This window comes from Ranitomeya imitator, chromosome 3, assembly GCF_032444005.1.
Source record: "Ranitomeya imitator isolate aRanImi1 chromosome 3, aRanImi1.pri, whole genome shotgun sequence".
Taxonomy (NCBI): domain Eukaryota; kingdom Metazoa; phylum Chordata; class Amphibia; order Anura; family Dendrobatidae; genus Ranitomeya; species Ranitomeya imitator.
In genome coordinates, this window is record NC_091284.1 from 156538614 (window position 1) to 157692046 (window position 1153433).

The following is a 1153433-nucleotide window of genomic DNA, read 5'->3' on the forward strand; positions in this document are numbered from 1 at the left end:
TGATTGCATATGTATATATAATTTGCTATTGGCAGTGCTTTGTACTTCCCCTGACGAAGCCTCATTTGGGAGGTGATACGCGTGGGGCCAAGTGCTTGTTTTATCCTCGGACATCCCTCAGCCTGCTCGCTTCAAAACGCTGGTTTGTATCTGCTTATGGCATTTTGTTTAGTCTTGTATGGTTCTGACTTTCAGTGTCTACATGTATTTGGACTCCCCATGAGCCATTAGGCAGGGCACTTCTAAATCATATATGGTATACAGATTATTAAGTTTGTATCTGTGCCCCAGGCTGTAATATGGATGTTTTGTAGCTATTTTGTACCATGTAGGATTGCAAGCACTATAGTGCTTTTAATTGTGTTTTAAATTTTGTGCCAATAAAATTTGTATTTTGTTATATTGTGTTGGGTGGTGTGCATTTTATAGTGGAGTCTTTTTTCTTTGTTAATGTCATAAGGGCAGGGACAGATTATGTTTGAGTCTGTCCTTTGGCAAACCAGGGAAAGCAGTGAAGTCATCTTAGCCTTTAGGCAAGAGGATGATGGCCCAATAAACCCCGTGCTTTCCCTGCAACGTAGACCAATGTAGATTTGTGGTCTAAAGAAGAATAGATTTCTGCAAGGACATTTCATTTTCCAGTATCTTTGGTCCATTGTTTTGTTTTTGATTTTTATGTCCATTGTTTTTGTACCAACGTGGTTTTCTATTGGTAGCAAACAAATAAATATATAGGGAACAATAATGTATAATGGTTTATCAAGAGGGGACAAGAGACTGGTGACATCATTCCCCACATGTGGGGGCTGGACACACCTCTGGTAGCTGGAGTGATAACAGAGCACATGTGCTTGTGCCCTTTATCTTGCTTCCTGGACAATGAGTGATGGACTTCTATCTTGAGAGTGTAATGTATGACTATTGATTATGTGCAAATTTTCTGTGATTTTTTTATATTTATTATCTTTTACTAAGGAAATTAATTTTTGTCTTATTCAATTTTCGTGTGAGCATTTAGTTATTCATCACAATTCTTTGAACCGAAACAAAACACATACATTAGGTCTCCAAGTTCAATTTGTATGCATAAGAGAGAGCAAATAATAAAAGATGGAGTTGGTTTTTCATTAAAATTGCACTGCCTGTTATTACACAGCAGTTGCAGGCTCATGCTGCCCATCATAAGATGATAAAACAGGAGGTAGAACAGAGGATGTCTAAAATGGAGTATCAAGGAGTATCATACTTTTGAGTTGGTTCCCAATAGAAGTCATCTTGGTGCAAAAGATGTACTAGTGACAGTGAGTAGGAAACCCAAAATCAGCGTTATTGAACTTATCTCAAAAACACTACATTTCATGGCTCAGGTCCCCATTAATCAAGTGACATACCAGAAATCGGTCAAACAGCCTTTTTGCCACCTGTAACACAATCAAACGTTTTACAGAGATGAATTATAAAGTCAATGTATACCCTTTTATATAACATTCATAGATTGTATGGCAAGTGTATACAAGGAGCAGTATTTTCAAAATAAAGAACTACCCATCATATATCTTCAGACCATACAGTGAATCCATAATTTGATCAGATAAATAAAAATATAGAATAAAAAGACACAATGGATGCTCTGTCACTTGTGAGTACATCACTGACTCTCTGTCTCTTCTGCAGTTTCTGTGAAAGAAGACTGTCAGGGGGAGGAAATGGGAGCAGTGATTAATACCAATGCCACCCTAAGCTTCTAGCACTACCCTCAAATGAGCCATCATCAGAAGGCAGTGATAGAAACAATGAGCAAAACCACATCTCCCCCTGATGGCAACTTCAGAGTAGTGCTAGCAGCTGTGGTGCAGCGCTGGTGTCACTGACTGTTTCTATTTCCAGCCCTGGTGACGTCTTCTTTCACATATGCTATGACGGTGGTGGAGACAGAAGCAGAATGACAATGCTGCACTCGCATCTACCACATCATCCTTCATCTAGGATCCAGAACCTCTTCAAGGGTGGAGTGAATGCAACAAACTAGTTAATAACTGCAGCGCTGCCCCCTTTGAAATTCTATTTTAGGAGGGGCAACGGAAGCTGTGGTGAGTGGGTGCAGACTCAGGACTCAGCCTCATGAGATGTCACATTGTCTCAAATTAAACTTCACAGGAAGTGAATTTCTATATAAACCCATTAAGAGATTGGGTTGATAGATAGAAGTGTAGGCTGTTGTGTACTAAAGCTCATTACAAAAGTGGTTAGCTGTAAAGAGAGTTAGAAAATACATTTTAGTTCCATCCCTTTAAGGTCAGTTGCTACATTTTCTAAATTAACTTATTATCTTTCCTTTTTCTTCTCTGTCAAGGCAAGACTGTATGACAACATCTCTTGGTCACAATTACCAGACAAATAGTGGTAAAAAATGAAATCTATGCAAAACTACAAGCCTTAGCATACTATGACAAAAAATGGAGTATATTGTGAAATGGTTCCACACACTACCAGCCAGACAAGAAGAAAATACAGTCTAAGATCATGATAAGCATAAAACCCAAAACTAGTACCCATGACCAATCCCAAACTCAGCCCTTATAAATAAAGGGGCCATGCAGTATCATATAAAGTTTTTTAGATCTGAATTGCTCAGTTCAATTACTGCTTTCTCTTTCATAGCTGAAGGGAAGGAAGCTTTGTGTAATACAAAAATGTGAAAGTGGACCTGCAAAGACAGAAAAATCATAGCTTCATATAATGTAAGAGTTGAAAGGGACCTCCAAGGTCATTGTTTCCAACCCCCTGCTCAATGCAGGATTTATTAAACCACAGATGTCTGTCCACCCTCTTTTGAAGACTTACAATGGAATAGAACTGACCACCTCTCGTGGCAACCTATTCCAATCATTGATTACTGTCAAAACATACAATCTATAGGCTACAAGAAGGGATCTGAAATCGATTCAATGTCATTGATTTGATCATTAAAATCTATAATTTAATACATTTTCTTAAAAAATAGCATCTAAATAAATCATATATGTCCGGATGATTCATTTAACAATGCAGGGATTATTGGAGATGAAGCACAACAAATTCTACATCAACATCCAGTAGCACTGCTTACTTCCCCAGGATAATCGTTTTCCTCACCCCCCTCTGTTTTCCTTACATATACACTCCAGTGCTCAACACCTTCATCATCTGATATTTGCTCATCTCATGATTTGCTCAAGGGCTTCTCATAATTCTATCTTTCCTTTTATGCTCTTCATTTAAGTTCTTCTACCACACCAATCCATCCTACTTCTCTGTAGCTGAACTGTTTATCATGTGAGGTCATACACCTGTCACGACACAGCTGTCGGGTGACCCCCCTGTTACTTCAGATGACGCAGACGCACCAACCTCAATGATAAAAGGCTGAGAGACGTCAGGCTGTATAAGAATCAAGGCAAAAGAAAAACACCTTTTCACTGTATCAAATGCCTCCCTGCAAGAACTAGACAACTTGGAGAAGTCCATCCTATTCCTGGTCACATACGTAACAGGTGTGGCTACTACGGAAGCATTTTTTATTAACTGATGGTAGTAGTTGGCGAAACCTAATAATCTTTGTAAGGCTACGTTCACATTTGCGTTGTTGGGCACAGCATCGGCGACGGATACCGACGCATGCGTTATGCTCCCCTATCTTTAACATGGGGGGCGCATGGACATGAGCCGGTATGCGTTGTCATGCGTTATATGACGCATGTGTTTTTTTTGCGCACCAGACAGGGTGCAGACGACGCTACAGGTTGCAGTTTTGATGCGTCACATTTCCAAAGAAAAATGCATGCAACGCACCTGCGTCGTAAATGCGCCAAAAAACACATTAGTGTCTATGAAAAACGTATAGGGCGCAGGTGCCTGCATTGAGCCGCATTTTTTGACGCATGTGCCTTTTGACTTAATGTATTTTTTGGGGCGTTTTTGATCTTCAATTGTATAGGACAACACATGCGTCAAAAAACGCTGTGTTGTGTATGCGTTTGACGTCGACCACGCTGCGCCCAACAACGCAAATGTGAACGTAGCCTAACACCTTAAAATCCTCTGGATGATCCCAATCCAATACTGCCCGGAAAGTCGCCATATCCATGCGAAAACCGGTGGAAGACAGCAAATATCCTAGGAAAGGGATCTCCTCAAGCAAGAACGTACACTTCTCGGGTTTGACTTATAATTTATTGTCTCAGAGTATATGAAAGACCTGCCTGACATGTACCTTGTGTAATTAATTAAACACAGAATGACACTTAAGTATTATATAAAATCTCCGTTATTTGTAGGAAAGGATTCAAATTGTACTGGAATACCGAGAGGTCACCATATGTGCACAAAGTTGTTGTGAATTCCGCTCATGGGCTCCCTCCGGTGGTTGTAAGTGGCACTTTTGTGAGTTCTGCTCTTGGGCTCCCTCTTGTGGTTTCTAGTGGTATGGCTGCTCCTTGGAGTTAGCTGTCATCAGCTGACTCCACATATTGTCCGCTATTTAAGTCTGGCTCTTTCTTCAGCCTGTGCCACTTGTCAATGTTCCTGGCTGGATTCACATCTCTGCTTGGATTCTCCTGGTTTCCTGACCAGTTCTGCAAAGATAAGTTCTGGCTTTGCTCATTTCAGTCCACATGTTGTGGACTTATTGTTCTGTGCATTCTATATTTGTCCAGCTTGTCAGTATGGATTTTTTCTGGTAGCTGGAAGCTCTGGGAAGCAGATTTACCCTCCACACCTTTAGTCAGGTGTAGAGATTTTGTAAACTCTGTGTGGATTGTTTTATAGTTTTTATACTGACCACACAGTATCCTTTCCTGTCCTATCTATCAAGCTAGACTGGCCTCCTATGCTAAAATCTGATTTCATTTCTGCGTATGTTATTTTCCCCTCCTCTCACCGTCAATATTTGTGGGGGGCTATCTTTCCTTTGGGGATTTTCTCTGAGGCAAGATAGGTTTCCTGTTTCCATCTTTAGGGGAAGTTAGATCTTAGGCTGTGCCGAGGGGTCTAGGGAGCGTCAGGTACCCCCCCACGGCTATTTTTAGTTGCGCTGCTAGGTTCAGGGTTTGCGGACAGTACAGATACCACCTCCTTCAGAGCTTGTCTCATGTTGTTCCTAAACCACCAGATCATAACAGTACAAGTGGCCAAAAATGAATTAAATGTATCTCAAAAGAAGGAAAAGAAAGTTCTGAACCATTTTTTTTCTGTGCTTTGGTTTGTCTTTTTTTTTTCATCTTGATATCTGGGTGGTTCAGGATATATGTTTTGGCATGGATGTTCAGGGTTTGTTTTCTCGTGTGGATCAACTTGCTGCAAGAGTACAGAATATCCAGGACTATGTTGTCCAGACTCCGGCTTTAGAGCCCAGAATTCCTACTCCTGATTTGTTTTTTGGGGACAGATCCAAGTTTTTGAACTTTAAAAATAACTGCAAATTGTTTTTTGCTTTGAAACCCCGTTCTTCTGGTGATCCCATTCAGCAGGTGAAAATCATCATATCCTTGCTGCGTGGTGATCCTCAAGACTGAGCTTTTTCTCTTGAAACAGGGGATCCGGCATTATTGAATGTAGATGCATTTTTTCAAGCTCTCGGATTATTGTATGACGAACCTAATTCTGTGGATCATGCAGAAAAGACCCTGTTGGCCTTGTGTCAAGGTCAGGAAGCGGCAGAGTTATACTGCCAGAAATTTAGAAAATGGTCAGTGCTCACTAAATGGAATGAAGAGGCTCTGGCTGCTATTTTCAGAAAAGGTCTTTCTGAAACCCTTAAAGATGTTATGGTGGGCTTTCCTACGCCTGCCGGTTTGAGCGAATCTATGTCTCTAGCCATTCAGATTGATCGGCGTCTGCACGAGCGCAAAGCTGTGCACCATATGGCAGTATCCTCTGAGCAAAGTCCTGAACCTATGCAATGTGATAGGATTTTGACTAGAATAGAACGGCAGGAATTCAGACATCAGAATAGGCTGTGTTTTTACTGTGGTGATTCGGCTCATGTTATCTCTGATTGCCCTAAGCGTACTAAGAGAGTCGCTAGGTCTGTTACCATTAGTACTATACAGCCTAAATTTCCCTTATCTGTGACCCTGATTTGCTCATTGTCGTCCTTTTCTGTCATGGCATTTGTGGATTCAGGCGCTGCCCTGAACTTAATGGACTTAGAATTCGCCAGGCGCTGTGGTTTTTCCTTGCAGTTTTTGCAGAGCCCTATTCCTTTGAGGGGCATTGATGCTACTCCCTTGGCTAAGGATAAACCTCAGTACTGGACACAGATGACTATGTACATGGCTCCTGCACATCAGGAAGGTTGCCGTTTTCTGGTGTTGCACAACCTGCATGATGTTGTTGTGCTGGGATTTCCATGGTTACAGGAACATAATACGGTGCTGGATTGGAAAACTATGTCAGTGACTAGCTGGGGTTGTCGAGGAGTACATAGTGACATTCCTTTGATGTCAATTTTCTCTTCCCCCTCTTCTGAGGTCCCTGAGTTTTTGTCGGATTTCCAGGATGTATGTGATGAGCCCAAGTCCAGTTCCCTTCCTCCACATAGGTTCAGGGTTTGCCGTCAGTACAGATACCACCTCCTTCAGAGCTTGTCTCATGTTGTTCCTAAACCACCAGATCATAACACAAAGTATAGTGGAACCACGAAAAGAGAATAAAAGAACCACGCTCCAGCCATAGCCAGGACCAGAACTACCACAACAGGGAATGTTTAAAATATATGTATTTATTTAGTAACAATAAAAAAACCATTAAAATGTACAACAATTAAATTTCATAAAAATATGTATATACATAATGTGCATGAATCAATTGTATACTATATAGTCAGATATTTATGTGGCAGGTCACTCTATATTATATAATGTAGTATACCCCAAAGGACTCAATAAGTATCAAAACAAAATCATATATTGCACATATCATAAAGTGCTTATACCAGAAGATTTATATAATAAAAGGTGCATATAATGTGCATATCACCATATTAGGTCAGATGTACTGAGGAATCAATAAAAGTGCCTAGAGTGCATAAAAATAATAAAGTGCTATATTAAGGTGCCATATGTAGATAATATGAGTAGTCACTTACTTATAAAAATGGGGGAGTTTTTTCTGAGACCGCCAAGAGCTTGATGCCGTGCACCCCGACGCGTGTTTCGGAAGCACTGTTCCTTCATCAGGGGTTTTGTATAGTGTGTGACCGATGGATTTATGTATAAGAGTATAAATAAGTGTTGGCGCTGATGTCAGTAACCCCAGTGTGTACGGCGCATGCGCCGTCCGGACAACCTGGAAATCCAAGCCGCCGCGCCACGAAACCGGATGCACAGGATGTGTTTCCGGCCTTACCAAGGTCGCGAGGATGCTGCGGCCCATATCGTAGAGCACCGGCTGCGAATGCGCACTGCTGGGGGTATGACATGAGCGATATCAGATTATGTGAGCTGTGCACACTGCTGAGATCGCACAGTAAATGGTGATTTGTGCGTGATGAGTGCAATAAGTGAGTGTGTAATATGTGACACAATCTAATATGTGTAAACAAAAAATTGGAATAACAAAATAATAATAATAGGCAATAACAGGCATAATAATAAAAATAAAAATAAAGAATATATATATAAATAGATAGATTTATGTGTATAGGGATAAAACAATTACTATGTTTAATGTAAATGGGGGACAATTTATAATATAATAATATATTTAGCTATACCACATAAATATCAATAATACAAGATACTGTTAGTAAAAAGTGCAATGCAAATGATAATAAAACATATCAGTATAATACAAAGCAAAATGTATTATAATAAGCTTAATTAGCATAATTTCAGCAAATTAATTAACATTATTTCATCTGTCCAATGAGTCCAAACCGGATCAATCTCAACTGAAGTCTACACAGTCCGGTCTGGAATAAGGAATATAATCTCCCCGAACAAAAACACCCGGATCAGGCGAACGAAGTCCAGCATCAGAGAAACACTCAGAAAGGTAAATAATGTAGAATCATCTACAGGGGTATAAGGATAAAAAATTAATATACAATAATTGCAATATAGAATAAAATAAAATAAACATCTTCCGGTCAACATTAAAATAATACAAAATATATAACATATAAAAATATATAAAATATACATATCTAATAATAAAAGAGTAAAACATATAAAATATTATGTGATGGAGTGGCTATTAGTAAAAGAACAGTCACAAAAATGAAGCAAAGTTCAGATTTTCGTTGAGAGAAACTGTATCCAGTGACAAAATCCATTTAGTCTCTAGTTCAACCAGGGGTGTACTAACCTTTCCACCCCTTTCATTGAGTTCAATCTTATCTATCCCAAACACATTTAAGAGAGAGGCATCACAGTTATGATGTATCTTAAAATGTTTTGGTATAGTTTTTAATACTGTGATGTCATCAATATCCCTAGATGTTTGTATCCCCAGGACATGTTCCTGTGTATGAATTTTTCATTGTCGGGTCGTCATCCCTATATATATCAAGGAACAGGGACATGCCACGTAATAAATCACTGCTTTGGATGTGCATGTATTTGAGTGCTTAATTTTATACAGTACAGACCAAAAGTTTGGGCACACCTTCTCATTTAAAGATTTTTCTGTATTTTTATGACTATGAAAATTGTAAATTCACAATGAAGGCATCAAAACTATCAATTAACACATGTGGAATTATATACTTAACAAAAAAGTGTGAAACAACTGAAAATATGTCTTATAATCTAGGTTCTTCAAAGTAGCCACCTTTTGCTTTGATGACGGCTTTGCACACTCTTGGCCTTCTCTTGATGAGCTTCAAGAGGTAGTCACCGGGAATGGTTTTCCAACAATTTTGAAGGAGTTCCCAGAGATGCTTAGCACTTGTTGGCCCTTTTGCCTTCACTCTGCGGTCCAGCTCACCCCAAACCATCAGGTCATCTGGCTTAGCACCCCATCACTCTCCTTCTTGGTCAAATAGCCCTTACACAGCTTGGAGGTGTGTTTGGGGTCATTGTCCTTTTGAAAAATAAATGATGGTCCAACTAAACGCAAACCGGATGGAATAGCATGCCTCTGCAAGATGCTGTGGTAGCCATGCTGGTTCAGTATGCCTTCAATTTTGAATAAATCCCCAACACTCTCACCAGCAAAGCACCCCCACACCATCACACCTCCTCCTCCATGCTTCACGGTGGGAACCAGGCATGTAGAATCCATCCGTTCACCTTTTCTGCATCGCACAAAGACACTGTAGTTGGAGCCAAAGATCTCAAATTTAGACTAATCAGACCAAAGCACAGATTTCCACTGGTCTATTGTCCATTCCTTGTGTTCATTAGCCCAAACAAGTCTCTTCTGCTTGTTGCCTTTCCTTAGCAGTGGTTTCCTAGCAGCTATTATACCATGAAGGCCTGCTGCACAAGTCTCCTCTGAACAGTTGTTGTAGAGATGTGTCTGCTGCTAGAACTCTGTGTGGCACTGACCTGGTCTCTAATCTGAGCTGCTGTTAACCTGCGATTTCTGAGGCTGGTGACTCGGATAAACTTATCCTCAGAAGCAGAGGTGACACTTGATCTTCCTTTCCTCATGTGAGCCAGGTTCTTTGTAGCGCTTGATGGTTTTTGCAACTGCACTTGGGGACACTTTCAAAGTTTTCCCAATTTTTTGGACTGACTGACCTTCATTTCCTAAAGTAATGATGGCCACTCGTTTTTCTTTACTTAGCTGCTTTTTTCTTGCCATAATGTAAATTCTAACAGTCTTTCAGTAGGACTATCAGCTGTGTATCCACCAGACTTCTGCTCAACACAACTGATAGTCCCAACCCCATTTATAAGGCAAGAAATCCCAATAATTAAACCTGACAGGGCACACCTGTGAAGTGAAAACAATTTCCGGTGACTACGTCTTGAAGCTCATCAAGAGAATGCCAAGAGTGTGCAAAGCAGTCATCAAAGCAAAAGGTGGCTACTTTGAAGAACCTAGAAAATAAGACATATTTTCAGTTGTTTCACACTTTTTTGTTAAGTATATAATTCCACATGTATTAATTGATAGTTTTGATGCCTTCAGTGTGAAGTTACAATTTTTATAGTCATGAAAATACGGAAACATCTTTAAATGAGAAGGTGTGTCCAAACTTTTGGTCTTTACTGTATGTCACAGTACCTTTAGTATTTTTAAAGGTTTGGATTCTTATAATATTAGGGCAGGCCACACAATTTCCGCATGGTCTGCAACCTAATTGAGGTCTGGCATTAGTTAAAAAAGAAGATGTAGGGTCCCTAGCGTAGTGACTTTTTACAAGAGAATCACCAAGATTGCATGATTGCCTGAATGTAATATTGGGATGTTTGCCAATATATTGTGTCAGTACTGGGTCACTTTGAAGGATCAACCAAGATTTTGGCAGATAATGGCGCATTAGTTCAGTCTAGCCATGAAATTGGGTAATATATCTAATTGGCTGTATCGTAGTTGTTGGTGATTTTATGGTATTCAGGGCCTGATGTTGCATTGTATGTTTTGCCCGATTATATGTCTTTTTAATTGATCGGCGACTATATCCCTACTCAAGAAATCTCCCTTTTAGATCATCTGACTGCTTTTCAAAGTCCTCTTCACTCGAACAGACCGTCCGAAGGCGTAAAAACTGACCATAGGTATTGAACGTATCATGGCTTTGGGATGTGAAGATGTTTTGTGCAGAAAAGAGTTCACTGATGTCGGTTCATGATAGAGATCAGTTTGAAGGAAATTATCCTCACCCCTCGTTATGCTAACATCTAAAAATTCAATTTGATTAGGATCACATTTATATGTTAGATGTATGTTATACTGATTTTGATTGAGTTGCAGCATACAGGATTCAAGGGATGTCATAGACCCCTGCCCGATAAGAAAAATATAATCTATAAAACGTACCCATTAAAGGATACCATCAACCACTGGCATAAGGTCAGACATAAGGAGGTCCTTCTCCCACAGCCCCAGGAAAAGATCTGCATACGCCGGCACAAACGAAGCACCCATGACGGTGCCCTGGAGCTGTAGGTAGAAGGACCCCTTAATTAGAATAAAGTTGTGCAACAAAGAGAGCTGTAGGAGTTTCAGAGTCAATTCACTCATGTTCACAGTTATAAAAGAAGAGCCCAGAAAATATTGTACCACCAGTAGCCCATCATTATGGCGTATATTAGTATGGAGTGACTCCACATCACAGGACACTGGTTGGGACACATTGAACTGATGAAATAATGTAAAATTAAATTGCTGAAATTATGCTAATAAAGCTTATTATAATACATTTTGCTTTATATTATGCTGATATGTTTTATTATTATTTGTATTGCACTTTTTACTAAAAGTATCTTGTATTATTGACATTTATGTGCTATAGGTATATAAATTATTATATTGTAAATTGTCCACCATTTACATTACACATAGTAATTATTTTATCCCTATATTCATATATCTATCTATTTATATATATATATTCTTTCTTTTTATTTTTGTTATGCCTCTTTTAGGGTACCGTCACACAGTGGCATTTTGATCGCTACGACGGCATGATCCGTGACGTTCCAGCAATATATCCGTGACGTTCCAGCGATCTCGCTGTGTCTGACACGCTCCTGCGATCAGGGACCCCGCTGAGAATCGTACGTCGTAGCAGATCGTTTGAAACTTTCTTTCGTCGTCTAGTGTCCCGCTGTGGCGGCATGATCGCATGGTGTAACAAAGGTGTGCACGATATTGTATGCGATGTGCGCATAGTAACCAACGGCTTCTACATCGCACATACGTCATGAAATTATCGCTCCAGCGTCGTACATTGCAAAGTGTGACAGCAGTCTCCGACGCTGGAGCGATATTGTTACAATGCTGGAGCGTCACGAATTGAGCCGTCGTAGCGATAAAAATGCCACTGTGTGACCGTACCCTTTATTGCCTATTATTATTATTTTGTTATTCCAATTTTTTGCTTACATATATTAGGTTGTGTCACACATTACACATTCACTTATTGCACTCATCACCCACAAATCACCGTTTACTCTGTGATCTCAGCAGTGCGCACAGGTCACATAATCTGATATCGCTCATGTTATACCCCCAGAAGTGTGCATGAGTAGCCGGCACTCTACGATCTGGGCCGCAGTGTCCTCGCGACCTTGGCAAAGCCGGGAACATATCCTGTGGGTCCGGTCTCGTGGCGCGGCAGCTTGGATTTCCAGGTTGTCCGAGCGGCGCCGTACACACTGGGGTTACTGACATCAGCGCCAACACTTATTTATACTCTTATATATAAATCCATCGGTCACACACTATACATACCCTGACGAAGGAACAGTGCTTCCGAAACACGCGTCAGGGTGCATGGCATCAAGCTCTTGGCGATCTCAGAAAATACTCCCCCATTTTTATAAGTAAGTGACTCCTGATATTATCTACATATGGCACCTTAATATAGCACCTTATTATTTTTATGCACTCTAGGCACTTTTATTGATTCTTCAGTACATCTGACCTAATATGGTGATATGCACATTATATGCACCTTTTATTATATAAATCTTCTGGTATAAGCACTTTACGATATGTGCAATAAATGATTTTGTTTTGATACTTATTGAGTCCTTTGGGGTATACTACATTATATGATATATGATATGATATAATATATATATTATATGACCTGCCACATAAATATCTGACTATATAGTATATAATTGATTCATGCACATTATGTATATACATATCTATATGAAATTTATATGAAATTTAATTGTTGTACTTTTTAATGGTTTTTTATTGTTACTAAATAAATACATATATTTTAAACATTCCCTGTTGTGGCAGTTCTGGTCCTGGCTATGGTTGGGGCACAGTTCTTTTATGTACCTAGTGTGACTCAAGGTCAGGTGAATAAATTAGCATGTCATCCAGATATATAACAATGAATCTGCCTACCAGGTGACTAAAGATGTCATTTATAAAGTGTTGAAAGATGTTGGAAGCGTTCATCAACCCAAAAGGCATCACCAGATGTTCATAGTGTCTATCAGGTGTATTGAAAGGTGCTTTCCACTCATCCCTCTCTTTAATGCAGATGAGATGTACACCCCCCTGAGATTCATCTTAGAAAACCATTTTGTCCCTACAGTCTGGTTAAAGAGGTCTGGAATGATAGGGAGTGGATACAGATCACGGATATTGATCATACTAAGTTCTTGGAAATCCAATCAAGGGAATAACCCCCATCTTTTTTCTTTAAAAAAAGAACCCCGTTGCAAAGGGGAATATAGATGGTCTGATATGACCCTTAGCTAGGCTTTCCATGATGTAGTCCTTAATAGCCTGTCTCTGTGGACAAGAGATATTATAGTGTCTGCTCTAGGGCAGTTTGGCACCAGAATTGAGATTAATGGCGCAATCATAAGTCTTTCCAGCAGCTGTTTACTATGAGGTTGGGACACAAAATGGCCATTTTTACCGCAAAAGAAACACACTGTTAGGTGTCAAGTTCCCTCTGCTGCACAGGGGGAATCTCAAACCATGTCCGCTGTGGTCTCCCATTCTCCCCCAGCCGCAGTGGAACCTGCTCAGCAGAGATGTTGGTCCCAGTGTCTGACTCAAGCTGATACTGTGCGAATGGTTACTGCTGTCTTTCCAGGCTCTGCCTTTGTAGCCAGCACTGATCTGCAGCAAGCAGGCCTTTCTGGTACTAAGTTCTGCTTTTCCCATACTGAGCATGCCCACGGGACGACCTCCCATTGGAGGTCGGGGGTCACATGCTTAGGTCCTGTTGCGGCTCCTATTGGACCATCAGGAAGGTCCTGGAGTGCTACTGCTATAAAAGGTTTGCATGGCTGCTCGGCCATGCGATAGTGTAAACTTATTTACTTGTGTGTGTGTGTAGATGAATGCCTGTTGATGGATGAAAGCTTTGAATCATTCCCATCCCTAGTGTTGTTGCCTGCTCGTGAATGGTGGAAGCTACCTAGTGCCAGACAGTGCTACTCTGCACATCCAGCACACAATTCTGCGTCTCTCAGCAGCGACCGCCAGTGCGGCGCCGTGTGCTTAGTGCGCTTTCCGGGACCTGGTTAGGGTGATTAGTGGCATCCGCCAGAGCGGCGTTGTGCGCACTCTTGTGTCATAAAATATTATTATTAGTTCAGTTCTACCCCTGACACCACAGTAACGGTGTCAAGTATAAGAGGTCTTGGGAAAGAGTTCTGTGACCTTTAACTTGCACTCTATGTGCAGTATCGCGGCCCTGTGATGCAACAGGGTTCACTTCCTTCATACCAGGTGAAGCTAACCCGTGTGTGTACTCACATTATACTGCCATTATCGAGCAGCAGGTGTCCTTTCTGCACTGTGGACCCCGGACTGCGAATGCACCTCATATCCTCTCTAAATATTATTTGGTGTGTTCTGCCAGTCCAAACACACATTCCCTATAATGTCAGACAACAGACAATCCACCAGAATGGGATGCCACACCCACCAGCATGGGTTCCACAGTAAGCTCAGTACTGACCTCCCTTGATCCTGAACCTCCCACACCCACACCTGTGTCTCTGGTGAAGACGGCGATCAACTCGGATCGCCAAAGACATGGCTGCCTTAAGGTAGGAGTCTTATACAGAGCTAAGGCTAGCTTGCCCTATTCCCCATGATATTTCAGTTAGCGAAGATGTCAGGGCCTCCGCCCTTGCCTTATCTACTAAGTTAGCCCTCTGTCTGTTTTCCTCCCCCACACAGGGAAGAGGGGGTGCTACTGTGCACTGTAGTACACCAACCCGACAAACAAGGCAAAACGAACAAGGTTTAACAGAAAACTCCAGGCATACAAAAAATTCACTCAAATGTACCAGAGGAATGCAGCAGGGTGTGTAGGTAAGGAAATAAACAAAAACAGAGAATGATAAGGAATTACCATGCATGCAAACCAAGCAAAAGTCAGTAATAGCTCCTTCAACTCTCCTTCTCATATGCGCTCTTCTCCCATTGTTAGCCAAGCAGCAAATGCTAGCTTTGATGAGGATTAGTAACAGAGCCCAGATTATAAAGAGAAAACATGGCCGATTAACCCCTGTTCTGCCAGCAGAAATAAACCCATTTAAAATGAAGGAGAAGTGCTTCTTCTCAGTGCCAGAGTAGGAGCAATCACAAACTTTGTTCTTCTGGCTTCACACTGTCCCAGTATCCCCGTGACGACACCTCTTCCAGTAATGATTTGCACAAAATTAGCCAATATATAAACAAAACCTCTTCAGAAACAATGCTGTAAATCATGGCAAAACTGATTTGTAAAAATATGTAAGGGGAATGTAAGAGGCATCATCTTCTAATAAATAGTGTCACTTGCAGTAATAAATACCACCTAGGTCAAGATGCTCACCATATGTCATGGGTGCTGTGCCTTGATAACCAAGCAGCTGGACCTGGAAAGAATTTTAGCACAAAATTGCAATTTACTGTGCTAGTTTAACCCCTTTACCCCCAAGGGTGGTTTCCACGTCAATGACCAGGCCAATTTTTACAATTCTGATCACTGTCCCTTTATGAGGTTATAACTCTGGAACGCTTCAACGGATCCTGGTGATTCAGACTTTGTTTTCTCGAGACATACTGTAATTTATGATAGTGGTAACATTTGTTTGATATTACCTGCATTTATTTGTGAAAAAAATGGAAACCTGGCAAAAATTTTGAAAATTTTGCAATTTTCCAACTTTTAATTTTTATGCAATTAAATCACAGAGATATGTCACACGAAATACTTAATAAGTAACATTTCCCACATGTCTACTTTACATCAGCACAATTTTGGAACCAAATTTTTTTTTGTTAGGGAGTTATATGGGTTAAAATTTGACCAGCAATTTCTCATTTTTACAACACCATTTTTTTTTTAGGGACCACATCTCATTTGAAGTCATTTTGAGGGGTCTATATGATAGAAAATACCCAAGTGTGACACCATTCTAAAAACTGCTCAAAACTACATTCAAGAAGTTTACTAACCCTTCAGGTGTTTCACAGGAATTTTTGGAATGTTTAAATAAAAATGACCATTTAACTTTTTTTCACAAAAAATTTACTTCAGCTCCAATTTGTTTTAGTTTACCAAGGGTAACAGGAGAAAATGGACCACAAAAGTTGTTGTACAATTTGTCCTGAGTACATCGTTACCCCATATGTGGTGGTAAACCACTGTTTGGGTGCATGACAGAGCTCGAAAGCGAAGGAGGGCAATTTGACTTTTCAATGCAAAATTGACGGGAATTGAGGTGGGATGCCATGTTGCATTTGGAGAGCACTGATGTGCCTAAACATTGAACCCCCCCACAAGTGACACCATTTTGGAAAGTAGACCCCCTAAGGAACTTATCTAGAGGTGTGGTGAGCACTTTGACCCACCAAGTGCTTCACAGAAGTTTATAATGCAGAACCGTAAAAATAAAAAATCATATTTTTTCACAAAAATTATTTTTTGCCCCCATTTTTTTATTTTCCCAAGGGTAAGAGAAGAAATTGGACCCCAAAAGTTGTTGTACAATTTGTCCTGAGTACGCTGATACCCAATATGTGGGGGTAAACCACTGTTTGGGTGCATGGGAGAGCTCGGAAGGGAAGGAGCGCCGTTTGACTTATCAATGCAAAATTAACAGGAATTGAGATGGGACGCCATGTTGCATTTGGAGAGCCACTGATGTGCCTAAACATTGAAACCCCCCACAAGTGACACCATTTTGGAAAGTAGACCCCCTAAGGAACTTATCTGAATGTGTGGTGAGCACTTTTACCCACCAAGGGCTTCACAGAAATTTATTATGCAGAGCCATAAAAATAAAACAATTTTTTTTTCCCACAAAAATTATTTTTTAGCCCGCAGTTTTGTATTTTCCCGAGGGTAACAGGAGAAATTAGACCCTAAATGTTGTTGTCCAATTTGTCCTGAGTACGCTGATACCCGATATGTGGGGGGGAACCACCGTTTGAGTGCATGGTAGAGCTCGGAAGAGAAGGAGCATCATTTGGAATGCAGACTTAGATGGATTGGTCTGCAGGCGTCACATTGCATTTGCAGAGCCCCTAATGTACCTAAAAAGTAGAACCCCCCCACATGTGACCCTGTATTGGAAACTAGACCCCTCAAGGAACTTATCTAGATGTGTTGAGAGAACTTTGAACCCCCAAGTGTTTCACTACAGTTTATAACGCAGAGCCGTGAAAATAAAAAAAAATAAATTCCCCAAAAATTACATTTTAGCCCGCAGTTTTGTATTTTTCCAAGGGTAACAGGAGAAATTGGACCCTAAAAGTTGTTGTCCAATTTGTCCTGAGTACGCTGATACCCGATATGTGGGGGGGAACCACCGTTTGAGCACATGGCAGAGCTCAGAAGAGAAGGAGCAGCATTTGGAATGCAGACTTAGATGGATTGGTCTGCAGCCGTCACATTGCATTTGCAGAGCCCCTTATGTACCTAAACAGTAGAAACCTGCACAAGTGACCCCATATTGGAAACTAGACCCCTCAAGGAACTTATCTAGATGTGTTGTGAGAACTTTGAACCCCCAAGTGTTTCACTACAGTTTATAACGCAGAGCCGTGAAAATAAAAAATCTTTTTTTTCCCACAAAAATTATTTTTTAGCCCCAAGTTTTGTATTTTCCCAAGGGTAACAGGAGAAATTGGACCACAAGTGATGTTGTCCAATTTGTCCTGAGTACGCTGATACCCCATATGTTGGGGTAAACCCCTGTTTGGGCACACGGAAGAGCTCGGAAGGAAAGGAGCACTGTTTTAAATTTTCAACGCAAAATTGGCTGGAATTTTGATCGGATGCCATGTCGCGTTTGGAAAGCCCCTGATGTGCCTAAACAGAGGAAACCCCCCAATTATAACTGAAACCCTAATGCGAACACACCCCTAACCCTAATCCCAACGGTAACCCTAACCACACCTCTAACCCAGACACACCCCTAACCCTAATCCCAACCCTATTCCCAACCATAAATGTAATCCAAACCCTAACCCTAACTTTAGCCCCAACCCTAATCCTAACTTTAGTCCCAACCCTAACTGTAGCCGTAACCCTAGCCCTAACCCTAGCCCTAAGCCTAGCCCTAACCCTAACCCTAGCCCTAACCCTAACCCTAGCCCTAACCCTAACCCTGACCCTAGCCCTAACCCTAACCCTAATGGGAAAATGGAAATAAATAAATTTTTTAATTTTTTTATTTTTTCCTAACTAAGGGGGTGATGAAGGGGGGCTTGATTTACTTTTATAGCGAGTTATTTAGCGGATTTTTATGATTGGCAGCTGTCACACACTGAAAGACACTTTTTATTGCAAAAAATATTTTTTGCGTTACCACATTTTGAGAGCTATAATTTTTCCATATTTGAGTCCACAGAGTCATTTGAGGTCTTGTTTTTTGCAGGACAAGTTAACGTTTTTATTGGTAACATTTTCGGGCACGTAACATTTCTTTGATCGCTTTTTATTCCGATTTTTGTGAGGCAGAATGGCCGAAAAACTATTCATGAACTTCTTTTGGGGGAGGCGTTTATACCGTTCTGCGTTTGGTAAAATTGATAAAGCAGTTTTATTCTTTGGGTCAGAATGATTACAGCGATACCTCATTTATATATTTTTTTATGTTTTGGCGCTTTTATACGATAAAAACTATTTTATAGAAAAAATTATTATTTTTGCATCGCTTTATTCTGAGGACTATAACTTTTTTATTTTTTCGCTGATGATGCTGTATGGTGGCTCGTTTTTTGCAGGACAAGATGACATTTTCAGCGGTACCATGGTTATTTATATCTGTCTTTTTGATCGCGTGTTATTCCACTATTTGTTCGACAGTATGATAATAAATCGTTTTTTTTCCCTCGTTTTTTCTTTTCTTACGGTGTTTACTGAAGGAGTTAACTAGTAGGACAGTTTTATGGGTGCGGTCGTTACGGATGCGATGATAATAAATATGTGTACTTTTATTGTTTGTTTTTTTATTTAGATAAAGAAATGTAATTATGGGAATAATATATATATATATTTTCATTATTTAGGAATTTTCTTTTTTTTTTTTTTACACATGTAGAATTTTTTTTTTAACATTTTTACTTTATCTCAGGGGGGACATCACAGATCACTGATCTAACAGTTTGCACAGCACTCTGTCAGATCATTGATCTGACTTAGAGCACTGCAGGCTTACCAAGCGCCTGCTCTTGGGGTTAATGTGCCGGGGCCGTCCGGGACCACTCCTGGCACATAGTGCCGGATGTCAGCTGCGATAGGCAGCTGACACCCGGCCACGATCGGCCGCGCTCCCCCCATGAGCGCAGCTGATCGCTATGACGTACTATCCTGTCGAGGGTTAGATAGGCCCAGGGCACCTGGATAGTATGTCTAAGGTCAGAGAGGGGTTAAAAAGCAGAAGTTTAAAAGTTTTTGGCTAAGAGTGGATGAAAAACTGAAAAGATATTAAGAAATGACCTATAAAATAAAGTTCTTACTAGATTCAGTTCATGCTGGCATTAATATTCTGATAAGTATAAGTTTGCAATATTTTTTAAGCTAAAATATAAATAATTTGTACAAAGGAAATAATTTTGCCTACTCTATACTAGAATCTCATACATAATTATGTAATCCAGCAAGAAATATATCTGAAGCACAAGGTTCACATAGTCAATGTCCTGACTTTTATCCTATTGAGATGCTGTGGAAAACCCATAATTGGCAGTTCAAGCTTTAAAGCCCTACATTGGCATAAAGATTTTCTGGGCTTGTGACTCATCAAATGCCTACCCTTTACAAGGTCAGCTCTACACTGGGAAACCAACTGATGGTCCTCGACAAGTAAACATTGGAGAACGAACAGTATTGGACCTAGTGAGCTCGTATAAAGGCTCTGGAAGAAATGTCACCACCGATAACTTCTTTACAACCATGGAACTAGCTAAGGTATTGAACTCCTGGAACATGACACTAGTTGGTACAGTGAGAAAAAACAAAAGGTTCCTACCTAACAACATGCAGCCTGCCAAAGAAAGGCCTGTATACTCGACAAATTTTGCCTACAATCATGATGCAACAGTCTGTTCATATGTACCAAAGAAGAACAAATCAGTCGTGCTTCTATCATCTATGCACATGACGGGAGAAGTTGAAGAGACACTAGCAGCCAAGCCAGAGATAATAAAATACTACAACATAACAAAAGGTGGCGTTGATGTTATGGATAAAATGTTGGGAGAGTACACTGTGAAACGACGAACATCACGTTGGACTTTGGCATTTTTCTACAATATGATTGATGTCAGTGGGTTAGCATCCTACATCATCTACAGAGAACACAATCCAAGCTTCAGGGCAAAGGATCAACGAAGAAAGTTCCTGAAAGATCTCGCAAATCAGCTGTGTATGATTGCAATTGAAGATCGTAGTACAAACAAAATGATAATGAGAAACCATTTTCTTCGAGGTGCAGTAGAAATGGTGCTTGGACGATGCATTGTGGTAGCATCGCAGCCAGCAGCTGGCCCCAAAATACCTCATGGTAGTCGTGGACCCTCCCCTGTTGTTGGTAGTTGCTATGTCTGCAGAGACCTGAGGCGAAAACAACGCAAGACTAGAAAGTCTTGTGTGGTTTGTGTGAAACCCATTTGCGATGAACACTCTGTAGCAAAGCCAACATGCATTACTTGCAAAGAAAATCAATAAAAAAAAGTTTCTTACATTTTCTTTTATAATGTAAATGAACAGTTTTTTACTTGTTTATAATAGTTAAATAGCATTATCATTAAAAAAAAATTTATGCTTTTTCCCTTGCATTATCTTCATTCAAAATATATGAGGTACATTTGTACCTATGCAGCTTGTTATGGATGCAAAAAGATCTCGACCCCTTATCTCGGAAGCGGGTGGAGATATTTTATTGAAATTTGGCCAATATATTCTGGACCAAAAATGTAGAGATGTCACGAAATTTCAGCCCTCTACGTCTTTTCAAAAAAAAGTTATTGCAATTTTAAAACGGAATAGTTACAATTGTACCTATTCAGCCGGATAAGGGTTAAAGCAATTCTGCAATGAACAGTTGACCTAAATATCTTTATATTAATGCAGAAGACTAGTCCCCAATTAACTGAAGTATTTGTTTACAATTATTGATTCCTAAAATGACACAAGCTACAACTTAATTTATAGGAATATATTTTTTTTCTTTTTTTGCAATTAAAATTGTTTGGTATGCAAGAAAAACATTTATTTTTAAATATTGCATAAAAAAATTATGTTTACATAAAATGTTTTGAAGAATTGAAACAACAAATTGTGACAGTTGTATTAAAACAGAAGACATTTAGACAGGCTCAAAACTGTTTCGAAGGCTTCTATTAGATAAGCAAGTAGACTGCTAAGTTTTCGGCTTAGTTTTTGGAAACTGTTTTTTAGTTTGAGGCTCTGACATGTTTTTAACATATTTAAACACAAATAGTTCATCTTTAAAGAGATAATCCTATAATAATAGGTGCCCACTCCCAAGTTCAAATACTAAATTTTGCAAGACATCCTAGGTACGTATATCACCAAAGGATTAAGGGTGTGAATCAAAGTAGATGTGCAAGCTCAACCCTTATGCTATACTTTTCTGTAAAGTTAACAGGGTATTGTACCATCTTTTCATTTAAATACCATTCTTAAATAACTTTGCAGATTCGCACATAGAGATTGTGATTGGAAAGTTATTGTAATGTCACCATTTCCCCTATCCTCTTCCCTAATCCCCATAACGTTGTGTTAATTATTAAGAATTTAATGTCAGTGATAGGGAAATCAGCGACCACCTTAATGTGTTCTCATAATTCATACATATGTCTCTGAATATGTCCAGACATGTTTCACCTTGCTGAGACTAATTCTGCTGACTATTGATTAAAGTTGTTGACAGGGTGAGGCTAATCACGATGAGACTTAGGACCTCCAACACTACATGTCCATCCATAGTCCACTTCTTATGTAAGGATCACCTGATGAATTGAGAATGATCTCATATGTAATAAACAGCTGATTTGCACACAAACATGATGTATACGCCTACTCAAAAGTGTATATAACTGAATGACCTTTCATTAAATGGTATGGATTGATACAGATTCACGTCTGTCTCTGTCCGTCATTTCTCTGGAGAACTCACACATTTGGCAGCCATCCAATATCCCTGAGGGTCTGACTTGCAGACCGCCCTAACATCAGTAAGATGTAATGCTCGACAAAATTAGTAAATAAATAAAAATTTATGTTTAAACCCCCCCCCCCCCAAAAAAAAATAGGGTATTGTAGCTAGCGCCATATGAGTTCTTTCTCTTGGCTTAGCATCTGCTTCATTCATGTGTGCGGTTAGCACATTTTAGTTGCAGAGCAAGCTCTCTCCATGTGCTTTCATCCCCGTGACATTTAACAGGGTATAATACTTAGCAAACTCGGAGCTCTACCTCTCTGTGAAGGTAACAGAGCTAGGTATTCTGCTTCCTGTTCATACTGTGTGTAAGTTAACATACTGTGTTTAAGGTAAGGCTTGCTGTTTTGTTCCGTCATTGTTCACACTAGCAGCAGTTATACATCTCTGCACGGTGGACCCAGGGTTGCGATTGCACATTAATATATTTTTTTTTAGTTCAATCCACCAACCCTAACACATAGTGTTAAAGAAAGATCACAACATTTTTACCTGGATCCTGGCAGTATAACAAAGTTATGAATGAGTCCCGTCCTTCTGCCCCGACGTGCATGTTTCACCCTGCTTCTTCTCGCTGCATTTCTCCTTTAACAGTTCATTAGGAGGCTAGGATTTGTGATCATAAGATGTACAAATTCTGGAATATAGTTATAAGCCCATTGTCGTATACCTTGGCCAAGCATACTGTTCTTTTAAATATGGATTAACAAATAGGGATCCGCCCACTCTGAAGCTTGATAGGTTCTCTAATAAGGTCTCCATTTCTCCACGTTCATAGGCCATGATTATATGGAGGGTAGACTTGGAGTGTAATCTCAGCATACGATAGGGTGCCATTCCTTTCCAATCCTCTAATTATTCCTTCCTGCCAATCAGTGCATAATCTGGCTCTCTTCCATTTTGTGCTCCACATGCGCATGATACCAGAACCAGATACCGGAAGCACATGCATCCCATGCTTGGACGCATCTATGTCAGACGCACTAATTTCACTTTTTGTGAGGTAGAAATAGCGAAAACCATCAATTCAGGAATTTTTCTATGCTGTTCTTAGTGTGGTAAAATTGATAAGGCAGGTTTTTTTAATCATTTCAATTACAGCGATACCACATTCATATTTTTTATGTTTTTGGTTTTTACACAATAAAAACTAATTTACAGAGAAAATAATTATTTTTGCATCTCTTTATACTGATGGCTATAACTTTTTTATTTTTCCACTCATAGAGCTGTATGGCGAATTGCTTTTTGTGGAACACAATTTTCAGCCTTACTAGTTTCATGTATTGCACTTTATTGCGCTTTTTGCTCACGGTATGATAAAAAAGCAGAGTAATTTTTTTTTATGGTGCTAACTGAAGTGATTAACCTGTGGGAGGGTTTTATAGGTTGGGTCGTTCCAGATGCAGCAATACCAAATATGTTTACTTCTTGTTAGGGGTCGAGTTCCCGCTTCTGCACAGGGGGAATCTCGAGCCGCCTCCGCTGCGGTCTCCCATTCTTGTCCAGCCGCAGTGGAGTCTGCTCAGCAAAGACGTCGGTCCCAGCGTCTTGCTCATTCTCACTCTGTTCTGAGAGTTACTGCTGCTTCTCCAGTCTCTGCCATTGAAGTCAGTGCTGGTCAGCAGCGAGCGGACGTCTCTGGGACTAAGTCCTTGTCTGCACGTACTGAGCATGCCCAGCATAAGGTCTCCCGTTGGAGATCGAGGGTCATGTGCTCAGGCTCTGCAGCACATTCCATTGGTCCTCTTGGCAGGTCCTAGAAGGGCAAAAGTGCTGTGGCCACTTCCTGTGCTGCTGCTATATAAACTGCGCATGACCGCACGGCCATGCGCTAGTATTGTTTTACAATTGCTTATGTGTGTATGTTGTGAGTGCAAGTCGTCCTTGGATACCCCTTCCCTATTGAATGTCTGTTCGCGGAAGGTGTATGGCTGCTATCTAGCGCCCGACTTAGCCTACAGCACTAGTCACACATCACAGCGTCCTGTAGCTGTGCCTGCCAGTACGGCGCCGTGCGCCTGCCTTGCGCTTTCCATACCCGAGTCTGGGTGGTTAGAGGCGTCCGTCAGCGCGGCATCGCTCGCACTCTTGTGCACATATATTTCCTAAGGTTCTCTACACACCCAGTTGCGGTGTTGCGCCAGCAGGGGTCTAATCGGGCTCCAATCCCTTCTGGGGTTAAGTCCGCTGACCACTTGCTCGCGCACTTGTGCGGTACTGCGGTCCTGTGAATTAACAGGATCGCTTTCTTCACGCTGGGTGAGGTTAAACCCACGCGTGTATACTTTAGTGTACCGCCATACAGTCTGCAAATTGCTAGCAGCAGGTTCTCACCTGCACGGTGGACCCCGGACTGCGAACGCACCTCTATCATCTGTCTTGGTGCGTTCCGCCAGTCCTAACAGAATACTAGCGCCAGGGTCTGGCTAGTAAAATGGCGGACGACCAGCGTTTACAGCGGTACATCCAGCAGCTGGAGGGAAGGTTGGCGGCTCTTGAGCGTACAACCTCAGCTGTGGATGTCACTGCTGTAGCTGTGCAGGCTGCAAGTGTAGCCGCGGCCAGTTTGTCCACTGCCACCCCTGCTCCGACTTTATCCCGTCTCCCACTACCTGACAAGTTTGCTGGCGACAGTAAACTTTGTCGCGGATTCGTGAGTCAGTGCTCTATACATCTTGAGCTCCTGGCGTCACGTTTTCCTACGGAGCGGGCGAGAGTGGGATTTATCCTATCTCTCTTGTCGGGCAGGGCGTTGGAGTGGGCAACGCCACTCTGGGAGCGAGATGATCGTGTGGTACAGAGTGCTCCTCTCTTCTTGGACACTCTGAAGCAGGTCTTTTTAGGGCCTCGGGTTACCCACGACACCGCACTCCAATTGTTGTCCATTACACAGGGTACCTCCGTGGTCAGCCAGTTTGCCATTCAGTTCCGGACTCTAGCTTCAGAGTTAGAGTGGCCAGACAAAGTTCTTATTCCGGTGTTCTGGAGGGGACTGGCAGACCACGTGAAAGACGCCTTGGCCACTAGGGAGATACCGGCCACACTGGAGGAACTTATTTCCGTGTCTACCCGCATCGACCTCCGTTTTCACGAGCGGAGGTTGGAGCGGACCCAGTGTAGGCAGAGGTTTCGGCTGGCTCCAACTTTCGCCAGACCTCTGGAATCTCCTGTCTTGGCGTCAGATTCTCATGAGGCCATGGAGGTTTCTCGAGCGGGACCTAAATCTCTAGCCGCTCGAGTACCCTAGTTTGTAATAACTGTCGACAACATGGACATTACGCCAATAAATGTCCGCGGCGGTCGGGAAACGATCGCGTCTAGTGGCCATTGGGGGAGGTTCACTAGACACAGCAGCATTCTCCTCCAAACTGTCCTTTAAAGGGACAATCCTGTTAGGCTCCTCCACTCTTACAGTCGAGCTTTGTGTGGATTCAGGAGCAGAGGGAAGTTTCATGTCCTCTGCTTTTGCTACACGTCATGCTATACCACTGGTCATGCTCGCCAAACCAATAACGGTTAGAGTTGTGAATGGGGCGACACTCCCACTGCAAATCACGCACCAGACAGTCCCGTTATCGCTGTCCATGTCTCCTTCCCACCAGGAGATTATTTCCCTTCTTGTCCTTCCTGAGGGAATGGATGAGATTTTGCTGGGAATACCCTGGCTCCGTTTCCACTCGCCACATATTGAGTGGTCCTCAGGGAAAATATTGGGCTGGAGTAAGTCATGTTTGGGCAGATGTGTGAGTGAGTGTGTACAGGTCTCTTCTACCCAGGTACCCGCAGATCTCTCGTCACTTCCCAGGTATTATTGGTGTTATGCAGACGTGTTCTCTAAAAAGGCTGCTGAGACTCTACCGCCCCATCGCCCTTACGACTGTCCTATCGACCTCTTGCCGGGAGCTGAACCTCCTAGGGGAAGGGTATATCCCCTCTCTCTTCCTGAGACGGAGGCTATGTCTCAATACATTCAGGAGAATTTAGCAAGAGGATTTATAAGGAAGTCAGTGTCTCCGGCAGGGGCGGGATTCTTCTTCGTGCAGAAGAAGAACGGGGAGTTACGTCCTTGCATCGATTACAGGGGTCTCAATGCAATCACTATTAAGAACAAATACCCGTTGCCCCTGATATCGGAGCTCTTTGACAGATTAAGGGGAGCTAAAATTTTCACCAAATTAGATCTGCGGGGTGCCTACAATCTGATTCGCATCCGTGAGGGGGACGAATGGAAAACGGCTTTCAATACCAGGGATGGGCACTATGAGTACCTGGTGATGCCTTTCGGGCTCTGTAATGCCCCAGCCGTTTTTCAGGACTTTGTCAACGATATCTTCCGGGATATGCTTTCCACCTCGGTCGTAGTCTATCTGGATGATATCCTCATCTTTTCTCCAGATATTGACTCCCACCGGAGAGATGTTGGCAGAGTCTTCGAACTCCTACGGGCGAATTCCTTATATGCAAAGTTGGAGAAGTGTGTGTTCGAGCAGGAGTCCTTGCCTTTCCTGGGCTATATCGTCTCGGCCCAGGGATTGGCTATGGATCCTGCCAAACTACAAGCAGTGATGGACTGGCAGGAACCCCATTCTCTTAAAGCGGTGCAGCGCTTTATGGGGTTCATAAATTACTATCGCCAGTTCATTCCCCACTTTTCAACTTTGGTAGCTCCCTTGGTATCCCTCACCAAGAAGGGAGCGAATCCCAAATTGTGGTCCGAAGGGGTCTCCAAGGCCTTCTCTTCTATAAAGTCCCATTTTGCCAGCGCTCCTATCTTACATCGTCCCGATGTGGGTAAGCCATTCCTTCTGGAAGTGGATGCCTCATCCGTTGGCGCTGGAGCAGTCCTCTATCAAAAGGATGCTCAGGGTCGGAAGCATCCATGCTTCTTTTTCTCAAAGACCTTCACACCAGCGGAGAGAAATTACTCCATCGGGGATAGAGAGTTGTTGGCAATGAAGTTGGCCTTTTCGGAGTGGAGACATCTCTTGGAGGGTGCCCGGTTCCCATTCCAGGTTTTCACGGATCACAAGAATTTGGTCTATTTACAAACAGCCCAGCGGCTGAATTCTCGTCAGGCCAGATGGTCCTTGTTTTTCTCCCGGTTCCACTTTACCCTACATTATCTCGCCGGGGAGAAGAATATTCGTGCCGACGCTCTCTCTCGCTCCTTCGTGTCAGCTGAGGAGGAGGAGGACGAGCCTCGGCTCATTGTCCCTTCGGAGAGTCTGAGAACTGTAGCTCCGGTTTCGCTGGAGTCTGTGCCCCCAGGCAAGACTTTTGTTCCCATCAATTTGCATCCGGAGGTTCTCTCTTGGGCTCATTCGTCCAGAGTGGGTGGACACTTTGGGGCTAAAAGGACCTCTGAGCTACTGGCGAGGACGTACTGGTGGCCACATATGGTTCGTGACGTCGGAGACTACGTTCGGGCATGTGTCTCTTGTGCCAAGAATAAGTCTTCCCGACAACGGCCAGCTGGTTTGTTATACCCTCTGCCGGTGGCAGACAGGCCCTGGGAGATGGTCGGGATGGATTTTGTTGTGGGTTTGCCCAAGTCTCGTGGCTGTACCATTATTTGGGTAATCACCGACCATTTTTCTAAAATGGTGCATTTGGTGCCACTTCCCCGGTTACCTTCTGCACGGGCCTTGGCAGCGTTGTTTGTCAAACACATCTTTCGTCTTCACGGTATGCCAGAGAAAATTGTCAGTGACCGAGGTCCCCAGTTTGCGTCTCGGTTCTGGAGAGAGCTTTGTCGTCTTCTCAGTATCGAGTTGAATCTCTCTTCGGCTTATCATCCCGAGACGAATGGGTTGGTAGAGAGAGCCAACCAGACCTTGGTCACATATCTGCGACATTTTGTTTCTGCTAAGCAGGATGACTGGGCATCTTTGCTACCGTGGGCGGAGTTTGCTCTTAACAATGCTGTCGCTGATTCCACTGGACAGACTCCATTCCTCCTTAACTATGGTCAGCATCCGAGGGTACCTGTGCCCATGCCCGTGTCTTCCGCCGATTCCAGGGTGGCAGACTGGGCTGTGGAGGCACGGGACATTTGGGATCGCACTCAGGATGCTATTCAGGCTTCCAAGGAGAGAATGAGGTCCTCCGCCGACGCACATCGGCGCCCCGCTCCAACCTTTGCTCCTGGCGACTTAGTGTGGCTCTCCGCCCGTAACATCAGGCTGCGAGTTGAGTCCACCAAGTTTGCACCTCGCTACTTAGGCCCTTTTAAGGTCCTCGAACAGGTTAATCCTGTGGTTTACCGTCTGGCCCTTCCTCCACGCCTGGGTATCACCGACACCTTTCATGTGTCCCTCCTTAAGCCCGTCTACATGTCCCGGTTTTCTGAGTCATCTACTGGGACGTCGGGTTCGTCTACGGACGATTACGAGGTGAACGCGATCTTGGGGTACAAGGTGGTTCGTGGCAAAAAATTTTATTTGGTGGACTGGAGGGGTTACGGTCCTGAGGATAGATCCTGGGAGCCTGCTGAGTATATTCGGGCTCCGCAGCTCATTGCTGCCTTCGAACGTAGCGAGGCCCAAGGAGGGGGGGGCCCTAGGGGGGGGGTAATGTTAGGGGTCGAGTTCCCGCTTCTGCACAGGGGGAATCTCGAGCCGCCTCCGCTGCGGTCTCCCATTCTTGTCCAGCCGCAGTGGAGTCTGCTCAGCAAAGACGTCGGTCCCAGCGTCTTGCTCATTCTCACTCTGTTCTGAGAGTTACTGCTGCTTCTCCAGTCTCTGCCATTGAAGTCAGTGCTGGTCAGCAGCGAGCGGACGTCTCTGGGACTAAGTCCTTGTCTGCACGTACTGAGCATGCCCAGCATAAGGTCTCCCGTTGGAGATCGAGGGTCATGTGCTCAGGCTCTGCAGCACATTCCATTGGTCCTCTTGGCAGGTCCTAGAAGGGCAAAAGTGCTGTGGCCACTTCCTGTGCTGCTGCTATATAAACTGCGCATGACTGCACGGCCATGCGCTAGTATTGTTTTACAATTGCTTATGTGTGTATGTTGTGAGTGCAAGTCGTCCTTGGATACCCCTTCCCTATTGAATGTCTGTTCGCGGAAGGTGTATGGCTGCTATCTAGCGCCCGACTTAGCCTACAGCACTAGTCACACATCACAGCGTCCTGTAGCTGTGCCTGCCAGTACGGCGCCGTGCGCCTGCCTTGCGCTTTCCATACCCGAGTCTGGGTGGTTAGAGGCGTCCGTCAGCGCGGCATCGCTCGCACTCTTGTGCACATATATTTCCTAAGGTTCTCTACACACCCAGTTGCGGTGTTGCGCCAGCAGGGGTCTAATCGGGCTCCAATCCCTTCTGGGGTTAAGTCCGCTGACCACTTGCTCGCGCACTTGTGCGGTACTGCGGTCCTGTGAATTAACAGGATCGCTTTCTTCACGCTGGGTGAGGTTAAACCCACGCGTGTATACTTTAGTGTACCGCCATACAGTCTGCAAATTGCTAGCAGCAGGTTCTCACCTGCACGGTGGACCCCGGACTGCGAACGCACCTTTATCATCTGTCTTGGTGCGTTCCGCCAGTCCTAACACTTCTTTTGTGTAATTTTTTTTTATAACATAAACTTTATTGGTTCCAGAGTAAGAAGATACATTGACAACATCCATTCAAATAATTGCAATTAATAACTAGAAGTACAAGATTTGGTCAATATTCCAAATTACTTCCTTACAAGGAACCAAAGAATTTTTAACAATAACCCAGACTTACACAAATAACTCAAGTAACCCAAATAATTGCTCTTTTTGGTAATGTCAGTTATGAAGTGCACACCTTAATTTATAATGTTACATAATAAATATCAGGTATTCTATGCTGCCTAAATGTAAACAAAGGATTGTAATGGATATTTATGTTAGTTTTAATTTCTATCAATCACAAGAGTACTTTGAGTAAATAAACCATTTTTCCCAGATAACTTTAACCCCTTCATGACCGGGGGATTTTTCGTTTTTCCGTGTTCGTTTTTCGCTCCCCTCCTTCCCAGAGCCATAACTTTTTTATTTTTCCGTCAATTTGGCCATGTGAGGGCTTATTTTTTGCGGGACGAGTTGTACTTTTGAACGACATCATTGGTTTTAGCATGTCGTGTACTAGAAAACGGGAAAAAGATTCCAAGTGCGGTGAAATTGCAAAAAAAGTGCAATCCCACATTGGTTTTTTGTTTGGCTTTTTTGCTAGGTTCACTAAATGCTAAAACTGACCTGCCATTATGATTCTCCAGGTCATTACGAGTTCATAGACACCAAACATGACTAGGTTATTTTTTATCTAAGTGGTGAAAAAAATTCCAAACTTTGCTAAAAAAAAAAAAAATTGCGCCATTTTCCGATACTCGTAGTGTCTCCATTTTTCATGATCTGGGGTCGGTTGAGGGCTTATTTTTTGTGTGCCGAGATGATGTTTTTAATGATAGCATTTCGGTGCAGATACGTTCTTTTGATCGCCCGTTATTGCATTTTAATGCAATGTCGCGGCGACCAAAAAAACGTAATTCTGGCGTTTCGAGTTTTTTTCCCGCTACGCTGTTTAGCGATCAGGTTAATACTTTTTTTTATTTGATAGATCGGGCGATTCTGAGCGCGGCGATACCAAATATGCGTAGATTTGATATTTTTTTTATTGATTTATTTTGATTGGGGCGAAAGGGGGGTGATTTAAACTTTTATGTTTTTTTTATTTTTTTCACATTTTTTTAAACTTTTTTTTTTAACTTTTGCCATGCTTCAATAGCCTCCATGAGAGGCTAGAAGCAGGCACAACCCGATCGGCTCTGCTACATAGCAGCGATCTGCTGATCGCTGCTATGTAGCAGAATTGCACGTGTGCTGTGAGCGACGACCACAGGGTGGCGCTCACAGCGACGGGCAATCAGTAACCATAGAGGTCTCAAGGACCTCTATGGTTACAATATACAAGCATCACCGACCCCCGATCATGTGACGGGGGTCGGCGATGACGTCATTTCCGGCCGCCCGGCCGGAAGTGGTAGTTAAATGCCGCTGTCTGCGTTTGACAGCGGCATTTAACTAGTTAATAGGTGCGGGCAGATCGCGATTCTGCCCGTGCCTATTACGGGCACATGTCAGCTGTTCAAAACAGCTGACATGTCCCGGCTTTGGTGCGGGCTCACCGCGGAGCCCTGCATCAAAGCAGGGGAGCCGGCATCGGACGGTATAGTACGTCCGATGCCGGTAAGGGGTTAAATTGTTTAACCCTGCCCAGTTGACTGGGTATCATGTGTTCCATAATACAATTATAATTATTTTTTTTCATTGTCTTCTGCAGTGATGGAATTGTAACACTTTTCCAATTCTTTGCTATATTGACTCTCGTAGCTGTAAGGATGTGGCTTGCAATTACTGCATCTTCGTATTGGAGTCGCTCAACTTCAGAGATAATTTAGCTGTTGCAGGATTCAACACAATGTCATATCCCAGTACCTCTGAAATCATATTATAAATCTGTAACCAGTAAGTGAGGATTAGGGGATATGACCACCAAATATGCAACAAATCATCAACCTCTGATTGACACCTCCTGCATAAAGCTGATATTTGTGGGAATATCTTATTGAGACAATATGGGGTGAAATACCACCTGTACAAGATCTTCCTAGAGATTTCCAAATGGTTTAGGCAATGCAAAGACCTTTAGCAAGAAAGGATGTAATTATATCCATGTTTAGTTGTGGGGTCATTGGGTCAGTTTTCAATTTATATAGCTTGTAATAGTAATTTGCAAATTTGTTAGCAATGTCTTGAGGATTAATTACCTTAATATTATCAAAGTTTCTTATAAAGGGTATATGTGATTTAGAATTCTGAGATTTTTTTTGTTTGGCTAGTGGAGCACTCGGTTTATTCCCATGCCAGTAGTAGGACATTTTTTATTTCTTTAGTGCTTGTTCATGTTTATAAAGATTTAGTTCATGCAGCTGTTGATGGAGAGGAGTAGGGTTGAGCGAAACGGGTCGAACATTTTCAAAAGTCGCCGACTTTTGGCTAAGTCGGGGTTTCATGAAACCCGATCCGACCCCTGTGCGGGGTCGGCCATGCGGTACGCGACTTTCGCGCCAAAGTCGCGTTTCAATGACGCGAAAAGCGCCATTTCTCAGCCAATGAAGGTAAACGCAGAGTGTGGGCAGCGTGATGACATAGGTCCTGGTCCCCACCATCTTAGAGAAGGGCATTGCAGTGATTGGCTTGCTGTCTGCGACGTCACAGGGGCTATAAAGAGGCGTTCCCGCCGACCGCCATCTTACTGCTGCTGATCTGAGCTTAGGGAGAGGTTGCTGCCGCTTTGTCAGAAGCAGGGATAGCGTTAGGCAGGGTCCATTAACCACAAAACCGCTTGTGCTGCAGCGATTTGCACTGTCCAACACCACCCTCGGTGTGCAGGGACAGTGGAATTTTTTTTTTTTTTTTTTTCCCCTCAGCGCTGTAGCTCATTGGGCTGCCCTAGAAGGCTCCCTGATAGCTGCATTGCTGTGTGTACGCCGCTGTGCAAACCAACTGCTTTTTTCAAAGCACAAATCCTCTTGTTCCTTCCTTTCTGCACAGCTATCTTTTTTGTTTGTCCACACTTTTTATTTCATTTGTGCATCAGTCCACTCCTTATTGCTGCCTGCCATACCTGGCTGAGATTACTGCAGGCAGGGAGATAGTAGCTGCCTGCCATACCTGGCTGAGATTACTGCAGGCAGGGAGATAGTAATTGTAGGACATTCCCTGTTTTTTTTTTTTTTTTTTTTTTGGTGGGAGATTAAGATTGGCAATTTGGCATTTCTGCTAGAGTGCCATCCCTGTGTGTGCCATCTCTCTCACATAGTGGGCCATAGAAAGCCTTTTCATTTTTCTGTATTTTTTTTTGTGGGGTGTATAAATTCTCCCTGATAAAAATACAGTGGGAGATTAATATTGGCCTTTGGGCTTGTGTGCCAGTCCTGAGTGTGCCATCTCTCTCACAAATAGTGGGCCATAGAAAGCCTATTTATTTTTTTTTTTGGTTTTATAAATTCTCCCTGAAAAAAAGGGAGATTAATATTGGCCTCTGGGCTTGTGTGCCAGTCCTGAGCGTGCCATCTGTGCCAGCCCTGAGCGTGCCATCTCTCTCACAAATAGTGGGCCATAGAAAGCCTATTTAATTTTTTTTTTTGTTTTATAAATTTTCCCTGAAAAAAGGGAGATTAATATTGGCCTCTGGGCTTGTGTGCCAGTTGTGAGCGTGCCATCTGTGCCAGTCCTGAGCGTGCCATCTCTCTCACAAATAGTGGGCCATAGAAAGCCTATTTAAATATTTTTTTGGTTTTATAAATTCTCCCAGAAAAAAAGGGAGATTAATATTGGCCTCTGGGCTTGTGTGCCAGTCCTGAGCGTGCCATCTGTGCCAGCCAGCCCTGAGCGTGCCATCTCTCTCACAAATAGTGGGCCATAGAAAGCCTATTTAATTTTTTTTTTTGTTTTATAAATTTTCCCTGAAAAAAGGGAGATTAATATTGGCCTCTGGGCTTGTGTGCCAGTTGTGAGCGTGCCATCTGTGCCAGTCCTGAGCGTGCCATCTCTCTCACAAATAGTGGGCCATAGAAAGCCTATTTAAATATTTTTTTGGTTTTATAAATTCTCCCAGAAAAAAAGGGAGATTAATATTGGCCTCTGGGCTTCTGTGCCAGTCCTGAGCGTGCCATCTGTGCCAGTCCTGAGCGTCCCATCTCTCTCACAAATAGTGGGCCATAGAAAGCCTATTTTATTTTTTTTTTGGGTTTTAGAAATTCTCCCTGAAAAAAGGGAGATTAATATTGGCCTCTGGGCTTGTGTGCCAGTTGTGAGCGTGCCATCTGTGCCAGTCCTGAGCGTGCCATCTCTCTCACAAATAGTGGGCCATAGAAAGCCTATTTAAATATTTTTTTGGTTTTATAAATTCTCCCAGAAAAAAAGGGAGATTAATATTGGCCTCTGGGCTTCTGTGCCAGTCCTGAGCGTGCCATCTGTGCCAGTCCTGAGCGTCCCATCTCTCTCACAAATAGTGGGCCATAGAAAGCCTATTTTATTTTTTTTTTGGGTTTCAGAAATTCTCCCTGGAAAAAAAAAGGGAGATTAATATTGCCCTTTGGGCTTGTGTGCCAGTACTAAGCGTTCCATCTCTCTCTCTCTCTCAGTCAGTGGGCCATAGAACGCATATTTTTGGTTTTATTTGTTTTCTAAATTCTCCCTGAAAAAATCATTTTATTTTATTTGGTTTCTAAATTCTTCCTGATAAAATCATATTTTTTTTATTATTTTTTTTTCTAAAGTCTCCCTGAAAAAAAAAAAAAAAAAACAACCAAAAAAACAGTGGGAGATTAATATTGGCCTTTCTGCTTGTGTGCCAGTCTTGACTCCTGGGTGTGCCATCTCTCTCTCTCTCTCTCTCTCTCTCTCTCTCTCTCTCTCTCCAATTGTGGTCCATAGAAAGCCTATATTTTTTTTTCCTTGATTTGGGTTCTAAAATCTACCAGAGAAAATAACTACATCAATCATTGGTAGAAAAATATTGGCCTCTGGGTTTGTGTGCCACTCCTGACTCCTGTGTGCGTCATCTCTCAGTCAGTGGGCCATAGAACGCCTATTTTTGGTTTTATTTGTTTTCTAAATTCTCCCTGAAAAAATTATTTTATTTTATTTGGTTTCTAAATTCTTCCTGATAAAATCATATTTTTTTTATTATTTTTTTTTCTAAAGTCTCCCTGAAAAAAAAAAAAAAAAACAGTGGGAGATTAATATTGGCCTTTCTGCTTGTGTGCCAGTCTTGACTCCTGGGTGCGTCATCTCTCAGTCAGTGGGCCATAGAACGCCTATTTTTGGTTTTATTTGTTTTATAAATTCTCCCTGAAAAAATCATTTTATTTTATTTGGTTTCTAAATTCTTCCTGATAAAATCATATTTTTTTTATTATTTTTTTTTCTAAAGTCTCCCTGAAAAAAAAAAAAAAAAAACAACCAAAAAAAACAGTGGGAGATTAATATTGGCCTTTCTGCTTGTGTGCCAGTCTTGACTCCTGGGTGCGTCATCTCTCAGTCAGTGGGCCATAGAACGCCTATTTTTGGTTTTATTTGTTTTATAAATTCTCCCTGAAAAAATCATTTTATTTTATTTGGTTTCTAAATTCTTCCTGATAAAATCATATTTTTTTTATTATTTTTTTTTCTAAAGTCTCCCTGAAAAAAAAAAAAAAAAAAACAACCAAAAAAAACAGTGGGAGATTAATATTGGCCTTTCTGCTTGTGTGCCAGTCTTGACTCCTGGGTGTGCCATCTCTCTCTCTCTCTCTCTCCAATTGTGGTCCATAGAAAGCCTACATTTTTTTTCCTTGATTTGGGTTCCAAAATCTACCAGAGAAAATAACTCCATCAATCATTGGTAGAAAAATATTGGCCTCTGGGCTTGTGTGCCACTCCTGATTCCTGTGTGCGTCATCTCTCACTCAGTGGCCCATAGAAAGCATATAGTTTGTTACATTTGTTTTCTAAATTCTCCCTGCAAAAATCTATTTTTTTTTTTTTGGGGGGTTTCTAAAGTGTTCCTGAAAAAAATAAAAATAAAAAAAAAATAATAGTGTGACATTAATATTAACATTTGTGCTTCAGTGACAGTCCTGCGTGTGGGGCATCTCTCTAATTTGCAGCCACCAAAAAAAGAGTGTGTAACATTGGGCCTGATTTTCGCTGTGGTCTCACCAACCTGTAAAGGGGTAGCTAAATCATACTGAAGTTATAGCTCACCGTGTAAGTTGTGTGACTGCAACAAATAACGTTAGTTTGGTTACGTTTTTAAAACAATGAGGAAGTCTAGTGGAAGAGGTCGTGGCCGGGGGCGTTCATTGTCAGCTGGTAATGAGGGTAGTGGTAGTGGTGGAGCATCAGGTGGTCGTGGGGGAAAAAATATTGCACCTAAGTCTGGAGCTGTGGAGCCAGGTTCGTCGTCCGGCTACACAAGGCCTCGAACGCTCCCTTTTCTGGGATTAGGAAAACCGCTTTTAAAGCCGGAGCAGCAAGAGCAAGTTTTGGCTTATCTTGCTGACTCAGCCTCTAGCTCTTTTGCCTCATCTCGTGAAACTGGTAAAAGTAAAAGCAGCGCGTCGTTAGTGGATGTTCACGGTCAGGGACAAGTCACTTCCTTGTCCTCTTCAGCAAAAACAACAACAGAGAAGAATGCAGCAGGCGACACAACGGGTTACTCCATGGAGCTCTTTACACATACCGTCCCTGGCTTAGAAAGTGAAGCAGTTAACAGTCCATGCCCATTACAAATTGAATCTGACATGGAGTGCACTGACGCACAGCCACAGCCAGACTACTATGCTGGTCCTTTGACTCAGACCACAACATTGCCCTCGCAGGGTGCTGATCAAGAATCAGACCCTGATGAGACTATGTTGCCCCATCACGAACGCTATACCACCGAACGACACGGTGACACAGACGAAGTTGCGCAGGAGGTACAAGAAGAGTTATTAGATGACCCAGTTCTTGACCCCGATTGGCAGCCATTGGGGGAACAGGGTGCAGGCGGCAGCAGTTCTGAAGCAGAGGAGGAGGAGGGGCCGCAGCAGGCATCAACATCGCCACAGGTTCCATCTGCCGGGCCCGTATCTTGCCCAAAACGCGTGGCAAAGCCAAAACCTGGTGGAGGACAGCGTGGCCATCCGGTTAAAGCTCAGTCTGCAATGCCTGAAAAGGTATCCGATGCTAGAAAGAGTGCAGTCTGGCATTTTTTTAAACAACATCCAATTGATCAGCGCAAAGTCATCTGTCAAAAATGTTCTACTTCCTTAAGCAGAGGTCAGAATCTGAAAAGTCTCAATACTAGTTGCATGCATAGACATTTAACCACCATGCATTTGAAAGCTTGGACTAACTACCAAACGTCCCTTAAGGTTGTTGCACCCTCGGCCAATGAAGCTAGTCATCAACGCAACATCCCTTCCGGCAGTGTAGGACCACCATTTAGCGCACCACCTGCTGTATCTGTGCAGGTATCTTTGCCAGGCCAAAGCAGTCAGGGTCAGGGAATCACCAGTTTCGTAGTAGGAAACACTGCATCTAGGGCACCGGCGGCAACAATACCATCTCCCACCGTCTCTCAGTCTGCCATGTCCACCGGCACCCCCGCTAGTTCCACGATCTCCAGCTCTCCAGTCCAGCTCACCCTACATGAGACTATGGTTAGAAAAAGGAAATACTTAGCCTCGCATCCGCGTACACAGGGTTTGAACGCCCACATAGCTAGACTAATCTCGTTAGAGATGATGCCCTACCGGTTAGTTGAAAGCGAAGCTTTCAAAGACCTGATGGACTACGCTGTACCACGCTACGAGCTACCCAGTCGACACTTTTTTTCCAGAAAAGCCATCCCAGCCCTCCACCAGCATGTTAAAGAGCGCATCGTCCATGCACTCAGGCAATCTGTGAGCACAAAGGTGCACCTGACAACAGATGCATGGACCAGTAGGCATGGCCAGGGACGTTACGTGTCCATCACGGCACACTGGGTAAATGTGGTGGATTCAGGGTCCACAGGGGACAGCAAGTTTGGGACAGTTCTGCCTAGCCCACGGTCTAGTAAACAGTTGTCTGTAGCCGTTCGCACCCCCTCCTCCTCCTCCTCCTCGTCCTCCTGCAGAAGCAAGAGCTCGTCCACAGACCGCAGTCGCACAAACACTCCATCCGCACCTGCCACTGTTGCACACCAGGTCTCCCATTATGGGGCAGCTACTGGCATACGTCAGCAGGCTGTATTGGCTATGAAGTGTTTGGGCGACAATAGACACACCGCGGAAGTTCTGTCCGAGTTCTTGCAGCAAGAAACGCAGTCGTGGCTGGGCACTGTAGATCTTGAGGCAGGCAAGGTAGTGAGTGATAACGGAAGGAATTTCATGGCTGCCATCTCCCTTTCCCAACTGAAACACATTCCTTGCCTGGCTCACACCTTAAACCTGGTGGTGCAGTGCTTCCTGAAAAGTTATCCGGGGTTATCCGACCTGCTCCTCAAAGTGCGTGGACTTTGCGCACATATCCGCCGTTCGCCTGTACACTCCAGCCGTATGCAGACCTATCAGCGTTCTTTGAACCTTCCCCAGCATCGCCTAATCATAGACGTTGCAACAAGGTGGAACTCAACACTGCACATGCTTCAGAGACTGTGCGAACAGAGGCGGGCTGTTATGTTTTTGTGGGAGGATACACATACACGGGCAGGCAGTAGGATGGCAGACATGGAGTTGTCAGGTGTGCAGTGGTCGAAGATTCAAGACATGTGTCAAGTCCTTCAGTGTTTTGAGGAATGCACACGGCTGGTTAGTGCAGACAACGCCATAATAAGCATGAGCATCCCCCTAATGCGTCTGCTGATGCAAAGTTTGACGCACATAAAGGATCAGGCGTCTGCACCAGAGGAAGAGGAAAGCCTTGATGACAGTCAGCGATTGTCTGGTCAGGGCAGTGTACATGACGAGGTACCGGGCGAAGAGGAGGTGGAGGATGAGGAGGATGATGGGGATGAGTATATTTTTAATGAGGAAGCTTTCCCGGGGGCACGGGAAATTGGTGGCGTGGCAAGGCCGGGTTCTGGTTTTTTGAGGGACACAAGTGACGTAGATTTGCCTGCAACTGCCCCTCAACCAAGCACAACCGCAGATTTGACAACGGGAACTTTGGCCCACATGGCGGATTATGCCTTGCGTATCCTCAAAAGGGACACACGCATTACAAAAATGATGAACGATGACGATTACTGGTTGGCCTGCCTCCTTGATCCTCGCTATAAAGGCAAATTGCAAAATATTATGCCACATGAGAACTTGGAACTAATATTAGCAACAAAACAATCAACTCTTGTTGACCGTTTGCTTCTGGCATTCCCTGCACACAGCGCCCGTGATCGTTCTCACACGAGCTCCAGGGGCCAGCAGACCAGAGGTGTTAGAGGGGCAGAAATCAGAAGTGGCGTTGGACAGAGGGGTTTTCTGACCAGGTTGTGGAGTGATTTTTCTATGACCGCAGACAGGACAGGTACTGCAGCATCAATTCAAAGTGACAGGAGACAACATTTGTCCAGTATGGTTACAAACTATTTTTCATCCCTTATCGACGTTCTCCCTCAACCGTCATTCCCATTTGATTACTGGGCATCCAAATTAGACACCTGGCCAGAATTGGCAGAATATGCATTGCAGGAGCTTGCTTGCCCGGCAGCTAGTGTCCTATCAGAAAGAGTATTCAGTGCTGCAGGTTCAATACTAACAGAAAAAAGGACTCGTCTGGCTACCCAAAATGTAGATGATCTAACCTTCATTAAAATGAACCACAACTGGATTTCAAAATCTTTTGCCCCACCCTGCCCGGCTGACACCTAGCTTTCCTATGAAAAGGTCTTGCCTGTGGACTATTCTGAATGACTTTTCCAATCTCGTAATTTTCTTCACCTGATTGTCCAGCATACGACATGTTTCCACCTCACGAAATGGCCAAACTCCCCACACGGGGCCGTGCTATCGCCACTTTGCGCTTGGACCCTTGAGAGTGCTGTTTGTCTGAAGAGGTGGGTGTGGCCGCTTTTGGTCGACGGCACTGCCACTGGGTCCCTCATAGTACAATAAAGTGTCTCTGGCGGTGGTGGTGCGCACCCAACGTCAGACACACCGTTGTAATATGAGGGGCCCTGTGCCTGTACCGCCGGCCACAAGACAGTTCCCCCCCCCCAGCTCAAACAGTGCTCTACCACTAGCAAAATTATCTCTCACAGCTTCACCAATGTGTAGTCTAGCCGCTGACATCCTTCAATGCCTGGCACTGACAATACCATTGTTTTGACATTTTTGTTATGTTAGGCCTTCGAAGCCTGTCTGCGGTCCCTTCTTTCTACAACTACTACACTGACCAGGCCACTGCTGGCCGTGTTACCCTGGAACCAATTTAAAAGTGCCTACAGTCAGCCCAATTTTGTTATGTTAGGCCTTCGAAGACTGTCTGCCGTCACTCCTTCCACTAGACTTCCACTGACCATACACTGCTGCCCATGTACCCCTGGAACCAATTTAAAGTGCCTACAGCCAGCCCAATTTTGTTATGTTAGGCCTTCGAAGCCTGTCTGCGGTCACTCCTTCCACTAGACTTCCACTGACCAGACCACTGCTGCCCGTGTACCCCTGGAACCAATTTAAAAGTGCCTACAGCCAGCCCAAGTTTGTTATGTTAGGCCTTGGAAGCCTGTCTGCGGTCACTCCTTCCACTAGACTTCCACTGACCAGACCACTGCTGCCCGTGTACCCCTGGAACCAATTTAAAAGTGCCTACAGCCAGCCCAAGTTTGTTATGTTAGGCCTTGGAAGCCTGTCTGCGGTCACTCCTTCCACTAGACTTCCACTGACCAGACCACTGCTGCCCATGTACCCCTGGAACCAATTTAAAAGTGCCTACAGCCAGCCCAAGTTTGTTATGTTAGGCCTTGGAAGCCTGTCTGCGGTCACTCCTTCCACTAGACTTCCACTGACCAGACCACTGCTGCCCGTGTACCCCTGGAACCAATTTAAAAGTGCCTACAGCCAGCCCAAGTTTGTTATGTTAGGCCTTGGAAGCCTGTCTGCGGTCACTCCTTCCACTAGACTTCCACTGACCAGACCACTGCTGCCCGTGTACCCCTGGAACCAATTTAAAAGTGCCTACAGCCAGCCCAAGTTTGTTATGTTAGGCCTTGGAAGCCTGTCTGCGGTCACTCCTTCCACTAGACTTCCACTGACCAGACCACTGCTGCCCGTGTACCCCTGGAACCAATTTAAAAGTGCCTACAGCCAGCCCAAGTTTGTTATGTTAGGCCTTCTAAGCCTGTCTGCGGTCCATTCTTTCAACTACTACTACACTGACCAGGTCACTGCTGCCCGTGTACCCCTGGAACCAATTTAAAATTGCCTACAGCCAGCCCAATTTTTTTATTTTAGGCCTTCGATGCCTGTCTGCGGTCCATTCTTTCAACTACTACTACACTGACCAGGTCACTGCTGCCCGTGTACCCCTGGAACCAATTTAAAATTGCCTACAGCCAGCCCAATTTTTTTATTTTAGGCCTTCGATGCCTGTCTGCGGTCCATTCTTTCAACTACTACTACACTGACCAGGTCACTGCTGTCCGTGTACCCCTGGAACCAATTTAAAATTGCCTACAGCCATGTGTTATTATTTTAGGCCTTCGATGCCTGTCTGCGGTCACTCCTTCCACTAGGCCTCCACTGACCACACCACTGCTGCCCGTGTACCCCTGGAACCAATTTAAAATTGCCTACAGCCAGCCCAATTTTTTTATTTTAGGCCTTCGATGCCTGTCTGCGGTCCATTCTTTCAACTACTACTACACTGACCAGGTCACTGCTGTCCGTGTACCCCTGTAACCAATTTAAAATTGCCTACAGCCATGTGTTATTATTTTAGGCATTCGATGCCTGTCTGCGGTCCATTTTTTCAACTACTACTACACTGACCAGGTCACTGCTGCCCGTGTACCCCTGGAACCAATTTAAAATTGCCTACAGCCATGTGTTATTATTTTAGGCCTTCGATGCCTGTCTGCGGTCACTCCTTCCACTAGGCCTCCACTGACCACACCACTGCTGCCCGTGTACCCCTGGAACCAATTTAAAATTGCCTACAGCCAGCCCAATTTTTTTATTTTAGGCCTTCGATGCCTGTCTGCGGTCCATTCTTTCAACTACTACTACACTGACCAGGTCACTGCTGTCCGTGTACCCCTGTAACCAATTTAAAATTGCCTACAGCCATGTGTTATTATTTTAGGCCTTCGATGCCTGTCTGCGGTCCATTCTTTCAACTACTACTACACTGACCAGGTCACTGCTGTCCGTGTACCCCTGGAACCAATTTAAAATTGCCTACAGCCATGTGTTATTATTTTAGGCCTTCGATGCCTGTCTGCGGTCACTCCTTCCACTAGGCCTCCACTGACCACACCACCGCTGCCCGTGTACCCCTGGAACCAATTTAAAATTGCCTACAGCCAGCCCAATTTTTTTATTTTAGGCCTTCGATGCCTGTCTGCGGTCCATTCTTTCAACTACTACTACACTGACCAGGTCACTGCTGTCCGTGTACCCCTGTAACCAATTTAAAATTGCCTACAGCCATGTGTTATTATTTTAGGCATTCGATGCCTGTCTGCGGTCCATTTTTTCAACTACTACTACACTGACCAGGTCACTGCTGCCCGTGTACCCCTGGAACCAATTTAAAATTGCCTACAGCCATGTGTTATTATTTTAGGCCTTCGATGCCTGTCTGCGGTCACTCCTTCCACTAGGCCTCCACTGACCACACCACTGCTGCCCGTGTACCCCTGGAACCAATTTAAAATTGCCTACAGCCAGCCCAATTTTTTTATTTTAGGCCTTCGATGCCTGTCTGCGGTCCATTCTTTCAACTACTACTACACTGACCAGGTCACTGCTGTCCGTGTACCCCTGTAACCAATTTAAAATTGCCTACAGCCATGTGTTATTATTTTAGGCCTTCGATGCCTGTCTGCGGTCCATTCTTTCAACTACTACTACACTGACCAGGTCACTGCTGTCCGTGTACCCCTGTAACCAATTTAAAATTGCCTACAGCCATGTGTTATTATTTTAGGCATTCGATGCCTGTCTGCGGTCCATTTTTTCAACTACTACTACACTGACCAGGTCACTGCTGCCCGTGTACCCCTGGAACCAATTTAAAATTGCCTACAGCCATGTGTTATTATTTTAGGCCTTCGATGCCTGTCTGCGGTCACTCCTTCCACTAGGCCTCCACTGACCACACCACTGCTGCCCGTGTACCCCTGGAACCAATTTAAAATTGCCTACAGCCAGCCCAATTTTTTTATTTTAGGCCTTCGATGCCTGTCTGCGGTCCATTCTTTCAACTACTACTACACTGACCAGGTCACTGCTGTCCGTGTACCCCTGTAACCAATTTAAAATTGCCTACAGCCATGTGTTATTATTTTAGGCCTTCGATGCCTGTCTGCGGTCCATTCTTTCAACTACTACTACACTGACCAGGTCACTGCTGTCCGTGTACCCCTGGAACCAATTTAAAATTGCCTACAGCCATGTGTTATTATTTTAGGCCTTCGATGCCTGTCTGCGGTCACTCCTTCCACTAGGCCTCCACTGACCACACCACTGCTGCCCGTGTACCCCTGGAACCAATTTAAAATTGCCTACAGCCAGCCCAATTTTTTTATTTTAGGCCTTCGATGCCTGTCTGCGGTCCATTCTTTCAACTACTACTACACTGACCAGGTCACTGCTGTCCGTGTACCCCTGGAACCAATTTAAAATTGCCTACAGCCATGTGTTATTATTTTAGGCCTTCGATGCCTGTCTGCGGTCACTCCTTCCACTAGGCCTCCACTGACCACACCACTGCTGCCCGTGTACCCCTGGAACCAATTTAAAATTGCCTACAGCCAGCCCAATTTTTTTATTTTAGGCCTTCGATGCCTGTCTGCGGTCCATTCTTTCAACTACTACTACACTGACCAGGTCACTGCTGTCCGTGTACCCCTGTAACCAATTTAAAATTGCCTACAGCCATGTGTTATTATTTTAGGCATTCGATGCCTGTCTGCGGTCCATTTTTTCAACTACTACTACACTGACCAGGTCACTGCTGCCCGTGTACCCCTGGAACCAATTTAAAATTGCCTACAGCCATGTGTTATTATTTTAGGCCTTCGATGCCTGTCTGCGGTCACTCCTTCCACTAGGCCTCCACTGACCACACCACTGCTGCCCGTGTACCCCTGGAACCAATTTAAAATTGCCTACAGCCAGCCCAATTTTTTTATTTTAGGCCTTCGATGCCTGTCTGCGGTCCATTCTTTCAACTACTACTACACTGACCAGGTCACTGCTGCCCGTGTACCCCTGGAACCAATTTAAAATTGCCTACAGCCATGTGTTATTATTTTAGGCCTTCGATGCCTGTCTGCGGTCACTCCTTCCACTAGGCCTCCACTGACCACACCACTGCTGTCCGTGTACCCCTGGAACCAATTTAAAATTGCCTACAGCCATGTGTTATTATTTTAGGCCTTCGATGCCTGTCTGCGGTCCATTCTTTCAACTACTACTACACTGACCAGGGCACTGCTGGCCGTGTACCCCTGGAACCAACATCAGAAAATATAAAAATAAGTATTTTGCTTATAAAAAAGAAAATACTGGTGAGATATCAAATGCAGACATTTTAACATTAAAAACAAACACACAACTCTAATCTGGTACAGTACTAAAAATGGCCACCAGCTACAATTACTTTCTCCTGCAAGTAGTTAACTGAAAGTTTTTTTAAATTGAAAACACACATATGGCATCCACCGAGTGTTGTCCTGTCGCGTCTTCTTTATATTATTGCCGAGAAGATGCAAAATAATGAAAATAATAAAATCATTAATTACCAAAATAATAGAGAAAGTCAACACCACATTGCAAATAAACATTCATTCCAAATAAAGAAGCAGGGCGCGTCCGAGGGTGAGTATATACCTAATAAGAATATAATCACCCTCGGACGCGCAATGCTTATTTCCAACAGCCTTCCTTCCTAAGAATCAGCCCTTCCGTCGTGTAGAGAGACGTTGTGTTACACTCCAAGGTGTTCCCCAGGTTGCCTTTCCTGAGCTTCGATCTTCCGGCTCTCGTTTAGTAGTTCTTGGAAACTACTCTGCATTAGGCCTTCAAATTGGGTATGGGGTGTAGAGAGATGGTGTGTTCCACTCCAAGGTGTTCCCCAGGTTGCCTTTCCTGAGCTTCGATCTTCCGGCTCTCGTTTAGTAGTTGTTGGAAACTACGCTGCATTAGGCCTTCAAATTGGGTATGGGGTGTAGCGAGAGGGTGTGTTACACTCCAAGGTGTTCCCCAGGTTGCCTTTCCTGAGCTTCGATCTTCCGGCTCTCGTTTAGTAGTTCTTGGAAACTACACTGCATTAGGCCTTCAAATTGGGTATGGGGTGTAGAGAGAGGGTGTGTTACACTCCAAGGTGTTCCCCAGGTTGCCTTTCCTGAGCTTCGATATTCCGGCTCTCGTTTAGTAGTTGTCGGAAACTACGCTGCATTAGGCCTACAAATTGGGTATGGGGTGTAGAGAGAGGGTGTGTTACACTCCAAGGTGTTCCCCAGGTTGCCTTTCCTGAGCTTCGATCTTCATGCTCTCGTTTAGTAGTTGTCGGAAACTACGCTGCATTAGGCCTACAAATTGGGTATGGGGTGTAGAGAGAGGGTTTGTTACACTCCAAGGTGTTCCCCAGGTTGCCTTTCCTGAGCTTCGATCTTCCGGCTCTCGTTTAGTAGTTGTTGGAAACTACGCTGCATTAGGCCTTCAAATTGGGTATGGGGTGTAGCGAGAGGGTGTGTTACACTCCAAGGTGTTCCCCAGGTTGCCTTTCCTGAGCTTCGATCTTCCGGCTCTCGTTTAGTAGTTGTTGGAAACTACGCTGCATTAGGCCTTCAAATTGGGTATGGGGTGTAGCGAGAGGGTGTGTTACACTCCAAGGTGTTCCCCAGGTTGCCTTTCCTGAGCTTCGATCTTCCGGCTCTCGTTTAGTAGTTCTTGGAAACTACACTGCATTAGGCCTTCAAATTGGGTATGGGGTGTAGAGAGAGGGTGTGTTACACTCTAAGGTGTTCCCCAGGTTTCCTTGCCATTGCTTCGGTCTTCCGACTCTCGTTTAGTAGTTGTAGAAAAGTACACTGCATTAGGCCATACAAAATGGGTATGGGGTGGAGAGAGATGGTGTGTTACACTCCAAGGTGTTCCCCAGGTTGCCTTTCCTGAGCTTCTATCTTCAGGCTCTCATTAAATTGTGGTTAAATGGAACAACTGCATTTGGCGTACTAGTTGGTTTGGGGCCTACTATCGGTGTCTGCCACTCCTTGCTGTTCTCCTCCACTGAACAAAGCTGTGCCGCCTGTTTACTACGGTTGCCAATTTTGAACTGCATTTCGACTACTTACTGATTTGGCCCTACTCTCTGTGTCAGCCTCTCATTCCAGTTGTCCTCCACTGCAATGCCCCCTGGTTATTCCTGTGTTACCAATTTTGAACTGCATTTAGCCCACTTTCTTCTTTGGGCCTATATCTGTGTTTCCACTTCATCGTGCCCATTGCCCAGCCAGTGATAGATGAGTCTGCTGGTACATTGACCCATAACGCAACATTCCCCGTGCACGCTACACAACAACATTGTGACCCTGCTGAAAGTCAGGTTGCTCTTCCCGCATACCATACCACCTTACACGGGGACAAAGAGGAAGGTGCAGATGAAAGTGCAGGTTCCTTCATCAGGTGGGGGGAGGAATACTAGTTGGCGACGTCACTGGCACAGGGCCTCTCATAGTACGCAAAAGTGTTGCTGCCGGTGGGAGGCGCCCCCGCCGTGCAAACACACCGCTGTACTTTGAGGGGCCCTGTGCCAGTGCCAATGCCAACGAGTGGGCCCCCCCTGCTTGCTCAGGTTCACAGCACTTGCAAAGTTGAAATACTTACCTCTCCCTGCTCCACTGCCGTGACGTGGTCCAGATTTCCTGGGCCCACTAATTACTTGAACCAGCCCTACCCCCCACAACTTTAGCCAAATGACCCCCAATTTCAAATGCCTTCCAATTATTATAAGGTAAATTACGCTTGACAAGCTTCATTAAGAAGAATGGATGGTTTTGACATTAAAATGGCCACTCTAGGTGTTTTCCTGGCCCCCACTCACTGCCGACTATGCTGCCCCATTGACTTGCATTGGGTTTCGTGTTTCGGTCGATCCCGACTTTACGTCATAATCGGCCGATTTCACTCGACCCGACTTTGGACATAGTCGGGTTTCGCAAAACCCGGCTCGACTCTAAAAAGGTCAAGGTCGCTCAACTCTAGAGAGGAGTAATAATCTCTTGTGCGCTATCTTTGGAGAAGACCAACTTATTAAGCCTATGTCGGGAGGTTAATTTGCTTGAAATATTTGTATAGAGCATTTGTCTACTTTTTTTGTTGTGAGCGGCTTGCTTAATAAAGTGGCCCCATAGGTTAGCTTTATGAGCACACCAGAGAGTCGTATCTGAGACTTACTGGTTATCATTAAGATCAAAATAGTCCTTAATAGCAAGGAGAATATGAAAGTTGTAGGAAGTGTGGTTTAAGATATAGTTGTTTAGACACCAGATTGGGTTAGGAAAAGCGTTATAATTTTCATGTAAGATAATGTAACCGTATGTACTAGAGGACTAGGCTTCAGATTCCTACACTTAGAAGTAGTATCCATTGAGGGCCATAATGTGTGGTTAAAGTCGCCTACTATGATAAGTGAGCCATATCTATTCATCTTAGGCTAGGGTCACATTGCGTTAGTGCAACCCGTTTAGCGCTAGCGCTAGCGGGTTGCGATAACGCAATGTTTTTACTGTGGCCGCGTCCCGGGGTCGCGGTAACGTCCACGCTCTCGCAGATCCCCGATCTGCGAGAGCGGGGAACGGACCGCGGGAGCTAGTGCTGCGCGTTCCCATTGCCGTGAATGGGCGCGCTAACGGACGCGTTGCACGGCGTTAATTTCGCCGTGCAACGCTGTCCGTTAAGCGCGTTCCCATAACGCAATAGGAACCCAGCCTTAGCTAATGTTATCATTTTCTTGACAAATTTGAATTGATTGGCTTTAGTTGAGTATATAGATATCAGGGTATAAGGAAGATTATTAATTAAACAATGCAAGATGACGTATCTACCATTCTTATCTATAATTTGCTTGGTGCTTTTTCCTGCACGCTGGAGACGAGAATATAAAAGGAAACTTTTTGTTGTTAAGCCTAATGGGATCTTTTCATTCAGGTGAGTTTCTTGAACACAAATAATGTCTGAGGTGGACCGTGTCGCCTCTTTCCATAACATCGATCTCTTAAAGGGGGAGTTTAAACCATTAGCACTAATTGACTTTATTTTAACTACCATGCTGACATTTAAGTGGAATGCTATAAAAGACAGCTAACATAGAAAAATTCAAAAAAACACAACATGAAGAGCAAACTCACTAAAACTTGTCAGATGACAAATGCACTCGCAGGGTGCAGCAGGCCCCTGATAATAAATGCTAAAGCAGCACAGGTGCAAGCTACTGATAAGAGCAACCACCCACTTACCCAAACAATAAAGGGGTTGGCTGCCAAGTAGAAAAAATGCACACACAGGTAAGGCTTGCATAAGACACTATTCACACAGATAAATGTGACGCACAGTGTCTGGACAACCTATTGATCATGCCCATAGTATTAGCAGGAGGGCTGCAACACACAAGGAACAACATAAAGGGGCCCTGCTGCACCCTGCAAAAAGATGATAAAAAGTGCAAAAAAGATGAAAAATTAAATAATGTATATAATACATTAGATGAGGTATTAGTTACAATTTTGGCCAAAGTGGATAAGCCCGCAACCCAAAGTCAAGGGTCCTCATAAACGTGTGAGTCCTACTCTAATATCAAAAACAGCTAACATTGTGTTTTTTTGAATTTTTCTATGTTAGCTATTTTTGATATTAGAGTAGGATTCACAAGTTTATGAGGACCCTTGACGTTGGGTTGCGGGCTTATCCATTTTGGCCAAAATTGTAACTAATACCTCATCTAATGTATTATATACATTATTTAATTTTTCATCTTTTTTGCCCTTTTTATCATCTTTTTGCAGGATGCAGCAGGGCCCCTTTATGTTGGATCAATAGGTTGGTGATGCTCGCCAAACCGTTGACTGTTAGAGTAGTGAATGGGTCGACACTTCCTTCACAAATCACACACCAGACTGTCCCTTTTACATTATCCATGTCCCCTTCCCACCAGGAGATTATTTCCATTCTTGTCCTTCCCGAGGGAATGGATGAGATTCTTCTGGAAATACCCTGGCTCCGTTTCCACTCCCCACATATTGAGTTGGACTCTGGGAGGATATTGGGTTGGAATGAATCATATCAGGGCAGATGCGTGAGGGAGTGCGTTCAGGTTTCCACTACTGAGATACCCGCAGATCTTTCTTCCGTTCTCAAGTGCTATTGGTCCTATGCGGACGTCTTCTCCAAAAAGGCTGCTGAGACCATTCCGCTTCACCGCCCCTATGACTGTCCTATTGATCTCATGCCTGGAGGAGAATCTTCTTGGGGACGGGTCTATCCCCTCTCTCTCCCAGAAATGGAGGCTATATCCCAATACATCCAGGAGAATCTGGCAAGAGGGTTCATTAGAAAGTTATTGTCTCCTGCAGGGGCGGGGTTGTTTTTCGTGCAGAAGAAGAATGGAGAATTACGTCTATGCATAGATTACAGGGGTCTTAACGCCATCACCGTTAAGAATAAGTACCCGTTGCCCCTGATTTCTGAGCTCTTTGATAGACTACGGGGAGCAAGGGCATTTACCAAATTAGATCTGTGGGGTGCTTATAACCTGATCCACATCCATGAGGGGGACGAATGGAAGATGGCTTTTATTTCCAGGGATGGGCACTATGAGTATCTGGTGATGCCCTTGGGGCTCTGTAATGCCCCAGCCATTTTCCAAGACTTTGTTAATGATATCTTATGGGATATGCTCTCCACCTCGGTCGTAGTCTATCTGGATGATATTCTCATCTTCTCTCCTCTTACAGGCAAATTCCCTCTATGCAAAGTTGGAGAAGTGTATGTTTGAGCAGGAGTCTTTACCTTTCCTGGGCTATATCTTCTTCGCCCAGCGATTGGCTATGGATCCTGCCAAACTACAGGCTGTGATGGACTGGCAAGAACCCCATTCTCTTAAAGCGGTGCATCGCTATACGGGGATCATTAATTACTATCGCCTGTTCATTCCCTACTTCTCATCTTTGGTAGCTCCCTTGGTAGCCCTCACCAAGAAGGGAGCAAATCCCAAATTGTGGTCTGAAGAGGTCTCCAAGGCTTTCTCTTCTATTAAGTCTCATTTTGCTAGCGCTTCCATCCTACATCGTCCTAATGTTGATAAGCCATTTATAATGGAGGTGGATGCCTCATCCGTTGGTGCTGGAGCAGTCCTCTTCCAAAAGGATGCTCAAGGTCGGAAGCATCCTTGCTTCTTTTTCTCCAAGACCTTCACACCAGCGGAGAGGAATTATTCCATCGATGAGAGGGAGTTGCTAGCAATAAAATTGGCCTTCTCAGAGTGGAGACATCTTTTGGAGGGGGCTTGCTTTCCCTTCCAAGTCTTCACGGACCACAAAAATTTGGTATATTTACAAACAGCCCAGCGGCTAAATTCTCGTCAGCCAGATGGTCCTTGTTCCTCTCCCATTGTTCCATTTCACCCTCCATTATCTCGCTGGGGAGAAAAATATTCCTGCTGATGCCCTCTCTCGCTCTGTTGTGTCTTCTGAGGAGGAGGAAAGGGAGCCTGGGCTTATTGTCCCTTCTGAGAGCCTGAGATTGTAGCTCCAGTTTTGCTAGAGACAGTGCCTCCGAGCAAGACTTTTGTACCTATTAATTTGCGACCAGAGCTTCTCTCATTCGTCCAGGGTGGGTGGACATTTTAGGACAAAGAGGACATCTGAGCTGCTAGCGAGGACGTACTGGTGGCCGCATATGGTCCGTGACATCGGAGATTATATGCAGGCATGTGTCTCCTGTGCTAAAAATAAGTCTCCTCAACAACGGCCAGCTGGGTTACTTTATCCCTTGCCTGTGGCAGATGGTCGAGATGGACTTTGTGGTGGGCTTGCCTAAGTCTCGTGGCTGTACCATCATTTGGGTTATCACCAATCATTTTTCTAAAATGATACACTTGGTGCCGCTTCTACGGCTACCTTCTGCACGGGCCTTGGCAGCGTTGTTTATAAAACACATCTTCCGCCTACATGGTATGCCAGACAAAATTGTCAGTTACCGGGGTCCCCAGTTTGCATCTCAGTTCTGGATAAAGCGTTGACGTCTTCTCAGCATTGAGTTAAATCTCTCTCCTGCATATCATACTGAGATGAATTTAATGGTAGAGAGGGCCAACCAGACCCTGGTCACATATCTGTGACATTTTGTCTCAGCCAGGCAGGGTGACTGGGCATCCTTGCTACCGTGGGCAGAGATTGCACTGAACAACGCCGTAGCCAACTCCACTGGACAGAACCCATTCTTCCTTAACTATGGTCAGCATCTGAGGGTACCTGTGCCTATGCCCGTGTCTTCCACCGACTCCAGGGTGGCAGACTGGGCTGTGGAGGCATGGGACATTTGGGACCACACTCAGGATGCCATTCGGGCCTCCAAGGAGAGAATGAGGTCCTTCGCCGATGCACATCGGCGCCCTGCTCCGACTTTTGCTCCTGGCGACTTAATGTGTCTCTCCGTCCATAACATCAGGCTGCGAGTTGAGTCCACTCGCTACTTGGGCCCTTTCAAGGTCCTCGAACAGGTTAACCAGTGGTCTACCGTCTGGCCCTTCCGCCACGCCTGGGTATCAACGACACCTTTCTTGTGTCCCTCTTGAAGCCTGTATACATGTCCCGGTTTTCCGAGTCATTTGCCGTGACATTGGGTTCATCTGCGGGCGATTATGAGGTGAATGCTATTTTGGGGTGCAAGGTGGTACGTGGCAAAAAAATTTATTTGGTGAACTGGAAGGGTTATGGTCCTGAGGACAGGTCCTGGGAGCCTGCTGTGAATATTCGGACTCCGCAGCTCATTGCTGCCTTCTGGCATAGCATAGTCCAAGGGGGGGCCCTAGGAGGGGGTTGATATTGAGGGTTGAGTTCCCGCTTCTGCACAAGGGGAATCTCGGGCCATCTCCACTCTCCCATTCCTCTCCTGCCGCAGTGGAGTCTGCTCAACAGAGATGTCGTTCCCAGTGTCTTGCTAAGTCTGACTCTGTGCAAAGGGTTACTGCTGCCTTTCCAGCTTCTGCCAGTGTAGCCAGTACTGGGCAGCGGTGAGCAGACGTTTTTGGGACTAAGTCCTACTTTTCCCCTTCTGAGCATGCCCAGGGTAAGATCTCTTGTTCGAGATCAAGGGTCACATGCTCAGATACTGCAGCAAATCCCATTTGTCCTCTAGGAAGGTCCTGAATTCTCAATTCTTTGGCAGCCTCCCATTGGTCCTTCTTGGAAGGTCCTGTACTTTCTGCAGCTATAAAGGGTTCGCATGGCCGCATGGCCATGCGCTAGTGTACATTTGAAAACATGTGTGTGTTGATTAGTGCAAGTTTTTCTTTAAACATCCCCTCCCTTGTGTATGACTGCTCGCATAAGGTGGATGTCTGCTGTCTAGCGCCCGACTAAGCTATCAACATTAAGCATATGATACAGTGTCTATTGCTGTGACCGCCATTGCGGCGCCGTGCGCTTTTATAGCGCTTCTCTAACCCAAGACTTGGTGGTTGGTGGCGTCCGCCAGTGCGGCACTGCTTGCACTTTTGTGCTTAATTTTACTATTAATAATTATAGTCTGACACCCTGTAGCAGTGTTGAGCGCAAGTGGTCTAGACGAACTCTATTCCCGAGTCTTGGGATTGAGTTCTCTGATACCTTGCTTGCGCTCTTGGTGCGGTACCGCAACCCTGTGACGTAACAGAGTTCGCTTCCACCGCCATATAGTGCCGCCTTTTGCCAGCAGCAGGATCTCTCCTGCACGGTGGACCCCGGGCTGCAAACGCACCAAATATCATCTCACTATTTACTCAGTGCGTTCCGCCAGTCCTAACATAGTGCAGACGTACATCAGCTGAATCCAGGTGATTGGGTGGTCATACACAGACACGTGAGAAGGAGCCTAGATCGGCGGTTTGACGGCCCGGTCCAGCTGACCACATTCACCTCAGTGCATGCTACAAAGACACTGGCTAAACTTTTAAATGTTGACAGGGACAACAAACTTATTCAACATCTTGCTTTTCTTTTAAAAGACGTTGAAAGACAAAAACTGTTGTACTGTTGGATCTGTATACACAGCCCAGTATCTGCAAGGACTATGCTGTTCTTAGCCTTAAACCTGGAGCTAAGGAAGGTATTACCACGACACTGCATACACAATGAGACTTGGACTCAGGTTTTCTAGGTTCCTTAAGGCTCTTAGGCTACGTTCACACTAGCGTTGTGCGCCGCTGCGTCGGCGACGCGACGCACAACGCACCGAAAAACGCTGCGTTTTTCGACGCGTGCGTCGTTTTTTGACGAAAATCGGACGCAAGAAAAATGCAACTTGTTGCATTTTCTTGGTCCGACGCACGTGTCGGAAAACGCAACAAGCAAAAACGCATGCGTCCCCCATGTTAAACATAGGGGCGCATGACGCGTGCGTCGCCGCTGCGTCGCCCGATGCTAGCGCGACGCACACTAGCCGAACGCTAGTGTGAATGTAGCCTTATCGAGACTAATACAATATAGAGACTCATTTTTAAATCCAGCCAATTGGCTTAGCAGCATAGCGGGATGGATTATTTTTGGTATTTTACTGACTTGCATGCAATGTATATTGTTTTATTTTGTTTATTGCTTTATGTAGCTGAAAAAGGGCTAAAGTATGCATTACATAAGTTATTGAAGAGTGTATGTTTAAGGAAGGAATCTAAGGCTGTGTCATCCATAGTGTATTATAGACCCCCGATAACCACTGCTGACTAGGGAAGTGAGTGTCCACACTGAGTGTGGATGGGCGAAGCAAGTAGAAGCCCCTTTATGGGTACTAGACCCATGAGACAGTAGCTCCTTTGTGGACATCAGCTGACCCTGTGACAGAGGCTATACCATTTACAAAAGTGGGAAATTGATATAGAAGGATTAATGTTTTGCCTTTAATAGTCTTTTGCCTTTAATTGCTAGAATGTGCTTAGTCATGATGATGCAATAGTCTGGAAGGCTCCTCTTCAAGGATTTCATACTTCTTATCATATATGTTCTCAATAGTCAGCCACAGCATGCTCTGGTACGTGAGAAATAAAGGTCAGCATGACCTGGGATAATAAGGGAGGGCTACATGAGTTACATTTGTAAATGGTATAAAAGCCTCTTGCTGCATTACATCAGATAAAAGTGACTTTGCTCACAATCCGTGTGCGATTTCCTTTTTTTTCCAAGCACTTGTAAATGAAGGGCGTAACCTCCTGATCTGGCCTCACTGGTGATCTGGCATGTCTGACATTGGGTCAAAGAGCTACAACAAGCATATAAATGCAGGAGTATTCATATGTTTAATAACTGTCATCATTGCACTGACAAAAACTATTTAAACAATGCAGTGCGCATGATCTAACTAGCTTGCTAGCCCTGGCGATGCTGATTTCATCAGGATGATGTTGGGTCACCATGGAGACGATCAGCCCCTTGTGATGATGTCCAATGAGCTCCAATCAGACGGTGAGGGAGCCCCCTTTCCTCTCAATGCCTTTTAAATACCACGCAATATCAATCACAGCACTTAGGTGGTTAAAGTGTCTGGTATGGTGGAGGCAATTCTCCTGACGGTGAGAGCTGCATGTCAGCTGTCAAAATTGTTGAACACCCAGGGATGATTGCGCTCCCACAAATTCTGTGCTTACAAAATCACCAGGAAGTATCCATAAGTCCAAGTTCTGGAAGCATTTCCTGGCCTAGATGTATGGATATGTCTGAGGTCATGCAAATGTTAAAGAGTAACAGTCATTTTAATTTTTATTGCATAAAGGAATAGCTCACTTAAAGATAAGAAACACTGATATATCTTATCGGAGACCTCTGCTTCTCTCTATGTTAAAACTGATCATTCATATTCAAGATTTCAATTTCTGGATAAAATTACAATTATATTCAGTGAAGACAGATTTTAAAATTACTGAGATAGATTCTTATTAGAAGCAACTATACTTTATACAATGAGGAGGGGGAGGGGGAGGAAGGATATTGAAGCATAGCTCCGCTTTCCTTCTCCTCCCATCTTACCAGCAACTGCCATCTCTGATCTCAACAATGCAAAAATCTGTTATTACAAAAGTTTATTATTTTCATATGTACTATTTGTTTGTCAAATAAAATTAAAGCAGCAGTTACTCTTTAATCCAGGAGCAGATCTCCCCCTCAAATGGTCAGCACATGGATCAGAGCACCCTCTACCCTATGCAGTAGAGGAAAAAAGTATTTGATAAACTACTGATTTTGCAAGTTTTCCCACCTTTAAAGAATAGAGAGGTCTGCAATTTTTATCTTATGAGCACTTCAACTGTGAGAGACAGAATCTAGAAAAAAAAAAAAAAAACACATTATAGTATTTTGTAATAATTTAATTGCGTCATAAAATGAGTATTTTGTCACCTACCAACCAGCAAAAATTCTGTCTCTCACAGACCTGTTAGTGTTTCTTTAAGAAGCCCTCCTACAGTCATTTCCTGAATTAATTGCACCTGTTTTAACTCGTTACCTGTATAAAAGATACACCTGTCCACGCACTTGATTTATCACACCCTAAACTCTCCACCATGGCCAAGACCAAACAGCTGTCTAAGGACACCAGAAACAAAAGTATAGACCTGCACAAGGCTGGGATGGACTACCATACAATAGGCAGACAGCTTGGTTGAGACGGCAACAACTGTTGGCACAATTATTAGAAAATGGAAGAAACACAAATTGACTGTCAATTTTCCTTGGTCTGCAAGATCTCGACTCGTGGGGTAAAAATGTTTCTGAGAAAGGTCAGCAATTAGCCCAGAACTAGACGGGAGGACCTGGTAAATGACCTGAATAGATCTGGCATCACAGTTTCCAACATTACTGTTAGCACACACTAGCCATCATAGATTAAAATCCAGCAGGGCACGCAAGGTCCCCCTGCTAATTTCAGCACATATCCAGTCCTGTTTGAAGTTCCCAATGACCATTTGGTTGATCCAGAGAAAGCATAGGAGAAGTTCATGTGGTCTGATGAGACAAAATTGAAATTTCTGGTATTAACTCCATTCGCCATGTTTCAAGGAGGAAGACAGATAAGTATAACCCCAAGAACACCATCCCAACTATGAAGCATGGTGGGGAAATCATCATACTTTGATGGTGTTTTTCTGCAGAGGGGACAGGATAACTTCCCCATGAAAGAGAGGATGGATGGGGTCATGTATCGTTAAATTTTGACCAACAAACTCCTTCTCTCACTAAGTGTATTACAGATGGGTCATGGCTGAGTCTTCCAGCATGACATTGATGTGAAACACACCGCCAGGGCAGCTAAGGTGTTGCTCCATAAGAATAATTTCAAGGTCCTGGAGAGGCTTAGCCAGTCTCCATACCTGAAACCAATAGAAAATCTTTGAAGGGAGATTATAATGCTGGCCAGCAACAGCCCTGAAAGCTGTAAGATGTGGAGAAGAAATGTATGGAGGAGTGGGTCAAAATCCATGAGGCAGTGTGTGCAAACTTGGTCAAGGACTTCAGGAAACGTCTGACCCTCTGTAATTGCAAACAAACGTTTCTGTACCAAATACTATGTTCTATTTTTCTTTTGTATTGAACACTTATTTTATGCAAATTAATTACGTTAAAATCAAACAATGTGATTTTCTGGATTTTTTGAAGATTCTGTCTCTCACAGTTGTATTGTACTTACAATACAAATTACAGACCACTCCATTCCTTGCAGGTGGGAAAACTTTCAAAATTAGCAGAGAATCAAATACATATTTTCCCCACTGTATAACCTACATTGGCCTCTCACTTTAGAAGCAGAGGAATAAAGGAGGCTCCGCAGAGCAACCCTTAACTGCTGCAGCACATACTGCTCCCTGTTAAAGGGAACCTTTCATTAGAAGTAATGCTATTAACCCCTTCATGACTTTGGGATTTTCCATTTTTTCGTATTCGTTTTTCGCTCCCCTCCTTCCCAGAGCCATAACTTTTTTCTTTTTCCAAACATTTGGCCATGTGCAGGCTTATTTTTTGCAGGACGAGTTGTACTTTTGAACGACATCATTGGTTTTAGCATGTCTTGTACTAGAAAACAGGAAAAAAATTCCAAGTGCGGTGAAATTGCAAAAAAAAGTGCAATCCCACACTTGTTTTTTGTTTGGCTTTTTTGTTGGTTCACTATATGCTAAAACTGACCTGCTATTATGATTCTCCAGGTCATTACGAGTTTGTAGACACCACAAATGACTAGGTTACATTTTATCTAAGTGGTGAAAAAAAATTCCAAACTTTGCTAAAAAAAATAAAAATTGCGCTTTTTTCCGTTACCGGTAGCGTCTCCATTTTTTGCGATCTGGGGTTGGTTGAGGGCTTATTTTTTGCATTCCAAGTTTTTATTGATATAACGTTTGTGCCGATATGTTCTTTTGATCGCAATGCAATATTGCAGCGACCAAAAAAATGTAATTCTGGTGTTTTGAACTTTTTTCTTGCTACGCCGTTTAGCAATCAGGTTAATGCTTTTTTTATTGATAGATTGGGCGATTCTGAACGCGGTGATACCAAATATGGGTGGGTTTGATTTTTTTTATTGTTTTATTTGGAATGGGGCAAAAGGGGGGTGATTTAAACTTTTATATTTTTTTATTTTTATCACTTTTCTTTACTTTTTTTTAAACTTTTGCCATGCTTTAATAGCCTCCATGGGAGGCTAGAAGCTGGCACAACTGGATCGGATCATCAGATCGCTGCTATGCAGCAGAAATGCAGGTGTGCTATGAGTGATGACCACAGGGTGACACTCACTGCTAGCGGGTATCAGTAACCATAGAGGTCTCAAGGACATCTATGGTTACAATGCAGAAGCATCGCTGACCCCGATCATGTGACGGGGTCGGCAATGCACGGATTTCCGGCCGCGCAGCCGGAAGCGGTAGTTAAATGCCACTGTCTGCGTTTGACAGCGGCATTTAACTACTTAAAGGGACACTGTCACCTGAATTTGGAGGGAACAATCTTCAGCCATAGGGGCGGGGTTTTTGGGTGTTTCATTCACCCTTTCCTTACCCGCTGGCTGCATGCTGGCTACATTATTGGATTAAGGTTTATTCTCTGTCCTCCGCAGTACATGCCTGCACAAGGCAATCTTGCCTTGCGCAGGCGTGTACTATGGAGTACAGAGAATGAACTTCAATCCAATATTGCAGCCAGCATGCAGCCAACGGGTAAGGAAAGGGTGAATCAAAAACCCCAAAACCCCGCCTCCATGGCTGAAGATTGTTCCCTCCAAATTCAGGTGACAGTGTCCCTTTAATAGCGGCGGGTGAATCACGATTTCACCTGCCGCTATTGCGGGCACATGTCAGCTGCTCAAAACAGCTGACATGTCCCGGCTTTGATGCAGGCTCACCGCCGGAGCCCGCATCAAAGCGGGACTTCTGACCTCGGACATACTATCCCGACTGAAGTCAGAAAGGGGTTAACCTGCAGATATTGGGTCAGTTTGCAGGTTAATAGAATTGTTAACCTGCCAGGCACCTGCACTTAGCCAAAATATGCGGCGTGAAAATGAATTTTATTTCCCCCAGCAGCATTTGGGTTTCAGTCATGGGTTTTGTGTCGCTCTGAGTAAAGTTCATTTTCTCCCCAAAGCGATAGGCTAAGTGCGGGCCCCAAGAAGATTAATATCACTATTAAGCTATGTGCACACGTTGCGAAATTGGCTGCAGATCCGCAGTGGATTGGCCGCTGTGGATTCGCAGCAGTTTTCCATTAGTTGTACAGTACCATGTAAACCTAAGAAAAACTAAATCCACTGTGTCCATGGTGCGGAAAATTCTACGCGGAAACGCTGCATTGTATTTTCCGCATCATGTCAATACTTTGTGCGGATTCCACAGTGTTTTACACCTGCTCCTCAATAGAAATCCACAGGTGTAAATCTGCAGAAAAACCGCAGGAAATCTGAGGTAAATTTGCGGTATATCCACAGGTAAAACGCAGTATGTTTTACCTCCGGATTTTGCAAAAACGGTGTGGAAAAATCCAAACATGAACCACAATGTGGGCACATAGCCTCAATCTGCAGATTAACCAAATATCTGTAAGTTATTAGTGTTTTATCCCGTGAGAGGTTCTCTTTAATGATAGTTGCTCTGCTTCCTTTGCGCTCCTGTGTATTGTTAAAACCCTTTACCCGTTTCCCATCTACCTTGCAGTTACAACAGTTACAACAGAGCTTTTGGTCTGTTGTATCTCCATACTGCACATCAGTTTAGCATTCGTGCCACAAAATAAAAGGAAAAGACAAGGCAGCGCTGCAGAACAGAAAGATTAAGGAAGTAGAAAGCTCATTCATTTCTGCTAATTACTCCTGATTATCACGGCACTGCTGTCCCAGGTCCCTTATATTATTTATAGTCTGCTGTATCTGGTAATAAGGTAATATACATGTCGTCCCTAAAAAAAATGTTTTGTAAATTTTGATGAAAAAAAGTGAACTTGCTGGTCAACTTTTAAACTTTATAACTTCCTAACAATAAAAATATTTTCAAAAATGTTGCTGCTGTAAAGTTGAAATGTGGGAAATGTTATTTATTGACAATATTGTGTGACATAAGTTTCTGATTTAAAGGGACACTGTCACCTGGATTTGGAGTGAACAATCTTCAGCCATGGAGGCGGGGTTTTGGGTTTTTTGACTCACCCTTTCCTTACCCGCTGGCTGCATGCTGGCTGCAATATTGGATTGAAGTTCATTCTCTGTCCTCCGTAGTACATGCCTGCACAAGGCAATCTTGCACAGCGCAGGCGTGTACTATGGAGGACAGAGAATGAACTTCAATCCAATATTGCAGCCAGCATGCAGCCAGCGGGTAAGGAAAGGGTGAATCAAACACCCGAAAACCCCGCCTCCATGGCTGAAGATTGTTCCCTCCAAATCCAGGTGACAGTGTCCCTTTAAGGGCATAAAAATTAAAAGTTTGAACATTTTAAAATTTTAAAATTTTTTGGTAAATTTCCATTTTTCTCACAAATAAACTCAGGTCAAATACAATAAATTTTACCGCAATACGTCTTGAAAAAACAATCTCAGAGTCAGTGGGATCCATTGAAGCATTCCAGAGAAATTACCACATAATGCGACACTGGTCAGAATTGTAAAATTTGGCCTGATTATGTAGGTGCAAACTGGGGGCTAAAGGAGTTAGCGTGTTTGGAAAGGTGAGATCCTTTTGCTACGGGGGACCTTATTTGGAGGAACAGATACTATATTCCTTCTCCCGTGTCAGCTTGTGTTGCTGTTTATGGAGAATGTGCCTATGTGCTCTTATTTGTGGGAGCGTGTTTGTCTCTGTCTTTAGGACCTGTTCATATTAGGATTATTTGTATCATCATTGAGTGCAATGAAGGATCTATCTATGTATATGTATTCTGCTATATAGTGGCTGTTTAGTGTTATGCTGTTTTTGATGGTATTATACCTGGTATTTACGTGGACCCATCACCCCAAGTTTTGATATGGGTTTTAAGTGTTTTTAATGTTTCGTGTTTTTGTTCCCAAATAAAGTTGATTTTTATATCCATATATCCATTGTGGTGATCCCAATTTTTCTGCATACACCTTTCTCCGTTGTGTCACGTGTTTGGAAAGCTGCTATTTCAATTTTCATTTTTCATTCCTGTAGAAAGTTTGCTTTTATGAGCTTGGACCCACCTGTCCAATATAGTACTGCCTACATATTTATTTCTACGTCCCTGCGCCTCAGGCTAGGTTAATATTTGCCTCTGAGCCTGCATTGGGAGTACACAGTGCAAGATACACAAATTACAGGGATAATTTCAATAGCCTACAAAATTCATTAGTGCAGTATGATATTAAATTGGCAGTTAGCTACCACCAATTATCATCCGCTTTCCACTGGCCAGATAGGTTGAGGCAACTTGGACATTAATAATACTATCTTTTGTCTCTCTCCAGCTACAACCCCCATCTAATATTGCCTTCCTTCCTTATGTAATATAAAATGCCAAGTGTTTGGAATTGGAGTAGTGAAGGCCGGGACGTCTTTCATGACGTTTGTTTTATAATGTTTAGACAATTAATATATTTCTGCATTTTTACTACATGTTATTACAAAGGTGGCTTCACACACAATCTGTAAGCTTGCCTTTGTTATAAAAAAAAATCAACATTTACACCTAGTAACCATTCACATAACACATTCATATCCACTAAAATCATTTAACTTCGAGAAGAACAAGTTATACTGCCGAGAGAGCGACCATAATTATTAAATAGTGTTACTAAATAATTAGTTGTCATATTGTATCACCTAGTTCTAGCTATCAGAAATATAGAAAGTAATATACAAAGAAAAATGTTTCAGTTTCTTGTTCTTTGTTCTCCATCATTAATACTTCAGATACACATCCAGATACTTTATTATAAAATAAGTGGATTCCCTGTAATCTGATGCCCTTGTTCTCCTATAGAGCTATCGCAATAACTCTTATAGTAGAGATGACGAGCAGAGAGTTCATACAAAACACCTGTTTTTCATCAAACAGAAAATAGGAGTATTTCATTCTGCTGAATGATCTGCAGATGGATTTTATGCAATATACCTGTAATATTCAGTCTAAGACAATAACTGAGCTGTTTAGAAGCAGAAGCCAGGGATATTCAAATAGATCTTATCTGACAAAATTACATCAAATACACAAACATAATGGAGGATCATTTCCTTTGCTCATTTAAGAATAGGTTTCCCGGAAAGAAAAGATATTTATGATCATTTTAACCCCTTCATGACCGGAGGTATTTTCTTTTTTGCATTTTAGTTTTTTTGCTCCCAGAGCCATAACTTTTTAATTTCCCAGGTAATATGGCCACGTTATAGCTTATTTTTTGCAGGACGAGTTGTAATTTTGATCAACACCATTGGTTTTAGCATATCATGTGCTGCAAATGGGAATAAAAATCCAAGTGCGGTGAAATTCCAAAAAAGTGCAATCCCACAGTTATTTTTTGCTTTGCTTTTTTCCTATGTTCACTAAATGCTAACATCGACCTTCCATTATGATTCTCAATGTCAATATGAGTTCATAGACACCAAATATCCATAGGTTCTTTTTTATCTAAGTGGGGAAAAAAAATCAAAACTTTGTTAAATTAACCTGCTGTGGAACCATGAAAAAAATCACTGCTTTGGTACTATGGGGTCTATATGACCCCAGGCTCAAAATCCTCATATTTCATTAAAATGAACATACTGGCTTTTCAGAATAATCAAGTTTTATTCTGTCATAATTTCAGAACACAGTTATGAAATCAAACATAACTTGATTTATTTGTCATTATCAAACACAAACTGAAATTTATACCAAAATGCTTTACTAATAATTAAAAGTATTCAAATTCAATAAAAAAATGCACAATAACTGCAGCTGTGTGGATTTTAGTAAAAACATAATGACAACGAATGATCTCTCAATAAATTTAGCCCTTGCATTCACTGCATGTCATAGTGCCATGTTCTTCACAAATGATTTTCTTGCAGTCATTGCAAACAAATCTCGTCTTTTTGTCCTTTGATCGAGGACAAACATAGCACCGTTTGTGCTGTCCTGTAACACTGCTGGTGTCACTTGAAACTAGCCAATGTTTAATTACAATTATATTACAAAACCTGTGAATATACAGAAAATATTTAAAAAAAAATGTCAGACAATAACGGTACTATGGGGTCAGAAGAGTACCGAACAAAGAAAATTGAAAATGACTTAGAAATAAAATTGAAAAACAAATTGAAAATATCAACATAAGCAGAAATATGTTACCTGAAAATACATAGAAGGTCAATGTCTGAGATTGACCAGTTTTAGAAATATTTCAATTTATTCAGCGCTGGGAGTCTATATGACCCCATGGTTCCACAGCAGGGTTAAATAAAAGCGCCATTTTTTGATACCAGTAGCGTCTCCATTTTTCATGACCTCGGGTTGGTGCAGGCTTATTTTTTGCTTGCCGAGCTGATGTTTTTAATGATATTAATTTGGTTCAGATCCAATCTTTTGATTGCCCGTTATTGCATTTTAATACAATGTCGTGGTGACCAAAAAAGAGTAATTCTGGCATTTTGACTCTTTTCTCTCCATATTTCTTAGCGATAAGGTTAATCTTTTTTTTATATTGATAGATCAGGCGATTCTGAACGCGATGATACCAAATATGTGTAGGCTTGTTTATTCATTGTTTTATTTTAAAAGGGGCAAAAGGGGAGTGATTTGAACTTTTATATTTTTTTTATTTTTTTATATTTTTAAAAACTTTTTTTTTACTTTTGGCATGCTTTGATAGTATCGATGGGAGACTAGAAGCTGTCATAACCCAATCAGCTCTGCTGCATACAAGCGATGATCAGATCACCTGTACTTAGCAGAATAACTCACTTGCTATGAGCGCCGACCACTGGGCAGTGCTCATAGCAATCTGGCAGTGACAGCCATAGAGGTCTGCAGGAGACCTCTGGTTGTCATGCCAACCCATCGTTGACCCGCAATCATGTGGATTTCAGGCACGTTTGACAGCAGCATTTAACAGGTTAAAAGTGGTGGGAGGATCACAATTCCTCCCAGGGCTGTTAGCGGCACATGTCAGCACCATAGCCCACATCAAATGGAGGGTGTCCAACATTGGCGTATTATTACACGCGATGTCAGAAAGGGGTTAAACTTTATCTGCCATGTGTTTGCCCATGCAGGCATCTTATCTAGACAATTCTGTAATTTTATACAGTCTAGCTCATTTTTATTTTCCTGTATAGTTTATTGTCATCAGCAAAGACTGACATTTTACTCTCAATTACAGATGAGCAAATATTTCAAAATTCGGCTCAGATTGTGTTTGCCGTATTAGCAATATTCACCAATTTATTCTTCGAATATTCACCAAACATAACCGAACAGCGAACACCATTCAAGGCAATAGGAGGCTAAAGCAAACGCATGCACAACACCTTTTAATAGCCCCCAAAGCTGCCAAAACACATGAAATGTTGGGAATACACCAAGAAAGTGGCCTCAATTCACACACAGTACAAATTATAGCATATCACTGCAGCAATCAGCCATGCATGAGGTATCGGGGTCTGGGCCAGCATTTACAGCTTTTAATTGAATGTCACAGTAAGTCAAGGTGGATGAGAGATCGGTTCAGGCCTTCTGTGCTGGGAGCCCTGATACCACATGCAAGAGCTTATGCTGTAACTGAAACCTGGCTCACCCTCTCTGACACAACCTCTCCCACCAACAATTATCTCAGTGGGATTCCCAGAGTAATGCATGTTGATTGGGCATGTGAAGGTTCATACATGTAGTAGTCAAATGATTGCACTTTTTACCTGTGCTCAGTTTTTTTGGCAAAGTTGTCAGATTACGTGAGTTGGCTCATCCTTTGCAGTGTCACAAAAGGCCCAGGCTAGTCCACCTTTGCCACCCCTGTGAGCTGTAGACCCGCAGATGCTGCTGGTCACAGCCACAGTTGTGGCTGAGGATGCATTGCTCATCATGGCTGCATCACTATGTGTCTGTGACATACAACACAACATAACCTCCTTGTCTTCTTCCTTAAATGACCTACTCTGCTGTGTGCTTCTATGTTCACTCCAACTTGGATCTAACACCTCATCATTATCATCCTCTGTGTTATCACATTCCTCGCCCTTGGAGTCACCCTCTTCCTGCCCTGACAGCACAGTACAGTCTGCATGAGCTCAGATGTCTGAGTCTCATCAGGATCACCTCCCCCTGCGTGTTAATGTCTGATGACCAGGGTCAGGATGCTGCTTGGACCTTACTTCATCCTGCCCCGGATCCAAGCTTAGAAAAATTTTGTTCATTGGTGCAGATTTCCTCCTCTTGACTCTGAAGCTTTTGAGTATACTTCTTATTAACATGGTATAGAATGTCTGAACAGCTCTTCAGACTCACCCATCTGTTATTCTGTACAGTCAGTTGCACGGTTGAAGAGTTGGGATGTGGAGCGAAGCAACGGTAATTTGGGTGCCATCTCTGTGGACTGTACTGGATGTGATGTTCAGATGGAGGAATTGGAGGAAAGGCCACTTGAAGCTGCACTTGCCATCCACTTAAGCACATGCTCTCTCTGGGCCTCATCAACAAGGCATAACGCTGTGTGCCTGCCAAAGAAAGATAGTGGAGTAGCCCATCCAGTAACAGAAGTTGTCAGTTTTCTTTGCATAAGACGTAAAATTGTTGGTTCACTAGTGCTTTCACAAACATTACCACCCACCCCACGTACAACTTAGCCACCAAGCCTAATTCCCCTTCCACCATGGCCTCGCTTTTTCCCAGTCATTTTGTTCAGTGTGGTGGAAGCACAGTATTAGAAACAAAAAAATTACAATTTTCACTCTGCAACAGCTCTGCAAACAGCTGAATTTCAGTGGCAGTAAATTACTGAAATATGGTGTTCTGAATCATGTTAGTCACAGAATAAAGCATTGTTTGAGTGTGGGTGAGGCCTGTATGACAAGGAAGATATGCTACAATCAATTTGAAAATTAGATGTCCCTTACTGTATAATGTTAGTAACAGTAGAATTTTTTTGTGGCCTATGGATCATGTCTCTATAAAACAGTAAATGCTACTAACAATTTGAAAGTAAGATGTCCCCTACTGTATGATGTTAGTAACAGAAGAATTTTTCTGTGGCCTATGGATCAGGTTTCTATAACACACTGAATGCTACAAACAATTTGAAAGTGAGATGTCTCCTATTGTATGATGTTAGTAACAGAATCATTTTTGGTGGTCTCTGGATAAGACCTCTATAACACACTAGATGCTACAAACAATTTAAAATTCAAATGTCCCCTACTGTATTATGTTAGTAACAGAATAATTTTTGGGTGGCCTCTGAATCAGGCTTCTATAACACACTAGATACTACAAACAATTTTAAAGTGAGATGTCCCCTACTGTATGACGTTTAGCAACAGAATCATTTTTTTTATTGTGTGTGTGAGATCTGTAGACAGATTAATTTCAACCCAAAAAATGACAAAGTGGGTGTTAGGAGTCGAGTTTCCTCTGCTGCACAGGGGGAATCTCGATCCGTGTCTGCTGCGGTCTCCCATTCTGCTTCGGCCGCAGTGGGCTCTGCTCAGCGGAGGCATCGCTCCCAGCGTCTTGCTGGGACTGATTCTGTGCAGGAGGTTACTGCTGCCTTTTCTGGCTCTCCTGTTGTACCCTGCACTGATCTGCGGCGAGCTGGCTTCTCTGGGACTAAGTCCTTATTTGCACACACTGAGCATGCCCAGGGCAAGATCTCCCGTTGGAGATCGAGGGTCACATGCTCAGGCACTGCAGCACATCCCATTGGTCCTCTTGGCAGGTCCTGAAAGGGCAAAACTTCTGTAGCTGCTTCCTGAGCAGCAACTATATAAACTGTTGTTGACTGCTCGCGGATGATGGTAGCTATCTAGCGCCCGACTAGCCATCTGCACGTAACACACATCACAGCGTCCTGTTGCTGTGTCCGCCAGTACGGCGCCGTGCGCTTCCTCTGCGCTTTCCTTACCCAAGCCTGGGTGGTTAGTGGCGTCCGTCAGTGCGGCACCGCACGCACTCTCGTGCCTATAGATTCTATTTAATAAGTTTCCTTACACACCCAGTTGCGGTGTTGTGCCAGCAAGTGTCTAATCGGACTTCAATCCTGTGTAGGGGTTGAGTTCGCTGACTTCTTGCTCGCGCTCTATGTGCGGTACTGCGCTCCTGTAACGCAACAGGATCGCTTCCTTCATGCAGGGTGAAGTTAACCCATGTGTGTATTCTTAGTACCGCCATATAGTCCGTCTTACTAGCAGCAGGGTCTTTTACCTGCATGGTGGACCTCGGACTGCGAACGCACCTAGTTTCATATCATCTGTACTTGGTGCGTTCTGCCGGTCCTTAACAGTGGGTTATGGCAGGCTGTATAATACTTTGGGACAGAAAAATTATATATTTCATATCACCACACCACTAAATGACAAGGTGGGATACAGCAGGCTGTTTCACATTTAGCTAGTGAAAAAAAAGAGTTAGAACTTTATACATCTGCATGAAGCACAATAGAAGCAGTGCACAACACATTTGTATGACATATTCCCTCCTGGCTTTGTATATGGACCTCCGTGATGTCAAAGAAAATGCTAAAATCTTGCTGCTAACCATGCCAGCATCAGGAGTAGCTTCTCTATGCTGTTACAGTTTCAAAATAGAGCTAAAGCAACATGGCCGCTCTTTATATGGAGAGAGACGTGCTTTCAGCAGCCAATTACACAAGCCTTTGTGTCAGGACATTGTGGATGTTTCCTGTGCCCTGATTGGCTAGCCGCAATGTGCACCCACAAAGTTAGGGGAAAAAAATACTGTTTACAAGAACGCCGCATCTCTGAGCTCTGCAAACTCCCTCCCCTCTTCAAACATGTGCCAAACGCTCATGATACATCATCATTATCATTGCTAAAGTCCTGAAAACACTTTTGTGGCAGCAAAAATATTTTTCCTCACTTTTTACAGAACTTTACTGATTTTTTCCAATTTTATAAAACTTTGCTCGTATTTCCGATCACGAATCCAAATGTGCCATATTCGTGACGATTTTTTGTTTGGTGAATGATGTCCAAACAAATTCGCTCATCACTATTCTCAATCCCATATACAAGATAATTTAAGAAATCGTCACAATCCATGAAAAATCACCTGCATTTTACTGCCGTTTAAATGGAATTATGCAAGTTCACCCTCGATTAATATAACTAGCCACTAGTGATGAGCGAGTATACGCGTTGCTTGGGAAAATGTTTTTCACTACTGTGATGCATGACTGAAAGGGGGCTCATTGGTTACTGGTGGTGATACTGTGAGCAGGTTGCGAGATGCAGTGATGGACAGGAGTCATAGCAAGTGTTAACAAGTTTACTTAACAGGGGAAAACTCCACACAGGGAGGCAAACAGTTAAAGGGAGAAGAAAAACAGTTCAGATGTAAAAAGATGTGCAGAGTCAAAGAAAACAAGGGAAAAGATATTGGCAGTTCATGTTAGATCAACTTAGCCTGTCAGTCGTCTTACAGGCCGTGGCAATTACGGAGCAGGCAATGACACCAACAACGGTTGGTGCGGTGCTGTTCCAGTGGGGTCCTGAAAACAACGGTCCATCTTCTGGTGGCAGTGGTCGGTGTCCAGTACCTTCCACTGAGCCCCTAGTCCATGAACATATGCGGCTGGAGCAAACAAGGCTGCAGCACAATCAGGGTCTCCCGTGGGTGGGAAAGTATATGCTGGTAAGGTGGGTTACAAAAGTCTATCCAGTAATCGGTTCTCTCTTTGCAGCAAATGCGGTGTACTCATGCTCACAAAGCACACTGAAGAACTGACAACCACTAGCACGCTGCTTCTCCGGCGAGGTACTGCACCCGATCTCTCTCTGGCAGCACGCACACAGTACTCACTAGCCTGAAATGTTCAACACCTCGCTCTGTGGTGACCAATGGGCACCCTGCACATCTCTCCTCACAGTCTCACAGTCAGCGGTGTCGGTGGGGGTGCTTGAGCACGGGGCTGCATGGTACAAATGCTCTGAGATCGCAGAACTCATTGGACCCTTTTGCGCACTAACTGTTCCTGCCAAGCCTCTCTCTGAGCTGCTGCTGAGCGCACAGCTTTCCTCAGTGCAGCGGTCCTCCTGCAGACAACGAGAAACCCTCTCAATGCGGATTGTTGTGGCGCCGGTACTCTGTGGAGAGGATGGGGCACGACGGTCACCTGACTGCGCGCTGCCTGTTATATCCCCCCACAATCATGAGGTTGGTATGGCTCACTATTGTTTCTCCCAGGGAACAGTGGAGGCAGCCCCATCAGTTCCGGACCCGAGTGCAGGTACCCGCAGTCTGGCTCTAAAGTAATTAGGCAAAGTTTTTGATCATGCCCCAATTTTAAAAAATATTATACTATATACCCACTTAACTGCAGCCTTATACAGGTATATTCTTAGTGAGCATGAAAGATTTGCCAGTGCAGTGTGTTATCAAAGGGAACGTGTCACCCCCAAAATCGACGATGAGCTAAGCCCACCAGCATCATGGACTTATCTACAGCATTCTAGAATGCTATAGATAAACCCCCATGTATCCTGAAAGATGAGAAAAAGAGGTTATATTATACTCACCCCAGGGCGTTCCCGCTGCGGTCCAGTCCGGGGCCTCCCATCTTCTTATGATGACCTCCTCTTCTTATCTTCATGCTGTGGTTCCGGCGCATTTCCCAGCACCTGCACACTGCAGTACTTTGCTCTGCCCTCAACAAGGCAGACAAGGTACGCCTGCGCCGGAGCCGCAGCGTGAAGTCAAGAAGAGGACATCATTGTAAGAAGGTGGGAGGCCCCGGACCGGACTGCAACATAACTGCATAACTGTAATATAACCTCTTTTTCTTATCTTTCAGGATACATCGGGGGCTTAACTACAGCATTCCAGAATGCTGTAGATAAGCCCCTGATGCTTGTGGGCTTAGCTCATCATCGATTTTGGGGGTGACAGGTTCCCTTTAAACAAGCTGTTGGTTACTATCAGCTCCAATCCACTTATATGGTGAGGTTATTTTGACATTACTAAGGCTATGTTTGTTACTAAGGCACCACAGCTCATTCTAATTCATGATGAGCTGTGACATTCCATAACCCTAAAATCTCCATTCACTGACTGAAGTAAGATTTCTGGTGTAGCACATGGAGACTCACACCTATCATTATCTTCTTCAGATTGATGATTGCAGCGTCTGACTTCACTATGCCCCCTCATCTAAACTGGCCAAAAAAATCTCCAGTCTTGATGAATTGAGACCTTTGTGTTTTGTTTATTGTAAAAAATAAGCTACTGTATTAACACTATTGTTTTTAATCATTTTAATTTTGCAGAAACTTTTGCACAGTACTGTGTATATATATTTGTATTACTCCATGATCTATAGCCAAATTTTGGAATTGTTCCAAAATAAATTTGGTTATTGTTTTCAATACCATTTACACCATTAAAATGACATTTTCAATTTCTCGACGCAAGGATTTATTTTAAAGTCACTTTTAGTAATCAAGCTTCTGATTCCTCACAATGGGATTTATTGAGATTTCCTGCATTATAAGTCAGTTAATAGCCTTAATTATTTATTTCCAATAATTTTCTATCTTTGGTCAAATGTAGGTTGGGTGGATAAAATCTGTCTTTATCTGTACAATTTCAGGACAAACTTTGTTTTTTTTATTTTTCTAATAATTTCTGGAATTTTAAATTAATAAAATAATTTATGCTTTCAAATAAATTAGATAAATTGATGTGAATAACTTAGTAGAATCCAAGCTCAGTATATGTACGTATCAGTCCATGAAGTGACATCACAGAGCTATGGAGCAGCGTAAGGGGCAAAAAGGCTACCAACGCGTTTCGAAGGGATGCCCAGCCGAACGCAGCACTCGCACCATCTGGACACTGACACAGCCTTGGTGGGGTAAGTGCCCTATCATTCATATGCACACGGCTACACCATTCTTATGGTTATTAGCCGTGTAAGGACGTTTATACTACACGGCTTTCTTACCACTGATTAGCGTGCTGCTGCATTTATTTGGTCAGTGGGAACACGTGTTGGTTGTGCCTGTGTGTTTAGTGGCATCCTTGTGTATATCCCCTAAGCGTGGTATCTGTTATTTAATTTATATTTCACATTTATTGCTAGCTAATTTAAGTTTTAGATCAGAGTTTTTTTTGCCTTTTACTTTGAATAATGCCTTAGGCATTTAACATACATTTCAATCTATGGTCTGAAGATTCCAAAAATAAAAGTATATTTCCTTTCCTTGTATCCCATCACAGGACATTTAAAGTTGTTGCCTCAAGGCAGCAAGAGAGATGAAAGCACAACAATGTTTTAAATCTATGGCCCTTGGAATGGGAATTTTTTAAAAGAATTAATACATTCTAAAGTAAATCAAGTTATCAAAAAAGCTTGGATGCAAGTAAATTGAAACGGGCTAGGAATTAAGAATTTGTGAAAGTACTGTTTTATCTATAGCAGTGTATTGTATATTTTTCTTGCCATTGTTTTCCTTGTCAAACTCAATGGTGGTAAAGGATGTAAATTAAAATATCTCTTTTATACACATGGTCAAAATTGTTGGTACCCCTCGTTTAATGACAGAAAAACTCACAATGGTCACAGAAATAACTTGAATCTGACAAAAGTAATAATAAATAAAAGATCTATGAAAATGAACAAATGAAAGTCCAACATTGCTTTTCAACCATGATTTAACAGAATAAAAAAAAGAACTAAACTCATGAAATAGGCCTTGGCAGCAAAGATGGTACCCCTGAAAATAATGTGACAAAAGGGACATGTTAAATCAAAGTGTGTTCACTAACTAGCATCACAGGTGTCTACAATCTTGGAATCAGTGAGTGGGCCTTTATATAGGGCTACAGATACTCACTGTGCTGTTTGGTGACATAGTGTGCATCACACTCAACATGGACCAGAGGAAGTGAAGGAAAGAGTTGTCTCAGGAGATTAGAAAAAATTATAGACAAACATGTTAAAGGTAAAAGTTCTAAGACCATCTCCATGCAGCTTGATATTCCTGTGACTACAGTTGCTCATATTATTCAGAAATGTAAGATCCATGGGACTGTGGCCAACCTCCCTGGACATGGCCACAGGAGGAAAATTGATGACTAATCAAAGAGATGGATAATTCCAATGGTATCAAAATAGCCCAGAAAAACTTCTAAACAGATTGAAGGTGAACTTCAAACTCAAGGAATATTATTGTCAGAGAGCACCATCCATCGTTGCATGAGCCAAAGTGGACTTCATGGGAGACAACCAAGGAGGACACCATTGTTGGAAAAAATCATGAAAAAGCCAGACTGGAATTTTCCAAACTACATGTTGACAAGCCACAAAGCTTCTGGGAGAATGTCCTATGGATGGAGGAGACAAAAATGGAGACAAAAACATTTTGGGCAAGGCACATCAGCTCTATGTTCCCAGATGGAAAAATAAAGCATATCAAGAAAACAACAATGTCCCTACTGTGAAACATGGAGGAGGCTCTGTTAAGTTCTAGGGCTGCTTTGCTGCATCTGGCACAGGGTGTCTAGAATCTGTGCAGGGTACAATGCAATTTCAAGATGGTCAAATGAATCTAGAGAGAAATATGCTGCCTAGTGTCAGAAAGCTTTGTCTCAGTTGCAGGTCATGGGTCTTGCAACAGGATAACAACCCAAAACACACAGCTAAAAACACCCAAAAATGGCTAAGCAGAAACCATTGGACTATTCTGAAGTGGCCTTCTATGAGCCCTGACCTAAATCCTATTGAGCATCTTTGGAAAGAGCTGAAACATGTAATCTGGAAAAGGTAACTTTCACAAAGGAGACAACTGGAGCAGTTTGCTCTTGAGGAGTGGGCCAAAATACCTGTTGAGAGGTGCAAAAGTCTCATTGACAGTTACAGGAATCGTTTGATTGCAGTGATTGCCTCAAAAGGTTCTGCAATAAAATATTAAGTTAAGGGTACCATCATTTCTGTCCAGGCCTATTTCATGAGTTTTATTTTTATTTTTTAATTCTGTGGAATCATGGTTGAAAAGCAATGTCTGACTTTCATTTGTTCATTTTCATAGAATTTTTATTTATTATTACTTTTGTCAGATTCAAGTTATTTCTATGACCATTGTGGGTTTCTCTGTTATTAAACGAGAGGTACCAACAATTTTAACCACATGTGTACATTTACTACTTGCTCATTGTTTTTACACATAAGGCTCTATACTTAGTGTAGCAGTGTTCTATTGCCAACATCTCCTTCCTGAACTCTGCCTAAATCTGTCTCCTCCTTCAACTACACACTCCTTGAGTATCGATACTGACCAGCAGTTTTCAGCTCAGGTGGTTGTCTTATACGAAAGGAAATAGATCAGACCCATATCACTGTGCAATAGATTTTTTTCTAGGGAACTGCAGAAGCTATTTTAAAAACTATTGGATAAGAATTTTACACATTCAATAAATAAACCTTGGAAATATATTATATTTGGAAAATTTTGGGTAGAGGGTCGTTGATCTAACAATTGGTCAATCACATTCAATGTCGGTAGACAGGCCCTGAGTTTTCTGAGCAATTGATCTAGAGAAAGAAATTAATTTGTATCTTCTACCCACTATGATGTAGCATGTCACTGTTGAATTTAGTCATATTCTGTTGGACTTTAGTTGTATACTGTTTCTGAACACTGGAATATTTCATATACTTATGATACTATTTAACCACTGCCCCAAACAAGCAATGTTTTGCATTTTGCCTACACCAAAGATCTATAGTTTTGATGTTCCTTTAACAGAAATAGAGTATATCGGAGAGTTTGAAACTTAATCTGGCCCCTTGATCTGGTCAATGTTCAGTGACCTGTCACATCCTCCTTTCACTAGGTGAGAGTAATTTTACCCCTTTGAGCTAAAATTATCCTTATTGTTGGATCGTTGTCTCAATTCTTTAAATTCTATAATGTGAGAGCAAGCAGGCCATATTCACAATGGTTTATGGATTCATTGCATTTGGGTGATGAGAATATCATAGTGTGTTGAGCAGGAAAAAAATATATATGAAAGTCAATATTAGTCAAAGGTGTAAGGACTTATAGGGCTCATAGCTCCAGAGATAATGGAAAAATGTGCTAAATTGTATCATTTAATAAATATATGAGATTGCAATATTCAATTGTTTGGGTTTTTTTTGCTACATTTTTCTGAAAATAACAAAAAAGGAAATCTTTGAATTTGCAGATATTAAACCCTGACTTCCATGTAGCATTGTTCAATGAACATTACTTACCAGATTAAGAACAAGCTACCATATATATGTAAATACAGATGTGTTTGGTTCTTAAATGCAATAGAATTGTTTACTTCATGCAATTACCAGACGGGAAACTTTCTTTTAAGGAAATGAATGAAGGATATTAAAAACAGGACATTTTTAAGTTGTGAACTCAGAACATTTCTCAAAAATTATGGAACAAGAGGTCATTTGAGACAAGAAAAGCCTTTAAGACATGCTGAGTGGAAAGTATTGACAAGATCTAGACAGACATACTGTAGTCTGAGAATTAAATTAATCAGCTCCGTTTCTATAATAAAATATGCAATGTCAATAATAAATAATTAGAGAACACAATTACAAATATAAACAATTAGACCTTAATAGAACACTAATAATAAATTAATAATTTGAATGTTAGCTTTTATAGCTGAAAAGACAAAAATAAATGAGTTTATAATGATTCAACACGTCCAATAAGTCCATTCCATTCTAAATTAAATGATATTTGAAGATTTTGCAATACAAATGGCCGTACTATTATCATTTATGTTGTAGTTAGAGAAAGTAGTTTGTTAATGGTATAATGGTAAATAATAAAACAATATTATGAATACATCATCATACATAACTTTACATTTTATATGGAGTTGAACTAATCTTCCAGAATTTGACTTGGGGAAATTTGCTCAATTTTGGTGGTAGATTTAATTTGCATCTAACAAATTTGATGGAAATAGAATTGCCCCCATGCTACTTCAAATGGTTTTCCTTCATCATGTGCATCGTCTTCTTACTGCTTCACTCTGTGTTAGAGCTTTTGGCAGCAAGTAGATCTCTGATGTCACTATACATCATGATGTTTGTCCCCCAATCATCATGATGCACAATGTGAGCTGCAATTGCATGGCATGCAGTAGTGTTAGAGGCCTATTCAAAGTAAAGCAGGACAAAAATGGATGCACATGATGTTGAAAAATTAGAAGTGCGGAAGACCGAACGGCAGGCTTTGTGGGTGGCAAGACAAGTAAGTGGGGAGGTATTATTTTTTGTATCCAATGTTTATTTATAAATAATAAAGTACATTTAATTTGCATTGAATAATTTTATCGCAAATCCAATTTCATTGTCACATTTGAGTGATTTGTCAAATTTTAATTTTGGCAGATTCACTGATCTCTATTCACCTCTCATTGGCACTCCCCAAACTTTTTCTGACACACGAATCCTTCAATCGACTCTTCTATCTTCTGTTTTTATCTTTCTGTCCCGTTGCACATTCACTTGGTCCCAATGTGTCACTTGGGGCATGATGCATGTCATTTACGGGAGTTGTGCCTCCTATGATGTTATGCAACCTAGTAAAGTGAAGATCTGTCTGAAAAGAAGACAGAAGAAAGAAGACACACAATAAAAAAATGGAGATCAGAATACCAGAGGTCGCAAGACAGATATAAGAGGACCATGACGAGGTTAAAATATAGTATTCTCTTCTCTCCCCATACCTTACCAGTTCCGTTGATTGTCTTTTTTTACTTTTATCTTCTTGTATATTATATGCAGCCTAGTCTTCCATTCAATAAGCCACCTGATGTCACATGGGGTGTGATACACATCAATGTTACTTGTCACACTTCACATGCATGTATTTTTTCATGTGGAGTGTGACTTGCAATTCCACAATTGTTTTTTGCTTTGCTTTTTTACTATGTTCACTAGATGATAAAACTGACCTTCCAATAGGATGCTCAAGGTCATTACAGGTTTATAGACACCAAACATGTCTAGCTTCTTTTTTATCTAAGCAGTGAAAAAAAATTCCAAAGTTTGCAAAAAAAAATTTGCGCCATTTTCAGATACCTGTAGCATCTCCAATTTTTGTGATCTTGGGTTGGGTGAGGGCTTATTTTTTGAGTGCCAAGCTGACATTTTTAAAGATACCATTTGGTGTAGATACGATCTTTTGATCGCCCATTATTGCACTTTAATGCAATGTTGCAGCAACCAAAAAAACCTTAATTCTGACATTTTTACTTTTTTTCTCATTTTGCTGTTTAGCAATCGGGTTAATTCTTTTTTTATATTGATAGATTGGGTGATTCTGAACACGGCGATACCAAATATGTGTATGTTTGATGTTTTATTGTTTTATTTTGAATGGGGCAAAAGGGGGGTGATTTGAACTTTTAAACATTTTATTTTTTAAGTATTTTTAAAAACTTTTTTTGTTAATTTTGGCATGCTTAAATACTCTCCATGGGAGACAAGAAACTGCTAAAACCTGATCGCTACATACAGGCAATGATCGGATGACCTCTATGTAGCAGAATTGCTGACTTGCTATGAACACCGATCACCAGGCGGTGCTCATAGCAATCCAGAAATGACAACCATAGAGGTCTGCTGGAGACCTCTGGTTGTCATGCCAACCCATCAGCAACCTGTGATCATGTGACACAGGCATCGATGGCTGGGATTTCCAGCCCGCTTGCTGGAAGTGCGTGTTAAATGTCACTGTCAGAGTTTGACAGTGGCATTAACAGGTTAACAGCCAAGACTGGATCGCAATCACTCCTGCAGCTGTTAGTGGCACATGTCAGCTGTTCAAAACAGCTGACATGTGCCAGAAAAGATCTGGGCTCACCGCCAGAGCCCACATCAAAGGACGCGTGTCCGACATCGGCGTATTATTACGCCCAATGTCGAAAGAGGTTAATACATATTTTTGTACAATTATGCACATGCGGCAAAGATAAAAAAAACTGGTATCCTTCAAACACAGAAACAAATTAAAAGAGGACGTAAGAGTTTGCAATGGTGATATGCTCAAAGAGAGTATTGCATGCTACTCACCACAGTTCAACAGAAAGTTATTTCAATGTGAATTGATCAGTGTTATCTCATCCAATGTCCTTCACATTTATCACATAGATGCAGTACCATCAGTTTATTCAAACCAGTTGGGCTGCCTCTGTCATATCCCTGCAAATAATGTCACCTGCTTGACAATATAACATATATTTCAGATTGGTTTATTAGTATGCTCAAACATAATGCAAATAGAGCTTAAATTAAATACAATTCAAGCATCCATAGACAACAATCTTGTGGTAATGCTAATCGATTCTGACTACCCAGTGTTTTTTTTATAATACAGGCTTTTTCCAAGGTGTAATCAGCATTCAAACATTTTATGGTTTAAGTAAACACAAGTATACCACTCTTTCATTAGTTACTTAAATTATCACAAACCTGATGTCTAAAAAGTCAAATTGTAACTTCTATATTGCAAATTAGCACATAGCACTTGCAGTTACAAATAACATGTTGACCATTTGTTATAGAGATAATTGTAAAATCTATAAGCCATGTCATAGTTGATAATTAATAATGAAGTAAGGCTATGATATTCAGGAAATGAGAACAAGTAATTAAAGAGGATTAACTTATGGATGCATACATGGTTGACAGAGGAAAGGCATGGTTGACAGAGGAAATCTGGGATACCACATGTTTATTGCCTGGAGAAACAACTTATCACGTTTATCCTCAGCTATAGAAGAATGAGAGAGGTGACAGATTTATCGCTTTAACCTCAGAATTTATTTGTCCTCACTTGCAAGTTATGAATATTGGGTTTTATGAACAGCATAGGTATAACAGATATGAGAGTCATATTTTTGGAAGTTGTAACGAAGTGGAAACGTAACACATTGTCTTACATCACTGGATAGATAAAATCATGATAGGAAACATGTTTTTAATATGTCCCGCCTTGGACCTCCAAATGAGTAGTTTGATTTAAGCTATGAATCAGAGCGTTTTCAAAGCTTGAAACGTGTCAGTTTTTATATCTCCTTGCATGTGTGTCGTTTTCATTTTTAAATTAATCACTAACTAAATAACTTTTTTATATTATCCACAGATAATATGGTAACAAAATTCTCATTGGGGTCTGTTACAAACCCCCAAATATAACAGAAACCATGGAAAGTCTACTTCTAAAGCAGATAGATGAAGCTGCAACCCATAATGAGGTCCTGGTTATGGGGGACTTTAACCACCCGGATATTAACTGGGAAACAGAAACCTGTGAAACCCATAAAGGCAACAGGTTTCTGCTAATAACCAAGAAAAATTATCTTTCCCAATTGGTGCAGAATCCAACCAGAGGAGCAGCACTTTTAGACCTAATACTATCTAATAGACCTGACAGAATAACAAATCTGCAGGTGGTCGGGCATTTAGGAAATAGCGACCACAATATTGTACAGTTTCACCTGTCTTTCACTAGGGGGACTTGTCAGGGAGTCACAAAAACACTGAACTTTAGGAAGGCAAAGTTTGACCAGCTTAGAGATGCCCTTAATCTGGTAGACTGGGGCAATATCCTCAGAAATAAGAATACAGATAATAAATGGGAAATGTTTAAGAACATCCTAAATAGGCACTGTAAGCGGTTTATACCTTGTGGGAATAAAAGGACTAGAAATAGGAAAAACTCAATGTGGCTAAACAAAGAAGTAAGACAGGCAATTAACAGTAAAAAGAAAGCATTTGCACTACTAAAGCAGGATGGCACCATTGAAGCTCTAAAAAACTATAGGGAGAAAAATACTTTATCTAAAAAACTAATTAAAGCTGCCAAAAAGGAAACAGAGAAGCACATTGCTAAGGAGAGTAAAACTAATCCCAAACTGTTCTTCAACTATATCAATAGTAAAAGAATAAAAACTGAAAATGTAGGCCCCTTAAAAAATAGTGAGGAAAGAATGGTTGTAGATGACGAGGAAAAAGCTAACATATTAAACACCTTCTTCTCCACGGTATTCACGGTGGAAAATGAAATGCTAGGTGAAATCCCAAGAAACAATGAAAACCCTATATTAAGGGTAACCAATCTAACCCAAGAAGAGGTGCGAAACCGGCTAAATAAGATTAAAATAGATAAATCTCCGAGTCCGGATGGCATACACCCACGAGTACTAAGAGAACTAAGTAATGTAATAGATAAACCATTATTTCTTATTTTTAGGGACTCTATAGCGACAGGGTCTGTTCCGCAGGATTGGCGCATAGCAAATGTGGTGCCAATATTCAAAAAGGGCTCTAAAAGTGAACCTGGAAATTATAGGCCAGTAAGTCTAACCTCTATTGTTGGTAAAATATTTGAAGGGTTTCTGAGGGATGTTATTCTGGATTATCTCAATGAGAATAACTGTTTAACTCCATATCAGCATGGGTTTATGAGAAATCGCTCCTGTCAAACCAATCTAATCAGTTTTTATGAAGAGGTAAGCTATAGGCTGGACCACGGTGAGTCATTGGACGTGGTATATCTCGATTTTTCCAAAGCGTTTGATACCGTGCCGCACAAGAGGTTGGTGCACAAAATGAGAATGCTTGGTCTGGGGGAAAATGTGTGTAAATGGGTTAGTAACTGGCTTAGTGATAGAAAGCAGAGGGTGGTTATAAATGGTATAGTCTCTAACTGGGTCGCAGTGACCAGTGGGGTACCGAAGGGGTCGGTATTGGGACCTGTTCTCTTCAACATATTCATTAATGATCTGGTAGAAGGTTTACACAGTAAAATATCGATATTTGCAGATGATACAAAACTATGTAAAGCAGTTAATACAAGAGAAGATAGTATTCTGCTACAGATGGATCTGGATAAGTTGGAAACTTGGGCTGAAAGGTGGCAGATGAGGTTTTACAATGATAAATGCAAGGTTATACACATGGGAAGAAGGAATCAATATCACCATTACACACTGAATGGGAAACCACTGGGTAAATCTGACAGGGAGAAGGACTTGGGGATCCTAGTTAATGATAAACTTACCTGGAGCAGCTAGTGCCAGGCAGCAGCTGCCAAGGCAAACAGGATCATGGGGTGCATTAAAAGAGGTCTGGATACACATGATGAGAGCATTATACTGCCTCTGTACAAATCCCTAGTTAGACCGCACATGGAGTACTGTGTCCAGTTTTGGGCACCGGTGCTCAGGAAGGATATAATGGAACTAGAGAGAGTACAAAGGAGGGCAACAAAATTAATAAAGGGGATGGGAGAACTACAATACCCAGATAGATTAGCGAAATTAGGATTATTTAGTCTAGAAATAAGACGACTGAGGGGCGATCTAATAACCATGTATAAGTATATAAGGGGACAATACAAATATCTCGCTGAGGATCTGTTTATACCAAGGAAGGTGACGGGCACAAGGGGGCATTCTTTGCGTCTGGAGGAGAGAAGGTTTTTCCACCAAGATAGAAGAGGATTCTTTACTGTTAGGGCAGTGAGAATCTGGAATTGTTTGCCTGAGGAGGTGGTGATGGCGAACTCAGTCGAGGGGTTCAAGAGAGGCCTGGATGTCTTCCTGGAGCAGAACAATATTGTATCATACAATTAGGTTCTGTAGAAGGACGTAGATCTGGGGATTTATTATGATGGAATATAGGCTGAACTGGATGGACAAATGTCTTTTTTCGGCCTTACTAACTATGTTACTATGTTACTATGTAGATGTTGTGTGGAATTTACTCTTCAATTGCCTGTTTCCACGTAAATTAAATTAGAGTCAGATTTTACAAAACTCGAACAATTAGCAATTTGATATGCTATCTTGTTATACATTGCAAAAGACTATATCAGTCACGGAAGGTTGACTTGACCTCAAGCATGACAACACAGGCTCACCTATTATGTATTGCAACTATCACATCACATGGTTTAGAGCTTCCTGTGTAATACACCTGTATATAAATAGACTTGACAGCAGAGTTGAGCGACTTTTACTTTTTTAGGATCGAGTCGGGTTTCGCGAAACCCGACTTTGTCGGGTGAAATCGGCCGATTATTTTGAAATGTCGAGGGCCGACCGAAACATCCAATCCAAAAAAATCCAATGCAAGTCAATGGGGAATCAAAGTCGGCAGTGAGTGGAGGACAGGAAAACACATACAGTGCCCATTTTAATTCCAAAAACCTCAATTCTTATTTCTTAAGCTTGTCAATCTTAATTTACTTCATGATAATAGTTAGCCATTGAAAACAGGGGGTCATTCGGCTAAAGTTGGGCCCAGGAAATGCGGAATACGTCACGGCGGTGGAGCAGAGAGAGGTAAGTATTTAAACTTTGCAAGTGCTGTGATCCTGAGCAAGCAGGGGGGCCCACTCGTAAGCACTCGGCACTGGCACAGGGCCCCTCAAAGTAGGGCGTTGTGTTTGACGGCAGGTGGCGCCTCCCACTGCCAGACACACTTTTGCATACTATGAGGGGCCCTGTGCCAATGACGTCGCCGAGTATGCTCCCCCACCTGATGAAGGAACCTGCACTTAAATCTGCACCTTCCTCTTTGTCCCCGTGTAAGGTGGTATATTATGCAGGTAGGGGAACCTGACTTTCAGCAGGGTCAGATTCAGGCTGTGTAGAGTGCAAGGGGAATGTAGTGGTCTGGGTCAATGTACCAGCAGACTCATCTAGCAGTGGCTGGGCAATGGGCAGGATGAGGAGGAAACACAGATATAGGCCCAAATAATAAAATAGGCTAAATGCAGTTCAAAATTGGTAACAGGACGAAACAGGCAGCCTAGCTTTGTTCAGTGGAGGACAACTGTAATGAGTGGCGCAGACACAGTTAGTAAGCCCAAAATAAATAAGTAGACTAAATGCAGTTCAAAATTGGTAACAGGACTAAACAGGCAGCCTAGCTTTGTTCAGTGGAGGACAACTGTAATGAGTGGCGCAGAGATGGTTAGTAGGCCCAAATACAAAAGTAGGCTAAAAGCAGTTCAAAATTAGTAACAGAACTAAACAGGCAGCACAGCTAGGTACTGGGGTGGGCTCCTCTGCTAAGTAGCAGACAATGGTAGTAGGCGCAAAGTATTAACTGGTCTAAATGGAGGCCAGGGCCCCTGGATATTTTAACTATCATCTATCATTTCAACAAATTTGTATTGGCAGTGCCATTGAAGGATTTAACAGCACAAACTACACAGTGGTGGAGCAGGTAGAGGTAAGTATTGCAAGTGGTAGAGCACTGTTTGAGCTGGGGGGAACACTCTCTCATGGGCGGTGGTACTGGCACAGGGCCCCTCATATTACGACAGTGTCTGACGTTGGTTGTGCACCACCACCGTCAGAGACACTTCATTGTATTATGAGGGACCCTGTGCCAGTGCCATCGCCCAAGAGTGGGCGCACTCACCTGTCCAGGCTAACGACACTCACACGAGTGCTTGCGCCAGGTGGTGACCACGACCCTGTGGGGGGAGTCAGCCCATTTAGGGAGGTATAAAATGGCCTATGGTGGACATTCAGCTGCTGCAAATGGCGGAATTAGAGAAGTCAGTAAGAGGAGGCCAAAAGCAAGACATTTTTCAGGCAAGCTACGTGTCAGCAGGAGAAGGTGGGGCAAAATAATTTGAAATCCATGATTAGTTCATTTTAATGAAGGTTAGATCATCAACATTCTGGGTAGCCAGATGTGTCCTTTTTTCGGTCAGTATTGAACCAGCAGCACTGAAGACTCTTTCTGATAGCACACTTGAAGCAGGGCGAGCGAGCTCCTGTAATGCATATTCTGCCAATACAGGCCAGGTGTCTATTTTAGATGCCCAGTAATCAAAGAGGAATGACCTGTGAGGGAGAACATTGATAAGGGAGGAAAAGTAGTTCGTAACCATACTGGACAAATGCTGTCTCTTGTCACTTTGAATCGATGCAGTGGCAAAAAGTGGCTGGAAGTTATATGAAAAAATACAAGGACTGTAGTACAATTTCAATCTCCCTACAATGATCTCAGGAAAAGTATGGCAGCAATAAAAAGGACTGCTGCACACAAAAGTGTGGACAAATAAACAAGATAATTGTGCAGAAAGGAGCAACAGGATTTTTTCTTTTAAAAAAGCAGTTGGTTTGCACAGCGGCGTGCAAACAGCAATGCAGCTATCAGGGAGCCTTATAAGGCAGCCTAATAAGCTGCAGAGCTGATGCACAAAATTATAGCCTCCACTGTCCCTGGAAACAAATGGTGGTGTTGGACAGTGGAAATCGCTACAACACAAGCAGTTTCGGGGCTTAATCTTCCCTCCCTAACTATATCCCTTCTTCTGATGAAGCTGCGGCAACCTCTCCCTATGCTATGATCAGCAGAAGTAAGATGGCGGTCGGCGTGCACGCCCCTTTATGGCCCCTGTGACACAGCAGAAAGCAAGCCAATCACTGTCATGCCCTTCTCTAAGATGGTGGGGACCGAGACCTATGTCATCACGCTGCCCACACTCTACGTCCTCCTTCATTCGCTGAAAAATGGCGCTGAAAGCATCATACGAAACGCGACTTTGGCACAAAGATCGCCGACCTCATGGCCGATTCCACACTAAGATCAGGTCAGGTTTCATGAAACCCAACTTTGCTGAAAGTCAGCGATTTTTGAATTTGTCCAATCTGTTTCGCTCAACCCTAGTCCTTACTCTTCCGTTGTCTTGCCAGGATAATGGTAGATGTTATATCACAGCTCCCATGGTCGCTATTCCACCTGTGATATACATACAGAGAAGAGATTTTGACAAGCGTATGAAGATGACAGAACATTCTATAGAGTCCGCACAAGGTCAAAAGCCAGTTGACATGATGTCAGAGCTCCCAGGGTCGCTATTCCACCTGTGATACACACACAGAGAAGAGGTAACGACAAGCATAGGGAGATGACCAAGGACTGTCCATAGAGTCCATACAAGGTCTAAAGCCAGTTGACACAAGAGTCACCACGTGGCTTATCTGACCATCTCAATGGAACTAGGTGACCAGCGGGTACCAAACCTGGCTTTCTCCAAACATATACATGATTCAGAGATGGTCACTGGATCAGATCTGTGTCCTTCCACAGGGAGCAGAAAACCCCTAGGTTGTTTCCATTAGAATCATAGATCAGTGTCGCTCGTGATGGTGACATGATGAATTGGCTGCAGTCCTTTCTCTTGTCTGTTGAGTTGTTTGCAGAATGGCTGGCTGGCAGCTCTGTGTTACTTCAGTCTCCCATGATGTGATCTCTGAGTCATTTTATACCCAAGGCATGTAAGCTATTTTTAGAATTACCCAGGGTCCTTCAGTCCAACATCAAGATTAGGTAAACAATGGTGATGGGATCAAGTAGTACTATTAGCATATCAGCACACATCAATGAACAAAGCTTAACACACCCTATGTATAGTCACTATTACAGACTTACACAGTATGTTACATAGTATATCAGTTGGCAAGTCTGTCTTCTTGACCCACCAGACATAAACACTTAAATTCACAAGCCAATAGACAGACAAAAATCCAGCTCTTTTGGTTTGCAAAAACAAGGCTGTCTTGGAAATTAAGATACAATCTGTTTTCTTCACACATGGGTCGATTAATCAGTGACACCATCAGGAGATTGCTTTTTGATGTTTGAATCACTTTTAATGAAAGCACATTTTACATTACGTGATAAGATAACTTTATTCTGCAGCTCCCTATGTTAGGGGTCGAGTTCCCGCCTCTGCACAGGGGGAGTCTCGAACCATCTCCACTGCGGTCTCCCATTCTTCTCCAGCCACAGTGGATCCTGCTCAGTGGAGACGTCGGTCTCAGCCTGATACTGTGCGGATGGATACTGCTACCTTTCCAGGCTCAGCCATTGTAGCCAGTACTGGTCAGCGGCGAGCAGACGTCTCTGGGACTAAGTCCTGCTTTTCTTCTTCTGAGCATGCCCAAGATAAGACCTCTCATCGGAGGTCAGGGTCACATGCTCAGGTACTGCAGCAGCTCCCATTGATCCTCTAGGAAGGTCCTGAAGTTGCTCAGGTACTGTGGCAGCTCCCATTTGTTCTCTAGGAAGGTCCTGAAGATGCTGCAGCTATAAAAGGTTTGCATGACCGCACAGCCATGCGCTATGATCAGCTTATGTCATGAGCTTTTGCAATTCAGTGTTCTTGTCTGCTTGTGGTCAGGGTCGAGATGAAATAAGCCAAAAGAATACCGGCACCTCCAGTGAGGAGTTCTGTATGGTGAATTCAGGGCTGGCTTAAAGCAATTAGAATTCTGGCTCCACCGGAAAGAAGGTGTGTGTGTGCTTGCTACTCCCTGACTGCTGATTGCTTTTGCTCTGTTAGGCAGCTGTGTTCCCCTGTGAGGCTAACAGGGCACAGCGTTTGTGCCCTATACTGGTAAACTTTCTTAGTTATTACGCCCGATCCTGGTTCCCTTTCTGGAATAATGTGTCACACCCTAGTACCTTTCCTGGGATAATGTGCCCCATTTTGGTCTCCTTTCTGGGATAATAGGCCCCATCTTGATCCCCTTCCTGAGATAATGTACCCCTTCTGTTCCCTTTCTGAGATATTGTACCCCATCCTGGTCACCTGCCTGGGATAATGTTTCCTCTTTTACTTCAGCACATAAAAAATTCTACTTGCCTTACTCGGCTCCCACTCTGCACAGCTTCCTGTTTTATAGCCAGTACAGGTGTCAGCAGCTCAGCTAACTTTGACATAGAAATGATGTGCAGCTCCTGCCATCCTGCCATCCTGCCATGTTGCAGCACATGGAGCCAGTGAGTACCCTGCTTTGCACTAAATTTTAGCTAAATGTGCATGCTCTTGCACACATCCAGCTGAAATTGCTATTGTTGTCAGCAAGCCTACTCCACCTCTGGGTCCCACTGCTGCTGCACCAACTGCACAGGCAGTATGTTCACCCCTGGTAGCTATTGCATCATAGAGTCAGTTATAATAGACAGCTTCTGAGCTGTCACTATCACTGTGCCATACTTAAAATGCAAGTTCATGAAATTGTGAATTCATAGTTCTTGTAGTGATATTACTTACAAGAACAGTTTAAGAATCTGTATTGGGTTTTTCCAGAAGGAAAAAGCTGATGTTTTTTGGCCATATACCTCAAAACTTAATCCACCTTTTTGTTTCTTTGTTGCTAAGCTGTTGAGCTGTTACTGACAAGTGCTTATATTTTCCAGTAATAGCACTTCCACAGTAGAGCAGCTCAGAGCTAGCCAATCTAAAATTCAATTAAGAGAGTCAAAGGAAACTTTGTTAACTATGATGATGTTACAATTAAAACCCCTTCATGCCGCCGCCCTTTTTCGTTTTTGTGTCTTCGTTTTTCGCTCCCCTCCTTCTCAGAGCCATAACTTTTTTATTTTTCTATCAATATGGTCATGTGAGTGCTTATTTTTTGCAGGACGAGTTGTACTTTTGAACACCATTGGTTTTACCATGTCTTGTACTAAAGAATGGGAAACAAATTTCAAGTGTGGTGAAATTGCAAAAAAAACTGTAATCTCACACTTGTTTTTTGTTTGGCTTTTTTGCTAGGTTCACTAAATGCTAAAACTGACCTGATATTATGATTCTCCAGGTCATTACGAGTTTATAGACACCTAACATGTATAGGTTATTTTTTATCTAAGTGGTGAAAAAAAAATTCAAAACTTTGCTAAAAAAAGCGCCATATTCCAATAACCGTAGCGTCTCCATTTTTCATGATCTGGGGTCGCGTGAGGGCTTATTTTTTGTGTGCCGAGCTAACGTTTTTAATGATACCACTTTTGTGCAGATACATTCTTTTGATCGACCGTTATTGCATTTTAATATAATGACCAAAAAACGTAATTCAGGCGTTTCAAATTTTTTTCTCGCTATGCTGTTTAGCGATCAGGTTCATGCTTTTTTTATTGATAGATCAGGTGATTCTGAATGTGGTGATACCAAATATGTGTAGGTTTGAAGTTTAAATTGTTTTATTTTGGATGGGGCGAAAAGGGGGTGATTTAAACTTTTATATTTTTTTATATTTTTCATTTTTTTAAAAACATTTTTTTTTACTTTTGCCATGCTTCAATAGCCTCTATGGGAGGCTAGAAGCTGGCACCACTCGATCGGCTCAGCTACAGAGCAGCGATCGTCAGACCACTGCTCTGTAGCTGAATTGCAGGCTTGCTATGAGCGCCGTCCACAGGGTGGTGCTCATAGCAGGCCGGAATCAGTAACCATAGAGGTCCTAAGGACCTCTATGGTTACCATCCTGATGCATTGCCGACCCCTGATCATGTGACCAGGGTCGGCGATGCGCTCATTTCTGGCCACGCTTCGTTATTTAAATGCCCCTGTCAGCGTTTGACAGCAACATTTAACAGGATAATAGCGGCGGGTGAATTGCGATTTAACCCACCGCTATTGTGTGCCGATGTCAGCTGTACAAAACAGCTGATATGTCGCGACTTTGATGTGGGCTCACTGCCGGAGCCCACATCAAAGGGGGAGACACGACATGCGCTGTACTAGTGCGGCGCATGTCGTGAAGGGGTTAAATTAATGCTATTGTTTTCCATGATTGTGGTCTAAACCCATGAGCTTAATAATTAGTAGGGAATAGTGATGAACGAGTATAATCGTTGCTTGGGTTTTCCCCGAGCACGTTTGGGTGGTCTCCTAGTATTTGAGACTGCTCAAAGATTTAGTTTTCTTTGTCACAGCTGCATGATTTATGGCTACTAGAGCACGCACAAAATACTCAGAGACCACCAGAGCGTGCTTGGGAAAATCGAGCAATGAGTATACTCGCTCATCACTAGTAAGGAAGTCTAAATACATTTGGTCATATAGATTGTGCTCCATTAAGGGAAGTGATGGTACAAAATGATACTGAATACATTGATTCAGTGTCTGATATTTTTTGAATAGCTCCTCACTGACTTGAGTGACATACATGCTATCTTATTTTGGGGTTATAAAATACTTCTACAAAAGATCATGCTTTTCAAACAGTTATAAAGTTTGCTTACCAAAGCTAGATTTGCTATTTTCTAAAATGTTATACTTTTTTCCCAATATTTTCATGTAATCCTATATTTTATAACAAAGACAACAAAAAGCTGCCAAAAAAAACAAAGTAAAAGCAATATGTATTTTAATATAAAAATAATTTAAAGATAAGAAGATTTGAAGAGCACCTATAGAAAATCCATAAAAAGGCACAGAACCAGAGAATCAAACTTTATATCATATTAGTCAGATGGAAAATATTTGCAATTTATTCATTTATTTTAACACACCTGAAAATCACATTCCAGTAACACCGATTATAAGAACTAAAACACTGACCTAACACTAATGAAAATGGGTTAGAACAAATTCATGATTTTTTTTTTAACCAGATAATGACTGAAGGCTAAATTGTACAAACATAAGTGTAATCCACAATTGGGCCTTACTGTAATTTTGGGTTGTGCAATAAATATAAAAATGGCAAAACTGGCCCTTCACAATGTATGCTAGCAATGATATACAACTTTGACTGCAGAAAACGCAAGCAAAAGCTTTGATGAACAACTCTCATAATTGACAGGGTATTTTAAATGTTATATTACAATTTCAACATCAAGAAAGTGACGTTCAGTTCAATATATCTAAATTGCCACAATATAATGCAGGTGTTTTTTTTTTAATTGTATAGCAGAACTGTTCCTGTCGGTTGCTGAACTAATAAAACATGCATGATCCTAACAAAAGTGCAATAAAGCAACTAAACATTTGTCAGCCTCAGCTGATTGAGACTCAAAGGCCGATGTCACACTTGTGAGTGCAATGCAAGAAACTTGCGCGAGTCTCTTGTATCAATACCCGGTACTGCCGCCGGCACTCGGGACCGGAGCATACGGCAGTATGTATTTCTATGCAGCCGCACTCTTCGGTCCCAAGTACCAGCGGCAGTGCCAGGTATTGATGCGTGAGTTTCTCGCATTGCACTTGCCAAACATACATTATTTGTGGGTTATTTGTGGGTTACGTTTCACACAGTGTAATTTTATGAAATAATAATAATAGTAATAATGAAAATATTAATACATTATTAATATTACATCACAATTTGGCATCTAGCAAATATGACATATTTTTATTACTTTAAAAAAATCTTTATTTTTGGATTGTATTTTATCACAAATAATAATTTTTATTACAAACCTTAGGTGACTCTTATTTTTTTTTTCTCCCTAACTTTTTTAGAAGACTTTCAAAGTGAAATCATATTAAACTTTGCAGTTCAGGTATATACTCTGTTGTCTTCCTCGATTTCTTTTCTGTTCCATTTTTCAATTACCAGTATAGTACAGAGCATTACACAATGAGGGAGAAGAATGAAGAAAATGAAGATATGGAATTTGAAAGCTATTCAGAAAATGTTAAAAGCTGCAAAAGGACAAATTCGATAAAGGCATAAAAGAGACACACAAACTGTTTTCATCATATGATATGTTTCCTGGTATATAGCCAATGCTTTAAGTGATGGTAACGAGCATGTTACTTTTCTCTATTGTAAAAAAATAAGTAAAAAAAAAAGAACATACATATATTGAATAGTCCATCCATGTTAATCTAATATTTAATGTCTTTAATACTTATGAGCAAGCACTAAAATGCTGGGGTACTTGTTACTAGAGTCGAGCAAATTGTAATGTTTAGGTGCTAAAACCGAGTAATGAGCATAATGGAAGTCAATTGGAAACTCGAGCATTTTTCAGTCACCCCTGCCCCCTGGAGGTTTGGAGGGGGTCTAAAAACTCCTGAAAACAATGGAAACAGTGTTGAAATGGCTTGAGAACACCATAAAAGCATCTTCTGAATCTGAGGTTGCTGCTGGGAACAATATTATCAGAGTATTAAAACATACAAAGCCGCAGTTAAAATGGATTTGACTAGAAAAAATGTTAAGAAACACTCTCTCCAGTTTAACGACTATATCAAAGGCAAAATAAATAAGATGAAAAAATGCTCCTCCACACCTTTGACATATGTTCACATGTAGAGTTTGCATTGCTTTCAAACGTGAAAAAAAACATTGTACAGGAAATTTAATTTTATCATTTTAATACCTTATCTGGCCATGCAATGATCAGACACATCCTGTTTATTTCAAGAAGGAGGGTCTTTAAAAGTCACATTTTTTTCAGGGCTCTTAGGCGGCCATCACTATTTGTAGAGGGCAATCAGGAAATGCTTACTATTCTTAGAGGGCCAGCAGGTGGCCCTCATTATCCTCAGAGAGCATTCAGGTGGCACTCACTCTAATATTAGAGGGCCAGAATCCAGCCCTTGCTAAACATCTTTGGCGGGCCAGCAGATGGCTATGTTTTGCATAGCCATATGTTGCCTACAAGTAAAAGAACACAGTAGTTACAATGAATTATGGTGGAGGATCAAAGATATTTTGGGTTTTTTTGGCCTCTGGCCCTGGGTGCCTTGACTGTGTTCAAGGCATCATGAAAAGTGAAGACTCCCAAAAGATTTTGGGTTGTAATATAGGGCACCGAGACTGAAATCTGGGTTTGCATGCCAGGTCAGGGGTCTTACAGCAGGACATTGACCCCAAACATACTTCAAGAATCTCTGAGAAATGGAAACAAAGCAATGCAGAGTTCAGAAGTGGTAATTCCAGCTGTAGAAGGGTAAAGTCTCTCACCACTACACCTTACATACACATGCTATAGATAAACTGCGAATGGAAATGTTAAACCAGTTAATTTTGACTGCTTTCTTAAATTTCCTGACAATATGGCTGTCATGTGCTAAACCTACTGCCACACCTCAGTGTAGATGAATTGTAGATAAGAGCTGTAGTATTCTAGAATATTGAAAGGATTCAAACAGGCCCTGAAAACCTAATTTCTTGTACAGTGCCTTACAAAAGTATTCGCCCCCCTGGAACTTTCCAACCTTTTCCCATACAGTATATCATGCTTCAAACATAAAGATATCAAACGTAAATTTTTGGTGAAGAATCAACAACAAGTGAAACACAATTGTCAAGTTGAACAACATTTTTAGGTCATTTTAAATTTTTGTGGAAATTCAAAAACTGAAAAGAGTGGCGTGCAATATTACTTGGCCACTTCACTTTCAGTGCAGCAAACTCATTCCAGAAGTTCATTTTGGATCTCTGAATAATCCAATATTGTCCTAAATGCCTAATGATGATAAATATAATCCACCTGTGTGTAATCAAGTCTCCGTAAAAATGCACCTGCTCTGTGATAGTCTCAGGGTTCTGTTTGAAGCATAGAGAGCATCATGAAGACCAAGGAACACAACAGGCAGGTCCTTGATACTGTTGTGTAGAAGTTTAAAGCTGGATTTGGATACAAAATGATTTCTAAAACTTTAAACATCCCAAGGAGCATTGTGCAAGCGATCATATTGAAATGGAAGGAGTATCATACCACTGCAAATCAACCAAGACCCAGTCATCCCTCTAAACTTTCATCTCAAACAAGGAGAAGACTGATCAGTGATGCAGCCTATGATCACTCTGGATGAACTGCAGAGATCTACAGTTGAGGTGGGACAGTCTATCCAAAGGACAACAATCAGTGGTACACTGCACAAATCTGGCCTTTATGGAACAGTGGAAAGAAGAAAGCCATTTCTCAAAGATATCCATAAAAAGTGTTGTTTAAAGTTTGCAACAAACCACCTGGGAGAAACACCAAAAATGTGGAAGAAGGTGCTCAGGTCACATGAAACAAAATCCAACTTTTTGGCAAAAATGCCAAACGATAAGTTTGGCATAAAGGCAACACAGCTCATCACCCTGAACACACCACCCCCCACTGTCAAACACGGTGATGGCAGCATCATGGTTTTGGCCTGCTTTTCTTCAGCAGGGACTGGGAAGATGGTTAAAATTGATGGGATGATGGATGAAGCCAAATACAGGACCATTCTTGAAGAAAACCTGTTGGATTCAGCAAATGACCTGAGACAGGGATGGAGATTTGTCTTCCAACAAGACAATGATCCCAAACATAAAGCAGAATCTACAATGGAATGGTTCACAAATAAACATATCCAGGTGTTAGAATGGCCAAGTCAAAGTCCAGACCTCAATCCAATCAAGAATCTGTGGAAAGAGCTGAATACTGCTGTTCGCAAATGATCTCCATCAAACCTCACTGAGCTTGAGCTGTTTGCCAAGGAAGAATGGACAAGAATTTAAGTCTCTTGATGTACAAAACTGATAGAGACATATCCAAAGCGACTTGCAGCTATAATCGCAACAAAGTATTAAGTTAAAAGGGCCGAATAATATTGCACGCCCCACTTTTCAGTTTTTGAATTTCCATAAAAATTTAAAATAACCAATACATTATGTTCAACTTCACAATTGTGTTCCATTTGTTGATTCTTCATCAAAAATTTACATTTGGGAGCTTTATGTTTGAAGCATGATATTCGGGAACATCAGAGAGATCGGGGAACAAACCCACCACAGAAGAAGTGGCTTCGTTTCCTCGTCTCTCTTTTTTATATTTTATTTATTTTATTTATAGCCACTTCGAAACACGTTGAGTAAAATAAACTATCATCTCTATTTCAAAATTGTATGATCAAATTTTCAACAGTAGCCCAGATATCAACCATTAATTTTCTCCAGTTTAACATTATGACTTGGTCTCCGGTTTGAATAGTGGAGCTGCAGCAGCTGTCAACTCTGACGAGTTTCCTTGCTCCAGTGTAAAGATATATCAGGTGAGTGCAATCTGATCTTATATTACTTCCTATCCATCAGATAAGACCCTATTTGCGCTTCTTTTTCCTATAGTATTCCTTATTACATAGAATTGTTTTCAAAGCAACTGACATCTCCTATCTCAGTAATGGGAAAGTCTATCTTCATTGAATACAGATTTTACCTAAGAATTGAGATTTTGATAATAACTGATTCTGATAGAAAAAGAAGCACTTTTTTTCTAATAAGATATAAGATACAGTAAACTACAAAGTTCATTATTTTCATGTGTGCTTTTGATTTATGCAATAAAATTAAAATCATGGTTACTTTTTTAACATTAATTTATGTATTTTGTGCAGGAAAGAATTTTGCAGAACAAATAATTTTGGGGGATAAAATTTGAAACATTACATCAAAATGATTCCACATCTAAGCCCATAACAAATTATATTTTTATTCCAAATGCTAATACTATCAATATTTTATAATGATTTTTATTTCTTTTTTGTGCCATGTTCTGTTGCTCTTTCTTCTGACATTCTTCAAACAAGTTTTAATATCTCAAGAGCTTTCCTTCACTGATACAGCTAGTGTCACCAAAGATCAAACAACAGCTACTCATTACTAATGCATCAAATGCACTTTCTTAGGAAACTACAGTGTCCAGACAGCACTGTTTTCACAGCAACTTTCATATTCTAGCCAGTATTCAACAAATTTTAGAAGACAAGTATTCTCATGGGGGTTTTGGAATTAATTTTTTTTTACATCATAATACAGTGTATTTCCTTCCATCATCGTGTGTTATATGAAATACATATATATATATATATATATATATATATATATCTCAAAATAGCAACGAAAAAGGAAATAAACATATTTTTTCCACACCTTACTTTACTAGTGATGAGCGAATATACTCGTTACTTGAGATTTCTCGAGCACGCTCGATGCAGCCAGTGTGACGGACTCAGTGCTACAGGACCCTTGAAGACTTCGCCTACTCCAGACTGCTTCTGCACCTTTTCTACCCTCCATTAGAAATGTGGTTTTGACAAAGACCAGCCTTGGTCGAAACGTTAACCGTAACTTAAAGTATCCGTCATTTTCTCTGAACACTAATAAGCATTTGGTGATGCCTGTACTAATAATAAAAAATACAACTTTCACGTAAAAACCTGCAAGTCTTGAGTGTGCGGCTGTTTTTTCTATAGACACTGTGACTTTGTGTTCAGCCTGCACCTTTTTTCCATGCGGAGTGCACCACATCTCTTGTACTGCCTGAACTTTGATAAGTGACGCGGTTCACTTATCAAAGCTCTCGTGCCTGACATTTTCTTTTTTTTTCACATCATTGTGCGCTCACCCAGCCGCCACATCTAACCCGTGCCTTCCTTTTTTTTCCCATCCCCGTGCACTCACCCAGCCGCCGCGTCTAACCTGTGCCTTCCTTTTTTTTCTCTCCATCCCCGTGCGCTCACCCAGCCGCCGCGTCTAACCCATGCCTTCCTTTTCTTTTTTTTTTACTCATCCCCGTGCACTCACCCAGCCGACGCATCTAACCTGTGCCTTCCTTTTCTTTTTCTTTTTTTCCACATCTCGGTTCGCACACCCAGCAGCCGCTGAACTTTGATAAGTGATGGGTTCACTTATCAGAGCTAGGGCCTGCTGTTTTAGAGTTTTCTTTCACAGGTATTTTTTTTCTATTTGCTTTTTTTTAGCTTTTTCTTTTCAGAGTAGTTTGCACCAAGCACTATCCCCACCACACTTACACATAGTTACAATAAAGTACACCCAAGCACCATACTTACAAAGAAAAGTCCAGCTCCTCCTGTTCGTCCTAATAGCGCTATTCAGCGGAGGAGGCATATTCTTTCCTTGCCTCCAACATTGATAGTGAGGGAGAGGATCCCACTTTTCTTTATTTTTCCGATTCTTTCTCATCCTTTTCCCATTCCTCATCTTCCTCCTCCGGCCCTGCGAAACCGCCACGCAAATGCCGCAGGACAGAAGATGAGGCAGCGCCCATCATTGATGAAGATGATGAAGCGCCACCATTGCCGATGATGAACCAAAACACCCCACTTAGGACCCCATATGGACATCGCCACCCGAAAATTACGAGCCACTGTTTCCTGATTTTGTTGCAGAATCAGGAATCAAGTTTGACACCACCGGCCTCAAAGAACTAGACGTTTTCAAAGTCTTTTTCTCTGAGGCTTTCCTTAACCTCATGGTGGAGCAAACTAACTTGTATGCTCGGCAATTTTTGGACAAAAACTCGGGTTCATCATATTCTAACTGGTCTCCTGTAGACGCAGTTGAAATGATGCAGTTTTGGTGCCTGGTCCTCCACATGGGGATTCTGAAGAAGCCTGAACTTTAGCAATATTGGAGTCTTGATAATTTATATAACACTCCAGTGTTCCGAATGGTCATGACCCGGACGCGTTTTGAGGCCATCCATAAGTTCCTGCATTACAACGAAAATGCAAGGTGTCCCGCATGAGATTACCCCAACTTTGACCGTCTGTTCAAAGTTTGGCCAGTCATCAAACACTTCAAGAAAAAGATTGCTGAAGTGTACGTGCCTCAAAGGGACATCAACGTGGATGAGTCCTTAATTCATTTTAAGGGGTGGCTCAGATTCTGTCAATACCTCCCAAAAAAGGGGCCAGGTATGGAATCAAACTCTACAAGCTGTGTGAGAGTACTTCATGGTACACCCACAGTTTTAGGGTCTATAAAAGGAAGGACACCAGGATTCAACCGCCTGACTGTCCTTCTATCCTCGGAGTGAGTGGGAAAATTGTGTGGGATTTGGTGCTCCCACTGCTGGATAAAGGTTATCACCTCTATACCGATAACTGTTACACCAGCATCCCACTCTACAAATCTCTCTCTGCGCGAGGTACCGCAGCCTGCCGTACTGTCCGCAAAAATCAGAGAGGCCTCCGGAAGATGCTACTTGGGCAGACTATCAGAAAAGATGAGAGCAAAGCCCAATGTAGCGACCATCTGCTGGTGGTCAAGTACAAGGACAAAAGGGATGTCCTTCTATTGACCACCATACACGGTGAAGGCAGCGCCCTCAGCACTGTAAGGGGTACCTCTACAGAGGTTAGCAAACCGACCTGTGTTCTCGGGTACAACAAAAACATTGGGACTTTGATCTCTCTGATCAACTCCTCCAACCATACAGTGCTTTGAGAAAGGCCAGGGTGTGGTAAAAAATGCTGTCCATGCACATTGTACAAATGGCAATGCTCAACGCTTTCCTGCTGTCACGATGTGTACACAACACCGATACGTTGTACCTTCATTTCCAGGAGGTAGTGGTTAAGGCCCTGATGTTTGGCATGAGGGAAGGAGCGGGCCCCAGTACTTCTGGAACTGAAGGTGCACGTATCGTACCAGGTCAGCATTTTCCGGGGTGGTCCTGCCAACTGGAAGATAAGGTAAGCGGAAAAAAAGGTGCCGAGTGTGCTACAAAAGAGGTATACGCAAGGACACCATCTATCAATGCGACACCTGCCCCGATAAACCTGGCCTGTGTATGAAGGATTGCTTTAAATTGTAACACAACTCCATGCACCACTAATTTACAGGAAACAGATTTATTCCAAAGGTGGCACATCTATGTAAGTTCTTTGGGGGTCTACTTTCCAAATTGTGGTCACTTGTGGGGGTTTCCACTGTTTAGGCACATCAGGGGCTCGTCAAATGGAACATTACAGGCCGCAGAACATTCCATCAATGTCTGCATTCCAAAACGTCACTACTTCCCTTTCGAGCCCCAACGTGTGCCCAAACAGTTTTTTCCCACATATGGGGTACCAGCGTACTCAGGATAATTTGGACAACAACCTTTGTGGTCCAATTTCTCCTGTTACCCTTGGGAAATTAAAAAATTGGGGACTAAATGATCATTTTTCTGGGCAGAAAATAGGATTTTTTATTTTCACACCCGGCCATTATAAACTTCTGTGAAGCACTTGGGGGATAAAAGTGCTCATCACACATCTAGATAAGTTCCTTAGGGGGTCTAGTTTCCAAAATGTGGTCACTTGTGGGTGGTTTTCACTGTTTAGGCACATCAGTGGCTCACCAAACGTGACATGGCGTCCGATCTCAATTCCAGCTAATTTTAGCTTGAAAAAGTCAAATGGCGCTCCTTCCCTTCTGAGCCCTGCCATGCGCACAAACAGTGGTTCCCCCCACATATGGGGTATCGGCGTACTCAGGACAAATCGGACTACAACTTTTGTGGTCCAATTTCTTCTGATACCCTAGTTAAAATAAAAAATTGGGGACTAAATGATCATGTTTGTGGAATAAATATGATTTTTTATTTTCACGCCCGGGCATTATAGACTTCTGTGAAGCATTTGGGGGATAAAAGTGCTCACCAAGCATCTAGACAAGTTCTTTAGGGGGTCTAGTTTCCTAAATGGGGTCACTTGGGGGGTTCCTCTGTTTAGGCACATCAGGGGCTCACCAAATATGACATGGCGTCCAATCTCAATTCCAGCTAATTTTAGCTTGAAAAAGTCAAACGGCGCTCCTTCCCTTCTGAGCCCTGCCATGCACCCAAACAGTGGCTCCCCCCACATATGGGGTATCGGCGTACTCAGGTCAAATTGCACTACAACTTTTGTGGTCCAATTTCTTCTGTTACCCTTGTGAAAATAAAAAAATTGGGGACTAAACGATCATGTTTGTGGAAAAAATATGATTTTTTATTTTCACGCCCGGGCGTTATAAACTTCAATGAAGCACTTGGGATATAAAAGTGCTCACCACCCACATATAGATAAGTTCCATATGGAGTCTAGTTTCCAAAATGGGGTCATTTGTTGGGGGTTTCCACTGTTTAGGCACATCAGGGGCTCACCAAACGTGACATGGCATCCGATCTCAATTCCAGCTAATTTTAGCTTGAAAAAGTCAAATGGCGCTCCTTCCTTTCTGAGCCCTGCCATGCACACAAACAGTGGTTTTCCCACATATGGGGTATCGGCGTACTCAGTACAAATTGTACTACAACTTTTGTGGTCCAATTTCTTCTGTTACTCTTGTGAAAATTAAAAATTGGGGACTAAACGATCATGTTTGTGGAAAAAATATGATTTTTTATTTTCATGCCCGGGCGTTATAAACTTCTGTGAAGTGCTCACCACACATCTAGATAAGTTCCTTTGGGGGTCTAGTTTCCAAAATGGGGTCACTTGTGGGGGGTTTCTTCTTTTTAGGCACATCAGGGGCTCACCAAATGTGACATGGCGTCCGATCTCAATTCCAGCTAATTTTAGTTTGAATAAGTCAAATGGTGCTCCTTCCCTATCTGAGCCCTGCCATGCACCCAAAGAGTGGTTCCCCCCAGATACGGGGTATCGGCGTACTCAGAACAAATTGGACTACAACTTTTGTGGTCCAATTTCTTCTGATACCCTTGTGAAAATGAAAAATTGGGGACTAAACGATCATGTTTGTGGAAAAATATGATTTTTTTATTTTCACGCCCGGGCGTTATAAACTTCTGTGAAACACTTGGGGGATAAAAGTGCTCATTACACATCTAGACAAGTTTCTTAGGGCATCTAGTTTTCAAAATGGGGTCACTTGTGGGGGGGTTTCCTCTATTTAGGCACATCAGGGGCTCACCAAAAGCGACATGGCGTCCAATCTCAATTCCAGCTAATTTTAGCTTGAAAAAGTCAAATGGCTCTCCTTCCCTTCTGAGCCCTGCCATGTGCCCAAACAGTGGTTTCCCCCGCATATGGGGTATCGGCGTACTCAGGACAAATTGGACTACAAATTTTGTGGTCCAATTTCTTCTGTTACCCTTGTGAAAATTAAAAAATTGGGGATGAAACAATCATGTTTGTGGAAAAAATATGATTTTTTATTTTCACGCCCGGGCGTTATAAACTTCTGTGAAGCACTTGGGATATAAAAGTGCTCACCACACATATAGATAAGTTCCTTAGGGGGTCTAGTTTCCAAAATGGGGTCACTTATGGGGGGTTTCCTCTGATTAGGCACATCAGGGGCTCACCAAACGCAACTTGGCGTCCGATCGCAATTGCAGCCAATTTTAGGTTGAAAAAATCAAATGGTGCTCCTTCCCTTCTGAGCCCTGCCATGCGCCCAAACAGTGGTTCCCCCCACATATGGGATATCGGCATACTCAGGACAAATTGTACTACAACTTTTGTGGTCCAATTTCTTCTGTTACCTTTGTAAAAAAAAATTGGGGACTAAACGATCATGTTTGTGGAAAAAATATGATTTTTTTTCACACCCGGGCATTATAAACTTCTGTGAAGCACTTGGGGGATAAAAGTGCTCACTACACATCTAGATAACTTCCTTAGGGGGGTCTAGTTTCAAAATGGGGTCACTTGTGGGTGGTTTCCACTGTTTAGTCACATCAGAGGCTCACCAAAAGCGACATGGCGTCTGATCTCAATTCCAGCTAATTTTAGCTTGAAAAAGTCAAATGGCGCTCCTTCCCTTCTGAGCCCTGCCAAGCACCCAGACAGTGGTTCCCCCCACATATGGGGTGTCGGCGTACTCAGCACAAATTTGCAACAGCTTTTGCAGTCCAATTTCTCCTGTTACCTTTGGGAAAATAAAAAATTGGGGACTAAACAATCATGTTTGTGGAAAAAATATGATTTTTTATTTTCACGCCCGGGCGTTATAAACTTCTGTGAAGCCCCTGGGGGTTCAAAGTGCTCATCACAAATCTAGATATGTTCCTTAGGGCGTCTAGTTTCCAAAATGGGGTCAATTGTGGGGGGTTTCCACTGTTTAGGCACATCAGGGGCTCATCAAACGCAACATGCCTCCGATCTCAATTCCAGCTAATTTTAGCTTGAAAAAGTCAAATGGCGCTCCTTCTCTTCAGAGCCCTGCCATGTGCCCAAACAGTGGTTCCCCCCACATATGGGGTATCAGCGTACTCAGGACAAATTGGACAATAACTTTTACAGTCCATTTCATGACTAAAAAGTTAAATTTTCATTTTTTCATTCAACATTGCTTTAGCTCTCATGAAGCACCTGAAGGGTTAATAAACTTCTTGAATGTGATTTTGATCAGCTTGAGGGGTTCAGTTTTTAGAATGTTGTCACTTTTGGGTATTTTTTGCTATATAGACCCCTAAATGTGACTTCAAATGTGAGGTGGTCCCTAAAAAAAATGGTTTTGTCAATTTTGTTTTAAAAATGAGAAATTGCTGGTCAACTTTTAACCCTTATAACTCCCTAACAAAACAAAAATTTGGTTCCAAAATTGTTCTGATGTAAAACACGTATTCCAAATGATTTTGGAGCAAATTAAAAACTTAATATGATATGCAATGTGTCCACAAAAGAACTGAATGTAATATCTGAGCGATAGTCTGAAACTAAAGTGGAAATGTTATAGCTAAAATATGATAAATGATTTATTGTTTTTGAGCAAGTGTCCTTAATGCTACTATGCACATCAAATGAGATCTTGGTCAAATTGTTTCTGAAGGCAATAGATTTGAGTGTAATGAGCCTTTATCTTCCGACATTTTTATAACAGTACCACTGGATGATATAGTGTATACATCATAAATAGCACTGAAGCAAGTGATATTTAAACAACTGAATTTCAAGGAAATAAAACCAGACTTTGATTGAAAAATATTCTGTAACTTCAGTCTTTTAATACCTTCGCAGCTACAAAGGTGTTCACACAGCTAAATATTTCAAATACTTATTTTCAGGTTTAGCAGCTGATCCATGGTTCTTGCTGTAAAGCTCGAACCCATGAGAAAATCAGGCATGCATTTTTACTGCAAATTGCTATGGTTTTGTGATCTAAAAAAGCTTCACTTGTGCTAGCTGCATAAAAGCTGCTATTTATGGTAAAACTTTGGTTTAATATCTGTGCAGCAATGACGACAACCTAACCATTACATATTAATAAACAATGATATGTGATTAGAAATTCTATTCCTGTATTCAGGGCATGAATTGTATTGTGTAGTGGGGTGTTTCTAGTCCTTCTGTAATCAGAGTATGAATCATATAGTGGAGTGGGATGTTCCTAGTCCTCCTGTAATCAGAGTATGAATGATATGGTGTAGTGGGGTGCTCCTAGTCCTCCTGTAATCAGAGTATGAATCATATGGTGGAGTGGGAAGTTCCTAGTCCTCCTGCAATCAGAGTATGTTTATATGTCACAGTACACACGAAATTGGAAAATGAGAAGAAATAACCGGTCTAAAACAATTCTGAATATATAAAAATATAAAGAACCACCCGGGTGTACTGTGCAAAATTACAGTGAAACCCACTGTGAGGAACAGACTAAAAACCAACACAATACCACATGGATCAAAATACAAAAGAATTATACGCAAGCATAGGGTAAGTAATATATGGCTTTATTAGTGGGGTGCCAAAAATCAAAAACAGAAAAAAAAAAAAAAATTTTCTTTTAAAAACATAAATAGGACATGCGCAATAACAGGATATAATAAGTTGTATATACAGTGGGGCAAAAAAGTATTTAGTCAGTCAGCAATAGTGCAAGTTCCACCACTTAAAAAGATGAGAGGCGTCTGTAATTTACATCATAGGTAGACCTCAACTATGGGAGACAAACTGAGAACAAAAAATCCAGAAAATCACATTGTCTGTTTTTTTATCATTTTATTTGCATATTATGGTGGAAAATAAGTATTTGGTCAGAAACAAACAATCAAGATTTCTGGCTCTCACAGACCTGTAACTTCTTATTTAAGAGTCTCCTCTTTCCTCCACTCATTACCTGTAGTAATGGCACCTGTTTAAACTTGTTATCAGTATAAAAAGACACCTGTGCACACCCTCAAACAGTCTGACTCCAAACTCCACTATGGTGAAGACCAAAGAGCTGTCAAAGGACACCAGAAACAAAATTGTAGCCCTGCACCAGGCTGGGAAGACTGAATCTGCAATAGCCAACCAGCTTGGAGTGAAGAAATCAACAGTGGGAGCTATAATTAGAAAATGGAAGACATACAAGACCACTGATAATCTCCCTCGATCTGGGGCTCCACGCAAAATCCCACCCCGTGGGGTCAGAATGATCACAAGAACGGTGAGCAGAAATCCCAGAACCACACGGGGGGACCTAGTGAATGAACTGCAGAGAGCTGGGACCAATGTAACAAGGCCTACCATAAGTAACACACTACGCCACCATGGACTCAGATCCTGCAGTGCCAGACGTGTCCCACTGCTTAAGCCAGTACATGTCCGGGCCCGTCTGAAGTTTGCTAGAGAGCATTTGGATGATCCAGAGGAGTTTTGGGAGAATGTCCTATGGTCTGATGAAACCAAACTGGAACTGTTTGGTAGAAACACAACTTGTCGTGTTTGGAGGAAAAAGAATACTGAGTTGCATCCAACAAACACCATACCTACTGTAAAGCATGGTGGTGGAAACATCATGCTTTGGGGCTGTTTCTCTGCAAAGGGGCCAGGACGACTGATCCGGGTATAAGAAAGAATGAATGGGGCCATGTATCGTGAGATTTTGAGTGCAAACCTCCTTCCAACAGCAAGGGCATTGAAGATGAAACGTGGCTGGGTCTTTCAACATGACAATGATCCAAAGCACACCGCCAGGGCAACGAAGGAGTGGCTTCGTAAGAAGCATTTCAAGGTCCTGGAGTGGCCTAGCCAGTCTCCAGATCTCAACCCTATAGAAAACCTTTGGAGGGAGTTGAAAGTCCGTGTTGCCAAGCGAAAAGCCAAAAACATCACTGTTCTAGAGGAGATCTGCATGGAGGAATGGGCCAACATACCAACAACAGTGTGTGGCAACCTTGTGAAGACTTACAGAAAACGTTTGACCTCTGTCATTGCCAACAAAGGATATATTACAAAGTATTGAGATGAAATTTTGTTTCTGACCAAATACTTATTTTCCACCATAATATGCAAATAAAATGTTAAAAAAACAGACAATGTGATTTTCTGGATTTTTTTTTCTCAGTTTGTCTCCCATAGTTGAGGTCTACCTATGATGTAAATTACAGACGCCTCTCATCTTTTTAAGTGGTGGAACTTGCACTATTGCTGACTGACTAAATACTTTTTTGCCCCACTGTATATAATACAAAAATAACACCACCACAATATCAGGATTTTTCAAATCCACAGGCTATACCGAGGTATGTAAAAAAGGAAGGGGGTGTAGTGGGGTGTTTCTAGTCCTCCTGTAATCAGAATATGAATGATATGGTGTAGTGGGGTGTTTCTAGTCCTCCTGCAATCAGAGTATGAATGATATGGTGTAGTGGGGTGTTTCTAGTCCTCCTGCAATCAGAGTATGAATGATATGGTGTAGTGGGGTGTTTCTAGTCCTCCTGTAATCAGAGTATGAATGATATGGTGTAGTGGGGTGTTTCTAGTCCTCCTGCAATCAGAGTATGAATCGTATGGTGTAGTGGGGTGTTTCTAGTCCTCCTGTAATCAGAGTATGAATGATATGGTGTAGTGGGGTGTTTCTAGTCCTCCTGTAAGCAGAGTATGAATCGTATGGAAGAGTGGGATGCTCCCAGGCCTCCTGTAAATAGGAATATGAATTGCATGGCACAGTGGGATGTTTCTAGTCCTCCTGTAATCAGAGAATGAATCGTATGGTGGAGTGGGGTGCTCCTAGTCCTCCTGTAATCAGAATAATAATCGTATGGTGTAGTGGGGTGTTTCTAGTCCTCCTGTAATCAGAGTATGAATCATATGGTGAAGTGGGGTGCTCCCAGGACTCCTGTAATAAGATTATGAATCATATAGTGGAGTGGGGTGCTCCTATCCCTCGTGTAATCGGAGTATGAATCATATGGTGGACTGGGGTGCTCCCAGGACTCCTGTAATCAGAGGATGAATCATATGGTGTAGTGGGGTGCTCCTAGTCCTCCTGTAATCAGAATAATAATCATATGGTGAAGTGGGGTGCTCCCAGGACTCCTGTAATAAGATTATGAATCATATAGTGGAGTGGGGTGCTCCTATCCCTCGTGTAATCGGAGTATGAATCATATGGTGGACTGGGGTGCTCCCAGGACTCCTGTAATCAGAGGATGAATCATATGGTGTAGTGGGGTGCTCCTAGTCCTCCTGTAATCAGAATAATAATCATATGGTGTAGTGGGGTGTTTCTAGTCCTCCTGTAATCAGAGTATGAATCGTATGGTGAAGTGGGGTGCCCCCAGGACTCCTGTAATAAGATTATGAATCATATAGTGGAGTGGGGTGCTCCTAGCCCTCGTGTATTCGGAGTATGAATCATATGGTGGACTGGGGTGCTCCCAGGACTCCTATAATCAGAGTATGAATCATATGGTGGAGTAGGGTGCTCCTAGTACTCCTGTAATAACAGTATGAATCAAATGGTGGAGTGGGGCGCTCCCAGGGCTCTTGTGATCAGAATATGAATCATATGGTTTAGGGGGTGGTCCTAGTCCTCATGTAGTCAGAGTATGAAACGTATAGTGGAGTGGGGTGCTCCCGGGCCTCCCAAAATCAGAATATGAATTGTATGGTGGAGTGGAGTGCTCCCAGGACTCCTGTAATCAGAGTTTGAATGGTATGGTGGAGTGGGGTGCTCCCAGGACACCCGTAATCACAGTATGAAACGTTTGATGGAGTGGGGTGCTCCCAGGACTCCTGTAATCAGAATATGAATTGTATGGTGGAGTGATGTGCTCCTAGTCCTCCTGTAATCAGAATATGAATTGTATGGTGTAGTGGGGAGTTTCTAGTCCTCCTGTAATCAGAGTATGAATCGTATGGTAGAGTGGGGTGCTACCAGGAGTCCTGTAATCAGAGTATGAATCGTATGTTGGAACAGGATGCGACCTGGCCTCCTCTATTCAGACTATGAATCATCTGATGAAGTAGGATACTACGAGGCCAGCACATATGAACCTAGAAGACTTAGAATCAGTGCCGCCTCTGCCTGCTCTGTATTTGCATGCCATGGTTCACTCTTTTGCCTATCTGTGAAGCATTTTCCTAGGGGTTGCTCCCACCACAAGGTGACTATATAGTAAACATTCCTCAGCAATGAAATTACATCACATAGAGGGTACAGTAATGGGATTACAAAAATCACTGGATCGATAAACATATTAGTGATATTCCAACGAACAAAAAAAATTGAAACAATATTTAAAAAACATCTCAATTTATTCAGTAAGAATTATGAGCACCAGAAATATACCCACTTGCATGGAATAGGTGAGGGTATTAATGGTGTTTTACTACACTTATTACACTGGAGTAATTGCATCCTATGAATCTAAATTTTGAATGTGAAGTTTTGAATTTTCTGTAATCTGATTGAAATACTTTATTTTCTAATTTTCTATTTTTGAGATCAGATATGAACTTTTGTTCATACTTCACCATAGCGATAACAATTGAGTCCCTGTATTTGAACTGCACGGACTATTTGTAAGATATTCATAATATTTGTTAATGGGAAAAGGTTCTTAATACAGTGAATTAAGCATGATTACTATTGATTTGATTGTTATTGGTCATTTATACTCATGAACATGAAATAAGATGATATCATGTAGTGGACAGAGGGATTTTTAAGGATCTCATCTGTTTCCTGTCTGATATACATTTGAAGAAGGCTTTTGAGATTTTGAGGTTTTTCTCTGCTGTTGATTTGTTTGTGATTCCATTTCCTGGACACGTGCATCACTGATCTCCAGAGTGCCTACTGAACTTTAATATTTATTGGTAGGATCCCAAAAGATGGGTCTTCTAAAATTAAGCATGCATATATCATGTGTTTTGAAAAGGGGGATACATACCTTTTCTGTGAAAATCCTGTAAACAAAAACAGATTTGTAACTGTCACTAGTCAGCGATATACATGTATAAAAGGCTTAAGCTTTTAAAACATACAAAAAGGTTTAAGAAAAATTTAAATAACTTCGGAAAGAGAAATTAAAATTCATAGTGTACGTGCATTATGGTATATGACAGGAAACACAAAAATTGGAACACAAAAATTGTTGGAATGGTATGGTTTATGGGGTACAAAGATAGTGGGCCATTATTCGTCAATGAAAACCTCAATACAACTGGATATCTGAAATTGTTACAGGATGATGTGTTGCCCTCTTTATGCATTGAAGATGGCACGTTCCCTGAGTTGTTCCAGCAAGATGGTGCACCACCACATATGAGTGTCAGGTCCAAGCATTCCTACATGAACAGTTTCCTGGAAACTGAATTGGTCATTGTGGGCCAGTTAAATGGCCAACAAATTCTCCCTATCTGACTCCATTAGACTTTTATCTTTGGGGTCATCTGAAGGCAATTGTCTATACTGTGAAATATGAGATGTGCAGCATCTGAAAAAACAGATACTGGGAGCCTGTGCTAGCATTTATTCTGCAGTGTTGCTATCAGTGTGTCAAGAGTGGGAGAAGAGGGTTGCATTGACAATCCAACACAATGGGCAGCACTTTGAACACATTTTATAAATGGTCATAAACTTGCAAATAACTCACGAAAGAATAACGTTACGTTAAAACCAAGCACGCCATTGCTTTTCTTGTGAAATTCTCAATAAGTTTGATGTGTCACATGACACTCTTCCCATTGAAAAAAATAAAGTTGGATAAAAAATGGCCGACTTCAAAATGGCCACCATGGTCACCACCCATCTTGAAAAGTTTCCCCCCTAACATATACTAATGTGCCACAAATAGGAAGTTAATATCACCAACCATTCCCATTTAATTTAGGTGCATCCATATAAATGGACCACCCTGTATATACACTGCTCAAAAAAATAAAGGGAACACTAAAATCCCACATCATAGATATCACTGAATGAAATATTACAGTTGTAACTCTTTATTCGTTACATAGTGGAATGTGTTAAGAACAATAAAACCTAAAAATTATCAATGTAAATCACAACTAATATCCCAAGGAGGTTTGGAGACGGAATGATGCTCAAAATCAAAGTGGAAAATGAAGATACAGGCTAATCCAACTTCAGTGGAAATGCCTCAAGACAGGGAAATGATGCTCAGTAGTGTGTGGCCTCCACCTGCCTGTATGACCTCCCTACAATGCCTAGGCATGCTCCTGATGAGGTGGTGGATGTTGTCCTGAGGGATCTCCTCCCAGACCTGGACTAAAGCATCGACCTACACCTGGACAGTCTGTGGTGCAATGTGACGTTGGTGGATGGTGCAAGACATGATGTCCCAGATGAGTTCAATCAGATTCAGGTCTGGGAAACGGACGGGCCAGTCCATAGCTTTAATGCCTTCAGCTTGCAGGAACTGCTGACACAGTCCAGCCACATGATGTCTGGCATTGTCCTGCATTTGGAGGAACCCAGGGCCAACCTCACCAGCATATGGTCTCACAAGGGGTCTGAGGATCTCATCTCATCTCGGTACCTAATGACAGTCAGTAGAGTTGAGTGACTTTCACTTTTTTAGGATTGAGTCGGGTTTTGCAAAACCCGACTTTGTCAAAAGTCGGGTCGGGTGAAATCGGTAGATTATTTCGAAAAGTTGGGGGCCGACCGAAACACGAAACCCAATGCAAGTCAATGGGGAATCAAAGATGGCAGTGAGTGGAGGACAGGAAAACACCTACAGTGCCCATTTTAATGCCAAAAACATTACTTCTTATTTTTTAAGCTTTTCAATCTTAATTTACTTTATAATAATAATTAGGCATTGAAAACAGGTGGTCATTTGGCTAAAGTTGTGGGGGGGTAGGGCTGGCTCAAGATTTTCGTGGGCCCAGGAAATGCGGAATACGTCACGGCGGTGGAGCAGGGAGAGGTAAGTATTTCAACTTTGCAAGTGCTGTGATCGTGAGCAAGCAGGGGGGCCCACTCGGCACTTGGCACTGGCACAGGGCCCCTCATAGTACGGCGGTGTGTTTGATGGTGGGTGGCGCCTCCCACTGCCAGAGACACTTTTGCGTACTATGAGGGGCCCTATGCCAGTGACGTCGCCAACGAGTATGCCCCCCACCTGATAAAGGAACCTGCACTTTCATCTGCCCCTTCCTATTTGTGGTGTAAGGTGGTATAGTATGCGGGAAGGGGAACCTGACTTTCAGCAGGGTCAGATTCAGGCTGTGTAGAGTGCAAGGGGAATGTAGTCGTCTGGGTCAATGTACCAGCAGACTCATCTAGCAGTGGCTGGGCAATGGGCAGGATGAGGAGGAAACACAGATATAAGCCCAAATAATAAAGTAGGCTAAATGCAGTTCAAAATTGGTAACATGACTAAACAGGCGGCATAGCTTTGTTCAGTGGAGGACAATTGTAATGAGTGGCACAGACACAGTAAGTAGGCCCACAATAAAAAAGTAGGCTAAAAGCAGTTCAAAATTCGTAACTGTACTAAACAGGCTGCATAGCTTTGTTCAGTGGAGGACAACTGTAATGAGTGGCACAGACACAGTAAGTAGGCCCACAATAAAAAAGTTGGCTAAATGCAGTTCAAAATTGGTAACAGGACTAAACAGGTGGCATTGCTTTGTTCAGTGGAGGACAACTGTAATGAGTGGCGCCGACACAGTTTGTAGGCCCACAATAAAAAGGTAGGCTAAATGCAGTTCAAAATGGGTAACAGGACTAAATAGGCGGCATAGCTTTGTTCAGTGGAGGACAACTGTAATGAGTGGTGCAGACACAGCTAATAGGCTAAAATAAAAAAGTAGGCAAAATGCAGTTCAAAATTGGTAACAGGACTAAACAGGCGGCATAGCTTTGTTCAGTGGAGGACAACTGTAATGAGTGTTGCAGACACGGTTAGTAGGCCCAAGTACAAAAGTAGGCTAAAAGCAGTTGAAAATTGGTAACAGGACTAAACAGGCGGCATAGCTTTTTTCAGTGGAGGACAACTGTAATGAGTGGCGCAGACACGGTTAGTAGGCCCGAAATAAAAAAGTTGGATAAATGCAGTTCAAAATTGGTAACAGGACTAAACAGTCGGCCTAGCTTTGTCCAGTGGAGGACAACTGTAATGAATGGCACAGACACGGTTAGTAGGCCCGAAATAAAAAAGTAGGCTAAAAGCAGTTCAAAATTGGTAACAGGACTAAACAGGCGGCATAGCTAGGTACTGGGATGGGCTCCTCTGCTGAGTAGCAGACAGTGGTAGTAGGCGCAAATTATTAACTGGTCTAAATGGAGGTCAGGGCCCCTGTAACTATCATCTATCATTTCAACAAATTTGTATTGGCAGTGCCATTGAAGGATTTAATAGCACAGACTACACAGTGGTGGAGCAAGGAGAGGTAAGTATTGCAAGTAGTAGAGCACTTTAGAGCTTGGGGGGACACTCTCTTGTGGGCGGCGGTACTGGCACAGGGCCCCTCATATTGCGATGGTGTGTCTGACATTGGTTGTGCACCACCACGTCAGAGACACTTCATTGTACTATGAGGGAACCTGTGCCAGTGCCGTCGCCCAAGAGTGGGAGCACCCACCTGTCCAGGCAAACGGCACTGGATGCTTGCGCCAGCTGGTGACCACGGCCCTGTGGGGGGAGTCAGCGCATTTAGGGAGGAATAAAATTGCCTATGGTGGACATTCAGCAGCTGCAAATGGTGGAATTGGAGAAGTCAGTAAGAGGAGGCAAAAATCAAGACATTTTTCAGGCAAGCTATGTGTCAGCAGGAGAATGTGGGGCGAAATAATTTGAAATCCATGATTAAATCATCTTTACTTTTATATAGCGCTAACATATTCCGCAGCGCTTTACATGTTGCACACATTATCATCGCTGTTCCTGTTGAGGCTCACAATCTAAATTCCCTATCAGTATGTCTTTGGAATGTGGGAGGAAACCCAACGCAAACACGGAGAGAACATGCAAACTCTTTGCAGATGTTGTCATTGGTGGGATTTGAACCCAGGAATCCAGCGCTGCAAGGCTGCGGTTCATTTTAATGAAGGTGAGATCATCAACATTCTGGGTAGCCAGATGTGTCCTTTTTCCGGTCAGTATTGAACCAGCAGCACTGAAGACTCTTTCTGAGAGCACACTAGAAGCAGGGCAAGCGAGCTCCTGTAATGCATATTCTGCCAATTCAGGCCAGGTGTCTATTTTGGATGCCCAGTAATCAAATGGGAATGACGGTTGAGGGAGAACATCGATAAGGGAAGAAAAATAGTTAGTAACCATACTGGATAAATGTTGTCTCCTGTCACTTTGAATTGATGCTGCAGTACCTGTCATGTTTGCGGTCATTGCGAAATCACTCCACAACTTGGTCATAAAACCCCTCTGTCCAAAGCCACTTCGGATTTGTGCACCTCTAACACCTCTGCCATGTTGCCCCCTTTGGCTCATGTGAGAAGCATCACTGGATCCAGGAGGCAGGCCAACCAGTAATCGTCATCGGTCATCATTTTGATAATGCGGGGGTCTCTTTTTAGGATACGCAAGGCATAATCAGCCATGTGGGCCAATGTTCCAGGTGTCAATTCACTGCTTGTGCTGGGTTGAGGAGCACTTTCTTGCAAATCAACATCACTTGTGTCCCGCAAAAACTCTGTACCTGACCTGTTACACCAGTTTCTATTGCCCCCTGTGAAGCATCCTCCTCCCATAAATATTCATCCCCATCATCCTCCTCCTCTTCATCCGCCACCTCATCCAGGAGTGTTCCCTGAGCAGACAATGGCTGACTGTCATCAAGGCTTCCCTCCTCCTCGGCTGCAGATGCCAGCTCCTTAATGTGCGTCAAACTTTGCATCAGCAGACGCATTAGTGGGATGCTCATGCTTATGATGGCGTCATCTGCACTTACCAGCCATGTGCATTCCTCAAAACACTGAAGGACTTGACAGAGGTCTTGGAGCTTCGACCACTGCACACCAGACAACTCCATGTCTGCCATCCAACTGCCTGCCCGTGTATGTGTATCCTCCCACAAATTAATTACAGCATTCCTCTGTTCGCACAGCCTCCGAACCATGTGCAGTGTAGAGTTCCATGTTGTTGCAACATTGATTATTAGGCAGTGCTGAGGAAGATTCAGCGATCGCTGATGGTTCAGCATGCGGCTGGAGTGTACGGGCGACCGGCGGATGTGCGAGCAAAGTCTTTGTACCTTCAGGAGCAGGGCTGGAAACTCCAGATAATTTTTGAGGAAGCACTGCACCACCAGGTTCAAGGTGTGAGCCAGGCAAGGTATTTCTAACACAGCCTGCTTACACTTACCACTAGCTGTTCGATAATGGGACACCTCGTGTGCAACACTGGCAGCTGCAGATGAAGTGGTCATGTGACTGCACTCTTTGGATGAGTTTTTGCTTCTGGAGGAGGAAGAGGAGGAGGAGAGGTGGTGAATGCCTACAGCCAACTGTTTCCTAGACCGTGGGCTAGGCAGAACTGTCCCACTATGGCTGTCCCCTGTGGACCCTGGATCCACCACATTAACCCAATGTGCCGTGATGGACACGTAACATCCCTGGCCATGCCTACTGATCCATGCATCTGTTGTGAGGTGCACCTTTCTATTGACTGATTGCCTCAGTGCATGGAAAATGCGGTCTTTGACATGCTGGTGGAGGGCTGGAATGGCTTTTCTCGCAAATAAGTGTCAACTGGGTAGGTCATAGCGTGGTACTGCGTAGGCCATCAGGGCTTTGAAAGCTTTGCTTTCAACCAACCGGTAGGGAATCATCTCTAACAAGATTAGTCAAGCGATGTGGGCGTTCAAACCCTGTGTACGTGGATGAGAGGATGAGTACTTTCTTTTCCTAACGAGAGTCTCTTGTACTGTGAGCTGGACTGGAGAGGTGAATATGGTGGAACTAGCGGTGGTGGTGGTGGTGAACATGGCAGATTGAGAGAGGGTTGGTGATGGTATTCTCGATGTTGGCCTGCATACAGTGTTTCCTACCAATAACCTTGTGATTCCCTGACTGATTTGGCCTTGCAACGATACCTCCACATTTGCTGCTGGTGGTGTCCTAACCGGTGGGCTTACAGTGAGGGAAGCAATGTAGCGTTGCTGACTACCTTCATTCTGAGCAGGTGCACCAACGGTACGGGACGCTTGGTAGTTAGTCCAGGCTTGCAAGTGCATGCTGGTTAAATGTCTAAGCATGCACGTTGTATTTAAATTTTGAAAATTCTTCCCTCTGCTAAAGGTTTTTGAGCATTTCTTACAGATAACTTTTGACTGATCATTCGGATCTTGGTTAAAAAATTGCCACACTGCACTCTTCCTACTATGGAATACCTTTTCAGGCATTGCACGCTGTGCTACTGTCACTGGATGGCCACGCTGTCCTAAAACTGTTTTTGTTTTTGACAAACGTTTTTGGTTTGATACGGGCCTGCCAAATGACAGCTGTTGCGATGTAAATGGCTGCTGCGGATCATCCTCCTCCGCTTCTGAGCTACTGGCAGCATCACCATCTTCTCCCAATGGCTGCCAATCTGGGTCAACAACTGGGTCATCTATAACCTCCTCTTCAATGTCATGTGCACCTTCCTCTGTGTCACCGTGTAAGGTGCTATAGCGTTTGGGACGGGGCACCATAGTCTCATCAGGGTCAGATTCTGGCTCAGTACACTGCAAGGGCAATGAAGTGATCTGAGTCAATGGAACATCATTATCATCTAGCTGTGGCTGTGCATCAGTGCACTCCATGTCCGATTCATCTTGTAATGGGCTGTTACCAATTTCCCATTCTAACCCATGCACGGTATGTGTAAAGAGCTCCATGGAGTAACCTGTAGTGTCGGCTGACGCATCTTTCACTTTTGGATTGGGTGAAGGACACAAGGAAACATCTTGTTCCTGACCGGGATCATCCACTGACGACTCGCTGCTTTTACGTTTGAAACTTTCTGGACAGGAGGCAAAAGAGCTAGAGGCTGAGTCAGCAAGGAAAGCAAAAACTTTTTCCTGCTGCTCCGGCTTTAAAAGCCGTTTTCCTACTCCCAGATAAAGGAGCCTTCGAGGCCTTGTGTAGCCAGACGATGACACTGGCTCAACACCTCCAGTCATAGTGCTATTGTGCGTTTGCCACTACCACCAGATGCACCACCACCACCATCAGTACCAGCTCGCCACCACCGCCCACGGCCTCTTCCACCTGACTTCCTCATTTTTTGGAAAATCAAACCAAAATAGCAGCTGTTATATGGTACTAGATGATAAGAATAAAATAGACGTGGCACTCACCCAGAATCTGCTGCAATTCAATGTCCTTTATTGATCTTTACAACGAAATGGACATAACAAGGAGAGGCGGCTGGTGAGAGAAGCGGTGCGGGGAGTGAGAGGAGGACGACGGCCGTTTCGCGCTTGTGCGCTTCCTCGGGTCCAGGTCCTGTGACTAAGCAGCAGAGTAACAGAGCACAGACAGAGTTCATGCATATTAAGGCATAATGAGGAAGGTTTCTGCCAGACAAATTCATTGGATTTAGAGAGCAGCTGTTAAAATACCATTACAAAGCAGCAAGCAGTTATTTGAAGCTGCTGGTGCCTCTGGAGTCCCTCGAACCTCAAGGTGTAGGATCCTTCAAAGGCTTGCTGTGGTGCATAAACCTACTATTCGGCCATCCCTAAACAGAGTTCACAAGCAGAAATAGTTGCAGTGGGCCCAGACATACATGAAGACTAATTTTCAAACAGTCTTGTTTACTGATGAGTGTCGAAAATCCTTGGATGGTCCAAATGGATGGAGTAGTGGATGGTTGGTGGATTGCCACCATGTCCCAACAAGGCTGCGATGTCAGCAAGGATGTGAATGAGTCATGTTTTGGGCCGTAATCAAGGAAAAACAGCTGGTAGGTCCCTTTAAGGTTCCTGAAGGTGTGAAAATGACCTCTGCAAAGTATATAGAGTTTCTGACTAACACATTTCTTCCATGGTATAAAAGCAGAAACATGCCTTTAGGAGCGAAATTATCTTCATGCATGCCAATGCACCATCTCTTGCTGCAAAGAATACCTCTCAGTCATTGGCTGCTATGGGCATAAAAGGAGATAAACTCATGGTGTGGCCACCATCTTCCTCTAAGCTTAACCATATAGAGAACCTTTGGAGTATCATCAAGCAAAAGATCTATGAGGGTGGGAGGCAAATCACGTCAAAACAGCAGCTCTGGAGGCTATCCTGACTTCATGCAAAGAAATACAATCAGAAACTCTCCAAAAACTCACAAGTTCAATGGATGGAAGAATTGTGAAGGTGATGTCAAAGAAGGGGTCCTATGTTAACATGTTACTTGGCCTGTTAGGATGTTTTGGAGTTAAATAGCTTTTTTGTTCAGTGAATGTGACTTACTAATGCTGCAAATTTCACAAATGAGCATTTTCAGTTCTTTAAAACATATCAAATGTTTAGAAATTCTACTGTGCCAAATAATTTGGAACTGTGCATTTTTAGTTTTTATTCATTTTGAAGATTCTACTGTTATCATTGGGAGGTTTCTTCAATAAAATTTGATGTATACTGTAACGGGTGATGACTTTTATTAGACTGACTGTCATTTTCACCGACCATTTAGGAAAATCTGAGAAAAATGTCATTTGAATAATAATTTGGAACTTGGTGTATATATAATTTTTTTTACAAGAGTACAATAAAAATTGTGACTTTAATTTGTTCCTTTTAGGGCAAATGTTTATTAATTCTGTTTCGAGTAGCTTTCCCTTTGAAAACCTTTCTTGTAGTAACTCCTTCTTATCCCTCACAAAAACTCTTTTCCAGTATTTGTCAGCATAAATTGCTAAAATTGCATTTTTTTCTCAAAAATGTTGCTGTATACTAGTTTCTCCATGTCTCTTTTTTATGTCTATTTTTTCCTTTATATAGTCAAATAGCCGATTTCTACTCATTCAGTATCAATTTAATTAATCTAACCATTTGACCTACTGTACATAAGGCATATAACAGCGGTACTTTAATTGATAAAATACATTTTTGTGCTATATGTACAATATCTCCTTTATAGTATTTTATTCCAATTTAGCTGATGATATATAAATTTTCCAATGAAAATGGCAAATTCCCTAATTAGTTGGTATAAATCTATGCTTACTATATAATTTTCTTAATATATGCACAGTGGTTCAATCTATAACAATCTGGGATCTTTGTTAGATCTAACAAAGATAATGGATTGGTAAAGCATGATGGGTATATTAGGGCCTCCGTAAAGAGAGATATATTGAAGTGTATAGCTATTGTCCGCTTTGGCTAAGATTTCATAAAAAAAATTGGGGCAACTTCCTCTATTGAATTCTGTCATACTGGAGTTTATTTCAAATTTTGTTTTATTAGCACAATCCTTGACCGTGCTATTTTGAACCCCATGACATATTTTCCCAGAGATAGAACATCCTCTCTTTGAATTATGAGGAGCCAAAAAAAATATCAAAATTATTAATTTTTTCAATAAAAGCATATTTTTGCTTCCAGGGTAAATTAATTTTCCATGTTGCTTTAAAAACTTTTTGGTAATAAATTGATGTGACACAATATGTTATAACCTATGTTTTGAAAGTTCTAAAAAAAGATTGAAAAGAACACCTGCATATATAATCTAGCTACATTATTAGTTCTTCATTACAGTGGCGGCTAGCTAAAAGCTTCAGTGACACTCATTGCATGAACGTACAAACAGCTGTTAAACAAAAGCTAAGCTCCATTTCAATTATATCACTTGTATATTGTTCATTTATAATCAAAATGACAAAAAATAAAAAGCATTTATTCAGATAGAATTCTAATTTTTAAAAACAGTTCTTGAAATGGAAACAATTGTGATGTGGGTAGTTATAGATTTTGGTTCATGTTTGCTTTTTTTTTTCAAAAGCTAAGTTCAATTTTTTCTTTTTTTCTTTAGAATGAAAATTATAATTTATTATTTTATTAACTATCACTCACAACAAGAAGTTTAACCCTTACCACCCAAATATTGTTTTCACCTTCCTTAGAAAGGACACATTTTTCAATTCTGACACAGGTCAATTTATGTGGTAATAACTTTGTAATGCTTCAACATATCTCAGTGATTCTCAGATTGTTTTTTTTTTGTGAAACATTCTACTTCATAGTAGCAGTAAATTTGGATTGAGATAACTTGTGTCTATTAATGAAAATATTGAGTATTTGAATAAAAAAAAAGTTGGGCCCTTAAGCAAGATAGTCACACCACACAAAATAGTTCATAAATAACATATATCTAATGTCTGCTTTACATAAGCATCATTATTGAAATTATTTTTTCTTTTGTTAGGATGTTAGGAGTTTTAAAATGTAGTTTAAATTTTTCATTTTCTCAAGGATAAAAGGAGAAATTGTAGACAAAAATTTCCAATTTGATTTTTCGAGCGTGAATTTGGCTGGTAGAGATTGCAGATGATGTGCAAAAATAGCTCATATCCCTAACAACTTATCCCATTATGGAAACTACAGCACTCAAGAAATGTATAAATGTATGTGATGACCATGATGAATCTACAGATGCTGCACAAAGTTTTATATTTTATTGGTTTGTAAATATTATGGTGTTTTTTAAAAAAATGTTTCTTTAACCCGTTAGTGACACAGCCAATTTGGTACTAAATGACCGGGCCAATTTTTACAACTCTGACCAATGTCCCTTTATGAGGTAATAACTCTGGAACGCTTTAACGGATCCCGCTGATTCTGAGATTGTTCTTTCATGACATATTGTAATTCATGTTAGAGGTAACATTTCTTCGATGTTACTTGCGATTATTTATTAAAAAAATTTATATATGGCAAAAATTTTTAAAATTATGCAATTTTCAAATTTTGAATTTGTATGCCCTTAAATCAGAGAGATAAGTCATACAAAATAGTTAATAAATAATATTTCCCACATGTTTACTTTACATCAGCACAATTTTGGAAACAATATTTTATTGTTAGAAAGTTATAAGGGTTAAAAGTTGACCAGCGATTTCTCATTTTTACAACAAAATTTACAAAACCATTTTTAGGGACCATCTCGCATTTAAAGTCACTTTGAGGGGTGTACATGACAGAAAATACCCAAACTTGACACCATTCTAAAAACTGCACCCCTCAAGCTGCTCAAAACCGCATTCAATACGTTTATTAACCCTTTACGTGCTTCACAGGAACTGAAAAAACGTGGAAATAAAAAATGAACATTTAACTTTTTTTGCAAACATTTGACTTCAGAACCAATTTTTTTTATTTTCAGAAGTAGAAAAAGAGAAAATGAACCACAAAATTTGTTGTGCAATTTCTCCTGAATATGCCGATACCCCACATGTGCGGGTAAACCACTGTTTAGGCGCACGGCAGAGCTTGGAAGAGAGAGGAGCGCCATTTGACTTTTTCAATGCAGAATTGGTTGGAATTGAGATCGGACGCCATGTCGCGTTTGGAGAGCCCCTGGTGTGCCTAAACAGTGAAAAAAACCCACTGACACCATTTTGGAAACTAGACCCCTTAAGGAACTGATCTAGATGTGGGTTGAGCACTTTGAACGCCCAGGTGCTTCACAGAAGTTTATAACATGGAGCCATGAAAATAAAAAAATTGCATTTTTTCTACAAAAATGATCTTTTAGCCCCCAAATTTTTATTTTCACAGGGGTAACAGGAGAAATTTGACCACAAACGTTGTTATAAACAAAAGTTTACAATACTATGTACCCCATGACCATACTCCCACGGTTGCTGCACTTGGCCCAAGGCCTCCCAGCTCATGGGACCTTTAGCAATGGTGTAGTCTGCCGTTTTTGGTGGTACGCCCCTGAGCAATTAATAGCAGTAAACCAAGACATTTAACTTTTCAGTAGTCCAAAGGGGATGTTCTCCAGCACTAAAATAAAGTAATTAAAGCTTAGCATTTAATTATACAGGATAACAACTCCACAATGTGAACATATTAAGAAAAAACAAAAACATAATTCTCATGTGTTTTCGATAGAAAAACCCTTAATTAAAGCTTTGAAGAGGGGTTTTTCTACCTAAAGTGTATAAGCATTATGTTTTTTTTCTCTATGTGTACAATCTGACATTTTTTTTATCCTACATGATTAAAGGCTAAGATTTAACTACTTTACTTTGGTGCTGGAGAACATCCACTTTTGGACCATTGAGAGCTATTTGATCTGGAAGTTAGACCAGTTAATACTCTGCAAACCATGCCCAGACATCAGGATGTCTACCCTGGAAGTTTCCTGGGATTCTAACACAGGAGTGGTGAGCGGAATTTACACCTTTTTATATTCATTGTATTTAACTGTGCAAGCTTGTTTTGCCACACTTGTTTAAATTGTGAAATTGGAGATACATATATGCAAACAATTATTACTCTCAGCAAGCCTTGGCAGTAAAGACACTGTCTGTGATAATAGCGCTTTAAGCCAGGTCAAATGTCAAGGTTGAAATGAGGCAGGAGGAGGGGATGGACAAATGGCGCTGGTCATTTCACACACAACGGCACTGCCATCTTAATCAGTGATAAGTATGACCATGATGATGATTATGCTGTGGTGGACAAAGCCTGTGAATCAGACCAGTTCACCATCTAAGCATAAAGGGACATCACCTGCTTGGTAAAGTCATGCTAACCAACAATCAACGCACACCTCAAGTTGCTCTCTTCAGTTACCCGCCAAGCTCATCTTTCTGTCGGATAAGCCACATCATAAGACACCTATACTGAAACCCTATACTCATACCATGAAGCATAAATCCATAAAAAACATCAAAGAATAAGCTTCATGAAAGGGCAAATAAAAATGAGAAAAATCAAGTTTATTGAGGTAAACAACAATAAAATCAAACCACAGGGGCATTAGGGAAGTAAAAAAGAAGAAAAGGTCAGAAGACACAAATGAGGTAGAAAAGTGGCACAACCTGTACAGATACAACCAAGTAATGAATATATAAAAATAGGTACTGGCATATAGGAAGGGTTAGTTATAAAAACATATCAATAATAGAGTAATATCCCCTATACAATAGCAATACAATAATTATTATTATTAAGGCATGGTTGTCAGGGCAGGTCATGCAAAAATTGGTAGACATTAATTGTGGACACCAAAAAATATATAATTTTTGAACTGTGCATACAATATAATTTACTTGAAAATTCTGAAACTGCTGTGTTTTTAAATAGGTTGTTTACCACCCATTTATACTTAGATTTCAAGGTGAATTCAGTGTTATAAACATATTTTTCAGGTAATTAAAGGCTGTTTAGTTATGCAATTTGAACCAAATTTACCATAAAACCAACGCCCTTAGGGAAATTTGGCAAAGCCAGCAAATTTTGAGTCTTCAAAGGATTTGGTCATACCTAATTGCTGGAAAAGGTAATTCATGGTTTAAGCTGCAAGAGCCAAAATGTTGATCCTGGATCCAATATATAAAGACAAAGTTTTTATTTTACAATGTGTTTCCATGCCAGACTGGCATCTTTTGAAACCCCTTTCTGCCATCGGACGTACTATTCCGTTCAATGTCAAATCCCCTGATTTGATGTGGGCTCCGGTGGTGAGCCCGCATCAAAGCACAGACATGTCAGCTGTTTTGACATGTGCACACAATAGGCGCAGGAGCAATCGTGATCCACCTGCGCCTATTAACTAGTTAAATGCTGCTGTCAATCTCTGACAGTGGCATTTAACAAGCACTTCCAGCCATCCGGCCAGAAATGCGTGCATCGCTTACATCAGTCACGTGATCGGGGTCATCGATGCATTGGCATAACAACCAGAGGCCTCATGAAGACCTCTATGGTTACTGATGCCATATTTCTGTGAGTATACAAAAAAACCCTGTTTGGGAGAGAAGAACAGACAAATCGCGGCGCCCTAAGTGCGTAAACACAATATTATAGTCTTTAAAGGGTGCACAATTTTATGCACTCACCTGATAAAAGACTAAAATGGCTTTAGATCGTGTATCCTTCAAATTCCCTCTGAGATACTTTTCAATATACAGGGCTTGCAGCTTGCCTCGGGTGGATCCAAGTGAGAGAGCCAGAGTAAGGCTCACACAGGATGAGTAGTTCAAGAAAAGCACATCCAGCCCATGAATGGCAGCGCTTCCCAGTGGTCGGCGCTCATAGCAATGTAGTAATTTTGCTACATAGGAGCGATCTGAGCATGTAGCAGAGCCGATCAGGCCATGCCACCTTCTAGCCTCCCATGGATTGAAGCATGGCAAAAGTAAAAAAAAATGTTTTAAAAAATATGGAAAAAAAATATAAAAAGTTTAATCACCCCCTTTCCCCTCATAAAAAAATAAAACAATAAAATAAAATAAACCTAAACATATTTGGTACTGTCGCGTTCAGAATCACCCGATCTATCAATAAAAAATAAGTAATCTGATCGCTAAGCGGCGTAGCGAGAAAAATTCAAAACCCCAGAATTAGTTTTTTTGGTTGCCGTGACATTGCATTAAAATGCAGTAATGAGCGATCAAAAGAACCTACTTGTATCTGCACCAAAATGCTATCATTAAAATCATCAGTATGGCATGCAAAAAGTAAGCCCTCACCCTACCCGAGATCCCAAAAAATGGAGATGCTACGGGTCTTGGAAATTGTGCAATTTTTTTTTTTTTGCAGCAAAGTTTGGATTTTTTTTTCACCCCTTAGATAAAAAATAACCTAGACATGTTTATTGTCTATGACCTCGTAATAACCTGGAGAATTATACTGGTAGGTCAATGTTAGCATTTAGCGAACCTAGCAAAAAACCAGTGTGGGATTGCACTTTTTTTTTGCAATTTCACAGCACTTGGAATTTATTTCCCATCTTCTAGTACATGACATCGCAAAACCAAGTGTCGTTCAAAAGTACAACTCATCTCACAAAAAATAAGCCTTCACATAAATAAAAAAGTTATGGCTCTGGGAAGGGAGCAAAAAACGAAAATGCAAAACTGAAAAAGCTCTAGCGGTTAAGGGGTTAAGTGTAAAAAACAACTGTACAGTTTAATCATCCTGGTGGAGTTCATCACCCAGCTATAGGTCAGCAGCAACTTTTCTTGAGCTTTCACATTAGTTGCACCTACACAACTCGCTCAGGTGTGCATAATACCAGGCTTTAATATATCTATTTTTATAAAGGTTTCACCCTTTGGTGCTCTATAATTTCCCTACAGTGTTTATCCATGTATAAATACTGTCATCTTGAATAATTAGCTGTAATTTGTGTGAAAATCTTGCAGAATATGCTCCATTTTACTTATATTAGAATAGGTAGTGTAACAAGGTGGCCCGGGGCGGTAGTCCCAGCCACGTGCACTGAGCCACAGTCAGTATACACCCCGAGACCTTGTACATGAAATAGACAGGATGGACACAGCTCCCCTCATGAGTTACGTATTTTTCTCTGTCACTGCATGCCAGGCAATCAGGATCCAGAAGTAGTTATGAATCAACAGGGAAATTATTTATTTGTGAACAAACAACATAGAAAAGGGTAGGAAAAATAGTTGCAGTAAATCCAATAAAAGTTCCTGCTTTGTCCCTATTGCTGGTCACTGCTGTGTCAGCAGCAGCCACACAGCGGTAGTAGTGGAGATGCTTCAGTGGCCGGTATCTGGATGCTTATAGTCCCTTAGGCGGAGCACTCAATCAGTCTTAGTACCTGGCAGTCATGGCAGCCAATATTCTTCCCAGCCGGGGGTACGTTCTGTCCCGGATGGGGACACACTCATGCCGGAATCTGGATTCTTAAAGTCCCTTTGGCGGGGCACCTATGTAGTTCTGTGATCACTTCACTGCCTGTGGGTCAGGGGCGGCACATCCTCTCCCCTCCAGGGACGTCCTTGGCTCCAGACACTGGAGCACAACTTGCCATGACCAAGCTTGGCCGGGCTCTGCTGCAGAAGCAGGAACTTCCTGCTCTCTTGAGGCTGCAAGTCCAGCCCCTTAAAGTGACCCATTCTGTCCCTGCCTCTAACATGTGCAAACAGATATGGCAATGTAAAGCAAAGAGAACAATACAGCACAATAGTAATACAATGCAAATTGAGACAGTACAGCGTAAAAAGGGGCATCGCACATTGCAAACACAAATATGAAACATTGCAAACACAGCACCTTAATATGTTAATATACAGATACATCATTTGGGTGCTGCATAAAGTGCACAGGCCCAGCACACGGGAGAGAAGGGGCAGACAAGGGTTCCTGCCACCTCCTTACAGTAGAACAAAAAGAAATGCTAGTTACACATCTATATGCGAAATAAAGCATTACATGGTTTTGAACTGACTCAGCTGGCTGTCTGAATAAAACTGAGACATGTAGAATCCTGTAGAATGGAGATTATTCTTTATAAGTGTTTACTGCTTTAGCTAATACATATGCATCTTCAATGGTTAACTCACATTTAGCAACTTAAATTACTTAATAATGCATTTAATTAGATTTAAGTATGTTTTGCTAGGCTCACTTGGTGAGGTGGGACCTCCGAGTCCAAAGTCCGGATGAGCACATAAGCTTTAGGCTGCCGTCACACTATCAGTATTTGGTCAGTATTTTACATCAGTATTTGTAAGCCAAAATCAGGAGTGGAACAAATAGAGGAAAAGTGTAATAGAAACATATGCACCACTTCTGTATTTATCACCCACTCCTGGTTTTGGCTTACAAATACTGAGGTAAAATCCTGACCAAATACTGCTAGTGTGACGGCAGCCTTAGTGCAACAAATGGGTGAGGCATGCAAGACAGAGATGGGAGTACTGTAATTCGCAGATAGGCAGCTGAGGTACTGGAAGCTGCAAGCAGACATGTAGCTGAGGTAGTGGAAGCTGCAGAATGACAGCTAACTTTAGTACTGGAAGACACAGACACAGGTAGCTGAGTTACTGAAAGTCATAGGAAGACAGGTAGATGAGGTACTGAAAGTTGCAGGCATACAGGTATCACAGGTGCACAGATAAACTAAAAGTCTTAATGCCGAGAAAGAGGTGTGTGTCTTGGTGAGCCTTAGATAGGCCAAGAAGATAACAAGAGATCTCACAAGGCCATCTGAAAAGCCCAACATGGTGCACAACAGAATTTGGTTGATCATGTAAACTTTATAAGGTGGAATACTTTTTAATATTCCCTCTTCACTCTGTATCCATTTTATAGCAATCAATTTAGCAACTGATATGATTTCAATTTAAAAATATTTGCATGTTTTAAGATATTAATTAACACAGTCTTGTGGAAAATAAGGCAAAAACGTCCATTCCAGAATTTTGTATACACATCCTCAAAAACCAATACAAGGAAAGACGATAAATCGCAAATATAAAGATTAAAAATAAGTCTTTATGAAATTTTAAACAATAAGATGAAATGCATGAACCAAGCAATAGGAATTGAAAGAGGATGAAGACATGGAACCGCCAAAATGTAAAGCACAGAGCATGCTAATATAATACTCAAATAGTGAAATAGCAACCTTCAATCAAGGATGGTATATATGTATCCAAACACCATAATAATATCAATCAGTAAGTGAAAGAGCCATAAAGTGCATAGTGCAAAACATAAATATTCAGACTACATTGAAAAAGTCTAAAGTGGATACCACAGATAAAATGCAAGGAACAGAACACATGACCACAAAGGGCCCATATATATCTTGTAATAAAGGTTTTGCCACGATCATGTTGACATGTATATCTTGTAACCTTCATTACAAGATATATATGGGCCCATTGTAGTCATGTGTTCTGTTCCTTGTATTTGTTCTATGGTATGCACTTTAGACTTTTTCAATGTAATGTGAATATTTATGTTTTGCACTATGCACTTTATGGCTCATTCACTTACTGATATTTATTTTGATACTTTATATTTGCGAATTATCATCTTTCCTCATATTGTTTTTTTGAGGATGTGTATAGAAAAATGTTTTAAGAGATGTAAGAAACCACAATAAAATGAAAATATAGTATAAAAGTTAGTGAGAGTACATGGAAATACACTTTGATATAGTTTACATCTGTAACATAAAATAAATGAATTATATGGCACTGCTATGAATATTTATGCATTCGCAATAACATTTATTCCCATGACTTTATTCAAATAAGCTGCAAAGGTAGAAGAATCACTGCTGAAAAAATGCATTATATCAAAAATTATCTTTTCTTGAATGCAAATGATCATTTAAATGAGGCAATTTAGCAAAATTGTCAAAAGAAATACTTTTCAAACATCCTGAAAAATCATGTAATGTTAAATATAAATATGACCAGTCTTTCACCTTAGCAATGTTGAAAAATGCCAACATAACAACCATCATTTTGTTTTCTTTTTGTTGTGATATCGATCGGACAATGCCATTTAGAGAACAGTTAAAGAGTTCAAACTTTTTTATATACAGGTGCTTCTCCCAAAATTAAAATATCATCTGTTAGGCATCGAGATCCCACTGCTGTACAGGGGGGAATCTTGAGCCATGTCCTCTGCGGTCTCTCATTATTCTTCAGCCGCAGAGGATCCTGCTCAGTAGAGACATCAGTCCCAGTGTCTGGCTCAGGATAATGCTGTACATTTGGTTGCTGCTGCCATACCAGGTTCAGCTATAGCAACAAGCATTAATCAGCGGCAAGCAAACGCTCATAGGACTAAGTCCTGCTTTTCTCCATCTGAGCATGCCCGTGAGACAGTTATAGGATGTCTCACCCCCAGCAGTCTGCCCCAGGTAAATCCAGTTCGTGATGCCAAGTTGAGTCACCCGCCAGGGCAGTGGGGTACTCGGTACCTGAGACGGTACTTGAAAGGGACGTCACGGTGGCTGCGTCCCGGTCCATGACCCTCGGCACTCAAATAAAAGGGAAAAGTCTTTTAAATGTTGGGTGAATTTTAGTTTGCGTTCGTGATGCCACCTGTGGTATTCAGTCAGTAGGGACCGACGCTGCTTAAAGGGGTCCTCTGGGGTGATAGAATGGCAGCTGGATGGTATAACTTCCCACAGGTGAAGTAAATTTACCTGGGGGCGAACTGCTGAGGGCGAATTTGTGGGGGCGAACTGCTGGGGGCGAAACATCCAAATCCCCCGTGAGACGACCGCTCATTGGTGGTCGGAGGTCACATGCTCAGGTCCTCAAGCAGCTTGGATTGGGCCATCAGCAAGGTCCCGGAAGGCTGCGGCTATAAAAGGGTGTGATAGTATATCCTATAATCATGGTGTGTGTGTGTATGCAGCGTGTATGTCTCAGGTGAAAGCTCCTAATGATCTTCTTCCCTCTCATTGTGTATGTGAATTGGGTGATTGGAGTCAGATACAGCATCTAGTAGTGGCATTGCCTGTACGCCACTGTGAAATCAGTCTGCACTCCACAGTAGTTAGCGTCAGTTTGGCGTTCGCCAGTGCGACGCTGTGCACACTCTGTGCTAAGTATAATTAGCAGTTCTGTGAAGTAACAGAGATTGCTGCAATACACTCTGGGTGATGGTTAACCTGTGCGTGTTTGGCATTGTACTGCTATACAATAGGGATATACATAAAAACAAGTACAACAATCTTGAACAAAACGAGTCACTGACTGGTACAGGAGCCGAGAGTACCCTGCCGGCGACGGCTTACAGTCTACAATGTGTGAAAGGCTTTTGGGGGGATTTGCACAAATTAAATTGAAAATTTTCTGATTTCTCCTTGACCTGCTATCTACATAAACTCTGTTAGGGCTGGTGGAATGCACCAAATAATATTAAGGAGAGAATAAGGTGCATTCACTGTGCAGAGATGAAACCTGCTGTTTAGTAATAGCAGACAGTATATGGCGGTATTATGTGAACACACACGGGTTAACTTCACCCATTATGTAAGGAGGCAAACCCTGCTGCATCACAGGGCCGCAATACCGCAGAGTAAACACTAGTGTTTGGTCACAGGACTCTGACCCAAGGACATAGGGTTAGAATTCCTCTAGACCCACTAGCGCTCGACACCGCAACTGAGGTGCCAGGGAGAAACTATACGCTAAAGATTTAGTGCACTGAGTGCGTGCAGCTCCACTCTGGCAGGTGCCACAAACTTCTCTAACTAGGGACTGGAAAGTGCACTAGCTGTGCACGGTGCCGCACTGTCAGATGCTGCTGTATTGATGATGTAGTATCATACCTCATGCTGGATGGCACTAACTGGTGCTAGTCAGCTCCAAACACCCAACCACATACAACAACTCTAGGGAAGGGATTGATTAAGAGCTTTCACCAGATAACATCCACACACACACAATTTTAGTTTATACTAGCGCATGGCTGACCTGCCATGCAAACCTTTTATAGCTGCATCCTTCCGGGACCTTCCCAGTGGTCCAATCAGGGCCGCTTCAGGACCAGAACACGTGACCCCTGAACTCCAATGAGAGGTCATCCCAAGGGAATGCTCAGTTGACAAAAGCAGGACTTAGTCCCTGGAGTGTCTGCTTGCTGCTGATTAATGCTGCTTCAGAAGCTGAACCTGGGATGGCAGCAGTAACAGATGCTCAGCAGTAGCTTGAGCAAGATGCTGGGACCGATGTCTCTGCTAAGCAGGCTCCTATGCAGCTGAGGAAGAATGGGTGACTGCAGAGGACATGGTTAGAAATCCCCCCTGTGCAGTAGCGGTAATTCGACACCTAACAAAGTCCATCTCGAATTTGCATTGAATTGATTTAACCATATCTAGAATATTCAGTTACTCCATTTCTCTGACTTTGGATGCTATACACAAGTAAAGAGCTTACACACTATAAATATCCTTTTCTTCTCTCATTCATAGTTGATTAATACTCAAGACATAGTAAAAGTATAAATGCATTTGGTAAATCACATGTTATAATCTATTTTCTGCACAAAGGCAGTAAAATTAACATACTTAACAAATTACATTATATTTCTTTTTAAAATTGAAAAAAGTTGAAAGCTGCTCTTCAAGAATGTAAAAAAATCTGAAGATATATGTTACATAAATCATATACAACTGACACAAATGTGTCACGCCAACGTGGGAGATCTGGGGGTAGAACATAACTGTGTATTGTGAATCGCAGATCTTCCATCTAGCCTGTGTATTTGGATCCATATTAAATGAATTTGGTTTCCTTTGGTGCTGAAGTGTTTAATAACTCATTCTATTCTGGTCAGAAACACGTAGCTCCATTTCAGCTGCTTCTGATCTGGTTGTTAACTCTTTTAACAAAACTTGGCCAACATCTCTCTGTCCTGCCAGTGAAAGCTCTGCTTCCTTGCTCTTAGGAGATGCTATGCTGAATAGGAGTTCATTGTTGCTATTGGAGATCTATCTTCCTGTGCTGTGATTTAAAGCTAAGCAGTTGATGTTTGGATTTGGAATTGTGGTGTTTTGTAGTTTGCTTTTGTATGTGGGTGTTCTCCTGGTCCCTTTTCACATAGCTTATTCATCCTAGTCCCTATTGTTCTATCCTTTTCCTCCCTATTGTTGGTTAGTGCTTTTGCATGATGAAGGTTTTCGGTAATCCTTGTTGTGTCTATGTGTTTGGTTTACCTTTCATTTGTGTCCCATGCCTCTTAGGGTGGGGGGACAGATTATGGTTTTTACAGGAGCATAGTAAGGTCAGAGACTCGGGTCTCTCTTCCTCTAAGGGTTTGTTTTCACTTGCGAGGAACACGTCCGTGTCTCGCATGTGGAAACGAAGCTCTGGTGCCGGCACTCCGGAGCGGCGCGTGCGGCTCCATGTGTTGCTATGCGGCCGCACGCTCCGCTCCACAGTGCCGGCGCCAGAGCTTCGTTTCAACATGCGAGACACGGACGTGTTCCTCGCAAGTGAAAACAAGCCCTAAGAGTACTCCTGGAACTGGGATATTTAGGGTGCCATCTCTAGAAAGAGGTTGAAGCCCCTCTTTCTTACTGAAGGCCATCACAGCGAGAAAATATACCGCATACATATTCCCATCTTTATATATATATATATATATACATATATATATATACATATATATTATAACTATATCTACATGTATTATAGATTTATCAAAAAAGACCTATAGATTATAAAAATCAGGTCCCAGAATGCTAAGGTTCACAAAAGTAGAAATTTATTAACAACATACAGAATAAAATATTACTTTCATCATTTATAAAGACGTGCCTCCAATCCAATAACCGACTTTACATGACGTGCGGATATATCACAGTCAGAGGTATAATATTTATACAGAGTAGCACTTTTTATAGTTACTTTCCCTCAGTCTTGCTACTGATGGTACCGTGTATATACCATAAAGGGCCACTAGTGTATACAGGGGATCAATTTGTGCCACAATGAATCACATGTACATAAATCAGCTGAGTAATGGCTATTAACCTATAGTATTAATCCAGGTAGAATTCCCCCATGTAACACCAAAGTGACGTATTATCCCAATGATCCACAGGCAGGCAACAAGGGCTAACCCCCTAGGACATATCAGATGGTAATACAGCCTAAAACAAACATAGGCATGTCTCTCACTGCGTGACTACATGCCCCAATCTATGTGGCGTCCGGAGGGTTAAATACCATAAGTCTGCACAGCCATGGGCAAAAAATCATCAGTAACCTTGCTCACGAATCATAATTACCTCCGCACATGTGTCACAGAAAGCCGGTGTGTAACCCCTACGCGCGTTTCGATGTAGATCTTCGTCTGGGGGCGTGTATAAAAAGAGGAAATGAGGGTCTATTTAAATGAGACCTCAACCAATCACCGTAGTATCCATGAGCATGCGTGTTAAAGTACTGGCATTGCTTTATGCGCCGATGCCCAGTGACGCAGACATCACATGTCCACGTTGTCAAGCAACCAATGTGACTCACACAGCTGCCGCACACAATGCCGGCTGTCACCGCTATCCCATGCATCCACGTGCTACGATGCGAACAGCAAGTGCCTATATTATTAAACAGCAAATACCGCCGCCTGAACCACCATGTAATAAAGTTCTACATAAGGCACTGCAACTACATTATGCGCAAAAGTGATTGGTGACGTAGAAGATACACGCCTGTGTTGCTAAGCAACCAAATAGCCGCCACTCAACCAACCAAAATCACCACAGTCTGCGCAAGCGCAGAAATAGACTACGCTCATGGTAACTCAATGTGGATGGATATATACATGGGACGCCAGATGACGCGGATGATACGCGCCTATGTTACTAAGCCAGATGACGCGGATGATACGCGCCTATGTTACTAAGCAACCAAATGGTCTCCAGCAAACTAACAAGGTCTCAGTGGTCAACGCAGGCGCAGAAGTAAACTGCGCTCATGGTAATTCAATATAGATGGACACATGCTCACGTGCACCCAGTGGCACCACGTGACCAACAGCCAACATATGTCCATCACAAATCCAGATTGATACAAAAATGGACTCCACCAAGGGTAAACGCGATTGTGCTTAGAATATAATAATAGCCTAACTGCCCGTATGAAATATTACTACGGTGGTATATGACCCCCCCAAAAAAAATAAAATAAATAAATTAAAGGACATCTGGATTCGACTAAAGTCGTCATAATTGTCTATAATGTATTTACATATTGTACCAATATCAAATACACTGGGTGCACATATTGATCATGTTAAAGTGAATGTAAATCAGGGAACCCGGTCTTGTTGGCGCATGTCAATACGGGAGCCCATGTAAAAAGGGGGGTCCACGCGCCCCCGGAGCGACCACCCCAGCTTACCAGCCATAAGGGGTGGGGAGCCGGAGTGATACCAAGCCCAGGGGCGAGATAACCCAACATGTGGCACACGCTGACATGCGCACACCGGTTTACCTGAGAAAGGTAATGAGTGAAGTATACTAGTGGTAAATCACATAGTGTACGTAAAACTAGTAATTGTAACCATAAAGTGCTAGTGCTAATGTATATATAAGTGTCACCAATCTGGACTATAAAGCCATAAAGTCCAGATGGATGTTATTAAAAAACATACTGCCATAAAATCCAGGTAAGTATAAAAACCATGCCACCATCTTCATAATCAGGGAACTATCATGCAAAAAAGTGCTGTGTGCAAAAAAAAAAAAAAAAAAAAAAAAAAAACACTTTAGACATCATAGATGGCCTTTGTCGGATTATGTGTCCCATAATGATCTTACGAAGGAGAGAGTTTTTCATTATCCAATGCAATCGTCAAAAAGTCCTTTTTCTAAGAGTTCAAAGTACAAGGTCCTCCTTGACAAGCAGGTCAGGTATAAATCAAATGTCCATTCATTTCAAAACGGGATGCTCTAAGGTTCAAAGCAAGGTCCTCCTTGACAGGCAGGGTAGATACAGATCAAATGTTCATTCTTTTCGATACAATGCCAGTTTAAATTCATGGACCAGATACGAGGTAAATGTCCATCTTTGCTCATGATTCTACCAGCTTGATGGTATGAGGTTGAGGCTCAGTTGATGTTAAAACTATAAACTAATAATGTGAAAGACAATAAGGTTAAAATTAACATAAAACAAAAACCCACATAAACCCATAAAACTGTATCAGACAAAAAGAGGGACAAGAAGGAAGAGACAATTACAGAAAAGCTCCAAATCCTAAGGTTTCATTGAGACCTTGAGGAGCCATAGTGCCCAATCGGTATATCCACCGACTTTCAACTTGGGCTAGAGTTTTCCCAATATCCCCACCTCTTATCCCCAGGTTGACAGCGTCTATGCCTCTCACCACCAAGCCTGCAGCACTGCATGCATGATATTTCCTAAAATGCCTAGGCAGAGTTTTTAGGCTTGTTTCATCACTTACTGCCTTAGCCCTTTCAATGTCCCTGCAGTGTTCTCTTATGCGAATTTTCAACTCACGGGTGGTGAGACCAACATAGATTCTGCCACATGGGTAAGTGGCGTGATAAATGACTCCTCTGGTCGAGCACGTGATATACTTCCTTATTTCATAATTTTTAGTCCCGTCAAAATTAGTAAAGCTCTTAGTTTTGACAGTATTTAAACAAGCCTTACAAAGGCCACATGGATAGAAACCCGCATTGGTCACTTTTTTAGATTTGTTTAGTCTTACTGGATCATAAAAACTGTGGACCAGAGTGTCTGAGAGATTTTTTGATCTTCTAGCTGTTATCTGTGGCTTTTTAGGTAACATTTTTCTTAAAATTGGATCGGTGAACAACACATCCCAATGTTTGTTTATAATTTCCCGAAACTGATACCACTTATTATGGAATGTGGTAATTAATCTGACTTGGTCAGAATCAACTTTTTTGGTAGTGTGTCCACTGTTTCCGTACAGCAAATCTACTCTGGAGCTCTTGCTAGCCCTTACAAAGCCCCTTCTAATTGTTCTCCTACTATATCCTCTTTCCTGAAAGCGATCAGCAAGATCTCGTGACTGTTTAATAAAATCATCAGAGTTGGTGCAAATTCTTTTGGCTCTCAGGAATTGCCCCACTGGAATTCCTCGAATTGTGGCCTGAGGATGGGACGATGTTGCATGTAGGAATGCATTGGTTGCTGTGGGCTTTCTATAGAGATTTGTATAAAGATTACCATTTGTATCAGTGCTAACACAAAGATCCAGGAATTCCACCTTGCGGCCAAACTTAAAGGTAAGTTTCACATTTACTTTGTTATCATTTAGAAGATTCATAAATGCAGTTAAATCCCCCACCGTACCTTCCCATATGAACCATATGTCATCGATATACCTCATCCAGCCAGAAACCTGGCTGGAATGAGGTACAGGTTCACTGACAAAAACCTCTCGTTCCCAGGCACCGAGAAATAAATTCGCGTATGAGGGCGCGCAACTGGCCCCCATTGCCGTACCTTGTAGTTGTAAATACGTGCTGTTTTTGAAAATAAAGATGTTATGTGTTAGCGCGTATTCTAGTAATTGCATAAGCAATTGGACGATATCTTTGTCCATATTGCTAGAATCCAAGAACCAACGTACAGCCTTGAGGCCATCCTTATGACGTATGGAGGTATACAAAGCCTCTACATCCGCGGTTACCATAATCGCGTCGTCATGTAACTGGATGCCCTCAATTCTACGTAGTGCCGAGTTGGTGTCCTGTATGTATGACGGTAGTTCGCTCACCAAAGGTATTAAATAATGGTCGATAATTTTAGTGACCACCTCACATAAGCCCCCATTACCAGATATTATTGGTCTCCCAGGTGGATCCATGGGATCTTTGTGGATTTTGGGGATTAAATATAAGGTCGGGAGCCGTGGATGCATATCTTTAATAATTTCCAAGAATTTCTGCGGGATAATACCAACAACAAAAGCATCCTCCAATATTTGAATTAGTTCTTGCTGAAAGGACTGCATGGGACTACCAGTCAGTTTGCGGTAGCATTCCTTATCATTCAGTAATCTTAAAGCCTGCCTCTCATACATAGCATTTGGCCAAATTACTATGTTACCGCCCTTGTCCGAGGGTTTAAACACCACATCGGCAAGATTAGCTAATGAATCAATTGCCTCTCTCTCAGCCCTGCTGCAGTTAGAGTTTCCATAACCATGTTGGCACAAGTTCTCAATCTCAGTGGTTACCAATCTGGTGAAAACATCTACCGCCGGACAGAGAGCGAGAGAGGGAAACCTCTTGGATTTACCTAAGAGAGATATAGGAAATTTATTGCTTACCGATGTGGTGCTATTTTCCTCGGCAAGGGCTTCCAAATCGGCCAATGCTTCTTTTTCCTGAGTACTTGGAAACATATCGTCTATCTCTGATTTGTAATGCATCCTTTTTAAGACTATTTTCCGGGAGAAGAGATGGAGGTCTTTAACCGCTACGAACGGATCTAAATTTTTAGAAGGGGAAAATGTTAGACCTTTGGCAAGAACCTGAAGCTGAATATCGGTAAGAGAATGATTAGACAAATTGATTACCTTAAAATTGTCTTCTCTATTTTTAGATGTACGTGTAAATATGTCTGCCTGTCTTTTTTGATCATTTCTCCGGGATGCAAACCTGGTGGTCATATTTGGCTCCCGGTTTAGGCTAGACGTACTCGTTTCCGATGTAGATGAAAATGAACTAAACGAAGGTTGCCTTTGTCTATTTGTTTCTGTATAATTCTTTTTCCATTGCCATCTAAAGACTCTATTTTCCTCATAGTCTTTTACATCTCTGTGATACTTTTTCACTTTTCTTTGACAAATCTCATTTTCCCACTTCTCCATATCATTATTGAAATCACCAGACCATGCCTCCAATGATTCCTTTTTGATCTCTTTTTTCATAGAGTCCTCCAATTTGTCCAATTCATTCTCAATTTCAGAAATAGCCTGTATATTGCTATCGATAATAATCCTAAGAAATTCAAGCGAGCATGCTGAAGCAGCATTGCTCCATCGTTTAATCAATTTTTCATCCTTTAGCTCAAAAGTCGGAAATAACTGCACTCTCAGACCCCTAGGTACAATTTCATGTTCCACATAATTTTCCAACGCTGTTTTTGTCCACCACAATCTAGTTTTTTTATACATTACATTGGACTAAAATGTTTAAATGTTTAAATTCTGTTTTCAAACAGAGAGTCCCTACTATTATAATGGATTACAGAGCCAGGGAATCCGCTTGGCGTAAGAAAGCAACTAATATGTTCAACGGGAGTGCCTCCGGATCCAATACTGTTACATCTGTATCAGATAAAGAAATGTTTAGACAGTATAAGAATGTAATGTATAAAAAAACTAGATTGTGGTGGACAAAAACAGCGTTGGAAAATTATGTGGAACATGAAATTGTACCCAGGGGTCTGAGAGTGCAGTTATTTCCGACTTTTGAGCTAAAGGATGAAAAATTGATTAAACGATGGAGCAATGCTGCTTCAGCATGCTCGCTTGAATTTCTTAGGATTATTATCGATAGCAATATACAGGCTATTTCTGAAATTGAGAATGAATTGGACAAATTGGAGGACTCTATGAAAAAAGAGATCAAAAAGGAATCATTGGAGGCATGGTCTGGTGATTTCAATAATGATATGGAGAAGTGGGAAAATGAGATTTGTCAAAGAAAAGTGAAAAAGTATCACAGAGATGTAAAAGACTTTGAGGAAAATAGAGTCTTTAGATGGCAATGGAAAAAGAATTATACAGAAACAAATAGACAAAGGCAACCTTCGTTTAGTTCATTTTCATCTACATCGGAAACGAGTACGTCTAGCCTAAACCGGGAGCCAAATATGACCACCAGGTTTGCATCCCGGAGAAATGATCAAAAAAGACAGGCAGACATATTTACACGTACATCTAAAAATAGAGAAGACAATTTTAAGGTAATCAATTTGTATAATCATTCTCTTACCGATATTCAGCTTCAGGTTCTTGCCAAAGGTCTAACATTTTCCCCTTCTAAAAATTTAGATCCGTTCGTAGCGGTTAAAGACCTCCATCTCTTCTCCCGGAAAATAGTCTTAAAAAGGATGCATTACAAATCAGAGATAGACGATATGTTTCCAAGTACTCAGGAAAAAGAAGCATTGGCCGATTTGGAAGCCCTTGCCGAGGAAAATAGCACCACATCGGTAAGCAATAAATTTCCTATATCTCTCTTAGGTAAATCCAAGAGGTTTCCCTCTCTCGCTCTCTGTCCGGCGGTAGATGTTTTCACCAGATTGGTAACCACTGAGATTGAGAACTTGTGCCAACATGGTTATGGAAACTCTAACTGCAGCAGGGCTGAGAGAGAGGCAATTGATTCATTAGCTAATCTTGCCGATGTGGTGTTTAAACCCTCGGACAAGGGCGGTAACATAGTAATTTGGCCAAATGCTATGTATGAGAGGCAGGCTTTAAGATTACTGAATGATAAGGAATGCTACCGTAAACTGACTGGTAGTCCCATGCAGTCCTTTCAGCAAGAACTAATTCAAATATTGGAGGATGCTTTTGCTGTTGGTATTGTCCCGCAGAAATTCTTGGAAATTATTAAAGATATGCATCCACAGCTCCCGACCTTATATTTAATCCCCAAAATCCACAAAGATCCCATGGATCCACCTGGGAGACCAATAATATCTGGTAATGGGGGCTTATGTGAGGTGGTCACTAAAATTATCGACCATTATTTAAAACCTTTGGTGAGCGAACTACCGTCATACATACAGGACACCAACTCGGCACTACGTAGAATTGAGGGCATCCAGTTACATGACGACGCGATTATGGTAACCGCGGATGTAGAGGCTTTGTATACCTCCATACGTCATAAGGATGGCCTCAAGGCTGTACGTTGGTTCTTGGATTCTAGCAATATGGACAAAGATATCGTCCAATTGCTTATGCAATTACTAGAATACGCGCTAACACATAACATCTTTATTTTCAAAAACAGCACGTATTTACAACTACAAGGTACGGCAATGGGGGCCAGTTGCGCGCCCTCATACGCGAATTTATTTCTCGGTGCCTGGGAACGAGAGGTTTTTGTCAGTGAACCTGTACCTCATTCCAGCCAGGTTTCTGGCTGGATGAGGTATATCGATGACATATGGTTCATATGGGAAGGTACGGTGGGGGATTTAACTGCATTTATGAATCTTCTAAATGATAACAAAGTAAATGTGAAACTTACCTTTAAGTTTGGCCGCAAGGTGGAATTCCTGGATCTTTGTGTTAGCACTGATACAAATGGTAATCTTTATACAAATCTCTATAGAAAGCCCACAGCAACCAATGCATTCCTACATGCAACATCGTCCCATCCTCAGGCCACAATTCGAGGAATTCCAGTGGGGCAATTCCTGAGAGCCAAAAGAATTTGCACCAACTCTGATGATTTTATTAAACAGTCACGAGATCTTGCTGATCGCTTTCAGGAAAGAGGATATAGTAGGAGAACAATTAGAAGGGGCTTTGTAAGGGCTAGCAAGAGCTCCAGAGTAGATTTGCTGTACGGAAACAGTGGACACACTACCAAAAAAGTTGATTCTGACCAAGTCAGATTAATTACCACATTCCATAATAAGTGGTATCAGTTTCGGGAAATTATAAACAAACATTGGGATGTGTTGTTCACCAATCCAATTTTAAGAAAAATGTTACCTAAAAAGCCACAGATAACAGCTAGAAGATCAAAAAATCTCTCAGACACTCTGGTCCACAGTTTTTATGATCCAGTAAGACTAAACAAATCTAAAAAAGTGACCAATGCGGGTTTCTATCCATGTGGCCTTTGTAAGGCTTGTTTAAATACTGTCAAAACTAAGAGCTTTACCAATTTTGACGGGACTAAAAATTATGAAATAAGGAAGTATATCACGTGCTCGACCAGAGGAGTCATTTATCACGCCACTTGCCCATGTGGCAGAATCTATGTTGGTCTCACCACCCGTGAGTTGAAAATTCGCATAAGAGAACACTGCAGGGACATTGAAAGGGCTAAGGCAGTAAGTGATGAAACAAGCCTAAAAACTCTGCCTAGGCATTTTAGGAAATATCATGCATGCAGTGCTGCAGGCTTGGTGGTGAGAGGCATAGACGCTGTCAACCTGGGGATAAGAGGTGGGGATATTGGGATAACTCTAGCCCAAGTTGAAAGTCGGTGGATATACCGATTGGGCACTATGGCTCCTCAAGGTCTCAATGAAACCTTAGGATTTGGAGCTTTTCTGTAATTGTCTCTTCCTTCTTGTCCCTCTTTTTGTCTGATACAGTTTTATGGGTTTATGTGGGTTTTTGTTTTATGTTAATTTTAACCTTATTGTCTTTCACATTATTAGTTTATAGTTTTAACATCAACTGAGCCTCAACCTCATACCATCAAGCTGGTAGAATCATGAGCAAAGATGGACATTTACCTCGTATCTGGTCCATGAATTTAAACTGGCATTGTATCGAAAAGAATGAACATTTGATCTGTATCTACCCTGCCTGTCAAGGAGGACCTTGCTTTGAACCTTAGAGCATCCCGTTTTGAAATGAATGGACATTTGATTTATACCTGACCTGCTTGTCAAGGAGGACCTTGTACTTTGAACTCTTAGAAAAAGGACTTTTTGACGATTGCATTGGATAATGAAAAACTCTCTCCTTCGTAAGATCATTATGGGACACATAATCCGACAAAGGCCATCTATGATGTCTAAAGTGTTTTTTTTTTTTTTGCACACAGCACTTTTTTGCATGATAGTTCCCTGATTATGAAGATGGTGGTATGGTTTTTATACTTACCTGGATTTTATGGCAGTATGTTTTTTAATAACATCCATCTGGACTTTATGGCTTTATAGTCCAGATTGGTGACACTTATATATACATTAGCACTAGCACTTTATGGTTACAATTACTAGTTTTACGTACACTATGTGATTTACCACTAGTAAACTTCACTCATTACCTTTCTCAGGTAAACCGGTGTGCGCATGTCAGCGTGTGCCACATGTTGGGTTATCTCGCCCCTGGGCTTGGTATCACTCCGGCTCCCCACCCCTTATGGCTGGTAAGCTGGGGTGGTCGCTCCGGGGGCGCGTGGACCCCCCTTTTTACATGGGCTCCCGTATTGACATGCGCCAACAAGACCGGGTTCCCTGATTTACATTCACTTTAACATGATCAATATGTGCACCCAGTGTATTTGATATTGGTACAATATGTAAATACATTATAGACAATTATGACGACTTTAGTCGAATCCAGATGTCCTTTAATTTATTTATTTTATTTTTTTTGGGGGGGTCATATACCACCGTAGTAATATTTCATACGGGCAGTTAGGCTATTATTATATTCTAAGCACAATCGCGTTTACCCTTGGTGGAGTCCATTTTTGTATCAATCTGGATTTGTGATGGACATATGTTGGCTGTTGGTCACGTGGTGCCACTGGGTGCACGTGAGCATGTGTCCATCTATATTGAATTACCATGAGCGCAGTTTACTTCTGCGCCTGCGTTGACCACTGAGACCTTGTTAGTTTGCTGGAGACCATTTGGTTGCTTAGTAACATAGGCGCGTATCATCCGCGTCATCTGGCTTAGTAACATAGGCGCGTATCATCCGCGTCATCTGGCGTCCCATGTATATATCCATCCACATTGAGTTACCATGAGCGTAGTCTATTTCTGCGCTTGCGCAGACTGTGGTGATTTTGGTTGGTTGACTGGCGGCTATTTGGTTGCTTAGCAACACAGGCGTGTATCTTCTACGTCACCAATCACTTTTGCGCATAATGTAGTTGCAGTGCCTTATGTAGAACTTTATTACATGGTGGTTCAGGCGGCGGTATTTGCTGTTTAATAATATAGGCACTTGCTGTTCGCATCGTAGCACGTGGATGCATGGGATAGCGGTGACAGCCGGCATTGTGTGCGGCAGCTGTGTGAGTCACATTGGTTGCTTGACAACGTGGACATGTGATGTCTGCGTCACTGGGCATCGGCGCATAAAGCAATGCCAGTACTTTAACACGCATGCTCATGGATACTACGGTGATTGGTTGAGGTCTCATTTAAATAGACCCTCATTTCCTCTTTTTATACACGCCCCCAGACGAAGATCTACATCGAAACGCGCGTAGGGGTTACACACCGGCTTTCTGTGACACATGTGCGGAGGTAATTATGATTCGTGAGCAAGGTTACTGATGATTTTTTGCCCATGGCTGTGCAGACTTATGGTATTTAACCCTCCGGACGCCACATAGATTGGGGCATGTAGTCACGCAGTGAGAGACATGCCTATGTTTGTTTTAGGCTGTATTACCATCTGATATGTCCTAGGGGGTTAGCCCTAGTTGCCTGCCTGTGGATCATTGGGATAATACGTCACTTTGGTGTTACATGGGGGAATTCTACCTGGATTAATACTATAGGTTAATAGCCATTACTCAGCTGATTTATGTACATGTGATTCATTGTGGCACAAATTGATCCCCTGTATACACTAGTGGCCCTTTATGGTATATACACGGTACCATCAGTAGCAAGACTGAGGGAAAGTAACTATAAAAAGTGCTACTCTGTATAAATATTATACCTCTGACTGTGATATATCCGCACGTCATGTAAAGTCGGTTATTGGATTGGAGGCACGTCTTTATAAATGATGAAAGTAATATTTTATTCTGTATGTTGTTAATAAATTTCTACTTTTGTGAACCTTAGCATTCTGGGACCTGATTTTTATAATCTATAGGTCTTTTTTGATATATCTGTATATAGGAATGTGTTCTTGATGTGTTGGACTAAAATGTTTAAATGTATTATAGATTGCATGTTGTACAGGAATAATTTCCCTTCCCCAAAAATAAAAGGTCGTCTCCCTGCAATTGATGCGGGTTCCGGCACTGACCCGCATCTTTCCTTACAGCACATGACAAGCTATAGCACTCCCATGTGTAGCACAAGCGATCAGATGATTGCAGCTTCTAGTCTTCTAAGAAGACTATTGAAACCAGTTAAAAGTTTAAAAAAGCTTTAAAAGAATCAAAAAATCATTGACATTCAAATCACCACCCCTTTTGCCTCATTCAAAGTAGAACAATTAAAAAAATACATTCTGAAATGTGAGATCTGTCAAAATATAATGTAAATTATTCCAATTAGTAAAGCGCCCGCAGCTTACCTGCAGAGACGAACATGCGGCGCGTCTCTACACACCGCAGTGCATCTAATAATCTTGCAGAGATGCGAGTCTAATCAAGATAAATTTCACCCGTCAAAATGTGGCTCAATGTGATTCAATGAACACATGCAGAATCATCTGCGTTCAAAAGTCGGCAGCGCTTTGAACGCAGCGGACATGTGCTGCTTCCAAAGCGCTGCCTAATACTGAACGTCTGCACATACCCTTACAAATTTGGAATTTTTTTCATAATTTACATAAACAGAACCTATAGATGTTGGTAGATGTTAATTATCTGTGTATTTTGCTGGCCAGGAGAATCCTATTGGCAGGTCAGTTTTAACATTTAGTGATCATGTTAAATAAAAGATCCAAAAAACAATTGTGGATTTGCACTTTTTTTGCAATTTCACTGCACTAAGAATTATGGTACCATTTTTCAATACACTATGTGGTTGATTTAATTTAGTCATTTAAAAGTATAACTTGTCCCCCAAAAACAAGCCCTCATATGGCTATATAAATGAAAAAATAAAAGGTTATGTCTACGGGAAGAAGGGGAGCAGAATACAAAAAAGTAAAAATGGAAAATTGAGGCTAAAACATCTTCGGAAGGTTTCATGTGTTTATACTCTAAGAATATAAAAAAATTAGAAAAACCAAATAGATATTAATTATTTCACCTCCATATCTTTGTGTAGTAAATGTGAATGTATAGCATCTGCCAGAAATTTAACTACAATATTGGAGGTTTTTTACAAAATTGATATTGATATATTACTGAAGAATTTGCCATGTATATGATAAAAACATGCATAAAAGTTTCAGTGAATTTCAGAAAACACATAGATTAAAGAAATCAATGCGTTAACATTATATCTGAGAACTAATGTAAAAGTTCTAAACTTATATAACTAAAGAACAATAATAATTTTTTGCAATAGTTTTTAAAATAAAAAATGCATTACCTACAAGGAGATCTGTGACAATTTACTATTTTCTTCGAAACTTCAGATCTTTAAATTGTCCTTTTGAATCATGAATTTTAAAACATAGGCATCCTATTGTAATAATTTAAAATGTGCAAGCCACTTACAAGAAATAATAGAGTAGTGATTTTTGTAGCCCTGTTTGCATAAAAAGGCACAAGTGACTCTAAAGCTGGCAGCATATCATTATTCATTTCTGCATCAAGAAACTCTATTACATTTTTTTTTATCATGAAAACTGCTTTCTCTATGCCATACTGATTTTCAAAACCTTGACACTTGCAAAGTTTGTCTACTCGTGAACATTGATTGGCATTTAGAATTTTTATGCATAGCTTAAGCACATCCATGCACCTCTGAATATTAGTGTGAAAGGGTTGTAGTGGAGAGAATACCTAAGTTACAGTTGATGCAATCACTCAACACAATCAATCGTTTGTCACAAATAAAGACTAATGCAGCCTCTTTGTGCAGTCCTTTTGTACCTGCAGTACAAGACATGAGCACTTTTATATGTAATGATATGACTTCCTGGTCAACCGTATAGCTCATTTTTTCATAAAAAAAGAAAGCAATGGTGCATAAGATAGACAAGAGTGTTGTTCTTTATGGAAAAGGACATCCTGTTTTATCAATTCAGGCAAGACAAGAGGCTTGACTGCGTGACAAATGTGGACTGTTACACAACAATCAAAAAGGGCAAAAATGACAAAATATGTGGACAGGTGTTTTTTGTTAAAGCTAACTTAAATCACTGAGAATGGGGTGAGCAATTACAGTGTGAAGTTGTTATGGGTAAATAAGTAAAGAGATGGCAATAATGGTTAGTTACTAATTGGAGTTTGCTACAAGCCTCATAACATAGCTAAATAGGTAGAGGATAAAATGATGCAAAAAATGAAAAAGTATAAAGGGATTCTCTGAATAGATGCACATCAACAATAATGGTGACTAAAACTCAAACAATACGTGTGATTTACTCAACACATTGGCACTGAAAAACACTCCATAGAATGATGTTTATTATACGCAAAAATTTCATTATTAAAAATACCATATGCATAAATGAACAACAAGTATGTAAAAGCAAGATGCTACTAAGAAACACAGGGACATCAATGAAAAGTAGGAAAACCAACTATTAAATCTCAGCTACACTGTGTATACTCAGTGAAAATAGCCTAGAACCGGGATGAGAGGAAATCCTACCCTATAGGCAAACCAGGCTGTCTGACCCTACTATATAGATCAAAAGTAAATAGTGTGCAAACTGAAAGGGCACATGCAATTTAATAGTAAAAGGGGATAAGGGCCATCCCTGTAAAAATATTGTCTGTCTGTCTATTAGAGAAAACAAACCTTCATGTAAGGCATTTACAACTACAGACAGTTGTCAAAGTGAAGCATCCCCGACACCCCAACACACGTTTCATATAACTTCCTCAAGAGAGGTATTTTGTGTCTTAGTTTCTTTTCTCTTCTAGTCAGACAGCCAATTTTATGGGGATTTCCTTATACTGTTAGATTGCATGTGTCCACTTAGTTTGTACACTATTTCGTTTTGATCTATATATGGGGTCAGATAGCCATTATATAATGATAGTTCACTACCTAATATAACTAGCAATGCAAGAAGTATTTCCGTGATTGAGCAAATTAAATATTTACAAAGGCAAGCCCAGATGTGCTATCAATATTCAAGAAGAATATAAAATTGGATCCAGACAACTACTATCCATAAGGCTAACAACAGTGATGTGCAAAATTTTGTAAGGCTTTTTAAGAGATGAATTGTGTCATTTTATCTTATATTATCTTTTATCTTATCATATCTTATGCAAATCTGGATGTTTGTAATGCTGTTGTTGTGCTATATTTGAACTATGCAAAAGCCTTTGATACTGTACCACACAGCATCCTTGTGCTGAAGGTTTAGAAGCAGGGACTATAGCACACTATTTACAAATGTGTAGAAATTGGTTCAAAGATAGGAAACAAACAATCAGCAAATTATTATTATTTCTGGTCGGTCTCAAGCCATGACGACGTGATAGCTGAACATTTTGAAGGAAGATCAACCTTGTGCTAGCCTAGATAGGTCCACCAGAGTCTCAGAGTCTTCTCCACCACTATGTTGATAGTATCAAGTCATCATGGTACTAGTCTTCCTCTCTACATTGTTCCTGCTATTTTTTAGATCATGATGTCCTCGTCCATTGATGGCTCTCTTTGTATGATGTGTCCAAAGTGGGCAAGTCGGAGCTTGATGATTCTTGCTTTGAGTAACAAGTCTGGCTTGATTTGTTCCAGAGTTGATTTATTTGTTCTTATTGCCACCCATTATATTTTCCAGCACCTCATTTAAAAGGCGTTCATTATTCTTTTGCCTTTTACTGCAAATGGTACATTCTCTAAACTAGCTGAGGTCAGCATTGGGTTATTATGAGGATAATTTTTAGGCCCAGATCTTTTTAATCAATGACCTTGTGGATAGAATTAAATGTAAAGTGTCACTATTTTCTGATGACACAAATCTTTGTAGGTATAAAATAATTAAGAAGAAGAAAATGTCCAGCTTCACCGAATCCGTGAAAAAAAGTTTTCTTTATTCACAAACTTAAACATGGAGGATACAAACTTCAGCACAAACCATATGGGTAAGAATCTCAATGCGTTTCTGGAGACTAAGCTCACTTAATCTTGACCAATCATGATTGATGATTAATCATAATTAATCAATGATTTGCTCATGATTGAGGGAGCTTAGTCTCCAGAAATGTGTTGAGATTCTTACCCATATGGTTTGTGCTGAAGTTTGTATCCTCCATGTTTATGTTTGTGAATAAAGAAAACTTTTTTCACAGATTCGGTGAAGCTGGACATTTTCTTCTTTTGGATTCTACACGCCTGGACACAGCGGGTCTGTGCTTCCGAAATTTGGCTTAAGCTTCACGTGTGAGCTGGTTTATATTCCTTATTATTAAATAATTAAGCTAGACTGTTTAATATTACAATATGATCTAGATAAGATTTCAGTATGGCCAAAAACAAGTTACAGTAAATTAAATTTTTGGTTAATAAATGAAAAGTGATTCACCTATGCCACAATAATTATATTGCTGCATATACACGAAATGGAAATGTGCAACATATAAGGTGGCTTACAGACCAGAAGGACTTGGGTATTCTGGTTACAGGTAAGCTATGCAGCTACAATAAATATGATTTGATAGTGTATAAAAAGATAAATATGATCCATTTATCCCAGTTTTGTATTACCCTTTGATGAGTTGCTTGTAAGTAGGGTTGAGCGAAACAGATAGGACAAATTCTCAAAAATCGCTGACTTTTGGCAAAAGTGTGGGATCGGCCATGAGGTCGGCGATCTTCGCGCCAAAGTTGCGTTTCGTATGTCGCTTTCAGCGCCATTTTTCAGCCAATGAAGGAGGACACAGAGTGTGGGCAGCGTGATGACTTAGGTCTCATCCCCACCATCTTAGAGAAGGGCATGACAGTGATTGGCTTGCTTTCTGCGGCATCACAGGGGCTATAAAGGGGCGTGCACGCTGACCACCATCTTACTTCTGCCGATCGTAGCATAGGGAGAGGTTGCCGCATGTTCATCAGAAGAAGGGATATAGTTAGGGAGGGAAGATTAAGCCCCGAAACTGCTTGTGCTGTAGCGATTTCCACTGTCCAACACCACCATTTGTTTGCAGGGACAGTGGAGGCTATATTTTTGTGCATCAGCTCTGTAGCTTATTAGGCTGCCTTATAAGGCTCCCTGATAGCTGCATTGCTGTTTGCATGCTGCTGTGCAAACCAGCTGCTTTTTTAAAGGCAAAAATCCTGTTGCTCCTTTCTGCACAGTTATCTTGTTTATTTTTCCACACTTTTGTGTGCAGCAGTCCTTTTTATTGCTGCCATACTTTTCCTGAGATCATTGTAGGGAGACTGAAATTGTACTACAGTCCTTGTATTTTTTCATATATCTTCCAGCCACTTTCTGCCACTTAGATTGCGTTGTTTTATACACTGGGCCTGAGTTTTGGGTCAGTCACCCCCCAAAAAAGGGGAGTTTCAAATTCTCACAAAGTGGATCTACTGCAGTCCTGTTAGTTTGGTGTATGTCAGCCAGCCACTTTCTGCCACTTACATTGCGTTGTTGTATACACTGGGCCGGAGTTTTAGGTCAGTCTCCCAAAAAAGAAGGGAGATTCAAATTCTCAACAAGTTTATATACATCTTCTACCTTGTTTTACACTACCATATAACGGTTGATATTTTGGTTAGATTTTCCAAAAAATGAAAAAGTCTCGTGGAAGAGGTCGTGGGCAGTGGTTGCCAGCTGGTACTGATGGTGGTGGTGGTGCATCTGGTGGTAGTGGCAAAAGCACAATAGCACCTAAGGCTGTAGGTGTTGAGCCAGCGTTATTGTCTGGCTACACAAGGCCTCAAAGGCTCCCTTTTCTGGGAGTAGGAAAACGGCTTTTAAAGCCGGAGCAACCGGAAAAAGTTTTGGCTTTCATTGCTGACTCAGCCTCTAGCTCTTTTGCCTCCTCTTCAGAAACTTCCAAATATAAAAGCAGCGAATCGTCAGTGGATGCTCCCGGTCAGAAACAAGACGTTTCCTTGTGTCCTTCACCCAAACCAAAAGTGAAGGATGCATCAGGCAACACTACAGGTTACTCCATGGAGCTCTTTACACATACCCTGCTTGGGTTAGAATGGGAAATTGTTAACTGCCTATTGCAAGATGAATCGGACATGGAGTGCACTGATGCACAGCCACAGCTAGATTATTATGCTGTTCCATTGACTCAGATCACTACATTGCCCTCGCAGTGTACTGAGCCAGAATCTGACCCTGATGAGACTATGGTGCGCCGTCCCAAACGCTATAGCACCTTACACGGTGACACAGAGGAAGGTGCACATGACATTGAAGAGGAGGTGATAGATGACCCAGTTGTTGACCCAGATTGGCAGCCATTGGGGGAAGAGGGTGATGCTGCCAGTAGCTCAGAAGCGGAGGAGGATGATCCACAGCAGACATTTACATTGCAACAGCTGTCATCTGGCAGGCCCGTATCAGGCCAAAAACATTTGTCAAAAATAAAAAAGGTTTTAGGACAGCGTGGCCATCCGGTGAAAGTAGCACAGTGTGCAATGCCTGAAAAGGTATTCCATAGTAGGAAAAGTGCAGTGTGGCAATTTTTTAACCTAGATCCGAATGATCAGTCAAAAGTTATCTGTAAGAAATGATCAAAGACCTTTAGCAGAGGGAAGAATCTTCAAAATTTAAATACAACGTGCATACTCAGACATTTAAACAGCATGCACTTGCAAGCCTGGACTAACTACCAAACGTCCCATACCATTGGTGCACCTGCTCAGAATGAAGGTAGTCAGCAACGCTACATTGCTTTCCTCACTGTAAGCCTACCGGTTAGGACACCAACAGCAGCAAATGTGGAGGTATCATTGCAAGGCCAAAGCAGTCAGGGAATCACAAGGTTATTGGTAGGAAACAATGTATGTAGGCCAACATCGAGAATACCATTACCAATCCTCTCTTAATCCGCCATGTCCACCACCACCACCACCACCACCACTAGTTCTACTATATGCACCTCTCCAGTCCAGCTCATCCTACAAGAGACTCTCGTTAGAAAAAGAAAGTACTCATCCTCTCATCTGTGTACACAGGGCTTGAACGCCCACATTGCTACACTAATCTCGTTAGAGATGATGCCCTACCGGTTGGTTGAAAGTGAAGCTTTCAAAGCCCTGATGGCCTACGCAGTAACACGCTATGTCCTACCCAATCGACACTTCTTTGCAGGAAAAGCCATCACATCCCTCCACCAGCATGTCAAAGACCACATTGTCCATGCACTAAGGCAATCAGTCAGTAGAAAGGTGCACCTCACAACAGATGCATGGAACAGTGGGCATGGCCAGGGACATTACGTGTCCATCATGGCTGTTGTGAGTTCTGTTTTTGGGCTCCCTCTGGTGGTTACTGATGGTACTGGGTGATTTGTGTTCTGTTGTCTCTGGTGTCCACCTGTTCTATCAGGATATGGGAGTTTCCTATTTAACCGGGCTTTCTTGTCATTTCCTGGCCGGCTATACTGTCATGATCCCAATGGCAAGGAATCACCAAAGGACAAGCACAAACGAGCTCTAGGGTGATGGAACCTGAGCTGACCGCGACCCTAAACCTAAACACACAAATAATAATAGCCGGGTAACGTGCCTACGTTGATCCTAGACGTCTCGCACCAGCCGAAGATCTAACTTCCCCTATTAGAAGAAACAGACCTCTCTTGCCTCCAGAGAAATACCCCACAGAAATAGCAGCCCCCCACATATAATGACGGTGAAATGAGAGGAAGGCACATACGCAGTATGAAAACAGATTCAGCAAAATGAGGCCCGCTAAAACTAGATAGTAGAGGATACAAAAGTAAACTACCCGGTCAGCAAAAAACCCTTCAAAAAACCATCCTGAAATTACTTGAACTCATGTTCCAACTCATGGAACATGAGGAGCAATTACAGCCCACTAGAGCAACCAGCAGCAAGAAACACGTATCTGCAAGCTGGACAAGACAAAAATAAAGCAAAACGAGAAGCAAGAAAATCAAAACTTAGCTTGTCCTAAAGATTACTGAAGCCAGAAGCAGAGGTAACAAAACACTCTGATAACCTTGATAGCCGGCCAGGAAATGACAAGAAAGCCCGGTTAAATAGGAAACTCCCATATCCTGATAGAACAGGTGGACACCAGAGACAGCAGAACACAAATCACCCAGTACCATCAGTAACCACCAGAGGGAGCCCAAAAACAGAACTCACAACAGTACCCCCCCTTGAGGAGGGGTCACCGAACCCTCACGAGAACCACCAGGGCGACCAAGATGAGCCCTATGAAAAGCGCGGACCAAATCATCAGCATGAACATCAGAGGCAACCACCCAAGAATTATCCTCCTGACCATAACCCTTCCACTTGACCAAATATTGGAGTTTCCGTCTGGAAACACGAGAATCCAAGATCTTCTCCACAACATACTCCAATTCTCCCTCCACCAGCACCGGAGCAGGAGGCTCAAGCAAAGGAACAACAGGTACCTCATACCTCCGCAACAACGACCGATGGAACACATTATGAATAGCAAACGATGCCGGGAGATCCAAACGAAATGACACAGGGTTAAGAATTTCCAAGATCCTATAAGGACCGATGAACCGAGGCTTGAACTTAGGAGAAGAAACCTTCATAGGAACAAAACGAGAAGACAACCACACCAAGTCCCCAACACGAAGTCGAGGACCCACGCGGCGACGGCGATTAGCAAACTGCTGAGCCTTCTCCTGGGACAACTTCAAATTGTCCACCACATGACTCCAAATCTGATGCAACCTATCCACCACCATGTCCACTCCAGGACAATCAGAAAGCTCCACCTGACCAGAGAAAAAACGAGAATGAAACCCCGAATTACAAAAGAAAGGAGAAACCAAGGTAGCAGAACTAGCCCGATTATTAAGGGCAAACTCGGCAAGCGGCAAAAAGGTAACCCAGTCATCCTGATCAGCAGAAACAAAACACCTCAAATAAGTTTCCAAGGTCTGATTAGTTCGCTCCGTCTGGCCATTCGTCTGAGGGTGGAATGCAGACGAAAAGGACTAATCAATGCCCATCTTAGCACAGAAAGTCCGCCAAAATCTAGACACAAACTGGGATCCCCTGTCAGAAACGATGTTCTCCGGAATCCCATGCAAACGAACCACGTTCTGGAAAAACAGAGGGACCAACTCAGAGGAGGAAGGTAACTTAGGCAAGGGTACCAGATGAACCATTTTAGAAAAGCGGTCACACACAACCCAGATGACGGACATTTTTTGAGAGACAGGGAGATCCGAAATAAAGTCCATGGAAATGTGCGTCCAAGGCCTCTTCGGGATAGGCAAAGGTGACAACAATCCACTGGCTCGAGAACAGCAAGGCTTAGCCCGAGCACAAAACTCACAAGACTGCACAAAAGAACGCACATCCCTCGACAAGGAAGGCCACCAAAAAGACCTGGCCACCAAGTCTCTAGTACCAAATATTCCAGGATGACCTGCCAACGCAGAAGAATGGACCTCGGAGATGACTCTACTGGTCCAACTATCCAGAACAAACAGTCTCTCAGGCGGACAACGATCAGGTTTACCCGCCTGAAACTCCTGCAAAGCACGTCGCAAGTCTGGTAAGACAGCCGACAAAATCACCCCATCCCTAAGGATACCAGTGGGCTCAGAATTTCCAGGGGAGTCAGGCACAAAACTCCTAGAAAGAGCATCCGCCTTCACATTCTTTGAACCTGGCAGGTATGAAACCACAAAATTGAAACGAGAGAAAAACAGTGACCAAGGAGCCTGTCTAGGATTCAGACGCCTCGCAGACTCAAGGTAAATCAGATTTTTGTGATCAGTCAAGACCACCACACGATGTCTAGTACCCTCCAGCCAATGACGCCACTCCTCAAATGCCCACTTCATGGCCAAAAGTTCCCGATTACCAACATCATAATTCCGCTCAGCGGGCAAAAATTTTCTAGAAAAGAACGCACATGGCTTCATCACCGAGCAATCGGAGCTTCTCTGTGACAAAACCGCCCCCGCTCCAATCTCGGAAGCATCAACCTCAATCTGAAAAGGAAGCGAAACATCTGGCTGACGCAACACAGGAGCAGAAGAAAACCGGCGTTTAAGTTCCTGAAAGGCCTCCACAGCCGCAGGAGACCAATCAGCAACATCAGCACCCTTCTTAGTCAAATCCGTCAAAGGCTTAACAACACTAGAAAAATTAGTTATGAAACGACGATAGAAATTAGCAAAGCCCAAGAACTTCTGTAGACTCTTAAGAGATGTAGGCTGCGTCCAGTCACAAATAGCCTGAACCTTGACGGGATCTATCTCAATAGTAGAAGGGGAAAAAATATACCCCAAGAAAGAAATCTTCTGGACTCCAAAGAGACACTTTGAGCCCTTTACAAACAAGGAATTGGCCCGCAGGACCTGAAACACCTTCCTGACCTGCTGAACATGAGACTCCCGGTCATCAGAAAAAACCAAAATATCATCCAAATACACAATCATAAATTTATCCAGATATTCACGGAAAATATCGTGCATAAAGGACTGGAAGACTGAAGGAGCATTAGAAAGTCCGAAAGGCATTACCAAATACTCAAAATGGCCCTCAGGCGTATTAAATGCGGTTTTCCACTCATCACCTTGCTTTATTCGTATAAGATTATACGCACCCCGAAGATCAATCTTAGTGAACCATTTAGCCCCCTTAATGCGAGCAAACAAATCAGTCAACAAAGGCAAAGGATACTGATATTTTACGGTAATTTTATTCAAAAGACGATAATCTATACAAGGCCTCAAGGAACCATCTTTTTTGGCCACAAAAAAAAAACCTGCTCCCAAAGGGGACGAAGATGGACGGATATGTCCCTTTTCCAAGGACTCCCTAACATAATCCCGCATAGCAGTATGCTCTGGCACTGACAGATTGAACAAACGACCTTTAGGAAATTTACTACCAGGAATTAAATCTATAGCACAATCGCAATCCCTGTGAGGAGGAAGCGAACTGAGCTTAGACTCCTCAAAAACATCCCGATAATCAGACAAAAATACAGGAATCTCAGAAGGAGTAGATGAAGCGATAGAAATCGGAGGTGCATCATCATGAACCCCCTGACATCCCCAGCTTAACACAGACATTGTTTTCCAGTCAAGGACTGGATTATGAGTTTGTAACCATGGCAGACCAAGTACTAGAACATCATGTAAATTATACAATACCAGGAAGCGAATCACCTCCTGATGAACGGGAGTCATACGCATGGTCACTTGTGTCCAGTACTGAGGTTTATTCATAGCTAAAGGTGTAGAGTCAATTCCCTTCAAAGGAATAAGGACTTCCAGAGGCTCAAGACTAAACCCACAGCGCTTGGCAAATGACCAATCCATAAGACTCAGGGCAGCGCCTGAATCTACATAGGCATCGACGGAAATGGATGATAATGAACAAATCAGAGTCACAGACAGAATGAACTTAGACTGTAACGTACTAATGGCAACAGACTTATCACCCTTTTTTGTGCGTTTAGAGCATGCTGATATAACATGAGCTGAATCACCACAATAAAAGCACAACCCATTTTTCCGCCTATAGTTTTGCCGTTCACTTCTGGACTGAACTCTATCACATTGCATTGTCTCAAGTGCCTGTTCAGAAGACACCGCTAAATGGTGCACAGGTTTGCGCTCCCGTAAACGCCGATCAATCTGAATAGCCATAGTCATAGACTCATTCAGACCTGTAGGCGCAGGGAACCCCACCATAACATCTTTAATGGCCTCAGAAAGGCCATCTCTGAACTTTGCAGCCAGGGCGCACTCATTCCACTGAGTAAGCACTGACCATTTCCGAAATTTTTGACAATATATTTCTGCTTCATCTTGCCCCTGAGAGAGAGCTAATAAAGCTTTTTCAGCCTGAATCTCTTGGTTAGGTTCCTCATAGAGCAAACCCAATGCCAGAAAAAACGCATCCACATTAAGCAATGCAGGATCCCCTGGTGCCAATGCAAATGCCCAATTTTGAGGGTCACCTCGCCGGAAAGATATAATAATCTTAACCTGCTGAGCAGGGTCTCCAGAAGAGCGAGATTTCAAAGAAAGGAACAACTTGCAATTGTTCCTAAAATTCAGAAAACTAGATCTATCTCCAGCAAAGAACTCTGGGATAGGAATTCTAGGTTCAGACATAGGAGCATGTACAACAAAATCTTGTATATTTTGAACCTTAGCAGCAAGATTATTCAGGCTGGAAGCTAAACTCTGGACGTCCATGATAAACAGCTAAGGTCAGAGCCATTCAAGGATTAAGAGGAGGAAAAAAAAAAGCCAGGCTGCAATTAAGGCTAGGCAGCAACCTCAGAGGAGTGGGGAAAAAAAAAAAAAAAACTTCCTCAGACTACTTTTCCTCCTACTTCAGCCAAAACTTTTTGGCCGGCTACACTGTCAAGATCCCAATGGCAGGGAATCACCAAAGGACAAGCACAAACGAGCTCTAGGGTGATGGAACCTGAGCTGACCGCGACCCTAAACCTAAACACACAAATAATAATAGCCGGGGAACGTGCCTACGTTGATCCTAGACGTCTCGCACCAGCCGAAGATCTAACTTCCCCTATTAGAAGAAACACAGACCTCTCTTGCCTCCAGAGAAATACCCCACAGAAATAGCAGCCCCCCACATATAATGACGGTGAAATGAGAGGAAGGCACATACGCAGTATGAAAACAGATTCAGCAAAATGAGGCCCGCTAAAACTAGATAGTAGAGGATACAAAAGTAAACTACGCGGTCAGCAAAAAACCCTTCAAAAAACCATCCTGAAATTACTTGAACTCATGTTCCAACTCATGGAACATGAGGAGCAATTACAGCCCACTAGAGCAACCAGCAGCAAGAAACACGTATCTGCAAGCTGGACAAGACAAAAATAAAGCAAAACGAGAAGCAAGAAAATCAAAACTTAGCTTGTCCTGAAGATTACTGAAGCCAGAAGCAGAGGTAACAAAACACTCTGATAACCTTGATAGCCGGCCAGGAAATGACAAGAAAGCCCGGTTAAATAGGAAACTCCCATATCCTGATAGAACAGGTGGACACCAGAGACAGCAGAATACAAATCACCCAGTACCATCAGTAACCACCAGAGGGAGCCCAAAAACAGAACTCACAACACATGGCACACTGGGTTAATGTGGTGGATGCAGGGTCCACAGGGGACAGCCATAGTGGGTCAGTTCTGCCTAGCCCACGGTCTAGGAAACAGTTGGCTGTAGGCATTCGCAACCCCTCCTCCTCCTCCAGAAGCAAAAGCTCATCCACAGAGCGCAGTCGCATGACCACTCCATCCGCAGCTGCCAGTTTTGCACACGAAGTGTCCCATTATCGAACAGCTAGTGGTAAGCGTCAGCAGGCTGTGTTAGAAATGAAGTGTTTGGGCGACAACAGACACACCGCGGAAGTACTGGCCGAGTACTTGCAGCAACAAACTCAGTCATGGCTGGGCAGTGCACATCTTGAGGCAGGCAATGTAGTCAGTGATAACAGAAGGAATTTTATGGCTGCCATAGCCCTTTCAGAACTTAAACACATACTTTGCCTGGCTCACACCTTGAACCTGGTGGTGCAGTGCTTCCTCAAAAAATATCCGGAGTTACCAGCCCTGTTCCTGAAGGTGCGAAGACCTTGCTCGCACATCCGCCGGTCGCCCGTACACTCGAGCCATATGCTGAACCATCAGCGATCGCTGAACCTTCCCCAGCATGCCGAATAATCAACGTTGCAACAAGGTGGAACTCCACACTGCACATGGTTCAGAGACTGTGCGAAAAGAGGCGTGCTGTCATTAATTTGTGGGAGGATACACATACACGGGCAGGCAGTTGGATGACAGACATGGAGTTTTCTGGTGTGCAGTGGTCGATGCTCCAAGACCTCTGTCAAGTCCTTCAGTGTTTTGAGGAATGCACACGGCTGGTAAGTGCAGATGACGCCCTCATAAGCATGAGCATTCCACTAATACGTCTGCTGATGCAAAGTTTGACGCACATTAAGGAGCTGGCGTCTGCAGCCAAGGAGGAGGGAATCCTTGATGACAGTCAGCCATTGTCTGCTCAGGGAACTCTTCTGGACGAGGTGGCGGATGAAGAGTAGGAGGATGATGGGGATGAATATTTATGGGAGGAGGATGCTTCTCAGGGTGCAATACAAACATGTGGCGTTGCAGGATCAAGCACAGGGTTTTTGCGGGACTCAACTGATGTTGACTTGCAAGAAAGTGCTCCTTCACCCAACACAAGCAGTGAATTGACAGCTGGAACATTGGCCCACATGGCTGAGTATGCCTTGCGTATCCTAAAAAGGGACCCCCGGATTATCAAAATGATGACAGATGACGATTACTGGTTGGCCTGCCTCCTGGATCCACGATATAAAGGAAAATTACAAAATATCATGCCACATGAGAACCTTGATCAAATATTGGCTACCAAACAAGCAACTCTTGTAGACTGTTTGGTTCAAGCATTCCCAGCACACAGCGGCGGTGATGGTTCTCACACGAGCCATAGGGGCAACATGGCAGAGGTGTTAGAGGTGCACAAATCCGAAGTGGCGTTGGACAGAGGGGTTTTATGACCAGGTTGTGTAGTAATTTCGCAATGAACGCTGACACGACAGGTAGTGCTGCATCGATTCAAAGTGACAGGAGACAGCATTTGTCCAGTATGGTTACAAACTACTTTTCCTCCCTTATCGATGTTCTCCCTGACAGGTCATTCCCCTTTGTTTACTGGGCAGCTAAAATACTAAAATATACACCTGGCCTGAATTGGCAGAATATGCATTACAGGACCTCGCTTTCCCTGCTTCTAGTGTGCTATCAGAAAGAGTCTTCAGTGCTGCTGGTTCAATACTGACCGAAAAAAGGACACGTCTGGCTACCCAGAATGTTGATGATCTAACCTTCATTAAAATGAACCAATCATGGATTTCAAATTATTTAGCCCCACCTTCTCCTGCTGACATGTAGCTTGCCTGAAAAATTTCTTGCTTTTGGACTCCTCTTACTGACTTCTCCACTTCCTCCATTTGCAGCTGCTGAATGTCCACCATAGGCCATTTTTATACCTCCCTAAAAGGGCTGACTACCCCCACAGGGCCGTGGTCACCACCTGGCACAAGCACCCGTGCGAGTGCCGTTTGCCTGGACAGGGGGGTGCGCCCACTCTTGGGGGACGGCACTGGCACAGGGTCCCTCATAGTATAATGAGGTGACTCTGATGGTGCACAACCAATGTCAGACACACCGTCGTAATATGAGGGGCCCTGTGCCAGTACCGCAGCCCACGAGAGTGTTCCCCCCAGCTCGAACAGTGCTCTACCACTTGCAATGCTTACCTCTCCCTGCTCCACCACTGTGTAGTCTGTGCTATTAAATCCTTCAATGGCACTGCCAATACAAATTTGTTGAAATGATAGATGATAGTTAAAATATGCAGGGGCCCTGGCCTCCATTTAGACCAGTTAATACTTTGCGCCTACTACCACTGTCTGCTACTCAGCAGATGAGCCCACCCCAGTACCTAGCTATGCCGCCTGTTTAGTCCTGTTACCAATTTTGAACTGCTTTTAGCCTACTTTTGTATTTTGGGCCTACTACCTGTGTCTGCGCCACTTATTACAATTGTCCTCCAAAGAACAAAGCTATGCTGCCTGTTTAGTCCTGTTACCAATTTTGAACTGCTTTTAGCCTACTTTTTATTTTGGGCCTAATAACTGTGTCTGCGCCACTCGTTACAATTGTCCTCCACTGAACAAAGCAATGCCTCCTGTTTAGTCCTGTTACCAATTTTGATTTAGCCTACTTTTTTATTTTGGACCTACTAACTGTGTCTGCATCAGTCATTACAGTTGTCCTCCACTGAACAAAGCAATGCCACCTGTTTAGTCCTGTTACCAATTTTGAACTGCTTTTCGCCTACTTTTGTATTTTGGGCCTACTACCTGTATCTGCGCCACTCATTACAATTGTCCTCCACTTAACAATGCTATGCAGTCTGTTTAGTCCTGTTACCAATTGTGAACTGCATTTAGCCTACTTTTGTATTTTGGGCCTACAACCTGTATCTGCGCCACTCATTACAATTGTCCTCCACTTAACAAAGCTATGCCGTTTGTTTAGTCATGTTACCAATTGTGAACTGCATTTAGCCTACTTTTTTATTTTGGGCCTACTAACTGTTTCTGTGCCACTCATTACAGTTGACCTCCACTGAACAAAGCAATGCCGCCTGTTTAGTCCTGTTACCAATTTTGAACTGCTTTTAGCCTACTTTTGTATTTAGGCCTACTACCTGTATCTGCGCCACTGATTGCAATTGTCCTCCACCTAACAAAGCTATGCCGCCTGTTTAGTCCTGTTACCAATTGTGAACTGCATTTAGCCTACTTTTTTATTTTGGGCCTACTAACTGTGTCTGCGCCACTTGTTACAATTGTCCTCCACTGAACAAAGCAATGCCGCCTGTTTAGTCCTGTTACCAATTTTGAACTGCATTTAGCCTAGTTTTTTACTTTGGGCCTACTAACTGTGTCTGCGCCACTCATTACAATTGTCCTCTACTGAACAAAGCTATGCCGCCTGTTTAGTCCTGTTGCCAATTTTGAACTGCATTTATCCTACTTTTTTATTTTTGGGCCTACTATGTCTGTGCCACTCGTTACAAGTGTCCTCCACTGAACAAAGCAATGCTGCCTGTTTAGTCCTGTTACTAATTTTGAACTGCTTTTCGCCTATTTTTTTATTTTGGGCCTATATCTGTGTTTCCTCCTCATCCTGCCCATTGCCCAGCCACTGCTATATGAGTCTGCTGGTACATTGACCCAGACCACTACATTCCCCTTGCACTCTACACAGCCAGAATCTGACCCTGATGAAAGTCAGGTTCCCCTTCCTGCATACTATACCACCTTACACGGGGACAAAGAGGAAGGTGCAGATGAAAGTGCAGGTTCCTTCATCAGGTGGGGGGGGGTGCATACTCGTAGGACCACCCGCCATCAAACACACCGCCGTACAATGAGGGACCCTGTGCCAGTGCCAACTAGTGGGCCCCCCTGCTTGCTCAGGATTACAGCACTTGCAAAGTTGAAATACTTACCTCTCCCTGCTCCACCTCTGTGATGTGACGTATTCCGCGTTTCCTGGGCCCACGAAAATCTTGAGGCAGCCCTACCCCCGCTACAACTTTAGCCAAATGACCCCCTGTTTTCAATGCCTAACTATTATTATAAAATAAATTAATATTGACAAGCTTAAGAAATAAAAATTGATGTTTTGGGCATTAAAATGGGCACTGTAGGTGTTTTCCTGTCCTCCATCCATTGCCGACTTTGATTCCCCATTGACTTGCATTGGGTTTCGTGTTTCGGTCGGCCACCAACTTTTCGAAATAATCGGCCGATTTCACCCGACCCCACTTTTGACAAAGTCAGGTTTCGCGAAACCCGACTCGATCATAAAAAAGTAAAAGTCGCTCAACTCTACTTGTAAACCTACATTTTGAACGTGGGATCCAGTTTTGAGTTCCACATTTTAAAAAAGATATTGGAAAGTTAGAGTCAAGTTAACAGGAGAGCAAGTAGAATATCACAACGTTTTTCCTATTTTGAGTGATTAGAAAAGTTGGCCTTATTTAGGTTAGAAAAAAGATGCAATGATCTCACTTACATGTATAATTATATATACAAGTGAAGTTAACCAAGAACTGGGTCCTGATTTATTCATTCTAAGGACCTTTCAAAGGGTACATATCTTACATGTGGAGGAAAGGTGATTTATTTTAGCATCTAAATAGGAAACATTTCTTTACAGTTAGAGTGGTCACACTGTAGAATGCCCTATCACATGTTCCGTAGTAATGGCAGACAATAAATTAGAGTTTAATTGATAAAATGGTGTTGTGGCTTATAAATAATCTAGCAATATATTAAGAAAGGTTATTTATCTACCACCCTACCCACACCCTCCGTTCTACTAATGACCTGAGGATAACATCCTCAATAATCAGAACCTCCCACTCCCGTCTCCAAGAATTTTCACGTGCTACGCCAATTTTTTGGAATGCATTACCCAGGTTAATTTGATTAATCCCCAATACCCACAGTTTTAAGAGTGCACTAAAAACGCATTTCTTCAGACTGGGCTACTGCCTCAACACAATAATCTAATGTCGTAGCTGTTTTCGTTCTGACCCAATGTCAGCTGACAGATCACCAGTGAGTAGTGTTGAGCATTCCGATACCGCAAGTATCGGGTATCGGCCGATACTTGCGGTATCGGAATTCCGATACCGAGATCCGATATTTTTGTGGTATCGGGTATCGGTATCGGAGATGTAAAATAAAGAATTAAAATAAAAAATATTGTTATATTCACCTCTCCGGCGGCCCCTGGAACATCACCGCGAGTCACCGGCGTCCGGCAGGCTTCTTTGTTCAAAATGAGCGCCTTTAGGACCTGCGGAATGACGTCGTGGCTTCTGATTGGTCGCGTGCCGCCCATGTGACGGCCACGCGACCAATCAGAAGCCGCGACGTCATTCCTCAGATAAATTCCTAGAATGAGCGCCTTTAGGACTTGTGGAAAGACGTCGCGGCTTCTGATTGGTCGCTTGGTGGTCACATGGGCGGCACGAGACCAATCAGAAGCCGCAACGTCATTCCGCAGGTCCTAGAGGCGCTCATTTTGAACAAAGAAGCCTGCCGGATGCCGGTTCCTCGCGGTGATGTTCCAGGGGCTGCCGGAGAGGTGAATATAACAATATTTTTTATTTTAATTCTTTATTTTACACCTCACTATGGATCCTAGGGCCTGAAGGAGAGTTTCCTCTCCTTCAGACCCTGGGATCCATCAGGATACCTTCCGATACTTGGTGTCCCATTGACTTGTATTGGTATCGGATATCGGTATCGGCGATATCCGATACTTTTCGGGTATCGGCCGATACTATCCGATACCGATACTTTCAAGTATCGGACGGTATCGCTCAACACTACCAGTGAGGCCAAATCGTGGAATTATGCCCTTAATTGACAAGCGCTTGGAGACAAAAGAATCACACACGTTGTTCTGTGTGAAATTCACTTTTATCTGATATAATGCAGCAAAAGGCAGTATTTTATACCATTTACAACAAATGTAACTCTCAATGCAATTCATGTAGCCCTCACCATAACCCAGGGTCATACTGACCTTTATTCTCCCACGTACTCAGAGCATGTTGTGGCTGACTATTGAGAACATACATGATAAGAAGTGGAAAGGAGACTAGCAGACTACTACAACAACAGATTCTGGAAATTCTAACAATTAAAGGCAAAAGGCACTTAAAGGCAAACTATTAACCCTTCTATATCACTAACTATCCCTGTGTTGCCCATGCAAAATTTTTACCATAACCAGGTTCCTCATATCATGTTCTCATACGCTTTATGCATTTAATAGCCCTCTGTGTCTGTACATTTGCATATTCTGTCTGATAACCGGTTAATGCAGCATGCAGCCAACCAGGCAACCCCTACATGTACTTATGCTGGCTAACAGATGTAAATCATTCAGCTGCGGCAAGAAAAACAAAATCTCCGAGCACTGAAAAATACTCGGAGGACCCCCGAGCATGCTTGTGAAATCTCGAGTAACGAGTATATTCGCTCATCACTAATTATGATATCTATATATATATATATACCCATTGTGTTGGTTTTGTAAACATACAGATTAGGGCTTTGCAGTCTGTTGCTAAATACATAGCTGCAATAGTCGACCACATTTTTATTTTTTGGGCGAAAAAAATTAATATATTGTTATCTGTGGAGTATTGGTACTTTGTTGAAAATTTTTGTATCATATAACATGTAACACTCCAAAAAAGCCTTGAAGTATTTTTCTGTATTCAATTACTCATCCATATACTATTACATGGTCTGTATTACATTTCAGTGATATATAATGGTCTACAGAAGAGTTGAGTTTAAACATTTTGCTGTATTTAGTTACTCATGCATATACTATTTTGTGGTCTGTGGCAAACATTTTTCTGAAATAAATTACTCATCCATATACTATTACGTGGTTTGTGGTACATTTTGGTGCTTTATAACAGTACAGAAAAGCATTGAAACATATTTATGTATTCAATTACTCATCATTATACTATTATGTGGTCTGTGGTACAATTCGGTGTTACATAACTGAAAGTAAAGACTATTACGATAAAAAAATGAACTCCAATTCTTTATGATAAATTCCAGGAAATCTGAATTTAAAAAGCTCAATAGTTAAAGAAAAGGTAATGCCTGTTAATCCCTTAGTGACGGAGCCTATTTGCAGCTTAAGGACCAGGCCACTTTTTACAATTCTGACCGCTGTCACTTTATGAGGTTATACCTCTAAAATGCTTTAACGAATCCCACTGATTCTGAGAATGTTTTTTCGTGACATATTGTACTTCATGATAATGGTAAAATTTCTGTGATATTACTTGTCTTTATTTATGAAAAAAAAGAAATATGACCTAACGTTTTAAAATTTAGCAATTTTCAAATTTGGAATTTTATGCCTTTAAATCAGAGAGATATTTCACACAAAATAGTTAATAAATAACATTTCCCACATGTCTACTTTACATCAGCACAATCTTGGAAACACATTTTTTTTAGTTAGGAAGTTATAAGGGTTAAACCTTGACCAGCGATTTCTAATTTTTATAAAAAAAAATTACAAAACCAATTTTTTAGGACCATCTCACATTTAAAGTCACTTTGAGGGGTTTACATGACAGAAAATACACAAGTGACACCATTCTAAAACATGCACTCCTTAAGGTGCTTAAAACCACATTCAAGAAGTTTATTAACCCTTTATGTGCTTCACAGGAACTAAGGCAATGTGGAAGGAAAAAAATAACATTTAACTTTTTTTTAGAAACATTTTACTTCAGAACCATTTTTTTATTTTCACAAGTGTAAAAAGAGAAAATGAACCACAAAATTTGTTGTGTAATTTCTCCTGAATATGCTTGATACGCCATATGTGGGGGTACTGTTTGGGCACACAACAGAACTTGGAAGAGAAGGAGCGCCGTTTGATTTTTTCAATGCAGAATTGGCTGGAATTGATATCAGATGCCATGTCGCGTTTGGAGATCCCCTGATGTGCCTAAACAGTTGAAACCCCCACAAGTGACACAATTTTGGAAACTAGACCCCTTAATGAACTTATCTAGATGTGTGGAGAGCATTTTGAACCCCCAAATGCTTCACAGAAGTTTAAAACGGAGAGACTTGAAAATAAAAAATTGTATGGCATAGACATTTTCCATAGTCAGAGGCACAAGGTAAGACTCTCTCTCGTGTAGAATGTAAGCTATGATTAATGGGATCTTCAAAGTCTTTCTTCTGCTTAAGCATTTATACTCAACAGGGCACTTTCTCTCTCTTGTAGAGTGTAAGCTCTTAAGGCCTGTGGGGTCATTTCTCTCTCTCGCTTTCTCTTGCCCGTAAACTGTAAGCTCTTTTTGTTAGCAGGTTTTCTCTCTCTTCTATCCCATGTGCATATTCTGAGCAATTATAAGCTTTCCATTGTTGAGAATCATGCAAACATTTTTTGCCGCTAATCAGATTTCGAATCTGCAAATTCAAATTTCAAATGATTTTCTCATCTCTGCTCTACACATCAATATAAAATATTTTTTATCTTGCTTTAGGAATTATAAATACATAATTAACATACCATATAAATTCCAACATATCAATAGATGCTTTCATGTAATTATAATTTGCAAATGTTAGCTAACTTTGATTTTTCACACAGCTCAATGTTAACATTCAAATTTGATAGCCCAGCATGTTATTTTAAAATAACCTTTTTATCATAACTTATTTTCCTGTTTATACTTTGCTATTTATTTTGACATAAAAATTCCCCTGAATTTGAGCTCTGAGGTTGATATGTTTTAGAGACTTAAAAGAAGTAAGGTTTTTGCTGTTGGCAAATGAAAAAGCCAAACCTAATATTTACTCTTTGTAAGTAGGCCAAAAGGATATTGATTTCCCCATACTCTGAATGTTTAGGAATTCCTAGGCTTTTAAGTTTAGATGCCTTAATTAGCCAAAGATAATGAGGAGTATTTACGCTCAAGGGAAACTATTCTTAACATGTACCCTGTTGGAGTTAGACATTCTCAAATCGATCTAATTTTTTTACATCTCTCCCCCACATTGAAATGTATTGCAACTTTTCTTATTTACAGTTTTGGCACTCCTTAAAGGAGACCTGTCACTTGCTTAGAAATTGAGTTAAATACCTTGACTAGTGTTGAGCATTCCGATACCACAAGTAACGGGTATCGGCCGATACTTGCTGTATCGGAATTCCTATACCGAGATCCGATATTTTTGTAATATCGAGTATCGGTATCGGATCAACAGGGATGTGTAAAATAAAGAATTAAAATAAAAAATATTGATATGCTCACCTCTCCGGCGGCCCCTGGACATCATGCGGCTAACCGGGTTGCTTCTCTGTTTGAAATGCGCGCCTTTAGGACCTGGGAATGACGTCCCGGGTTCTGATTGGTCGCGTGCCGCCCATGTGACCGGCACGCGACCAATCAGAAGCCGTGACGTCATTTGCAGGTCCTCAAATCCTAGAATTAGGAGTTTTTGTGAATGAGAATGACGTCATTCTCATTCACAAAAACTCCTAATTCTAGGATTTGAGGACCTGCGAATGACGTCTCGGCTTCTGATTGGTCGCGTGCCGGTCACATGGGCGGCACGCGACCAATCAGAACCCGGGACGTCATTCCCAGGTCCTAAAGGCGCGCATTTCAAACAGAGAAGCCACCCGGTTAGCCGCATGATGTCCAGGGGCCGCCGGAGAGGTGAGCATATCAATATTTTTTATTTTAATTCTTTATTTTACACATCCCTATGGATCCCAGGGCCTGAAGGAGAGTTTCCTCTCCTTCAGACCCTGGGAACCATGAGAATACCTTCCGATACTTGATGTCCCATTGACTTGTATTGGTATCGGATATCGGTATCGGCGATACCCGATATTTTTCGGGTATCGGCCAATACTATCCGATACCGATACTTTCAAGTATCGGACGGTATCGCTCAACACTAACCTTGACATAAAATTCCTGTGCTCTGCTGATTTTACTCTTCTATTTTTTTTATCAGTTTTAAACTGTCACTCCACTACAGAGATATTTTCATTTGTTGCCTTTGGAGTGAAATATGAGAATTCTCTGCATGCAACTCAACTGGTCATTTCTTTAGCTTTTTTTTGTGATAGATATTTATGGTAATTTCCTGAGGAAGGTGTCTTTTGACTTGGAAACACGTAGAATAAAACCGCCATCTTTTATATTAATATGTCTGGACCTACATCTTATTCAGTAGCGCAGATCATGTCCACAATTTTCCATTTCAATGAAGAAAAAATGTAACGAAATGTGTGCAAAATGTCGCAATTTCTAGGCTTTTCCAGTGTCCACCAAATATAAAGCTAAGATTACACATGTTTTAGAAACTTTGTGAAGGAGTATTTGTAGGCACTTAGGCACTCAGTTATTCTTTACCAAATCCATAAGTACAAAATATGAAAAGCAATGAGAAAGTTGAAGCATTGCTTTTCTTTTAGAGAGCATGCTTTCTAATTTATCTTCCCCGAAAATCTATAACATAACGCTGGGAGCGTCACTCTGTCCGAAGCCTTTATAGACTGCACCAGCGCAAGCGCTGGCGCAGTCTGGCCCCCACAGAGTGACGCTCCCAGGAGATCGCGGTATGCGTAAACACTGAACGCACACCGCGATCTCCAACAGAGAAGCAGGGACCACCAGGAGGGTAAGTATCAGCTATATTCACCTGTCCCTGTTCCAGCGCTGCGTGCGTCTCCGTGTCCCGGTCCTCGGCCTCTGACGTTCAGTTCAGAGGGCGCTATAACGCGCTAAATGCGAGCTGGCACCACCCTCTGACTGACCAGTCACAGCCAGAGGACCCGGAAGATGGCGGCGCGCAGTGGTGGATCAGGGCCAGGTGAATATAGCAAGTGCTGGGGGGCCTGAACTGGCGTCGATACCGGCACCTGACCCCCACAACGCGCCGGTGTCCCCGCCTGCTCAGGCCCCTCAGCACTCGGCGCCCAGCAACGATAGGTGAGTATGGTATTTTTTTATATATTGCAGCAGCATATGGGGCATATAGTATGGAGCATCTTATGGGGCCATCAACCATAATGGAGCAGTGTACGGGGGCATATATTATGGAGCATCTTATGGGGGCCATAAACCATAATGGAGGAGTGTATGGGGGCATATAGTATGGAGCATCTTATGGGGGCCATAAACCATAATGGAGCAGTGTACGGGGGCCATAAACCTTAATGGAGCAGTGTATCGGGGCATATACTATGGAGCATCTTATGGGGCCATAAACCATAATGGAGCAGTGTATGGAGGCATATACAATGGAGCATCTTATGAGGGCCATAAACCATAATGGAGCAGTGTACCGGGGCATATACTATGGAGCATCTTATGAGGCCATCAACCATAATGGAGCAGTGTACGGGGCATATACCATGGAGCATCTTATGGGGCCCATAAACCTTTATGGAGCAGTGTACGGGGGGCATATACCATGGAGCATCTTATGGGGCCATAAACCATAATGGAGCAGTGTATGGGGGCATATACCATGGAGCATCTTATGGGGGCCATAAACCTTTATGGACCAGCGTATGGGGCATATGGATGGGAGCAGCAAATTAAAGAATGGTGGTGCAGGATGGGAGCAGCACATGACAGAACGGGGGCGCAGGATGGGAGCAGCACATGACAGGATGGGGGCGCAGGATGGGAGCAGCACATGACAGAACGGGGCGCAGGATGGGAGCAGCACATGACAGAACGGGGGTGCAGGATGGGAGCAGCACATGACAGAACGGGGGCGCAGGATGGCAGCAGCACATGACAGAACGGGGGCGCAGGATGGCAGCAGCACATGACAGAATGGGGGCGCAGGATGGCAGCAGCACATGACAGAACGGGGGCGCAGGATGGAAGCAGCACATGACAGAACGGGGGCGCAGGATGGGAGCAGCACATGACAGAATGGGGGCGCAGGATGAGAGCAGCAAATGACAGAATTGACGCGCAGGATGGGTGCAGCACATGTCAGAATGGAGGTGCAGGATGGGTGCAGCACATGTCAGAATGTAGGCGCAGGATGGGTGCAGCACATGTCAGAATGGGGGCGCAGGATGGGAGCAGCACATGACAGGATGGGGATGCAGGATGGGTGCAGCACATGACTGGATGGGGACGCAGGATGGAGCAGCACATGACAGGATGGAGATGCAGGATGGAGCAGAACATATCAGGATGGAGACCATATACCAATATAAATGCTCGCCACCCGAGGTTCAGGAGACATTTGCAAATACAGTGGCTTTAAAAAGTATTCATGCACCAGAACTTTTCTACATTTTTTCATGCTAACTTAAAGAGAACCTATTAGTAAGAGTTTGCCAAGTAAAGAACAGACATGGCCTTATTGATGCTGTTATAATGATTACAATGCTATCTGCAGTGAAGCTATCCATTTTTTCAATTTTGTCTAATCTGCATTTTAAGTTTCCTTGAAATCATTTCTTTTGTGCATTTGGGCAGGTCTGTGAGTTGGGTCTTCAGATATTTTGCAGCCCCTTCACTACCTCTAATGTATTTGTCTTCTTTCTTTTTTACAGTTCAGGCTGTTCTTCAGGAAGTCCCTTGCCAAGAAAGAGGTTAAGGGATTAACTCCCCTCTTTTCCTAAGGTGAAAGCCGGGCGGGACTTTCAGGACAATTATAAACTTGAGGAAGTTGAACATATATCTGAAAGTACAGTCCTTCAAAATGGAAACAATAAAGTCATCAGTAAAAATGCTGTTCCCTTCCTTTTCATGACAGCTCTAGATCTAAAGGACACATACTATCACGTCCCTATCCACAAGGACTATCACAAATTCCTCCTGGCAGCAGTCACCATGCAGTGAGTGATAAGAGATTACCAATTCAAGGCCCTTCCATTTAGTCTGGCCATTGCTCCAAGGGTTTTCACCAAGGTAGTGGCAGAAGAAATGGCACACTTGAGGGAGCAAGACATCCTAGTAGTCCGTTACCTAGACAACTTCTTGATCAAGGTAATTCCCCCTGACACTGCAAAGACAAGTTAGAAAGAGTTATGAATTCTTTAACCAACTTAGGCTGGCTCCTAAATCTGTAGAAATCCATACTCGTGTCAAGCCAGGTACAAGAATACCTAGTCCACTTTCCAAAGAATAGCGGGTATTATCGCCACTGAATGCTGTAAGATTCCCCCGTCTATAGCAATTAGATCTTCTATGGATCGGACACTCTGGGCTCACTGCTGAAAAGGGTGGTGCTCCACATAGGAAATCCACAATCCATATAGCATACAAAATAGAGAAAAGAAATGTGGCACTCACCCGATTTCTTCAGCTAGAAACGTGTCCTTTATTTAACACTTAAGTGAAAAATAACATTCTTCGGCTTTGACAGGAGTAGGTGAGGGAGCGGGGAGTGAAGAGACTGGACGACAGCCGTTTCACGCACTAGCGCTTCCACGGGCCCATTTGCATGTCGAAGAATGTTAATTTTCACTTAAGTGTTAAATAAAGGACACGTTTCTAGCTGAAGAAATCGGGTGAGTGCCACATTTCTTTTCTCCGTTTTGTATGCTACAAGACTATCTAGGCATTATATTGGACTCAAACAAACAGGAGTGTTGCTTTCCGAAAGGAAAAGTTCACAAGATGATAGAAATGGCATCACATACAAGAAATCTCCCCACCACAACATTTCGAAAGGCAATGTCACTTCTAGAGTCTATGTCATCTTGTATCCAGCTGTCCAATGGGCTCAGGCCCATACCAGAGATTTACAGTCGGAAGTATTGTCAGCAGAAAATTCTCTAGAAGGGACTTTAGAAGGGCGGTTAACTTTGTCATCAAGAGCGACTCTCTCTCTAGAATGGTGGATGGACATGGACAATTTAATGTGAGGTGTTCCTTGGGTGTTACCAATCTTCCAGGTATAGACTAGGAACACACACACAAAATTTCAGCTCACCCTTCTTGAATGATCTCCATGAGTTTTAATCAATCCGAGCACGGAAAGGGCTTCTGCCAAAGCTCTCTGGAAACGGTGAAAGTAGGAAAAGAATCCAGCTCAGGAAAATGTATAAAATCGAAAATTCTTTATTCCAAATAATTTTTAAAATGAGAAGAAACACTGCATGTCCAAGACTTGCTGTGGACTAAGAACACTTAGTGCTCAAAACGCTTCAGCTGTACCATGGTTGTCCTTCCATTTTTTGGATATTGTTGATTTTTGACATGCAGTGTTTCTTCTCGTTTTAAAAATTATTTGGAATAAAGAAATTTTGATTGTATACATTTTCCTGAGCTGGATTCTTTTCCTACTTTCATAGACTAGGAACGCAAGCCCCAGAGGGTGGGGGGGCTCATCAGGATGATCAGATAACTCAAGGGGTCTGGACAGGGGAGCTAAAATCAGTATCCTCAAATATGAAAGAGTTATTAGCAGTGAATTTTGCCCTCTTAGAATTCTTAAGCACCCTCCGGTCACATCACCTGAGATTATTCTCGGACAACTGAGTGGTGGTAGTGTATTTGAGTCATCAGGGGGTACCAGTTCTCGCCCGCTTATGAACATAACAATGTCCCTTTTTCAGATAGCTGAGAACAATGTGGGATCTCTGTCGGCACTCCATATAAGGGGGGGTAGAGAATCGCAGGGCAGATTTTCTGAGCCGAACCCAGCTAAGGTAGGTAGAGAGGGAGCTGAATTAAGCAGTGTTAGCTCAGATCGCAGAAAATTGGATCTACCTGGCCATAGATCTGTTCACCAACAGTCAGAATCGGAATCTGTTCAATAGATCCCGCTGGGAACTCAGTGGCTTTAGATGTCTTCATGATTTCATGGAGTTACCATCTAACATCTACCATCTTACATACACCTTTCTGCCAATTTCCCTGATCCTGGCAGTTATGAGGAAAGCAAGGGAGGACAAGGCAAGGATGATTCTAATAGCACGCTTCTGGCCAAGGAGGACATGGTTTTCTTGACTGAGGAGGATGTTCATCTCTGACCCTTGGGGACTTTCTTCTCTCCCAAGGGCTAGTTCCTCATCCACAGGTAAAAAACCTGCACATGACAGCCTGGAACTTGAGAGGTCACTACTAAGCAATAAGGGGTTCTCTCCAAACTTAGTTGCAGTTTTGCTACAGAGCAGATAGAAAGTGATGACCAAAATATATGGGAAAAAAAATTTCAGTTTCAGGCTCTAAGTTCCGCTAACTGCCATTTCAGAGTTTCTACACAAAGGTTTGTAAAATGGGTTGGCCATGAGCACTTTGAAAGTCCAAGTTGCAGCTGTAGTGGCCCTGTAGAATTGCAACCTGACTGGGAATCGTTGGCTATTTAGATTCATTGAAGCTTCAGGCAGGTCTAGACCCATTCCCTCTCTCTGTACTCCTCCTTGGGACCTGAACTTAGTCCTTACAGCCCTAACGAAGGCCACTTTTGAACCCCTGACAGAAGCATCACTGAAAGTCTTGTCACTAAAAACTTCACTCCTCATTCCTCTTACTTCAGCATGTAGGGTCAGTGCCATCCAGGCCCTATCGGCTATTCCGCCTTTCCCACAGATTCTAGAAGATAGAGTTGTTCTTAAAACTCACCTGGCCTATCTCCCAAAAGTAGCATCACGCTTTCATAGGTCGCAGGAGATATCCCTTCCTTCCTGTTGCCTCAATCAGAAAAATAGCAGTGAAGAAGCCTTACATACCCTAGACATCAGAAGGTGCCTAGTCCAGTATCTAACAGCCACACGGGAGTGTAGGAAGAATACATCTCTCTTTGTGTGCTTCCAGGGGCCTGGGAGGGGGCAGACAGCATCCAAGGGAAAGTTGGCAAGATGGATAAAAGAAGCTATCACCCTGTCATACTCCTCGTTGGGGCAGCCATCTCAGAGAAAATAAAGGCCCACTCATCAAGAGCGATGGCGACTTCCAGGCTAAAAGAGCCGGCGTCTCGATGGAACAGATATGTAGAGCTGCTACTTGGCCGTCCCCTCTACATTGTTTAACCATTATTGGAGGGACCTAGCCTCCTGTTCAGATCTTACCTTGGGGAAAAGGGTTCTGGAAGTGGTGGTCCTCCCCTAATGTACAAATCTCTGCAATTCTCTCCATGGTGCCATCATGGACTAAGGCCTTAGACTTAGGAGAAAAATGTAGTTACTTACTGATAACAGTATTTCTTTGAGCCCATAGTGGCACCTGTACATTCCTTCCCTTCACGTGTGGGTGTGCACACTTAGTTTAGTTGGTATTAAGTTTGAGGTTGCTATGCAGTGTCTCCATTAAGCTTCATAGTAATTTTAAATATTTTTGCTGTTAGTTATGTTATTAATCTGATGTTCCTCTTGTGTTCTGTAAACAAGCGATGGGGAAGAGAGGTACAGCCTTTTTATCCACGGGTTTCCTGTCCCTAATGGGTGGATCCCCTCTCTCCATGCTGCCATCACGAGAAATACCATTATCGGTAAGTAACTATATTTTTTCAAAAATATTTAGAATTGAGAGTCCTCAGTGGTTGATACCTTTTAATGGCTAACTGAAAAGATGGTAACAAATTGCAAGCTTTCGAGACTATTCAGGTCTCTTCATCAGGCAAAGATTAAAAGAAATTCTGAAGAATCACATATTTATGCACAACATAGCACAGAAAAAAAAGGAAAAACCATGGATTAGACAGGTGATAAAAAAGCAGGTTTACCATGAGTGATAAACAGTTATGTCCATAAATATTGGGCCAGTTCTTAATAAGGTTTGTTTTATTGTCCTCTGATTGGGGTCTGGTTCTGTTGTGATGACTTCTCATAGTCAGAGGGGCAAGTTCCTTAGTTGATGTAAAAAGACATAAATCCGTGCGACACATTCATTCCTGCAGTGAGACTGTCAAAGGTCGTCATCAGTTTATATTCCCATACTCTTCTGTCTCTTAGATTTGAGGCTACCTTTTAACACAAGTAATTTCATGTCCATAATGTTATGATTTGGGAGACAAAAATGTATTGCCACAGGTAGATCCATTCTTTCTTCTCTTATTGTATGGCGGTGAGAATTCATTATTGTTCTAAGCTTTTTCCCTGTCTCCCCCACATACAGACCCCCAGTTGGACATTTAGTACAAATAATTAGGTACACCACATTAGAAGTGTCGCAGCTGAAAGTACCTGGTATCTTGTAGTCCTGATGTGAATTGGGAATCTTCATCTTGTCTGTGGTCATTATAAATGGACAGGTTTTACATTTTTTCTGATTGCAAGGAAAGGTTCCTGTAGCTGTTGGAGAGGACAGGGAGCTCTTGACAATGATGCTTCTTAGATTTGGGGGCTGCCTAAAACACAGTAGTGGAGGGTCTGGAAAAATGGATTGTAAGCAGGCATCTTTTTGTAGTAAAGGTTGTAATTCAGTGCAGCTCCCCTTAGCACCTCCAGATTTGGATTGTAGGTAATTACTAGAGGTACCCGGTTATTTTCTTCTTTAGCTTTGTAATGCAGCAGGTGATTCCTTGATATTCTGGTGGCTCTTATAATCTGGTTTTCAATTGTTCTTGGATGGTAGCCCTGATTTAAAATTCTTTCTGAGGCGACCAAGGTGTTCATCCCTATCCATTGTGTTGGAACATATACGACTGTATCTGATGGCTTGGCTGTAGACAATGGAGTTCTTTATGTGTTTTGGATGGAAACTGTCCCATTTAAGGTATGTTGGACGGTCGATTGGCTTCTGATACAGGGATGTCTCAATACATTTTTTCAAGTGATCATTGCAATCTGTGTAAAATTTGTTGGAACATTTGCATTCAGGTGCACATGTTGCAATTTAGTATACATAGATTGCATTTTTAGAAGACTCAAAAGCTGAAATGAAGAGGGTATTGCTGAAATATATACAAAAAATATGATATTGTGTAATGCTATTTCTATGCAAATATTTTCATTAATTAATTACTTGACGTCAATGTTTGAGGAATGGCTTACATTTTTAATCAGCATACTGGCACATGTATTGTATGTTACTAGTAAAACTTTGCTGTCGAAACCCCCTTAACTAACATGTATTTTCACTCTGCTTACTGAATTTTAATGGAAATCAAATACAAGTGATATATATTTTATTGTATACTGGATTTGTCCAACCAATATTTTCTCATGGATATTTTGAATGGATAAGCCAATTGGCTGATAAACACTCCAGTAAAATAAAGTTGTGTAAAACTGAATTTGTGCCCTGACTTTTTTCTTAACTTGCTGTTATAAAAATAATTAACCTACTTGGTAAACGGTAGGTAACTAGAAAGGGCGAGGAAACTCAAAAATTGAATTTAATTGGTTGCTGCAAGTACACAAAAAAGCAATTAGATGGAATGAAAACATTGTATCTGCAACAAAATTGTATAAAAAAACAGAAGCTTGCCAGGCGAAAAACAAACCCATTAAAATAACACTTCTCTAGGAAAATGGGAGCACAAGCAATTTTGTTTTTACAAATTTTTGTAAGAAAATTTTCTTCATCTTTTGTTTTATAGCCTAATACCAGGCTATAATCATACTTACCTGGAGACTCATTGTTAGGGTTGGCCGAACGCACCGAATATATTTATTAGATGGGATTGGTGCGTTCGCAACCCAGTATCCACCGTGCAGGAAGGAACCTGCTGCTAAGTAAATGGCGGCACTATATGGCAGTATGAACCAGCTCTGTTAGCTTCACAGAGCAGCCGAGAAAGCAAAGCTCTGTGCCCTGTTAGACTTTCACAGAGGCACGAGCTAACTACCCAAATGAGAGCAGTCAGTGGTCATGCATGCACACAAAACTCCTTGCCGGAGGTGCCAGCATTCTAGGGGCTTATTTCAGCCGGGTCCCTGAATACAAACAATCACAATCTCCTCGCCGGAGGTGCTAGCATTCTAGGGGCTTATTTCAGCCAGGTCCCTGAACACATACAAAAGCATGACCACACTAGCGCAAAGCACATAACTTAGGAAAATACTAGCGGCACGGCCATGTGAGCCTCAAATAGTTGCAGCACGTACAGGGCCTTCAAAGAAGGACCAATGGAGTAGCTGCAGTACCTGAGCATGTGACCCTAAATCTCCACTGAGAGATCTTGCCCTGGGCATGCTCAGAGTGCAAAGCAGGACATAGTCCTAGCACCTACAAGGACCTTCCAAGAAGGACCAGTGGAAGTTGCTGCAGTACCTGAGCATGTGACCCTAGATCTCCACTGAGAGATCTTGCCCTGGGCATGCTCAGTGTGTGCAAAGCAGGACTTAGTCCCAGAAAAGCCTGCTCGCCGCAGATCAGTGCAGGGTACAATAGCAGAGCCTGGAGAGGCAGTAGTAACCCTTTGCACAGTATCAGTCTCAGTGAGACGCTGGGAGCGACGTCTCCGCTGAGCAGGCTGCACTGCGGCCATGCAGAATGGGAGACCGCAGCAGACACGAATCGAGATTCCCCCTGTGCAGCAGAGGAAATTTGACTCCTAACATTACCCCCCCCTCCTAGGGCCCCCCTCTCCTTGAGCCTCGCTTCGCTCAAAAGCTGCAATGAGCAGCAGAGGCCGAATGTGCTCCACAGGCTCCCAGGTTCTATCCTCTTGACCGTGGCTCTTCCAGTCCACCAGATAAAATTTCTTGCCACGTACCACCTTGCACCCCACGATAGCATTCACCTCAAACTCATCCGTGGATGAACCCGATGTCCCGGCAGATGACTCAGAAAACCGGGACAAGTGAACGGGCTTTAAGAGGGAAACGTGAAAAGTATCGGTGATACCAAGGCGTGGAGGAATAGCCAAACGATAGACCACAGGGTTGACCTGTTCCAGAACCTTGAATGGGCCAATGTAGTGAGGCGCAAACTGTTATGAGGGCAGTCCAGTGACACAGTGTACCAGCAATCAGAGCACATACAGTGATCTGACAATAACCCAAAAACAATAGAACGAGCTCTGAGACGTGGAATCTCTGTAGACCGCAATACCTGAACCTATCCTAAACACAACTAAAGGCAGCTGTGGATTGCGCCTGACACTACCTATGCAACTCGGCACAGCCTGAGAAACTGACTAGCCTGAAGATAGAAAAACAAGCCTGGCTTGCCTCAGAGAAATACCCCAAAGGAAAAGGCAGCCCCCCACATATAATGACTGTGAGTAAGATGAAAAGACAAAACGTAGGGATGAAATAGATTCAGCAAAGTGAGGCCCGATATTCTAGATAGAGCGAGGATAGCAAAGAGAACTTTGCAGTCTACAAAAAACCCTAAAGCAAAAAAACACGCAAAGGGGCAAAAAGACCCACCGTGCCGAACTAACGGCACGGCGGTACACCCTTTGCGTCTCAGAGCTTCCAGCAAAACGAATAGACAAGTTGGACAGAAAAAATAGCAACAAAAGCAAAGAAGCACTTATCTAAGCAGAGCAGCAGGCCACAGGAAAGATACAGAAGCTCAGATGCTGTTAAGGACTGGCGGAACGCACCAAGTATAGATGGTAAGAAACTAGGTGCGTTCGCAGTCCGAGGTCCACCGTGCAGGTAAAAGACCCTGCAGCTAGCAAGACGGACAATATGGCGGTACACTAAAGGATACACGCGTGGGTTAAACCTCACCCAGCGTGAAGAAAGCGATCCTGTTAATTCACAGGACCGCAGTACCGCACTAGTGCGCGAGCAAGTGGTCAGCGGACTTAACCCCAGAAGGGATTGGAGCCCGATTAGACCCTTGCTGGCGTAACACCGCAACTGGGTGTGTAGAGTACCTTAAGAAATATAAGTGCACAAGAGTGCGAGCAATGCCGCACTAACGGACGCCACTAACCACCCAGACTCGGGTATGGAAAGCGCAAGGCAGGCGCACGGCGCCGTACTGGCAGGCACAGCTACAGGACACTGAGATGTGTGTTTAGTGCTGTAGGCTAAGTCGGGCGCTAGGTAGCAGCCATACACCTTTCGCGAACAGACATTCAATAGGGTAGGGGTTTCCAAGGACGACTTGCACTCACAACATACACACATTAGCAATTGTTTGACAATACTAGCGCATGGCCGTGCGGTCATGCGCAGTTTAAATAGCAGCAGCACAGGAAGTGGCCACAGCACTTTTGCCCTTCTAGGACCTGCCAAGAGGACCAATGGAATGTGCTGCAGAGCCTGAGCACATGACCCTCGATCTCCAACGGGAGACCTTACGCTGGGCATGCTCAGTACATGCAGACAAGGACTTAGTCCCAGAGAAGTCCGCTCGCTGCTGACCAGCACTGACTTTAATGGCAGAGGCTGGAAAAGCAGCACTAACTCTCAGAACAGAGTGAGAATGAGCAAGACGCTGGGACCGACGTCCTTGCTGAGCAGGCTCCACTGCGGCTGGACAAGAATGGGAGACCGCAGCGGAAGTGGCTCGAGATTCCCCCTGTGCAGAAGCGGGAACTCGACCCCTAACATGGCCCCCCCCTCCTTGGGCCTCGCTACGTTCGAAGGCAGCAATGAGCTGCGGAGCCCGAATGTGCTCCACAGGCTCCCAGGTTCTATCCTCTGGACCATGACCCTTCCAATCCACCAAATAAAATTTTTTGCCACGTACCACCTTGCTTCCCACAATAGCATTCACCTCAAACTCATCCGTGGATGAACCCGATGTCCCAGCAGATAACTCAGAAAACCGAGACAAACGAACGGGCTTTAAGAGGGAAACGTGAAAGGTATCGGTGATACCAAGGCGTGGAGGAATGGCCAAACGGTAAACCACAGGGTTGACCTGTTCCAGAACTTTAAACGGGCCAATGTAGCGAGGAGCAAACTTAGTGGACTCAACTCGCAGCCTGATGTTACGGGCGGAGAGCCACACTAAGTCGCCGGGAGCAAAGACCGGAGCGGGACGCCGGTGTGTATCAGCCGAAACCCTCATTCTCTCCTTGGAGGCCCGAATGGCATCCTGTGTGCGGTCCCAGATGTCCCGTGCCTCCACCGCCCAGTCTGCCACCCTAGAATCGGTGGATGACACGGGCATGGGCACAGGAACACGCGGATGCTGGCCGTAATTAAGGAGAAAAGGAGTTTGGCCAGTGGAATTGGCTACGGCGTTGTTCAAGGCAAATTCCGCCCAAGGTAGCAAAGATGCCCACTCATCCTGCCTAGCGGAGACGAAATGTCGCAAATATGTCACCAGAGTCTGGTTGGTTCTCTCCACCAACCCATTCGTCTCGGGATGATATGCAGAGGAGAGGTTTAACTCTATGCTGAGCAAACGGCAGAGCTCTCTCCAAAACCGAGACGCGAACTGGGGACCCCGATCGCTGACAATCTTATCAGGCATACCATGCAATCGGAAAACATGCTTCATGAACAACACCGCCAAGGCCCGTGCTGAGGGTAACCGAGGAAGCGGTACCAAATGTACCATCTTAGAGAAATGGTCGGTGACAACCCAAATAATGGAGCAGCCACGCGACTTGGGTAAGCCCACCACAAAGTCCATTCCGACCATCTCCCAGGGCCTGTCTGCCACCGGTAGAGGGTAAAGCAACCCGGCAGGCCGTTGCCGAGGAGACCGATTCTGGGCGCAAGAAACGCACGCCTGAATATAGTCCTTGACATCTCGGACCATATGCGGCCACCAATATGTTCTCGCCAAAAGCTCAGATGTCCTCTTGGTCCCAAAATGCCCACCCACTCTGGAGGAGTGAGCCCAAGAGAGAACCTCCGATCGCAAGTTAGCTGGCACGAAAGTCTTGCCCGGGGGCACAGACTCCAGCGAAACCGGAGCTACAGTTCTCAGGCTCTCAGGCGGGACAATAAGCCGAGGCTCCTCCTCCTCCTCCTCAGATGACACTACGGAGCGGGAGAGAGCGTCGGCACGAACGTTCTTCTCCCCGGAGAGAAAATGGAGGGTAAAATGGAACCGGGAGAAAAACAGGGACCATCTAGCCTGGCGAGAATTTAGCCGCTGGGCCGTCTGTATATACACCAAGTTCTTGTGGTCAGTGAAGACTTGGAAGGGAAAGCGAGCTCCCTCCAAGAGGTGTCTCCACTCTGAAAAAGCCAACTTCATGGCTAGCAACTCCCTGTCCCCGATGGAATAATTCCTCTCCGCTGGTGTGAAAGTTTTGGAGAAGAAGAAGCAAGGATGCTTCCGACCTTGAGCATCCTTTTGGAAAGGACTGCTCCAGCACCAACGGATGAGGCATCCACCTCCAAGATGAATGGTTTATCTACATCGGGGCGATGTAGGATGGGAGCGCTAGCAAAGTGTGACTTAATCGAGAGAAAGGCCTTGGAGACCTCCTCTGACCACAACTTGGGATTTGCTTTCTTCTTGGTGAGGGCGACCACGGGAGCTACCAAAGTTGAGAAGTGTGGAATGAACTGGCGATAGTAATTAATGAACCCCATAAAGCGCTGCACCGCTTTAAGAGAATGGGGTTCCTGCCAGTCCATTACCGCCTGTAGCTTGGCAGGATCCATAGCCAAACCCTGGGCAGAAATGATATAACCAAGGAAAGGCAAGGACTCCTGCTCAAACACACACTTCTCCAACTTAGCGTAGAGGGAGTTTGCCCGTAAGAGATCGAAGACTTTGCGAACATCTCTCCGATGGGAGTCTATATCTGGAGAGTAGATGAGAATGTCATCCAGATAGACTACGACCGAGGTGGTGAGCATATCCCGAAAGATGTCGTTCACAAAGTCCTGGAAAACGGCTGGGGCATTACAGAGCCCAAAGGGCATCACTAGATATTCATAGTGCCCATCCCTGGTGTTAAAAGCCGTCTTCCATTCATCCCCCTCACGGATGCGAATCAGGTTGTAAGCACCCCGCAGATCTAACTTTGTAAATACCTTTGCTCCCCGTAGCCTATCAAAGAGCTCAGATATCAGGGGTAATGGGTACTTGTTCTTAACGGTAATGGCATTAAGACCCCTGTAGTCTATGCATGGACGTAAGTCTCCAGTCTTCTTCTGTACGAAGAAGAACCCAGCCCCTGCCGGTGACACTGACTGGAATGAATCCTCTTGCCAGATTCTCCTGAATATACTGGGACATTGCCTCCGTCTCCGGGAGAGATAACGGGTAGACTCGACCCCGGGGAGGCTCAGCACCAGGCAAGAGGTCAATAGGACAGTCATAGGGGCGGTGAGGCGGAAGTGTCTCCGCAGCTCTTTTGGAGAACACGTCTGCATGGGACCAATAGTGCTTGGGGAGAGAGGAAAGATCTGCGGGTACCTGTGTAGTAGCAACCTGAACGCACTCCCTCTGACATCTACCCTCACAGGATTTACTCCATCCCAAAATTCTCCCAGAGGACCACTCAATATGAGGAGAATGGTAGCGAAGCCATGGCATCCCCAACAGGACCTCATCAATTCCCTCAGGAATGACTAATAGGGAGATTATCTCCTGATGTGATGGAGACACAGATAGCGTGAAAGGAATGGTTTGGTGGGTAATCTGTGAAGGTAGTGTTGACCCATTTACCACTCGAACGGTCACTGGCTGGGCGAGCATCACCAAGGGTATTGCGTGACGCTGGGCAAAGGCGGAGGACATAAAGTTACCCTCTGCCCCAGAATCCAAGCATAGCTCGACCGTAAGAGTGGATGGGCCTATGGTAATTGTCCCCTTGAAGGACAACTTTGAGGCAAACGTCGCCGTGTCTAGTGTACCTCCTCCAACTGCCACTAGACGCTGACGTTTCCCCGACCGCTGAGGACTCTTGGAGGCAAGACGTCCTGACTGCTGGCAAACATGACGGACCTTATGTGCACGAGCGGACTGAGACTTAGATCCCGCTCGTGTCACCTCCAAGGTCTCATGTGACTCAGATGCCTGGCCTGGGGATTCCAAAGGTTTGGCGAAGGTAGGAGCCAGCCGAAACCTCTGCCTACACTGGGCTCGTTCCAACCTCCGCTCGTTAAAACGGAGGTCTATACGAGTAGAAATAGATATTAACTCCTCCAGTGTGGCAGGAATCTCCCTAGTGGCCAGAGCGTCCTTAACATGGTCAGCCAGGCCCCTCCAGAATATGGGGATAAGGGCTTTATCCGACCACTCCAGCTCGGAAGCTAAAGTACGGAATCGGACGGAAAAATGGCTGACCAAGGACTCACCCTGAGTTAATGCCAGTAGTTGGAGCGCTGTATCATGGGTGAGTTGAGGTCCTAGAAAGACCTTTTTCAGCGTGCCCAGAAACAACGGAGCACTCTGCACCACATGATCATCACGCTCCCACAGCGGCGTAGCCCACTCCAACGCCCTGTCCGACAACAGCGAGACAATAAATCCCACCTTAGCCCGCTCTGTAGGAAAACGTGCAGCCAGGAGCTCGAGGTGGATAGAGCACTGACTCACGAATCCCCTACAAGTTTTGCAATCTCCAGAAAATTTTTCTGGCAACGGGAGGCGGGATAGTGTCGGAACAGGGGTGGCAGTGGACAAGGTTGCTGCCGCCACGCCAGCAGCCTTTACAGCAACTGCGGTAACATCCACAGCTGAGGTTGAGTTCTCGAGAACCTTCAACCTACCCTCCAACTGCTGGATATACCGCAAAGATTGCTGAATGTCCGCCATACTAGCCAGACCTAGGCGCTAGTATTATGTTAAGGACTGGCGGAACGCACCAAGTATAGATGGTAAGAAACTAGGTGCGTTCGCAGTCCGAGGTCCACCGTGCAGGTAAAAGACCCTGCAGCTAGCAAGACGGACAATATGGCGGTACACTAAAGGATACACGCGTGGGTTAAACCTCACCCAGCGTGAAGAAAGCGATCCTGTTAATTCACAGGACCGCAGTACCGCACTAGTGCGCGAGCAAGTGGTCAGCGGACTTAACCCCAGAAGGGATTGGAGCCCGATTAGACCCTTGCTGGCGTAACACCGCAACTGGGTGTGTAGAGTACCTTAAGAAATATAAGTGCACAAGAGTGCGAGCAATGCCGCACTAACGGACGCCACTAACCACCCAGACTCGGGTATGGAAAGCGCAAGGCAGGCGCACGGCGCCGTACTGGCAGGCACAGCTACAGGACGCTGAGATGTGTGTTTAGTGCTGTAGGCTAAGTCGGGCGCTAGGTAGCAGCCATACACCTTCCGCAATCAGACATTCAATAGGGTAGGGGTTTCCAAGGACGACTTGCACTCACAACATACACACATTAGCAATTGTTTGACAATACTAGCGCATGGCCGTGCGGTCATGCGCAGTTTAAATAGCAGCAGCACAGGAAGTGGCCACAGCACTTTTGCCCTTCTAGGACCTGCCAAGAGGACCAATGGAATGTGCTGCAGAGCCTGAGCACATGACCCTCGATCTCCAACGGGAGACCTTACGCTGGGCATGCTCAGTACATGCAGACAAGGACTTAGTCCCAGAGAAGTCCGCTCGCTGCTGACCAGCACTGACTTTAATGGCAGAGGCTGGAGAAGCAGCACTAACTCTCAGAACAGAGTGAGAATGAGCAAGACGCTGGGACCGACGTCCTTGCTGAGCAGGCTCCACTGCGGCTGGACAAGAATGGGAGACCGCAGCGGAAGTGGCTCGAGATTCCCCCTGTGCAGAAGCGGGAACTCGACCCCTAACAGATCCAACACTGGAACATTGACAAGGAGCAAGGAAGACAGAATCAGGTGGAGTTAAATAACAAAGCAGCCAACGAGCTCACCAGAACACCTGAGGGAGGAAGCTCAGAAGCTGCAGTACCACTTGTGACCACAGGAGTGAATTCAGCCACAGAATTCACAACAGTACCCCCCCCCCTTGAGGAGGGGTCACCGAACCCTCACCAGAGCCCCCAGGCCGACCAGGATGAGCCACATGAAAGCCACGAACAAGATCTGGAGCATGGACATCAGAGGCAAAAACCCAGGAATTATCTTCCTGAGCATAACCCTTCCATTTAACCAGATACTGGAGTTTCCGTCTAGAAACACGAGAATCCAAAATTTTCTCCACAATATACTCCAATTCCCCCTCCACCAAAACCGGGGCAGGAGGCTCAACAGATGGAACCATAGGTGCCACGTATCTCCGCAACAACGACCTATGGAATACATTATGTATGGAAAAGGAGTCTGGGAGGGTCAGACGAAAAGACACAGGATTGAGAATCTCAGAAATCCTATATGGACCAATAAAACGAGGTTTAAATTTAGGAGAGGAAACCTTCATAGGAATATGACGAGAAGATAACCAAACCAGATCCCCAACACGAAGTCGGGGACCCACACGGCGTCTGCGATTAGCGAAAAGTTGAGCCTTCTCCTGGGACAAGGTCAAATTGTCCACTACCTGAGTCCAGATCTGCTGCAACCTGTCCACCACAGAATCCACACCAGGACAGTCCGAAGACTCAACCTGTCCTGAAGAGAAACGAGGATGGAACCCAGAATTGCAGAAAAATGGAGAGACCAAGGTAGCCGAGCTGGCCCGATTATTAAGGGCGAACTCAGCCAACGGCAAAAAGGACACCCAATCATCCTGGTCTGCAGAAACAAAACATCTCAGATATGTTTCCAAGGTCTGATTGGTTCGTTCGGTCTGGCCATTAGTCTGAGGATGGAAAGCCGAGGAAAAAGATAGGTCAATGTCCATCCTACCACAAAAGGCTCGCCAAAACCTTGAAACAAACTGGGAACCTCTGTCAGAAACAATATTCTCAGGAATGCCATGCAAACGAACCACATGCTGGAAGAACAAAGGCACCAAATCAGAGGAGGAAGGCAATTTAACCAAGGGCACCAGATGGACCATTTTAGAAAAGCGATCACAGACCACCCAAATGACTGACATCTTTTGAGAAACGGGAAGGTCAGAAATGAAATCCATCGAAATATGTGTCCATGGCCTCTTAGGGACCGGCAAGGGCAAAAGCAACCCACTGGCACGTGAACAGCAGGGCTTAGCCCTAGCACAAATCCCACAGGACTGCACAAAAGTACGTACATCCCGTGACAGAGATGGCCACCAGAAGGATCTAGCCACTAACTCTCTGGTACCAAAGATTCCAGGATGACCAGCCAACACCGAACAATGAAGTTCAGAGATAACTTTACTAGTCCACCTATCAGGGACGAACAGTTTCTCCGCCGGACAACGATCAGGTTTATTCGCCTGAAATTTTTGCAACACTCACCGCAAATCAGGGGAGATGGCAGACACAATGACTCCTTCCTTGAGGATACTCGCCGGCTCAGATAAACCCGGAGAGTCGGGCACAAAACTCCTAGACAGAGCATCTGCCTTCACATTTTTAGAGCCCGGAAGGTACGAAATCACAAAATCGAAGCGGGCAAAAAATAACGACCAACGGGCCTGTCTAGGATTCAAGCGCTTGGCAGACTCGAGATAAGTAAGGTTCTTATGATCAGTCAATACCACCACGCGATGCTTAGCTCCTTCAAGCCAATGACGACACTCCTCGAATGCCCACTTCATGGCCAGCAACTCTCGGTTGCCCACATCATAATTACGCTCAGCAGGCGAAAACTTCCTGGAAAAGAAAGCACATGGTTTCAACACTGAGCAACCAGAACCTCTCTGTGACAAAACCGCCCCTGCTCCAATCTCAGAAGCATCAACCTCGACCTGGAACGGAAGAGAAACATCTGGTTGACACAACACAGGGGCAAAACAAAAACGACGCTTCAACTCCTGAAAAGCTTCCACAGCAGCAGAAGACCAATTAACCAAATCAGCACCCTTCTTGGTCAAATCGGTCAATGGTTTGGCAATGCTAGAAAAATTACAGATGAAGCGACGATAAAAATTAGCAAAGCCCAGGAACTTTTGCAGACTTTTCAGATATGTCGGCTGAGTCCAATCCTGGATGGCTTGGACCTTAACCGGAGCCATCTCGATAGTAGAAGGGGAAAAGATGAACCCCAAAAATGAAATTTTCTGCACACCGAAGAGACACTTTGATCCCATCACAAACAAAGAATTAGCACGCAGGACCTGGAAAACCATTCTGACCTGCTTCACATGAGACTCCCAATCATCTGAGAAGATCAAAATGTCATCCAAGTAAACAATCAGGAATTTATCCAGATACTCACGGAAGATGTCATGCATAAAAGACTGAAACACAGATGGAGCATTGGCAAGTCCGAACGGCATCACTAGATACTCAAAATGACCCTCGGGCGTATTAAATGCAGTTTTCCATTCATCTCCTTGCCTGATTCTCACCAGATTATACGCACCACGAAGATCTATCTTAGTGAACCAACTAGCCCCCTTAATCCGAGCAAACAAGTCAGATAACAATGGCAAGGGATACTGAAATTTAACAGTGATCTTATTAAGAAGGCGGTAATCAATACACGGTCTCAGCGAACCATCCTTCTTGGCTACAAAAAAGAACCCTGCTCCCAGTGGTGATGATGATGGGTGAATATGTCCCTTCTCCAGGGATTCCTTCACATTACTGCGCATAGCGGCGTGTTCAGGCACGGATAAATTAAATAATCGACCTTTAGGGAATTTACTACCAGGAATCAAATTGATAGCACAATCACAATCCCTATGCGGAGGTAGGGCATCGGACTTGGGCTCTTCAAATACATCCTGATAATCAGACAAGAACTCTGGGACCTCAGAAGGAGTGGATGACGAAATTGACAAAAATGGAACATCACCATGTACCCCCTGACAACCCCAGCTGGACACCGACATAGAGTTCCAATCCAACACTGGATTATGGGTTTGCAGCCATGGCAACCCCAACACGACCACATCATGCAGATTATGTAGCACCAGAAAGCGAATAACTTCCTGATGTGCAGGAGCCATGCACATGGTCAGCTGGGCCCAGTACTGAGGTTTATTCTTGGCCAAAGGTGTAGCATCAATTCCTCTCAACGGAATAGGACACCGCAAAGGCTCCAAGAAAAACCCACAACGTTTAGCATAATCCAAATCCATCAGATTCAGGGCAGCGCCTGAATCCACAAACGCCATGACAGAATACGATGACAAAGAGCATATCAAGGTAATGGACAGAAGGAATTTGGACTGTACAGTACCAATGACGGCAGACCTATCGAACCGCTTAGTGCGCTTAGGACAATCAGAAATAGCATGAGTGGAATCATCACAGTAGAAACACAGCCCATTCAGACGTCTGTGTTCTTGCCGTTCAACTCTGGTCATAGTCCTATCGCACTGCATAGGCTCAGGTTTAATCTCAGACAATACCGCCAAATGGTGCACAGATTTACGCTCGCGCAAGCGTCAACCGATCTGAATGGCCAAAGACATAGACTCATTCAAACCAGCAGGCATAGGAAAACCCACCATGACATTCTTAAGAGCCTCAGAGAGACCCTTTCTGAACAAAGCTGCCAGCGCAGATTCATTCCACAGAGTGAGTACTGACCACTTCCTAAATTTCTGACAATATACTTCTATATCATCCTGACCCTGGCACAAAGCCAGCAAATTTTTCTCAGCCTGATCCACTGAATTAGGCTCATCGTACAGTAATCCGAGCGCCAGGAAAAACGCATCGACACTACTCAATGCAGGGTCTCCTGGCGCAAGAGAAAATGCCCAGTCCTGAGGGTCGCCGCGCAAAAAAGAAATAATAATCAAAACCTGTTGAACTGAATTACCAGAAGAATGAGGTTTCAAGGCCAGAAATAGCTTACAATTATTTTTGAAGTTCAGAAACTTAGTTCTATCACCAAAAAACAAATCAGGAATAGGAATTCTTGGTTCTAGCATAGATTTCTGATCAATAGTATCTTGAATCTTTTGTACATTTATAACGAGATTATCCATTGAAGAGCACAGATCATGAATATCCATGTCCACAGCTGTGTCCTGAAGCACCCAAATGTCTAGGGGAAAAAAAAGACTGAACACAGAGCTGAGAAAAAAAAATGATGTCAGAACTTATTTTTTCCCTCTATTGAGAATCATTAGTGAGGCTCCTTGTACTGTTATGAGTGCAATCCAGTGACACAGTGTACCAGCGATCAGAGCACATACAGTGATCTGACAATAACCCAAAAACAATAGAACGAGCTCTGAGACGTGGAATCTCTGTAGACCGCAATACCTGAACCTATCCTAAACACAACTAAAGGCAGCTGTGGATTGCGCCTGACACTACCTATGCAACTCGGCACAGCCTGAGAAACTGACTAGCCTGAAGATAGAAAAACAAGCCTGGCTTGCCTCAGAGAAATACCCCAAAGGAAAAGGCAGCCCCCCACATATAATGACTGTGAGTAAGATGAAAAGACAAAACGTAGGGATGAAATAGATTCAGCAAAGTGAGGCCCGATATTCTAGATAGAGCGAGGATAGCAAAGAGAACTTTGCAGTCTACTAAAAACCCTAAAGCAAAAAACCACGCAAAGGGGCAAAAAGACCCACCGTGCCGAACTAACGGCACGGCGGTACACCCTTTGCGTTTCAGAGCTTCCAGCAAAACAAATAGACAAGCTGGACAGAAAAAATAGCAACAAAAGCAAAGAAGCACTTATCTAAGCAGAGCAGCAGGCCACAGGAAAGATCCAGAAGCTCAGATCCAACACTGGAACATTGACAAGGAGCAAGGAAGACAGAATCAGGTGGAGTTAAATAACAAAGCAGCCAACGAGCTCACCAGAACACCTGAGGGAGGAAGCTCAGAAGCTGCAGTACCACTTGTGACCACAGGAGTGAATTCAGCCACAGAATTCACAACAGCAAACTTAGTGGACTCAACTCGCAGCCTGATGTTACGGGTGGAGAGCCCCACTAAGTCACCAGGAGCAAAGGTCGGAGCGGGGCGCCGGTGTGTATCAGCCGAAACCCTCATTCTCTCCTTGGAGGCCCGGATGGCATCCTGTGTGCGGTCCCAGATGTCACGTGCCTCCACCGCCCAGTCTGCCACCCTAGAATCGGTGGATGACATGGGCATGGGCACAGGGACACGCGGATGCTGGCCGTAATTAAGGAGAAAAGGAGTCTGACCAGTGGAATCGGCTACAGCATTGTTCAATGCAAATTCCGCCCAAGGTAGCAAAGATGCCCAGTCATCCAGCCTAGCAGAGACAAAATGTCGCAAGTATGTCACAAGAGTCTGGTTTGTTTTTTCTACCAACCCATTCATCTCGGGATGATATGCAGAGGAGAGATTCAGCTCTATGCTGAGTAAACGGCAGAGCTCTCTCCAAAACCGAGACGCAAACTGAGGACCCCGGTTGCTGACAATTTTATCAGGCATTCCATGTAAGCGGAAAATATGTTTTATGAACAACGCCGCCAAGGCCCGTGCAGAAGGTAACCGTGGAAGTGGCACCAAATGCACCATCTTGGAAAAATGATCGGTGACTACCCAGATAATGGTGCAGCTACGAGACTCGGGTAAGCCCACCACGAAGTCCATCCCGACCATCTCCCAGGGCCTGTCTGCCACCGGCATAGGGTAAAGTAACCCAGCAGGCCCTTGTCGCGGAGACCGATTCTGGGCACAGGAGACACACGCCCGAATATAGTCCCTGACATCACGGGCCATATGCGGCCACCATTACGTCCTTTTCAAAAGCTCAGATGTCCTCTTGGTCCCAAAAATGTCCACCCACTCTGGACGAGTGAGCCCAAGAGAGAACCTCCGGTCGCAAATTCGCTGGTACAAAAGTCTTGCCCGGGGGCACGGACTCTAGTGAAACCGGAGCCACAATTCTCAGGCTCTCAGAAGGGACAATAAGCCGAGTCTCCTCCTCCTCCTCCTCCGATGACACTACGGAGCAGCAGAGAGTATCGGCTCAAATGTTCTTCTCCCCAGAGAGAAAATGTTGAGTAAAATGGAACCGGGAGAAGAACAGGGACCATCTAGCCTGACGAGAATTCAGCCGCTGGGCCGTCTGTATATATGCAAAGTTCATATGGTCAGGGAACACTTGGAAGGGAAAGCGAGCTCCCTCCAAGAGGTGTCTCCACTCTGAAAAAGCCAACTTCATGGCTAACAACTCCCTGTCCCTGATGGAATAATTCCTCTCTGCTGGTGTGAATGTCTTGGAGAAAAAGAAGCAAGGATGCTTCCGACCTTGAGCATCCTTTTGGAAAAGGACTGCTCCAGCACCAACGGATGAGGCATCTACCTCCATGACAAATGGCTTATCTACATCGGGGTGATGTAGGATGGGAGCTCTAGCAAAGTGTGACTTAATCGAAAGGCCTTGGAGACCTCCTCTGACCACAACTTGGGATTTGCTCCCTTCTTGGTGAGGGCAACCAAGGTAGCTACCAAAGTTGAGAAATGTGGGATGAACTGACGATAGTAGTTAATGAACCCCATAAAACGCTGCACCGCTTTAAGTGAATGGGGTTCCTGCCAGTCCATCACAGCCTGTAGCTTGGCAGGATCCATAGCCAAACCCTGGGCAGGAAAGGCTAAGACATACACTTCTCCAACTTGGCGTAGAGGAAGTTTGCCCGTAAGAGGTCGAAGACTTTGCGATCATCTCTCCGATGGGAGTCAATATCTGGAGAGTAGATGAGAATATCATCCAGATAGACTACGACCGAGGTGGTGAGCCTATCTCGGAAAATGTCGTTCACAAAGTCTTGGAAAATGGCTGGAGCATTACAGAGCCCGAAGGGCATCACCAGATATTCATAGTGCCCATCCCTGGTGTTAAAAGCCGTCTTCCATTCGCCCCCCTCACGTATGCGAATCAGGTTGTACGCACCCCGCAGATCTAATTTTGTAAATACCCTTGCTCCCCGTAGCCTATCAAAAAGCTCAGATATCAGGGGTAATGGGTACTTGTTCTTAATGGTGATGGTGTTAAGACCCCTGTAGTCTATGCATGGTTGTAAGTCTCCAGTCTTCTTCTGTACAAAGAATAACCCAGCCCCTGCAGGTGACACTGACTTCCTAATGAATCGTCTTGAGAGATTCTCTTGCATGTACTGAGACATTGCCTCCATCTCCAGGAGAGATAATGGATAGACTCGACCCCGCGGAGGCTCAGCACCAGGCAAGAGGTCAATAGGACAGTCATAGGGGTGGTGAGGTGGAAGGGTCTCCGCAGCCTTTTTGGAGAACACGTCTGCATAGGCCAATAGTGCTAGGGGAGAGAGGAAAGATCTGCGGGTACCTGTGTTGTAGCAACCTGAACACACTTCCTCTGACATCTACCCTCGCAGGATTTACTCCATCCCAAAATTCTCCCTGAGGACCACTCTATATGAGGAGAATGATAGCGGAGGCATGGTATCCCCAACATGACCTCATCAATTCCCTCAGGAATGACTAATAGTGCGATAATCTCCTGATGTGATGGAGACACAGAAAGCGTGATAGGAATGGTTTGGTGGGTAATCTGTGAGGGTAGTGTCGACCTATTTACCACTCGAACAGTTACTAGCTTGGCGAGCATCACCAGGGGTATTGCGTGATGCTGGTCAAAAGCGGATGACAAAAAAATTACCCTCTGCCCCAGAGTCCACGCATAGTTCTACCATAAGAGTGGATGGGCCGATGGTAATTGTCCCCTTGAAGGACTGTTATGACCTGGTGGTCAGGACAATAATGGACCTGGTGGTTAAGAGCACACGGAATGACCTGATAGTTACTGGTAATAAGGACGAGCTCTGGGACGTGGGAACTCTGCTGACCGCAATCCCTAAACCTATCAAACACACTAGAAATCTAGAAATAGCCGTGGATTGCGCCTAACGCTCCCTATGCAATTCGGCACAGCCTAAGAAACTAGCTAGCCCTGAAGATAGAAAACTAAAGCCTACCTTGCCTCAGAGAAATTTCCCAAAGGAAAAGGCAGCCCCCCACATATAATGACGGTGAGTAAAGATGAAAATACATACACAGAGATGAAATAGATTTAGCAAAGTGAGGCCCGACTTACTGAACAGACCGAGGATAGGAAAGGTTACTTTGCGGTCAGCACAAAAACCTACAAAAAGACCACGCAGAGGGCGCAAAAAGACCCTCCGCACCGACTCACGGTGCGGAGGCGCTCCCTCTGCGTCCCAGAGCTTCCAGCAAGCAAGACAACACATTATACAGCAAGCTGCACAGAAAAATAGCAAACCCAAGAAATACAGGCTGGAACTTAGCTTCTGATGGGAAGACAGGTCACAAGAACGATCCAGGAGAGAACTAGACTAATACTGGAACATTGACAGGTGGCATGGAGCAAAGATCTAAGTGGAGTCAAACAGCGCAGCAGCCAACGAATCAACCTCGTCACCTGTGAAACTCAGAAACACCCACCAGAGGAAGTCCATGGACAGAACCAGCTGAAGTACCATTCATGACCACAGGAGGGAGCCCGACAACAGAATTCACAACAGTACCCCCCCCTTGAGGAGGGGTCACCGAACCCTCACCAGAGCCCCCAGGCTGACCAGGATGAGCCAAATGAAAGGCACGAACCAGATTGGCAGAATGAACATCAGAGGCAAAAACCCAGGAATTATCTTCCTGACCATAACCCTTCCACTTGACCAGGTACTGGAGTTTCCGTCTCGAAACACGAGAATCCAAAATCTTCTCCACCACATACTCCAACTCCCCCTCAACTAACACCGGGGCAGGAGGATCAACGGATGGAACCACAGGCGCCACATATCTCCGCAATAACGACCTATGGAACACATTATGGATGGCAAAAGAAGCAGGAAGGGCCAAACGAAATGCCACAGAAATCATATATGGACCAATGAAACGAGGCTTAAACTTAGGAGTGGAAACCTTCATAGGAACAAAATGAGACGACAACCAAACCAAATCCCCAACACGAAGTCGGGGACCCACACAGCGCCGGCGGTTAGCGAAACATTGAGCCTTCTCCTGGGACAATGTCAAATTGTCCACCACATGAGTCCAAATCTGCTGCAACCTATCCAACACAGTATCTACACTAGGACAGTCCGAAGACTCAACCTGCCCTGAAGAGAAACGAGGATGGAAACCAGAATTGCAGAAAAACGGCGAAACCAAAGTAGCTGAGCTGGCCCGATTATTAAGGGCGAACTCAGCCAACGTCAAAAAGGACACCCAATCATCCTGATCAGCAGAAACAAAGCATCTCAGATATGTTTCCAAAGTTTGATTAGTTCGTTCGGTTTGGCCATTTGTCTGAGGATGGAAAGCCGAGGAAAAAGATAGGTCAATGTCCATTCTACCACAAAAAGACAAATCAATACCCATCCTAGCACAAAAGGATTGCCAAAACCTTGAAACAAACTGGGAACCTCTGTCAGAAACGATGTTCTCCGGGATACCATGTAAACGAACCACATGCTGGAAAAATAATGGCACCAAATCAGAGGAGGAAGGCAATTTAGACAAGGGTACCAAATGGACCATCTTAGAAAAACGATCACAAACCACCCAAATGACCGACATCTTTTGAGAGACGGGGAGATCCGAAATAAAATCCACAGAAATATGCGTCCAGGGCCTCTTTGGGACCGGCAAGGGCAAAAGCAACCCACTGGCACGAGAACAGCAGGGCTTAGCCCGAGCACAAGTCCCACAGGACTGCACAAAAGAACGCACATCCCGCGACAAAGACGGCCACCAGAAGGATCTAGCCACCAAATCTCTGGTACCAAAGATTCCAGAATGCCCAGCCAACACTGGACAATGAATCTCAGAGATAACTCTACTAGTCCATCTATCAGGGACAAACAGTTTCTCCGCTGGGCAACGGTCAGGTCTATCAGCCTGAAATTTTTGCAGCACCCGCCGCAAATCAGGGGAGATGGCAGACAAAATTACCCCCTCTTTGAGAATACCCGCCGGCTCAGGAACACCCGGAGAGTCAGGCACAAAACTCCTTGACAGGGCATCGGCCTTCACATTCTTAGAGCCCGGAAGGTACGAAACCACAAAATCAAAACGGGAGAAAAATAACGACCATCGAGCCTGTCTCGGATTCAACCGTTTGGCAGACTCAAGATAAGTCAAATTCTTGTGATCTGTCAAGACCACCACGCGATGCTTGGCTCCTTCCAGCCAATGACGCCACTCCTCGAATGCCCACTTCATGGCCAACAATTCACGATTACCAACATCATAGTTACGCTCAGCATGCGAAAACTTTCTAGAAAAGAAAGCACATGGCTTCATCACCGAGCCATCAGAACTTCTCTGCGACAAAACAGCCCCTGCTCCAATCTCAGAAGCATCAACCTCAACCTGAAACGGAAGCGAAACATCTGGCTGGCACAACATAGGGGCAGAAGAAAAACGATGCTTCAACTCCTGAAAAGCCTCTACAGCCGCAGAAGACCAATTGACCACATCAGCACCCTTCTTGGTCAAATCAGTCAACAGTTTAGCAACAGTAGAAAAATTAGCGATGAAGCGCCGATAAAAATTAGCAAAGCTCAGGAACTTTTGCAGGTTCTTCACAGATGTCGGCTGAATCCAATCGTAAATGGCCTAGACTTTAACAGGGTCCATCTCGATAGTAGAAGGGGAAAAAATGAACCCCAAAAATGAAACCTTCTGAACTCCAAAGAGACACTTTGACCCCTTCACAAACAAGGAATTCGCACGAAGGACCTGGAACACCATTCTGACCTGCTTCACATGAGACTCCCAATCATCCGAAAAGACCAAAATATCATCCAAATACACAATCAGGAATTTATCCAGGTACTCTCGGAAGATGTGATGCATAAAGGACTGAAATACTGATGGAGCATTGCAAAGCCCGAATGGCATAACCAGGTACTCAAAATGGTCCTCGGGCATATTAAATGCTGTTTTCCATTCATCGCCTTGTTTAATACGCACAAGATTATACGTCCCTCGAAGATCTATCTTGGTGAACCAACTAGCCCCTTTAATACGAGCAAACAAATCAGACAGCAGCAGCAAAGGATACTGAAATTTGACTGTAATTTTATTAAGAAGGCGGTAATCAATACAAGGTCTCAAAGAACCATCCTTCTTGGCCACAAAAAAAGAACCCTGCTCCTAACGGTGATGACGACGGGCGAATATGGCCTTTCTCCAAGGATTCCTTTATATAACTCCGCATAGCGGCGTGTTCTGGCACAGATAAATTGAACAATCGGCCCATAGGAAACTTACTACCAGGAATCAAATTAATTGCACAATCGCAATCCCTATGAGGAGGTAGGGCACTGGCTTTGGGCTCATCAAATACATCCCGATAATCCGACAAAAACTCTGGAACTTCAGAAGGAGTGGAAGACGAAATAGACAAAAATGGAACATCACCATGTACCCCCTGGCAACCCCAGCTGGACACAGACATAGATTTCCAGTCCAATACTGGATTATGAACCTGTAGCCATGGGAACCCCAAAACGACCACATCATGCAGATTATGCAACACCAGAAAGCGGATATCCTCCTGATGTGCAGGAGCCATGCACATGGTCAATTGGGTCCAATACTGAGGCTTATTCTTGGCCAAAGGCGTAGCATCAATTCCTCTCAATGGAATAGGATACTGCAAGGGCTCCAAGAAAAAACCACAGCGCCTAGCATACTCCAAGTCCATAAAATTCAGGGCAGCGCCTGAATCCACAAATGCCATAACAGAATAGGATGACAAAGAGCAAATCAGAGTAACAGACAATAGAAATTTAGACTGTACCGTACCAATGGTGGCAGACCTAGCGAACCGCTTAGTGCGCTTAGGACAATCAGAGATAGCATGAGTGGAATCACCACAGTAAAAACATAGCCCATTCCGACGTCTGTGTTCTTGCCGTTCAGCTCTGGTCAAAGTCCTATCACATTGCATAGGCTCAGGCCCATGCTCAGATAGTACCGCCAAATGGTGCACAGCTTTACGCTCAGGCAAGCATCGATCGATCTGAATGGCCAAGGACATAGACTCATTCAGACCAGCAGGCATGGGAAACCCCACCATGACATCCTTAAGGGCTTCAGAGAGACCCTTTCTGAAGATTGCTGCCAGGGCACATTCATTCCACTGAGTGAGCACAGACCACTTTCTAAACTTCTGACAATATATCTCCGCTTCATCCTGACCCTGACACAGAGCCAGCAAGATTTTCTCTGCCTGATCCACTGAATTAGGTGCGTCATAAAGCAATCGAAGCTCCAGGAAAAACACATCAACATCACGCAATGCCGGATCTCCTGGCGCAAGGGAAAATGCCCAGTCTTGAGGGTCACCACATAACAAAGAAATAATGATCTTTACTTGTTGAACAGGGTCACCTGAGGAGCGAGGTTTCAAGGCAAGAAACAATTTACAATTATTTTTGAAATTCAAGAACTTAGATCTATCACCAAAAAACAAATCAGGAATTGGAATCCTAGGCTCTGACATCGGATTCTGAACCACAAAATCTTGAATGTTTTGTATCCTTGTAGTGAGATTATCCATCCAAGAGGACAGACCTTGAATGTCCATGTTTACACCAGTGTCCTGAACCACCCAGAGGTAAAGGGGAAAATAGAGACAAAACACACTGCAAAGAAAAAAAATGGTCTCAGAACTTCTCTTATCCCTCTATTGAGATGCAATAGTACTTTGGGCCACCTGTACTGTTATGACCTGGTGGTCAGGACAATAATGGACCTGGTGGTTAAGAGCACACGGAATGACCTGATAGTTACTGATAATAAGGACGAGCTCTGGGACGTGGGAACTCTGCTGACCGCAATCCCTAAACCTATCAAACACACTAGAAATAGCCGTGGATTGCGCCTAACGCTCCCTATGCAACTCGGCACAGCCTAAGAAACTAGCTAGCCCTGAAGATAGAAAAATAAAGCCTACCTTGCCTCAGAGAAATTCCCCAAAGGAAAAGGCAGCCCCCCACATATAATGACGGTGAGTAAAGATGAAAATACAAACACAGAGATGAAATAGATTTAGCAAAGTGAGGCCCGACTTACTGAACAGACCGAGGATAGGAAAGGTTACTTTGCGGTCAGCACAAAAACCTACAAAAAGACCACGCAGAGGGCGCAAAAAGACCCTCCGCACCGACTCACGGTGCGGAGGCACTCCCTCTGCGTCCCAGAGCTTCCAGCAAGCAAGACAACAAATTAAACAGCAAGCTGGACAGAAAAATAGCAAACCCAAAAAATACAAGCTGGAACTTAGCTTCTGATGGGAAGACAGGTCACAAGAACGATCCAGGAGAGAACTAGACCAATACTGGAATATTGACAGGTGGCATGGAGCAAAGATCTAAGTGGAGTCAAACAGCGCAGCAGCCAACGAATCAACCTCGTCACCTGTGAAACTCAGAAACACCCACCAGAGGAAGTCCATGGACAGAACCAGCTGAAGTACCATTCATGACCACAGGAGGGAGCCCAACAACAGAATTCACAACAAAGGACAACTTTGAGGCAAACGTCGCCGTATCTTGTGTACCTCCTCCAACTGCCACTAGACGCTGACGTTTCCCTGACCGCTGAGGACACTTGGAGGCAAGATGTCCTGACTGCCGGCAAACATGACAGACCTTATGTGCACGAGCGAACTGGGACTTGGATCCCTCTCGTGTCACCCCTGTGGCCTCATGTGACTCGGACGCCTGGACTGGAGATTCCAAAGGTCTGCTGAAGGTGGGAGCCAACCGAAACCTCTGCCTACACTGGGCTCGCTCCAACCTTCGCTCGTGAAAACAAAGGTCTATGCGGGTTGATACAGCTATGAGCTCCTCCAGTGTTGCAGGAATCTCCCTAGTAGCCACATGGTCAGCCAGCCCCCTCCAAAATACGGGAATGAGGGTTTTATCTGGCCATTCCAACTCAGACGCTAAAGTCCAGAAGTGAACAGCAAAATGGCTGACCATGATTGAACCCTGAGTCAAAGCCAGCAGTTGGAGCGTTGTATCATGGGTGACTTGAGGACCTAAAAAGACCTGTTTCAGAGTGTCCAGAAACCGAGGAACACTCTGCACCACATGATCGTTGCGCTCCCAAAGCGGCGTAGCCCACTCCAACGCTCTGTCCGACAAGAGAGAGATTATGAATCCCACCTTTGCCCGCTCAGTGGGAAAACGTGCAGCAAGGAGCTCGAGGTGTATACCACACTGGCTAATGAAACCCTTACAGGACTTACTGTCCCCTGAGTATTTCTCAGGCAAAGGGAGGTGAGATAGGGTCGGAACAGAGGTGGCAGTGGGTAAAGCTGCTGCAACCACGCTAGCAGCCTGAACAGCTATTGCGGTAACATCCACCGCCGAGGTTGCACGCTCAAGAGATGCCAACCGGCCCTCCAGCAGCTGGATGTACCCCTGCAATCGATGTTCAGCCGCCATTACTTAGCCAGATCCTGGTGCTAGTATACTGTTTGGGTTGGAGGAACGCACCGAATATATTTATTAGATGGGATTGGTGCGTTTGCAACCCGGGATCCAGCGTGCAGGAAGGAACCTGCTGCTAAGTAAATGGTGGCAGTATATGGTGGTATGAACCAGCTCTGTTAGCTTCACAGAGCAGCTGAGAAAGCAAAGCTCTGTGCTCTGTTAGACTTTCACAGAGGCACGAGCTAACTACCCAAATGAGAGCAGTCAGTGGTCATGCATGCACACAAAACTCCTTGCCGGAGCTGCCAGCATTCTAGGGGCTTATTTCAGCCGGGTCCCTGAATACACAGAAACACAATCTCCTCGCCGGAGGTGCCAGCATTCTAGGGGCTTATTTCAGCCGGGTCCCTGAACACATACAAAAGCATGATCACACTGGCGCAAAGCACATAACTTTGGAAGATACTAGCGCATGGCCGTGCGGCCATGCGAGCCTTAAATAGTTGCAGCACGTGCAGGGCCTTCAAAGAAGGACAAATGGAGTTGCTGCAGTACCTGAGCATGTGACCCTAAATCTCCACTGAGAGATCTTGCCCTGGGCATGCTCAGAGTGCAAAGCAGGACTTAGTCCTAGCACCTACAAGGACCTTCCAAGAAGGACCAATGGAAGTTTCTGCAGTACCTGAGCATGTGACCCTAGATCTCCACTGAGAGATCTTGCCCTGGGCATGCTCAGTGTGTGCAAAGCAGGACTTTGTCCCAGAAAAGCCTGCTCGCCGCAGATCAGTGCAGGGTACAATAGCAGAGCCTGGAGAGGCAGTAGTAACCCTTTGCACAGTATCAGTCTCAGTGAGACACTGGGAACGACATCTCCGCTGAGCAGGCTGCACTGCGGCCGATGCAAAATGGGAGACCGCAGCAGACACGGATCGAGATTCCCCCTGTGCAGCAGAGGAAACTCGACTCCTAACACTCATGTTGTCAAGTCATTATTTTAATACCATGATTACCATAAAAACAAACCTCCCCAAAAACTATTGAGAAATTCTATTTTTTCTCAATTTTAAAATACTTGGAATACTTTTCCGGTTTTCCAGTACACTGAATGGTGAATTGAATTGTGTCCTTCAAAACTACAACTTGTCCAGCAAAAAAATGAGTTTTTGTAACATTATGTGGTTGGGAAAATAAAAAAGTTGTGGCTCTTGGGAAAAAAAGCTTTAAAAAAATTATAAATGGAAAATTACCTTTAGGAAAGGGTTACAGTGTGCCTCTTGAAAAAAATTAATAAAATTTTAATTTTGCAGAGTAGAAACGATGAACTTTGTCACTTATTGGGCAAGTGTAAGCCCGTAATATTAAAGTAGAAAATAACACATCTTCATTTGTGGCTTGGTTAAATGTTCTGATCTTTAAAGTGGTGTTTAGGGGAAGCTGAGTGGAAGCCCACTTCAGAACTCATTGATAAAAATGATCTTCTGTGAATATTTTGTACTAGCTACCACATGATACCTTTTAAGGAGAGGTCTGTTTGTGTGTGTAGTAGTGGTGGGTTGGATGACCTACACAGCATTAGGTTTGTTATTTTAATTTGATAAGCGTATGCTGTGAACTGTGCCAAGATGTGTATGGATCAATGTAAAAATCTATCTAACAAGCCACACTATCTCTAATTTGATTTATTTGACCAATCAATTACTTCTATTTCAAAAATATAATAAAATCATTTTATATGGACATTTTAGGGTCAAAATGTCAACTGCTTATTTATTAAGGCAAATTAATTTTACTGACCAAATTATTACTCTGAAAAGTATAAAAGTCTCCAAGAGATTTTCTCACCTTATTAAAACAATATTTTTGTTGTTTCACTGAATTGAAGTGCTAACTTTTAATGATAAGCTCCTAACAGGATGAAGCCACCTTCCTGCAAAATTAGTTTTATTCTTAGGATTTGACTTTGTCATGCTCTGAAAAGCCAGTAGGTTAAGCATTGAGTTAAAGCTTTGCCATAAAATTGGAGTCCTAACCTGTTAAAGATTGTTATTTTAGGAAGTAAGAAGCTATTCTCCTGTAGTCATTACATTACCACAATATCAAGAGCTTGGTGCAGTTAAAGCATCCAGCTTTTTTGTATGAGTTTATCAGTGTGCATGTTTTCAGACTCTATTTTGACCTTAATGACCTGGATGGTTTTTGCAATTCTGACCAGTGTCCTTTTATGAGGTAATAACTCAAGAATGCTTCAACAGATCCTAGCGATTCTGAGACTGTTTTTTCGTGACATATTGGGCTTCATGTTAGTAGTAAATTGAGGTCGATAATTTTTGTGTTTATTTGTGAAAAAAATGGAAATTTGGCAAAAATGTTGAAAATTATGCAATTTTCAAATTTTGAATTTTTATTCTGTTAAACCAAAGAGTTATGTGACACAAAATAGGTAATAAATAACATTTCCCACATACCTACATTACATCAGCACAATTTTGGAAACAAAATTTTTATTTTCTAGGAAGTTATTAGGGTTAAAATTTGACCAGTGATTTCTCAATTTTACTACAAAATTTACAAAACCACTTTTTTTTAGGACCACCTCACATTTGGAGTCAGTTTGAGGGGTCTATATGGCTGAAAATGCCCAAAAGTGACAACATTCTAAAAACTGCACCCCTCACAGTGCTCAAAACCACATTCAAGAAGTGTTTTAACCCTTCAGGTGTTTCACAGCAGCAAAAAATGAACATTCAACTTTTTAGTGACAATAAAGATCTTTTAGCAACTTTTTTTTATGATTGTTTTTAGGAAAGTGGACATTGAAAGTTGTCCAATTTGTCTTGAGTACGCTGATACCCCATATGTGGGGGGAACCACTGTTTGGGTGCACAATAGGGCTTGGAAGGGAAGGAGCTCCCTTGCATGCTAAAACCAATGATGTTGTTGAAAAGTGCAACTTGTCCCACAAAAAACAAGCCCTCACATGGCCATATTGACGGAAGAATAAAAAAGTTATGGTTCTGGAGGGGAGCGAAAAACCAGAACGCAAAAACGGAAAAGGGCAAGGTCGTGAAGGGGTTACATTTTTCACTCTTTGCTTCAGTGCAATTTGGTAAATTCAAAAAAGTTATTTTTTTTCTCATTAATGTACATTCTGCACCCCATCTCGACGGGAAAAAAATCAGAAATGTAGTAATTTTTGCAAATTTATTAAACAAGAAAATCTGAAATATCACATGGTCATAAGTTTTCCGACCGTTTGCTCAGTATTGAGTAGAATCACCCTTTTGAGCTAGAGCAGCCAAGAGTCTTCTTGGGAATGATGCAACAACCTGGATTTGGGGATCCTCTGCCATTTTTCCTTGCAGATCCTCTCCAGTTCTGTCAGGTTGGATGGTAAACGATGGTTTACAGATTTTTCAGGTCTCTCCAGAGATGCTAAATTGGGTATAGGTCAGGGCTTTGGCTGGGCCAGTGAAGAATGATGATAGAGTTGTTCTGAAGCCACTCCTTTGCTATTTTAGCTGTGTGGTTAGGGTCATTGTCTTGTTGGAAGGTCAACCTTCGGTCAAGTCTGAGGTCCAGAGCACTCTGGAAGACGTTTTAATCCAGGATATCTCTGTACTTAGCCGCTTTCATGTTTCCTTCAATGACAAATAGTTGTCTTGTCCCTGCAGCTGAAAAACATCCCCACAGCATGGTGCTGCCACCACCATGTTACACCGTTGGGATTGTATTGGGCAGGTGATGAGCAGTGCCTGACTTTCTCTACACATACCACTTAGAACTATCACAAACAGGTCTCTTTTCATCTCATCTGACCAAAGAATCTTATTTCTCATAATCTGGTAGCCCTTCATGTGTTTTTAGCACACTCTACGTGGGCTTTCATATGTCATGCAATGAGGAGAGGCTTCTGTCGGGCCACTCTGCCATAAAGCCCCGACTGGTGGAGGGCTGCAGTGATAGTTGACTGTGTGGAACTTTCTCCCATCTCCCTACTGCATCTCTGGAGTTCAGTGATAGTGATGTTGGGGTTCTTCTTTACCTCTCTCACCAAGGCTCTTGTCCCATGATTGCACAGTATGGATGGCTGTACGGCCATGTCTAGGAAGAATTCTGGTGGTCCCAATCTTCTTCCAATTAAGGATTATGGAGGCCACTGTGCTCTTAGGAACCCTGAGTACTGCAGAAATTCTGTTGTAACCTTAGCCAGATCTGTGCCTTGCCACAATTCTGTCTCTTAGCTCCTTGGCCAGTTCCTTTGACCTCAGAATTCTCAATTGGTCTGACATACACTGTGAGCTATGAGGTCTTATTTAGACAGGTGTGCACCTTTCCAAATCAAGTCTTATCAGTTTAATTAAACACAGCTGGACTCCAATGAAGGAGTAGAAACCTCTCAAGGAGGATCACAAGGAAATGGACAGCATGTGCCTTAAATATGAGTGTCTGAGCAAAGGGCCTGAATACTTATTACCATGTGATATTTTAGTTTTCTTTTTTAATAAATTTGAAAAAATGTCTAAATTTCTATGTTTTTCAGTCAAGATGGGGTGCAGAGTGTAAATTAATGTGAAAAAAATGAACTGTTTTGAATTTACCAAATGGCTGCAATGTAACAAAGACTGAAAATTTTAAAGGGGTCTGAATACTTTCCGTACCCACCGTATAATAAAGATGAGCAAATCTTTAATGTTCAGTTTAGATTCACTTATTGGACCTCTGTTCATCAAACAGCTTGCTGAATGGTTCATCCAACATAGCCAAAATCCAATAGATTCAATGGGAGGCAAAAACAAATGCATGGACAACACCTTAAGGGGTGACAAAAAGCTTCCCAAACAGCTAAAATTAGGGGCAGACGTCAGGAAAGGTGACATCAATTGACACAGTGGAAATTTGCAAATTACATTGCAGCTATCATCCATGGGCCATGCATGAGGTATCAAGGCCAGGCTCAGCATTACACCAGGTGGTTAAGGGAGTGCTGTTACCCTTCTTAGCTGGGAAACCTGCAAAACCTCCATTTTTTTTATTCCAGCCACACTCAGATGACATAAACATCAGTTTCATAGATTACTATTGATGTAAAAGCGCAAGAATAGTGACACAGGTAGTTGACTGATCCATTGAGCCACAGTAGAACCTTTTATAATGGCACAGAAGCAGTCAGCCATGGGCCATGCATGAAGTATCAGTCTTTGTCCCAGCATTTACCACTTGGAATTGAAGGACCTGGTGGTTAAAGGAGCGGTAAAAGCCTTTTTGGCTGAAAGACCTCATAACTCATGCAACACCTCCAATGAATGTATTTTTTTTTTATTTTAGCCACACTAAGGTGGAACAAACATCAATTTTTATACAGTAATATTGGTAGTGAAAAATGTAATGAAAGTAACACAGGTAGCTGACTTAAAGTAGTGTAGGCCTGGCTGTCTGGGAGACCTTACACGGGCAACATACAAGATGGAGACGGAACTTGGAGTCTCCACTTTAAAAAAAATAATTGCCACACACCATTAAAGTGGCATCAATTACCATAGAGTAGAAATATCATAATAGGCCTCTGACACAGCTTCCACCACAGGTAACCTACCAGATGACAACCCAACTTGGAGGCTCCACTAGAGATAAGTGAACGTTCACCAATCTCAAATTTGGCCCAAATGTAGAACATTCGGATTGATGTTCACTTTCACAAGCAATTTTACTCAAAGTCGGCAAAAGGCTGTCACAGTTCGGTAAATTGCATTTCCAGTAGTGCTTTTGTTATTACTTTGGGGGGATAAGTTTGATGAGGGGAGGGGGGGTGTCTAGGTTAGAAGAGCATGTGGAGAGGTTACATTTTTTTCTTTCCCTTAACTTTATGTGGTTGATTCAGGCAACCTGAAGTGCAGAAACCATTCACAATGTCACGAAACAAGATCTGTGATTGGTTGGCAAAGTCACATGTCCCTGGCCATATAAAAAGTGGACATCTTGTTTTGCTGGTGCCATTTGCTTAGTGTCACAGCGCAGAGATGTTGCTCCTGTGATAGTGATGCTACTGAAAGTGAGCTTATCCCATGTGAATTAATCTTCCAGTATTGAAGTAGATTGTGCAAAAACTGTGTGGTAGTCTCCGTAAGCTCCATTAGTTAATCCAAATCGTTTGTGCTAACACTGTGTTTCAGACCCATGTTTAATTAATATGCCTCTAATAACACATTTAAATGCTTCCCACTGTAATGGTACAGGTGTTGTGTCTGCAGAGTGGTTTGATAAAAACATGTCTATTGAACTTTTAAGGTCAGAGGAGCAGATGGGGTCTTTAAATAAGTTATTATTTAGTTTCCATGTCCATGTACGTACTGGGCAATCAGGGGGGCAATAGTTAATAAAATAGGCGTGTGGTCAGACCAGATGAAATTGACAATGGTGGACTGAGTTCCCAAGACAAGGTATGATTGCTAATTAACCGTTGAATGCGTGACGTCAAAAATCTAAACTTTTACATAACGGGGTTCTGCGATCGTATATAAAATAGAATATATTTTAAACTTAAGAATGATGTATCTTCCCTCAATATCAATGTGTGTGTCAACAACTGAGTGTATTAGGGATTTATGTACAGCTATAGAGACCCCCTTTGAGCGCGACTCCAATTTGGTACTATGGTGCTATGTGGTAAACTATCGATCTCTTATAGTAGAAACATGCTCCATTTTAATGTGAGTCTCCTGCAAGATTAATATTTGTACTTTTTGTTTTATTTTCATGCATCCCATACAATATCTAGGACCATTTCTGGGGGGTGTTAAATCCTTTCAATAGTTGATAAAATAGGCGTGTGGTCTGACCAGATGAAATTGACAATGGTGGACTGAGGTCCCCAAGACAAGGCATGATTGATAATTAACCCTAGATTGCGTGATGTCAAACATCTACACTTTTACATAACTGGGGCCTGTGATCGTCTATAAAATGGAATATATTTTAAGCTTAAGAATGATGTATATTCCCTCAATATCTATTAGTGTGTCAACAACTGAGTGTATCAGGGATTTATGTACAGCTTTGGAGACCCCCTTTGAGCTCGATTCCAAGTTGGTACTATGGTGTCATATGGTAAAGTATCGATCTCTTATAGTAGGAACATGCTCCGTTTTAATGTGAGTATCCTGCAAGATTAATATTTGTACTTTTTGATTATTTTCATGCATCCCATACAATATCTGGGACCGTTTCTGGGGGGTGTTAAATCCTTTTGTGTTTAAGGAACCAAGCTTTATTGATGGCATTATTATCAGTGCACAAGCTCAAAGAAGGAGAAGAAGAAAGAAAGACAGAGGAAGAGAGAGAAAAAAAAGTAGGGCAAGAACAAAGAGAAGCGAAAAAAGGGAGGAAGAAAGAAGGAAGTAAACTTAACTCCATGTGATTATGGATTAGAGGTGTCATCCTCTGTTTTTCTATAGGGAGATCCAAATAGATCTCTGTTGTTCTCCGTCACGTGGATTTGAAAACTGATGGTCTTCCCTTCTGATCCTCATACTGGCTCTGTCATAACATCCTCTGGGGTCTCTTTGTCTTTGTGGTGGAGGCAGGGGTGGTTCTTCCTGATGAAGTGTTGCAGGCAGAAAAGGCCACTCTTAGATTGTGACTGATGGAATATGGAGAGCTGCTGTGAAGGCTGGGATACTGCTTGGATGACTCAGAATATGTGCTCTGCCTGCCATTTGGACCCACAGGCGAAAAGGAAACCCCCATGTATAAGGAACGTTGCGTGCACGGAGTATTTCCAGTAGAGGCTTCAAAGCCTTTCTCTCCTGCAAGGTCCATCTGGATAAGTCTGAGGTCAGAGAGTATTTGGACAGTTTTGCCTCGGTGTTGTATAGTTCCCATTTTGCGAGCTTTGGCCATTATGGCGTCATTTTGCTGGTATCTGTGGACACGACATATCAAATCCCTGCGGTGTTCTGTATCTGCCGATTTAGAGGCCAGCACTCTATGGGCACGATCAAGTTCTACAGTATAGGAGAATTCAGAAGGGCATTGACAAAAGAGGACTTAGTTCTTTGTCTAGTTCATTTGATTCAATCGTTTCAGGTAGACCCCCAATTCTTATGGTGTTTCGCCTACCTCTGTGCTCAGCATCATCTAATAAGTCTGCAAGGTATTGTTTTTTGGATGACTGAGATGCCAATTCGGTATTCTGAACTTCTATTTTGTCTGACATGGAAGAGGTTGAGGTCTCGAATGCTATGACTTCCTCTCCCCATTGTTGTACCTCATGTCTCAGTTATGATAATTCAGATCTGTAAGAGTTCTCCAGCCGAGTGATATATTGTTCCATGTCCACTGTTGTGAATTCTGCTCTTGGGCTCCTTCCGGTGGTTATGAGTGGTAGTGCTGCGGTAGTTGGATCACAGCATTTATCAGGTGTATCCATTTTTTGTAATTTGGGCTGGGCTATTTAAGTCCTGCTTTATCATTTGTCAGTGCCAGTTGTCCATTGCTTTTGGAGGATGCACTTCCATTCTTGGTCTCTCCTGGTCTGCTGTTTATTTCTTCAAAGATATTTCTGGCCTTGTTTTTGCTGTCCACCTGTTGTGGACCTTATAGTCTGTGCATTTTCTTGTTTTGTTTTGTCCAGCTTTGTCTGTGAAGGATTTTTTGCAGCCTAGCTGTGTCTCTGGAGATGCAGATATACCCTCCATGTCTTTAGTCAGATGTGGTGTTTTGTATTTTCTGTGGTGGATATTTTCTAGTGTTTTTATACTGACCGCATAGTACTCTGTCCTATTCTTCCTTTTTAGCTAGTATGGCCTCCTATGCTAAATCCTGATTTCATGTCTGCGTATGTTATTTCCCTCTCCTTTCACAGTCAATATTTGTGGGCGGCTGTCTATCCTTTGAGGATTTTCTCTGAGGCAAGATAGTTTTCCTGTTTCTGTCTCTAGGGGTAGTTAGTTCTTAGGAGGTGTCGAGGGGTCTAGGGAGTGTTAGGTACCCCCCACGGCTACTTCTAGTTGCGCTGGTAGTTCAAGGTTTGCGGTCAGTAAAGGTACCACATTCTCCAGAGTACGTCTCATGCTGCTCCTAGGCCACCAGATCATAACAGTACAACTGGCCAACAATGAGTTAAATGCATCTCAGAAGAAGGGAAGGAAGCTTTTGAGCCATTTTTTTTTTCTCCAGTCTATTCTGTGTTCTCTTCCCTCTTAATCTCTGGGTGGCTACGGAACCTAGTATTAACATGAATGTTCAGGAGTTTGTTTCTCGGGTGGATCAGCTTGCTGCTAGGGTATTTCAGATTTTATTATTCAGACTCCTGCCTTAGAACCTAAGATTCCCAATCCTGATTTATTTTTGGTGACAGATCCAAATTTTTGAATTTCAAAAATAATTGTAAACTTTTTTTGCATTGAGACCCCGTTCTTCTGGTGATCCCATTCAGCAGGTTAAAATCATCATATCCTTGCTGCATGGTGACCCACAGGATTGGGCATTTTCCCTGGAATCTGGCAATCCTGCTTTGCTTAATGTTGATTCTTTCTTTCAAGCATTGGGGTTATTGTCTGATGAGCCTAATTCTGTGGATCAAGCTGAGAAGATCTTGTTGGCCCTGCGTCAGGGTCAAGAAGCAGCAGAATCGTATTGCCAGAAATTTAGAAAATGGTCTGTACTGACTAAATGGAATGAGGATGCCTTGGCGGCAATTTTCAGAAAGGGTCTTTCTGAATCCATTACAGATGTTATGGTGGGGTTCCCCACGCCTGCTGGTCTGAGTGATTCTATGTCTCTGGCGATTCAGATTGATCGGCGCTTGCGCGAGCGCAGAGTTGTGCACACTGTGGCGTTGTCATCCGAGAGGAGCCCTGAGCCTATGCAGTGTGATAGGATTTTGTCTAGAGCTGAACGACAAGGATTAAGGCGTCAGAATAGGTTGTGTTTTCACTGCGGCAATTCTGAACATGTTATTGCTGATTGCCATAAGCGTACAAAGAGAATCGCTAGTTCTGTTACCATCAGTACTGTACAACCAAAATTTCTGTTAACTGTGACCTTGATCTGCTCATTATCGTCATTTTCTGTCATGGCATTTGTGGATTCAGGCGCTGCTCTGAATTATTGCACTTGGAATTTGCCAGACGTTGTGGTTTTCTCTTGCAGCCGTTGCAGAACCCTATTCCTTTAAGTGGGATTGATGCTACACCGTTGGCTAAAAATAAACCTCAGTTTTGGACACAGCTGACCATGCGCATGGCGCCAGCCCATCAGGAAGTTTGTCGTTTTCTGGTGTTGCATAATTTGCATGATGATATTGTGCTGGGTTTTCCATGGTTACAGCTACATAATCCGGTGTTAGATTGGAAATCCATGTCTGTGACTAGTTGGGGTTGTCAGGGGGTTCATGACCATGTTCCTTTGATGTCAATTTCCTCTTCCCCCTCTTCTGAAATTCCTGAGTTTTTGTCAGATTTCCAGGATGTATTCGATGAGCCTAAATCTATTTCCCTTCCACCACATAGGGACTATGATTGTGCTATTGACTTAATTCCAGGTTGTAAGTTCCCTAAGGGTTGACTTTTCAACCTGTCTGTGCCAGAACATGCCGCCATGCGTAGCTATATTAAGGAGTCTTTGGAGAAGGGGCATATTCGGTCATCTTCTTCACCATTAGTAACATAGTTAGTAGTAAGGCTGAAAAAAGACATTTGTCCATCCAGTTCAGCCTATATTCCATCATAATAAATCCCCAGATCTACGTCCTTCTACAGAACCTAATAATTGTATGATACAATATTGTTCTGCTCCAGGAAGACATCCAGGCCTCTCTTGAACCCCTCGACTGAGTTCGCCATCACCACCTCCTCAGGCAAGCAATTCCAGATTCTCACTGCCCTAACAGTAAAGAATCCTCTTCTATGTTGGTGGAAAAACCTTCTCTCCTCCAGACGCAAAGAATGCCCCCTTGTGCCCGTCACCTTCCTTGGTATAAACAGATCCTCAGCGAGATATTTGTATTGTCCCCTTATATACTTATACATGGTTATTAGATCGCCCCTCAGTCGTCTTTTTTCTAGACTAAATAATCCTAATTTCGCTAATCTATCTTGGTATTGTAGTTCTCCCATCCCCGTTATTAATTTTGTTGCCCTCCTTTGTACTCTCTCTAGTTCCATTATATCCTTCCTGAGCACCGGTGCCCAAAACTGGACACAGTACTCCATGTGCGGTCTAACTAGGGATTTGTACAAAGGCAGTATAATGCTCTCATCATGTGTATCCAGACCTCTTTTAATGCACCCCATGATCCTGTTTGCCTTGGCAGCTGCTGCCTGGCACTGGCTGCTCCAGGTAAGTTTATCATTAACTAGGATCCCCAAGTCCTTCTCCCTGTCAGATTTACCCAGTGGTTTCCCATTCAGTGTGTAATGGTGATATTGATTCCTTCTTCCCATGTGTATAACCTTACATTTATCATTGTTAAACCTCATCTGCCACCTTTCAGCCCAAGTTTCCAACTTATCCAGATCCATCTGTAGCAGAATACTATCTTCTCTTGTATTAACTGCTTTACATAGTTTTGTATCATCTGCAAATATCGATATTTTACTGTGTAAACCTTCTACCAGATCATTAATGAATATGTTGAAGAGAACAGGTCCCAATACTGACCCCTGCGGTACCCCACTGGTCACAGCGACCCAGTTAGAGACTATACCATTTATAACCACCCTCTGCTTTCTATCACTAAGCCAGTTACTAACCCATTTACACACATTTTCCCCCAGACCAAGCATTCTCATTTTGTGTACCAACCTCTTGTGTGGCACGGTATCAAACGCTTTGGAAAAATCGAGATATACCACGTCCAATGACTCACCGTGGTCCAGCCTATAGCTTACCTCTTCATAAAAACTGATTAGATTGGTTTGACAGGAGCGATTTCTCATAAACCCATGCTGATATGGAGTTAAACAGTTATTCTCATTGAGATAATCCAGAATAACATCCCTCAGAAACCCTTCAAATATTTTACCAACAATAGAGGTTAGACTTACTGGCCTATAATTCCCAGGTTCACTTTTAGAGCCCTTTTTGAATATTGGCACCACATTTGCTATGCGCCAGTCCTGCGGAACAGACCCCGTCGCTATAGAGTCCCTAAAAATAAGAAATAATGGTTTATCTATTACATTACTTAGTTCTCTTTGTACTCGTGGGTGTATGCCATCCGGACCCGGAGATTTATCAATTTTAATCTTATTTAGCCGGTTTCGCACCTCTTCTTGGGTTAGATTGGTGACCCTTAATATAGGGTTTTCATTGTTTCTTGGGATTTCACCTAGCATTTCATTTTCCACCGTGAATACCGTGGAGAAGAAGGTGTTTAATATGTTAGCTTTTTCCTCGTCATCTACAACCATTCTTTCCTCACTATTTTTTAAGGGGCCTACATTTTCAGTTTTTATTCTTTTACTATTGATATAGTTGAAGAACAGTTTGGGATTAGTTTTACTCTCCTTAGCAATGTGCTTCTCTGTTTCCTTTTTGGCAGCTTTAATTAGTTTTTTAGATAAAGTATTTTTCTCCCTATAGTTTTTTAGAGCTTCAATGGTGTCATCCTGCTTTAGTAGTGCAAATGCTTTCTTTTTACTGTTAATTGCCTGTCTTACTTCTTTGTTTAGCCACATTGGGTTTTTCCTATTTCTAGTCCTTTTATTCCCACAAGGTATAAACCGCTTACACTGCCTATTTAGGATGTTCTTAAACATTTCCCATTTATTATCTGTATTCTTATTTCTGAGGATATTGTCCCAGTCTACCAGATTAAGGGCATCTCTAAGCTGTTCAAACTTTGCCTTCCTAAAGTTCAGTGTTTTTGTGACTCCCTGACAAGTCCCCTTAGTGAAAGACAGGTGAAACTGTACAATATTGTGGTCGCTATTTCCTAGATGCCCAACCACCTGCAGATTTGTTATTCTGTCAGGTCTATTAGATAGTATTAGGTCTAAATGTGCTGCTCCTCTGGTTGGATTCTGCACCAATTGTGAAAGATAATTTTTCTTGGTTATTAGCAGAAACCTGTTGCCTTTATGGGTTTCACAGGTTTCTGTTTCCCAGTTAATATCCGGGTAGTTAAAGTCCCCCATAACCAGGACCTCACTGGGAGCAGGTTTTTTTTTTGTTGCCAAGAAGGATGGCTCATTGAGACCGTGTATTGATTATCGCCTCTTGAATAAGATCACGGTCAAATTTCAATACCCTTTGCCCTTGCTTACTAATTTGTTTGCTAGGATTAAGGGGGCTAGATGGTTTACTAAGATTGACCTTCGAGGGGCATATAATCTTATTCGTATTAAACAGGGTGATGAATGGAAAACTGCACTTAATACGCCCGAAGGCCATTTTGAATACCTGGTGATGCCATTCGGACTCTCTAATGCCCCATCTGTGTTCCAGTCTTTCATGCATGATATCTTTCGGAGTTATCTTGATAAATTCATGGTTGTATATTTGGATGATATTTAGATTTTTTCCGATGATTGGGAGTGTTAGCACTGGCGGAACGCACCAGGAAAGATGATATAGATGCGTTCGCAGTCCGGGGTCTTCCGTGCAGGCGAAACCCGCTGCTAGTAAATGACAGACTATATGGCGGTACTTAAAAGTATAACACGTGGGTTAAAGCTCACCCAACGTGAAGAAAGCGATCCTGTTAAGTCACAGGACCGCGGTACCGCACATAGAGCGCGAGCAAGTAGTCACCAAACTTAACCCCAAAAGGGATTGAAGTCCGATTAGACCCTTGCTGGCACAACACCGCAACTGGGTGTGAAAAGAACCTTATTAGTAATATATGAGCACAAGAGTGCGTGCGATGCCGCACTGACGGACGCCACTAACCACCCAGGCTTGGGTATGGAAAGCGCAAGGCAAGCGCACGGCGCCGTACTGGCAGGCACAGCTAAAGGACGCTGTGATGTGTATAACATACAGATGGATAGTCGGGCGCTAGAGAGCTACCATCATCCGCGAGCAATCAACAACTCTAGGGAGGGATATTTAGGAGCTTTCATCCATCGACATACATCCATCTACACACACACATAATAATTGTACACTAGCGCATGGCCGTGCGGTCATGCGCAGTTTATATAGTTGCAGGACAGGAAGTGGCCACAGAAACTTTGCCCTTCCAAGACCTGCCAAGAGGACCAATGGAATGCGCTGCAGAGCCTGAGCACATGACCCTCGATCTCCAACGGGAGATCTTGCCCTGGGCATGCTCAGTGTGCGCAAATAAGGACTTAGTCCAAGAGAAGTCCGCTCGCTGCTGACCAGCACTGACTTTAATTGCAGGAGCTGAAGAAGCAGCAGTAACTCTCTGTACAGAGCGAGACCGAGCAAGACGCTGGGACCAACGTCCCTGCTGAGCAGACTCCACTGCGGCTGGATAGGAATGGGAGACCGCAGCGGAGATGGCCCGAGATTCCCCCTGTGCAGAAGTGGGAACTCGAGACCTAACAGGGAGTCTCATGTGAAACAGGTCAGGATGGTATTTCAGATCCTCCGTAATAATGCTTTATTTGCGAAGGGGTCGAAGTGCTTCTTTGGAGTGCAGAAGGTTTCTTTTTTGGGCTTCATTTTTTCTCCCTCGTCTATAGAAATGGATCCGGTTAAGGTTCAGGCCATTCATGATTGGATTCAGCCCACATCTGTGAAGAGCCTTCAGAAATTCTTGCGCTTTGCTAATTTTTATCGTCGTTTCATTGCCAACTTCTCCAGTGTGGTTAAACCTCTGATCGATTTGATGAAGAAAGGCACTGGTGTGACGAATTGGTCCTCTGCGGCTGTTTCTGCCTTTCAGGAGCTTAAACGCCGATTTACTTCTGCCCCTGTGTTGCGTCAGCCGGATGTTTCTCTTCCATTTCAGGTTGAGGTTGACGCGGCTGAGATTGGGGTAGGGGCCATTTTGTCTCAGAGGAATTCTGATGGTTCCTTGATGAAACCGTGTGCCTACTTTTCTCGGAAGTTTTCGCCTGCGGAACGCAATTATGATGTCGGCAATCGGGAGTTGTTGGCTATGAAGTGGGCATTTGAGGAGTGGCGTCATTGGCTTGAGGGGGCCAAGCACCGTATTGTGGTCTTGACCGATCATAAGAATCTGATTTACCTCGAGTCTGCCAAATGACTGAATCCTAGACAGGCTCGATGGTCCCTGTTTTTCTCCCGTTTTGATTTTGTAGACTCGTACCTTCCTGGTACTAAGAATGTTAAGGCGGATGCCCTCTCTAGGAGTTTTTTGCCTGATTCACCTGGGGTTGTTGAGCCGGTCGGCATTCTGAAGGAAGGGGATATTCTTTCTGCCATCTCCCCTGATTTAGAACGGGTTCTTCAGGAATTTCAGGCTGATAAGCTGACCGCTGTCCAGTGGGGAAACTGTTTGTTCCTGATAGATGGACTAGTAAAGTGATTTCTGAGGTTCATTGTTCTGTGTTGGCTGGCCATCCTAGGATTTTTGGTACCAGAGATTTGGTTGGTAGGTCCTTTTGGTGGCCTTCTTTGTCGCGGGATGTGCATTCTTTTGTGCAGTCCTGTGGGATTTGTGCGCAGGCCAAACCTTGCCGTTCCCGCGCTAGTGGGTTGCTTCTGCCTTTGCCGGTCCCTGAGAGGCCTTCGATGCATATTTCTATGGATTTAATTTCAGATCTTCCGGTTTCCCAGAGGATGTCGGTTATCTGGGTGGTTTGTGACCGATTTTCTAAGATGGTTCAGTTGGTACCTTTGCCTAAATTACCTTCCTCTTCTGATTTGGTTCCGTTGTTTTTTCAGCATGTGGTTCGTTTGCATGGCATCCCGGAGAATATTGTGTCCGATAGAGGTTCCCAGTTTGTTTCTAGGTTTTGGCGGGCCTTTTGTGCTAGGCTGGGCATTGATTTGTCTTTTTCTTCCGCATTTCATCCTCAGACAAATGGCCAGACCGAGCGAACTAATCAGACTTTGGAGACCTATTTGAGATGCTTTGTGTCTGCTGATCAGGATGATTGGGTGGCGTTCTTGCCATTGGCCGAGTTTGCCCTTAATAATCGGGCTAGTTCTGCTACCTTGGTTTCGCCTTTTTTTTGTAATTTTGGTTTTCATCCTCGTTTTCCTTCAGGACAGGTTGAGCCTTCTGATTGTCCTGGTGTGGATTCTGTGGTTGACAGGCTGCAGCGGATTTGGGCTTATGTGGTGGACAATTTGGTGTTGTTTCAGGAGGAGGCTCAGCGTTTTGCTAACCGTCATCGGTGTGTTGGTTCCCGGCTGCGGGTTGGGAATTTGGTTTGGTTGTCTTCCCGTCATGTTCCTATGAAGGTTTCTTCCCCTAAGTTCAAGCCTCGGTTTATTGGTCCTTATAGGATTTCTGAGATTATTAATCCGGTGTCTTTTCATTTGGCCCTTTCAGCCTCTTTTTCCATCCATAATGTATTCCATAGATCTTTGTTGCGGAATTATGTGGTGCCCGTTTTTCCCTCTGCTGATCCTCCGGCCCCGGTATTGATTGATGGGGAGTTGGAATATGTGGTTGAGAAGATTTTGGATTCTCGTTTTTCGAGGCGGAAGCTTCAGTATCTGGTCAAATGGAAGAATTATGGCCAGGAGGATAATTCTTGGCTGACGATTTGGTTCGTGCCTTTCATTTGGCTCGTCCTGATCGGCCTGGGGGCTCTGGTGAGGGTTCGGTGACCCCTCCTCAAGGGGTGGGGTACTGTTGTGAATTCTGCTCTTGGGCTCCCTCCGGTGGTTATGAGTGGTAGTGCTGTGGTAGTTGGATCACAGCATTTATCAGGTGTATCCATTTTTTGTAATTTGGGCTGGGCTATTTAAGTCCTGCTTTATCCTTTGTCAGTGCCAGTTGTCCATTGTTTTTGGAGGTTTCACATCCATTCTTGGTCTCTCCTGGTCTGCTGTTTATTTCTTCAAAGATAGTTCTGGCCTTGTTTTTGCTGTCCACCTGTTGTGGACCTTATAGTCTGTGCATTTTCTTGTTTTGTTTTGTCCAGCTTTGTCTGTGAAGGATTTTTTGCAGCCTAGCTGTGTCTCTGGAGATGCAGATACACCCTCCATGTCTTTAGTCAGATGTGGTGTTTTGCATTTTCTGTGGTGGATATTTTCTAGTGTTTTTATACTGACCGCATAGTACTCTGTCCTATTCTTTCTTTTTAGCTAGTATGGCCTCCTATGCTAAATCCTGATTTCATGTCTGCGTATGTTATTTCCCTCTTCTTTCACAGTCAATATTTGTGGGCGGCTGTCTATCCTTTGGGGATTTTCTCTGAGGCAAGATAGTTTTCCTGTTTCTGTCATTAGGGGTAGTTAGTTCTTAGGCGGTGTCAAGGGGTCTAGGGAGTGTTAGGTACCCCCAAGGCTACTTCTAGTTGCGGTCAGTAAAGGTACCACCTTCTCCAGAGTACGTCTCATGCTGCTCCTAGGCCACCAGATCATAACAGTCCACCCTTGTAGGCATAGCTTGAATTCAAGCACTTAATTCTCTCAGGTCGATCATTATTGGATTAATGCCTGAAGTCTGTCCTTGCTGTTCCTCTCTTATAGTGTTATCAGTGGGAGGAGGAGCGGAGCAGCTTCTGTCTTGTTGAAGATGTTGGGAGGGGGATGTGTGAAAGATATATGGTGAGTAGTGTTGAGCGATACCTTCCGATATCGGAAAGTATCGGTATCGGTTTGGATCGGCCGATATTCAAAAAATATCGGATATCGCCGATACCGATACCCGATCCCAATGCAAGTCAATGGGACCAAAATATCGGAATTAAAATAAACCCTTTCTTTCCTTGTAGGTTCATTCTACATGAAGGAAAACAACTAAGAATAATGTAGGATGTATGGGGGAGGTGGCGGAGACATTAAAGGCAATGAGGATTAGTCCAATCAAATAGAATAGCATGATTTTTTTTTTTTTTAAAGACGTTCGGATTGAAAAAGATATTGACTATGTAAATTTTTTTTTATTTTGTCATATATTGATGTTTCACTATTCCACGACCTTCCCCTTCTTTTTTTTCCTTTTCCCACACTTTCATCTTCATCATCATCAGCATCTTTGACATCAACTTCTTCACCTTATTCATCTTCTTCTTCATCTTCTACCTATTTTTTTTTTTTATTACATTCTTCATATTCATTTTCTTCAACTATTATTATTCTTCCTATTCTACATATTCTTTTTATTCCACTGTTATTATTCTTCCTATTCTACTTCTTCATCATATTCTCATTTGTGACAGGCATTCCCGTAGTTGTTATCTATAAAAGTTGGAAGATTACACCTTCCGTTCTGCCAGTCACAAAAGTTACATTTGTCCGCGTTCAGTTTGGCCTGCAGCATCAGGCTTTATCCAGGGGCACCACGAGGAGGAACGGACTCACCCCCATACACTGCTTAGTCTTCTTCTGCATATAATTTAGATAATATCTTTTGCTCTGATATTAAGTGTTATGCTTAATGTTCTTCTGCTCTTTGTTCTGCAGCCTCTTGTTCTTCTGCTTCTCGGTCTTCCATGTCGTCGTCTCCAGGGTCGTCGTCTTCAGTGTCGTCATCTCCGCCGTCGTCGTCTCCGCCGTCGTCGTCTCCGTCGTCGTCTCCGCCGTCGTCGTCGTCGTCATCGGGGTGGTCTTCCGGGTCGTCGTCATCGTCGTCATCGGGGTGGTCTTCCGGGTCGTCGACTTTAGGGTCTTCAACTTGGAAATGTAGCAGAAGGTACAAGAAGGCTGAGAAAATGCCAAGAACCAGCTGATGGAACTGGAACTCGGATGGCTACCCGAAGGTTCAAGAGCCTATGGAACTACCGAGGACCAGCTGATGTTACTGGAACCCGGTTACTAAGCAGGAGGTACCCGTGCTAAAAAGCACTACCAAGGACCGCCTGACGTTGGCGGAACTCGGATACCCAGAAGGAGGCACCTAAGCCAAAGGCTCTGCCCGGAACCAGCTGACGTTACTGGAACCAGGATGGGGAGCAGAAGGTACAAGAGCAAAAGACACTGCCGACAACCAGCTGACGGTACTGGAACCCGGATGGGTAGCCGAAGGTCCAAGAGCCAATGGAACTACCGAGGACCAGCTGACGTTACTGGAACCCGGTTACTAAGCAGGAGGTACCCGTGCCTGAAAGCACTACCAAGGACCACCTGACGTTGGTGGAACTTGGATACCCAGAAGGAGGCACCTAAGCCAAAGGCTCTGCCCGGAACCAGCTGACGTTACTGGAATCAGGATGGGGAGCAGAAGGTACAAGAGCAAAAGACACTGCCTAGAACCAGCTGACGGTGCTGGAACCAGGTGGTGGACCCGAAGGCCCACAGGAGAGGAGAGAACAGCTAGGCCGCGAGGCAGCCGCAGTTACCGAACCCCAACAGTCCTACAGGGGGAGCTGGGCCTACTGGCACTACAGAACCAGCCTTGACTACCAGTTCACGCAGCCCACATAGGAAGCTCCTAAACTGGAGGCACCCTGGAGTTGGCTAACTCGACCGCACCACGACGGGGCAAGCATAGGCGTCTCAGTGAAGTTGACACAACCCGGAAACAGCTGACGGTGCTGAAACCAGGCTTGGCACGAGGGAGTACCTGTGACAAGAACACTGCCGAGAACCAGCTGGCGGTGCTGGAACCCGGATGCGTTGCCCCAGTGTGCAAGAGCCAATGGCACGACCGAGGACCAGCTGACGGTGCTGGAACCCGGTTACTAAGCTGTAGGTGCCCGCGCTTAAAAGCACTACCAAGGACCGCCTGGCGTTGGCGGAACTCGGATACCCAGGAGGAGGCACCTAAGCCAAAGGCTCGGCCCGGAACCAGCTGACGGTGCTGGAACCAGGTGGTGGACCCGAAGGTCCACAGGAGAGGAGAGAACAGCTAGGCCGCGAGGCAGCCGCAGTTACCGAACCCCAACAGTCCTACAGGGGGAGCTGGGCCTACTGGCACTACAGAACCAGCCTTGACTACCAGTTCACGCAGCCCACATAGGAAGCTCCTAAACTGGAGGCACCCTGGAGTTGGCTAACTCGACCGCACCACGACGGGGCAAGCATAGGCGTCTCAGTGAAGTTGACACAACCCGGAAACAGCTGACGGTGCTGAAACCAGGCTTGGCACGAGGGAGTACCTGTGACAAGAACACTGCCGAGAACCAGCTGGCGGTGCTGGAACCCGGATGCGTTGCCCCAGTGTGCAAGAGCCAATGGCACGACCGAGGACCAGCTGACGGTGCTGGAACCCGGTTACTAAGCTGTAGGTGCCCGCGCTTAAAAGCACTACCAAGGACCGCCTGGCGTTGGCGGAACTCGGATACCCAGGAGGAGGCACCTAAGCCAAAGGCTCGGCCCGGAACCAGCTGACGGTGCTGGAACCAGGTGGTGGACCCGAAGGTCCACAGGAGAGGAGAGAACAGCTAGGCCGCGAGGCAGCCGCAGTTACCGAACCCCAACAGTCCTACAGGGGGAGCTGGGCCTACTGGCACTACAGAACCAGCCTTGACTACCAGTTCACGCAGCCCACATAGGAAGCTCCTAAACTGGAGGCACCCTGGAGTTGGCTAACTCGACCGCACCACGACGGGGCAAGCATAGGCGTCTCAGTGAAGTTGACACAACCCGGAAACAGCTGACGGTGCTGAAACCAGGCTTGGCACGAGGGAGTACCTGTGACAAGAACACTGCCGAGAACCAGCTGGCGGTGCTGGAACCCGGATGCGTTGCCCCAGTGTGCAAGAGCCAATGGCACGACCGAGGACCAGCTGACGGTGCTGGAACCCGGTTACTAAGCTGTAGGTGCCCGCGATTAAAAGCACTACCAAGGACCGCCTGGCGTTGGCGGAACTCGGATACCCAGGAGGAGGCACCTAAGCCAAAGGCTCGGCCCGGAACCAGCTGACGGTGCTGGAACCAGGTGGTGGACCCGAAGGTCCACAGGAGAGGAGAGAACAGCTAGGCCGCGAGGCAGCCGCAGTTACCGAACCCCAACAGTCCTACAGGGGGAGCTGGGCCTACTGGCACTACAGAACCAGCCTTGACTACCAGTTCACGCAGCCCACATAGGAAGCTCCTAAACTGGAGGCACCCTGGAGTTGGCTAACTCGACCGCACCACGACGGGGCAAGCATAGGCGTCTCAGTGAAGTTGACACAACCCCGAAACAGCTGACGGTGCTGAAACCAGGCTTGGCACGAGGGAGTACCTGTGACAAGAACACTGCCGAGAACCAGCTGGCGGTGCTGGAACCTGGATGCGTTGCCCCAGTGTGCAAGAGCCAATGGCACGACCGAGGACCAGCTGACGGTGCTGGAACCCGGTTACTAAGCTGTAGGTGCCCGCGCTTAAAAGCACTACCAAGGACCGCCTGGCGTTGGCGGAACTCGGATACCCAGGAGGAGGCACCTAAGCCAAAGGCTCGGCCCGGAACCAGCTGACGGTGCTGGAACCAGGTGGTGGACCCGAAGGTCCACAGGAGAGGAGAGAACAGCTAGGCCGCGAGGCAGCCGCAGTTACCGAACCCCAACAGTCCTACAGGGGGAGCTGGGCCTACTGGCACTACAGAACCAGCCTTGACTACCAGTTCACGCAGCCCACATAGGAAGCTCCTAAACTGGAGGCACCCTGGAGTTGGCTAACTCGACCGCACCACGACGGGGCAAGCATAGGCGTCTCAGTGAAGTTGACACAACCCCGAAACAGCTGACGGTGCTGAAACCAGGCTTGGCACGAGGGAGTACCTGTGACAAGAACACTGCCGAGAACCAGCTGGCGGTGCTGGAACCCGGATGCGTTGCCCCAGTGTGCAAGAGCCAATGGCACGACCGATGACCAGCTGACGGTGCTGGAACCCGGTTACTAAGCTGTAGGTGCCCGCGCTTAAAAGCACTACCAAGGACCGCCTGGCGTTGGCGGAACTCGGATACCCAGGAGGAGGCACCTAAGCCAAAGGCTCGGCCCGGAACCAGCTGACGGTGCTGGAACCAGGTGGTGGACCCGAAGGTCCACAGGAGAGGAGAGAACAGCTAGGCCGCGAGGCAGCCGCAGTTACCGAAACCCAACAGTCCTACAGGGGGAGCTGGGCCTACTGGCACTACAGAACCAGCCTTGACTACCAGTTCACGCAGCCCACATAGGAAGCTCCTAAACTGGAGGCACCCTGGAGTTGGCTAACTCGACCGCACCACGACGGGGCAAGCATAGGCGTCTCAGTGAAGTTGACACAACCCCGAAACAGCTGACGGTGCTGAAACCAGGCTTGGCACGAGGGAGTACCTGTGACAAGAACACTGCCGAGAACCAGCTGGCGGTGCTGGAACCCGGATGCGTTGCCTTGCCTATTAAAGATTGTCTTCCTAGAGCCCCAACTAGCGGTGTTGGAGCAAAGGGTAAGCAGGGGGAGATGAGTGTAGGCCGAAGCCTGCACTGGAGGCAGCTTTGTGTCTGCGTTGCGTTTGCAGGACACTTTGCCGGCTACACACTGGGGGAACAGCTGGCGTTGCTGAACCCCACTAACACAATGGCGTGTGTTTTTCTCTGTGCAGCTAGCACTTGCGGGCAAAAACTAGCGATGTTAGAGCCCGTGTTGAAGCAGGAGGAGGAGGAGAGGAGCAGAGTGTAGGCCGAAGCCTAGTTGAACCAATTTCAAAGGAAACCTTTAACCCCCCCCTCAGGTGTTACAAAGTACAAGAGACACACCTTGTGCAGTATTAATGCTGCACAAGTGAAAGGTTGCTCTATTAATTTGTCTACTTGCACACGCTGAATGAAAGACATACACAATTTACCCCATTCTACAGTCAAACTGTAGTGGATGCGTGACTTGGTTTTTTGATGAGACGCAGCACAGGTGTCCAAAATAACGCCTTGGTGCTTGGCGCAGCTTCCTGAGCGTTGTTATTTGCTGTACAGGAGTCTGCGCTCTTGTGTTATCCCTTGGCAATGCCCTGTTAGCGCTGCCCATCTTATGACATCATTTCATGTTGGCCGGTGCAGTTAACGATGGCCATAAATCCCAGACCCACAGTGTCTTTTCATAAAGCCACACTGCGGTGCTGGGATTCGTGGCCTTGAGCAGTAAATATTTTGGCCGCTCACACACGTCCTTACACCTGCTTCAGACTGGGCGGCCTCTGCTGATCCCTTCTCGCATGCCGCGGCCATGAGGCTGCACAGTCTGAAGAAGGCGGAAGGAGATGAGTTAAGACAGGCGAAGATATGCACTGCTCGTGCCCATCAATCACACCCTCGCAGTCAAAATAATTAAGACAACGAGGAGCATTTTATTCAGGCAGGGCGGACGAACAGGCGCAAGTAGCCAACCAATGATGTCAGAAGACGGGAAGCGCTACCAAGGGGGGTGCTGCGTATCATTAGAAAGGAAAGTCACACCTCAGGGACAGTGGAATGGTCTCAAAGAGACACATTTTGTACGTGTTGAGTTCCACGTGGGCAAGGAGAAAACATCAGCCACCTTGTACAAATGCAGCAGTACTGCTGTACAAGGTGGCTGTTATACATAGAAACACCTGGGGGTGGGGGCCAGGCTCCCTTCAATTTCAGTTCATGTGCCTGCGTGGCGTTTGCAGGTCACGTTGCAAGCTGCACAGCAGGGGAACAGCTGGCGTTGCTGAACCCCACTAACACATTGGCTGGTGTTTTTCTCTGTGCAGATCGCATGTCCGGGCAAAAACTGGCGGTGTTTGAGCCCAGGGTCAGCAGGAGGAGGAGAGGAGCAAAGTGTAGGCCGAAGCCTGCACTGGTGGCAGCTTTTGGTCGGTTGTGCCAGCGTGGCTTGTGCTGGACACGATGCCGGCTACACAGCGGGGGAACAGCTGGCGGTGCTGAACCCCACTAACACATTGGCTGGTGTTTTTCTCTGTGCAGCTAGCATTTCCGGGCAAAAACTAGCGGTGTTTGAGCCCAGGGGCAGCAGGAGGAGGAGGAGAGGAGCAAAGTGTAGGCCGAAGCCTGCACTGGTGGCAGCTTTTGGTCGGTTGTGCCAGCGTGGCTTGTGCTGGACACGATGCCGGCTACACAGCGGGGGAACAGCTGGCGGTGCTGAACCCCACTAACACATTGGCTGGTGTTTTTCTCTGTGCAGCTAGCATTTCCGGGCAAAAACTAGCATTGTTAGAGCCCAGGGTCAGCAGGAGGAGGAGAGGAGCAGAGTGTAGGCCGAAGCCTAGTTGAACCAATTTCAAAGGTTACCTTTAACCCCCCCTCAGGTGTTACAAAGTACAAGAGCCACTCCTTCTGCAGCATTAATGCTGCACAAGTAAAAGGTTGCTCTATTAATTTGTCTACTTGCACAAGCTGAATGCAACACGTACACTATTTAGCCCATTATACTGTTAAACAGTAGTGGAGGCGTGACTTGTCTTTTTAAAGAAAAGCAGCACAGGTGTCGAAAACAACACCTTTTTGCATGGGCGCAGCTTCCTGAGCATTGTTAGTTGCTGTACAGGAGTCTGCGCTCTTGTGATCCTTTGGCCATGCGCTGTGAGCGCTTCCTGTCTTATGACCTCATTTCATGTTGGCCGTTGCGGTTAGCGGTGGACATGAATCCCAGACCCACAGTGTGTTTTCAAAAAATCACACTGCGTGGCTGGGATTCGTGGCCTTGTGCAGTAAATATTTTTGACGCTCACACATGTCCTTACACCTGCTTCAGACTGGGCGGCCTCATCTGATCCCTTATCGCCTGCCGCGGCCATGAGGACACCCAGTCTGAAGAAGGCGGAAGGAGATGAGTGAACACAGGCAAACATATGCACTGCACATGCCCATCAATCACACCCTCGCTGTCCAAAAAAATAAGACACCGAGGGGCGTTGTTTCGAGCAGGGGAGATGCACAGGCGCAGCCAGCTAACCAATGATGTCAAAAGACGGGCAGCGCTAACAAGGTGGTGCTGCGTGTCATTACAAAGGAAAGTCACACCTCAGGGACATTGTAATGGTCTCTAATGAGACACATTTTTTACGTGTTGAGTTCCACGTGGGCAAGGAGAAAAAGTCAGCCACCTTGTACAAATGCAGCAGTACTGCTGTACAAGGTGGCTGTTATACATAGAAACACCTGTGGGTGGGGGGCAGGCTCCCTTCAATTTCAGTTCATGTGCCTGCGTGGCGTTTGCAGGTCACGTTGCAAGCTACACAGCAGGGGAACAGCTGGCGTTGCTGAACCCCACTGACACATTGACTGGTGTTTTTCTCTGTGCAGATTGCATGTCCGGGCAAAAACTAGCGGTGTTAGAGCCCAGGGTCAGCAGGAGGAGGAGGAGAGGAGCAAAGTGTAGGCCGAAGCCTGCACTGGTGGCAGCTTTTGGTCGGTTGTGCCAGCGTGGCTTGTGCTGGACACGATGCCGGCTACACAGCGGGGGAACAGCTGGCGGTGCTGAACCCCACTAACACATTGGCTGGTGTTTTTCTCTGTGCAGCTAGCATTTCCAGGCAAAAACTAGCGTTGTTAGAGCCCAGGGTCAGCAGGAGGAGGAAAGGAGCAGAGTGTAGGCCGAAGCCTAGTTGAACCAATTTCAAAGGTTACCTTTAACCCCCCCTCAGGTGTTACAAAGTACAAGAGCCACTCCTTCTGCAGCATTAATGCTGCACAAGTAAAAGGTTGCTCTATTAATTTGTCTACTTGCACAAGCTGAATGCAACACCTACACTATTTAGCCCATTATACTGTTAAACAGTAGTGGAGGCGTGACTTGTCTTTTTAAAGAAAAGCAGCACAGGTGTCGAAAACAACACCTTTTTGCATGGGCGCAGCTTCCTGAGCGTTGTTAGTTGCTGTACAGGAGTCTGCGCTCTTGTGAACCTTTGGCCATGCGCTGTGAGCGCTTCCTGTCTTATGACCTCATTTCATGTTGGCCGTTGCGGTTAGCGATGGACATGAATCCCAGACCCACAGTGTGTTTTTAACAAATCACACTGCGGTGCTGGGATTCGTGCCCTGGTGCACTAAATATGTTTGCCGCTCACACATGTCCTTACACCTGCTTCAGACTGGGCGGCCTCATCTGATCCCTTATCGCATGCCGCAGCCATGAGGACACCCAGTCTGAAGAAGGCGGAAGGAGGTGACTTAAAACAGGCGAACATATGCACTGCACATGCCCATCAATAACACCCTCGCATCCAAAATATGAGACAACGAGGGGCGTTGTGTCGGGCAGGGCGGACGCACAGGCACAGGCAGCCAACCAATGATGTCAGAAGACGGGCAGCGCTAACAATGGGGGTGCTGCGTGTCATTAAAAAGGAAAGTCACACCTCAGGGACATTAGCATTGGTCTCTAATGAGACACATTTTGTACGTGTTGAGTTCCACGTGGGCAAGGAGAAAACATCAGCCACCTTGTACAAATGCAGCAGTACTGCTGTACAAGGTGGCTGTTATACATAGAAACACCTGTGGGTGGGGGGCAGGCTCCCTTCAATTTCAGTTCATGTGCCTGCGTGGCGTTTGCAGGTCACGTTGCAAGCTACACAGCAGGGGAACAGCTGGCGTTGCTGAACCCCACTGACACATTGACTGGTGTTTTTCTCTGTGCAGATTGCATGTCCGGGCAAAAACTAGCGGTGTTAGAGCCCAGGGTCAGCAGGAGGAGGAGGAGAGGAGCAAAGTGTAGGCCGAAGCCTGCACTGGTGGCAGCTTTTGGTCGGTTGTGCCAGCGTGGCTTGTGCTGGACACGATGCCGGCTACACAGCGGGGGAACAGCTGGCGGTGCTGAACCCCACTAACACATTGGCTGGTGTTTTTCTCTGTGCAGCTAGCATTTCCGGGCAAAAACTAGCGGTGTTTGAGCCCAGGGTCAGCAGGAGGAGTAGAGGAGCAGAGTGTAGGCCGAAGCCTAGTTGAACCAATTTCAAAGGTTACCTTTAACCCCCCCCTCAGGTGTTGCAAGGTACAAGAGCCACACCTTGAACAGCATTAATGATGCACAAGTCAAAGGTTGCTCTATTTAATTTTGCTCCTTGCACACGCTGAATTAAACACGTACACTATTTAGCCCATTATACTGTCAAACAGTAGTGGAGGCGTGACTACTAGTCTTTTTAAGGTGACGCAGCACAGGTGTACAAATTTACACCTAGGTGCTGTGCGCAGATTCCTTACCGTTGTTATTTGCAGTACAGGAAACTGCTCTCTTGTGTTATCCCTTAGCAATACCCTGTTAGTGCAGGCCGTCTCATGACCTCATTTCATGTTGGCCGATGCGGTTAACGATGGCCATAAATCCCAGACCCACAGTGGCTTTTCCTAAAGTCACACTGCGGTGCTGGGATTCGTGGCCTTGTGCAGTAAATATGTTCGCCGCTCACACATGTCCTTACACCTGCTTCAGACTGGGCGGCCTCAGCTGATCCCTTATCGCATGCCGCGGCCATGAGGCCGCACAGTCAGAAGAAGGCGGAAGGAGGGGAGTGAAGACAGGGGAACATATGCACTGCTCGTGCCCATCAATCACACCCTCGCAGTCAAAATATATGAGACAACGGGGGGCGTTGTGTCGGGCAGGGGGGACGCACAGGCACAGCCAGCCAACCAACGATGTCAGGAGACGGGCAGCGCTAAAAATGGGGGTGCTGCGTGTCATTAAAAAGGAAAGTCACACCTCAGGGACATTGTAATGGTCTGTAATGAGACACATTTTGTACTTGTTGAGTTCCACGTGTGCAAGGAGAAAAAGTCAGCCACCTTGTACAAATGCAGCAGTACTGCTGTACAAGGTGGCTGTTATACATAGAAACACCTGGGGGGGTGGGGGGCAGGCTCCCTTCAATTTCAGTTCATGTGCCTGCGTGGCGTTTGCAGGACACGTTGCCAGCTACACAGCAGGGGAACAGCTGGCGGTGCTGAACCCCACTAACACATTGGCTGGTGTTTTTCTCTGTGTAGCTAGCATGTCCGGGCAGAAACTGGCGTTGTTTGAGCCCAGGGTCAGCAGGAGGAGGAGAGGAGCAAAGTGTAGGCCGAAGCCTGCACTGGTGGCAGCTTTTGGTCAGTTGTGCCAGCGTGGCTTGTGCTGGACACGATGCCGACTACACAGCAGAGGAACAGCTGGCGGTGCTGAACCCCACTAACACATTGGCTGGTGTTTTTCTCTGTGCAGCTAGCATGTCCGGGCAGAAACTGGCGTTGTTTGAGCCCAGGTTCAGCAGGAGGAGGAGAGGAGCAAAGTGTAGGCCGAAGCCTGCACTGGTGGCAGCTTTTGTTCTGTTGTGCCAGCGTGGCTTGTGCTGGACACGTTGCCGACTACACAGCAGGGGAACAGCTGGCGTTGCTGAACCCCACTAACACATTGGCTGGTGTTTTTCTCTGTGCAGCTAGCAGTTCCGGGCAAAAACTAGCGGTGTTTGAGCCCAGGGTCAGCAGGAGGAGTAGAGGAGCAGAGTGTAGGCCGAAGCCTAGTTGAACCAATTTCAAAGGTTACCTTTAACCCCCCCCTCAGGTGTTCAAAGGTACAAGAGCCACACCTTGAACAGCATTAATGATGCACAAGTCAAAGGTTGCTCTATTTAATTTTGCTCCTTGCACACGCTGAATTAAACACGTACACTATTTAGCCCATTATACTGTCAAACAGTAGTGGAGGCGTGACTACTAGTCTTTTTAAGGAGACGCAGCACAGGTGTACAAATTTACACCTAGGTGCTGTGCGCAGATTCCTTACCGTTGTTATTTGCAGTACAGGAAACTGCGCTCTTGTGTTATCCCTTGGCAATACCCTGTTAGTGCAGGCCGTCTCATGACCTCATTTCATGTTGGCCGGTGCGGTTAACGATGGCCATAAATCCCAGACCCACAGTGGCTTTTCCTAAAGTCACACTGCGGTGCTGGGATTCGTGGCCTTGTGCAGTAAATATGTTCGCCGCTCACACATGCCCTTACACCTGCTTCAGACTGGGCGGCCTCAGCTGATCCCTTATCTCATGCCGCGGCCATGAGGCCGCACAGTCAGAAGAAGGCGGAAGGAGGGGAGTGAAGACAGGGGAACATATGCACTGCTCGTGCCCATCAATCACACCCTCGCAGTCAAAATATATGAGACAACGGGGGGCGTTGTGTCGGGCAGGGGGGATGCACAGGCACAGCCAGCCAACCAATGATGTCAGGAGACGGGCAGCGCTAACAATGGGGGTGCTGCGTGTCATTAAAAAGGAAAGTCACACCTCAGGGACATTGTAATGGTCTGTAATGAGACACATTTTGTACTTGTTGAGTTCCACGTGAGCAAGGAGAAAAAGTCAGCCACCTTGTACAAATACAGCAGTACTGCTGTACAAGGTGGCTGTTATACATAGAAACACCTGGGGGTGTGGGGGGCAGGCTCCCTTCAATTTCAGTTCATGTGCCTGCGTGGCGTTTGCAGGACACGTTGCCAGCTACACAGCAGGGGAACAGCTGGCGGTGCTGAACCCCACTAACACATTGGCTGGTGTTTTTCTCTGTGCAGCTAGCATGTCCGGGCAGAAACTGGCGTTGTTTGAGCCCAGGGTCAGCAGGAGGAGGAGAGGAGCAAAGTGTAGGCCGAAGCCTGCACTGGTGGCAGCTTTTGGTCAGTTGTGCCAGCGTGGCTTGTGCTGGACATGATGCCGACTACACAGCAGGGGAACAGCTGGTGGTGCTGAACCCCACTAACACATTGGCTGGTGTTTCTCTCTGTGCAGCTAGCATGTCCGGGCAGAAACTGGCGGTGTTTGAGCCCAGGGTCAGCAGGAGGAGGAGAGGAGCAAAGTGTAGGCCGAAGCCTGCACTGGTGGCAGCTTTTGGTCAGTTGTGCCAGCGTGGCTTGTGCTGGACATGATGCCGACTACACAGCAGGGGAACAGCTGGTGGTGCTGAACCCCACTAACACATTGGCTGGTGTTTCTCTCTGTGCAGCTAGCATGTCCGGGCAGAAACTGGCGGTGTTTGAGCCCAGGGTCAGCAGGAGAGGAGCAGAGTGTAGGCCGAAGCCTAGTTGAACCAATTTCAAAGGTTACCTTTAACCCCCCTCAGGTGTTGCAAGGTACAAGAGCCACACCTTGTGCAGCATTAATGCTGCACAAGTAAAAGGTTGCTCTATTTGTTTTGCTCCTTGCACACGCTGACTAAAACACGTACACTATTTAGCCCATTATACTGTCAAACAGTTGTGGAGGCGTGACTTGTCTTTTTAAGGAGACGCAGCACAGGTGTCAAAATTTGCACCTAGGTACTGGGCGCAGATTCCTGAGCGTTGTTATTTGCTGTACAGGAGTCTGCGCTATTGTGATCCCTTGGCCATGCGCTGTGAGCGCTTCCTGTCTTCTGACCTTATTTCATGTCGGCCGTTGCGGTTAGCGATGGACATGAATCCCAGACCCACAGTGTGTTTTCAAAAAATCACACTGCGTGGCTGGGATTCGTGGCCTTGTGCAGTAAATAGGTTTGCCGCTTACACATGTCCTTACACCTGCTCCAGACTGGGCGGCCTCAGCTGATCCCTTATCGCCTACCACGGCCAGGAGGCCGCACAGTCTGAAGAAGGCGGAAGGAGATGAGTTAAGACAGGCGAACATATGCACTGCTCGTGCCCATAAACCACACCCTCGCTGACAAAATAAATATGACAACGAGGGGCGTTGTTTCTAGCAGGGCGGATGCACAGGCGCAGCCAGCTAACCATGATGACAAAAGACGGGAAACGCTACCAAGGGGGGTGCTGCGTATCATTACAAAGGAAAGTCACACCTCAGGGACAGTGGAATGGTCTCAATGAGACACATTTTGTACGTGTTGAGTTCCACGTGGGCAAGGAGAAAAAGTCAGCTACCTTGTACAAATGCAGCAGTACTGCTGTACTAGGTGGCTGTTATACATAGAAACACCTGGGGGGGTGGGGCCAGGTTCCCTTTATTTCAGTTCCTGTGCCTGCATGGCGTTTGCAGGTCACGTTGCCGGCTACACAGCAGGGGAACAGCTGGCGTTGCTGAACCCCACTAACACATTGGCTGGTGTTTTTCTCTGTGCAGCTAGCACTTCCGGGCAAAAACTAGCGGTGTTTAAGCCCAGGGTCAGCAGGAGGAGGAGAGGAGCAGAGTGTAGGCCGAAGCCTGCACTGGTGGCAGCTTTTGTTCTGTTGTGCCAGCGTGGCTTGTGCTGGACACGTTGCCGACTACACAGCAGGGGAACAGCTGGCGGTGCTGAACCCCACTGACACATCACCTAGTGTTTTTTCTGTGTAGACAACACTTCCAGGTGGCAACTGACAGTGTTGAAACCCAGGGAATCAAAGAGGAGCAGAGTGTAGGCCGAAGCCTGCAGTGGAGCAAGTTGAAAGGGAACCTTTAACCCCCCCCCCCAGGCATTTGTTGCTGAAAGAGCCATCTTGTACAGCAGTAATACTGCACATGGAAAATGGTGGCTCCGAAAATTATGCTCCTTGCAAACGCTGAAGTACACACTCATATAATGTGTCCCCTCACACCGTCAAACCATCCCGGAAGTGGGACTTTCCTTTGTAATGTGACACAGCACAGCCGTCATTCCAACCCCCTTGGTGCCGGGCGCCACCTCCTCAACGTTGTTTGGTTCTGTCACGGAGCCCGCGCTGTAATGTTATCCCTTGGCCATGCACAGTTAGCGGTGCCCGTCTTCTGACATCATGTAGGTGTCAGGCTGGCAGTGCCTGTGCGTCCAAGCTGCCCGAGATCCAACCTTGCAGTGTCATCTAATGTAGTCCCACTGCGGGCCAGGGATCCATGGGCATGCGCAGTGCATATCATCGCCTCTCACTCACCTCCTTCCTGCTTCTTCAGACTGTGCGGCGTCACGGCCGTGGCATGCTATTAGGGATCAGCTGACGCCGCCTAGTCTGAAGAAGCGTGAAGAAGGGGAGTGAGAGGCTAGTATATGCACTGCGCATGGCCATGGATACCAGGCCCACTGTGGGATCACATTAGACGACACTGCGAGGTGTGATTTCGGGCAGCGTGGACGCACAGGCGCAGCCAGGACGACAACAAATGATGTCAGAGGACGGGCAGCGCAAACTGTGCATGGCCAAGGGATAACATAACAGCGCAGGGTCCATGACGGAATCAAACAACGCTAAGGAGGCAGCGCACGGTGCCAAGGGGGTAGCAATGACGGCTGTGCTGCGTCACATTACAAAGCAAAGTCCCACCTCCGGGACGGTTGGACGGTGTGAGGGGACACATTACATGAGTGTGTAGTTCAGCGTTTGCAAGGAGCATAATTTCAAGAGCGACCTTTCCCTTGTGCAGTATTAGTGCTGCACATGGTGGCTCTTTCAGTAACAAACGCCTAGGGGGGGGGGGACAGGTCCCCTTACATTTTAGTTGTGCCAGCATGGCGGTCGCATGACACATTGCCGGATACACAGCTGGGGATCAGCTGACGTTACTGAACCCCAATAACAGAGGAGCGACTGTTGACTGTGCACACAGCACTTCCAGGCACCAACTGGCGGTGTTAGAGCCCAGGGACAGCAGGAGGAGCAGATTGGAGGTATTGCCACACACACAGCTGGGGATCAGCTGACGTTACTGAACCCCAATAACAGAGGAGCGACTGTTGACTGTGCACACAGCACTTCCAGGCACCAACTGGCGGTGTTAGAGCCCAGGGACAGCAGGAGGAGCAGATTGGAGGTATTGCCGCACACACAGCTGGGGATCAGCTGACGTTACTGAACCCCAATAACAGAGGAGCGACTGTTGACTGTGCACACAGCACTTCCAGGCACCAACTGGCGGTGTTAGAGCCCAGGGACAGCAGGAGGAGCAGATTGGAGGTATTGCCGCACACACAGCTGGGGATCAGCTGACGTTACTGAACCCCAATAACAGAGGAGCGACTGTTGACTGTGCACACAGCACTTCCAGGCACCAACTGGCGGTGTTAGAGCCCAGGGACAGCAGGAGGAGCAGATTGGCGGTATTGCCGCACACACAGCTGGGGATCAGCTGACGTTACTGAACCCCAATAACAGAGGAGCGACTGTTGACTGTGCACACAGCACTTCCAGACACCAACTGGCGGTGTTAGAGCCCAGGGACAGCAGGAGGAGCAGAGGAACAGAGTGTAGGCCGAAGCCTGATTGGAGCAAGTTGAAAGGAAACCTTTAACCCCCCCCCCAAGACGTTTGTAGCTGAAAGAGCCATCTTGTGCAGCACTAAGGATGCAAAAGGAAAAGGTTGCTCTTTTAATTATGCTCCTTGCAAACACCGAAGTAAACACTAAAAATGTGTCCCTTTATACCGTTAAACCGTTCCGGAGGTGCGAATTTCCTTCGTAATGGGACACAGCACAGCTGTCATTCCTATCCCCTTGATGCCGTGCGCTGCCTCCTCAGCGTTGTTTTAAGCTGTCACGGAGCCTGCGCTGTTCTGTTAGCCCTTGGCCATGCCCAATTAGCGCTGCCTGTCTTCTGACATAATTTGGTGTCAGGCTGTCAGTGCCTGTGCGTCCACGCGACTCCAGATCTCACCTCGCAGTGTCGTCTATTGTAATCCCACTGCGGGCCTTGGATCCATGGACATGCACAGTGCATATCCTCGACTCTCACTCCCCTCCTTCCCTCTTCTTCAGACTGTGCGGTGTCACGGCCGTGGCATGCTAGGGATCAGCTGACGGCGCACAGTCTAAAGAAGGCGGAGGGAAATGAGCGAGAGCCCGAGGGGAAGATATGCACTGCGCATGCCCATGGATCCCAGGCCCGCAGTGTGACTCAATCAGAAGACACTGCGAGGCGGGATCTCGGGCACCGCGGCCGCACAGGCGCAGCCAGCCTGACACCAAATTATGTCAGAAGACAGGCAGCGCAAATAGGGCATGCCCAAGGGATAACAGAACAGCGCAGGCTCCGTGACAGCTTAAAACAATGCTGAGGAGGCAGCGCATGGCACCAAGGGGGTAGGAATGACGGCTGTGCTGCGTCACATTACGAAGGAAAGTCCCAGCTCCGGGACGGTATAACGGTATCAGTGAACACATTTTATAAGTGTTAAGTTCTGCGTGTGCAAAGAGCTAAAAAAAAAGAGCTACCTTTTCCTTGTGCAGCATTACTGCTGCACAAGATGGCTCTTTCAGTAACAAACGACGGGGGGGGGGGACAGGTTCCCTTACATTTAGGTTGTTGTGCCAGCGTGGCGGTCGCAGGACACATTGCCGGCTACACAGCTGGGGATCAGCTGACGTTACTGAAACCCAATAACACTGGGTCGTATGTTTTTACTGTGCAGCCTGCACTTCTGAGCCGCAACTGGCGATGTTGGAGCCCAGGAATAGCAGTTCAGGTGGTAGAAAGATGAACACAGCAGGAGACCTGGATGACACCCAATTACTTAATCAGGCAGAGGAGTGGCAAATTCCTGCGAGATCCAGGCCTGGTTCATTTTCAGGAAAGTAAGCCGGTCAACGTTATCGGAGGATAGTCGCATGCGACGGTCTGTTAGTACACCACCTGCGGCACTAAAGACACGTTCCGATAAGACACTAGCCGCAGGGCAAGCCAGCACCTCCAATGCATACTGGCTTAGCTCTGGCCATGTATCCAGCTTAGAGACCCAAAACTTGAACGGGGAAGAGCCGTCTGGGAGTACAGTAAGAGGGCAAGCCATGTAGTCTGTCACCATCTGACGGAACCGTTGCCTCCTGCTGACTGGAGCCGCCGGTGATGGTGTAGACATTTGGGGCGGGCACACAAAAGTGTGCCAGAGTTGTGCCATACTGGGCTTGCCTTGGGCAGAGGCACTGCTTCTGCTCCCTCTTTGGGCAGAGCCTCCCCCACTGCCTCGACGCACTGAGCTGCTTTGTAAAGCACTAGCAGCACTCCTCTCAGTTGGACAGGAGAAGATGATGGAATTCACCAGTGTGTCGTGGTACTCCCGCAATTTACGCTCCCGGGTCAACGCAGGGATGAGGTTTTGGACGTTGTCCCGGTAGCGAGGATCGAGGAGGGTGAACACCCAATAATCAGGCATGTTGAGAATGTGGTCGATGCGGCGGTCGTTTCTCAGGCACTGCAGCATGAAATCCACCATGTGCTGCAGAGTGCCAACTGGCCCAGAAACGCTGTCCCCTGCTTGAGACATGATCTCTGCCCGCTCGTCATCACCCCACCCTCGCTGTACACACTGACCACTGGACAATTGTGTCGCTCCCTCCTCTGGACGGAGCTCTTCCTCCTCCATTGACTCCTCCTCATCCTCCTCACAAATTGGCCCCTGCGTACCCCTTTGTGAGGAACCACGTGGCGCTGACTCTCCAGAAGCTGATGGAAAAGGTGACTCCTCATCCTCCACCTCTTCCACCACATCATCCCTTAACCCTTGCAAAGTTTGCTGAAGCAGGCAGATAAGGGGGACAGTCATGCTGACTAGTGCATCATCTGCACTTGCCATCCGCGTTGAATAATCAAAAGGACGCAAAACCTGGCAGATGTCCTTCATAGTGGCCCACTCTGTGGTTGTGAAGTCTGATCGGCGCTGACTGCGACTTCTTTGCGCCTGATGCAGCTGGTACTCCATAACTGCTTGCTGCTGCTCACACAACCGCTCCAACATATGTAACGTGGAATTCCACCGGGTAGGTAGGTCACATATGATACGGTGTTCCGGAAGGCGGAATCGGCGCTGCAGAGCAGCAATGCGGGATCTGGCCAAGCTGGAACGCCGCAAGTGAGCACACTCTAGGCGGACCTTGTGCAGCAGGGCATCAAAATCCGGATAGTCCCTCAGAAAACTCTGCACAACCAAATTGAGCACATGTGCCAGACATGGGATGTGAGTGAGGTTGCCAAGGGCCAAAGCTGCCACCAGATTTCGGCCATTGTCACACACTACCATGCCTGGCTGGAGATTCGCTGGCAGTAACCACACATCGCTCTCCTGCTTTATGGCATTCCAGAGCTCCTGCGCTGTGTGGCTTCGATGCCCCAATGAAACTAGTTTCAAGACGGCCTGCTGACGTTTGGCCACGGCTGTGCTCATGTCGGTCATAGGTAAACGTTCACGGGTCCATGTGGGGGTGGACTGTGACGGATCCTGCAGAGAGGAATCAGAGGAACTGGTGTAAGAGGAGGAGTCGATGCGTACAGACTGGATTCCTGCAATCCTTGGAGTGGGCAGGACACGTCCTGCGCCACTCGCACGATCTGTACCTGGCTCAACAACATTAACCCAATGGGCAGTGAGGGAAACATATCGCCCCTGTCCATGCTGACTGGTCCATGCATCGGTGGTGAGGTGGACCTTGCTACTGACAGCGTTCAGTAGCGCATGTTTTATGTTTGCCTCAACATGCCTGTGCAGGGCAGGGACAGCCTGCCTGCTGAAGTAAAAGCGGCTGGGCACCTTGTACTGTGGGACTGCCAATGCCATCAAGTCACGGAAGCTGTCAGTCTCCACCAGCCTGAACGAGAGCATTTCCAGGGACAACAGTTTGGCAATGCCTGCATTCAGAGCCTGTGCTCGGGGGTGGTTGGCCGAGAATGCCCGCCTTTTCTCCCATGCCTGTACTACCGATGGCTGTAGAGTAGACTGGGAGTGTGAGGATGACTGGGAAGGTGGTGCTGTGGGTGGAATTACACAAGGTCTCTGGGAGGAAGCCAAACCAGCTGTGCGTGAGCTGGAGGAAGAGGCAACACGAGCTGAAGAGGTGGTAGCTGCCGCTGTTGGTTGGCCTACATCTTCAGTGTGTTTCTGTAACTCCACCGCGTGCCTGGTCCGCACATGTTTCCACATATTTGTGGTATTGAGGTTGCTGACATTTTTCCCTCTTTTTACTTTATGATGACACAGCTTGCATTTGACAAAACAAATGTCATCTGCAACTGTGTCAAAAAAGGACCAGGCACTGCAAGTCTTGGGAGCGCCCTTTTTGGCTTTGGAAAGAGACAGGCTCCTAACGGGTGCCAAAGTGGAGGCTACAGGCTCCGCAGTCTTCCCCCTCCCTCTCCCTCTTTGGCCCGTAAGAGGAAGCTCTTCCTCTGAGCTGCTCCCACCACCTTCCTGTTCCTCACGCCACGATGGGTCAAGGACCTCATCATCTCCACTACCCTCTGCCACCAACTGCTCCTCCTGGGTAGTCTCAGCAGCACAGTACGCACGAGAAAGCGGCACCTGAGTTTCATCATCAGATGCGTACTGCGCTGTGGTCACCGGAGGCACTGGCCCACCTGCCTCTTCAGAGTCAGAGAGAAAAAGGTGTTGGGCATCACTGCACACTGCCTCTTCTTCCATTTCTCCAATGCTGCTTGGCTGGCCCCCTGTTTCCAAGCCAAGAGATTCAGAGAACAGAAGTAGAGACGGCTCCTGTCCTGGGCTCTCTGACTGCCTGGCCAATTTGGCAGGTGGTGAAGAGACAGATGGCTGCTCTCCAGTGCTCTGTGCCTGAGAGGATGTGGCACTAACTGAAGTCGATGCCGAGGCGTTAGCTGCCATCCACCCGACAACGGCTTCAATTTGGTCTTCACGCAGCAGCGGTGCACGGCGCTCTCCGACAAAGCTGCGCATGAAGGACTGTTCCCTGCTGAAACTGAGTGACGACGAGTCACCGGCGCCCGCAGCAGGCACAGAATCACCACGTCCTCTCCCTGCTCCTCTCCCTGCTCCGCGCCCACGCCCACGTGCCTTACTCCCTGCCCTCTTCATCTTGGTTGACAGATAAAGATAAGCAGAAAAGTACTAAGGCCTTAGTGTGCTTATTCCTGTAATGCTCCTCCTAACAGGTGTAAGAAACACTAATGTTGTAAATTGTGGACTAAACTTTATTATTTTTCAAATGTGGCCTACACAAGTGTTAAGTTGTGTTTGGTGAACTTAACTTTTTTTTTGTGCAGATCGGGCTACAGAGCTAGTTTAAATCACACGGAGACCGTGCAGACAGCCGTAAACGGCGCTGCAAGGCCAAAAAACCCTCCTCTAGGTTATCCTATATAGTGTTTTTCCACTATTTAGCTGGATACAAGTGGAAAGACACTAATAGGAATTTTTTTTTTCAAATTTTAAACTGGCTGCACTATTTGAAAAAAAGGAAATTGTTTTTCAAGGTATGAGGCAGTAACGCACCCTGAGCTGAATCCAACCGGCTATGGCTGCACACAGACTACAGGGCGAGCTGCGCTCACACAGAGACCGTGCAGACAGCCGTAAACGGCGCTGCAAGGCCCCAAAAAAACCCTCTAGGTTATCCTATGTAGTGTTTTTCCACAATTGAGCTGGAGACTGGTGGAAAGACACTAATAGGAATTTTTTTTTTTTCAAATTTTAAACAGGCTGCACTATTTCAAAAAAAGGAAAATTTTTCTCAAGGTATGAGCCAGTAACGAACCCTGAGCTGAATCCAACCGGCTATGGCTGCACACAGACTACAGGGCGAGCTGGGCTCACATGGAGACCGTGCAGACAGCCGTAAACGGCGCTGCAAGGCCAAAAAACCCTCCTCTAGGTTATCCTATATAGTGTTTTTCCACTATTTAGCTGGATACGAGTGGAAAGACACTTATAGGATTTTTTTTTTTCAAATTTTAAACAGGCTGCACTATTTGAAAAAAAAGGAAAATTTTTCGCAAGGTATGAGCCAGTAACGAACCCTGAGCTGAATCCAACCGGCTATGGCTGCACACAGACTACAGGGCGAGCTGGGCTCACACGGAGACCGTGCAGACAGCCGTAAACGGCGCTGCAAGGCCCAAAAACCCCCCTCTAGGTTATCCTATGTAGTGTTTTTCCACAATAGAGCTGGAGACTGGTGGAAAAACACTAATAGGAAATTTGAGAAAAAATGTGCAGCAGGCTGCACTAAGAGCAAAAAAGAACAACTGTGTGAGGCAGTGTGAACCCCCCCTGAGCTGAATACAACCGGGTATATGGCTGCACACAGACTACAGAGTGAGCTGCACACACACACACACACAGAGACCTTGCAGAACGCTGTTAAAACAGCGCTGCAAGGCAAGAGCAAGGTGAACAGTGAAGAACACACAGCGTTTTGCTAAATTAGCCTTTGGAAAGGAAAATAAAGCAATTAGCAAGCTCAACTGGCCCTCAGTTAGAACACAGCGTCCTGTCCCTAACTGAAATCACAGCAGAGTGAGCGCAAAATGGCGGCAGCGCTTTTTTATAGTGCAGAGTGACATCATTTCAGCAGCCAATCCCAGCCTTGCCAGTACTTACATGCCCACCATGCTAAACAGGATGTGCCCACACTTTCATTCATTCCTCATTGGCTGCTGCGTTCAATTTGAATTCTGGGAACTTCCGATTCCGGTATCCGATACGCGGGAAGTATCGGAATTCGGTATCGGAATTCCGATACCGCAAATATCGGCCGATACCCGATACTTGCGGTATCGGAATGCTCAACACTAATGGTGAGGTCTAAGGGCCCTTGACTGATGTTACTTTATCATATGTTGTCTATTGCATGTAATTAGCCTTAGTGTAACAGTGAGGGGTATAAGGATGTTTGATTACCTTCTCTCTTAACAGTGACTGACCCTCTGGAATATTCCTGTCTGTTTTCTGTGTATTCAGCTGAGTGCATACACCGCTATCTCCCCTCTGTTCCCAGGCTTCCTCCTCAGTGCCATCTTGCCTCTGCAGGAGAGATGGTGACTCACTCCTCAGTGCAGCTACCAGATCCACAGCATCCCCCAGGGGCTTCTCCTTCACTTCTCTTCTGGCCTCCATACATAGTACCTCGGGTTCTGTGTCTCCGGACATCAGCAGACTGTCCAGGGGAGGGGGTATGTTCTTTGCTAAGTCTGATTAGGGCTGTATACATCTGGAGGTGGAGGATCCTGATAAGAAACACTTTATACCTTGCAGAGGTTGTGCTGGGATGAAAGGATCAGTATCCTGCTGTCTTCTCTTCTTCTTAACACCCATTTGAGGGTCTTGTGACTTGAGATAAGGTGTTTTGCTGTGGGTTTCTTCAGCTCAGGTCAGGAGTTATGTGAACATGCTTCTCTACTCCTCCATGGCCAGCTACGACCCCCTAAAATACATTTTTGTGCGAATTTTTTTATTTTCATGGCTCAATGTTATAAACCTCTGTGAAGCACCTGGGGGTTGAAGGTGCTCACCACACAGCTAGCAAAGTTCCGGGGTGTGGTCTAGTTTCCAAAATGATGTCACTTGTTGGGTGGTTTCCACTGTTTAGGCACATCAGGGGCACTCCAAACGCAACATGACGCTCGCTAATTTTGCCAGCAAATTTTGCATTCAAAAACTGAAATGGCGCTCCTTCCTTTCCAAGCGCTGCTGTGCACTCAAACTGTTATTTTCCCACACATATTTGGAATCAGCATGCTCAGCAGCAATTGAATAACAAATTTCTTCATCCAATTTCTCCTGTTACTCTTGAGAAAGTAAACAAAATTGGGTCTAAATTATATTTTTTGTGAAAAAAGTTAAATGTTTATTTTTCCTTACATATTCCTTTAATTCATGGGAAGTACTTGAAGGGATAATAAACGTGCGATCTTCAGCATCTTTAGGGGTGCAGGTTTTAGAATGTTGTCAATTTTGGGTATTTTCTGTCATATATGCTCCTCAAAGTCACTTCAAATGTGATGTGGTCCCTAAAAAATGGTTTTGTAAATTTTGTTGTAACAATGAGAAATTGCTGGACAACTTTTAACCCTTATCACTTCCTAATTAAAAAATGCTTCAAAAGTTCTGCTACTGTAAAGTCGACATGTGGTGAATGTTATTTATTAACCTTTTTGTGTGACATAACTCTTTGAGTTAAGGGCATAAAATGTAAATGTTTGAAAATTGCAACATTTTTTACATTTTTCTCCAAATTTCAGATTTTTTTCACAAATAAACGTAAGCCATAACAAAGAAATTTTACCACTCTTATGAAGTAAAATATGTCTTAAATAAACATTCTCAGAATCAGTGGGATCCATTGAAATGTTCCAGAGTTATGGCCTCATAAAATGACAGTGGTCAGAATTTAAAAAATTGACCTGGTCAGGATGGTGAAAACAAGCTTTGAGGTGAACGGGTTAAATTGTCTTATCATCTCATCTTACTAATCTATCTATTACATTTTTATCCTTCCAAAATCTTCCTTATAATCTGGTCCCTCTTATCATCTGTTTACACACTCTTAATGCACTCTATATCTGTTCTTGTACAGACACTGGTTGGTGACTGATTCGTGTAGCATTATTGAAATACACTATTTATTATATTGATATCTGGATCATATAATACAAAGCTCTTTGTGAAGAATATTGGAGATGTAAATTCATGCCAATCATTTGTATTTTATCTGGCAAGGGTTTATAAAATCTCCTTCAGTGTGCAGCTGTATGAGAATACCTAGCTCATCAGGGGGTCAAGCCTTAAAGGCTGTGACAGATCTCACACCTTGACCAGCTCAGAGCGGACAAATGCCTGCTTGCCATATAGAGTCCTGCTGAAGCTACATACACCTTCTAGAACATTCCAGAAACATAAGTCCATAAGAAATTATGGAGATATGCTATGTCCTAGCTGTACATTGTGTATATTTCCGAGATCTCAAGAACATGGGAAATGCCTGAATCTCGACCCGTTCTAGCACCCAATGGCATGGATATGCATAGAACATCCAGTAGAAACCAGATAGCAAAGCTGTGTTTGGTTTTAATGCGTAACAGGGGCCTGACCTTATCTGATGATGCCAAAACTGGCTTTCTAGGATGGTCTATTAAAGAACTATGAGCCATCTTAGGTTTTGTGTTTTTATCGGCAGAGGTGTAACAAGGGCAACCAGGGTCGTAGTCCTGGTCGAGTTCACCCACAAAATACAGTCCACAGACACCCCGGCCCCTTTTACATGAAACACGGGATGGACACAGTTTTCCCATGGATTACCTTGTCTCTTGCCAGCCATGGCAGTCGAGATAATTAAGTCCAGGCTGATGACTGTAGTCTAACAGGGAAAACAAACTTTAATAAGAACAGAGATGAGTAGACAAATATATAACACCGGCTTCCTGCTTTTTCCTTGACACTCTTCACGTCTGTACCCAAAACGGCCATGGAAGCCACATGCTGAAATCTGGATGCTTAAAGTCCCTTCAGCAAAGGGCCCTTCCAGAGTCATGTGGCCCATTTTACAGTTCATAAATCTGTAGTCCTTAGTCCTTAATCTTTGGTCTATGGCAGCATATCCTCTACCTACTGGGAGTCTTTCAATGCCCCGGATATAGTTTCATCTGCTCACAGCCAACGTGGCCAGGCTACTGACCAGGAACAGCAGCTTCCTGCAGCATTTTCTGTAGCTGGCCCAGCCCCTATCATTAACTATTGACTGTCCCTAACATAACTACAGCAAAACAGAGCTGCTTAAAGGGGAACTTCCCACAATACACCACACAAACACAGTGCAAAGGAACACACAGTAATACATCAGATAACAAAGTGAACACATTTACATAAAGTACATACAACAGCAGACACATATTAGCATACATAACAACAATAAACAGCATAATACAGTTAATTCAGCAAAGTGCTCGAGGTAAGCACAAAGAAGGCAGAGAGAGAGAGGTTCCTGCTACCTCCTTATAGAGGCAAGGAGAGGGGATTTAGTTTCAGCACTTGGGGAAGGAGGGGAGTGACCCAAAGGGGATAAAGGCTAGAGTAAGGCTAAAAAAAGTTATTTTTAAAACATTAATGTACACTTTGCACCCCATCTTGACTGAAAAGAAACAGAAATGTAAACATTTTTGCAAATTTAATAAAAAAGAAATTCTGAAAAATCACAAGGTCATAAGTATTCAGACCCTTTGCTCAGACACTCATATTTAAGTCACATTCTGTCCATTTCCTTGTGATCCTCCTTGAGATGGTTCTACTCCTTCATTGGAGTCCAGCTGTGTTTAATAAAACTGATAGGACTTGATTTGGAAAGGCACATACCTGTCTATAGAAGACCTAACAGTAAATGTGAGACGAAATGAGAATCATGAGGTCAAAGGAACTGGCCAAGGAGCTCAGAGACAGAATTGTGGCAAGGCAAAGATCTGGCAAAGGTTACAAGAGAATTTCTGCAGTATCCAAAGTTTCTAAGAGCACAGTGGCCTCTATAATCCTTAAAGGGAAGAAGTTTGGGACCACCAGAATATTTCCTAGACCTGGCCGTTCAGCCAAACTGATCAATTGTGGCACAAGAGCCTTGGTGAGAGAGGTAAAGAAGAACCCCAAGATCACTGTGGCTGAGCTTCAGAGTTGCAGTAGGAAGATGCTAGAAAGTTTCACAAAGTCAACTATCACTGCAGTCCTCCACCAGTTAGTGGCTTTATGGCAGAGTGGCCTGACAGAATCCTGTCCTCAGTGCAAGACATATGAAAGCCCACTAAAGGGCTTTCATATGTCTTGCATATATAATAAGATCCTTTGGTAAGATAAGATGAACATAGACCGCTTTGGTGATAATTCTTTTTTGTAAATTCTTTATTTATAACAGGCACTGAAAACATTACACGCAAATAATAGTAGAAAAGTTAAGTCTTGGCAGTTTCAGTGTAAACATTAAGCAAACCTCAAGAGGTAACTGTTGTGAATTCTGTGGCAGAGTTCACTCCTGTGGTCACAAGTGGTACTTCGGCTGATTCTCTCTGGGAGCTTCCGTTTGTGGAGGAAAGTGGTACTGCAGCTTCTGAGTTTCCTCCCTCAGGTGATCTGGTGAGCTCGTTAGCTGCTTCTCTACTTAACTCCACCTGATGCTTTGATCCATGCTTCCTGTCAATGTTTCAGTGTTGGACTTGGTTTCTCTGGATCATTCCTGTGGCCTGCTGCTCAGCATAGCTAAGTGCTTCTTTGCTATTTGTTGCTATTTTTTCTGTCCAGCTTGTCTATTTGTTTTGCTGGAAGCTCTGGGACGCAAAGGGTGTACCTCCGTGCCGTTAGTTCGGTACAGAGGGTCTTTTTGCCCCCTTTGCGTGGTTTTCTTTAGGGTTTTGTGTAGACCGCAAAGTTATCTTTCTATCCTCGTTCTGTCTAAAATATCGGGCCTCACTTTGCTGAATCTATTTCATCCCTACGTTTGTCTTTTCATCTTACTCACAGTCATTATATGTGGGGGGCTGCCTTTTCCTTTGGGGTATTTCTCTGAGGCAAGGTAGGCTTATTTTTCTATCTTCAGGCTAGTCAGTTTCTCAGGCTGTGCCGAGTTGCATAGGTAGCGTTAGGCGCAATCCACGGCTGCCTCTAGTTGTGTTTGGAGAGGATCAGGAATTGCGGTCTACAGAGTTACCACGTCTCAGAGCTCGTTCTATTATTTTGGGTTATTGTCAGATCACTGTATGTGCTCTGATCGCTATGTACATTGTGTTACTGAATTGCCTATCATAACAGTACAGGAAGCCTAAAGTACTAGATTCTCAATAGAGGGAAAAAAGAAGTTCTGAGACCATTTTTTTTCCTTTGCACTGTGATTTGTCTTTTTTTTCCCCTAGACATTTGGGTGGTTCTGGACACAGGTGTTACAATGGACATTAAAGGTCTGTCTTCATGTGTAGATCAGCTCACGGCAAGAGTTCAAGATATTCAGGATTTTGTGGTTCAGAATTCTTTGTTAGAACCGAGAATTCCTATTCCAGATTTGTTTTTTGGAGATAGAACTAAGTTTCTGAGTTTTAAGAATAATTGTAAACTGTTTCTGGCTTTGAAACCTTGCTCTTCTGGTGACTCAGCGCAACAGGTTAGGATCGTCATTTCTTTTTTGCATGGCGACCCTCAGGACTGAGCATTTTCTCTTGCGTCAGGAGATCCTGCATTGGGTGATATCGATGCGTTTTTCCTGGTGCTTGGATTGCTGTACGATGAGCCTAGTTCAGTGGATCAGGCAGAAAAAAATTTGCTGGCTCTTTGTCAGGCTCAGGATGAGATAGAGCTGTATTGCCAGAAATTTAGAAAATGGTCCGTGCTCACTCAATGGAATGAATCTGCGCTTGCAGCCATTTTCAGAAAGGGTCTCTCTGAAGCCATTAAGGATGTCATGGTGGGATTTCCTATGCCCGCTGGTTTGAATGAGTCTATGTCTTTGGCCATTCAGATCGGTCGACGCTTGCGTGAGCGTAAATCTGTGCACCATTTGGCGGTATTACCTGAGATTAAACCTGAGCCTATGCAGTGCGATAGGACTATGACCAGAGTTGAACGGCAAGAACACAGACGTCTGAATGGGCTGTGTTTCTACTGTGGTGATTCCACTCATGCTATCTCTGATTGTCCTAAGCGCACTAAGCGGTTCGCTAGGTCTGCCGCCATTGGTACTGTACAGTCAAAATTTCTTCTGTCCGTTACCTTGATATGCTCCTTGTCATCGTATTCTGTCATGGCGTTTGTGGATTCAGGCGCTGCCCTGAATTTGATGGACTTGGATTATGCTAAACGTTGTGGGTTTTTCTTGGAGCCCTTGCAGTGTCCTATTCCATTGAGAGGAATTGATGCTACACCTTTGGCCAAGAATAAGCCTCAATACTGGACCCAGCTGACCATGTGCATGGCTCCTGCACATCAGGAGGTTATTCGCTTTCTGGTGTTGCATAATCTGCATGATGTGGTAGTGTTGGGGTTGCCATGGCTACAAGCCCATAATCCAGTATTGGATTGGAATTCCATGTTGGTGTCCAGCTGGGGCTGTCAGGGGGTACATGGTGATGTTCCATTTCTGTCAATTTCGTCATCCACCCCTTCTGAGGTTCCAGAGTTCTTGTCTGATTACCGGGATGTATTTGATGAGCCCAAGTCCGATGCCCTACCTCCGCATAGGGATTGTGATTGTGCTATCAATTTGATTCCTGGTAGTAAATTCCCAAAAGGTCGACTGTTTAATTTATCCGTGCCTGAGCACACCGCTATGCACAGTTATGTGAAGGAATCCCTGGAGAAGGGGCATATTCGCCCATCATCGTCGCCATTGGGAGCAGGGTTCTTTTTTGTAGCCAAGAAGGATGGTTCGCTGAGACCATGTATAGATTACCGCCTTCTTAATAAGATCACTGTTAAATTTCAGTACCCCTTGCCTTTGTTATCTGATTTGTTTGCTCGGATTAAGGGGGCTAGTTGGTTCACTAAGATAGATCTTCGTGGTGCGTATAATCTGGTGAGAATCAGGCAAGGCGATGAATGGAAAACTGCTTTTAATACGCCCGAGGGTCATTTTGAGTATCTAGTGATGCCGTTCGGGCTTGCCAATGCTCCATCGGTGTTTCAATCCTTTATGAATGACATTTTCCGTGAGTACCTGGATAAATTCCTGATTGTGTACTTGGATGACATTTTGATCTTCTCGGATGATTGGGAGTCTCATGTGAAGCAGGTCAGCACGGTTTTTCAGGTCCTGCGTGTTAATTCTTTGTTTGTGAAGGGATCAAAGTGTCTCTTTGGTGTGCAGAAGGTTTCATTTTTGGGGTTCATCTTTTCCCCTTCTACTATCGAGATGGATCCGGTTAAGGTCCAAGCCATCCATGATTGGACTCAGCCGACATCTCTGAAATGTCTGCAAAAGTTCCTGGGCTTTGCTAATTTTTATCGTCGCTTCATCTGCAATTTTTCTAGTGTTGCCAAACCATTGACCGATTTGACCAAGAAGGGTGCTGATTTGGTCAATTGGTCTTCTGCTGCTGTGGAAGCTTTTCAAGAGTTGAAGCGTCGTTTTTCTTCTGCCCCTGTGTTGTGTCAACCAGATGTTTCTCTTCCGTTCCAGGTCGAGGTTGATGCTTCTGAGATTGGAGCAGGGGCTGTTTTGTCACAGAGAGGTTCTGGTTGCTCAGTGATGAAACTATGCGCTTTCTTTTCCAGGAAGTTTTCGCCTGCTGAGCGAAATTATGATGTGGGCAACCGAGAGTTGCTGGCCATGAAGTGGGCATTCGAGGAGTGGCGTCATTGGCTTGAAGGAGCTAAGCATCGCGTGGTGGTATTGACTGATCATAAGAACTTGACTTATCTCGAGTCTGCCAAGCGCTTGAATCCTAGACAAGCTCGTTGGTCGTTGTTTTTTGCCCGTTTTGACTTTGTGATTTCGTACTTTCCGGGCTCTAAAAATGTGAAGGCGGATGCTCTGTCTAGGAGTTTTGTGCCCGACTCTCCGGGTTTATCTGAGCCGGCGGGTATCCTCAAGGAAGGAGTAATTGTGTCTGCCATCTCCCCTGATTTGCGGCGGGTGCTGCAAAAATTTCAGGCTAATAAACCTGATCGTTGCCCAGCGGAGAAACTGTTTGTACCTGATAGGTGGACGAATAGAGTTATCTCTGAACTTCATTGTTCGGTGTTGGCTGGTCATCCTGGAATCTTTGGTACCAGAGAGTTAGTGGCTAGATCCTGTTGGTGGCCGTCTCTGTCGCGGGATGTGCGTACTTTTGTGCAGTCCTGTGGGATTTGTGCTCGGGCTAAGCCCTGCTGTTCTCGTGCCAATGGGTTGCTTTTGCCCTTGCCGGTCCCGAAGAGGCCTTGGACACATATCTCTATGGATTTTATTTCTGACCTTCCCGTTTCTCAAAAGATGTCAGTCATTTGGGTGGTCTGTGATCGCTTTTCTAAGATGGTCCATCTGGTACCCTTGTCTAAATTGCCTTCCTCCTCTGATTTGGTGCCTTTGTTCTTCCAGCATGTGGTTCGTTTGCATGGCATTCCAGAGAATATTGTTTCTGACAGAGGTTCCCAGTTTGTTTCGAGGTTTTGGCGAGCCTTTTGTGGTAGGATGGGCATTGACTTGTCTTTTTCCTCGGCTTTCCATCCTCAGACTAATGGCCAGACCGAACGAACCAATCAGACCTTGGAAACATATCTGAGATGCTTTGTTTCTGCTGATCAGGATGACTGGGTGTCCTTTTTGCCTTTGGCTGAGTTCGCCCTTAATAATCGGGCCAGCTCGGCTACCTTGGTTTCGCCGTTTTTCTGCAATTCTGGGTTCCATCCTCGTTTCTCTTCAGGACAGGTTGAGTCTTCGGACTGTCCTGGTGTGGATACTGTGGTGGACAGGTTGCAGCAGATTTGGACTCAGGTAGTGGTCAATTTGACCTTGTCCCAGGAGAAGGCTTAACTCTTCGCTAATTGCAGACGCCGTGTGGGTCCCCGACTTCGTGTTGGGGATCTGGTTTGGTTATCTTCTCGTCATATTCCTATGAAGGTTTCCTCTCCTAAGTTTAAACCTCGTTTTATTGGTCCATATAGGATTTCTGAGTTTCTTAATCCTGTGTCTTTTCGTCTGACCCTCCCAGATTCTTTTTCCATACATAACGTATTCCATAGGTCATTGTTGCGGAGATACGTGGCACCTATGGTTCCATCTGTTGAGCCTCCTGCCCCGGTTTTGGTGGAGGGGTGGAGGGGGAATTGGAGTATATTGTGGAGAAGATTTTGGATTCTCGTGTTTCAAGACGGAAACTCCAGTATCTGGTTAAATGGAAGGGTTATGCTCAGGAAGATAATTCCTGGGTTTTTGCCTCTGATGTCCATGCTCTCGATCTTGTTCGTGCCTTTCATGTGGCTCATCCTGGTCGTCCTGGGGGCTCTGGTGAGGGTTCGGTGACCCCTCCTCAAGGGGGGGGTACTGTTGTGAATTCTGTGGCAGAGATCACTCCTGTGGTCACAAGTGGTACTTCGTCTGATTCTCTCTGGGAGCTTCCGTTTGTTGAGGAAAGTGGTACTGCAGCTTCTGAGTTTCCTCCCTCAGGTGATCTGGTGAGCTCGTTAGCTGCTTCTCTACTTAACTCCACCTGATGCTTTGATCCATGCTTCCTGTCAATGTTTCAGTGTTGGACTTGGTTTCTCTGGATCATTCCTGTGGCCTGCTGCTCAGCATAGCTAAGTGCTTCTTTGCTATTTGTTGCTATTTTTTCTGTCCAGCTTGTCTATTTGTTTTGCTGGAAGCTCTGGGACGCAAAGGGTGTACCTCCGTGCCGTTAGTTCGGTATGGAGGGTCTTTTTGCCCCCTTTGCGTGGTTTTCTTTAGGGTTTTGTGTAGACCGCAAAGTTATCTTTCTATCCTCGTTCTGTCTAGAATATCGGGCCTCACTTTGCTGAATCTATTTCATCCCTACGTTTGTCTTTTCATCTTACTCACAGTCATTATATGTGGGGGGCTGCCTTTTCCTTTGGGGGTATTTCTCTGAGGCAAGGTAGGCTTATTTTTCTATCTTCAAGCTAGTCAGTTTCTCAGGCTGTGCCGATTTGCATAGGTAGCGTTAGGCGCAATCCACGGCTGCCTCTAGTTGTGTTTGGAGAGGATCAGGAATTGCGGTCTACAGAGTTCCCACGTCTCAGAGCTCGTTCTATTATTTTGGGTTATTGTCAGATCACTGTATGTGCTCTGATCGCTATGTACATTGTGTTACTGAATTGCCTATCATAACAGGTAACATTAGGAAGAAAGGGGGGGGGGAGTAGGGGGGAAGTAAATAGGGATAGGAGGAAGGTACAACCGGAAAGGAAGTCAGAAGGGAAAATATGGGAGAAAAAGGGGGGGGGGGAAATGAGGGGAGTAATGATAGTATAAAAAAACAATCAAGTACACACATGAGCATCTCTGCAGGCTAGACACAACGGTAGCAAATATATCCTTAAGGGAGGAAAAAACCTAAAGGGGGGCTATGTTATGGCATACCAGCTCTATTTGTTTTCCAGGGGAGCCAGGTAGCCAAGAATCGGTCATGGACATGCATCTCCCAGCTTGAGAGTTCCTCCAACCTATGAATGTGTTCTACTTTAGCAAACCACTGTCTCATCGTTGGGGGGATCTCGCTCTTCCAATGAATAGTTATTAAGTGTTTAGCGGCATTAAGCAATAAAGGGAGAAGACCGTGTTTAGCCGGTCTGAAGTTGCTCATCGGGCATGAAAGGATTGCCTCGAAGGGCAACAAACTAGTTTCGATGAGATTTAACTATTTTAGGAAACGGTCTATCTCTTCCCAAAAGTTCCTAATCCGTGGGCAATCCCAGAATATGTGTGCATGGTTACCTTGGTGAGCATGGCATCTCCAACAGAGGTCAGAGTCCAGTAAGCCTAAATGATGGAGTTTGACCAGAGTCAAATGCCATCTGGTTAATATTTTGTATGAGTTCTCTTGTAATAGGATACAACGTGAGAAACCTCGGGCATGCTTCAGTATTTTATATATTTGATCATCTGAAAATTTACTACTAAATTCTGATTCCCACGAATAAATAAAAGAGGATTTGAACTCCTGAAGGGGGGAAATGAGCCGGGAGTAAATGCATGATATAATTCTAGATCTAACTAGACCTGTTTTAAACATGAGGTCTAACCATGACGGTTCCTGATGGTGCTACCGCTGTGGAGTACAATCTTCTGTGGTACAGTCCACTTGCGTTGCCAAAGAAGGATAAAATCAAGTGAATGCCACGTGTTGCCTTAAGATGTACCTGGTAAGGCTACCGTTGTGACATGCGATCTACCGTAATTAAGTCCACTTGCGTTGCCAAATTAGGGTAAGATCAAGTGAATGCTGCGTGCTGCCTTTAGGATTGCGGGCTGCAGGCACTGCCCCTTTTTTACCATATTTATTGATTTTGTTACGGACGGGTGGTACTGTAACACCATCTGCTGCAGGACTCAGAGCGGTGCAAGCGCTACTGGCATTTTTTATATTGGGATATGCTAATAGATTAAAAGGTAGTCTAGCCGTCTTGTTTTTGCAAATAAATTTGGATATTAGGGATTTTAGATTTTTAAAGTAAGTAAGGGGAAGCCTAATGGGGACCATGTTCATGCAATATAAAAGTAAGGGCATCAGATACGCTTTAAATACATTGATACGGCCCATCCCCGATAGGGTGGGTAAATTGTAGGTTTTCATCAGAGCTTCTATTTTCTTTAGTAGGGGTGAAAAATTAGAACTAAAAAGATCTGAGGGGTCCTTAATGATCAATACTCCTAAATATTTAATGGAGGATGTAGACCAAGAGAAGGGGGTCAGACTACGCAATTTAGATAGTTGGAAGTTTGATAGAGTAATGTTAAGAGCTACTGATTTAGAGTTATTGATTTTGAAATTTGAAAGTATTCCAAAATAGTTAAGTATATTGAGAATATTGGGGAATGCTTCAATAGGATTAGAGATAAGGAAAAGCAAATAATCTGTGAAGGCCAACGTTTTAATACCCATTTTACCTATCTGCAACCCTCTAATCAAGTCTTCTTGTCTGATTCTTTGGATCAGCGTTTCAATAAGCAGTATAAATAGGGATGGGGACAGCGGACACCCTTGTCTGGTGCCATTGTTAATATCAAAAGCATCTGATAAGATGCCATTAACCCAGACCATAGCGGTGGGGGAAGAGTACAAAGAGAAAATTGCAGTTATAAACTGAGGGGGGAAGCCAAATCTAGCCAAGACCCTCTCCATATACCTCCAGCTCACTCTATCAAAGGCTTTCTCAGCATCCGTAGACAAGAGAACTAGAGGTATATTCCGTGCTCTGGCATACATTATAGATTGGAGGGCTTTAGTTGAATTGTCCTTACCTTCCCTCCCCCGTACAAACCCAACCTGGTCTGAGTGAATTATTTTAGGGAGGATGGTTCCTAATCTGTTCACTAAAAGTTTTGCCCACAGTTTCGTGTCCGTGTTGAGAAGGGATATTGGCCTATAGCTAGCGCAAAGAGAAGGGTCTTTACCCTCTTTTAACAAAACCGTAATAAAGACTTCTAAAGCTTGTTTCGGGGGAGATTGCCCCGAAATATACGAATTAAAAAGGGTCACCAAGTGGGGAAACAAAGGTTTGATTAATTTTTTTTAGTAAATAATTGGGAGGCCGTCAGGGCCTGGAGCTTTCACATTAGGGATAGTAGATAGAGTTTCTGATACCTCTTCAGGGGTAATTGGAGCTGTTAGAGAAGCAACATCATCCGAAGATAGTGAGGGGAGTTTCAAAGAAGAGAGAAAGGTATCAATTGTCTCCGAAGCCCTTCCAGTCTTGCTCATGTCGTCTGGGGTATCTAAATTATAAAGTCTTTCATAGAAACAGGCTATGTCCACGCTCTCAGTGATATTTGAGCTATTAGTGGTTTTAAGATGAGGGATAAAAGTTCGCCCCTTACATTTTTTCAAAACAGAAGACATAAGTCTGCTGCCTCTATAACCGTGGAGGTAAAATTTCTGTTGGCTCCTCATATAAATCTTGGAAGATTGTATATTCAGAAGATCTTTCGATGATCTCCTCAGTATTACAAGTTCTGCCAAGGCTTTATCAGTTCGAGAGCGCTTATGTAGTTTTTCCAAAGTATTAATCAAGAACAGACATTACCTCCTTCGACCTCTCTTTTTTCAAATAGGAGCCCAGTGCTATAAATTGTCCTCTCAGGACCGCTTTATGAGTCTCCCAAACCGTAGGCATGTGAGTGTCAAGGGAATAATTTTCTTTAACCCCTTCCCGACCTTTGACGCCACGTAGGCGTCATGAAAGTCGGTGCCAATCCGACCCATGACGCCTATGTGGCGTCATGGAAAGATCGCGTCCCTGCAGATCGGGTGAAAGGGTTAACTCCCATTTCACCCGATCTGCAGGGACAGGGGGAGTGGTAGTTTAGCCCAGGGGGGGTGGCTTCACCCCCCCGTGGCTACAATCGCTTTGATTGGCTGTTGAAAGTGAAACTGCCAATCAGAGCGATTTGTAATATTTCACCTATTATAACTGGTGAAATATTACAATCCAGCCATGGCCGATGCTGCAATATCATCGGCCATGGCTGGAAACACTAATATGCCCCCACCCCACCCCACCGATCGCCCCCCCAGCCCTCCGATCTGTCAGGTACACTGCTCCGGCTCCCCTCCGTCCTGTGCTGCGCTCCCCCCGTGCTCTTGTCCGCTCCCCCCGTGCTCCAATCACCCCCCCTGCACTCCGATCCACCCCCCGTACTCTGTTTCACCCCCCGTGCTCCGTTCCACCACCCCCGTGCTCCGTTCCATCCCCCCGTGCTCCGTTCCACCCCCCCGCGCTCCGATCCCTCCCCCCATGCTCCGATCCTCCCCCCGTGCTCCCTCCCACCCCATCATACTTACCGATCCTGCCAGGGTCCGTCCGTCTTCTCCCTGGGCGCCGCCATCTTCCAAAATGGCGGGCGCATGAGCAGTCCGCCCGCCAAATCTGCCGGCCGGCAGATTCGTTCCAAAGTGCATTTTGATCACTGAGCTGTAATCTATCACAGTGATCAAAATAAAAAAATAATAAATGACCCCCACCCCTTTGTCACCCCCATAGGTAGGGACAATAAAAAAATAAAGAATTTTTTTTCCACTAATGTTAGAATAGGGTTAGGCTTAGGGCTAGGGTTAGGGTTAGGGCTAGGGTTAGGGTTAGGGCTAGGGTTAGGGTTAGGGTTAGGGCTAGGGGTAGGGTTAGGGTTAGGGGTAGGGTTAGGGCTAGGGTTAGGGCTAGGGCTAGGGTTAGGGTTAGGGTTTCGGTATGTGCACACGTATTCTGGTCCTCTGCAGATTTTTCCGCAGCGGATTTGATAAATCCTCAGTGCTAAACCGCTGCGGATTTATGGCGGATTTACCGCGGTTTTTCTGCGCATTTCACTGCGGTTTTACAACTGCGATTTTCTATTTGAGCAGTTGTAAAACCGCTGCGGAATCCGCACAAAGAAGTGACATGCTGCGGAATGTAAACCGCTGCGTTTCCGTGCAGTTTTTCCGCAGCATGTGTACAGCGATTTTTGTTTCCCATAGGTTTACATTGAACTGTAAACTCATGGGAAACTGCTGCGGATCCGCAGCGTTTTCCGCAGCGTGTGCACATACCTTTAGAATTAGGATATGTGCACACGGTGCGGATTTGGCTGCGGATCCGCAGCGGATTGGCCGCTGTGGATTCGCTGCAGTGTTCCATCAGGTTTACAGTACCAAGTAAACCTATAGAAACCAAATCCGCTGTGCCCATGGTGCGGAAAATAACGCGCGGAAACGCTGCGTTGTATTTTCCGCAGCATGTCAATTCTTTGTGCGGATTCCGCAGCGTTTTACACCTGTTCCTCAATAGGAATCCGCAGGTGAAATCCGCACAAAAAACACTGGAAATCCACAGAAAATCCACAGGTAAAACGCAGTGCCTTTTACCCGCGGATTTTTCAAAAATGATGCTGAAAAATCTCACACGAATCCGCAACGTGGGCACATAGCCTTAGGGTTAGGGTTGGAATTAGGGTTGTGGTTAGGGTTGTGATTAGGGTTACGGCTTCAGTTGGGATTAGAGTTAGGGGTGTGTTGGGGTTAGGGTTGGAGGTAGAATTGAGGGGTTTCCACTGTTTAGTCACATCAGGGGTCTCCAAACGCAACTTGGCGCCACCATTGATTCCAGCCAATCTCGTATTCAAAAAGTCAAATGGTGCTTCCTCAATTCCGAGCCCCGACGTGTGCCCAAACAGTGGTTTACCCCCACATATGGGGTACCAGCATACTCAGGATAAACTGCGCAACAATTACTGGGGTCCAATTTCTCCTGTTACCCTTGTGAAAATAAAAAAAATGCTTGCTAAAACATGATTTTTGAGGAAAGAAAAATTATTTTTTATTTTCATGGCTCTGCGTTGTAAACGTCTGTGAAGCACTTGGGGGTTCAAAGTGCTCACCACATATCTAGATAAGTTCCTTGGGGGGTCTAGTTTCTAAAATGTGGTCACTTGTGGGGGGGTTCTACTGTTTAGGCACACCAGGGGCTCTGCAAACGCAACGTGACGCCCGCAGACCATTCCATCAAAGTCTGCATTTCAAAAGTCACTACTTCCCTTCTGAGCCCCGACGTCTGCCCAAACAGTGGTTTACCTCCACACATGGGGTATCAGGGTACTCAGGAGAAACTGGACAACAACTTTTGGGGTCCAATTTCTCCTGTAACCCTTGGAAAAATAAAAAATTCTGGGCTAAATAATTATTTTTGAGGCAAGAAAACGTATTTATTATTTTCACGGCTCTGCATTATAAACTTCTATGAAGCACTTGGGGGTTCAAAGTGCTCACCACACATCTAGATAAGTTCCTTTCGGGGTCTAGTCTCCAAAATGGGGTCACTTGTGGGGGGTTTCTACTGTTTAGCCACATCAGGGGCTCTGCAAACGCAACGTGACGCCCGCAGAGCAGTCCATCAAAGTCTGCATTTCAAAACGTCACTACTTCAATTCCGAGCCCCGGCATGTGCCCAAACAGTAGTTTACCCCCACATATGGGGTATCACCGTACTCAGGAGAAACTGGACAACAAATATTGGTGTCAAATTTCTCCTGTTACCCTTGGGAAAATTAAAAAATTATTACCTCATAAAAGGACACTGGTCAGAAATGCAAAAAAACGGCAAGGTCTTAAAGGTCAAAATAGGCTGGGTCATGAAGGGGTTAAAGAAATGGTTAATGGAGGTTGAGAACTTAGTCACGTGAGAGCTGGAGTCTAGAAGTGTCTCGTTAAGTGTCCAAGTAAAGGAGGGACGGGGCAGAGATCTAATATTTATCTCTAAGAAAATTGGGGCGTGATCTGAGAGAAAGAGAACATCTATTTTCGCAGATTTAACTAATTGAAGGTGATTGGTTTGAGTTAAGAGGTAGTCGATTCTATGGTAACGATTATGTGGGGAAGAGAAAAAAGAGTAGTCTTTTGTCGAGGGGTATAACAATCGCCATGGATCAATTAGATTTAAGGATTGTAGGCCAAGGTGTAGTTTCCTCAATGCCTTCTGGGAGACGGAGGATTTACCAGAGGAGAAATCTATTTGTGGATTAAGAGAGATATTAAAGTCTCCTCTGAAAATTATGATCCCTTCTTTAAATAAGCTAAGCATTTGCAGGACCTGACATAACCAGCTGATTTGGTTACGGTTTGGGGCATAGACATTGCAAAGAGTAACTTTGTATTGGCTAGCAGGCCTTTTACCATTATGTATCTCCCCTCTGAATCTAATAAAGTGTCCTTCAAAGTGAAGGGAACTTTTTTTAAATGCTATACTAACTCCTCTGGAAGCCGAGGAGCCTGTACTATGGCACCAGACAGGGAATTGTGATCTTGACATATCGGGAGTCCTATTTTTTTTAAAAATGGGTCTCTTGGAGAAATAGGATGCTAGATTTTTTAGAATGCAGAAATCCAATTAACTGACCCCGCTTTCTTGGTGAGCGCATACCCCTGACATTATATGAAGCCACCACCAGGGTGGATGACTCAAAATCGCTACCGACCATGACCTAAAGAGAAAGTAAATGAGGTGCCCATCCGTGCGTACCAGAATAACAAAATAAACTTAACAGTAATAAAAACATTGGGGATAAAAGGACATAACATATTAACATCAATAATCCCATCTGTGAAGGAGGCAAGGGCATAAAACATTCTCCCAAAACAGACAGAACAGTCCATAATAGGCGCACAAGTGGCAATCCATAGTAGGAAAGTGGAGGGAAAAAAAAAGGGGGGGACACAAATCCTCGTAAGTAGACGTATGCAAATTCAAGAATTTTGTACAAAAACAATATAGAAAACCATTTCTTTTTTTCGCGTCGAACCCAGATCTATTTTCGATCTATCTTCGACAGTAGGGTTAGGTCCAAAAACCCAACAGAGGGTCAGGAATGAGGCGCCCCTGGGTATATCAAGGAGGTAGTTTCTTCTTAGCACCAGCCTTGCCCTGTTTTGGGGAAGCCAGTCCTTGACTGGAGACCACTCCCCCTAGCCAACCAATGGGCGGAGACTGGAAGGAGCATTTGACAGCATATCCAAGGGAAGCCAGGAAGGGACCTCCACCGCTCCTATGCTGAACGTGTCCCAGACTTTAGGCAGGTCGTCTGGGTGGTGAACAGTAGCTTGTTTTCCTCCGCCGTGTATGGTCAGGCCAAAAGGGAACATAAGCTATGCTTTTATTGTCTCTGGCAGCATTTAGGATAGCCGAAGTGTCCAAGTAATTCACATATGACATCTCTCTGAGGGTCTCTAGGTCTAGGCCTAAGTCTGAGCGAGCGGTGAATCCTCTCAATAATAATTTGGTTGCATCTTTCCTGAGGTAGTAGAAAGGAGAATATTTCTCTAGCTGAATTTTTAAGGATTTCATTAGAGACACTCTCATGTATGCCCTTAAATCTAAAGTTCTTCCTTCTGCTCCGAATTTCTTGGTCTTCTATAGATAGAGACACCATGTCAAGGTGGGATTTATGAAAACTCAGGTGATCTTTAATTGTATTTGAGTGATCTATGATAGACGATTGTATGGCTTCTAGAGACTCCACCCTGTTGCCAATTTGTTGGATGTCTGACCTCAGGCCCGATACCTCATTGATCAATGGCTTCATCACCTGAGCCACAGCCTTTCTAAGGAAGGATTTGGAAATTCTTCCAGAATCCATATGGGTGGCATCGCTTCCTGTGGCATCATCGCTCGAGTCAGAGTCATCTACTGTAGCGTTTAGATCTTCATATTTGTGTTTGTAGATGTAAAAGGCATCAGAGCTTTCTATAGACTTAACTCGAGAGGGCTCAAGTCTGAGGAGTAAATGATTATAAGGCACTCAGGAGATGCTCTGCCTGCAGGGAAGTGCGAGGGTGGGGGATTCAGAAGTGAGCTCTCCTTAGGGGGGAAATGGTTAATTGTTGCTGCAGGTCTCAGTATAAGGAGGGGGTCCACCCCCTCCTTATACTGAGACCTGCAGCAACAATGTGAAGAACCCGGCAGGGAGAGCTTCGGTGAAGCGGCAGGATCACACACGCCGGTCTTCCAGAGGGTGATGTGAGGCCGATGCTGCTGCGTACCTCTTCTCCCAGCGTGACAGGGTGAGTGCGCGGGCTGGAAGATGGCGTCCGGGACCGCGGGAACAGAGGCCGCACAGCTGCAGGCCGGTTATCAGGGTGCAATCGACTCTTAAGACTTGCTGGGGTGATACGGTGCCCTTCCCCAGTGGTCCGGTGTGTCTTCGGTCTCCTGGGCACGAAAAGTAGCCGTCCAAAACAGGGATTATAAGGCCTGAATGCAGGAGCCGTCCCGAAGCACGTCCGTCCTGTCTGAAGTTCAGGCCACGCCCCCTTTGGTGATAGTTCTTAGTGGTATGTGTGGAGAAAACCAGGCACTGCTCATCACCTGCCCATTACAATCCCAACAGTGAAACAGGGTGGTGACGGCATCATGAAATGGAGGTGTTTTTCAGCTGCAGGGACAGGATGACTGGTTGTCATTGAAGGAAACATGAATGTGGCCAAGTACAGAGATATCCTGGATGAAAACCTCTTCCATAGTGCTCTGGAACTCAGACTTGGCTGAAGGTTCACCTTCCAACAAGACAATGAGCCCAAGCACAGAGCTAAAATAACAAAGGAGTGGCTTCAGAACAACTCTGTGACCATTGTTAACTGGCCCAGCCAAAGTCCTGACCTAAATCCAATTGAGCATCTCTGGAGAGACCTGAAAATGGCTATCCACCAACATTCACCATCCAACCTGGGGGAACTGGAGAGGATCTGCAAGGAAGAATGGCAGAGGATCCTCAAATCCAGGTGTGAAAAACTTGTTGCATCATTCCCATGAAGACTCTTGGCTGTACTAGCTCAAAAGGGTGCTTCTACTCAATACTGAGCAAAGGGTCTAAATACTTATGACCATGTGATATTTCAGTTTTTCATTTTTTTAATAAATTAGCAAAAATTACTACATTTCTGTTTTTTCAGTAAAGATGGGGTGCAGAGTGTACATTAATGAGAAAAAAAATGAACTTTTTTAATTTACCAAATGGCTGCAATGAAGCAGAGTGAACATTTTAAAGGGGTATGAATACTTTCCGTACCCATTGTATAATTTAAGTTTGAGCTGCTCTTTTATCTTGATCCACAAATCCACAAGTCCATTTCTCGGTTTAGCTTTCCATGCTGTGTGGGCTAGTTTCTGACCCGATATAATCCCATAAAAGGACCGGGCTTATATCTAACGACGAACTGTTGGCAGACCTACTGTTTCTTTAGTGCTAGAGAAAGGAGCCCTCAGCCTCTCAGAGTTGTGAGCGAGTGTGGTGTTACATCAGTGACTTTGTAGGTCACATCCTCTCACTCCCCGTGCCTTCATGGGCCTGTGTGGGCCTCCCAGGCATCTGTGTAAAACTGTATCAAGCTGACCATATGTGTCTCCAGGAGGTGCAAAACGTCATGTTGGTGAAAGTAGGGATTCCGCATTATGTGATTCATCTGACGTAATGGTGACATCAGATGGAGTGACAAGGTGTGGGTTCATCACATGAGGTGGCAATGGTGGGATTCTGTGTGGTCTCTCCGGTGTCATCTTTCACACTCTTGTTACCATTTAACTTTTCTGTCTCCCCTATTTGCTCATAGATAGTACAGAGGCACGTAAAAGTTTTGGGGTGATAGTGGTGAAAATTACTGTTATTGTGAAGAGTGAAGCAAACTGAAGATGAAATTATCATTATCAAGGGTACATGTCCATGATCAGGAAGAAGCAGCGATTTGGGAGCAGCGTATTTTCACTAGGTCCAAATCACGCAGGTAAATCCACTTTGTTTTCTAAACAATGTGAATTTACCGCATCCAAATACATTCTATTGTTAAAATTTCTGTTGCAAAGACTAGAATCCATATGCAACTTTATTAGGATGCCTCAGGAAATTTATATTATTATGCCAGTTCCCAGTGTTGCAGGTTACTCTTCGTATGATCCAAGTTTTGCTGCAATTTTAAAGACTGAAGCTGACGTAGACCATTGTGTAGTTGAAATTTCAACTAAAGAGATATTGCTTCCAATTTGAAAATTCTAGAGGGTAGGCCATCGACCTTAATGACCACTTTCTGTGCTATAGAAGTTTCCATCGCTTAAAGCATAGTCCATATGCTGTAATCTGATGGGAGTTTATACTACATGATTAAAGTTTGCATGAAAGACCTTCTCCCAGCTTTCTCATTGAGCTGCTATGGGAGAGTCAAATTAATTCTTCCTAGCCCTTTATTTCAGCAGGCTGTCCAATACTTCTATTGCATCCTATGAGTTTTCCTCTGACCTGGCCAATAGGAGGGTTATGTCATTCGGAATTCTGCCTGGAGAGTTTCTCTTCCTAAAGCTGAAACCCTTTTGTTTGACCCCAGAGAATCTACTATTTCCTTTGGCATAGCTATAGTGTTGGAGTCAACGAGTTCTGCATCTGGAGAGGTGAGAAGGAGAGATTGATGGCTGGGATGAAGTGTTAGTGCTGCGCTCACTAGGAAGCAATGAGTGTGCAACTGCAGTCTTTCCCTTGCTATCTGCCATTGGAAAATAATTACTGAGCCTTATACATTTTTTCTTCCTGTTTTTGGACTTTTGACATGTTTATGTCTCAAGTAATGTTCCAGAATAGTTAGGTAAGATAAAATTAAAGCTTATAGGTTTTTTGTCACTATTCCAGAGGTGGATTTTGGAGCTCAACCAAACACAGCTATATCTGTCCGCTCAGCGGTTTAGCCATATATACTCATAATTTTTAAGAGTTACTTTAAGAACAATATGCTTAACTCTTTAAAGTAATCTATATTTTTGTTTGGTGTCTGAATTTATTATTCAAGTAAACATGAATGTATTTTAAAGTTTTTTAGATTGTACAAGGCATGCAAGTTAAATTCTTTCCTCTTGCTATTTCTATATTTTTATAGGTATTATAACTAAACGGTATATTTTCCTTTAATTATTTCATAATTGTGAAGGCGGTGTGTTAATCTTTGCCTCAACATATAACATTATAATTCATTCTGGGATATTTATATTATGTCTCTAGCTTTCCAAATGTAGCCTTTCCTGGTCTCATTCTCATCTTGATGTTTTTTACATTAAATATTAATTTCCTTTCTGTTACCAAGGTTTTTAATTTTCTTATTTATCTGTCTTCCTGCATCCCATTAACATTTCCAATTTTCTAATTGCTTTATCAGGTTTTTAGTAATTTTGTCTTATTAGCACTTCAAAAATCAAGCTGAAAGTTCTTAATATATTTCCAAATTGCTTGAGTACTTAATTTGTTAATAAAATCTTTTTCACAGTTAGAAATCTCTGGCCTTTGAAATCTTTAATGAAGATTATATTGGAAAACCATTTAAATTGGATTATCAAGCTATAGATGTTGTCCTAAAATTACAAGAACTGAACATGTATAATGTTTTTCTTTCATCTTCCTGTAACATTCTATCTGATAAATATAGTGGTATTCCCCTTTCAAGCTTTTTTTAAATCAAACATCTCCACAAATCAAAAAGAAGCAATCTATCAATATTTAAAACTGACAGAGGGACATTTCTTATATACAGTATGACTCAGAATCTATTGATATGTGCTACAATCTATTACCTTAACAGTACACGGCTCCATCCATTCTCCCATAGATGAGGTGAAGTCATCCTGTACCCTTAGCAGAGAAACACCCCAAAACATAATGTTTCCACCTCCATGCTTGACAGCAGGGACGGTGTTCTTTGGGTCATAGGCAGCATGTCTCTTCCTCCAAACACGGCGAGTTAAGTTAATGCCAAAGACCTGAATTTTTGTCTCATCTGACCACAGCACCTTCTCCCAATCACTCACAAAATCACTCAGGTGTTCATTGGAAAGCTTTAGACAGGTCTGCCCAAGTGCCTTCTTGAGCAGTGGGACCTTACGGGCACTGCAGGATTTTAAACCTTTATGGCATAATGCGCTACCAATGGTTTTCTTGGTGACTATGGTCCGAGCTGCCTTGACATCATTAACAAGTTCTCCTTGTGTAGGTTTAGGCTGATCTCTCACCTTCCTCATGATCAATGATACCCCACGAGGTGAGATTTTGCATGGTGCCCAAGATCAATGTCGATGACAGTTCTTTTGTATTTCTTCCATCTTCTTACTAGTGTACCAACAGTTGTCTCCTTCTCACCCAGCATCTTTCATACAGTTTTGTAGCCCATTCCTGCTTTGTTCAGGTCTATGATCTTGTCCCTGTCATCCTTATAAAGCTCTTTGGTCTTGACCATGTTGTAGAGGTTGGAGTCTGACTGTTTAATTGTGTCTGCGGACAGGAGTCTAAAATAAATTTATATAATTTATACAATGTGATTTTCTGGATTTTATTTTTTATATTCTTTCTCTCAATGTTAAAATTAGTCTACCCTTAAAATTATAGACAACTCATGTCTTTGATAATGGGCAAACTAACAAAAAAAGCAAGAGATCAAATACTTATTTTCCCTACTGTAAGTGGTGGTGACAGTGGTCGTAGGAAAGTACCTGAGAGAAACAGTAGCAATATCATGGTATTGGAGATTAATTAACTGTTGTTTTGTGTAGAAGGACTCACTATTATGTTGCACTGAGACATGGAATATGATGTTTTTGTTAGTGATGAGCGAATATACTCGTCACTCGAGAATTCTCGAGCATGCTCGGGGGTCCTCCGAATATTTTATAATGCTCAGAGGTTTAATTTTTCTTGCCGCAGCTGAAGGATTTACATCTGGTAGATAGCATAAGTACATGTGGGGATTCCCTAGCAACCAGGCAACCCCCACATGTACTTATTGTTAGGGCTAGCCGAACTCACCATGTAATAGGTTGATAGATATGAGGTGCGTTCACCGGGTCCACCGTGCAGAGATACCTGCTGCAAGTAATGGCAGATGGACACTCAGCTCACACGTGGGTTAAACTTCACCCTGTCTGAAATGAAAGCGAGCTTTGTTGCCTCACAGAGTCGCTCTGTATGCAGGGACTAAAAGCCTAACTGAAAGTTGTGCTTGCTCTGGAACTCTTCTGTGCTAACCGCACACATGAAGGAACCAGATGTTAAACCAAGGCTAATTGCCCCTGCTGACGCTAGCTGTCAGCCTGAGTGTACAGCACCAAGGCTAAACAGACTGACACCACTTATATACAGTGTGGCAGAGTATCCACTGGCAACTGCCAAACACAAATGATACTAGCGCATGGCCGTGCAGTCATGCAAACCTTTTATAGCTGTAGCAGTTCAGGACCTTCCTAGTGGACCAATACGAGCTGCTACAGGACCTGAGCATGTGACCCCCCAACATCCAATGAGAGGTCTTCCCTTGGACATGCTCAGGAGGAGAAAAGCAGGACTTAGTCCCAGGAGCGCCCGAACAGTACTGGTTATAATGGCTGGACCTGGCAGCAGTAACCAAACGTGCAGTATCTCTCCGAGCCGAGGAACTCGACGCCTAACACTTATGCTGGCTAACAGATGTAAATCATTCAGCTGCAGCAAGAAAAACTAAATCTCAGAGCACTAAAAAATACTTGGAGGACCCCTGAGCATGCTCGAGAAATCTCGAGTAGCGAGTATAAGAGCTCATCACTAGTTATTGTATAGAATGTGTTAGACATATACAGTTAGGTCCAGAAATATTTGGACAGTGACCAAATATTTGCGATTTTGGCTTCGTATGCTAGTATTATAGATTTAAAATAAAAGAATTGAGATGCAATTGGAGTGTAGACTTTGAGGTTTATTTGGGAGGTTGTAGGTACTTCCCGTTTTTGCATGGGTTTGCTCTGAGTACTCTAGTTTCCTCCTACATACCAAAAACATATTTATAGGGAATCTATATTGTCTCATTGGGGACATTGCCAATAGTACCTGTAAAGCACTGTGGAATTAATGGCACTATATAAATTAATAAAATTAATAAAATAACTGAATTCATTAGAAGGGTTGAATAAAAATATCCTGTGAAACATTTAGAAATTGCAACCATCTTTCCACAAAGCCTCCTCATTTCAGCGGCTCAATACTAATTGGACAATTAACTTTATTATAAATAGAATGTTAATTTTTAATACATTGTAGAGAATACATTGCAGATAATAATTGCCTGAAGTTTGTAAACCATGTATGTCAACAAACACTGCATTTGCTCCTTTGTTCAGCTATACTTGGTCTTCACTGCAGCTGACTTTAGTTATTGCTTGGTTGTGGGTCTTTCTGATGTAACTTTTGTCTTAAGCATGTGAAATGCTGGCTCAATAAAGGTGAAATTTGGTGATTAACTCACCCATTGTAGAATATTTTACTTATTTGCCTCAAGAAAACCATGGGTTGCTTTAACAGTATGTTTTGTGGCATTAGCATTATCCATCTGTGCTGTGAAGTGCTGTCCAATCAACCTTGCTGCATTGGTTGAATCAGAGCAGAAAGTGTAGGCTTGTACTGTTTATAATTCATCAGGCTGCTTCTCTTTCAGTCATATCATCAATAAACACTAGTGACCCAGTGACCACCATGTTTAACCCCTTTACCCCCAAGGGTGGTTTGCATGTTAATGACCGGGCCAATTTTTACAATTCCGACCACTGTCCCTTTATGAGGTTATAACTCTGGAACACTTAAACGGATCCCGGTGATTCTGACATTGTACTTCATGATAGTGGTAACATTTGTTTAATATTACATGCATTTATTTGTGAAAAAAATGAAATTTTGCCAATATTTTGAAAATTTCGCAATTTTCCAGCTTTGAATTTTTATGCAATTAAATCACAGAGATATGTGATACAAAATACTTAATAAGTAACATTTCCCACATGTCTACTTTACATCAGCACAATTTTGGAACCAAAATTGTTTTTGTTAGGGAGTTATAAGGGTTAAAAGTTGACCAGCAATTTCTCATTTTTACTACACCATTTTTTAAGGGACCACATATCATTTGAAGTCATTTTGAGGGGTCTATTGGCAAGTGTGCCAGCATTCTAAAAACTGCACCCCTCAAGGTGCTCAAAACCACACTCAAGAAGTTTATTAACCCTTCAGGTGTTTCACAGAAATTTTTGGAATGTTTAAATAAAAATGAACATTTAACTTTTTTTTTACAAAAAATTTAATCCAACTCCAATTTGTTTTATTTTACCAAGGGTAATAGGAGAAAATTAGACCCCAAAAGTTGTTGAACAATTTGTCCTGAGTACGCTGGTACCCCATATGTAGGGGTAAACCACTGTTTGAGTGCTTGGCAGAGCTCAGAGGGGAAGGAGTGCCATTTGACTTTTCAATGCAAAATTGACTGGAATTGAGATGGGACGCCATGTTGCGTTTGGAGAGCCACTGATGTGCCTAAACATTGAAACCCCCCACAAGTGACACCATTTTGGAAAGTAGACCCCCTAAGAAACTCATCTAGATGTGTTGTGAGAGCTTTGAACCCCCAAGTGTTTCACTACAGTTTATAACGCAGAGCGGTGAAAATAAAAATTCTTTTTTTTTTCCCACAAAAATTATATTTTAGCCCCCAGTTTTGTATCAGGAGAGATTGGACCTCAACTTTTGTTGTCCAATTTGTCCAGAGTACGTTGATACCCAATATGTGGGGGCCAACCACCGTTTGGGCACATGGCAGAGCTCGGAAGTTAAGGAGTGCCATTTGAAATGCAGACTTAGATGGATTGGTCTGCTGGCATCACGTTGCATTTGCAAAGCCCCTGATGTACCTAAACTGTAGAAACCCCCCACAAGTGACCCCATATTGGAAACTAGACACCATAAGGAACTTATCTAGATGTGTTGTGAGAACTTTGAACCCCCAAGTGTTTCACTACAGTTTTTTGTATTTTTCCAAGCGTAACAAAAGTTGTTGTCCAATTTGTCCTGAGTACGCTGATAACCCATATGTTGGGGTAAACCCCTGTTTGGGCGCACGGGAGAGCTCGGAAGGGAAGGAGCACTGTTTTGCTTTTTCAATGCAGAATTGGCTGAAATTGAGATCGGACGCCATGTCGCGTTTGGAGAGCCCCTGATGTGCCTAAACAGTGGAAACTCCCCAATTATAACTGAAACCCAACTCCAAGCACACCCTTAACCCTAATCTCAACGGTAAAAATTTTACCTTTTCCATAAAAATGCTGATTTAGCCCCAAATTTTGCTTTTCACATGGGTAAAAGGAGAAAATGGACAGTTTCATTTGTTGTGCAATTTCTCCTGTGTACGCTGATAATCTATATGTGGTGTTAAACTACTGTTTGGGAGTACGTCAGGACTTGGAAGGGAAGGAGCATCATTTGCGTCTAGAACGCAAAATTGACTGGAATAGATAGCAGACGCCATGTCGTGTTTCAAGAGCCCTCTGATAAGCCTAAAAAGTGACACCCCCACAAATTACCCCATTTTTAACATTATATCCATCATGGAACTTATCTAGATGTGTAGTGAGCACCTTGAACTCACAGGTGCTTCACATAATTTTATAATGTTAAGCCATGAAAATAAATAACTACATTTGTCTTGCAAAAATGTTTGTTTTGTCCCAAATTTTTTATTTTCACAACTGTGACAGGAGAAAATGGACTATGCAATTTGCTGGGAAATTTCCCCCGAGTACACAGATAACTCATATTTGATGGAAAACTACTGGTTGGGGAAGCAGCGAGGCTCGGAGGGGAAGTAGCATCAACTGAATTCTAGAGCTCAGTTTTGGCTGAAATAGATTGCACATGCCATGTCACATTTGATGAGACCCTGATAAGAAATGGGTGAACCCGAACAGTAAATTTCAGCATGCGTACCAAACAACTACTGTTCGGGTTCGGATATCGAACACAGACTTTACCAGGAGTCCGTGTTACTGTTTGGCTTCAGCTGCTCAGACACCGGGTTTTAGTTATGCTGTCATGTGCATGACAGTACAGCGAACACCACTTCTGATCAGCGGTGAAATTATCACCGTCCGTGAGAAAGCCTCGGTTCCCACACTGTCAAAAGACATCATGAGCACGCATCTGTGATCAGAGATATAAAGTTCACCTTGGGTCACTGGTGTCAGCTGGTGGAAATACTGCTCCCATCAGCTGAGGCCTGCTGCCGCTAATGGTAGTGAGATACAATAAATTGGCCTGCACTCTGTCGAAATGTGAGGTGCTGGTGGAATGGGCCCTTGAGATCTTGAGTCCAAATGAAGAATTTACAGCACATTCTATCTGTAAGCTGATGCAAAAAAGAATATTTTTTCTGGTCATATACGTTTTTCTCTTCTCTGCTCTTCAAATATTGTGTGTGACCACATAAATAAATTTCCTCTTTTGCATCACCTTACAGATAGCGTGTGCGGTGAATGCTAATAAAAGCGAGAGCAGTAGCAGCTGATGGGAGTACTGGTTATCAAGAACAGAAGGGTCCCCATGGCGTATATTTTAATCATTTAAATAAATAATTGAAATGATTTCACTGCCGATCAAAAGCAGTGTTTGCTGCGCTGTCATGCACTTGAACATGAATGGGGTTCAGTTTTGGGTACTGTTCTGGTACCTGAACCTGAACTTTTTTATCTGTTTGGATGAACCCGCAGGACCCAAACTTCCAGGGGTCCACCTATCTCTACCTCTGATGTGCCAAAACAGCAGAAATCCACATTTTGGAAACTTCACCCCTAAAGGAGTTCATCTATGTGTGTAGTGAGCATTTTTAACCTTGAGCCAATTCACAGGCTCCCTGTCTACCAAAACCATAACTTATATAACTGTTTTGACAATATGGCCTTGTGACGGCTTGTTTTCTGCAAGACAAGTTGTACTTTTGAACTCCACCATTGGTTTTACCATATTGTGTACTGGAAAATGGAAAAAATAAAAGTGTGGCTAAATTGCAAAAAAAGTTAAATTCTAAAATAGTTTTTTTCTTTTTACCCTGCTCACTAAATGCTAAAACTGAACAGCCATTATGATTTTCCAGATCATTACAAGTTAACTGATATCAAACATGTATAGGTTCTTTTATATTTAAATGGTGAAAAAACATCCAAAGTTTGCAAAAAATTAAATGGCAGATTTTTCGAGACCGGTAACATCTCCATTTTTTTGGTTCTGGGGCTGTGCAAGGGCTTATATTTTTTACGCCAATCTGTCTTTTTTATTAATACCTTTAATAAGCCAAAAACAAATTCTGTTGTTTTGATTTTTTTTCTCCTTACTATGTGTACAGATTGGATTAATTCTTTTTATAACTTGATATTATATCAGGCGTTTCTGAATGCAATGATAATACCTAATATGTGTTTATTTTTATCGTTTTGTTTGGAATGGGGCAAATAGGAGGTGACTTGAACATTATATTTTTTAAAATATTTTGCAAAACTTGTTTTACTTTTCACTAGCTTCAGCTCTGCTACATGTTGCTAAAATGCTCATCTACTATAAGTGACGACAACAGGGAGGTCATGTGAAATGTGCGCCGATGGGCGGGGTTTGTGATGCGATTCCGGTGCGAGCATGTTAAATGCTGCTGCCAAAGATTGACAGCGGAATTTAACATGTTAGCAGCTGTGGGTGTATCAAGATTACAACCAAGTCTGATAGGGGAACAGAAAACATGCAGGCTCAGCATGGAGCCCACATGGAATGTGGGGATACGACCTATGATTTGCCTATACATCACAGGTTGTGGAAGGGTTATGCTCAGTAAATGGAACGTTACAATATTTTTCTACTAAAATATTACTTTAGTCCTAAATTTTCCATTTTCAAAAGTGATAACAGGAGAAAAAATGGTACAATTTGTTCCACAATTTCTCTTGCACTGTCATTGCAAACAAATGATATATTACAAAATATTGAGATGAACTTTTGTTAATGACCAAATACTTATTTTCCATCATAATTTGCAAAATAAATCTTAAGAAATCAGACAAGGTGATTTTCTTGATTTGTTTTGTAATTTTGATTTGTTTTGAAGTTATGATTTATGAGAAAAAGGAGAGAAAAAAACGAATTAAAAAAAAGGAAAATTCCTAGGGTGAAGTAGTTAATGGCAGTTTGGATATGTTTTAAACATTCTTTATGATCAGCAAGTCACTCAGTCAAGTTGTTTTTTTTGCGCTACATCTGATCAAAAGTGACCTTAAAATATTTTCTATGTTTACTTTTGCATCACAATTTTTTGCAACTGAAACTTTTTATTGCAACCACTGGAAGAGAATAAAGCTTTTGAAAGTGGAATAAGTCAACTTTACTGAAATAAAATATTGATATGTGGCATATCAACTTGCTATATTTTTCCCGTGCTAGATTCTTACAAATTTAAGGGGTAATTAGGATCCAGCAAAATTTTTGATAATATCAATGAAGACAAGCAAATTTTAATAATTATTATCCTTACAGTTGAGCGAATTTACTCAGATTTGAATTTGGCAAATCACGTGGATTTTACATGAAATTCAATAAGCATAAAAGTTATTCTCTATGACTGGAATGATCCTTGCTTTTGCTTTGTATTCTTTCCAGATCACATAGCATAGTAAGTGAATGATTTAAAAAAGAAAATGATCCCCCTAATTGCTCACTCCACAGCATGCTATCAGATTTGACTCACTGTGTGGATCCTCTTCAATGCAGGCTAGAACTTCTGGCACTACTAACATCACTGCACACAATGATGTCACTCGTGCAACATGTGACATAACTATGTGTAAAGCGATGGCATGTGTCAGGGGCCCATAAGTGGAGGAAGTCCTGGCCTCATGTGGAAAGGCCTATAGGGAATGTGCTCAAAAAAAGGAAGGGGAAAATACAAGGAATAGAGGACCAGACAGCAGGCTGCAGAACAGGTTAGTTGTAAAACTAATATTGCTGAATTCTTACGGAGAAAATTGAAAAAAAATCTCAATTTTTTTATAAAATTCAGAAGAATTCACATCCGCACAACTGAATTTGCTTATCTCTAATTATCATCCTTATTTATTCTTGGGGAACAACACTTGATTAATCAAGCAGGAATAAAGTTAAAACCAATCTCCATTTATTTCTTCATTTAAAAATATTAATGTTTATGGTACACCACTCAAAGGTATGAAACATATTATTATTTCACAGCATATCACACAAAATTACAAACTATAGCAGCGTTATTCCGACGCGTTTCTACCGAAGTCTTAATCATGGCATGATATTTATTCTTGTGTATATAGTGCCAACATGCTTCATAGCACTTAGCAGGCATAGTCATCACTCTACTTTCACTTGAGCTTAGAATCTAAATTCTCTGTCAGCATATTCAAACATACAGTAGAACCTCATTGCTGCAGAGTAACAGTGATAACCTCATAGCCTCCATGCTGCCCAAATATTAAGGGAATCATATTTCTAGTAGCAGTAAGGTAGAATCCCTACTTCCAAACTTTGACTATCCTTCTCTACTTACCCAAGCAGTTTACGTAAAATTCAATTAGGGAGATGAGATCTGAGTAGTTGTATAGTGGTGTCAGCAATTACACTATTGGAAAGCAAATTGAATATTTTTTTATAAAGTGACGTTTTATTATTGACTGAGGATTCCTAGTAAAGATAATCTAATGGAAGAGTAAATCTTAATCCATTACCAGCATATTCAGAGTGAGACATGATAAGATTAAGCAAAGTACAGGAGAGAAAAACTGATGTTCGATTTGGTCACTGAAAATTAGGAAATCTTACTTCCACCTCATAGCTATTGACAAAACATCAATATCCAAATCCAGAAGGAAATACACATGCAAGAAAAAGTGGTGTGATGTTACATGGCAATGACCACACAGGATTTCAGTAAATCAATTGAAATATGATTGAAGAGGAAGAACTAGATTTTCAAATGCCAGAGATCTATCCTTATGTATATTGACATCCTGTGGCCAAGCTAAAGCTGTGCATACAAAGCAAACTAAAAATATTGCTAAACTGAAACATAAATACACCTATAAAGAGAGGCACCACACGCAGATAAAATAAAAATAATGTTTATTAATGACAAAAACAAGATCAAACATGGTCATAAAAAGCCAAAACAGGCAAAGGTGAGAAACAACAGACACAGAAAAAAGATGGACAAACCTGGAAGTTAATAATATAATAAAAATACCAGTGTATAAATATAACTCTCATTAAGCTAAAAAAATAGTGGTAGGATTTAAGAAAAAAGACACAAGATGGCACTTATTAATGTATTCCTAGCCAGTGCTATAGCCTCTATGCTAATAAAAGAATAAATGTATAAATAACTACATACAGAAAGGACATGCATGTGTTGAATATTGACAAATAAGGCTAAATGTGCCATATATACCGACATGCACAATGTCCAAGTACAACCATTTTAAATATGTGTCTAATACAGTACATAAAAGAGCATACATTTACCAAAAACAATTGAGAGAGACCAGGAGTCCAGCACACCCAACGCACGTTTCGCAATGAAATCCAAACTAAAAATATTGCTAAACTGAAACATATCTACAGGAAAAGAGTCCAAATTCCTCATCAAACTTGTAACTATCATATCTTCAGTTACTAGACACATTTGATGAAGGTGTTAGGCTCCCTGGAACTTTTCAACCTTCTCCCACATATCATGCTTGAAACATAAAGATACCAAATGTAAATTTATGGTGAAGAATCAACAACAAGTGGAACACAATTGTATAGTTAAATGAAATTTATTGGTTATTTTAAATTTTTGTGGAAATTCAAAAACTGAAAAGTGGGGCGTGCAATATTATTCAGCCCCTTTACTTTTTAGTGCAGCAAACTCACTCCAGAAGTTCATTGTGGATCTTTGAATGAACCAATATTGTCCTAAATGCCTAATGATGATATATATATAATCCACCTGTGTGCAATCAAGTCTCCATATAAATGCACCTGCTCTGTGATAGTCTCAGGGTTCTGTTTGAAGCACAGAGAGCATCATGAAGGCCAAGGAACACAACAGGCAGGTCCGTGATACTGTTGTGGAGAAGTTTAAAGCCAGATTTGGATACAAAATGATTTCCAAAACTTTAAACATCCAAAGGAGCACTGTGCAAGCGATCATATTGAAATGGAAGGAGTATCATACCACTCCAAATCTACCAAGACCTGGCCGTCCCTCTAAACTTTCATCTCAAACAAGGAGAAGACTGATCAGAGATGCAGCTAAGAGGCCCATTATCACTCTGGATAAACTGCAGCGATCTACAGCTGAGGTGGGACAGTCTATCCATAGGACAACAATCAGTCGTACACTGCACAAATCTTGCCTTTATGGAAGAGTGGCAAGAAGAAAGCAATGAAAGCAAAGTGTTGTTCAAAGTTTGCAACAAGCCACCTGGGAGACACACCAAACATGTGGAAGAAGGTGCTCTGGTCAGATGAAACCAAAATCGAATATTTTGCTTTGTCAACAATGCCAAACGATATGTTTTGGCGCAAAGGCAACACAGCTCATCACCCTGAACACACCATCCCCACTGTCAAACATGGTGGTGGCAGCATCATGGTTTGGGCCTGCTTATCTTCAGCAGGGACATGGAAGATGGTTAAAATTGAGGGGAAGATGGATGGAGCCAAATACAGGACCATTCTTGAAGAAAGCCTGTTGGAGTCTGCAAAAGACCTGAGACTGGGATGGAGAATTGTCTTCCAACAAGACAATGATCCCAAACATAAAGTAAAATCTACAATGGAATGATTCACAAATAAAAGTATTCACATGTTAGAATGGCCAAGTCAAAGTCCAGACTTGGCTGAAAACAGCTGAAAACTGCTGTTGACAAATGATCTCCATCAAACCTCACTGAGCTCGAGATGTTTGCCAAGGAAGAATGGGCAAGAATTTCAGTCTCTCGATGTGCAAAACTGATAGAGACATACCCCAAGTGACTTGCAGCTGTATTGCAGCAAAAGGTGGCTCAACAAAGTATTACGTTAAAGGGGCTGAACAATATTGTATGCCCCATTTTTCAGTTTTTGATTTTCCACAAAAATTTAAAATAGCCAATAAATTTCGTTCAACTTCACAATTGTGTTCCACTAGTTGAATCTTCACCAAAAATTTACATTTGTTATCTTTAGGTTTTGAAGCATGATATGTAGGAAAAGGTTGAACAATTTCAGGGAGGCGAATACTTTCGCAAGGCAGTGTAATTGGTGCTAAAGTGGGATTTACAGGTTATTAAATTAAATGGTTCACTTACTTCTTCTCCGACCACAATAGATGTTAAATAACATCTAGACAAACCTGTGAAATACTGAGAGAATACAGTTTGGTCAGATGAGACCAAAATGTCATTCTTTGGATGTCATAACACACACCATGTTTGCCAGAATTTACTGAATATCAACTCAAAAATACTGTATCTACAGTGAAGGTTGAAGCATCATGGTGTTGTTAGGGGTCGAGTTCCCGCTTCTGCACAGGGGGAATCTCGAGCCACCTCCGCTGCGGTCTCCCATTCTTATCCAGCCGCAGTGGAGTCTGCTCAGCAAAGACGTCGGTCCCAGCGTCTTGCTCATTCTCACTCTGTTCTGAGAGTTACTGCTGCTTCTCCAGTCTCGGCCATTAAAGTCAGTGCTGGTCAGCAGCGAGCGGACTTCTCTGGGACTAAGTCCTTGTCTGCACGTACTGAGCATGCCCAGGGTAAGATCTCCCGTTGGAGATCGAGGGTCATGTGCTCAGGCTCTGCAGCACATTCCATTGGTCCTCTTGGCAGGTCTTGGAAGGGCAAAAGTGCTGTTACCACTTCCTGTGCTGCAACTATATAAACTGTGCATGACCGCACGGCCATGCGCTAGTATTGTCTAACAATTGCTAATGTGTGTATGTTGTCAGTGCAAGTCGTCCTTGGATACCCCTACCCTATTGAATGTCTGTTCGCGGAAGGTGTATGGTTGCTATCTAGCGCCCGACTTAGCCTACAGCACTAATCACACATTACAGCGTCCAGTTGCTGTGACCGCCAGTACGGCGCCGTGCACTTCCTCTGTGCTTTCCTTACCCAAGCCTGGGTGGTTAGTGGCGTTCGTCAGTGCGGCACTGCATGCACTCTTGTGCTTTAATATTGTTTTTTCAGTTTCCTTTCACACCCAGTTGCGGTGTTGTGCCAGCAAGGGTCTAATCGGACTTCAATCCTAGTTGGGGTTGAGTTCGCTGACTACTTGCTCGCGCTTTAGGTGCGGTACCGCGGTCCTGTGACTTAACAGGATTGCTTCTTTCACGCTGGGTGAGGTTTAACCCACGCGTGTATACTTTAGTGTACCGCCATATAGTCTGCAAATTGCTAGCAGCAGGTTTTCACCTGCACGGTGGACCCCGGACTGCGAACGCATCTATATCATCTGTCTTGGTGCGTTCCGCCAGTCCTAACAGGTGTGAGGATGTTTTTCAGCATACGGCATTACCAACTTCATATTAACAAAGGAAGGGTGTATGGATAAATGTACTGAGACATTCTTGAGAAAATTCTGCTGCCATCTACCAGGAAGATGAAATAAGGGTGGATATTTTAGCAAGACAATGATTTCAAACACATAACTGAGGAATCTATTTCTTTCAGAGAATGAAAATAAATCTGCTAGAATGGCCCTGTCCTTTAACTTGCTAAAAGAGGGCAGCCAAGAAACAAAAAAAATAGTGGGGGCATTGTAAAAACGGGGATCAAGAATGTGACATCGCTAAGCAGTAGAGGACACTAGGTGACAGGGATGTTTGGAGGAGCACCGTGGGTGAAGGTGCAGTGGGGAACACAGGTATACAGTATACAGTATGTGGCTGGAACTCTTGGGTTGGAGTCAGTGAAAAACAAGGGATGACATAGGCTCATCTTGGATATTAGAGGGTACAGTGGGTGGCAGATACCCTTGTTGGAGATTATAAGGAGATGTTTGGTGGAAGGTACTCTTGTTATTGTAGAAAAGAAGGCAGTAGATGGCAAAAACTCACAAGCTATGGGTTCAGAGAGTGACATTCAGTTATGATAAGAACTCTTTGGTGAATGGAGTAAGAAGTTAGTTGGCAGAGTCTTTTGTTGGGGTTTAGAGAGACACAGTGGGGGACACGGGGCTCTTAGTTAGGACTGGAGTGAGGCTGTCGATGGCAAAGGTTGGTGGCCAATAGTAACAATAAATGTAAGACTTTAGCCAATTATTTAACTTGTGTTACAGTTGTCGACAGTTAGGCATTAATATGGAACATTATATCCTATGCTTTGAAACTTATGATTTGACTTTGCCCTTTAATGAACCTTAACCATATTGTTCTTATTATGCTGGATTGATTTCTATTGATACTATTTTTTAACACATTGCTCTACAAATTCATAGCAGTTGCACTGTGTACCTATATGTTAAATATTTAAAGCATTTTGATATTATGGGGACAATGTAGAACTCTTTTGTCTGGACATTTTATTTATTCCCTCTCGTGTGTTGTTTATACTCATACGTTTCTGCCACAGTTACCTTTGCGGTATATCAGAATTGATGACTTTACTTTTTGTTTTTTACCTATAAAGGGATACAGTGGCAGGCAGCAGCTTTTAGTGTGGATTAAAGCAAAACAGTTGGTGAAAGATGAATGGAAGAGGAAAAGGGAAGGTGTTTCATCCAGCATTGGGTAATTAAAAACATTTTATTGTAGAGCTTATTCCATTAAAAAGTGGTAAGAAAGCAGAGCATATGAACCTTACTCGTTTAAGACTGAAAGTGAGTCCTAAATAACCTGTGAATAAGGACTAGCTTTCAGTTTAAAAAGCATAAGGCTCATATACTTTGATTTTTTACTAGTTTAGAGGAGTAAGCTCTACAATAAATATGTTTTTATTTAAGTGAAGATTTTTCTTGCCCAGTGCTGTATGAAACCCCTTTCCTCTTACCCTCCATTCATCATGCTACATGTCCAGGAACAATATCCTGCAGAATCCCATGCACTGAACTTGTGGACTGTTTAAACATTTGGCATTGCTGACAATGTATCAGTGAGCGGATTAACCCCCTCCCTTTTTTTCTAGCAGTTGATAAAAGGGCCTTTTGATTGGGGAGTTATATGGAGACAGTGGGTGACAGGGACTATTGGCGGAATTAATTGAATACAGTCATTGACAGGGGATTTTGGTGGTGATTAGAGGGTGAAAGTGTATGGTGGGGGCTTTTGATGGGGATTACAGGGAAACAGTGGGTGTCAGGGACTTTTGGTGCAGATTACAGGGAAACAGTGGGTGGCAGGGACTTTTGGTGGGGATTAGATGGAGACAGTAAGTGGCAATTGCTCTTTTCCTGTTGATTAGAGGGAGACAGTCAGTACCATGTTGATTTTGAGTGGGGCAGGAGCCACTGAGAAACTGTTTTAACTAAAGTTGTTACCTGTACAAAACACAGCATGTTCATGATCTCTATGACCTGCCTTTAAAGATAGTAAGCAAGCAATGCAACTGACCTCTCGTTAGCTCAGTCCTGAAGAAAGGTCTATTTATATTTCTCCGCTGGGTTTTAAGGAAAGATTGACAACTGCTTCATCATTCCCTTGCTTCTCTCTCCTCCCTCTCCATACAAGACTAATAATTTAAATGCCCTAATTTCTGTGTTACAACACTAGCAGGAGGCAACATAATCCAATGCCACATACTTGATGCAATACTTATCTTTCCTCAAAAATAGAGGAGGCATCAAAATTGCAGCTTCCAAAATCAGCTTGTGCATAGCCTTCTTCTCTCAGTGCTGCTTTATAACTGAAATTCTGCTGATAAGAGACAGTGGACTGCAGAGACAGCTGAAAATGTCTATTTTGTGACTAGCTCAGGGCCACAGTGTCTCCCTGCTTCTCAGCCTATCCCAACCCTTCACACAATTTTATCATGTGTGGGGAGCTGGCCACGGACTAAAAACTATTGGACCAAGGATGCATAACGGAGTCCACCGCTCTAAAGGATGCAGACTTTTCCAGCTTGGAGCACCAGTTATGTCAATCTTATTTTTGTGTTTTATTATAGATTTGCTTTCTCCTTGGTTTGAAATGCACAAATCTCTCCTGGAAAGTGTTCATCCTCAAGAATTGATGTTTCCATTCAGCGAAAGTAAGCAAAGGAAGAAGTGCAGGCTGGATCTTATGTATTCATAAAGCCAGACACAAGATTGGTAATCATGTATAGCAATCATTCCATTACTCTCTTTAGTTTCTCAGGGACCTTGATTAAACCATTGTTGCTCCAGCCTCTAGTCCCTTTATGTGGATGGAGATAGTAGAGCAAGTGGAGCCGTCACCACGGGGGTCTCACATGCAATCTCAAGTGATGGGCTCGGCCTTAGGAAAATACCTCTACTTCTACTAGTTCACAGTTAGCTTTGGGGGTGTGTCTCCTGAGGGCTGGGCTCAATTCCAGGGGAGCGGCTTGAGGTATTTAGTACACTGAAGAGGGAATAGGAGTTGTTGTTGGCTGGAGCTGAATACACGTGCTCTGGTCGTGGTATCCATCGCATTGGTGGAGCATAGGCTGTGACTGCAGACTATACTGGTGGGAAATACAAAAGCTGTGGGCCAACCAAAAGTTGGGAGACAGAGGGTATCATCTGGTATGGGGCAGTGAAAATACCAACCCTGGAAAGGGATCTTGTGGAATGGGAGCATTGCACTGTGACAATCTATCAGGAGTTGCTGTAAGAGCGTGGTCGCAATGAATAAAAATAGTCACACTGTCAACTTATGTAGGTAATTACTACAACCCACAACCTCAGATCTTCACACTGTGGCTCAGTTTTAAGATTGATATCTCAGAGGACCAGCATTTTGCCATTTCCTGAGCAAAGCCTTATCTGTCCTCATGGTATAAGTAGCTCTGGGTGCACAGGTAGTAGCATTTGATTTTATATGATTTTACTTAATGCAGGAAAGCATTTATAGAGTTTGCAGTAAGAATCAATAGAAAAAAAACTTGTATCGCCTTTGTCAAAATAGGTGATAAAAAATATGATTCTCTTGTATTTTTAAAGAAGTAAAACTTATGTATTTTTATATTGATTATATAGTTTTGTTGTGACATGGATTTTAAGTTTTTTTTAATAGTTTATATTTTATCTCTCAGAGGACCTTTATTTTTTTTCATAGTATTCAGTATGTATTGTCATTAAATTCCAGCAAAAAAGGCACCGCACCAAAAAATAATTGTCAGAGATAGTGGACTCTTTATTCACTTCATCTTAAATTTCAGCCTACATAAGGATCGACTGTCTTTGACATTGAACATTTTTTAGTGCGTTCTTTATTTGTAATTATATTATATGTTAATATTAGATGGTATTCTTACAAGGATTTACACTCATTTTCAATTCTGTTGCTGTGCTTCGATCTAATTATACACTTTGATATAATTATATCAAAGGACATTTCTGAAAGTAAAATGGACAGGAATCTGAAGTAAAGTTATTACTACACAGCTCGAGAGGTCTTTACAAGGACTATGACTGCATAAATCTCACTGTCAGCCTTTACATGTTGCAAGAATGATAAGCACAGGTTGAAGGAAGTCTTTTTGCACTACATTTTTTACACTGCATTCGCCTAAACCTTCATCCATTTCCTCAGTAAACAGACTGTATAAGTTCTTAAGTCTATATTCATTGAGATGGTGAACGATGAACAACAATATTAATGCATTCATGTTTCAAGGGTTAAACATTCAGGATCAAATTGTCCACATCATCATGGGATACATTTGTGCTGGTAAAGTGGGGCATTTGTATAGGTTTTAAGGAACCTTAAAGCAAATCTTTCACCAAAAGTTTCTTATTGAACTGGACACTCAATGTGTCTACAGAGCAAAATATTTTTTTTATTAATTTTTGCCGCTTCATTTTTTTCCTTTACAGTGAATCAAATGGTAGAGAGTAAGAGTGCTTGGCATGACATAAAATAGTCTGCTTCTGATTACTCTTCTGCTTTTTGCTTAGAACACAAATTAATAAAAAAAAATCTCATAAGTGAAAATGTCACTGTTAATTTGTAATTTGTATTCACTTCAAACTTATCTCAATTTATAGTTATTATACTAACGGAGGATATTTAATCACATTTTTATGTTAAACTGAACACATGAGGTGATAGTGGCACCATTTCAGAATAAAATTAGCTTTTTTGAATTATTTTTTTATTTTTGCATCTCAATTGCAGAAATATTAGTAATTAAAGTATTTGTCAACTAATAAGATACCTTTTGTTGCATCCAAGCATTTGTTATCATATAGTTTTTTCGTTGGGAGCTTGAGATTCTTCTCCCTGCAAGATGCTGACCTGTCATAAGCAGGTAGCAATACACTGGAGAAGGAACACAGCACCAAAATAGCATACCGCAAGTTTCTCAGTGTGTGACATATAAGGATACAGATCTGATTTCCTGCTCTAAGCTTTGGCATGATTATAAAGAGCTGGAAGAAGACCACAGATGACTAACACCATAAGGTTATTATTTGAGCAGAGTAGGCTGTCATTATAGGTCTCACACAGTTGTAAACTTCCTCTGAGCACAACTGATTTAGGTCTGATTTCTGATACATATCTGATTTAAATAACAGGATTGGAAGCGTTTCAGTGTTCTCTGGAAAACAACACAAATAGTGGTGAAATAAAATTGTAGGCTTATTGTCAAACTCCTTCTTCAGGACAACCATAAATACGGTTCTGCACATTATTGTGCAGCGAGTTAATTCACAATGTAGTACCAGTTGTCTCCATTACAGGTCATTAGATACACATTTATCCTGTTCCTGTACTCAGGAGCATATCTCTTTAAGCCTGTGTTCTGACTAGAACCGTCCCCCTGGTTTCCCGGGCAAGGGTAGCCATTTTCCCCCAGACCTTGAGTCTTAAGGTACCGTCACACTTAGCGACGCTGCAGCGATACCGACAACGATCCGGATCGCTGCAGCGTCGCTGTTTGGTCGCTGGAGAGCTGTCACACAGACAGCTCTCCCGCGACCAACGATGCCGGTAACCAGGGTAAACATCGGGTTACTAAGCGCAGGGCCGCGCTTAGTAACCCGATGTTTACCCTGGTTACCATCCTAAAAGTAAAAAAAACAAACACTACATACTTACCTACTGCTGTCTGTCCTCCAGCGCTGTGCTCTGCACTCCTCCTGTACTGTCTGTGTGAGCACAGCGGCCGGAAAGCAGAGCGGTGACGTCACCGCTCTGCTTTCTGGCTGACCGACGCTCACAGCCAGTACAGGAGGAGTGCAGAGCACAGAGCCGGGGACAGACGGCTGTAGGTAAGTATGTAGTGTTTGTTTTTTTTACTTTTAGGATGGTAATCAGGGTAAACATTGGGTTACTAAGCGTGGCCCTGCGCTTAGTTACCCGATGTTTACCCTGGTTACCAGCGAAGACATCGCTGAATCGGTGTCACACACACCGATTCAGCGATGTCTGCGGGGAGTCCAGAGACCAAATAAAGTTCTGGACTTTCTTCCCCGACCAGCGACAGCACAGCAGGGGCCTGATCGCTGCTGCCTGTCACACTGGACGATATCGCTAGCGAGGACGCTGCAACGTCACGGATCGCTAGCAATATCGTCTAGTGTGACGGTACCTTTACACACATGTTCCTGGCTCTCTCTTCCTGCAGATCATTGCTCTTGATAAGCGGATTCTGGTGAGGCACAAATGTACTTACATGTGTGTGTTATGTTAGAACAGTTATGCAGCCACTGTGTAGCAGAGTCTGTAGTTAGGCATGTTGTGCTTTGTTTCATATTGCTGTTTCTTTGTATGCTGACCGCCTGAACTTGCCCTAGGATAGCCATGTTAACTGTGTATCTGCCTTATGCTGTGTTAGCTCTGTAATCTCTGTTATTCATGTTATTGCATCCTGTAACATGCTGTAATGTGCCAAGTACCGATGCACTGTTATTTCCTTTGTAGTTTTTACCTGATCATCCATTATATCACGTACTGTATCTCGCAATATCATCCACTATTATTGTTCATCGTTCACCTTCTCAATAAATATAGCCTTAAGAACCTATCCAGTCTGTTCACTAAGGAAATGGATGAAGGTTTAGCCATATGCTAGAATCCACACAGCATCATACATGGAGGAAGGCAGATCACATACATAACGAAGTATTGCAGACAAAACTACATGTGGACATATATACAGTGGTGTAAAAAAGTGTTTGCTTTCTTCCTGATTTTTTATTCTTTTGCATGCTTGTCACACTTAAAAGTTGTATTGTGTTGTTTAGTCCATACACTAAGCATGTATGTAAATGGACCCTAGAGAATGCAGTATTAAACAATAAAGACTATACTGTGAGAAAACTTACGAAATAATTAATAACATAGAGCATGATGACGCACTTCCCTAAAAGGAAGGTGCCGAAATGCATGTTAAGATTTCCTTGCATTGCCCACTACTATGAAAAACTGTTACTTCAGTCAAATTGAATAAGAGTCCTAAACAGTTGAACTTTACTAATTTTTAGGTTCTGAAAATGAATACAATGCTTAAATTTGCTGCTTGGCTCTAATTTTCAAGATCAAAATGAATTTATAATTACTTATGACACTGCATCTTTATTATTTCATTATTACATTGTAGCTAGTCTATTATATCTATTTAGTCTATTGAACCTTCAGTATTCAATCATCTTTTGGGTGCCCAATCAAAAAACGCCAACTCAGCCCCAATAATGTAATTCTAATTACAGTTTCATCACCTACTTTTATAAATGCTCTCTGTGTAAGGTATACAGTTTCAAGATTTCTTAGCTCAGTTTCTAAGCATTTTGAAATCTTTTTTTCAGATAAGCCTTGTTCTTACATCAGCAAAGCGGATAGTTTTTGCTACATGTGCAGAGAAGTCACTTTTGCATCTCAAAGGCAACATATTACTACCATGATAAGGATAACCTGAAACTTGCATTTTGACTACAGAATAAGAGATCAGGACAAGAGTTAGGTTCCACACACATGCTGCAATAAATGTGCATCCCACCTTACTCAAAATGTTGCATGAGAAGAGGTAAACTATGCCTTTTGCTGTCATAATGATCTGGAGAGAGCAAACTGATGACACTATCAATTCATATTTCTGCATGATGCCCCCCATTGGGAAATTATTTTCATGGGCGAAGAAGTGAACTTAACAGTATCCAAACATTCCATCTGCAATATGCCTAGTATCACAAAATCTAAGAACTTTTGGATCCAAAAGCTCCAGAAACATTTTCAGTTGAGTCAAATGAGGAAGTAGTGTGTAATGAAGCATCTTCCTCTCATGACTCAGACTTTCTCTCTGCAACTTCAACTGAACTACACTTTATAACACAAACTGAACTGAACGATCTTGTTAGAGATTTGTATCTGCCCAAGAATAAGGCTCAGCTTTTAGGTTCCAGGCTACAGCAGTGGAATTTACTAGTGGACGATGTTCAGATTTCTTTGTTCTGCAAGATTTTGTCCAATACTTTTTGATGAAGGGTGATTTCATGGCATGCAGCAACTTACTGTAAATAGTTTAATGGAAGCTCTGAAAATGATTCATAATCCAGAGGAATGAAGGCTTTTCACGGTTTCATCTTAAACAAGCCTAAAAGCCACCTTGCTGTATAATGGCAAGGTGCTACATTCCATTCCAGTTGATTATGTAGTCCACATTAAAGAAACCTATGAAAACATGAAGCAGCTGTTGAGTTTCCTGAACTATAACCAAAATATTTGGCTTCTCTGTGGGGACTTAACCCCTTCATTACCCAGCCTATTTGGACCTTAATGACCTGGCCGTTTTTTGCAATTCTGACCAGTGTCCCTCTATGAGGTAATAACTCAGGAACACTTCAATGGATCCTAGCGGTTCTGAGACTGTTTTTTCGTGACATATTGGGCTTCATGTTAGTGGTAAATTTAGGTCAATAAATTCTGTGTTTATTTGTGATAAAAATGGAAATTTGGCGAAAATTTTGAAAATTTCGCAATTTTCACATTTTGAATTTTTATTCTGTTAAACCAGAGAGTTAGCCCGCAATATTTTATTTTCCCAAGGGTAAACCGCACCTTGAGAAAGATCAGCGAAACGCGCGTCGGTGGCGGCGTGACACGGGCCCGGCTCTGCACAATAATATGGGTAAGCTCCCTGAATGAATACTTGTATTCCAACTGCATACTGGTATGCCGCAACATTGTGAAAACCGCTAAATGCTTTAATTGATATGTGTTGGGGGTGAGCTTCCCAATAAAATTATGGGCACTATGCACTTTATTGTTAACCATTACCAGCCGGGTTACCTGTGACTACCCTTACCCTGCTTTTGTGTTAAAATTATGTATTATTATGCTATTACTGTATTGATGAATTATTAATAAAGTATTGTATACGGTTTTGTTAAAAAGGTTTGGACTGAGTACTCCATTTTTCTCTTTTGGTTATATAGTGTTATCAGGAGTGTCCATTTGACGTTAGAAGGCCTATGATATGAGGATTATTTAGACGCAATTCATGGGCAGAATATTTAAAGTGTTCTATTTGGTTTCGTGTTATATAAACCAGAGAGTTAGCCCGCAATATTTTATTTTCCCAAGGGTAACAGGAGAAATTTGACCCCAAAAGTTGTTGTCCAGTTTCCCCTGAGTACGCTGATACCCCATATGTGGGGGTAAACCACTGTTTGGGCACATGCCGGGGCAAGGAAGTGAAGTAGTGACGTTTTGAAATGCAGACTTTGATGGAATGCTCTGCGGGCGTCACGTTGCGTTTGCAGAGCCCCTGATGTGGCTAAACAGTAGAAACCCCCCACAAGTGACCCCATTTGGGAAACTAGACCCCGAAAGGAACTTATCTAGATGTGAGGTGAGCACTTTGAACCCCCAAGTGCTTCACAGAAGTTTATAACGCAGTGTTGTGAAAATAATAAATACGTTTTCTTTCCTCAAAAATAATTTTTTGGCCCAGAATTTTTTAATTTTCCCAAGGGTAGCAGGAGAAATTTGACCCCAATATTTGTTGTCCAGTTTCTCCGGAGTACGGTGATACCCCATATGTGGGGGTAAACCACTGTTTGGGCACATGCCGGGGCTCGGAAGTGAAGCAGTGACGTTTTGAAATGCAGACTTTGATGGAATGCTCTATGGGCGTCACGTTGCGTTTGCAGAGCCTCTGATGTAGCTAAACAGTAGAAACCCCCCACAACTGACCCCATTTTGGAAACTAGACCCCAAAAGGAACTTATCTAGATATGTGGTGAGCACTTTGAACCCCCAAGTGCTTCACAGAAGTTTATAACGCAGAGCCGTGAAAATAATAAATACGTTTTCTTTCCTCAAAAATAATTTTTTAGCCCAGAATTTTTTATTTTCCCAAGGGTTACAGGAGAAATTGGACCTCAATATTTGTTGTCCAGTTTCTCCTGAGTACGCTGATACCCCATGTGGCGTTGGTAAACCACTGTTTGGGCACACGTCGGGGCTCAGAAGGGAAGTAGTGATGTTTTGAAATGCAGACTTTGATGGAATGGTCTGCGGACGTCACGTTGCGTTTGCAGAGCCCCTGGTGTACCTAAATAGTAGAAACCTCCCCACAAGTGACCCCATTTTGTAAACTAGACCCCCCAAGGAACTTATCTAGATATGTGGTGAGCACTTTGAACCCACAAGTGCTTCACAGACGTTAACAACGCAGAGCCGTGAAAATGAAAAATCATTTTTCTTTCCTCAAAAATGATGTTTTAGCAAGCAATTTTTTATTTTCTCAAGGGTAACAGGAGAAATTGGACCCCAGTAATTGTTGAGCAGTTTGTCCTTAGTATGATGGTACCCCATATGTGGGGGTAAACCACTGTTTGGGCACACGTCGGGGCTTGGAAGTGAGGGAGCACCATTTGAGTTTTGGAATACAAGATTGGCTGGAATCAATGGTGGCGCCATGTTGCGTTTGGAGACCCCCTGATGTGCCGTAACAGTGGAAACCCCTCAATTCTAACTCCAACACTAACCCCAACACACCCCTAACCCTTATCCCAACTGTAGCCATAACCCTAATCACAACCCTAACCCCAACACACCCCTAACCCTAACCACAACCCTAATTCCAACCCAACCCTAACCCTAAGGCTATGTGCCCACGTTGCGGATCTGTGTGAGATTTTTCAGCACCATTTTTTATAAAATCCGCAGGTAAAAGGCACTGCGTTTTACCTGCGGATTTACAGCGGATTTCCAGTGTTTTTTGTGCGGATTTCCCATGCGGATTCCTATTGAGGAACAGGTGTAAAATGCTGCGGAATCCGCACAAAGAATTAACATGCTGCGGAAAATACAACGCAGCGTTTCTGCGCGGTATTTTCCGCACCATAGGCACAGCGGATTTGGTTTTCCATAGCTTTACATGGTACTGTAAACCTGATGGAACACTGCTGCGAATCCGCAGCGGCCAATCCGCTGCGGATCCGCAGCCAAATCCGCACCGTGTGCACATAGCCTAATTCTAAAGGTATGTGCACACGCTGCGGAAAATGCTGCGGATCCGCAGCAGTTTCCCATGAGTTTACAGTTCAATGTAAACCTATGGGAAACAAAAATCGCTGTACACATGCTGCAGAAAAACTGCATGGAAACGCATCGGTTTACATTCCGCAGCATGTCACTTCTTTCTGCAGATTCTGCAGCGGTTTTACAACTGCTCCAATAGAAAATTGCAGTTGTAAATCCGCAGTGAAATGCACAGAAAAACCGCGGTAAATCCGCGATAAATCCACAGCGGTTTAGCACTTCAGATTTATCAAATCCACTGCGGAAAAATCCGCAGAGGACCAGAATACGTGTGCACATACCGTACCCTAACCCTAACCCTAACTCCAACCTTAGTGGAAAAAAAAAATTCTTTATTTTATTATTGTCCCTATCTATGGGGGTGACAAAGTGGGGGGGGGGTCATTTTTTTTTTTTTATTTTGATCACTGTCATATAACCTATCACAGTGATCAAAATTCACATTGGAACATTTTGGAAGATGGCTGTGCCCATGGAGAAGACGGACGGACCCCGCGAGGCTCGGTAAGAATGATGGCATGGGGGGGGAGCACGGGGGGGTGGATCGGAGCATGGGGGGTGGATCAGAACACGAGGGGGTGGATCGTAGCACGGGTGGGTGGATTGGAGCTTGGGGGGTGGATCGCAGTGCGGGGGGGTGGATCGCAGTGCGGGGGGTGGATTGGAGCACGGGGGGTGGGATTGGAGCACGGGGGGAGCGAACAGGAGGACGGGGGAGCGGAGCACAGGACGGAGGGGAGCGGACCACAGATTGGAGGGCTGGGGGGGGAGATCGGTGGGGTGGGGGGGGCACATCAGTGTTTCCAGCCATGGTCGATGATATTGCAGCATCGGCCATGGCTGGATTGTAATATTTCACCAGTTTTTTAGGTGAAATATTACAAATCACTCTGATTGGCAGTTTCACTTTCAACAGCCAATCAGAGCGATCGTAGCCACGGGGGGATGAAGCCACCCCCCCTGGGCTAAAGTACAACTCCTCCTGTCGCTGCAGGCCGGGTGAAATTACAGTTAACCCTTTCACTTGGCCTGCAGGAGCCCATTCCTGCCATGACACATATGCTGCGTCACAGGTCGGAATGGCACAGGTTTTCATGACGCATACGGTGCGTCAAAGGTCGGGAAGGGGTTAAAGATGGTTGCTCTCTTATTTGGTCTCCGGGGTGGAAACATGAAGTACTGCTGTTTTCTGTGTGAGTGGGATAGTTGTGCAAGAAAATATCACTACAATAAAAGATTTTCATATCTTTCATATCCATTTCAGCCAGGCAGTAAAAAAGTTCTGCATCCAGATCGGATATCGCCAATACAGATACCCGATACCAAAGCAAGTCAATGGGACACAAATATCAGAATGTAAATAAGCCCTTTCTGTCCTTCTACATCCTGTTCCGGAGGGGGAAGAGTGTGGGAGGTGCGTGGGCGGACACTGTGAGTGTCTGTGTGTGCGGGCAGGGTCTGTGCAGGCCTGTCAGGGATCTGTACGGGCCTCTTGGGGTCTGTGCGGGCTGCTGGGGGTCTCTGCGGGCCTGCCGGGTCTCTGTGCGGGCTGGCGGGGGTCTGTATGGGTCTACTGGGGCTCTTTGAGGGCTGCCGGGGCTCTGTGCGGGCCTGCTGAGGCTCTATGCGGGCTGCTGGGGGTCTGTACGGGCCTGCCAGGGCTCTGTGCGGGCTTCCAGGGGTCTATGTGTGTGTGCAGGCATCGTCTGATGGGACTACAAGTCCCATCCGATGATGCCTGCTACAGTGACAGTGATTGACACATTAGCCAGTGATGGGACAGTAGTAGACCCATCTGTTAGGGTTGGCGGAGCGCATCAAGTATATATATGTATAAATAGGTGCTTTCGCAACCCGGGGTCCACCGTGCATGAGAGGAACTTGCTGCTGGCAAATGGCAACACTATATGGCGGTATAAGCGAATTCTGTTAACTCGACAGAGTCGCTAGAAATAAAATGCTGTGCCCTGTTAGCGTCACAAGGGAACACAGCTAACTGCTGAGCAGGAGGCAGTCAGTGGTCATGCACCAAGAAAAGCACACAAACACTCCTCACCTGAGGTGCTGTTATTCTAGGGGCTTATTTCAGCCGGGTCCCTGAATACATTCATGCAAATTCCTCACTGGAGGTGCTGGTATTCTAGGGGCTAATTTCAGCCGTGTCCCTGAACACACACATGCAGGCGTGAACACAATAAACAAGCTCATGACATGAGGTGACACTACCGCATGGCCGTGCGGCCATGCAAACCTTTTATAGCTGGAGCAGCTTCAGGACCTTCCTAGGGAACCAATGGAAGTTGCTACAGTACCTGAGCAACTTCAGGACCTTCCTAGAGGACCAATGATAGCTGCTGCAGTACCTGAGCATGTGGCCCCCTGACCTCCTACGAGAGGTCCTTCCTTTGACATGCTCACTGTGTGCAAAGCAGGACTTAGTCCCAGAAAAGCCTGCTCATCGCTGACCAGTGCAGGCTACAACAGCAGAGCCTGGAAAGGCAGCAATAACCCTTTGCATGGTTTCAGACTGAGTGAGATGCTGGGACTGCCATCTCTGCTGAGCAGGCTCCACTGTGGCTGATATAGAATGGGAGACCGCAGCAGACACGGCTCGAGATTCCCCCTGTACAGCGGCTTGACTCCTAACACCATCATCCGGCAAATGTGTTGAATTATAAAAAAAAAACATACATACTTACTACATATATATAGACATACAGTACATTAAACATAGAGTACATACTCACCATTACTTGTACTTTTGATCGCCGAAGCCAGTGTCACCTGTAAAAAATATTAAAATAGTAAACAACCAATATACTCCCAGAAATCCACGAGTGTCCCATGACGATCTCCCATGGTTAACGGCAGCATCAGCTGATGTGACCGCTCTCCAGGGGCTGCAGGAACACAGTGACGGGAGGAAGATATCCTTCCGCACTGTGTTCCTCTGCCGCTGTAAAAAAATAGTCCCTAGTCTCACTTTTGGCATTGCTGTGTGAGAAGTTTTCCCATGCAGCAATTGCCATAAAGTGAGACTTTGAACTATAGTAACCTCAGTGATGCACTGCAGGAGCCATTGTCTTCTGTCAGTGTGCCACTGAGGGTCCTATAGAGAGGTGACAGATGTCACTGTTCTATAGGGGAGATCGTCGTGGGACACTCATTATTAATTGGACTATGGTGGACAGGTAGTATATGGTTTATTATTTTATGTTTTTTGCAGGCGCTGAAGAATGGTAAGTATGGTTAAATGAAGAATATTAAAATACATTTTTCCTAATGTGTGCGTGTTTTATTAATCCTTTATTACTAGTGTTGAGCATTCCGATACCGCAAGTATCGGGTATCGGCCGATACTTGCGGTATCGGAATTCCGATACCGAGATCCGATACTTTTGTGGTATCGGGTATCGGTATCGGATCCATAGGGATGTGTAAAATAAAGAATTAAAATAAAAAATATTGATATAGTCACCTCTCCGGCGGCCCCTGGACATCACGCTGGTAACCGGCAGGCTTCTTTGTTTAAAATGAGCGCCTTTAGGACCTGCGAATGACGTCGCGGCTTCTGATTGGTCGTGTGCCGCTCATGTGACCGCCACGCGACCAATCAGAAGCCGCGACGTCATTCTCATTCACTGAACTCCTAATTCTAGGAATTAAGGACCTGCGAATGACGTCGCGGCTTCTGATTGGTCGCGTGGCGGTCACATGAGCGGCACGCGACCAATCAGAAGCCGCGACGTCATTCGCAGGTCCTAAAGGCGCTCATTATAAACAAAGAAGCCTGCCGGTTACCAGCGTGATGTCCAGGGGCCGCCGGAGAGGTGAATATATCAATATTATTTTTTATTTTAATTCTTTATTTTACACCTTAATATGGATCCCAGGGCCTGAAGGAGAGTTTCCTCTCCTTCAGACCCTGGGAACTATCAGAATACCGTCCGATACTTTGTGTCCCATTGACTTGTATTGGTATCGGATATCGGTATCGGCGATATCCGATATTTTTCGGGTATCGGCCGATACTATCCGATACCGATACTTTCAAGTATCGGACGGTATCGCTCAACACTATTTATTACTATTGGATTAATAATGGATAGGCATCTTATTGATGCCTCTCCGTTATTAACCCGGCTTAATGTCACCTTGCAATAGCAAGGTGACATTAACCCCTTATTACCCCATATCCCACTGCTACACAGGAGTGGGAAGAGAGGGGCTAAGTGCCGGAATTGGCGCATCTTACAAATGCGCCATTTCTGGGGTGGCTGCGGACTGGTATTTCTATCCATGGCCCCTAAGTAAGCTATGAATATCAGCCCGCAGCTGTCTGCGCAGCCTTTCTGGCTATAAAATATAGGGGGACCCCACGTCATTCTCTTGGGGGGTCCCCCTATTTTAATAGCCAGTAAAGGCTACACAGACAGCTGCGGGCTGATATACTGACGCATGTTGTGAAATTTGTGCACGACGTGAGCAGCGGATGCAGTTTTTCAACGCATCCGCTGCCCATTCTGAAGTTCAGGGAGGAGGTGGCGGAGTTTCGGCCGCACATGTGTGGTTGAAAATGGCGGATGCGACAGACAAAAAAACATTCACTTGAATGTTTTTTTGTGCCAACGGTCCACCAAAACACGACGGAATCATAATGCAAGTCTATGGGTAAAAAACGCATCCTGCGAGCACATTTGCAGGATCCTTTTTTCCCAAAATGACAAAGGAAGTGGGAAAGTAGCCTTAGAAACATCGGCCTTTCTATTATATATCTATGGATATATCTATCTATAGATATATTTATAGATAGATATATCTATAGATACATAGATGAATCTATCCATATATCTGGCTGCTTTTACACATCAGATTTTTGCCGTCAGGATGAGTTTTGAAAAAAATGGATCTGGTGGAAAAAAGGGATCCGGTGGAAAAAACGTATCCAGTGGGAAAAACAGATCCGGCGGAAAAAACAGATTTAGCGGAAAAAAACAGTTCCTGCGCAAAAAAAGGATCCTGCGGAAAAAACAGATCCGGTGGAAAAAACGGATCTGGTGGAAAAATGGATCCTGCAGAAAAAAAACGGATCCGGTGGAAAAAGACGCATCCGGTGGAAAAAAATAGATACGGTGAAAAATAGCAGATCCGGTGGAAAAAGCGGAATCTGGTGGAAAAACCAGATCTGGCGTAAAAAAACAGAGTCGGCGGAAAAAAACGGATCAGGTGGAAAAAAACAGATCCTGCGGAAAAAAAACATCTGGCAGAAAAAACGGATCCTGCGGGAAAAAACGGATCCGGCGGAAAAAATGGATACGTTTTTTTCAAAACTCGCCGGATTGTGACTGACGGCAAAAACTTGATGTTTGAAAGCAGCCAGATATATGGATAGATATATCTATGTATCTATAGATATATCTATTTATAAATATATCTATAGATAGATATATCCATAGATAAATAATAGAAATGCCGATGTTTCTAAGGCTACTTTCACACTTGCGTTTTTAGCAATCTGTCATTTTGGGAAAAAAATGGATCCTGCAAATGTGCTCGCAGGATGCGTGTTTTACCCATAGATTTGTATAAGCGATGGATCGCGACGGATGGCCACATGTCACGTCCGTCGTGCAACTGATCCGTCGTGTTTTGGCAGACCATCGCACGAAAAAACATTCAAGTGAACGTTTTTTTGTCCGTCGCGTCTGTCACTTTCTACCGCGCATGCGCGGCCGAAACTCCGCCCCCTCCTCCCCGGACTTCAGAATGGGCAGAAGATGCATTGAAAAGCTGCATCAGTTGCCCACGTCGTGGAAAAATTTCACAACGTGCGTCGGTACATCGGCCAGACGCATAGCGACGGACCCGTACCGACGCAAGTGTGAATGAGGCCCTAATGAGCGTTTAATTTAAAAAAAAAGAAAAAAACGGCACAATTTTCTGCGCTAGAGGGGGAAAGCCAACGTCCGGGGGCCAATATTTGTAGCCTGCTATGAATATCAGCTCGCAGCTGTCTGCATAGTCTTTACTGGCTATTAAAATAGGGCGACCCCCCAAAAAATGACGTGGGGTCCCCCTATATTTTATAGCCAGAAAGGCTATGCAGACAGCTGCGGGCTGATATTCATAGCCTAGAGAGGGGCCATGGATATTGACCCCTCCCTGGCTACAAATACCAGTCCGCAGCCACCTCAAAAATGGCGCATCTGTACGATGCGCCAATTCTGGCACTTAGCCCCTCTCTTCCCACTCCTGTGTAGCGGTGAAATATGGGGTAATAAGGAGTTAATGTCACCTTGCTATTGTAAGGTGACATTAATCCGGGTTAATACCGGAGAGGCGCCTATCCATTATTAATCCAATAGTAATAAAGGGTTAATAAAACATGCACACATTAGGAAAAATGTATTTTAATATTCTTCATTTAACCATAATTACCATACTTCAGCGCCTGCATAAAACGTAAAAAAATAAACCGTATAACCGTATACTACCTGTCCGCCATAGTCCAATTAGTAATGTGTTTCCCATGACGATCTCCCCTATAGAACAGTGACATCAGATGATGTCACTGCTCTATAGGACACTCAGTGACATACTGACAGGAGACAATGGCTCCTGCAGTGCATCACTGAGGTTACTATAGTTCAAAGTCTCACTTTATGGCAATTGCTGCACAGGAAAATTTCTCACACAGCAATGCCAAAAGAGAGACTAGGGACTATTTTTTTACAGTGGCGGAGGAATACAGTACGGAAGGATATCTTCCTCCCGTCATTGGATTCCTGGAGCCCTTGGAGAGCGGTCGCATCAGCTGATGCTGCTGTTCTCAATGGGAGATCGTCTTGGGACACTCGTGGATTTCTGCTAACAGGGAGTATATTGATTGTTTGCTATTTTAATATTTTTTTTTACAGATGACACTGGCTTCGGGGAACAAAGTGACAAGTGATGGTGAGTATGTACTCTATGTTTTATGTACTCTATGTCTGTATGTAATGTATGAATGTATTGTATGTAGTATGTATGTAGCATGTATGTAGTATGTATGTATGTATGTATGTAGTATGTATGTAGAATGTATGTAGTATGCAGTATGTATGTAGTATGTATGTATTATGTAGCATGTATGTAGTATGTATGTATTATGGTGTATGTATGTATGTAGTATGTATGTAGTATGTTGTATGTATGTGTGTAGTATGTATGCAGTATGTATGTAGTATGTTGTATGTATGTATGTATGTAGTATGTAGTATGTTTGTAGTATGTAGTATGTATGTAGTATGTAGTATGTATGTAATATGTAGTATGTATGTATTATGTTGTATGTATGTAGTATGTATGTAGTATATATGTAGTATGTATGTAGTATGTTGTATGCATGTGTGTAGTATGTATTTAGTATGTATGTAGTATATGGTATGTATGTATGTAGTATGTATGCAGTATGTGTGTAGTATGTATGTAGTATGTTGTATGTATGTGTGTAGTATGTATGTAGTATGTATGTAGTATGCATGTATTATGTTGTATGTATGTATGTAGTATGTTGTATGTATGTGTGTAGTATGTATGTAGTATGTATGTAGTATTTTTTTATTTTTTTATTTTTTTTTTACATTCAACATATTAGCTGGATGATGGGACTACTACTGTCCCATCATTGGCTAATGTGTCAATCACTGTCACTGTAGCAGGAATCGTCCGATGGGACTTGTAGTCCCATTGGACAGTGCCTGCACACACGGACAGAACCCCCGGCAGCCCGCACAGAGCCCCGTCTGCTCGCACAGAGCCCTGGCAGCCTGCACAGAGCCCCGGCAGGCCTGTACAGCCCCCTGGCAGCCCGCACAGAGCCCCGGAAGCCCGCACAGAGCCGCGGCAGGCCCGTACAGACCCCTGGCAGCCCTCACAGAGCCCCTACAGCCTGCACAGAGCCCCGGCAAGCCCGCACAGACCCCCAGCAGGCACTCACAGACCCCCCGGCAGGCCCACACTGACCCCGCCCACACACACACACAATCTCCACCCACGCACCACCCACACTCCATTATAGTGCATCATTGCACTATGGGAACTTCTGATTCCGGTATCCGATATCGCAAAAGTATCGGAACTCAGTATCGGAATTTCGATACTGCGAATATCGGCCGATACCCGATATTTGCAGTATTGAAATGCTCAACACTAGTAATCACCATTGCATATCAAGTTGGATCTAAAGTAAAACTTTCTAAAGGTAATGGATAAAAATGCAACAGCATTCAAGTATCGCATTGATAAATTTCCAAGGTTGAGTGAAGCAAAGATAATGGAAGGAGTATTTATTATTCCTCAGATTAGTAAGATTATTCTAGGTAAGGCGTTTATCCATTCATTGAAGAGCAATGAAAACACTGCCTAGATACCATTCACATTAGAGGTAACTATTTTTTGGGGAAACACAAGAGCAGATAACTATGAAGAGTTGGTGGCATATCTCCTCAAAACATATTAGGATCTTGGCTGTAACATGTCCTTAAAGATTAATTTCTTACTATTTTCATCAAGACTTTTTTCTATCAAACTGTGTAGTAGTGAACGACAAGCACACTGAGAGATTTCATCAAGATATTGTGGCTATAGAAAGAAGATATCAAGGAAAATGAAAATTATTAATGCTTGCAGAATCCTGTGGGAAAATTGTAAGAGATGATCCGATGCAGGAGCACAAGAGACAGGCAAAAAAGAGTTGCCACTGAATGAGAGCCAAATGTTTTGTAGTGCAATTTGTTTAACTATTTATAATTCGCAATAGTACTTTGACATATTTTAGTTATTTGAATTCTTAATACTCTAGTTTACTCTTCATAAATATCAGAAAATTGGCATAACAAAATATTCTACATCTTCATATTTGCAAAAATAATGATGTTTCAAAATACTGAACTTGTATGCATTAATTATACTTAGTAGCAAAAAGGAAAACTCATTTGATATCATAGAAACAAGAGCTAACTAAAAAATTTCATTGATTTGAATTCAGGAACTCAAAATCTTTAAGAAATGGCTCGTTTAATAACTAAGCATGACAATTTTTGAAAATATGTAGAACAGTGTAATCAGACATTAGTTTTTGTTCATTTAATGGTATTGTGTGCTTTTCTGTCCATTATAAGCTTTGATATTGCACTGAGTAATCATGCTCTGTGCTATTCATTTTTCCATGTTTTATCATAGCATTGTCTTTATTGCTTAATGCTACATTCCCTATGGTGCATTTACATACATACATAGTATGCCGCGGTGTAATGCAGTCAGCTAACACTGCTATTAACCCTGTGTGACCAACGTTTTACTATTGATGCTGCCTATGCAGCATCAATAGCAAAAAGATCTAATGTTAAAAATAATTTAACAAAAATCATTATATACTCACCTTGCCTTTCTCGCTCCTCGCGATGCTCCAGGCCATGCATTGCGGTCTCGTGAGATGAAGATGTAGCGGTCTCGCGAGACCGCTACGTCATCATCTCGCAAGACCGCAATGCATTCTTGGGACTGGAGCGTCGTGAGGAGCATCGCTAAATGCCTTGCCTGGATCCGGGAGCCGACGGAAGGTGAGTATATAACTATTTTTTATTTTAATTCTTTTTTAAACAGGGATATTGTGCCAACATTGCTATATATTACGTGGGCTGTGTTATATACTGCATAGGTAGTGTTATATACTGCATGGGCTGTGCAATATACTATGTCTCTGTGCTATATACTACGTGGGCTGTGCTCTATACTACATCACTGTGCTATATACTACGTGAACTGTGTTGTATACTGCATGAGCGGTGTTATCTACTGCGTGTCTGTGCTATATACTACGTAGGCTGTGCAATATATTACGTGGCTGGGGAATATACTACGTGACTATGCTATATACTGCGTGAGCTGAGCTATATGCTACATGAGCTGTGCTATATACTATGTAGCTGTGCAATATATTACGTGGCTGGGCAATATACTACGTGGCTGTGTTATATACTGCATGAGCTGTGTTATCTACTGCGTCTCTGTGCTATATACTACGTAGGCTGTGCAATATAATACGTGGCTGGGGAATATACTATGTGGCTGTGTTATATACTGCATGAGCTGAGCTATATGCTACGTGAGCTGTGCTATATACTACGTGGCTGTGCAATATATTACATGGCTGGGCAATATAATATGCAGCTGTGCAATATATTATGTGGGCTGTGTTATATACTGCGTGAGCTGTGCTATATACTACGTAAGCTGTGCTATATACTATGTGAGCTGTGCTATATACTATGTGGCTGTGATATATACTATGTGGGCTGTGCTATACACTACGTAGCTGTGCAATATTCATGGCTGGGCAATACGTATACTACATGGCGGTGCTATATACTACGTGGCTGTGTTATATACTATGTGGCCTGGGTTATATACTACGTGGGCTGTGTTATATACTACGTGGGCTTTGCTATATACTGCATCTGTTGTACACTGTGTGGGCTGTGTTATATGCTATGTTGGCTGTGCTATATACTATGTGGGCTGTGTTATACACTGTGTGGGCTGTGCTATATACTGCGTGGGCTGTGCTATATACTATGTGGGCTGTGCTATATACTATATGGGCTGTGCTATACATTAGGTAGCATTGCTACATAATATGTGGCTGTGCTATATGCTACGTGGCTATATTATATGCTACGTGGCTGTGCTATATGCTAGGTGGACTGTGCTATATGCTATGTGGGCTGTGCTATATACTACGTGGCCTGTGCTATATATTGTGACCTGTGCTATGTGCTACATGGCTGTGTTATATACTACGTGGCTGTGCTAAATGCTTTGTGGGCTGTGCTTTATGCTATGTCGGCTTTGTTATATACTACGTGGCCTGTGCTATATACTATGTGGCTGTGCTGTATACTACGTGGCTGTCCTATATGCTATGTGGCTGTGTTATGTGCTACGTGGGCTGTGTTATATACTATGTGGCCTGTGCTGTATACTATGTGGCCTGTGCTATTTGATACATGGCTGTGCTATATGCTACGTGGGCAGTGTTATCATCTCGCGAGACCGCAATGCATTCTTGGGAGCGGAGCATCGTGAGAAGCATCACCAAACGCCTCGCTTGGATCCAGGAGCCGACGGAAGGTGAGTGTTGTGAATTCTGCTTTTGGGCTCCCTCCGGTGGTTGTAGGTGGTAATGCAGTTGTCCCTGGCCTGCAGTCCTGGACAGGTGTATCTGCTAATTGCAATTCTGACTGGGGTATTTAGGTTTGCAGGGCTCATTAGTCCTTTCCAGTTGTCAATGTTTCTTGGGAAGTGTTGGATCCCTGTCTGGCTTCTCCTGCTTAGCTGCCAATTCAGCAAAAATAAGTGTCTGTTTCTTTTTATATTTGTGTGCTTGTTTTTTGATTGTATTCCTGCTCTGTGTGTAGGAGTCTCTGGAGTTGCAGATATACGTTCCACGTCTTTAGTTAGATGGAGGAATTTTTTGTATAATCTGCTGTGGATATTTTTGGAAGGGTTTTCATACTGACCGCACAGGACTCTGTTCTATCCTTTCCTATTTTAGCTAGAGTGGCCTCTTTTGCTATATCCTGTTTTCTGCCTGTGTTTGTCTTTCCTCTCCTACTCACAGCCAATATTTGTGGGGGGCTGCCTATCCTTTGGGGTTCTGCTCTGAGGCAAGATAGTATTCCTATTTCCATCTATAGGGGTATCTAGTCCTCCGGCTGTGACGAGGTGTCTAGGGTTTGTTAGGTACACCCCACAGCTACTTCTAGTCGCGGTGTTAAGATCAGAATTTGCGGTCAGCATAGTTACCACCTACTCCAGTGAAAGTTTTCATGCTGCTCCAAGGACACTGGATCATAACAGTACAACTGACTCATAATGAGTTAAATGCATCTCAGAAGAAGGGAAGAAAGGTGTTGAGCCATTTTTTTTTCTTCAGTCTGCTTTATCTTCTCTTTCCTCTTTATCTCTGGGTGGCTGAGGAGCCTAGTGCTAGCATGAATGTTCAGGAATTAGCTTCTCGTGTAGACCAGCTTGCTGCTAGGGTACAGGGTATTTCTGATTATATTGTTCAGATTCCTGTTTTAGAACCGAAGATTCCTACTCCTGATTTGTTTTTTGGTCAAAGGTCCAAATTTTTGAGTTTTAAAAACAACTGTAAACTGTTTTTTGCTTTGAGACCTCGATCCTCCAGTGATTCCATTCAGCGGGTTAAAATCGTCATCTCCCTGCTGCGTAGCAACCCGCAGGATTGGGCGTTTTCCCTGGAATCTGGGAATCCGGCTTTGCTTAATGTAGACTCCTTTTTTCAGGCTTTAGGATTATTATTTGATGAACCTAATTCTGTGGATCAAGCTGAGAAGACCTTGTTGGCCTTGTCTCAGGGTCAAGAGGCGGCAGAATTGTATTGTCAGAAATTCAGAAAATTGTCTGTGTTGACTAAATGGAATAATGATGCTTTGGCAGCAATTTTCAGAAAGGGTCTTTCTGAATCCGTTAAAGATGTTATGGTGGGGTTTCCCACGCCTTCCAGTCTGAGTGATTCTATGTCTCTGGCCATTCAGATTGACCGGCGCTTGTGGGAGTGCAGAACTGTGCACGCTGTGGCGTTGTCCTCAGAGCAGATTCCTGAGCCAATGCAGTGTGATAGGATTCTGTCTAGAACGGAACGACAATGATTCAGACATCAGAATGGGTTGTGTTATTTTTGTGGCGACGCTTCTCATGTCATTTCAGTCTGCCCTAAGCGGACAAAGAGGATCGCTAGTTCATTTACCATCAGTACTGTACAACCTAAATTTCTGTTATCCGTGTCCTTGATCTGCTCATTGTCATCATTTTCTGTCATGGCATTTGTGGATTCAGGCGCCGCCTTGAACTTAATGGACTTTGAGTTTGCAAGGCGTTGTGGTTTTCCCTTGCAGCCTTTGCAGAACCCTATTCCTTTAAGGGGCATTGATGCTACACCCTTGGCTAAAAATAAGCCCCAGTTTTGGACACAGGTGACCATGCGCATGGCGCCAGCCCATCAGGAAGATTGTCAAATTCTGGTGTTGCATAATTTGCATGATGCTATCGTGCTGGGTTTTCTGTGGTTGCAGGTACATAATCCTGTGTTGGATTGGAAGTCCATGTCTGTGACTAGTTGGGGTTGTCAAGGGGTTCATAATGATGTTCCTTTGATGTCAATCTCCTCTTCTTCCTCTTCTGAAATTCCAGAGTTTTTGTCTGATTTTCAGGATGTATTCGATGAGCCCAAGTCCAGTTTCCTTCCACCACACAGGGAGTGCGATTGTGCTATTGACTTGATTCCAGGCTGTAAGTTTCCTAAGGGTCGACTTTTCAACCTGTCTGTGCCTGAACATACCGCCATGCGGAGCTATATTAAGGAGTCTTTGGAGAAGGGGCATATTCGGCCATCTTCTTCACCGTTGGGAGCGGGGTTCTTTTTTGTTGCTAAAAAAGATGGTTCCTTGAGACCCTGTAATGATTAGCGCCTCTTGAATAAAATCACGGTCAAGTTTCAATACCCTTTACCTTTGCTTACCGATTTGTTTGCTAGGATTAAGGGAGCTAGTTGGTTTTTGAAGATTGACCTTCGGGGAGCATATAATCTTGTTCGTATTAAGCAGGGTGATGAATGGAAAACTGCGTTTAACACGCCCGAAGGCCATTTTGAATACATTGTGATGCCATTCGGGCTCACTAATGCTCCATCTGTTTTTCAGTCCTTCATGCATGATATTTTCTGGACTTATATTGATAAGTTCTTGATTGTATATTTGGACGATATTTTGATTTTTTCCGATGATTGGGAGTCTCATGTGGAACAGGTCAGGAAGGTATTTCAGATCCTTCGTGACAATGCCCTGTTTGTGAAAGGGTCTAAGTGTCTCTTTGGGGTGCAGAAGGTTTCCTTTTTGGGCTTTATTTTTTCTCCCTCGTCTATAGAGATGCATCCGGTTAAGGTTCAGGCCATTCATGATTGGTTTCAGCCCACATCTGTGAAGAGCCTTCAGAAATTTTTGGGTTTTGCAAATTTCATTGCTAATTTTTCCAGCGTGGTTAAACCCTTGACCGATTTGACGAAAAAGGCGCTGATGTGGCAAATTGGTCCTCTGTGGCTGTCTCTGCCTTTCAGGAGCTTAAACGTCGATTTACTTCTGCTCCGGTGTTGCGCCAACCGGATGCTTCTCTTCCGTTTCAGGTTGAGGTTGACGCTTCTGAGATTGGGGCAGGGGCCGTTTTGTCTCATAGGGATCCTGTTGGTTCCTTAATGAAACTGTGTGCCTTCTTTTCCCGTAAGTTTTCGCCTGCTGAACGCAATTATGATGTCGGCAACCGGGAGTTGTTGGCTATGAAGTGGGCGTTTGAGGAGTGGCGACATTGGCTTGAGGGAGCTAAGCACCATATTGTGGTCTTGACCGATCATAAGAATTTGATTTACCTCGAGTCTGCCAAACGGCTGAATTGTAGACAGGCTCGATGGGCCTTGTTTTTTCCCGTTTTGATTTCATGGTCTCGTACCTTCCGGGTTCAAAGAACATTAAGGCTGATGCCCTCTCTAGGAGTTTTTTGCCTGATTCTCCTGAGGTCTTAGAACCGGTCGGTATTCTGAAAGAAGGGGTGGTCCTTTCTGCCATTTCCCCTGATTTACGATGGGTTCTTCAGGAATTTCAGGATGGCAAACCTGACCGCTGTCCTGTGGGGAAACTGATTGTTCCTGAGAGATGGACTAGTAGAGTGATTTCTGAGGTTCACTGTTCCATGTTGGCTGGTCATCCTGGCATTTTTGGTACCAGAGACTTGGTTGGTAGGTCCTTTTTGTGGCCTTCTTTGTCGCGTGATGTGCGTTCTTTTGTGCAGTCCTGTGGGACTTGTGCGCGGGCCAAGCCTTGTTGTTCCCGTGCTAGTGGGTTGCTTTTGCCATTGCCGGTCCCTGAGAGGCCCTGGACGCATATTTCTATGGATTTTATTTCCGATCTTCCGGTTTCCCAGAGGATGTCGGTTATCTGGATTGTTTGTGACCGGTTCTCTAAGATGGTTCATTTGGTGCCTTTGCCTAAATTGCCTTCCTCTTCGGATTTGGTTCCGTTGTTTTTTCAGCATGTGGTCCATTTGCATGGTATTCCGGAGAATATTGTGTCCGACAGAGGTTCCCAGTTTGTTTCTAGGTTTTGGCGGGCCTTTTGTGCTAGGCTGGGCATTGATTTGTCTTTTTCTTCTGCGTTTCATCCTCAGACAAATGGTCAGACCGAGCGAACTAATCAGACTTTGGAGACTTATTTGAGATGCTTTGTGTCTGCTGATCAGGATGATTGGGTGGCTTTCTTGCCATTGGCCGAGTTTGCCCTTAATAATCGGGCTAGTTCGGCTTTTTTGGTTTCGCCTTTCTTTTGTAATTTTGGTATTCATCCTCGTTTTTCTTCTGGGCAGGTTGAGCCTTCTGACTGTCCTGTTGTGGATTCTGTGGTTGACAGGTTGCAGCAGATTTGGGCTCATGTGGTGGACAATTTGGTGTTGCCTCAGGAGGAGGCTCAACCTTTTGCTAACCGTCGTCGGTGTGTTGGTTCCCGGCTTCGGGTTGGGGATCTGGTCTGGTTGTCTTCCCGTCATGTTCCTATGAAGGTTTCTTCCCCTAAGTTTAAGCCTCGGTTTATTAGTCCTTATAGGATTTCTGAGATTATTAATCCGGTGTCTTTTTGACTGGCGCTTCCGGCCTCTTTTGCAATCCATAATGTCTTCCATAGATCTTTATTGCGGAAATATGTGGAGCCCGTTGTTCCCTCTGTTGATCCTCCGGCCCCTGTGTTGGTTGATGGGGAGTTGGAATATGTTGTTGAGAAGATTTTGGATTCCCGTTTTTCGAGGCGGAAGCTTCAGTACCTTGTCAAATAGAAGGGTTATGGCCAGGAGGATAATTCTTGGGTTTTTGCCTCTGATGTCCATGCCGCTGATTTGGTTTGTGCCTTTCATCTGGCTCATCCTGATCGGCCTGGGGGCTCTGGTGAGGGTTCGGTGACCCCTCCTCAAGGGAGGGTACTGTTGTGAATTCTGCTTTTGGGCTTCCTCCTGTGGTTGTAGGTGGTAATGCAGTTGTCCCTGGCCTGCAGTCCTGGACAGGTGTATCTGCTAATAGCAATTCTGACTGGGGTATTTAGGTTTGCAGGGCTCATTAGTCCTTGCCAGTTTTCAATGTTTCTTGGGAAGTGTTGGATCCTGTCTGGCTTCTCCTGCTTAGCTGCCAATTCAGCAAAGATAAGTGTCTGTTTCTTTTTCTATGGCACACAAGTTGTGTGCTTGTTTTTTGATTGTATTCCTGCTCTGTGTGTAGGAGTCTCTTGAGTTGCAGATATACGTTCCATGTCTTTAGTTAGATGGAGGAATTTTTTGTATAATCTGCTGTGGATATTTTTGGAAGGGTTTTCATACTGACCGCACAGGACTCTGTTCTATCCTTTCCTATTTTAGCTAGAGTGGCCTCTTTTGCTATATCCTGTTTTCTGCCTGTGTTTGTCTTTCCTCTCCTACTCACAGCCAATATTTGTGGGGGACTGCCTATCCTTTGGGGTTCTGCTCTGAGGCAAGATCTAGTCCTCCGGCTGTGACGAGGTGTCTAGGGTTTGTTAGGTACACCCCACGGCTACTTCTAGCTGCGGTGTTAAGATCAGGATTTGCTGTCAGTATTGTTACCACCTACTCCAGTGAAAGTTTTCATGCTGCTCCAAGGTCACCGGATCATAACAGGTGAGTATATAACTATTTTTTATTTTAATTCTTTTTTTAAACAGGGATATGCTGCCCACACCGCTATATAATATGTGGGCTGTGTTATATACTGCGTGGGCAGTATTATATACTGCGTGGGCTGTGTAATATACTATGTCTCTGTGCTATACACTACGTGGGTTGTGCTCTATACTACATCACTGTGATATATACTACGTGGGCTGTGTTATATACTGCATGAGCTGTGTTATCTACTGCATCTCTGTGCTATATACTACGTAGGCTGTGCAATATATCACGTGGCTGGGGAATATACTACGTGGCTGTGTTATATACTGCATGAGCTGAGGTATATGCTACGTGAGCTGTGCTATATACTACGTAGCTGTGCAATATAATACATGGCTGGGTAATATACAACGTAGCTGTGCAATATATTATGTGGCTGTGTTATATACTACGTGGCTGTGTTATATACTACGTGGGCTGTGCTATATACTACGTAGCTGTGCAATATTCATGGCTGGGCAATAAACTACTTGGCTGTGCTATATACTACTTGGCTGTGTTATATACTACGTGGGCTGTTTTATATACTATGTGGCCTGTGTTATATACTACATGGGCTGTGTTATATGCTACGTGGGCTGTTTTATATACTGCATGGGCTGTGTTATTCACTTCGTGGGCTGTGCTATATGCTGCATGGGATGTTGTCCACTGTGTGGGCTGTGTTATATATTGCGTGGGCTGTGCTATATACTGCATGGGCTGTGCTATATATTGCGTTGGCTGTGCTATATACTATGTGGGTTGTGCTTTATACTATGTGGGCTGTGCTATATACTACATAGGCTGTACTATGTACTAGGTGGCATTGCTATATACTACGTGGCTGTGTTATATGCTGCATGGCTGTGCTATATGCTAGGTGGACTGTGCTATATGCTACGTGGGCTGTGCTATTTACTACGCGGCCTGTGCTATATATTATGTGACCTGTGCTATGTGCTACATGGCTGTGTTATATGTTACGTGGCTGTGCTTTATGCTACGTGGGCTGTGCTATATACTATGTGGCCTGTGCTATATACTACGTGGCTGTGCTATATACTATGTGGCTGTGCTATATGCTACGTGGCTGTGTTATATGCTACATGGGCTGTGTTATATACTACATGGCCTGTGCTGTATACTATGTGGCCTGTGCTATATGCTACGTGGCTGTGCTATATGCTACATGGGCTGTGTTATATGCTACTTGGCTGTGGTATATTTCTCTGCTGTATCAGTGCATCATGAATCGTGGTATGTGTTAAAGAGGGGGGTCCACTGAGACTCTTTCACCCGGGTCCCTCAAAAACCTGGAGCAGGCCCTGGCTTCACTGATTGGTCACGCCTGGCTGTTCGCGAACAATCAGCGACAGGCGCAGTCTGGCCGCGAATTGGCACAGAATTTGAACCACACTTCGCTAATTGGTCGCGCCAGGCCGGCCGAATCCTGTGTATAAATTGTATTATTCTGAAAACTTCATAAATAAACTGCATACATATTCTAGAATACCCGATGCATTAGAATTGGGCCACCATCTAGTATATATATATATATATATATATATATATATATATATATATATATACAGTTGCTCTCAAAAGTTTACATACCCTGGCAGAACAGAATTTAGAATTTTTGCATTCTTGGTATTTTTCAGAGAATATGAATGATAACACCAAAACTTTTTCTCCACTTAATGTTAATCGCTGAGTGAAGCCAAATATTGTCAAACTACTGTGTTTTCTCTTTTTAAATCAAATTGACAGCCCAAAACATCCAAATGACCCTGAACAAATTGCCCACTCTAACTTCAGTGACAGCTTGAAGTCTTTTGGGGAAGTTGTGGATGAGTTTATTTTCTCAGATGGTAAAGCTGCCCACTCTTCTTGGCAAAAAGCCCCCAGTTCCTGTAAATTCCTGGGCTGTCTAGCATGAACTGCGAGCTTGAGATCTCCCCAGAGTGGATCAATTATATTGCAGTCACGAGACTGAGATAGCCACTCCAGAACCTTCACTTTGTTCTGTTCTAGCCAATGACAGGTTTACTTTGCCTTGTGTTTTGGATCGTTGTCATGTTGAAACGTCCAAATACATCCCTTGCGCAGCTTCCGGGCTGAAGAGTGCAAATTTGCCTCCAGCATTTCCTTCAACTTTTATCAAGTTTCCTGTGCCTTTGTAGCTCCCACATCTCCAAAATATCAGTGATCCACCTCCATGCTTTACAGTAGGAATGGTGTTCCTTTCATCATAGGCCTTGTTGACCTTTCTCCAAATGTAACGTTTATTGTTGTGGCCAAAAAGGTCAATTTTGGTCTCATGACTCCAAATTACCTTGTTCCCGAAGGTTTTAGGCTTGTCTCTGTGCTGTTTTGCATATTGTAGGTGAGATACTTTGTGGTATTTGCACAGTAATGGCTTTCTTCTGGTGACCCGACTATACAGCCCATTTTTCTTTGAGTGCCTGCTTATTGTACATCTTGACACAGCCACACCACTAGTTTTCAGAGAGCCCTGTATTTCAGCTGATGTTGTTTGTGGGGTTTTATTTGCATCCTAAACAATTTTCCTGGCAGTTGTGGATGAAATTTTTGTTGGTCTAACTGACGATGGTTTTCTTTTTAGAGAGCCCTGAATTTTCCATTTGTTAATCACAGTTTGAATGCTGTTGACAGGCATTATCAATTTTTTGGATATCTTTTTGTATCCCTTTCCTGTTTTATATAGTTCAACTACTTTTTCCCATAGATCTGTTGACAATTTGTCTGCTTTCCTCATGACTCACAATCCAGAAACGTCATGGCTGGATGAAAGATGCAAGAGTCTGTCTGGATCCTAGAAACTCAGCTTTTATGCACACACACTAATTACAAGCAAACAGGTAACAGGTGAGAATGTTACCTTTAGTAGACATTCAAACCCATTTTGTCAACTTCTGTGATGTTATCAGACCAAAACCACCAGGGTATGTGAACTTTTGATCAGGGTCATTTGGATGTTTTGGGTTGTCATTTTGATTTAGTTAGAGAAAACACATTAGTTTGACAATAAATGACTTCACCCAACAAAGAGTCATGAGTGGAGAAAAATGTTTCGTGTTATTCATATTGTCTGAAAAAGCCAAGAAAGCAAAAATTCTGATGGGTTATGTAAACTTTTGAGCATAACTGTATATATATATATAATATATATTATATGTTTATATAATACTGATTGCTCAAACTTTATATAGTGAAGGAATTAATTATTTGACCCCTTGCTGATTTTGTAAGTTTGCCCACTGGCAAATATATGAACAGCCTATAATTTTAAGGGTAGGTTAATTTTAACATTGAGAGATTGAATATCAAAAATAAAATCCAGAAAATCATTGTATAAACTATAAACATTTATTGCATTTTGCAGGGAGAAATAAGTATTTGATCCTTCTGGCAAACAAAACTTAATACTTGGTGGCAAAACTCTTGTTTGCAAGCACAGCAGTCAGACAACTTTTGTAGTTAATGATGAGGTTTGCACTCATGTCAGGAGGAATTTTGGTCCACTCCTCTTTGCATATCATCTCTAAATCATTAAGATTTTGAGTATGTCTTTTGGCAACTCAGAGCTTCAACTCTCTTCATAAGTTTTCTATGAGATTAATTGATTAATGTGCTTCTTTTTGAGCTAGTCCATTGTTGCATTGGCTGTATGTTTTGGGTCATTGTCTTGCTGGAAGACCCAGCCACAACCCTTTTTTACTATCCTGACGGAGGGAAGGAGGATTTCAGTCAGGATTTTATGGCACATGGCTCCATCCATTCTCCCATTGATGCAGTGAAGTAGTCCTGTGCCCTTAGCAGAGAAACATCCCCAAAATATAATGTTTCCACCTTCATGCTTGACAGTGGGGACGGTGTTTTTTTGTCATAGGCAGCATTTCTCTTCCTCGAAACACGACGAGTTGAGTTAATGCCAAGACCTGAATTTTTGTCTCATCTGACCACAGCACCTTCTCCCAATCACACACAGAATCATCCAGGTGTTCATGGCAAACTTCAGACAGGCCTGCACATATGCCTACTTGAGCATGAAAGCCTTTGTTAGGACTGGCGGAACGCACCAAGACAGATGGTATAGATGCGTTCGCCGTGCAGGTGAAAACCTGCTGCTAGCAATTAGCAGACTATATGGCGGTACACTAGAGTATACACGCGTGGGTTAACCTCACCCAGCGTGAAAGAAGCAATCCTGTTAAGGCACAGGACCGCGGTACCGCACCTAAAGCGCGAGCAAGTAGTCGGCGAACTCAACCCCAACTGGGATTGAAGTCCGATTAGACCCTTGCTGGCGCAACACCGCAACTGGGTGAGAAATGAAACAGAAGAGCATGCAGTGCCGCACTGACGAACGCCACTAACCACCCAGGCTTGGGTAAGGAAAGCACAGAGAAAGTGCACGGCGCCGTACTGGCGGTCACAGCAACTGGACACTATAATGTGTGACTAGTGCTGTAGGATAAGTCGGGCGCTAGGTAGCAGCCATACACCTTCCGCGAACAGTCATACTATAGGGTAGTGGTATCCAAGGACGACTTGCACTCACAACATACACACATTAGCAATTGTTTGACAATACTAGCGCATGGCCGTGCGGTCATGCGCAGTTTATATAGCAGCAGCACAGGAAGTGGCCACAGCACTTTTGCCCTTCTAGGACCTGCCAAGAGGACCAATGGAATGTGCTGCAGAGCCTGAGCACATGACCCTCGATCTCCAACGGGAGACCTTACGCTGGGCATGCTCAGTACGTGCAGACAAGGACTTAGTCCCAGAGAAGTCCGCTCGCTGCTGACCAGCACAGACTTTAATAGCAGAGACTGGAGAAGCAGCAGTAACTCTCAGAACAGAGTGAGAATGAGCAAGACGCTGGGACCGACGTCCTTGCTGAGCAGACTCCACTGCGGCTGGACAAGAATGGGAGACCGCAGCGGAGGTGGCCCGAGATTCCCTCTGTGCAGAAGCGGGAACTCGACCCCTAACAGCCTTGAGGACACTGCAGGATTTTAAACCTTTACGGCATAATGTGTTACCAAAGGTTTTCTTGGTGACTGTGGTCCCAGTTGCCTTGAGATCATTAACAAGTTCCCCCATGTAGTTTTAGGCTGATCTCTCACCTTCCTCATGATCAAGGATACCCAACGATGTGAGATTTTGCATGGTACCACAGATTGATGTCGATTTACAGTCATTTTGCATTTCTTCCATTTCCTTACAATTGCACCAACAGTTGTTTCCTTCTCATCCAGCATCTTATTTATGTTTTGTAGCACATTACTGCTTTGTGCAGGTCTATCATCTTATTCCTGACATCCTTATAAAGCTCTTTGGTTTTGACAATGTTGTATAGGTTAGAGTCTGGTCTGACTGATTAATTGAGTCTATGGAGGGGAGTCTTTTATAAAGGTGACAATGTAAGACAGATGTATTTAATGCAGGTAGTGATTTGATTAGGAGCGTCTAACTGATCTGTAGGAGCCATAACTGTTTATGGTTGGCAGAAGATCAAATACTTATTTCTCTTTGCAAAATGCAAATAAATTCACATAATTTATGCAATGTGATTTTCTGTATTTCCTTCTCCATGGTATCAAAATAGCTACTAAGATGGTTAGCGCTGGTGATGTCATCATCAACATTACTATTTTGGTCATCTACATGCTGAAGCACACTTTGGATAGTCTGGATGAGGAGGTGGTGGTCCCAGACGAAGAGATAGAAGCGATTGAGGGGAGCTCATGGTACAAGATAAACTGTTAGTGAAGGTGCAGGACCAGAGGAATAATGGTGGAGGATTAGGAGGAAGAGTTTATGAGCATGCAACATTCAGGAGATGAAGGGGATAATGATGTCCTCTTTATTGTCCGTAGTTTGTGGGAGGGGACAGAAAAAGCAACCTTAAGTGTTGCCCATCACTCACACACCCCATGACTTGAACTTTATGAAAGCACCCGACACATTAGCACCTTCTTGCTGCAACTTCAACATGATGCCCATATTGTTAGGATTAGAAATAGTGCTGACTACTGGGTTGCCAATCTGTTAGATCCACTATATAAGCGTAAATTTTGCTTTCCCCCTGGAAAGGAATGCGTGACTGCTGCAGTATTGAAACATGCTTGTAGTCAATCTTAAGAATGGATTTCCCTAAGACAGCAGTGAGGCACACAGTGTGCATCGTAGTTCTAGAATTGCAAACCCCGGGAACTTCAAGGCATCATCGTAAAAACATTAACAGCAGTGTAGATGGCATAAGCAATTTCTGTGAGTCATTTTGCACATTATTTAGGCCAGCCTGTGCACCAGAACAGAGTAAAAGTCTGACATGTTGTGAATGACTGGAGTGGAAGGTACAGGAGTACTTCAAGCTTAATATTTATGCAATCATGGGAAATTTTGACCCTTTTTCATTTTGGTCTTCAAAATGGAACAATGGCCTGAGCTCGCCTGTCACGTCTTACAGGTTTTCTCATCCCTGACAACCAGCATTCTTTCACATGTGTTCAGCGCTGCTTGTGGTGTCCAGGTGGATAATCGCATCTGGCTGTCACTTGAAAGTGTAGACCACCTAATATTCATCAAAATTAACAAGTCATGGATCTTCAATGACTTTTGCACCCCAGTTGCAGACTGGGCAGACAAGGCGATGGTGTCGATTTTAGTGACGTGCATTGAACTCACATTATTGTAGTCTGTGACACCTTTCTTGTCCCTTCTGTGACTGCTGTTGCTATTGCTGCTGATGTTACAATTTTTTGAAAGGGGGAGACTCCAAGTTGGTTTTCCATCTGTTGGGTTGCCTGCAGGGGAAATTGTGTCAGAGGCCTATTATTACTGTTCCTATTCTGTTGAAATTGATGACACTTTAGTGGTTTGTGACAATAATTTTTTGAAATGTGGAGACTCTAAGTTGGTTCTCCTTTATGTGTTACCTGTAGTAATAGAGCTCCCAGACTGGCAGGCCTGCACTTACATTCACTCAAGTACCTGTGTTACTATTCTTACATTTTTCACTACCAATAGTACTCTATTAAACTGATGTTTCTGTCAACTGAGTGTGGCTGGGAAAATAAAATTGAGCTGTTTCATGAAGTATCAGGGCTCCCAGCAAAGATGACTTAAACCACTCCTTTACCCACCACGCCTTATTTGAAACTTCAATTCAAAGCGGTAAATGCTTGCCCAGATCCTGATGCCTCATGCATGAACCATGGCAGACTGCTCCTGTGCTATTAGCAAATTTCTACTGCGGGTAACTTTACATTTTCTTTTTAATGGTGTCGGCCCCTAATTTGAGCTGCTTATGAAGCTTTTTATCACCCATTAAGGTGTTGCGTATGCGTTTGGCTTTGCTGCTTATTTAATTTAATGGGGTTTGTTAATGTTCGTCGAACATGTTCAGCAATTATTTTTGGCAAACAAGAGGAGATTCGCTGAACTGAACCCAGCCTTGGAAGGCTCACTCATCTCTAGTCACCTGATTATAATAAAATATGACTATGTTTAACAAATGTTGATGTATTGCGACCTTATTGTCTGATCTCTTCTTCCTCTTCTTTCCTCGTATTTCACTGATTGTCGAATTACTTAGATGAATAAGGTCCGTTTTTTTACACGTGAATTAAGCATTTAAAAAGGTCCTTTAGTATGTGTCAGTAGTCTCCACAATCATGAGGAAGACTGCTAACTTGACAGGTGTCCAGATGGCAGTCATTGACACACTCCACAAGGAGGGTAAGCCACAAAAGGTCACTGCTAAAGAAGCTGGCTGTTCATAGAGTGCTGTATCCAAGAATATTAATGGAAAGTTGAGTGGAAGGAAAAAGTGTGGAAGAAAAAAGGTGCACAAGCAACCTGGATAGCCACAAGCTTGAAAGGATTGTTAAGAAAAGGCCATTCAAAAATTTTGGGGAATTTCACAAGTAGTCAACTGCTGCTTGAGTCATTGCTTCCACCACCACAAACAGACCTATCCAGGACAAGTGTCACATTCCTTATGTCAAGACGCTCATGACCAATACACACCAGAAATGTCTTACCTGGGCCAAAGAGAAAAAGAATTGGATTGCTGCTCAGTGGTCCAAGGTGCTGTTTTCAGATCAAAGTAAATTTTGCATTTCATCTGGAAATGAAGGTCCCAGAGTCTGGAGGAAGAATTGAGAGGCACACATTCCAAGCTGTTTGAGGTCTAGTGTGAAGTTTCCACAATCAGTGATGGTTTGGGGAGCCATGTCATCTGCTTGTGTAGGTCCATTGTGCTTTATCAAGATTAAAGTCAGCACAGCTGTCTACCAGGAAATTTTAGAGCACTTTAGAGTTTTTTGGAGATGGAAATTTCATTCTCCAGCAGGACATTGCACCTGTCCACACTGCTAAAATATCTGGTTTAAAAGCAACAGTATCACTATCAAGGTCCTTCCTTGTTGGCACCAATGACACGGCAAGGAAGGACCTACCGACAATCTGCAAGGACTTTGAAGAGTTGGGGAAGAAAGTAAAGGAACTGGATGCACAGGTAGTTTTTTCTTCTATCCTTCCAGTAGATGGGCATGGCACCAGGAGATGGAACAGGATCCTTGATGCAAACAACTGGCTAAGACGATGGTGCAGACAACAAGGATTCGGATTCCTGGACCACGGTGTGAATTACTTGTACGATGGACTCCTCGCCAGAGACGGACTACACCTCAACAAACCTGGGAAACACACATTCGCCAGAAGACTCGCTACACTCATCAGGAGGGCGTTAAACTAGAAGAAGAGGGGACGGGAAGAAAAACATTAGACTTGAACAAAGACGACCCAGGAAAACATACTCAGAAGGGAGGTAAGAACATTTCTAAAACAATCCACAGTGAGGAGATTGGAACAAAACAAAATCCTCTAAACTGCATGCTCGCAAACGCCAGAAGCCTGACAAACAAGATGGAAGAACTAGAAGCAGAAATATCTACAGGTAACTTTGACATAGTGGGAATAACCGAGACATGGTTAGATGAAAGCTATGACTGGGCAGTTAACTTACAGGGTTACAGTCTGTTTAGAAAGGATCGTAAAAATCGGAGAGGAGGAGGGGTTTGTCTCTATGTAAAGTCTTGTCTAAAGTCCACTTTAAGGGAGGATATTAGCGAAGGGAATGAGGATGTCGAGTCCATATGGGTTGAAATTCATGGAGGGAAAAATGGTAACAAAATTCTCATTGGGGTCTGTTACAAACCCCCAAATATAACAGAAACCATGGAAAGTCTACTTCTAAAGCAGATAGATGAAGCTGCAACCCATAATGAGGTCCTGGTTATGGGGGACTTTAACTACCCGGATATTAACTGGGAAACAGAAACCTGTGAAACCCATAAAGGCAACAGGTTTCTGCTAATAACCAAGAAAAATTATCTTTCACAATTGGTGCAGAATCCAACCAGAGGAGCAGCACTTTTAGACCTAATACTATCTAATAGACCTGACAGAATAACAAATCTGCAGGTGGTTGGGCATTTAGGAAATAGCGACCACAATATTGTGCAGTTTCACCTGTCTTTCACTAGGGGGACTTGTCAGGGAGTCACAAAAACATTGAACTTTAGGAAGGCAAAGTTTGAACAGCTTAGAGATGCCCTTAATCTGGTAGACTGGGACAATATCCTCAGAAATGAGAATACAGATAATAAATGGGAAATGTTTAAGAACATCCTAAATAGGCTGTGTAAGCGGTTTATACCTTGTGGGAATAAAAGGACTAGAAATAGGAAAAACCCAATGTGGCTAAACAAAGAAGTAAGGCAGGCAATTAACAGTAAAAAGAAAGCATTTGCACTACTAAATCAGGATGGCACCACTGAAGCTCTAAAAAACTATAGGGAGAAAAATACTTTATCTAAAAAACTAATTAAAGCTGCCAAAAAGGAAACAGAGAAGCACATTGCTAAGGAGAGTAAAACTAATCCCAAACTGTTCTTCAACTATATCAATAGTAAAAGAATAAAAACTGAAAATGTAGGCCCCTTAAAAAATAGTGAGGAAAGAATGGTTGTAGATGACGAGGAAAAAGCTAACATATTAAACACCTTCTTCTCCACGGTATTCACGGTGGAAAATGAAATGCTAGGTGAAATCCCAAGAAACAATGAAAACCCTATATTAAGAGTCACCAATCTAACCCAAGAAGAGGTGCGAAACCGGCTAAATAAGATTAAAATAGATAAATCTCCAGGTCCGGATGGCATACACCCACGAGTACTAAGAGAACTAAGTAATGTAATAGATAAACCATTATTTCTTATTTTTAGTGACTCTATAGCGACAGGGTCTGTTCCGCAGGACTGGCGCATAGCAAATGTGGTGCCAATATTCAAAAAGGGCTCTAAAAGTGAACCTGGAAATTATAGGCCAGTAAGTCTAACCTCTATTGTTGGTAAAATATTTGAAGGGTTTCTGAGGGATGTTATTCTGGATTATCTCAATGAGAATAACTGTTTAACTCCATATCAGCATGGGTTTATGAGAAATCGCTCCTGTCAAACCAATCTAATCAGTTTTTATGAAGAGGTAAGCTATAGACTGGACCACGGTGAGTCATTGGACGTGGTATATCTCGATTTTTCCAAAGCGTTTGATACCGTGCCGCACAAGAGGTTGGTACACAAAATGAGAATGCTTGGTCTGGGGGAAAATGTGTGTAAATGGGTTAGTAACTGGCTTAGTGATAGAAAGCAGAGGGTGGTTATAAATGGTATAGTCTCTAACTGGGTCGCTGTGACCAGTGGGGTACCGCAGGGGTCAGTATTGGGACCTGTTCTCTTCAACATATTCATTAATGATCTGGTAGAAGGTTTACACAGTAAAATATCGATATTTGCAGATGATACAAAACTATGTAAAGCAGTTAATACAAGAGAAGATAGTATTCTGCTACAGATGGATCTGGATAAGTTGGAAACTTGGGCTGAAAGGTGGCAGATGAGGTTTAACAATGATAAATGTAAGGTTATACACATGGGAAGAGGGAATCAATATCACCATTACACACTGAACGGGAAACCACTGGGTAAATCTGACAGGGAGAAGGACTTGGGGATCCTAGTTAATGATAAACTTACCTGGAGCAGCCAGTGCCAGGCAGCAGCTGCCAAGGCAAACAGGATCATGGGGTGCATTAAAAGAGGTCTGGATACACATGATGAGAGCATTATACTGCCTCTGTACAAATCCCTAGTTAGACCGCACATGGAGTACTGTGTCCAGTTTTGGGCACCGGTGCTCAGGAAGGATATAATGGAACTAGAGAGAGTACAAAGGAGGGCAACAAAATTAATAAAGGGGATGGGAGAACTACAATACCCAGATAGATTAGCGAAATTAGGATTATTTAGTCTAGAAAAAAGACGACTGAGGGGCGATCTAATAACCATGTATAAGTATATAAGGGGACAATACAAATATCTCGCTGAGGATCTGTTTATACCAAGGAAGGTGACGGGCACAAGGGGGCATTCTTTGCGTCTGGAGGAGAGAAGGTTTTTCCACCAACATAGAAGAGGATTCTTTACTGTTAGGGCAGTGAGAATCTGGAATTGCTTGCCTGAGGAGGTGGTGATGGCGAACTCAGTCGAGGGGTTCAAGAGAGGCCTGGATGTCTTCCTGGAGCAGAACAATATTGTATCATACAATTATTAGGTTCTGTAGAAGGACGTAGATCTGGGGATTTATTATGATGGAATATAGGCTGAACTGGATGGACAAATGTCTTTTTTCGGCCTTACTAACTATGTTACTATGTTACTATGTTACTATGCTTGATTGGCCAGTAAACTTGCCTGACATTAACCCCATAGAGAATCTATGGGGTATTGTCAAGAGGAAGATGAGAGATGCCAGATCAAACAATGCTGACAAGCTGAAGACTGCTATCAAAGCAACCTGGGCTTCCATAACACCTCAGCAGTGCCATTGGCATCCATGCCACACCACATTGATACAGTAATTGATGCAAAATGAGCCCCAACCAAGTATTGAGTGCATTTACTGAACACATACATTTTAGTAGGCCAACATTTTGAATTTTATACTCATTTTTCAAGCTGGTAGTATAAAGTATTCTAATTTACTGAAATATTGACTTTTGGGTTCTCTTTGGCTGTAAGCCATAATCATCACAATTAACAGAAATAAACACTTTAAATAGAATTTTTGTATTGAATAACTGAAATAAATTAACTAATTTTGTGAGAGCCACCTGTATTTCTACTTAGGTCAGAAATTGCATGTTTTGGATGGCAACATTTGCCTCCTAATATGAAGATTTTATATATATATATATATATATATATATATATATATATATACTAGATTGTGGCCCAATTCTAATGCATCGGGTATTCTAGAATATGCATGTCCCCGTAGTATATGGACAATGATGATTCCAGAATTCGCGGCAGACTGTGCCCGTCGCTGATTGGTCGAGGCAACCTTTATGACATCATCGTCGCCATGGCAACCATTATGACATCATCGTCGCTGTGCCCGTTGCTGATTGGTTGAGGCCTGGGGGCCTCGACCAATCAGACGCGGGATTTCTACGTCCTTTATGACATCATCGTCGCTGTGCCCGTTGCTGATTGGTCGAGGCCTGGTGGCCTCGACCAATCAGAGACGCGGGATTTCTACGTCGATGCTGTGCCGGTCTCTGAATCAGAAACGTGAGATGTCTACGTCCTTTATGACATCATCGTCGCTGTGCCTGGCGGCCTCGACCAATCAGACGCGGGATTTCTACATCCTTTATGACATCATCGTCGCTGTGCCCGACCAATTGGCCTCGACCAATCAGAGAGCCGGGATTTCCAGGACAGACAGACAGACAGACAGACGGAAAAACCCTTAGACAATTATATATATAGATATATATAGTGGTGCAAACATTGTTGCAATTAGTGTGCCATATTAATTGAAGATTAAAAAAAAAACATGGTGGAAGAAGCATGAGTGAATATTATGAAGCAAATGCTTTGATTGCTAATATCAACAAAAAGGTAAGCTAATAAAAGAAATGTTTTATTCCACTCTGCAGCCACTATTTAAGTGTGTGTACTGTTCAACATGAAGAATTTGGGGAAACGTCCTTTTTTAATTATGAAGGTTACTATTACATTTTGCAATGCCACACCTTACCTTTTGGACAGTGTTTGTTTGGAGCCAAACTCAATACATCACCCCATATTATGCATGATATATTTAGAAGACAAGCATTCGTATAGTACTTTTCTATAATGTACTGGCTCACATATTCACCAGATCTCAATCCTTTTGACAGCATAGTATTAATCACACTTGTGAAATAAGCTGAAGGAACCATGTGGTGACATTTCTGGAGATTACCTAAACAAACTAACAGCTAAGATGCCAAGACTTTGAAAAGCTAGAATTGCTTCAATGGCGGCCTCTTTAATGAAATATATATTGGAAGGACATATTGTGCTTCTAGCAGAAATCATTATTTCTTGCCTTGTCATTGTCAAGGTATATTATTAATTGCTCAAGATCATCTGTGTATAGTCAAGTTGATCCATGTGCTTTTAGTCTTAATATATAACGTATCTGTAAGCTTAAATTTTTGTTTCATTCTTAAGCAGGATATAGTTTATTGCAATGATGGAAGAGAAAAGAGTGAAGGTTAAGATATGTAATACATTTTTCTTTTGTTCAGATACTAAAATGAGTCATAGTCAATATATTTTTGTTGGCAACATTTATCCCAAGTGGGCAAAGGCTGTCCACTGTTTTGTCTTCAGCTTAGCTGCATGTAGTTTTTGTGTAGGCTTTAATTTTTTCTGAAGTATAAATTATTTTATTTCATATCACTCCGTTTCAATCATTTACATTGGAATTTTTTCCATTATAGAATTGTCTTCATTCTTTTGATCTAAAGATTTTTATAGACACCTTAAACACCTTTGGATAATTCCAATTTCTGCACTTACTACTTTTTGCTACTTCTGACTTTACAACTTTCCAAAATTCTGCTCTCTCTATGAGTTACTGCTCAAAAACCTCTTTTTAGGGCAGACGGAAGGCACCGATTAAATATAGATGTTATTATTGGTGCGTTCGCAGCCCAGGGTCCACTGTACAGGAGGAGATCCTGCTGCTAGCAAAATGGCACTATACAGCGGTATAAGCGACCTCTGTTAATTCACAGAGTCGCTGAGATAGAAAAGCACTGTGTCCTGTTAAGCTCACAGGAGATCTCAGCTAACTGCTGAGCTGATAGCAGCCAGTGGTCATGCAGTCAGAGGGGCACACAAACAATTCTTCACGGAGGTGCCGGTATTCTAGTGGCTTATTTCAGCTGGGCCCTGAATACATGCAATCAAACTCCTGACCGGAGGTGCCGGTATTCTAGTGGCTTATTTCAGCCGACCCTGACCACAAGCATTCATAACCACACTGGTGCAAAGCACATGACAAAGATTGATACTAGAGCATGGCCGTGCGGCCATGCAAACCTTTTTATAGCTGCAGCAACTTCAGGACCTTCCTAGAGGACCAATGGGAGTTGTGTCAGGACCTGAGCGTGTGACCCCTGACCTCCAATGAGAGGTATTTCTTTGGGCATGCTCAGAAGGGATAAAGCAGGACTTAGTCCCAGAAGCGAGTCCTCACCACAGATCAGTACTGGTTATCATGGCAGAGCCTGGAAGAACAGCAGCAGCCAGGAGCAGAGTATTTGCCTGAGCCAAAAGCTGGGACCGATGTCTCCACTGAGCAGGCTCCACTGCAGCTGGAGAAGAATGGAAGACCGCAGCAGAGATGGTTCGAGAGTCCCCCTGTGCAGAGGCTGGAACTCGACACCTAACATTACCCCCCTCCTTGGGCCCCCCTCCTTGGACCTCGCTACGCTCGAAGGCTGCAATGAGCTGCTTGGCTCGAAAATGCTCAGCAGGCTCCAAGGACCTGTCCTCTGGGCCATAACCCTTCCAGTTCACCAAATAAATTTTTTTGCCATGAACCACCTTGCACCCCAAAATAGCATTCACCTCGTAATCGTCCGAAGACAAACCCGATGTCCCGGCAGATGACTCAGAAAAATGGGACATGTGTACAGGCTTTAGGAGGGACACATGAAAGATGTCGGTGATACCCTGGCATGGAGGAAGGGCCAGACGATAGACCACAGTGTTAACCTGTTCAAACACCTTGAAGGGACCCAAATAGCGAGGTGCAAACTTGACTCAACTCGCAACCTGATGTTACGGGCGGAGAGCTACACTAAGTCACCAGGAGCAAAGGTTGGAGCGGGGCGCCGATGTGCTTTGGCAGAGGACCTCATTCTCTCCTTGGAGGCCTGGAGACATCCTGAGTGCAGTCCCAAAATTACACGTGCCTCCACAGCCCAGTCTGCCACCCTGGAGTCGGCGGAAGACAGAGGCATAGGCACAGGAACCCGCGGATGCTGACCATAATTAAGCAGGAAAGGATTCTGACCAGTGGAGTCAGGTAAGGCTTTGTTAAGTGCAAACTCTGCCCATGGTGTTAAGGATGCCCAGTCATCCTACCTGGCAGAAACAAAATGTCGCAAATATGTGACCAGGGTCTGGTTGGCCCACTCTACCAACCCATTCGTCTCGGGATGATATGCTGAAGAGAGATTCAACTCATTACTGAGTAGACGACAAAGCTCCCTCCAGAACCAAGATGCAAACTGAGGACCCCGGTCACTGACAATTTTGTCTGGCATACCGTGTAGACGGAAAATGTGTCTTATATACAATGCTGCCAAGGCCCGTGCAGCAGGTAGCTGTGGAAGCGGCAAGAAATGCAACATTTTATAAAAATGGTCGGTGATTACCAAAATGATGGTGCAGCCACAGGACTTGGGTAAGCCCACCACAAAGTCCATCCGACCATCTCCCAGAGCCTGTCTGCCACTGGCAGAGGATAAAGTAACCTAGATGGCCATTGTCAAGGAGACTTATTTTTGGTGCAGGAGACACACGCCCGAATATAGTTTCCGACATCATGGGCCATATGCGGCCAACAGTACATGCTTGCCAGCAGATCAGATGTCCACTTGATCCCAAAATGTCCACCCACCCTGGATGAATGAGCTTAAGAAAGAACCTACGGTCACAAATTAGTAGGTACAAAAGTCTTGCCCGGAAGCACCGACTCTAGCGAAACCGGGGCCACGGTTCTCTGGCTCTCAGATGGAACAATAAGCCGAGGCACCCCTTCCTTCTCCTCAGAAGATACAACGAAGCATCAGCACGAATGTTCTTCTCCCCAGAGAGGAAATGGAGGGTGAAATGGAACCGGGAGAACAACAAAGACCATCTGGCCTGGTGAGAATTTAGCCACTGGGCTGTTCGTAAATACACCAAATTTTTGTCTGTGTGACTTGGAAGGAAAGCGAGTCCCCTCCAGAAGGTGTCTCCACTCAGAGAAAGCCAACTTCATTGCTAGCAACTCCCTGTCCCTGATGGAATAATTCTTCTCTGCTGGTGTGAAGGTCTTGGAAAACAAGAAGCAGGGATGCTTCCGACCTTGAGCATTTTTTGGAAAGAGGACTGCACCAGCACCAAGAGATGAGGCATCCACCTCCATTATGAACAGCTTATCTACATCGGGGCAATGTAGAATGGGAGCGATAGCAAAATGAGATTTTAAAGAGAGTATGGCCCTGGAGACCTCCTCCGACCACAATTTGGGATTTGCTCCCTTCTTGGTGAGGGCTACCAAGGGAGCTAACAAAGTTGAGAAATGTGGAATGAACTGGCGATAATAATTAATGAACCCCATAAAATGCTGAACCGCTTTGAGAGGATGGGGTTTCTGCCAGTCCACCACAGCCTGTAGTTTGGCAGGATCTATAGCCAATCCCTGGGCGGAGATGATCTAACCAAGGAAAGGCAAGGACTCCTGCTCAAACACACATTTCTCCAACTTATTATATTCAACACTGATATGTGGTGAACCATAACAGCAGGAAGTGACCAGAGACAAAAGAAAGTGAGTAAAATGTATATCTTTTATTAAATTACAATATAAAAAACATGTAAGAATATAATATAAAAAGGCAGGAGAATTAAGGGTAACCTCCAAGAAAAAAAACGAGGAAGGAGACAACACATAGAAAAGGAACCTGCACCAAGATCAAAAAAGTTTTGGAGAAAAAGTAATAAAATGTACGGCAGGCAAATGGCTATGAAATAACAAATGTCCCAAAAAGGATATGAAGAAGGAATAATAAACCTTGTTCATCCAAGATAATACCTCCTTATTGGTAAAATATGTAAGACCCAAAATTATGTAAGATCAAAAAATATCAACAACCAGAGGAGGTATGGGGCCTAATAACATTCCATATATAGCCTAATTGACAGTCTCCTAGATCAGAGCGTAAATCTATTTCCATGCAGCAACCGTGTATACACAAAGCCCTCAGTCACTATAGAATGCTATGGTATCAAAATGTTACTCAGGGTGTGTAGTTGCTGCCAAGTGGTGTGGTCAGAGAGAGGTGATGTGTCCTGCCCCGTGCCCTGGGCACACCACTTGGCAGCATCTGCACATCCTGAGCAGGTAACATTTTGATACCATAGCATTCTATAGTGACTGGTGGCTTTGTGTATACATGGTTGCTGCATAGAGATAGATATACGCACTCCCTCACACATCTGCCCTCATAAGATTCACTCCAATCCAATATCCTCCCTGAGGTCCACTCAATATGTGGGGAGTGGAAACAGAGCCAGTGTATTCCCAGCAGAATCTCGTCTATTCTCTCGGGAATGACAAGGAGGGAGATAATCTCCTGATGGGAAGGGGATGTTGACAACGTGAAAGGAATGGTCTGATGAGTGATTTGTGAGGGCAGTGTTGACCCAATCATTATTCGAACAGTCACTGGTTTAGCGAGCATCACCAGGGGTATTGCATGGTGCTAAGAGAAGGCAGAGGACATGAAATTTCCCTCCGCTCCAGAGTCCACACAAAGCTCGACCGTTAGAGTGGATGAGCCTAAATTGATTGTCCCATTAAAGGACTGCTTAGAGGAAAATGCTGCTGTGTCTAGTGAACCTCCTCCAATGGTTACTAGACGCGATCGTTTCCCGACCGCTGAGGACATTTGTTGGCATAATGTCCTAACTGTTGACAGATATTACAAACCACGGGTAGATATTGTTATGAGCTCTTCCAGTGTGGCAAGAATCTCCCTGGTGGCCAAGGCATCCTTTACATGGTCTGCCAATCCCCTCCAGAACACTGGAATGAGGACTTTATTCGGCCACTCCTGCTCAGATGCCAGAATACGGAATTGGACGGTGAATTGGCTGACCATGGACGAACCCTGTGTTATTGCCAACAGTTGGAACACCGTATCCTGGGTGCCACGAGGTCCTAAAAAGACCTGTTTCAGAGAGTCCAGGAACCGAGGAGCACTCTGCACCACATGATCATCATGCTCCCACAGTGCCATTGCCCACTCCAATGCCCTGCCCAACAAAAGGGATATGATAAATCCCACCTTAGCCCGTTATGTAGGAAAACGTGCAGCCAGGAGCTCTATATGTATAGCACACTGGCTCACGAATCCCGGACACAGCTTACTGTCACCAGCAAACTTGTCTGGTAGCGGGAGACAGGATAAAGTCGGAGCAGGGGTGGAAGAGGACAAACTGGCTGCAGTTACACTAGCAGCCTGAACAGCGACTGAGGTAACATCCACAGCTGAGGTTGTGCGTTCAAGAGCCACCAACCTAAGTTCCAGCTGCTGGATGTTCCGCTGTAGACGCTGATCATCTGTCATTTACTAGCCAGACCCTGGTGCTAGTATTCTGTTAGGGCAGGTGGAACGCACTGAATAAATATAGATAATATTATTGGTGTGCTAGCAGCCCGGGGTCCACCGTGCAGGAGGAGAACCTGCTGCTAGCAAAATGGCACTATATGGTGGTAAAAAGCGACCTCTGTTAATTCACAAAGTCGCCGAGATAGAAAAGCACTGTGTCCGTGCGGCCATGCGAACCTTTTATAGCTGCAGCAACTTCAGGACCTTCCTAGAGGACCAAAGGAAGTTGCCTCAGGACCTGAGCATGTGACCACTGACCTCCAATGAGAGGTCTTCCTTTGGGCATGCTCAGAAAGGAGAAAGCAGGACTTAGTCCCAGAAGCGAGTCCTCGCCGTAGCTCAGTACTGGCTATAATGGCAGAACCTGGAAGAACAGCAGTAGCCAGGCGTAGAGTATCTGCCTGAGCCAGACGCTGGGACCGAAGTCTCCGCTGAGTAGGCTCCACTGCAGCTAGAGAAGAATGGGAGACCACAGCGGAGATGGTTTGAGATTCCCCCTGTGCAGAGGTGGGAACTCGACACCTAACACCACTTCTGAAAAAACAAAGACAGAAATATAATGATAAAATACTCTACAGTAAAAGTGTAAATAGCATAGTGCATGGAAATAATATACAGTGAGTTAACATGTTTTTTGATTTAAAAAAATGCAAAAGCCATCCCACCACTTCACAGTGACCATAATTGAGACGGTCCTTACTCTGATATTAAAAACCTTACGTTTGTCAAGTGATGTGCATGTAGATAAGGGCTGAGATGGATTGCGACCAACTTATAAATGCATGGTCAAGGGAGACCACATGAATTATGCCCAGCTTAATACAAAGGCAGGCCACACCTTTTATATGCACATGTTGCAATCAGACAGAAAAAAAAAATAAAAAGTATGAACTGGGATATAAACTGGTGTGCATGCAGCATGTAAACACATGTTCTCACCAGCTACTAAACAGAAAAATTAAAAGACAGAAAAATAATGATAAAATACCCTGCAGTAAAAGAGTATATAGCATAGTGCATGAAAATAATGTATGGTATTTAGTTAACTTTTTTTATTTAAAAAATTGCAAAAACATTGTTAACTAAATACCGTACATTATTTTCATGCACTATGCAAGTTACTATTTTACTATAGGGTATTTTATTATTATGTTTCTGTCTTTGCTTTTTTTCAGTTTAGTGGCTTGTGTGAACATGTGCTTACATGCTGCATTCACACCAGTTTATATTCCCGTACATACCTTTTGCTTTTTTTTTTTTTCAAAAACCTCTTCTGTGGCTCACAGTAAAGCAGAACTGTCTTCACAAATCAATTATTAACTGAACGGATCTATTTATCCATTTATTAATTTTAGTGCTCTACTGCTTCTCTTTTCTATAAGTCTCTTCATTGGTAAAAAGTCAGTAAAAGTGATGGAAGTCAAACTATACACTCATCTCTCAGAATAGCTTGCAGTCTATGCTAACATTCTTTCCACTAATACCATTTTGATATTTTACCAACCCCATGCCTTTTTACATGTTCCTAGAAAGGCGTAACATCACGTGGACAGGACTGTCTCTTTTTATATCTCTGTTTTCATCCCCTCTTAGTCACATGTGATACAAACTGTGGAACACGTTAAAAACATATGTATGTAAATGACGTATGTAATCATGTTTAAAAATGTAAAAGTTGTTTTCCTGCTTTTGCAGAAATAAATGTTTATTGAACATATTTAATGAGCAAATAATTGAATTTTTTTTTTACACAGATGTTTTACATTTGCCCAATTTGTTCCATACATTCATTGAAAAATTGGCAATAACCTTAGAGATTTTATACACAATGTGCTAATATAGTTCTTCAACGTCGGCATGAAGAAATTTACTAATACATATTAAGACCTTGGTAATTAAAGTACTGTATATCCATAAACAAATGTAATACACATTTAAACATTTCCGGTCTTAAAATAATAAATATTACATATTGGATGACAGTATAAATATCACCATTAATCCTAGTGTATTGTAAGGCTTTTTCAGATTTCAATATTAGTTTTTGGTATTTTATGATGGTAAGAATAGCACAGTGTGCAAAGTTTTTTCTTAGCTTCAAAAATACTGCAATCTTGATGGAAACCTAATCGATTTTAGTATAATTTAATATGGTAAGAACAGTTTGAAAATGGATCTGACATAGCTATCACGGCATTGTTAGGAACAGAAGTAATGGTGCTAATGGGAAGCAAGTCTTAACCTAACTTTCAATTCTAAATTTTAGTAATATACTTCATTGCTAAAAATAATATATTTTTTTTAATTTGATCTTTCAACACAGAAACAAAATAATTTGAATGGAGCAATAAAAATAGGGGGTATAATGGTGTATGTGAAGGTATCACTTTTCCAATTCTGAATTTAGTATAATTTTTTTCAAAATAGACAATGCTGAAATAGACTAAAGCCCGATGAACTGTCCCTGTTACTATTTTTGTGTTACAAATCCATTACGGTCAGTTTGTACAGCATAGTTGTACAAAGAAAATTTATTTTAAAATACTTCTAATTTAAATTCCTTTTTAATATGGCATCTTATAAAATATGTATTTTTTTCTTCAGATTCCTCCTAGCTAAAATTGGAAAGACACAAAAGAACTATTTAACCCCATAGGCTGCTGTGGGTGCGTAACGGCTCCACGCAACTTGTACGGATTCTTAATACTGTATATCCAAGTACATGAGCCCTTAAAGCAATTTATTACTTGGCTTGTTGAAATAATATAAGGAAAATGTTGGATTGAAAAAAGAGAAAACATAACAGAACATTCCAATAAAATGTTTAGAATTTATTTGAAAATCATTTGGTGGTCTGTCTTTTTAACCTTCAATAATGTGCATTACTTATGTGACAAGTACATAATCAGTAATAAAAAAAAAAATAAACAAAAACTAGAAATAAATGTTGACCCACATTTTATATGACAAACATTAGGCATAGTGGCAAAGGCATTGCCTCAGTTAAGACAAATCTGAAACCATGTTGCAGTAATCATTTTCTTAATATTACAAATAATAAACGCAGAGGCAAAGAATACGCTCCATCTGGATTTCTTTTTTTTGTTTTTAGTAGTTTCGCTAATAATATACTCTGAGATATTTGGATCTTAATGGAAACAACAATTTCAAACATTCTCATATGCATGTATAATTCAATTCATTATCATTGAGCATTTACCAATTTTTCAGAAATTCATAAAACAAGAGCAAAATGTAAAATATTGCTTCAAATAAAAACAAAATAAAATTGTACAGTAAAATTGCACATGCATATCTGTTACCTCAAAGGGGAATTTTGTAACATATCCAAAATGTCATCTTCAAGTGAGCTTGCATTATTTCCTACAAATGAATTATATTATAAAATCACATACCTCTTGTTTGAGGACAAGTTATTAAGAAGAAAACCCTTTTTTTTTTCTTGTTCTGGAGGCAATAAAGATGGTTTTTGACTAATGTATATACACGTAGGTCACAACTAAAAGCACAATCTTTCTAAAAGTTCTTATTTTAAACTTAAAACAACAATAAAAGATATTTTTTTGTAACTCACAGCTATTTACATTTATACAAATATGCTTTTTTTTTACTTTAAATACAGTTCATGATGGCATTTACTTTCTTTGCCAGAGCTATACATTTTTGCTCTGCATAGTCAGTCCTCTGCTTTAAATAGGTTTCCCATTGTGAATAACAGCTTCATAAAAAGCTCAATATACTAACATGTCTGAACAAGAGCCCCTTGTTTCTTTATGGCACATAGAGAACTTGGAAAACAAAAACAAAGCAGTAACAATGTTTGTCTGTTCCACAGCAGCTTCTTTCATCATATATGATAGAGAGGAATAAATCCATTTTCTTCTAGGAGATTGCTCAGAATATTAAGTTTCTCTAAATTCTTCTAGCAGGGATAAATTCATAAGCTTTATCATAACAGCATTGTACACAATTCACACTTCGACTGATCTGCGTGAATATTGGACAATTCCTCAAGAAAGGAATAAGTAAGAAAATAATTCCTTCTTTTCTAATTCTTCACAAGTTTTCTGTTTGTTTTTGTTTTCTCCGGGAGGATGAAAAACATTGCAAAGCTATACTCGAGTGGTGGAATGCCCATGGGGTAAATTAGTACTATTTTGGCCTCCACTAAAGGTATTAAAGGTATGCAATGGCTGCATCCCTGTTAATGTGTTTGGAATCATTGTTATGGTATTTGGAGTCATGAGAGGGATATCATCAGGTGATCTTCTTAGTGTGAGGGTGTAATCTGGTGGACAGGTTAGCCGTAGAGTATCATGTGCTTGAAGAGCTTCGCACTCATGATCATGCTCCAGTTGTTTCATCTGCAAGGACATAATTTCTTCATTTTGAATGTGAGCTATATCATTTGTGGTATTTCTTTGAGGGCTTGGCCGTCTGTGGGTTTCATGACGTCTTTTATCTTTTTTATAATACAAAGCTGCAAAAGCTAAGATATTTAGAAACAAAAGGGATGCTCCAACAGCAATTGTGACACTGAGTTCTGTTGAGTAATCTCGTTTATCTTCAGCAATAATAGTAGTCTCACCCAGGACAGTCTTTTGTGTTTCTTTAGGGTTATTCGCTGGTGTCAATGCAGGACGTTTTGTAGTAGCTCTTGACTTTACAGGAGATCGTCTGGTAACATATGGAAATGATGTCATGTCTGGCGGGGGTACTTTTGTCGTGGTAGAAACATATTGAAATATTTCATTCAGGTTGTGTAAATGTGGCACTAGCTCTAACCAAAAAGCCACTTTTGTCGCCCTGTAGTGGTCTTTTACTTTTGGCTTGAGACCAATATGGAGATACTGTTGGTCTTTTGGGTCATATTTCGTCCAAGCAACTTCTTCAAATCGATTTGGCTTGGTATGAATGAACTTTGTATCTTGTGGGACTGGCTTGTTTGGATCACTAAAAATAAAAGAATATAAATTAGAATTTTATAGTAAATTTATTACAACATTAGAGTAAATGTGTTGTTACTCTCAGCATATCCTTATTAAATTACTTGATATATGTAATTCTATCCCTAAAAAATGATATAATATAGCATAGGTATTAAAATATACACAATGTACTGTGCTATATAAAACTAAAAATATATCTAAAATTTGTACAATATGAAGCAAATTACAACTAGATGAATTGAAAAGGTCCTAGCTGAAAACTAAGTAAAATAAAATCCCAAACACCAACATTTTCGGATATTATTAATGCAATTCAATTCCACAGCACCATTGAAAAAAGGTTCGCTTTGAACAACAATTTCCTCCATAAATACCATATAAAATGGGATTTGTGAAACGCCAAATATCTTGCATTGTAGAAAGAATTTGACCTCTGGACTCAGTCATTTTAGACTTGTAATACATTTTCAGCTTTATTTATTTATTTTGTAACATTACACTTGTTATAATTACTAATGTTCATATATGGTTATTCTTAGGCTAAATATCTATGTAAATAGTCTGAATTCTCAATTTTTTCTTTTAAGATACCCTGCCCTTGTCTTTCCTCTCCTTTCCCCATACTTGCCATCATTCTATATGACTATTTGAAAAGTTAATAAAAATGTTTGAAAAGAAAACTAAATAAAATAAGCTCCATGTAGATGTAAAAAAAACATTATTCACCACATAAGTTATGTTCCAATTTAACTTTTAATGTTCTGGTCATTTCAAGAAATCTGTTCTGTGATTTCAAAACTTGTCTTTTGACACATTCTGGAAATTTATATGTGCTATAATTTATCTGAATTCAAGGCACAACACATTTGCTATATAGTAAGTGTTGCTTTATTCCCATAACCATGGCTTTGTTTTTATCTTTTATTCACTTTGTTTTCAGATTGCAAACCTAAAAGATCATTAATTCTGCAGAATTTAAAAGCTTTTCAATAATTTTTCCCTAGTGGCATAAAAAATACCGCACTAGTTATTAAATAGGAATGAATAGAAAATGCAATTATTTATATGTTAACAAACTGAAAATATTGAATTTTTACTTGATTTAGGATTCAGTTATTATTAGGTTATACAGAATAGGCACATAAAGAAATAGATTCAGATAAAGATGTTGCAAAAGTCCAAGTGTTCCAATATTGCAAAAAAAATAATTAATTTTTTCTATAGCTTTTGGGGTTTTGTTTTCACATCATTCATTGTGCAGTAAAGATGATTAGGCAACATGATTCTACAGGTCAGCACGATTATGACGACTCCAAATTTGTTGATATTTTTTGTTAGGTTAGTGAATCAAAATGATTTCTTAAATATGTCAAAATAAATTTGCTTCTGTTATCATGTAACTTTTTATTTTTCTGTCCATTGAGCTGTTTGAGGGGTTTGGTTTTGGGCACACTGAGTTTGTATTTTTATTGATAGCTAGTGTTGAGCGATACTGTCCGATACTTGAAAGTATCGGTATCGGATAGTATCGGCCGATACCCAAAAATTATCAGATATCGCCGATACCGATATCCGATACCAATACAAGTCAATGGGACACCAAGTATCGGAAGGTATCCTGATGGTTCCCAGGGTCTGAAGGAGAGGAAACTCTCCTTCAGGCCCTGGGATCCATATTAATGTGTAAAATAATGAATTAAAATAAAAAATATTGATATATTCACCTCTCCGGCGGCCCCTGGACATCACACTGGTAACCGGCAGGCTTCTTTGTTTAAAATGAGCGCGTTTAGGACCTGAGGAATGACGTCACGGCTTCTGATTGGTCGCGTGCCGCCCATGTGACCGCCACGCGACCAATCAGAAGCCGCGACGTCATTCCTCAGGTCCTAAATTCCTAGAATGAGGAGTTTAGTGCCTGAGAATGACGTCGCGGCTTCTGATTGGTCGCGTGACGGTCACATGGGCGGCACGTGACCAATCAGAAACCGCAACGTCATTCCTCAGGTCCTAAACGCGCTCATTCTAGGAATTTAGGACCTGAGGAATGACGTCGCGGCTTCTGATTGGTCGCGTGGCGGTCACATGGGCGGCACGCGACCAATCAGAAGCCGCGACGTCATTCCTCAGGTCCTAAACGCGCTCATTTTAAACAAAGAAGGCTGCCGGTTACTAGCGTGATGTCCAGGGGCCGCCGGAGAGGTGAATATATCAATATTTTTTATTTTAATTCTTTATTTTACACCTTACTATGGATCCGATACCGATACCCGATACCACAAAAGTATCGAATCTCGGTATCGGAATTCCGATACCGCAAGTATCGGCCGATACCCGATACTTGCGGTATCGGAATGCTCAACACTATTGATAGCCTTTTGGGGTATGAATGACAATTTGTTAGCCTCTAATTGCAAATATCTAGAAGAAAGGCAAACGAAAAAATGCAATTCTTTCTGTTCTTTTTTTCTTTATGCCTTTTAACCCTTTCTGTTCTTTTTTTCTTCATGTCATTTAACCCTTTCATGATTCCAGCTTTTTTCGGTTTTGCTGTTTCGTTTTTTGCTCCCCTTCTTCCCAGAGCCTTAACTTTTGTATTTTTCAGTCAATATGGATATGTTATGGCTTATTTTTTGCAAAACGAGCTGTACTTTTGAACAACGTCATTGGTTTTAGCATGTCCTGTACTCGAAAATAGGAAAAAATTCCAATAACAGTGAAATTGCAAACAAAGTGCAATCTCACACTTTTGCTAGGTTCATTAAATGCTAAAACTAACCTGTAATTACGGGTTCATAGACACCAGAAATGTCTAGCTTCTTTTTTTTATCAAAGTGGTGAAAGAAAATTCCAAAGTTTGCTAAAAAAAAATGCGCCATTTTCCGATACCTGTAGCGTACCCATTTTTTGTGTTCTGGGGTTGGATGAGGGCTTACTTTTTGCATGCTGAGCTGATGTTTTTAACTATACCATTTTGGTGCAGCTATGTTCTTTTGATTGCCCATTATTGCATTTTAATGCAATGTCGCCATGACCAAAAAATGTAATCCTGGAGTTTTGACTTTTTTTATCGCTGCGCCATTTAGCAATCAAGTTGATCTTTTTTATTGATATACCGGGTAATTCTGAATATGGCGATACCAAATATGTGTAGGTTTGTTTTTTTTGTCTTATTTTGAATAGGGTCAAAAGGGGTGATTTAAACTTTTATATTTTTTTTGTATTTTTTTCAAATTTTTAAAAGCATTTTTTTAAATTTTGGCATGCTTCAATAGCCTCCATGGGAGGCTATAAGCTGCCACAACTTGATCAGCTCGCCTACATAGAGGTGATGCTCAGATCGCCCTTATGTAGCAGAATTATTGCATTGCTATGAGTGCCGAATACAGGGTGACACTCATAGCAATCCGGGATCAACAACCATAGAGGTCTCAAGGAGACCTCTGGTTGTTTTGCCAATGCACCGATGACCTCTGATCATGTGACGGGGTCACCGGTTCACGCATTTCCAGCCATATGGCCGGAAGCGCTTGTTAAATGCCACTGTCAGAGTTTGACAGCAGCATTTAACTAGTTAATAGGCATGGGCAGATCGCGATTCCACCGGCGCCTTTTGCGGGCACATGTCAGCTGTTCAAAACACATCAAAGGAGGTGTTCTGCCCTCGGATGTACTATTCCGTCCTAGGGCAAAAAGGGGTTAAAATATGGTTTCAATACTTTTATAAACATATATTTTTGGAAAATGGTAGGAAAGAGAATGCTTTTAACCTGCAGATATATGGTTAATCACAGATGCACTCACTGTAATGAGAATGGCAACTGCAGCCATACCATAACAACCTCATAAATAAAAACAGGCAACACCCTGGAGGAATTAAGTTATTTTCTCCTGGGTGCTCCACTTTCAATATAGCTGTGGTGAATTTTCATAATGCTAGTAACCTGCAGATTGACTCTGTATTTGGAGGTTATTAATATTATTCAAACTGACAGATTCATTTTATTGTGGAAAATACTGTATGTGATTCAAATTTTTAGATTATACTCTTTTTTATATTTATTAAAACTATTTTATAGATGTAAAAACACTTATTTGTTTTTTTTCTGAGATAATTTGATTGCGTATACTACATACTTAAATATGATCGGGTGGACAGATTACTGGGAGGGGCTGGTGAGGACCCAGCGGTCATGGTGCACATTGGCAGAAATGACAAAGTTAGAGGTAGCTAGAAGGTCCTTAAAGATGATTTCAGGGAATTAGGCTGCAAGCTGAAAGCAAGGACCTCCAACGTGGTATTTTCCGAAATACTGCCTGTACCACGTGCCACGCCAGAGAGGCAACGGGAGATTAGGGAGGTTAATAAGTGGCTCAAGAATTGGTGTAGGAAGGAGGGGTTTGGGTTCCTTCAGAACTGGGCCGACTTCTCAGTTGGCTACAGGCTCTACACTAGGGACGGGCTGCATCTCAATGGGGAAGGTGTAGCTGTGCTGGGGTAGAAAATAGCTAGAAGGTTGGAGGAGTGTTTAAACTAGGAATTGGGGGGAGGGTATTCATTTTATAGGAGGGGAAGATAGTGCAGATAGAGACCTGGGCACAAATAAGGAAGTTGGGGGTGGCGGTGGCATGGGGGTGGGGTTAGAACAGTTAATAATTTAAGAAAGAATAGAGGTACAGAGAGGAACATCAAGTGCATGTATACTAATGCTAGAAGCCTCGCCAACAAAATGGATGGATTAGAATTAAAGTTGTTGGAGCATAATTATGACATGGTGGGGATATCTGAAACATGGCTGGATGAGAGCCATGACTGGGCTGTTAACTTGCAGGGCTATAGCCTGTTCAGAAATGACCATACAGATAAGCGAGGGGATGGGGTGTGTCTGTATGTAAAATCGTCCTTAAAACCCATCCGGCGTGATAATATAGGTGAATTTATTGAAAATGTAGAGTCCCTGTGGGTGGAGATAAGGGGAGGGGGAAAAATAATAAATTACTGATAGGGGTTTGTTATAAATCTCCAAAAATAATGGAAGCAATGGAGAATATCCTCGTAAAGGAAATAGATGAAGCTGCGACTCAAGGAGAAGTCATTATTATGGGGGACTTCAACTTCTCTGAAATAGATTGGGGAACAGAAACCTGCAGTTCCAGCAAAGGTAATTGGCTTTTGACAACTATGAGAGACAATTACCTTTTACAACTGGTTCAGAACCCAACAAGAAGGGGGGCGCTGCTAGACCTAATATTAACCAATAGGCCAGACCGCATTTCAAATATAAGGGTTGGGAGTCACTTGGGGAATAGTGATCACAAAATAATAAGTTTTCATGTATCCTTTAATAAGATGTGTAGTAGAGGGGTTACACGGACACTAAACTTCAGGAGGTCAAATTTCCAACGGATGAGAGATGATCTTGGTGCAATTAACTGGGACGATATCCTGAGACATAAAAATACACAAAGAAAATGGGAGTTGTTTATTAGCATTCTGGATAGGAACTGTGCACAGTGTATACAGTATGGGAATAAACATACCAGAAATAGGAGGAAACCAATATGGCTAAATAGAGCTGTAAGGGGCGCCATGAGTGACAAAAAGAAAGCATTTAGAGAATTAAAGGAAGTAGGTAGTGATGAGGCATTAAATAAATACAGAAAAGTAAATAAAGTCTGTAAAAAGCAAATCAAGGCAGCAAAGATTGAGACAGAGAGACTCATTGCCAGAGAGAGTAAAAATAATCCCAAAATATTCTTTAACTACGTAAATAGTAAGAAACTAAAAAATGATAGTGTTGGCCCCCTTAAAAATAGTCTGGGTGAAATGGTGGATGAGGATGAGGAAAAAGCCAATATGCTAAATGACTTTTTTTCATCAGTATTTACAAAAGAAAATCCCATGGCAGACAATATGATCAGTGATAACAAAAACTCCACATTAAATGTCACCTGCTTAACCCAGCTTACTCTTTGCCACATAGGTTTTTTTTGCCTTCCTCTGGATCAACATGTTAGGGCATGTTAGGTTAGGCTACGGGTTGAACTAGATGGACTTAAATTCTTCCTTCAACCTTAATAATAACTATTGCATTTCATGGCAATGTAGCGGCAACCAAAAAACTTAATTCTGATATTTTGAATTTTTTTCTCTTTACGCTGTTTAGCAACAGGGTTAATTCTTTTTTTAGTTTGACAAATCAGGTAATAATGAACGTGACAATACCAAATATGTGTATATTTCATTTTATTATTGTTTTATTTTGAATGGGGCGAAAGAGGAGTGATTTGAAGTTTTTTTGTTGTTGTTTTTTTTAAAGATTTTTAAAAACTTTTTTACTTTTTGCATGCTTCAATAGTGTTTATGGGAGACTAGAAGCTGCAGTTCTCTGATCATTTCTGCTACACACAGGCAATGATCAGTTCACCTGTATGTAGCAGAACGCTAGGCGGTGCTCATAGCAATCTGGCAATGATAACCAGAGACATTTGCTGCACTCCTCTATTTGTCATGCCGACCGCAATCATGTGACAGGGTCATCTATGGGTGGGACTAGTGATTTCCTTCCTGTAAACGCGAGTTAAATGAAGCTGTCATAGATTGACAGCGGCACTTAACTAGATAACAGCTGTGGATGGATCGCGATTCCACCTGCAGTTGTTGTAAGCACATGCCAACTGTATAGATGAGCTTTCATGTGGCCAGGAAGGTGCGGGTTCAGCACCGGAGCCTGCACCAAACATGGGGATTCCGATATGTGCATACTACTACGGCACATGTCGGAAACGTGTTACACATACCCCTGTTATTTAGAGATATACCCCTGTTATTTAGAGTTTGTTACTTCATGAGGCTTTATACTTAACATTAGTGGCAAATTAAGGTTGATACGTTTTATGTTTTATTTATGAAATTATTACAAACTGGACAAAAAGAAAATATAGCAATTTTCAAATTTTGAATGTTTCTACAATTAATCTAGATAGTCCTATCACACAAAAAAGTTAATAAATATAATTTTGTAGTTTGATGATTTAAAAATGAAGCAGCAGTTTTTCATTTTTCCAGGAAATTTACACGCTTTTTTTTTTGTTTTAAACCTATTCAAATTTTAGGTGACTTTAGGCGACTCCCTATGCTAGAAATTCCCCAAAAGTGATATTTAAAACAGCACTGATCAACGTATTCAAAACTATTGTCAGGTACATTGCTGAGCCTTCAGGTGCTTTTCAGCAATCAACACAAGGTGGCATAAGAATGAAAAATGGTGCTAACATCTGAACAGACCTATATAGCTGGCAGACTCTAAGGCCATTATTTGGTCTTGGATTGGAGGCAATCATCAGGATCACGCGATCATGATCTCAAGGTAAAGATGGGATTAACCCCTTAGCGACCGCCGATTCGCCTTTTAACGGCGGCCGCTAAGGGTACTTAAACCACAGCGCCGTTAATTAACGGCGCTGTGGAAAAAGTCCATAGCGCCCCCCAGAGGCCGATTTTCTCCGGGGTCTCGGCTGCCGAGGGTAGCCGAGACCCCAGAGAACATGATTCGGGGGGTTTTTAACCCACCCCGCATTTGCGATCGCCGGTAATTAACCGTTTACCGGCGATCGCAAAAAAAAAAAAAAAAAAGCGATCTCTTTTTAATTTCTCTGTCCTCCGATGTGATCGCACATCGGAGGACAGAGAAAAGGGGTCCCAGGTGGCCCCCCAAAACTCACCTAGCTCCCCCGATGCTCCTCGTGTCTCCCGGTGGGCGCCGCCATCTTCAAAATGGCGGGCGCATGCGCAGTGCGCCCGCCGGCCGGCACCGGGAGAATCTTTGGGGTCTCGGCTGCCGGGGGTAGCCGAGACCCCAAAGAGCACGATCGGGGTCGGTATTACCGACCCCTGTTTTGCGATCGCCGGTAATTAACTGTTTACCGGCGACCGCAAAAAAAAAAAAAAAAAAAGTAAAGTGTAATTCTCTGTCCTCTGATGTGATCGCACATCAGAGGACAGAGAAATAGGGGGATTCGGGGACCCTAGCATACTCACCTAGGTCCCTGGATCCTCTTGCTGCTCCTCCTGGCCGCCGGCAGCAGAACATGGCGGACGCATGCCCAGTGCGCCCGCCATCTGTCTCCATCTGCCGGCCGGCAGGAGAACAGCAGTTGGGGCTAAAATTAGGGTTAGGGTTAGGGGTAGGGTTAGGGGTAGGGTTAGGGGTAGGGTTAGGGTTAGGGTTAGGTTAGGGGTAGGGTTAGGGGTAGGGTTAGGTTAGGGGTAGGGTTAGGGTTAGGTTAGGGGTAGGGTTAGGGGTAGGGTTAGGGTTAGGGGTAGGGTTAGGGGTAGAAGTAGGGTTAGGGGTAGGGTTAGGGTTAGGGGTAGGGTTAGGTTAGGGTTAGGGTTAGGTTAGGGTTAGGTTAGGGGTAGGGTTAGGGGTAGTGTTATGTTTGCTAATGACAGGTGTTATGAAGGCAATCCAGAAACACAGTGTGCTTAGCGATCAGAGCGCACACAGTGATCTGACAAATACCCAAAAATACAAGAACGAGCTCTGAGACGTGGAAACTCTGTAGACTGCACACCTGATCCTATCCTAAACACAACTAAAAGCGGCTGTGGATTGCGCCTAACAACTACCTAGGCAACTCGGCACAGCCTAAGAAACTAGCTAGCCTGAAGATAGAAAAATAGGCCTGACTTGCCCCAGAGAAATTCCCCAAAGGAAAAGGCAGCCCCCCACATATAATGACTGTGAGCAAGATGAAAAGACAAAACGTAGGGATGAAATAGATTCAGCAAAGTGGGGCCCGATATTCTAGGACAGAGCGAGGACAGTAAAGCGAACTTTGCAGTCTACAAAAAACCCTAAAGCAAAACCACGCAAAGGGGGCAAAAAAAACCCACCGTGCCGAACTAACGGCACGGCGGTACACCCTTTGCGTCTCAGAGCTTCCAGCAAAACAAAAGACAAGCTGGACAGAAAAAAAGCAACAAAAAAGCAAAAAGCACTTAGCTATACAGAGCAGCAGGTCACAGGAACAATCAGGAGAAGCTCAGATCCAACACTGAAACATTGACAAGGAGCAAGGATAGCAGCATCAGGCGGAGTTAAGTAATGAAGCAGTTAACGAGCTCACCAGAACAACTGAGGGAGGAAGCTCAGAAGCTGCAGTACCACTTGTGACCACAGGAGTGAATTCAGCCACAGAATTCACAACAGTACCCCCCCCCTTGAGGAGGGGTCACCGAACCCTCACCAGAGCCCCCAGGCCGACCAGGATGAGCCGCATGAAAGGCACGAACAAGATCGGAAGCATGAACATCAGAGGCAAAAACCCAGGAATTATCTTCCTGAGCATAACCCTTCCATTTAACCAGATACTGGAGTTTCCGTCTAGAAACACGAGAATCCAAAATCTTCTCCACAATATACTCCAATTCCCCCTCCACCAAAACCGGGGCAGGAGGCTCAACAGATGGAACCATAGGTGCCACGTATCTCCGCAACAACGACCTATGGAATACATTATGTATGGAAAAGGAGTCTGGGAGGGTCAAACGAAAAGACACAGGATTGAGAACCTCAGAAATCCTATATGGACCAATAAAACGCGGTTTAAATTTAGGAGAGGAAACCTTCATAGGAATATGACGAGAAGATAACCAAACCAGATCCCCAACACGAAGTCGGGGACCCACACGGCGTCTGCGATTAGCAAAAAGTTGAGCTTTCTCCTGGGACAAGATCAAATTGTCCACTACCTGAGTCCAGATCTGCTGCAACCTATCCACCACAGAATCCACACCAGGACAGTCCGAAGACTCAACCTGTCCTGAAGAGAAACGAGGATGGAACCCAGAATTGCAAAAAAATGGAGAAACCAAGGTAGCCGAGCTGGCCCGATTATTAAGGGCGAACTCAGCCAACGGCAAAAAGGACACCCAATCATCCTGGTCTGCAGAAACAAAACATCTCAGATATGTTTCCAAGGTCTGATTGGTTCGTTCGGTCTGGCCATTAGTCTGAGGATGGAAAGCCGAGGAAAAGGATAGGTCAATGCCCATCCTACCACAAAAGGCTCGCCAAAACCTTGAAACAAACTGGGAACCTCTGTCAGAAACAATATTCTCAGGAATGCCATGCAACCGAACCACATGCTGAAAGAACAAAGGTACCAAATCAGAGGAGGAAGGCAATTTAGCCAAGGGCACCAGATGGACCATTTTAGAAAAGCGATCACAGACCACCCAAATGACTGACATCTTTTGAGAAACGGGAAGGTCAGAAATGAAATCCATCAAAATATGTGTCCAAGGCCTCTTTGGGACCGGCAAGGGCAAAAGCAACCCACTGGCACGAGAACAGCAGGGCTTAGCCCTAGCACAAATCCCACAGGACTGCACAAAAGTACGTACATCCCGTGACAGAGATGGCCACCAGAAGGATCTAGCCACTAACTCTCTGGTACCAAAGATTCCAGGATGACCAGCCAACACCGAACAATGAAGTTCAGAAATAAGTTTATTAGTCCACCTATCAGGGACGAACAGTTTCTCTGCTGGACAACGATCAGGTTTATTCGCCTGAAATTTTTGCAGCACCCGCCGCAAATCAGGGGAGATGGCAGACACAATGACTCCTTCCTTGAGGATACCCGCTGGCTCAGATAAACCCGGAGAGTCGGGCACAAAACTCCTAGACAGAGCATCCGCCTTCACATTTTTAGAGCCCGGAAGGTACGAAATCACAAAGTCGAAGCGGGCAAAAAATAACGACCAACGGGCCTGTCTAGGATTCAAGCGCTTGGCAGACTCGAGATAAGTCAAGTTCTTATGATCAGTCAATACCACCACACGATGCTTAGCTCCTTCAAGCCAATGACGCCACTCCTCGAATGCCCACTTCATGGCCAGCAACTCTCGATTGCCCACATCATAATTACGCTCAGCGGGCGAAAACTTCCTGGAAAAGAAAGCACATGGTTTCATCACTGAGCAATCAGAACCTCTCTGTGACAAAACCGCCCCTGCTCCAATCTCAGAAGCATCAACCTCGACCTGGAACGGAAGAGAAACATCTGGCTGACACAACACAGGGGCAGAACAAAAACGACGCTTCAACTCCTGAAAAGCTTCCACAGCAGCAGAAGACCAATTAACCAAATCATCACCCTTCTTGGTCAAATCGGTCAATGGTTTGGCAATGCTAGAAAAATTACAGATGAAGCGACGATAAAAATTAGCAAAGCCCAGGAACTTTTGCAGACTTTTCAGAGATGTCGGCTGAATCCAATCCTGGATGGCTTGGACCTTAACTGGATCCATCTCGATAGTAGAAGGGGTAAAGATGAACCCCAAAAATGAAACTTTCTGCACACCGAAGAGACACTTTGATCCCTTCACAAACAAAGAGTTAGCACGCAGGACCTGAAAAACCATTCTGACCTGCTTCACATGAGACTCCCAATCATCTGAGAAGATCAAAATGTCATCCAAGTAAACAATCAGGAATTTATCCAGATACTCACGGAAGATGTCATGCATAAAAGACTGAAACACAGATGGAGCATTGGCAAGTCCGAACGGCATCACTAGATACTCAAAATGACCCTCGGGCGTATTGAATGCAGTTTTCCATTCATCTCCTTGCCTGATTCTCACCAGATTATACGCACCACGAAGATCTATCTTAGTGAACCAACTAGCCCCCTTAATCCGAGCAAACAAGTCAGATAACAATGGCAAGGGATACTGAAATTTAACAGTGATCTTATTAAGAAGGCGGTAATCAATACACGGTCTCAGCGAACCATCCTTCTTGGCTACAAAGAAGAACCCTGCTCCCAGTGGTGATGACGATGGGCGAATATGTCCCTTCTCCAGGGATTCCTTCACATAACTGCGCATAGCGGCGTGTTCGGGCACGGATAAATTAAATAATCGACCTTTAGGGAATTTACTTCCAGGAATCAAATTGATAGCACAATCACAATCCCTATGCGGAGGTAGAGCATCGGACTTGGGCTCTTCAAATACATCCTGATAATCAGACAAGAACTCTGGGACCTCAGAAGGGGTGGATGACGAAATCGACAAAAATGGAACATCACCATGTACCCCCTGACAACCCCAGCTGGATACCGACATGGAATTCCAATCCAATACTGGATTATGGGTTTGTAGCCATGGCAACCCCAACACAACCACATCATGCAGATTATGCAACACCAGAAAGCGAATAACTTCCTGATGTGCAGGAGCCATGCACATGGTCAGCTGGGCCCAGTATTGAGGTTTATTCTTGGCCAAAGGTGTAGCATCAATTCCTCTCAATGGAATAGGACACCGCAAAGGCTCCAAGAAAAACCCACAACGTTTAGCATAATCCAAATCCATCAGATTCAGGGCAGCGCCCGAATCCACAAACGCCATGACAGAAAACGACGACAAAGAGCATATCAAGGTAATGGACAGAAGGAATTTGGACTGTACAGTACCAATGACGGCAGACCTAGCGGACCGCTTAGTGCGCTTAGGACAATCAGAAATAGCATGAGTGGAATCACCACAGTAGAAACACAGACCATTCAGACGTCTGTATTCCTGCCGTTCAACTCTAGTCATAGTCCTATTGCACTGCATAGGCTCAGGTTTAACCTCAGGCAGTACCGCCAAATGGTGCACAGATTTACGCTCGCGCAAGCGTCGACCGATCTGAATGGCCAAAGACAAAGACTCATTCAAACCAGCAGGCATAGGAAATCCCACCACGACATCCTTAAGAGCCTCAGAGAGACCCTTTCTGAACAAAGCTGCCAGCGCAGATTCATTCCACTGAGTGAGTACTGACCATTTCCTAAATTTCTGACAATATACTTCTATATCATCCTGACCCTGGCACAAAGCCAGCAAATTTTTCTCAGCCTGATCCACTGAATTGGGCTCATCGTACAGCAATCCGAGCGCCAGGAAAAACGCATCGACACTACTCAATGCAGGGTCTCCTGGCGCAAGAGAAAATGCCCAGTCTTGAGGGTCGCCGCGCAAAAAAGAAATAATAATCAAAACCTGTTGAATAGGATTACCAGAAGAATGAGGTTTCAAGGCCAGAAATAGCTTACAATTATTTTTGAAACTTAGAAACTTAGTTCTATCTCCAAAAAACAAATCAGGAATAGGAATTCTTGGTTCTAACATAGATTTCTGATCAATAGTATCTTGAATTTTTTGTACATTTATAACGAGATTATCCATTGAAGAGCACAGACCCTGAATATCCATGTCCACACCTGTGTCCAGAATCACCCAAATGTCTAGGGGAGAAAAAAAAAAAAAAAAAAGTGAACACAGAGCAGAAAAAAAAAAAAAAATGATGTCAGAACTTTTTCTTTCCCTCTATTGAGAATCATTAGTTGGGCTCCTTGTACTGTTATGTTTGCTAATGACAGGTGTTATGAAGGCAATCCAGAAACACAGTGTGCTTAGCGATCAGAGCGCACACAGTGATCTGACAAATACCCAAAAATACAAGAACGAGCTCTGAGACGTGGAAACTCTGTAGACTGCACACCTGATCCTATCCTAAACACAACTAAAAGCGGCTGTGGATTGCGCCTAACAACTACCTAGGCAACTCGGCACAGCCTAAGAAACTAGCTAGCCTGAAGATAGAAAAATAGGCCTGACTTGCCCCAGAGAAATTCCCCAAAGGAAAAGGCAGTCCCCCACATATAATGACTGTGAGCAAGATGAAAAGACAAAACGTAGGGATGAAATAGATTCAGCAAAGTGGGGCCCGATATTCTAGGACAGAGCGAGGACAGTAAACCGAACTTTGCAGTCTACAAAAAACCCTAAAGCAAAACCACGCAAAGGGGGCAAAAAAAAACCACCGTGCCGAACTAACGGCACGGCGGTACACCCTTTGCGTCTCAGAGCTTCCAGCAAAACAAAAGACAAGCTGGACAGAAAAAAAGCAGCAAAAAAGCAAAAAGCACTTAGCTATACAGAGCAGCAGGTCACAGGAACAATCAGGAGAAGCTCAGATCCAACACTGAAACATTGACAAGGAGCAAGGATAGCAGCATCAGGCGGAGTTAAGTAATGAAGCAGTTAACGAGCTCACCAGAACACCTGAGGGAGGAAGCTCAGAAGCTGCAGTACCACTTGTGACCACAGGAGTGAATTCAGCCACAGAATTCACAACAGGGTAGGGTTAGGTTAGGGTTAGGGGTAGGGTTAGGGGTAGGGTTAGGTTAGGGGTAGGGCTAGGGTTAGGGCTAGGGTTGGGGCTAAATTTAGGGTTAGGGTTGGGGCTAAATTTAGGGTTAGGGTTGGGGCTAAATTTAGGGTTAGGGTTGGGGCTAAACTTAGGGTTAGGCTTCTTTCACACTTACGTCGGTACGGGGCCGTCGCAATGCGTCGGCCCGACATACCGACGCACGTTGTGAAAATTGTGCACAACGTGGGCAGCAGCTGTAGTTTTTCAACACATCCGCTGCCCAATCTATGTCCTGGGGAGGAGGGGGCGGAGTTACGGCCACGCATGCGAGGTCAGAAATGGCGGATGCGACGTACAAAAAAACGTTTCATTGAACCAGTGCACGACGGACGCGACGTGTGGCCATCCGTCACGATCCGTCGGCAATACAAGTCTATGGGCAAAAAACGCATCCTGCGGGCACATTTGCAGGATCCGTTTCTTGTCCAAAACGACGGATTGCGACGGAATGCCAAACGACGCAAGTGTGAAAGTAGCCCTAGGGTTAGGGTTGGGGCTAAAGTTAGGGCTAGGGTTGGGGCTAAAGTTAGGGCTAGAGCTGGGATTAGGGTTAGGGTTTGGATTAGGGTTCGTATTAGGGTTAGGGTTGGCATTAGGGTTACGCTTGGGATTAGGGTTAGGTTTGGGATTAGGGTTAAGGTTAGGGTTGTGATTAGGGGTGTATTGGGATTAGGGTTAGGTTTGAGGTTAGGGTTGAGATTAGGATTAGGTGTGTGTTGGATTTAGGGTTTTGATTAGGGTTATGGTTATGGTTGACATTAGGGTTGTTTTGGGGTAAGGGTTGTGATTATGGTTAGGGTTAGTGATTAGGATTATGGATGAGGTTGGGATTAGGGTTAGGGGTGTGTTGGGGTTAGGGTTGGAGCTAGAATTGGGGGGTTTCCACTGTTTAGGTACATCAGGGGGTCTCCAAATACGACAGCCAATTTTGCGCTCAAAAAGTCAAATGGTGCTCCCTCCCTTCTGAGCTCTGCCGTGCGCCCAAACAGTGGGTTACCCCCACATATGGGGCATCAGCGTACTCGGGATAAATTGGACAACAACTTTTGGGTCCAATTTCTCTTGTTACCCTTGTGAAAATAAAAATTTGGTGGCTAAAAAATCTTTTTTGTGGAAAAAAAAAATATTTTTTATTTTCACGGCTCTGCATTATAAACTTCTGTGAAGCACTTGGGCATTCAAGGTTCTCACCACACATCTAGATAAGTTCCATCGGGGGTCTAGTTTCCAAAATGGGGTCACTTGTGGGGGATTTCTACTGTTTAGGCACATCAGGGGCTCTCCAAACGCGACATGGCGTCCGATCTCAATTCCAGCCAATTCTACATTGAAAAAGTAAAACGGCACTCTTTCTCTTCCAAGCTCTGCGGTGCGCCCAAACATATTGGGTATCGACGTACTCAGGAGAAATTGCACAACAACTTTAGTGGTCTAATTTCTCCTGTTACCCTTGTGAAAATAAAAATTTGTGGGCAAAAAGATCATTTTTGTAGAAAAAATGCAATTTTTTTTTTTCACGGCTCTACGTTATAAACTTCTGTGAAGCACATGGGGGTTCAAAGTGCTCGCCACACATCTAGATAAGTTCCTTAAGGGGTCTAGTTTCCAAAATGGTGTCACTTGTGGGGGGTTTCCACTGTTTAGGCACATCAGGGGCTCTCCAAACGCGACATGGCGTCCAATCTCAATTCCAGCCAATTCTACATTGAAAAAGTAAAACGGCACTCCTTCTCTTCCAAGCTTTGCGGTGCGCCCAAACAGTGGTTTACCCCCACATATGGGGTATTGGCGTATTCAGGAGAAATCGCATAACAAAATTTATGGTTACATTTCTGTTTTAACACTTGTGAAAATAAAAAAAATGGTTCTGAATTAAGATGTTTGCAAAAAAAGTTAAATGTTCATTTTTTCCTTCCACATTGTTTCAGTTCCTGTGAAGCACGTAAAGGGTTAATAAACTTCTTGAATGTGGTTTTGAGAACCTTGAGGGGTGTAGTTTTTAGAATGGTGTCACACTTCGTTATTTTCTTTCATATAGACCCTTCAAAATGACTTCAAATGTGATGTGGTCCCTAAAAAAAAATGGTGTTGTAAAAATGAGAAATTGCTGGTCAACTTTTAACCCTTATAACTCCCTAACAAAAAAAAATTTTGTTTCCAAAATTGTGCTGATGTAAAGTAGACATGTGGGAAATGTTATTTATTAACTATTTTTCATGACATATCTCTCTGATTTAAGGGCATAAAAATACAAAGTTTGAAAATTGCAAAATTTTAAAAATTTTCGCCATATTTCCGTTTTTTTCATAAATAATCGCAAGTAATATCGAAAAAATGTTACCACTAACATGAAGTACAATATGTCACGAAAAAACAATCTCAGAATCAGCGGGATCCGTTGAAGCGTTCCAGAGTTATAACCTCATAAAGTGACAGTGGTCAGAATTGCAAAAATTGGCCTGGTCATTAAGTACCAAATTGGCTCTGTCACTAAGGGGTTAAAGAGGGAGCCCTTAAGATCTATTAACCATCCACATGCTGCTGTCAATATTAACAGCAGGATCTAAGGGGTTAAATTGCCACGGTAAGCGCCAACATCGATTGTGGTTGATGCAGCAATGTGTCAGCCATGGTGTACAGTGGAGATTTGCTGCATTCTCACTTGTCAGGAAATGCTATTTTTTTCTATCTCAGGTCAGCAAAAAGATGTACTGCTAGGTACTAAACATATAGTACCTAACAATGCAAATCTACAGCTCTGACTCAACCAACTATGTTACAATGCCAGTACTATAATACCTTTGTAACAAACATAAAATAAATAGCACCAATAACTTTAACCTTTTCCACCTACTTATTAATGGTATACAGTTTTTCTTTTGTTGAAGCATATGACATTTCTAACAGAAAATCAGTAGAGTCCAGATGTTTCAGTGTTTTCCTGGACTTCCAAAGGTCGATGACATTTCACAATGTCGGTGTGCCAAAGTAGACACAAGAGACCAGCATGTAAGAAAATATTTATAGGTTTTTTAGTTTGCTTTGCAGCATAACATTTTCTCAAGGAGACTACAGTTAAATGTAAATATAATAAAGATAAGGTAAAACATTGATAATGTAGGACTAACAGCTTTATAAAAACAGGGAACAGTTGAAGTCTCAAACATGATTCCGATAAATGTACATAATTTAATAATTCATACATTTGCAAAAATTTAGATCAATTGTTATAGCACAATTGATATTACAAAGTTTAGATTGTTTCATGTTTTCCACTGTTTTCCACATTGTTGTCACAGTGGCTAGGCTGGGTACACCGTCTCTCTGATCTTCACCTTTAAAGAGTACCTTCACTTATAGGTGAAAAGTTGTGTGTGTACATAACAAATAAAACTATTTTTTGACCATTATGTGACTTGCATTCTGCATTTTCTCAGTTTAATCCTCTTCAGCCATTGGCTCTAATTTTCAATCATTTCTTTACTAGTGGATGTAAAGAGTAGCTGCCCTGATGGCGCCAATACACGGCACACATGGAGAAGAATTCCTGCTTTTCTTTTTCTAGGGCATATTCAGAAGCAGCAGCAGCAGCAGCATGGATGATAATATGCAGCTGCAAGTTTGATATTATCCAAATAAAATATATAATAAAAGCTGCATGATCTTACCTGTGCCTGTGTCACTCTTCTCCTTACCCCTCCCCCACCTTTCCCTTTTCACATACTTCAGCAGGCTTTGTTGCCTCAACTAATAATTTGTCTTGTTTTAAGAAAGAAACGTTTGAGATGAATGATACATTCAAAAAATATGGAGGATGTGACGAAACTGTTCAGGAATGATGAAAGAAATATAATATATTTTACAAAGCTTTCTATGCTTTCTAATACTGTGCATTTATGAAAAAAAAAGTTTGTTTTAAGGATATTAACCATTTAGCCTTTTAAGGACTGGGCATTTTTCTTTTTGTCTGCTTTCTTTTTTTTTTTCGTTTAATCCAAGAGCCATAACTTTTATATTTTTCCATGGACATATAAGAGTGGGGGCTTGCTTTTTTTGCCAGAGGAGTTGTACTTTTGAAATACATAATACATTTTTTCATATAATTTACTGAAAAGTAGGAAAAAAATTCTAAATGATCAGAATTCCGCATTTTTTCCTTTTATACTGATCATCAGTAAAAATGACCTGACAATATAATTCTCCAAGTCAGTACAATTACTATGTTTGACCTGCTTTTTTTTTTTTTTTTTTTACATTTTTTTGTGTTGTTGAGGTTGCAGACCCCTGGCAAATATGACAACCCATTGGTGCCCCCCATTCCCAAGCACTGTCAATGCGACTTTCAAAGATTGACAGCAGCATTTGACAGGTTAATAACTGAGGCTACGTGAGCTGTTGTGAAATGATAAGGGGAGTTCTTGTATTAAGAACACTGATTGTCCTGAAAAGAGATGGTCCTGAAGACTCAGCATTGTGGTTCTTTTGATCAAACGCAGCTCAAAATAACAGCCCAGCTGATTATCCTGATTGTCATTATCTTCAAAGGTTTTTCTTTATGACCAAATCGATCAATACTGACTTACTCTAAGAATGGAATCCTATAATTGAAGGCAGGATCAGATGAGAAGCCCATAACCCATGGCTAGGACTTGTGATTGGAGCTGGGTGAGGTAGTAACGTTTAGCCAAGGATTCCCAGAAATCATGTGATCATTGAGGGTTGATAAGCTGAAGGAGATTCTGGGTCTTAGAAGACGAAGATCAGCTTTGCACTGCAGTTTGAAGGCTGCATTTGCTGGCTACAGTGCAAGGTTTTGGTCAGTTTTTGGAATGCTTTTTACAAGATTATGAAAGATGTGAGTGGAAAATTTAGCTTCTGTTAAGGTAGCAGCACTGCTTTAGAGAATTATATGCATGAATAAAGGACTGTAGCCCTATCATGTCAAAAAGGAACTAATGGGCTTATATGAAATAAAATAAACATATAGCCTCATTTGTCAAACTTTACAGCTCGTACAATGCAGCCTGTCAGTTAGAATTATGCAACCTCTAAAGAACATGTCTCCATTGCTTTGGAATACTTTGGTGGCAAGATTCACGCCTACTACACCTGAAATTGTGCCTAGTTATATAAGCCTTACACTTAGCTGCCAGGCTATGGGCACCTAAAAGCTTTACCTCCCCAAAAAAGCTGTTCCATCAATCTCAGCACTGCATCAATCCCTTGTCACCTGATGTAAAGATAGAGCATGACCACTGCATCCAATTTGTGGCCAATTATTCTGTCAGATTAGAAGAAATAGTGCTGAAATTGGAGAAGCCACATTATTTTGTTAGATAACAGCATAGTTTTTGAAGTCTGAACTCTTGACAGCCTTTAACACCTATGGTGCTTTAGATCTCTACAGGTAGTGAGTTGACAGATCATTGTCAATTTTTATGCACGATGAGCTGCTTTGCAGCTTTTCTTGGTCTTCTACTTCATGGTCTAAAGGTACCTTCACACTCAGCGACGCTGCAGCGATACCGACAACGATGTCGATCGCTGCAGCGTTGCTGTTTGGTCTGTTGTGAATTCTGTGGCTGAGTTCACTTCTGTGGTCACAAGTGGTATTGCAGTCTCTGGGCTTCCTCCCTCAGGTGTTTTGGTGAGCTCGTTGGCTGCCTTGCTATTTAGCTCCACCTGAGTCTGTCTTCCTTGCTCCTTGTCAATGTTCCAGTGTTGGATCTGAGCTACTGCATCTTTCCTTGGGCCTGCTGCTCTGCTAGATAAGTGCTTCTAGTTTGTTTTCTGTTTTTTCTGTCCAGCTTGCTATTATCTTTTGCTGGAAGCTCTGAGAAGCAAAGGGGTGCACCGCCGTGCTGTTAGTTCGGCACGGTGGGTCTTTTTTCCCCTTTGCGTGGTTTTCGTTTTAGGGTTTTTTGTAGACTGCATAGTTCTCTTTGCTATCCTCGCTCTGTCTAGAATATCGGGCCTCACTTTGCTGAATCTATTTCATTCCTACGTTTGTCTTTTCATCTTGCTAACAGTCATTATATGTGGGGGGCTGCCTATTCCTTTGGGGTATTTCTCTGAGGTAAGTCAGGCTTGTATTTCTATCTTCAGGCTAGTCAGCTCCTCAGGCAGTGCCGAGTTGCATAGGTAGTGATAGGCGCAATCCACTGCTGCTTATAGTTGTGTGAGGATAGATCAGGTACTGCAGTCTACAGAGATTCCACGTCTCAGAGCTCGTCCTATTGTTTTTGGTTATTGCCAGATCTCTGTATGTGCGCTGATTACTGCACGCTGTGTTGCCTGATTGCCAGCCATAACAGTACAAGGAGCCACACCAATGATTCCCAATAGAGGGAAAAAAGAAATCCTGACATCATTTTTTTTTCTTAGCTCTGTCTTCATTTTTTTTTTTTTTTCCCCTAGACATTAGAGTGCTTCAGGACACAGCTGTGGACATGGATATTCAGGCTCTGTGCTCCTCAATGGATAATCTCGTTGTTAATGTACAAAAGATTCAAGATACTATTGATCAGAAATCGATGCTAGAACCAAGAATTCCGATTCCTGATTTGTTTTTTGGTGACAGAACTAAGTTCCTGAGCTTCAGAAATAATTGTAAGCTATTTTTGGCCTTGAAACCTCATTCTTCTGGTAATCCTATTCAACAGGTTTTGATTATTATTTCTTTTTTGCGCGGCGACCCACAGGACTGGGCGTTTTCTCTTGCACCAGGAGATTCTGCATTGAGTAATGTTGATGCATTTTTCCAGGCGCTGGGATTGCTTTACGATGAGCCTAATTCAGTGGATCAGGCTGAGAAAAATCTGCTGGCTTTATGCCAGGGTCAGGATGATGTAGAAGTATATTGTCAGAAATTTAGGAAGTGGTCAGTACTCACTCTGTGGAATGAATCTGCACTAGCGGCTTTGTTCAGAAAGGGTCTCTCTGAAGCTCTTAAGGATGTAATGGTGGGATTTCCTATGCCTGCTGGTTTGAATGAGTCTATGTCCTTGGCCATTCAGATCGGTCGTCGCTTGCGCGAGCGTAAATCTGTGCACCATCTGGCGGTATTGTCTGAGAGTAAACCTGAGCCTATGCAGTGCGACAGGACTATGACTAAAGTAGAACGGCAAGAACACAGACGTCTGAACAGACTGTGTTTCTATTGTGGTGATTCTACTCATGCTATTTCTAATTGTCCTAAACGCACTAGGCGGTTCGATAGCTCTGCCGTTATTGGTACTGTACAGTCCAAATTCCTTTTGTCCATTACCTTAATGTGCTCTTTGTCATCGTATTCTGTCATGGCGTTTGTGGATTCAGGCGCTGCCCTGAATCTGATGGATTTGGATTATGCTAAACGTTGTGGATTTTTCTTGGAGCCTTTGCGGTGTCCTATTCCGTTGAGAGGAATTGATGCTACGCCTTTGGCCAAGAATAAGCCTCAGTACTGGGCCCAGCTGACCATGTGCATGGCTCCTGCACATCAGGAAGTTATTCGCTTTCTGGTACTGCATAATTTGCATGATGTGGTCGTGTTGGGGTTGCCATGGCTACAAACCCATAATCCAGTATTGGATTGGAACTCTATGTCGGTAACCAGCTGGGGTTGTCAGGGAGTACATGGTGATGTTCCATTTTTGTCTATTTCGTCATCCATTCCTTCTGACATCCCAGAGTTCTTGTCGGACTTTCAGGATGTATTTGAAGAGTCCAAGTCTGATGCCCTACCTCCGCATAGGAATTGTGATTGTGCTATCGATTTGATTCCTGGTAGTAAATTCCCTAAGGGTCGTTTATTTAATTTGTCCGTACCTGAACACACCGCTATGCGCAGTTATGTGAAGGAGTCCCTGGAGAAGGGACATATTCGCCCATCGTCGTCACCATTGGGAGCAGGGTTCTTTTTTGTAGCCAAGAAGGATGGTTCGCTAAGACCGTGTATTGATTACCGCCTTCTTAATAAGATCACTGTTAAGTTTCAGTATCCCTTGCCATTGATTTCTGACTTGTTTGCTCGGATTAAGGGGGCTAGTTGGTTTACTAAGATTGATCTTCGTGGTGCGTATAATCTGGTGAGAATCAGGCAGGGAGATGAATGGAAAACGGCATTTAATACGCCCGAGGGTCATTTTGAGTATCTGGTGATGCCGTTCGGACTTGCCAATGCTCCATCTGTTTTTCAGTCTTTTATGCATGACATTTTCCGTGAGTATCTGGATAAATTCTTGATAGTTTACTTGGATGACATTTTGATCTTCTCAGATGATTGGGAGTCTCATGTGAAGCAAGTCAGAATGGTTTTCCAGGTACTGCGTGCTAATTCCTTGTTTGTGAAGGGATCAAAGTGTCTCTTCGGTGTGCAGAAAGTTTCATTTTTGGGGTTCATCTTTTCCCCTTCTACTATCGAGATGGATCCGGTTAAGGTTCAGGCCATCCAGGATTGGACTCAGCCGACATCTCTAAAAAGTCTGCAGAAATTCCTGGGCTTTGCTAATTTTTATCGTCGCTTCATCTGTAATTTTTCTAGCATTGCCAGACCATTGACCGATTTGACCAAGAAGGGTGCTGATTTGGTTAATTGGTCTTCTGCTGCCGTGGAAGCTTTTCAGGAGTTGAAGCGTCGTTTTTGCTGTGCCCCTGTGTTGTGTCAACCTGATGTTTGTCTTCCGTTCCAGGTCGAGGTTGATGCTTCTGAGATTGGTGCAGGGGCGGTTTTGTCACAGAGAGGTTCTGGTTGCTCAGTGTTCAAACCATGTGCTTTCTTTTCCAGGAAATTTTCTGCTGCTGAGCGTAATTATGATGTGGGCAACCGAGAGTTGCTGGCCATGAAGTGGGCATTCGAGGAGTGGCGTCATTGGCTTGAGGGTGCTAAGCATCGCGTGGTGGTTTTGACTGATCATAAGAACCTTACTTATCTTGAGTCTGCCAAGCGCTTGAATCCTAGACAGGCCCGTTGGTCGTTATTTTTTGCTCGTTTTGATTTTGTGATTTCATACCTTCCGGGCTCTAAAAATGTGAAGGCGGATGCTCTGTCTAGGAGTTTTGTGCCCGACTCTCCGGGGTTATCTGAGCCGGCGAGTATCCTCAAGGAAGGGGTCACTGTGTCTGCCATCTCCCCTGATTTGCGGAGAGTGTTGCAGAAATTTCAGGCTAATAAACCTGATCGTTGTCCGGCCGAGAAACTGTTCGTCCCTGATAGGTGGACTAGTAAAGTTATCTCTGAACTTCATTGTTCGGTGCTGGCCGGTCATCCAGGAATCTTTGGTACCAGGGAGTTGGTTGCTAGATCCTTCTGGTGGCCATCTCTGTCCCGGGATGTGCGTGCTTTTGTGCAGTCCTGTGGAATTTGTGCTAGGGCTAAGCCCTGCTGTTCACGTGCCAGTGGGTTGCTTTTGCCCTTGCCGGTCCCGAAGAGGCCTTGGACACATATTTCGATGGATTTCATTTCTGACCTTCCCGTTTCTCAAAAAATGTCGGTCATTTGGGTGGTCTGTGATCGCTTTTCTAAAATGGTCCCTCTGGTGCCCTTGGTTAAATTGCCTTCCTCCTCTGATTTGGTGCCTTTGTTCTTCCAGCATGTGGTTCGTTTACATGGCATTCCTGAGAATATTGTTTCTGACAGAGGTTCCCAGTTTGTCTCGAGGTTCTGGCGAGCCTTTTGTGGTAGGATGGGCATTGACCTATCTTTCTCCTCGGCCTTCCATCCTCAGACTAATGGCCAGACCGAACGAACCAATCAGACCTTGGAAACATATCTGAGATGTTTTGTTTCCGCTGACCAGGATGATTGGGTGTCATTTTTGCCGTTGGCTGAGTTCGCCCTTAATAATCGGGCCAGCTCGGCTACCTTGGTCTCTCCATTTTTCTGCAATTCTGGGTTCCATCCTCGTTTCTCTTCAGGACAGGTTGAGTCTTCGGACTGTCCTGGTGTGGATTCTGTGGTGGACAGGTTGCAGCAGATCTGGACTCAGGTAGTGGACAATTTGACCTTGTCCCAGGAGAAGGCTCAGCTTTTCGCTAATCGCAGACGCCGTGTGGGACCCCGACTTCGTGTTGGGGATCTGGTTTGGTTATCTTCTCGTCATATTCCTATGAAGGTTTCCTCTCCTAAGTTTAAACCTCGTTTTATTGGTCCGTATAGGATTTCTGAGATTCTCAATCCGGTGTCTTTTCGTCTGATCCTCCCAGACTCCTTTTCCATACATAATGTATTCCATAGGTCGTTGTTGAGGAGATACGTGGCACCTATGGTTCCATCTGTGGAGCCTCCTGCCCCTGTTTTGGTGGAGGGGGAATTGGAGTATATTGTGGAGAAGATTTTGGATTCTCGTGTCTCTAGACGGAAACTCCAGTATCTGGTCAAATGGAAGGGTTATGCTCAGGAAGATAATTCCTGGGTTTTTGCCTCTGATGTCCATGCCCCAGATCTTGTTCGTGCCTTTCATGTGGCTCATCCTGGTCGGCCTGGGGGTTCTGGTGAGGGTTCGGTGACCCCTCCTCAAGGGGGGGGTACTGTTGTGAATTCTGTGGCTGAGTTCACTTCTGTGGTCACAAGTGGTATTGCAGTCTCTGGGCTTCCTCCCTCAGGTGTTTTGGTGAGCTCGTTGGCTGCCTTGCTATTTAGCTCCACCTGAGTCTGTCTTCCTTGCTCCTTGTCAATGTTCCAGTGTTGGATCTGAGCTACTGCATCTTTCCTTGGGCCTGCTGCTCTGCTAGATAAGTGCTTCTAGTTTGTTTTCTGTTTTTTCTGTCCAGCTTGCTATTATCTTTTGCTGGAAGCTCTGAGAAGCAAAGGGGTGCACCGCCGTGCTGTTAGTTCGGCACGGTGGGTCTTTTTGCCCCTTTGCGTGGTTTTCGTTTTAGGGTTTTTTGTAGACTGCATAGTTCTCTTTGCTATCCTCGCTCTGTCTAGAATATCGGGCCTCACTTTGCTGAATCTATTTCATTCCTACGTTTGTCTTTTCATCTTGCTAACAGTCATTATATGTGGGGGGCTGCCTATTCCTTTGGGGTATTTCTCTGAGGTAAGTCAGGCTTGTATTTCTATCTTCAGGCTAGTCAGCTCCGCAGGCGAGTTGCATAGGTAGTGATAGGCGCAATCCACTGCTGCTTATAGTTGTGTGAGGATAGATCAGGTACTGCAGTCTACAGAGATTCCACGTCTCAGAGCTCGTCCTATTGTTTTTGGTTATTGCCAGATCTCTGTATGTGCGCTGATTACTGCACGCTGTGTTGCCTGATTGCCAGCCATAACATTGGTCGCTGGAGAGCTGTCACACAGACAGCTCTCCAGCGACCAATGATGCCGGTAACCAGGGTAAACATCGGGTTACTAAGCGCAGGGCCATGCTTAGTAACCCGATGTTTACCCTGGTTACCATTGTAAAAGTAAAAAAAAGGTGACGTCACCGCTGTGCTTTCCGGCTGGCCGGCGCTCACAGCCAGTGCATAGAAGCACAGCGCCGGGGACAGACAGCGGAAGGTAAGTATGTAGTGTTTGGTTTTTTTAACTTTTACGCTGGTAACCAGGGTACACATCGGGTTACTAAGCGCGGCCCTGCGCTTAGTAACCCAATGTTTACCCTGGTTACCAGTGAAGACATCGCTGAATCGGCGTCACACACGCCGATTCAGCAATGTCTGCAGGGAGTCCAGCGACGAAATAAAGTGCTGGACTTTCTGCAGCGACCAACGACATCACAGCAGGATCCTGATCGCTGCTGCGTGTCAAACTGAACGATATCGCTAGCCAGGACGCTGCAACGTCACGGACCGCTAGCAATATCGTTCAGTGTGACAGTACCTTTAGTTGCTATGGATTTTAAAAGATTCTTATTTTACCACTCACAAATGGTCAGGATATATTTAAAGGGAATCTGTCATCTGCCATGGCTCGTCCCCCTCTTCGGATGAGACTACAGAACGTGACAGGGCATCAGCACGTTAATTATTCTCCCGAGACAGAAAATGGATAGTAAAATTAAATCTGGAGAAGAATAAAGACCACCTGGCCTGGAAAGAATTCAGTGACTCAGCCGTTTGCAAGTAAAGCAGATTCTTGTGATCCATGAAAATCTTGAAGGGGTGCCGAGCTCCCTCAAGAAGTTGTCTCCACTCCGAGAAGGCCAATTTCATGGCCAATAACTCCCTGCCTCTGATAGAATAATTCCTCTCCACCGGTGAGAAGGTCTTTGAAAAAAATAAACCAGGATGTTTCTCACTGTGAGCATCCTTCTGATACAGGACTGCTCCTGCACCAACAGAAGAGGCGTCCACTTCCAGGATAAAGGGCTTATCTACATCATGGCAACATAACACTGATGCCCTAGCAAAATGGGACTTTAGGGAAGTAAAGGCCTTAGAAATCTCCTTGGACCGCTGCTTAGGGTTAGCTTCCTTTTTGATGAGGGCTACCAATGGAGCTGCTAGGGTAGAAAAGTGGAGAATAAACTGGAGGTAATAGTTGATAAACTCCATGAAGTGCTGCACCGCTTTAAGGGAACGTGGTTCCTGCCAGTACATCACCAATTCCATTGCCAAGCTCTGGGCAGAAATAATATAACTTAGAAACGGTAGAGTCTCCTGCTCAAACACACACTTTTCCAATTTGGGAAAAAAGGGAAATGACACGTAAGAGCTTGAAGACCCTACAAACATATTTAGAATTGAGAGTCCTCAGTGTTTGATACCTTTTAATGGCTAACTGAAAAGATGGTAACAAATTGCAAGCTTTCGAGACTAGACAGGTCTCTTCATTAGGCAAAGACTAAAAAAAATTCTGAAGAATCACATATTTATGCACATCATAGCACAGATGAAAAAAAAGGAAAAGCCATGGATAAGACAGGTGACATGAAGCAGAATTACCATGAGTGATAAATAGTTATGTCCATAAATATTTGACCAGTTCTTAGATAAGGATTGTTTTACTGTCCTCTGAATGGGGTCTGGTTCTGTTGTGATGACCCCTCATAGTCTGAGGGGCAAGTTCCTTAGTTGATGTAAAAAGACATAAATCCATGTGACACATTCATTCCTGCAGTGAGACTGTCAAAGAACTTATTATAACTTGCCCCTCAGACTATGAGGGGTCATCACAACAGAACCAGACCCCAATCAGAGGACAATAAAACAATCCTTATCTAAGAACTGGCCCAATATTTATGGACATAGTGTAACTGTTTATCACTCATGGTAATTCTGCTTCATATCGCCTGTCTTATCCATGGTTTTTCTTTTTTCTTTTTTTCTGTGCTATGTTGTGCATAAATATGTGATTCTTCAGAATTTCTTTTAGTCTTTGCCTGATGAAGAGACCTGTGTAGTCTCGAAAGCTTGCAATCTACTGACTAAGTACCAAGTACCAAGATATATATCTTTCCTGTATGAAGACCCTACAGACATCTTTTCGGTGAGTGTTATGGTCTGGAGAATAGATAAGGATGCCATCCAGATACACCACTACAGATGTGGATAACAGCTCAAGGCTTGGGATATACCTCGTGCAGCGGAAGAATCCCGGCACCTAACATTTGTACTGATAATTTTGCCCATATTGTGAAAAAGTATTTTTTCTGTTGAAATGACTAACAAAGTCATTTATGTCTTATGGTATGCACAATAAGCGTAATGATTTAAAAAAAATACATAAATATAAATCTGAAAAAAAAAATCTAAACAAAAAAATAATATACTATATACTCAAGTATAAGCCGACCCGAGTATAAGCCGACCCCCCTAATTTTGCCACAAAAAACTGGGAAAACTTAATGACTCGAGTATAAGCCTAGGGTGGAAAATGCAGCAGCTACCGGTAAATTTCAAATGTAAAAATAGATACCAAGAAAAGTACTGAGACATCAGTAGGTTAAGTGTTTTTGAATATCCATATTGAATCAGGAGCCCCATATAATTCTCCATACAGTTTATGATGGGCTCCATAAGATGCTCCATATTAAAATATGCCCCATATAATGCTGCACAAATGTAGATTATGACCCCATAAGTTGCTCCATACAGACATTTGCCCCGTATAATGCTCCACAAATGTGGATTATGGCCCCATAAGATGCTCCATACAGATAATTGCCCCATACAATGCTGCACATGGCCCCATAAGATGCTCCATACAGATAACTGCCCCATATAATGCTGCACATGGCCACATAAGATGCTCCATACAGACATCTGCCCCATATAATGCTGGACATGGCCACATAAGATGCCCCATACAGATATTTGCTCCATATCATGCTGCACATGGCCCCATACAGATGCCCCATACAGATATTTGCCCCCATATCATGCTGCACATGGCCACATAAGATGCTCCATACAGATATTTGCCCAATATAATGCTGCACATGGCCCCATAAGATGCTCCATACAGATAACTGCCCCATATAATGCTGCACATGGCCCCATAAGATGCTCCATACAGACATTTTCCCCATATAATGCTGCACATGGCCCCATACAGATGTCCCATACAGATATTTGCCCCCATATAATGCTGCACATGGCCACATAAGATGCTCCATACAGATATTTGCCCCAAATGATGCTGGACATGGCCACATAAGATGCCCCATACAGATATTTGCCCCCATATCATGCTGCACATGGCCTCATACAGATGTCCCATACCTATATTTGCCCCCATATCATGCTGTACATGGCCACATAAGATGCTCCATACAGATATTTGCCCCATATCATGTTGCACATGGCCACATAAGATGCCCCATACAGATATTTGCCCCCATATAATGCTGCACATGGCCACATAAGATGCTCCATACAGATATTTGCCCCATATGCTGTTGCTGCGATTAAAAAAATAAAAAAAATCACATACTCACCTCTCAGGCCCCCGGCACTTGCTATACTCACCTTTCCCGTTCCACCGCTGACCGCCGCTGTGTCTTCCCATCCTCTGCGCCGACACTCAGGAAGAGGGCGGCACGCACTAATCGCGTCACCACACCCTCTGACCTGAGCATCAGTGCGGAAGACACAGCGGCACCGCCGGTGGCACGAGGAGCAGGTGAGTATCGCGCACTGCCCCCCATCATACTTACCTGTTCCTGGCGCCATCGCTGCAGGTCTGTTCCCCGGCGCCGCATTTTCTTCCTGTAGTGAGCGATCACCGTTACCGCTCATTACAGTAATGAATATGCGGCTCCACCTCTATGGGAGGTGGAGCCGCATATTCATTACTCTAATGAGCAATACCATGTGACCGCTCACCACAGGAAGAAGCTGCAGCGCTGGAAGAAGCAGGGACATGCAGGGACCGCGCCAGGAGTAGGTGAGTATAATTAGACAGCCCCTGCTCCCCCTTCCCTGCCGACCCCTGGGTATGACTCGAGTATAAGCCGAGAGGGGGACTTTCAGCCCAAAAAAGTGGGCTGAAAATCTCAGCTTATACTCGAGTATATACGGTAATAACCACAGTTTTTAGCCATTACTCTAAGGCAAACAAATTCTAAAAATATTTTGGTAACACTTTGTGCTACTAAAAAAAATAAATAAGAAAAACAAACATGAGTTTCCCTTTTCTTTTTACATTTTGCCAATGCTGCTAAAAATAAATTATAAAGTATAAAAATTGCATAACAATGAGATTCTACAAATTAGTTGACCCAAGCAAGAAAAAAAATCACCTGTTAAGCCGTACTCACACATTCATTATATGGTCAGTATTTTACCTTAGAATTTGTAGCCAAAACCAGGATTGGAACAATCAGAGGAAAAATATGATAGAAACACGTCACCATTTCTGTATTTATCACCCACTCCTGGTTTTGGCTTTCAAATACTGAGGTAAAATACTGACTAATTACTGAACATATGAACTTGGCCTTAGGGATAAAAGCTAGTATCTACCTTTTGCTAATTTTATAATGCTGCAGTCTATGCTGCATTAACAAAACTGCATTTATAACCTTTAAAGAAGACTCTAAGACATAACTGAGAACAAGTTGGATCAACATTAGGTTTATCCTTATTGTTACTATGATTATTTTTTTAAGGTTATAAATGGTTAAAGCACTATGTGCTAATATAATTGCAACTGATAACATGATGCAAAGCAAAGATTACTGTGCAGGCTCAGCATCTATTCATCCTACTGAAATTCAGCCAAAAAATATCAGCATATTAATCTTGTATACTTTAACAATAATTATACTTGCATAGTCTGGGGCAGTTATTTTGCTTATATTAACACCATAATTCAGCAATAAATGCAAAGAATGAATAGGAATAAGGGAAATCTTAGTACATATTAGACCATTTATTGCTTGTGCTGAAATCGGCAGATTCTTTGACATTAATCTAATAATATTGACCACTTTAAAGGGGTTGTCTTGGTATAATTATTGACGTCCTCTTTTATAGATAGAGCATTGATAAGACTGGTGAGGGTCTGACATCCGTAACCCACACCTATCCGCTGTTACTAACTCTGGCATTGATTAAGAGGTGCAGAATATGTTATGAAAGGTAATTCAGTACCACAATGGACATAGAGGTCAGCGCACATACAGTGACCTGGCAATAACCCAAAAAACAAGAACAAGCTCTGAGACGTGGGAACTCTGCTGACCGCAATCCCTAATCCTCTCCAACACACTAAAGGCAGCCGTGGATTGCGCCTAACGCTCCCTATGCAACTCGGCACGGCCTGAGAAACTAGCTAGCCTGAAGATAGAAAATAAGCCTACCTTGCCTCAGAGAAATACCCCAAAGGAAAAGGCAGCCCCCACATATAATGACTGTGAGTTAAGATGAAAAGACAAACGTAGAGATGAAATAGATTTAGCAAAGTAAGGCCCAACTTTCTGAACAGAGCGAGGATAGGAAAGGTAACTTTGCGGTCAACACAAAACCCTACAAAAACCACGCAAAGGGGGCAAAAAGACCCTCCGTACCGAACTAACGGCACGGAGGTACACCCTCTGCGTCCCAGAGCTTCCAGCAAGCAGTAAAAAACAAATAGACAAGCTGGACAGAAAAAAACAACAAACAAATAGCAAAGAGTAACTTAGCTATGCAGAGCAGCAGGCCACAGGAACGATCCAGGAGGAAACAGGTCCAATACTAGAACATTGACTGGAGGCCAGGATCAAAGCACTAGGTGGAGTTAAATAGAGCAGCACCTAACGACTTCACCACATCACCTGAGGAAGGAAACTCAGAAGCCGCAGTACCACTTTCCTCCACCAACGGAAGCTCACAGAGAGAACCAGCCGAAGTACCACTTGTGACCACAGGAGGGAGCTCTGCCACAGAATTCACAACAAGAATAGCACGCTCCATTTAATTTGTTGAACCTACTGCTGAAAAATTTAGATCAGCTCCTACAATCAGAAATAAAAGTTGTTCAGTGGGTACCTGGCAGCGACTGCTACACAATAAATGAAGCTGTATTATTGAGCTCTATTCAATGCTTACACTTGACAAATGCTGGAGCGAATAATGGCTGAACAGTGGGTGTGCACCGTCCAGCATTGTTCTTTGGGATATTTTATGTATAATTTAGTTTATGGCTAAAGTGACTTTCAAACTATATTCTATCAGTCAGTATAATTATACAAGTGCATCTCACAAAATTAGAATATCATAAAAAAAAAGTTAATTTATTTCATCTCTTCAATACAAAAAAGTGAAACTCCTATATTAGAGTCATTACAGAGTGATCTATTTGAAGTGTTTATTTCTGTTAATGATGATGATTATGGCTTACAGCCAATGAAAAACCAAAAGTCACTGTCTCAGTAAATTAGAATATTTTATAACACCAGCTTGAAAAAATGATTTTAAAATGCGAAATATTGGCCTACTGAAAAGTATGTTCAGTAAATGCACTCAATATTTGGTCGGGGCTTCTTTGGCATCACTTACTGCATCAATGCGGCGTGGCACGGAGGCGATGAGCCTGTGGCACTGCTGAGGTGTTGTGGAAGCCCAGGTTGCTTTGAGAGCAGCCTTCAGCTTGTCTGTATTGTTGCGTCCGGTGTCTCTCATATTCCTCTTTACAATACCCCATAGATTCCCTATGGGGTTAAGGTCAGGTGAGTTTGCTGGCCAATCAAGCACAGTGATACTGTTGTTTTTAAACCAGGTATTGGTTCTTTTGGCAGTGAGGACAGGTGACAAGTCCTGCTGAAGAATGAAATTTCCATCTCCAAAAAGATTGTCGAGAGAGGGAAGCATGAAGAGCTCTAAAATTTCCTGGTAGACGCCCGCACTGTCTTTTGTCTTGATAAAACACAGTGGACCTACACCAGCAGATGACATGGCTCCCCAAACCATTAATGATTGTGGAAACTTCACACTAGACCTCAAGCAGCTTGGATTGTGGCCTCTCCACTCTTCCTCCAGACTCTGGGACCTTGATTTCCAAGGTCTAAGGTAAAATATCCACAATCAACAATGCAGACAAGCTGAAGAATGCTATCAAAGCAACCTGGGCTTCCATAACACCTCAGCAGTGCCACAGGCTGATCGCCTCCATGCCACTCCATTTTTTTTCAAAAGACGCTGTAAAAAGCTTTCTCAGTTCCTATATTAGAGTCTGCTGTAACATATAACTTTTATTCAGTTAATAATAAAAAACCTATTTTTTCTTTTAGTAAGCAGTTATTCTATACCCTATAATGTATTGATTTGTTGTAAGACCTCCTATATTAGAGTCCTCTAATATTTTAAATATGCATGTCCACCATAAATGTTCAGCATATGTCGCTAAGGGGTTAAAAATGTAAAATTATTATACCATCAGAAATCATATAGTCTCTAAAAAATATATGTAAACCACAAAAACTATAATATCCTACTGTATAATAGTCTACAAAAATAAAGATCAAGCACTTTTGCTGTTATTAGAAAAGAAAATACATTAAACAAACTTTAAATTTTTAATTTTTAGGCTCAGAAAAAGCACAGATGAATATATGCAACTCTTAACTGTAAGGAAATACAATGTGCTATACTGCCACCTAGTGTCTCATTGTTCTATTATTCTACTGCAATAGAATTATTGTTATTATTGTTATTATTATTATTATTATTGTTTATCCTTAGAGCTTTTCTATTTTGCTGATTCCACAAAATACAAATCCATTTGCCTTTCAAATTCTAAACAAGAAGATAATGTTAAATAGATAACAGAATCTTAAAAAATCTTAATTATTATAAAGATGGTGTAGATTGAAGGTACAGATTATTTAGCTTTATTAGGATTAACAAATGGATTGGTGTTTTGCTCTTTTGTTCTCCTTTTTCTACATATGCTTAAATTTATTCTTACAATTATGATGTCTGTATATGTTTGGTTTCCTTTTTGGCTCCCAGAGTGGATTTTTGTTACTTATTTTTGTTCAAACAACTTTAAAGGGAGCCCCCAGAATTGAAATAAATCAATTTATACATTCTTATGGATGACATAATCCCAACAAAAACAACATACCTAACACGTAGAAAAAAATGAAGCAGCACAAGCAGCAGTGCAAGAATAGGTGCCTGCCAGAGATGAGCGGATCAGGCAAAATTCAAATTAGCTTATTCGCAAATTTCCCAGGAAATTTGATTTGAGACTTGTTATTTATTGTCCATTGTTATGCTGTAGGGTTTCTCCAGACCCCAGAGCTCTACTCGCCGGCCCTTCTGCTCCTCACTGCAATGTTCCTGGGCCTTAGTCACTAGGCTGAGACATTTGGGTTTTTAGGCCCGGAGCGTTCCTCTTTGCATACATGGCCCACGCCTATATGTAATGACATCACCTCGCGATCAAGGCACAAGGATTTTAGCGCTGGCGTTGCACATCTGAAGATGTGATGAGGACCGTACATGCGGCAGTGAGGAGCGGAGGGGCTTGACGGGTGAATATAAGAATTTTTTTTAACATATTGATGGCATTTTATGCCATTTTGCCAATTCTGTATGGAAAGGAATTGCTAAAAAATATGCATTTTGGAAAATTCTGATATTTGCAAAATTCAATACAGTTCAATTCCACTAAAATGTACTCACTCATCTCTAGTGTCAGCCCTCAGGTTGCAACCAACCACCCTATGGTATGTAAAATTGCAAAGAAATAGAACGCCTCTCAATAACTGATTCCATTAAAAAAGCTGGTGTATTAATTGGCGTATGTTGTTATATGGCCTATGGTAATTCTGATCCCCACATAACTGGCTTTATTAATTGCATTATCTTCTATGGTTCTCCATAGTTCCAGTAAAGCAGCTTTTTCCCTTTTACCATCATGTATTCAATAATCAGTCATAATCATTTTATTTTTGCGGGTATCGTTGAATTTATTTTGCACGTATTTGTCTCAATGTATTAAGGCCTCCATAAACTTTTTAGCGTTAATATTAGGACTGAGTAGTCTCTACTGCCCTTTTTTTCTATTTGACACCAGCAGACTGACATCTCTTATGTAGTCTGTGTTTTTGTTTCTTTTTCTCTTTGATACTGTTAACCCATTACTTGCCAAATTAAAATTTTTACAAGTATGGATTTTTCAGAAAAGGGCATCCCAATATTCAAATAAAAATAACAATGGCATGATTTCCTATTTTGAAAACATTCATTTTACAAACAAAACACAAAAAATTGGACCTAATTATAAAAATTATAAAATCTTAGTTGCTAGAAGCTAAAGATTAGGCATCCCCAAAAAAAGGACATTGGTAGATAATGGGTTAAATGACCACCCAACTCTCATGCACAGCTCACTGGTTTTCTTTAAACTTTTTGTTGACCTTTGTCCGTCGCCCCTTTTGATATTTTACATCAGTAATTAAAAGCCAAAGCCAGGAGTGGGTGAAAAATACAGTGTTGATGTGTTCCTATTATACTTTTCCTCTAATTGTTCCTCTACTGATTTGAGCTTTCAAATATTGATATAAAATATTGACTAGTTTTACTGAACACTAGATGGTGGCCCGATTCTAACGCATCGGGTATACTAGAATATGCATGTCCACGTAGTATATTGCAAAGCCCACATAGTATATTGCCCAGCCATGTAGTATATTGCCCAGCCACGTCGTATATTGCCCAGTCTTGTAGTATATTTCCCAGTCACATAGTATATTGCCCAGTCATGTGGTATAATGCCCAGTCACGTAGTATATTGCCCAGCCACGTAGTATATTGTCCAGTCACATAGTATATTGCCCAGCCACGTAGTATATTGCCCAGTCACGTAGTATATTGCCCAGTCACGTAGTATATTGTCCAGTCATGTGGTATAATGCCCAGTCACGTAGTATATTGCCCAGCCACGTAGTATATTGTCCAGTCACATAGTATATTGCCCAGCCACGTAGTATATTGCCAGTCACGTAGTATATTGCCCAGCTACGTAGTATATTGCCCAGCCACATAGTATATTGCCCAGTGACGTAATATACAGCACAGTGCCACGAGGTATATTGCACAGTGACATAGTATACTGCCCAGCCACGTAGTATACTGCCCAGCCATGTAGTATATTGCCCAGCCACATAGTATATTGCCCAGCCACATAGTATATTGCCCAGACACGTAGTATATTGCCCAGCTACGTAGTATATTGCCCAGTCACATAGTATATTGCCCAGCTACGTAGTATATTGAACCGTCACGTAGAATACAGCACAGAGCCACATAGTATATTGCACAGCAACGTAGTATACAGCACAGAGCCACGTAGTATATTGCCCAGCTATGTAGTATATTGCCCATCCATGTATGTCACAGGTTACAAAAAATAAAAAATAAACATATACTCACCTTCCGAGGGCCACTTGTAGTTCGATCACATGACCGTGACATCATGGCAGGTCGTTCTCGTACAGGGCCTGTGATGACGATGCGGTCACATGACCGTGATGTCATGGCAGGTCCTTCTCGCGCAGGCACGCAGGGCCTGTGATGACGTCATGGTCACATGACCATGACATCATGGCAGGTCGTTCTTGCACAGGGCCTGTGATGATGTCACGGTCACATGACCGTGACGTCATGGCAGGTCCTTCTCATGCAGGCGCGCAGGGCAGGTCCTTCTCCCATACTACTGGAACCTGCCACTTGCATGGAGCGGTCACCGGAGCGTAGCCAGGAGTGGGAAAGGCGGCAGAAGGTGAGTATATAATGATTTTTTATTTTTTTAATTATTTTTAACGTTAGATGTTTTTACTATTGATGCTGCATAGGCAGCATCAATACTAAAAACTTGGTCACACAGGGTTAATAGCGGTGGTAACAAAGTGAGTTACCTGCGGCATTACACGGTCCGTTACCGCTGGCATTAACCCTGTGTGAGCGGTGACTGTGGGGAGTATGGAACGGCCACCGACTGCAGGGGAGTAGGGAGGGACTAATCGGACTGTGGCCGTCACTGATTGGTCACGGCAGCAATGACAGGCAGCTGGCGAGACCAATCACCGACTTGGATTCCATGACAGACAGAGGCCGTGACCAATGAATATCCATGACAGACAGAAGGACAGACAGAAGGACAGACAGAAGGAAGTGACCCTTAGATAATTATATAGTAGATGTGAACATGGCCTGAATCTTTCTCTATTGCACTTTGTATTTGCATGACAAAGGTTCACTTGCTCTTGAGCTGAAAAGTTACCAACTGTTCACATGGGCCAAAATATACTCAGTTTTTTTTAAATGGAATTTGCTATGGACGTCTTTCCATTTTCTTTACTCTTTTATGTAAGTTGTGACAAAGTCACTAGCAAAGTACTGGAGGAGTTAATCAGACATTTTAAGGGTTAGGCTTTTAAGTGAACAGCTGAAAAGCAGGTGGGAGGCTCAGTTGACCATATCTCCTCCCCATGGTCGGGTTTAGAAGGTAAATAGTCAGCCTTCTGATTCATTTAGTGTTCAATGTTTCTGGACCCAACAGCTCCAGATAAGCATTTTGCGTTAAACCGTACTCAACCCGGTTGTTGTATCCAAAGTGGGCAGATCTCCGCAAGCATATAGACTGTGCTAAACTTTATTATTATTATTATTATTATTATTATTATTATTATTTATATAGCACCATTAATTCCATGATGCTGTACATGAGAAAGGAGTTACATACAGGGTTATAGTTTATCTTTTCTTTTCCTGTTATGCCAGAGAGGCCATGTTTATTTTGTTGAGCCTGTCTGGCTTATGCCATATCGTAAATAAACTAGCAAAAGAAACATGCCTGTGTCTATCTCTGTGAGCAGCCGAGTGAGCAGATCTACCATAACATGTACTGAAGATTTTTATTTTTTCAATGCAGATTAATAAAGTAAAGAAGCTTTGTCATATATGTAAATGATTGGACCTTGGTGCACTCTTGGCAAGGCCAAAAGCTCAGTGCACTCTTCAACCCCTTCAAGTACAATACTTAGTACCTCCCTTTATGTTAATTGACAGCACTGGCTTTGGATCACTGCTTGAATTGACTCCATAGCACTGTACATACTGATAATTTGTCAGTGTGTGCAGATGCATTAACTTCTCACTCACCTGTCTGCTGCTTGCTGCACACAGGATCACATAAGGAAGGATATAATGGAACTAGAGAGAGTACAAAGGAGGGCAACAAAATTAATAAAGGGGATGGGAGAACTACAATACCCAGATAGATTAGCGAAATTAGGATTATTTAGTCTAGAAAAAAGACGACTGAGGGGCGATCTAATAACCATGTATAAGTATATAAGGGGACAATACAAATATCTCGCTGAGGATCTGTTTATACCAAGGAAGGTGACGGGCACAAGGGGGCATTCTTTGCGTCTGGAGGAGAGAAGGTTTTTCCACCAACATAGAAGAGGATTCTTTACTGTTAGGGCAGTGAGAATCTGGAATTGCTTGCCTGAGGAGGTGGTGATGGCGAACTCAGTCGAGGGGTTCAAGAGAGGCCTGGATGTCTTCCTGGAGCAGAACAATATTGTATCATACAATTATTAGGTTCTGTAGAAGGACGTAGATCTGGGTATTTATTATGATGGAATATAGGCTGAACTGGATGGACAAATGTCTTTTTTCGGCCTTACTAACTATGTTACTATGTTACTATGTTACATAGTATCGGGAACTCATGATGACAGGTAGGAGAGCTGAGAACATGCACAGGCACTGTGTGTGCATATGCTTGGCTCATGCAGTGCCAATTTGTGCACTTTCTACTGTGTGATTTTTTGCTGCAACAGAAGAAGGGGAAAAGAATGAACCTGTACACACTGATACTGTGTATGCTACTAGCTCCTGCAGGGTCAGTGTGTGCAGGGATATGGATTTAATTCTGTCAGTTTTCCAAAGCAAACACTGTCAGTAAAGGGGAGCTGTGTAGCATAATTGAGGGGATGAAACAGTGCCAGGAGTCCTTGGCCAAGGGCACTTTGAGGTTTTCTTATGTGCATAGCCTAACACAATTTCTATATAAAATGATATACAGTTACGTCCATATATATTTGGACAAAGACAACATTTTTCTAATTTTGGTTATAGACATTACCACAATGAATTTTAAACAAAACAATTCAGATGCAGTTGAAGTTCAGACTTTCAGCTTTCATTTGAGGGTATCCACATTAAAAGTGGATGAAGGGTTTAGGAGTTTCAGCTCCTTAACATTTTTTCGCACTTATTTTGTAAAAAAAAGTATAAGACATAAAAGTTAAAGATGTTGCCCAGTTTTTTTTATAATTGTTTGCAATTAATCTATGTGGCTGCAGTCTTCTCATAAAAGTCTGCAGTCTCTCTATGTGATTGAAGACTTCTGAATCCTAACAGCATCCACACCACACATTATGAAGATTCTCCAAAAGCTATTGGTTTTGTGAACTCAAGTATTCAATTTGCATACTCCCGGTCAAATTCTTGCTAAACATGTTAATCACCATAAAACATCGGGAAAACCTGACTGTGTGCAGTGTGGATGCTGTATGGATTCAGATGTCTTCAATCACATAGAGAGACTGCAGACTTTTATGAGAAGTCTGTACAACACCTTTAAGACAATTATCCTCACTAGGGTTGAGCGACTTTTACTTTTATAGGATCGGGTCGGGTTTCACGAAACCCGACTTTCTCAAAAGTCGGGTCGAGTGAAATCGGCCGATCCTATAGAAAAGTCGGGGTCGGCCGAAACACGAAACCCAATGCGGTGCAATGGGATACTATGGTTCCCAGGGTCTGAAGGAGAGGAAACTATCCTTCAGGCCCTGGGATCCATATTTAAGTGTAAAATAAAGAATTAAAATAAAAAATATTGCTATACTCACCCTCTGACGCGTCCTGGTACTAACCGGCAGCCTTCCTTCCTTAGAATCAGCGCGTGAAGGACCTTAGATGATGTTGCGGCTTGTGATTGGTCGCGCGACCGCCCATGTGACCGCTCATGCGACCAATCACAAGCCGTGACGTCATCTAAGGTCCTTCACGCGCTGATTCTTAGGAAGGAAGGCTGCCGGAAAGAAGCAGGGCGCGTCCGAGGGTGAGTATATTCCTATTAGGTATTAGGTATCATTATGGCCCCAGAGCGGCGCCCAGAATGAGGAGTGGGGAATATCGCACAGTGCTCCCCCTCCCCATTATTCTCACCTGCTCCTGGCGCGGTCCCTGCATCTCCGGTCTCCGGGCACTGACAGCTTCTTCCAGCGTTGAGTGGTCACCGTTACCGCTCATTACAATAATGAATATGCGGCTCCACCCCTATGGAAGTGGAGTTGGGTCCATATTCATTACTGTAATGAGCAGTACTATGTGACCGCTCAATGTTGGAAGAAGCTGTCAGTGCCCGGAGACTGGTGATGCAGGGACCTCAACAGGAGCAGGTAAGTATGTCATATCCACCACTCTCCCTCCCCTGCTGACCCCCTGGGACAATGGCTCGAGTATAAACCAAGAGGGGCATTTTCAGCCTAAAAAAATGTGCTGAAAATTTTGGCTTACACTTGAGTATATACAGTAATTTGTTATTCATTTTAGTAGGCACATGGTAGAAATGGGGAGCTACATTAGGCTCCTGGGTGCCTTGATTATACTGTTGGTATCATGATTGTGAAGCAAGAAGTGAGGATGATGGGTCACAAAGAAAGCACATTCTGTATCTAACTGCCTAAATTTCGTTATCAATGTTCGCAGTTGTATCGCATTTGTTAAAATCCTATGCATCCCATGATTTCATCAAGGGGTTAAACCATTTAAAAGGTAAAATGAACAATTACATTTTATAAATGCTGACATTCCCTCTGCTTCTTTTTACTAATGTATGAGTAAAATACAATAATAGAAATATGGTACTTATATATGATGTATATAGCTTTACTTGTGTTGAGAATGTACATAGACTGTACTGTTAAGTATGATTGCAATGCATTTAGTACTTTAAAACCCTCTTCAGGTACTCACTGCTTATAGTTTCATCATAAAGTTCTATAGGAACTGAATAAATCCCCAACTCATAAACCTCTTCTAGTGATAGTTGCTTTAAAATAAAAGTTTATTTTGCAGCTATGGCTCTGCAAAAATTACCAACAATGAAAATCTTTTCAAGCTTGTACTTATAAGAGTGACAGTAGTCATATGAACAATGAACTTCAGTCACCATTCAAAATTAGCAGGTAATAGGCAGGTAACCAGCCATGATTATGAACTTTGCTTAAATTGTTTGACCATCAGAATAGTTGAAAAAATGTGTAGTCTCCTCCATGCACTTAGACAGATTGACATAACCCTTAAAATCCTCTGGTTACATATTTTAATAAACACTTGATTTTACTGCAAAAATTCTCTAAAATCAGCAATGTCTGTCTAAATTTATTACTGAACTGATATATATTTGATTATTGTTTTAACCTTTCATTTATTTTTTTTACATTATTTTGCAAATGTGTTAAAACTTTATTTTTGCCTATTTTTCAAATGACAAAAAAACAAGTAATAAATGCTAAATGATATTTAAACATACCCAGTTTTGGCGAAGTTTGTCCAGTATGTCATAACCACTGCGCTTAGCATAACATCATTCTTTGAGAAATTGCAGTTGAAAAGTTCTGTAGGACCAATCATGGGAATGCCAAATACATATGGAACTTCATCACCATGAGCAGAATCAGCCCATGATGGTTTCATTTCACTTTGGCAATGGTGGTAGAATGCATAGAAATATGTTGGAGAACCATATCGAGCATGTAGATCAGCAGTTGCAACAGCGGGCGCCACCCATTGATGATCTGTAAAAAGTGCAATCAACGTTTTTCTTCGTGTTTCTGGATTTTCTTTATCAGCCCAATCTGTATACATGAATTTTATAGTTTCCCGAAGTGTATCTTTTCCTTCTGGATACCCATATAAATTGTCAACAAAGTTGGAGACTGAAAAGTCAAAGTCGCTTAAAGAGACACCATCTTCATTATCAACTATGCCATCCACAAATTTTAATCCTTCTCCTTGATTAACTCCAAGCATGATATCATAATTAAGAAATTCTCCTTGTTCCATGAGTATCTGAGGGTCATCTGGAATGACATCACCATCAATGACTGGTCCAAAGGCAATGTGGTATGTAGCTGGTGTGATGGACTGCTGAATGAGTTCTTTGTACTCCTTTTCCCGAAGACAATCAACCAAGTCAATAGTATCCAGCATGTCACAGCCCACTTTATCTGCCAATAACCTAGTATACTTGGCAGGCTGGTAGTTCACTGCCCAGCTGGAGAGAGCTGTTCCACTTTGTATGATTGCTTTCTGGAACAAACCTGCAGGTGCAAAATTTGGAAATGCAAATGAAAAATGTAAAAATTGTAAAACAAAGCAGCTTTTATGAAGCAAATAATATGTTCACTATATCTGTACTTTCTTAGTCTGACAATAATACTTAAGATAAGATACAATATTTCTTATCTAACATGATTTACCAAGCTTTAAATAGTTTTAGAAGAATGGATCGCTTCAGCAGATATCTGTATAATTTCCAGATAAGCATTTTAGAAAAGTAAATACAAGTTACAGTGTATTCAATCTGACACAAAAATAAACATCTAAAGAGGTTGTCCACTACTTTATAATTGATGACCTATCCTTCAAATATATATGATCATTTGGAGTCCGACACTCGGCATCACTGCCAATCAGCTGGAAAGGAGGCAGATGTACAGTAAACTTTCACAGCCATTATCAGATGATGAAGCAGCTATGCAATTGATAAGTTCTGGCCTTCTGCCATCGGCACTGACACCGAGAACAGCTGATCATTAGGGAGTCGAAAACAGACCGGTCAGGCATTAATGACCTATCCTGAGGATAGGTCATTAATGATAATGTAGTGGACAACCTCTTTAAAATAATATACTTGAATATATTCAACTAATATGAAAACATGACTTCAATAAAGATCAATAATATAATTGGTATCAATACCTATTGATATTAGCTTTCAATCAAATGCTTTAGCTAATGCCATGGTTCTCAATAGTGAATATTGTCAGTAATTGTTGAGTTATACTATTTTTAACATTTTATACATGTTTTAAATTGTGGACAACTTTTTTGCATGCCTACGTATTAAGAAGACCATATTAAAGAGTTAAGTGAAACTGCCTGAATAGAGAAAAGCACAAGACACAAAAGTAAGAAGCCAAAAACTTGGAAGGAAAAGAAAGGATGCAACATTTAAAACAATGCCAGGACATGATTAATAACACTATTTGTTCAGGGTTAAAAAACAAACAACAAAATAGGATTATCCTGTTAATCGCTAGAAAATACTCACCTGTACCCACAATGTCAGTGCTCACTTAACTTTAATTAGGCTTTGAATGTTGACTTTGATGATTAAAATTGCTAGTTTTTTCAATTTTCATTACTCACAAAGACAGACCAGAAATGCTATTATCACCAAGCACAAGAAGTCTAAAAACTTTCTCCAAACCCATGACATCACATCTATAAAAGTTCAAAAAGTTATTGAGAAGTTTTTTACTCATGTAATTGTCAAGAATCTTTCAAGAAAAAGTAAATTGAAAAAAGAAATCTGACAAATTACTTTAAAATTCATAAAGAATCACACAAAAAATCCAAGGAGTAAAGGCTTTTACTGATACCTGAAGCCACACACTAAACAAAACAGGGCTTTATAGGAGAATGTCAAAGAGGTCTCTACTTGCTAAAGTAAGGAATAATAAAGGGAGATAAACTTACTCAAAAATCTATGTAAGCAAGCCTCAATCCTTTTATTAAAATGTTCTATAAGAAAAAGAAACCAAACTGGCAATGCATACCAGCATTTCTTTTATTGACAAAATTTAATTTACAGACAGATAGTGCATCCTACCATCAGTGAAACATGGTGGAGGATCTGTAATGTTGTGGGTTAGCTTTGTTATCTATGTGGTTAGAGACCCTGAGCTTGTTGCAGGAATAATGGAATTAAATGTTATCAGAGCAATTGCAAGCAAAATACACTCCCAAGAAAATAACAAAATGGGTCTTACAGCAGAAAAATGACAGAGATCACACACCCAAAAGAACAGTAGGATAGGTAAAAGGGAAAAATTAGATTTTTTTTAACTGGACAGCAATGAATCCTGTTTGCAATAGAAATGAAAATTGTTTTAAATAGATTAAAGCTGTTTTGGGGAAAATATTCCAGAGCTTGAAAGAAATGAAAATGAAAGATACTACCAACAAAGATGGCTACAAGAAAATGTTTAGTGGCTGTCATTACTCCCAAAGAAAGTGCAACTAAGTATTAGGGAGAGAATCTTTAAACTTGTCTTTGTCATTCATATACAATGTTGTAGTATATTTTTTTCTTTAATTCTTTTTTAAAATTACTGCATTTAATTTGATAACTTTTGGATGAATGCTATTTGCCTTGCTGCGAAAATATTCTAATGATGAAGAATAATTTGTTATGATGTCCACTTATTTCTAAAGATTTAATTTCAATTGTGCCTCTTTTCTGCCTCATTTTATGATGTTTTTGCCTTATTTTTCTTTTAATTGCATCTTTGTAAAGTCTATTTTATGTGTTTTCCTTTTTTTATGTTTATCTTTGCCGATGGGTTTGAAGTTTTAAGATGTTTTTCAACTAATTTATAGAAATGCGGATTTCAAAAGTCGCTAATTTTTTTTTCGTAGATGTCTTCTAAACCACCCCTGAAGTGATCTTGTACATTGCTGAACTTTTGGCTTAAATTTGTGTCCCATTTAAACTTTGGACTTTTTAATTTAAAGTATCTCAGAAGATGTCAACAACAAACAAACATTTTTTTTTTATTTTGCAAAACATTTATAAATGATTTTTACCATTTTAAAGAAGTTGGTGAAAAAAACTTCAATAGATACCATAAAGCAAAAAAAAAAGAATGTGTAGTCAAGAAAAGTTCATATTACAAATGAGCCCCTTTGGCCTTTTATAATAAAAAAATCAAGGATGCTAGTAAAGTTGACTACAACTGTAGTTAGTGGTAATTGAAAAGATGGTAGAAAATGCAAATATAGTTTACAGTATTTCAATTAGATCAAGCTCCATTCTAGTAAATGGGTCCAGGCTACAATACTAGATTTAGCCTATGGACAACAGTGATGCTGTTTTTTTCCCCCATCTTGTCCAAACCTTAAGAGGATCATATCCACGTAGCCTGTGCCTAGGAGTAAAAGGTAAAAAGGCATAGTGCATAAAAAGGCTATGGTTATTTACTAAAGGTGTGAAAAATAATACAGTATCTGTGGTGGTTTTGGATCCCTTAATATACCTATGCCTCTTGTCCATGAGACCCCAAGTCTATATTTGCAGCAGTAACAAAGTACTTATGAGTTTACAGGATAAAAAAAATGAACAATAATTTTAAATGTTATTAAAAATTATTACTGGAGAAATAATTTTAAAATACATTTAAATTTATTATAAAAGACTGAACCTTTTTTTACAATAATATTTTGATTTTTACTTCAGTCAGTCTTACTTCAGGCGGTTTTGTCACACCAATATATTACAAGTTTACATCCTTCTAATATTTGTCATTTTTATTCAGTAAAATGTCTTGAAATCAGTAACCTTGAAGCCTCAAAAGTTTCTTTGCAACCATAGGGACAATTAGTCAGAGGCTCATAGCGTTTTTGCCTCTTGAAACCTTTTGTAATCAGTGATAAAAAATAAATAAATATATATATATACATGTATATATATATATATATATATATATATGTATGTGTATATATATATATATATATATATATATATATATATTGCATTATGCGGTAACAAGTGTCATAGAAAATAGAGATTGTCCTTAAATATGTAAATGCACCAACACTCCTACTGGTCCAAATTGTACAGCATCTATGTGTAGTAATAATAATAGTAATAATAACAATAATAATACACTATTATACAGTGATTTTGGTGCAAACGATGTCTGAACGGTTTTATAGAACGTTTATGGTGCTGATTAAGAATATGACTGGTTTTGCCAGATTGGCTCTAGTTTCTGAGATATTTAATAGCTAATTTGTTACAGTAGAATTTCGGCTTCAAAACTATATTTGTAGCATTGTAAGCCTACATTGGGGGAATACATTATTTTCATTGATTAATTATCTCAATAAATAGAACCAATTCAGCAAATCTAATGGGATTTTTTTAATTTAGCACCCTCAAAATACTCTAAATCCATTAAAGTAACTTAGTACAGGAAAAAGTTTTTTGTAGACCTGTGTTATTATTGTTATTATTATTATTACTATTATAACACCAACATATTTTTCCGGACTTTACATTTTAGTGGGTACATGAATAGACATGTACAAACAAAATCAGACATTAAAGAGCAACAAACTAATTAATAGATCAATCAACCGTAATGGGAGCTGTTATGATCCGGTGACCTTGGAGCCGCATGGAACTTTCTCTGGAGTTGGTGTAAACTGTACTGACCGCAAATCCTGAACTTAACACTGCAACTAGAAGTAGCCATGGGGTGTGCCTAACAAATCCTAGACACCTCGACACAGCCGGAGGACTAAATACCCCTATAGATGGAAATAGGAATTCTACCTTGCCTCAGAGCAGAACCCCAAAGGATAGGCAGCCCCCCACAAATATTGACTGTGAGTAGTAGAGGAAAAGACACACGCAGGTAGGAAACAGGATTTAGCAAAAGAGGCCACTCTAGCTAAAATAGGAAAGGATAGGACAGAATACTAAGCGGTCAGTATTTAAATCCTTCCAAAAATATCCACAGCAGAAAATGCAAAAAATTCCACCATCTAACTAAAGATGTGGAGCGTATATCTGCAACTCCAGAGAATCCAACAAGACTGAGAAAACACTGACACAGTCTAAGCTGGAAAAGAGAAAACAAATGAATAGCACAGAATTATTAAGCACACAGCATGTGTGCCACAGAAACAAAAACCAGACACTTATCTTTGCTGAATTGGCAGCAAGGCAGGAGGAACCAGACAAAGATCCAAAACCTCCCAGAACCATGGACAACTAGCAAGGACTAATGAATCCTGCACACCTAAATACCCCAGTCAGAACTGCAATCAGCAGAAACACCTGACCAGGACTGCAACTCAGGGACACCTGCATTACCACCTACAACCACTGGAGGGAACCCAAAAGCAGAATTCACAACAGTACCCCCCTTGAGGAGGGGTCACCGAACCCTCACCAGGGCCCCAAGGATGATCAGGACGAGTCAGATGAAAGGCACGGACCAAATCAGCAGAGGCAAAAACCCAAGAATTATCCTCCTGGAAATAACCCTTCCATTTGACAAGGTACTGAAGCCTCCGCCTCGAAAAACGAGAATCCAAAATCTTCTCAACCACATACTCCAACTCCCCATCAACCAACACAGGGGTCAGAGGATCAACAGAGGGAACAACAGGCACCACATATTTCCGCAATAAAGATCTATGGAAGACATTATGGATAGCAAAAGAAGCCGGAAGCGCCAATCGAAAAGACACCAGATTACTAATCTCAGAAATCCTATAAGGACCAATAAACCGAGGCTTAAACTTAGGGGAAGAAACCTTCATAGGAACATGACGGGAAGACAACCAGACCAGATCCCCAACCCAAAGCCAGGAACCAACACACCGAATACATCCTGAAAATCAGACAAAAACTTAGGAATTTCAGAAGAGGAAGAAGAAGAGATTGACATCAAAGGAACATCATTATGAATCCCCTGACAACCCCAACTAGTCACAGACATAGACTTCCAGTCCAACACAGGATTATGTACCTGCAACCACGGAATACCCAGCACGATAGCATCATGCAAATTATGCAGCACCAGAAATCGACAATCTTCCTGATGGGCTGGCGCCATGCGCATGGTCACCTGTGTCCAAAACTGGGGCTTATTTTTTGCCAAGGGTGTAGCATCAATGCCCCTTAAAGGAATTGGGTTCTGCAAAGGCTGCAAGGGAAAACAACAATGCCTGGCAAACTCAAAGTCCATTAAGTTCAAGGCAGCGCCTGAATCCACAAACGCCATGACAGAAAATGATGACAATGAGCAGATCAAGGACACAGATAACAGAAATTTAGGTTGTACAGTACTGATGGTAAATGAACTGGCGATCCTCTTTGTCTGCTCAGGGCAGACAGAAATGACATGAGAAGCGTTGCCAAAATAATAACACAACCTATTCTGACGTCTGAAACCTTGTTGTTCCGTTCTAGACAGAATCCTATCACACTGCATTGGCTCAGGAATTTGCTCTGAGGACAACGCCACAGCATGCACAGTTCTGCGCTCCCGCAAGCGCCGATCAATCTGAATGGCCAGAGACATAGAATCACTCAGACCGAAAGGCGTGGGAAACCCCACCATAACATCTTTAACGGATTCAGAAAGACCCTTTCTGAAAATTGCCGCCAAAGCATCATCATTCCATTTAGTCAACACAGACCATTTTCTAAATTTCTGACAATACAATTCTGCCGCCTCTTGACCCTGAGACAGGGCCAACAAGGTCTTCTGCGCTTGATCCACAGAATTAGGTTTATCATATAACCTAAGGCCTGAAAAAAGGAGTCTACATTAAGCAAAGCCGGATTCCCAGATTCCAGTGAAAATGCCCAATCCTGTGGATCGCCACGCAGCAGGGAGATGACGATTTTAACCTACTGAATGGAATCACCGGAGGATCGAGGTCTCAGAGCAAAAAACAGTTTACAGTTGTTTTTAAAACTCAAAAATTTGGACCTGTCACCAAAAAAACAAATCAGGAGTAGGAATCTTCGGCTCTAAAACAGGAGTCTGAACAATATAATCAGAAATACCCTGTACCCTAGCAGCAAGCTGGTCCACACGGAAGGTAATTCCTGAATATCCATGCTAGCACAAGACTCCTCAGCCACCCAGAGAAAAAGAGGGAAGAGAAGACAAAACAGAGAGCAGAAAAAAAATGGCTCAACACCTTTCTTCCCTTCTTCTGAGATGCATTTAACTCATTATTGGCCAGTTGTACTGTTTTGATCCGGTGACCTTGGAGCCGCATGGAACTTTCTCTGGAGTTGGTGTAAACTGTACTGACCGCAAATCCTGAACTTAACACCGCAACTAGAAGTAGCCGTGGGGTGTGCCTAACAAATCCTAGACACCTCGACACAGCCGGAGGACTAAATACCCCTATAGATGGAAATAGGAAATAGGAATTCTACCTTGCCTCAGAGCAGAACCCCAAAGGATAGGCAACCCCCCACAAATATTGACTGTGAGTAGTAGAGGAAAATACACACACACGTAGGAAACAGGATTTAGCAAAAGAGGCCACTCTAGCTAAAATAGGAAAGGATAGGACAGAATACTAAGTGGTCAGTATTAAAATCCTTCCAAAAATATCCACAGCAGAAAATACAAAAAATTCCACCATCTAACTAAAGATGTGGAGCGTATATCTGCAACTCCAGAGAATCCAACAAGACTGAGAAAACACTGACACAGTCTAAGCTGGACAAGAGAAAACAAATGAATAGCACAGAATTATTAAGCACACAGCATGTGTGCCACAGAATAAAAAACCAGACACTTATCTTTGCTGAATTGGCAGCAAGGCAGGAGGAACCAGACAAAGATCCAAAACCTCCCAGAACCATGGACAACTGGCAAGGACTAATGAATCCTGCACACCTAAATACCCCAGTCAGAACTGCAATCAGCAGAAACACCTGACCAGGACTGCAACTCAGGGACAACTGCATTACCACCTACAACCACTGGAGGGAACCCAAAAGCAGAATTCACAACAGGGAGCCTTGCTAGCAAGAGTTTATAATCTATGCTGTACAAGATCCATGCATATTTGCTCAGGATCTCAAGGGAATGGAAATGATAAAACCTTTTGAAAATTATATTTTATAGTTTAATATCTGGCCATAAGACATTGATGAGCTATCGGTATCGAATAGGTGCTGAGCTGCAGTTGTCAGCAATGTTGATGAACAATGAAAGTAGCGGGCCAGTACTGGAGCTGAAAACAACTAATCAGGGGAAAAGGAGTGTTAGGTGCTGGGAACCAACTGATATTGACGACCTATCAGGAGGACAGGTCATCAATATGATAAAGCCCTTTAACAATTACAAATAAATTCTACCTTTCCTAAACGGTCAGCCGGGAAAGGGCAAATATTTTTCCTACCCTTGAAAATAATAAGTAGATAAACTCCAAAATATATACCCTGTGTGAACTTAGATTCAGATGTAAGAGATACAGTATAATTCTACTGACAATGTGATTTTCTAATACATTTTCTTCATGCTACAATTTCCAGGGACCATCAGAAATCAGTACATTACTGAATAGAGATGACAAGGTGCTGGCAAAGGGATAAGCACTGCAAAATATAAAAATTTACATTTTTGTGTAATGATTTTGTTTGTAAATTGCCCGAACAACGGTGTATGCCTGTAGATGTGTTGTAAGGCTGGCATTTTGTCACAGTCCTACTCCAGAAAATCTTTTGTATAATCCTGAGCTGCCATGCATGCACACTGAGAATCAAGCAGATTGAAAATCAATCACACAGCACCTGCTCCCTCTGTGCTGTGTGAGTTATTCTTATCAGACACAGGCAGCTGACTCCACAAGTAAGACTGCATGATAAACTTGAGGACTGGATTTCTAATTTTCACAACTGACAGTACAGTAAAAAATGGTAAGTTCTATTGTAAAACTGAGCAGAAGAAAATTATAAAAGACAATTACTTACAATTAAGGAACCGGTCATGAATGCTTAATTTATTTAATAGGCTTAACCCTCCGTCACATACAATATTCGGACTAACGAGTTCACATACAATGTGCCTGTCAGGCGCCTGCTGGAAAAATACCTATAATATCTAATGTTTGCAATTTCAGTGCTCTAAAAGTGATCAGTGACCTTCATAGGGATGTAATAAAAGAGACTACACATAATCAGTTGCAAAAAAAAACATTTACTTAACATAAAACTAATAACTATGAAATACAAACTTTTCAAAACTCCCGCCAAATAGTCCCCAGTTCGACTCTCTCAAAAAAATGTACAAAGAAAATTTTTGAACACAAACTTAATTTTAAGGTACCTTAAGTACTATTAAAAACATATTCAATCAGAAGTAGATGCTGAGGTTTCCCCAGAAAAGTCACACTTGCAGAGCAAATAGCAAGAATTACACACCATTTTTGCATGTGTCAGGCAAATTGCTTTATGACATTTGAGACATTCATAATTTGAAAGCCTTCTGGTTCCGCTTTCCGTTTGGCAGGTGGTGCATCTCCTTCTTTTGTGAGGTGGTGCAGATGGTGACTTTTCACCATCATCTTCTGGGCGGAACCTTTTGAGCTGAACTTGAAGGCGAGAGGGGATACCGATTGTTTTCACGCTTCTCCTGCATAGCTCTCCAAGTACTAGTTCATGGGCCAATTTTTTCAGATACAATCGTCTACGGAGTGGTTCAAGCTTGTTTTCAAGATAAATTACTTGTGAATTTATACCACCCAAATTCAACATAGCAAAAAATATGACCATTGGCCAGCGTTTGATGTTTCTGCTGACGTTGAAAGTGGAGCACATCTGATCTGCTGTATCCACACCCCCTTTGGTGGCATTGTAAAATGTAATTATCTCCGTTTTTTTTTCTGCCCCAGTCCCAGGATCGATGGCAGCATCATCATGAAGTGTTGATAGAAGAAGTACGATTTTTTTGGCATGTGGTACATAGGAAACTAAAGCCTTTCCATTATGGAATGCAAACATACTGCTGTACTGTTGTCTCTCTTTCACACTTACAAACTGTGGCGGCAATTCCCTTTTGTTTTTTCTTACAGTTCCCACATATGACAGCTTCTGAATTTTCAGATAATCAATCAGATCACAACTTGTAAACCAATTGTCAGCTGTAATATTGCGACCCGATCCAAATAAGGGTTCAGCCAGTCTTTTTACAACATCAATGGGTTTGTTGCTCACACAGTAAGGACCTTCTGGTTGTTTTCCTGCATAAACTTCCAGGTTGTAAGTGTAGGTCTTACTGGCATCAACAAGGGCATAAATTTTTATTCCATATTTGTTTGGCTTTGATGGAATATATTGACGAAAGGCACATCTACCACGAAAACCAGGGAGCATTTCATCAATAGTGAGATTCTCTCCAGGGTAATAACTTTGTTTACAGTTTACAACAAATCTTTGAAATATATCACGAATTGGAGCAAGTCGGTCATGTGTTTTGCGTTCGGTTCGGGTAGTTCGGTCGTCAAACCGAAGGCAACGAATTAGAATCTTGAATCTGTTTATGGACATAACAAGGCTAAATTTTTCAACTCCATCCCCATCTTTACCCCAAAGTTCCTCCAAACTTTGTCTATTTGCCCTATAAGCTCCTGCAAGGTACAGTAATCCAAAAAAAGCACGCAGTTCTATTTCATCTGTGGGCTTGATGGTTCTGTTGCAGATGTACTTGTCCTTTATAATGTCTATATATTGGTTGGTATATGTGACAATAGAGTCCAGAATGTCATCTGTAAATATACTGTTCCAGCATTCAACTGCAGTTTTTGCATTACGTGCAGTTCCTATTACTGCAGGTAGGTGAGTAATAATGTTTAAAGGTTCCCTACGTTTTTTCTGGAATGGCTTCTTGTTCCATTTAGTATTTTTATCTTTTCCAATATAATATGATCCAACTTCTTCATCCTCACCACTGTCACCATCTTGCTCTGTTTCAGAATCCAGGACACATTCTTCCACCTCATCATGAGAATCAATCTCACTTTCCTCTCCTAAATCCTCATTCAGTGTGAGGTCTCTATCATCTAACAGCATGTTTGTTACTTCCTCAACATCAAGTTGTTTGGATAAATTGTACATTTTCCTCTCCATTTCAGCAGATAATCTGAAGCAAGAGAAGGAATATGTTAGGGAACTACTGAATATGCCTGAGCAGCACACTTTCTTTTATAAAATCTCCCTTATTTCTATTAAATATCCTCACATTTTGTGCTATACATTCAAAAATCAAGCTAAATAAACTATTGTGATGAATAAAAACATAAAATACCAACCTTACTGAATGTGACGTATTCACATACAATGAGCCTGAGAGATCTGTGCAGCTATATCCTCTCCCCTGAAGCTCTGAAATCCAACTGTGATATCAGGTTTCACAGACCTTCAAGAGACAGGAGACTACCTGGAGGGAGGGGGTTTCCTCACAATCTGGTGAGGAAGGAGAAATGAAAGTAAAAGAGAAGCGCCTGTCAGATCAGTTGTATGTGATGGAGGGTTAAGCAGCAGAACTTCGTAGAGTTTAACTAATAGAGATGAGCATATTGATCTGCTGTAAATTGACTTTGCTTCAAATTTCCTGAAATTCTCAAGTCCCGATAAATTCAGACAATTTGCAGTTCAATTTGTGGAAATTAAAAAAAAAATGCAGATTGCAACAAAATAAGAAAAATAAATGGCATTTTTTGCCGGAAATTGCATCAATTAGAGAGAGCAGGCTCATGACATCAGGTTCACCCACATGGGCTTCTCCATAATTCCTTGCAGATATCACATCACATGGTCAAGTGCAGCCAGGCAGGTGGGATTATCACTAGGACTGCATAAGTTGAGGCTAGGAAAAGCAGCCACCATTTTAAGATTTTACAGCCTCGGGACAGCAGATCAGAGAATATAACTCATTATTGCAGAACATTAAAAATGAGAGTAGTATTTGCTATCTGTGAATAATAAGAATACAAAAGGTCAACTAATAGCAAAAATGCAGGTCCTACACAGTCAATATAACTCTGCATTGATTTTCCCATGATGTATGCAGTACAGTACCTAAAGAACATTTATTATTATTATTAATGTACTGCAAGCAAGGAGGACATTTGTCATACAGTGGCATGAAAAAGTTTGGGCACCCCTGGTCTAAATTACTGTTACTGTGAACAGATAATCAAGATGAAGATGAAATGATCCCGAAAAGTTAAACTTTGTATTTTGGGCACAACAAAAAATGTATATTGTCATTTTTTGCATGTTAAAAATTACTAAAAGGAAAATGGTCTTTTTGCAACTTTGGCAAAAGTTTCTGTATCCTGTCTAGATAGTACCTAATGTCACCACCTTTTGCAAGTATCACAGATTGCAAATGCTTTTTGTAGTCAGCCAAGTGTCTTTCAGTTCTTGTTTGAGGGATTTTCATCCATTCTTCATTGGAACATTTTTTCCAGTTCTCTGAGATTCCTGGGTCATCTTGCATGCACTGTATTTTGAGGTCTAGCTACAGATTTTCAATGATGTTCTTATCATGGGACTGTGAGGGCCATTGTAAAATCTTCAGCTTGTGCCTTTTGATGTAGTCCTTTTTATGTTTTGATGTGTTTTAAGATCATTATTCATTTGTACAAGCCATCCTCTTTTCAACTTCAGCATTTTTACAGATTGTGTTATGTTTCCATCAACAATTTGTTGAATTTTTGTTGAATCCATTTTTCCCTCTTCCCATGAAATGTTCATTGTGCTATTGGCTGCAATACAACCTCCAAGTATCATTGATCCACCTAAATGCTTAATATTTGGCGACATCTTTATCTTCCACTTTTCATGGAATTCTGTGCGATTTTTTCTCCACGCATACTGCTGATCACTGTGGCCAAAGAGTTCTATTTTAACATCATCCACAGAACTTGTTTCCAAAATTCATTATTCTTGTTTAGATGTTCTTTTGCATTCTTTTGATGCTGCATTTTATGGTGAGGATGCAGGAGACATTTTCTTCTGATGACTCTTCCATGAAGGCCATATTTCTGCAGGTGTCTCTGAGCAGTGGAACCACAACTCCAGAGTTTGCTACATCTTTCTGAAGGTCTTGTGCAGTAAACCGGGGTTCTGATTTGCCTCTCTAGCAATCCTGCTAGCAGCTTTCATTGAAATTTAGATTGGTCTTTCAGATCATATAGCCTTGTCCTATTTTGCGGACCTCCACAATTTCAATTTTCAGAGCACCAGGCAACAGTTTAGAAGCACCCATGGCTGCAGCTTTGTGGCACAAGGTCAGAGAAGTCTGGGCTTTTATAAAGCTGGGAAATTTGCATCAATGGGCCTTTTCTAATGATGATAATGAGCAAGCGATAACCCTAACAGGCTAATTAAGATTTGAAACCTTGGTCAAAGTTGTCTGAGCAGACAAATCTCCATGGGGCCCAAATGTGTACATTGGCCCATTTACCTTTTTATAATTTTCAAAACGCACAAAATGACAACATAATTTTTTTTGGCCTAAAATGCAAAGTAAATGTGGCATCTTTAACTTCAGCCCTTTCAGAGATCATTTAATCTTCAACTTGCTTAGCTGTTCACAATAAGAGTCATTTTTAACTAGAGGAGCCCAAACTTTTACATGCCACAAGGGTTGGGTTAGTACGATTACATCAATATCATTTATTTCATTTTTTATGTTTTGGTGCTTTTATACAATAAAAACTATTTTATATAAAAATAATTATTTTTGCATCACTTTATTCTGAGGGCTATAACTTTTTTATTTTTTTGCTGATTATTCTGTATGGCAGCTTGTTTTTTGCGAGACAAGATGATGTTTTCAGCAGTACCATGTTTATTTATATCTGTCCTTTTGATTGCGTGTTATTCCACTTTTTGTTCAGAGGTATGATGATAAAGCATTATTTTTGCCACATCACTTATTTAATTTTTTACGGTGCTCACTGAAGGGGTTAAGTTGTGGGACAGTTTTATAGGTCGGGTCGTTACGGATGCGGCAATACTAAATACTGTATGTGTTCTTTCATTGTTTTTTATTTACATAAAGAAATGTATTTTTTTGGAAAAATATACATATTTTTTCTTTATTTAGGAATTTAAAAAAAAATATTTTTACACATTATTTGCCTTTTTTTTTACTTTTTTACATTGTCCCAGGGTGGGACAACACTGTATAAAGTCAGATTGTTGATCTGACACTTTGCAGAGCACTGTGTCAGATCACAATCTGACAGGCAGTGTAGGAGGTTTCTCAGTGCCTGTTCTCAGCATGCACTGACAAGCCACCTCCTTGCAGGACCCAGAAGGACCCCGTGGCCAACTTGGATCTGGGGACCTGCATGGAGGAGACCCTCGGAAGAAAGCGATCACATTGTGTTGTTCTGAGGGTCTCAGGGAAGCACGCAGGGAGCTCCCTCCTTGTGCGATGCTTCACTATGCCACCAGAACTCTGTGATCTTGCTTGATCACAGTGTTTTGGGGGTTAAAGTGCTGGGAGCATGACTGCTCCTGGCACATAGTGCCGGGTGTCAGCTGTGATAATCAGCTGATACCCGGCCGCGATTGGCCACACTTCCCCTGCGAGCTCGACTGATCTCGTATGATGTACTATTCCATCCATAGAAATTAAGTCCCAGGTCACATGAACAGGATAGTACATCCGATGGCAGAAAGTGGTTAAAGTTCCTGAGTGTTTCCTCTACTAGAAACATACAAACTTTTATATGTACAGTATAAATAAAATATAAAAGAATATAAGAAAAGGTTTAGTTTTCCCAAAACTGTTTTACTAGTGCAATTTAACAACTTTACCAAATCTTGCCACAGCCATACTGCTGTATGTCACCACAATTTAGTTACCATGTACAGTACAGACCAAAAGTTTGGACACACCTCATTTAAAGATTTTTCTATATTTTCATGACTATGAAAATTGTATATTCACAAAAAAGTGTGAAACAACTGAAATTATGTCTTATATTCTAGGTTCTTCAAAGTAGCCACCTTTTGCTTTGATGACCGCTTTGCACACTCTTGGCATTCTCTTGATGTGCTTCAAGAGGTAGTCACCGGGAATGGCCTTCCAACAATTTTGAAGGAGTTACCAGAGAATCTTTTCACTTGCTGGCCCTTTTGCCCTCACTCTGCGGTCTGCTCACCCCAAACCATCTCGATTGGGTTCAGGTCTGGTGACTGTGGAGGCCAGGTCATCTGGCATGGCACCCCATCACTCTCCTTCTTGCTCAAATAGCCCTTACACAGCCTGGAGGTGTGTTTGGGGTCATTGTCTTGTTGAAAAATAAATGATGGTCCAACTAAACGCAAACCGGATGGAATAGCATGCCGCTGCAAGATGCTGTGGTAGCCATGCTGGTTCAGTATGCCTTCAATTTTGAATAAATCCCCAACAGTGTTACCCCCAAATCACCCCCGCACCATCACACCTCCTCCTCCATGCTTCATGGTGGGAACCAGGCAGAGTCCATCCGTTCACCTTTTCTGCGTCGCACAAAGACGCGGAGGTTGGAAACAAAGATCTCAAATTTGGACTCATCAGACCAAAGCACAGATTTCCACTGATCTAATGTCAATTCCTTGTGTTCTTTAGCCCAAACAAGTCTCTTCTGCTTGTTGCCTGTCCTTAGCAGTGTTTTCTTAGCAGCTATTTTACCATGAAGGCCTGCTGCACAAAGTCTCCTCTTAACAGTTGTTGTAGAGATGTGTCTGCTGCTCTAACTCTGTGTGGCATTGACCTGGTCTCTAATCTGAGCTGCTGTTTACCTGCGATTTCTGAGGCTGGTGACTCGGATAAACTTATCCTCAGAAGCAGAGGTGACTCTTGGTCTTCCTTTTCTGGGGCGGTCCTCATGTGAGCCAGTTTCTTTGTAGCGCTTGATGGTTTTTGCCACTGCACTTGTGGACACTTTCAAAGTTTGCCCAATTTTTTGGACTGACTGACCTTCATTTCTTAAAGTAATGATGGCCACTTGTTTTTCTTTACTTAGCTGCTTTCTACTTGCCATAATACAAATTCTAGCAGTCTTTTCAGTAGGACTATCAGCTGTGTATCCACCAGTCTTAAGTACAACACAACTGATGGACCCAACCAACCCCATTTATAAGGCAAGAAATCCCACTTATTAAACCTGACAGGGCACACCTGTGAATTGAAAACTATTACCGGTGACTACCTCTTGAAGCTCATCAAGAGAATGCCAAGAGTATGCAAAGCAGTCATCAAAGCAAAAGGTGGCTACTTTGAAGAATCTAGAATATATAGTATATATAGTATATATAGTTATTAAGGTTGAAGGAAGACTTTAAGTCCATCTAGTTCAACCCATAGCCTAACCTAACTTGCCCTACCATGTTGATCCAGAGGAAGGCAAAAAAAACCCATGTGGCAAAGAGTAAGCTCCACCTTGGGGAAAAAAATTCCTTCCCGACTCCACATACGGCAATCAGACTAGTTCCCTGGATCAACGCCCTATCAAGGAATCTAGTGTATATACCCTGTAACATTATACTTTTCTAGAAATGTATCCAGTCCCCTCTTAAATTTAAGTAATGAATCACTCATTACAACATCATACGGCAGAGAGTTCCATAGTCTCACTGCTCTTACAGTAAAGAATCCGCGTCTGTTATTATGCTTAAACCTTTTTTCCTCCAAACGTAGAGAATGCCCCCTTGTCCCTGTTTCAGGTCTATGATTAAAAAGATCATCAGAAAGGTCTTTGTACTGTCCCCTCATATATTTATACATTAACATAAGATCACCCCTTAGTCTTCGTTTTTCCAAACTAAATAGCCCCAAGTGTAATAACCTATCTTGGTATTGCAGACCCCCCAGTCCTCTAATAACCTTGGTCGCTCTTCTCTGCACCCGCTCCAGTTCAGCTATGTCTTTCTTATACACCGGAGACCAGAACTGTGCACAGTATTCTAAGTGTGGTCGAACAAGTGACTTGTATAGAGGTAAAATTATGTTCTCCTCATGAGCATCTATGCCTCTTTTAATGCATCCCATTATTTTATTTGCCTTTGTAGCAGCTGCCTGACACTGGCCACTGAAAATGAGTTTGTCATCCACCCACACACCCAGGTCTTTTTCATTGACGGTTTTGCCCAGAGATTTAGAATTAAGCACATAATTATACATCTTATTACTTCTACCCAAGTGCATGACCTTACATTTATCCCCATTAAAGCTCATTTGCCATTTATCAGCCCAAGCTTCTAGTTTATATAAATCATCCTGTAATATAAAATTGTCCTCCTCTGTATTGATTACCCTGCAGAGTTTAGTGTCATCTGCAAATATTGAAATTCTACTCTGAATGCCCCCTACAAGGTCATTAATAAATATGTTAAAAAGAAGAGGGCCCAATACTGACCCCTGTGGTACCCCACTGCTAACCTCTACCCAGTCCGAGTGTGTTCCATTAATAACCACCCTTTGTTTCCTATCCCTGAGCCAGCTCTCAACCCACTTACACATATTTTCCCCTATCCCCATTATTCTCATTTTATGTATCAATCTTTTGTGTGGCACTGTATCAAAAGCTTTTGAAAAGTCCATATACACTACATCTACTGGGTTCCTTTGATCCAGTCCGGAACTTACCTCTTCATAGAAACTGATCAAATTAGTCTGACATGAACGGTCCCTAGTAAACCTGTGCTGATACTGGGTCATGAGGTTATTTCTCTTCAGATACTCCAGTATAGCATCCCTTAGAATGCCCTCCAGGATTTTACCCACAGTAGAGGTTAAGCTTACTGGCCTATAATTTCCCAGTTCAGTTTTTGTCCCCTTTTTGAATATTGGCACCACATTTGCTATACGCCAGTCCTGTGGTACAGACCCTGTTATTATGGAGTCTTTAAAGATTAAAAATAATGGTCTATCAATGACTGTACTTAATTCCTGCAGTACTCGGGGGTGTATCCCATCCGGGCCCGGAGATTTGTCAATTTTAGTGATTTTTAGACGTCGCCGCACTTCCTGCTGGGTTAAGCAGGTGACATTTAATTGGGAATTTTTATCACTAGTCATTTTGTCTGCCATGGGATTTTCTTGTGTAAATACTGATGAAAAAAAGTCATTTAGCATACTGGCTTTTTCCTCATCTTCATCCACCATTTCACCCAGACTATTTTTAAGGGGGCCAACACTATCATTTTTTAGTTTCTTACTATTTATGTAGTTAAAGAATATTTTGGGATTATTTTTACTCTCTCTGGCAATGAGTCTCTCTGTCTCAATCTTTGTTGCCTTGATTTGCTTTTTACAGAATTTATTTAATTTTTTGTATTTATTTAATGCCTCCTCACTACCTACTTCCTTTAATTCTCTAAATGCTTTCTTTTTGTCACTTATTGCGCCCCTTACAGCTCTATTTAGCCATATTGGTTTCTTCCTATTCCTAGTATGTTTATTCCCATACGGTATATACTGTGCACAGGTCCTATCCAGGATGTTAATAAACGTCTCCCATTTTCTTTGTGTATTTTTGTGTCTCAGGATATCGTCCCAGTTAATTGCACCAAGATCCTCTCTCATCCGTTGGAAATTTGCCCTCCTGAAGTTTAGTGTCCTTGTAACCCCTTTATTACACATCTTTTTAAAGGATACATGAAAACTTATTATTTTGTGATCGCTATTTCCCAAGTAACCCCCAACCCTTATATTTGCTATGCGGTCTGGCCTGTTGGTTAATATTAGGTCTAGCAGTGCCCCCCTTCTTGTTGGGTCCTGAACCAGTTGTGAAAGGTAATTGTCTCTCATAGTTGTCAAAAACCGCTTACCTTTGCTGGAACTGCAGGTTTCTGTTCCCCAATCTATTTCAGGGTAGTTGAAGTCCCCCATAATAATGACTTCTCCCTGAGTCGCAGCTTCATCTATTTGCTTTACGAGGATATTCTCCATTGCTTCCATTATTTTTGGAGATTTATAACAAACCCCTATCAGTAATTTATTATTTTTCCCCCCTCCCCTTATCTCCACCCACAGGGATTCTACATTTTTAATAAATTCACCTATATTATCACGCCGGATGGGTTTTAAGGACGATTTTACATATAGACACACCCCACCCCCTCGCTTATCTGTACGGTCATTTCTGAACAGACTATAGCCCTGCAAGTTAAGTGCCCAGTCATGGCTCGCATCCAGCCATGTTTCAGATATCCCCACCATGTCATAATTATGCTCCAACAACATTAGTTCTAATTCGTCCATTTTGTTGGCGAGGCTTCTGGCATTAGTATACATACATTTTATGTATCTCACTGCACCTCTATTCTTTCTTAAATTATTAACTGTTCTAACCCCACCCCCTATGCCACCGCCACCCCCAACTTCCTTATTTGTGCCCAGGTCTCTGTCTGCACTATCTTCCCCTCCTATAAATTGAATACCCTCCCCCCCAATCCCTAGTTTAAACACTCCTCCAACCTTCTAGCCATTTTCTCCCCCAGCACAGCTGCACCTTCCCCATTGAGGTGCAGCCCGTCCCTAGCGTAGAGCCTGTAGCCAACTGAGAAGTCGGCCCAGTTCTGCAGGAACCCAAACCCCTCCTTCCTACACCAATTCTTGAGCCACTTATTAACCTCCCTAATCTCCCGTTGCCTCTCTGGCGTGGCACGTGGTACAGGCAGTATTTCGGAGAATACCACGTTGGAGGTCCTTGCTTTCAGCTTGCAGCCTAATTCCCTGAAATCATCTTTAAGGACCTTCCACCTACCTCTAACTTTGTCATTTGTGCCTATGTGCACCATGACCGCTGGGTCCTCACCAGCCCCTCCCAATAATCTGTCCACCCGATCAGCGATGTGTCGGACTCGAGCGCCAGGTAGGCAGCACACCGTTCGACGATCCCTGTCTTTGTGACAGATTGCCCTATCTGTTCCCCTAATAATTGAGTCTCCCACTACCAGTACCTGTCTGGCCTGCCCTGCTCTCCTATTTCCCTCCTTACTGGAGCAGTCACTCCTCCGGCTTTCAGAGGACATGCCTGGCTGCAGCAGTGCTACCCCTGTACTGGCACCCCCCTCATCTGCCAACTTAGCAAACTTATTGGGGTGTTCCAGATCAGGACTAGCCTCCCTGGCACTCTTCCCTCTACCCCGCTTCCTAACTGTCACCCAGCTTGCTACTTCATCGTCCTGCAGCTCCATCCCACCATCCCCCCCTCATCTGTCCCATTGAGCGTCTGCTCCGTGAGTAGAAGACTCCTCTCCATATTGTCTATGGATCTCAGTGTTGCCAGCTGCACATTTAGAGTCAGAATCTGGGTTTCCAAATGCACAACGTGCTCACATCTCGCACAGCAGTATGCACCCTCGATCGGCTGCTCAAGGACTGCATACATGTGGCAAGATGTGCACTGGATGGCATTAACAATCGTGGAGCACATTTCCTAATGGGGATTGCACCAGACAGAAAAGTTAAATAAAAAAAATAAAAAATAAATACAAAATATTAATAAGAAACAGACAGCAATTCAGTACTTCCTCCCTTGGAAACTCCCTGACTCCAAAGTCACTGAATCACAAGTCACACTTACCGCCGTCCACACTTACGCTCTGGTCACACTCAGCTCGCTCACACTCGCTCTGCTGAAGATTTATAGATTTTTTTTTTTTTAAGACATAATTTCAGTTGTTTCACACTTTTTTGTTAAGTATATAATTCCACATGTGTTAATTCATAATTTTGATGCCTTCAGTTTGAATGTACAATTTTCATAGTCATGAAAATACAGAAAAATCTTTAAATGAGAAGGTGTGTCCAAACTTTTGGTTTGTACTGTACATGCTATGGTTGTTAATTAAAAGATGTGCTTTTTACTTATTTATATGGGAATCCTCCCTCACCTTAATATAATTGTAGTGTAATATTAGGTAATTTTAGTATTTATCCATTGTTTTGTTTTGTTTAATATGGATTATTACACTAATATTGTTATGGATATATCTATCTATCTGTTAGCAATCTATATACTTCTCCAGTGGTCATTTAGTAACTACCTAGGTTACTTTTTTCCATCATCTACTGTTCATACTGTCAGGAACATGAAGTGATATATCTTTGCAATTGATTTGTATATCATATGTTGTCATCATATTAACTTCCCACTCACTTCAATTTTAACCCCTTAGTGACCACCAATACATCTTTTTACTGACCTGCGATATAAGAGACTAGCATCCACGTACCGGTGACAATCCAGCAGCTGTCGGCTGTACACTATAGCTGACAACTTGCTTTGTCAGCCACTATCTGTTTTGGTACCAACTATAATTGCTCAACTCCTTAAATGCTGCTGTCAATAATGACTACAGCATCTAGATGGTTAACAGAGTGTGGGAGCTATATCTTTAAACCCATTGGCACCCTGAGATCATGATGGTGTGGTCCTGATGTTTGTAATGGCAATTCATGGCCAAATAACAGCCATAAAATATCAACATAAATTTACCATTATCATAAAGTACAATGGGTCACGAAAAAACAATCTCAAAATCAATGTGATCTGTTGAAGGATTCTATAGTTATTACTTCATAAAGTAACACTGGTCAGAGTTAGAAAATATGGCCCCGTCCCAAAGGGGTTAATATTTTTTTGCCCTCTATTATTCAATAAAGATAATTATTATTAATACATTGGATTTTTTTCTGTTGGAGTGTGATTCCCTATTACTCATAGGGCCTTTTTGGCTCTCTATTTGGAAAGACTCTGACTTACGAACATCCAACTTACGTATAACCCCTAATTATGAACGTTTGATGTTGAAAAAAAAATAATAGTTACCAACATACTGACCCATACACCTGCTGTCAAGTCCTCTTTTTTTGCCTTTGCTCATTGCCTCTTCGCCTCTTCACTATAGACAAGAACTACTTGCCACATCCAGGTCGGAGTTCACTGAATTAACATCTCATATCATCATCACAACCTGACACACAATAATATGAAGCCTGGACATGTCTGGAAATCCTGGCCTTTAGTGAAAAGTCTGATGATGTAAAAAAAAGAATGGGACGACGAGACCTTAAAAAAAAATACCGATATTCACCTTTGCCCCACTGCTTGTCATCCCATCCTCTTCTTTTCACCATTGTTCACCACATCTGCAGTACTTCCTTTCTTGTCTAGACTCTGATCACTGAGAGTCATAAAATTGCAATGTTAATATCACAGCCTTAGGACACCCAGTAACCTCTGAGGCTTGGATGCGACTAGTAAAGAGGTGGCATGCAATGATAGAAAAAAAGGACTGGATGGAGCAGAGTGTGCAGTAGAGCAGTCAGTGGTGAGTATTTTTTAATTTGTTTTTTTTTTTTCGGCCCTATTTCAGCTTATGTACATATATGAGGTGGGATCTAAACTACAGAATGTGTATCGTTCAAAGCCTGGTATTTTTCACATTTTTATTAACACATTTCTAGAACTCATTAAAAAAGATATTTTTATGAAATCAGAAAATAAATGACAATAAATTTGATAGATTTTAATATAAATATATGAAAAGCTGCTTAACATTTTTCTTTCTAAAATTTATTTTAAAGTATTGCACCTATTGAATACATTTAAAAAATGAGTACATTAGTTGTTAATATCATTTTGTGCTTAAATTTTTATCAAAGGGCATTAAGTAATATGGAAGGAGTTTTAATATAGCAATGCTATTAATATCCATAATAGTAATAAGCAAGAATACACAGTAGTGATAAGCATCCATAATGATTACCATGATAACATCTTTATAGTACCACCTTATTCAGTGGCATCACTTTATCCAGCACAATAGCTTAAAGAAACTAAACAAATAAAAGAAAATTTGGTGGGAAATCGGTTTTGGAGATGTTTGGCAGTTAAATAACACAAATAAGATAATACATTCATGCTTTAATAATACACATAATACAATGTCTAGGATTGACTTAGGGCTTGTTTGTGTTTCCTTTCAACATTTCCATTTCAACATTTCATGACTAATATAAAGTAGAAGCAAATGGAGTCACTGATCACTATCTTATAGTTGTACGTATTGATAAATCCCAAAATAGTATTGGCTTTAAGATACCTTGGCGACTGAATCCACACTTGTTTTCGGTACTTGGTAATCATGATGTGATAGGAAGGGAGACTACATAATTCTGGTCTTTCACATACTAATTTACAGTGTGGGATGCATTTAAGGCTATCTTTAGAGGCACCATCTTGAAAGAGATTTAAGTGACCAGTAAAAAATTTAGCGTGCAAGAAAAATCTTCCGGGAGAATGTTCTTGTCCAGGGGAAGTATTTTCAGAGCATAACTCAAAGGTAAATCAAAAATATGTCAAAGGTACAGAATTAATTTAAAAATGTTTTATTAGGTAAGGCTCAACACAAAGTTTTTTTCTCCAGGCAAATATATTATTACGAATCTGAGCATACTAGGAAAGTGTTGCAAAATATAATTGAATCACAAACAATACGTAATGTAATTAAAGCAATTAGATCAAAAGATGGCATAATAGTACAAGAGGGGGGATTATTTAAGAATTAATTTATTGTTTTTTATTCTAAATTATAAACCTTAGAAATTGGGAAGTTAATTATAGATATTGACATCTTTTTGGAAGATATTTCCTTTCCCGACTTTGATTCCTATTGGGTTCTCTTGGAAGAGCCTATCACGGTTCAAGATTTAAGAGCTGCAGTAAAATGTATTTCAGGGAGTTCTTCCCCAGCATTGGATGGCATCCCATTTGAGAAATGCAGGATATTTGATCATTAGCTAGTTGGGTCTTAGATGAAAGCTTATAATATGTCCTTTGCAGTGGGCTAGCATCCACAATATATGGCTTAGGTTATTGATTGACTGGATCTGAAGAAAGGAAGTGATCCATATAGATGCCACTAAAGTGTTTGATAGGGTGAAATGGAAACTCCTGTTGAAGGTATTGAAACAGTTTAGGTGTGGCCCTCAGTTTATTAGATGGATCCAAGTGCTGTATAATGCTTCCCCCCCCAACCAGAGTGGGCATTAATGGAGAAGTTACAGAACCTTTTATTATTTAGAGGCAAAAGACAAAGCTCCCCTTGCTCCCCATTACTATTTGCCATTTTTATAAAACCCATTGCAATTAAAATCAGGCAAAACAGGAAGATAAATTAGTTTGGATGTGGGAGAGAGGACAAGATTTTGCTATACGCTGATGATATTCTTTTGTGTTTGAAGGATACCACTCCTCACTTCCTGGATGAAGCGACAGTGAAACCTACACCTGGCACCACAAGGTAATATATATTTGAACCATAGTACTGGTCTGTGACAAAAAGTTTGTAATAAGTGGGGTCTGTTATATTTAGGGCTTATGATCACCATATATTATATGTATCTTAACAAATATCCTAACTGCTTAGCACTGTGCTAATCGAAATTTTGGATACAACTGGTCATTTTTTCCAAGGTCACATGGGTCATATGTATATATTATTGGTATTATTCATCAGTACCTTTGGAAATTGATACATTAAATGTAATATTAATATCACTCTGCATTGCCCTTGGATATATGTTATGATCCGGTGACCTTGGAGCAGCATGAAAACTTTCACTGGAGTAGGTGGTAACTATACTGACCGCAAATCCTGATCTTAACACCGAAACTAGAAGTAGCCGTGGGGTGTACCTAACAAGCCCTAGACACCTCGTCACAGCCGGAGGACTAAATACCCCTAAAGATGGAAATAGGAATACTACCTTGCCTCAGAGCAGAACCCCAAAGGATAGGCAGCCCCCCAGAAATATTGGCTGTGAGTAGGAGAGGAAAGACACACACAGTCAGAAAACAGGATTTAGCACAAGAGGCCACTCTAACTAAAATAGGAAAGGATAGGATAGAGTTCTGTGCGGTCAGTATTAAAACCCTTCCAAAAATATCCACAGCAGATTATACAAAAAATTCCTCCATCTAACTAAAGACGTGGAACGTATATCTGCAACTCCAGAGGCTACTAAACTCAGAGCAGGAATACAACAAAAAAACAAGCACACAGCTTGTGTGCCATAGAAAAAGAAACAGACACTTATATTTGCTGAATTGGCAGCTAAGCAGGAGAAGCCAGACAGAGATCCAACACTTCCCAAGAAACATTGACAACTGGCAAGGACTAATGAGTCCTGCAAACCTAAATACCCCAGTCAGAATTGCCAATCAGCGGATATACCTGTCCAGGACTGCAGCCCAGAGACAACTGCATTACCACCTACAACCACCGAAGGGAGCCCAAAAGCAGAATTAACAACAGTACCCCCTTGAGGAGGGTCACCGAACCCTCACCAGAGCCCCCAGGCCGATCAGGATGAGCCAGATGAAAGGCACGAACCAAATCAGCGGCATGGACACCAGAGGCAAAAACCCAAGAATTATCCTCCTGGCCATAACCCTTCCATTTGACAAGGTACTGAAGCTTCCGCCTCGAAAAATGGGAATCCAAAATCTTCTCAACAACATATTCCAACTCCCCATCAACCAACACAGGGGCCGAAGGATCAACAGAGGGAACAACGGGCTCCACATATTTCCGCAATAAAGATCTATGGAAGACATTATGGATAGCAAAAGAGGCCGGAAGCGACAGTCGAAAAGACACCGGATTAATAATCTCAGAAATAATATAAGGACCAATAAACCGAGGCTTAAACTTAGGAGAAGAAACCTTCATAGGAACATGACGGGAAGACAACCAGACCAGATCCCCAACCCGAAGCCGGGAACCAACACACCGACGATGGTTAGCAAAACGTTGAGCCTCCTCCTGAGACAACACCAAATTGTCCACCACATGAGCCCAAATCTACTGCAACCTGTCAACCACCGAATCCACACCAGGACAGTCAGAAGGCTCAACCTGCCCAGAAGAAAAACGAGGATGAAAACCACAATTACAAAAGAAAGGCGAAAACAAAGTAGCCGAACTAGCCTCATTATTAAGGGAAAACTCGGCCAATGGCAAGAAAGCCACCCAATCATCCTGATCAGCAGACACAAAGCATCTCAAATAAGTCTCCAAAGTCTGATTAGGTCGCTCGGTCTGACCATTTGTCTGAGGATGAAACGTAGAAGAAAAAGACAAATCAATGCCCAGCCTAGCACAAAAGGCCTGCCAAAATCTAGAAACAAACTGGGAACCTCTGTCGGACACAATATTCTCCGGAATACCATGCAAACGAAACACATGCTGAAAAAACAACTGAACCAAATCCAAAGAGGAAGGCAATTTAGGCAAAGGCACCAAATGAACCATCTTAGAGAACCGGTCACAAACAACCCAGATAACCGACATCCTCTGGGAAACCGGAAAATCGGAAATAAAATCCATAGAAATATGCATCCAGGGCCTCTCAGGGACCGGCAATGGCAAAAGCAACACACTAGCACGGGAACAACAAGGCTTGGCCCGCGCACAAGTCCCACAGGACTGCACAAAAGAATGCACATCATGCGACAAAGAAAGCCACCAAAAGGACCTACCAACCAAGTCTCTGGTACCAAAAATGCCAGGATGACCAGCCAACACGGAACAGTGAACCTCAGAAATCACTCTACTAGTCCATCTGTCAGGAACAAATAGTTTCCCCACAGGACAGCGGTCAGGTTTGTCAGCCTGAAATTCCTGAAGAACCCGTCGTAAATCAGGGAAAATGGCAGAAAGGACCACCCCTTTTCAGAATACCGACCGGTTCTAAGACCTCAGGAGAATCAGGCGAAAAACTCCTAGAGAGGGCATCAGCCTTAATGTTCTTAGAACCCGGAAGGTACGAAACCACAAAATCAAAACGGGAAAAAAACAAGGCCCATCGAGCCTGTCTACGATTCAGCCATTTGGCAGACTCGAAGTAAATCAAATTCTTATGATCGGTCAAGACCACAATACGGTGCTTAGCTCCCTCAAGCCAATGTCGCCACTCCTCAAACGCCCACTTCATAGCCAACAACTCCTGATTGCCGACATCATAATTGCGTTCAGCAGGCAAAAACTTATGGGAAAAGAAGGCACACGGTTTCATTAAGGAACCAACAGGATCCCTCTGAGACAAAACGGCCCCTGCCCCAATCTCAGAAGCGTCAACCTCAAACTGAAACGGAAGAGAAACATATGGTTGGCGCAACACCGGAGCAGAAGTAAATCGACGTTTAAGCTCCTGAAAGGCAGAGACAGCCGCAGAGGACCAATTCGCCACATCAGTGCCTTTCTTCGTCAAATCGGTCAAGGGTTTAACTACGCTGGAAAAATTAGCAATGAAACGGCGATAAAAATTTGCAAAACCCAAAAATTTCTGAAGGCTCTTCATGGATGTGGGCTGAATCCAATCATGAATGGCCTGAACCTTAACCGGATCCATCTCTATAGATGAGGGAGAAAAAAATAAAGCCCAAAAAAGAAACCTTCTGCACCCCAAAGAGACACTTAGACCCTTTCACAAACAGGGCATTGTCACGAACAATCTGAAATACCATCCTGACCTGTTCCACATGAGACTCCCAATCATCGGAAAAAATCAAAATATCATCCAAATGTACAATCAAGAATTTATCAATATAAGTCCAGAAAATATCATGCATGAAGGACTGAAAAACAGATGGAGCATTAGTGAGCCCGAATGGCATCACAAGGTATTCAAAATGGCCTTCGGGCGTGTTAAACGCAGTTTTCCATTTATCACCCTGCTTAATACGAACAAGATTATATGCCCCCCGAAGGTCTATCTTAGTAAACCAACTAGCTCCCTTAATCCTAGCAAACAAATCGGTAAGCAAAGGTAAAGGGTATTGAAACTTGACCGTGATTTTATTCAAGAGGCGATAATCAATACAGGGTCTCAAGGAACCATCTTTTTTAGAAACAAAAAAGAACCCTGCTCCCAACGGTGAAGAAGATGGACGAATATGCCCTTTCTCCAAAGACTCCTTAATATAGCTCCGCATGGCGGTATGTTCAGGCACAGACAGGTTGAAAAGTCAACCCTTAGGAAACTTACAGCCTGGAATCAAGTCAATAGCACAATCGCAGTCCCTGTGCGGTGGAAGGAAACTGGACTTGGCTCATCGAATACATCCTGAAAATCAGACAAAAACTCTGGAATTTCAGAAGAGGATGAAGAGGAGATTGACATCAAAAGAACATCATTATGAACCCCCTGACAACCCCAACTAGTTACAGACATGGACTTCCAATCCAACACAGGATTATGTACCTGCAACCACGAAAAACCCAGCACGATAGCATCATGCAAATTATGCAACACCAGAAATCGACAATCTTCCTGATGGGCTGGCACCATGCGCATGGTCACCTGTGTCCAAAACTGGGGCTTATTTTTAGCCAGGGGTGTAGCATCAATGCCCCTTAAAGGAATAAGGTTCTGCAAAGGCTGCAAGGGAAAACCACAATGCCTGGCAAACTCAAAGTCCATTAAGTTCAAGGCGGCGCCTGAATCCACAAACGCCATGACAGAAAATGATGACAATGAGCAGATAAAGGACACAGATAACAGAAATTCAGGTTGCACAGTACTGATGGTAAATGAACTAGTGATCCTCTTTGTCCGCTTAGAGCAGACTGAAATGATATGAGAAGCGTCGCCACAATAATAACACAACCTATTCTGACGTCTGAATCCTTGTCAATCCGTTTTAGACAGAATCCTATCACACTGCATTGGCTCAGGAGTCTGCTCTGAGAACAACGCCACAGCGTGCACAGTTCTGCGCTCCTGTAAGCGCCGGTCAATCTGAATGGCCAGAGACATAGAATCACTCAGACCGGATGGCGTGGGAAACCCCACCATAACATATTTAACGGATTCAGAAAGACCCTTTCTGAAAATTGCTGCCAAAGCATCATTATTCCATTTAGTCAACACAGACCATTTTCTGAATTTCTGACAATAGAATTCTGCCGCCTCTTGACTCTGAGACAGGGCCAAAAAGGCCTTCTCAGCTTGATCCACAGAATTAGGTTCATCATATAATAATCCTAAAGCCTGAAAAAAGGAGTCTACATTAAGCAAAGCCGGATTCCCAGATTCCAGGGAAAATGCCCAATCCTGCGGGTCGCCACGCAGCAGAGAGATGACAATTTTAACCTGCTGAATGGAATCACCAGAGGATCGAGGTCTCAGAGCAAAAAATAGTTTACAGTTGTCTTTAAAACTCAAAAATTTGGACCTGTCTCCAAAAAACAAATCAGGAGTAGGAATCTTCGGCTCTAAAACAGGAATTTGAACAATATAATCAGAAATACGCTGTACCCTAGCAGCAAGCTGGTCTACACGAGAAACTAATTCCTGAACATCCATGCTTGCACAAGGCTCCTCAGCCACCCAGAGATAAAGAGGGAAGAGAAGATAAAGCAGACTGAAGAAAAAAAAATGGCTCAACACCTTTCTTCCCTTCTTCTGAGATGCATTTAACTCATTATTGGCCAGTTGTACTGTTATGATCCGGTGACCTTGGAGCAGCATGAAAACTTTCACTGGAGTAGGTGGTAACTATACTGACCGCAAATCCTGATCTTAACACCGAAACTAGAAGTAGCCGTGGGGTGTACCTAACAAGCCCTAGACACCTCGTCACAGCCGGAGGACTAGATAACCCTAAAGATGGAAATAGGAATACTACCTTGCCTCAGAGCAGAACCCCAAAGGATAGGCAGCCCCCCAGAAATATTGGCTGTGAGTAGGAGAGGAAAGACACACACAGTCAGAAAACAGGATTTAGCACAAGATGCCACTCTAACTAAAATAGGAAAGGATAGGACAGAGTTCTGTGCGGTCAGTATTAAAAACCTTCCAAAAATATCCACAGCAGATTATACAAAAAATTCCTCCATCTAACTAAAGACGTGGAACGTATATCTGCAACTCCAGAGACTTCTAAACTCAGAGCAGGAATACAATAAAAAAACAAGCACACAGCTTGTGTGCCATAGAAAAAGAAACAGACACTTATCTTTGCTGAATTGGCAGCTAAGCAGGAGAAGCCAGACAGAGATCCAACACTTCCCAAGAAACATTGACAACTGGCAAGGACTAATGAGTCCTGCAAACCAAAATACCCCAGTCAGAATTGCAATCAGCGGATACACCTGTCCAGGACTGCAGCCCAGAGACAACTGTATTACCACCTACAACCACCGGAGGGAGCCCAAAAGCAGAATTCACAACAGATATAGTGTTATATTATACTTCCTCTGTTTGCAATGTTATCACTCACTTTTTTATGGTATATGTAAATTTTATGTATTGATTACATAAAAATCAAAAAACATTATTTTAGCATATATGTGGTCATACTTGTAGGTTGTGTGAAAAACAGATACATAAGTTTAGCTTGGGGGAGAGGGAGACTAGATTTTGCTGCATGCTGATGATATTATTTTGTGTTTGAAGGATACCACTCCTCACTTCCAAAAGTGATTCAGGTTATTGATTAATTTGGTGTCCATTCTGGCTTGGAAATCAATTGAGGTAAGTCTGCATTGTTCCTATTGGAGGAGGGTATTAAATAATCTGAGAGGGAGTTAAGGATTTTGGAGGGCTTCCAATGTGTCGATTAGATAGGAATTCAAGTGGCTATGGATGTTGGGAGGCTTCCTGAATTGAATATCTCTCCTTTGATCTTCAAATTGATATATAAGATCTGTAGTTATTTCACACTCTACCCTAACTTGTCCCTCACAAAGGCAGACAGGATAAGGCTTAAATTAACCCCTATATGACCTTGGACGGGATAGTACGTCCAAGGTCAGATCCCCTGCTTTGATGCAGGGCACCGCGGTGAGCCCGCACCAAAGACGGGACATGTTAGCTGTTTTGAACAGCTGACATGTGCCCGTAATAGGCGCGGGCAGAATCGCGATCTGCCCGCACCTATTAACTAGTTAAATGCCGCTGTCAAATGCAGACAGCGGCATTTAACTACCGCTTCCGTCCGGGCGGCCGGAAATGACGGCATCGCCGACCCCGTCACATGATCGGGGGTCGGCGATGTGTCTCCATTGTAACCATAGAGGTCCTTGAGACCTCTATGGTTACTGATCACCGGTGGCTGTGAGCGCCACCCTGTGGTCGGCGCTCACAGCACACCTGCATTTCTGCTACATAGCAGCGATCAGCAGATCGCTGCTATGTAGCAGAGGCGATCGCGTTGTGCCTGCTTCTAGCCTCCCATGGAGGCTATTGAAGCATGGCAAAAGTAAAAAAAAAAGTTGAAAAAAATGTTAAAAAAATAAAAAATATATAAAAGTTTAAATCACCCCCCTTTCGCCCCAATCAAAATAAATCAATAAAAAAAAATCAAATCTACACATATTTGGTATCGCCGCGCTCAGAATCGCCCGATCTATCAATTAAAAAAAAGCATTAACCTGATCGCTAAACAGCGTAGCGGGAAAAAAATTCGAAACACCAGAATTACGTTTTTTTGGTCACCACGACATTGCATTAAAATGCAATAACGGGCGATCAAAAGAATTTATCTGCACCGAAATGCTATTATTAAATACGTCATCTCGGCACGCAAAAAATAAGCCCTCAACCGACCCCAGATCACGAAAAATAGAGACGATATAAGTATCGGAAAATGGCTCAATTTTTTTTTTTTTTTTTAGCAAAGTTTGGAATTTTTTTTCACCACTTAGATAAAAAATAACCTAGTCATGTTAGGTGTCTACGAACTCGTACTGACCTGGAGAATCATAATGTCAAGTCAGTTTTAGCATTTAGTGAACCTAGCAAAAAAGCCAAACAAAAAACAAGTGTGGGACTGCACTTTTTTTGCAATTTCACCGCACTTGGATTTTTTTTCCCGTTTTCTAGTACACTACATGCTAAAACCAATGATGTCGTTCAAAAGTACAACTCGTCCCGCAAAAAATAAGCCCTCACATGGCCAAATTGACGGAAAAATAAAAATGTTATGGCTCTGGGAAGGAGGGGAGTGAAAAACGAACACGGAAAAACGAAAAATCCCATGGTCATGAAGGGGTTAAATGATGAGAGCAAATGCCTAACATGTTTGTTTACAAGAAGATTTTGTCCACATTTTAGGTAAATGTCCTTGTCTTAGTTACTACTTGGATAAGACAATTAGGATTTCAGAGAATAATCTTAAAGAAAACCTGTCACATAAAAAAATGCTATTAACCTGCAGATATATGGTTAATCTAACGTTAGTAGCATTCTGAAATTACCCATCACCAGCACTTAGATCTTCGTTGCTAGGATTAAATTAACTTTATTCCCTCCAACAACGTTTGGCGTTCTGTCACAGAGGTGACCCTGACACAGGTTCAGTCACCACTTAGTGTATAGATAGTGTCATCTGTTACCGATCCCCCTACACTGACTGACGGCTGGCCGTAATGTTGAGCATGCTGTCAGTCAGTGCCAGAGCAAGGATACAGCTGCTGCTTTCTATACACAAACTGACTGAAACCATGCAGGCAACACCCATGTGACTGAAAACCAAATGCTGCTGAGAGGAAAAAAATAATTTTCCTACTAGCAGCAGGTCTCTAAATGCGAGAGTCTGAAAAGTTTGGAACGCTACTAACCTGCAGATTAACCCCATACTTGCAAGTTAATAGTGTTTTTTTTTACATGACAGATTCCCTTTAATCATGATACCTAGAGATGTTCCATCAATAATCCTAAATTTCTCCCTAAGCTGGAAATATATAGAGAGTAAAATGATTAAAAAAATACTCAGTACTAAATTACTGTTTATAGCACAGTTATTAATCACTAGACATTAGTGACAGAAGGAGCCTCCTACAGTTAAAGAATGGTTAGTTGTGTAAGGAGTTAGGGGGGGGGGAAATCTCTTTTAAAAGTAAAGGATTTAAAAGTAAAGGACAGCTGGAGAGAAGTAAGGATTTTATAGAGTTGATGATGTTTAGAGAATAAGGAAATATTTTTGGGGGGTGGAGGGAAAGGTGGATAATATTAGGGAATTAGTACATAAGAATTTTTCTAAGTATGTTAATAAAAAAAGAGCAGTTAGTATTATATCAAAATCCGCCTGTCTGTGAAAGGTTAATCAGTTAAATCTTCCACAAGTAAACACGATGTACAATAGAAAAGTAAAAAAAGAGTAAACGGCATCTAAAATATTTAAAGATGCAAACCTATAAATAAATTTTATGAAATTTGATGTTAGGACTGGCGGAACGCACCGAGAATAAGATGTAATATTAATAGATGCGTTCGCAGTCCGGGGTCCACCGTGCAGGTGAAAACCTGCTGCTAGTAAATGGCAGCGTAATATGGCGGTGGAAGCGAACCCAGCTAAGCCACTGGTCCGCAATACCGCACCTAGGAGTGCAAGCAAGGAGTCAGCGAACTCAACCCCAAGACCCAGGATTGAAGTCCGATCAGACTACTAGCACTCAACACCGCAACTGGGTGTGTTAGGTAACAGTAATAATTAGAGCACCGAAGTGCGAACTGTGCCGAGCTGGCAGACACCACTAAGAACCCAGACGTGGGTCAGGTGGCGCACTACTGGCACGTGGCGCCGCACTGGCGGTCACAGGAATAGACGCTGATACGTGTGTGACATGTTGAGTGCTTAGTCGGGCACTAGATAGCAGCCATACACCATACGCGAACAGTCATACAATAGGGTAGGGGTATTTAATGAACGACTTGCACTCACAACAAACACACGTATACAATTGTACACTAGCGCATGGCCGTGCGGTCATGCGAAGCTTATATAGCTGCAGTACTTTCAGGACCTGCCAGGAGGACCAATGGGAACCACTGCAGCATCTGAGCATGTGACCCTCGATCTCCAACGGGAGATCTCACCCTAGGCATGCTCAGAAGGGAAAAAGCAGGACTTAGTCTCAAAAGCGTCCAGTCGCTGCTGCCCAGCACTGGCTTTAATGGCAAAAGCTGGAGAAGCAACAGCAAGCCTAAGCACAGAGTGAGACTGAGCCAGACGCAAGGACCGTCATCTCTGCTGAGCAGGTTTACCTGCGGCAGGAGAGGAATGGGAGACCGCAGCAGAAGCGGCCCGAGATTCCCCCTGTGCAGAAGCGGGAACTCGACCCCTAACATTTGACTTTCCTACAGCCAGAGAATGAAATTTAGAATTTTGATTTATAAAAAATTTGAGCTATGCTTTATGCTTTAGAATTAATCAATCTGTTTAAAAGTTGAAAACTAACAACATTGTTAACAAGTTGACACTTGTTTTCTAATCTCTCATTATTTTTTCAGAGATTTAAGCTCTAGAGCAGTGTTCCCTAACTCTGGTCCTCAAGAGCCACCAACAGGTCATGTTTTGAGGATTTCCTTAGTATTGCACAGGTCATTGAATGCTTGCCTGTGCAGGTGATGCAATTATCACCTGTGCAATACTAAAGGTACCATCACACATAACGATATCATTAACGATATCGTTGCTTTTTGTGACGTAGCAACGATATCGTTAAAGAAATCGTTATGTGTGACAGCGACCAACGATCAGGCCCCTGCTGGGAGATCGTTGGTCGCTGGGGAAATTCCAGAACTTTATTTTGTTACTGGATCTCCCGCTGACATCGCTGAATCGGCGTGTGTGACGCCGATCCAGCGATGTCTTCACTGGTAACCAGGGTAAATATCGGGTTTCTAAGCGCAGGGCTGATGTTTACCCTGGTTACCGTTGTAAATGTAGAAAAAACAAAAACAAACCCTACATACTTACATTCCCGGTGTCTGGTCATGTTCCCCGCCATCAGCTTCCCGCACTGACTGGTGAGTGCCCTGGTTACCCGGGGACTTTGCGATCATTGGTCGCTGGAGAGCTGTCTGTGTGACAGCTCTCCAGCGACCAAACAGCGATGCTGCAGCGATCGACATCGTTGTCGGTATCGCTGCAGCATCGCTTAGCGTGACGGTACCTTAAGGAAATCCTGAAAACATGATCTGTTAGTGGCTCTTGAGGACTGGACTTGGGGAACACTGCTCTAGAGTAAAAAACTTTTTAGGCTGGTCACTGCAGCTAGCCCTCGAAACATTTAGCAGCCTTTTAGATTATTTAATGTCTTGTAAAATTGATACAAGCAAACTGAAAATCTAGCTAGAAGGTTCTGCTACTGAATCATTTTTTGCACTGTTGTGACATCATAGCCCTTCTGTTCTAATTTTTCCCTCCAGTTACAATGCTAAGTGGATGACTAATTTCCATTTGATGCTATTTTCCTCTTCCTTTTATTTTCACCCCTCCCCACATTTTCTTTCTTTTTGCAGTCATAACCATGTTATTGTGCTTCTATTGTTACACTGGTCTTTACTGTATCTAAGTGCTGTATGAAATAGTACGAAATGTTGAACTCACTGTTAGAGTAGCAAGGTCAAATGGTGTTAAAAAGCAATAGAGGGAAGAAACATAGCTACTTATTACTGATCTTTTATTAAGGTTTATGAATGTAAAAGCAAGTCCAACTTTTCATGAGCATTAAGAGAAGGGTTTAGTCATACGATGTTCCTCCAAAGCCATTGTTGTTAGTCAGAGGGAAAATTAGGGATCTGGCAGAACTAAAAACCTAAAACAACAAAGAATATTGCTTTTCAGCATCAAATAACTAGCCATGATTGTGAATTAGATTATGGCATAATATGTCTGAAAGCAGAAAAAAGATTAATTTTTGCTACACTCTGATGATATGAAGAAATGAAGAGGTAAAATAAGTATTCCTGGTGGTTTAAAGCAGAAAAGGGTGATATTATGGGTAGAGATGAGCAGACTTTTCAAAGTTCGGTTCGGATTTGGCGAACATCCCTATGTTTGCCTAACAGTTCGTCGAACAGTTTGACAAAGATATCAGAACAGAACCCCATTGAATTCAATGGGAGGAAAAGCCAAACAAAAAAAACAACACCTTCAGGGGGGACAAAAAGCTGCCGAAACAACTTAAATTAGGGGAAGACACAAGGAAAAGTAGCATCAATTGACCCACAGTAATAATTTGATAAGAGCGCAGCAGCAGTCAGCCATGAGCAATGTATGAGGTATCAGATTCTGGGCTAGCATTTACAGTTTTTAAATAAAGTTTAACTTAAGATGAGGTGGGGGAGGGACCAGTGTAAGGCTGGGTTCACACTGCATTGTGTGAACCGGTTTAACGGACTACGTTACACCGCGGCATAACGCGGTGCAACGTAGTCTGTTAATGCCGCCATTACTTTCAATGGCGGATGCATCGCTAGTGCACGCCCACAATGGGCGTGCGCTAGCGATGTGCCATCATTGAGTGATGGACCCGAGACGCGGGCTGCAGCGTTTCCGGGTCCGTCACTGCTAGTGCACTGCTAGCGCAGATGGAGCTAGCAGATGCTCCATCTGCGCTAGCACAGTGCCAAAGTCGGCACTTGCATTAGTGCAGTCCGTTTAACGGATTTGTTGAACAGACTGCACAACGCAAGTGTGAACCTAGGCTAAGGCTGCTGTGCTGGAAACACTGATACCTCATGCAACAGATCAAACTGCTTTTTTTGCTCAGCCACACTAAGATGGCACAAATATCAACTTGGTAGACCACCAATGTTAGAAAAATTTAAGGACAGTAACACAGGTAGTTGACTGATCAATTGACCCACAGTAGAAATTTTAGAATGGCACAGCAGCAGTCAGCCATGAGTCATGCATGTGTTATCAGGGTCTAGGAGAGCAATTAATCCTTTGAACTGATGTTTAAATTACGATGTGATGGGTAAGGGAGTGCAGTAAGCCTTCTTTGCTAGGAGCCATGACACCCCCTGCAACAGCGCAATTATTTTTTCCCAGACACAGTCAGGAGGCCCAAACATCAGATTCATAGACTACTATTGGTAGAAAAATGTAAGTATAGTAACATGAGTAGTTGACTGCTCAATTGACTCACAGTAGAACATTTTATAAAGGCAGAGAAGTAGCTAGTAGGGTTGAGCGACCTTGACTTTTTTAGGGTCGAGCCGGGTTTCGCGAAACCCGACTATCTCAAAAGTCGAGTCGAGTGAAATCGGCCGATTATGGCGAAAAGTCGAGGATCGACCGAAACACGAAACCTAATGCAAAGCCAATGGGGATTTTTTTTTCTTTCTTTCTTTCTTTCTTTCTTTCTTTCTTTCTTTCTTTCTTTCTTTCTTTCTTTCTCTCTCTCTCTCTCTCTCTCTCTCTCTCTCCTCCGTCCGTCCCTGAACTGAAAAGCTGGTGTTACACAGTGCAAATCGCTACAGCGCACAAGCGACAACATGGCGATAGGCGTCCACGCCCCTAAGACCTATGTCATCACTCTGCCCACGCCCCTTCATTGGCTGAAAAAAATGGCGCCAAGCGCGTCATACGAAACGCGACTTTGGCGCGAAAGTCGCGTACCGCATGGCCGACCCCACACAGGGATCGGGTCGGGTTTCATGAAACCCGACTTTGCCAAAAGTCGGCGACTTTTGAAAATGAACGATCCGTTTCGCTCAACCCTAGTAGCTAGTAATGGGTCATTCATTCATGAGGAATCAGAGTCTGGTTCAGCATTTACAACTTTGAAATGTCATAGAAATTAATATGTGGTTGAGGGACTGGAAGCCCTGCCAAATTCAGGCATCACACGTTAAGTAAACCCAACTTGGTGTACAAACATTTCTAAAAATTATTGCCACACACCACTTAAGTGTCATCAATTTCCCCAGAGTAGAAATAGTATAATTGTGCATTTAAAAAAAAAACAAAAACTTATGTTACTATACTGTATACACTCCCTTTCTTTGGCAGCTACACAGCGGGATTATTATTATTATTATTATTATTTATTGTTATAGCGCCATTTATTCCATGGGGCTTTCCATGAGAAAAGGAGTATACATAATAAAGACAAAGGACAATAATCTTAAACAATATCGGTCACTATCTGGTACTGGAGGAGAGAGGAACCTGCCTATGAGGGCTCACAGTCTACAAGGGATGGGTGAGGAGATAGTACATAAGGATATAGCCGCTTGTGCAGTGGTATGGTGGAGCGATGGTTAGTGTAGGTTATAGGCTTGTCAGAAGAGGTGTTCTTTCAGATTCCTTTTGAGTGTGGTATCTTGTGGTATACAGCTGAAGAGAAGAGGGGATCTATGGGAGAAATCTAGTATGTGATTGTGGGAATAGGAAATAAAAGGGGAGTAGAGAAGGAGATCTTGTGTGGATTGAAGATTGCATGCAGGTAAGTACCTGGAGCCTAGGTCACAGATTTATGAAGGAGACAGGTTGTGGATGCTTTGTAAGCCAAAGTTAGGGTTTTGAACAGGAATCTCTGGGCAATAGGGAGTCAGTTCAGGGATTGACAGAGGGAAGAATCTGGGGAATATCATTGAAAGTACTACTGTTTATAGCTGTTTATGGTTGGAGACAAGGATGATATGAGAGATCAGAAGTAGGTTTGTTTTGCTGTAGTGAGTTATTGCGCAGCATTTTGACAATTTCTGTTACTTAACGGGCTACTCGGCTCCCTTTCTTTGGCAGTCACACAGCGGTACATCGCATAGGTGAAGGCCAGAAAGAGCATGTGCTCCAGTGGATCGCAATTTCTGCATCAAGTGGCCTCTCCTCCTCTTCCTCCACCTTAACATCACACACTGTACAGTCCTAAGAAGTGGCATTCCAATTAGACTACTTTCCGTCAGCATCACAACTCTCCAACTACCCAACTGAGTGTGGGGAACCACAGCTGGGCATGTCTACAGAGCTGTTTGCACATTCTATTCCATAGTTTAGAGCAGGGGTGGGGAATCTTTTCTCTGCCAAGGGTGATTTGGATGTTTATACCATCCTTCGGGGGCCATACAAACTCTGCCCACAAAGTACATCCTGATTCTGGCACTGTTTTTAGGAGTTAATCTTTCATTGCATGCCCTTCAATGTTCAGTAGTGAACACTGTGTATGTGCTAACAGAGCAAGAAGAAATTAACCCCTTTACCCCCAAGGGTGGTTTGCACGTTATTGACCGGGCCAATTTTTACAATTCTGACCACTGTGTCTTTATGAGGTTATAACTCTGGAATGCTTCAATGGATCCCGGTGATTCTGACACTGTTTTCTCATGACATATTGTACTTCATGACAGTGGTAAAATTTCTTTGATATTACCTGCGTTTATTTGTGAAAAAAACAGAAATATGGCGAAAATTTTGAAAATTTTGCAATTTTCCAACTTTGAATTTTTATGCAATTAAATCACAGCGATGTGTCACACAAAATACTTAATAATTAACATTTCCCACATGTCTACTTTACATCAGCACAATTTTGGAACCAAAATTTTTTTTTGTTAGGGAGTTATAAGGGTTAAAAGTTGACCAGCAATTTCTCATTTTTCCAACACCATTTTATTTTAGGGACCACATCTCATTTGAAGTCATTTTGAGGGGTCTATATGATAGAAAATACCCAAGTGTGACACCATTCTAACAACTTCACCCCTCAAGGTTCTCAAAACCACATTCAAGAAGTTTATTAAACCTTCAGGTGTTTCACAGGAATTTTTGGAATGTTTAAATAAAAATTAACATTTAACTTTTTTTCACAAAAAATTTAATTCAGCTCCAATTTGTTTTATTTTATCAAGGGTTACAGGAGAAAATGGACCCCAAACCTTGTTGTACAATTTGTCCTGAGTACGCCGATACCCCATAAGTGGAGGTAAACCACTGTTTGGCCGCATGACAGAGCTAGGAAGCGAAGGAGCGCCATTTGACTTTTTAATGCAAAATTAACTGGAATTGAGATGGGACGCCATGTTGCGTTTGGAGAGCCACTGATGTGCCTAAACATTGAAAACCCCCACAAGTGACACCATTTGGAAAGTAGACCCCCTAAGGAACTTATCTAGAGGTGTGGTGAGCACTTTGACCCACCAAGTGCTTCACAGAAGTTTATAATGCAGAACCGTAAAAATAAAAAATCATTTTTTTTTCACAAAAATTATCTTTTCGCCCCCAATTTTTATTTTCCCAATGGTAAGAGAAAAAATTGGAACCAAAAAGTTGTTGCACAATTTATCCTGAGTACTCTGATACCCCATATGTGGGGGTAAACCACTGTTTGGGCGCATGGGAGAGTTCGGAAGGGAAGGAGCGCCGTTTGACTTTTCAATGCAAAATTCACAGGAATTGAGATGAGATGCCATGTTGCGTTTGGAGAGCCACTGATGTGCCTAAACATTGAAACCCCCCACAAGTGACACCATTTTGGAAAGTAGACCCCCTAAGGAACTTATCTAGATGTGTGGTGAGCACTTTGACCCACCAAGAGCTTCACAGAAGTTTATAATGCAGAGCCGTAAAAATAAAACAAAATATTTTTCCCACAAAAATTCTTTGTTAGTCCCCAGTTTTGTATTTTTCCGAGAGTAACAGGAGAAATTGGACCCCAAAAGTTGTTGTGCAATTTGTCCTGAGTGTGCTCATACCCGATATGTGGGGGGGAACCACCGTTTGGGCGCATGGGAGGGCTCGGAAGGGAAGGAGCGCCATTTGGAATACAGACTTAGATGGAATGGTCTGCAGGCGTCACATTGCGTTTGCAGAGCCCCTAATGTACCTAAACAGTAGAAACCCCCCACAAGTGACCAAATATTGGAAACTAGACCCCCCCAAGGAACTTATCTAGATGTGTTGTGAGAACTTTGAGCCCCCAAGTGTTTCACTACAGTTTATAACGCAGAGCCGTGAAAATAAAAAAAAAATTCCCCCCAAAATTATTTTTTAACCCCCAGTTTTGTATTTTCTCGAGGGTAACAGGAAAAATTGGACCCCAAAAGTTGTTGTCCAATTTGTCCTGAGTGCGCTGATGCCCCATATGTGGGGGGAACCACCGTTTGGGCGCATGGGAGGGCTCGGAAGGGAAGGAGCGCCATATGGAATGCAGACTTAGATGGAATGGTCTGCAGGCATCACATTGCATTTGCAGAGCCCCTAATGTACCTAAACAGTAGAAACCCCCCACATGTGACCCATATTGGAAACTAGACCCCCCCACAAACTTATCTAGATGTGTTGTGAGAACTTTGAGCCCCCAAGTATTTCACTACAGTTTATAACGCAGAGCCGTAAAAAAAAAAATCTATTTTTTTTCCCACAAAAATTAATTTTTAGCCCCCAGTTTTGTATTTTCTCAAGGTTAACAGGAGAAATTGGACCCCAAAAGTTGTTGCCCAATTTGTCCTGAGTACGCTGATACCCCATATGTTGGGGTAAACTCCTGTTTGGACACACGGGAGAGCTCGGAATGGAAGGAGCACTGTTTTACTTTTTCAACGCAGAATTGGCTGGAATTGAGATTGGAAGCCATGTCGCGTTTGGAGAGCCCCTGATGTGTCTAAACAGTGGAAACCCCCCAATTATAACTGAAACCCTAATTCAAACACACCCCTAACCCTAATTCCAAAGGTAACCCTAACCACACTTCTAACCCAGACACACCCCTAACCCTAATCCCAACCCTATTCCCAACCGTAAATGTAATCCAAACCCTAACCCTAACTTTAGCCCAACCCTAACTGTAGCCTTAACCCTAACTGTAGCCTTAACCCTTACCATAACCCTAGCCCTAGCCCTAACCCTAGCCCTAATCCTAACCCTAGCCCTAGCCCTAACCCTAGCCCTAACCCTAACCCTAGCCCTAACCCTAACCCTAACCCTAGCCCTAACCCTAACCCTAGCCCTAACCCTAGCCCTAACCCTAGCCCTAGCCCTAACCCTAACCCTAACCCTAACCCTAGCCCTAACCCTAATGGGAAAATGAAAATAAATACATTTTTTTAATTTTTTAATTTTTCCCTAACTAAGGGGGTGATGAAGGGGGGTTTGATTTACCGTATTTTTCCGACCATAAGACGCACTTTTTTCCTCCAAATTTGGGAGGAAAGTGTGGGTGCGTCTTATGGTACGGATGTAGCATGTGGGGAGGGGGGCAGCAGTGAGTGGGATCGCACTGTTATCCCACTTCAGGATGTCCCCGCTGCCCAGAATCAGTGCTGGAGAAACCATGTGCTCCCGATGATTAAGTGCAGTGAATATTCATTAGCGGCTCCCCGCCCACCTATCAGCTGAGCGGTGAGCCAGGAGCAGCAAATGCTTAAGCAGGGACACACATGGCTTCTCCAGCGCTGATTCCTGCAGCAGCTGGGCAGGTCTGTGTGTCTGGGGGAGAGGAGGCAGCAGCAGGGGCAAAGGGAGAGAGGAGATGGCTGCATACCTGCCTGCCATGCCTAGGCTGGACGCTGAGTGCTGTGCAGGAGGACCTGTGATGATGTCAGGAGTGGGTGGGCTGGAGCATCACATGGCAGCTTAGAGCCCTCCCTCTTCTTGACATCATCACAGGTCCTTCAGGCTCTCCAGTCTCCACTAGAATCTGCAGCTTCCTCATAACCTGTGCTGTGGAAAGGAAAGAGGGACTGCTCTGTGTGCAGTCATGGGACGCTGCAGCTTTAACCTCACCACAGTGTGGCTGGCTGCCACATTTAAGAGGTTAGTCTTTATAAAACACAATAAAGCACTCTGCCACTCCTTTGGTGAACTATAACTCCCAGCATGTCATAGGATCTGCAGGACATGCTGGGAGTTATAGTTCTCCCATGGGATTTTAAAGCAGCACTCCAGTGTTATTTTGCAGTGCTGGAGTGGTGCTTTAAATATAAGCCCTGTGCCCCCATTCTTATACTCACCCTCCAGCATCTTCATATAGTGCTTTACAGACACCACACTGGTCCCGCAGCTTCCAACATAATAACATACTATTATATATAATAACACCACATATAATGGTATGTCATTTATGGTATTAAATATTTTACCACATTTTTTAGCTTCAAATATTTTTTTCCCTACTTTCCACCTCTAAAACCTGGGTGCGCCTTATAGTCCGGTGCGTCTTATAGTCTGAAAAATACGGTACTTTTATAGCGGGTTTTTTAGCGGATTTTTATGATTGGCAGCCGTCACACACTGAAAGACGCTTTTTACCACATTTTGAGAGCTATAATTTTTCCATATTTGAGTCCACAGAATCATGTGAGGTCTTGTTTTTTTGCGGGACGAGTTGACGTTTTTATTGGTAACATTTTCGGGCACGTGACATTTTTTGATCGCTTTTTATTCCGATTTTTGTGAGGCAGAATTACCAAAAACCAGCTATTCATGAATTTCTTTTGGGGGAGGCGTTTATACCGTTCCGCGTTTGGTAAAATTGATAAAGCAGTTTTATTCTTTGGGTCAGTACGATTACAGCGACACCTCATTTATATCATTTTTTTTATATTTTGGCGCTTTTATACGATAAAAACTATTTTGTAGAAAAAATAATTATTTTTGCATCGCTTTATTCTGAGGACTATAACTTTTTTTTTTTTTGCTGATGTTGCTGTATGTGGCTAGTTTTTTGCAGGACAAGATGACCCTTTCAGCGGTACCATGGTTATTTATATCCGTCTTTTTGATCGCATGTTATTCCACTTTTTGTTCGGCGGTATGATAAAGCGTTGTTTTTTGTCTCGTTTTTTTTCTTACGGTGTTTACTGAAGGGGTTAACTAGTGGGACAGTTTTATAGGTCGGGTCGTTACGGACGCGGCAATACTAAATATGTGTACTTTTATTGTTTTTTTTTTATTTAGATAAAGAAATGCATTTATGGGAATAATTTTTTTTTTTTTTCATTATTTAGGATTTTTTTTTAAATTTTTTTTACACACTTGTAAAAAATTTTTTTAAACTTTTTTACTTTGTCCCAGGGGGGGACAATACAGATCGGTGGTCTGCCAGTTTGCTCTCTGAGCAGGCACTTGGGAAGGCACCTCCCTCCCTGCAGGACCCGGATCTGCGGCCATCTTGGATCCGGGACTTGCTGCAGGGAGGAAGGTAGGAGACCCCCGGAGCAACGCGATCACATCGAGTTGCTGCGGGGGTCTCAGGGAAGCCCGCAGGGAGCCCCCTCCCTGCGCGATGCTTCCCTGCACCGCCGGCACATCGCGATCATGTTTGATCGCGGTGTGCCGGGGGTTAATGTGCCGGGAGCGGTCCGTGACCGCTCCTGGCACATAGTGCCGGATGTCAGCTGCGATAGGCAGCTGACAACCGGCCGCGATCGGCCGCGCTCCCCCCGTGAGCGCGGCCGATCGCCTATGAGGTACTATTCCATCCTTGGGAAGTAGAGCCCACCCCACATGGACAGAATAGTACGTCTAATGGCAGAAAGGGGTTAATGAGCTGGGGCAATCAAAATACTGCTCCTTGCCCAAGAATGCGGCCCCTGAGAATCTGCTCGGGGCCTGAAAAAAGAAATTGAGGGCCTTAAATGGCCCTGGGGCCTGAGGTTCCCCACCCCTGGTTTAGAGGTATGCTCTAAAGATTCACAGATTTAAGAGGAGGAAGGCATCTGTACCCATGGTCAAAATTGTTTTAAGTTCAATCTGGGGCCGGATGAAATAGGGTCCGAGAAGAATCCAGATCCTCATAAACCAGATGTTAACTGCTGGGAGTGGAGGCGATCCTGATGAGACTCAGATACCTGAGATGCATGCAGACTGTACAGCACTGTCATGGCAGGAGGAGGATGGTGATTCTCAGGGTGAAGAGTGGGAGAAAAGAGAAGATGACAATAAGGTTGTAAATCCCACTTTTGTGAACATAGAGGCACACAGCTGAGTAGTTTTTCAGAGGGAGTGGAGGAGGAGGAAGATAAGTAACATACCTTGCAACTTCCCGCTAAGACAATGAGTGATGCAAACACAGCAAACACTGCATCCTCAGCCACAACTCTGTCTGTGGCAAGCAGTGGTTGCAGGTCTACAGTTCGCAGAGGCGGCAAGGGTTATCTAGCCTGGCCCTTTTTGGAGACTGCAAAGGATTACCCAACTCAGGATAGCTGCCAACTTTGTAAAAACAACTGAGTAGAGGCAAAAAATCAATAAATTAACTATCACATGCTTGAACCGGCACTTGCGCGATCAATATTATTGATAGTCTGGGATTCTCATTGCCATAAAATGCAAACTAGTGGGTCTTACCAACCATCGGCCGCCCAATCAACTACATCTGCTGCTTATTTCTCCTTCTCAATGTGCCAATTGTTCTCACCCAGGTCTCCGTCCGCACAACTTCCACATGGTTACCCACTACATTGTCATGAATGACAGCTGTCAACTGTTACGCAAGTGAGTATGCCTGCTGTTTTTCACCGATCTCAGATACCGAGCACATCACATCTTTCTCAATCCAGCATAACAGCCCTGACTGCACCTCACTCACATTACAGCAGTTTGTCATGTCCACCCTACTCCACCCTCCCTCAGCACAGCAGCCAGCCCTCGCTTGTGCAGTTGTGGTCATGTAAAAGATTGTTTCCTAATACACATGGCAAAGCTAAGAGCTTTAAGTTCACCATCTCCAATCTAGTAATAATGATAATGATAAAACAGTGATAAGCTGCAAAGTAACACAAAAAAATAAAGTGTACAAATGAGATATGGGTGACTCAAAGTACAGATACTTATTTACAGTAGGGTTGAGCGACCTTGACCTTTTTAGAGTCGAGCCGTGTTTCGCGAAACCCGACTATCTTAGAAGTCGAGTCGAGTGGAATCGGCCGATTATCGCGAAAAGTCGGGTATCGCCCGAAACACGAAATGCAAGTCAATGGGGGAGCATAGTCGGCAGTGAGTGGAGGCCAGGAAAACACCTACACTGCCCATTTTAATGGCAAAAACATCCATTCTTGTTACAGAAGCTTGTCAATCGTAATTTACCTTATAATAATTGGAAGGCATTTGAAATTGGGGGTCATTTGGCTAAAGTTGTGGGGGGTAGGGCTGGTTCAAGTAATTAGTGGGCCCAGGAAATCTGGAACACGTCACGGCAGTGGAGCAGGGAGAGGTAAGTATTTCAACTTTGCAAGTGCTGAGATCCTGAGCAAGCAGGGGGGGCCCACTCGTTGGCATTGGCACTGGCACAGGGCCCCTCAAAGTACAGCGGTGTGTTTGCACGGCGGGGGCGCCTCCCACCGGCAGCAACACTTTTGCGTACTATGAGAGGCCCTGTGCCAGTGACGTCGCCAACTAGTATTCCTCCCCTCACCTGATGAAGGAACCTGCACTTTCATCTACACCTTCCTCTTTGTCCCCGTGTAAGGTGGTATGGTATGCGGGAAGAGGAACCTGACTTTCAGCAGGGTCACAATCTTGCTGTGTAGCGTGCACGGGGAATTTTGCGTTATGGGTCAATGTACCAGCAGACTCATCTATCACTGGCTGGGCAATGGGCAGGATGAGGAGGAAACACAGATATAGGCCCAAAGAATAAAGTGGGCTAAATGCAGTTCAAAATTGGTAACACAGGACTAACCAGGGGGCATTGCAGTGGAGGACAACTGGAATGAGAGGCTGACACAGAGAGTAGGCCCAAATCAGTAAGTAGTCGAAATGCAGTTCAAAATTGGGAACCGTAGTAAACAGGCGGCACAGCTTTGTTCAGTGGAGGAGAACAGCAAGGAGTGGCAGACACCGATAGTAGACCCCAACCCAACTAGTAGGCCAAATGCAGTCTAACATTAACAACTACTTAACGAGAGCCTGAAAATGGAATTTCAGGACAGGAAACCAGGAGAACAGCAAGGAGCGGCAGACACTGTTAGTAGGCCCCAAACCAACAAGTACGCCAAATGCAGTTGTTCCATTTAACCACTATTTAACAAGAGCCTGAAGATAAAAGCTCAGGAAAGGCAACCTGGAGAACACCTTGGAGTGGAACACACCGTCTCTACACCCCATACACAATTTGTAGGCCTAATGCAGTGTAGTTTCCAACAACTACTAAACGAGAGCCAGAAGATCAAAGCAATGGAGAGGAAACCTGGGGAACACCTTGGAGTGTAACACACCATCTCTCTACACCCCATACCCAATTTGTAGGCATAATGCAGCGTAGTTTCCAACAACTACTAAACGAGAGCCTGAAGATCGAAGCAATGGAGAGGAAACCTGGGGAACACCTTGGAGTGGAACACACCATCTCTCTACACCCCATACCCAATTTGTAGGCCTAATGCAGCGTAGTTTCCAACAACTACTAAACGAGAGCCTGAAGATCGAAGCAATGGAGAGGAAACCTGGGGAACACCTTGGAGTGCAACACACCATCTCTCTACACCCCATACCCAATTTGTAGGCCTAATGCAGTGTAGTTTTCTACAACTACTAAACGAGAGCCTGAAGATAGAAGCTCAGGAAAGGCAACCTGGAGAACACCTTGGAGTGGAACACACCATCTCTCTACACCCCATACCCAATTTGTAGGCCTAATGCAGCGTAGTTTCCAACAACTACTAAACGAGAGCCTGAAGATCGAAGCAATGGAGAGGAAACCTGGGGAACACCTTGGAGTGTAACACACTGTTAGGGCTAGCGGAACGCACCAAATAATAAGACTGATAGTGTACGGTGCGTTCGTAGCCCGGGGTCCACCGTGCAGATATGGAACCTGCTGCTGAGTAATGACGGACTATATGGCGGTACTCATAAGTATACTCGCGTGGGTTAAACTTCACCCAACGTGAAGGAAGCGATCCTGTTGCGTCACAGGATCGCGGTACCGCACATAGAAGGCGAGCAAGCAGTCAGCGAACTTAACCCCAACCAGGATTGAAGTCCGATAAGACCACTTGCTGGCACAACACCGCAACAGGGTGTGTTAGGCAACTCTTATAATTAGAGCACCGAAGTGCGAACTGTGCCGTGCTGGCAGGCACCACTAAGCATCCAGACGTGGGTCAGGAAGCACACTACTGGCGCGTGGCGCCGCACTGGCGGTCACAGCAATAGACGCTGATACGTGTGTGACACGTTGAGTGATTTGTCGGGCGCTAGATAGCAGCCATACTCCATACGCGAACAGTCATAAAATAGGGTAGGGGTATTTAATGAACGACTTGCACTCACAACAAACACACGTATTCAATTGTACACTAGCGCATGGCCGTGCGGTCATGCGCAGTTTATATAATTGCAGGACAGGAAGTGGCCACAGAAACTTTGCCCTTCCAGGGCCTGCCAAGAGGACCAATGGAATGTGCTGCAGAGCCAGAGCACATGACCCTCGATCTCCAACGGGAGATCTTGCTCTGGGCATGCTCAGTGTGCGCAAACAAGGACTTAGTCCCAGGGAAGTCCGCTCGCCGCTGACTAGCACTGACTTTAATGGCAGGTTCTGAAGAAGCAGCAGTAACTCTCTGTACAGAGTGAGAGCGAGCAAGACACTGGGAGCGATGTCCCTGCTGAGCAGACTCCACTGCGGCCGGAGGAGAATGGGAAACTGCAGCGGAGACAGATCGAGATTCCCCCTGTGCAGCAGAGGAAACTCGACTCCTAACATTACCCACCCTCCTAGGGCCCCCCCCTCCTTGGGCCTCGCTACGCTCGAAGGCAGCAATGAGCTGTGGGGCCCGAATGTTTTCAGCAGGCTCCCAAGACCTGTCCTCTGGACCATAACCCTTCCAATCCACCAAATAAAACTTTTTGCCGCGTACCACCTTGCACCCCAAAATAGCGTTCACCTCGTAATCGTCCGTAGACGAACCCGATGTCCCAGCAGATGACTCGGAAAACCGGGATATGTATACGGGTTTCAGGAGGGACACATGAAAGGTGTCGGTGATACCCAAGCGTGGAGGAAGAGCCAGGCGGTAGACCACAGGATTAACCTGTTCGAGAACCTTGAAGGGACCCAAGTAGCGAGGAGCAAACTTAGTGGACTCAACTCGCAGCCTGATGTTACGGGCGGAGAGCCACACCAAGTCGCCAGGGGCAAAAGTCGGAGCGGGGCGCTGATGAATATCGGCGGAGGACCTCATTCTCTCCTTGGAGGCCCGAATGGCATCCTGCGTGTGATCCCAAATGTCCCGTGCCTCCACAGCCCAGTCTGCCACCCCGGTATCAGCGGAAGACACAGGCATGGGCACAGGAACACGCGGATGCTGGCCGTAATTTAAGAGGAATGGAGTCTGACCGGTGGAGTCGGCTACGGCATTGTTAAGTGCAAACTCTGCCCACGGTATCAAGGATGCCCAGTCATCCTGTCTGGCAGAAACAAAATGTCGCAGATATGTGACCAAGGTCTGGTTGGCCCTTTTTACCAACCCATTCGTCTCGGGATGATATGCCGAAGAGAGATTTAACTCAATACTGAGTAGACGACATAGCTCCCTCCAGAATCGAGACGCAAACTGGGGACCCCGGTCACTAACAATTTTGTCTGGCATACCGTGTAAGCGAAAGATATGCTTGATAAACAAGACAGCCAACGCCCGTGCAGATGGTAGCCGTGGAAGAGGCACCAAATGCACCATTTTGGAAAAATGATCGGTGATCACCCAGATAATGGTGCAATTACGAGACTTGGGTAAGCCAACCACAAAGTCCATCCCGACCATCTCCCAGGGCCTGTCAGCCACGGGCAAAGGATATAGCAAACCAGCTGGCCGTTGCCGAGGAGTCTTGTTCCTGGCGCAAGAGACACACGCCCGAACGTAATCCGCGACATCACGAGCCATATGCGGCCACCAGTATGTCCTCGCCAGTAACTCTGATGTCCTTTTAGTACCAAAATGTCCACCCACCCTGGACGAGTGCGCCCAAGAGAGAACCTCCGGTCGCAAACTAGATGGAAAAAAAGTCTTGCCCGGGGGCACAGACTCCAGCGAAACCGGGGCCACGGTTCTCAAACTCTCGGTGGGGACAATAAGCCGAGGCTCCTCCTCCTCCTCCGCAGATGACACAACGGAGCGAGAGAGAGCATCGGCCCGAATGTTCTTCTCCCCAGAAAGGAAATGGAGGGTGAAATGAAACCGGGAGAAGAACAAGGACCATCTGGCCTGGCGAGAATTCAACCGCTGAGCTGTCTGCAGATACACCAAATTTTTGTGATCTGTGAAGACTTGGAAGGGAAAACGTGCTCCCTCCAAGAGATGTCTCCACTCCGAGAAAGCCAACTTCATGGCTAGCAACTCCCTGTCCCCGATGGAATAATTCCTCTCTGCTGGTGCGAAGGTCTTGGAGAAAAATAAGCAAGGATGCTTCCGACATTGAGCATCCTTTTGGAAGAGGACTGCTCCAGCACCAACAGAAGAGGCATCCACCTCCATGATAAATGGCTTATCAACATCGGGGCGATGAAGAATGGGAGCGCTAGCGAAGTGTGACTTTATAGAGATAAAAGCCTTGGAGACCTCCTCAGACCACAATTTGGGATTCGCCCCCTTCTTGGTGAGGGCAACCAAGGGAGCTACCAAAGTTGAGAAATGCGGGATGAACTGGCGATAATAATTGATGAACCCCATAAAGCGCTGCACCGCTTTAAGAGAATGGGGCTCCTGCCAGTCCATCACAGCCTGTAGTTTGGCAGGATCCATAGCCAATCCCTGGGCTGAGATGATGTAGCCTAGGAAAGGTAAGGACTCCTGCTCAAACATACACTTCTCCAACTTGGCATAGAGGGAGTTTGCCCGTAGGAGGTCGAAGACTTTGCAAACATCTCTCCGGTGGGAGTCAATATCTGGAGAGTAGATGAGAATATCATCCAGATAGACTACGACCGAGGTGGAAAGCATATCCCGGAAGATATCGTTCACAAAGTCTTGGAAAACGGCTGGGGCATTACAGAGCCCAAAGGGCATCACCAGATATTCATAGTGCCCATCCCTGGTGTTAAAAGCCGTCTTCCATTCGTCCCCCTCACGGATGCGAATCAGGTTGTAAGCACCCCGCAGATCTAATTTAGTAAATACCCTTGCTCCCCGAAGCCTATCAAACAGTTCAGATATCAAAGGCAAAGGGTATTTATTCTTAACGGTGATGGCGTTAAGACCCCTGTAGTCTATGCATGGACGCAATTCCCCACTCTTCTTCTGCACGAAGAAGAACCCTGCCCCAGCAGGTGACACTGACTTCCTGATGAACCCTCTTGCCAGATTTTCCTGGATGTACTGTGACATTGCCTCCGTCTCCGGGAGAGATAGCGGATAGACTCGACCCCGGGGAGGCTCAGCACCAGGCAAGAGGTCAATAGGACAGTCATAGGGGCGATGGGGCGGAAGGGTCTCCGCCGCCTTTTTGGAGAATACGTCTGCATACGACCAATACTGCTTGGGGAGAGAGGAAAGATCTGCGGGTACCTCAGTTGTAGCTACCTGAACGCACTCCCTCTGACACCTACCCTCACAAGATTCACCCCATCCCAGAATTCTGCCTGAGGACCACTCGATATGAGGAGAGTGGTACCGTAGCCAAGGTATTCCCATCAGGACTTCATCAATTCCATCTGGAATGACGAGCAGAGAAATAATCTCCTGATGAGATGGCGACATGGACAGAGTAAAAGGGATGGTCTGGTGAGTTATCTGTGAGGGCAGAGTCGACCCATTCACCACTCGTACCGTTACAGGTTGAGCTAGCATAACCAGAGGTATTGCGTGGCGTTGGGCGAAGGCAGAAGACATAAAATTGCCCTCCGCCCCAGAATCCACGCAGAGCTCTACCGAGTGGGAGAATGAGCCTAAAGTAATTGTCCCCTTAAAGGACAATTTAAAGGCAAATGTCGCCGTGTCTAGTGTACCTCCACCTACGACCACTAGACGCTGACGTTTCCTCGACCGCTGAGGACATCTGGTGGCTAGATGTCCAGACTGCTGGCAAACATGACAGACCCTGAGTGCACAAGCGGTCCGGGACTTAGGTCCCACTTGTGACACTTCCCTGGCCTCATGTGACTCAGGAACCAGGATCGGAGATTCCAGAGGTTTGGCGAAAGTAGAAGCCAGCCGAAACCTCTGCCTACACTGGGCTCGCTCTAACCTACGCTCGTTAAAACTGAGGTCAATTCGAGTGGAGACTGTTATTAACTCCTCCAGTGTGGCAGGAATCTCCCTAGTGGCCAGAGCGTCCTTTACATGGTCAGCCAAGCCCCTCCAAAATATGGGGATAAGAGCTTTATCCGACCATTCCAGCTAAGATGCTAAAGTGCGGAATTGGACGGCAAAATGACTGACCAAGGACTCACCCTGAGTTAATGCCAGCAGTTGGAGCGCAGTGTCATGGGTGACTTGAGGTCCTAAAAAAACCTGTATTAAAGTACTCAAAAACAGAGGAGCACTCTGCACCACATGATCGCCACGCTCCCACAGCGGCGTAGCCCATTCCAACGCCCTGTCCGACAATAGAGACACAATAAATCCCACCTTAGCCCGCTCTGTGGGGAAACGTGCAGCCAGAAGCTCGAGATGAATAGAGCACTGACTCACGAATCCCCTACAAAATTTGCTATTACCAGAAAATTTTTCTGGCAGCGGGAGGCGAGAAAATGTCGGAACAGGGGTGGCAATGGACAAAGTTGCTGCAGCCACGCTGGCAGCCTGTACAGCAACTGCGGTAACATCCACAGCTGGGGTTGCGCTCTCGAGGGCCGCCAACCTACCCTCCAGCTGCTGTATATACCGCAGGGATTGCTGTTTGTCCGTCATCACTAGCCAGACCCGGGCGCTAGTGTAATGTTAGGGCTAGCGGAACGCACCAAATAATAAGACTCATAGTGTACGGTGCGTTCGTAGCCCGGGGTCCACCGTGCAGAGATGGAACCTGCTGCTGAGTAATGACGGACTATATGGCGGTACTCATAAGTATACTCGCGAGGGTTAAACTTCACCCAACGTGAAGGAAGCGATCCTGTTGCGTCACAGGATCGCGGTACCGCACATAGAAGGCGAGCAAGCAGTCAGCGAACTTAACCCCAACTAGGATAGAAGTCCGATTAGACCACTTGCTGACACAACACCGCAACAGGGTGTATTAGGCAACTCTTAATTAGAGCACCGAAGTGCGAACTGTGCCGTGCTGGCAGGCACCACTAAGCACCCAGACGTGGGTCAGGAAGCGCACTACTGGCGCGTGGCGCCGCACTGGCGGTCACAGCAATAGACGCTGATACGTGTGTGACACATTGAGTGATTTGTCGGGCGCTAGATAGCAGCCATACTCCATACGCGAACAGTCATACAATAGGGTAGGGGTATTTAATGAACGACTTGCACTCACAACAAACACACGTATTCAATTGTACACTAGCGCATGGCCGTGCGGTCATGCGCAGTTTATATAATTGCAGGACAGGAAGTGGCCACAGAAACTTTGCCCTTCCAGGGCCTGCCAAGAGGACCAATGGAATGCGCTGCAGAGCCAGAGCACATGACCCTCGATCTCCAACGGGAGATCTTGCTCTGGGCATGCTCAGTGTGCGCAAACAAGGACTTAGTCCCAGGGAAGTCCGCTCGCCGCTGACCAGCACTGACTTTAATGGCAGGAGCTGAAGAAGCAGCAGTAACTCTCTGTACAGAGTGAGAGCGAGCAAGACACTGGGAGCGACGTCCCTGCTGAGCAGACTCCACTGCGGCCGGAGGAGAATGGGAGACCGCAGCGGAGACGGATCGAGATTCCCCCTGTGCAGCAGAGGAAACTCGACTCCTAACACACACCATCTCTCTACACCCCATACCCAATTTGTAGGCCTAATGCAGCGTAGTTTCCAACAACTACTAAACGAGAGCATGAAGATCGAAGCAATGGAGAGGAAACCTGGGGAACACCTTGGAGTGGAACACACCATCTCTCTACACCCCATACCCAATTTGTAGGCCTAATGCAGTGTAGTTTCCAACAACTACTAAACGAGAGCATTAAGATTGAAGCAATGGAGAGGAAACCTGGGGAACACCTTGGAGTGGAACACACCATCTCTCTACACCCCATACCCAATTTGTAGGCCTAATGCAGTGTAGTTTTCTACAACTACTAAACGAGAGTCGGAAGACCGAAGCAATGTGGACGAAACCTGGGGCACACCTTGGGGCGGCAGACACCGTTAGTAGGCCCTACCAAAGTTGTACCCCCAATGCAGTTTTAAAATTCCTAGAGGCTGAAAACAAGACTATTGACGCTCAGCTTTTTTCAAAGGAACACAGCTGAATTGAGTGGCGCAGACAGACACAGGTAGTAGGCCTTAAACCAAAAATGTGGCTCACTGCAGCTTAAAAAAGTTACAGGGGTACACAGTCAGCATTGCTCTGGGCAGTGGAGGACAATTTCAATAGTGGACCGCAGACAGACTTTGTACGCCTACTATTAAAAAAATGATGCTCTATGCAATTAAAAATTGGTTCCAGGGGTCCACGGGCAGCAGTGGTGTGGTCAGTGGACGAGTATTGGAAGGAGGGACCGCAGACAGGCGTAGTAGGCCTAACATAACATAATTAGGCTGTAGGCACTTTAAAAATGGTTCCAGGGGTACACGGGCAGCAGTGGTGTGGTCAGCGGAGGAAAATTTGAATTAGGGACTGCAGACAGACTTTGTGGGCTGTCCCCTGTGGACCATGCATCCAACACATTAACCCAGTGCGCCGTAATGGACACGTAATTTTTTGTGGACATGCCTACTGGTCCATGCGTCTCCTGTCAGTTGCACCTTTCTACTGTTTGATTGCCTGAGTGCTATGACAATGCAGACTTTTTCATGCCGGTGGAGGGCTGGGATGGCATTTCTCGCAAAAGAAATGTCGACTGGGTAGCTTGAACCGTGGTACAGCGTAGTTCATCTGGGCTTTCTAAATATAAAACAAAGAAAAAAAGGAGGCTCCATGCACTTTCAGCTGGGTTCCAGGGGTACACGGCCAGCATTGGTCTGGTCAGTGGAGAACTATTGGAAGAAAGGACAGCAGACAGGCTTCGAAGGCCTAACATAAAAAAATTGGGCTGTAGGCACTTTATAATTGGTTCCAGGGGTACACGGGCAGCAGTGGTCTGGTCAGTGGAGGCCTAGAGGAAGGAGTGACCGCAGACAGTCATCGAAGGCCTAACATAATAACAGATGGCTGTAGGCAATTTTAAATTGGTTCCAGGGGAACACGGGCAGCAGTGGCCTGGTCAGTGTAGTAGTAGTAGAAAGAACGGACCGCAGACAGGCTTCGAAGGCCTAACATAAAAAAATTGGGCTGGCTGTAGGCAATTTAAAATTGGTTCCAGGGGAACACGGGCAGCAGTGGTCTGGTCAGTGGAGGCCTAGTGGAAGGAGTGACCGCAGACAGTCATCGAAGGCCTAACATAATAACAGATGGCTGTAGGCAATTTTAAATTGGTTCCAGGGAAACACGGGCAGCAGTGGCCTGGTCAGTGTAGTAGTAGTAGAAAGAACGGACCGCAGACAGGCTTCGAAGGCCTAACATAAAAAAATTGGGCTGGCTGTAGGCAATTTAAAATTGGTTCCAGGGGAACACGGGCAGCAGTGGCCTGGTCAGTGTAGTAGTAGTAGAAAGAACGGACCGCAGACAGGCTTCGAAGGCCTAACATAAAAAAATTGGGCTGTAGGCACTTTATAATTGGTTCCAGGGGTACACGGGCAGCAGTGGTCTGATCAGTGGAGGCCTAGTGGAAGGAGTGACCGCAGACAGGAATCGAAGGCCTAACATAATAACAGATGGCTGTAGGCAATTTAAAATTGGTTCCAGGGGAACACGGGCAGCAGTGGTCTGGTCAGTGGAGGCCTAGTGGAAGGAGTGACCGCAGACAGGCATCGAAGGCCTAACATAATAACAGATGGCTGTAGGCAATTTTAAATTGGTTCCAGGGGAACACGGGCAGCAGTGGCCTGGTCAGTGTAGTAGTAGTAGAAAGAACGGACCGCAGACAGGCTTCGAAGGCCTAACATAAAAAAATTGGGCTGGCTGTAGGCAATTTAAAATTGGTTCCAGGGGAACACGGGCAGCAGTGGTCTGGTCAGTGGAGGCCTAGTGGAAGGAGTGACCGCAGACAGGCATCGAAGGCCTAACATAATAACAGATGGCTGTAGGCAATTTTAAATTGGTTCCAGGGGAACACGGGCAGCAGTGGCCTGGTCAGTGTAGTAGTAGTAGAAAGAACGGACCGCAGACAGGCTTCGAAGGCCTAACATAAAAAAATTGGGCTGTAGGCACTTTATAATTGGTTCCAGGGGTACACGGGCAGCAGTGGTCTGGTCAGTGGAGGCCTAGTGGAAGGAGTGACCGCAGACAGGCATCGAAGGCCTAACATAATAACAGATGGCTGTAGGCAATTTTAAATTGGTTCCAGGGGAACACAGGCAGCAGTGGTCTGGTCAGTGGAGGCCTAGTGGAAGGAGTGACCGCAGACAGGCATCGAAGGCCTAACATAATAACAGATGGCTGTAGGCAATTTTAAATTGGTTCCAGGGGAACACGGGCAGCAGTGGCCTAGTCAGTGTAGTAGTAGTAGAAAGAACGGACCGCAGACAGGCTTCGAAGGCCTAACATAAAAAAATTGGGCTGGCTGTAGGCAATTTAAAATTGGTTCCAGTGGAACACGGGCAGCAGTGGCCTGGTCAGTGTAGTAGTAGTAGAAAGAACGGACCGCAGACAGGCTTCGAAGGCCTAACATAAAAAAATTGTGCTGGCTGTAGGCAATTTAAAATTGGTTCCAGGGGAACACGGGCAGCAGTGGTCTGGTCAGTGGAGGCCTAGTGGAAGGAGTGACCGCAGACAGGCATCGAAGGCCTAACATAATAACAGATGGCTGTAGGCAATTTTAAATTGGTTCCAGGGGAACACGGGCAGCAGTGGCCTGGTCAGTGTAGTAGTAGTAGAAAGAACGGACCGCAGACAGGCTTCGAAGGCCTAACATAAAAAAATTGGGCTGTAGGCACTTTATAATTGGTTCCAGGGGTACACGGGCAGCAGTGGTCTGGTCAGTGGAGGCCTAGTGGAAGGAGTGACCGCAGACAGGCATCGAAGGCCTAACATAATAACAGATGGCTGTAGGCAATTTTAAATTGGTTCCAGGGGAACACAGGCAGCAGTGGTCTGGTCAGTGGAGGCCTAGTGGAAGGAGTGACCGCAAACAGGCATCGAAGGCCTAACATAATAACAGATGGCTGTAGGCAATTTTAAATTGGTTCCAGGGGAACACGGGCAGCAGTGGCCTGGTCAGTGTAGTAGTAGTAGAAAGAACGGACCGCAGACAGGCTTCGAAGGCCTAACATAAAAAAATTGGGCTGGCTGTAGGCAATTTAAAATTGGTTCCAGGGGAACACAGGCAGCAGTGGTCTGGTCAGTGGAGGCCTAGTGGAAGGAGTGACCGCAGACAGGCATCGAAGGCTTAACATAATAACAGATGGCTGTAGGCAATTTTAAATTGGTTCCAGGGGAACACGGGCAGCAGTGGCCTGGTCAGTGTAGTAGTAGTAGAAAGAACGGACCGCAGACAGGCTTCGAAGGCCTATCATAAAAAAATTGGGCTGTAGGCACTTTATAATTGGTTCCAGGGGTACACGGGCAGCAGTGGTCTGGTCAGTGGAGGCCTAGTGGAAGGAGTGACCGCAGACAGGCATCGAAGGCCTAATATAATAACAGATGGCTGTAGGCAATTTTAAATTGGTTCCAGGGGAACACAGGCAGCAGTGGTCTGGTCAGTGGAGGCCTAGTGGAAGGAGTGACCGCAGACAGGCATCGAAGGCCTAACATAATAACAGATGGCTGTAGGCAATTTTAAATTGGTTCCAGGGGAACACGGGCAGCAGTGGCCTGGTCAGTGTAGTAGTAGTAGAAAGAACGGACCACAGACAGGCTTTGAAGGCCTAACATAAAAAAATTGGGCTGGCTGTAGGCAATTTAAAATTGGTTCCAGTGGAACACGGGCAGCAGTGGCCTGGTCAGTGTAGTAGTAGTAGAAAGAACGGACCGCAGACAGGCTTCGAAGGCCTAACATAAAAAAATTGGGCTGGCTGTAGGCAATTTAAAATTGGTTCCAGGGGAACACGGGCAGCAGTGGTCTGGTCAGTGGAGGCCTAGTGGAAGGAGTGACCGCAGACAGGCATCGAAGGCCTAACATAATAACAGATGGCTGTAGGCAATTTTAAATTGGTTCCAGGGGAACACGGGCAGCAGTGGCCTGGTCAGTGTAGTAGTAGTAGAAAGAACGGACCGCAGACAGGCTTCGAAGGCCTAACATAAAAAAATTGGGCTGTAGGCACTTTATAATTGGTTCCAGGGGTACACGGGCAGCAGTGGTCTGGTCAGTGGAGGCCTAGTAGAAGGAGTGACCGCAGACAGGCTTCGAAGGCCTAACATAATAACAGATGGCTGTAGGCAATTTAAAATTGGTTCCAGGGGAACACGGGCAGCAGTGGTCTGGTCAGTGGAGGCCTAGTGGAAGGAGTGACCGCAGACAGGCATCGAAGGCCTAACATAATAACAGATGGCTGTAGGCAATTTTAAATTGGTTCCAGGGGAACACGGGCAGCAGTGGCCTGGTCAGTGTAGTAGTAGTAGAAAGAACGGACCGCAGACAGGCTTCGAAGGCCTAACATAAAAAAATTGGGCTGGCTGCAGGCAATTTAAAATTGATTCCAGGGGAACACGGGCAGCAGTGGTCTGGTCAGTGGAGGCCTGGTGGAAGGAGTGACCGCAGACAGGCATCGAAGGCCTAACATAATAACAGATGGCTGTAGGCAATTTTAAATTGGTTCCAGGGGAACACGGGCAGCAGTGGCCTGGTCAGTGTAGTAGTATTAGAAAGAACGGACCGCAGACAGGCTTCGAATGCCTAACATAAAAAAATTGGGCTGGCTGTAGGCAATTTAAAATTGGTTCCAGGGGAACACGGGCAGCAGTGGTCTAGTCAGTGGAGGCCTAGTGGAAGGAGTGACCGCAGACAGGCATCGAAGGCCTAACATAATAACAGATGGCTGTAGGCAATTTTAAATTGGTTCCAGGGGAACACGGGCAGCAGTGGCCTGGTCAGTGTAGTAGTAGTAGAAAGAACGGACCGCAGACAGGCTTCGAAGGCCTAACATAAAAAAATTGGGCTGGCTGTAGGCAATTTAAAATTGGTTCCAGGGGAACACGGGCAGCAGTGGTCTGGTCAGTGGAGGCCTAGTGGAAGGAGTGACCGCAGACAGGCATCGAAGGCCTAACATAATAACAGATGGCTGTAGGCAATTTTAAATTGGTTCCAGGGGAACACGGGCAGCAGTGGCCTGGTCAGTGTAGTAGTAGTAGAAAGAACGGACCGCAGACAGGCTTCGAAGGCCTAACATAAAAAAATTGGGCTGTAGGCACTTTATAATTGGTTCCAGGGGTACACGGGCAGCAGTGGTCTGGTCAGTGGAGGCCTAGTGGATGGAGTGACCGCAGACAGGCATCGAAGGCCTAACATAATAACAGATGGCTGTAGGCAATTTTAAATTGGTTCCAGGGGAACACGGGCAGCAGTGGTCTGGTCAGTGGAGGCCTAGTGGATGGAGTGACCGCAGACAGGCATCGAAGGCCTAACATAATAACAGATGGCTGTAGGCAATTTTAAATTGGTTCCAGGGGAACACGGCCAGCAGTGGCCTGGTCAGCGGAGGATGATTGTAATGAGTGTCTGCCAGTTAGTAGTACAAAACAGTACATAAATGTGAATGTCTCACATTAAAATCCAGCGAAAACACTAAAGGGTGCAATCTTTAGGTACAGGGGTGAGATCCTCTGCGTTGTTTCTGACCTACTAATTTGGCGCAAAGTTTTTACTTGGGTAAATAGAGGACACTGCCCCTGACTATGTTAAGTACCATTATACATGTCAACACAATGGTATTGTCAGTGGCAGGAATGGAAGGATGTCAGCGCATAGTCTAAACATTGGTGGAAGTGTGAGAGATAATTGTGGAAGTAGCAGAGCAATGTTTGACCTGGGGGTGGGTGAACTCTCTTGTGGACGGCGGTACAGGCCCAGGGCCCCTCATGTTACAACAGTGTGTCTGACGATGGGTGCGCACCACCACCGCCAGAGACAGTTTATTGTACTATGAGGGACCCAGTGGCAGTGCCGTCGACCAAAAGCGGGCACACCCACCTCTTCAGACAAACAGCACTCTCACGGGTGCTTGCGCCAAGTCGCGATACCACGGCCCCGTGTGGGGAGTTTGGCCATTTAGGGAGGTGTAAACATGTCGTATGCTGGACAATCAGCTGCAGCAAATTAGACATTCGAAAAGTAATTCACAGTAGTCCACAGGCAAGAGCTTTTCGTAGGAAATCTAGGTGTCTGCCGGGCAAGGTGGGGCAAAAGAATTCGAAATCCAGTTGTGGTTCATTTTAATGAATTTTAGATCATCAACATTTTGGGTAGCCAGACGAGTCCTTTTTTCGGTTAATATTGAACCTGCAGCACTGAATACTCTTTCTGATAGGACACTAGCTGCCGGGCAAGCAAGCTCCTGCAATGCATATTCTGCCAATTCTGGCCAGGTGTCTAATTTTGATGCCCAGTAATCAAATGGGAATGACGGTTGAGGGAGAACATCGATAAGGGATGAAAAATAGTTAGTAACCATACTGGACAAATGTTGTCTCCTGTCACTTTCAATTGATGCAGCAGTACCTGTCCTGTCTGCGGTCATAGCAAAATCACTCCACAACCTGGTCAGAAAACCCCTCTGTCCAACGCCATTTCTGATGTGTGCACCCCTAACACTCCTGGTCTGCTGGCCCCTGGAGCTCGTGTGAGAACGATCACGGGCGCTGTGTGCTGGGAATGCCTGAAGCAAACGGTCAACAAGAGTTGATTGTTTGGTTGCTAATATTAGTTCCAAGTTCTCATGTGGCATAATATTTTGCAATTTGCCTTTATAGCGAGGATCAAGGAGGCAGGCCAACCAGTAATCATCATCGTTCATCATTTTAGTAATGCGTGTGTCCCTTTTGAGGATACGTAAGGCATAATCCGCCAAGTGGGCCAAAGTTCCAGTTGTCAAATCTGCGGTTGTGATTGGTTGAGGGGCAGTTTCAGGCAAATCTACGTCACTTGTGTCCCTCAAAAAACCAGAACCCGGCCTTGCCACGCAACCAATTTCCAGTGCCCCCGGGAAAGCTTCCTCATTAAAAATATACTCATCCCCATCATCCTCCTCGTCCTCCACCTCCTCTTCGCCCGCTACCTCGTCCTGTACACTGCCCTGACCAGACAATGGCTGACTGTCATCAAGGCTTTCCTCTTCCTCTGGTGCAGACGCCTGATCCTTTATGTGCGTCAAACTTTGCATCAGCAGACACATTAGGGGGATGCTCATGCTTATTAAGGCGTTGTCTGCACTAACCAGCCGTGTGCATTCCTCAAAACACTGAAGGACTTGACACATGTCTTGTATCTTCGACCACTGCACACCTGACAACTCCATGTCTGCCATCTTACTGCCTGCCCGTGTATGTGTATCCTCCCACAAAAACATAACAGCCCGCCTCTGTTGGCACAGTCTCTGAAGCATGTGCAATGTTGAGTTCCACCTTGTTGCAACGTCTATGATTAGGCGATGCTGGGGAAGGTTCAAAGACCGCTGATAGGTCTGCATACGGCTGGAGTGTACAGGCGAACGTCGGATATGTGAGCAAAGTCCACGCACTTTGAGGAGCAGGTCGGAGAACCCAGGATAAGTTTTCAATAAGCACTGCACCACCAGGTTTAAGGTGTGAGCCAGGCAAGGAATGTGTTTCAGTTGGGAAAGGGAGATGGCAGCCATGAAATTCCTTCCGTTATCACTCACTACCTTGCCTGCCTCAAGATCTACTGTGCCCAGCCACGACTGCGTTTCTTGTTGCAAGAACTCGGACAGAACTTCCGCGGTGTGTCTGTTGTCTCCCAAATACTTCATAGCCAATACAGCCTGCTGACACTTGCCAGTAGCTGGCCCATAATGGGACAACTGGTGTGCAACAGTGTCAGCTGCCGATGGAGTGTTTGGCTGACTGCGGTCTGTGGAAGAGCTGTCGCTTCTGCAGGAGGACGAGGAGGAGAAGGAGGGGGTGCGAACGCCTACAGCCAACTGTTTCCTAGACCGTGGGCTAGGCACAACTGTCCCGAAATTGATGTCCCCTGTGGACCCTGCATCCACCACATTCACCCAGTGTGCCGTGATGGACACGTAACGTCCCTGGCCATGCCTACTGGTCCATGCATCTGTAGTCAGGTGCACCTTTGTACTCACAGATTGCCTGAGTGCATGGACGATGCGCTGTTTAACATGCTGGTGCAGGGCTGGGATGGCATTTCTGGAAAAAAAGTGTCGACTGGGTAGCTCGTAGCGTGGTTCAGCGTACTCCATCAGGGCTTTGAAAGCTTCACTTTCAACTAACCGGTAGGGCATCATCTCTAACGAGATTAGTCTAGCTATGTGGGCGTTAAAACCCTGTGTACGCAGATGCGAGGATAAGTACTTCCTTTTTCTAACCAGAGTCTCATGTAGGGTGAGCTGGACTGGAGAGCTGGAGATCGTGGAACTTGCGGGTGTGCCGGTGGACATGGCAGACTGAGAGACGGTTGGAGACGGTATTGTTTCCGCCGGTGCCCTAGATGCAACATTTCCTCCTACAAAACTGGTGATTCCCTGACCCTGACTGCTTTTGGCTGGCAAAGAAACCTGCACAGATACTGCCGGTGGTGCGGAAAATGGTGGCCTTACAGTGACGGAAGGGATGTTGCGTTGCTGACTAGCTTCATTGGCCGAGGGTGCTACAACCTTAAGGGACGTTTGGTAGTTAGTCCAGGCTTGAAAATGCATGGTGGTTAAATGTCTATGCATGCAACTTGTATTGAGACTTTTCAGATTCTGACCTCTGCTTAAGCTAGTTGAACATTTTTGACAGATGACTTTGCGCTGATCAATTGGATGTTGTTTAAAAAAATGCCAGACTGCACTCTTCCTAGCATCGGATCCCTTTTCAGGGATTGCAGACTGAGCTTTAACCGGATGGCCACGCTGTCCTCCAACAGGTTTTGGCTTTGACACGCGTTTTGGGCCAGATACGGGCCCGGCAGATGGAACCTGTTGTGATGTTGATGCCTGCTGCGGCCCCTCCTCCACCTCCGCTTCTGAACTACTGCTGCCTGCACCCTGTTCCCCCAATGGCTGCCAATCGGGGTCAACAACTGGGTCATCTATTACCTCCTCTTCTAGCTCGTGTGCAACTTCGTCTGTGTCACCGTGTCGGTCGGTGGTATAGCGTTCATGACGGGGCAACATAGTCTCATCAGGGTCTGATTGTGGATCAGTACCCTGAGAGGGCAATGTTGTGGTCTGAGTCAAAGGACCAGCATAGTAGTCAGGCTGTGGCTGTGCATCAGTGCACTCCATGTCAGAATCTACTTGTAATGGGCATGGCCTGTTAAGTGTTTCACTTTCTAAGCCAGGGACGGTATGTGTAAAGAGCTCCATGGAGTAACCCGTTGTGTCGCCTGCTGCATCCTTCTCTCTTGTTGTTGTTTTTGCTGAAGAGGACAAGGAAGCGACTTGTCCCTGACCGTGAACATCCACAAGCGACGCGCTGCTTTTACATTTACCAGTTTCAGAAGAGGAGGCAAAAGAGCTAGAGGCTGAGTCTGCAAGGTAAGCCAAAACTTGCTGTTGCTGCTCCGGCTTTAAAAGCGGTTTTCCTACTCCCAGAAAAGAGAGCGTTCAAGGCCTTGTGTAGCCAGACGACGAACCTGGCTCCACAGCTCCAGACTTAGGTGGAATATTTTTTTTCCCACCTGATGCTCCACTACCACTACTATCATTACCAGCTGACAATGAACGCCCACGGCCACGACCTCTTGCACCAGACTTCCTCATTGTTTTAAAAACTTAACCAAAGTAACTTTATTTGTTGCTGTCAAACAACTTACACGGTGACCTATAACTTCAGTATGATTTCAATATCCCTTTACAGGTTGGTGAGACCACAAGGAAAATCAGGCACAATGTTACACACTCTGTTTTCTGTGGCACCAAATCACAGAGATGCCACACACGCAGGACTGTCACTCAAGCACAAATGTCAATGTTAATCTCCCACTGTTTTTTTTTTTTTTTTTTTTCAGGGAGACTTTAGAAACAAAATTAAAAAAAATGATTTTTTTCAGGAAGAATTTAGAAACCAAATAAAATAAAATGATATTTTCAGGGACAATTTAGAAACCAAATAAAAAAACAAAAAAAGGCTTTCTATGGCCCACTGAGTGAGAGATGGCACACACAGGAGTCAGGAGTGGCACACAAGCCCAGAGGCCAATATTTTTCTCCCACTGATTGATGTAGTGATTTTTTCAGGTAGATTTTGGAACCCAAATCAAGCAAAAAAAAAAAAATAGGCTTTCTATGGCCCACAATTTGAGAGACAGAGAGAGAGAGAGATGGCACACCCAGGAGTCAAGACTGGCACACAAGCAGAAAGGGCAATATTAATCTCCCACCTATTTTTTTATTTTTTTTTTCAGGGAGACTTTAGAAACAAATTAAAATAAAATGATTTTTTCAGGAATAATTTAGAAACCAAATAAAATAAAATGATATTTTCAGGGACAATTTAGAAACCAAATAAAAAAAAAATAAAGGCTTTCTATGCCCCACTGAGTGAGAGATGGCACACACAGGAGTCAGGAGTGGCACACAAGCCCAGAGGCCAATATTTTTCTCCCACTGATTGATGTAGTGATTTTTTCAGGTAGATTTTGGAACCCAAATCAAGCAAAAAAATAAATAGGCTTTCTATGGCCCACAATTTGAGAGAGAGAGAGAGAGAGATGCCACACCCAGGAGTCAAGACTGGCACAGAAGCAGAAAGGGCAATATTAATCTCCCACTGTTTTATGTTTTTTTTTTTTTTTCAGAGAGACTTTAGAGACAAAATAAAATAAAATGATTTTTTCAGGAAGAATTTAGAAACCAAATAAAATAAAATGATTTTTTTAAGGACAATTTAGAAACCAAATAAAAAAAAAAAGGCTTTCTATGCCCCACTGAGTGAGAGATGGCACACACGGGAGTCAGGAGTGGCACACAAGCCCAGAGGCCAATATTTTTCTCCCACCGATTGATGTAGTGATGTTTTCAGGTAGATTTTAGAACCCAAATCAAGCAAAAAAATCAATAGGCTTTCTATGGCCCACTGAGTGAGAGATGGCACACACAGGAGTCAGGAGTGGCACACAAGCCCTGAGGCCAATATTTTTCTCCCACTGATTGATGTAGTGATTTTTTCAGGTAGATTTTAGAACCCAAATCAAGCAAAAAAATAAATAGGCTTTCTATGGCCCACTGAGTGAGAGATGGCACACACAGGAGTCAGGAGTGGCACACAAGCCCAGAGGCCAATATTTTTCTCCCACTGATTGATGTAGTGATTTTTTCAGGTAGATTTTGGAACCCAAATCAAGCAAAAAAAATAAATAGGCTTTCTATGGCCCACAATTTGAGAGAGAGAGAGAGATGCCACACCCAGGAGTCAAGACTGGCACACAAGCAGAAAGGGCAATATTAATCTCCCACTGTTTTATGTGTTTTTTTTTTTCAGGGAGACTTTAGAAACAAAATAAAATAAAATGATTTTTTCAGGAAGAATTTAGAAACCAAATAAAATAAAATGATTTTTTCAAGGACAATTTAGAAACCAAATTAAAAAAAAAAGGCTTTCTATGCCCCACTGAGTGAGAGATGGCACACACGGGAGTCAGGAGTGGCACACAAGCCCAGAGGCCAATATTTTTCTCCCACTGATTGATGTAGTGATGTTTTCAGGTAGATTTTAGAACCCAAATCAAGCAAAAAAATCAATAGGCTTTCTATGGCCCACTGAGTGAGAGATGGCACACACAGGAGTCAGGAGTGGCACACAAGCCCTGAGGCCAATATTTTTCTCCCACTGATTGATGTAGTGATTTTTCAGGTAGATTTTAGAACCCAAATCAAGCAAAAAAATAAATAGGCTTTCTATGGCCCACTGAGTGAGAGATGGCACACACAGGAGTCAGGAGTGGCACACAAGCCCAGAGGCCAATATTTTTCTCCCACTGATTGATGTAGTGATTTTTTCAGGTAGATTTTGGAACCCAAATCAAGCAAAAAAATAAATAGGCTTTCTATGGCCCACAATTTGAGAGAGAGAGAGAGATGCCACACCCAGGAGTCAAGACTGGCACACAAGCAGAAAGGGCAATATTAATCTCCCACTGTTTTATGTTTTTTTTTTTTCAGGGAGACTTTAGAAACAAAATAAAATAAAATGATTTTTTTCAGGAAGAATTTAGAAACCAAATAAAATAAAATGATTTTTTCAAGGACAATTTAGAAACCAAAAAAAAAAAAAAGGCTTTCTATGCTCCACTGAGTGAGAGATGGCACACACAGGAGTCAGGAGTGGCACACAAGCCCAGAGGCCAATATTTTTCTCCCACTGATTGATGTAGTGATTTTTTCAGGTAGATTTTGGAACCCAAATCAAGCAAAAAAATAAATAGGCTTTCTATGGCCCACTATTTGAGAGAGAGAGATGGCACACCCAGGAGTCAGGAGTGGCACACAAGCAGAAAGGGCAATATTAATCTCCCACTGTTTATTTTTTTTTTTCAGGGAGACTTTAGAAACAAAATAAAATAAAATGTTTTTTTCAGGTAGAATTTAGAAACCAAATAAAATAAAATGATTTTTTCAAGGACAATTTAGAAACCAAATAAAAAAAAAAAAAAAAAAAGGCTTTCTATGGCCCACTGAGTGAGAGATGGCACACACAGGAGTAAGGAGTGGCACACAAGCCCTGAGGCCAATATTTTTCTCCCACTGATTGATGTAGTGATTTTTCAGGTAGATTTTAGAACCCAAATCAAGCAAAAAAAATCAATAGGCTTTCTATGGCCCACTGAGTGAGAGATGGCACACACAGGAGTCAGGAGTGGCACACAAGCCCTGAGGCCAATATTTTTCTCCCACTGATTGATGTAGTGATTTTTCCAGGTAGATTTTAGAACCCAAATCAAGCAAAAAAATAAATAGGCTTTCTATGGCCCACTGAGTGAGAGATGGCACACACAGGAGTCAGGAGTGGCACACAAGCCCAGAGGCCAATATTTTTCTCCCACTGATTGATGTAGTGATTTTTTCAGGTAGATTTTGGAACCCAAATCAAGCAAAAAAAATAAATAGGCTTTCTATGGCCCACAATTTGAGAGAGAGAGAGAGAGATGCCACACCCAGGAGTCAAGACTGGCACACAAGCAGAAAGGGCAATATTAATCTCCCACTGTTTTATGTGTTTTTTTTTTCAGGGAGACTTTAGAAACAAAATAAAATAAAATGATTTTTTCAGGAAGAATTTAGAAACCAAATAAAATAAAATGATTTTTTCAAGGACAATTTAGAAACCAAATAAAAAAAAAAGGCTTTCTATGCCCCACTGAGTGAGAGATGGCACACACGGGAGTCAGGAGTGGCACACAAGCCCAGAGGCCAATATTTTTCTCCCACTGATTGATGTAGTGATGTTTTCAGGTAGATTTTAGAACCCAAATCAAGCAAAAAAATCAATAGGCTTTCTATGGCCCACTGAGTGAGAGATGGCACACACAGGAGTCAGGAGTGGCACACAAGCCCTGAGGCCAATATTTTTCTCCCACTGATTGATGTAGTGATTTTTTCAGGTAGATTTTAGAACCCAAATCAAGCAAAAATAATAAATAGGCTTTCTATGGCCCACTGAGTGAGAGATGGCACACACAGGAGTCAGGAGTGGCACACAAGCCCAGAGGCCAATATTTTTCTCCCACTGATTGATGTAGTGATTTTTTTCAGGTAGATTTTGGAACCCAAATCAAGCAAAAAAATAAATAGGCTTTCTATGGCCCACAATTTGAGAGAGAGAGAGAGAGAGATGCCACACCCAGGAGTCAAGACTGGCACACAAGCAGAAAGGGCAATATTAATCTCCCACTGTTTTATGTTTGTTTTTTTCAGGGAGACTTTAGAAACAAAATAAAATAAAATGATTTTTTCAGGAAGAATTTAGAAACCAAATAAAATAAAATGATTTTTTCAAGGACAATTTAGAAACCAAAAAAAAAAAAAAGGCTTTCTATGCTCCACTGAGTGAGAGATGGCACACACAGGAGTCAGGAGTGGCACACAAGCCCAGAGGCCAATATTTTTCTCCCACTGATTGATGTAGTGATTTTTTCAGGTAGATTTTGGAACCCAAATCAAGCAAAAAAATAAATAGGCTTTCTATGGCCCACTATTTGAGAGAGAGAGATGGCACACCCAGGAGTCAGGAGTGGCACACAAGCAGAAAGGGCAATATTAATCTCCCACTGTTTTATTTTTTTTTTTTCAGGGAGACTTTAGAAACAAAATAAAATAAAATGATTTTTTCAGGAAGAATTTAGAAACCAAATAAAATAAAATGATTTTTTCAAGGACAATTTAGAAACCAAAAAAAAAAAAAAAAAAAAAAAGGCTTTCTATGGCCCACTGAGTGAGAGATGGCACACACAGGAGTCAGGAGTGGCACACAAGCCCTGAGGCCAATATTTTTCTCCCACTGATTGATGTAGTGATTTTTCAGGTAGATTTTAGAACCCAAATCAAGCAAAAAAATAAATAGGCTTTCTATGGCCCACTGAGTGAGAGATGGCACACACAGGAGTCAGGAGTGGCACATAAGCCCTGAGGCCAATATTTTTCTCCCACTGATTGATGTAGTGATTTTTTCAGGTAGATTTTAGAACCTAAATCAAGCAAAAAAATAAATAGGCTTTCTATGGCCCACTGAGTGAGAGATGGCACACACAGGAGTCAGGAGTGGCACACAAGCCCTGAGGCCAATATTTTTCTCCCACTGATTGATGTAGTGATTTTTTCAGGTAGATTTTAGAACCCAAATCAAGCAAAAATAATAAATAGGCTTTCTATGGCCCACTGAGTGAGAGATGGCACACACAGGGATGGCACTCTAGCAGAAATGCCAATCTTAATCTCCCACAAAAAAACACAATCTATCTCCCTGCAGTAATCTCAGCCAGGTATGGCAGGCAGCAATAAGGAGTGGACTGATGCACAAATTAAATAAAAAGTGTGGACAAACAAACAAGATAGCTGTGTAGAACAACAGGATTTGTGCTTTGAAAAAAGCAGTTGGTTTGCACAGCGGCGTACACACAGCAATGCAGCTATCACGGAGCCTTCTAGGGCAGCCCAATGAGCTACAGCGCTGAGAAAAAAAAAAATGTAGCTTCCACTGTCCCTGCACACCGAAGGTGGTGTTGGACAATGGAAATCGCTACAGCACAAGCGGTTTGGTGGTTAATGGACCCTGCCTCACACTATCCCTGCTTCTGACGAAGCGGCAGCAACCTCTCCCTAAGCTCAGATCAGCAGCAGTAAGATGGCGGTCGGCGGGAACGCCCCTTTATAGCCCCTGTGATGCCGCAGACAGCAAGCCAATCACTGCAATGCCCTTCTCTAAGATGGTGGGGACCAGGACCTATGTCATCACGCTGCCCACACTCTGCGTTCACCTTCATTGGCTGAGAAATGGCGCTTTTCGCGTCATTGAAACGCGACTTTGGCGCGAAAGTCGCGTACCGCATGGCCGACCACGCACAGGGGTCGGATCGCGTTTCATGAAACCCGACTTTGCTAAAAGTCGGCGACTTTTGAAAATGAACGACCCGTTTCGCTCAACCCTAATTTACAGCGATCGTCCAGCCATCTTTAGGAAATGGGTGCAGATAAAAACTGGCTGAGATAGTCACAAGCCAATATTTGTAGTGCTTTGGGTGCTGTGGAGTTTGTTGGCAAATTATGTTCAGAGTAAAAAATAGGCTATATATAAAAAAAGACTTTGATTAGGGAATGTGATAGGCTAACCTAAACAGATGTGTTTTTAGCACTAGAATGCGGATCGGGGGCCTTTTTGGCCCTGGCGCTAACTTTTTTTGCTATTATCTGCAAAATTACTTTAGTCAGAATTTTGAAACTCCAGGTATTCCTCAAGTATATCATTGGTAATATCAGTTGTTCATATAATTTTTTTATAGGCATTTTGATATAACAATGCTTTTTTTTAGATAACAACATCTGTACGGAACAGGGGCCTTTTAGGCCCCTGCTATTTTTATCATGTACTCAACAGTGTTTTTGTCTTAAATTACTTTATTTGTAGTCAAGGCTCCTGGTGAAGGGGCCAGGGGGTATATCATGCCATGTGAGGATGTCACATGATTTTGGCAGGGAGTGATAAGGCCATGACATCATCTCAGGTTCTTCTGAACACAGTAATGAGTTGTGTAGAGAGTAATGAGGACAGTATACACTGTGAGCTAATTGCTGAAGGACCTGTAATGATTTGATGTTGTAAGGAAGTCTGACTCATTTTCAGTCTCTTTGTTTCTATAAAAAGCTTGCAAAGGGTAGAGATTGTGAGCCACAAAAATCCAGAGAATTGTATACCACCTAAAAGATAGTAGAAAAGATAAGAGCTGCTCCTTCAGCCAGGAGAAAGAAAACGAAAGCGTTGTTTCATTTGTCCAAGAAATTTAGAAAGGAAAACTGAGCGATATTGTACCACTTGTGTGGAAAATGTCTACATTTACTCTAAATTTAAATACCTTTGTGTGTTTTTGATATCTTTGCTTGAAATTTGGAAAAAAATGTTTTTTGGTGTTTTCTGCAAAAAACTATCATTAAAATGTTGTGCACTATCCATATCTTAATTTGCAGTTTTGAAAAAAACTTGTAAAAGTTACTTACTGTATGTGAGTTTCTCCATATGATTTGCACGGGGCCTAAAAGGCCCTTGTTACGTAAAAGTGTAGATTTTTTATGTCAAGCATTCTAGTGTTAGGGAGTGCCTAAAACTATGTAAGTTGTGGTTAGTCCTAATTTTCTTGGAGCAGAGGTGGGAATAGGTGAGTTATTTAGGTTAGATATTGAACAGAGCTGGACAAAGACCAGATAAAGGGATGCAGTTGGGGAGGTGGGGCTTTTTATGGGGATGTTGATGTCTCCAAGGGTAAGGGTTAGCATTTCCAAAGACATGAAGTGCAGGAGCCAGAGACAAAAATGGTCAAGGAAATGGATGAATGAGCTTGGGGGACGGTATATGACCGCTACTCTAAGTGAGAGGGGAAGGAGGAGCTCAATGGTGTTGACCTCAAAAGAATAATGTTGTCCAATCAGTCTGTATTTATTTAAAAAAAAGAATTGTTGGTGGCAGCAATTAGTGTGAGGTTATCATGGATTTACCAGTGATCGTATGGCAGTATATACACATATTCCATGTGTTGTAATTCAGAGGTGTATTAATCATATCATCCGTGTTCATTTTCTGATAATTATTGGTATCAGCCTGTGGACTCCTCATTTGTTCATCACTCAATCATGTAATTGCCCTGAAAATTGGGGCCAGTTGAGAGCTGTGTACTCCAAATATCACAGCAGGTGGTGCTGCATGACTCCCATCTTGTGATCTTTGTCAACATGGGATGAAATCCTTGACAAATTTGTTGGCCGGTCCAATTTGTTGGTAATGGAAATGGAGCCTTTCCCACCTGGTGGATACAAATGGTTTCTAAAAGCTGATGGCAGTCACAGTCACCCCAGTACCAGTAGCCCAGTTGCCATTACTTCTCTAAGAAAGATGTGCATTCACTACCCCAGCATGTTGCAGACAACATCACCCATTCCTAAAAAAAATTATTACTGCCAGGGTGCATTTCACCACTGACACCTGGATGAGCAAACATGGGCAGGAGCATTACATCTTGCTGACTGGGCACTGGGTGACTCTGTTGGCTGTGGTGGCAGATGGGGAAGAGGCTGTGCCATAAGTATTGAAATGCCTAAGGATTACAGGGTGCTGGTGGAGAACAAAATGACTACACACTATTAGATGGAGAACTAAATTACTAGACAACTGGGTTTGGAGAACTAAACTACTAAACATCTACTTTTATAGCACTAAATCACTACACATCAGGGGATGGAGAATTAGATCACTACACAACAGAGGATGGAGAACTAAACCACTACACACCAAGTGGAATCCCCAAGGCTTGCGGGACAAACTTCTGTATCTAAACCTTCATCCACTGCTTCTGTGCCTCCACCTCCTCTAGGGCATCCACCTGTGCCCTCAACCTCTCTGTTAATGAAACACGCTTTCCAACAGTACTTAGAGAATCCATTCCACTTGCATACTGTGCAGCCACAGAAGAAACATAATCAGTTGGTGTTTCAATGACATGAGCAGTACATGTACTGCTCATATCGTGTCTCCCCCTTTGATGTGGGCTCCGACGGTGAGCCCACATCAAAGTCGCGACATGTCAGCTGTTTTGTACAGCTGACATGTGCGCGCAATAGCGGCGGGTGAAATCGCTATTCACCCGCCGCTATTAACCTGTTAAATGCCGCTGTCAAACACAGACAGCGGCATTTAACTATCGCATCCGGCCGGGCGGCCGGATATGACGTCATCGCAATGCATCAGGAAGGTAACCATAGAGGTCCTTGATACCTCTATGGTTACTGATGCAGGTCTGCTGTGAGCGCCCCCCTGTGGTCGGCGCTCACAGCACATCTGCATTTCTGCTACATAGCAGCGATCTGATGATCGCTGCTATGTAGCAGAGCCAATCAGGCTATGCCAGCTTCTAGCCTCCCATGGAGGCTATTGAAGCATGGCACAAGTAAAAAAAAAATGTTTTTAAAAATATGAAAAAAATATAAAAAATATAAAAGTTTAAATCACCCCCCTTCGCCCCATCCTAAATAAAACAATAAAAAAAAAACAAACCTACACGTATTTGGTATCGCCGTGTTCAGAATCGCCCGATCTATCAATTAAAAAAAAGCATTAACCTGATCGCTAAACGGCGTAGCGAGAAAAAAATCCGAAACGCCAGAATTAGGTTTTTTGGTCGCCGCGACATTGCATTAAAATGCAATAACGGGCGAGCAAAAGAACGTATCTGTGCAAAAATGGTATCATTAAAAACATCAGCTCGGCACGCAAAAAATAAGCCCTCACCTGACCCCAGATCACGAAAAATGGAGACGCTACGGGTATCGGAAAATGGCACTTTTTTTTTTTTTTTTTAGCGAAGTTTGGAACGGGTATCGGAAAATGGCACTTTTTTTTTTTTTTTTTAGCGAAGTTTGGAATTTTTTTTCACCACTTAGATAAAAAATAACCTAGTCATGTTAGGTGTCTATGAACTCGTAATGACCTAGAGAATCATAATGGCAGGTTAGTTTTAGCATTTAGTGAACCTAGCAAAAAAAGCCAAACAAAAAACAAGTGTGGGATTGCACTTTTTTTGCAATTTCACCGCACTTGGAATTTTTTTCCCGTTTTCTAGTAAAAGACATGGTAAAAGCAATGGTGTCGTTCAAAAGTACAACTTGTCCTGCAAAAAATAAGCCCTCACATGACCATATTGACGGAAAAATAAAAAAGTTATGGCTCAGGGAAGGAGGGGAGCGAAAAACGAAAACGCAAAAATGAAATAGGGCCGCGACTTGAAGGGGTTAATATGCCTTGTAGATTGCTGTCACACAGCTCAAGCATGGGGGTAGCTAACCAGATAAAATTTCAACAATATATGTATCCTCTGAACATGCAATCAGGGAAGGTTGTATGCGATAACGGTGATTACCTGGTGGTGGACCTACGCCAGGGCAACCTCACACATGTGCCTTGCATGACTGATGTCCTCAACCTGGCTGTACAGCAATTTCTATGCCGCTATTCCAGCCTGGATGTGCTGCTGCAGAAAGCGCAGTCGCTGTGTGCTCATTTCTGGAGTCCACATCCCATGTGCCATTAAATTTCATCACTACTGGGGTCTTTTGGGCTATCATGTAACCGATTGATATATGCTGTGCCGACGAGGTGAAATTCCACTCTGCATATGGTGGGAACAGATGTAGGACCTCTGCACCCTTCTCCACAGTTTCAAAATGGCTACCAAGTTTGTTAGCGCTGATGATACCATCATCAGCATCACTATTCTGGTCATATACATGCTGGAGAAAACTTTGAATAGTTTGCAGGAGGAGGTGGTGGTCCCAGAGGAAGAGGAGGAAGCAGAGGAGGATCTGGAAGGGATAACAATATCTCTAATCTCCAGACTGTTGTCGCACAGATGGGTGCCATGGGAAGGTGGATTATAGAGACCAAGTTGGGATCATGGTACCAGACAAACTATCAGGGAAGCTGTAGGAGCCAAGGAACAAATGGAGGAGGATGAGGAGGAAGAGGTGATGGACCCGCAACAGACAGGAGAAGAAGAGGATAATGATCTCCTGTTGTCCTTGGTTGGTGGGAGGGGACCAAGGAAGCAACCTTAAGTTTTACCTTGCCAAGAACACACCATGGACTTTGACTTCTTGCTACACTATCTTCAGAATGATGCCTGTATTTTTAGGGTTAGAAATAGTGCCGAATACTGGGTTGCCACTCTGTTAGATCCACAGTACAAGAGTAAATTTAGCCAAAGGGATGTGCGCACGCTGGAATATCAAAACACGCTTTTAGACAATCTTTAGAGTGGTTTTCCCTAAGACAGCAGTGAGACACACAGTGTGCAATGCAAAAACATTAGCAGCAGTGAAAGTGGCAGAGACAGCATGGTGACTTAGTGGTTATCACTGTAGTGTTTCAGCACTGGAGTCATGGCTTTAAACCCTACAAATGACAAAATCTTCAAGGAGTTTATGTTTTCAATGTGTTTTTCTGGGTTTCCTCTGGATGCTCAATTTTCCTCTCACATGACAAAGACATACCGATAGGATAATTAGATTGTAAGCCACAATGTGTACAATGCCGAAAATGTATGTGAAACGCTCTGCAATTAATGGTTCTTTGTAAGTGAATAAAATAAATAATAAAGAAAAATATTGTGAGGCATTTCTCATATATTTTAGATCAGCCCAAGCAACAACAGAACAGCGTGCAAGTCTGAGACACAGTAAATGACTGGAGAAGATGGAGCAGGAGTATCTCGAGTTCAATGTCAATGCCATTAGGGGTTTGGACCCCTTTGCATTTTGGTTTTCCAGAATGGAAGAGTGGCCTGAGCTCACATGTTACGCTTTGGAGGTTTTGTCATGCCTGGTGTTACGTGTCGAGTTCCCGCTTCTGCACAGGGGGAATCTCGAGCCATCTCCGCTGCGGTCTCCCATTCTTCTCCAGCCGCAGTGGAGTCTGCTCAGCGGAGACGTCGGTCCCAGCGTCTTGCTCAGTCCCACTCTGTACAAAGAGTTACTGCTGCTTTTCCTGCTTCTGCCTTTGAAGTCAGTGTTGGGCAGTGGCGAGCGGATGCTTTTGGGACTAAGTCCTGCTTTTCTCTTTCTGAGCATGCACAGGGCAAGATCTCCCATTGGAGATTGAGGGTCACATGCTCAGGTACTGCAGCACATCCCATTGGTCCTCCAGGAAGGTCATGAAAGTGCAAAACTTCGGTAGCAGCTTCCCATTGGTCCTTTATTGGAAGGTCCTGAACGTGCTGCAACTATATAAGCTGCGCATGACCGCACGGCCATGCGCTAGTATAGACTTGATAATGTGTGTGTGTTGATGGATGTATGTCGATGGATGAAAGCTCCTAAATCATTCCCATTCCTAGTGTTGTTGACTGGTCACGAATGAAGGATTGATATCTAGCGCCCGACTTAGCCATCAGCACGTAAACACACAGTACAGCGTCTTATTGCTGTGACCGCCAGTGCGGCGCCGTGCGCTTTCTCAGCGCTTTCCTGACCCAAGCCTGGGTGGTTAGTGGCGTTCGCCAATGCGGCACTGCATGCACTCTCGTGCTTCTATTTCTGTCACTCTGACACCCCAGTAGCGGTGTCGAGCGCATGAGGTCTAGGTACTCAAATCCTGTGTCTTGGGATTGAGTTCTGAGACTCCTTGCTTGCGCCCTTGGTGCGGTACCACGGCCCTGTGACGCAACAGGGTTCGCTTCCTTCACACAGGGTGAGGTTAACCCGTGTGTGTATTCATATTGTACCGCCATATAGTCCGTCATTACATGGCAGCAGGTTCCATCTCTGCACGGTGGACCCCGGGCTGCGAACGCACCTTACTCTATCTGTCTTATTATTTGGTGCGTTCCGCTAGCCCTAACACCCGGTTGTCAATGTTCTCTCAGAATGTGTCTTTACCGCTGCTGGTGGTGTCCTGACAGATAAATCAATTTGTTAGTGCCCTAAAAGTGTAGCTCGCCTAACTTTCATCAAAATGAACAAGTCATGGATCTACAATGACTTTTATACTCCAGTCACAGACTGGGCAAACTAGGCAGTTTTTAGTGTGGTGCATTGATCTTGAGTTATTGAAGTCTGTGACAGCTTTTTTGTGGCTTCGTTGCCTGCTGTTGCTACTGCTGCTAATGTTACTAACAATTTTATGAAATGAGGAGTCTGCAAGTTGGGTCTCCATCTGTTTGACTGCCTGTAGTGTAAGGTGTGCCACAGTCGCAAAATACTATTTCTACTCTGGGGAAATTTATAATGTTTGAATTTACAGTGTTTCTGATAGCTCCTTCCCCTGGAAATTAGCTTTCTGCTGTCCACTGTGATTTATATTGGAATGTTGTGGCATATAAAGAGACCTAGGTATTCTCTCTACTATCATTTAGTGGTAACTGCCTGTTTGTGTGGTCACATATTTTGTGTCTTCACCATTCTCCTGATATTGGTAACTGTCTTTTTCGAGTTATCTTTATGTGATTACTGCAATTTTTAAATATGTTCAATAAAATGTATACTTTTTATAAGAAGTAAGTTGTATACTTTTTTGTTGGTACATAGGCTCCAGTCTGTCCTCTGACATTGTCTACATTGTGTTGGGAGATTCCCCTATTATTATTATTATTATTTATTGTTATAGCGCCATTTATTCCATGGCGCTTTACATGTGAGGAGGGTTATACATAATAAAAACAAGTACAATAATCTTAAACAATACAAGTCATAACTGGTACAGGAGGAGTGAGGACCCTGCCCGTGAAGGCTCACAATCTATGGTCCTTACTCATTGTTTTGGCATATTTGGTACAAATGTGGACTCCTACCTACCTCTAAATATTACCACATTAAAATATTTTTCAGCCCAAATGTGACCGTGTTTCAGGACCATGATATTTTCACAAGCAATTTTGATTCTCAAATGTGGACTCATGGATGGAGCAAAAATATGATCAAAAAATTATTAGATACTTAAATGTCCCCAGCTTTCTGGAGCACGGTATTAAAGTTAACAATTTAGATTCTCAATTGTGGACTCATGAATGGAGCAAAAAATATGAACAAAAAGTTATTAGATACTGAAATGACTCCTGCTTTCTGGAGCCCGCTAATAAAGTAAACAATTTAGACTCTCACATGTGGACTCCTGGCTCCAGCACAATATTAGCAGCACAAAAATGTTATACAGGTCCTTCTCAAAAAATTAGCATATAGTGTTAAATTTCATTATTTACCATAATGTAATGATTACAATTAAACTTTCATATATGATAGATTCATTATCCACCAACTGAAATTTGTCAGGTATTTTATTGTTTTAATACTGATGATTTTGGCATACAACTCCTGATAACCCAAAAAACCTGTCTCAATAAATTAGCATATCAAGAAAAGGTTCTCTAAACGACCTATTACCCTAATCTTCTGAATCAACTAATTAACTCTAAACACATGCAAAAGATACCTGAGGCTTTTATAAACTCCCTGCCTGGTTCATTACTCAAAACCCCCATCATGGGAAAGACTAGCGACCTGACAGATGTCAAGAAGGCCATCATTGACACCCTCAAGCAAGAGGGTAACACCCAGAAAGAAATTTCTCAACAAATAGGCTGTTCCCAGAGTGCTGTATCAAGGCACCTCAATGGTAAGTCTGTTGGAAGGAAACAATGTGGCAGAAAACGCTGTACAACGAGAAGAGGAGACCGGACCCTGAGGAAGATTGTGGAGAAGGACCGATTCCAGACCTTGGGGAACCTGAGGAAGCAGTGGACTGAGTCTGGTGTGGAAACATCCAGAGCCACCGTGCACAGGCGTGTGCAGGAAATGGGCTACAGGTGCCGCATTCCCCAGGTAAAGCCACTTTTGAACCATAAACAGCGGCAGAGGCGCCTGACCTGGGCTACAGAGAAGCAGCACTGGACTGTTGCTAAGTGGTCCCAAGTACTTTTTTCTGATGAAAGCAAATTTTGCATGTCATTCGGAAATCAAGGTGCCAGAGTCTGGAGGAAGACTGGGGAGAAGGAAATGCCAAAATGCCTGAAGTCCAGTGTCAAGTACCCACAGTCAGTGATGGTGTGGGGTGCCATGTCAGCTGCTGGTGTTGGTCCACTGTGTTTCATCAAGGGCAGGGTCAATGCAGCTAGCTATCAGGAGATTTTGGAGCACTTCATGCTTCCATCGGCTGAAATGCTTTATGGAGATGAAGATTTCATTTTTCAGCACGACCTGGCACCTGCTCACAGTGCCAAAACCACTGGTAAATGGTTTACTGACCATGGTATTACTGTGCTCAATTGGCCTGCCAACTCTCCTGACCTGAACCCCATAGAGAATCTGTGGGATATTGTGAAGAGAAAGTTGAGAGACGCAAGACCCAACACTCTGGATGAGCTTAAGGCCGCTATTGAAGCATCCTGGGCCTCCATAACATCTCAGCAGTGTCACAGGCTGATTGCCTCCATGCCACGCCGCATTGAAGCAGTCATTTCTGCCAAAGGATTCCCGACCAAATATTGAGTGCATAACTGAACATTATTATTTGTTGTTTTTTTTGTTTGTTATTAAAAAACACTTTTATTTGATTGGATGGGTGAAATATGCTAATTTATTGAGACAGGTTTTTTGGGTTATCAGGAGTTGTATGCCAAAATCATCAGTATTAAAACAATAAAAGACCTGACAAATTTCAGTTGGTGGATAATGAATCTATAATATATGAAAGTTTAATTGTAATCATTACATTATGGTAAATAATGAAATTTAACACTATATGCTAATTTTTTGAGAAGGACCTGTATGTTGCAATGTGCCCTGGTGCCACACTGATCAAAAACAATTCATCTGCTAAAAGGTCGATTTCACAGCTACACAGGATCCTAGGTATCTGAACCTAAACTAGCTGTCGGACAATCAACCACCCAAAAAATTTTTTGACTATCCAGTAGCAGCACCAGGAGCAGTCTTCTCTGGACTACTACACTACACCAAAACAACATGTCCAGTCTGGAGAGAGACATGTTGTTAGGGGTCGAGCTCCTGCCTCTGCACAGGGGGAATCTCGGGCCATCTCCGCTGCGGTCTCCCATTCTTCTCCTGCCACAGTGGAGCCTGCTCAGCGGAGACGTCGATCCCAGAGTCTCGCTCAGTCTGACTCTGTGCTGAGAGTTACTGCTGCATTTTCTGCCTCTGCCATTGAAGTCAGTGCTGGGCAGCGGTGAGCAGACGCTTCTGGGTCTAAGTCCTGCTTTTCATGTTCTGAGCATGCCCAGAGTAAGATCTCTCAGTGGAGATTGAGGGTCACATGATCAGATACTGCAGCTAAGGTCCTTGTAGGTGCTAGGACTAAATCCTGCTTTGCACTCTGAGCATGCCCGGGGCAAGATCTCTCAGTGGAGATCTGGGGTCACATGCTCAGGTACTGCGGCAACTCCATTGGTCCTCCTTTGGAAGGTCCTGAACATGCTTCAGCTGTCTAAGGCTTGCATGGCCGCACGGCCATGCGCTAGTATCAATTCTAATATGTGCTTATGTATGTTTGTATTCAGGGACCTGGCTGAAATAAGCCCCTAGAATGCTGGCACCTCCGGCAAGGAGATTGTGTGAATGTGATTCAGGGACCCAGCTGAAATAAGCCCCTAGAATGCTGGCACCTCCAGCGAGGAGATTGCGTGTGTGCATAACCACTGACTGCTATCAGTTCGGCAGTAAGCTTGTGCTCCTGTGAGGCTAACAGGGCGCAGTGCTTTCCTCTCGCGGTTGCTCTGTGAAGTAACAGAGCTAGTCTATACCGCCAAACAGTGCCGCCATTCACTAGCAGCAGGTTCCTTCTGCACGGTGGATCCCGGGCTGTGAACGCACCATTCATAATAAACATCTATTTTACTCGGTGCTTTCCGCTAGCCCTAACACATGTAACTTCAGTAGTTCATGACACAAGCCCTAGAGTCTGGACATTGTGGATGGTTTCTGCACCCTGATTGGCTGCTGGAATCAACACACATAAAGTTAAAGGAGGAAAAAATGAGCGTGACACTCCTCTAACTTCTCTACACCTCTTTCCCTCATCTCCCCGTCACCTCTGCTCATCATACAGCACCACTATCCTAGCCAAACTTATTCACAAAAGCATTTGTGGAATGAAATCATTTACCAAACTGAGACCATATTTGCTGACTTTGAGTAAAAATGCTTGTGAAACCGAGCAAAAATCTTGATGTGCTACGTTCATGACATATTTGAGATTGGTGAAAGATTGACAAACAAGTTATCTCTAATTAAGAGTATTATTTGTTTGTCTTAAATGGAAAAAGGGGTTTTTGTATAAGTCTCTTCTGACTTTTTTGTTTTATTGAACAACTAAATTACTCATATTATAACAGTACTACAGCATCTTTTCTTATATTGGTGCTTTTTTCTGTCATTTCTAGTATAAATTTATAAATGAATTAATGACTGACTAGACTTTACTAGTTCCTGGTTTGTCTCTACATACACTTTTACACACTGTCTTACCATCATCAATGGTGGTATTATGAGTAGGTGTATGGACAAATCCATGTGACAAGGGTACTAGTAGAATCCAATTCTGAATATAACTAATCATTAGAAGCATCCAGGACACCATAAAATAGAAGGGAATTTTTAATGCCACAGATTACCTGCCACAGAACACTAATTAAGCCGATGGACCAGGGTCCTCAAAATTGCTTTGCAGAACTTGAATGGTGACATAGATTTATGATATTTTTATTTTGTTGGACAAGTTGCCCATTTCTTTGGAGCAATAGCGATGTATACAACTTAAAGCAGCAATCTGGTTTTAGAAGAAAAGTCTGCAATCACTGTATCGAGACAGTTTGTGATGTGCACACTGTCACGATTCCCCTGTATTCCCTATGCAACTGGGTTACAACATGTATGCCTTTTACTTAATTGCTGACGCTCATCAATTAATCTCACCCAGCTTTTCTTAATGCAAGAGAATTTAAAGGACTGCAGAAGTCTAGTTGGCAAATATGTAAATCGCATGCATTGAGTTATGTGACTGCCCACTCACTCGCAAAACACTAAAATATCATGACAGTGTGCTCATCAAATATAATAAATCCCACTTCTATCCCAAATGGGAAGATGTCAAACAGTGTTATCAGTTTGTAGCTAGCAGCAAACAGGGGGACTAAGCTACATTCATATGTTGATAAAAGTGTGTCAAAATGTGGTTTTCATGGAAAGATTGCATCCATGAATCCAAACCTCTGACATTGAAATAAGGTCAAAAAACTTTACTATGCAAGAAAATATAGGAACATGGGTGCAGAAAAATGGCAGTAGGTCATCTGGACTGATAAGTCAACATTTTAAATATTTGGTTGTAATAGCAGGCAGTTTGCTGAATGGTTGGAGAGCGGAACATTAATGAGTGTCTGCCGGCAACAGTGAATCATGGTGGTCTTTCTGTCCACGTTTGAAGCTGCATTTCCACAAAGCACTTTGGGGATTTAATAAATATTAAATTTGTTATCAATGCTAAGAAAAAGAGAGAAATATTTCTCATTCATTTGATACCATCAGTGAGGCAAGTCATTGTTTTCAAACTTATTCTACAGCAAGACAATGACCCTTGACATACAGCCAGGGGCATAATGAGTGCGGTCACAGAAGTCATGACTGTGAATGGGCCCATGCAGGTGGGGACCTGCCAACACCAGCAGAAACTTCAAATTTGTGCGACAATATGCTGCCAGCCAATCAGAGGCCAGCAGCTGATGTTAGCATGTATGCGACTGGGGGCACAATCGCTCCTGTTGCTTGGACACCAAAGGCAGTTCAAGGCTTCAAAAGAGGATGCCTCGCAGCGAGGGAGCGGAAGGAAGGTGAGTATAATAGTTTATTTTTTTCTATGCATTAAAGAACAGTGGTAGAACAGGGGAAAAATACCAGTATGGAGCCGCCACCCAAGATAAGGGACATATACAAGATAAGGAACATATTACCAGGATGGGCCCCAGAATAAGGGACATATACCAGTATAATAGACATATTACCAGAATAGATATCAGAGGTAAATGGGACAAAGAAATTCAGCTCACCACATTCAGATGGACTCTGGTTAGGCAGGGATCATCGCACAGAGCCATTCAAGGCCATTTATTATGGCAACAGTGGCTTTTTAATTATCATATCATTATTTTTCTTTTGTTGGCAAATTTTTCTTGCAGACCAGGGAAGTCAGTATGGGGAAGAAATTTTCCTTTTTACTTGCCAATATAATTGTAGCAGTTTGGGAAGAAAGATTCATCTTTTCCAGCAACAACACATTCAGTGACAAACTAGAATTTTATGGTTGTTATATTGATGACTTAATTATCATTTAGAAAGGTTCAGAAATGGAGGAACATGAATTCATTTCTCATATGAACAACAATGAGTTCAATCTGACTTTTGCAATCAATATCTCCTCCATAAGTATGATTTATTTGAACATTACATTAACTGGGAGTGTTGCTGAAGAGACTATTGATATTTCCCCTTATAGAAAACCCACGGAGAGCAACTCTTTCCTTGATGATAATTTTTGTCACCCCTCCCATGCCATTAATAATGTCCCTATTGGAGAACTTATCAGAACCAATAAAAATTATTTCTCTCATGAGAACTTTAACATTAAATCGAGTAAAATTGTGAATAGACTTAAATATACAGGGTATACCAACAGCATCACTATCAAAGCAGAGGATATAATAAAAAGAAATTATCAAAACATTCTTTTTTTTATAATGTAGTAAAAGTATTAATTAATTAATATCTATTACATTTTCCACACAATATAGTCCACAATATGACGACATTACTAATATTATTAAGAAATATTTACCTATTTTGAATGAGGACAGCAGGTTTGTGGAGGTTCTGAAAACATGAGACATAAAATTTTGTGGCCAAAAGAGCATCAACATTGGTAATACACTGTCACCCAACTATTGCTCAGGGAGTAAAACAATTGCACAAACTACTTGGCTCTCGTTGAAGGGGTTCATGGTTGTGGACATGTTCCCTGTTATTAAAATCACCAAGTATAAATCGGAGTGTGCCAACTCTTAGTTTCCAATATGCAGCTTCATTAATTACAATAACCCAGGTGTAATTTACCTGGTGGAATGTGTTGAATGTAGTATTCAAAGTGAAGGCTGCACAACATGCCCAATTAAAAAATGGATTAAAAGACATCTTTCTGATGCGATTAGTCTATAAGCAATTAACATCTCTGCTGTTTCCAAACATTTCTCCCCAAAACATTAAGGTAATATTAGCTTACTTAAATTTTCTGGTATTGAGAAGATTTTTAAACTGTTCAGAAAGGAAGATCATAGAATAAAAAAATTGCATAGGGAATCGTGCTGGATTTTAAACTGCAAACTAGAGTTCCACTTGGTATGAATATCTGACAAGATTTGATTTTACAATATAATTGATTATACTATTTACATAACAAAATACATATTTTTTGTGTTTTATTTTATTTTATTTGCTCTTTCCTCATTATTAATTGTTTCATTATGTATTTGTTTATTACTTTATTGCTGACTTATAGGTTTCATATACTAAGCTGTTTCTGAACCACACAGGGTTAAAACTTCATGTGAATTTGGTTAATGTCTTTCAGACATCTGGGTTATTTCAGAGTTGTATGTGTATAGTAACCTCTTTTTTCCAATGTTACATATCATGATTAAGGCTTCTAGATGAAACGTGTCGGTTATGTATTGTGGACTTTCATGGTGACCAGTGTGTTTTTTTTTTTTTACTACTTTAATAATTTTTTTTTTCACTTTTTTTGGATTTGTTTGCTAGGCGTGGGGATTTTTCCGCTACACAGGATAGATCCCAAGCCTTATCTTCCTCTGCGGTCTGCCGTTCTGTTCCAACCGCAGTGGATGCTGCTTAGCAAAGATGTCAGTCTCGGCATCTTGCTCAGACTCACACTGTGAGCATGGCTACTGCCTCTCCGGGTTCAGCTATGGTAACTAATAAGTTACTGCAGTGAGCATTCTCTTCTGAGACTAAGTCCAGATTTCACTCTACTGGGCATGCTTGTGAGGCAACTTCTGTTTGGTCGTCGGCTGTCACATGTTCAGGTCCTAGTCCAGCTCCAGATTGGCCCGTGAGCAAGGTCCTGTCTGATTGACAAAATCTATAAAAGGATCTTTGGCTCTAAGATCATTTATGTTCTGTGTGTGTGAGGAATCTATCGGTACTGTGGACTCAGTTGTACGTGATCAGGGCAGGCTTAGTGCCTTTAGAATTCCGGCTCCTCCAGAGAGGAGATTGTGTGTATGAATTCAGGGCTGGCATCAGGCCTTTAGAATTCTGGCTTCTCCTATGAGGGGTTCTATGAGTGCTTGGAGTCCACTTCCAGTTCCCCTTCCCCAGTGGGGCTTGCATACGCCTGTGAAGCTAACAGGGTTCACATTTGTGTCACTGTGTTCCATTGGCACAGCCACGTGCTTCTCCGCTGAGTGACGTTTAACTCATTGCGAGTCAGTTATGCTCACTGCTTGTTTCGTCATTGTCCTCTTAGCTGTAGTATTCCATCCCTACACAGTAGACCCCGGGTGGTGAATGCACTTTATTATCATATATTATTTAGTGCAACCCTAACATTGTCTTGGCTGGAGAACCACCCTCTTTCCTTTGTATGCATATTAACAGGATGAGACCCAGGGTAAGGGACATATAATAAGATAAGGGACATATTACCAGGATGGTACCCATGATGAAGGACATATACCAGGATAAGGGACATATTACCTGGATTAGGAATATATCAAGTTGGAGCCCAAGATAAGGGACATACAGCTCAGGCAAAAATTAAGCGACGACCACATCAAAGCCCTGTCAAGAGGATGATGGAATCACAAGCCATCAAACAAAGAACTGCTTAAATGTTTGCACCAGAAGCAGTGTGAAAGACTGGTGGAAAGCATGCCGAAATGCATGAAAGGTGTGATTAAAAGTCATGGTTATTCCACAAAATATTGATTTCTGAACTCTTCCTGAGTTAAACATTAGCATTGTTGTTTCTAAATGATTATGAACTTGTTTTCTTTGCATTATTTGAGAACTGAAAGCACTGTTGTTTTTTTAATTTTGACCATTTCTCCTTTTCAGAAAAAAAAATGTATTGCTTGGAAATTTAGAGACATGTTGTCAGAAGTTTATAGAATAAAAGAATAATTTACATTTTACTCAAAAATATATACCTATGAAGAGAAAAATCAGACAAACTGAACATTTTGCAGTGGTCTCTTAATTTTTGCCAGAGCTGTATATAGGATGTCTGGTATATGAAGATGAAATGATTTCCAAAAGGCCTAAATTTAAAGAAGACAAATTTCCTTTGTATTTTAGGCTAATAAATACACATATAGATTCATCTTTTACATCTTAAAAATTACATAAAGGAAAATGGGCTGATCCAAAAGTTTGGGCACACTGCATGTCTAGTACATAGTAGCAGCCCCTTTTGAAAGTATCACAGCTTGTAAATCAAAAATATACCTATGAAGAGAAAAATCTTCATAGATGGTCTGCGAGATGGTTTGGGGTGAGCTGGACCGCAGAGTGAAGGCAAAAGGGCCAACAAGTGCTAAGCATCTCTGGGAGCTCCTTCAAAATTGTTGGAAGACCATTCCTGGTGACTACTTCTTGAAGCTCATCAAGAGAATGCCAAGAGTGTGCAAAGCAGTCATCAAAGCAAAAGGGGGCTACTTTGAAGAACTTAGAATATAAGACATATTTTCAGTTGTTTCACACTTTTTTGTTAAGTATATAATTCCACATGTGTTAATTCATAGTTTTGATGCCTTCAGTGTGAATGTACAATTTTCATAGTCATGAAAATACAGAAAAATCTTGAAATGAGGTGTGTCCAAACTTTTGGTCTGTACTGTATATTTTTTTGACTATAATACAAAAGAAACTTGTCATCTTTAACTCTAGGCCTTTTAGAGATCATTTCATCTCATACCTGCTTAACTGTTCACAATAACAGTAATTATGACCAGGGGTGCCCAAACTTTTACATGACACCGTATATACCAGGATGGAGGAAATATATATTTATACACATATTTTTATGTACTGGGATGGGGGGCTGTCCAAATCTTGTACTGGGGCCCATTGGAGTCTAGTTATGCCACTGCGTACAGCCAATGCAATTAAAGCTATCATCACCATAGCAAAGAAGAAAGAGTCCTAGAAGATCTGTCCATCACAGAGCCCTGATTTTAACATCATCAAGTCTGTCTAGAATTAAATGAGAAGAGAATTCTTTACACAATGCTAAATTAACTGAAAATCTATTGTAAATTGTCCAAGAAGTTTGGAGCAACATCCCTGTTGATTTTCTTCAAAAGCTATGAGCAAGTGAACCTAGAAGTACTTACGCTTTAATGCTGTTTTGAAAGCAAAAACTGCTCACTCCAAATATTGATTTGATTTAGATCTCTCTTTATTTCATTCACTCACTTTGCTTTTGTTAAATAAAAAGAATGAATTAACACTTCTATTTTTTAAAGAATTCTTTACCTTGTAGCATCATTTCTAAACCTGTCTAAAACGTTTGCACAACACTGTATACCAAATACATTTTGCCAGAGGAATTTACTGATGCTGCCAATAAATGTTTACAGTACTTTTATTCTTATTTTATTCAATGCAAAACATTGTGTAATAGAAAAAAATGTTTAGTTTTAAAATTTTCGAATCATCTTGTCTTTCAATGTTTTTTTTATATCAATAGAGGGAATTTTAATCCTCCAGAGTTTCAAAGGCCATTCATTACAAACTTTTAATAATATTAAGTGGACACCATTGAGCGTACAAATGTAGTCTTTGGTCAGTAATGAATAACCCACTGAGAGGGTTAAATTATAGAGAGCACAGTGTGTAATCCGCATATCGTAAAAGTACAGTATAGCCACAAGCATGACCTACCTGCTCCTAATTATGGTGTGGTAGAAAAGGGGGTCAATTATTTATATTTTTTCCAAAAGTGCAGTTTGCCTTTTTTTAACTTACAATATAATTTGAAGATCATTGACTTAAAGTTAGGTGTCGAGTTCCTGCCGCTGCACAGGGGAAATCTTGAACCATTTCCACTGCGGTCTCCCATTCTCCTCCAGCTGCAGTATAACCTGCTCAGCAGAGACATAGATCCCAGCGTTTCGCTCAAGCTGATACTGTGCGCGTGGTTACTGCTGCCTTTCCAGGCTCTGCCTTTGTAGCCAGCACTGATCTGCAGTGAGCAGGCATTTCTTTGACTAAGTCCAGCTTTTCCCATACTGAGCATGCCCACGGGATGACCTCCCATTGGAGGTCAGGGGTCACATGCTCAGGTCTTGTTGCGGCTCCTATTGGACCATCTGGAAGGTCCTGGAGCGCTGCTTCTATAAAAGGTTTGCATGGCCACTCGGCTATGCACTTGTATAAATTTGTTAACGTGTGTGTAGATGAATGTATGTCGTTGGGTGAAAGCTCCTTAATCATTCCCATTCCTTGTGTTGATGACTGTCTGCGAATGGTGGAAGCAACCTAGTGCCCGACAGTGCAAATTGCACACTTTGCACATGTTTCAGCGTCTAATTGCAGTGCCCGCTTGTACGGCATCGTGCACAATCAGTGCGCTTTCCTGACAGCCGGTCAGTGTAGGGTGGGAACTAATGCTTGGACTCAGCATCTGACTCAGGGCAACCTCAGGCGCGGGCTCAAAAGCCACCGAAGGTCAGAGCGAGTCCAATCACCAGTTTAGTGGGGATTCATAGGGATCACACTAGTGTCTTTCAGCTGCACCCTGTGACTGCTAACAGGGCGCAGCATATTCATGGTGACTCTGTGAAGCAACAGAGTTCGCTTCTATTCACACTGGGTAAGGTCTAACCTACGTGTGAGCAAGCATCCATTCAACATTACTCAGCAGCAGGTGTCATCTCTGCACGGTGGACCCCGGACTGCGAACGCAACTCATATTCTTTAATATTATTTGGTGCATTCTGCCAGTCCTAACACTTAATTTGATATCTTGTTATATTTAGCAGGATCATTATAATTCAGGGGCTCATATAAAGAAAAAAATATTGTTTTCTCTCCTTGTTTATTTAATATTGTGACTGCTGTCCCAATTCAAAAATGATAATTTACAAAATGTTGACCAATTAGATTTTAAGATAATAGCAAGTAGGAAAATTAGAATTGTGTTTTCAACAGTATTACCTTCAGAATAATGGGATAAGGTTAATAGGCTTACACAGGATGCTCCAGCCCCAGAACCAAAAATTGTAACTCTCTTTGGGTCACCTCCAAAAGCTCCAATGTTTTCTTCAATCCATCTTAAAGCTTGTATTTGATCGAGTAAGCCATAGTTTCCTTTTGCTGCTTGGTCTCCTGTACTCAGAAATCCTGTGATAAGAAAAAAATATAGTACATAGTAATAAAATAATAATGATCATAAAAGTACACCATAATCGTAGAAAAAATGAAATTGATCACAAATACTATACACATTTCATAAATTAATTTAATGCAGCTAAGCAAATTTTATATAAAAACAAATAAGATGATCTTTCTATCTTTTTTTACATCATCTGAATAAGCATATTTGCTAATTCGAAGACCACATTTAAGTAGGGTATTACACTTCTTCAACATATCCTGTGGAAATGACCGAACAGAACTTACTGCTAGCCTAAGCTCTTTTGACTGAACCAAGCTATCCTACAAGAACAGGTCGATAGAAACATCATTTTTAAAGATTACAGAAGAGAACCATGTCATGTAATTTCAGACAGTGATATATAAAACTCCTTATGCAGTCTCTTGCTATTTAAAATAAGTCTGAAATTGGAAGAATGCTGGTGCTAAGGAAAAAGAAAGCAAACTAGAAAAAGAATTAACGATGAGAAGAAAATATGAATATACACAACTTTTGTAGAAAAGGAAACATGGACTACGCATCCAAATCTTGAGTTGAAGCAAACTCATCAAATGTTTTATCCTCTTAATATATTGCAGTCATGATATTATATAGCACTGTGTACTTACAATTGATCATTTTGCCCTTCTACCCAGCTAATTATTCTCTTTTGTATTATGACTATTACATCATGTAATTAAAAACTGACTTGCTGAGTTCTTCTAAGTTCTATGCAAAAACAGAACATCAATATTCCCTGCATAAGTTATCACTGCAAAAGTCCCTGACAGGGGGAGGAGGGAGCAGCTGGCTCAGCTGTTAAAGTGGGGAAGGGTAAATACAATGAAAAGAAATGTCCTGTTTCTACATAGAGTGGCAAAAAGATAAGAATTTACTGGGTGGTAAGGAAAAATTAGCAATTGTAAGTACACAGTGTTATATAATATGATAACTGAAATATATTAGGACAAAAACTTTGATATGAATGCTTATTTAACCCAAATTTCTAAAATGGCTTAAAAGTCAAACAATTATGTATTTGATTTCAAATTCTTGTGATTTCCTATGATTCTTTTGATTTATTATTTGGACTTTTGCTATAGAACACTGACTTCTACAATTCTCAGAGATTATTATCAAGCCCATTAAAGTATTGTTGCTTCTTATTTGTAACAATGTGGTTAGGTAAGAAGTTTGAAAAATGTATAAGAATTGTTCTCTTGGTTCTTTTTTTAACTGCATTCTATTGATTCAAACATTTATATAAATGGTTTACTGTTAAAATTTCTCCAAATCAGCAAAAAGGCAAATTGTAATGAATGAACTTGAAACAAAATATATTGCTATGAAATTAAGCAAGGGTAAGCAAAACTTTTTAAGAAAATAGCTATTGTTTGTGCTTTTACATTTAAGAGCAAAAAAGTTAAGCCGGAATATGTGAATCTTCATTTTTAGTCATAATTAGTATTTTCATTTCTTCTTTTATTTAACGCATATCGATGTAGGTGTCCTTTACTGAACTTTTCACTGACTAAATTAAGAAAGCAATGCAATGAGTAATGACGTGGAACTTGATTGTCCAACACTTTTTTGTACTGTAGTTGATATAGCTTTATATTCCCATGGTATATTTTTCTAAAGTAAAACAAATTTGTTAAAATATCAAAATTATTTTACTTAGCAAATCATAGGTAAAATCTGAATATCAGCAAGACTTTTAAAAGGACAATTGATTAGTAGGGAATAATAATAATCAAACACTGATTGTAATAATTTTTATTTTAATTGAGAATTCTTTAGTCACCAATAATTATTGTTTTCAAGAGGTTACATTTTGTCCATTTTTCATTTTTCTGCCAGTTTTTTGTTAAAATCACAAATTGATCGCAAGAATAGTCAAAATGTAAAACAAGTTCACCCCTCTCCCCACTGTTCTCTTGAGGCTGCAGATATTGGTGGCCCTGAGAAACAAGTACTTTCAGTAGACTGGAGAAGGACATTAATAGGACAAAAATGTAGACATCCAAGTTATATTTACGAATTTCATGTATAGAATGTGTATAAGGTGTTATCTATCAGCATGTTCACATATCTGATTTAATTTTTTTACTGAGCAGTCTGCAAAAAAATGAGTGTTTTCCAATTTGCATCCCAGTCTAGGATCAAACTAGCAAATGCAACTAAATAAAAAAAAATGGACAACACAAGGACACCATTCTAGTTGCATCCTAATACAGTATCATTTTCCTTTTTGTTTGGTAGGAGAAGCCTAAGAAACTTTCTCGAATGCAAAACATAAAACAATGGTAAAATTGACCCACTGATAAAAATCTGCTCTAAACATGTCCTTACTGACATAAAGTGCTTTTTACATTTACAATTGGTAAACATTTCATTTTCTTTAGAATGACAATGAATACAATTAAGTTTTTCCTTCTTTCTTTAGTTGCATGGTTTCTTTTAAACATGATGTTTGAATAAAAATAATGTGTAACCCAAGTGCATAGTGAAAGAGAAGAATAAAGCAAGCAGATAAATATAGAAAACACAGCAAAAACATATCTATTTACCAATAAAATGTTTACAGATTTAACTAGACAAGTGTAATGAGCCTCAAGAATCCAATTAAAATGTAATCATTAAGTACTTGTCATGCAGTCTGCATTGCAGTACATTTATTTAGGTGTTTATTTGTAATTAGTTATTGATTTATACTCAAGCTATCTTATTATAACTTGTAGGCGAATAATTGAATGGAAAACATAGCATTTAAATAGGTCATTGATAACAGTTTTAATTACATTTTACATATATTTCATATATATATATATATATATATATATATTTTATATTGATATTATTTTGATTATATATATATTATATTGATATTGTGTGCAAAACTGTAAAGCGCTGCGGAATATGTTAGCGCTATATAAAAATAAAGATTATTATTATTATTATTACATATATTTCAAAAATATTATTTTATATGTCCATATATAATTAACACATTTTTAAAATTACTATGCATTAATCTTTTACACTTTAGCAACCGGGCGATTTTTCATTTTTACTTTTGTTTTTCTTTCCATTCTCCTAATAGTTATGATTTTTATATTTATCTATCGACATAGCCACAGAAAGGCTCGATTTTTGCAGGACAAGCTGTGGTTTCAAATGACATTATTCATATTATTATTCAATATATTGAAAAATTGCAAAATAAATGTATTTTTGCATTTGTTTATATGGATTTCTTTTAACTATGTTTATTGAGCAGTAAAAGTGACATTACAGAATGACTCTCAAGATCAGAATTATTGTGGTGATACCAAACTGTTAGGGCTAGCGGAACGCACCAAGTAATAGGGTGATAGATACGAGGTGGGTTCGCAGCCCGGGGACCACCATGCAGAGATACCTGCTGCAAGTAATGGCAGATGGAAACTGAGCTCACATGTGGGTTAAACTTCACCCTGTGTGAAATGAAAGCGAGCTCTGTTGCCTCACAGAGTTGCGCTGTACACAGGGACTAAAACCCTAACCAAAGGTTGTGCTTGCTCTGGAACTCTTCTGTGCTAAGTGCACACATGAAGGAACCAGATGCTAAGCCAAGGCAAATTGCCCCCACTGACACTAGCTGTCTGCCTGAGTGTACAGCCCCAAGGCTAAACAGACTCACATTATTTATATACAGTGTGGCAGAGTATCCAATGGCAACTGCCAAACACAAATGATACTAGCGCATGGCCGTGTGGCCATGCAAACCTTTTATAGCTGTAGCAGTTCAGGACCTTCCTAGTGGACCAATAGGAGCTGCTACAGGACCTGAACGTGTGACCTCCGACCTTCAATGAGAGGTCTTCCCCTGTGCATGCTCAGGAGGGGAAAAGTCCCAGGAGCGCCTGCTCACTGCCGAACAGCACTAGTTATAATGGTTGAACCTGGAAGGGCAGCAGTAACCAAACATGCAGTATCTGTCCTGGCCAAGAAGAATGGGAGACTGCAACAGACATGGCTTTAGATTACCGCTGTGCAGCAGAACTCAATGCCTAACACCAAACATGCATAGAATTTTTTATTTAAGTAAACAAAAAAAAATTCTGAAATTTGCAAAAAAAAATTGTTTCTATTGCCATTTTCCGAGAAAGGTAACATTTTTTAAAATTTTCATATTTTTAAGATGCAATCTTTTGATCACTAGTACCATATACTGCAATACTGTGGTAGTGTAAATCATGGCTTCCTTTGAAGCTTAGTCATGGATCCCTGGCACCTATGGTATTTATTGATTCCTCAAAATCGCGTCACAGAGAGTTGATGAAAGCTGATTCACATGAGAACTTCAAATTCACTATTTATATGATTAAAATTGCATCTAAATGGTTAATAGCAGGGGCAAATTTAAGATCTAGCTGCAACTTTTAAACACAGATGACTGCTATTTAATTTAGTCAGCATTCCCTGCATGTGAGTAGGTATAGATCATGAGCCTGCTACATACTTTACTTGGTACCCATTCAATGATGGAAATTTCTGTCATGGAGCAGTAAGTGGTTAAAATATATTTACTTTTCAATTACAAGGTACAATATATCAGAATCTGTGATTTAGCTTAAAACATTGTGACAAAACAAGAATTATCTCTAATTTAGAAATATTTGGCACCTTAAAAAGTTATGGTACCCTAAATTTATGGTACATATGTGCATACAAATTTTTGTTAATTATTTTAGGATAATGAAATACAACTTCTTTCATGTTAGAGCATCTTAAACCTGCAACAAAATAAAAATCTATTATAAAAGAGATGAAATTTCTGATAAATTAATAAAATGTATCTTAAAAATGTGCAATTTTCTAGAAAAAAAAATACTTTTTGGTTGACAGTTGACATTTGATATTGACAAACCTTATTAGAAAGTGCTAAGGTAAATTTACTATTTTTATTTTATGGCTTGTCTATTTTTCTTCCCCCAGACCTTTTCTATTTGGCCTACAAGTCATATTATAGGGTCTCAGTTTTTTATGTGAAAATCATAGGTTCAGCAAACAAAAGTGCTGAAAAAGCACCCAATAGATACCAAAACTTACTAATGGCATATACATTTTCCTGAAAATAAAAGTGTTATGAAAAACTAGAAAACTCACAAATTTATAAAGATGTTTTTTTTTGGCTTCAACTAAATTTCATTCTTACAGGTATGTGCACATGTTGTCTCTAAGATGCTGGCATACCCATTGAGTTTTTCTAGGCAAAAATGTTTTCATGTAATGACGGGGGTATTTTTCCCGAAACATCTGTTCTGCTGTTTTTACTGTCACTTTTGCCATTCTCATATTTTTTATATACACTGCTCAAAAAAATAAAAGGAACACTAAAATCCCACAATCTAGATATCACTGAATGAAATATTCCAGTTGTAAATCTTTATTCATTACATAGTGGAATGTGTTGAAAACAATAAAACCTAAAAATTATCAACTTAAATCACAACTAATATCCCATGGAGGTCTGGAGTTGGAATGATGCTCAAAATCAAATTGGACAATGAAGTTACAGGCTGATCCAACTTCAGTGGAAATGCCTTAAGACAAGGAAATGATGCTCAGTAGTGTGTGTGGCCTCCACGTGCCTGTATAACCTCCCTACAATGCCTGGGCATGCTCCTGATGAGGCAGCGGATGGTCTCCTGAGGGATCTCCTCCCAGGCCTGGAATAAAACATCTGCCAACTCCTGAACAGTCTGTGGTGCAACGTGACATTGGTGGGTGGTGCGAGACATGATGTCCCAGATTTGTTCAATCAGATTCAGGTCTGGGGCACAGGCGGGCCATTCCATAGCTTCAATGTCTTCATCTTGCAGGAACTGCTGACAGACTCAAGCCACATGAGGTCTGACATTGTTCTGCATTAGGAGGAACCCAGGGCCAACCGCACCAGCACATGGTCTCACAAGGGGTCTGAGGATCTCATCTCAGTAACTAATGGCAGTCAGGCTACCTCTGGCGAGCACATGGAGCGCTGTGCGGCCATTCAAAAATATGCCACCCCACACCATTACTGACCCACTGCCAAACCAGTCATGCTGAAGGATGTTGCATGCAGCAGATCCCTCCAGGGCACCAGTAGCGAATTTGACAATCCTGGTGTTCTGTGGCAAATGCCAGGCATCAAGCACGGTGTTGGGCTGTGAGCACAATCCCCATCTGTGGATGTCGGGCACTCAGACCATCCGCATGGAGTTGGTTTTTAACCGATTGTGCAGACACATGCACATTTGTGGCCTGCTAGAGGTCATTTTGCAGGGCTCTGGCAGTGCTCCTCCTGTTCCTCCTTGCACAAAGGCTGAGGTAGCAGTCCTGCTGCTGGGTTGTTGCCCTCCTATGGCCCACTCCAGATCTCCTGGTGTACTGGCCTGTCTCTTGGTAGCACCTCCAGCCTCTGGACACCACGCTGACAGACACCGCAAACCTTCTTGCCACAGCTCGCATTGATGTGCCATCCTGGATTAGCTGCACTACCTGATCTATTTGTGTGGGTTGTAGAGTCCGTCTCATGCTACCAAGAGTGTGAAAACATAACCAACATTCAAAAGTGACCAAAACATCAACCAGAATTCATTGGTACTGAGATGTGGTCTGTGGTTCCCACCTGCAGAACCACTCCTTTATTGAGTGTGTCTTGATAATTGCTAATAATTTCCTTCTGTTGTCTATTCCATTTGCACATCAGCATGTGAAATTGATTGTCAAACAGTGTTGCATCTTAAGTGGACAGTTTGATTTCACAGAAGTTTGATTTACTTAGAGTTATATTCTGTTAAGTATTCCCTTTATTTTTTTGAGCAGTGTAATTTAAACTTTAAATAGAAAGTCACCCAAAGAATGAGATTCACAACTTTCAAAATCTTAATTGGTTACAAAAAAGCTCCAAAAGGTACAACATATGTACAAAAAGCCATGATCTACATTATGTTAATTATTTGTACATTTTTTATATCACATAATACACACATTTTCTCCTAAAATCAGATCAGGTGATTGGCTGGGCGATCCTAGCAGCTTTATTTTCTTTCTCTAAAACCATTTGAGAGTTTCCTACGCTGTGTGTTTTGCTGAAAAGTTGATACGTTTCATTGTTTCATATTTATCATTCTGGTAGATGGCAGCAGATTTTTCTCGGGAATGTCTCGGTTCATGTGTCCATTTATTCTTCAACAATATGAAGTTTGCCAGTGCCCTATGCACACCATGATGTTTCGACCTCCAAACCTCACTGTTGATACATTGTTTTTTGGGTATATGCAGTGCCTTTTAGCCTCCAAATATGGTCTATATTATGGAATCTAAATAGTTTAATTTTGGTCTCATCTGAGCAGACTATATTCCCCCAGGATTATACAGGCTTGTACAAATGTTGTTGAACAAACTTTAAACAGGCTTGAACATGCTTTTTGTTTTGTAATGGAGTCTTGCAAACAGGCCGTGTAATGTTGAGTGCATTACTTATTGTTTTCTTTGAAACAATTGTACCTGCTGATTCCAAGTATTTCTTTAGCTCTCCACAAATTGTCATTGGCTTTTGGACAACTCTTTTGATAATTATTTAAACGCTTTTGTCTTCAGTACACATCACTCTTTTGTCTGAAATCTTGCAGGAAGCACTTGGCTGTGGCCAGTTTATGATGAAATTATGTTCCTTCCACTTTCACATTATGACCCTAACAGTGCTCACTAGAACCTTCAGTAGTTTAAAAATTATTTGGCAATCACTCCATCAGAATCTTTTGCAACAATCAGGTTGTGAAGGTTTTGAGGCATCTCACTGCTTTTACTTGTCATAAGATGTTTTTTTTGTGGCACTTTAGTAATGAGACACCTTTTTATAGGCCATCAGTTGAATCAGCTGATATTTTACACTTAGTGGCAGGATTGATTTCTAATTACTGATACAGTTCAGCTACTGTCAAGACATTCCATGGGTTTTTCCACCTCGCTTTATTCATATGTACAATATTTTTTTACCTATTGTTATGACTGGTGGAATGCACCGAGTAAATATATGAGTTGTTATAGGTGCGTTCGCAGCCCAGGGTCCACCATGCAGGAAAGAAGCCTGCTGCTAGAGAAATGGTGGCCGAATATGGTGGTACAATGTCAGATTAGGCGTGAGTTTCGTCACTCGTCAGTATCAGCATGAACCCTGTTACTTCACAGAGTCGTGAAATAATTAGTGGGACTTAAACCCTATCTAGGGTTGTGCTTGCTCTGGAACTCTTCTGTGCTAACCACACACATGAAGGAACCAGATGCTAAGCCAAGCGACTAATTACACCCACTGATGCTAGCTGCCTGCCTATGTAATTTCCCATGGCTATTGTACACTCTCCACGTGTAGCATGAGTGGCAGAGTATTACTGGCGACAAGCACAAAACACAAATGATACTAGAGCATGGCCGTGCGGCCATGCAAACCTTTTATAGCTGCAGCAACTTCAGGACCTTCCTAGAGGACCAATGGGAGCTGCTACAGGACCTGAGCGTGTGACCCTCGACCTACAATGAGAGGTCCTGCCTTGGGCATGCTCAGAAGGGGAAAAGCAGGACTTAGTCCCAGAGACGTCGGTTCGTGGCTGACCAGTACTGGCTACAATGGCTGAGCCTGGAAGAGCAGCAGTGACCAAGCGCAGAGTATCTGTCCTAGCCAGATGTTGGGACTGACGTCTCCGCTGAACAGACTCCACTGCGGCTGGAGAAGAATGGTGGACCGCAGTGGAGGTGGTTCGAGATTCCTCCTGTGCAGCGGCGGGAACTCGACTCTTAACACCTATATAATTTCTCATTATTACATAAAACTTAATTTATGGACAGCTATGGTTTGTTGTCTTTGTGTGGATTGAATGGGTGGCTACTGACATCTGCTAATATTTTTATGTCAATATCACCTTTAGAAATATATTTACATATCAAATTGGTGTTGTGTTCAATACTTATTTCATCCGTTGTTTGTCCACACATATGCATGCATTGTATGAGCCCAATAGTTAGTTGAATTTATAAATTGCTTGCATAGTGCATAAATGTATATATGTATGCTACATATGTTACATACAAAGTCTAACACAAGTCGAAGCTTAAAAACAGATATTTTCTTATTAATTTTCAAGTTTTTAGTTTGTATGTGTAATTATATCATCAGTATTCTAAGTTTCTCATATTCATTTATTTTATTCCAGATGAATATTTTTAAGTTTGAATTTGTAGACTTCACCAGATTTTCAAATCATGATATTATTTATGACAAATTGAATTGCCAGAAATAAAATAATCAACTGAAAAACCTCCAATTGGCCTGGAAAGATTTATATTATTCTCTGAGTTAACTTTATACAACTTCTCTTTAAGCACTCAGCCTTTAAACAAACTCAGCCTTAAAGATGTCAAAGTGACCTCAAAATACATGACTACAGGTAAATAAATTGTAACCAGTAGCACATTGATTTTGCTATCTCTCAATTAAATCTAATCAATTCAATCTAATCAATTAAATCTCTATTATCGCCTTTTCCTCCCACACTAATTTACTTCATTGGTGTTCTGTCACATACCACATACCATATGTACAATTTAGTCAGTGTTTTATGGCTGTCTCTCCCCATTTCCATGGATAAGATATATTGTATTCTCATTATATTCACCATAAAATTCTTGCTGGGTTTCCTGGTTTTGCCTTTATACATAATATAGTGATCCTTCCTGATTGCCTTGTTATTTCATGTGATGTGATAATTAATAATAATTATGGGGAATTCTGCCATCTGCGCCTGAGGTCATGTTAACCTTCTTTGATGCAGAATGCTGTAAAATGGTGGAAGGCTGTTATATTTGTCAAAGGCCACAAGTTCAAAAAAGGCTACATCAGACAGACAGCACAAGCCACTGCATCTGGCTGATTCCAAAGTTGCCCTGATTTTTACCATTTAACCCCTGTACAAGGATTTAGTCTTAAAATGGGGTCCAGTATTGCTCCAACACTAGTTCTGCCATCGGCAAGTGCAAACTAGAGGCCGGAAGAGTCATCAAGCAGGGTCAAAGCAGTGAAGTCATATCAAGTGCAAAATCAAAAGAAAACTGGATGGTCAAAATTCAAGCTGCAGTCAGAACACGGAAAATACAAAAAAGAACACAGGAGCCAAGAAACATAAAGCATAGGCCTAGCTGAACACTAACAACTGTTATTTACAGACTGTCTGTTGGAGTTTATATAGAAGTGAGCGCAATGGCTCCCAAACAGGATAATTACCTACCATCTCGCTGCAGCAAAACACTCAAAGGGGATAACTGGTCTCATGAATCTAAAAGCTAAACACCACACACTGCATGTGTCCAGCAGTAACAATAGTGTTAGTGCAGTGCGGCTTAACTACCAGGCAGGGGTTCCAGCAGTACATTCAGACATGGTTGTGACTCAGGCCATTTTACTGAAGTAAACAGCAGATAATCCAAATTTGGTAAGTTCATTCCTCAAAATTTGACATCAATTCAATTTGCATTGAATCATTTGCCTCATCTCATATTTTTATTACTTCAAGCACTTGAAAATAAAAAATACAGTTGTTAAAACAGTAACATAGTTGTTGGAGTTAGATTATGTTTTTTTCAGTTTATACAGCAATTTGCAACATTTTTTAATCAATCTACTATGACTGATTTACAGCAAAAATATAGTTAACATTTTGAAAATGCTTTTCAAGAAAGGATAAACAAAGTGGTGGACATGTTAGGTGCTGAATTCTCCCACTGCACGGGGTAGATCTTGTCTGCCTCTGCGGTCTCCCAGTCTGCTTCGGCTGCAGTGGGAGCTGCTCAGCAAAGACATCGATCTCAGCGTCTTGCCCAGACTCGTGCTGTTCGCTTGGTTACTGTGGGCTCTCCAGCCAAAGCTATGGTAACTAGCAATTTGCAGCAGCGGACAGGCCTTCCAGAGGCTAAGTCCAGAAATATCCCTACTGAGCATGCTCATGACGTGGCGACCTCTCATGTTTTTTTTCCTCTTCTAAAAACAGATAACTTCAATCCACCAAATGTATCTTTGCTTTCCACTATTATAATTGTCCAAACAGATATTTACATTATTTTCATTTCTAACACATTTTAATTGGCTTAGCACATTTATATACTTTTGTCTGAATCATCAAATTTCTTCGGAATATTTCTCTGTCTGTGAAATGGCTTGTTAATTTTGAATTATTGATGTACATTCTGTTCTATTCCACTGTAATGAATGGTATTCATCCTTTTATCTTCTTTGCAGAAAACATTGTACATTGACATTAACCAGTCTCATAAATTTGACAAAGTGACTAGAATTTGTAATACAATGTCAATCTATCTATCTATTTATCTATATGTCTATACCATTTCTATCTATCTATCTAAATGTACTAAAGTTATGGCTGTAAAAAGTTTATTAAATGTTTAACAGACTATTTATGTATAATAACTATAATGTGAATAGGTTTGAAGTGAAGTATTAAAAATATAAATTTCCAGTTTAATTTTTATTCATATGATTTTTGATAAATCATGTTCTAAATGCAAAGCAGACGAGTAGTCTAAAGCAGTATGTTTTCTGTCATGCAAAGTATCATTCTCTTTATCATTGGCTAAACTGTAAATAATGATTAGTTATATAAAATGTCATGGCTTGGAAGAAGTCCTGCAATAATTACCAATGTTTTCCCAAAGAACATGATCCAAAGTTATATTCCTGTGAATTTTCATACATATTCTTATCTAACAACCATATGAAACCTGATCAAAAAAGTGCCTCTGTGTAATCGTACTTTGAAATGTTCACACCTGTTAAACAGCCAAAGATTTTTACACTAATAACTTGTATATTCCTTTGGTTAGGTTAGCAACTATAAATGAGCTGATTGATCTGATGATGATTGAGCTTGAGTTAATCCCTTAGTGACGGAGCCAATTTTTTAAAAATCTGACCAGTGTTACTTTATGTGGTAATAACTCTGGAATGCTTCATCATATCCCATTGATTTGGATTGATTATCTTTAATTCAGATAGTCGTACCATAGAAAAACATTAATAAATAACATTTCCCTTATGTATGCTTTACATCAGCACCATTTCATTTGTAAAATGTTATTTTACTTTGGTAGCTTTTAATGAGATTTAAAAATGCAGAGCAATTTTTCCTTTTTCCGAGAAAATTTACAAAATAATTCTTTTAGCGACCTCTCCAGGTTTGAAGTGACTTTTGGGGTCCTTTATATTGGAAACCCTCTAAAAGTGTTACCATTTTAACAATGTCACCCCTCGACATATTGAAAACTGAAGTCAGGTAGATTATTAACCCTTGAGGTGATTTTAAAGAATTAATGCAATTTGACATGAAAGGACTGAAAAAGTGTTTTTAACACCCAAATGTTGCTAACTTCTAAACAGCCTACTACAGGCAACAAACTCTAAGGCCGCTATTTGGTTGTGAATTGCCATGGGAAACATCAGGACCAAGTGATCATGATCTCACGGAAAATGAGGAAGACCCCACACTCTTTTAACCATTTATATGATGTGGTCACTATTGAAAGCAGCATTTAAGGGGTTAAACAGATAATGACGGTGCCAACACTGATCTTGCCTAATGCAGCAGGTTGTCATATATAGTGTACAGCCGACAGCTATTGGATTGTCACCAGTCACTGGATGCTAGTCTCATATATCAGGTCAGTAAAAAGATGGATTGTCTGTCAATAGGCAGGTAAATTTTCTGAAATTTGTGAATTCACACAAATTCACACACTTTGAGATTTTATTTGTGACTCACAAAAAAACATGTATGGTGTTAGGGGTCGAGTTCCCGCCTCTGCACAGGGGGAATCTCAGGCCACCTCCGCTGCGGTCTCCCCTTTTTCTCCTGCCGCAGTGGAGCCTGCTCAGCGGAGACATCGGTCCCAGCGTCTTGCTCAGTCCCACTCTGTACAAAGAGTTACTGCTGCTTCTCTGGCTTCTGCCATTGAAGTCAGTGCTGGGCAGCAGCGAGCAGACGCTTCTGAGACTAAGTCCTGCTTTTCTTGTTCTGAGCATGCCCTGAGTAAGACCTCTCAGTGGAGATCGAGGGTCACATGGTCAGATACTGCAGCTAAGTCCATTGGTCCTTTTCTGGAAGGTCCTTCAAGTGCTAGGACTAAGTCCTGCTTTGCACACTGAGCATGCCCAGGGCAAGATCTCTCAGTGGAGATTTAGGATCACATGCTCAGGTATGGCAGTCTCTCATTGGTCCTTCTAGGAAGGTCTTTTACTTGCTGCAACTATATAAGGCTCGCATGGCCGCACGGCCATGCGCTAGTGTCAATTCATATATGTACTTTGCGCCAGTGTGGTTATGCATGAGTGTGTTCAGGGACCCGGCTGAAATAAGCCCCTAGAATACTGGCACCTCCGGTGAGGAGATTGTATGAGTGTGTTCAGGGACCCGGCTGAAATAAGCCCCTAGAATACCGGCTTCTCCGGTGAGGAGATGGGAATAAAAGGACTAGAAATAGGAAAAACCCAATGTGGCTAAACAAAGAAGTAAGACAGGCAATTAACAGTAAAAAGAAAGCATTTGCACTACTAAAGCAGGATGGCACCATTGAAGCTCTAAAAAACTATAGGGAGAAAAATACTTTATCTAAAAAACTAATTAAAGCTGCCAAAAAGGAAACAGAGAAGCACATTGCTAAGGAGAGTAAAACTAATCCCAAACTGTTCTTCAACTATATCAATAGTAAAAGAATAAAAACTGAAAATGTAGGCCCCTTAAAAAATAGTGAGGAAAGAATGGTTGTAGATGACGAGGAAAAAGCTAACATATTAAACACCTTCTTCTCCACGGTATTCACGGTGGAAAATGAAATGCTAGGTGAAATCCCAAGAAACAATGAAAACCCTATATTAAGGGTCACCAATCTAACCCAAGAAGAGGTGCGAAACCGGCTAAATAAGATTAAAATAGATAAATCTCCGGGTCCGGATGGCATACACCCACGAGTACTAAGAGAACTAAGTAATGTAATAGATAAACCATTATTTCTTATTTTTAGTGACTCTATAGCGACAGGGTCTGTTCCGCAGGACTGGCGCATAGCAAATGTGGTGCCAATATTCAAAAAGGGCTCTAAAAGTGAACCTGGAAATTATAGGCCAGTAAGTCTAACCTCTATTGTTGGTAAAATATTTGAAGGGTTTCTGAGGGATGTTATTCTGGATTATCTCAATGAGAATAACTGTTTAACTCCATATCAGCATGGGTTTATGAGAAATCGCTCCTGTCAAACCAATCTAATCAGTTTTTATGAAGAGGTAAGCTATAGACTGGACCACGGTGAGTCATTGGACGTGGTATATCTCGATTTTTCCAAAGCGTTTGATACCGTGCCGCACAAGAGGTTGGTACACAAAATGAGAATGCTTGGTCTGGGGGAAAATGTGTGTAAATGGGTTAGTAACTGGCTTAGTGATAGAAAGCAGAGGGTGGTTATAAATGGTATAGTCTCTAACTGGGTCGCTGTGACCAGTGGGGTACCGCAGGGGTCAGTATTGGGACCTATTCTCTTCAACATATTCATTAATGATCTGGTAGAAGGTTTACACAGTAAAATATCGATATTTGCAGATGATACAAAACTATGTAAAGCAGTTAATACAAGAGAAGATAGTATTCTGCTACAGATGGATCTGGATAAGTTGGAAACTTGGGCTGAAAGGTGGCAGATGAGGTTTAACAATGATAAATGTAAGGTTATACACATGGGAAGAGGGAATCAATATCACCATTACACACTGAACGGGAAACCACTGGGTAAATCTGACAGGGAGAAGGACTTGGGGATCCTAGTTAATGATAAACTTACCTGGAGCAGCCAGTGCCAGGCAGCAGCTGCCAAGGCAAACAGGATCATGGGGTGCATTAAAAGAGGTCTGGATACACATGATGAGAGCATTATACTGCCTCTGTACAAATCCCTAGTTAGACCGCACATGGAGTACTGTGTCCAGTTTTGGGCACCGGTGCTCAGGAAGGATATAATGGAACTAGAGAGAGTACAAAGGAGGGCAACAAAATTAATAAAGGGGATGGGAGAACTACACTACCCAGATAGATTAGCGAAATTAGGATTATTTAGTCTAGAAAAAAGACGACTGAGGGGCGATCTAATAACCATGTATAAGTATATAAGGGGACAATACAAATATCTCGCTGAGGATCTGTTTATACCAAGGAAGGTGACGGGCACAAGGGGGCATTCTTTGCGTCTGGAGGAGAGAAGGTTTTTCCACCAACATAGAAGAGGATTCTTTACTGTTAGGGCAGTGAGAATCTGGAATTGCTTGCCTGAGGAGGTGGTGATGGCGAACTCAGTCGAGGGGTTCAAGAGAGGCCTGGATGTCTTCCTGGAGCAGAACAATATTGTATCATACAATTATTAGGTTCTGTAGAAGGACGTAGATCTGGGTATTTATTATGATGGAATATAGGCTGAACTGGATGGACAAATGTCTTTTTTCGGCCTTACTAACTATGTTACTATGTTACTATGTTACTATGAGATTGCATGTTGCATAACCACTGACTGCTATCAACTTGGCAGTAAGCTTGTGCTCCTGTGAGGCTAACAGGGCACAGTGCTTCCCTTTCATGGCTACTCTGTGGAGTAACAGAGCTAGTCTATACCGCCAAACAGTGCCGCCATTTGCTAGCAGCAGGTTCCTCCTGCACGGTGGACCCTGGGCTGCGAACGCACCATTAATAATAAACTTTCTCGGTGCGTTCCGCTAGCCCTAACATATGGCACCATTAACTATTTGCTGAAACATCAGTGTGCAGATGTCATATTAAGCAGGTTATCATATCTTGTTCATTGGTGGTCAAATATCATCATTCCCAGTGGAGCACAATTGGGAACAAGATTGCCAGTTTGTATGGCAGAGTTGATTTCCATCTTAAGATACACTGGCTAAGTGGAATAAGCATGTATTGAAAATTCTTTCTCTCACAGATTTTTAGGGAAAAATATGCTGAAGCCGGAGCATTTCAAACTATCCACCCATCCTTATTAGGGACATGTCACATACTGAAATCATTTCTTCATATATTCCTATAAGAAAAAGGTGTGAAAGATAGGTGTGGAATAACCTTATTAAATAGGGATAATTTGTGCTCAGACCTTCATCTTTTTAATCCCTTACCCCCAGAGCTTTTTTCGGTTTCGCATTTTCATTTTTTGCTCTTCTGCTTCAAAGAGCCAAAACTTTTTTATTTATTTTATCAATGTGGCCATATGAGGGCTTATTTTTTGCGGGACAAGTTGTACTTTGAGTGTCACCATTGGTTTTACCATGATGTGGGCTAAAAAAGGGAAAAAAAATTCCAAATGCAGTGAAATTGCAAAAAAAAGTGCAATCCCACAATAACTTTTTCCTTGTTTTTTTTTTGCTAGGTTCAGTAAATGCTAAAACTGACCTGCCCTTATGATTCTCCAGGTCCTTACGAAGTCATAGACATCAAACATGTCTAGGTTCTTTTTTATCTAAGTGGTGAAAAAAATTAATTGCGCAATTTTCCGATACCCGTAGCATCTCCATATTTCGTGATCTGGGGTTCAGTGAGGGCTTATTTTTGGTGTGCCGAGCTGACATTTTTAACGATACCACATCTGTGCAGATACGATCTTTTCATCACCCGTTATAGAATTTAATGCAATGTCGTCGCAACCAAAAAAACATAATTCTAGCATTTAGATTTTTCTTCACTACGCCGTTTAGTGATCAGGTTAATACTTTTTTATTGATAGATCAGGAGATTCTGAACTTGGTGATACCAAATATGTGTAGGTTTTATTTTTTTATTGATTTATTTTGAATGGGGTGAAAGAGGGGTGATTTAAACTTTTAAATTTTTTTCTTTTCTATATACTTTTAAAACTATTTTTCTTTAAGTTTTAGTATGCTTCAATAGCCTCCATAGCAATCCGGCATCAACAACCATAGAGGTCTCCAGGAGATCTCTGATTGTTATGCCGGTGAACCAATGACCCCTTATCACGTGACGGGGGTCAGTGGGGCACGTATTTCTGGCCCGATGGCTTGAAACACGCTTTAAATGCTTATGTCAGAGTTTGACAGCGGCATTAAACTAGTTAAAAGGTGGGGGAGTATTGAGATTTCGCCCTCGCCTATTGTGGGCACATATCAGCTGTTCAAAACAGCGGACATGTCCTGGCTTTGATGAGTGCTCACAGCTGGAGCCCTCATCAAAGCGGGAGTACTGCCATTGGATGTACTATCCCGTCCAATGGCAATAAGGTGTTAAACTACAAATATGCGCCAGAACCTCAAGGGTCATAGTCATATATTTTCCCCATATTCTGTGGCACATAAATATTACATTTTTCTTATGTTTTAAATCTCTAAGTGAACATATAATAAGCCTTGTTAACTAGTAAACATGAAAGCAGAAACCTAAAAACTATTAGCTACAAACCAGGCAATTCAAAAAGGCAACAAACAAATATTACTGACTTTCACCAAATAATTATCCGTAATTGGATTTGGTAGGGAATGGGTTTAATTCAGTTAAGGTGTAGAAAAAATGAAAAAAATACTCAAAAAAATAAAAGCTCAATCACCAGGATTGTACCATCTTTTACAAAAGGATTGCATGCATTCAGCCCAAATACTAGATGCATTACTGCCATTGTTTATTGAATAAAATAATGGACAAGGAACGTACATATACCTTATATACTTATGTAAAAGCCGAGTTTTTCAGCACATTTTTTGTGCTGTAAATGCCCCCCTCGGCTTATACACGACTACTTGTCCCAGAAAGCCAGAGGGGGATCGGCGAAGTAGCAGGTCACAGAGGCAGCAGCCGGCAGCTGCAGCTAAATCCTGTGCCCACTTCTAAAGAGAAATATACACATGGCAGTGAATATTCATTTCTCTTATAGCATGCAGTTACAGCAGTAGCCGCCGGCTTTCTGCACACATTTCAATTACGATGCCTTCCCAGTGCATCCTTGCTGCATATTGTTCTAGCCGGCACCAGAAGCTCTTCCGGCCGTACAATCACTTGTCTTCCACTCATTTAGGTAATGAATATTCACGGATCTCTACTCCCATAGCAGTGGAGTTAATTTTCATTACTTTAATGAGCGGGGACATGTGATTGATCGGCAGGAAGAGCTGCTGCCGCCGGAACAAATTGCAGTGAGGACGCACAGGGAACGTAAGAAGGATGTGTTTTTTTTATAGGAACCATGCATACAGGGATAGGGGATAAGGAGCCATGTATACAGGGATGGGGAGCCATGCATACAAGGACAGGGATGAGGAGCCATGCATACCAGGATAGGAATGAGGGGACAATGCATACCCGGCTTATACTCGAGTCAATAAATTTTCAATTTTTGGGGGGTAAATTTATGTGCCTTGGCTTATAATCGAGTATATATGGTATTTTATGTCCACTGGACTCAATGTTTTCTACATTAGTGATGCAAGTCCAAAGAAGGCAAGTTGTTTACTGGTGATACTTTGACACCAAGCAATGTGTATGCATTTCTTCCACGTTCTTTTCAATAGAAATCTCTCCATCTCCACCAGAAATGGGGAAGAATGTTAAATAATGTTGTTTTATATGTCACACAGTATGACTCCAAGTCAACTATAACTGGGCAACCTGTTAGGCGATAATGTTAGAAAGCTCTTGGCTTCTATTCCATGCTTACCGCACAACAGACACCCTTAGTTTCATCTGCCAAATACTTATATCAAGATATACCTGCTGGAACAAGGTTATGATCATTATCAGAAGAGTGCGTCAGCACAACAATGATGCCAGTATTCACAGAACAGTTTTCACTGAGCCACTGGCTGACAATTGAAATTGCAACATGATGGAATTCACAAAAACAAAAAAGTTGTAAAGAAAATTATTGGTCTTATATGACTCCCAATTTCTTTTAGATCTATTCTTTACCATCATTTATTGTTTATTTCAATTTTAGGGTGATTAATTCCTCAGGTAAGACTTGGCGCATGGATGAGCAGAAAGTGCCCACGTTTTTATAACAAAAATGATTGGAATTCCATTAATGCAATTTGCTTTAATAAATTTATTTATCCTAGTATCAATATTTTTTCTTTACTTTTTGTGGTGGTCAAGTAAAGTTCCTGTGCAGAACCGTGTGCAGAAATGGGCACCTGTCCCGAAAAAAAGCATAGAAAGCTCTGAAGTGTTTCTACTTTACTTATGCTCTCTAGTCTATATGTAATATGAAACATATCAGGTAGCTTAGGAGTAGTGTTGAGCATTCCGATACCGCAAGTATCGGGTATCGGCCGATATTTGCGGTATCGGAATTCCGATACCGAATTCCGATACTTCCCGCGTATCGGATACCGGAATCGGAAGTTCCCAGAATTCAAACTGAACGCAGCAGCCAATGAGGAATGATTGGAAGTGTGGGCACATCCTGTTTAGCATGATGGGCATGTAAGTACTGGCAAGGCTGTGATTGGCTGCTGAAATGATGTCACTCTGCACTATAAAAAACGCTGCCGCCATTTTGCGCTCACTCTGCTGTGATTTCAGTTAGGGACAGGACGCTGTGTTCTAACTGAGGGCCAGTTGAGATAGCTAATTGCTTTATTTTCCTTTCCAAAGGCTAATTTAGCAAAACGCTGTGTGTTCTTCACTGTTCACCTTGCTCTTGCCTTGCAGCGCTGTTTTAACAGCGTTCTGCAAGGTCTCTCTGTGTGTGTGTGTGTGCAGCTCACTCTGTAGTCTGTGTGCAGCCATATACCCGGTTGTATTCAGCTCAGGGGGGGTTCACACTGCCTCACACAGTTGTCCTTTTTTGCTCATAGTGCAGCCTGCTGCACATTTTTTCTCAAATTTTCTATTAGTGTTTTTCCACCCGTCTCCAGCTAAATTGTGGAAAAACACTACATAGGATAACCTAGAGGGGGGTTTTTGGGCCTTGCAGCGCCGTTTACGGCTGTCTGCACGGTCTCCATGTGAGCCCAGCTCGCCCTGTAGTCTGTGTGCAGCCATAGCCGGTTGGATTCAGCTCAGGGTTCGTTACTGCCTCATACCTTGAGAAAAATTTTCCTTTTTTTCAAATAGTGCAGCTTGTTTAAAATTTTTTAAAAAAATTTCCCATTAGTGTTTTTCCACCCGTCTCCAGCTAAATTGTGGAAAAACACTACATAGGATAACCTAGAGGGTGTTTATTGGGCCTTGCAGCGCCGTTTACGGCTGTCTGCACGGTCTCTGTGTGAGCGCAGCTCGCCCTGTATTCTGTGTGCAGCCATAGCCGGTTGGATTCAGCTCAGGGTGCGTTACTGCCTCATTCCTTGAAAAAAAATTTCCTTTTTTTCAAATAGTGCAGCCTGTTTAAAATTTTTAAAAAAAATTCCCTATTAGTGTCTTTCCACCCGTCTCCAGCTAAATAGTGGAAAAACACTAAATAGGATAACCTAGAGGAGGTTTTTTGGGCCTTGCAGCGCCGTTTACGGCTGTCTGCACGGTCTCCGTGTGATTTAAACTAGCTCTGTAGCCCGATCTGCAAAAAAAAAAAAGTAAAGTTCACCAAACACAACTTAACACTTGTGTAGGCCACATTTGAAAAATAATAAAGTTTAGTCCACACTTTACAACATTAGTGTTTCTTACACCTGTTAGGAGGAGCATTTCAGGAATATGCACACTAAGGCCTTAGTACTTTTCTGCTTATCTTTATCTGTCAACCAAGATGAAGAGGGCAGGGAGTAAGGCACGTGGGCGTGGGCGCGGAGCAGGGAGAGGAGCAGGGAGAGGACGTGGTGATTCTGTGCCTGCTGCGGGCGCCGGTGACTCGTCGTCACTCAGTTTCAGCAGGGAACAGTCCTTCATGCGCAGCTTTGTCGGAGAGCGCCGTGCACCGCTGCTGCGTGAAGACCAAATTGAAGCCGTTGTCGGGTGGATGGCAGCTAACGCCTCGGCATCGACTTCAGTTAGTGCCACATCCTCTCAGGCACAGACCACTGGAGAGCAGCCATCTGTCTCTTCACCACCTGCCAAATTGGCCAGGCAGTCAGGGAGCCCAGGACAGGAGCCATCTCTACTTCTGTTCTCTGAATCTCTTGGCTTGGAAACAGGGGGCCAGCCAAGCAGCATTGGAGAAATGGAAGAAGAGGCAGTGTGCAATGATGCCCAACAGCTTTGTCTCTCTGACTCTGAAGAGGCGGGTGGGCCAGTGCCTCCGGTGACCACAGCGCAGTACGCATCTGATGATGAAAGTCAGGTGACGCTTTCTGGTGCGTACTGTGCTGCCGAGATTACCCAGGAGGAGCAGTTGGTGGCAGAGGGTAGTGGAGATGATGAGGTCGTTGACCCATCGTGGCGTGAGGAACAGGAAGGTGGTGGGAGCAGCTCTGAGGAAGAGATTCCCCTTACGGGCCAAAGAGGGAGAGGGAGGGGGAAGACTGCGGAGCCTGTAGCCTCCACTTTGGCACCCGTTAGGAGCCTGTCTCTTTCCAAAGCCAAAAAGGGCGCTCCCAAGACTTGCAGTGCCTGGTCCTTTTTTGACACAGTTGCAGATGACATTTGTTTTGTCAAATGCAAGCTGTGTCATCAGAAAGTAAAAAGAGGGAAAAATGTCAGCAACCTCAATACCACAAATATGTGGAAACATGTGCGGACCAGGCACGCGGTGGAGTTACAGAAACAGACTGAAGATGTAGGCCAACCAACAGCGGCAGCTACCACCTCTTCAGCTCGTGTTGCCTCTTCCTCCAGCTCACGCACAGCTGGTTTGGCTTCCTCCCAGGATCGCCATGGAAGAACCTCTGGCACTGTTGTCCAGAGACCTTGTGTAATTCCACCCACAGCACCACCTTCCCAGTCATCCTCACACTCCCAGTCTACTCTACAGCCATCGGTAGTACAGGCATGGGAGAAAAGGCGGGCATTCTCGGCCAACCACCCCCGAGCACAGGCTCTGAATGCAGGCATTGCCAAACTGTTGTCCCTGGAAATGCTCTCGTTCAGGCTGGTGGAGACTGACAGCTTCCGTGACTTGATGGCATTGGCAGTCCCACAGTACAAGGTGCCCAGCCGCTTTTACTTCAGCAGGCAAGCTGTCCCTGCCCTGCACAGGCATGTTGAGGGAAACATAAAACATGCGCTACTGAACGCCGTCAGTAGCAAGGTCCACCTCACCACCGATGCGTGGACCAGTCAGCATGGACAGGGGCGATACGTTTCCCTCACTGCCCATTGGGTTAATGTTGTTGAGCCAGGTACAGATCGTGCGAGTGGCGCAGGACGTGTCCTGCCCACTCCAAGGATTGCAGGAATCCAGTCTGTACGCATTGACTCCTCCTCTTACACAAGTTCCTCAGAATCAACTCTGCAGGAGCCGTCACAGTCCACCTCCACATGGACCCGTGAACGTTTACCTATGACCGAAATGAGCACAGCCGTGGCCAAACGTCAGCAGGCCGTCTTGAAACTTGTTTCATTGGGGAATCGGAGCCACACAGCGCAGGAGCTCTGGAATGCCATCAAGCAGGAGAGCGATGTGTGGTTACTGCCAGCGAATCTCCAGCCAGGCATGTTAGTGTGTGACAATGGGCGAAATCTGGTGGCAGCTTTGGCCCTTGGCAACCTCACTCACATCCCATGTCTGGCACATGTGCTCAATTTGGTTGTGCAGAGTTTTCTGAGGGACTATCCGGATCTTGATGCCCTGCTGCACAAGGTCCGCCTAGAGTGTGCTCACTTGCGGCGTTCCAGCTTGGCCAGATCCCGCATTGCTGCTCTGCAGCGCCGATTCCGCCTTCCGGAACACCGCATCATATGTGACCTACCTACCCGGTGGAATTCCACGTTACATATGTTGGAGCGGTTGTGTGAGCAGCAGCAAGCAGTTATGGAGTACCAGCTGCATCAGGCGCAAAGAAGTCGCAGTCAGCGCCGATCAGACTTCACAACCACAGAGTGGGCCACTATGAAGGACGTCTGCCAGGTTTTGTGTCCTTTTGATTATTCCATGCGGATGGCAAGTGCAGATGATGCACTAGTCAGCATAACTGTCCCCCTTATCTGCCTGCTTCAGCAAACTTTGCAAGGGTTAAGGGATGATGTTGTGGAAGAGGTGGAGGATGAGGAGTCACCTTTTCCATCAGCTTCTGGAGAGTCAGCGCCACGTGGTTCCTCACAAAGGGGTACGCAGGGGCCAATTTGTGAGGAGGATGAGGAGGAGTCAATGGAGGAGGAAGAGCTCCGTCCAGAGGAGGGAGCAACACAATTGTCCAGTGGTCAGTGTGTACAGTGAGGGTGGGGTGATGACGAGCGGGCAGAGATCATGTCTCAAGCAGGGGACAGCGTTTCTGGGCCAGTTGGCACTCTGCAGCACATGGTGGATTTCATGCTGCAGTGCCTGAGAAACGACCGCCGCATCGACCACATTCTCAACATGCCTGATTATTGGGTGTTCACCCTCCTCGATTCTCGCTACCGGGACAACGTCCAAAACCTCATCCCAGCGTTGACCCGGGAGCGTAAATTGCGGGAGTACCACGACACACTGGTGAATTCCATCATCTTCTCCTGTCCAACTGAGAGGAGTGCTGCTAGTGCTTTACAAAGCAGCTCAGTGCGTCGAGGCAGTGGGGGAGGCTCTGCCCAAAGAGGGAGCAGAAGCAGTGCCTCTGCCCAAGGCAAGCCCAGTATGGCACAACTCTGGCACACTTTTGTGTGCCCGCCCCAAATGTCTACACCATCACCGGCGGCTCCAGTCAGCAGGAGGCAACGGTTCCGTCAGATGGTGACAGACTACATGGCTTGCCCTCTTACTGTACTCCCAGACGGCTCTTCCCCGTTCAAGTTTTGGGTCTCTAAGCTGGATACATGGCCAGAGCTAAGCCAGTATGCATTGGAGGTGCTGGCTTGCCCTGCGGCTAGTGTCTTATCGGAACGTGTCTTTAGTGCCGCAGGTGGTGTACTAACAGACCGTCGCATGCGACTGTCCTCCGATAACGTTGACCGGCTTACTTTCCTGAAAATGAACCAGGCCTGGATCTCGCAGGAATTTGCCACTCCTCTGCCTGATTAAGTAATTGGGTGTCATCCAGGTCTCCTGCTGTGTTCATCTTTCTACCTCCTGAACTGCTATTCCTGGGCTCCAACACCGCCAGTTGCGGCTCAGAAGTGCAGGCTGCACAGTAAAAACATACGACCCAGTGTTATTGGGTTTCAGTAACGTCAGCTGATCCCCAGCTGTGTAGCCGGCAATGTGTCCCGCGACCGCCACGCTGGCACAACAACCTAAATGTAAGGGAACCTGTCCCCCCCCCGTCGTTTGTTACTGAAAGAGCCATCTTGTGCAGCAGTAATGCTGCACAAGGAAAAGGTAGCTCTTTTGGTTTAGCTCCTTGCACACGCAGAACTTAACACTTATAAAATGTGTTCACTGATACCGTTATACCGTTCCGGAGCTGGGACTTTCCTTCGTAATGTGACGCAGCACAGCCGTCATTCCTACCCCCTTGGTGCCATGCGCTGCCTCCTCAGCATTGTTTTAAGCTGTCACGGAGCCTGCGCTGTTCTGTTATCCCTTGGGCATGCCCTATTTGCGCTGCCTGTCTTCTGACATAATTTGGTGTCAGGCTGGCTGCGCCTGTGCGGCCGCGCTGCCCGAGATCCCGCCACAAGATGGCTCTTTCAGCTACAAACGTCTTGGGGGGGGTTAAAGGTTCCCTTTCAACTTGCTCCAATCAGGCTTCGGCCTACACTCTGTTCCTCTGCTCCTCCTGCTGACCCTGGGCTCTAACACCGCCAGTTGGTGCCTGGAAGTGCTGTGTGCACAGTTAACAGTCGCTCCTCTGTTATTGGGGTTCAGTAACGTCAGCTGATCCCCAGCTGTGTGTGCGGCAATACCTCCAATCTGCTCCTCCTGCTGTCCCTGGGCTCTAACACCGCCAGTTGGTGCCTGGAAGTGCTGTGTGCACAGTTAACAGTTGCTCCTCTGTTATTGGGGTTCAGTAACGTCAGCTGATCCCCAGCTGTGTGTGCGGCAATACCTCCAATCTGCTCCTCCTGCTGTCCCTGGGCTCTAACACCGCCAGTTGGTGCCTGGAAGTGCTGTCTGCACAGTTAACAGTCGCTCCTCTGTTATTGGGGTTCAGTAACGTCAGCTGATCCCCAGCTGTGTGTGCGGCAATACCTCCAATCTGCTCCTCCTGCTGTCCCTGGGCTCTAACACCGCCAGTTGGTGCCTGGAAGTGCTGTCTGCACAGTCAACAGTCGCTCCTCTGTTATTGGGGTTCAGTAACATCAGCTGATCCCCAGCTGTGTATCCGGCAACGTGTCATGCGACCGCCACGCTGGCGCAACTAAAATGTAAGGGGACCTGTCCCCCCCCCCCCCTAGGCGTTTGTTACTGAAAGAGCCACCATGTGCAGCACTAATACTGCACAAGAGAAGTGTCGCTCTGGAAATTATGCTCCTTGCAAACGCTGAACTACACACTCATGTAATGTGTCCCCTCACGCCGTCCAACCGTCCCGGAGGTGGGACTTACCTTTGTAATGTGACGCAGCACAGCCGTCATTGCTACCCCCTTGCCACCGTGCGCTGGCTCCTCAGCGTTGTTTGATTCCGTCATGGACCCTGCGCTGTTATGTTATCCCTTGGCCATGCACAGTTTGCGCTGCCCGTCCTCTGACATCATTTGTTGTCGCCCTGGCTGCGCCTGTGCGTCCACGCTGCCCGAAATCCCACCTCGCAGTGTCGTCTAATGTGATCCCACAGTGGGCCTGGTATCCATGGCCATCACACTTCTTCAGACTCGGCGGCGTCAGCTGATCCCTAATAGCATGCCACGGCCGTGACGCCGCACAGTCTGAAGAAGCAGGAAGGAGGTGAGTGAGAGGCGATGATATGCACTGCGCATGCCCATGGATCCCTGGCCCGCAGTGGGACTACATTAGATGACACTGCAAGGTTGGATCTCGGGCAGCTTGGACGCACAGGCCCTGCCAGCCTGACACCTACATGATGTCAGAAGACGGGCACCGCTAACTGTGCATGGCCAAGGGATAACATTACAGCGCGGGCTCCGTGACAGAACCAAACAACGTTGAGGAGGTGGCGCACAGCACCTAGGGGGTTGGAATGACGGCTTTGCTATGTCACATTACAAAGGAAAGTCCCACTTCCGGGACGGTTTGACAGTGTGAGGGGACACATTATATGAGTGTGTACTTCAGCGTTTGCAAGGAGCATGATTTTCGGAGCCACCATTTTCCATGTGCAGTATTACTGCTGTACAAGATGGCTCTTTCAGCAACAAATGCATGGGGGGGGGGGTTAAAGGTTCCCTTTCAACTTGCTCCACTGCAGGCTTCGGCCTACACTCTGCTCCTCTTTGATTCCCTGGGTTTCAACACTGTCAGTTGCCACCTGGAAGTGTTTTCTACACAGAAAAAACACTAGGTGATGTGTCAGTGGGGTTCAGCACCGCCAGCTGTTCCCCTGCTGTGTAGTCGGCAACGTGTCCAGCACAAGCCACGCTGGCACAACAGAACAAAAGCTGCCACCAGTGCAGGCTTCGGCCTACACTCTGCTCCTCTCCTCCTCCTGCTGACCCTGGGCTTAAACACCGCTAGTTTTTGCCCGGAAGTGCTAGGTGCACAGAGAAAAACACCAGCCAATGTGTTAGTGGGGTTCAGCAACGCCAGCTGTTCCCCTGCTGTGTAGCCGGCAACGTGACCTGCAAACGCCACGCAGGCACATGAACTGAAATTAAAGGGAACCTGGCCCCACCCCCCCAGGTGTTTCTATGTATAACAGCCACCTAGTACTGCAGTACTGCTGCATTTGTACAAGGTGGCTGATTTTTTATCCTTGCCCACGTAGAATTAAACACGTAAAATATGTGTCTCATTACAGACCATTACAATGTCCCTGAGGTGTGACTTTCCTTTTTAATGACACGCACCACCCCCCTTGGTAGCGCTGCCCGTCTTCTGACATCATTGGTTGGCTGACTGTGCCTGTGCGTCCGCCCTGCCCGACACAACCCCCCTCGTTTCATACATTTTGGCTGCGAGGGTGTGATTGATGGGCATGTGCAGTGCATATGTTCGCCTGTCTTAACTCATCTCCTTCTGCCTTCTTCAGACTGTGCGGCCTCCTGGCCGTGGTAGGCGATAAGGGATCAGCTGAGGCCGCCCAGTCTGAAGCAGGTGTAAGGACATGTGTGAGCGGCAAACATATTTACTGCACAAGGCCACGAATCCCAGCCACGCAGTGTGATTTTTTGAAAACACACTGCGGGCCTGGGATTCATATCCATTGCTAACCGCAACGGCCAACATGAAATGAGGTGAGAAGACAGGCAGCGCTCACAGCGCATGGCCAAGGGATCACAATAGCGCAGACTCCTGTACAGCTAATAACAACGCTCAGGAATCTGCGCCCAGCACCTAGGTTTAAATTTTGACACCTGTGCTGCATCTCCTTAAAAAGACAAGTCACGCCTCCACTACTGTTAGACAGCATAATGGGCTAAATAGTGTACATGTTTTAGTCAGCGTGTGCAAGGAGCAAACTAAATAGAGCAACCTTTTACTTGTGCAGCATTAATGCTGCACAAGGTGTGGCTCTTGTACCTTGCAACACATGAGGGGGGGTTAAAGGTTACCTTTGAAATTGGTTCAGCTAGGCTTCGGCCTACACTCTGCTCCTCTCCTCCTCCTGCTGACCCTGGGCTCTAACACCGCTAGTTTTTACCCGGAAATGCGAGCTTCACAGAGAAAAACAACAGCCAATATGTTAGTGGGGTTCAGCACCGCCAGCTGTCCCCCTGCTGTGTAGCCGGCATAGTGTCCAGCACAAGCCACGCTGGCACAACCGACCAAAAGCTGCCACCAGTGCAGGCTTCGGCCTACACTTTGCTCCTCTCCTTCTCCTGCTGACCCTGGGCTCTAACACCGCCAGTTTTTGCCCGGAAATGCGAGCTTCACAGAGAAAAACAACAGCCAATGTGTTAGTGGGGTTCAGCACCGCCAGCTGTTCCCCTGCTGTGTAGCCGGCATCGTGTCCAGCACAAGCCACGCTGGCACAACCGACCAAAAGCTGACACCAGTGCAGGCTTCGGCCTACACTTTGCTCCTCTCCTTCTCCTGCTGACCCTGGGCTCTAACAACGCCAGTTTTTGCCCGGACATGCGAGCTGCACAGAGAAAAACACCAGTCAATGTGTCAGTGGGGTTCAGCAACGCCAGCTGTTCCCCTGCTGTGTAGCTGGCAACGTGTCCTGCAAACGCCACGCAGGCACATGAACTGAAATTGAAGGAAGCCTGCTCCCCACCCCCAGGTGTTTCTATGTATAACAGCCACCTTGTACAGCAGTACTGCTGCATTTGTACAAGGTGGCTGACTTTTTCTCCTTGCCCACGTTTAATTAAACACGTACTAAATGTGTCTCATTGAGACCATTCCACTGTCCCTGAGGTGTGACTTTCCTTTCTAATGATACGCAGCACCACCCTTGGTAGCGCTGCCCGTCTTCTGACATCATTGGTTAGCTGGCTGCGCCTGTGTGTCTGCCCTGCTCGAAACAACGCCCCTCGGTGTCTTATTTTTTTGGATAGCGATGGTGTGATTGATGGGCATGTGCAGTGCATATGTTTGCCTGTGTTCACTCATCTCCTTCCGCCTTCTTCAGACTGGGTGGCCTCATGGCCGCGGCATGCGATAAGGGATCAGATGAGGCCGCCCAGTCTGAAGCAGGTGTAAGGACATGTGTGAGCGGCAAACATATTTACTGCACAAGGCCACGAATCCCAGCCACGCAGTGTGATTTTTTGAAAACACACTGTGGGTCTGGGATTCATGTCCATCGCTAACCGCAACGGCCGACATGAAATGAGGTCAGAAGACAGGAAGCGCTCACAGCGCATGGCCAAGGAATAACAAGAGCGCAGACTCCTGTACAGCAAATAACAACGCTCAGGAAGCTGCGCCCATGCACCAAGGTGTTATTTTCGAACCTGTGCTGCTTTTCTTTAAAAAGAAAAGTCACGCCTCCACTACTGTTTTACAGTAGAATGGGCTAAATAGTGTACGTGTTTTATTCAGCGTGTGCAAGGAGAAAAATTAATAGAGCAACCTTTTACTTGTGCAGCATTAATGCTGCACAAGGTGTGGCTCTTGTACCTTGCAACACCTGAGGGGGGGTTAAAGGTTACCTTTGAAATTGGTTCAACTAGGCTTCGGCCTACACTCTGCTCCTCTCCTCCTCCTGCTGACCCTGGGCTATAACACCGCCAGTTGTAGCCTGGAAGTGCTAGGTGCACAGATAAAAACACCCGCCAATGTGTTAGTGGGGTTCAGCACTGCCAGCTGTTCCCCTGCTGTGTAGCCGGCATCGTGTCCAGCACAAGCCACGCTGGCACAACTGACCAAAAGCTGCCACAAGTGCAGGCTTCGGCCTACACTCTGCTCCTCTCCTCCTCCTGCTGCCCCTGGGCTCAAACACCGCTAGTTTGTGCCCGGAAATGCGAGCTGCACAGAGAAAAAAAACAGCCAATGTGTTTGTGGGGTTCAGCACTGCCAGCTGTTCCCCTGCTGTGTAGCCTGCATCGTGTCCAGCACAAGCCACGCTGGCACAACTGACCAAAAGCTGCCACCAGTGCAGGCTTCGGCCTACACTCTGCTCCTCTCCTCCTCCTGCTGACCCTGGGCTCTAACACCGCTAGTTTTTGCCCGGAATTGCTAGCTGCACAGAGAGAAACACCAGCCAATGTGTTTGTGGGGTTCAGCACCGCCAGCTGTTCCCCTGCTGTGTAGCCTGCATCGTGTCCAGCACAAGCCACGCTGGCACAACTGACCAAAAGCTGCCACCAGTGCAGGCTTCAGCCTACACTCTGCTCCTCTCCTCCTCCTGCTGACCCTGGGCTCTAACACCGCTAGTTTTTGCCCGGAATTGCTAGCTGCACAGAGAAAAACACCAGCCAATGTGTTAGTGGGGTTCAGCACCGCCAGCTGTTCCCCTGCTGTGTAGCCGGCAACGTGACCTGCAAACGCCACGCAGGCACATGAACTGAAATTGAAGTGAGCCTGCCCCCCACCCCCAGGTGTTTCTATGTATAACAGCCACCTTGTACAGCAGTACTGCTGCATTTGTACAAGGTGGCTGACTTTTTCTCCTTGCCCACGTGGAACTCAACACGTACAAAATGTGTCTCATTAGAGACCATTACAATGTCCCTGAGGTGTGACTTTCCTTTTTAATGACACGCAGCACCCCCATTGTTAGCGCTGCCCATCTTCAGACATCATTGGTTGGCTGGCTGTGCCTGTGCGTCCGCCCTGCCCGACACAACGCCCCTCGTTGTCTCATATATTTTGACTGCGAGGGTGTGATTGATGGGCACGAGCAGTGCATATGTTCGCCTGTCTTCACTCCCCTCCTTCCGCCTTCTTCAGACTGTGCGGCCTCATGGCCGTGGCAGGCAATAAGGGATCAGCTGAGGCCGCCCAGTCTGAAGCAGGTGTAAGGACATGTGTGAGCGGCGAACATATTTACTGCACAAGGACACGAATCCCAGCACCGCAGTGTGACTTTATGGAAAGGCACTGTGGGTCTGGGATTTATGGCGATCGTTAACCGCACCGGCCAACATGAAATGAGGTCATAAGACGGCCTGCACTAACAGGGTATTGCCAAGGGATAACACAAGAGCGCACACTCCTGTACTGCAAATAACAACGGTAAGGAGTCTGCGCCCAGCACCTAGGTGTAAATTTTGACACCTGTGCTGCGTCTTCTTCAAAAGAAAAGTCATGCCTCCACTACTGTTTGACAGTATAATGGGCTAAATAGTGTACGTGTTTTATTCAGCGTGTGCAAGGAGCAAAATGAAGAGAGCAACCTTCTACTTGTGCAGCATTAATGCAGCACAAGGTGTGGCTCTTGTACCTTGCAACACCTGAGGGGGGGTTAAAGGTTACCTTTGAAATTGGTTCAACTAGGCTTCGGCCTACACTCTGCTCCTCTCCTCCTCCTGCTGACCCTGGGCTATAACACCGCCAGTTGTAGCCTGGAAGTGCTAGGTGCACAGAGAAAAACACCCGCCAATGTGTTAGTGGGGTTCAGCACCGCCAGCTGTTCCCCTGCTGTGTAGCCGGCATCGTGTCCAGCACAAGCCACGCTGGCACAACTGACCAAAAGCTGCCACCAGTGCAGGCTTCGGCCTACACTCTGCTCCTCTCCTCCTCCTGCTGCCCCTGGGCTCAAACACCGCTAGTTTTTGCCCGGAAATGCGAGCTGCACAGAGAGAAACACCAGCCAATGTGTTAGTGGGGTTCAGCACCGCCAGCTGTTCCCCTGCTGTGTAGCTTGCAATGTGACCTGCAAACGCCACGCAGGCACATGAACTGAAATTGAAGGGAGCTTGCCCCCCACCCCCAGGTGTTTCTATGTGTAATAGCCACCTTGTACAGCAGTACTGCTGCATTTCTACAAGGTGGCTGACTTTTTCTCCTTGCCCACGTGGAACTCAACACGTACAAAATGTGTCTCATTGAGACCATTCAACTGTCCCTGAGGTGTTACTTTCCTTTCTAATGATACGCAGCACCACCCTTGGTAGCGCTGCCCGTCTTCTGACATCATTGATTGGCTGCCTGTGCCTGTGCGTCCGCCCTGCCCAACACAACGCCCCTCGTTGGCTCATATATTTTGGCTGCGAGGGTGTTATTGATGGGCATGTGCAGTGCATATATTCGCCTGTCTTAACTCATCTCCTTCCGCCTTCTTCAGACTGTGCGGCCTCATGGCCGCTGCATGCGATAAGGGATCAGATGAGGCCGCCCAGTCTGAAGCAGGTGTAAGGACATGTGTGAGCGGCAAACATATTTACTGCACAAGGCCACGAATCCCAGCCACGCAGTGTGATTTTTTGAAAACACACTGTGGGTCTGGGATTCATGTCCATCGCTAACCGCAACGGCCGACATGAAATGAGGTCAGAAGACAGGAAGCGCTCACAGCGCATGGCCAAGGGATAACAAGAGCGCAGACTCCTGTACAGCAAATAACAACGCTCAGGAAGCTGCGCCCATGCACCAAGGTGTTATTTTCGACACCTGGGCTGCTTTTCTTTAAAAAGACAAGTCACGCCTCCACTACTGTTTTACAGTAGAATGGGCTAAATAGTGTACGTGTTTTATTCAGCGTGTGCAAGGAGAAAAATTAAGAGAGCATCCTTTTACTTGTGCAGCATTAATGCTGCACGAGGTGTGGCTCTTGTACCTTGCAACACCTGAGGGGGGTTAAAGGTTACCTTTGAAATTGGTTCAACTAGGCTTCGGCCTACACTCTGCTCCTCTCCTCCTCCTGCTGACCCTGGGCTCTAACACCGCCAGTTTTTGCCCGGACGTGCTAGCTGCACAGAGAAAAACACCAGCCAATGTGTTAGTGGGGTTCAGCACCGCCAGCTGTTCCCCAGCTGTGTAGCCGGCAACGTGACCTGCAAACGCCACACAGGCACAACAGAACAAAAGCTGCCACCAGTGCAGGCTTCGGCCTACACTCTGCTCCTCTCCTCCTCCTGCTGACCCTGGGCTCATAACACCGCCAGTTTTAGCCTGGAAGTGATAGCTGCACAGAGAAAAACACCAGCCAATGTGTCAGTGGGGTTCAGCACCGCCAGCTGTTCCCCAGCTGTGTAGCCGGCAACGTGACCTGCAAACGCCATGCAGGCACATGAACTGAAATTGAAGGGAGCCTGCCCCCCACCCCCATGTGTTTCTATGTATAAGAGCCACCTTGTTCAGCAGTACTGCTGCATTTGTACAAGGTGGCTGACTTTTTCTCCTTGCCCACGTGGAACTCAACACGTACAAAATGTGTCTCATTGAGACCATTCCACTGTCCCTGAGGTGTGACTTTCCTTTCTAATGACACGCAGCACCCCCTTTGGTAGCGCTTCCCGTCTTTTGACATCATGGTTAGCTGGCTGCGCCTGTGCATCCGCCCTGCGTGAAACAATGCCCCTCGTTGTCTTATTTATTTTGTCAGCGAGGGTGTGGTTTATGGGCACGAGCAGTGCATATGTTCGCCTGTCGTCACTCATCTCCTTCCGCCTTCTTCAGACTGTGCGGCCTCATGGCCGCGGCATGCGAAAAGGGATCAGCAGAGTCCGCCCAGTCTGAAGCAGGTGTAAGGACGTGTGTGAGCGTCGAAAATATTTACTGCTCAAGGTCACGAATCCCAGCACCGCAGTGTGACTTTATGAAAAGGCACTGTGGGTCTGGGATTTATGGCCATCGTTAACCGCAGCGGCCAACATGAAATAAGGTCATAAGACGGGCAGCGCTAACAGGGCATTGCCAAGGGATAACACAAGAGCGCAGACTCCTGTACAGCAAAAAACAACGCTCAGGAAGCTGCGCCAAGCACAAAGGCGTTATTTGGGACACCTATGCTGCGTCTCCTTAAAAATACAAGTCACGCCTCAACTACAGTTTGACTGTAGAATGGGCTAAATTGTGTACGTGCTACATTCAGTGTGTGCAAGTAGAAAAATTAATAGAGCAACCTTTTACTTGTGCAGCATTAATGCTGCACAAGGTGTGGCTCTTGTACTTTGTAACACCTGAGGGGGGGTTAAAGGTTACCTTTGAAATTGGTTCAACTAGGCTTCGGCCTACACTCTGCTCCTCTGCTCCTCCTGCTGCCCCTGGGCTATAACACCGCTAGTTTTTGCCCGGAAGTGCTAGCTGCACAGAGAAAAACACCAGCCAATGTGTTAGTGGGGTTCAGCACCGCCAGCTGTTCCCCCCCTGTGTAGCCGGCAAAGTGTTCTGCAAACGCAACCCAGACACAAAGCTGACTCCAGTGCAGGCTTCGGCCTACACTCTGCTCCCCCTGCTTACCCTTTGCTCCAATACCGCTAGTTGGGGCTGTAGGAAGACAATCTTTGATAGGCAACGCATCCGGGTTCCAGCACCGTCAGCTGGTTCTCGGCAGTGTTTTTGTCACAGGTACTCCCTCGTGCCAAACTTGGTTTCAGCACCGTCAGCTGTTTCCGGGTTGTGTCAAGCTCACTGAGACGCCTAAGCTTGCCCCGTCGTGGTGTGGTCGGGTTAGCCAACTCCAGGGTGCCTCCAGTTTAGGAGCTTCCTATGTGGGCTGCGTGAACTGGTAGTCAAGGCTGGTTCTGTAGTGCCAGTAGGCCCAGCTCCCCCTGTAGGACTTTTGGGGTTCGGTAACTGCGGCTGCCTCGCGGCCTAGCTGTTCTCTCCTCTCCTGTGGGCCTTGGGGTCCACCACCTGGTTCCAGCACCGTCAGCTGGTTCCGGGCCGAGCCTTTGGCTTAGGTGCCTCCTCCTGGGTATCCGAGTTCCGCCAACGTCAGGCGGTCCTTGGTAGTGCTTTTAAGCGCGGGCACCTACAGCTTAGTAACCGGGTTCCAGCACCGTCAGCTGGTCCTCGGTCGTGCCATTGGCTCTTGCACACTGGGGCAACGCATCTGGGTTCCAGCACCGCTAGCTGGTTCTCGGCAGTGGTTTTGTCACAGGTACTCCCCCGTGCCAAACCTGGTTTCAGCACCGTCAGCTGTTTCCGGGTCGTGTCAAGCTCACTGAGACGCCTATGCTTGCCCCGTCGTGGTGCGGTCGGGTTAGCCAACTCCAGGGTGCCTCCAGTTTAGGAGCTTCCTATGTGGGCTGCGTGAACTGGTAGTCAAGGCTGGTTCTGTAGTGCCAGTAGGCCCAGCTCCCCCTGTAGGACTGTTGGGGTTCGGTAACTGCGGCTGCCTCGCGGCCTAGCTGTTCTCTCCTCTCCTGTGGGCCTTGGGGTCCACCACCTGGTTCCAGCACCGTCAGCTGGTTCCGGGCCGAGCCTTTGGCTTAGGTGCCTCCTCCTGGGTATCCGAGTTCCGCCAACGTCAGGCGGTCCTTGGTAGTGCTTTTAAGTGCGGGCACCTACAGCTTAGTAACCGGGTTCCAGCACCGTCAGCTGGTCCTCGGTCGTGCCATTGGCTCTTGCACACTGGGGCAACGCATCTGGGTTCCAGCACCGCCAGCTGGTTCTCGGCAGTGGTTTTGTCACAGGTACTCCCTCGTGCCAAACCTGGTTTCAGCACCGTCAGCTGTTTCCGGGTCGTGTCAAGCTCACTGAGACGCCTATGCTTGCCCCGTCGTGGTGCGGTCGGGTTAGCCAACTCCAGGGTGCCTCCAGTTTAGGAGCTTCCTATGTGGGCTGCGTGAACTGGTAGTCAAGGCTGGTTCTGTAGTGCCAGTAGGCCCAGCTCCCCCTGTAGGACTGTTGGGGTTCGGTAACTGCGGCTGCCTCGTGGCCTAGCTGTTCTCTCCTCTCCTGTGGGCCTTGGGGTCCACCACCTGGTTCCAGCACCGTCAGCTGGTTCCGGGCCGAGCCTTTGGCTTAGGTGCCTCCTCCTGGGTATCCGAGTTCCGCCAACGTCAGGCGGTCCTTGGTAGTGCTTTTAAGCGTGGGCACCTACAGCTTAGTAACCGGGTTCCAGCACCGTCAGCTGGTCCTCGGTCGTGCCATTGGCTCTTGCACACTGGGGCAAAGCATCTGGGTTCCAGCACCGCCAGCTGGTTCTCGGCAGTGGTTTTGTCACAGGTACTCCCTCATGCCAAACCTGGTTTCAGCACCGTCAGCTGTTTCCGGGTCGTGTCAAGCTCACTGAGACGCCTATGCTTGCCCCGTCGTGGTGCGGTCGGGTTAGCCAACTCCAGGGTGCCTCCAGTTTAGGAGCTTCCTATGTGGGCTGCGTGAACTGGTAGTCAAGGCTGGTTCTGTAGTGCCAGTAGGCCCAGCTCCCCCTGTAGGACTGTTGGGGTTCGGTAACTGCGGCTGCCTCGCTGTTCTCTCCTCTCCTGTGGGCCTTGGGGTCCACCACCTGGTTCCAGCACCGTCAGCTGGTTCCGGGCCGAGCCTTTGGCTTAGGTGCCTCCTCCTGGGTATCCGAGTTCCGCCAACGTCAGGCGGTCCTTGGTAGTGCTTTTAAGCGCGGGCACCTACAGCTTAGTAACCGGGTTCCAGCACCGTCAGCTGGTCCTCGGTCGTGCCATTGGCTCTTGCACACTGGGGCAACGCATCTGCGTTCCAGCACCGCCAGCTGGTTCTCGGCAGTGGTTTTGTCACAGGTACTCCCCCGTGCCAAACCTGGTTTCAGCACCGTCAGCTGTTTCCGGGTCGTTTCAAGCTCACTGAGACGCCTATGCTTGCCCCGTCGTGGTGCGGTCGGGTTAGCCAACTCCAGGGTGCCTCCAGTTTAGGAGCTTCCTATGTGGGCTGCGTGAACTGGTAGTCAAGGCTGGTTCTGTAGTGCCAGTAGGCCCAGCTCCCCCTGTAGGACTGTTGGGGTTTGGTAACTGGGGCTGCCTCGCGGCCTAGCTGTTCTCTCCTCTCCTGTGGGCCTTGGGGTCCACCACCTGGTTCCAGCACCGTCAGCTGGTTCCGGGCCGAGCCTTTGGCTTAGGTGCCTCCTCCTGGGTATCCGAGTTCCGCCAACGTCAGGCGGTCCTTGGTAGTGCTTTTAAGCGCGGGCACCTACAGCTTAGTAACCGGGTTCCAGCACCGTCAGCTGGTCCTCGGTCGTGCCATTGGCTCTTGCACACTGGGGCAACGCATCTGGGTTCCAGCACCGCCAGCTGGTTCTCGGCAGTGGTTTTGTCACAGGTACTCCCTCGTGCCAAACCTGGTTTCAGCACCGTCAGCTGTTTCCGGGTTGTGTCAAGCTCACTGGGACGCCTATGCTTGCCCCGTCGTGGTGCGGTCGGGTTAGCCAACTCCAGGGTGCCTCCAGTTTAGGAGCTTCCTATGTGGGCTGCGTGAACTGGTAGTCAAGGCTGGTTCTGTAGTGCCAGTAGGCCCAGCTCCCCCTGTAGGACTGTTGGGGTTCGGTAACTGCGGCTGCCTCGCGGCCTAGCTGTTCTCTCCTCTCCTGTGGGCCTTGGGGTCCACCACCTGGTTCCAGCACCGTCAGCTGGTTCCGGGCCGAGCCTTTGGCTTAGGTGCCTCCTCCTGGTTATCCGAGTTCCGCCAACGTCAGGCGGTCCTTGGTAGTGCTTTTAAGCGTGGGCACCTACAGCTTAGTAACCGGGTTCCAGCACCGTCAGCTGGTCCACGGTCATGCCATTGGCTCTTGCACACTGGGGCAACGCATCTGGGTTCCAGCACCGCCAGCTGGTTCTCGGCAGTGGTTTTGTCACAGGTACTCCCTCGTGCCAAACCTGGTTTCAGCACCGTCAGCTGTTTCCGGGTCGTGTCAAGCTCACTGAGACGCCTATGCTTGCCCTGTCGTGGTGCGGTCGGGTTAGCCAACTCCAGGGTGCCTCCAGTTTAGGAGCTTCCTATGTGGGCTGCGTGAACTGGTAGTCAAGGCTGGTTCTGTAGTGCCAGTAGGCCCAGCTCCCCCTGTAGGACTGTTGGGGTTCGGTAACTGCGGCTGCCTCGCGGCCTAGCTGTTCTCTCCTCTCCTGTGGGCCTTGGGGTCCACCACCTGGTTCCAGCACCGTCAGCTGGTTCCGGGCCGAGCCTTTGGCTTAGGTGCCTCCTCCTGGGTATCCGAGTTCCGCCAACGTCAGGCGGTCCTTGGTAGTGCTTTTAAGCGCGGGCACCTACAGCTTAGTAACCGGGTTCCAGCACCGTCAGCTGGTCCTCGGTCGTGCCATTGGCTCTTGCACACTGGGGCAACGCATCTGGGTTCCAGCACCGCCAGCTGGTTCTCGGCAGTGGTTTTGTCACAGGTACTCCCTCGTGCCAAACCTGGTTTCAGCACCGTCAGCTGTTTCCGGGTTGTGTCAAGCTCACTGAGACGCCTATGCTTGCCCCGTCGTGGTGCGGTCGGGTTAGCCAACTCCAGGGTGCCTCCAGTTTAGGAGCTTCCTATGTGGGCTGCGTGAACTGGTAGTCAAGGCTGGTTCTGTAGTGCCAGTAGGCCCAGCTCCCCCTGTAGGACTGTTGGGGTTCGGTAACTGCGGCTGCCTCGCGGCCTAGCTGTTCTCTCCTCTCCTGTGGGCCTTGGGGTCCACCACCTGGTTCCAGCACCGTCAGCTGGTTCTCGGCAGTTTCTTTTGCTCTTGTACCTTCTGCTCCCCATCCTGGTTCCAGTACCGTCAGCTGGTTCCGGGCAGAGCCTTTGGCTTAGGTGCCTCCTTCTGGGTATCCAAGTTCCACCAACGTCAGGTGGTCCTTGGTAGTGCTTTCAGGCACGGGTACCTCCTGCTTAGTAACCGGGTTCCAGTAACGTCAGCTGGTCCTCGGTAGTTCCATTGGCTCTTGGACTTTCGGCTACCCATCCGGGTTCCAGTACCGTCAGCTGGTTCTCGGCAGTGTCTTTTGCTCTTGTACCTTCTGCTCCCCATCCTGGTTCCAGTACCGTCAGCTGGCTCCGGGCAGAGCCTTTAGCTTAGGTGCCTCCTTCTGGGTATCCGAGTTCCGCCAACGTCAGGCGGTCCTTGGTAGTGCTTTTTAGCACGGGTACCTCCTGCTTAGTAACCGGGTTCCAGTAACGTCAGCTGGTCCTCGGTAGTTCCATAGGCTCTTGAACCTTCGGGTAGCCATCCGAGTTCCAGTTCCATCATCAGGTTCTTGGCATTTTCTCAGCCTTCTTGTACCTTCTGCTACATTACCAAGTTGAAGACCCTAAAGTCGACGACCCGGAAGACCACCCCGATGACGACGACGACGACAACCCGGAAGACCACCCCGATGACGACGACGATGACGGCGGAGACTACGACGGCGGAGACGACGACGGCGGAGACGACGACGGCGGAGACGACGACACTGGAGACGACGACACTGGAGACGACGACATGGAAGACCGAGAAGCAGAAGAACAAGAGGCTGCAGAACAAAGAGCAGAAGAACATTAAGCATAACACTTAATATCAGAGCAAAAGATATTATCTCAATTATATGCAGAAGAAGACTAAGCAGTGTATGGGGGTGAGTCCGTTCCTCCTCGTGGTGCCCCTGGATAAAGCCTGATGCTGCAGGCCAAACTGAACGCGGACAAATGTAACTTTTGTGACTGGCAGAACAGAAGGTGTAATCTTCCAACTTTTATAGATAACAACTACGGGAATGCCTGTCACAAATGAGAATATGATGAAGAAGTAGAATAGGAAGAATAATACAGTTGAATAAAATGAATATGTAGAATAGAAAGAATAATGTTGAATAAAATGAATATGAAGAATGTAATAAAAAACAAAAAACAAAAGGTAAAGGATGAAGAAGAAGATGAATAAGGTGAAGAAGTTGATGTCAAAGATGCTGATGATGATGAAGATGAAAGTGTGGGAAAAGTAAAAAAAAAAGAAGGGGAAGGTCGTGGAATAGTGAAACATCAATATCTGACAAAATAAAAAAAATATTTACATAGTCAATATCTTTGTCACTCCGAACGTCTTTAAAAAAAAAAAAAAAACATGCTATTCTATTTGATTGGGCTAAACCTCTATGACTTTAATGTCTCCGCCACCTCCCCAAATACATCCTGCATTATTCTTAGTTGTTTTCCTTCATGTAGAATGAACCTACAAGGAAAGAAAGGGTTTATTTTAATTCCGATATTTTGGTCCCATTGACTTGCATTGGGATCGGGTATCGGTATCGGCGATAGCCGATATTTTTTGAATATCGGCCGATCCTATCCGATACCGATACTTTCCGATATCGGAAGGTATCGCTCAACACTACTTAGGAGACAAATAGATCCTGCTCAATGTTGTTGGATACTACTTCAAATTAATATTAAACTTTTATTTATAGAATTTTATTTACATTAGTAAAGGCTAATTCTTTTGGTGATGAGGAATCTATTGCGCTGGTTCTTCGGCTACAACATCACAATATATAGTTATCTCAATTTCACGGCTCTAAAAAAATCAGGGAACTTCATAAGAATGTATTAAAAGAGAGTATACAAAATCAGATGCGACAAAACTCATTTAACCCCTTATCTACCAATGTCCTTTTTTGGGGGGACGCCTAATCTTTAGCTTCTAGCAACTAAGATTTTATAATTTTTATAATTAGGTCCAATTTTTTGTGTTGTGTTTGTAAAATGAATGTTTTTGAAATAGGAAATCATGTCATTGTCATTTTTAAATGAATATTGAGACGCACTTTTCTGAAAAATCCGCACTTGTAAAAATTTTAATTTGGCAAGTAATGGGTAAATAACCATAAAAGTAATAAAACAAAAAGTACCCAAATTTCGCAATCACCGCCAAATAGCCTCCAGTTTTCAGATACAACTATTACTTAATATTAAAATTAGGTAAAAAGCCTCAAGACAGTTAATTGATACTGGAGTCAAGTTCACTGAGACTCAGATGTTAAAAGCTCAGCAGAAAAAAAACATTGGCAGAGAGAAAAGCAAGATTGGCATATCATATTATTGTATCATATCAGAGATTATTATTATGTGTTCTGGCGTAATATGCCTGAAAGGCCCTTTCTAAAAAAAGAAGCCTCTTATTTGAAATAAAACTCTACTTATTTTTTATAAAGAATCCACAAAGTTTGCATTATTCATTCATAAAACTAGCTACAATTATGATGAAAAAACCCACAAAGTACAAACCTTCAAAACTGAGAACCTTTTGGAGTAATGAGCCTTAGACGCCACGGAGGTCACACCTGCTCTCTGCTATGAGGGCAGTAAAACTGAGTAGGGGTGAGGGTTCAAGCAGAATCAGAGAATATGAAGGTGCTAGGAGGGGCAGGATCCCCTGACACCTAGGAGAGGAGGGGGAATCGAAAACATGTGAGCTGTGCCTGTGAGGCCTATTGCATTGATGCAGGATTAAGCAAGTACTCCCATCAAAAATGTTATCTTCTTAATAAATTGCAGCCATCATATTATATGGCACTGTGTATTTACAATTAGTTCATTTGCTTTTCTATGCAGCTATTTCTTCTCTTTTCCATTAGGTTTTTGATATCACTTGATTAAAAAACAGACTAGATGAATCCAAGCTCAATGTAGAAACAATAAGTCAATTTCCCTGCATGAGTGTCCCTAGCAGGAGAGAGGAGCAGAGCAGCTGGGTCACGAGTTGAAGAAGGGGATAACTTATTTAGGGAAAACAGACTTTGCCTTTCTACACAGAGAAAAGAGAATAATTATCTGATTAGAAAGGCAAAATGAACAATTGTAAGTACACAATTCTATATAATATGATGATTGCAAAATATTAACAGGATAAAAATTTTGGTGTGAGTGCATCTTATGTAAATTTTTCTTTTGGTCTAGGACAAATAAATTGCATACATGGTGTCCAATGGTTATACACCTCTCCTGACTCCAATGCTGTCCTGACTGCAATAGGTTGCTGATTAGTGATATTTTTTACTTTCTATTATTTCTGCATTCTTAAATTAGGAGCAAGGCAATAGAGAGGACAAAGCAAGCATAATTACGTAGCTATATGTTTCTCCATAATTGAACAGTGTCTGCATAGGAGCAAACTTTCTTTTACTGGTAAGTCTTGATATGTTTGTCTACAGTTCTCCAATATAGTCATATTTGACAATAAAATTCTGAATAATTCATAACTGGCTTGTTTGGAATGTATCACTAGGTCAAATAATACTTTACATTTAGGTAAGTAATTAATCAGTACTACTAAAGACTTCATTAGTGATCAGCATATATTAAGCACTTTGCCCAATCACTGCAATGTGCTGCTTTATAATCACAACTCAGTTTTCTGCATCTATCTTTGCACTTCTCTGTTATCAGTTCAAGGTGTAAAAGAGAATCTGAACATGATGACCTTGCTAGAGTAGCTGGACTAAGTAGAAATCACAGATGCCTATGGAGATGAGCAAAACACATAATATTAACCCCATTCACTACCTTTATATAGGTCTGTCATATTCCAAGAGGCCAAAATGACACAAAAGATTGTGTCATTTGTCTAAAAAGTTGCTTGCTTTTTCAGAACCTAAGAAGAAATTGTGAGGTGCTAATGTGTGCCATGACAATCAGTGGCCAGATGACGTGCTCCTGGTCTTTGCAAATTTGTAACCTATTAGACCCTACCATAAGACTCTAGGTCATCTAACTATAGCGGCAGATATAATAATAATAATAAGTTTCAATATGTAGCAACTATACACAATTACATCTTACCAAAATTGAAGCCTATTGAAAGGTCATATGTCATAGTGGTACTTCTAATGATACGCAGCACATGTGTAACCGGAGGTGAAACGTAGGGGCGCTTTAGCAGAGAACACAGGCCAGCAAGGAAGTAGTGAGAGCTCCTCAAGGTGCCATGCGCACCGTACCAAAGCCCAGCAGGATGTGCAAGGTTAGAAGGAAGGATGGGGCAAAGCCAACCACCACGTGATGGAACAAGAGTTGGCTGGAAGTGGTATAGTGGATGTAGTAATGAGCAGGCAAAGGGTCAGAGGCCAGGAGGGAGCATGGAATCTGAAGGGCAGGTCAGGAGAGGAGCCAAGAGTCAGAAATCAGAGAAGTCAGGATGGAATGGAAACAGGAGACAGAAACAAGTCAAGGAGTAAACTGAGTTATGCGCAGATAAGCACAGGCATACAGAGGAATAACAATAGTAAACTGAGTAATCTAGGTCAGCTATACTAGCTGAGTAGAACGAACATATCACCAACACTAGACCCAGGAACAACCAGCACTAAATAGCCGCCTCAGAACCAAAGAGAGGCAAACTAGCATTAACCCTGACCTGACAAGGATGGAGGCAGAACCATCCCATCCTGAGTCATGACAGTACCCTCTATCAATGGGGGCCACCAGACCCCTAGGTTTCCCAGGATATCAGGCATGAAAGGACTGAACCAAATGATCGGCATGAACCAGCCGGGCTGGAACCCAAGAACAGTCCTCTGGGCCATAACCTTTCCTTTGCACAAGATACTGAAGGGTATGATAGACACCCTGAGAATCCAGGATGTGCTCCATTTTGTACTCCATCTGACCCTCCAATGAAATGGTAAGGGAACCAATGATCCCTCCTCAACAGCCCCCAATGCTTTCAACAAGGCCCTATGGAATACATTGGGGATCCTAAAGGACGATGGAAGATGCAACTGAAACTCTACCGGGTTAACTACTTCCATGATTTCTTATGGACCAAAAAACTTAGGCCCCAGTTTTGCCGATGGAACCTTAAGTTTAATATTCTTAGTGGACAGCCAAACTTTATCCCCAACCCGGAGCATGGGTCCCACAGCCTGTCTTCTGTCCGCAAAAACCTTAAACTTCCTCTGAGTCTCCCCAATATTCTTTTGTACCTGCCGCCATAATTTCCCTAACTGCTGTACTGCTACATCAGCCTCAAAGCAATCAGAGTCCAAACGGGAGAACTCCCCAAAGTGTGGGTTGAACCTGTAATTGAAGAACGGGGACATGCCCGTGGAGTGATTAAGACAGTTATTGAATGCAAACTCTGCTAATGGCAGGCATCACACCAATCATCCTGTCCAGTAGTAGAAAGGCAATGCAAAATTTGCTCCAGAGAATCGTTGGTACGCTCAGTATAACCATTGGATTCTGGGTGATATGCGGATGAAAAAGACAACGTAACAGCCAACCTTCTACAAAACGCCCTCCAAAACCAGGCCACAAACTGCACTCTTCGATCAGGCACCACACTCAAGGGTACCCCATGCAACCGAACCGCATGGTGCAACAACAAAAAAGAATCATGCAGCTACAGGAGACCCAGAAGGGTGGATATGACCCTAGCGGAGGCTCTCGGATATATATGCCCTAATGATACACAGCGCGTGTGTAACCAGAGGTGAAGCCTAGGGGTTCTTTAGCAGAGAACACATTCCAGCTTGGGGCTAAGATGGTTAAACAATTAGGCAATTTAGCCCCATGAATCAGGTTAGTAGCACAATCAAAAGGGCGGTGCAGTGGTAAACCGTGAGCCTCACTTTCAGAGAACACATCCTTGAAGTCTTTCAGGTACTCTGGAATACCCTCCAGACTGACAGACACCACAGATGCAGATGTTTGACATTTATTAACACACTTAGGGCCCCATTTAACAATCTCACAGGCCTCCCAGTCAGAGACTGGAATGTGACATTGCAACCATGGTGTGATGCTGTAAGAATCTGGCTGCACTCGGATGTCACCCGAGTGCAGTCCTATTTGAGCGTGTCGATACAAACAGGGAAAAGGGATAGTGGACCCACAGGACCGTGATGATGAACCCCTCTCGGATGAGCTGACCAGGTGGACCGCCCCCTATACAGGGAGAGTTAGGGGCAGGCCCATGAGGGACTATCGCCACGGAAGCTGGAGGATCGACTGAGATAGACGGGTACACTGTAGGCAAAAAGGGACAGAGGGAACAGAAAGGAACTACTGAGACGAGGGAGAAGATGGGAACGCTACGGAGATACGGAGGCTGGCAGGACAATATGGAGACACTGAGGCTGACGGGAGCAAGGAAAGGAAATAGGAGCTGAGCAGGTATCGCAGAGGAAAAGGAACAGAAGGAACACGGCAGGAACACAGGAAACAGGCAGGCACTGCAGAGAGAGGAGGAGACCCAAGATCAGAGAGCTAGGAACGCACAGAGACCACAGGCGACCAGAAGCACTTGTAAACACAAATGAACATCAGGCACAGAGGATCAGCAGGAAGCAGTTTACATAGCAGCGTGGGAGCTACTTCCGGGTTACAGTCCTCCAGGATGACAGAGAGGACAGGAAAGAGCGCCAACAGAGGAATCAGATGTGTGCACGTGCAGAGCTGAATGCGATGCGTGCGCGCACCCGGCGAGCTGCAGTGGGGAGAGGCGGGGGCAGGAGCGGCATGACACACGGGAACGCCAAAACCAAACATGCTGGGAGGTTGTCCAGAACAAAACAGGCTATGTTCTCCAGATGAACAGAGCCCATCTTAAGGATGAATTCTTTAGAAACAGAATGGATCCCGTCCTTGGTGAGAGGTGGAGAGTTAATAGCCACAACCTTCATGGGTTTCCCCCAACCTGATTGTCCCTATCTCACAATGGGCCGCCAACTTAGAGTAAATCAAATTCACTGTGGAGATGCAATCCATAGAAGCAGAGGCAGGAAAAACACAATTGTTCACACCAATTTCCACTTTTAGCAACAAGAGGCACCCCATATAGAGTTAACAGTATCAGCCAAATCTCTCTGCACCTGTTGGTGAGAAGCAACCAGGGCCCTTTGTTCCTCAGACAAATTTTGCATCATTTTGATCAGGTCGGTAATCTGATCTGATAGAGCATGGAGCAGATCCATGACATACAAAGGGTGCCCCCAGAAAAGTTAAGGTCGGTGATAATGTAATGATACACAGCGCGTGTGTAACCGGAGGTGAAGCCTAGGGGTTCTTTAGCAGAGAACAAATTCCAGCGAGGAAGTAGTGAGAGCACTGCATGGTGCAGTGTGTACTGCACCGAAGCCCAGCAGGACATGCAAGATCAGACGGAAGGATGGGAGCAGAGCAAACCACTACTTGATGGAACAGGAGCCGGCTGGAAGTGGTAATGCGGACGTAGTCAGAAGCAAGCAGAGGGTTGGAAGCTAGACAGGGTTAGCGGGAGCCGAAGTGTGAGAAAAGAGAGAAGTTGATAACGAGCCGGAGGTCAGAGTCCAGGAGGGAGCGTGGTGTCCGAAGGGCAGGACATGAGATTAGTCAGGAGAGGAGCCGAGAGTCAGAAACCAGGGAAGTCAGGTTGGTACGGAAACAGGAGACAAAAATGAGTCAAGGAACAAACCGAGTCATACACAAATAAGCACACGCATACAGAGGAGCAATGATATTAAACTGAGTAACCTGGGTCAGCTACACTAGCTGAGTAAAACGGAAGTATCACTGACACCAGACCCAGGAACAACCAGCACTAAATAGCCACCCCAGAACCAAAGGACAGAGGCAGAACCATCCCATTCTGAGTCATGACAGTACTAAAGAAAAAAAAAGTAAATTAAAGCTAAATTAAATAAAAAAAGATAAAGAAATAAAAATCACTTGCAAATAAAAAGAAAAATTGCTAAAATAATCTACACATGGAATTGTTGCTTCTAAAACAACCCAAACTGTAAAACTTTCACATTAATTAACCTTCATGGTAATCACTGTAACAAAATTAATGTCAAACACGCCTGAAATTGATATTACTAATCATACTGACAGACAAAAAAATGGAAACATAAGCAATAAAAAGTTATATGCATTCCAAAATAATATCACTAATAAAGTTTTGGCTCACAAGCATATGCCTCTATTATTTGATACTTACACTACTTGCAGCACTAATATTCCTATTGCCACATGATGTGGTATGGTATTCTTTTAATTTAGGTCATACTATCCATTTTTCACTTTTTCATTGCTGTACTTTTTTTTATAAAAGTTAATTATTATTACTGTTTTAAAGCACAATTATTTGTGGTGTATACATTTGGCAAATTTGTCTAATGAAAACTGTGTGCAAAAAATCAGTCTATTGTGACCGGCACACTTTTTGAAGCAATTTACACAATTAAATGTCTGTATTTTTGCATGTCTCTTTTGCATTTTTTTTAACCCCAGAAATGCTATGTAAATGCTCTAAATTAACTATGCCAACCGGCCACAGTATTGGCATGGAGTACACCTATGTCTAATTTAAATACCGTAATAAAACCATTGTACAAAATTTATTTTTTGCTTATAACATGCACACTTTCACAGGCAAACAGTCTTGCAGTTAAATGTCTGCAATTTTTTGCATTCTTTTACGCACTTTTTTTACACAATTCTCCTTTTTGCAAAAATAACCAACTAAAAAATGTATACACCCTAAAAACAACATTAGCAAATGGCTACAATATTGACATGGTGTGTACATACTTTGAATGTGACTATTAATACAGGTATTTTGATACACAATTTAAAAAAAATAAAAAGCAATATAAAAACATACACAATATAATGTAGAAAAACTATCAGATGAGATGAATCATCCCATGTCTCTATAACACTAACAATACAATGCATCACATAATAAATAAAGTAAACTCTAGTTTCTAATATAAAAAAGCATTTGCTTATCTAGATACTATGATTCAATATAAAAAATAGGTAGATTTCATTCTGATTCTGTCATGCCCGCAGGTGGAGCATGTGTTTTTTGTACCCACTGTGCCACAGGGCTGGATCTGCTTTGAGAAGAGGCGTAGCTAAGATGTTACCTGGTGTTCTCTGGAGTTCATGATGATGGGGACAGACTGGGCTGCAAGTTACCATCAGATACCAATCCTAGGCAAACACTGGTTCTGCAGTTGCCAATTCCAGGGGTCCAGTTTGCTGACACGGGGTGATGTGACTGAGGTCACTGACAAGCAGGCATAGGAGACTGATGGACTGCACAGACATATCAGAAAACATTTCTGGAGTTGGCTGCAACAGACATCAGACATGTCTAGCCGCAGTGGGACCAGGAAACCAGGTATAGGTACTGTACATTTGGTTTCAGGATTAGGATACCACCAAAGCAGTCACAGGAATATGGACAAACTATGCTAGGCTAATGAGAACATAGGAAAAGGGAATAACTTTGACAGACTAAGGAGGGGGGACTTGGCAACATACAGTTGCTCACACCAACACCACTAAGACTAAACTATAGGGGTTGCTCAGGCACCTCCCTATTGGGGAGGTGTCTTTTATACAAGATACCTCCCAGCTACTGGCTTGGAGACACCTTGCAAGTGATTAGTTTTACTAAGTGCCTCCCAGCCGTTAGCTTGGGGCATTTTATCATGTGTGTGTGCTGCCCTTTAAGAGCAGAGGAGCATGCATACACACACACATTGGTTTCACCACCGGAATACAGTGCTGTGTGCACAGGGGGGAAGGAGGAGGCACACATTGCTGCATCTGGGGAGGTGGGCAAGCCGGCATCCCACATGGTGGGAGAAGGACAATGTGAAGGCACGGGCTTTACATCACTGTCTATTTTTGCCCACTCTACTTTAAACCCCCAAGGACTCCTTGCAGAGAAGATGGAGTAAGAAGGAACATAAACCAGCTCACCCGTGATTCAGCAACCAAACCTCGGGAGCACGGACCCGCTGTGTCCAGGCGTGCAAGATCAAAAAAAAAGAAAGAAATGTCCAGCTTCACCGAGTCCGTAAAAAAGCAATTTCTTTATTAACAAACTTTAAACATGGAGGATACAGACAATGTCATGATTAAGGGAGCCTAGTCTCCAGAAACGCGTTGAGATTCTTACCCATATGGTTGTGCTGAAGTCTGTATCCTCCATGTTTAGAGAAGATGGAGACAGATTCTTTTTCCTGAACTCCCACAACCTCTCATCAGGACAACATTATCTGCAAGCCACTGGAAGAAAAATTACATTTCCCACCTTCTTTTTGGCCAGGATGTCTCTCATCGGCTTGACATCCTCAGAGCAGAGCGGAGTAGATTTGGAGATAAGGACATTAACTTTCTGAGCCTTTTGTAGTCTGCTACCTCCTTGGAAGAAACAAAAAAGGATTGGGACTCCTCTTCCTGGTCAGTGGTCAGTGGATAGTATAGACTCAGAAGATGCCCCCATTTTGACGATGTTATCCTGCTACTACCTGGAACTAGAAGATACCTTCGCAAGGTTGATTTTAACACTGATCTCACCCAGGATACATTCTTCAGGTGGAAGATTTTCAGAAAACAGGCCATTGGAACTATCGCCAGCCTGAGAGGATGGTAACATTTGGCGACTTAGCTGGAAGCGATGGAACCAGGGACAACGGACAAAGGACTGGCCGTATCAGGACCAGGAGTCTGGAAATAGGTACCAGATGTGATTTCAGGATTTGGATACCCCCGAAGCAATCACAGGAACTTTCTATTGGGAAGATGCCGCTCAGCTATTGGTTTGGGAGACACTTTTTTAGCAGCTGTTAGCTGGGGGCATTTTACCATGTACGCGTGCTCCCCTTTAAGAGTAGGTGAGCATATTGCACTAGATGAGCTGCTGGAAAACAGTATGGCGAGCACAGGGAAGAAGGAAGAGGCACGCAGGAACTCTGCTGCAGCTGAGTTGGTGAGTAAGCTGGCATCCCCACATGGTGGGAAGAGGGAAATCAAATGAAGTCGCTGGCACATGTTACAGATTGTGAATGCATTGACTGGTAGTCTTTGATAGAAGCCAGGGTCACACTTGTGAGTGCAATGCGAGAAACTCGCGCAAGGCTCTCGCCTCAATACTCAGCACTACCGCTGGCACTTGGGACTGGAGCATGGGGCTGCATGTCTTTCTATGCAGCTGAACTCCCCCATCCCGAGTGCTGGTGACAGTGAAAGTTATTGAGGTGAGTTTCTCACATTGCACTCACATTGCACTTGCAAGTGTGACCCCGGCCATGGAAAATATTTGCATCCTGTAATAATAATGAAAGGAGATAGTAACCATGTTTTAGTGATGTCACAGTATGAAATGTATAAAATATACAGAACATTATATACAGACTGAAAGAGAAAATAAAACAAAATATGTTGTCTGCGGGAATGGTAATAGACATAAGTCCCATTTCATCAAGGCTTTTGTGCCTGAATTCTGTTGTGAAAAGCTTTGAAAAGTCGCCAAATTTTCCAACTTCTGATGTCTTGAAGCCAATTTTGCTCAGCTTTCCCAAAATGGACAGGAAAGGGCAACTTTAGGGTGTGGTGGCCTCCATTGTAACATTCGTGATGTGTACTCTCTATACCCCAAATCTTACTCCAGTCCCTGACTGAAGTCAAATTGTGACAAAGAGCTTACAGAGGCACTCAACACTTTGCACCTTATCTCATTCAATAAGAGGCATCTGCTTCTTAATTAATCAGGAGCCTGTCACTCCACCATGCCCCGTTATCGCTGCTCTTGATTATTAAGAGTTACAGAGCAAGTATCCAATGGTAATAATGCTGAGTTACCAAGAGAAATGTGAGGAAGGAGAGGTTGCCATTCTAAAGGTACCTTCACACATAACGATATTGTTAACGATATCGTTGCAACGTCACACTTTTTGTGACGTAGCAACGATCCCGCTAATTATATCTTTATGTGTGACAGCGACCAACGATCAGGCCCCTGCTGGGAGATCGTTGGTCATGGGGAATGATCAGGACCTTTTTTTGGTCGCTGATCACCCCGCTGTCATCGCTAGATCAGCGTGTGTGACGCCGATCTAGCGATATGTTCACCTGTAACCAGGGTAAACATCGGGTTACTAAGTGCAGGGCCGCGCTTAGTAACCCGATAGTTACCCTGGTTACCATTGTAAAAGTTAAAAAAAACCACTACAACTCACATTCTGATGTCTGTCACGTGCTGCAGGGGGACTGCAGGGGGACTTCGGCATCGTTGAAGACAGTTTCAACGATGCCGAAGTCTTTCCCCTGATCGTTGGTCGCTGGAGAGAGCTGTCTGTGTGACAGCTCCCCAGCGACCACACAACGACTTACCAACGATCACGGCCAGGTTGTATCGCTGGTCGTGATCGTTGGTAAGTCGTTTAGTGTAACGGTACCTTAATACCGCAGTTGCAAGGAGTTGGTTCTCTCTTCAACTGAAATAGATTACAATCTTCTGAGAAAGCATTTTACAAGATTTCAGAGTGGGTGTCTGGGATTTTTTTTTTCCAATTCATTAAAAAGAAGATTTGTGAGGTCAGATACTGACATTGGATTAAATGGTCTGGCTTGCAAGACAAGTTTTAATTCAACGGAAAAGTGTTTGATAATGTGGAGGTCAGGGCTATCTGCGAGTCAGTTAGGGGATTACACACCAAACACACCCAACCATGTCTTTAAAACCTGGCTTTGTGAACTGGATTGAAAAATTACTTTTGCCAAACTCTTTGCACAAAATTGGAAGTACAAATTGTCTGAAATATTTTGGTATGTTGAAGTGTTAGGATTTCCCTTTACTGGACTTAGGAACCTAGGCCAACCGCTCCAATGCATCATAGCAATATTCCCCCTCAACCAAACCCCACCACAGTTGCCATAATGCAGTCAGGTAATGTTCTCCTGGTCATCACTAAAACCAGACTCATCCATCAGACTACCACAAAGAAAAGCATAATTTGCTACTCTGCAGAACAAATTTCCACTACTCCAAAGTCCAGTAGACATGTGTTTTATGCCATTGTAACTAATTCTTGGCTTTGTGCTTGATGAAAAAACACTTGCATACAGCTTCTTGCACATTGACATCCACGTTATGAAGCTCCCATTGCATTTTTTGTTTTTTTTATAGTTTACCGTGACCCAATTCTCATGGATGAAAGAATGATATCACTGGTGTTGAGTGTTGAGAGATGGCGAACTTAAAGGGAACCTGTCACCTGAATTTGGCGGGACCAGTTTTTGCTCATATGGGCGGAGTTTTCGGGAGTTTGATTCACCCTTTCCTTTCCCGCTGGCTGCATGCTGGCCGCAATATTGGATTGAAGTTCATTCTATGTCCTCCGTAGTCCACGCCTGCGCAAGGCAAGATTTTTTTCCACACACTGGTTCATTGATCCGACTGCTATCTGATAAAACATCACATGGCACTATTCTGAGTTATGCGCTCCTGTTAGCAAACCCTAAAATCCATACTCTGCTCCATGTGTTCGCAGAGGCTAGAGCTGTTTATTTCACAGGATCTAATTTTGAAAGATTGATGGGGTCTCCAGAACCGGACCCTCACCATTATGCTTGCAGCTCTTAAATTTGTTTAAAAAATATACCTGTTTAGTAACTTCTAGAATTCTGCATTTAAGATTCCAAGCCTATATATAAGGTTTGCACAAATAACAATTTGACAATACTTTATTTTGTACTTGAAAGTACAAGAGTGGGAGTAAATAGCTGTTGTTACAGTCCTGCTCATTTAAGCGGTCTGTTTTGTTTGATGAAACAAGATTGCATTCTCTGTGACAAATTGTCAGTTTTAATAGATATCACAGGGGATAAAATAAGTGGAAGGCATTTTGTCATTTCTCATTACATAACCTAAAATAAAACACTGCTTATTTAATTGTGTCATTGTTAGTCTATGCAATTACCCTGAATTCTGGAAAGAAAATACAATTTATGAAGAAAAAAGCTTAGAAACTGTAAGGGTATGTAAACACGTAGCATTTTGCATCATTTTTTATGCAAATGAACTGCATTTTTCAATACCAAAAAAAGCTAAGGGAATTCAGGAATCTCATGCATAAGCTTTTCTGTTTGTGACTGAATTTGAGAACTGCAAAGCGCCATGGAATAAAAGGCACTATAATAATAAATAATAATAATTGCAGCATTCTTAGATATGCACCATGTCCACTTTTCCAGTATTTTTTCCAGCATTTTGTCACCCATACAAAGCAATGAGAAAGGGCCAAAATGGTGCAGGGAAGCACAGCAAACTGATTTTGCTGCATTTTGCAGTGTTTTGTGCTGTGTTTTTGGTTTTGGCTGCACAAAAATGAGGCAAAACTACTGCAAGTGAATATAGAGTATGAGTGTGTTCATATACTTTGTATTTCCTGCATATTTTGTTGTGGAAAGTGTTACAACTGTTCCACCCATGTAAAACAAGCTCAGTGCTCACTCATACATGTAACATGGCAGAGTGCAATCTGATACTTCAACAGACAGCCCCCGGCCCAGTGTTATACTATGGGGCATTGCAGATCTGCAATTTTTTTCTCATGCTGACATGGCATGAGACTAAGGTCATAGCATGATGCAAGTGCAATTGAATCACGTGCAAGTCTGAGGGTAGGTGTGAAACATTGGACTGCACTCGGATGTCATCTGAGTGCAGACTTTTTACTGTGGACCAAGAGAATGGACAAGGTGGAGCAATTTAGTTCTCTGTTTTCTCCTCACCCGTGATACAATTCTCCTCGGATTACACTAAGGGGACACTAGCATAATCCGCCTGATTCTCTTGAATGACAGAATACTCTGCTGTGTCAGCAAGTCCTGGTTCTGATAAATGGAGGCCATAAACAGTTGCAAAAATTTATGTAGCAATACATTGGAAATTGCTTTTAATATGTGACATACATTTGTGGAGATTTAAACAGAGAGGAGAAAGTTTTGCATATATTATATAATATATTATATAATATGTGTGTATATCTATATGTGGTGTCTTTTTTTCTTCATGTCATACAATTGCCGTGCATTTGTGGTAGATTGAAATGTGCAAAACAATGTTGAATGGCGTTCTCTAATGTAAATTCATTATTTTATTATCACATAATGAAGATGTATCCAGTGTCAGAATATTCAGTACGTTTCGGAACAATTTCTGATGCATTTGCTGTTAGTTAGTAATAAGATTTTGTGCGTATTTCAAAAGTGGATACAAATCTGTACATAACATTGTATGGACATCCAGATTCTGAGCTTGTTACAAGATAATATTCTGATAACTGTATTCTAAGGGTAATGTTTCTCCTTGTGGGGAGTGACAAGCCAATACTGGCATGTCAGAGTGAGGAGACTTATAAGCCATGCATGCTCTGCACTGACTAAAGGCAACACCCTGAAACACCTTGTCTGAAAATTAAGATCCTGGTTTGGCTTTTAACCTAAAGGCCCCTTCACATTAAGCGACGCTGCAGCGATACCGACAACGATTCGGATCGCTGCAGCGTCGCTGTTTGGTCGCTGGAGAGCTGTCACACAGACCGCTCTCCAGCGACCAACGATGCCGGTAACCAGGGTAAACATCGGGTAACTAAGTGCAGGGCCGCGCTTAGTAACCCGATGTTTACCCTGGTTACCATGCTAAAAGTAAAAACAAACAAACACTACATACTTACCTACCGCTGTCTGTCCTCCAGCGCTGCGCTCTGCTTCTCTGCTCTCCTCCTGTACTGTCTGTGAGCCGGGAAGCAGAACGGTGACGTCACCGCTCTGCTTTCCGGCTCACAGCCAGTACAGGAGGAGTGCAGAGCACAGCGCTGGAGGACAGACAGCGGTAGGTAAGTATCTAGTGTTTGTTTTTTTTTACTTTTAGCATGGTATCCAGGGTAGCACGGTGGCGCAGTGGTTAGCACAGCAGCCTTGCAGCGCTGGGGTCCTGGGCTCTAATCCCACCCAGGACAACATCTGCAAAGAGTTTGTATGTTCTCTCCGTGTTTGCGTGGGTTTCCTCCGGGCACTCCGGTTTCCTCCCACATTCCAAAGACATACTGATAGGAATTCTAGATTGTGAGCCCAATCGGGGACAGTGATGATAATGTGATGTAAAGCGCTGCGGAATATGTTAGCGCTATATAAAAATAAAGATTATTATTATTATTATTATTATAAACATCGGGTTACTAAGCGCGGCCCTGCACTTAGTTACCCGATGTTTACCCTGGTTACCAGTGAAGACATCGCTGGATCGGTGTCACACACGCCGATCCAGCGATGTCAGCAGGAGTCCAGCGACGAAATAAAGTTCTGGACTTTGTTCAGCGACCAACGATCTCCCAGCAGGGGCCTGATCGTTGGTCGCTGTCACACATAACGATTTCATTAACGATATCGTTGCTACGTCACAAATAGCAACGATATCGTTAACAATATCGTTATGTGTGAAGGTACCTTAAGTCATATTGCAAGGCTCATTATGGAGTCAATATTGACTTTTAGGATCACTGCCTCCAATAGGTGGCGCTAGAGGTCTAGTCCTTTTCCTTTCTGAAGAGACAATTTGCATATTTGCAAAACACCAGAAATTTATCAAAACACCAGAATTACTCTTTTTTTTTTTGCTGCCGCAACATTGCAATAAGATACAACAAGTGGTGATAAAAGCATTATAGATACCCAAAATGGTATCTATAGAAATGTCTGCTCAGAGGTCAAAAACATAAACTCTCACACAACCCCCACATCCCCAAATTAAAGCATTTTGTGTCTTGGAAAATGGTGAAACAAGAAAAAGGGGGATTTTTTTTTTACGAATTTCCAAATTTTTTTTCGCCACTTCAAAATAAAGCTAAGCATATTTTGAATCTGTGTACTCGTACTGACCTGGAGAATCATATTTCCAGGTCACTTTTACTATATAATTAACATGGTAAATGCAAAACCCAATAGGTTATTGTGAATTTACCCTTTTTTTTACTTCATTGCTCTGGAATTTTTTCTTGCTTTCCTGTGTATCACATGTTAAATGAATGGCTTCTTTCAAAAGTACAACTTGCGCTACAAAAACAAGCTATGGCTATGACTCTTGGAGGAAAGGGAGGAAAAAGCAAAACCAATGGAAAATGGCAGTGGTGTGAAGGGGTTAAATTGTTAAATTTTGTAAAAATAATAAAACATCTTGTAAGCCTTGATTGTATGCAAATACAAAAAAATATTTTTAATTATAGTAAAGTTTAAGGTTGACAAAGTATTGATGTTGAAATAAAAGTTGTTTAATAAAATAATGAACAGTTATAGAGTAGTACTAACAATTTTCAGTGGATGCAAAAAATGTGCTCCAGATAATTTTTCTCAAAATTTCTATAAAATTTGATGTTCTTAAATGAATTGAAACAGTCTATGCAAGTTATTAAATCTCTTTGTGAAAAGGTACAGTACAAAGTAGAATATTTTTGATGGCATATATTTTAGCATCCTCTTCATCTTTATGTTATGAGCTTATATAATTACCCTTGTATGGTACCCTGCACTCTATTGCCACCTGGTGGTTTGTTCCCTTATTTTTAATGTTGTGATTATTGTGTAACTAGATGGTGGCCCGATTCTAGTGCATCGGGTATTCTAGAATATGCATGTCCTCGTAGTATATTGCACAGCCCACGTAATATATTGCCCAGCCACGTAGTATATTGCCCAGCCACGTAGTATATTGCCCAGCCACATAGTATAACGCCCAGACACGTACTATGTTGCCCAGACAAGTAGTATATTGCCCAGCCACGTAGTATATTGCCCAGACACGTAGTATATTGCCCAGTGATGTAGTATATTGCCCAGCCACGTAGTATATTGCCCAGCCACGTAGTATAACGCCCAGACACGTAGTATATTGCCCAGACACGTAGTATATTGCCCAGTGATGTAGTATATTGCCCAGCCACGTAGTATATTGCCCAGCCACGTAGTATAATGCCCAGACACATAGTATATTGCCCAGACACGTAGTATATTGCCCAGACAAGTAGTATATTGCCCAGACACATAGTATATTGCCCAGACACGTAGTATATTGCCCAGACACCTAGTATATTGCCCAGTGACGTAGTATATTGCCCAGCCACGTAGTATATTGCCCAGCCACGTAGTATATTGCTCAGCCATATAATATATTGCCCAGCCACATAGTATATTGCCCAGTGAAGTAGTATATTGCCCAGTGACGTAATATATTGTCCAGTCACGTAGTATATTGCCCAGTGATGTAGTATACAGCACAGAGCCACGTAGTATATTGCCCAGTGACGTAGTATACAGCAAAGAGCCACGTAGTATATTTCACAGCGAAGTAGTATACAGCACAGAGCCACGTAGTATATTGGCCAGTCACGTAGTATATTGCCCAGCTATGTAGTATATTGCCCAGCCAGGTTTGTCACAGGTGAAAAAATAAAAAATAAACATATACTCACCTTTCCGAGGGAGCCTTTGTAGTCCATGACAGCTTCCGGTCCCAGGGTTGGCATTAGCACAGGACCTGTGATGACGTTGTGGTCACATGACCATGACGTCATGGCAGGTCTTTGTAGTGCAGGCGCACAGGGCCTGTGATGATGTCGCGGTCACATGACCGTGACGTCATGGCAGGTCCTTGTCGCGCAGGCGCGCAGGGCCTGTGATGACGTAGCGGGCACATGACCGTGATGTCATGGCAGGTCCTTCTGCCACCGGAACCTGCAACGGAAGATGGCAGCCGGCACGGCTGCTACGGAGGGTGAGTATAGCAGGTTTTTTTTTAATTATTATTTTTAACATTACATTTTTTACCATTGATGCCGCATAGGCAGTGTCAATAGTAAAAAGTTGGGGACACACAGGGTTAATAGCGGCGGTAACGGAGTACATTACCCACGGCATAACGCGGTCTGTTACCGCTGGCATTAACCCTGTGTTAGCGGTGACCGGAGGGGTGTATGTGGGCGACAGGCACTGATTGCGGGGAGTAAGGAGCGGCCATTTTCTTCCAGACTGTGCCCGTCGCTGATTGGTCGTGGCAGCCATGACAGGCAGCTGGCGAGACCAATCAGCGAATGAATAACCGTGACAGAAGGACAGACAGACAGACGGATGTGACCCTTAGACAATTATATATATAGATAATAAACTATATACCTTTCTGAGGATTTTTTTGTCTGTGTATCATATTTGTAGGTGTTGAATGTTCTGATAGATACACGACTCATATATATATATATATATATATATATATATATATATATATATATATATATATATATATATATATATATACAGTTAGGGCCAGAAATATTTGGACAGTGACACAAGCTTTGTTATTTTAGCTGTTTACAAAAACATGTTCAGAAATACAATTATATATATAATATGGGCTGAAAGTGCACACTCCCAGCTGCAATATGATAGTTTCCACATCCAAATCGGAGAAAGGGTTTAGGAATCATAGCTCTGTAATGCATAGCGTCCTCTTTTTCAAGGGACCAAAAGTAATTGGACAATGGACTCTAAGGGCTGCAATTAACTCTGAAAGCGTCTCCCTCGTTAACCTGTAATCAATGAAGTAGTTAAAAGGTCAGGGGTGGATTCCAGGTGTGTGGTTTTGCATTTGGAAGCTGTTGCTGTGAGCAGACAACATGCGGTCAAAGGAACTCTCAATTGAGGTGAAGCAGAACATCCTGAGGCTGAAAAAAATGAAAAAATCCATCAGAGAGATAGCAGACATGCTTGGAGTAGCAAAATCAACAGTTGGGTACATTCTAAGAAAAAAGGAATTGACTGGTGAGCTTGGGAACTCAAAAAGGCCTGGGCGTCCACGGATGACAACAGTGGTGGATGATCGCCGCATACTTAATTTGGTGAAGAAGAACCCGTTCACAACATCAACTGAAGTCCAGAACACTCTCAGTGAAGTAAGTGTATCTGTCTCTAAGTCAACAGTAAAGAGAAGACTCCATGACAGTAAATACAAAGGGTTCACATCTAGACGCAAACCATTCATCAATACCAAAAATAGACAGGCCAGAGTTAAATTTGCAGAAAAACACCTCAAGAAGCCAGCTCAGTTCTGGAAAAGTATTCTATGGACAGATGAGACAAAGATCAACCTGTACCAGAATGATGGGAAGAAAAAAGTTTGGAGAAGAAAGGGAACGGCACATGATCCAAGGCACACCACATCCTCTGTAAAACATGGTGGAGGCAACGTGATGGCATGGGCATGCATGGCTTTCAATGGCACTGGGTCACTTGTGTTTATTGATGACATAAGAGCAGACAAGAGTAGCCGGATGAATTCTGATGTGTACTGGGATATACTTTCAGCCCAGATTCAGCCAAATGCTGCAAAGTTGATTGGACGGCGCTTCATAGTACAGATGGACAATGACCCCAAGCATACAGCCAAAGCTACCCAGGAGTTCATGAGTGCCAAAAAGTGGAACATTCTGCAATGGCCAAGTCAATCTCCAGATCTAAACCCAATTGAGCATGCATTTCACTTGCTCAAATCCAGACTTAAGATGGAAAGACCCACAAACAAGCAAAACCTGAAGGCTGCGGCTGTAAAGGCCTGGCAAAGCATTAAGAAGGAGGAAACCCAGCGTCTGGTGATGTCCATGGGTTCCAGACTTAAGGCAGTGATTGCCTCCAAAGGATTTGCAACAAAATATTGAAAATAAAAATATTTTGTTTGGGTTATGTTTATTTGTCCAATTACTTTTGACCTCCTAAAATGTGGAATGTTTGTAAAGAAATGTGTACAATTCCTACATTTTCTATCAGATATTTTTGTTCAACCCTTCAAATTAAACGTTACAATCTGCACTTGAATTCTGTTGTAGAGGTTTCATTTCAAATCCAATGTGGTGGCATGCAGAGCCCAACTCGTGAAAATTGTGTCACTGTCCAAATATTTCTGGCCCTAACTGTATATATATATATATATATATATATATATATATATATATATATATATGTATATATATACTGTATATATATATGTATTTGTTTGGTTTATTATATAATTTCAGAGTTGTAACTTTGTAATTTCATCATATAGACTTTTTCAATTACAGTTAAACTAGAAGTTACATACACTATATAAAAAGACACATATGCATGTGTTCCTCTGTTTCTCAATATCTTACATCATGGGAAAATCTCAAGGAATTAGCCAAGATATCAGGAAGAGAATTGTGGACTTGCACAAGTCTAGCTCATTCTTGGGTACAATTTCAAGATACCTGAAGGTGCCTTGTTCATCTGTACAAACAGTTACAGTTAGGGCCAGAAATATTTGGACAGTGACACAAGTTTTGTTATTTTAGCTGTTTACAAAAACATGTTCAGAAATACAATTATATATATAACATGGGCTGAAAGTGCACACTCCCAGCTGCAATATGATAGTTTCCACATCCAAATCGGAGAAAGGGTTTAGGAATCATAGCTCTGTAATGCATAGCGTCCTCTTTTTCAAGGGACCAAAAGTAATTGGACAATGGACTCTAAGGGCTGCAATTAACTCTGAAGGCGTCTCCCTCGTTAACCTGTAATCAATGAAGTAGTTAAAAGGTCAGGGGTGGATTCCAGGTGTGTGGTTTTGCATTTGGAAGCTGTTGCTGTGAGCAGACAACATGCGGTCAAAGGAACTCTCAATTGAGGTGAAGCAGAACATCCTGAGGCTGAAAAAAAAGAAAAAATCCATCAGAGAGATAGCAGACATGCTTGGAGTAGCAAAATCAACAGTTGGGTACATTCTGAGAAAAAAGGAATTGACTGGTGAGCTTGGGAACTCAAAAAGGCCTGGGCGTCCACGGATGACAACAGTGGTGGATGATCGCCGCATACTTAATTTGGTGAAGAAGAACCCGTTCACAACATCAACTGAAGTCCAGAACACTCTCAGTGAAGTAGGTGTATCTGTCTCTAAGTCAACAGTAAAGAGAAAACTCCATGACAGTAAATACAAAGGGTTCACATCTAGATGCAAACCATTCATCAATAACAAAAATAGACAGGCCAGAGTTAAATTTGCAGAAAAACACCTCAAGAAGCCAGCTCAGTTCTGGAAAAGTATTCTATGGACAGATGAGACAAAGATCAACCTGTACCAGAATGATGGGAAGAAAAAAGTTTGGAGAAGAAAGGGAACGGCACATGATCCAAGGCACACCACATCCTCTGTAAAACATGGTGGAGGCAACGTGATGGCATGGGCATGCATGGCTTTCAATGGCACTGGGTCACTTGTGTTTATTGATGACATAAGAGCAGACAAGAGTAGCCGGATGAATTCTGAAGTGTACCGGGATATACTTTCAGCCCAGATTCAGCCAAATGCTGCAAAGTTGATTGGACGGCGCTTCATAGTACAGATGGACAATGACCCCAAGCATACATCCAAAGCTACCCAGGAGTTCATAAGTGCCAAAAAGTGGAACATTCTGCAATGGCCAAGTCAATCTCCAGATCTAAACCCAATTGAGCATGCATTTCACTTGCTCAAATCCAGACTTAAGACGGAAAGACCCACAAACAAGCAAGACCTGAAGGCTGCGGCTGTAAAGGCCTGGCAAAGCATTAAGAAGGAGGAAACCCAGCGTTTGGTGATGTCCATGGGTTCCAGACTTAAGGCAGTGATTGCCTCCAAAGGATTTGCAACAAAATATTGAAAATAAAAATATTTTGTTTGGGTTATGTTTATTTGTCCAATTACTTTTGACCTCCTAAAATGTGGAGTGTTTGTAAAGAAATGTGTACAATTCCTACATTTTCTATCAGATATTTTTGTTCAACCCTTCAAATTAAACGTTACAATCTGCACTTGAATTCTGTTGTAGAGGTTTCATTTCAAATCCAATGTGGTGGCATGCAGAGCCCAATTCGCGAAAATTGTGTCACTGTCCAAATATTTCTGGCCCTAACTGTATATGCAAGTACAAACAAGATGGGAATGTCCAGCCATTTTACCGCTCAGGAAGAAGACGGGTTCTGTGTCCCAGAGATGAATGTGCTTGGGTTCGACATTACATATCAACCCAATGACAAAAGCAAAAGACCTTGTGAAGATGATGGCAGAAGCTGGAAAAATTGTGTCAATATCCACCATGAAATGAGTACTGTATCAACATGGGCTAAAAGGCCACTTTGCCAGTAAGAAGCCATTACTCCAAAAGAAGCATAATATAGCCAGATTAATGTTTGCAAATGCACACAGGAACAGAGACCTTAATTTTTGGAGGCATATCCTGTGGTCTGATGTAACTAAAGCTTACCTTTTGGGGCATAATGACTATCATCACCTTTGGAGGAAAAAGGGAGATGCTTGGAAGCTTAAGAACACCATCCCAACTGTGAAACACAGGTGTGGCAGTATCATGTTGTGGGATTGTTATGCTGCAGGAGGGACTGGTGCACTTCACAAAATAGATGGCACCATGAGAAAAGAAGATTATGTGGCAATACTGAAGCAACATCTCAAGACATCAGCCAGGAAGTTAAAGCTTGATCATTAATGGGTCTTCCAAATGGACAATAACCTGTCCAAATGGCAATAAAGTTGCTTAATGATAGCAAACTCAATGTTTTGGAGTGGCCATCACAAAGACCTGATCTCAATCCTATTGAAAGTTTGTGGGCAAAGCTGAAAAGCCAGGTGCGAGCAAGGCGACCTACAACTCTGGATCAGTTACACCCATTTTGTCAAGAGAAATGGGCCCAAATTCTGATCAACTATTGTGGGAAGCTTGTGGAAGGATGTTCCTAATGTTTGACCCAAGTCATTCAGTTTAAGGGCAATGGCACCAAATACTAATGAAATTTATGTAACCTTTTGACTTTGCAGTAAGTAATAAAAATGCCTTAATACAATCTCTCATAGTTCTCGTATTTGGCAAATATTAATAATAATTGACCTAAAATGGAAAGGGTTTTTTCTGATTTCTTGCCAGATATTAAGAAAAACATGCATATGTGTCTTTTTATATAGTGTATGTAAACTTCTAGTTTCAACTGTATATCTATATCACTTTAGATAAAAAAACAGTGTTTCATTGGTTAGAATAACAAACAGCTCATCTTTGTAGGTGCATCTGTGTGTGTGAGATCTATTTAATTTTAAAGAAAATAGAAAAAATTGAGTCCGGCTCAACAGGACTGGATTTTCCTTTTCTTTTTATTTTTCAAAAGAAATTATAGTGCATGCAAAATAAAAATGTACATGGTCTACATGACCAAGTCGAAGCATTTAGACTGCACTAGGCAGTCTTACTCATGAGTCATGAGCATAGAGCAACTGGGTGAGCTGGAATCAAGTTTCTAATCTGCTAAATTATAATTTTGCTGATCCAGTCAGCTATCATATTTAGGGAAAGATGCAGGCTCAGCACCGGAGCCCACATTAATTGCAGAGACAAGACCTTGGAGAAACCTATATGTCCAAATGTCGTGATGAAGTTAAAGAGCTCGTTCTTGGAGACCAAAAAGGGATAGATATTGCAATATGTCACCAACTTGTGCATTCCTTGCCTAGAATACTTGGTGCTTTTTTTTAACCCTTTCATGACCTTGCAGTTTTCCACTTTTGCGTTTTTCATTTTTTGCTCCCATTCTCCCCATTCCCACTCTTCTTTTTTATTTTTCCATCAATATGGCTGTGTGAGGGCTTATTTTTTGTGAAACTAGTTGTACTTTTGAAGAACACCATTTACTTTACCATATATTGTATTGCATTGATCAAATCATCTGCCATGTGCCTGGAAAGATGCGGGCTCAGCGTTAGAGCCTGCATCATATACATCCAAGACTGTAAAGGGGTTAAAGTTGATATGGGCGAACCAGAACAGAAATGTTTGGCCTTCATATAGAACAGTCACCGTTCGAGCATGAATTTCAAACACGGGCTTTCTGATGAGGTCCAGTGCAGTGTTAAGTGTAAGTCCATGGAGGCGTGGAGGAGAGAGAAACAATTTTTTTCCTTTTCTTAGCAGTTCGGAGACACAGCAATGGACCTGGGGTAGATATTGCAAGCTAAGTTTCTTTTCTTCGAGCTAATCTAAATCAAATCTATACATGGTGTGACCACATTTTAGCTCAAAACAGCATCAAAACAGGAAGATACTTATCCATCCTACCGCATTATTAGGGAAGTGTCTCATTGGGTGCAAATCTATTTTGCAGCAAATAAACAGCAAATGTCATTAATGGGATTATCAGCCTTTTGAGGAATTGTTGTGTTTTTTACTTAAATTCATTCAACTAAAAATTATTTTTGCAACTGGGTTTCATTATCAATTTTGCACCGTTTGCCTCTTATAGCCGCTGTATTACACTGTCTATTGCTAGCTGCAGAATCCGTTAACAGGGTCGGTTACATTATCTTTATTTTATCAGATGTGTGGGGTACATGATTTTGTGCCGCTTACTATTACATAAGTACAGCATAACAGGTTGTCCTCCTGCTCTTGTTAATGCAGCTTTCTTCACAGACTGCACACCTCTCCAGTCCATAAAATGACTGCTGGTGGATGAGGATGATCTGAACTGTCCATCAGCCTCATGCAATAGAAAAGCAGTAAGGTTTTCACTTGGACAAACAAGACGGATTGACAGGTCTGGTCACTTGTTCATACACCAGCAGCCATTTTATGTAATGGAGATCTATGCAGTCTGTGAGGAAAGCTGCATTAACAATAGCATTTTACTTAACTGTTATACCTATATAATAGAAAGTGACACAATATCATGTCCTCAACATATTTGATAAATTAAAAATAATGTGGCCAACCCTATTATTTCATTCTGCAGTTAGCAATAGACAGTGTAACACCACTGTATTATTCTCATCCAAGAGAATAGGGCCAATTATGCTAATCACACTATTTTCAAACTCTAATCAGAATTTGATCAGAGGTTCATAGCAGTATCTGATTTTCTCAAATGTGGATAAGATGAAAGAAAAAATTCTCCAATACTTTGATGCAAATTGAGCATGCTGAATTTTTTTTTCTTGGACAAAAATATGGCTAATGAAAAAAATCAGACATGTCCATGGCCATATAGAATAACGATGGTCCGAATGAAATTGATAAAAAAAACCTAACTTTTAATTTATAATCAAAGAAAACTATTAAAGCATTCAAGTCCTTCCTCTCAACTGGGGGGGACTCATAGTAATTGGGAAACCAAAAGGCAATATATTTAGGGTAATTGTACATGGTCAGGTCATCCATAGGAGTGAATACCCTATGTCGCAAAAGAGGTGGCACTAGCTAACTGGTTGGGACTGGACAGGTCAGATGGTTACCCGTATACCACTTCAATATAATCAGCACACATGGAAAGAAAGTGGCTTGGTTTATAAGGCAGGGTAATTGAAATAGGTCTGTAACACAAAATCAGTCACAAAAATAGTGCTTATGTAAGCTGTTCGTTAAGCCCATTGGGATTTACTGTCTGAAACAGAAAAAAATATTTGGTCTCAGTCTGTAAAAGGTTTTTATTAAAATCCCCTCCTCTCACATGTGGACTTTCAAGCTCAATGAATATGAATTTTAGGACATCCGGGTGTTGGTTGTCAAGTGCCCGCCTCTGCACAGGGGGAATCTTGAACCACCTCCGCTGAGGTCTCCCATTCTTCTCCAGCTGCAGTGGAGCCTGCTGAGCAGAGACATCAGTCCCAGTGTCTGGCCCAGGCAGATACTGTGCGCTTGGTTACTGCTGTCCTTCCAGACCCAGTCACTGTAGCCAGCACTGATCAGCAGCGAGCAGATGCTCCTGGGACTAAGTAGACCAAAAAACGGGGTAAATATTATATGAGCTCCGCCATGCGGTAATTACAAGAACACAAAAGAAAATGGACACTAGAGCTAATAAAATATTAGAAAGTTTATTGAAAATATTCTAAAAGTTAAATTACAAAATATTCTAAAAGTTATTATTACAAATTTTATAATAAAATTAGGCCAAAAGTAAAAAGGGATAGACAACAACCTAGTGCCACGTGCAGGAAGAGAGCAATGCAGGTTTAATACATAAGCCACTATGTATTTCATAAAAACTACTCATATACATAAATAGATCGTCTCAAAATTATACCTCTAAGAAATTATGAAGATAGATAAGAGAATACTATATGTGGACTAATGGTTCAAAATATCATAACAGATCCATATATAACGTCAGATAATGGAGGCGTATATAAAGTGCCAATATTGCAATATATGTGGTCCAAATAAGCGCTACAATGGCGACTACACTATATCAAAAACCTCACTGGGGGCACACAATATAAAATGTAGTTTCCATACACAGAGATTAGGTAATAAGTACTAGCCACTATATTTGTCCTCATACATATATGGGCTGACAAATATCCAAAGGCCAAAGTGTACCAAAAATATAATTATGACATACAGCATGTTGGAATTAGATACCATAATAGGAAGGAAAGCAGCAGCCATAGGAAAAGGGAAAAAGTCCCAATATAAAGAGGAGGAAAGAGACCTATATAATGAATGAACCAACCTGCTCCTGGGCGTGGGATGAAAACCCCGGAGCATGAGCATGCCCAAGGGATGACCTCTCATTGGAGGTTGGGTGTCACATGCTCAGGTCCTGTAGCAGCTCCTATTGGACCACTAGGAAGGTTCTCAGGCGCGGGCTCAAAAGCCACCAAGGGTCAGAGCGAGCCCAATCAACAGTATAGTGGGGGTGATTCATAGGGATCCCACTAGTGTCTTGCAGCTGCACTCTGTGACTGCTAACAGGGCGCAGCATATTTTGGCGACTCTGTGAAGCAACAGAGTTCACTTCCATTCACACTGGGTGAAGTCTAACCCACATGTGAGCAAGTGCCCATTACTCAGCAGCAGGTACCATCTCTGCACGGTGGACCCTAGGCTGCAAACGCACCTCATATCTCCCTCTTCATTATTTGGTGCATTCCGCTAGCCCTAACATTATACTAGCGCCAGGGTCTGGCTAGTAATGGCGGATGAACAGCAACTGCAGCGGTACATCCAACAGCTGGAGGGCCGGTTGGTGGCTCTCGAGCTCATAACCTCAGCTGTGGATGTTACTGGTGTAGCTGTTCAAGCTGCTAGCGTGGCTGCAGCCACTTTGTCCACTGCCAAACCTGTTCCGACCTTATCCCGTCTCCCGCTGCAGATAGGTACTCTGGAGATAGCAAGTGATTCAAGGGATTCGTGAACCAGTGTGTGATTCACCTTGAGCTCCTGGCTGCACGTTCCCCCTCAGAGCGGGCTAAAGTGGGATTCATTATATCCCTCTTATCAGACAGGGAGTTGGAGTGGGCTACGCTGCTGTGGGAGCGCGACGATCATGTGGTGCAGAGTGCTCTCCGGTTCCTGAGCATTCTGAAAAAGGTCTTTTTGGGACTCATGATACTGCTGGCACTGACACAGGGCTCATCCACGGTCAGCCATTTTTCCATCCACTTCTGGACTTTAGCATCTGAGCTGGAGTGGCTGGATAAAGCCCTTATCCATGTGTTTTTAGAGGGGGCTGGCTGACCACGTAAAGGATGCTTTGGCCACTAGGGAGATTCCCGCCACACTGGAGGAGCTCATAGCAGTATCAACTCGCATCGACCTTCATTTTAATGAGCGAAGGTTGGAATGAGCCCAGTGTAGGCAGAGGTTTCGGCTGGCTCCCACCTTCGCCATACCTCTGGAATCTCCAGTCCAGTTGTCCGAGCCACATGAGGCCAAGGAGGTGTCACGAGTGGGATCTAAGTCCCGGACAGCTCTTGCACTCAAGGTTTGTCATGTCTGCCAGTGGTCAGGATATCTTGCCTCCAGATGTTCCCAGTGGTCAGGAAAACGTCAGCGTCTAGTGGACGTAGGAGGTGGTACACTACAGACGGCGACGTTTTCCTCCAAACTGTCATTCTAAGGGACAATCTCTTTAGGCCCAACCACTCTTACAGTTGAGCTTTGGGTGGATTCCGGAGCAGAGGGGAATTTTAGATCCTCTGCCTTCGCTCAATGCCACACAATACCCTTGGTGATGCTCGCCAAGCTGGTGACTGTACGAGTGGTGAATGGGTCGACTCTGTGCTCACAAATAACACACCAGACCATCCCATTTTCTTTATTCATATCTCCGTCCCATCAGGAGATTATCTCCCTGCTAGTCATTCCTGAGGGAATTGATGAGGTCCTGTTAGGGATACCATGGCTACGCTACCACTCTCCTCATATAAAGTGGTCCCCTGGGAGAATTCTGGGATGGAGTGAGTCTTGTGAGTGTAGATGTCTGAGGGAGTGCGGTCAGGTTGCTACGACTGAAGTACCCGCAGATCTTTCCTCTCTCCCCAAGCACTATTGGTCCTATGCGGACGTATTCTCCAAGAGGGCTGAGGAGACCCTTCTGCCCCACCACCCCTATGACTGTCCTATTGACCTTTTGCCTTGTGTAAAGTTTCCCGGGGTCGAGTCTATCCCTATCTCTCCCGGAGATGGAGGCGATGACCCAATACATTCAGGAGAATCTGGCAAGAGGATTCATTAGGAAGTCAGTGTCACCTGCAGGGGCAGGTTTCTTCTTTGTGAGGGGAGTGGTACTGTAGCCAAGGTATCCCAAACAGGAACTCATCAATTCCCTCTGGAATGAAGAGCAGAGATACAGCATAATCTCCTAATGAGATGGCGACATGGATAGAATAAATGAGATGGTCTGGAATGTTATCTGTGAGGGAAGTGTCAACCCATTCACCACTCGTACGGTCACCGGTTGAGCGAGTATCACCAGGGTGTTGCGTGTCATTGGGCGAAGGCAGAAGACATAAAATTGCCCTCCGCCCCAGAGTCCACGCAAAGCTCTATCGAATGAGTGGATGAGCCTATGGTAATTGTCCATTTAAAGGACAATTTGGAGGCAAACGTCACCGTGTCTAGTGTACCTCCACCTACTACCGCTAGACGCTGACGTTTCCCCGACCGTTGGGGACATCTGGTGGCAAGATGTCCTGACTGCCGGCAGACATGACAGACCTTGAGTGCACGAGCGGTCTGGGACTTAGATGCCGCTCATGACACCTCCATGGCCTCATGTGACTCGGGCACCTGGACCGGACATTCCAAAGGTTTGGTGAAGGTGGGAGCCAGCTGAAACCTCTGCTTACACTGGGCTCGCTCTAACCTCTACTCATTAAAATGGAGGTCAATACGAGTGGATACAGCAATTAGCTCCTCCAGTGTGGCAGGAATCTCCCTAGTGGGCAAAGCGTTTTTTACATGGTCAGCAAGCCCCCTCCAAAATACAGGGATGAGGGCTTTATCCAACCACTCCAGCTCACATGCTAAGGTGCAGAAGTGGATGGCAAAATGGCTGACCAAGGATCAGCACTGAGTCAATGCCAACAGTTGGAGCGCCGTATCATGGGTGACTCGAGGTCCTAAAAAGACCTGTTTCAGAGTGCTCAGGAACAGCGGAGCACTCTGCACCACATGATCGCCACGCTCCCACAGCGGCTTAGCCCACTCCAACGCCCTGTCCGACAGGAGAGACATAATGAATCCCACCTTTGCCCGCTCTGTGGGGAAACGTGCAGCCAGGAGCTCAAGGTGTATAGAGCACTGTCTCACGAAACCCCTACAAGATTTACTATCACCAGAATATTTGTCTGGCAGCGGGAGGTGAGATAGGGTCGGAACAGAGGTGGCAGTGGACATAGTTGCTGCAGCCACACTAGCAGCCTGAACAGCTACTGTGGTAACATCCACAGCTGAGGTTGTGCGCTCGAGAGCCGCCAATCTGCCCTCCAGCTGCTGGATGTACCGCTGCATTCGCTGTTCGTCCACCATTACTAGCCAGACCCTGGCGCTATTGTAATGTTAGGGCTAGCAGAATGCACCAAATATTTAGAGAGATGGTATAAGGTGCGTTCGCAGCCCAGGGTCCACTGTGCAGAGATGGAACCTGCTGCTGAGTAATGACGGACTATATGGCGGTACAATGAGGATACATGCTTGGTTTAGCTTCACCCTGTTTGAAAGAAGTGAACCCTGTTGCATCACAGGACCGCGTAACTGCACAAAGAGCTCAAGCAAGTAGTCACAGAACTCAATCCCAAGACTCAGGTTTAGAGTTTGTCTAGACTACTTGTGCTCGACACCGCTAGTGGGTGTCAGAGTATAACCTAAATAATAATTTTTATGCACAAGAGTGCGTGCAGTGCCGCTCTGGCGGACGCCACTAACCACCCAGACTTGGGTCAGGAAACCGCTCTAATAGCACACGGCGCTGCACTGGCGGTCACAGCAATAGACGCTGTATCATGTATAAAGGACTGATGGCTCTGTAGGGAGCAAGATCGCAGTCATCCTCCTTACATGAGCAGTCATACACAAGGGAGGGGATGATTAATGAGTGACTTGCACACATCAACACACACACGTTTTCAAGTATACACTAATGCATGGTCGAGCGGCATGCAAACCTTTTATAGCAGTAGTGCTACAAGACCTTCCAGATGGTCCAATAGGAGCCGCAACAGGACCAGAGCATGTGACCCCCGACCTCCAATGGGAGGTTGTCCCGTGGGCATGCTCAGTATGGGAAACGCAGGACTTAGCCCAAGAAAAACCTGCTCGCTGCTGATCAGTGCTGGCTACAAAGGCAGAGCCTGGAAGGGCAGCAGTAACCAGTCGCACAGTATCAGACTGAGCCAGACGCTGGGATTGGTTTCCACTGAACAGTCTCCACTGCTGCTGGAGAAGGATGGGAGACCGCAGCGGAGATGGTTCAAGATTCCCCCTGTGCAGAGGCGGGAACTCGACACCTAACAGATGGCTCTGTAAACTGTGGCCTCTGTTCACACAGGATGCATTTTAGTTATCACTGGGTAGCCCACCTGATCTAAGAGTATGGGCGTCATTAATAGGCTGTGAGCCAGATGCTCTGCATCTCTTGTGTGCAAACATGTCCGCATGCAGACTGTATCTTTTTGTGAACTTGTGTACCAAACGGCCACCCCCTGATTGTAGGCTGTCTGTCTCATCAGTTTTACTGCACCTGTGTAGCCAGCATCTTTAATTGGGTTCACTGCACCCTGATAGTTGAAAGTAAGGAGAACACAACAGGCAAAAATCAAACCATCTAGTCATAATATCTAAAGGAGCACATAAAACGAGATATAACTCCATGTAAATGGAACAGTGTGGGACACACCAATGCTTAAAGAGCAAAAAAATTCCCTGAAGAAGCATTACTCCGAAACGTGCGTCGGGGTGAGTTGGAGCCGGCACGTCCCCTCTGCTACATCATTGGTATATTTCCTACGTAAGACACTTTACTCTACACTGGTTATATAAATACATATATCTTTTGCCCATACGTTCCCGGCTTAATATATGATGGACTGCCATTAGTGTGGAACTTGCAGGGACTTGACTATTATTTTTGTTACCCAGTGTCTATGTATTGATTGGATGATATGGGGATGTTGGCTGTGCTCCTTGTGCTCCATGCTGTTTGTCGCCAGTTTTAACCCACTACTATCTATAGCTTGCTATTTATGTATTTATATTTAATAAATTTGTTTATGATTACCTGCTGGACTTTTTGCACCATTTCTTCAGTGGTTTTTGCACCCTGATAGTGCATTTGTTTTGAGGCCTGTGAAGTCCTCTTTTAGTGGTTTGGATATCTGTGGTGCAATACCCTGTTAACCCCACAGGGAAGTATTGCATACACACAGGATGGAAACAGATAGCAAAAAGTCATAGTCAGCAAGAACACGCAGCAAACCTCCTCTCCGGAGGAGCTGGAATTCTAATGGCACAGAGCCAACCGTGAACACGTGCTGACACAGATCACTGATGTCCCTCTGGTAGCTGATACAATGCAAAATACACAAAATGCGCAGACAGAATGGAAGCGTATCCACCCATTCACACACTAAACACAAGTGACACTAGCACACCCTCATGCTTCATTGAAAGTCCTTTATGCACCAGGCTCCTCCCCAAACACTCACACCCAGTCAAATGGGGCATTGCCCAAGGGCCATTCCGGAGCTGCCACATCACCAGAGCAGAAAGCATCTGAGCACGAATGACAAGGCGCCACATCACATGCTCAGTAAGGTGATTTCTGGACTTAGACTCCAGAGAGTGATGCTGCCTTTGAATACCACTAGTTACCATAGGCTTTAGATGAACAGCCAGCAGTAACCACACATATAACATGAACCTGAGCAAGATGCAGGGATCAACGTCTGCGCTAAGCATCAGACCCAGTGGCCAGACCTGAATGGGAGACCAGAGCAACAAACAGTGCCTGTGACATATTCCACCCAGCAAGGAAGACCCGGCCTCTATCCGATATGTCAGTTAACACACAAAAAAACTGCTGTGCACAGGACAATTTTCAAGTGCTCTGCAAGGAGCAGAGAGCAGCGTCTCATTGCATCTCACACAGGAGTAACTCAGAACAGCCTACTCCTGTGTGAGATGTTATCACATCATGCTCTCACTGCAGAGAGATTACAAGTTGCTGGAGAAAATAAGACATACTTGCGATTGCATCTCACACACTGGGAAACCGGTGTGTTGCTGCCCACATATGATTGGTCAATGTCAGGAGTGGATACATTGGTGCAGCTATATGAGGGCCCAAGAGTGAAAGGGTCTCTACCTTAAAATCAGAAAACTACTTCAGTTACAGAAACAAAGAAAGGCCCATATACTGTTCTTGCAAAAGGGCACTCTTATGTCTGCGTCTGCATGGAAAATTACCTGACCCCAGTAAAAACATCTGATAACACCCACCTGGACTTAACAAAAGTTAACTCATTAGGTGCCAATACTGTGATTGCTAATATCTTCTCAATGGAGAAGTTGAAAAAACAAACATTTATTCTGCTTTGCATCTAAAATTACATTGTTTGTCTAGTTCAATATGAAAATATCCTGTTAAAATCAAAGGCAACACTGCAATATGTTGTCTCAAAATAAAACTTGTGTTTGAATGGAAGGAAATACATTATGAATATACTTTTATAATAAAAAGGAAGTTACTAGAGGTCAGAAATATAATTAGGTAAGCTTCTTACATCCTGAAAACATATGCTTTTTCTTTAAATATCTTGCTAATGGCTAGCTTAGTAATGTTTTGAAAATTGAATGTTTACAAAGTAGAGAAGTATGGTAATTGTATCATAGTTTATTAGTGCTGCTACTATTATTACTAGCAGTAGTAGTATTTTTTTCAGGCACTCCAGGGCCTAAAAGTGTATTGTACCTTGAAGAGTATCATAATAGTATAATTTGTCAGCCCCAGGTTGGATACAATAGTGTAAGTAGATTTAAAGAGAATATCTTCATCTAACTCTTACATCAGTAATAAGTGCTATTGTAATTGGATTATTCTTTAGAGCAAAAGACTTTAATGAAGTTGTCGATATTTAGGTATAATGGTCAACCAAGAGCTTTTTTGTGTTCTGATTTTTTTCTCCTCTTTTTCTATTCTCACCATTCATATTTAATGTAATAGGACACATGCATGTCTTCAAAATTTAATGACATATAAATGCTGTAAATAATGAAAATAAGCAACTATAAACCTCCCCAGTAGTGGTCGCCCATCAAAGATTATTCCATGATAAAGATATTTAATAATACTTAATAAGGAAGCATAGGTAACCTTTAAGCAACTAAAAGTTTCTCTCACATTATCTGAACAACTGAACATGAACAAGGTGCACATGGCAGGATTGAAAGGAGAAAGTCACTGCTTTGAATAAAGAACAATGCTGTCCTTCTGTGGTTTGGTAAAGATAACATTGACAAGCCACAAGACTATTAGAACTATATTTAGTGGACAGATGACACCAAAATAAAGCATTATCAGAAGAGTGAAAAATAGAGAAGTGTTATGTATGGTTGAAAGAAAGACACTGCATTATAGTATAAAAACCTCACACCATCTGTGAAACACAATGGAGGTGGCATGCTGGTTAGTGCCTATTTTGCTACATCTCTGCCAGAAATCAAGTTTTGCAGCAAGTTGCAAAACAAAACACATAATTTGTTCTATGGATAAATAGTTAAAATACCACCCCAGTGGATTTTTTTTGCTTCAGTGCTGGAATGTTGCCACTAATCTAAATGTCTTGTCCCTGGGATTATACTTGCCATTGGCTGCCTTCAGTTGTTCTGACCATCTGGTGATCACAACTTCTGAATAAACTTTATTTATGTGAAAAATCCTGTATGTCAATTATAATAAGAGATGGGCTAACCAAAACAGTAATGTTCGGGGTCTGTACAGAACACCTTTGATTTCTATAGGAAGACCATGTTACTGTTCAAGTTCAGCACCCTGAACATCAGGTGTTTCCTGTGCTGTCATCTGTTTGACGGCATGAGAAACAACGGCAGCTCCGATTGACAGTAAGATCAGAGGTTCCCATTCTGTCAAATGACAGCATGACCCAGCAGCTGTGAAAGGCGGTAAAAAGGTTACCGCTAGCCACAGGTGTCGACTGATGAGAGAGTACTACTCCCATCAGCCTATGCCTGCTACTAGCGAGAACAGGTGCCACTGATGTGAGTATTCATCAGCCAGCACCTGTCCTATAAATACATTTTAAAAATTACGTGTGATTTTTAAAAATTGTGTATGATCTTTTCTATTTTTGATAAGCACGGCAAACACTGCCCCTGATAGGCAGTTTGATTATTACGGCGGTAAGATTATTACCGGCAGCTACTGTTTCTATGTTTGTGATGCAATAACAAGGAATCTTGATCATAATAGGATACCGAATCCACCTTATTTTACTTGAACTCAATAGAGGGACAATACAGAAAGCAATAGATGAGGATGATGATGGGGCTGATGACAATAATGTGACACAACTTGCATGTGCGGACTTGTAACCAGAAAGTTGATTACAAGGAGAAGGACAGTTTCAGTCTTAACCATCTTACTGGTTAGTTTCTTCTACAACTTGACCAGATTATGTTACATTCATGTGCTGACTAAAAGAAAAGGTAACTAGTTAATGTGTCCCAGAATGTACTGTATGCAGCCTCGTTCAAGGGCGATGACATTACTGACACCAACACCCGTGAGAAATGACGAGTAACCTATGCAGCATTGAGAATGAAGCTCTGTTGGTCACTGCTGGTCATGACTCATGAGCGAAGACATTACTAACATCATCGCTAGTTAGACATGCTTGAAAGAGCGATGCTCCGTAGGTTGCAGAAGAGAATCACTGGACACAATTTTTGAATAATAAATGGGTAAATCAGGGAGTGTGTGGAGGAGTCTTTATTCAACTAAACTTTTTTTTCCTGTGTATATAAATTTTAATTTTTAAACACGGGGTTAGTAAAAGGGGTGTGTAATATATGCCTCTCCATTACTAACCCTTGGGCTTCCTGCCAGCTGACATTACACAGCTGACATCAACCCCAAAAACTGCTACCCTGATTGCCACCACATCAAGTCAATAGGAAGAGCCATGGCTAAGCGCAAAAATTGGCACATCTAATGGATTTTTCTATTTCTTTGGTGGCTGGTCATTTTAGGCTGGGAAGAGGCCAAAAACCATGGACCTTCCAGCCTATTAATATCAGGCCCAGCTGTCCAGTTTGCCTTAGCTTGATATTAAAAATAGGTGTGATCTCACATAATTTAATTTAGGATCCCTCCAGTTAAAATTTCCTTTAAGATTTTTGGTAAAGTAGATTAATTCCTCCTTATGAAAAAGTGTGACACAACAACAAATGTAAGGAGGTAAAAATATGGCATCAACATTCAAAAGTAACCCAAAGTATGGTTGTGAGGTGTACGATTGCCAAATAGAATAGAGTATTGAAAATTATATGCAAAATAAATGGAGTGTATTGTTTTGAAATTCTATTTTTTTAATCCTTTTATACCCTCTCAAGATTAAAATAAAATATAGAATGCTATAAAAGCCATTAGAATTATTGTGGTGCTCATGTTTGTTAAGTTGCACTAAACAGTTATGCAAAAAAAAAAAAATAGTAAAAATGGCTATAAAAAAAGTTATCTTTTTTTTGTTTTTTTACATAGTTTATTTAGGTAAATTTCACCACCCTCTTTTCCCCACCTTATCAAAATTCCGTAATCCAAAAATACCATTTTGCTAAGTAGATAAACTTGATTATGGAATGTTATGTAAGTCAGAATTATGGTTGTTAAATTAGACTAGTAAAACAGTTGCAAAACCTTGACCTTTATTTTTGCATCTATTTAATCTTGTTTTTTAAGTATATCCACCATTGGACAAAAAGTTGCACAATAACTACTCAAATTTTACAGAAATGTGCAGTCCCCAAAATGAGGATATTTGTAATTCACTTGTGTGCAGATTCAGAAAAATAGCCACCATTTTTAGGAAATTCTTGGGAAAATGGACATAAACCTATAGACTTGAATTTTGCCCGATGCGCTCCTCATTTAGCATAACCCTAAAATACAATTTTATTAAGTACTTACATGTGGGTTTCTATCCAGAAAGGAACATGCAGCAATGAAGTGTTGTCATGAGACGTGCGATTACTAAATTGGACTGTCCAAAATACCCATACCGGCATCATCGTTTTTTTTATTCATTTGGCATGTATGGGTATAATATTGGACTATTTAAAGGAAGAATGCAAAATATAAAAACAATTTTACAACACACACTTTTTGAGCTGGACAGTTGCATTAATTTTTCTGCAATGTGGAAATTATTCTTTTAGGCAAGGCTTAAGAGATGGAAAAAAATATTGATTATGGCTTATTCATCTCACATCACAGTAAGAACACTTTTTTCTGAAACAAGCTTTTCTTTTCCAATTTTTTTTAGTAACAAAATTAGGATACTAATTTGCTATCCTTGTTTTGCAGTACATCAAGAATATGAAAAAAGCCTATTATAGGGCTGCTGTACTACAGTATACCACATATCAAGCAAATCATAGTCACTATGATTCTGCAGGTCCTGCACCTCCCTGTTATTTCAACCATTGCATTATTATTCACAGACTACCACAACCATTTTCAATGTTCTTCGGCAGGGCAGTAGTACACTACAATCACACTTAGGCCTTCCTATCACTATCGATGATAATGAATAGTGCATTTCTACCTTGAAATCTAGGCCTTGAAATCCTAAAATAGTTCCTGCTTTGCTGCCTTTATCTTTGAAATCATTTACTGGCTGCTCTAGACCATGTAGTGTGATAGTTTCAAGGCATTATGGGGAAGCCTTCTTGGCAGTGCAGGGCATCAATAGCCCTCTTTCTGACTGTTGCAATCTTCAGCATTGTGTGAAATATCACTGAGCATTCTTTTTTTGTAATCCAGCTGAATTGGCTGACAAATTGTTTGACATTGCCAGGACTGGCAAAGTTAAGGATGTCAAAGTCAATTTGCAGTGAATCGATTTCCTTTTCTCTAGGCACGTTATTTTTGAAAAATTCACAATAAAACCAACAAACCATATCTTTTATAAGTTGACTAGTGTGGTCACATGGAATGATGGGAATTAAAGTTATGTTTTTGATATATTTTTACGCATTAAGTAGAGACAATGCTGGTGGTTTTCTGATTGCTGACTGTCTAGTCTGAAAATGTTGTTAACAACTTAGATCGATGAACACATTGGAATTAGACCCAAGAGTATTTTTGTTTAATATTTGATGTAACTCTGTATGTTTCGCCTATCACAAAGTCAAAAGAGCGGTTTATCATTTACTCTGTGCTGTGTGTTTACATCCCTGTGGGAGTATTAAATTGCAGACCCAGCAAGTATTCCATTTCAAACACAGCATGGAATCTAAATCCAAATTGGCCCTCGTAAGGTTTCCCTTCTTTTCTTCTTTTATAAATGTGATATGAGACTGCTCATTAAAGTGTCTTCTAATCAATGCTCTGCGTCATGCGCAGTACTATTATAGAAACAAATCTCACTGTGATAAATTACTTAGCAATGAGTCTCTACTTTCCTCTAGATGAAAGTCATTAGTTTCGATTAAGAAACACAATGGAGAGGATAGAAAGTGATAATTTGTCCCAGTCACTAACTTTTACCTGTAGGCATTTTCAAAGAATCCAATTACATCCATCAAATCAAGATTTAATGCTCATTCCATGTTGAGACTCTCTTAAGTGACATTTTATAAATGGTGATAACGCAGAAATACATAGTAGTATTTTTTCCTTTTCAAATACTTTTGCAAACAGCGCTAAATATAAATGATTTTCTTCTGATAAGAAAAGGCTAAGCACTAGAGATGAGCGAGCACTAAAATGCTTGGATATTCGTTTCCAGTAACGAGAATAATAGGAGTCAATGTGAAAGCCAAGCATGTTTCCAGCAGACCCTACAAGGAGATCTGGGAGGCAGTGAAAATGTTGAAATGGATGTAAAAGTGATGAATGGAATAAGAAGAGCATGGGGAAGACCCTTGGAAGCACCTCTGACACCCAAATTCCTGCTGAGAACATTGGGGTCACACCTATACTCCTCTGTAAGGACTGACAATAAGACATTCAAATTCGACAATAAATTGGAGTTTACAAGAGAAAGCAAGATGGTGCCATTGGTGCCCATGCAGAAGCATCTATCGGATCACCAATAGCTGCTACTACTCAGGCGCAGCCAGCGCCATTTTGAGACAGATTTCTTTTTCAGCATCAAATAAAATAATTAAGTGCACATTATACATGTGATCATGTTGCAGTGCAGGTGCTGTCGTCGCCAGCCTGCTGAAGGTGATTTTTTTCTTAATATATGTAATATTCATTATGTAAAATAGGGGACAGGTCACTGAGGGATCAGTGACCTGTCAGAAGCCATGCAGATGAATTGCTATGCAGAGCAGCACATGAAGACCCCCACAGGCCGTCCCAGAGCACTTGCATATCATTAACTCAAAACTGAAAATAAAGATTAAACAACAACCACAAGACAGATTTCATCAACCCAGGTATCATTTTAATCAGTATAACGGCACCGACCTGACACTTTCTGTAGGTTACTTTACACAATCCTACTGACAAGTTTCCTTTAAAATTTAAAAGAAGAAGGGAGTGCTGATAGAGAGGAATGCTGAGAGCACACCTCTTCTTGCCTGCGTGAAAGGATTGATGGAATGAATGATGGAAAAGAACACTGTGCAAGCATGCAGGGACTGATAATTACTACAGATGGAGGCAGTGTTAGAAGAACTGAGGAGCAATGTCCTGCAGATGTAAGATTTATACCTGATCTGAGGAGTGATGTTCTGCTTAAGAAGGTTGTATATAGGGGCTGAGAAGTGATGTTTTGAAAATGAAGACTGTATGGGGGACCTGAGGCATGCTTTATTGCATATGAAGTTTGTAGAAAAGAGCTGAGAAGTGATGTATTGAAAGTGGAGGCTTTATACAGGGGCTAATGAGTAAAGTCCTGAATATAACGGGAGTATTCAAGGGATCAGAAGATATGTACTGCAGATGAAGGCTTTAAATAGGGAATGATGATCCTGACCTGCAGATTAAGACTGTGTACAGTGTCTGAGCACTGACGTCCTGCAAATGAAGGTTGTATAAATGGAGGCTGTAAGGAAAAAGAGGAAGGCTCACACAGCTCATAAAAATTGAAGGTGCTGGCTGAACCGGAGTGAACCAAAATTTTGTAGAGAAAGTCAATCAGCCACACTCAGGTAGATGCAAAGTGAGCAATTTAATTATTGTGCAAGAAATTACACCAGAATCAAAATAATGCAGGATTGGTGAATGAAAAATTAGCCAGTGACATTTCGACCTTGTCCAGGTCTTTTTCACACATCACTAGACTTCAACACGTTTTTCAGCCCCCTTTGTCCCCTCATCTTGGGAGCAGCAACACTATTTCCCAGCCTATAGTTTAGTCTAAATGGAGGCTGTACACAGGGGCTAAAAAGAGATGACCTGCACATAAAAGCTGTGTGCAGGGGCTGAGGAGCACAATACGGTATATGAAGGCTGTATACAGGTTCTGATGATTATGAATTGAAGATTCAGGATGTATACAGAGGCTGACAAGTATGTACTGCAAATGGAGGCTATATAGAAAGGCTGAGGAGTTTGCACTGAATATAAAATCAGTATACAGGGGCTGAGGCATGATGTCCTGCTTATGAAGGCTATATGCAGAGGCTGAGGATCAACTGTTGCAGTTGAAGGCTGTATAAACGTGCTGACCATTGATTTCCTGCAGATGGAGGCTGTATAATGGAACTGAGGAGTGTTCTCTGCATATGTAGGCTGTATACAAGGGAGGAGCGATGCACTGCAGGATGGGGCTGTATATTGAGGAGCTAAGAAGTGATGCCCGGAACTTAAATGCTGTATACAAAGACTAAAGAACCAGAAACACATGGGCTACTTGCACATTGAACAAGTCTGTAGGAACCTGAGACTAAAGAGCAATGTACTGGATATAGAGACTGTATACAGGGGCTGAGGAGGAGTGTTTTACTACAGATGGAGGCTTTAAACAGAGGCAGATGAGCAATGTCCTGCATATGAATGCTGTATACCGGAATGGAGGAGCGAATTACTGCACATGGAGGCAGTATAAATCAGCTGAGGAGCAATGTGCAGTATATGGAGACTGCATACAGGGGTTGAGGAGTGATGTACTGCACAATGAGGCTTTACACAGGGGCTGAGGAGCATGTACTGCACAATTAGGCTGTATATGTGGCACCCTAGGAGTTCAGGTACCACAGTGACATTGCCTTCCTCTTGGGGAGGGTGATGCAATTCCTGGAAACGAGGAGGATCCCTTTGATAGGTAATGTTATATGCAACACTTTCTGACTCTAGGCCAGAAGGGGGAGCTCTGAACCCAGTTTTCAGGGGAGCTTCCCTAAATAGATATACATTCTGGTCTGAAGGAAGAGTTAGTTAGTCTGGTGCAGACAAAGAACAGAGAAGGAGCACAGGAGAAGTCAGGAGCTAGAGGAGAGCTGCGAGTGAGCTTCCTCTAAGCTAGAGCACAGAAGTTGTGCACCAGGAGCCTGAGGGTGTGTGGAACTACAGGACCCAAAGCAAAACTGGAGGGCAGGAAATTGGAAGTGGCTTGTCCACATTACACCTGAGGTACAGCAACATCTAGAGCCTGGTGTCACCGTGGATAGAGACCCCAAGAAAACGGCTCGAATTGCCCAGGACAGGAGAGAAAGAGGACCTTGTCAGGAAGCCACAGGCAGCAAGGGACTAGCATTCAGCGCATAGTGGAAGGCTCCCAATCTGACCTGGCAAAGGGGGTTCAATTCATTTCCAGGCTACCTGGACTCCACCATCACCTGTTGCCTGTACCTTGGACTGAGACTGTCTACCAACAGTAAATCAGGTAAAGATAATGCAACCCTGTGTCCTCCATTTATTTCCGGCACCACACCATCATTTTCAAACACACCAGAAGCCCTGGAGACTCAGCTTCACCTGTTGGAAGCGATAACATCTGTACTGCAATACTATCACCCCCAGAGGACCCCTTTAAGCAGTGTCGGTCACCCCTGACCGAGTACCACAGATGGCGTCACAAACATTTTCGACTTTTACAAACTTTATTCAAATCCCCTTTAAAGACTGTCCCTTTTACTTGGGTGCCCAGGGCCTCGGACCGGGTCGCTGCCACTATGACCACCCCTTTAATAACGACCGGACCCGGTACCGAGTATCCCATGGCCCTAGTGGCCGTTACATATACAGGGACTGAAAAATTATGTGCTGCAGATGGAGGCTGTATAAAGGGGCTGAGGAGCAATTTACTGCTCATAGAGACTGTGAAAAAGAGCTAAGAAGCAATGTCCAACATATGGAAGCTGTATACAGCTCCTAAGTGCGTGTGATGTCCTGCATATGGAGACTGCATACATATGTTGAAAAGCATGTGCTGTACATGTATGCTGTATTCAGTGGCTTAGAAGCAATATTATGCATATAGAGACTTTATTCAGGGGATGAGGAGCATATTGTGCACATGTAGGCTGTGTATAAGGGCTGAGGAGTGATGTGCTTCATACAGAGTCTGTACATAAGGGCTAAGGAGAAGTGATATACTGCAGATGGAAGCTGCACACAAGGATTGAAGAGCATATACTGCATGTGGAGTCTTTAAAACAGGGTCTGAGGAGCGATATAGTGCAGAAAGAGGTTGTATATTGATTAGTTGAGAAGAGTAAATCTGCAGCCACATCGCGATATTTAAGATGCAGCTACACAGCAGCACGCTTCCTTATGCTTCTTCATTGACTGCAGTTCTTATGGGTAAGGAGACGGCTGTCCATGTCTGTTACAACAGGTGACACTGATCACTCATAGTACTCAGGTTGTTGAGCACTTCTATTAGTTTGCCACTGATTTGTGCGCATCTGGTTGTGTCACACTGGCAGCAGCACTCAACCGGTTACATTTTTAATGCAGCAAAGTGGCACACCAATGCTCTGCATCCTTTGGCATGGAAATGTAACAAATTATTTTGGTGTAATACAAATAATTAATGTTACAACATGAGTCCACTGTATAGAATGATATTATATTCTGTCATGTGGGATGATTAGAGGGTTTTTCCCTAAAAATGAATCTATCCACTATGCACAGAATAGGAGATGACTATCGGATTGATGGAAGTCTGACCATTGAAATCATCAGTGAGTTTGACAGCGGCGCTATGTAGCCCTGTCAAGAATGGAGCAAAGTTGTGCATGCTTCATCAAACTCAATTATTTCACTATGAATTGTTAGAAATAGAAAAGCACTGCACTCAGCAGTTCCATAGACAAATGTGTGGAGCATAGGCTGAGTATGAGCACCTACTCTTTGTTGAGTATGGGGTTCTGGAGCCCCCATGGTCATGTACTCTATACTATGGGTGATCATTGCAAGAAGGTCCAAAATTATAATCAGAGGGATGATTTTGTATTATACTCTGAGGGGGAATTATTACTACAAGTGTCTATGTGATTGTAAAGGTACATGCTTTAAAGTGAACCTGTAAGGAGGTTATGGAAAGTAAACTACAGGCATTGTCTGTGAAAGACCTGCCCACAGGCCGCCCCAAAGTACAAACAGGCTGTCTTTCTCTGTTTCTATGATGAGGAACATGTTTGTGCTTTGGGGTGAGCCTGAGGACTGGTTCACTTTAAATCGTAGCATATTTCTATGTAAAATGAGAAACCAAGTACAAATTGCATGGTTATTGTTTGTAGCTGAATTATTGTACTGAAATTGTGCATACATTAACAATAACCATTTCTGATTAATTTCTAACCGAGTGCTACATGAGACCCAAGATTAACGTTTTGCCATGCTACTCATGGGCCAGTGCCTTTGGATTGCCCCTCAGGCCAAAAATTGGTATCCAAAACCAGTATGGAACTTAAGTACTTGGTTTAAATTTTATCAAGAGGAAGTTTTAAATTGAACTTGGCTTTCTTTGCTAGTCCCAAAGACGATAAATGTGGTGGATGTCAAGCAAGAGGGGGTTGGGCGAACAACAATCAGTAAGTTCCTATATTGTTGATCGGGAGTAATTTAATAATTTAGCAATGACACTTTCAGTTATATTTTCTGCTTGTGTATGTTTTTTTCTGTTACTCTAGTGCTGATAAATATATGGTTACAAGTATTTTGACTTGTGGAAGCATGATGACGCCTGCCTATGGTAGAGTTACAGTATCCGTGTAAGCAAAATATAAGCACACAGATGTAGATTGTTTAGTTTTCAGTTCTCTCTTAAAATGCACATGATGATCAGTTCCAGTACATGATGAACTCTCTTAGAAGCAAGCTATATTCTCCTAAAATAGATTATTCTTAATCGCAGAATATACATAAACTAGAATTGTATTTCTATAAATTTGGATGCAGAGTGTATATGCGTGTTTGAGAATGAAAATTAGATTGTAGACCCTAGCATTACTATTGTAATTAACTGACTGAATTACAGTTTAAAATTTCCTACTTTAACCCCTTCCCGACCCATGACGCCACGTAGGCGTCATGAAAGTCGGTGCCAATCCGACCCATGACGCCTATGTGGCGTCATGGAAAGATCGCGTCCCTGCAGATCCGGTGAAAGGGTTAACTTCCATTTCACCCGATCTGCAGGGACAGGGGGAGTGGTAGTTTAGCCCAGGGGGGGTGGCTTCACCCCCTCGTGGCTACGATTGCTCTGATTGGCTGTTGAAAGTGAAACTGCCAATCAGAGCGATTTGTAATATTTCACCTATTATAACGGGTGAAATATTACAATCCAGCCATGGCCGATGCTGAAATATCATCGGCCATGGCTGGAAATACTAATGTGCCCCCACCCCACCGATCGCCCCCCCAGCCCCCCGATCTGGCCGGTACACTGCTCCGGCTCCCCTCCGTCCAGTGCTCCGCTCCCCCCGTGCTCTTGTCCGCTCCCCCCGTGCTCCAATCACCCCCCCGTGCTCCAATCACCCCCCCTGCACTCCGATCCACCCCCCGTACTCCGTTCCACCCCCCGTGCTCCGTTCCAGCCCCCCCGTGCTCCGTTCCACGCCCCCCCATGCTCCGTTCCACGCCTGCCGCGCTCCGATTCCTCCCCCATGCTCCGATCCCCCCCCGTGCTCCCCCCCGACCCCATCATACTTACCGATCCTGCGGGGCTCCGTCCGTCTTCTCCCTGGGCGCCGCCATCTTCCAAAATGGCGGGCGCATGCGCAGTGCGCCCGCCGAATCTGCCGGCCGGCAGATTCGTTCCAAAGTACATTTTGATCACTGAGATAGATTATATCTCAGTGATCAAAATAAAAAAAATAATAAATGACCCCCCCCCCTTTGTCACCCCCATAGGTAGGGACAATAAAAAAATAAAGAAATATTTTTTTCCCACTAATGTTAGAATAGGGTTAGGGTTAGGGTTAGGGGTAGGGTTAGGGTTAGGGTTAGGGCTAGGGTTAGGGTTTCGGTATGTGCACACGTATTCTGGTCCTCTCCGGATTTTTCCGCTGCGGATTTGATAAATCCGCAGTGCTAAACCGCTGCGGATTTATGGCGGATTTACCGCGTTTTTTTCTGCGCATTTCACTGCGGTTTTACAATTGCGATTTTCTATTGGAGCAGTTGTAAAACCGCTGCGGAATCCGCACAAAGAAGTGACATGCTGCGGAATGTAAACCGCTGCGTTTCCATGCAGTTTTTCCGCAGCATGTGTACAGCGATTTTTGTTTCCCGTAGGTTTACATTGAACTGTAAACTCATGGGAAACTGCTGCGGATCCGCAGCGTTTTCCGCAGCGTGTGCACATACCTTTAGAATTAGGCTATGTGCACACGGTGCGGATTGGCCGCTGCGGATTCGCAGCAGTGTTCCATCAGGTTTACAGTACCATGTAAACATATGAAAAACCAAATCCGCTGTGCCCATGGTGCGGAAAATACCGCGCGGAAACGCTGCGTTGTATTTTCCGCAGCATGTCAATTCTTTGTGCGGATTCCGCAGCGTTTTACACCTGTTCCTCAATAGGAATCCGCAGGTGAAATCCGCATAAAAAACACTGGAAATCCGCGGAAAATCCGCAGGTAAAACGCAGTGCCTTTTACCCGCGGATTTTTCAAAAATGATGCTGAAAAATCTCACACGAATCCGCAACATGGGCACATGGCCTTAGGGTTAGGGTTGGAATTAGGGTTATGGCTACAGTTGGGATTAGGGTTAGGGGTGTGTTGGGGTTAGGGTTGTGATTAGGGTTATGGCTACAGTTGGGATTAGGGTTAGGGGTGTGGGGGGGTTAGTGTTGGAGTTAGAATTGAGGGGTTTCCACTGTTTAGGCACATCAGGGGGTCTCCAAACGCAACATGGCGCCACCATTGATTCCAGCCAATCTCGTATTCAAAAAGTCAAATGGTGCTCCCTCAATTCCGAGCCCCGACGTGTGCCCAAACAGTGGTTTACCCCCACATATGGGGTACCAGCATACTCAGGATAAACTGCGCAACAATTACTGGGGTCCAGTTTCTCCTGTTACCCTTGTGAAAATAAAGAAATGCTTGCTAAAACATCATTTTTGAGGAAAGAAAAATGATTTTTTATTTTCACGGCTCTGCGTTGTAAACGTCTGTGAAGCACTTGGGGGTTCAAAGTGCTCACCACATATCTAGATAAGTTCCTTGGGGGGTCTAGTTTCTAAAATGGGGTCACTTGTGGGGGGTTTCTACTGTTTAGGCACACCAGGGGCTCTGCAAACGCAATGTGACGCCCGCAGACCATTCCATCAAAGTCTGCATTTCAAAAGTCACTACTTCCCTTCTGAGCCCCGACGTGTGCCCAAACAGTGGTTTACCCCCACACATGGGGTATCAGCATACTCAGGAGAAACTGGACAACAACTTTTGGGGTCCAATTTCTCCTGTAACTCTTGGGAAAATAAAAAATTCTGGGCTAAATAATTATTTTTGAGGAAAGAAAACGTATTTATTATTTTCACGGCTCTGCATTATAAACTTCTATGAAGCACTTGGGGGTTCAAAGTGCGCACCACACATCTAGATAAGTTCCTTTCGGGGTCTAGTTTCCAAAATGGGGTCACTTGTGGGTGGTTTCTACTGTTTAGGCACATCAGGGGCTCTGCAAACGCAACGTGACGCCCGCAGAGCATTCCATCAAAGTCTGCATTTCAAAACGTCACTACTTCAATTCCGAGCCCCGGCATGTGCCCAAACAGTAGTTTACCCCCACATATGGGGTATCACCGTACTCAGGAGAAACTGGACAACAAATATTGGGGTCAAATTTCTCCTGTTACCATTGGGAAAATTAAAAAATTCTGGGCTAAATAATTATTTTTGAGGAAAGAAAACGTATTTATTATTTTCACGGCTCTGCATTATAAACTTCTGTGAAGCACTTGGGGGTTCAAAGTGCTCACCACACATCTAGATAAGTTCCTTTCGGGGTCTAGTTTCCAAAATGGGGTCACTTGTGGGGGGTTTCTACAGTTAAGCCACATCAGGGGCTCTGCAAACGCAACGTGACGCCCACAGAGCATTCCATCAAAGTCTGCATTTCAAAACGTCACTACTTCACTTCCGAGCCTCGGCATGTGCCCAAACAGTGGTTTACCCCCACATATGGGGTATCAGCGTACTCAGGAGAAACTGGACAACAACTTTTGGGATCCAATTTCTCCTGTAACCCTTGGGAAAATAAAAAATTCTGGGCTAAATTATTATTTTTGAGGAAAGAAAACTTATTTATTATTTTCACGGCTCTGCGTTATAAACTTCTATGAAGCACTTGGGGGTTCAAAGTGCTCACCACACATCTAGATAAGTTCCTTTCGGGGTCTAGTTTCCAAAATGGGGTCACTTGTGGGGGGTTTCTACTGTTAAGCCACATCAGGGGCTCTGCAAACGCAACGTGACGCCCACAGAGCACTCCATCAAAGTCTGCATTTCAAAATGTCACTACTTCACTTCCGAGCCCCGGCATGTGCCCAAACAGTGGTTTACCCCCACATATGGGGTATCAGCGTACTCAGGAGAAACTGGACAACAACTTTTGGGGTCAAATTTCTCCTGTTACCCTTTGTAAAATAAAAAATTGCAGGCTAAAAGATCATTTTTGAGAAAATAATTTTTTTATTTTATTTTCATGGCTCTGCGTTATAAACTTCTGTGAAGCACTTGGGGGTTCAAAGTCCTCACCACACATCTAGATTAGTTCCTTTGGGGGTCTAGTTTCCAAAATGGGGTCATTTCTGGGGGATCGCCAATGTTTAGGCACACAGGGGCTCTCCAAACGTGACATGGTGTCCGCTAATGATTGGAGCTAATTTTCCATTTAAAAAGCCAAATGGCGTGCCATCCCTTCCGAGCCCTGCCGTGCGCCCAAACAGTAGTTTACCCCCACATATGGGGTATCAGCGTACTCAGGACAAACTGGACAACAATATTTGGGGTCCAATTTCTCCTATTATCCTTGGCAAAATAGGAAATTCCAGGCTAAAAAATCATTTTTGAGGAAAGAAAAATTATTTTTTATTTTCATGGCTCTGCGTTATAAACTTCTGTGAAGCACCTGGGGGGTTAAAGTGCTCAATATGCATCTAGATAAGTTCCTTGGGGGGGTCTAGTTTCCAAAATGGGGTCACTTGTGGGGGAGCTCCAATGCATAGGCACACAGGGGCTCTCCAAACGCGACATGGTGTCCGCTAACAATTGGAGCTAATTTTCCATTCAAAAAGTCAAATGGCGCGCCTTCCCTTCCGAGCCCTGCCGTGTGCCCAAACAGTGGTTTACCCCCACATATGAGGTATCGGCGTACTCGGGAGAAATTGCCCAACAAATTTTATGATCCATTTTACCCTACTGCCCATGTGAAAATGAAAAAATTGAGGCGAAAATAATTTTTTTGTGAAAAAAAGTACTTTTTCATTTTTACAGATCAATTTGTGAAGCACCTGAGGGTTTAAAGTGCTCACTAGGCATCTAAATAAGTTCCTTGGGGGGTCTAGTTTCCAAAATGGGGTCACTTGTGGGGGAGCGCCAATGTTTAGGCACACAGGAGCTCTCCAAACGCGACATGGTGTCCGCTAACGATGGAAATAATTTTTCATTCAAAAAGTCAAATTGTGCTCCTTCCCTTCCGAGCCTTACCATGTGCCCAAACAGTGGTTTACCCCCACATATGAGGTATCGGCGTACTCAGGAGAAATTGCCCAACACATTTTAGGATCCATTTTATCCTGTTGCCCATGTGAAAATGAAAAAATTGAGGCTAAAATTTTTTTTGTGAAAAAAAAGTACTTTTTCATTTTTACGGATCAATTTGTGAAGCACCTGGGGGTTCAAAGTGCTCACTATGCATCTAGATAAGTTCCTTGGGGCGTCTAGTTTCCAAAATGAGGTCACTTGTGGGGGAGCTCCAATTTTTAGGCACACGGGGGCTCTCCAAACGTGACATGGTGTCCGCTAAAGAATGGAGCCAATTTTTGATTCAAAAAGTCAAATGGCGCTCCTTCCCTTCCAAGCCCTGCCGTGCGCCCAAACAGTGGTTTACCCCCACATATGAGGTATCAGCGTACTCAGGACAAAATGGACAACAACTTTTGTGGTTCAGTTTCTCCTTCTACCATTGGGAAAATAAAAAAATTGTTGCTAAAAGATAATTTTTGTGACTAAAAAGTTAAATGTTCATTTTTTCCTTCCATGTTGCTTCTGCTGCTGTGAAGCACCTGAAGGGTTAATAAACTTCTTGAATGCGGTTTTGAGTACCTTAAGGGGTGCAGTTTTTAGAATGGTGTCACTTTTGGGTATTTTCAGCCATATAGACCCCTCAAACTGACTTCAAATGTGAGGTGGTCCCTAAAAAAAATGGTTTTGTAAATTTCGTTGTAAAAATGACAAATCGCTGGTCAAATTTTAACCCTTATAACGTCCTAACGAAAAAAATTTTGTTTCCAAAATTGTGCTGATGTAAAGTAAACATGTGGGAAATGTTATTTATTATCTATTTTGTGTCACATATCTCTCTGGTTTAACAGAATAAAAATTCAAAATGTGAAAATTGCGAAATTTTCAAAATTTTCGCCAAATTTCCGTTTTTATCACAAATAAACGCAGAATTTATTGACCTAAATTTACCACTAACATGAAGCCCACTATGTCACGAAAAAACAATCTCAGAACCACTAGGATCCGTTGAAGCGTTCCTGAGTTATTACCTCATAAAGGGACACTGGTCAGAATTGCAAAAAACGGCAAAGTCTTTAAGGTCAAAATAGGCTGGGTCATGAAGGGGTTAAATTAAATTAGGTTAAAAAAAGTTTAATGAAATAATTTGGTGAAATCGAATAACTTATGATTCAATTTGAGTGAATCACCTAGACTATTGTTAATGTTATAAAAGCTGAAGCAAGAAATGCAGCAGCCATTTTGTAGTGAATCTGGAAAAGAGGGTGTCACAGTTCACAGCACTTAGCTTTAATATTTGGGAAAAAAAGCCATAAATATTGAACAAAACTTGCTGGCACAGTATTGAAAAATGTAAGTTAATGTGGAAAAGAGAATAATAGAAATGTAATTGATTAGGAGAGAGAAAACATTTAACTCTGTGACTGATTCACAAGGTTTGCGTGTCATAAACAGTATTAACTTGTTTGCATACCCATTATTTTTGTCTAATTTGAAATATATCAATACCAATAGCATCAATATCCATACCATAAACATCAATAATGGGGCCTATTGTAAATGCTATTGTTTTTGTGCTTGATATTTCTTAGTTGCTTTTTTTCAGAGTTAAGAATTGTTTTAAAAATACAAAAGGAGAAAAAAATAGTCATTTACCTGTATGCCTGCCTCAAAAAACATTTATGCCAGAAAAATCTTGATTTTATGATGGACCACATTTTAGTTTTAAAAAAGCATAACAAGTTTGAATGTGCAATGTGCTAATAAACACTCTGTTGTTTGCCACCAGTTATCCATTTGCAAAAAGCCATATATTTCAAAGTTACGTTAATTTTGTGAAGGTTGTGTTTGCATTAAAGAGTTAGAAAAGGGTTAGAAACAGTTCTAGGACACCTCAGGATGCCATACATATCTTGTCAGACTAACTGGACTTTTTGGGGTACTTTGTAATCACAGGAAGCAACAATAACATCCTGGAAAAATTTGCCAAAACTGGCAAGTTCAAATTTCAAAAGATTCCCTTGTCTCTAGTATATACACAATTTATGGCAATAAAAATCTGAAAAAAGCCATCATAGAGCTTGATATTGGTTTGACATATCTCCAGATGAGAAGCACACAATGAATAGTTTTGAATATTATCACATTGGCTCTCTCATGAGATGCTTATACTACATGTTTCTATTTGTGGCCTCTTAGTAGTCTTGTCATACTTATCAGCCTGGCTGAGGTTTCACTGACATATTGCAAAAATGTTTTGAATTTAGATAGTTCCAAATTGTACTTAAAGTTTTACTTATGGCTACAAGGATGCTCAACCCTTAACCCATTTGCGACCTCAGCCATGCTAGTACTGTGCAGGTCACTTCACTATCTTTGATATGGGCTCTGGAGGTGAGCCCACATCTTTCTTGGTACATGTCAGCTGTTTTGGACAGCTGAAATGTGCTCAGAACAGCTGCAAGTGGAATCGCGATCCTCCCGCGGCTATTAACTCACTAAATGCTGCTGTCAAACTCTGACAGCGGCATTTAACATGCGCTTCTGGCCATCAGGTCGGAAATCTGCCCACCATTGACCCCTTTCACGTGATTGTGGGTCACTTGCGGGTTGGCATGACAACCAGAGGTCTCCTGAGATCTCTATGATTTTCAGTGCTGAATTGCTATGAGCGCAACCTCGTGGTCTTCATTCATAGCAAGTAAGCAATTCTACATGCAGGTGATCTGATCATCACCTGTATGTAACAGAGGCAATCGGGTTATGGCAGTTTCTAGTCTCCAATGGAGACTATTGAAGCATGCCAAAAGTAAAAAATATTGTTTTTAAAACTATTAAAAAAATAAAAAAAATAAAAGTTTAAATCACCCATCTTTCTCCCCATTCAAAATGAAACAATAAAAATCCAAACATACACATATTTGGTATCACTGTGTTCAGAATTTCCCAATCTATGAATAAAGAAAGGATTAAACTCATCACTAAACGGCATAGCGGGAAAAAAGTAAAAACGCCAGAATTACATTTTTTTGGTCGCCGCGACATAGCATTAAAATGCAATAATGGGCGATCAAAATATTGTATCTTCACCAAAATAGTATCAATAAAAGCTTCAGCTTGGCACACAAAAAGTAAGCTTCCCGCAACCCGAGATCACGAAAAATAGAAGCGCTATGGGTCTTTTAAAATGGCGCATTTTTTTTAGCAAACTTTGGATTTTTTTTCACAACTTAAATAAAAAAAGACCCTAGACATGTTTTGGTGTCAATGAACTATTAATGAACTGGAGACTCATAATGGCAGGTCAGTTTAAGCATTTGGTGAACATGGTAAAAAAAATCCCCCCAAAAATGGTTGTGGAATTGCACTTTTTTGCAATTTCACGTCACTTGCAATTTTGTTCCATTTTTGAGTACACAATATGGTAAAACCAATGGTGTCAGTCAAAAGAACAACTCGTCCCGCAAAAACGAGCTCCCACATGGCCATATTGACTGAAAAATAAAAAGGTTATGGCTCTGGGAAGGAGAGGAGTGAAAAACAGAAATGCAAAAAAGAAAAAGGGCATGGTCTCAAAGGGGTTAAACTAGGTTGGCTTTTAAGTGGTACATAACACTCATAGGGAAGAACAAAGCAAACATTGACTGGAACTGCTGTGCATTGCATCCTTTAAAAATCATGATGTTAGAACATTTAAACAATTTCAATTACATTTGACTAAAGATAGTATTTTACACAAAGGCACTCACTGCTATTTGTAAATGTACATTTACATGGGTTGGTAAGGATAAAGCAGATAGATACACAGTTACATAATTGCAGTGGCAGAGCCACACATAAATAAAGCCCTTTGAAAAACAAAAAAAAATGCTGCAATACTCCTGAAAATGTAGTAAAAGTTTTAGCATAATAGTTGTAAAAGCGTTAATTGATGTTAACCTCATCAGAAATACATGCATTACTTACGGTTTAGTCATAATGAAGTCATTGTGTGATTTTATGCTCCACCACTTTCATCACTTGTGCTCATTTTGGTGCTGAACCAGGAAAGGACTTAATTTGTCAACATTTTCACCATTTGAATATATGCTAGCTCTCGTAATAGCCATTTATCATTATGTTTAATGTAACTTGTCAATGATTTGAATAAGCGGGTTTCGTTCTTGTCTGTAGATTGTAGTCTGGTTATACAGCTCATTGCAAAAAAAATGATGCCCCTTAAATCTAAAATAGTATTTTCCAATGCTTATTTATGTTGTGATTAATATTATGTTCACTTTTAGTTATATTTTTTATCTTATTAAATGCAGAGAACCCAAAATGAACCGTTGAGTCTGGAATGTTGATGCCAAGAGCTCCGAAGAATTGTATTTGTCATGCTGCTTGTCTTGAGGTTTTATGGCGCAATTCAAGGACATATTTCCCTTGTCTTTCAAATATTAAGAAAGATTCTAACAGCTTACTATTATAACTAGCTATTGAAAAATAGATTGAGATACCAGACAAGTTTTACCTTCATGAGTATGACTGCAGACTATTATTCTTTGTGTAGACTTATACATTTACTGAAAGATTAAATGTATTTTATAGATCCCTTACTAAAAAAAAAAATCTGCATTAATTTTAAAGGACACAAAGGATGATCAGAAAATATGAGAGTATAGTAATGGTTGACTTACCAAGAATACCTAATCTGTAGTTGACTGTAATGACAATGACATTTCCATGACTTGCTAGAATACTCCCATCAATCATGTTTCCAGTACCCTCCATGTACGAACCTCCATGGATGTAAACCATAACTGGTTTCTTATTATTTGGATCATGGATATCTAAAAGAAAGTATAAGTAAGGATCACATAGTTCAAAAATTGCAATTTCCTATATGTTTGTAATGCAAGATTTTCTGAAAAAAATGTTATTAACACCCAGCTTAAGTTTTCAGTAATGCTTTTTAAAAGCCATTTTGTTTGTCATATTTGCTGGTGCAATACATTTGCTCTACAATTATTAAAAAGGAAAATATTCAAAATACCATGTACCTCTTTTAACCATGTGTCAACAATGTGTAACAACAAAATTGGAAGGGTTGGCTCTCTTCTACTTCAGGTTTTATCCTACAAATACTAAGTTCACTCCACATTTGTGCACTTAAACATGCAGAGTGTTATATTCTCTTATCCTACTTTTTTGTGATATCTGGCAAATAAGTGTCTGTTTTTCCAATTTTATCTTTTTTCTGACCTCTAAAATTCAGTTAAAAATTTGTTCTCCATTCTGTAGCAATTATTTCAATATATCAAACACATTTTTATGTGGCAGGGTTAGACAGTGTTATTTTTATTTTCTTATTTACTTATTGTTAGGGGTCAAGTTCCTGCCTCTGCACAGGGAGAATCTCAGGCCATCTCTGCTGCGGTCTCTCATTCTTCTGCCGCAGTGGAGCCTGCTCAGCAGAGACGTCGATCCCAGCGTCTCGCTCAGTCTGTGCTAAGAGTTAAGGTACCGTCACATTTAGCGACGCTGCAGTGATATAGACAACGATGCCGATTGCTGCAGCGTCGCTGTTTGGTCGCTGGGGAGCTGTCACACAGACAGCTCTCCAGCGACCAACAATCCCGAAGTCCCCGGGTAACTAGGGTAAACATTGGGTTACTAAGCGCAAGGCCGCGCTTAGTAACCCGATGTTTACCCTGGTTACCATTGTAAAAGTAAAAAAAAAAACACTACATACTTACATTCCTGTTGCGTCCCCCGGCGTCAGCTTCCCTGCACTGTGTAAGCCCGTCCGGAAAGCAGAGCGGGGGTGGGTACACGCTGCGGACTGTCGCTTTCCAGTGCCTGCTCAGGTAACTATGTAGCTACTTTGGGTCAGCCTCTGTGGGGCCATTATTAGAGATACTATGTCTATGGTCTACATATATGTTTCCTGGCATGGCCTGGTATAATATTGTACTCTTGTTTTTCCCTTGATTGATATAATACAAATTGATTCTATTTATATCTCCTAAAGGGGATTTTGTTATTTTGTTACTAAGGTTATGGTCCTCATGCTTGTACCCCTGCTGTTTCTTTGTGCACATTGTGGCTTGAGTACTTTTTTCCTCTCCTCCTGGCTTTGCCAAATGTCCTGTTTTATAACCAATCAATAAAGATTTTGTTATATTTTTCTTAATTTTATTGTTGGGTGCTTTTTGATCGCACTTTTTTTCTTTGGTATTATGTTCTATGGTAGCGATTATCCCGTAGTTATATCCATTATAACCCATTTGTAGCATTTTTTGACCTTATATGATTTGTTCTGACTTATTTAATGGGTATGCTTCCTATGAAGCTGTGGTTCTTATAGGAATGTAAGTATGTAGTGTTTTTTTTTTACTTTTACAATGGTAACCAGGGTAAACATCTGGTTACTAAGCGCGGCCCTGCGCTTAGTAACCCGATGTTTATCCTGGTTACCAATGAAGACATCGCTGGATCGGCATAACACACCGATTCAGCGATGTCAGCGGGTGATCCAGCGACAAAATAAAGTTCTGGACTTTCAGCAACGGCCAGCGATGTCACAGCAGGATCCTGATCACTGCTGCATGTCAAACACAATGATATCGCTATCCAGGATGCTGCAAGGTCACGGATCGCTATCGTTATTGCTCTAAAGTCGGTACCCTTACTGCTGCATTTCCTGCTTCTGCCATTGAAGTCAGCGCTGGGCAGCGGTGAGCAGACGCTTCTGGGGCTAAGTCCTGCTTTTCACGTTCTGAGCATGCCCAGAGTAAGATCTCTCAGTGGAGATCGAGGGTCACATGATCAGATACTGCAGCTAAGGTCATTGGTCCTTCTTGAAAGGTCCATGTAGGTGCTAGGACTAAGTCCTGCTTTACACTCTGAGCATGCCCAGGGCAAGATCTCTCAGTGGAGATCTGGGGTCACATGCTCAGGTACTGTAACAACTCCATTGGTCCTTTGAAGGTCCTAAACCTGCTGCAACTATTTAAGGCTCGCATGGCCACAAGGCCATGCGCTAGTATTGTCTTTTGTTATGTGCTTTGCGCCAGTGTGGTCATGTGAGAGTGTGTTCATGGACCAGGGCTGAAATAAGCCCCTAGAATGCTGGCACCTCCGGTGAGGAGTTTGTGTTTGAATGTATTTAGGGACCCGGCTGAAATAAGCCCCTAGAATGTTGGCACCTCCGGCGAGGAGTTTGTGTTTGAATGTATTCAGGGACCTGGCTGAAATAAGCCCCTAGAATGCTGGCTCCTCTGGCGAGGAGTTTTGTGTACATGCGTGACCACTGACTGCTCTCTGTTTGGGCAGTTAGCCTGTGCCTCTGTGGAGTCTAACAGGGCACAGTGCTTCTCTTTCACGGCTATTCGGTGAATTAACTGAGTTAGGCTATACCGCCATATAGTACCACCGTTTGCTAGCAGCAGGTACTCCTGCAAGGTGGACCCCGGGCTGCGAACGCACCAATATCAATAAAAACATCTCTATTTACTCGGTGCGTTCCGCTAGCCTTAACACTTATTATTGTCTTTTTTAAGCTATGTTTTAATTAATTGATTTTATTTTACATTTATTTTCCACATTGTTCCCCCCCTTCACAGTGTCATAAAAGACTTTTGGGGAAGCATTTCAATATTTTTATTTTCATTTTATTTCTTATTATCAAATTTTTGCAGCTTTTCTTTTCTCTAGAAGAAGCCAGATAAATACTGTGCAAATGTATACAATATGTTCAAATGTGGTAGGGGATCCAGGACACATGAATAGATAAAACCAAGATTTATTCTAAAACTGTTAAAATCCTCTTAACCCCTTAGGGTATGTGCAACGTTGCAGATTTTCCTGTGGAATTTGATGTGTTTTTGATGCGTTCAAAAACGTGGATTTTCATGCGGATTTGTATGCATTTTTGAAAGCTAAATAAAGATCTATTATTGAGCAAAAAAAGAATTGTGGTGTAATTTCCTGTCCAACCTCTTCATTTACATACTTCATTGAAGAATAATGTTTACACACAGAAAATAGATAGGTATAGATAGGTAGATAGATAGATAGATAGATAGATAGATAGATAGATAGATAGATAGACAGACAAACAATATATACATAGTGTAGCATGACTAAAGGTTGTGTAGTTGATGGGAGATATGTGTCACATAGGTGGCTTGTCCCTGTAACATAACCCTGCCTAGCTATGTGTGTTGCAGGACCTGTGGTGATGTCATAACCACATGTTTAATCATGTGATGGGTTGCTGGGTGTGGTTAGTCCTATAAAAGAAGGGCTAATGTTTAACACTGGAGATATATGTGTGGAGGTGGAACCCTCCTGAGTGTGTTAAGGCTCCAGGACAGGGCCTGAAGGACTGGACACTTGCTTTCTTCCCTGAGCCAGAGGCTATTTGTTTTCTGTTATTTTTACGAAATGGTTTATGATGCAATAAACCTTTGTGAACTTTTAAAGGATCGTGCCTCCTGAGTGTCAGCCATCACACCTGAGTGAGTGAAATCCCTACAATAGAAAATAGATAGATAGATAATTGATTGATAGATAGATAGATCTATAGATAGATCTATCTATATAATTATTTAAAGAAAATTTGGCAGCATTACCAAAAAAAAGGGTGCAATGAAACCTGTAAAGCTGATGTCCAAACCTCCAAAGTAGAAAATCAGAAAAAAAAAGAGGCAGCATTCCAAAAATAAAAATGAAAAACCTTGGCTTTACTGATCCATTAGCAGCAATGTTTTAGATTTCTCTGCCTTTCTCAATCCTAACTTGAGAAAGGCAGAAAAATCTGCTGAAATGTTGTTGGTTTAGTAAATCCACGGTTTTTCATTTTGATTTTTGGAGTGCTGCCTGATTTTAATGATTATCTATCTATCTATCTATCTATCTATCTATCTATAGATCTATCTATAGATCTATCTATCTATGGATCTATCTATGTATAGATAGATCCATAGATAGATAGATCTATAGATAGATAATACCATGCCCGATGTTTAGTAATAACTTAATAAAATGGTACATAAAGAGTTAAATAAAGACACAGACACACACACACAAAATCTGTGTAAGGCCGGGGTCACACTTGCGAGAAACTTGCACGAGTCTTGTCCCTCAATACCTGGTACTGCCGTCGGCACTTGGGACCGGAGCGTTCCGTGTTATGTAGGCAATCCAGTGACACAGTGTGCCAGCAATCAGAGCACATACAGTGATCTGACAATAACCCAAAAACAATAGAACGAGCTCTGAGACGTGGAATCTCTGTAGACCGCAATACCTGAACCTATCCTAAACACAACTAAAGGCAGCTGTGGATTGCGCCTGTCACTACCTATGCAACTCGGCACAGCCTGAGGAGCTGACTAGCCTGAAGATAGAAAAACAAGCCTGACTTGCCTCAGAGAAATACCCCAAAGGAAAAGGCAGCCCCCCACATATAATGACTGTTAGCAAGATGAAAAGACAAACGTAGGGATGAAATAGATTCAGCAAAGTGAGGCCCGATATTCTAGATAGAGCGAGGATAGCAAAGAGAACTTTGCAGTCTACAAAAAACCCTAAAGCAAAAAACCACGCAAAGGGGGCAAAAAGACCCACCGTGCCGAACTAACGGCACGGCGGTGCACCCTTTGCGTCTCAGAGCTTCCAGCAAAAACGAATAGACAAGCTGGACAGAAAAAGTAGCAACAAAAGCAAAGAAGCACTTATCTAAGCAGAGCAGCAGGCCACAGGAAAGATCCAGAAGCTCAGGTCCAACACTGGAACATTGACAAGGAGCAAGGAAGACAGAATCAGGTGGAGTTAAATAACAAAGCAGCCAACGAGCTCACCAGAACACCTGAGGGAGGAAGCTCAGAAGCTGCAGTACCACTTGTGACCACAGGAGTGAATTCAGCCACAGAATTCACAACAGTACCCCCCCTTGAGGCGGGGTCACTGAACCCTCACCAGAGCCCCCAGGCCGACCAGGATGAGCCACATGAAAGGCACGAACAAGATCTGGAGCATGGACATCAGAGGCAAAAACCCAGGAATTATCTTCCTGAGCATAACCCTTCCATTTAACCAGATACTGGAGTTTCCGTCTAGAAACACGAGAATCCAAAATTTTCTCCACAATATACTCCAATTCCCCCTCCACCAAAACCGGGGCAGGAGGCTCAACAGATGGAACCATAGGTGCCACGTATCTCCGCAACAACGACCTATGGAATACATTATGTATGGAAAAGGAGTCTGGGAGGGTCAGACGAAAAGACACAGGATTGAGAATCTCAGAAATCCTATACGGACCAATAAAACGAGGTTTAAATTTAGGAGAGGAAACCTTCATAGGAATATGATGAGAAGATAACCAAACCAGATCCCCAACACGAAGTCGGGGACCCACACGGCGTCTGCGATTAGCGAAAAGTTGAGCCTTCTCCTGGGACAAGGCCAAATTGTCCACTACCTGAGTCCAGATCTGCTGCAACCTGTCCACCACAGAATCCACACCAGGACAGTCCGAAGACTCAACCTGTCCTGAAGAGAAACGAGGATGGTACCCAGAATTGCAGAAAAATGGAGAGACCAAGGTAGCCGAGCTGGCCCGATTATTAAGGGCGAACTCAGCCAACGGCAAAAAGGACACCCAATCATCCTGGTCAGCAGAAACAAAACATCTCAGATATGTCTCCAAGGTCTGATTGGTTCGTTCGGTCTGGCCATTAGTCTGAGGATGGAAAGCCGAGGAAAAAGACAGGTCAATGCCCATCCTACCACAAAAGGCTCGCCAAAACCTCGAAACAAACTGGGAACCTCTGTCAAAAACAATATTCTCAGGAATGCCATGCAAACGAACCACATGCTGGAAGAACAAAGGCACCAAATCAGAGGAGGAAGGCAATTTAACCAAGGGCACCAGATGGACCATTTTAGAAAAGCGATCACAGACCACCCAAATGACTGACATCTTTTGAGAAACGGGAAGGTCAGAAATGAAATCCATCGAAATATGTGTCCAAGGCCTCTTCGGGACCGGCAAGGGCAAAAGCAACCCACTGGCACGTGAACAGCAGGGCTTAGCCCTAGCACAAATCCCACAGGACTGCACAAAAGTACGTACATCCCGTGACAGAGATGGCCACCAGAAGGATCTAGCCACTAACTCTCTGGTACCAAATATTCCAGGATGACCAGCCAACACCGAACAATGAAGTTCAGAGATAACTTTAGTAGTCCACCTATCAGGGACGAACAGTTTCTCCGCCGGACAACGATCAGGTTTATTCGCCTGAAATTTTTGCAACACTCGCCGCAAATCAGGGGAGATGGCAGACACAATGACTCCTTCCTTGAGGATACTCGCGGCTCAGATGAACCCGGAGAGTCGGGCACAAAACTCCTAGACAGAGCATCCGCCTTCACATTTTTAGAGCCCGGAAGGTACGAAATCACAAAATCGAAGCGGGCAAAAAATAACGACCAACGGGCCTGTCTAGGATTCAAGCGCTTGGCAGACTCGAGATAAGTAAGGTTCTTATGATCAGTCAATACCACCACGCGATGCTTAGCTCCTTCAAGCCAATGACGCTATTCCTCGAATGCCCACTTCATGGCCAGCAACTCTCGGTTGCCCACATCATAATTACGCTCAGCAGCCGAAAACTTCCTGGAAAAGAAAGCACATGGTTTCAACACTGAGCAACCAGAACCTCTCTGTGACAAAACCGCCCCTGCTCCAATTTCAGAAGCATCAACCTCGACCTGGAACGGAAGAGAAACATCTGGTTGACACAACACAGGGGCAGAACAAAAACGATGCTTCAACTCCTGAAAAGCTTCCACAGCAGCAGAAGACCAATTAACCAAATCAGCACCCTTCTTGGTCAAATCGGTCAATGGTTTGGCAATGCTAGAAAAATTACAGATGAAGCGACGATAAAAATTAGCAAAGCCCAGGAATTTTTGCAGACTTTTCAGAGATGTCGGCTGAGTGCAATCCTGGATGGCTTGGACCTTAACCGGATCCATCTCGATAGTAGAAGGGGAAAAGTTGAACCCCAAAAATGAAACTTTCTGCACACCGAAGAGACACTTTGATCCCTTCACAAACAAAGAATTAGCACGCAGGACCTGGAAAACCATTCTGACCTGCTTCACATGAGAGTCCCAATCATCTGAGAAGATCAAAATGTCATCCAAGTAAACAATCAGGAATTTATCCAGATACTCACGGAAGATGTCATGCATAAAAGACTGAAACACAGATGGAGCATTGGCAAGTCCGAACGGCATCACTAGATACTCAAAATGACCCTCGGGCGCATTAAATGCAGTTTTCCATTCATCTCCTTGCCTGATTCTCACCAGATTATACGCACCACGAAGATCTATCTTAGTGAACCAACTAGCCCCCTTAATCCGAGCAAACAAGTCAGATAACGATGGCAAGGGATACTGAAATTTAACAGTGATCTTATTAAGAAGGCGGTAATCAATACATGGTCTCAGCGAACCATCCTTCTTGGCTACAAAAAAGAACCCTGCTCCCAGTGGTGATGACGATGGGCGAATATGTCCCTTCTCCAGGGATTCCTTCACATAACTGCGCATAGCGGCGTGTTCGGGCACGGATAAATTAAATAATCGACCTTTAGGGAATTTACTACCAGGAATCAAATTGATAGCACAATCACAATCCCTATGCGGAGGTAGGGCATCGGACTTGGGCTCTTCAAATACATCCTGATAATCAGACAAGAACTCTGGGACCTCAGAAGGAGTGGATGACGAAATAGACAAAAATGGAACATCACCATGTACCCCCTGACAACCCCAGCTGGATACCGACATAGAGTTCCAATCCAATACTGGATTATGGGTTTGCAGCCATGGCAACCCCAACACGACCACATCATGCAGATTATGTAGCACCAGAAAGCGAATAACTTCCTGATGTGCAGGAGCCATGCACATGGTCAGCTGGGTCCAGTACTGAGGTTTATTCTTGGCCAAAGGTGTAGCATCAATTCCTCTCAACGGAATAGGACACCGCAAAGGCTCCAAGAAAAACCCACAACGTTTAGCATAATCCAAATCCATCAGATTCAGGGCAGTGCCTGAATCCACAAACGCCATGACAGAATACGATGACAAAGAGCATATCAAGGTAATGGACAGAAGGAATTTGGATTGTACAGTACCAATGACGGCAGACCTATCGAACCGCTTAGTGCGCTTAGGACAATCAGAAATAGCATGAGTGGAATCACCACAGTAGAAACACAGACCATTCAGACGTATGTGTTCTTGCCGTTCAACTCTGGTCATAGTCCTATCGCACTGCATAGGCTCAGGTTTGATCTTAGACAATACCGCCAAATGGTGCACAGATTTACGCTCGCGCAAGCGTCGACCGATCTGAATGGCCAAAGACATAGACTCATTCAAACCAGCAGGCATAGGAAAACCCACCATGACATCCTTAAGAGCCTCAGAGAGACCTTTTCTGAACAAAGCTGCCAGCGCAGATTCATTCCACAGAGTGAGTACTGACCACTTCCTAAATTTCTGACAATATACTTCTATATCATCCTGACCCTGGCACGAAGCCAGCAAATTTTTCTCAGCCTGATCCACTGAATTAGGCTCATCGTAAAGCAATCCGAGCGCCAGGAAAAACGCATTGACATTACTCAATGCAGGGTCTCCTGGCGCAAGAGAAAATGCCCAGTCCTGAGGATCGCCGCGCAAAAAAGAAATAATAATCAAAACCTGTTGAATAGGATTGCCAGAAGAATGAGGTTTCAAGGCCAGAAATAGCTTACAATTATTTTTGAAATTAAGAAACTTAGTTCTATCACTAAAAAACAAATCATGAATAGGAATTCTTGGTTCTAACATAGATTTCTGATCAATAGTATCTTGAATCCTTTGTACATTTGTAACGAGATTATCCATTGAAGAGCACAGACCCTGAATATCCATGTCCACACCTGTGTCCTGAAACACCTAAATGTCTAGGGGAAAAAAAAGACTGAACACAGAGCTGAGAAAAAAAAATGATGTCAGAACTTCTTTTTTCCCTCTATTGAGAATCATTAGGTTGGCTCCTTGTACTGTTATGTAGGCAATCCAGTGACACAGTGTGCCAGCAATCAGAGCACATACAGTGATCTGACAATAACCCAAAAACAATAGAACGAGCTCTGAGACGTGGAATCTCTGTAGACCGCAATACCTGAACCTATCCTAAACAAGACTAAAGGCAGCTGTGGATTGCGCCTGTCACTACCTATGCAACTCGGCACAGCCTGAGGAGCTGACTAGCCTGAAGATAGAAAAACAAGCCTGACTTGCCTCAGAGAAATACCCCAAAGGAAAAGGCAGCCCCCCACATATAATGACTGTTAGCAAGATGAAAAGACAAACGTAGGGATGAAATAGATTCAGCAAAGTGAGGCCCGATATTCTAGATAGAGCGAGGATAGCAAAGAGAACTTTGCAGTCTACAAAAAACCCTAAAGCAAAAAACCACGCAAAGGGGGCAAAAAGACCCACCGTGCCGAACTAACGGCACGGCGGTGCACCCTTTGCGTCTCAGAGCTTCCAGCAAAAACGAATAGACAAGCTGGACAGAAAAAGTAGCAACAAAAGCAAAGAAGCACTTATCTAAGCAGAGCAGCAGGCCACAGGAAAGATCCAGAAGCTCAGGTCCAACACTGGAACATTGACAAGGAGCAAGGAAGACAGAATCAGGTGGAGTTAAATAACAAAGCAGCCAACGAGCTCACCAGAACACCTGAGGGAGGAAGCTCAGAAGCTGCAGTACCACTTGTGACCACAGGAGTGAATTCAGCCACAGAATTCACAACAGTTCCGCTGCCTAAAAATACATGCAGCTGCATGCTCTGGTCCTGAGTGCTAGTGGCAGTGCCAGGTATTGATACGAGTGACTTGTGCGAGTTTCTCACAAGTGTGACCTCGGCCTTAAAAGCAATATCTGTTTAATTCATTAAAAAAATTTAAAAAAATGGCATAGGCTCCAGCGCAATTTTATGCTCCAGAAAGGGAAAGCCATTGACTAGGGGCCAATGTTTATAGCCTGGGAGGTGGTAAATACCCATGGATGCTCCCAGGATATGAATATCAGAAAGCAGCTGTATATTTAGCCTTTACGATGTGGGGTTCCCTATAATTAATAGCCAGAAAAGGCTCTGCAGCTGGCTGATATTCATAGCCTAGGAAGGGGCCATGGGTATTGGCCCCCCGGCTACAAACACCAGCTCACAGCTGCCCCAGAATTGGCGCATCTTTAAAATGTGCCAATTCTGGCAGTTAGCATCTCTCTTCCCACTGCCCTGTAGTGGTGGCATATTGGGTAATAGGGGGTTAATGTCCCCTTTGAATTGTAAGGTGACATCAAGCTGGCTTAGTAATGGAGAGGCATCAATACACCCCTATCCATTACTAATCCTATAGTTGTGAAAGGATTAAATAAACACACAGCCAGAATTTTAATTAAATAAAACACTACAGTTTTGCCATCTTTATTGTTCTGTCAATCCATGCAACATCCTCGATCTCCTGCAAAAAATAAAAAAAAACACAAATACTCTGTTAGGGCTTGCGGAAGGCAACAAATAAGGAAGAAGGTGTGTTAACTGCCCGGGGTCCACCGTGCAGAGATGGAACCTGCTACTAAGCAATGATGAACTATATGGTGGTACAATGAGGATACACACGGGTTAGCTTCACCCTGTGGGAAAGAAGCAAACCCTGTTGCATCACAGGGCCACAGTGCCGCACGTAACAGAAATAATAATTAAACAGCATGAGAGAGCATGCAACGCCGCACTGGTGGATGCCACTAACCACCCAGACTTGGGTTTGGAAAGCGCGGTGATATCGCCTGCTGCCGCACTGGTGGTCACAGCAATAGACGCTGTTTGTGTACCAGTGTTGGTTACAAGTTGGGTGCTAGATTACAATCCTCCTCCTTATGCGAGCATTCAAACACAAGGGACGGGATGATTAAAGAGCGACTTTCACTCACAACACACACACATAAACAAGTGTATACTAGCGCATGGCTGTGCAGCCATGCGAACCTTTTATAGCTGCAGCAAGTTCAGGACCTTCCAAGAGGACCAATGAGAACTGCTGCAGTAACTGAGAAGCTTCAGGACCTTCCTAGTGAACCAATAGGAGCTACTGCAGTACCTGAGCATGTGACCCAAAACCTCCACTGAGAGGTCTTCCTTTGGGCATCTTCAGAAAGGGAAAAGAAGGACTTAGTCCCAGAGACTATGTAAGCAAACACCGTGTGCACTGCTATATTTTGGTGCAGAGACTAGGTTCTCAAACCATCCAGTAAATAATACAAAAGTCTCGCACTCAACTTAAATCTTATTGATTGATAGATTTATTGGTATTAATGTAGCACTGGAAACGTTTCAGCCCTTATCGAGCTTTCATCAGTCACTACAATATTTGAAGAAAAAAATATATATATACATAAAATACAGTGTACAAACAAAAACACCAAATATATAAAAAAACAAAGTATATACAAATTTTCACAAAGTTTCACAATAGCCAAATTTTTCAAAATCATTAAACGTATCACATTGCAGTGAACGCACGCATATACATTCTCGCTCGATAGATTTTATGGTTGATAGAGGAAACACACCTACCGTGCTGTGCCTTTAAGTGTGTGTCAATTATATCCTTAATTGGGATGCAGATCGTACATGTTGCCTAGTGTAGCATAAAGAAAGGATAGGATTTTATAGTAATATAACAAGGACTGAAGGTGCTGTAGCCCAGATAAAAAGGAATGATACTCACAGTCGATGACTTAGAAATAAGGTAGTGATTTGGTATGATAGGCAAAAAACAAGTAGGAGCTGTGAAATAAAATAGCAGGAGAGAAAAAAGGTTGATGTAAGCGTATCATAAACGCCATCATAGGGCCGCATACTCAGGTGACCCCCTTATGTGCTATTTACCTTGTATAGGTGGTATATCTGGTTGGAGGTAATAACCTCAAGAGCGGCCAGCGTTAGAGCAAGGGCTAAAGAGAATGTAATAAAGTCAAGGGAATCATCAGTGCGTATAAATCCACTTACATGTGCTGTGCCAGGGCGTGATAAGCCATACCTGGAGGGGAGCCGCCTGGACGTGTGTGATATCCTCTCAGACGCGGTGTCCACTGCTTGTCTGAGATATGTGTGGAGACCGCGCTATTTAAAACCCAGTACATACCCTGTAATGGAGCGCCGAGACCGGATATGACGTCAAAAAGTCCCGGCTAGGGCGGAAGTCAATGGCCGTGCATTTCACTATGTGGACATGCGTTCCACTAGATTAGCACTGTTGTGGATGCACCTAGAATTAACATGTAATGCCAGCGGGCAGTTACATCATATAATGGCAGCTGCGGGGAAATGTCATATATGTCCATTTAATGCAGTGTGGTTACCGTATATCAAAGGTGGGTTGGGAGGTGGAGAGAGGAGGGGTTATGGGAGGAGGGTGGATATCATGTCAAGGAGTGTGGCAGAGTTGGAATTCTATGAATCAAGTGGGCTATATAGAAGGAATTAAACATGGCAAGTGTCATGTACACTATATGACCTATGATACTATACTACTGCACAAAGTGTGTGTGTGCTATGCAGTGTCTAATGGTCTACATAGGTGGACATATAGAGATGGAAATTGTCCGTGACGGAGGTGCCATTCATACACAAATACGTTTCCGTGGTGAGTGGTGGCACAGAGAGTGGTGCTTGATCAGGTGGTAATTCGTGATGTGCCAATCATCATTAATATAGACGACTCTAAAAGACAAAAATCTCAGTCAGTACATGAATCAATGTCATTCAAGATATTCACATCAATGGTGTACAGAGGTAGCAGGAATTTTTTTTACAGTATCATTATATAAATGCAGGCAACTCATATTCCCTATTAAGCCCTTTGGGTGATAGTGTATCTAACGTGTGGATCCAGTATGCCTCACGTCTCTTAAGCATGAGTGTTCTATTTCCTCCCCTGCGCTGTTTGGGGACTTGCTCTAGGACCTGAAATTTTAATTGTGCGATATTGTGTTTTAATGCATGGAAATGATGGGGTAATGATAGCAGGAGATTGTTACAGCGAATGGTGATTTGTGTTTAGACACTCTGTCCCTAACCGATTGTGACGTCTCCCCCACATATAGCAGGCCACATGGGCATTTTATCATCTATGAATGATGTTTTTTGTATATGGCGGGGTTCGGAAGAGACCCTCCACGCCTTTCTATCACTTCTTAACACCTCCTGACCTGGTATTACCTTTACCATGAATTATGACCTATGGAGTATGAATTTCCTAGACACACTATTAGTGAAAGACTTGAGCGGTCTACTAAGTACGGATCTCTACTCCAAAAGCACAGACCGCAACAGTCTCCTACACTTTGAAAGTCTCCACCCCCAACAACCAAAAAATCAATACCCAAGGCACAGTACCAGAGGGTACAACGCATTGTTTCCAATATTGACACCAGGGAACTACGCACACAAGAGATGACTCAGAAATTCAAAGCTAGAGGCTACCCCTCATCCCTTCTTGAGAAATCCAGAACCACCACCAACAAACCCAGGACTGACACTACCTCACGTATACCGTTTGTACACTCATTCCACCCTTTCATGTACAGATTACATAGGGCTATACGTAGCAACAGGTCAATCCTTTCAAATGCCTATCTCAATGTTAACGAATTTCAAAACCCGTTCCTCCCATGCTTTAAAAGAGCCCCTAGTCTGCGGGATAATTTAGTGAAGGCGGACATTGGCACAAATACTGTCACAAGGCAAAGTTTCCTGGGCACACCAAGGGAAGGCACTTTCCCCTGCTTACATTGTGTCCAGTGCAACAATGTTCAAAAAGGTAATGTGGTCAGACACCCATGTTCTGGTAAGGAATTCAAAATCAGAGAATATTTCACGTGTGACTCCACATATGTGGTATATGTGATAAAATGCCCATGTGGCCTGCTATATGTGAGGGAGACGTCACAATCGGTTAGGGACAGAGTGTCTAAACACAAATCCACCATTCGCTGTAACAATCTCCTGCTACCATTACCCCATCATTTCCATGCATTAAAGCACAATATCGCACAATTAAAATTTCAGGTCCTAGAGCAAGTCCCCAAACAGCGCAGGGGGGGAAATAGAACACTCATGCTTAAGAGACGTGAGGCATACTGGATCCACACGTTAGATACACTATCACCCAAAGGGCTTAATAGGGAATATGAGTTGCCTGCATTTATATAATGATACTGTAAAAAAAAATTCCTGCTACCTCTGTACACCATTGATGTGAATATCTTGAATGACATTGATTCATGTACTGACTGAGATTTTTGTCTTTTAGAGTCATCTATATTAATGATGATTGGCACATCACGAATTACCACCTGATCAAGCACCACTCTCTGTGCCACCACTCACCACGGAAATGTATTTGTGTATGAATGGCACTTCCGTCACGGACAATTTCCATCTCTATATGTCCACCTATGTAGACCATTAGATACTGCATAGCACGCACACACTTTGTGCAGTATTATAGTATCATAGGTCATATAGTGTACATGACACTTGCCATGTTTAATTCCTTCTATATAGCCCACTTGATTCATAGAATTCCACCTCTGCCACACTCCTTGACATGATATCCACCCTCCTCCCATAACCCCTCCTCTCTCCACCTCCCAACCCACCTTTGATATACGGTAACCACACTGCATTAAATGGACATATATGACATTTCCCCGCAGCTGCCATTATATGATGTAACTGCCCACTGGCATTACATGTTAATTCTAGGTGCATCCACAACAGCGCTAATCTAGTGGAACGCATGTCCACATAGTGGAATGCACGGCCATTGACTTCCGCCCTGGCCGGGACTTTTTGACGTCATATCCGGTCTCGGCGCTCCATTACAGGGTATGTACTGGGTTTTAAATAGCGCGGTCTCCACACATATCTCAGACAAGCGGTGGACACCGCGTCTGAGAGGTTATCACACACGTCCAGGCGGCTCCCCTCCAGGTATGGCTTATCACGCCCTGGCACAGCACATGTAAGTGGATTTATACGCACTGATGATTTCCTTGTCTTTATTACATTCTCTTTAGCCCTTGCTCTAACGCTGGCCGCTCTTGAGGTTATTACCTCCAACCAGATATACCACCTATACAAGGTAAATAGCACATAAGGTGGTCACCTGAGTATGCGGCCCTATGATGGCGTTTATGATATGCTTACATCAACCTTTTATCTCTCCTGCTATTTTATTTCACAGCTCCTACTTGTTTTTTGCCTATCATACCAAATCACTACCTTATTTCTAAGCAGTCATCGACTGTGAGTATCATTCCTTTTTATCTGGGCTACAGCACCTTCAGTCCTTGCTATATTACTATAAGATCCTATCCTTTCTTTATGCTACACTAGGCAACATGTACGATCTGCATCCCAATTAAGGACATAATTGACACACACTTAAAGGCACAGCACGGTAGGTGTGTTTCCTCTATCAACCATAAAATCTATCGAGCAAAAATGTATATGCGTGCATTCACTGCAATGTGATACGTTTAATGATTTTGAAAAATTTGGCTATTGTGAAACTTTGTGAAAATTTGTATATACTTTGTTTTTTTATATATTTGGTGTTTTTGTTTGTACACTGTATTTTATGTATATATATATTTTTTTCTTCAAATATTGTAGTGACTGATGAAAGCTCGATAAGGGCTGAAACGTTTCCAGTGCTACCTTAGTACCAATAAATCTATCAATCAATAAGATTTAAGTTGAGTGCGAGACTTTTGTATTATTTATTAGTCCCAGAGACGTCTGCTTGCCGCTGATCACTACAGGCTACAATGGCAGAGCCTGGAAAGGCAGCAGTAACTCTTTGCACAGAATCAGACTGAGTGAGACGCTGGGACTGACGTCTCCACTGAGCAGGCTCCACTGCGGCTGATGCAGAATGAGAGACCGCAGCAGACATGGTTCGAGATTCCCCTTGTGAAGTGGCAGGAACTTGACTCCTAACATACTCCCTGGTCTGATGCAGTCCATTTAATAATGCATGTCCCACGATGATCTCCCCTATAGAGCTGTCACATCAGGAGATGTGACAGCCCTATAGGCCTCCAGTTACACACTGATAGGAGGCAATGTCTCCTGCAGTGCATCACTGAAGAGGTTACCTGAGTTAAGGCTCTCACTTTATGGCAACACTGGGTGAGAATTTTACCATGCAGCGGTGCCGCAAGTGACAGTATGAACTATACTGAACACATGGCGGAGGGATACAGTGCGGAGATCTAACTGGTCTATAGGAGCCATAACTCTTAATGGTTGGTAGGTGATCAAATACTTATTTCTCACTGCAAAATGGAAATAAATTAGTATAATTTATACAATGTGATTTTCTGGATTTTATTTTTGCTATTCTAAATCTCAATGTTAAAATTAACCTACCCTTAAAATTATAGACTGTTCATGTCTTTGTCAGTGGGCAAACTTACAAAATCAGCACCCCAAGAACACTTTGTAATAGTCTCCTAGAGGTAGGACTCAAGTCATGTAAAGCTAGAAAAAAGCCTTTCATCAATGAGAAGCAAGGGAGAATTAGGCTGAAGTTTGACAAAGACCATAAGGATTGGATCATAGAGGACTGGAATAAGGTAATCTTCTCTGATGAGTCTAATTTTCAGCTTTGCCCAACACCTGGTCATCTAATCGTTAGGCTGAGACCTGGAGAGGTGTACAAGCCACAGTATCTTGCATCCACTGTGAAATTTGGTGGAGGATCGTTGATGAGCTGGGGATGTTTCAGAAAGGCTGGAATTGGACAGAATCAAGCCTCATACAAGTTTATCCTGGAAAAACAGTTGATTTCTTCTGCTCAGGCAATGTTCCCCAACTCTGAGGACTGCTTTTTGCAGCAGGACAACGTGCCATGCCACACAGCTAGGTCAATCAAGGTGTGGATGAAGGACCACCACATCATACCCCTGTCATGGCAAGCCCAATCTCCAGACCCAATGAAAACCTCTGGAATGTAATCAAGAGGAAGATGGATAGTCACAAGCCATCAAAGAAGAACTGCTTATATTTTTGTACCAGGAGTGGCATGTCACCCAAAAGCAGTGTAAAAGACTGGTGAAAATCATGCCAAGATGCATGAAAGCTGTAAATAAAAATCATAGTTATTCCACAAAATATTGATTTCTGAACTCCTCCTGAGTTAAAGCATTAGTATTGTTGTTTTTAAATGATTATGAACTTGTTTTTTTTGCATTTATTTGAGGTCTGCATTTTTTTGTTATTTTGACTATTTCTCATTTTCAGAAAATACATACAAAATGTATTACTTGGAACTTAGGAGACAAGTTATCAGTAGTTTATAGAATAAAACAACAATTTACATTTTACTCAAAAATATGCCTATAAAGAGAAAAATCAGACAAACTGAAAATTTTATAGTGGTCTCTTAATTTTTGCCAGAGCTGTGTATCTGCTCAGCTCCTCCTGCTACATAATATGATGTCTGCAGATTTGACTGTATTTTTGTGCTGACAGGTTCCCTTTAATATATCAATAGTTATAAATGTATGGGTCTCGGTTATTATAGGGCTAAATATAACAATTGTGATAATTATTATAAAAAGGGAATGCTTCATGTGTTTATTTAAACCATATGTTTTTATTACGCTGGAGTCTCAATCCTGGAAAGAAAAACATTAAAAGACATGAAATGGCATATTCACTCTTTTTAAGAAGCAAACTGACTAATAGTAAAAAAGGAGACAAAACAGTATATATATATATATATATATATATATATATATATATATATATATATATATATAGTTTTTATTATTTATTAATAAAGATTAATATTCAAGGTTTTTAATATTATAAAGTATAGATACTTTAAAATTAAATAATGTAAACATTTGCATAATTTAATTTTATGCAAAATCTTGTAAGAACCTTTTACATGTAATTCATTTTTAATCACATATAGAAGGCATGATATAAACTTTAATGCCACAATTAGCATATCTAACTAATGCAAATTGATGATGGCGCACAATTTTGAAGAACTGACAAAATATATTAATGTTACTTTAATCGCATCAAATGCTTTGGTAGTTTTCTTTTAACACACCTGATTACTATAAAGTTACAGAAAACACATTTTTCTAACACCTATCACTAGAACAATGAATTATATTTGATACAATGTGATCTTATGAATTTTGAATATTCGAAAAACAACAAAAAAACATAAAAAGTAGCAACCACTTCTTGAAAGAAATAAAATTGAGATTCAGTTCTCAATAAAGAAGATAAAAATGTGAAGAAAATATGCCACAAGAAAAAAAATAGCTTATGGATTAAAAAAGAAAAATATTCATGCATCATTTTGAGCTTGAATATAAAAAAAAAATACCTTCATCTTCACCACGGTCATTATTGGCTATATCATCTGCTTGTTTCTTTGTGTTGGCTCCTGAGGGTTACAGTAAGAAGAATAAAAGGAAAAAGATAATTCAAACATCGGTGGCTTTTAAAAAAAAGTAAAATAAAAAATTTGAAAAAGTGAAAAAAAAAATAAATTTAGATAAAAAAACTGTATAAAAATGTAACAACTTGTTACATTGTATGCAAACAAATGAAAAATGTGAAAAAAATTTATTTGCAATGAAAAGAAAATGGAATGGTTCTTGCTTTACAATAGTAGGTTAATTTACATATCTCCTATATGTAAAAAAAAATGCAAAAAAAATGTTCAAGAGATGTCAAAACTGAAGGAAATATATTGAAATAGATGACAAAATGTTTTAGACTCTGGAAAATAGGAAATGACCTACAAAAGAATTTACACATCAACCATTTAAAATATATACAGTGAGGCAAAAAAGTATTTAGTCAGTCAGCAATAGTGCAAGTTCCACCACTTAAAAAGATGAGAGGCATCTGTAATTTACATCATAGGAAGACCACATCTATTGGAGACAAACTGAGAAAAAAAAATCCAGAAAATCACATTGTCTGTTTTTTTAACATTTTATTTGCATATTATGGTGGAAAATAAGTATTTGGTCAGAAACAAAATTTCATCTCAATACTTTGTAATATATCCTTTGTTGGCAATGACAGAGGTCAAACGTTTTCTGTAAGTCTTTACAAGGTTGCCACACACTGTTGTTGGTATGTTGGCCCATTCCTCCATGCAGATCTCCTCTAGAGCAGTGATGTTTTTGGCTTTTCGCTTGGCAACATGGACTTTCAACTCCCTCCAAAGGTTTTCTATAGGGTTGAGATCTGGAGACTGGCTAGGCCACTCCAGGACCTTGAAATGCTTCTTACGAAGCCACTCCTTCGTTGCCCTGGCGGTGTGCTTTGGATCATTGTCATGTTGAAAGACCCAGCCACGTTTCATCTTCAATGCCCTTGCTGATGGAAGGAGGTTTGCACTCAAAATCTCACAATACATGGCCCCATTCATTCTTTCATGTACCCGGATCAGTCGTCCTGGCCCCTTTGCAGAGAAACAGCCCCAAAGCATGATGTTTCCACCACCATGCTTTACAGTAGGTATGGTGTTTGATGGATGCAACTCAGTATTCTTTTTCCTCCAAGCACGACAAGTTGTGTTTCTACCAAACAGTTCCAGTTTGGTTTCATCAGACCATAGGACATTCTCCCAAAACTCCTCTGGATCATCCAAATGCTCTCTAGCAAACTTCAGATGGGCCCGGACATGTACTGGCTTAAGCAGTGGGACACGTCTGGCACTGCAGGATCTGAGTCCATGGTGGCGTAGTGTGTTACTTATGGTAGGCCTTGTTACATTGGTCCCAGCTCTCTGCAGTTCATTCACTAGGTCCCACCGCGTGGTTCTGGGATTTTTGCTCACCGTTCTTGTGATCATTCTGACCCCACGGGGTGGGATTTTGCGTGGAGCCCCAGATCGAGGGAGATTATCAGTGGTCTTGTATGTCTTCCATTTTCTAATTATTGCTCCCACTGTTGATTTCTTCACTCCAAGCTGGTTGGCTATTGCAGATTCAGTCTTCCCAGCCTGGTGCAGGGCTACAATTTTGTTTCTGGTGTCCTTTGACAGCTCTTTGGTCTTCACCATAGTGGAGTTTGGAGTCAGACTGTTTGAGGGTGTGCACAGGTGTCTTTTTATACTGATAACAAGTTTAAACAGGTGCCATTACTACAGGTAATGAGTGGAGGAAAGAGGAGACTCTTAAAGAAGAAGTTACAAGTCTGTGAGGGCCAGAAATCTTGATTGTTTCTTTCTGACCAAATACTTATTTTCCACCATAATATGCAAATAAAATGTTAAAAAAACAGACAATGTGATTTTCTGGATTTTTTGTTCTCAGTTTGTCTCCCATAGTTGAGGTCTACCTATAATGTAAATTACAGACGCCTCTCATCTTTTTAAGTGGTGGAACTTGCACTATTGCTGACTGACTAAATACTTTTTTGCCCCACTGTATATATATACATCTATGCATGAAATTTTAAGTATTGAAATGTCATATTGTGTAACAAAACTTGAAATATGAAATTATCATGTAACACAGGCTTTTAGGCTGAAACAGACTATTTTCTTTTCGTGAAAATTACAACAAATTTCCCATTAATGTAAAAGTAAATTAATTAGTAAATTGTTAGGTAACATCACTATTACTATGTATACACTGATGAGCAAAAGGGTAACAATGTTTTGAAATTTTGACTTTCAGGCTCCACATTTAACCATCCATTACTATATGAGACTTCCAAAATTTTATAGACAATCATTTAGCTATCTCATACATAAATTTGACTTGCAACTATTTAGCACAAGAAAAACCGAAGAAAAACACACAGACTACAAGTCCCATATTGAAAAGGTAAAAATACACGTTTTTATTCATAGAACAATAATCAACAATATTTAGAAACAAATAGTCATAACAAATATAATATGGACAGCAAGGGAAACTAAGGATAGCACTGAAAAATCAGAGCAGCAGCAGCTCCCATGAACCACTGATAAAATATCAACCTAAAGTGCCACTAGTGCATGTTTGAGGTAATGATATCGCTCAAACCGGGTACCTAAGAGTAAAATTCTACCAATCCCACAGTGGGGTACCGCTCACCCGAACGGCATATATCATATTCAATCCGGTTCAGCAGCTCTTACCCATTTAGCCGGTACACAGGGGTCACCGCCGTAGCCCCAACGCGCGTTTCGCGTCAGCTTCGTCAGGGGGCAGTGATTGTATTTAGCATAAGTTATTGTTTTGCTCTTGTTGGTGGGGAAAATCTTTTTTTCCTGTGAACTGCAAATTGCTACCTGTTCTCACATTTTCTAATAGCTCATTTCTTTATTAGCTTGATTCCCAATCAAAAGGTCACTGGTTTGAATCGAGAAGCAGCGATGAAGAAGATTTCCCAAGAAAATCACTTTCTCAATCAGATTCTTGTTGGTAGATTTGAAAAAAAAAATTGTATACATACCGAAATGAGTCGACCAGTATGCACCAACTTTGCGAACGTTTAGAAGAAACCTGGAGCAGATTTCAGTAGAAACGTGTTTCAATCTGATCAAGAGAATGCCCAGAAAGATTTTAAGCTGTTTAAATTTACAAAATACTGACAAAATAATAAAAATTAAAATTTAGATTTTTAGGAGCAAAGCAGTAACAATGCTGTGACGTGACAATAATCTCCATAACATATCTTATGCTAAATAGTTGCAATTCAAATTTATGTATGAGATAGCCAAGATGATTGTCTATAAAATGATTGTAGTCTCACATTTTCTGGAGATTTATTCTGATGGAATATAGGCTGAACTGGATGGACAGATGTCTTTTTCGGCCATGCTATGTTACAATGCTATATTCGAATCAGTAGTGGATGGTAAGATATGTAGCCTGAGAGTCAAAAGATCCCTTGTCAGTGTACTACAATTGTATCATGAACAAATATAAGCACAGAATAATTGTTACTAGAGCAAGAAAAGTTTATGATTAAAATTATTCCCATCAGTTAGAAATAAATATAGAAAAAATCCATAGAACTTTAACATTCAGAATATATTTGTATGTCTTCAAATATGTTGAATTTGTGAAAATTTTTAAAAAAATCAAGAGTCTTGATGAAAGAGGTACACACTTTAGCCATCTTTTATACATGTACATTTATAGAATACCTGGAAAAACTGCCACATTGACAACTCCTAGCAGGCAATCAGTTTTATTAAAGCCATAGAACAATGATGGCAAATATTTGCATACATTTGTAGCAAAAATAAAAATGTAATCTCCAAACCTTAATGTAGTTCTTTTTTTCAAATAATGTTTAAGATATTGTCACTTGAAACACATGGTATGAATGCGATTGAGAATTTTCTTTGAATGTCAGAGAGCACTTACAGTATAATTTAGAAAACTGTGCAAATTTCAATTGTTCCTTCAAATGTTGTGATTCTGCAAAAGACCTTACTTGTCATTTATATGTAATAAATTATATTTTTACTTTTAAAAAGAACACCTATAAACAAACCCAGGGCATGGCAATGGGGGCCAGTTGTGCCCCCTTTTATGTCAATTTATTTCTTGGGGCCTGGGAATACATTTTTGTGTGTGAATCGGCACCTCATTCCTGCCTGGTGTCAGGCTGGATGAGGTACATAGATGACATTTGGTTCATATGGGAAGGATTAAGTGAAGATTTGGATTCATTCATGGAAAACTTGAATAAGAATGATTTGAATATTAAGCTTACTTTCAAATCTGGAAGGAACATTGAATTCTTAGACCTTCTAATTGGTGTGGATGCTAAAGGATGTCTATACATGAATTTATATAGGAAACCCACAGCTACAAACTCTTTCCTGCATGCAACATCATCCCATCCACCAGCCACCATTAGAGGGATTCCCATGAGGCAATTTTTAAGAGCAAAAAGGATATGCACTAATTGTGAAAATTTTGAATCCCAATCCAGGGATCTTGTTAATCGATTTCAAGAAAGGGGCTACAGTAAGAGAAGTATTAGAAAAGGATATCAGAGAGCAGTGAACAGTTCCAGAAATGAAATATTGTATTGGGGAACAATGGGACCCAAAACCAAAAATAATGATAAAAATAATTTTAATTAGATTAGAATAATTACCACGTATCATAAATTGCGCCAATTTAGAGAAGTGATAAACTTCTTTACAGTCTTGGGTCTTTACAGACCCAATTCTAAAAAAACTACCTGAAAAACCACTGATAACAGCTAGAAGATCTAAATATCTACAGGATACTTTGAAGAATAGCCTTTATGACCCAACAGGATTCAACAGGAATTCTATTGATGCCCCAAGTGCTGGCTTTTTTTCCATGAGGCCTATGCAAAGCTAGTTCAAATACAATAAAAACAAAACTTTTTCTAATTTTGATAACACAAAGAAATTCAGTATCAGGAAATATATTACTTGTTCAACCTGGGGGGTTGTATATCATGCCACCTGTCCATGGGGGAAAATATATATATGTCTGACCACACATGAATTAAAAATTTGAATACGTGAACATTGTAGAGATATCAAAAAAGCTAAGACGGTGGAAGATGAATCAACTCTACAAACTCTACCAAGGAATTTCCGGAAACAACATAGATGTAAGTCTGCGGGTTTAATGATCAAAGGGATTGATTCTGTTTCCTTAGGAATCCAAGGCGGGGATATGAGAAAAGTTCTTGCACAAGTACAAAGCCGATGGTTATATAAGTTAGGCACTTTGGCACATCAGCGATTTTTGGGTATTCCTATGAAATTGATCTGGTTTATGATTATTGATTTGTCTTGATATGGTTTTTTGGTTAGTGGGTTTGTCTTGTGCTATATTGGATTTTAGCTTCATTTTATTTTATTTAGATTTTACGGTAATGATTTATTTCCAGCTGATGATTTATTTCCATCTGTGCCAATTATTTCTGAAGACCTGTTCATGGCCCTCATGTCCTGTTGGCCTAATGGAAAAATATAACAAGCTTCTCTAATTTGACTACAAACGTGTGGACTATCATTAAGAAGCTATGAAGCTTTTGCCATTAATAAGTCATTAAGCCCTTTTGCTTGTGTGGACATTTACTATTGAGCTTTTTATTGATGGATATTGTTACACTATTGATGCTTGTATTTATCTTGACGCATAAAGAAGTGTGTGTTTTGATTGACAGGTTGAATAAAGATAGTGTTGATCCATTCTAATATTGTTCCTTGCTTAGATTGGTCTTTTTATAGTAGATATTTACAGTTTTTATGTTATGTGTAATTGTTAATCAAATTTATATTCACTCCTTTTTCTTATGGTCATTTTTCACACACATTCTTTAGTTTTACTCAACATCTAATTTTACTTATTCAATTTATCACTTATTTTCACATGTTTAATATCAATATAAATATGACCTTCCTCATAGGTCCTTTATGCCATTACAATCACCTTATTCTCATTGCCTTAGACTTTGCTATGGCCTTCTACTAATTAGGAATATCATTAGTAGGTACATTTCGGCATCTTGTTGTGTGGATGCACCTTGATGTTGTCGCCTGGATCTCCTGCTTCTGGCACTAGATGGAGTTAGTGATTCTGCCCAGCTTTGGCTGGGTGGAACGCATGTTTTCCATTGACACCGGAGATGGGAGGTCACTTGGAGTGGCAGCGCCAAGGACAAATGCACCACCAGATCTTAATGCCCTATGCATTCATGGGGTAGTGAGTGGGTGGACATTTCTGCTGCTTGGAACACAGTGTGCTCCAACAATATCACTATATGTCCATCAGAAGTCAGAGGGCGAGCATTTCTGTGGTGTGGAACGCAATGCATTCCATAACTTTACTTTTGGGCATGCACAGTATGATTACAACAAAGTCACATGAGGGATCCAGGATGGCCGCTGATGAAGCAGGATGCAAACAGCTGAGCTCCTGCTTTGTCTAAAGCAATGCATTCCATCCAACCTCGGAGACACACCAAAAGGACACTGGAGGCTACTAAGTCCATCAAGCCTTAATAGAGGCATCAGCAGAATTCCCCAGAACAGGATCTACCACCTTGGAGCAGATCATTTCAACTGCGACGTCAGAAGTGGCGGGACCTAAGGAGATGCATGAGGCCTGGTGAGGCCTAACCCCCTCTCAACCAACAGCCCACGAGCGACAAGCAAAAGCTGCAGAGAAGGACAGTGAGCCATGGGAAAAATTGCCTGAAGTGGTAAGCTTTCCGCCGAAGGCAGCGTCCTGAGTCTGGACCCATGAAGCATCGGGTCAACATGTCCCAGCTTGATCCCCTCCTCTGGACAGCACCTGCATCGTTAGCAGATGCGGCTGCAGCAGAGGCACCAGGGCCACCTCTGACTCTGTGGAGGCTGCGGAGACACCAAGAGCCGGAGGAGCATGGCAGCTAGGTGGCAGACGGAGGGGCACGATCGGAGGTGTGAGCCCACCCTGGGGAAGCTGCAGCCAGAAGCCGCTGCTGTAAGGTAAGATGCCCAGAAGATAAACACAGTCCCAAAGCCATAGGATACTACTAATATAGAGGAGTTTGAGCAGAATACTGTAGAAATGGAGGAGAAAGTGATACAAACCCTCAACCACTAAGAGCTCCCTTTCTTCACAGTCTCCCTTATGCCGTGACTAAGTGCTCCAAGGAGGACCTATATCCCATTGATAAGAAACAGGGGATCTGTTAGGAATATAAGCACCATGTCATTTAAGAACACCTGTCTCCCTAAGAGAGCACATTATTAAAACTAACTCTCTGATTCCTCCCAAAATGTCCTAAGAGTAAAACAATTGTACCCAGTGCGAGCACTGTAACCTTAGTTCCACTAACATGAAAAATCCTAGAATCAAACATATGATTCAACATTGAGAATTTGAGATCCTATAACATGAATATCTAACATCAGATAAATATTAAGGACAGTGACAAACACGAGTTGCTGATTATCATTGAAAACTGCTAGACCTGAGGTAATAACAGTCCTGAAAAGATGGAGCAAGAACTCCATCCAGTGGTGGAAAAGACTTAAACCGACGGAGAATATTTATATTTAAATAAAGCAACTTCTCTGTTAGGATCTAACACTTGGAAGCTTTTATACCTGAGCTGTTGGTTTTAGTGGAGAGATAACATAACCAAGCCACAATATCATACAAAGAAGGTATATGGTCAAAATAGGACACTGTACTGGAATGCCCATCCGCAGTGGACTACCACTAAACAAAAACATGGAAAAATTTATAACAAAACAAAGTGATTCAAAACAAGACTCAACACATAACAGAGACCTTAGTGACGATACAGAATCTGGAGATTGGGAAGGGGAACCCTTTGTTCTGGTACGCTCGGATAAGCCCATCTCTAGAGGTTTCATTAAAAACATTTTATCTTCTGCTCTGGCCCCTCTGGCAAAAGATATTTCAGAGATCAAGAAAGATTTCCAACATATAGGTAATAGAGTGGAGGAATTAGAAGGAACACAGTCTAAACTGACAGCCTATGCCAGTACTTTAACATCGGGTTTTCAACTCCATGAAGATCATCTCATTAACATGTACACCACATTAGAAGACATGGAAAACAGAAACAGGAGAAATAATCTGAGAGTTCTTGGTCCCAGCGCTGCTCCATACTTTTTGTGATGTTACACAACTAGCGCTCCCGTTGGCCATTTTTTTTTCTGCTCCTTCACTGTTTCCAGGGACGCCACCGGCCAGGGAGTTCCTGGTTTCCACGCCGACTCATCACCTTCCCATCTGGCTGTGGCCACGCTTTGTTGGCCTCCTCGCCCAGTACCTGTTTCTCAGGACCAGCGTCCCACGAGCCGGACTGATCAACGACGCACTTCATATTCCTGGCATCCCCGGCACCACATCCATCACTCGATCTCAGTGAGTCAGACTCGCAATGCCCTTCCCTGTGGCATGTTAGCTCAATGTTATACTTAGTGCACTCCATTCTCATGTCCTTTAGTACATGCAGCAGGCATTCTATCTGGGCAATTAGGAGTGGTGGCTATTTTGTTTGTACTTTCTACTGATTTATGTACATGATTAGTAGTGTATATATATATATATATATATATCCCCTTAGTGCGGTATCATTTTATTTTATTTTTAGTTTTCTAAAATGGGTTATATAGCACATCTTGTGCATAGGTGGAATAAGACAAATATTATTTTTCTTTTGTTTTTTTCTCTCTATTCTGCTCCTGTTGGGTATAATTCTGAGAACCTAATGGTTAAAATATCTGAGTTAGGGCATCAAGCCCATGTTATTGTTCAGCTGTTAATGTTTCTTTTCTTAATTCCCCACTCCTTACCTCCTTTTCTTACCTACACCACACCCTCCAGTGGACCGTCTCGCATTATTACCTGAGACCCAGCCCCACTCTGATCCGACATGGCTGATCATACACAGGAAATGACCATTGTGTCATACAACATAAGAGGATTGAATGCGCCGATCAAAAGAACCCAGGTACTGACACACATTAAGAAGCTAGCAGTAGATATTATATTAATACCAGAGACACTTCACGCAAGAAAAATTCCCAAGTTTTGAGAAACACTACTACAATACCTGGTTCCACTCATTCTCATCCTCCAGGAAGTCGAGAGGAGTGGCAATTGCAATTTCCAAACGCACACCATTCCAACTTATAGAAACGCTCAAGGACAGGGAGGGCAGATACATCTTTATTAAGGGGAAGATTGCGCACAAACTAGTTATGATAGGGAACATCTATGCACCTAACACAAAACAAGATACCTGGTTGGCCAAAGCGATGAGAGAGGTTGATCGATTTGGGAGGGCACGCTAATTATGGGAGGTGATTTATATGTTCCTCTGGAACCAACATTGGACTCTTTGACAGGGAAATCTAGCATCCCCAAAAGAGCACTAAAGCGCATTGGTTCAACTTTACATCTAAACCAACTGATTGACACTTGGAGATATTTTCACCCTACTGTTAAAGATTTTACACATTTTTCCCAAGCACAACTATCATATAGTCGAATAGATTACCTCTTCATACCATTTCAAATGATTCCATATTTGAAAGACACGCAAATAATCCCGAACGTCCACTCTGATCCCTCTATATTAATAAATAAACTAGTGATTGGACACAGGCCAAAAAATAATACATGGAGACTAAATGAGATTTTTCTATCTGAAAAGTCTTCTAGAGATAAGATAAAGGGGAAACTTGAAGAATACATTGAGATCAATGCACAAGACAATATACAATTCTCTACTGCATGGGAAGCCCATAAGGCTGTCATAAGGGGAGAGATGATCTCCATGGCTTCATACAAGAACAAAAAATGGCAAGCAAAATTGAGTTCCCTTTATCAAGAGATCCAATCCCTAGAATGTGACCATAAGCTAACGTTAAGCTCTGATGCATTAACTCTGTTAACACAAAAGAGGCAGGCCCTGAGAGACCTGTTAAACCAACACTCAATTAAAATATTCACAAAATAGAAAAACAGAATGTACGCACATGGAGACAAAATGTCAACGTTTATGGTTTTCTTAATTAAAAAAGAAAGTGAAGTCACTTATACATTCACTAAAAAGCTCAAATGGTACTAAGATCAAAAACCTTGAAGAAATAGCTTCTGCTTTTAGAGAGTACTACGCCTCCCTCTACAACATATGCCCCGATGAAAATGACGATCAATTAGAAAAGAGAAGAGTCGATATAACGAAATTTTAAAAATCTATCGATCATCCAACCCTCACTGAGGAACAACAAAGCAATCTGATTCGCCCCCTTACAATAAGCAAATTCCAGTCTAACCCGTCGAACAGTCTAATGGGCAAAAGTGCGGGACTGGACGGCCTCCCTGTTTCCTATTACAAAACCATGCAAGAAACTCTGATTCCTTATCTTCTAAGACTATGCAACAAGACATTAATGGGAGCTCCTTTCTCAAAACAGACTCTGGAAGCGCATATTTCCTTAATTCATAAAGAGGGTAAGGACTCAGAGACATGCAGTAATTATAGACCAATCTCATTACTGAATAATGACCTCAAATTATTTTCAAAATTGATTGCTAAAAGGGTTAATCTGGTATTGGATACACTAATCTCACCAGAACAAGTGGGATTTGTGGGAGGCAGAGAAGGGACAATTCCTTAAAAATATTATACTTGATGCAGTTTGCACACACCCACCATAAACCTCTAGTACTAATGGGCACAGATGCCGAGAAAGCGTTCAACAGGGTGGACTGGACTTTTATGCAGGAGACGCTCACTGGATTTGGCTTCCCTTTGATATTAATCAATGCGATATTTCAAATGTATAGATCCCCTACTGCAAAAGTAAGTGTGAACGGATATCTTTCTTCCCCCTTTGAAATGAAAAATGGCACGCATCAAGGCTGCCCCCTCTCGCCATCTCTATTTATCTTATCCATTGAAACCTTGATTCAAAGCATTAGACAGCACCCCGACATAAAGGGAGTTCAGATCATGGTGACCTCACATACAATAGCAGCTTTTGCTGACAATTTGCTACTAACACTGACAAACCCTAAAAAAGAAATTCCAGCAGTACTGGAAATGTTTAGGAGTTTGGGTGAACTTTCAAACTTTAAAATTAATCTAGAAAAATCGGAGGCGATGAGTATTAATGTTCAACACGCGACTATCCGTGATATTGAAGCTGAATTCCCCATCAAGTGAAATTCGAAATGTGTAAAATATCTAGAAATTTAATTAAGCCCACATTGACACCTACTATTCTCACTTAATTACATACCTCTACTGAATTCCACTTTAGACCTCATAAAAGCGTGGAAAGTACCTTTTGTTTCCTGGATAGGTAGAAAAAACCTTTTAAATGGTTTTATACTACCTAAGTTTAGTTAGGTTTCAAGAATACTATCTATTACTGTCCCTAGTACATTCTTCCATAAAGTCGTTCTATTTTTGGAAAATACATTTGGAGAGACTCAAAACCCAGACTCAGCTATAATACACTTTCTCTCCCTAAATTTAAGGGGGAATGGGAGCCCTCGACCCGCAGAAATTTCACTCTGCAGTGACGTTATCCCTAATAGTTGACTGGCAGAGAGGGCATAAACACAAGCTCTGGATACAGATTGCAGACACATCAGTGCCAGTTCCAATCTCCACCATACTCCACGCTTCTAAGGAGTTTATTCATAATTTAGAAATCTCTAATGCAATTTCCAAAAACATATTTCGGACATGGTCAAAACACTAAAAGACAATTATTAATGCCACTCCCATCTCCCCTAGCCAGAGTGTTGGACCTTCCAGGGCTACATTTAGATCACTCTATAACTAAAAATCAAGACTCTTTGCACAAGATCAAGTAGAACCTAGAGTCTTTTATGACAGAAGGTACATTGCTGCCGCTAACGGATTTGCAAAATAAATTTCCACACTATCACCTCAATTTTCTTCACTATATTCGGCTCAAGAACTCCATAAGATCTTATCTCTGAACTGGAGTTCCACATAGAGAGTTAACAACCTTTGAAACACTAGTATCTCAACATAAACTGCCAAGAGGGGTACTGACTAAACTTTTTCAAGAGATATTGACTAGCTCAACCCCCGTCAAACGGGCTTTTATTTCCAATTGGGAAAAAGACCTAGGTATTAAACTGCAAGACTGGGAGGTGGAACAAATTTATAAAAACACACATGGCCCATCCGATGTGTAAGAATTCAAGAGAACTCATATAAGATAATCACCAGATGATACTCTACTCCAGTCATGACACATCTTTGGTACCCTAACTCTCCCTCAACCTGCTGGAGATGCTCCAGGGAAACAGGAATGTTATTGCACATGTGGTTGTCATGAGATAAGATCCTATCGTTCTGGAAAGTGCTAAAAATTATAACTAAAATTTGCAAACTTTTAAATCCTCCTACTCCGATACTTATTTTCTTAAACTGGTCAGGAGACAACTTGCAATCAAGACACAAATCCCTACTATTATTTCTAATAGCTGCAGCTAAACTACTTATCCTCTCATATTGGCTTGCCCAGAGCTGTCCGAATCTATCAGACTGGGCGCATAAAGTCGACCAGATATACTATATAGAGGAAATAATAGCATGCACACATTTTTCACAAGATAAGTTTAAGATGACCTAGGCCCCATGGAAATCTTTCAGAGACAGTGCTGAATACTTAGATCTACTAGGCAGACAGAGTAACCCATAAATCACTCCATGGACTCCACTGCTGTTCATAGACATAGGCTCACCGATAGGTCCCATGTATAGAACATTATAACCCGCTAAACCCATCTCTCTCTTTTCGCGGAAAGAGCCCCCCTCCATTTTTTCCCTCCTTTTCCCCCCTTTTCTCTCTTTTCTGATATTTTCTGTATTGTTAAAGGTGGCCAGTTAATTTCTTATAGCTACAGCATTCTATCAACAATAGTTGTGCAGTGACCCATGGTTTTGTGCAGTGACCCTCCACTAGGTAAACACAATTAAGTAATGGTATATGATACTTGTTGTACCTTTATTACCATGGTAACAGATAACTAAAGAGTGCCTGTCCCGGGCTCTCTAATTTTACCCACACCACCATTTGTAATCTCTCTGTTTTTATGATTTCTGTGTTAAAATTAATAAAAAGATATTTAAATCAAAACAAGCAAGGTCACATGACCGGATAGGTCCTAAAATCAAGTAATTTACACTGGGTAAATAATTAGCTATTTATTATAAGTGGGCATTTATGGATAGTGATTGGCTGGAGGGTATGATAAATACATCCCAATTTTCCCCTGGTAAGCATGCTCATGGAAGAAGAATATATTGACACGTGCATTGAGGTAGAAAGCAGGGCTCTTTTGGTTCCCAATTGAGGTAATGATATTTAGATAAGCACCTTATTAGATCTGTTTGAGTTGGTAAAGTTTACATGCACTCAAGCACTTTGCTTTGGACTTTTTGAGGTTATTCCTTTTGCTCATTGCCTATGATATATTTATTGTCATTCACACTTGCACTTTGGCATTTTATATTCGTGAATGAAAATAGTTTCTTGACCCATGGAAGCAATTTCTATGAGTGGCATTACCAAGGCATTATTGCTATTTGTAAACTAATGTATGTCATATTTTGGGGACCAGTTTTAATCTGTATTTTAAAGGAGGCATCATCATTAATTTTTTGTGAAATACTATTGGATTTTTGCGATATAAATAAAGTCTATATTTTAGCAACACATTCTTTTGCCTGTCCATTATAGTGGGAGGTTTGGTTTTTATACTTTAAAAATGAATGTGTTTTCTGCTATCATAAATTTAATGGACTAAAATGTATATAACATTTATATAAAGGTAGATTTTACTCTGCCAAATGTTAGACAATGAGGCAATCCAGGTATGGAAAAGTGTGAACGAGGCTAAAATTTAATTCCAAGTTAGGTCAAGCAGAAACTCTGTGATATTGTATAAGGGCTTGTTCACAGGACTGTAGATTGTTTTCATCTGAGTCAGGTCAATTATGCTACTGACACTCTGATAAATCGCTGATCTGAGTTTATTCAGAGTATCAGCATAGCGTGATCCAATTCTCGCATATGATAGAATTAGAGTACACTGATAAGAGAAGATGGAGAACAAAATTTCCCCCATCTTCTTTATTATGTAAGTCTCCGATGTTTTCCACGCACCCAGAGGCGTGAACGGGTGGGTTCTATCCGAGTTGTGCTGCAAATCAAAGCATGCTGAAATTATTTTCTCATGCCTAATCAGTATGAGAAAAAAACATCGATCTGTACGGCATCATAGAATAACATTGGTCCAAGTTCTATCCGATAAAACATAAGATAGCAGGCATTCAACATATACCCTCGTGAGAGTGAGCATGCCCTTAAAGTCTTACTTGAACTTTGGATTTTTATGTATTTACATTAAAAAAAATTCTAATCACCAAGGTCATACTGTAAGATTCATACAGTTTGGAGTTGTATTTAAACTTTTTAAACTTAAAAATTATTTGTTTATTTTTAAAAATGGATAAATAGTTCTGAAAAATATTCCCTTTGAGATTTTTTGATATTAAAAATATGTATTCCTGTTTTCTTAGACTAAAAATTAAATGTTTGTCAGTCACTTGCAGTTTTCTTTCTTTAATTTAATAGCTGAAGGTACTTTGCAATTGAAAAATGTACTGATGCAAATTCCTTTGAAAACAATGCAGTCATCCACATCTAATTGAAATAGAACTGTTATCTCATATGCCCTTCTGTGTAACCACTTTACATATTAAGCTAAAATAAACATGAGGATTTTCCTTTCTTTTTAAGATATTAGTTTGGACCATGCTGAATAGAGTTTGTTAAAGAAAATTTCGCAAAACTAACCACTGAGATGTTGTTAAATGATCTTTTCTAAAATTAAATTTGTGCTTATTGCTTCTTGGAAAAAAATCATTTCAGAGATTTGAAATCTCCTATTATTTCTAGTTTCTATTCAAGCTGTTCTACCTTCAGAAATTTGCCAGAAGCCTGTGCCAGCTCTAAATCTTTTGCACTTTAAATAAACAAAGCTCTTAAACAAACCTGTACCACTTGCAGTATGCAAATTTCAAAGAAGCAAAAACAGCTTGTTAATGTTTAGTTGAGAGTGACTAAGCAGATTTTATTTTACTCTATACAGCAAATAATCCATGGTTTGCAATGCTAGCAGTACAGTGGGTGCAAATGGGACAGCATTCAATGGAGCATTGTCATTAACCCCTTTCCCACCTTAGACGTATCCATATGTCTTGTGATCTGGGACTTATTGACCTGGGACGTCTGGACACGTTCTGTTGATTTTGCGTTCAAATGGGCTGTGCATGCTCGTTCGCCGCCGGGAGAGCTGATTCTGACAGCTGACACCCAGAACTTGGCGACAGAAGTAGTCCCACACTGCTCCTGGCATTTTAATCCCCTAAATGCTGTGATCAAACTTGTTCACAGCATTTCGGAAGCAGGTAGAGAGATGACAGCCCCTCTGCCCTTGGGGTCCCAATCGTTGCCATAGTGACCTGATGTCATCACAACGATATCTGGAACACCATTGCTAGGAAAGCTGCTTGATCATGCTCAGAGCATGATCAGCAACTAACCCTGTCAGTGCAGCACTGACAGTTTGCATAGCATAAGGATGCTGCTACAGCCCCATGCTATACAAGTGATCAACCTGCAAGAAATGATAGTCCCATAGTGGTACAAAGTAAAAAAAAAGGTTAAAAAAGTAAAAACTATTTTAAAAAATTTGTAAAAATGTAAACACAAATTTAAAAAATTAAAAATCAAAATATATTGTACCTATAAATAAATATTTTTATGAAAGAAATATAAACAATTAAAGTACACAAAATTTGGTATTGCTGCATCGGCAATGACCCTACTTATGAAACTTTCCCACTAGTTAACCCTTTTATTGAACATCATAAGCAAAAAAACTAAAAAAAAGACCAAAAAACAATGTTTTAGCATCATACCACCGAACCAAAAGTGGAATAAAACGTGACCAAAAAGATGAATATAAATAAACATAGTATCTCTGAAACCATCATCTTGTCCCACAAAAAAAAGGCTCCCACACAGCTCCATCAGTGAAAAAATTAAAAAGTTATAGCTCTCAGAAGAAAGCGAATCTAAAATTATGAATTTCTCTCTTATTATTATTTATTTATATAGCACCATTGATTCCATGGTGCTGTACATGAGAAGGGTTTACATCAAAATACAAATATCACTTACAGTAGACAAACTAACAATTGTAGACTGGTACAGCAGGAAGATAACCCTGCCCTTGCAAGCTTACATTCTACAGGATGATGGGGAATGAGACAGTAGATTGGGGGTTGCAGTAGCTCCGATGCTGAGATGGCACCATAGTCATTGCTGGCTGTGCCCTTTCTTGAAGAGATGGGTTTTCAGGTTCCATATGAGGGATCCCAATGTGGTAGATAATAAGATGTGTTGGCGTATAGAATTTCAAAGGATGCGGAGTATTCGAGAGAAGTCTTGGAGGTGATTGGGTAAGGAACAAATAAATGTACAGGAGAAAAGGAGGTCTTGGGAGGACCAAAGATTACACTATACAATGGCTTTTATTGTGTTAAAGTGGCAAAACATGAAAAAAAAATCCTGAGTTGCTAATTTTTGTTCAGTCTGCCTCACAAAAATCGGAAAAGAAAGCGATCAAAAAATGTCATGTGTCTGAAAATGCTGCCAATAAAAATGTCAACTCATCCCAACTCATTAAGCACATCAAAACATGCGGGGATTGCCTGACTAACAGCAGCAAAACATGCAACCATGGGGACTCAAACATTCGAGCACTTCTGAGACACTAGGAAAACACCTAAGGATGCCTGACTAACGCACTATCCGAGCATGCTCGCTCATCACTAGTGGAAACATCATCATAAATTCAATGCTTCTTACTCTAGCTTACCGTGAATCAAGACTGGCTTTCAAAATATCAGTGTTGATTAATTGGTCTCTCAGCATTTAAACACCACTGTTTTACTGAGTTTTCAGTTGCTGCTTTCACCAACACACACCTAAGTGCCCACAATAGGAGAACCCAGTACATGGTTTGTTAACATTATTTTCAAGTGCATTTTCCACTTTGATAATTTTGGAGCATGTGTAAAGTTTATATTCTTGTGCAGGTTCTTACTACATTTTAAACAGGAGATCAACCTGATCATTTTGCACTTGTGGTCAATTGCATACTGAAAGTATGAAAGTGCTATTAACACTAAAATCTTTACACTTTCATCAAATTACTATTTAAAATAATATATTTGCTTAACTATTCAAAAATTAAAAATATACAGTTAAGAAAGGTCAAATATACTGTAACCATACATTTTCTTTATTGGATATTTGTGCCTATTTAATTGTATTAATGGAGCATTGATAGACATGAGCAAATTATTTTGATGCGAGTCAAATTTGTGTTTCATTTTTACGAATTATCTGAAACTTGCAACTTTGAATACTTTATTGTTTCATTCACACATATTTCTTAAAATAACCACCATCATTTTTAAATTACAGAAGATTTAATCAATCAGACAAAGATTCTATAACCTCTAGCTCTGGGCTTCATACTGCTTTGCAGCTCTCACATCATATAGTGTAGCAGAGTCAATGAGGATAGACTATTATAGCCTGCATAAAAGCAGGGACGAGAAAGGCAGCAGCCTTTTTTTGATAATTTTTTATATTGAAAAGGCATCAAAGATCATAGCACAGCAAAAGAAATAGGAAAAGAAAGCCAAAACACACAACAAACATTGCGGAGTGTGGAGGAGCATAGTAGTGAAGAAAAGTTACCCTCCATTTGCACATAAATTATTCAGATGAATTTAGATCAGTTTGAACTTACTAAGGATGTGCTTTCATGAAAGAGCTTAAATTGACCTAGATTCCATCCTAGTAGAGCTTAGAGTTTTCTACCAGCCCCCAGCTGTCTAATTTAGCTTGGCTGGTTGTCAAAAATAGAGGGATCTACATGCCTTTTTTAAAACAACTGTCTGTTTTGCCTGGCTGGTTATCAAAAAACAGAGGAACCCATCTAATTTTGTTTTATATTTTATTTATTTACTTATAGCGCAGGCTGACCCAGCTGATGGATTCTTCCATCAGCTGTGCCTGCTTTCGCTGTTATTAGTAGTCCCATCAGCAGATGCCTGTGACCAAAGGTAAACTTTTTACCTCCGGTTACAATTTCTAGCTCACACTCTCATCTAAGAGTGTGGAGCCGCGGATCTCTGACCGGCGATAATGATCAAAGGCAGTGTTTGCCATGCTGTCATGCAGATGACAGCGTAGCAAATACTGGATGTTAAGGCCCCCACTCATGTGAATGGGGTCTGGGTTCGGGTACTGTTCTGTTACCTGAACCAAACTTTTTTTAACTGTTTGCCCGTACCTACGAGACCTGAACATTCAGGGATTGGCCCATTGCTAGTCACAAGTTGATTTTGGGAAAATGTGATATTGCAGTAAAATTTTAATTTGAACCATTTTTATATCAATTCAATGAGGACATTCATTTTTCAGCTGAAAACAGTAGTTCTATTTGGAATGTTTGACTGAATATATTCAAATTACAGCCGTGTTTTCTTTCTACCAATCTATATAAAACATAGGTATGTGAAAAGAAGTGTCATGATGTATTGCTTCTATTTATTTTCAAGTAGACAACTAGGAAATAAAAATGCAAGGCATTAAAGGCAGAAAAACTATTTTGGATGGTCAAACACTTAGAAAGAATTGAATGTACATATGCTCAACCTACATCAGATGGTCAAATAATAGGTTTTCAGGCAAGGCCTAGTCCTAACAAAAATAAACCAGCATTCTTAAAATGTTTAAAATCATTGCAATATTTTTCATCAGGTTAAAAACATATCACAAATGACTCCACAATCATTGAACATGTAGCATAGTAGCTCACACATTTTATGCTATGACTAAAGGTACCTTCACACATAACGATATCGTTAACGATATTGTTGCTTTTTGTGACGTAGCAACGATATCGTTAAGGAAATCGTTATGTGTGACAGCGACCAACGATCAGGCCCCTGCTGGGAGATCGTTGGTCGCTGAGGAAAGTCCAGAACTTTATTTCGTCGCTGGATTTCCCGCTGACATCGCTGGATCGGCGTGTGTGACGCCGATTCAGCGATGTCTTCACTGGTAACCAGGGTAAACATCGGGTTACTAAGCGCAGGGCCACGCTTAGTAACCTGATATTTACCATGGTCACCAGCGTAAACGTTAAAAAAACAAACACTACATACTTACCTTCAGCTGTCTGTCCCCGGCGCTCTGCTTCTCTGCACTCCTCCTGCATCCTGTGTCAGCGCCGGCCAGCCAGAAAGCACAGCGGTGACGTCACCGCTCTGCTTTCCGGCTGACCGGTGCTGACAGTGCAGAGGAAAGCACAGCGCCGGAGGACAGACAGCTGAAGGTAAGTATGTAGTGTTTGTTTTTTTAATGTTTACGCTGGTAACCATGGTAAACATCGGGTTACTAAGCGTGGCCCTGCGCTTAGTAACCCGATGTTTACCCTGGTTACCGGGGACCTCGGGATCGTTGGTCGCTGGAGAGCTGTCTGTGACAGCTCTCCAGCGACCAAACAGTGACGCTGCAGCGATCGACATCGTTGTCGGTATCGCTGCAGCGTCGCTGAGTGTGAAGGTACCTTTAGATCCACAATGGTCTGAAACGTGTGAAAAACTGTGCTACCTGTTTACTGTTTGTGGAATCTTTTGTGAAATAATTTTTATCTAAAGAAATACAAAATTACAGATTTTAACCATGTCCTCCATGAAGGCTTATATTTCATTTGTATTACTCTTTTGGGTAGTCGAGAAATATAGGTTGTAGAATAGCAAAATAGAACATTAAGTGTTATTGTGTGGGGAATGACAATATAGTCTAAGTTTATAAAATTTCACTCAATCACACCTTCATGCATAATTCCTTAAAATAAAGTAATTAAAGAAGTTTAACAGAAATTCTACAAATTGCTTAAATTACTCACAAAGAACCCACTATGTTTACTAAAATTAATGTATTTCAATTCCAGGCTATTGCCATCTTAACCCCTTAGCGACCGCCGATACGCCTTTTAACGGCGGCCGCTAAGGGTACTTAAACCACAGCGCCATTAATTAACGGCGCTGTGGAAAAAGTCCATAGCGCCCCCCAGAGGCCGATTTTCTCCGGGGTCTCGGCTGCCGAGGGTAGCCGAGACCCCAGAGAACATGATTCGGGGGGTTTTTAACCCACCCCGCATTTGCGATCGCCGGTAATTAACCGTTTACCGGCGATCGCAAAAAAAAAAAACAAAAAAAAAAAAACGATCTCTTTTTAATTTCTCTGTCCTCCGATGTGATCGCACATCGGAGGACAGAGAAAAGGGGTCCCAGGTGGCCCCCCAATACTCACCTAGCTCCCCCGATGCTCCTCGTGTCTCCCGGTGGGCGCCGCCATCTTCAAAATGGCGGGCGCATGCGCAGTGCGCCCGCCGGCCGGCACCGGGAGGTATTACCGACCCCTGTTTTGCGATCGCCGGTAATTAACTGTTTACCGGCGACCGCAAAAAAAAAAAAGTAAAGTGTAATTCTCTGTCCTCTGATGTGATCGCACATCAGAGGACAGAGAAATAGGGGGATTCGGGGACCCTAGCATACTCACCTAGGTCCCTGGATCCTCTTGCTGCTCCTCCTGGCTGCCGGCAGAAGAACATGGCGGACGCATGCCCAGTGCGCCCGCCATCTGTCTCCATCTGCCGGCCGGCAGGAGAACAGCAGTTGGGGCTAAAATTAGGGTTAGGGGTAGGGTTAGGGGTAGGGTTAGGGGTAGGGTTAGGGTTAGGGGTAGGGTTAGGGGTAGGGTTAGGGTTAGGGGTAGGGTTAGGGGTAGGGTTAGGGGTAGGGTTAGGGTTAGGGGTAGGGTTAGGGGTAGGGTTAGGGGTAGGGTTAGGGTTAGGGGTAGGGGTAGGGCTAGGGTTAGGGCTAGGGTTAGGGCTAGGGTTGGGGCTAAATTTAGGGTTAGGGTTGGGGCTAAATTTAGGGTTAGGGTTGGGGCTAAACTTAGGGTTAGACTTCTTTCACACTTACGTCGGTACGGGGCCGTCGCAATGCGTCGGCCCTACATACCGACGCACGTTGTGAAAATTGTGCACAACGTGGGCAGCAGCTGTAGTTTTTCAACGCATCCGCTGCCCAATCTATGTCCTGGGGAGGAGGGGGCAGAGTTACGGCCACGCATGCACGGTCAGAAATGGCGGATGCGACATACAAAAAAACGTTTCATTGAACTTTTTTTGTGCCGACGCTCCGCCAAAACACAACTGTCGGACGCGATGTGTGGCCATCCGTCACGATCCGTCGGCAATACAAGTCTATGGGCAAAAAACGCATCCTGCGGGCACATTTGCAGGATCCGTTTCTTGTCCAAAACGACGGATTGCGACGCAATGCCAAACGACGCAAGTGTGAAAGTAGCCTTAGGGCTAGGGTTAGGGTTGGGGCTAAAGTTAGGGCTAGGGTTGGGGCTAAAGTTAGGGTTAGAGCTGGGATTAGGGTTAGGGTTTGGATTAGGGTTGGTATTAGGGTTAGGGTTGGCATTAGGGTTACGCTTGGGATTAGGGTTAGGTTTGGGATTAGGGTTAAGGTTAGGGTTGTGATTAGGGGTGTATTGGGATTAGGGTTAGGTTTGAGGTTAGGGTTGAGAATAGGATTAGGGGTGTGTTGGATTTAGGGTTTTGATTAGGGTTATGGTTAGGGTTGACATTAGGGTTGTTTTGGGGTAATGGTTGTGATTATGGTTAGGGTTAGTGATTAGGATTATGGATCAGGTTGGGATTAGGGTTAGGGGTGTGTTGGGGCTAGGGTTGGAGCTAGAATTGGGGGGTTTCCACTGTTTAGGTACATCAGGGGGTCTCCAAACACGACAGCCAATTTTGCACTCAAAAAGTCAAATGGTGCTCCCTCCCTTCTGAGCTCTGCCGTGCGCCCAAACAGTGGGTTACCCCCACATATGGGGCATCAGCGTACTCGGGATAAATTGGACAACAACTTCTGGGGTCCAATTTCTCTTGTTACCCTTGTGAAAATAAAAACTTGGGTGCTACAAAATCTTTATTGTGAAAAAAAAATATTTTTTATTTTCACGACTCTGCATTCTAAACTTCTGTGAAGCACTTGGGCATTCAAAGTTCTCACCACACATCTAGATAAGTTCCTTGGGGGGTCTAGTTTCCAAAATGGGGTCACTTGTGGGGGGTTACTACAGTTTAGGTACATCAGGGGCTCTGCAATCGCAACGTAATGCCCACAGACCATTCTATCAAAGTCTGCATTCCAAAAAGGCGCTCCTTCCCTTCCGAGCTCTGCCGTGCACCCAAACAGTGGTTTACCCCCACATATGGCACATCAGCGTACTCGGGATAAATTGGACAACTATTGCAGTCCAATTTCTCCTGTTACCCTTGTGAAAATAAAAACTTGGGGGCTACAATATCTTTTTTGTGGAAAAAAAAAATATTTTTTATTTTCATGACTCTGCATTCTAAACTTCTGTGAAGCACTTGGGCATTCAAAGTTCTCACCACACATCTAGATAAGTTCCTTGGGGGGTCTAGTTTCCAAAATGGGGTCACTTGTGGGGGGTTACTACAGTTTAGGTACATCAGGGGCTCTGCAATCGCAACATAATGCCCACAGACCATTCTATCAAAGTCTGCATTCCAAAACGGTGCTCCTTCCTTCCGAGCTCTGCCGTGCGCCCAAACAGTGGTTTACCCCCACATATGGGGTACCAGAATACTCAGGACAAATTGGACAACAACTTTTGGGGTCCAATTTCTCTTGTTACCCTTGTGAAAATAAAAACTTGGGGGCTAAAAAATCTTTTTTGTGGAAAAAAAAAAAATTTTTTATTTTCACGGCTCTGCATTATAAACTTCTGTGAAGCACTTGGGCATTCAAGGTTCTCACCACACATCTAGATAAGTTCCATGGGGGGTCTAGTTTCCAAAATGGGGTCACTTGTGGGGGATTTCTACTGTTTAGGCACATCAGGGGCTCTCCAAACGCGACATGGCGTCCGATCTCAATTCCAGCCAATTCCACATTGAAAAAGTAAAACGGCACTCTTTCTCTTCCAAGCTCTGCGGTGCGCCCAAACAGTGGTTTACCCCCACATATTGGGTATCGACGTACTCAGGAGAAATTGCACAACAACTTTAGTGGTCTAATTTCTCCTGTTACCCTTGTGATACCTAGGCATGGAGGAAGGGCCAGACGGTAGACCACAGGATTAACCTGTTCGAGGACCTTGAAGGGACCCAAGTAGTGAGGAGCAAACTTAGTGGACTCAACATGTAGCCTGATGTTACGAGCGGAGAGCCACACTAAGTCACCAGGAGGAAAAGTCGGGGCAGGGCACCAATGTACATCAGCGGAGAACCTCTTTCTCTCCTTGGAGGCCCAGATGGCATCCTGAGTGTGGTCCCAAATGTCTTGTGCCTCCACTACCCAGTCTGTCACCCTGGAGTCAGCAGAGGACACGGGCATAGGTACAGGAACCCGCGGATGCTGGCCATAGTTAAGGAGGAAAGGAGTCTGACCGGTGGAGTCGGCTACAGCGTTGTTAAGGGCAAACTCTGCCCACGGTAACAAGGATGCCCAGTCATCCTGCCTAGCAGAAACAAAATGTCGCAAATAAGTGACCAGAGTCTGATTGGCTCTCTCAACCAACCCATTCGTCTCGGGATGATAAGCCAAAGAGAGATTTAACTCAATACTGAGTAGACGACAAAGCTGCCTCCAGAATCGAGACGCAAACTGGGGACCCCGGTCACTGACAATCTTGTCCGGCATACCGTGTAAGTGAAATATATGTTTGATGAGCAAGGCTGCCAGAGCCCATGCAGATGGTAGCCGTGGAAGAGGCACCAAATGAACCATTTTGGAAAAATGGTCGGTGATCACCCAGATAATGGTGCAACTACGAGACTTGGGTAAGCCCATGACAAAGTCCATCCCGACCATCTCCCAAGGCCTGTCCGCCACCGGCAGAGGATAAAGCAAACCAGCTGGCCATTGCTGAGGGGACTTGTTCTTGGTGCAAGAGACACGCGCCCGAACATTGTCTGCGACATCACGAGCCATATGCGGCCACCAGTATGTCCTCACCAGTAACTCAGATGTCCTTTTGGAACCAAAATGTCCACCCACCCTGGACAAGTGTGCCCAACAGAGAACCTCCGGTCGCAAACTGGGTGGTACAAAAGTCTTGCCCGGAGGCACAGACTCTAGCGAAACCGGGGCCACAGTTCTCAGGCTCTCGGTGGGGACAATAAGCCGAGGCTCCTCTTCCTCCTCCACAGATGACACAATGGAGCGAGAGAGAGCATCGGCACAAATGTTCTCCCCAGAAAGAAAATGAAGGGTGAAATGAAACCGGGAGAAGAACAAGGACCATCTGGCCTGGCGAGAATTTAACCGCTGGTCTGTCTGCAGGTAAACCAAATTTTTATGATCTGTGAAGACTTGGAAGGGAAAACGAGCTCCCTCCAAGAGATGTCTCCACTCCGAGAAAGCCAACTTCATGGCTAGCAACTCCCTGTCCCCGATGTAATAATTCCTCTCTGCTGGTGAAAAGGTCTTAGAAAAGAAGAAGCAAGGATGCTTCTGACCTTGAGCATCCTTTTGGAAGAGGACTGCTCCAGCACCAACAGAAGAGGCATCCACCTCCATGATAAATGGCTTATCTACATCGGGGCGATGTAGGATGGGAGTGCTAGCGAAGTGTGACTTTATGGAGACAAAGGCCTTGGAGACCTCCTCAGACCACAATTTGGGATTTGCCCCCTTCTTGGTGAGAACAACCAAGGGAGCTACCAAAGTTGAGAAGTGTGGAATGAACTGGCGATAATAATTTATGAACCCCATAAAGCGCTGCACCGCTTTAAGAGAATGGGGTTCTTGCCAGTCCATCACCGCCTGTAGATTGGCAGGATCCATAGCCAATCCCTGGGCGAAGATGATATAGGAAAGGTAAGGACTCCTGCTCAGACATACACTTCTCCAACTTGGCATAGAGGGAGTTTGACCGTAGGAGGTCGAAGACTTTGCAAACATCTCTCCGGTGGGAGTCAATATCTGGAGAGTAGATGAGAATATCATCCAGATAGACTACGATTGAGGTGGAAAGCATATCCCGGAAGATGTCGTTCACAAAGTCTTGGAAAACGGCTGGGGCATTACAGAGCCCGAAGGGCATCACCAGATATTCATAGTGCCCATTCCTGGTGTTAAAAGCCGTCTTCCATTCGTCCCCCTCATGGATGCGAATCAGGTTGTAAGCACCCCGCAGATCTAGTTTAGTAAACACTCTTGCTCCCCGAAGCCTATCAAAGAGCTCAGATATCAGGGGCAAAGAATACTTATTCTTAACGGTGATGGCGTTAAGACCCCTGTAGTCAATGCATGGACGCAGTTCTCCATTCTTCTTCTGCACGAAGAAGAACCCAGCCCCAGCAGGTGACACTGACTTCCTGATGAACCCTCTTGCCAGATTCTCTTGAATGTACTGAGACATTGCCTCCATCACCAGGAGAGATAATGGATAAACTCGACCACGGGGAGGCTCAGCACCAGGCAAGAGATCAATAGGACAGTCATAAGGGCGATGGGTCGGAAGAGTCTCCGTCGCCTTTTTGGAGAACACGTCTGCATAAGACCAATATTGCTTGGGGAGAGAGGATAGATCTGCGGGTACCTCAGTAGTAGCAACCTGAATGCACTCCCTCTGGCACCTACCCCCACAAGATTCACCCCATCCCAGAATTCTGCCTGAGGACCACTCGATATGAGGAGAGTGGTGCCATAGCCAAGGTATCCCCAACAGGACCTCATCAATTCCCTCAGGAATGATGAGCAGAGATATAATCTCCTGATGGGATGGCAACATGGACAGAGTAAAAGGGATGGTCTGGTGTGTTATCTGTGAGGGCAGTGTCAACCCATTCACCAGTCGTACTGTTTCTGGTTGAGCTAGCATAACCATGGGTATTGCATGCCATTGGGCGAAGGCAGAAGACATAAGATTGTCCTCCGCCCCAGAATCCACGCAGAGCTTTACCGAGTGGGAGGATGAGCCTATAGTAATTGTCCATTTAAAGGACAATTTGGAGGCAAACGTCGCCGTGTCTAGTGTACCTCCACCTACTACCACTAGACGCTGACGTTTCCTCGACCGCTGGGAACATCTGGTGGCAAGATGTCCTGACTGCTGGCAAACATGTCAGACCTTGAGTGCACAAGCGGTCCGGGACTTAGATACCGCTTGTGACACTTCCAAGGTCTCATGTGTTTCAGGAACCTGGACCGGAGATTCCAGAGGTTTGGCGAAGGTGGGAGCCAGCTGAAACCTCTGCTTACACTGGGCTCGCTCTAACCTCCGCTCGTTAAAATGGAGGTCAATTCGAGTAGAGACAGTTATTTACTCCTCCAGTGTAGCAGGAATCTCCCTAGTGGCCAGACCGTCCATAACGTGATCAGTCAGGCCCCTCCAAAATATGGGGATAAGAGCTTTATCCGACCACTCCAGCTAAGAAGCTAAAGTACGGAAGCGGACGGAAAAATGGCTGACCAAGGACTCACCCTGAGTTAATGCCAGTAGTTGGAGCGCTGTGTCATGGGTGACTTGAGGTCCTAAAAAGACCTTTTTCAGAGTGCTCAGGAACAGTGGAGCAGTCTGCACCACATGATCACCACGCTCCCACAGCGGCGTAGCCCACTCCAACGCCCTGTCCGACAAGAGAGACACAATAAATCCCACCTTAGCCCGCTCTGTAGGAAACGTGCAGCCAGGAGCTCGAGGTGAATAGAGCACTGACTCATGAATCCCCTACAAGATTTGCTATCTCCAGAAAGTTTTTCTGGCAGCGGGAGGTGAGATAATGTCGGAACAGGGGTGGCAGTGGACAAGGTTGCTGCAGCCACGCTATCAGCCCGTAAAGCAACTGCGGCAACATCCACAGCTGAGGTTCAGCTCTTGAGAGCCGCCAACCTACCCTTCAGCTGCTGGATATACCGCAAAGATTGCTGAATGTCCGCCATTTACTAGCCAGACCCTGGTGCTAGTATTCTGTTAGGGCTAGCGGAACGCACTGAGTAAATAGAGATGTTTTTATTGATATTGGTGCGTTCGCAACCCGGGGTCCACCGTGCAGGAGTACCTGCTGCTAGCAAACGGCGGAACTATATGGCGGTATAGACTAACTCAGTTAATTCACCGAGTAGCCGTGAAAGAGCAGCACTGTGCCCTGTTAGACTCCACAGAGGCACAGGCTAACTGCACAAACAGAGAGCAGTCAGTGGTCACACTTGTACACAAAACTCCTCACCGGAGGAGCCAGCATTCTAGGGGCTTATTTCAGCTGGGTCCCTGAATACATCCAAAATCAAACTCCTCGCTGGAGGTGCCAGCATTCTAGGTGCTTATTTCAGCCAGGTCCCTGAATACATCCAAACACAAACTCCTCGCTGGAGGTGCCAGCATTCTAGGGGCATATTTCAGCTGGGTCCCTGAGCACACACTCATGTGACCACACTGGCGCAAAGCACATAACAAAGACAATACTAGCGCATGGCTGTGCGGCCATGCGGGCCTTAAATAGTTGCAGCACGTTTAGGACCTTTCAAAGAAGGACCAATGGAGTTGCTGCAGTAGCTGAGCATGTGACCCTAGATCTCCACTGAGAGATCTTGCCCTGGGCATGCTCAGAATGTAAAGCAGGATTTAGTCCTAGCACCTACAAGGACCTTCGAAGAAAGACCAATGACCTTAGCTGCAGAATCTGATCATGTGATCCTCGATCTCCACTGAGAGATCTTTCTCTGGGCATGCTCAGAATGTGAAAAGCAGGACTTCGTCCCAGAAGCATCTGCTCACCGTTGCCCAGCACTGACTTCAATGGCAGAAGCAGGAAATGCAGCAGTAACACTTAGCTCAGAGTCAGACTGAGCAAGACGCTGGGATCGACGTCTCTGCTGAGCAGGCTCCACTGCGGCAGGAGAAGAATGGGAAACTGCAGCGGAGATGGCCCGAGATTCCCCCTGTGCAGAGTCAAGTAAATAAGGCAGCACACTGCAGCGCTAAAACATGCAACAATGAAACACGAAAATTGAACTGCATTACTGCACTAGAAATATGAAAAATGAGAGCGTTTAGCGCATAAAAATGGCCAATTTTATGTGTACCAGGTAGCCACATTAGGGCATCTCTCTTATACCAGGTCCCAAACTTGCCTTTCCTCGCTGAGAATAAACGTCTCCATCTGAATGGGTACATGTGAGACCTCTTCTTAGACTAAAATTCTCTCTCTCTGTTGAGGGGTATTGGACCTGCTGTAATTAAAACACATGTGGCTAGGAGGCGGGAGTGCTCAATCAGAAGGCTGAAGAATGCATTTCAAAAACCTGACCGTCACATCCAAACATAGACTAAGTGTGAACAGGTGCTGAACCTAGAGTCGCCAACTCGTACATAGTCAAGTAAATAAGGCAGCACACTGCAGCGCTAAAACATGCAAATATGAAACACGAAAATTGAACTGCATTACTGCACTAGAAATATGAAAAATGAGAGCGTTTAGCGCATAAAAATGGCCAATTTTATGTGTACCTGGTAGCCACATTAGGGATTCTCTCTTATACCAGGTCCTAAACTTGCCTTTCCTCGCTGAGAATAAACATCTACATCTGAATGGGTACATGTGAGACCTCTTCTTAGACTAAAATTCTCTCTCTCTGTGGAGGGGTATTGGACCTGCTGTAATTAAAACACATGTGGCTAGGAGGCGGGAGTGCTCAATCAGAAGGCTGAAGAATGCATTTCAAAAACCTGACCATCACATCCCAACATAGACTAAGTGTGAACAGGTGCTGAACCTAGAGTCGCCAACTCGTACATAGTCAAGTAAATAAGGCAGCACACTGCAGCGCTAAAACATGCAAATATGAAACACGAAAATTGAACTGCAATACTGCACTAGAAATATGAAAAATGAGAGCGTTTAGCGCATAAAAATGGCCAATTTTATGTGTACCTGGTAGCCACATTAGGGCATCTCTCTTATACCAGGTCCTAAACTTGCCTTTCCTCGCTGAGAATAAACGTCTCCATCTGAATGGGTACATGTGAGACCTCTTCTTAGACTAAAATTCTCTCTCTCTGTGGAGGGGTATTGGACCTGCTGTAATTAAAACACATGTGGCTAGGAGGCGGGAGTGCTCAATCAGAAGGCTGAAGAATGCATTTCAAAACCCTGACCGGCAAGTTTAGGACCTGGTATAAGAGAGATGCCCTAATGTGGCTACCAGGTTCACATAAAATTGGCCATTTTTATGCGCTAAACGCTCTCATTTTTCATATTTCTAGTGCAGTAATGCAGTTCAATTTTCGTGTTTCATATTTGCATGTTTTAGCGCTGCAGTGTGCTGCCTTATTTACTTGACTATGTACGAGTTGGCGACTCTAGGTTCAGCACCTGTTCACACTTAGTCTATGTTTGGATGTGACGGTCAGGTTTTTGAAATGCATTCTTCAGCCTTCTGATTGAGCACTCCCTGTTGTGAATTCTGTTGTCGGGCTCCCTCCTGTGGTCATGAATGGTACTTCGGCTGGTTCTGTCCATGGACTTCCTCTGGTGGGTGTTTCTGAGTTTCACAGGTGACGAGGTTAATTCATTAGCTGCTGCTCTATTTAACTCCACTTAGATCTTTGCTCCATGCCACCTGTCAATGTTCCAGTATTGGTCTGTTCACTCCTGGATCGTTCTTGTGACCTGTCTTCCCATCAGAAGCTAAGTTCCAGCTTGTATTTCTTTGGTTTGCTATTTTTTTGTCCAGCTTGCTATTTATTTGTTGTCTTGCTTGCTGGAAGCTCTGGGACGCAGAGGGAGCGCCTCCGCACCGTGAGTCGGTGCTGAGGGTCTTTTTGCGCCCTCTGCGTGGTCTTTTTGTAGGTTTTTTTGCTGACCGCAAAGTAACCTTTCCTATCGTCGGTCTGTTCAGTAAGTCGGGCCTCACTTTGCTAAATCTATTTCATCTCTGTGTTTGTATTTTCATCTTTACTCACAGTCATTATATGTGGGGGCTACCTTTTCCTTTGGGGAATTTCTCTGAGGCAAGGTAGGCTTTATTTTTCTATCTTCAGGGCTAGCTAGTTTCTTAGGCTGTGCCGAGTTGCATAGGGAGCGTTAGGCGCAATCCACGGCTATTTCTAGTGTGTTTGATAGGTTGGGGGATTGCGGTCAGCAGAGTTCCCACGTCCCAGAGCTCGTCCTTATTATCAGTAACTATCAGGTCATTCCGTGTGCTCTTACCCACCAGGTCCATTATTGTCCTGACCACCAGGTCATAACACTCCCGCCTCCTAGCCACATGTGTTTTAATTACAGCAGGTCCAATACCCCTCCACAGAGAGAGAGAATTTTAGTCTAAGAAGAGGTCTCACGTGTACCCATTCAGATGGAAACGTTTATTCTCAGCGAGGAAAGGCAAGTTTAGGACCTGGTATAAGAGAGATGCCCTAATGTGGCTACCAGGTACACATAAAATTGGCCATTTTTATGCGCTAAACGCTCTCATTTTTCATATTTCTAGTGCAGTAATGCAGTTCAATTTTTGTGTTTCATATTTGCATGTTTTAGCGCTGCAGTGTGCTGCCTTATTTACTTGACTATGTATGAGTTGGCGACTCTAGGTTCAGCACCTGTTCACACTTAGTCTATGTTTGGATGTGACGGTCAGGTTTTTGTAATGCATTCTTCAGCCTTCTGATTGAGCACTCCCGCCTCCTAGCCACATGTGTTTTTATTACAGCAGGTCCAATACCCCTCCACAGAGAGAGAGAATTTTAGTCTAAGAAGAGGTCTCACATGTACCCATTCAGATGGAGACATTTATTCTCAGCGAGGAAAGGCAAGTTTAGGACCTGGTATAAGAGAGATGCCCTAATGTGGCTACCAGGTACACATAAAATTGGCAATTTTTATGCGCTAAACGCTCTCATTTTTCATATTTCTAGTGCAGTAATGCAGTTCAATTTTCGTGTTTCATATTTGCATGTTTTAGCGCTGCAGTGTGCTGCCTTATTTATTTAACTATGTACGAGTTGGCGACTCTAGGTTCAGCACCTGTTCACACTTAGTCTATGTTTGGATGTGACGGTCAGGTTTTTGAAATGCATCCCCCTGTGCAGAGGCAGGAACTTGACCCCTAACAATATGGGTGAGATGCCCTACTAAACTGTGTGAACATTCAGAAAAACATCAAAGATTTCTTAGATCCTAAAATCTCACTCAAGATATTTCCATTTCTGTGCTGCTCTAATAGTACATTAATGCATGTGTGGTGGGATTATTAATTAATTCAACCATATTGTGTTCGCATTAATGGATTCAGCTCAGTATGTTGTTCTTTTGTCAATAAGTTTGAAAAACTAATTTCTCCCTGACTAATTAACTATTTCTCACATTCTGACCACAACTAGGATTAACCCAGCTAATTTGGAAAATCACTTACATTACAAACTGATAAGACAGCATTTTGATTTGCCTGTTTGCATGTCATTTTACCATAATATTTGATTTGCAGAGAAGTTATTCTTTGAGAGTGTATTACCTTTTATTATGCTCATGAGCCTCATCAGATCCACATGCATAAAAATTGCTAAGATGTAATAAACGTACCAAGTAAAAAAAGTCAAAAAATCCTTATACTCATCTTATGGCTTACCTCTTTGAGCCCTTTGCTCCTCACTCATTCATTAAGTTCTTACTGCATGCTGGGCTGGGACTTCTGATACTGATAAGGTCTGGGAAGGTCCAGCGCAAGTGTGCAAAAGGTCACATGACCAGAACATTCCCGGGCCTCATAAGAGCCTGATGTCCGAGCCTAAATAATATAATATGGTCCACTATAACTTAATTATGGAATACCTGATCACAGCAAGGCATGGTATTAGTGGAAGCCTCAAAGTAATTGGGGAAAGTTCATGTGGTACAGAGGCTTAAATGTCTGTCTATAAAGACTAGTGATCTCCCATATGTATTTCCTAGTCTCTCAACTCTGATCTAGTGGAGAATTTTAGGTTTAGATATATTCTTTGTTTTTTACATTCTTTGATGCAGTGTATGCCCAATGGTGACTTTAACTCTTGTTTCTCTTTTTATGCTTTACAATTTTTATTTGTTCATTTAGAGGCACTATTGAACATTTTGCTTTTCATATTGCAAACAAGCCAATATGAAAATGGCAGAATACACCATTATATTTTCCAATAGAGTTATAAGTAATTTCATCTTTAAGTTGAAACTGTTATTGCAATTATCTGCTTGCCTCACACACTTTACTGTCAACCAATACTTATATTAATGTTATGTTTATTGCAGCTTTTGAACTGGATAGCAGCCAATTGTATAAGAAGGCAGCCCTGTGTTATTTGTGATCCAGCCACTTTAGTCTGTTTTTGATTGCCATTTATAGCCTAGAACATCTTACTACACTTTGTTGCAATTTAAATCATATATATTTTAAAAAATAGTTTTTTATAATAACTTTGGTTCCATTTTTAAATGGAAGAACCTTTTTTAATTCTAATATTTAAAATCATACTGAAAAGTTGAATTAAACTACAAATAAATATTGTATAGTTGAAGACTCTCAATTAGTCTTTAGCATGCAAAAGTGTGCAAAAAAAGTTATAGATATCATTATCCAGCTACTAGAAAGCTAGACATGATTATCTTAGCTTAATAAAGGCTGATTCAGTTACTCAGTGCAACACGAATATGTAATCTTGAAGATAAGTCATCTAAACATGCTTCATTCCAAGACAAGATGTTATCCTCTCACAAACCAGTAACACGTTGTCGTACATAAGAGGCTAAATGTTCTGCATACTAGTGCATCTTTATTTGTGGAAGACCCATTGATTTTAAATTAATTTAAGTGAAAATGTAAAATGTTAAATAGTTAAACGGAGTGTTAGGGCTAGCGGAACGCACCAAATAATTAAATAGATATAATAAGGTGCGTTCGCAGCCTGGGGTCTACCGTGCAGAGATGGAACCTGCTGCTAAGTAATGACGGACTATATGGCGGTACAATGAGGATACACACATGGGTTAACTTCACCCAGTATGAAGAAAGTGATCCCTGTTAAGTCACAGGGTCGTGGTACCGCACAGAGAGCGCAAGCAAGGAACCACAGAACTCTATCCCAGGACACAGGATTAGAGTTAGTGTAGACCTCTTGCGATCAACACCACAATTGGGGTATCAGAGGTAACTAATATGCCCAGAAGTGCATGCTGTGCCACACTAGCGGACGCCACTAACCACCCAGACTTGGGTAAGGTAAGCGCTCTAATAGCGCACGGCGCTGCACTGGCGGTCACAGCAGTTAAACGCTGTTTCATGTGTTAAAGTTGTGAGTTTAGCCGGGCGCTAGATTGCAGCCATACACCTTACGCGAACAGTCATACACAAGAGATGGGTTTTTTAAGGAACGACTTGCACTCATCAACACACACACGATAACAATTGTATAGTAGCGTATGGCCGTGTGGCCATGCGAGCCTTATATAGCTGCAGCAAGTAAAAGACCTTCCCAGAAGGACCAATGAGAGACTGCCATACCTGAGCATGTGACCCTAAATCTCCACTGAGAGATCTTGCCCTGGGCATGCTCAGTGTGTGCAAAGCAGGACTTAGTCCTAGCACATACAGGACCTTCCTGAAAGGACCAATGGACTTAGCTGCAGCATCTGACCATGTGACCCTCGATCTCCACTGAGAGATCTCACTCAGGGCATGCTCAGAATGAGAAAAGCAGGACTTAGTCCGAGAAAGACCTTCTCGCTGCTGAACATTGCTGGCTACAAGAACAGAGCCTGGAAGGGCAGTAGTAACCAGTCGTCCAGTATTAGCCTGAGCTAGATGCTGGGACCGACGTCTTCGCTGAGCAGACTCCACTGCGGCTGGAGAAGAATGGGAGACCACAGCAGAGATGGTTCGAGATTCCCCCTGTGCAGAGACCTAACACTGAGTTTTCTAAATTTTAGCCAAGTCATTGGCCAGAAATCTTGTGATAGGATTCACCCTCACCTAGTGGTGTAACCCCTTAATAACAGCCAATAAGCCTTTTAACGGTGGCAGTTAAGGGTGCTTATGTCTCTATCAACTCTTTAAAAGCTATGCACAGCATATAAGGAGTTAAATAGCTGGAATCAGAGGAAATTGATGATGATGGCACATAAATGTACAAAGATATGTCTCCTTTTATTCCTCTGTTGAAGAAAAAAGTTTGTGCTTATGTTTTTTAATTTGCATTTTTACTTACAGCCCTAGAGAGACATGATGTGACATTTCAAAATGTGGATGTATTATGTAAGTCTGCAGTGGTTTATTGGTATTATATCTTGCATTTATACATGTATGTAAAATGATTAATATAAGCATTATTTTTGCCAGCAATGGGCAAGGTCTGGAAATGCTAATAAAAATAGAGCTATTTTCTCTTACTTACATCAAGATCAGCCAGCAATCATTTGTTTTTCAGAAACGTATTCATTAAAACATAACATGCAAGCAATACATCAAGATTCATTAGAACAATTTTATCACTCCACGTATTACACTCATGTCTAGTGGATACCAATGGTAAATTTATATATTTATAATATTTTACATTTCACTGTAAATTGAGGTATTATTCATAGATTAACTCCTTAGCAACTGCCGATACGCCTTTTAAAGGCAGTACTTATTCCTCAGCGCCACTGATAAATAAGTTTATAGCACCCCCCAGCGTCGGAATTTCTCCAGGGTCTTGGCTACCTGGGGTAGCCAAGACCCCAGAGAACATGATTAGGGTTGTTTTTTACCAACCCCAGTGTTGCCATCACCTCTATTAAAGGGAACCTGTCACCCCCCAAAACCGAAGGTGAGCTAAGCCCACCAGCATCAGGGGCTTATCTACAGCATTCTGGAATGCTGTAGATAAGACCGCAATGTATCCTGAATGTTGAGAAAAAGAGGTTAGATTATACTCACCCGAGGGAAGTCCCGGTCCGGTTCTGGTCCAATGGGCGTCGCGGTCCAGTCCGGGGCCTCCCATCTTCTTACGATGACATCCTCTTTTTGTCTTCATGCTGCTGCTCCGGCACAGGTGTACTTTGTCTGCCCTGCCATCATAAGAAAATGGGAGGCCCCAGACCGGAGCGCGACACCCATCGGACCAGAACCGGATAGGGACCGCTCCTGGGTGAGTATAATCTAACCTCTTTTTCTCATTCCAGAATGCTGTAGATAAGCCCCTGATGCTGGTGGGCTTAGCTCACCTTTGATTTTGGGGTTGACAGGTTCCCTTTAATGGAATAATGGAGACCGCAAAAAAAGTCAGATTTCCAATTCAACTTCTTTCTCCTCTGAAGTGATTGCACATCAGAGGATAAATGGGGTCCCTTGATCTCCCCGGTAGCTCTGGTGTCCCTGCATCCCTCCGTGAAGTCTCCCTGCCGGCAACATCTTTTTCCAGGAAGAAAATGCCGGGTGCATGTGCAGTGCACCCGCGGAAATCTGCCGGCACCAGGCGACATTTTTCCTATAGGTTAATTTTGATCACTGTTATAGACCCTATCACAGTGATCAAAATAAAAAAAGTAGAATAAACCCCACTTTATCACCTCCTTAGTTAGGTAAATATAATGCAATAATAAAAATGTATTTATTTCCATTTTACCATTAAGGTTAGGGTTGGGCTAAATATAGGGATGGGGTTGGGGCTAGGGTTGGGGTTGGTCTAAAGTTAGGGTTGGGCAAAAGTTAGGGTTGGGTTAGGGTTAGGGTTTTGGTTATGTTTGGGATTAGGGTTAGGGGTGTCTTGGGGTTAGGGTTGTGGTTAGTATTATTGTTAAGGTTGGAATTATGGTTAGGGGTTAGGGTTGGAGAGAGTATTGGGGTTTTCCACTGTTTGGGTACATTAGGGGTCTCCAAACGCGACATGGTGCCCAATATTGATTCCAGCCAATTTTGCATTCAAAAATTCAAATGGTGCTCCCTCCCTTCTGAGCCCTGCCATGCACTCAAACAGTGGATTTCCCCCACATATGGTGTATTGGCGTACTCAGGAGAAATTGCACAGCAAATTCTGTGGTCCATTTTCTACTGATATACCCTTGTGAAAATTAAAAAAAATGGTTCCAAACTAATTTTTTGGTGAAAAAACTAAAATGTTAATTTTTTCTTTCCACGTTGCTTTAGTTCTCGTGAAGCGCCTGAAGGGTTAATACACTTTTTCAATGTGGTTTTGTGCACCTTGAGGGGTGCAGTTTTTAGAATGGTGTCACTTTTGGGTATTTTCTGTTATATTGATCCCCAAACTCACTTCAAATATGAGGTGGTCCCTAAAAAATGGTTTTATAAATTTTATTGGAAAAATGAGAAATTGCTGGTCAACTTTTAACCCATATAACGTCCAGAAAATATATATGTTTCCAAAATTGTGCTGATGTAAAGTTGACATGTGCGATGTTATTTATTAACTGTTTTGTGTGACACCACTCTCTGATTTATGGGTAGAAAAACAAAAATTTTGAAAATTTCTAAATTTTCAACAAATTTCTGTTTCTTGGTAAATAAACGCAAGTTATATCGAACAATTTAGTACCACCATTTGAAGTACAACATGTCATGAAAAAACATTCTCAGACAATGTGATTTTCTGGATTTTTTTTTCTCAGTTTGTCTCCCATAGTTGAGGTCTACCTATGATGTAAATTACAGATGCCTCTCATCTTTTTAAGTGGTGGAACTTGCACTATTGCTGACTGACTAAATACTTTTTTGCCCCACTGTATACTTATACATGGTTATTAGATCGCCCCTCAGTCGTCTTTTTTCTAGACTAAATAATACTAATTTCGCTAATCTATCTGGGTATTGTAGTTCTCGCATCCCCTTTATTAATTTTGCTGCCCTCCTTTGTACTCTCTCTAGTTCCATTATATCCTTCCTGAGCACCAGTGCCCAAAACTGGACACAGTACTCCATGTGCGGTCTAACTAGGGATTTGTACAGAGGCAGTATAATGCTCTCATCATGTGTATCCAGACCTCTTTTAATGCACCCCATGATCCTGTTTGCTTTGGCAGCTGCTGCCTGGCACTGGCTGCTCCAGGTAAGTTTATCATTAACTAGGATCCCCAAGTCCTTCTCCCTGTCAGATTTACCCAGTTTTTTCCCGTTCAGTGTGTAATGGTGATATTGATTCCTTCTTCCCATGTGTATAACCTTACATTTATCATTGTTAAACGTCATCTGCCACCTTTCAGCCCAAGTTTCCAACTTATCCAGATCCATCTGTAGCAGAATACTATCTTCTCTTGTATTAACTGCTTTACATAGTTTTGTATCATCTGCAAATATCAATATTTTACTGTGTAAACCTTCTACCAGATTATTAATGAATATGTTGAAGAGAACAGGTCCCAATACCAACCCCTGTGGTACCCCACTGGTCACAGCAACCCAGTTAGAGACTATACCATTTATAACCACCCTCTGCTTTCTATCACTAAGCCAGTTACTAACCCATTTACACACATTTTCCCCCAGACCAAGCATTCTCATTTTGTGTACAAACCTCTTGTGCGGCACGGTATCAAACGCTTTGGAAAAATCGAGATATACCACGTCTAGTGACTCACCGTGGTCCAGCCTATAGTTTATCTCTTCATAAAAACTGATTAGATTGGTTTGACAGGAGCGATTTCTCATAAACCCATGCTGATATGGAGTTAAACAGTTATTCTCATTGAGATAATCCAGAATAACATCCCTCAGAAACCCTTCAAATATTTTACCAACAATAGAGGTTAGACTTACTGGCCTATAATTTCCAGGTTCATTTTTAGAGCACTTTTTGAATATTGGCACCACATTTGCTATGTGCCAGTCCTGTGGAACAGACCCCGTCGCTATAGAGTCCCTAAAAATAAGAAATAATGGTTTATCTATTACATTACTTAGTTCTCTTAGTACTCGTGGGTGTATGCCATCTGGACCCAGAGATTTATCTATTTTAATCTTATTTAGCCGGTTTCGCACCTCTTCTTGGGTTAGATTAGTGACCCTTAATATAGGGTTTTCATTGTTTCTTGGGATTTCACCTAGCATTTCATTTTCCACCGTGAATACCGTGGAGAAGAAGGTGTTGTAAAGCTGCATGAACCAGTTAACTGCCTAAGTATGTAACAGTACAGAAACAGAGGGCTATTAACTGCATAAAGTGTATGAGAACATGATGCGAGGAACCTGATTATGTTTTTTTTTTTTTATTAAAAGGCCACACAGGGATAGTTAGGTTAATGAATAGAGGCGGTAGGCCAGTCTGAACAAATGAGTTTTTAGGGCACGCTTAAAACTGTGGGGATTAATCATATTAACCTAGGTAGTGCATTCCAAAGGATCGGCGCAGCACGTGTAAAGTCTTGGAGATGGGAGTGGGAGGTTCTGATTATTGAGGATGCTAACCTCAGGTCATTAGTGGAGCGGAGGGCACGGGTAGGGTGGTAGACTGAGAACAGAGAGGAGGTGTAGGGTGGTGCTGAGCCATGGAGTGCTTTGTGGATGAGGGTAGTAGTTATGTATAGGGTTGAGCGAAACGGGTCGGCCATTTTCAGAAGTCGCCGACTTTTGGCAAAGTCGTGTTTCATGAAACCCGACCCCTGTGTGGGGTCGGCCATGAGGTCGGCGATCTTCTGAATCTGGTATCGGAATTCCGATACCGAGTTCCGATATGTTTGCAATATCGGAAATCGGTATCGGAATCCATATTTAAGTGTAAAATAAAGAATTAAAATAAAAAATATTGCTATACTTACCTTTCGACGCGCCCTGGTACTAACCGGCAGCCTTCCTTCCTTAGAATGAGTGTGTGAATGACCTTAGATGATGTCGCGGCTTGTGATTGGTCACGCGACCGCCCATGTGACCGCTCACGCGACCAATCACAAGCCGCGACATCACCGAAGGTCCTTCAAGCGCTGATTCTAAGGAAGGAAGGCTGCCGGTTAGTACCAGGGCGCGTCAGAGGGTAAGTATAGCAATATTTTTTATTTTAATTCTTTATTTCACACTTAAATATGGATCCCAGGGCCTGAAGGAGAGTTTCCTCTCCTTCAGACCCTGGGAACCATTGGAAACCCAATGCACTGCATTGGGTTTCGTGTTTCGGCCGACCCCGACTTTTTTATAGGATCGGCCGATTTCACTCGACCCGACTTTTGAAAAAGTCGGGTTTCGTGAAACCCGACCCGATCCTATAAAAGTAAAAGTCGCTCAACCCTAGTTTTGTACTGGATTCTTGAGTGGATGGGTAGCCAGTGTAATGACTGGCACAGGGTAGAGGCATCGGTGTAACGGTTGGTGAGGAATATGATCCTGGCTGCAGCATTCAGGACAGATTGGAGCAGGGATAGTTTGGTAAAAGGGAGGCCGATTAGTAGAGAGTTACAATAGTCCAGACGAGAATGAATAAGTGAGACAGTAAGAGTTTTTGCAGAGTCGAAAGTAAGAATAGGGCGAATTCTAGAAATGTTTTTGAGGTGCAGATAAGAAGAGCAAGCCAGTGATCGGAAGTGGGGGTGAATGAAAGCTCGGAATCAAGGATGACCCCAAGGCAGCGGGCATGTTGCTTTGGAGTAATGGTGGAACCGCACACGGAGATGGCAATGTCAGGCAAAGGTAGGTTAATAGAGGGAGAAAACACGAGGAGTTCAGTTTTTGACAGGTTCAGTTTCAGATAGAGGGAGGACATGATGTTAGAGACAGCGGTAAGACAATCACTGGTGTTTACTAAAAAGGCAGGCGTTATATCAGGAGAAGAAGTGTATAATTGGGTGTCGTCAGCACAGAGATGGTACTGGAAACCAAATCTACTGATTGTTTGTCGAATAGGGGCAGTATACAACGAGAAGAGGAGGGGGCCTAGGACTGATCCTTTAGGAACCCCAACAGTAAGGGGAAGGTGAGAGGAGGAGGAACCAGCAAAACATACAGTTAAGGATCCGTCAGAGAGATAGGAGGAGAACCAAGAGAGAACAGTGTCCTTGAGGCCAGTGGAGCGGAGCATAGTGAGGAGGAGCTGATGATCCACCGTGTCGAATGCTGCAGAGAGATCCAAGAAATTAGCATGGAGTAGTGACCATTAGATTTAGCTGTTAGTAGGTCATTAGAGACTTTAATTAGGGCATTTTCAGTAGAGTGTAAAGAGCGGAAGCCAGATTGAAGAGGGTCGAGAAGAGAGTTATCTGAGAGAGAGCGGGTAAGACGGGAGTGGACCAGGCGTTCGAGGAGTTTAGAGATGAAGGGAAGATTAGAGACAGGTCTATAATTAGCGGCACAATTTTGGTCGAGGGATGGTTTTTTAAGTAATGGATGTATGATGGCTTGCTTAAATGAGGAGGGAAAAATACCGGAAGTGAGGGAAAGGTTGAATATTTTTGTTAGGTGAGAGGTGACAGCCGGGGAAAGGGACTGGAGGAGATGTGACGGAATGGGGTCACTGGTGCAAGTGGTCGGGCGAGAAGATGCAAGGAGCCTGATTACTTCTTCTTCTGTAACTGGTTCAAAGTCAGAGAGTGAACTAGATGCAGTGGAGGAGGGAGGACAGTGTATGGTATGAAGAGATTGGGAGAAAATTTCCTGTCGAATGTGGTCAATTTTTTCTTTGAAGTAATTGGCCAGATCATCAGCACTGGAAAGTGTCAAAGAGACTATTATGCAAAGATAATCATGGGAGGTGCAAAAGCCAGTAGTAAAAACGAATAATGATGCCAAAAAGAAGAAAAACTCTACTGTAAGGCATGCACACTACACCAAAATAATAAAATATAGTAAGTTTATTGACCAACAATTACAGAAACAGAAAACAGAAAACACAAATAAAAACATGTGAGAACAACCACTCAAACCCACTGTCATAAACAGATACAATGAGTGTAATGCAATCTTATAACCCTAAGGCAATATAGCTCCTTCCTAGTAAATATTTATCCAATGCACCCTGGGATATCAATAATCAGGACATGTCAAGATTTGGACAATCCTTAGTATGCCCTAAAAGGGACCAAACCAGGGAGGGTAAATGTAATGAAACCCCCAAAAACCTGGGTTTATAATATGAGCATTGTGAGTAGCAGATCAGTCAAATAGAATTGATGATAATAACCAATGACTGATAAACCACTGAAGAAGTAATGGCCAAAAATGGCCAAATGTACCAGAAAAGACACTCACAGCAGGAACGCTCGGAAAAGGTGAGCCAGGCAGGAGTGTGTAAACAGCAGGGGATATGAGTGGGGGACCTCGGAATGATCCAAATATATATATATATTATTTGGAGGCCTGATCTAAAGGCACCAAAAAATGGGCAAGGAATGAGATAACACAAAGGATGATGATGTTAAGGTGGTATATCCCACTTGGCGTGAACACAGAGGCACACAGCTGAGTAGGTCATCTGAGGAGGAAGACAAAGAGGGTATGTTGCGCTGTACATCGCAGACAAGTAGTGATGCAGCCACAATCAGCAATGCATCCTCAGCAACAACTGTGGCTATGACCAGCAACGTACACAGGTCTGCAGCTCGCAGGGGTGTCAAAGGTTGCCAAGCTTGGGCCTTTTTTGACACTGCAAAGGATGAGCCAACTCTCATAATCTGCCAACTTTGCAAAAAAAAAAATTTGAGTCGAGGTAAAAAGTGCAATAATTTGACTACTACATGTATGAACCTTCACATGCAGAATCAACATGCATTCCTCTGTGAATCCCACTGCTCTAAAATGCAGAGCACCAGACCTCAGCCACCATCCATGAATTGCATCTGCTGCTTTTTCCTCTTCCTGTGCTATTGTGCCAACTTTTGAGATGTAGGTCTCCGACCACAGAACCTCATGTTCTTTACCCGCTCCAGTCATGCTGACTGAGAGCCTGCTGTCAGCTGTAATGGAAGCGGAGATGTCTGCTGTTTTTGACCGATCTCAGAGAACAAGCACACCACAACATTCTCAATCCACAGTATCATCTCCGCCTGCACCTCCCTCATGGTCCAGCAGCTTGTCCGGTTCACCGTACTCTGGCCTCTCTCAGCACTGCAACCAGCCCACGGTACTGCAGCTGAAATCACGTAACGATTGTTTCTTCCCACACATGACAAAACTCAGAATTTGTATTCCATCATCTCTAATGTGCTTGCCATGGAAATGCTGCCTTTCCATCTGGTAGATACACATTGGTTCCAAAAGCTGATTGCTGTTCCAGTCCCCCAGTACCAGTTCTCCAGTCGCCATTACTTTTCTAAGAAAGCTGTGCCTCTACTACACCAGCATGTCGTAGACAACATCACCTGTTCCTTGACTAAATTTATGTCTGCCAGGGTGCATATCACTACAGACAATTGGATGAGTAAGCATGGCCAAGGGCATGGGCACTGGATGACTCTGGTGGCTGTGTGAGCAGGTGCTGCTCCACAAGTCTTGGAATCCCCAATGCTTGCAGGATAAACCTCTTTATTTAACATTGCCTCTGCTGCTTCAGCCTCCTCCTCTCTATCCTCTAGGGCATTCACCTCTGCCTTAATGAGACAATCATTCAAACAGTGCAGAGCCAATCCCCACCTCCTCCGTACTGCACAGTCAGGGCTCACTGCAATCAGGCCATGTAAAAATTGTTATGTCTTGGAGATTACAGTCATACAGCTGAAGAGTTGTGGACAACTCTCCAAGCTGAGTTTGAGCAATGGATGTCTCCACTGAACCTGCATCCAGGGAAGACTGTAACAGATAATGGTGTGATCCTGGTGGCGGCCTTACGGCTATACAAGCTCACACACACACTTGCCTTGCATGGCTCACCTCCTTAACCAGGTGGTACAGCATTCTCTCCACCACTATCCTGGCCTTGGTAAGCTACTACAGAATGTATGGAATCTGAGGGCTGTTTGCACCCCTCAAGTCATCGACTTGTATCGATACAGAGGTCATTATCCATGCAAGTTAACAGATATGTGATGTGCGATGTGCCAAGATATTGAAATTCCACTCTGCACATGTTGCATTGACTGTGGCAGCAGCAACAAGCCCTGACACAGTATGTCATATCGTATAGAACGGATGTGGAGCATATCACGTTTATAGAGTGGGCACAGATTAAGGACCTCTGCACCCTCCTGCAGAGTTTCAAAATGGCTACTGAGATGGCTAGCACTGACGACGCCATCACCAACATCACTATTCTGGTCATCTTTATGCTACAGCAGACTTTGAATAGCCTGCAGGAGGAGGTGTGGTCCCAGAGGAAGAAGAAGAAGCAGAGGAGAATATGAAAGAGATAATATTGTCTCAAAGTTCCAGACTGTCATCACACAGGTGGGTGCCAAAGGAAAGTGAATTACTGCAATCAAGGGGGCTGGTGATAGTAGAAAAACTGTTATCGAAGGTGCAAGATCCAAGAAACAAATGGATGAGGAAGAGGTGACGGGCGACCAACTGTAGAAGATGAAGAGGATAATCATCCCTTTGTTTTTCATGGTTGGAGGGTGGGGACAGAGGAAACAAGCATCAGTGTTACCCAGCCATCAACACATCACCTCACAATAGAGCCCGATATATGAGTGCCTTCTTGCTGCACTATCTGCATCATGATCCCCGTATAGTTATGAGTAAAATAGTGCTGCCTACTGGGTTGCCACTCTGTGAGATCCACATTAAAAAAACAAATTATGTCAAATGCTTTCCCCTGGAGAGAGACCCGCAGATGCTGAAGTATCGAAACACGCTTTTACACAACCTTAAGAGAGGCTTTCCCCAAGACAGCAGTGAAGCACACAGTGCACATCACAGCTCTAGATTTCCAACCTCCAGCAAGTCAATTTGTCAATGACAAAGCATTAGAAGCAGGAGAAGTAGGGTAAGTGGAAGAAGAAATTTCTGTGAGTCCTTTGACACTTTTTTTAGAACAGCTGTTTTAGAACAGCTCATGCACTAGCACAACAGAGTCCAAGTCTTACACGTGGTGAACAAATGGAGAGGATGGTGCAGCAGTATCTAGAACAGAATATCAATAACATCAAGGAGGGTTTTGACCCTTTCACATTTTGGTCTTCCAAAAAGGATGAGTGGCCTGAGCTCGACTCACACGCCAAGGAGGTTTTATCATGCTCGTCAGTCAGCTTTCTCTCAGAACGTGTCTTCAGTGCTGCTGGTTGCATCCTGATGGATAAGTGAAGCTGGATGTCCCCTGAAAGTGTAGACTGCCAAACTTTCATCAAGATGAACAAGTCATGGATCTCCAAGGACTTTTGCATCCCAATTGCAGACTGTACAGACTAGACAATGTTGCGCTTAAAAATATGCTGTATTAGTCGTGCATAACTGCACTCTGTGATATCTTTCATGTGGCTTCTGGGCCTGCTGTTGCTGCTGCTGCAGATATTAACACAAATTTGTGGAAATGTGAATATCATGGTTGGTCTACATCTAATGGGCTGGCTGTAGTGGAAGATGTGTCGGACCCTATCACACTATTTCTACTCTAGTGAAATTTATGCCACTTTGGTAGTGTCACTCCCTCATATTTTGAAATTTGAAAACTCCTGGTTGGGTGTCCATCTGCTGAGTTGGGTGTAGTGAAAACCTGTTGGTCCCTATTATACTATTTATACTGTGATGAAATTGATGCCACTTTGGTGGTCTCTACCATTAGTTTTTGGAAATGTAATACTCCTGGTTGGGTGTCCATGTGCTGGATTGGCTGTAGTGGAAGACGTATCAGTCCCTATTACACTATTTCTAATATAGTGAATTTTATGCCACTTTGGTGGTGTCAGGCCCTCATTTTTTAAAAATTGAAAACTACTGGTCAGGTGTCCATCTGCTGGTTTGGGTGTAGTTGAAGACCTGCCAGTCCCTATTATACTGTTTCTACACTCGTGAAATTGGTGCCACTTTGGTGGTGTCTGCCACAAATTTTTGGAAGTGTGAACACTCCTGTTTGGATGTCCATCTGCTGGGTCGGGTGTAGTGGAAATGTGTAGACTCCTGGTTGGGTCTGCTTCATGTTTGTTTCTTTAGCAGTAGGCCTCAGAGACCGTCAGGCTTCCACCGTACCTTGAAAAAGCTCACACGAAACTCGCATCGGTGGCGAAGTGGTGTGTGTTCCAGTCTGAGCGGCAGTATGGGTAAGCACTTTGAGATGAGTAGTTAAGCATTTGGAAACATGGTATTTACCAGGATTGATTGCATTGGTTTCCGTAAATATTGATTTTTAAACTCCTATACCCATATATTTTGAACTTATAAGCACTAGCACTTTATTCATTACCCCTGTTCTGTTTCAGCTGGGAAACATATACCTCCACATATCTGATCCCTTGCTGTTTTTGTGTCTCTCTTACTTATTTGTGTACATTACTATTATCATTTTTTGATGTTTTTGTATTATCATTCTATTAAAGCTATACTCTTTTAACTATTTGTGGACTGAGTGCTCCATTTTTCTTGATATCTTGGTTGTATTGAGGAGTGTCTCATTTTGTGTGCTGCTTAACCGATCCACCTGATGATTAGGTTACTCGGTACTCGGTACATCACAATGTGCTTTCCAGGTCATCCCCCCATTTCCCTCACTTACATTTAATTCCTTTGAAATCCACGCCATCAGACTCTTTAAGCCCTTCTCCTTGCGGGTGGCGGTTGTTTATCGCCCTCCAGGCTCCTCCCGCCTATTTCTAGACCACTTTGCCACCTGGCTTACTCACTTTCTATCCAGTGACATCCCCACACTCATCATGGGAGACATTAACATCCCCATCAATGATCCCCTCTCCCAATCTGCCTCTCATCTTATTTCTCTAACTTCTTCATTCGGCCTCTCACAGTTCACTAATTCTCCTACGCATGAGGACGGGAATACTCTGGACCTGGTTTTCTCCCATCCCAGATCGCTGCATGACTTTACTAACTCCCCTCTCCCGCCCTCAAACCACAACCTTCTTTCCTTCTCTGTCAAGAATTGTCTCCTCACCCAGGACACCCCCACTTACCACACTTATCGGAATACACATACCAATAATACCCAGCAGCTTATGGACAACTTCCACACATCTTTAGCCCCATCTCCTCACTCTCCTGTCCAGACTTAGCATTGTCACACTTCAATATTACACTGAAGAATGCCCTAGATGAAGCAGCACCTTCTACACGCAGAAAGACCATGGCAGCCCTGGCACACTATGCAAACACGCATTCTTCAGCTTTGCTCAAGGTGTGCAGAGCGGCAGTGGAGAAAATCTCTCTTAGCAGAAGACTTCATCCACTATAAGTTCTGTTATGATCCGGTGACCTTGGAGCTGCATGAGAACTTTCACTGGAGAAAGTGGCCACTATACTGACCGCAACCCTGAACTTAACACCGCAACTAGAAGTAGCCGTGGAGTGTACCTAACACACCTAGACACCTCGTCACAGCCGGAGGACTAAATACCCCTAAAGATGGAAATCGGAATACTATCTTGCCTCAGAGAAAATCCCCAAAGGATAGACAGCCCCCCACAAATATTGGCGGTGAGTTGGAGAGGAAAAAACATACACAGGCAGAAAAAACAGGATTTAGCACAGGAGGCCACTCTAGCTAGATACGACAGAATAGGACAGAGTTCTGTGCGGTCAGTATTAAAACCCTTCAAAAAATCCACAGCAGAAAATACAAAAAACTTCCTACATCTAACTAAAGATGTAGGAGCGTATATCTGCAACTCCAGTGAAACCAACCAGACTGAGAAAACACAGACACAGTCTAATCTGGACAAAAGAAAAACAAATGAACAGTACTGAAAATAAGCACACTGCATGTGTGCCACAGGAAAAGAAACAAGACAAGTGAAAGCAGTCAGAGGGGAGCGCAGAGGAATTGACCCAGGGAAGGTGTTTGACACACAGGAAAAGAAACAGACACTTATCTTTGCTGAACTGGCAGATAAGCAGGAGAGGCCAAGCAGAGATCCAACACTTCCAAAGAAACATTGACAACTGGCAAGGGCTAAAGGATCCTTCACACCTAAATATCCCAGTCAGAATTGTAATTATCCGATACACCTGGCCAGGACTGCGAGTCAGAGACAACTGCATTCCCACCAACAACCACTGGAGGGAACCCAAGAGCAGAATTCACAACAAAGTTCATGCTCAAAACCTATCTCTGACCAAACAATCCTACTTCACCACCCTCATCACCTCACTATCCAACAGTCCAAAATGACTTTTTGAAACCTTAAACTCCCTTCTGAAACCTAAAGTACAGGCCCCATCACCAATCTCAGTGGTGAGGATCTGGCCACTTATTTCCTAGAAAAAATCAACCACATCCATCAGGATATCTCAGCCCAATCTCCTCAGTGCCTGGATCCCCTTCCCTTCCGCACCTCAAGCTCACTAGACATCTTTGAGCCTGTTTCAGAAGAAGAAGTTTCCAAGCTCCCCACTTCTGCTCGGCCTACAACCTGCAACAGTGACCCCATTCCTTCACCTCTCCTGCAGTCCCTCTCACCAGTGGTCACCACTTACCTGACTAAAATATTTAACCTCTCTCTTTCTTCGGGTATATTTTCCTCCTCATTTAAACATGCCATCATTACCACTTTAATTAAAAAGCCATCCCTGGAACAGAACTGCCCTGCTAACTACAGACCTGTCTCTAACCTTTCCTCCATCTCTAAACTCCTGGAACGCTTGGTTCACTCCCATCTAATCTGCTTTCTCTTGGATAACTCTTTTCTCGACCCCTTACAATCTGGTTTCCGCTCTTTACACTCCACTGAAACTGCCCTCACTAAAGTCTCTAATAATCTAATAACAGCTAAATCCAAAGGTCATTGCTCTCTGTTGATTCTCCTGGATCTATCTGCTGCATTTGACACTGTGGATCACCAGCTCCTCCTCACTATGCTCCACTCCATAGGCCTCAAGGACACAGCCCTCTCCTGGTTCTCCTCCTACCTCTCTGACCGCTCCTTCACTGTATCTTTTTCCGGCTCCTCTTTCTCTCCTCTTCCCCTTACTATCGGGGTTCCACAGGGCTCAGTCCTAGGCCCCCTCCTTTTCTCTCTATACACTACCCCTATTGTACAAACAATCATCAGATTTGGGTTCCAGTATCATCTCAATGCTGACGACACTCAATTATACATTTCTTCCCCTGACATCACCCCTACCCTAATTCAAAATACCAAGGATTGTCTGTCTGCTGTCTCTAACATCATGTCCTCCCTCTATCTGAAACTAAATCTCTCCAAAATGGAACTTCTTGTGTTTCTCCCTTCTACTAACCTCACTGTACCCAACATTTAAAATTACCCTGGAGGTAATACACCCAGAATACAGATAAGTAAGGAGTGACTGGAGCCTCCCCTGGAGGTCGGGGCAACCTGTATCTGTATACTTATCTGTATTCTGGGTGTCTTTATTATCATTATATTAGTCTATTCAGTCTTTCATTTTCACATTTCTCTTTCTTGCATCCTTTTCACCCACTTTTTTTAATAGTTTCTTGATTTTGCATCCCACCACTAATATTCCGGTTGTAACAAATTTTTAAACCATTCAATATCTTGTCTTGATCCATATGGAATACATGCTATTCACGCTAATGCACGCGCCGTTAGAGGTGGTTACCTTGGAAGACTAGGGATTCTGGGTCCGTACCATTTAATTATAGACATCGATTTAGTCTTTAAAATATATATATATATCTTTGAATTTAGGGCGATAACTTCTTGTTATGCATTCGAAGTTATTAATTTTTGTTAGTGTTGCGGCAATTTGATTTTTACATCGTTGCGGCGAACTTTCCCTGCTCTGACATGCTCCAAAACCCTGATCCCTTTCAGTATCCATTCACATGGCAGTTCTGCCTGCTTCTTACAACTAGTATATTTCCTTGCTGGCATTTTTATCTATCATATGTTAAGGGGTTAATGGGGTTTGTCAGCGGCGCAGATCTCTACTTTGTATCTGGCTGCTGCTGCACTTGGTGGTCAATTCCAGCAGGCGGGTCCTGCTATTATGGTGAGATGACTATCTCCGCCCACCTGGAACCGCATTGGTCCTCGGCTTCTTAAAAGCTCTATGACGCCTCCCTGTAGACACGCCCCCAAGAGGAAGCTATCGCGAAACGCGCATCGGGGTTCGGCAGGAATCGGCGTGCCACGTGTGGTCGTTAGCGGGGAGCACCGCATTCTAAGGTAATATGTACCATTAGGTTTGTTTTATCTTGTGCACTGACATTCACAGGTACATGTAGGGTTTGGTGTAACGTAACATCATGTCCGATCTCGAATGCTAAGCGGATGCATTGCTTTGCTGTACCTACTACACTCTTCAATGTCTGATTGGTATTTAGGTCTGGTTTAGACCACTTTAAGGGTGCACCTGGGTCTTTGCGCGGCAGTGTGGTTTTTTACCGGCATATGATCCATTTTGGATCAATACAATGGGGCCGTTACATCGCATGTGGTAAATGTTGCCACTATGCCTTATTTATTATTTTTCATGGGACTACATATTTAATTAGTATGCCCCCTTTGTTATAAAACTATGTATTTGGCCTGAATATTTCTATCAGCATATGTACGGTGTTTAAAATGACATTTTAAACACTGTCATTACTAAAGTGCATAAATTTGACAGCACTTTGGTTCAGGATTTATCCAAGTAATATTCAACAGAGCATGCAGTTTGAGCCTCTATTTCTTCATCTCGCTGGAGTTGGTATAATTATATGTAAATAGTTGACCTAAATATTTAAATTCTTTACAAATTGGTGATTTGAAGTTAGTGGAGGTATTTCCTCAGCATGCTCTGTTGTTTAAAAATCTTTGTTATAAAACTATGTATTCGGCCTGAATATATCTAGCAGCATGTGCACGGTTGTTTAAGCCACATTTTAAACACTAGCATTACTAAGTGCATAAATTTGACAGCACGTTGGTTCAGGATTTATTCAAGCAACATTCAATAGGGCATGCGGTTTGAACCTCTATTTCTTCATCTCGCTGGAATTGGTATAATTATAAGTAAATAGTTGACATAAATATTGAAATTCTTCACAATTTGGTGATTTGAAGTTAGTGGAGGTATTTTCTCAGCATGCTCTATTGTTGAAAAATCTGATTTATTAAAGAATGTTTATTTTATCTCTTGCTCCCCCGCTATTATTAGATTCTGCTCTGCGCCTACCTGCCATTATATTCATCTCTATGGTTTTGAGGCATTGTTTTATCATTTTTTGTATTTGTCTGTATTTGTTTGTATTAATAAAGTTATAACTTTTTATTGAAAAGAATCAAAACACTCTTTGATTTAGAACGCAATTTAATAATTGCCTAGCTGATCAGTATGTTTAATGATTGATTAGGGTGTTACCCATCCCACAGGTAGGGTAATGGGTCAGGGTTATATGTTTACATACAGGTCACATATTTACCCTGAATAAATATGTGAACCTGGTATAAGGCTATACAGTTCATAAAATGTATTCATATTTATTGGATTATCCCACAATGACATAGCTTAAACCTTTCACGACATGGCAATTTTCCATTTTTTTCTGTTTTAATTTTATCCTCCCTTTCTTCCTAGAGCCATAACTTGTTTATGTTTTCATTGATATAACCATATGATGGTTTGTTTTTTGTGGAACGAGATATACTTTTGATAGTACCATTGATTTTACCATATAGTGTACTGGAAAATAATAAAAAAAAATTCAAGTATGGTGAAATTTCAAAACAAGTAAAATTCCACAATTTTTTTTTTATTTACCCTGTTCATTATACAGTATATGGTAGAACTTATGTGGCAATATGACTCTCCTGGTATGCAGATGGAAAACATGTAATGCTAATGTTTATTTTTTATTTAAGTGGTGAAAAAAATCTGAAATTTGTATGAAAAATGTTTCTTTGTTTGTCATCATTTTCTGAGAGCAATAGTGTTTTCATTTTTTGGGGGTCTGGGGCTGGGATATGGCTTAATTTTTGCGCACTGATCTGGCATTGTTATTACTCCCATTTTTGGTAAACACAATGTTTAGATCGCCTCTTACAAAATTTTATTGCAATTATGCGGCGGTCAAAAAAGACTTCTGGTATTTCGATTTTTTTTCTCATTACGTGTTCACAAAATCCGGTGTTCGCAGGACAATAAGAATTACAGGCATGGAGGTCATCTGCAGACCCCCGAATGTCATGAAAACCTATCAGCGACCCCCAATCACATGACAGGGTTGTCCATGGCAGGGTTTTGTGACACACTTCTGGCTGGCACATGTTAAATCCTGCTGTCAGAGACTGACAGTGGGATTTAACTGTTAAAAGCCAAGGGTGGGGCTCTGATTCATCCATAGGTGTTAAAGGCACTTTCATATGCAGGAAAAGATGTGGGCTCAGTGCTGGAGCTTGCATCAAACTAAGGGACACAACATGCAGGGTGCTTGGGAATGGAGAAATAAACCACTACACACCATAAGATGGGTAACTAAACTACTAGACAACAGGGGTAGGAAAACTATACTACTAAACAGCTAGGGTTGTAGAGCTAACCACTACACACCATACAATGGATAACTATACTAATAGACAACAGGAGTTGGATAACTAAACTAATACACAACTATGATTGCAGAACTAATCAAATTAACATCAGAACATGGAGAACTAAACTAATAGACAACAGGGACTGGAGAAGAAAACTACTAAACAGCTTGGGTTGGAGAACAAAATTAGTACACACCAGGGGATGGAGAACTAAAGCAGTAGACACCAAGGTGTCACTAGACACCAAGTCTTGGAATCCCCAAGTCTTGCAGAACAAACCTCTGTGTGTAATAGTTCCTGCAGTGCTTCTGCCTCCTCCATCTCCTCTAGGGTTTCCACCTACGTCCTCATCCTCTGCCTTAATTAAACTCATGTTCCAACACTGCCAAGAGAATCCCTCCCCTACTTCCATACTGCGCAGCCAGGGATCACCATAATCATGCAGTGTTTACAATAATATGCCTTGGAGATTGCAGTCATACAGATCATCAGTTGTGGACAGCTATTCATGCCGAATTTGAGCAATTGCTGTCTAAACTCAACCTGGAGCCAGGGAAGGCCATGTGCAATAACGGTGCAAACCTGGTGGCAGCACTATGTTGGGCCAGCCTAACACACGTGCCTTGCATAGTTCGCATCCTCGTGGTACAGCAATTCCTCTGCCAGTGTTCCAGCCTGGATGTGCTGCTGCAGAAGCAACTGTTGTGTTGATTTCCACCATTCCACTTCAGTTGGTATAGAGATCTTTTGGACTACTGGTTAACTGGTTGATATGCAATATGACCGCACCGTGGAATTAAACTCTGCACATGTTGCAGCGACTGTGACAGCAGTGCTGAGACCTGGTACAGGATAACATTTTTCATAGCCTGGCACAATGCAGTACGTACCATTGGTACGTACCATTAATCATTAAGTCACCCATGATTATTACCTGAAATTACATCCTTGTATTCCTGGACTTGCCCTACCCGATTGTAATAGGCAGGGACTTTAAATGGTTTTAGATTTGTGGGAGGAAAGGGGAATATCTAAGTGCTCAAAGGGGAGCCAGAATAACACTAAGGAAGCCCCACCACACCAGGAGTTCCTGGTGGTGTGATGCCTAAAGAGGAGGAGGTATTGCCCCCTAAGGTCGATGTCCCAGAGTTAGTGGTGACTGGGGGAAAGTGTGTGTCTGACCAACTCGGGAATTTAGCAGAGGTGACCAACAGTGTGACCATTAAAAATAGGGTAGTTCCAGGAAAAGGGGTCCGACACCTGTTTAAGTGGGGACTGAGGGTGACAGAGGGAGTAGCAGTGACTCCCATTCAGACTGTGAAGCAAGGGAAAATCAGTGCAGTAAGGTGGACCCACATACAGATGGCAAGTCTTCCTCTCATCACTGGGGACACTGTACCCATAGAAAGGCAGGACAGACTACACCCTCCGAGAAGAGAGGTGAAGAAGAGACAAGGTCAGGGACAAACAAGGTTAATGTCCTTGATAAAGAGGTCACTTTACCACTGACAAAGGAAATGTGCACATGGAAAGAGCGAGCCGACAGTTTTCACTAGGTGGAAGCGCACATCCAAAGATTGGAGAAAGAGCACGACGAGGTCTGTCAAAAGCTGGAGAATGAGACTTTGAAGGTGTCGAGTATGGAAGCCACCAACTCCACACAGCTGGATCAGGTGTGTCACCTGAAGTCCGAGCCCTCGGCAGCCAAGATTCAGCTCAGAGAGAAGGAAGCACAGGAGCAGGAGTTGCATCATACCATCCACTCCACAGAGAAAAAGCTGCTCTCTGCTCTGCAGGGGGATGCAGAATACGTGTCTCAGCTGGAAATGACCTGCTGCTACAAAACGCAGGAGTTTTCTCGTGAGAAGCAAAAAGTGGAAGATTTACAGGCCGAATTAAAGCGTCTGAAAGAACAAATTGAACAAGCCCTCTGGGAACTGTCTGCAGACTTGGAGGAGAAGAACGCATGTATCAGAGAGGCCCATGAGAAGCATCAGCAGGATCTTCTACAGAGAGAGGACCAGTGGCACAGCCTGACAGGGGAGAAAGGAGGCTAAGACCCAGCGCCAAAAATATATGGACAGCAAAAATAAACAAGTTCTCCACTCTACAGAATGAACTGTCGTGCTATCTCGATCTGATCACAATGAAGGAGAGTGAGCTTGAGAGACTGACCAAAGAAGTGGCCTCTAGGGAGGAAGATCTTCAGCAGGGGAAATGCCATGCAGACGGCCTCACAAGAGAGATTGATGTATTGAAAAACTGCTCTGACTCTCAGGATGAGAAGATCAAACACTATATTCAAGGAAATGAGACTTCACTCTTCCAGTGCATGGTAGAGGTACCCAAGAATGTGTGGGAAGCTTTCGCCAGTGAGGCTGTGTATGAGACATTTAGAAAGGCGTTAGAAGCATGTAGAGTGAACTGGGCATCAGAGTCTAAGCAGTTAGTTATACTGAAAGCAAGGGAAGTTACAATGAAGCAGGTGGCTATCCTGAGTGACATGCACATACACTGTATTCGCACAAAACAGAGGATCTTGTTTTGGAAAGAGGAAGCCGCTCGACATCTGGAATATGCAAAAAACCTCAAGGTCGGTTGGAATTGGTGGAGAACATCGTTCAAGTGCCCAGGAATCTGGTGAGAAAAATAATTTGGACATTTGGAAAAGTAATACAGAAGCTCTTAGATAGGTATGGTTTGGCGAGTGTGAGGATTCCGGCTGATAACGAAGCCCGGAAAGCTGGTGAAGATAGGATGGTTCCATTCTTCACTGTCGGATCAATGGAGAGCCTTATGAACATCCGAGTACTCCTTGAATATCATGTGGCGTATTTAAGAGAAGTAGAGCAGCTAAGACTGGACAGGTGGCAGATCAATAAACAGCTGCAAGAAATGTAAAGAAGAGAGCGGCCACTTGCAACCCAAGGTCTGGAGAGACGAAGGGGTCCCCTAAAGGATGGAAGAGTTGAAAGTAGTGACTCCTCTGCTAGCTAAGTGCTGACTGGCCGAGACGGGAGACTCTAGCGGACGTGGAGACAGAGTCAGACCAGACAAAATCTATGGGTCTAGGAAATCACAACACCGTACTGACCGCCGGGGATGGGGGTGTTCTGACAAAGGGTCAACCCTATCACAGGACGTGATGGAGTCAGATAACATACTGTTCCAAAAGGGCTCAGTGATAGGGCCTGATTTTGACAGTTGGGTTTATTTCAAAAGGCATCAGAGAAGATGTAACTCAAAGTATTTTTTTTTAGTGCATCTGGGTCCATGTTGTGGGTAGCTATGAGAGATGAGTGGGTCTGGCAACCCACATACCTCACCTGTGGGTGTGGTTACAGCCTACATAATTGTCTGTGTCAGGGGGAAAAACCCTCCTGTGTGTGTGGCTCCAGAGCGAGACTAAATGTTGGACATTGCCCAGCCTGTGTGTCCACAGGCCTGAGGGAACAGAACCCAACTGAGGACATTTTTGTGTTGTTTTGCTGGCTTTAAAGGCCATTTACCTCTTGTTGTTGCTTAAGGGTTTATGGAGCAAATAAACCTGCATGTACTTTTTAAAGGAAAGCGCCTCCTGTCTTCCTCCTGCTGCACCTGAGAACAATCTCTAAAATAGTAACACCGGTTGTTGACTCAAAGACAGTGGAGCACTGCCAGTAACGTAGGTTTACTGCTGTATGCAACACAAATGAAGGAGACCCAATGCAGAATCTACACATTTACAAAAATAAGTGTCAGACAATAACAAAGTGGCATCAATTTTAATACAGTAGAAATAGTATAATAGGGGCCAACAGGTCTTCCATTACACCCAACCCAGCAGATGGACATGCAAGCAGGACTGTTCACATTTCCACAAATTATTGTTAAAATCTCCAGCAGCAGCAGCAACAGCAGGCACATAATACTAATAAAGATATCAGAGACTGCAATTAAGCAAGAAAAATGCAGCACACTAAAAACTACAAAATCCAGTAACAGAAGTTGCCAGTTGTCTTTGGTTAGCATGTCACGTCAGTGGTTCACTAGTGCTCTCAGAAACATTAACACCTACCCCACATACACCTTGAACACCAAGCCTAATGCTCCTTCCACCACAGCCTCACTTTTTCCCAGTCACGTTGATCAGACAGTGTGCTAGGAGCACACTATTGTCAACTAAAAATAGATTTTTTACTCCGCACAACTTCTGCACACAGAATGGATGATGCTTGTATAATACAGAAGATTGTCCGTGGAGTTGGAGTGCCCTCTTTCCTACAGTTGCTGCTGGTAAGGTGCGGGTTTGCTGGAGAAATATGCCGATGTGTGGTACTTGAACTGATCAGGAAAAGGGCCATGACAACGGCAGGGACGGGAAAATGTATAACAGGATCAATAACAGGGTGGCTATGGGAAGTATGACATACAGGATCCAGTCTGCAACTATTACTCATCTACCCAACAACAATTACCAGAGAGCATTTGATGCTCATCAGAAGATACAGTGGGGCAAAAAAGTATTTAGTCAGTCAGCAATAGTGCAAGTTCCACCACTTAAAAAGATGAGAGGTGTCTGTAATTTACATCATAGGTAGACCTCAACTATGGGAGACAAACTGAGAAAAAAAAATCCAGAAAATCACATTGTCTGTTTTTTTAACAATTTATTTGCATATTATGGTGGAAAATAAGTATTTGGTCAGAAACAAAATTTCATCTCAATACTTTGTAATATATCCTTTGTTGGCAATGACAGAGGTCAAACGTTTTCTGTAAGTCTTCACAAGGTTGCCACACACTGTTGTTGGTATGTTGGCCCATTCCTCCATGCAGATCTCCTCTAGAGGAGTGATGTTTTTGGCTTTTCGCTTGGCAACACGGACTTTCAACTCCCTCCAAAGGTTTTCTATAGGGTTGAGATCTGGAGACTGGCTAGGCCACTCCAGGACCTTGAAATGCTTCTTACGAAGCCACTCCTTCATTGCCCTGGCGGTGTGCTTTGGATCATTGTCATGTTGAAAGACCCAGCCACGTTTCATCTTCAATGCCCTTGCTGATGGAAGGAGGTTTGCACTCAAAATCTCACGATACATGGCCCCATTCATTCTTTCATGTACCCGGATCAGTCGTCCTGGCCCCTTTGCAGAGAAACAGCCCCAAAGCATGATGTTTCCACAACCATGCTTTACAGTAGGTATGGTGTTTGATGGATGCAACTCAGTATTCTTTTTCCTCCAAACACGACAAGTTGTGTTTCTACCAAACAGTTCCAGTTTGGTTTCATCAGACCATAGGACATTCTCCCAAAACTCCTCTGGATCATCCAAATGCTCTCTAGCAAACTTCAGATGGGCCCGGACATGTACTGGCTTAAGCAGTGGGACACGTCTGGCACTGCAGGATCTGAGTCCATGGTGGTGTAGTGTGTTACTTATGGTAGGCCTTGTTACATTGGTCCCAGCTCTCTGCAGTTCATTCACTAGGTCCCCCCGCGTGGTTCTGGGATTTTTGCTCACCGTTCTTGTGATCATTCTGACCCCACAGGGTGGGATTTTGCGTGGAGCCCCAGATCGAGGGAGATTATCAGTGGTCTTGTATGTCTTCCATTTTCTAATTATTGCTCCCACTGTTGATTTCTTCACTCCAAGCTGGTTGGCTATTGCAGATTCAGTCTTCCCAGCCTGGTGCAGGGCTACAATTTTGTTTCTGATGTCCTTTGACAGCTTTTTGGTCTTCACCATAGTGGAGTTTGGAGTCAGACTGTTTGAGGGTGTGCACAGGTGTCTTTTTATACTGATAACAAGTTTAAACAGGTGCCATTACTACAGGTAATGAGTGGAGGAAAGAGGAGACTCTTAAAGAAGAAGTTACAGGTCTGTGAGAGCCAGAAATCTTGATTGTTTGTTTCTGACCAAATACTTATTTTCCACCATAATATGCAAATAAAATGTTAAAAAAACAGACAATGTGATTTTCTGGATTTTTTTTTCTCAGTTTGTCTCCCATAGTTGAGGTCTACCTATGATGTAAATTACAGACGCCTCTCATCTTTTTAAGTGGTGGAACTTGTACTATTGCTCACTGACTAAATACTTTTTTGCCCCACTGTATGTGTAACAGATGCTTGTCTCAAGCTAGGTATAAAAGATGCCCGTGAGAAATTGGACACCAAAGATGCATTTAATCTAGAAGATAGGCTCCAAACAATCAGACTGTCAGAGATTCACAGTGGCATATAACAGGTTAACAGCTGCACGTGGATTGTGTGTGGATCACAATTCCTGTTAGAGGCACATGTCAGCTGTTCAAAAAAGCTGACATGTGCCTGGAAAGATGTGGGCTCAGCATCAGAGCCCATTTCAAAGGCAGGGATACCGACGTGGGCATACTATTACGCCCAACATCAAAAAGTGGTTAAAAACACATTTGTCATAGTTTACAAAGGTATAACAGTATAAACATTTCCTCCATATGTTTATACTTAAATCCTAAGAAATATATTGGACTGTATCTGTGTAAGAGCAGTAAATAAATATTTATATAGGCTAGAAACCGACAGACCAAGTCTAGAATGAGCATTTGCTTGCAAACCTTTGCATATTTTAATGTGAGGTTTTACATATTGCAGAAAACATAATTTTGCATATTATTATAATCAAGCTAAAACCTTGATATGTAAAGAAACATAAACATGCCATGACTTTTCAGTGGCTTGGCCATCAGTTTTATTAAATTGAACCTGCCACTTTTTTTAACACAATTTTTTAAATTGTAAGTGTAAACACAGAGAAAAAGAAATCAAACAGATATTTAAAGAGGACCTGTCATTTCTCCTTATGTGTCTAAAATATAAAAAATGTGTATTCCCCTCAAAATAGCAATTCTATGAAATACTTCCATAGAAATTTGACTTGTTGCTTCTCTGTTGGCACTAACTTGAAAGCGTATATGGATAAACCTCCAGCTGGTAACACACAGATGTTAATGCAGTTATAAATGTCCCTTTTATCAGCAGATCGATAGAGACTACATCACCTTTGGATTAATGCCCAATATAGCATTGTATATTTTTATGCAGCTATGTTTGATACTACATGATGTTGAATTTACATGTAGAGGAGGGTGTACCGTAATAATAATGTATCAAATATTCATAGTGTTGGTGACAAGTGTTCGATTTGGGGTCACACTGCTAGAATCCTCATGGTTCACAAAAATGGGAGTCACATGTTCCCTGTATGACTGGAGGAGTGATTGTTAGTGATGAGCGAATATACTCGTTACTCGAGATTTCCCGAGCACGCTCGGGTGACCTCCAAGTATTTGTAAGTGCTCGGATATTTAGTTTTCCTTGCAGCAGCTGAATGATTTACATCTGTTAGCCAGCTTGATTACATGTGGGGATGCCCTAGCAACCAGGCAACCCCCACATGTACTTATGTTGGCTAGTAGCTGTAAATCATTCAGCTGTGGTGATGAAAACTAAATCTCCGAGCACTTACTAATACTCGGAGGACACCCGAGCGTGCTCGGGAAATCTCGAGTAAGGAGTATATTCGCTCATCACTAGTGATTGTACATGCATGGTTAACTATTTTTCAGGGCTTCAGTGACTGATCAAGACAAATAAATGCTGTACTTCACCATATATTGCAGGGAGTGTTCTCATGCTATAAAATTAAAATTGCTTTAGTTAATTAGACAGTATGAAACAAGCCAAGTTTTCAATTGACTGCTTTTTGATATTCTTCAAAAATGAAAGCTTGTATCTTACCAAGTATACAGCTTATTGCCAAGGATAATGACTCCAAAAGCCTGGTGAAAGCATGCTTAACCCCTTTACCCCCAAGGGTGGTTTGCACGTTAATGACCAGGCCAATTTTTACAATTCTGACCACTGTCCCTTTATGAGGTTATAACTCCGAAACGCTTCAACGGATCCTGGTGATTCTGACATTGTTTTCTCGTGACATATTGTACTTCATGATAGTGGTAAAATTTCTTTGATAGTACCTGCGTTTATTTGTGAAAAAAACGGAAATTTGGCGAAAATTTTGAAAATTTCGCAATTTTCAAACTTTGAATTTTTATGCAATTAAATCACAGAGATATGTCACACAAAATACTAAATAAGTAACATTTCCCACATGTCTCCTTTACATCAGCATAATTTTGGAACCAATTTTTTTTTTTGTTAGGGAGTTATAAGGGTTAAAAGTTGACCAGCAATTTCTCATTTTCACAACACCATTTTTTTTTAGGGACCACGTCTCATTTGAAGTCATTTTGAGGGGTCTATATGATAGAAAATGCCCAAGTGTGACACCATTCTAAAAACTGCACCCCTCAAGGTGCTCAAAACCACATTCAAGAAGTTTATTAACCCTTCAGGTGTTTAATAGGAATTTTTGGAATGTTTAAATAAAAATGAACATTTAACTTTTTTACACAAAAAATTTACTTCAGCTCCAATTTGTTTTATTTTACCAAGGGTAACAGGAGAAATTGGACCCAAAAAGTTGTTGTCCAATTTGTCCTGAGTACGCTGATACCCCATATGTGGCAGTAAACCACTGTTTGGGCGCATGGGAGAGCTCGGAAGGGAAGGAGCGCTATTTGACTTTTCAATGCAAAATTGACAGGAATTGAGATGGGACGCCATGTTGCGTTTGGAGAGCCACTGATGTGCCTAAACATTGAAACCCCCCACAAGTGACACCATTTTGGAAAGTAGACCCCCTAAGGAACTTATCTAGAGGTGTGGTGAGCACTTTGACCCACCAAGTGCTTCACAGAAGTTTATAATGCAGAACCGTAAAAATAAAAAATCATATTTTTTCACAAAAATTATATTTTTGCCCCCAATTTTTTATTTTTCCAAGGGTAAGAGAAGAAATTGGACCTCAAAAGTTGTTGTCCAATTTGTCCCGAGTACGCTGATACCCCATATGTGGCAGTAAACCACTGTTTGGGCGCATGGGAGAGCTCGGAAGGGAAGGAGCGCCGTTTGACTTTTCAATGCAAAATTGACAGGAATTGAGATGGGACGCCATGTTGCGTTTGGAGAGCCACTGATGTGCCTAAACATTGAAACCCCCCACAAGTGACACCATTTTGGAAAGTAGACCCCCTAAGGAACTTATCTAGAGGTGTGGTGAGCACTTTGACCCACCAAGGGCTTCACAGAAGTTTATAATGCAGAGCCATAAAAATAAAACAAAATTTTTTTCCCACAAAAATTATTTTTTAGCCCCCAGTTTTGTATTTTCCCTAGGGTAACAGGAGAAATTGGACCCCAAAAGTTGTTGTCCAATTTGTCCTGAGTACGCTGATACCCCATATGTGGGGGGGGAACCACCGTTTGGGCGCATGGGAGGGTTCGGAAGGGAAGGTGCGCCATTTGGAATGCAGACTTAGATGGAATGGTTTGCAGGCGTCACATTGCGTTTGCAGAGCCCCTAATGTACCTAAACAGTAGAAACCCCCCACAAGTGACACCATTTTGGAAAGTAGACCCCCTAAGGAACTCATCTTGATGTGTTGTGAGAGCTTTGAACCCCCAAGTATTTCACTACAGTTTATAACGCAGAGCCGTGCAAATAAAAAATATTTTTTTTTCCACAAAAATTATATTTTAGCCCCCAGTTTTGTATTTTTCCAAGGTTAGCAGGAGAAATTGGACCCTAAATGTTGTTGTCCAATTTGTCCTGAGTACGCTGAATCCCGATATGTGGGGGGGAACCACCGTTTGGGCGCATGGGAGGGCTCGGAAGGGAAGGAGCATCATTTGGAATGCAGACTTAGATGGATTGGTCTGCAGGCGTCACATTGCGTTTGCAGAGCCCCTAATGTACCTAAACAGTAGAAACCCCCCACAAGTGACCCCATATTGGAAACTAGACCCCTCAATGAACTTATCTAGATGTGTTGTGAGAACTTTGAACCCCCAAGTGTTTCACTACAGTTTATAACGCAGAGCCGTGAAAATAAAAAATCTTTTTGTTTTCCCACAAAAATTATTTTTTAGCCCCCAGTTTTGTATTTTCCCAAGGGTAACAGGAGAAATTGGTCCACAAAAGTTGTTGTCCAATTTGTCCTGAGTACGCTGATACCCCATATGTTGGGGTAAACCCCTGTTTGGGCACACAGGAGAGCTCGGAAGGGAAGGAGCACTGTTTTACTTTTTCAACGCAGAATTGGCTGGAATTGAGATCGGACGCCATGTCGTGTTTGGAGAGCCCCTGATGTGCCGAAACAGTGGAAACCCCCCAATTATAACTGAAACCCTAATCTAAACACACCCCTAACCCTAATTCCAACGGTAACCCTAACCACACCTCTAACCCTGACACACCCCTAACCCTAATCCCTACCCTATTCCCAACTGTAAATGTAATCTAAACCCTAACCCTAACTTTAGCCCCAACCCTAACTGTAGCCCCAACCCTAACCCTAACCCTAGCCCTAACCCTAGCCCTAACCCTAGCCCTAACCCTAACCCTAGCCCTAACCCTAACCCTAGCCCTAACCCTAGCCCTAACCCTAACCTTAGCCCTAACCCTAGCCCTAACCCTAGCCCTAACCCTAACCCTAGCCCTAACCCTAGCCCTAACCCTAGCCCTAACCCTAACCCTAGCCCTAACCCTAACCCTAGCCCTAACCCTAGCCCTAGCCCTAACCCTAGCCCTAACCCTAGCCCTAGCCCTAACCCTAGCCCTAACCCTAGCCCTAACCCTAGCCCTAGCCCTAATGGGAAAATGGAAATAAATACATTTTTTTTTATTTTTCCCTAACTAAGGGGGTGATGAAGGGGGGTTTGATTTACTTTTATAGCGGGTTTTTTAGCGGATTTTTATGATTGGCAGCCGTCACACACTGAAAGACCCTTTTTATTGCAAAAAATATTTTTTGCAATACCACATTTTGAGAGCTATAATTTTTCCATATTTTGGTCCACAGAGTCATGTGAGGTCTTGTTTTTTGCGGGACAAGTTGACGTTTTTATTGAAAACATTTTTGGGCACGTGACATTTTTTTATCGCTTTTTATTCCGATTTTTGTGAGGAAGAATGACCAAAAGCCAGCTATTCATGAATTTCTATTGGGGGAGGCGTTTATACCGTTCTGCGTTTGGTAAAATTGATAAATCAGTTTTATTCTTCGGGTCAGTACGATTACAGCGATACCTTATTTATATCATTTTTTTTATGGTTTGGTGCTTTTATACGATAAAAACTATTTTACAGAAAAAATAATTATTTTTGCATCGCTTTATTCTCAGGACTATAACTTTTTTATTTTTTTGCTGATGATGCTGTATGGCGGCTGTTTTTTTGCGGGACAATATGACGCTTTCAGCGGTACCATGGTTATTTATATCTGTCTTTTTGATCGCGTGTTATTCCACTTTTTGTTCGGCAGTATGATAATAAAGCGTTGTTTTTTGCCTCGTTTTTTTTTTTTTTTTCTTACGGTGTTTACTGAAGGGGTTAACTAGTGGGACAGTTTTATAGGTCGGGTCGTTACGGACGCAGCGATACTAAATATGTGTACTTTTATTGTTTTTTTTTTTTTATTTAGATGAAGAAATGTATTTATGGGAATAATATTTTTTATTTTTTTTTCATTATTTTGGAATATTTTTTTTTATTTTTTTTTACACATTTGGAAAATTTTTTTTTTACTTTGTCCCAGGGGGGGACATCACAGATCAGTGATCTGACAGTTTGCACAGCACTCTGTCAGATCACTGATCTGACATGCAGCGCTGCAGCCTTCACAGTGCCTGCTCTAAGCAGGCTCTGTGAAGCCACCTCCCTCCCTGCAGGACCCGGATCCGCGGCCATCTTGGATCCGGGGCTCGAGCAGGGAGGGAGGTGAGGAGACCCTCGCAGCAACGCGATCACATCGCGTTGCTGCGGGGGGCTCAGGGAAGCCCGCAGGGAGCCCCCTCCCTGCGCGGTGCTTCCCTGCACCGCCGGCACATCGCGATCATCTTTGATCGCGGTGTGCCAGGGGTTAATGTGCCGGGGGCGGTCCGTGACCGCTCCTGGCACATAGTGCCGGATGTCAGCTGCGATAAGCAGCTGACACCCGGCCGCGATCGGCCGCGCTCCCCCCGTGAGCGCGGCCGATCGGCTATGACGTACTATCCCGTCCAGGGTCAGATAAGCCCAGGGCACCTCGACGAGATAGTACGTCTAAGGTCATAGAGGGGTTAATAGCTACATTCCACGCTGAATAGTTAACTTCTGAAGTCCTAGCGACCTCTCTCCAACCCATTTGATTTCTATACAGCAGTTAACTGCTTTCTCCCACTCACCGATATTTCATCTCCTGATCTGCTGTTATCAGTGCTGCTTAGTTATTATCTCACAGCACTGTAATTTTCGTAAATAGTTACCTCTATATGCAAATAAAGTACTAATGGCCCAGAATCATTACTAAGTGCACTAAAAGAGCATTAATATGTCACAGTAGTATAAGGAAAATGTCTAGATCTGTCACTCTAAAATTAATACGCACCCCCAATAGCCAGGAAGTAAGGAGACTGCAGAGATGTGTGCTGCTTAAGGGATAACTTGAGAATAACTCTTTAACCCCTTTACCCCCAAGGGTGGTTTGCACGTTAATGACTGGGCCAATTTTTACAATTCTGACCACTGTCCCTTTATGAGGTTATAACTCTGGAACGCTTCAACGGATCCCAGTGATTCTGACACTGTTTTCTCGTGACATATTGTACTACATGACAGTGGTAAAAATTATTTGATAGTACCTGCGTTTATTTGTGAAAAAAATGGAAATTTGGCGAAAATTATGAAAATTTTGCAATTTTCCAACTTTGAATTTTTATGCAATTAAATCACAGATATATGTCACACAAAATACTTAAAAAGTAACATTTCCCACATGTCTACTTTACATCAGCACAATTTTGGAACCAAAATTTTTTTTTGTTAGGGAGTTATAAGAGTTAAAAGTTGACCAGCAATATCTCATTTTTACAACATCATTTTTTTTTAGGGACCACATCTCATTTGAAGTCATTTTGAGGGGTCTATATGATAGAAAATACCCAAGTGTGACACCATTCTAAAAAATGCACCCCTCAAGGTGCTCAAAACCATATTCAAGAAGTTTATTAACCCTTCTGGTGCTTCACAGGAATTTTTGGAATGTTTAAATAAAAATGAACATTTAACTTTTTTACACAAAAAATTTAGTTCAGCTCCAATTTGTTTTATTTTACCAAGGGTAACAGGAGAAAATGGACCCCAAAAGTTGTTGTACAATTTGTCCTGAGAACACCGATACCCCGTATGTGGGGGTAAACCACTGTTTGGGCGCATGACAGAGCTCGGAAGCGAAGGAGCGCCATTTGACTTTTCAATGCAAAAGTGACTGGAATCGAGAAGGGACACCATGTTGCGTTTGGAGAGCCCCTGATGTGCCTAAACATTGCAACCCCCCACAATTGACACCATTTTGGAAAGTAGACCCCCTAAGGAACTTATCTAGAGGTGTGGTGAGCACTTTGACCCACCAAGTGCTTCACAGAAGTTTATAATGCAGAACCGTAAAAATAAAAAATCATATTTTTTCACAAAAATTATCTTTTCACCCCCAATTTTTTATTTTCCCAAGGGTAAGAGAAGAAATTGGACCACAAAAGTTGTTATACAATTTGTCCTGAGTACGCTCATACCCCATATGTGGGGGTAAACCACCGTCTGGGCGCATGGGAGAGCTCGGAAGGGAAGGAGCGCCGTTTGACTTTTCAATGCAAAATTGACAGGAATTGAGATGGGATGCCATGTTGCGTTTGGAGAGCCCCTGATGTGCCTAAACATTGAAACCCCCCACAAGTGACACCATTTTGGAAAGTAGACCCCCTAAGAAACTTATGTAGAGGTGTGGTGAGCACTTTGACCCACCAAGTGCTTCACAGAAGTTTATAATGCAGAGCCATAAAAATAAAACAAAAATTTTTTCCCACAAAAATTATTTTTTTAGCCCCCAGTTTTGTATTTTTCCGAGGGTAACAGGAGAAATTGGACCCCAAAATTTGTTGCCCAATTTGTCCTGAGTGCGATGATACACCATATGTGGGGGGAACCACTGTTTGGGTGCATGGGAGGGCTCGGAAGGGAAGGAGCGCCATATGAAATGCAGACTTAGATGGAATGGTCTGCAGGTGTCACATTGCGTTTGCAGAGCCCCTAATGTACCTAAACAGTAGAAACCCCCCACAAGTGACACCATTTTGGAAAGTAAACCCCCTAAGGAACTTATCTAGATGTGTGGTGAGCGCTTTGACCCACCAAGGGCTTCACAGAAGTTTATAACACAGAGCCGTAAAAATAAAACAAAACATTTTTCCCACAAAAATTATTTTTTAGCCCCCAGTTTTGTATTTTTCTGAGAGTAACAGGAGAAATTGGACCCCAAAATTTGTTGGCCAATTTGTCCTGAGTGCGCTGATACCCCATATGTGGGGGGGAACCACTGTTTGGGCGCATGGGAGGGCTCGGAAGGGAAGGAGCTCCATTTGGAATGCAGACATAGATGGAATGGTTTGCAGGTGTCACATTGCGTTTGCAGAGCCCCTAATGTACCTAAACAGTAGAAACCCCCCACAAGTAACACCATTTTGGAAACTAGACCCCCTAAGGAACTCATCTAGATGTGTTGTGAGAGCTTTGAACCCCAAAGGGTTTCACTACAGTTTGTAACGCAGAGTCGTGAAAATAAAAAAAAAATTTCCCCCCAAAATTATATTTTAGCCCCCAGTTTTGTATTTTTCTGAGGGTAAGAGGAGAAATTAGACCCCAAAAGTTGTTGTCCGATTTGTCCTGAGTACGTTGATACCCCATATGTGGGGGGAACCACCGTTTGTGCGCATGGGAGGGCTCGGAAGGGAAGGAGTGCCATTTGGAATGCAGACTTAGATGGAATGGTCTGCATGCGTCACATTGCATTTGCAGAGCCCGTAATGTACCTAAACAGTAGAAACCCCCCACAAGTGACCCCATTTTGGAAACTAGACCCCCCAGGGAACTTATCTAGATGTGTTGTGAGAACTTTGAACCCCCAAGCGTTTCACTACAGTTTATAACGCAGAGCCGTGAAAATAAAAAATCCTTTTTTTTTCCACAAAAATTATTTTTAGCCCCCAGTTTTGTATTTTCCCAAGGGTAACAGGAGAAATTGGACCCCAAAAGTTGTTGTCCTATTTGTCGTGAGTACGCTGATACTGCATATGTTGGGGTAAACCCCTGTTTGGGCACACGGGAGAGCTCGGAAGGGAAGGAGCACTGTTTTACTTTTTCAACGCAGAATTGGCTGGAATTGAGATCGGACGCCATGTCGCGTTTGGAGAGCCCCTGATGTGCCTAAACAGTAGAAACCCCCCAATTATAACTGAAACCCTAATTTAAACACACCCCTAACCCTAATCCCAACGGTAACCCTAACCACACCTCTAACCCTGACACACCCCTAACCCTAATCCCAACCCTATTCCCAACTGTAAATGTAATCTAAACCCTAACCGTAACTTTAGCCCCAACCCTAACTTTAGCCCCAACCCTAACTGTAGCCTTAACCCTAGCCCTAACCCTAAACCTAGTCCTAACCCTAGCCTTAAGCCTAGCCCTAACCCTAACCCTAGCCCTAACCCTAGCCCTAACCCTAACCCTAGCCCTAACCCTAACCCTAGCCCTAACCCTAGCCCTAACCCTAACCCTAGCCCTAACCCTAACCCTAGCCCTAACCCTAACCCTAGCCCTAACCCTAGCCCTAACCCTAACCCTAGCCCTAACCCTAACCCTAGCCCTAACCCTAGCCCTAATGGTAAAATGGAAATAAATATATATTTTTTTAATTTTTCCCTAACTAAGGGGGTGATGAAGGCGGGTTTGATTTACTTTTATAGCGGGTTTTTTAGCAGATTTTTATGATTGGCAGCCATCACACACTGAAAGACACTTTTTATTGCAAAAAATTGTTTTTGCGTTACCACATTTTGGGAGCTATAATTTTTCCATGTTTTGGTCCACAGAGTCATGTGAGGTCTTGTTTTTGGCAGGACGAGTTGACGTTTTTATTGGTAACAATTTCGGGCACGTGACATTTTTTGATTGCTTTTTATTCCGATTTTTGTGAGGCAGAATGACCAAAAACCAGCTATTCATGAATTTCTTTTGGGGGAGGCATTTATACCATTCCGCGTTTGGTAAAATGGATGAAGCAGTTTTATTCTTTGGGTCAGTACGATTACAACGATACCTCATTTATATTTTTTTTATGTTTTGGCGCTTTTATACGATAAAAACTATTTTATAGAAAAAATAATTATTTTTGCATCGCTTTATTCTCAGGACTATAACTTTTTTATTTTTTTGCTGATGATGCTGTATGGTGGCTCGTTTTTTGCGGGACAAGATGTCGCTTTCAGCGGTACCATGGTTATTTATATCTGTCTTTTTGATCGCGTGTTATTCCACTTTTTGTTCGGCGGTATGATAATAAAGCGTTGTTTTTTGCCTCGTTTTTTCTTTTCTTACGGTGTTTACTGAAGGGGTTAACTAGTGGGCCAGTTTTTTAGGTCGGCCCGTTACGGACGCGGCGATACTAAATATGTGTCCTTTTATTGTTTTTTTTTTGTTATTTAGATAAAGAAATGTATTTATGGGAATAATTTTTTTTCATTATTTAGGAATATTTTTTTTTATTTTTTTTTTACACATTTGGAATACATTTTTTTTCCTTTTTTACTTTGTTCCAGGGGGCGACATCACAGATCGATGATCCGACAGTTTGCACAGCACTCTGTCAGATCACCGATCTGACTTAGAGCACTGCAGGCTTCACAGTGCCTGCTCTGAGGGAGGTAGTGAGAACCTCACAGCAATGTGATCACATCGCGTTGCTGCGGGGGGCTCAGGGAAGCCCGCAGGGAGCCCCCTCCCTGCGCGATGCTTCCCTGTGCCGCCGGCACATTGCGATCATGTTTGAGCGTGGTGTGCCGGGGGTTAATGTGCTGGGAGCAGTCCATGACCACTCCTGGCACATAGTGCCGGATGTCAGCTGCGATAGGCAGCTGACACCCGGCCGCGATCGGCCGCACTCCCCCCGTGAGCGCAGCCGATCGCGTATGATGTACTATCCCGTCGGTGGTCATAGGGGCCCACCCAACCTCGACGAGATAGTACGTCTAATGTCAGAAAGGGGTTAAAGAGAACCTGTCTGCACCTTTTTGTAATGTAATGTTAATCACTATTTGAAGTGTTTTGCTAATTAGATTTTGGTGGTCATTGGCTGGAGAGTGCAATTAGTCTCTTCCTGCCTGTCTGTGATTCTCCAGCTCCTCTGCTGCCTTCTGTCTTTGAATGATCTGCCTACTGTTAGAAATCTCAGCAATGACCCGTTAATCAGAAAGAAGGCAGGTAGAGAATGCCAGGGAATCACAGACAGGGAAGAGAGGACCAAGCGCATAGTCCAAAAATTTTGCACTAAAATGTAATTAGCAGAAAAATTTAAATGGTGATAAAAGAACAACTAAATGGATTTCTTCCCCAAAGGTATCAACGTAATCTGTATTTCAGCACTAGTGCTGCATGTCTTTACCTTACAAAATTGTGCTGACAGATTCTCTTTAAATCTTTTAGACTTTTAATGGAACATTACTATGAATCTACTGTATGTCTTTCATGAGGTGTGAGATGGTGGTGGTGGTATGTCTTTCAGGAGGTGGTGATTTTTCTCAATCAGGTTTAAGAATTATTCTTTTCAGCTAGACTTCCAGGCAAGAGGGGATTCCACTCGTCTTTAGACTTCTTTGGTGTAGCTCTCCACTCACCAGTTCATTGGCCAATGTTTTCAGATAAATTCTTTTATGCAGTGCCTCCAGTTGATTTCAGAGGCAAATCACTTGTGAATTGATACCACCCACATTCAACATCGCGAAGAAGATGACCAATGGCCAGCACTTGGTTTTTCAGCTAAAGCTATAATTGGATTCTTGCTTCATTTGTTCATTTTATCTTTGCCCAAATAGGTGTTATCTGTCTCTTATTCCTGTGTATTAGTCTTTTCACCATCCTGCTCTTTTCCTGGGTCAATTTTAAGTTCTTCCACCTTATCTTAATGTAATGAAATTTGTTCCCTTAAATCTTGACTCAGAGTGGGGTCTCACTCATCATTTAACAGCAGATTCTTCATTTCTTTAACATGAAGGGGGTTAGCTAAATCATACATTTTACTGGACATTTCAGCAGAGAATCTGAAGCAAAGGAGAGAGAGTACGTGTTAGGGCGCAATGTGCCTTAGAGGCCACCCTCTCTTTTTCTAAGAATACCCCACTTATTTCCACAAACTTTGTATTATTGATTCATAAAAAGAGCTAAATAAACAATTGTGATGAATAAAAAGAGAAAATACTAAGAAACCAAAAAGGTCAGATCTGCTCTCCATAATGTCTGCTGTAACACTGTGAGATCAGGTTTCAAAGAGCATGCATACAAAGGAAATTACTTGGAGGAGAAGATTTTTTGATAATTTGTTGAGGAGAGAGAAAGAAAACTAATTGAGCTGTGATGGAGGTTTAACTTGAGGCTTGAGTTGTGAGTAAGCAAATCACTAGCATGATAATTAAATATAGGGAAAGGTTGCAGCTGTGGGCTGCTATTTTCATGGAGATTACACAGCTTTCAAATAAGGAAAAGTATAGGTGTTAGGACTATTAATTGCCATACTCTAAAGCCAAGCCTTCAACTGAAATCAGAATTCAATAACCATAACCATAAATCCATTAAACTGTGCACAGTAACCTGTCATTTAGTGACACATTTTAAAAATTTTCTGGAGGCTTTCTTCACCTTTTATTCAAGTTTAAATGTATGTTTTACTCTGTAAAGGAGAAATTAAGTCCATCTGAAAGAACATCATTTTAGTAGTACATTTTATTAGTATTATTATTATACATTTTTATAGCGCCATTTTTTCCATAGCTCTTTACATGTGAAAAGGGGGCAAATATAGACAAATACTTTTAAACATGAGCAGAAAAACAAGGCATACAGGTACATAAGGAGGGAGGACCCTGCCCGCGAGGGCTCACAGTCTGCAGGGGATGGGTGAGAATACACTGGGAGAGGATAGAGCTGGTTGGGTGACGGTTCAGTAGGTTGGGGATCACAGCAGGCTGTAGACTTGTCAGAAGAGGTGAGTCATTTTCATTGATATTATAACCCCTTCATTCCCTACGACATTCTATTTGGTGGAATTTATTAAAAACTGCTATATTGTTAGAGTAGTCACATTGTTTTGGGCTCCGGAGCTGAGCCTTTGCTTGAAGGAGCAGATTAAGCAGTTACATACAGCTAATACCTAAATACAACTGCCAGGTTGGGTTATAGCACTGATCCAGACATTTTAACCCTTTTGATGCCACAGCCAAATGCAACCATCACATCTAGATGATTTACAGAGGGAGGAGACGCCAATGGTTCTTATGGCAACAATGAGTCTAACAACTGCTGATGGTCCTACCAGCTACAGAAGACAATTACAGTGCTGTGCAAATTAATTGGGACAAAGTAAAAAAAAACACATATTTTTGATTATTTAACCCATTACTTGCCAAATTAGAACATTTCATTTTGTTCATTTTGCGGATTTTTCAGAAAAGGGTGTCCCAATATTCAATTAAAAATGACAATGGCATGATTTCCTATTTTGAAAACATTCATTTTACAAACAAAACACAAAAAATTGGACCTAATTATAAAAATTATAAAATCTTAGTTGCTAGAAGCAAAAGATTAGGCGTCCCAAAAAAAGACATTGGTAGATAATGGGTTAATAATAAAATGTTATAATGCACTGTTACATGCTAATTCTGAAAATTACCTTTTTCCACTGGCTAGTTGACCAAGATTTATTTATTATATATTAAAACTGGTTTGAATCACTGACTGGTAACCAACTTATGATTTTACTTAAATAATGCTTTGTCCCAATTAATTTGCACAACACTGTAAGTCCGACTAACAGAAGTGTCTAGTAGACTTCATGTGAAAGGTAAAAAAAGAATTATTGCAGTGTATCAGACCAGCAATCAAACTAGTAAATAATTAAGTCTCACAGTTGGGTTGAATGAAAAGGTAAATGAAAATGCTGTAGAAAAATTAATTTAAAAAAAAATCCATAAAAATATATTATTTTTTTCTTTTAAGCTCTTTTTTGCTGGAAGAAAACTATGCATATTTGTTATTGCCATGCTCATAGTGACCATAAGACTAGCATTTAAAAAATGAAGCAAATGGATAATACAAAGAGATCAAAAAAGTTATATAAACACAATGTTTATACCAAAAAATCTATAGTTTGTTGCAGAAATTGTAAGCCCTTAAATAGCTGTGTGAACAAAAAATTAAAAAAAACTATGATTACAAAAAAACATTAAACCATCTGTTAGGCATTGGGATTCTCCCGCTGTGTGGGACAGATCCCAAGCACTATCTGCTTCTGCAGTTTCCCATTCAGGTCCTGCCACTGCGATTGCTGCTCAGCACAGATGTCGGTCCCAGCATCTTGCTCAGGTTCGTGGTATACGTTTGGTTACTGCTGGCTCTCCAGTCATATCAATGGTAGCCAATGATATGCGGGTGCAGCCTTGCTCTCTGGAGTCTAAGTCCAAAGATCACCTTACTGAGTATGTCCGTGAGGTGTTGTCTTCTCATTGGTTGTCAGATGTTAGCTGCTCTGATGATGTTGCAGCTCTGGATTGACCCACGGGCGATGTCTCGGTCGACTAGGTGTGAGTGTTTGGGGTGGAGCCTAGCATATAAAAGGCTCTCAGTGGCACATGCGGGTGAGCTAGTGTCATTTATGTTTGGGTGGATACTCTACCACTTTGCATGTGTGTGTGTGTCTGTTCAGAGACTGTACATGTTGGCAGGCTGGTTGCACACTTATGTGGATTTGTTCCCTTGGCTCAACATCTGAGTCTAAAGTCTGCTACATGGTTTAGGTGCCGGTCACAGGTTCAGTAGCGTTAGGCCTGGGGTAACTAGTTCCTTGGCTTTGCGTCTGTTTCATTTATGTGTGCGATTGACACAGTTCAACTACAGAGCATGTTAAACCTTTATGCTATACTTCTCAATGAAAGCAACAGGGTATTGTACCTAGCGTCAAAGAGCTCTCTCTCTTGGCTCTGCATCTGCTTCATTCAGGTGTGCGGTTAGCACCGATAAGTTGCAGAGCTAGTCCAAGCCATGTGCTAATATCTCGGTGATGTTAGTAGGGTATAGCACTTTGCATACATATTTGTGCCATACCTCTCGGTGAAGTAACTGAGCTTGGAATTCGGTGTTCCGTTCACACTGAGTCGCGTTAATTCAGTGTGTTCAGGGTAACGCTTGTTGTTTTGCTCCATCATTGTTCACACTAGCAGCAGTTATACATCTCTGCACGGTGGACCCAAGGTTGCTATTGTACTTTCATTTTAATTTTATTTAGTGCAATCTGCCAACACTAACACCATCATTTTTTTGATAAATGAAATTTTATTGTGAAAAAGTAATGCAAGTGAGATTAACTAAACATTTTTGATCATCATTTTCATAATGGCTCAAATTATAAAATGAGCACGTTATTCATCATGCCGAATAAACATCATTGAAAAGAAACAAATAATAAAGCCAGAAATGTTGTTTTCAGTCACTTTGCCTGCCAAAATATAGAAAGTTAAAACTATGTGAAATGAATATAATTTCAAGTGTAACAATTAGTTATGAGTTCAGGTTCGTGGATGTTTGGGTCAATCAGTTTTAAAAAAAGATTGGTGTTTCTTGCGCTGTCACTCAGATGACAACATTTGAAATGCCGGATGTTTGGGCTGCCAAACTCAAACAGTAACGCAGACTTCAGGGAGGAGTCTGTCTTTGGGGTCTCCTCTTGGACACTAGTTGTTCGGTACTGACCCAGAACTTTACCGTTCTGGTTCTCACATCCGTAGTAACAACCCAAACTATAACTTTATCATGTTCTTTATTTTGCCTGCTATTTTTTTTGCCACTTTTTCACTCATTGAAAAAGTCACAGTAGTGTATGGCCACATATAGAGTAATACTGTAATCATGCTAAATTGTAAAATATATTTTGTAATAATCTACTTCTTGTAAAAGTTACACATTTTGTGCTAAACTACTGTACATAATATTTTAACACATGTATTTTTCATTTTCATATTTCAACGGTAAAGGAATATTGAAATGCCTCTGAAGTAAAATTGTTTCTACGATTAATTCCTTGAGGGTTGAAATTTCCAAAATCAGGTTACATCTCAGGCCTTTCACTGTAATAATACCTCAGGCGTTCTACAAATTTGTTATGGTACCCAAAAACTAATCCAGCAAAATTTACTCTTTAAAAGACAAATGGAGCTACATCTTTTCCGATCCTTGCAAAATGCTCAACAGTAGTGTGCAACAATATATAAGATAAAGTTTTTTATCGAAAAAACCGCACTGCATTACATTTTCCAGAATGCAACAAAACACACACTGAAAAGAAATATAATAATATTTAATGCACCTGTTAGGGTTTAATGCATCTGTTAGGGTTGGCAGATTGCACTAAATAAATTTAATTAAGAAGTGTAATCGCAATGTGGGGTCCACTATGCAAAGATATAAAACTGCAGCTAATGTGTACAATGGCGGAACACACAGTGAGCGATTGCTAGCTTGCACTAAGTTTAACATCACTCAGTGAACAGCACACAAAGCTGTGTCACTCGCACACAGAAACAGAATAGATGCTCTGCTATAGAGCTGTGTCACCCGCACACAGTAATGAAGTAGATACTCTGCAATAGAGCTGTGTCACTCACACAGAGTAATAGAGTAGATGTTATGCTAGATATGATCCCTGTTAATGTCACAGGGGATGGAAGCCTACTAATGGGGTAAATAGCAAACAGTGGTCACACAGTCATCAAAAGCACTCAACCAACTCCTGTCCAGAGGTGCCAGAATTCTAACAGCTTCCTGCCATCCCTTAGCACATGCTGACAAAGACCACACTGTTGCAATGTCTCATTCACATGTGGAAACAGCTTGACACTAGCATGCCCTTGTGTGTCTCTGAGACCCTTCTATATGTTCAGCTCATATCCAGTCAGACAGGAACTTGTATACAGGCTAATCCAGAGCTGCCACATCATCAGAGCAGCTGACGACCGACCAGCAATGAGACATCGCCACATCATGAGCATGCTCAGTAGAGTGATTTCTGGACTTAGTCTCCGGGGCATTCGCTGGTCGGTGCCTACCACTTGTTACCATAGGCTTGGCTGAAGAGCCAGCAGTAACAAGACGAACAGCACGAGACTGAGCAAGATGCAGAGACCGACGGCTATGCTCAGCAGCACCCGCAGCAGCAAAGAAGGATGGGAGACCACAGATACAGGTGAGGCTTGGGATCTACCCTGTGCAGCGAGAGAATTCCGACGCCTAACACTATCTTTATTGCACAATTTTAAAGTTGCATAAATTTTAGGTGAACATTGTGAGTCAAGCCTATTGTGAAACTCAAAATAATAAATAACAGTATTTTCTATCTTGAGGCAAAGGAAAATGTTACATTTCCTCCCCCTCTACTTCATATTAGTTTATGTTTTTGCTCAAAAGTCAAATGCAACCACTACCAGTTTTGATTTAGATACATAAAAGCACTGAAAACGAATAATTTTAACTTCTAGTTGTAAAATTTAAAATGTGACTTATTTATAAGGATATATTCCTCTTAAAAAATAAGCAAGACTCAAAAGTGCAAAATTATCCATTTAGGCTTGACCAACATGGTGACTTTGGTAGAGACACAGGATGCACTGAAAAAGATTATTATGTCACAGCTACATTGCAACACAATACACGTGAAATAATTTGCATTGCAACTCCTGGGATACCACAAAAATGACAAGAAAAATGCAAAAAATCCAAAGCTGTTGTGTAGCCCCTGCCTAAATGTGTTGGCCACTATATTTTTTTTAAACAAATATGTTTGGCACATGATATTGCAGCATTTACTAAAATATAAGAGTCCACAATTTTCACTTCTTTTTTAAAATTTGCATGTCTTTCTCCCCTTTTTTCCAAATGCCACAATATATTTTTGTGTCGAGATAACTGGATAATGTCTTGCTTTCAGCAGCATGAGTTGTAATTTTGAATGAAATCATCCATTTTACGTAGTAAAATACTGAAAAATTGAATAAACATTCTGAGTGGCACTGTTATTTTTTTGTTGTTTGTTTTTTTTTGTAAAAGTCACCTGGACACATTACTCTTCAGGTCAGTACAATGACGGCAATATTAACTTGCATATGTTTTTTTTAAGTAGTGAAACAAATTTAGAAATGGAAAAACCTGTCACCATTTCCAAAACCTGGAACATTTTTTTTATTTTCCAGTGAATGGAGCTATGCGAGGAACTGTTTTTTTTTTGTTCAGCAAGCTGATTGCTCTCTTGATACCAGTCTGAGGTACATACAGGTCCTTCTCAAAAAATTAGCATATAGTGTTAAATTTCATTATTTACCATAATGTAATGATTACAATTAAACTTTCATATATTATAGATTCATTATCCACCAACTGAAATTTGTCAGGTCTTTTATTGTTTTAATACTGATGATTTTGGCATACAACTCCTGATAACCCAAAAAACCTGTCTCAATAAATTAGCATATCAAGAAAAGGTTCTCTAAACGACCTATTACCCTAATCTTCTGAATCAACTAATTAACTCTAAACACATGCAAAAGATACCTGAGGCTTTTAAAAACTCCCTGCCTGGTTCATTACTCAAAACCCCCATCATGGGTAAGACTAGCGACCTGACAGATGTCAAGAAGGCCATCATTGACACCCTCAAGCAAGAGGGTAAGACCCAGAAAGAAATTTCTCAACAAATAGGCTGTTCCCAGAGTGCTGTATCAAGGCACCTCAATGGTAAGTCTGTTGGAAGGAAACAATGTGGCAGAAAACGCTGTACAACGAGAAGAGGAGACCGGACCCTGAGGAAGATTGTGGAGAAGGACCGATTCCAGACCTTGGGGAACCTTAGGAAGCAGTGGACTGAGTCTGGTGTGGAAACATCCAGAGCCACCGTGCACAGGCGTGTGCAGGAAATGGGCTACAGGTGCCGCATTCCCCAGGTAAAGCCACTTTTGAACCATAAACAGTGGCAGAGGCGCCTGACCTGTGCTACAGAGAAGCAGCACTGGACTGTTGCTAAGTGGTCCCAAGTACTTTTTTCTGATGAAAGCAAATTTTGCATGTCATTCGGAAATCAAGGTGCCAGAGTCTGGAGGAAGACTGGGGAGAAGGAAGTGCCAAAATGCCTGAAGTCCAGTATCAAGTACCCACAGTCAGTGATGGTGTGGGGTGCCATGTCAGCTGCTGGTGTTGGTCCACTGTGTTTCATCAAGGGCAGGGTCAATGCAGCTAGCTATCAGGAGATTTTGGATCACTTCATGCTTCCATCGGCTGAAATGCTTTATGGAGATGAAGATTTCATTTTTCAGCACGACCTGGCACCTGCTCACAGTGCCAAAACCACTGGTAAATGGTTTACTGACCATGGTATTACTGTGCTCAATTGGCCTGCCAACTCTCCTGACCTGAACCCCATAGAGAATCTGTGGGATATTGTGAAGAGAAAGTTGAGAGACGCAAGACCCAACACTCTGGATGAGCTTAAGGCCGCTATTGAAGCATCCTGGGCCTCCATAACATCTCAGCAGTGTCACAGGCTGATTGCCTCCATGCCACGCTGCATTGAAGCAGTCATTTCTGCCAAAGGATTCCCGACCAAGTATTGAGTGCATAACTGAACATTATTATTTGATGTTTTTTTTGTTTGTTATTAAAAAACACTTTTATTTGATTGGATGGGTGAAATATGCTAATTTATTGAGACAGGTTTTTTGGGTTATCAGGAGTTGTATGCCAAAATCATCAGTATTAAAACAATAAAAGATCTGACAAATTTTAGTTGGTGGATAATGAATCTATAATATATGAAAGTTTAATTGTAATCATTACATTATGGTAAATAATGAAATTTAACACTATATGCTAATTTTTTGAGAAGGACCTGTAATTTGTTATTGTATTTTTAAGAGAGATGGCATAATTGAAAATCAAAATTCCATTGTTTTGATTTTTTCTTTATGCCATTTACAGTTATATGAAAAAGTTTGGGCACCCCTATTATTCTTAAGCTTAATGTTTAATAAAATTGGTTTTTTTTTGCAACAGCTATTTCAGTTTCATATATCTAATAACTGTTGGACACAGTATTGTTTCTGCCTTTAAATGAGGTTTATTTTACTAACAGAAAATGTGCAATCTGCATTCAGAAAAAATTTGACAGGTGCATAAGTATGGGCACCCTTATCATTTTCTTGTTTTAAATACTCCTACCTACTTTTTACTGACTTACTAAAGCACTTTTTTGGGTTTTCTAACCTCATTGAGCTTTGAACTTCATAGCCAGGTGTATGCAATCATGAGAAAAGCTACTTAAAGTGGCCACTTGCAAGTTGTTCTCCTGTTTGAATCTCCTCTGAAGAGTGGCATCATGGGCTCCTCAAAACAACTGTCTAATGATCTGAAAACAAAGATTATTCAACATAGTTGTTCAGGGGAAGGATACAAAAAGCTGTCTCAGAGATTTAACCTGTCAATTTCCACTGTGAGGAACATAGTTAGGAAAGGGAAGAACACAGGTACAGTTCTTGTTAAGGCCAGAGGTGGCAGGCCAAGAAAAACATCAGAAAGGCAGAGAAGAAGAATGGTGAGATCAGTCAAGGACAATCCTCAGACCACCTCCAGAGAGCTGCAGCATCAACTTGCTGCAGATGGTGTCACTGTGCATCGGTCAACTATACAACGCACTTTGCACAAGGAGAAGCTGTGTTGGAGAGTGATGCGAAAGAAGCTGTTTCTGCAAGCACGTCACAAACAGAGTCGGCTGAGGTATGCAAAAGCACATTTGGAGAAGCCAATTTCTTTTTGGAAGAAGGTCCTGTGGACTGATGAGACCAAGATTCAGTTGTTTGGTCATACAAAAAGGCATTATGCATGGCGGCCAAAAAACACAGCATTCCAAGAAAAACACTTGCTACCCACAGTAAAATTTGATGGAGGTTCCATCATGCTTTGGGGCTGTGTGGCCAATGCCGGCACCGGGAATCTTGTTAAAGTTGAGGGACGCATGGATTTCTCTCAGTATCAGCAGATTCTTGACAATAATGTTCATGAATCAGTGACAAAGTTGAAGTTACGCAGGGGATGGATCTTTCAGCAAGACAATGATCCAAAACACCGCTTCAAATCTACTCAGGCATTCATGCAGAGGAACAATTACACTGTTCTAGAATGGCCATCCCAGTCCCCAGACCTGAATATCATTGAGCATCTGTGGAATCATTTGAAGAGGGCTGTCCATGCTCGGTGACCATCAAACTTAACTGAACTGGAATTGTTTTGTAAAGAGGAATGGTAAAAAATACCTTCATCCAGGATCCAGGAACTCATTAAAAGCTACAGGAAGTGACTAGAGGCTGTTATTTTTGGAAAAGGAGGATCTACTAAATATTAATGTCACTTTTCTGGTGGGGTGCCCATACTTATGCACCTGTCAAATTTTGTTTGAATACAGATTGCACATTTTCTGTTAGTACAATAAACCTCATTTCAAGGCAGAAACATTACTGTGTCCAACAGTTATTACATATATGAAACTGAAATAGCTGTTGCAGAAAAACCAATTTTTATAAAACATTAAGCTTAAGATTAATAGGGGTGCCCAAACTTTTTCATATAACTGTATCAGCTGGTATAACTTGTTTTAGATTTTGACAGAATATACTTTGATAATTAAGCTTATTTTTTAAACTTTGTCATTTATATATTTTAAATGGGCGAGAGGGAGGGTGTTCTTTTATATGTTCTTTTTTTATTTTTTATTCACCGTATCAGATTGAACCTGCAGTTGTCTGATTGTCATTGTTTAAACTGCATACTGCAATAACACAGTAGCTTATAGTCTAAATTGAGGTCTTCTTGGAATCTTTACCTGTGGCTGAGCTTCACAAGAGTACCAATATCCACGGTATTTCATCTGTGCTGGTGTGAGTTGATGCGTGTGTGCATCTACATCAACTCCATGTAAATACATAAGTGTTTAACAGCATAGTTCAGCTTTGGACACTGTTGTCAAGAGAGAGATGCCAGTTATAATAGATAGTTGACATATACCTTATCTGTATGAAGACCAGCTCCTAAGCCCCCTACCAACATAATTACCTCAGTGATAATATACAGGCTGGGCCATTTATACGGATACACCTAAATAAAATGGGAATGGTTGGTGATATAAACTTCCTGTTTGTGGCACATTACTATATGGGAGGGGGGAAACTTTTCAAAATGGGTGGTGACCATGGCAGCCATTTTGAAGTCAGCCATTTTGGATCAAATTTTATTTTTCCAATGGGAAGAGGGCCATGTGATACATCAAACTTATTGAGAATTTCACAAGAAAAAACAATGGTTTGCTTGGTTTTAACGTAACTTTATTCTTTCATGAGTTATTTACAAGTTTATGAACTCTTATAAAATGTGTTTAAAATGCTGGGCGTCAGATCAGGAGACCTTGGTGACATTCATCTGGCCCACAATGACCATCATGATGCTGTGTTACCCTCTTTATGCACTGAAAATGGCACATTCAGCAAGATGATACACCACCACATTATGGGTGTCACGTCCAAGAATTCCTACATGAACAGTTTCCTGGAAAGTGGATTGGTCATCATGGGCCAGTTTAATGGCCACCAAGGTCTCCCAATCTGATCCTCTTAGAATGTTATCTTTGGGGTCATCGGAAGATAATTGACTAATTGTCTATTCTGTGAAGATACGAGATTTGCAGCATCTGAAACAACGGATACTGGAAACCTGTGCTAGCATTTCTTCTGTGGTGTTGCTATCAGTGTGTCAAGAGTGGGAGAAGAGGGTTGCATTGACAATCCAACACAATTGGCAGCACTTTGAACACATTTTATAAGTGGTCATAAACTTGCAAATAACTGATGAAAGAATAAAGTTATGATAAAAACCAAGCACACCATTGTTTTTCTTGTGAAAATCTCAATAAGTTTGATGCGTCACATGACCTTCTTCCCATTGGAAAAAATAAAGTTGGATCCAAAATGGCAGAATTCAAAATGGCCGCCATGGTCACCACCCATATTGAAAAGTTTTTCCCCTCCCATATACTAATGTGCCACAAACTGGAAGTTGATATCACCAACCATTCGCTTTTTTATTTAGGTGTATCCATATAAATTGCCCACCCTGTACTTGTACATTCTATTGCGCTATAGGGTCAATAAATGTATGTCACTACATAAACCTTTTTGAGGTGTTGTCTGGCCGAGAATGATTATACTGAATATTCTAATCATGAGGCAAAATGATAAAAATATAGTACATAGCTATTGACAGAATGCATGTTGTGGTTTAGTCAAAGAAACCATGCAGATGCATGCTTTAATTAACTATTTTATACCTAACATTCCTCATTTTATTCATCATAGAGCTCTTTGAGGCATAATTTTGTGTTGTAGCAAAGGACAAATTAAAACCTTAAATTGGACCACAGTAAAATGTAATACATACAAATTAAAGCTGTATATCTCAGTGGGATAGTTTTATTGTATCTTAATGTGAGGAAGCAAGGCAATGTAGCTATCATAATGAGTAATTCCGGGAAAATTTGAAGCAGTTTATCTGTTTGGCTATACTGCAGGGATTTTGTATATTTGAAAGGGAAGGTGAGAATTGAATCATAGAGCATTTTCAATAAATGTATGCCACTTCCAAGACTACAGAGGAAATGTACTAAATACACTGTTGAATTCATGTTTAATATTTCACTATTTGTCAATCTTCAAAACGGGAATGGTGCTTCTGCTATACTAAGAGTTTATATGACTGCCTAAGATTACTGTGCCTAGTCGGTCGGTTCAAAAGACTGTAGAAAAAAGCAAATTCTTCTCCAAAACTTGGTACATGCATGCCATATTCTTACCATTGGTGGTGGTATCATACCAATTATCAAACATTTATCCCCTACTATATACTATGGTTAGGTGGCATAATGGACAAACTATGATGATGTCAGTAAGTTGTTTGTACTGCTTTAGAAAAAGTACTACATAGAACAAAGAGTTACTATTCTTCAAATTAACAGTCTATAAGGAAACAATTTTATTGATAACTAATGGTTAAACTTAGCAGAATCTATACAGCACAAAACTATTGACGTAGACATTCCTGATCAACAACTGCTAAATGCATTCCTATAGAAGCTCACTTTACAGTTTGAAAAGTAGCAATATTACTTATAGATTTCATGAAAATGCAAACGTCCACAGTCCAAAAAAATGATTTGTCAAATGGGCTATATTAAAATGATATTTACTTATGGATTTACATTTAATTTAGTATTTAAAGTTGACAAATAGGACAAAATAACGGAAAACATCATTGTGCATAACTATTCACCTGCTAAAGTCAGTATTTTGTAGAGCCTCCTTTTGTGCAAATTACAGTTTCAAGTTGCTTTGGATAAGTTTGTATCAGCTTTCCACAACTTGCCACTGGGATTTTTACCCATTCCTCAAGGCAAAACTGCTCCAGCTCCTTCAAGTTAGATGGTTTCCTCTGATGAAGAGCAATCTTCAAGTCTGACCACAGATTCTCAATTGGATTAAGGTCTGGGCTTTGGCTAGACCACTTGAAAACACTTACACATTTCCCCTTATACCACTCAAGTGTTGCTTTAGCAGTTTGCTGTGGGTCATTCTCTTGTTGGATGGTAAACCTCCACCCCAGTCTCAAAACACTGACAGACTGAAACAGGTTTTGCTCAAAAATATCACTGAATTTTGCACGATCCATCTTTCCCTCAACTCGGACCATTTTCCTTGTTTGTGCTGCTCAAAAACACCCCAACAGCATGATGCTGAACCACCATGTTTCACTGTGAGGATGGTGTTGTTGTGGTAATGAGATATGTTGGTTTGGAGCCAGACAGAGTTTTCTTTGGTTATCAAAAAGTTCAATTTTGACCTCCTTTGACCACAGCACCTTCCTCCATACATTTGCGGAGTCTCCCACATGTCTTTTAGCAAACTATAATTGAGCCTTACATTTTTTGTGCATACGTAAAGGCTTTTCCCTCTCCTGTCTTCCATAAAGGCCAACTATACGGATTATTGTTCTTGTATGAACATGTACTCCAATCTTTACTTGGGAACACTGTAGCTCCTCCAGGGTGACATTTGGTTTCTGTTCTGCCACTCTGATTAATGTCCTCCTATTCTGGACTGAGAGTTTTTGATAGGTGGCTCTCTCTTAGCAGGTTTGTTGTGGCACCATGTTCTATTTATTTGATGACATTGGATTTGATGGGGATCCGTGGGGTCATTATAAGATTGGGAAATTTTTATTAAAACGCATCCTGAATTATACTTCTCAACAATTTTTTCCCTGACTTGTTTGCAGATCTACTTGTCTTTCATGGTGTTGTTAGATTAGATGTGCCTCTTGCTTAATGGTTGCAGCCCCTGTAGCCTTTCAAAAAATCTGACAGGCCATGGGACTCTTAGACTGCACACAGGTTGACTTCCTTTCACTAAGCATGTGATTTATGTAGGTAATGGTTTTATCGCAAAAGAGGTGAATGCATGTGCTCATGCCAATTTTTAGTTGTTTCCATAAATTCTTTTGGAATCAAATGTTCATTATAAATATATATAAATATATGTATATACATATACACATACGCAGAGAGAGATAAAAGAGAGAGACTTAAGTGTTCAAGATCTGTACATTGTAAATTGAGAAAAAATATACATATTATACATTTAAGATATAAATTTTCCATCCAATGTTTAGTAAAACATTTCATAACAAATATTCATGCAAAACCTGCATTGCAATATTCAGTGGAGTTCTCGAAAATCAATTAGTGAAAACTAAATAAAGTAGCTAGGTAACCTTTCTTTGAATATTAATAGGGCAATTGACACATGAATATTCAGTTAAACAAATTGAAATGGTACCGCTTGACTTGTTAAACTTACTAATTCAGTTCATGAAATTATTGACATTAAAATGATCATCCTAATCAACATGTAGGTGATGAGTCTAAGAAGTCATTCCCCATAATTAAATACTTTCTCTGAAACTATTACCAGCAAATGAGATACAACTTCTATAGACTAATAATTATATGACAATGCAAATTTTAGAATTATTTAAATTATAATTGTTTAGACTTTTGAATACAGTGCATAATCTTAAAAGATAAAACATTTTATAAATAAAAGCTTATGAATTGTTCTTGATTTCTGACTAAAAGACCAATACATAGTTAACTAAAGTCGGATAAAACCATCAACACCAGAAGGATCTGCCAATAGTCCCATGTGTATGGGGTTCTTCTGACCTTTCCACTACAGAGATGATGTCAGGGGAGATAAGAGATGGGAAATTTGAATTTCATTGTCCAACTCTTTTGTTCTCTGCTTTCCATTTTTAAAACACATGAATGTTTGGCCAACTGAACAATAGTATGGATGAGTCAACCAATATAGACAACAATGCACAGTGTTAACCATCATAAACACCTGTGCCCATACGGGGAATTACATGCAGATAGTTTAGTGCAAGATATAAATATAACCCATATAGAGAACAAATTGCACATAAAAGAACCAAAGTATATAAAAAAGTATACTTTATTAAATAGACATATTTAAAAAGAACCATATAGATATCACTGTACATTCACAAGGGATAATAATATAGTAAAAACTACCATTAGTGGAACCACAGGTCAGAGGCAATGTAGTAACTGTGTAATATTTTTTCTCCAAACATCAATATAAAATATATTATCCAGAATATAATATGGATGAGGAAGTGAGGAAAAATTACTGTTGGCAAAAGGATTGTTCTCTCAAAAGTTATCTAATTGTGCATTTGGGCTTTCACACTGTGCCAACTCCTAATATTATTATTATACTTTACTTATATAGCTCCATCATATTCTATAGCGCATTATAGCCAACAAAATCTTTGTACCCATTGAGGCTCTGAATCTAAATTTCCTTTCATTATGTCTTTGGAGTGTTAGCGGAAACCCATGCAGACACAGGTAGGCTGCAGTCAGCCACCATGAAACAGAGGCCATCTAGTTGTTATTTGTAATTCCACTTTAATTTTGAGTATCATTCCAAATCCATGCATCTATGGGATATCAATTTTGATTTACAATGCATTCCACTATGTAATGAATAAACATTTGAAACTTTGATAATTCATTCAGTGATATCTAGGATGTTGTATTTTAGTACAAGACCATATAATGAGAAGAAAAGATCAATTAATATAGGAGATCTTGTAAAAAATAAAGTATCACTACCAACAAATAATTGGTTAGCAAAAACCATACCGCAAGGTAACCACAGATGCGGCAATTGTAGCATATGCCATCTGCATAAAATTGAGAACCCCTTACAAATAGGTATAATTGAGCACTTTGGGAAAGACTTCATAACCTGCAAGAGTAAATTTCTGGTTTACGTAATTTTCTGTCCGTGTCAACGGTTTTATATAGGTAAGACTATTAGACCTCTCACAGTCCAAATACGAGAGCATTATAACTCAATTCGGACAGGAAAGGGACGCGTGCGTTTTGTAGAACATATGGCAGAGACACATAATAGCGATCCAGATCAATTGCGGTTTGCAGGTTTGGAAATAGTTAAATGTTCACAAAACGGCGGTAATAATGACCGCCTACTACTGCAGCGTGAAGCAAAATGGATCCTACAAACAAACGCACAGGGCCCAGGGGGTCTTAAAGACAAACTTGACATGGCGGTGTTCTTATAATATATTTGTAAATGTTCATTCCGCAATATACTTGTAAATGTTCATTCTGTAATAAGAGATCTTATTGTTTTTTAACTTGCACAATTGTAATTAATAGAATCAGGTGAGTCTAAAACCTTAAAAAGGAAATGACATCACCTGTTTTTAGCATGGACCCATAGAAGCGCCGTAGCGCGAAACGGCCGTCGTCCGGTCTCTCCTCACTCCCACTCCCTCACAGATCACTGCGAATGCCGGTTCATACTATGCATAGTATGTTTTGCTGAATAAAGAACACACTTGGAAGAAGCGCAAGGGTGAGTGCTGCATCATCTTTCTTCTCATTATATGGTCTTGTACAAAACTCTGACGATTGCATAGCACCACCCGCAGCTCACAGTAAGGGAGACCTCATCTGTCCTTCTGAAACAGATCGTTTAAGCAAATCTCCAATTGCGCTATAGTGAAGCTCTGTGCCGATCATCTTTCTGTTTCTTGGTATAATGATGTTGTATTTTAGTGTTACCTTTATTTTTTTAAGCATTGTATATACTATCATAGGACTGTATACATATGAGGGTAACCATTGCTGCCTCACTGTCGTTACAGCTTAGCTCACATGATCTGTTAATTTATTGGTATAGAAAATTCATGCAATATATGTTTTTGTTTAGAGCATTTACCAAAATTGAGTTTTACGCAGAAAAGTTAGGATATTTTAAATACCTTTAAATAAATTATTAATAATTGTATGATTTAAACACTCCAGAATACACAAAATGAAAAAATAAATGTTTAATGGTTCTAACAAATATATTTTTAAATGATGTCATTTATTATAAGAATAGCAATATATTTATTATGTTCCCCTTTTTACACTGAAAATGTATCTTATTTGCAGCCTCATGTAAAAGACCATACTATAGATTTTGCAATATGGACCCATAATACTGCAACCGTAAACTTAATAAGCCCATATTTAAATTCAGATAGCCTTTTTTTTCACAGCTAAAATTAATTGTATTATTCCTTTATGTAGCATAATACAGATATTTGCTTCCCCTAGAAGTTTGACTTTTACATATGTGCGTCATAGGAAGACATATAGATGCCCAAAGAAGGAGGGACAAATTAAAAACAGATGAATATTAGAACAATGTTTTATTAAAAAAAAACAATTAGTTAATTAAGTAGTTTAAAACATTGTTGATGAAATAATTGTAACATTATAAAGTAAATACGATAAGTTTTTCAATTTATTAATATAGAATATTGTACTTCCTTTTAGGTTGGCCAACGAATGTAGATATTCCACAAGCATTCACTTTTATTTCCTCTTCCAGAGGTGATTTGGAAGGGCAGAGTGCACTACAGATAGACCATTATTTAAGATGAGAAGACATTGCTAATTAATTCTTGGCATGCATACGCTTGCTCTTTAGCTAAATGAATACTTTTCAGAGCCTGATTTTCTTTCCTGTCTAGGAGAGCATAAAGGAGGTTATATTATCCAATGGAGTCATAAAATTCAGCTGCATACATGAGATGTACATTACCTGATAGGGCTATAAAACAAATCAAGGTGATTTTGTGATCTTGAAGCAAATTGTTAAGCCAAGTTTCTCCAAATTATTAAAACAAAGTTTTCTTTTTTGCTGGAGCGAGATAGAAATCAATCAGCAATCTCTTTGCTCCCTTGTTTTTTTTTCGTAGAAAAGAGATTCAAATGAGAAAGGTCAGGGATCAAGCATAGATTAACATTTTGCATCCTTTTCAATCTTCTACTTCCTCTGTTGATAAACACCATAAACCTTGTCCTTGACAAAACATTTTATCACGTATTTACTGTGTGCATAGAATTTCAATGTCCCGGCTATTTATGAATGCATGAAGACAGACTCTATAAAGCATAACAAAAAGAAAAGACAAAAAAAAACTACTCACATATATTAACAATTAATTATATCATTAATTATTATTATTTTATTATTATTATTCATTTTTATAGTGCCATTTATTATCCATCTCCGATGTCATATTTTAAAAGGGCTGGTCATGAAAAAAAATTAAAAAACATTGTGATAAAAATGAACATTTTAGGAAGAACTCTACTTTGTCATCTGACAATTTTGCCACATATTAGTAATATGATGAAGCTATTTATAAATAATACAGAAAGTACCAATTCATTCCAAGAACTATGGGAATAAAGCAATAATTCAATACTACAAATGTCAAATATTGTAGAATATATCATGGTAACTACTAGGTATGAGGAAATTGTTTAGATGAAAACCAAAATTATGTTAACATTTTATTAAATGCACAATTCCCAGTGAATTGAACAATTTGCAATTCAGTTTGTGCAAATCGCCAAGACAGAAAATTGCATTAGCCAAAGAAGACTCAAATAAACTTGGACGTGACCGTGCAGGCAACCTCATAATAACCTGCAGCTATCACACGGTATAACACAGTAAATTATGAGGGACTATCATAGCATAAAAAAGCAAAGGCAGGGAATGCAGCAGCCATTTTAGGATCATTTAAGAAAGAGAGGAAACATCAGAACTCACAGCTCAGCAACAGAGATAAGATGATAAAGTCCTAAAACCTACAACAAAAACTCCAGCCAGTAATATGTTTTACAACCGCTGCACTGGAGATGACATGTGTTGTAGCCTGTGAAAAATACAGAGATTCAAAAGATAGGAGGAGAGTGAAACAAGAGAGGTGCTAGCAGCAGTGCAGTGAATAATTACTTATATAGTAAATTTGCATTGCCATGATTTGCCCTGCTGAATTTCAATTACAGTTGCACATTATTTTATTTACTGCCCAATAATTTTTACAAAAATATAAATAACAGTCAGAAATTTTGTGATTACTTTTCACAAGTGATTGTACAGCGTTTTCCATTTCCTGTGCAATTTTTTAATGCAAATTTCCTCTTCAGAGAGGAAAAGGACTAGAGCTCTAGTGATATATTTTGGAAGTAGAGCTTCTAAAAGTCAAAATTGACCCTTTAACAAGACTTAAAGGGTTGAAGTTGACTTTTATAATTGCTACTTCCAATAGGTGGCACTAGAGTTCTAGTCATTTTCCTCTCTGAAGAGGCAGCTTGCATATTTAATTTCCCAGAGGAGCATGTATGACTTAAGTCTCCTCACTCTGGGAAGCAAGGCCTGGAATGTTACTCTCCACAACGAGAAACGTTACCTCCTAGATCACAATGTTATTTTATTTTGTGACAAAGGAAGAATTAAATACCAATAAAGTTCGCCATCAAAGGTCAAATTCACACACTAGGCATTTGGCCAGTGTTTTACATCAATATTTGTAAGCCAATACCAGGAGTGGGTGAAAAATGCAGAACTGGTGACAGGTTTGTATTATACTTATCGTCTGAATTTTCCAATTCTGATTTTGGCTTAGAAATGCTGATGTAAAATTCTGACCTAATAGTGAATTTGTCAACATAGTCTAACGTAATAAAAGATGGTGAAGGTAGTCATATTCACGTTATACATCTGAAATATTCACAGTATAATTGAAATTTGGAAATACATCAAGGATTTCATACTTAATCATCTTGAAGCCTCCTGAGGAAGCTCTGGAATGAGGGAAAACGCACAGAGGCAGGAGCATATATTCTACTAATGCTTGAGATAAGAGAGCATTACAATATGGTAGTCTTCATCAAACCTTTTGTGTAAGTTATCTAAGGTAGAATTTACACTCTACACATATTTGAGATGTAAAATATGAATATGGTTACCTTCACCATCTTTTATTTCTTTGCATGGATTATCAGTTAATCGCTTGTTATTACATTGAATGTTTAGGTTGATATATATATATACCCTTCTCATCCCCCTTTTTTTCATCATATGGTTATATCAGTCCAAGGACAATGCATTGACATATACCCACACCATCTCTGGTTAATGAGGATAAAACAGGGAAAGTGAGGGGAAGCCACAGTGGATCTTGTCCCCTAGGGTGCCAACCTCCGCTGGCAGGTAGGGAAAGGATTTTTAGAAAATAATAGGGAATCTATTCTCTAACTTTGTATAGAATATTTAATGGAAGACTGTCAGGGAGGATATTACATTTTTTTTCTTTATTGCTGGTGTGACTGTCCCAAATGTTATTTCCTATGCCCTTTGATGGCAGGAATTGGTCTGACAAAAGTAGATAGGGATATTAGTGCAAATTGTGGCACTAAGTTGGTCCCACTGTCCAACTCTACCCCTAATAAGATAAATATATTAAGTATCTGTATTACCCCCTTTTATAGGGCAAACTAGGGGCAAAGAGGGTGAGCTGCCATTGAGCCTCCGCTGGTAGGCAGGGGCAGATGCACAATCCAGCATACAGTATATTTATATGTTATACATACATGTGGAAGGATCAACTGTGACACCTAAGAGTCCACAGCCATTAGATATTAATCAACGGTGTCAGTATGGACATAAGTGCAAACCATTCAGATAACATGAAAACTAGAAAAGTAAAAACGACGAACAGTTACAATTGTGTATTGAAGTACATGGACAAAAAATATATTACTAAAAATTGCCTTTTTTAAAACAAGTATGAGAGAAAGTGGTGGCACAGAAGGCGCATACATCAAAATCAATTGCATATAAAATAGCAAAATTTAGCAACATATAAATTTAGCAGCATATAAAATAGCAATTTTTAGTAACATTTTTTGTCCTAGCACTTCATTATACAATTTTAACCATTCTGCGTTTTTTTCTTTTTTGAGATATATATATATATATATATATATATGTGTGTGTGTGTGTGTGGTGTGTGTATGTGTGTGTGTGTGTGTATGTGTCCATGTATGGTAAACTCACTTATATATCTTGTGTGCATATGAATAGTTTTGGTAATTAGATTTTAATACATATCAATAAAAGTTATAATTTTTAAGGGTATACCGCTGCCTGCTTCTACATTTTGCTTTCTATACAAGTATGTATCTGCCTACCTAGCATTTCTTGTTATATTCTTTTGCAAAAAGGATAAATTGTGGTTGAAAAGACTGTTAGTTAACTGCATTGGTGCAGAAAAGAAAAAGTGGCAATAGTAAATATATTTAACACAGCAAAGAAAGACCTTTACATAAATGAAATTTTATGAGTTAAACAATAAGCAGTAGTGATGAGCAAATATACTCGTTACTTGAGATTTTTCGAGCATGCTCGGGGATCCTCTGAGAATTTTTTAGTGCTCGGAGATTTAGTTTTTCTTGTCGCAGCTGAATGATTTACATCTGTTAGCCAGCTTGATTACATGTGGGGATTCTCTAGCAACCAGGGAACCCCCCACATGTACATATGCTGGCTAACAGATGTAAATCATTCAGCTGCGGCAAGAAAAACTAAATCTCCGAGCACTAAAAAATACTCGGAGGACCCCCCGAGCATGCTCGAGAAATCTCGAGTAAGGAGTATATTCGCTCATCACTAATAAGCAGGAATAAAGAAATAAGGCTGAACGAATCAATAAGATTTACCTTTGTAATACAGTATTCAAAAAGAAAAAACTCTGGGAATCACGCTATAAAACACAAATGTAACGTTGGTTAAAAAATGCTTTTAAAAGAAATAAACATTAATTGCAAACTATAAAATATGTAGGTATGCTGAAAATTTCCTGTAATTTACTCTGCAATAACATCAACAAAACCAAGGTATCAAGTTCAAAGTGTTGACTGACTGATTTTACAAACAGAGGATTTACTTGTGTTCTTTAAAAAAGCACTTCAATTGAGATGCTGGATCAGAAATGCGTGACACTGATGAAGTGAACACTGTTTTCCTTTTTTGTGTCTCCTCTAGTTTTTCCAACTATTGGCAATGTTTTCTAAGCAAAAGAATGAAAATAAGCCATATCCAGAATGAACATGACTGTCTCTGTAGTGTGACCTATACCTAATCATTCAGTAATAAATCATTGTGTGATCTATTAAACTGATTTGAAGAATGGCAAGGTATAGCAACTAAATTGGAGAAAGCATGGTTTCCCTAATATCCCTAGTCATGTTTAATGGCTAATTCACATGCAGTACATTTTAATGTATTTTAAATTGAACTTAAGTGAATAAAAGTATAAAACAATTATTCAACAATCCCTAAAAATATATAATTGAAAAGTTAACATTCCATTTATATTCATATTCCATGTTGTCTCCTTTTGCATCAGTTATAACTTGTAGCAAAGAAGCCTGTACCTGTTTTTAACAAAGTCTTGAGATATTTTAATTACGGTATCTGGTTGTCTAGTATAACCAGCCCATTTGATTTTCTCAAAAATGTCTCAATAATGTTCAGATTAGAAGACTGAGATGGAGACTCAAGAAGCAATATAATATTCTGCTGAGTTTCTGAATGTTTGACTTTTCTTGTCAGCACAGGGGACAAATGATGAACAAATGATGAACCTATGGATTCGGAGCACTGCCCCAGCCGGTGACCGGCGCTTCATGCTGCTCTTCCATCCTGCTGCAAAAGCACAGCTCCCACAAAGTACTCAAGTGCGTGCGACGTTCAGCTGGCACGGACCTGTGTGATGTAGATGGTCACGTGAGACCCGCATGGCTTGTGGACGGTAAGAGACAATAAGAGGACCAATTCTATCTTACTTGTTTCAGAAAGTCTGATTCCCTTCCTCAGGATCATGTACGGAAGTTCATCATCCTGCTTCATCACCCTGCTCTAGCATGCTGAAATTCAGCTTCACTTTGTTCATCACAAGGAAAAGTAAACACGTTTCTGCATGCTGCAGACAACATGCTTTTCAATGTGAAGACTAAAGGTACCTTCACACATAACGATATTGTTAACGATATCGTTGCTATTTGTGACGTAGCAACGATATCGTTAATGAAATCGTTATGTGTGACAGCGACCAACGATCAGGCCCCTGCTGGGAGATCGTTCGTCGCTGAATAAAGTCCAGAACTTTATTTTGTCGCTGGACTCCCTGGAGACATCGCTGGATCGGCGTGTGTGAAACCGATCCAGCGATGTCTTCACTGGTAACCAGGGTAAACATCGGGTAACTAAGCGCAGGGCCGCGCTTAGTAACCCGATGTTTACCCTGGTTACCATGCTAAAAGTAAAAAAAAACAAACAGTACATACTTACCTACAGCCGTCTGTCCTCCAGCGCTGTGCTCTGCTCTCCTCCTGTACTGTCTGTGAGCCGGAAAGCAGAGCGGTGACGTCACCGCTCTGCTTTCCGGCTCCCAGACAGTACAGGAGGAGTGCAGAGAAGCAGAGCACAGCGCTGGAGGACAGACGGCTGTAGGTAAGTATGTACTGTTTGTTTTTTTTTACTTTTAGCATGGTAACCAGGGTAAACATCGGGTTACTAAGCGCGGCCCTGCGCTTAGTTACCCGATGTTTACCCTGGTTACCGGCATCGTTGGTCGCTGGAGAGCGGTCTGTGTGACAGCTCTCCAGCGACCAAACAGCGACGCTGCAGCGATTCGGATCGTTGTCGGTATCGCTGCAGCGTCGCTAAATGTGAAGGGGCCTTAACATTTATTCTTAATGCCCTAAGTTGTTTACAATCTAAAAGTAACCTGCATTATTACATCGGAAAAAAATTTCTTTTATCGTCTCTCTTATGACTGACTGCCATCCTAGCCCTTGGACATTTACACTGATTACACTGAATGTGAAAAAGACTTATGGGCATTATGAGTAATCTAGAGGCCCACTTATTGCATACCTGCAAGCATTTTTTATTCTCTTATCAGGGAAGTAATTTTTTAGCCCAAATATATGTTATTATTTAAAAAGAAACATTTTATTTTTTTTCTTACACATTGCTTTAATTCCTGTGAAGCACCCAAACTGCTAATAAAACTTCTTGAATATTGTTTTGAGCACTTTGAGGCCTGCAGTTTTTAAAATGGTGTTACCGTCTGGTATTTTCTCTCACTTAGGCCCCTCAAAGTCACTTCAAATTTGATGTGGTCCCCAAAAAACTTTGTTTTGTAACTTCTGTTGGAAAACTGAGAAATTGCTCATCAAATTGTAATCCTTTTAACTCCCTAATATAAAACAAATGTTTCAAACATGATGCTGATGTATAGTAGACATGTGGTAAATGTTATTTATTAACTATTTTGTGTGATATAACTATTTGGTTTAGGGGCATAAAAATGTAAAATTTGAAAATTGCAAAATTTTCTAATTTTTTGCCAAAATTCCGATATTTTCACAAAATATCTGCCTTAATTTATCATTAATATGAAGTCCAATGTGTTGTGAAATAATAGTCCCAGAATCACTCTGATTCACTGAACCATTCCAGAGTTGTTACCTCATAAATTGAAAGTGGTCAGAATTGTAAAATTGGGTATGGTCAGGAAGACAAAAACAGGCTAGGGGTGAAGGGGTTAAAGCATCACTCCATTGCTTTTATCATTGCAGCCCCTAGTGAACTTATCCACAATCATCTTTAACTTATTTTGCTGATGCTCCCGTCAGATTTCAGCTGTTTGTGACTTGCTTGATCACTCCAGTGTTTACTTGAGCAAGAAGAAGGTCTCTTTTCAATGCAAGTCTATGAGAGCCTCTTCCTGGCTAGAGGGCTGATATTCTAGACTAGACTGGGAAGGGGACATGGATATTGGCTCTTGCTGCCAGCCTAAAAATAGCAGCCTACAGTTGCCCCAGAAAAGGCACATCTATTATATACATCAATTTTGGCACTTTAAAGAGTTGTCCACTACTAGGAAGTTAAAAATTAATAATATAATAATAATAATTTTTATTTATATAGCGCCAACATATTCCGCAGCGCTTTACAAATTATAGAGGGGACTTGTACAGACAATAGACATTACAGCATAACAGAAATACAGTTCAAAACAGATACCAGGAGGAGTGAGGGCCCTGCTCGCAAGCTTACAAACTATGGGGAAAAGGGGAGACACGAGAGGTGGATGGTAACAATTGCTTTAGAAAAAACAATAAACAAAATGAAAAGAAAATGCATTGTCTGTATTCTTCAATGAAGTAAATTAAGCATTTAAGCAATCAATAGTGATGGGCGGACTGATGGATGTTTGGGATCATCGGGTTCAGCCGAACTTTGAAAAACAGTTTGGTTCAGGGCCCAGAACTGTACTCAAATTCGAACCCAAACCCAGACCTTATTCAAATCCGGCATCTGTGTGACAGCTCGAGAAACACCGCCTCTGATTGGTGGTAACCTTTCACAATACCGTAGGTCAAAGAGCTGCAGCTACCACGCAGTCACACAGATGACAGCAAGTCAGCCAGCAGCTGTCACTGGCAGTGAAAAGGTTACCATAAGTCATCCTACGCATGATCTTGCTGATAGCAGTGAAAGCAGGCAAGGCTAATGAGAGTATTGACCACCCAGCGCCTGTCAATATTAGAGAGTAAATAGTAATAAATTTGACAAGGAGGTAATTAGTGCAATGTGTGTGTACCATAAATTTATTTATTGAATGAAAGTAAAAATAAATAAATAAAAGGAAAAAATGTTATGTTCTGTCTATTCTTGACAACCAGCCCAGGTAATGCTGACAGCTGCAGCCTCAAGCTGTCAGCTTTTTTTGGCTGGTTACCAAATATACAGGGGTTGCCATACTGTATAAAAAAATTTAAAGAAATAATTTTAAAACATTTGGAGCCCTCCCAATTTTTGATAACCATCCAAGCTAAAGCAAATAGCTGGGGGCTTGTATTCTTTGACTGTGAAGGGGCAATGAATTTTGGCCCTCCCAGCTTAAAAATAACAGCCAACAGCTGCTCAAGAAAGGTCAAATCTATTAGATGCACCAATTCTGGTTCTTTGGCCAGCTTTTCCAACATGCCCTGATGTGGTGGGGATAATAGCTTTGGGGTTCATGTCAGCTTTGTTATGACTTGGAGAACTTTTGTGGGACATATGAATTATCAGCAGACATGAGAAATACTGTGATGTCTTATGTTTATTTTTACATTAATTGGTAAAAAGGGGTTATTGTGGGGAAGTGATTTTTTTCAATTAAATGACTTGAGTGTCTTTCTTGGTTTTGATTACAGCAATAGTAATGGAGGCGTCTGACAGATGAGTCTCCATTACTAGCCCTTGGGCTTAGTGTCAGCAGACATATAAAAGCAGATGACACTGATAAAAGCATCAATACCAAAAATATTACCCCATTAGCCTCTGCACCAGTGCAAGTGGAAAGATCTGGGCAAAGCACCAGAATTGTCGTATCTAATGGATGTGCCTTTTCCGTTTTGGCTGCGGGCTTCTATTTTTAGGATGGGGTGTGCCAATATCCATGGCCTCTTTCCAGTCTGAGAATACCAGACCCCAGTTGTCTGCTTTAGCTTGGCTAGTTATCAAAAATAAGGGAAATCCTTTGCTGTTTTTCTAAATAGAAAAGTAGAAGGACGTAGATCTGGGGATTTATTATGATGGAATATAGGCTGAACTGGATGGACAAATGTCTTTTTTCGGCCTTACTAACTATGTTACTATGTTACTATGTAAATGATTTATTAAAATCATTTAAAAGACAACATGGGAATCCCTTTTTTTAATAACTGGTAAAGATATAGCTGACAGTTGAGTGTTTGAGCCCGCACATATTAGCTTTACGTGAGCTAGATACAAAAAATATGGGAGACCCAACTCATTTTTTTAATTCCTTTTTTTACATATTGCACCAGTGCTATATGTACAAATGGTTTTTGAATATATAAATAAATAATTGTGTGTGGTCCCCCTTTAGTTGTCCTAATCAGATGGGGAAAAGCCAACAGCTGTGGGCTGGTGTTATTATTCTGTGAAGAGGCCAATATCCATGAAGCTTCCCAGAATGTTACTATCTGCTTATAGCTGTCTGCATAGCCTTTACTGGTCAGTAAAGTGGGAACCAAAAAGCAAATAATGTGCTGCCCCCCTAATATTACTTACTAGCAAAGGCTAAGCAGACAGCTGCAGTGTGACAGCTGCACTGGGAAAGGACCATGCATATTGGCCCCCTCCCAGACTAAAAATACCAACCCATAGCACCCAGAAATGGTTCTTCCTATAGGTGCACCAAATCTGTAATTTAGCCTCAGCTCTTGCACTTGCCCTGGTGCAGTGGCAAATGGGGTAATAGTATTTTAGTTGATGTCCGCTTTGTAATGTCAGTTTAAATCAAGCTCAGGGATTAGTAATGGATACGTGTCTATAAAACACCCGCATTACTAACCCCATATTCAAAGGACATAAAGATACAGAAAGCATCCTTTAATTTATCAAAACACACAGAAAAAATCATTTACAGTAATTGAAATAAATATTCCTCCACAATAACCCTCATTTACCCACCTGTCTGACAATAATCTACATGCCCCGCAATGTCCTCCAACTCTGCTACATTGTGATGCATTGCTGTGTGGTGGCATGATGTGACCACTCAGCGCTGCATGCAGGATACACTGAGCTGAGCATGAGAACATGGCTGCTTGTGATTGGCAGTTACATCAATAAAGTTAACGCCAGTCACTATATGCATTATCAAACTCAGCTCAGTGTAAGGCAGGGCTGAGCAGTGTGTTTATTTCCATTAATGGACTTTTTTCTGTGTGGTTATTTCTATTAACCCCTTAATCCCATATGACGTACTATCCCGTCCAGGTGACCTGGGACTTAATTCCCATGGACGGGATAGTACGTCATATGCGATCGGCCGCGCTCACGGGGGGAGCGCGGCCGATCGCGGCCGGGTGTCAGCTGCCTATCGCAGCTGACATCCGGCACTATGTGCCAGGAGCGGTCACGGACCGCTCCCGGCACATTAACCCCCGGCACACCGCGATCAAAGATGATCGCGGTGTGCCGGCGGTGCAGGGAAGCATCGCGCAGGGAGGGGGCTCCCTGCGGGCTTCCCTGAGACGATCGGTACACGGTGATGTGCTCACCGTGTACCGAGCGTCTTCTCCCTGCAGTCCCCGGATCCAAAATGGCCGCCGGGCTGCATCCGGGTCCTGCAGGGAGCACTTCCGGGTCAGGATCAGGCTGCAGCTGCAGCTCTAATCCTGCCTGGCTGTATGTTAGATCACCGATCTAACAGAGTGCTGTGCACACTGTCAGATCGGTGATCTGTGATGTCCCCCCCTGGGACAAAGTGAAAAAGTAAAAAAAAAAATTTCCACACTTGTAAAAAAAAAAATAAAAAAAAAATTCCTAAATAAAGCAGAAAAAAAAAAATATTATTCCCATAAATACATTTCTTTACATAAAAAAAAACAAAAAAACAATAAAAGTACACATATTTAGTATCGCCGCGTCCGTAACGACCCGACCTATAAAACTGGCCCACTAGTTAACCCCTTCAGTGAACACCGTAAGAAAAAAAAAAAAAAACGAGCCAAAAAACAACGCTTTATTATCATAACGCTGAACAAAGAGTGGAATAACACGCGATCAAAAAGACGGATATAAATAACCATGTTACCTCTGAAAACGTCATCTTGTCCCGCAAAAAACGAGCCGCCATATAGCATCATAACCAAAAAAATAAAAAAGTTATAGTCCTCTGAATAAAGCGATGCCAAAATAATTATTTTTTCTATAAAATAGCTTTTATCGTATAAAAGCGCCAAAACATAAAAAAAATGATATAAATGAGGTGTCGCTGTAATCGTACTGACCCGAAGAATAAAACTGCTTCATCAATTTTACCAAACGCGGAACGGTATAAACGCCTCCCCCAAAAGAAATTCATGAATAGCTGGTTTTTGGTCATTCTGCCTCACAAAAAAATCGGAATAAAAAGCGATCAAAAACTGTCACGTGTCCGAAAATGTAACCGATAAAAACGTCAACTCGTCCCGCAAAAAACAAGACCTCACATGACTCTGTGGACCAAAATATGGAAAAATTATAGGTCTCAAAATGTGGAGACGCAAAAACTTTTTTGCTATAAAAAGCGTCTTTTAGTGTGTGACGGCTGCCAATCATAAAAATCCGCTAAAAAACTCGCTATAAAAGTAAATCAAACCCCCCTTCATCACCCCCTTAGTTAGGCTAGGTTCACATTGCGTTAATGGGTTAACGCTAACGGACAGCGTTGCACGGCGAAAATGTCACAATTAACGCCGTGCAACGGGTCCGTTAGCACAACCATTGACAGCAATGTGATTTTCAGGTGTAGCGCATCGCTAGAGCGTGCCATTTTCGGCTCGCGCTAGCAAGGTGCCATTCTTTTGTGGCGCGCCTCAGACGCTGCTTGCAGCGTCCGCGGCGCGCCCGAGGTCCGATCCCCGATCTTCCAGAGCGGGGACGTTAACGCGACCACTAAACACGACACCTAAAAAGACATTGTGTTAGCGCAATCCGCTAGTGCTAAACGGATTTCCCTAACGCAATGTGAACCTAGCCTTAGGGAAAAATAATAAAATTAAAAAAAATGTATTTATTTCCATTTTCCGGTTAGGGTTAGGGTTAGGGCTAGGGTTGGGGCTAGGGTTAGGGTTTGGATTACATTTACGGTTGGGATTAGGGTTGGGATTAGAATTAGGGGTGTGTCTGGGTTAGGTGTGTGGTTAGGGTTACAGTTGGGATTAGGGTTAGTGGTGCGTTTGGATTAGGGTTTCATTTATAATTGGGGGGTTTCCACTGTTTAGACACATCAGGGGCTCTCCAAACGCGACATGGCGTCCGATCTCAATTCCAGCCAATTCTGCATTGAAAAAGTAAAACAGTGCTCCTTCACTTCCGAGCTCTCCCGTGCGCCCAAACAGGGGTTTACCCCAACATATGGGGTATCAGCGTACTCGAGACAAATTGGACAACAACTTTTTGGGTCCAAGTTCTCTTGTTATCCTTGGGAAAATAAAAATTTGGGGGGCTAAAAATCATTTTTGTGGGAAAAAAAAGGATTTTTATTTTCACGGCTCTGCGTTGTAAACTGTAGTGAAACACTTGGGGGTTCAAAGTTTTCACAACACATCTAGATAAGTTCCATGGGAGGTCTAGTTTCCAATATGGGGTCACTTGTGGGTGGTTTCTACTGTTTGGGTACATCAGGGGCTCTGCAAATGCAACGTGACGCCTGCAGACCAATCCATCTAAGTCTGCATTCCAAATGGCGCTCCTTCCCTTCCGAGCTCTGCCATGAGCCCAAACAGTGGTTCCCCCCCACATATGGGGTATCAGCGTACTCAGGACAAATTGAACAACAACTTTTGGGGTCCAATTTATTCTGTTACCCTTGTAAAAATACAAAGCTGGGGGCTAAAAAATCATTTTTGTGAAAAAAAAAAGAATTTTTATTTTCACGGGTCTGCGTTATAAACTGTAGTGAAACACTTAGGGGTTCAAAGTTCTCACAACACATCTAGATAAGTTCCATGGGAGGTCTAGTTTCTAATATGGGGTCACTTGTGGGGGGTTTGTACTGTTTGGGTACATCAGGGGCTCTGCAAATGCAACGTGACTCCTGCAGACCAATCCATCTAAGTCTGCATTCCAAATGGCGCTCCTTCCCTTCCGAGCTCTGCCATGCGCCCAAACAGTGGTTCCCCCCCACATATGGGGTATCAGCGTACTCAGGACAAATTGGACAACAACTTTTGGGGTCCAATTTATTATGTTACCCTTGTGAAAATACAAAACTGGGGGCTAAAAAATTTTTGCGAAAAAAAAATAAATTTATTTTAACAGCTCTGCGTTATAAACTGTAGTGAAACACTTGGGGGTTCAAAGCTCTCAAAACACATCTAGATAAGTTCCTTAGAGGGTCTAGTTTCCAAAATGGTGTCACTTGTGGGGGTTTTTAATGTTTAGGCACATCAGGGGCTCTCCAAACCAACATGGCGTCCCATCTTAATTCCAGTCAATTTTGCATTGAAAAGTCAAATGGCGCTCCTTCCCTTCCGAGCTCTGCTATGCACCCAAAAAGTGGTTTACCCCCACATATGGGGTATCGTCGCACTCAGGACAAATTGCACAACAATTTTTGTGGTCTAATTTCTTCTCTTACCCTTGGGAAAATAAAAAATTGGGGGCGAAAAGATCATTTTTGTGAAAAAATAAGATTTTTTATTTTTACGGCTCTGCATTATAAACTTCTGTGAAGCACTTGTTGGGTCAAAGTGCTCACCACACATCTAGATAAGTTCCTTAAGGGGTCTACTTTTCAAAATGGTGTCACTTGTGAGGGGTTCCAATGTTTAGGCACATCAGGGGCTCTCCAAACGCAACATGGCGTCCCATCTCAATTCCAGTCAATTTTGCATTGAAAAGTCAAATGGCGCTCCTTTCCTTCCGAGCTCTGCCATGCGCCCAAACAGTGGTTTACCCCCACATATGGGGTATCGTCGCACTCAGGACAAATTGCACAACAACTTTTGTGGTCTAATTTCTTCTCTTACCCTTGGGAAAATAAAAAATTGGTGGCGAAAAGATTATTTTTGTGAAAAAATATGATTTTTTATTTTTACGGCTCTGCATTATAAACTTCTGTGAAGCACTTGTTGGGTCAAAGTGCTCACCACACCTCTAGATAAGTTCCTTAAGGGGTCTACTTTCCAAAATGGTGTCACTTGTGGGGATTTCAATGTTTAGGCACATCAGGGGCTCTCCAAACGCAACATGGCATCCCATCTCAATTCCAGTCAATTTTGCATTGAAAAGTAAAATGGCGCTCCTTCCCTTCCGAGCTCTGCCATACGCCCAAACAATGGTTTACACCCATATACGGGGTATCAGCGTACTCAGGACAAATTGGCCAACAATTTTTGAGGTTCAATTTCTTCTCTTACTCTTGGGAAAATAAAAAATTGGGGGCGAAAAGATCATTTTTGTGAAAAAATATGATTTTTTATTTTTACGGCTCTGCATTATAAACTTCTGTGAAGCAATTGGTGGGTCAAAGTGGTCACCACACATCTAGATAAGTTCCTTAGGGTGTCTACTTTCCAAAATGGTGTCACTTGTGGGGGGTTTCAATGTTTAGGCACATCAGTGGCTCTCCAAACGCAACATGGTGTCCCATCTCAATTCCTGTCAATTTTGCATTTAAAAGTCAAATGGCGCTCCTTCCCTTCCGAGCTCTGCCATGCGCCCAAACAGTGGTTTACCCCCACATATGGGGTATCAGCGTACTCAGTACAGATTGTACAACAATGTTTGGCATCCATTTTATCCTGTTACCCTTGGTAAAATAAAACAAATTGGAGCTGAAATAAATTTTGTGTGAAAAAAAGTTAAATATTCATTTTTATTTAAACATTCCAAAAATTCCTGTGAAACCCCTGAAGGGTTAATAAACTTCTTGAATGTGGTTTTGAGCACCTTGAGGGGTGCAGTTTTTAGAATGGTGTCACACTTGGGTATTTTCTATCATATAGACCCCTCAAAATGACATCAAATGAGATGTGGTCCCTAAAAAAAAATGGTGTTGTAAAAATGAGAAATTGCTGGTCAACTTTGAACCCTTATAACTCCCTAACAAAAAAAAATTTTGGTTCCAAAATTGTGCTGATGTAAAGGAGACATGTGGGAAATGTTACTTATTAAGTATTTTGCGTGACATATCTCTGTGATTTAAGGGCATAAAAATTTAAAGTTGGAAAATTGCGAAATTTTCAACATTTTCGCCAAATTTCCGTTTTTTTCACAAATAAACGCAAGTTATATCGAATAAATGTTACTACTAAAATGAAGTACAATATGTCACGAGAAAACAATGTCAGAATCGCCAAGATCCGTTGAAGCGTTCCAGAGTTATAACCTCATAAAGGGACAGTGGTCAGAATTGTAAAAATTGGCCCGGTCATTAACGTGCAAACCACCCTCGGGGCTTAAGGGGTTAAAAGACTTTTTTTCTGTGTCTTTATTACTTTTGATTAGGGGGTTAGTATTTGGGGTGTGTTATAGACGCCTCTCAATTACTAGCCCATGTGTTTGATGTCAGTGAACACAAAACTGCTGACATTAGCCCCAAAATTAATACCTCACTTTTATCGCACTCGGGCAAGTGGGAAGAGGTGACCAAAGTGCCAGAATTGTCACTACTAATAGATGTGCCTTTTCTGGGGTGTCTGAGGGCTGGTGAAGGTCAATTTACACTGCTCAAAAAACTAAAGGGAACACTAATATCTCACATCCTAGATAGAACTGAATGAAATATTCCAGTTGTAAATCTTTATTCATATCTTAGTGGAATGTGTTGAGAACAAGAAATCCCAAAAATCATCAACATAAATCACAACTAATATCCCACGGAGGTCTGGACTTGGAATGATGCTCAAATTCAAAGTTGAAAATTAAGTTACAGGCTGATCCAACTTCAGTGGAAATGCCTCAAGACAAGGAAATGATGCTCAGTAGTTTCTGTGGCCTTCACGTGCCTGTGTTACCTCCCTACAATGCCTTGGCATGCTCCTGATGAGGTGGCGGATGGTCTCCTGAGGGATCTCCTCCTAGACCTGAACTAAAGCATCTGCCAAATCCTGGACAGTCTGTGGTGCAACGTAATGTTGGTAGATGGTGCGAGACATGATGTCCCAGATGTGCTCTATCGGATTCAGGTCTGGAGAACGGGCGGGTCAATCCATAGCTTCAATGCCTTCATCTTGCAGGAACTGTTGACACAGTCAAAATGCCACCACACACCATTATTGACCCACTGCCAAACCGGTCATGCTGAAGGATGTTGCAGACAGCAGATCGCTCTCCATGGCATCTACAGACTCTGTCATGTCTGTCACATGTGCTCAGTGTGAACCTGCTTTCATCTGTGAAGAGCACAGGGTGCCAGTGGCAAATTTGCAAATCCTGGTGTTCTGTGGCAGATGGCAAGCATCCTGCAGGGTGTTGAGCTGTGAGCATAACCCCCATCTGTGGACATCAGGCAGTCAGACCATCCTCATGGAGTTGATTTTCTAACCGTTTGTGCAGACACATGCACTTTTGTAGCCTGCTGGAGGTCATTTTGCAGAGCTCTGGCAGTGCTCCTCCGGTTCCTCCTTGCACAAAGACTGAGGTAGCGTTCCTGCTGCCGGGTTGTTGCCCTCCTATGGCCCTATTATATCTCCTGGTTTACCGGCCTGTCTCCTGGTAGCACCTCCAGCCTCTGGACACTACACTGACAGACACAGCAAACCTTCTTGCCACAGCTCGCATTGATGTGCCATCCTGGATGATCTGCAGTACCTGAGCCACTTGTGTGGGCTGCAGAGTCAGTCTCATGCTACCACGAGTGTGAAAGCACAACCAACATTCAAAAGAGACCAAAACATCAGCCAGAAAGCATTGTTAGTGAGATGTGGACTGTGGTCCCCACCTGCAGAACCACTCCTTTATTGAATGTGTCTTGATAATTGCCAATAATTTCCATCTGTTTTCTGTTCCATTTGCACAACAGCATGTGAAATTGATTGTCAAACAGTGTTGCTTCCTAAGTGGACAGTTTGATTTCAAATAAGTTTGATTTACTTGGAGTTATATTCTGTTGTTTAAGTGTTCCCTTTATATTTTTGAGCAATGTACATGGCCCCTTCCCAGACTAATAATACCAGACATGAGCTGTCTGCTTTAGCTTAGCTGGCTATTATAAATAGAGGGGCCCCAAGCCGTCTTTCTAAATTTTTTATTTAAATAAAAAAACGGCTTAGGGACCCCTCTATCTTTTGTAACTATCCAAGATAAAGCTGACAGCTGAGGGCTGCAGCTCACAAATATCAGTTTTGCCTGCACTGGTTATGAAAAATAGATGAGACCCCACTTTTTTTTTTTAAACAGTGTCTGGCCAAGTACAGTCTTGCCAACACTTGACTTGGCTATGATCAAGCTGGAAGTCCCAAACTGGAAAGCTTGATGATAGACTGCACTGCTGCCTTTCAGCAAGCTTTGTTTGGTCTGTCAAAACCAAACAGTAACAAGAACTTCAGGGAGCAGCCCGTATTTGGGGTCTGTACATGGACACTAGGTGTCCAGTACAGACCTTGAACTTTACCGTTTGAGTTTGACCAACTCTAGTAATCAATATAAATATTTATTGCTGTCTAGTGCCAGCATATTTTTTGGCGCTTTACAGATATTTTCTTCATTGTCCAGATTGGTGTTTACAATCTAATTTCTTCATAAGCATGTCTTTGGACATTGAAAGGAGAAATTAGTAACCTAGAGAAACCTATACAATCACTGGAAGAACATGCAAACTGTATGCAGATGTTCAGTTACCCGAAGAAGGCACTACGCTAAAACGCGCGTTGGGGCGAGTGGCAGCGTGTTCCCCCAGGCCCCAGGTAATTATACTGATATCCCACATTATTTTTATGCACTAATTTGCTCCGCATTCACTCTGACTTGCTACTATGACAGCCAAGTTTGGATGAATACTGCACTTTATGCTTTCACACCATAAAAACCCATTCACTACATGGTGGTCTAGTGCAGCTACTATTATATTTGCACAATGCACTTGCACTTTTGGAGCTAATTGTGTGGCCATATATTTGTTTACATTGTTGTGACATTATATACCTGTTGGGAACTGTGTTGCTATCTTCTTGGTGAATCTTTGACATTTATGTTATCCCTATCTACATATATGCTGTGATTTTATTTGTCACTAAATAAAGGAATTAGTTTAATATTTAGTTCTTGTAGTGTTGTTTCTTTATAGGATTTTTGCTGTCTCTTTTGCGCTGAACTAATGATACACATCCTAGCACCCTTGGTATATTGATTTGCGGTGCTTGTGTGGTCAGTCACATGTTTTGTATGCAGATGTTGATCAGGACCACCAAACTGTAAGTCATCAGTGCTAACTTCCAAGCACAGATAAAAGATACCTAAAAAATGATAGACAAAGAAAGGAAATTACCAATCCTTTGAAAATTGATGCATAATGCAGAATAAAAATACAGTGGCATGTAAAGGTTTGGGCACCCATGGTCAAAATTACTGTTATTGTGAACAGTTAAGTGAAGATAAAATGATCTCTAAAAGGGCTAAAGTTAAAGAAGAGAAATGTCCTTTTTATTTTATGCAAATATATATACCGTATTTTCCGGAATATAAGACAACTTAACCCCTAAAAATTGTCCCGAAAGTCAGGGGTCGTCTTATACGCCGGGTACGGCATGTGCAGGGAGCGATCCTGGATGTTCCCAGGGTCTGAAGGAGAGGATACTCTCCTTCAGGCCTTTGGATCCATACTCATGTAAAAAATAAAGAATAAAAATAAAAAATGTGGATATACTCACCCCTCCGACGGACCCTGGCTCTCAGCGCTGCTATCGTCTGCCTCCATTTCTAAGAATGCAGTGAGTGAAGGACCTTCGATGACGTCGCGGTCAGGTGATCGATCCTTCACTCACTGCATTCTTTGGAACGGAGGCAGACGATAGCAGCGCTGAGAGCCAGGGTCCATCAGAAGGGTGAGTATATCCATATTTTTTATTTTTATTCTTTATTTTTACATGAATATGGATCGCAGGGCCTGAAGGAGAGTCTCCTCTCCTCCAGACCCTGGGAACCACATGCCGTATAAGATGACTGGGCGTATAAGATGACCACCGTCTTATACGGTGGGTATATCCCAAATTCCATATTTTATATGGAAAAGTTGGGGGTCATCTTATACGCCCAGTCGTCTTATACACCAAAAAATACGGTATATATATATATATATATATATACGTATATATATATATATATATACATATATATATATATATGTATATATATATATATATATATAGTAATTATTTTACATTTTAAAAATTAATAAAATAAAATGGGCTGATGTACAAGTTTGGGCACCCTTGGAGATTTGTGTTCTCAGATAACTTCGACCAAAGGTTTCAGACCTTAAGTAGCATGTTAGGGTTATGGTTTGTTCACTATTATTGTTAGGAAAGGCCAGGTGATTCAAACCTTGTGCCAAAAAACAGAAGCCATGTGTTCTTCTATGCAGCTGCAACATTTCAGTGAGAGCTGCTCTTAGGATTGCTAGACAGGCAAATCAGAACTCCCACTTGACTGCAAAAGACCTTCTAAAAAATTTAGCAGAATCTGGACTTGTGGTACATTGGTCCACTGCTCAGAGACCCCTGAACAAATATAGTCTGCTTGGAACAGTTATCAGAAGAAAATGTCTCCTGCTTCCTCACCATACAATTTAGCTTCAGATGTATGCAAAAGAACAGCTAAATAAACTTGACACATTTTGGAAACAAGTCCTGTGGATCGAATACGGTAAAATAGAACTCTATGGCCACAATAATGAGAGGTAGGGCACAGAATTTCAGGAAAAGAGCATATTGCCAACCAATAGGCATGGTGGTAGATCAATCATACTTTGCGTTTGCAGCCAATGGCACAGGGAACATTTCACAGATAGAGAGAAGAATCAATTCAATTAAATTTCAACAAATTCTTGATGCAAACATAACACCTTCTGTAGAAAATTTGATGTTGAAAAGAGGATGGCTTCTACAAATGGATAATGATCCTAAATGTGAGAATTCACAATAGACAACCTTAAAACATGCAAGCTGAAACTTCTACAATGGCCCTCACAGTCCCGTGATCTGGACATCATTGAAAATCTGTGGCTATCCCTCAAAATATCAGTCCATGCATGACGAACCAGGAAGCTCACAGAACTCAAAGAATTTTCCTAGGAATACCTGATAAAATCCTTCAAACTAGATTTGAAAGCCTCTTGGCTGGCTACAAAAAGTGTTTACAAGCTGTGATACTGGCAAAAGAGGTGCTACTAGGTACTAACCATGCAGAGTGCCCAAACTTGTGCATTGCCTCATTTTCTTTTTTTGTAGTTTATATATACATATATATATATATATATATATATATATATATATGTTAAGGACTGGCGGAACGCACCAAGTATAAGATGATATGAAACTAGGTGCGTTCGCAGTCCGAGGTCCACCGTGCAGGTAAAAACCCTGCTGCTAGTAAAGATGGACTATATGGCGGTACTATAAGAATACACACATGGGTTAACTTCACCCTGTGTGAAGGAAGTGAACCTGTTGCATCACAGGACCGCGGTACCACACATAGAGCGCAAGCAAGAGGTCTCTAATCTCAAACCCGAGACTGAGGATTTGAGTTCAGAAGACCTCATGCGCTCGACACCGCACCTGGGGTGTCAGAGAAAGATAAATAATAATATATAAAGGCACAAGAGTGCGTGCGGTGCCACACTGATGGACGCCACTAACCACCCAGGCTTGGGTCAGGTAAGCGCAGGGCGCCGTTCAGGCGGTCACAGCAACTAGACGCTGTTATGTGTGTTTCGTGCTGATGGCTAGTCAGGCGCTAGATAGCTACCATCATCCGCAAACAGTCAACAACACTAGGGAGGGATATTTAGGAGCTTTCATCCTTCGACATACATCCATCTACACACATATAATATCAAAGACAATACTAGCGCATGGCCGTGCGGTCATGCGCAGCTTATATAGTTGCAGAACAGGAAGCTGCTACCGAAGTTTTGCCCTTTCAGGACCTTCCTGGAGGACCAATGGGATGTGCTGCAATACCTGAGCATGTGACCCTCGATCTCCAACGGGAGATCCTGCCCTGGGCATGCTCAGACAGAGAAAAGCAGGACTTAGATCCAGAAACGCCCACTCGCCGCTGCCCAGCACTGGCTTCAATGGCAGAAGCAGGAAAAGCAGCAGTAACTCTTCGCACAGAGTCAGACTGAGCGAGATGCTGGGATCGACGTCCCTGCTGAGCAGACTCCACTGCGGCTGGAAAAGAATGGGAGACCGCAGCGGAGACGGATCGAGATTCCCCCTGTGCAGAGGCAGGAACTCGACCCCTAACACATGTATATATAAATATGTATATATTTTAAGATACAAAGGAAATGTGTCATTTTTAACTTTAGGCCTTATCTTCAACTTCTGTAACTGTTTACGATAACAGTAAACTTGACCAGCGGTGCCCAAACTTTTATATGTCACTGTATATTGACAAATAAATAAACAGGCAGAAAACTACCCCAAATAATCATCAAATAAAAAATCCAATTTAGGTGTTTGCCATTTATAAATGAGTTCCATACATTCTACATTCTGAATCTGTAGCCTTTTATAATTATGCCTCTTCTATGTAACATGAGTATTATTAATTTACACAATTAAATTGAGCACCCACTTTAATTACAGTGTATAAAGAGGAGAAAATGTATTTGAAATAATTAGAATTTTACAAAAAGGAATTATTTTCCTATGAATTCAGCAAAATGTTGGATAGCTGGCTGCCATTTCGCTGAATATATTATAGAGGATGCAGATTACAAAAAAAAATGCATCTCAGTGCTGACCTCTCCCTCCTCATCTGTGGACAGTGTCCAGTCCTCTATGTCACTTATTTCACCTTCCTTTATCACGGGACATCCTCATGTGCCTCTCTTGCTAGACTAAGTTGTTGCAATTGCTCTCTGTATTGGCAGATCACAGGCTGTGCTTTTGTGCTATATTCACACTTTATAGCTTAGGTGCATTTTTTTCCCCACAAACATGGCAAAACTGCAACATTTTTAACCATGATTTTTTTTAGTTATTAATTATTATAATAAAATAACATTTGACAAAACAGTGGCAAAAAAAGCGAACAGCAGCAGTGTGAGCTCATCCTTTCTATACATATATTTTTATGATACTTGTACCTAACACAACAATAGTCACGTAACTTCAAGTGAGAAAATCTTTCACAAGTATTTTAGTTACAGTGCATTAGTTAAACCATTTGCTCTCAAAGAAAAATAAATAAAAATCACTTTTACATGAATTTTTAACATCATTTTAAGCTGTCTAAGTACAGAGAGGTTAAAGTGAACCGGACACCTGATTATTTGAAAGATGAATTAATAAATATTTCTTTACTTTTTTTCATAAAATATAAAGAAATGAATACTTTGACAAATCACATTCATTTCTAGAGGTAGTAAGTAGCACAAAAATGTATTTTGGTTTAACTAAAACAATACGATTAAGAGAATGTATACATATAGCATCCAGTTGAAAACATGATGCATATCAATCTCACCTAAAATCAACCATTTGTCCAAACTGTAGAGAACAAAAATGTGCAGCCAAAATTAAATGTGTTACTTGTTATGGTAATCAAATTGCATCCCAAATAGATTTTCAAAATAGTACACAAGTGTGAATTAGGGCATGACTAACGACGTAACATGAAAATTCTGCCACCGCGGTGTCGTGAGGAATCTTGTCACAGTAATGTACAGCAAAATGCATGAACGTACAACAATGATGGACACTTGTTACAAGTAGCAATTGACAGCATCTTTATAGAGATCCTTCACAAAATGTAGTTATATAACGCTAATATGGATTTTTTATGATATTAAAGGACAACACCATGCTAATGCTTTGCAACTTGATAGATGTCATAAAGTTCCAGACTTACTGTGGCTCCATAAAACCTCTGCAAAGTACAGAGCTGTAGTAAAGCAGCCAAAGCCTCCTGAAGGGTCCTGTGTTAACTAGTTATTATATGGATATATACAGTGCTTTTTCTATCTGAATCCTTATTAGTCTGTTAGAAAATACTGACATGCTGTTTGACAAAGGCAATCAGTGAGGCCGGGGTCACACTTGCGAGTGCAATGCGAGAAACTCGCACCAATACCTGGCACATCCGCCAGTGGTTTGGACCAGTGCGTTCAGCTACATAGAAATACATGCAGCCGCACACTCCGGTGCCGAGTGCCGGCGGACGTGCCAGGTATTGATGTGAGAGATTCACGTGAGTTTCTCACATTGCACTCACAAGTGTGACCCCGGCCTAACTATGACACACAGCTCATGCCGATGGCCATAAAAACATTGGATCACACCCGGACCAATGTTAGTCTATGGGGCCATGCACAAGTCAGACTTTTCCTTCAGAGTCTGTAAGAGGAAAAAAATCACTGCATGCCCTAGTATGATTTAATATTAAGATTGCACTCAGTCATGCAAGTCAATGAGTGCGTGAGAAACACTGGACCACACTCAGATGACATGTGAGTACAGCCTCATTTCCACGAAGTGACACAATGGAGAAGATGGAGATATTTTTTTCTCCATCTTCTCCTCATTCAAGAGAATCAGATCACACTATTATCACATTCTGATCAAACTCTGATTTGAGTTTGATCAAAGTGTCATTAACACAGTCAGCTGAGAGAATCTGCATGAGCCCATAAAGAGCACAACATGGCTGCGCACAGAAAACCTTATGTGTAAGTTCTTAACTAATAATTTATTAGCTTCTGTTAACAGCTTCGCGACAGGCACTTCCTTGAATCTAACTGAAATATAATACTTGACATTAAAATGTCCTCAATCATTTCCAAAATGGTATTGCATGCATCACAGAATAAGATAAGAATTCCTAAATTAGGTCATTAAATATGCAAATTGCCTCTTCTGAGAAAAAGAGGACTTAAACTCTGCGAATTGAGATACTGATTATTTGGCTTTTACCCTAAGTCATATTGCACGACTCGTTAAAGAGTTGATTGTGACTTGTAGGATCGCTACTTCCAACAGGTGGCGCTATAGAGTTTAAGTCCTCTTTTTCTCACAAGAGGCAATTTGCATATTATCTTTCCCAGAGGAGCATTGCACGGCGAATAAGCCTCCTTACCTTGACAAGCCAGAGATGATATATCACTCTCTATAAGGAGAAACGTTACCCCTTAAATTAGGTCACACATCGGTTATCATCATTTACTTGCATTATGATCAGTTGGATATTTTGTGGAAAATTATATATAAAACCCTATGAAATTTTCAGCAAAAGCATGTCCGGCTCAGTGGAAATCTGTTTCCAGATTTGTATTTCAAAAGAGCTGCTAATGCGAATTTAACTCATTGAGTCACATTCAGACCTTTGACATGAAAAGCAAATTTCATGGTCTGTCTCCATAACAACCAAGCTTCTTCTGTCAGAGAACTGTCATGTAAGGATATATAATGTGTTTAATCAGATTGTATGGACAACAATTGGCAGCCTGTGCTTCCCCCTCGCTGTTTTATTGTTCTTATCTAGGGTTTGTAAACAGAAAACTATCACTTTTCCTTTTCAGTTATATGATGGCACTGCCATTCATGGAGAATGTCATGGGCAAATCCAGAGGAAAGCTTTCAGTGTTGCTAATGGTAATAAAGATAATATGATAAAACTATTATACTATGAAAGATTTTTTTTGTGGAAAATCATTACATTTATTAGATTTTTAATGCAATAAACCTATTTATGTAAAATGTATATCAGCTGCCAAATAAAACAAACATGTTTCCATGTCTACTGAATTATTTATCTGTCAGTCTGTTTACAGTATAGTGCAAAAATGTTGAGCAGATGTCAAAATAATGCTGCAAACTAAGAATGATTTAAAAAATAGAAGAGTTTTTATCAATTAACAAAACGTAAATTAACAAAATAGAAATCTGACCCACAGTAATATTTGGGCTGTTCCTGTACATCCATTGACTTCAAAACCGCATCAATTCTTCCATGTCCATTTGCACAAAGTCAATGATTTTTTAAGACTATAGGCAGGTGTATATTTAACTCATTTTTCCAAACAGGTGAAATGATCCTTATTTTCATAAGTAACTTGAAACATCGTCATTGACTGAAACAAAAATAGTTGTTTAAGAAGAATTAAAATTGGGTGAGGAATATCCAAACTCTGCTACAAAGGAGAGGTTGTAAAAGACAGTTTAATGTCTGTTGTGAATTCAGCTTTTGGGCTCCCTCCGGTGGTTGTAGAGGGTAATGCAGTTGTGCCTGGACTGCAGGAGTGGACAGGTGTATCTACTAATAGCAAAACTGACTGGGGTATATAGCTTTGCAGGATATTCCTATAATATATATTCCTATTAGGTATATACTTACCCTCGGACGCGCCCTGCTTCTTTCCGGCAGCCTTTCTTCCTAAGAATCAACGCTTCCAGGACCTTCGGTGACGTCGCGGTGACGTCACGGCTTCTGATTGGTCACGCGGCGGTCACATGGGCGGTCGCGCGACCAATCACAAACCGCGACGTCACTGCGACGTCACCGCAAGGTCCTGAAAGCGCTGATTCGAAGGAAGGAAGGTTCCCGGTTAGTACCAGTGCGCGTCAGAGGGTAAGTATAGCGATATTTTTAATTTTTATTCTTTATTTTACACTTAAATCTGAATTCCGATACCAATTCCCGATATCTTAAACATATCGGGAATCAGTATCGGAATTCCGATTCCAGATTCAGAAGATTGCCGACTTCATGGCCGACACCACACAGGGGTCGGGTTTCATGAAACCCGACTTTGCCAAAAGTCGGCGACTTCTGAAAGTGGCCGACCCGTTTCGCTCAACCCTAGTGGTGATCCGTATTTTCTGCGGTGGATATTTTCTAGTGTTTTTATACTGACCGCATAGTACTCTGTTCTATTCTTTCTTTTTAGCTAGTATGGCCTCCTATGCTAAAATCTGATTTCATATCTGTGTATGTTATTTCCCTCTCCTCTCACAGTCAATATTTGTGGGGGGCTATCTATCCTTTGGGGATTTTCTCTGAGGCAAGATAGGTTTCCTGTTTCTGTCTTTAGGGGTCGTTAGATCTTAGGCTGTGCCGAGGGGTCTAGGGAGTGTTAGGAACCCCCCACGGCTACTTCTAGTTGCACTGCTAGGTTCAGGGTTTGCGGTCAGTAGAGGGACCACCTTCTCCAGAGTCCGTCTCATGCTGCTCCTAGGCCACCAGATCATAACAAATGTCGCAGGTTATACACCATAGCAAGACAGGGCATAGCAATAATGCACTAATTAGTTATACTGTAAAAGCAATGTCCCTCCCAAAGATCTCAATGCGGACTGTAATTTCAAGATGCATTGCTCATGTTCATTTCAACGTAAACAAGTTTATTCGAAGAAGCAGCAAGAAATGAGCAATGTCAAAAACCATAGATGCAGTGGTCAGCTAAGAAAACTTAGTGCAGCATAGGAAGAAACACATAATGCTTTGAAATCAGAAGATGTTCAGCACTCCATCAGAACTGACATCAACCAACAGGGCCCACCATACCCATCCACTGACTGAATCCAAATTTATTCGACAGCAGGACATCAACCCCAAACATACAGCAAATGTCGTTAAAGGGAATCTGTCACCAGTTGGACGTATATGACCTATTAATATAGGTATACAGGTAATAGAAATGTTAAGCTAGTCCTACCTGTATGCCTCATAATAACAGTCTTGTTGTTGAGAAATTTTATATTCTGTCTTTATGCTAATGATTTCTTCCAGGCTCTGGGGTGTGCTGTGCCTGGAAGAAATACTTGCCTCCTGTTTTCATTGTAATACCAGCCCCTTCCCATGTAAATCAGTTATGGACCCAGAATCCCACGACTGAGCCCTGCAATCCCTCTACAATTAGTACCTCTTCCTCCCTTCTGTGGGCACTGAATTCAGGGATCTTCTGTGCAGGCGCCGGCGAGTCACTGTGACCTCTGGCGTTAATAACGATAAGGTGTTCTACCCACTTCCTCCCTGAGTTGTCATCGCTAGGAACCAGGGTCGGCTCCAGGTTTTCGTGGGTCCCAGGTGAAAGTTTCAATGGGCTGTTTTTCACCCAAATCACAATTCATGATGCACAGATACAACAGAGAAATATAGGTATAGTACAATGCCAAAGATTTTAATTCTTACATTACATGTGTGATATCTATTGTAAATTCTACAATAGGTCATAAACCGGAGAATATAGTCCTCCATACAGTATTATGGGCACCACATAGTGCTACATACAGAATAATGATCCTCATATATTGCTCCATACAGTATTATGGGCACCACATAGTGCTCCATACAGAATAATGAATCCCATATATTGCTACATACAGTATTATGGGCACCACATAGTGCTCTATGCAGAATGAGCCCCATATACTGCTCCAAACAGAATAATGGACCCCATATAATGCTCCATACAGTATAATTGGCCTCATTTGTTGCTCCATACAGTATATAGTATGCCCATATATTGCTCCATACAGTATATATTAGGCCTTATATATTGCTCCATACAGAATAATGGACCCCATGTAATGTTTCATACAGTATAATGAGCCACATATATTGCTCCAAACAGAATAATGAGCCCCATATATTGCTTCATACAGTAAATAATATGCCCCATATATTGCTTCATACAGTATTATAAGCCCTATATTTTGCTCCATAATGTATAATGGGCCCCATATAATGCTCCCTAAAGAATAATGAGTCCCATATACATATATTTTTTCCTGATCTATTGCTAATAATCTACTGATAAAAATTACATACAAACTACCAGCTTTAGTTAAAAAATAGATTGAAAAAAAAGCTAAAAAAAAAATAAAAAAATGAATGCATCTAGAATGTCATGTATGAAAAAATAGCTTTTTTTCTTGGGGGATGGTAATATTCCCACAGATGTCTTAATGTAATCTTACCTTCATGCAGAAGTTGTATTCAAGTTTTGGTATTTCCATAGTTTTCTTGTGTGTGATTCGCAAATTGGGCATGGGAGACTTCAGACTTATAGATCATAAACATGGGCATATTAGGACTCTGTAGAAACCACTAAGTTGTAAAATGAAAGGCATTGTTACATTCTCTATGAATCTAAGAAAATAAACTATTCCATTGGGGTATTTCCTTCAGGAAGAGGGGGAAAGTACTCCAAAAAACAGTTCTGCAAAATAACAGTCTTGATGAGAGAATCTGAAAAAAATGCAGGATCAATCAAATTTGTATTTAATGTATTTGTTGACAATTGAATGTAAATGATTATGCTCTAGGGCAGTGTTTCCCAGACTCCAGTTCTTACGGCTTACTAAAACATCATATCTACAGGAGTTACTTATTATTGCACTAATGATGGAATTATTATCAAGGAGTTAGAATTTGCCACAGGTTCTCTCACCTGTGATATACAAAGTAAATCATGAAGTCATGATCTGTTAGGGGCTGTGAAGACTGAACTTTAGGAAACACTGCTATTGGGGCTTTCCAGAACTGAGAGCATAATAAGAATAAGAAAAAAGTATACAAAAATGAATACCTGTCTACCAACCGTACTCTGATCTAGTCAATTTCTTTGGCATTGCTCTCATTGGGCCATCTTTGGCGCCTTCCTGTTTTCTTTGCGGCCTTTTGAAGCCTGCCATCTTCAATACCTCCTATTTTAACCTGTTGCAATACCTATTCAGCACAGGAGTTGCCGAGACTAAAGGCACAAAAGATGGTTGAGCACTTAAAGACTCCAAAAATGGCCCAGAGAAGACCAAAGCAGAGATGCACCAGTTGATGAATGTATACTGTGTGTTAGGGTTGGCGGATTGCACTAAATAAATTTAATTGTAATGTGCAATTGTAACCCGGAGTCCACCATGCTGAGATGTTAAACTGCTGCTAATGTGAACAAGGACGGAACGCAAGGTGAGCGATTGCTTGCACACACTAAGTTAAACACCACTCAGTGTGAACACTACATGAACTGCACTGGCATGCAGAGACAAAACAGAAGCTCTGCAACAGAGCTGTGTCACTTGCACACAGCAACGCAACAGATGCTTTCCAACTGAGCTGTGTCACTTGCGCACAGAAACGGAACAGATGCTCAGCGACTAAACTGTGTCACTCACACACAGACACAGAACAGGTATGGTGCTAGAAAAGACCCCTGTTAACCTCAGAGGGGAATGTAGCCTGCTAAAGGGGTTAAAGGCAAACAGTGGTCACACAGTCAGCAAATGAACTCAACCAACTCCTCTCCAGAGGTGCCAGAATTCTAATGGCTAAACACCAGTCCTGAATTCACTCAGACAATCTCCTCTCCGGAGCATGAAAAAACAGCTTACCGCCGACCCTGAGTACATGATGGTAAAGACCACATTGGTGCAATGTTCCATATACTAATATAACAAGAATGATACTAGCATGCCCGTGTGCGCCTCTGAGACCCTTTTAACCCCTTCATGACCCAGCCTATTTTGACCTTAAAGACCTCGCCGTTTTTTACAATTCTGACCAGTGTCCCTTTATGAGGTAATAATTCAGGAACGCTTCAACGGATTCTAGCGGTTCTGAGACTGTTTTTTCGTGACATATTGGGCTTCATGTTAGTGGTAAATTTAGGTCAATAAATTCTGCGTTTATTTGTGATAAAAATGGAAATTTTGCCAAAATTTTTAAAATTTCGCAATTTTTACATTTTGAATTTTTATTCTGTTAAACCAGAGAGTTATGTGACACAAAATAGTTAATAAATAACATTTCCCACATGTATACTTTACATCACCACAATTTTGGAAACAACATTTTTTTTTGCTAGGACGTTATAAGGGTTAAAATTTGACCAGCGATTTCTCATTTTTACAACGAAATTTACAAAACCATTTTTTTTAGGGACCACCTCACATTTGAAGTCAGTTTGAGGGGTCTATATGGCTGAAAATACCCAAAAATTAACACCATTCTAAAAACTGCACCCCTCAAGGTACTCAAAACCACATGCAAGAAGTTTATTAACCCTTCAGGTGCTTCACAGCAGCAGAAACAACATGGAAGGAAAAAATGAACATTTAACTTTTTAGTCACAAAAATTATCTTTTAGCAAAAATTTTTTTATTTTCCCAATGGTAAAAGGAGAAACTGAACCACGAAAGTTGTTGTCCAATTTGTCTTGAGTACGCTGATACCTCATATGTGGGGGTAAACCACTGTTTGGGCGCACGGCAGGGCTTGGAAGGCAAGGAGCGCCATTTGACTTTTTGAATGAAAAATTGGCTCCACTCTTTAGCGGACACCATGTCACGTTTGGAGAGCCCCCGTGTGCCTAAACATTGGAGCTCCCCCACAAGTGACCCCATTTTGGAAACTAGACCCCCCAAGGAACTTATCTAGATGCCTAGTGAGCACTTTAAACCCTCAGGTGCTTCACAAATTGATCTGTAAAAATGAAAAAGTACTTTTTTTTCACAAAAAAATTCTTTTCGCCTCAATTTTTTCATTTTCACATGGGCAATAGAATAAAATGGATCATAAAATTTGTTGGGCAATTTCTCCCGAGTACGCCGATACCTCATATGTGGGGGTAAACCACTGTTTGGGCACTCGGCAGGGCTCGGAAGGGAAGGCGCGCCATTTGACTTTTTGAATGGAAAATTAGCTCCAATTGTTAGCGGACACCATGTCGCGTTTGGAGAGCCCCTGTGTGCCTAAACATTGGAGCTCCCCCACAAGTGACCCCATTTTGGAAACTAGACCCCCCAAGGAACTTATCTAGATGCATATTGAGCACTTTAAACCCCCAGGTGCTTCACAGAAGTTTATAACGCAGAGCCATGAAAATAAAAAATAATTTTTCTTTCCTCAAAAATGATTTTTTAGCCTGGAATTTTCTATTTTGCCAAGGGTAATAGGAGAAATTGGATCCCAAATGTTGTTGTCCAGTTTGTCCTGAGTACGCTGATACCCTATATGTGGGGGTAAACCACTGTTTGGGCGCACGGCAGGGCTCGGAAGGGAAGGCACGCCATTTGGCTTTTTAAATGGAAAATTAGCTCCAATCATTAGCGGACACCATGTCACGTTTGGAGAGCCCCTGTGTGCCTAAACATTGGAGATCCCCCAGAAATGACCCCATTTTGGAAACTAGACCCCCAAAGGAACTAATCTAGATGTGTGGTGAGGACTTTGAACCCCCAAGTGCTTCACAGAAGTTTATAACGCAGAGCCATGAAAATAAAAAAAAATATATGTTTTCTCAAAAATGATTTTTTAGCCTGCAATTTTTTTATTTTCCCAAGGGTAACAGGAGAATTTTGACCCCAAAAGTTGTTGTCCAGTTTCTCCTGAGTACGCTGATACCCCATATGTGGGGGTAAACCACTGTTTGGGCACATGCCGGGGCTCGGAAGTGAAGTAGTGACGTTTTGAAATGCAGACTTTGATGGAATGCTCTGTTGGCGTCACGTTGCGTTTGCAGAGCCCCTGATGTGGCTTAACAGTAGAAACCCCCCACAAGTGACCGCATTTTGGAAACTAGACCCCGAAAGGAACTTATCTAGATGTGTGGTGAGCACTTTGAACCCCCAAGTGCTTCATAGAAGTTTATAATGCAGAGCCGTGAAAATAATAAATACGTTTTCTTTCTTCAAAAATCATTATTTAGCCCAGAATTTTTTATTTTCCCAAGGGTTACAGGAGAAATTGGACCCCAAAAGTTGTTGTCCAGTTTCTCCTGAGTACGCTGATACCCCATGTGTGGAGGTAAACCACTGTTTGGGCACACGTCGGGGCTCAGAAGGGAAGTAGTGACTTTTGAAATGCAGACTTTGATGGAATGGTCTGCGAGCGTTACGTTGCGTTTGCAGAGCCCCTGGTGTGCCTAAACAGTAGAAACCCCCCACAAGTGACCCCATTTTAGAAACTAGACCCCCCAAGGAACTTATCTAGATATGTGGTGAGCACTTTGAACCCCCAAGTGCTTCACAGACGTTTACAACGCAGAGCCGTGAAAATAAAAAATTATTTTTCTTTCCTCAAAAATGATGTTTTAGCAAGCATTTTTTAATTTTCACCAGGGTAACAGGAGAAATTGGACCCCAGTAATTGTTGCGCAGTTTATCCTGAGTATGCTGGTACCCCATATGTGGGGGTAAACCACTGTTTGGGCACACGTCGGGGCTCGGAAGTGATGGAGCACCATTTGACTTTTTGAATACGAGATTGGCTGGAATCAATGGTGGCGCCATGTTGCGTTTGGAGACCCCTGATGTGCCTAAACAGTGGAAACCCCTCAATTCTACCTCCAACACTAACCCCAACACACCCCTAATCCTAATCCCAACTGTAGCCATAACCCTAATCACAACCCTAACCACAACCCTAATTACAACCCTAACCCTAAGGCTATGTGCCCACGTTGCGGATTCGTGTGAGATTTTTCAGCATCATTTTTGAAAAATCCGCGGGTAAAAGGCACTGCTTTTTACCTGCGGATTTTCCGCGGATTTCCAGTTTTTTTTGTGCGGATTTCACCTGCGGATTCCTATTGAGGAACAGGTGTAAAACGCTGCGGAATCCGCACAAAGAATTGACATGCTGTGGAAAATACAACGCAGCGTTTCCGCGCGGTATTTTCCGCACCATGGGCACAGCGGATTTGGTTTTCCATAGGTTTACATGGTACTGTAAACCTGATGGAACACTGCTGCGAATCCGCAGCGGCCAATCCGCTGCGGATCCGCAGCCAAATCCGCACCATGTGCACATAGCCTAATTCTAAAGGTATGTGTACACGCTGCGGATCCATGAGTTTACAGTTCAATGTAAACCTATGGGAAACAAAAATCGCTGTACACATGCTGCGGAAAAACTGCACGGAAACGCAGCGGTTTACATTCCGCAGCATGTCACTTCTTTGTGCGGATTCCGCAGCGGTTTTACAACTGCTCAAATAGAAAATCGCAGTTGTAAAACCGCAGTGAAATGCGCAGAAAAAACGCGGTAAATCCGCCATAAATCCGCAGCGGTTTAGCACTGCGGATTTCTCAAATCCGCAGCGGAAAAATCCGCAGAGGACCAGAATACGTGTGCACATACCGAAACCCTAACCCTAGCCCTAACCCTAGCCCTAACCCTAACCCTATTCTAACATTAGTGGAAAAAAAAAATTCTTTATTTTTTTATTGTCCCTACCTATGGGGGTGACAAAGGGGGAGGGGGGTCATTTATTATTTTTTTTTTTTGATCACTGAGATATAATCTATCTCAGTGATCAAAATGCACTTTGGAACGAATCTGCCGGCCGGCAGATTCGGCGGGCGCACTGCGCATGCGCCCGCCATTTTGGAAGATGGCGGCGCCCAGGGAGAAGACGGACGGACCCCGGCAGGATCGATAAGTATGATGGGGTGGGGGGAGCACGGGGGGGGGATCGGAGCATGGGGGGGTGGATCGGAGCACGGGAGAGGTGGAACGGAGCACGGGGGGATGGAACGGAGCACGGGGGGGTGGAACGGAGCATGGGGGTGGAACGGAGCACGGGGGGGTGGAACGGAGCACGGAGGGGGGTGGATCGGAGTGCAGGGGGTGATTGGAGCATGGGGGGAGCGGACAAGAGCACGGGGGGAGCGGACAGGAGGACGGAGGGGAGCCGGAGCAGTGTACCGGACAGATCGGAGGGCTGGGGGGGCGATCGGTGGGGTGGGGGCACATTAGTGTTTCCAGCCATGGCCGATGATATTGCAGCATCGGCCATGGCTGGATTGTAATATTTCACCAGTTTTAATAGGTGAAATATTACAAATCGCTCTGATTGGCAGTTTCACTTTCAACAGCCAATCAGAGCGATCGTAGCCACGGGGGGGTGAAGCCACCCCCCCTGGGCTAAACTACCACTCCCCCTGTCCCTGCAGATCGGGTGAAATGGGAGTTAACCCTTTCACCCGATCTGCAGGGACGCGATCTTTCCATGACGCCACATAGGCGTCATGGGTCGGATTGGCACCGACTTTCATGACGCCTACGTGGCGTCAAAGGTTGGGAAGGGGTTAAAAGCCTGAGCAAGATGTTGGGACTGACGTCTATGCTCAGCAGCACCCGCAGCGCCCCAAGCTGAATGGGAGACTGCTGATGCTGGCAAGGCTTGGAATCTACCCTGTGCAGCGGGAGAATCCTGGCGCCTAACATTGTGTGAGTATACTTTTTAAATCCCTTCCTGATACTATCTATTTCAGAATATTTGCATCAGTTCGAATATAAGATAAAAAATAATGTAATTCAGGTGAACATGCACTTTTTTTGTAAAATTCAATGCCAATTTGATTCACTTTGAAACTATATGCTTATCTAGGATGCGCATAGCTTGTCATATGAGGTTTCGATGATGCCATTGTTCAGAGATGCAAAAACTTCATATGCTGTGTATTTATAAGTGATGCTCTTATCATTTGTTAGAGATGTATTTGTAGTTACATAGATATTGTATACAAACCATTGATATTAAATAATTTAAAATTTGAAAAAAGTAAATGAAAAACAATAATAATTATAAAAATCCCTATAAGTGACCATATAAGTAGAACTGCAGATTGATTGAATGTGTCCCTTATATTGCTTGTTGTGAAAAAAATATCACAATATTAGATATATATGTGTGTTCATATAAAAAACATTTACCGTATATACTCGAGTATAAGCTGACCCGAGTATAAGCCGACCCCCCTAATTTTGCCACGAAGAACTGGGAAAACTTAATGACTCAAGTATAAGCCTAGGGTGGGAAATGCAGCAGCTACTGGTAAATGTCAAAAGTAAAAATAGATACAAATAAAAGTAAAATTAATTGAGACATCAGTAGGTCAAGTGTTTTTGAATATCCATATTGAATCAGGAGCCCCATATAATGCTCCATAAAGTTTATGATGGGCCCATAAGATGCTCCATATTAAAATATGCCCCATATAATCCTGCATAAAGGTTAATAATGGCCCCATAAGATGCTCCATAGACATATTTGCCCAATATAGTGCTGCACAAATGCTGATTATGGCCCCATAAGATGCTCCATAAAGATATTTGCCCCCATATAGTGCTGCACAAATGTTGATTATGGCCCTACAAGATGCCCCATACAGACACTTGCCCCATATAATGCTGCACAAACGTTATGGCCCCATACAGTGCTGCACAAACGTTATGGCCCCATAGATGCTCCATACAAACACTTGCCCAATATAGTGCTGCACAAATGTTATGGCCCCATAGATGCTCCATACAGACACTTGCCCCATTTGCTGTTGCTGCGATAAAAAAAAAATAGATCACAAACTCACCTCTCCGTTGCTCAGGCCCCTGGCACTTTCAATAGTCACCTGCTCCATGTTCCAGCGCCACCCCATCTTCAGCGTCTTCAGTACTGACGTTCAGGCAGAAGGCGAGCACTAACCACATCACCGCGCCCTCTGATCTGAGTGTCACTGCTGAAGACAGAGCGGCGCCCGGAACGGTGAGCAGGTGAATATCGCACAGCGCAGCGCTCCCCCTCCCCGTTATATTCACCTGCTCCTGGCGATGTGCAGTCCCTGCTTCCCCGATGCCGCAGCTTCATCCTGTACTGAGCGGTCACCGTTACCTCTCATTACAGTAATGAATATGCGGCTCCACCTCTATGGGAGATGGAGCTGCATATTCATTACTGTAATTAGCGGTACCATGTGACTGCTCAGTACAGGAAGAAGCTGCCGGCGCTGGGAAAGCCAAGGACCGGCAGGGACCGTGCCAGGAGTAGGTGAGTATAATTAGACAGCCCCCGCTCCCCCTCCCCTGCCGACCCCTGGGTATAACTTCAGTATAAGCCGAGAGGGGGACTTTCAGCCCAAAAAAGTGGGCTGAAAATCTTGGCTTATACTCGAGTATATATGATAGTTCATTTGCTAATGGAGTCCACTCTGACCCTGATGACAAAGCCTCATGGTTTTTATGATGATTTAACAGGCAGTTAATAACTACAGTAGTAAATAAACAAAACTATAAAGTGCTAATAAACTAGTAAAATAGTAAAATACATAATAAAAAATCAAAGTGACAGCACCAGTTCATGCAAATATTTTATGTAGATAAAAAGAAGAGGCTGAAAACATAAATGAGGTTTTAGGTAAAACAGAGAATAGCATATTGTATCCTCAGGATTGATTGGGTTAAAACTCTTCAATCCATTCTAGCCATAGGAAGTAAAAAGTACTAGTGACAGTCACAAGTTTGGACCTAGATAATTAAGACAGATTACAATATTTCACACCAGACAGTACCATCCACAATTCATCCAAGGATCCTTGGTGTCAGACATCCACTGATCACACATTACTGCCAATAATGCATTTTCAAACACTCCCCTTGAAAAATCTTTGCTAAATCGTAACCAAAAATGTAGAAACATTTTTACACAATTATGTACATATACTAACTCTAGATTTTATAGCACAATATTAGAAAGATATAGGCTTTTACTTATCAATACATAAGATGGCTAAAGTGATTTTTTCTTTCAATTTCAGCTTGATGTTCAATATAAAATTAAATTCTTAGAAACAATGATGAAAAGAAATAATCAGCAAAACATATTTTTTTCACTTTGGTTTTTAGGCAAATTAAAGCTGTCTTCATCAGAAGTAACCATGTAGCTGGTTATAGTGCGCACCATCGGTGATCATCGTAAAAATGCAAAATGACATGACATCATTTTTTATTTTATGAGAGTGATGCAGTAGATAAATAGCTAGGTCATTGATATATTTAACATTTTACACACAGGACTTACCATCTTCAGTTGGCACATAGATGTTTAAGTATAAGCAATCTTCACTTTGAACCTGCACATAACTTGCAACTGTATCTATATTGGCAGTAAACCATGCAGGCAGCATATCATTTAGCAAAGACCTCTCATCCAAGTATTGTGGGCACACTGCAGCAAACTGGGTGGCATTTCGGATATCAGTCCATGATGAAGGTGGCTCAGGTGGTTGGAAGCGTCTCTCTCCAGTTGGTGGTGCAGCATAGGGCACTCCAAAATATTGCTCTACAGGTCCCAAAATTTCTATGGACAATGATGTTCTTGTGCCACGTATCTTACCATAGTTCGTGAGAACAATTGGATGCTGTGCTTGGCCATCGATTATTGTAAATCTTACAGCAAATGCTGTTATCCAGAGTAGCAAGTTTGATTTTACTGTGACACAGACAGGAGTGAAGATCAAAGGCAACCATAGTAATCCCTTTGGTCTCGACATTGTTTACATCAACATCAGCAAAGGTGAGATCTCCCAGGCAGAGAGGACAACAACAACAAAAAAGACTTCAGCCAGGATAAAATGATTCCACTGTATGAAAAGCCACAGGAATTATTGCCTTATTTGCATAATTGCCATCTGTAAAATCCAGATTACTGATTTTGTAAAGCCCATTCCATGAGAGTAAAATAATCACAAGGATGTTATTCCAAATATTGATGTCAGTTTATCTGCTTCATTCAGTCATTGCACATTCTATCAAGGAGCCCAGTGCAGAAAGCTGATCTAATAAAAAAAGAAAGACATTGTTAGTACAATTAAGAAGTGTAAATACATATTCATGATAGAATTACTGTATATTCATATATTGTTTTGCAATGGTCATTAAAGGGTTGCTCTATCATGTTAAATGGGTAATATTGAAAAGTCCTTGCATTTAGCAGCAACTTTGCAATTTTCTTACTATTATCAATACTCTCCATTCGTTAGACCTAAGACTAGCATCTTCTATAATTTGAACCTCCTACTCATGTCTCCAGGACTTCTCCAGTGCTGCACCAGGTTTCTGGAATGCACTATCCTAGATAATCTGAATCCCAGTATCCACACTTTCAAATATGCTCTAAAACACATAGACTGCCATGTCACCTCACTAATTTAACTGACTTTTCCCTGTTCTGCCTTTCATGAACTCAATAGCACTTTGTATCTTTAATTTTACAGGTGCTGACTGGTGACAGGGTCAGGCAGTGTTATTTGAATGCTCTGATTTATTATATTAATGGCTAGACTGTTCATGACAAGTATCTTATTTTTACCTTTTGTGTCCCTCTATCTCCTCATAGAATGTGAGCTTGCGAGCAGAGCCCTCACTCTACTTGGTATCTGTAGAATTATGTGTTACTCTGTAACGTCTTTATTGTCTATAGAAATGCCCTCTGTAATATAAAGTGCTGGCGAATATTTTGTGCTATAGAAATATAAATTATTATTATTTTTAGTTTTATTGTTTACTCATTTTCCTAGGTTACTAGATACTGCTGCAGTCTATTAGCGGTGGTCTCCGAGGCAACAAGTGCAGTGCTTAAAGATCTTTGTAATAGAGCTAGTAAATGCTGCTCTGAAATGGGCCAGATTGCTGGGTTCAATGTGATTGTGTTTTACCCATACTGTAGAGTTAAATAAACATAGTCTATAGGTAGAAAAACATTTTCTGTTTTGTAACCGGCATTTTGAGCTTTTTTTGTCACTATGCTTATTTCTATAGCATTGACTACATATAAGCAGATGTATAAGCTCACCATAAGTTCACTACACAAATCTATCTTCTTTTCACATTGATAATTTAATGTAAATGCAGCACATACCATTACAATAATATTAGTGTTGCATCATTTCAAGATATTTCACTTAACTTTCTTAAGTTTAGTCAGAGTAAACTCTAAATTAGTTGTTCTATTTTTTTGTACAATTAACTATTAAAATCAGAATAAAACAATGGTAAAGTAGCAAAAATTCCAGCTATTAAACCAATGTGACAAATCTACGTAAGTGCATATTAATTATTTTCCTTTCTTTGTTCCACCATTAGATTGTTTTTCAAAATTAAAGAACTAGCCATAACATAGTCAGTCATGACCACATAGAATAAAGATTATTATTATTATTATTATTATTGTTATTGGAACAATCTTTGCAATAGCGTGTTTTTTTATCGTGGTAAACAATTTTTGTATATTCTGAAGAAAATTTGTTAAAATAATTTGCAGAATACACAGGTTGTTATTCTTTTAGTTCATCAAGACAAAAAAGTCTACAGTGGGGAAAATGAGCATTTGATACACTGATGATTTTGCAAGTTTTCTCACCTACAAAGAAAGGAGATGTCCGTAATTTTTATCGTAGATACACTTCAAGTGTGAGAGACAGAATGCAAAAAAAATCCTGAAAATCACATTGTATGATTTTTAAATAACTCATTTGAATTTTTTAAATGAAATAAGCATTTGATACAATAGAAAAATAGAACTTAATATTTCGTACAGAAACCTTTGTTTGCAATAACAGAGGTCAGACATTTCCGGTAGTTCTTGACCAGGTTTCCACATACTGCAGCAAGGATTTTTGCCCACACCTCCACAAAGATCTTTTTCAGATCTTTCAGTTTTCTGGACTATTGCAGGGTAACATTGAGTTTCAGCTCTCTCCAAAAATGTTCTATTGGGTTCAGGTCTGAAGACTGGCTAGACCCCTCTAGGACCTTGAAATGCTTCTTCCGGACCCACTCCTTAGTTGACCTTGGCTGTGTGTTACAGATTATTGTCATGCTTTAAGACCCAGCCATGACCGATCTTCAATGCTCCTACTAAAGGACGTAGGTTGCTGGCCAAAATCTTTCGATACATATCCCCATACATTTTGCTTTCATTACAGTGCAGTCATCTTGTCCCATTTGCAGAAAAGCACACCTGAAAGTATGATATTTCCACCACCATGCGTCATGGTTGGGATGGAGTTCTTGGGTTTGTACTCATCCTTCTTCCTCCAAACACAGCGAGCGGAATTGATACCAAAAAGTTCTATTTTGGTCTCATCTGATCACACAACCTTCTCCCTTTAAACCTCTGGATCATCTAGATGTTCATTGACAAACTTGAAATGGGCATGGACATGTGCTGACATGAGCAGGGGGACCTTGCTTGCCCTGCAGCATTTTAATCCATGACTGTGTAATGTGTTACTATCGGTAATATTCGAGAATGTTGTCCTCCTGTGTGGTTCTTGGCTTATTCTTGACCTTTCTTAGAATCCTCCTAACCAACAAGGCGAGACATTGCAATGAGCCCTAGACCAAGGAAGATTGACAGTCATATCGTGTTTCTTTCTTCCATTTTATAATAATTGTGCCAACAATGGTTGCCTTCTTACCAGGGTACAATTTGATTTTCTGCTTTTTATTTTTAGATTTTGTCTCTTACAGTTGAAAATTACGGACCTCTATCTTTGTAGGTGCTTAAGCTGGCAAAATTGGTAGTGTATCAAATACTTATTTTCCCAACTGTATATATCTATTATTAAATAATTACATATTTTAATTAGTGTTTTCTTTTTGATTTGCTTAAAAAAATATCAATAATAAGTTTATCTCAGAATGTAAATCCGCAAGGACAGGGTCCTCTCCCCTCTGTACAGTAAATTTATGTACTGTAAATTATATCTATAAACCTGTATGTAACCCCTTTCTCTTGTACAGCAGCATGGAATTAATAATAAATAAATAATAATGATCCAATCCAAAAAATCCAATGATCTGTAACATTAATTATTACTAATTAAATAACCATATGCAATGATATCAGTGTTTTTAAATAAAGACATGATTTTTTTCTTTTAAAATGACATACAGTATAAAAAAAATTTAGGCAGCAGAACTTCTTGGACCTTATAATAGAAAGTATAATGTACAAAAATCAGTATGTAAATTTTATTAAGAAAACAGATAGCTCATACAGCTAAATGCATTGTGCAAACACATTAACAGATAATAGATGGATTCATCTAAAAAAACTTTTCTTTGGCCTTTATCAATGACAAAGGGGAATCTTCTTTGTTAATATGAAAATGGTTCCATTATAATTATCATTAAAATTAAACATATCTGATAGTGCTGCACCCATAAATGTCCAGTCTATCAAATTATAAAAACTATTTAACCTGTACAGTAAATTATAAAATATTAAAACATTACCACATGCTGCATTTTTTGGGTACCATTGTTCCCTAAAAATATGGAGGTCTCGGAAAAGGACAACATAAACTTATTTTTTTTATTGTTACAAACCTCCACATTTAGTTCACCACTTAAGTAAAAATAATCTATCCAAGTTTAATATTGTACTGACCTGGAAAAGTATGTTTACATGTCATTTTTTACCATGCATAGAACACTGTTAAATAAAACCTCAAAAAACTATGGCAGAATTGCATTGTGTTTACCATTTTATCCCACTTGGTATTTTGTCCCATTTTTATCGCATCACTTGGTAAAATCAGTGGTGTCTTTCAAAGCTACAACTCATATTGAAGAAAACATACCTAATGTAGCTATGCAAACATAAAAATAAAAGGTTTTGCCTCTTGGATAAAGGGAATCAAAACAGTAAAGGGCAAAAATTAAAGATTAGCATGCCTCATTGAGTTTGGGGCTGGTCTCGAGAATTACCTGGTGGACCTATCTAGGTTTGCACAAAATTGATTTCCATACAGAGCGTTCATCCATCAAGTCACTATGGTTCAAGATAGAGTTGAAGGGTGTTAAATAATAATAAAATATGTGGCAATTTAATGTTTTTCACTTCTTTTAATTGATTGCTGAAGAATGTGTCTTTTTTTAACCCTATAAAAGTTTTCAAAAAATATTCATTGTTTTGTATACAGACTGCTCAAAAAAGTAAAAGGATCACTAAATTACCACATCCTAGATATCACTGAATGAAATATTCCAGTTGCAAATCTTTATTCAAAAAATATAAAAATGATCAATGTAAATCAAAAGTAATATCCCATGGAGGTCTGGATTTGAAATGATACTCAAAATCAAAGTTTCAAATCAAATTACAGGCTGACTCAACTTCGGTGGAAATGCCTCATGACAAGGAAATGATACTCAGTAGTGTGTGGCCTTTACATGCCTTTATTACATCCCTACAATGCCTGGGCATGGTCCTGATGATGCAGCGGATGTTTTCCTGAGGGATTTCCTGCCAGACCTGGATTAAAGCATCAGCCAACTCCTAAACAGTCTGTGGCGCAATGTGGCATTGGTGGATTGAACAAGACATGTCCCAGATGTGCTCGATTGGATTTAAGTCTGGCGAACGGGCAGGGCAATCCATAGCATCAATGTCTTCATGATACAGGAACTCCTGACACACTTCAGGCACATGAGGCTGAGCATTGTCAGGCATCAGAAGGCACCCATGGCCCTGTACACCTGCATATGGTCTCACAATGGGTCTGAGGATCTCATCCTGATTCCTATTGGCACTCAAATGACCTCTGGCTAGCACATGGAGGGCTGTGTGACCTTCCAAAGAAATGATTCCCCACACTATTACTGACCCACTCACAATCCGGTCATGCTGGAGGATGTTGCAGGCTTTCATCTATGAAGAGCACAGGACACCAATGTTGAATCTGCCTATCTTGGTGGTTTCTGACGAATGCCAATTGCCCTGCATGATGTTGCACTGTAAGCTCAACACCCACTTGTGGATGTCATTTCTACCTGTTGTCTGCTCCATTTGCACAATAGCGGGAGAAATTGATGCACATTCAGTATTGCTTTATAATTGGACAGGTTGATTTTACAGAAGTGTCATTGACTTGAAGTTATATTGTGTTGTTTAAGTGTTCCCTTTATTTTTTGAGCAGTGTATTTTGATATGAAGAGAAAAGACATATGAATCAACTTATTTTTAATGAATAAAACGTAGCAAACACTTGACAATTGTTTAAGCAACTGAAAAATAATATTTGCCAATCGTTCAGAGACTTTTAGACACTGATATCTGATATTTAGTAGCAAAGATCTGATGTTTCTCCAGTGGCTGAGGCGCAATATTGTTCTCTTACAGTTAGAAGACGCATATCACTGATAACGTTCATTTGAAGGTCAGCAAGATCAATAAAGATAAATGATTCACTTGAATAGAGCAAGTCCTGTTATTTAACCAATATAAACAGGCCTTTAGCTTCAAGTGGTTGGTAAGAGTATCCTGAAAGTGCTTTCAGATGTTAATTTTATATTATATTAAATACTTTATTTTATGTTTCATTTAAAAGAATTATTTCATGAAAAATATATCAATTCGTTAAGATTTTTACAGAAATAATTGAGCAATGGGAGGGCAGTGTTATCTGTTTTAGATAAAAAAAAAAGGAAAACACAACTGAAGTGTAGGTTTGCCTGCTGATTTTAATAATGACATTGCAGATCAGGTAACTCATGTGCACAAATTAATGTCAAAATGATGGATGCTCTACAGCAAGAAGACCACAGTTCACATTTGTCATGGATTATGTCAGTTGCTTCCTCAGGCAAGCATAATCCTCCCTATGTATGCAACAAAAGTAGGGTACTATATGCTCATATTTATGCTGTTACCCATTTGTTGCAAAGCATAAATTAAAAAGAGGTCTCCATGTCATGACTTCTTTTTAGTCTATACCAACTTCCAAGTAGAGTTGTATATTTATTGTGTGACCGCATATCAATATCAGTAGCTTTATTTGCCAAAATCACCAATTACAACACCCAACTCTAGAAAAGAGAGAGTTTTATCTACATAAACACTCTGAGATATAGAATCAACAAGTGTAATCTCACAGTAAGAATAGCACATGAGCAATCAGGATGTTTGATGTGCTTGAGGAAATGTGTTCGGAAAGCTGATAGTTATATTTTTAAATGAAATTACACCTTCAGGGTACGTGCACACGTCAGGATTTCTTGCAGAAATTTCCTGAAGAAAACCGGAAATTTTCTGCAAGAAATCCGCATTTTTGTTTTGCGTTTGTTTCCCGGTTTTTTTGCTTTTTTTTAGCATTTTGCAAGCAAAATTAGCTTGCAGAATGCTAAAGTTTTCCAAGCGATCTGTAGCATCGCTTGGAAAACTGACTGACAGGTTGGTCACACTTGTCAAACATAGTGTTTGACAAGTGTGACCAACTTTTTACTATAGATGCTGCCTAAGCAGCATCTATAGTAAAAGATAGAATGTTTAAAAATAATAAAAAAAAATTAAAAAAAATGGTTATACTTACCTGGAAACAGCCAATCTCCTCAGGGGCGTCCGTTCCTATAGATGGTGTGTGTGTGCAGGACCTTCGATGATGTTGCGGTCACGTGAGCGGTCACATGAGCGGTCACGTGACCCATCACAAGATGACGACGTCATCGCAGGTCCTTCACACAGAGCATCTATAGGAACGGAAGCGGCAGCGTGCACCGATGAGAGGCGGGAAGACTCCGGGGCCATCAGAGGGTGAGTATATGACTATTTTTTATTTTAATTCTTTTTTTACCAATTATATGGTGCCCAGTCCCTCAACCCTGGGTACCAACCGCACATAATCTGCTTACTTCCCGCATGGTGTGCACAGCCCCATGCAGAAACTAAGCAGATCAATGCATTCCTAGGTGTGCGGAATCCCTGCAATTCCGCAAATTTAATGAACATGTTGCTTTTTTTCCGCAATGCGATTTTTTCGCGGAAAAAAATGCAACATTTGCACTAGAAATGCGGAATACACTGTAATTAATAGGAGGCATATGTAAGCGTTTTTTTCGCGTTTTTATAGCGAAAAAATGCAAAAAAAAACGCGAAAAATACTGAACGTGTGCACATGGCCTCTTCAGCCTATAAAGGTCAGAAAAAACTAACATTTTTGTGAGTCATTCTTTTAGCCACATATTCATAATTTACTGTTTATGCTGAACATTCTGTTATATTAATGCTGTCATAATAATATCGTCACAGGATTTAATATTATACATGTGTTTATAAAGTAGAATATGTATTACAAACCATGTTTATACTAAATAATCACATTTAGTTATTTTCATTACTTTTTTTACATTATTTAGGGGGAGGGAATCCTGGGGACACGTTCACGTGGTCAGTATTTGTAGCCAAAATCAGGAGTGTGACAATCAGAGGAAAAGTATAATAGAAACTCATCACCACTTCTACATTTATCACCCACTCCTAGTTTGCCTTACAAATACGGATGTAAAATACTGACCAAATACTGAACGTGTGAATGTGGCTTTATGATAAGTGATCAATATCATAACAGTGGGGTTCCAATTCTCAATACCATTATAAACAGCTTCCATAATGCAGAGCGTCTAGGATATCAAGTGGGTGTCAAGTGTCAAACTACCACTTGATATCTTAGTGATATTGTAATCTAAAGGTAAGCCGTCAATATTGTGATCAGCACTTATTAATGCAGAAATATTTTTAAATGTTATATCATTTTTGGATTTTTAAAGCTATAATTTTATCTACATTCGTTTTAACTTTCAATAAAAAATGTGAGGTATATCAATAAATATACCAAAATAAATAATAGGAGGCACAAGTAAAAATGGAGAACAGAGAGAATAAATGTTCCGTATGTAATGGAGAGGTCAACATAAATTGCTCTATTTATTATTTGCATTATGTTTTCACGACATTAACACTGTGGCATTGATTGCACAATAGTGTTATTTTCTGGATAATTGCAATTGCAGATACCAAATTTATAGTCTTGTATTTATGGTTTTTTTTGCACCATAAAATGATTTGTTTCTCTCTCCATACATTATAAACCCATCTACCGCAGAGCTTTTAATTTGCAACATTCTGAGGGAATAACTTTGATCCTCCTACTATATTGCATTCAACATTTCAACATATTATATCACACTGTGTATTTAAAATTGCTTATTTTACAATTCTTCTCAGTTAATTCTTCTCTTTCCATTAGGTCTATGACATCACATTATTAAAACCTGCTAGCAGAATCCTTCTAAGCGCTATGCAAAAACAGGAAGTCTCTTTTCCCTGCATGAGTCAGCACTAGAACTACAATTCAAAGTGCCTGGCATGGGGGGGAGAGAAGCAGCTGGGTTAGCAGTTGAAGAGGGAGATAACTCTTGCAGGGAAAAGAGACTTCCTGTTTCTACATAGAGCTTAAACCCTTAACAACCGGAGGTATTTTAGTTTTTTGCATTTCATTTTTTGCTCCCCTTCTACCCAGAGTCATAACTTTTTAATTTTCAGTCAAAATGGCCATGTGAGGGCTCGTTTTTGTGTGACAAGTTGTGCTTTTGAACAACACTATTGGTTTTAAAATATTTTGTACAGGAAAATGGGATAAAAATTCCAAGTGCGGTGAAATTGCAAAAGAGTGCAATTCCACAGTAGTTTTTTTTCTACCGTGTTCACTAAATGCTAAACCTGACCTGTGATTATGATTCTAAAGGTCTTCACGAGTTCACAGACACCAAACATGTCTAGGTTAATTTTTTTTTAACTGGTGAAAGAAAATTCCAAACTTTGTAATAAAAAGAATAATTCTCCTTGAGAATCTGCATCCAGAGTTTATTTCAAATTTAAGGGTGTGTCACCAGTGTGAGACATGTCATATTTGGCACTTTGCTTTCATAGTCACACACAGTTCTGCAGTAAGATGAGAACACTTACAGTACAGCAGAGCTAACACAGTGCAGTACAGCTGAAGTTTCTCACTACAAACAAATTTACAGTATCACGTTTGTCTCGTAGTGTTGCAGAGCTGTGCCTGATTACAACCAACACAATACAGCAGAGTTGAACCTTGTCCCATTACAAACAAAACAAATTTACAGCTGTCCTCTCATAGTGCAGTAACTGTATAGCCCTTTCCTCCCACACTGACTGCCTGTGAGATAGAAGCTCAAGCACTGTAGATGCAAATATGTACAATATATTCACAAAGTTCAGTTCTACCATACTGTGTTAGGTCTGATATAACTGCAGAGCTGTGTGCGATTATGAGCACAAAGTGTCAGTCATTACTTGGTTCACATTGGTAATTCCCCCTTTCATTTAAAATAAGATCTTAGTCTCTGGAGACCTATTCTCAGGAAGATCTGTGTCAAGCACCTTTATCTTAACACCTTTTTTTCATATTAGAAAAATGTGGACTTCTCTGGAATAAGACATTGGATTGCAGGTATCAAGGTATAATTGTTTTCAACTTTCTATGACCTTAATGCCCTTGTAGATGATTTAAGAAGGTTAATCCTACTGATAGATTCCATTTAATGTTTTTAAAAACTATGTTTTAGTTTCCAGTTTATTTTTAATTTATTTTTAGTCCCCGAGAATATTTGAGCCTGTGATTATTTGATCATATGTACTATACACTGCAACACTTCCATGGTGCACAATACAGTGAAAATCATATTCTCTTATGGTGCCCACGTGTGTACTAAGATGGCAAAAGTTGAAGCGTTTAGCACATCCATGTTTCCATGGCACCCCATTGGTACTCTACAATCATGTCACAGGATGCAATGCTAAGGGAAACCACAGTAAGATTGCTCTAATTAACCCCTTCCCGACCTTTGACGCCACGTAGGCGTCATGAAAGTCGGTGCCATTCCGACCCATGACGCCTATGCGGCGTCATGGAAAGATCGCGTCCCTGCAGATCGGGTGAAAGGGTTAACTCCCATTTCACCCGATCTGCAGGGACAGGGGGAGTGGTAGTTTAGCCCAGGGGGGGTGGCTTCACCCCCTCGTGGCTACGATCGCTCTGATTGGCTGTTGAAAGTGAAACTGCCAATCAGAGCGATTTGTAATATTTCACCCATTATAACGGGTGAAATATTACAATCCAGCCATGGCTGATGCTGAAATATCATCGGCCATGGCTGGAAATACTAGTGTGCCCCCACCCCACCCCTCCGATCGCCCCCCCACCCCCCCGATCTGGCCGGTACACTGCTCCGGCTCCCCTCCGTCCAGTGCTCCGCTCCCCCCCGTGCTCGTGTCCGCTCCCCCCGTGCTCCAATCACCCCCCGTGCTCCAATCACCCCCCCTGCACTCCGATCCACCCCCCCCGTGCTCCGTTCAACCCCCCCGTGCTCCATTCCAGCCCCCCCGTGCTCCGTTCCACGCCCCCGCGCTCCGTTCCACCCCTCCCGCGCTCCGATTCCCCCCCCGTGCTCCGATCCCCCCCCCCGTGGTCCCCCCCCCACCCTATCATACTTACCGATCCAGCCGTGGTCCCGTCCGTCTTCTCCCGGGCGCCGCCATCTTCCAAAATGGCGGGCGCATGCGCAGTGCGCCCGCCGAATCTGCCGGCCGGCAGATTCGTTCCAAAGTGCATTTTGATCACTGAGATATAATCTATCTCAGTGATCAAAATAAAAAAAATAATAAATGACCCCCCCCCCTTTGTCACCCCCATAGGGACAATAAAAAAATAAAGAATTTTTTTTTTTTCCACTAATGTTAGAATAGGGTTAGGGTTAGGGGTAGGGTTAGGGTTAGGGGTAGGGTTAGGGTTAAGGTTAGGGCTAGGGGTAGGGGTAGGGGTAGGGTTAGGGGTAGGGTTAGGGGTATGGTTAGGGGTAGGGTTAGGGTTAGGGCTAGGGTTAGGGCTAGGGTTAGGGTTAGGAATGTGCACACGTATTCTGGTCCTCTGCGGATTTTTCCGCTGCGGATTTGATAAATCCGCAGTGCTAAACCGCTGCGGATTTATGGCGGATTTACCGCGTTTTTTTCTGCGCATTTCACTGCGGTTTTACAATTGCGATTTTCTATTGGAGCAGTTGTAAAACCGCTGCGGAATCCGCACAAAGAAGTGACATGCTGCGGAATGTAAACCGCTGCGTTTCCGTGCAGTTTTTCCGCAGCATGTGTGCAGCGATTTTTGTTTCCCATAGGTTTACATTGAACTGTACACTCATGGGAAACTGCTGCGGATCCGCAGCGTGTGCACATACCTTTAGAATTAGGCTATGTGCACATGGTGCGGATTTGGCTGAGGATTCGTAGCAGTTTTCCATCACGTTTACAGTACCATGTAAACATATGAAAAACCAAATCCGCTGTGCCCATGGTGCGGAAAATACCGCGCGGGAACGCTGCGTTGTATTTTCCGCAGCATGTCAATTCTTTGTGCGGATTCCGCAGCGTTTTACACCTGTTCCTCAATAGGAATCCGCAGGTGAAATCCGCACAAAAAACACTGGAAATCCGCGGAAAATCCGCAGGTAAAACACAGTGCCTTTTACCTGCAGATTTTTCAAAAATGGTGCGGAAATATCTCACACGAATCCGCAACGTGGGCACACAGCCTTAGGGTTAGGGTTGGAATTAGGGTTGTGGTTAGGGTTAGGGGTGTGTTGGGGTTAGTGTTGTGGTTAGGGGTGTGTTGGGGTTAGGGTTGTGATTAGGATTATGGCTACAGTTGGGATTAGGGTTAGGGGTGTGTTGGGGTTAGTGTTGGAGTTAGAATTGAGGGGTTACCACTGTTTAGGCACATCAGGGGTCTCCAAACGCAACATGGCGCCACCATTGATTCCAGCCAATCTCGTATTCAAAAAGTCAAATGGTGCTCCCTCACTTCCGAGCCCTGACGTGTGCCCAAACAGTGGTTTACCCCCACATATGGGGTACCAGCATACTCAGGACAAACTGCGCAACAATTACTGGGGTCCAATTTCTCCTGTTACCCTTGTGAATCTAAAAAAATGCTTGCTAAAACATAATTTTTGAGGAAAGAAAAATGATTTTTTATTTTCACGGCTCTGCGTTGTAAACGTCTGTGAAGCACTTGGGGGTTCAAAGTGCTCACCACATATCTAGATAAGTTCCTTGGGGGGTCTAGTTTCTAAAATGGGGTCACTTGTGGGGGGTCTCTACTGTTTAGGCACACCAGGGGCTCTGCAAACGCAACGTGACACCCGCAGACCATTCCATCAAAGTCTGCATTTCAAAAGTCACTACTTCCCTTCTGAGCCCCGACGTGTGCCCAAACAGTGGTTTACCCCCACATATGGGGTATCAGCGTACTCAGGAGAAACTGGACAACAACTTTTGGGGTCCAATTTCTCCTGTAACCCTTGGGAAAATAAAAAATTCTGGGCTAAATAATTATTTTTGAGGAAAGAAAACGTATTTATTATTTTCACGGCTCTGCATTATAAACTTCTATGAAGCACTTGGGGGTTCAAAGTGCTCACCACACATCTAGATAAGTTCCTTTCAGGGTCTAGTTTCCAAAATGGGGTCACTTGTGGGGGGTTTCTACTGTTTAGGCACATCAGGGGCTCTGCAAACGCAACGTGACGCCCGCAGAGCATTCCATCAAAGTCTGCATTTCAAAACGTCACTACTTCAATTCCAAGCCCCGGCATGTGCCCAAACAGTAGTTTACCCCCACATATGGGGTATCACCGTACTCAGGAGAAACTGGACAACAACTTTTGGGGTCAAATTTCTCCTGTTACCCTTGGGAAAATTAAAAAATTCTGGGCTAAATAATTATTTTTGAGGAAAGAAAACGTATTTATTATTTTCACGGCTCTGCATTATAAACTTCTATGAAGCACTTGGGGGTTCAAAGTGCTCACCACACATCTAGATAAGTTCCTTTGGGGGTCTAGTTTCCAAAATGGGGTCACTTGTGGGGGGTTTCTACTGTTAAGCCACATCAGGGGCTCTGCAAACGCAACGTGACGCCCACAGAGCATTCCATCAAAGTCTGCATTTCAAAACGTCACTACTTCACTTCCGAGCCCCGGCATGTGCCCAAACAGTGATTTACCCCCACATATGGGGTATCAGCGTACTCAGGAGAAACTGGACAACAACTTTTGGGGTCAAATTTCTCCTGTTACCCTTGGGAAAATAAAAAATTGCAGGCTAAAAGATCATTTTTGAGAAAATAATTTTTTTTTTTATTTTCATGGCTCTGCGTTATAAACTTCTGTGAAGCACTTGGGGGTTCAAAGTCCTCACCACACATCTAGATTAGTTCCTTTGGGGGTCTAGTTTCCAAAATGGTGTCATTTCTGGGGGATCTCCAATGTTTAAGCACACAGGGGCTCTCCAAACGTGACATGGTGTCCGCTAATGATTGGAGCTAATTTTCCATTTAAAAAGCCAAATGGCGTGCCATCCCTTCCGAGCCCTGCCGTGCGCCCAAACAGTGGTTTACCCCCACATATGGGGTATCAGCGTACTCAGGACAAACTGGACAACAATATTTGGGGTCCAATTTCTCCCATTATCCTTGGCAAAATAGGAAATTCCAGGCTAAAAAATCATTTTTGAGGAAAGAAAAATTATTTTTTATTTTCATGGCTCTGCGTTATAAACTTCTGTGAAGCACCTGGGGGTTTAAAGTGCTCAATATGCATCTAGATAAGTTCCTTGTGGGGTCTAGTTTCCAAAATGGGGTCACTTGTGGGGGAGCTCCAATGTTTAGGCACACAGGGGGCTCTCCAAACGCGACATGGTGTCCGCTAACAATTGGAGCTAATTTTCCATTCAAAAAGTCAAATGGCGCGCCTTCCCTTCCGAGCCCTGCCGTGTGCCCAAACAGTGGTTTACCCCCACATATGAGGTATCGGCGTACTCGGGAGAAATTGCCCAACAAATTTTATGATCCATTTTATCCTACTGCCCATGTGAAAATGAAAAAATTGAGGCGAAAATAATTTTTTTGTGAAAAAAAAGTACTTTTTCATTTTTACAGATCAATTTGTGAAGCACCTGAGGGTTTAAAGTGCTCACTAGGCATCTAAATAAGTTCCTTGGGGGGTCTAGTTTCCAAAATGGGGTCACTTGTGGGGGAGCGCCAATGTTTAGGCACACAGGAGCTATCCAAACGCGACATGGTGTCCGCTAACGATGGAAATAATTTTTCATTCAAAAAGTCAAATGGCGCTCCTTCCCTTCCGAGCCTTACCATGTGCCCAAACAGTGGTTTACCCCCACATGTGAGGTATTGGTGTACTCAGGAGAAATTGCCCAACACATTTTAGGATCCATTTTATCCTGTTGCCCATGTGAAAATGAAAAAATTGAGGCTAAAAGAATTTTTTTGTGAAAAAAAAGTACTTTTTCATTTTTACGGATCAATTTGTGAAGCACCTGGGGGTTCAAAGTGCTCACTATGCATCTAGATAAGTTCCTTGGGGCGTCTAGTTTCCAAAATGGGGTCACTTGTGGGGGAGCTCCAATTTTTAGGCACACGGGGGCTCTCCAAACGTGACATGGTGTCCGCTAAAGAGTGGAGCCAATTTTTGATTCAAAAAGTCAAATGGCGCTCCTTCCCTTCCAAGCCCTGCCGTGCGCCCAAACAGTGGTTTACCCCCACATATGAGGTATCAGCGTACTCAGGACAAATTGCACAACAACTTTCGTGGTTCAGTTTCTCCTTTTACCATTGGGAAAATAAAAAAATTGTTGCTAAAAGATAATTTTTGTGACTAAAAAGTTAAATGTTCATTTTTTCCTTCCATGTTGCTTCTGCTGCTGTGAAGCACCTGAAGGGTTAATAAACTTCTTGAATGTGGTTTTGAGTACCTTGAGGGGTGCAGTTTTTAGAATGGTGTCACTTTTGGGTATTTTCAGCCATATAGACCCCTCAAACTGACTTCAAATGTGAGGTGGTCCCTAAAAAAAATGGTTTTGTAAATTTCGTTGTAAAAATGACAAATCGCTGGTCAAATTTTAACCCTTATAACTTCCTAACAAAAAAAAATTTTGTTTCCAAAATTGTGCTGATGTAAAGTAAACATGTGGGAAATGTTATTTATTAACTATTTTGTGTCACATATCTCTCTGGTTTAACAGAATAAAAATTCAAAATGTGAAAATTGCGAAATTTTCAAAATTTTCGCCAAATTTCCGTGTTTATCACAAATAAATGCAGAATTTATTGACCTATATTTACCACTAACATGAAGCCCAATATGTCACGAAAAAACAATCTCAGAACCGCTAGGATCCGTTGAAGCGTTCCTGAGTTATTACCTCATAAAGGGACACTGGTCAGAATTGCAAAAAACGGCAAGGTCTTTAAGGTCAAAATAGGCTGGGTCTTGAAGGGGTTAAATACCAATAAGATAGACAGTGGCATTGATCTGCTCAAACACCAGGGATTGGAGCCAACACAATGAACACAGCAGGCGCATGACCCGTGTGAAACAGGTTCAGATCCTAAATCTCCAGATAGTCACACTTACTCCATAATTTAATAGTTCATAATGATGGAAGAGGTTAAAGACAGGTTGTCGAAACCTTTATCCAACCAAATTGTGCACTGATTTTAGAGGTCAAATAAAAGCAATCCTAGACAAACTTATGAACAGTTCTCCCAAATAAAGAAGCAACAAAGAGAATTAAATTGAATTATATCATTTGCTATGCTTGCATGTATGTATTGAATACTGTTTGGCCGGGGAAAGTGTCCTATTTTCTCATTACTAAACCTTACCAAATTCCTCCCATTTGGTCTTGAGATGGCTCTTGTGTTCTCCTATGTTATATGAATCCTATAATGTAGAGTAAATCTAGAATCTTTGTTGAAGTCCAAAGAAAGGTGTTGGGAAGGTTAAGTGATGATTAGATATCTCCCATGTAAAGCAATATTGAGTGTAAATTTGCCTGAAGGCTGTGACACAGAATAAAAATTATTATTGCTGGTATAGTGATAAATGACTATATAATTCTGGGTAAGCTTGCTTATAAGTGACCTTAACAGCACTTAGATTGACTTTTTAGGCTAAATAGATCTGACATTCTTCCTTTACTTGATGTATTGAATTTGTCTCAAGTTTAATGTTAAGTTAATTTTATTAAAATTTTAGTGGCTTACAACTAGGTCAAAGTCAGGGTTAGGGTTGGCAGAATGCACCGAGTATAAATATATGTAATAATAGGTGCGTTCGCAACTCGGGGTCCACCGTGTAGGAGAGGAACCTGCTGCTAGCAATTGTCAGTGCTATATGGCGGCATTAGCGATCTCTGTTACTTCACAGAATCGCTAGAATATGGAAAGGCTGTGCCCTGTTTATCTCACAGAGGAACACAGCTACCAAACAGAGCAAAACTGTGGTCATGCAGTCAGCATAGCACACAAACAACTCCTCACCAGAGGTGCTGGTATTCTAGGGGCTTATTTCAGTCAAGACCTGAATCCAAACACACAAAACTCACCGGAGGTGCCGGCATTCTAGGGACTTATTTCAGCCAACCCTGACCAAATGCAAACATGACCACACATTAGCAAGGCTCAAAACATAGGTTGATACTAGCACATGGCCGGGCGTCATGCAAACCTTTTATAGCTGTAGCAGAAAAGGACCTTCCTGGTGGTCCAATAGGAGCTGCTACAGGACCTGAGCATGTGACTCCAGAACTCCAATGGGAGGACATCCCGTGGGCATGCTCAGTATGGGAAAAGCGGGACTTAGTCCCAGAAAGACCTGCTCGCTGCTGAACATTGCTGGCTACAATGACAGAGCCTGGAAGGGCAGAAGTAACCAGTCGTCCAACATCAGCCTGAGCTTGACACTGTGACTGACGTCTCTGCTGAGCAGGCTCCAATGTGGCTGGAGGAGAATGGGAGACTGCAGCAGACATGGTTCGAGATTCCCCCTGTGCAGCGTTGGGAACTCAACACCTAAAAGTCAGTAGATGTCCATTGGAAAATATCCCACTTGGCTAATGAACATTAGTTTACTATTTTAACATTATTTTGACTGCAATTTAAAATAACTGTTACTTAAAACTTAAAAAAAGTTTCAAGAAAATATGTAAAAGTTAAATGCTACTAAGATATATTGTTTAAATTGGTTCAATATTTGCTCAGAAACCTATAATCACTGGCTTAACCTGGCTTCTTTTCACATGGTTAGCCTATAATATAAAGTGTAGCCTGTTATCTTTCAATTCCTGGCAAGTATACATTAAGACAAGTTTAAATTGTAAAGCTTTCTAATAATTTTCCATTGTGAATTATCGTGAAAACAAGAAGTGTGCACTTTTCATAACTCATACTGTATAAAAGCCAGTCACAAACAAGTTAGAAGTGTTCTATTGTATTTATCCGTGTTTATTCAAGCTCTCTCAGGATATACATATCTTTTATGCGCATCATAGCAAAACACACAGATTGGCTATAAACCTGCGACAAGAAATTTAAATAATATTGGTTAACTCGTTACTATGGCATCTGTCTAAGGTTATACTAAATTAGGCGTCAATTGCAAAGTCAGGATCTGTAGTTTACGTGTTGGACCTTAAATAAGAAAAATGGGCAAAGTATAAGTATTTTAGCAGCTTTGATAAGTGCCAAAGTGTGAATGCTTCATGACTGGATCAATACATGTCCAAAACAGCTGGTATTTTGGGATATTTCCATTATGCAGAATAGAATGCACAAAGAACAACAGAGAAAATCATTTACACTCTCAAGGCTCACACATCTTCCTCAGGAGTGAAGACTAGTCTAGTCTTTTAAATACAAACATCTGAAAAAATTAATGTTGCCATTATACCGAAGTCTCAGAAAACACAGTGTTTCAAAGCTTGGTGTGTATGGGTGTGTGTAACATCAGACTGGAGAACTTGCTTATGCTGACTTATGGCCACCATCAAAGACTCACCAAAAGCCCCTACAACAAGCACATGATTTTCTGAATTGGACCATGGAGAAATAAAAAATGGTGGCCTGGTCTGTTAAATAGCACTTTCTTTAAACTTTTTTGAATTGTTGTGTGTGTGTGGAGATGACACCAAGATGTACTATGGGAAGTAAAGATAATCAATGATATGTGATGTTGTGAGCATCACACTTGGCTTCTACCATTTTCATGAATGCTACTTTCACATATAATAACTATCTAAATGTTTTTGCAGATGGAGTTCTTATCTTCATGACAAAGGTATTCACTTATAGAAATAAAATTTTAGTTTGAAGAAATAGTAAAAGGTTTAAGACATTACTTAGACTCCAAATGCATTAAAACTCTGTTTCAGTCAATAATTGAAAGAATCACAACCTACAAGACATAAAAGGATTGCACTGCATTGGGATAAATGTCTGTAATCACTGTATGTGACTGCAATCATCTCAATCCTTACAGAATGTGAACCACATGCTGTAAGGATTCTTCAGTGTTGGTGGTGAGATAAGGTGGTAAGGTGACCTCAAGTGTGTGATTTATGTGCATGAGGTCATATGATGACTTGCAGTGTTCCCTATCTCTCAATTTCTTTCAACTTCTAAGTGGAATGTGACTGAAAGAATGCAAACTCTATATTTCCAGTCATGCAACAGCTCACTCTTGCCTCTGACACCAGAGATTTCTGATATCAAGGGGTTAGCACGCAGTAGGAACTCAGAAGTAGGCAGTCACATAGGGTGACTGCAGACTTTTATCCCAAACCTGGACATCCCCTTTAAAGGATTTGCTGCTGCATCTTGGTAATAGGTATCAGAAGCCTTTTGTAATCTAAGAATAAATGTATTTTGGTGCCATGAAGGGGACTTAAATAATATTAGGCTGATCAATGTAGCTATTCCAGCTTTGTTGCAAAGTTTATGATGCTTATGAACTACAAAAAGAACTATCATTAGGTATAAAAACTTACAAATCTTTGGGATTTTGCCATAAATTTATAATCAGATAGATAGATAGATAGATAGATAGATAGATAGATAGATAGATAAAATAAAACAATAATAAAATATAAATATGGCAGTGCCTTTCCTTTTATAATCATCATAACAACTAATCATTTTTATGTGCTGTTTCACTTTATTAGACTTGAAGTATTATCTAGACCCGAGATTCTAACCAATAAAAAATTGCAGCTCTACTATGCTCACAGTGTTGACTGAGACATCTATTACTGTAGTTCATCTAACTTCTGCTGTGACCTTCAAACTTACTATATAACTCAAAATGTTTAACAGTAAAGATACTAGCTTCCATTTCTCCAGCAGTCCTTTATATCATTTTTCAAAGCTGTTCTCTGCAGTACTATATCTTCCACAAGGAGAGCTTATATCTCAGTGCAAGGTTATCAGTTCATTATCATCAGTTTCAGCATTAGTCGTTAGTAAAATATTAAGTGCGGTTCAGGGACCAAAACAAAACAAAGACTTATTACATTAGGGATACTCGGTTATTTCACTTCCCTCTCGAAAGTAGACAGCAACATAACTCTTTCAAATTTGCAATGGACCAATGCTGTACTTAGATTTCCTGTTGTAATAAAAATATTTATCAGGAGCCATATAATGGCACTGTGTAGAATGATTACTGTTCAGATTATTTAGAGTGCTCCATCTGTTTTCACAGCACATTCGAAGATGCATGTGGACTTCTTTCATTTTAACAGATGGTGCAATGAATCCTTTGCTTTTCCCATGCTCATCTCAGTGTAGATCATGTTGTAGAGGAACATTTTTTTTTCATATATATGACATTACATTTAATTATATATGTATGGTAAAGTTATCAATAGCTAGATACCTATTTATCTATTTATCTATCATTCTGTAATATCATTAACTTAAATGTTCTATACTTTACAGCTAAACTAAATATTACAGCTAAATATTTCTAAGTCAGTCTGATACATTTTATAAGTGTTAACACACATCATTAGGGGAGCAACAGCAGACATCTGTAATAATTCAAGGGGGGGGGGGTGCAAATAAAGTCTGAGTCAATATTTGGGCCTTTATTGCACCTCCCCCTTGTGAGTTTATCCCCACCCTGTTTTCTATAATTATTTTTAGTCTTATGCTTAATTTTAATGCATTTCAATAAACTATTGCTTTTATCAAAATACTTGCTGGAATCATTTTGTATTTCAAGACAATAGTATTACAGATGTCTGATATAGTGAGTCTAATCTACAGTACACTCAAGCATTCTAAAATTCTGTGGAAAACTATGCACGGCTGTGAAGTGGTAGCAGAAGAAGCTGAATATTAACAAATTATTATAGGGTAACCAAGGAGAAGTATATAGTATATACCTGTGTGTCATCTCCCCTGTATATAGTATATATCTGTGTGTCATCTCCTCCTGTATATAGTATATACCTGCATGTCATCTTCTATATATAGCATATACCTGTATGTCATCTCCTCCTATATATAGTATATACCTGTAGGTCATCTGCTCCTGTATATAGTATATACCTGTATGTCATCTCCTCCTGTATATATATGTACCTGTATGTCATCTCCTCCTCTATATAGTATATACCTGTATGTCATCTCTCCTGTATATAGTATATATCTATGTGTCATCTCTGTTGTGAATTCTGTGGCTGAGTTCACTTCTGTGGTCACAAGTGGTATTGCAGTCTCTGGGCTTCCTCCCTCAGGTGTTTTGGTGAGCTCGTTGGCTGCCTTGCTATTTAGCTCCACCTGAGTCTGTCTTCCTTGCTCCTTGTCAATGTTCCAGTGTTGGATCTGAGCTACTGCATCTTTCCTTGGGCCTGCTGCTCTGCTAGATAAGTGCTTCTAGTTTGTTTTCTGTTTTTTCTGTCCAGCTTGCTATTAACTTTTGCTGGAAGCTCTGAGAAGCAAAGGGGTGCACCGCCGTGCTGTTAGTTCGGCACGGTGGGTCTTTTTGCCCCTTTGCGTGGTTTTCGTTTTAGGGTTTTTTGTAGACTGCATAGTTCTCTTTGCTATCCTCGCTCTGTCTAGAATATCGGGCCTCACTTTGCTGAATCTATTTCATTCCTACGTTTGTCTTTTCATCTTGCTAACAGTCATTATATGTGGGGGGCTGCCTATTCCTTTGGGGTATTTCTCTGAGGTAAGTCAGGCTTGTATTTCTATCTTCAGGCTAGTCAGCTCCTCAGGCAGTGCCGAGTTGCATAGGTAGTGATAGGCGCAATCCACTGCTGCTTATAGTTGTGTGAGGATAGATCAGGTACTGCAGTCTACAGAGATTCCACGTCTCAGAGCTCGTCCTATTGTTTTTGGTTATTGCCAGATCTCTGTATGTGCGCTGATTACTGCACGCTGTGTTGCCTGATTGCCAGCCATAACAGTACAAGGAGCCCTCCAATGATTCCCAATAGAGGGAAAAAAGAAATCCTGACATCATTTTTTTTTCTTAGCTCTGTCTTCAGTCTTTTTTTTCCCCTAGACATTAGAGTGCTTCAGGACACAGCTGTGGACATGGATATTCAGGCTCTGTGCTCCTCAATGGATAATCTCGTTGTAAATGTACAAAAGATTCAAGATACTATTGATCAGAAATCGATGCTAGAACCAAGAATTCCGATTCCTGATTTGTTTTTTGGTGACAGAACTAAGTTCCTGAGCTTCAGAAATAATTGTAAGCTATTTTTGGCCTTGAAACCTCATTCTTCTGGTAATCCTATTCAACAGGTTTTGATTATTATTTCTTTTTTGCGCGGCGACCCACAGGACTGGGCGTTTTCTCTTGCACCAGGAGATTCTGCATTGAGTAATGTTGATGCATTTTTCCAGGCGCTGGGATTGCTTTACGATGAGCCTAATTCAGTGGATCAGGCTGAGAAAAATCTGCTGGCTTTATGCCAGGGTCAGGATGATGTAGAAGTATATTGTCAGAAATTTAGGAAGTGGTCAGTACTCACTCTGTGGAATGAATCTGCACTAGCGGCTTGGTTCAGAAAGGGTCTCTCTGAAGCTCTTAAGGATGTAATGGTGGGATTTCCTATGCCTGCTGGTTTGAATGAGTCTATGTCCTTGGCCATTCAGATCGGTCGTCGCTTGCGCGAGCGTAAATCTGTGCACCATCTGGCGGTATTGTCTGAGAGTAAACCTGAGCCTATGCAGTGCGACAGGACTATGACTAAAGTAGAACGGCAAGAACACAGACGTCTGAACAGACTGTGTTTCTATTGTGGTGATTCTACTCATGCTATTTCTAATTGTCCTAAACGCACTAGGCGGTTCGATAGCTCTGCCGTTATTGGTACTGTACAGTCCAAATTCCTTTTGTCCATTACCTTAATGTGCTCTTTGTCATCGTATTCTGTCATGGCGTTTGTGGATTCAGGCGCTGCCCTGAATCTGATGGATTTGGATTATGCTAAACGTTGTGGATTTTTCTTGGAGCCTTTGCGGTGTCCTATTCCGTTGAGAGGAATTGATGCTACACCTTTGGCCAAGAATAAGCCTCAGTACTGGGCCCAGCTGACCATGTGCATGGCTCCTGCACATCAGGAAGTTATTCGCTTTCTGGTACTGCATAATTTGCATGATGTGGTCGTGTTGGGGTTGCCATGGCTACAAACCCATAATCCAGTATTGGATTGGAACTCTATGTCGGTAACCAGCTGGGGTTGTCAGGGAGTACATGGTGATGTTCCATTTTTGTCTATTTCGTCATCCATTCCTTCTGACATCCCAGAGTTCTTGTCGGACTTTCAGGATGTATTTGAAGAGTCCAAGTCTGATGCCCTACCTCCGCATAGGAATTGTGATTGTGCTATCGATTTGATTCCTGGTAGTAAATTCCCTAAGGGTCGTTTATTTAATTTGTCCGTACCTGAACACACCGCTATGCGCAGTTATGTGAAGGAGTCCCTGGAGAAGGGACATATTCGTCCATCGTCGTCACCATTGGGAGCAGGGTTCTTTTTTGTAGCCAAGAAGGATGGTTCGCTAAGACCGTGTATTGATTACCGCCTTCTTAATAAGATCACTGTTAAGTTTCAGTATCCCTTGCCATTGATTTCTGACTTGTTTGCTCGGATTAAGGGGGCTAGTTGGTTTACTAAGATTGATCTTCGTGGTGCGTATAATCTGGTGAGAATCAGGCAGGGAGATGAATGGAAAACGGCATTTAATACGCCCGAGGGTCATTTTGAGTATCTGGTGATGCCGTTCGGACTTGCCAATGCTCCATCTGTTTTTCAGTCTTTTATGCATGACATTTTCCGTGAGTATCTGGATAAATTCTTGATTGTTTACTTGGATGACATTTTGATCTTCTCAGATGATTGGGAGTCTCATGTGAAGCAAGTCAGAATGGTTTTCCAGGTACTGCATGCTAATTCCTTGTTCGTGAAGGGATCAAAGTGTCTCTTCGGTGTGCAGAAAGTTTCATTTTTGGGGTTCATCTTTTCCCCTTCTACTATCGAGATGGATCCGGTTAAGGTTCAGGCCATCCAGGATTGGACTCAGCCGACATCTCTAAAAAGTCTGCAGAAATTCCTGGGCTTTGCTAATTTTTATCGTAGCTTCATCTGTAATTTTTCTAGCATTGCCAGACCATTGACCGATTTGACCAAGAAGGGTGCTGATTTGGTTAATTGGTCTTCTGCTGCCGTGGAAGCTTTTCAGGAGTTGAAGCGTCGTTTTTGCTGTGCCCCTGTGTTGTGTCAACCTGATGTTTCTCTTCCGTTCCAGGTCGAGGTTGATGCTTCTGAGATTGGTGCAGGGGCGGTTTTGTCACAGAGAGGTTCTGGTTGCTCAGTGTTCAAACCATGTGCTTTCTTTTCCAGGAAATTTTCTGCTGCTGAGCGTAATTATGATGTGGGCAACCGAGAGTTGCTGGCCATGAAGTGGGCATTCGAGGAGTGGCGTCATTGGCTTGAGGGTGCTAAGCATCGCGTGGTGGTTTTGACTGATCATAAGAACCTTACTTATCTTGAGTCTGCCAAGCGCTTGAATCCTAGACAGGCCCGTTGGTCGTTATTTTTTGCTCGTTTTGATTTTGTGATTTCATACCTTCCGGGCTCTAAAAATGTGAAGGCGGATGCTCTGTCTAGGAGTTTTGTGCCCGACTCTCCGGGGTTATCTGAGCCGGCGAGTATCCTCAAGGAAGGAGTCATTGTGTCTGCCATCTCCCCTGATTTGCGGAGAGTGTTGCAGAAATTTCAGGCTAATAAACCTGATCGTTGTCCGGCCGAGAAACTGTTCGTCCCTGATAGGTGGACTAGTAAAGTTATCTCTGAACTTCATTGTTCGGTGCTGGCCGGTCATCCAGGAATCTTTGGTACCAGGGAGTTGGTTGCTAGATCCTTCTGGTGGCCATCTCTGTCACGGGATGTGCGTGCTTTTGTGCAGTCCTGTGGAATTTGTGCTAGGGCTAAGCCCTGCTGTTCACGTGCCAGTGGGTTGCTTTTGCCCTTGCCGGTTCCGAAGAGGCCTTGGACACATATTTCGATGGATTTCATTTCTGACCTTCCCGTTTCTCAAAAAATGTCGGTCATTTGGGTGGTCTGTGATCGCTTTTCTAAAATGGTCCATCTGGTGCCCTTGGTTAAATTGCCTTCCTCCTCTGATTTGGTGCCTTTGTTCTTCCAGCATGTGGTTCGTTTACATGGCATTCCTGAGAATATTGTTTCTGACAGAGGTTCCCAGTTTGTCTCGAGGTTCTGGCGAGCCTTTTGTGGTAGGATGGGCATTGACCTATCTTTCTCCTCGGCCTTCCATCCTCAGACTAATGGCCAGACCGAACGAACCAATCAGACCTTGGAAACATATCTGAGATGTTTTGTTTCCGCTGACCAGGATGATTGGGTGTCATTTTTGCCGTTGGCTGAGTTCGCCCTTAATAATCGGGCCAGCTCGGCTACCTTGGTCTCTCCATTTTTCTGCAATTCTGGGTTCCATCCTCGTTTCTCTTCAGGACAGGTTGAGTCTTCGGACTGTCCTGGTGTGGATTCTGTGGTGGACAGGTTGCAGCAGATCTGGACTCAGGTAGTGGACAATTTGACCTTGTCCCAGGAGAAGGCTCAGCTTTTCGCTAATCGCAGACGCCGTGTGGGACCCCGACTTCGTGTTGGGGATCTGGTTTGGTTATCTTCTCGTCATATTCCTATGAAGGTTTCCTCTCCTAAATTTAAACCTCGTTTTATTGGTCCGTATAGGATTTCTGAGATTCTCAATCCGGTGTCTTTTCGTCTGACCCTCCCAGACTCCTTTTCCATACATAATGTATTCCATAGGTCGTTGTTGAGGAGATATGTGGCACCTATGGTTCCATCTGTGGAGCCTCCTGCCCCTGTTTTGGTGGAGGGGGAATTGGAGTATATTGTGGAGAAGATTTTGGATTCTCGTGTCTCTAGACGGAAACTCCAGTATCTGGTCAAATGGAAGGGTTATGCTCAGGAAGATAATTCCTGGGTTTTTGCCTCTGATGTCCATGCCCCAGATCTTGTTCGTGCCTTTCATGTGGCTCATCCTGGTCGGCCTGGGGGTTCTGGTGAGGGTTCGGTGACCCCTCCTCAAGGGGGGGGTACTGTTGTGAATTCTGTGGCTGAGTTCACTTCTGTGGTCACAAGTGGTATTGCAGTCTCTGGGCTTCCTCCCTCAGGTGTTTTGGTGAGCTCGTTGGCTGCCTTGCTATTTAGCTCCACCTGAGTCTGTCTTCCTTGCTCCTTGTCAATGTTCCAGTGTTGGATCTGAGCTACTGCATCTTTCCTTGGGCCTGCTGCTCTGCTAGATAAGTGCTTCTAGTTTGTTTTCTGTTTTTTCTGTCCAGCTTGCTATTAACTTTTGCTGGAAGCTCTGAGAAGCAAAGGGGTGCACCGCCGTGCTGTTAGTTCGGCACGGTGGGTCTTTTTGCCCCTTTGCGTGGTTTTCGTTTTAGGGTTTTTTGTAGACTGCATAGTTCTCTTTGCTATCCTCGCTCTGTCTAGAATATCGGGCCTCACTTTGCTGAATCTATTTCATTCCTACGTTTGTCTTTTCATCTTGCTAACAGTCATTATATGTGGGGGGCTGCCTATTCCTTTGGGGTATTTCTCTGAGGTAAGTCAGGCTTGTATTTCTATCTTCAGGCTAGTCAGCTCCTCAGGCAGTGCCGAGTTGCATAGGTAGTGATAGGCGCAATCCACTGCTGCTTATAGTTGTGTGAGGATAGATCAGGTACTGCAGTCTACAGAGATTCCACGTCTCAGAGCTCGTCCTATTGTTTTTGGTTATTGCCAGATCTCTGTATGTGCGCTGATTACTGCACGCTGTGTTGCCTGATTGCCAGCCATAACACATCTCCCCTGTATATAGTATATACCTGTGTGTCATCTCCTCCTGTATTAGACCTCGTTCACACATTATTTGCTCAGTATTTTTACCTCAGTATTTGTAAGCTAAATTGGCAGCCTGATAAACCCCAGCCAACAGGAAGCCCTCCCCCTGGCAGTATATATTAGCTCACACATACACATAATAGACAGGTCATGTGACTGACAGCTGCCGTATTTCCTATATGGTACATTTGTTGTAGTTTGTCTGCTTATTAATCAGATTTTTATTTTTGAAGGATAAGACCAGACTTGTGTGTGTTTTAGGGCGAGTTTTGTTTGTCAAGTTGTGTGTGTTGAGTTGCGTGTGGCGACATGCATGTAGCGACTTTTGTGAGATGAGTTTTGTGTGGCAACATGCGTGTAGCAACTTTTTGTGTGTCGAGTTGCATGTGACAGGTTAGTGTAGCAACTTGTGTGCAGCAAGTTTTGCGCATGGCGAGTTTTGCGCGTGGCGAGTTTTGTGTGGTGCCTTTTGAGTATGTGCAAGTTTCGTGTGAGGCAAATTTTGCATGTGTTGCAACTTTTGTGCATGTGGCAATTTTTCCGCGTGTGCAAGTTTTGCATGTGGCGAGTTTTCCATGAGGTGAGTTTTGCACTTGTGGCGAGTTTTGCAAGAGCCTAGTTTTTGCATGTGGCGAGTTCTGCGCGTGGCGAGTTTTGAGCGGCGACTTTTGTGTTTCGACTTTTATGTGGCGAGGTTGGCGTATGTGTGGTGAAATGTGTGCTGAGGGTGATATGTGTTCAAGCACGTGGTAGTGTGTGGCGCATTTTGTGTGTGTGTTCATATCCCCGTGTGTGGTGAGTATCCCATGTCGGGGCCCCACCTTAGCAACTGTACGGTATATACTCTTTGGCGCCATCGCTCTCACTCTTTACGTCCCCCTTGTTCACATCTGGCAGCTGTCAATTTGCCTCCTACACTTTTCCTTTCATTTTTTCCCATTATGTAGATAGGGGCAAAATTGTTTGGTGAATTGGAACGCGTGGGGTTAAAATTTCGCCTCACAACATAGCCTATGATGCTCTCGGGGGCCAGACGTGTGACTGTGCAAAATTTTGTGGCTGTAGCTGCGACGCCTCCAACACTTTTCCTTTCACTTTTTTCCCCATTATGTAGATAGGGGCAAAATTGTTTGGTGAATTGGAAAGCGCGGGGTTAAAATTTCACCTCACAACATAGCCTATGACGCTCTCGGGGTCCAGACGTGTGACTGTGCAAGATTTGGCGGCTGTAGTTTCGACGCCTCCAACACTTTTCCTTTCACTTTTTTCCCCATTATGTAGATAGGGGCAAAATTGTTTAGTGAATTGGAACGCGCGGGGTTAAAATTTTGCCTCACAACATAGCCTATGATGCTCTCGGGGTCCAGACGTGTGACTGTGCAAAATTTTGTGGCTGTAGCTTCGACGCCTCCAACACTTTTCCTTTCACTTTTTTCCCCATTATGTAGATAGGGGCAAAATTGTTTGGTGAATTGGAATGCGCGGGGTTAAAATTTCGCCTCACAACATAGCCTATGACGCTCTCGGGGTCCAGACGTGTGACTGTGCAAAATTTTGTGGCTGTAGCTTTGACGCCTCCAGCACTTTTCCTTTCACTTTTTTCCCCATTATGTAGATAGGGGCAAAATTGTTTGGTGAATTGGAACGCGCGGGGTTAAAATTTCACCTCAAAATATAGCCTATGACGCTCTTGGGGTCCAGACGTGTGACTGTGCAAATTTTGTGGCTGTAGCTGCGACGGTGCAGATGCCAATCCCGGACATACATACACACATACACACATACACACATTCAGCTTTATATATTAGATATCTAAAAGAAGCAAAAGAAAAAAATATGAAAAAGTGTGTATACAGGTGTTAGAATGTGCTTTAACAAAAAAGCAAATACTAAATGTTATTAATATATTACATGGTTACTATAAATGAATATGCATAACATTGAAATTATACCAATGAGGTGCAAAGATATTATCAAATTAAATACTCTGTGGATTAAATAGAGGAGGAGAGGGATAAGGTCCCGAGAAAGAGTAATGTATAAGAAATGTGATTAGGTTGTATGTGCAGGCCTGAAACAGTGAAAAAAACATTGAACAGTGCTTTTACTCAGATGCATCATCGTGCGAAAGTAAGTCAGCCTGTGAGAAAGGAAATCACCACGCGGTGGCTGCTGGGGATATGCAAAGTGTGGTCATTCAAATGAGTGTAGAAGAAATCAGTGCAAATACGGTCTTATCCGATATACACTTTAGATTATCTCCAACAAAGCGGGGAAGCTGTTATGGCTGGCAATCAGGCAACACAGCGTGCAGTAATCAGCGCACATACAGAGATCTGGCAATAACCAAAAACAATAGGACGAGCTCTGAGACGTGGAATCTCTGTAGACTGCAGTACCTGATCTATCCTCACACAACTATAAGCAGCAGTGGATTGCGCCTAACAACTACCTATGCAACTCGGCACTGCCTGAGGAGCTGACTAGCCTGAAGATAGAAATACAAGCCTGACTTACCTCAGAGAAATACCCCAAAGGAATAGGCAGCCCCCCACATATAATGACTGTTAGCCAGATGAAAAGACAAACGTAGGAATGAAATAGATTCAGCAAAGTGAGGCCCGATATTCTAGACAGAGCGAGGATAGCAAAGAGAACTATGCAGTCTACAAAAAACCCTAAAACGAAAACCACGCAAAGGGGCAAAAAGACCCACCGTGCCGAACTAACAGCACGGCGGTGCACCCCTTTGCTTCTCAGAGCTTCCAGCAAAAGATAATAGCACAGCTGGACAGAAAAAACAGAAAACAAACTAGAAGCACTTATCTAGCAGAGCAGCAGGCCCAAGGAAAGATGCAGTAGCTCAGATCCAACACTGGAACATTGACAAGGAGCAAGGAAGACAGACTCAGGTGGAGCTAAATAGCAAGGCAGCCAACGAGCTCACCAAAACACCTGAGGGAGGAAGCCCAGAGACTGCAATACCACTTGTGACCACAGAAGTGAACTCAGCCACAGAATTCACAACAGTACCCCCCCCTTGAGGAGGGGTCACCGAACCCTCACCAGAACCCCCAGGCCGACCAGGATGAGCCACATGAAAGGCACGAACAAGATCTGGGGCATGGACATCAGAGGCAAAAACCCAGGAATTATCTTCCTGAGCATAACCCTTCCATTTGACCAGATACTGGAGTTTCCGTCTAGAGACACGAGAATCAATACACGGTCTTAGCGAACCATCCTTCTTGGCTACAAAAAAGAACCCTGCTCCCAATGGTGACGACGATGGGCGAATATGTCCCTTCTCCAGGGACTCCTTCACATAACTGCGCATAGCGGTGTGTTCAGGTACGGACAAATTAAATAAACGACCCTTAGGGAATTTACTACCAGGAATCAAATCGATAGCACAATCACAATTCCTATGCGGAGGTAGGGCATCAGATTTGGACTCTTCAAATACATCCTGAAAGTCCGACAAGAACTCTGGGATGTCAGAAGGAATGGATGACGAAATAGACAAAAATGGAACATCACCATGTACTCCCTGACAACCCCAGCTGGTTACCGACATAGTGTTCCAATCCAATACTGGATTATGGGTTTGTAGCCATGGCAACCCCAACACGACCACATCATGCAAATTATGCAGTACCAGAAAGCGAATAACTTCCTGATGTGCAGGAGCCATGCACATGGTCAGCTGGGCCCAGTACTGAGGCTTATTCTTGGCCAAAGGTGTAGCATCAATTCCTCTCAACGGAATAGGACACCGCAAAGGCTCCAAGAAAAATCCACAACGTTTAGCATAATCCAAATCCATCAGATTCAGGGCAGCGCCTGAATCCACAAACGCCATGACAGAATACGATGACAAAGAGCACATTAAGGTAATGGACAAAAGGAATTTGGACTGTACAGTACCAATAACGGCAGACCTAGCGAACCGCCTAGTGCGTTTAGGACAATTAGAAATAGCATGAGTAGAATCACCACAATAGAAACACAGTCTATTCAGACGTCTGTGTTCTTGCCGTTCTACTTTAGTCATAGTCCTGTCGCACTGCATAGGCTCAGGTTTACTCTCAGACAATACCGCCAGATGGTGCACAGATTTACGCTCGCGCAAGCGACGACCGATCTGAATGGCCAAGGACATAGACTCATTCAAACCAGCAGGCATAGGAAATCCCACCATTACATCCTTAAGAGCTTCAGAGAGACCCTTTCTGAACAAAGCCGCTAGTGCAGATTCATTCCACAGAGTGAGTACTGACCACTTCCTAAATTTCTGACAATATACTTCTACATCATCCTGACCCTGGCATAAAGCCAGCAGATTTTTCTCAGCCTGATCCACTGAATTAGGCTCATCATAAAACAATCCCAGCGCCTGGAAAAATGCATCAACATTACTCAATGCAGAATCTCCTGGTGCAAGAGAAAACGCCCAGTCCTGTGGGTCGCCGCGCAAAAAAGAAATAATAATCAAAACCTGTTGAATAGGATTACCAGAAGAATGAGGTTTCAAGGCCAAAAATAGCTTACAATTATTTCTGAAGCTCAGGAACTTAGTTCTGTCACCAAAAAACAAATCAGGAATCGGAATTCTTGGTTCTAGCATCGATTTCTGATCAATAGTATCTTGAATCTTTTGTACATTTACAACGAGATTATCCATTGAGGAGCACAGAGCCTGAATATCCATGTCCACAGCTGTGTCCTGAAGCACTCTAATGTCTAGGGGAAAAAAAAGACTGAAGACAGAGCTAAGAAAAAAAAAATGATGTCAGGATTTCTTTTTTCCCTCTATTGGGAATCATTGGTGTGGCTCCTTGTACTGTTATGGCTGGCAATCAGGCAACACAGCGTGCAGTAATCAGCGCACATACAGAGATCTGGCAATAACCAAAAACAATAGGACGAGCTCTGAGACGTGGAATCTCTGTAGACTGCAGTACCTGATCTATCCTCACACAACTATAAGCAGCAGTGGATTGCGCCTAACAACTACCTATGCAACTCGGCACTGCCTGAGGAGCTGACTAGCCTGAAGATAGAAATACAAGCCTGACTTACCTCAGAGAAATACCCCAAAGGAATAGGCAGCCCCCCACATATAATGACTGTTAGCCAGATGAAAAGACAAACGTAGGAATGAAATAGATTCAGCAAAGTGAGGCCAGATATTCTAGACAGAGCGAGGATAGCAAAGAGAACTATGCAGTCTACAAAAAACCCTAAAACGAAAACCACGCAAAGGGGCAAAAAGACCCACCGTGCCGAACTAACAGCACGGCGGTGCACCCCTTTGCTTCTCAGAGCTTCCAGCAAAAGATAATAGCACAGCTGGACAGAAAAAACAGAAAACAAACTAGAAGCACTTATCTAGCAGAGCAGCAGGCCCAAGGAAAGATGCAGTAGCTCAGATCCAACACTGGAACATTGACAAGGAGCAAGGAAGACAGACTCAGGTGGAGCTAAATAGCAAGGCAGCCAACGAGCTCACCAAAACACCTGAGGGAGGAAGCCCAGAGACTGCAATACCACTTGTGACCACAGAAGTGAACTCAGCCACAGAATTCACAACAGGAAGCCCACTCAGTGCACAGGTAACTGCATGAACTGATGCTGCAAGCATATATACAGCAGTAAGTGCTCCATGATCCGGGGTGCCACTCCAAAGAAATAGCGACAATGGATACAAAAATTGAAAGGAATTACAGCCGTTTCGCGCTGCAGTGGCACTTCTACTGGTCACACTGCGAAACGGCTGTCGTCCATTCCACTCCAGCTTCCATGCTCCCGATGCCGATGTTTTAAAGTAGTATAACAAAAAAATTTTAACCAGTGAGTGCCATCCGTTCATTTCAATTTTTGTATTACTTTAGATTAGACTAACCTGATGTATCCATAGAAAAAGCATGGAATATACAGATGCATATTCATGTGGTCAATCCTGATGAAGAGGTAATTTTGTACTTTGAAATGCGTTCAATAACCCACTACATTTTACTTATTTCACTGGATTATATGTGTCAAGTTCACCTAAAAGTGTGGAAACAATACACAAATATCTCTTAATTTAAAGTGAGGTCATTGGAGTACAACAAATTCAAAGAATAGCCAGGTGATTGAGAAACAGTGATAAGAAAACAGAGATGAAGTCGGGGACCACTGCTAAAGCACACAGAAAAAAGACAAAGAACATCTAAAAATGTATAAAAAATATACACAAAAGAAGATATATTATTATGTGACCAGTTCTGTACAAAGGAATTAGCTCAATTGAGAAACTGAGCTGAGTACACAGCACCAGCAAATAAGGACAGCAAAAAATGTTTTTTTTCTATTTTAGAAAAATAACTAAAACCCTTGTATTGATTCACCATACAGTGGTGTCTGTTTGGTCTTAATAGATCAAAAAGTATATTTAATAAAAAAATTTCCCAAGTGATTAAAAAGTACACATATAAAAATTGTATTGAAAAATGCAATATTATAAATTCTAAAGAAGGCAGCAAACAAATGTGTATACACCACATAATAAAGACCTAAGCCGACATATTCAGCATTAGTAAAAGATGGGAAGGAAAAAATATATTAAAAATCTCAGAGATTTCACTAAGACAAAATGGTTTGTGTATGTTTAATTTATATATCCAAAAGTTTTCCTTTCTGTTCAGCTGTTGTATGCGGTTATTCACATAATTTGGTGTATGTTCAATTGAGGTGATATGTAAAACTTTACAAAATGTATTATTTACCAATTCACAGTGACGTGATAAACCGTGCTGTAGAACACTTTTTGTGATATTTTATCTATGGGTTTTTAATCTTTTAGGTAGTGGTTGTATTGTTCTCCCCACATATTGTTTTGTGCAGGGGACCTTTAGTATGTAAATAATTTGGCTGGTTTAACAGGTTAATAAAACTTTTATAGGAAGCGATTTACTTGTATTTACCCACAGACACTAGATCATTTTACAATTAAATACCCCACTGTGTGATTCTGTGTATGTATAAAGATTCCTAAAGCATCCCAGCTAGATTTCTTGGATATTACAATATTCCACTTGAACCAATGTATCCACACTAAAACCTTTTTTAAAAAGGTTGACACTAACATTTATATTCATTACAAGCGTAGCCACTATTATAAATGGCTAAGAAACATCCCTGTGAATCAATTTAAGAGGATTAGAGAAAATTGTACTTTAGTTTCTGATATTTTAGCGCATGCTGACGTTCTGCGCAGTACGTTCCATGAGCAGAACTATCCTAAAGAGCTAATAAAACAAGCTTTTAAGTATACCAAGGAATTTAGTCAAGAAATGCTTTTTCCAAGACATTAAAACCCACTTCCAACACTATGAATATAATTTTATCACAACCAGCCAACAAGAAGATATGTGATATCCTACTAGAACATTGGCACATTCTGTAGGGTGATCCTATATTGGGTACTGTTCTCTGCAAAAATCCTGGATTGGCATTCCAGAGGGCTGTTACAATCGGAAACATATCAGGAACCTAGAAGGCTAAAAAATGAATGCTCCAAGAATCATTCAACACATGAAGAATAAAACAGTACGGTACTTAAATATAAAATGACCAGACGTCTGTGCTGTCATTCTATAACACTTCATCATAAGGAGTTTTCCTCTGTAAACACAAATGAATCCTTTCCTATACTAAGTTTTTTTTAACTTGTCAAATTAGCCATGTAATTTACATGATAGATTGCCCCTTCAGGAAACAATATTTGGGGAGAACAATACAACTTAAAAGACTAAACACACATAGATCAAATATTACAAAAGTTTTACAACACGCTTTATCACTTCACAATGCATTGGTACATAATAAAGATCATTAAGTTTTACATATCAATTGAAAATATACCTAATAAAGTCAATAATCGCATACAACATCTGAACAGAAATAAAATCTTTTAGATCTATAAATTGAACATACCCAAACCTTTTGGTCTGAACGAAAATCTCCTATCATTTTAATAATTTGTTTCCTTCCTATTGTTTACTAATGCTGAATATGTCTGCTTAGGTCTTTACTATTCTATCTATACACGTTTGTTTGCTGCCTTCTTAATTTATAATATTGTATTTGTTTCAATCAAATTTTACATATGTGATTTTTAGTCACTTGGGGCATTTTTTGATTACCGTAAGTATACTTTTTTGATCCATTAAGAGCAAATAGACATAATTTTATGATGCATTAAAATAAGGGTTTTAATTATTTTGGTAAAAAAAAAAAACTTTAATTGTTGCCCTCATTTTCTGGCGCTGTGCATTCATTTCAGTTTCTCGGTTAATGAATTGAGCTAATTCTTTTGTATAGAATTGGTCACTTTTTATTATATCTCCTTTTTGATATATTTTTAATTCACTTTTTAGGCTTTCCTGTGCCTTTGTTTTTGTGTGCTTGAGTAGTGGTGCCCAGCTTCATCTTTATTTTCTTGTCACTGTTTCTCAAACACCTGGCTATTCCTCTAATTGGTTGCATTTCAATAACCTAACTTTGCATATCCCCAGAAACCACCTGGAAGGGATATCCTTTCTCATGAGCTGACCGAATGCTGCAAGATGGCTCATCTGAGGGAAAGCACTGGTCTTTTTCACATTCTTTGAAACTTCCTTTCAGAGTTGCACATACAGCTTAATCTCATTTTCTATACATTACTCTTGGGATTTAATCCCTCTCTTCCCTCTATTTATTCCACTAAGTATTAATTTGATTATATATTTACAGTTCATTAACAGCATCATTTCATCTGTATACATATTAATTTATAGTATCCATATAATAAATTAATACTATTTAATATTTGCTTTTTTTGTTAAAACACATCCTGCCACCTTTATATGTATAGACATATTTTTTATTTTTTCCTTCTTTTATGGATATTCTTTTTATATACGAACACTAGTCACCTATTTTTTTTGTTTGTAAAGAGAATTTCATGAATAATCTTTTTCCTGAGATAACATGAAAATTGGTATTTTCTTCAAAAGCATTCCAACTTTGGTGACAGCTCTCTAGCCTAGACAGACCTATTTAATAAAACATACCATCAGCTGCAATTAGTTAAAATCCATCAACTTTTATTGATACATACAGTGACACATTTTTCCTTTTCTTTTCAATTAACTTTTTTGTTCTTCCTTTTCATGTTCTTTTTCTTTAATAATTTTCACCATAAAAAAATAATTTATTCAATAAAAATGTATGTTTTAAATGAATGCAAAAATTAATTATCGCACACGTGATTATTTCCCCCTTTCCACAATCAGTAATGGTTTGGGGAGCCACGTCATCTGCTGGTGTAGGTCTACTGTGTTTTACCAAGACCAAAGTCAGTGCAGCCGTCTACCAGGAAATTTTAGAGCACTTCATGCTTCCCCTCCGACAAGCTTTTTGGAGATGGAAATTTAATTCTCCAGCAGGACTTAGCACCTGTCCACACTGCTAAAAGTACCAATGCCTGGTTTAAAAATGACAGTATCACTGTGCTTGATTGGCCAGCAAAGTCACCTAACCTTAACCCCATGGGGAATCCATGGGATATTGTCAAATGAAAGATGAGACACCAGACCCAACAATGAAGATGAACTGAAGGCTGCTATCAAAGCAACCTGGGCTTCCATAATGCCTCAGCAGTGCCATAGACTGATCGCCTCCATGCCACGCTACATTGATGCAGTAATTGGTGTAAAAGGAGCCCCTACTTGAATGAGTGCATTTATTGAATATACATATCAATAGGCCAACATTTCGGATTTAAAAATAATTTTTAAAGCTGATGTTATAAAGTATTGTAATTTACTGAGATAATGACTTATGGTTTTTCACTGGCTGCAAGCCATAATCATCAACATTAACAGAAATTAACACTTGTAATAGATCACTCTATTTGTAATGACTCTATATAATATATGAGTTTCACTTTTTGTATTTAAGAACAGAAATAAATTAACTTTTTGATAATATTCTAATTTTGGGAGATGCACCTGTAGATACAACAGAATAGTTGCCTTACTAAGCATGAGTCATTGGCATTTGTGATAGCAGAGCAATGTAGATAGACAACAGACCGGCAGGTGCATAGTCCATCTATTGTCATCATTTGTATCAGCTATAAGTCAATAAAAGTCAGCATTGGTTAATGCCTAATTTTCAATGAAAAAATGTAAGGTTTCCTATGCCTCTGGCAGATAATCTGGTCTTCTTGGGCGAGATAAACCCAGCAGCCATGCTGAACACTCTATCTGACATTACAGTGGAGGTTGGTCATGACATTGGTTCTATCTTCTGACCCAGAATACTATAAGATTGGGGCTAATGGTATCTGCCTGAGAAAATACACGGTGTAGATTCAATTGAACCTGACTGTTCAGCTTCTGCATCTTTGCTGAAGTTTGGTGCAATGGCAGATAAAACATCTGATCCATCATGTGAAATATACTGTAGCTGTTGATACTTTGGATAAGTTTTGTTCTCTTAACACTGGAAAATGTGAGGGAGTTTTGTGTCTGATGTGTAGTTGGCAGGAATCTCTTCTGTGTTAGATTTGCAGAGCAAATAAAACAGATTATTTAATTAATAAGCTAATTAGTCTCACTTTTATAAGCTGTAAAAAAATCCCCTTTTTATTTAGAGCAAGGGTATAAAAAATTGGTTAAACAATAGTCATCCCTTTGCTTCATGAAAGCAATATGCCTGTCATCTCCACAAGTACTACAGTTATCCCTACTGACAAATTTTATTAGAAAGCGAGTGTGCTTCAGTAAGCAACATGTGTCCCTCATCATTTGCCAGTACAGTAAGAAGTCTCAAAGTAGTCCATGTTCCCGTTTGGCTGCTGCATAATATAGTCCATCACCACTTTAAACTGATTGTACAGATGTTCCAACATATGCAGGGACCAATTCCAGCAGGTTGTGGCGTCACAAATCAGGCAAAGTTCTGACAAACTATTCTGAATTTGCAAAGCCAAGAGGGTTTAATTTGCCATGTAAGAACAGTTGAATTCATCTGACACTTTCGTGGCCACAGCCATTAACTTCCTTATGCATACTTCTAAAAGAAATGTTCCACAATTAAATTCAGGATGTGTGCTATCCAGGCAACAGGAGCTAATTTTTCCAACCGTAAGGCAGCCAGAATTCTCCAGGCAATGAACAAAAGGAGAGAAAAAAGCTAGATAAATTAATATCCCCAAAAGCAAGCACCTGCAACAGATCACTGTAGTCGGGCCTAATATTGGACTATTACAATAAAAGTGTCCAAAATATTTTTTTTCTACAACATGCTAACTATGCGAGGTAGACCATTGGGTTTACATTTACAAGTGCATAATAATTTAGTATTAGGGGGCATGTGTGATAAAACAATGTTTCTGGGTTTTAGTGTTATGACATTCATCATGCAATTACATGATGATTTTTATGTGTACTAAATAGCTACTCTTTAATCACTTATTATTACATTTTTTGAATGGATTAAAAAGGCAATTTTTGCATGTTTTTATTGACACAATAATTATCTTGGAAGGCAAATAATCTGTTCACTTTAAGTCATTGTCTACCAGTTATTTTAGCTTTGCATTTTTTGTTACTAAACCTTAGGTTTTTTTTTTTCACTTTTTTATGTGAACACATTTTTGTACTTGAACATACAGTCCTTTGACTTTATGAAACTTTACAAAGCATTACATGTGCATTGCAATTTATGTCTGTCAGTGTTGCACTAACATAGAGCATTTGACTGACTCATATACATGGCACGTTAGGGAACAAAATTTTATGTCTTTTGTCGGACTCTATAATGTCAAGGAATCTCATCAGCACCCCTACATATTGTCATAGAAACACCAATGGGATGGTAGAATAAGCCCCCTACCTTTGCTTAACCACATAGATGTCGCTGACCACTTTTGGATTTAAAGGGTTAAACCATTTGGGACTGAGTTTTCACCAATACCATCAATTAAAACACAATATCTTCTCTCTAATATAGATGACACTTGTGCCCAATCATGCATACAAGCTCTATTGCTCACTCCATTAATGTGTCATGCAGAGTCCTTCCGATTGTAAAGGGATGGCCTAACTTACAGGGAAACTGTCAGCAGATTTATGCTGTCCTAACCTGCATGAAATAAAATCTGGCTGCATGATTGCAGCCAGGTATCTTTAACTCTTATACACTGTTGCTTTTCAGAGCAAATATTCTTTGAAAATTCAGACTGGGAGTACATGTTGCAGCTGACTTGTCCAAAGTGGTCCCAACTCAACTTTCCTTTGACCTTCAGTCAACTAGAATAGATCAGGGAAAAGCTGTCCTGGACCTAATCATCCAAGATGACTTTTCAAATCATGCTTACTCTGAAACAATGCACTATTTTGCAGTAAAACGTGACTGGCTGTAATCTCAGTCAGATTCTGAGATAGGCTTAAAGAAGAAGTTAACGGATTTTCGATGGGTGTGATGGGTACAGAAAGGAACATGGGCCAGTTCTCAGGCTAGACAATAATAGAAGAGAAAAGGAAGGAGACTCCAGCTACTGCAAAAAATGCTATCTATAACAACATATTTTATTGAAATGCTCTAAAAATAGAAAGGTTAAAAATGGAAACACTTGGCTTATGTGGTCCGATCATTAAAAAACTCTAAATCACTATGGTTAAGAGCTTGTTAGTGCTCAAAATATGAAGGCCGGGTGTTTTCATTTATAACCTTTCTATTTTACGAGTATATCAATAAAAAATGTTTTATATGGTAAAAAACATTTTTTTGTGGTAGCTTGATTCCCCTTCTCTTTTTTCTTCTGATTCTTGCTGCTCAAGGTTCGGGCTGCATGTGTCTGATTGCAGGTTCTTTTCACTGATGTCATTATTTTTTTAAGACTAGAAAAGTCAATTGAAATGAACAATAACTGAGACCTTATCAAGATGATACACAGCAATTACAATGTAATGTTCTAAGATGTGATCTAAAGTCCAAAATAAATTAACTTAATTTTTACTTCATTGTCTGCAACTTCCCTGGTAAGTGATCTTTTCTGATGACTGAGACAGATAAGCTGGTATTTCTGCTTGTTCTTCTGTACTGCTGAGATCATTTGTACATTCTCTTCTAATAAAAAATGTGGCATTAAAATGAGACAGCGTGTCTGCAACTATTGTCTTTCCAGGCTTTTTATGTAAGTAATGGTTGTTATCATCTTGTTAAGTGCATAACATCAAACTGATGTCAGACATTAGTTTTGCCATTAAATATCATATCTTTTAAAAATCAAGATTTGTCTGCATTGTCGTATAATCTCACCAGAAATATAAAGCAAAAGGTGAAGTAAATGGATTAAAAAAATAAACTTGTGATGCTCAATGTACTCTAAAATATTATTTATTTTTCAATGTAGTCCATTGTCAGTTACCATTGATTTGCAGGTGCTTATAAGTGTAAAGTGTCTTCTATACAAAGGACAAAAACATTGTAACTTTTATACACTGCTCAAAAAAATAAAGGGAACACAAACAACAGAATATAACTCCAAGTAAATCAAACTGTCCACTTAGAAAGCAACACTGTTTGATAATCAATTTTACATGCTGTTGTGCAAATGGAATAGACAACAAATGGAAATTATTGGCAATTAACAAGACACATTCATTAAAGGAGTGGTTCTGCAGGTGGATACCACAGACCACATCTTAGTACCAATGCTTTCTTGTTGATGTTTTGGTCACTTTATTATTATTATTATTATTATTATATATTTTTATAGTGCCATTTATTCCATGGCACTTTACATGTGAAAAAGGAGACAAATATAGACAAATACAATAAACATGAGCAAAAAACAAGGCACTAACAGGTACAGAAGAAGGGAGGACCCTGCCCATGAGGGCTCACAGTCTGCAGGGGATGGGTGAGGATACACTAGTTGAGGGTAGAGCTGGTTGTGTGGCAGTTCAGTAGGTTGAGGATCACTGCAGGCTGTAGGCTTGTCGGAAGAGGTGAGTCTTCAGGTTCTTTTTGAAGGTTTCTCTAGTAGGCGAGAGTCTGATGTGTTGAGGTAGAGTTCCAGAGTATGAGGGAAGCACGGGAGAAGTCTTGTATGCGAATGTGGGAAGAAGAGATAAGAGTGGAGTAGAGAAAGAGATCTTGTGAGGATCGAAGGTTGCATGTAGGTAAGTATCGGGAGACCATGTCACAGATGTATGGAGGAGACTGGTTGTTGATGGCTTTGTATGTCATAGTAAGGGTTTTGAATTAGAGTCTCTGAAAGATAGGAAGCCAGTGAAGGGCTTGGCATAGGGAAGAGGCTGGGGAATAATGGGGAGACAGGTAAATTAGTCAGACAACAGAGTGTAGGATGGATGGGAGTGGTTCCAGAATGCTAGAGGGGAGGCCACAGAGTAGGAGTTTTTTTGTGGCTTTGTGGTCAAGGAATGCACGGATCTAGGAAATATTTTTGAGGTTGAGAGGGCAGGAGGGGGCAAGGGCTTAGATATGTGGCTTGAAAGCGAGGGCAGAGTCGAGAGTCACCTCGAGGCACCAAGCATGTGGAACTGGGGAAAATGAGCAGCCATTGACATTGATAGATAGGTCTGGTGGAGGGGTAGAGTGAGATGGGGAAAGATGATAAATTCTGTTTTGTCCATGTTCAGTTTTAGAAAGTGAGCAGAAAAGAAGGCCAAGATAGCAGACAGACAGTGTGGGATTTTGGTGAGTAAGGAGGTGATGTCAGGTCCAGATATGTAGATCTGTGTGTTATAGGCATAGAGATGATACTGCAAACTGTGCGATTCTATGAGGTGTCCCCCACTTCTGAATGTTGGCTGTGCTTTCACACTCGGGGTAGAATGAGATGAACTCTACAACCCACACAAATGGCTCAGGTAGTGCAGCTCATGCAGGATGGCACATCAATGCGAGCTATGGCAATAAGGTTTGCTGTGTCTGTCAGTGTAGTGTCCAGAGGCTGGAGGCGCTACCAGGAGACAGGACAGTACACCAGGATACGTGGAGGGGGCCGTAGGAGGGCAACAACCCAGCAGCAGGACCGCTACCTCAGCCTTTGTGCAAGGAGGAACAGGAGGAGCACTGCCAGAGCCCTGCAAAATGGCCTCCAGCAGGCCACAAATGTGCATGTGTCTGAACAAATGGCTAAAAACCAACTCCATGAGGAGGGTCTGAGTGCCTGACATGCACAGATGGGGGTTGTGCTCAAAGCCCAACACCTAGGACACTTGGCATTTGCCACAGAACACCAGGATTGGCAAATTCGCTCCTGGTGCCCTGTGCTCTTCACAGATGAAAGCAGGTTCACACTGAGCATATATGACAGATGTGACAGAGTCTGGAGATGCTGTGGAGAGCGATCTGCTGCCTGCAGCATCCTTCAACATGACCGGTTTTGCAGTGGGTCAGTAATGGTGTGGGGTGGCATTTCTTTGGAGGGCCACACAGCGCTCCATGTGCTCGCCAGAGGTAGCCAGACTGCCATTATGTACCGAGATGAGATCCTCAGAGCCCCTGTGAGACCATATGCTGGTGCAGTTGGCACTGGGTTCCTCCTAATGCAGGACAATGCCAGACCTCATGTGGCTGGAGTGTGTCAACAGTTCCTGAAAGATTAAGGCATTAAAGCTATGGACTGGCCCACCCGTTACTCAGACCTGAATCCGATTGAACACATCTGTGACATCATGTCTCACACCATCCACCAAAGTCAAGTTGCACCACAAACTGTCCAGGAATTGGCAGATGTTTAAGTCCAGGTCTGGGAGGAGATCCCTCAGGAGACCATTCAGAAGCATGCCCAGGCATTGTAGGGAGGTCATGGAGGCACGTGAAGGCCACACATACTACTGAGCATCATTTCCTTGTCTTGAAGCATTTCCAATGAAGTTGCATCAGCCTGTAACTTAATTTTCCACTTTGATTTTGAGCTTCACTCCAACTCCAGACCTCCATGGGATATTAGTTGTGATTTACGTTGATAATTTTTAGGTTTTATCTTTCTCAACACATTCCACTATGTAATGAATAAAGATTTACAACTGGAATATTTCATTCAGTGATATCTAGCAAGTGGGATTTTTGCGTTCCCTTTATTTTTTTGAGCAGTGTACATAAAGCAAGGTATTAGCAAGAATTGAATAAAAAAAAAGATTGGCTTGTCCACAGGATGCCTTGTACATAGGATGTATGGTATTATTAATCAGGTGAATGGGGATTGATCTGCAGTAACAAACACTGCTCATGGACAAAAGGGTTATGTTTTTGAGAACAAGGCCAAACTTTTTTTATAACTCTGTACAGCTTTTGAATTTAGACTCTGCCGGTATCTTATCTTGAAATTCTTTTGCGCAGAACAAACTTAGAAATTTCCATCATAATATATCCCTATCTATTTTCTGATGATTTATGCTTCCTTTCTTTCTCCTAAATATATTTTCCCCACGTTTTTAATAATAATAATAATAATAATAATAATAGATTTCCCCATTTTTCATGTCCATTAGCCCCTTAACCTGTGCTGATATGCCTTTAAATGGCGGCAGTTAAGGGTACTTTTTAACAGCGCTGAGAAATAAGGGTATAGTGCCCTCCAGCATCGTAAAATCTCTGGGGTCATGGCTAGACTCTGGAGAACATGATTAGGGCAGACTTTTATGGTCCCCCAGTCATGTATTTGCCGTTTTTCAATAAAAAAAGTCTGAGTTAAAATTTATTTCTCTCTTCTCTGATATGATCTAGCATATCAGAGAAGACAGAAATGAGGTCCTCTGAGCCCATTAGTTATCTGCTTCATACCCGGACCCTCTTACTCTATCTCCCAGCCCTCTGTGTCATTGTTCTGGAAAAACATGGCAGGCACATGCACTTTGTGCCCACAGAGTACCCGGCAACAATAGGAAGTTTTTCCTAATGGTTCCTTTTGATCACTGTGATAAACTATTATAGTGATCGAAATTAAAAAAAAAGTAAATCAAATCCCCTTGGTCACCCTCTTAGTTAGAAAAAAATAATAAAATAAAAAAATATTTTTTTTCCCTTTCTTTGCAGTTAGGGTTAGGGTTGGTATGGGGGTTGTGATAAGGTTACAGTTGGAATTACAGTTAGTGCTGTGTTAGAGTTAGGGTTGGGGATAATGTTATGTTAGATTTGGAGTTAGAATTCAGGTTTCTCAAAAGTAAAAAAATGATGATATGATGGCAAGTGTTGAGCGCAAGTCCTCACTACTCGAGTTTGCATTGGATGCTTAGGTATGCACAGAGAATCGCACAACCCCACAAGTTTTTTGGGGGGGTATCTAACAACCATGAAACATGCTGGGCAAGGACTTAAGCATGTCACTTGAGCACCTACGATATTTGGTGCATACCCGAGCACCAGATGCAAACTGGAATTGCGAGCACTTACGCTCAACACTAATGACAACATTCAATATAGCAATCTATTATTATCAAATTCTGTTTCATACCTGTGGTTTCAAAATACTCACTGTAGCTCTGGATAAAATACATGAGAGGTTTGGTTTTCAAAATGATGTCACTTGTGAGGGTTTCCACTGTTTAGGTACACTAGGAGCTTTCCAAACATGACATGGCATCAGCTCTCAATTTCAGCCAATTTTGCACTCAAATAGTCAAATGGTGCTTCTTCCCGTCTGAGTCCTTACGTGCACCCGAACAGTGGATTTTCTCCACATATGGGGTATCGGTGTACTCAGGAGAAATTGCGCAACCAATTTTGTGGTCCATTTTCTCATGTTACCCTTGAAAAAATAAAAAAATTTTGGTCTAAATGAAATTTTTGGTGAAAAAAGTTAAATGTTCTTTTTTTCCTTACACATTGCTTCAGTTCTCGTCTAGCAACTGAATGGTTAATAAACTTCTTTAATGTGGTTTAGAACATCGTGAGGGGTGCAGATTTTATAACGGTTTCACTTTCATATATTTTCTGTCATATAGGCTCTTCAAAGTAACTTCAAATGTAATTTGGTCTCCCCAAAAAATGTTTTTTGTACATTTTGTTGGAAAAATGATAAATTGCTGATCAACTTTTAAACCCTCTAACTTCCTAACCTAAAAATTATGTTTCGGAAATTGTTCTAAGTGTTATACATGAACTATATTTTGTTACATAACTTTCTGATTTAAGAAGACAAACATTAAAATTTGAAAATAGCAAACTTTTCAACATTTTTGCCAAATTTCCATTTTTTTCATCGATAACCGCAAGTCATATTGAAGAAATGTTACCACTATCATGAAGTACAATTTGTCACATAAAAAGTATTTCAGAATCACTGGGATACGTAGAAGCATTTTAAAGTTATTACCACATAAAGTGACACTGGTCAGAATTGTAAAATTTGGCTTGGTTATTAAGGTCAAAATTGGATTGGTCACTAAGGGGTTAAAGGGAACCTTTCAGCTGAGCACTTCTCATGCTGCTCCTAGGCCACCAGATCATAACAGTACAACTGGCCAACAATGAGTTAAACGCATCTCAGAAGAAGGGAAGAAAAGTGCTGAGCCATTTTTTTTTGTAGTCTGTTTTGTCTTTCCTTCCCTCTTTTCCTCTGGGTGGCTCAGGAGTTTAGCGCTGGCATGGAGGTTCAGGAATTGGTTTCTCGTTTGGACCAGCTTGCTGCTAGAGTACAGGGTATTTCCGATTATATCGTTCAGACTCCGGTTTTAGAGCCTAGAATTCCAACTCCTGATTTGTTTTTTGGGGACAGGTCCGAATTTTTGAGCTTTAAAAATAACTGTAAACTGTTTTTTGCTCTGAAACCCCGTTCTTCTGGTGATCCCATTCAGCAGGTTAAAATTGTTATTTCCCTGTTGCGTGGTAATCCTCAGGATTGGGCATTTTCCCTGGAATCTGGGAATCCTGCTTTACTTAATGTAGACACCTTTTTTCAGGCGCTAGGGTTATTGTATGATGAACCTAATTCAGTGGATCATGCAGAGAAGACCTTGTTGGCCCTGTGTCAGGGTTAAGAAGCGGCAGAATCGTATTGCCAGAAATTTAGAAAATGGTCTGTGTTGACTAAATGGAATGAGGATGCCTTGGCGGCAAATTTCAGAAAGGGTCTTTCTGAATCCGTTAAAGACGTTATGGTGGGGTTCCCCACGCCTGCTGGTCTGAGTGATTCTATGTCTCTGGCCATTCAGATTGTGCGGCGCTTGGGCGAGCGCAGAGTTGTGCACACTGTGTCGTTGTCCTCTGAGTGGAGCCCTGAGCCTATGCAGTGTGATAGGATTTTGTCTACAGCTGAACGACAAAGATTCAGGCGTCAGAATAGGTTGTATTTTTACTGCGGCGATTCTGCTCATGTTATTTCTGATTGCCCTAAGCGTACAAAGAGAATCGCTAATTCTGTTACCATCAGTACTGTACAACCTAAATTTCTGTTATCTGTGACCTTGATCTGCTCATTATCGTCATTTTCTGTCATGGCATTTGTGGATTCAGGCGCCGCTCTGATCTTAATGGACTTAGAATTTGCCAGACATTGTGGTTTCCCCTTGCAGCCTTTGCAGAACCCTATTCCTTTAAGGGGGATTGATGCTACACCGTTGGCTATAAATAAACCTCAGTTTTGGACACAGCTGACCATGCGCATGGCGCCAGCCCATCAGGAAGATTGTCATTTTCTGGTGTTGCATAATTTGCATGATGATATTGTGCTGGGTTTTCCATGGTTACAGGTACATAATCCAGTGTTAGATTGGAAATCTATGTCTGTGACTAGTTGGGGTTGTCAGGGGGTTCATGGTCACGTTCCTTTGATGTCAATTTCCTCTTCCCCCTCTTCTGAAATTCCTGAGTTTTTGTTAGATTTCCAGGATGTATTCGATGAGCCCAAATCCAGTTCCCTTCCACCGCATAGGGACTGTGATTGTGCTATTGACTTGATTCCAGGTTGTAAGTTCCCTAAGGGCCGACTTTTCAACCTGTCTGTGCCAGAACATGCCGCCATGCGGAGCTATATTAAGGAGTCTTTGGAGAAGGGGCATATTCAGCCATCTTCTTCACCATTGGGAGCAGGTTTTTTGTTGCCAAGAAGGATGGCTCCTTGAGACCCTGTATTGATTATCGCCTCTTGAATAAGATCACGGTCAAATTTCAATACCCTTTGCCTTTGCTTACTGATTTGTTTGCTAGGATTAAGGGGGTTAGTTGGTTTACTAAGATTGACCTTCGAGGGGCATATAATCTTATTCGTATTAAGCAGGGTGACGAATGGAAAACTGCATTTAATACGCCCGAAGGCCATTTTAAATACCTTGTGATGCCATTCGGACTCTCTAATGCTCCATCTGTGTTCCAGTCCTTCATGCATGATATCTTTCGGAGTTATCTTGATAAATTCATGGTTGTATATTTGGATGATATTTTGATTTTTTCCGATGATTGGGAGTAGGGTTGAGCGACCTTTACTTTTATAGGATCTGGTCGGGTTTCACGAGACCCGACTTTTTCAAAAGTCGGGTCGAGTGAAATCGGCCGATCCTATAAAAAAGTCGGGGTCGGGGTCGGCCGAAACTCGAAACCCAATGCAGTGCATTGGGTTTCCATGGTTCCCAGGGTCTGAAGGAGCGGAAACTCTCCTTCAGGCCTTGGGATCCATAATTAAGTGTAAAATAAAGAATTAAAATAAAAAATATCACCATACTTACCCTCTGACGCGCCCTGGTACTAACCGGAAACCTTCCTTCCTTAGAATCAGCCTTCCAAGACCTTGCGGTGACGTCGCGGCTTGTGATTGGTCACGCGGCCGCCCATGTGACCGTTCGCGCGACCAATCACAAGCCGCGACGTCACCGCGACGTCACCGAAGGTCCTGGAAGGGCTGATTCTTAGGAAGCAAGGCTGCCGGAAAGAAGCAGGGCGCGTCCGAGGGTGAGTATATTCCTTTTAGGTATATACTCACCCTCGGACGCGCCCTGCTTCTTTCCGGCAGCCTTCCTTCCTAAGAATCAGCCCTTCCAGGACCTTCGGTGACGTCGACGTCACCGCAAGGTCTTGGAAGGCTGATTCTAAGGAAGGAAGGTTTCCGGTTAGTACCAGGGCGCGTCAGAGGGTAAGTATGGCGATATTTTTTATTTTAATTCTTTATTTTACACTTAAATCTGAATTCCGATACCAATTCCCGATATCTTAAACATATTGGGAATCGGTATCGGAATTCCGATTCCAGATTCAGAAGATCGCCGACTTCATGGCCAACCCCACACTGGGGTCGGGTCGGGTTTCATGAAACCCGACTTTGCCAAAAGTCAGCGACTTCTGAATATTTTCGACCCATTTCGCTCAACCCTAATTGGGAGTCTCATGTGAAACAGGTCAAGATGGTATTTCAGATCCTCCGTAATAATGCTTTATTTGTGAAGGGGTCAAAGTGCCTCTTTGGAGTGCAGAAGGTTTCTTTTTTGGGTTTCGTTTTTTCTCCCTCATCTATATAAATGGATCCGGTTAAGGTTCAGGCCATTCATGATTGGATTCAGCCCACATCTGTGAAGAGCCTTCAGAAATTCTTGGGCTTTGCTAATTTTTATCGTCGTTTCATTGCCAACTTCTCCAGTGTGGTTAAACCTCTGACCGATTTGACGAAAAAGGCACTGATGTGACGAATTGGTCCTCCGCGGCTGTTTCTGCCTTTCAGGAGCTTAAACGCCGATTTACTTCTGCCCCTGTGTTGCATCAGCCGGATGTTTCTCTTCCATTTCAGGTTAAGGTTGATGCGTCTGAGATTGGGGCAGGGGCCGTTTTGTCTCAGAGGAATTCTGATGGTTCCTTGATGAAACCGTGTGCCTTATTTTCTCGGAAGTTTTCGCCTGCGGAACACAATTATGATGTCGGCAATCGGGAGTTGTTGGCTATGAAGTGGGCATTTGAGGAGTGGCAACATTGGCTTGAGGGGGCTAAGCACCGTATTGTGTTCCTGACCGATCATAAGAATCTGATTTACCTCGAGTCTGCCAAACGACTGAATCCTAGACAGGCTCGATGGTCCCTGTTTTTCTCCCATTTTGATTTTGTGGTATCGTATCTTCCAGGTTCTAAGAATGTTAAGGCTGATGCCCTCTCTAGGAGTTTTTTTCCTGATTCCCCTGAGGTTCTTGAATGCCGGTCGGCATTCTGAAGGAAGGGGTGATTCTTTCTGCCATCTCCCCTGATTTACGACGGGTTCTTCAGGAATTTCAGGCTAATAAACCTGACCGCTGTCCTGTGGGGAAACTCTTTGTTCCTGATAGATGGACTAGTAAAGTGATTTCTGAGGTTCATTGTTCTGTGTTGGCTGGCCATCCTGGGATTTTTGGTACCAGAGATTTGGTTGGTAGGTTCTTTTGGTGGCCTTTTTTGTCGCAGGATGTGCGTTCTTTTGTGCAGTCCTGTGGGATTTGTGCGTGGGCTAAGCCTTGCTGTTCCCGCGCTAGTGGGTTGCTTCTGCCTTTGCCGGTCCCTGAGAGACCTTGGACGCATATTTCTATGGATTTTATTTCAGATCTTCCGGTTTCCCAGAGGATGTCGGTTATCTGGGTGGTTTGTGACTGGTTTTCTAAGATGGTTCATTTGGTACCTTTGCCTAAATTGCCTTCCTCTTCTGATTTGGTTCCGTTGTTTTTTCAGCATGTGGTTCGTTTGCATGGCATTCCGGAGAATATTGTGTCCGATAGAGGTTCCCAGTTTGCTTCTAGGTTTAGGCGGGCCTTTTGTGCTAGGCTGGGCATTGATTTGTCTTTTTCTTCCACATTTCATCCTTAGACAAATGGCCAAACCAAGCGAACTAATCAGACTTTGGAAACTTATTTGAGATGCTTTGTGTCTGCTGATCAGGATGATTGGGTGACTTTCTTGCCATTGGCCGAGTTTGCCCTTAATAATCGGGCTAGTTCTGCTACCTTGGTTTCGCCTTTTTTTTGTAATTTTGGTTTTCATCCTCGTTTTTCTTCAGGGCAGGTTGAGCCTTCTGATTGTTCTGGTGTGGATTCTGTGGTTGACAGGCTGCAGCAAATTTGGGCTCATGTGGTGGACAATTTGGTGTTGTCTCAGGAGGAGGCTCAGCGTTTTGCTAACCAACGTCGGTGTGTTGGTTCCCGGCTTCAGGTTGGGTATTTGATCTGGTTGTCTTCCCGTCATGTTCCTATGAAGGTTTCTTCCCCTAAGTTCAAGCCTTGGTTTATTGGTCCTTATAGGATTTCTGAGATTATCAATCCAGTGTCTTTTCGTTTGGCCCTTCCAGCCTCTTTTTCCATCCATAATGTTTTCCTTAGATCTTTGTTGCGGAAGTATGTGGTGCCCATTGTTCCCTCGGTTGATCCTCCGGCCCCGGTGTTGATTGATGGGGAGTTGGAGTATGTGGTTGAGAAGATTTTGGATTCTCGTATTTTGAGGCAGAAGCTTCAGTATCTGGTCAAATGGAAGGGTTATGGCCAGGAGGATAATTATTGGGTTGTTGCTTCCGATGTTCATGCTGACAATTTGGTTCATGCCTTTCATTTGGCTCATCCTGATCGGCCTGGGGGCTCTGGTGAGGGTTCGGTGACCCCTCCTCAAGGGGGGGTACTGTTGTGAATTCTGCTCTTGGGCTCCCTCCGGTGGTTATGAGTGGTAGTGCTGCTGTCTTTGGATCGCAGCATTTATCAGGTGTGTCCACTTAATTGCAATTTGGACTGGGCTATTTAGTCTTGCTTGATCTTTAGTCAGTGCCAGTTGTCCATTGTTTTTGGAGGATTCACATCCATACCTGGTCTCTCCTGTTTTGCTGTTCATTTCAACAAAGATAAGTTCTGGCTTTGTTTTTGCTGTCCACATGCTGTGGACCTTATAGTTCAGTGCATTTTCGTGTTTTGTCTTGTCCAGCTTTGTCTGTGAAGGATTTTTTTGCAGCCAAGCTGTGTCTCTGGAGATACCCTCCATGTCTTTAGTCAGATGTGGAGATTTGTATTTTCTATGGTGGATATTTTCTAGTGTTTTAATACTGACCGCATAGTACTCTCTCCTATTCTTTCTTTTTAGCTAGATTGGCCTCCTTTGCTAAATCCTGATTTCAGTCTGCGTATGTCATTTCCCTCTCCTCTCACAGTCAATATTTGTGGGGGGCTGTCTATCCTTTGGGGATTTTCTCTGAGGCAAGATAGTTTTCCCGTTTCTATCTTTAGGGGAAGTTAGTTCTTAAGGCTGTGTCGAGGTGTCTACGGAGTGTTAGGTACATCCCACGGCTACTTCTAGTTGCGGTGCTAAGTTCAGGGTCTGCGTTCTGTACAGGTACCACCTTCTCCAGAGTACTTCTCATGCTGCTCCTAGGCCACCAGATCATAAAAGCCTTCTACCCATCTAGAATGTATGAAACACTGGCTGCACAATTTCAGGTACTCTTGACTTTGAAACCCTGCTGTATTTCAGAAAAAACACACACTATAAAAGTTGCCGGGACTGGGCCACCAGAGAAACTGATTGGACAGGCAGATGTGCTTTTTATAGGAGTATACATGTGTTAATCATGAAAATGTTCTGATTTTTCGCAATTCCAGGCACTTTCAGGATAAGAACAAAGTTGAAATAATAATGCACTTATGTATTCCTCAGCATAAATGTCATAATGAACCATGAGTACTTTCTGTAGTTTATTAAAAATCAAGCAGTAGCGATAAATTGATTAATCTGCACTGCTGGTTCTGTATTCTCAATAGTATTATAGTAACATAGCAAGGCCGAAAAAAGACATTTATCCTTCCAGTTCAGCCTATATGCCATCAAAATAAATCCCCAGATCTACGTCCTTCTAAAGAAACTAATAACTAATAAAGATCCATTATGCTGTTTCAAAATGTTGTGGTTCTCCTGAGGATCAAGTTTGGTACATTCAAAACGCGTTGAAATAAAACCGCATTGACATTTTAAAAAACATGTATTGGATATTTATTGTTAATACAGAACTGACAGAGTAGATTTACCAACTTTCTCTATGACTTGATTACTATGTTGGATCTTTCAACCTGTTGGCGTGGCAGCAGCTGGTACAACAACTTTACAAAAAGCTAACAACCTTACTAGGTACAAGGTGATCAGCTATTGCATCCTCTAATCCTTCACTGGTTTATCGAATAAGACACTATTACACCAATGTTGTCCCCCTTATTTCTCTATTTTGTTTGAGCTATTTTTTTTAGTTGAAACTGTGTAGACATATTGGCAAGGTTTTTTCATGCAAACGTATGCAGCTTCAAGAACACTATGGGATGGAGATTTGTTACTATGTGGTGTTCTATGAAAGCTAACTTTCATTGAATCTCTCTTATGTTATATTAGTCACTTTTCCTTATAACATTATTAGTAGATGTTGATTATAGTGTTCCATTTTATTTTTAGATAGCATAGAAGGAACTGGGTGAAAACAGTTTTGAGAAAAAGAAGAATGAATGACGTTAGACAATTTATAAAAAGAAGCAAGTGTTCTGGAAATGTAATAAATGACAAATGAATCAGTAATGCTTTAGTAATTTATTTGTTCAGTTCTGCATCACGTAGGCATGTTATTTCCTATGAATGGCAGAGCTAAAAACAACATGAACTTGTATGCTTAGGGTAGGAAATGAAAAGAAGAAAATTTTATTTTTCAATGCACATACTCCACAGTCCTGTGCATGGAAATAGGAAATAATTAAATCTGGTATTTTTAATGTATCTAGCTCATACAAACAGCTGCATGTAATCTCAAACAAAAAGAATTGTTTAGCAATATGATACATGCTTAGCAAAATATAATGGCCATTCATTCGTTAACATTCATTCAGTGGTGTCACATGCAGAATTTTTACAAAAACAATTAAAATGTTAGCTATGAGTCAATCGGAAAATAAAAAATGCAATAAAGAAGCTTCACTCTATTTATTATATAGCATGAAGGTACTGACATAATACAGTTAATAGTTAGTAAAATTACTATTGAATTGAAAGACATAAAGCGGGTACTCTACACTGAGCAAATACATACAGTAGTAATAGTCCTGTGTACAGTACTTACACTTGTATTTTTCCTTGTACAGTAGGTTCACTGTTGTAGGATTATATGTATAAATTCCTAAATAAATTAAAAAAAAATTAAAATTGAGAGTCCTCAGTGGTTGTATGCCTTTTAATGGCTAACTGAAAAGATGGTAACACATTGCAAGCTTTTGAGACTACTCAGGTCCCTATTTTCTATCTATTGGCTAACACTGTACAAAGATATAAATAAATTATAGCCATTGAAAAATATAAAAAACATAAAGTAGGACTATTAACACTAAATATAGGAATTAAACCTAAAGAGAGTACCAATGTATGAATTTTTCAATATCAAGACAAACAATAAAGCAATGAAATAAAAGAGATCGGACAAATGATTAATAAGCAAAGTGGATTATCCCTTTTTAAATATTTACCGTATCTATATTTGTATCTTAGAATTAATTTACTTGATGTAAGATTTTGATCCAATTAGATTTTAATAATTTGTATGCAATAATAAAAGTCAAAATAAATACAAAAAGAATATATTTCATTGTATCTAACTATATTAGAAAAAAATAACTGTTAGACCAGTGAACAAGTATAGCAGCTAATGGCTGAAACAATTTTATCGAACAAAGTTGAGCTATTTTTATATAGTCTGTATTCTTCATAGTGGTATTCCATAAAATTGTGCAGGCGGAGAAGCTTAACAGACATTCTTTTAATGTAACAAAGGGGATCTAACTTGAAGAAATGACAGCAGCAAAAGTCATTATCATTTCCAAATATAGAGTAGGCTTCACGTCTTTTAAAACATTTTTGTAATGTGATGATTGTTTCATGATAGTCAAATTAGAAAATGCTCACAAATCCAAATATAGAATAGTTGTTCCTTCATATTTGTCATTTAATTCTTTACCTAAGAAGGTGTAATCATTTTTGTATCTATACTAAATGTATTATTATTTGTTTTACAACTCAAGAAAATAAAGCAAAATATCTAAAATATATATGTTTTCAAAGCATGTTTTCCTATGTATGGAAGTGCCATTAGAAAAAAAATATGCCTCAGGTAGGGTTTGTAGAACACAAGTGGACAATGTACGAGGGGCAATCCAAAAGTAATGATAATCAGTTATTTCTATTGCACACAGAAATTAAAATAAAATGTTTTCTTCTCTCTTAGTTACCCACTAGTCCAGGAAAAAAAAATCACTTAAATAGACCTTGATTCCCGGGAGCTACATTCATTTGAATATGAACTGCCGAGGAGTGAACATCAAAATGGAAAAAAAACGAGCTCATAGCTGTCATCAAATACCTCTGCTTGAAAAAAAATGACTACCAAAGACATACACAGCGACTTGGTGGAAAGATTGGGGGACTCTTCTCCATATTCCACAGTTGCACGCTGGGCCAAGGAATTTAAGCTGGGAAGAGCATCGACGGAAGATGAACATCGTGAAGGACGCCCATCCACGTCCCTCAATGAAGAAAACGTGAAAAAAGTTGAAGAAGTTGTATTGGCAGATCCAAGAGTGACTATCAGGCATGTAGCTGAGGTCACAGGGATCTCATGTGGCAGTATTCAAAGAATCCTTGCAAAAGAATTGCATATGAGAAAGGTCTCCACGCGTTGGGTGCCAAAAATGTTAACCAATGAGCAAAAGAAGAAACGAGTTGACATTTCATCTCAAAAAGTTCCAAGCAGACAAGGAAAATTTTTTGTCATGTTTTTTGACCATGGACGAGACCTGGATCCACCACTTTGATCCCGAAACTAAACAACAATCGATGATATGGAGACGAACCGACGCCGAAGAAATTCAAAGTGTCAAGCTCAGCAGGGAAGGTTATGGCATCCGTTTCTTGGGGCGCTGAAGGAATTATTATGGTGAACTTTTTGGAGAAGGGAGCCACTATTACGGGCTCCTACTATTCAGAACAAATAAGAAGATTGCAGGAGGCTATCAAGGAGAAAAGGCGCGGCAAACTGCGGGCTGGAGTGTTGTTTCACCAAGATAACGCGCCGGCTCACAAAGCTGCAGTTGCCATGGCTACCATTCAAGAAGCGGGCTTTGAACCGGTGGAACACCCCCCCTATTCACCAGATCTAGCCCCCAGTGACTTCTTTCTCTTTCTTCGGCTCAAGGAACACCTCCGGGGCAAGTAATTTAGCGACGTGATAACTGCTGTTAGGGATTTTTTTGAGGGTCAAGATCAAGAATTTTTTCCGAAGGGAATTCTCAGTTTAGAAAAGAGGTGGACTAAATGTATAAACTTGTTAGGAGACTATGTAGAAAAATATTTTTTTTTTTACTATATTCATTGTGTTTAGTATTGATTATCATTATTTTTGGATCGCCCCTCGTATAACTAAAAATAGAAATAGGCAGCTCACCCTCAAAAACATATCCAGATGAATCTCGGTAAGGGGAAGCACATGATCATGGTGGTACTAGGCGACTGGTGACTATGCAAGGAAAAAAAATACAGCTTCAGGTAAGCAGCTTAAAAAATAATAGGCTTTATATAAATAATTAAAAAATGTGAAGGCAACACTGTAGCACACCAGATATGGATGTGACTGGGGATATGAGGAACAAAAAGTGCATATAAATAAAGATGGGTGGACCCCGGATATTCCAGTTAAAAAGGTTTGGGTGCTAGAACTATACCTGGACCTGAAGCTGAACATCTTTTTATCCAGTGTTTGCCATGATGTCATGCGCATGACAGCGAAGGAAACACTGCTTCGGATCAGTGGTAAGATCATTACCCCCGGTCAGACAGCAGGAGCTCACAGCTGTGATCGGAGGTACTGTATAAGGTTTATCTCTGATCACTGTCATCAGCTGATGGGACTACTGCTCCGATCAGCCGACACCTGCTGCCACTAATAACAGCGAGAACAGGAGCGGCTGATGGGAGTATTCATCAGCCTGCACTCTAAATAAATGATAAAAAAGCATGGTTTCTCCTATATTTTTGATAACCAGCCAGGCAAAACTGAGAGCTGGGGGCTGCAACTCTCAGCTGTCTGCTTTAGCAAGGCTGGTTATCAAGAATAGAGGTGTTCACACGCTGGTTTCCTAATTATTTAAATAAATAATTAAAATTGGTGTATGGTTCCCCCATGTTTGACAACCAGCCTTGGTAAGCAGACATCTGGGGGCTGATATTCTCAGGTTGGTAAGTGGCAAAGGATATTGGACCCTCCAGCCAATTCTAGTGCTTTGCCTGGCTCTTCCCACTTGCCCTGTAGTGGTGGGGTTCTTATTTGTGAGGTTGATATTACTTTTGTATTGTCCAGTGAAATCAAGCTATGGCTTAGTAATGGAGAGGCATCTATAAGAAGAAAGTATTTTATTTGAAATAAAAACAAAACACTTTTCCTTTTTATTTTTAAAAATAGCAAAACAGTTATACACACCTAGCGCCCATTCCAATGATTCCCTCATTTCTTGTAATAAAACAAAAATAAAAAACAACAATATTGCTTGCTTGTCCTGTTCATCAGTGAGCAGTTGTGACCTCTTCAAGGTTACCACAGGTCACTGAAGCTGCGTTCCCAGCCGGGCCACTGAACTGTGGTGACCTTAGCACCATGAGACTTTTCTCACTGTGCTCATGGTGATCTCACCAGGGGGAGGTCACCGCAGTTCAGCCTGGCTAGGAATGCAGCCTTAGTGACCTGCTGTAACCTCAATGAGGTCAGCGCTGCTCACTGATGCTGCGCTCACAGCACCTCATTCAAAAGTAGTACTCAGCCTGGACGGTCACATTTTGGAACCATCCAGGTTGAAAACTATTAATCCCCAGACTTGGATTGTGATGTGGGACAGAACAATGAATAGGTGAGGGATACTGTTGTTTTTTATCTTTGTTCTATTATAGGAGATGAGGGATTCAATGGAATGGGCATTAGGTGAGTATAACTTTGTTTTTTTTATTTTTAAATAAAAAGGAAAAGTGTGTTTTATTTTTATATCAAATAGAAGACTTTATTCTGGCTGTGTGATTATTTAAAATATAGCTATATGATTAGTAATGGATAGGTGTCTTATGGATGACTCTCTATTACTAACCCGTGGGCTTGAAGCCACCGGACACTATAAAGGTGACATCGACCCCACAAATATTACTCCACTTGCCAACGCTACAAGTCCAGAGGCAAGATTCAGGCAAAGGGACAGAATTTGCACATCTAATAGACGTGCCTTTTCTGGTCAGCTGCGGGCTGCTCTTTTCAGGCTGGGGGCAATATTCTTGGCCCTTTACCAGCATAAGAATACCAGCCCTCAGCTGTCGGCTTTAGCAAGGCTGGTAGTTAAAAATGGAGGGACCCTATGCTGTTCTTTTTAAATTATTTATTTAAGTAATATAAAAAATGGAGTTGGGGCCCCTCTACTATTCTTGATAACCAATCTTGCTAATGCTGAAAGCCAAGGGTTGCACTTCCCAGCTGTCAGTTTTGCTTGGCTGGTTATATAAAAAATGCAGGGGAACCCACTCAAGTTTTTTTAATTATTTATTTAGAGCACAGGCACTGGCTAATTAACACTCCCATCAGCCTCTCCTGCTCTTGCTGTTATTTGTGGTAGCAAGCATCGGCTGATGGCAGCAGTAGTCCCATGCCAGTAACCAAACTTTACTGCGGGTTCATGCTGTCATTTGACAAGGTGGGAACTGCAGCTTTCTGACAGTAATGATTTTACAGCCGATCAGAAGTAGTGTTTGCTGTACTGTCATGCACATGACAATGCTAGAAAAACCCGGTGTTCTGAGGACTGAACACAAACAGTAACACATACTTCCTGGTGAAGTCTGTGCCCAGTGTCTATACCTGAACAGTAAGTGTTTTTTGTGCCAATCTGAACTTTACTGGTCGGGTTCACCCTCTTCTGCATATAACAAAACCAAACACATTTTGACCTCTCTCCTTTGTTCTTAGACACAGAGTGTAAGAACGCACAGAGCAATCGAGATGCATTTGGTTTCTCCGTTTGCCCTTTTTTTCCCATTTCCCTGGTACATCCATATCTGGTGGACCACAGTGTTGCCTTCTCATATTTTTATTATTTAAATAAATACTCCACTTTTTATGATTTTCCCTTACCAGAAGCTGGATCTTTTTTTGTCCTTGAATAATCTATAACTAACCAACAGCTGAACTACGGACTCTACATTGATAGAAATAAAATCTATCCTGGTTAATAAAGTATAATTAAGTTGAAGAAAGCACTGCATGTTTAAACTAAATTTCACAATTCTGACCCGTTTATAAAATTGGATATAATAAAGTGAATGAGTCTAAAGGAAATCACAGATGAATACCAGTGTATCAAAACGAAGCTGAATGGAAAATAAAAAATAATGAAAGTAAACAATAAATCATTTTCCATGAATTTAGGTGAACATTGCAAATATTTATTAACAAAAAAATGTAAAAATAGCTTTAGCAAGTATTATTTTCAAGGTAACATTTTAAAAGTTTCAAAGTTAGATATTTATTAAATCAGCTAATGGATTCTTTTGAGAACATTGTTGTAAAAGGTGGAATTAAAGAGCAAAAGCAACAAAATTCTGAATAAAAATAGAGGAGCAAGAGAAACTGACTACAATCTAAAATGTGTCTATAAAATGCACAGGACATGGGAAACAAACAAAGAGAATTGGAACTGTTAACAGAGGAAGAGAGATATGATGTCATAGGCATCACTGATACTTAGTGGGATGATTGTTGTGAATTCTGTTGTCGAACTCCCTCCTGTGGTCGTGAATGGTACTTCGGCGAGTTCTGTCTATGGGCTCCCTCTGGTGGCTGTGAGTGAAGCTGCTGCTTCTGAGGTTCCTTACACAGGTGACGTGGTTTATCTTTTGGTTGTCTGCTCTATTTAACTCCTCTCAGATCGTTACTCCATGCCAGCTGTCAATGTTTTTGCATTGGTTCAGTTCGCTCCTGGATCTCCCTGGTGACCTGCCATCTCCTGCAGAAGCTAAGTTCCTGATAGTCATTATTTGTTCATTGTTTTCTTGTCCAGCTGGTTTTCATGATTTTGTCTTGCTAGCTGGAAGCTCTGGGATGCAGAGTGGCCCCTCCACACCGTGAATCGGTGCGGAGGTCTTTTTTGCACACTATGCGTGGTCTTTTGTAGGTTTTTGTGCTGATCGCAAAGTTACCATTCCTATCCTCTGTCTATTTAGTAAGTCTGGCCTCCCTTTGCTGAAACCTGTTTCATTTCTGCGTTTGTGACTTTCATCTTTACTCACAGTCAATATATGTGGGGGGCTTCCTTTACCTTTGGGGAATTTCTCTGAGGCAAGGTAGGCTTTATTTTCTATCTCTAGGGCTAGATAGTTCTTAGGCTGTGACGAGGCGCCTGGGTCTGGTCAGGAGCGCTCCACGGCTATTTCTAGTGTGTGTGATAGGATTAGGGCTTGCGGTCAGCAGAGCTCCCACATCCCAGAGCTCGTCCTGTATGAGGTTTAACTATCAGGTCATTCCGGGTGCTCCTAACCACCAGGTCATAACAGTAAAAACATATCCATTCCGACGTCTGTGTTCTTGCCGTTCAGCTCTGGTCAAAGTCCTAAGAACTATCTAGCCCTAGAGATAGAAAATAAAGCCTACCTTGCCTCAGAGAAATTCCCCAAAGGTAAAGGAAGCCCCCCACATATATTGACTGTGAGTAAAGATGAAAGTCACAAATGCAGAAATGAAACAGGTTTCAGCAAAGGGAGGCCAGACTTACTAAATAGACAGAGGATAGGAAAGGTAACTTTGTGATCAGCACAAAAACCTACAAAAGACCACACAGAGTGTGCAAAAAAGACCTCCGCACCGACTCACGGTGCGGAGGGGCCACTCTGCATCCCAGAGCTTCCAGCTAGCAAGACAACATCATGAAAACCAGCTGGACAAGAAAACAATGAACAAATAATGACTATCAGGAACTTAGCTTCTGCAGGAGAAGGCAGGTCACCAGAGAGATCCAGGAGCGAACTGAACCAATGCAAAAACATTGACAGCTGGCATGGAGTAACGATCTGAGAGGAGTTAAATAGAGCAGCCAACCAAAGGATAAACCACGTCACCTGTGTAAGGAACCTCAGAAGCAGCAGCTTCACTCACAGCCACCAGAGGGAGCCCATAGACAGAACTCGCCGAAGTACCATTCACGACCACAGGAGGGAGTTCGACAACAGAATTCACAACAGTAACTCACAGCCACCAGAAGGAGCCCATAGACAGAACTCGCCGAAGTACCATTCACGACCACAGGAGGGAGTTCGACCACAGAATTCACAACAGATGATACACATGATTTGAATCCAAACCTCGAAGGCTATAACTTATAAACAGTACTAACAAGAGAGTAGGAGGTATGGAATTGTATGTTTGGAAAATGTGTATCTCCACAAAGATCCAAGCTTCAGGGAATGGCAGTTTTGCAAAAACTGGGTTAGAAAACAAAGAGAGAAGACCAGAAAGGACACTATTGTAGGTGTTTACTATAGGCGCGTGGACAAACTGAAGATGATGAACTCTTTTTTATCAGTGATCATGGAAGATTTTAATTATCCAGATATTTGTTTTGAATTTATCTCAGGCAAAAGTAATACATCCAGAAAAGTCTTATATTCTGTTGCTGACAACAGAGAGAACAATAGGATCTGCAATCTTGGACCTCGTTCTTACCAACAGGGAGAAAATAGTGGAGGAAATAAAGGTGGTTGGGAATTTAGGAGGCAGCGATCATGCTATCCTCAAGTTTTGGTTTACAAGAGAAGGAAGACCAGTAAGGACTCAGACTTTAAGGTCGGACTTCAGAAAGGTAGATTTTGATAGGCTGAGAAAGAAGGTATGAAAGGTCATATGGCTGGATGTTCTAAAGAGCAGAAATGTCCAAAAAGGATGGGAGATTTTGTTAAATGAGCTTCTCACTGCACAATCAGTAGCAATCTTAAAAGAAGAAAGAATTGGAAGCATTTAAAGAAGCCAGAATGGTTGAACACAGAACTTAAATACATGTTTAAAAGGAAAAAGAAAGGTATATTAAATGGAAAAAGGGGAGCATATCTAAAGAAGAATAAAATGCTGTTTGCAGGGAATGCAGAGCAAGGGTTAAAACAGCTAAAGTCAGTAATGAAGTGATGCTTGCAAGGTAGATCAAAGCCAATACAAAAGGATGTCGGGGTTACTCAAAAGAAAAGTCAAAGATGCTGTAGGATTTTTACAGGATGAACTGGTCAAAAATTATGTTTAGAAGGCTGAACTTTTAAATTCTTATTTTGCATCTGACTGCTCTATGAAAGCAATTGCAACATCAACTGATCTTCGAGGTACTATCAAAAGAATAAAATAATCCACACTATCTATAAGCAGGGAGTTCATAAGGGAACCACCTGCTAATGTAAATTAATTTAAATCTCCTGGTCCAGATGAATTACATTCTAAGGTACTGAAAGAGTTAGCACAGGATATTGCAAAAGTACTAGTCAGAATCTCTGAAAAATCATGGAGAACAGGAGAAGTCTCAGAAGATTTTAGAAGGGCAAATGTTGACCCTATCTTCAAAAATGGAAAGAAGACGCAGCCAGGAAATTACAGGTCAGTGAGCCTTATTTCTATGCCAGGAAAGATCTTTGAACAAATTATTGAACAATATATATGCAAGTACACAGATAAGAATACAGTAATTTTCAAAATTTACAAGAGAGAGCATGGGTTTGTAACAAACAAGTCATGAAAGACTAATGTGATACACTATTCACAAAAAGAAAGCAGCAGAGTAGGACAATTTAAAGAAACATGGTAACAAACTTCTTGGAGCGCATAAACCACATACAATTAGTAAAAAATATAAACCTTTAATCAGAGACAGACCATATACATATCAATTACATATAGTTATATCACTAAAGAGATTTTTTTTTTAATTCTTTATTTAGAATTTTCAGAATAACAAAGACAATAAACATGTAAGAACTTACTGTTAGGGTTGGCGGAACGCACCGAGTATATATATATATGTATAAATAGGTGTGTTCGCAACCCGGGATCCACCGTGCAGGAGAGGAACCTGCTGCTGGCAAGTGGCGGCGCTATATGGCGGTATAAGCGAACTCTGTTAACTCCACAGAGTCGCTAGAAATAAGATGCTGTGCCCTGTTAGCGTCACAGGGGAACACAGCTAACTGCTGAGCTGGAGTCAGTCAGTGGTCATGCACCCAGAAAAGCATACAAACAGTCCTCACCGGAGGAGCCGGTATTCTAGGGGCTTATTTCAGCTGGGTCCCTGAATACATTCATGCAATACTCATCACCGGAGGTGATGGTATTCTAGGGGCTTATTTCAGCCGGGTCCCTGAACACAAACATACAGGCGCAACCACAATTAACAAGCTCATGACATGAGGTGATACTAGCACATGGCCATGCGGCCATGCAAACCTTTTATAGCTGCAGCATGTACAGGACCTTCCAAGAAGGACCATTGGAAGGCTGCCACAGAACTTGATCAGGTACAGGGCCTTCCTGGAGGACCAATGGAAGTCGCTGCAGTACCTGAGCATGTGTCCCTAGGCCTCCACTGAAAGATCTTACCCTGGGCATGCTCAGTGTGTGCAAAGCAGGACTTAGTCCCAGAAAAGCCTGCTCGCCACAGACCAGTGCAGGGTACAATAGCAGAGCCTGAAAAGGCAGCAGTAACCCTTTGCACAGTATCAGGCTGAGTGAGACGCTGGGACCGACGTTTCCATTGAGCAGGCTCCACTGCGGCTGATGCAGAATGGGAGACCACAGCAGACACGGCTCGAGATTCCCCCTGTGCAGCAGCAGGAACTCGACTCCTAACATTACCCCCCCTCCTAGGGCCCCCCTCCTTGGGCCTTGCTATGCTCAAAGGCTGCAACGAGGAGCGGAGCCCGAATGTTTTCCATAGGTTCCCAGGTCCTGTCCTCTGGGCTGTGACCCTTCCAGTCCACCAGATAATATTTCTTGCCACATACCACCTTGCACCCCACGATAGCATTCACCTCAAACTCATCCGTGGATCAACCCGATGTCCCGGCAGACTCGGAAAACCGGGACATATAGACGAGCTTTAAGAGAGAAACGTGAAAGGTGTCAGTGATACCAAGGTGCAGAGGAATAGCCAAACAGTAGACCACAGGGTTGACCTTTTCCAGAACCTTGAAAGGGCCTATGTAGCGAGGAACAAATTTAGTGGACTCAACTCGCAGCCTGATGTTATGGGCGGAGAGCCACACTAAGTTGCCAGGAGCAAAGGTCGGAGCAGGGCACCGGTGTGCATCAGCAGAAACCCTCATTCTCTCCTTGGAGGCCTGGATGGCATCCTGTGTGCAGTCCCAAATGTCACGTGCCTCCACCTCCCAGTCTGCCACCATAGAATCGGTGGATGATACGGGCAGCAGCACAGGAACACGTGGATGCTGGCTGTAATTAAGGAGAAAAGGAGTCTGCCCAGTAGAGTCGGCAACGGCGTTGTTCAAAGCAAATTTTGCCCAAGGTAGCAAAGATGCCCAGTCATCCTTTCTGGCGGAGACAAAATGTCATAAGTATGTGACCAGAGTCTGGTTGGCCCTCTTTACCAACCCATTTGTCTCGGTATGATAAGCAGAAGAGAGATTCAGCTCAATGCTGAGTAAACAACAGAGTTTTCTCCAGAACCGAGATGCAAACTGAGGACCTCGGTCACTGACAATTTTGTCAGGCATGCCAAGTAGACAGAAAACATGTTTGACGAACAATGCCGCTAAAGCCTGTGCAGAAAGTAACCGTGGAAGCGGAACCAAGTGCACCATCTTAGAAAAATGGTCGGTGACTACCCAGATAACTGTACAGCTACAAGACTTGGGTAAACCTACCACGAAGTCCATCCAGACCATCTCCAAGGGCCTGTCTGCCACCGGCAGGGGGAAAAGTTGCCCAGCAGGCCATTGCCAAGGAGACCGATTCTTGGCGCAGGAGACACACGCCCGAATATAGTCCCCGACGTCACGGGCCATATGCGGCCACTAGTACGTCCTCGCCAAGAGCTCAGATGTCCTCTTGGTCCCAAAATGTCCACCCATTCTGGACGAGTGAGCCCTAGAGAGAACCTCCAGTCACAAATTAGATGGAATGAAAGTCTTGCCTGGGGGACAGACTCTAGCAAAACTGGAGCCACAGTTCTCAGGCTCTCTGGAGGGACAATAAACCGAGGCTCCTCTTCCTCCTCCTCCTCTGATGACACTACAGAGCGAGAGAGAGCGTCGGCATGAACGTTCTTCTCCCCGGAAAGAAAATGGAGGGTGAAATGGAACCGGGAGAAGAACAGGGACCATCTAGCCTGATGAGAATTTAGCCACTGGGCTGTCTTTAAATATACCAAGTTCTTGTGGTCTGTGAACACCTGGAAGGAAAAGCGAGCTCCCTCCAGAAGATGTCTCCACTCTGAGAAAGCCAACTTCATAGCTAGTAACTCTCCACTGGTGAAAAGGTCTTAGAGAAGAAGAAGCAAGGATGCTTCCGACCTTGAGTATCCTTTTGGAAGAGGACTGCTCCAGCACCAACGGATGAGGCATCCACCTCCATAATAAATGGCTTATCTACATCGAGGTGATGTAGGATGGGAGCGCTAGCAAAGTGTGACTTAATCGAGAGAAAGGCCTTGGAGACCTCCTCCGACCACAACTTAGGATTTGCCCCCTTCTTGGTGAGGGCAACCAAGGGAGTCACCAAAGTTGAGAAGTGGGGAATGAACTGGCGATAGTAATTGATGAACCCCATAAAGCAATGCACTGCTTTGAGAGAATGGGGTTCCTTCCAGTCCATCACAGCCTGTAGCTTGGCAGGATCCATAGCCAATCCCTGGGCAGAGATGATATAACTAAGGGAAGGTGAGCGGTGAGGAGAGGGGGAGTGCACCCTGGGCTGGGGCTGACAATACCTCGGCAAGGCCACCTCTGCTTGCTGCACGCTGGCACTTCTGGAGGATCCAAGATGGCATTTGCCCCACTATGCGTCTCTCTCCCTCAGTCCTAGTTTTTGAGTCGCAGGCTGGCCGGAGAAGGTTCTAGGCTGATGTGGGCTTTCCCCAGGGAGATTGTAATAGATTGAGCTGTGCAGATAGTTGAAAGAGGCCTCCGGTGAGGCTATAAGGACCGTGGAATCACAGGGTTAATACTCCTTCCATTTCAACATAATCATTTGCACAGTGCTCCTAGGGATGTTTAAAGTTTTGGAAATCAAAATTGTATCCAAATCCGGCTTTAAACTTCTCCATAACAGTATCACGGACCTGCCTGTTGTGCTCCTTGGTCTTCATGTTGCTCTCTGTGCTTCAAACAGAACCCAGAGACTTACACAGAGCTTGTGCATTTATACGGAGACTTGATTACACACAGGTGGATTATATTTATGATCAATAATCATGTAGGACAACATTGGATCATTCAGAGATCCACAATGAACTTCTGGAGTGAGATTGCTGCACTGAAAGTAAAATGGCCGAATAATATTGCACTCCCTACTTTTCAGTTTTTGAATTTCCACAAAAATTTAAGATAACCAATAAACTTCATTCAACTTCATAATTGTGTTCTACTTGTTGTTGATTATTCACCAAAAATTTACATTTGGTATCTTTATGTTTGAAGCTTGATATGTGGGAAAAGTTTGATAAGTTCCAGGTTGCCAAATACTTGGAATAGGCTAATGCGGAAGCGACACATGCAATAACACCAGTTAAACACAGCCCTCCTGGCAGCGGAAGACCAGGAAAATCATAGCAGGAGAAAGAATATCACTATGAGAGGTATTCCTGAATCTTTTGCTCATGAATAGTGTTGAACATTCCGATACCGCAAGTATCGGGTATCGGCCGATACTTGCGGTATCGGAATTCCGATACCGAGATCCGATATTTTTGTGGTATCGGGTATCGGTATCGGAGGTGTAAAATAAAGAATTAAAATAAAAAATATTGTTATATTCACCTCTCCGGCGGCCCCTGGAACATCACCGCGAGTCACCGGTGTCCGGCAGGCTTCTTTGTTCAAAATGAGCGCCTTTAGGACCTGCGGAATGACGTCGCGGCTTCTGATTGGTCGCGTGCCGCCCATGTGACTGCCACGCGACCAACTAACTCGGATAACGTAAACACACAACTCGAACTATCTCTGATGGGGAAAGAGGCTGACCTTTACCTCTGGACATCTGTCATCCCCAAAGCAAAAACTAGATGATATAACCCATAACACCTTATCTATTAGATGTGCCCTTATCCCAAACCGTCTTCCATGCTGCTTTTTCTTGGTAATATTCCGCTCAAAGTCATGCCCTGGTTAACGGACCCTAACTACGAAGATGCTTTTGGACTTTGGGAATCCCTGCCTAATGTGACAATCTTCCAATTTCTGTCCAAACAGATTCCTTGCATTGACAATTGGCTAACCAATGCTGCAAAACAACCCTCCAACTTCCTTCAGAATAGCCACATACACCACATCATGTCAAAATTCAAATAGGTTGAGAGGCAATCCCCTGACTTGCTTTGGCTTGAATTTTTGGTTAGATTGCAATCACCAATTACTAGACTGGTCTCTAAATTATATGCAAACCTCCTCAAAACCCCAAACCAATTTAAACCTCTGTATCTCTCTTCTTGGGAGTCGGAGTTAAAGATTACATTATCCCCCCAAGAATCTCAAGAAGTACTTGCTAGCTCTCACAGATTCTCTAGATGTATCTTACTACAAGAAACCGCATTCAAAATTCTCTCTAGGTGGTACATAACCCCGGAGCGATTGTTCCACTTAGGGCTAACGGATTCCCCACTGTTTTGGAGATGCTCCCAATCCATTATTACATATTTTTTGGCTTTGTCCAGGATTATCACAATTCTGGACTGACATAAATAAATCTTTACATAGTACGGGTCTAATGATGCGAGATCTTACTCCCCAAGATGTATTACTTTCCATTCCCTCATCTAATTTTAATCCAGGGGAAACACGAGTTGCTCCCCATCCTATTGGCAGATGCTAAACACCTGATTTCTACACATTGGAGGCAACCAACTCCTCCAATGCTGAAAGAATGGACTCTTAAGGTTCAAGACTTGTACCGCTTAGAAGAACTCTCTAGTTGTTAAACACGCACCCATAAGAAATTCCAAACCTCTTGGCTTCCCTGGATTAAATTTTCATCCTCTCCTACTGGGCTTGGATGATATTCCGTCCAACGCACATCTTTGCCTCTGTTGGAGTACCTTGCTTGTCTCCTGCTTCTCCCCTTTCCCCCCCAGACCCTCTGAGTGTGATGCCGTGGCCGTGCCCATCACCTTGCTGTCGAGCCGATTAGCCCGATTAACCATCTATATGAGCCTCATATCCTTCCTCAACCCTCAGCAACAAATAACTGCCTACTTGAAGTCCTACCTTCACATCTCCTAGCCTTTCCTTTTTCTCTTTGGTAGTTGCTTGAATTTAAGGCTATTTTTCCTAGACCTGAGTATGTTGTTAATATTATCATACTCACTAGTTTTCTCTCAGCTAAGCCTGTATTGATAACATTTGTTCTCAAGTACATTTTAGTCTCTATCTACTGAATTCAGTACAAATTTGAGACCTGTTTGTGAGTATATGTTTTTTGATATTTGTCTTGTTACTTGAAAACTTAATAAAATAAAGAATTAAAAAAAAATAGCTGCTAGGAAACCACTGCTAAGGACAGGCAACAAGCAAAAGAGACCTGTTTGGGCTAAAGACCACAAGGAATGGACAGTGGAAATCTGTGCTTTGGTCTGATGAGTTCAAATTTGAGATCTTTGGTTCCATGTCTTTGTGCGACGCAGAAAAAGGAAAAGGAGAATGGATGGACTCTACATGCCTGGTTCTCACCGTGAAGCATGGAGGAGGTGTGATGGTGTGGGGGTGCTTTGCTGGTGACACTGTGTTAGGGCTAGCGGAACGCACCAAATAATAAGATAGGTAGAATAAGGTGTGTTCGCAACCCGGGGTCCACGGTGCAGAGATGGACCCTGCTGCCAAGTAATGACGGATGTACATATAGGAGGACAACGGGAGTTTATAGAAGAGGTATATATTTATTTTTCACATCCCCTTGAAAAAGCAGCATAACGGCAGCGAAACGCGCGTCGGGGGTAGCGCCCAATCCAGGGAGTACTCTCATTAGGTAAGATCCATGGGTCTCAGGAGAGGGGTTTTCACAGTTACTAGCGGTATTATAACTGTACTATTCTCCGGGACACACTCTATCTCCACCCTCATCTGCGGTGGATTTTCCCTTTTGCACTGATCATTCTCCCATATGCATATAGTTATAGTGGCAATACTTGCAGGACGTGGGATATTTAGATTCATTGCTATAAGGGGTTTTTCCTCCGTCCTTGGGGGTTGCTTTAGAGATTTAGGATCTTTTTTGTGGTACACCATAGTATGGTCACATCTTTACACTCCATACTTTATATATCTATGTGTATGTATCTCTGGTGTTTTCATTGGTGTTTTTTATTGTGTGTTAGGTTTTTAAATATTTTTTCTAATTAATATATACCTTTTCTATAAACTCTCGTTGTCCTCCTATATGTACATTGTTCTATGGGGAGTAGTATGTTAAGTGAGCCGAGACATTGTCTTTGGCCACTGTGTCTACTATGAATCTGGGTGTATTTGTAGTGCTAATGACGGACTATATGACGGTACAATGTGAATACACACACGGGTTAACTTCACCCTGTGTGAAGGAAGCGAACCCTGTTAAGTCACAGGGCCACTGTACCGCACACAAGAGCACAAGCAAGGAGTTTCCGAGCTCAGTCCTAAGACTTGGGATCTGAGTCTGTGTAGACTACTTGCAGTCAACACTGCAACTGGGGTGTCAGTGTAACCTAAATAATAACTAAAGAATGCACGAGAGTGCATGCGGTGCCGCACTGGTGGACGCCACTAGCCACCCACGCTTGGGTCAGGAAAGTGCTGTGAAAGCGCATGGCACCACACTGTCGGATACAGCAATTAGATGCTGTATTGGTGTGTAACGTGCTGTTGGGTAAGTCGGGCGCTAGACAGCAATCATCCACCTTCCACAAACAGTCATCCAATAGGGAGGGTTTGTTAAAGAACAACTTTCACTCACAACACACACACATTTACAAATGTACACTAGCGCATGGCCGTGCGGTCATGCGGAGCTTATATTGCTGCAGCACGTTCAGGACCTTCCAATAAAAGACCAATGGGAAGCGCTGCAGCATCTAAGCATGTGACCCTCGATCTCCAACGGGAGATCTCACCCTGGGCATGCTCAGAAGGGAAAAAGCAGGATTTAGTCCCAAAAGCGTCTGCTCGCCGCTGCCCAGCACTGGCTTCAATGGCAGAAGCTGGAAAAGCAGCAGTAACCTTATGCACAGATTGAGACTGAGCAAGACGCTGGGACCGACGTCTCCACTGAGCAGACTCCATTGTGGCTGGAGAAGAATGGGAGACCGCAGCAGAGATGGTTCGAGATTCCCCCTGTGCAGAGGCGGGAACTCGACACCTAACACACTGTTGGGGATTTATTCAAAATTGAAGGCATACTGAACCAGCATGACCACCACAGGATCTTGCAGCGGCATGCTATTCCATCCGGTTTGCATTTAATTTGACCATCATTTACTTTTCAATAGGAAAATGACCCCAAACATGCCTCCAGACTGTGTAAGGGCTATTTGACCAAGAAGGAGAGTGATGAGGTGTTACACCCGATCACCTTGCCTCCACAGTCACCAGACTTGAACCCAATCGAGATGGTTTGGGGTGAGCTGGACTACAGAGTGAAGGCAAAAAGGCCAACAAGAGCTAAGCATCTCTGAGAAATCCTTCAAGATTGTTGGAAGACCATTCCCGGTGACTACCTCTTGAAGCTCATCAAGAGAATGCCAAGAGTGTGCAAAGCAGTCATCAAAGCAAAAGGTGGCTACTTTGAATAACCTAGAATATAAGACATAATTTCTGTTGTTTCACACTCTTTTGTTAAGTATATAATTCAACATGTGTTAAATCATAGTTTTGATGCCTTCAGTGTGAATGTACAATTTTCATAGTCATGAAAATACAGAATGAGAAGGTGTGTCCAAACTTTTGGTCTGTACTATATATATATATATATATATATATATATATATATATGTATATATATAGAGTTAATTCTTCTAATATCGTTTTACTTCAATCAAGCACTAATTTTAGTACCGTAAGAATGTCCAATCAATGAATAGAAAATATATAAAATTCATTAATGCAATTGAATTAAACAATTCTATATTTATAACTTTTATAACTATAACTTTTGCATGTTTATGGGGGATTTTTTGTGCTAGCATTAATTTATACTTTTGCTGTGGCAATGCACTTTAAAACTAAATTGTAATACTTTTATTTTTATGACAAATTGAATAAATATGCTAAAAACACTCTACAATTAAGTGCAATTTTACTGTATAATAAAATGAATAAGAAATTAACTGAAATGTGCCAGGAAAATAAATAAGACAGAGAGAGCAGCATTCATACTGCCAGGGTAAAAAGAATTCCTGAGACGTATAAAGACAGAAACAAAATGTGTTACAGTTAAAGTGAGGACAAAGCAGCAATTTTTAATATGCCAGCACAGTGAGGGGTGAAAAATGAGTAAAGCACAGCTAGAATAAAGACACAGTGAAAGAGTACATGGAGGTTAAGTGACTTTCTTTTACCCAAGGTCTTGCATAACAAGATTTTGTTGCATTCTCTGTTGATGAGGACATTTCTGTTGAATAGGTCTCACAGTATGTAACTAGTCAGTTGCAAACCTGAACTTTAATTGCAACCATTGGTTAAACAACCAAATGTACTCATAAATGCATTAGTCATTTGCAAATAAGAAGTTGGTTATGTACTCTACAAGTTTGAGTTTAAAAACATCTTTATCGTACTAGTGTATTTATCAAAATTCCATTAATGATATCTCAAAAACTGCATTTTTTGTAAAGGTTAAATAAAAAGGAAGATAGATAAAAAAAATTCTTTAATGGTCAAAATTCAGTACTTATGAAAGCAACACTGTCCATATGGTTTTCAAATGACTAAATTATGAATCTTATGAAAAATAAATTTGACCGCATAATTGGCTGTATGCAAGTCTATTAATGGTCATTTTATGGTCTGTTTGGAATTACGATAACACTTCTATGTACACTGATCGTTAATACAATTGTTCAGTGATCATAGAAAATCAATTTTCAGACCACAAATGCCCTGTTTCATCAGTATTATATGCTGTAGAGAATAATCAAAGCTTGATTGCTGGACTACTTAAATTATCTTTAAATTGTTAGGTATGCTATTGCACCTATACTTCTTATCTCATATGCAATGTTTTTAAGAGTCTGCAAAAACACGTTTTGGGTACATGTAAATAAAGTAATTATGACCTGTGTAACAGGGGGGCCACATGAGTTAACCCCTTCATGACCCAGCCTATTTTGACCTTAATGACATGGCCATTTTTTTAAATTCTGACCAGTGTCCCTTTATGAGGTAATAACTCAGGAACGCTTCAACGGATCGTAGCGATTCTGAGATTGTTTTTTCGTGACTTATTGGGCTTCATGGTAGTAGTAAATTTAGGTTGATAATGTTTGCGTTTATTTGTGAAAAAATGGAAAATTTGGGGAAAATTTTGAAAATTTCGCAATTTTCTAATTTAGAATTTTTTTCTGTTAAACCAGAGAGTTATGTGAAACAACATAGTTAACAAATAACATTACCACATATCTTTTTTACATCAGCACAATTTGGAAAATAATTTTTTTTTTCTAGGAAGTTATAAGGGTTAAAATTTGACCAGCGATTTCTCATTTTTACAACAAAATTTATAAAACCATTTTTTTAGGGACCGCCTCACATTTGAAGTTAGTTTGAGGGGTCTATATGGCTGAAAATGCCCAAATGTGACATCATTATAAAAACTGCACCACTCAAGGTACTCAAAACCACATACAAGAAGTTTATTAACTCTTCAGGTGCTTCACAGCAGCAGAAGCAACATGAAAGGAAAAAATGAACATTTCACTTTTTAGTCACAAAAATGATATTTTAGCAGCAATTTTTTTATTTTCCCAAGGGTAAAAGGAGAAACTGGATCCCGAAATTTATTGTACAATTTGTCCTGAGTACACCGATACCCATATGTGGGGGAAAAGACTGTTTTATTGTACAACAGGGCTCGGAAGGGAAGGAGCACCATTTGACTTTTTGAATGAAAAATTGGCTTCAATCTTTAGCGAACACCATGTCGCATTTGGAGCTCCCCCACAAGTGACCACATTTTGGAAACTAGACCCCCCAAGGAACTTATCTAGATGCATAGTGAGCACTTTGAACCCCCAGGTGCTTCACAAATTGATCCATAATAATGAAAAAGTCCTTTTTTTCAGAAAAAAATTATCTTAGCCTCCATTTTTCATTTTCACATGGACAACAGGATAAAATGGATCCTAACTTTGTTGGGCAATTTCTGTCGAGTACACCGATACCTCACATGTGGGGTAAACCACTGTTTTGGCACACGACAAGGGAAGGAGTGCCATTTAACTTTTGAATGAAAAATTTGCTCCAATCGTTACCGGACACCATGTCACGTTTGGAGAGCCCCTGTGTGCCTAAACACTGGAGCTTCCCCACAAGTGACCCCATTTTGGAAACTAGACCCCCCAAAGAACTTACCTAGATGCATAGTGAGCACCTTCAGCCCCCAGGTGTTTCACAAATTGATCCGTAAAAATGAAAAAGGACTTTTGTTTTCACAAAAAAATTATTTTAGCCTCAATTTTTTTCATTTTCACATGGGCAACAGGATAAAATGGATCCTAAAATTTGTTGGGCAATTTCTCCTCAGTACACCGATACCTCACAGGTGGGGGTAAACCACTGTTTGGGCACACGGCAAGGCTCGGACGGGAAGGAGTGTCATTTGACTGTTGAAAGAAAAATTAGCTCCAATCAATAGCGGACACCATGTCGCGTTAGGAGAGCCCCTGTGTGCCTAAACATTAAAGCTCCCCCACAAGTGACCCATTTTGAAAACTAGACCTCCCAAGGAACTTATCTAGATGTGCGGTGACCACTTTAAACCCCGAAGTGCTTCACAGAAGTTTATAACGCTGAGCTGTGAAAATAAAAAACAATTTTTCTTTCCTCAAAAATAATTTTTAGCCCACAATTTTTTATTTTCACAAGGGTAACAGGAGAAATTGGACCTCCAAAGTTGTTGTGCAATTTTTCCTGAGTACTCTTATGCTCCATATGTTTGGGTAAACCACTGTTTGGGTGCACGTCGGGGCTCAGAAGGGAGGGAGCACCATTTGACTTTTTGAATGCAAGATTGGCTAGAATCAATGGTGTCGCGTTTGGAGACCCCTGATGTGCCTAAACAGTGGAAACCCCTCAATTCTAACTCCAACACTAACCCCAACACACCCCTACCCTAATCCCTACTCTAGCCATAACCCTAATCACATCCCTAACCCCAACACACCCCTAACCACAACCATAACCCCAACACACCCCTAACACTAAAAACAAGCCTAACCCTAACCCCAACACACCCCTAACCCTAATCTTACCCCTATTCCCAACCCTAACCCTAATTCCAACTCTAACTCTAATTCCAACCCTACCCCTAAGGATATGTGCCCACGTTGTGGATTCATGTGAGGATTTTTCCGCACTGTTTTTGAAAAAGTTTTTGATTTACCATGGATTTCCAGTGTTTTTTGTGCACATTTCACCTGTAGATTCCTATTGAGGAACAGGTGTAAAACGCTGCGGAATCCGCACAAAGAATTGACATGCTGTGGAAAATACAATGCAGCATTTCCACGCGGTATTTTCCGCACCATGGGCACATCGAATTTGGTTTTCCATAAGTTTACATGGTACTGGAAACGTGAAGGAAAACTGTTATGAATCCGCAGCGGCCAATCTGCTGTGGAACCGCAACAAAATCTGCACTATGTGCACATAGCCTAAGTCTAACCCTAATTCTAACCCTAACCCTAATTGCTACCCTAACCCTAGTCCTAACCCTAACCCTAGTTCTAACCCTAACCTTAGTTCTAATCCTAACCCTAGTTCTAAAACTAACCCTAGTTCTAACCCTTGCTGTAACCTTAACCCTAGTTGTAACCCTAGTTGTAACCTTAACCCTAGTTCTAACACTAACCCTAGTTCTAACACTAGTTGTAACCCTAACCCTAGTTCTAACCCTAGTTCTAACACTAACCCTTAACCCTAGTTCTAACGCTAACCTTAGTTCTAACCCTAACCCTAGTTCTAACCCTAGTTGTAACCCTAACCCTATTTCTAACCCTAACCCTAGTTCTAACCCTTGTTCTAACCCTAACCCTAGTTCTAACCCTAACCCTAGTGGAAAAATAAAAGTAAATACATTTTCTTTATATTATTATTATTGTCGCTACCTATGGGAGTGATAAAGGGGGGGTTTGTTTATTTTTTTTATTTTGATCGCTGTGATAGAACCTATCACAGTGATCAAAATGTACATGGAATGAATCTGCCGGCCAGCAGATTCGGCGGACACACTGCGCATGCGCCCACCATTTTGGAAGATGGCGGCGCCCATGCAGAAGACGGACGGACACCGGGAGGGACACCGAAGGTCAGTAAGTATATGGGGGAAATCGGACAGCAGGGGGTGAGATCAGACTGCGGGGGGAGTGGACAGGAGGACAGAGGGAAGCAGAGCACAGGACAAGATGGAGGATGGCGGCGTTAGATCGGTGGCGGTGGCAGGGGCAGATCGCGGTCTCCAGCCATGGCCAATGATATTACAGCATCGGCCATGGCTGGATTGTAATATTTCACCAATTTTCATTGGTGAAATATTACGATTGCTCTGATTGAAAGTGAAAGTGAAACATCGCTTTCAACAGCCAATCAGAGCGATCGTAGCCATGGGGGGGCGAAGCCTCCCCCCCGGGCTGAAGTACCACTCTCCCTGTCCCTGCAGGTGAGGTGAAATTACAGTTAACCCTTTCACCCGGCCTGCAAGGACACGATCATTCTGTGACACAGCATATGCGTCACAGGTCGATTTGGCACTGACTTTCATGACGCAGGTCGGGAAGGGGTTAAACTGAGTTACTTTGCTAGAAATGGTATAAAATAGTGCATTTTGCGTGAATAAACAGAAAAGTGACTTGCTCACAACCAGTGTGCATTCTTTTCTCTTATTTCAGGGCTTAAGCTCTTTTTTCGGCTTCATTGGTGATCTTTGGGTCAGAGTGAAAACACCACATAGGTATAGACCTATTAATCATGTGTGTAAAGCACTGCATTACACTTGAAGAGGGAATATGGTCTCACATAGAGATGACATGATTTAGTTAAAAATGATGGCTTATATTCCATCAATGTGTACCAAATTAGGGTCAAGGAAATTATTGCCACAGAAGTCTGATATGAGCTGTGGTGTAATTAGGATATATTTTGGCACACAAATTATGTTAGATACGAAGTGCTAAAAAGTGATGATTTCTTAAATTTGACAAGTGCATACAGATAGAATAGAAACAGGGAAAATATATAAGGCTTCTAAAGAGATGTAACAACATCATAGCAGCATATTAAATAGAAACCAAATTTATAGGATGTGCAGGACACAACAATATTAATGCAATACCACAAAGAAAGTGGTGTACTAGTTCCAAATGGTATAAAATGTAAACTTTATTGAAATGCAAATTCAAAGGTCAAACACAGGCAGGAAAAGGTTAAAAATTGGCAACACATCCGTAATTACATCATGGGGGGCAAGATGGCGTCACTCTACGGCAGTACACATCAGAGATAATTTAGTACTCCACCAAAGTTAACAGGCACTCTAATATATAGCATATATGACCAACCAGTGGCAATAAGGATAACATAACCGGGCATATAGAGCACTTAACTGAGAAGTGAAAACATACCATATAATGATGAACGCTGAGCTGCGAGTCATGTCGTCCGCAGACCCTCATGACGCACGTTTCGGATAAACCTTCCTCAAGGGAGGTATTTACATTTTATACATTTGGGACTAGTACACCACTTTCTTTGTGGTAAGTGCATACAGATGCACGGTGCAATGTTTAGATCATCAGTAGTCTTTCTCAAGGTTATATCCACATGGACATGTTGGTGTTTCTAATTAGAGTTTAATCCGATTGTCAGCACAGTGTGATCCATTTTTTTCAGATGAGAGAATCGGAGAACACTGTGAGAAGAGGGAGAGCAAAATATTCTCCATCTTCTCCATTGTGGCAGTGCATGGAAATCGGATTTCTATGGACTTATTGACTTGTAAGGTCGATCCGTATGTCGGATCAAACTCGGACATACAGCGATTCTGTCTGAGTAAACAATGGAGCATATGTATGGCCCCATAGACTAACATTGGACCGCATGTGATGTGATATTTAAGTCAGTGTTCTGCAGTCAAATTTTGAAAACATATGCATTCAGTAGAATATGGATTTCTAGAATTCTGCTCAGAACAAATTCAGAAAATTAAGCGGCCACTAAAGGCCACCATTTTGCTGGACAGTAGAGGGCCATCTGCCACACACAGTGTAGGAAAGACTAAGAGCAACAAAAAAGGGATGAGGAGAAGGGAGCTCAGTACTAAGGAAAGGGGTAGTGGAGTCCCCTAGGCAGATGATACATAGAGATGAGCTAATTTGATCAGGTCAGGGCTTATTTCACAAGTGATAGTGCTTACCGAATAAGCTGCACCAGGAACCCAGCTTCCTGGATCGCTCCAGCTGATCAGCTGTTTGCCTCTGCAGCTTTATGTTTTGCGGCTGTGTGACAGTCACGACACATGCATGGAGAACCCAACAATCAAGCTGAGAAACATCACAACAAAGGGTTGGGAAACATCGATTTGACTAAGTATAGGAGCCGTGGCAAAACACCTCTTAAGGGAGGAAAAAGCCCACAGGGCATCATCTGACCTTTTGCTAAAGTCCGACCCCTTCATTGTCATATCAGTAAGGGGTTTCACAACTACAAAAGCAAAGGTTGAGTGGGCACCATCCAACTCAAATAAGAGAGGGGGAGGGGGGATCACCTGATGCATGTCAATGTAACCCAACACTACACAAAGAAAAGAACCTGCATCATACAAATGGGATCACCACACCAATAGTTTAGGTACACAAATATAACAAAGTTTTTATTTAGACAACACCACACAAAAAACTGTAGTTTACAAACTATTAAAAACTCTCATGAACAAAAGTGGGAGATAGGGGTCCATACAATACATGAGTTGAATACTCAAAAGAACATTGCATAGTCTATATCACATTTGTAAATACAATTCTCAGAGTGTAACCACATGAAAGATGGTGCGGGTCAGACATTATAAGCATTCTGTGTCTCCTATCAATACAACACTTCAAATACATTCAGTGTCCCAATATCCTACTGAATGTACAAGTAGCATACACACTTATAAGGCAATATCCTATACAAATTAGAGGGGTTATCTCAATATCTAAAAGGGCGTAATAGACCTAAGAAAATCTCTCAGAATGAGCCGCACCTAAAGACCCGATATCTTACCACCCCACCATCAAACAGGTCACCTAACTTAATGACAAAGCAGACTGAAGCTGAATAATTCTGGATGAATTTACTGTAAAAATTAGTAAATCCTAAAAAACTCTTGAAGTTCTCGGATGATTGCAATCAAGGACGGCACGGATGTTCTCCGGATCCATCTGGAAACCTGAAGATGACATTTGGTACCCCAATAACTGCACCTCTTGGACAGCAAAAACATATTTTTCGAGTTTACCATATAGTTTGTTATCTCTTAATATCTGCAGCACCTGTTTAACATGCCGCCAATGTGTCTCCTAGTCAGGAGAGTAAACCAAATATTATCTAGGTAGACCACTACAAACCTACCCATCAAATGATGGAAAATATCACTTATGAAATGCTAAAATACTGCAGATGCATTGGTCAGACCAAATGGCATGACCAGACTCTCAAAATGACCCTCAGGGGTATTGAACGCCATCTTCTTTTCATCCCTTTCTCTGAATCCAACCAGGTTGTAGGCCCCCCTTAAATCCAACTTGGAGAACACCTTAGCTCCCACAATCTGGCTGAACAGATCAGGAGTCAAGGAATGGGGTATGGATCTCAAATGGTAATTTAATTTAATTCCTGGAAATCTAAACAAGGACAGAGACCACCATCTCTTTTCTTCACGAAAAAGAACCCTGCTGTCACGGGCAAAGATGAGGATCTGATGTGTCCTTTCTTTTGACTTTGTTCAATGAAATCCTTAAATGGTTCTCATGGCATTAATCCCCCTACTCAATGATTTCCCTGGCTTGCCAATCCGCCAACTGATTATGTTTCAACAACCAGAGAAGACCCAAAACAATTGTGGTGGGAATACCATCTAGGACATGGAAAGGAATTATTTCAGAATGAACTGACCCCATCCTTAGTCTTATATTCCGTACAATTTGAGTTTGAGCTTTTTGTGCAAGTGGCACTGAGTCGATAGCAAAGATGGGAATGGACTTAGCTAAAGCACAGCAGACTAGCCCATGAGTTCTGGCAAATTCAGCAACCATGCTGACTCCAGCTCCACTGTTAACAAACAGAAATCTCCTTTTGCTCTCCAGCACTACCTCTGTTGTCAGCACAAACCAGGAACTGCAGGCTGACAATAGATGCACCCCTTGCTTATTTCAATCTAGACTACCAAGGGTTAAATGAGTCTCCTTTTGTTTAGGCATCAAAGGACAAGCCCCAATAAAATGTCCCTTTTCTCCATAAAAAACATGCCCTCTTTTTTTTGCAAACATCCCAGGAAATGCACAATTTAGAGGCACCCCCTAACTGCATGGATTCTTCACCCTCTCCCATATGGGCTCACCGCTAGACTGCTCCCCTGACTAAGGGGCAATACCCAGAAAAAGAGACTCCGGAGATGGTGGTCTTACCCACCTATCCTGAAGGCATCAGTTAATACATATAGGCAACAACATAGACTGATGGGTTTCATATACCGCCAAGGCATCTTTCAACCATTCAGTGAGACCCTGAAGAAATTGGCTGCTGAGAACTGGGTCATTCCACTTATTATCAGTTTCCCACCTGTTGAATTCAAAGCTATACACCTCCACTGATAGATTCCCCTGCTGAAGGTGATTTAACCTGGACTAAGCCAAGGCAACTTGGTCATGGTCATCATAGATAAGGGCTAGAGCCAAAAAAATCCCTCCACAGACTGGAGACAAACCAAATCCTGCAGCAAAGAGAAAGCTCAAGACTGCAGATCTCCCTGTAATAGAGAGATCACAATACCGACTCTGTGCTCTACATTTTCAGAAGAGTAAGTGCAAAGTTTAAATTAAAGTTTGCAAGCTTTCTTAAACAAAAAAAACTACCTGCAGTGACCCCAACATCAGCAACCTGCAGCCGCTGTTGCTGCTGCTCAACCTCGTATCGGAGGTCATGCGCCTCCAGAGATAGAGAGCGTAGCTGCTCTGTCAGCCTTGCAACTGGATCCATACGAAGGGAGAAAAAAAAAACACACTTGAATAAACCTACAAAAAGTGTCAGTTTTTTTCCCTTACGTATGCAACGGCTGGTGATAATGTCATGCATAGTGTAGGAAAGACTAAATGCAACACGAAGGGATGAGGCAAAGGGAGCCCAATACTAGGGAATGGGGGAGTGGAGACCCCTGGGCAGATCTAAAGTCACCCTGTCTGTCCTAAACATCTATATATAGGTTTCGCACCTATCACTGATCAGGAACCTAATCCCTGCCTCACCTTGGTGATAAGCCCTGCTTAGGGAATGACAGGCTAGACACTAGTCGATCCCCACGACCACTAAAGACAGCTGAGGTAGACAAACAAGGTGAGCACTTATCTTGAGTAGACTCAGAGATTTAACACAGATGTCCACCAGCAACACCAAAAGGATGATAGCTGACTGCTATAGTTCCAAGCCTCAACAAGGGGAAATGGAAATAGCAGGCTGGGAGTCTAAAAACACCCAGGTCCAGGTGTGACAATTAGAGCCAGACAAAAGTTGCCATTAGGTCAAAGAGTCAGAAGGGTTAAGAACGTGTCTGCAAGGCCAAGCGCAGAGACCTTCTGCAGCTAGATGCAGTAAGACTGTCTGCAGCTTCTGACATACCCGTGAAATCATCAAGGGTTAAAAAACAAAATGCCTAATTGCTCACCTCTTCAGTACGCTGCTCCCTGCCCAGTGCCTTGTCCTCTGCATCTGTGTTATGTTGAATTGATGCACTGGAGTACAATGAGTATGCTCTTGGGCTTACTTGCGGTTGGAAATTGCAGCCCTAGAGTGAACATCTGGCCAGAGAAGAAAGCAACGGAAGCACAGAGGAACAAACAGTAAACAGAGAGGAAATACAAAAAGCAGAAAGATGAGCGGTGAGGTATGTTTTTTTTAATCTTTTGCTGTCCAGTCCTATGTATCTCCAAAAGACTAACAGAGATGTCTGCCTAATAATCTGACTTAATACAGTATTAAAAAAAATATGTGCTGCCTGGTGTGTGGCAGCATTTTTCAATGACCATTACAAAAATGGGAGGCACTTCACAACCCATTTTGATGGTTTGAATTATACTCATCTGTTCTGGTCTTTAATTTGTACAAAAATTGCACTGTCATTAAATGACCACTTTATCTGCAAATATTCATTAACTTTGTGCTTGCAAGCAGCATTGTAAGCTGTCAACTGCTTGCAACTACTGTAGTAAATTGATGGATATATTTCCTATGCTCTACTAGGTTTCATTCCTATATTATCCTTTGACAGTAGATTACAACACATTTCACATATTCTATTATTGCAGATAAATACAATTTATATGGAGACAAATTGTGATTGTGATCATCATATTACTGTATGTAATGAATATACACTGTAAACTTTTGTATACTTTAGGGAATTTTGTACAGGTATTAAAATATATGGTTATACATATATTTAACCCCCAAAAGACCGCCAATATGTATTTTTACTGTCCTGAGATATAAGAGAATAGCCTCCCCATACAGGTGACAATACATCCGCTGTTGGCTGTACAGTGTAGCTGACAACGTGCTGCATCAGCCACGATCAGTGTTGGCACCATCCATATTTGATTAACTTCTTAGATGCTGCTGTCAATAGTGACTACATCATTTAAATGGTTAACAGAGACATCAGTGACCTCAGATCATTATTGTGTGGTCCTGATGTTTGTGTTTTGTTAAGGTTCAAAGAATTGTGATGAATAAATAAATGCTCACACGAAAATTGAATAAGACAAAAATGAATTTACTTAATAAGAGATAATAAATATAAAAAGACACTTAAAATAACACATAATCAATAATCATAAGTCAAACATTACATTGGAAATGGTAGGAGTCAAAATTAGCCTTCTCTCTTGTGTCCTCGCTCATCCCAAAATCTGTCTGTGTCCCCAACAATACCTCCATTTATATGTTAAAGGCTTTTGATATATATCATGGTATGTGACTACTGAAGCCTTCAGGTCAAATAGATAAGAACATCAACTGGCATCCCAGGGGGCTTAACAAGTATCTGTTTAATTAGCATTTACATGATATTCCCTTGGTTCTCATCTTTGAAGATAAGTGTAAAGTGTACTCCAAATGTAAATTACTGGGTCATTTACCTTCACTTTGCTTAGACTGACCATTTGGAAACAATTGACATGTGGCTGGACAAGTTTTCAATTAGCTTTCTGTGGACTCCATTGAAAATACAAATATATATACAGTGTATATATATATACATATATATATACTAATATCAAAACCATTCAATATCTCTATTATTCGTATTAACTAATTGGAGTGCTAAAATCATATTAAAAAATATATATACAACACAGTTTGCCCTGGCAATTCATAACCAAATAGCAACCTTAGAGTTTGCTGCCTATAGTAACCTGTTCAGAAGTTACCATCATTTAGGTGGTAAAAATACACATAAGCATTTTCATTCCTGTCATATCATTTTGCATTAATTACTGAAAATTACTTGAAAGGGTAATAAACTACCTGACGGCAGTTTTCAATATGTCAAGGGGTGCTGTTTTTAAAATGGTATCACTTTTGGGGGTTTCTCAATATATAGTATGTTGTGAATTCTGTTGTCAAGCTCCCTCCCGTGGTCATGAATGGTACTTCGGCTGGTTCTGTCCATGGGCTTCCTCTGGTGGTTGTGAGTGGGGCTGCGGCTTCTGAGTTTCCTTCCACAGGTGACGAGGTTAATTCGTTAGCTGGCTGCTCTATTTAACTCCACTTAGATCATTGCTCCATGCCACCTGTCAATGTTCTAGTATTGGTCTAGTTCGCTCCTGGATCGTTCTTGTGACCTGTCTTCCCAGCAGAAGCTAAGTTCCTGCTTGTTTTTCTCTGGTTTGCTATTTTTCTGTCTGGTTTGCTATTTTTCTGTCCAGTTTGCTATTTTGATTTTTGTCTTGCTTGCTGGAAGCTCTGGGACGCAGAGGGAGCGCCTCCGCACCGTGAGTCGGAGCGGAGGGTCTTTTTGCGCCCTCTGCGTGGTCTTTTTGTAGTTTTTGTGCTGACCGCAAAGTTACCTTTCCTATCCTCTGTCTGTTCAGTAAGTCGGGCCTCACTTTGCTAAATCTATTTCATCTCTGTGTTTGTAATTTTCATCTTAACTCACAGTCATTATATGTGGGGGGCTGCCTTTTCCTTTGGGGAATTTCTCTGAGGCAAGGTAGGATTTATTTTTCTATCTTTAGGGCTAGCTAGTTCCTTAGGCTGTGACGAGTTGCATAGGGAGCGTTAGGAGCAATCCACGGCTATTTCTAGTGTGTGTGATAGGATTAGGGATTGCGGTCAGCAGAGTTCCCACGTCTCAGAGCTTGTCCTGTATTATTAGTAACTATCAGGTCATTCCGTGTGCTCTTAACCACCAGGTCCATTATTGTCCTAACCACCAGGTCATAACAATAGTACCCCCAAAGTCGCTGCAAGCCTGGATAGGTTCCTAAAAAATATATTTTTAAAATTTCCTTGAAAAAATGAAAAATGACTGCTACATTTTTAAACCTTCTAAAATGCTAACAAAATAAAAGAACATTTTACAAATGGTGCTGATGTAAAGAAAATATGTGGGAAATGTTATTTATTAAGGTTTTCTATGGTATGGCTATAAGGATTAAAGGGATAATCATTCAAAGTTGAAAGATTGTTAATTTTTAACATTGTTTAACAATTTTTTTCATTTATGAACACAAGCATGGCAATGCATGTAAAAATATGTCACTGACATTTTCATGCCATTATTTGTTGGTTTGGCTTTTGATAATAGTAAGGGACAATTACACACAGTTTGAAGAACAGCTTTCTCAATGAAATGTCAGTTTCCTAAAAGAAAAAGTGAGAGCAAATGTAGCAAAAGTTAACCATCTGTGATTCCTTTGATAATTAGGATGACTTTCCCTCACATTAAAACTGCCATTGAGAATTGTAGCATTACACCTTCTACAGTGCCTTGCGAAAGTATTCGGCCCCCTGGAACTTTTCAACCTTTTCCCATATATGATGCTCCAAACATAAAAATAGCAAATGTAAATTGTTGTTGAAGAATCAACAACAAGTGGAGCACAATTGTGAAGTTGAACTAAATTTATTGGTTATTTAAAATTTTTGTGGAAATTCAAAATCTGAAAAGCGGGGCGTGCAATATTATTTGGCCCCTTTACTTTAAGTGCTGTAAACTCACTCCAGAAATTCATTGTGGATCTATGAATGATCCAATTTTGTCCTAAATGCCTAATGATGATAAATATAATCCACCTGTGTGTAATCAAGTCTCCGTATAAATGCACCTGCTCTGTCATAGTCTCTGGTTCTGTTTGAAGCACAGAGAGCATCATGAGGACCAAGGAACACAATAGCCAGGTCCGTGATACAGTTGTGGAGAAGTTTAAAGCTGGATTTGGATTCACAATTATTTCCAAAACTTTAACCCCTTCATGACCCAGCCTATTTTGACCTTAACCCCTTTACCCCCAAGGGTAGTTTGCACGTTAATGACCGGGCTAATTTTTACAATTCTGACCACTGTCCCTTTATGAGGTTATAACTCTGGAACGCTTCAACGGATCCCAGTGAATCTGACAATGTTTTCTCGTGACATATTGTACTTCATGACAATGGTAAAAATTATTTGATAGTACCTGCGTTTATTTGTGAAAAAAATGGAAATTTGGCGAAAATTATGAAAATTTCGCAATTTTCCAAATTTGAATTTTTATGCAATTAAATCACAGAAATATGTCACACAAAATACTTAATAAGTAACATTTCCCACATGTCTACTTTACATCAGCACAATTTTGGAACCAAAAATTTTTTTTGTTACGGAGTTATAAGGGTGAAAAGTTGACCAGCAATTTCTCATTTTTACAACACCATTTTTTTTTTAGGGACCACATCTCATTTGAAGTCATTTTGAGGGGTCTATATGATAGAAAATACCCAGGTGTGACACCATTCTAAAACCTACACCCCTCAAGGTGCTCAAAACCACATTCAAGAAGTATATTAACCCTTCTGGTGCTTCAGAGGAATTTTTTGAATGTTTAAATAAAAATGAACATTTAACTTTTATTCACAAAAAATTTAATTCAGCTCCAATTTGTTTTATTTTACCAAGGGTAACAGGAGAAAATGGACCCCAAACATTGTTGTACAATTTGTCCTGAGTACGCCAATACCCCACATGTGGGGGTAAACCACTGTTTGGGTGCATGGCACAGCTCGGAAGCGAAGGAGCGCCATTTGACTTTTCAATGCAAAATTGACAGGAATTGAGATGAGACGCCATGTTGCATTTGCAGAGCCCCTAATGTACCTAAATAGTAGAAACCCCTCACAAGTGACACCATTTTGGAAAGTAGACCCCCTAAGGAACTTATCTAGATGTGTGGTGAGCGCTTTGACCCACCAAGGGCTTCACAGAAGTTTATAACGGAGAGCCGTAAAAATAAAACAAAAAATTTTCCCACAAAAATTATTTTTTAGCCCCCAGTTTTGTATTTTCCTGAGGGTATCAGGAGAAATTGGACCCCAAAATTTGTTGTCCAATTTGTCCTGAGTGCGCTGATACCCCATATGTGGGGGGAAACCACTGTTTGGGCGCATGGGAGGGCTCGGAAGGGAAGGAGTGCCATTTGAATGCAGACTTAGATGGAATGGTCTGCAGGTGTCACATTGCGTTTGCAGAGCCCATAATGTACCTAAACAGTAGAAACCCCCCACAAGTGACCCCATATTGGAAACTAGACCCCCCAGGGAACTTATCTAGATGTGTTGTGAGAACTTTGAACCCCCAAGTGTTTCACTACAGTTTATAACGCAGAGCCGTAAAAATAAAAAATCTTTTTTTTTTCCCACAAAAGTTATTTTTTAGCCCCCAGTTTTGTATTTTCCCAAGCGTAACAGGAGAAATTGGACCCCAACAGTTGTTGTCCTATTTGTCCTGAGTACGCTGATACCCCATATGTTGGGGTAATCCCCTGTTTGGGCACACGGGAGAGCTCGGAAGGGAAGAAGCACTGTTTTACTTTTTCAACGCAGAATTGGTTGGAATTGAGATCGGATGCCATGTCGCGTTTGGAGAGCCCCTGATGTGCCTAAACAGTGGAAACCCCCCAATTATAACTGAAACCCTAATCCAAACACACCCCTAACCCTAATTCCAACGGTAACCCTAACCACACCTCTAACCCTGACACACCCCTAACCCTAATCCCAACCCTATTCCAAACTGTAAATGTAATCTAAACCCTATCTGTAACTTTAGCCCCAACCCAAACTGTAGCCTTAGCCCTAACCCTAGCCCTAACCCTAGCCCTAACGCTAACCCTAACCCTAGCCCTAACCCTAGCCCTAAACCTAACCCTAGCCCTAAACCTAGCCCTAACCCTAGCCTTAGCCCTAACCCTAGCACTAACCCTAACCCTAGCCCTAACCCTAGCCCTAACCCTAACCCTAGCCCTAACCCTAACCCTAACCCTAGCCCTAACCCTAACCCTAGCCCTAACCCTAACCCTAACCCTAGCCCTAACCCTAACCCTAGCCCTAACCCTAGCCCTAATGGGAAAATGGAAATTAATAAAATTTTTTAATTTTTCCCTATTTAAGGGGGTGATGAAGGGGGGTTTGATTTACTTTTATAGTGGGTTTTTTAGCGGATTTTTATGATTGGCAGCCGTCACACACTGAAAGACGCTTTTTATTGCAAAAAATATTTTTTGCATTACCACATTTTGAGAGCTATAATTTTTCCATATTTTGGTCCACAGAGTCATGTGAGGTCTTGTTTTTTGCGGGACGAGTTGACGTTTTTATTGGTAACATTTTCGGGCACGTGACATTTTTTGATCGCTTTTTATTCCGATTTTTGTGAGGCAGAATGACCAAAAACCAGCTATTCATGAATTTCTTTTGGGGGAGGCGTTTATACCTTTCCGCGTTTGGTAAAATTGATAAAGCAGTTTTATTCTTCGGGTCAGTACGATTACAGCGACACCTCATTTATATCTTTTTTTATGTTTTAGCGCTTTTATACGATAAAAACTATTTTATAAAAAAAATAATTATTTTTGCATCGCTTTATTCTCAGGACTATAACTTTTTTATTTTTTTGCTGATGATGCTGTATGGCGGCTCGTCTTTTGCCGGACAAGATGACGTTTTCAGCGGTACCATGGTTATTTATATCTGTCTTTTTGATCGCGTGTTATTCCACTTTATGTTCGGCGGTATGATAATAAAGCGTTGTTTTTTGCCTCGTTTTTTTTTTTTTTCTTACGGTGTTTACTGAAGGGGTTAACTAGTGGGCCAGTTTTATAGGTCGGGCCGTTACGGACGCGGCGATACTAAATATATGTACTTTTATTGTTTTTTTTTATTTACCGTATATACTCGAGTATAAGCCGAGATTTTCAGCCCATTTTTTGGGGCTGAAAGTCCCCCTCTCGGCTTATACTCGAGTCATATACCCGGGTGTCAGCAGGGGAGGGGGAGCGGGGGCTGTGTAATCATACTTACCTGCTCCCAGCGCGGTCCCTGCAGTCCCTGGCTTCTCCGGCGCTGCAGATTCTTCCTGCACTGAGCGGTCACATGGCACCGCTCATTACAGAAATGAATAGGCAGCTCCACCCCCATAGGGGAGGAGCCGCATATTCATTGCTGTAAATGATCGGTGCCATGTGACCGCTCAATTACAGGAAGAAGCTGCAGCGCCGGAGAAGCCAGGGACTGCAGGGACCGCGCCGCAGCAGGTAAGGGGAGCGCAGCGCTATAATTACCTGCTCCTCGCTCCGGCTCCGTCTGCAGCGTCCTCTAGCAATGACGCTCAGGTTAGACGTAGTCAGTGCGCGCGCCCTCTGCTGAGCGTCAGTGCTGGAGACGGAGCCGCAGAGGAGCAGGTAATTATTGAAAGCGCCGGCGTCCTGAGAAGAGAGGTGAGTATGTGATTTTTTTTTTTTTATGGCAGCACCAGCAGCATTCTAAGGAGCACCTATGGGGCCATAAAGGTGCAGAGCATATATGGGGCACAGCATTCTAAGGAGCACCTATGGGGCCATAAAGGTGCAGAGCATATATGGGGCACAGCATTATAAGGAGCACCTATGGGGCCATAAAGGTGCAGAGCATATATGGGGCACAGCATTATAAGGAGCACCTATGGGGCCATAAAGGTGCAGAGCATATAAGGGGCACAGCATTATAAGGAGCACCTATGGAGCCATAAAGGTGCAGAGCATATAAGGGGCACAGCATTATAAGGAGCACCTATGGGGCCATAAAGGTGCAGAGCATATATGGGGCACAGCATTATAAGGAGCACCTATGGGGCCATAAAGGTGCAGAGCATATAAGGGGCACAGCATTATAAGGAGCATCTATGGGGCCATAAAGGTGCAGAGCATATAAGGGGCACAGCATTATAAGGAGCACCTATGGGGCCATAAAGGTGCAGAGCATATATGGGGCACAGCATTATAAGGAGCACCTATGGGGCCATAAAGGTGCAGAGCATATAAGGGGCACAGCATTATAAGGAGCATCTATGGGACCATAAAGGTGCAGAGCATATATGGGGCACAGCATTATAAGGAGCACCTATGGGGCCATAAAGGTGCAGAGCATATATGGGGCACAGCATTATAAGGAGCACCTATGGGGCCATAAAGGTGCAGAGCATATATGGGGCACAGCATTATAAGGAGCACCTATGGGGCCATAAAGGTGCAGCGCATATATGGGGCACAGCATTATAAGGAGCACCTATGGGGCCATAAAGGTGCAGAGCATATAAGGGGCACAGCATTATAAGGAGCACCTATGGGGCCATAAAGGTGCAGAGCATATATGGGGCACAGCATTATAAGGAGCACCTATGGGGCCATAAAGGTGCAGAGCATATAAGGGGCACAGCATTATAAGGAGCATCTATGGGGCCATAAAGGTGCAGAGCATATATGGGGCACAGCATTATAAGGAGCACCTATGGGGCCATAAAGGTGCAGAGCATATAAGGGGCACAGCATTATAAGGAGCATCTATGGGACCATAAAGGTGCAGAGCATATATGGGGCACAGCATTATAAGGAGCACCTATGGGGCCATAAAGGTGCAGAGCATATATGGGGCACAGCATTATAAGGAGCACCTATGGGGCCATAAAGGTGCAGAGCATATATGGGGCACAGCATTATAAGGAGCACCTATGGGGCCATAAAGGTGCAGAGCATATATGGGGCACAGCATTATAAGGAGCAACTATGGGGCCATAAAGGTGCAGAGCATATATGGGGCACAGCATTATAAGGAGCACCTATGGGGCCATAATCAAAGGTGCAGAGCATATATGGCACAGCATTATAAGGAGCATCTATGGGGCCATAATCAAAGGTGCAGAGCATATATGGCACAGCATTATAAGGAGCATCTATGGGGCCATAATCAACGGTGCAGAGCATTCTATATAGCACAGTTGTATATGGAGCATCTATGGGGCAATAATGAACGGTATGGAGCATCTATTTTTATTTTTGAAATTCACCGGTAAATGCTGCATTTTCTACCCTAGGCTTATACTCGAGTCAATAAGTTTTCCCAGTTTTTTGTGGCAAAATTAGGGGGGTCGGCTTATACTCGAGTCGGCTTATACTCGAGTATATACGGTATTTAGATAAAGAAATGTATTTATGGGAATAATATTTTTTTTTTCATTATTTAGGAATATTTTTTTTTATTTTTTTTACACATTTGGAAAAATTTTTTTTTACTTTTTTACTTTGTCCCGGGGGGGACATCACAGATCGGTGATCTGACAGTGTGCACAGCACTCTGTCAGATCACTGATCTCACTTAGAGCAGTACAGCCTTCACAGTGCCTGCTCTGAGCAGGCGCTGTGAAGCCACCTCCCTCCCTGCAGGACCCGGATCCGCGTCCATCTTGGATCCGGGTCTGGAGCTGGCAGGGAGGGAGGTAAGACCCTCGCAGCAACGCGATCACATCGCATTGCTGCGGGGGGCTCAGGGAAGCCCGCAGAGAGCCCCCTCCCTGCGCGATGCTTCCCTGCACCGCCGGCACATCGCAATCATCTTTGATCGCGGTGTGCCAGGGGTTAATGTTCCGGGGGCGGTCCGTGACCGCTCCTGGCACATAGTGCCGGATGTCAGCTGCGATAGGCAGCTGACATCCGGCCGCGATCGGCCGCGCTCCCCCCGTGAGCGCCGCCGATCGCGCTGGACGTACTATCCCGTCCGTGGTCATAGGGGCCCACCCCACCTCGACGGGATAGTACGTCCGATGTCAGAAAGGGGTTAATGACCTGTCAGATTTTCGGATTTCTGACCAGTGTCCCTTTATGAGGCAATAACTCAGGAACGCTTCAATGGATCCTAGCGGTTCTTAGGCTGTTTTTTCGTGACATATTGGGCTCCATGTTAGTGGTAAATTTAGGTTGATAATTATTGCGTTTTATTTGTGAAAAAAATGGAAGTTTGGCAAAAATGTTGAATATTTCGCAATTTTCAAATTTTGAATTTTTATTCTGTTAAATGTGAGGGTTATGTGGCACAAAATAGTTAATAAATAACATTACCCACATGTCTACTTTACATCAGCACAATTTTGGATACAAAATTTTTTTTTGCTAGGAAGTTATAAGGGTTAGAATTTGACCATCGATTTCTCATTTTTACAACAGAATTTACAAAACCATTTTTTTAGGCACAACCTCATATTTGAAGTCAGTTTGAGGGGTCTATATGGCTGGAAAACCCAAAAGTGACACCAATCTAAAATCTGCACCCCTCAAGGTGCTCAAAATCACATTCAAAAAGTGTATTAACCCTTCAGGTGCTTCACAGCAGCAGAAGCAACATGGAAAGAAAAAATGAACATTTAACTTTTTAGTCACAAAAATGATATTTTAGCAACAATTTTTTATTTTCCCAAGGGTAAAAATAGAAACTTGACCCCAAAAGTTATTGCGCAATCTGTCCTGAGTATGCCGATAACCCATATGTGGGGGGGGGGGAACCACTGTTTGGGCGCACGACAGGGATCGGAAGGGAAGGAGCGCCATTTGACTTTTTCAATGAAAAATTGGCTCCAATCTTTAGCGGACACCGTGTCAAGTTTGGAAAGCCCCTGTGTGCCTAAACATTGGAGCTCCCCCACAAATGACCCCATTTTGGAAACTAGACCCACTAAGGAGCTTATGTAGATGTATAGTGAGCACTTTGAACCCCCAGGTGCTTCACAAATTGATCCGTAAAAATGAAAAAGTACTTTTTTCACAAAAAATTTCTTTTAGCCTCAATTTTTTCATTTTCACATGGGCAACAGGATAAAATGGATCTGAAAACGTGTGGGGCAATTTCTTCTAAATACAACGATACCTCATATGTGGTCATAAACCACTGTTTGTGCACACGGCAAGGCTCAGAAGGGAAGGAGCGCCATTTCACTTTTGAATGAAAAAATAGCTCCAATCGTTAGCTGCCTAAAGATTGGAGCTCCCCCACAAGTGACCCCATTTTAGAAACTAGACCCCCCAAGGAACTTATCTAGTTGCATAGTGAGCACTTTGAACTCCCAGGTGCTTTACAAATTAATCCGAAAAAATTGAAAATACTTTTTTTTTACCAAAAATTATTTTAGCCACAATTTGTTCATTTCCACATGGGCAGCAGGATAAAATTGATAATAAAATTTATTGGGCAATTTCTCCGGAGTACACTGATACCTCACATGTGTGGGTAAACCACTGTTTGGGCATACGGCAGGGCTCGGAAGGGAAGGAGCGCCATTTGACTTTTTGAATGAAAAATTAGCTCCAATCGTTAGCGGACACCATGTCGCGTTTGGAGAGCCTCTGTTTGCCTAAAGATTGGAGCTCCCCCAAAATTGACCCCATTTTAGAAACTAGACCCCCAAAGGAACTTATCTAGATGCATAGTGAGCACTTTGAACCCCCAGGTGCTTCACAAATTGATCCATAACAATGAAAAAGTACTTTTTTTCACAAAAAATTACTTTTAGCCACATTTTGTTCATTTCCACATAGGCAGCAGGATAAAATGGATCCTAAAATTTATTGGGCAGTTTCTACTGAGCACACTGATACCTCACATGTGGGGGTTAACCACTGTTTGGGCACACGCCAGGGCTTGGAAGGGAAGGAGCGCCATTTGACTTTGTGAATGAAAACTAGCTCCAATCGTTAGCGGACACCATGTCGCATTTGGAGAGCCCCTGTGTGCCTAAACAATGGAGTTCCCCCACATGTGACCCCATTTTGGAAACTAGACCTCCCATGAAACTAATCTAGATGTGCAGTGACCACTTTAAGCCCCCAAGTGCTTCACAGTAGTTTATAACGCAGAGCCGTGAAAATAAAAAATAATTTTTCTTTCCTCGAAAATTATGTTTTAGCAAGCAATTTTTTATTTTCACAAGGGTAATAGGAGAAATTGGACCACAATAGTTGCTGCCCAGTTTGTCCTAAGTATGCTGGTACCCCATATGTGGGGGTAAACCACTGTTTGGGCACACGTCGGGGCTCAGAAGGGAAGTAGTGATGTTTTAAAATGCAGACTTTGATGGAATGGTCTGCGGGCATCACGTTGCGTTTGCAGAGCTCCTGATGTGCCTAAGCAGTAGAAACCCCCCACAAGTGACCCCTTTTTGGAAACTAGACCCCTAAAGGAACTTATCTAGATATGTGGTGAGCACTTTCAACCCCAAAGTGCTTCACAGAAGTTTACAACGCAGAGCCATGAAAATAAAAAATTATTTTTCTTTCCTCAAAAATTAAGTTTTAGTAAGCAATTTTTTATTTTCACAAAGGTAACAGAGGAAGACCCCAATATTTGTTGCCCAGTTTGTCCTGAGTATGCTGATACCCCATATGTGGGGGTAAACTACTGATTGGGCACACGTCGGGGCTCGGAAGGGAAGTAGTGACGTTTTGAAATGCAGACTTTGATGGAATGGTCTGCGGGCGTCATGTTGCATTTGCAGAGCCCCTGATGTGCCTAAACAGTAGAAACCCCCCACAAGTGACCCAATTTTGGAAATTAGACCCCCCAAGGAACTTATCTAGATGTATGGTGAGCATTTTGACACCCCAAGTGCTTCACAGAAGTTTATAACGCAGAGCCATGAAAATAAAAAATCATTTTTCTTTCCTCAAAAATTATTTTGTTTTAGCAAGCATTTTTTTATTTTCACAAGGGTAACAGGAGAAATTGGACCCCAGTGGTTGTTGCCCAGTTTGTCCTGAGTATTCTGGTACCCCATATGTGGGGGTAAACCACTGTTTGGGTGCACATTAGGGCTCGGAAGGGAGGGAGCACCATTTGACTTTTTGAACGCAAGATTGGCTGGAATTAATGGTGGCGCCATGTTGCGTTTGGAGACCCCTGATGTGCCTAAACAGTGGAAACCCCTTAATTCTAACTCCAACACTAACCGCAATCCACCCCTAACCCTAATCCAAACTGTAGCCATAACCCTAATCACAACCCTAACCCCAACACACCCCTAACCACAACCCTAACCCCAACACACCTGTAACCCTAATCCCAACCCTAAACCAAATCCTAACCCTAATCCCAAACCTAACCCTAATCCCAACCCTAACCACAACCCTAACCCCGACACACCCCTAATCCTAACCATAACCTTAACCACAAGCCTAATCTTAACCCTATTTCCAACCCTAGCCCTAATTCCAACCCTAACTCTAATTCCAACCCTAACCCTAAGGCTATGTGCCCACGTTGCGGATTCGTGTGAGATTTTTCCGCACCATTTTTTAAAAATCCGCAGGTAAAAGACACTGCGTTTTACCTGTGGATTTACCGCGGATTTCCAGTGTTTTTTGTGCAGATTTCACCTGCGGATTCCTATTAAGGAACAGGTGTAAAATGCTGCGGAATCCGCACAAAGGACTGACATGCTGCGGAAAATACAACGCAGCGTTTCTGCGGGTTATTTTCCGCACCATGGGCACAGCGGATTTGGTTTTCCATAGGTTTACATGGTACTGTAAACCTGAGGGAAAACTGCTATGAATCCACAGCGGCCAATCCACTGCAGATCCGTGGCCAATCCACTGCGGATCTGCAGCCAAATCTGCACCGTGTGCACATAGCCTAATTCTAAACCTAACCCTAGTTCTAACCCTAACCCTAGCCCTAACCCTAGTTCTAACCCTAAGCCTGGTTCTAACCCTAAGGCCGGGTTCACAGTGCGTTAACAGCAACACCCGTTCAATACATACGTTAACGGGTTGCTGTTAATGCAAGTGTCGATGTGTCATCACGCTAGCGCATATAGAGCTAGCAGATGCTCTATTTGCGCTAGCGGTAATGGACCTGGAAACGCTGCAGCCCGCGTCCCAGGGTCCGTCACTCAATGACGGCACATCACTAGCGCATGCCCATTGCCTGACATAGGACATAATGGCGGCATTACCAGACTGCATTACACCGTGTTATGCTGCGGTGTAACATTGTCAGTCTAACGGACGCCACAGACGCAGTGTGAATCCAGCCTAACCCTAGTGGGAAAAAAATATTTTCTTTATTTTATTATTGTCCCTATCTATGGGGGTGATAAAGGGGGTGTTAATTTACAATTTTTTTTATTTTGATCACTCTGATAGGTTTTATCACAGTAATCAAAATGTACCTGGAACAAATCTGCTGGCTGGCAGATCCGGCGGGCGCACTGCGCATGCGCCCACCATTTTGGAAGAGAAGATGGCGGTGCCAATGGAGAAGACGGATGGACACCGGGAGGCTCGGTAAGTATGAGGGGGAGATCGGATCACGGGGGGAGCGGACAGGAGGATGGGGGAGCAGACAGGACGACGGAGGGGAGCAGAGCACAGGATGGAGAACTGGGGAGGAGATCGGTGGGGGGGGGGCAGATCAGGGTTTCCAGCCATGGCCGATAATATTGCAGCATCGGCCATGGCTGGATTGTAATATTTCACCAGTTTTTATAGGTGAAATATTACAAATCGCTCTGATTGCCTGTTTCACTTTCAACAGCCAATCAGAGCGATCGTAGCCATGAGGGGGTGAAGCCACCCCCCGGGGCTGAAATACCACTCCCCCTGACCCTGCAGATCGGGTGAAATTGGAGTTAACCTTTTCGCTCCTATCTGCAAGGACGCGATCCCTCGATGACGCCACATATGCGTCACAGGTCGGATTGGCACTGACTTTCATGACGCCTACATGGCGTCACAAGTCAGGAAGGGGTTAAACATCTCAAGGAGTACTGTGTAAGCGATCATATTGAAATGGTAGGAGTATCATTCCACTGCAAATCTACCAAGACCCAGCTGTCCCTCTAAACTTTCATCTCAAACAAGAAAAAGACTGACCAGAGATGCAGCCAAGAGGCCCATGATCAATCTGGATGAACTGCAGAGATCTGCTGCTGACATGGAACAGTCTGTCCATAGGAGAACAATGAGTCATACACTGCACAAATCTGGCCTTTATGGAAATGTGGCAAGAAGAAAGCCATTTCTCTAAGATAGCTATAAAAAGTGTTGTTTAAAGTTTGCAACAAGCCAATTGGGAGACACACCAAACATGTGGAAGAAGGTGCTCTGGTCAGATCAAACCAAAATCAAATTTTTTGGCAACAATGCCAAATGATATGTTTGGCATAAAGGCAAAACAGCTCATCACCCTGAACACACCATCCCCACTGTCAAACATGCTGGTTGCAGCATCATGGTTTGGACCTGCTTTTTTCATCAGGGACAGGTAAGATGGTTAAAATTGATGAGAAGATGGATAGAGACAAATACAGGACCATGAAGAAAACCTGTTGGAGTCTGCAAAGGACCTGAGACTGGGATGTAGATTTGTCTTCCAACAAAACAATGATCCCAAACATAAAGCAAAATCTACAATGGAATGGTTCACAAATAAATGTATCCAGGTGTTAGAATGGCCAAGTCAAAGTCCAGACCTCAATCCAATTGAGAATCTGTGGAAAGAGCTGAAAACTGCTGTTCACAAATGATCTCAATCAAACCTCACTGAGCTCGAGCTGTTTGCCAAGGAAGAATGGACAAGAATTTTAGTTTCTCGATGAACAAAACTGATAGAGACATACCCCAAGCGACTTGCAGCTGTAATCGCAGAAAAGGTGGTGCAACAAAGTATTAAGTTAAAGGGGCCGAATAATATTGCACGTCCCACTTTTCAGTTTTTAAATTTCCACAAGAATTTAAAATAACCAATAAATTTCATTCAACTTCACAATTGTGTTCCACTTGTTGTTGAATCTTCACCAAAAATTTACATTTGGTATCTTTATGTTTGAAGCATGATATGTGGGAAAAGGTTGAAAAGTTCCAGAGGCTGAATACTTTCACAAGGCACTGTACACATAGCTACTTTCTCATAGCAATACTGTAACAGGCAAGTTTTTCCATTGACAGATTCAGTGCAAGTGACTGTTCTGAATAGGTCCCAATGACACCCTTGTTTTCTCCCTGCCACCTCTATCCAGAAGCATACCTACTCCTCTTTGAAGATGCTGCTCATTGAAGGTTGCATCAATAGAGTAAGTGGTACTGAAACAAGTTTAAGAAAGAGGCATCAGTAAGCCAAATCAGAAGAAGAGAAAGAAACATCAACAGAATCATATCTTTGAAAATGAGAAGAGTACCTAAGAGGTTAATCAGCAGGGCAATTAAGATACATGAACTAGTTTACTTCACAAATTATCAATATAATGATATGCTCACAAGGAGAGTAGAGTAATAGTACAAAGAAATAACTTGCAAGTGATGAAAACAAACAGAACCTACCCTTTGATTAGTTGGCTTAACAGCCCTGATGATTTGCATGATCGTTATTGCCACATATAACTTTATTACTATTTATGTCTTGGTGGCCCTCAGGCCACTGACCAGGAATTGATAACATTCCTCCATTTTGAAGAGCTTAGGGCAGAATGTACTGGACAGCAATTGCCACCAATCGTGACACCATCCCTCCATCCTTTTCTGCCAGTGCCATATGTTTAAAACAATTCTCTATATAGAATATTGGCATATCATTTGTATTCATAAAAGATGCATAGGAAAAATTGGATGCGGAAAACTTTCCTGTGGTCATCATTGTGGCCTTAGTTCGGCTTGAAATGTAACATTATTTCAAATGTTCATATAAATAATAAATTGGTCATCTGCTTGGATAAACATTTTACAAGGAAATGACAGTTGCGTGAAGTAAATGTTATTGCTTTCTATAGTTATACCTCAAGTCAATATTTTTCTTTTTACTTTAGGCCTTTTGCATCATTGCATTAGGTCAAAAGAAATATTTTTCTAAACCATTTATCCTTAAAGCTATTTTCCCATTTTGTATTATATTCACCCATTGTACCATTTCCATTCAGTACAAAATATTATAAGACTTTCTCCCTCTGAAAAGCTCAATAAAAAATGCAACTTGACATAGTATATGTGAAGTAACATTCTGTAGAATAAAGAAATTAAAGTGTACTTTATATCACTATATAAAATAAATGTATAGGTATGGAGTCAAGGTATTTCTTATGAGTTGACTTATTTTGTGCACATGCCTGTGTATATTCCATGCACAGAGACCCTTAGCTGCTGCACAGATTGGTATTGCTGGGTGTGACATTATGCATAACTCACACTTCTAGGATGTAGTCATGTCAGACCTGCTTAATCCAAAGAGACAACATAGGAGGTTCGAACAGCTTTCGAACAGCTCTGGTCCAATGGCCACAGACTCTCGACGTGGCTGCTAGACCAGAGTGCTGTGAATCTTTTTGCTCAAGAAGTCTAGTAATAAAGACTTCTATTAAGAAAAAAGCTATGATGGAAAATATGACCACCGATGCAACTTAATTATTGATCTCACTGAAGAGAAATCATTATACAGCATATGTGAGAATTAAAATATAACTTTTAATATAAATCTTTAAAGAAAAACATAAAATTGTGCCTCCATTTGTGACAATCGGTTGAATTACTGTTGGTGAAAGTTAATGTCACATCAAACAGACAAGACAACAACTTAAGATAAAAATAGATTTCTAATATGGTGGCTAAAAAAAAAATCCATATGGAACCGGAAGCAGAGTAAATGGTGTTAAACTGTGTGCTCTATAACGGAGACTAACCACCAATAACACAACACTGTTAACCTGACATCACTTATATGATTATAGCAAAATTAACACCACCGATGATGATGCAAATGTAAACTATGCAGCAAAAAACTTACTTACATAAGCTATATGGCACATGCTGCAATAGGACTGCGTAATCACATATTAATACATAGGAACAGTCTCACCAAATCCAGTAAATGTATGGGGCGAGGAAGAAAAGGCCCTGGATCATCAACAATTCTTCCGGCCAGTCTATCCCCAAAGCTCCCGCCCTTACAAGGGTAGTCCACAGCTACCCCTATGCTAAACATGCCCTGGACTTTCCCTCAAATCTTGTCCTAACGCAGTTCCTCCAAGCCAATTCATCAGGGGACTAGCTTTTGATAGGAATTAAAGTGCTCTTGTGCTGTGCTACAAAGACATGTAGAAACCTTCACCCTCTATGCTGTTCTGCAGAGGGCAAAAAAGAAGCAGGGCTAACTTTAAATAGAATATTGTTTGTTAGAAAAAACTCACCACTTCCTGAAGAAGATCCATTAGAAATACCATGGCATAGGATAAACTCCTCCATGAGGCAAGTATGTAATCAACTGAACGTCCCAAACTATAGCATTTCCGGTTCTTGGAAAGCACGCTACGGTGACTTTCGGTTTGTTGAACCGCAAGATTGCCACACAGTTTGCAATACAGCAATAGCTGCAAAACTTCCGGTTGCAAAAGTGCACACCAGGAAAAAGTCGCAACCTGTGATGTCGCAATAGTTCAAATTTTGACCATTCTGCAAATTCAGCGCACCGATCTGGGTCATCCTCATTGAGATGCTGCAACAGCTGGATTTTGTAAGATGCCATTTGTGAGTAGCTAATATCCGCCAAAAGGATGTTTAACTGATGCCAGATTGGAGCGCTGAATTTGTAGAATGGGCAAACCAAAAATTGGAACAGGACCCTCAGTTTAAACAGAACATTATGTTCAGTGATTAAGCAAAATTTTTTGGGTGGGCCCTTTATATGGATACACCTAAATAACATGGTAATGGTTACAGTTTTCGTGCATAGGGTGTCTTGCATTGAAATCTGCATTGACCTGGGTACTGCATTCACCAGACATCAACACAATTTCTATCTGCTCCTCACATGTTAACCTCTGTGACATGTCAATGGCTGTAAACAATGAGCAACTTGTAAATATCTCATGATAGAATAAAGTTATGTTAAAACCAAGCACACCTTTGTTTTTCTTGTGAAATTCTCAATAAGTTTGATGTTTCACATGACCCTCTTTTCATTGAAAAAAATAAAGTTGGATCCAAAATGGCTGGCTTCAAAATGGCCACCATGGTCACCACCCATCTTGAAAAGTTTTCCTCCTCCCGTATACTAATGTGCCACAAACAGGAAGTTGATGTCACCAACCATTCCCATTTTGTTTTGGTGCATCCATATACGTGGCCCATCCTGTAGTTTGCCAGAATTTATCTAATGAATGTTAAATGTTAAACACCTAAAATAACAAACACAGCAGTTATTCACATTTCTTGGTTCCAGCGACTACAGTCTGCGCTGTTCTGGTCTCAGTGTCTTGCTTGTAGTGGTGACATCAAATAGATAGCATGCATCATGGCTGTAGCATATCACTGTAATCAGAGGCAATGCTGAGGTAACTGGAACAAACTGCTGAACTCAGAGATTGGCTACAGTGGTGATACACGCTGTCAATGTAATATATCCAAAAGAACGCAGTCAGAACAATGAGACCAAAGCAGCATCTGACAACCAATGTTTGCCAGGGAAAGGGTGAGCACTTTTTGTGTTTGTTATTTAGATAACCCCTATAATGAGAATATTTACTTAATGGAAATCTATCAGCAGGGCTTTGCTATGTAATCTGAGAACACCGTAATGTAAAAGAAGAGACCCTGATTTCAGTCCCTTCTTGGACTGTGTTTTGCTGTTTGAACAGATTGTTTTATCAGAATGAAATTATCACTAGAGAAAAAGCTTTCCCTTGTTTCCTAGTCCAGCCAGACCTCCAGCACAGATTAGCAGTTCTCTGTAATTATACAATATACACAGAAAGCTGCCAATCAATGGTGTGGGTGTGGTTATACACAGCTCAGCAACTGAGCTCTTCTAGATCTGCAGTAGAGAAAACTGTGATTCTATCCAAACTAAGTGATACATTCCTGGAATCGCGGTCTCTGCCCTTAGATTATAGTGCCGTGAGATTACACAACAAAAAACCTGCTGGCAAATTCCCTGTAAATATAGGAAGAAAATAACAAAAGAGTAAATATTTTGTGAATATTTATTTTTATCATTTTCCTCCACAAACATATTAGAAGATCGACATACAATAAAAGAGAGGTTTTAGCAATGAAGTTGACAATGAATACAAACACAATAAAAACTAGAATTTACAATATATAAAATGACTCACTGAGACAAACCAATATTTTTCTATTTTGAAGCCATCATAATACAATGACATTATATCTATATAAATGGGCTTGGACATTTAGTAATAATCTAAATCATGGTCGCTAATAATTGAATTTTCCTGTAGTGTCAAGTCAGAACTTTAATAATTTAATATGACAGCCTTAAATTAGTGACGAGTGAACATGCATAACTGAGCGTGTTTGGCATGCTCGAATAATATGTTTGATACCCCATGGCTGCATGTGTTGCGGCTGTTGAACAGCTACAAGACACGCAGAGATTTCCTGTTTGTTAGAGAATATTATTCTAGCACCCTGAAGACACTCGGTTTTCACCCGAGCATGCCCCGATAAGACCTTACCTGAGCATGTTCGCTCATTACTCCCGTAAATGCATTATAGTTCACAAAGAAGCAAATAGCCAAGTTAGGATTGGCACTAACATTTTTTAAATTTTGATTTACTTACATTTTAAATCTACTTTCTTTTAATTAGGATTTTTGTTTTGCATAATCCATACCGTTTAGTATGACGTTGCTTTCTTTCTTACATCTATTAACCTCTTTATTCTTCTTAGATTAGATTTGATTAATCTTGCATTTCTCTTTCACTTATCTGTGAGTAAATCTTATCACATTGTCTCTAGTTCCTTTTCACAATGCTCATCAAATATAATTACCATTTTTGCTCTATCTTTCTTATGTTCTTCCTTTTGCATAAAATGCTTTTACTAGTGTAGTTAAATATCATGGAGCTCTGCTATCTTAATGATGATGTCACATCAATTTCTTATAATATAGTCAAGATTTTTGTCTTATAATTTAACAGTAAGCTCCGCAATAGCTATATCAATTCTGAAGATACGGTGTACAGTTTACAAAAAAAAATATATACTTTGATTTTACAGCTATTTTTCTTTTTCTGGGATTTTTAATTTGACATTTGGTAATATTTATACCAAACATTTCCCTTTCACCAGTCTCTGTAACTCTAAATAAAATTAATTTTATAAGACTATCAACAGCAGTGACCATCAGCATGAGTGCAATTCAAATACAGCATATGAACTATGGGCTGGAATAGCACAATCTACTAGCGGATGTCAAAGAGTGGAAACACAAGCAATTAATGAGTTCATTTCTAAATTAAATAAACACTTTGGCACATTAATTGTAGGTCTCAAAGAATACATTTCAATATAGTTCAGTGCTATTTCAAAGTAGTGTGTCAAAAACACTAATACAAATTGGAGCAATACAGTAAATACTCTTAAAGGGACTCTGTCACCTGAATTTGGAGGGAACAATCTTCAGCCATAGAAGCGGGGTTTTCGGGTGTTTGATTCACCCTTTCCTTACCCGCCGGCTGCATGCTGGGTGCAATATTGGATTGAAGTTCATTCTCTGTCCTCCATAGTACACGCCTGCGCAAGGCAAGATTACCTTGTGCAGGCATGTACTACGGAGGACAGAGAATGAACTTCAATCCAATATTGCAGCCAGCATGCAGCCAGCGGGTAAGGAAAGGGTGAATCAAACACCCGAAATCCCCGCCTCTATGGCTGAAGATTGTTCCCTCCAAATTCAGGTGACAGAGTCCCTTTAACATGTGGCAGTATATACTACATATTTACTGTAGATCATATTGTACTGTACTTATATATGTTAGTTACCTATAAAATACTTAACTTTAGCCCCCAAACCCTTTTCATTTCTCAAGCAACCTGCCTATAAACATATACTTCCTCATTTATGGTACTCACCTTCAATTAATAATCTAGACATTTTAAAGAATTATCGGACAGCTTTCATACTTTTTCTCTTTGAACCAAACAGCCAAGTTTATGAAAAGATAAACTTGATGGTGCAAGCAAAAACACATGCATATACTGTATATATATATATGGCCAAAATATATATATGGCCAAAATTTTTGAGAATAACACCAAAATTATATTTTCACATGATCTGCTGCCCTCTGGTTTTTATTAGTGTTTGTCTGATGTTTATATCACATAGAGAAATATAATTGCAATCATATTATGAGTACCAATAGGTTATATTGACAGTTAGAATGAGTTAATGCAGCAAGTCAATATTTGCAGTGTTGACCCTTCTTCTTCAAGACCTCTGCAATTCTCCCTGGCATGCTCTCAATCAACTTCTGGGCCAAATCCTGACTGATAGCAGTCCATTCTTGCATAATCAATGCTTGCATTTCGCCAGAATTTGTTGGTTTTTGTTTGTCCACCCGACTCTTGATGATTGACCACAAGTTCTCAATGGGATTAAGATCTGGTGAGTTTCCAGGCCATGGACCCAAAATCTCTATGCTTTGATCCAGGAGCCATTTAGTTATCATCACCTTTGCTTTATGGCAAGGTGCTCCATCATGCTGGAAAAGGCATTGTTGGGCGCCAAACTGCTCTTGGACGGTTGGGAGAAGTTGCTCTTGGAGGACATTCTGGTACCATTCTTTATTTATGGCTGTGTTTTTAGGCAAGACTGTGAGTGAGCCGATTCCCTTGGCTGAGAAGCAACCCCACACATGAATGGTTTCAGGATGCTTTACAGTTGGCTTGAGACAAGACTGGTGGTAGCGCTCACCTCTTCTTCTCCGAATAAGCTGTTTTCCAGATGTCCCAAACAATCGAAAAGGGGATTCATCAGAGAAAATGACTTTGCCCCAGTCCTCAGCAGTCCTCTCCCTGTACCTTTTGCAGAATATCAGTCGGTCCCTGATGTTTTTTCTGGAGAGAAGTGGCTTCTTTGCTGCCCTCCTTGAAACCAGGCCTTGCTCAAAGATTCTCCGCCTCACAATGCGTGCAGAAGCACTCACCCCAGCCTGCTGCCATTCCTGAGGAAGCTCGGCACTGCTGGTAGTCCGATCCCACAGCTGAAACAGTTTTAAGATACGGTCCTGGCACTTGCTGGTCTTTCTTGGGCGCCCTGGAGCCTTTTTGACAACAATAAAAGCTCTCTCCTTGAAGTTCTTGATGATGCGATAGATTGTTGATTGAGGTGCAATCTTTGTAGCTGCGATACTCTTCCCTGTTAGGCCATTTTTGTGCAGTGCAATGATGGCTGCACGTGTGTCTTTAGCGATAACCATGGTTAACTGAAGAGAAACAATGATACCAAGCACCAGCCTCATTTTAAAGTGTCCAGTGATGTCATTCTTACTTAATCATGACTGATTGATCACCAGCTCTGTTATCATCAACACCCACACCTGTGTTAATGGATCAATCACTAAAACGATGTTAGCTGCTCCTTTTAAGGCAGGACTGCAATGATGTTGAAATGTGTTTTGGGGGTTAAAGTTCATTTTCTGGGCAAATATTGACTTTGCAAGTACAGTAATTGCTGTTAAGCTGATCACTCTGACATTCAGGAGTATATGCAAATTGCCATTAGAAAAAATGAAGCAGTAGACTTTGGAAAAATGAATATTTGTCTCATTCTCAAAATTTTGGTCTATGACTGTATATATATATATATATATATATATATATATATACAGTTCTGAGAAAAAGTGTTTGCTTATTCTTTTGTATGTTTGTCACACTTAAATTTTTCAGATACCAAACAAATGTAAATATTAGACAAAGATAACGTAAGTAAACACAAAATGCAGTATTTATTGCCCTCTTAAATCTAATTACTGGTTTGGCCACTTTTAGCAGCCTCAACTGCAATCAAGCATTTGCGATAACTGGCAATGAGTCTTTTACAATGTGCTGGAGTAATTTTGGCTCAACCCTCATTGCTGAATTGTTGCAATTCAGTCATATTGTAGGGTTTCCGAGCATAGACAGTCTTTTAAAGGTCATGCCACAGCATGTCAATTAGGTTAAGGTCAGAACTTTGACTAGGCCACTTTCATTTTGCTTTAACTAAGCCATTCAGAGATTGACTTGCTGGTGTGTTTTGGATAATTTTCCTGCTGCATGACCCAAGTGCGCTTCAGCTTAACCCATTATCTACCAATGTCCTTTTTAATCTTTAGCTTCTAGCAACTAAGATTTTATAATTTTTATAATTAGGTCCAATTTTTTGTGTTGTGCTTGTAAAATCAATGTTTTCAAAATAGGAAATCATGTCATTGTCATTTTTAATTGAACATTGGGACGCCTTTTTCTGGAAAAGCCATACTTGAAAAAATTTTGCAAATTATGTTTCTGATTCATTAGGACCCAAATCATTAAAAATCTGTCATTAAAAAAAAAAAAAGAAAAATTGCTAATTTGGCAAGTAATGGGTTAAGGTCACAAGCAGATGGCCTGACAGTCTCCTGCAAGATTTTTTGGCAGACAGCAGAATTCATGGTTCCATTTACCACATCAAGTATTCGAGATCCTGAGGCAGCAAAACATCCCCAGACCATCACACTTCCACTACCATATTTTACTCTTGGTATGATGTTCCTTTATTTAAATGATGTGTTACTTCTACGCCAGATATAATGGGACATACACCTTCCAAAATGTTCAACTTTATGCTCATCGGGCCACAGAGTATTCTTCCAAAAGTCTTGGGGATCATCAAGATGTTTTCTGGCAAAATTTACATGAGATTTTATGTTCTTATTGCTCAGGTCATATATGCCGAGTCTTTTTCTTATGGTGGCATCATGAGCACTGAACTTAGCTGAGGCAAGTGAGGCTTGCAGTTCTTTCGATGTTGTTGTGGAATCTTTTGTCATCTCTTGGAAGAGTTATCGCTGCATTCTTAGGGTAATTTTGGTCGGCCGCCAATCCTAGGAGAGGTCACTACTGTTCTATGTTTTCTCCATTTAATGGCTAATGGCTCTCACTGTGACTTGCTAGAGAGTCCCAAAGCTTTAGAAATGTCTTTACAACCTTTTCTAGATTGAAAGATCTCAATCACTTTTGTCACATGATGTCTAGCTTTTGAGGAACTTTTTGTCTATTTATTATTATTATTATTATTATTATTTGTCAGACAGATCCGATTTAAGTGATTCCTTGATTGAGAACAGGTATGGCAGTAATCAAGACTGCATGTGGAAAGGGAATTTGAACTCAACTTCCCAAAAATGTGGTAAACGACAGTTCATGTTGTAAGGGTGGTCAGTCACTTTTCACACAGGGCCCTGTAGATTTGGATTTCCTATTGCCTTAATAATAAAAACCTTCATTTAAAAAACTGCTTTTTGTGCTTAATTGTGTTATCTTTGTCTAATATTTAATTTGTTTGGTGATCTGAAATATTTAGGTGTCATCAACACAAAAGATTAGGAAATCAGGAAGGGGGCAACCCCTTTTTCACATAACTATACATATACAGTTGTGCTCAAAAGTTTGCATACCCCTGCAGAATTTTGGCTTTCTTGGCCTTTTTCAGAGAATATGAATGCTAACACCAAAACTTTTTCTCTACTCATGATTAGTTGTTGGGTGAAGCTATTTAAAGGCAAACTAATGAGTTTTCTCTTTTTAAATCATAATGACAACCCAAAACATCCAAATTACCCTGATCAAAGGTTTTCATACCCTGGTGAGTTTGGCCTGATAGCATGCACAGAAGTTGACACAAATGGGTTTGAATGGCTACTAAAGGTAACATCTTCACCTGTGACCTGTTTGCTTGTAATCAGTGTGTGTGCTTAAAAGCTGAGTAAATTTATGGGATCCAGACAAACTCTTGCATTTTTCATCGAGCCACTGATGTTTCTGGATTGTGAGTCATGGGAAAAACAGAAGAATTGTCAACAGATCTACAGCAAAAAGGTAGTTGAACTATAGAAAACGGGAAAGGGATACAAAAAGTTATCCAAGGAATTGGTAATGCCAGTCAGCAGTGATATAGAAGAGTTAATGTTTTGCCTTTAACTGCCTTTTGCCTTTAATTGCTAGAATGTGTTTAGAATTTGTTCTTATGATGCAGTAGTCTTGTATTTTATCTTTGTAAACCTATAAACAGGGCACCAGAGGTAAAAAGCTCCGCCATAATAACTAATATAGTAACCCAAGAGAAAAATGGACACAATGAGCTAAAATATAACAATTTTATTGAAAGAACCATATATATCAATTTAACAAATGTAGAGAATAAAAACCAAATGACAAGATGCAAAAATGAGATAAAAGAGGCGACACTAGTACCACACACGGCACAAATGATATATAAATAGAGCAAAAAGAATATTATTGCAAACAAATATCTTGATACAAAAACTACCAATACAAAACAGCCCTAAATAAAGACCATATACAATGCAAAATGCAGATAGTGAAGGTCAAGCTGTCAAATTAAGTATGCAAATATATGGCAGGAAAAGTAATCAGTGTATGATATACATGTTCACATAATGAGTACTAATACAGGACGATAAACACTATGAAATGCGGAGAGTAAATTAGAATAAAGTGCCTAGTGCAGATATATATATATACTGAGAAGTAACCAATACCATCAGTGGAGAGCTCAGTATATATTGAAAGTGGCAAAGTGTACTATATGGCATAAGTAAGCCAAGACCGAAGGTATGGGTAAAGATAGGTCATCTAGGGAGAATCCCATATAATAGAATAGGACCTAAGGTCTGCCACCAGAATATATAAAAAATGAAAATGCATACATAGAGTACCGACCTGTAGCCGTGTGCGGGAGAGGGAGCCCCGACGCGCGTTTCGCATATATTGCTTCCTCGGGGGGCGCTAGTGTAGGAAGAAGTGGAGGTCTCTTTATAGCCCAAGCGGTAATGTCGGCGCGTGTCTCAGCACAGCACTCGCCGGAAGCGGCAGAGTCGGCGTCCAACGTCATGAAACCGCGCCCCGCACTGACGCGTCAGTGGGAGGGGCCGGAGACGTGACGCAAATAGGACGCGTATCCACGGCAACCAGGACAAGCCGGCCGAGACATGCGCACACCGCTGGGGGCAGAGATGAAGGAAGGAGGCGGCCGTACAAAGAGTGCCGGTCTGATGAGAACTGGAGACAACGGATGCACAAGCTGAAACAGTGCAAAAGGAAGGTGAAGAGAAGTATGCGAGATTGCGGTGCATATGTATAATGGGAGGATAAGTCCTACAAGAGGGAAATGCACTGCTGATAAACAAGGGGCGCTGTAATGTGAGAGACATTATTAAATAGGGCTATTAGGAAGGGGACACTGTTGAATAGAAGGGGGAAGCTCCAAGTACCTAGAAACTATGTGATGTGCGTAATAAGGTGCAAATGTATACAGATACATGTAAGATATACTACATAATAAAATGCACAGGTAAAACGGATTACCCTGCAATGCAATGTGGATGAACAGTGAAAATGACAGTGAATCATGCCAAAAATATATTGGAAGGTGACAGTATATATACATATGAATGTAGGAAACATATATATATGCAGTCCTATAAGAACCAAAGGGGAACAGCGACAAATAACCAAATACAATAAGATAATAAAGGACGCAGGAACACGATGAAAGACGGTGAACTTTATCCTCAGCTACATCATAAACAAGAAGAAGTGTCAGTAAACGTCTCCTGAGATCGAAGGGATGAAACAACACATAATGAAGACAATCTGTTAAAATAAGAGAAAAGACAATGAGTATCAAAGAAAAATTTAAAAACCACAAAACACTAGACTAAAAAAGGTTTTATATAGAAAGTACTAAACTAATCATAAACCTATAAAAAACCTTTTATAAAAATGGGACAAAACTAAGGACCTCATTAAGGCCCTTGGGACGAATGCAATCGATACGAACTATCCACTGTGCCTCTAGCTGGGCAAGACGTTTCTTCATATCTCCGCCGCGGCCATCAGCCAACACCCGATCAATGCCACGTATCATCAGTAACTGGCTGTTGCAGCCATGTTTTTCTTTAAAATGTCTGGGTATTGGCTTCAAGAATTCATCAGCCGATGAAACTCAATCTTCTGTATGTATCCTCATCACGTAATTGTCGGAATGCCTCTTTTTCATACATCTCAGTGGGCCACAAAACAACATTCCCGCCTTTGTCGGCAGGCTTGATTAATACTTGTTTCAAGGAGCGTAATTCAGTTAGTGCCTGTCGTTGCCCCCGAGTCAGGTTGTCATGTTGTGACTCCACTGGAATTTTCCTGAGATCTTCAGTTACCACTTTAACAAATGTCTCAATCTCAGGGAAAAGATTCAAAGGGGGAAAGCGTTTTGGCTTAGGTAGTGTGAACTTACTTCTTGAGGCCACAGGTTGAGATTCCTCACATAATTCATTAAGGATTGCAATGGTTTCCCGCTCCTCAGTTGTCCATAATATGTTATCCGAATTCTTCTTTTGATGTAACTTGTGAAGTACAAGTTTCCTAGCGACTCATTTACGTGGGCCTTACATCACGTCACACGTGTCCCTGTGGACTCATTTACGTGGGCCTTACATCACGTCACACGTGTCCCTGTGGACTCATTTGCGTGGGCCTTACATCACGTCAGCTACGAGTTAGAACCAGGGAACACATCCGGGACATAAAAGCGGCATTGAACTCATCGGCTGATGAATTCTTGAAGCCAATACCCAGACATTTTAAAGAAAAACATGGCTGCAACAGCCAGTTACTGATGATACGTGGCATTGATCGGGTGTTGGCTGATGGCCGCGGCGGAGATATGAAGAAACGTCTTGCCCAGCTAGAGGCACAGTGGATAGTTCGTATCGATTGCATTCGTCCCAAGGGCCTTAATGAGGTCCTTAGTTTTGTCCCATTTTTATAAAAGGTTTCTTATAGGTTTATGATTAGTTTAGTACTTTCTATATAAAACCTTTTTTAGTCTAGTGTTTTGTGGTTTTTAAATTTTTCTTTGATACTCATTGTCTTTTCTCTTATTTTAACAGATTGTCTTCATTATGTGTTGTTTCATCCCTTCGATCTCAGGAGACGTTTACTGACACTTCTTCTTGTTTATGATGTAGCTGAGGATAAAGTTCACCGTCTTTCATCGTGTTCCTGCGTCCTTTATTATCTTATTGTATTTGGTTATTTGTCGCTGTTCCCCTTTGGTTCTTATAGGACTGCATATATATATGTTTCCTACATTCACATGTATATATACTGTCACCTTCCAATATATTTTTGGCATGATTCACTGTCATTTTCACTGTTCATCCACATTGCATTGCAGGGTAATCCGTTTTACCTGTGCATTTTATTATGTAGTATATCTTACATGTATCTGTATACATTTGCACCTTATTACGCACATCACATAGTTTCTAGGTACTTGGAGCTTCCCCCTTCTATTCAACAGTGTCCCCTTCCTAATAGCCCTATTTAATAATGTCTCTCACATTACAGCGCCCCTTGTTTATCAGCAGTGCATTTCCCTCTTGTAGGACTTATCCTCCCATTATACATATGCACCGCAATCTCGCATACTTCTCTTCACCTTCCTTTTGCACTGTTTCAGCTTGTGCATCCGTTGTCTCCAGTTCTCATCAGACCGGCACTCTTTGTACGGCCGCCTCCTTCCTTCATCTCTGCCCCCAGTGGTGTGCGCATGTCTCGGCCGGCTTGTCCTGGTTGCCGTGGATACGCGTCCTATTTGCGTCACGTCTCCGGCCCCTCCCACTGACGCGTCAGTGCGGGGCGCGGTTTCATGACGTTGGACGCCGACTCTGCCGCTTCCGGCGAGTGCTGTGCTGAGACACGCGCCGACATTACCGCTTGGGCTATAAAGAGACCTCCACTTCTTCCTACACTAGCGCCCCCCGAGGAAGCAATATATGCGAAACGCGCGTCGGGGCTCCCTCTCCCGCACACGGCTACAGGTCGGTACTCTATGTATGCATTTTCATTTTTTATATATTCTGGTGGCAGACCTTAGGTCCTATTCTATTATATGGGATTCTCCCTAGATGACCTATCTTTACCCATACCTTCGGTCTTGGCTTACTTATGCCATATAGTACACTTTGCCACTTTCAATATATACTGAGCTCTCCACTGATGGTATTGGTTACTTCTCAGTATATATATATATATCTGCACTAGGCACTTTATTCTAATTTACTCTCCGCATTTCATAGTGTTTATCGTCCTGTATTAGTATTCATTATGTGAACATGTATATCATACACTGATTACTTTTCCTGCCATATATTTGCATACTTAATTTGACAGCTTGACCTTCACTATCTGCATTTTGCATTGTATATGGTCTTTATTTAGGGCTGTTTTGTATTGGTAGTTTTTGTATCAAGATATTTGTTTGCAATAATATTCTTTTTGCTCTATTTATATATCATTTGTGCCGTGTGTGGTACTAGTGTCGCCTCTTTTATCTCATTTTTGCATCTTGTCATTTGGTTTTTATTCTCTACATTTGTTAAATTGATATATATGGTTCTTTCAATAAAATTGTTATATTTTAGCTCATTGTGTCCATTTTTCTCTTGGGTTACTATTGTATTTTATCTTGCCTCCTGCGGCAACGTTTCGGTCCGAGGACTTTTGTCAAGCTTGACAAAGGTCCTCGGACCGAAACGTTGCCACAGGAGGCAGAATAAAATAAGAGCTGCTTTTCACATCCTGGTGTGGCGCTGTCCTTTTCTTCATTTGAACCTTGGATCTTTCTTCTGGGATGGACGCCTTGGTGAGGACGTGCGCCCCGATGTCCATAGAGACAATGTTAGTATTGGGTGCGGTCTGACTGATTTTGTTGGATACTTGCAGTAGTCTTGTAGTCTATGATTCAAGGATTTTATACTTCTTATCATGTACAGTACAGACCAAAAGTTTGGACACATCTTCACATTTAAGATTTTTCTGTATTTTTGTGACTATGAAAATTGTAAAATCACACTGAAGGCATCAAAACTATGAATTAACACATGTGGAATTATATGCTTAACAAAAAAGTGTAAAACAACTGAAAATATGTCTTATTTTCTAGGTTCTTCAAAGTAGCCACCTTTTGCTTTGATGACTGATTTGTACACTCTTGGCATTCTCTTGATGACTTTCAAGAGGTAGTCAACGGAAATGGTTTTCACTTCACAGGTGTGCTCTGTCAGGTTTAATAAGTGGGATTTCTTGCCTTATAAATGGGGTTTGGACCATCAGTTGTGTTGTGCAGAAGTCTGGTGGATACACAGCTGATAGTCCTACTGAATAGACTGTTAGAATTCATATTATGGCAAGAAAAAAGCACCTAAGTAAAGAAAATGAGTGGCCATCATTACTTTAAAAAATGAAGGTCAGTCAGTCCGAAAAATTGGGAAACCTTTGAATGTGCCCCAAGTGCAGTGGCAAAAACCATCAAGCGCTACAAAGAAACTGGCTCACATGAGGACCACCCCAGGAAAGGAAGACCAAGAGTCACCTCTGCTTCTGAGGATAAGTTTATCCGAGACACCAGCCTCAGAAATCGCAGGTTAACAGCAGCTCAGATTAGTGTCCAGGTCAATGCCACACAGAGTTCTAGCAGCAGACACATCTCTACAACAACTGTTAAGAGGAGACTTTGTGCAGCAGGCCTTCATGGTAAAATAGCTGCTAGGAAACCACTGCTAAAGACAGGCAACAAGCAGAAGAGACTTGTTTGGGCTAAACAACACAAGGAATGGACATTAGACCAGAGGAAATCTGTGCTTTGGTCTGATGAGTCCAAATTTGAGATCTTTGGTTTCAACCACCGTGTATTTGTGCGATGCAAAAAAGGTGAACGGATGTACTCTACATGCCTGGCTCCAACCATGAAGCATGGAGGAAGAGGTGTGAGTGTGTGGGGGTGCTTTGCTGGTGACACTGTTGGGGATTTATTCAAAATTGAAGGCATACTGAACCAGCATGGCTACCACAGTATCTTGCAGCGGCATGCTATTCCATCCAATTTGTGTTTAGTTGAACCATCATTTATTTTTCAACAGGACAATGACCCCAAACACACCTTCAGGCTGTATAAGGGCTATTTGACCAAGAAGGAGAGTGATGGGGTGCTACACCAGATGACCTGGCCTCCACAGTCACCAGACCTGAACCCAATCGAGATGGTTTGGGTTGAGCTGGACCACAGAGTGAAGGCAAAAGGGCCAACAAGTGCTAAGCATTTCTGGGAGCTTCTTCAAGATTGTTGGAAGACCATTTCCGGTGACTACCTCTTGAAGCTCATCAAGAGAATGCCAAGAGTGTGCAAAGCAGTCATCAAAGCAAAAGGTGGCTGCTTTGAAGAACCTAGAATATAAGACATATTTTCAGTTGTTTCACACTTTTTTGTTAAGTATATATTTCCACATGCGTTAATTCATAGTTTTGATGCCTTCAGTGTGAATGTACAATTTTCATAATCATGAAAATACAGAAAAATATTTAAATGAGAAGTGTGTCCACTAGTGTTGAGCATTCCGATACCGCAAGTATCGGGTATCGGCCGATACTTGCGGTATCGGAATTCCGATACCGAGATCCGATATTTTTGTGATATCGGGTATCGGTATCGGAAGTGTAAAATAAAGAATTAAAATAAAAAATATTGTTATATTCACCTCTCCGGCGGCCCCTGGACATCAGCGGGAGGATCCGGCGTCCGGCACGGCTTCTTTCTTCAAAATGCGCGCCTTCAGGACCTGTGGAATGACGTCCCGGCTTCTGATTGGTCGCGTGCCGCCCATGTGACCGCCACGCGACCAATCAGAAGCCGCGACGTCATTCCTCAGCTAAAGTCCTAGAATGAGCGCCTTCTAGGACCTGAGGAATGACGTCGCGGCTTCTGATTGGTCGCGTGGCGGTCACATGGGCGGCACGCGACCAATCAGAAGCCGGGACGTCATTCCACAGGTCCTGAAGGCGCGCATTTTGAAGAAAGAAGCCGTGCCGGACGCCGGATCCTCCCGCTGATGTCCAGGGGCCGCCGGAGAGGTGAATATAACAATATTTTTTATTTTAATTCTTTATTTTACACTTTAATATGGATCCCAGGGCCTGAAGGAGAGTTTCCTCTCCTTCAGACCCTGGGATCCATGAGGATACATTCCGATACTTGATGTCCCATTGACTTGTATTGGTATCGGATATCGGTATCGGCGATATCCGATATTTTTCGGGTATCGGCCGATACTATCCGATACCGATACTTTCAAGTATCGGACGGTATCGCTCAACACTAGTGTCCACACTTTAGGTCTGTACTGTATGTTTTCAATAGTCATGTTCTGGGTACATTGGAAATAAAGATCAGCATTACCCGGGGTAAAAGGGGAGGGCTACATGAATTACATTGAGAGTTATATTTGTTGTAAATGGTATAAAATAGTGCTTCATTACATCAGATAAAAGTGATTTTGCTCACAATCTGTGTGCGATTTCCTTTTTCTCCAAGCACACTTGTAAATGAAGGGCGTAACCTCCTGATTTGGCCTCACTGGTGATCTGGCATATCTGACATGGGGTCAGAAAGCAAACAGTTACAACAGCAGCGTTCATACTGAGATTAACAAATGGAAAATCAGGGACTCTGTAAAAACAAAATCAAAGCCAGGTACACTAACAAAAATGTCATCCAAAACTTCCAGGAAAAGTGTTTGGGAGGCAAAGAAAAATTCACAAATAGCATCAGCTGAAATACAGGACTCTCTGAAAACTAGCAGTGTAGCTGTTCCAAGATGCACAATAAAGAGGCACTTGAAGCAAAATGGGCTGAATGGTCAAGTCGCCAGAAGAAAGCCATTTCTGTGCAAATGCCACAAAGTATCTTGCCTACATTGCACAAAACAGCACAGATGCAAGCCTCAAAACTTCTGTGAAAGGTAGTTTGGAGCGATGAGACCAAAATTGAACTTTTTGGCCACTACCACAAACGTTACATTTGGAGAGAGGTCAACAAGGCCTATGAGTAAATGACCACCATTCCTACTGTAAAGCACGGAGGCGGATCGCTGATGTTTTGGGATGTGTGAGCTACAAAGGGACAGGAAACATGGTCAAATTTGAAGGAAAGATGAATGCAGCACATTATCAGCAAATATTGGAGGCAATTTGCACTCATCAGCCCGGAAGCTGCGCATGGGACGTGCTAGGACGTTCCCACATGACAATGATCCAAAACACAAGGCCAAGTCGACCTGTCATTGGCTACAGCAGGACAAAGTGAATATTCTGGAGTGGCCATCTATAATCTTATATTTTGATAGCCTAGACTTTTACAGGACTGTTTCTCCCAAAGGAGAATCTTTTTTGTTTATGTTATTTTTAACCAGGGAGATAGCATTGACTTGAATGTATTTTTGTAAAAATATTTTTAAAAACTTTTTATCATTCGTTAGTCCTTTTAGGGGTCTTGAACACAAGATTACTTATACTATCTGTTAAAGTATATAGGTAGGGGGGCGTGGCTATGTAGTTGGAGTGAGAAGACGTGCCTTGGATGAGCTCCCATTATCCTGCCATCATCCTGCCGCTCAAATCCCCCATAGTGTGGACTGCTCACATTTTGTGCCTTTCACTGGGTCCTGGAAGGTGCCGGGTCACTGCGGGGAGCGCTGCGGAGTCCGGAGAGGAGCGGGAAACCAGTAAAACCCGCCGGAGCGGGAGACTCATGTGCTGACAGCGGCCATTTTGAGAGCGCGCTCTGAGGAGACACAGAGCGGCGCCGGCCCTCATTATCCCCCGGGACTCCCTCCTAGGCTTCGGAGGGCTCTGAGAGACTGCGGAATCGGTGCTTGAGTCCAGGTGCGCTGGAACTGGGGAACTGTGGACGGCGGTACCGGCAGGGCAGCGGTCAACACAAGCGCGCGCTCTGGTGAGAGGGGACGTGGCGCTGTGCACCACACATACAGCGCTGTCTGGGAGGTGGATACACATTCTGCAGTACATCAGGGAGCGAATGGTGAGTGCCCTGGAAAATTGGGCCCCACGTTCCCTTATTTTAAGACACCTTCCCTGTTAGTGCACTTGATTTGGAGGGTCTGGCACCCCTCCCCCCTGCTGCTTCTGCCGCTGCTGTGGTCCTCCCCCCTCCCCTGGTGCAGAGAACCTGTTGAACTCTGAGCGCTGCTGCGCCTGCAGTCATAAATACTTTATATATTCCTGTGGTCCCCCCATAACACCACATTAACTGCCTCTGCCGACTCTGCTAATATACTGTGACTGTAACTGGGCACTGCTTCGGATTATAATCTCAACTACTCTGCTGCCTTTCATCCTTATTCAAATGCACCACCCCAAAGGATTGGGGGTGTCTGATAAATTGAAAAAATTCGCTAGAGAGGACCCTATGGATAGTGGACGGACACTCAGAAATACCCCTGCGCAGGTCCAGCGTGAGGGTCAGCCTTCTGTTAGTAATGAGGAAGGGGTACAGGAGGAATTAACCCTTAAACAAGCCTCTGAACAACTAATGCAGGCCATCTCCTTAACCAGATCCTCTCTTACCGAAAAAATAGAGGATGTACACACTGAGGTGGGTCGCCTGAGACTAGACATGCAGACCATGGGAGGACGTATTGTGGAGGTGGAAACGAGAGTGTCACAGATAGAAGATACTATTACACCCATGGAGGCTAAACTGACAAAAGTGGCGGGTTCCATTAATGCCTGGAAACAAAAAGCGGATGACCTGGAGAACAGGATGCGTCGGAACAACATTCGTATTATTGGGCTGCCGGAGCACTCGGAGGGTCAGCGGCCTGAAGAATTTCTGGAGAACTGGCTTAAAACCTCTTTGGAAGGCGAATTTTCATCAACCTTCTCTGTGGAGAGGGCCCATAGGGTCCCCACGAGACCCCTCCCCCCTGGAGCCCCTCCGAGGCCGTTCCTGGCACGCATCCTCAATTGTAGAGATAGGGACGCCATTCTATGCCAAGCACGGCAAAAAAGTCCTATCAAGTTCCACAATGCCACAATCTCGATCTTCCCAGACTTTTCCATGGAGCTTCAGAAACAACGAGCACGGTTCCTGTATATTAAGAAACGACTCAGAGATCGGAACGTTATATATTCCATGCTCTATCCTGCCCGCTTGCGAATTGTTCATGAGGGTTCCTCGATATTTTTCACCAATCCGGAGGACGCGGCTGAGTGGCTGCGGGTCCATGAAGGGTCCAGTATGAAGACATCCTAAAACTTTTGAGTGGATGACTATATAATGAAGCTCTCCATGTGGGTGCCTAACCTGCTAACAATACCGAACGCTTAATTTTTAGCGAGGGTATCCCCGATTTCACTTGATAATAGGAGCATGGGAGTATGCTCCTACATTGTTTGGTTTTTTGGTTTGTTCTCTTTTCTATGTTTGTTTTATCTGTTTTGTAGACAGACTCGCCGTCAATGGATCTCTCAACCTCTACGTGCTACCTCTAAGTTTTGCCTGGACAATTATTGCTTATCATATAATGTTGTGTTAGTATGGGGTCGGAAATAATATACATGACCTGGAATGTGCGCGGTTTCAAATCTCCCCGGAAAAAGATTAAGGTGTTCTCACAGATCAAGCGCTATCACCCACATATTGTAGCATTGGTCGAGACACATTTGACCAGAGACACAGCCCGGTGTGTACAAAAGCCGTGGGTGCAATGGTCCATACACGCATTTCATACCAGCTACTCAAGGGGGGTCTCACTGTTAGTTCATAAAGACGTTAGATGGGAGGTGAGGGAGGCGAGAAGGGACTCTGAGGGTCGATTTGTATTTGTGAATGCGTTAATCAATTCTCGTGAATACGTCATCTTATGTGTCTACAATCCTCCTCCAGCTAATCTATCAATACTCCGAATGGCAATGAGCTTTGCCTTGAGCTTTCCAGACGCAAACATCATCTGTATGGGGGACTTTAATCTAGTCATGGATACTCGCTTAGATAGGCTGAGATTAGGTGACGACGTGGTGGGGGAGCCCTCCTCTCAAACTTTATCCCAATTAGCTTCATTTATGGAAGGTAGTGGTTGGGTGGATCTATGGAGAGTGCGCCATCCAGGGGAGAGAGGCTATACCTGTCATTCATCTACCAGACGATCCCTCTCCCGCCTAGATTATATATTCGGATCAGCGGGGTTGGCAACATGGATAGATAGTGTTGAGCATGGTAATAGGGGAATATCTGACCACAGCCCGGTTGTTCTTAAACTTAAATTTGGGCAAACAAATGGCGGTATAGTCTGGAAATTGAATCCATTTTGGCTCAAGTTGATAGATTCCAATGATAGAACTGTGGACCAACTACAGAGTTTCATTTTATCCCACCCGGAGCCCCAGAATACTAATATATTTTGGGATACCCTTAAGGCATATCTGAGGGGGTGTCTATCCTCCACAATATCTTATATTAAAAGGGTGACCTCACGGGAGGATGATGAGGTGGAACAAAGACTAAAGAACTCAGAGTCCGCATATATATCTGACCCAACCAGTGGTAATAGACTTGAGTGGCTAACTTCCCAGAGGCTATATGTTCAATATAAAGATACTAAATCTAAACGTAAACTATTTTTTACTCGCCAATCCTATTTCGAAATGGGAAACCAGGCCAGCAAATTTTTGGCTTTTTTGGTGCGCCAACATAATGTCTCCAACACTGTATTGCAGATTCAAACACCAGATGGGTCATTGGCGTCCTCGAATGAGGAGATTATTTGCTGCTTTCATGATTATTATAAATCATTATATACTTCTAAATGTGACTTCGATATTCCTAATAATTTAGATTATCTATCAGATATAACATTTCCTTTATTGACCCCGGCTCAGCAGGCCTTTATGGATGCAGAGTTTACTTTGGAGGAAGTTGAAAAGGCCTTGACGGATATGGCCTCTGGGAAGGCCCCGGGTCCAGATGGGTTTCCCATTGAACTATATAGAAAGTACAGAGATATACTGGCACCGCTTTTGTTGAGGGTGTTCCAGGGGGTGTGTGAGAGGGGTTCTATGCCTGACACATTCTACGAGGCAAACATCATTTTACTTAAAAAAGAGGGGAAGGACCCATTGGAATGTGGATCATATAGACCCATCTCGCTGGTAAATGTAGATTATAAGGTTTTTACTAAAATTCTAGCCACAAGATTGAATTCGGTCATACTTGACCTTGTACATCCAGACCAAACGGGTTTTATGCCGGGTAAAAATACCTCTATTAACATCAGACGGGTCCAGTCAGTGGTACAGTACAGCTCATTGGTACCAGATAACACCTGGGCATTGGCGTCACTGGATGCAGCTAAGGCCTTTGACTCTCTTGAGTGGCCCTTCCTTCTAGCATGTTTGGAAAAATATGGCTTCGGAGATAATTTTTTGAAGTGGGTAGGCCTATTGTATATGAAACCTAGGGCTCGTATAGTTGTTAATGGCTCCATTTCTAAGTCTTTCTCACTATCTAGAGGGACCCGACAGGGGTGCCCTCTCTCCCCGGCCCTCTTCGCCCTTGCGATTGAGGCCTTGGCGATACGCATAAGATCCTCTATCGAGACTAAAGGTATAAATATCGCTGATCGGGTGGACACGGTTGGTCTGTACGCTGACGATATGGTGATATTTATGGATGAGGTGGAGGTAACACTACCGCAGGTGATAGACACAATAGATATATTTAGTAGACACTCAGGCCTGTATATAAACTGGGATAAATCAGCATTGATGCCCCTCTCTCATGCTCCATCGCCTGGCCTTGGGGCTCTCTCCTCCCTCCCTATTGTACCCAGCTTTAAATACTTGGGCATATACATTTCTCAGCGCAGCAGACTTGATTTACAACTTAATATATTCCCGCTGTCAGAACTAGTTAAACTTAAATTCACAGCTTGGAGTAAACTACCGTTATCTGTAGCCGGCCGCATTAATTTAGTCAAGATGATAGTGCTCCCCAAGCTTAGTTACTGTCTTCAACATAGTGCTGTGTTAATTCCTAAATCCTTTTTTACAAATTTGAACACTCAGATTACATCTTTCATATGGGGGAAATCTAGGCCCAAACTTAAGCTATCCACGCTACAAAGACCAAAGTCGGGAGGCGGGGCGGCGCTACCAGATTTCTATTTATATTATTTGGCTGGTCAAGTTAAGGCTCTGAATAAGTGGATGCCCGATAGTCACCTTCCGAATTCAGAAAGCCATCTTCTCCATGTAGCTCAAACAAACTATCCGCTGGCTTTTCTAGAACTGGAGAAAATTAATATCCCTCGTATGCTTCCTTTACATCGCCTGGCGAGATCGGTTTGGAGGCAGATTAAAAAAATTGTAAGATTCACGGATATCGTGGCGGAGATGCCCCTGTGGAGAAATAGTTATTTCCCAACTCTGCTGAGCCACCCATCTACTGACTTTTGGCTCGGGCATGGTGTCTCCTCAATAGGTGATTTGTATGATGGGGGTCCTTCATGTCTTTTGAACAGTTGCAGATCAAGCATGGTATACAAAGATCCCAGTTCTTTCGATATTTACAGTTAAGGTCAGCCGTACAATCACATATGAGACAGTCAGGTACAGGTCGCGCTATATCCTCATTACCCTTGATAGGAATTCTCAAGTCACAGGGACCCCAGGGTCTTATCTCCTCCCTATATACTTACATGCTATCTTCGGGAGACGCATCTACTGTTAACTCTGTTAGGGGGAAGTGGGAGGGACTTCTTTCTAATATGCATGGGGAGGAATGGGAGGACATTCTTGAATCCCCAACCAAAGTATCCCCATCAGTTAATAACAGAATGACTCAACTATACATAATGCATCAATCGTATTTAACTCCGACACGGCTTTTTAGAATGGGTCGATTTCAAACATCAAAATGTATGCGTTGTCACTCCTTAGATGCAGACTTCATTCACATGATATGGTGCTGTCCTGTTGTTTTTCAATACTGGAGGGAGGTGACTTCACTACTTACATCACTGTTGTCCATCCCGGTTCCCCTTGACCCACTAGTATGTATATTTGGAGTATGGGAGGAGGAGAATTGGGATCACTATACTGATATTTTTTTACGTGAGGCACTCTTTATGGCAAGAAAGGTATTGGCTTTGAGATGGATGGGTAATACAAACCCAACTAGGGGAGCTTGGATCGAACTGGTCAACTCTATCATTCCATATGAGCGCACGCTGTATCAAAACAGAGGATGTCCGGGCAAATTCGAAAAAATCTGGGGCAGGTGGAATTCTTCCCACCTTACACTCTATAGAATTGTTGTATAGTAGAGGTATTGAGAGAAGACTAATGTAGAATACGGCGACAAGTTAGTAGTTAGTAGTTAGTGTAGATATAGTATATTTGTAAAAATTCATGTGTTACCAATAATCCAACAGTTTTAATAATCACAGTACAATGTTGGTTATGGATGATAACTGTATTCTATTCCGAACTTAATAATATGCAATTTATATATGTTACAGTTTATGTATGACAATCTTGGATGCAAAATGTTTGTAACATTACTGTTTTGTCGTTAATAAACGAATTAAAAAAAAAAAAAAAAGTATATAGGTAAAATCTTAACATCTTAAGAAGCTCAGCCTATGACAGCAACGGAGATCTTCACTGCACATTTTTCACACTGCACATTTTAATTAGCATAGCCATGTAGTATATCTTTTGACAAATTATGGATTGATACATCTGTACACAGTCAGAAGCAATAACTGCAGAATTACATCACTAGAATCATCTTCAGTACAGATATACTGCACCAAAACCATCATCAGTATATGAATGTAGATTTAAAACCATCATCAGTACATAAAAAGAGCACCACAATCTTCATTAGTACATGGATGCAGCACCAGAACCATTATTAACACATTAATAGCCATCAGAGTCAGCAGTAGTACATGAATACAACATCAGAACCATCACCAGTACATAGTATATCACCAGAATCATCATGAGATCAATACACAAGTAGATAATCATAACCATTAATACATTAATTCATTACCAAAACCTTCAATAATATATAAAGATCTAGAACAATCATCAATACATGAATAAATTACCAAAACTCTCATCAGTTACTAGGATACATTATGAGAACCATCATTAGTACATAAATACATGACCAGAATTACAAGCAGTGCATGAAAACATTGCCAGATCCATCATCAGTACATGAATAAAGCAACAGAACCAACATCAGTACTTGAATACATCACCAGAGATATCATCAGTACGTGAATAGATCATCAGAATGATCATCATTTTATGTACACAGAACCACCATCAATACTTTAATACATCGCTAGAAATATCCTCTGGTCTGACATCATGATGACTTTTCACCTCTGCAACTCATTTCGGCATATTTCTCTCTTTTTTGAAATTATACAAGAAGTCCTTACACTGTGCCCTTAAAATGGCTAAAAGGTACCATAACTACAAGATTATCTTGTTTTTCCCACTGAGAGCATTCTTAAAAATAGCAGCCTCATTTCAGTGGTCCCTGTGTAAAAATATTTGCCCAGGCTCTTCCCTCCAATAAATACTTTCCCTTACTGTGCTAACTGTATGAAATATGAACTCCTCATCTATTGTACATTGCTTTCAAACTGTTCATTCTTGTGAATTAAAATCCCCACACTGTTTGTTAGGGGTCGAGTTCCAGTCTCTGCACAGGGGGAATCTCGGGCCATCTCCGCTGCGATCTCCCATTTTTCACCTGCCACAGTGGAGTCTGCTCAGCGGAGACGTCGGTCCCAGCGTCTCGCTCAGTCTGACTCTGTGCAAAGGGTTACTGCTGCCTTTCCAGCTTCTGCCATTGTAGCCAGTACTGGGCAGCGGCAAGCAGACGTTTTTGGGACTAAGTCCTGCTTTTCCCCTTCTGAGCATGCCCAGGGTAAGATCTCTCGTTGGAGATCAAGGGTCACATGCTTAGATACTGCAGCTAATCCCATTGGTCCTCTAGGAAGGTCCTGAAGGTGCTCAACTTCTGTGGCAGCCTCCCATTGGTCCTTCTGGGAAGGTCCTGTGCTTGCTGCATGTCCACATGGATATTTTTTCTCTGAACCCTGCTTATACAGGTACTATACAGATGATCAGGTTTTTGAATACATCAGATAGGGATTATATACATTAGATAGGACTGCTCTATTATGGGTATACCTTGGCGATTGGTGGAGCAGCTTAACCCCTTTACCCCCAAGGGTGGTTTGCACGTTAATGACCAGGCCAATTTTTACAATTCTGACCACTGTCCCTTTATGAGGTTATAACTCCGAAACGCTTCAACGGATCCTGGTGATTCTGACATTGTTTTCTCGTGACATATTGTACTTCATGATAGTGGTAAAATTTCTTTGATAGTACCTGCGTTTATTTGTGAAAAAAACGGAAATTTGGCGAAAATTTTGAAAATTTCGCAATTTTCAAACTTTGAATTTTTATGCAATTAAATCACAGAGATATGTCACACAAAATACTTAATAAGTAACATTTCCCACATGTCTCCTTTACATCAGCATAATTTTGGAACCAATTTTTTTTTTTGTTAGGGAGTTATAAGGGTTAAAAGTTGACCAGCAATTTCTCATTTTTACAACACCATTTTTTTTTAGGGACCACGTCTCATTTGAAGTCATTTTGAGGGGTCTATATGATAGAAAATGCCCAAGTGTGACACCATTCTAAAAACTGCACCCCTCAAGGTGCTCAAAACCACATTCAAGAAGTTTATTAACCCTTCAGGTGTTTAATAGGAATTTTTGGAATGTTTAAATAAAAATGAACATTTAACTTTTTTACACAAAAAATTTACTTCAGCTCCAATTTGTTTTATTTTACCAAGGGTAACAGGAGAAATTGGACCCAAAAAGTTGTTGTCCAATTTGTCCTGAGTACGCTGATACCCCATATGTGGCAGTAAACCACTGTTTGGGCGCATGGGAGAGCTCGGAAGGGAAGGAGCGCTATTTGACTTTTCAATGCAAACTTGACAGGAATTGAGATGGGACGCCATGTTGCGTTTGGAGAGCCACTGATGTGCCTAAACATTGAAACCCCCCACAAGTGACACCATTTTGGAAAGTAGACCCCCTAAGGAACTTATCTGGATGTGTGGTGAGCACTTTGACCCACCAAGTGCTTCACAGAAGTTTATAATGCAGAACCGTAAAAATAAAAAATCATATTTTTTCACAAAAATTATATTTTTGCCCCCAATTTTTTATTTTTCCAAGGGTAAGAGAAGAAATTGGACCTCAAAAGTTGTTGTCCAATTTGTCCTGAGTACGCTGATACCCCATATGTGGCAGTAAACCACTGTTTGGGCGCATGGGAGAGCTCGGAAGGGAAGGAGCGCAGTTTGACTTTTCAATGCAAAATTGACAGAAATTGAGATGGGACGCCATGTTGCGTTTGGAGAGCCACTGATGTGCCTAAACATTGAAACCCCCCACAAGTGACACCATTTTGGAAAGTAGACCCCCTAAGGAACTCATCTTGATGTGTTGTGAGAGCTTTGAACCCCCAAGTATTTCACTACAGTTTATAACGCAGAGCCATGCAAATAAAAAATATTTTTTTTCCCACAAAAATTATTTTTTAGCCCCCAGTTTTGTATTTTCCCAAGGGTAACAGGAGAAATTGGTCCACAAAAGTTGTTGTCCAATTTGTCCTGAGTACGCTGATACCCGATATGTGGGGGGGAACCACCGTTTGGGCGCATGGGAGGGCTCGGAAGGGAAGGAGCATCATTTGGAATGCAGACTTAGATGGATTGGTCTGCAGGCGTCACATTGCGTTTGCAGAGCCCCTAATGTACCTAAACAGTAGAAACCCCCCACAAGTGACCCCATATTGGAAACTAGACCCCTCAATGAACTTATCTAGATGTGTTGTGAGAACTTTGAACCCCCAAGTGTTTCACTACAGTTTATAACGCAGAGCCGTGAAAATAAAAAATCTTTTTGTTTTCCCACAAAAATTATTTTTTAGCCCCCAGTTTTGTATTTTCCCAAGGGTAACAGGAGAAATTGGTCCACAAAAGTTGTTGTCCAATTTGTCCTGAGTACGCTGATACCCGATATGTGGGGGGGAACCACCGTTTGGGCGCATGGGAGGGCTCGGAAGGGAAGGAGCATCATTTGGAATGCAGACTTAGATGGATTGGTCTGCAGGCGTCACATTGCGTTTGCAGAGCCCCTAATGTACCTAAACAGTAGAAACCCCCCACAAGTGACCCCATATTGGAAACTAGACCCCTCAATGAACTTATCTAGATGTGTTGTGAGAACTTTGAACCCCCAAGTGTTTCACTACAGTTTATAACGCAGAGCCGTGAAAATAAAAAATCTTTTTGTTTTCCCACAAAAATTATTTTTTAGCCCCCAGTTTTGTATTTTCCCAAGGGTAACAGGACAAATTGGACAACAACTTTTGTGGACCAATTTCTCCTGAGTACGCTGATACCCCATATGTTGGGGTAAACCCCTGTTTGGGCACACAGGAGAGCTCGGAAGGGAAGGAGCACTGTTTTACTTTTTCAACGCAGAATTGGCTGGAATTGAGATCGGACGCCATGTCGTGTTTGGAGAGCCCCTGATGTGCCGAAACAGTGGAAACCCCCCAATTATAACTGAAACCCTAATCTAAACACACCCCTAACCCTAATTCCAACGGTAACCCTAACCACACCTCTAACCCTGACACACCCCTAATCCCAACCCTATTCCCAACTGTAAATGTAATCTAAACCCTAACCCTAACTTTAGCCCCAACCCTAACTGTAGCCCCAACCCTAACCCTAATCCTAGCCCTAACCCTAACCCTAGCCCTAACCCTAGCCCTAACCCTAGCCCTAACCCTAGCCCTAACCCTAGCCCTAGCCCTAGCCCTAGCCCTAACCCTAGCCCTAACCCTAGCCCTAACCCTAGCCCTAACCCTAGCCCTAACCCTAACCCTAGCCCTAACCCTAGCCCTAACCCTAGCCCTAACCCTAGCCCTAGCCCTAACCCTAGCCCTAACCCTAGCCCTAATGGGAAAATGGAAATAAATACATTTTTTTTTATTTTTCCCTAACTAAGGGGGTGATGAAGGGGGGTTTGATTTACTTTTATAGCGAGTTTTTTAGCGGATTTTTATGATTGGCAGCCGTCACACACTGAAAGACCCTTTTTATTGCAAAAAATATTTTTTGCAATACCACATTTTGAGAGCTATAATTTTTCCATATTTTGGTCCACAGAGTCATGTGAGGTCTTGTTTTTTGCGGGACGAGTTGACGTTTTTATTGAAAACATTTTTGGGCACGTGACATTTTTTGATCGCTTTTTATTCCGATTTTTGTGAGGAAGAATGACCAAAAGCCAGCTATTCATGAATTTCTATTGGGGGAGGCGTTTATACCGTTCCGCGTTTGGTAAAATTGATAAATCAGTTTTATTCTTCGGGTCAGTACGATTACAGCGATACCTCATTTATATCATTTTTTTATGGTTTGGTGCTTTTATACAATAAAAACTATTTTACAGAAAAAATAATTATTTTTGCATCGCTTTATTCTCAGGACTATAACTTTTTTATTTTTTTGCTGATGATGCTGTATGGCGGCTCTTTTTTTGCGGGACAATATGACGCTTTCAGCGGTACCATGGTTATTTATATCTGTCCTTTTGATCGCGTGTTATTCCACTTTTTGTTCGGCGGTATGATAATAAAGCGTTGTTTTTTGCCTCGTTTTTTTTTTTTTTTTCTTACGGTGTTTACTGAAGGGGTTAACTAGTGGGCCAGTTTTATAGGTCGGGCCGTTACGGACGCGGCGATACTAAATATGTGTACTTTTATTGTTTTTTTTTTTTTATTTAGATGAAGAAATGTATTTATGGGAATAATATTTTTTTTTTTTTTCATTAGTTTGGAATATTTTTTTTTATTTTTTTTACACATTTGGAAATTTTTTTTTTAACTTTTTTACTTTGTCCCAGGGGGGGACATCACAGATCAGTGATCTGACAGTTTGCACAGCACTCTGTCAGATCACTGATCTGATAGGAGTGCAGGCTGCTTCACAGTGCCTGCTCTGAGCAGGCTCTGTGAAGCCACCTCCCTCCCTGCAGGACCCGGATCCGCGGCCATCTTGGATCCGGGGCTCGAGCAGGGAGGGAGGTGAGGAGACCCTCGCAGCAACGCGATCACATCGCGTTGCTGCGGGGGGCTCAGGGAAGCCCGCAGGGAGCCCCCTCCCTGCGCGGTGCTTCCCTGTACCGCCGGCACATCGCGATCATCTTTGATCGCGGTGTGCCAGGGGTTAATGTGCCGGGGGCGGTCCGTGACCGCTCCTGGCACATAGTGCCGGATGTCAGCTGCGATAGGCAGCTGACACCCGGCCGCGATCGGCCGCGCTCCCCCCGTGAGCGCGGCCGATCGGCTATGACGTACTATCCCGTCCAGGGTCAGATAAGCCCAGGGCACCTCGACGGGATAGTACGTCTAAGGTCACAGAGGGGTTAATATACATTTTTTTTCATAAAAACCTTATAAACTAAATACCCTGTATTTTTTCATTTTTTGACTAGCACTTGCTCATTTACTGTGACTTCTTTACAACAGAGTATTTTTGACCTCGCTGTGCTCTTTTTGTGTCTTCAAGTTTCTTGGTGGTGTGAACAGGTTTCTACAGACTTGTTCACTGTGCAAGTAGCCCATGTATTTTTGGTTCTATAATTGTTCTCTTCTTTCTACAAGACTGGGGAGTCCACCACTCCTCTGTGGGCCATTTGCACTAAAGCTGTTCCATCCTGCATGTCCACATGGATATTTTCTCTCTGAACCCTGCTTATACAGGTACTATACTGATGAACAGGTTTTTAAATATATCAGATAGGGATTATACACATTAGATAGGACTGCTCTATTATGGGTGTACCTTGGCGATTCGTGGAGCAACTTATTAAACATTTTTTTGCAAAAAAACGTATTAACTTAATACCCTGTATTTTTTCATTTTTTGACTAGCACTTGCTCATTTACTGTGACTTCTTTACCACAGAGTATTTTTGACCTGACTGTGCTCTTTTTGTGTCTTCAAGCTATATAAGGTTTGCATGACCGCACGGCCATGCGCTAGTATCAGTCCAAGTTATGTGCTTGCATCAGTGTGGTTATGTGTGATTGTATTCAGGGACCCGGCTGAAATAAGCCCCTAGAATATTGAGACCTCCTGTGAGGAGATTGTGTGCTTGCATGACCACTGACTGCTATCAGTTCGGCAGCTAGCTTGTGCTCCTGTGAGTCTAACAGGGCGCAGTGCTTTCCTTTCACGGCTACTCTGTGAAGTAACAGAGCTATTCTATACCGCCAAATAGTGCCACCATTCACTAGCAGCAGGTTCCTCCTGCACAGTGGACCCTGGGCTGCGAATGCACCAATAATAATAAACATCTATATTTACTCGGTGCGTTCCGCTAGCCCTAACAGGATACTAACACCAGGGTCTGGCTAGTAAATGGCGGACGATCAGCGTCTAAAGCGGTACATCCAGCAGCTGGAGGGTAGGTTGGCGGCTCTAGAACGTACAACCTCAGCTGTGGATTTTACCACAGTCGCTGTTCAGGCTGCGAGTGTAGCTACAGCCAGTTTGTCCTCTGCCACCCCTGCTCTGACTTTATCCTATCTCCCGCTTCCAGACAAGTTTGCTGGTGACAGTAAGCTATGTCAGGGATTTGTGAGTCAGTGCTCCATACATCTCGAGCTCCTGGCTGCATGTTTTCCTACGGAACAGGCAAAAGTGGGATTTATTTTATCTCTTTTGTCGGGCAGGGCGCTGGAGTGGGCAACGCCGCTGTGGGAGCGTGATGATCGTGTGGTGCAGAGTGCTCCTCTCTATTTGGACGCTCTGAAACAGGTCTTTTTAGAACCTCGTGTCACCCACGATACCGTGCTCCAATTGTAGGCAATTACACAGGGTTCATCCATGATCAGCCAGTTCGCCGTCCAATTCCGGACTCTGGTCTCTGAGCTGGAGTGGCCGGATAAAGTCCTTATTCCGGTGTTCTGGAAAGGACTGACAGACCATGTGAAGGACGCCTTGGCCACCAGGGAGATTCCCGTAACACTGGAGGAGCTCATTTCAATATCCACCCGCATCGACCTCCATTTTAACGAGCAGAGGTTAGAGCGGTCCAGTGTAGGCAGAGGTTTCGTCTGGCTTTCACCTTCGCCAGACTTCTAGAATCTTCCATTCAGGCATCCTACTCCCATGAGGCCATGGAGGTTTCTCGAGCGGCACCTAAGTCCCGGGCCGCTCGGGTACCCGTGGTTTGTAAAAATTGCCAACAGCTAGGACATTATGCCAATAAATGTCCACAGCGGTCTTGAAAACGATCGTGTCTAGTAACCATTAGAAGAGGTTCACTAGACAAAGCGGCATTTTCCTCCAAGCTGTCCTTTAAAGGGACAATCACTTTAGGCTCATCCACTCTAACAGTCTAGCTTTGTGTGGACTCTGGAGCAGAGGGGAATTTCATGTCCTCTGCTTTTGCTCTGCGCCATGCAATACCTCTGGTGATGCTCGCCAAACTGGTGACTGTTAGAGTGGTGAATGGGTCGACACTTCCCTCACAAATCACACACCAGACTGTCCCTTTCACATTATCCATGTTCCCTTCCCACCAGGAGATTATTTCCCTTCTTGTCCTTCCCGAGGAAATGGATGAGATTCTGCTGGGAATACCCTGGCTCCATTTCCACTCCCCACATATTGAGTGGACCTCTGGGAGGATATTGGGTTGGAGTGAATCATGTAAGGGTAGATGTGTGAGGAAGTGCGTTCATGTTTCCACTACCTAGATACCCGCAGATCTTTCTTCCCTTCCCAAGTGCTATTGGTCCTATGCAGATGTGTCCTCTTAAAAGGGCCTGGAGCAGAACCTCCTCGGGGACGGGTCTATCCCCACTCTCTCCCAGAAACGGAGGCTATGTCCCAATACATCCAGGAGAATTTTGGCAAGAGGGTTCATTAGGAAGTCAGTGTCACCTGCAGGGGCGGGGTTCTTCTTCGTGCAGAAGAAGAAAGGAGAATTACGTCCATGCATAGATTACAGGGATCTTAACGCCATCACCATTAAGAATAAGTACCGTTGCCCCTGATTTCTGAGCTCTTTGATAGGCTACGGGGAGCTAGGGTATTTACCAAATTAGATCTGCGGGTGCTTATAACCTGATTCGCATCCGTGAGGGGGACGAATGGAAGATGGCTTTTAATACCAGGGATGGGCACTATGAGTATTTGGTGATGCCCTTCGGGCTCTGTAATGCCCCAGCCGTTTTCCAAGACTTTGTTAACAATATCTTCCAGGATATGCTCTCCATCTCGGTCATAGTCTATCTGGATGATATTCTCATCTTCTCTCCAGATATTGACTCCCACCAGAGAGATGTTGGCAGAGTCTTCGACCTCTTAAGGGCAAATTATCTCTATGCAAACTTGGAGAAGTGTATGTTTGAGCAGGAGTCTTTACCTTTCCTGGGCTGTATCTTCTCCTCCCAGGGATTGGCTATGGATCCTGCCAAACTACAGGCTGTGATGGACTGGCAAGAACCCCATTCTTTTAAAGCGGTGCAGCGCTTTAGGGGGTTCATTAATTACTATCGCCAGTTCATTCCCCACTTCTCTACTTTGGTAGCTCCCTTGGTAGCCCTCACCAAGAAGGGAGAAAATCCCAAATTGTGGTCTGAGGAGGTCTCCAAGGCTTTCTCTTCTATTAAGTCTCATTTTGCCAGCGCTCCCATCCTACATCATCCCGATGTTGATAAGCCATTTATAATGGAGGTTGATGCCTCATCTGTTGGTGCTGGAGCAGTCCTATTTCAAAAGGATGCTCAAGGTCGGAAGCATCCTTGCTTCTTCTTCTCCAAGACCTTCACACCAGCGGAGAGAAATTATTCCATTGGGGTCAGGGAGTTACTAGCAATGAAGTTGGCCTTCTCGGAGTGGAGACATCTTTTGGAGGGGGCTCGCTTTCCCTTCCAAGTCTTCATGGACTACAAAAATTTGGTTTATTTAAAAACAGCCCAGCGGCTAAATTCTCACGAGGCTAGATGGTCCCTGTTCTTCTCCCGGTTCCACTTCTCCCTCCATTTTCTCACTGGGGAGAAGAACATTCGTGCTGATGCCCGCTCTCGCTCCATTGTGTCTTCTGAGAAGGAAGGGGACTTTCGGCTTATTGTCCCTTCTGAGAGCCTGAGAACTGTAGCTCCAGTTTCACTAGAGTCAGTGCTTCCGGGCAAGACTTTGTACATATTAACTTGCAAATGGAGGTTCTCTCTTGGGCTCATTCATCCAGGGTGGGTGGACATTTTGGGACAAAGAGGACATCTGAGCTGCTGGCGAGGACATACTGGTGGCCGCATATGGTCCGAGACGTTGGAGATTATATTCGGACATGTGTCTCCTGCGCCAAAAATAAGTCTCCTCGACAATGGCCAGCTGGGTTACTTTACCCTTTGCCGGTGGCAAGTTCCCATCTCTGCAAAGGGGGAATCTCGGGCCATCTCTGCTGCGGTCTCCAATTCTTCTGCCGCAGTGGAGTCTGCTCAGCGGAGACATCGGTCCGAGTGTCTCGCTCAGTCTGACTCTGTGCAAAGGGTTACTGCTGCCTTTCCAGCTTCTGCCATTGTAGCCAGTACTGGGCATCGTCGAGCAGATGTTTTTGGGACTAAGTCCTTCTTTTCCCCTTCCGAGCATGCCCAGGGTAAGATTTCTCATTGGAGATCAAAGGTCACATGCTTAGATACTGCAGCTAATCCCATTGGTCCTCTAGGAAGGTCCTGAAGGGGCTCAACTTCTGTGGCAGCCTCCCATTGGTCCTTCTGGGAATGTCCTGTAGTGGCTGCAGCTATAAAAGGTTTGCATGACTGCACGACCATGCGCTAATATCAATCCAAGTTATGTGCTTGTGCCAGTGTGGTTATGTGTAATTTTATTCAGGGATCCGGCTGAGATAAGCCCCTAGAATACTGGCACCTCAAGTGAGTGTGCTTGCATGACCACTGACTGCTATCAGTTTGGCAGTTAGCTTGTACTCCTGTGAGTCTAACAGGGCGCAGTGCTTTCCTTTCATGGCTACTCTGTGAAGTAACAGAGCTAGCCTATACCGCCAAATAGTGCCACCATTCACTAGCAGCAGGTTCCTCCTGCACAGTGGACCCCAGGCTGCGAACGCACCAATAATAATAAACATCTATATTTACTCGGTGTGTTCCGCTAGCCCTAACACTGTTCATTCTTATGAACTGTGGCTTTCATGCTTCACATTGTCCCTTCTCCACTGTTTCCCCCTACATCTTTTCATCTCGCTCTCCCTTTCTTTATTTTTTGAGAACAGCATAGAGATGGGAAAGTCATATATACAATACAAAAGGGTTAACAATATTTTTAATAGAAGTAGTACTTAATTTTTTTCTATTTAATATTAAAGACTACAGTGAAACTATTATGGTATGTTTTAGTTTACAGTATCTCTGTTTTATTAACATACACTTTTCCTAATGCCACACTATATCCTAACATTACATTTTGCTAGTTAAAGTCTGTAACTATGGCATCTGTGCAGGAATCTGCTCCCAGAGTATATCCTTTATTATGGTTTATTACATCTCTCAGTGGCTTTTGTGCCAAACTCTACTCCGTGCAACTAAAGAAAAGAGATTAGCAGTTTGAAACAACATTACTTAGCTGATTACTGAAAGTATGTCTTTTTTCCATTATTCCAAGGAGAGTCATTCATTCAACTCTGCTGAAATCACTTAGAAGAGACATTTTTGGAAACAGCAATGAAACTTAAATTCCTTTCAATGCTTTTAAGGACAACATATTTTATTTGGATTGCAAACTGGTTACAGTAATTACACAATGTGGTTACAGCATATACTATATGTATTTGTTATTAAAAAAATCATGGCTTATTTTCTGCAAAACATTGTATTGCAGATAGTTGGAAAGTATAGCTAAGCTGGGGAGGCAGGAAGGGGACTATTGCAATTATAACAAATTATTTAAATGGGCACTACATGTATGAAAGCATGTTCTTTATTCCCTCATTATAAAATAACTGATGCATGAAAAATCTATGATGATTCCATTGCCCCTGACCAATTAGCTCCTGGACAGTAAGAGGCTAAATTACAGTTCTGGGGCATCAGTTGATCTCATCACTTCATTTCCACTACGGGCTGGATAGATATAATGTAGTATAGCATACTATTCAACTATATCTAAAAAATATATATAATCAGCCATCAGTATTGATTTTGAAAAGAGGGGTACATTAATCGCAGGTCTGAGTGCTTTTGAATTTATAAATATGATTGTATCAAGTTTTTATAAAATGTTACTTGCATAGTGTTCTTTTGGCATTTCTTCCATTTTATTTACTTTTTTATCTTTTTTTTCACAATAAAACAGCATGCACTGAGCATGTAATTTTTCTAGTATTAGTCTTTTTCTTTGGCTTCTCTATAGGACCACACAAAAAACACATTTTTTTAACATTTAACATTAAAATACATGTTTAAATGTTACAAAATGTAAACCACCGCCAAAAGACATTGCAAAAAATGCAATGAAAAATATTTGAAATGCATGACATTTAAAAAAAAAAAGTGTTTAAACACACTATAAAATGACTTCATATTCATGAAGGAAAGTTAAAGGATCAAATTCCATATTCGATATTGTGTTCTTCAGCTAGCTCCTTTACCAAGTTAGCACACATTAAAGACATTTCCCGTGTCTAGAGTCAATAGAAAATGATGAACTGACAGTAGTCCAGACTGACATTATATGGTGTTGCTTAGTGAACGCAACTGCAGTAACTTTGATTGAGTTAATAAATAAATAATAGTCATTTATTTTAACCTTTAATATTTTGTGCCTATCAAAAAACTAGGAATTGATTTCACGTTCCCGAACTTATTTGCATTTAATCTAAAATTATAATTGGTAAAGCTTTTGAGATGACACATGTGGGAATAGCTGGAGAATAACTCAGAAGTAGTAGAAAGTCTTTTAATAAGTGGTACTAATCCTATCTCAAATATGAAGATATTAAAGCGATTTAAAACTGCACTGCAGATGATTAAAAGTGAAACTATCCACCTTTTAAAATAATTCAAAAGATTAAAGGATTCCAAGTATTAAGTGTTACATTCTTGCAAAAACCTATGTGTGCACGTGGTTGCGAGTGTATATGTGTGCATTTGTGAAAGACAATTTATGTAATAAAGAAAAAATAGAATTTAGCTTTTCATTATTTTATTTTCATTATTTGCACTAGTGTTAATAGAATTCATGAGTTGTGAAATGTTTGAAGATGATGCTGCTTTTTAACAATTTCCATCCTAACTGCTCAACATCAGAGATGATAAATAAAGCTGAGAAACAATAGATTTAATTGTTAGCAAACACCATCTGCTACATATAAAATTAATGCACCACATTTTGGACTCAACTATGTGAACCACTCATTTTTGGAAAGCAGATACTGAAACGCTCCAGTAATTTAATATGCAATAATGCTATCAAATATATCATAGTAAGAACATAGGTGCAGCTTGAAGTATAATGTGTGTGTGCGCCATTTGTGAGGTGAAAATGAGAAAAAGTAGAAAAGAAGTTGGGATCACCAATAAATAATAAAAAATACTTTATTTTCATACAAGAGCAATTAATGGCATGCAATTAAAAGCAACTAAAAAGTGGAAAGCCTACACATAATGCATCTGGTGTGTCAATAATGGTACTATTAGCTGTACTCCAATGTCCAAAGAACATGGAATCCTACTGAGGCTGGAGTCACACTAGCGATTTTGTTCCTGCAAATTCGGTCGAGTGTACTGTAGAGTCATCCATTTTTCATTCTAGTACAATCCGATTTCTCACACCTAGAATCCGATTTACTACTGAATATAGTGCAATTGCTATCTGATTGCAATGAGATTTTAACATAAGCTTTTACACAGAGCAATTCTCTTTCTCATTTACATGTAGTTTTCAAAGGAAATGTTCATAAAAACACACATATGTAAACATATAGATAGAAAAACAGATAGATAGATAGATAGATAGATAGATAGAGACATAGATAAATGGCGTGGCTCCTGTGCTATTTTATCAACCAACAGAGGGAAAGCTGATGGTTGGGGGCAGATGTTAATAGCCTGGGACAAGGGTAATAGCTTTCCAGGGTATTAATATCAGCTCACAGCTGTATACTTAGCCTTTACTGGCTATTAAAATGGGGACCCTAAAATGATGTAGGGTCCACTTATAATTAATAAGGGGCCATGGATACTGCCCACCCAAGCTAAAAACATGAGCTCTCAGCTGTCATAAGATGTGCCAATTCTGCCAATTAGCCTCACTCTTCCCACTTGCACTGTAGTGGTGACAAGTATGGTGATATTTGGGGAGTTGATGTCACCTTTGTATTGTCAGGTGACATCAAGCCCCAAGTTAATAATGGAGAGGCATCTATAAAATGCCCCAATTGCTAACCCCATAGTTAAATTGTATAAAAACATGCCCAGAATAAAGTCTTTAAATGGAAAGAATGACACAGACTCTAAATCTTAAAAAACCATTATTACAACATTGCCCATTCCACAGACACCATTGTCTCCTGCAAAAGAGTTAAAATTAAAAACAGTAATATTCCTCATCTTTCCTGAGAGATGATAATCCATTTGTCCCACAACGTATCTAGCTCTGCTACATCTAAATGGCAGGCTGCATGGTTGCATGATGCAACAATACAGCCTGTCATCGAAACGAGACAATGAGCAGCGTCTGCTATCTGCTATCGCTGCCCAGTGTCTCCCTGTGAACTCCTATTACCTGTCTGACAGTGGGAAATTTCCTGTCGTGGTACAAAATGGATTACTATCTTCTCTGCGGAAAGGTGAGGAATATTGTTGTAAATGGGTGATGTAATTATGGTTTTAGTAATATTTATTAAATGAGTCTGTCCTTATTTCCATTAAAGGAATTTATTTTGGATGTCCATGTTTTTATACAATATAACTATGGGGTTAGTAATGAGGGTGTCTTATTGACACCTCTCCATTACTAACCTCTGGGCTTGATGTCACTTGAAAATACAAAGGTGATATCAACCCCCAACTATCAACTCACTTGACATCACTACAGTGCAAGTAGCAAGAGTGTGGCTATGTGCTAGAATTGGTACATCTTACAGATGCGCTTTTTCTGGGATGGCTGAGAGCTGATGTTTTTATCCTGATGGGGGCAGTATCCATGGCCTCTTCCTTGACTATTAATATCATCCCACAGTTGTCTGCCTAGCCTTTGCTGTTTATTAAATATAGTGGGACCCTACATCATTTTTTTTGGGGGGTCCCACATTTTAATAAGGAGTAAACGCTAAGTATAAAGCTGTGAACTGATATTAATTGCCTGGGAAGCTCCATGGGTATTACCTCCTTCCCAGGCTATAAATATCTGCCCCCAGCTTTTACTCTGCTGGTTAAGAAAATGAGTAATGAAATACATGTACTGTAAGCACTGTACTAATTGTATATGTCACTGACGGCTATACATCTATCTATTCTATGTCTATATACTCTACGTAATCCATCTATTTTACCCTTTCTGCTCCTGCTGTGATTTTAAAGTACGTGGCTGCTGAATTGCCGGCTTTTCTTCAATTTCTCTATGTAATATATACTGTATATATATATATACAGTAAAGAGCAAAAGTTTGGACACACCTCATTCAAAGATTTTTCTGTATTTTCATGACTATGAAAATTGTACATTCACACTGAAGGCATCAAAACTATGAATTAACACATGTGGAATTATATATTTAACAAAAAAGTGTGAAACAACTGAAATTATGTCTTAAATTCTAGGTTCTTCAAAGTAGTCACCTTTTGCTTTGATGACTGCTTTGCACACTCTTTGCATTCTCTGTGGTTTTACTGTACGAAGCAGAAGAATTGCTGGCTTTTCAAAAGCGATCTGTATGTAAAAATTGGACACAGGAGAGATATATATCTTTGTACCATGTTAGTCAGTAGATAGAATAACAGTTGGAATTGAGAGTCCTCAGTGGTTGATACCTTTTAATGGCTAACTGAAAAGATGGTAACAAATTGCAAGCTTTCAAGACTACTCAGGCCTCTTCATCAGGCATAGACTAATACAACATTCTTCAGATTAAAATTAAAAATTAAAATCTGCTCTATCTTCAGTAAAAACACTGTAATCAAAATGCAGATTTTGCGGCATTTTTTCTGCTTTTTGTGGTGCATTTTTGCTGGGTTATTCTGCATAGGTTTTTTGGAGTGAATTATATGTGAGATTTATTTGCAATACGTGTTTAAAAGTGTTAGTTTTATTCACCAAAAATGTAGCAAGATACACTGCATCAAGTCATCAAAATGTGTGTGTTGCCTATTTTGCAAAAGCTCTGCAAAAACACTGAAAGAATTGACATATTACTAACTTAACCCCTTCCCGACCTTTGACGCCACGTAGGCGTCATGAAAGTCGGTGCCAATCCGACCCATGACGCCTATGCGGCGTCATGGAAAGATCGCGTCCCTGCAGACCGGGTGAAAGGGTTAACTCCCATTTCACCCGATCTGCAGGGACAGGGGGAGTGGTAGTTTAGCCCAGGGGGGGTGGCTTCACCCCCTCGTGGCTACGATCGCTCTGATTGGCTGTTGAAAGTGAAACTGCCAATCAGAGCGATTTGTAATATTTCACCCATTATAACGGGTGAAATATTACAATCCAGCCATGGCCGATGCTGTAATATCATCGGCCATGGCTGGAAATACTAGTGTGCCCCCACCCCACCCCTCCGATCGCCCCCCCACCCCCCCGATCTGGCCGGTACACTGCTCCGGCTCCCCTCCGTCCAGTGCTCCGCTCCCCCCCGTGCTCGTGTCCGCTCCCCCCGTGCTCCAATCACCCCCCCGTGCTCCAATCACCCCCCCTGCACTCCGATCCACCCCCCCCCCGTGCTCCGTTCCACCCCCCGTGCTCCGTTCCACGCCCCCCGCGCTCCGTTCCACCCCTCCCGCGCTCCGATTCCCCCCCCGTGCTCCGATCCCCCCCCCCCCGTGGTCCCCCCCACCCTATCATACTTACCGATCCAGCCGTGGTCCCGTCCGTCTTCTCCCGGGCGCCGCCATCTTCCAAAATGGCGGGCGCATGCGCAGTGCGCCCGCCGAATCTGCCGGCCGGCAGATTCGTTCCAAAGTGCATTTTGATCACTGAGATATAATCTATCTCAGTGATCAAAATAAAAAAAATAATAAATGACCCCCCCCTTTGTCACCCCCATAGGTAGGGACAATAAAAAAATAAAGAAATTTTTTTTTTCCACTAATGTTAGAATAGGGTTAGGGTTAGGGGTAGGGTTAGGGTTAAGGTTAGGGTTAGGGGTAGGGTTAGGGGTAGGGTTAGGGGTAGGGCTAGGGTTAGGGTTAGGGGTAGGGTTAGGGGTAGGGTTAGGGGTAGGGTTAGGGCTAGGGTTAGGGCTAGGGTTAGGGTTAGGGTTAGGAATGTGCACACATATTCTGGTCCTCTGCGGATTTTTCCGCTGCGGATTTGATAAATCCGCAGTGCTAAACCGCTGCGGATTTATGGCGGATTTACCGCGTTTTTTTCTGCGCATTTCACTGCGGTTTTACAATTGCGATTTTCTATTGGAGCAGTTGTAAAACCGCTGCGGAATCCGCACAAAGAAGTGACATGCTGTGGAATATAAACCGCTGCGTTTCCGTGCAGTTTTTCCGCAGCATGTGTACAGCGATTTTTGTTTCCCATAGGTTTACATTGAACTGTACACTCATGGGAAACTGCTGCGGATCCGCAGCGTTTTCCCCAGCGTGTGCACATACCTTTAGAATTAGGCTATGTGCACACGGTGCTGATTTGGCTGCGGATTCGCAGCAGTGTTCCATCAGGTTTACAGTACCATGTAAACATATGAAAAACCAAATCCGCTGTGCCCATGGTGCGGAAAATACCGCGCGGGAACGCTGCGTTGTATTTTCCGCAGCATGTCAATTCTTTGTGCGGATTCCGCAGCGTTTTACACCTGTTCCTCAATAGGAATCCGCAGGTGAAATCCGCACAAAAAACACTGGAAATCCGCGGAAAATCCGCAGGTAAAACACAGTGCCTTTTACCCGCAGATTTTTCAAAAATGGTGCGGAAATATCTCACACGAATCCGCAACGTGGGCACATAGCCTTAGGGTTAGGGTTGGAATTAGGGTTGTGGTTAGGGTTAGGGGTGTGTTGGGGTTAGTGTTGTGGTTAGGGGTGTGTTGGGGTTAGGGTTGTGATTAGGGTTATGGCTACAGTTGGGATTAGGGTTAGGGGTGTGGGGGGGTTAGTGTTGGAGGTAGAATTGAGGGGTTACCACTGTTTAGGCACATCAGGGGTCTCCAAACGCAACATGGCGCCACCATTGATTCCAGCCAATCTCGTATTCAAAAAGTCAAATGGTGCTCCCTCACTTCCGAGCCCTGACGTGTGCCCAAACAGTGGTTTACCCCCACATATGGGGTACCAGCATACTCAGGACAAACTGCGCAACAATTACTGGGGTCCAATTTCTCCTGTTACCCTTGTGAATCTAAAAAAATGCTTGCTAAAACATAATTTTTGAGGAAAGAAAAATGATTTTTTATTTTCACGGCTCTGCGTTGTAAACGTCTGTGAAGCACTTGGGGGTTCAAAGTGCTCACCACATATCTAGATAAGTTCCTTGGGGGGTCTAGTTTCTAAAATGGGGTCACTTGTGGGGGGTTTCTACTGTTTAGGCACACCAGGGGCTCTGCAAACGCAACGTGACACCCGCAGACCATTCCATCAAAGTCTGCATTTCAAAAGTCACTACTTCCCTTCTGAGCCCCGACGTGTGCCCAAACAGTGGTTTATCCCCACTCATGGGGTATCAGCGTACTCAGGAGAAACTGGACAACAACTTTTGGGGTCCAATTTCTCCTGTAACCCTTGGGAAAATAAAAAATTCTGGGCTAAATAATTATTTTTGAGGAAAGAAAACGTATTTATTATTTTCACGGCTCTGCATTATAAACTTCTATGAAGCACTTGGGGGTTCAAAGTGCTCACCACACATCTAGATAAGTTCCTTTCAGGGTCTAGTTTCCAAAATGGGGTCACTTGTGGGGGGTTTCTACTGTTTAGGCACATCAGGGGCTCTGCAAACGCAACGTGACGCCCGCAGAGCATTCCATCAAAGTCTGCATTTCAAAACGTCACTACTTCAATTCCAAGCCACGGCATGTGCCCAAACAGTAGTTTACCCCCACATATGGGGTATCACCGTACTCAGGAGAAACTGGACAACAAATATTGGGGTCAAATATCTCCTGTTACCCTTGGGAAAATAAAAAATTCTGGGCTAAATAATTATTTTTGAGGAAAGAAAACGTATTTATTATTTTCACGGCTCTGCATTATAAACTTCTATGAAGCACTTGGGGGTTCAAAGTGCTCACCACACATCTAGATAAGTTCCTTTGGGGGTCTAGTTTCCAAAATGGGGTCACTTGTGGGGGGTTTCTACTGTTAAGCCACATCAGGGGCTCTGCAAACGCAACGTGACGCCCACAGAGCATTCCATCAAAGTCTGCATTTCAAAACGTCACTACTTCACTTCCGAGCCCCGGCATGTGCCCAAACAGTGATTTACCCCCACATATGGGGTATCAGCGTACTCAGGAGAAACTGGACAACAACTTTTGGGGTCAAATTTCTCCTGTTACCCTTGGGAAAATAAAAAATTGCAGGCTAAAAGATCATTTTTGAGAAAATAATTTTTTTTTTTATTTTCATGGCTCTGCGTTATAAACTTCTGTGAAGCACTTGGGGGTTCAAAGTCCTCACCACACATCTAGATTAGTTCCTTTGGGGGTCTAGTTTCTAAAATGGTGTCATTTCTGGGGGATCTCCAATGTTTAGGCACACAGGGGCTCTCCAAACGTGACATGGTGTCCGCTAATGATTGGAGCTAATTTTCCATTTAAAAAGCCAAATGGCGTGCCATCCCTTCCGAGCCCTGCCGTGCGCCCAAACAGTGGTTTACCCCCACATATGGGGTATCAGCGTACTCAGGACAAACTGGACAACAATATTTGGGGTCCAATTTCTCCTATTATCCTTGGCAAAATAGGAAATTCCAGGCTAAAAAATCATTTTTGAGGAAAGAAAAATTATGTTTTATTTTCATGGCTCTGCGTTATAAACTTCTGTGAAGCACCTGGGGGTTTAAAGTGCTCAATATGCATCTAGATAAGTTCCCTGGGGGGTCTAGTTTCCAAAATGGGGTCACTTGTGCGGGAGCTCCAATGTTTAGGCACACAGGGGATCTCCAAACGCGACATGGTGTTCGCTAACAATTGGAGCTAATTTTCCATTCAAAAAGTCAAATGGCGCGCCTTCTCTTCCGAGCCCTGCCGAGTGCCCAAACAGTGGTTTACCCCCACATATGAGGTATCGGCGTACTCGGGAGAAATTGCCCAACAAATTTTATGATCCATTTTATCCTACTGCCCATGTGAAAATGAAAAAATTGAGGCGAAAAGAATTTTTTTGTGAAAAAAAATTACTTTTTCATTTTTACAGATCAATTTGTGAAGCACCTGAGGGTTTAAAGTGCTCACTAGGCATCTAAATTAGTTCCTTGGGGGGTCTAGTTTCCAAAATGGGGTCACTTGTGGGGGAGCGCCAATGTTTAGGCACACAGGAGCTATCCAAACGCGACATGGTGTCCGCTAACGATGGAAATAATTTTTCATTCAAAAAGTCAAATGGCGCTCCTTCCCTTCCGAGCCTTACCATGTGCCCAAACAGTGGTTTACCTCCACATGTGAGGTATTGGTGTACTCAGGAGAAATTGCCCAACACATTTTAGGATCCATTTTATCCTGTTGCCCATGTGAAAATGAAAAAATTGAGGCTAAAAGAATTTTTTTGTGAAAAAAAAGTACTTTTTCATTTTTACGGATCAATTTGTGAAGCACCTGGGGGTTCAAAGTGCTCACTATGCATCTAGATAAGTTCCTTGGGGCGTCTAGTTTCCAAAATGGGGTCACTTGTGGGGGAGCTCCAATTTTTAGGCACACGGGGGCTCTCCAAACGTGACATGGTGTCCGCTAAAGAGTGGAGCCAATTTTTGATTCAAAAAGTCAAATGGCGCTCCTTCCCTTCCAAGCCCTGCCGTGCGCCAAAACAGTGGTTTACCCCCACATATGAGGTATCAGCGTACTCAGAACAAATTGGACAACAACTTTCGTGGTTCAGTTTCTCCTTTTACCATTGGGAAAATAAAAAAATTGTTGCTAAAAGATAATTTTTGTGACTAAAAAGTTAAATGTTCATTTTTTCCTTCCATGTTGCTTCTGCTGCTGTGAAGCACCTGAAGGGTTAATAAACTTCTTGAATGTGGTTTTGAGTACCTTGAGGGGTGCAGTTTTTAGAATGGTGTCACTTTTGGGTATTTTCAGCCAAATAGACCCCTCAAACTGACTTCAAATGTGAGGTGGTCCCTAAAAAAAATGGTTTTGTAAATTTCGTTGTAAAAATGACAAATCGCTGGTCGAATTTTAACCCTTATAACTTCCTAACAAAAAAAAATTTTGTTTCCAAAATTGTGCTGATGTAAAGTAAACATGTGGGAAATGTTATTTATTAACTATTTTGTGTCACATATCTCTCTGGTTTAACAGAATAAAAATTCAAAATGTGAAAATTGCGAAATTTTCAAAATTTTCGCCAAATTTCCGTGTTTATCACAAATAAATGCAGAATTTATTGACCTAAATTTACCACTAACATGAAGCCCAATATGTCACGAAAAAACAATCTCAGAACCGCTAGGATCCGTTGAAGCGTTCCTGAGTTATTACCTCATAAAGGGACACTGGTCAGAATTGCAAAAAACGGCAAGGTCTTTAAGGTCAAAATAGGCTGGGTCTTGAAGGGGTTAAAATGTAAGAAATACCTTACAATACACTGCTATATCACCGCATTGTTACATTCTGTAATGGAAGCCATATATTGCAATTAACATTCTACTATGTGAAAATACAAGAACATACATTTATGTTTTTAGAACAAGATAGATCTCTAGTTAGACAGATAGATCTCTAGATAGGTAGATTGCTAGATAGCTAGCTAGATAGATAGATAGGTAGATAGGTATATAGATAGGTAAATAGGTAGAATACAGTAGTTAGACATATGGATACTTTTTATTAATTTACTGCAGTGACTATTTACTGTATAATGAAATGAACTATTTGATTTTCTTGTTTTTAATCCATATATAATTAAACTGGTTGAATATTTTAGTACATTTAGTGCAATAGATGTTCGTTTTGTTTACAACTTTGCAGGGGAACAAATAATTAGCAGCACATTAGGTATTTTCCATCTAGCTTCAATTAGTACCAACAGTGAATCTATGCAAAGCAAGTATTAGCACAGTTATCATTCCACTTACGATTGTACAGTGAAAATGTGGGGCAGGGGACAAGAAAAGACTTTATACAATCAATTATATTAATATTTATTTTATAGATTTGCTCAATTCTTCCATGCTACATGTTTCAATGGATATAAAGAATCGAATTATTCTAGCGTTTTAGTTTGGGGCAATGCAGAATTTTTAACTTTATTGCAACTTTTTTTTTACATCATTAAAATCTGTTTCAGAAATTTAAAGATTCGTAAAGTAATATGCAGTTGCATCTGCTAAGCTGCCCAAAGATTTATACTCCCGCACTGTACACATGGAAAATAATCTCTCTTTAATTTGGAATGCAAGATATTTAGATCCTGTGCTCTCAAATATGAAAGATAAAGACTGGCAATCACGACGGTTTCAATAAATATATTTAAAAAAAAGAACCTTTTTTGCAACTAATTAAAACCCAAATCAGCACTGACTGCAGTATTTAACAGGTGAAATAGCCAGCAGTGAAGAATTCTTTAATCTCAGTTTTAGTGTGGGAATGCTACTGTTAATCACAATGGTATTCCCTTAGGAAGCCATTCATGTACTGGTACAATCATAAAACCACACTTACAAATCCTTTTTAAAAAGCATTCTACCTTTAGTGGGCAGGAAGAGGTTAATTATAAAGGGAAGTCTATACACCAGTTAATGTGCTTTTATCCCCTTCAAAATCCGCCGTATATGTATGACGCATGTCAAAAGGTGGTGTATGGAGCGGGCTCAAGCAGCGAGCCTGCTCCATACCCAGCTGGTGATGGCTGGATATTACAATCAAGATGTGCCACTAGCAATCCCGGGTGGAGCGGAGCCCACAATTATTAACATGTTAAATTCCGCTGTCAATCTCATTCAGCAGCAATTACCTGACATGAGTGCCTGTGAGTGCTTTAACCCATTGGCTCATAATGTGGTTGCAAGGGAGACTTATTTCTGATATATGCAGCGATGCTGAGGCATTGCTGCATATAGCACAAATTATCGAACGATTGGTTCTTCAAGAAATCAGTAAAAAGTAAAAAAGAGTTTTAAAAAATATAAAAAAAAATAAAAAGTTCAAATCATTTTCCCCTTTAAAAGTAAAGATATTAAAAAAGTAAAAAATACACATGTGATATCACTGTGATCAGAAAAGTCCGATCTATCAAAGTATAAAAACAATTAAACAGATCAGAAAACATTGTAAACAGAAAATATTTCAAGAAAACAAAAATTACGTTTTTTTAATCACTGCAGTTCCCCAAAAAATTCTGTAACAAGCGATCAAAAAGTGAAATCTATTCCAAAATAGTACTATTTAAGATATAGCCTCGCCCCTGAAAAACTAAGCCATCACACAACTCCATCAGATGAAAAATAAAAATGTTCCGGGTCCCGGAAAATTATTTTTTTTCTTGCAAGATTCATTTTTTCACCACCAAAATAATAAAAAATGCAGGACATGTTTGGTATTTCCATCAACAAATAGATGGAGCAGCTCAGCAAGTGAGTACTTTGGGATGGCAGCTGCTGTTGAGTGTGCACCACAACCAGTCAGACATTGATGACCTATCCTAAGGATAGCTCATCAGTGTAAAAGTTGTGGAGAACCTCTTTAAGTTTATTGACAATGAAATCTAAATTCTCATAGTTTATCTTCAAGTGCACAGAATGCCCTAGAGACATTGTGGCATACTTGCTGCCATTGTGCAGTAGCACAGCTTTCAGATTTTTTTTTTTTTGGATGAATCAATAAAGAATCTCCACCTTCTCACATTTTACTCAATGTTAAATGTTCCCATCACGCCATAAATGTCACCGGAAAGAAATATATCTTGGTACCGTGTTAGCCAGTGTTTGCCTGACGAAAAGACCTGTGTAGTCTCGAAAGCTTGCAATTTGTTACCATCTTTTCAGTTAGCCATTAAAAGGTATCAACCACTGAGGACTCTCAATTCTAAATATTTTTCATAAATGTCACCGTAATACACTAGATCACCATCTTTTCTCTGCTTCTGCACCATGAAAAACCATTTCTAACTAATCTAATGACACCATAATCATCTACCAAAGGTCATGCAAAGGGGTCAAAGTATGTTTGGAGTCAGTGTTTGTGAAAAACACAGAATCTGATGGAATTATTTTGATGTTTTTTTCTGAGTTCAACAATTGAAAGTATATAAAAATCACCTCTTACTTTTCAAACAATTTTACCCTTGGAAACCAGTGTTATACTGCATCAGTGTCTTGTAAGTAACAGACAAAATGAAAAAGACAGTCTGGATGTGCCCATAATATAATTTAATAGCCACCCCTTTGGAGACATGCATCCTTTTGCTTAGTGATTGATTTAGGAACAAATAGTACATCCTCCTTTCTCTCTGTTTGGTGAGTCACACATCTGCTTCCATAATTCATGTACCTAATCCTAAGCACAGGGCAGAAATAAAAAAAAAGAACAAACTTCCTGAAAAATATGGTGCTTGAACTCACAAACTAAAAGCTGAACACATATTCTTGTAGCGTACTCAGTAAATAACAATACACAGGAAATGCAATATCTTAGGTCAAAATTACAAAATTCTAAAATTGAAAAAAATATCTAATCTATCTATGAACGGAATAATAGTGGTAAAAAATGCTTATTATATTTGTTTGAAGAATTAAATTATAATATGCATGTAAAATAATAAAATAAATAGTTAAAAATATTGAGTAAAGTGAAATAGTTATTTAAATATAATGATATATGAAGATACACAGAAAGACATCTGCAAGAATACAAAGAAATAGACATATTTTCCCAAGCAAGCTCTCATTTGTAAAAATAAATCTGTTGACAGACATAAAATATTCCCTTGCATGCCAAACCTAAAATTTGTACAGTGAAATTAAAATTAATCTTACTAATTTTTATAAATAGCAAGGAAGAATGATGGATAAATGCAATGAATGTAAATCAGCAGCCAAAGATTAGGAGACAAATATAACAATCATTCAAAACAAGGCTGTCATTAGTCGATCAAAAATGAAGGACAAAATATTTGATTTTCTTCTTCACCTTTGTATTCTTAGTAAACTTTACCTTATTTAGTGGAATGTGTTCTTTTGCTCCTTTAACCCCTTGAGTTCCTGTGTGATAGTTCCCTAAACATTCTGTATGAATGTCCCTCTATAATTGTGCGCTGAATACAGCAGCCTAAAACAGAAGCCTCAATGTGTGTCTGTTTGTGGGGGGAAGGGGAGGGAGTAACAATACAACAATTCCTTCATTTACCAGTGTAACTGTAATGTGTGCTTACATTTTAATAATCCTTTAAATGACTAAGCCCTAAAAATGGGCAAAAAAATAATGCTTTCTTTCAAGGGTCTTATGATTCTTATAAAAGCAATATACTGTATATTATTATTATTTATTATTATAGCGCCATTTACTCCATGGCGCTTTGCATGTGAAGAAGGGTATGCATAATAAAAATAAGTACAATAATCTTGAACAATACAAGTCACAACTGGTACAGAAGGAGAGAGGACCCTGCCCGCGAGGGCTCAAAATCTACAAGGGATGGGTGAGGATACAGTAGGTGAGGATAGAGCTGGTCGTGCAGTGGTTTGGTCTATCGGTGGTTACTGCAGGTTGTAGGCTTGTTGGAAAAGGTAGGTCTTCAGGTTCTTTTTGAAGGTTTCGATGGTAGGCGAGAGTCTGATGTGTTGTAGTAGAGAGTTCCAGAGTAGGGGTGATGCACGAGAGAAAGTTTGTATGCGATTGTGGGAAGAGGAGATAAGAGGGGAGTAGAGAAGGGGATCTTGTGAGGATCGGAGGTTGTGTGCACTAAAGTACCAGGAGATGAGGTGACAGATGCATAGAGGACACAGGTTGTGGATGGCTTTGTATGTCATGGTTAGGCTTTTGTACTGGAGTCTCTGGGTAATGGGGAGCCAGTGAAGGGATTGACAGAGGGGAGAGGCCCGGGAATAGCGGGGGGTACAGGTGGATTAGTCGGGCAGCTGAGTTTAGAATAGATTGGAGGGGTGTGAGAGTGTTAGAGGAAAGGCCACAGAGCAGGAGGTTACAGTAGTCGAGGCGGGAGATGATGAGGGCATGGACTAGGGTTTTTGCAGATTCTTGGTTTAGTAATGTACGGATCCGTATATTATATAATTCTTTCTATAGTTCCTTATCTAGTCAATATTAATCCTTAAGCATAATTATGACTAATATAAAAAAAGCTTTAACAAAGTAGGGAAACGTCAATTTTTTTCTTTTTTGCAGACCAAAAAGATGGGCGAAACTAATTTTAGAACCTTGTAGGATTTGGTGGAGTTAAGTTACGTAAGATTTGATCATGATAGCAGTTTAATATAATATAGTGCTTAAATAGAAAAAGCTATAGTACTCATGCCTTCTTTTTACTGAATGCTATATTAAAAGGGAAAATTGTGCACACATTGTAATATGTGTAATAGCCAAAACCAGTTATGCCCCATTATGTCTGAACAGCAATCACAAGCTTAGCTGCCAAAAAAGCCAAGATCACAAAAGACGTTGAAGAGAGCAAGTAAAATAAATGAGGTTCTCAGTATAGACATAATGAAAGATTACTTGAATATGCCATTATTATTTGACTAGATTGTGGCCCGATTCTAACGCATCGGGTATCCTAGAATATGCATGTCCCCGTAGTATATGGACAATGATGATTCCAGAATTCGCAGCAGATTGTGCCCGTCGCTGATTGGTCGAGGCAAGCTTTATGACATCATCGTCGCCATGGCAACCATTATGACACCTACGTCGATATTGTGCCCGTCGCTGAATCAGAAACATGGGATTTATACGTCCTTTATGACATCATCGTCGCTGTGCCCGTCGCTGATTGGTCGAGGCCTAGCGGCCTCGACCAATCAGAGAGGCGGAATTTCTATGTCGATACTGTGCCCGTCGCTGATTGGTCGAGGCCTGGCGGCCTCGACCAATCAGAGACACGGGATTTCCAGGACAGACAGACAGAAAGACAGACAGACGGAAAAACCCTTAAACAATTATATATATAGATTATCGGCTGTTTATCCTCAATTACCCCAGTCAATTGCAAGAAAGAAGTGATAGAAAATCTCTGACCTACCTTGCCTCTTGATAGTTTTGCTTGACTTTTTTAAGAAGTCTACAAGGTCAACTATTTGTTATAGTTAGAGAGGATTCAACCTTTTGAAATTCAAATTCTCAAGTTTGGCATTTTTTCCCAACATTGCCAGTGGTACAATTATCCTGATTTATGTAGATAATACTCGGAGGTTTCCTAGTAGTTTACCCTGTTTCTTCTAATGTGTTAAAAGGAAATCGTTCACCATTTTTTTCGCACAACAACTGAGAGCAGCCTAATTTTGGAAAAGAGACTCCGATTGTATGTATCATGTAGTTTACTGGTTGCAGCAGTCATGACATAAAGTTTTCATATGTAGCAGAGCTCAGGGAACTAACAGCACTAACGCTACAGCTTTCTGTGTATATTGTCTATTGACTGTAAGGAACTTATCAGAGGAGGGGATGTGGTCGGACCAGTGCTCATGTGCACTGTAGTCAAGGATGTGATAATCTTCTGATGGTAAAACCTTCATTTTAAGGAAACAACAGGACAAAGCCTAATAATTAACACGTTCCTGAAATCTGTGTCTTATCTGCTACCTTATGCTGTCATCAGATTGCATTAGAAAAACCTGCTGACATGTTCCCTTTATTTGGCTTCAGTAATTTGGAGGCAAAATGAGAGATAAAGAGACGGGCCCAGCTCTGACTCAGGATAATCTATTGTTAAGATTGCTGCCTTATATCGACATATGGTCTTCCTCTCTGTTTATTGCAGTTTATATCTAAAATGGTAGATTTTTTTTGTTTCATTTATAAATAACTATAAGAAGAACAATAAGCGGGAAACAGGTGACACCACAGTATGTCAAGTTGATAGATCTGACATCTGGGTTGTAGAGTAGAAACCAGAAACCATTCACAGGAAGAAAGATGTCAGTGTTCGATTATAGAGATGAATGAACCCAAACTGTAAATTTTGGTGCTCGTACTGGATACCTAGTGTCCGCTGCCGAATTCAGAACACAGACTTCTCCCAAAAGTCTGTTTTAGGAAGAGAGGGAAATAACCTTTGTCAGCCCCCTAGCCCTTACATTTTACTGCACCAAAGTTCAGCTCCCTCTCAGGAGTGAGAAAGACAGAAAGAGAAGAAAAAAATGAAAGAAAGAAAATGAAAAAGGAAAGAAGAGAAAGAAAGAAAACAAGGAAAAGGAAATAATAAAGGAAGAAAGAAGAGGACAAAGGAAAGAAAGAGAAAGAAATATAGAAAACAAGGAAAATGTCAAAAATAAAGAAAAAGAATCTAAGAAAGTTAGAAAGAAAGGAGATGCTAGTAATAAACAATATATGGTTGCAGTGATGTAACATAAAATAAATGAAAATAACTTGTTAAGTTTCAATTACAATTAGTGTTGAGCATTCCGATACCGCAAGTATCGGGTATCAGCCGATATTTGCGGTATCGGAATTCCGATACCGAGTTCCGATATTTTTGCGATATCGGGAATCGGTATCAGGAAGAAGAATCATGTGTAAAATAAAGAATAAAAATAAAAAATATTGATATACTTACCCTCAGACGCGCCCTGGTTGTAACCGCTGCAACCGCCTTGCTTCCCTCCCTAAGAATGAGCGCGTGAAGGACCTGCGATGACATCGCGGCTTGTGATTGGTCGCTGAGCGGTCACATGACGTCATTGAAGGTCCTTCACGCGCTCATTCTTAGGAAGGGAAGCATGGCGGTTGCAGCGGTTACAACCAGGGCTCGTCCGAGGGTAAGTATATCAATATTTTTTATTTTTATTATTTATTTTACACATGAATATGGATCCCAGGGCCTGAAGGAGAGTTTCCTCTCCTTCAGACCCTGGGAACCATTACAGGATACATTCCGATATTTGTGTCCCATTGACTTGTATTGGTATCGGAAATCGGTATCATCGATATCCGATATTTTTCGGATATCGGCCGATACAATCCGATACCGATACTTTCAAATATCGGAAGGTATCGCTCAACACTAATTACAATGTGAAGTTCTGTTTTATTGTGAGGCTTTCCAAAAATATGACATTTTCAGTCATATTACATGACCTTTTACGAACAACTCTGTATAATACAAAAATATATACAAAATAAAAATGTAAAAATTGACATGTTGCAAACAATGAATCTAATCTAATATATACGTACAGTATGTACAAAATTAGTAGACATCACATAATATATTCTGGACAATATTGTAAAATGAAACATAGATGCATGTATAGAATACTGTGCATATTAACCCCTTCCCGACCTTTGACGCATACGCTGCGTCATGAAAGTCGGTGCCATTCCGACCCATGACGCAGCATATGCGTCATGGAAAGATCGCGTCCCTGCAGATCGGGTGAAAGGGTTAACTCCCATTTCACCCGATCTGCAGGGACAGGGGGAGTGGTAGTTTAGGCCAGGGGGGGTGGCTTCACCCCCTCGTGGCTACGATCGCTCTGATTGGCTGTTGAAAGTGAAACTGCCAATCAGAGCGATTTGTAATATTTCACCTAAAAAAATGGTGAAATATTACAATCCAGCCATGGCCGATGCTGCAATATCATCGGCCATGGCTGGACACACTAATGTGCACCCACCCCACCCCTCCGATCGCCCCCCCAGCCCCCCGATCTGTGGTCCGCTCCCCTCGGTCCTGTGCTCCGCTCCCCCGTCCTCCTGCCCGCTCCCCCCGTGCTCCAATCACACCCCCCGTGCTACAATCAAACCCCCCCCGCACTCCGATCCCCCCCGTGCTCCGATCCACCCGCCCGCACAGCGATCCCCCACTCCGTGCTGCAATCCACCCCCCCGTGTTCCGATCCACCCCCCCGTGCTCCGACGCCCCCCCCGTGCCCTGATCTCCCCCCCGTGCCCTGATCTCCCCCCCCTTATACTTACCTGGCCTCCCGGGGACCGTCCGTCTTCTTTCCTGGGCGCCGCCATCTTCCAAAATGGCGGGCGCATGTGCAGTGCGCCCGCCGAATCTGCCGGCCGGCAGATTCGTTCCAGAGTGAATTTTGATCACTGAGATATAACCTATCTCAGTGATCAAAATAAAAAAAAAAAAGTAAATGACCCCCCCCCTTTGTCACCCCCATAGGTAGGGACAATAAAAAAAATAATTTTTTTTTCCACTAAGGTTGGGGTAAGAACTAGGGTTAGGGGTAGGGTTAGGGTTAGGGCTAGGGTTAGGGTTAGGGGTAGGGTTAGGGTTTCGGTATGTGCACACGTATTCTGGTCCTCTGCGGATTTTTCCGCTGCGGATTTGATAAATCCGCAGTGCTAAACCGCTGCGGATTTATGGCGGATTTACCATGTTTTTTCTGCGCATTTCAATGCGGTTTTACAACAGCGATTTTCTATTTCAGCAGTTGTAAAACCGCTGCGGAATCCGCAGAAAGAAGTGACATGCTGCGGAATGTAAACCGCTGCGTTTCCGTGCAGTTTTTCTGCAGCATGTGTACAGCGATTTTTGTTTTCCATAGGTTTGCATTGAACTGTAAACTCATGGGAAACTGCTGCGGATCCGCAGCGTTTTCCGCAGCGTGTGCACATAGCCTAATTCTAAAGGTATGTGCACACGGTGCGGATTGGCCGCTGCGGATCCGCAGCAGTGTTCCATCAGGTTTACAGTACCATGAAAACATGTGGAAAGCCAAATCCGCTGTGCCCATGGTGCAGAAAATACCGCACGGAAACGCTGCGTTGTATTTTCCGCAGCATGTCAATTCTTTGTGCGGATTCCGCAGCGTTTTACACCTGTTCCTCAATAGGAATCCGCAGGTGAAATCCGGACAAAAAACACTGGAAATCCGCGGTAAATCCGCAGGTAAAACGCAGTGCCTTTTACCCGCGGATTTTTCAAAAATGGTGCTGAAAAATCTCACACGAATCCGCAACGTGTGCATATAGCCTTAGGGTTAGGGTTGGAATTAGGGTTGTGGTTAGGGTTAGGGGTGTGTTGGGGTTAGGGTTGTGATTAGGGTTACGGCTACAGTTGGGATAAGGGTTAGGGGTGTGTTGGAGTTAGAATTGAGGGGTTTCCACTGTTTAGGCACATCAGGGGGTCTCCAAACGCAACATGGCGCCACCATTGATTCCAGCCAATCTTGTATTCAAAAAGTCAAATGGTGCTCCCTCACTTCCGAGCCCCGACGTGCACCCAAACAGTGGTTTACCCCCACATATAGGGTACCAGCATACTCAGGACAAACTGCGCAACAATTACTGGGGTCCAATTTCTCCTGTTACCCTTGTGAAAATAAAGAAATGCTTGCTAAAACATCATTTTTGAGGAAAGAAAAATGATTTTTTATTTTCACGGCTCTGCGTTGTAAACGTCTGTGAAGCACTTGGGGGTTCAAAGTGCTCACCACATATCTAGATAAGTTCCTTGGGGGGTCTAGTTTCTAAAATGGGGTCACTTGTGGGGGGTTTCTACTGTTTAGGCACACCAGGGGCTCTGCAAACGCAATGTGACGCCCGCAGACCATTCCATCAAAGTCTGCATTTCAAAAGTCACTACTTCCCTTCTGAGCCCCGACGTGTGCCCAAACAGTGGTTTACCCCCACACATGGGGTATCAGCGTACTCAGGACAAACTGGACAACAAATTTTGGGGTCCAATTTCTCCTGTAACCCTTGGGAAAATAAAAAATTCTGGGCTAAATAATTATTTTTGAGGAAAGAAAACGTATTTATTATTTTCACGGCTCTGCATTATAAACTTCTATGAAGCACTTGGGGGTTCAAAGTGCTCACCACACATCTAGATAAGTTCCTTTCGGGGTCTAGTTTCCAAAATGGGGTCACTTGTGGGGGGTTTCTACTGTTAAGCCACATCAGGGGCTCTGCAAACGCAACGTGACGCCCACAGAGCATTCCATCAAAGTCTGCATTTCAAAATGTCACTACTTCACTTCCGAGCCCCGGCATGTGCCCAAACAGTGGTTTACCCCCACATATGGGGTATCAGCGTACTCAGGAGAAACTGGACAACAACTTTTGGGGTCAAATTTCTCCTGTTACCCTTTGTAAAATAAAAAATTGCAGGCTAAAAGATCATTTTTGAGAAAATAATTTTTTTTTTTTTATTTTCATGGCTCTGCGTTATAAACTTCTGTGAAGCACTTGGGGGTTCAAAGTCCTCACCACACATCTAGATTAGTTCCTTTGGGGGTCTAGTTTCCAAAATGGGGTCAATTCTGGGGGATCTCCAATGTTTAGGCACACAGGGGCTCTCCAAACGTGACATGGTGTCCGCTAATGATTGGAGCTAATTTTCCATTTAAAAAGCCAAATGGCGTGCCATCCCTTCCGAGCCCTGCCGTGCGCCCAGACAGTGGTTTACCCCCACATATGGGGTATCAGCGTACTCAGGACAAACTGGACAACAATATTTGGGGTCCAATTTCTCCTATTATCCTTGGCAAAATAGGAAATTCCAGGCTAAAAAATCATTTTTGAGGAAAGAAAAATTATTTTTTATTTTCATAGCTCTGCGTTATAAACTTCTGTGAAGCACCTGGGGGTTTAAAGTGCTCAATATGCATCTAGATAAGTTCCTTGGGGGGTCTAGTTTCCAAAATGGGGTCACTTGTGGGGGAGCTCCAATGCATAGGCACACAGGGGCTCTCCAAACGCGACATGGTGTCCGCTAACAATTGGAGCTAATTTTACATTCAAAAAGTCAAATGGCGCGCCTTCCCTTCCGAGCCCTGCCATGTGCCCAAACAGTGGTTTACCCCCACATATGAGGTATCGGCGTACTCAGGAGAAATTGCCCAACAAATTTTATGATCCATTTTATCCTACTGCCCATGTGAAAATGAAAAAATTGAGGCGAAAATAATTTTTTTGTGAAAAAAAAGTACTTTTTCATTTTTACAGATCAATTTGTGAAGCACCTGAGGGTTTAAAGTGCTCACTAGGCATCTAAATAAGTTCCTTGGGGGGTCTAGTTTCCAAAATGGGGTCACTTGTGGGGGAGCGCCAATGTTTAGGCACACAGGAGCTCTCCAAACGCGACATGGTGTCCGCTAACGATGGAAATAATTTTTCATTCAAAAAGTCAAATGGCGCTCCTTCCCTTCCGAGCCTTACCATGTGCCCAAACAGTGGTTTACCTCCACATATGAGGTATCGGCGTACTCAGGAGAAATTGCCCAACACATTTTAGGATCCATTTTATCCTGTTGCCCATGTGAAAATGAAAAAATTGAGGCTAAAAGAATTTTTTTGTGAAAAAAAAGTACTTTTTCATTTTTACGGATCAATTTGTGAAGCACCTGGGGGTTCAAAGTGCTCACTATGCATCTAGATAAGTTCCTTGGGGCGTCTAGTTTCCAAAATGGGGTCACTTGTGGGGGAGCTCCAATTTTTAGGCACACGGGGGCTCTCCAAACGTGACATGGTGTCTGCTAAAGAGTGGAGCCAATTTTTGATTCAAAAAGTCAAATGGCGCTCCTTCCCTTCCAAGCCCTGCCGTGCGCCCAAACAGTAGTTTACCCCCACATATGAGGTATCAGCGTACTCAGGACAAATTGGACAACAACTTTCGTGGTTCAGTTTCTCCTTTTACCATTGGGAAAATAAAAAAATTGTTGCTAAAAGATAATTTTTGTGACTAAAAAGTTAAATGTTCATTTTTTCCTTCCATGTTGCTTCTGCTGCTGTGAAGCACCTGAAGGGTTAATAAACTTCTTGAATGTGGTTTTGAGTACCTTGAGGGGTGCAGTTTTTAGAATGGTGTCACTTTTGGGTATTTTCAGCCATATAGACCCCTCAAACTGACTTCAAATGTGAGGTGGTCCCTAAAAAAAATGGTTTTGTAAATTTCGTTGTAAAAATGACAAATCGCTGGTCAAATTTTATCCCTTATAACTTCCTAACAAAAAAAAAATTTGTTTCCAAAATTGTGCTGATGTAAAGTAAACATGTGGCAAATGTTATTTATTAACTATTTTGTGTCACATAACTCTCTGGTTTAACAGAATAAAAATTCAAAATGTGAAAATTGCGAAATTTTCAAAATTTTCGCCAAATTTCCGTTTTTATCACAAATAACCGCAGAATTTATTGACCTAAATTTACCACTAACATGAAGCCCAATATGTCACGAAAAAACAATCTCAGAACCGCTAGGATCCGTTGAAGCGTTCCTGAGTTATTACCTCATAAAGGGACACTGGTCAGAATTGCAAAAAACGGCAAGGTCTTTAAGGTCAAAATAGGCTGGGTCATGAAGGGGTTAAATAAAAAAGGAACTAAAAACAAGAATGTTTTCTGCGAGAAATATTATGCTATAACAAAGGCACGATGGTAAGCCTCTGAAAGGTACAGTATGCACAACAGCAATCTGTAGCAACGTACAATAATTGCTATTCTCCAGTCTAAAGCCACATTCCCATGAAGAGTATTTGGTGAGATTTTGATGTTGCAGATATTCAGCAGCATTTCTGAACCTATTAGGATCTACAGTCAAAGGAACTCTTTAATTATAAAAAATTAACTTTCAATCAATGAGTTAAAAAGATTAACAATGGTAAAGAGCTAAGCTCAGAAAATAACAAGAATAATTCAAACAAATTTGTATACTAGAAAATTAATAAGGTGCTCAATGGTATCGGTACTTTACGAGGCTCAAAATAGTTGTATCAAAAACTTGAGCTCCAAAAACAGACAATAAATCTCAAGTATATATATAGCTAATTGAAAAGGTGCTCAATATTACCAGTGCTCAGGAACAATGGTGTGATCTCACCTCACCGTTTGCACTTGTTCACTGCTGGACTAAAGGTTGACATTACACTGATAACCCCGTCGTGCTCAGCATAGCTCCCACCCTTGCAAAAGCAGTATCCAAGTGTATGTCCCAATAACAGTAGTTTCCCGAGAAAAAATCTCTCATGATGAATTTCAGCCTCAATTAATAGGCCTCATCTGGGGAACGTATTTAAAAGAGGGGGAAACACATCCCTAAGATCCATAGACAAAGATACATATGGGGAATAAGGGCGGGCATGCAGTGGTACTATAAATTGGATATATTATGGATGTGGGATGAGTGCCGCACTCCTTTGTAAAATTTGGAGTTCTGGGGTGTGCTGGGTGTTGTACCAATACTTAAATGCTATTGAGGATTTCATTTCTTCCACACACCATGACGTGACCATGTGACTTTTACATTTTTACCAACTGGTCTTTCACAGCCTCACTTATTTGTTCCTTTCATCTATGTTTCTGTGTCCCTTACTCTTGGGATACTCCTACATTTATTCTGGTTCTCTATTTTCTATAGGAACATTTTGTGTGGACATTGTTATGGTTAAGGACTTTTTTCTTTCATTGTCTAGTCCATGGCATACTTTCTGCATTATTCAAACTGCTTTTATCTCTAAAATAATATATAATTTTATTTTTTTGGACTTTTCTTAAGTGTTACCTTGGTATACCCTGGTGCACATAGTGGAGGAGTCTGGAGGGTCCTTCCACGGCCTCCAGTTGTCGCTTCTTCTTAGCCCCTTTTCTTGGATTTGTAATTGTTTTGAAATGGGTTTTTTTGTCTTGCTTGTCATATTGAATTGTAATAAAATGTCATTTGTTTGTTAAAGGTGATTTTTGCCTGTTTACACACTTCTTTTTCTTTTCTTTGTTGGTGGGGGTATAGATGCAACACCCAGCACCAATTTTTAGAGGATTTTTTTGTAGGGTTACTACTGTTATTAGGATATACACTTGGATACTGCCCTTTTTTAACCCGTGTAATCTCGTCCTTTGGTCCAGCAGTGAAAAAATGTGAATTGAGAAGCGAGAATTGAGGTGAGATCAAAACATTCTTCATGAGCACTGGTGATATTGAGCACCTCATCAATTAGCTATATATATACTTGCGATTTATTGTCTGTTTTTGGAGCTCTAGTTTTTGATACAACTATTTTGAGCCTCTTAAAGTACCGATACCATTGAGCACCTTATTAATTTTCAAGTATACAAATTTGTATGAATTATTCTTGTTTGTTCTGAGCTTAGTTATTTTCCATTGTTAGTCTTTTAACTCATTGATTAAAAGTTAATTTTTAATAGTCTATGAGGTCCTTTAGCTGTAGATCATAAACTCCCACTGAAGTGATATTATTGCCATTTAGCTTAATGGAATAAGGCTTGATTACACTGAGCCTATTATTTAAATTGGGTTACCAGTTTTTTTTTTCATTGTGTTGTTGAATGCATTTTTTACGTAAGATTTGATTGCATTTTTGATGTTGCAATTGATGCTTCCTAGTATTTAGCACATTTTAATCATACAGTCAAATGTGGATCACATAAGTTTTCAGTGCTTTATCTGCAGAGCTTTCACATCACATGCAGTTCTGTGGGGGGAAACTCAGCATACCTGTAAGAGAAATTGATGCATTGTGGATTCTAAATACTCCCGAAAGTTCAGCTTATATATTGTAAAAACAGCACAGTGGACATTAAATTTACGTTTTGATTACTCACTTATAAAGTACCATTAATTTCATATACTTTACAGACCTAATCCTCATTGAGGCTCAAAAACTCAAACTATATGCAGATGGGAAAGGAATTGGCTAAGTGACAGGAAACAGTTGTCATAAATGGTACATTCTGTAAATGGTATAATGGTATATAGTCAGCAGTGGGGACCGCAGGGATCTGTGCTATGACCAATTCTTTTAAAACTCTTTATTAATGACCTTTTTGATAGGATTGAGAATAAAATGTCAGTCTTTGCTGATGACACAAAACTATGTAAGATACTAAAATCTGACCCAGACAGTACAATTTTGCTAAACTATCTGGATAAGATGTCTGAATGGGCAAACACTTGGCAAATGAGGATTAGTGCAGATAAATGTAAAGTAATGCCTAGGACGGAGTAATTATATTGCTTCATATACATTAAATGGAACCATACTTGAGACTACAGAACAGGAGAAGGACTTGGGTATTCTGGTTACAAGGAAGTGGAGCAGCAGTACTCAATGTCAAGCAGCAGGAGCCGCCACAAAAGCAAACAGGATTTCAGAGTTTGTTTAAAAAGAGAGAGAAAATCCTGTGATCCCAATGTATTAATACCCCTTTATAAATCACTTATGAATCACTTATGAGGCCACATCTAGAATATGATATCCAGTTTTCCAGGCTCTACATTTTAAAAAGGACATTCAGAAATTAGAGTCAGTTCAAAGGTGGGCAATTAGATTATTAAAAGGGATGGAAGGCCTGCAATATGATGAGAGGTTGGAAAAGTTGGTTTTGTTTAGCTTAGAAAAAAGACACCATAGAGGTGATATAATTTACATGAATAAATATGTGTGGTAAGTACAAAGGACTGGCACATGACTTATTCCTTCCAAGAACCATACTAAGGACCAGAAGGCACTTATTGCGGGTGGAAGAAGGGCAATTCTGACAGCTAAATAGGAAAGGGTTCTTTACAGTTAGATCAGTCAGAATGTGGAATGGTCTACCATAAGAGGTAGTAATGACAGGCACTATAACAGCTTTTAGAAAAGGGCTGGATGATTTCCTCAATACACATAACATTGTGAATTATAGGTAATTTAGTGATAAAATGAACAATTGGTGGAGAAAGGTTGAACTTGAAGGACCCATGTCTTTCCTCAACTTATGTAACTATGTTACTACAGGTGCGTCTCACAAAATTAGAATATTATCAAAAAGTTAATTTATTTCAGTTCTTCAATACAAAAAGTGAAACTTGTATATTATAAGCTACCGTCACATTAAGCGACGCTGCAGCGATCTAGACAATGATGTCGATCGCTGCAGCGTCGCTGTTTGGTCGCTGGAGAGCTGTCACACAGACAGCTCTCCAGCGACCAACGATGCCAAAGTCCCCAGGTAACCAGGGTAAACATCGGGTTACTAAGCGCAGCGCCGCGCTTAGTAACCCGATGTTTACCCTGGTTACCATTGTAAAAGTAAAAATAAAAACACTACATACTTACATTCCGTTGTCTGGTCACGTCCCTCGCCTTCAGCTTCCCGCACTGACTGAGCGCCGGCCGTAAAGCACAGCGGTGATGTCACCGCTGGGCTTTGTTTTACGGCCGGCGCTCACAGTCAGTGCGGGAAGCTGAAGGCGAGGGACGTGACCAGACACCGGAATGTAAGTATGTAGTGTTTTTTTTGCATTTACAATGGTAACCAGGGTAAACATCGTGTTACTAAGTGCGGCCCTGCGCTTAGTAACCCGATGTTTACCCTGGTTACCAGTGAAGACATCGCTAAATTGGTGTCACACACGCCGATTCAGCGATGTCAGCGGGAGATCCAGCGACGAAATAAAGTCCTGGACTTTCCCCAGCAACCAACGGTTTCCCAGCAGGGGCCTGATCGTTGGTCGCTGTCACGCATAATGATTTCATTAACGATATTGTTGCTACGTCACAAAAAGCAACGATATCGTTAACGATATTGTTATGTGTGACGGTACCTATAGAGTCATTACAACCAGACTAATCTATTTCAAGTGTTTATTTATGTTAATGTTGTTGATTATGGCTTAAAGCCAATGAAAACCCATAAGTCATTATCTCAGTAGACTAGAATAATTAACATAAAACATCTGCAAAGGCTCCTAAGCATTTAAAAAGATCCCTTAGTCTGCTTCAGTAGGCTCCACAGTCATGGGGAAGACTGCTGACTTGACAGATGTCCAGAAGGCAGTGATTGACATACTCCACAAGTAAAGTAAATGTTGCATTTCATTTGGAAATCAAGGTCCCAGCTTCTGGAGGAAGAGTGGGTGGAGAGGCACACAATCCAAGCTGCTTGAGGTATAGTGTGAAGTTTCCACAATCAGTTATGATTTGGCGAGCCATATCTTCTGCTGGTGTATGTCCACTGTTTTATCAAGACCAAAGTCAGCGCAGCCATCTACAAAGAAACTTTAGAGCACTTCATGCTTCCCTCTGCCAAAAAGCTCTTTGGAGATGGACATTTCAGTCTCCAGCAGAACTTTGCACCTGTCCACACTACCAAAAGGACCAATACCTGGTTTAAAAACTACAGTGTCCCTGTGCTTGATTGGCCAGCAAACTCACCTGTAATGACTGTATATTATATATAATAATAATCTTTACTTTTATATAACGTTAACATATTCCGCAGCGCTTTACAGTTTGCACACGTTATTATCACTGTCCCCGATGAGGCACACAATCTAAATTCCCTATCAGTATGACTTTGGAATGTGGGAGGAAACCGGAGGAAACCCATGCAAACACGGGGAGAACATACGAACTCCTTGCAGATGTTGTCCTTGGTGGAATTTGAACCAAGGACTCCAGAGATGAAAGGCTGCAGTGCTGACCACTGGCCACCGTGTTACCCCTATATATTAGTTTAACTTTTTGTATTGAAGAACTGAAATAAATTAACTTTTTGATGATATTATTATTTTGTGAGAAACACCTGTATCTACAGTTTAAGGAGAAATCCATGCAAATACAGGGAGAATATAAAAACACCATTCAGATGAGATTTTAACCCAGTGCTGCAAGACAACAGAGCTAATTACTGGGCACCACATTGCCCATAAATGTCATCTTCTTTGCTGAAACTATGAGATGCTGTTTTTTTGTGCAGGAAACATATGCAGTATCAAAAGTTCACCAAAAACTCATTGTGGAGCTTTAAGGAGTTTGTCTGGTCACTCTATGTCACTGCAGACTTGTGAATCTTCACAGATCATGCATTATACGCTGTAAGGATTCTGTAATGTAATCACCAGGAACGGCGGTCACGTGACAGCAAGTATTTTTTATACATCTAGCTGGAAACGGACTAGGCTGTTTCTGGCCTAACACGATACATGTACATTTGGAAAGGACACACCTATCTAGTCAGATTTTGGCAGGGAGAATGCATATTGCATACTTACTGACCGCTGTTCCTGATGCTGACAATGGACAGTGCATGCTCTGTGAGAATTCACAAGTAGACAATCAAATATAACGCCTGCAGACTTGTCATTTCAGACCAGTCAACCCCTTTAGCCTAGTAATAATAATAGTATCTTCTCTCACAAGTGTCATCTCTTCCAGGGAGTTATAAACATCAGAAGTGGTAACAGGATTACAATTCAAACCAAGGTAGTTCTGCCTATGAAGGAAGATAAAACAGCTAAAATATATTATGCATGCAAAATGTTGCTAACATTGCTCTATGCAGTATTTATATGGGACAGGGATGTCGGATGCCACATATGAAAAACATGATAATGCAAAAAAGATATAACATGACATGAAGAATTTTCCTTGCCATAGTGATACAAAACAGATATAACAAGGCACGAGAAATGACTCTCACTGTATTGCAGGAGCTGATCACAATGAAGAAGGAAAGCACAGTGAGTGGCAGTGTAAAGGCTCTGGTGAGTCATAATGCACAGTGCCTCTCACCTGAGCAGTCATATGGCCAAATGGACGTTCATTGTGCTTTTCATCTACATTTTGATCATCTTCTGCCATCCGGTAAGGGCAATTCTTTATGTCTTGTTATATCTGTCTTGCATTATTATGTTCTCCAACTACCTAGTGTAATGACATATGGTGTATTTGACATCCCAGTCCTATACAAATATTCTGCCTAGAGCATGGCTAGAACCAATTTATATGCCATTAATACATTTTAGCTACTTTATCTTCCTTCATGTGCAGGTCTCCCCCCTTGGTTATAAATGTAATGCTGTGTGCATTACCCCTCCTGATGTTTATAACTTCTTGGAAGAGCAGACACGTGTGTATTATTATTATTATTATTATTATTATTATTATTATTATTATCTGGAGGATAGCAATTATTTTCCAGTATTACAGATTGCAATTGTACTGTGCCTATGAGAGACTCATCAGCCTGTCTTTATTATACCATAATTCTTCTCTTATGGCTGAAACATTATTGTTTTAGGATCTTTTCTTATTTGATATGTACTGCATGCTATATATTAATACTATGCAAAATTTTAGGCTGGTCTACAGAATATATTAAATGATGTCTACCAGCTTTGCGCATATATAAATATATGTATTTACAGTGAAGAAAAAATTGTATTTGATAGACTGAAAATTTTTCAAGTTGCATTTTTTTGGCATGTTTGATGCAATAGAAAACATAACATAATATTTGGTATAGAAACCTTTTGTTTGTATTTATAGAGGGTCAGATGTTTCCTGTAGTTATTGACAAGTTTGCACACACTGCAGAAGGGATTTTGGACCACTCCGCATGCAGATCTTATCTAGATCATTCAGGTTTTCAGGGCTGTCACTGGGCAACATTGAGTTTCAGCTCTCTTCAAAGATTTTCTATTAGGTTCAGGAATGGAGGCCTGCTAGGCCACTCGAGGACCTTGAAATGTTTCGGGTCATTGTCATGCTGGAAGACCCAATGCTCAATACTCTTACTGAGGGAAAGAAGTTGTTGGCAAAAATCTTATGACAGTTGACCCAATCCTCCCTTCAGTATGGTGCAATCGTACTTTCCCATTTGCAGAAATGATAAACCAAAGGAATGATGTTTCCTCCACCATGCTTCACAGTTGGCACTGTGTTTTGCGGGTTGTACTCATCCTTCTTGCTCCATAAATGTCAAGTGGAGTTGATACCAAAAAGTTCTACTTTCTACTTTCTTTCCATGACCTTCTCCCATGTCTCATTGGCAAACTTTAAATGTGCCTGGACATGTGCTGGCATGAGAAGGTATTGTTTTAAACTGTGGTCCTAGGTGTCTTCCGGTCATTGACCAGGTTGTGCCATGTAGTTCTGGGCTGATTCCTAACCTTTCTCAAAATCATCCTTAACCAAGATCTTGTGTGGAGCCCAAGACCGAGGAAGATTGACAATCATTTTGTTTCCTCCATTTTTCTAATAATTGTGCCAATAGTTGTTGCCTTCTCACCATGCTGCTTGCCTATTGTCCTGTAGCCCATCCCAACCTTGTGAGGTCTACAGTTTTGTCCCTGGTGTCCTTAAACAGTTCTTTGGTCTTGGCCATGATGGACAGGTTGAAGTGTGATTGATTGTGTAGTCAAATTTCTTTAATACGGGTAACGGGTTCAAAGAAATGCAATTATTACAGGTAATGAGTGTAGAGTAGGAGGGCTTCTTAAAGAAAAACAAACAAGTCTGTGAGACCAAGAATTCTTGCTGCTTGGTAAATTATCAAATACTCATTTCATGCAACAAAATGCAATTTAGTTATTTAAAAATCATACATTGCTATTTTTGGTGTCTATTTTTAGATTCTGTCTCCTACAGTTGAAGTGTACCTACAACAAAAATTACAGATTTCTCCATACTTTGTAGATGGGGAATCTTGCCAGCATAGCTGTGTATCAAATACTTATTTTCACAATCTTGTGGGAAAAATATATATGTATATATATATATATATATATATATATATATACACAGTGGGTATGGAAAGGATTCAGACCCCTTTAACTTTTTCACTCCTTGTTTCATTGCAGACATTTGGTAAATGTCTATCTTGACTGAAACAAACACAAATTTTCGCAAATTTATTAAAAAAGAAAAACTGAAATATCACATGGTGATAAGTATTCAGACCCTTTGCACAGTGTTGAGTAGAAGCATCCTTTTGAGCTAGTACAGCCTTGAGTCCTCTTGGGAATGATGTAACAAGTTTTTCACACCTGGATTTGGGGATCCTCTTCCATTCTACCTTGCAGATCCTCTCCAGTTCTGTCAGGTTGGATGGTGAACATTGGTGGACAGCCATTTTCAGGTCTCTCCAGAGATGATCAATTGGGTTCAGGTCAGAGCTCTGGCTGGGCCAGTAAAGAATGGTCGAACAGTTGTTCTGAAGCCACTCCTTTGTTATTTTAGCTGTCTGCTTTGGGTCATTGTCTTGTTGGAAGGTGAACCTTTGAGGTCCAGAGCACTTTAGAAGAGGATTTCATCCAGGATATCTCTGTAATTGGCCGCATTCATGTTTCTTTCAATGGCAACTAGTCATCCTGTCCCTGCAGCTAAAAAACACCCCATAGCATGATGCTGCCACAACCATGTTTCCAGGTCGTGATTGTATTGGGCAGGTGATGAGCAGTGCCTGGTTTTCTCCACACATACCACTTAGAATTATCACCAAAAAGGTATATCTTCATCTCATCAGACCAGAGAATCTAATTTCTCTTAGTCTGGGAGTCCTTCATGTGTTTTTTTTTTTACCAAATTCTACGTGGGCTTTCATATGTCTTGCACTGAGGAGAGGCTTCCTTCAGACTACTCTGCCATAAAGGCCAGACTGGTGGAGGGCTGCAGTGATAATTGACTTTGTGGAACTTTCTCCCATCTCCCCACTGCATCTCTAGACCTCAACCACAGTGGTCTTGGGGTTCTTCTTTACCTCTCTCACCAAGGCTCTTCTCCCACATTTGCTCAGTTTGGCTGGACAGCCAGATCTAGGAAGACTTCTGATGGTGCAAAACTTTTTCCATTTAAGGATTATGGAGGCCACTGTGCTCTTAGGAACCTTGAGTACTTCAGAAATTCTGTCGTAACCTTAGCCAGATCTGTGCCTTCCTACAATTCTGTCTCTGAGCTCCTTGACCAGTTCAGTTGACCTCATGATTCTCATTTGATCTGACATGCACTGTGAGCTGTGAGGTCTTATATAGACAGGTGTGTGCCTTTCCAAATCAAGTCCTATCAGTTAAATTAAATACAGCTAGACTCCAAAGAAGGAGTAGAACCATTTCAAGGAGGATCTCAAGGAAATGGACAGCATGTGACTTAAATATGAATATCTGAGCAAAGGGTTTGAATACTTATGACCATTTGATATTTCAGTTTTTCTTTTTTAACAAATTTGCAAAAATTACTGCATTTCTGTTTTTTTAAGTCAAGATGGGGTGCAGAGTGTACATCAATGTAAAAAAACTAACTTTTTTGAATTTACCAAATGACTGCAATCAAACAGAGTGAATATAGTTTGGCTAATGGTCACATAGTCCATGGGGGGTATATGTCTTTGTAATGTAAAGTGGAGTATTTTCTCTAGTGCATGAAAACACTAAGAGTTTTGATTGCTGCACCTGGAACCATGTTACCGGTAGATGTGAGAGATGGGCGGGTCTGTCTACCGACATACCTTGCCTCTGGGTGTGGTTAATAGCCTATATAATAGAGGCTATTGTTTGGCACATAATCTGTATGTTGGGAGGGAGAAGGCCTCTGTGTGTGTTTGGCTCCAGACCGAGCCTGAATACTGGACGCTAACCCAGCCTGTGTGTCCACAGACATGGTGGAGCAGAGCCCTGCTACGGACTTTTGTATTTTTTTTGCCTCATTTGAGGGCTGTTTGTTTTCTGTTTGGCTTCTAGGTTTATCACGCAATGAACTTTTAATGGAACAAGCCTCCTATCTTCCTCCTCTCACACCCTAGTGAGTACATCTCCTACAATATATAATGTATTAAGTAAGATCTATTTTTCTCCACACATTACTTTGTACATTTTGACATTGTGATTCTGTATTTTTGATCTGACCGAAATGTCACCTTTTTGAATTGCCTACAATGATCAGAACAACTACACCTTACAACTGCATAGTTCCTTTTTCTCATGATATAAGGTATATGACCTTACTTGAACACTTTGCACTGAGATTGGAATGCGATATTCTCATTTTTGCAATGACACTCCAGGTTTCAAGTGGTTCATCCAGGTCCAAAAGGGAATGTGCAGCATGGAACGCCTGGCAGAGGACAACATTTAACTGTATGTGCACCTTCTGATGGTCTAAGTTGTAGAGAAGAAAACACAATGCAAAGGACTCCAATCTGCAAAGTACCAGTGTGGAACTGGCATCTATTTACAATTACTGTAAGCTGCAATATTGTTTTTAGTATTGGTTTTCAGCAAAAAGAATAGAGTAGTGTTCTTCATTTTTATTTGTTAATAACTTTTCTTATTTGCCATGACTCTCATGAATTTTACACAAAATCATTTTACTTTGTATTTTTCCTTCTTGTGCTTTTTTAGTGCAAAATATTGTATATTCCACTAAAATGTAACACAATTGAGCAAAAAAAATTTCAGACATATATAAATTTACTTGAGATGGGGGACAAGAGTACATTTTGGCAAACATTTTACTTTTTAAAAGGTGTAAGTGTTTAATTAGCTTTAAACATCTGGAAACTCCAAACCCTGTCCACAATGACAAACAAAAAGCAAAACAGGTGAGTACTTATAAAATGTAAAGGTGTGAATAAAAAAAATAAAGTGGTAATGAAAAACAGGAGAAAAACACCAAAGACCAAACAAAAAAGTACACAAAAGAAATAATGAATTAGGACATATGTAGAGGTAATGTATGGATGTGGTTTGGAGGTATTTTATGGCTATAGTAAAATGCTGTTATTGGCAATATTGACCATGATATAGTAAGCTTTGTACAATAATAGAAATATCTAATAAATAATATACTGTATGTACGTTGTATAATGAGATTATTTGGAAATTGTATGACTGAATTACTTAAAGAGGATTTGTCACTTTCTGAAAAAAAGTCAAATACATTGTAAAAGTCCCTGGACTCACTTGATTCTACTGATTTATACTGTGTTGCGCTGCTTCACTCTTTTGTTTTTGTAGTCAATGTAAGAAACTTTTGCTAAGGCTGCATGTAGTGATGAGCGAACTTGCTTGGATAAGGTGTTAACCGAGCATGCTCAGGTGCTATCCGAGTATCTTGGACGTAGTTAGAGTTTCTGTGGCTGCATTGTTTGCTGCGGTAGAAAGCACAACACATGCGAAGATTGCCAGACAGGCAGTCCCTTCAAATGTTGGGGCTCCCTACAGTCATAAAACATATAGCTTCAGGGACTTGAATATATTATCCGAGCATGCCCAAGATACTTAGATAACCGAGCATGCTCAGTTAACCTCCTATCCGAGCAGTTTTGCTCATCACTAAAAGCATGTGCATAATTTATCCTCCCAGATTCTGGGAATCAAAGCTCGGGAGCTATGTGGGCAACACATAGCCCAAATTGTATTAATTGGCATACTTATTATTTTTAATTTTTTGCAGTCTAAGGCACAATGATGCGTCCATGAATGCATAGAGGTGTACATATTCAGAGTGCGCTTTGTATGACCCTTTCAAATAATCATGCAAAACGTAATTAGTAAAAAAGGAGATTGTTAAAAATAAATAATTCTTACATTATTCCTTTACTACTATTTTCTGCAGGCTTTTACATTTTGTGGTTATTTGTAATGTTTCATAATATGTAACTTCAACATTTTGCTTGTTGTTATTCTAAGTTCCTTTCTTCAGGATTTAATCAAATGTTGAGCTTTTTTTATGAAAGAGCTACAGGCCAGTGTTATTCCTTTATGCACTGATTTTCTTAATTAGTAATTTGCCTTCCTACAAAAGTTCAATTGAAAGCAAATGCAAATGTTCTAACATCTTTCATGGAAGTTTATTATTACACGGTCAATAGGGTAACGCTTCCCTTTAGATACATTTCAATTCAATGAATTCTTTTGAATTTGTTTAGGTTGGGCTAATAAAGAAAACAGTTATATTATTTATATTAATAAACGCAATTTAGAAAATAGTTTATATTTTGCTTAGTTCAAAAAATTGGCACTGTTGGCTAAAAATAAATTCACAAGCAAGGAATTTCATTAACAATGGTCAAATGGCTTTAAGAGGTTTTTTAAGGGGTTATAGAGTTTTATGGGGTCATACAGTCTCTACTTGTGACAATGGCAACCAAGTATTGTCCACAGCATTGATGTGTTGAGCTTACCAATGTTACCACTGCAGCTTGTAATTAGCTTCTGTAGTCATGTGTCAATTTCACAGGTCACAGGAGTGGTGAGAGACCAAGGAATCTTTGGCATTTGCTTAGGGTTTGAAAAGTACTGCAAGGACAAATTCTTAACTTTAATTTGAAATTATTTATTTGACTTGATGCAAAGTCGATTTATGTCTAATTTTTAGGAATTTAATAGACCCTTCAAATTCAAACAATTTGCAATTAAATTCACATAAATCCTCTAACATGATAGCTGACATTTTTCACATTGCAAAAGATTTCATCAGTCGGAGAAGGCTAGGGCAAGGCCGGACTGATTTTTCCATACTGCCTTGCAACTATCAGATCAGATGGTATAGCACAGTCAATCAAGCGGAACTAACATAGCCTATAAAAAGTCCTACATTCAGAGAACAACATCTCTTTGAGGGCAATTGTAGATCATTGCAAATCAAATTTCAACTATTTTTTTTTTTTTGTCTTTAAAGATGCACATAAAAAACAGCCAGTTGATTTAATTCTGGAATGGATGTGCCTGCTCTCCACTGCTTTTTCATCTAAACACTTTTATAAAAAAAAAGAATTTAAATTCTTTTGCATCAAAATTCTATCTAAAGTATTATACTATGACCCAAAGGCAAAACCTTTCTTTTAGGCAACTTCTCTAGTCATAATAAAAATGTTTTTTTCATTGAAGCTTGTCAACAGCAATTCAATGTACTTTCATAGTTGCTTATACTTGAAGATCTTGTCATTGGGGTTATTTATTTTAATGACCATTGAACATCATTTTAAAGAAATTAATGATCCATTATATTTCTGTCTTTATTACAGTAGTAAGAACTAATACCCTACTAGAAATAATCTTATTAGTGTATATAACAAAACTCTGGCCTGTGGCAGAATTTTTCAAAATTAATTGGCTAATATGTATTAACTCTTTAACCAATGATCTGAAAAAGAACCTACTGTACATTACCTTGATGTATTGAGAGCTATTATTTTCCCATTGTAACATCCAGCTGAGAGAATAAATAGGATTCATGTTAAGCTTTATGCAACATCTGTTATGAAAATAAACTTATTTAAAGCAATTGGATTTATTAACAATCCCATTAAATTAAACTTAGAGACATGGTACAGCATCTAAAATTAATGTTTTAATTATCTATCTTTACACCCTAACCACTTTTGTAATTTGCTTTATTACACAACACCCTACAATTTTCCCTATCTATCTAATCTCTATATGTGTGGGCAACAAAGTCACCAATGACCTACTAACTGCCAGGAGCAAGCGACACTACTCTGTCCTCCTTCTCCTGGACTTGTCTTCTGCCTTTGACACTGTAGACCACTCCCTTTTGCTACAAATCCTCTCATCCCTTGGCATCACAGACTTGGCCCTTTCCTGGATCTCGTCATATCTGACAGACCGAACATTCAGTGTCTCCCTCCCCCACACCACCTCCTCACTTCGCCCCTTGTCAGTCGGTGTTCCTCAAGGCTCTGTTCTAGGACCCCTACTCTTCTCCATCTACACTTTCGGCCTGGGACAGCTCATAGAATCCCACGGTATGCAGTACCATCTCTACGCTGACGACACGCAGATCTACCTCTCCGGACCTGACCTCTCCTCCTTGCTTACCAAAATCCCGCACTGTCTGTCTGCCATTTCAGCCTTCTTTTCTGCTCGCTTCCTACAACTCAACATGGACAAAACAGAATTCATCATCTTTCCCCCATCTCACTCTACCCCTCCACCAGACCTATCCATCAATGTCAATGGCTGCTCACTATCCCCAGTCCCACACGCCCGGTGCCTCGGGGTGATCCTCGACTCTGCCCTCTCTTTCAAGCCACATTTCCAAGCCCTTGCCTCCTCCTGTCGTCTCAAACTCAAAAATATTTCCCGGATCCGTGCTTTCCTTGACCGCAACACTGCAAAAACGCTAGTGCATGCCCTTATCATCTCCCGCCTCGACTACTGCAACCTCCTACTCTCTGGACTCCCCTCTAGCACTCTGGCACCACTCCAATCCATCCTACACTCTGCTGCCCGACTAATCCACCTGTCCCCCCGCTATTCCCCAGCCTCTCCCCTGTGTCAAGCCCTTCACTGGCTTCCTATCGCCCAGAGACTCCAGTTCAAAACCCTCACACTGACATACAAAGCCATCCACAACCTGTCTCCTCCATACATCTGTGACATGGTCTCCCGGTACCTACCTACACGCGACCTCCGATCCTCCCAAGACCTCCTTCTCTACTCCCCTCTCATCTCTTCTTCCCATAACCGCATCCAAGACTTCTCCCGTGCTTCCCCCATACTCTGGAACTCTCTACCCCAACACATCAGACTTGCGCCTACCATAGAAACCTTCAAAAAGAACCTGAAGACTCATCTCTTCCGACAAGCCTACAGCCTGCAGTGATCCTCAACCTACTGAACAGCCGCACAGCCAGCTCTTCCCTCTCCTAGTGTATCCTCACCCACCCCCTGCAGACTGTGAGCCCTCGCGGGCAGGGTCCTCCCTCCTTATGTACTCGTGTGCCTTGTTATCTGCTCATGTTTAATGTATTTGTCTATATTTGCCCCGTATTCACATGTAAAGCGCCATGGAATAAATGGCGCTATAAAAATGTATAATAATAATAATAATAACACGGGTGTCACTCACTGCTACTATTTGTGCCCTATTATGATGTCTTTCACAGAAGCTACAGAGGTGGCAGAGACAGAAGCAAAGTGCCAGCGCTGATCACACATCTGCAACAGTGTCCATCACCCAGGAGGCTGGATGCCATCAGAGGAGGTGGCAACAACTACACCATGTGCAGAATTATTAGGCAAGTTGTATTTTGATCATATGATACTTTTTATGCATGTTGTCCTACTCCAAGCTGTTCAGGCTTGAGAGCCAACTACCAATTAAGTAAATCAGGTGATGTGCATCTCTGTAATGAGGAGGGGTGTTGTCTATTGACATGAAAACCCTATATAAGGTGTGCTTAATTATTAGGCAACTTCCTTTCCTTTGGCAAAATGGGTCAGAAAAGAGATTTGATGGGCTCTGAAAAGTCCAAAATTGTGAGATGTCTTGCAGAGGGATACAGCAGTCTTAAGATTGCCAAACTTTTGAAGCGCGATTACCAAACAATCAAGCGTTTCATGGCAAATAGCCAACAGGGTTGCAAGAAGCGTGTTGGGCAAAAAAGGTGCAAAATAACTGTCCATGAATTGAAGAAAATCAAGCGTGAAGTTGCCAAGATGCCATTTGACACCAGTTTTGCCATATTTCAGAGCTACAACGTTACTGGAGTAACAAAAAGCACAAGGTATGCAATACTCAGGGACATGGCCAAGGTAAGGAAAGCTGAAAAACGACCACCTTTAAACAAGAAACATAAGATAAAATGTCAAGAATGGGCCAAGAAATATCTTAAGACTGACTTTTCAAAGGTTTTATGGACTGATGAAATGAGAGTGACTCTTGATGGGCCAGATGGATGTGCCAGAGGCTGGATCAGTAAAGGGCAGAGAGCTCCACTCCGACTCAGATGCCAGCAAGGTGGAGGTGGGGTGCTAGTATGGGCTGGTATCATCAAAGATGAACTTGTGGGACCTTTTAGGGTTGAGGATGGAGTGAAGTTCAACTCCCAGACCAACTGCCAGTTTCTGGTAGACAACTTTTGCAAGCAGTGGTACAGGAAGAGGCGGTATCGTTCAAGAAAAACATGATTTTCATGCAGGACAATGCTTCATCACATGCCTCCAACTACTCCACAGCGTGGCTGGCCGGTAAAGGTCTCAAAGAAGAAAAAATAATGACATAGCCACCTTGTTCACCTGACCTGAACCCCATAGAGAAGCTGTGGTCCCTAATAAAATGTGAGATCTACAGGGAGGGAAAACAGCACACCTCTTGGAACCGTATCTGGGAGGCTGTGGTGGCTGCTGCAAGCAATGTTGATCATAAACAGATCAAGCAACTGACAGAATCTATGGATAGAAGGCTGTTGAGTGTCATCATAAAGAAAGGTAGCTATATTGGTCACTAATTTTTTGGGGGTTTTGTCTTTGCATGTCAGAAATATTTATTTCTAAATTTTGTGCAGTTATATTAGTTTACCTGGTGAAAATAAACAAGTGAGATGGGAATATATTTGGTTTTTATTACGATGCCTAATAATTCTGCACAGTAGTAGTTACCTGCACAAACAGATATCATCCTAAGATAGCCAAATCTAAAAAAAACCACTCCAACTTCCCAAAAAATTAAACTTTGATATTTATGAGTCTTTTCGATTGATTGAGAGCATAGTTGTTGATCAATAATAAAAATAATCCTCTAAAACACAACTTGAATAATAATTCGGAACAGTGTAGAGAGTAACTGCAGCCCTAGCCTCCTGTGACGTCATGTTTGAAACTCCTCTCAAATGAAATGTCACAGGAAGTACAGTAAAAAAGAAATTTAGGGTATTGTCTAATTAATCTCATTATAAAAGTGATTAGGATGTAAAGATATATATTTAGAAAATATATTTTCGGTGCCGAACCACTACTCATAATAATAATAATAACAATTATAACCTTCATGATCAAATCTGCTATATTTGAGCATTAAAATATTTATTGAATGTATTAGCATAACATAGGGGTATTGACAAATTCCTTCAAGGGGACTTTTGAATCTCCACTGTGCACACGTTTCAGACCTGGGAATGGAGGGTATTTATGAATTCTACACTTGTATTTAGCCGAGGCCGCTCCCTTACCTGTGAAGTGGACAGTTTGGGGGCCTTTCAGACTAGAGGGAGGGAGCGGCCTCACTCCATACAAGTGAATGAAGAACAAAGCCATGCCTACTGGCTGGCGGTATGTATAACACATACCCTCCTTTCCCAAGTCTGAAACTAATGAATCCTTGTAGCACACAGTGTGCGCACTGGGGGGATTCATAAATCTGCAGTTGCACAAAGTGGTACACATAAAGAATCACCCAGTAACATTTAGGATGGCGGTATTACATAGTAGCACACCACCAAAACCAAAGCAATTTAAACTCCATAATTGAGATGAGAACAGGAGAAAAACAGAGTAGAAAGTGAAAGAGATAAAAAGTACACATTTTATTAAAGTGTAATTACATCCCTAAAAACAGAAGTGAATCAAGACAAGCACTAGAAAAAATGGAGTCACACGCAACAAATATAACACTGCCATAATGTGCATATACCTTATTCTTAAAACAAGGCAATTTTGTAAAGGGCAAATGAGGCAGATGTAAACTGATGAAATATACACATAAATAGAGTAATAGTCAAAGGGGAAACAAATCCCTGAATCACAGTAAAAAATTATACAAAACACACAGGCACTGCTTACCACAGTATGAGCACGGACCCCAAGTCAGATGTGAAGCACCCCGACTTACGTTTCACGTCCACACAGGACGCTTTCTCAAGGGGAAGAGAGTTGCACAAAGTGGCTGCAGACTTATCAGTTTTGACCAGCAACCCTTCTAAATTTAAATTACTCATGCACTTCCTAACCATCTGCATCGATGATCCTGGTACATACACCATGTTCCACATTATTATGCAAATTAAATTTTTCTCGGCTTTTCCTAAATGGTCGGTGCAAATGACAGTCAGTCTAATTAAAGTAATCACCTGTTAGAGTATACATTAAATTTCATTGAAGAAACCTCCCAATTATAACAGTATAATCTCCAAAATGAATAAAAACTCAAAATGCACTGTTCCAAATTATTAGGCAAAGTAAAATTTCTAAACATTTGATATGTTTTAAATAACTTAAAATGCTCATTTGTGGAATATTCAGCATTAGGAGGTCACATTCACTGAAAGCTATTTAACTCCAAAACATCCTAACAGGCCAAGTTGCATGTTAACATAGGAACCCTTCTTTGATATCACCTTCACAATTCTTGCAACCATTGAACTTTTGAGTATTTGGAGAGTTTCTGCTTGTATTTCTTTGCATGAAGTCAGAATAGCCTCCCAGAGCTGCTGTTTTGATGTGAACTGCCTCCCACCCTCATAGATATTTTGCTTGATGATACTCCAAATGTTCTCTGTACGGTTGAGGTCAGGTGAAGATGGTGGCCACATCATGAGATTATCTCCTTTTATGCCCATAGCAGCCAATGACTCAGAGGTATTTTTTTCAGCATGAGATGGTGCATTGTGCATTTTGCTCCTGAAGGCACAATTCTGCTTTTTATACCATGGAAGAAAGTTGTCAGTCAGAAACTCTGTATACTTTGCAGAGGTCATTTTCATACCTTTAAGAACCTTAAAGGACCCTACCAGCTATTTCCCGATGGTTCTGGCCCAAAACATGACTCCTCCACCCACTTGCTAATGTCGCAGCCTTGTTGGGACATGGCGGCCATCCACCAACCATTCAATACTCCATCCATCTGGACCATCCAGGGTTGCTCGACACTCATCAGTAAATAAGAATGTTTGAAAAATAGTCTTCATGTATGTATGGGCCCACTGCAACCGTTTCTGCTTGTGAACACTGTTTAGGGGTGGCCAAATATTAGGTTTATACACCACAGCAAGCCTTTGAAGTACCCTACACTTTGAGGTTTAAGGGACTCCAGAGGCACCAGCAGCTTCAAATATCTGTTTGCTGGTTTGTAATGGCTTTTTAGCAGCTGCTCTCTTAATCCAATGAACTTGCCTGGCAGAAACCTTCCTTATTATGCCTTAATCAGTGCTCAGATTCAGCCACAAATCTCTTAACAGTGTGATTATCACACTTAAGTTTTGGGGAAATATCTAATGTTTTGAACCCTTGACCAAGGCATTGCACTATTTGATGCTTTTTGGCAGCAGATAGATTTTTTTTATTTCCCATGTTACTTGAACACTGTGGCCTGCTTAATAATGTGAAACATCATTTTTAAGTAGTTTTCCTTTAATTAGAATCACCTGAAAAACTAATTATCACATGTGTTTAAGATGGATTTCAGTGATCCATTGAGCCATGAGACACAATACCATCTATGAGTTTATTTTGAAAAACAAAACAATTAAATCTTCATGTCACTTAAATCCAATTTGCATAATAATTTGGAACGCAGTGTAGTATAAGCCAAAACAAGTAAATCTAATCGAAACAAATTCCCAGTGCAAGAGTACACATAAGATATAGCCAAGCCATAAGCCAAGGGAAGCCTGAGATCAGCTTTTTCAAATCCATTTTCATTATCTGATTAATTATAGCTTTCTGTTTCTTTCAGCACAAAGATTGTACATAAAGGGGAAAATCGCCCACAGACAATGTTGTAATTTTGTTTAGCAGGTTATAGCTGAGAAGGAAAGCATGTATGGGAATGTAAATATATGTCGAGGTGCAGAAAGAAGCAAAGGATAGCATTTTAATTTTTGTCATGGACATCACTATATCTATGTTTACCTAAATATATGCAGTACTTTTGCATTTTGCTATGATCAACAGTCAGTATTGAGGACCTTTTAAATAATACAGAATAATGTTATACTAAAACTGTTTGAAAAACATGAAAGAAAGACTTTATTAGGCTACATCAGAGTCTATGCGATGACTTGCACAGAAGCCTTTGAACTCAATAGGGTGTTTCCGTATCAAGTGCACCAATTAGCACTATTGCTAACATAATGGATACTCCCAAAGGGAATTCTAAGTAAAACCCATGTAATAGACTCAAACGTTTCATTACTTTGTACGCAGCGGTACTAATGTAACACTTTCGAGACAAATGTTTCCTATCTCAACATAGATATCTTCTGAGTGATGTAAAAATACAGATGATTCCAGTACAAAAGATTTCAAATGTAGGTTTAACAGGTAAACACAGTTATTTGCAATTATTTTACATCAATCTTTTACAAATAGGAAGTTGCCATCATTTTCAGTTTAAAAACATCTGTAGGCTTCCATAGAAGAATTAAAAACTACTATAATAAAATATTTCTGCATTTTTGCTCTGTGTTCTGCTCAGGTAAAATAGATAACTAGACGGAAAATAAGAAAATTAAAAGCAGTATAGTGGATTTAGTGAGGTGCAACCCGTGGCGCTATGACATAAAATCCAATTTTATAGAAACTACAGAAAAAGCACTCTTAATAATTCAAAAGTGGGTTAATGTTTCAACTTCCCCAAACCAATCAGGTTTTTCTCATGGATGCTTGAATAAGTAAATTATATAATTGGAAATTGAAACATTGTATAAGATATGAGTCAATAAGGTACCCCAATTTTTTCATAGCTAGATAGAAAAGGAAGTAGACAAAATGCCAGACAGACAGACAAATAGAGAGACAGACAAACAGAAAGGAAGCTAGATACACAGATAGACTTTTTCAAATTTAAATATATTAGTCGCCAGAAGAGATGGGCAAATCCAAATGGTAAATTTCAGGATCCATTCTGGACACCTGGTGTCCATGCACAGACCCTGAACATGGACTTCTCCTGTTAGTCCATGCTACTGATTAGGCTCGAAAATGTAACAAAGCTTGATGAAAGCCTGCAGCACAGCAAATCAAGCGTTCATGTGTGGGCACTTGTGACTCAATCACAGCCATGTCAAGCATTAGCATAGCTTTGATTGGTCGGTGCAGTATGAACAAAAAATGTAAAAATTAAAAAAAGACGTGTGGGCCCCACTATTATTGATAACCAGCCCAGGTAATACAGACAGATGCGTGCTGCAGCCCCTCACTGTCAGCTTTATCTTGATTCATTATCAAAAATAGAGGGGTCCATACCAGTTTTTAGAATCAGTTAAATAAATACACTGAGCTGTGCGAGAGAACGTGGCTACATTTGATCTTAATAACATCACTGCCAGTCACATTCGCTCAGTGAATCCTGGATCATGCCACCGCTCAGCAATATGCAAATTGCCTCTTCTGAGAAAAACTCTATAAGAGAAAGAGAGAGGAGAGAAAAAGAGAAAGGGGGATGTAGGGTAAAAGCCCACACGTATCGCCGCAGCAATGGCAGTTTCCTCAGGGAAAGATGGCATCAAGCATTTGGATCCTTTTAAGTGTATGTGTATGCTTGATTTAAATATGTAGGACCTAATTATACTTAGTGGTTCTCTGTATACATTGTATTTTTAGGGATGTGGAGGGGTTAGGGATGTGGGATGTCATTTTCCCCATATTAGGAAATGACGTCTGTATAAGCTTTGTGCTGTATGTTGCAGTTCTAAATGTTTTTATCTTTGTTTTGTGTGTGAATTGTCTTTGTATGTGTTGCACAATTTTTTGTAAAGCTTACCAATAAAATTTTGCATTTTCTATATGTTTGAGGTGCTCCCATATGTGTGGACATGATCTTTTCTCTTTTGGTTAGATTGCAGTTTTTCCAAGTCCACGGTGAGCCCCAAAATCCATACATATAGCGGTGCCCTACGCCTTTTCGAATTTATATGAATTCAGAGCTGGTGTATAGCCTCTAGAATTCCGGCACCTCTGGAGAGGAGTTTGTGTGTATGAATTCAGGGCTGGCGTATAGCCACTAGAATTCTGGCACCTCCGGAGAGGAGTTGTTTGAGTGCTGTTGCTCACTGTGTGACCACTATATGCTACCTGCTCCATTAGAGAGCTGTGACTCTCTGTGAGTTTAACAGGGCACAACATTTTCTTTTATCCCGGTGATTCCTATACAGACCGGGTGACGGAACCCATGTCTGTTCAGGTGTAATACCGCCTTATGGTGCCGCCATTTATTAGCAGTGGGTTCCACTCCTGAATGGTGGACCCTGGGCTGCGAACGCACCAATATTATCTCCATATTTACTCGGTGCTTTCCGCCAGCCCTAACAGTGTGTTCATTTCAATTTAAAGGGAGGAGCCAGGCAAATCTCCAGAATTGTGTCACCCAATGGTTGTGCTTTTCTGGGGCAGCTGTGGGCTGCTATTTTTAGGCTGGCGAGGGACATTATCCATGGTTATTTTCCAGTCTGAAAATACCAGCCTACAGCTATGTGCTTTAATTTTACTGGTTATCAAAGTTGGGCAGATCCTACTTCATTTTTTTAAATGATTTATTTAAAAATGTAAAAAAAACGGAGTGGGGTTCCCTCTATTTTTGTTAACCAGCCAAGATAAAACTGATAACTGTCAGCTTTACCTGCGCTAGTTATCAAGAATAGATTTCCTACCCAATATTAACCCTTTAAAGGCTGTTGACTTATTTGTTTGTGGGACGGGTTATAGTTTTGAATGGTGCTATTCATTTTGTCATGCAATGTACTCAAAACAGAAAAGAAAATGCCAACTTAAATGAAATGCTTTAATTTTGCCATCTTTAAAAATGGCAAAGAAACATTACTTTATAGGTCAATTCAATTACAATACCAAAATTTGTCTCATTATAAATATATGTATGTTAACCCCTTTCTCTCATCGGAAGTAATATTCCGTCCATGTGACCTGGGCCTATTTGACCACAGACAGAATATTACGTCATTTTTTAATGTGACACTGCGACCTAAGTCACGGTGATCGCAATAAAAATCCAGCATCATCTTACCTCTGGGTAGATGGTGTCATCATCTTGGGGGGTGTTGCCACCCTCCCTCAATCACAATCACTGTGAGCAATTCTGAACAACAATAACAGCATTTCTCAATGTTTAGTGCAATCAGATTCAAGAGCATTGATCCTAGGCTGGTGTCTTGCAACATCAGGCATCGCTGAATCCACTCTGATTGGCACAATTGAGGAATACATTGATTGTGATAAAAACAGGGCACAGCCACGGTGTGACCGTGCTCTGCTCTGCATGCGACCTTCCCACATACACATACAATAAAATAAAGTACTAACACAATCACCACACACTTAAAAAAAGTCATCCTGCTCTTCCCATTCGTCCCAAACGCGCAATTCAGTGGAGAAGGCATATGCTTTCCTTGCCTCCGACACTGATAAAGAGGGAGAGGATCCCAAATTTCTTTATTTTTCAGATTCATCCCCTTGTCCTCATCCTCTCCCTCTTTCTCCTCTTCAGGTGCTGCTGAACTGCCACACAGACATCCCAGGACAGAAGATGAACCGGCATCCACCATTATTGAGCTTGTATGGACCTTGTCCCTTGTAAATTATGAGCCACTGACTCCTGATTTTGTAGCACAGTCAGAAATAAAATTTGACACCGGCATCACAGAACTAGACTTTGTCAAAGTATTTTTTCTTAGGATTTTGTTAACCTCATGGTGGGCCTAAATAATAGGTATGCTCATCAATTTTTGGCAAAAAAATTCATCTTTTTCCAACTGGTCTCCTGTAGACATAGTTGAAATGATGCAGTTTTGGGGCCTGGTCCTTCACATGGGGATCCTGAAGAAGCCAGAACTTTGGCAATATTGTAGTGTTGATGTTTCATGCAACACTACAGTGTTCCAAATTGTCATGGCCCAGAAGCGTTTTGAGGCCATTCACAAATTCCTGCGTTATACCAATAATGCAAGGTGTCCTTCCACAGATGACCCCCAACTTTGACAATTTGATTAAAATTTGGCTGGTCATCGAACACTTCAACAAAAAGTTTGCTGAAGTGAAATTGCCCCAAAGGGATTTCTGCGTGGATGTTTCCTTAATTAATTTCAAGGTTATGAAAGAATGCTCCAGACTGTACCACATCTGCATGCACTACCAAATTCATTTGTGACTTACAGAACTGAATTCACATACCAGGAAACAGTAGATTAGTTCAAATAGTGGCACTTGTTGGGTATTGCCACTGTTTAGGCACATTTAGATAAGTTCCTTGGGGGGTCTTGTTTTCAAAATGGGGATCATTTGTGGGAGTTTCTACTGTTTAGGTACACCAGGGGTTCTGCAAACGGGACATGGTGACCACAGACCATTTCATCAATGTCTGCATTCCAAAACATCGCTACTTCCCTTCCAAGCGCCGATGTGTGCCCAAACAGTATTTTTCTCCCACATAACGGGTATCAGCGTGTCAGGACAAATTGGTCAAAAACTTTTGGGGTAGAATTTCTCCTGTTAACCTTGGGAAAATAATGAAGTGAAGATAGAAGATCTTTTTTTGGAAAAAAATATGATTTTTTATTTTCACGACTTTACATGTTAGTTGTCGAGTTCCTGCTGCTGCACAGGGGGAATATCAAACCATGTCTGCTGCAGTCTCCCATTATCCTCCAGCCGCAGTGGAGCCTGCTCAGCAGAGACATCGGTCCCAGCATCTGGCTCAGGCTGATACTGGATGACTGGTTACTACTGTCCTTCCAGGCTCTACCTTTGTAGCCAGCAATGTTCAGCAGCAAGCAGGTCTTTCTGGGACTAAGTCCTGCTTTTCCCATACTGAGCATGCCCACGGGACGAACTCCCATTGGAGGTCAGGGGTCACATGCTTAGGTCCTGTTGCGGTTCCTATAGGACCACTAGGAAGGTCCTTGTTTGCTACAGCTATAAAAAGGTTCACATGACCGCATGGCCATGCGGTAGTATCGACCTTTGTTATGAGCTATGCTGCTTTAGTGGTCATGTCTGCATGAGGTCAGGGTTGGCTGAAATAAGCCCCTAGAATACCAGTACCTCCGGTGAGTTTTGTGTGTTTGGATTCAGGGCTTGGCTGAAATAAGCCCCTAGAATACTGGCTCCTCCGGTGTGCTTTGCTGTCTGCATGACCACTGGTTGCTCTCTGCTCTCTTAGGTAGCTGTGATCCTCTGTGAGGTTAACAGGGCACAGCGTTCCCCTACCTATGCGATTCTGTGAAGTAACAGAGTTTGCTTATACCACCATATAGTGCCGCCAATTCTAGCAGCAGGTTACTCTCCTGCACGGTGGACCCCGGGTTTCGAACTTACATATTATTACTTATATATATATACTCGGTGCGTTCCGCCAACCATAACATTAAATTATAAGCTTTAGCGAAACACTTGGAGGCTCAAAGTGTTCACCACACATCTAGATAAGTTCCTTGGGGGGTCTAGTTTCCAAAATGGTGTCACTTCAGAGTTTCCACTGCTTAGGCACATCAGGAGATCTCCAATGCGACATGGCATCCGATCTCAAATCCTGGTAATTTTGCCTTGAAAAAGTCAAACGGCACTCTTTCCCTTCCAAGCTCTGTCATGAACTCAAACAGTGGTTCCCCCCACATATGGCATATCAGTGTAATCAGGAACAATTGCACAACAACTTTTGGTGTCCAATATCTACAGTTACCCTTGGGAAATTAAAAAATTGAGGGCTAAAAGATCATTTTTGTGGAAAAATTATGATTTTTTTAATTTTCATGGCTCTACATTATTTAGTGAAACACTTGGGGGTTCAATGTGCTCATCACATATCTAGATACGTTACTTAGTGGGTCTAGTTTCCAAAATGGGGTCAATTGTGGGGTGTTTCCACTGTTTAGGCACATCAGGGTCTTTTCAAATGCTACATGTTGTCAGATCTCAATTCCTGCTAATTTTGCGTTTTAAAAGTCAAACGGCGCTCCTCTGCCGAACTCAGCGGTGTGCCAAAACAATGGTTTTCTCCATATATTTTGTATTGGCATATTCAGGAGAAATTGTGTTATGAATTTGGGGTTCATTTTTCCTGTTAACCTTGTGAAAAAAATAGCCTAAAGTTACCTTTTAGTGAAACAAATTATAAGTTTGTTTATTCCTTTTACATTCCATTAATTCCTGTGAAACACATGAGGGGTTAATAAACTTCTTAAATGTGGTTTTGATCAGCTAGGGGGTGTAGTTTTTAGCATTGTGTCACCTTTGGGTATTTTCTGCCATAGAGAACCCTCAAAGTTACTTCAAATGTGAGGTGGTCCCTAAAAAAATGGATTTGTAAATTTTGTTGTAAAAATGAGAAATCACTGGTCAACTTTTATACCTTATAACTTCCTAACAAATAAAAAAATATTTTAGATATTGATCTGATGTAAAGTAAATATGTGGGAAATATTATTTATGAACTATTTTGTGTGACATATTTCTCAGATTTTAGGGCATAAAATTAAAAGTTTGGAAATTGCTACATTTTCCACATTTTCATCAAATTTGTTTTTTTACAGAAATAAACCCTAGTTATTTTGAAGAAATTTTACCACTAACGTGAAGTACAATATGTCACGAAAAAGAATTCTCTGAATCATCAAGATCTATTGAAGAGTTTCAGAGTTATTACCTCATAAACGGACCGTGGTCAGAATTGCAAAAATTGGCCCTGTGATTAACGTGCAAACCACCCTAGAGGGTAAAGGGGTTAAAAAGTTTAAAAATGTTTTACTTTTCTTTTTACTTCTCTTATGGGATTTCAACCTGAAATTGTGTGATCGCTTTTAAAATACGGAAAAATTTTTTCTCCTATGAAGATCATTCTCTGTTTACCATGAAGAGTACCAAGATAGCAGCAATGTGTGCCTTCAGCAGACATCGTAGCTCATAGGTACCCTGCAGTCGCATTTATGTGGGACGCAGTGATCCAGTGGGCACATGCACTAGTAAGAGTCCCAATTAAATGTCCCTATTAAGGTCGACAAATGCATTTCAATAGTAAACAGTAGCAATCGGAGGTCTGATCTGGCAGCTGCTATTAGACACAAATACTAGCTATACAGCCGCCACTAGGCATATGTGAAGAGAATTCAACCCTTAAGCAATCTCCACATGCGGTAACCTGCTCAAGTGCATACTTAAAATGCCATAATGCATTCTGGAGTTTACATATATCTTACTATGCATAGCTGTACTATTCTCTTCTATATAAGAAATGAAAATCATCTGGGAAATTGTGACATTATTTTGAAAAAACCCTATGTAGCAATTAAAGGTACTCTGTCACCTGAATTTGGCGGGCTCTGTTAATGGTCAGATGGGCGGTGTTTTCTGTTCTTTCATGCACCCCTTCCTTTCCCGCTGGCCGCAATATTGTCTTGAATTTGATTAGGTTTCCTCCGTAGTACACGCGTGCGCAGTGCAATCTCGCCTTGCGCACGCGCTGTATGCTTTGCCCAACTGCGGGCAAAGCTAAAAAGCATTAATGCGCATGTACCGGCGCACTATGTCCCGGAACACAGTGAAATATTTCCGGGACATAGTGCACCGGCACATGTGCACTAATGCTTTTCGGCTTTGCCCGCAGTTGGGCAAAGCATACTGCGCGTGCGCAAGGCGAGATTGCACTGCGCACGCGTGTACTACGGAGGAAACCTAATCAAATTCAAGACAATATTGCGGCCAGCGGGAAAGGAAGGGGTGCATGAAAGAACAGAAAACACCGCCCATCTGACCATTAACAGAGCCCGCCAAATTCAGGTGACAGAGTCCCTTTAAACAATATCATATTGAAAACCAAATGAGCAATTGTGACAAAAGTAACCACAGAATGTTCATGGTTTCAATCATAAAAAAACTCTAAACAAATAGAAAAAAATAGAGAAAGTGAATAAAAAAGCTAAACATTAATCAGAGATAGTAAAGATAAAGCAAAACAGAAAAAAAATTATATTAGAGATGTGCTATGTACCATTATAATAATAATAATAATAATAATAATAATTTTTATTTATATAGCGCCAGCATATTCCGCAGCGCTTTACAAATTATAGAGGGGACTTGTACAGACAATAGACATTACAGCATAACAGAAATCACAGTTCAAAATAGATACCAAGAGGAGTGAGGGCCCTGCTCGCAAGCTTACAAACTATGAGGAAAAGGGGAGACACGAGAGGTGGATGGTAACAATTTCTTTAGTTATTCGGACCGGCCATAGTGTAAGGCTCGGGTGTTCATGTAAAGCTGCATGAACCAGTTACCTGCCTAAGTATGTAGCAGTACAGACACAGAGGGCTATTAACTGCATAAAGTGAATGAGAACATGATGCGAGGGACCTGGTTTTTTTATTTTTTTTTTATTTATATAAGTAGGCCACACAGGGATTGTTAGGTTAATGCATTGAGGCGGTAGGCCAGTCTGAACAAGTGAGTTTTTAGGGTACGCTTAAAACTGTGGGGATTTGTATTATTTGTATTATTTATTGGTTATATACGGTGAGTAGGTCTCTGCACATCTGTGTGATTGGTCTGTAAAAGGTTTCTATATGTGGATGACAGATAGTACTTACTGACAGGCTGATTTTCAGTATTTCACTTGTGTGACTTTGTGCAACAGTTTTTTTAGGATTTATACATAAATTTTACTGCATGTAGCCAGGAAGAAGTCCACACGTGCTAGAATAGTCAGGTGATATACTTGATTTGCACGCTCCACCTGACTCCAAAATCCATCAGCGGACTGACAATTTTCTTTCTATAACAATTTTTAAATGCTAATTTAATCCAAGATGAATGAACCAAGCTTTAGAAAACAAGTATGATCATAAATCAGGAATAGTGAGAGCACCCCTCAATTTTTGCAATTGGTATAGTGAATTTCTCCTTTCTAAACTATTGGATGTATTTAATGCCTCTTACATGGATAATGTCATTACTTGCTTCATGGCAGAGTCAGTAACAACGGTATTGTCAAAACCTGGTAAAGAATTACCATAATCTTTTAAACTTTGTTTGCTGTTGTTAATAGTTAGCTTAAGGTACCGTCACACTGAACGATATCGCTAGCGATCCGTGACTTTGCAGCGTCCTGGCTAGCGATATCGTTCAGTTTGACAGGCAGCAGCGATCTGGATCCTGCTGTGCCATCGTTGGTCGGAGCAGAAAGTCCAGCACTTTATTTCGTCACTGGATCTCCCGCAGACATCGCTGAATCAGCATGTGTGACGCCGATTCAGTGATGTCTTCACTGGTAACCAGGGTAAACATTGGGTTACTAAGCACAGGGCCGCGCTTAGTAATCCGATGTTTACCCTGGTTACCAGCGTAAATGTAAAAAAAACCAAACAGTCCATACTTACATTCCGGTGTCTGTCCCCCGGCGCTGTGCTTTCCTGCACTGACTGTGAGCGCCGACCAGCCGTAAAGCACAGCGGTGATGTTACCGCTCTGCTTTACGGCTGGCCGGCGCTGACAGTGTGGGAAAGCACAGCGCCGGAGGACAGACACCGGAATGTAAGTATGTACTGTTTGTTTTTTTTAATGTTTACGCTGGTAACCAGGGTAAACATCGGGTTACTAAGTGCGGCCCTGCGCTTAGTAACCCGATGTTTACCCTGGTTACCAGGGGACCGGCATCATTGGTCGCTGGAGAGCTGGGATCATTGTCTAGATCGCTGCAGCGTCGCTTAATGTGACGGTACGTTAACTGATTGGCTAAATAATAAAGTCAACACTTTTCCCAACATATATTAAATTACATAATGTTAGATGCTTCTTTCTTCATTTTCACATTTTGGAAGAGTTTTTTTAGGCGAGGATGGTTGCTTCAGCGCTCTCAATGCCTCAGGGAGTATTAACTTGAAATACTTAGTAAACTTCAGAATCTGTTCATTCTCTATTACAATGAGATTCCAACTATATAAATATAATTTATATAGTTTCTATTTTATAAATATAAAGCTGCAAAGTGTGCAAATAACTCTGTATTTTTCCAGAGGGATACTGATGGATTATTGTTGATTGCCATGATGTTTACTATTCAGTTTTGCCCTTATTATGGGCTCCTAATTGGGAAAGTTGTTCTTAATACCTCCTAATCCTTTTCATAGATTATGCCCCCAATAGGTTGCAATATATGTCCTCAAATACCATGACGTTGCAATGTATGCCAACTTCTCAGGTTTGTAACCATTATTTTGTTTCATTATATTCATATGGTGCAACTTCCTACCTCTGATAGCTGTCTCATCTGCTGCAATAGACTCTAATGGTATAAACTCCCTCTGCTTGCTGTCTCCTGTTATCTAGCAAGATATTATAATGTGTCTGCCTAATGATTGGTATAATTCATTGGTTGCATTGTACGATTTACTCACTGTTTGATGTATATCCATGACTGTGGCCACTCTAGATACTATCAGGTGGATGACACATAGCATGTTGCCAGCCACAATGTGTCTGATCACTTAAGCACCCCTTGGTGTGCTGGCCCCAGCTGCCAAATTATCCCCACCCTGGTCCCACAATCCATCTCTTCTGACCCAGTAGTCTGGACTATAAATTTAGAACCATCCTTAGGGGTGCACGCAGGTGGGGGTGCACGCAAACATTCCAGAAGCAAAGCGTCCCAGAAGATAAGTGTCATGATACAGCAGCTATTCCATGGCAGTTAGACAGGGCAGGAGTCAGGTAACCCACACTCTGCACTCCCCTCTATCCATGTGCTTTTTTCCTATCCTCCTATGCTCCCTTGCAATCCACATTCACCGCCCAATCCCCCCTCCATCACGACTTGTATACCTCAGCTCCTCTATCCTTCCCTCTCCCATGTACAGCTCCCATGCACTTCTCACCTTCTTAAAAAACCTCAGCCCATCTTGCCCAAACACACTGCACAAAAAAACTTCATACACTTCCAAAAACTACTTGCTTTTTATCTTCCTGCTCCTACTGATTTCAGGAGACATCTCCCCCAACCCCGGTCCCCCATCCTCAACTGCTACCCTACCTTATATCAAAACCATACTAACCTTATTAATATTACTTACACTCCTTCATTTCTCTCTTTCAATTGTGCCCTTTGGAATCCACGTTCTGTATGTAAGAAGCTTCCTTTCCTGCACAACTACTTTGTGAACAACTCTCTGAATCTGTTGGCACTCACTGAAACCTGGATCCAGGACTCTGACACTGTCTCCACACTGTCTTCCCTGCTGCCATTTCCCATGGTGGCTTACAATTCTCCCATTCCCCGAGACCCACAAACAGACCTGGTGGTGGTGTCGGCATACTCCTGTCCCCACAATGCACGTTCCAGGTTATACCCCCAGATCCATCACTCTCATTCCCTTCTTTTGAGGTCCACACCATCAGGCTCTTCCGTCCCCTCTCCCTCAGAGTAGCGGTCATATACTGGCCCCCAGGCTCACCCACCCACTTCCTGGACCATTTCTCTGCCTGGCTGCCGCCCTTCATTTCCTCAGAACTCCCAATCCTTATCCTAGGAGACTTCAACATCCCCATTAACAGCCCCACTTCCACATCTGCATCCCAGCTTCTGTCACTAACCACTTCTCTAGGCCTCTCACAGCTCTCAACCTCTGAAACACACAAAGATGGTAACACCCTGGACCTCATCTTTGTTCGGCTCTGTTCAATCACCTACCTAGATAACTCACCGCTTCCCCTCTCTGACCACAACATTCCATCCTTCACACTCAAAATTCCTCGCCCACCTCAGCACTCTCCTACCTACCACACATTCAGAAATCTACATGCCATTAACCCTCATACACTTTCAGACTCCTTAAACTCATCATTGTCCCCAATCTCTTCTTTTTCCTGTCCTGATCTGGCTGTACATCACTACAATGATACTCTCAGAAGCTCCCCTCACCCTCCGAACCTCCAAACACAGAGTGAAACAGTCCTGACTCACATCGCAAACCCGATTTCTCCAGCGATGCACTAAGAGTGCTGAACGCTTATGGAGGAAAACTCACACACAAGAAGACTTCATACACTTCAAATTTATGTTAAGGACCTATAACTCTGCCCTTCACCTCGCCAAACAGACCTTCTACACCACCCTGATCTCCTCACTATCCAACAACTCCAAGCAACTTTTTAACACTTTTCACTCCCTTCTCAGGCCAAAAGTACAGGACCCTATCACAGACATTTGTGCTGATGACCTGGCCTCCCACTTTATAGAGAAAATTATTATTATTATTATTATACATTTTTATAGCGCCATTTATTCCATGGCGCTTTACATGTGAATACATAGTAACATAGTAACATAGTCAGTAAGGCCGAAAAAAGACATTTGTCCATCCAGTTCAGCCTATATTCCATCATAATAAATACCCAGATCTACGTCCTTCTACAGAACCTAATAATTGTATGATACAATATTGTTCTGCTCCAGGAAGACATCCAGGCCTCTCTTGAACCCCTCGACTGAGTTCGCCATCACCACCTCCTCAGGCAAGCAATTCCAGATTCTCACTGCCCTAACAGTAAAGAATCCTCTTCTATGTTGGTGGAAAAACCTTCTCTCCTCCAGACGCAAAGAATGCCCCCTTGTGCCCGTCACCTTCCTTGGTATAAACAGATCCTCAGCGAGATATTTGTATTGTCCCCTTATATACTTATACATGGTTATTAGATCGCCCCTCAGTCGTCTTTTTTCTAGACTAAATAATCCTAATTTCGCTAATCTATCTGGGTATTGTAGTTCTCCCATCCCCTTTATTAATTTTGTTGCCCTCCTTTGTACTCTCTCTAGTTCCATTATATCCTTCCTGAGCACCAGTGCCCAAAACTGGACACAGTACTCCATGTGCGGTCTAACTAGGGATTTGTACAGAGGCAGTATAATGCTCTCATCATGTGTATCCAGACCTCTTTTAATGCACCCCATGATCCTGTTTGCCTTGGCAGCTGCTGCCTGGCACTGGCTGCTCCAGGTAAGTTTATCATTAACTAGGATCCCCAAGTCCTTCTCCCTGTCAGATTTACCCAGTGGTTTCCCGTTCAGTGTGTAATGGTGATATTGATTCCCTCTTCCCATGTGTATAACCTTACATTTATCATTGTTAAACCTCATCTGCCACCTTTCAGCCCAAGTTTCCAACTTATCCAGATCCATCTGTAGCAGAATACTATCTTCTCTTGTATTAACTGCTTTACATAGTTTTGTATCATCTGCAAATATCGATATTTTACTGTGTAAACCTTCTACCAGATCATTAATGAATATGTTGAAGAGAACAGGTCCCAATACCGACCCCTGCGGTACCCCACTGGTCACAGCGACCCAGTTAGAGACTATACCATTTATAACCACCCTCTGCTTTCTATCACTAAGCCAATTACTAACCCATTTACACACATTTTCCCCCAGACCAAGCATTCTCATTTTGTGTACCAACCTCTTGTGCGGCACGGTATCAAACGCTTTGGAAAAATCGAGATATACCACGTCCAATGACTCACCGTGGTCCAGCCTATAGCTTACCTCTTCATAAAAACTGATTAGATTGGTTTGACAGGAGCGATTTCTCATAAACCCATGCTGATATGGAGTTAAACAGTTATTCTCATTGAGATAATCCAGAATAACATCCCTCAGAAACCCTTCAAATATTTTACCAACAATAGAGGTTAGACTTACTGGCCTATAATTTCCAGGTTCACTTTTAGAGCCTTTTCACTTTTATACGGGGCAAATATAGACAAATACATTAAACATGAGCAGATAACAAGGCATACGAGTACATAAGGAGGGAGGACCCTGCCCGCGAGGGCTCACAGTCTGCAGGGGGTGGGTGAGGATACACTAGGAGAGGAGAGAAAATAGACAATATCCGTCAGGAAATCCGCTCCCAGACACCAAGTGCAATGACTCCCATCCCTCCCTGCATCTCCCCCTGCATCTCCCCTGGCTCATTCTCCACATTCGATCCCATCACAGAAGAAGTCTCCAAGCTCCTCTCCTCTTCTCGTCCAACTACATGCACCACCGACCCCATTCCCTCACACCTCCTCCAGTCTCTCTCTCCAGTCGTCACAACTCACCTAACTACAATTTTTAATCTCTCCATTTCCTTTGGCATTTTCCCCTCCTCCTTCAAACACTCTATCATTACTCCATTACTAAAAATCCTACCCTCGACCCATCCTGCACAAACAACTACAGACCAGTCTCCAATCTCCCCTTCATCTCAAAACTCTTGGAGCGCCTGATCTACTCCCGCCTTACCAGTTTCCTCTTCACTCATTCCCTCCTAGACCCTTCACAGTCTGGTTTCTCCCCCTACATTCGACAGAAACTGCACTCATCAAGGTGACCAATGACCTTCTGACAGCAAAATGTAACGGTGACCACTCTCTGCTCATTCTTCTCGACCTTTCTGCAGCTTTCAACACTGTTTACCACCCTCTCCTACTCTCTAGGCACAAGTCATTAGGCATTAAGGACACTGTTCTCTCCTAGTTCTCCTCCTACCTTTCTGACCACTCCTTTAGTGTTCTGTTCTCTGGCTTCAATTCATCTCCTCTTCCTCTCACTGTTGGGGTACCTCAGGGCTCAGTCCTTGGCCTCCTTCTCTTCTCCCTCTACACAGCCCCAATTGGACAGACCATCAGCAGATTTGGCTTTCAGTACCATCTTTATGCTGATGACACACAACTACTGTATACACATCATCCCCTGACCTTACCCCCACTGTACTACAGAACGCCACTGACTGTCTGTCTGCAGTCTCCAACATCATGTCCGCTCTCTATCTGAAACTCAACCTCTACAAAACTGAACTTCTTCTGCTCCCGCCTTCTACTAGCCTCCCTAAATCTGAAATTTCCCTCTCTGTGGGTGGCACCATAATAACGCCCCGGCAGCAGGCGCGCTGTCTTAGTGTTATGTTTGACTCCGATCTCTCCTTCACCTTCCACATACAATCTCTTGCCCGCTCATGCCACTTACACCTAAAGAACATCTCTAGAATCCGCCCTTTTCTCACCATGGAGTCAACAAAAACCCTCACTGTCGCCCTGATCCACTCCCGCCTGGACTACTGCAACGCTCCATTAATTGCCTCCCCCTCACTCGACTTTCCCCTCTCCAGTCCATCCTTAATGCGGCAGCTAGGGTTGTCAATCTGGCTAATCGTTACTCAGATGCATCCGCTCTTCGCCAGTCATTACACTGGCTGCCCATTCATTACAGGATACAATTCAAAGTACTTGTTCTCATCCATAAAGCTCTCTACAGTGGGGCACCCACATACATCTCCTCCCTCATTTCGGTCTATCGGCCTAGCCAACCGCTGCGCTCTGCAAATAACTTTCGTCTAACCTCTGCACTCATCCGTACCTCCCACTGCCGACTCCAAGACTTCTCCCGCGCTGCGCAAATCCTCTGGAATGCTCTACCCCAAGATATTAGGACCATCCACAACTTGCATAGTTTTAGGCGCTAGCTCAAAACACATTTGTTCAGTGCGGCCTATCACATTCCCTAATCAGTCATTTTATGTTTGTGTGTGTTAAGGCTAGCAGAACGCACCGAGTAAATAGAGATGCTTATTGATATTGGTGCGTTCGCAGCCCGGGGTCCACCGTGCAGGAGTACCTGCTGCTAGCAAACGGCAGAGCTATATGGCGGTATAGACTAACTCAGTTAATTCACTGAGTAGCCGTGAAAGGAAAGCACTGTGCCCTGTTATACTCCACAGAGGCACAGGCTAACTGCCCAAACAGAGAGCAGTCAGTGGTCACACAAATACACAAAACTCCTCGCCGGAGGAGCCAGCATTCTAGGGGCTTATTTCAGCCGGGTCCCTGAATACACTCAGACTCAATCTCCTCGCCGGAGGAGCCAGCATTCTAGGGGCTTATTTCAGCCGGGTCCCTGAACACACACACATGTGACCACACTGGCGCAAAGCACATAAGTTTAGACAATACTAGCGCATGGCCGTGCGGTCATGCGCAGCTTATATAGTTGCAGCACAGGAAGCTGCTACCGAAGTTTTGCCCTTTCAGGACCTTCCTGGAGGACCAATGGGATGCGCTGCAGTACCTGAGCATGTGACCCTCGACCTCCAATGGGAGACCTTGCCCTGGGCATGCTCAGTGTGTGTAAATAAGGACTTAGTCCCAGAGAGGCTTACTCGCCGCAGATCAGTGCAGGGTACCATAGGAAAGCCAGGAAAGGCAGTAGTGACCCTATGCACAGAATCAACCTCAGCGAGACGCTGGGAGCGACGTCTCCGCTGAGCAGACCCCACTGCGGCCGCTGCTGAATGGGAGACCGCAGCAGACACAGATCGAGATTCCCCCTGTGCAGCAGAGGAAACTCGACTCCTAACATTACCCCCCCTCTTAGGGCCCCCCCTCCTTGAGCCTCACTACGCTCAAAAGCTGCAATAAGCAGCGGAGCCCGAATGTGCTCCACAGGCTCCCAGGTTCTATCCTTTGGGCTGTGACCCTTCCAGTCCACCAGATAAAATTTCTTGCCATGTACCACCTTGCACGCCACAATAGCATTCACCTCAAACTCATCCGTGGATGAACCCGATGTCCCAGCAGATGACTCAGAAAACCGGGACAAACAAACGGGCTTTAAGAGGGAAACGTGAAAAGTATCGGTGATACCAAGGTGTGGAGGAATAGCCAAACGGTAGACCACAGGGTTGACCTGTTCCAGAACCTTAAACGGGCCAATGTAGCGAGGAGCAAACTTAGTGGACTCAACTTGCAGCCTGATGTTACGGGCGGAGAGCCACACTAAGTCGCCAGGAGCAAAGACCGGAGCGGGGCGCCGATGTGTATCAGCCGAAACCCTCATTCTCTCCTTGGAGGCCCGGATGGCATCCTGTGTGTGGTCCCAGATGTCACGTGCCTCCACCGCCCAGTCTGCCACCCTAGAATCGGTGGATGACACGGGCATGGGCACAGGGACACGCGGATGCTGGCCGTAATTAAGGAGAAAAGGAGTCTGGCCAGTGGAATCGGCTACGGCGTTGTTCAAGGCAAATTCCGCCCAAGGTAGCAAAGATGCCCAGTCATCCTGCCTAGCAGAGACGAAATGTCACAAATATGTCACCAGAGTCTGGTTGGTTCTCTCCACCAACCCATTGGTCTCGGGATGATATGCAGAGGAGAGGTTCAACTCTATGCTGAGTAAACGGCAGAGCTCTCTCCAAAACCGAGACGCGAACTGGGGACCCCGATCGCTGACAATCTTATCAGGCATACCATGTAATCGGAAAATGTGTTTAATGAACAACACCGCTAAGGCCCGTGCAGAAGGTAACCGAGGGAGCGGCACCAAATGCACCATCTTAGAGAAATGGTCGGTGACAACCCAAATAACGGAGCAGCCACGCGACTTGGGTAAGCCCACCACAAAGTCCATCCCAACCATCTCCCAGGGCCTGTCTGCCACCGGTAAAGGGTAAAGCAACCCAGCAGGCCGTTGCAGAGGAGACCGTTTCTGGGCGCAAGAAACGCACGCCTGAATATAGTCCCTGACATCTCGGGCCATATGCGGCCACCAGTATGTTCTCGCCAAAAGCTCAGATGTCCTCTTGGTCCCAAAATGCCCACCCACTCTCGAGGAGTGAGCCCAAGAGAGAACCTCCGGTCGCAAGTTAGCTGGCAAGAAAGTCTTGCCCGGGGGCACAGACTCTAGCGAAAACGGAGCTACAGTTCTCAGGCTCTCAGAAGGGACAATAAGCCGAGGCTCCTCCTCCTCCTCCTCCTCAGATGACACTACGGAGCGGGAGAGAGCGTCGGCACGAACGTTCTTCTCCCCGGAGAGAAAATGGAGAGTAAAATGGAACCGGGAGAAGAACAGGGACCATCTAGCCTGGCGAGAATTCAGCCGCTGGGCTGTCTGTATATACACCAAGCTCTTGTGGTCAATGAAGACTTGGAAGGGAAAGCGAGCTCCCTCCAAGAGGTGTCTCCACTCTGAAAATGCCAACTTCATGTCTAGCAACTCCCTGTCCCCGATGGAATAATTCCTCTCCGCTGGTGTGAAGGTCTTGGAGAAGAAGAAGCAAGGATGCTTCCGACCTTGAGCATCCTTTTGGAAAAGGACTGCTCCAGCACCAACGGATGAGGCATCCACCTCCGAGATAAATGGTTTATCTACATCGGGGCGATGTAGGATGGGAGCACTAGCGAAGTGTGACTTAATCGAGAAAAAAGCCATGGAGACCTCCTCTGACCACAACTTGGGATTTGCTCCCTTCTTGGTGAGGGCAACCAAGGGAGCTACCAAAGTTGAGAAGTGTGGAATGAACTGGCGATAGTAATTAATGAACCCCATAAAGCGCTGCACCGCTTTAAGAGAATGGGGTTCCTGCCAGTCCATTACAGCCTGTAGCTTGGCAGGATCCATAGCCAAACCCTGGGCAGAGATGATATAACCAAGGAAAGGCAAGGACTCCTGCTCAAACACACACTTCTCCAATTTGGCGTAGAGGGAGTTTGCCCGTAGGAGGTCGAAGACTTTGCAAACATCTCTCCGATGAAAGTCAATATCTGGAGAGTAGATGAGAATATCATTCAGATAGACTACGACCAATGTGGTGAGCATATCCTGGAAGATGTCTTTCACAAAATCTTGGAAAACGGCTGGGGCATTACAGAGCCCGAAGGGCATCACCAGATATTCATAGTGCCCATCCCCGGTGTTAAAAGCCGTCTTCCATTCATCCCCCTCACGGATGCGAATCAGGTTGTAAGCACCCCGCAGATCTAACTTTGTAAATACCCTTGCTCCCCGTAGCCTATCAAAAAGCTCAGATATCAGGGGTAATGGGTACTTGTTCTTAACGGTGATGGCGTTAAGACCCCTGTAGTCTATGCATGGACGTAAGTCTCCAGTCTTCTTCTGTACGAAGAAGAACCCAGCCCCTGCCGGTGACACTGACTTCCTAATGAATCCTCTTGCCAGATTCTCTTGGATGTACTGGGACATTGCCTCCGTCTCCGGGAGAGATAACGGATAGACTCGACCCCGGGGAGGCTCAGCACCAGGCAAGAGGTCAATAGGACAGTCATAGGGGCGGTGAGGCGGAAGGGTCTCCGCAGCTCTTTTGGAGAACACGTCTGCATAGGGCCAATAGTGCTTAGGGAGAGAGGAAAGATCTGCGGGTACCTGTGTAGTAGCAACCTGAACGCACTCCCTCTGACATCTACCCTCGCAGGATTTACTCCATCCCAAAATTCTCCCAGAGAACCAATCAATATGAGGAGAATGGTAGCGAAGCCATGGTATCCCCAACAGGACCTCATCAATTCCCTCAGGAATGACTAATAGGGAGATTATCTCCTGATGTGATGGAGACACAGATAGCGTGAAAGGAGTGGTTTGGTGGGTAATCTGTGAAGGTAGTGTTGACCCATTTACCACTCGAACGGTTACTGGCTTGGCGAGCATCAACAAGGGTATTGCGTGACGCTGGGCAAAAGCGGAAGACATAAAGTTACCCTCTGCCCCAGAATCCACGCATAGCTCAACCATAAGAGTGGATGGGCCTATGGTAATTGTCCCCTTGAAGGACAACTTTGAGGCAAACGTCGCCTTTTCTAGTGTACCTCCTCCAACTGCCACTAGACGCTGACGTTTCCCCGACCGCTGAGGACCCTTGGAGGCAAGATGTCCTGACTGCTGGCAAACATGACGGACCTTATGTGCACGGGCGGACTGAGACTTGGATCCCGCTCGTGTCACCTCTAAGACCTCATGTGACTCGGATGCCTGGACTGGAGATTCCAAAGGTTTGGCGAAGGTGGGAGCCAGTCGAAACCTCTGCCTACACTGGGCTCGCTCCAACCTCCGCTCATTAAAACGGAGGTCAATACGAGTAGAGACAGTTATTAACACCTCCAGTGTGGCAGGAATCTCCCTAGTGGCCAGAGCGTCCTTAATGTGGTCAGCCAGGCCCCTCCAAAATATGGGGATAAGGGCTTTATCCGACCACTCCAGCTCGGAAGCTAAAGTATGGAAGCGGACGGAATAATGGCTGACCAAGGACTCACCCTGAGTTAATGACAGTAGTTGGAGAGCTGTGTCATGGGTGACTTGAGGTCCTAAAAAGACCTGTTTCAGAGTGCTCAGGAACAAAGGAGCACTCTGCACCACATGATCACCACGCTCCCACAGCGGCGTAGCCCACTCCAACGCCCTGTCCGACAAGAGAGACACAATAAATCCCACCTTAGCCCGCTCTGTAGGAAAACGTGCAGCCAGGAGCTCGAGGTGAATAGAGCACTGACTCACGAATACCCTACAAATTTTGCTATTTCCAGAAAATTTTTCTGGCAGCGGGAGGTGAGATAATGTCGGAACAGGGGTGGCAGTGGACAAGGTTGCTGCAGCCACGCTAGCAGCCTGTACAGCAACTGCGGTAACATCCACAGCTGAGGTTGAGCTCTCGAGAGCCGCCAACCTACCCTCCAGCTGCTGGATATACCGCAAAGATTGCTGAATGTCTGCCATTTACTAGCCAGACCCTGGCGCTAGTATTCTGTTAAGGCTAGCGGAACGCACCGAGTAAATAGAGATGTTTATTGATATTGGTGCGTTCGCAGCTCGGGGTCCACCGTGCAGGAGTACCTGCTGCTAGCAAACGGCGGAGCTATATGGCGGTATAGACTAACTCAGTTAATTCACTGAGTAGCCGTGAAAGGAAAGCACTGTGCCCTGTTATACTCCACAGAGGCACAGGCTAACTGCCCAAACAGAGAGCAGTCAGTGGTCACACAAATACACAAAACTCCTCGCCGGAGGAGCCAGCATTCTAGGGGCTTATTTCAGCCGGGTCCCTGAATACACTCAGACTCAATCTCCTCGCCGGAGGAGCCAGCATTCTAGGGGCTTATTTCAGCCGGGTCCCTGAACACACACACATGTGACCACACTGGCGCAAAGCACATAAGTTTAGACAATACTAGCGCATGGCCGTGCGGTCATGCGCAGCTTATATAGTTGCAGCACAGGAAGCTGCTACCGAAGTTTTGCCCTTTCAGGACCTTCCTGGAGGACCAATGGGATGCGCTGCAGTACCTGAGCATGTGACCCTCGACCTCCAATGGGAGACCTTGCCCTGGGCATGCTCAGTGTGTGTAAATAAGGACTTAGTCCCAGAGAGGCTTACTCGCCGCAGATCAGTGCAGGGTACCATAGGAAAGCCAGGAAAGGCAGTAGTGACCCTATGCACAGAATCAGCCTCAGCGAGACGCTGGGAGTGACGTCTCCGCTGAGCAGACCCCACTGCGGCCGATGCTGAATGGGAGACCGCAGCAGACACGGATCGAGATTCCCCCTGTGCAGCAGAGGAAACTCGACTCCTAACAGTGTGTGTAGCCCATTCAGTATCTCCATCTACCCCACACCCCCTGAAGATGGCTGGACCATCATTGTAAATACATCATTGTAAATACACACCTGTGCTTTGTATCTCCCCCACCTCATTGTAGATTGTAAGCTCTCACGAGCAGGGTCATCTTATTTTGCTTTATTGTATTGTTAACGTTGTTACCTATGACTGTTATGTTTGAAACTGTTAAACTGTAAAGCGCTGCGGAATATGTTGGCGCTATATAAATAAAGATTATTATTATTATTAGTAAAATCTTAGAAACAGGGTCATACCATGGACTTAACCGATACTTCCAATTGCTGGAACTGTCAGGTTTGCTGACATAATTCTATTATATATAGTATTTGTCTTACACATCTCTCCTGTCTGGCTGACAATACTGTTCTTAGGATTATAGCTTACATCAGAGACCTTTTGTGGGAATAAAAATAAGCCATTATTAAACCAGCATGTTTAGACAATGGCGGTTACACATTACCCTCTACATGAATATGTTTCCCAGCAGCTTAGCTGAACCAATATAATGGCTGGGGGAGGAAGAATTTCACCGTGATCCAAGTTTCTGTGCCATTGACAAAGGTAACTCATTAAGTGAAAAAATCCTTTTTTCTATATAAAGTTGATCTGCAAGGTATGGTGGAAAGCCTAAACCTTCCACTAGTAAAGGTTATAAGTATTTTTATTATTATTATTATTATTATACAATGGTAAAAACCATTTCTTTAAGAAAAGTTTTTAGATTGCTCAGTCTAAGGGGTAACATTTCTCCTTATGGAGAGTGACATACCAGCTCTGGCTTGTCAAGGAGGCTTATTCGCCGTGCAATGCTCCTCTGGGAAATATAATATGCAAACTGCCTCTTCAGAGAAAAAGAGAACTTAAACTCTATAGCGCCACCTGTTGGAAGTGGCCATCCTACAAGTCACAATCAACTCTTTAACGAGTCTTGCAATATGACTTAGGATAAAAGCCAAATCAGTATCTCAATTCGCAGACACGGTGTTTCGGGCTGTTGGCCCTTGTCAGTGGGAAGCATGAGAACTGATTTGGCTTGGTGAGAGGCTCTGGAGCGGGGTCTAAGGGGTAACGTTTCTCCTTATGGAGAGTGACATACCAGCTCTGGCTTGTCAAGGTAAGGAGGCTTATTCGCCGTGCAATGCTCCTCTGGGAAATATAATATGCAAATTGCCTCTTCAGAGAAAAAGAGGACTTAAATAGAGTTTGGAATGTAAAATGTGAAACTTCACATATGCTATCATATCGTGACTTGGAAATTTGAAAAGGTAAAAAGGCGCTTACATATAAATCTAGAAGTCTTGGTGTGCCTTAAAACCATTCTGAGCATTCATGACCTCCTTCACCTCTTGCTTTTACAATAAATCCTACTCCTTCAGATTAGAAAAGATTTTATATAATCTATTTCGGAATAATTTCATACACCAGCTAACACATACTGTAGCAACATAGCTATTGCATCTCCTTGCATGAGCATTTTCATTCTAAATCCATGGAAATGCTGAACTAATTAGTTAAAAGGAAAGTATACTGAGATTATAATCTGTTGTTTAAATCATATTCTTGTGTTTTACATTTTTTTTAATAAAGATTGTAATGTGAAAAAACATTGAAATTTTTTTATATCACAATCTTTATTAAGAAAAAAAAACACAGATTACAAATCTTGCAATTGTCACACTAGTCACTGGGGATGTTCTAGACTCATACTTTTGTGAACTTTAGATAATAATAAGCTTTGCAGAAAACTGCCTGAAAAGAAGGACCTTTCAGGCAGAGTTCTCAGAAAAGCATGTTATTAGCAAGGGGAGATTTACAATAATTGGTAACATCTCTATGCAAAGCTGACAACATAGGATCCACAAATCACAATAGACAATGTCAGAGCTGACCCACAAGTTCATTACACAACTAGCACAAAAGCTAAGTGGGGACTTGTTTAGCTGGCTACGTACACGTGTTGCTTCCAGAAACAACAGGAAACTAAGGTCTATAACTCTCTACACACGTAAACATGAAATGCAGTTTTTAAATGAAGGTCTTTATCATTAACCCCTTCCCGAAATGCCCCATACTAGTGTGGCGCATGTCGGGTCCCCTGCTTTGATGTGGGCTCCGGCGGTGAGCCTCCATCAACGTCGCGACATGTCAGCTGTTTTGTACAGCTGACATGTGCGCGCAATAGCAGCAGGTGAAATCGTGATTCACCCGCTGCTATTAACCAGTTAAATGCCGCTGTCAAACGTTGACAGTGGCATTTAACCAGCGTTTCCGTCCGCACGGCCGGAAATAAGCGCATCGCCGACCCCCGTCACATGATCGGGGGTCGGCAATGCATCAGGATGGTAACCATAGAGGTCCTTGAGACCTCTATGGTTACTGATACCAGCCTGCTGTGAGCGTCCCCCTGTGGTCGGCTCTCATAGCAAGCATGCATTTCAGCTACATAGCAGCGATCTGATTATCACTGCTATGTAGCAGAGCCGATCCAGTTGTGCCAGCTTCTAGCCTCCCATGGAGGCTATTGAAGCATGGCAAAAGTAAAAGAAAATGTTTTTAAAAATATGAAAACAATGTAAAAAAATTAAAAGTTTAAATCGCTCCCCTTTCGCCCCATCCACAATAAAACAATAAAAAAAATCAAAACTACTCATATTTGGTATCGACTCATTCAGAATCGCCCAATCCATCAACAAAAAAAAGCATTAACCTGATCACTAAATAGTGTAGCGAGAAAAAAATTTGAAACGCCAGAATTACTTTTTTTGGTCGCCGCAACATTGCATTAAGATACAGTAACGAGCGATCAAAAGAATGTATCTGCACAAAAGTGGTATCATTAAAAACATCAGCTTGGCACACAAAAAATAAGCCCTCACGCGACCCCAGATCACGAAAAATGGAGACGCTTCGGGTATCGGAAAATGGCGCTTTTTTTTAGCAAAGTTTTGAACTTTTTTCAAAAATAACCTAAACTTGTTAAGTGTCTATGAACTCATAATGACCTGGAGAATCATGATGATAGGTCAGTTTTAGCATTTAGTGAAGCTAGCAAAAAAGGCAATCAAAAAACAAGTGTGGGATTGCACTTTTTTTGCAATTTCACCACACTTGGAATTTTTTTCCCGTTTTCAACTACAAGACATGGTTTAACCAATGGTGTCTTTGAAAAGTACAACTCGTCCTGCAAAAAATAGTTATTGACAGAAAAATAAAAAAAGTTATGGCTCTGGGAAGGAGGGGAGTGAAAAACGAAAACGCAAAAACGAAAAAGGTCCGCAGCAGGAAGGGGTTAAGGGAATATTGTTCATCCATCCTGGTCTCTTTAAATGCATTTAATTCTTCCTTCTTTTCAGCCATTTTACCTTTCCTACCCTCTTTCGGAGTTCATTAAAATCTGACTTTATAAAGTGCAACTTTAAAGTATGAGTCCTCACTTGTCTTCCTCCTCTTGTATTCCAAAATTCAAGGACAGCAAGATAGCTGCCTCATAAATTCACAGCCACTTTTACTTCCTCAATTCTGTACCCTGTAGGTAAGAAGTAGGTCCAAGATTGCAAATTCTCTTGTGCGCTCTTTTACCTTTTGAAAGGTTCTTATATCATCCAACCAAGTTTAAGTGATGCCTATGACATCATATCTCTCTTCCTGTGTTAGCAGCTCAAATTCTCCTTGTTTGTTTCATTGCTTGTTGTGCATTTCTCCATCTTATTGGAGAAAAAAATCTCCTCCAAGGTGGTGACGCCTGCATCTGCGCAGTAGCAGCTTTCAGCTATCTCCGAGAGCTGCTAAGGCATGGGCGGCGCCATCTTGGAGGAGGATTTTTTTCTTTTCCAGTAAGATGGTGCCGATGGTGCATGCACAGTAGCAACTATCGGATCACAGCTATATACCGAAAGCTGCTACAGTGCAGGGGCCATTTTCAAATTTATTTACCGTATATACTGAAGTATAAGCCGAGATTTTCAGCTCAAAAAAATTGGATGAAAGTGCCCCTCTTGACTTATACTCGAGTCATGGAAGGCAGGGGGGTCGGCAGGTGAGGGGGAGCAATGCCTGTCAAATACTCACCTGCTCCCAGCGCTCCTGATGAGGTCCCTGCATGTCCCACAGTCTTCGGGAGCGGCAGCTTCTTCCCCTTTTCAGCGGTCTCTGGTACCGCTCTTTAAAGTTAAAGTCCCATAGGTGTGGAGCCGCATATTCATTACTGTAATGAGTGGTGCCACGTGACCGCTCACTACAGGAAAAAGCTGCCGCTCCCGGAGATGTGGGACATGCGGGGACTGCGTCCAGAGCATTGGGAGCAGGTGAGTTTGTCATATTCACCTTTCCATGTTTCACCGCCGCCTCATCTTCTGCACTGAATGTTCAGGTCGGAAGACGCGATGATGTATTAATGTGCAACAGGTGAGTATTTAATTTTTTTTTAGTGCAGCAGCAGCATTACATGTGGCTATATGGAGCATCTATGGGGCCAAAAAGAACTGCATGGAGCATGATATGTGGCATCTATGGGGCCATAACTGCTGGAGCATTATATGGGGCATCTATGGGGCCATAACTCCATGGAGCATTCTATGGGGCGTTATATGGGGCCATAAAGAACTGTATGGAGCATTATATGGGGCGTTATATGGGGCCATAAAGAACTGCATGGAGCATTATATGGGGCATCTATGGGGCAATAAAGAACTGCATGGAGAATTATATGGAGCATCTATGGGGCCATAACTGCATGGAGCATTATATGGAACATCTATGGAGCCATAACTGCATGGAGCATTATATGGGGCATTATGTGGGGCCATAAAGAACTGTATGGAGCATTATATGGGGCATTATATGGGGCTATAAAGAACTGCATGGAGCATTATATGGGGCATCTATGGGGTCATAAAGAACTGCATGGAGCATTATATGGGGCATATATGGGGCCATAAAGAACTGCATGGAGCATTATATGGAGCATATATGGGGCCATAACTGCATGGAGCATTATACAGAATATCTATGGGGCCATAACTGCATGTAGCATTATATGGTGCATCTATGGGGCCATAAAGAACTGCATAAAGCATTATATGGATCATCTATGGGGCCATAAAGAACTGAATAGAGCATTATATGGGGCATCTTATGGGGCCGTGAAGAACTGCATGGAGCATTATATGGGGCATATTTGTATATAGAGCATCTTATGGGGCCATAATGAACTGTATGGAGCATTATATGGGGCCTGTTTTGTATGGAGCATCTTATGGGGCCATAATGAACTGTATGGAGCATTATATGGTGCATCTATGGGGCCATAAAGAACTGCATAAAGCATTATTTGGAGCATCTATGGGGCCATAAAGAACTGAATGGAGCATTATATGGGGCATCTTATGGGGCCATAAAGAACTGCATGGAGCATTATAAGGAGCATCTATGGGGCCATAAAGAACTGAATGAAGCATTATATGGGGCATCTTATGGGGCCATAAAAAACTGCATGGAGCATTATATGGGGCATATTTGTATATAGAGCATCTTATGGGGCCATAATGAACTGTATGGAGCATTATATGGGGCCTATTTTGTATGGAGCATCTTATGGGACCATAATGAACTGTATGGAGCATTATATGGGGCTCCTGATTCAATATGGATATTCAAAAACACTTAACCTACTGATGTCTCAATTAATTTTACTTTTATTCGTATCTATTTTTATTTTTGACATTTACTGGTAGCTGCTGCATTTTCCACCCTAGGCTTATACTCGAGTCAATAAGTTTTCCCAGTTTTTGTTGCAAAATTAGGGGGGTCGGCTTATACTCGGGTCAGCTTATACTCGAGTATATACGGTATTTATTTTTTTCTAGCTGGACATCATCAAGAACGTGTATTATTGCGACATGAAACATGTGATTATGCTGCAGAGCAGGAATCATGGCTGGCACCTGCCTGCAGAAGCTTTTTTTAAGTATGTACAGATAGTCAATATGCAAACTAGGGGGCAAATCACTTAGGGATCAGTGTCCTGTCAGCAGTCTGCATTATGAATACCTAAGCAGAGCACCACATAAATTACCCCCCTCCAGGCTTGTCCCGGGGCACAAGCATATAATTAACTAAAAACTGGAAAAAAACATTAAAGTACAACCGCAAGATGGATTTAATCAACCAAGGCATCATTTTAATCAGTATAACAGCACCATTCTGACACTGTCTGTAGGTTACTGTGCACTATCCTACTGACAGGTACCCTTTAACTCCTTCACACCGAACCCTGTTTTTACCTTCATGACGAGGCCAATTTTTAGAATTCTGAGCAGTGCCACTTTATGAAATCATAACTCTAGAATGCTTCAATGAATCATGGTGATTCTGAGACTGTTTTCTCGTGATATATTGTTCTTTATGATAGTGGCGCAATTTGTTTAATATGACTTTATTTGCATTATTTGTGAAAAAAACTGAAATTTGGCGAACATTTAGCAATTTTCAAATTCTTAACTTTTATGCCCTTAAATAAGAGAGTCATATTGCACAAAGTAGTTAATAAATAACGTTTCCCACTTTACATCAGCACAGTTTTGGAAGCATATATTTTTTTGTTAGGAAGTTTTAAGGGTTAAAAGTTGACCAGCGATTTCTAATGTTTACAACAAAATTTGCAAAACCATTTTTTTAGGGACCACTTCATACTTAAAGTGACTTTGAGGGGCCTATATGACAGGAAATACCCCAAAATGACACCATTTTAAAAATTGCACCCCACAAGGTACTCAAAACCACGTTCAAGAAATTGATTAACCCTTTTGGTGCTTCACAGGAATTTCTGGAATGTGGAAGGAAAAAATAAACATTTACTTTTCTTTCACAAAATTTTCATTTAGACATAATTTTTTTTACTTTCACAAGGGTACCAGGAGAAAATGGACCATACATTTTGTTGTGAAATTTCTCCTGAGCATGCTGATACCCCATATATGGGAGAAATCTACTTTTTAGGCACACGACAGGGCTCAGAAGAAAAGGAGCGCCATTTGACTTCCTGAATGTAACACATGCTGTAATAACTTGCGGCTGTCATGTCACATTTGAATAGCCCCTGATGTGCCTAAACAGTAGAAATCCCAACAAGTGACACCATTTGGAAAACTAGATCCCTTAGAGAACTTACCTAGTTGTGTATAGAGCACCTTGAACTTAAGGTGCTTCACAAAAGTTTATAACATAGAGCCGTGGAAATAAAAAAAAAATATAAATATTTTGTAGCTCCATATTTTGCATTTTAATAAGGTAACAGGAGAAATTGCTCCAACCAATTTGTTGTTCAATTTCTCCTGAGTATGCCGATATCCCATATGAGGGGAATACTACTGTTTGAGCGCATGGCAGGGCTTGGAAGGGAATAAGCACAATTTGACTTTTTGAATGCAAAAATTGATAGAATAATTAGAGGACGCCATGCCGTGTTTAAAGAGCCCCTGATGTGCCTAAACAGTGGAAACTCCTCACAAGTGAAACCACTTTGGAAATTAGACCCCTTTCGAACCTTATTTAGATGTTTATTGAGAACCTTGAATCTCCAGGTGCTTCACAGGAGTTTATAACGTTAAGTCGTGAAAATAAAAAAAGTCAAATTTTTCCCACAAAAATCTTCATAAGGGCAAAAGGAGAAAATGGACCCTAAAGTTTGTTGTGCAATTTCTCCTGTGTTTATCGATAGCCTATATGTGGTCTAAAACTACTTTTGAGGCATAGTGTAAAGCCCAGAAGGGATGTAGCGCCATAGTACAGTGCAGATTTTGCTGCACTTGTTTGAGGGTGCTATGTTACATTGACAAAGCCCCTGAGGTGCCAGAACAGCAAAACCCCCATAAGTGATCCCATTTTACTAATTAAACCTCTCAATGAATTCATCTAGGGGTTCAGTTATTATATCGACACAATAGATATGTCACAAACTTTTATACTATTAGGCAGTGAAGAAAAAATAATTGACATTTTTACCACCAAGTTTGTGTATTTGCCCCAAATTTTACATTTTCACACTAAGAAATGGGTAGAAATAGCACAAGAATTTGTCCCACAATTTCTGCTGAATATAGAAGTGCCCCATATCTGGCCGTACAGTATTAATTTACCATACAGCGTGACTACGGCGGAACAGAGCACTATTTGCCTCCTGGAGCACAGATTTTCCTAGACTAGTTTGTGGATTCCATACAAAGAACCCCTAAGTGCTAGAAAAGCAGAATCCCCCTCAACTGACCCCATTTTGGAAATTATAACCCTTTGGGAATTCGTCTACAGATTTAGTGAGGATTTTGACTTTATGGGTGTTTCCCAGAAAGAGGCAGCAGTGGATGTTGCTGAGTGAAAATTGCAAACTACCCTTGCAGTCACATGTACATTATGCCCAGCTCATGCTTCCGGAGAAACACACCTGTAAATTAGGCAGGCTCTCATCACTACAGAAATGCCAAACAAGTGGGCACTAAATGTTGTTTAGACACACTGGGGCTCAGAAGAGGGGGTCATTTGGATTTGCGAGTGGAGAATTTGTTGAATTTCTTTAGGCGGGTGAGGAGCAATTTAGCTTTTCCAGACCCTTTGTGCTATTAGTAGCGTGGAAACCCCCTATGTTTCCGTTAACAGATGACTGATCTGAGGCGGGTTTGCTTTTTTTTGTGGATTGAGTTGAAGCTTTTATTGCGTACATTTTACATAACATTTGTGATCAAATTTATCCAGCTCTCTACGCTGACCACTTACTTTGGGGCTTCCATCTAAATCTCTAAGTGATGTGATTTAGATGAAACCCCTGATGTATCCATTCACTATAATGTGGCAGCAGAGTTTCTTTGGACTCTGTCTGGCCTCTGTTCCGTGGTGTCCTTCTTTTCAGAAGTACAAAAAACTGTGGCGGATGGCACTTTTATGCAATCCTAAAAAGACGGATGCTGCCGGAACACAGGCGGTGTCCACAGTGCCTCCATCTACGCAATTATAGGGAATTTTCCACTGGGGGTTCTATCTGCATCACGTATTTCAGAGATTTACACAGAAACCCCGGTGTAAGCACTAAGTGCACAGCGCAGGATAAATATGCGCTGAGCCTTACTGGGATCTTTGGGAGAAAGAATGAAAAAATCAACAACATGTGAAGAATTGGTTTAATATAATTTTTACTCTGTTCATTGTGTGGTATAAGTGATCAGGCAACTGTACTCTTTTCAGGTCGGTGCAATAACAGTGATAGCAGATTATAATGGGTTTTTATGTTTGGATTCTGTCACACACTAAAAGACACTTCTTTATTTCAAAAACTAGTTTTTGCTGCGTCACCATATTTTGAGAGCTATAATTTTTTCATATTTCAACTGACAGAATCATGTGAGGGCTTGTTTTATGCAGGATGAGCTGACATTTCTATTGGTACCCTTTTTTGTTACATTACTTTTTTATTGCTTTCTATTCCGATTTTTGGGAGACAGAATGAACAAAAACTAGCAATTCAGGAATTTTTTTTTAATATTGTTCTACATGTGGTAAAATTGGTAAGGCAGCTTTATTCTTCGGGTCAGTACAATTACAGTGATACCTCAATTTTTTTTTTATGCTTTGGTGCTTTTACATAATAAAAACTATTTTATAGAAAAAAATATTTTTTCTGCTGAAGGAGCTGTATGGCAGCTTGTTTTAGCGGGACAAGATGACATTTTCAGCAGCACAATTTTAATTTACAACTTTCTTTTTTATTGCATTTTATTGCACTTTTGGTTTGGCAGTATGATGATAAAGCATTGTTTTTTGATTTGTTTTCTTTTTTTTAAATGGCGTTCACTGAAGGGATTAACTAGTGGGACGGTTTTATAGAGCAGGTCATTATGACACGGCGATAAAAAATATGTGTACTTTTATTGTTTTTTAATCTAGAGAAATACATGTATTTATTTGAAACATACATATTTTTTTAATTATGTAGGGATTTTTAACCCTTTTCTGACATCTGACGAACTATCCCATCCATTTGGGCTGGGCCCATATGACCATGGACAGGATAGTATTTCGAAGCCAATCGGCCATGAACACAGGTGGTGTGAGGCCGATCGGGGTCGGGTGTCAGCTGATTATCACGGCTGACACCTGGTACTAAGTGCCGGGTGTGGTCCAGGACTGCTCCCGGCACTTCAACCCCCGGAACACTGCGATCAAACAAGATCGCACCATTCCGATGGCATTGAGAGCTCCATGCGTGCTTCCCTCAGACCCTCAGAACAACACAATACGATCATGTTCTACTGAGGTTCTCCCTGCCTGCAGACCTCCATATCCAAGATGGCCACGGGGTCCTTCCGGGTCCTGCAAGGAGGTGGCAAGCCTCCTACACTGCCTATCAGATCGCTGATCTGACACAGTGCTGTGCAAAGTGCTAGATCAGTGATCTGACTTCATACAGTGATTTCCCACCCTGGGACAATGTAAAAAAGTAAAAAAAATTACACTTTGTAAAAATATTATTTAAAAAATTCTTAAATAATAATAAAAAAATAATAATATTCCAATAAATAAATTTCTTTAAGTAAATGAAAAACATAATAAAAGTACGCATATTTAGTATCTCCACATCTGTAACGATCTGACCTATAAATCTGTCCCACTAGTTAACCCCCTTCAGTGAACACCATAAAAAAACAAATTGCGAGGCAAAAAACAATGCTTTATCATCATGTTGCCAAACAAAAAGTGGAATAACACGTGATCAAAAAGATGGATATAAATATGTATGGTACAGCTGAAAACATATTATCCCGCAAAAAATGAGCCACAACACTGCATTATCAGCGAAAAAATAAAATAAAAAAGTTATAGCTTTCAGAATAAAGCGATGCAAAAACAATTTTTTTTATGTAAAATAGTTTTTATTGTATAAAAGCGCTAAAACATAAAAAAATAAAGAAGATATTGCTGTCATCGTACTGACCCAAAGAATAAAACTGCCTTATCAATTTTACCACACATGTGTTCATGAATTGCTGGTTTTTGTTCATTCTGCCTCCCAAAAATCATAGTAAAAAGCAATCAAAAAATGTCATGTGCATGAAAATGGAACCAGTAAAAATGTTAACTTGTCCCACAAAAAAGAAGACCCCACATGATTCTGTGAGCCAAAATATGTAAAAACTATAGCTCTCAAAATGTGGTGATGCAAAAACTATTTTTGCAATAAATAGTGTCTTTTAGTGAGTGACAGCTGCCAAACATAAAAACCCAATATAAAAACCTGTTATAAATAGTAAATCAAACCCCCCTTTATCACCCCCTTAGTTAGGGAAAAATAATAAAATAAATAAATGTATTTATTTCCATTTTCCCATTAGGGTTAGGGTTAGGGCTAAGTTTAGGGTTATGATTGAGGCTAAAGTAAGGGTTAGGGCTAGGGTTAGTGTTAGGGTTGGGGTTAAAGTTAGGGTTAGGGTTGGGGCTAAAGTTAGGGTTAGGGTTTGGATTAGGGTTAGGGTTGGGATTAGGTTTATGGATGTGTCAGGGTTAGGGGTGTGGTTAGGTTTGGGATTATGGTTTGGTGTTTGAGTATGGGTGGTGTTGGGCTTAGGGTTGTGGATAGAGTTGGAATTATAATTGGAGGCTTTCCACTGTTTTGCGCACATCAGGGTCTCTCCAAAAGCGACATGGCATCCAATCTCAATTCCAGCCAATTCTGCATTGAAAAAGTCAAACGATGTTCCTTCCTTTCCGAGCTCTGCCATGCGCCCAAACAGTGGTTTACCCACACATATGGGGTATCAGCATACTCAGGACAAATTAAAAAACAACTTTTGTGGTCCAATTTCTCCTGTTACCCTTGTGAAAATAAAAATTTGGGGGCTAAAAATCATTTTTGTGGGAAAAAATGTTTTATTTTCACGGCTCTGAGTTATAAAGTTTGTGAACCACTTGGAGGTTTAAAGTTTTCACAACACATCTAGATAAGTTCTGTGGGGGGTCTACTTTCCAAAATCATGTCACTTGTGGGGGGCTTCTACTGTTTAGCCACATCAGTGGCTCTGCAAACGCAACATGACGCCCGCAGATCATTCCATCAAAGTCTATATTCGAAAACGTCACTACTTCCCTTCTGAGCCCCTACGTGTGCCCAGACAGTAGTTTTCTCCCACATATGGGGCATCAGTGTACTCAGAACAAATTGCACAACATCTTTTGGTGTCCAATTTCTCCTATTACCCTTGTAAAAATACAAAATTGGGGCTAAAATTCATTTTTGTGGAAAAAATATATTTTTTATTTTCACGGCTCTGCGTTATAAACTTTAGTGAAACACTTAGGGGTTAAAGGTTCTCACAACACATCTAGATGAGTTCCTTGAAGGGTCTAGTTTCCAATATGGGGTCACTTGTGAGGGGTTTCTACTGTTTAGATACAGCAGGAGCTCTGCAAATGCAACGTGATACCCGCAGACCATTCCATCAAAGTCTGCATTCCAAAACGGAGGTCCTTCCCTTCCAAGCTGTGCTATGCACCAAAACGGTGGTTCCCCCCATATGTGGGGTATCAGCGTACTCCCGACAAATTGCAAAACAACTTTTGGGGTCCAATGTTTCTGGATACCCTTGGGAAAATAAAAAATTGCAGGCTGAAAGATCATTTTTGTGGAAAAAAATGTTTTTTTTTATTTTCATAGCTCTACATTATATACTTCTGTGAAACAATTGGGGGGGTTCAAAGTCTTCATCACACATGTAGATAAGTTCTTTTGGTGGTTTAGTTTTCAAAATTGGGTCTCTTGTTTTCCACTGTTAAGGCTCTCCAAATGCGACATGGCATCTGATCTTAATTGCAGCCAATTATGCGTTGAAAAAGTCAAAAGGTGCTCCTTCTTTTCCGAGATCTGCCATGCTCTCAAACAGTGGTTTACTCTCACATCACATATTGGGTATCAGCATACTCATGATGACAAATTGCACAATATCTTTTAGAGTCCAATTTCTTCTGCTACCATTGGGAAAATTAAAAAGTGAGAGTGAAAATTCATTTTTGTGAAAAAAATATGATTTTTTGTTTTTACTACTCTGCATTATATACTTCTGTGAAGCACTTGGGGGTTCCAAGTGCTCACCGCACATCTAGATAAGTTCATTAGGGGGTCTACTTTCCAAAATGGTGTCATTTGTGGGGGGTTCCACTGTTTAGGCATATCAGGGGCTCTCCAAACGCGACATTGCGTCCGATCTCAATTCCAGCCAATTTTGCATTGAAAAGTCAAAAGACGCTCCTTCTCTACCTAGCTCTGCTATGCGCCCAAACAATGGTTTACACCCACATATTGGGTACAGCGTACTCAGGACAAATTGCCCAACAACTTTTGGGATCCAATTTCTCCTGTTACCCTTGGTAACATAAAACAAATTGGATCAGAAGTAAATTTGAAAAAAGTTGAATATTCTTTTTTCAAACATCACAAAAATTCTTGTGAAGGACTTGAAGGGTTAATAAACTTCTTGAATGTGGTTGTGAGCACCTTGTGGGCTGCTTTTATTAGAATGGTGTCACTTTTGGGTATTTTCTATCATATAGACCCCTCAAAGTGACTTCAAATGTGATGTGGTCCTTAAAAAAATTGTGTTGTAAAAATGAGAAATCACTGGTCAACTTTTAACCCTTATAACTCCCCCCCAAAAAGCTGATGTAAAGGAGACATGTGGGAAATGTTACTTATTAAGTATTTTGTGTGACATACAGTAAAGACCAAAAGTTTGGACACACCTTCTCATTTAAAGATTTTTCTGTATTTTTATGACTATGAAAATTGTATATTCACACTTAACGCATCAAAACTATGAATTAACACATGTGGAATTAATACTTAACAAAAAAGTGTGAAACAACTGAAATTATGTCTTATATTCTAGGTTCTTCAAAGTAGCCACCTTTTGCTTTGATGACTGCTTTGATACCTGCCCCAATCGCTCAGTGTGAAGCCACGCGATTGTGCCACCATACTAGTACTGCGATTTGCGCAAACGCACCTTCTGCAGAGCAGTATAGTATGATGCATGTTGTGAAGGGGTTAAGGTCTCCATACATGATAGATTAAAGTTAGTCATCTGATATCATCAGTAAGTCAACAATAATGGCATAGACCTATTGTTCTAGACAGGGTTGTATGGCAGTGGATTACTGTACTCTCATCTCTGAAAGATCAAACCATCAAACTGCTGAATCAGTAGAATCATTCCATTGCTTACCACAACTGGATGTTCTGTGATGCTGCTATGTGAGTCAGCTTTGCCTCTGCAATATTGGAGACATTAGAAGCGTGCTTTAGGGCTCATGCTCAGTTTTACTGCAGGGCATTCAAGTTCCATATAAAAGTTGATAAGCATTACTTATGTTTGGCCACTGCTGCTAGACTGAAGCAGTGACCAGTAACAAAGACAAGGAGTGATGATAACCGATAAAGAACAAAATTGTATTTATCTGGAGAACTGTGCAAAAATATCCAAATTATAATGAGGCTTGTTGCACTTTCCAATTAGACCCATCTTTAAAGATGGGAATAACTTTTTGAACTGTCTTATAAAACATCCAGAAGTCACTTTATTTCGTTAGTGCATATCAAGCGCTTGCCACCCTATTGAACCTAAACCAGCTACAAAAAATGTAATATCTTTCCAGAGACTCAACTAGTATAAATGAAAATTATTAGGTCTATTTAGAGGGAAAAAACGTCCAAACATTCTAGCTTGCACCACTGTATGTGAATGCAGACTTGTGAATCCTTGAATTGAACTTGTAACCTAACCGCATATATCTGACTTGCAAACTTCTACTTAATTGCCAACTAGATTTGCTTATCCTCCAGTAAAGAGCTTTTATTGAGTTAGGATGGCAGATGACCACAAATATGCAAATCGCATACCTGTGGTCACGTGCCGGAGAATTCTGAACTGTCATGATTCATAAGTCTGCACACTTGGAGTAAAGTGTTTAAATACTTCCTGTTATCATCATCCCATGAACAAGTGTACATGAGACCAATAATAAAATTATTTTTCAGAGTAGTAAAATTTGAATGATGGTCATATCCATTGTTTTTTCCTGGATATTGATTGGAAAACTGAGATGTTTTCAACAGACGGTATGTAAAATTAAAAGAATAATTTAAAAAAGCACTTTTTTTAGATCTGGCAGAACACTTACTTGGCAAAAGAAAATGCAAACACATTAAGCATCGTGTCTTGATTAGCATTTATGATTATAGAGCATGCACAAACTCCTCTGATAACCTATTCATCTTATGAGCTGCTCTTCAATGCCAAGAAGTAGGAGAAAAGGTTATTGAATCCACAAACTTTTTTATGAAATTTGTTAAGTATGCTTATGTATCATGGTAATATCAATTTATACTAAAAACAAATATAATTGAAATCTTACTTTTAAGTAAGTATCTAATATATTATGAGAACACATAATATATTAGATACTTCCATTGCTTACTTACCAAGCCAATTTTAACTACATGTAGGAGCCTACTGAACACATCATCAATATAAAGGATGCACCTCATCCTCAATAAAATCTTTCTTCATAATTTGTTAAATCTGTTGCCTTTAATGTGGCAAGATTATGAAGTTTCTTTAATGTACATATACAGTACATATATCTTTTAAATTATTTCCTAAATTGAAAAGGAAATTAAATGAAATGAATTTTTTAACGCATAAAGAAAAGTTAATTTATTTGAGTGGAATTGAATTCCACTCAAATATTACAAATAGTGATGAGCAAATATACTCACTACTCGAGATTTCCTGAGCACACTTGGGTGACCTCCGAGTATTTTTTAGTGCTCGGAGATTTAGTTTTCATTCCCGCAGCTGAATGATTTACATCTGTTAGCCAGCATGAGTACATGTGGGGGTTGCCTGGTTTCTAGGGAATCCCCACATGTACTTATGCTGGCTAACAGATGCAAATCATTCAGCTGAGGTGAGGAAAACGAAATCTCTGAGCACTAAAAAATATGCGGAGGTCACCTGAGCGTGCTAGGGAAATCTCGAGTAACGAGTATATTCACTCATCACTAATTACATAGTAACATAGTAACATAGTAACATAGTTAGTAAGGCCGAAAAAAGACATTTGTCCATCCAGTTCAGCCTATATTCCATCATAATAAATCCCCAGATCTACGTCCTTCTACAGAACCTAATAATTGTATGATACAATATTGTTCTGCTCCAGGAAGACATCCAGGCCTCTCTTGAACCCCTCGACTGAGTTCGCCATCACCACCTCCTCAGGCAAGCAATTCCAGATTCTCACTGCCCTAACAGTAAAGAATCCTCTTCTATGTTGGTGGAAAAACCTTCTCTCCTCCAGACGCAAAGAATGCCCCCTTGTGCCCGTCACCTTCCTTGGTATAAACAGATCCTCAGCGAGATATTTGTATTGTCCCCTTATATACTTATACATGGTTATTAGATCGCCCCTCAGTCGTCTTTTTTCTAGACTAAATAATCCTAATTTCGCTAATCTATCTGGGTATTGTAGTTCTCCCATCCCCTTTATTAATTTTGTTGCCCTCCTTTGTACTCTCTCTAGTTCCATTATATCCTTCCTGAGCACCGGTGCCCAAAACTGGACACAGTACTCCATGTGCGGTCTAACTAGGGATTTGTACAGAGGCAGTATAATGCTCTCATCATGTGTATCCAGACCTCTTTTAATGCACCCCATGATCCTGTTTGCCTTGGCAGCTGCTGCCTGGCACTGGCTGCTCCAGGTAAGTTTATCATTAACTAGGATCCCCAAGTCCTTCTCCCTGTCAGATTTACCCAGTGGTTTCCCGTTCAGTGTGTAATGGTGATATTGATTCCCTCTTCCCATGTGTATAACCTTACATTTATCATTGTTAAACCTCATCTGCCACCTTTCAGCCCAAGTTTCCAACTTATCCAGATCCATCTGTAGCAGAATACTATCTTCTCTTGTATTAACTGCTTTACATAGTTTTGTATCATCTGCAAATATCGATATTTTACTGTGTAAACCTTCTACCAGATCATTAATGAATATGTTGAAGAGAACAGGTCCCAATACTGACCCCTGCGGTACCCCACTGGTCACAGCGACCCAGTTAGAGACTATACCATTTATAACCACCCTCTGCTTTCTATCACTAAGCCAGTTACTAACCCATTTACACACATTTTCCCCCAGACCAAGCATTCTCATTTTGTGTACCAACCTCTTGTGCGGCACGGTATCAAACGCTTTGGAAAAATCGAGATATACCACGTCCAATGACTCACCGTGGTCCAGTCTATAGCTCACCTCTTCATAAAAACTGATTAGATTGGTTTGACAGGAGCGATTTCTCATAAACCCATGCTGATATGGAGTTAAACAGTTATTCTCATTGAGATAATCCAGAATAACATCCCTCAGAAACCCTTCAAATATTTTACCAACAATAGAGGTTAGACTTACTGGCCTATAATTTCCAGGTTCACAAACATCTATATTCTCCAGAATGTAACATTTTTATCATTTCAATCCTTGTGAATTCAACAAAATAGTAGCAAGCTAGCTGCCATTTTGCTGTACCATAGATGGCCATCAAATGGTTAAATATGAAATAAATAAAACTTAACACTACTCGTATCTCCTGTCCGCTCTGTCTTTCTGACTTCACTCCATTGTACGGTCATCTGAGCCTTTTTTCATTTATTTACAGCTACTGTGCACTGCCTTGTCATGCTAGTCCCTGCACAATCCTGTGCAGTGTCATCTCATATCTATACACCAACTAAGAAGAACAGAGATCCCTAAAAAATAACTTTTATTAATATGATTAAAAAGACTATATTTATCCACAAATAAAACAGTATTAAATGTACCTAGTAGACCCTAGACCGAGCTACAATGAACCCTGCCTGACAGTGGAGGTTGGCACCCTACTTTACTGTGGTAGGCACCCCCACTCCTCGACGGCTAGCCCTTACAAGCCCTATAAGGACCTATAATCAAAGGAAGACTAGTGAGCCCTGCTGAAATCTATGCTAATCACCTGCCTACCAGTGGAGGTTGGCACCCTAATTTTCTGCAGTAGGCGCCCCCACTCAGCGACGGCTAACCCTAGGGTCCCTAATAATCCCTATAATTCGGGATAGACAAAGAAATTTGTCCCACAAACACCACTTGGTGGCGTCATTTCCAGCATACTCCACGTGTGTAACGCTGCCGGCTTTTCTATGGTGTGACACTCATGTGTATATAAGGGCGTACTTGGTGAGTGGTGCATACCGCAACAGCATCTTTATTGTGTGTGTGACTGCATAACCCCTGATGAACCCCCGCCATTCCCTATGGGGGGAAACGCATTGGGCATTGCTGGGGAATTATCTGACAGACGCTGGTGATGTTCATCTACATGTAACCGCCCTGTATTTTTTGGCAACAGCCGGATCCACACCATGAGATTCCAGCAAATAGATGAGTACATTGGTTATAACATGAATCTGACTGTCTATTTTCACTAACGGGACGATTGTGTCCTTTAATCCTCATTACAATTACTCTGAGGAGCCCTCACTATATTATGACCGAGTGGTGGTTGTGGTCCTGACTGTGTGCCTTCTAGAGGTGCTTTCCTCGTTTTTGTTTTTGTCCATCTCTTGTCATTGTTATTGTGCCATATTTCATGGACATACACTATTTGTTACTTTACATCAAGTATCTGCATATTTTGTAGTGTAACAAGAATGGACCTCATTTAAGTGCTGGGTATTTCCTTGTGGACATATTATTGCATCCAGTATACCCGTATTTGGGTTAAGGTATTTTACTGTACAGTACCTGGAGTACATGTTTTCTCCATCATAGTATTTTTCTACACTGGTATGGTACGGTACTAGTACATATTTTTTGTTGTTTATATTTTTTTGCTTAGGTTACTTTTTCTATTTTGTTTTGTTTTTTTTTTCTCTCTTCTACGGGTATCAGTGGTGTTTGTGGGACAAATTTCTTTGTCTATCCCGAATTATAGGGATTATTAGGGACCTTAGGGTTAGTCGTCGCTGAGTGGGGGCGCCTACTGCAGAAAATTAGGGTGCCAACCTCCACTGGTAGGCAGGTGATTAGCATAGATTTCAGCAGGGCTCACTAGTCTTCCTTTGATTATAGGTCCTTATAGGGCTTGCAAGGGCTAGCCGTCGAGGAGTGGGGGCGCCTACCGCAGTAAAGTAGGGTGCCAACCTCCACTGTCAGGCAGGGTTCATTGTAGCTCGGTCTAGGGTCTACTAGGTACATTTAATACTGTTTAATTTGTGGATAAATATAGTCTTTTTAATCATATTAATAAAAGTTATTTTTTAGGGATCTCTGTTCTTCTTAGTTGGTGTATATGCTTTTCTGGGATTCCGTAATATTTTGATTTGGGTTTTTTTGAGGTCATCTCATATCTAGTCACATTCAGAAGTCCTGGACTGGTGTAAAGTTGTAACACATGCAGCAGTTAGAAGGTGGGACGAAGATCATGCAGGGGACAGTGAACAGCGGGAGATGAGTTTTAATTTTTATTTTCTAGATGTTATATTTATTCTCTTCATACCCAACAAGGGACATTCAATTCACTTAAAATAAATTGACTGCAAATTTCCTGATAAGATCCATGCAATTGGCCAAATTCAAATCTCAGCAGATCCGCTCATCTCTACTAATTTTAGAAGGCTACATTGGTCCTGTCTAACTTTGAGAATGAAAATGTTTTAAAGTAAGATTAAAACCATTTAGCATTTGTCAAAGGTTACTATGTCTTAAAATTTATTATGCAGAATTTTAAGCTAACTGAATCGAACTGAACCCATAATGAGGTCCTGGTTATGGGGGACTTTAACTACCCGGATATTAACTGGGAAACAGAAACCTGTGAAACCCACAAAGGCAACAGGTTTCTGCTAATAACCAAGAAAAATTATCTTTCACAATTGCTGCAGAATCCAACCAGAGGAGCAGCACTTTTAGACCTAATACTATCTAATAGACCTGACAGAATAACAAATCTGCAGGTGGTCGGGCATCTAGGAAATAGCGACCACAATATTGTACAGTTTCACCTGTATTTCACTAGGGGGACTTGTCAGGGAGTCACAAAAACACTGAACTTTAGGAAGGCAAAGTTTCACCAGCTTAGAGATGCCCTTAATCTGGTAGACTGGGACAATATAAGAATACAGATAATAAATGGAAAATGTTTAAGAACATCCTAAATAGGCACTGTAAGTGGTTTATACCTTGTGGGAATAAAAGGACTAGAAATAGGAAAAACCCAATGTGGCTAAACAAAGAAGTAAGACAGGCAATTAACAGTAAAAAGAAAGCATTTGCACTACTAAAGCAGGATGGCACCATTGAAGCTCTAAAAAACTATAGGGAGAAAAATACTTTATCTAAAAAACTAATTAAAGCTGCCAAAAAGGAAACAGAGAAGCACATTGCTAAGGAGAGTAAAAATAATCCCAAACTGTTCTTCAACTATATCAAAAGTAAAAGAATAACAACTGAAAATGTAGGCCCCTTAAAAAATAGTGAGGAAAGAATGGTTGTAGATGACGAGGAAAAAGCTAACATATTAAACACCTTCTTCTCCACGGTACTCACGGTGGAAAATGAAATGCTAGGTGAAATCCCAAGAAACAATGAAAACCCTATATTAAGGGTCACCAATCTAACCCAAGAAGAGGTGCGAAACCGGCTAAATAAGATCAAAATAGATAAATCTCCGGGTCCGGATGGCATACACCCACAAGTACTAAGAGAACTAAGTAATGTAATAGATAAACCATTATTTCTTATCTTTAGGGACTCTATAGCGACGGGGTCTGTTCCGCAGGACTGGCACATAGCAAATGTGGTGCCAATATTCAAAAAGGGCTCTAAAAGTGAACCTGGAAATTATAGGCCAGTAAGTCTAACCTCTATTGTTGGTAAAATATTTGAAGGGTTTCTGAGGGATGTTATTCTGAATTATCTCAATGAGAATAACTGTTTAACTCCATATCAGCATGGGTTTATGAGAAATCGCTCCTGTCAAACCAATCTAATCAGTTTTTATGAAGCGGTAAGCTATAGGCTGGACCACGGTGAGTCATTGGATGTGGTATATCTCGATTTTTCCAAAGCGTTTGATACCGTGCCGCACAAGAGGTTGGTACACAAAATGAGAATGCTTGGTCTGGAGGAAAATGTGTGTAAATGGGTTAGTAACTGGCTTAGTGATAGAAAGCAGAGGGTGGTTATAAATGGTATAGTCTCTAACTGGGTCGCTGTGACCAGTGGGGTACCGCAGGGGTCGGTATTGGGACCTGTTCTCTTCAACATATTCATTAATGATCTGGTAGAAGGTTTACACAGTAAAATATCAATATTTGCAGATGATACAAAACTATGTAAAGCAGTTAATACAAGAGAATATAGTATTCTGCTACAGATGGATCTGGATAAGTTGGAAACTTGAGCTGAAAGGTGGCAGATGAGGTTTAACAATGATAAATGTAAGGTTATACACATTGGAAGAAGGAATCAATATCACCATTACACACTGAACGGGAAACCACTGGGTAAATCTGACAGGGAGAAGGACTTGGGGATCCTAGTTAATGATAAACTTACCTGGAGCAGCCAGTGCCAGGCAGCAGCTGCCAAGGCAAACAGGATCATGGGGTGCATTAAAAGAGGTCTGGATACACATGATGAGAGCATTATACTGCCTCTGTACAAATCCCTAGTTAGACCGCACATGGAGTACTGTGTCCAGTTTTGGGCACCGGTGCTCAGGAAGGATATAATGGAACTAGAGAGAGTACAAAGGAGGGCAACAAAATTAATAAAGGGGATGGGAGAACTACAATACCCAGATAGATTAGCGAAATTAGGATTATTTAGTCTAGAAAAAAGACAACTGAGGGGCGATCTAATAACCATGTATAAGTATATAAGGGGACAATACAAATATCTCGATGAGGATCTGTTTATACCAAGGAAGGTGACGGGCGCAAGGGGGCATTATTTGCGTCTGGAGGAGAGAAGGTTTTTCCACCAACATAGAAGAGGATTCTTTACTGTTAGGGCAGTGAGAATCTGGAATTGCTTGCCTGAGAAAGTGGTGATGGCGAACTCAGTCGAGGGGTTCAAGAGAGGCCTGGATGTCTTCCTGGAGCAGAACAATATTGTATCATACAATTGTTAGGTTCTGTAGAAGGACATAGATCTGGGGATTTATTATGATGGAATATAGGCTGAACTGGATGGACAAATGTCTTTTTTCGGCCTTACTAACTATGTTACTATGTTACTGTGATTGAATTGATATTACATAGAATGCATCATATTTCTAGTAATTACATTTTCTTAAGAGTGTAAGGCTGTGTGCACATGTTGCAGATTTTTCGCATTTTTTTCACATTTGTTCGCCATAAAAACACTATAAAAATGTGAAAAAGAACACATATAATATGCATCCCATCATTTAGAATGCATTCGGCAATTTTTGTGCACATGATGCATTTTTTTCCATGAAAAAAACGCATTGCGGTAAAAAACGCAGCATGTTCATTAATTTTGTGGATTTTTTGCCAATTTCCCACTATATTATTGCATTGGGAACCTCCGGAAAAATCTGCAAAAAAAAACGCACCAAAAACGTGGTAAAAGCGTGAGAAAATACGAGAAAAACTCATGCGGATTTCCTGCAGAAAATGTCCTGTTTGGCTCAGGAAATTTCTGCAAGAAATCCTGAACGTGTGCACATAGCCTAAAGGATTTCTGGGCTCCATATAAATCCTTTCACTTCATGAATTTAGCATTTGATCTAAAGCAAAGTCATTGTGCATAGCCTCACATGTATGTATATATGAACAGTTGTAACTAGAAGTTTCCATACACAATAAAAAACACACATATGCATATTTTTCCCAATACCTGATATGAAATCAGAATAAACCTTTCTCGTTTTAGGTCACTTAGGATTACCATAATTATTAATATTGCCAAATGCCAGAATAATGAGAGATAATGTTTTAAAGTATTTTTATAACTTACTGCAAAGTCAAAAGTTTGCAAACAGTAAGATTACTATGCCTTTAAACAATTCTGGGCTGCCGGTATGATGATGTCATGTGTTTTGAAGCTTCTGAGAGACACAAATGTGGATGTATTTTAATGCACACTTTAAAGGGAACCTGTCACCCCGTTTTTTCAGATTGAGCTATAAATACTGTTAAATAGGGCCTGCGCTGTGCGTTACTATAGTGTATGTAGTGTACCCTGATTCCCCATGTATGCTGAGAAATACATTACCAAAGTCGCCGTTTTCGCCTGTCAATCAGGCTGGTCTGGTCAGGTGGGCGTGTTCACAGCGCTCTTTTCTTCCCCCGCTTTCCGTTGGTGGCGTAGTGGTGTGCGCATGTCCAAGGTCCGAATTCCCTGTGCCCACGTGAAGACACAGCGCGCGATCTGCGCTGTCATCCCTTTCATCGGTTGGGGCGGCCATTTTCCCAAAGCCAAGTTTGCATCTCGGCTTTGGGAAAATGGCCGCCGCGATCTCTTGTGCGCACGCGCGGCATCCCGCGGCCATTTTCCTGAAGCCCCGTGCAGCAGAGCACTCCATCTGCGCACGCGCGGCCCCAGGAAGATGGCCGCCCCACCGATGAAAGGGATGACAGCGCAGATCGCGCGCTGTGTCTTCACGTGGGCGCAGGGAATTCGGACCTTGGACATGTGCACACCACTACGCCACCAACGGAAAGCTGGGGAAGAAAAGAGCGCTGTGAACACGTCCACCTGACCAGACCAGCCTGATTGACAGGCAAAAACGGCGACTTTGGTAATGTATTTCTCAGCATACATGGGGAATCAGGGTACACTACATACACTATAGTAACGCACAGCGCAGGCCCTATTTAACAGTATTTATAGCTCAATCTGAAAAAACGGGGTGACAGGTTCCCTTTAAAAAAAAGCTACTTCATTGCGTAGCATCAAGGGAAAGTCTCAAGAAATCAGCAGAGATATCAGGACGAGAATTGTGGACTTGCACAAGTCTGGATCATCATTGGGTACAATTTCAAGATACTTGAAGGTGCTTCGTTCATCTGTACAAAAAATTATATGCAAGTACAAACAAGATGTGAATGTCCCCAGCCATAATACCGCTCAGGAAGGAGACGGATTCTGTGTTCCAGTAATTAACATGCTTTGGTCCGACATCTGCATATCAATCCAAGGACAAATGCAAAAGACCTTGTGAAGATGATGGCGAAAACTGGAAAAATTATGTCAATGTCCACAGTGAAATGACTACTGTATCAACATGAGCTGAAAGGCCACTCTGCCAGGAAGAAGCCATTACTCCAAAAGAAACATAAAAAAGCCAGATTACTGTTTGCAAATGCACACAGGAACAAAAGCCTTAATTTTTGGAGACATGTCCTGTAGTCTGATGAAACTAAAATGGAACTTTTTGGGCATAATGACTATCATTACTTTTGGAAGAAAAGGGGAGAAACTTGGAATTATAAGAACACCATCCCGACTGTGAAATACGGAGGGTGGCGGTATCATGTTATGGGATTGTTATGCTGCAGGAGGGACTGGTGCACTTCACAAAATAGATGGCGTCATGAAAAAAGAAAATTGTGGCAGCGCTGAACCAACATTTCAAGATATCAGCCAGGAAGTTAAAACTTGGGAGTTAAAAATGCGTCTTCCAAATAGACAATGATCAGAAGCATACTGCCAAAATGGTAACAAAGTGGCTTACGGATAACAAAGTCAATGTTTTAGAGTGGCCATCACAAAGCCCTGATCTCAATCCTATTGAAAATTTATGGGCAAAGCTGGAAAGGCAGTTGCTAGCAAGACGACCTACAAACCTGGATCAGTTACACCAGTTTTGTCAGGAGGAATGGACCCAAATTCCAACCAACTTTTATAAGAACCTTGTGGAAGGATATCCCAAACGTTTGACCCAAGTTATTCAGTTTAAGGGCAATGATACCAAATACTAATGAAATGTATGTGAACTTTTGACATTGCAGTAAGTAATAAAAAAGCCTTAAACATTTTCTCTCTCACTATTCTGGCATTTGGCAAATATTAATAATTATGGTAATCCTAACTGACATATTATATTGAGAAAAACATGCATATAAATATACATACAGTATATTGGAAATAGATGAGCAAATTACTCTGCAGGACCCTAGTCCAGGAGCCATGTCAGAATTTCTTGGCTTCTGAATAGGAGTTTTACAAACCGCTTTCTGCCTGCTAGACTTTGCGGCCCTCTTTTGATTTATGGGGCTAGTAGTATATTATTGATGTGTTGCAATGCATGGATTTTGCTGCAAAAAGTCTACTACTGTACTTAGCAGAAACCTCCGGGTTGCCGGCATGTAAGAGATGTTTAATTTCCCATCTATTTTCAGAGGAAAATCCATAGCAGGACTCTGTACAAGGACGAGAATGGGAACAGATCACATACATGTTGTGCAAAGATTTAAGGGAATTATGTACATAATATACAGAGATACTAAGGTCACATAGTCTGGATCAGAGAGAGGAGGGAAAACAATCTAGGAAAATAGAGACATCAGCATCATGATGGCTTGACGTTAGCATTGAAGATTTAATGAGACTTGAGAGCAAAGGCCATATCTATTATAGGTACAGGGAATGCAGTCATACCTTAGACCTGGTCACTACGCTGGCCCAAAATGTCTCTGGCCCACATAAGTAAACCTTTACTATTAAAGATTTGTGAGGGCCCCATTTGAGATCTTCAATTGGGGCCCACAATCTTCACGTTAATCCACTGCAGAGAGCAATTGAATTTAGCAGCAATACCCCAATACAAACAGAGCTCACTTCCAAAAAAGTATTACTGGGGGTGTCGTGCTATATGAGATAAGTCTGAAACTAAGAGCATATTGTAAATTATATAAGGATTTAGTAATTATTTTAGTAAAAATAATTTCCTTGTTACAGGCATCCATAGCTTTTACAATTTCACCAGTAATTGGAGTATCAATAGGTTATGGTGAAATTGGCTGGAAATGGAAACAGCATATTTATAGCCATTTTTAATAATGTCAGTGAATGTTATGAAAGCTAAGTTAACATTTGTAAAAGGGAGATGTTTTAACATCTGAATATATATGTACCCCTTTCTAGTGAATTCTTGTCTTTACGACAAACTATATATGACATGATGTACAGCTATCTGAGTACTTTTCATCCCTTACATTATTATCTATAGGACTGTAAATTCTGTTTTATATGGTGTGACAACATATCATTTCTGACTCTTCAGTCCTTTTGATATACTTCTAAATACTAAAATTAATAAAGATTGTGCAAAACAATACAAATGAAAAAAGTAGTAAGACTGACATAGATTTGGGTGGTATATTTAGATTGTATTTTTATTGTACTCGCTGATATAGCAGCATTAATTTCTGCAGTGCTTTACAGAAATCACCATCTTAAAAGAAAATACCATACCTTTACCTATAAAGTAAATAAACGTAAAATAAGCTCTAATTTGGCTTTGGTTTCTAAAGTCAAGACTTATGAGCTGAGTTTGCACTTTAATACAATACATTACTGAATAAACACCAATTCTCAATTGTATGACCCTTAATTACATTATTTAAACGTGGCATAAAGCTGCACTGAATCCTCAAGAGTTTTACAGCAATTTGGTACATAGAAAGAACATTCTTATGCAGGTTAAATATTGTGCATAGATTTGCATCTATTGGCCTTTTTTACAGAATATGTCTTGCTCTGCATGCCCTAACATCAGCTATTCACCCTGTACATAAGGACATTTCAGAGGACAATGTGAAACACAGCTGTGTAAATAACAGACATTAGTACAATGGAGAACAGACGTGTAGTGTATTACTGTACTTTAAGAACTTTGTAACCACAATGTAGGTCTCTAATCCTCCGAGTCTATGGTGTTTACCATAGTTATAGAATTTCCAGTGCTGAAAGCAATCAGAAATCCATCAAGCTCAACCTTTTTCAGACCTGGCTATTAATTCAGAGAAAAGCAAAATATACCTTTGGGGGAAACTGTATCCAATTCAGCTGCAAGGTGGAAACAAAAGAAATAAAATAGTGTCCTGCATTATCTGAACATCAGTAACATTATGTTCTCAATCTTGGCATAACTAGATAGAAAATGGTGATGTCTCGGTCTAACAATTAGAAGATTGAAGATTTGTTAAAAAAAGTGAAAAAAAATTAGGCATGCAAAGTTTTCCTCCTAAAATTGGATAAGACTTACCCATTCAAGTTTATGAGTGTGAAAAAGAAAATCAGATGTTACACGAAGCCGCAATGTAGCATCCAATTTTTATGGAAACTATAAATGCTCTTGTAAAAGATTCATTAAAGAAATGAATTGCGTACGGATGACAAGTGAGAAGAAAATCGTCCCTTTGTGGATGCAGCGCTGAACGATTTTTATTCTGTCATGCGACCCTAGCCTAAGTTATAGTCCAAGTGTCAGAACAAAAGAGAATGGTAAATTAGTCACAAGAGGAGTTAGCGATGTCAACACTAGGGTTGAACGACTTTTGTTTTTTTAGGGTCGGGTCGGGTTTCACGAAACCCGACTTTCTCAAAAGTCGGGTCGAGTGAAATCGGCCGATCCTATTAAAAAGTCGGGATCGGGGTCGGCCGAAACACGAAACCCAATGCAGGGCAATGGGATACTAATGGTTCCCAGGGTCTGAAGGAGAGAAAACTCTCCTTCAGGCCCTGGGATCCATATTTATGTGTAAAATAAAGAATAAAAATAAAAAATAGGGATATACTCACCCTCGGACGCGCCCTGGTACTAACCGGCAGCCTTCCTTCCTAAGAATGAGCGCGTGAAGGACCTTCGATGACGTCGCGGCTTGTGATTGGTCATGTGACCGCTCATGTGACCGCTCATGCGACCAATCACAAGCCGCGACGTCATCGAAGGTCCTTCACGCGCTCATTCTTAGGAATGGAAGCTGCCGGTTACAGCGGTTAGTACCAGGGCGCATCCGAGGGTGAGTATATCCCTATTTTTTATTTTTATTCTTTATTTTACACATAAATATGGATTCCGATACCGCAAATATTTTTGCGCGAAGATCGCCGACCTCATGGCCGACCCCACGCAGGGATCGGGTCGGGTTTCATGAAACCCGACTTTGCCAAAGGTCGGCGACTTCTGAAAATGGCTGACCCGTTTCGCTCAACCCTAGTCAACACTTCTCCGGCATATAATGAGTGAAAAAATCCTCCCCAGCTGTGTTTCACCAATAATCTTGGGGCTCCTCACTTGTGAGGCCTTTGAGAAGAAATATATCATACTAATGACGTTAACTCTTGATTTGCATTCTGAAATAAATGTCCTTATCATCTGTTGTCATAGAATATTCTCGAGCTTGTCTTCCAGAACTGTACATAACCATTTCCCTTATGGATTTGTGAATCAGACTATTCCTCTATAATGTATTATGATGATTATTTATATTGTTTGGATGGGAAAAAGAAAATTTTCTTAAATTATTATTGTCTACAATTAATGTGTTAAAAGTTTATTCATTCTAGATGTGATTAATGAAAGGTTACATTTTCTGCGGCTTCGTGTTTGAGCTTTGCTATATTTTAAATTGAAGAAGCAACCTTACTGGTAAATTTAACAAAACTAAGGCAGAAGTAATTTTAAGTTAAAAAACCTTGTGTACAAAACTCGTTAAATGATGAAAAGACAAAGTACAAGCAAAAGCCTACCTGTAAAAGGATTATTTTCAACAAATTTAAGTTTTTTATGTAAGCAGAAAAAAATGTAATTCTCATTAATAGGAGAAATTTCTCCCAAAGTGGTACTGGTTTATGAGCCAAAAGTCAAAAGCTACTAGAGAATTTTAAAGCAATGAACACTACTGACTGTTTAAGCAATGTTTCCACAATAAGTCAACATCGTTTGTCTTATGCATCTGGGATCTTATTGTCCACTCTCTAACCAAACTCTTGGGAACCAAATTAACTGATAACTGAGTTTGCTCTTCTTTCTAGTAATGCTGATATAAGGAAAAGGTCATACTATCTTTTGACAATCATAAAACATGTTATCAATGACTAAGATGCCATAAATGTAAAAAACTTTTTTCCTATCTGTTCACTTATCAATTTTGAGAGCTAAGAAAAAATTATATCAGAACCAATGTGTCAATGATTTTTTTAATATTGGTTACATAATTAAAGCTCCTAATGACAAAGATCACCTAATTTTTCACATATAAAGCTGGAGTCACACATAACGATATCATTAACGATATCGTTGCAATGTCATGCTTTTGGTGACGTAGCAACGATCCCGCTAACGATCTCGTTATGTGTGACAGCGACCAATGATCAGGCCCCTGCTGGGGGATCGTTGGTCGTTGGAGAATGATCAGGACCATTTTTTGGTCGCTGATCACCCGCTGTCATTGCTGGATCGGCGTGTGTGACGCCAATCCAGCAATGTGTTCACTTGTAACCAGGGTAAATATCGGTTTACTAAGGGCGGCCCTGCACTTAGTAACCCAATGTTTACCCTGGCTATCCGGGTGCTGCAGGGGGACTTCGGCATCGTTGAAGACAGTTTCAACGATGCCGAAGTCGTTCCCCTGATCGTTGGTCACCGGAGAGAGCTGTCTGTGTGACAGCTCCCCAGCGACCACACAACGACTTACCAATGATCATGGCCAGGTCGTATCGCTGGTCGTCATTGTTGGTAAGTCGTTTAGTGTGACTAAAGCTTAACTGCGGCCACCACCTTTAGGGGCTTATCTACAGCATTCTATAATGCTGTAGATAAGGCCTCGATGTAACCTGAAAGATAAGAAAAACAAGTTAGATTATACTCACCTGGGGCGGTCCGCTGTCGTCCGGTCTGTTGGCCGTCATGGTCACGGCTCCTGTGCAAGCATACTTTATCTGCCCTGTTGAGGGCAGAGCAAAGTACTGCAGTGCGCAGGAGCCAGGAAAGATCTGAGAAGCCCAGTGCCTGCACACTGCAGTACTTTGCGCTACCCTCAACAGGGCAGATAATGTACACCTGTGCAGCAGCAGTGACAGAAGCAAGGAAGAGGACGTCATCGCGTGAAGGTGGGAGGCACCGGATCTGAACTGTGACGCCCATCAGACCCAGACCACATAGGACCGCCCCCCAGGTGAGTATATTCTAACTTGTTTTTCTTATCTTTCAGGTTACATTGGGGCTTATCTACAGCATTACAGAATGCTGTAGATAAGCCCCTGATGGCGGTGGCCGAAGCTTATATACAAAAAAGCAGGTGACAGACTCCCTTTAAAGGTATCTTATAAAAAATATTACTATTAAAATTAGTAAATATCACTCATTGGCTCTGCATTTTGCATGCAAGTCTTTCTTATGGCATTGTATAAATCTGCTTTCTTAGAATAATATTGCTTGTGTCCTTACTGGTCTTAGAGAATATAAATACGTTTAATAGCTTTCTCCCTGACTCTTCCATACACATAAACACTCAGCTCTAACAAAATGTATTTTCAAAGAGGGCAGGAGAGGGAACATTTACTGGACTCCTCTGTCAGTGGTTTATCTCCTGAAATAAGAAAAGGTTTTGGTATGGGAGTTCAGACTCCCCAAACATCATCTGTCGAATTAAAGTCTTGATGCCCCAACAACACACATTAGAATATTGGTTTGCCAATATTAGGTTGTGTCAACTTTTTTCTGCTGTAACAAAAAATATTGCAGAAATCACATTCATATGTACAATCTATATATAACAACTTTACATGCATGAATTTAGCTCCACACAAACAACACAGGTTTTTATGGAGCCCAAGGGTTTGTTAAGAGAGGGGATTATGAGATCCCTGCTGTCAGACAGAAAAAATTTAGAGGCATTGCTAACAAAAGTTAATCGTGTCCATTCCTTTATAATTCTTAGGTAGCTTTCGACTTTTTGGTGGTCAATCAGTACCACTTGAGGGGAAATTCCTCCTAGTAATAAGAAATCAAGGGTTTTTTTGCTTCTAAACTTTCTAAATGTAACCCACTTCCAGGTAGGATTTTGTTTGTACATTATGTCTTTAGGTCAGTTATTGACTTTTGACTACAGTATATATTATTAGTTTAAAATTATTTATGCTCCAGTGTTAAATTTACATGCAAGTGCCAAATTATAGAAAAATGTAATATAACACTTATAGAAATTATTAAAAGGCGTACCCAGGTTTCAAATAAATCTGCCTTATTTCATAGCATGTTGTCTTGTTGAGCCCTTTATCCCTAAAACTTTTGCTTGTAGTGGAGAAAACCTACAAATTCCGACCGATCAAGGAGGCAAAATATGGCTACAAGCGTGAGTGTCTACAGCTTCCAAGAAAGGAGCCTCAGAGATTTCATCTCCTCTGTACTGACTTCTTTCTCAAGGCTCAATAATACACTTTGTACAGCAAAACAGAAAACTAAATGATTTACATTTGACAGCAAATCAGCTTATTTGTTTTTATTTTTATTTTGCAAATTGTGTCTTTTAAAAACTGCCATACAAAGTCTTCCATTGCAAAAAAAATGGATTCCATATCAGGACATAATGCGTTCTACATTTGCATGAATGATATAACCTTCAAAACCTCTTAAACGTAATTATATGTAGTATTATTACTTAACCAGGTAAGTCAATCAGATGCAATTACTTCAACATGCATTATAAATGGTTTCATATCTACATGGATTTCATATCTACATGGAGTTAAGCCATTTATAAGTAATTAATTCCAACACTCCAGTAATAGTACCACATGCTGTGATTCAAATCATTTTACCTCCTTGTTGCATATTCTAGAAATATACTTCTTTGAACAATAATGCCTTAATGAAAATAATATAGGCTAGGAATAGCTGAGGGGATCATTGCATTTTAGCACAGTTTTATATTTATTTTGAAAATTCAAGTTAATTTGATGTTTTCTCCAAAAGATATTTGCTGTAAATTATGACAAAAATGGAATGATCAAAAGAAAAGTGTGATATGTTTTTCTCTTCTGATTTAAAAATGGTTGAAATAACTTGGAAATTGAACATCTATTCACAGGAAAGGTGACAATTTGCTAATCCTTTGAGGGGTTAAAATGCTAAGATCATTACCAATCCCAAGAACAGGGTTGTGAAATTCCCAAAGGTTGGGTGAGAACTTGCTGAACGGTGACAACAACTTTCAATAATTGGGTTAGTTTCTTGTAGAGTCAAATGTTAACACATTTTCTCCCCCTTCTAATTAACTACAATGCCTACAAGTAGTATTCAACCCCCCTGCAGATTTAGCAGGTTTAATAAGATGCAAATAAGTTAGAGCCTTCAAACTTCAAACAAGGGCAGGATTTATTAACAGATGCATAAATCTTACAAACCAAAAAGTTTTGTTGCTCAGTTAAATTTTTATCAATTTTAAACATAAAAGTGTGGGTCAATTATTATTCAACCCCTAGTATTTTGTGGAATAACCTTTGTTTGCAATTACAGCTAATAATCGTCTTTTATAAGACCTGATCAGGCCGGCACAGGTCTCTCGAGTTATCTTGGCCTACTCCTCCATGCAGATCTTCTCCAAGTTATCTAGGTTCTTTGGGTGTCTCATGTGGACTTTAATCTTGAGCTCCTTCCACAAGTTTTCAATTGGGTTAAGGTCAGGAGACTGACTAGGCCACTGCAACACCTTGATTTTTTGCCTCTTGAACCAGGCCTTGGTTTTCTTGGCTGTGTGCTTTGGGTCGTTGTCTTGTTGGAAGATGAAATGACGACCCATCTTAAGATTCTTGATGGAGGAGCCGAGGTTCTTGGCAAAAATCTCCAGGTAGGCCGTGCTATCCATCTTCCCATGGATGCGGACCAGATGGCCAGGCCCCTTGGCTGAGCAACAGCCCCACAGCATGATGCTGCCACCACCCTGCTTGACTGTAGGGATGGTATTCTTGGGGTCATATGCAGTGCCATCCAGTCTCCAAACGTCACGTGTATGGTTGGCACCAAAGATCTCGATCTTGGTCTCATCAGACCAGAGAACCTTGAACCAGTCAGTCTCAGAGTCCTCCAAGTGATCATGAGCAAACTGTAGACAAGCCTTGACATGACGCCTTGAAAGTAAAGGTACCTTACGGGCTCGTCTGGAACGGAGACCATTGCGGTGGAGTACGTTACTTATGGTATTGACTGAAACCAATGTCCCCACTGCCATGAGATCTTCCCGGAGCTCCTTCCTTGTTGTCCTTAGGTTAGCCTTGACTCTTTGAACAAGCCTGGCCTCGGCACGGGAGGAAACTTTTAAAGGCTGTCCAGGCCGTGGAAGGCTAACAGCAGTTCCATAAGCCTTACACTTCCGGATGATGCTCCCAACAGTGGAGACAGGTAGGCCCAACTCCTTGGAAAGGGTTTTGTACCCCTTGCCAGCCTTGTGACCCTCCACGATCTTGTCTCTGATGGCCTTTGTCTTTCCCATGTTGACCATGTATGAGTGCTGTTCACAAGTTTGGGGAGGGTCTTAAATAGTCAGAAAAGGCTGGAAAAATAGATAATTAATCCAAACATGTGAAGCTCATTGTTCTTTGTGCCTGAACTACTTCTTAATACTTTAGGGGAACCAAACAGAATTCTGGTGGGTTGAGGGGTTGAATAATAAATGACCCTCTGAAAATACTTTTCACAATTTAAAAAAAAAATAAACAAAGAAATAACATTCTTTTTTGCTGCAGTGCATTTCACATTTCCAGGCTGATCTACAGTCCAAATGTCACAATGCCAAGTTAATTCCAAATGTGTAAACCTGCTAAATCTGCAGGGGGTTGAATACTACTTGTAGGCACTGTATGTAGCATCTAACTTACAATATAATATCCTATAATTTATAAGAGCAGCAAACTACATATGCAACTACCAAATCTACTGTCTCCTTCCCAATCCCCTGTAGACTGTAAGTCTGTGAAAGCAGAGCCCTCTCTTCTCTGTGCAAGTCTGTTATTAATAATTTGTTTACTATAATTTATACTTGTATTTTGTATGCAAATTAGTGATGAACGAGTATACTCGTTGCTCGGGTGGTCTCCGAATATTTGTGAGTGCTTGGAGATTTAGGTTTTGTTGATGCAGCTGCATGATTTACGGCTGCTCGCCAGCCTGAGTACATGTTGGGGGTGCCTGGTTGCTAGGGACACAAATCATGCAGCTGCGTCGACGAAAAGTAAATCTCTGAGCAATGAGTAAACTGGCTCATCACTAATGTAAACCCTTTTTCACAAGTATTGCACCATGGAATCATTGGTGCTCTAAAAATAATATATCATAATGGGGCCACATTTAGGCACAGGTATTGTTGCTCTCATACCTGGATCTTCTCTGCTTTTCTTAAAATTAACGTTAATCCGCAAGTATCCATTAATAACCTGCTTTTGTTGCAAATTTTTATTAACAGTATTAGAAACTGTAATTCTATGTCCTAACTGTATCTTATGGCTGTGTAATATTGCTAGTCTTCAGGATATTGGGGAAAATCATTGCCAAAGTATCATACGAAGTGAAGGCAATGGCAATTTTCAATAAACCTTGCAAATGCTCATCTGTAATGTTTAGACTCCTCTATTTTCCTCTCCCACAGCCTCACAAGCATTGGCTGTTCCCAGTCATGTGACACACATTTTTTCATGGCTTATATTAAATTTCTAAATTGGGAAGTGGAAATGTAAACTACCAAATCAAAACAGCCACTATATCATCACTATGTAATGGGTTTTTGAGCATTAATAAGTAGCATTCAGTTGACATCTTTTATTTTATTAGCCATGACACATAACACATTATATAAATTTTTTTAATCAGTGAAATATTGTGCACATACATAATATATATTAGGGACATATCAAAATTGGTAAAAAAGTAATGTAGGCCTTAGTTTAAAAGATCACATTCATACAAATTTATAACTATTTCTTCAGTAATTGATCTTGAAATATTTTTGAGTTTTAATAACCACAATTATGGGATAGCTTTCAAAAAAGTAAAAACTTTGGAAAGTATTAGACAGCAGCCCACATTTTGGTACAATGATTGAAAAGATCATTTTCTGGGTAAAATAAAAATTTGATGTACAAGTCTTTAAAAAGTTGATGTACATTGTAACTACGTACATCTAAATTGCACCATGAATTTGTGCTTGCATCATCTTCTGATACACCATTTTATTGTCATGGGAATAATATGCTGGGGCCACCCACTTAGACACTGAAACGCAACTGATGCTTAAGAATTTATATGGGTTCTCTTGCTGTGTGTGTCTCTAGGAAAACCAGAGTAAGCTTTTAACATGATGGGATAGAACATCTGAGCTTCTTTTAGCATATATAAGCTTTCATTTTGCAATATTTTCTGGAAATGTTGAAATGGGTTGGGATTTATCTGCATATTCAGTGGAATATCATACATACATATCCCTGATTTAAATTATTCTTGAATAGAGTGAAAGAAACATTACTAAAGTTACAAGAGTGCCTCTTTAACTGACATCAGTCATGATCTTTCTTTATAGACCCTCAAGGGAATTAAAAGCATCAATAAATATATTTGTCAATTGAACAATCAATCAGCCAGCTGCTATTACTGCCTGCCCCCCAAGATTCCTCTAGCAGTGGCCTATCTCCCAGAGAACAAAAGAATCAGGCATTGGAAATCCAATAGGATAGATCCTTCTTTCTGCCGACATAATCTATGGTGGCCTTTAGATAAGCAAAACAGAATTACCAAAACCTATCAGTACAATTTATAGCTCTGTCAAAATCTCAAACTTAAATTTATGATTTTCAATTCTTAGCTCACAGTTAAAAAGGAGATTATATGTGCCAGTTAAGATAACTAGCTGGGCAGAATAATAGCGTACCATGTTCCTGTAAGTATGGTTTCATGGTTGTCAAACACTGTGCATGTTTGTCCCTATTCACACAAAATTATATCAAGCAGGCTAAAGCCAATGCTAAAGCCCACTCTTAAGGTCCAATGTAATTTTTTAATTAATTCCATATTTAATTTTGTGCAATATGCCAGCTAATTTTCACTATGTAATTTATGATGCCCAGGGTATATGATTCCTTTATGAACTCTTAAAATAAAGCATTGTACCCATGCCTTTATTTGTTGTTTCTGGGGTGTTTCCATCTGGGATGCTTTTGGTATAATGGCAATTTTCAGAGTTCCCAAGAAATCAATGGAGAAAGCTGCACGTTTGGCCACCTCTCCATTCCTGTCAGATGATGCCATGGCCACATTCTCCAGTTAGACTATAGTCTTTTCTAAACCCTTGACTGAATAAACTAATAGTAGTTTACTATCTAGTTATCAGGGATGTCAGATACCTCGTCACTTTATGTGGGACAACTTGCTATATGTTATGTATATCTAACTGTATGTTACAAGGCAAGAAAAGGATCGCCAATTATAGAGGCCCATGTATTCATACAACCAAGGTTGTTATTATACCATTTGTAGAGGTATAAATACAGTCACAAAAAGTGGAAATATATACAAATTACAACAAAAATGAGAAAAAAAAGCAGTGAAAAATATAATACACATTGTTTAATAAACCATATGTTTTGATATATTATTTAATAAAGTATATATTTTGAAAATATTTCCATGTGTGTGTACGTATGTGTGTGTGTGTATATGTGTGTCTGGGTCTGTATGTGTGTCTGGGTCTGTATGTGTGTCATGGTCTGTATGTGTGTCATGGTCTGTATGTGTGTTAGTGTCTGTGTGTTTCTGGGTCTGTATGTGTGTCTGGGTCTGTATGTGTGTCAGTGTCTGTGTGTGTCAGGGTCTGTATGTGTGTCACTGTCTGTGTGTGTCTGGGTCTGTATGTGTGTCAGGGTCTCTATGTGTGTTAGGGTCTGTATGTGTGTCAGTGTCTGTGTGTCTGGGTCTGTATGTGTGTCAGTATCTGTGTGTGTCTGGGTCTGTATGTGTTTCAGGGTCTGTATGTGTGTTAGGGTCTGTATGTGTGTCAGTGTCTGTGTGTGTCTGGGTCTGTATGTGTGTCTGGGTCTGTATGTGTGTCATGGTTTGTATGTGTGTCAGTGTCTGTGTGTGTCTGGGTCTGTATGTGTGTCTGAGTCTGTATGTGTGTCAGTGTCTGTGTGTGTCTGGGTCTGTATGTGTGTCTGGGTCTGTATGTGTGTCATGGTTTGTATGTGTGTCAGTGTCTGTGTGTGTCTGGGTCTGTATGTGTGTCTGAGTCTGTATGTGTGTTAGGGTCTGTATGTGTGTCAGTGTCTGTGTGTGTCTGGGTCTGTATGTGTGTCAGGGTCTGTCTTTGTGTCTGTGTAGGTTATGTTTAAAAAATAACATGACAAAATTAATAATGAGTATGACATATTACAAGAGAGCATGAGATAGGTGCATGACCTGTAAATGTATATCCAAGTGATATCGAGCACAGGCTTTGAAATTGTTTTAGTATGAATGACAAGCATGGTTTATATTAATAAGATCTCAGGCACAGTAGTCCAGCAAACAAAATGAGAACTATTAAAAGGTGACAGAGCTGAGTACATAACCCTGTCAAATGTGGGGGTCGAAATGGCTCAGAGCATAAACGCTTTACAAACATTGCTTGAGTGCACCTGAGCTGAACTGTGACAGAGAAGTGCTGCTGTTTGAAATGAGAGCTCCACATTGATCTGTGTGGCTTATTGCCAGTTGCAAGCTTACAGCTAGCCTTTTATTAGAAGACCCCTCCTGATAGGACATCTAGACTTGTAACCTAGGGCAACAAGTCTTCTCATTTTCAATTAAATAAAAAAAGTCACATTCAAAAATGACAGAGCAATATGTTTGTTGGCCGACTGAAGAACTCCATTGTCTTCTCTGTGTTTCCAGGTGACTCTGTCACTATGAATGACTATGGAACATGAAAAGAAGATTGTTCTTCTGAAAAGCCAAAGGGGTTATATTGGGAAACTGTCAAAAACAGGAGTGCGAGTACTATGTTAAGTATGCAGAATTTAACTAGTCAATTAGTACACCACTGAACTATAAAAATGTTTCCTCATCATAAGGTTTGTGTTGAATGTTTTCAATTAAGTACCCTCAATTAAACCCAACTACTCTACAATTCAGAGACACACCGATTATACCCCTGCTGCCTTCAATGAACAAGTGTCAAAGCCTTAATTAAATTTAGTCAAAGTAGGAACAGATATACTGTAAATAATGATCAATGATTTGGGATCCATATTTCTAGAATTAATATTTCAGACATTTTAAAAGACAGGTATATAGAGTTCCTTCAATAACCTTCATTGCTTGCTTTCACTTGCAGTGATCCAATGTATTCAACAGAATATCTAAAAATGTTTTTTTAGGAAATTAGTTATAAAAGAAGATAGCATACTGTATACTGTGCATACTGTGTATACTGGGATTCATCATTTGCTTAGCTTTGGTGTCATGCATTATACATGTTTAAGATTATAATTTGATGCAACCAGAATTCAAAAAAATCTTGAAAAAATAAATACGGAAAATAGAATAAACAGGGTTTTTTTTTAGATCTTTAAGGTTTTTTATTTTTATAGAAAAATCTTTTCTTATGTAATAAAGATGAAAAATCTCTGTTTTCACTCTCTATCATAGCATAGGTATCATAGTGTACCTGTATAAAGTGTGCGAATAATACCCGTAATAAAGGTCACATTCTGAAGGACAAAAATGTTACCACAGGGTCTTACACGCGTACGGTTCAGCAATTGTTTCCAAATCACTGCAAATACTAACCCATTTTACCATACAGGGAAAAAAGCAGATGTCTTTGACAATTATTTATTGAATTCCATTTGCATTTCTTGTAAGATTGATGTCCTGAACTTTAAGACTAATGGGAAATGCTGTAGAACTGTGTTGGGAATAGCTGCCAATAATTTCATTGCAATAACATAATACCCTGGAATCCTAAGAACAGATTTCTAATTAGCTAAGTCAACACCTAATCATTCAGTAGGTGACTGGATGTTCTAAGCAAGGGTGCACAAATATCTGAAAGTTTTTTGAAAATACATCTTAAAATGAGTATTTACTCAAAAAAGGATTAGTATTTTTCCATTTCTTCTCGTTTTAGAAATGTTCGCGGACTCCAATTCCTTTAAAATTATCCTTAAAATTAGGATCAGTGCAATAAGATATGCTACCCATGTTTCAGTTGTTCAGTTCTTTTTTTTTCCAGTCGGCCTCTACCAGATTCATATATATATATATATATATATATATATATATATATATATATATATATATATATATATGTATATATATATATATATATATATATCTGACTAGGAAGGCCACAACTGAATAATGGACGTCAAGAAACAGATATTGGACTTTACATATATAATAAATGACTCTCTCCAAGACCCTTTACTGCATATACATCAAACTATATCCTTCAAATAAGTGACCACTACGGACTATGCTGAAAAAGAAGTGTACATACTACCACCTTGTGGATTCCTCTAAAAAGAACAGATGTTCTTCCTTTCAGCTGCACAAGCTCCTGTTTGAGTTCTGTGACATAGAGAGCTTCAAATTAAGTTGTAATATGGACATAAAAATATTTGCTAAAGTACATAATTATTATAAATATCCACACAAGACGCAATTAATAACAGGTCTACCTTAAAGTTTGATGGCAGAAAATTAATTGATCCATAACATATGTAGTTTAAATTGCTTTGACTTATCTTTCCTTATAGGAATTAATTGTAGATTAATCCTGAAGCTCGCATGGATTATTATAATCACTATTTGATCTCACTATGCTAATGTGACTTAAACAGCGATGCAGGAAAGCTACGGAGAACTTTTGGAGAAAAGGTATATTAGAAAGGTCCAGAAAGGATTGACCTCGGCTGAAGATGGTTTACTGTCAATAGTATGTGACAAATCCGAGTAGAGAAGGACGAGTAATGTCACATTTCACAGTGGGCGGTCGATTAATGTCAGTGAAACCCATGATGGAGCTACATATAAATACTCGTCAATTGCCATTTTGTGAATCACAAGGTCCATATGGCACAAAATTTCCCAACAAGTTGCTGCAATGATCGATTGTAGACGCAAATGGGTACCCATGCAGTGAGATTAGCTAAAGAAACATCTCAAATATCCATTTCCTTCACCAGAAATCTGTGTCCTTCTCTTTGTTGGTAAACGCGTCCCCTTTATTTGTGTAAGTCACAAGGATCAATACAGCCATACCTTACTTCGAGCAAGGAAAAAATTGCTTATGAGTCTCAGAAGATCTTTCATATGAAATCTGAAGGGTCAAACATACAGTAACAGTACATGAAGGTGCTCCAGCCTGAGGTATTAAAGTCATATGCGTCCCTTTACTTTCAAAATAAATCTATAGAGACCGTGGTTGGTGATTCCAACAAATGACAGAGTTAAAGATATAAAAATTGTCGAAAATGCTGTTATTGTCTCCCATTTAATTTAGAATTCAGAATATCCTTTCGCGAGTTCTTCATGGTTGGAAAACTCGGGAGGACTAGTTCAGTAGCCACTTGCTACATACCACTGCGTGAAAGGTGGCAGGGAGCCTCAAAGTCTCCTCTCTATCTCTTTATAGTGTCATCAACACACAGAGGCTTATATCTGCAAAACCAGATCAGCCATGGAGCTTTAAACAAGGTGGAGGGAGGTGTAAGGGTGGGGGTGTGGGGGGGGTGATTTACCCATCATAGGTGGGGGTGGAGTAACCGATAGGTAGGTGATAATCAAGTTATGAGACAGAACTGCAACCTCCAATTTGACAGCCTGCACAATATCAGAAGTGATGTGAGTGCAAAATGTGCAGAATGCCTTATTGCACCAGAATTTGGCCATACATTATAGACATAATTCGTCATTATTTTTATTCCAGCGGATTGAAAAGCACGCTCTGTTCCATTATGCATTACCCATGCAGAATGCCAAGCAATGTGTTGCAATAAGCAAGGTGCAGTCTAGCAATAAAATAACCAGCATACAGATACAGTAGATTCCATGCCCAAGCTTCTGATTGCAGATTAATACTTGAAATAATTCCATTCAGAATATTTCATCAAATTAGTTACATTGAATAGCAAGACCCAGACTATGATAGGAACATAGTAATAAAAAAAAAATCCCAGGAACTGCAACCTCATATAAGTCAAAGTGTATCAAATGATCAGATATAGTATCTCTGCTGCTACAGGATATGGCAACAATAAGAGCTGTTTCCTTTGGTTAACCAATATGTCAAATCCTTAGCAATGTATCTCTCTTCAGCCGTCTAAGGAGAATGTTTCATTGTAATTCTGATTTAATATCTGCTCATCTTTCATTGTGTATATGAGACTGATCGGCTACTTTGTATACACCACACACAATCATAGGCTTTTTTTTTTTTTTCCAAGAGGCTACTGCAGCAAAATGATCATTACTGCCCAGAACACACATACTGTATATGAATAGGGGCACTGTGTGGAGGAGCACAAGGGAAAAGTATTGACTTGCAGCCATAAGGGAAAAGTAGTCACATAAAGGACTGCAGTAAAGCTTGAAATCATAGACATTGCTTAACTAGCATACAAAATGCATGTAAAAGTCAGCCCAGCGTCTTACCTTGACAAAGCAGAGAGGCAGCTCAAGCACACGACATCTTCTGCTCAGCCAAATCCAGCAAAAAATGCAAATCCTGATCCAATTGCTCGATGCAAAGCGGGTTCCTTTCACATCTGCAAATACATAGAGATATTTGTGGCAATCCAAGGCGGTCTTGCAGTCCACAGGAATGTGAGAAGCTGGAAACAAAAGGCTGCCTTGACTGGAGGAGAAAAGCAGGAGCTGTATAGTGGTTCAGCATGAAAATTCATTACAATCGGTGTGAGCAGTGGAGGTTTTGCTAGTAAAGAGCTCTGATTGCCTATGCAGAGATGGAGAGAGACTGAGCTGCAAGAAAAAAGAGAGATTGAGGAGGGAGAGAGGACCAGGCTGTACCAGTCACTTCTCCCTCAGCTATTGGAGCAAACTGAATGAAATTTACAAAGCCAGCAGCCAATAGATTGCTGCAGCCTGGATCATCACTACAGAAACCATATCTACATCTACAACCTAATGCAAAGAGCTGCTAATTCTAGTGCAATTCAAATGGAACACAATCATCACCGCTTGTGTCAAGAGGCAGTGCGTACGATGCCACGAGGCATATGGCAGGGTACACCTACAGAACCTTACCTACAGATTGCTTTTTCTCCTTATGCAAGTGCAAATTTGATGAAGGTGAAATAATACGTTTGCTATAGAAACCTATGTTTATACAAATTACCCTCAATAGGAACATCCTATCGGTAATAGTAACATAGTAACATAGTTATTAAGGTTGAAGGAAGACTTTAGGTCCATCTAGTTCAACCCATAGCCTAACCTAACTTGCCCTAACATGTTGGCAAAAAAAACCGATGTGGCAAATAGTAAGCTCCACATTGGGGAAAAAAAATTCCTTCCTGACTCCACATACGGCAATCAGACTAGTTCCCTGGATCAACGCCCAATGGAGACAGCATTGCCTTTAATGAATATATAAACCAAAATTGCGCATGAATGCACCAGGAAACAGTGAAAATGAAGTTTCACGTATATTGAAATCTTTTTTATTGATTAAAATAATTAAAATAGCAAAATATCCAAGACTCAAAGGCAAGTATGGTGCAAATAGATTGTTTTAATTGTGCGGCCCAAAGAACTTTGTAACATTTTGGTTTAACCTTTATCCAACATTCCCATAAACATATGGCCACAGGCATTAACCCCTTCCCGGCCTTTGACGCCACGTAGGCGTCATGAAAGTCGGTGCCAATCCGACCCATGACGCCTATGTGGCGTCATGGAAAGATCGCGTCCCTGCAGATCCGGTGAAAGGGTTAACTCCCATTTCACCCGATCTGCAGGGACAGGGGAGTGGTAGTTTAGCCCAGGGGGGGTGGCTTCACCCCCTCGTGGCTACGATCGCTCTGATTGGCTGTTGAAAGTGAAACTGCCAATCAGAGCGATTTGTAATATTTCACCCATTATAACGGGTGAAATATTACAATCCAGCCATGGCCGATGCTGCAATATCATCGGCCATGGCTGGAAATACTAGTGTGCCCCCACCCCACCCCACCGATCCCCCCCAGCCCCCCGATCTGGCCGGTACACTGCTCCGGCTCCCCTCCGTCCAGTGCTCCGCTCCCCCCCATGCTCTTGTCCGCTCCCCCCGTGCTCCAATCACCCCCCCGTGCTCCAATCACCCCCCCTGCACTCCGATCCACCACCCCCGTGCTCCGTTCCACCCCCCCGTGCTCCGTTCCAGCCACCCCGTGCTCCGTTCCAGCCCCCCCGTGCTCCGTTCCACACCTGCCGCGCTCCGATTCCCCCCGTGCTCCGATTCCCCCCCCGTGCTCCGATCCCCCCCCCGTGGTCCCCCCCACCCCATCATACTTACCGATCCTACCGGGGTCCCGTCCGTCTTCTCCCTGGGCGCCGCCATCTTCCAAAATGGCGGGCGCATGCGCAGTGCGCCCGCCGAATTTGCCGACCGGCAGATTCGTTCCAAAGTGCATTTTGATCACTGAGATAGATTATATCTCAGTGATCAAAATAAAAAAAATAATAAATGACCCCCCCCCTTTGTCACCCCCATAGGTAGGGACAATAAAAAAATAAAGAAATTTTTTTTCCCACTAATGTTAGAATAGGGTTAGGGTTAGGGTTAGGGGTAGGGGTAGGGGTAGGGTTAGGGGTAGGGTTAGGGGTAGGGTTAGGGCTAGGGGTAGGGCTAGGGTTAGGGGTAGGGTTAGGGTTAGGGCTAGGGTTAGGGTTTCGGGATGTGCACACGTATTCTGGTCCTCTGCGGATTTTTCCACTGCGGATTTGATAAATCCGCAGTGCTAAACCGCTGCGGATTTATGGCGGATTTACCGCGTTTTTTCTGCACATTTCACTGCGGTTTTACAATTGCGATTTTCTATTGGAGCAGTTGTAAAACCGCTGCGGAATCCGCACAAAGAAGTGACATGCTGCGGAATGTAAACCGCTGCGTTTCCGTGCAGTTTTTCCGCAGCATGTGTGCAGCGATTTTTGTTTCCCGTAGGTTTACATTGAACTGTAAGCTCATGGGAAACTGCTGCTTTTCCGCAGCGTGTGCACATACCTTTAGAATTAGGCCATGTGCACATGGTGCGGATTTGGCTGCGGATTGGCCGCTGCGGATTCGCAGCAGTGTTCCATCAGGTGTACAGTACCATGTAAACATATGAAAAACCAAATCCGCTGTGCCCATGGTGCGGAAAATACCGCGCGGAAACGCTGCGTTGTATTTTCCGCAGCATGTCAATTCTTTGTGCGGATTCCGCAGCGTTTTACACCTGTTCCTCAATAGGAATCCGCAGGTGAAATACGCACAAAAAACACTGGAAATCCGCGGAAAATCCGCAGGTAAAACGCAGTGCCTTTTACCCGCGGATTTTTGAAAAATGGTGCGGAAATATCTCACACGAATCCGCAACGTGGGCACATAGCCTTAGGGTTAGGGTTGGAATTAGGGTTGTGATTAGGGTTGTGATTAGGGTTATGGCTACAGTTGGGATTAGGGTTAGGGGTGTGTTGGGGTTAGTGTTGGAGGTAGAATTGAGGGGTTACCACTGTTTAGGCACATCAGGGGTCTCCAAACGCAACATGGCGCCACCATTGATTCCAGCCAATCTCGTATTCAAAAAGTCAAACGGTGCTCCCTCACTTCCGAGCCCTGACGTGTGCCCAAACAGTGGTTTACCCCACATATGGGGTACCAGCATACTCAGGATAAACTGCGCAACAATTACTGGGGTCCAATTTCTCCTGTTACCCTTGTGAATCTAAAAAAATGCTTGCTAAAACAAAATTTTTGAGGAAAGAAAAATTATTTTTTATTTTCACGGCTCTGCGTTGTAAACGTCTCTGAAGCACTTGGGGGTTCAAAGTGCTCACCACATATCTAGATAAGTTCCCTGGGGGGTCTAGTTTCTAAAATGGGGTCACTTGTGGGGGGTTTCTACTGTTTAGGCACACCAGGGGCTCTGCAAATGCAATGTGACGCCCGCAGACCATTCCATCAAAGTCTGCATTTCAAAAGTCACTACTTCCCTTCTGAGCCCCGACGTGTGCCCAAACAGTGGTTTACCCCCACACATGGGGTATCAGCGTACTCAGGAGAAACTGGAAAACAACTTTTGGGGTCCAATTTCTCCTGTAACCCTTGGGAAAATAAAAAATTCTGGGCTAAATAATTATTTTTGAGGAGAGAAAACGTATTTATTATTTTCACGGCTCTGCATTATAAACTTCTATGAAGCACTTGGGGGTTCAAAGTGCTCACCACACATCTAGATAAGTTCCTTTCGGGGTCTAGTTTCCAAAATGGGGTCACTTGTGGGGGGTTTCTACTGTTTAGGCACATCAGGGGCTCTGCAAACGCAACGTGACGCCCGCAGAGCATTCCATCAAAGTCTGCATTTCAAAACGTCACTACTTCAATTCGAGCCCCGGCATGTGCCCAAACAGTAGTTTACCCCCACATATGGGGTATCACCGTACTCAGGAGAAACTGGACAACAAATATTGGGGTCAAATTTCTCCTGTTACCCTTGGGAAAATTAAAAAATTCTGGGCTAAATAATTATTTTTGAGGAAAGAAAACGTATTTATTATTTTCACGGCTCTGCATTATAAACTTCTATGAAGCACTTGGGGGTTCAAAGTGCTCACCACACATCTAGATAAGTTCCTTTGGGGGTCTAGTTTCCAAAATGGGGTCACTTGTGGGGGGTTTCTACTGTTAATCCACATCAGGGGCTCTGCAAACGCAACGTGACGCCCACAAAGCATTCCATCAAAGTCTGCATTTCAAAACGTCACTACTTCACTTCCGAGCCCCGGCATGTGCCCAAACAGTGATTTACCCCCACATATGGGGTATCAGCGTACTCAGGAGAAACTGGACAACAAATATTGGGGTCAAATTTCTCCTGTTACCCTTGGGAAAATTAAAAAATTCTGGGCTAAATAATTATTTTTGAGGAAAGAAAACCTATTTATTATTTTCACGGCTCTGCATTATAAACTTCTATGAAGCACTTGGGGGTTCAAAGTGCTCACCACACATCTAGATAAGTTCCTTTGGGGGTCTAGTTTCCAAAATGGGGTCACTTGTGGGGGGTTTCTACTGTTAAGCCACATCAGGGGCTCTGCAAACGCAACGTGACGCCCACAGAGCATTCCATCAAAGTCTGCATTTCAAAACGTCACTACTTCACTTCCGAGCCCCGGCATGTGCCCAAACAGTGATTTACCCCCACATATGGGGTATCAGCGTACTCAGGAGAAACTGGACAACAACTTTTGGGGTCAAATTTCTCCTGTTACCCTTGGGAAAATAAAAAATTGCAGGCTAAAAGATCATTTTTTTTCATGGCTCTGCGTTATAAACTTCTGTGAAGCACTTGGGGGTGTTAGGGGTCGAGTTCCCGCTTCTGCACAGGGGGAATCTCGAGCCACCTCCGCTGCGGTCCCCCATTCTTGTCCAGCTGCAGTGTAGTCTGCTCAGCAAAGACGTCGGTCCCAGCGTCTTGCTCATTCTCACTCTGTTCTGAGAGTTACTGCTGCTTCTCCAGTCTCTGCCATTAAAGTCAGTGCTGGTCAGCAGCGAGCGGACTTCTCTGGGACTAAGTCCTTGTCTGCACGTACTGAGCATGTCCAGGGTAAGATCTCCCATTGGAGATCGAGGGTCATGTGCTCAGGCTCTGCAGCACATTCCATTGGTCCTTTTGGCAGGTCTTGGAAGGGCAAAGGTACTGTAGCCACTTCCTGTGCTGCTGCTATATAAACTGCGCATGACCGCACGGCCATGCGCTAGTATTGTCTTACAATTGAATACGTGTGTTTGTTGTGAGTGCAAGTCGTTCATTAAATACCCCTACCCTATTGTATGACTGTTCGCGTATGGAGTATGGCTGCTATCTAGCGCCCGACTAATCACTCAACGTGTCACACACGTATCAGCGTCTATTGCTGTGACCGCCATTGCGGCGCCACGCGCCAGTAGTGCGCTTCCTGACCCACGTCTGGGTGCTTAGTGGTGCCTGCCAGCACGGCACAGTTCACACTTCGGTGCTCTAATTATAAGAGTTGCCTAACACACCCTGTTGCGGTGTTGTGTCAGCAAGTGGTCTAATCGGACTTCAATCCTGTGTCTTGGGGTTGTGTTCGCTGACTCCTTGCTTGCACTCTTTAGTGCGGTATTGCGGACCTGTGGTTTTACCGGGTTCGCTTCCACCGCCATATTACGCTGCCATTTACTAGCAGCAGGTTTTTACCTGCACGGTGGACCCCGGACTGCGAACGCATCTATTACATCTTTCTTGGTGCGTTCCGCCAGTCCTAACAGGGGGTTCAAAGTCCTCACCACACATCTAGATTAGTTCCTTTGAGGGTCTAGTTTCCAAAATGGGGTCATTTCTGGGGGATCTCCAATGTTTAGGCACACAGGGGCTCTCCAAACGTGACATGGTGTCCGCTAATGATTGGAGCTAATTTTCCATTTAAAAAGCCAAATGGCGTGCCATCCCTTCCGAGCCCTGCCGTGCGCCCAAACAGTGGTTTACCCCCACATATGGGGTATCAGCCTACTATCCTTGGCAAAATAGGAAATTCCAGGCTAAAAAATCATTTTTGAGGAAAATAAAATTATTTTTTATTTTCATGGCTCTGCGTTATAAACTTCTGTGAAGCACCTGAGGGTTTAAAGTGCTCACTAGGCATCTAAATAAGTTCCTTGGGGGGTCTAGTTTCCAAAATGGGGTCACTTGTGGGGGAGCGCCAATGTTTAGGCACAAAGGAGCTATCCAAACGCGACATGGTGTCCGCTAACGATGGAAATAATTTTTCATTCAAAAAGTCAAATGGCGCTCCTTCCCTTCCGAGCCTTACCATGTGTCCAAACAGTGGTTTACCCCCACATGTGAGGTATTGGTGTACTCAGGAGAAATTGCCCAACACATTTTAGGATCCATTTTATCCTGTTGCCCATGTGAAAATGAAAAAATTGAGGCTAAAAGAATTTTTTTGTGAAAAAAAAGTACTTTTTCATTTTTACGGATCAATTTGTGAAGCACCTGGGGGTTCAAAGTGCTCACTATGCATCTAGATAAGTTCCTTGGGGCGTCTTGTTTCCAAAATGGGGTCACTTGTGGGGGAGCTCCAATTTTTAGGCACACGGGGGCTCTCCAAACGTGACATGGTGTCCGCTAAAGAGTGGAGCCAATTTTTGATTCAAAAAGTCAAATGGCGCTCCTTCCCTTCCAAGCCCTGCCGTGTACCCAAACAGTGGTTTACCCCCACATATGAGGTATCAGCGTACTCAGGACAAATTGGACAACAACTTTCGTGGTTCAGTTTCTCCTTTTACCATTGGGAAAATAAAAAAAATTGTTGCTAAAAATAATTTTTTGTGACTAAAAAGTTAAATGTTCATTTTTTCCTTCCATGTTGCTTCTGCTGCTGTGAAGCACCTGAAGGGTTAATAAACTTCTTGAATGTGGTTTTGAGTACCTTGAGGGGTGCAGTTTTTAGAATGGTGTCACTTTTGGGTATTTTCAGCCATATAGACCCCTCAAACTGACTTCAAATGTGAGGTGGTCCCTAAAAAAAATGGTTTTGTAAATTTCGTTGTAAAAATGACAAATCGCTGGTCAAATTTTAACCCTTATAACTTCCTAACAAAAAAAAATGTTGTTTCCAAAATTGTGCTGATGTAAAGTAAACATGTGGGAAATGTTATTTATTAACTATTTTGTGTCACATATCCCTCTGGTTTAACAGAATAAAAATTCAAAATGTGAAAATTGCGAAATTTTCAAAATTTTTGCCAAATTTCCGTTTTTATCACAAATAAACGCAGAATTTATTGACCTAAATTTACCACTAACATGAAGCCCAATATGTCACGAAAAAACAATCTCAGAACCGCTAGGATCCGTTGAAGCGTTCCTGAGTTATTACCTCATAAAGGGACACTGGTCAGAATTGCAAAAAACGGCAAGGTCTTTAAGGTCAAAATAGGCTGGGTCATGAAGGGGTTAAGGAGAAAATAAGTGAGAAAACTTGGCACTCGTTTGGTGTGATAAACATGGCAGCAGTTTCTCTCCTGACTGATGAAGGTCAAGTTTTGACCAAAACGTATCTAATTTTTTGTCTGGATGTTTCTACCAATAAAATTGCCTCCTTGCTTATCACACCAAAAGAGTGCAAAGTTTTCTCACACACTGCTGACGGATTAGAATCCTACTTGTGAACCACCTCAGACAGAAGTGTCATGACAATCTTTCTAAAGAGAAAATGAGGCAGCACTAAGAAAAATGCCACCTAAGTCACATGAAGGGTAGGTCGCGTTTCTCTTTGCGCTGCCTCATGTCCTCCTTAATCCCTGTGGTCATATATTCATGTGTACTTTTCATAAATGTCAAAGTCGATCAAAACATTACAAAGTTAATTAATTTGTCCTTTGGACCACACAATAAAAATAATCTCTTTGCACCATACCTACCTTTGAGAGCCGGATTTTTTTGCTATTTGAAATTGACAGAGTGGAATGCTATCCAAGCAGCTGCATCTACCAAGGAGTGTCGTATTTCCTCAATAGAAAATGACATGGTATCACTCACAGAAATTGGGGACACAAAATGGTTACATACAAAGTCACGTTCACATTGTTTTACATTTGGAAGCCAAAACCAGGAGTAGAACAGTCAGAGGAAAGGTATAATAGAAACACGTCACCTCTTCTGTATTATCACCCACTCCTGGTTTTGGCTTAAAAATATTGAGGTAAAATACTCACCAAATACTGAACGTGTGGACGTGGCCTAATAGTGTATGTAAAAGGCTACTTTCACACATCAGGCTTTTTGTTTCAGGCTAAATCCGGCTAATTAAAAAAAACGGATGTAAATTGCGAATAACTGATGCACCGGATCCGTTTTTTAGCTGGATCCGGTCTTCTTTAATGTGCATGGATTTTTTTTGACTTCCTGGTTCCCGGGACGAGAGATAGAGAGAGAGGAGAGAGAGACCTCAGAATGGAAAATCTCCATGATTCGCATGCTGTGAAAACCTGATCCGGACGCAGGATTATTGATTCACACCTCCGTTTCCTGTGTTTTTGGCCGACAAAAAAACGTTGCAGTGGACGTTTTTTCCGTCTGCCGGAAACGACTGTTTGAACGGATCCCACAAAAAAACAGATGAAACGTCTGGCCATCAGGCACAATACGGTGCTAATACAACTCTATGGGAAAAAAACGGATCCGATGTAAAAAAAAACGGATCCGTTTTTTCAAAAATTGCTGGATTGTGCCTGAAACAAAAAGTCTGATGTGTGAAAGTAGCCTAGGGGAGAAACGTTGAACTTGATGGACCTTATTTTTTTTTCAACCTATGTAAGCATGCATAGTAAATGATATCAGTGGTTTGCAGGCTCAAGTACAAATAATATCGTGTGATATGCAATAGTGAATCTCTAATATATGCAAACAAATCATTGATACATACTTAGCTGTGCCAGCCATGTGTCCCATGTCCTAACACCTTTCACACCTTTTTGTCAGGAGGAGGCTCAGGGGTAAGGCACAACATTAAATACTCTGGTGATCCAATCAGACACGGAACAAATTGGTCACATGTGTGTGACTAATGGATAACCCCTATGGTCATGGCACATGCTATGTCTTTATTCCCCGGGATCACTAATTTTTTGTATCCAAACGGTGTGGCATCGCTACCTCAAGAAATCTAATTTCTTAGATTTGCTTAGGATAAATATTTAGATTTTTTATTAATATTTTAAGCACATTGCTCATTAAAATGTAATCATTACAAACAGTGCTTGCAATATTTGAAGATGGTAGGTACATATGTATTTAAAGGACTGCATGAAAGTATTAAAGAGTACAACAATATATTAGGATATTGGTCAATTAAACATGCATGTAGATGCAATAAAAGATTATGACAGCAATTCCAACTAAGGCTCTAAACTGCAGGGGTGTCAAACTGCATTCCTCGAGGGCTGCAAACAGGTCATGTTTTCAGGATTTCCTTGTACTGCACAGGTGATAATTTAATCACCTACACAAATAATGAGTTGGTGATTAAATTATCACCTGTGCAGTACAAGGAAATCCTGAAAACATGACCTGTTTGCAGCCCTCGAGGAATGCAGTTTTTTCACCCCTTCTCTAAAGGACGTTTGTACCTAATCCTATAGGATTAGGACATGTTTCTTGCTTGTTCCCAATACAGTGATATTCGATGAAATGCACAGTGCTAAGAAACCTGGCAGTAGTGTTACTACCGGGCATGCAAAAACACCATTATAACTGTGCATCATAGTCCAAGGTCATGATGCTAACAAGTGTTTATGCCAAAGCGCATCAGGAGGACGTCATGGTCTGTGCTGTATATGATGACCTGACTATTTTCGCTGCCTCAGTATCTGTGCAGGATCACAGAGACAAATGGCACCAAGGGCAAGGTAAGTAAATGTTCTTTCATGAATATTTAGTGTATGTGCTATTAATTTGAAAACCTGAACCGAGGATTGATTTATTCTGGTTAAAGACTTTGATGTGCAGTTGGAGATAAGTGAAAAAATGTGAATCAAATTTGTGTCAAATTTTTAAGAATTAACCCCTTTACCCCCAAGGGTAGTTTGCACATTAATGACCGGGCCAATTTTTACAATTCTGACCACTGTCCCTTAATGAGGTTATAACTCTGGAACGCTTCAACGGATCCCAGTGAATCTGACATTGTTTTCTCGTGACGTATTGTACTTCATGACAATGGTAAAAATTCTTTGATAGTACCTGTGTTTATTTGTAAAAAAAAACGGAAATTTGGCGAAAATTATGAAAATTTCGCAATTTTCAAACTTTGAATTTTTATGCAATTAAATCACAGAGATATGTCACACAAAATACTTAATAAGTAACATTTCCCACATGTCTACTTTACATCAGCACAATTTTCGAACCAAAATGTTTTTTTGTTAGGGAGTTATAAGGGTGAAAAATTGACCAGCAATTTCTCATTTTTACAACACCATTTTTTTTTAGGGACCACATCTCATTTGAAGTCATTTTGAGGGGTCTATATGATAGAAAATACCCAAGTGTGACACCATTCTAAAAACTACACCCCTCAAGGTGCTCAAAACTACATTCAAGAAGTTTATTAACCCTTCTGGTGCTTCACAGGAATTTTTTGATTGTTTAAATAAAAATGAACATTTAACTTTTTTTCACAAAAATGTAATTCAGCTCCAATTTGTTTTATTTTACCAAGGGTAACAGGAGAAAATGGACCCCAAACATTGTTGCACAATTTGTCCTGAGTACGCCAATACCCCACATGTGGGGGTAAACCACTGTTTGGGCGCATGGCACAGCTCGGCAATGATGGAGCGCCATTTGACTTTTCAATGCAAAATTGACTGGAATTGAGATGGGACACCATGTTTCGTTTGGAGAGCCCCTGATGTGCCTAAACATTGAAACCCCCCACAAGTGACACCATTTTGGAAAGTAGACCCCCTAAGGAACTTATCTAGAGGTGTGGTGAGCACTTTGACCCACCAAGTGCTTCACAGAAGTTTATAATGCAGAACCGTAAAAATAAAAATCATATTTTTTCACAAAAATTATCTTTTCGCCCCCAATTTTTTATTTTTCCAAGGGTAAGAGAAGAAATTGGACCCCAAAAGTTGTTGTACAATTTGTCCTGAGTACGCTGATACCCCATATGTGGGGGTAAACCACTGTTTGGGCGGATGGGAGTGCTCAGAAGGGAAGGAGCGCCGTTTGACTTTTCAATGCAAAATTGACAGGAATTGAGATGGGACGCCATGTTGCGTTTGGAGAGCCACTGATGTGCCTAAACATTGAAACCCCCCACAAGTGACACCATTTTGGAAATTAGACCCCCTAAGGAACTTATCTAGAAGTGTGGTGAGCGCTTTGACATACCAAGGGCTTCACAGAAGTTTATAATGGAGAGCCGTAAAAATAAAACAAAAATTTTTTCCCACAAAAATTATTTTTTAGCCCCCAGTTTTGTATTTTCCCGAGGGTAACAGGAGAAATTGGACCCCAAAATTTGTTGTCCAATTTGTCCTGAGTGCGCTGATACCCCATATGTGGGGGGAAACCACTGTTTTGGTGCATGGGAGGGCTCGGAAGGGAAGGAGTGCCATTTGAATGCAGACTTAGATGGAATGGTCTGCAGGTGTCACATTGCGTTTGCAGAGCCCCTAATGTACCTAAACAGTAGAAACCCCCACAAGTGACAACATTTTGGAAAGTAGACCCCCTTAGGAACTTATCTAGATGTGTGGTGAGCGCTTTGACCCACCAAGGGCTTCACAGAAGTTTATAATGGAGAGCCGTAAAAATAAAACAAACATTTTTTCCCACAAAAATTATTTTTTAGCCCCCAGTTTTGTATTTTCCCGAGGGTAACAGGAGAAATTGGACCCCAAAATTTGTTGTCCAATTTGTCCTGAGTGCGCTGATACCCCATATGTGGGGGGAACCACTGTTTGGGCCCATGAGAGGGCTCGGAAAGGAAGGAGCTCCATTTGGAATGCAGACTTAGATGGAATGGTCTGCAGGTGTCACATTGCATTTGCAGAGCCCCTAATGTACCTAAACAGTAGAAACCCCCCACAAGTGACACCATTTTGGAAACTAGACCCCCTAAAGAACTCATCTTGATGTGTTGTGAGAGCTTTGAACCCCCAAGTGTTTCACTACAGTTTGTAACGCAGAGCCGTGAAAATTAAAAAAAAAATCTTTCCCTCAAAAATTATTTTTTAGCCCCCAGTTTTGTATTTTCCCGAGGGTAAGAGGAGAAATTCGGCCCCCAAAGTTGTTGTCCAATTTGTCCTGAGTACGCTGATACCCCATATGTTGGGGGGAACCACCGTTTGGGCGCATGGGAGGGCTCGGAAGGGAAGGAGTGCCATTTGGAATGCAGACTTAGATGGAATGGTCTGCAGGCGTCACATTGCGTTTGCAGAACCCCTAATGTACCTAAACAGTAGAAACCCCCCACAAGTGACCCCATATTGGAAACTAGACCCCCCAGGGAACTTATCTAGATGTGTTGTGAGAACTTTGAACCCCCAAGTGTTTCACTACAGTTTATAACGCAGAGCCGTAAAAATAAAAAATCTTTTTTTTCCCACAAAAATTATTTTTTAGCCCCCAGTTTTGTATTTTCCCAAGGGTAACAGGAGAAATTGGACCCCAACCGTTGTTGTCCTTTTTGTCCTGAGTACGCTGATACCCCATATGTTGGGGTAAACCCCTGTTTGGGCACACGGGAGAGCTCGGAAGGGAAGAAGCACTGTTTTACTTTTTCAACGCAGAATTGGCTGGAATTGAGATCGACGCCATGTCGCGTTTGGAGAGCCCCTGATGTGCCTAAACAGTGAAAAACCCCCAATTATAACTGAAACCCTAATCCAAACACACCCCTAACCCTAATTCCAACGGTAACCCTAACCACACCTCTAACCCTGACACACCCTTAACCCTAATCCCAACCCTATTCCAAACTGTAAATGTAATCTAAACCCTAACTGTAACTTTAGCCCCAACCCAAACTGTAGCCCTAGCCCTAACCCTAGCCCTAACCCTAACCCTAACCCTAGCCCTAACCCTAACCCTAACCCTAGCCCTAACCCTAACCCTAGCCCTAACCCTTGCCCTAACCCTAGCCCTAGCCCTAACCCTAAACCTAACCCTAACCCTAGCCCTAACCCTAGCCCTTACCCTAGCCCTAACCCTAACCCTAGCCCTAACCCTAGCCCTAACCCCAGCCTTAGCCCTAACCCTAGCACTAGCCCTAACCCTAACCCTAGCCCTAACCCTAGCCCTAATGGGAAAATGGAAATAAATGCATTTTTTTAATTTTTCCCTAACTAAGGGGGTGATGAAGGGGGTTTGATTTACTTTTATAGCGGGTTTTTTAGCGGATTTTTATGATTGGCAGCCGTCACACACTGAAAGACGCTTTTTATTGCAAAAAATATTTTTTGCATTACCACATTTTGAGAGCTATAATTTTTCCATATTTTGGTCCACAGAGTCATGTGAGGTCTTGTTTTTTGCGGGACGAGTTGACGTTTTTATTGGTAACATTTTCGGGCATGTGACATTTTTTGATCGCTTTTTATTCCGATTTTTATGAGGCAGAATGACCAAAAACCAGCTATTCATGAATTTCTTTTGGAGAGGCGTTTATACTGTTCCGTGTTTGGTAAAATTGATAAAGCAGTTTTATTCTTCGGGTCAGTACGATTACAGCGACACCTCATTTATATCATTTTTTTATGTTTTGGCGCTTTTATACGATAAAAACTATTTTATAGAAAAAATAATTATTTTTGCATCGCTTTATTCTCTGGACTATAACTTTTTTATTTTTTTGCTGATGATGCTGTATGTTGGCTCATTTTTTGCGGGATAAGATGACGTTTTCAGCGGTACCATGGTTATTTATATCTGTCTTTTTGATCGCGTGTTATTCTACTTTTTGTTCGGCAGTATGATAATAAAGTGTTGTTTTTTGCCTCGTTTTTTTTTTTTTCCTTACGGTGTTTACTGAAGGGGTTAACTAGTGGACCAGTTCTATAGGTCGGGCCGTTACGGATGCGGCGATACTAAATATATGTACTTTTATTGTTTTTTTTAATTTATTTAGATAAAGAAATATATTTATTGGAAAATATATATATATTTTTTTTCATTATTTAGGAATATTTTTTTTTATTTTTTCTTACACATTTGGAAAAATTTTTTTTTACTTTTTTACTTTGTCCTGGGGGGGACATCACAGATCGGTGTGCACAGCACTCTGTCAGATCACCGATCTGAGAGCAGTGAAGGCTGCTTCACAGTGCCTGCTCTGAGCAGGCTCTGTGAAGCCACCTCCCTCCCTGCAGGACCCGGATCCGCGGCCATCTTGGATCCGGGTCTGGAGCAGGCAGGGAGGGAGGTAAGACCCTTGCAGCATCGCGATCACATTGCGTTGCTGCGGGGGGCTCAGGGAAGCCCGCAGGGAGCCCCCTCCCTGCGCGATGCTTCCCTGCACCGCCGGCACATCGCGATCATCTTTGATCGCGGTGTGCCAGGGGTTAATGTGCCGGGGGCGGTCCGTGACCGCTCCTGGCACATAGTGCCGGATGTCAGCTGCGATAGGCAGCTGACATCCGGCCGCGATCGGCCGCGCTCCCCCCGTGTGCGCCGCCGATCGCGCTGGATGTACTATCCCGTCCGTGGTCATAGGGGCCCACCCCACCTCGACGGGATAGCACGTCCGATGTCAGAAAGGGGTTAATTGGCACTAGTATTTTCGAACATTTGGGGATTTGCTTTGTGTGAATTGCCTAAAATTGTCAATGCCATTTGACACAATGCATATGACTGTCAGAGATGGCTCTCATGACCTCAGCACAGCCGGGTAAGCTTCCACATAATGCTTTAGAGATAATGCATCGCATGATGTAGCACAGTCAATCTGGAAAGACTATCATAGGTTCTATAAAAGCAGAGGCAAGGAATGCAGCAGCTAATGTATTTCGTGGTGAATCTAGAGAGTGAGAGCACATTATGGTAAACAGCTTAATAATGACTATAGGGAGAGAATGTCATAAACAATGATCAAATTATACAGTGTGTCACTGCAGTGATGGAGATTAGTGTATAATGCATGAAAAGAGAAAATATTCCAGAGATGAAACTGATGGGGAGAGAGAGATTTGGAGACCTGGAAGAGCTTGGCTGCATTCATTATAATGCTGTTGCATTTCAGTTGCATATTCTTTTTTTGTTTGCCAATATTGCAGAAAGAAAATCATAACTCTGAACTCCCTACTGACATTTTAGCACCTATTATGTTGGTCTAATATGATGTGCACACACACTGAAGCAATATTACACTCTGTTTCCACTATTTGGGTATTTTATTGTTTTGCCACAATGAATCTGGAATTTCTTATTCAGTTCATAATGGTGTCGATTCTCTCATGAGAGTGAATAGGGGCTGATTATGTAAATATTCTCTGATTAAACTCAGTCACAGTTTGATCCAAGTGTCAGTGCACTGTGTTATGATTTTCTCCCATGAGAGAATCACAGCACAGGTGTGGAGAAGACAGAGAAAGTAATTTCAACATCTTTTCCATTGCCTGTGTCTGCAGTAATTGCACTGCACTCGGAAGACATCCGAGTGCAGTTTGATGTTTCACACGCACTCATAGAGGTGTATGTGTGCGTGTGAGTCTCGCAGCCACTCGCCAATTTGCATGAGAAAAAAATTGCAGACCTGCACTGCTCCATAAAACAAGACTTGTGCGAGTGCTATGTGATAAAATATTGCATACCGCTTGGCCATGTTATACACTCATGTGAGTGAGCCCTAACACACAGGCCTGTTGCTGCTGCATTTTATGGGTGTGTAGCCATCATTTTTTGTTCAGTCCTTTTTTGAAGGAGGGAATTTTGTTATAAAAATACAAAATATGAGTGCAGAAATATAGACATTTAACAATTTGACTTGTAACTTCATAAATTGTTGGTGTCACAAAGTATTGATTTTTGCATAATTATTTTGTCAAATACCCACATCAATTCCCTTGTATGCCCTTTTTTGGAAAGGGCAGACAATGTGGTTAAAACAGTGGCAAAAGTTAATTCTAGTATAGTAAAATAATAGTAATTTTTGGTAAAGGAAAGTGTCAATAGCAATAGACAAGAAAATATAAAATAATAAAAAAACAATATCACAGTCTCTGTGGTAAATGAGGGACTGAATGTGGGTCTTAGAAACAGCAGCAACACTACAACTCACAGCCAATCATGTAATAGAGCTAGCCAGGGGTGGAAACAGACAGCTTGGGCCCCTGTGCAGGAAATGTATCTGGGCCCCGATCCTTTTGAGGTGACAAAGCTACATATATATATATGCACTGCTCAAAAAAGTAAAGGGAACACTTAAACAACGGAATATAACTCCAAGTAAATCAAACTTCTGTGAAATCAAACTGTCCACTTAGGAAGCAATACTGTTAGACAATCAATTTCACATGCTGTTGTGCAAATGGAATAGACAACATATGGAAATTATTGGCATTTATCAAGACACACTCAATAAAGGAATGGTTCAACAGGTGGGGACCACAGACCACATCTCAGTACCAATTCTTTATGGCTGATGTTTTAGTCACTATTGAATGTTGGTTGTGCTTTTACACTCGTAGTAGCATGAGAAGGACTCTACAACCCACACAAGTGGCTCAGGTAGTGCAGCTCATCCAGGATGGCATGTCAATGCGAGCTGTGGCAAGAAGGTTTTCTGTGTCTGTCAACGTAGTGTCCAGAGGCTGGAGGCCCTACCAGGAGACAGGCCAGTACATCAGGAGATGCGGAGGGGTCTGTAGGAGGGCAACAACCCAGCAGCAGGACCGCTACCTCCACCATTGCGCAAGGAGGAACAGGAGGAGCACTGCCAGAGCCCTGCAAAATGACCTCCAGCAGGCCACAAATGTGCATGTGTCTGCACAAACGGTTAGAAACCAACTCCTTGAGGATGGTCTGAGTGCCCGACGTCCACAGATGGGGGTTGTGCTCACAGCCCAACACCGTGCAGGATGCTTGGCATTTTCCACAGAACACCAGGATTGGCAAATTCACCACTGGTGCCCTGTGCTCTTCACAGATGAAAGCAGGTTCACACTGAGCACATGTGACAGATGTGTCAGAGTCTCGAGACACCATGGAGAGTGATTAGCTGTCTGCAACATCCTTCAGCATGACCCATTTGGCAGTGGGTCATGAATGGTGTGGGGTGGCATTTCTTTGGAGGGCCGCACAGCTCTCCATGTGCTTGCCAGAGGTAGCCTGACTGCCATTAGGTACCGAAATGAAATCCTCAGACCCCTTTTGAGACCATATGCTGGTGCATTTTGGCCCTGGTTTCCTCCCACTGCAGGACAATGCCAGACCTCATGTGGCTGGAGTGTGTCAGCAGTTCCTGCAAGAAGAAGGCATTGAAGCTATGGACTGGCTCGCCTGTTCCCCAGACCTGAATCCAATTGAACACATCTGGGACATGTCTCGCACCATCCACCAACATCACGTTGCACCACAGACTGCCCAGCAGTTGGCAGATGCTTTAGTCCAGGTCTGGGATGAGATCCCTCTGGAGACATCTGCTGCCTCATACAGGCACGCTGAGGCCACACACACTACTGAGCCTCATTTCTTTGTCTTGAGGCATTTACACTGAAGTTGGATCAGCCTGTATTTTCATTTTCTACTTTGATTTTGAGCATCCTTCCATCTCCAAACCTCTGTGGGATATTAGTTGTGATTTATGTTTATCATTTTTAGGTTTTATTGTCCTCCCCAACATCTCCTTCATTGCTCATTCACAACCACCTCCATCATTGTCCTTTCCAATGCTTTCATCATTGTCTTCTCCCCATCATTACCCATTCCAAGACCTCCATCATTTCCTCCTCCCCCACCATCCGCATCATTGCTCTTTCCACCACCACCATCATTGTCTTTTCTCCAGCCACCCATCATTATCCATTACACTGCGTCCATCATTTCCTCCTCCCCACCACCCCCATTACTGCCCATTCACCACCTCCATCATTTCCTCCTCCCCACCACCCACATATTGCCCTTTCCACCACCCCATCATTGCTTTCTCCCCACCATCCCTATTATTGCCCTCTCTGTCAACCCAATCATTGCATTCTGCCCTATCACCCCCATCATTGCACTCTCCACCTACACACAGACACACATAGCACCATTCACCTCTCTGCATACACACGCACCTCACCACTATGCATGGTATCCTGAAGGTGCAGCATTGCCGACAGTTTCCTGTCTTGCACAGCCGCAGTGATGAATGATGACATAATTCAGCAGCTGCTGTGTGAGACAGGAAGAGCAGGCAGGAAGCACGATGGATCCATTCCCTGTAGCTCCGATCGCTGCTATTTTCTCTTGCAGGCAGCAGAGCTGCAGAGATTGCTCCTTGCCCACCGCACATGATGGCAATCTGGCCAGGGCCCCCCAGAGCCTCGGGGCTGGATAAACTGACCAGATTGCCCTCATTATTAGCTGACCTGCAGGGGCCCCCTAGAGCCTCCGGGCCCTAGTGCAGCCACACCGGTTTAACTGGCGGGATGTCCACCCATGGTGCTAACATATGCAGAATATATTGGTCCTATTATGATTCAGACAATTGTAGTACAGTAGGGGAGCAGAGGATTAAGAGAAAATATGTCACAAACCTGACACTTAGCTGTGTCATAGGTATGGTGTGAGTGACAGCTCAGTCGCCCTATAGATAGCAAGGGCATGTTGGCTGTCAGTGCTGTGAGTGACAGCTCATCCACTTTATGGATATCAGGGGCATATTGGACTGTCAATGTAGTTTTGGGTTCCTCCAGGTATTTTACTTTGTGGATAATTACCTTGCTACTTAACTGGCTGGCGAAGTTAGGTCATTGCAAACTGTAGCTATACTCAAGAAGTGTGTGTTTACTCTGTGCTCCTAGCTTGGTATACTGAAGAAAAAGTCTTTACTTACACACAATTGTAAGTTTTTGAGTTTCTCAAAATCATGTGAAAGCCTCTTCAAATGTATGGAGGAGTGTAGTGGTCAGTGGTCAGATGAGAGAAAAATTTAACTTTTTAGTCACCAAGGTAACCGCTATTTCTATTGGCAAACCAACACAGCTTATAAGATAAGTTATCATCCCAAGAACACCATCCTCACAGTGAAACATGGTGATGGCAACATCATGTTGTGGGGACGTTTTTCGGCAGGAGGGACAGGAAAAATAGTCTGAGTCAATGGGAATATGGACTGTGCGAAATACAGGAAAATTGTTGAGTAAAACCTGTTTAAGTCTGTCACTGATTTGAGACTTGGAGGTTCACCTTCCAATAAGATAATGACCCAATGCATACTGCTAAAGCTACACTCAAGTGGTCAAGGGGAAACATGTAAATGTTTTGGAGTGGCCTATGTAGAAAGCTCATAGAAACTTTACCAAAGCGACTTGCAGCTGTAATTGCTGCCAAAAGAGGCTCTACAAAGTACTTGCTTTAGGGAATTGAATAGTTTGCACACTGAAGTTTTCAGTTATTATGTCCTATTTGATGTTTGCTTCACAATAAAAAGAAAACCAAATGTTCACTGCTGTAGGCATGTTCTTTACATAAACAGATGCAAACATTAAAAATAAAAACTGTTACATTTCAGGTTGTGAGGTAGCAAAACACAAAAATTGGGGGTGAATACTTTTACAAGCCACTATTTATACTATAAATAATTCAAAGACATAACTTTATTAGAAACATATAAAAGCATTTAAAACATGTATGTGGAATTAGTCTTATAAATGTTAAAAATAGAAATGAGTGGTTATATTTACATTAATCTAATGACTCAAAATAAAAAATGGCTCCAAAACACTGTGTTTTAGAACAAATTGTAACAAATTTAAATTTTGTGGTCAGCATCCACGCTGCCAGCTGATAAAGAAGCATAAATACCATGGATAATGTAATAAAAGTAGTTTTTTTTTTTTTTTTCTACACGTTTGTGTAGCCCAAATCTTCAGGAAACAAAAACCATATAACATGTCAGTATACCGTACAGACCAAAAGTTTGAACACACCTTCTTATTTAAAGATTTTTCTGTATTTTCATGACTATGAAAATTGTACATTCACACTGAAGGCATTAAAACTATGAACTAACACATGTGGAATTATATACTTAACAAAAAAGTGTGAAACAACTGAAATTATGTCTTAATTTCTAGGTTCTTCAAAGTAGCCACCTTTTGCTTTGATGACTGCTTTGCACAATCTTGGCATTCTCTTGATGAGCTTCAAGAGGTAGTCACCAGTAGGGTTGAGCGACCTTTACTTTTATAGGATCGGGTCGCGTTTCACGAAACCCGACTTTCTCAAAAGTCGGGTCGAGTGAAATCGGCCGATCCTATAAAAAAGTCGGGGTCGGGGTCGGCCGAAACCCAAAACCCAATGCATTGCAATGGGTTACTATGGTTCTCAGGGTCTGAAGGAGAGGAAACTCTCCTTCAGGCCCTGGGATCCATATTTAAGTGTAAAAGAAAGAATTAAAATAAAAAATATTGCTATACTCACCCTCTGACGCGCCCTGGTACTAACCGGCAGTCTTCCTTCCTTAGAATCAGCGCTTGAAGGACCTTCGGTGACGTTGCGGCTTGTGATTGTTCGCGCGACGGCCCATGTGACTGCTCACGCGACCAATCACAAGCCGCGACGTCACCGAAGGTCCTTCAAGCGCTGATTCTTAGGAAGGAAGGCTGCCGGAAAGAAGCAGGGCGCGTCCGAGGGTGAGTATATACCTAATAAGAATATACTCACCCTCGGACGCACCCTGCTTCTTACCGGAAGTCTTCCTTCCTTAGAATCAGCGCTTGAAGGACCTTTGGTGACATCACGGCTTGTGTTTGTTCGCGCGACGGCCCATGTGACCGCTCACGCGACCAATCACAAGCCACGACGTCACCGAAGGTCTTTCAAGCACTGATTCTAAGGAAGGAAGACTGCCGGTTAGTACCAGGGCGTGTCAGAGGGTGAGTATAGCAATATTTTTTATTTTAATTCTTTCTTTTACACTTAATTATGGATTCCGATACCGATTTCCGATATTGCAAACATATCGGAACTCGGTATCGGAATTCCGATACAAGATTCAGAAGATCGCCGACCTCATGGCCGACCCCACACAGGGGTCGGGTCGGGTTTCATGAAACCCGACCTTGCCAAAAGTCGGCGACTTCTGAAAATGGCCGACCCGTTTCGCTCAACCCTAGTCACCAGGAATGGTTTTCAATTCACAGGTGTGCCCTCTCAGGTTTAATAAGTGGGATTTCTTGCCTTATAAATGGGGTTGGGACCATCAGTTGTGTTGTGCAGAAGTCTGGTGGATACACAGCTGATAGTCCTACTGAATAGACTGTTAGAATTTGTATTATAAGCAGCTAAGTAATGAAAAACGAGTGCCCATCATTACTTTAAGAAATGAAGGTCAGTCAGTCCGAAAAATTGGGAAAACTTTGAAAGTGTCCCCAAGTGCAGTGGCAAAAACCATCAAGTGCTATAAAGAAACTGTCTCACATGAAGACTGCCCCAGGAAAGGAAGACCAAGAGTCACCTCTGCTTCTGAGGATAAGTTTATCCGAGTCACCAGCCTCAGAAATCGCAGGTTAACAGCAGCTCAGATTAGAGACCAGGTCAATGACCCACAGAGTTCTAGCAGCAGACACATGTCTACAACAACTGTTAAGAGGAGACTTTGTGCAGCAGGCCTTCATGGTAAAATAGCTGCTAGGAAACCACTGCTAAGGACAAGCAACAAGCAAAAGAGACTTGTTTGGGCTAAAGAACACAAGGAATGGACATCAGACCAGTGGAAATATGTGCTTTGGTCTGATGAGTCCAAATTTGAGATCTTTGGTTCCAAACACCGTGTCTTTGTGCGACGCAGAAAAGGTGAACGGATGGACTCTACATGCCTGGTTCCCACCGTGAAGCAAGGAGGAGGAGGTGTGATGGTGGGGGTGTTTTGCTGGTGACACTGTTGGGGATTTATTCAAATTTGAAGGCATACTGAACCAGCATGGCTACCACAGCATCTTGCAGCGGCATGGTATTCCATCTGGTTTGTGTTTAGTTGGACCATCATTTATTTTTTAACAGGACAATGACCCCAAACACACCTCCAGGCTGTGTAAGGGCTATTTGACCAAGAAGGAGAGTGATGGGGTGCTACGCCAGATGACCTGGCCTCCACAGTCACCAGACCTGAACCCAATCGAGATGTTTGGGGTGAGCTGGACTGCAGAGCGAAGGCAAAAGGGCCAACAAGTGCTAAGCATCTCTGGGAACTCCTTCAAGATTGTTGGAAGACCATTCCCGGTGACTACCTCTTGAAGCTCATCAAAAGAATGCCAAGAGTGTGCAAAGCAGTCATCAAAGCAAAAGGTGGCTACTTTGAAGAACCTAGAAAATAAGACATAATTTTTGTTGTTTCACACTTTTGTGTAAATTTTTCCACATGTGTTAATTCATAGTTTTGATGCCTTCAGTGTGAATGTAATATTTTCATAGTCATGAAAATACAGAAAAATCTTTAAATGAGAAGGTGTGTCCAAACTTTAGGTCTGTACTGTATATTGATACCACTTTTAGTAATTACTATCGGATAAGACCCTCTTCTGTTGCTATTTTTTTCTCAGCAGTTTATATCTCTTAGGACAAATTAAAACAGATATGATAGTGTAATAGAGGAAGATGACTTCCCAAAATATGGTAAGTGTTCCTAATGTATAAATTGCAGTACTCAATATCACAGTGTCACTAGTAGCAGATGAAGAAAAGTGGGGAATAAGTGCATAGTGCATAAATAGTAATGCACAAAAAAATATTTGAATTGACAATGACAAATATATCTAACACTATGAAAATATCCATGCAATGGAATAATAAGTATGCAAATAGTGACTGCACATTGCAAAAGTGCTACCAAAATATTTAATAACCATTTAATAACCATAAACATATTGAAACAAAAAGTACCATATTTCTCAATTACCTCCCAATAGCTTCCAGTTTTCATGACATAACTAGTACTAAACATTAAAATTAGTAAAAAAAAAACTTAATGGTATTACACTTGGATGCCACTTGTTTGCTATTCACTCAGATTCAGAGGTTACATGTTCAGCAGAAGAAACATAGTTACACTTAGAGGAGCAAGGTAGGCAGATATTTTTTGCATGGGACAGGCAGATCGCGTTGTGACAATTTTTGGATTCTTATTTTGACATTCTTCTTCTATCAGTTTCAATTATGCAGGTGGTGCATCTACATCTTTTGAGAGGTGGGTGAGGTTTTTGTAACCTTTCTCGATCATTTTTGGAATTAAATGTTTTCAGCTATACTTGCAGGCTAGAGGGGATTCCATTTGTCTTCAGATTTCTTTGGCATTGCTCTCCACTTACCAGTTCATTAGCCAATGTTTTCAGGTAAATTCTTGTATGCTATGGTTCCAGTTCATTGCTGAGGTAAATCACTTGTGAATTCCACCACAGTCAACATCACCAAGATGATGTCCATTGGCAAGCGTTTGGTGTTTCGACTAAAGCTATAATTGTCTTCTTGCTCCATTTGGTATTTTTATCTTTGCACAAACAATAGGTGTTATATGTATCTTGTTCATCTGTATCAGTCTCCTTATCTTTGTGTTCTGTTCCTGAGTCACTTTTACAGTATTCAATCTCATCTTGAGATGAATTACCTTTCTCTTCCCTTAAATCTTCTCTCACAGTGGGGTCTCCCTCATCACCATTTAATAGCAGATTATTAATTTCTTCAACATGAAGGAGTTTGCATAAAGCATACATTTATTGGTCATTTCAGCAGAGAATCTGAATAAACAAAGAGAGTACGCGTTAGGGCGAAATGTGCATTAGAGGTCACCTTCTTTTACTAAGAAAACCCCTTATTTCCACAAACTTTGTATTATTCATTCATAAAACAAGATAAGCAAACAGTTGTGATGAATAAAAAGCAAAAATACTAAACGTCAAATATGAGCCTGATTGTCACGACTAGCTGCGGCCGCAGATGCGGCCCAGCCCATAGACGCCCCCAAGCCGACCAACCATAGAAGGCATGGGACATGAGTCCCCCGTGGATGAAATACCGACCCTTTAAACCACAGAGGGGGACCCGGCCTACCCGAACTAGGGAGGGCAGCGACCGGGGTTCTGTGGCAGCTGAGCATGTGGACAAGGAAAGAAACACGTAGGACATGATTACTTCGATACTTCAGGTATAGAGAAAGTAAAGTTTACTAAAGTAAAGTCACACAGTACATAAACAAAACATGACGATGTCAGGCTCCCGATTCCACACCTCAGAAGGGTACCACCCAGTGGACCCCAAGGCACCAACGGATCACCAAGGCACAGATAGGCAGGACATCAGGGTACACGAGGACATCAGGGTACAGGCAAGACATCAGGATATAAACAGGACATCAGGACATCTGGACTCAGGAAAGACCTCAGGACATCAGGACACAGGCAGAGCATCAGGACATCAGTGAACAGACAGGATATCAGGACATCAGGGTCCATGAGGTCATCAAGACACAGGCAGGACATCAGGATGCAGACAGGACATCAGGACATCTGGACCCAGGGTCACCGGCAGATATCAGACAGGATTCATTCGGCTCCGGACATCTGACACGACCTACAGGCACCACTAGAGACATCAGGCTCCAAGCTCCAGACAGCGGTCATCAGGTTCCAAACTGCGGTCGTCAGGCTCCGGACATAGGACCTAGGAAGGAACTCAAGCGTGATGGTGCAGACACCGCCGTACTGGACATGAGCCAGACGGAGTTAACACCGCATGGTAGTCAGAGCACAGAGTAGTAGATGCTCAGCAGAAACACCGGTTTCAAGAGACTCAAAGTCACTGGGAGTGAGGCTCCAGATGTAGAGGGATTCAAGGAACATAATCACAGCAGACACAGTTCAGAAAGGTTCAGGTACAGGACAGGTACAGGATCAAGGATTCGGGCCTGGATATACCGCCTCGAGGACAAGCGCCAGAACAGGACAAAAAAGGAATCAAGGAAAGGACTTTGGTACCAAAACATAGACAGGAGAGATGCAGGAACAGAAACACACATAGCAAAGTTCAGGAGCTGTGTGAGTGTAGCTCAGGCCCCACCCATAGGGCAAGGGAGCTTTATATATGAGCTGCCCCTCAGCAATTGGCTGGGAACAGCATTTGAAGTACACACCCTAACCCTGATAAAAGCAGGGGAGGTGTGGCCGCGCACACAATAAGCACACACAGAAACCATTACAGCACACACAGTGCAGGATCTAAGGCTCAGGGCACCTGGCTGAGACTGCATGCACTGAGTCACGTGGAAAGTCATGCACCAGTCGCAAACGACCTCACAACCCGCGGACAGCTTCACAGCAGCAACCAGGGACCGCACATGAGGAAGGTATGCAGCAGGGCAAATACCTAAATGCCCATGTACGACTGCGAAGCAGTGCAGGGAACTGAGAAGGCTCCATTCAGGTAAAAGCCAACAGTATCCTAGCTCAAATTAGGGGAAAAAGAGTAAAGGGTTAAAGCAAACATATGCATTGTCATGCCAAAAACCAGAAACAGACAGAATGGCATGACACTGATAAGTCACAAAGGTCAGATCTGCTCTCCAGAAGGTCTGCTGTAACACTGTGAGATCAGGTTTCAAAGAGCATGTAAAGACAGGTAACAACTGGGAGGGGGGAGATTTTCTGATAATTTGGAGAGGAGAGAGGAAACTAATTGAGCTGTGCTTGTAAAGGTACCTTCACACATAACGATATTGTTAACGATATCATTGCTTTTTGTGACGTAGCAACGATATCGTTAATGAAATCGTTATGTGTGACAGCGACCAACGATCAGGCCCCTGCTGGGAGATCGTTGGTCGCTGAATGAAGTCCAGAACTTTATTTCGTCGCTGGACTCCTGCTGACATCGCTGGATCGGCGTGTGTGACACCGATCCAGCGATGTCTTCACTGGTAACCAGGGTTAACATCGGGTAACTAAGCGCAGGGCCGCGCTTAGTAACCCGATGTTTACCCTGGTTACCATCCTAAAAGTAAAAAAAACAAACACTACATACTTACCTACAGCCGTCTGTCCTCCAGCGCTGGAGGACAGACGGCTGTAGGTAAGTATGTACTGTTTGTTTTTTTTACTTTTAGGATGGTAACCAGGGTAAACATCGGGTTACTAAGCGCGGCCCTGCGCTTAGTTACCCGATGTTTACCCTGGTTACCGGCATCGTTGGTCGCTGGAGAGCGGTCTGTGTGACAGCTCTCCAGCGACCAAACAGCGACGCTGCAGCGATCCGGATCGTTGTCGGTATCGCTGCAGCGTCGCTTAATGTGAAGGGGCCTTTAGATCAGCTGGGCCTGTTAACTAAATTGATGTATTTTAATTTTTACACATTGCACATTTATTTCATGTTGTTAACTGCTTGAAGATGTTGTACAATAGCCTGGCATATTTGAACTTTGAAATTAATTTCACCAATTAGTGATGATGATGTGAATTCTGTTGGGACTGATTTTTTGGTTTCTACAAAAGTCATATCAGCCCCTATAAGTCAAGGTTTCTGTGTTTCTTAATATCTGTCTTGATATATTTTGTACATCACAATTTGCAGGCACCAGACAGATTTCCAATGAGTCAATGATTGTTTGCATTAGGCCACATGCAGCATGTTTCACTTTTTTATTAGACAATTTTCTTATGATGTTTGAAAACCACAATTTTGTCATTGAAATTCTTCTGGTTTTGGAGGAAGTGTGTGAAATGGCATCCATGGGCTGGGATAAAGTCTGGTAGGGGCTATATTCAGAAGCAGCTTCTTCAGCCCTCTGTTCCATCCTATCCTTGGTAGCTTGAAGTTGGCATAAGAAGAAGAGTGCTGAATAAGGACAATTACTGTACCTCATTTCTTCTTATTGTTCCTACGTTGAAATAGGTCTGGAAATAAGATGCTTATCACATTGGTCACATAAATGAATAAAAAATGTAGATGATACGTGGACAGCTAGCTGATGTCGGCACAGTTGTGCTTTACATGAAAAGAATATTTCATACTCCATCTATATGCCAACTTTAAGATATGGGAGGTGATACTGTATGTGGGCTGGTGGGATTTATGCCGCAGGGGAGTTCAACCCTGGTTACCAGAAACGTTTGATCTGATTTAGACAATGTAAAAGCAAAGCTACAAAATAGTATCCCAGTGTATGTAAACTGATCCATTGGGAATATGATGGAAGAAATATAAGCTAAGAAATCAATGTCTCTAGCATTATTCTGATGTTTCACATTCTTTAAGTAAAGTATTGATCATTTCTGACCTAAGAGAGGGCATGTGTAGAAGGACTAAATGTCAGGGATTGTAAAAAAACAGTTTTAATAAAAGTGGTTAAGGTAACTATAAATTTATGATGTTAATAGTGGATTCAACATGAATGTGAAAAACATCTTCAATTATACAAAGTTTTTGTTATTTTTTTTACATGTAATTACACATTTAGTTACAATTAATTAAAAAAAGAGAAATGTAAGGCATCAAACAACCAGCATAGACAAAATAGAGTGGATTCATAAAATAAACAGTTATAGCAAGGCATGTATCAGCAACTTTAGAGACGCAGGCTACAGATTTACAATATACATTCAAGGAGTTGCTGCAAAATCAATATTCTGTCCCAGAAGAGTTGCGGTCCTTAAAGAGTGTCAGACTTTTTTCTCATTTTTTGTGTTTAAGGCCAATGATCTGGTGACCTGTGTTTAATGTGAGCATATTTTCTACCGCTAAATATTGACATCTGCTGTATCTTCAAATCTTAGTTACAATGCCTGCACCTGTCTTTTTTCTTGTCCAATTGTATGGTGAAGGGCATTTATCATTGCTTAAAATTATTTCATATCCAAAGGATTAATTAAAAATTCCATAATATAAAAATTATAGATGGGAGCATCTTTCGAATTTGATGGCTTCGCAAAATTTTCCCAAATTTTTTTATATTTGGTGAATAAATTTGTACAAATCTCAATGCTGTAAAGATAGATAACACTGCAGACCATAAGAACTCACACTTTACAAAGTGAGAAAGAGAGAAGTCCCTGCTGATCATAAAAGCTTATACTTTGTAGGCAAGAGTGAAAGAGATAGAGGACCTTACTAACCATAATAGCTTACAAACTATAGAAGAGAAATGGCTCTTGAGATGAAACATGACTCTGCCCTACAAACTGTGCTCCACTGTCAATAGCTGAAGTCAGAAGGCTCTGGTACTGATCATTTGTGTGCAACATATGATAATCTGTAAGATGTCATAGCTGCAGGGCATTATGCAGAGGCCAGAGTGGCAAAGCAAAATCAAATTAGCCCTCTCTGTGATGCTTCACTGTGTGGGAAATGGTCAAGATTTTTTTCTTTCTTCTTGTTAACTTCAAATTAATACTCAAAATGTTTCAACTTGAACTCGATTCACTCATTTCTAGTGCAAACTCTAAAAAGACATTAGCATTTTGACTTTAATAACTATATTAAAGTCAACATATATATTAACATATATATATATATGTTAGCGCTATATAAAAATAAAGATTATATTGCTACTAAGATGTTACTATGTTGTCACTAAGCCACAACACAATCATGTCTGAACAACCACAAGCTTTGGGTAGTCAGGAATACCTAGAAATTGCCAACCCCTCTGATGGTGACAACATATCCTACAAGTTTCTGGTGCAACCCCGTGAACCTCACTTTGGCAGGGCATGATTTTCTATTGGGCTAGTGTTACTTAACTATTTCAGCCTGGACCTGCTCCCTCCCACTATGGCCACCGATATTTGATTTTTTTCGCTCATGCTGGGTTTTACAAGTTGCTTGGCTAACTCCTGTGACATCATTACCCAAGGTATTTCAAGACCATCTCAGACACTCGTGTGTCTCTAAGTACTCAGCAAGTTTTTTATTTTGAGCTTAGTACTTTTCCTGATCAAGTATTTTTATCAGGTAGATATAATCTAAGTAAACTCCTATTTGTTTGTTTTTTAAATCTGCATTTGCTTGCTGGCCCAGAAGAGCTGCTAACAATTAGTCTACTGTAGCATAAACTCTTCTCTAGAGTTGTTCACACTATAAACTGTGTTGAAAGTCTTGATCTTGCTTCCACATAGGTTCTCAGTGGACCTAAAATTAAGCCCTAGCATTTACAAGCACACAGGCTCATGTTTCCTCCAATTTCTCCAGATGGGTGTTAGGTGTCGAGTTCCCGCTTCTGCACAAGGGGAATCTCGAGCCATCTCCGCTGCGGTCTCCCATTCTTATCCAGCCGCAGTGGAGTCTGCTCAGCAGAGACGTCGGTCCCAGCGTCTTGCTCAGTCTCACTCTGTACAAAGAGTTACTGCTGCTTTTCCTGCTTCTGCCATTGAAGTCAGTGTTGGGCAGCGGCGAGCAGATGCTTTTGGGGCTAAGTCCTGCTTTTCTCTTTCTGAGCATGCCCAGGGCAAGATCTCCCATTGGAGATCGAGGGTCACATTGCTCAGGTACTGCAGCACATCCCATTGGTCCTCCAGGAAGGTCCTGAAAGGGCAAAACTTTGGTAGCAGCTTCCAATTGGTCCTTTATTGGAAGGTCCTGAAAGTGCTGCAACTATATAAGCTGCGCATGACCGCACGGCCATGCGCTAGTGTACATTTGTAAATGTGTGTGTGTTGTGAGTGAAAGTCGCTCTTTAAATAACCCTCCCTATTGGATGACTGTTCGCGGAAGGTGTATGTTTGCTATCTAGCGCCCGACTTAGCCATCAGCACGTAAACACACAATACAGCGTCTTATTACTGTGACCGCCAGTGCGGCGCCTTGTGCTTTCACAGCGCTTTCCTGACCCAAGCCTGGGTGGTTAGTGGCGTTCGCCAGTGCGGCACTGCATGCACTCTCGTGCTTCTATTGCTGTCACTCTGACACCTCAGTAGCGGTGTTGAGCGCATGAGGTCTATGTACTCAAATCCTGTGTCTTGGGATTGAGTTCTGAGACTCGTTCCTTGCGCTCTTGGTGCGGTACCACGGCCCTGTGACGTAACAGGGTTCGCTTCCTTCACACAGGGTGAGGTTAGCCCATGTGTGTATTCACTTTGTACCGCCATATAGTCCGTCATTACTTGGCAGCAGGTTCCATCTCTGCACGGTGGACCCCGGGCTGCGAACGCACCATACTCTATCTGTCTTATTATTTGGTGCGTTCCGCTAGCCCTAACATTGGGGATCTCTGTTACCAAAATTTTCCTGCCTGGAATCAATTAAAATTTAGTACACCTATATTACCACAAAATACCACTATATAAAATTAAATAAACCAATATGCCATGACAACAAAATACATCCACATAGTGATAGAATATTTTCATCATACTGATTAGTAAAGGGATTTTACAACCCTGTGTAAATTTATGCCAAGTAGTGCCTACCGTATCCTAATGGTGTGGAGTAAGAACACACAGTTAGTATTTGGCTATGTTTGTCATTTCCAACAATTAATACATCACTGCAAATATGCAACTTACCTATTTGGGATCACTTGCCACCTAGAGTCTCCAGTGCTTTACTCAATGTTCACTTGAGGAAACAGCTGAGACTCTAGATGGCATGTGACTCTCAGCATCTAAATCGCAAACTTGCAATCATGTGATCTTTCCTGGAGCCAGTAATGAGAGCCAAATGTATGTACTGTATGCACATTATGTACACTACATAGTGCTTGCCAAAAAATTACTAAGGGGTGTACAACACTTTTAAACTTGATTGCACCAAGACTAGTATTGGCATCAAATTGCAATATAATAGAGAAATAATACCATCAGTATATAACCAAATATTACCAACATATACAGTAGTGATAATACCTTTTAACTGGTCATTAACCAAAATCACTGTACAAGAACTGATATTAGCATCATAGAGTGATCATTTAATGGCACTATTAGCTCTACACCAGTGTTCTGCAGACCTTTTCTGCAGATATTTCTGTATACTTTGTATGCAAATTGCCTCTTCAGAGAAAAAGAGGACTCTATAGCGCCACCTGTTGGAAGTAACGATCCTACAAGTCACAATCAACCCTTTAACCCTGCTGTTCTGTTTAGATTTCACATACACTTGTACTGTTCCCGGTCATTTTTGACCGTCCTTATAAAACAATCATTTTTAGCTAATCTAAGTGGTTTTTTTTAAACAGTTTTTGCACTATTATATTGCTTGTGAAGATGGTTGTTCAAATACCAGAAAAAAAAATAAATACAAAGCTTGTTTTATATTTTTTTATATCCAAAAGGGAACATGGTATTTTTTCGATTTTTGTAAAAATTGATTATTTTTGCAGATAAAAAAAAAATCTTGATCTAAATGTTAACTATAAGTAATAATATCAAACATTATGTAGATATACTTTTTTCAAAGGCAAAAAAAAAAAAAAAAAGCTTTTTTCTCTATAAAATGGCAAAAAAAGTTGTTTTTTATACACTTATACTGTTCCCGGTCATTTTTGACCGGACCTAACATCCTCGTCTGTATCGGAGTCGTTTATAAACTCCTCCAATTCAGCTTGGGTGAAGTGTCTTCTTCTCATGCTGTAAGGCATCACTGTTGAATGAAAAAATAAAATATATCCATAAACAATGAATGAAAAAAAAAATCAAAACAATTTCGCAACAATACACACAATAACGTCCCGTCACACATTGAGATATGCCCTGTGATTATGGTGCTGGAGCGTCGCAAACAAAAATGAGGCATGCACTCATTCTATCACAGCAGTGAGAATATGTACTCATAAGCAGACATTGAGTCTACACAACCCTAATGCTAACCCCCTATCATCCATTCTATCACAGCAGTGAGAATATGTACTCATAAGCAGACATTGAGTCTACACAACCCTAATGCTAAACCCCTATCATCCATTCTATCACAGCAGTGAGAATATGTACTCATAAGCAGACATTGAGTCTACACAACCCTAATGCTAACCCCCTATCATCCATTTTATCACAGCAGTGAGAATATTGAATAATTTTAGAATAAAAGAATAATTTATCTGTAACATACCTGTAAAAATGGGACTTCAGAGCTCTGACGTCTGAACCTCTGCTCACTCTGTGTTGTCTCCAGCTGAACTGAAACTCTACACTGCTATGTTATCTGTCTACAGATAAGATCAGAGCAGACACCACCCTGCAGCAGGAAAAAGCTCACAGTACAACACTTTAGGTGAATTCTGCTTAGGACAGCATTGCACAGTGTAATACTGTACAACCAGCAAACACATGGAAAATCAGAAAATCATGATTTACAATATGAAATGTTGACAACTGAATGGAACTAGATCTATATGAACAGCAGGGTAAATAAAAACCAGTGAAATAAATTGCGCATAGCTATACTGGAAGCGAATCCGTCGGCTGTATCGCAACTTGAAAATGTTGGTATGTGTAAATCTTTTCTGACCAAAAGTAGTCAGATACATTGATAAATAGTAGTAGATGCAATATATAGTTCAAAATGAGGTGATAGCACCTTTATTTTTGTCAAAAATTGTCTGGAGAGCTGAATAAAGGCCTATCGGTCATTTTTGACCGAACAGTACAAGTGTAAAAAAAATTGTACCAAATAAAGTAAACAAAAATTTAAAAAAAAAAAAATTCCCACAGAGAGTACCCCCCTAATGACGAAAAGTCAGGGAGCCTCAAGTCTCAGAATCACACGCTGAATTTTTATAACATTATAGAATTTCAAAAACGGTCATTTTTGACCTAACAGAACAGCAGGGTTAACAAGTATTGCAATATGAATTAAGATAAGAGCCAAATCAGTATCTCAATTCGCAGACACGGTGTTTTTGGCTGTTGGCCCTCGTGAGTGCGAAGCATGAGAACTGATTTGGCTAGGTGAGAGGCTCTGGACTGAGGTCTAAGGGGTAAGGTTTTTCCTTGTGGAGAGTGACATACCAGCTCTGGCTTGTCAAGGTAAGGAGGCTTATTTGCTGTGGGAATTTCCTATGGGAAATTTAATGTGAAAATGGCCTCTTCAGAGAAAAAGATAAATTTTATGTTGTATAGATAGTCACCAGTTACGATCTCAAAGATCACAATCATCCATTTTCATTTTTCTTTTCCAACAGGCCCTAACTGCTATGTCTACTTCTCTGTGTCCTGCACAATAACAGTGCCCTCATCTAAACAATAACAATGCTTCCTTTGCACTTTTTCATAGTTATATTGTTTCATTGTGTCTCTTTACAGTTATAAAGCACCATATATATAAATATGAATATCACACTAAGCATTATCACTATATATATATATATATATATATATATATATATAGTCACTATATATAAAGCACCATATATAAATATGAATATCACACTAAGCATTATCACTATACGTACATATATCCATATCTGTAAATCTATATATAAACATATAGGGATTTATTTTTTATTTCATTTTTTCTTAAAATACAAAGGAAACGAGACATCTTGAACTTTAGGTCTTTTAGAGGTCATTTCATCTTCAAATTATTTAACTGTTCACATTAAGGCTATGTGCACACGCTGCAGAATTGCCGCGGAAATTGCCGTTGAAATTCTGCAACTCCCTGCCGGGGGTATAATGCATGCAGAATTGGCATGCGTATTCCCGCTAAACACTAGCGTTTTACAAGCGTAATTAGCTTGCAGAATGCTAGCGTTTTCCAAGTGATCTGCAGCATTGCTTGGAAAACTGATTGACAGGTTGGTCACACTTGTCAAACATAGTGTTTGACAAGTTTGACCAGCTATTTCTATTGATGCTGCCTATGCAGCATCAATAGTAAAAAGATATAATTTTAAAAATAATAAAAAAAATAAAATATCGCAGCCTTCCCACTGCCTCTTGACAATGACCACAGATGACGTAGCATCACGCGAGACCGCTACCTCATTACAGGTCATTGTCGCAAAGCATCACTGGGAACGGGAGAATCGCGATGAGCCAAAATCTGAGAATATAACTATTTTTTTTTTATTCTTTTTTTACAGGTATATGGTTCCCAGAACCTGGAGGAGGGTCTCCTCTCCTCCACCCTGGATACCATCCACAGATGATCCGCTTACTTTGTGCATGGCGGGCATAGCCCCATGCGGGAAGTAAGCAGATCAATGCATTCCTGTGTGTGGAATCACCGTGATTCCGCACAAAGAATGAGCATGCTGCGTATTTTTCCGCAATGCGATTCCGGCGCGGAAAAATACGCAGCATTAGCACAGCATTGCGTAATCCCATTGAATTCAATGGACTGTGTTGTGCATGCGTTTTCGCAGTGTTTTCACCATGATTTAGCGGCAAAGAAATGCTGCAAAAATGCATACAATCCGCGACATGTGCACATAGCCTGTAGTTTTGACCAGGGTTATTCAAATGTTTATGAGCCACTGTATATATATATATATATATATATATATATATATATATATATATATGATACTAGCTGAAGAGCCCGGCGTTGCCTGGGCATAGTAAATATCTGTGGTTAGTTATAGCACCTCACTTCTCTTATTTTCCCATCACGCCTCTCATTTTCCCAATCACATCCTTCATTTTCCCCCTCACATCTCTCATTTTCTCCCTCACACCTCTCATTTTCTCCCTCACTCCTCTCATTCCCCCCTAAGACTTGTCATTTCAACCTCAAATCTGTCATTTTCTGATCACTCCACTATTTTTCCTCACTCCTCTCATTTTGCACTCACACCTTTTCCTTTTCACCTCACACCTCTCATTTTCACCTCAGTATATACATGTTTGTCATCTCCTTTATATATAGTATACACCCGTATGTCATCTCCTGTATATAGTATATACCTGTATGTCATCTCCCCTGTATATAGTATATACCTGCTGTGTGTCATCTCCCCTGTATATAGTATATACCTGTATGTCATCTCCTCCTATATATAGTACTAGATGAAGAGCCCGGCGTTGCCTGGGCATAGTAAATATCTGTGGTTAGTTATAGCACCTCACTTCTCTTATTTTCCCATCACGCCTCTCATTTTCCCAATCACATCCTTCATTTTCCCCCTCACATCTCTCATTTTCTCCTTCACACCTCTCATTTTCTCCCTCACTCCTCACACTTGTCATTTCGACCTCACATCTGTCATTTTCCAATCACTCCAGTATTTTCCCTCACTCCTCTCATTTTGCACTCACACCTTTTCATTTTCACCTCACACCTCTCATTTTCACCTCAGTATATACATGTTTGTCATCTCCCTTATATATAGTATACACCTGTATGTCATCTCCTGTATATAGTATATACCTGTATGTCATCTCCCCTGTATATAGTATATACCTGCTGTGTGTCATCTCCCCTGTATATAGTATATACCTGTATGTCATCTCCTTCTATATATAGTATATACCTGTATGTCATCTCCTCCTGTATATAGTATATACCTGTGTGTCATCTCCCCTGTATATAGTATATATCTGTGTGTCATCTCCTCCTGTATATAGTATATACCTGTATGTCATCTTCTATATATAGCATATACCTGTATGTCATCTCCTCCTGTATATAGAATATACCTGTAGGTAATCTGCTCCTGTATATAGTATATACCTGTGTGTCATCTCCTCCTGTATATAGTATATACCTGTATGTCATCTCCTCCTGTATATAGTATGTACCTGTGTGTCATCTCTCCTGTATATAGTATATATCTCTGTGTCATCTCCCCTGTATATAGTATATACCTGTGTGATCTCCTGTATTAGACCTCGTTCACACGTTATTTGCTCAGTATTTTTACCTCAGTATTTGTAAGATAAATTGGCAGCCTGATAAATCCCCAGCCAACAGGAAGCCCTCCCCCTGGCAGTATATATTAGCTCACACATACACATAATAGACAGGTCATGTGACTGACAGCTGCCATATTTCCTATATGGTACATTTGTTGCTTTTGTAGTTTGTCTGCTTATTAATCAGATTTTTTTTTTTGAAGGGTAATACCAGACTTGTGTGTGTTTTAGGGCGAGTTTCGTTTGTCAAGTTGTGTGTGTTGAGTTGTGTGTGGCGACATGCATGTAGCGACTTTTGTGAGATGAGTTTTGTGTGGCAACATGCGTGTAGCAACTTTTTGTGTGTCGAGTTGCATGTGACAGGTTAGTGTAGCAAGTTGTGTGCAGCAAGTTTTGCGCATGGCGAGATTTGCGCGTGGCGAGTTTTATGTGTGGTGCCTTTTGAGTATGTGCAAGTTTTGTGTGAGGCAACTTTTTGCATGTGTTGCAAATTTTGTGCATGTGGCAATTTTTCCGCGTGTGCAAGTTTTGCGTGTGGCGAGTTTTCCATGAGGTGAGTTTTGCACTTGTGGCGAGTTTTGCGTGAGCCTAGTTTTTGCATGTGGTGAGTTTTGCGTGTGTCGAGTTTTGAGCGGGGACTTTTGTGTTTTGACTTTTATGTGGCGAGGTTGGTGTATGTGTGGTGAAATGTGTGCTGAGGGTGGTATATGTGTTCAAGCACGTGGTAGTGTGTGGCGCATTTTGTGTGTGTTCATATCCCCGTGTGTGGTGAGTATCCCATGTCGGGGCCCCACCTTAGCAACTGTACGGTATATACTCTTTGGCGCCATCGCTCTCACTCTTTAAGTCCCCCTTGTTCACATCTGGCAGCTGTCAATTTGCCTCCAACACTTTTCCTTTCACTTTTCCCCTTTATGTAGATAGGGGAAAAATAGTTTGGTGAATTGGAAAGCACGGAGTTAAAATTTCACCTCACAACATAGCCTATGACGCTCTCAGGGTCCAGACGTGTGACTGTGCAAAATTTTGTGGCTGTAGCTGCGACGCCTCCAACACTTTTCATTTCACTTTTTCCCCATTATGTAGATAGGGGCAAAATTGTTTGGTGAATTGGAATGCACGGGGTTAAAATTTCACCTCACAACATAGCCTATGACGCTCTGGGGGTCCAGATGTGTGACTGTGCAAAATTTTGTGGCTGTAGCTGCGACGCCTCCAACACTTTTCCTTTCACTTATTTCCCCATTATGTAGATAGGGGCAAAATGGTTTGGTGAATTGGAACGCGCGGGGTTAAAATTTCGCCTCACAACATAGCCTATGACGCTCTCAGGGTCCAGACGTGTGACTGTGCAAAATTTTGTGGCTGTAGCTGCGACGGTGCAGATGCCAATCCCGGACATACACACACACACACACATTCAGCTTTATACAGTAGATTTCCCCCATAAAGTGACTGCACATTGTTTCCGATTGACATTTTTTTTATCATTTCATTTTGCCCAGACTGACATGGCAACTTCTTACAGCTGTAAATCATCTGTAGAATGTATGAAAAATGCACATTTCATTTCTTTCATTTCCAGAAACATCCCCACCTTCTCCCACCCTACATAAACTTCAAATCCTGCCTGCACCTACACCTTTACCATGAAACTATAACCCCAAAACTTTATAAATGTTTGATTACTGTAAGTACCCCTTCGGCTCAAAAACTCATACACAGACAGTGTGCCAAATGTAGAGTGCCTCTAAAAATAGCGTTAACCCATAAAAAGTAATAATGCTCCACTTTTCTACTTGGAAATTAATAATGACTCATTTTTGCAAATGGCCATTAATCATGTGACATACAGTATAATGGCCCACATAAAGTATGATCACCACAGCAGTCTTCCCATACACACAAAATGATGGCTTCCACAGTCATTCTACACAGTGTCATGGTCACCACAGCTCTCTTTGCAAAGTCTGATAGCCCACACAGCCTCTATATACAGTATGGTGGTGACCACAGCTCCCTATGCACATTATGATGGTGATCACAATCCCCCAGCTTCCTATAAACAGTATTATGGCCCCCGCAACTACATATACTCAGTATTAGACAGCAGAAAAGGGGAGAAAGAACGATCAGTAGGCCAAAAATATATTACAAAGTAGAAAAAACTTTATTTTAAACAAATGTAAAAGACAAGTGTAACAGTGGGTACTCCCACAGGGCATAGTTACAATTTAGACAAAAACACGGGACATGGGAAAACTGGCAGAAATAGACCAAAGGTATTCAGATTCATATTGTCTGATTTACAGACAAATACATATTTAATAACCCCATACAGATAATAAGGGGTAGTCCTGAATAATACTGGTTCACACATGGTCATTTATACAACATTTCTTTGGTCACAGACGGACCATCGATAGTACAAAGAAAGCAAGGACTCTGCAGCAGATGAAAAATATCAACAATAATATAAAACATCTCAGCTTATCATACCTGTGTGAACAACCAAAGGACCACCTAGATAGTAAGGAGGGGAACGGCCAGTGAAACCCACGTCACCCCGACGCGCATTTTGGCAAAGCCTTCGTCAGGGGACATGGCTGAAACAATAGTGCACGGTTTAAAAAGGAAGCCGGAATAAATAAGTGTCGACCCGGAAATAGTACCATGTTACCATAGTAATCAATTGTGTCCTCAAACTTCACCACATCACCCGGGATACCTGCGAAAAAAACACATGGCACAAAGCACCATAGACGAGGGAGTCATGCAGGCTAAAGACGGCAAGCATATGTTCACATAATGAGATCAAACTACGCCGCTAGCGAAGCATGCGCTACTGAAAGCCGAGTTCTGTCAATCAACGTCAGCGTCACAGGGAGGTGGAGCCGGAGCACAACATGTGACCCGGCATCACGTGTCCACAAAGACGCGGAAAGCCGAGAGACACAGGACGGGACAGCACGCATGCGTACTCGGCGGATGATCGCAAGCATGAATAATAGTATTATAATGCAGGCCACAGGAGCCACAATACCATCAAACCTATTATATATGGATAATAAATAAACAATGTTATCAACTCAATTTAGAAAATATGATAGTATAACTATTTCCATATCCATATTACAAATTAACAATTAAGGATAGAAGAAGTAGCATGTACGATATTATATGTTCATCATATCTAGAATGGATGAAGAGTAGAGATGAGTGGTGTTCGAGTCGAACTGTTCGCCAATTTCAAATTCGAGCTGTTTTGTGCGGTGTTTGAGTCGTTCGACGAACCCGAACAATTTGCTTAAAATTCGGCTGTTCGAGGCGCAATCAATCAGTCACACAGCGTCTTCAGCTTCCTCCGAACGTGATTATAAAGATCTTATGGATGACTGTGACAATGAGGGGTTAACAGATTTAGAGGGGTGCTCAGAGGAGTCCAGCGATATGGAGGACTTAAGTGGCTCAGATGACACATCAAAAACCTCATATGTGAGCGACATGGAGCAGGAGCAGCCTTGTACTGAGGTCCCTAATTATTCCCCAATTGATAAAATTGTGGCCTCTGACGAGTATCCCTCTATGAAATTCATGGTCAACCTGTGTAGGGCTCTTTTGTCATCTATGGAGCTAAAAGGAACTAGGTTATCTGAAAAAATATTCAAAAAACTATTCAGAGAAGTTTTCTCGCATTTTGGCGGTGCCCCATTCTCTATCGCCAACACGACCTCTGATGATTCCCCTAACATCCCGAATAAATCCTACTCTCCAAGCAAACACCAAGGGTTGGCGTCTTGCAATAATGCGGAGGGCGAGCCTGCACGTCCAGATCCCCTGGTCAATCTAAAAAACGATATAGACTCCTTCAGAGCCAAATTAACTGATTTTGAAAATTACAAAAGAAAAAACAACTTGAAAGTCCGCGGTATCCCGGAATCGGTGGGGAAATCCCAGCTAGAAAAATATATTTCCTCTATGATATCTTACATGCTCCCTGAAACTAAAGGTAAAAACCTAATCGTAAAAGCATTCAGGATACGGAGACCTCCCTTTCTCCCGCCTAATACTGCCGCGGATGTTATCGTCTCACTATACCCCAATTGGCTTAGAGACTCGTTGCTCGTCGCCGCAAGGGAGCCAAGGTTCCTCTCGTCTCACTATGGACACTTGACATTGTACAGGGATCTGTGCAAGGACACTATGCAAAAACGTAAAATGTTTCAGCTCGCCACCAATAGACTGCACCAGGCTGGAATGCAATATAACTGGCACCAGTTCTCTAACCTGAGATTCCTCTTCGCGGCAAAATGGCGTACTTTTACTTCTCCAGCAGAGGCGATGAACTTCCTAGATCGTGCGGGTATAGGACATCCCGGATCTTCTTCTGACCCTACTTCCAAAACCAAAATTAACTCCTGAATGTTTCTCTTCTCTTTGTATAGTCCAGGTCACAACATGTGATTGAACCGATCTTGTTGCCCAATTAGTATTGGACCATTATCGATGGTCCTACCTTGACAGGCTGTCATTTTTTCCCATCAGTTACGCTAATTCTGGTTACTAAATTTTTGCAATATTGATTAAGTGAGGCTACTTATTTTATTATGCAGCTTTATACATAATCTCAGCCGCTGGCCTACACTATTTTTAGTTAACCCGTATCCTACTGCTCCTTTAAAGTTGATATATTCATCTGTTATTACATAGTTTAGAGAGATACATATACTATTCTTGTCTATGCATATTTCATCTAACCTACTCTTAAGTGGTTCTCTTATGATACAGCTACCATGTTTAATTCTACTGAACTAATGTCTGCTTGTCTCCCCTATTGTATAGGGGTCCTTCCCTGGTCTCGTGTCCCTTCCCTCCCTTCCTCCCCTCCCTAGTTTACCCTTCCCGGTTAAATATAATTGTTAAAATCCAATAAAAATTATTTTGAAAAAAAAAAAAAAAAAAAAAAAAAAAAAAAATTCGGCTGTTCGAGTTTCTGTTCGATAACTGTCTGTTCACCAAAAGCCTAGCTTGATTTGCACATTAAAACTGTTTATCATTGTTAATAGACTGTTTCAGTGTATAGTGGGCGGGGGGAGGCGGGGGATAGATCTGTGCTGAAATAACGCCAATCTTAATTTTTTTATCTTTCCCGCATTTACAGTGGGGCGGTGCAGTCTTTCAGCCTATCAGCAGTGTACACACACACAGCAATGTGCATGTGATGCACACAAGCAAGGGCATGTGTCATTGGCTGTGTATGTCACATGTCCTTGCCCTATAAGAACCAGCCATTTGCCCCATCGCCACCATTTCCTCAATGCTGCAGCTTAGTGTTAGACGGCACTGCTGCTGCTGTGGGCGCTATACAGACTAAGAGTGTTTTTTTGGAGCAAATTGTCAGAGAGATAGGTTTAGGGAGTTGAAAGGAGTCAGACTAGTTGTAATATCAGGCCTTTTCAGGGTAGGTTACAGCAGTTCATAGCACTGTTTGCCAGGCAGGTCTGTGCCAGTGCTGTGCAAAAGTTTGTCACAGCATTTGGTGTAATCTAGCTCAGCCAATCCTTTTAGGCTAGTAGCATTGTCTTATAGTCATCTGAGTAGCCCGCCTGTGAAGATAGCTACAACGCCCGTGTATCTCAATTTTTACTGCATCTAACCCAGTTAATAGTTTAGGGCCTAGGAGCAGTGTCTGCAAGTCAGCAGAGTAGCCGCCCGTGAAACAAACTATACCGCCTGTGTATCTCTATTTTCACTGCATCTAATCCAGTTAATAGTTTAGGGCCTAGGAGCAGTGTCAGCACATCAGCAGAGTAGCCCGCCTTTGAAACTAACTACACCGCCTGTGTATCTCTATTTTCACTGCATCTAATCCAGATAAAAGTTTAGGGCCTAGGAGCAGTGTCTGCACGTCAGCAGAGTAGCCCGCCTGTGAAACAAACTATACCGCCTGTGTATCTCAATTTTCACTGCATCTAATCCAGTTGATAGTTTTGGGCCTAGGAGCAGTGTCTGCACGTCAGCAGAGTAGCCCATCTGTGAAACTAACTACATCGCCTGTGTATCTCTATTTTCAATGCATCTAATCCAGTTAATAGTTTAGGGCCTAGGAGCAGTGTCTGCACGTCAGCAGAGTAGCCTGCCTGTGAAACTAACTACACCGCCTATGTATCTCTATTTTCACTGCATCTAATCCAGTTAATAGTTTTGGGCCTAGGAGCAGTGTCTGCAAGTCAGCAGAGTAGCCGCCCGTGAAACAAACTATACCGCCTGTGTATCTTATTTCCACTGCATCTAATCCAGTTAATAGTTTAGGGCCTAGGAGCAGTGTCTGCACGTCAGCAGAGTAGCCCGCCTTTGAAACTAACTACACCGACTGTGTATCTCTATTTTCACTGCATCTATTCCAGTTAAAAGTTTAGGGCCTAGGAGCAGTGTCTGCACGTCAGCAGAGTAGCCCGCCTGTGAAACAAACTATACCGCCGGTGTATCTCAATTTTCACTGCATCTAATCCAGTTGATAGTTTTGGGCCTAGAAGCAGTGTCTGAACATCAGCAGAGTTGCCCGCCTGTGAAACAAACTATACCGCCTGTGTATCTCAATTTTCACTGCATCTAATCCAGTTAATAATTTAGGGCCTAGGAGCAGTGTTTGCACGTCAGCAGAGTAGCCCATCTGTGAAACTACATCGCCTGTGTATCTCTATTTTCAATGCATCTAATCCAGTTAATAGTTTAGGGCCTAGGAGCAGTGTCTGCACGTCAGCAGAGTAGCCCGCCTGTGAAACTAACTATACCGCCTGTGTATCTCTATTTTCACTGCATCTAATCCAGTTAATAGTTTTGGGCCTAGGAGCAGTGTCTGCAAGTCAGCAGAGTAGCCGCCCGTGAAACAAACTATACCGCCTGTGTATCTCTATTTCCACTGCATCTAATCCAGTTAATAGTTTAGGGCTTAGGAGCAGTGTCTGCACGTCAGCAGAGTAGCCCGCCTTTGAAACTAACTACACCGACTGTGTATCTCTATTTTCACTGCATCTAATCCAGTTAAAAGTTTAGGGCCTAGGAGCAGTGTCTGCACGTCAGCAGAGTAGCCCGCCTGTGAAACAAACTATACCGCCTGTGTATCTCAATTTTCACTGCATCTAATCCAGTTGATAGTTTTGGGCCTAGAAGCAGTGTCTGAACATCAGCAGAGTTGCCCGCCTGTGAAACAAACTATACCGCCTGTGTATCTCAATTTTCACTGCATCTAATCCAGTTAATAATTTAGGGCCTAGGAGCAGTGTCTGCACGTCAGCAGAGTAGCCCATCTGTGAAACTAACTACACCGCCTGTGTATCTCTATTTTCAATGCATCTAATCCAGTTAATAGTTTATGGCCAAGGAGCAGTGTCTGCACGTCAGCAGAGTAGCCCGCCTGTGAAAAAAACTATACCGCCTGTGTATCTCAATTTTCACTGCATCTAATCCAGTTAACAGTTTAGGGCCTAGGAGCAGTGTCTGCACGTCAGCAGAGTAGCCCATCTGTGAAACTAACTACATCGCCTGTGTATCTCTATTTTCAATGCATCTAATCCAGTTAATAGTTTAGGGCCTAGGAGCAGTGTCTGCACGTCAGCAGAGTAGCCCGCCTGTGAAACTAACTACACTGCCTGTGTATCTCTATTTTCACTGCATCTAATCCAGTTAATAGTTTAGGGCCTAGGAGCAGTGTCTGCACGTCAGCAGAGTAGCCCGCCTGTGAAACTAACTACCCTGCCTGTGTATCTCTATTTTCACTGCATCTAATCCAGTTAATAGTTTTGGGCCTAGGAGCAGTGTCTGCAAGTCAGCAGAGTAGCCGCCCGTGAAACAAACTATACCGCCTGTGTATCTCTATTTCCACTGCATCTAATCCAGTTAATAGTTTAGGGCTTAGGAGCAGTGTCTGCACGTCAGCAGAGTAGCCCGCCTTTGAAACTAACTACACCGACTGTGTATCTCTATTTTCACTGCATCTAATCCAGTTAAAAGTTTAGGGCCTAGGAGCAGTGTCTGCACGTCAGCAGAGTAGCCCGCCTGTGAAACAAACTATACCGCCTGTGTATCTCAATTTTCACTGCATCTAATCCAGTTGATAGTTTTGGGCCTAGAAGCAGTGTCTGAACATCAGCAGAGTTGCCCGCCTGTGAAACAAACTATACCGCCTGTGTATCTCAATTTTCACTGCATCTAATCCAGTTAATAATTTAGGGCCTAGGAGCAGTGTCTGCACGTCAGCAGAGTAGCCCATCTGTGAAACTAACTACACCGCCTGTGTATCTCTATTTTCAATGCATCTAATCCAGTTAATAGTTTAGGGCCTAGGAGCAGTGTCTGCACGTCAGCAGAGTAGCCCGCCTGTGAAAGAAACCATACCGCCTGTGTATCTCAATTTTCACTGCATCTAATCCAGTTAATAGTTTAGGGACTAGGAGCAGTGTCTGCACATCAGCAGAGTAGCCCGCCTGTGAAACTAACTACACCGTCTGTTTACCTAACTACTATTTTGTAACGGCATTTAGCCCAGGAAATCCTTTTGGGCCTAGTAGAATTTACTGCTACTCAGCAGCGTACCAAACCCATGAAGCAAGCTACACCGCCTGTTTACCTAAATACTATTTTGTAATGGCATCTAGCCCAGGAAATCCTTTTGGGCCTAGTAAAATTTTGTGCTACTCAGCAGCATACCCCACACATGAAGCAAGCTACACCGCCTGTTTACCTAAGTACTATTTTTTAACGGCATCTGGCCCAGGAAATCCTTTTGGGCCTAGTAGCAATTTCTGCTACTCAGCAGAGTACCCCACCCATGAAGCAAGCTACACCGCCTTCTTTATTTCTCAATCTAACCCCTCTGCTTTGGTGTGTTCACTCTCCCTCCAGCTTTCTCCTTCTCACAGGTGGACTACCGCGTGTTTTCACACCGTGGCGAATCTTTTGGGCCCAGGCATAAGAAGTCGTCGAGGTAATGGATAATATGTGCCGCCTTACTAACATCCATGACGACACATTCGAGGAAGCAACTAAACGCCTCAAATAGTGAGCAGGATACGAAGCACCCCATGGGCAAACAGCGATCTATGTAGTATGCTCCTTCACAGAAGCAGCCCAATCCGAGGACACTATTCGGAGGCACAGGTAGTAACCGGAACGCTCCCTCAATGTCTGTTTTTGCCATTAGGGTGACCCTTACCAACTTCTTGACTTGCCTGATTGCCTCATCAAAGGAGGTACAGTACATAGTACTGTACTTGGTTCCAAGTCAATGTTGTTGTTTACTGACCTGCCCCTTGGATGTGACAAATGGTGGATTAGTCTGAATGTATTAGGTTCCTTTTTTGGCACAACTCCCAACAGGGGTACCACTATGTCGTCTAAGGAAAGTGTTCTGAATGGACCCGCCGCCATTCTACCTAAAGATATTTCTTTTTTATTTTATTATTTTAACGACGTCTGGGTGTAGGTATGGTGAGTTTAGATTGTTACTCCAGCCTTTCTTGATTTTAGAAGGGCATGACATGCCTATATCTGTGTCTCCTCCTCCTTTTACTCCTCCACTTCTTTTCTTTTCGCATGACTATATGTAGTTGTGACTTTTCCATGTGTTTGTTGTGTCTTCTGAGCAGTTTGTCAGCTTTTGGACACCTTTTAAAGGGACTCTGTCACCTGAATTTGGCGGGACTGGTTTTGGGTCATATGGGCGGAGTTTTCGGGTGTTTGATTCACCCTTTCCTTACCCGCTGGCTGCATGCTGGCTGCAATATTGGATTGAAGTTCATTCTCTGTCCTCCATAGTACACGCCTGCGCAAAGCAATCTTGCCTTGTGCAGGTGTGTACTATGGAGGACAGAGAATGAACTTCAATCCAATATTGCAGCCAGCATGCAGCCAGCGGGTAAGGAAAGGGTGAATCAAACACCCGAAAACTCCGCCCATATGACCCAAAACCAGTCCCGCCAAATTCAGGTGACAGGTTCCCTTTAAGGTAGTTTCTATGTGTTTTCCATGTGTTTGTATGTGTTTGTGTTTGCCTGCCATTGGTTTCAATGGGGTTCGACGGTGTTCGTCGAACGTTCGACGAACAAATCGTCGAACACGTCCCTGTTCGATGAATTGAACCGAACCCGAACACTAGGGAGGTGGCTCAACACTAATGAAGAGGCATAGCGATGGTAATATTTAGAGATCCAAGAAGAACAAGTCATAAGTCAGAGTCGTATATCTCAAAGTAAGCATCAATAGTCAAATATCGGGGACACCAAAAAGGGGTTTTAGCAATCCTAGGGACATAAAATGTTAAAATGAGAAATATATAAAAACAAAAAACTGACATAGCACAGATGGAATCAACAATCACAGACATCATTGTCAGAGAAAAGGGACAAAGCTAATCTGCTCATTCAAACCACTAGGATGAAGCGTATTCAGGGTCCAAATCCAATGGGATTCTAGTTGGGCAAGTTTCTGTGACAACTTGCCACCTTGAATATTCACGTCAAGGGAATCATTGCCCCTTACACGAAGCAAGGTAGCATCACAATTATTGCATAACCAGAAATATCTGGGGATAGTTTTTAAAATGGATGTGGAAGTATGTTCAGCAGCCCCCAAAATACCTAATACATGTTCCCTTATACGGACTTTAAGAGGATGTGTGGTAAGTCCAATATATATAAGTCCGCAGGGACATGTGGCAAAAAAGATCACATAGCGGGTAGTGCAAGTGATATATTGTTTGATTTCAAAAGTCCTAGATTTGTCGGCATTGAAAAATGAATCACATTTTTCCACATATGGACAGGCCACAGAACGTCCACAATTTTTGAATAGAGATCTAAGAATGTAGGTTTACAATTACCAGTGTAATGGCTATGCACTGACATATCACAGAGATTCTTAGCGCGTCTGGTAGTGATGTCTGGTCTCTCCGGTATGTACTTAGACATAACTGGGTTGGCTTAAAGAATAGGCCATGATCTAGTAAGGTCCTCCCTCACAAGTGCAAAGTGATAATGGTAGATGGTAACAAATCTGACCTTATCCCCAGGCAATTTCCTTTCTGATTTATAAACCAAGTCGTGTCGAGAGGAATACTTAGCACGGTTATACGCTCTTTTTACCTTTCTGCAACTGTATCCCCGTTTGTAAAATCTCAATTTAAGGTCACTCAGGAAATTAATACTGACTCATTTTTGCAACTGGTCATTAATCATGTGACATATAATGGCCCACATAAGGTATGATCACCACAGCAGTCTTCCCCCACACAAAATGATGGCTTCCACAGTCATTCCACACAGTGTCATGGTCACCACAGCTCTCTTTGCAAAGTCTGATGGCCCACACAGCCTCTATATACAGTATGGTGGTGACCACAGCTCCCTATGCACAGTATGATGGTGATCACAATCCCCCAGCTTCTTATACAGAGCATTATGGCCCCCGCAACTACATATACACAGTACTGTGGCCCCAACAGCTCATCATAGACATATATATATATATTATATATATGTATATATATTATATATATATGTATTAACTTTTTGTTTTTGGTGTTTATCTTAACCCCTTAGTGACAGAGCCAATTTGGTACTTAATGGCCGAGCCAATTTTTACAATTCTGACCGCTATCAATTTATGAGGTTATAACTCTGAAACGCTTTATCGTATCCGGCTGATTCAGAGATTCAGAGAGGCGAAAATTTTGTAAATTTTGCAATTTTCAAACTTTGTATTTTTATGCCCTTAAATCAGAAAGATATGTCACAAAAAAATAGTTAAAAAATAACATTTCCCACATGTCTACTTTACATCAGCACAATTTTGGAATCAACATTTTTTTTTTGTTAGGGAGTTATAAGGGTTAAAAATTTACCAGCAATTTCTCATTTTTACAACACCATTTTTTTTAGGGACCACATCTCATTTGAAGTCATTTTGAGGGGTCTAAATGATAGAAAATAACCAAGTGTAACACCATTCTAAAAAGTGCACCCCTCAAGTTGCTCAAAACCACAATCAAGAAGTTTATTAACCCTTTACGTGCTTCACAGGAACTGAAATAATGTGGAAGAAAAACATTAACATTGAACTTTTTTTTGCAAACATTTTACTTCAGAGCCATTTTTTTATTTTAACAAGTGTAAAAACAGAAATTTAACCATAAATTTTGTTGTGCAATTTTTCCTAAATATGCTGATTCCCCATATGTGGGGGTAAACCACTGTTTTGGCGCACCGCAGAGCTTGGAAGAGAAGGAGCGCCGTTTGACTTTTTCATTGCAGAATTGGCTGGAATTGAGATCGGATGCATGTAGCGTTTGGAGAGCCCCTGATGTGCCTAAACAGTGGAAACCCCCACAAATGACACCATTTTTGAAACTAGACCCCTTAAAGAACTTATCTAGATGTGTGGTGAGCACTTTAATCCCCCAGGTGCTTCACAGAAGTTTATAACGTAGAACCGTGAAAATAAATAATTGCATTTTTTCTACAAAAATGATATTTATGCGCCAAATTTTTTTTTTCACAAGGGTAACAGGAGAAATTAGACCGCAAAAGTTGTTGTGCAATTTCTCCTGAGTACGTCACTACCCCATATGTGGGGGTAAACCACTGTTTGTGCGCACCGCAGAGCTTAGAAGAGAAGGAGTGCCGTTTTACTTTTCAATGTAGAATTGGCTGGAATTGAGATCAGACACCATGTCGCGTTTGGAGAGCCCCTGATGTGCCTAAACAGTAGAAACCCCCCACAAGTGACCCCATTTTGGAAACTAGACCGCTTATCTAGATGTTTGGTGAGCATTTTAATCCCCAAAGTGCTTCACAGAAATTTATAAAGTAGAGCCGTGAAAATAAAAAATCCTTTTTTTTTCCTCAAAAATGATTTTTTAGCCTGCAATTTTTTATTTTCTCAAGGGTAACAGGAGATATTGGACCCCAAAATCTTTTGACCAGTTTGTCCTGAGTATTCTGATACCCCATATGTGGGGGGGCACTGTTTGGGCATCCATCGGGGGCTCGGAAAGGAAGGAGCGCAGCTTGGAATGCAGTCTTTGATGGGATGGTCTTCGGGCGTCATGTTGCATTTGCAGAGCTCCTGATGTACCTAAACAGGAGAAACCCCCACAAGTGACCCCATTTTGGAAACTAGACCCCCCACAGAGCATATCTAGATGTGTGGTGAGCACTATGAACCCCCAACTGCTTCACAGAAGTTTATAATGTAGAGCCATGAAAATAAAAAAATCATATTTTTTCCACAAAAATGATCTTTTCACCCCCAAATTTTTACTTTCACAAGGGTAACAGGAGAAATTGGACCCCAAAATTTATAGTCCAAGTTGTCCTGAGTATGCTGGTACCCCATGTGTGGGGGACCACTGTTTGGGCACACGGCAGAGCTCAGAAGGGAAGGAGGACCGCATTGGAATGCAGACTTTGATAGACTGGTCTGCGGGCATTATGTTGCGTTTGCAGAGCCCCTGATGTGCCTAAACAGTAATAACCCCCCCACAAGTGACCCCCATTACAAAAACTAGACCCCCAAAGGAACTTATCTAGATGTTTGGTGGGAACTTTGAATGTCCAATTGCTTCACAAAAGTTTATAATGCAGAGTCATGAAAATAAAAAAAATAAAAAATTTCCACAAAAAAGATTTTGTAGCCCCCCAAGTTTTTATTTTCACAAGAGTAACAGGAGAAATGGGACCCCAATAGTTGTTGTCCAATTTATCCCGAGTATGCTGATGCCCCATATGTGGGAGTGAACCACTGTTTGGGCGCAAGGCAGAGCTCAGAAGGGAGGGAGCACCATTTGACTTTTTGAGCGCAAAATTGGCTGTCGTGTTTGGACACCCCCTGATGTACCTAAACATTGGAAACCCCCAAATTCTAACTCCACCCCTAATCCCAACACACCCCTAACCCTAATCCCAACCCGATCCATAATCCTAATCACAACCCTAACGATAATCACAACCCTAACCCCAAAACATCTCTAATCTCAACCCTAACCATAACCCTAATCAAAACCCTAAATCCAACACACTCCTAATCCTAATCTTAACCCTAACCTCAAACCTAACCCTAATCTTAATACATCCCTAACCCTAATCCCAACCCAAACCTTAACCCTAATCCCAAACCTAACCCTAATCCCAAGCGTAACCCTAATGCCAACCCTAACCCTAATCCAAACCCTAACCCTAATCCCAACTCTAACCCTAACTTTAGCCGCAACCCTAGCCCTAACTTTAGCCCCAAACCTAATTCTAGCCCTAGCCCTAACCCTAACCCTAGATTTAGTCTCAACCCTAACCCTAGCCCTAACTTTAGCCCCAACCCTAACCCTAGCCCTAACTTTAGCCTTAACCCTAACCCTAGCCCTAACCATAGCCTTAAGGCTACTTTCACACTTGAGTTGTGTGGCATCCGTCGCAATCCGTCATTTTGGACAAAAAACGGATCCTGCAAATGTGCCCGCAGGATGCCCATAGACTTGTATTGCCAACGGATCACGACGGATGGCCACACGTCGTGTCTGTTGTGCACTGGATCCATTGTGTTTTGGCGGACCGTCGTCACAAAAAACGTTCAATGTAACTTTTTTTGTACGTCGCGTCCGCCATTTCCGACCGTGCATGCGTGGCCGTAACTCTGCCCCCTACTCCCCAGGACATAGACTGGGCAGCGGAAGCGTTGAAAAACTGCATCTGCTGCCCACGTTGTGCACCATTTTCACAACGTGCGTCAGTATGTCGGGCCGACGCATTGTGACGGCCCCGTACAGATGCAAGTGTGAAAGAAGCCTAACACTAGCCCTAACCCTAACCCTAAATTTAGCCCCAACCCTAACCATAACCCTAAATTTAGCCCCAACCCTAACCCTAACTGTAAATTTAGCCCCAACCCTAACCCTAAATTTAGCCCCAACCCTAAAGCTAACCCTTAATTTAGACCCAACCCTAACCCTAAATTTAGCCCCAACCCTAACCCTAAATTTACTGAACTACAATATAGCACTGGCGCTTACCACCGTAAGGTAGAGAAACTGGTTCAGAAGCTGCTGGTGATTAGAACAGGTTCTGTGTATATACCTGTTGGAAAGACGGGTATGCTATGAAAATGGTGTATAATCGCCGTGCTAACTGAACTGTAGTGAGGATGCAACGAAAATGATTAGTACCAAAACTGAATTAAAATAAGGTTTGCTTAGTACTCACTTGCTTGTATAAGTGGCATGAAAATGTGTAGGTCATTCAGGGATTTCTGCTGGCTGATGCAACTGTTAAAAAGGTTATAGCAATTATACTGTTTCTGTGATTAACTTGAGGTGTCCGTTAGTTATATCAAGTATATACGGAATACTAGGATTGTAAATGTTGAAGTGTACATACTAGTGATCTCGTTGGTGATATAGCGTGCACTACAGGACCTGTGCAGGGGGTAGCTGATAGGCAATATTATGTTGCTGTGCCGGCTTTGGAAATACTGTCAATGAGGAGAAATAGAGGAGCCTTTGCTGTGCACAGATCAGAGTATCTTTATAGTGCAGTTGAATCTATATAAAGTAAGTCAGGTATATATGCAAACTAATGCGGTGCACTTGCGGTGGTAAATACAGAGATGCACTTACTTGTGGTACCGTTTCCGGGTGCCGGCCGGTGGGCGCACTGCGCATGCGCCTGCCATTTTTTGGCCGGAACAAGATGGCGGCGCCCATCGGGAGCCACGAGGAGCACCAGGGGAGACATGTGAGTATCAGGGTGCTATCGGGGACCTCATTTCTCTGTCCTGACAGAGAAATTAAATGGGAAATCGCATTTTTTTTTGCGACCGCCGGTAAACGGTTAATTACCGTCGATCGCAACCCGAGTTCGGTAAAAAAAAAAAACCCGAATCATGTTCTCTGGGGTCTCGGCCAACTCTGCCAACTGAGACCCCAGAGAAAATCCGACTCTGGGGGGCGTTATTCACGTTTTCCACAGCACCCTCAATAAACGGTGCTGGGGTTTAAGGACCCTTAACTGTCGCCGTTAAAAGGCGTATCGGCGGTCGTTAAGGGGTAAATTACCTCAATAAAAATATTCTTTTAACACACTTCATTTGTAATTTGGTTTATTTACACCACTTTTTTAATATGATTTCATCATAGACAGTAGTATGCCCCCACAGCTCCCTATACACAGTATTATGGCACCACAGCCACATATGCAATGTATGTTAGTCACCACAGCCCTATATAGACAGTATGATGGCTCTCCACAGTTCTCTCTTTACAACATAATGGCCACATAACTTTTGATATACAGCCCTTTATATACAGTAAGATATACCCAGAGTTTCATGTATTCAATATGATGTCTTCACAGCTACCTTTGCACAGTATGAGTTCCCTACAGCTCCCTATATACAGTATAAAACACCACAGCCCTTATAACCAGTATGGTGTCCCCACATCCATCCATACCTAGTATGATAGTCCGATGTCACTGTTCTATAGGGGAGATCGTTGTGGGACACTCGTTATTAATTGGACTATGGCGGACATGTAGTATATGGTTTATTATTTTACGTTTTTTGCAGGCGCTGAAGTATGGTAAGTATGGTTAAATGAAGAATATTAAAATACTTTTTTCCTAATTGTGTGTTTTATTAACCCTTTATTACTATTGGATTAATAATGGATAGGCATTTTATGGACGCCTCTCCGTTATTAACCCGCCTTAATATCACCTTACAATAGCAAGGTGACATTAACCCCTTATTACCCCATATCCCATGGCTACACGGGAGTGGGAAGAGAGTGGTTAAGTGCCAGAATTGGTGCATCTTACAGATGCGCCATTTCTGGGGCAGCTGCGGACAGGTATTTGTAGCCGGGGGGGGGGGGCAATATCCATGGCCCCTCTCTAGGCTATGAATATCAGCCCGCAGCTGTCTGCGTAGACTTTCTGGCTATAAAATATAGGGGGACCCCACGTCATTTTTGGGGAGTCCACCTATTTTAATAGCCAGTAAAGGCTACGCAGACAGCTGTGGGCTTATATTCATAGCAGGCTACAGATATTGGTCCCCGGCCGTTGGCTTTCCCCCTCTGGCGCAGAAAATTGCGCGGGAGCCCACGCCGTTTTTTTCCGATTTTTAAAAAATTCAACGCTCATTAAGGCCTCTTTCATACTTGTGTCGGTACGGGTCCGTCGCTATGCGTCGGGCCAACGTACCGACGCACGTTGTGAAATTTGTGAACGACGTGGGCAGCGGATTCAGTTTTTCAACGCATCCGCTGCCCATTCTGAAGTCCGGGAAGGAGGGGGCGGAGTTTCGGCCGCGCATGCGCGGTAGAAAATGGCGGATGCGAAGGAAAAAAAAACTTCACTTGAACGTTTTTTCATGCCGAATATCCACCAAAACACGACAGATCCGTGGCACGACGGACACGATGTGTGGCCATCCATCGCGATCCTTCGCTAAAACAAGTCTATGGGTAAAAAACGCATCCTGCGAGCACATTTGCAGGATCCGTTTTTTCCCAAAACGACGGATTGCTAAAATTGCAAGTGTGAAAGTAGCCTTAGAAACATCGGCCTTTCCATTATATATCTATGGATATATTGTATCTATCTATAGATATATTTATAGATAGATATATCTATAGATACATAGATGTATCTATCCATATATCTTTCTGCTTTCACACATCAGGCTTTTGCCATCAGGCACAATCCGGCGAGTTTTGAAAAAAATGGATCCGGTGGAAAAAAAAACGGATCTGGAAGAAAAAATAGATCCGGTGGAAAACAACAGATCCGGAAGAAAAAAAACGGATCTGGTGGAAAAAACGGATCCGGAAGAAAAAAACTCATCCGGTGGGAAAAAACGGATAAGGAGGAAAAAATCGGATCTCGAAGAAAAAAACAGATCCGGCAGAAAAAAATGGATCCGGAAGAAAAAAATGGACCTGGCGGAAAAAAACTGATCCGGAAGAAACAAACTGATCTGGAAGAAAAAAACGGATCCGGCGGAAAAAAAATGATTCGGCGGAAAAAATGGATCCGGTGGAAAAAAACGGATCCGGCGGAAAAAAAACTGATCCGGAAGAAAAAAAAACTGATCCGGTGGAAAAAAATAAATCTGGAAGAAAAAAACGGATCCGGCAGAAAAAAACTGATCCGGAAGAAAAAAACTGATCCGGCGGAAAAAAACGGATCTGGAAGAAAAAAACAGATCCGGCGGAAAAGAAATGATCCAGGAGAAAAAAACAGATCCGGCGGAAAAAAACGGATCCGTCGGAAAAAAACGATCCTGCGGAAAAAACGGATCGGTGGAAAAAACGGATCAGGTGGAAAAAAACAGATCCGTCGGAAAAAATGGATCTGGTTTTTTTTCAAAACTCGCCAGATTGTGCCTGACAGCAAAAACCTGATGTGTGAAAGCAGCCAGATATAGGGATAGATACATCTATGTATCTATACTGTAGATATACTATCTATAAATACATCTATAAATAGATATATCTATAGATATATAATAGAAGATCCGATGTTTCTAAGGCTACTTTCACACTTGCATTTTTAGCAATCCGTCACAATTTTGGAAAAAAAAACGGATCCTGCAAATGTGCTCGGAGGATGCGTTTTTTAACCATAGACTTGTATTAGCGAAGGATCGTGACGAATGGCCACATGTGGCATCCATCATGCAACGGATCCGTCGTGTTTTGGCGAACCGTCGGCACGAAAAAAGTTCAAGAGAAGTTTTTTTTGTCCGTCGCGTCCGCCATTTTCTACCGTGCATGTGCGGCCAAAACTCCGCCCCCTCCTACCCGGAATTCAGAATGGGCAGCAGATGTGTTGAAAAACTGCATCCGCTGCCCACGTCATGCACAAATTTCACAACGTGCGTCGGTACGTTGGCCCAACGCATAGCGACGGACCCGTACCGACACAAGTGTGAAAGAGGCCTTAATGAGCGTTGAATTAAAAAAGCGGAAATAAATGGCGCGGGCTCTTGTGCAATTTTCTACGCCAGAGGGGGAAAGCCGACGGCCGAGGGCCAATATTTGAAGCCTGCTATGAACATCAGCCCGCAGCTGTCTGCGTAGCCTTTTCTGGCTATTAAAATAGGGTGACCCCCCAAAAAATTGACGTGGGGTCCCCCACTTAGCTTCTCTCTTCCCACTCCCTTGTAGCAGTGGGATATGGGGTAATAAGGGGTTAATGTCACCTTGCTAATGTAAGGTGACATTAAGCCGGGTTAATAACGGAGAGGCGTCAATAAGACGCCTATCCATTATTAATCTAATAGTAATAAAGGGTTAATAAAACACACACACACACATTAGAAAAAGTATTTTAATATTCTTCATTTAACCATACTTACCATACTTCAACGCCTGCAAAAAATGTAAAATAATAAACCGTATACTACATGTCTGCCGTAGTCCAATTAATAACGAGTGTCTCACGATGATCTCCCCTATAGAACAGTGACATCGGGTGATGTCACTGCTCTATAGGACCCTGAGTGACACACTGACAGGAGACAATGACTCCTGCAGTGTATCACTGAGGTTACCTTAAGACAAAGTCTCACTTTATGGCAATTGCTGCATGGGAAAATTTATCATACAGCAATGCCAAAAGTGAGACTAGGGACTATTTTTTTTACAGCGGCAGAGGAATACAGTGCGGAAGGATACCTTCCTCCCGTCATTGTGTTCATGGAGCCACTAGAGAGCAGTCGCAACAGCTGATGCTGCCGTTCTACATGGGAGATCGTCGTGGGACACTCGTGGATTTCTCCGGACAGGAAGTATATTAGTTGTTTCTTATTTTCATATTTTTTTTACAGATGACACTGGCTTCGGGAATCAAAATGACAAGTAATGGTGAGTATGAACTCTATGTTTAATGTACTGTATGTCTGTATCTATGTATTGTATATAATGTATGAATGTACTGTATGTAGTATGTATGTAGTATGTATGTACGAGTATGTAGCATGTATGTAGCATGTATGTAGTATGTATGTATGTAGTATGTATGTAGTATGTATGTAGTATGTATGTATGTAGCATGTATGTAGTATGTATTTATGTAGTATGTATGTAGTATGTATGTAGCATGTATGTAGCATTTATGTAACATGTATGTAGCATGTATGTAGCATGTAGCATGTATATAGTATGTATGTAGTATGTATGTAGTATGTATGTAGCATGTATGTAGCATGTATGTAGCATGTATGTAGTAAGTATGTAGTATGTATGTTTTTTTTTTCATTCAACACATTAGCCGGATGATGGGACTACTACTGTCCCATCATTGGCTAATGTGTCAATCACTGTCACTGTAGTAGGCATCGTCCGATGGGACTTGTAGTCCCATTGGACGATGCCTGCACACAGGCACAGAGCCCTGGCAGCCCGCACAGAGCCCCGGCACGCCGCACAGAGCCCCGGCACACACGCACAGAGTCTCGCTCGCTGCACAGAGCCCCGGCACGCCACACAGACCCCCGGCAGGCCCACACAGACCCCCGGCACACCACACAGAGCCCCGGCACGCACGCACAGAGCCCCGGCAGGCCCACACAGAGCCCCGGCAGGCACGCACAGACCCCCCACGGTCACGCCCAGACTCCACCCGCACACACACACGCAGTCTCCGCCCACGCACCGCCCACACTACATTATAGTGCATCATTGCACTATAGGAACTTCCGATTCCGGTATCCGATATTGCAAAAGTAACGGAACTTGGTATCGGAATTCATATCGCAAAAGTAACGGAACTTGGTATCGGAATTCCGATACAGCGAAAATCAGCTGATACCTGATATTTTCAGTATCGGAATGCTCAACACTAGTCAGAAGCCGAAAGATTAAATATTTGGCAAAACATATTAATCAAAATAGAATGATTTTCTTTTATAGAAGTATTTGGTATTTGGTAAACAAATAGTTTGGGCTTTTTAAAAGAATAGGCACAACACTATTAAAAGCATGAAGCGCCAGCAGAGTTCTTTTATCCTGCTAGCCAGTCAGCTACAATGCTGCACTGGGCAATGAGAACAAATGAATGGTCCTTCATTTGAAGAAACAAAATGACATCCAAGGCGCATCAATCCAAAAGATTAGTGTAGAAAACTTTCCTTTGTTGTACAGTCTAAAACATAATGTGTTGTGTAGCTGCTTGCTCCTTTTTTCAAATGGCAAGACAATCTTTTGAATCATTTGAACTGTCTTGTCATTTGAAAAAAGAGCAAGCTGTTCCAAAATGTATTATGTTTTAGACTGCACAATAAATAATCGTTTTCAATACTGGTCTTTTGGATCAATGCATATACGTTGTCATCTTGTTCCTTCAACTGAAGAAACATTCATTTATTCCAGGCTAAGTGTGACCTATCAGCTCATGCTGTTACACCTGTGGCTCATCATCAGCTGCCAGTGTCCAAATTTTTATCCAGGATATTGTTTAGGCCAGAGTCACATTTTCTCACACAATGACACTGGGTTCAAACTCTGTCAGAGTTTGAGCCGATTGACAGTGCACCCTAGCATGAGAGAAAAGCAGCACAGATGCGGAGGACATGGAGGAAGTAATTCCTCCATCTCCTCCATTGCCGACATCCCCTGAAACTACAACTGAATGCAGTGCGATGTCCCACATGCATCTATTGACTTGTATTGGTGCATGCTATCTGATTCTCTGATGTATTACAGTATGCTGTGATTGTTTTCTGATGCAAAATCAGCATGAAAAAATAACCACGGATCTGCACTGCCCCATTGTATAACAGTGGGCCGAGTGCTCTCCGATAAAACATTGGAGAGTACTCAATCATTTTTTACGGCTGAGTGAGCGAGCCCTTATGGAGAACATCATTACATTTGCCTATTCATGTCTGTTTTGATTGAAATTCTAGAGCATTCGTAGTCTTTGTGAACACATGCACCGTTCACTTTGAACTTTCTCCTACCAGTTAGATGATCGGTCAAAAATAGGTTATACCATTTTGATAGCAGAAAGATATGATGCACTATAACTAATTCAATGAGATGATATGACATCCAGTTTAGTACCATATTGGATTAATTTGCAATGAGAACCTAAGCAATATTGCTAGAAGGGATTGTAAAAAGCCTAAAGATTTTGTCACCATACTGAAGGACTTTATCTATAATATGTGAACAGGATCATTCTTGCATAAACTATTCCTGATTCAAGGCCAAGCAAACAAATTCAGACCCTAGGCAAAGGAGGAGGGATGGCTTTGGGGTTAATTTTATCTTCCTCTAAAGACAAATTGCTCATTCCTTTGTTCATTTCCTTCAGTTTGTTGAAGCTGTGTGCTCTGACTCAAAGTCAGATTACCGGATCACCAGTGAGGCCAAATTGTGGGACTCTCAGTTACAACCACAGAGAAAAGAAATGCCCACTGTTGTGAACATAAACTATTTTGTTTTACCATTACGATATGAGCAGGATTATTATGAAAGCAGGTAACAGGGTGCAGGTGCAGTAATGGTCAGAGGCAGAGCAAGGGTTAACAGAGGGATTTAATATAACAGCAGTACTCCACACAGGGAGAAGATAAATGGAGGGAAGGATGTTAACGCTATGTTTGATAAACTTAGGGGCAACTATTGTATGAAATGATAGGGAGAGTTCAAAGGTATCTGTTACACCCAATCTGTTTACTGTAACTCCAGGGGGTCTCCGTCAGGACTCTCACTCTGTACTGGCTTCACGCTGTTTGGACGCAGCCCCCACCCCTCCTTCCTCACCTGCTTCCTGGCGTGCGGTCAGCAGGTTCCCTGGCAGGGTTCTTAGGTCACACGCGCGCTCGCTCCCGGTCTCTTAAAGAGACAGTGTGCATTTTCCAAATGTTGCTTCTAACCAATGGCATGTGTTTGTCCATTTCACCATAGGGAGGGCGCTGGAGCAACAAGTAAAAACTGTTGCTAACTTCCGGTTCCTGTTATCTTGCGCTTCTGTTTCTGAAGTATCTGCAAGGAACTCTGCTTATTCTGTCTGTCTCCACAGATCTTCTGCTACTAGTTACCCGGCTATTCTGGACTGCATCCGCAGTATCTACGCTGGACCCGTCTAGTCCTGCCAGTCTGCCAGCCTTACTTCTGGACCACGCCAGAAACCCCAGTGCCAGCTCCTACACCCGGTATCCTCCAGTCTACTCTGCAATACCCGCTAACCTTGCTGGTCCATCTGTTCTGCTGGGACAGCCGCCACGAGTACGGGGTCTAGCTGAAGGTAGCACCCATGTCCTCCAGGCATTCCATTCTGTCCATGTTCAAGGAGACTTAATACGGGTGTCTGGGGCTCACGCAGTAACGCCCCCTTCGGAGCCCCCTGGACTGTGGTCTAGTGATTCCACATCAAACCTTAATAAATACGAATGTGAACTTCTACATCTGTGCCTCCGTTTCCATTCATTACAGTATCAAACATCAATCTGGCATAGATGAGGGGCAGTCTCTGCGATGATGGTGGTGGTGTTCCAATTTTAATGCTTGAAGAATCCGGTGTCAGTCATTTCTTTTAAGTGCCAACACAGCACTGGGGTATGCATGAGCAAATTTGTCAGGCTGCCGTACTCGGTCTGCGGCCTGGTTGTCCCATCTTGGAGTGCGCCCCCTGCGGTCTGGGAATAAGGAGGAATCACTCATGCTCTGTGGCATCACGGGACTCAGAACAGTAGGTGATCTTGGGAAGCATCTCTGCCTATAGTCTCTATAGTAAGCCTCTGTGAGCCCCTCTGGCTTGGGCCTACTTTGTCCTTATTGCATGGCACGGGAGGACTCACTCTCAGCCTCCGCACACTACAGCTTTCCGCCACCACTCTACCTGTTCTCTCGCACTGTTGCCCTTTTATGCTCTCCATGTCCCTTGATCTTAAGTTCAAAAGTCTGTCCGGACAATTAAACTCTCCCCCCTGCAACTCGGGTGACAGCACCAATGGCTCCAGACTCATCCCGGACAAGGCACGCCAAGGCCAGTTCTCCTCCTTACACTTATACCATTTAGAGACAAATGTAGTTCTAATTGCAAATTTCCATCATCCTTTTCACAAAAATGTTACATTTTGTTAGCTATTATGTCTCTATCAGAATATATGCTGTGCATATCACACTGTTTTCTGAAAACATTATATATGAGATAGCAAAATATTACACCAAATATGAAACCTTAAGACAAATATTAGACAAAATATAAGACTAGGAGACTACTTAATATTAAAAAATAGAATATAGAGGAATATATTAACCCTTCTATATAAGTTCCCCCTTTTGAAAATGGTATAACTTGTACCACATGGTTAGTTGGTGTCCACCCAGGGGCTTCTGTTTCATGGGTCTAGTACCCATAAGGGCACTTCCTACCTGCTTCACTCATCCAATTTTAGTGTAGACATCCACTCCCCATCAGCAGTGGTTATCTGGGGTTTATAATACACCAGGGATGATTTTGTACTGGAAATCTTGATACTAATACTATCCAAAAGCGTTGTTAATACATGTATCAGTGCTTTTCCATCTATATAAAGCAATAAATTAATAATATCTCCATTCAAGTATGTTCAATGCCATAAACCAGGCCAGATAGTCCCTTAAATAATGTGGCTGAATAGAAAATAGATAATGTATTCCTGCAACAATAGTCAAGGTGTTACCTCTCCTTCCTTCTCTAGCTCCCTGCTTGCTGCCGTTGGGTCCGAACTACTTCCGCCCGCGACGGCGTCTCCCACGCTCAATCGGTTTCAGGCCTGTGCTCCCCGCCAGGAATCTGCATGGGTGCTTCAGTACGCTCCTCCACTGTTGGTCACGCGCTCCTATGATTTGTGCAGGCGCCTCAGGGCCAGACCGCGCACGCTCTTCCTACTCTTCTCTTCCTGACTGACCTGAACCGGCAATGTTTCCTGTCAAATGGAGGACAGTCATCAGGTACTTCAGGCCGCCCTCCCATAGTGGAGGCGCCAGATTATCAAGTTCTCTTTCCATAGTTAGGCCGCCTTGCTTTCGCTTGTTTCCCTTGCTCAGCATGCTATTTAACCCCTGTTTGTCATCCCTTTCTTCCAGTGTCTGCACCTGTCCCGTGCTTCCCGGTTTCCTGCCTGTCAACTACTCCTCATTCCAGTTACTGTCTCCTCATTGGCTTCTCTCTGTCTACTCCTGGTTCCACCTTCCTTGTCCTCAGCTCCATTTCCCCTGCTCTTGGTTCTCCTCAGTCTCATCCCTCTTTGGCTCCCATCTGCTTATTTCCTCCTCCGTTTCTTCCTCTTGTTTTCCTTGAGCCTATCCCTCGTCCTGGCATCCGTGGTTCTAGAGGTCCCAGTGCTTGCTCCCAAACAATCCCCGTATAGAGTTGGTCTAATCTGGTGCGCTCGCTCGGGGGAAGATCATCTCCACAGTCCAGTTGGAACTCGCCACCTTCGACGTAACACTAGGTTGCATATTGTTCTTATAACCATTAATTTCTAAGTTCACTTATTTTATGTATATCTGCTTTGACTAGTAAATTGCCTGCAGGATCGATATAATGGCAACAGGCAAGATTAATTATTTGCCACATTCCCCCTTCTTTTGCTGTCAGGTAGGGTAGCACTGTAATATGTTGGCTATTGGCAATGGTTCATTATTGCTGAATTGCATTAGTGTCATTAAGAACTTCAAGAAACCAGTGTCTTAAACTAACTTGACCCACATTTGTTTAATGAAGGGATATATTAAAAAATACTCCTGAATATTTTGTTTGCTAACGACATTTCTATTACATGCCAATTACCATTTGGCCAGGGTGTATTATTTGCTGCCTTTTTATTCAAGGTATGAATATGGCCTGCTGCTAGGTGGCTGAGGAGTTATAAAGGTGGCTGATTTTAGTCTGGCAATTATGCAAACCCCCGTTATGACTGGGTTCACCTATTTAAAAGCAAAATGTCTACAAACTAATAATATTCCTTCTGGGAGAATACAAATACGAGTTGGGATCTGTTTACAATTTGTTTTCCATACCAAAAGTACACTTATCCCTCTCTAGCTCATTGATAGATGCTGTCCTAAAGTCTTCAGCAACCTTTTTGGTACACTGTCTCATTAGCCCAGGTCAGGTTATGTGTGCATGTATATGGAAACAATTGTTGTCTTTAGGACAGGTACCGACATCATCATGTTGAACAATAATATATCATGAGAAATGAAAGGTCTTAGTCCTTATTTTGGCAACCACACCAACTACATCTGGATCATACTCTCACCATCACATCTGTGCCTTAGGTCACGTTATATTTAATTGGAACCAGAGATTAATTACTGATACGGCTATAGTCAATGAAGCAGACATCTCACAAAGCACATCTTTTCTCCAAAACCTTGATTCAATCCAGGTTTCATTGTGTATGCAGTGTGGTGTTATTACCTCGCACGGTTCCAGAGGTAAGGTTAAATACAGCATAGTCCTTGAAGGTACTGAGCTGTGAGTGCAGATCCAATAGTCCTTTGGCTATTTTCCTTTGATGTTCTTAATAAGTGCAGTATGGTGCTGAATAAGTTTGTAGTCTCAGTACTGTTGTGATAGGCAATTCAGTATCACAATGGACATAGCGGTCAGAGCACATACAGTGATCGGACAATAACCCAAAATAATAGAACGAGCTCTGAGACGTGGGAACTCTGCAGACCGCAATCCCTAATCCTCTCCAAACAACATTAGAGGCAGCCGTGGATTGCGCCTAACTCTGCCTATGCAACTCGGCACAGCCTGAGAAACTAACTAGCCTGAAGATAGAAAATAAGCCTACCTTGCCTCAGAGAAATACCCCAAAGGAAAAGGCAGCCCCCCACATATAATGACTGTGGGTTAAGATGAAAAGACAAACGTAGGGATAAAATAGATTCAGCAAAGTGAGGCCCGACTTTCTTAACAGAGCGAGGATAGGAAAGATAACTTTGCGGTCTACACAAAACCCTAAAGAAAACCACGCAAAGGGGGCAAAAAGACCCTCCGTAACGAACTAACGGCACGGAGGTACACCCTTCACGTCCCAGAGCTTCCAGCAAAAGAATTAGACAAGCTGGACAGAAAAAATAGCAAACAAATAGCAAAGAAGAACTTAGCTATGCAGAGCAGCAGGCCACAGGAATGATCCAGGGAAAAACAAGTCCAACACTGGAACATTGCCAGGAAGCATGGATCAAAGCATTAGGTGGAGTTAAGTAGAGAAGCACCTAACGACCTCACCAGATCACCTGAGGGAGGAAACTCAGAAGCTGCAGTACCACTTTCCTCCACAAACGGAAGCTCCCAGAGAGAATCAGCCAAAGTACCACTTGTGACCACAGGAGGGAGCTCTGCCACAGAATTCACAACAGTACCCCCCCCTTGAGGAGGGGTCACCGAACCCTCACCAGAGCCCCCAGGCCGACCAGGATGAGCCACATGAAAGGCACGAACAAGATCGGGAGCATGGACATCAGAGGCAAAAACCCAGGAATTATCTTCCTGAGCATAACCCTTCCATTTAACCAGATACTGGAGTTTCCGTCTTGAAACACGAGAATCCAAAATCTTCTCCACAATATACTCCAATTCCCCCTCCACCAAAACCGGGGCAGGTGGGTCAACAGATGGAACCATAGGTGCCACGTATCTCCCCAACAATGACCTATGGAATACGTTATGTATGGAAAAAGAATCTGGGAGGGTCAGACGAAAAGACACAGGATTAAGAACCTCAGAAATCCTACACGGACCAATGAAACGAGGTTTAAACTTAGGAGAGGAAACCTTCATAGGAATATGACGAGAAGATAACCAAACCAGATCCCCAAAACGAAGTCGGGGACCCACACGGCGTCTACGATTAACGAAACGTTGATCCTTCTCCTGGGACAAGGTCAAATTGTCCACTACATGAGTCCAAATCTGCTGCAACCTGTCCACCACAGTATCCACACCAGGACAGTCCGAAGACTCAACCTGTCCTGAAGAGAAACAAGGATGGAACCCAGAATTGCAGAAAAATGGCGAAACCAAGGTAGCCGAGCTGGCCCGATTATTAAGGGTGAACTCAGCCAAAGGCAAAAAGGACACCCAGTCATCCTGATCGGCAGAAACAAAGCATCTCAGAGGTTTCCAAGGTCTGATTGGTTGGTTCGGTCTGGCCATTAGTCTGAGGATGGAAAGCCGAGGAAAAAGACAAGTCAATGTCCATCCTACCACAAAAGGCTCGCCAAAACCTCGAAACAAACTGGGAACTTCTGTCAGAAACGATATTCTCTGGAATGCCATGCAAACGAACCACATGCTGGAAGAACAATGGCACCAAATCAGAGGAGGAAGGCAATTTAGACAAGGGTACCAGATGGACCATCTTAGAAAAGCGATCACAGACCACCCAAATGACTGACACCTTTTGAGAAAAGGGAAGATCTGAAATAAAATCCATAGAGATATGTGTCCAAGGCCTCTTCGGGACTGGCAAGGGCAAAAGCAACCCACTGGCACGAGAACAGCAGGGCTTAGCCCGAGCACAAATCCCACAGGACTGCACAAAAGTACGCACATCCCGCGACAGAGATGGCCCCCAAAAGGATCTAGCCACTAACTCTCTGGTACCAAAGATTCCAGGATGACCAGCCAACACCGAACAATGAACCTCAGAGATAACTTTATTCGTCCACCTATCAGGGACAAACAGTTTCTCCGCTGGACAACGATCAGGTTTATTAGCCTGAAATTTTTGCAGCACCCGCCGCAAATCAGGGGAGATGGCAGACACAATTACTCCTTCCTTGAGGATACCCGCCGGCTCAGATAAAACCGGAGAGTCGGGCACAAAACTCCTAGACAGAGCATCCGTCTTCACATTTTTAGAGCCCGGAAGGTACGAAATCACAAAGTCAAAATTGGCAAAAAACAGCGACCAACGAGCCTGTCTAGGATTCAAACACTTAGCAGACTCGAGATAAGTCAAGTTCTTATGATCATTCAATACCACCACGCGATGCTTAGCTCCTTCAAGCCAATGACGCCACTCCTCGAATGCCCACTTCATGGCCAGCAACTCTCGGTTGCCCACATCATAATTTCGCTCAGCAGGCGAAAACTTCCTGGAAAAAAAAGCGCATGGTTTCATCACTGAGCAATCAGAACGTGTCTGCGACAAAACAGCCCCTGCTCCAATCTCAGAAGCATCAACCTCGACCTGGAACGGAAGAGAAACATCTGGTTGACACAACACAGGGGCAGAAGAAAAACGACGCTTCAACTCTTGAAAAGCTTCCACAGCAGCAGAAGACCAATTGACCAAATCAGCACCCTTCTTGGTCAAATCGGTCAATGGTTTGGCAATACTAGAAAAATTGCAGATGAAGCGACGATAAAAATTAGCAAAGCCCAGGAACTTTTGCAGACTTTTCAGAGATGTTGGCTGAGTCCAATCATGGATGGCTTGGACCTTAACAGGATCCATCTCGATAGTAGAAGGGGAAAAGATGAACCCCAAAAATGAAACCTTCTGCACACCAAAGAGACACTTTGATCCCTTCACAAACAAAGAATTAGCATGCAGGACCTGAAAAACTGTTCTGACCTGCTTCACATGAGACTCCCAATCATCCGAGAAGATCAAAATGTCATCCAAGTACACAATCAGGAATTTATCCAGGTACTCTCGGAAGATGTAATGCATAAAGGACTGAAACACTGATGGAGCATTGGCAAGTCCGAATGGCATCACTAGATACTCAAAATGACCCTCGGGCGTATTAAATGCAGTTTTCCATTCATCGCCTCGCCTGATTCGCACCAGATTATACGCACCACGAAGATCTATCTTGGTGAACCAACTAGCCCCCTTAATCCGAGCAAACAAATCAGATAACAATGGCAAGGGGTACTGAAATTTAACAGTGATCTTATTAAGAAGGCGGTAATCTATACAAGGTCTCAGCGAACCATCCTTCTTGGCTACAAAAAAGAACCCTGCTCCTAATGGCGACGATGACGGGCGAATATGCCCCTTCTCCAGGGATTCCTTCACATAACTGCGCATAGCGGTGTGCTCAGGCACGGATAAATTAAACAGTCGACCTTTTGGGAATTTACTACCAGGAATCAAATTGATAGCACAATCACAATCCCTATGCGGAGGTATGGCATCGGACTTGGGCTCATCAAATACATCCCGGTAATCAGACAAGAACTCTGGAACCTCAGAAGGGGTGGATGACGAAATTGACAGAAATGGAACATCACCATGTACCCCCTGACAACCACAGCTGGACACCGACATGGATTTCCAATCCAATACTGGATTATGGGCTTGTAGCCATGGCAACCCCAACACGACCACATCATGCAGATTATGCAACACCAGAAAGCGAATAACCTCCTGATGTGCAGGAGCCATGCACATGGTCAGCTGGGTCCAGTACTGAGGCTTATTCTTGGCCAAAGGCGTAGCATCAATTCCTCTCAATGGAATAGGACACTGCAAGGGCTCCAAGAAAAACCCACAACGCTTAGCATATTCCAAGTCCATCAAATTCAGGGCAGCGCCCGAATCCACAAACGCCATGACAGAATACGATGACAAAGAGCATATCAAGGTAACGGATAGAAGAAATTTTGACTGTACTGTACCAATGGTGGCAGACCTAGCGAACCGCTTAGTGCACTTAGGACAATCAGAGATAGCATGAGTGGAATCACCACAGTAGAAACACAGCCCATTCAGACGTCTGTGTTCTTGCCGTTCAACTCTGGTCATAGTCCTATCGCACTGCATAGGCTCAGGTTTAATCTCAGGTAATACCGCCAAATGGTGCACAGATTTACGCTCACGCAAGCGTCGACCGATCTGAATGGCCAAAGACATAGACTCATTCAAACCAGCAGGCATAGGAAATCCCACCATGACATCCTTAAGGGCTTCAGAGAGACCCTTTCTGAATATAGCTGCCAGCGCAGATTCATTCCATTGAGTGAGCACGGACCACTTTCTAAATTTCTGGCAATATACCTCTATCTCATCCTGAGCCTGACAAAGAGCCAGCAAATTTTTTTCTGCCTGATCCACTGAATTAGGCTCATCGTACAGCAATCCAAGTGCCAGGAATAACGCATCGATATTACTTAATGCAGGATCTCCTGACGCAAGAGAAAATGCCCAGTCCTGAGGGTCGCCACGCAAAAAAGAAATGACGATCCTAACCTGTTGAACTGGGTCACCAGAGGAGCGAGGTTTCAAAGCCAGAAATAGTTTACAATTATTTTTGAAACTCAGAAATTTAGTTCTATCTCCAAAAAACAAATCTGGAATAGGAATTCTCGGTTCTAACAAAGAATTCTGAACCACAAAATCTTGAATATTTTGAACTCTTGCCGTGAGCTGATCCACACATGAAGACAGACCTTTAATGTCCATTGCTACACCTGTGTCCTGAACCACCCAAATGTCTAGGGGAAAAAAAAGGCAAAACACAGTGCAAAGAAAAAAAAATGGTCTCAGAACTTCTTTTTTCCCTCTATTGAGAATCATTAGCACTTTTGGCTTCCTGTACTGTTGTGATAGGCAATTCAGTATCACAATGGACATAGCGGTCAGAGCACATACAGTGATCGGACAATAACCCAAAATAATAGAACGAGCTCTGAGACGTGGGAACTCTGCAGACCGCAATCCCTAATCCTCTCCAAACAACATTAGAGGCAGCCGTGGATTGCGCCTAACTCTGCCTATGCAACTCGGCACAGCCTGAGAAACTAACTAGCCTGAAGATAGAAAATAAGCCTACCTTGCCTCAGAGAAATAACCCAAAGGAAAAGGCAGCCCCCCACATATAATGACTGTGAGTTAAGATGAAAAGACAAACGTAGGGATGAAATAGATTCAGCAAAGTGAGGCCCGACTTTCTTAACAGAGCGAGGATAGGAAAGATAATTTTGCGGTCTACACAAAACCCTAAAGAAAACCACGCAAAGGGGGCAAAAAGACCCTCCGTACCGAACTAACGGCACGGAGGTACACCCTTCACGTCCCAGAGCTTCCAGCAAAACAATTAGAGAAGCTGGACAGAAAAAATAGCAAACAAATAGCAAAGAAGAACTTAGCTATGCAGAGCAGCAGGCCACAGGAATGATCCAGGGAAAAACAAGTCCAATACTGGAACATTGCCAGGAAGCATGGATCAAAGCATTAGGTGGAGTTAAGTAGAGAAGCACCTAACGACCTCACCAGATCACCTGAGGGAGGAAACTCAGAAGCCGCAGTACCACTTTCCTCCACAAACGGAAGCTCCCAGAGAAAATCAGCCGAAGTACCACTTGTGACCACAGGAGGGAGCTCTGCCACAGAATTCACAACACAGTACATATTTAAAAGTCTATTAAATGTCTTTGTTGGGTAATAATAACCTTGCTACTCCCAGCCGGACAATTAGTAGAACAGTCCTTCTGCCGGTGGAGTGACCTTTTAGCAATAACTGGTGTGGGTCCAGGTGGGCTTTCTGTGAAGTTTTACTGAGGTTGATATTGTCAGCTGGATTTGGAACAGGCCATCAAACCATGAATTTAGGCTCCTTCTCATGTGCCTGCTAATAACTAGGGTTGAGCGAAACGGATCGGACAAATTCAAAAATCGCCGACTTTCGGCAAAGTCGGGTTTCATGAAACCCGACCCGATCCTAGTGTGGAATCAGCCATGAGGTCGGTGATCTTTGCGCCAAAGTCGCGTTTCGTATGACACTTTCAGTGCCATTTTTCAGCCAATGAAGGAGGACGCAGAGTGTGGGCAGTGTGATGACATAGGTCTCGGTCCCCACTAGGGTTGAGCGACTTTTACTTTTATAGGATCGGGTCGGGTTTCACGAAACCCGACTTTTCCAAAAGTCGGGTCGAGTGAAATCGGCCAATCCTATAAAAAAGTCGGGGTCGGGGTTGGCCGAAACACGAAACCCAATGCAGTGCATTGGGTTTCCAATGGTTCCCAGGGTCTGAAGGAGAGGAAACTCTCCTTCAGGCCCTGGGATCCATATTTAAGTGTAAAATAAAGAATTAAAATAAAAAATATTGCTATACTTACCCTCTGACGCGCCCTGGTACTAACCGGCAGCCTTCCTTCCTTAGAATCAGCACGTGAAGGGCCTTAGATGACGTCGCGGCTTGTGATTGGTCGCGCGACCGCCCATGTGACTGCTCATGCGACCAATCACAAGCCGCGACATCACCGAAGGTCTTTCAAGTGCTGATTCTTAGGAAGGAAGGCTGCCGGAAAGAAGCAGGGCGCGTCCGAGGGTGAGTATATTCCTATATAGGTTAGGGAGGGAAGATTAAGCCCCTAAACTGCTTGTGCTGTAGCGATTTCCACTGTCCAACACCACCATTTGTTTGCAGGGACAGTAAAGGCTATATTTTTGTGCATCAGCTCTGTAGCTTATTTGGCTGCCTTATAAGGCTCACTGATAGCTGAATTGCTGTTTGGATGCCGCTGTGCAAACCAACTGCTTTTTTAAAAGCAAAAATCCTGTTGCTCCTTTCTGCACAGTTATCTTGTTTATTTGTCCACACTTTTGTGTGTAGCAGTCCTTTTTATTGCTGCCATACTTTTTCTGAGATCATTGTAGGGAGATTGAAATTGTACTACAGTCCTTGAATTTTTTCATATATCTTCCAGCCACTTTCTGCCACTTAGATTGCATTGTTTTATACACTGGGCCTGAGTTTTGGGTCAGTCTCCCCCCAAAAAAGGGAGTTTCAAATTCTCACAAAGTGGATATACTGCATTCCTGTTAGTTTGGTGTATGTCAGCCAGCCACTTTCTGCCACTTAGATTTAATTGTTTTATACACAGGGCCTGAGTTTTGGGTCAGTCTCACCCCAAAAAAGGGTGTTTCAAATTCTCACAAAGCGGATCTACTGCAGTCCTATTAGTTTGGTGTATGTCAGCCAGCCACTTTCTGCCACTTAGATTGCATTGTTATATACACTGGGCCTGAGTTTTGGGTCAGTCATCCCCCAAAAAAGGGAGTTTCAAATTCTCACAAAGTGGATCTACTGCAGTCCTGTTAGTTTGGTGTATGTCTGCCAGCCACTTTCTGCCACTTAGATTGCGTTGTTATATACACTGTGCCTGAGTTTTGGGTCAGTCTCCCCCCAAAAAAGGGAGTTTCAAATTTTCACAAAGTGGATCTACTGCAGTCCTGTTAGTTTGGTGTATGTCAGCCAGCCACTTTCTGCCACTTAGATTGCATTGTTATATACACTGGGCCTGAGTTTTTGGTCAGTCTCCCCCCAAAAAAGGGAGTTTCAAATTCTCACAAAGTGGATCTACTGCAGTCCTGTTAGTTTGGTGTATGTCAGCCAGGTACTTTCTACCACTTAGATTGCATTGTTTTATACACAGGGCCTGAGTTTTGGGTCAGTCTCCCCCCAAAAAAAGAGTTTCAAATTCTCACAAAGTGGATCTACTGCAGTCCTGTTAGTTTGGTGTATCTCAGCCAGCCACTTTCTGCCACTTAGATTGCGTTGTTTTATACACTGTGCCTGAGTTTTGGGTCAGTCTCCCCCCAAAAATGGGAGATTCAAATTCTCAAGAAGTTTATATACACCTTCTACCTTGTTTTACATTACCATGTAATGGTTGTTATTTTGGTTAGATTTTCCAAAAAATGAGGAAGTCTCGTAGAAGAGGCCGTGGGCAGTGGTAGCCAGCTGGTACTGATGGTGGTGGTGGTGAATCTGGTGGTAGTGGCAAAAGCACAATAGCACCTAAGGCTGGAGTTGTTGAGCCAGCGTCATCGTCTGGCTACACAAAGCCTTGAAGGCTCCCTTTTCTGGGAGTAGGAAAACAGCTTTTAAAGCCGGAGCAACAGGAAAAAGTTTTGGCTTTCATTGTTGACTCAGCCTCTAGCTCTTTCGCCTCCTCTTCAGAAAGTTCTAAATATAAAAGCAGAGAGTCGTCAGTGGATGCTCCCGGTCAGGAACAAGACGTTTCCTTGTGTCCTTCACCCAAACCAAGAGTGAAGGAAGCGTCAGGCGACACTACAGGTGACTCTATGGAGCTCCTTAGACACAGTGCCTGGGTTAGAACGGGAAATTGTTAACTGCCCATTACAAGATAAATCGGACATGGAGTGCAATGATGCACAGCCACAGCTAGATTATAATGCTGTTCCATTGACTCAGATCACTACATTGCCCTCGCAGTGTACTGAGCCAGAATCTGACCCTGATGAGACTATGGTGCCCCGTCTCGAACGCTATAGCACCTTACACGGTGACACAGAGGAAGGTGCACTTGACATTGAAGAGAAGGTGATAGATGACCCAGTTGTTGACCCAGATTGGCAGCCATTGGGGGCAAAGGGTGTCGCTGCCAGTAGCTCAGAAGCGGAGGAGGATGATCCGCAGCAGCCATCTACATCGCAACAGCTGTCATCTGGCAGGCTCGTATCAGGCCAAAAATGTTTGTCAAAAGCAAAAACAGTTTTAGGACAGCGTGGCCATCTGATGAAAGTAGCACAGTGTGCAATGCCTGAAAAGGAATTCCATAGTAGGAAGCGTGCAGTGTGGCAATTTTTTAACCAAGATCCGAATGATCAATCAAAAGTTATCTGTAAGAAATGCTCAAAAACCTTTAGCAGAGGGAAGAATCTTCAAAATTTAAATACAATGTGCATGCTTAGACATTTAACCAGCATGCACTTGCAAGCCTGGACTAACTACCAAACGTCCCGTACCGTTGGTGCACCTGCTCAGAATGAAGGTAGTCAGCAATGCTACATTGCTTCCCTCACTGTAAGCCCACCGGTTAGGACACCACCAGCAGCAAATGTGGAGGTATCGTCGCAAGGCCAAAGCAGTCAGGGAATCACAAGGTTATTGGTAGGAAACACTGTATGTAGGCCAACATCAAGAATATCATCAACAACCCTCTCTCAATCCGCCATGTCCACCACCACCACCGCTAGTTCCACCATATGCACCTCTCCAGTTCAGCTCACCTACAAGAGACTCTCGTTACAAAAAGAAAGTACTCATCCTCTCATCCACGTACACAGGGTTTGAACGCCCACATTTCTAGACTAATCTTGTTAGAGATGATGTCCTACCGGTTGGTTGAAAGCGAAGCTTTCAAAGCCCTGATGGGCTATGCAGTACCATGCTATGACATACCCAGTCGACACTTCTTTGCAAGAAAAGCCATCCCAACCCTCCACCAGCATGTCAAAGACCGCATTGTCCATGCACTGAGACACTCAGTAGAAAAGTGCACCTCAAAACAGATTCATGGACCAGTAGGCATGGCCAGGGACGTTACGTGTCCATCACGGCACACTGGGTTAATGTGGTGGATACAGGGTCCACAGGGGACAGCCATAGTGGGACAGTTCTGCCTAGCCCACGGTCTAGGAAACAGTTGGCTGTAGGCATTCGCCACCCCTCCTCCTCCTCCTCCTCCTCCAGAAGCGAAAGCTCGTCCACAGAGCACAGTGGCATGACCACTCCATCCGCAGCTGCCAGTGTTGCACACGAGGTGTCCCATTATTGAACAGCTAGTGGTAAGCGTCAGCAGGCTGTGTTAGAAATGAAGTGTTTGGGCAACAACAGACACACCGTGGAAGTACAGGCCAAGTACTTGCAGCACCAAACTCAGTCATGGCTGGGCAGTGTGCATCTTGAGGCAGGCAAGGTAGCCAGTGATAAAGGAAGGAATTTATGGCTGCCATAGCCTTTTCAGAACTTAAATACATACATTGCCTGGCTCACACCTTGAACCTGGTGGTGGAGTGCTTCCTCAAAAATTATCCAGAGTTACCAGCCCTGCTTCTGAAGTTGTGAAGACTTTGCTCGCATGTCCGCCGGTTGCCCGTACACTCCAGCCGTATGCTGAATTATCAGCGATCGCTGAATCTTCCTCAGCACCTCCTAATAATCGACATTGCAACAAGGTGGAACTCCACACTGCACATGGTTCAGAGGCTGTGCGAACAGAGGCGTGCTGTGATTAATTTGTGGGAGGATACACATACACGGGCAGGCAGTTGGATGGCAGACATGGTCGTGCAGTGGTCGAAGCTCCAAGACCTCTGTCAAGTTCTTCAGTGTTTCGAGGAATGCACACGGCTGGTAAGTGCAGACGGCGCCATCATAAGCATGAGCATCCCACTAATGCGTCTGCTGATGCCATGTTTGACGCACATTAACGAGCTAGCATCTGCAGCTGAGGAGGAGGGAAGCCTTGATGACAGTCAGCCATTGTCTGCTCAGGGAACTCTCCTGGACGAGGTGGCGGATGAAGAGGAGGAGGATGATGGGGATGAATATTTATGGGAGGAGGATGCTTCACAGGGGGCAATAGAAACTGGTGGCGTTGCAAGGTCAGGTAGAGGGTTTTTGCGGGACACAAGTGATGTTGATTTGCAAGAAAGTGCTCCTCAACCCAGCACAAGCAGTGAAGTGACACCTGGAATATTGGCCCACATGGCTGATTATGCCTTGAGTATCCTAAAAAGGGACCCCCGCATTATCAAAATGATGACCAATGACGATTACTGGTTGGCCTGCCTCCTGGATCCACAATATAAAGGAAAATTACAAAATATCATGCCATATGAGAACCTTGAGCAAATATTGGCTACCAAACAAGCAACTCTTGTAGACAATTTGGTTCAGGCATTCCCAGCACACAGCGGCGGTGATGGTTCTCACACGAACTGTAGGGAGCAACATGGCAGAGATCTTAGAGGTGCACAAATCAGAAGTGGCATTGGACAGAGGGGTTTTATGACCAGGTTGTGGGGTGATTTCGCAATGACCACAGACATGACAGGTACTGCTGCATCGATTCAAAGTGACAGGAGACAGCATTTGTCCAGTATGGTTACGAACTACTTTTCCTCCCTTATCGATGTTCTCCCTCACAGGTCATTCCGCTTTGATTACTGGGCATCTAAAATAGACACCTGGCCTGAATTGGCAGAATATGCATTACAGGAGCTCACTTGCCCTGCTTCTAGTGTGCTATCAGAAAGAGCCTTCAGTGCTGCTGGTTCAATACTGACCGAAAAAAGGACACGTCTGGCTACCCAGAATGTTGATGATCTAACCTTCATTAAAATGAACCAATCATGGATTTCAAATTATTTTGCCCCACCTTCTCCTGCTGACACATAGCTTGCCTGAAAAATGTCTTCCTTTTGGCCTCCTCTTACTGACTTCTCCAATCCTTCATTTGCAGCTGCTGAATATCCACCATAGGCCATTTTTATACCTTCCTAAATGGGCTGACTAGCCCCACAGGGCCGTGGTCACCACCTGGCGCAAGCACCCGTGCGAGTGCCGTTTGGCTAGACAGGTGGGTGCGCTCACTCTTGGACGACGGCACTGGCACAGGGTCCCTCATAGTACAATGAAGTGTCTCTGACGGTGGTGGTGCACAACCAACGTCAGACACACCGTTGTAATATGAGGGGCCCTGTGCCAGTACTGCCGGCCACGAGAGAGTGTTCCCCCAGCTCGAACAGTGCTCTACCACTTGCAATACTTACCTCTCCCTGCTCCACCACTGTGTAGTCTGCTCTGTTAAATTCTTCAATGACACTGCCAATACAAATTTGTTGAAATGATAGATGATAGTTAAATATGCAGGGGCCCTGGCCTCCATTTAGACCAATTAATACTTTACACCTACTACCACTGTCTGCTACTCAGCAGAGGAGCCCACCCCAGTACCTAGCTATGCCGCCTGTTTAGTCCTGTTAAAAATTTAGAACTGCTTTTAGCCTACTTTTGTATTTTGGGCCTACTACCTGTGTCTGTGCCACTCATTACAATTGTCCTCCAATTAACAAAGCTATGCCACCTGTTTAATCCTGTTACCAATTTTGAACTGCATTTAGCATGCTTTTGTATTTTGGGCCTACTACCTGTGTCTTTGCCACTCATTACAATTGTCCGCCACAGAACAAAGCTATGCCGCCTGTTTAGTCCTGTTACCAATTTTGAACTGAATTTTGCCTACTTTTGCATTTTGGGCCTACTTCCTGTGTCTGCACCACTCATTACAATTGTCCTCCACTTAACAAAGCTATGCCACCTGTTTAGTCCTGTTACCAATTTTGAACTGAATTTAGCATACTTTTGTATTTTGGGCCTACTACCTGTGTCTTTACCACTCATTACAATTGTCCTCCACAGAACAAAGCTATGCCGCCTGTTTAGTCCTGTTACCAATTTTGAACTGAATTTTGCCTACTTTTGCATTTTGGGCCTGCTACCTGTGTCTGCGCCACTCATTACAATTGTCCTCCACAGAACAAAGCTATGCCGCCTGTTTAGTCCTGTTACCAATTTTGAACTGAATTTTGCCTACTTTTGCATTTTGGGCCTACTACCTGTGTCTGCACCACTCATTATAATTGTCCTCCACTTAACAAAGCTATGCCGCCTGTTTAATCCTGTTACCAATTTTGAACTGCATTTAGCCTACTTTTGTATTTTGGGCCTACTACCTGTGTCTGCACCACTCATTACAATTGTCCTCCACTTAACAAAGCTATGCCACCTGTTTAGTCCTGTTACCAATTTTGAACTGCATTTAGCCAACTTTTGTATTTTGGGCCTAGTACCTGTGTCTGCACCACTCATTACAATTGTCCTCCACTTAACAAAGCTATGCCGCCTGTTTAGTCCTGTTACCAATTTCGAACTGCATTTAGCCTACTTTTGTATTTTGGGCCTACTACCTGTGTCTGCGCCACTCATTACAATTGTCCTCCACTTAACAAAGCTATGTCGCCTGTTTAATCCTGTTACCAATTTTGAACTACATTTAGCCTACTTTTGTATTTTGGGCCTACTACCTGTGTATGCGCCACTCACTACAATTGTCCTCCACTTAACAAAGCTATGCCTCCTGTTTAGTCCTGTTACCAATTTTGAACTGCTTTAAGCCTAGTTTTTTATTTTGGGCCTATATCTGTGTTTCCTCCTCATCCTGCCCATTGCCCAGCCACTGCTAGATGAGTCTGCTGGTACATTGACCCAGACCACTACATTCCCCTTGCACTCTACACAGCCAGAATCTGACCCTGCTGAAAGTCAGGTTCCCCTTCCCGCATAATATACCACCTTACACTGGGACAAAGAGGAAGGTGCAGATGAAAGTGCAGGTTCCTTCATCAGGTGGGGGAGCATACTCGTTGGCACTGGCACAGGGCCCCTCATAGTATGCAAAAGTGTCTCTGGCAGTGGGAGGCGCCACCCACCATCAAACACACCACTGTATTATGAGGGGCCCTTTGCCAAGTGCCAACTAGTGGGCCCCCCTGCTTGCTCAGGATCACAGCACTTGCAAAGTTGAAATACTTACCTCTCCCTGCTCCACCGCCGTGACGTATTCCACGTTTCCTGGGCCCACGAAAATCTTGAGCCAGCCCTAACCCCCCACAACTTTAGCCAAATGACCCCCTGTTTTCAATGCCTAACTATTATTATAAAGAAAATTAAGATTGACAAGCTTAAGAAATAAGAATTGATGTTTTTGGCATTAAAATGGGCACTGTAGTTGTTTTCATGTCCTCCACTCACTGCCGACTTTGATTCTCCATTGACTTGCATTGGGTTTCGTGTTTCGGTCGGCCCCCGACTTTTCGCAATAATCGGCCGATTTCACCCGACCCGACTTTTGACAAAGTCGGGTTTCGCAAAACCCGACTCGATCCTAAAAAAGTAAAAGTTGCTCAACTCTACTTATAACCACCAAATAACCTGAATTCAGCTAATGCACATCTGCACTTCCATTAGGATCTGGAATGGATCAAAACACGTGTATGCAGCAAAATAAATCTTTCCTCAAAGTCCTGGACATAGGCTATCATAGTAAAATCTTGCATCTGTAACACTCTCTGGAAGTAAAGACCAATCTTTGGGGCACTACCAAAAAAACACCCCTTCAAATGGGGATAAGCCTTTATTCTTACTTTGAGTGTCTCTAACTCAAAATAATGCAAGGGACAAGCACTCTACCCAATTCTTTCATGTGTCCTTTAAGGCCTTTCAAATTTTAGTTTATATGCCCCATTCAATCTCTGCACTTTTCCACTGCTTTGTTGATGGAATACCTGCTCTATTCCCAGGGCCTGAACAAATTCCATCAATATTTCACCAGTGATGTGTTTACCCCTATCACTTTCTATCGATTCTTGGACACAGTATTTGCAGATTACTTCTTTTATTAGTTTTTCTGCAATTGCTTTAGCATTGACACTTTTTTACAGGATAGTTTTCTGACAATCCAGAAAAGAGATCTATACATACCAGGACATGTTCATACACTACTACCTTGGTAGTTGTATGTAGTTAATCTGCTGTCTATGAAATGGGTACAGTGATCTGGGTGATGCTTTCTTTGGGATGTGTTGTACACTGATTAGGCAGGGCTGCACCTGTTTGATGGCTATGTCACTGAAACCAGCAATGATTAAGAAGGCATTTACCATGATACACTTGTGACTTTGTGAAGCGTGAATTGGGCCATGTGTTACTTGCGCCACTATGGGGAATAGGGACCTTAGTAAACATAATTTATCCTTACTTTCCTATGCTCTATTTGAATTAAGTTTAGCTCCCATTTTCTCCTAGTGTTACGTCTGTTTGGAAAGCCTGTTGCTGAGGGGATATTAGGACATCCAGGCTCAGCAAGGCTGGAACTTGTTAACTTTCTGCCACCACCTGACCTCTGTGTTAGTAACCTCATTTGCCCTTCTGTTGCTGTATTCCTCTAGCGAGCCACCTTTTGTCTTTACTTTCATCATGATTATGCCAACCTGCCTGTGTGCTTTCATCTTGATTATGCCAACCTGGACTGGTAACACTAGTACCTCCATCAACAGCTTCACCACTTCTGCATGTTTAATTGGCTTACCCACTGACGTAAGCAAAACTTTGCTTCTCCAGATAGGGCCATAATTATGTGATATTTCTGAAATGCATAATGAAAATGTGTGTAAATATTACGTCGTTTTATATGCCTCAATGACATCCTTCTGTTCTCCTCCTATTGACTTTTGAGGATGGAGTAATTCAGCTTGGATTTCTTCATGTGAGGATACTACTGCATATCCAGTGTAAAAAAGCCCATCCATGTGATACATTGAGCCATCTACAAAAAACTCAAAACCTGCCCTTGCAACAGGTTTATCGTGGGCATGTGAACAACCTGCCATCTCTAGACACACCTCCTGATGAAGTAATCACGAAACGTGCGTTGGGACAACAGGATTCTCATTGACTTTCACTGTAAGTTTCCTTCTCTGCTGTTACACATGTTTGATTAGTATATAACTGTGCTCCCCTCTGGCAAAACACACTTACTGGTTATTTGACCTAAATAATAATTAAAGCTGCACATGGATATCACTATCATGGAAGGTTCATAATGCCTATTACATGACACCTCCATTTGGGGATTTGGGGATTTTTTGCTCATATCTACTTGTGATCTTTGAAGGAGTTTTTACATTAGCTTACGTTTTTTTTGCACAAAAACTGTTTACATATACTTGCACTTCGCACTTTATTCTTAAGTTGTTATATATAGTCAGTGAGTTCCTCTTAGTGTAGCTTGTTAGCCTCTTCATTGTATTGTTACAGTACTGCTAAATGATTATGAATAATAAAATTTAACATTTTGGATTATACGTTGGTTCGTTTTTAGTTATGTATACTGTGGTTGAGTTCTCAGTCCAAATTCAGTTTTAGAACATTTAGTGGGCATTTTTGTATGTATTATCAGTTCTGTGCAGTCTTGTAAGTGCATGATATCAAAATACTCCACGTTTGCACTGTCAGCAATTCCCTCTTTTCTGAATCCACAGGCAAAAAGGTGGCTGGATTCAAAACATTACATCTTTTGAGGGTGACATACTCAGGAATCATAAGGGCACATTAATATCTAAGCTGTCTTGCCAAAGACATTTATAAACAGTTGTAAACAATTCTATTTTATTACTATGTGAGCAGGATACTTTAACTGTTTATAGAGAAATGTAGTTCCCATTGGAAATTTCCATCATCTTCCCTCTTCTTACAAACATTTTATGAGAGTTTGTTAGCTATTATGTCTTTCTTTCTTAGTATAGACACAATACTAACCATAACATACAGTTTTCTCAAAGCATTGCATATGATAGGAAAATATTACACCAAATATGAACCCTAAAGAAAAATATTAAACAAAATATAAGATCACAATACTAGTAAAAAAAATAATTTCCAGAACTGCAGACGATTTTATTGACCTCTCTCTAGCCAAAAAGTTGAAAATTATGGATTTTGTTCTTCACTTCTCATTTTCATTCCCAGTTTTGTGGCTAGATACACTATGGTGAAGTAGTTATCTGTCACATTTTGAATGTACCGTAAATGTAAAATACATTATTTTGTTGAATGTTGAGTAGTCTAGAAACAGTTCTGTTTCAGGAATCAAGAAATCAACAATGCATATTCTTCTCCCCAAAATTATCTCCTATAGGAGACAGAATTGTCCTATTGGTGACCTCTGACCCTTAAAAATAGCTCTAGAAGAATGGCAACATATCCTTAAAGGTACCGTCACACTAAACGATATTGCTAGCGATCCGTGACGTTGCAGCGTCCTGGCTAGCGATATCGTTCAGTTTGACACACAGCAGCGATCAGAATCCTGCTGTAATGTCATTGGTCGCTGCAGAAAGTCCAGCATTTTATTTCGTCGCTGGACTTACTGCTGACATCGCTGAATCGGCGTGTGTGACGCCGATTCATCGATGTCTTCGCTGGTAACCAGGGTGACGTCACCGCTGTGCTTTCCGGCTGCTGTGCTTACACAGGGCAGAGAAGCAGAGCGCTGAGGGACAGACAGCGGAAGGTAAGTATGTAGTTTTTTTTTTTTTTACTTTTACGCTGGTAACCAGGGTAAACATTGGGTTACTAAGCGCGGCCCTGCGCTTAGTAACCCGATATTTACCCTGGTTACCGGGGACCTCGGGATCGTTGGTTGCTGGAGAGCTGTCTGTGTGACAGCTCTCCAGCGACCAAACAGCGACGCTGCAGCGATCCAGATCGTTGTCGGTATCGCTGCAGCGTCGCTTAGTGTGACGGTACCTTAAGTGTTCTAAGTTCCTGTGACCATCTTTACAGACCATTACAATCTGGAATATCTTCATACAGCTTATAAGCTGATTAGCTGTCCGGGTCTACGGTTACTCTTTTTCTTATCCTGGTTTGACTTCATTCTCACCTACCAACTTTCTGAGAAAAATGTCAGGGCTGAAACCCAATCCAGATCCTTTAATCCATATTCCAGCTTCTGAAAATGGGCCATCACATATAGTTGAACCTTAATGTCCCCTTGAATCCATCTCTTATGTTTTCATTTTTTCCACCAAAAGGATGTCTTCTACTCTCATAAGCACAATGCCCCTAAATCTTGTATTGTACTCATTCTTTGTTCACTCAGGTGTTAAATGAACTGCAAAAACTCTTTTTCAGTTAAACTCATGTCCCACATGAAAGCAAGATAATAAAATATTTGTTTCATACTGCCATCTTTGTGCTAAAATCAACCCCCCACATCAGGTGCCAGTCATTCCTCTTCATGTAACACAAATGACCAAAGCTGAGATTTCGATGGACATTGCTACGTATTTCCCACTGGCAGAAGGTTTCACTACTATCCTTATTTTTGTGGTCCATTTTTTCAAGATTTTTTTGTTGGCCCAAGTATTTTTCATATACATATTTCATTTCCACTCTCTAATAACTAATGTAGGTTCTGGAGAGTGCTTTGCTAGAAATCTATTTAGACTTCACCTCATCCTAAGGGCTTGTTTTCACTTGCGATAAACACGTCCGTGTCTCGCATGTGGAAACGAAGCTCTGGTGCCGGAACTGTGGAGCGGAGCGTGCGGCTCCATGTGTTGCTATGCGGCCGCACGCTCCGCTCTGGAGTGCCGGCGCCAGAGCTTCGTTTCCACATGCGAGACACGGACGTGTTTATCGCAAGTGGAAACAAGCCCTAAGTCTCCCAATGTAATGAGCAAACTGAGAGAGTCACTCAGTCCAAGAAACAATATATACTGATAAATTCCTATTAAGATAATTGGACAGGTTTGCTTTCTTGGGCTTAATTTTCTCTTAAGCTACTTTCACATTTCCATCGGTTTCGGCCGTCGCAATACATCGGGCGGACGTACCGACGGACGTTGTGAAATTACTTCATGATGTGGGCAGCGGATGCAGTTTTTCAATGCTTCCGCTGCCCATTCTGCAGTCCGGGGAGGAGGGGGCGAAGTTTCGGCAGCGCATGCACGGTTGAAAATCGAATCGCAGACGCGTCGCACAAAAATTGAAATTTTTTTGTGACGACGGTCCGCCAATTACCGACGCATCCAGTGCACGACGTATGAAAGTGTGAAAGTAGCATTAACAATGAAATTACTGATTATTTTGGGAATTCTCCCTGTGTTACAATGTATGTTTGAGAGTCTTCTCCTGCCATTTGCATCTAAAAGTCATACAATTCCATTTATTTTCCTATGTTTTCATTAAGTGCAGTGGTTTTGTGACGTAACAACATTTTGCAACCATTCAGGGAATACATCATGGGAATTAAAGTAACAGCTCCAGTCAAGTAAGCATGCAGGTTTTTACTTTTATGATGTACAGTGGAGCTGTTAAGAAGGGGTTGTCCTGTATTGAGCAACCACTTTTACATGAAATCATTTGAGATCTGGAAACCACAATGAAAATATGATGATAATATATAATAAAGCAATGCATGGAAATTAAATTTGAGAACGTATAAATGTCACTGTAAGGTCCAAAAAAGGCTTGATTATTTCATACATACAATCTCATTTACATGCAATGATACTCAACCCTTTTCCATATTTTTGTGCTCCAAATATTTTGTTTGCCTGCTGCATTATGGAAATTACCATGATGTGGTGTTAGTGCATTGTACATTGCTCTTTGCATTATGGGTTTTATATCTGATGTTGTCATGGAGACTAATTTAGCTAAGGACCCAGCAGGTAGACATCGTTTTAAAGAACATCTTTAGGCAGTAATTGGCCTTTACATAATTTACCAAAAGCAGCAAACATTCTATTTATATATGAAAAATGCTAACATCTTACTGACAATTTGCGGAAAGGGTCATACACAATATATTGATTATTGCTGGAGACTGATTGACAGCTTTCAACCTATACTATACACAGGGAGAGAACTGTCAATTCTCCAACATTTCATGAAATAAATGTGGGTTTTTATTAAAACTATCGCAACAAGTTAGATAAGTGTCACAATGCTGGAAGCAGAGTTCTGTCACTACTTTATGGTAAATTCAGGTAAGGTGGTATAAACCTTATGACAGATTTCCTTTAGCTCTCTTCAGGGTCATTGACAGTGGCAGAATGGCAGGCATGGCACTGAATAAGAATGGTGCCTCTGACTGTGGTGCCCCTTTCCTTCCTGGTTGCCATGGCCACATTTGGTGTCCCTCCACACTTATGAATATTCAAAAGGGGGGCGGTGTGTAACAGGCTGTGAACCAATTAGTACGTATGGTTTATTATTCCCCCCTTCTCCCCTCTTCTGGTTTATAAAAGTCTGTTATACTCTCCTCTCCCTCTCCTTCCCCCTTTTGTGAGCGGGTCCTGGAGGTGCTTTTTGTGCTGTCCCGAAGGAGTATGGCAAACCCTCTCTTGGAGGCCCTGCGGTCTAGGATTGAGAAATAAGGTGAGCAATGGCTGATGGCCCTGGTTTCTGGGCTCACTGCTCACCCCTCCAGCTTGGCGGGAGCGCTTTTAGCGCAACCCCAGTCGGCAGCTATTTCCCACATAACACCCGCGGTCGAGTCCCCTGTCCCGCCGGTACTTACTCACAGGGTAGCAGCTGTGGTTGATGGGCAAGGAGGCAGGTGGTCCGTGCAGCGCTCCTGCTCTCCTGCACGCCTCAGGGAGAGCTCTCCTGTTCTGCAGGAAGCTCGTGTCGGTGCCATGAAAGAAAAAAAAGCTCGCCCACAAAGCTCCTGCCCTCACATCAGTTCTCTTAATCCGTAGCGCGGCCTAGTGGCAGGAACACTCCATCTCTGGCACCATTAACCCCTACTGTTCACCCCTGGCAGCCACAACAGGTACATAGAAGCCCTGATAACACAGCAATCATTTGAGCCACTCAGTTGGAGGGTCCGTCCTGCAGCTCAGTGCCTGCTGTAGTTGCCATGGGGGGCAGGAATAGCGCACATTCATCAGGCTCCTCAGGAGAGCCGAGTATCCCGTTGCCTGACTCCAATAAAAATGCTACCTCAAGTACCTCACAAAAAAGTATAACCCCTGCACAGGACATGCTAACGGCAGCAGGGGTTATGCTGCATTTTACTGCCCCTACATCAGTTTGTCAGAATTATGAGGCTTTAACCCCGTCTGCCCTATTTTATTTGACAATCAGTCTCAGTCACAGATTTTACCCACTATTGTTGCCACTCCTATAGGTTCAAAACTGCCTCCTGATGGTACCTCAGTGACCCATGCTCATTTCACACACTCACATGGAAGAAGGCATGACAGGCGTAGGCGCAATAGGCAGTACTCATCATCTTCCTTGTCCCCACATTCACGCCGTAGCCACCGCATGTCTGACCAACATAAGAGGCGTTCTGTTCACTCAAATAGGAGATCAAGATCTCGTTGATTTGTTAAGTCTTGGTCCATGAGGCAATGCTCACCATCATCATCATCTGAGATGTCCAGCATGTCGGTCAGAACCGATAGAGAGTCTGGCCCTCCTCGAGACAGAAGGGAGTCAAGGGCAGCATCAAGGGTTTACAGCCTGGTCGAGCCAAGTGTACCTCCTGGGGCTGCCAACCAGGGTCTCAACTTTTCATCTGCATACACTGGAGCCAGAGTTTCTCCATCTATGGGAGTCCCTCCTCCAGCGGCTGGTTCTGGTGAGTGCTCAATGTCAAGTGTTAATTATATGGATGGTACTACATTCATTGCTGTTCTTAAAGCAATGATGGATCCGATACCAAAGGTGAATTGTCTGGAAAAAGATGATTAAAAAATTAAGTCATTGGCCAGCGTGCATAAAGATGCTTTTTATTGTGGGGTTAGTACGCTTGGTTCTCATGTAGATGAAGATACCAAAATTAAGATCTGGAAAAATGAATATTTTGATATTTGGTCTTTGATTTTAGATCAGCACAAGGTCGATAAAGAAAGTATAAGTATTTGCAGTATTAGGAAGCATTTTGGGTCAGAAGAACCCTGAACATTGTTCTGAATTATTAATCTATCAAGATATGATTTACAATTCCTACAGGGCGCATGGGGGTACTGCCTGGTGGTGATATGATGAGGAATTTAGGAGGCGCTTGGGTCTCCAACCTGAATTGGGATGGGGGGTGAAAGTGACTGATGTTTGGCTCCGCCTCATGTTATCTCAAAAACAGTCCCCCTTTTCAACACCGACTACTGGACACACATCAACAGGCACTAATTCACTGGTCGTACGTAGACCCGGAGCCTTTTGGCTGTTTAATGAAGGGCATTGCCGATTCTATGGCATTGTAAGTTCAAGCATGAATGCTCTGCATACGGGGGGCTCACCCCGCCACAAAGTGTCCTCGCCTGGCAGGAAAATTGCCATCCAAACCACAGCAAACCGATCGCAAGGACCCCAGTGAGCGTAATCACGATGGGCTCATGGCTAAATCTGTACCATAAAAAAGATGCGGTTGGGCAAATACGCTTTGGTTTTATGCAATTTTTTTCATTCCGTTTAAACTTCAAAGTGCATTATCCCTTTCCAAAAATTGGAAATCTGCAGCTGTGCATGCTGAAATTCTTTGAGAAAAAATTGCGAAAGAAGTAGCATTAGGCAGAATGGCTGGGCCTTTTTTATCCCTGCGTTTTCCAAATTTTATGGTTTCCCCTTTGGGGGTCATCCCTAAGAAAGAACCTGGCACGTTTCGAATGATTCACCACCTGTCTTACCATAGAGGTAACTCTGTCAATGATGGTATATTACTGGAGGATGCTTCAGTATCATACGCATCATTTGACTGAGCAGTAGCCATGGTACGGGATGCAGGCCCTAGAGCCTGGCTAGCTAAAGCGGACATTGACTCCGCTATTTGGTTATTACCGGTTCATCCAGTTTGTTTTCACCTGTTTGGCTGTCGAGTAGATGACAATTACTACTATGATATGTGTCTCCCTATGGGATGTTCTATTTCATGCTACTATTTTAAACTTTTTAGTTCGTTTTTTGATTGGGTAGTGCGTTATGAGACAAGCCGTAATGCTGTTACGCACTACCTGGATGATTTTCTTTTTGTGGGCCCTGAAAATTCTGACCTATGCGCAATATTTATTAGCAAATTCAAGAAGATAGCGCAAGATTTCGGAATACCTTTATCTGCAGAAAAGACGATTGGCCCCTTCAAATGTTGACATTTTTGGACATAGAGATTGATACGGTTTCTATGGTATTTCGATTGCCAGCTGAAAAAAAAAAAAAAAACAATGAGTTTAATTGAAGGTTTTATCTCAGTGCGGAAGGTAACATTGCAACAAATGCAATCGCTGTTGGGTTTATTAGTTTTTGCCTGCAGAGTTATGCCTGTCGGCAGGGTTTTTTCACGTAGGTTGTCTTTGGCTACCAGAGGTGTGTCACAACTGAGTCATAGACAGCCTGTCACCAAGTCCATGCGGGCAGACCTTGAGGTTTGGAAGTCCTTCCTGCGGACGTACAATTGTCACACGTGGTTCATGCCAAAAGAGATTTTGAGCCAGGATCTGGAGTTATTTACAAGAGCAGACGTATCTTTGGGTTTTTTAGCAGTATTTGGTAATCAATGGTGTAAAGACAACTGGCCAGCATCCTGGCAAACGCTTGGCTTTTTTCGTGATCCCGTCTTCTGTGAACTGTTTGCACTAGTTGTGTCGGTCGAGCTCTGGTTTGACAGTTTAGCTAACAAAAAGATTGTTTTTCAGACCGCACACCTCAAAACCTCAAAACCTCACTTTGCATAAATTTCATGTGATGTATGTCTCTTTCAATTTTATGCATGCTCCTCCGTCCGACTCTGTTATGCCTGAATTATACTATATGGCCCCGGGCTCAACAAATGACAGTTTCTAATAACATACTGTCTGACATGCGTGGCGAACAGCTGATGCCATGGGTCTATTCTACAGTTGTCCCATCGACCTGGCAGTCTTACGGTAAGGCATGGGAGGAATGGTGCTTATAGATAGAGGAAGGCCAGTACATGTGTCTGACCAATGCAGATTGGAAGTTATGGACGAATTTATTAGTCAGCTTCGAGAAAAGGGCATACCAGGTACATCTGCGCAGCAGCGTTTATCTGGCTTAGCATTTTATTTTCAATTACTAGGATAGATCGATGTGACAAAAACATTTCTTATCAGACAGGCGATGAAAGGGTGGAAGCAGGTGCAGCCAAGTCGCAAATGCAGGCACCTTGTTTCTTTAGCCCTCCTTCATAGCATTGTGAGCATCTCAAATGTTATATGCATCTCCCATTTTGAGTCACTATTAGTATCCACTGCATTTGGTTTAGCTTTCTTTGGGGAGCTTTGTATTAGCGAGCTCATCCCCCAGTCAAAGAGTAGTTTAAAGGGAGGGTTATTATGTGATGACGAGGTTTTAGTGAAGGAGGCAATAAGCCTTCGCCTTTGTAAGTCAAAGACAGATCCAGCCAGTAGAGGTACATGGTTGCTGATACATCCAGATGCAGGGCAAGTTTGCCCTGTTCGATTAATTAATGCTTATTTGGAGGTTAGACGCAGTGGGAGGTTCTTCTTTACTCACTGAGATAGTTCGCCGTTGATGAGATATCAATTTCAAGCATTATTTGGCAAGTGTTTGACGGCATCAGGGGTATCAGTTCGGGATTATGGTACTCACTCATTTGGAATTGGTGCTGCAACGGAGGTGGCCAAAGCAGGTTTGCCCGACTCAGAGGTGCAGAGGATCGGCAGTTGGCGCTCAGCTTGTTTTTCGAGGTATATCCTTCCAGGATATATTAAATTAACTCTGTCATCTTTACAGGTGCTGACAGTCCAACCGTGTGGCTGTTTGGCCACTCCTACATATTTTGGGCTGGTCAAAGGGCTGAGTGTCGCCCAGGTGGGAGGAACTTGGGATTTTTAGGCCTGAATTTTTCTTGGCCGGATATAAGAGGTTTGCATTGGCCGCAAGTTTTACCCGAAGTAATGGACATCTCAAGAGAAGCCAGGGGTCCGGTAGTGCTGGTTCTACATGCTGGCGGTAACAACCTGTGTGCTTACAAAATTGCTGAATTGATAACAATGATGAGGTCAGATATAGCCCATTTTCACAGTTTCTTTCAAGAACTTATATTCGTCTGGTCCGAAATGAATGGCATGGCTGTAGAGCGCACCAGGAGGACAATCAATGCCCGGAAATTTGTCAGAGAAAGGCTTGGTGTGGTTATAAGGCACCGGCAATTAGAAGGGGATAACAGACCACTATTAAAGCCCGATGGCGTGCATCTTACAGATATTGGGCTCGATATCTTTCTATCAGGGCTACAAGAAGTCGGTGTCATGTGTAAGTACACATGATCCTTCCGTGGCGGGAATTAAAGAAAGGACACATGGGTACGGCTCGCTGGCTGACTTGCCTGTGAATTGACAACAGGGCATTTGGCGGTGAGCGTGGTTAATTCATTTATGTGCCTTTCTAAGTGGTTAAAAAACATGTTGACAGTCATAAGAAATGCTTTAATAAAGCTGTGACAGACCTTCACCCATCAATTTAGTGTTCTGGTATTATTAGTACGTCTAAGGGTTATGAGTGGGAGGGATCATGGTGAATGTTGGTTGGGGTCTCCGCAGTCATAAAAGTGCACAAACCACAGCAGATTCACCATGACCTACATTCCCTGGGTGGGGTGTTGGTCTCTAAGCAGTATGGCTGTTACTAGTGTCTTAGGCTTGCTGCTTGGTACATGTTATAATCATCTCAGGTACTTTATTTATAGCTGGTGCAAGGCTATATGGTGCTCTCCATCTTCTTATTTCAACAGTGGGAAGATACATACAGTGCAGAAGGTCACTGTAGGCTGCATCATATTGTGGGGGCCAAAGAATATTTATGAGGGAGCACTGTGGATAACATGAAGTGAGAGGGAGAACTTTCTGGGTAACGTATTGAGTTAAAACTGTGGGGACAATATACTGCATTGGGGAGCTATACAGGCATTACATAGTGTTGTAACACAATATATGTTGAGGGCTCTGTGACACTATTATATGGTGTTGGAGGCACTGTGAAGTCATCATACTATGCAAGTGGGGAGTACTGTAGGGGCAGATTATGTGGGAAATTCACATGAAAATGTGTGTATTAAATTGAGTGTTGGGGGATTTTAAAGAGCATCATCTTCTATGGGGCTATTAAAGGAATGCTATAGTTGGTGAGAAGATTAAGAGGATTGCGTAATGGCAGAATTATGATGTATGTGCTGCAGTACATGTTCCTTTATTTGTCTTTAAAAGTTGGGAGTATACCCTTCTGTGACTGCGCCTATGCATTGTGACCCAGTCTACTCCACATGTTTTATAGGCTGAGCCCAATTATGATTTTTACTTTTGGGCTCCCATGTTTTCTATGTATTCCCTAGGCTAAGATCTAGCTAAAACAGCTGGGATCAGAGATAACAGATTCTGACAACTTAGCTACTTAGATACTGCTTTAAATTGCACCCATGGTGGCCTTATGCAAGAGTTTCTGGGTCAAAACCTTTTCTAAGTATGGCTTTGGCCATGGATGACAGTACTACTGAAATGTTGAGGCATAACAATGTAAAGAAGAATGTTTTAGCATTTCTAGATTCTTCAAAAGTGTCACCTTTTTCCTAAACAATCGTTGATGCTTCTTGACATCCTTCTAACAAACTCCATGACAGTAATAATGTGTGATGTTTAAGGGGATTTCTCATACATGGTTAGTGCTAGTATTTGCTTTTACAATCTTGTACAGCTGACTAATAATGTACTTTTTGAGGGTTGGTGGCCATGTCATTCAAAAACTGACTCACTGTAGAGATGAAACTGAGATGAGCCTTGTAGTAAAGCTAAAAATCACAGCAGAGCTATGCATGTCAGGAAATTCAATTGTGGTGATACAGTAGAACTCACTGGGGCACAAGATCGGATTATAAAAACAATCCTCATCTGGCATTATGTAGAATATACCAGTAATATAGCAGAGCTGAATATGTAAGGATACACAATTATGTCAAAATAGCAGAGTTCAGTCATGTTATAGAACTGGATATGTCAGGCAACACACATGAGACAGTTTAACAGAGGGTATAACAAGGAACAGCTGTAAAATGATATCACACAAACACAGCAGATGTGCAACCCTTTTAGTGATAAAAGATGTGCTTTGCAGACGGCCTAGGTGTTGTGATACCACAGGGCAATTCCTGGGATGTACAACAGTACAGCTGTCACGGTGTGACCCGACCCAACGGGCGGGCGGTCAATGGATGGCACAACTCACAAACAATGGGATAGAAAAGGTGAGATGAAGGCCCTACCCATAGGGAATGGGGAATGGTCACAACCTGAACGCAAACCTGAGCTTGTCCCTGCACTTCACTAATGCCCTATACGGGTCCTTCCCCCCACTGCCATCAGGATAACTCATCCTGTTGTGAATTCTGTGGCAGAGCTCCCTCCTGTGGTCACAAGTGGTACTTCGGCTGGTTCTCTCTGTGAGCTTCCGTTGGTGGAGGAAAGTGGTACTGCGGCTTCTGAGTTTCCTTCCTCAGGTGATGTGGTGAAGTCGTTAGGTGCTGCTCTATTTAACTCCACCTAGTGCTTTGATCCTGGCCTCCAGTCAATGTTCTAGTATTGGACCTGTTTCCTCCTGGATCGATCCTGTGGCCTGCTGCTCTGCATAGCTAAGTTCCTCTTTGCTATTTGTTTGCTGTTTTTTTTCTGTCCAGCTTGTCAATTTGTTTTTTACTGCTTGCTGGAAGCTCTGGGACGCAGAGGGTGTACCTCCGTGCCGTTAGTTCGGTACGGAGGGTCTTTTTGCCCCCTTTGCGTTGTTTTTGGTAGGGTTTTGTGTTGACCGCAAAGTTACCTTTCCTATCCTCGCTCTGTTCAGAAAGTTGGGCCTCACTTTGCTAAATCTAGTTCATCTCTACGTTTGTCTTTTCATCTTAACTCACAGTCATTATATGTGGGGGCTGCCTTTTCCTTTGGGGTATTTCTCTGAGGCAAGGTAGGCTTATTTTCTATCTTCAGGCTAGCTAGTTTCTCAGGCCGTGCCGAGTTGCATAGGGAGTGTTAGGCGCAATCCACGGCTGCCTTTAGTGTGTTGGAGAGGATTAGGGATTGCGGTCAACAGAGTTCCCACGTCTCAGAGCTCATTCTTGTTTTTTGGGTTATTGCCAGGTCTCTGTATGTGCGCTGACCTCTATGTCCATTGTGGTACTGAATTACCTTTCATAACAGTACTGGAGGCCAAAAGTACTAATGATTCTCAATAGAGGGAAAAAAGAAGTTCTGAGACCATTTTTTTTTCTCTGCACAGTGTTTTACCTTTTTTTTCCCCTAGACATTTGGGTGGTTCAGGACACAGGTGTAGCAATGGACATTAAAGGTCTGTCTTCATGTGTGGATCAGCTCACGGCAAGAGTACAAAGTATTCAAGACTTTGTGGTTCAGAATTCTATGTTAGAACCGAGAATTCCTATTCCTGATTTGTTTTTTGGAGATAGAACTAAATTTCTGAGTTTCAAAAATAATTGTAAACTATTTCTAGCTTTGAAACCTCGCTCCTCTGGTGACCCAGTTCAACAAGTTAGGATTGTTATTTCTTTTTTGCGTGGCGACCCTCAGGACTGGGCATTTTCTCTTGCGTCAGGAGATCCTGCATTAAGTAATATCGATGCATTTTTCCTGGCGCTCGGATTGCTGTACGATGAGCCTAATTCTGTGGATCAGGCAGAGAAGAATTTGCTGGCTCTGTGTCAGGGTCAGGATGAAATAGAGGTATATTGTCAGAAATTTAGAAAGTGGTCCGTACTCACTCAGTGGAATGAAGGTGTGCTCGCAGCTATTTTCAGAAAAGGTCTCACTGAAGCCCTTAAGGATGTCATGGTGGGATTTCTTATGCCTGCTGGTCTGAATGAGTCTATGTCTTTGGCCATTCAGATCGGTCGACGCTTGCGCGAGCGTAAATCTGTGCACCATTTGGCGGTATTACCTGAGCTTAAACCTGAGCCTATGCAGTGCGATAGGACTTTGACCAGAGTTGAACGGCAAGAACACAGACGTCTGAATGGGCTGTGTTTCTACTGTGGTGGTTCCACTCATGCTATCTCTGATTGTCCTAAGCGCACTAAGCGGTTTGCTAGGTCTGCCACCATTGGTATGGTACAGTCAAAATTTCTTCTGTCTGTTACCTTGATCTGCTCTTTGTCATCGTATTCTGTCATGGCATTTGTGGACTCAGGCGCTGCTCTGAATTTGATGGACTTGGAGTATGCTAGGCGTTGTGGGTTTTTCTTGGAGCCCTTGCAGTGTCCTATTCCATTGAGAGGAATTGATGCTACGCCTTTGGCCAAGAATAAGCCTCAGTACTGGACCCAGCTGACCATGTGCATGGCTCCTGCACATCAGGAGGTTATTCGCTTTCTGGTGTTGCATAATCTGTATGATGTGGTCGTGTTGGGGTTGCCATGGCTACAAGTCCATAATCCAGTATTAGATTGGAAATCCATGTCTGTGTCCAGCTGGGGTTGTCAGGGGGTACATGGTGATGTCCCATTTCTGACTATTTCGTCATCCACCCCTTCTGAGGTTCCTGAGTTCTTGTCTGATTACCGGGATTTATTTGATGAGCCCAAGTCCGATACCCTACCTCCACATAGGGATTGTGATTGTGCTATCGATTTGATTCCTGGTAGTAAATTCCCAAAAGGTCGACTGTTTAATTTATCTGTGCCTGAGCACGCCGCTATGCGGAGTTATGTGAAGGAGTCTTTGGAGAAGGGGCATATTCGCCCGTCATCGTCGCCATTAGGAGCAGGGTTCTTTTTTGTAGCCAAGAAGGATGGTTCACTGAGACCTTGTATAGATTACCGCCTTCTAAATTAGATCACGGTTAAATTTCAGTACCCCTTGCCATTGTTATCTGATTTGTTTGCTCGGATTAAGGGGGCTAGTTGGTTCACCAAGATAGATCTTCGTGGTGCGTATAATCTTGTGCGTATTAAGCGAGGCGATGAGTGGAAAACTGCATTTAATACGTCCGAGGGCCATTTTGAGTATCTAGTAATGCCATTCGGACTTGCTAATGCTCCATCAGTAGTGTTGAGCGATACCTTCCGATATCGGAAAGTATCGGTATCGGTTTGGATCGGCCGATATTCAAAAAATATCGGATATCGCCGATACCGATACCCGATCCCAATGCAAGTCAATGGGACCAAAATATCGGAATTAAAATAAACCCTTTCTTTCCTTGTAGGTTCATTCTACATGAAGGAAAACAACTAAGAATAATGCCGGATGTATTTGGGGAGGTGGCGGAGACATTAAAGTCATAGAGGTTTATCCCAATCAAATAGAATAGCATGTTTTTTGTTTTTTTTTAAGACGTTCGGAGTGACAAAGATATTGACTATGTAAATTTTTTTTTTATTTTGTCAGATATTGATGTTTCACTATTCCACGCCCTTCCCCTTCTTTTTTTTCTTTTTTTTTTTCTTTTCCCACACTTTCATCTTCATCATCATCAGCATCTTTGACATCAACTTCTTCACCTTATTCATCTTCTTCTTCATCTTCTACCTATTTTTTTTTTTTTATTACATTCTTCATATTCATTTTATTCAACTATTATTATTCTTCTTATTCTACATATTCTTTTTATTCCACTGTTATTATTCTTCCTATTCTACTTCTTCATCATATTCTCATTTGTGACAGGCATTCCCGTAGTTGTTATCTATAAAAGTTTGAAGATTACACCTTCCGTTCTGCCAGTCACAAAAGTTACATTTGTCCGCGTTCAGTTTGGCCTGCAGCATCAGGCTTTATCCAGGGGCACCACGAGGAGGAACGGACTCACCCCCATACACTGCTTAGTCTTCTTCTGCATATAATTTAGATAATATCTTTTGCTCTGATATTAAGTCTTATGCTTAATGTTCTTCTGCTCTTTGTTCTGCAGCCTCTTGTTCTTCTGCTTCTCGGTCTTCCATGTTGTCGTCTCCAGGGTCGTCGTCTCCAGTGTCGTCATCTCCGCCGTCGTCGTCGTCGTCATCGGGGTGGTCTTCCGTGTCGTCGTCATCGTGGTGGTCTTCCGGGTCGTCGACGTTAGGGTCTTCAACTTGGAAATGTAGCAGAAGGTACAAGAAGGCTGAGAAAATGCCAAGAACCAGCTGATGGAACTGGAACTCGGATGGCTACCCGAAGGTTCAAGAGCCTATGGAACTACCGAGGACCAGCTGACGTTACTGGAACCCGGTTACTAAGCAGGAGGTACCCGTGCTAAAAAGCACTACCAAGGACCGCCTGACGTTGACGGAACTCGGATACCCAGAAGGAGGCACCTAAGCCAAAGGCTCTGCCCGGAACCAGCTGACGTTACTGGAACCAGGATGGGGAGCAGAAGGTACAAGAGCAAAAGACACTGCCGAGAACCAGCTGACGGTACTGGAACCCGGATGGGTAGCCGAAGGTCCAAGAGCCAATGGAACTACCGAGGACCAGCTGACGTTACTGGAACCCGGTTACTAAGCAGGAGGTACCCGTGCCTGAAAGCACTACCAAGGACCACCTGACGTTGGTGGAACTTGGATACCCAGAAGGAGGCACCTAAGCCAAAGGCTCTGCCCGGAACCAGCTGACGGTACTGGAACCAGGATGGGGAGCAGAAGGTACAAGAGCAAAAGACACTGCCGAGAACCAGCTGACGGTGCTGGAACCAGGTGGTGGACCCGAAGGCCCACAGGAGAGGAGAGAACAGCTAGGCCGCGAGGCAGCCGCAGTTACCGAACCCCAACAGTCCTACAGGGGGAGCTGGGCCTACTGGCACTACATAACCAGCCTTGACTACCAGTTCACGCAGCCCACATAGGAAGCTCCTAAACTGGAGGCACCCTGGAGTTGGCTAACTCGACCGCACCACGACGGGGCAAGCATAGGCGTCTCAGTGAAGTTGACACAACCCGGAAACAGCTGACGGTGCTGAAACCAGGCTTGGCACGAGGGAGTACCTGTGACAAGAACACTGCTGAGAACCAGCTGGCGGTGCTGGAACCCGGATGCGTTGCCCCAGTGTGCAAGAGCCAATGGCACGACCGAGGACCAGCTGACGGTGCTGGAACCCGGTTACTAAGCTGTAGGTGCCCGCGCTTAAAAGCACTACCAAGGACCGCCTGGCGTTGGCGGAACTCGGATACCCAGGAGGAGGCACCTAAGCCAAAGGCTCGGCCCGGAACCAGCTGACGGTGCTGGAACCAGGTGGTGGACCCCAAGGCCCACAGGAGAGGAGAGAACAGCTAGGCCGCGAGGCAGCCGCAGTTACCGAACCCCAACAGTCCTACAGGGGGAGCTGGGCCTACTGGCACTACAGAACCAGCCTTGACTACCAGTTCACGCAGCCCACATAGGAAGCTCCTAAACTGGAGGCACCCTGGAGTTGGCTAACTCGACCGCACCACGACGAGGCAAGCATAGGTGTCTCAGTGAGCTTGACACAACCCGGAAACAGCTGACGGTGCTGAAACCAGGCTTGGCACGAGGGAGTACCTGTGACAAAAACACTGCCGAGAACCAGCTGGCGGTGCTGGAACCCGGATGCGTTGCCCCAGTGTGCAAGAGCCAATGGCACGACCGAGGACCAGCTGACGGTGCTGGAACCCGGTTACTAAGCTGTAGGTGCCCGCGCTTAAAAGCACTACCAAGGACCGCCTGGCGTTGGCGGAACTCGGATACCCAGGAGGAGGCACCTAAGCCAAAGGCTCGGCCCGGAACCAGCTGACGGTGCTGGAACCAGGTGGTGGACCCCAAGGCCCACAGGAGAGGAGAGAACAGCTAGGCCGCGAGGCAGCCGCAGTTACCGAACCCCAACAGTCCTACAGGGGGAGCTGGGCCTACTGGCACTACAGAACCAGCCTTGACTACCAGTTCACGCAGCCCACATAGGAAGCTCCTAAACTGGAGGCACCCTGGAGTTGGCTAACCCGACCGCACCACGACGAGGCAAGCATAGGTGTCTCAGTGAGCTTGACACAACCCGGAAACAGCTGACGGTGCTGAAACCAGGCTTGGCACGAGGGAGTACCTGTGACAAAAACACTGCCGAGAACCAGCTGGCGGTGCTGGAACCCGGATGCGTTGCCCCAGTGTGCAAGAGCCAATGGCACGACCGAGGACCAGCTGACGGTGCTGGAACCCGGTTACTAAGCTGTAGGTGCCCGCGCTTAAAAGCACTACCAAGGACCGCCTGGCGTTGGCGGAACTCGGATACCCAGGAGGAGGCACCTAAGCCAAAGGCTCGGCCCGGAACCAGCTGACGGTGCTGGAACCAGGTGGTGGACCCCAAGGCCCACAGGAGAGGAGAGAACAGCTAGGCCGCGAGGCAGCCGCAGTTACCGAACCCCAACAGTCCTACAGGGGGAGCTGGGCCTACTGGCACTACAGAACCAGCCTTGACTACCAGTTCACGCAGCCCACATAGGAAGCTCCTAAACTGGAGGCACCCTGGAGTTGGCTAACCCGACCGCACCACGACGAGGCAAGCATAGGTGTCTCAGTGAGCTTGACACAACCCGGAAACAGCTGACGGTGCTGAAACCAGGCTTGGCACGAGGGAGTACCTGTGACAAGAACACTGCCGAGAACCAGCTGGCGGTGCTGGAACCCGGATGCGTTGCCCCAGTGTGCAAGAGCCAATGGCACGACCGAGGACCAGCTGACGGTGCTGGAACCCGGTTACTAAGCTGTAGGTGCCCGCGCTTAAAAGCACTACCAAGGACCGCCTGGCGTTGGCGGAACTCGGATACCCAGGAGGAGGCACCTAAGCCAAAGGCTCGGCCCGGAACCAGCTGACGGTGCTGGAACCAGGTGGTGGACCCCAAGGCCCACAGGAGAGGAGAGAACAGCTAGGCCGCGAGGCAGCCGCAGTTACCGAACCCCAACAGTCCTACAGGGGGAGCTGGGCCTACTGGCACTACAGAACCAGCCTTGACTACCAGTTCACGCAGCCCACATAGGAAGCTCCTAAACTGGAGGCACCCTGGAGTTGGCTAACCCGACCGCACCACGACGAGGCAAGCATAGGTGTCTCAGTGAGCTTGACACAACCCGGAAACAGCTGACGGTGCTGAAACCAGGCTTGGCACGAGGGAGTACCTGTGACAAAAACACTGCCGAGAACCAGCTGGCGGTGCTGGAACCCGGATGCGTTGCCCCAGTGTGCAAGAGCCAATGGCACGACCGAGGACCAGCTGACGGTGCTGGAACCCGGTTACTAAGCTGTAGGTGCCCGCGCTTAAAAGCACTACCAAGGACCGCCTGGCGTTGGCGGAACTCGGATACCCAGGAGGAGGCACCTAAGCCAAAGGCTCGGCCCGGAACCAGCTGACGGTGCTGGAACCAGGTGGTGGACCCCAAGGCCCACAGGAGAGGAGAGAACAGCTAGGCCGCGAGGCAGCCGCAGTTACCGAACCCCAACAGTCCTACAGGGGGAGCTGGGCCTACTGGCACTACAGAACCAGCCTTGACTACCAGTTCACGCAGCCCACATAGGAAGCTCCTAAACTGGAGGCACCCTGGAGTTGGCTAACCCGACCGCACCACGACGAGGCAAGCATAGGTGTCTCAGTGAGCTTGACACAACCCGGAAACAGCTGACGGTGCTGAAACCAGGCTTGGCACGAGGGAGTACCTGTGACAAAAACACTGCCGAGAACCAGCTGGCGGTGCTGGAACCCGGATGCGTTGCCCCAGTGTGCAAGAGCCAATGGCACGACCGAGGACCAGCTGACGGTGCTGGAACCCGGTTACTAAGCTGTAGGTGCCCGCGCTTAAAAGCACTACCAAGGACCGCCTGGCGTTGGCGGAACTCGGATACCCAGGAGGAGGCACCTAAGCCAAAGGCTCGGCCCGGAACCAGCTGACGGTGCTGGAACCAGGTGGTGGACCCGAAGGTCCACAGGAGAGGAGAGAACAGCTAGGCCGCGAGGCAGCCGCAGTTACCGAACCCCAACAGTCCTACAGGGGGAGCTGGGCCTACTGGCACTACAGAACCAGCCTTGACTACCAGTTCACGCAGCCCACATAGGAAGCTCCTAAACTGGAGGCACCCTGGAGTTGGCTAACTCGACCGCACCACGACGGGGCAAGCATAGGCGTCTCAGTGAAGTTGACACAACCCGGAAACAGCTGACGGTGCTGAAACCAGGCTTGGCACGAGGGAGTACCTGTGACAAGAACACTGCCGAGAACCAGCTGGCGGTGCTGGAACCCGGATGCGTTGCCTTGCCTATTAAAGATTGTCTTCCTAGAGCCCCAACTAGCGGTGTTGGAGCAAAGGGTAAGCAGGGGGAGATGAGTGTAGGCCGAAGCCTGCACTGGAGGCAGCTTTGTGTCTGCGTTGCGTTTGCAGGACACTTTGCCGGCTACACACTGGGGGAACAGCTGGCGTTGCTGAACCCCACTAACACAATGGCGTGTGTTTTTCTCTGTGCAGCTAGCACTTGCGGGCAAAAACTAGCGATGTTAGAGCCCGTGTTGAAGCAGGAGGAGGAGGAGAGGAGCAGAGTGTAGGCCGAAGCTTAGTTGAACCAATTTCAAAGGAAACCTTTAACCCCCCCCTCAGGTGTTACAAAGTACAAGAGACACACCTTGTGCAGTATTAATGCTGCACAAGTGAAAGGTTGCTCTATTAATTTGTCTACTTGCACACGCTGAATGAAAGACATACACAATTTACCCCATTCTACAGTCAAACTGTAGTGGATGCGTGACTTGGTTTTTTGATGAGACGCAGCACAGGTGTCCAAAATAACGCCTTGGTGCTTGGAGCAGCTTCCTGAGCGTTGTTATTTGCTGTACAGGAGTCTGCGCTCTTGTGTTATCCCTTGGCAATGCCCTGTTAGCGCTGCCCATCTTATGACATCATTTCATGTTGGCCGGTGCGGTTAACGATGGCCATAAATCCCAGACCCACAGTGTCTTTTCATAAAGCCACACTGCGGTGCTGGGATTCGTGGCCTTGAGCAGTAAATATTTTGGCCGCTCACACACGTCCTTACACCTGCTTCAGACTGGGCGGCCTCTGCTGATCCCTTCTTGCATGCCGCGGCCATGAGGCTGCACAGTCTGAAGAAGGCTGAAGGAGATGAGTTAAGACAGGCGAAGATATGCACTGCTCGTGCCCATCAATCACACCCTCGCAGTCAAAATAATTAAGACAACGAGGAGCATTTTATTCAGGCAGGGCGGACGAACAGGCGCAAGTAGCCAACCAATGATGTCAGAAGACGGGAAGCGCTACCAAGGGGGGTGCTGCGTATCATTAGAAAGGAAAGTCACACCTCAGGGACAGTGGAATGGTCTCAAAGAGACACATTTTGTACGTGTTGAGTTCCACGTGGGCAAGGAGAAAACATCAGCCACCTTGTACAAATGCAGCAGTACTGCTGTACAAGGTGGCTGTTATACATAGAAACACCTGGGGGTGGGGGCCAGGCTCCCTTCAATTTCAGTTCATGTGCCTGCGTGGCGTTTGCAGGTCACGTTGCAAGCTGCACAGCAGGGGAACAGCTGGCGGTGCTGAACCCCACTAACACATTGGCTGGTGTTTTTCTCTGTGCAGCTAGCATTTCCGGGCAAAAACTAGCGGTGTTTGAGCCCAGGGTCAGCAGGAGGAGGAGGAGAGGAGCAAAGTGTAGGCCGAAGCCTGCACTGGTGGCAGCTTTTGGTCGGTTGTGCCAGCGTGGCTTGTGCTGGACACGATGCCGGCTACACAGCGGGGGAACAGCTGGCGTTGCTGAACCCCACTAACACATTGGCTGGTGTTTTTCTCTGTGCAGCTAGCATTTCCGGGCAAAAACTAGCGGTGTTTGAGCCCAGGGTCAGCAGGAGGAGGAGGAGAGGAGCAAAGTGTAGGCCGAAGCCTGCACTGGTGGCAGCTTTTGGTCGGTTGTGCCAGCGTGGCTTGTGCTGGACACGATGCCGGCTACACAGCGGGGGAACAGCTGGCGTTGCTGAACCCCACTAACACATTGGCTGGTGTTTTTCTCTGTGCAGCTAGCATTTCCGGGCAAAAACTAGCGTTGTTACAGCCCAGGGTCAGCAGGAGGAGGAGAGGAGCAGAGTGTAGGCCGAAGCCTAGTTGAACCAATTTCAAAGGTTACCTTTAACCCCCCCTCAGGTGTTACAAAGAACAAGAGCCACTCCTTCTGCAGCATTAATGCTGCACAAGTAAAAGGTTGCTCTATTAATTTGTCTACTTGCACAAGCTGAATGCAACACGTAGACTATTTAGCCCATTATACTGTTTAACAGTAGTGGAGGCGTGACTTGTCTTTTTAAAGAAAAGCAGCACAGGTGTCGAAAACACCTTTTTGCATGGGCGCAGCTTCCTGAGCGTTGTTAGTTGCTGTACAGGAGTCTGCGCTCTTGTGATCCTTTGGCCATGCGCTGTGAGCGCTTCCTGTCTTATGACCTCATTTCATGTTGGCCGTTGCGGTTAGCGATGGACATGAATCCCAGACCCACAGTGTGTTTTTAAAAAATCACACTGCGGTGCTGGGATTCGTGCCCTGGTGCAGTAAATATGTTTGCCGCTCACACATGTCCTTACACCTGCTTCAGACTGGACGGCCTCATCTGATCCCTTATCGCATGCCGCGGCCATGAGGCCGCACAGTCAGAAGAAGGCGGAAGGAGGGGAGTGAAAACAGGGGAACATATGCACTGCTCGTGCCCATCAATCACACCCTCGCAGTCAAAATATATGAGACAACGGGGGGCGTTGTGTCGGGCAGGGGGGACGCACAGGCACAGCCAGCCAACCAATGATGTCAGGAGACGGGCAGCGCTAACAATGGGGGTGCTGCGTGTCATTAAAAAGGAAAGTCACACCTCAGGGACATTGTAATGGTCTGTAATGAGACACATTTTGTACTTGTTGAGTTCCACGTGTGCAAGGAGAAAAAGTCAGCCACCTTGTACAAATGCAGCAGTACTGCTGTACAAGGTGGCTGTTATACATAGAAACACCTGGGGGGGTGGGGGGCAGGCTCCCTTCAATTTCAGTTCATGTGCCTGCGTGGCGTTTGCAGGTCACGTTGCAAGCTACACAGCAGGGGAACAGCTGGCGTTGCTGAACCCCACTGACACATTGACTGGTGTTTTTCTCTGTGCAGATTGCATGTCCGGGCAAAAACTAGCGGTGTTAGAGCCCAGGGTCAGCAGGAGGAGGAGGAGAGGAGCAAAGTGTAGGCCGAAGCCTGCACTGGTGGCAGCTTTTGTTCTGTTGTGCCAGCGTGGCTTGTGCTGGACACGTTGCCGACTACACAGCAGGGGAACAGCTGGCGGTGCTGAACCCCACTAACACATTGGCTGGTGTTTTTCTCTGTGCAGCTAGCATTTCCGGGCAAAAACTAGCGGTGTTTGAGCCCAGGGTCAGCAGGAGGAGTAGAGGAGCAGAGTGTAGGCCGAAGCCTAGTTGAACCAATTTCAAAGGTTACCTTTAACCCCCCCCTCAGGTGTTGCAAGGTACAAGAGCCACACCTTGAACAGCATTAATGATGCACAAGTCAAAGGTTGCTCTATTTAATTTTGCTCCTTGCACACGCTGAATTAAACACGTACACTATTTAGCCCATTATACTGTCAAACAGTTGTGGAGGCGTGACTTGTCTTTTTAACGAGACGCAGCACAGGTGTCAAAATTTGCACCTAGGTACTGGGCGCAGATTCCTGAGCGTTGTTATTTGCTGTACAGGAGTCTGCGCTCTTGTGTTATCCCTTGGCAATACCCTGTTAGTGCAGGCCGTCTCATGACCTCATTTCATGTTGGCCGGTGCGGTTAACGATGGCCATAAATCCCAGACCCACAGTGGCTTTTCCTAAAGTCACACTGCGGTGCTGGGATTCGTGGCCTTGTGCAGTAAATATGTTCGCCGCTCACACATGTCCTTACACCTGCTTCAGACTGGGCGGCCTCAGCTGATCCCTTATCGCATGCCGCGGCCATGAGGCCGCACAGTCAGAAGAAGGCGGAAGGAGGGGAGTGAAAACAGGGGAACATATGCACTGCTCGTGCCCATCAATCACACCCTCGCAGTCAAAATATATGAGACAACGGGGGGCGTTGTGTCGGGCAGGGGGGACGCACAGGCACAGCCAGCCAACCAATGATGTCAGGAGACGGGCAGCGCTAACAATGGGGGTGCTGCGTGTCATTAAAAAGGAAAGTCACACCTCAGGGACATTGTAATGGTCTGTAATGAGACACATTTTGTACTTGTTGAGTTCCACGTGTGCAAGGAGAAAAAGTCAGCCACCTTGTACAAATGCAGCAGTACTGCTGTACAAGGTGGCTGTTATACATAGAAACACCTGGGGGGGTGGGGGGCAGGCTCCCTTCAATTTCAGTTCATGTGCCTGCGTGGCGTTTGCAGGTCACGTTGCAAGCTACACAGCAGGGGAACAGCTGGCGTTGCTGAACCCCACTGACACATTGACTGGTGTTTTTCTCTGTGCAGATTGCATGTCCGGGCAAAAACTAGCGGTGTTAGAGCCCAGGGTCAGCAGGAGGAGGAGGAGAGGAGCAAAGTGTAGGCCGAAGCCTGCACTGGTGGCAGCTTTTGTTCTGTTGTGCCAGCGTGGCTTGTGCTGGACACGTTGCCGACTACACAGCAGGGGAACAGCTGGCGGTGCTGAACCCCACTAACACATTGGCTGGTGTTTTTCTCTGTGCAGCTAGCATTTCCGGGCAAAAACTAGCGGTGTTTGAGCCCAGGGTCAGCAGGAGGAGTAGAGGAGCAGAGTGTAGGCCGAAGCCTAGTTGAACCAATTTCAAAGGTTACCTTAAACCCCCCCCTCAGGTGTTGCAAGGTACAAGAGCCACACCTTGAACAGCATTAATGATGCACAAGTCAAAGGTTGCTCTATTTAATTTTGCTCCTTGCACACGCTGAATTAAACACGTACACTATTTAGCCCATTATACTGTCAAACAGTTGTGGAGGCGTGACTTGTCTTTTTAACGAGACGCAGCACAGGTGTCAAAATTTGCACCTAGGTACTGGGCGCAGATTCCTGAGCGTTGTTATTTGCTGTACAGGAGTCTGCGCTCTTGTGTTATCCCTTGGCAATACCCTGTTAGTGCAGGCCGTCTCATGACCTCATTTCATGTTGGCCGGTGCGGTTAACGATGGCCATAAATCCCAGACCCACAGTGGCTTTTCCTAAAGTCACACTGCGGTGCTGGGATTCGTGGCTTTGTGCAGTAAATATGTTCGCCGCTCACACATGTCCTTACACCTGCTTCAGACTGGGCGGCCTCAGCTGATCCCTTATCGCATGCCGCGGCCATGAGGCCGCACAGTCAGAAGAAGGCGGAAGGAGGGGAGTGAAAACAGGGGAACATATGCACTGCTCGTGCCCATCAATCACACCCTCGCAGTCAAAATATATGAGACAACGGGGGGCGTTGTGTCGGGCAGGGGGGACGCACAGGCACAGCCAGCCAACCAATGATGTCAGGAGACGGGCAGCGCTAACAATGGGGGTGCTGCGTGTCATTACAAAGGAAAGTCACACCTCAGGGACATTGTAATGGTCTCTAATGAGACACATTTTGTACGTGTTGAGTTCCACGTGGGCAAGGAGAAAAAGTCAGCCACCTCGTACAAATGCAGCAGTACTGCTGTACAAGGTGGCTGATATACATAGAAACACCTGTGGGTGGGGGGCAGGCTCCCTTCAATTTCAGTTCATGTGCCTGCGTGGCGTTTGCAGGTCACGTTGCAAGCTACACAGCAGGGGAACAGCTGGCGTTGCTGAACCCCACTAACACATTGGCTGGTGTTTTTCTCTGTGCAGCTAGCATGTCCGGGCAGAAACTGGCGTTGTTTGAGCCCAGGGTCAGCAGGAGGAGGAGAGGAGCAAAGTGTAGGCCGAAGCCTGCACTGGTGGCAGCTTTTGGTCGGTTGTGCCAGCGTGGCTTGTGCTGGACACGATGCCGGCTACACAGCGGGGGAACAGCAGGCGGTGCTGAACCCCACTAACACATTGGCTGGTGTTTTTCTCTGTGCAGCTAGCATGTCCGGGCAGAAACTGGCGTTGTTTGAGCCCAGGGTCAGCAGGAGGAGGAGAGGAGCAAAGTGTAGGCCGAAGCCTGCACTGGTGGCAGCTTTTGGTCGGTTGTGCCAGCGTGGCTTGTGCTGGACACGTTGCCGACTACACAGCAGGGGAACAGCTGGCGGTGCTGAACCCCACTAACACATTGGCTGGTGTTTTTCTCTGTGCAGCTAGCATTTCCGGGCAAAAACTAGCGGTGTTTGAGCCCAGGGTCAGCAGGAGGAGTAGAGGAGCAGAGTGTAGGCCGAAGCCTAGTTGAACCAATTTCAAAGGTTACCTTTAACCCCCCCCTCAGGTGTTGCAAGGTACAAGAGCCACACCTTGTGCAGCATTAATGCTGCACAAGTAAAAGGTTGCTCTATTTGTTTTGCTCCTTGCACACGCTGACTAAAACACGTACACTATTTAGCCCATTATACTGTCAAACAGTTGTGGAGGCGTGACTTGTCTTTTTAACGAGACGCAGCACAGGTGTCAAAATTTGCACCTAGGTACTGGGCGCAGATTCCTGAGCGTTGTTATTTGCTGTACAGGAGTCTGCGCTATTGTGATCCCTTGGCCATGCGCTGTGAGCGCTTCCTGTCTTCTGACCTCATTTCATGTCGGCCGTTGCGGTTAGCGATGGACATGAATCCCAGACCCACAGTGTGTTTTTAAAAAATCACACTGCGGTGCTGGGATTCGTGCCCTGGTGCACTAAATATGTTTGCCGCTCACACATGTCCTTACACCTGCTTCAGACTGGGCGGCCTCATCTGATCCCTTATCGCCTGCCGCGGCCATGAGGACACCCAGTCTGAAGAAGGCGGAAGGAGATGAGTGAACACAGGCAAACATATGCACTGCACATGCCCATCAATCACACCCTCGCTGTCCAAAAAAATAAGACACCGAGGGCCGTTGTTTCGAGCAGGGGAGATGCACAGGCGCAGCCAGCTAACCAATGATGTCAAAAGACGGGCAGCGCTAACAAGGGTGGTGCTGCGTGTCATTACAAAGGAAAGTCACACCTCAGGGACATTGCAATGGTCTCTAATGAGACACATTTTGTACGTGTTGAGTTCCACGTGGGCAAGGAGAAAAAGTCAGCCACCTCGTACAAATGCAGCAGTACTGCTGTACAAGGTGGCTGATATACATAGAAACACCTGTGGGTGGGGGGCAGGCTCCCTTCAATTTCAGTTCATGTGCCTGCGTGGCGTTTGCAGGTCACGTTGCAAGCTACACAGCAGGGGAACAGCTGGCGTTGCTGAACCCCACTGACACATTGACTGGTGTTTTTCTCTGTGCAGATTGCATGTCCGGGCAAAAACTAGCGGTGTTAGAGCCCAGGGTCAGCAGGAGGAGGAGGAGAGGAGCAAAGTGTAGGCCGAAGCCTGCACTGGTGGCAGCTTTTGGTCGGTTGTGCCAGCGTGGCTTGTGCTGGACACGATGCCGGCTACACAGCGGGGGAACAGCAGGCGGTGCTGAACCCCACTAACACATTGGCTGGTGTTTTTCTCTGTGCAGCTAGCATGTCCGGGCAGAAACTGGCGTTGTTTGAGCCCAGGGTCAGCAGGAGGAGGAGAGGAGCAGAGTGTAGGCCGAAGCCTAGTTGAACCAATTTCAAAGGTTACCTTTAACCCCCCCCTCAGGTGTTGCAAGGTACAAGAGCCACACCTTGTGCAGCATTAATGCTGCACAAGTAAAAGGTTGCTCTATTTGTTTTGCTCCTTGCACACGCTGACTAAAACACGTACACTATTTAGCCCATTATACTGTCAAACAGTTGTGGAGGCGTGACTTGTCTTTTTAACGAGACGCAGCACAGGTGTCAAAATTTGCACCTAGGTACTGGGCGCAGATTCCTGAGCGTTGTTATTTGCTGTACAGGAGTCTGCGCTATTGTGATCCCTTGGCCATGCGCTGTGAGCGCTTCCTGTCTTCTGACCTCATTTCATGTCGGCCGTTGCGGTTAGCGATGGACATGAATCCCAGACCCACAGTGTGTTTTTAAAAAATCACACTGCGGTGCTGGGATTCGTGCCCTGGTGCACTAAATATGTTTGCCGCTCACACATGTCCTTACACCTGCTTCAGACTGGGCGGCCTCATCTGATCCCTTATCGCCTGCCGCGGCCATGAGGACACCCAGTCTGAAGAAGGCGGAAGGAGATGAGTGAACACAGGCAAACATATGCACTGCACATGCCCATCAATCACACCCTCGCTGTCCAAAAAAATAAGACACCGAGGGCCGTTGTTTCGAGCAGGGGAGATGCACAGGCGCAGCCAGCTAACCAATGATGTCAAAAGACGGGCAGCGCTAACAAGGGTGGTGCTGCGTGTCATTACAAAGGAAAGTCACACCTCAGGGACATTGTAATGGTCTCTAATGAGACACATTTTGTACGTGTTGAGTTCCACGTGGGCAAGGAGAAAAAGTCAGCCACCTCGTACAAATGCAGCAGTACTGCTGTACAAGGTGGCTGATATACATAGAAACACCTGTGGGTGGGGGGCAGGCTCCCTTCAATTTCAGTTCATGTGCCTGCGTGGCGTTTGCAGGTCACGTTGCAAGCTACACAGCAGGGGAACAGCTGGCGTTGCTGAACCCCACTGACACATTGACTGGTGTTTTTCTCTGTGCAGATTGCATGTCCGGGCAAAAACTAGCGGTGTTAGAGCCCAGGGTCAGCAGGAGGAGGAGGAGAGGAGCAAAGTGTAGGCCGAAGCCTGCACTGGTGGCAGCTTTTGGTCGGTTGTGCCAGCGTGGCTTGTGCTGGACACGATGCCGGCTACACAGCGGGGGAACAGCAGGCGGTGCTGAACCCCACTAACACATTGGCTGGTGTTTTTCTCTGTGCAGCTAGCATGTCCGGGCAGAAACTGGCGTTGTTTGAGCCCAGGGTCAGCAGGAGGAGGAGAGGAGCAGAGTGTAGGCCGAAGCCTAGTTGAACCAATTTCAAAGGTTACCTTTAACCCCCCCCTCAGGTGTTGCAAGGTACAAGAGCCACACCTTGTGCAGCATTAATGCTGCACAAGTAAAAGGTTGCTCTATTTGTTTTGCTCCTTGCACACGCTGACTAAAACACGTACACTATTTAGCCCATTATACTGTCAAACAGTTGTGGAGGCGTGACTTGTCTTTTTAACGAGACGCAGCACAGGTGTCAAAATTTGCACCTAGGTACTGGGCGCAGATTCCTGAGCGTTGTTATTTGCTGTACAGGAGTCTGCGCTATTGTGATCCCTTGGCCATGCGCTGTGAGCGCTTCCTGTCTTCTGACCTCATTTCATGTCGGCCGTTGCGGTTAGCGATGGACATGAATCCCAGACCCACAGTGTGTTTTCAAACAATCACACTACGTGGCTGGGATTCGTGGCCTTGTGCAGTAAATAGGTTTGCCGCTTACACATGTCCTTACACCGGCTCCAGACTGGGCGGCCTCAGCTGATCCCTTATCGCCTACCACGGCCAGGAGGCCGCACAGTCTGAAGAAGGCGGAAGGAGATGAGTTAAGACAGGCGAACATATGCACTGCTCGTGCCCATAAACCACACCCTCGCTGACAAAATAAATATGACAACGAGGGGCGTTGTTTCTAGCAGGGCGGATGCACAGGCGCAGCCAGCTAACCATGATGACAAAAGACGGGAAACGCTACCAAGGGGGGTGCTGCGTATCATTACAAAGGAAAGTCACACCTCAGGGACAGTGGAATGGTCTCAATGAGACACATTTTGTACGTGTTGAGTTCCACGTGGGCAAGGAGAAAAAGTCAGCCACCTTGTACAAATGCAGCAGTACTGCTGTACTAGGTGGCTGTTATACATAGAAACACCTGGGGGGGTGGGGCCAGGTTCCCTTTTAATTTCAGTTCCTGTGCCTGCATGGCGTTTGCAGGTCACGTTGCCGGCTACACAGCAGGGGAACAGCTGGCGTTGCTGAACCCCACTAACACATTGGCTGGTGTTTTTCTCTGTGCAGCTAGCACTTCCGGGCAAAAACTAGCGGTGTTTGAGCCCAGGGTCAGCAGGAGGAGGAGAGGAGCAGAGTGTAGGCCGAAGCCTGCACTGGTGGCAGCTTTTGTTCTGTTGTGCCAGCGTGGCTTGTGCTGGACACGTTGCCGACTACACAGCAGGGGAACAGCTGGCGGTGCTGAACCCCACTGACACATCACCTAGTGTTTTTTTCTGTGTAGACAACACTTCCAGGTGGCAACTGACAGTGTTGAAACCCAGGGAATCAAAGAGGAGCAGAGTGTAGGCCGAAGCCTGCAGTGGAGCAAGTTGAAAGGGAACCTTTAACCCCCCCCCCCAGGCATTTGTTGCTGAAAGAGCCATCTTGTACAGCAGTAATACTGCACATGGAAAATGGTGGCTCCGAAAATTATGCTCCTTGCAAACGCTGAAGTACACACTCATATAATGTGTCCCCTCACACCGTCAAACCATCCCGGAAGTGGGACTTTCCTTTGTAATGTGACACAGCACAGCCGTCATTCCAACCCCCTTGGTGCCGGGCACCACCTCCTCAACGTTGTTTGGTTCTGTCACGGAGCCCGCACTGTAATGTTATCCCTTGGCCATGCACAGTTAGCGGTGCCCGTCTTCTGACATCATGTAGGTGTCAGGCTGGCAGTGCCTGTGCGTCCAAGCTGCCCGAGATCCAACCTTGCAGTGTCATCTAATGTAGTCCCACTGCGGGCCAGGGATCCATGGGCATGCGCAGTGCATATCATCGCCTCTCACTCACCTCCTTCCTGCTTCTTCAGACTGTGCGGCGTCACGGCCGTGGCATGCTATTAGGGATCAGCTGACGCCGCCTAGTCTGAAGAAGCGTGAAGAAGGGGAGTGAGAGGCTAGTATATGCACTGCGCATGGCCATGGATACCAGGCCCACTGTGGGATCACATTAGACGACACTGCGAGGTGTGATTTCGGGCAGCGTGGACGCACAGGCGCAGCCAGGACGACAACAAATGATGTCAGAGGACGGGCAGCGCAAACTGTGCATGGCCAAGGGATAACATAACAGCGCAGGGTCCATGACGGAATCAAACAACGCTAAGGAGGCAGCGCACGGTGCCAAGGGGGTAGCAATGACGGCTGTGCTGTGTCACATTACAAAGGAAAGTCCCACCTCCGGGACGGTTGGACGGTGTGAGGGGACACATTACATGAGTGTGTAGTTCAGCGTTTGCAAGGAGCATAATTTCAAGAGCGACCTTTCCCTTGTGCAGTATTAGTGCTGCACATGGTGGCTCTTTCAGTAACAAACGCCTAGGGGGGGGGGGGGACAGGTCCCCTTACATTTTAGTTGTGCCAGCGTGGCGGTCGCATGACACGTTGCCGGATACACAGCTGGGGATCAGCTGACGTTACTGAACCCCAATAACAGAGGAGCGACTGTTGACTGTGCACACAGCACTTCCAGGCACCAACTGGCGGTGTTAGAGCCCAGGGACAGCAGGAGGAGCAGATTGGAGGTATTGCCGCACACACAGCTGGGGATCAGCTGACGTTACTGAACCCCAATAACAGAGGAGCGACTGTTGACTGTGCACACAGCACTTCCAGGCACCAACTGGCGGTGTTAGAGCCCAGGGACAGCAGGAGGAGCAGAGGAACAGAGTGTAGGCCGAAGCCTGATTGGAGCAAGTTGAAAGGAAACCTTTAACCCCCCCCCCCCAAGACGTTTGTAGCTGAAAGAGCCATGTTGTGCAGCACTAAGGATGCAAAAGGAAAAGGTTGCTCTTTTAATTATGCTCCTTGCAAACACCGAAGTAAACACTAAAAATGTGTCCCTTTATACCGTTAAACCGTTCCGGAGGTGCGAATTTCCTTCGTAATGGGACACAGCACAGCTGTCATTCCTATCCCCTTGATGCCGTGCGCTGCCTCCTCAGCGTTGTTTTAAGCTGCCACGGAGCCTGCGCTGTTCTGTTAGCCCTTGGCCATGCCCAATTAGCGCTGCCTGTCTTCTGACATAATTTGGTGTCAGGCTGTCAGTGCCTGTGCGTCCACGCTGCTCCAGATCCCACCTCGCAGTCTCATCTAACGTAATCCCACTGCGGGCCTTGGAACCATGGGCATGCACAGTGCATAACCTCGACTCTCACTCCCCTCCTTCCCTCTTCTTCAGACTGTGCGGTGTCACGGCCGTGGCATGCTAGGGATCAGCTGACGGCGCACAGTCTAAAGAAGGCGGAGGGAAATGAGCGAGAGCCCGAGGGGAAGATATGCACTGCGCATGCCCATGGATCCCAGGCCCGCAGTGTGACTCAATCAGAAGACACTGCGAGGCGGGATCTCGGGCACCGCGGCCGCACAGGCGCAGCCAGCCTGACACCAAATTATGTCAGAAGACAGGCAGCGCAAATAGGGCATGCCCAAGGGATAACAGAACAGCGCAGGCTCCGTGACAGCTTAAAACAACGCTGAGGAGGCAGCGCATGGCACCAAGGGGGTAGGAATGACGGCTGTGCTGCGTCACATTACGAAGGAAAGTCCCAGCTCCGGGACGGTATAACGGTATCAGTGAACACATTTTATAAGTGTTAAGTTCTGCGTGTGCAAAGAGCTAAAAAAAAAGAGCTACCTTTTCCTTGTGCAGCATTACTGCTGCACAAGATGGCTCTTTCAGTAACAAACGACGGGGGGGGGGGGGGGGACAGGTTCCCTTACATTTAGGTTGTTGTGCCAGCGTGGCGGTCGCAGGACACATTGCCGGCTACACAGCTGGGGATCAGCTGACGTTACTGAAACCCAATAACACTGGGTCGTATGTTTTTACTGTGCAGCCTGCACTTCTGAGCCGCAACTGGCGGTGTTGGAGCCCAGGAATAGCAGTTCAGGTGGTAGAAAGATGAACACAGCAGGAGACCTGGATGACACCCAATTACTTAATCAGGCAGAGGAGTGGCAAATTCCTGCGAGATCCAGGCCTGGTTCATTTTCAGGAAAGTAAGCCGGTCAACGTTATCGGAGGATAGTCGCATGCGACGGTCTGTTAGTACACCACCTGCGGCACTAAAGACACGTTCCGATAAGACACTAGCCGCAGGGCAAGCCAGCACCTCCAATGCATACTGGCTTAGCTCTGGCCATGTATCCAGCTTAGAGACCCAAAACTTGAACGGGGAAGAGCCGTCTGGGAGTACAGTAAGAGGGCAAGCCATGTAGTCTGTCACCATCTGACGGAACCGTTGCCTCCTGCTGACTGGAGCCGCCGGTGATGGTGTAGACATTTGGGGCGGGCACACAAAAGTGTGCCAGAGTTGTGCCATACTGGGCTTGCCTTGGGCAGAGGCACTGCTTCTGCTCCCTCTTTGGGCAGAGCCTCCCCCACTGCCTCGACGCACTGAGCTGCTTTGTAAAGCACTAGCAGCACTCCTCTCAGTTGGACAGGAGAAGATGATGGAATTCACCAGTGTGTCGTGGTACTCCCGCAATTTACGCTCCCGGGTCAACGCAGGGATGAGGTTTTGGACGTTGTCCCGGTAGCGAGGATCGAGGAGGGTGAACACCCAATAATCAGGCATGTTGAGAATGTGGTCGATGCGGCGGTCGTTTCTCAGGCACTGCAGCATGAAATCCACCATGTGCTGCAGAGTGCCAACCGGCCCAGAAACGCTGTCCCCTGCTTGAGACATGATCTCTGCCCGCTCGTCATCACCCCACCCTCGCTGTACACACTGACCACTGGACAATTGTGTCGCTCCCTCCTCTGGACGGAGCTCTTCCTCCTCCATTGACTCCTCCTCATCCTCCTCACAAATTGGCCCCTGCGTACCCCTTTGTGAGGAACCACGTGGCGCTGACTCTCCAGAAGCTGATGGAAAAGGTGACTCCTCATCCTCCACCTCTTCCACCACATCATCCCTTAACCCTTGCAAAGTTTGCTGAAGCAGGCAGATAAGGGGGACAGTCATGCTGACTAGTGCATCATCTGCACTTGCCATCCGCGTGGAATAATCAAAAGGACGCAAAACCTGGCAGACGTCCTTCATAGTGGCCCACTCTGTGGTTGTGAAGTCTGATCGGCGCTGACTGCGACTTCTTTGCGCCTGATGCAGCTGGTACTCCATAACTGCTTGCTGCTGCTCACACAACCGCTCCAACATATGTAACGTGGAATTCCACCGGGTAGGTAGGTCACATATGATGCGGTGTTCCGGAAGGCGGAATCGGCGCTGCAGAGCAGCAATGCGGGATCTGGCCAAGCTGGAACGCCGCAAGTGAGCACACTCTAGGCGGACCTTGTGCAGCAGGGCATCAAGATCCGGATAGTCCCTCAGAAAACTCTGCACAACCAAATTGAGCACATGTGCCAGACATGGGATGTGAGTGAGGTTGCCAAGGGCCAAAGCTGCCACCAGATTTCGGCCATTGTCACACACTACCATGCCTGGCTGGAGATTCGCTGGCAGTAACCACACATCGCTCTCCTGCTTTATGGCATTCCAGAGCTCCTGCGCTGTGTGGCTTCGATGCCCCAATGAAACTAGTTTCAAGACGGCCTGCTGACGTTTGGCCACGGCTGTGCTCATGTCGGTCATAGGTAAACGTTCACGGGTCCATGTGGGGGTGGACTGTGACGGATCCTGCAGAGAGGAATCAGAGGAACTGGTGTAAGAGGAGGAGTCGATGCGTACAGACTGGATTCCTGCAATCCTTGGAGTGGGCAGGACACGTCCTGCGCCACTCGCACGATCTGTACCTGGCTCAACAACATTAACCCAATGGGCAGTGAGGGAAACATATCGCCCCTGTCCATGCTGACTGGTCCACGCATCGGTGGTGAGGTGGACCTTGCTACTGACGGCGTTCAGTAGCGCATGTTTTATGTTTGCCTCAACATGCCTGTGCAGGGCAGGGACAGCCTGCCTGCTGAAGTAAAAGCGGCTGGGCACCTTGTACTGTGGGACTGCCAATGCCATCAAGTCACGGAAGCTGTCAGTCTCCACCAGCCTGAACGAGAGCATTTCCAGGGACAACAGTTTGGCAATGCCTGCATTCAGAGCCTGTGCTCGGGGGTGGTTGGCCGAGAATGCCCGCCTTTTCTCCCATGCCTGTACTACCGATGGCTGTAGAGTAGACTGGGAGTGTGAGGATGACTGGGAAGGTGGTGCTGTGGGTGGAATTACACAAGGTCTCTGGGAGGAAGCCAAACCAGCTGTGCGTGAGCTGGAGGAAGAGGCAACACGAGCTGAAGAGGTGGTAGCTGCCGCTGTTGGTTGGCCTACATCTTCAGTGTGTTTCTGTAACTCCACCGCGTGCCTGGTCCGCACATGTTTCCACATATTTGTGGTATTGAGGTTGCTGACATTTTTCCCTCTTTTTACTTTATGATGACACAGCTTGCATTTGACAAAACAAATGTCATCTGCAACTGTGTCAAAAAAGGACCAGGCACTGCAAGTCTTGGGAGCGCCCTTTTTGGCTTTGGAAAGAGACAGGCTCCTAACGGGTGCCAAAGTGGAGGCTACAGGCTCCGCAGTCTTCCCCCTCCCTCTCCCTCTTTGGCCCGTAAGAGGAAGCTCTTCCTCTGAGCTGCTCCCACCACCTTCCTGTTCCTCACGCCACGATGGGTCAAGGACCTCATCATCTCCACTACCCTCTGCCACCAACTGCTCCTCCTGGGTAGTCTCAGCAGCACAGTACGCACGAGAAAGCGGCACCTGAGTTTCATCATCAGATGCGTACTGCGCTGTGGTCACCGGAGGCACTGGCCCACCTGCCTCTTCAGAGTCAGAGAGAAAAAGGTGTTGGGCATCACTGCACACTGCCTCTTCTTCCATTTCTCCAATGCTGCTTGGCTGGCCCCCTGTTTCCAAGCCAAGAGATTCAGAGAACAGAAGTAGAGACGGCTCCTGTCCTGGGCTCTCTGACTGCCTGGCCAATTTGGCAGGTGGTGAAGAGACAGATGGCTGCTCTCCAGTGCTCTGTGCCTGAGAGGATGTGGCACTAACTGAAGTCGATGCCGAGGCGTTAGCTGCCATCCACCCGACAACGGCTTCAATTTGGTCTTCACGCAGCAGCGGTGCACGGCGCTCTCCGACAAAGCTGCGCATGAAGGACTGTTCCCTGCTGAAACTGAGTGACGACGAGTCACCGGCGCCCGCAGCAGGCACAGAATCACCACGTCCTCTCCCTGCTCCTCTCCCTGCTCCGCGCCCACGCCCACGTGCCTTACTCCCTGCCCTCTTCATCTTGGTTGACAGATAAAGATAAGCAGAAAAGTACTAAGGCCTTAGTGTGCTTATTCCTGTAATGCTCCTCCTAACAGGTGTAAGAAACACTAATGTTGTAAATTGTGGACTAAACTTTATTATTTTTCAAATGTGGCCTACACAAGTGTAAGTTGTGTTTGGTGAACTTAACCTTTTTTTTGGTGCAGATCGGGCTACAGAGCTAGTTTAAATCACACGGAGACCGTGCAGACAGCCGTAAACGGCGCTGCAAGGCCAAGAAACCCTCCTCTAGGTTATCCTATATAGTGTTTTTCCACTATTTAGCTGGATACAAGTGGAAAGACACTAATAGGAATTTTTTTTTTCAAATTTTAAACTGGCTGCACTATTTGAAAAAAAGGAAATTGTTTTTCAAGGTATGAGGCAGTAACGCACCCTGAGCTGAATCCAACCGGCTATGGCTGCACACAGACTACAGGGCGAGCTGGGCTCACACGGAGACCGTGCAGACAGCCGTAAACGGCGCTGCAAGGCCAAAAAACCCTCCTCTAGGTTATCCTATATAGTGTTTTTCCACTATTTAGCTGGATACGAGTGGAAAGACACTAATAGGAATTTTTTTTTTCAAATTTTAAACAGGCTGCACTATTTGAAAAAAAGGAAAATTTTTCTCAAGGTATGAGCCAGTAACGAACCCTGAGCTGAATCCAACCGGCTATGGCTGCACACAGACTACAGGGCGAGCTGGGCTCACACGGAGACCGTGCAGACAGCCGTAAACGGCGCTGCAAGGCCAAAAAACCCTCCTCTAGGTTATCCTATATAGTGTTTTTCCACTATTTAGCTGGATACGAGTGGAAAGACACTAATAGGAATTTTTTTTTTCAAATTTTAAACAGGCTGCACTATTTGAAAAAAAGGAAAATTTTTCTCAAGGTATGAGCCAGTAACGAACCCTGAGCTGAATCCAACCGGCTATGGCTGCACACAGACTACAGGGCGAGCTGGGCTCACACGGAGACCGTGCAGACAGCCGTAAACGGCGCTGCAAGGCCAAAAAACCCTCCTCTAGGTTATCCTATATAGTGTTTTTCCACTATTTAGCTGGATACGAGTGGAAAGACACTAATAGGAATTTTTTTTTTCAAATTTTAAACAGGCTGCACTATTTGAAAAAAAGGAAAATTTTTCTCAAGGTATGAGCCAGTAACGAACCCTGAGCTGAATCCAACCGGCTATGGCTGCACACAGACTACAGGGCGAGCTGGGCTCACACGGAGACCGTGCAGACAGCCGTAAACGGCGCTGCAAGGCCCAAAAACCCCCCTCTAGGTTATCCTATGTAGTGTTTTTCCACAATAGAGCTGGAGACTGGTGGAAAAACACTAATAGGAAATTTGAGAAAAAATGTGCAGCAGGCTGCACTAAGAGCAAAAAAGAACAACTGTGTGAGGCAGTGTGAACCCCCCCTGAGCTGAATACAACCGGGTATATGGCTGCACACAGACTACAGAGTGAGCTGCACACACACACACACAGAGACCTTGCAGAACGCTGTTAAAACAGCGCTGCAAGGCAAGAGCAAGGTGAACAGTGAAGAACACACAGCGTTTTGCTAAATTAGCCTTTGGAAAGGAAAATAAAGCAATTAGCTAGCTCAACTGGCCCTCAGTTAGAACACAGCGTCCTGTCCCTAACTGAAATCACAGCAGAGTGAGCGCAAAATGGCGGCAGCGCTTTTTTATAGTGCAGAGTGACATCATTTCAGCAGCCAATCCAAGCCTTGCCAGTACTTACATGCCCACCATGCTAAACAGGATGTGCCCACACTTTCATTCATTCCTCATTGGCTGCTGCGTTCAATTTGAATTCTGGGAACTTCCGATTCCGGTATCCGATACGCGGGAAGTATCGGAATTCAGTATCGGAATTCCGATACCGCAAATATCGGCCGATACCCGATACTTGCGGTATCGGAATGCTCAACACTATCCATCAGTGTTTCAGTCCTTTATGCATGACATCTTCCGAAAGTACCTGGATAAATTCCTGATTGTGTACTTAGATGACATTTTGATCTTCTCGGATGATTGGGAGTCTCATGTGAAGCAGGTCAGAATGGTGTTTCAGGTCCTGCGTGCTAATTCTTTGTTTGTGAAGGGATCAAAGTGTCTCTTTGGTGTTCAGAAGGTTTCATTTTTGGGGTTCATCTTTTCCCCTTCTACTATCGAGATGGACCCTGTTAAGGTCCAAGCCATCCATAATTGGACTCAGCCGACATCTCTGAAAAGTCTGCAAAAGTTCCTGGGCTTTGCTAATTTTTATCGTCGCTTCATCTGCAATTTTTCTAGTATTGCTAAACCATTGACCGATTTGACCAAGAAAGGTGCTGATTTGGTCAATTGGTCTTCTGCTGCGGTGGAAGCTTTTCAAGAGTTGAAGCGCCGTTTTTCTTCTGCCCCTGTGTTGTGTCAACCAGATGTTTCGCTTCCGTTCCAGGTCGAGGTTGATGCTTCTGAGATTGGAGCAGGGGCTGTTTTGTCGCAGAGAAGTTCTGATTGCTCGGTGATGAAACCATGCGCCTTCTTTTCCAGGAAGTTTTCGCCTGCTGAGCGAAATTATGATGTGGGCAATCGAGAGTTGCTGGCCATGAAGTGGGCATTGGAGGAGTGGCGTCATTGGCTTGAAGGAGCTAAGCATCGCGTGGTGGTCTTGACTGATCATAAGAACTTGACTTATCTCGAGTCCGCCAAGCGGTTGAATCCTAGACAAGCTCGTTGGTCGTTGTTTTTTGCCCGTTTTGACTTTGTGATTTCATACCTTCCGGGCTCTAAAAATGTGAAGGCGGATGCTCTGTCTAGGAATTTTGTGCCCGACTCTCCGGGTGTATCTGAGCCGGCGGGTATCCTCAAAGAGGGAGTAATTGTGTCTGCCATCTCCCCTGATTTGCGGCGGGTGCTGCAAAAATTTCAGGCTAATAAACCTGATCGTTGCCCAGCGGAGAAACTGTTTGTCCCTGATAGGTGGACGAATAAAGTTATCTCTGAGGTTCATTGTTCGGTGTTGGCTGGTCATCCTGGAATCTTTGGTACCAGAGAGTTAGTGGCTAGATCCTTTTGGTGGCCATCTCTGTCACGGGATGTGCGTACTTTTGTGCAGTCCTGTGGGATTTGTTCTCGGGCTAAGCCTTTAAGCCCTGCTGTTCTCATGCCAGTGGGTTGCTTTTGCCCTTGCCGGTCCCGAAGAGGCCTTGGACACATATCTCTATGGATTTTATTTCAGATCTTCCCGTCTCTCAAAAGATGTCAGTCATTTGGGTGGTCTGTGATCGCTTCTCTAAGATGGTCCATTTGGTACCCTTGTCTAAATTGCCTTCCTCCTCTGATTTGGTGCCATTGTTTTTCCAGCATGTGGTTCGTTTACATGGCATTCCAGAGAATATCGTTTCTGACAGAGGTTCCCAGTTTGTTTCGAGGTTTTGGCGAGCCTTTTGTGGTAGGATGGGCATTGACTTGTCTTTTTCCTCGGCTTTCCATCCTCAGACTAATGGCCAGACCGAACGAACCAATCAGACCTTGGAAACATATCTGAGATGCTTTGTTTCTGCTGATCAGGATGACTGGGTGTCCTTTTTGCCTTTGGCTGAGTTCGCCCTTAATAATCGGGCCAGCTCGGCTACCTTGGTTTCACCGTTTTTCTGCAACTCTGGGTTCCATCCTCGTTTCTCTTCAGGGCAGGTTGAGTCTTCGGACTGTCCTGGTGTGGATACTGTGGTGGACAGGTTGCAGCAGATTTGGACTCATGTAGTGGACAATTTGACTTTGTCCCAGGAGAAGGCTCAACGTTTCGCTAATCGCAGACGCTGTGTGGGTCCCCGACTTCGGGTTGGGGACTTGGTTTGGTTATCTTCTCGTCATATTCCTATGAAGGTTTCCTCTCCTAAGTTTAAACCTCGTTTTATTGGTCCATATAGGATTTCTGAGGTTCTTAATCCTGTGTCTTTTCGTCTGACCCTTCCAGATTCTTTTTCCATACATAACGTATTCCATAGGTCATTGTTGCGGAGATACGTGGCACCTATGGTTCCATCTGTTGATCCTCCTGCCCCGGTTTGGTGGAGGGGGAGTTGGAGTATATTGTGGAGAAGATTTTGGATTCTCGTGTTTCAAGGCGGAAACTCCAGTATCTGGTTAAGTGGAAGGGTTATGCTCAGGAAGATAATTCCTGGGTCTTTGCCTCTGATGTCCATGCTCCCGATCTTGTTCGTGCCTTTCATATGGCTCATCCTGGTCGTCCTGGGAGCTCTGGTGAGGGTTCAGTGACCCCTCCTCAAGGGGGGGGTACTGTTGTGAATTCTGTGGCAGAGCTCCCTCCTGTGGTCACAAGTGGTACTTCGGCTGGTTCTCTCTGTGAGCTTCCGTTGGTGGAGGAAAGTGGTACTGCGGCTTCTGAGTTTCCTTCCTCAGGTGATGTGGTGAAGTCGTTAGGTGCTGCTCTATTTAACTCCACCTAGTGCTTTGATCCTGGACTCCAGTCAATGTTCTAGTATTGGACCTGTTTCCTCCTGGATCGTTCCTGTGGCCTGCTGCTCTGCATAGCTAAGTTCCTCTTTGCTATTTGTTTGCTGTTTTTTTTCTGTCCAGCTTGTCAATTTGTTTTTTTGCCCCCTTTGCGTGGTTTTTGGTAGGGTTTTGTGTTGACCGCAAAGTTACCTTTCCTATCCTCGCTCTGTTCAGAAAGTTGGGCCTCACTTTGCTAAATCTAGTTCATCTCTACGTTTGTCTTTTCATCTTAACTCACAGTCATTATATGTGGGGGCTGCCTTTTCCTTTGGGGTATTTCTCTGAGGCAAGGTAGGCTTATTTTCTATCTTCAGGCTAGCTAGTTTCTCAGGCCGTGCCGAGTTGCATAGGGAGCGTTAGGCGCAATCCACGGCTGCCTTTAGTGTGTTGGAGAGGATTAGGGATTGCGGTCAACAGAGTTCCCACGTCTCAGAGCTCGTTCTTGTTTTTTGGGTTATTGCCAGGTCTCTGTATGTGCACTGACCTCTATGTCCATTGTGGTACTGAATTACCTTTCATAACATCATCCCTAGTAGTCACCTATTACTACCCTGTCTAGTGCACTGGCTGGCAAGGAGCACTAGCCTCACCTCTGCAGATAATAACCACAGGGGGAAGTGACAAACACCAAAGGGACAAGGTAACAAAAGCACCACACTTAGCTTATGAACACCGCTGTTAAGCTCCACACCACAGATAACAACATCAACTGGACTCTATTAACCAGAATTGGCTAACACCAGAGAGCTGCTCCTGATAGCCTGGTCTCCAGAAAGAAAATGTATCACCAACAGTCAGCCGATGCATCAGGTGACCTTTTAAAGGATGGCAGGAGTGGTCACCACCTGCACCAGCTTACCCAGAAGCACTGGAGTAACATCAGATTGCCAGCGGGGGAAAGAAACTGACATTAACCTCCGATGGTCCAACAGGAAAAAAGTTTTAAACTGAGAGGAACCAGAGCTGCCACAAATTCAAAAATGGATGGTGACAACAGCAATCATATATACCCCAGAAGAAAGCACAGTGCTAAAATGTGCGTTGGGGCAGATGCCACAACCCACAACATGTAATACAATGTATGATGTGCTGTGTTGCTATATTTCTCTCTATCATGAGTTTTCATTGTTTTGGACTCTAGACATTGTCTTTAGGTAGAATATAGACTGTTTTTGTACTAGGCACAACTTTTAAAACCTCTTTTTTAGTTTCTATTATTGGCATGTGACCCAGCCTTATTGTCTCACACGTTTTATTAATCTTGTATGTATTTTTCTTTGTTAAATAAAGATTTTGTGTTTTTTTACTTCATGGCTGTTGTGTACATTTTTTCTACATGATTTAGCAATCACACATAATGTAAGTTCCCCAATTATACCTATGCCGCTGGCCTTCAATAAAGGATGGCACTTCCTCTTTAAGTGGCAGCAAACAAACTCCTAACTAATAAAACATACCTCAATAATGGCTGCAACAATGCTAGTCACACAGTCCATTGATGGAGCCCAGTTGCCATGGATGTTGGTGCACATGCAGGAACCATTGGTGCACTTTAACATCACAATCTAAACAAAATCCATTCGGCAACAGTTCTCTTATTAACTCTTCAACAGTGGAACCACAAGTCCAAGCAATAGCTACTTACTCCTTTATGTAGCCAGGCAACTTGGGGCTGAAGGGTTCAGATTCCGGAGACACAAGAGATGGATTGTAGACTCATTCAATTAGTTAAGCCAGGAGGGGATTTCTGGTAACCTGGATGATACCTAGTTGTAGTTCAGCTGAAGGATTATGGTCTCTCCTTAAACACTGAGTGGCCGGACTATTAGTACTCACTCAGTCTCTGTCCCCTGCTCTTGATAATTAGACTTTCATATATCGAGAATTGCACCCATCTCTCTGTCTGCTGCTAGCTCCATTCTTCTTCGCCAATCTGCTCTGTCATTCAGTCCCTTCCTCTGCTATTCCTTCCCCTTTATGATGTAGAGAGGAGCAATGTCTGTGTCATGCACATGTAGTAGTAAACACTGAGTAAAGGAGATAGCTATGAATAAACTGCACAAACTTCACCCAGTTTCTGTACATTGTAAAGTATCCAGCAATGAAGGCAGCTTCAGCGCAACTTGGATAACTCCTGAAGGTGATCTTAAAGTTGATCACTTGCATCTGGCTCAATAAAGTGCTGTCAAGTGTGTCACTAACCTACTGAGGAACTGAGGGTGGGTGAAGCATAGTAAAGAAACCCTCGTAGGACACTTATCTGAGTGGCACAGACACCCAAAAGTAAGAACAGAACTCAAAGCAGGATCCACTAAAGACTATCACCAGCAGAGGAGATAAACAGGGTGAGGTTTAAATAGTAGCACCTGCAATGTGAGAGAACTGGCTAGATAACAACTAAAATACATCTGCTGTCCAAAAGGAATGACAAAGGCAAAAGGAAATTAGCATCTGGACAGACACAGAATCTGTTGTCGCTCCTTGGACAGAGATGCCGACAGAGAGCACAAGACCGCTGGATCAAATCTCGAGGCATGACAGTCTGGGAGTTAGAGTCCAGGGAAGTGCAGCAAGATAATTATTTATGTCTGCTGCTGTGAATCTGAATGTCTGTGTAATCCCTGCCGCTGTTGTTTCTACATACATAGGTCTCACAGATAGGGCCGCCATGAGGGCATTACTGCACTGACTGGCGTATGAGGTCCGATGAGCAGAGTGGGCCCGCATTGGGCCCCATCTCTTCTGCTCATAGGGACCCAGCAGCTGGTGCGGTGGGCATCACCTTCTATTTATAATAATATTAATAATTTTTATTTATATAGCGCCAACATATTCCGCAGCGCTTTACAAATTATAGAGGGGACTTGTACAGACAATAGACATTACAGCATAACAGAAATAGAGTTCAAAACAGATACCAGGAGGAATGAGGGCCCTGCTCGCAAGCTTACAAACTATGAGGAAAAGGGGAGACACGAGAGGTGGATGGTAACAATTGCTATAGTTATTCGGACCGGCCAGAGTGTAAGGCTCGGGTGTTCATGTAAAGCTGCATGAACCAGTTAACTGCCTAAGTATGTAGCAGTACAGACACAGAGGGCTATTAACTGCATAAAGTGAATAAGAACATGATGCGAGGAACCTGATTGTTTTTTTTTTTTTTTAAATAGGCCACACAGGGATCGTTAGGTTAATGCATTGAGGCGGTAGGCCAGTCTGAACAAATGAGTTTTTAGGGTACGCTTAAAACTGTGGGGATTGGGGATTAATCGTATTAACCTAGGTAGTGCATTCCAAAGAATCGGCGCAGCACGTGTAAAGTCTTGGAGACGAGAGTGGGAGGTTCTGATTATTGAGGATGCTAACCTGAGGTCATTAGCGGAGCGGAGGGCACGGGTAGGGTGGTAGACTGAGACCAGAGAGGAGATGTAGGGTGGTGCTGAGCCATGGAGTGCTTTGTGGATGAGGGTAGTAGTTTTGTACTGGATTCTGGAGTGGATGGGTAGCCAGTGTAATGACTGGCACAAGGTAGAGGCATCGGTGTAATGGTTGGTGAGGAATATGATCCTGGCAGCAGCATTCAGGACAGATTGGAGCGGGGAAAGTTTGGTAAGATGGAGGCCGATTAGTAGAGAGTTACAATAGTCCAGACGAGAATGAATAAGTGAAACAGTAAGAGTTTTTGCAGAGTCGAAAGTAAGAAAAGGGCGAATTCTAGAAATGTTTTTGAGATGCAGGTAAGAAGAGCGAGCCAGTGATCGGATGTGGGGGGTGAATGAAAGGTCAGAATCAAGGATGACCCCAAGGCAGTGGGCATGTTGCTTTGGAGTAATGGTGGAACCGCACACGGAGATGGCAATGTCAGGCAAAGGTAGGTTAGTAGAGGGAGAGAACACGAGGAGTTCAGTTTTTGACAGGTTTAGTTTCAGATAGAGGGAGGACATGATGTTAGAGACAGCGGAGCTGGAAAGGCTCCTCCTCCAATATGGAGGTGCCTGAGCAATGTTGTTAGTTTGCCTTGCATGTTTGCTAATTGTCAGGTTCGTCAGGTCTGCCCATCTCCTTGTCTACTCTGTACTCGTCTGTTCGTACCATATGGTGTGTTAGGTCTCGAGTTCCCGCTTCTGCACAGGTGGAATCTCGAGCCATCTCCGCTGCAGTCTCCCATTCTTATCCAGCCGCAGTGGAGTCTGCTCAGCAGGGACGTCGGTCCCAGCGTCTTGCTCAGTCTCACTCTGTACAGAGAGTTACTGCTGCTTCTTCAGCTTCTGCCATTAAAGACAGTGCTGGTCAGCAGCGAGCGGACTTCTCTGGGACTAAGTCCTTGTCTGCACACACTGAGCATGCCCAGGGCAAGATCTCCCGTTGGAGATCGAGGGTCATGTGCTCAGGCCCTGCAGCACATTCCATTGGTCCTCTTGGCAGGTCTTGGAAGGGCAAAGTTTCTGTGGCCACTTCCTGTGCTGCAACTATATAAACTGCGCATGACCGCACGGCCATGCGCTAGTGTACATTTGCATATGTGTGTTTGTTGTGAGTGCAAGTCGTCCTTGGATACCCCTTCCCTATTGAATGTCTGTTCGCGGAAGGTGTATGGTTGCTATCTAGAGCCCGACTTATCCTACAGCACGAATCACACATTACAGCGTCCAGTTGCTGTGACCGCCAGTACGGCGCCGTGCACTTCCTCTGTGCTTTCCTTACCCAAGCCTGGGTGGTTAGTGGCGTTCGTCAGTGCGGCACCGTATGCACTCTTGTGCCCTAATATTGCTATTCAGCTTCCTTACACACCCAGTTGCGGTGTTGTGCCAGCAAGGGTCTAATCAGACTTCAATCCTAGTTGGGGTTGAGTTCGCTGACTACTTGCTCGCGCTCTATGTGCGGTACCGCGATCCTGTGATGCAATAGGATCGCTTCCTTCACGCTGGGTGAAGTTTAACCCACGTGTGTATACTTATGAGTACCGCCATATAGTCCGTCATTACTTGGCAGCAGGTTCCATCTCTGCACAGTGGACCCCGGGCTGCGAACGCACCATACTCTATCTGTCTTTGTATTTGGTGCGTTCCGCTAGCCCTAACATTACACTAGCGCCAGGGTCTGGCTAGTAATGACGGACAAACAGCAATCCTTGCGGTATATCCAGCAGCTGGAGGGTAGGTTGGCGGCTCTTGAGAGCGCAACCTCAGCTGTGGATGTTACCGCAGTTGCTGTACAGGCTGCTAGCGTGGCTGCAGCAACCCTGTCCATTGCCACCCCTGCTCCGACATTTTCTCGCCTCCCGCTGCCAGAAAAATTTTCTGGTGATAGCAAATTTTGTAGGGGATTTGTGAGTCAGTGCTCTATTCACCTCGAGCTCCTGGCTGCACGTTTTCCCACAGAGCGGGCTAAGGTGGGATTTATAGTGTCTCTCTTGTCGGACAGGGCGTTGGAATGGGCTACGCCGCTGTGGGAGCATGGCGATCATGTGGTGCAGAGTGCTCCGCTGTTTCTGAGCACTCTGAAACAGGTCTTTTTAGGACCTCAAGTCACCCATGATACTGCGCTCCAACTGCTGGCATTAACTCAGGGTGAGTCCTTGGTCAGTCATTTTGCCGTCCAATTCAGCACTTTAGCTTCTGAGCTGGATTGGTCGGATAAAGCTCTTATCCCCATATTTTAGAGGGGCCTGGCTGACCACGTTAAGGACGCTCTGGCCACTAGGGAGATTCCTGCCACACTGGAGGAGTTAATAACTGTCTCCACTCGAATTGACCTCCGTTTTAACGAGCGGAGGTTAGAGCGAGCCCAGTGTAGGCAGAGGTTTCGGCTGGCTCCTACCTTCGCCAAACCTCTGGAATCTCCGGTCCTGGTTCCTGAGTCACATGAGGCCAGGGAAGTGTCACAAGCGGGATCTAAGTCCCGGACCGCTTGTGCACTCAAGGTCTGTCATGTTTGCCAGCAGTCAGGACATCTAGCCACCAGATGTCCTCAGCGGTCGAGGAAACGTCAGCGTCTAGTGGTAGTAGGTGGAGGTACACTAGACACGGCAACGTTTGCCTCTAAATTGTCCTTTAAGGGGACAATTACTATAGGCTCATTCTCCCACTCGGTAGAGCTCTGCGTGGATTCTGGGGCGGAGGGCAATTTTATGTCTTCTGCCTTCGCCCAACGTCACGCAATACCCCTGGTTATGCTAGCTCAACCAGTAACAGTACGAGTGGTGAATGGGTCGACACTGCCCTCACAGATTACACACCAGACCATCCCTTTTACTCTGTCCATGTCGCCATCTCATCAGGAGATTATATCTCTGCTCGTCATTCCTGAGGGAATTGATGAGGTCCTGTTGGGAATACCTTGGCTACGGTACCACTCTCCTCATATTGAGTGGTCCTCTGGCAGAATCCTGGGATGGGGCGAATCTTGTGGGGGTAGGTGTCAGAGGGAGTGCGTTCAGGTTGCTACTACAGAGGTACCTGCAGATCTTTCCTCTCTCCCCAAGCAGTATTGGTCTTATGCAGACGTGTTCTCCAAAAAGGCGGCGGAGATCCTTCCGCCCCATCGCCCCTATGACTGTCCTATTGATCTCTTGCCTGGTGCTGAGCCTCCCCGGGGTCGAGTCTATCCGTTATCTCTCCCAGAGACGGAGGCAATGTCACAGTACATCCAGGAAAATCTGGCAAAAGGATTCATTAGGAAGTCAGTGTCACCTGCTGGGGCAGGGTTCTTCTTCGTTCAGAAGAATGGGGAATTGCGTCCATGCATAGACTACAGGGGTCTTAATGCCATTACCGTTAAAAATAAGTATCCTTTGCCCTTGATGTCTGAGCTCTTTGATAGGCTTTGGGGAGCAAGGGTATTTACTAAACTAGATCTGCGGGGTGCTTACAACCTGATTCGCATCCGTGAGGGGGACGAATGGAAGATGGCTTTTAACACCAGGGATGGGCACTATGAATATCTGGTGATGCCCTTCGGGCTCTGTAATGCCCCAGCCGTTTTCCAAGACTTTGTGAACGATATCTTCCGGGATATGCTTTCCACCTCGGTCGTAGTCTATCTGGATGATATTCTCATCTACTCTCCAGATATTGACTTCCACCGGAGAGATGTTTGCAAAGTCTTCGACCTCCTACGGGCAAACTTCCTCTATGCCAAGTTGGAGAAGTGTATGTTTGAGCAGGAGTCCTTACCTTTCCTAGGCTACATCATCTCTGCCCAGGGATTGGCTATGGATCCTGCCAAACTACAGGCTGTGATGGACTGGCAGGAACCCCATTCTCTTAAAGCGGTGCAGCGCTTTATGGGGTTCATTAATTATTATTGCCAGTTCATTCCGCACTTCTCAACTTTGGTAGCTCCCTTGGTTGCCCTCACCAAGAAGGGGGCGAATCCCAAATTGTGGTCTGAGGAGGTCTCCAAGGCCTTTAACTCTATAAAGTCACACTTCGCTAGCGCTCCCATCCTACATCGCCCCGATGTTGATAAGCCATTTATCATGGAGGTGGATGCCTCTTCTGTTGGTGCTGGAGCAGTCCTCTTCCAAAAGGATGCTCAAGGTCGGAAGCATCCTTGCTTCTTTTTCTCCAAGACCTTCTCACCAGCAGAGAGGAATTATTCCATCGGGGACAGGGAGTTGCTAGCCATGAAGTTGGCTTACTCGGAGTGGAGACATCTCTTGGAGGGAGCACGTTTTCCCTTCCAAGTCTTCACAGACCATAAAAATTTGGTGTACCTGCAGACAGCCCAGCGGTTGAATTCTCGCCAGGCCAGATGGTCCTTATTCTTCTCCCACTTTCATTTCACCCTCCATTTTCTTTCTGGGGAGAAGAACATTCGGGCCGACGCTCTCTCTCGTTCCGTTGTGTCATCTGCGGAGGAGGAGGAGCCTCGGCTTATTGTCCCCACCGAGAGCTTGAGAACTGTAGCCCCGGTTTCGCTAGAGTCTGTGCCTCCGGGCAAGACTTTTGTACCATCCAATTTGCGACCGGAGGTTCTCTCTTGGGCACACTCGTTCAGGGTGGGTGGACATTTTGGTACCAAAAGGACATCTGAGTTACTGGCGAGGACATACTGGTGGCCGCATATGGCTCGTGATGTCACAGAGTATGTTCGGGCATGTGTCTCTTGCGCCAAGAACAAGACTCCTCGGCAACGGCCAGCTGGTTTGCTTTATCCTCTGCCGGTGGCGGACAGGCCCTGGGAGATGGTCGGGATGGACTTTGTGGTGGGCTTACCCAAGTCTCGTAACTGCACCATTATCTGGGTGATCACCGACCATTTTTCCAAAATGGTGCACTTGGTGCCTCTTCCACGGCTACCTTCTGCACGGGCGTTGGCTGTCTTGTTCGTCAAGCATATCTTTCGCCTACATGGTATGCCAGACAAAATTGTTAGTGACCGGGGTCCCCAGTTTGCGTCTCGATTCTGGAGAGAGCTTTGTTGTCTACTCAGTATTGAGTTGAATCTCTCTTCGGCATATCATCCCGAGACGAATGGGTTGGTAGAGAGGGCCAACCAGACCTTGGTCACATATTTACGACATTTTTTTTCTGCCAGGCAGGATGACTGGGCATCCTTGCTACCGTGGGCAGAGTTTGCACTTAACAATGCCGTAGCTGACTCCACCGGTCAGACTCCATTCCTCCTAGATTACGGCCAGCATCCGCGTGTTCCTGTGCCCATGCCTGTGTCTTCTGCTGACTCCAGGGTGGCAGACTGGGCTGTGGAGGCACGGGACATTTGGGACCGCACACAGGATGCCATTCGGGCCTCCAAGGAGAGAATGAGGTCCTCCGCCGATGTTCATCGGCGCCCCGATCCGACCTTTGCTCCTGGCGACTTGGTGTGGCTCTCCGCCCGTAACATCAGGCTGCGAGTTGAGTCCACTAAGTTTGCTCCTCGCTACTTTGGTCCCTTCAAGGTTCTCGAGCAGGTTAGTCCTGTGGTCTACCGTTTGGCTCTTCCTCCACGCTTGGGTATCACCGACACCTTTCATGTGTCCCTCTTGAAACCCATATACATGTCCTGGTTTTCCGAGTCATCTGCCGGGACATCGGGTTCGTCTACGGACGATTACGAGGTGAACGCTATTTTGGGGTGCATGGTGGTACGCAGCAAAAAGTTCTATCTGGTGGATTGGAAGGGTTATGGCCCAGAGGACAGGTCATGGGAGCCTGCTGAAAACATTCGGGCCCCACAGCTCATTGCTGCCTTCGAGCGTAGCGAGGCCCAAGGAGGGGGGGGCCATGTTAGGTCTCGAGTTCCCGCTTCTGCACAGGGGGAATCTCGAGCCATCTCCGCTGCGGTCTCCCATTCTTATCCAGCCGCAGTGGAGTCTGCTCAGCAGGGACGTCGGTCCCAGCGTCTTGCTCAGTCTCACTCTGTACAGAGAGTTACTTCTGCTTCTTCAGCTTCTGCCATTAAAGCCAGTGCTGGTCAGCAGCGAGCGGACTTCTCTGGGACTAAGTCCTTGTCTGCACACACTGAGCATGCCCAGGGCAAGATCTCCCGTTGGAGATCGAGGGTCATGTGCTTAGGCCCTGCAGCACATTCCATTGGTCCTCTTGGCAGGTCTTGGAAGGGCAAAGTTTCTGTGGCCACTTCCTGTGCTGCAACTATATAAACTGCGCATGACCGCACGGCCATGCGCTAGTGTACATTTGCATATGTGTGTTTGTTGTGAGTGCAAGTCGTCCTTGGATACCCCTTCCCTATTGAATGTCTGTTCGCGGAAGGTGTATGGTTGCTATCTAGCGCCCGACTTATCCTACAGCACGAATCACACTGAACTGAAAATGTAGGCCCCTTAAAAAATAGTGAGGAAAGAATGGTTGTAGATGACGAGGAAAAAGCTAACATATTAAACACCTTCTTCTCCACGGTATTCACAGTGGAAAATGAAATGCTAGGTGCAATCCCAAGAAACAATGAAAACCCTATATTAAGGGTCACCAATCTAACCCAAGAAGAGGTGCGAAATCGGCTAAATAAGATTAAAATAGATAAATCTCCGGGTCCGGATGGCATACACCCACGAGTACTAAGAGAACTAAGTAATGTAATAGATAAACCATTATTTCTTATTTTTAGGGACTCTATAGCGACAGGGTCTGTTCCGCAGGATTGGCGCATAGCAAATGTGGTGCCAATATTCAAAAAGGGCTCTAAAAGTGAACCTGGAAATTATAGGCCAGTAAGTCTAACCTCTATTGTTGGTAAAATATTTGAAGGGTTTCTGAGGGATGTTATTCTGGATTATCTCAATGAGAATAACTGTTTAACTCCATATCAGCATGGGTTTATGAGAAATCGCTCCTGTCAAACCAATCTAATCAGTTTTTATGAAGAGGTAAGCTATAGGCTGGACCACGGTGAGTCATTGGACGTGGTATATCTCGATTTTTCCAAAGCGTTTGATACCGTGCCGCACAAGAGGTTGGTACACAAAATGAGAATGCTTGGTCTGGGGGAAATTGTGTGTAAATGGGTTAGTAACTGGCTTAGTGATAGAAAGCAGAGGGTGGTTATAAATGGTATAGTCTCTAACTGGGTCGCTGTGACCAGTGGGGTACCGCAGGGGTCAGTATTGGGACCTGTTCTCTTCAACATATTCATTAATGATCTGGTAGAAGGTTTACACAGTAAAATATCGATATTTGCAGATGATACAAAACTATGTAAAGCAGTTAATACAAGTGAAGATAGTATTCTGCTACAGATGGATCTGGATAAGTTGGAAACTTGGGCTGAAAGGTGGCAGATGAGGTTTAACAATGATAAATGTAAGGTTATACACATGGGAAGAAGGAATCAATGTCACCATTACACACTGAATGGGAAACCACTGGGTAAATCTGACAGGGAGAAGGACTTGGGGATCCTAATTAATGATAAACTTACCTGGAGCAGCCAGTGCCAGGCAGCAGCTGCCAAGGCAAACAGGATCATGGGGTGCATTAAAAGAGGTCTGGATACACATGATGAGAGCATTATACTGCCTCTGTACAAATCCCTAGTTAGACCGCACATGGAGTACTGTGTCCAGTTTTGGGCACCGGTGCTCAGGAAGGATATAATGGAACTAGAGAGAGTACAAAGGAGGGCAACAAAATTAATAAAGGGGATGGGAGAACTACAATACCCAGATAGATTAGCGAAATTAGGATTATTTAGTCTAGAAAAAAGACGACTGAGGGGCGATCTAATAACCATGTATAAGTATATAAGGGGACAATACAAATATCTCGCTGAGGATCTGTTTATACCAAGGAAGGTGACGGGCACAAGGGGGCATTCTTTGCGTCTGGAGGAGAGAAGGTTTTTCCACCAACATAGAAGAGGATTCTTTACTGTTAGGGCAGTGAGAATCTGGAATTGCTTGGCTGAGGAGGTGGTGATGGCGAACTCAGTCGAGGGGTTCAAGAGAGGCCTGGATGTCTTCCTGGAGCAGAACAATATTGTATCATACAATTAGGTTCTGTAGAAGGACGTAGATCTGGGGATTTATTATGATGGAATATAGGCTGAACTGGATGGACAAATGTCTTTTTTCGGCCTTACTAACTATGTTACTATGTTACTATGTTACACATTAAAGCGTCCAGTTGCTGTGACCGCCAGTACGGCGCCGTGCACTTCCTCTGTGCTTTCCTTACCCAAGCCTGGGTGGTTAGTTCGTCAGTGCGGCACCGTATGCACTCTTGTGCCCTAATATTGCTATTCAGCTTCCTTACACACCCAGTTGCGGTGTTGTGCCAGCAAGGGTCTAATCGGACTTCAATCCTAGTTGGGGTTGAGTTCGCTGACTACTTGCTCGCGCTCTATGTGCGGTACCGCGATCCTTTGACGCAACAGGATCGCTTCCTTCACGCTGGGTGAAGTTTAACTCACGTGTGTATACTTATGAGTACCGCCATATAGTCCGTCATTACTTGGCAGCAGGTTCCATCTCTGCACGGTGGACCCCGGGCTGCGAACGCACCATACTCTATCTGTCTTTGTATTTGGTGCGTTCCGCTAGCCCTAACATGGTGTGAATCACATCCTAGAATCTCTAATCTTTAATCAATTGTGATTCCTATTATGTTATATATTGTATGGATTGCTGTTTGTGTAATGTCAGGTACATTGGTTGCATGATCAGGAAGCTCAAAAAACAAAATGCACAGCATAAAAATAATGTTAGCAACTAAATGTATTTTATATGTATAAATTCAACTATCATAAAATTTCACTCACCTGGAGGTATTTCCAGCTATTATTATTATACATACTACATTTTGGGATAGGATCTTGGGAATGAGAATACCCCTTTAATTTCTGTGGCGGTGGATATCTGTGTAATCCCAACAGCAGCAGTATTTTCTCTACACGTAGGTCTCCCTGCAGGTGTAACATTAAAAAAAATCCAAAGGCAATTAGAATTGAAAGTATTTTTGCTCACTGTGGGTGCAACCAATTTTTAAGTACAAAAATGTTTTGTTTTCTCTTTTTTTAACTGTGCTCTGACTGCTAAAGCTTTTTTTTATTTCTAGAGCTGTAGCTGTATGAACACTTTTAAATGATTTAAATCTAATTTTCCAAGCTTGTTACCAATATAATTATGATGTCATGTAACTGAAAACAGCTTGTCCTCTGAATTCAAAGGAATTCAGAAGTGTCCAGGATGTCTTTAGTGTAATATGTAACATCATGAGTTACGATCATTTGAAGTCCCATGGATTTATTCTGATGGAGATAAAGTCAAAATGTAACATTTCATGTTTTTGCAACAACATGAAATGTTTTCTATAGCAAGATACCTGCCATAATGAGAAGCAAACTGTAAAGAAAACATCAGCTAACAGAAACAGTTTGTAATGACAAATATTTTACTGATAGAACAAAATCAACTGGTAAACAACTTTAATTTTCTGTAAATATGGTCAAGTGAGGGCTTGTTTTTTGCAGGTCGAGTTGTACTTTTGAAAGACACCATTGCATTTACCATATCGTGTACTGTAAAATGGAAAAAAAAAAATCCAACTGCAGTGAAATTGCAAAAAAAAGGCAATTCACAAGTTTTTTTGTTTTTTTTTAACCATGTTAAGCAAATGCTAAAACTGACCTGCATTAAAACCCCTGGCAAAAATTATGGAATCACCGGCCTTGGAGGATGTTCATTCATTTGTTTAATTTTGTAGAAAAAAAGCAGATCACAGACATGGTACAAAACTAAAGTCATTTCAAATGGCAACTTTGTGGCTTTAAGAAACACTAAAAGAAATCAAGAACAAAAAATGTGGTAGTCAGAGTAATGATGATGATGGCTTTCGTTTAGCTTTTCTGTATGTAAATCCCATTTCCTTTAGGCGGTTTCTTACAATTCGGTCACAGACGTTGACTCCAGTTTCCACCAATTCGTTCCTCATTTGTTTTGTTGTGCATTTCCTGTTTTGGAGACATATTGCTTTAAGTTTCCGGTCTTGACACTTTGATGTCTTCCTTGGTCTACCAGTATGTTTGCCTTTAGCAACCTTCCCATGTTGTTTGTATTTGGTCCGGATTTTAGACACAGCTGACTGTGAACAACCAATATCTTTTGCAACATTGCGTGATGATTTACCCTCTTTTAAGAGTTTGATAATCCTCTCCTTTGCTGCAATTGACATCTCTCGTGTTGGAGCCATAATTCATGTCAGTCGACTTGGTGAACCAGCTCTCCAAGGTGTGATCACTCCTTTTTAGATTTAGACTAACGAGCAGAACTAATTTGATGCAGGTGTTATTTTTGGGTATGAAAATTTACAGGGTGACTCCATAATTTTTTCCTCAGAATTGAGTGATTCCATAATTTTTCCCCTATGCTTGGTTAAGCAAGGTAACCATTACTGACTACCACATTTTTTGTTCTTGATTTCTTTTAGTGCTTCTTAAAGCCAGAAAGTTGCAATTTGAAATGACTTTAGTTTTATGCCATGTCTGTGATCTGCTTTTTGCCTACAAAATTAAACAACTTAATTAACATCCTTCAAGTCCAGTGATTCCATAATTTTTGATAGGGATAATATTATTCTCCGGGTCATTATAAGTTTGTTGCTACCAAACATATCTAGGTTCTTTTTTATTTAAGTGGTTAAAAAAAATCCAAAGTCTCTTAAATATGAAAAAAAAATCCGTCATTTTCCCAGACCCGTAGCGTCTCCATTTTCAGGATCTAGGATCTGGTGAGGATTATTCGTTGCATGCCAAGCTGACATTTTTAGAGATACCATTTTGATGTAGATAGGATCTTTTGATCACTCGTTGTGGCGACTAAAAAAATGTAATTCTGGCATTCTGACTCTTTTTGCTAAGCATTTAACGAATCAGATTAAATCTTTTTTTATATCTTGATAAATCGATCGATTCAGAATGTGACAATATCAAATATGTATATTTTTATTATTATTATTATTATTATTATTATTACTTTATTTTGAATTGGGTGAAAGGGGGGTGATTTTAACTTTTATATATTTTTTTTAAATATGTTTAAAAACATTTTTTTCTTTTCACTTGCTCCATGGGAGACTAGAAGCTGTGATCATCTTATCGCTTGTGCCACATACAGGCGATGATAAGATTGCCTGTGTGTAGCAAAAATGCTCGCTTGCTACGAGTGCCGACCACTGGGTGGCTTTCATAGCAATCCAACAATAACAATCACAGGGGTCTGCTGCAAGCCTAAAGGTTGTCATGCCAACCCATCGGCCCATGGTCATGTGACACGGGCACCAGTGGGTGGGATTAGTAACAAACTTTCAGTGGAGGAGGCTGTCTGAGGAAAAAATTGCTACAGCATGAGTCCCATTGGATTTTTACTCTTGGTTCTACTGCACCCACAGGTTTAAACAAAGAGTTGCTTTTTCTTGGGTTAACATGGACAAGGTCTCAGCACGAACTCCATCTATGACATGGACATTTCTGGAAGCCTATTGTCAAGTCTGGTTGATTCACCAGAGATTCATCGTGTGGCGATGTTTTCCAGGAACATGCACCCCTACTGACCCCTGCTTTTGTCCTTGGGTTCACCTATCTCCTGCGTATGTCCCATATCACTCATGGAACCACTTTTGCAAAACAATGGGGAGACAAAGAGCGCAATAGGGTCTTATCCACGTTACACAGAGGAGAATATACACCAAATTTGTTCACCTGGTTCGGATGAGATTAGAGCATATAGATAGCGGCTGCTGCAGCTCCACAGGTCTTCACCGACCAGAGAAAATAATGTCTTCAAAGGGAGATTTGTAGTTAAAGTTCTGCGCTTCCACTAAGATGAATTTCAGGAGAGTATAGTTGATTCACAGTGGTTTTATTCAATGCGTTTCAGGGGTCTCATGCCCCCTTCATCAGGATATAATGGTATTTCCTGATGAAGGGGGCATGAGACCCCTGAAACGCGTTGAATAAAACCACTGTGAATCAACTATACTCTCCTGAAATTCATCTTAGCGGCAGCGCAGAACATTAACTACAAATCACCCTTTGAAGACATCATGGAACCACTTGTCATTCCGGCCTGGGTCTGCATTGTTCTCCTGAACCTACAAGGACTGCTGCTTTCTCTCTCCCTTCATTGGATACACATGGAGACTCCTGGACTTCCATGGATTCATTAAACGTTGTTTTCAATATTTAGCTATCTTCATTTTTGATTAATATCTTTCTCATTGCATTCTTGGTTACTGCTTCTTTCTCCTTGTATTGGACTCAGAGAGTGTCTGGACCTTCCATGGTCTTGCTGAACATAGTATTCAGCTTCCAATTGTTGCTCTCAGTTGATAGTGAGCTCTACCATTGGTTTCTCTTGGGATGCTTTCCAGACTTTGAATCAAGGTCTCAACAGGGATATATGTTCTGTTTTTTGTTGTTGTTTCAGGGTATATGGTGTTTATTATTTTTCTGTGTCTTTATTCATTTTTTATTTAATTATTTAATTACTATTTATTATTTATTTATTTTTATTTACTATTTTTTATTTTCATTATTTTTTATTTATTTTTTTAATTTATTTTCTTTCCTTTTTATTTATTTTTTGCACTTTACAGGAGTGTATCTGTTTTACATGTTCCACCATTGTTCATCACTCTTTAATTCCTATTTTTTATTTTTACATTTTATTTTTTAATTATTTTTCATATCTTATTGATTATTTGTTATTATATACATTACTTTTTTAAAAAATATATTTTTGTTTTATTTTTATTTTTTTCCTTTTCCCCTTTGTTTATTTATTTTTTTATCTTCCTTATTTTTATTTTTATCTAATTCCTATTTTTTACATGGCACAGTTTCATTATTTTTCATTCATTTATTCATTCATTTACGCATTCATTTTTTCCATTTATTCATTTTCAATTCAGGTCATCACATGCCCTGAATAACATTGCTGTCTGCTGCTTCACTCTCTTTTGTCCGGTCTCCAGGGAGCTGCTCACGCGCTGCTTGTTTTGCTACATGTTTTCTAGTCGGCTCTCTCTGCGTTCCTTCCTGCACGTGCGCTCTTAACTTCTTTGGGCAGAGACGTCTGCCCGCTTGATTTTACATAATTTCCTTGGTGTTTACGTCCATCCTCACCAAAGCTCCACTGGAGCACTCCAGTATGCCATTAGGCATGGGCTTACAGGTATTTATACCGGCTTGGCTACATGTACAGTACTTCCCCTGACGAAGCCATACTTGGTACGGCGATATGCGTGGGGCCACTTCTTGGTCTCCCACTCTTGTCCTCCTTCGCTGTGATTCCTTTCATGGTGGTATCCATTTTCTGCCTTGCTGTAAGTGTGTTTGAGTCCTGCTTATTTCAGTTATGGAGAACAGATACCACTGATACATATCTTATAAATAAGTGCCAGGATAACATCCCATATAAATTAGGACATTAACAAAGTAACCAGGACACTCCGAAACTACCAATCCTACAAAACTCCATGGAGTAAGAAGTCCCATATACTCATATAAAAAATCAATACTTTAATAATAATTATACAGAGAAAGTAACTACAGACTAACAACACAAAATCCAGAAATGATGCTTGTACAGAGAGAACAGGCAACTGTAATAACACCATGGGCCTACAGAGCAAATACCCCCATACATAGATATGGTGCAGCGTATAACGGAAAGGTGCTTAGTGCAGCATAAGGTGCCAGAATGTATATAGCTCAATTCTTGTCTGAGGTAAAAAAACTCCGTATACGATATGTAACCTATGGGGCAAAAAAGTAAATAACTGGGCAAAGTGCACCGCTCATCTTACCCATTGATATGTGCCAGTGTCTGTCTCAGCAGGGCAGGATATTATTAGTTGCTGTTTGTTTTCTAAACACATTGGTCAATATATCCCCTTCCACAATTTCTATTTTTACATCTAGGTATTCGAGGTTGTCATATCCAAAACATGAAGTAAATTTCATATTGAAATCATTAGCAATATTCAAATATTCAACGAAATTATTGAATTCTATTTCACTGCCATCTCATATTATCATGATGTCATCCACGAATCTGGTATAGAAACGAATATGCTTAATAAACGGGTTATTGATGTTATTAACATAAACTTCCTCAAACATAGCTAAGAACAGATTGGCGTATGTACATGAAGTGGGCGTACCCATTGCAGTTCCGGTAACTTGGGTATACCATTTATTCATAAATTTAAATGAATTATTAGATAAAATAAAATACAAACTTTCCAAAATAAATGATATGATATCAGGCTCTACACCTCTTTTTATTAAAATATTGTGCATTGCTTGTATGCCTTTTTCTTTGGGGATACGGGTATATAAATTCACTACATCTATGGATGTTAGAGCAAATGTAGGTTGCCAATCTATTTCCTTGAGAGCTACCACCAGATCGCCTGAATCCTTTATATATGATGGAATGGAATATAATAATGGTTTTAATAACCAATCGATATATTGGGACAAACTTTCAGTAACTGAGTTTATACCAGAAATTATAGGGCGACCTGGTGGTTCCCTCAAGTCTTTGTGAATTTTAGGTATGCTATACCAGTATGGGAATTGTGGATGTTCAGGTAAAAGGCTTTCAGCTCTTTTTTTAGGCAATACTCCTTTTTCTACATATTTCTTTAGCAACTATCTCAATTTTACTACATATTTTTGTGTGGGATTATTGTGGAGTACTTCGTAAGTTGACCGGTCATTCAATTGCGATAAGGCTTCTGCTATATAGTAATCTCTGTCCAAAATAACAATGTTACCCCCCTTATCGGCTCTCCTGATAACGACATCGTTCCAACTTTGCAATTCTTTTAGTGCCGACAACTCTTTGTTTCTCAAGTTTTTACTAGGAGTTTTATACAAGATTGCTTCCACGTCCTTAATGACTAAATCTTGGAACAAGTCTATGACGTTACCAGGAGAGACGGGGGGATAAATCGAGATTTTATGCCACCCGTAAATAGTTTTCTTATTGGGGCACCCATAAGATCGGTGGATTGAGCTTCAGAGGAATCATTCAACCCGAGTAATAAATCTATATCATTTTTGTCCATATCGACCTCTGGTGGACATACCATGAAACCCAAAGGTCCTATCATATTCTCTGATGGTAACGTGAGGTATATATCTGTTTGGGGATCACGTCTGTCTATTGCCGACTTTTTATCCTTCTGATAGTATTTATAAAGATGGAGTTTTCTTACACACTTGAATAAATCAATTTTAAAGGTGGTTAAATCGAATGATTCTGGGAGACAGTAATTTAGTCCTTTTGATAATAAAGAAATGTGCTCAGTTTTTAATGTTCTTTTAGATAAATTCACTAGCTGTAGATCATCTTTAGGGCTTTCAACTCAAGGACTTTCATTTTCCTCAATTGTCCCATTTATTTCCTCCAAGAGACTTGCTTGCGTTTTTTCTTTGCGGTTGCGCTTTCCTCTCCCTCTTCTGATCTTTCCTCTAAAGGGGATATTCCATCAGATTTGCGCGGGGTGATGGAATTAGTTTCACCTATGTCCTCTGCCGCACTTAAATCAGAATCAGTAATCCATCCGTCTTGTCTCTTTTTCTTATATGTCTTACCAGCTTTAAAATTACGATTTTTATTATAGAATGACGATTGTTTTTTATTTTTGTTCCATTTAAACACTATTCCCGTGTCATAATCGTTCTTATCCCTTAAGAATTTTTCTTTCTTTTGTTGTTTGATTTCAATTTGTAATAAAGTTAATTTTCTTTCCATTTTATTGATAAAGCTTTTATTATGCAAATCCGTAGCTCGCGATGAAAGTTCATTCTTGGCTTTTTCTAGTTCTTTACAAAGCTGTGAATACTCCTTTTCGTTTTGGGAAATAACCAGGAGCAACAAACTACGAGAGCACTGCAAGTGAATTTTTTCCCACTCTTCTTGAAATAGTATGTCATTTTGAAATTGGGAAATCTCTTTAAAAACCCGCAAACCTCTTGGCACTCGATTACAGTCAATATATGATTTAAGCGACTTGATAGTCCAAAACAAACGCATTTCCTTTTCGGCAAGCGTATAAATCTTGGTTTCCAAGCTTTTGGTACTAATTACCTGAAGCTCATCTTTCAGATTGCAGTCTGCAAAAAACACCACCGCACCCTCTCGACCTGCTAAAATGCCTTGTTTCTCCACACCTGTATGATCACTAGCGTCCATATTGTTATCCATATTCTCAGGAAAAAGTCCTTTATACTTTAAAAAAAAAAAAAAAAGGGGGAGGAGATCAAAAAAGGATTCTGTTACAAAAAGAAGCCAAATGGATCCTTAATGCAAATGCACAAGGACCCATTGGATTTAATGACAGACTTGATATGTCTATATTCTTGTAAATTCTTTAAAGGCAATAATTTTGGTTAGTGTTATAATTAATATTCCGGATGATTCCTGTAAATAACACTATGACTAATATATTCTTCAGATATGTGTCAGTCTGCAATGTAGATTATTTATATGTATCACTGTCACAGTTTGTTCACACTGTTTATTTAGATCACGCTCTTAATTATACGTCGGATATCCTTTAAAAGGAAATGACGTGTTGTAGTCTACTATCCGGACCCGACGAAGCACCTGTGTGTGCGAAACAGCCGTCGTCCGAGCTCCTATACCGCACCCTCGTACACACCTGATGTCCTGACGGATGTGATTTATATTTTTTCTCCAATAAAGACCACAATCTTCACAGCTATATTGGGGTGAGTGCCGCATATTTTCTTCTTCTCTACTACATATGGAACGCTTGTTGGACATTTGTGCAGAGCACCGGTTCCCTCGGTGATTGTGGCTCCTGAATACACAGCTGTCCGTTCATAAGTCCTGTTTATTGGGATGCGCTCAACCCTAGTGCCGTTCTACTTCATATTTATTACCATTGTTGTGCACCAAGTCACCTTTACCTTGCACTGCTGGTGCAATCACATTAAATGCTGCTGTCTGAGAATGACTGTGGGATTTAACAGGATAACAGCTGCGGTTGGTTCCCATTTCCACACGTAACTGATAGGGGCACATGTCAGCTGTTCAAAACAGCTGACATGTGCCTGTAAAGATGTGGGCTCAGTGCCGGAGCCTAGATCAAAAGAAGAGACACGACATGTGAAGTACATGTACAGCGCATGTCGTGAAGGGGTTAAGTTTTATCAGGGTTTTTCATGTAAAAAATAAATTGCAAAAATTCTCTTATCTTTTTAAATATTAATCACAGACATCACAGAGACTACTCCCTGATGGCATCCATGAGCTATCTATGATTTTTATGAAGCCATAGACTTGTATTGGTACTTTTCACTTATATAAAGTGGACTTTTTTCAGCATTTTATAGGCTGTATGCCCATATTAATAGTTTAGCTAGGTCAAATGTGGTGACAGATTCCTCTTAAAGTGTATGTGTTATATCTGTGGAAACCAAGGATAGAACACGTACGTGAGAAATGGATGCTTTGAAAGAGGCTTGAAGCTATGTGCACTTGATGTTCCTTTCAGGTGGATTTCATCTAAAAAAGTATTAAAAAAACAGTACTAATTAACATATTCAGAGAAATGACAAAGCAATGTGCTGCACATATGTTACATCTTATAGCACTATTTTAATCGCTTCAAGCTTCTAAAGCCACAAAGCCGCTAAAAGAAGTGACTTTACCGTTCTTAAGGCAGATTCTGCTTGAAAGATACTGCTATTTTCTATATGAATTTAAAAAAAATGCCACAAAAGATGTGTAAGACAACAGGAAACAGGGGCTTCAGGAAAAACATCTGTTTCAAAAAATATGCCAGTATTCTGGGGTCTATAGGTGTGTCTTACAAAATTAGAATATCATCAAAAAGTTACTTTTTTCCAGGTCTTCAATACAAAAAGTGAAACTCATATACTGTATTATATAGAGTCATTACAGAATGATGTATTTCAAGTGTTTATTTCTGTTAATATTGATGATTATGGCTTACAGCCAAAGAAAACCCAAAAGTGATTATCTCAGTGAATTAGAATCATTGACAGAAAAACTTCTGCAAAGGCTTCCTAAGTGTTTAAAAAACTGACTTAGTCTATTTCAGTAGGCTCCACAATCATGGGGAAGACTGCTTACTTGACAGATGTCCAGAAGGCAGTCATTTCCACACTACACAAGGAGGGTAAGCCACAAAAAGTCAATGCTAAATAAGCTGGCAGGTCACAGAGTGCTGTATCCAAGCATATTAATGGAAAGTTGAGTGGAAAGAAACAGTGCAGTAGAAAAAGGTGCACAAGCAATTGGGATAACCACAGCCTTGAAAGGTTTGTTAAGAAAATGCCATTCAAAAATTTGGGGAAGATTCACAAGGAGTGGACTGCTGGTGGAGTAATTGATTCAAGAAATACCACACACAGACATATCCAGGACATGGAAAGTATAGAAAGCTAGCACTCAATCTGTAGAGTCCACGGTGCAAGTGAACGGGGTACTAGATCCCACAAGTCATAAAGTTCAGAAAGGATCACTGCACACGTATAATGTAACTTTGCATATTTCAAAAGTTTATTAGATTTCCATCAATAGCAAAAGGTATCAGGCGAAAATTGACGTTTCGGCCAGCTTCGTGGCCTTGATCACAATTTTGCCTATTGAGATCTGTTGCTTATAAAGGAAGGACACAGAATAACTGATGAGTCGGGTACATGGGTGCTGTGGTAACCAGACTAATAAAATAGCGAATGCTTGCCACCGTACAGCCAGGCCTCTAAGTCCGGCTGGAAGGAAACCTGTGACTGTCCTGTATGTATAATCGGGGCCAAGGGTAAGGTAGTAACCTTCTAGGGTTTTCTTGGAATGACCCGGAGGAAACAAGAAAAACAATTGCGCTGTGTCATATATATGGTCGCGGGCCCAGATGAATGCAGGTTCACAATTGTAGTACTGAACTCCCCATTTACTGCGGTATATGGAACGTGGAGTAAGGTATAGCGTCCTCGTCCAGGTCCCCTTGTCCAGATACGGGGGGCAAGCGTTGGTGGTGAAGTGGAGCAGGCCGACACAAACCTGAGGCCTCTTCACCGCCGGGACACAGGTTTGTGTCGGCCTGCTCCACTTCACCACCAACGCTTGCCCCCCGTATCTGGACAAGGGGACCTGGACAAGGACGCTATACCTTACTCCACGTTCCATATACCGCAGTAAATGGGGAGTTCAGTACTACAATTGTGAACCTGCATTCATCTGGGCCCGCGACCATATATATGACACAGCGCAATTGTTTTTCTTGTTTCCTCCGGGTCATTCCAAGAAAACCCTAGAAGGTTACTACCTTACCCTTGGCCCCGATTATACATACAGGACAGTCACAGGTTTCCTTCCAGCCGGACTTAGAGGCCTGGCTGTACGGTGGCAAGCATTCGCTATTTTATTAGTCTGGTTACCACAGCACCCATGTACCCGACTCATCAGTTATTCTGTGTCCTTCCTTTATAAGCAACAGATCTCAATAGGCGAAATTGTGATCAAGGCCACGAAGCTGGCTGAAACGTCAATTTTCGCCTGATACCTTTTGCTATTGATGGAAATCTAATAAACTTTTGAAATATGCAAAGTTACATTATACGTGTGCAGTGATCCTTTCTGAACTTTATATCCAGGACATGGACTACAAGTGTTGCATTCCTTGTTTCAAGCCACTCATGACCAATAGACAACGCCAGAAGACTTTTACCTGGGTCAAGGAGAAAAAGAACTGGACTGTTGCTCAGTGATCCAAGTTGTTGCTTTCAGGTTAAAGTAAATTTTGCATTTCATTTGGAAATCAAGTTTCCAGAGTCTAGAGGAAGAGTGGAGAGGCACACAGTCCCAGCTGCCTTAGGTCTAGTCTGAAGTTTCCACAATCAATGATTGTTTGGGGAGCCATGTCATCTGCTGGTGTAGGTCCACTGTGTTTTATCAAGACCAAAGTCAGCACAGCTGTTTACAAGGACATTTTAGAGCTCTTCATGCTTCCCTCTCCTGACAAGCTTTTCAGAGATGGAAATTTCATTCTCCAGCAGGACCTGTCCGCATTGCTAAAAGTACCAATACCTGGTTTAAAAACAACAGTTTCACTGTGCTTGATTGTACAGCAAGCAAGACTGATCTTAACCCCATAGAGAATCTATAGGGTTTTGTCAAGAGGAAGATGAGAGACAGCAACAGACCCAACAATGAAAACGAGATGAAGGCTGTTATCAAACCAACTTGGGCTTCCCTAACACCTCAGCAATGCCACAGACTGATGGCCTCCATGCCATGCCGCATTGATGCAGTAATTGATGCAAAAGGAGCCCCGACCAAGTATTGAGTGTATTTACTGAACATACATTTCAGTAGGCCTACATTTTTTCAAGCTTTTGTTATAAAGTATTCTAAATTACTGGGATGATGACTTTTTGGCTTTCTTTGGCTGTAAGCCATAAACATCAACATAAACAGAAATAACCATTTGAAATAGATCACTCTTTAATGACTTTATAGAATATATGAGAGTTTCACTTTTTGTATTGAAGAGCTGAAACAAAAAAAAACTTTTAGAAGTTATTCTAATTTTGTGAGAAGCACCTGTACAAGATGCTGTGGGGTATGTTCACACTTAGCGAGGAGAACACCTACGTTTTAAGGGATTTTGAGTTTTAAAAGGAATTAGGGTAGGTGCACACAGCGTCATTTAGATGCTGCCACAGCCACAGACTTTTTGGGAGCATAGTCACTTCAGGAAAATACCAACAATCATTTTACTGAGGCAGCTTTGCTGATGGCTATGCCATCATTCTTGTGGCACCTCCACTGCCGGCTGCTTTCACTCTATACTATTAAGCCACCTGTAGAATGAGCATTCTGGTGGCTCTGCTCATTAATTTATTGGACCCCATGCCAGTGCTGATCATATGTCATCTGTTTCCTCTCATCTTTACAGTCTCCATGCAGGAAGCTCCCTAATTTTATTTTCTTGAGACAACATATCTGATGGCCTCCATACAACATGACAGTTTCTCTACCCTATTACTTATATTATATATAATTAACCATCTGCTCACTCTTTCGATCCTCCTTCTCCTAGTCGCTGGAGACATATCTCCAAACCCCGGCCCCCCATGTTATAGCCAGTCAAACCTCCCAATTGCTACACCCAGAAACCCCTCTAACCTTATTAATATTCCCTGCATGCCTGCTGTCTCTTTCAATTGTGCCCTTTGGAATTCTCGCTCTGTGTGTAATAAACTCTCCTTCATTCATGACTTCTTCCTTTCTAATTCTCTTAATCTCCTGGCTCTAACTGAAACCTGGATCCAGCAGTCAGACACCACCGCTGCTGCTGCTCTTTCATATGGTGGACTACACTTTTCTCATACCCCAAGATCAGACAACAGAGCAGGTGGAGGCGTTGGTCTGCTCCTTTCACCCAAATGTACTTTCCAAGTTATCCCCCAAGTACCCTCACTTGTCTTCCCTTCCTTTGAGGTCCATGTGGTCAGACTCTACGTCCCCTTCTCCATGCGAGTGGCGGTGGTGTATCGTCCTCCCGGCCCCTCTCATCAGTTCCTGGATCACTTTGCCACCTGGCTTCCACACTTTCTCTCCTGTGACACCCCCACCCTTATCATGGGTGATTTCAACATCCCCATTGCCTCTCCCCTCTCCCCATCTGCTTCTCACCTTTTATCTCTATCCTCCTCTTTTGGCCTCTCGCAGCATACTAACTCTCCAACACATGAAGATGGAAACTCCCTTGACTTGGTCTTCTCCCGACTTTGCTCAGTGGATGACTTCACAAACTCCCCTCTCCCGCTCTCTGACCACAACCTTCTTTCATTCTCTATCAAGAACTGCCATCCCGCTCAGGTCACCCCCACTTTCCACACCTATAGAAACATACAGGCCATTAACACCCAGAAACTTATGATGAACTTGCAGTCCTCATTGGCCCCTATTTCCTCCATCTCATGTCCTGATTCTGCATTGAAGCATTACAATGAAACCCTGCAAAGTGCTCTGGATGAAGCTGCTCCTCCTATACATAAAACAACTCGGCACAGACGGCAACAACCGTGGCACACGCTGCAAACACGTTTCCTGCAGCGGTGCTCCAGGTGCGCAGAACGTCTGTGGAGAAAATCTAATCTACCCGAAGATTTCATCCATTATAAGTTCATGCTAAAGACATACAATTCTGCCCTTCACCTCTCCAAACAAACCTACTTCAACACCCTCATCACCTCCCTGTCCAATAACCCTAAACGTCTCTTTGACACGTTCCAGTCCCTACTCAACCCAAGAGAGCAGGCCCCAACCACGGATCTCCGTGCTGACGATCTGGCCAATTACTTCAAAGAAAAAATTGACCACATTTGACAGGAAATCATCTCCCAATCTCTTCATACCATGCACTGTCCTCCCTCCCCCACTGCATCTAGTTCACTCTCTGACTTTGAAGCAGTTACAGAAGAAGAAGTAAGCAGGCTCCTTGCATCTTCTCGCCCGACCACTTGCACCAGTGACCCCATTCCGTCACATCTCCTCCAGTCCCTTTCCCCGGCTATCACCTCTCACCTAACAAAAATATTCAACCTTTCCCTCACTTCCGGTATTTTTCCCTCCTCATTTAAGCATGCCATCATACATCCATTACTTAAAAAACCATCCCTCGATCAAAACTGTGCCGCTAATTATAGACCTGTCTCTAATCTTCCCTTCATCTCTAAACTCCTCGAACGCCTGGTCCACTCCCGTCTTACCCGCTATCTCTCAGATAACTCTCTTCTCGACCCTCTTCAATCTGGCTTCCGCTCTTTACACTCTACTGAAACTGCCCTCATTAAAGTCTCTAATGACCTACTAACAGCTAAATCTAATGGTCACTACTACATGCTAATTCTCTTGGATCTCTCTGCAGCATTCGACACTGTGGATCATCAGCTCCTCCTCACTATGCTCCGCTCCATCGGCCTCAAGGACACCGTTCTCTCCTGGTTCTCCTCCTATCTCTCTGACCGATCCTTCACTGTATGTTTTGCTGGTTCCTCCTCCTCTCACCTTCCCCTTACTGTTGGGGTTCCTCAAGGATCAGTCCTAGGCCCCCTACTCTTCTCGTTGTATACTGCCCCTATTGGACAAACAATCAGTAGATTTGGTTTCCAGTACCATCTCTATGCTGACGACACCCAATTATACACTTCTGCTCCCGATATCACACCGACCTTTTTAGAAAACACCAGTGATTGTCTTACCGCTGTCTCTAACATCATGTCCTCCCTCTATCTGAAACTAAACCTGTCAAAAACTGAACTCCTCGTGTTCTCTCCCTCTACTAACCTACCTTTGCCTGACATTGCCATCTCCGTGTGCGGTTCCACCATTACTCCAAAGCAACATGCCCGCTGCCTTGGGGTCATCCTTGATTCTGACCTTTCATTCACCCCCTACATCCGATCACTGGCTCGCTCTTCTTACCTGCATCTCAAAAACATTTCTAGAATTCGCCCTTTTCTTAATTTCGACTCTGCAAAAACTCTGACTGTTTCACTTATTCATTCTCGTCTGGACTATTGTAACTCTCTACTAATCGGTCTCCCTCTTGCAAAACTCTCCCCGCTCCAATCTGTTCTGAATGCTGCAGCCAGGATCATATTCCTCACCAATAGTGTTGAGCGATACCTTCCGATATCGGAAAGTATCGGTATTGGTTTGGATCGGCCGATATTCAAAAAATATCGGATATCGCCGATACCGATACCCGATCCCAATGCAAGTCAATGGGACCAAAATATCGGAATTAAAATAAACCCTTTCTTTCCTTGTAGGTTCATTCTACCTGAAGGAAAACAACTAAGAATAATGTAGGATGTATGGGGGAGGTGGCGGAGACATTAAAGGCAATGAGGATTAGTCCAATCAAATAGAATAGCATGTTTTTTTTTTTTTTTTAAAGAAGTTCGGATTGAAAAAGATATTGAGTATGTAAATTTTTTTTATTTTGTCAGATATTGATGTTTCACTATTCCACGCCCTTCCCCTTCTTTTTTTTCTTTTTTTTTTTTTTCTTTTCCCACACTTTCATCTTCATCATCATCAGCATCCTTGACATCAACTTCTTCACCTTATTCATCTTCTTCTTCATCTTCTACCTATTTTTTTTTTTATTACATTCTTCATATTCATTTTCTTCAACTATTATTATTCTTCCTATTCTACATATTCTTTTTATTCCACTGTTATTATTCTTCCTATTCTACTTCTTCATCATATTCTCATTTGTGACAGGCATTCCCGTAGTTGTTATCTATAAAAGTTGGAAGATTACACCTTCCGTTCTGCCAGTCACAAAAGTTACATTTGTCCGCGTTCAGTTTGGCCTGCAGCATCAGGCTTTATCCAGGGGCACCACGAGGAGGAACGGACTCACCCCCATACACTGCTTAGTCTTCTTCTGCATATAATTTAGATAATATCTTTTGCTCTGATATTAAGTCTTATGCTTAATGTTCTTCTGCTCTTTGTTCTGCAGCCTCTTGTTCTTCTGCTTCTCGGTCTTCCATGTTGTCGTCTCCAGGGTCTTCGTCTCCAGTGTCGTCATCTCCGCCGTCGTCGTCTCAGCCGTCGTCGTCTCCGCCGTCGTCGTCGTCGTCGTCATCGGGGTGGTCTTCCGGGTCGTCGTCATCGGGGTGGTCTTCCGGGTTGTCGACGTTAGGGTCTTCAACTTGGAAATGTAGCAGAAGGTACAAGAAGGCTGAGAAAATGCCAAGAACCAGCTGATGGAACTGGAACTCGGATGGCTACCCGAAGGTTCAAGAGCCTATGGAACTACCGAGGACCAGCTGACGTTACTGGAACCCGGTTACTAAGCAGGAGGTACCCGTGCTAAAAAGCACTACCAAGGACCGCCTGACGTTGGCGGAACTCGGATACCCAGAAGGAGGCACCTAAGCCAAAGGCTCTGCCCGGAACCAGATGACGTTACTGGAACCAGGATGGGGAGCAGAAGGTACAAGAGCAAAAGACACTGCCGAGAACCAGCTGACGGTACTGGAACCCGGATGGGTAGCCGAATGTCCAAGAGCCAATGGAACTACCAAGGACCAGCTGACGTTACTGGAACCCGGTTACTAAGCAGGAGGTACCCGTGCCTGAAAGCACTACCAAGGACCACCTGACATTGGTGGAACTTGGATACCCAGAAGGAGGCACCTAAGCCAAAGGCTCTGCCCGGAACCAGCTGACGGTACTGGAACCAGGATGGGGAGCAGAAGGTACAAGAGCAAAAGACACTGCCGAGAACCAGCTGACGGTGCTGGAACCAGGTGGTGGACCCGAAGGCCCACAGGAGAGGAGAGAACAGCTAGGCCGCGAGGCAGCCGCAGTTACCGAACCCCAACAGTCCTACAGGGGGAGCTGGGCCTACTGGCACTACAGAACCAGCCTTGACTACCAGTTCACGCAGCCCACATAGGAAGCTCCTAAACTGGAGGCACCCTGGAGTTGGCTAACTCGACCGCCCCACGACGGGGCAAGCATAGGCGTCTCAGTGAAGTTGACACAACCCGGAAACAGCTGACGGTGCTGAAACCAGGCTTGGCACGAGGGAGTACCTGTGACAAGAACACTGCCGAGAACCAGCTGGCGGTGCTGGAACTCGGATGCGTTGCCCCAGTGTGCAAGAGCCAATGGCACGACCGAGGACCAGCTGACGGTGCTGGAACCCGGTTACTAAGCTGTAGGTGCCCGCGCTTAAAAGCACTACCAAGGACCGCCTGGCGTTGGCGGAACTCGGATACCCAGGAGGAGGCACCTTAGCCAAAGGCTCGGCCCGGAACCAGCTGACGGTGCTGGAACCAGGTGGTGGACCCCAAGGCCCACAGGAGAGGAGAGAACAGCTAGGCCGCGAGGCAGCCGCAGTTACCGAACCCCAACAGTCCTACAGGGGGAGCTGGGCCTACTGGCACTACAGAACCAGCCTTGACTACCAGTTCACGCAGCCCACATAGGAAGCTCCTAAACTGGAGGCACCCTGGAGTTGGCTAACTCGACCGCCCCACGACGGGGCAAGCATAGGCGTCTCAGTGAAGTTGACACAACCCGGAAACAGCTGACGGTGCTGAAACCAGGCTTGGCACGAGGGAGTACCTGTGACAAGAACACTGCCGAGAACCAGCTGGCGGTGCTGGAACCCGAATGCGTTGCCCCAGTGTGCAAGAGCCAATGGCACGACCGAGGACCAGCTGACGGTGCTGGAACCCGGTTACTAAGCTGTAGGTGCCCGCGCTTAAAAGCACTACCAAGGACCGCCTGGCGTTGGCGGAACTCGGATACCCAGGAGGAGGCACCTTAGCCAAAGGCTCGGCCCGGAACCAGCTGACGGTGCTGGAACCAGGTGGTGGACCCCAAGGCCCACAGGAGAGGAGAGAACAGCTAGGCCGCGAGGCAGCCGCAGTTACCGAACCCCAACAGTCCTACAGGGGGAGCTGGGCCTACTGGCACTACAGAACCAGCCTTGACTACCAGTTCACGCAGCCCACATAGGAAGCTCCTAAACTGGAGGCACCCTGGAGTTGGCTAACTCGACCGCCCCACGACGGGGCAAGCATAGGCGTCTCAGTGAAGTTGACACAACCCGGAAACAGCTGACGGTGCTGAAACCAGGCTTGGCACGAGGGAGTACCTGTGACAAGAACACTGCCGAGAACCAGCTGGCGGTGCTGGAACTCGGATGCGTTGCCCCAGTGTGCAAGAGCCAATGGCACGACCGAGGACCAGCTGACGGTGCTGGAACCCGGTTACTAAGCTGTAGGTGCCCGCGCTTAAAAGCACTACCAAGGACCGCCTGGCGTTGGCGGAACTCGGATACCCAGGAGGAGGCACCTTAGCCAAAGGCTCGGCCCGGAACCAGCTGACGGTGCTGGAACCAGGTGGTGGACCCCAAGGCCCACAGGAGAGGAGAGAACAGCTAGGCCGCGAGGCAGCCGCAGTTACCGAACCCCAACAGTCCTACAGGGGGAGCTGGGCCTACTGGCACTACAGAACCAGCCTTGACTACCAGTTCACGCAGCCCACATAGGAAGCTCCTAAACTGGAGGCACCCTGGAGTTGGCTAACTCGACCGCCCCACGACGGGGCAAGCATAGGCGTCTCAGTGAAGTTGACACAACCCGGAAACAGCTGACGGTGCTGAAACCAGGCTTGGCACGAGGGAGTACCTGTGACAAGAACACTGCCGAGAACCAGCTGGCGGTGCTGGAACTCGGATGCGTTGCCCCAGTGTGCAAGAGCCAATGGCACGACCGAGGACCAGCTGACGGTGCTGGAACCCGGTTACTAAGCTGTAGGTGCCCGCGCTTAAAAGCACTACCAAGGACCGCCTGGCGTTGGCGGAACTCGGATACCCAGGAGGAGGCACCTTAGCCAAAGGCTCGGCCCGGAACCAGCTGACGGTGCTGGAACCAGGTGGTGGACCCCAAGGCCCACAGGAGAGGAGAGAACAGCTAGGCCGCGAGGCAGCCGCAGTTACCGAACCCCAACAGTCCTACAGGGGGAGCTGGGCCTACTGGCACTACAGAACCAGCCTTGACTACCAGTTCACGCAGCCCACATAGGAAGCTCCTAAACTGGAGGCACCCTGGAGTTGGCTAACTCGACCGCCCCACGACGGGGCAAGCATAGGCGTCTCAGTGAAGTTGACACAACCCGGAAACAGCTGACGGTGCTGAAACCAGGCTTGGCACGAGGGAGTACCTGTGACAAGAACACTGCCGAGAACCAGCTGGCGGTGCTGGAACTCGGATGCGTTGCCCCAGTGTGCAAGAGCCAATGGCACGACCGAGGACCAGCTGACGGTGCTGGAACCCGGTTACTAAGCTGTAGGTGCCCGCGCTTAAAAGCACTACCAAGGACCGCCTGGCGTTGGCGGAACTCGGATACCCAGGAGGAGGCACCTTAGCCAAAGGCTCGGCCCGGAACCAGCTGACGGTGCTGGAACCAGGTGGTGGACCCCAAGGCCCACAGGAGAGGAGAGAACAGCTAGGCCGCGAGGCAGCCGCAGTTACCGAACCCCAACAGTCCTACAGGGGGAGCTGGGCCTACTGGCACTACAGAACCAGCCTTGACTACCAGTTCACGCAGCCCACATAGGAAGCTCCTAAACTGGAGGCACCCTGGAGTTGGCTAACTCGACCGCCCCACGACGGGGCAAGCATAGGCGTCTCAGTGAAGTTGACACAACCCGGAAACAGCTGACGGTGCTGAAACCAGGCTTGGCACGAGGGAGTACCTGTGACAAGAACACTGCCGAGAACCAGCTGGCGGTGCTGGAACTCGGATGCGTTGCCCCAGTGTGCAAGAGCCAATGGCACGACCGAGGACCAGCTGACGGTGCTGGAACCCGGTTACTAAGCTGTAGGTGCCCGCGCTTAAAAGCACTACCAAGGACCGCCTGGCGTTGGCGGAACTCGGATACCCAGGAGGAGGCACCTTAGCCAAAGGCTCGGCCCGGAACCAGCTGACGGTGCTGGAACCAGGTGGTGGACCCCAAGGCCCACAGGAGAGGAGAGAACAGCTAGGCCGCGAGGCAGCCGCAGTTACCGAACCCCAACAGTCCTACAGGGGGAGCTGGGCCTACTGGCACTACAGAACCAGCCTTGACTACCAGTTCACGCAGCCCACATAGGAAGCTCCTAAACTGGAGGCACCCTGGAGTTGGCTAACTCGACCGCCCCACGACGGGGCAAGCATAGGCGTCTCAGTGAAGTTGACACAACCCGGAAACAGCTGACGGTGCTGAAACCAGGCTTGGCACGAGGGAGTACCTGTGACAAGAACACTGCCGAGAACCAGCTGGCGGTGCTGGAACCCGGATGCGTTGCCTTGCCTATTAAAGATTGTCTTCCTAGAGCCCCAACTAGCGGTGTTGGAGCAAAGGGTAAGCAGGGGGAGATGAGTGTAGGCCGAAGCCTGCACTGGAGGCAGCTTTGTGTCTGCGTTGCGTTTGCAGGACACTTTGCCGGCTACACACTGGGGGAACAGCTGGCGTTGCTGAACCCCACTAACACAATGGCGTGTGTTTTTATCTGTGCAGCTAGCACTTGCGGGCAAAAACTTGCGATGTTAGAGCCCGTGTTGAAGCAGGAGGAGGAGGAGAGGAGCAGAGTGTAGGCCGAAGCCTAGTTGAACCAATTTCAAAGGAAACCTTTAACCCCCCCCTCAGGTGTTACAAAGTACAAGAGACACACCTTGTGCAGTATTAATGCTGCACAAGTGAAAGGTTGCTCTATTAATTTGTCTACTTGCACACGCTGAATGAAAGACATACACAATTTACCCCATTCTACAGTCAAACTGTAGTGGATGCGTGACTTGGTTTTTTGATGAGACGCAGCACAGGTGTCCAAAATAACGCCTTGGTGCTTGGCGCAGCTTCCTGAGCGTTGTTATTTGCTGTACAGGAGTCTGCGCTCTTGTGTTATCCCTTGGCAATGCCCTGTTAGCGCTGCCCATCTTATGACCTCATTTCATGTTGGCCGGTGCGGTTAACGATGGCCATAAATCCCAGACCCACAGTGTCTTTTCATAAAGCCACACTGCGGTGCTGGGATTCGTGGCCTTGAGCAGTAAATATTTTGGCCGCTCACACACGTCCTTACACCTGCTTCAGACTGGGCGGCCTCTGCTGATCCCTTCTCGCATGCCGCGGCCATGAGGCTGCACAGTCTGAAGAAGGCGGAAGGAGATGAGTTAAGACAGGCGAAGATATGCACTGCTCGTGCCCATCAATCACACCCTCGCAGTCAAAATAATTAAGACAACGAGGAGCATTTTATTCAGGCAGGGCGGACGAACAGGCGCAAGTAGCCAACCAATGATGTCAGAAGACGGGAAGCGCTACCAAGGGGGGTGCTGCGTATCATTAGAAAGGAAAGTCACACCTCAGGGACAGTGGAATGGTCTCAAAGAGACACATTTTGTACGTGTTGAGTTCCACGTGGGCAAGGAGAAAACGTCAGCCACCTTGTACAAATGCAGCAGTACTGCTGTACAAGGTGGCTGTTATACATAGAAACACCTGGGGGTGGTGGCCAGGCTCCCTTCAATTTCAGTTCATGTGCCTGCGTGGCGTTTGCAGGTCACGTTGCAAGCTGCACAGCAGGGGAACAGCTGGCGGTGCTGAACCCCACTAACACATTGGCTGGTGTTTTTCTCTGTGCAGCTAGCATGTCCGGGCAGAAACTGGCGTTGTTTGAGCCCAGGGTCAGCAGGAGGAGGAGAGGAGCAAAGTGTAGGCCGAAGCCTGCACTGGTGGCAGCTTTTGTTCTGTTGTGCCAGCGTGGCTTGTGCTGGACACGTTGCCGACTACACAGCAGGGGAACAGCTGGCGGTGCTGAACCCCACTAACACATTGGCTGGTGTTTTTCTCTGTGCAGCTAGCATTTCCGGGCAAAAACTAGCGGTGTTTGAGCCCAGGGTCAGCAGGAGGAGTAGAGGAGCAGAGTGTTGGCCAAAGCCTAGTTGAACCAATTTCAAAGGTTACCTTTAACCCCCCCCTCAGGTGTTGCAAGGTACAAGAGCCACACCTTGAACAGCATTATTGATGCACAAGTCAAAGGTTGCTCTATTTAATTTTGCTCCTTGCACACGCTGAATTAAACACGTACACTATTTAGCCCATTATACTGTCAAACAGTAGTGGAGGCGTGACTACTAGTCTTTTTAAGGAGACGCAGCACAGGTGTACAAATTTACACCTAGGTGCTGTGCGCAGATTCCTTACCGTTGTTATTTGCAGTACAGGAAACTGCGCTCTTGTGTTATCCCTTGGCAATACCCTGTTAGTGCAGGCCGTCTCATGACCTCATTTCATGTTGGCCGGTGCGGTTAACGATGGCCATAAATCCCAGACCCACAGTGGCTTTTCCTAAAGTCACACTGCGGTGCTGGGATTCGTGGCCTTGTGCAGTAAATATGTTCGCCGCTCACACATGTCCTTACACCTGCTTCAGACTGGGCGGCCTCAGCTGATCCCTTATCGCATGCCGCGGCCATGAGGCCGCACAGTCAGAAGAAGGCGGAAGGAGGGGAGTGAAAACAGGGGAACATATGCACTGCTCGTGCCCATCAATCACACCCTCGCAGTCAAAATATATGAGACAACGGGGGGCGTTGTGTCGGGCAGGGGGGACGCACAGGCACAGCCAGCCAACCAATGATGTCAGGAGACGGGCAGCGCTAACAATGGGGGTGCTGCGTGTCATTAAAAAGGAAAGTCACACCTCAGGGACATTGTAATGGTCTGTAATGAGACACATTTTGTACTTGTTGAGTTCCACGTGTGCAAGGAGAAAAAGTCAGCCACCTTGTACAAATGCAGCAGTACTGCTGTACAAGGTGGCTGTTATACATAGAAACACCTGGGGGGGTGGGGGGCAGGCTCCCTTCAATTTCAGTTCATGTGCCTGCGTGGCGTTTGCAGGTCACGTTGCAAGCTACACAGCAGGGGAACAGCTGGCGTTGCTGAACCCCACTGACACATTGACTGGTGTTTTTCTCTGTGCAGATTGCATGTCCGGGCAAAAACTAGCGGTGTTAGAGCCCAGGGTCAGCAGGAGGAGGAGGAGAGGAGCAAAGTGTAGGCCGAAGCCTGCACTGGTGGCAGCTTTTGGTCGGTTGTGCCAGCGTGGCTTGTGCTGGACACGATGCCGGCTACACAGCGGGGGAACAGCTGGCGGTGCTGAACCACACTAACACATTGGCTGGTGTTTTTCTCTGTGCAGCTAGCATGTCCGGGCAGAAACTGGCGTTGTTTGAGCCCAGGGTCAGCAGGAGGAGGAGAGGAGCAAAGTGTAGGCCGAAGCCTGCACTGGTGGCAGCTTTTGTTCTGTTGTGCCAGCGTGGCTTGTGCTGGACACGTTGCCGACTACACAGCAGGGGAACAGCTGGCGGTGCTGAACCCCACTAACACATTGGCTGGTGTTTTTCTCTGTGCAGCTAGCATTTCCGGGCAAAAACTAGCGGTGTTTGAGCCCAGGGTCAGCAGGAGGAGTAGAGGAGCAGAGTGTAGGCCGAAGCCTAGTTGAACCAATTTCAAAGGTTACCTTTAACCCCCCCCTCAGGTGTTGCAAGGTACAAGAGCCACACCTTGAACAGCATTAATGATGCACAAGTCAAAGGTTGCTCTATTTAATTTTGCTCCTTGCACACGCTGAATTAAACACGTACACTATTTAGCCCATTATACTGTCAAACAGTTGTGGAGGCGTGACTTGTCTTTTTAACGAGACGCAGCACAGGTGTCAAAATTTGCACCTAGGTACTGGGCGCAGATTCCTGAGCGTTGTTATTTGCTGTACAGGAGTCTGCGCTCTTGTGTTATCCCTTGGCAATACCCTGTTAGTGCAGGCCGTCTCATGACCTCATTTCATGTTGGCCGGTGCGGTTAACGATGGCCATAAATCCCAGACCCACAGTGGCTTTTCCTAAAGTCACACTGCGGTGCTGGGATTCGTGGCCTTGTGCAGTAAATATGTTCGCCGCTCACACATGTCCTTACACCTGCTTCAGACTGGGCGGCCTCAGCTGATCCCTTATCGCATGCCGCGGCCATGAGGCCGCACAGTCAGAAGAAGGCGGAAGGAGGGGAGTGAAAACAGGGGAACATATGCACTGCTCGTGCCCATCAATCACACCCTCGCAGTCAAAATATATGAGACAACGGGGGGCGTTGTGTCGGGCAGGGGGGACGCACAGGCACAGCCAGCCAACCAATGATGTCAGGAGACGGGCAGCGCTAACAATGGGGGTGCTGCGTGTCATTACAAAGGAAAGTCACACCTCAGGGACATTGTAATGGTCTCTAATGAGACACATTTTGTACGTGTTGAGTTCCACGTGGGCAAGGAGAAAAAGTCAGCCACCTCGTACAAATGCAGCAGTACTGCTGTACAAGGTGGCTGATATACATAGAAACACCTGTGGGTGGGGGGCAGGCTCCCTTCAATTTCAGTTCATGTGCCTGCGTGGCGTTTGCAGGTCACGTTGCAAGCTACACAGCAGGGGAACAGCTGGCGTTGCTGAACCCCACTAACACATTGGCTGGTGTTTTTCTCTGTGCAGCTAGCATGTCCGGGCAGAAACTGGCGTTGTTTGAGCCCAGGGTCAGCAGGAGGAGGAGAGGAGCAAAGTGTAGGCCGAAGCCTGCACTGGTGGCAGCTTTTGGTCGGTTGTGCCAGCGTGGCTTGTGCTGGACACGATGCCGGCTACACAGCGGGGGAACAGCAGGCGGTGCTGAACCCCACTAACACATTGGCTGGTGTTTTTCTCTGTGCAGCTAGCATGTCCGGGCAGAAACTGGCGTTGTTTGAGCCCAGGGTCAGCAGGAGGAGGAGAGGAGCAAAGTGTAGGCCGAAGCCTGCACTGGTGGCAGCTTTTGGTCGGTTGTGCCAGCGTGGCTTGTGCTGGACACGTTGCCGACTACACAGCAGGGGAACAGCTGGCGGTGCTGAACCCCACTAACACATTGGCTGGTGTTTTTCTCTGTGCAGCTAGCATTTCCGGGCAAAAACTAGCGGTGTTTGAGCCCAGGGTCAGCAGGAGGAGTAGAGGAGCAGAGTGTAGGCCGAAGCCTAGTTGAACCAATTTCAAAGGTTACCTTTAACCCCCCCCTCAGGTGTTGCAAGGTACAAGAGCCACACCTTGTGCAGCATTAATGCTGCACAAGTAAAAGGTTGCTCTATTTGTTTTGCTCCTTGCACACGCTGACTAAAACACGTACACTATTTAGCCCATTATACTGTCAAACAGTTGTGGAGGCGTGACTTGTCTTTTTAACGAGACGCAGCACAGGTGTCAAAATTTGCACCTAGGTACTGGGCGCAGATTCCTGAGCGTTGTTATTTGCTGTACAGGAGTCTGCGCTATTGTGATCCCTTGGCCATGCGCTGTGAGCGCTTCCTGTCTTCTGACCTCATTTCATGTCGGCCGTTGCGGTTAGCGATGGACATGAATCCCAGACCCACAGTGTGTTTTTAAAAAATCACACTGCGGTGCTGGGATTCGTGCCCTGGTGCACTAAATATGTTTGCCGCTCACACATGTCCTTACACCTGCTTCAGACTGGGCGGCCTCATCTGATCCCTTATCGCCTGCCGCGGCCATGAGGACACCCAGTCTGAAGAAGGCGGAAGGAGATGAGTGAACACAGGCAAACATATGCACTGCACATGCCCATCAATCACACCCTCGCTGTCCAAAAAAATAAGACACCGAGGGCCGTTGTTTCGAGCAGGGGAGATGCACAGGCGCAGCCAGCTAACCAATGATGTCAAAAGACGGGCAGCGCTAACAAGGGTGGTGCTGCGTGTCATTACAAAGGAAAGTCACACCTCAGGGACATTGTAATGGTCTCTAATGAGACACATTTTGTACGTGTTGAGTTCCACGTGGGCAAGGAGAAAAAGTCAGCCACCTCGTACAAATGCAGCAGTACTGCTGTACAAGGTGGCTGATATACATAGAAACACCTGTGGGTGGGGGGCAGGCTCCCTTCAATTTCAGTTCATGTGCCTGCGTGGCGTTTGCAGGTCACGTTGCAAGCTACACAGCAGGGGAACAGCTGGCTTTGCTGAACCCCACTGACACATTGACTGGTGTTTTTCTCTGTGCAGATTGCATGTCCGGGCAAAAACTAGCGGTGTTAGAGCCCAGGGTCAGCAGGAGGAGGAGGAGAGGAGCAAAGTGTAGGCCGAAGCCTGCACTGGTGGCAGCTTTTGGTCGGTTGTGCCAGCGTGGCTTGTGCTGGACACGATGCCGGCTACACAGCGGGGGAACAGCAGGCGGTGCTGAACCCCACTAACACATTGGCTGGTGTTTTTCTCTGTGCAGCTAGCATGTCCGGGCAGAAACTGGCGTTGTTTGAGCCCAGGGTCAGCAGGAGGAGGAGAGGAGCAAAGTGTAGGCCGAAGCCTGCACTGGTGGCAGCTTTTGGTCGGTTGTGCCAGCGTGGCTTGTGCTGGACACGTTGCCGACTACACAGCAGGGGAACAGCTGGCGGTGCTGAACCCCACTAACACATTGGCTGGTGTTTTTCTCTGTGCAGCTAGCATTTCCGGGCAAAAACTAGCGGTGTTTGAGCCCAGGGTCAGCAGGAGGAGTAGAGGAGCAGAGTGTAGGCCGAAGCCTAGTTGAACCAATTTCAAAGGTTACCTTTAACCCCCCCCTCAGGTGTTGCAAGGTACAAGAGCCACACCTTGTGCAGCATTAATGCTGCACAAGTAAAAGGTTGCTCTATTTGTTTTGCTCCTTGCACACGCTGACTAAAACACGTACACTATTTAGCCCATTATACTGTCAAACAGTTGTGGAGGCGTGACTTGTCTTTTTAACGAGACGCAGCACAGGTGTCAAAATTTGCACCTAGGTACTGGGCGCAGATTCCTGAGCGTTGTTATTTGCTGTACAGGAGTCTGCGCTATTGTGATCCCTTGGCCATGCGCTGTGAGCGCTTCCTGTCTTCTGACCTCATTTCATGTCGGCCGTTGCGGTTAGCGATGGACATGAATCCCAGACCCACAGTGTGTTTTCAAAAAATCACACTGCGTGGCTGGGATTCGTGGCCTTGTGCAGTAAATAGGTTTGCCGCTTACACATGTCCTTACACCTGCTCCAGACTGGGCGGCCTCAGCTGATCCCTTATCGCCTACCACGGCCAGGAGGCCGCACAGTCTGAAGAAGGCGGAAGGAGATGAGTTAAGACAGGCGAACATATGCACTGCTCGTGCCCATAAACCACACCCTCGCTGACAAAATAAATATGACAACGAGGGGCGTTGTTTCTAGAAGGGCGGATGCACAGGCGCAGCCAGCTAACCATGATGACAAAAGACGGGAAACGCTACCAAGGGGGGTGCTGCGTATCATTACAAAGGAAAGTCACACCTCAGGGACAGTGGAATGGTCTCAATGAGACACATTTTGTACGTGTTGAGTTCCACGTGGGCAAGGAGAAAAAGTCAGCCACCTTGTACAAATGCAGCAGTACTGCTGTACTAGGTGGCTGTTATACATAGAAACACCTGGGGGGGTGGGGCCAGGTTCCCTTTTAATTTCAGTTCCTGTGCCTGCATGGCGTTTGCAGGTCACGTTGCCGGCTACACAGCAGGGGAACAGCTGGCGTTGCTGAACCCCACTAACACATTGGCTGGTGTTTTTCTCTGTGCAGCTAGCACTTCCGGGCAAAAACTAGCGGTGTTTGAGCCCAGGGTCAGCAGGAGGAGGAGAGGAGCAGAGTGTAGGCCGAAGCCTGCACTGGTGGCAGCTTTTGTTCTGTTGTGCCAGCGTGGCTTGTGCTGGACACGTTGCCGACTACACAGCAGGGGAACAGCTGGCGGTGCTGAACCCCACTGACACATCACCTAGTGTTTTTTTCTGTGTAGACAACACTTCCAGGTGGCAACTGACAGTGTTGAAACCCAGGGAATCAAAGAGGAGCAGAGTGTAGGCCGAAGCCTGCAGTGGAGCAAGTTGAAAGGGAACCTTTAACCCCCCCCCCCCCCAGGCATTTGTTGCTGAAAGAGCCATCTTGTACAGCAGTAATACTGCACATGGAAAATGGTGGCTCCGAAAATTATGCTCCTTGCAAACGCTGAAGTACACACTCATATAATGTGTCCCCTCACACCGTCAAACCATCCCGGAAGTGGGACTTTCCTTTGTAATGTGACACAGCACAGCCGTCATTCCAACCCCCTTGGTGCCGGGCACCACCTCCTCAACGTTGTTTGGTTCTGTCACGGAGCCCGCACTGTAATGTTATCCCTTGGCCATGCACAGTTAGCGGTGCCCGTCTTCTGACATCATGTAGGTGTCAGGCTGGCAGTGCCTGTGCGTCCAAGCTGCCCGAGATCCAACCTTGCAGTGTCATCTAATGTAGTCCCACTGCGGGCCAGGGATCCATGGGCATGCGCAGTGCATATCATCGCCTCTCACTCACCTCCTTCCTGCTTCTTCAGACTGTGCGGCGTCACGGCCGTGGCATGCTATTAGGGATCAGCTGACGCCGCCTAGTCTGAAGAAGCGTGAAGAAGGGGAGTGAGAGGCTAGTATATGCACTGCGCATGGCCATGGATACCAGGCCCACTGTGGGATCACATTAGACGACACTGCGAGGTGTGATTTCGGGCAGCGTGGACGCACAGGCGCAGCCAGGACGACAACAAATGATGTCAGAGGACGGGCAGCGCAAACTGTGCATGGCCAAGGGATAACATAACAGCGCAGAGTCCATGACGGAATCAAACAACGCTAAGGAGGCAGCGCACGGTGCCAAGGGGGTAGCAATGACGGCTGTGCTGCGTCACATTACAAAGGAAAGTCCCACCTCCGGGACGGTTGGACGGTGTGAGGGGACACATTACATGAGTGTGTAGTTCAGCGTTTGCAAGGAGCATAATTTCAAGAGCGACCTTTCCCTTGTGCAGTATTAGTGCTGCACATGGTGGCTCTTTCAGTAACAAACGCCTAGGGGGGGGGGGGGACAGGTCCCCTTACATTTTAGTTGTGCCAGCGTGGCGGTCGCATGACACGTTGCCGGATACACAGCTGGGGATCAGCTGACGTTACTGAACCCCAATAACAGAGGAGCGACTGTTGACTGTGCACACAGCACTTCCAGGCACCAACTGGCGGTGTTAGAGCCCAGGGACAGCAGGAGGAGCAGATTGGAGGTATTGCCGCACACACAGCTGGGGATCAGCTGACGTTACTGAACCCCAATAACAGAGGAGCGACTGTTGACTGTGCACACAGCACTTCCAGGCACCAACTGGCGGTGTTAGAGCCCAGGGACAGCAGGAGGAGCAGATTGGAGGTATTGCCGCACACACAGCTGGGGATCAGCTGACGTTACTGAACCCCAATAACAGAGGAGCGACTGTTGACTGTGCACACAGCACTTCCAGGCACCAACTGGCGGTGTTAGAGCCCAGGGACAGCAGGAGGAGCAGAGGAACAGAGTGTAGGCCGAAGCCTGATTGGAGCAAGTTGAAAGGAAACCTTTAACCCCCCCCCAAGACGTTTGTAGCTGAAAGAGCCATGTTGTGCAGCACTAAGGATGCAAAAGGAAAAGGTTGCTCTTTTAATTATGCTCCTTGCAAACACCGAAGTAAACACTAAAAATGTGTCCCTTTATACCGTTAAACCGTTCCGGAGGTGCGAATTTCCTTCGTAATGGGACACAGCACAGCTGTCATTCCTATCCCCTTGATGCCGTGCGCTGCCTCCTCAGCGTTGTTTTAAGCTGCCACGGAGCCTGCGCTGTTCTGTTAGCCCTTGGCCATGCCCAATTAGCGCTGCCTGTCTTCTGACATAATTTGGTGTCAGGCTGTCAGTGCCTGTGCGTCCACGCTGCTCCAGATCCCACCTCGCAGTCTCATCTAACGTAATCCCACTGCGGGCCTTGGAACCATGGGCATGCACAGTGCATAACCTCGACTCTCACTCCCCTCCTTCCCTCTTCTTCAGACTGTGCGGTGTCACGGCCGTGGCATGCTAGGGATCAGCTGACGGCGCACAGTCTAAAGAAGGCGGAGGGAAATGAGCGAGAGCCCGAGGGGAAGATATGCACTGCGCATGCCCATGGATCCCAGGCCCGCAGTGTGACTCAATCAGAAGACACTGCGAGGCGGGATCTCGGGCACCGCGGCCGCACAGGCGCAGCCAGCCTGACACCAAATTATGTCAGAAGACAGGCAGCGCAAATAGGGCATGCCCAAGGGATAACAGAACAGCGCAGGCTCCGTGACAGCTTAAAACAACGCTGAGGAGGCAGCGCATGGCACCAAGGGGGTAGGAATGACGGCTGTGCTGCGTCACATTACGAAGGAAAGTCCCAGCTCCGGGACGGTATAACGGTATCAGTGAACACATTTTATAAGTGTTAAGTTCTGCGTGTGCAAAGAGCTAAAAAAAAAGAGCTACCTTTTCCTTGTGCAGCATTACTGCTGCACAAGATGGCTCTTTCAGTAACAAACGACGGGGGGGGGGGGGGGACAGGTTCCCTTACATTTAGGTTGTTGTGCCAGCGTGGCGGTCGCAGGACACATTGCCGGCTACACAGCTGGGGATCAGCTGACGTTACTGAAACCCAATAACACTGGGTCGTATGTTTTTACTGTGCAGCCTGCACTTCTGAGCCGCAACTGGCGGTGTTGGAGCCCAGGAATAGCAGTTCAGGTGGTAGAAAGATGAACACAGCAGGAGACCTGGATGACACCCAATTACTTAATCAGGCAGAGGAGTGGCAAATTCCTGCGAGATCCAGGCCTGGTTCATTTTCAGGAAAGTAAGCCGGTCAACGTTATCGGAGGATAGTCGCATGCGACGGTCTGTTAGTACACCACCTGCGGCACTAAAGACACGTTCCGATAAGACACTAGCCGCAGGGCAAGCCAGCACCTCCAATGCATACTGGCTTAGCTCTGGCCATGTATCCAGCTTAGAGACCCAAAACTTGAACGGGGAAGAGCCGTCTGGGAGTACAGTAAGAGGGCAAGCCATGTAGTCTGTCACCATCTGACGGAACCGTTGCCTCCTGCTGACTGGAGCCGCCGGTGATGGTGTAGACATTTGGGGCGGGCACACAAAAGTGTGCCAGAGTTGTGCCATACTGGGCTTGCCTTGGGCAGAGGCACTGCTTCTGCTCCCTCTTTGGGCAGAGCCTCCCCCACTGCCTCGACGCACTGAGCTGCTTTGTAAAGCACTAGCAGCACTCCTCTCAGTTGGACAGGAGAAGATGATGGAATTCACCAGTGTGTCGTGGTACTCCCGCAATTTACGCTCCCGGGTCAACGCAGGGATGAGGTTTTGGACGTTGTCCCGGTAGCGAGGATCGAGGAGGGTGAACACCCAATAATCAGGCATGTTGAGAATGTGGTCGATGCGGCGGTCGTTTCTCAGGCACTGCAGCATGAAATCCACCATGTGCTGCAGAGTGCCAACCGGCCCAGAAACGCTGTCCCCTGCTTGAGACATGATCTCTGCCCGCTCGTCATCACCCCACCCTCGCTGTACACACTGACCACTGGACAATTGTGTCGCTCCCTCCTCTGGACGGAGCTCTTCCTCCTCCATTGACTCCTCCTCATCCTCCTCACAAATTGGCCCCTGCGTACCCCTTTGTGAGGAACCACGTGGCGCTGACTCTCCAGAAGCTGATGGAAAAGGTGACTCCTCATCCTCCACCTCTTCCACCACATCATCCCTTAACCCTTGCAAAGTTTGCTGAAGCAGGCAGATAAGGGGGACAGTCATGCTGACTAGTGCATCATCTGCACTTGCCATCCGCGTGGAATAATCAAAAGGACGCAAAACCTGGCAGACGTCCTTCATAGTGGCCCACTCTGTGGTTGTGAAGTCTGATCGGCGCTGACTGCGACTTCTTTGCGCCTGATGCAGCTGGTACTCCATAACTGCTTGCTGCTGCTCACACAACCGCTCCAACATATGTAACGTGGAATTCCACCGGGTAGGTAGGTCACATATGATGCGGTGTTCCGGAAGGCGGAATCGGCGCTGCAGAGCAGCAATGCGGGATCTGGCCAAGCTGGAACGCCGCAAGTGAGCACACTCTAGGCGGACCTTGTGCAGCAGGGCATCAAGATCCGGATAGTCCCTCAGAAAACTCTGCACAACCAAATTGAGCACATGTGCCAGACATGGGATGTGAGTGAGGTTGCCAAGGGCCAAAGCTGCCACCAGATTTCGGCCATTGTCACACACTACCATGCCTGGCTGGAGATTCGCTGGCAGTAACCACACATCGCTCTCCTGCTTTATAGCATTCCAGAGCTCCTGCGCTGTGTGGCTTCGATGCCCCAATGAAACTAGTTTCAAGACGGCCTGCTGACGTTTGGCCACGGCTGTGCTCATGTCGGTCATAGGTAAACGTTCACGGGTCCATGTGGGGGTGGACTGTGACGGATCCTGCAGAGAGGAATCAGAGGAACTGGTGTAAGAGGAGGAGTCGATGCGTACAGACTGGATTCCTGCAATCCTTGGAGTGGGCAGGACACGTCCTGCGCCACTCGCACGATCTGTACCTGGCTCAACAACATTAACCCAATGGGCAGTGAGGGAAACATATCGCCCCTGTCCATGCTGACTGGTCCACGCATCGGTGGTGAGGTGGACCTTGCTACTGACGGCGTTCAGTAGCGCATGTTTTATGTTTGCCTCAACATGCCTGTGCAGGGCAGGGACAGCCTGCCTGCTGAAGTAAAAGCGGCTGGGCACCTTGTACTGTGGGACTGCCAATGCCATCAAGTCACGGAAGCTGTCAGTCTCCACCAGCCTGAACGAGAGCATTTCCAGGGACAACAGTTTGGCAATGCCTGCATTCAGAGCCTGTGCTCTGGGGTGGTTGGCCGAGAATGCCCGCCTTTTCTCCCATGCCTGTACTACCGATGGCTGTAGAGTAGACTGGGAGTGTGAGGATGACTGGGAAGGTGGTGCTGTGGGTGGAATTACACAAGGTCTCTGGGAGGAAGCCAAACCAGCTGTGCGTGAGCTGGAGGAAGAGGCAACACGAGCTGAAGAGGTGGTAGCTGCCGCTGTTGGTTGGCCTACATCTTCAGTGTGTTTCTGTAACTCCACCGCGTGCCTGGTCCGCACATGTTTCCACATATTTGTGGTATTGAGGTTGCTGACATTTTTCCCTCTTTTTACTTTATGATGACACAGCTTGCATTTGACAAAACAAATGTCATCTGCAACTGTGTCAAAAAAGGACCAGGCACTGCAAGTCTTGGGAGCGCCCTTTTTGGCTTTGGAAAGAGACAGGCTCCTAACGGGTGCCAAAGTGGAGGCTACAGGCTCCGCAGTCTTCCCCCTCCCTCTCCCTCTTTGGCCCGTAAGAGGAAGCTCTTCCTCTGAGCTGCTCCCACCACCTTCCTGTTCCTCACGCCACGATGGGTCAAGGACCTCATCATCTCCACTACCCTCTGCCACCAACTGCTCCTCCTGGGTAGTCTCAGCAGCACAGTACGCACGAGAAAGCGGCACCTGAGTTTCATCATCAGATGCGTACTGCGCTGTGGTCACCGGAGGCACTGGCCCACCTGCCTCTTCAGAGTCAGAGAGAAAAAGGTGTTGGGCATCACTGCACACTGCCTCTTCTTCCATTTCTCCAATGCTGCTTGGCTGGCCCCCTGTTTCCAAGCCAAGAGATTCAGAGAACAGAAGTAGAGACGGCTCCTGTCCTGGGCTCTCTGACTGCCTGGCCAATTTGGCAGGTGGTGAAGAGACAGATGGCTGCTCTCCAGTGCTCTGTGCCTGAGAGGATGTGGCACTAACTGAAGTCGATGCCGAGGCGTTAGCTGCCATCCACCCGACAACGGCTTCAATTTGGTCTTCACGCAGCAGCGGTGCACGGCGCTCTCCGACAAAGCTGCGCATGAAGGACTGTTCCCTGCTGAAACTGAGTGACGACGAGTCACCGGCGCCCGCAGCAGGCACAGAATCACCACGTCCTCTCCCTGCTCCTCTCCCTGCTCCGCGCCCACGCCCACGTGCCTTACTCCCTGCCCTCTTCATCTTGGTTGACAGATAAAGATAAGCAGAAAAGTACTAAGGCCTTAGTGTGCTTATTCCTGTAATGCTCCTCCTAACAGGTGTAAGAAACACTAATGTTGTAAATTGTGGACTAAACTTTATTATTTTTCAAATGTGGCCTACACAAGTGTTAAGTTGTGTTTGGTGAACTTAACTTTTTTTTTGGTGCAGATCGGGCTACAGAGCTAGTTTAAATCACACGGAGAGCGTGCAGACAGCCGTAAACGGCGCTGCAAGGCCAAAAAACCCTCCTCTCGGTTATCCTATATAGTTTTTTTTTAACTATTTAGCTGGATACGAGTGGAAAGACACTAATAGGAATTTTTTTTTTCAAATTTTAAACTGGCTGCACTATTTGAAAAAAAGGAAATTGTTTTTCAAGGTATGAGGCAGTAACGCACCCTGAGCTGAATCCAACCGGCTATGGCTGCACACAGACTACAGGGCGAGCTGCGCTCACACAGAGACCGTGCAGACAGCCGTAAACGGCGCTGCAAGGCCAAAAAACCCTCCTCTAGGTTATCCTATATAGTGTTTTTCCACTATTTAGCTGGATACGAGTGGAAAGACACTAATAGGAATTTTTTTTTTCAAATTTTAAACAGGCTGCACTATTTGAAAAAAAGGAAAATTTTTCTCAAGGTATGAGCCAGTAACGAACCCTGAGCTGAATCCAACCGGCTATGGCTGCACACAGACTACAGGGCGAGCTGGGCTCACACGGAGACCGTGCAGACAGCCGTAAACGGCGCTGCAAGGCCAAAAAACCCTCCTCTCGGTTATCCTATATAGTGTTTTTCCACTATTTAGCTGGATACGAGTGGAAAGACACTAATAGGAATTTTTTTTTTCAGATTTTAAACAGGCTGCACTATTTGAAAAAAAGGAAAATTTTTCTCAAGGTATGAGCCAGTAACGAACCCTGAGCTGAATCCAACCGGCTATGGCTGCACACAGACTACAGGGCGAGCTGGGCTCACACGGAGACCGTGCAGACAGCCGTAAACGGCGCTGCAAGGCCAAAAAACCCTCCTCTAGGTTATCCTATATAGTGTTTTTCCACTATTTAGCTGGATACGAGTGGAAAGACACTAATAGGAATTTTTTTTTTCAAATTTTAAACAGGCTGCACTATTTGAAAAAAAGGAAAATTTTTCTCAAGGTATGAGCCAGTAACGAACCCTGAGCTGAATCCAACCGGCTATGGCTGCACACAGACTACAGGGCGAGCTGGGCTCACACGGAGACCGTGCAGACAGCCGTAAACGGCGCTGCAAGGCCCAAAAACCCCCCTCTAGGTTATCCTATGTAGTGTTTTTCCACAATAGAGCTGGAGACTGGTGGAAAAACACTAATAGGAAATTTGAGAAAAAATGTGCAGCAGGCTGCACTAAGAGCAAAAAAGAACAACTGTGTGAGGCAGTGTGAACCCCCCCTGAGCTGAATACAACCGGGTATATGGCTGCACACAGACTACAGAGTGAGCTGCACACACACACACACACACAGAGACCTTGCAGAACGCTGTTAAAACAGCGCTGCAAGGCAAGAGCAAGGTGAACAGTGAAGAACACACAGCGTTTTGCTAAATTAGCCTTTGGAAAGGAAAATAAAGCAATTAGCTAGCTCGACTGGCCCTCAGTTAGAACACAGCGTCCTGTCCCTAACTGAAATCACAGCAGAGTGAGCGCAAAATGGCGGCAGCGCTTTTTTATAGTGCAGAGTGACATCATTTCAGCAGCCAATCCCAGCCTTGCCAGTACTTACATGCCCACCATGCTAAACAGGATGTGCCCACACTTTCATTCATTCCTCATTGGCTGCTGCGTTCAATTTGAATTCTGGGAACTTCCGATTCCGGTATCCGATACGCGGGAAGTATCGGAATTCAGTATCGGAATTCCGATACCGCAAATATCGGCCGATACCCGATACTTGCGGTATCGGAATGCTCAACACTACTCACCAACCGTTACACCGATGCCTCTACCCTGTGCCAGTCATTACACTGGCTACCCATCCACTCCAGAATCCAGTACAAAACTACTACCCTCATCCACAAAGCACTCCATGGCTCAGCACCACCCTACATCTCCTCCCTGGTATCAGTCTACCACCCTACCCGTGCCCTCCGCTCCGCTAATGACCTCAGGTTAGCATCCTCAATAATCAGAACCTCCCACTCCCGTCTCCAAGACTTTACACGTGCTGCGCCGATTCTTTGGAATGCACTACCTAGGTTAATACGATTAATCCCCAATCCCCACAGTTTTAAGCGTGCCCTAAAAACTCATTTGTTCAGACTGGCCTACCGCCTCAATGCATTAACCTAACGATCCCTGTGTGGCCTATTTATAATAAAAAAAAAAAAAAAGGTTCCTCGCATCATGTTCTCATACACTTTATGCAGTATTAGCCCTCTGTGTCTGTACTGCTACATACTTAGGCAGGTAACTGGTTCATGCAGCTTTACATGAACACCTGAGCCTTACACTATAGCTGGTCCGAATAACTAAAGCAATTGTTACCATCCACCTCTCGTGTCTCCCCTTTTCCCCATAGTTTGTAAGCTTGCGAGCAGGGCCCTCACTCCTCCTGGTATCTGTTTTGAACTGTATTTCTGTTATGCTGTAATGTCTATTGTCTGTACAAGTCCCCTCTATAATTTGTAAAGCGCTGCGGAATATGTTGGCGTATATAAATAAAATTATTATTATTATTATTATCTGATCAGGGCATACTGTTATCTATTCTACATCGATTTATTATAGTTTGTGGAGGAAATAGACCACCATTTTTAAGTTTTTTTCTCCTTAGATTTTTTACGTTTCTTTTGTTTCTTATTCCCTATGTTTAGCACCACCTATAGTCAACTCTAGTGCCAGCCCCTTTCTAGCAGTGCTGGCACTCACATTTCTGTGGATAATGAGTTAGGCTCACTCAGTCACCGCAGGCGTCACTGTCTCCTTCTTCAGACAAATAAGTAATCAAGAGGAAGAGAGTGGCCTGCCACAGCTCCCACTTGTGCCTGATTACTTATACGTTCAAAGGAGGAGACAGTGACGCCAGCTGTGATTGTACACAGGGCTCTGATGTCAAAAAAACCGCTTGTGAGTCCTGGGGGTTGTTTTAGTAGTAGACAACCCTTTTGAAGGGGAACTTTTATGGTACTTTTTAAGGTAGAAAAAGACGACATGTGCACATACTATAGAGAGTTTAACTCCTTAATGAACTTTGGGGTACATGTATGTCAAAAGTTGTGTCTCAAACTTTGATGCAGGCTTGCAAGCCAAACCCACATCTTTCCCGGCAGATTATCGCTTATTTCATCAGCCACGATATACCTTTTGCATACAGCATTTAACCTGTGAAATGCCGCTGTCAATTTCTGATAGTTGCATTTAAAATGTTCCGGCATGGATTGCATCATTTTACATGCTCATTGGCTCACCTGTGACATGTTCACTGGGTGTCAATGTGTTGCCATGGCAGCTAAAAATCTGTCGAAGACCTCCATGCATGTTATGACCACTCTGCTGTGAATGCCAGCATTTAGCTGCCATTCATTGGAGATCTTGATTTCTGTTATACGTATCGATGCACTCCTATATAAAGAACAAGCAATCAGACAATTATTACTATAGGTGTGGATTACATGCATTTTTGATGCATTTCTGCTGTGGAAATGCACTAAAAAGCCAAGTGTGTTTCTTCCTGTAGATTTTCCACATGCACAGTAATATAGGTCTATGGGGAAAAGCTGAGCAGAAAACTCAGCGTACCAGCAAGAGAGATATGACGTGCCGTGGATTCGTAAAATGCACCCACAGGTGAGTTTACAAAGTATTAAAAAGAATAACTGTGGGCATGGGATTCCTATAAATTCCAGCCACTTTGCTAGAACTTTAAGATTCTGCATTTTTGACACAACAAACACATGCAGTGTTAAAAACACACCAAAAGCTCATTGTGGGAAGGTAGCCTAACATTCCCATAAAAAGCTTTTGGTGAGTTTTTGTTGTTGCAGAATTTCTGCACCATTTATGCATGCAAATTACAAATAAAAAAAAACTGAACAGGACATCCCAATAAGTGTGAATATGTCTCAGCTAACATAACAATTCTAAGAAAATATAAAACTACAATCTGGATTGTTTAGAATGGTACATTTAGACAACTGGAACTGCACCATTATGTAAATTAGGTTACTTGCATTTTTTCCACTCTCATTTCAGTTGGCTGGCACTCACAGTTTTTTGACTCGTTCACAATAGAAGTCCTTCTCTCAGTTCATGAAAGTTGAAAGAAATTACCACACCTACTCCCTTGAATATTTTTTACAAAAAGAAAGAAGTGTTGACTTCAAAATATAATACATAAAAATGTCATTAATTAGAACAATACATTTAAAAATAAGAAACATATTGGAACAGAGGTGAGCAAAGCAAGATTCCTATAAACACCCTGGGACCATATTGATAAGGGGGATATACTGATTAAAGAACAAATAATACATAATCTAGTATCCAACAAATGCAGAATAACTAACCATATATAAGACATAGAGGATAAAAACCTGCAGTTTGCACTGTTACAATATGTTTCTTATTTTTAAATGTATTGATATAAATAAATTATTTTTTTTGTGTACTATATTTTAAAGTCAGCACTAGAGTTGAGTGACTTTTACTTTTTTAGGATCGAGTCGGGTTTCGCGAATCCCGACTTTGTCAAAAGTCGGGTCGGGTGAAATCGGCCAATTATTGCGAAAAGTCGGGGGCCGACCGAAACACGAAACCCAATGCAAGTCAATGAGGAATCAAAGTCAGCAGTGAGTGGAGGACAGAAAAACACCTACAGTGTCCATCTTAATGCCAAAAACATCAATTCTTATTTCTTGAGCTTGTCAATCTTAATTTACTTTATAATAATAGTTAGGCATTAAAAACAGGGGGTCATTTAGCTAAAGTTGTGGGGATAGAGCTGGCTCAAGATTTTCGTGGGCCCAGGAAACGCGGAATACGTCACGGCGGTGGAGCAGGGAGAGGTAAGTATTTCAACTTTGCAAGTGCTGTGATCCTGAGCAAGCAGGGGGCCCACTCGTTGGCACTTGGCATTGGCAGAGGGCCCCTCATAGTACGGCAATGTGTTTCACGACGGGTGGCTCCTCCCACTGCCAGAGACACTTTTGCGTACTATGAGGGGCCCTGTGTCAGTGACGTCGCCAATAAGTATGCTCTCCCCAAATGAAGAAGGAACCTGCACATTCATCTGCACCTTCCTCTTTGTCCCCATGTAAGGTGGTATAGTATGTGGGAAGGGGAACCTGACTTTCAGCAGGGTCAGATTCTGGCTGTGTAGAGTGCAAGGGGAATGTAGTGGTCTGGGTCAATGTACCAGCAGAAGTAGGCTAAATGCAGTTCAAAATTGGTAACAGGACTAAACAGGCGGAATAGCTTTGTTCAGTGGAGGACAACTGTAATGAGTGGTGCAGACACAGTTAGCAGGCCCAAAATAAAAAAAGTAGGCTAAAAGCAGTTCAAAATTGGTAACAGGACTAAACAGGTGGCATTGCTTTGTTCAGTGGAGGACAACTGTAATGAGTGGCGCAGACACAGTTTGTATGCCAACAATGCATTCTTTGCGTCTGGAGGAGAGAAGGTTTTTCCACCAACATAGAAGAGGATTCTTTACTGTTAGGGCAGTGAGAATCTGGAATTGCTTGCCTGAGGAGGTGGTGATGGCGAACTCAGTCGAGGGGTTCAAGAGAGGCCTGGATGTCTTCCTGGAGCAGAACAATATTGTATCATACAATTATTAGGTTCTGTATAAGGACGTAGATCTGGGTATTTATTATGATGGAATATAGGCTGAACTGGATGGACAAATGTCTTTTTTCGGCCTTACTAACTATGTTACTATGTATGTTACTAATGAAAAAGTAGGCTAAATGCAGTTCAAAATTGGTAACAGGACTAAACAGGTGGCATAGCTTTGTTCAGTAGAGGACAACTGTAATGAGTGGCGCAGACACAGTTAGTAGGCTCAAATAATAAAGTAGGCTAAATGCAGTTCAAAATTGGTAACAGGACTAAACAGGCGGCATATCTAGGTACTGGGGTGGGCTCCTCTGCTGAGTAGCAGACAGTGGTAGTAGGCGCAAAGTATTGTATGAACTGGTCTAAATGGAGTCCAGGGCCCCTATATATTTTAACTATCATCCATCATTTCAACATATTTGTATTGGCAGTGCCATTGAAGGATTTAACAGCACAGACTACACAGTGGTGGAGCAGGGAGAGGTAAGCATTGCAAGTAGTAGAGCACTGTTCGAGCTGGGGGGAACACTCTCTCGTGGGTGGCGGTACTGGCACAGGGCCCCTCATAGTACGACGTGTGTCTGACGTTGTTTGTGCACCACCACTGTCAGAGACACTTCATTGTACTATGAGGGACCCGGTGCCAGTGCCGTCGCCCAAAAGTGGGCGCACCCACCTGTCCAGGCAAACGGCACACACACAGGTGCTTGCGCCAGGTGGTGACTACGGCCCTGTGGGGGGAGTCAGCCCATTTAGGGAGATATAAAAATGGCCTATGGAGGACATTCAGCAGCTGCAAATTGCAGAATTGGAGAAGTCAGTAAGAGGAGGCTAAAAGCAAGACATTTTTCAGGCAAGCTACGTGTCAGCAGGAGAAGGTGGGGCAAAATATTTTGAAATCCATGATTGGTTCATTTTAATGAAGGTTAGATCATCAACATTCTGGGTAGCCAGAAGTGTCCTTTTTTCGGTCAGTATTGAACCAGCAGCACTGAAGGCTCTTTCTGATAGCACACTAGAAGCAGGGCAAGCGAGCTCCTGTAATGCATATTCTGCCAATTCAGGCCAGGTGTCTATTCTAGATGCCCAGTAATCAAAGGGGAATGACCTGTGAGGGAGAACATCGATAAGGGAGGAAAAGTAGTTCGTAACCATACTGGACAAATGCTGTCTCCTGTCACTTTGAATCGATGCAGCAGTACCTGTTGTGTCAGCGGTCATTGCGAAATCACTCCACAACCTGGTCATAAAACCCCTCTGTCCAATGCCACTTCAGATTTGTGCACCTCTAACACCTCTGCCATTTTGCTCCCTATGGCTCATGTGAGAACCATCACCACCGCTGTGTGCTCGGAATGCCTGAACCAAACGGTCTACAAGAGTTGCTTGTTTGGTAGCCAATATTTGCTCAAGGTTCTCATGTGGCATGATATTTTGTAATTTTCCTTTATATCGTGGTTCCTGGAGGCAGGCCAACCAGTAATTGTCATCAGTCATCATTTTGATAATGCAGGGTCCCTTTTTAGGATACACAAGGCATACTCAGCTATGTGGGCCAATGTTCCAGGTGTCAATTCACTGCTTGTGCTGGGTTGAGGAACACTTTCTTACAAATCATCATCACTTGTGTACCGCAAAAACCCTGTACCTGACCTTGCAATGCCACCATTTTCTATTGCTTCCTGTGAAGCATACTCCTCCCATAAATATTCATCCCCATCATCCTCCTCCTCCTCCTCTTCATCTGCCACCTCGTCCAGGAGAGTTCCCTGAGCAGACAATGGCTGACTGTCATCAAGGCTTCCCTCCTCCTCGGCTGCAGACGCCAGCTCCTTAATGTGCGTCAAACTTTGCATCAGCAGACGTATTACTGCTCATGCTTATGATAGCGTCTTCTGCACTTACCAGCTGTGTGCATTCCTCAAAACACTGAAGGACTTGACAGAGGTCTTGGAGCTTCGACCACTGCACACCAGACAACTCCATGTCTGCCATCCAACTGCCAGCCCATGTATATGTATCCTCCCACAAATTAATTACAGCACGCCTCTGTTCGCACAGCCTCTGAACCATGTGCAATGTGGAGTTCCACCTTGTTGCAACGACGATTATTAGGCGGTGCTGGGGAAGATTCGGCGAACGCTGATGGTTCAGCATACTGCTGAAGTGTACGGGCGAACGGCAGATGTGCAAGCAAGCACTGCACCACTAGGTTCAAGGTGTGAGCCAGGCAAGGTATGTGTTTAATTTCTGAAAAGGCTATGGCAGCCATAAAATTCCTTCCGTTATCACTGATTACCTTGCCTGCCTCAAGATGTACACTACCCAGCCATGACTGAGTTTGTTGCTGCAAGTACTCGGCCAGTACTTCTGCGGTGTGTCTGTTGTCGCCCAAACACTTCATTTCTAACACAGCCTGCTGACGCTTACCACTAGCTGTTCGATAATGGGACACCTCGTGTGCAACACTGGCAGCTGCAGATGGAGTGGTCGTGTGACTGCGCTCTGTGCATGAGCTTTTGCTTCTGGAGGAGGAGGAGGAGGAGGGGTGGCGAACGCCTACAGCCAACTGTTTCTTAGACCGTGGGCAAGTCAGAACTGTCCCACTATGGCTGTCCCCTGTGGACCCTACATCCACCACATTAACCCAGTGTGCCGTGATGGACACGTATAGTCCCTGGCCATGCCTAATGGTCCATGCATCTGATGTGAGGTGCACCTTTCTACTGAATGATTGCCTCAGTGCATGGACAATGCGGTCTTTGACATGCTGGTGGAGGGCTGGGATGGCTATTCTCGCAAAGAAGTGTCAACTGGGTAGGTCATAGCGTGGTACTGCCTGGGCCATCAGGGCATTGAAAGCTTCGCTCTAACGAGATTAGTCTAGCAATGTGGGAGTTAAAACCCTGTGTACGCGGATGAGAGGATGAGTACTTTCTTTTCCTAACGAGAGTCTCTTGCAGGGTGAGCTGGACAGGAGAGGTGCATATGGTGGAACTAGCGGTGGTGGTGGTGGTGGACATGGCGGATTGAGAGAGGGTTGGTGATGGTATTCTCGATGTTGGCCTACATACAGTGTTTCCTACCAATAACCTTGTCATTCCCTGACTGCTTTGGCCTTGCGACGATACCTCCACATTTGCTGCTGGTGGTCTCCTAACTGGTGGGCTTACAGTGAGGGAAACAATGTAGAGTTGCTGACTACCTTCATTCTGAGCAGGTGCACCAACGGTACGGGATGTTTGGTAGCTAGTCCAGGATTGCAAGTACATGCTGGTTAAATGTCTAAGCATGCATGTTGTATTTAAATTTTGAAGATTTTTACTTCTGCTGAGGTCTTTGAGCATTTCTTACAGATAACTTTTGACTGATCATTCAGATCTTTTTTTAAAAATTAACACACTGCACTCTTCCTACTATGGAATACCTTTTCAGGCATTGCACGCTGTGCTACTTTGTTTTTGTTTTTGAGAAACGTTTTTGGCATGATACGGGCCTGCCAGATGACAGCTGTTGCGATGTAAATGGCTGCTGCGGATCATCCTCCTCCGCTTCAGAGCTACTGGCAGCGGCACCCTCTTACCTCAATGGCTGCCAATCTGGGTCAACAACTGGGTCATCTATCACCTCCTCTTCAATGTCATGTGCACCTTCCTCTGTGTCACCGTGTAAGGTGCTATAGCGTTCAGGACGGGGCACCAGAGTCTCATCAGGGTCAGATTCTGGCTCAATACACTGCGACGGCAATGTAGTGATCTGAGTCAATGGAACAGCATTATAAGGCTACGTTCACACTAGCGTTCGGCTAGTGTGTGTCGCGCTAGCGTCGGGCGACGCAGCGGCGACGCACGCGTCATGCGCCCCTATGTTTAACATGGGGGACGCATGCGTTTTTGCTTGTTGCGTTTTCCGACACGTGCGTCTTTTTTGACGCTAGCGTCGGACCAAGAAAACGCAACAAGTTGCATTTTTCTTGCGTCCGATTTTCGTCAAAAAATGACGTACGCGTCGAAAAACGCAGCGTTTTTGCGTGCGTTTGCACGCGTTTTTCGGTGCGTTGTGCGTCGCGTCGCCGACGCAGCGGCGCACAACGCTAGTGTGAACGTAGCCTAATTTAGCTGTAGCTGTGCATCAGTGCACTCCATGTCCGATTCATCTTGTAATGGGCAGTTAACAATTTCCCGTTCTAACACAGGCACGGCATGTGTAAAGAGCTCCATGGAGTAACCTGTAGTGTCGCCTGACGCATCCTTCACTTTTGGTTTGGGTGAAGGACACAAGGAAACGTCTTGTTCCTGACCGGGAGTATCCACTGATGACTCGCTGCTTTTATATTTGGAACTTTCTGAAAACGAGGCGAAAGAGCTAGAGGCTGAGTCATTAAGAAAAGCCAAAACTTTTTCCTGCTGCTCCAGCTTTAAAAGCCGTTTTCCTACTCCCAGATAAGGGAGCTTTCGAGACTTGTGTAGTCAGATGATGACGCTGGCTCAACACCTCCAGCCTTAGGTGCTATTGTGCTTTTGCCACTACCACCAGATGCACCACCATCATCAGTACCAGCTCGCAACCACCGCCCATGGCCTCTTCCACCTGACTTCCTCATTTTTTGGAAAATCTAACCAAAATAACAACCGTTATATGGTACTGTAAAACAAGGTAGAAGGTGTATATAAACATGTTGAGATTTTAAATCTCCCTTTTTTTTGGAGACTGAACAAAAAATCAGGCCCTGTGCCAAAAACAAAAGTGGCTGGCTGATATACCACAAACTAACAGGACTGAAATATATCCATTTTGTGATAATTTGAATCTCACTTTTTTTGGGGGGAGACTAAACCAAACCTCAGGCCCTGTGCATAAAACAACACAATGTAAGTGGCAGAAAGTGGCTGGCTGATATACCACAAACTAACAGGACTGCAGTATATCCACTTTGTGATAATTTGAATCTCACTTTTTTTTGGGGGGAGACTAAACCAAACCTCAGGCCCAGTGTATATAACAATGCAATCTAAGTGGCAGAAAGTGGCTGGAAGATATATGAAAAAATACAAGGACTGCAGTACAATTTCAATCTCCCTACAATGATCTCAGGACAAGTATGGCAGCAATAAAAAGGACTACTGCACACAAAAGTGTGGACAAATTAACAAGATAACTGTGGCGAAAGGAGCAACAGGATATTTGCTTTTAAAAAAGCTGTTGGTTTGCAAACAGCAATGCAGCTATCAGGGAGCCTTTGAAAGGCAGCCTAACAAGCTACAGAGCTGATGCACAAAAATATAGCCTCCACTGTCCCTGCAAACAAGTGGTGGTGATGGACAGTAGAAATCGCTACAGCACAAGCAGTTTCGGGGTTTAACATTCCTTCCCTAACTATATCCCTTATTCTGATGAAGCTGTGGCAACCTCTCCCTATGCTACAATCGGCAGAAGTAAATTGGCGGTCGGCGTGCACGCCCCTTTATAGCCCCTGTGATGCTGCAGAAAGCAAGTCAATCACTGTCATGCCCTTCTCTAAGATGGTGGGGACCGAGACCTATGTCATCACGCTGCTCACACTCTGCATCCTCCTTCTTTGGCTGAAAAATGGCGCTGAACACGTCATACTAAACGCGACTTTGGCACAAAGATCGCCGATCCCATGGCCAATGCCACACTAGGATCGGGTCGGGTTTCATGAAACCCGACTGTGCCGAAAGTCGGCGATTTTTGAATTTGTCTGATTCGTTTCGCTCAACCCTAGTCAGCACTCCTTTCTTTTTGTAAAAAACATTCGTATAGAGTTTCTTTTTGGTTTATTTTTTGGGGGTGTAATTTGTCCTGATAATAGCTATGTGATTGGCAGTGTTAATCAATTTAGTTACTTTCTTTGTTCCTGTGATTTATTTAATACCTCGAATATGTATTTATTTATTTTATTTATTTATACTTTTTTGGGGGGGCAAAGTAGAGGAGATGTGGGGGTGGGGTGAAATATAACATTTTGCTATAGTGCATTAATATTTTTATTAATGCCCCTGTTTGTTGATTATGTACATTATTAATTATTAGGATAGGTGTCATGCTGCTGCAGTGTAGTATAATGCAACCTCCACCAGAGGGAGCTTGAGAGGGAAGTGAGACTGCGTACACAGAGAAGCACCACAGAGCAGCAGCATAGGCGCCACCAAGTGGGGAGAGAGTGGTCAAACAAGCCGAGTCAAAAGACAACAATAGGCCGAAGTACTAAAAGGACCAGCAGTACACGAGGTCAGGAACAAGCCAGGAGGTTCAGCAATGGTCAGAAGTGGATAAGACAAAGTCAGAAGGCAAAAGCGAGTCCGAATATGAGCCAAGTCAGGAAAATGAAACAGACAAACAGGGAAATGCTGGGAAAAGGGCAGACAGAGGGACTCAATAAACACAAGGCAAGTCAGGGAGCACAGGGGACATCCTTTATGGCGTGGATTCTTTACTGTAAGAGCAGAGAGACTATGGAACTCTCTGCCGTATGATGTTGTAATGAGTGATTCATTGCTAAAATTTAAGAGGGGACTGGATACCTTTCTTGAAAAGCATAATGTTGCAGGTTATATACACTAGTTTCCTTGATAGGGCGTTGATCCAGGGATCTAGTCTGATTGCCGTATGTGGAGTCAGGAAGGAATTTTTTTCCTCAATGTGAAGCTTACGGTTTGCCACTTGGGATTTTTTCGCCTTCCTCTGCATCAACATGTTAGGGCATGTTAGGTTAGGCTATGGGTTGAACTAGATGGACTTAAAGTCTTCCTTCAACCTTAATAACTATGTTTCTATGTTACTGTGTTACAGCAGGACAAATCAAGAGTTGCCAGAGTTAGGTTCACATGCTGAAGGCAGAGCTATAGCTAACACCACTAGCACTAGCATCGGAGCTAAATAGCAAATATGAACCCAGAATTAGGCTGAGCAACGTTAACCATTGAGATGATCCACCTGGAAAAAGGGCAACCAGATTAAACCCTGGATTGGATCATGACAGTACCCTCCTCTCAAGGAGGGTCGACTGGACCCCCAGGTTTCCCAGGATAGCATGTGTGAAATGCCCAGACCAATCGATCAGCATGGACAGATCGCGCCGGGACCCAAGATCATTCCTCAGGACCATAACCCCTCCAATGGATCAAATACTGAAGTGAACTATGGACCATGCAAGAATCCACAATCCGTTCCACTTCATACTCGGTCTGACCATCCTCAGAGACAGGAGGCGGAGGGGATGGAGGCCCAGCAGAGGATTGTACAAATGACTTAAGAAGGGACTTATGGAACACATTGGGGATCCGATGCAATGGAGGAAGCCGTAAGCGAAAGGCAACTGGATTAACCACCTCAATGATCTCATGAGGACCAATAAACCTGGGACCTAGCTTAGCAGAAGGAACCTTAAGATGAATGTTCCTGGTAGAAAACCCCACTTTATCTCCTACCAGGAATATAGGTCCTACAGACCGTCGCTTATCTGCAAAAAGTTTATGTTTGCCCTGAGCCTCCCCAATGTTCTTCTTGACCTCCCTCCGCACCTCCCCCAATCTTTGCACTGTCGTTTTAGCCCCTGGACTTCCTGTATCCAGCCTAGAAGATTCACCAAAATGGGGGTGAAAACCATAGTTACAGAAGAATAGAGATGTGCCCGTGGACCGGTTAATCCAATTGTTAAATGCAAACTCAGCCATGGGCAACGAAGAACACCAATCATCCTGCTGAGACATAGGAAGACACCTCAAAATCTGTTCAAGTGACTGATTGGTCCTCTCCATCTTACCGTTGGTCTCAGGATGGTAAGCAGAGGAGAAGGTCAAGCAAACACCCAATCTTTTACAAAATTTGGATACAAATTGTACTCCTCTATCAGAAACCACATTCAAAGGCACGCCATGCAGCCGTACAACGTGCTCAACAAACAGCTTAGATAGTATTTCAGCATTAGGCAATCCTGCCAAAGGTACAAAATGCACTTGTTTGCTGAATCTGTCAACCACTACCCAGATTACAGTTTTGCCATTAAAAGGAGGGAGATCAGTGATCAAATCCATGGACAAATGAGTCCAAGGTCTCTCCGGAATTGGCAATGGCATGAATTCCCCGGCCGGCTGGTTATGGGAAATCTTAGCAGGGGCACAGGTATCACAAGAAGACACAAACACAGTGATAAAAATTTTAGAAAAAAGCCGACAGCACATCAGATATGGTGATGCAAGTCCAAATTCCACTGGACCACATGGAAAATGTACATACCAAAACAGCAATGAAGGACAGCATTCAATCAAGGTGAAATATCCAAAAATAAATTCCTTTATTGTGCCAAATGAAATGTGACGCTTCGACCATATAGGTCTTTTTCAAGCAAACATAGCATTAATAATGGCGGACTTATATAGGAAGTATATTACCAACAACCAATCCCCACACAAAGTCCGCCCATATATTAAATATAGTGCAAAACACCTCATAAACATATCTATACAAAAATCATGTTATATACATATCACACATTATAACTTCACCACATAATACATTAAAAAATACTCAGATTTCTTATAAGAAAGACAGCTCACAGTCACACAACCGTGTCCATGGAAACTGTCTACCAATCTCCTTGACTGTCCTGTTTAACACACCAATTCCCAACCAATGAGGTTTAGTATTTCACTTTAATACCCCACATGTCTAGTTCACACCAATGTGCGCTGTGTACAAAATCTCCAATCACATACCATAGTAACGGTATCACATGTCCTGAGTGCGCTAATCACTCAAGATATCCCATGTTATGTTTATAAACAACCCACAGGGCCAATAGATAAGTTGCCCAGCAGATGCGCCAAAATCTGCGCATGTTCTATCGCCAATGAGAGGTGTTCACAGTCCTACCTTAAATCAGAACTAGACATCTCGTTCTCAATGCTAGTACGCTGGCACGCGAGCGCACAACAACCTACCTCCGGTATGACGTTGCATATGGACGCCAGCCCAAGGAGAAGCATGGTGTACGCCCATGCCCCATACACCACCGCGTCTGAGTGATGCTGCTGCGCACATGCGTGGACGTCCAATAACCAAACCCCCGATGATGGAGGTCAGTGGATGCCCACCCGTAATCCACCGCATCAGTGCGCCACTAGTGTGCAACCGTATCCATGGAAGCAAATACACACCACTGTATTAGATTCATAAGCAAAAAGCGAAATTTAAATAGCAAAACTTCCAGTCAATAAACTAGCATGCAAAAATGAAGAACAGCTCAATATAGGGAAACGTGAATAAACAATTCTATATTCCTGTCTTTTCTTTAGAAATTTGAGTATTTTTTAATGTATTATGTGGTGAAGTTATAATGTGTAATATGTATATAACATGATTTTTGTATAAATATGTTTATGAGGTGTTTTGCACAATATTTAATATATGAGCGGACTTTGTGTGGGGATTGGTTGTTGGTAGTGTTGAGCATTCCGATACTGCAAATATCGGGTATTGGCCGATATTCGCGGTATCGGAATTCCGATACTGAGTTCCGATACTTTCTCAATATCGGATACCGGAATCGGAAGTTCTCATAATTCAATGAGCCACTTTAATTTAATTCAGCCAATCAATGAGGAATCCAAAGAATAGTGGGCACATCCTGTTATCCATGTTAGTCATGTAACTACTGGCATGGCTGTGATTGGCTGCTGAAATTATGTCATGAGGTCATGATGCACTATAAAAGTCGCCACCGCCATTTTGGGTTCACTCTGCTGTAAATTCAGTTAGGAACAGGACGCTGTGTTGTGACTGAGGGATAGTTTGAGATAGCGATTTGCTTCATTGTGCTTTACCTAGGCTAATTTAGCAACCGTTGTGTGAGAACCTTATTTTTGCCTTGCAGCGTTGTTCACAGCTGTCTGCAAGGTCTCTGTGTGAGTGCAGCTCACTCTGTAGTCTGTTCTGCAGCCACAGCCGGTTGTAGACAGCTCAGTGTGCGTCACTGCCTCATATTGTTCCATTGTCCTTTTTTCAATTAGTGCTGCCAGTTGATTATGACTTGTAGGATTGCTACTTCAAGTAGAAGGACGTAGAAGGACGTAGAAGGACGTAGATCTGGGTATTTATTATGATGGAATATAGGCTGAACTGGATGGACAAATGTCTTTTTTCGGCCTTACTAACTATGTTACTATGTTACTATGTTACTTCCAACAGGTGGCGCTATAGAGTTTAAGTCCTCTTTTTCTCAAAAGAGGCAATTTGCATATGCTGCCAGCTGCACATTTTTCCAGATTTATCCTATTAGTGGGTTTCCAACCGTATCCTGCTAAATTGTGGAAAAAAACACTATATAGGAGAACATAGAGGAGCTTTTTTGGCCTTGCAGTGCCGTTCACGGCTGTCTGCAAGGTCTCTGTGTGAGTTCAGCTCACGCTGTAGTCTGTTCTGCAAAAAAAACCAAAAGTTAATAAAGTTCACCAAACACTAGTGTTGAGCGATACCGTCCGATACTTGAAAGTATCGGTATCGGATAGTATCGGCCGATACCCGAAAAATATCGGATATCGCCGATACCGATATCCGATACCAATACAAGTCAATGGGACATCAAGTATCGGAAGGTATTCTCATGGTTCCCAGGGTCTGAAGGAGAGGAAACTCTCCTTCAGGCCCTGGGATCCATAGGGATGTGTAAAATAAAGAATTAAAATAAAAAATATTGATATGCTCACCTCTCTGGCGGCCCCTGGACATCACGCTGGTAACCGGCCGTCTTCTTTGTTTAAAATAAGCAGCCTTCAGGACCTGCGAATGACGTCGCGGCTTCTGATTGGTTGTGTGCCACCCATGTGACCGGCACGCGACTAATCAGAAGCCGCGACGTCATTCGCAGGTCCTTAATTCCTAGAATTAGGAGTTTTGTGAATGAGAATGACGTCGCGGCTTCTGATTGGTCGCGTGCCGGTCACATGGGCAGCACGCGACCAATCAGAAGCCGCGATGTCATTCGCAGGTCCTGAAGGCGCTCATTTTAAACAAAGAAGCCGGCCGGTTACCAGCGTGATGTCCAGGGGCCGCCGGAGAGGTGAGCATATCAATATTTTTTATTTTAATTCTTTATTTTACACATCCCTATTGATCCGATACCGATACCCGATACCACAAAAGTATCAGATCTCGGTATCGGAATTCCGATACCGCAATATCGGCCGATACCCGATACTTGCGGTATCGGAATGCTCAACACTACCAAACACTCCACTTTACAGTTGTTTTGGCCACATTAGCTCATATTAAAGTCTAGTCCACACTTTATAAAATTTGTGTTTCTTATACCTGTTAGCAGCTGTTCAGGAATAAGCACACTAAGCCCTTAGTACTTTTCTGCCTATCTTTATCAGTCTACCAAGATGAAAAAGGCAGGGAGTAAGGCACGTGGTGGTGGGCGTGGAGTCTTTGCAGGGAGAGGACCTGGGGATTCTGTGCCTGCTGAGGGCACTGAAGACTCATCATCCCCCAGTTTTAGCAGGAAACAGTCCTTCAAGCGCAGCTTTGTAGGAGCTCGCCATACCCCGCTGCTGCGGGATTAACAAATTGAAGCTGTTGTTGGATGGATGGCAGCTAATGCATCGACTTCAATTAGGGCCACATCCTCTCAGGCACAGAGCACTGAAGAGCACCCATCTGTCTCTTCAAAACCTGCCAAATTGCCAAGGCAGTCAGAGAGTCCAGGACAGGAGCCATCTCTACTTCTGTTCTCTGAATTTCTTGGCTTGGAAAGAGGGGGCCAGCCAAGCAGCATTTGAGAAACTGAAGAAGAGGCAGTATACAGTGATGCGCAACTGCTTTGTCCCTCTGAATCTGAAGAGGCGGGTGGGCCAGTGCCTATTGTCGGCACGCCTCAGTACGCATCTGATGATGAGACTCAGGTGCCACTTTCTGGTGCATACTGGGCTGCCGATACTACCCAGGAGAAGCAGTTGTTGGAAGAGGGTAGTGAATATGATGAGGTCCTTCACCCATCATGGCGTGAGGTACAGGAAGGTGGTGGGAGCAGCTCAGAGGAAGAGATTCCCCGAACGGCCCAAAAAGGAGGGAGAAGGAGGAGGAAGACTGTGTTGCCTGTAGCCTCCACTTCGGCACCCATTAGGAGCATGCCTCTTCAAAAACCCAAAACGGGCGCTCCCAAGACTTGCAGTGCCTGGTCCTTTTTTGACACAGCTGCAGATAACATTTGCTTTGTCAAATGCAAGCTGTGTAATCAGAAAGTCAAAAGAGGGAAAAGTGTCAGCAACCTCAATACCACCAATATGTGGAAACATGTGCGGTCCAAGCATGTGGTGGAGTTACAAAAACACACTGAAGACCTAGGCCAACCTTCAGCGGCACCTACCACCTCTTCAGCTCATGTTGTAGCCTCTTCCTCCAGCTCACACACAGCTGGTTCGGCTTCCTCACAGGATCACCATGGAAGAATTTCTGGCACTGTTGTACAGAGACCCAGTGTAATTCCACCCAGGGCACCACGTTCCCTGTCATCCTCATACTCCCAGCCCAGTCTACAGCCATTGGTAGCACAGTCATGGGAGAAAAGGCGGCCATTCTCAGCAAACCACCCCCAAGCACAGGCTCTGAATGCTGGCATTGCAAAGCTACTGTCCCTTGAAATGCTCTCATTCAGGCTGGCAGAGAATGACACCTTCCGTAACTTGATGGCTTTGGCAGTCCCACAATACAACATGCCCAGCCGTTTTTATTTCAGCAGGCAAGCCGTCCCTGCCCTGCAAAAGCATGTGGAGGGAAACATTAAACATGCTCTACTAAACGCCATCAGTAGCAAGGTCCACCTCACCACCGATGTGTGGACCAGTCACCATGGAAAGGGACGACACCTTTCCCTCACTGCCCATTGGGTAAATGTTGTGGAGCCGAGTACAGATCTTGAGAGTGGCGCTGTACGTGTTCTGCCAGCTCCAAGGATTGCAGGAATCCAGTTTGTACACATTGATTCCTCCTCATACTCCAGTTCCTCTGAATCAGCGCTGCAGGAGCCATCATAGTCCACCTCCACATGGACCTGTGAACACTTACCTGTTACAACCGATATGAGCACAGCCATGGCCAAACATCAACAGGCCATATTGAAATTAATTTCTTTGGGGAATCGAAGCCACACAGAGCATGAACTCTGGAATGCCATAAAGCAGGAGAGCGATGTGTGGTTTGGGCCAGCGAATCTCCAGCCAGGCATGGTAGTGTGTAACAATGGCCGAATCCTGGTGGCAGCTCTGGGCTTAGGCAACCTCACTCACATCCCATGTCTGGCACATGTGCTCAACTTGGTCGTGCAGAGTTTTTTAGGGACTATCTGCATCTTGATGCACTGCTGCACAAGGTCTGCCTGGAGTGCGCTCACTTGCGGCGTTCCAGCATGGCAAGATCGCGCATTGCAGCCCTGCAGTGCCGATTCCGCCTTACAGAACATCACATCATATGTGACCTACCTACCAGGTGGAATTCAACGTTACATATGTTGGAGTGGTTGTGTGAGCAGCATCCAGCAGTAATGGAGTACCAGCTGCGTCAGGCGCAAAAAAGTTACACTGCACGCCGTTCAGACTTCACAAACACTGAGTGGGCCACTATGAAGGACATCTGCCAGGTTTTGCGTGCCTTCGATGATTCCGCGCAGATGGCGAGTGCAGATGAGGCACTAGTCAGCATGACTATCCCCCTTATCTGCTTGCTTGAAAAACACTGCAAGCGCTAAGGGAGGAGGTTGTGAAAGAGGTGGAGGAATAGGAATCACAAATGCAATCTGCTTCTGGACAGTCTGCGCAACGCGGTTCCTCACAAAGGCCTAGGCAGGGGACAATTTGTTAGGAGGATGAGGAGGAGTCAATGGAGGAGGAAGACATCTGTCCAGAGGAGGGAGTTACACAATGCTCCAGTAGTCAGTATGTCAAGCGAGGGTGGGGTGATGCAGAGCAGGCAGAGATCACGCCTCAAACAGAGGACAGCATTTCTTGGCCAGTTGGCAGTCTGCAGCACATGGTTGATTTCGTGCTGTAGTGCCTGAGAAATTACCGCCGCATTGCCCACATTCTTAACACGGCTGATTACTGGTTGTACACCCTCCTACATCGTCGCTACCGGGACAACTTTCAAAGTCTCATAACACCATTGAACCAGGAGCGTAAAATATGAGAGTACGAAGACACACTGGTGCATTCCATCATTTTCTCCATTCCAACCGAGAGCAGTGCTGCTAGTGCTTTACAAAGCAGCTCAGTGCGTCAAGGCAGTGGAGGAAGCGCTGCACAAAGAGGGAGCAGAAGCAGTGCCTCAGCACAAGGCAAGACCAGTATGGCCCAACTGTGGCAAAGTTTTGTGTGCCCGCCACAAATGTTTACCCCATCACAGACGGCTCCAGTCAGCAGGAGGCAACGTTTCCGTCAGATGGTGACAGACTACATGTCTTGCCCGCTCAGTGTACTCCCAGACGGCTCTTCCCCCTTCAAGTTTTGATCTCTAAGCTGGATACATGGCCAGAGCTTAGCCAGTATGTATTGGAGGTGTTGGCTTGCCCTGCTTCTAGTGTGTTATCGGAACGTGTCTTTAGTGCCGCAAGTGGAGTACTAACAGACCGTCGCATGCGACTATCCTCCGATAACGTTGACCAGCTTACTTTTCTGAAAATGAACCAGGCCTGGATCTCACAGGAATTTGCCACTCCTCTTCCAGATTAAATAATTGGTTGGCAACAGTATCCAGGTCTCCTGTTGTGTTCATGTTTCTACCACCTGAACTGCAATCCCGTGGCTCCAGCACAGCCAGTTGCTGCTCAGAAGTGACGTCTGCACAGTCAACACATGACTCAGTGTTATTGGGTTTCAGTAACGTCAGCTGATCCCCAGCTGTGTATCCGGCAATTTCTCCTGCTCCATCCACACTCACACTACAACACATATCAAACTTGCTCCAATTAGGCCTCAGCCTACACTCTGTTTCTCCTGTAATCCCTGGTCTCCAACACCGCCAGTTGGTGCTCGGAAGTGCTTTCTTCACAGAGAAAAACACTAGCTCCTGTGTTAGTGGGGTTCAGCAACGTCAGCTGCTCCCCTGATGTGTGCCCGGCAATGTCTCCTGATCCCTCCACATTACATTACATCAGATATTAAACTTGCTCCAATTAGGCCTACACCCTGATTGACCCTGGGCTCCAAAACCACCAGTTGCTGCTCGGAAGTGCTGTCTGCACAGAGAAAAACACTAGCTGCTGTGTTAGTGAGGTTCAGTAACGTCAGCTGATCCCCAGCTATGTAGCTGGCAATTGGTCCTGCTACCTCCACACTCACACTACTCCAGATTTGAAACTTGCTCCAATTAGGCCTTGGCCTACACTCTGTTTCTCCTGTAATCCCTGGGCTCCAAGACCGCCAGTTGGTGCTCGGAAGTGCTTTCTTCACAGAGAAAAACACTAGCTCCTGTGTTAGTGGGGTTCAGCAACATCAGCTGCTCCCCTGCTGTGTAGCCAGCAATTGGTCCTGCTACCTCCACACTCACACTACTGCAAATTTGAAACTTGCTCCAATTAGACCTCGGCCTACACTCTGTTTCTCCTGTAATCCCTGGGCTCCAACACCACTAGTTGGTGCTCGGAAGTTCTGTCTGCATGGAGAAAAACACTAGCTCCTGTGTTAGTGGGGTTCAGCAACGTCAGCTGCTCCCCTGCTGTGTGTCCAGCAATGTCTCCTGCTCCCTCAACATTCACATTACATCAGATATTTAACTTGCTCCAATTAGGCCTCGGCCCACACCCTGATTGACCCTGGGCTCCAACACCGCCAGTTGCTCCTTGGAAGAGCTGTCTGCACAGAGAAAAATACTAGCTCCTGTGTTAGTGGGGTTCAGTAACATCAGCTGATCCCCAGCTGTGTAGCCGGCAATTCGTCCTTCTACCTCTACACTCACACTACTCCAGATTTGAAACTTGCTCCAATTAGGCCTTGACCTACACTCTGTTTCTCCTGTAATCCCTGGGCTCCAACACCACCAGTTACTGCTCGGAAGTGCTGTCTGCAAAGAGAAAAACACTAGCTCTTGTGTTTTCAGGGTTTAGTAATGTCAGCTGATCCCCAGCTGTGTGGCCGGCAATTGGTCCTTCTACCTCTACACTCACACTACTCCAGATTTGAAAATTGCTCCAATTAGGCCTCGGCCTACACCCTGTTTCTCCTATAATCCCTGGGCTCCAACACCGCCAGTTGGTGCTCAGAAGTGCTGTCTGCACAGATAAAAACACTAGCTCCTGTGTTAGTGGGGTTCAGCAACATCAGCTACTCCCCTGCTGCGTGTCCAGCAATGTCTCCTGCTCCCTCAACATTCACATTACATCAGATATTAAACTTGCTCAATTAGGCCTCAGCCTACACCCTGATTGACCCTGGGCTCCAACACCGCCAGTTGCTGCTCGGAAGTGCTGTCTGCACAGAGAAAAACACTAGCTCTTGTGTTAGTGGGGATCAGTAATGTCAGCTGATCCCCAGCTGTGTAGCCAGCAATTGGTCCTGCTACCTCCACACTCACACTACTGCAAATTTGAAACTTGCTCCAATTAGACCTCGGCCTACACTCTGTTTCTCCTGTAATCCCTGGGCTCCAACACCACTAGTTGGTGCTCGGAAGTGCTGTCTGCATGGAGAAAAACACTAGCTCCTGTGTTAGTGGGGTTCAGTAACGTCAGCTGCTCCCCTGCTGTGTGTCCGGCAATGTCTCCTGCTCCCTCCACATTCACATTACATCAGATATCAAACTTGCTGCAATTAGGCCTCAGCCTACAACCTGATTGACTCTGGGTTCCAGACAGTCAACAGTTGCTCCTCTGTTATTGGGGTTCAGTAACGCCAACTGCTCCCCTGCTGTGTGTGCGGCAATGTCTCCTGCTCCCTCCACACTAAGACTACAACAGATATTAAACTTGCTCCAATTAGGCCTCGGCCTACACTCTGCTTCTAGCATTGACCCTGGGCTCCAAAACCGCCAGTTGCTGCTCGGAAGTGCCGTCTGCACAGTCAACAGTTGCTCCTCTGTTATTGGGGTTCAGTAATGCTAGCTGCTTCCCTACTGTGTGTGTGGCAATTTCTACACTCTGTTTCTAGCATTAACCCTGGGCTCCAACACCGCCAGTTGCTGCTTGGAAGTGCCGTCTGCACAGTCAACAGTTGCTCCTCTGTTATTGGGGTTCATTAACGCCAGCTGCTCCCCTGCTGTGTGTGCGGCAATGTCTCCTGCTCTTTCCACACTAAGACTACAACAGATATTAAACTTGCTCCAATAAGGCCTCGGCCTACACTCTGCTTCTAGCATTGACCCTGGGCTCCAACACCGCCAGTTGCTGCTCGGAAGTGCCATCTGCACAGTCAACAGTTGCTCCTCTGTTATTGGGGTTCAGTAACGCCAGCTGCTCCCCTGCTGTGTGTGCGGCAATTTCTCCTGCTCCCTTCACACTAAGACTACAACAGATCTTAAACTTGCTCCAATTAGACCTCGGCCTACACTCTGCTTCTAGGTATGACTTTCCTTCCTAATCAGATGCGGCACATCAAACATTCATACCCCCTTGGCGCTATGCGCCGCCTCCTGAGCGTTGATTCAGTCTGTCCCGGAGCCTGTGCTATTATGTTATCCCTTGGCCATGCGCAGTTAGCGTTGCACATCTTCTGAAATCAATTGATGTCAGGAGAGTATACATATTAGTCCTAATATAAATCCAAAGAACACATTCGTTAAACAGTAAACACAACGACCTCCCAAGAAATACAAGACAGGCCAATACTCCACATTATACATTTATATTCTAGCACTATGTACTTGGGAGGTTCTTTCCCCCTCTGAGTTACTCCTACATACTGTATATGCCCTTTACCACTGATGTGGATATAGATTATATTAAGCCAATGTATTGGCAATTTTCTATTAATGTTTGCACGTGATCTGGTTATCATGATCGGAGGCATTTTTGTATTACTTTCATTTCTGTCTGTATTATGTATAAAAGCTTCAGGCTTTTCTTAGCCCTCCGTCACATACAATATTCGGACTAACGAGTTCACATACAATGTGCCTGTCAGGCGCCTGCTGGAAAAATACCTATAATATCTAATGTTTGCAATTTCAGTGCTCTAAAAGTGATCAGTGACCTTCATAGGGATGTAATAAAAGAGACTACACATAATCAGCTGCAAAAAAAACATTTACTTAACATAAAACTAATAACTATGAAATACAAACTTTTCAAAACTCCCGCCAAATAGTCCCCAGTTCGACTCTCTCAAAAAAATGTACAAAGAAAATTTTTGAACACAAACTTAATTTTAAGGTACCTTAAGTACTATTAAAAACATATTCAATCAGAAGTAGATGCTGAGGTTTCCCCAGAAAAGTCACACTTGCAGAGAAAATAGCAAGAATTACACACCATTTTTGCATGTGTCAGGCAAATTGCTTTATGACATTTGAGACATTCATAATTTGAAAGCCTTCTGGTTCCGCTTTCCGTTTGGCAGGTGGTGCATCTCCTTCTTTTGTGAGGTGGTGCAGATGGTGACTTTTCACCATCATCTTCTGGGCGGAACCTTTTGAGCTGAACTTGAAGGCGAGAGGGGATACCGATTGTTTTCACGCTTCTCCTGCATAGCTCTCCAAGTACTAGTTCATGGGCCAATTTTTTCAGATACAATCGTCTACGGAGTGGTTCAAGCTTGTTTTCAAGATCCCTGTCACCACTGTCACCATCTTGCTCTGTTTCAGAATCCAGGACACATTCTTCCACCTCATCATGAGAATCAATCTCACTTTCCTCTCCTAAATCCTCATTCAGTGTGAGGTCTCTATCATCTAACAGCATGTTTGTTACTTCCTCAACATCAAGTTGTTTGGATAAATTGTACATTTTCCTCTCCATTTCAGCAGATAATCTGAAGCAAGAGAAGGAATATGTTAGGGAACTACTGTATATGCCTGAGCAGCACACTTTCTTTTATAAAATCTCCCTTATTTCTATGAAATATCCTCACATTTTGTGCTATACATTCATAAAACAAGCTAAATAAACTATTGTGATGAATAAAAACATAAAATACCAACCTTACTGAATGTGACGTATTCACATACAATGAGCCTGAGAGATCTGTGCAGCTATATCCTCTCCCCTGAAGCTCTGAAATCCAACTGTGATATCAGGTTTCACAGACCTTCAAGAGACAGGAGACTACCTGGAGGGAGGGGGTTTCCTCACAATCTGGTGAGGAAGGAGAAATGAAAGTAAAAGAGAAGCGCCTGTCAGATCAGTTGTATGTGACGGAGGGTTAGTAATTTATTGAATAAATTATATATACTGTTTGAACTATACATTCATTGTGGCCTGTCTTGTATTTCTTGGGAGGTCGTTGTGTTTATCATTTGATGTCAGACTGACTGTGCCTGTGCGGCCGCGCTGCCAGAGATCCTGCCCCGCAGTGTCTTCTGATTTATTTACACTGTGGGGCTGGGATTCATGGCCATGCGCAGTGCATATCTTCGCCTCTCACTCATCTACTTCCGCCTTTTTCAGACTGTGTGGTGTCAGCTGATCCCTAAAAACATGCCACGGCGATTAGGGATCAGCTGATGCCGCACAGTCTGAAGAAGGCAGTGGGAGATGAGTGAGAGGCGAAGATATGCACTGCGCATGCCCATGAATCCCAGCCCTGCAGTGTGAATAAATAAGAAGACACTGCGGGGCAGGATGTCGGGCAGTGCGACCGCACAGGCGCAGTAAGCCTGACAACAAATGATGTCAGAAGACGGGCAGCGCTAACTGCGCATGCCCAAGGGATAACATAACAGCGCAGGCTCCGGGACAGATTCAATCAATGCTGAGAAGGTGGCGCCCGGTGCCAAGGGGGTAAGAATGATGGCTGTGCTGCGTCTCATTTAGAAGGAAAGTCCCACCTCCGCGACGGTTTCACTGTATGAGGGGGCACATTTTGCAAGTGTTTACTTCAGCGTGTGCAAGGAGCATAACTAATAGAGCCACCTTTTCCTTGTGCAGCATTAGTGCTGCACATGGTGGCTTTTTTTAGTTACAAATGCCTGGGCGGTTACAGGTTTCCTTTCAACGTGCTCCAATTAGGCCTCAGCCTACACTCTGTTTCTCCTGTAATCCCTGGGCTCCAACACCGCCATTTGCTTCTCAGAAGTGTCTTTGGCATGGGTACTCCGTCCTGTCCAGCCTGTTCCAGCATACTAGCTGTTTCTAGGTAGTGTCTTGGTCACTTCACCTCCAATACATTGACATGTCGGGTTGCGGTCGGGTTAGCCAACTCTATGGTGCCTGCAGTTTAGGTGCTTCCTATGTGGGCTGCGGGAACTGGCAATCAAGAAAGGTTCCATAGTACCAATAGGACAATCTCCCCCTCTAGGACTGTGGGATTTTAGTAACTCCGGCCAGCTCGCGGCCTAGCAATTTTTTTTTCATGTGGACCTTCTGCTGCCTATCTCAGTTCCAGCACCATTAGCTGGTTCTTTGGAACACAATCTTGAATATTTCCCCTTGGTTCAAGTACTGTCAGCTGGTTCCAGTCAGAGCCTTTGGCTTAGGTGTCTCCTTCTCGGTATCCGAGTTCCACCAACGTCTGGTGGTCCTTAGGAGTGCTTTCTGGCATGGGTACCTCCTGCTTAATAACCGGGTTCCAGTACCGTCAGCTGGTCCTCAGTAGTTCCATTGGCTCTTGTACCTTCTGCTACCCATCCAGGTTCCAGTACCATCAGCTGGTTCTCGGCAGTGTCTTTTGCTCTTGTACCTTCTGCTACCCATCCTGGTCCCAGTACCGTCAGCTGGTTCAAGGCAGATCTTTTGGCTTAGGTGCCTCATTCTCGGCATCCGAGTTCCACCAACGTATGGTGGTCCTTTGTAGTGCTTTCTGGCACGGGTACCCCCTGCTTAGTAACTGGGTTCCAGTACCATCAGCTGGTCCTCCATAGTTCCATTGGCGTTTGTACCTTCAGCTTCCCATCCGGGTTCCAGTACCGTCATCTGGTTCCAGGCAGAGCCTTTGGCTTAGGTGCCTCCTTCTCGGTATCCAAGTTCCACCAATGTCTGGTGGTCCTTGGTAGTGCTTTCTGGCATGGGTACATGGCTTAGTAACCAGGTTCCAGTACCGTCAGCTGGTCCTTGGTAGTTCCATTGGCTCATACCTTCGGGTAGCCATCCGGGTTTCAGTACCGTCAGCTGGTTCTCGGCAGTTTCTCAGCCTTCCTATACCTTCTGCTACATTTCCAAGTTCAAGACCCTAAAAACGACGACCCTGAAGACCACTGCAAAGAAGACGACGACCCCGGAGATGACGACCCTGGAGACGACGACCCTGGAGACGACGACCCTGAAGACAACCCCGAAGAAGACCAAGAAGAAGAAGAACAAGAAGCTGCAGAACAATAAGCATTAGACTAAAAATCAGAGCAAAAGATAATATCTAAATTATAAGCAGAAGAAGACTAAGCAGTGTATGGGGTGAGTCTGTTCCTCCTCGTGGTGCCCCTGGAAAAAACCTGCTGCTGCAGGCGTAACTGAACATGGACAAATCCTGTTGTAAATCTTTTGTGACAGGCAGAACGGAAGGTGTAAGCTTCAAACTTTTATACTGTAGATAACAACTACAGGAATGCCTGTCACAAATAAGAATATGATGAAGAAGAATATGAAGAAGATGAAGAAGTAGAATATGAAGAATAATACTAGTTGAATAAAAAGAATATGAAGAATGTAAAAAAAAAGAATAATAGGAAGAAGGTGAAGAAGAATATGATGTATACAGTAAGGTGAAGAAGAAGTTGATGAAAAAGATGCTGCTGCTGAGGATGATGAAGAAGAAAGTGTGGGAGAAGTAAAAAAGAAGGTGAAGAGCATGGAAGTAGTGAAACATAAATATCTGAAAAAATATAAAAAATCTAAACATAGTCAATATCTTTGTAACGCCGAACGTCTTAAAAAATTTAATTCCTGCTATTCCATTTGACTGGGCTAAACCTCTATGTATCCTCCACCTCCCCCAATACATCCTACATTATTCTTAGTTATTTTCCTTCATGTAGAATTAACCTACAATGAAAGAAAGGGTTTATTTTAATTCCGATATTTTTGTCCCATTGACTTGCATTGGTATCGGGTATCGGTATCTGCGATATCCGATATTTTTTGGATATCGGCCGATCCAATCCGATACTGATATTTCCGAATATCGGATGGTATCGCTCAACACTAGTTGTTGGTAATCCCCTTCCTATATAAGTCTGCCATTATCAATGTTATGTATGCTTGAAAATGACCTATATGGTCGAAACGTCGCATGTCATTTGACATAATAAAGGAATTTTTTTTGGATATTTCACCTGGATTGGATGTTGTCCTTCCTTGCTGTTTTGGTACAAACACAGTGATATCAGAGGTCATGGAGGGCCACCAAAACAGCCTAGCAATGGCTTTCCGGGTGGCTGAGATCCCCAGTTGTCCACTGAGAGCAGAATCGTGGAACTTTCGCAGAACCCTCATCCGGTAGTGAACTGGGACAAAGAGCTTATTGACAGGCAAAGATTGAATCTCCTGCTCCAATTCAGAGGATACCCCCGCCACAACCACTCCGTGCTGAAGAATGGAGGAGGGAGTTTTGGGGGGTGATATCGGATCAAAACTGCGAGATAAGGCATCCGCCTTGACTTTATTGGAACCAAGCCGAAAAGTGATTGAAAAATTAAAACAAGAAAAAAAAGCAACCACTTAGCCTGTCTAGGAGTTAACCATTTGGCAGATTCAATATACAACAAGTTCTTGTTGTCCGTAATCATCATGATCCGATGAACTGCCCCCTCCAAAAATGCCTCCATTCTTCAAAAGCCAATTTCATGGCCAATAACTCCCGGTTACCAACATCATAGTTCCTCTCTGCATAGAAAAACTTCCTGGAGAAAAAGGCACATGGTCTTAAATTGGTCAAAGAAATGGGTCCCTGAGACAACATGGCCCCTACTCCCACCCATGATGTGTACACATCTACAACAAATGGTTCAGAAGGATCAGGCTGAACCAATACAGGAGCAGACATAAAACACTTTTTTAATGTAACAAATGCTTCAATTGCCAAGGGTGACCAAACTTTGAGATCAGCTACCTTGCGAGTGTAATCTGTGAGTGGCTTGACCACTTGAGAAAACCCCTTGATGAATTTTCGATAATAATTGGCGAAACCCAGAAAAAGCTGCAACCCCTAAAGGTCTCTGGGTGGCACCCAATCAACAATGGCCTGTACCTTTCCAGGATCCATCCAAAACCCATTGGCAGAAAGGATGATCCCCAGAAAAGAAAGCTCCTGAACTCAAATCAAACATTTCTCGTATTTAGCGAACAGTGAATTTCCTCGCAACCTGTGAAGATCAGCACGTAAATGACCAATGTGGGTTTCCTTGTCAGGCGAGAAAACAAGGATATCATCCAGGTATACAACCATAAAGTGCCTGATAACATCAGAAAAAAATCATTCATGAAGTTCTGAAACACCGCGGGCACATTCATGAGACCGAAGGGCATGACCAAATTTTCAAACAGACCCTTGGAGGTGAGAAATGCCGTTTTCCACTCATCTCCTTCCTGAATGCGGATAAGGTTATATGCTCCCATGAGATCAAGTTTGGAAAGCACTTAGCCCCAGGCAATTGGCTATATAGATCAGGAATGAGTGGGAGAGGGTAGGTATTTCTCACTGTAATTTTATTTAGTTCCCGGAAATCGAGGCACAGGCGTAAACCACCATCTTTTTTCTTGATAAAAAAGAATCCCACAGCCACAGGTGAGACAGAGGGATGGATGTGACCTTTGCGTAAACTATCAGAGGTATAGTTTTTCATAGAAGTACGTTCCAGGCCATAAAAATTGTACAAACGGGCTTTGGGCAATTAGAACCCAGAATGAGATTAATGGTACAATCATAAGGACGATGGGGTGGTAAGACCTCAGCCTCTTTTTCGGAGTACATGTCCCCAAAGTCCTTTAGGTACTCCGGAATACCCTCCGGACTAATGGCAGATGCAAAACCAGCAGAAAGACAACCATTGAAACAATTAGGACCCAATTTAACAATATCATGAGATCCCCAGTCTATAAAGGGATTATGACTCTGCAACCATGGTAACCCCAACACCAGTCCCGCAGGAAGATTATTCATAACATAACATGAAATTTGCTCCTGGTGCAAGGAACCCACCTTGAGGAGGAGCTCCTTAGAGACAAACTTAAATACATTTTGAGCCAATGGTATCTTATCAATGACAGCGATTTGGATGGGAGTCTCTAGCCTAACTGTCCCTAACTTTAACTTGGACACCAGACTAGAGTCAATGAAGTTCATGCAAGATCCACAGTCCACAAATGCTGAACTGGATGCAAAACCTCCTCCATAACACAGTTCCACCTCTATCAAAGCTTTTTGAAATGATGAAAATGGTACTTGAGAGTCTCGATGACCTCCTAGACCATCACACAGACTCGGCAGCTGCTTACTCGATGGACAAGAGGGGCTGTCCTTCTTCCAGTGTACCGGAACTTCACAATAAAAACATAATTTCCCATCACATCATCGTTTCCTCTCTTTCTCATTGAAGTTTGTGGCACCAACTTCCATAGTCTCCCTGAATGACATCACCTCAGACTTAGCAGGCAATACAGGAATCTCACGCTGAATAATTCCTGTCTTCCGTAATCTCTGGTTGATATGAATTTGCCTGGGTCATGGCATTCTCCAGGGAACGGGGTGGCGTATGAAGGGCCAGCACGTCCTTGAGATGATCAGAAAGTCCTCTCTCAAACATTATTATCCCCACCCGCTGACTCTCATCTCCAGAAGATCGGGGTCTAAGAGAAAAGAAAGCTTGCAACTCTCCTTAAAAATATGGAATCTCTCCCTCTCCACAGAGAAATTATTTGGGAGCTTGACTGTAGTTTCAGGAGAGTGCAATGAGACTGCAACAGTGTTATAGTGCTTACAGTCAGTCTGCAATGATTTAACTGTGTTAGAAAGCTCCCTTTGCAGGTGGGTATGAGACAAGGACAAGGCCCTATCTTCCACAAACAGGTCTTTTATTATCACTGTCAAACTGTCTATTTGATCCACCAAGGTATGGAGTGGATCCATAGCAAACAAAGCAGAGGTAAAAAATGCAGAAATCCCTTTAAATGTATATGGTTAGCTATAATGTCATGCTGCTGCAGTGCAGTATAATGCAACCTCCACCAGAGGGAGCTTGAGAGGGAAGTGAGACTGTGTACACAGAGAAGCACCACAGAACAGCAGCATAGGCACCACCAAGTGGGGAGAGAGTGGTCAAACAAGCCAGTACACGTGGTCAGGAGGTTCAGCAACGGTCAGGTAAGACAAAGTCAGAAGGCAGAAGCGAGTCCGAAAACCAGCCAAGTCAGGAACCAGAGAATCAAAGAGACAAACAGGGAAAAGCTGGTAAAAGGGCAGACAGAGGGAGTCAACAGACAGACATGGGGCAAGTCAGGGATCACAGCAGGACAAATCAAGAGTTACCAGAGTCAGGTTCACACGCTGAAGGCAGAACTATAGCTGACACCGCCAGCAGGATGCATCGATGCTAAATAGCAAACTTGAACCCAGAATGAGGCAGAGCAAAGTTAATCCTTGACATGATCCACCAGGAAAAAGGGCAGACTGGATTAAACCCTAGAATGGATCATGACAATAGGTGAGAATAACAGATTTCATGCATCACGGTTAGGATTGTTGCCTAAATAGATTTTGAAAACACCTAATGGAAAACATAATGTGCATATCACTTTTTTAGGCCAGCTTCACAAGTCCAGATATTACTGGTACCGGAAAAATTGGTACCGGAGATATCTATGTCCGTCTGCTCATGTGTACATCTGTGTGGCACACGTTTGGCAGCCGTGGGCCCCCATGTGCCGCATCACGACCACACGGATGGCCGCTGGGAAGCTGCACCACAGTAAGTGCTGTCCCCTGCGTGTGGTGCTGAATGCTTTCATACATTGTAGCTGCTCTGCCAGCAGCAGCGCGAGCAGAGAACAATGAATGAAAGAAAACCGAACGTACGGTCCCCCCTATAGTCTCCAACCAACCCGGCAAAACTCACAGGTGCAGGTTGCTATTCTCAGGCTGGTAAGGGGCTATGGATATGCCCCCCAGCCTTAAAAAAGCAGATGCGCCAATTCTGGAGCTTTGACTGGTTTGACTTTTGCAAGGTGACATTTACAGTAGCTGGCTTAGTAATGGAGAGGTGTCAATAAGACACCTATCCATTACTTATCCCACAGTTGTTAAAGAGTTAATAAAACACACACAGTAAGAAAAAAGTATTTTAATGAAATAATGAGATACACAAGTTTTTTACATCTATAGTGCACTCTCAATCCAAGCAAACCCCTCTTTCTCCTGTAAAAAATTCCAAAATAAAAAAGCAACAATATCCCATACCTGTCTGCCATACAGTCAAGTCCCACAGAGTAATCCATACCTGGGGGCATTTACATTTTACAACCAGGTGCGCTGCTAATGCGGCTACTCCCAACTGTAAAAAACTGGGGAATGAATGAAATGCAGGGGGTTGAGCTTCGGTGACTAGTGGTGCCATCACCGAAGCTGCGCCCCTGGCGGCATGAACTCATATGAACTCTTGAGTGTGAGAAAATATTCAGAAACTTTCTCACACTCAAGAGTTAATTGAGCTCAGTGTCTGCATTGTTCCTGTTTTTAAATTTCAGCAAAAAGACTCTGTGTGCAAACAACCTTATGGTATGTTCACACTGTTTCAATTTCAGACAGTTTTGGAGCTGGTCTGCTCAAAATAATGGTGCAAAAAGTGCTACAAAGTTATTCAAAAGTAAGATCTTATTAATTTGTATAGTAAAATGGCTTGCTGTTCATATGATCAGGCTCTTGATTGTCTATTTTAACACCTCAGCACTCAGGCATTCAAAGAGGCCAAGTTTTTAAATGAAGCAATGCATATTCTTCGCTCAATGCATTATGATATGCAAATCACCTCTTCAGAGAAAAAAGGACTTAAACTATATAGCGCCACTTGTTGGAAGTAGCGATCCTACAAGTCACAATCAACCCTTTAACGAGTCATGCAATATGACTTAGGATAAAAGCCAAATCAGTATTTCAATTCGCAGACACGGTGTTTCGGGCTGTTGGCCCTCGTCAGTGCGAAGCATGAGAACTAATTTGGCTAGGTGAGAGGCTCTGGTCTGGGGTCTAAGGGGTAAGGTTTCTCCTTGTGGAGAGTGACATACCAGCTCTGGCTTTTCAATGCAAGGAGGCTTATTCGCTGTGCAATGCTCCTCTGGGAAATTTAATATGCAAATTGCCTCTTCAGAGAAAGAGGACTTAAAATCTATAGCGCCACCTGTTGGTAGTAGTGATCCTACAAGTCAAAATCAACCCTTTAATGAGTTTTGCAACATAACTTAGGATAAAAGCCAAATCAGTATCTCAATTCGCAGACACGATGTTTCGAGCTGTTGGCCCTTACCTTGACAAGCCAGAGCTGGTATATCACTCTCCACAAGAAGAAACCTTACCTCTTAGACCCCTGCTTTATGATAGAAATCAATGGGAAGTCTAAAAAAATGGTCAGAAGATGCCTAGGTGTCTTTTTGAGTGTTCTGCTAACATTTTTGTTTTAAAAAGCACTAGTGTTTTATTCAATGTTTAATGGATTGAAAAAATAAAAAGTCTGTGAAATGTCAGTAAATCATTGCCAAAAAAATAAATGTAAAAAGCACTAAAGGCACTACCAAAAACCTTAAAAAAAGATTATTTACCTGTACAAAACATCAGTAAGGCTACTTTCACACTAGCGTCGTGCACTGCATGTCACAATGCGTCGTTTTGGCAAAAAAACGCATCCTGCAAAATTGCTTGCAGGATGCGTTTTTTTCTCCATTGACTAACATTAGCAATGCATTGCGATGCTTTGCCACACGTCGCAACCATCGTGCGACGGTTGCGTCATGTTGTGGCGGACCATCGCCAACAAAAAACGTTGCATGTTACATTTTTGGTGCGTCATTACCGTCTTTTCCGACCGCGCATGCGTGGCCGGAACTCCACCCCCGCCTCCCCGCACCTCACAATGGGGCAGCGGATGCGTTGAAAAACAGCATCCGCTGCTCCCGTTGTGCGGCACTTCCACAGTATGCGTCGGTGCGCCGCAACATCGCATTGCGACGTGCAGTGCACGACGCTAGTGTGAAAGTAGCCTAAAATAGAAGCTAATTCTGAATTGTCTTCTGCCTGAAAAATTGATATTTTTGACAACTCCACTTCCTAGATTTTAGATTTAGCGAAATCTGCTAGCAAATCAGTGGATCCACATTTCCTGGGGGCTTCCTTACAAGAAAATGCTAAACATGTCTAATTTAATTTTTAATGGGGAATTAGTATTGCTAAATCCAAATATATTCTATTTTTTTTTTTAAGTTTTGCTCAAGGTTTGACACATCCATACAAATGTTTTGGGGATTACACAGGGATAAATTCTAAGAGGAAAAAAATAAAGAGAAAAGGCCATTATCATTCATTTAGATACATCTAAAGAATATTAAAATAAACGTGCTACTTTCAACCAGTCTATCATTCATTGTTCCTGAATTGCAAATTAACTATAAGAAGCATAGCACAACCAAAAAAATGCAAGTAAATAAACTAAATTAAATAATTTTATGACAGCCTATTAAATTTAGAAGTAAATCAGTTGTGAATAGGGATGGGCGAACCCGAACAGTAAAGTTTGGCATCCATACTGAACATCTACTTTTTTGGACATGGACACTAAACATGGACTTCATAAGAAAGTCCGTGTTACTTTTTGGGTTCAGCTCTCCGAACACCTGTCCATCAAACTGTCCCATGCCGCAATCCATGTCTGGGGATTAATAGTTTTCAACCTGGATGATGCCAACATGCGAACGTCTAGGCTGAAAACCACTGATGAAAGAGCTGTTGTAAGCACAGCATCAGTAATCTGCGGTGATCTCATCAAGGTTATCTCTGGTCACTGAGGCTGTGTTCTCAGTAAGGGTAAACTTCGGTGAATTTCACTCTGGTAAGATCACCACTAGCAGAGTGAGGAAAGTCTTATGGTGCAGAGGCGAGTTCACCGTAGTTCAAATTCACAGCAGTGGAATTCTCCCAGTGAACTCACCTCTGCATTGTGAGATTTTCTCTCATGGTGCTGAGGTCACCACAGCTCATTGGCCTGGCTGGGAACACAGCCTCAGTGACCTGTGTTAACCTCGATGATGTCACTATTGCTCACCGATGCCGTAAGCAGCAGCTCATCGGTGCCGTAAGCAGCAGCTCATTCATCAATGGTTCTCAGCCTGGACAGTCGCATCTTAGCAATGTCAAGGTTGAATACTGCACATGACAAAGTGGCAAACACTGGACGTTCAGGCCCCCCACTCAATTGAATGGCATCCGGGTTCGAGTCTGGGTGCTGTTCTAGTACCCAAACCCAATCTTTTTGCAACTATTTCTGTCAAACCGACCAGACCCGAACATACACGGGTTCACCCATCTCTAGTTGTGAGGTTTTTCCAAATGGCATGGAGAAATTGGAGTCTTTAGGCTGTGTTTTAAGCTTTTCCGTTACCATCTAAATAGGATTTTCAGTTATTTTCTTGCTATATAAAGGTGGTGCCTACATGTTTGACTAGGATTTCAAATGCACAATTGTTCTCCACTAAAATAGCCTGGAGAGTGTCATTGTCCTAAGCCAATTCATAAAGCAAGATCTACAAATGGAAGGCATAATGTACCACAGACATAAGAGCAATCCACACTGCCATATGCTCAGGAGGTATGTGAGAACAGTCAGGATGGAAACTGTCCACCATATGACCCAGTGTAAAGAAAAATATACACGTACACTGAATGCTATATGCTTCTTTGCCGTGGCCCTCTGTATGGAAAAGTTCAGTCTGTTGACCTTTTTTTTAACAATTGAACACATTAAGCCTACAGCCTGCAGTGATCCTCAACCTACTGAACAGCCGTACAGCCAGCTCTTCCCTCTCCTAGTGTATCCTCACCCACCCCCTGCAGACTGTGAGCCCTCGCGGGCAGGGTCCTCCCTCCTTATGTACTCGTGTGCCTTGTTATCTGCTCATGTTTAATGTATTTGTCTATATTTGCCCCGTATTCACATGTAAAGCGCCATGGAATAAATGGCGCTATAAAAATGTATAATAATAATAATAATAATTAATGTATGCAGTTTTATTCTGGTCATATGGAGAACGAAGAACACAATATTACAGATTACTTCTCACGAGCACTGGACATTGCATGAGAGAATACAAACAAAGGCAAGAGTGCATGATAAGCATAAACAGTATTTTAATTATTCCAAATAAAAACTTATGACTTGCATGATCTATCAAGTAAGAACAATATTTAATCCTTAGCCAACCCCTGAGGATCATGAGATCACATTTTTATTATTGCTGTATAATGTATTTTCACTGAAATGATAAAAGGTCAGATTGAACAATATGTGCCAATTTATGTAACACACAAGAATGGAGCACATTTGATGCTTTTTGTTACATTGTTAATTTTTTATCAGCTCAATATTCCATTCTAAGTCCAATATTTAAGATAATAAATTATACAAACAATTTAGTAGACTACATTGTTTTAAATATTTGAGGATAAAGAGCCACAGGAATGCAAACATTACCATGGAGAGAAATCAAATACAACCAGAGAAATCATTTCAAAACTACAGTGCATACACTTGCAATGGAAATTCAAGGAAATTGATTTTCGTCTGAGGAGTAAACTACTCTTTCAATTAAGAATTTATCAATTTGTGGCTGGCAACAAAATGCAGCAGGCTGCATTTCCAATTATTTATTTATGCGTCAAAAGTGTGTCACCCAATGATAAAGTCACCAAAAACACCAGAGATTCATAAAATCTTGTTTTTTACAAGCATTTAAAAAATAAAAAAGCATATGTAAAGGTTAGAGTTGAGCGACCTTGACCTTTTTAGAGTCGAGCCGGGTTTTGCGAAACCCGACTATGTCCAAAGTCGGGTCGAGTGAAATCGGCCGATTATGACGTAAAGTCGGGATCGACCGAAACACGAAACCCAATGCAAGTCAATGGGGCAGCATAGTCGGCAGTGAGTGGGGGCCAGGAAAACACCTAGAGTGCCCATTTTAATGTCAAAACCATCCATTCTTCTTAATGAAGCTTGTCAAGCGTAATTTACCTTAAAATAATTGGAAGGCATTTGAAATTGGGGGTCATTTGGCTAAAGTTGTGGGGGGTAGGGCTGGTTCAAGTAATTAGTGGGCCCAGTAAATCTGGACCACGTCACGGCAGTGGAGCAGGGAGAGGTAAGTATTTCAACTTTGCAAGTGCTGTGATCCTGAGCAAGCAGGGGGGGCCCACTCGTTGGCATTGGCACTGGCACAGGGCCCCTCAAAGTACAGCGGTGTGTTTGCACGGCGGGGGCGCCTCCCACCGGCAGCAACACTTTTGCGTACTATGAGAGGCCCTGTGCCAGTGACGTCGCCAACTAGTATTCCTCCCCCCACCTGATGAAGGAACCTGCACTTTCATCTGCACCTTCCTCTTTGTCCCCGTGTAAGGTGGTATGGTATGCGGGAAGAGCAACCTGACTTTCAGCAGGGTCACAATGTTGTTGTGTAGCGTGCACGGGGAATGTTGCGTTATGGGTCAATGTACCAGCAGACTCATCTATCACTGGCTGGGCAATGGGCACGATGAAGTGGAAACACAGATATAGGCCCAAAGAAGAAAGTGGGCTAAATGCAGTTCAAAATTGGTAACACAGGAATAACCAGGGGGCATTGCAGTGGAGGACAACTGGAATGAGAGGCTGACACAGAGAGTAGGGCCAAATCAGTAAGTAGTCGAAATGCAGTTCAAAATTGGCAACCGTAGTAAACAGGCGGCACAGCTTTGTTCAGTGGAGGAGAACAGCAAGGAGTGGCAGACACCGATAGTAGGCCCCAACCCAACTAGTAGGCCAAATGCAGTCTAACATTAACAACTACTTAACGAGAGGCTGAAAATGGAATTTCAGGACAGGAAACCAGGAGAACAGCAAGGAGTGGCAGACACCGATAGTAGGCCCCAAACCAACTAGTACGCCAAATGCAGTTGTTCCATTTAACCACAATTTAATGAGAGCCTGAAGATAGAAGCTCAGGAAAGGCAACCTGGGGAACACCTTGGAGTGTAACACACCATCTCTCTCCACCCCATACCCATTTTGTAGGCCTAATGCTGTGTACTTTTCTACAACTACTAAACGAGAGTCGGAAGACCGAAGCAATGGCAAGGAAACCTGGGGAACACCTTGGAGTGTAACACACCATCTCTCTCCACCCCATACCCAATTTGTAGGCCTAATGCAGCCTACTTTCCGACACCTACTAAACGAGAGCATGAAGATCGAAGCTCAGGAAAGGCAACCTGGGGAACACCTTGGAGTGTAACACACCATCTCTCTCCACCCCATACCCATTTTTTAGGCCTAATGCAGTGTACTTTTCTACAACTACTAAACGAGAGTCGGAAGACCGAAGCAATGGCAAGGAAACCTGGGGAACACCTTGGAGTGTAACACACCATCTCTCTCCACCCCATACCCAATTTGTAGGCCTAATGCAGCCTACTTTCCGACACCTACTAAACGAGAGCATGAAGATCGAAGCTCAGGAAAGGCAACCTGGGGAACACCTTGGAGTGTAACACACCATCTCTCTCCACCCCATACCCATTTTTTAGGCCTAATGCAGTGTACTTTTCTACAACTACTAAACGAGAGTCGGAAGACCGAAGCAATGGCAAGGAAACCTGGGGAACACCTTGGAGTGTAACACACCATCTCTCTCCACCCCATTCCCCATTTTTTAGGCCTAATGCAGCCTACTTTCCGACACCTACTAAACGAGAGCATGAAGATCGAAGCTCAGGAAAGGCAACCTGGGGAACACCTTGGAGTGTAACACACCATCTCTCTCCACCCCATACCCATTTTGTAGGCCTAATGCTGTGTACTTTTCTACAACTACTAAACGAGAGTCGGAAGACCGAAGCAATGGCAAGGAAACCTGGGGAACACCTTGGAGTGTAACACACCATCTCTCTCCACCCCATACCCAATTTGTAGGCCTAATGCAGCCTACTTTCCGACACCTACTAAACGAGAGCATGAAGATCGAAGCTCAGGAAAGGCAACCTGGTGAAAACCTTGGAGTGTAACACAACCTGTCTCTACACCCCATACACAATTAGTAGGCCTAATGCAGCGTAGTTTCCAACAGCTACTAAACGAGAGCCGGAAGATCGAAGCTCAGGAAAGGCAACCTGGGGAACACCTTGGAGTGTAACACAACCTCTCTCTACACCACGGAAGGGCTGATTCTTAGGAAGGAAGGCCGTTGTAAATAAGCATTGCGCGTCCGAGGGTGATTATATTCTTATTCGGTATCTACTCACCCTCGGACGCGCCATGCTTCTTGATTTGTAATTAATGTTTATTTGCAATGTGCTTTTGACTTACTCAATTATTTTTTTAATTATTGATTTTATTAAATTAATAGTTTAACATCTTATTGGAAATAATTTAAAGGAGACGCGACAGGACAACACTCGGTGGATGCCATATCTGTGTTAACAACTCCAAAAAACTTTCAGTTAACTTCTTGCAGGAGAAAGAAATTGTAGCTGTTGGACCTTTGTAGTACAGTTCCAGATATTTGTTGTGTGTTTGTTTTGATTGTTAAAATGTCTGCATTTGAGATCTCAACACGATCTTATTTTTTATAATCAAATTAATTTTTTAAATATTTTATTAGGTTGGTTCAAGGGGTACACGGGCCGCAGTAGACAGGTCAGTGGAGGCCTAGTGGAAGGAGGGACCACAGACAGGCATCGAAGGCCTAAAATAATAACACATGGCTGTAGGCAATTTTAAATTGGTTCCAGGGGTACACGGGCAGCAGTGCCCTGGTCAGTGTAGTAGTAGTTGAAAGAATGGACCGCAGACAGGCATCGAAGGCCTAAAATAAAAAAATTGGGCTGGCTGTAGGCAATTTTAAATTGGTTCCAGGGGTACACGGGCAGCAGTGGTGTGGTCAGTGGAGGCCTAGTGGAAGGAGTGACCGCAGACAGGCATCGAAGGCCTAAAATATTAACACATGGCTGTAGTCAATTTTAAATTGGTTCCAGGGGTACTTGGGCAGCAGTGCCCTGGTCAGTGTAGTAGTAGTTGAAAGAATGGACCGCAGACAGGCATCGAAGGCCTAAAATAAAAAAATTGGGCTGGCTGTAGGCAATTTTAAATTGGTTCCAGGGGTACACGGGCAGCAGTGGTGTGGTCAGTGGAGGCCTAGTGGAAGGAGTGACCGCAGACAGGCATCGAAGGCCTAAAATAATCACACATGGCTGTAGGCAATTTTAAATTGGTTCCAGGGGTACACGGGCAGCAGTGGTGTGGTCAGTGGAGGCCTAGTGGAAGGAGTGACCACAGACAGGCATCGAAGGCCTAAAATATTAACACATGGCTGTAGTCAATTTTAAATTGGTTCCAGGGGTACTTGGGCAGCAGTGCCCTGGTCAGTGTAGTAGTAGTTGAAAGAATGGACCGCAGACAGGCATCGAAGGCCTAAAATAAAAAAATTGGGCTGGCTGTAGGCAATTTTAAATTGGTTCCAGGGGTACACGGGCAGCAGTGGTGTGGTCAGTGGAGGCCTAGTGGAAGGAGTGACCGCAGACAGGCATCGAAGGCCTAAAATAATAAAACATGGCTGTAGGCAATTTTAAATTGGTTCCAGGGGTACACGGGCAGCAGTGGTGTGGTCAGTGGAGGCCTAGTGGAAGGAGTGACCACAGACAGGCATCGAAGGCCTAAAATATTAACACATGGCTGTAGTCAATTTTAAATTGGTTCCAGGGGTACTTGGGCAGCAGTGCCCTGGTCAGTGTAGTAGTAGTTGAAAGAATGGACCGCAGACAGGCATCGAAGGCCTAAAATAAAAAAATTGGGCTGGCTGTAGGCAATTTTAAATTGGTTCCAGGGGTACATGGGCAGCAGTGTATGGTCAGTGGAAGTCTAGTGGAAGGAGTGACCGCAGACAGGCTTCCAAGGCCTAACATAACAAACTTGGGCTGGCTGTAGGCACTTTTAAATTGGTTCCAGGGGTACACGGGCAGCAGTGGTCTGGTCAGTGGAAGTCTAGTGGAAGGAGTGACCGCAGACAGGCTTCGAAGGCCTAACATAACAAACTTGGGCTGGCTGTAGGCACTTTTAAATTGGTTCCAGGGGTACATGGGCAGCAGTGTATGGTCAGTGGAAGTCTAGTGGAAGGAGTGACCGCAGACAGGCTTCCAAGGCCTAACATAACAAACTTGGGCTGGCTGTAGGCACTTTTAAATTGGTTCCAGGGGTACACGGGCAGCAGTGGTCTGGTCAGTGGAAGTCTAGTGGAAGGAGTGACCGCAGACAGGCTTCCAAGGCCTAACATAACAAACTTGGGCTGGCTGTAGGCACTTTTAAATTGGTTCCAGGGGTACACGGGCAGCAGTGGTCTGGTCAGTGGAAGTCTAGTGGAAGGAGTGACCGCAGACAGGCTTCCAAGGCCTAACATAACAAACTTGGGCTGGCTGTAGGCACTTTTAAATTGGTTCCAGGGGTACACGGGCAGCAGTGGTCTGGTCAGTGGAAGTCTAGTGGAAGGAGTGACCGCAGACAGGCTTCCAAGGCCTAACATAACAAAATTGGGCTGGCTGTAGGCACTTTAAATTGGTTCCAGGGGTACATGGGCAGCAGTGTATGGTCAGTGGAAGTCTAGTGGAAGGAGTGACGGCAGACAGTCTTCGAAGGCCTAACATAACAAAATTGGGCTGACTGTAGGCACTTTTAAATTGGTTCCAGGGTAACACGGCCAGCAGTGGCCTGGTCAGTGTAGTAGTTGTAGAAAGAAGGGACCGCAGACAGGCTTCGAAGGCCTAACATAACAAAAATGTCAAAACAATGGTATTGTCAGTGCCAGGCATTGAAGGATGTCAGCGCCTAGACTACACATTGGTGAAGCTGTGAGAGATAATTTTGCTAGTGGTAGAGCACTGTTTGAGCTGGGGGGGGGAACTGGCTTGTGGCCGGCGGTACAGGCACAGGGCCCCTCATATTACAACGGTGTGTCTGACGTTGGGTGCGCACCACCACCGCCAGAGACACTTTATTGTACTATGAGGGACCCAGTGGCAGTGCCGTCGACCAAAAGCGGCCACACCCACCTCTTCAGACAAACAGCACTCTCAAGGGTCCAAGCGCAAAGTGGCGATAGCACGGCCCCGTGTGGGGAGTTTGGCCATTTCGTGAGGTGGAAACATGTCGTATGCTGGACAATCAGGTGAAGAAAATTACGAGATTGGAAAAGTCATTCAGAATAGTCCACAGGCAAGACCTTTTCATAGGAAAGCTAGGTGTCAGCCGGGCAGGGTGGGGCAAAAGATTTTGAAATCCAGTTGTGGTTCATTTTAATGAAGGTTAGATCATCTACATTTTGGGTAGCCAGACGAGTCCTTTTTTCTGTTAGTATTGAACCTGCAGCACTGAATACTCTTTCTGATAGGACACTAGCTGCCGGGCAAGCAAGCTCCTGCAATGCATATTCTGCCAATTCTGGCCAGGTGTCTAATTTGGATGCCCAGTAATCAAATGGGAATGACGGTTGAGGGAGAACGTCGATAAGGGATGAAAAATAGTTTGTAACCATACTGGACAAATGTTGTCTCCTGTCACTTTGAATTGATGCTGCAGTACCTGTCCTGTCTGCGGTCATAGAAAAATCACTCCACAACCTGGTCAGAAAACCCCTCTGGCCAACGCCACTTCTGATTTCTGCCCCTCTAACACCTCTGGTCTGCTGGCCCCTGGAGCTCGTGTGAGAACGATCACGGGCGCTGTGTGCAGGGAATGCCAGAAGCAAACGGTCAACAAGAGTTGATTGTTTTGTTGCTAATATTAGTTCCAAGTTCTCATGTGGCATAATATTTTGCAATTTGCCTTTATAGCGAGGATCAAGGAGGCAGGCCAACCAGTAATCGTCATCGTTCATCATTTTTGTAATGCGTGTGTCCCTTTTGAGGATACGCAAGGCATAATCCGCCATGTGGGCCAAAGTTCCCGTTGTCAAATCTGCGGTTGTGCTTGGTTGAGGGGCAGTTGCAGGCAAATCTACGTCACTTGTGTCCCTCAAAAAACCAGAACCCGGCCTTGCCACGCCACCAATTTCCCGTGCCCCCGGGAAAGCTTCCTCATTAAAAATATACTCATCCCCATCATCCTCCTCATCCTCCACCTCCTCTTCGCCCGGTACCTCGTCATGTACACTGCCCTGACCAGACAATCGCTGACTGTCATCAAGGCTTTCCTCTTCCTCTGGTGCAGACGCCTGATCCTTTATGTGCGTCAAACTTTGCATCAGCAGACCATTAGGGGGATGCTCATGCTTATTATGGCGTTGTCTGCACTAACCAGCCGTGTGCATTCCTCAAAACACTGAAGGACTTGACACATGTCTTGAATCTTCGACCACTGCACACCTGACAACTCCATGTCTGCCATCCTACTGCCTACCCGTGTATGTGTATCCTCCCACAAAAACATAACAGCCCGCCTCTGTTCACACAGTCTCTGAAGCATGTGCAGTGTTGAGTTCCACCTTGTTGCAACGTCTATGATTAGGCGATGCTGGGGAAGGTTCAAAGAACGCTGATAGGTCTGCATACGGCTGGAGTGTACAGGCGAACGGCGGATATGTGCGCAAAGTCCACGCACTTTGAGGAGCAGGTCGGATAACCCCGGATAACTTTTCAGGAAGCACTGCACCACCAGGTTTAAGGTGTGAGCCAGGCAAGGAATGTGTTTCAGTTGGGAAAGGGAGATGGCAGCCATGAAATTCCTTCCGTTATCACTCACTACCTTGCCTGCCTCAAGATCTACAGTGCCCAGCCACGACTGCGTTTCTTGCTGCAAGAACTCGGACAGAACTTCCGCGGTGTGTCTATTGTCGCCCAAACACTTCATAGCCAATACAGCCTGCTGACGTATGCCAGTAGCTGCCCCATAATGGGAGACCTGGTGTGCAACAGTGGCAGGTGCGGATGGAGTGTTTGTGCGACTGCGGTCTGTGGACGAGCTCTTGCTTCTGCAGGAGGACGAGGAGGAGGAGGAGGAGGAGGGGGTGCGAACGGCTACAGACAACTGTTTACTAGACCGTGGGCTAGGCAGAACTGTCCCAAACTTGCTGTCCCCTGTGGACCCTGAATCCACCACATTTACCCAGTGTGCCGTGATGGACACGTAACGTCCCTGGCCATGCCTACTGGTCCATGCATCTGTTGTCAGGTGCACCTTTGTGCTCACAGATTGCCTGAGTGCATGGACGATGCGCTCTTTAACATGCTGGTGGAGGGCTGGGATGGCTTTTCTGGAAAAAAAGTGTCGACTGGGTAGCTCGTAGCGTGGTACAGCGTAGTCCATCAGGTCTTTGAAAGCTTCGCTTTCAACTAACCGGTAGGGCATCATCTCTAACGAGATTAGTCTAGCTATGTGGGCGTTCAAACCCTGTGTACGCGGATGCGAGGCTAAGTACTTCCTTTTTCTAACCATAGTCTCATGTAGGGTGAGCTGGACTGGAGAGATGGAGATCGTGGAACTAGCGGGGGTGCCGGTGGACATGGCAGACTGAGAGACGGTGGGAGATGGTATTGTTGCCGCCGGTGCCCTAGATGCAGTGTTTCCTACTACGAAACTGGTGATTCCCTGACCCTGACTGCTTTGGCCTGGCAAAGATACCTGCACAGATACAGCAGGTGGTGCGCTAAATGGTGGTCCTACACTGCCGGAAGGGATGTTGCGTTGATGACTAGCTTCATTGGCCGAGGGTGCAACAACCTTAAGGGACGTTTGGTAGTTAGTCCAAGCTTTCAAATGCATGGTGGTTAAATGTCTATGCATGCAACTAGTATTGAGACTTTTCAGATTCTGACCTCTGCTTAAGGAAGTAGAACATTTTTGACAGATGACTTTGCGCTGATCAATTGGATGTTGTTTAAAAAAATGCCAGACTGCACTCTTTCTAGCATCGGATACCTTTTCAGGCATTGCAGACTGAGCTTTAACCGGATGGCCACGCTGTCCTCCACCAGGTTTTGGCTTTGCCACGCATTTTGGGCAAGATACGGGCCCGGCAGATGGAACCTGTGGCGATGTTGATGCCTGCTGCGGCCCCTCCTCCTCCTCTGCTTCAGAACTGCTGCCGCCTGCACCCTGTTCCCCCAATGGCTGCCAATCGGGGTCAAGAACTGGGTCATCTAATAACTCTTCTTGTACCTCCTGCGCAACTTCGTCTGTGTCACCGTGTCGTTCGGTGGTATAGCGTTCGTGATGGGGCAACATAGTCTCATCAGGGTCTGATTCTTGATCAGCACCCTGCGAGGGCAATGTTGTGGTCTGAGTCAAAGGACCAGCATAGTAGTCTGGCTGTGGCTGTGCGTCAGTGCACTCCATGTCAGATTCAATTTGTAATGGGCATGGACTGTTAACTGCTTCACTTTCTAAGCCAGGGACGGTATGTGTAAAGAGCTCCATGGAGTAACCCGTTGTGTCGCCTGCTGCATTCTTCTCTGTTGTTGTTTTTGCTGAAGAGGACAAGGAAGTGACTTGTCCCTGACCGTGAACATCCACTAACGACGCGCTGCTTTGACATTTACCAGTTTCACGAGAGGAGGCAAAAGAGCTAGAGGCTGAGTCAGCAAGATAAGCCAAAACTTGCTCTTGCTGCTCCGGCTTTAAAAGCGGTTTTCCTAATCCCAGAAAAGGGAGCGTTCGAGGCCTTGTGTAGCCGGACGACGAACCTGGCTCCACAGCTCCAGACTTAGGTGCAATATTTTTTTCCCCACGACCACCTGATGCTCCACCACTACCACTACCCTCATTACCAGCTGACAATGAACGCCCCCGGCCACGACCTCTTCCACTAGACTTCCTCATTGTTTTAAAAACGTAACCAAACTAACGTTATTTGTTGCAGTCACACAACTTACACGGTGAGCTATAACTTCAGTATGATTTAGCTACCCCTTTACAGGTTGGTGAGACCACAGCGAAAATCAGGCCCAATGTTACACACTCTTTTTTTGGTGGCTGCAAATTAGAGAGATGCCCCACACGCAGGACTGTCACTGAAGCACAAATGTTAATATTAATGTCACACTATTATTTTTTTTTTTATTTTTATTTTTTTCAGGAACACTTTAGAAACCCCCCCCCAAAAAAAACATTGATTTTTGCAGGGAGAATTTAGAAAACAAATGTAACAAACTATATGCTTTCTATGGGCCACTGAGTGAGAGATGACGCACACAGGAATCAGGAGTGGCACACAAGCCCAGAGGCCAATATTTTTCTACCAATGATTGATGGAGTTATTTTCTCTGGTAGATTTTGGAACCCAAATCAAGGAAAAAAAATATAGGCTTTCTATGGACCACAATTGGAGAGAGAGAGAGAGAGAGAGAGAGAGAGAGAGATGGCACACCCAGGAGTCAAGACTGGCACACAAGCAGAAAGGCCAATATTAATCTCCCACTGTTTTTTTTGGTTGTTTTTTTTTTTTTTTTTTCAGGGAGACTTTAGAAAAAAAAATAATAAAAAAAATATGATTTTATCAGGAAGAATTTAGAAACCAAATAAAATAAAATGATTTTTTCAGGGAGAATTTATAAAACAAATAAAACCAAAAATAGGCGTTCTATGGCCCACTGACTGAGAGATGACGCACCCAGGAGTCAAGACTGGCACACAAGCAGAAAGGCCAATATTAATCTCCCACTGTTTTTTTTTTTTTTTTTTTTTTTTTTCAGGGAGACTTTAGAAAAAAAAATAATAAAAAAAATATGATTTTATCAGGAAGAATTTAGAAACCAAATAAAATAAAATGATTTTTTCAGGGAGAATTTAGAAAACAAATAAAACCAAAAATAGGCGTTCTATGGCCCACTGACTAAGAGAGAGAGAGAGAGATGGAACGCTTAGTACTGGCACACAAGCCCAAAGGGCAATATTAATCTCCCTTTTTTTTTCCAGGGAGAATTTCTAAAACCCCCCCCCAAAAAAAATAGGCTTTCTATGGCCCACTATTTGTGAGAGAGATGGGACGCTCAGGACTGGCACAGATGGCACGCTCAGGACTGGCACAGAAGCCCAGAGGCCAATATTAATCTCCCTTTTTTTCTGGGAGAATTTATAAAACCAAAAAAATATTTAAATAGGCTTTCTATGGCCCACTATTTGTGAGAGAGATGGCACGCTCAGGACTGGCACAGATGGCACGCTCACAACTGGCACACAAGCCCAGAGGCCAATATTAATCTCCCTTTTTTCAGGGAAAATTTATAAAACCAAAAAAAAAATTAAATAGGCTTTCTATGGCCCACTATTTGTGAGAGAGATGGCACGCTCAGGACTGGCACAGATGGCACGCTCACAACTGGCACACAAGCCCAGAGGCCAATATTAATCTCCCTTTTTTCAGGGAAAATTTATAAAACCAAAAAAAAAATTAAATAGGCTTTCTATGGCCCACTATTTGTGAGAGAGATGGCACGCTCAGGACTGGCACAGATGGCACGCTCACAACTGGCACACAAGCCCAGAGGCCAATATTAATCTCCCTTTTTTTCAGGGAGAATTTATAAAACCAAAAAAAAAATTAAATAGGCTTTCTATGGCCCACTATTTGTGAGAGAGATGGCACGCTCAGGGCTGGCACAGATGGCACGCTCAGGACTGGCACACAAGCCCAGAGGCCAATATTAATCTCCCTTTTTTTCAGGGAGAATTTATAAAACCCAAAAAAAAATAAAATAGGCTTTCTATGGCCCACTATTTGTGAGAGAGATGGCACACTCAGGACTGGCACACAAGCCCAAAGGCCAATATTAATCTCCCACTGTATTTTTATCAGGGAGAATTTATACACCCCACAAAAAAAAATACAGAAAAATGAAAAGGCTTTCTATGGCCCACTATGTGAGAGAGATGGCACACACAGGGATGGCACTCTAGCAGAAATGCCAAATTGCCAATCTTAATCTCCCACCAAAAAAAAAAAAAAAAAAAAAACAGGGAATGTCCTACAATTACTATCTCCCTGCCTGCAGTAATCTCAGCCAGGTATGGCAGGCAGCTACTATCTCCCTGCCTGCAGTAATCTCAGCCAGGTATGGCAGGCAGCAATAAGGAGTGGACTGATGCACAAATGAAATAAAAAGTGTGGACAAACAAAAAAGATAGCTGTGCAGAAAGGAAGGAACAAGAGGATTTGTGCTTTGAAAAAAGCAGTTGGTTTGCACAGCGGCGTACACACAGCAATGCAGCTATCAGGGAGCCTTCTAGGGCAGCCCAATGAGCTACAGCGCTGAGGGGAAAAAAAAAAAAAAAAAACTTCCACTGTCCCTGCACACCGAGGGTGGTGTTGGACAGTGCAAATCGCTGCAGCACAAGCGGTTTTGTGGTTAATGGACCCTGCCTAACGCTATCCCTGCTTCTGACAAAGCGGCAGCAACCTCTCCCTAAGCTCAGATCAGCAGCAGTAAGATGGCGGTCGGCGGGAACGCCTCTTTATAGCCCCTGTGACGTCGCAGACAGCAAGCCAATCACTGCAATGCCCTTCTCTAAGATGGTGGGGACCAGGACCTATGTCATCACGCTGCCCACACTCTGCGTTTACCTTCATTGGCTGAGAAATGGCGCTTTTCGCGTCATTGAAACGCGACTTTGGCGCGAAAGTCGCGTACCGCATGGCCGACCCCGCACAGGGGTCGGATCGGGTTTCATGAAACCCCGACTTAGCCAAAAGTCGGCGACTTTTGAAAATGTTCGACCCGTTTCGCTCAACCCTAGTAAAGGTAGCTTTATGCAGACATACTTCACAATGCATTTGTAAAGACTATCTAACGCTATCTCAAAATCGGACAGACTTGGCACAACAAAAAAAAATCACATTTTTTATGGTTCAGGAAGGAATGTGAACTTACAGCAGGGACCTATGTGGATAGGGACCCATGCGTTGCATATACAAAGCAACTACTGGCCAGAGGACCAAGTCTCTGGTAAGAGTAGGCAAACTAGTTGGGTCAGTAACTGAAGGGACAACAACAAAGACAGATGGAAGAGACCAAAACATCTGAGCAATAGCTTGGGTCATGTATAAGGAGGTCAGCCAATAAGAAAAGTCAAAGTAGCTGGGATAAAAGTCAGGAAGGAATATGGAACAAACCAGGTCACAATTTAGCTGGGTCAGGACAACGAAATAAGCACATAATTAGTAATAGATGTGCAAACAGTACAAGATAAACCATACATTAACTGGGAACTCTCACCAGACTGCAAGGAGTTTAAATAGAGTGTGGTGCAGCCACTTTGGCTACTGTGGGGAGATGATTACACTTGCTGAGAAGCTGGACAGCACACATAGACACACACTTTTTGGCTGGTCAGCACCATAAGTCACGGCCAGACCAGTATTCTTAGTTTAACAATACCTGCACCACACAATGAGACAAGTAATGCTGCCTCCTGGAACACCCTGTCTTCAGAGTGAATACAGCAGGAACAAGTAAGTATATAACACCCTTTTAGTTTATAAATGGTGTTAACTACTAGAAAATAACTGTTTTATATTCCGCTAACATTCATGAATTATTTGAACCCACATATTTATTTACCACAGTTACAGGTCATTATATAATTTGATTCCAAATATTCATTGAAAATGTTTAAGAAGAAAAAAAAATCTTATCTTATAAAAAATTCTATAATGATCATCACTCTCGTAAGTGCTTTTTCTATGTAGTTTAAATATAGGCTTTCCAGTTCAAATGCTAATGCAAAGCTCTATAAGCAGATGGGAAGTTTTAGCCATTTAAAGCAAGATACACAATATCAGTGTTAAATTATTGTGGAAAAGAACTCATCAGTGTTGCCAATGCTCACTTATAAAACATGAGACTCTCTAATTGGCACAGTTTATTATGCCCTCAACCAATGCATGAGAAACACACCATGCTGAGACCCAGCATGTATGTTCCATTAATGTAAGAAATACTCAAAAGTGTGGGGTCAATGCATACATGTTATAGAAAATATTATTGATGTTACTCCCAGGAATATTAAAATGTTAAGCAATCTTGAAAATATTCTCACTTTAAAAATTAACTCGTTCAATGTTTAAACACAGCTAGTTCTCACTGTGGAAAATCGAGACTGTCAATTGAATTGACTCGATAGCAGCAAAATGGGAAGCACATATTTTTTTAATGTAAAATCAAATAAAAATCAGTGTAGAATCCAAGTCTGAAAACATTTTACTTCATGTAAATATGAGTAAACAATATTAGACTTATTCTTTAAGTTTTATGTGACAGATTTCTATCCATAAAACACCAAATGTTTTGAGATTTTTTATATTATTATGAGGTCAGTTTTGGCTAGCTCCCCTTGGGTGGAGCTGTGGCAGAACAGGTATCATGGCATTGCCTACTTTTGTAATTAGTGTTTAGACGAGGTATACCTTACTTCAGAAATCTTTTTCCAGTCTCTGACAAGAGCAAGATTTCTTGTGAGGCACATAGAGGTGTTCACCAATTGTGTGACACATCTAAATCATTCATCTTACTCCATCATGCCTCTTCACTGAGACTGGCATGTAATAATAATAATAATAATAATTTTATTTATATAGCGCCAACATATTCCACAGCGCTTTACAAATTATAGAGGGGACTTGTACAGACAATAGACATTACAGCACAACAGAAATACAGTTCAAAACAGATACCAGGAGGAGTGAGGGCCCTGCTCGCAAGCTTACAAACTATGGGGAAAAGAACATTCATGTACAATGAAAGTCTTCATGAATCAGGGCATACTTTTCTGGGATGTTCATTAAATTGCAAAATAGAAATAAAATGCAAAATTAATAAGTGTGAATTCCCTTTGCCTTCAAACAGTATAAAATCTAAATTCTTTATTGTGCACTTGCACACAGTTTTTGAAGGAACTCGATAGAGAGGTTGCTCCAAACACCTTGGAGAACTAGTAGTGAAGTACATATCTTCTATGGTTTTAGTCTTTTGAAAATCCTTTTGTTTCTTCATGCAGTCTCAGAATCAGGTTTTTGTGGGCCCTGGACAAAAGAGTCTCAGGGGCCACTTTAACACACACCGCACATCATGATGCACAGATACAAATATAGCTATAGTACAATGCCAAAGATTTCACTTACTTCTTACATTACATGAATGATATATACTGTATATATACAGTACATATATACTGTATATATATATATATATATATATATATATATATATATATATATATATATATATATATATAAAGGTGAGTGTATGTGTGTGTATGTATCAAGCCACGCCCACTCCAAGTAGCCCCGCCGACTCAGCAGACAGTATCACACAGGATCCGAATACATACACAGCTCAGCAGTCAGTATCACGCAGAGTAAGATTAGCTACACGGCTCAGCAGACTTTCACACAAGATAGGATTAGATACAGAGGTCAGCAGAAAGTATCGCACAAGATAGGATTCAATACACGGTTTAGCAGTCAGTATTACACAGGAAATGATTAGATACACAGCTCAGCACAGTATCACAAAGGATAGGATTAGATACACAGCTCAGCAGACAGTAACACAGGATTGGATTAGATACACAGCTCAACAGACAGTACCACACAGGATAGGATAAGATACACTGCTCAGCAGACAGTATCACACAGGATAGGATTAGATACACAGCTCGGCAGACAGTAACACACAGGATAGGATTGAATACCCAGCTCAGCAGACAGTATCACACAGGATATTATTAGATACACAGCTCAGCAGACTATCACAAAGGATAGGATTAGATACAGAGCTCAACAGACAGTATCACACAGGATAGGATTACACCGTGTTCCAAATTATTATGCAAATTGGATTTAAGTGTCATAAAGATTTAATTGTTTTGTTTTTCAAATAAACTCATGGATTGTATTGCGTCTCTGAGATCTATGGATCACTGAAATCAATCTTTTTTTTTTTAACCATTCAAATTTTTTTTATTAAATCAGAAAAAGACATACAAGGAAAACATTCCCCACCAGGGAAACAAAAATAAAAAACGGGGGGGGAGGGGGAAGGGTACAGAAGAAAAGAAGGAGGGAGACATAAAATAGCAGAAGTTAAATCCACAGCCCACGACGTCACATCCACGGGGGCATAATCGAGAAGAGCGACATCAGAGAAAAAACAATTCTAGTAGTCATGAGATAAAACAATAAGAGACACAAAGGACAATGAACTCCATAAATCCCACCATGATAGAACCTTATTTTTTTTTGTAAGACAATCAGCGGTAATAGATTCATAACTAAAGTGGAGGTTCATTTTGGATATAAGTTCGTTCCTAGACGGAATAGTGGAAGATTTCCAATATTTGGCAATACAAAGTCTAGCTGCTACCAGGATGTTAGAAACTATGGGCTGCAGGGGGATGGAAGATCCAGCAAGGAGATACCAAGAACTGCCAAGGGGCCAGACAGAATGACAGGTAGATGTACTACCTCGGCAATAACAGATTCGACCTGGCTCCAAAAAAACTTGAATGCGCGGACAGCTCCACCAAACATGGGCAAGGGATCCCATGGAGTTGCAGTCCTTCCAGCAAAGCGGAGAGGAAGCATGATGGAATTTAGCCCATCTAACAGGAGTGATATGTAGGGTTGAGCGAAACGGGTCGGCCAGATTCAGAAGTCGCCGACTTTTGACCCCTGTGTGGGGTCGGCCAAGAGGTCGGCGATCTTCTGATCTGGTATCGGAATTCCGATACCGAGTTCCGATATGTTTGCGATATCCGGAATCGATATCGGAATCCATATTTACGTGTAAAGTAAAGAATAAAAATAAAAAATATTGATATACTCACCCTCGGACACGCCCTGGTTCTAACCGGCAGCCTGCGTTCCTAAAAATGAGCGCCTGAAGGGCCTTCGATGACGTCGCGGCTTGTGATTGGTCACGTGAGCGGTCACATGGGCTGTCATGCGACCAATCACAAGCCGCGACGTCATCTAAGGTCCTTCAGGCGCTAATTCTTAGGAAGGAAGCGTCTGAGGGCGCGTCTGAGGGTGAGTATTTTCCTAATATGTATATACTCACCCTCAGACACGCCCTGGTTCTAACCTCCTTCAGACCCTGGGAACCATTAGAAACCCAATGCACTGCATTGGGTTTCGTGTTTCGGCCGACCCCGACCCCGACTTTTCTATAGGATCAGCCGATTTCACTCGACCCGACTTTTGAAAAAGTTGGGTTTCGTGAAACCCGACCCGATCCTATAAAAAGAAAAGTCGCTCAACCCTAGTGATATGCCATTGGAGCTGAATCTTTTTGTATTGCTCAAGATGCCCAAGGCATGAGGAAAATTTAGAAGGGTGAATCATAGCATTATGCCAGTCGTCCATAGAAGCCTCGAAGGCAAGGGAGGACTCCCAGGAGACCATGAAGGGAAGCTTGCCCGTCACACCACAAGTCAATAGCGCCTTATATAAAATAGAGATACTGTGAGGTAATACAGTGCAAGGTCTAAAAAATCGATGAGCCGGGGTTTCTGGTAAAGGTAAGGTGCACCAAGCAATTTGCGGGGCCTCAAAAAACTACGCACTTTGAAATATTGAAAAAAATCCTTAACGGACAGGGAGTAGCGAGTACTTAAGTCTGCAAATTCAAAGAGACCCTCCGAGCCATAAAGGTCAGCCACCCGCAATATCCCACGTGTCCTCCAAAAGAAGAGAGAAATACTACCAATCGCATGTTCTAAAGCTTGCAAAGAAATATAATGATACAGAAATGGGAAATGAGTGGGTCTCAGGGCCTCCCAAAGTTTCAAAGCAGTTCTCATTGTTCTGAGGTAAGGGCCACCCGAGGGGACCTGAAGTAGTTGAAGCTCTAGGAGAAGTTTGAGGGAGTGTTTGGGGGCATAGTATGATTCAATTAAAAACCAAGGGAGGGTAGAATACCCTTCCCACCACAGTTTCAAAGGTTCTAAAATTGCGGCCCTATAGTAGGCCTGAACCCTAGGGGCGCCCACTCCATCCTCTGAATATGGGAGGGACATAATTTGGTGTTTAATTCTATGAGGTTTTTTATTCCAAATAAACCAATCAATGAACGTTTGGAAGACTGACAGATATTTGGAGGGAATGGTTAGGGGCAGACTAAGAAATAGGTATATGATTTTGGGCAGAACTAGCATTTTAGATGTTTGAATAATCGCCATCCATGACAAAGAAGAGGTAGAGAGTTGGTCTAGACATTTTTAAATCTAAAAGGGTTGCCTCACAATAAAGGCGAACAATATCAGCTAACTTAGTAACTTGGATGCCTAAATACGAAAAGCCGAGAGGGGACCAGATGAAGAAATAATTAGCCTGGATCTGTAACTGAAGAGGGGTCGGGAGAAACAGGGGAAAAATCGTGGATTTAGTTAGGTTGAGTTTATAATAGGAAACCGCTGAGAATTGGTGAAGGTTTGAGGTGATTTATTTCAAGGAGTTGAGAGGATTAGAGCACGTCAAGACTACATCATCAGCATATAAGCCTATCTTATGCTCAGTCCCCCCACCATCACACCTCCCACCTTCGAGCATTGATGAATTATGGTGGCAAGGGGCTCCATTATTAGAGCAAAGATGAGAGGGGAGAGAGGGCAGCTCTGGCGAGTCCCGTTGGAGATGGGGAATAAACGGGATTTAAAGCCAGCTGAGCGCACAGAAGCGCACGGGTTGGAATACAAGGCCATTATAGCCGGAAAAATCCGACCAGTCAGGCCAAACTTTCCCAAAGTTAGTTCAATATATCCCCAGTGCACCCTATCAAACACTTTTTCAGCGTCAAGTGACAGGAATACACTGGGAAGGATCCCCCTCTCCACCACATCCAGCAGGTCAATCAGCTGCCTCATACCATCTCTGGTTTGTCTACCCGGTACAAACCCAACCTGATCAGGATGTATGAGTGAGGGAAGCACAGCTTGTAGCCTATAAGCCCAAATTTTAGCATAAATGTCACAGTTTATGTCACAGTTCAAGAGAGCAATAGAGGGAAAATTCCCCGGTGAGGTTGTAGCCTTCCCTGGTTTGGGGAGCATTGCTGTACAGGCCTCCAAACCCTCGGCCTTAATATTCCCAGCCATTAACCAGTAGTTAAATAAACATAAAAGGAAATGAGAGAGAATAGAGAGAAATTGGGCATAATATGGAAAGGAAAAACCATCTGGACCCAGGGAGGTGTGCTTTTTAGCCTCCCTGAATATTTGTGAGATTTCGGCCTCTCTAATTGGGGCATTAAGAAATGACAATTGATCCGCGCTAAACACGAGGAGATTGGCTTTCGCTAGAAAAGCAGATATTAGGTCCGGGGAGGGCTGGGGAGTATCTGGGTCTGAATTAAGGTTATAAAATGAATGGTAGTAAGGCAAACTCCTCAGCTACAGTTAGGGCCAGAAATATTTGGACAGTGACACAAGTTTTGTTATTTTAGCTGTTTACAAAAACATGTTCAGAAATACAATTATATATATAATATGGGCTGAAAGTGCACACTCCCAGCTGCAATATGATAGTTTCCCCATCCAAATCGGAGAAAGGGTTTAGGAATCATAGCTCTGTAATGCATAGCGTCCTCTTTTTCAAGGGACCAAAAGTAATTGGACAATGGACTCTAAGGGCTGCAATTAACTCTGAAGGCGTCTCCCTCGTTAACCTGTAAGCAATGAAGTAGTTAAAAGGTCAGGGGTGGATTCCAGGTGTGTGGTTTTGCATTTGGAAGCTGTTGCTGTGAGCAGACAACATGCGGTCAAAGGAACTCTCAATTGAGGTGAAGCAGAACATCCTGAGGCTGAAAAAAAGGTAAAAATCCATCAGAGAGATAGCAGACATGCTTGGAGTAGCAAAATCAACAGTTGGGTACATTCTGAGAAAAAATGAATTGACTGGTGAGCTTGGGAACTCAAAAAGGCCTGGGCGTCCACGGATGACAACAGTGGTGGATGATCGCCGCATACTTAATTTGGTGAAGAAGAACCCGTTCACAACATCAACTGAAGTCCAGAACACTCTCAGTGAAGTAGGTGTATCTGTCTCTAAGTCAACAGTAAAGAGAAGACTCCATGACAGTAAATACAAAGGGTTCACATCTAGATGCAAACCATTCATCAATACCAAAAATAGACAGGCCAGAGTTAAATTTGCAGAAAAACACCTCAAGAAGCCAGCTCAGTTCTGGAAAAGTATTCTATGGACAGATGAGACAAAGATCAACCTGTACCAGAATGATGGGAAGAAAAAAGTTTGGAGAAGAAAGGGAACGGCACATGATCCAAGGCACACCACATCCTCTGTAAAACATGGTGGAGGCAAAGTGATGGCATGGGCATGCATGGCTTTCAATGGCACTGGGTCACTTGTGTTTATTGATGACATAAGAGCAGACAAGAGTAGCCGGATGAATTCTGAAGTGTACCGGGATATACTTTCAGCCCAGATTCAGCCAAATGCTGCAAAGTTGATTGGGCGGCGCTTCATAGTACAGATGGACAATGACGCCAAGCATACAGCCAAAGCTACCCAGGAGTTCATGAGTGCCAAAAAGTGGAACATTCTGCAATGGCCAAGTCAATCTCCAGATCTAAACCCAATTGAGCATGCATTTCACTTGCTCAAATCCAGACTTAAGACGGAAAGACCCACAAACAAGCAAGACCTGAAGGCTGCGGCTGTAAAGGCCTGGCAAAGCATTAAGAAGGAGAAAACCCAGCGTTTGGTGATGTCCATGGGTTCCAGACTTAAGGCAGTGATTGCCTCCAAAGGATTTGCAACAAAATATTGAAAATAAAAATATTTTGTTTGGGTTATGTTTATTTGTCCAATTACTTTTGACCTCCTAAAATGTGGAGTGTTTGTAAAGAAATGTGTACAATTCCTACATTTTCTATCAGATATTTTTGTTCAACCCTTCAAATTAAACGTTACAATCTGCACTTGAATTCTGTTGTAGCGGTTTCATTTCAAATCCAATGTGGTGGCATGTAGAGCCCAACTCGCGAAAATTGTGTCACTGTCCAAATATTTCTGGCCCTAACTGTATATGGATTGGGTTGTAGACACGGGAACCATCAGGTTTAAGCAGGTATGGAATTTTGGATTGAGCATCTCTTTTTAACGCGTCTGGCCAACATAGCCCCCGCACGGTCGCCCATTTAGTAAAATTTGGCTTTAGCTTTCCTCAAGCCATTCTCTGCTCTGTGAAGAAGCAACTGACGAACCTGAACACGAGCATTGGTAAGCTCAGAGAGTAGCTGCTGAGTATGAGATGCTTTATGAGCAGCTTCAAGGCAGGCTAGTTCATCTAAGGCCAGTTGTAAGGCCAGATTGTACTTCTGTTTAGCTATTGTGGCCATCTTAATAAAAAGGCCATGAGCCACAGCCTTGTGAGTAAACCACAGTGTGTCATCAGCCACGTCTGCAGAATCATTAGTGGCAAAAAACTCCCGCAAGGCTTTTTCAGTGAGCTGAGAATTGGATCGATCCGCCAAAATATGGTTGTTAAGATGCCACTGCGAGGGATGTCTGATGGCCAGAGGGTCTCTTAAAGACAGTGAAACTGGGGCATGATCCAACCAAGTAATATTGCCTATGGTAGCAGAAGTGCAGTGCTGAAGGGCCACGTCATCCACCAACACGTAATCAATCCTGCTATAAGAGCCGTGTCGAGGTGACAAAAAGGTATTGTCTCTCTCATCACAGTGCAGATATCTCCAGATGTCATGAAGGTGGTAATAAGAATTAATAAGTGGGCCCTCCTCACCTCTAAAGGAAGACGAGACCGAACAATCAAGATGCGTAGACATAGGGATATTGAAATCCCCTGCAACTAGTTTATGACCATGTTGGATGGAACTGAAAATTTGGAGAAAATTGTTAAGAAATTTTAGGTGACCGAAGTTAGGGGCGTAGATGGAAGCAATAGTGTAAGAAACATTGTTAATCAGACACAGATCCCCTAGGCAGATATGACATATCTGCCTAGGGGATCCGCCTCAGAGTGAATCAATTGGAAGGAATTAGCTTTACTAAAGAATATAGCCACCCCAGCCTTTTTCGCACTGCTGTTAGCAAAGAATTGGTGAGGATATAAACCCGAATACTTTCTCACATTGTCACGCTCAAGCAAATGCGTTTCTTGCATACATATGATTTCCTGACGAACTTTAGCTAGCTGGCGCCAAACAACCGATCTTTTACCCGGAGAGTTGAGACCGTTAACATTAATAGAATATAATGAGATACTCATACGAAAAAACTAAAAAAGAAATGATAAATGTACACTCTTTGGGAGACCGCCACCGCAGACAATAAGGACGTGGACCTCCGACTTGTGGAAACCTGTGAAAATAAGAGAGGGAAAGGGAATGTGGGGTAGGGGGAGACACCTCAAACAAATAATTAACAAGGAAAAGAGAACCATTCAGGAAAATCCTGAGTCTTTAGGTGAAGAAAAAAAAAACAGTTCACCTGTGGGGCAATATGCTGGGGCTAACCAGAGAAAAGAACCAAAGGTAGCCAACACAGCAACAGTTATTCAAAAGAAAGCAAGTTGAACAAAGTAATCAGTTAAAACGGGAAGAATACCCAGGAACCATAATACCAGTAATCCTCAGGCAACCTTCCACTCCGGATCAATGTGACACTTGCCATTCTCGTTCTTTTCAGATCTTGAAGAGGCTGTAGACGAGGGGGAGCCAGGAGGCACCTGGCCCCTTTTGGACAAGACTTTCGCCGCTTGTGCCGGTGTTAGGCAGGTGGTCACCGAGCCATCTTTATGGATAAAAAGTTTAGTGGGGAGCCCCAAACGGCACAGGATGCCCTTTTCTCGCAGAATTGAGGTAAAAGGAATAAACGCTTTGCGAAGGGCTAGACTACCCGGGGATAAGTCAGAAAACAAGGCAACGTTAGCAAAGGAATCCGGCAGGGATGGCTTGGCCCTCAAAGCCTGCAGAAAGTCTTCCTTCATTTCAAAAAAATAGATACGAGCTAGCACATCCCTAGGAACAGAGGGGCCCAGGTTCGGGGGGTTTAGGAATGCGATGAATGCAATCAATTAAGACATCTTTTTTTACATGATGTGGAAGGACCGCAAGGAGAAAGCCTTTCAAATCTGCCGCCACAACTGCTTCCCCTATGCCCTTGAGCTTAATGTTGTTTCTCCTGGACCAGTCCTCCAAGTACAGAGTCTTAGCATGCATTTTGGTAGCCATTAGATGAAGGTTATCATATGTGTCCCAAAGTTCGTTATAGGAGGCTACCAGCTCCTCCATTTTGTGCTCCAGGCGGTCCGTGCGGTTCCCAATTTCCTCCACATCACCCCTTAAATCCGCCAGCATGGAGCGCATGTCCTCCTACAAGGAAGTGCGAAGGTCCACCAGCATACCTCTGAGCAGGGATGCAGTGACAGGGCGATCTGGGAGCACAGCAGCAACCACTGCTGATGATGATGACTGCGGGGCTCTGCTAGCAGCACGAGAAGCCCTGGGGGAAGACAGCGCCATCTTCGGACTCTGGGGCAGCTGGGGGGAGGCCGGTCTTAGACTTCCCCATGCACTCACTGCTAAACCAGGTACCAGGTACCAGGACATGGATTGAGGAAGACGACGGCCGTTTCGTGCAGCTGCGCTTCAACGGGTCATGAAATCATGACCCGTTGAAGTGCAGCTGCGCGAAACGGCCATCGTCCTCCTCAATCCACATTCTCCCTAGTTGTTTCCTTCCATATGCTGCAATAAACCACTGTTGAAAATAGGACCGGTGAGTGCACCATCATTTTTTTCTTTCTTTGTATGTTCTGTTGTATCTGATTTACAAAAATTGTATTTCAGCAGGCATACGTAGCATAGTTCTGTGTGCTAGCCTTGTGGCACCCTTTTTTGGAGTTTTAAATTCACCAAAAAGCCCAAACAAACGTAATATAGTCTGTTATGTCAGACTGAGGCATGGCTTTGCAGGCATACTGATCAGATATCATTTAGCTCCAAATACATACATTTGCTTTGAGCTTTTGAAATAGTGCAGTAGTCCATTTAAAATGGGCAAGGCAAGGGACGGGGAAGTGGACATGGTGTTGATGGTGCATGCAGAGGATGAGGCCATGGCTAAGGTGAAAGTGGGCCACAACAAAGACCCACATCTTCTCGCTCGACCTTCCTGTCTCAGTTTCTAGGGAACCACAGCACACCACTATTGAAGCCAGAGCAGTGTGAAATTGTCGTTAGTTGGATAGCAGATAAAGCTTCCATTCACTTAGCCACCACCACCATGTCTTCCACAAGGTCACGGTCAAGTCTGAGTAGCCGTGAGTGTGGCCCGGATATTTCTCACCCTGATCCTCCTTCCTCCCACCATGTCAAGGGCCCTGAGACAACTGATCCCACACTTGGACACTCTGAAGAGCTGTTCAGTTTTCAATTTCAAGATTCTGGACTCTCGGACGGTCAACTTGAAGTAGGGCCAGATGAGATCGCATGTAGCGATGCCCAAAGCTTTGACCAGCCATGGTCACACGAAGGCAATGGTGGGAAAGTGTTACAAGAGGTGGACGATGATGAGACAATTGCCAAAAAGTCAGGAGCAGGGTCTGGATGTGGAAGACGATGTGGTGGGTGACATAGTGACTGACCCAACCTGGCAGGAGGACATGCAGAGCGAGGACAGCAGCACACATTGGGAAGGAGGCATATCACCTCAACAGGTAGGAAGAAGCAGTGTGGTGGCCACAGACAGAAGGCGTGCATCTGTTCCCCGTAACACCAACATGAGGGAAGTTGCCATTCCAACTGTTCGATCTTCCCAAGTCTGGTTATTTTTTAAAGACTCTGCTGATAACCCCAAACAGGCCATTTTCAGCACCTGCCATGCCCGCATCAGCATGAGTAGCAATACTACCAGCCAGACCACCACCAGCATGATCAGGCTCATGGCAGCAAAGCACCCAACTTTGTGGGCCGAACCTCAGGCTCCAGGAACACTGTCTGCAGGTGACACCACTGCTTTTTCCACTGTTTTGCGTAGAAGCCAATCCCCAGTCCACCGTGCATGTGAAGATGCCTCTAGCCCTGCTCCTGTAGTTGCCCACAGTCAAGCAGCACCATCATCAAGCTCGTCCATGTTCTTGTCCCAGCTCAGCCTTCAGTTGTCTATACCCCATTTATTGGATTGCAAGCGGAAATACCCAGTCATTGCCCCACAGGCCACGGTACTAAATTCTAATATTTCTCTTCTGCTTGCTCTCAAAATGTTGCTTGTTAGGTTCGTTGAGATGGAAGCTTTCCGCAACCTGATGGCAGCGGCCATCCCAAGGTACTCAGTCGCCAAGTCGCCATTATTTCTTCCGGTGTGCCGTACTGGCATTAAACCAGCATGTGTCCCACAACATTACCCATGCCCTCAACAATGCTGTTACTGGGAAAGTCCACCTAACCACGGACACATGGACAAGTGCTTGTGGGCAGGGACAGTACATCTCACTGACGGCACACTGGGGTAACTGTTGTGAATTCTGTGGCAACGCTCCCTCCTGTGGTCACAAGTGATACTTCGGCTGATTCTCTCTGTGAGCTTCTGTTGGTGGAGGGAAGTGGTACTGCGGCTTCTGAGTTTCCTCCCTCAGGTGATCTGGCGAGGTCGTTAGGTGCTTCTCTACTTAACTCCACCTAATGCTTTGATCCTGGCTTCCTGTCAATGTTCCAGTGTTGGACTTGCTTTTCCCTGGATCATTCCTGTGGCCTGCTGCTCTGCATAGCTAAGTTCTTCTTTGCTATTTGTTTGCTATTTTTTCTGTCCAGCTTGTCTAATTTTTTTGCTGGAAGCTCTGGGACGCAAAGGGTGTACCTCTGTGCCGTTAGTTCGGTACGGAGGGTCTTTTTGCCCCCTTTGCGTGGTTTTCTTTAGGGTTTTGTGTAGACCGCAAAGTTACCTTTTCTGTCCTCGCTCTGTTAAGAAAGTCGGGCCTCACTTTGCTGAATCTATTTCATCTCTACGTTTGTCTTTTCATCTTAACTCACAATCATTATATGTGGGGGGCTGCCTTTTCCTTTGGGGTATTTCTCTGAGGCAAGGTAGGCTTATTTTCTATCTTCAGGCTAGTTAGTTTCTCAGGCTGTGCCGAGTTGCATAGGCAGAGTTAGGCGCAATCCACGGCTGCCTCTAGTGTTGTTTGGAGAGGATTAGGGATTGCGGTCTGCAGAGTTCCCACGTCTCAGAGCTCGTTCTATGATTTTGGGTTATTGTCAGATCACTGTATGTGCTCTGACCGCTATGTCCATTGTGGTACTGAATTGCCTTTCATAACAGTACAGGAAGCCAAAAGTACTAATGATTCTCAATAGAGGGAAAAAAGAAGTTCTGAGACCATTTTATTTTCTTTGCACTGTGTTTTGCCTTTTTTCTCCCCTAGACATTTGGGTGGTTCAGTACACAGGTGTAGCGATGGACATTAGAAGTCTGTCTTCATCTGTGGATCAGCTCTCGGCAAGAGAACAAAAGATTCAAGACACTATTGATCAGAAATCTATGTTAGAACCAAGAATTCCTATTCCTGATTTGTTTTTTGGAGATAGAACTAAGTTTCTGAGTTTCAAAAATAATTGTAAAATATTTCTGGCCTTGAAACCTCGCTCCACTGGTGATCCAGTTCAACAGGTTTTGATTGTTATTTCTTTTTTGCGCGGCGACCCTCAGGACTGGGCATTTTCTCTTGCGCCAGGAGATCCTGCATTGAGTAATATCGATGCGTTTTTCCTGGCGCTCGGATTGCTGTACGATGAACCTAATTCAGTGGATCAGGCAGAGAAAAATTTGCTGGCTCTTTGTCAGGGTCAGGATGAGATAGAGGAATATTGTCAGAAATTTAGAAAGTGGTCCGTGCTCACTCAATGGAATGAATCTGCGCTGGCAGCTATGTTCAGAAAGGGTCTCTCTGAAGCCCTTAAGGATGTCATGGTGGGATTTCCTATGCCTGCTGGTTTGAATGAGTCTATGTCTTTGGCTATTCAGATCGGTCGACGCTTGCGTGAGCGTAAATCTGTGCACCATTTGCATGGCTCCTGCACATCAGGAGGTTATTCGCTTTCTGGTGTTGCATAATCTGCATGATGTGGTCATGTTGGGGTTGCCATGGCTACAAGCCCATAATCCAGTATTGGATTGGAAATCCATGTCGGTGTCCAGCTGGGGTTGTCAGGGGGTACATGGTGATGTTCCATTTCTGTCAATTTCGTCATCCACCCCTTCTGAGGTTCCAGAGTTCTTGTCTGATTACCGGGATGTATTTGATGAGCCCAAGTCCGATGCCCTACCTCCGCATAGGGATTGTGATTGTGCTATCAATTTGATTCCTGGTAGTAAATTCCCAAAAGGTCGACTGTTTAATTTATCCGTGCCTGAGCACGCCGCTATGCGCAGTTATGTGAAGGAATCCCTGGAGAAGGGGCATATTCGCCCGTCATCGTCACCATTAGGAGCAGGGTTCTTTTTTGTAGGCAAGAAGGATGGTTCGCTGAGACCTTTTATAGATTACCGCCTTCTAAATAAGATCACGGTTAAATTTCAGTACCCCCTGCCATTGTTATCTGATTTGTTTGCTCGGATTAAGGGGGCTAGTTGGTTCACCAAGATAGATCTTCGTGGTGCGTATAAACTGGTGCGAATCAGGCGAGGAGATGAATGGAAAACTGCATTTAATACGCCCGAGGGTCATTTTGAGTATTTAGTGATGCCATTCAGACTTGCCAATGCTCCATCAGTGTTTCAGTCCTTTATGCATGACATCTTCCGAGAGTACCTGGATAAATTCCTGATTGTGTACTTGGATGACATTTTGATCTTCTCAGATGATTGGACTCAGCCGACATCTCTGAAAAGTCTGCAAAAGTTCCTGGGCTTTGCTAATTTTTATCGTCGCTTCATCTGCAATTTTTCTAGTATTGCCAAACCATTGACCGATTTGACCAAGAAGGGTGCTGATTTGGTCAATTGGTCTTCTGCTGCTGTGGAAGCTTTTCAAGAGTTGAAGCGTCGTTTTTCTTCTGCCCCTGTGTTGTGTCAACCAGATGTTTCTCTTCCGTTCCAGGTCGAGGTTGATGCTTCTGAGATTGGAGCAGGGGCTGTTTTGTCGCAGAGAGGTTCTGAATGCTCAGTGATGAAACCATGCGCTTTTTTTTTCCAGGAAGTTTTCGCCTGCTGAGCGAAATTATGATGTGGGCAACCGAGAGTTGCTGGCCATGAAGTGGGCATTCGAGGAGTGGCGTCATTGGCTTGAAGGAGCTAAGCATCGCGTGGTGGTATTGACTGATCATAAGAACTTGACTTATCTTGAGTCTGCTAAGCGGTTGAATCCTAGACAGGCTCGTTGGTCGCTGTTTTTTGCCCGTTTTGACTTTGTGATTTCGTACCTTCCGGGCTCTAAAAATGTGAAGGCGGATGCTCTCTCTAGGAGTTTTGTACCCGACTCTCTGGGTTTGTCTGAGCCGGCGGGTATCCTCAAGGAAGGAGTAATTGTGTCTGCCATCTCCCCTGATTTGCGGCGGGTGCTGCAAAAATTTCAGGCTAATAAACCTGATCGTTGTCCAGCGGAGAGACTGTTTGTCCCTGATAAGTGGACCAATAAAGTTATCTCTGAGGTTCATTGTTCGGTGTTGGCTGGTCATCCTGGAATCTTGGGTACCAGAGAGTTAGTGGCTAGATCCTTTTGGTGGCCGTCT

General features: G+C 43.0%; 1 protein-coding gene across 3 annotated transcripts; it reads right to left on the reverse strand.

Annotated features, from left to right (window-relative positions):
• Positions 1 to 316120: 316120 nt before the first annotated feature.
• Positions 316121 to 924705, reverse strand: NLGN4X (neuroligin 4 X-linked). Of its 3 annotated transcripts, XM_069761569.1 has the most exons (7): positions 924153 to 924483; positions 685503 to 686259; positions 561177 to 561236; positions 542309 to 542461; positions 449458 to 449643; positions 360670 to 361459; positions 316121 to 319432 (listed from the first exon to the last, which is right to left on the reverse strand). In XM_069761569.1, exons 2-7 carry the CDS (start codon positions 685972 to 685974, stop codon positions 318592 to 318594), a joined length of 2502 nt encoding a protein of 833 aa, XP_069617670.1. In that variant the 5' UTR covers positions 685975 to 686259; positions 924153 to 924483; the 3' UTR covers positions 316121 to 318591. The 3 variants fall into 3 exon arrangements, with proteins under 3 accessions (XP_069617670.1, XP_069617672.1, XP_069617673.1); XM_069761571.1 differs by lacking the exon at positions 561177 to 561236 and having other exon boundaries at positions 924153 to 924705; XM_069761572.1 differs by lacking the exons at positions 542309 to 542461; positions 561177 to 561236.
• Between the last annotated feature and the right edge of the window lie 228728 nt (positions 924706 to 1153433).

Coding starts and splice junctions, on each gene's coding strand:
- NLGN4X (XM_069761569.1), bottom strand. CDS start 685,974: ATGTCGAGACCAAAGGGATTACTATGGTTGCCTTTGATCTTCACTCCT. Junction 542,462..561,176: donor TGACCGTGGTGAAGATGAAG/GTATTTTTTTTT, acceptor ACTTTCTTTTAG/ATATCCATGATCCAAATAAT. Junction 361,460..449,457: donor CTTATCCCATTATTCTGAAG/GTAATACTGTTG, acceptor TTGCACCTGCAG/GTTTGTTCCAGAAAGCAATC.